The 1,110,483-nt window shown below is 38.7% G+C and overlaps 22 protein-coding genes, 10 long non-coding RNA genes and 1 pseudogene across 101 annotated transcripts; 19 read left to right on the top strand and 14 right to left on the bottom strand.

Annotated features, from left to right (window-relative positions):
• Positions 1-18,395: 18,395 nt before the first annotated feature.
• STK39 (serine/threonine kinase 39) lies at positions 18,396-111,228 on the bottom strand. Of its 4 annotated transcripts, none has more exons than XM_040561227.1 (17): positions 111,143-111,228; positions 91,640-91,752; positions 86,309-86,417; positions 85,091-85,232; positions 82,898-82,953; positions 82,303-82,412; positions 82,109-82,210; positions 80,710-80,843; positions 77,249-77,297; positions 77,077-77,142; positions 59,609-59,731; positions 59,448-59,480; positions 57,049-57,116; positions 42,397-42,449; positions 40,462-40,530; positions 25,556-25,620; positions 18,396-19,875 (listed from the first exon to the last, which is right to left on the bottom strand). In XM_040561227.1, the coding sequence occupies exons 1-17, from the start codon at positions 111,174-111,176 to the stop codon at positions 19,801-19,803; spliced, it is 1,401 nt and encodes a 466-aa protein (XP_040417161.1). In that variant the 5' UTR covers positions 111,177-111,228; the 3' UTR covers positions 18,396-19,800. The 4 variants fall into 4 exon arrangements, with proteins under 4 accessions (XP_040417161.1, XP_040417158.1, XP_040417160.1 ...); XM_040561224.1 differs by lacking the exon at positions 111,143-111,228 and adding an exon at positions 108,058-108,475; XM_040561226.1 differs by lacking the exon at positions 111,143-111,228 and adding an exon at positions 92,027-92,151.
• A 5,632-nt stretch (positions 111,229-116,860) lies between these two features.
• On the top strand, positions 116,861-121,901 carry LOC121072340. Its single transcript, XR_005821134.1, has 3 exons — positions 116,861-117,145; positions 117,358-117,454; positions 121,766-121,901. It is a non-coding gene; the product is annotated as an uncharacterized LOC121072340 (long non-coding RNA).
• Positions 121,902-122,676: 775 nt separating this feature from the next.
• On the top strand, positions 122,677-144,743 carry LOC121072339. 4 transcript variants are annotated; one of them, XR_005821131.1, is made up of 9 exons: positions 122,677-122,783; positions 124,684-124,741; positions 129,130-129,202; positions 134,436-134,542; positions 134,632-134,825; positions 134,954-135,151; positions 138,583-138,769; positions 141,710-141,977; positions 144,464-144,743. It is a non-coding gene; the product is annotated as an uncharacterized LOC121072339 (long non-coding RNA). The 4 variants fall into 4 exon arrangements; XR_005821133.1 differs by lacking the exons at positions 138,583-138,769; positions 141,710-141,977; positions 144,464-144,743 and having other exon boundaries at positions 134,632-134,750; positions 134,954-137,449; XR_005821132.1 differs by lacking the exons at positions 134,436-134,542; positions 138,583-138,769; positions 141,710-141,977; positions 144,464-144,743 and having other exon boundaries at positions 134,954-137,449.
• LOC121072341 lies at positions 136,716-147,155 on the bottom strand. Its single transcript, XR_005821135.1, has 3 exons — positions 146,871-147,155; positions 140,394-140,517; positions 136,716-136,852 (listed from the first exon to the last, which is right to left on the bottom strand). It is a non-coding gene; the product is annotated as an uncharacterized LOC121072341 (long non-coding RNA).
• Positions 147,156-147,313: 158 nt separating this feature from the next.
• CERS6 (ceramide synthase 6) lies at positions 147,314-274,470 on the top strand. 5 transcript variants are annotated; one of them, XM_040562372.1, is made up of 13 exons: positions 147,559-147,694; positions 157,773-157,878; positions 164,006-164,233; positions 182,891-182,996; positions 185,253-185,383; positions 210,762-210,819; positions 235,826-235,876; positions 237,962-238,054; positions 244,406-244,534; positions 249,904-250,010; positions 264,833-264,989; positions 265,991-266,014; positions 268,934-274,470. In XM_040562372.1, coding segments are annotated over exons 5-13 (783 nt in total). In that variant the 5' UTR covers positions 147,559-147,694; positions 157,773-157,878; positions 164,006-164,233; positions 182,891-182,996; positions 185,253-185,381; the 3' UTR covers positions 269,096-274,470. The 5 variants fall into 5 exon arrangements, with proteins under 5 accessions (XP_040418302.1, XP_040418303.1, XP_040418305.1 ...); XM_040562368.1 differs by lacking the exons at positions 157,773-157,878; positions 164,006-164,233 and having other exon boundaries at positions 147,314-147,694; XM_040562369.1 differs by lacking the exons at positions 157,773-157,878; positions 164,006-164,233; positions 265,991-266,014 and having other exon boundaries at positions 147,323-147,694.
• An 11,630-nt stretch (positions 274,471-286,100) lies between these two features.
• Positions 286,101-289,944, bottom strand: SPC25 (SPC25 component of NDC80 kinetochore complex). The gene is made up of 6 exons (XM_040562366.1): positions 289,288-289,944; positions 289,134-289,199; positions 288,195-288,341; positions 287,958-288,062; positions 287,310-287,408; positions 286,101-286,357 (listed from the first exon to the last, which is right to left on the bottom strand). The coding sequence occupies exons 1-6, from the start codon at positions 289,439-289,441 to the stop codon at positions 286,224-286,226; spliced, it is 705 nt and encodes a 234-aa protein (XP_040418300.1). The 5' UTR covers positions 289,442-289,944; the 3' UTR covers positions 286,101-286,223.
• A 439-nt stretch (positions 289,945-290,383) lies between these two features.
• G6PC2 (glucose-6-phosphatase catalytic subunit 2) lies at positions 290,384-299,531 on the top strand. Its single transcript, XM_040562361.1, has 5 exons — positions 290,384-294,460; positions 294,784-294,893; positions 295,714-295,825; positions 296,610-296,725; positions 298,002-299,531. The coding sequence occupies exons 1-5, from the start codon at positions 294,243-294,245 to the stop codon at positions 298,511-298,513; spliced, it is 1,068 nt and encodes a 355-aa protein (XP_040418295.1). The 5' UTR covers positions 290,384-294,242; the 3' UTR covers positions 298,514-299,531.
• Positions 299,532-300,108: 577 nt separating this feature from the next.
• Positions 300,109-367,870, bottom strand: ABCB11 (ATP binding cassette subfamily B member 11). Of its 10 annotated transcripts, none has more exons than XR_005821345.1 (33): positions 367,751-367,870; positions 366,892-367,086; positions 366,570-366,614; positions 363,918-364,101; positions 341,661-341,757; positions 336,626-336,647; positions 336,175-336,222; positions 336,031-336,079; positions 333,682-333,923; positions 331,921-332,008; positions 330,861-330,994; positions 328,895-329,066; positions 327,045-327,169; positions 325,468-325,642; positions 323,986-324,099; positions 321,838-321,948; positions 320,808-320,933; positions 319,256-319,459; positions 318,403-318,573; positions 316,971-317,172; positions 316,200-316,275; positions 315,126-315,261; positions 313,416-313,577; positions 309,069-309,173; positions 308,814-308,975; positions 307,544-307,747; positions 305,804-306,045; positions 305,534-305,690; positions 304,330-304,527; positions 303,340-303,546; positions 302,368-302,514; positions 301,107-301,684; positions 300,109-300,289 (listed from the first exon to the last, which is right to left on the bottom strand). XR_005821345.1 is itself a non-coding variant. In XM_040562352.1 (33 exons), exons 6-33 carry the CDS (start codon positions 341,728-341,730, stop codon positions 301,484-301,486), a joined length of 4,050 nt encoding a protein of 1,349 aa, XP_040418286.1. In that variant the 5' UTR covers positions 341,731-341,757; positions 349,889-350,022; positions 363,918-364,101; positions 366,570-366,614; positions 366,892-367,086; positions 367,751-367,870; the 3' UTR covers positions 300,109-301,483. The 10 variants fall into 10 exon arrangements, 8 of the variants coding, with proteins under 8 accessions (XP_040418286.1, XP_040418287.1, XP_040418289.1 ...); XR_005821346.1 differs by having other exon boundaries at positions 301,425-301,684; XM_040562352.1 differs by adding an exon at positions 349,889-350,022 and having other exon boundaries at positions 300,109-301,684.
• On the top strand, positions 328,279-355,733 carry LOC121072624 (dehydrogenase/reductase SDR family member 9-like). Of its 3 annotated transcripts, none has more exons than XM_040562363.1 (5): positions 328,279-328,484; positions 351,468-351,815; positions 352,833-353,091; positions 354,244-354,407; positions 355,267-355,733. In XM_040562363.1, the coding sequence occupies exons 2-5, from the start codon at positions 351,497-351,499 to the stop codon at positions 355,491-355,493; spliced, it is 969 nt and encodes a 322-aa protein (XP_040418297.1). In that variant the 5' UTR covers positions 328,279-328,484; positions 351,468-351,496; the 3' UTR covers positions 355,494-355,733. The 3 variants fall into 3 exon arrangements, with proteins under 3 accessions (XP_040418297.1, XP_040418298.1, XP_040418296.1); XM_040562364.1 differs by lacking the exon at positions 328,279-328,484 and adding an exon at positions 330,115-330,139; XM_040562362.1 differs by lacking the exon at positions 328,279-328,484 and adding an exon at positions 330,200-330,385.
• On the top strand, positions 362,074-368,772 carry LOC121072189 (annotated as a pseudogene).
• A 998-nt stretch (positions 368,773-369,770) lies between these two features.
• LRP2 (LDL receptor related protein 2) lies at positions 369,771-487,974 on the bottom strand. The gene is given in 80 exon segments (XM_040562367.1): positions 369,771-371,418; positions 372,513-372,584; positions 374,431-374,538; positions 374,633-374,752; positions 377,018-377,147; positions 379,240-379,360; positions 379,519-379,586; positions 380,145-380,235; positions 381,329-381,448; positions 382,172-382,348; positions 382,785-383,005; positions 383,787-383,915; positions 386,389-386,554; positions 387,212-387,355; positions 389,278-389,409; positions 390,396-390,527; positions 392,409-392,537; positions 393,484-393,606; positions 394,394-394,531; positions 395,577-395,693; positions 395,945-396,061; positions 396,612-396,731; positions 397,647-397,775; positions 398,673-398,918; positions 400,495-400,691; positions 401,606-401,783; positions 402,202-402,425; positions 403,705-403,875; positions 404,365-404,517; positions 406,430-406,946; positions 407,278-407,573; positions 408,019-408,220; positions 409,117-409,248; positions 410,348-410,467; positions 411,917-412,042; positions 413,224-413,466; positions 413,881-414,084; positions 415,456-415,745; positions 416,768-416,926; positions 417,740-417,905; positions 418,404-419,078; positions 419,081-419,323; positions 420,425-420,613; positions 420,746-420,985; positions 421,433-421,646; positions 421,983-422,160; positions 423,308-423,417; positions 424,336-424,479; positions 425,739-425,905; positions 426,670-426,798; positions 428,829-429,006; positions 430,113-430,341; positions 431,292-431,476; positions 431,953-432,164; positions 432,609-432,857; positions 433,767-434,144; positions 434,837-434,953; positions 435,341-435,460; positions 436,123-436,362; positions 437,561-437,842; positions 438,757-438,894; positions 439,609-439,739; positions 439,977-440,102; positions 440,598-440,790; positions 441,675-441,878; positions 442,788-442,928; positions 443,566-443,768; positions 445,706-445,912; positions 446,744-446,967; positions 449,224-449,393; positions 450,949-451,077; positions 454,006-454,125; positions 455,542-455,685; positions 456,772-456,888; positions 458,126-458,239; positions 458,362-458,472; positions 465,157-465,273; positions 467,825-467,947; positions 470,045-470,152; positions 487,717-487,974. Coding segments are annotated over 80 exon segments (13,983 nt in total). The 5' UTR covers positions 487,811-487,974; the 3' UTR covers positions 369,771-371,256.
• An 8,460-nt stretch (positions 487,975-496,434) lies between these two features.
• On the bottom strand, positions 496,435-512,413 carry LOC121072378. Its single transcript, XR_005821171.1, has 3 exons — positions 512,205-512,413; positions 510,448-510,532; positions 496,435-497,070 (listed from the first exon to the last, which is right to left on the bottom strand). It is a non-coding gene; the product is annotated as an uncharacterized LOC121072378 (long non-coding RNA).
• Positions 511,849-546,818, top strand: LOC121072376 (collagen alpha-1(XXVIII) chain-like). 2 transcript variants are annotated; one of them, XM_040561910.1, is made up of 37 exons: positions 511,849-511,985; positions 512,877-513,054; positions 513,826-514,394; positions 516,038-516,058; positions 517,535-517,594; positions 517,891-517,944; positions 518,243-518,287; positions 519,061-519,087; positions 519,390-519,434; positions 520,072-520,116; positions 520,727-520,780; positions 522,150-522,218; positions 522,915-522,983; positions 524,948-525,016; positions 527,452-527,520; positions 528,517-528,585; positions 528,677-528,745; positions 529,639-529,707; positions 530,936-531,007; positions 531,613-531,681; positions 532,258-532,329; positions 533,195-533,263; positions 533,686-533,754; positions 535,445-535,513; positions 536,502-536,570; positions 537,246-537,314; positions 538,700-538,768; positions 539,254-539,322; positions 540,056-540,136; positions 540,773-540,808; positions 541,927-541,963; positions 542,065-542,622; positions 543,275-543,516; positions 544,036-544,126; positions 544,217-544,288; positions 545,539-545,727; positions 546,183-546,818. In XM_040561910.1, the coding sequence occupies exons 2-37, from the start codon at positions 512,898-512,900 to the stop codon at positions 546,191-546,193; spliced, it is 3,573 nt and encodes a 1,190-aa protein (XP_040417844.1). In that variant the 5' UTR covers positions 511,849-511,985; positions 512,877-512,897; the 3' UTR covers positions 546,194-546,818. The 2 variants fall into 2 exon arrangements, 1 of the variants encoding a protein (XP_040417844.1); XR_005821166.1 differs by lacking the exons at positions 545,539-545,727; positions 546,183-546,818 and having other exon boundaries at positions 543,924-544,126; positions 544,217-544,273.
• LOC121072377 lies at positions 530,702-547,617 on the bottom strand. 4 transcript variants are annotated; one of them, XR_005821168.1, is made up of 6 exons: positions 546,825-547,617; positions 539,239-539,331; positions 538,418-538,530; positions 537,130-537,354; positions 535,351-535,511; positions 530,702-531,084 (listed from the first exon to the last, which is right to left on the bottom strand). It is a non-coding gene; the product is annotated as an uncharacterized LOC121072377 (long non-coding RNA). The 4 variants fall into 4 exon arrangements; XR_005821170.1 differs by lacking the exon at positions 539,239-539,331 and having other exon boundaries at positions 546,825-546,919; positions 547,038-547,616; XR_005821167.1 differs by lacking the exon at positions 539,239-539,331 and having other exon boundaries at positions 546,825-547,615.
• A 24-nt stretch (positions 547,618-547,641) lies between these two features.
• Positions 547,642-558,259, top strand: BBS5 (Bardet-Biedl syndrome 5). Of its 6 annotated transcripts, none has more exons than XM_040561905.1 (12): positions 547,642-547,770; positions 548,697-548,779; positions 549,691-549,756; positions 550,511-550,560; positions 551,337-551,464; positions 552,338-552,473; positions 553,471-553,566; positions 554,085-554,147; positions 554,961-555,095; positions 555,208-555,291; positions 556,003-556,026; positions 556,140-558,259. In XM_040561905.1, exons 1-12 carry the CDS (start codon positions 547,709-547,711, stop codon positions 556,239-556,241), a joined length of 1,029 nt encoding a protein of 342 aa, XP_040417839.1. In that variant the 5' UTR covers positions 547,642-547,708; the 3' UTR covers positions 556,242-558,259. The 6 variants fall into 6 exon arrangements, with proteins under 6 accessions (XP_040417839.1, XP_040417842.1, XP_040417841.1 ...); XM_040561906.1 differs by lacking the exon at positions 547,642-547,770 and adding an exon at positions 547,951-547,979; XM_040561904.1 differs by lacking the exon at positions 547,642-547,770 and adding an exon at positions 547,986-548,150.
• On the top strand, positions 558,255-568,708 carry KLHL41 (kelch like family member 41). Its single transcript, XM_040561902.1, has 6 exons — positions 558,255-559,975; positions 561,799-561,956; positions 562,049-562,156; positions 563,590-563,775; positions 564,840-564,986; positions 565,849-568,708. The coding sequence occupies exons 1-6, from the start codon at positions 558,866-558,868 to the stop codon at positions 565,958-565,960; spliced, it is 1,821 nt and encodes a 606-aa protein (XP_040417836.1). The 5' UTR covers positions 558,255-558,865; the 3' UTR covers positions 565,961-568,708.
• On the bottom strand, positions 559,871-586,598 carry FASTKD1 (FAST kinase domains 1). Of its 11 annotated transcripts, XR_005821164.1 has the most exons (20): positions 586,439-586,598; positions 585,060-585,156; positions 584,384-584,477; positions 583,664-584,169; positions 583,228-583,296; positions 582,158-582,283; positions 580,633-581,031; positions 579,393-579,503; positions 578,080-578,211; positions 576,562-577,048; positions 574,907-575,021; positions 574,112-574,240; positions 573,233-573,364; positions 572,086-572,199; positions 571,651-571,792; positions 570,505-570,619; positions 568,723-568,868; positions 567,514-567,618; positions 565,426-565,504; positions 563,771-564,662 (listed from the first exon to the last, which is right to left on the bottom strand). XR_005821164.1 is itself a non-coding variant. In XM_040561900.1 (18 exons), exons 4-18 carry the CDS (start codon positions 583,996-583,998, stop codon positions 568,858-568,860), a joined length of 2,460 nt encoding a protein of 819 aa, XP_040417834.1. In that variant the 5' UTR covers positions 583,999-584,169; positions 584,384-584,477; positions 585,060-585,156; positions 586,439-586,597; the 3' UTR covers positions 568,723-568,857. The 11 variants fall into 11 exon arrangements, 9 of the variants coding, with proteins under 9 accessions (XP_040417834.1, XP_040417826.1, XP_040417830.1 ...); XR_005821165.1 differs by lacking the exons at positions 563,771-564,662; positions 565,426-565,504 and adding an exon at positions 559,871-561,864; XM_040561900.1 differs by lacking the exons at positions 563,771-564,662; positions 565,426-565,504; positions 567,514-567,618 and adding an exon at positions 569,446-569,488 and having other exon boundaries at positions 586,439-586,597.
• Positions 586,599-588,766: 2,168 nt separating this feature from the next.
• PPIG (peptidylprolyl isomerase G) lies at positions 588,767-623,091 on the top strand. 2 transcript variants are annotated; one of them, XM_040561885.1, is made up of 13 exons: positions 588,767-589,038; positions 597,614-597,693; positions 597,801-597,875; positions 600,264-600,371; positions 600,861-600,905; positions 602,795-602,882; positions 603,975-604,004; positions 604,095-604,234; positions 611,125-611,329; positions 612,323-612,490; positions 613,995-614,079; positions 614,814-614,950; positions 615,244-623,091. In XM_040561885.1, the coding sequence occupies exons 2-13, from the start codon at positions 597,633-597,635 to the stop codon at positions 616,358-616,360; spliced, it is 2,259 nt and encodes a 752-aa protein (XP_040417819.1). In that variant the 5' UTR covers positions 588,767-589,038; positions 597,614-597,632; the 3' UTR covers positions 616,361-623,091. The 2 variants fall into 2 exon arrangements, with proteins under 2 accessions (XP_040417819.1, XP_040417820.1); XM_040561886.1 differs by lacking the exon at positions 588,767-589,038 and adding an exon at positions 589,591-589,820.
• LOC121072370 (coiled-coil domain-containing protein 173-like) lies at positions 622,240-631,075 on the bottom strand. Of its 7 annotated transcripts, none has more exons than XR_005821161.1 (8): positions 630,789-631,074; positions 630,028-630,184; positions 628,752-628,891; positions 627,873-628,065; positions 627,246-627,410; positions 626,566-626,672; positions 625,339-625,535; positions 622,240-624,840 (listed from the first exon to the last, which is right to left on the bottom strand). XR_005821161.1 is itself a non-coding variant. In XM_040561888.1 (7 exons), the coding sequence occupies exons 1-6, from the start codon at positions 630,884-630,886 to the stop codon at positions 626,571-626,573; spliced, it is 855 nt and encodes a 284-aa protein (XP_040417822.1). In that variant the 5' UTR covers positions 630,887-631,074; the 3' UTR covers positions 622,240-625,505; positions 626,566-626,570. The 7 variants fall into 7 exon arrangements, 4 of the variants coding, with proteins under 4 accessions (XP_040417822.1, XP_040417823.1, XP_040417824.1 ...); XR_005821163.1 differs by having other exon boundaries at positions 622,240-622,627; XR_005821162.1 differs by lacking the exon at positions 625,339-625,535 and having other exon boundaries at positions 622,240-622,627; positions 624,528-624,840.
• A 1,179-nt stretch (positions 631,076-632,254) lies between these two features.
• On the bottom strand, positions 632,255-638,138 carry LOC121072369 (coiled-coil domain-containing protein 173-like). The gene is made up of 9 exons (XM_040561887.1): positions 638,024-638,138; positions 636,908-637,134; positions 636,465-636,638; positions 636,178-636,371; positions 635,770-635,926; positions 634,633-634,772; positions 634,100-634,292; positions 633,473-633,637; positions 632,255-632,746 (listed from the first exon to the last, which is right to left on the bottom strand). Exons 1-9 carry the CDS (start codon positions 638,076-638,078, stop codon positions 632,432-632,434), a joined length of 1,620 nt encoding a protein of 539 aa, XP_040417821.1. The 5' UTR covers positions 638,079-638,138; the 3' UTR covers positions 632,255-632,431.
• Positions 638,139-638,217: 79 nt separating this feature from the next.
• On the top strand, positions 638,218-639,949 carry PHOSPHO2 (phosphatase, orphan 2). Its single transcript, XM_040561406.1, has one exon. The coding sequence runs from the start codon at positions 638,639-638,641 to the stop codon at positions 639,362-639,364; it is 726 nt and encodes a 241-aa protein (XP_040417340.1). The 5' UTR covers positions 638,218-638,638; the 3' UTR covers positions 639,365-639,949.
• A 3,383-nt stretch (positions 639,950-643,332) lies between these two features.
• On the top strand, positions 643,333-656,955 carry SSB (small RNA binding exonuclease protection factor La). 3 transcript variants are annotated; one of them, XM_040561403.1, is made up of 14 exons: positions 643,333-644,569; positions 646,059-646,211; positions 646,777-647,027; positions 651,343-651,417; positions 652,827-652,930; positions 653,097-653,271; positions 653,438-653,545; positions 653,643-653,743; positions 653,961-654,032; positions 654,118-654,160; positions 654,792-654,932; positions 655,325-655,508; positions 655,672-655,794; positions 656,497-656,955. In XM_040561403.1, the coding sequence occupies exons 1-14, from the start codon at positions 643,348-643,350 to the stop codon at positions 656,592-656,594; spliced, it is 2,850 nt and encodes a 949-aa protein (XP_040417337.1). In that variant the 5' UTR covers positions 643,333-643,347; the 3' UTR covers positions 656,595-656,955. The 3 variants fall into 3 exon arrangements, with proteins under 3 accessions (XP_040417337.1, XP_040417338.1, XP_040417339.1); XM_040561404.1 differs by lacking the exons at positions 643,333-644,569; positions 646,059-646,211; positions 646,777-647,027 and adding an exon at positions 649,104-649,240; XM_040561405.1 differs by lacking the exons at positions 643,333-644,569; positions 646,059-646,211; positions 646,777-647,027 and adding an exon at positions 649,534-649,731.
• Positions 656,603-660,322, bottom strand: METTL5 (methyltransferase like 5). Of its 3 annotated transcripts, none has more exons than XM_040561409.1 (8): positions 660,202-660,322; positions 659,746-659,897; positions 659,155-659,269; positions 658,543-658,724; positions 658,066-658,148; positions 657,722-657,773; positions 657,149-657,198; positions 656,603-656,709 (listed from the first exon to the last, which is right to left on the bottom strand). In XM_040561409.1, the coding sequence occupies exons 2-8, from the start codon at positions 659,852-659,854 to the stop codon at positions 656,662-656,664; spliced, it is 639 nt and encodes a 212-aa protein (XP_040417343.1). In that variant the 5' UTR covers positions 659,855-659,897; positions 660,202-660,322; the 3' UTR covers positions 656,603-656,661. The 3 variants fall into 3 exon arrangements, with proteins under 3 accessions (XP_040417343.1, XP_040417341.1, XP_040417342.1); XM_040561407.1 differs by having other exon boundaries at positions 659,746-659,932; positions 660,202-660,314; XM_040561408.1 differs by having other exon boundaries at positions 659,746-659,908; positions 660,202-660,274.
• A 1,217-nt stretch (positions 660,323-661,539) lies between these two features.
• UBR3 (ubiquitin protein ligase E3 component n-recognin 3) lies at positions 661,540-767,644 on the top strand. Of its 3 annotated transcripts, XM_040562172.1 has the most exons (40): positions 661,540-662,061; positions 674,739-674,878; positions 675,265-675,423; positions 677,030-677,173; positions 677,786-677,835; positions 682,448-682,514; positions 686,438-686,568; positions 691,521-691,749; positions 695,886-696,065; positions 696,758-696,891; positions 698,547-698,633; positions 699,234-699,299; positions 699,389-699,478; positions 700,330-700,458; positions 700,536-700,588; positions 701,267-701,400; positions 701,905-701,990; positions 703,478-703,619; positions 705,706-705,802; positions 707,473-707,614; positions 708,358-708,462; positions 709,164-709,337; positions 709,571-709,600; positions 710,988-711,448; positions 714,341-714,429; positions 721,001-721,150; positions 721,620-721,753; positions 723,922-724,032; positions 726,069-726,281; positions 727,033-727,169; positions 732,769-732,854; positions 742,992-743,097; positions 749,577-749,677; positions 756,245-756,369; positions 759,530-759,637; positions 760,150-760,260; positions 761,035-761,211; positions 762,343-762,552; positions 764,064-764,203; positions 764,785-767,644. In XM_040562172.1, the coding sequence occupies exons 1-40, from the start codon at positions 661,610-661,612 to the stop codon at positions 764,900-764,902; spliced, it is 5,598 nt and encodes a 1,865-aa protein (XP_040418106.1). In that variant the 5' UTR covers positions 661,540-661,609; the 3' UTR covers positions 764,903-767,644. The 3 variants fall into 3 exon arrangements, with proteins under 3 accessions (XP_040418106.1, XP_040418108.1, XP_040418107.1); XM_040562174.1 differs by lacking the exons at positions 661,540-662,061; positions 674,739-674,878; positions 675,265-675,423; ... (1 more) ...; positions 677,786-677,835; positions 682,448-682,514 and adding an exon at positions 684,515-684,929; XM_040562173.1 differs by lacking the exons at positions 661,540-662,061; positions 674,739-674,878; positions 675,265-675,423; ... (1 more) ...; positions 677,786-677,835; positions 682,448-682,514 and adding an exon at positions 684,515-684,933.
• LOC121072539 lies at positions 750,207-774,614 on the bottom strand. Of its 3 annotated transcripts, XR_005821295.1 has the most exons (4): positions 774,506-774,614; positions 771,083-771,210; positions 770,286-770,352; positions 761,228-761,314 (listed from the first exon to the last, which is right to left on the bottom strand). It is a non-coding gene; the product is annotated as an uncharacterized LOC121072539 (long non-coding RNA). The 3 variants fall into 3 exon arrangements; XR_005821297.1 differs by lacking the exons at positions 761,228-761,314; positions 770,286-770,352 and adding an exon at positions 750,207-754,895; XR_005821296.1 differs by lacking the exon at positions 770,286-770,352.
• On the top strand, positions 774,510-988,435 carry MYO3B (myosin IIIB). Of its 11 annotated transcripts, XR_005821290.1 has the most exons (41): positions 774,688-774,808; positions 776,802-776,935; positions 779,563-779,628; positions 779,838-779,877; positions 801,316-801,499; positions 803,033-803,167; positions 805,506-805,610; positions 805,873-805,972; positions 809,315-809,391; positions 821,653-821,798; positions 845,152-845,217; positions 857,348-857,503; positions 867,596-867,692; positions 868,561-868,677; positions 869,562-869,666; positions 872,333-872,416; positions 873,141-873,343; positions 873,750-873,848; positions 874,431-874,545; positions 874,935-875,061; positions 875,202-875,412; positions 876,701-876,848; positions 877,093-877,246; positions 879,174-879,262; positions 880,890-881,019; positions 896,110-896,189; positions 899,302-899,322; positions 900,475-900,552; positions 902,395-902,600; positions 912,002-912,113; positions 913,041-913,203; positions 913,956-914,036; positions 923,262-923,382; positions 931,081-931,144; positions 932,029-932,167; positions 970,481-970,587; positions 970,962-971,008; positions 972,316-972,479; positions 979,945-980,061; positions 982,840-982,954; positions 985,360-988,435. XR_005821290.1 is itself a non-coding variant. In XM_040562178.1 (39 exons), exons 4-39 carry the CDS (start codon positions 779,622-779,624, stop codon positions 972,449-972,451), a joined length of 4,050 nt encoding a protein of 1,349 aa, XP_040418112.1. In that variant the 5' UTR covers positions 774,688-774,808; positions 776,802-776,935; positions 778,409-778,603; positions 779,563-779,621; the 3' UTR covers positions 972,452-973,504. The 11 variants fall into 11 exon arrangements, 9 of the variants coding, with proteins under 9 accessions (XP_040418118.1, XP_040418112.1, XP_040418109.1 ...); XR_005821291.1 differs by lacking the exons at positions 982,840-982,954; positions 985,360-988,435 and adding an exon at positions 982,228-982,300; XM_040562178.1 differs by lacking the exons at positions 979,945-980,061; positions 982,840-982,954; positions 985,360-988,435 and adding an exon at positions 778,409-778,603 and having other exon boundaries at positions 972,316-973,504.
• A 2,435-nt stretch (positions 988,436-990,870) lies between these two features.
• On the top strand, positions 990,871-996,739 carry SP5 (Sp5 transcription factor). Its single transcript, XM_040562187.1, is given in 4 exon segments — positions 990,871-995,213; positions 995,597-995,732; positions 995,735-995,921; positions 995,923-996,739. Coding segments are annotated over 4 exon segments (1,098 nt in total). The 5' UTR covers positions 990,871-995,162; the 3' UTR covers positions 996,647-996,739.
• Positions 996,740-996,743: 4 nt separating this feature from the next.
• LOC121072540 lies at positions 996,744-1,010,309 on the top strand. The gene is made up of 3 exons (XR_005821298.1): positions 996,744-997,375; positions 1,000,558-1,000,602; positions 1,009,726-1,010,309. It is a non-coding gene; the product is annotated as an uncharacterized LOC121072540 (long non-coding RNA).
• On the bottom strand, positions 1,002,809-1,005,917 carry LOC121072541. The gene is made up of 2 exons (XR_005821299.1): positions 1,005,823-1,005,917; positions 1,002,809-1,004,109 (listed from the first exon to the last, which is right to left on the bottom strand). It is a non-coding gene; the product is annotated as an uncharacterized LOC121072541 (long non-coding RNA).
• Positions 1,010,310-1,010,469: 160 nt separating the features above from the next.
• On the top strand, positions 1,010,470-1,020,482 carry LOC121072538. 2 transcript variants are annotated; one of them, XR_005821294.1, is made up of 5 exons: positions 1,010,470-1,010,970; positions 1,011,758-1,011,865; positions 1,012,619-1,012,837; positions 1,018,821-1,018,920; positions 1,020,173-1,020,482. It is a non-coding gene; the product is annotated as an uncharacterized LOC121072538 (long non-coding RNA). The 2 variants fall into 2 exon arrangements; XR_005821293.1 differs by lacking the exons at positions 1,018,821-1,018,920; positions 1,020,173-1,020,482 and adding an exon at positions 1,013,660-1,013,896 and having other exon boundaries at positions 1,010,477-1,010,970.
• Positions 1,020,483-1,024,518: 4,036 nt separating this feature from the next.
• Positions 1,024,519-1,061,642, top strand: GAD1 (glutamate decarboxylase 1). Of its 3 annotated transcripts, XM_040562186.1 has the most exons (18): positions 1,024,519-1,024,627; positions 1,026,101-1,026,178; positions 1,030,609-1,030,758; positions 1,032,142-1,032,204; positions 1,036,344-1,036,502; positions 1,037,179-1,037,421; positions 1,038,273-1,038,363; positions 1,042,891-1,043,003; positions 1,044,373-1,044,488; positions 1,044,583-1,044,662; positions 1,044,867-1,044,921; positions 1,046,043-1,046,159; positions 1,046,320-1,046,384; positions 1,048,838-1,048,916; positions 1,050,566-1,050,715; positions 1,051,600-1,051,707; positions 1,052,376-1,052,465; positions 1,054,209-1,059,964. In XM_040562186.1, exons 3-18 carry the CDS (start codon positions 1,030,689-1,030,691, stop codon positions 1,054,380-1,054,382), a joined length of 1,773 nt encoding a protein of 590 aa, XP_040418120.1. In that variant the 5' UTR covers positions 1,024,519-1,024,627; positions 1,026,101-1,026,178; positions 1,030,609-1,030,688; the 3' UTR covers positions 1,054,383-1,059,964. The 3 variants fall into 3 exon arrangements, 2 of the variants coding, with proteins under 2 accessions (XP_040418120.1, XP_040418119.1); XM_040562185.1 differs by lacking the exons at positions 1,024,519-1,024,627; positions 1,026,101-1,026,178 and adding an exon at positions 1,029,090-1,029,345; XR_005821292.1 differs by lacking the exons at positions 1,024,519-1,024,627; positions 1,026,101-1,026,178 and adding an exon at positions 1,060,700-1,061,642 and having other exon boundaries at positions 1,054,209-1,059,656.
• Positions 1,061,643-1,074,882: 13,240 nt separating this feature from the next.
• GORASP2 (golgi reassembly stacking protein 2) lies at positions 1,074,883-1,090,706 on the top strand. Of its 2 annotated transcripts, none has more exons than XM_040561343.1 (10): positions 1,074,883-1,075,084; positions 1,082,241-1,082,321; positions 1,083,923-1,084,126; positions 1,084,540-1,084,626; positions 1,085,149-1,085,279; positions 1,085,899-1,086,031; positions 1,086,154-1,086,277; positions 1,086,644-1,086,730; positions 1,088,772-1,088,867; positions 1,089,654-1,090,706. In XM_040561343.1, the coding sequence occupies exons 1-10, from the start codon at positions 1,075,022-1,075,024 to the stop codon at positions 1,089,971-1,089,973; spliced, it is 1,326 nt and encodes a 441-aa protein (XP_040417277.1). In that variant the 5' UTR covers positions 1,074,883-1,075,021; the 3' UTR covers positions 1,089,974-1,090,706. The 2 variants fall into 2 exon arrangements, with proteins under 2 accessions (XP_040417277.1, XP_040417278.1); XM_040561344.1 differs by lacking the exon at positions 1,074,883-1,075,084 and adding an exon at positions 1,077,100-1,077,141.
• LOC121072099 lies at positions 1,082,278-1,109,254 on the bottom strand. Its single transcript, XR_005820995.1, has 5 exons — positions 1,108,576-1,109,254; positions 1,104,662-1,104,748; positions 1,096,429-1,096,603; positions 1,092,532-1,094,411; positions 1,082,278-1,083,427 (listed from the first exon to the last, which is right to left on the bottom strand). It is a non-coding gene; the product is annotated as an uncharacterized LOC121072099 (long non-coding RNA).
• Between the last annotated feature and the right edge of the window lie 1,229 nt (positions 1,109,255-1,110,483).

Genomic DNA, 1,110,483 nt, shown 5'->3' with positions numbered 1-1,110,483 from the left:
CGTTATTCAGGATGTCTATAGAGTTGTCAGAAATTAACTGACCAAGGATTTAAAGGAAAACTCTGAACTGATTTTGCCATAGGTGTACATAGTACTTTGTAATGATAACGAATGAAGATGCTACCCCAAAAGCTTTGCAGTTTTAAGACAAAGCGTTAGTCCTATTCACAGATGCAGCACTGTTTTGAAAGGAACTACTTGTAAATAAGGTGAAGTGCACCTGGCCCTCGAGCCACAAGCATTAAATGTCTGAGTGATATACTTCAAATCTAAAGGTGAAGCTACGCAATAGATAGCCCAGGAGTTACTGCTAATCAACAGGAGCTTGTGCATCCTTCGTATGTGAAAATCAGTAATTTTATAAAAGAAATACTGAATCTCTTGCAGCATATTAAGATTTATCCTTCCCTAGTTGACCTAGTCCTTGTTAAAGTTGCTCTTGCTTCCTGTCAAACTCAAAACTCCAGCAAAACAAGGTCCTTCTAATTGCACATACGAATATATGTATATAACACACAACAAATGAAATTCAGCTTTTCTTATCGAGGCCCCAGAAAATGCAGTTTAGGAAGGGAAACTAGGGTGGAATTCATCCCCAGCCCTCGTTTAAGTCACAGAGCACGGGCGCAGCCCTACCAGGACACGCTTTGTAAGAATTCCAGCCAACAGGCTGCCATCACTTCCCCGTATGTCCGTGCTGTGCTGTAATCTGGGGTTTCTGAATCTACAGCCAAATGGATTTGGTGGCCTTTCTTCCACCACTGACACTTTTGTAGCCTTTGGTTAGTAACCCAGAGGACAGCAGGGCTCCCAAGTCCTGGTACCTCAGGGCTCGAGTAGCACAGCAGCCTTGAATTTCTCCCCTACTAATAAATAGACTGCATTAATGATTGGAAGGTACACCTTGAAAATAATACCTGAAAAATTTATTTCCTGCCATTTATAAATAGATAGATCTTCAACAGAAATGTAAATGCTCATCTTGAAACTTATGTACATATTTCTAAGACATTTTCTTCTGTATTCAGCTGTATATATGCATAGAGTCTGCTTGCTGGGTAGTATTCTGTTGTGCATGGAGCTGAGTTAGGCATTATATTTGTCCAGTGTTTCAAGAGCCTTAAGCATGTGTGCCCTAACTTTTGAATGTACAAGATTTTTTTCTTTTATTGTTAAGTGAATTAAAAAGAAAACAAGAGCCTAATTTTCTACTTCTATTAATTTTCTGATATTAGACTTCACTAGATTTTTAAACATGTATAAACAGATTTATTTTCCCTTTGCTCATAAACTGGAGTATTGCAACCTAGAGCTAGAAAGGGAGCAATACAGCTACTCATAGCAGTATGGGAGTTACTGTCCCTTCCACTCAGAAATATTTGTGGCACCTTTGGTACTGTTAAATACAATGTTTTGCATTGGGCTTCCTTTAACCAAAAGTATTTAGTACTTAAAGGCCATTTTGTTTCACTGGGCATGGGGCAGATCAAAATTTGGTTAAGATGGTCCTGCTTCTAGTCACTTCAAAAGTGTGAGTATAATCTTATTTTGATTTCAAAACGTACATATACAGTATATTGAGCTACGAATCTATGGGGAAAAATGCCTCGCTTTTGGAGGAATTTTTCACTTTCTTGGCTAAATCTCTGACAGTATTTAGACAGAAGTCTCAAGATTCATTTTCCATCTTTCCTAATAATGATGTTGAGTATCAACTTTGATTCATTGTAGGGATTTTTTTTTGTCTTTATAACATAGGTGACAATGGCAATTTGTAAATGAAGAATGTAATTAACTAGAAAAGCTTGTCAACAGTAACCGAACTTTAAGTGTATCATTATATACGACTGGCTGTACTTATGTATTTATTTGTCTAAATTGTATATATTGTTTTATCTCTAGTGTCTGTAGGAGTGCATTCTTTTAGATTAAAGTATTATTTACATTTTTGTGGGATTGCCAGCAAAGCTGCTAATCAAGATACTATTTTTTTGTATCAATGTCAAATAATAAAAAAAAATTAAGAACAGAGTCAAATGAAAAATTGGAAGTGTCATGTACAGTTTTCTTCTTCATTCCTCTCTAGAAACATAAATGGTATTATCCAAAAGCATGATACAAATAAATAGGTTCATTTGTCATGAGAAAGAATATTGTTCTGTAAAAGCAGATTAAAAAAAATCATTGGAAAAAATAAAAACAACAAAAATATTACTTTTATTCATTATTTGTGCAAAATCTTAATCAGGCAGATGTCCACACTGATCAGGTGTACTACTTCATTTGGATCCAAAGAGTTAAGACAGCAATGGTAACATCTAGCAAATTAGCAGGTAATTTCATCATCTGCTCAGCAGCCCCAGCTCATGAAAGTGAAGTTTGGCAGCCCAGAGGTGGAGGAGCTGTTTGACTCCACTGGCCCTGCAGCTGCTGTACCTCTCGGTACCTTAATACCTAGGCTTGAAGCCACGCATGATCGGGGGGGGCGGGGGGTGGAAACACAAGTGTCCCAAACCCTTGTATCGTTAAACCACAATAAACTCGCTCTGAAGTTGCTGTATGACCATCAGGAGGACAGCTGCACGAAGGGAATGGGTCCTCCCTGGCCTCCCCCAGCCACACACCAACACAGTCACAGCCTTTTGCTTCCACAAGCCCCAGAAAAGCAGCATGGAAATTAATGAGGAAGCACAACCTGAATACACACAGATTATGCCGTTAGCCTAGCGTGGTGAGTCAGGCTAGGCTCCTGACACAAATATATTAAGATGCCATTTTTCAGGTAGGAAGGCCTGGGTCTGGCCTTCACATCAAAATAAAAAAGTAAAACAAAACCATAACAAGGAGACAGAAACCCTTTTCTTTCAAGAACTAGCCAGAATAACTCCTTTCCCTCTGCGGTTTCCTGCCTGGAACTCAGTATCTGCCCATCTTGAGCTCTGGTTTCAGAGCTCAGTAACCCAACCTCACCCACGGAGATGAGGAGCAAATCCACCCACCTAAGATGCAGAACATGGCTTTTGCAAACTGAAGTGTATTTTTCCTTGGGTCACTTTTTTCAGAAGCAGCTCAAGCCCGTGACAGACTTGTCAGGCATCCTAGAAGTGTCTGCAGCAATACCATCACCTTACAAATTATAACAAGCTGCTTTAAAACAACTTCACATGCATTAAAAACCCCTCCAATCATTTTTAGATTTCTCTCATTTTCACTATAGCCACCCGAGTCTAATTGCAACACTTACATGGTGTTTAATTAATATACAGCTTGGAGATATACAGATATTAGCACTAGTAGGGTGGATTTCATGTAGCTTGATTATCTTAATTACAAGCATTCTATTTTCTCATTTACTTAATTGATTGTCATAGATTTCCAACGAAATTTTCACTGCCTTAAGTGAAAACATTAAATAAAACCATCTTAAACCTGCTGAAGCTTTCCAATTGAAACAGCAATGTGCCATAGAAGAAGACCCTTATGACACAAAACATTCTAGTGAATAACACCTGCTTACTTTTCTTTTGTTAAAAATGGGAATTTACAAAATGGAATAAAAAGAGTCATAAGAAAAAAGATGAATATGCGTTGATTCAACTGCAGCCGTAATAGAGTTGTCTCAAGCCTCTCCTCTGATGACATGCCTAATGCAGGAAAAAAAAAAGGTCCATTTTTCTGGCTAGGTCTGCATGTTAGCTGGCTCTACATTATGTCTCTGCCTCATCTGAAAGAGCTAAGGAGAGCAAGAGGTGATTCATTCTTCACGCAAGATTCATCTTTGAACATTTATTCTGCAAAGGCACTGTTAACGTCAAGCTGTGCAGAATTACGTGAAATGGCTTTGTAATGCAGACAGCATTTATTTGAGGCAAGCCCAAATTTGAGGTTTTGTAGGTAATACCTACTAACTTCTGCAGTTAAATCAAGACTACGAAGGATAATTCCAATTCCAACATCACTTTTTCCTTTAGGAGCTCCCTTACTCCGGCCTATTTTCTAGTGTGATCCCTTACTTAGAGGCTGCAGGAGAGAGCAACAACTCAGACGCCTTAGTATGCCAACAAAGCAGGGAAGCAGAGAGCTTCCTACAGTGTCATTAGGGATGTGATAGGAAGCGCGGAGTACGAAACTATTTAGTGTGACATCCATCCTCCTTTGGAAACGAGGATAGCAGCCATTTAAGTGAGAGAAACCACAGCCAGCACCTCGACTCTTCCAGCCTGATGCACCGCCGTTGGGCTCCGAGGGCAACGTGCTCATATGGTAAGAGTTGATGCATGATAAGACATTTATGGGAACATCTTAAGAGAAAAGCGGTTGCAAAGCGTAGCAAGAGAAAGGGATAAGACATTTTGAAACGTTCTAAAACTTTTTATTATTTATTCAACTTCATTAAAAATCTCTCCTCAAAAAGAATCTTGAATTGTGAGACATTTCAACAGTTATCCATCATCCATCAGATCTCACCCTCATACATATTCAGAGACAATGAAGTAAAACACCGGGCTCCATTAGCTGCTGTACCATAGATTACATTTGGATTGAGCTGTGTGAAACAAGTCAGATTTGACTCCAGTCACAATGCAAATCAGTTTCAAAGGGATTTGTGCCTATTTTTAAGGGGCTGGATTTGACTCTCTGTATCCAATTTAGGTCTCACTCCAATTCAAAGTGAAGTCAACTGGGATGTCACCAAGGTTTCTGGGGAAGAACACCACATTCCAGACGGTACTTTACTCACCAGAAACTTCATCTCTCATCAAATGCAAGCAAGAAGACAAAGCAAGCAGCAACCTCTCCGATTTCCCATTAAGCCCACTCTTTATGAAGACAAAGTAGAACAAAAGACCTATGGGTTTGTAAGCTGTGCGATGAGAGGAGGTGCGTAACACTTAACTCCTGACAGGAGAGAGCTCTCTGCTGAGTTATCTGTATCACCTGGCTCTCTGCCAGTTCACTAACATGTTATATTCTGCTCATAAAAAGTCTGCTTGGCAGCACTAAAAAATGCACACTACTAGCAGGAATAGGAGCCCCACAGGGCCCTATCTGCTCCTTGCAGGCTCTCCTTTTCCATTCCCTAAACTGCTTTTATTTTTGCAGTCATTGCATTGGAGAAAAAATGGTGGCACAAAGATAACTTTGCTAAACAACTTTCATCTGGAAGAATCCCAACAATCTCTTGCTTAGGGTAATTTTATTGCCCCTTGATTTTTTATTTTTTATTTTTTTCTGTTCGGAAAAGGAAATAATGAGTCAAGTCGATTTTTTTTCAAGCTGGCATCAGGCCTTGCTGGTGACCCTGTGGTACCCCTCCTATTCCTCAGATCACGCTGTGCTCATAGTGCAGACCCCTCTGGGCTCTCACCCCGGCCCATAAAGCAGAGCTAAACCTCCTCCCTTTTCCCTGTGTTCCTTCCGCCAGCCCCTAGCACAGTGTAGCTCCTGCACCCAAAGCTCTCCTCCCACGTGTCCCCCTGGCCAGGACAGCAGCCCTGCACCCCCAGGTCCCAGCCACCCACAGGGCCTGCAGTGCTCAGCCCGCAACGTGTTCCTCTTCCCCTCTGGCCCCAGCCAGCCCTGGAAATCTGCTGCACAAGGTTTGCTGTTCCCCACTTCAACCCTCTACTGTAAGAGAGGGCAGAGACCTTGGCTTTCCTCCTCTCCCTCCCCCCTTCTGCCTTTTGCTTGATTTGCACAAATCTCACTTCAGCCTCACTCTGCTCCACTTGCTTCTTGTTTCCTTCACTCTTCTCACTTTCCCTAATGCACTTTCCCATAGCACAGCAATCTCTCACCAAACCAACGTACTCATCCAGAACAGCCACAAAGAACAGAATGCAAGGTTGTACAAAGAGATGGTCCCTACCCAACGGGTTTACAGCCCTACCTCATCCAAAGCCAGGCAAAGGAAATTCGGTGAGTTTCAGAGGACAAGCTGTCCTACATAATATACAGAGGACAAAACTGCTCTTTTGAGAACCTTTTCTTTGTTGTTGTCTTGTCCAGGTTTTAGGTGCATGGAGAAGAGAGGTCCCTCATCTTTCGTCTTGTGTCTGCCTGCAGACATCACCGCACAGCCTGTGTGAGATCGCACAGGTCTCACTATCACACACTTGCCTCATATGAGTTTTTTCCATATATATATAATTTTATATATATATTTTTTTTACCTTTTCTCTTGTTAGCCATAAGTAGCTCGTAATTCAAAACACTTTTTATTTTTATTTTCACAGTTTAACTTCCACTTAATCAAGTGCACCTTCATCCACCATTTCAATGCCCTAATCTTTATATCTGCTCCTGCTCCCCACGTTGTGTCCACTGTCCTCACTTCTTTCTAATATTCAGGCTTCCAGCACTGAATGTATTACAGGTGCATCTGCATGAAGGCTGAGCACAGCAGTACTTTTCTCTCTATCCCTGTTTTCGAGGTATCAGCGACTTGGTTATTGGATTCGTTTCAACAGACAGGACAATTTGTCTTATATGATCACACTTAAAAAAATTTACTTTTGCTATCATCTGGAGCAGATAGCAAGTCTACAGGGCTAGAGTAACTAGAGACATAGTAGACATCAACGTACCCACGTTACCTTTAAAGAACCTGGTTAATGAACTTGACACATATTCCTCCTGCAAAGGCCACAGAAAAGTCCTGATCATCCAGGACAAAGTCATCAAGGTGCACCGAGACTTTGTATTAAGCTTGCCCTCACTTTGGAAACACATATTTAGCTTCCAGTTTTATTAAATTTCAGTTGCTGGTTGGCTTACGAAATGACGTGCTGCTGTCTCTGGAGAGTGCTATTATGTACAAATGAGAGTGACTTGGTACTTCCCGGGAACTATTTTATTCTAACAATTACAGCGTATCTGTACTTTGAATTACAAACTCGGTTGATGGCAAGGTTGATGACAGGCTGCTTTAATTGGTCATTAAAAGCCAGGATTATTTACTGCCTTGTTCCTTGGATTCAGCATTTCTACACATGGGGATAAAACTAATGGGCCAGAATAAAGAATATATACAGCATGTAATTAAAATTACATTTTTTAATAGAGGAACATACATGCACACAATGCAAGTACTGGCATATACTTGGAAGTACAGGTTATGGAAGTATACATTTTAATTTGTATTATGCTGCAATTTAGCCGCTACTTCAAACAGATGGGTGAGTCGTGCAACATTTTTAAACCGATTTAATTACTTGTAAAAGTATTGGCTCGTGTTAATTAGGGGCAATAAATCACACAATGGTTCACAGATTCCTTTAAAGGGGGTTTTGAATGTAAAATGCAATGTGCTTTTTTCACAGTATCAATAGGAAAACAAACTGAGCATTGCAAGCCAGTACTTGACAAAACAGTTATTGGCTATTTGTTTTATCACTACAGAAACAAGATCAAAACATTCCACCACTCTCACAAAACAAAAATGCACCTAACATGAGATTTATTGCTGTGTATTTGCACCTCGGAGGTAGGCAAGTTTCAAGAATAACATGTAGACAACATATTCACCCCTATGCGTAGAAGAGTGATCAGACTGGGTAAAAGTTGAGGTACCTGGAGTGGGAATACCACTGTTATCCTTGTTGAGGGCAAAGTCATTTGCTGAACCACGAGTCACGAGGAAGCAGGTCCTTAGGTAATCTAAACACATACTAGCCTGGGAAATATTCCCTATTCGCTTTAACACTTAAACTCCAGATGTTGCTTCTTATCTTGAACTCCTGGGACGTCTCATAACAGTAACCTTCATGCCCAAGCACCCAATATATGAAAATTAACTACAAACAAAAAAAGATGCATCCAATAAGTCTAAACCAAGTAGAAAAATGTACAATCCAATCTGTACCATAAAGGAGTACACCCCAATTAGATAACCAGACAAAAACCATAGGGAAATAATGCTTATGAATCTCCCTTGTCGCAATATTAGCGAAGCAGAGGTTAGAGAGGAGAGGCCTTTCTGACTGATGATGCTGGCTGGTCCTTCCCATTGCTAAGAGTAATGGCTACCCTCATACCACATGTACTGGGGTACTACCAATGGAGCGTATCCCAACCCACCGAGATCCTACAGATCCTACACCCTGAAGGTTCACATCAGCCTCAGATTTGAGCACTTACTAGTATAACCAGGCAGAAACCCGGTAGGTCCTTGGTTACATCTTAGTGCAAAGCTTCCATTCGGGAACCACACATTTTACCTCGAAGAATAAATCATTGTGCTCCCAAACATTACATTTTATCACTCCTAGGCTGTAAGGAGAGCAAACCCTGAGCAGATTAAGTTGTCTCATTTGTGACAGATGATTATTTCCCAGACATTTCACATGATGAAATGCCTTTTTTTTTTTTTTTTTTTACGGTTTGGAAATTGCTGTGCTGGAAATGTCATGGAAAACAAGCTTCCACTTTTACCTTCTGCTAAGCCCAAGAGAAATACCAAATCAGAGGAGTACACAGCATTTCATTTGAATGCTGGGCCCGCCACATCAGTTAGTAAACTAAAAGCTACTTGGATTGCTGGTGTTAATGCTACCACCACCCCGTGTTCTCCCTTTCCAGCTCAGACACTGACCATCAATCACATTTCATTCTCTTCATTTCCATGCCCTCCCTTTTGAAAGCACCTAACAGCTTGTTTTCTTATCCATCACGATTTCAGTAAGGCTGCCACTTGTTTAAGGAAAAAATGCTTAATGTACTGCAAACGTTTGTAAAGGGAGCGGAAACAATTGCACCTGAAAAGTTTCACTTGTACGTACACACTGGCTGGCAAATTGCACATGAAATACAGAAGTGAGATGAGAAACATTTCCCTGTTCCTTGACATTTGCTGACAGGAGGTGACAGCTCATAAGGAAAGGTTACAGCAGACAGGGAATTGTATGCATTGGAAAAGATCTCTGAAATCCTCAAGTCCAACCGGGACGGCCTTCCCAGGCTTTACTTTTACTAATGGTGCTATTGTTTAAGAGGGAGAAAAAAGAAATGTCCCAACCGAGCCTTACATATACTGACTAGACACAAAAACTTAGGGTAGTTTACAACATTTTGAAACTAGGCTGCAGAACTTTTATTGGAAGAGACACACTGAGGATACAACTATTTGTATCTTTGAAGCCTACGTCAGATAACAACACGGCTTTAGAAAAGCATACTTGTTCTGAAATTTCACACACGCTGCTGTCTCTGATCCATCTTTATTCTCAGTTCTCTGCAATGCCAAGACGTGTATTTGCTTTGAGCAGTAATTCACGACGGGCTAGGCAACTTCATCTGTGGGATTTGCAGTTGCCTGGAATACATCAGACAATTGGCAACAGATTTATTTTAATAGTTTTTAAAGTACTATAAAAAGTGCAGTTTCACAAATATGTCAGTACCCACAGGATGATGAAATGCAGCGTTTTCAAGAGCAGTGTGCACTCTGTCATCTTCCCACAACTCATCCTAACACGCTTTCCAATAAATTCAGCTCTAATAGTGCATTTACGGCAAAAATATATTTGCTATCAAATTTAAATTCCAACATACTTAATTTAGCCATAAACCACGTGCTCCATTTCCTCAAGGTAATATGTCATCATTAATTAGAAGTACTGAAGTTCACTTCAATTAAAAAATTGTTTTTTTCTGACAAAATATCTTCCATGCTAGATTGAAGAACATCTAAAACAGAGATATGTTGTTAATTAAAACTAAAATGGCGCACATCTAGAACTGACTTAGCTTCACATGCCTGAATGTTGAAGTGGAATTTATTTAGGTACCATTCTGCATCTTACAAAGTAAGGACATTTACGTCCTTGTTCCTAATTTTGCCAGTGTCTGGTATCATAAGACGTTACACACATAATCTTTCTTTGTTTTAACTTACCATAAATCCAGACAGTATTACAGCTCAGTTCTACAGGAACAGATAAGCTTTGAAATCCCCTCCAGAAGGCAATACTTTTGCCTTTAATTATAAAAATTATTTTCACTGATAGAGATTTCTTTTGTGACTAATACAGTGATTATGATCTTTGTTAGATAAGCAGCAGAAGCGCAGCAGAAGCCCCTATTTCTCCTGTTTGTCATGTACTTGTGTTAGCTAGCATCAACATGTGCATGTATTTGTCTCCAACTGAACCTTTCAAAGGGTTCTCACTGAGATCTGAACACACAGTTGAAGTGTTGTTTTGCTTCCCCGCCCCCCCCCCCCCAAATGCCTTTAAAAGTAGCGACAAATTGTTTAAGTGCAGATCTAAGTTAAGATTTATTTCATCAAGCATTAGTAACACTCCATTAGTTTAATGTGTTGACATACAAACAGAGCCCAGGACTAATTGGAAAAACTCAAGTTCACAGGTGAAAACAAAAGGAAAACACTGTCTGCACACACGAAGAGCTGAATACTGTAAGAAAGCCGCAATTACATACACCTGAAGTAGCAGCTACCAGGCAGGTTGGGAATTTTTCCCCATACCCCAAATAACTGTGTAGGCATCGAAGCCGTGGCTTGGTTTTGTCCTTAACTATAGTAGCAGCTCTTAAAAAACACACGACCGCTGAGGTAAACCAAACCTGGGGGAGTCTGTGTTACAGACCATTCAGACAGTGCTCATCAGTCGGTGCAGCTGCTGCATGGGCAGCGAGGAAGCAAGCAGCAGAGCCAGGAGCGAGCCTTCAGCACAGCCGGCTTCCTGCAAGGGGCCCTGCCATTCGCCAGCAGCTGGGGCTGGCAAAGCAGGCCGCGGGGACAGCATGCACCGCCGCATCAGCAAGGGCAGGGCACGCAGCAGGGTGCTGAGAGGACCCAGAAGGTTTCCTAGTAGAAAAAGCACCCACAGAAAGGGAGAGCTGCAGGGCAAGGGGCCAGGGTCAGGGGCTCAGCTTGAAATCTCTCATTTCTCCCCTGCAAGGTTAAGTGCTGCAGTGCTGGAGCCCACCCGAAGAGATAAATCCTGATGTACAATAACGTTTCAGAATAAAGGAAAATTATTTATCTTGCGGACTGCAAGGAGCCCAACCATTTTATGTAGATGTGTATCTATATATAAATCGGGAGTTAAAAATAAAACTACTTTGGAGAGCCGAACACTTACTGACATGATTTTGAAACAAATCACTTACCAATTTAATTTTACAGTGACACTTGAAGTAGGGGCTTTTGGCTCGTTTGTTTTAATTGCTCCCACATCCCCTCTAGACAGGAACCAAGCCACAAATAAATAAAGAGGAACAGCACAAAAGCGTGTGCACCCCCAAACAGGATTACAGAGGTTTATCAGGAGCTTAATCCCCACACCAGCACTTTGCTGCCACGCAGCAGGGCAAGCTGCGTGCGGCTCCTCCGTGTGTGCGGGGACAGCAGCGCTGTGCCCAGCTCCATCTCTGCAGAAGCTTCTGCAAAGCCACGCTGACTGCTAGCAGCATCTGGAGCCTAGGCATTTGCCAGGAAAATCTCACCAGAACAAGCTGACGTAAGCTAATATGTGGTTAATACAGGTTTACTTCCAGGTGAACATGAACAACGATGACAGTTCAGTGTAGGAAAAAAAAACATGAAGAGATGTAGAAGACCATAAAGAGTTACAAAATACTAAGGTATAAATCCCTTTTCTGTGGGTTACCTTTGCAGTAATTAGCATTAATACATAAAAAGGTGCATCTGTAACACAAGCATACTTGGAACATGCAACAAAAATAAACCTTTTGCAATTATTAAACAGACTAAATTTTATCTGAGGCTAAATAACATCTTATGCCTCAACTAACTTGAGCATATATCATCTGCTTGTTCCAGTATCTGGAAGTACAGCCCTCATTAAACCAAAACAGCACCAAACATTCTCAGGATGACAATTTCACAGCAAGAAAAATGTCATCAGTGTTCTGTAACACTGAAACTCTACATCTAACAAACTCTATTTTGCTTGTAAATTAGAAAACAAATCAGTTTACTTTCCTGGACCAAAACTGATCTTTTAATTCAGTTTGTTGTAATTTTTTGCATCCAAAAAATCCACTATTGCCCATAATTTACACCGGCATAAATCTGATTTGCTACAAGGTCACTGAATACTCTTCCAAAGGTACTTTTAGGCCTTTGCCTTATGCCATACAAAAGAAAGAATATTCAGTTGAGTGAATATTCTGTCAACTCTTACCATAAGCTCTTACCTTGCCTAGAACAATTTGTAGGGCATAAGCAAATGTAACAACAGTCTCAGTTGTCTTTGGACTGGAACAAACACATGCAGACTTGCTACAGGACATCTGCAATTACTTTGTCAAAAATGAAAATCTTTGCCTATGAAAAAGGCTGCTTGACAATGTTGACAACTGCGTATCATGACAAAAAATGGGGAATGAGCAAGGCTCACTGGCACAAACACAGCCCTGCTTTGATTTCCACGGGCCTTTCCAAGCCATGCTACCTTCAAACAACAGACCTCGGACTCAAACATTTCTCAGCCTCATAAATCCAACAAGGAAACACTGCTGTACAGTACACAAATGTGTGACCACAAAGTGCCTTTAAGTACCTTTAGTAATTTATTTAATGCCAAGTTGTAGCTCAATAGTTTCCACCCAAGATCAGACTCATCTTTCTGAGAATCCATCTGGAGAAAAAAAAAAAATGGGTACAGGGCAACACGCAAGTGCAAAAGTTTTCTCATCCTTTCAATCTTTCACGAAGCATCAGGTTTACGGATGACTAGATCGTGCCCCGTCTGACAGACAGATTTACAAGGTTAGCATTGAACCTAATCAGAAACAATCAGAAAACTCTTTCTCTCTGGTGTCATTTTCTGCTTGGATGGCTGCGCTACGCTATTATAAATCGGAAAAGCTTGCAGCACAAGCAGGGTGGAAGACTTCAGGGAGATCTTAGTAATCACCTTCCATTCAAATCACACCTACTCTCTAATCACGATCGGATCCTTTTTCATTTTATAGCCCCAGGAGTAAACTGAGCAGCTCATAATCAACACAGATAAGGAGTGAAATTCTAGTCCCGCTGAAGCTATTGTAAAATCTTATTAATTCATGGGGCCAAGATTTCAATAATGGTCCTTCCCTCTGGATTATCTGTTCTAATTTAAGATGTTTTTCTCCACCCTCTTCCTATTTCTTATAATATAAAGTAACTGCTCCAGCTGAGTCAAAGTTTGTTTTAATCAGAGATGTTGTAACAAGAAAAACACAATATTGTATTCAACAGGATCCATAGCCAATTCTCTGAGCTGCTGGGAATTGTTCCAGGTTTAACAATCTTAACCATGTACCTGTTGTGCTTTTCCTCAATGTGAACACTTCACAAAAAGCACAACCAATAAATAAATAAATAAATATCTCTCCAAGCTTCCTTATTTAACCTAGCATTTTCTTCTCTGCTGGTCAGTAACAGAGCACAAGCGTGACAGAGGGCATTATCAAAAGACTCATTTGCCAGAACAAAACAAAACTAGCAAACTCTCCCCAGGCTTAATATTACAAATACCAACAGGTTAAGGTTACAAATAACACTGGTGTGCTCAGGGCTCTCAAAGGTCTTTGATGTATTGGAGAAAATAGCAACTGTTAGAGACCTAAGGAGTTTTTCTGGGTACAGTCTTCAAAAATTTTCCTTGCCCTTTACATGGTGAAACAGCACAGGTACAGGCTCTAACATCAAAGTACGTCAGCTCCAGCTCTCCCTTTATTACTTTTTTCCACGCCAGAATGCTTCAGAAATGCGGTTCCCCAGGTTCGAAAACACAGACACAGGCAGAAATGCAGACCTCTCCCTTAAAGATGCATTCCGATTTAGCACTGGAGCCTATTTTCCAGAACACCAAAAAGCTTTGCAACTGGGAAATATAATCTTTTTGCTGTTTTTATGTTTCTGTATGACCTGAGTAGCACAGAGTTCACCTCTTCAAAGTCACTGTACACACGCTTGTCCTTCTGGCTCATTACTTATAATTGCCTTTTGATGAGAGCCACATGTGCTACCTGTAAGTGAAGAGGCAGCTGTGTTACAACACAACCTGAAATTCCCTTACATTGAGATTCCATGTCAATTATCCTCTAAGAACAAAGCCAGATTTACAGGATCTGCAGATGCACAGTAAACATGACAAAACTAGAAAAGCCTTTTGTTCAAAGTAAATCTTAAGAACCCCAGCAGTCCTATGCATTAGCAGCACCTTCCCTTAATGAATCTCATTATTACATGGATGAAAGAGAACCAAATAACCATCTAGGTTCTTTCCAGACATAAAAAAAAAAAATAATCTATATTAGAAAAATAGCTGTTTCTCATTAATTCATAAAATTTGTACCTAAGGGGGGAAACAGAAAGGAAAGAACTGTATTTTCCATCTATTCCAATTCAATTTTTCATTGCTGTTCCTCTACAAAAACAGATCCAGTTGCATTAGTGATTTTCTACACCCTACTGAGACAATAAACAAGCATAGCTTTCACATTTGAAGATTAGATAGCAAAATATTCATGTCCTGAGAAGGACAAGATTGCCTCCCTATTGGTTTATGCAGTGAAAATTAAATATTTCTCCTTCTTACTGTACATTCTAAGTCCCTGTAATTGCTCATTGATCCATCATTGCCCATATTCTGGACATCATTAGAAGCAAACAACTTCACAACTACCAAGTTTGGTTCAACATCTCAGATTACAATAACTATGCAAGCAGCTTGACAAACAACAACCTAACAATGATAAAACAGCTATAAAATCACATTTTAATGTGCGTTATAATGTTGGGCTTATTCATAGTGAGAAAATGGATAAACAAAATGTCACGATGCTCAACCAATGCGCCTGGATATTTAATCAGTTGGACCATTGTGTAATAAAACACAAGTAAAACAGACTTTGCTGGAGGTTTTTGTTTGGTTCGAGTAAGTCCAGTTGCTCCACCAGCTCATTAATACAGCACATGAACAGGGAACTTGAAGATGGAGACTCCTGCTGCTTTTCCAACTTCTCATTTGAAAGTAATTAGCATTCTTAGTGCATGTACATGCATGAGTACATGGCAAGAGGGTGGAAAGGCTGCCCACTTGATGCAGTGAACAAACACACAGCAATTGACTAAATAAAGTTATATTGCAAGCAATTTAGAGAAAAAATATATCAACTGTTATTGGTTATAAGCAAGGTCTCATATTTTCTGCTGCTTTGAAAAACACTGGGTGGGGGTAGCATTCTCTGCTCCCAGCTAAATAAAATCAGCATTTTCCATGTACTCAAATAGCAGTGTTTTAGGTCTGCGTCAGATTCCTCATCATAGTTAATTGATTTCAGGCACAGGCCAATCTCACCATGCAACATCATTATGCAGAGGTAGGTGGTGAAAAAGGAAAATAAATCTCTGATTAAGAAAAGCATGAGGGGGAGGCACATCATTTACAAGCTGCAAACAGCATTCACTCTCATAGGAAAAGAGTGGAGGTTGAAAACATTCTGAAGGGATGCCCCGTGATCAAATTTTACAGGGCTGCTCTGGAAACCCCTGAGTTGGAAAGCTTAAGTTAGACTAAGCCATCTGAAATACACTCATCTTCATCTCAGAAGAGGACGTGGGAGAAAATTCAGTGGTGTTTCCCGGCTTATTTACCTCTTTCCACCTCTAATCTCAATCATAATGCAGAAGTACGCTCTGGGGCAGGGAGGTCTGTAGAGGAAATAATAGTAACACATTTCTAATACTTTTAGAAAGCCAAAATTACTATCACAACTTGCTAGCTGCATTACCGTTTGCATACAACTCTCTGTATGTGTGGTGAGAGTATCTGAGGTCAGCACTTACCATAGGAAAAAAAAGACGTGTTCCTGTTTTCTTTGCCTGAAAAGTGCACATTGCCAGGAGGGGGAGGTAGCTTTCCTGGCCCAAAGCCCACACTGGAATCCCAGGAGAGAAAAGGCTAGAAATGTCCCTCCTCCCCAAAGCCTTTATGCAAGCACAAACCAGTTATTCCCCAAACACATTTTTGTGCTAAGTTGTATGTTTATATTCTTCTTTTTTTAACACTCTGAAAATAAAACTACAGAACTGTATTTCCCTTCATCTATTGACTTCCAGCTCAGTCCACAACACACTGCTACTTTCATCGCGCTAAAGCAGTGCACTGGCAGGCCTGGCTCCATGTACAGACATCAGCCCACAGAGCCTGCAAGCAGTGGCTTGTAACCATCCCTATAGAAATTTTTGAAACACTTCATTGAGCCCAACTTTCCTGGCCTCAGAGACAGCTAAATGGTAACTCATCTGTTCCAGCTTCATCTCGTTTAAAATTAGAGACCTCTTCCTCTAAACACAGGAAGGTGCTGCAGGCAGTGGCAGGCCCAATGTTTGTTCAGCAACACCTTTGTAAGATGTGCACAACTGCTTCAGAGCAGTATGTGTCATGTCACAAATGAGAACTGTATCCATCTCCTTCATGTAAACATGAACAAGCAAATAGTTGCTGGTTTTCTCCTTTCTCTTGATATTCAGACTATGTGGATATAGTATTCAGGAAGCTAATTCCTATTAGATTTGGTGTCTATTTCTGTCATCACTTGTACACTACTTTCTATTGCAACCTACTGTTTATTTTCACCTTTTTTCATCCGTATATGTTTGGGGGCAGAAACTAATTCATGAACGTCATTTTAACAGGCTTTAAAGCTTAAACTTCCTTTTCCCTCAGGCCAGTTTTGTTCTGAACTCATTTTGCTTATGCTGTATTTCTTAACAATACTTTAGTAGCCGCAAAAAAAAAAATAAATTAACAAACAGCCCCAACACAGCTGTGATAAAAAGCACTGCTGCACAAGTTTGCCGCATGAATTTGCTGTCTCACTGAGCCAAGGAAGCTCAGTGAAGCATTTGCATGTTTCTGCTTCAGACTGCAAGTGTGTAACAACTGTAGTTTCATCTTGTTACAATGCTGGTGAATACTTCAATTAAAGTATTTACATTCCTTTTTATTTAGATACCTCCTGCAGTCCCAACCAGCATGTCAGGTAAGCACTTTTGACAGTTGCTACTCATACTCCAACACCCTTTTCCCTGTTTTAGGGGAGACGGCTAGTGAGTGGCACACAATTCTCATCATTTAACATATTCTGACTTCTTTTATAGACCTGTGAAAACAACAAGCTGCCCTGAACACTGGTTTGCCTGAAAAAGGAAGCTAACTACTTTGAAGATGGATTAGTCAATGCTGGCACAACATTTTAAGAAGCAGGCATTAATGTATGTAACAAAAAATAGTCAAACAGTAATGCCCTGAACATAACTCCTTCTGGTCCTGCACAGTCACCAACCGATCTCATCAGTGCAGGTAATTAACTCTTTTCACTGGAAGACACACATTTAAGGTACTTTCTGATTTACTCTCATTTCAATACAAAGGTTGATCATGAATAATTAGCTGTGCTAAATTGCAGCCTTCCCCCAGCTCACAGGCACGCTGCCCTCAGTCCTCAGCCTCCACAACCATGGCAGAGGCACAAGGCCCTGCTCTGGCACCTGCCTCACAGCATGGCCTTTGTCCCCGCTGCCACTGGTGGCAGCCACAAGTCCCCTGTCCCAGCTTCTCCAGCAGCTGGGCTCAGGGCAGCCAGCAGCAAAGCGTGCAGGGGCCATCCCAGAGAAAGCATCAGCCAAAGTTTGGCAAGGATCAACAGCCTGTTACAGGGTGCTGAGGCGAGGTACCGCTGATATGTAAGCGATACTGAGCAGATCATCAATAATGTCACGTTAGCTCCTGTGAAGTACCTCAAAGCCAAGGAAAGACACACAATTTTTGTCACTGAGGGGCACACTTACCATTTTTGCTGGTTCTCTTCAGCTGGATGCAGGCCAGGCCTAGCCCCACTGGAGCACAGGGCCCTTCCACCCGCCACACCACAACACCCAGCCCCTGGCCACTGCAGCCCCGCACCACCAAAGCCTTCACCCAGGCACGGGGCTTTCCACGCAACTGGTCCTGAGGGCACCAGTCACCTGGGGAGGGCCTTAATTGCCCCAGCAAGTCCCAGCTGCAGCCATCAGCCCACACCTGGGCCAGAAGCAGCAGGTCACAGCCCTAGCCCCACCCTGAGGCCTCCTCCTCAGACACACCGGCTTCCCACAAGAATAAAAGTCGTGCTCCAGAATAATTTCTTGAAGTATGAACACCTCAGCAGTTCAAAGTCTTAAAAATGGCTTCTGCAAAGCACTGTGAGCGGGAAAATGGTGTTTTCTCTCTTTCTTCTCCACAACACAGGGAGCCATGTCCCTTGCACAGGTGCCACTCATCATCAACTAAATAAAGGCAGCAAAGTTATAACATCACCCCACCACACAGCAATTGAAATGTACACAGAGCACAGAAATTCAAAATGCAAATCTGTTTGTGCAATACACTTCTATTTTTATTTTTTATTTTTTTTTACCTTTGCAGTCATCTTGGAGTAATCATCATGTAAACAAGAGGATGGAATGGAATTACACTGAGTCATACGCAAATGGCTCTAGAACACCTCAACGATTATGACAAGGCATTATAAATAACTTCTCTTAATAATATATATTTGCCATTTTCAGTACATTAAAGAGCTGCCATTTATCTAGGATTAGCTAGGAAGTAGTTTAAATTGTAACGTCCGAGGAATATGTCTCCATATTTGATAATCTTTCTAAGGTTCACTAGCTCCATAACATCTATGCCACAGGTTAAGCGTAAGACTACTTGGGTCAGAAGTGTTTTCTTTCTAAGAGTTTTACTGGACCATTGCACAAAGCCCTATTATTTTTACTCCACCTTGGTATTTTGCAGAATTTCAAGTAAAGCTTCAGAAATCTGTTCTTCAAGTTTTTATCACCTGTATGAAACCAGTTTCTATCGTTAAGGATACGTCAAATCAGAGATGGACACAGTAAGCAGTCTACCTCAACAACAACAGTTTAAAGTAGTTCTAGCTCATAGACTCCCCAATAAAGCATAGTCAAAAGACACTAACACCTTTGCTACTGTATAATCCCTCCTTGCTCAGATTACTATTATATAGTACCATATGTATGGTACTTACAGAAAATGGAGATTATTCTAAATTGAAGCAGCCTCAGGCACATTCTTAAAACATTAATGTCTTCAAGGCACCTCCCACATCCTTGACAATCAGTTTGTGGACTGGTTTTTAGACACAACTAACAAATGCTTGCTAATGCCTAATTAATTGATTTAAAAAAAAAACACCCTAGAAGTTCAAAGATACACCTGAATTATTATTTTTTTTAAATAATAGGAGATTAACTGTAAATAACATGTAACTAAGTCAAATAATTTTCTTATTACTAGGATGTGTAAAGCATAAATATATGAAAAATAAAATTCACAGTTTTAAAACTAGAATTCAAGGTCAGCTAGTAATTCTCAACTTTTATATTTATGCTAACTTCTAAGTATAACAGAACAGAGGCAGTATTATCAACCACAAGTACAAGAAGAAAATAGTATCACTCAAAAGTTTATGAAAGAAGCTTGATAGAAAATTCCTTTTGTAACCAATGAATACAGCCACCTGAGTGCATTTCCACAGGCTTTTCACTTGGGGGAAATCCAAATCAACTGCTAAGACATTTAGTAGCATTTTGAACATTAGCAGCAGCGGTGTAGCTGTGGGCTTTGCTTGTTCTGACTTTGTGAATTGCTAGAGAATGAAGCAGAACTCAGTGTGTGGTGCATTAATTTTCCTTTGCATCTAAGCTGGCCTCTTCGTAATCTCACAATTCGGCTTGGGGTCATGAGACAGACATCAGCTGACACTTAACTGAGCAAACCCAATCAGTTTCACTTCATCAGGAATCTCAGTGCCATCACAGCCAGAGGCCTGCAAGTAAAAACAGAAATGTTTAGGACACCAGGTTAAAAAGGAGTGTTTGACAATCAGGCTATAAATTTTCCCTGTATTGCCTAGTCAGCAAACAGCTTACTTGAAGAAAAGCTTTCACATTACTTGGTCTATTTTCTGTCAGCATCAGTCAACTGCATCCTTCATTTTAGCACAATCTTTGAATCAATATTAAAAAACCAACCAAACAAACAAAAAAAAAAAACAAACATGAAAGACTGGGAAATGAACACAGAGAAACAAAATGCTCTCTGCAGCTATCCCAAAAGGTCACTTAAAGACCAAAATTCTTTAACCCAAACTTCCCAAATGTGAGCTGAACTTGTTTTTTCATCTGTCATTTTCACTTGTGAAGACCAAATAACCTACATATACAGAATCCACCTTTTACTGTTGTGCTGTAGACACCCAATGTCTGAAAAAAAAGACTCCTGAGTCCAGCTACAAAGTCTGTTTGGAATACCAACCCAATGAATTTTTAAACAAGAAACTGAAGCAGCCTATGAGAAGTATACATAAATAGTTGCAAAAGAACATCCCCTTTCTGACTATACCATCTAGCACTTCAAATTGTATGGTTCAGAATCTTTACTAATGTCTGTTAATGAACAAACTGGCACAAATAATCAGTTCATTTTTCACAAATAACATGAAGAATATAAAAACCATCTTGCTTCAGACTGAACAGTTGATTTAGGTCTGCTTAAAAAAAATATATTACATAGGCAAGGTATTTTAATATTTTGATTTTTAAGTAAAAAATCAGCTTCTGTAGCACATAATTGACTATTTTTAATAAGTTTTTTTTTCGTTTTTTTTAAATGCATTCTACACCTACGGAGCAGATAATTCAAAGTAATAATAAAATTGGGTGAAGTGTGTAATGGTAAATTACTTCAAAAAGTGCCTTCAGACTTACTAGTATATCCCCTCCAAACTGTCAGAACCTTTCAGATCACACATACAATGTACACCAAATGACATTATACATTGAGTTTTCACAACCAAAAATAAACTTTATTGGTACTTGTGAAAACATTACATCAAGCTACTCCTTCAAATTTACTTTTATCACACACACAAGTTCTCCTTTCAGGCAGTATTTAAAAGGCCTTATTCCACTGAAGTAGCAAGCTAAAAGTCCGAGATCACGATCACTGGTTATTAGGAAGTCTCATTGTTTTTTTTGAACTGGGAATTTACTAAATAAATGGAGTTTGCATTTTGCATGTAAAATGTCATGATAAAAAGAGTATTATTTACATCATTCTACGCCCTAGCTAACTATCAATTTCCTGAAAGACATGCTAAGCAACTTATCTCGATGCATACAGATTTTTAAATGCCTTCCTGATCAGTCAGTACTGCCTAATATTTAATGCACTGGAAACCTACTACCTTATAGTTTGTGTTTAGCATAGTAAAGCTATATGCAAACTGCAGCATACGAGAAGAGCTCTTACTATTTGCAATTCACTGTTAAGGGAGTGAATGCTTTCTTTCCTTAATGATATTTTCTCCCTTTTTTCATAAGAAAAATCCTCAGATAAAATGTTAATTATGATGCATAATAGTTTTGTGTTTCCTCAAGAAATAATACTTGTGTATTAAAACAGCCTCCTTCCAAAAGTGTGGACAGCTGGATCCTGCAGGGAAGTCATAATTCTGCGTTAGCCAAGACAAGTGAAGGAGGTTTAATATTATGCATGTTTTGTAGAACATCACCATTGTAAGATCAAAGATGCACTTAAATACACAAGGAGACAAAACCTTAAAGACAGGTTCATTCAGACACCTCACTTTAATTGTTCCCAAAATAATAAATAAGTTCACTAAAGACAGAAATGCTTAAGACATAACTTCTTGTTTCCCAAATGAAAATACTTGCTGTTTGAATAGAAATAATATACCAGCAAAACACCAGCAAAAGCAATCTGCAAGCACTGAGATACTAACCAGATTCCTTGTCCACAAATAGTAACTAATCCTATACTAAAGAACACTTTTCAACTGAATCCTCCAAATGGATATAGGATTACCTAGATTTAGACTTTGAATCCCCATGAAATATTTACCAAGAAAATGTGTTTTAATCAAACCATATATAAGTGCTCCCAGATTCAGTGAAACCTTGCTAAGAGGTGAAGAAAAACAAATGACAATTCTCCTAGACAACAATTTATTTAGCTACCACTCTACACAATATAAGAGCAGGTAGAAATTGAACATACATTAAATTAATCAAGAGTAAGAATAAATTAGATACTTCTTGTGGTTACGTTCTTTTCCCAGGGAGCTGGTTAAAACTATCAGCAAGAGACTTAGGTTAAAAATTAACCTCAGGAACTGTTACCTAGCCAGTGGAACTTACCTTTAAGAGGGACAAAGGCATTGATTTAGGACTGTCTATTAATTCTGACTGTGATAAGGCCTACGAATATAACACCATTCACTCACTGGAATCTGAAACACCTTGTGACATTGACTGCACCCCAGCATTTAAGCAATACATCAAGCTAAAACAAAGAAATATCCCAACATAAGTTTTCAAGTTGCTTTATTTTCAACATATAAAAACAGTAACTGGATACTATGGGATATTAAATTTCAGAATCTCAAGCCTCTAATTTTAAGTATGTGAATTAGAAACAACACAGACTTCTATGTCACCTCTGGTATATCTATTTATCTAAACAGTCCTGGTGAGATTCCATTGCTTATACAATAAAGCCGAAGTCAGATGTTTAGACAGCAAGAACAGATCGACTGGAAAAAAAAAAAAAGAAGCATCAGCCTTATCAGCCTTTAAGCTATATTTAGATAGTAACGGGCAAAGAAACAAAACCATTAGAGTTACATGTCCTGTACCCCAATCCCTTCCTAAAAAGAAAGGGGTATTTTCTAGTAATTTTACTGGATTGTAGAGGAAAAATGAGTCCAAATGATTTAGTCAGATAAAATTACTCAAATCTATATTTAAAAAATGACAAGGGAAGAACAATCCTGAATTAATACATTATCATCAACTAGGTCACTTACTCTAAAAATGGTTCTTTACAGCCCATCTGAAGCAACTGCTTTTATAAACAAAGCTGTGATTCTGGAGACTCACTTATCTAACAGGCATTCAGTCTAGTCTTTCACATGTGTCTGAGTCACTCTCAGCAAGGGGCGCTGAAAGCTAATTGTCAAGAGTTTGGTAGTTACATAGCTAATCATTCAATAGTTTTAGGTATGTAAATTTTTCAACTTGATTTTACCAAGAAATAAAAACAAATGCAGCACATCAATTCTGAAATAAGACTTTGGAATGCAAAGTTATTAATATAAATTATATCCATCACGAGCACATCAAAATCAACCAAAATTAGGACTCACGGTCCAGGGCAAAAAGTGCAACTCAGGACAGGCCCAGGCACCATGTCAGTTTAATGTGACATACATAGAAGATAAAAAGAGGATTGGAGGGGCAAACAGTAATGAAATATGGTGGAAGCAAGATTAACTTCAAGTGTGGATGCTCAGCTGAAAGAAGGTTGATGGGAAAAACTAAGGAGAAGAAAGCAGTGGAAAGGGTGACCTTCATGTAACTGAAATGGTGACAGGTGTTGGAAGAAGTGGGATTGGAAGAAAGCGTCCATTAGCAGAGGACTACCAGAACTACGAGTAGAGGTAGAGGGAACTTAACCTAACAGGTAGAGTTTTCTCCAGTTTAGCTCTTTCTGCAGTTCTTCCCAGGGTTTTTCACCTGTTTCTCAGTGAAACTTCAAAATTCCTCAGAACTGATGTGAATGAATGTCCTTCCCCCTGCAAAGTTATGGAGCTACTTGACTCCATATCCCTAATGTCCTGTGTTAAAGTAGGTTTTAGGTTCTCTCACACACATAGTAATTTCAATCATCTCATCTGTCAACTTATCTACTCAACGAAATAGCTGAAAATGAGATAAAATCCAGACTGCATGAATACTGTAGCAATTAGTTTGTTTCTTTCCTTCATGCTTCCTTTAGACTACCTAAAAACCATTTCCATTACACTATTTCTTAGGTTGTCACTATTAAAGACATTTGACAGAAATACTGGGGTCAGGGTTAAGTCCTTTCACTGAGGGCTGCCCACATTTCCACAGTAAGGAAATTACTTCATAAACTGATGAACAAGTGACGTCTGCTTCCTCTTCCTGTTGTGCACACAGCTGCTCAATGGCATTTTTATGTGCATAAGCAACTCCTTACAGCTAGAGTTATGCCAGAACACACCGGGCAGCTTGTGAAGTACCCCAGCTTTGTAGAAAGGACCTGGGTTACCAGTGGACAACGTGTTGAGGGTAAGGCAGCAACATATAATTTTAGTGATGACTGCTGTGTATAGGGCTGTATTAGCAAAGGCGTAGCCAACAGGCAGGAGGTGATTGTTCCCTCTGTTTGGTGCTTTGGAGGTTTCACTTGAAGTACTGTGTCCACATTGGGCTCCTCAGTACAGACAGACATGATGTACTGGAGAGAGTCCAGTGGAAAGCTACCAAGATTAGTTGGCAAGAGCGCATGACATCTACAGAAAAGCAGAAAACCCTTAAGAAGAAAAGACTAAAAGGAGATCTTTCTGCCCTCTTCAACTACTACAAGGGAGGTTATATATAGAGAGAAGATGAAGCCATGCTCTTCTTGAAGGTGTGCAATAAAAGGATACAGGACAGTGGAAACAGGTTGAAGCATGGTATATTCCACTAAGAAACTGGCGAAAAAACTGCTCACAATGAGAGTGGCTAAATACCAGAACAGGTTGCTCAGATGTATCTCTGTCCTTCAATATTCAAACTACACTGGGAAAGGCCATGAGTAACCTCATGCAAGTTCAAAGCTGGACCTGCTTTATGCAGAAAGTTGAGCTAGATCACCTTCAGAAGCCCATAATGAAAATAAAATATTCCACGATTCCTTGCAAGAGTTTCTGGATAACTGGAAAATGCAAATTATTACTTTGCAGTGTAAATCTAATTGGCTGTCTTACAAAAAAATCAGTGCTGTAACTGGTCTAGAGATTAAAATCAGCCTTGTGAGCACTTTTGATACAATCTTTTCTACAGACTTCTGTTTTGCAGCTGATGGGCATGACTGTCAGTCACAGCTCACAAATTTTGAGAACTTCTCACAAAAAGTTGACACACTCCCTGTTCTGTTTCTCCAAGTAATAACTAAATTCAAATGCAACTGTTCTCTAAGGATTCTCCCTACACCTTTACCTCCCTTCTCCACCCTATCAAAGACAGAAGTTTCATTAAATTCACATGTACTTAATAATCTTTGACAACTTTATTGGATGACAGCATCCAACTGGTTAAAAATATATTAGGACAGATGGAAGAGAATGAGAAACAGCACAAAAATATAGATGCTTTCACCCTCAGAAGTCAGAAGAGATACTGTCACAGATAGAAAGCTTTGTTCAAGCATTACAAGCTCAAACCTTTAAGAGTAGTTTCCTGTGATGTTTTTCAGCTGATGTAGAGAAGGCCAGAAAATGTTTTTCAGTTTTTGCTAAATGGTTGGCATAGCATTTTCAACTATTTGAAAAAGAATTAACAGGCTGTTCTTTAATAAGAGAATATTTCTGTTTCTGAAGCTGTATTTGCTGTACTACCCATTACTTAGGAACTTACCAACTTAAAAGTCAATGTTTTCAAGGCCTTTGGATCATCTACTATCTTCTGTAAGTTAGCAGCAACTGTAAAATAAAGTATGAAAAAATTATTTACAGAAAATTGCATTCAACATGGCATCAAACCTCATACTCATGCTGGGTTATCATCTTAATTCTATACACGCACATGCCTGTAAGTTACCACTTGAATCATTTAATTGCACTCTAGTTTTAGCTTGGATGACAGAGGGCAACTCGGCTGCCATAAACCTGTGTCCTCTCTTTTGTGGTAGCTTGTATTTTGTGCCTACGTGAACTGAATAAAGGAAAAAAGCCTGAAAACCAAATAATAGAAAACCCTCAAACAATTAATTTTCAGCCTAGTCTATTCCCTAAACTTGCTCAACAATCACACAAATGCAAGTGCAAGGTAAGTTGCAAACAAGTAGCAAAGGCTAAGCAGAACCACAGCTGTCAAGATTTATACTGTAGTTCTGCTAATAACTTGGGCCTCCATCAGCACAAGTTTCTAGGATAAGACTGAGCTCATTTTCCTCCGTATGTTCTGTTCCTCATGGCTATATGTTTGTGCTTCTGTCCCTTATTTGGGCTGGCAACAGTACCCACACAGACCCTTAGTGATCTCTTACAGCTCACTGAACCAGTAGGGGGGGAAAAACAGCAAAAATAAGAGCGATACACAAGAAGCTAACTGCTGATCTTAAAACTACTCTCTACATGTGACCAATATTTGTGATGCAACAGCAGTGAACACTAAATAAATCTACAGATAAAAAAACAGAGGAGGGAAGAAAATAAACCTTTTTTCTATGAAAGCACACAAGTCAAATTTTTAATTGTGGTATTAGTTTTGGTGGTTTTATTTTTTTAAACACAATATTGTTATCATTAATATTGAACAAAAAACATGGCTACTTTCAGCTTTGTTGGTTTACTAAACTTGCTTGCCAGCTTTACACAGTACTAGATCCTGTGCTAACTCTGAATAACTAAAAGCCTCTGTTCAAAACTGACTGATGAGCACAAGATGTCATCAACAGGATATCAACATGAGAAAAGGAATCCACACTTTGCAGAGCTATTGAGACATGAAATAAACAGGTATTAAGTAGTAACGATTTCTTAGTATACTGTAAGGTAAGTATCATACAGCAGAGAAGCAAGAAGCTGGATGTTCTCTGTAATAATACTTGCCATGGACTTCCTAATGTGGAATATAAGATATCGAGAAAACAATTTGCAAGTTGAATGTCCTGCTGCTACGTGTATATTTGAAGCATGCATCAAATTCAGATTCCTACTTCTTCCACTGGTTCTAATAACACAGTGATAAAATTTTCACTCCATTGCGCCTGGTAGTATACGATTCACTCTGTATAGCAAAACAAAATTTGGCCCCACAGAGGGAAGTACAGTATTTGGCTAGGGAATTTAAGGAAGTAAACAATTATGCCAACTTAATGTCTACCACCATTAAATGCAAAGAAAAATTTTGGGGGTCTCATTTTCTCTATACCATTGAAATGGCAGAATATTGTTTGCAGACTTGTAACAAATTAAACCGTGGATGAAAAGGTATTTGAAAATAAAAACAAACCTTAAAAAACAAGCACAAGGTACATTCTGTATGGAACACTTCTTGGAATGAAAAAATAATCATCTTCACAGTAAATGAACTCAGCTACAGCCACTAAAATAGGAAAGTCTTTCCACTTTTAAAGCTTTGTTGTTCATAATCTTTATTCTAGTCATTACAAACAGTTTTTATTTTAATCACACAATTCACTTCCACAATCAGTAACTCATTTTTATTGCAATACGTCCTACCTATCAAAACACATGCAAATACAGATAATGCTTTTCATTGTAATTAATACTTAATCTCATATGAAGGCAAAAAAAATTGCGTTCAGGCTCATAGCTCCTGAAGCCATGATAGAATATCTTCAAGTTCGTATGTCTTAAATATCTATAAAATAAGATCACGCACTCAAGAGAGTTCTGGTTTATCCAAAGCCCCATAAACATTTCTTCAAAGCAAAATAAAAGAAATTCTCCAACTAGAGTTAGTTGGCTTCACCAAAAGAGAGATTCAGATCTATAAAATGAGATAAAGAATTGGATCTCAAGTCCAAAAACTTCTAACTTCACCTATTATAAAATGTTACAGTAAGATGAGCTTTAAATGGACAGTCGCCTTCAAGAGGGGCAGCCTTTCATTTAATGCAGTCCAGCTGTAGGATGACTACAGCAAGTCAGCAGGCTGCTTGGCTATTTCACCTGAATCAAAGAACTGCCACCTGCCTTTGGGCAAAGTTACTGTTCCTGCACTTGCAAACATCTGCTAGTTTATCAGCAAGTATTTTAATAAATATCACATACAATTATCAAGCAGGACTGAGGTCTTCACAAGCAGTATCAAATCTTAAAAAGCCTAACCCCCCCCCCCCCACACCTGATTCTTTACCAGGGAAGAAATTCAAATTTTTAAAGCAAAAGTAGCAAGAGAGATATTAGCAATATATGTAAATAGTTGATTCTATTTATTTATCTTTATTAAAATCTGTTACAGAAAGGAGTGATTTTAGTTTGGTAACTTTCTTTAAAAAATTGCTTTCCAAAAAACCCAGTTCATTAGATGCTACAGTTATTTGTTCATCTGTCTTTACTTTTAATATGAATACAAGCCAAAACCTTTTACATATAAAATGCTGGAGAGACATCTGAAGTAAGCGTATGAAATATGCTTTACTTTTTCTTCTCTGATGGGTCATAACTAGAGTGGGATGTGTTTAATCAAACAGAAGATTAGGAGGATTTAAGGGAGCGATGCCAGATGTTTTCAGGCTACGCTTGAAAATGAGAAAGCAGACCTGAAAAAGATTCCATAATATTAGAATAAGAATTTATGTAAAAATAGGCACACCTGCAGTTTCCTACAGATATCTTTTCAATTTCAGTTATATACATTCAGCATTGTTCAAGTAAAACTAGTGTTTCACCGGTGACTTCTGATACTCTGGGTTTTGCGTTTTCTGGCAGGAAAATTGAGTTTGCCAGAATAATGTCATTAATAGTTTGATAAAGCCACAATAAATGCAAATCCCCCCAAAGGCTGGCTCTTTCTGCAATATCTGAAAATGTAAGTAATTAACTAAGAATGAAACATGTGCGTAATTACCTACCAAAACCACATAGTACTGTTGGGTAGCTTGCTCCTTTTTCTAACTCCTTGCTTTAGTTTTGCTAGGTCTTTGTCTTTATTTAGAAGGCAAGGCCAACAATTAGAGCCAATTGTCTGAATTTAGTTTCCTGAATCACAGACTTTGTGTCTGAAATACGCTTTGTTTGTTTTTTAAGAGATCATGAGATAATTATGATCCTTTTTATATTAGTGTAAATGAAAGGTTCTAGGTACTTCAGTAAGTATACAGGTGCAGAGAGACATGTCCAGTGCTGAATAGCTTGAAGATATTGACTCAACTGATAACTTGAATCTTTCGGGTCCTGATGTAAATAGCTAGGAAAAACATCAGCGCAACAAGAACTGCAGGTGTTCATGGCATCTCCAGCTTAATTATTTTCCTTCAGAAATAGAGCCTGCAGCACAGGCAGCAGAAGCCATCCAAGTAGCTGAAAATCCTTCCTGACAGCCAGCTTGCACTGCCTTCCAATTACTTCTCCAAAAAGACTGGGATTCCACCTTAACTACAAATTAGACATCCTCAAGGTTACAAAAATCAAAGTTAAACACCAGACTCTAGAGTGGAAGACTCAGCCTACTTTAAATGCAATAAATTAAGCTGTTACATTTAAAACAACTTACTACTCTTAAGGATATACTTTAAAAGTTTAGGACTGTTACTACACCTACACAATTTTGATGATTAAGTATGCAAAGTCTCCTGAAATACACCTAGAAATTTGTGTCAGACACACTCACAACAGTAAACACTGTTCCCACAAATAAGCAGTTGCTGCTACAGTTCAGCCCTATTCAGTAGTTTCTGAACACATCAAGCAGGAAAGAAAAAAATCACTGAAATAGTACTGCTGTTAGGCTTTACTCACTAGTATCTTTCCCAGCTACTGAATTTAAGCTCTTTTCATTGAGGAAAACAATTTACTAGGCTGAGATTCAAGAACCCTCCCAATAAGGTTCACACGCAAAGATTTCATTTTCCTTAGATATGAAAAAATGAGCCTAAAGTTTCTAAATGCAGATGAACCCAACCACATCTGTGAACACTACCAGAAGCTTAAGGGAAAAAGGAGGAAAATAACCACCCCTCTCTTACTACCTCCCCTTCCCCATGCTCCCCAAAATTTTTCCTTCACAAGTTAGTGAACCAAGTAAATTTGAGTTTTTAGAGAGAACAGTGGCTCCGAGGAGGGAGGAATTACTCTCCCTGCTGATTCTTAAGCTATTTGGAAAACTGGGGACATTGTAAAACACATGTCCCTGGATCCTACTCTACAGCTCATCTCCAAGATAAGTATACTACAGTTTCGACTGACAAAGCCATTTTTCTTTGAAGTACTCTGAAGTCATGCCTTGGATATTGTACCTCTGAAATTCGTAGTAGATTAGTATGTCTGCAAGCAGCACTAATTGACAATTTGAAAACCTTGTTGGGAATTCACCATTTCCACAGGGCCTGGATATACGAGACCCTACTTTTTATTTTGCAAAGCGTTTCTCAGGATGTTTTGGTGATGCTACTATAAAAGGCAGAAGAAATATGGACAAGATAACTGCAGGAAAAGAATTAAACAGTGATGGAAAAACCTTTGCCAGCAACCCCCCAGGTAAATAGAGTATACTTCAAATCGTGCCTTGGAGCAAAAATCCTCTTCAAACCTTAGCAGCAGTTAGCACAATAGGCTTTTGTTGTTTACAGCAATAAATGAGGGGCCATTCAGCTTGCTTCAGAAGGCTTCTGAAGGACATATAATCAACCCATGTACCACAAATCATTCCAGGTTCTTTTGCAGGTTTTGTTCAGAGACAAATGGTTGTGTCACTCTGTCAAAGTGAGTGTTTGCACTTGTGGAACATGCAATAGGATAAAAAAGGTCAACACTAGCATATAAATATACACAACACAGACAGCTAATTGCAGATATAATAAATAAAAAGCTCACATAGCTAGCATCCTCTAGCATGCACATTTATTTAGCATATCCTACAAATCACTGTCTGCTATACAACATTTTTAGCCAACTACATCAGTTATAATTTTTAAATAAGCAAATCAATATGAGCTAATGCAACAGAACAAAAAGGCTATCTCCAAGATCACAAGCACCAAAAAAAAAACACGTAACAGACTAAGCATACTTGGGGCATTCTCAAATAGCTGTTTTGCTTCTCTAAATGTGACAGGACTCTGCATGGTTATTGAAAATTTTTAACACAGCATGAAATCTAACCCTAATGGCTTCTGAATAGGGAAAAATTCTGAAAAAGTTAAAATTAATGAGACAGTAAATAAAGCTATATGAAATACAGTAGAACTATTTCCTGTACGATGGCAACCTAGCCAACTGAGCCAGAGCCATCTGGCATAAACACAGACACAGGCAGCATCTAAAATTCGAGTCGATATTTCTGTGGCACCGAAAAGAATAATGATTCAAATGCTTTTCCATTTTGAAAAAAAAATGGATGGTGAACTTCTGAAGCTATGCTTAGGTTCAACGATTTGGAAAGCTACTGCATATTGTAATCCTGAAATTCAGATATGAAGAAAGGAAAGACATTATTCAGGCACAAAATTACTGTCACAAAAAAAAAAAAATCTCTGAGAAAATAAAAAGTGGTTTTAAATAAATGAAAAATGAAATCATTTTTACGTAGTCCAAAACTCAGTCTGTTAGAAATAGCAACCTTCAGCTGCTCCCTACTTCATCTGAGTGTACTGCTATTAGAAAGGCCAAACTCAAAGCACCGCAGATTTATTGGCTTTCCTCCGATTGTTTCGAACATTACCTCTCTCCCAACTGCAGGGGGTTATTTTGCCATTTTCATCTGATACATGGAGTTCTACATAATAAATGCCTTGGGAGTTCACTATTTGAGGATTAATGCTGTATCCTCCTGTATGGGTCTCAAGAAGCAGGAAGCCTGAGTGACAGGGAATACTTTTTACTAGAATTATGATCCCTGGTAATTCAACTGCTGGTAGGGCTTCTCTCCAAAGGGCTGAATTGATGATGCATACTCATGAGGCAATTTCACTTATTACAAGACATTCATTACAATATATACACTCATTTGTATTTTGTACTGCAGAGTGATTTTCATGCATTTGCAAGATCAGAACAAAATCAAAACTAAGTTTTGAAACCTAGCCAGCATTTCATTATTTTATATTATGCAAACAGCCATAGCAATCAACCTTTGGTCACAATTCTTCCAGATCTCTCTATTATTATTATCTAGTATTATTTAATAGCTCACAAACTGTCTGCATGAAAAATTAAAAGCCTTTTCAAATAAGTCAAAAAGGTCTTCTAAGTGAGCATGATTCCATTAGTTCCTCCACTCAGGATGCTAGTCAAAATCCCTTTGTTTATGTTGCTTGAGAACAGGAGCAAGGGAAATATTAAAGCATTTTGAGATCTGTGACAGCTAACTAACAAGCGTTTTTTGCTAGAGGACTGCAAGGAGCTAGACATGATTCTTATAAGAAAGAAATGAAAGAAAATAAAGATCAGCAGCAAGCCTAGCTTCTATTCTGAGGAAGCTATTGGACGCTGATAAAGGAGAAACATTAAAAACATTTAGAAATATATTATTTATGAAGGGACTGTCATTAGGATTTATCAAAGGAAGATTAAGACTCACAAATTTGTCTGAATTCTCATTGCTGAATTGGGATGCAAAGACAGTGGAAATGATTTATTCTATTTCAAATTTGATGCTTTAATATTCAAGAGTTTGATTTGCAGCTTCACAGTCAGAAAACACAGTTGCAAGAGAGCAGTACTCATCTACAGAACAGAAGGCCAAACAAGTTTCCTCTTGAATAGTGAGAAACTGAAAAAATCTCCTTCAGCATCCTTACCAACAGGACTACGATTTCATGGTGCTAAGCAACTCCCACAGCTAAAAGCGATTATTAAAACCACTTGAGTCCTGTGGTTCACATGGTTTCTGAGCCCCAGTAGAGTAGACCATGGTAGAAACCAGGAATGGATGCCTTCTCACATATATGAAGTACCAGGCATGAAGAACTGTACTTGATAAAACCATCCTTACCTCCCTAAGAATGGCCCATTTAAAAGATGTTTTTAAAGGACATTTAACTAGTAGTTTACCATCAAGGTATCTTGTTCCAGGGAGCGGGGGAATAATTGAGACCAAAGCTTCAGCTCGTGAACAGCTACGCTATGTTACTCGATAGCAGAAGAGGCAAAGGCATGGAAGAGACATCAGGGATGCCTCTTCTTGATTGACCTTTAAAATCTAATCATGCCCTTAAATATTTATCCTTGCTCAAATCAAAAAAATAAACAGCTTATGGAATAAGTGTAGATCTCAAAGGTCTGCACATTAACATCCATTAATACAGGGAATTGATACCCGGGGTCACAGACAAAAATTGAAAAGCTGAAGACTGAAAAATACACAAGATTTTTCTGTAGGTAGCTGACAAGAATTCCCACCCAATAGAAGCAACATATTTTATGAAGGAGGAGCACTGCAACAAAATGGATAATGAAATATTTTTAATGCTACAAATATACCTATTTCAATTCCAATAGCAAGTTAATCGGAACTTTGGGTGTTTGACGATGATATTTAGTATAAATATCTGATCCCAAGATGATGTATTACATTTACACTTTTAGCCCCTGTGCCAAAAAAAAAAATAAAAATGAAACTGTGATACCATTTTACTGGTTAAATTAAAATACAACTGTAACTGGCAAAATGCACCTTTTCCAAGAAACTTAAAAAAAAAAAAAAAAAAAAAAAACAGAATGCTGTATTTTCAGGATTGATATTTTCCTCCCCAGAAGTGTTCAAAGAACACTTAGAAAAACCACTGCATATTTAAAACAGTGTTATAAAAAGGTAGATAGAACATATTTGGATCCCTAAATGCTTATGTATTCTAGACCTTGATTCTGTGTGTGCTTAATGGGGGTAGATGATACCTAGGAAGAATTCAAAGGGTTGAGGCAGGAGTATATACAGATTTCACAATTCCCTCATCATTTTGAGAAAAGCGTTCTGATGATCCTAAGCATTTTAAACCACAGTGCAGTCTCAAATGAACATTTAAAATAAAAATGTAGTCCTGCTGCCCAACATTGCTAGTAGGGATATTTAACAAGCCTAAGATATTACAGTAAATCATGCTCATAAATTTTCTCTACAAAAGAATGAGTCAGATTACAAGGTTAAAAAAAATCATTTGCCAATGACTGAACACAGAAAGCAAGTGCTAGCTTTCAGACAAAGGTTTTGACAACAGTTTGAAAGACATCAAGATATCGAAGACAGCTCAACAGGCATCTTTATCATGCTGGATTGGAGTTGAAATGTAGGTCTATGCAGAAAAAAGCAGGTCACATTCTGGTGATCACTTGGTAATTCCTTTCCTCATCAGATGTTCGCTACTCCTCCTGTCCTCAGTTCTGCTATGAATTATAGATATTGTTCTGACAAAACTATTAAGAAGATGAAAGGGCAGCCAGGTTACTTCAACACCTATGTCTGAAACTTGAAAGAAGGAAAAATGTATTTAGAAAAGAAGCCCTGATTGCAGGAGTTAGGTTCTGAAACAGACTACCTGTAGCTTGAAGTATATCAATAAATCCCTATTTCGACATACTTGTAGAGAAGTGAATGCCAAGGAAACAAACAACAGTAACTGAATTACTATTGAAAAGAGGAACATTGCTGTCTTGACAATTTCTGATTCAAATTCACAGATTTATTTTTTTTTTTTGTGAACCAGAAATGAAAGACCTCAAAACAACAACTCAGACCTATGAGGGCAGGGAACACTTTGGGCTTAAGTTTATCACCTACTTCATTAGGCAAAACCCAAACTAATCCTAGAGATAAAGAGCTAGGTTTATCCCCCACCTACACAGGTGAGTAGGAACTGCTTGACTGAATGCAAAAAAAAGGAACCTTTTTTGAAGGCAACTGCCAACTCCACCTCCTCCCCCCCCAAAGTAATTAAAAATTACGATTTACTTGTCCATAACTATAAGACAAATAGGCACGTTAAATATAATACATTGGTACGTGTACAGATCAAATTGTTTACTTTGAGGATCTTTTGTCATGTATTCACATCGTGTCATGTCGTAGTTCTGCCACAGCAGCCATTACAGCAGCGGTTACTATTCACCCAACATGACATTCTGTTTTCCATCTTGAACCTCTAAGTTTCCATCACACAGAAAATTCAGTAAGGTGGGAATGTGCATGAAACCAGCGTTTTTCACACAATATACTTTCTCAAGTGCATCCCTTACATATGACATATAGAGCTAAAATAACTTTGAAAGAGCAACTAGATGCAAAGCTTGATTACCTGAGGGTGTATCTCAAACCTCCAGAACTCCCGACAGTCTAGTCATTATGAGTCACCCTTCAATGCATTAGCTCTAAATGAGCCAGATGTGTTGAAATATTTAAGTCCCTAGTTAAGCCCTTGGGACTTTTAGAGAGATTCTCATATCTGTAATGCATGTATATATATCTCTTGCTATAGAGATACAGAGTTATGTGCACACATTGAAGGTACAAGAGTTTACAAAATACCTTAAAATATAGTAAATTTTTTATTTAAACATATATATACTTGTATATATGTATAAATTTCCTCTCTGGGTAATACATTAAAAGGTAAACTATTTATTCTGATACTTGGAATTGTTGAGATCTATAAAGGCATTTTCTCATTATAAAGCTTATGGGTACCTCAAGCTTTGGAATATACAAAATGTGATACACAAAAAATCAGTTATTTCACTCATTTTGAACAACTGACAGAGGAAAAAAAGTTTCTAGCAAACTCTCTTCTAGCAAAGATTACAAAAATCAAATGTTTTGCATCTCAAAACATTACTGATATTAAAAGGCAAACCTTTGCTGCCTTCAAATGGTAGTGCTACCCAGGTCATGCACCCTTAGCAACACCACTGCTCTTTGTGAGGACAGAAATTTATGCAATACATTTTCTACTTATGTACCATGATCATATTCTCTGATTACAATAAAATATGCTGAAATTAGTTGAAAAATGGCATCATTTCATCCAGTTTTAAAGATGATTAATCTAACAAGACAGCAAACAAAACAAGATATAAGCAAAAGCACGACAAAAACAAGGAAAACAAATATACACTGAGGAACTCTGTGACAGTGTCTATGAATTTGATTATCAGTGTCACTGTGAGTTAAGATGCTATTACAGACAGTATACTAACAAAACGGGTTTCTGCTTTTTCAACTTCTCATTGAAGTAAGAAACTAACTTCAGCATCAGCAGAGAGGATACCGTAAGACAACCAGATGATTCAGTTTCAAATGCTTTAACACTCTCGATTAACTGGGAGCCACACATATTATTTACTGCTTAACATCCCTTGAAATCATGTCATTCTGGATTTGGCCTGATACGTGTTCTTTGTTTCATGGCCAACTTAGCCACACAAAGCCACGACTTCTTTTATTCTAGATGCCAATGTTAGCCCTATCCACCTACCACAGTAACTGCACCAAATTCACGCGCACACACAAAAATCAAACTAATTTGGTATCTACTCTATTCTCAATTCTAAGAAAATAGACAAGATGTTAAAAAAAATGCGACTTTCAAAATATCTCATTTCAAAATATGATTTTTGTTTTTTCAGCTGTTTCTTCTAAACTTATTAGACCTTACTAAGCAGGAAGCTTTTGCTTTGCCTTACTAAAAGCTGCTCCTCCAGATATTAAGAGGATATCTGGGTCTGGTTCCAAGACAAAAGACAGATAGCTAGCTATTCACCAGTAGTTCGTGTCTGATGTAGTAAATGTGAAGGTACATCTTCCCTGATCCTCAAGGTATTCAAAGATAACTGTTGACAAAAACCACTAAAATTGAAGTTACATTAACACAGTGAAGAACAACTGCACATTTCTTGACCACAAAACTACCAAGGCTTTTATTTAAGCTTTGTTTGGGAGGTAGTTTTTTTGTTTGTTCTTTTTTTTTTTTTTCCTTTACATAACTATAAATAGACACGTGTAGGTTCTGAAATTTAAGGATTGTCTCCAGAAGATTAACTATAGCCTACAACTTTGCTGAAATTACATGCACACCACTAAAGTGGGATTGCAACTGAGTGTTGACATGATTCAACTTTCCTTTACGGTACCAAAGAAACTGAAATAAAGCATTACTACCTGAACATTTACTACCTAATATACATATATTGCATATTCACAGACATTTTATCTCAAAACATTCTGAAAATATCACAGATCTTTCACATGATTTAACAGCTATTTCAGAGCTGCACAAAAATACCTCATCAACTAGATGTCTACATATAGGCTCCAAGACTCATTCCCCTCTGCGAATTCAAAATCTACTTTAAAACTAAATTTTCTGTACTGATTCCCTTGATCTAGAGACCTCCTGTGAAACAATGTTTCTGTCAATAAGAACAGAAACCAGTCAATCATAGTGAGAACTGAACATGCAAAATGGAATTTTTGCTTCTCTGCAGAACAGGTAGCTGAACTTACTGCTTATCAGAATGGAAATCTTCCCGGGATGCCCGTGTTAAGTGAAGCAAATCCAGCAGGACTCAAAAGGTGAAGAGCGCTGATGCTTAGCAGTGAATTCTATAAAACTTACATGTCAGCTGGTCCCTATTAACAGCTTCAGCTCACGTATGCCATAGCCATACTTTTCACAGCAGCCTTTGCTGACTCTGGTTCGAGTACCCTTTCAGAAAACCAGTTGTTATGCCAATAAATCGTTGAGTTCAACATAAACACAGGTATTTTCACTTCTCTTTTTTCTCCCAGCCTCTACACGTCCCAGCTTTCATTAAAAGAAACTACAGGAACAACTTTAATGAGGCTATCTCAGAACTTTGTTTTCGTTCAGGTTATAGAGGCTGAATTTCTGCATGCTTCAGCTGAAAAGTGAAAGGTAATTTATCAGCTGCTTTCAACCTGTAAGCTAATGGAATCAGTTCTTCTGGTGAAGAAGGTTAACCAAACTCATCTCTACTATTCCCCTATTCCTCTACAGGAAGATTTTAAATCTTTTAATTTGGAGTGAACAAGGTGGCAAAATCATTTTACAAAGAAAATGAGTTTTGTAAGCATTTTTCAGCACCATCTGTTCTCTTATATGACTTAGTGCTTTAAACTAAGGGACTGAAGTATGTTTCAGGACTGTGCTGCTACAGTGGAGGTGACAGCTCAAAACTTGCTCAATTTTTTGTAAACAGATGTGGCCAGGACCTTCAAATCCTTCCTGGGATAACCTGACATTGCTTCTAATTTTCTAAGATACTATAGAGTTGCATTGCACTTTAAAGTTGCATTCTAATTTTTTGTTTTGTGCTTTTGTTTGTTTGTTTTTAATTTGAATAGCTATATTAAAATATGACTGGATTGTTAGGCATTTTTAATGATAGATGCAAGAACATAGTGAAATGAAACATGCAAGATTCAGTGGATTCGTTGCTGCTCCTTACAACAGTTAAACATCCCATAATCTTTCTTCTTCCTACTAAGACTATATAATCACAAGCTGAATTTTTCAATAACATGCTTGCATGCAAGATTTATTGCATGCTCATACAACACTTATCCATTTTTCACACATCAAACCACAAACCTATTCTCAGAACTACTTTTTTCCTTAATTAAAAGTAAAATCCCAGTAACAGAAAAAAAAAGTAACAGAACTTGTGTTTTAGTAAAACATGAAATCTATAGCCATGTTCTGGGAAAATAATGTCTAAGCCTATTTGAAAACTTAACTTCACAGGTGGAAACACAAGTGAAAATTACAGTAGAAAGCAATGCAAGAATTTGTGCCTGTGGAGCTTGAGGTAAGGGCTTATGACTCCACAAAAATGACTTGTAAACTGATTAAAATTAATGAAATCATAAATTTCTTGTATATATAATGAAAGCACACAAATTACATCGGATTTCCTTTATTGCAATACCACAATAAAAAGAAAGGGACAAAAAGGACCATCGTAGCACTAAAAAACAGTATTTGATGCAATTCTAAGGAGGAACTAAATAAGGGAATAAACTTACGTTATTAACTAGACAGTGGTCGAACCAAACACGCTAGGAAAAACCATGTTACTTAAATATTTGTGCTTCTTCAAGGGCCAAAGCCCCACAGAATCATAGAACGGAATTGGTTGGAACGAACCTCAAAGATCATCTAGCTTCAACCATCACTAAAGCCATGAGGGATCTCTATCTATTTGCCTTTCCTCAAACTTCTCCTGAAAGATATCAAATCCCACTCACGTTGCTATTTCCACAGAAAGTATGAGGAGTTTGCAGCAGAAGAGAACTTTGCAGCAAAGAGAAAAGGGAAGAACAAAGAAGGCAAAAAGGGTTCCAGCAGGTCCCAGTGGGAACTGCGCTGCAGCATCACCACCTAATGTCTGACTTCTGTACAACAGAGTGCCAGCTGACTGCCCGGGCAGGTGTGATAGTCAACAATTCTTCTTAAAAAATTACTTTAAAAAGTTAAACATCTTGAAACTATAAAAAATCTAAGAAAAACATCAACAACAGTATGCTTTTGCCATTTTTCTTAACGGATATTTAAAGATTAATACACTGAGGCCAAGCTGTCCCCTTTCCCCTGAACCCTTATTGTAAGAGCATAGTAGAATTGACTTCTAAAGAGCACCTGCTAGTCTGTACCATCTGCTAACCTTCCCTAAATACTTTTTCTTTAGAAATCAAAGTAAAGGCATAAGTAGGATTTTTGTTTCTTCCATCAGCTAGAGTCAGCCTGTCTTCTAGACATATGAAAACAAAAGGTATTGGCTTCTCTCTGAAATACTCTAGCTAGCCTAAGAATGCACTGATAATGTATTTAGTTTGTACTCCAGGCAAGTCATATGAATTTAGGGATCCGTTTGGTAATGAGAACTGAATCAATTGATATGAACTTCTTTGACTACAACACAAAGATCAAGCTACTAGGATTTCTTGACTCAGCTCTCATATTATAAGCATCTACTATCACCCTTCTGATTTTGGCAACTATATTTCTAGAGGCAGAAGAGGGGCAACTGGAGGGAAAGGAACACTTTCAAATTCATCACATTTGCCAGGCACTAAATTTCATCAAACAAACAAACAAACAAAAAACATTGAAGCACAGAATAAAAAATAACGTATTTTTCTCTCAGCAGCCAGAAAATATTTCCAATTATCTTTTTTTTTTCCCCCCCCCCCTAGAAATGGTAACTCTACATGCAATTTCCCCAGATCCTGAATTCTGGCATGCTTCTACTTCCATGAACTCGACGGGATACTTACTAACTTCAGAGCTGCCAAAACATACTTTGAATAATTCCACTCCAAAATCATTTTATTGTTGAACAAAAATTAAGTTAGTGCAAAAATGATCAATCATTGAATTGTAAACAATCCTACGGGAGACCTATATTATGTCACTCCTCTCAAACCACTGAAGAGTTCTGACTTCCAAAAACAATCCTTGGATTAGTATGAAAATTGGCTTGTTGATTGAACTATGCATACATGAAAGCAAAATTAGGACAAAAAGGATTTTTTGAAAACCAGCATCAGAGAATATATTTTTTCACATCCATTTAACACAAATTTGTCACAAGAGCATAATTGCAAACAAAAATGTAATTTACCTATAACTACATCATGGCCATCAACCAGGCCTGCAGAGAACAGCTCCTGAGAAACGCCATCTGCTGTGTCTGTCCAAAAGGTGAAATGAGTAAGGATGAGAACCCACAAAAACAAAGTATCCAAAGCAATATAACAAAAACATATTTTAGGTCATAAACTCCCATGGTGGCAGGCTTGAATTCAAAATCATTTTTCATTAGGAGGGGAAAAAATTAACACAATTTTCCAGTCATCAGCCTCTACACAGCAAAATGAGGTGATGATTTACAAACCCCCCTACAGTCCTTTCCTGGCCACAAACATTTCTTCTCTATTTAACTAGGTACTCTTACATGTTTACAAGTTCAGTATTTTCATGACCAAGAAAATAAACTATATTTTGGTGGTGTTTTCATTGCTTCCCTGATCACCTCTATTGCTCCGCATATTAGTGCTATGCTATATTAGGTTTTCTTGTTTGTTATCAGTGGAGTTGCCGAGTTACTCAGTTATTACTTCCTTTGAGGTCTAGGCTCAAAATAGGTTTTAAGTATTGTGATCCAGGAGATGGAGAGCTTTGGGTGGGTATCAACTGCTGTACCTGAGTGGGTTAATTCCAAAGTCCCCGTGCCTACTACTTGTTTCTGGATAAAGACTTGGGAAGGCTTAAAGGTAAGAAGTAGGAAACAGCAGGAACAAGCCTACATTCCACCAAAGTCTCAACTGCATATGGCGTCAATGCCAAGTATGTGCATGGAGTGCATTTTTTGAGGCTGTTAAAACATTCGCATAATTTCCTCAAGAAAAACACACGTGAAAAACAATATAGCTGAGTGATATGCAATTTCTGCAGAGCTTTGAGGGTAAGAATCAAAGCCTTGTTCTGGCTGCCTTGGTGATTATTAGGAACAGTCCTGCTGTACTTTACTATGACATATCCTACGTTTTTTGACCAAGTAAGACATCTTGCATGGCTTATATAACTGCTTGGAGAATATATAAGTAATTCTTTTGACAGTGACTAAACCAGGATACTCTGTGCCAAGTTAAGTAAAGAAATCTCTCTTGTTATTACCCATTATCAAAATTAATGAGAAGTGCAGGCAGACAACAGAGTATATTCACAGAACTACTGCATAAGAAAGATATTATGATTTACAGGAAGAGAGAGATCTTTTACAATCTGGTTTCTTTTAAGGTGGATGCTCTTTGAAGGCTATTCTAAGTATAGTGAATACTGACTTCTAAGAAAAATGAAATGTGTTCACAGTTCAAAGGGTTGCTATGTAACAAGAATGATACCTTCTTTCTCAACATATCCTCTTGTGCATTTTATCTCAGCAATATCTTGTATTCTTCAAACAAAAATAAATCTTATGACTTCTTACAACTCTTAGCACTGGAAAGCCAATAAAGTTCTACAAGCATTCAGTGGAGTCATCAGTTTCAATATCAGAATTAAGTTTGGTGATGATACATAAGCTAGAAATGCAACTCAACTTTCAGTTGAAGACAACACTTGAAACAGGGTGTACACTTCATACTCATTAACAGAATTTCTTTTATTACAGAGGGCAAGTAAACTCAAATATTACCACCATCACCACATGTACTTTTATGGCTATTATATTGCATTTCCTATGATGTCTTCCAAATGTGAAAAAGTAAATTTCAAAGCCATAAATATTACTCTGCAAGATCTTACATACCACACAGATCACCTCAGTAAGACACAAAATTGATAAAGTATACTGTATAGATTATACCGTACATTATGCTACCTTGCCACTAGAATTTACAAACATCTGCTATTCTTGTTCAAGTTAAGTCCAATATAAAGTTCTGCATACTAGGGAACATTCCACAGAGGTAGTTTATATTAACCATAAGCAGTAATCAGTTTCTGAAATAACTTTCTGAACAATAAGAGAATTATTCGATTGAAAGAGCCTTACCTCTGCCTGGAGTAAACTCAAACCTTATGTCATTAAGTTCTTTTCTGGAGTTCCTGAAAAACATTCAGTGTATGTATTAAAATATAATGAAGAACGTCTTATTCAGAGTAACAAAATTCAGCTTTAAAATATGCTTTTAAATATGTGAAGAGTACTTAATTTTATATTCTAATATTGCCCCAACTGGAGGACATATCCAAGATGATTAAAAAAGCTAAAATCCCAGCAAATTTATATTCTCTCCATATCAGATCAATGTATTATGTGAGGTTTATAAAATACATTTTCTCACCTATAATAAATACTGATGTAATTCTTTGTTACAGATCAGTTTTTACTCTTAGAACTACAGCCCTCAGATGCAAATTTTACAAATATTAAAACTGCTCCAATAAAACAAATCTTCAGCATTAAGGCTGCAAAACATTTCTCATTTACAAAGCTCTTCTGGAATCTGAACTAATACACACAAACCAACCAAACAAAAAGGGGGGAAAAAAGCCAACACATCTTTGATGCATGGCTTGTTTTTATCCTCCTTCACAATATTAGAGTGTACCAGCTAAGCCAGTGGAAGACTAGCTCTTGGTTCTTTCATGCCTTTAATAAAATATGAGAAAATATATTTTTACAGAGTATCATGATTAGAATCATAGAATCATAAAGGTTGAAAAAGACCTCTAAGATCATCCGGTCCAACCATCCACCTACCACCAATACTGCCCACTAAACTATGTGTAAATTTCTGCTTAGGGTGTTTAGGCACAAGCTTCATTCAGAGCATATTCTGTGGAAAGGGGCGTTGCTTCTTAAACCTAATCAGGTGATCTGGAACTTTGTAACAGGGTATTAATTCTGGCTACAACCCTCCCTATGCACAAGGGCCAGACCCCTGCTTGATATTCCCACATCAAATCATGCAGGTCAGAAACAGCAGCTGCAAGTCCCATCCTTGATATTGCCCAAAAGAGATGCCCAGTTATTTTGACATCCACATACCCTACTTACATTTAGCAGACCTGCCAGATTCCTGATTTTCTCTGTTAATGACTCATTTTCATGACAATCTCATGATTAACAGTAAAGCTACATGAAATTAGCATCAGACAAAGTACAAAAAATAACATACTAGCTTTCTAATGACAAATCCTCAGGTCCTATGCCTAGACAATGCAAACAGCATTGGCAAGCAATTTTTTTGTAATGTGAACTTTCCTCAACTTCAAAAATGCTGCTCTCCCAAAGCATCCTAACAGGAGAGACTTCACCACGTTTTCATGGCAGGATTTTGGTGAAAACCAACAAAAAGATGTTTAGGCCGAAAATGTCTGGGTAGTCTAAAGGATAAAATAATGTCGTATAATTCCTTCCAATCTTCAAAAGACACTCTGCCATACCAGCTCTACCAGTTCAACATAGTCTGAATGGTATATATCACACTTCTCCAAGAGTCACAAAATATTCACTTGGATTTAAAGCTCCCGGTCGGAGATCAACTACATACAGAGAAGCTCATTTAAGAGACTGAAAAGCAGGTTTTGATGCACAATGTCTACTATGAAGCTGTTTTGAAATGAAAAACTTATTTTACTGACCACCTTTGCCTCAACAGTGGAGGTACTTCGTATACATAAAATAAATGGCAGAGCATAAAAGCCAGAGGTTTTCTGCCTTCGTGTTTGCCCGAGAGTGCTTTAACTAGTTACATATATTACAGAGTCATACGGGACTTACTATCCATGTTACAGAATTCCTTTATAATCTCATACTGTGTTCCAAACCTCTATCCCTTGCACGTTTCCAACTTCAGTTTTAGTTAATAATTTCTACCATCAATAAAACATTAGTTTCTTCACAAAATTTATGTCCACCTCATTTTTGGAAATGGCAAGCTAACTTGAGCACAGGGATGAACTTAATTGCTGTAGCACACTTTTTCCAATGAATAGCTCAATCCACTTGAAAAGCTAATAGCAACAGAATGTGTTTAGCGGTCTATTATTCTTCTCCTCAGCACGGAGAACTGTGAGCAAGCTCGTATTTCAGCATACCAGGTCATGAAGTCTTGCTGTGGGAAAACTAAATCCAACAGGCAAGCATATTCAACTGTGCCTTAGAGCTTTTATCACTTGTTAAATACTCAAAAAAATATTAGAGTCAAAAAACAGCAACACACAGGAAAACCAAAACCGAAGTTGACTGGCAACACAGACAAAAGCAAAATAGCAAACCCTGAAAAGTAAGTATGCCACATGCAGTGTTTAAAATGAAGAGTACTCATTTACTGAATATACTGAATGCTTCAAAGCGGAAGATTCCCAAAATTTTACCCTAAAAAGCTATAGAGCTTCAACATGTTACTACAAAGCTGTGGATAATGCAGCTAGACAGGTACAGATTTACTAGGCTCATTTACTTCTGTTGTAAAAATCTGCTGTCATTATATAGATTGCTGCACTTAGTCTACTTTTATTCAACAGAGAATTAGTATGAACCTCAGCTCCCCACTCCCCACTGCCCGGAAAACCTGGATGGCTCTCTGTCAAGAAGAAAACCACACATGACCCATCTCCGAGTTCCCTTTTGACACTCCACTCCCCTCTGCTGAAATTTATTATGTCTAATAAGCTTGTTAAAACTGCTGCTTTCCAAAAAAGGGAAGCTGCACAGAAATCTAGCATTCTGAGAGAGGGAGGGGAAGGGGGGGAGAGAGATGTTTTGACTGAACGTGGGATTTGGCTCAGACTTACATACCCTCTTCCTACACACATTTTTGAAGAGGCAAATCAAGGGAATAAAAACTTTCTCACACCTTTGCAGAGGTAAACCAGAAAGTCTTGCTTATTAGCAGCTATACCAAATTGTTCCAGCCTGCATATCTTTTTCCATGTAGTCAAACACTAAATACAACTGATGAGAAGGAATTCTGTATATTTAGCAGTCTTAACAATCACCTATTTAGAAACTAATAGATTAGGCTCTCAGATGACCTCTTTCCCCAAACCTCCCATAAAATATCCACCATATAAAAATGGCTCTGAGTAATTACAGACTTCCACAAAAATGACCAACTTTCTAACAGACTAATACAGCTGGGTGAGAGACCAGCTGCTCTCAATACACTCTTAAAGAAGGATGAAAATGAGGTGTATTTTACTTTGTTTTCAAACTGAAGAATGTCCCAAATAGATGTTAGTTAGTCAAATTTGTTTATTAAAGTGAATGCAAAAATTCAAGAAAGGTTGATATGCACTGAGCTGTCCAACTTTGCTGTCTGGAGTGGTTACACTTAACTATTTTGAAGTTAGGATGCTGCTGCTTTCTGTCTAATTGTACTCTATTATTCAGGAAAGAACACAAAGGAAGTTTGGCGAGATTCATTACCTAGAAGCCTGTAAGTGCTTTTGCTTCTGGTTCCATTACCTTCCAGACATTTATTGATTTCCATGAATTATTTATGCCATCATATATTCCACCTAACAGAAGATGCACTTGATTTTTCCCCTAAAAGCTGCTCATGCTCTTCTCCAGTCTTCAGACACGTCTCTGGTTCTAGTTAGTCACTGTTACTGCAAATTAGTTTTCCTGTTGCCCCCCCACACACACACTTTGGTGACAACTCTTTGGGCTCGTTGATTTATTTGTACGCAGCTTCCAAGTACCATTTCATTTGTTCACTGGAGTTCTCTTTTTAGTTACATGAATTACACTCACAACATGCAGCAACACACAGAGACTTTATTACTGCTAAATAGAAATAGTCTTTGAAAAAAAGCACTTATATCTTTGTGATTAATAATTTTATCTTCTCCCATTGTTTCTTAATGGTCCCTAGTTTCTCTAATACATTTGTGAAACACAGTTATTTCTATTTTAAAATGCAAGCCCAGACCTTTTTGCCATCTCTTGTAATACTTCTTATTTGCTTCTTGCTCTCCGTGCCATTACAGACAGATATACCTTGATTATCATGGATACAGATAGCCCATCTCTTTTAAAGAGTAGTAAGTTTTAAACATGTTTGTGCATTTTAGCACACTGCAATTTATTAATTTCCTGCCCTTTTTTCCCTTGCTTTAAATAAAAGCAACACCAAAGCAAGCTATGCTAAGATACTTTGTCAGCCATCTTCTTTGGTAAATAATTTCAGAATTTAAAACTTTGCATCTTACAGAAGTACAGTTTCCAAAACTTCACTATGATTTTTCATCAGGGTCGCGTGATGTCCACATTAAGACTGCTAGATCTGCTTTCTAATTTTCTAGGAAGTAATGTCTCCTCAAAGAACCAGAAAAAAACGCATGGGTCAATTTCTGTTATTAGAAGATGACACACAGACACTCCATTTTGAAGGAGATGATTTGCAGAACAATGTTTATATTTACAAAAAATCAAGATTAGAGAATAAACAAATTACACAGGCAGTTAGACTGCTGTGGGTGTACTGGAAAAATCAGACATGACGATTTCAGACATCCACATATAATGACAAAGCCTTACAAATAACTACCTGTTAGTCTAATTCCTGCTATAGTCAATTAAATGTTCCATGCAGTTGATAGACCTACATCATTGAACTACCATTTACGGTATGAGATTAAGATAAGAAATCATGTTGGTGTAATGACAACACTGTAAATTGGACACATCAAATGTCAGTACGTCTTTTGTCCTTCTACACAAGATGCCAATCATGTAAGTGAGATTCAAGAAAAATATAATCTCGGAATTAAATAAATCACACTAGGGTATCTTGACTACGTAACAAACAGATTTTCATTCTTTTTTACTACTTCATTTTTTTCAGATGTTTATCCACTACCTCTTATACAGAGTTATCTGAAACATCATTTATTTCCAACAATTTTCAGCATCTTCCATAGGGAGAGTCTATATTCCTTGATGAGATACATGTTACAATAGCTAAGTAACAGTATGCATACTCTTCCTTTTTAAAAGGAAGGAACCCTTCCCAACCAATTTTTCCCCTCCCCATGCTCCTACAGGCCTCACTCCCACCAGAGCAGAATTTCACCCACCATCAGGAATTTCTGGTGTTGGCCAAGTCTACACCAATTTGCTTTAACAAAAAACAAAAAAGAAAACACTAAAAATAAACATTACACTTGTAAAAATTTTAGGTCTCACAGATGCTCTTCCCCTCCGATATTTGAAATGCATTAAAACTACCAGTGAAGCAAACTAAGTTACATTGGAAAAGAAACAATTCAGTGTATCTTAGGAAACAAAGGCAAGCAGTATGGAATTTGCACTACCTCAACTGCAGTTGTTGCTGTAATCAAGAAGGCAGAAGCATTTAAATGACCTCTGCTCATTTAGACTGCAGAGAAAACATTCCCATCGAAACAGAGCTGCCTAATCAGAGTGATAGCTAGGCTGTACGTCCTGGAGATGTACCCATTCGATTTCCATTCTGCATCTCTGGGGCAAGATCTTTGTATGTAGAATGCAAGAAATGTAATTAAAGGAAAAGCCCAAAAGACTAGGGTTTGTGTCTTTTTGTTTGTTTGTTTGTTTAATTTTGCTTATATTTTTTCATTTGTTATTCAAATATGGGGGGGAGGAACAGGGGAGTTAGAGTGGAGAGGATATTATTTGGCCTCACCAGTTGGTATTCAAATTCAAAAGATCATCCTTCCTTCTCAATATTTGTCACTCATTTCTTGCTTTCACATGCTAAAGGCATAATGCACTAGTTAAACATGGGTTTTGAGGTCAGGGTAGGCTGAATGTAGCAGAACAATAACTAAAGCAATAAGAAAAGGAAGTCTGTTTATTAAAGTAATTTTGTGAATCAGAACTTTAAAGCTCCTATGGTATCATACAAACATAACAGAAGAGAGCATTTACTGTAAAGCAGCATTTGCCTCCTGAGGATTCACGGCATGTTTACATAAATCTGTTTAACACTGCGACACTCAGCTGTCATTTAGTAATCAACATCCAGGCACCTCCATTACACATCACCACACTATCAGGAGTAGATCACACCTGTATGGCATCCTGAAGGGAGATGGTTCCTCTCAAATTCCTTTTAACGACTTCATTTAAGTTCCAGATTAAATGGAAGGACATTTCTGTTAACTCTCAGTAGTCTCAGAAGAGATGCTTAAAGTCTGCCAAGCTTCCAGATTGACACCAAGCAGAATGGCACTAAAATCTACATGTTAGTAAGATGTGGACCTGAAATACATAGCCCTTTGAAGTCTATTAAAACTTTACCATATACTTCAGCAGATTTGGAAAAAAACTCATGAGTTTACAAATTATCCCTCTCCATATGCATTACCAAAAAGAGGAAATATGGTTAGGATATGATGTTTCAAGATCAGGTTATAAGACTCAAAAGAAAACACAAAACACCACCATTACCACTTAATGTTTACATGTTGTTAGGTAAAGAACAGATCCCTGAAACGAAGCAACACATATTTTAAACACTATTTCAAGAGACAGCGGTAATACAGATGGCAAAACACAGCCCAATCGTGCTTTCAAGACTGAAAAGCAGCCAACGTCACAATGAAACACCGCCATTTGATTATTATGCTGTTGGAATGAGACAGCATTTACCTATTAAAGATTCCCCTTGCCATCTACCAAACAGAAAAGGGATGTGTAACATCACCAACAGCAGCCACCAAGTGACTTACAGTCACAAGTCGATCAACTCAGAACACAAGTCCACAGTTCCAGGGTAGACAACGTTCCTCCAGCAGAAGTCTTTATGACAGTTTTATCCATAGACCTGTCCCAAGTTACTTAAAAAAATTAGAATGCTTTTAATACTGTGACAATATATGGAATGTGATTGTAAAACTAAGAGAATGCGCAATTTGTTTGGTTGAAGAAGCAACAGAACTCCCGTAGACGTTGAAGTACCACCAGAGAAGTCTGCAGAAGAGTTTATCATCATCTTAGAAGACAAATATGAAAACAGGTCCTTCCTCTGTCTGCTGGTTTACAGCATCAAGTCTTCATTTCTTGACATAGAAGTGTAAGAACTAGAAGTATTTCAAATTTATCTATACACCTAAACACGCTTTTAAATAGGGTCTTCCTCTTTCTGTAGCTGCTGATGTCAGAAGCTAAATCAAAGCAAAGTTATAAATCCTTCAATTTTTTCCTTGTTATTTTTATTCCAAGCTAAAGTCAAACAGTAAATTCTGGAATGGAGTTTTTAATTTCAGTTCTCAATTTTCCATTTCTCTGCACAGGTCCTTGCAAGTTTAACTTTTGCTTAATGAAATGAGTTTTACTGACCTATTTGCAATGAAAAAGTATTTACCTGCATCATTTTTTGGATGCTTACACTTACTACCTGCTCTCATATGAGCAGATGGAAACAACTTAGTTAAAGAGCTATCAGTTTTGTTGCTGCAGAGAGGACAATATTTAAGTTCTTCCCTGAAATTATTCATGAATTAGCACAGAAGGCGGTGGCTGGGTTTTTTTGTTGTTGTTTTTAAGCAGTGGTAAAGATTTAATTTGTGAAAAGCACCAATATTTTTTTTACGTGTTTGTAATGCATCGAACAGCAATTTCCCCCTAAAACTTGAAAATAGCAAGTGTGCTTCACTTTGTTATACAAAAACACTTTTTAGATTTTTAATTCACTCTCAGGTGCAGTTTGGATCCAAACCAAAGTGAAAAGAAAACATTCATTCAAACATGAGAAGTTGATTGAATTTAAAAATCAAATAGACACTTTATTTCTTTTGCAAGTACAATAAAAGGTCAGAATGGAATAAAAAGCTCTATTGATTTTAAAATTCCAGCATCAGCAACATCTCCACATGCAATTAATTGCCCACACAATTTAAACCACAGCTATGCAGGTTAAACACCTAATTCCCTTACATCTAAATATTTAGACATTCAAATCTTCTTGATAACCTAGATTTAATAAGCAAAAAATATTGATTACATGGTTCACTATTCAATTTTACATAGAAAAGTATACCAGTTCTCTATTAAGTAAGTGATGGTATACAAACTAAATTTTAGATGCTGTTTTTAATTAAAACATTTTTCAGTGTTTAATTTTCGATAAAAATACAGCAAGGTATAAAAACATCCTTAAGTAGTGAATAAGAAATGCACAATTTACTATTTTCAAGGAGCGAGCTCTGAAGGAAATGGAGGTACAATCAGAAAACAGGATTAGAATCAATAGTTTAATCAAGGGTTCCTGCCTACTGATTTCAGTCATGATTTAATCATGATTAAACAGGTTATTTAAATCAAGTCTCTATACTGTGAAATCAAAATTAACTTCAGTAACGACATTCCCACAACTGCCTGAAGGAAGGCAAAAGCTCTAGAGGTGATGGCAAAATATCATATAGGAAAATGCTCAATACCTTATCAAAGGTAAAATTACTTCAAGAATTCTACAAACGGTTTTGTTTATGATGTCCGTTACTGGATCAACTTCCAGCCCACAGACAAGCTCTGTTACTTTCCCGTTGTAAATCTACCACACAGCTGGGAGTTGGTCTGTTGATTTTGTCATTAAACGCACTGGAGAACAGAAGCTATTCTAAATAAGCAGAAATAATGAAAAATACCTGTCCTTGGTGAAGGATACACATCAGCCCCACTTCTTACAAAACAGACTAGAATAAAAGTTTCAACACTGGAAAAGCTAGAAATAGTACCACCAAAACAAAAAACAAAAAACCACACACACACACAAGAATTCTAGAATTGAGAATTCTAGATTATGTTGAGTCAATTATAGACTCATTCTGGATCTTGCCAGAAAAGATTCTGGGTTTTGCTTATTTAGATATTTTTTTCCTAAAAATTAAGCTTTAAACTTTAATATTAACAACACAAGAGGAGCTCTACTAGGTATCTGCAGCCAAGTACTCACATTTCTGACCGCAGTCAGAGTGGGTGCCTAAGAAACAATGCAGAACTGGGACATGGCAATGCTTACTACAACTACTGCCCCAGCCACAAAGCATTTGTCTTTTAAGAACTACCTCAAATATATGTGGCTTCTAAGCATTTCCTAACCCTTGTGAATTTTTCTTCTACGTCCTGGGGCAAGGAGTTCCAAAGTTTAACTGCACCTTGTGTGATTTTTTTTTCCTTCTCCTTTTATTAATTTAAACATAGTCATCAGCCAGTTTCCTCTCGTTCCTCCAGTTCCTGCACTGAGATAATGAATAACCAACCCCTGCTTTCAGGCTTTGTGCCACTATGTTCTACACATTATATATTTTTACTATATATAGATATAGAAATTTCCCCTCAGCTTTCATGGAATTATTCCTCTCCAAACCTTTGATAATCCTTGATGTTCCTCTCTGAATTTTTTGAGATTAGGTGTGACAGGCAAGAAATGATAAGAACCACATACAGCGTGCAAGGTACAGGAAAACCCAGAGATTGTATACAGTGTGGCAAACCAGCTACATTAACCGAAAAAATGTTTTTGTTAAAAACACACACTAACATTTATCTGTAAATAACACAACCTATCAAGGTGTCATTACAGGCAATTCTGCCTTAGCATTTTCTCTACACACTGTTTTCAATAAGATATTCAGTAATATAACTGAACTATTCCATTTGCCAGTGCCTCGAGTAAAAAAAATTTCCATTTGTCCCTTTTGTTCTTCCACAGGCTTAATTCATCTGGTGCGCAGGAACTGTATTAAATTAGGTCCTGGGACATTCTAAATTACAGTCAGTAAATTATCTTCCTGTCATAGGAGCTAATTTAACCATCTTAGATTGCTTCAGATAATTTGCAATTCTTAACTATTAACCATTAACAAGCCTCCTAATTTAACATGAAATGTCTCCGTTATTAATCTAAATAGTCAAATCCTCAGACAGTGACCTTCCCAAATCTGTAACTGTAACACCACGGTGGTTAGACTGGAAATTTCAAGTGAAAGATGCTATCTCCTCTCCACTCCCTTTTCCCAGTCACAGCAGAGGACTGAATCACAGAGAATTGCCTTAAACCTCCTGCCAGGGTCCTCTGCTGAGACACACAGCATGTGCAGCCTCCTGAGAGAAAACTTGTATCGCAGATTTCATTCCTCCCCAGTACTTCATCTGTGAAGCAGAGGATAAAGCAGCATCAACATTTCAACATAACCATACACAGTTTGGGTTTGCAGTTCGGATTATGGCAACATGTCAGGCCATATCTGAGAACCATTTTTTTTCAGTTCATTGCAAAAGCCGAACACAGTCTCTTAATTAAAAGCTGAACTTTAAAATACTAATGGTCAATATTAAGTTTTTAACACCAGAGCCTTTCACAAGCTTTGCACTGCATTACTTAAAACACTGCTGCTAATTTCACCTCTGGACAAAAATACTCCAAGCCACAACAGTGCAAAAGATAGAAAATAAATTGCAAAAATGCCATCTGCAAGTGAAGATGCAAGTGAACCATCAGTGAACCATTGGTCAGAGCACACTTTAAATTCAATTATGCTACCTGAACTCTCACAACAGAGAATATTTTTCTAAGTTAGCCCAACCAAAAAAGCTGCCTTCTCAAATAACAGGTATTAAATACAAGTTTAGGGTAAAGAAGTCAGATACTCAAGTTGGAAATTACCCAGACTAACAGAATTAAATACCACCACTCCTACAAAGAATGCCATGGGATTCTGTAAAGATCATTTCAGGATGAAAGTTACGCTTCTCATCCACAACACAACATTTGCACTAAACAGAGGCTGATGTTAGTTTGGCATTCCCTACTCAGTTACTGATTAAGTCCAACCCTGCTGTTTGGAAAAAAATGACAGAACTTGACCATCCAGTAAAAGAATTACTGAAATGCACCAATTCTTCTGCCAGATTTCCTCCTTTGGGAGAGTAATTTAAAATTTTTTTGTATACTATTAACCTTTCTTGGAACACAGTTTTACATTTTTTTCCAGTGTTATCATCTAACATTTGATTTTTTTGGCCTAGCATAGCCGCATCTTTTAGAAGAGAAAAAAAAAGTGAGCAGTTCCTTTTTTCCTTCCTGCCAAAGGTCGTCCATCTCCCAAGACTCTCAACCCCCATCTGAAATTGCTTCTCCCATAAGGCCCTAAATGGTCACATAGGCTTCTATCACAAATTCTCTGCAAACTAAGACAGTTCCCCAGCCAAAAAGAGTCAGCAATACTCTAGCCATCGGTTTCCTCCCCGCCATCCCTTAAGCCCTTTCTTGCCCAAGGACCCTGTGAAAAATGCCTTCTCCCCTCAAATCCTTGCCCAGCCAGCCTCCATCACACAGGAAGAGTTCGTTCACATTCGAGATGCTCACCTTTTGCTGCTGCCAGTCACCTTACCCCATAGACCCTCTCTTCAGGGAAACAAAAGGAAAACAATGACAAGGTGAGACCTTCTTGAGCCTTCCCTTGCCATGTTTAGTGCCCTTCCTCTCACAGCCTCCCCCTCGGCCCCGTAATTCATTCCTCTTGTATTTTGCTGGTATTTACATTTTTACCCACATCAGTACTTAATTTTTTTTTTTAAAACAGTAATTTACAGCATCTAAAACCAGTGTGTTCTGAACTCATCAAGTTACTGCAGTTCATATAATTTGATTGCCTCAAGCGAATTATTTTAGAAGAAAAAGCTTCCAACATTTTGGATAATATGCTGAGAGTTTTGAGTCTTCAGATCTGGCATCTAATGTTCACAATGTTTATCTGAATATCAAGACATCCTTTAAAAGCTATATAATAGTGGTAGATGAAGCATCACAGGAAATTGTTTCTATCCTCATACTGTAGCTAACTTGCTTCATAATAACATGGTTCACAACTTATGGTTCATTTTAACAAATCCCATAAAAATACTCTGATGTGCTCAAGTCTCTATCAGCTATATGACTTAATGATCAATTCACCAAAAGACATCAGCAGAACAGTTTAAAGCCTGCACTGGAGGTGGATAAATGCAGAAATCCCTGTGAGTGTATTAGCTGTTTACTACATTATGATCCTGAGGGAATGCTGTGTGATACAAAGCAAGCCATCTACCCAGATTTTATTAACTACAAATGCCAAAACTATCATACTATTTTACTTTCAGATGCTCAAAAAAAGTTTGCTCAGTGATTAAAACAAAGGAGAACACTTAGGGGCCACAGTATCTTTCCTCATGTACAGCTACCATAAATGTAAGCTCAATCACCCCACAGTAATTGTAGCGTCAGGACAGCTGGGAAGCAAAAAGATGTTAACCCAGGACTGACTGATCATGACTGAGAGCCTCCAGGCTACATCCTATGATATATATTTTTTATTTTTTAAATGAAGAAACCCCTCCGGTAACAAAATAAAACAGTTGAATTAGTGCAAAACATTAAAAAAAACAGTTCGAGCACTAATATGCTAAACACTGCTGGCTTCCCAATGCCTCTTAGTTTGTCATGTACATTGCTTGGTGCAATACAGGCTTGTCAATAATTCACAAGGATGCCAACCCCAAACTCACTCTGTTCTTTCATTAGTAGAGTGGTAAGGTCCAAATTTCAGGACTCTTTGGGGGTAGGAAAGAATAATCCTAATTCTACATCCACAATTCTGTTAACCACAATCACTATTTCTCAGAGCTTTACGCATAGCTGATTTCCTAAATTAGCTCACTGCTGATATACCAACCCCAAAAGAGAAAAACTAGTAAGTTCTCTACTTAGGTGCAACCACTCGCTGACAGGCCAGGGCCACTATTAATGTGCCTACACTAAAGCCAAAGATGAAAAACCTTTTAACTGCATATACCAACACCCCCCCCCACACACGTGCCAGCTCTGACCCTACTCACATGCTTAGGTTTCCATCAGAAGGAAATCCAGACAAACACTGCAAGGATATATGATTCAGCCCACTTCTTACCACTGAGGCAGGACACAGCCAGAGCTCTCGTGGGGCCAGGAATGTGCACTGCAGAGCATTCTGCCCCAGAATACAGGTCAGCCAAAACTAGCAAAGTTCAATCTGCAAAATGCTGCATCAGATTTTTGTTTTTCCAAGACACAGTCAAGAGCACTCCCAGGCCACTGAGGGTATCTCCTGTTGAAGACTATTTTCTTTAAGAGAAGCTTTCTGGTTCCTTAAAAGCTAAATTCTTGTTTCCATGTTTATTGGTAGATAGGGAAGAAACATTTGTAATTGTAACCCTAGTTACTACAGGTATTCAGAATTGCTTTTAGGGAGCATGGGGAGGTAGGAATTTTTTCACCCATGAATTAGGAATATTCTTTAAAAAAAGAAGTTCATCACAAAGAGTTTGGAAACTCAGGTCTTTCAGGATCAATCCTTCAATTCTGGCTTAAGAGCTACAGGAAAAACTGAAAGCATAATCTCTGCCATTAGCCTGTGTTAAAACGTTTGCCCTTTGGATATGCCAGCACTGCAGGTAACTGGGTAGAAGCTTATCACTCTACAGGTTTCAGCATACTTTCAAAATACCCAAGCACCTCACTGGTACTTCCGTGTGGCAGTATCAATTGGTCTGTTTTGTAAATGGTTTCATCTACCTGTATGTCAGCAGAAAGATGAAAAAGAATATTGATAGCGTAACTGGGCTGTTATGTAAATTGGACAACTAAACCGGTTCCAAATAATGTTGAAGTATTTTCTCTCCCCACAATAAGATTTATTACTCTTCCCTTCAGTAAACAACCTTTGGCAGCCAAACAACTTTTTGCAGCTGTCACTAGGAAAGTAGTCAAAGAAAAGGGGAGATAATAGGTTTGGGAACTTGACACTCATTCTGTACTATGTATTTTTTGTGATTATTAACAGTTTTGAATGTTACTGTTTTAAAGCTGCTTGTTGTACATTCATCTGCTAATTGTTGCTAACATGCTGGTCATAATTTCGTAAATATTTCTCTATTCGTGTTTAAATAACATTTACTTCTACCTATAGAAGTGTTTAGAGTATGTGTGAAATATTGTAATCACTTGTCAAAACAAACAGGGTGAAAACAAGTTTTAAAGTGAGTGGCAACAAATTTTTTTAACCAAGTTAGCCATTTAAGGAAGATAGTTATAAATAAAGAAAAAGCTATCTAGTTTTTCGTTACAACAAACACTTCTATCCAAGAATTAAACTGCATAATTAAACATTATCAAATCTTCATTGTAAACTGCTTTTAATGAAAAGTGACTCATTTTAACCACGTATAAATTTAAAGTCAGACAACATATTTGTATCCATTTCCTAAAATATCTGTCATTTCTCTACAGTGGCTGATCAAACTTGCCAGTGAAAAATGTTTTTTGAGTAGCAACTTGTAATATAGCTATGGTTTATTTCTGTCAGAGGCTGACTGCTGAAGTGTGAAAGAAACTCATTAAAAATCTCTCACTGTGATCCTGCATTGCAAAGGAAAAAAAGAAAGAAAATACTTAATGAAGGGTACATTTAGCCTGAAGCCACATTCATATTCTGCTTTTCATTTCACTCTATTTCAGTAAGCAATTAAAAGACAGCAATTAGTCACAGAAATACTATTCGTACTGGTCATACTGGGAGATTAAAGAGGTTAGCACTTATTTTATGTTAATATTATGAAAGTAATGAGGGAGATCAAGAATAATACAGTCACCTTACAAGGAATGTTAAAATAAATAGAAGAATCTCTTACCTTAATCTTAAGACAAGATTCACTGCACATGGAACTTCACTATATTCATCACTAACAGCAGGCTGAGACTATTAAAGAAAAAAAGCAAAAAGTGTTATAATAGATGCCAAAGAAAAAAAAAATCCTGAAACACTTGCCATGCTAACAGTCTGACTTCAGAGAATATTTTACACATCCCCTAACTCTCAAAAGGCTTTTTAAACACATTCAGTAACTGTCTAAAATATAGCTGATACCAGTAAAACTGCTGTATTTGAATTACAGAGATACAAATGGCAAGGCCTACGTTAAAGCACAAAGAGTAAGAACTTTTAATCTACCTTGCATCAAAACTCAAGTAATCTATTAAATAATAATTGCACAGTGAGAGTATCAAGTTACTATTCCCATTATTTCTGTATAGCAATTTTGATTCCTCAAGTCTACCCACCTGCTAAGTACTAGTTGCATATCAAAGCAGGCATCACAGCTTGGAGAACAGCTTTCAGAGAAATCGTGAATACAGATATCTTTCACACTATCACTCCTACCTCAGAGACTGTAATACCCTGCCCAGCCCTCCACTTGCATTTATATCAAGTCTCAAGCTAAGTGCATTCTACATGCAGAGTATCTAAGGGTCCTCTATCCTACCATGATTCCATACACAACTTGGCACACTGTCACCACTCCCAGAAATTCGTTTAAAGTTACAATCAAGTCCTCCCAAAACAATTTAAAGACGTGCATCACAAACCTCATTTGATTCTTTTCCAGCAGTTTTTCACAATAAAGGTACATTTTTAATACGTTATATGAGATCTGAGATATATGAGATTTTAATTATCTGTGTATTTTAAACAAAAATTAATGAATATTTGGAAAATTATTTGATTACTAGAAGTGGAATGGATTTTTTGCTGGCTCCATTAACTTCCTTCCATTAATATAAACTGGTACTTTTATATCTGCATCTTTAACAGGTCTGTTATATCCACTTATAGGAGCATGCGGCCCATCAACAATGAACAGAGACGCACCAATAGTGGCAACCTGCACAAGTCTGAGGGCATTTTCTGGAACATTTAGGAAAACAAAAGCCAACAGAACTTTTTTTTTCCTTCACCCAGATGACATAATGGGGATCTGCTCACCATTCCTTCAAAAAGCAACGTCAGAGACAACTGCTCTGAGAAACCATTCCTATCAACAGGCAGCAGTCCATGACCAGAGCGCTGCCTTTGAGGTGTGGCCTGTCAAAATCTGCTTCCCCCGTGGAAGCCGTGCTTCAGAGACCATCGTCAGAGCTAGACTGACCACTTCAACATGTGCTGCAATTATGGGAAACCATTTCCAAGACTTCATTAATACAAGACTTTAAAGCTTACAAACGTTTTTAAAAGAATGAAGGTGTATAAACAATCTCAAAAATGACCTTCAAGTGATACAACCAACAGGCATATAAAACCACTCCGTGAAATCATGCTCTTCCCTCTATAAACTGACTCTGGCACTTGAAGCCCAATTTTCATTACATGTCGATTTGAAACCCCAGAGTAAACTCCAAGATGCAGCAATCCCCAAGGTTTTTGAAAGCAAGAGAAGGCTGAGGAACAGTGCACAGGCCCCAAGACATCTCAGCCCTGAACGGCAAGTTCAACAGATACTGAAGCAGCATGTAAACTAGCTGTATACACTGAAAGACTGGGGTCGTTACAGGAGCAAACAGGGCCAAACCTGTTACTCTTTTTGCAGATTTCTACGACACCATGAAAATCAGAAAATACAAAATTGAAGGTGAAGTGGCAAGTGTCACCACCCATGGAACGGGCATTTTTAAAAAGATCACCACTGTGGCTGTAAACTTACTAAGCTATTATTTACAGCATTGATGCTTCCTATGCTCTCAGCACAAGGCCATGAAACCCAGTATGGTCTTTTATTACTCTGATTTAATCTACTATTCAATAGTACTGAACTATTTTACTTCATACAGTATCAAGAATTTTAATTAGAAGCTACACATTGTGATACAAATCCCGAGAATGAAAAATTATTTGGACATCTTCTGGCTACTCCAAAACAGCCATCATTACTCTGACAAAAAAGAGAGCAATTAGTGCAATCCAGTTAGGAGGATTCATTAAAAATGGCCAAATTACTTATCTTAACCAGTTCTCCTGGGCACGAAAATAACATCACTTTGAATTTCCTATCTATTTCACCCAATGTGTACTCAAATTAATTGCTACAGGCCCAGCTGCATACAGCTCTATCCTCACAAGTACTTGCCGCACAAAGCTGCAGAATCAAATCAGCAACACTCCCCCCTCAATCCACATTTTTAACAACAGAAATTGAAAGAGAAATCCCTTCACTCACACACTAGGAAGAAAAAAAATTGAAAGAGACATTTTTACCTCCATGTTCTCCTCTTCTTTTACTCTTCGTGACTGGAAAACAAATGCAGTCAAATATGAGCTATCCACTTTAATGCATTAAAGATCCAGAAATACTAACAATTAACATTAAGGCAGAATACCTTGCAAAGTATAAATGTCTTGACACAAACAAAAGTTACCTTTTCCTGAGAAACAGCAGCTTTGCCTTCCTCACTCTTCTCATCCATTTCATCATCACTCCATTCCCAGTCTCCATCCTCTGTTTTATGGAGATGACCACTGGAACCTGGTACTCGTCTAACCTACAAAAGTATTAAGTGCTTTCCATTACACAGACATCTTTAGTCTTCACTGATGTTCTGGTTAATCAACAGCTCTTCATGATTTTTATTCTATACACTTTTGTTTAGTTTACTGGAGGAGTTCCTGGCATAATGGAATACCTGACATCTGTGGTCATTTCATATTCCTCCCTCAGTTTCTCTCCTGCACAATCCATGAAAAGTGGATTCAACGCACAAAACTGTACAGACCATTAGAGGAATATCCTGCTCCGTCACTTAAGGACGAATTCTGCATTACCTTTCCTGTTTCCAATACCAGGCTCCTAATGCACCAGTTTTAGCTACAGCTGCATAATGAGCAGGTTCTTGCTATCCACATCACCAGGGATACAAAGGAACCCAGAGCAGGCAATTTGCCTGGCACTTGCAGTTATCATTTAGTGTCCTAGAAGGAACAGTCCTGATGTAGTCTTCTGTGGAATTGCACAAGCATTTTCCCCAACAACTATATACTAACCTATGAGAGGACATCAACCACAAGCAAAAACATGTTTTTCAAAAAGAAAAGAATGGTTTACAGAGACATTCACATACTACATGCACTGATCAAAATCTCTTCTGCATTTCCATTTTCAGTTGTTCAGAAGACTTATTCTAACTAGAATGATTTTAATGGAGCTTAATGATGCTAGCAGAGTTATAGCAGAAAGTTTTACTGATGAAGATGGAGTGCATTTCAAGATTTTAAATAGATTGCCTTTTAATAAGCAATAAACAAATGGCTCAAGGAAAAGAAAGTAAGTTGCTTCAAAATAAAGTATTGTGTTAGATTAAATGATTTTCTTGAAAGGTGTCTGAAGGCAGAAAAACAAAAGTCTAGACTTGTACTTTGCTCATCAGACTGATTCCTACCAGCACACATTCACAGGAAATCCTAATTTCTGCTATAGTAAAGTCCCCAACCTTATTCAGCCTTCAAAAATGCAAAGTTGTTGTCTACCACACTTTTTTTTTTGGTAGATGCTTAACACTTGCATTCTTTTAGAAATGAAGTTGTGGAATTTTTTATTAAGAGTGGCTTTTCTCAGTCTCAGTTTTAGTAAAAGCCACAAAGATTCAGTCATATAGGGAGGGCATGTATCTTAGGTGTGGCACAGAGCAAGAGGGGCACACCATATATCAGCAAATTGATCGTCTCTTCTCCCATCATACACCCACGTAACTATTATCATATATTGGATGAAAATACATTAGCTTAAGTTTCTGTTGTAATACATACTAATCAACAGACTTTTAATACTAGTAGAGCTGTTTCTCTTCAGATTTTCTATTGTCTTTCTCACTGCACATTTGTTAAAATGCATACAGATAGTGAATATGAAGTATTTTAGGAAACAGCTATCTTCAACTTGCATTTGAAAAAGAAAAAAGGCAATGGAATAAAATACACGCAAAATGTAAAGGACTAAAATGTACATTATGCACCCAAAGCTTTTTGGTCTTTGAATTTGGAGCAGCAGCCAGAGAAGGACCTTAGAGGGCAAAGATACAGCAGTCAAGGTAATCTAATAGTTTGTTACTATGGGAAGTCACAGTCAAGGGACATCCACCAGGGTTGCACAATCCTCTACCTCCCTCTTGGGACCAATGTGGTTGCACAGTGAGCAGATTCAGCCCACCAACCTGTGAAAAAAACACTAGTCTTTTTCTTTGAAATTGTATGTAGTAGCATTGTAATGACAATTACAGAGTTTGGACACCGTAGCAGCACCACATTAGATATATGAATCAGGGAGGGGGGGCAGCAGCCATTGCAATGTTCATACAGTTCATTACACAGTGATCATAATTAAGAGTTTAAGAATGATCATAACTGATCCAAACAAAAACGTCAGTCTAGCTCCAGCACTGACCAGTCATATCTTTGCTTAGAAGAGAAAAAAGAGTGAGGGCAACCCTTTATAATTTTATGGTATTTCCCCAATTTACAGTAATCCTAATTTCATATTATGTTTGCTTTGTCATGATAAAGCCATTTTAAACAAAAATCTTAAGATCTTTTGATAACCACAGGATAAAACGAAATCAATTTTGCAACTTGTTCTTAAACACTTGTATTTGGGCACCAAAGATTTGTCTTTTGTGCTCTCCCAAGTCCAGGTTTACTAGGATGCAATATAATTTTTTACTCTAACCTGTTTTTAACCATCTCACGAAACAACATGGATGATGAAAGCAAGCACATTTTTATAAGGTACATCAAGTGCCTATGCTACAATCTTCAAAAGATTTTTCACTACCTCATAATCAAGTCTTTCTGACACTTAGATTACTCTTGAAATGTTCATCAGTCTGGTATAGCTCTATATTCCTTTCGTGCTTACAGGCCTAAAAAACAAGCAAAACAGAAAATGCTTTTTCTAGCATGTACACTAAGGGCAATTATAACAGGCCTACCAGGAGAGGAAAATTAACAAAAAGGAACAGAGATGAACAATTACTTACAGGCCCCATTGCTACAGTTATGTTTGAAATGCATCTTAATCAGACTGGTAGCAAAGCAGGTATTTTTCTAGACAACATTCTTCCACAGTTTTGTGTTATGATCATTTCCTTTCAATTTACAAAAGGGTTGTGTAATACACAGAAGCATTTTGCTGAAGAATATATATATGTACTAACCGTACCTTGTTAAGCATTCACATTCCACAATACAACAGCAGGAATCTGTGCCACAGGTATTGCGCATCTGCAGCAAAAATATTCAGGTACAGCCCATTGAGGGAGGAGGAGGAAAAGATTATCCCATTTTATCCAATCAAACTGCAGCCCCTTATGGTAAAGCTTAAAGATTCTTTCCTATGGCAGTTGGCAGCATAACCCTCTTTGAAACGCTTCAGCTTGTAAAAGTTAATGAAAAACCAGTGCAACAGGCCAACACAAAATCACTACACAAAAGTGATTACGAGAGTTTGGGGGGACCTGATGGACTACTTAACAAACAACTGTTATCAGAAATATATAAACCAGATGGCTACAGATGGAAGGCTATAGAAACCTATGTTCACCACTGCAAAAAGTATCCACCTATGCCTTGCCAATAATCTCAGTTTCAATTGGTCACTGCAAGAAACCGTGGAAAAAACGGGAGAGACAGCAGCAGATCTGAAGAGATCACATAAACCGACAGCATAACATCAAGATATTTTCAAACAGCATGGATATTCCTACCCAAATTCACAGAGACAGTGAAACAAGAACACCTCTCTCAGGACATCTCAAATCCCACTTAGAGGATCTCTTCTATTTCTGACAGATCTTAACTCCCAGCTCCTGCTCAGCAGAAGTGTTTTTTGTTTTCTGAAATGCATGTTGAAGATTAACTTAAATACAGACAGTAGAGCTTTTCTGCCTTCAAAATGAAGTGCTACAGGAAACTAATGAAAATGAGTAACATCAAGTGTATGCAAGACAGAGCACTCATCCCAACTTCTAGGAGGGGGAACGGAACCTCTATCCTAGTAGGGAAAAATTTATCTGAAGACAAGACAGAAGAAAGCTTAAATCGCTAAGACAAGTATGGTTTGAAGACATAACTTAGGGATGCGTACTAAATAGCTCTCAAAGGATGCCATACAATGATCAAGAAAGAAAGCAGGCCCAGATTTTGTGTCCTGTTTATCAAAACTTTTGATGAGATTCAATGACACTTTACCCTTGAGGGATGAGACGGAACTATTTTCTTCTGATTTTATCTTACAAAAATAAAGTGTAACATTTGACTCATATGAACTATCCAGCAAACAATGCACCATATTCTTCATTTCTACAGTGGGAGGGGGAAGAAGGTGGGAATTTGGGTGTCAAGACTAGAGATATATTTGGCAACTGAATCTACAGTTTGCCGTGATTGTATATTCATGATTCAAACTGCTGGAAAGATGACATGTCTGTAGATATGTAGCAAGAAAATGGACATTTGTCTTCAAGTGACAGTAGCCATTAGTGCTATAGGTAGTTTGAATTCCATATTCTCATTAAGATCCAGATTGTGGGGTTTTCTTCCCTGTTCATCCAGCACTTCAGAAATTAACCTTGTTTCTAGGCCAGCATCACTTAAGACAGACCTTATAATGGTAGCTTGTAAGAAAACTAATGGAAGGTCATTTATCATTGGATTGGAACAAATCAGATTCCATTCCTCAACAAAACATCATCTCTTTGGACAAGAGCTCTTGTTCTCAACTTTCTTTTGTGAAGCAGAATAGCCTTAAGTCATTAATAAATCCTTGCATCATGACTAAGTAGTTGGAATACCCTTCTGAGACCCTGATGCAGGTTCTCTTTCTTGTGTGAGGGCAGTGTGATCAAAGGGAGCATGAAAAAGCCTCCCAAAGGCACAAGTATCAACCAGCCTCAGAGAACGTACTGCTTCAGCACATTAATCTTGATGAGAAAGGAAGGGGAATAAGAACAACAATCTTAACACTTGTCCTAGCAAGAATACATCACAGGGGTTCTACGTGGAATGTTGTAAATAAGTACCTGTAATTTTACTATTGGTTTATCATTTCGAATACTATTACAAGACTGATAAAAAGCAGCATGCGTGCATTTGGCCTCTATGATTAAACCAGTTCAGAATGTTCTATATATTTGTCTTATCTTGGTGCAGGCCTCCTATTTTTATGAAAGGAAATAAAGACACAGACAAATGTGGTGATTTATTCAAGTCCACAAAGCAAATCTGAGACAGAGCATGAAACCTATACAAACTTTTTGTATTTCTACAAAAATAGGGAGGAAGTTCTTTTACATGGCATGCAATAGCTATACAACTGCAATTTCTCCATCAGCTTTAGTCAAAATACACAGCATTGATGGCTCTTTATGCAAGGATTATCGCTCAGTAAATAATTCAGAGGGAAACGGAAACAAGTTAAAACATGCGCAATTCTAATTTGGGTTTATTGTTTTAAACAAAACAAAATGCTCCTTCCAAAACAGAACTAAACTGATTCATAACTTTAGCTAATAAAGAAAACAATGCAAGCCTTCAGCTTTACAAAGACAAATTAACACATATTAGAAAACATATTTCACATAAATCAGAAGAGCACACAGGGAATAAAAAATGAGTTTGAATGACTGGCATTTAAACTGCACCCAAGACAAAAGCAGCTGAGAACATTGTAATCTGCAACTAAAAACACGTTGTAGGAAGAAAAACTTAAGACACTGCCAGCATTACCACAGCTGTGGAAGAGACAATATGAACATCAGCTGGAACACAGAATGCTTGGACAATGAGAGAAAAATTGTAACTACCACAAAATTATTAGATAACAAGTTATTACTGTGTATGCTGGTTATTCCAGAATGCAGAGTCACAAAGATATAAGAATAAATTAGTCTGTTGACAAAATTATTTGCCCTTGCCCTTTTAAAGTAGGATACAGATTATTAATATTCTTGACAAACAATAGAATGCATAAGCTTTCCAGGAGAAAGTCTGCATAACCAAATGAACACAGCAACTGTAAATCTTAACCATCAAAAGTTAGCTCAAAGGTTGCCTGATACAGAGAGAACTCTAGCATCAGAATGCAGAAGCTGCCCACATTCCCAAAGTTTGATGAAAAGCAGAATACGACAAGGAAGCAAAACAAATTGTTGTCTTCTAGGCACTGAAGTGCTTGCTACTTGTAGATATTACAGAGAATGGGGGAAGAAGAATCTATTATTCATCACTGATTCTTTTGCTTCTGCAATCTCTTTACAAGTCTATTTTTGTAGGGGGACAAGGAAGGGAATGAATGTTTTCTGAATGTTAAGATCTTTCTACTTCCTTATTCACAGCTACTCAAAATAAAAAAGAACTTGGCCCAGTTACACATTTAGTGTTTTATTTCAGTACCTAATTTTTTAAAACAAAAAGGACATACTGTGGGATGCCACTAAATACAGACATAAAAAAACCTATTGCATTTCATACATGGTAGAGCACATCCTCTAGATCACATTTAAAACCAGTTCTTTCAGTATGAGTAATAACTATGCATCTATTGTCCTTCTCATTCAATAGGAAGACTACTGAACTAGCCATCCTGATTTGTCCAGTATTTCAAATATTTAAGCTTTAATGTTTAACATTAAAGTCTCTAGCAAATGAATATTTGGGATAGAATCACATCCGGATTTATAATATTTAACTGTGCCCCACAAAAAAAGTAAAGGTAACCTGAAAGTATGGCAAACAAGATGCATTTGTGTAAGCAAAATTCACAGCACTAATGAGCATTAAACACTTCAGTTATATAGGAGATACCACTACCTACCACTACCATGCTCCATACATGGGTAACTTACATCCCAAAAGCAATTTGTTCCTAAATTCTTAAAAAGAGGCAAATGTGTAAATGTCATACATTTCAAACATCTGCAGAAGTCTTCATGGAATCCTAATCCTGTTCCCTATTATTTTCTAGCTATGTAACAGTCTGCTATTCTACAGTTTGCATGCTGTAGATTCCCAAGTGGAAAATCTTTATAATTATTTTTTCAAGAAAACACATTCTCCTGGAGATCTTGCATCTCATCGAATCAAATAGCTTAGCTTCTTCTAGAGATAAAATTGTGTTTTATTTTACCACTGATGCTGTTCAGCTATATCTGCTAATACAGTATTCAAGACATACACGATCCAACATGCCCTAGAGAGTGAGAATGACAAGCTGGTTATTTAAACACACATTTTCTGCAGTCTGTCCTAGTAAGAAGCCTGATTTGACTTTGATGCTGGAAAGAGAAAGACCCTAAAGACTTCTCCCTCTTCCAGAGGCAGGCTTTCTCCTAAGGACACCTTGACCAGCACGGCACTTCATACATGCTTTGCTCCCTGCTACAAGACAGTTACCACTTTTATAACAGAAAAATAAGAATGGTCAGAACTCACTGCAACAGTCATGGCTGCAGGAAAGACAAAACAAACATTAGCTCAGAAAAGCAATATGGTGTTCATTCAACTAAATATTCTGCCTATTCCAAGAAAGCTGATTAATTTATTCCTGAATTTCAAGGGCTTTTTGAAAAAAAAATATAAAGGTGAAGAAATTAGCATTGGTCTGGTGGCATGTCCCCAGATAGGGGGAAAATACAGTCAACACTGAGCATACTGGAGAGGAGACAAGGAAACAGTTCTACAAAAATGAACAAGTGTTTACAGAATTCTTCCTCATGACAGTATCTTTTCTACTGCTTCAAAAAGCTCCAAGATTTTATTCAAGAAAATGATTGTGTTATTACAAAGATCATGCTGTTAAATTTTACACTTAAGAACACTTTCCTATTTATTACACTCAATTACTCTCAAATATTTATTGTCATTAATTCAGACAACCTTTGCAATGGCAGCAAAAGCTACAGAATTTTCAAAACAGTGTCTCAAGTAGCTTTTTTAGCATATGAAATTATAGCAGCTTTTGGATTTAAGGATTAATGGAAAGCCTCACAAAAACCCAGAAGCCAATATTAAATCTCTCTTCACTTGAGGGAAAAAAAAAAAAAAAAAAAAAAAGCTCAAGTTTCCTAGATAATTGACAAAGGCTAAGAGCACACAGTTACCATCACCTGGCAGACAAACTCTGAAGTATGGGAGTAACTGATGCTTTCCCCTGCGTCTTGCAGTAACATCAGTTATACCCCAGCTCTTTCGGTAAGAAAGGTGGACTAATAGGAAATACACAGTGTTAATACTGGACATAAAGATACACAGACTGAAGACATGAGGGAATCCTGTCAACATGAATAAACACAAACACACCAACAGGAACTCCAAAAGAAGCTAACAAGTACATTTGTAAGCAACCTTTTGCTTCTCTAGTGAGTTCAAAAAGATGCCCTGATACAGGATCATCTATTTAATAGGAACAGCAATAAACAGTCTTTGTAGAATGACACTTACATGCCTCAGTCAAATCTCAAAGGATAAACCAGCTTGAAAAACGCAAGTACAAATTCTAGAGTGGTAAAAAGAATTCCAAACAAATTCAGCATCCGTTCTTTGCTTCTTGAGTAAGTTAGTCCATCACTCTAATTTCCAAATGCCTTCAAATAAATTTGTGTAGTCACATAACTATTGAAAATTTATAAAAATTCACACTAAGCTAGACAAAACTTCACTTAAACTAATTTGCCAGACAACAGATTAAACAAATTAAAGTTCAAGCGTTTATAATTCTGAAACTTTATAAAATCATCGTTAGAATCAATGTTTTTTCACTGGTTCCTGGAACATAAACAATGAAGACCATCACTGTTTGTCAGCCACAGAAAATAAATCCTAAACATGCCTTATTTCTTTAATATATATACAAATGCAACAGAATCCTACTATCCAGCTACTCTCTAGAAACTTCATAAAGAAATCCAGTTTATTCCAGACCGCTTGAACATAAATCTGTCAAGACAAAAAAAAAAAAAAAGAACAACCAACTAGAACATTGTTTTCTCACAACACCATCATACTACAACTGCCACATGAACTATATATGTTATGGGTTCAAAAGTAACTGGATCATCAGTTGCCATTTAACATAATAACAGGAATGTAAACATTAAATACAGGCATTCCAATTTATTGCTAGAATCAAGGAGGAACCAGTCAAACGATGCTATACATTTCAACCTTTCCCTAAAACTGTGTAATGGTTCTTGCAGGAGATGGGACGCCACTGTTACAGATCCCCAGAAGTTCTTAAAGATAAGATGGCTGAATTGCTCTTTAAAGTGCCAGCATTAGTTGGTAATTGATGAGGTAGGTAGGTTTTCTGTTTATACCCCCCTTCTGCTTCCCCCCCCCCCTTTTTTTTTTTAAATCACAAGTCTCAAAAGCTTCACGTCTCATACAGATTCAACATAAAGAATTTACCATGCCATTTGCTCCTGTTATGTTTACAGGAAAAAGAGGATGAGAAATAGGACATTACAGAACACAATTCTGTTTTTTAGCAGATTTTGCTCTGTGCATTTCTCTAAGAAACAGACCAGTTCCCTCCATACTCATCTTAAGCCTGTTGAGCAATCAGGTTTTACAAATTTTACCTTCAGGCCTCTTTCGAACCTTTCCTGAATGTTTCCCAAGATACATAAACTAATTTAAATCCTCACACCTATGCATCTATTTGCATTCCAATGCAATGAAGGAAATCAGCTTCCCATCAAATTTATCCAATCACGGCACAAACCTTTTGCTCAAAACAGTTCTAAATTTAATCATAGCTTAGCACTTGGGGTAAAAGGCAGATATTGGAGAATTCACTTTTCTACAAAATATTTTCATGCAAAAGAACATCATTCACTTTGCATACGAACATCTACGCTGTAATCACATTTTTCCAAAAAGAATCTGAGGTACAGGAGAGAGCCTGAATTCCCCCGTGTAGATGTCATCCTCTGTTCAACAGTCATGACGTTTCCTCAAGAGATGGAGGAAGTCGCCATTCAATTGAGTCTTGAAGGCCTGTGGATACCCCAATCCCTTCGCTGTTGGTTATTAAGCTCCCCTGAGTTCATTATGTTGGGAATTTTCATTTTTATTCTGACATAAGCCAAAACATCCTCCAAACCCCAAAGTGTAATTGGGAAGGTGTTTTTTTCCCTCACCAATATTTATGCAGATTATCATTATTAATGGAATGTACCACTACCTTTCCAAAATAACATCCAAATATTTCTGCTCTGTAAGAATCAGGTGTTAAAATACTACAGTAACTTGCTGTTTTGACATTTGCTTTCCCTTCTCTTAAGCCTCTCTGCACAATACAAATTCTGATGTGGAAGAGTCTTTTCTAGATTTCTTTTTCTCCTACTCGCACAAGTAGTTAGACAGAACTCTAAATGTTTTACATTTATGTGCAGGAACATGTTTTTTTGTTGTTGTTGTTGTGTTGTTGTTTATTTTTTTTAAATGCAGAGAGGCCTAAGACACTGTTTTGACAGCAAGCATTTAACCTGACATAGAAACTAATTCTGCAAAACTTCTGGTCTTTCAGGGCAAGACACTAATTTAAACTCTCATCTCAGAATTAAAATTCTGTGATGTGCAAGCCATCACTCAGGACTACGCAAGTCCCTTCCCCTTGCAAGATCTGGGGAGGTTTGTTGCATTACAGCTTTCACTGTACAGGTAGCTTCAAATTCTCTATTATGTCACCCACATCTCCACATTATGGAAACTTTCCTAGGGTTACAATTCATACCTGCAGAAAATGATAGGTAAGGCTGGTCCTGAACCCTGAAAATTAACCAAAGTTACAATTCATGTTCTACATCAAATTAATCATTATTGCTTCTCTACGTTTTACAACCACATCTAGGTTCTGCATAAAGTGCAGATTGAGAAGACATAGATGACTGAAGGTTTTGCTGTTGCTGAGAAGTTTCTTTAGGCATTTCTGGTGGGTATATTACATATGTAAGAGGAAAGAACCTTTTGAATTAAGAACACAGAGAAGCTCCTGGGAAGCAAACATGCTATTTGGTGTACACATCTCCCGTGCTCTCAAGTTTCAGTCTGAAAGTTTTGAATTTCAGTATTCCAAGGTGACCTAGCCAGAGGAGACAAAGCATCATCAGAACTTCAGGTTGTATGTCCTGAGTCAGAAAAAGCAACAGCAGTGAACATTCTCACATGTACATTATCTCACAAGATAAAGGAAATCTTGTGATATCCTTCAAATCCAAGTAACTTTTAATTCCAACTGAATTTTTCAATTCCAAGTCAAGTGTAACTGGTGTCCACAAAACATGGAAACTGATAGAAATTGTTATCCCATTTAAAATTTCACATTAGAATTATGATCATAATATTTCATTTACTTCGGTATTAGGCTTTCATAAATCAAATTTTGATCCCACATTATTTTTCTTCAATAATTAACTGTGCTTCTGTTAGAATTAAAGTATGTATTAGCAGCTATCCAGCACACCCTTGCAAAACAGCTGTTTACTTTGAAGTGTGCAATGTCATGTTTATGAAACACATATAATTATCTTCAGAGAGACAAGTCAACAAGGAAAAACTGTGAGACACTGATGCAAATTCACAACTACTTATTTCTTCCTTAATACAGCACAAAGGACTGCAAAAACTGAAATGGCACCTAAGTCATTTAGCACACAAATTTTTTTTTTACATCTGTAAATTACCAGTTTTACTCACTACTGGAATCATTTACGCTGGAAATTTCAAGTCAATAAATGCAAGATCATTACATTTTTTTTTCACAAAAGAACAATGCACGAAAGAGATGGATAATTTCAAATTGCATAGGACTTCCTTAACTCTCTACTAGTTCTTGAATAGTGTCTCTTTTATTTAATGGATAAAATGGCACAAGTCAAAGAACAGACACCTGTTTATAAAAAAAAAAGAATTTGCTTAAAATACGTATGATACTGGTTTGTTTTCACAACCAAACACAAACAGTATCATGCTTACATGATGAATGTGACAGAAAAACTGAGAGAAGGAGGCAGGGCCATGAATTAAGAAAATTGCCAGGAACACTTACCTACACTCACAGTTTACACATGGAATACAGGGGAGCAATCAGAGAGAGGAAAACGAAGGTATTAAAGAGACCCAAGCTTATTCAAGGTACTTAAAAGGAATTAAGCTGTTAAAAACAAAAAACTGAGTATAGTTCTCAAAAAAGTTATAAATGATCATGAAAATAATGAACATAAATCTACAATTTTCATAAAATCCAAATATTTAAAACCCCAGTGTTTATATTTTAGTATGACATAAACAGCATGCATTTTACCAGGCTTTAACATTTAACATTGCAGACTTAAGAGGTGCTTCTAACTTTGCAATGTTCCCACAGCCTGCATGACTACAAGGACTGAACCCTGCTTGTTGTACTGTGTTAGATGCTGCCCTCTGCTGTCTGTGGCTCTCCCACACAGCACGGTTAGGATGCACAAGCTTTGTAATTCAGTTGACTTTTTTCCCTTTTCACTTTACATACTACCTAACTTTATTCAAACTGTGCATGTGCAGGTAAACAATCTTCTCCTGGAGCTACTCTTCGGTGCTCATCAGAAGTTGGACTTGGCCTTATTATGACACTATTACTATTCCAGTCCATCTTTCTAATCTGCTAGCCTTAAACTGCCTGTTCTGATTAAAACCTTGAAGTTTCCAGTTCTTTCCATCATTTTAACTTCTCGAGCCAGAAGCACTTTTCAGCTAAATTAATTCCCGTCTAATAGCAGTGGGCAGCATAATCTCAAGGATGTCCTGCTTGACCCATTCTCCCCAACAACTTCAAGAATACCATACAAGACCTCCTGATCCAAGAATGTATCATCAGCATCACGCAGTTTCTTTATCCTATCTCAAGTCTTTAACCAGAACTCATTCAACAGGGTCTCTAAGGATATACTACACTTGCATTTCAAGGTAATGAAACTCTCCTCCAGTATTAAGTTTCAACAGCTTAGATAAATGCTAAGTATTTAAGTTACTGGTCTAACAAAAGAAGTTCTCATTATTCACCAACTTCATGTTAGTCATGGCCTATACATTTTTGAATGGGTCAAGAGGTTATGAACACAACACTGGAGTAACAGCACCCATCTGCTCATTCACTAATGACGATGACTATTTCACTACATAAATGAATTCTGAAGTTGAACTATGATGCTTTATGAACTGGAAAACACTATCCAATACAGAGTAGGGTTACTTTTTAATGATTAAGATGAGTCGTATGTAAGCTTTTAAATCCTCACAAAAAAAAAGTAATACAAGTTATTATAAGAAAGTTTACAGCCATCTGAATTATAAAAGACTCAATGAGACAACTATTCCATAGTTTGTTTTAAAGCCGGTCTGTTCTCTAACAGATTAGGTCCATTCGAGAGCACAAAATCCAGCTTCCTGAACTCTCTATACAAATGGCAAAAGCATACTATGAAAGAAAGGATGGGCAAACCCATATACACCATATGAAGTTCTTTGTATCTTATGGCACAACTGTATTTAAGTGTAACTGACAAATGTTGACAACAGTCTTTTCTTTTTGTTTTGTGTTAAAACAAAGCTGATGAAACTGTAAGTGTCCACCCCTTAAAACATTTTCCAATTCCACTATCCACAAATGGAGGCATAACTTTCCGATTATGTAAATTTGACCCAAAAAAAATCACATTTTGTGGGAAGTGTTTCTGTTAACTTTTACTTTCAACATCTCCTTGCAAACAAACCTTGCAAAAAAAGACAATGCCCTTTTCTCCTCTATTTTTTTTAGTAATATTCAACAACATTGAAAATAGCTGCGCTGTTTTTTTGTTTGTTTTTGCTTTTATTTGTAGCAGTTCTATGGGTAAACTGAGGAGTTAATACTCTGCGATGGAGTGGCCTCCCCGACACAGTCTTGCCAATACATACTTATCATTCAGTTGCTGTTTTCCAGAAAAATCATACCAGGACAGCATCTGTCCATTCTCCTTATATATCAGCCATAATGAGGTAAGCATTTTTTGAAGTGTCAACAATCACAGCAATGAATATATGTTTTTACTAATAATCTGGGCTCAGATTAGTGTTGCTCTCTACTTTACAGAAGGTCTGGAGCACAGCTGTATGTACACCAATCTTTGGTGAAGAGCTTCTATTAGATTAAATCCATCACTACAACATGCAAATGTTGCAAATGATACCTTGCTTAGGTGGTATCATACTGCTCTCCCTACTAGGATTGTTAATTTCTTTAACAGGATAACATGCCATTCAGATCCATTTCCCTTAATTAGCTGTACTGCAGACCTAGAACTTCAACCCATCAGTAAGGGTATTTCTACTGAAATTTTAATAAAAACTGGTATCGCTCACACTAATCATCTCTTTATGCTGTCATTTTTTTCCCAGTAACTTATAACTCTAAGGTTTAAAGAGCTTCTATTAACAGTGCAGAGCAATAGCACCTTCCCAAAAATAGAATTCAAGCCCAATTATTACTCAGAATTTTTTTTTTTTTTTTAACTAGTAACAGTTCAGACAGCTATTAAATGTAACTCAGATACACCTTTTTCCCTGTTCACTTTGTAAAAGTGGCAGTCATACAGGAGGTTCTCAAAATTAAAGAAATGGGATTATAAAATCACAGAATTGACAAATGGCCTCTGGGCATACAGAGTACTTACAGTAGTAATTAATTTTTAGTGTGACCAGATTTTGAAACTGACTGTGGAATTCTGGAAGCTGCTTCTAACTTCCTCTGTTCCAATACAGCAATTTTAGTCACAAATGAAACAAAACTTAGCATTCAGTCCAAAACTAAAACTACTTCAACACACGTTAAAACGTGTATCTATACAACAGCTTAGCAAGAGCTTAACAGGGGTGTAACACAGCCCTGATCCAAGCAGGACAGGGCAGGCTGCTCTACCATAACACCATCTAACAAGCAAGAAGCTTCAGTCAGGCCTCCCACATTTCTATCAGCAACAAAAGCGTGGCCTTGGAGAGCTGTCCCCTGCTTGTCAGACTGCACTGAGCATGGAGCATTCACAGCAGCCATTTCTCCAGTTCTTCTAGACACCAACAATGGTCTCCCAACTGAGCAGTAACATTAACAAAACCCAAAATGGCCATGAAGTTGCATAGTGTAACACTCGTTCCTGTAGATCGGTACTGGTATGCATTTAAGCAGGTTCTGCACATAAACAGGCAAGGTATGTTCCTCCTGGGCCAGTCAATTCTGGAAGTGTTTTAACGTTATCCTTGATTACCTGAAGTACCAGGAAGAGGCATCATTTCAAGATTAACACAATTAAAAACGAACAAAGGCACTGGGACATGGGTAATATATGCACAACAATGTAGTTTACAACAGTAGTTTCAACCCACGCTGTAAGAGTTGTTGAATCTTATCCATTTGGTTTTTATAATAGGAAGTATCTTTACAGGCTTGAATGTTTTCCTCACACATACAAGACCATGTGTACCTGTGATTTCACAAACAGGCCTGTATTCATATTTAGTCAAAACTGTTACCAAATGTAAGTTGTAAATACAGCAGCAAAACATGAGAATACTACGTCAAGAGAAAACAATTTAAAGTTAAAACTACATTGAGGCTGGAGTTCTGGGCAACAAAGCAAAGTAATTGTACGTGCAGTAAGTGCAAGAAAAAATAAATTACTACAGGGCAGATCCAATACCTGCACCGACAGTGGTACTGTAGATCATTAGTTACAAGGCATTTCTTACCCAGTGCTACAGAAGATAATTGAAACTGTGATGACACTAGCTCCTTCCTCTCTCTTACCCAGAGACATTCTTTTTTCCATTACAAGGGTTATTCTTTCCATGGGTGACCTCTTAGACATTTTACATGTTACATGAATGTTTGAGCAACCAAACTCTGCTTAGAGCTTTTTTATTTAAAAAAAAAAAAAAACAACTTTAATATTAAAATACATTTATATTTTATAGTATCTTAAAACAGCAGCTACATGCAAAGTTGTAAGTGAATTAAATTTTAAATTCCTAATGAATTTTAATAGTGTCCTTTTGAAATGTAAATAATTTAGTATTTTCACAAGCTAAAACCTATTTTTTTGTATTTTATGCTGCAATTAAAAGACCTATAATTTATTACTCTAGCATCATTCAGCTTTTACTTATTAAGAATCACTCCTCCTCCAAATTAGGAAGAGCTGTACAAAAAAAACATTCAACAAGCTGTTGCTGATGGCACAAGGGAAGCTACTATGAATTCATTTTGCAATTCCAGATGCTAAGTTAAAAAAATAAGTATGTGTACATGGCTATATATGAGTTAACATGCAGTTCCTATAGCTGACCTGAGGACTCAACTGAGAGAAATTCTATGAGGTCCATGCTCTACTGGAAACAGAGTTGGTACTAGAGCATGCCTAAATTACTCCTGCAATGCCCAAGAAGGAAAATGACAAAATGCTCTCTCTCTACTTATTTTTCTCTCTCCAGTTAGGGCAACTTTTATGTGGGCATTGCTGCCACCACATGGCCAAACAGCTGAACTTTGCATTTTGCAGATAATGCACTGCTCAACAGGCTACCGCCCTACATTACAAGAAGCCCTCTTTTTTCAGCTTTGTGTTCCAACCTCTCAAAGTCCAACCATTGCCACTGATCTCCCAAATTGCTTCTACCTAACAGAAGAATTAGAAAGAACTCATAGTATACTGAACCCACTGACAGCCTCTTCTTATCACAGAACACCAGCTATAGAAACAATTACATGAAACATTCACAAACACAACAAAATGTTACAAGCGCCACTTCAGTTCACTGCTAAGAAAACATAAAAGTCCTACAGATGTTCAATACACCTGGAACTGGTGTGTCACGAAAGGCTGCAACAGTTCTTTTCTGGAAACACCCTCCTTAAAACATCTTCTCAGAAATCAGACTACTTTGAGAAAGTTAGACTGAGCACTTTGTCCTAATACCTGCAGAGGTTTAGTAATCTGAGCAGCTTACTCATACTGAACCTATATTGTGAGTTTATTTGGAATTAAGTTTAACTTCTCACAGACCACAAAGCAGGAGTCTACATTCATTCCTGTTTAGTAGCTCTTATGAACAGTAGCTTGCTTCATTATTTAAGTTTTAAAATATTTACCTGTTAAGAATTGTTTAGTTCTGCTGCACCTCACTTGGTAAACTCTTTTAAACAAGTGCCAAAGATACCACAGAAATATCAGCACATGCCACAGTAGTGGGATAACTAATAATAATTAGTTCAATAATCAATAATTATTATTAATTATTAATAGTATTAATAATATTGTTAATAATAATTATGATAATGGTTTAGCTCCATACATTTTGAAATAAGGCTTTATAGGTACAAGTAACTCAAGAGCCCTCTTGTAGACTTTGACCCTGACTTCCACACATTTAAAATATTCAACGTTTAAAATAACCTAGAAAATGAGCCAGTTGTCAGTAAGTACTACTTCAGTACCTTCATCTTTTCCTTAGATAATCAAATATACAAGTTAGTTACGCAGCTTATGAACCTATATGCAAGCAGATCTGTCACTTTTCATTTGCACAACCATTTCACCTATAAGTTTCCAAAAGGGAGTGGGGAAAAATAATCATATAACATACGATGATATGTACCATGCATCATTTTGACAAGGCCAGGAAGAAAGTCAAAATGCCCAAAGGCTACCTTGAAAAGGCTGTGAAGGAGCGCATAAAAGAACAGCTCAGTCAAGTCAATTAAAATTTAAGGGAATTAAACAGTTCCCGCCTTCCCTTGCATACAAGTCAAGAAAGAGGTGAATACACTCACCTTTTTTGCTCTTTGTGCTATATTAGGTGTTCTAGTGAGAAGCTTTTCAATCAGATATTCTCTATTCTGCAAGACCAACATTTCATAAGTTAAAAATCAATACAAGGAAAGAAGAAAAATCATGTAGATTTTAAGGCAGAGCAAAATTTACTTGTAGGGTTAAACGTTTTACCTTGGCTTTCTGGAAAAATTTGCATTTTAAAAGTTCTGCTGCTGTGGGCCTGAAAGATCAATAATAAATTAGAACAGAAAACAAAGACCCCTCTCAGTGAATACAGTACAGGACGTTAGTTAAATGGTACGTCTCTAATACTTTTGAATTAGTACTGTATGAATGGGGAAATGAATGGCAATAGCTACTGAATTAATTCATACATACTTACCGCGCATGAAAAAAACGTTTCCCTATGGCAAAGATACAAAAAAAAAAAAAAAAAACCACCACCACACAAAAAATCAGTATCTAGGTCATCAATTTTCACCCTCTTTCTTTCAATGCAAATATATTTTACCCTTAATACAAAGGGACAAAAAAGAAAAAGTCAAGTAAAACATGCTTCCCCAAGTGACTCCATGAATGCAACTAAACTTTCCTCCACAGCAATGAAAGGGTCCATTTTCCAAACAGTAACATCACACCCGCTAATTGCATTCTTTCTTTAGTGATTCAAGCAGGTATTCACAAGAAACCATACTGACACTATTAATTTGATGCAAAAACCAAAGAACCATGAGGAGCATCATCCAACTAAACAAATACCAATTCAACAGTTGTAAGGTCAAAACCTACACATTTCACGTTTACTTGCAGTTCTGTTAAAGTCTATTTCTTCCAATCATCTTCAAGTTTATATTTTTGAAGTTTCCAACAGATTTTCATAATCTTACAGCTACTGAAATGATTCCAATAAAGGGATTTGTCCCCCTAGCTTCAGGGATCTAAAGCTACACATCCAGACAAAGCCATATTGTGGTACTGAAGCAGACTCTGGAAAGAAAGAGAAGCATCTCTTGGGATGAAATAAAATCCTTCAGGTATGGGGTTTTGTTTTGTTCTTTTAATCCTTTCTACTAGGAACCGAGGCCCCTACTCAATGCTGATTTCAATATGGCTAAATCTAGGGGAGCTAGAATCTCGAAGATTCATAATTTCCAAATGAACAGAAGCAACATCTGCTGTGGATTTTCATTTGACTTACAGCAATAGAGTGGATACAGCTTAGGTTAGATAAGACAGTGGAAAGTTTCCACATGGAAGAAAAGAACAAAAAATCTGAACTAGTTAATTTCTCAGGGGACACATCTGAAGAGGAAGTGAAGAAAAACAGGAATGTATCCCAGCTCGCTCCTGCTAGAAATAATGAAACTATTCCTGTCATCAACAAAAAGCATTCAATTTAGACATAAGACAGTAGTTCCACAGAGCACTTATTTTTCTCCCACTCCAAAGCACCACTCTAAAATAATGGAGTTCTTAGTGGTGATACTGTGAAAACCACCAAGCTTAGCTGTAATTCACACAAACCTTGGAAGGGCAAAATGGAAGGGGAACCTTTTAAAAATCAGTTTCTGCATCGAGTTTTCAAGTTCAACCTCAAATCAACTTTAAACTTTAAGACAAATCTTTGTGACCCAGCACTATTCTCTCTCAACAGGGATATGCGCAATTAAAAGCCAGATTCTTGGTAAGGTCTTATCCAAACTAGTGTTCATTGCTCCACCATTATTTATACCAGACACTTCTGAACAGGTCTGAAAGTGCTTTCTTGGCCTGTTATCCACACACACTTAGGAGTGAATTACAGCCGAGGACTGTAACCTACACACTTTGCACTGAGGAGGGAAATACATACAGAAGCCCAAAAGAAAAACATCATGGCCTGAGAGACAACAGTGCAATACCAGCCACAGAATTTGCCAGAAAAAGCAAGTCTCCCACAGTTGACACAATGACTATGGAAGTATCTCTAATGCAAAACTAACTTCCAACTGTGAAGAAACTAAATGTACCAATAACCCCACAACATAAGGACGCTCTCTATCAAGTTAAGAGTAACTGACGCATAGATCTCACCACCTATACGCTGGGCTAGTTGTTCAGTTCAGATCAATCTAGAGCATGAAAATACTGTATGTGTTAGAACACTACTGTTTCAACACTGGTATCAGGTAACTCTTAGCATTGTATATTCAAGGAGAGGAGGAAAGCTATTTTAATTATGTACTTGTGTTTTCCTATTCATTTAATTTTTCCCTGAAAATTGCTGAACATAGGAAACTTAAAAGAAACTTCAGAGAAGAGAATCATAGAACGGTTTGGGTTGGAACGGACCTTTAAAGTTCATCTAGTTCCAAACCCACTGGCATGGACAGGGGATACCTTCCACAAGGTCAGGTTGCTTATGACCTTGAACACTTCCAAAGAGGGAGCATCCACTTCTCTGGACAAAGATTATACTTGATTATCCAGCTTGATTTGCCAGAACAACATTTCATTCTGATCCATAAGCAGCCAGCAAATTGCAGTGCTAAGCTTAAAGAATTAGGACTTGATACTAAGACCACCAACTGGAAGGAACTGGGGAATCTGAAAATAGTACACAAATGACCTTTCAGTCAAAGCAGAATTTGAAGGATTTCAAGAATAAAGATCTTAACATGCAATTATTATTTTTTTTCTTAATTATAATTTATGTCTAGTATTCCAGTATTGCTGTTGTTACCCTTGAAATTTGACTTGCTTCATACCTTGGACTTAATGCTTGTGGAACATCAGCAAATGAAAAACATACAATAACGGACCTAATCACACTACTCAGTCAGAATTGCTGTTTCGGACCATAATCTTTTTTTTCCCCCAGAAATGTCAGCTGTGAAAGTTTTAGAAAAGTGCTATATTGAACACCCTCAGGAAATAATGTTAATTAGAATGTGCCTCCTCCACCTCTTCAGCAAGACACCTACGAAAACAGGTCTGCATAAAAACGAATAAAGGATAAATAAATGAATTGCTCTGGGAACCGGAAACCTCAGCAATAATTCTGAAATAAATGTTTAACATTTTCATTGTCTTGGCTACCCCATTCAAAAAATACAGCAAGAAGAATCAAAACACAAAGATAATTGCCTACAGTAACATGAGGATCTCTAAACATGCTCAGAGCATCCCACTTCAAATTACAAAAATCTCTCTTAATAAGTAATTTTCTCTGGAGATATTAAAGTTAAAAGGCAATACAAAGCTCAAGACTTTTTTTTTTTTAATTATTATTGTACAGGCCAAGAGGTCATAATGTTTGGTCACCAATAGCTCTGTTTGATCAACTTGAACAGTCATGTTAGATTATGGAAAACAAAGATTTATATCCTGCCTCCAATGAGAAATTAAGATATAGAGCAAGGAATTTTGTTTGATCAGAACAGCATATTTAAATATAATCAAATTAGGTTAAAAAGCTAGAATAAAGCTAGTGACAATTCAGAGGCAATTTCTTCTCCCCACATGAAGATACTGAAGGTTAGTATTACAAAACTCAAATCATATGCTTAAAGGTGATGTTTAAATACTGGAACCCTAAATAGTCTGTACATTTAAAAAAAGTAATTCCACTGTGTGTGGCAATAATGACTTACCTTTTGGAAGGATCTTTTTGAAGGCATAATGAAATCAACTTTCTAAAGGATTTGCCATACTTTTTCATCATCTCCTTGTCCTCTACACCTGTCTCTAAAGTAGGAGGATCATTTTGCAACGTCAGCATTAACACCTACAGTAAAACCCAAGAAAAGGTACTGTAAGCAAAAACAATTCAAAACATGCAGAAATAAAAAGAATAAATATTCTTCAGATATTTAGATATCTTGATTTACTACTAAAACAAAGAAGTAGTGCTGACCATCACAACAGCATTTCTATGCAATCCTCAGAACAACGAACGGTATAACTGATAAAAAATATACATTAAAAATAAAGAATATATACACCACTTTAAAATTCCCCAAATAGATGAAAACAAGTGGTCAGAATACTTAAAATGTTGTGCCCAGGTGTTGCATCCTTGGACTGCGGACTTGTGAGAATAATGTGAACACACAAGTGAAACAGAAAAAGAGGAATAGTAAGCAAGGTTGCTGCAATCAACATTTCTACTGCACAGATCAAAAAAATACACACTTTGGTGAAACACTGCAACATTTAAAGTATTTCAGACATAAATGTAGATCTTATGCCTTAATAAAAAATATATTTTCTAGGATGTTGTAATAATAATAAAAAACATTTATTCCTTTATCAGCTATATTAGACACTATATTTCTTTTCAGAAATACTGCTGTGTACAGCAGTTGCTATAAATTTAAGCATCTTAACACTATATAGGATGGTGTATCTTCCCAGTTCTGAACTTTAAAAATTTTTAATTACTCTACGAAAAATAAACATCAGCCACAAGCTTCCCCCCTTTCTCCCAGCTTTTTTTTTTCTCCCAGTAGGCTTTCCTACTACGCTACAAGCTCTTCTTCAAGCAAAGGCACAAAACTCATTTCCAGAAAGCCCTTGGTTACTACCATTATTTTATCAGAATTAGTGAAAAATACATAACAAATCACTTAAATGCCCAAATTGAGGAGACACTTTTTCAGAAAACCTCTATATCACCCTATTTTAAAAGCACAAAAACATAATCAGAAAGACAGAAGAAATCACAAAGAATGTACTACATACTTTTCTACCTTCAACAGAAGTGTCTTGTTTATTCTTTTTATTTCCTCAAAAGTGAATGAAGCAACCCATCTTAAGTGCTAATAACAAAGGCCCAAAAGCCCAGTTTCATAGGTCTGTGCCTTGCACACCAATGCTCTCACACAGCTGCCTACACACCATCACCACCACCACCCACATTCAGCATCCACAAAGTTGCTCTACTTGCAGTCATTTGTCAACAGAAAAAAAAAATGCAATAACCAAAGAAGTTTAAAGACAGAACAAACTGAATCCTGGAACCCTTCGGCACTAATATAAAGTGACAGTTACTTTCATAGGAGGATATTTGTGATAAGGTGCTGCTCCTGTTGCTAACTCAATGGCTGTTATCCCAAAACTCCACATATCAGCCTTGAAGTCATAACCTCGCACCTGGAATAGAGCCAGAAAGGAAAAACATGGTGGTGATTTCTCAAGTTACAAAAATTAAATATTATATTTTTATTTTTAAATGTTTGTAATACCTGCTCCATCACTTCAGGGGCCATCCAACATGGAGTACCAACAAACGTTTTCCTTACTTTGTTACGAGTCACATCGCCTCCTGTAGCTAAAAAAGCACTAACGCCGAAATCTGGAGAATAGGAAAGAAAAAGTTATAACCACTTGAACTACCAGTAACAAAGCTAAGGTTTCATACAGTAGAAGTGAAGTCAACTCATAAAAGTCAACTCACTTTCATAAAAGAAACTTGGGGTGCAGAATAATGAGCAGTCACAAGGGAAAGACCTAAAAGTACTTTTTGCAAACAAGAAGCCAGAAGGTAAAATCCAGGTTACAAATCAGGTATCTATTCTTCAAAGATGAAAGGAGATTTTACTTTGTCAAAGCAAAAACATGTAACAAGGAAGAATATCAGCCTTTGGACACAAAAATACTGAGCAAATTTTAAAGTCAGGTATCATTAACCAAACATCCTAAAACTGGATAACCTACAGCTGCAACTCTCCAGTTAAAAGCCAACAGGAAAACTCATATCTATTGTCCTTAAGCAAGCCTCATATCCCTTGTTCTTTTAATTTAGCCACTACTTTTTTTTTTTTTTATCACTGCCATTACCTGCTATTTGTACAGAGCCATCTTCACCCAGAAGAATGTTGCCAGCCTTCAAATCTCTAGAACGTACAAATAAGAAGTTACTTTTATGTAAGACGTAAGAAAATACATAAACTTACATTTTATGAAGAAAAAAACACATCTTCATATTACGTAGTTCCACAAGATGGTATTTGAAAATTTAAAAGGCAGGAACAGGAATTGAAGTATTACAATAAAACAGAGTGCAGAATAAACTGTATCTTTGTGTACAGCCACCCAAATTGGCCTTGGCACAAATTTAGTAGAATTCAAGGATACATTTTTAGAATAAATATTTAGGTCCAACTGTTTTACCTCCTTTTATAGATGTAACTTCACAAATGGTTTCAGAGCTTTATAGCAAGAATTAACGCTTTCTCACACTGAAATGCACCACTAATGAAAAAAAGTGAAAAAAGTTTTCTTTGATCTCCTGAGAGATCGAATGGTAAATATAGTGTTAATTTCTACTCAATTAAGTTATTAAAGCTCTGAAATAGCAACCGCATTTTCCTAGTGTACTTGGATTAAAAGTTACTTGAAACTGAATCTGTCAAAAATACACGTACTTAAATGTCAACTACCTATCCATGTAACACACTACTCATAGATAACATTTAAAAAAATATTTTCTAAAATAGAAATGTACATCCCATTCTTAATGCAGAAGATAGATAAATCTTTCATACAGAAAATGCCATGAACATTAAGAATTTGAGCAAACCTTTCCAGGATTTACTGAAAGAAATTAACACTTTGCTGTTGAAAACTAACATAACCTTCTGCCTTATACATAAAGGAGAGTACACTAAAACAACAAAACAAAATCCCTTCATTTTTGAAACATTTCCAACAGGAAAATACTGCTTAATACAGTGTTCCCCAAACTGCCACAGCTTTTACCTACAACATACATAGAGAAAAGGAATGCACATTGTATTCTTTTGAACAGGACTTCTGTGGTATTACAGTTTATAAATTAGGTATTATAAGAAGGAGAAATCTTATGTGTAATAAGGAGCTTTATCTTTAAGCTCCATTAAAAAGATACAAGGGGAATTCCCAAATCTGACCTGAAAGGGTCCTGTTATCCCTAAAAGCTAATGAATGTTCCTTCTGCAGCAGTATCAGTGTAATAGAAGACTACAAATTAAGTTTTGTGGCAGATCTTTGGAATTCCAGAGCAGAAGTCAAGTTAACTGTTCTTTATTTCTCCATTTATCTCAATTTTCTCTCTGCAAAATGAGGAAACAGTTCTTGATTTACATCAAAGGCAGCTAGCTCATTTATAAGATGAGACATTAGTAGTACATGGAAAGAACCATTACTGTGTTATATCCCTGCCACCGCCATCACCAGTTCTGTCTGCAGTGAATCTTTTGTGATTGTGAATCTTTTATGAGAACACTCCCTCATAAAGGCCAATGCTAGAAACAGAAAGCCCCTTCTTGGCATCTTCCTTAAAAGGCAAATTCACCTCAGTAAAATTAATTAGTGAGGTCAAAGTTCAGCACTTCCAATTTCCAAACAGTGGAAGCAACCTCCTGATCACTAGAACAGGTATGTATAGACCACACTGGGGGGTCTACACAATTTATACCAAGGTAGACAGTATAGAGAACATACTGAACATAATAATCACTTAGATACGTATACATCAAGATGCAGATCCATAATATCAGACCTGGCTTCATGTATGGTCATACAGAGACACCTGTAGAATTGTATTAGACACTACTAATTATCAGGAAGAAATACATTCCACATTTATGCAGCAGTGCCCAAGTGCCTAAGATAATGTGTTTACTGTGCAATACAATACACAAATATAAGCCACAGACCACAGTGCAAACTAAAAGTCAGATTAAATATCAGGAGTACCAGCAGTTACAGGAGTATATACCACAGTTTTGGCAGACTTAGTGCAGCACAGGCCTATCTTAGCTATAAAAGGGACAGACAGAATAAAGACTAAACGAGTACAAAGTATAAGTGACAAACCACAGTCAAGATTACAGCATCTGCCTGAGCAATCTAATTTAAAAATTACTGATCACATTTACAGTATGTGAAATAGGCAATACAATTTGCTTTACCAAGCAACTGCAGCTGACCAGTATCAACACCCTAAACATGCAACTTAGAAAATGCTTTTCACTGTGTACATGCTCCTACCTGTGAATTTGCCCATTCCTGTGTAGATAGTCTAAACCTTCCAAAACTTCTTTAAGAATTGTTGCTATTATGGGTTCTTCAAGGACACCATTTTTGTGCTCACCTCTATTGACAATATACTTTATTATATCAAGCATTGAACCTATATTGACGATCCAGGGAAGAAAGAAAAAGAAAAAAACATATACAGCATTATCATATTGTATTCTTGAAAGTCATTTCTTCATTCTTCCCTTGCTATTGCAATTTATATCTTCAGATAATGAGCTCTCAGAATAAAGCAAACTATTACGTTGTTCAAACGAGAAACAAAGGAATGGATTTTGTCAAGCATACCGTAACAATGATCCATTAGGAAGACCTGTTTGCTAAGCTAGAAATTCAGGACTAATCCAGATTTAGACAACAAGCACACCAAACATGTTTTTATTATCCACCTTAAATTATAGTTCACAAGTTTATGATGTAAACATGCAGCTGCAAGACGAGGACATATTCTTTGCACACAAATGACGACTACATTTCTAGTGACATGCTGGTTTACACTGAACTTCGGTTACTACTAATCTCAAGGAATTTAATAGCAGTATCTTTTTCCTGTCCAAGTATTTTTCAACACTTCACAGTACATCAGGGCCTCACTTCTGTAAGCCAGAAGCCTATTCAGTTTAGTCCCTTTTTCTTCTTTCAGAACCACATACCATTTTTGTACCGTTAACTATCACCAGAAAAACTGTAAAGGGTGTTCAGTTAGCTTAAACAGCAAAAAGGATGTGATATTTATAAGGCCTGTCCTAGGAAGAATATTCCTTGGATAAGGAATGAGAAATACCAATTATAAAATCTTTACAAAAATAGAAGGGATTTGTAACTCAAAAAAAGGCCACATTGACAGGTATCACTTAATTCTCATCATTAATTTTCCCTGAATAGCCTTAGAGAACTTTAACATAGTGATTTAGAATAAAAAATTACAGCAATTAGATTAACAGAATTTATTTCAGTAATTCTTAGTATGTAGTATCAATATACATATGTAGACTTTTTAAGCTTGTACATTACTGTTATAACATTTAGCATGTCTAGGTCCTCAAGATTCATCCTATATAGTCTCTTCTGCCTTCTCCTTACTTGGTTTAGGTCAATTACCTCAAAGAACACACATTAGAAAATTCATACAATTTCCTTGCAGCTAAACAAGTAAAACCAGTAACTTACCCCCACTTAACAGCTTCATAACCAGCCAAAGCTCATCCTTCACCACAAAAGATGTGTAATAGGTCACCACATTGGGGTGATTGCATTGACTCATTGCTTGAATTTCTTTCTGTAAGAAATACAAAGTCCAACGTAACACAGCCAGCTATTGGTTCTGCTTGCGTAAAGTGAAATTTTAATTCCAAAGTGAAATACTGTAACAGAACTGAAATATGCAAAGAATATGCCTCAAGGCATGAAAACATTTCAATTTTACCTATAGATCTACATTCAAGACAATACATTATTGCAAAGAACATGAAGGATGCTTGGCCAGGAGATACAGGCATAACTGCATCAGTTTTCTTCTGATATCAGCTGAGAAATTATGTTTAAAGTCCCAGAATGAGCAGAATAAGCCCACTCCAAGAGCTGAACGTGTGGGAATAGACTAGACAACAGAACACAAGGAGAGATTAAAACCTACTGCCTTTCCTGTTCAAAAGGGATATGAAAATACAATGGGAGCAGGAGGGAAAGAAGGAAGGAAGTGGTAGGACAAAATACACATCTACACTGGCTCTGTTTACTGTGAGATGGACAAATGGACCACAGTCATGCAAGCAAACAGCAGTAGAATAGGAAGAAGCAATGTTACTGACTGAAAGTCTGAGGAAACAATTGAGCAAAGGAGCACACAATCACTAACAGATGCACGATGATGCAGCATTACCAAGTAACACAATCTACAACACAGCTGTACACCTTAAGAATGACAACCTTGTCTCTTCTTTTCAAGTAGAGCCCTTTTCTACTTAATCTTTCACTTAACTGTTCTGTTACACCTCTCTGGCTGTTCTCATTGTTCTGCCAAACCCCAATGCCTTTAAACCTCCTTTGTATTTGAGGGTTTAGCGTCACAGCAGCTTAAGCTCCTACAGCCCTACCTCCTTCTCTCTCTCTGCCTCCGACCACAGAGCCCTGAACCATCCCTGGCACCAGAGCACGTGCTCCTGGAGGGAGAGCCATTCCAGGAGCCAATCCATCCCTGAAAAGCCCCTGCTGTCTGGTGGACCCATGCAACACTGATTCAACAGTACTCACTCAAGGCAGGCACTATGGCAGTCCCAATTAGGTGGATTACAGGTACCACAGAGGCAGTTTTCAACTTTCAGCCTCATTTCAGCGACTATTTCATAGACTTCGGGGGAGGGGGGGGCAGGGGGGAACAGTGTAGCGTGTTATTTTCAATGCATTCAAGATCACAATCTCTTTACAATAAGATGTTAATTATGCTATTAAAAACTGATTTAATCTCATCCCTGTTGGCAATTAAGTCAGGCTGTAGTCTGCCATACATTTCAGCTAGTAATGTTGTCAAGTCCTCCTCCCCAGGTAACTTCTCAGCCCTGAACCACAGAAAGATGAAGGTCTGCATAGCCATGCAATGAGCCTAGCTGAGCAAATTACAACACTGTGTTTTGGGTGATTTTTTGTTTGTTTGTTTTCTGGGATTCAATAAGCAGCAAACAAAAGAGAAGAAATATATGTGGGGCACATTTCCCTTTCCCAGTAGATCTTAAAGAAAAGCCAAATCATTGTCTCTGCCTCAGGTTCTTAATTCAGCTATGCATACCAAATCCTTACCTTAACTCTCCCATTCCACATTACTATTTCACACCTTCTACTGGTTTATTGCTTTCCTATGCTGGTAATATAATGATTGCTCATGAAGTCTGCCTGCCACTACTGGACAAAAATACATCTTAACTGTTTTATTAGCACATGAAAACCGCAGAATTATAAATAATCACCTGTAATAAGCTTCCCAATTCAACCCAAAAATGCTTCAAATGTTTTGTCTGTCTGCAACAACTGGTGGCAAAAACTGAGCTATCACAGTAACCATGGCCAAAGGTACTTTGTGTCTCAGCTTTAGTGATTTCTTCCAAACAAGTCTTCAAAAAACAAAGTAGAAAGCACCCCATGAGAAATAAGGGATTCAATTTTAATGGGGAAAATATTAATTTCGGATGTTTAATTCTGAAGAGCCCCTATCCCATACAGTAATCCTCCATAAACTTCACTTATTTGGCTGAGGCTCATGACACACACAGGTGAGAAACATTTACTTAAAATATACAGTCTGAGGAAGAGTTTGTAGCATAGTGTCCAGGTGAATGCCCAGGAGCACTCTTCACATTCACATCACTTTAGACATTTGGCAGCACCAAAGCCATAGTGTCATTTAGAATTTCAAGTCTCGTCCTCATCCCTCTGCTTCCGTGCTTCTCCCTCCCCTGTGCTGTAAGCATGTGAACTGCATCAGCAAACACATCCAGGTTAAAAGCTAACTTCTTTTCAGCCAGGTTATTTCTGATCCAGTTTCGCTGATCAGCTGCACAAAAATATGTCAGCCTAAGGGCAGGTGGGTGATGCAGCAATAAGCAAATGCAAGACAACTACTTTCAGTGCTAAGTTGCAGCATTCACAGGCCCTGGGTTCAGCTCCAAGTAACCCGGCAGGTGACCGTTCTGTGGGTGTTTCCTGAGCGACACAGACACATGCCACACAACCACTTTGAGGAACTGGACATACTATGTGAGGGGCTCCTCCACACAGCCCACCTCAAAGGGCTATCAGACCAGAACTTCAAACATTCTAGAAAAATGTACCGAAATTTCTTGGTGAAAGAGACAGTTATCTGGAAATGGCTCTGTCAGGGTCTTTAGGTAAAAGGCTTCATTTCACTTTTATTGAACAGCTTTACAAGTTCCATATTTATCTGACAGTACTCCACTGTAACAGCTAAGGCTTGTAATGGATTCAGGAGCTCCGCTTCATGACATGCAATGCTTAGCTACTATCTAAAAGCCAGTACACGATACACAGTAGGCTTACTGCTATAATGAACATACAAGCAGTATAAAACAGCATTTTCATGCTATCCGGACTCTCATTTTTCCTAGACTGCAGAGGGTAAGCCTTTCTATAGAGGGCTTTTCTTGTTCTATTTTTATTGTTGCAGCAGGGGTGGTTTTTTTTTTTTGGGGGGGGGATGCTTGTTGGTTTTTTTTTTTTTTTTTTTTTTTTTTTTTTTTTTTTTAAGACGAGGTAAAGGGATGGGAGAAGATATTCTGTCAGGACAATACTAAGGACAGGAACTTCTTCCTTGGCTTCTGAGGTTAAGTTACATTTAGCACACAATAGTGAGAGCACAGGACACTGCAGGAAACCAAGTATTGAATTTCAGGAGTTGGGCAGTTTGTGTGTAACATTAGTACTATTTAAACCCCTCCCCCACTCCTTTTCTATTTTAATTGACACTGGCCCAAATCCCAAGTTTGTTTATGTGGACATCAGGCTTGCTGCATTTTCTACTTTGCTGAAGGCCATGTAGCTGAGAATGCGAGGGAGGCCTTTGCACACCATCCATAAGCACTTATCAGCAGCATTTTTCCAAAACAGCATGTTCAGAGGGCAGTTTTAAAGTATCCCCATACTAACAGAAACTGATCAGAGTAAGTGATTGAAAATTGAGCAGACTCAAAAAATGTTAACAACAAAACAGGAGAGCATTCTAAATATTTAATCAAGTGAAACAAAAATGTTAGCACAAGTGTAACAAGAGTTGTGAAAGCAAATGGTTTCCTCTTCCAGAATAGCAACTTTCTTTTAAAAGAAATTTTAAAGTCTGTCTTACAACTGAGTCAGAATAAGTATACTTTCACTGAAAAAATAATTTTGTATGTTTAGGCATGCACGTGTGTATAGAAATATATAGGAGTATAAAAGAAGTCATATGGCCTTTTCTCCCTACCCTTCTAACCAGGGATTGAGAAAGACAGAATTTATGTTCAGCTCAAAACAGATTAACAAATAAAAGAAAAAAAATCTTAACACAGAAAAGCAGAAACTAACTTATGTTAAAAAAAAAAGATGGTATGGACAGTTGTCTGTAGCAAAGGAAAGCAATATGGGACCAGAAATTCAAGGGCTATTGCCTCATGTACCAGACAGTGGAGGCATCTCAGCAGTAAGGACACTCAAGTACTTGCCAAGGTAACTATATACAATCTGGTTTGTAACTGTAGTCATCTCTCTGCACAATCTGGGTATGTCTTGCAGAGCTTTGGCCGTTTTGTAGTTTGTGGGTTTTTTAATCCATTGTGACTTTAATTCTTAATTCCCATTATTAGTTCAAATTCTGATGAATAAGATGAATGTTTGACCATTTTAAATATATTAGTTAGTATTTTTAGTCTTAGAGAAGTGTTCTCGCTACCACAATCTTCTTTAAGAACACAACAACATCCCATACAAACTGTTCCATAAACTGAAGGCAAATGCCATCAATCACCAGGGGAAGAGCATTTTGGGTCCTCCACTGTAAACAAGCCATTTTATCTGAAGAAAACTGGATGGACCATACCCTCTGTATCAAATTCAAGATATCTTTTGCACTGGCAATTCCCTGCTGAGGAGATCATTTCCTTCAGAGGCAGGAATTTCTGCATTAGAAAAAGCCCACAGTCTCTAGGCAGTAGTATAACCTGTGGAACAGAAGAGAGTGTTCTCACTTTTAGAATGGTTCTGTCCTTCAGTTCTTGTTATGCTGCCTATACATAAATAAGCAATTATCTTGTAAGCACCTGACCAGGAGCAATAGAAAGCAACAGTGTTTCTTTGCTTTTTAAACAAGTTTCTAGACTTTGGATTACCATAACCAGTGCAGAGGAAGTACTCTTTTAGTCCCTTTTACAAAGGGCATCTTCTAGGTCCCTCTCTCCTCTGATCAGCAACCCAAACAAATAGCATTCCTCAAATGGTTTGTTATGGCCTATCAGATAAATGTGTTATTAGCTGTTTTCTTGTGTAGCTGGTAGTGTAGCCGGTTCTTAGTTTTCCCCACAGAAGGTATCGTGAAATACTCTACATTCTTCCACTTCTGGTGCTTTAGACATTAAGAAACCCTACTAAATTTTACCTCTACATTTTTGATCATTGTTTAACCAAAGGAAAAAAAATATCTTTCCTCAGTGTTAAGGAACAAGGGATAACCAGACAGTTCTCTCTTGAAAATCAGATCTCCAGAATGCAAGGGGAAAGGTTCTTCCCACAGTTCCCAACAGTTGGTTATCCCAAAGGATTCAAATTTGTACTTGTTTTTGTGGCATTAGAAAACATACATAAGTACAATTTATTTTAGAGAAAGGGCACACCTTTCAGGTTATTTTCTGGTCCTTTTCTATTATCCTGCACAAAATGTTGCCCTCACTCTGACCAAGCAAAAACTGAAATGAAAACAGAAGATCATCTCCCTGTAGATATTTTTCCCTTTGATTTACTTACAAGTAACTCATCCATACTGGTTTGGCATTTTTCTAAGTTGATCCTCTTTATTGCTACACGTTCTTGCCTGGGTTTGCATAGCGCTGCCTGTACAACTGCTGTAGCACCGCTACCTGAAAAAGGACAGAAAAGGAACACAGACTTAACATAACAGAAATATAAACCCGTGTCCAGTGCAAGAACGTAGCACTTACAATGAACTTAATTTTTTGTCAACCCTTTTTCAGTGCTTTCCCCACATGCGCATCTTTCTATAAGGAAGTCAGTTTACACATTTCTCAAATGCTAAGAAATATTCTCTGCCTCAAAGCTTCTGTTCCATACTCCACAAACAATTCCCAAGATGAAAACTTAAAATGATGTGCTCACTTATCAAGTCACACCCACCTCTTAAATGCATTTCATATAGTTTGGGAGCCATCACACCTTTGCCTTTGTACACACCTGTGTCAATCAAGAACATAACTCGCAGACTTAACATGATTTAGTGTTAAGGGCAGAGGGGGCAGGGGAAGAGTGCTTTATCCAATGTTATTTCTTTCTGTTGTTTCAGGTCAGTCCCTGCTTACCAGGCTTTTGTTCCCACTGTACAATGAAAAGAAAAATACCATTACAGTTGAACATGCCAAACTTTCTACAGTTTCATGTGTGTTCCTCCTCATTCATCATGATTAGGGTAACATCCTACAAAAAGCATGCCAATTCTTGTAAACAGCACAGGAGGCACAAGTATCACACCAACAGTAAGAAGGTACATGTTGCTGAATGGCCTGGCAGGGAAAGTCAGTCCCAGTTGATGTTTAAATTACATATGGTCAAACAATACACAGATAATGCTTGATGGAACTGAACAAAACATTAGGAAGAACATTTTCCTTTTTCAAAGCATGCTTTATTCGTGAACAGCAGGAGTAAGAGGGATTGTTGCTTCCTTTGTCAAGCACCCACTGGCTTTGCCTCAATCAGATGATTGCAACTAATATTCCAAAAGAGTTGTACGCTGGTTGCACATCTTACTGCCACATCAAATACAGCAGTGTGGGCTTCTTCAAAGTAATTACATCATGCTCATTTGAGCAGAAATCCAAAATTCCCCAATGAGCACTTTCTACCTGTAATTCCAATGGATTTCTTGTAACTCACTGAATTGAGCAACATGTTATAGTTGCCTGCTCATGCATTATGTTCTATTTATCCTCAGTAATTGGCATGTCCTAGATGAATACAAACTGTGAACAAAAAGCCTTTTGTTGTCAAGCTCTACAAACGTGGACTGAGTTACAAGTTGACTTGAGAACAATTGAGAGCTTTTCTCTCTGCACATCTGAAAACAGCACCGACAATACCTCATGACTGAGAGTTATTGTCCAAGTTTTAATTGCTATTTGCTTAGATATTTTCATATTTTCAGTTCATTCACGTGTTTGGTGTTTTCGTTCCTTCCTCCCACCCCCCCCGAATCAAATCACAAAGCTTTAACTCAGTGTATGAGTTATTCAAAAATGCTGAGCTCATCTTAAAAAAAAAAGTCTCCACAGGACTAACTAGTCATTCTTTTGCAGGATGCGGTCACAGGCAAATATTGACATGTCCTGCTCTGTCTGCTTACAGAACAAACTCTTTAAAAAATTCAATAAGCAATAAAAGAATTAAGAGATTTAAAAAATAAATAAAACATCCCAAGGACGAAACCAGCAAGTCAGCACAATGCAACTCTGAGATTCATCCTACACCACTTCATTGAAGTTATCGCTCAGTAGACATCAAGACAAAGCCCCTCGTTACTTTGGCTACACAACCATAGGTTGAGGCAGGGGAGAAGAAGGTATGTTTTTTACCTACTAACAATACAAGAACTAAGATTAAGACTTTTCTTGAAGAATCTTTTCTCCCTACGCCAAATATCATTTGCTACTTGTGGGAAGCAATCAGATCATCACTTCCAAAATGGGTCCGTATGCTATGACCACATAACAGATAAACAGAAAAAGCACAGAGGAAAATTATTCAGTCAAGCCATGATGAAATCCTGACTGCTTCCTCAAGTTAAAGTACAATGCCAGTAGGAAACACTTTAAAACATCATGGAAAAATAGATTACTAAAAAGAATCCTGTCACATCACTGACTCCACAACTACTACAGCACTTGTTAAAGCGCTATGAGACTCCAAACCAAAGAGTATGTCCTTACTGATATTTAAAAATTCGTGATTACAAAATTAATCCTGAGCTATCCTTATGCAGAAGTTGAAGATCTACTCCTCTCTTGGCTACAGAAAGTGGATGAGATGTAAGATTTTGGGGTGTGAACTAGATTGAAATTTATTTATATAAAAAGCTTGTCACAGTGCACGTCCTGGTGTTTTCTCCCCAGACACGGAGGAGGCCTTTCAGTGTGATATTCTCCACCATATGAAGAATACGATGCACTGACAATGCAAAAAGCTTTCTATGTTTAGAACAAAGTCAAACTATCTCGGTATCTCTTCTTTCTTTTTGCCTTTTGAATACTATATGCAATACAGTATTTTGCTACTCAAGGCATTCTGGGCACACTGCATTCTCAGTGGTACCTACACACAAAACCCATTTGAAAAAACAGTTTTGAGTACTGAAGTACAAGCCAGACACTTAGTGGCTATGTGCCTCCTTCTTCGTAAGAGACTTTCCCCTCTCTTTTTCTGGCAAACAACCAAGAATAAAGATGAGGGAAGTCTGAAGGTTTCCCATCTGGTCTGAAAATTCCTTTTTGCGTAAAGGAAGATGCCCTACTCTGAGGTCTACTAAACAAGCCGAAATTTGAAGTGTACCTGAAGAACAGCTACAATAGAATGGACTACCCAGATAAGCAATTCAGCTGAGAGAGAACAGACTACATGAGTTATGCACCATCATACAGTGAAACAACAACAACCACCAACACCGTCTCAGACAACCACGACTTCTTCAGGTATACTGAACCTTACCAGTCTTCCAACACCCACCCCTCATAGCTGTGACCCTACTAACTGCATAATTGAAGAACAGACTGGTTTAAATATCCTGTCACTTCTCTCTTTAGAGAACAGATCCAGCATAATCTAAGTGCAGGTAGGATAAACCATGAAGCCTTTACATCCAGCTGTCTCCTGAAGAAGAACAAGACAAAAGGATCACCAGTTGTCAGACAAAAAAAAAGAGCTTTGTAAGAATGATGTGTTTTTTTTTTCCCACTACTAGAAAAGTCATCCTCCTGCAACACTGGGAAGTAAAGTCAAGAATTCTTCTGGCCAATTTCAAAAGTTAACAGTGAAATAATGCAACTGCAGTCCACATGAAGATGTCTATTTCTGCCTATTGTGAAATAGGAGTAGGTCAGAGTAATCTTGAACTCACTTCTTACTGTCATCCTTCTTTGTAGTACAAGTGTGCACTTAAAACAACCTGTTCCTTCATGCTCCAAACTATGCACTCCGTACGACCCTGCCTTCAGTGTAGCACAGCCATTAGAAATACTCTGACTTACTTGGGTTCACACAACAGAAACTTCTTCAAGAGCTATTATGTATGGTTACATTTCACTTCTGAAAGGATATAACCTAAGAACAGAAAAAACGTTGTCTGAAATTCCAACAAACAAATCTGTCAGGAATTTAAGCTTATCTGATTAAGTTCCTTAAAGTTGTTCTAAATCTGACACTTTCTCTCTGCTTTTGAAGTAACTCAACCCTCGCAGAACCTGTTTCCAGCTGGCAAAGAGAAGGATCTTTGAACAACTACTGACATTACCATTTTAGCTTTATCTACCCTCCCCTAGCCAAGCCTCAAAAAGAAAGAGCAAAGGCAAGATGGTCACACCATATTGCGTGCACTTCGCATGTGCAGATACACACCATTCACACAAGCATGCAACAAGTCTCTTCATTTATCCCATTATGTAGAAAGGTCTGAGACTTTCCACTCACTAATCACCGTGCAGTAACTGTGTTCAAAACAGGCCTACAACTATTCCTTTTTCTTTTCCTCAAAAATAAAGACAGCATCCTCATTACCCTTGTAACGACTCACAAAGTCTTACTTTCTAGTAGTTCTGTATTACTCCGCAATACTCCGATACAAACATCTTTTAAAGATTCTCACATTTGTAAGTCCCTTCAGATACTCTACCCAACTACACCTTCCTCCACTCCACAGTTCTTCTGTTTAGTCTCAGTATAGAAGAGAAAAACATCAAGAGGACAATGTTATTTGTTGGTGATGGTAAATTTTCTTGCTAACTACATATGAAGAACAAGGACATGGATGTATTACACCAAGTCCAGAGGAGGACCATGAGGATGATCAGGGGGGTGGAGCACCTCTCCTACAAAGACAGGTTGAGGGTGTTGGGGTTGTTCAGCCTGAAGAAGAGAAGGTCCCGGAGAGACCTTACAGAGGCCTTCCAAAGCGAGCTACAGGAAAGCTGGGGAGGGACTCCTTGTCAGAGAGTGTGGTGATAGGACAAGGAGGAATGGCTTTAAACTAAAAGAGGGTAGATCTAGATTAGATACCAGGAAGAAATTCTTCACTGAGAAGGCACTGAGGCACTGTCACAGGTTGCCCAGAGAAGCTGTGGATGCCCCATCCCTGGAAGTGTTCAATGCCAGGTTGGATGGGGCTTGGCGCAACATGGTCTGGTGGAAGGGATGGAGGATGGAATTAGATGGTCTTTAAGGTCCCTTTCGATCCAAAACATTGAAAATCAGTTTCTGTAACTTAACTTCTTCCCAGAAAATTACCTCACGATTTCTCTCTCCATCTTCACACAACAGAAGTTCTTAAGAATGGAAGCATTTCAAGATAACCAAGTAAATACAGCTTACTTACAATTCCTGTGTACGTTTTTCTTAATTTAGGCTGTAATCAAATCCTTCCTCTTATAATTCACATGCATACTAGTTTGTTTACCCTTGTCTGTTAGGTCATAGACAGAATTCACTTAAAATACACTAAGTGTCCTATGAAATCTGGGCCCATACATTCAACTGCTAATTCTGCCCGGTCATCACTTGACAACTAATTTGCTTAACTCCTCATTGAGCTACACAATGAATTTGTTCCGCAATTAGGCATTTAAGAACATCACCATTATGGCAACAGAGGCATTAGGTAATCCAGTTGTTTTATGTACCTTTTGTGGGAGAGTAGCTTATGCAGAGTGTGAGGTCTAGCAATGCTTACCCCATTCTATTTCTTGAAAGCACATTGCATAAATAATCCAGAAAAAAAAACTCTCCAAAGATTATAAAGGTCTATAAATACTTTTGATCCCACTGAAGTCTTAGGTAAATACCCTGAACATCCATGTCAATTACTATACATTAGGGAAAAGCTACAAGAGAATTTTTATTTAAGCCCTGATCCAATCTGTGCTAAAGACAAGATACAGCAAGCATAAGCATGAACCAAACATTCTCCATGCAGACAGACAGGGGCATTCGCAGTCAGCAATAACACAACACATAAAAGAAAACTAGGGACAAGAGGGAATGATTTTTCCCCTGCTTTTTGAACTTTTTTTTTTTTTTTTTTTACACACACATACCCCCCCCCCAATAAAACAGTGAAAGGACTGGATATATGAAATATTTTTGTTAGATAAACTACAGGAAATATTTTGAGGTTTGCTATGCAGCACTGTGTTACAACTCCCTCTCTACCAAATCTGCAGAACAAACCTGCAGAACTAACCTGTTCCTGTTGTACACCCAACTGGGGCCTTCCTGGGATAAGATGTGGACACGCTGTGCTCATCTTGAATGGCTCCAACAAATTCCTAGCCATTTGGCACTTTCCCAACAAGAGACATGAAAAAGTTAAAGATGCAATTTGGTTTAAGAATGTTTCAAACACCAAAACAGATTTTGCCTGTCGTTATCCATTCATCCTCACAATGTATGTCTTTTTTTCAGATAATTAAGTAAAAATCTTTATTTTTTTTTTTTTTCATTTATGGTTGTACCACCAACTTGCTATCAAATTCACAAAATCAAAAGACATACAAAAGAACATCTGTGTAAAGCATTTTTTTGCTGCTGTGATAAGGTCAGATTACATCAGTGACCTAACAGGTCTCACTTTTCTTTTTCACCTTTGTTATTCATAGCATTATACAAAAATGCTTAAATACGTGTAAGAGGTCTCAAGATTTTTTACAGCATTTGACAGAACTCAGAAGTTTTGCCTGTGTTTTAAGAGAATTTTCTTTTCCTTATCAAGTTACTTCAAAAGTATGTTTTTCACATCATTGCTTGCAGTACACATTTTAAACATTTTATCACAGACTTCAAACTATCTGTTATTAAGAAGAAAAAGAAAAAGTTTCCATGGATTCTGTGAAGGTATTTCTACATTAAGTCTGAGAGATCCCCCTGTCCCTAATTAGCCCTCCAGAAAGGACTGCCAGCACAGGCATTCCGTTTTTCCTTCATTGATCTGAAGCAGCATAAAACACTCCACATGGACACAAGCACCACAAAAAGTAGCTTTTTTCTAAATCCATCTGAAAAAGCTGCTAAAATAAACTTCCTTATCATGCAGTCGGCTACACAACAGAAGAACACTAAGTAATAAATCTCAACTTAAACCAAAGAAGATTATCTAGACAAGAAAGAGAAATCTGACGTTTTCTTCCTTAAAGATTTTGCATCCAAATTTGTTGTTAAAGGTCTAGTTTTATCTTAGGTTGAAGAGTCAGCACAAATTTCATAGGAAAAATCTTAACAGCAATATTAAAGAACACCCGTGACAGCTGCTTCCTAGATATGTGACAGCCTTGAACGAACAAAGCCCTAAGCATCTATTTTTCTGCTGTTTCATACAAAGATACCACCAAAAACTGTTTCAAACCATGGAACCAGAGTATCATTGAAGGTTGAAGGAGTCCTCTAGAGATCATCTAGTCTGACCTCCCTGCTCAAACAGGGTCAGCTACAGCAAGTTGCCCAGATGGGTTTTGCATATCTCTATAGATAAAGACACCACCACCCCCTGAGCAACCTGTTCCACTGTTTGATCACCATCACAGTAAAAAACAAATAAAAAAAATAAAAAGTTTTATTGTGTTCAGATTGAATTTCATGTTTCTTAGTTTGTACTCATTGCCTCTCGTCCTGTCAATTGACACTACTGGTGTCTGGCTCCTATCAGACATTGTCCCAGCCCTAAGCCTCAAATCAAAGATGCCCCGAGGCCCTTAATGTCCCTGGTCCCAGAGATCATGCTGAAGTTCTGCAGGCTCATGCCTGAAGTACAAAGCTGAAGAAAATCTTTACTGCAAGACTCCCAGAACAGGTTTAGTTTTTCCAAGCTGAGGCATGACCAGCAGGGATAAGGTTTCTACTGTTTCCAATCTCCTTCTTACATGTCTGTCCAAACCCCATTCAGCCCTCAGTTTTCAGAATAGCTCAAAGCAAAGCCCAAAATTAACACTCAGAATAACATCTGGAAGAAACAACAATTCTGAGCTATAGCTATCTACACAACAACGATCTAGTAGGGAAAAAAAAATTACCTTTCCAATTAGGAAAAATGTTAATCTAACCATTAATTTGAATCACGTTCCTAAACAGCACTGGCATCTTATCACACCAGATATAGATGCACTGCTTCAGAAGTAGTTTTCACTTCAAAACTTCAGCGACGCAAGGAAATCCACTCTTCTAGGATAGAGCCAGGTCTTCCTAATCTAAGTCTACCTTAAAACACAAAACAAAACCTTTCCAATCATATGTTGTACTAGAAACTTTAAATACTGTTATGTTACATGGCAAGGTAAGTTTCCCCTCCCCAAGATAAATTTCAAGATCTAATTTTTAGTTGAAATATTTTCAGAAGAGAAACATGAACTGTGATTATCCCATCCTTCCTGTTCTTTCATCATCAGTACAGAAACCACTATTCCGTATACATACAAATGCAAACGGATTCGGAAGGCAAAACTCACACTGGAAATGGCTCTGCGTAGCTACACCAGATATGAAATTCTTGTACTCATTGTACAGACCAGAGTCCCCTTAGCAGGTTATCATCTGAAGTTCACTTCACCTTATACAAGCAGGATAAATTGAAGATTTGCTATGCTGAACCATATTTCATCCCCAGGAAAAAAAAAAAGCTATTAAAAGAATTACTGTTTTGCATGAAGTAGCACTACAAACAAACACTGCTGTTGATTTAGTTAGTTGCCACATTTTATTGTTTCTCATTTAGTTTGAAAGCAAACACTTAGAACAATTCTATTTTCTATGTCTTCTGGATGTCACCACATAGTGCATCATTCCCCTCTGAGAATGGAGAACAGCAACCTACCAACACAAAGACAGTTCTGCTACCACAGTCATGAAGATCTGCAATTAATATTGCAGTGCTGAGCTATAAAGCATCTTTAGCTAGTTCGCTGCAACAGAATATGCTCTGCTAGAATAAGCCTGTCATGGACGCACAGTACAAGCAAAAACTTACCTGTTTCTGGTTCCATTCCTCATGAAATAATAGAAAAGTTGGAGCAATACAAATGCTATCATAGTATTGAATTTTCATCAGGTGATTCTAATCTAATTCCAATAAAGTTCCAGCACAGACTGGAAGCACGAGACTAACAGAAATAAGTTTAAATTCAGTCCACATAATAAAATGTCTTCAAAGCAAAGAAGTGGAAAGGGAAAAGAAAATTTATAGATCAGTTGTGATCCTTCTCAATCTGAATATGGTCCTTCTCAGAAGACTAAAGCTATAGTCCAAGCTCACAAACTTGCCCATATTACTTTTACAGGATAGAAACCATGATCAGCAGGTAAATACACAACATTTTTCCAGTCTAGTCAATTAACTACTTTTGTACCACTACCATAAAACAGATATACTTGGCACACAGTTTGCTTACAGCTGTAATCATTTGTTCCTATTAAGAAAAACCTCAGACATTCAATATTGATCTTTACCTCCAAGATGAAGAGTCTTAGGTTCATGCTCTGAAAGCATGACTAGGAACACTGAAAACCTTCCAGTTTTCCACCTGCTTTAGTCCCCCATTTCTCTTTAAGTGCATTAGCATAGCTCAGCTTAAAAGCTATGCAACATAATCATTACAGCAGCCTTATATGACATCCTCAAGTTTCACCTACATTTTACTTCTGATCAGAATACCTCTAAGGCATGTAGACATCCACAGGAATAATTAGACTAATAAAACAATTCAGAAATTGTTAATCATAAAGATAAAGGAATAATGGAGACAGCTAATTTATCATAGTGAGGTTTCACCAAGCCATGGAGTAAAGTCACATGCTTAGTCAAATACCTGGGGACAAAGGACCGGAAACGTTAACTCCATAGATGCCACACACTGAACACATCAGCTACCAAATGAACAATGCTGACAGTTACAGCTTTTTACTGAGCCCACTTTGCAGAAAGTAGAACTGCCACAATCAGCACCCTTGAAAAATTGCACCAGAAATCTCTTCAGATAGGCTCTTGAAAACCCACCACCTTTATCAGCACTGCCAGTGTCTTCACAGAGTCACAGAAGCTCTCCAAACAAGTCACCAGTCAACCTGAAGTGTAGAACATTGTATGATACATACAGAGACTGATGAAAGAAGGAAAAAAGTTTTAAAGCACATTCTTCTCAACTATTTCACACCAGCATTGCTTCTCGCTGCCACTGCTGAATGCTACTGGCTTTACAGCCAACAAGCTTCAATCACACTACCCTTACGCACACCCTAAAACCTTTAAAACTTAGCACTAAACAGAAAGCCAGCAGAGCTGTCGGGTTTCATCCTACCAGCAAAACTACCTGAAAAATTCACTCATTCAAAAAAAAGCTAATTATTTACACAGGGTAAGCAGCATCAACGTCCACTAAATACCTTGCTTTTAATTTGGGGCTCCATAAATTTTCTAGTGTCATATTTATCTTCCAAGATCAGCAAGCAGACTGTTCCTCTGCTGCTGCTCAGCAGTATCCCAGTGATTTCAGCAAAGCCAAGAAGTTAACACTAGTAACTAATACAACTCGATTTTTAAGCTCCATTCTTGGAGAGCCAAGGATCGCTATTATTATTACTGGAAAGAAAACCAGCTTCCAACTACTGCTGCCATATAGCTTTGAATTACTTTGGAAGGGGATGGGGAGAGGTAGAAAGAACCAGAATGGTCACACACAAATGAAATATGGTCTACACATGTGGCCATTATACAAACCACCCACATCTCGGGGAGAGCTCACTGTTCCCCCCCTCAAGCCAGTCAGAACAGATGTGGTTTTGTTTCCACTTCAAGAGAAGCTCCGCTTGACAGGCAGATTCTGGAGAGAAAAAAAAAGTCTCTGACCTAACGGTAAGTAATTCTTAAAAAAAAATCACTGTGACAATTCTGATGTTTCAGAGCAACACGAGACCCAACCTAGAACTGCTCTCCCGGTCTGAACTTGACCCCAGCTATCCAAGCATCCTTACAATGCTGCTCACAAGCAGTCGTTCCACATTGAAGATGCAAAGCCTTGCTGTATGGCTTAAGAAGAATCAAATTTCCACACTATCACCAGCAGAACTGCTCCTTTTGTAGCACTCAATCCAATTCTGGGCTTTTGGGGTCTGAAGTTACAGACCTTCTCTGTCAGAAGAATCTGGGGAGGGGAAAGAGGGTAGAAAGCAGAGGGATGCGAGATCCAAGTGAAAAGGAGGCAGACGGATTCCAAGAGCAGGAAACACAGCATACGTTTGTGTAAGTTATAATTATGTAGTACCAGTCAACTGCCTGACATGCTGAGTGTGATGATTATGTGTTCCTTTACCCTTCTGTTTAACAAATTATAAACAAGACTTGCTGGTTACTTGCAATAGCAACAAAATCAAAGGAAGTTAGCCAAAAATGAAGAAAACATGTACTCTCCATACCATTCAGATTACAATATAACTAATCTTCTTCCTGACAAGTTTGAATTCCAACTGTATAAGCTACAATTTTAAAAGTTAGTACAATAGCAAGGTTTGATCAATGAATCATTTAAAGCCTGATGTCTTAAAAGCAACAGAAACTACAGCTTTGTCACCAATCTTAGTATTTCTAGTACGGAAAGTTCATCTTCTTTGAAAAAAATATCAAGACAGAGCTCCCTTCCCCAACACTGCTATTATCATGTGTGGACATGTCAAATAATAACTAACAGCTCTGCACAGCCTCGTCTGCAGCATGGCACTGAGGATGTTCTAAGAGGTATTTTTAATTGCACCATGACCATCTTTACACTGACAACTGAATTAAAAGCCATCCCCTTTAAATTACTCAATGGGGATTTAACTTTTTTTAGTTTCTTCAAATGGTTATTAGCTGACAGGAAATCTCAATCAATTATTTCTCAAAATGTAGAATTTTAACCTGCAAAACATACTCTCCCTGTCAAGCTACCATTGTATGAAACTACGTTCACTTCAACTCACATGATGAATGTTATGAATGCTGTATTTGATGTGCACATACACAATATACTCAGGCTGCCTTTGTAACTTAACAGTTATTGTTAAAAACTATAATTTGTTTTGGATCAGAATTAAGGTAAGTATGCACATTTGTTTTGACAAAGTTTTAGGATAAATATGTCAGGTAGCATTAAGCATTACTTATCAAATTACGCAGTTCTGTATACAAGAATTACATGGGGGTTTCAAAAACCTCTGTAAGAGCAAATATCCAAGTTGACTGGAGCTTTAGCTGCTGCTGTGTAAAATTTCACCAAGCACAGTCCACTCTAATTCGCAGCATATACATAACTGATTCAAAAGCCCTTCAATTGTTCTCCCCACCCCAAACAGTCTCTAAAAAAAAAAAAAGCTAGTTAAGCAGAGGGATAAGAAATTTTGGAAAGTGTGAATGAGGCACAAGCATCTAAATAACAAAATACAGAACTGTAATTTTACCTATTTAACTACAGAGAAACTTTTCAAAACAGCATACACTATGCTTACAAACTTGAACATCAGTTCCTAAGCATCATAATCAGACCCTCTCTACAGAGCCAAACTAAGATCCCTGGTAACAACAAAAACAGGAGAGTATTCTCTGTCAGACAAAGAGCCTTTAGCAATACACATGCAGCAAGGGAAAAAATAATAAGTATTCTATTCCATAGAAACACCAAAGACCTCTGAGCCATTAATGTGAGAGGGGCTCATAGACTGCTTACAATAAGGGCTACAAAATGAGCAGAAGAGCCTTGAGCTATAAGCTGTTTTAGTCAAACTCCCAACACATTTGACTTAACACTGAACATCACAAGGTAGCAAATGACAAGATATTTTGGAGTTCAAAGTTAGAAAGGCAATACTAGACGGAAGCCTCAGTTCAATTAAAGTAGCTTTTTAATGAGCTGCAACCAATGTAAAGATAATCCATCATTTGGAAGTAACCCTGTATTTTCCAATTAATTCTGCCTCTTTTCTAGCCAAATTAATTCTCCAAATCAGTTGCAACTGGAGAAGTGAAATTATTGCTTTGTAACAGGACCAAGCAGCCAGCCTAATGACAAGATACATTTTGTCCCTAACAGGATCTTCCCCCAAACTATCAGTGCAGTCTTACAAACACGGAGTTACAGCCAGTAAGAGAGCATCAACTCCAATGCAGTTTTTCAAGAGCAAAGTCACTTGTTCATATCAATTAAAAAAATAAAACATTTAATGCTGCTTTGTCTCATCCGTGTGATGTAGGACTCATAACAATATGAAGAATACAAATATAATTAAGACTAATCAATTTTCATGCTTTTATATTGATTATCATTTAAACATTTGTTCTGTGCAGATTTCTGTTCTGTGCAGACTTCCATTGCTTCTCAGAAGGAAAAAACCTTGCTTGTGTAAGTGACAGCAATTCAGACAAATCTATTTCAGTTGTCTTATCCAGACTACTCGGAAATAAACTCAAACTGAAAAGAACATCTCAAAGTATTGATTTTATTACCTCTGTTGTTTTGTTTGTTTATTCTTTTAACCTAAGTCATATCCAGCTACAACATAAATAAATAAAATCCACAGCACATTTTATCTTGATATATTAAAGTCATACAAAGATCTCCCAAATCTTCACAAAATTAAGTCTGGCTGTTCCTTAATAGCAATTACCATTCTCATCTCCAACTCCTACAGGAAGGCTGCTTTGGACCCTCACCATCCAAACAGTCAGTCCCCTTTTAATTTCTAAATGGGTAGGTTTATGCAGCCTGTATCAATCTGAATTAATGCAAGGATTTCCTTATCTCTTAACTCTATCCTACACATTTACAGACAGCAATCAGAACAACTTATTGCCTCAGTAAAGATTTCGATACAGACATTAGTAGGGAGAGCCTTTTCTTGCCATGAGATCAGCCATGCAGCAAATCAAACAGGGAACCTGATCTGACCGAAAACTAACCCAGCAGAAGAACTAGTTTTCTGTCAGATCAATGAGATCTTTTCAACAGCTGCCTGTTGCAGCACATTAAATGTATCATGAAACTGCATACCAAGAGTTTACAAATAACTTGCTAACAACCTTAAAAATAAAACACACATGAAATAACATCTCCTAAGAAGTGCAACTTACAGCTAGCATTCTCTTTTACAGGCATTTGAACCTCCTAACCACTGCAAAAAAAAAAAAAAGCAACAGAGAAAGGAAGGCAGAAGAGCCATATCATTTGACATCCATACCACGTGGCCTTGCTTTTCAAAATTACATTTGGCCAAGCACAGATGAGCAATAAGAAGCATTCACATTCTCATAGAGAAAGAGGGTAAAATTTCTCCAACCAACTAAATCCACAGGATGGAGACAACATATATGACAAGTGATGATTTTAACTTTTTATCCTAGGATCACCACAAACTTTTAAACACCCCCTAGAACAGCTCATTGAAATCATTTTGCACCTTGTATACTAATTAGCATATGATATAAAGTTTACTCTTTTGTGAAGTGCTCTGAAAAAACATCCTGGAGTACCTCATCCTGTGTACCTTTCCTCCTGCAAAGCCCACAGAGACACTCCAATACATTATTTTTCACATTTAAGTGGCGAATGGCTGTTGTAACTGAAGCCAGCCCTGAGGACTCAACCCCATTCCTCAGGAAGAGCTAAGCAGTGCTTTCCACAGGTGAAGGGCTCTGCTTCAGCGGTGCATGGTATTGCTCACGTTCACAAGGCATTTGACCCTGGCACGGCTGCTGCAGAGGGACAGGAATGGCTGCTGAGCTGAGGTCAGGCTGGACCATTCTCCCCTCCCTCAGATATAAAGATACTTTAGGAACCCCTCATGAAATTCATTAAAGTAACAATTCTGGAGATGTTGGATGAATGTTATGCCCACATTTGGTCAACTGCATGGAATTTACAGGTTGTTTTACCATTTTTAAGAGTATTGCGACCAAATTTAATGGTGTCCAGTATGTTGAAGCAAAAAATATATATTAGACTAATCATAAGATTTGTCACGATACAAAATAAACTTCAATGCATTTGAGAAAAAAAGTCACATATGTAGCCTAAGCTTAGTAAAAGTTCAACTCAAGCCAGCTAAGTTTGCTATGACTAAGGATCCAATTCAACACAACCTGGCCTCAATTTCCTCACTAGTCATTCACTTTACTGCAGAAATATTGATATCTGATAGCACCAGTAAGTAACTAGCAATGAAGCCTCCTTCAGATAAGTATTTGTGACTCCAATGAGCATCTACCCTTATAATAGATGAATTCTTAAAAGTTATTATTTAGAAATGATTTACACTACAAAAAAATGCAGGCTTTGTAAGTGGAAAGGAGAAAGACATTCAAGAACTCTCACCCAGCCCTTCTGCAGAACTGCAAGAGAAAATAACCACTATTAAAATAACTCATATGACTCACGTCACACCCTAAGCAACCCTAGACAAGGCTTAATCCAACACTTTCTGATGCTTTTTTCTTTAAAAAAAAAAAAAACTTAGAAGAAAGACTTGCTCCTCAGCAAAGATAGAGCTTATACCAGTAGAATTGCTTCTGCTTGACTAATTTAGACCCATCCCCATGCTGAGCAAGACAAAGGCCTCTGGAAAACAAATGCGTGCCTATGTGGGGCCTTCATCAAGAGCCGCTTCAGGTGTGTCACCGCCCTGGACCCATTGATACCCAGCACCTGGCCCCTCGGCCCTCCTTAATCCCTTCTCACAGCCTAGGAAGTGCAAACAAGCACTTGGATCACCTGGGCCAACAGCAAGTCACCCCACTTCAAGGAAGAACTTCTCAGCTGTTTGGTTTGTGCTCATGGAAAACAGCTAGCGTAATAACAAAACTGGGTACCCACAGCTCACGGCCCCGATCACCAACGCGCATTCTGGTTGTCGTTAGCCTGACGGTGATTAGCAATTGGTGTGCAATATCAAAGATTACCACCAGCATCACCAGGCAAGACTCCTGGATTTTTTCATCGAAATGCCCTCATGCACACACAACAACCCCAGTCAGATCGGGCCTTTACCACCTGCAGTATCTGCTCCAAGTTCAAAGTGTCACGCACAAATAAAAGCAAGTTTTCCCAAAGTAGTTTATTAGCAACAAGCAACGTGTAGATCAGGAGACAGAAACCTTCCCATCCCACGTACTGCTAACCACAGCCACCTTTTCACACTGCAGAACTCCAAACACATGGGATGAAGGTGGAGCACGTGTGATCCGCACTGACCAGACAGACAGACAGAGCGCACCGCAGCAAGCCCGCTGCGGAGGGGGCTGCGGAGGAGGGCGGCAGCCAGGCTAAGCCTCACCCCGCAAACCGGGACAAAAACAGCTGGGTGAGCCGGGCTGTAACCCGTCCGGAGCACACGGCCGGGCGCGGGGGCACGGGGAGCTGGATGGGGGGCGACAACGACCGGTGGGGGGGGGAGAGGGCAGTGTTCAAACGCAAACCAGAAAGAAAAAAAGAAAAGCAAAAAGGAAGTCAGGGCGATGCAGCAGCAGGTCTCTGGGTGAGCTCTACCTCCCCCATCCAACCACCGGAAAAATGCAGACTAATCGGAGCGGATGCACGTACAGCTGCGCGCACGGCCGGGCGCGCATCCGCAGAGTTGCCGGGGTCCCGGCGGAGACCGCGGCTCGGTGCGGGGCTGACGCCGCCCCGCAGGACACCGGGGCGAATCCCCCACGCCGGGCCGGGCCGGGCCGGGCCTCACCGGGCGGGGCGCGGCGGTTTCTAGAAGGAGCCGCCGCCCCCCGGGGCCGCCGCCGGGCGGATAAAGTTTGCGGCAGCCGCCGGCGGCGCCACCGCAGTGCCGGGCGCATCCGCCGCAGCCAGCGAGCCCCAGCCCGCCGGGGGCCGGCCGCCCCCCCACAGCATCCCCCCGCCGCACCCCCGGCCCCGCTCCCCCGCCGCACTGACCGATGACCTCCTGCAGCTCGTAGGCGTCCCTGCAGATGGGCCAGCCGACGGCCGGGGCGGCAGGCGCCGCCTGGGGCTGCTGGACGTGGACCGGCGACTCGCCCGGCTCCGCCATGATGCTGCTGGAGCGCCCAGGCACCCGGCGACCTTCTTCAAACTTCCCTTCCAGCAGCACCTTTCGGCCGCGCTCCCTCCCGGCCGCCCGGCGGAGGGAGGAGGCAGGGCACCGAGGGGGAGGAGGCAGAGGCGGGCGCCGCCGCCGGCCCCGGCCGCTCGCCCCTCGCCGCTGAGGGGAGCGGCGGTTGGGCCGCCGGCGGAGCGCGGCCCGCGCCCCCCTCACACGGCCCCGGCGCCCCCTCAGGCGGCCCCGGCGGCGCCTCCCGCCCGCTCTGTCTCCGGCCATCTTCCTCCTCGCCCATCGCCCGGCTCCCCGAGGGCCGCGGGCGCACCCCGGGAGGCCCGGAGGAAGCTGAGCCCCGCTGCGGGGATGCTGGCGAGCACCTGTTAGGCCGGCACCATCAGCACGCAGGCATCGCTGGAGCACATCGCCCGAGCATACAAGCGTTACTGCCGCCGGCGCTGGTGCCGCACAGTTGTGTTTGAATTTCAGGACATGAAAGCCGCTGGGGGTTGGCAGCTCTGAGGGCTCCGCGCAGCAGCGAGGTGGCCCCTGGAGCCGAGCAGCCCTTGGGGACAGGTAGCAGGGCCTCAACGCAGGCAGACCCAGCTCCCCCAGCTGCGGTGAGGAGGAGCGACGGGCCCCTCGGCCAGCCACAGCCCGGCGATTCCAACAACTGTGCCAACAAAGATCATAATTAAACTTTTCTATTGCTTTCCCTTATGCGAGATCAGATTTTAAGAATCCCTGATGAAACTCTGCTATTAATAATATTAACATAGAATTTTATTTTTTAAACTTTTCCACCCTCTTAGCAATAGTGCCGCTGTTGTATAATGCCAGCAGGATTTTACTTACTATGAAATAATTTAGGAAAAAGAGAGCTATTTGTACAGTCTACAGTCTCACGCCTACTTTGAATGCTGTGCATTAAAAGACTTATGGAAATCTGAAAGAATGGTAAGAAGAGATTTTCAGCATAGATTTAAAATTTCACTTCCTACTACAGCAGGAATTTAAGGTCATTGGAACTAATAATGGAAATGTGAGCAGGAACCTTCTCAGAGCAAGCATTGGTTAATATTAAAATTCAATCTCAAAATTGTCAGAAAGCATGGTGAAGTGTGATATCAAGCCATAACAAAGAGATACACATAGCTTGTTAAATACTTAATTGAGTCCTAGGTCAATTCAGGATGAGCCTCTTTTACTAAACTTTATGTAGTTTATTTAGTAAAGACTTTCAGTAACTAGAAGCAAAAAGATACATTTTACTGTGTTGCTGAGAAAGCAGAATAATGAACAAGATTTTCGATCATTGCTTAACATTTCAACAGGTGTATAACCAACTTGCAAACGGGGACTCATTTGTGCACTGAACTTCTATTTTCTTAGAAGCAAGAGCTAAGCTCAGTACGGAGACCCCCCAGTAATAGAAAAATCATTATTAAATGCTTTTGGGCTGAAATGATGATTTCCCTCAAACTAGTTTTTAAAAGCAAAGTAATTAAGATATTTTTATATACACACACATTAGAAATTATCTGCCACAAAACTAAAGGTCAACATGACTTGGAAGAGGAAGTATTAAATTGTCATTCAATATTAAGCTCAATGCCAAAACTAGACAAACTTGTTGTTAGTAGAGAAGACCTTTCTGCCAGCAATAGCATGGAAAAAAAAATAAGACAGCATAGGGCAAATCAATCAGCACAGAGAAATGGGTTATTCACTAATGATGGAAAACAGCCAACTCCTCCATCTGTACTCAGCTGTTGCGGGTGGTGGCAGGGGGATGTTTTCAGTTCCTGAGCCATGAATTCCTGTGATGCTCCTGCCCTTTCACTAGCTAGACTGCTGGTTTGTATCTGATACCATCATAGCATTATTAGTCCTGGGACAAAAATCACAACTTTGGTAATTTCTAGGGAGCACCTGCACTCCCCAATTTCTTGAAATTAGCAGCTTTTATAGGAAGAATTTTCCAGGATAGCAATTCAACAAACAGTGGGACCTGTGGGAAATACTCCGTGCAATCTGGATAACACTCAAAGTTCCAGAGCAGAGTACGATAATGCAAAAGAAAGCAACAGCAAGACCTTGAAGCAGTTGGTTTGTGCTAGTAGGCCAGCTGCCTTTTGGAAGCAGGTCCCCTGCTGGAGACGTACGGGCATAGTCCTGCAACATTAAAGTCTCTGCTGCTTAAAGAAGTACAGGAAATATTGTTTGATCATGCTTTTCAGACATTGAACAAATAGCTATCTGCAGATTTTGGAGATTCCAGAGAAAGAGCTAGGACTCACTTACACAGTCAGTGCTCTGCAAGTCAAGGACAGCTCAGAACAGTCCTATCCTGTCTGAATATGGTGTGGTCTTTCCAAACGCTTCAAAAATGTAGGACTGATTTTTCTAAGCCACTGAATCCAGTCACCAAGTGATTGATTCCAAAAGTGAAGTATTTTACATAGCCAGGCTACAAGAAGAACTAGTGCTATTTAAAGCCTTTTAGGCCACCATGGGGAAGAGTTAAGACAATGCTCAGACCTTTCAGTAGCCCCCAGTAGTACGGTATGAAGACAGAACAACAACAGTGTTTAGAGCAAAGTAATTCTGGCTTGATCTGTAGCTTTAAAGGATTTAACTGAGAATAACACTTGTGTGCACAGTAACACAAGTGACCAATTAGTTAGCCTTAAATATAAATATACCTATATAAATTCAGAGATAAGCATAAGGAGTAGGGCTCTCAAGCAATCACACATACCACTAGAAACACACACCCAATCCTTTTTTTCTGACAAAAGGGGAAGAAAAAGAAATAAAAGTAAGAAGAACAGCAGGCACAACCTTCTGCCACATAACCCACAGCAACCACAACCATATAAACTAGCACAAACTTAAACAGCAGGAAAGAGCTATCTTCGCTTCTACCTCAGAGAAGCAAGCAAAGCCAAGCCATCTTCTTACCCAAAAATTGGCCTAATATTGCAGTTATGACCATCACATGGTACAGCACAGCTGCCTGCAATTTTGTACCTTAGGTTTGAAAGCCTCTAATTTGATAGGAGTGAGGAATGGTTGTGCTTTTAAACGACATCATTGGATACAATGGCTGATACAACAGCAGCTGGTGCTGATGGTAGGGGACTAAATGCTTTCAATCACCCTTTTTCTTCTAGCAAACATATAGTTAAACAGGTAACATACCCATTATTGTCACTGGGATGCTTGCTTTCATTAGAGCTTGTAGTTTAGGTTAGTTTTGGCTAACACAAAAAGCACTAGTATCTTTTAGGCAACATGTATTACAAAAAGGGTCTTTATACACTGGAAACCTTTGGTTCAGTAGTCACTGTGTCAGCTCTGCTTTTGCTAAATCTCACTGAAGTTAATATCTTTCAGGGCATAGTGACCTTACAAAACAAGTTACCTTTTTTTTTTTCTTAGGCTGAAGGCCTTGATGTCTGTGTCTCTTCTCCTCCTCCACCTCCCTTCTTTGTAAAGCTTTGCAAGCTCAGCAAGTTTCCTCCTTAAGCTCAGGCTGTAAGATTTTGTGTTCTGGATATTAATGATTGTTGAATCAGTAATCATTAAGCTGCAGTTCATTGTTATGTAGTTAGATTGGCCTTTTAATTATTTCTTCATATGCTATACCCCAATATATATATATATGCCCCAATATATATATATATATATATATATATATATATATATATATACCCCAATATATATATATATGCCCCAATACCTACCGCTGTGATTAAGGGCTTTTCCTATTAGAAACAGAATGAAGTCCTGTTTTCTTTCATGAAAACACCAAACCTTTTTCTTAAGTATTTTCTTCTTTGACCATCCTATTTTTCAGGCCATAGATACAGGAAATACAACTTTGTCTCAACCGCTCTGAACTAGAGGGACCATGATGGGTGTTTTGAAGAAGCCACTTAAAATAATAATGGAGCCTATGCAAGCTTCTTTGCAGAGCTGGAGAGTGGAGATGGTCTCATACGAGCTATTTCTTCAATGTCACAGCTAGCATTGCATGGTAGAACCACCATTAAGATAATTGTATCTTCATATCTTCCCCATCCAGTTTTTAAGATGAAACCATGAGAACACATATTGCAGCTGACCTGCTGCTTTTACCAAGCCAGCCAAAATTGAAAATCACCAGTTTAAAGATGACTGGCTCAGTCCAGCACCGTAAGCATTGGTGGCTCATTACCTACATCATGATGGTACACCAATGATTATATATTTCAAACATTCCAAATTCAAAATTCTGTATACATTCAGAATATTTACACAGCAGTTAGTCATGCATTGACAACAATAGCCTTTTGGCAACATACACTTTTTGGAACTTGCAGGAATCATAATTTCTGCTATGATGATTTTAGGATACAGTCACCATGAAGATGACAATGAACTAAAGATTAATGTTGCTTTTGAATTCCAGTTTAATATTATTAAGATGTTATGGGAGTGTCTGGTTTACTGAGGCTTTTAACAGAAATGACCTCTCCCTGGCTGTGGATGGATAAAAACATAAATATGTTGATCTAGGAGCTTCCATGGCTTTCATGACTGTGGGGTATGAATGTCTCATGCATATTAATAAATTAATATTCACATACTGAAAGGCTGGGGAATACAATTATCTGAATTTTACAGCTGGAAACAGAGAGCTTAAGGGATTTGCTAAAGGTCGTACAAGAAATCTGTAGCAAAACTAGGACTATAATGCATTTTCTAAGGATGAGATTTCACACAGTCTCACAGCGAGATCAGGCTGATTGCTAATTCCCAGTTTGGTTCAGCTGAAAAAAAAATTAGCTAGTCTACCAGGCAGCCAAATGAGTGAGAGAGAGGATGAACTGGAGAGGCATGACAAACTGTGGCCAAAAGTGGAGAACAGGACATGGTACCATTTCAACGAGAGCACAGTTTTAGATTTGTTAGATGGTTATGGAATGACAGTAAATCCTAAGCAAATAACTTCATTATAAAAGGCTATTCATTGCTTGAGTAAATGACCCTAGCCTTTCCGCATTTTCCATTTATAATATCAGGAAAAGAACAGTTCATACTTTACTGGAAAGCTGCAAACTTCAATTCAGCAATGTTTGTAAAGTGCTTGAGCTCTTGGGATTGAAACACTAAAAATAAAATGTTTTACTTTTACTTTAAGGGATATAAGCTGAAATCGTTTTGTAATCTAAAAGCTGTAAGTATGCCTGTATATGAAACCCAACTATTAAACAGATATTTGTGATGACTTTTAAAATTACCATATTTTTTTTCTAATGGAAAACTTGGGGTCGGTACTGGTGGGCAGTGGTCAGTGCCTTCTGGGAAATCAAAATGGCAGTTAAAAATAAAATAAGCTTTTCTCATATTTTATGATTTCTTTCCAGCATTATGATTTACAAATGAGAAATAAAGCTGTCCAGAGCCGCTGGCGAAGTTTCCCCTCGAGTAATTCAACTAGATTCCTAGTGTAGCTCAAGCATCCTAAAAAGCTCAGGCTCCTATCTCTCAAGGCAGCTTGTTCTGCTTTTGGAGGACGGGCGGAGCTCCTCAACCTTGGAGGGAAAGGGGTTGCAAACACCACTGGAGTGCATGCAGCCCTGGCAACAAGGGCTTAGCACCGAGAAGCCTCCAGTGCTTCATGTGTTGAGTGCTCCCTACACCCACCATTAACAGCCAGAGCAGCAGTGCAGAGCAGAAGCACTCTCAGCAGAGCTGCAGATCCAGATTTGGAAAGGTGCCTATTGCTTTAATTCCTTCTAGCCTGAGAAAGCACTGAAACATGGCAATCTACCCAAAGGGGAAAGGTCAAAAATTGACATCCTTTCCTATTTATCAGGCAAAGCTCACAAAGCTTCCCAGTAACAAGGCAAGCTATGAAATAGTGCCTGAAACGAAAGTCCTGTAGGAAATGAGTAGTCCACTCCAGGAAGGTTAAAATGACAGCTAAGACATTAAAAGTAGAACTCAAATCTAAAGAAAAATCTCTCTTCCTCAGAACAGTGAGAATGCTGTAAGATTCCTAAATACTATAATTGCCTTCTCTTCCACCTGTAAAAAAAAAAAAAAGCTAAAATGTACAGCAATAATATCCTTAACTGTTCACAGTAGAAAAGAAAAAAAAAATGTTGACTCATATTTGCATTTTAGCCTTCTTTAAAAGACCTTTACCAATTGTTTTGGGCCTTGCACCATTTTTTAATTGAAGAAATTGAGTTTTCAAATGTAACAGTATAAACAACATTATTTTTTAATGCATGTTTTACTGTTCTTATGGTTTCTTTAAAAGTCCAATTTATCCGTGAGTGACAGAAATCTAAATGTTTTAACACTGCTTTTACTACAGAAGAAACAGAAAATAGGCAGGTTAGATACAACCTAATTTTCAGTTTTACTGGCATATTATTAAAACAAACAAAACACCACCAATAGACATTTTTTCACAGAAATAAAAGCCCGACATTTAGTACATACTAGTGGTATAACATTCCAAGAAAGCACTCCTAATTTTGTTTCAATCATTACCAATACAGTAGAGTCAATCAATACAGTATGTGAAAATCAGATAGCCTGGTATGAGCAGGTTTTGCTTTCATAGCCTTTCATGTATTTCCTCTGCAAATACAGCTATGAAAGTCAGAGCTCTGAGCTGGTGCTCTGACCTGTATGATTACCCTTACAAAACTATTTACAGCAGTAAAAACTCTGCTTTCACTAGTTCTGATTGTTTTGCTTATGAAAGGGCAGTTATTGTTCTAATATAAAAGCAGAATTTTTCCACACAAAAACATATTTGGAAATGGTGCCAGTCAAATGCAGCTTTTCCTCTGTTGGTAAACAAGTCCTAGCATGGGCACAGCTTTGTCTTACCAGTGATTACACCATCACGTGGCATCGTTCTGGTATGAAAGTACTCACTGATGTAGGTCATGCCAGTTACACAAAGCATCAGCTGAATTGATGTAGTTCTGGCATTTGATCTTTGAGTGGCACCAGAGAGAGCTGTATGGGAGCGGATATTCTATTTCCACACACCCAGAGCAATGGGAGTCATCACAGCTCTCTCTGGAATGTGTAGGGCCCAGGGTAAATATTGCTAGATAACAACGAAAGGCAAGATTAGTATTTGATGTGAAGAACTGGGCAGCTGGAAGCTCTGGGACAGCTGAAAATCTGACCAGGCAAAATACAACAGGAAAATACTTAAACAGAGCTTTCATCTGAATCTGCAGGGTCAGTGAAAAGAAAAAAAAAGAAAAAAAGAAAAAAGAGAAAAAAAAAACACAACTCTTGTAGTATAACCTGATTCCCTATAGTAACTAAAATCTCTTTAACGCATCATGCATATCAGAAACTGTTTACTTAGAATAAGTTTACTACAAACTTGCATTACACAGACTTGAGCAATGCACTATGCATATATTTGAAATGTAAAAGTGCAATGTCCTGTAACCTTACAATACAAAAGGAAAGTGAATTTATAAGGGAATATGCAACCTGTTTAAGCTGTGCAAATGTAGGAAGTTAATCTGGTCTCCTACACTGGTTCAGGTTATGAACAAAAACTTCATTCCAAGTCTTTCAGGAGCCCAAAATCTTGGCTAGCCTGCTGGCACACTGAAGCAACTGAAGTTGTTCACTCCAGGAAGAAATCTGCAGACAATGGAAAACAGCCTGATATTCCACACAGGGCTGAGAACCATCATAGCCCTGCAGGAAGAAGGGTAGCAAAGCTCAAAATCAAGGATGACTTGCAGGTAGTTCTGACAGCAGTAGCATGAACGAGAACAATACCTAACATATAGAAAACAAATAAATGCTGGGAAAGCCTTTGCTTCCATGACTGGACAAAAGCAAGAGGCAGGTACTTAAATAAAGATTAGATTTAAAAAAAAAAAAATACTGTCAAGCAAAATGTGAACTGTAATTGCCAAAAATACACCTGAAGAGCAAAGCTTATAAGGTTAAGGCCATTAACACAGTTAGGGACAGGAGGTGCCCAGCTGCACCTACCAATTCTGGAGCAAGATCCCAACCCAATGTCAACTTTGTTTTTAGACAGCAGAATGCTGATCTGTAAAATGTTAGAGAAAAAAAGTGTATTAAAAATTATAGGCTACATGTGAATTTAAAAAGTAAACAAAAGAGCTAGTAAAATTTTATATTGGCCTCATTGTAGCTTCTGTGTTATTAGATATACTGTGGAGGTTTGTGATGTGCCACAGACAAAACTTCAGTGAAACCAAAAGAGTAGCTTGGTGACGAGAAAAAAAGGCACTGGTGAAATCCTTCATAGGCTTGTGTATGTTGATGGCAAAAACATATAATTTAATATTCTCAATTTCCTGGAACAGATATGCTAGAGGAGTATCTCAGCTAAGCAGCTGATTGACAAAGTCAGAGTCGTTTCGCTGGATAAACATTCTAGGTTGCAATTTGTGTGGCACAAGTCTGAGCATGTCACAGCAAAGTTGGTGTCTTTTTCTTCCAATTCAACAAGATAGCTGAAAGTCTTTTTAAAGTAATACCATCCATACTGAAAGGGACTATAGTGACAGCATCACATTCTGTTCCATTGATGCCATATCCTGTTACTTAATAGTGCAGACTATAATTTAGCAGTTCTAACAATGAATCATTGTTGGTAACCTACAGACATTTTTCACAAAAAACTCCAAACCGGAATACTAATAACGGGGGAAGCTGGAGGCAGAAGAAAAAAATGGGATATGCAAAACTACAAAGAAATAGAAAACCTCAAATAGCAAGGGTGGTGAGTCCCTGGGAATGAATGCTGCTTTGAAACAGACAAAAATGGAAATAAATCATTGTAGATATCAGAGATGACAGCCAGGGTTACCACTCCAGCCAGAGACAGTGAAAGGAACATAATGGCTCCAAACCCAGAAAGGAGGGAGACCAGATGCTACAGAATGAGATGTAAGTATTGTTTCGTTGCAGAGCTGAGGCAAGATCACCAAATCCCCTGACACAGAGCAAGCAGAACAAATGAATTTTCCTTATCAACAGCGGCAGTGATATTTCAGCTGAGAATCACTAAATATCATTTTTCATCTCTAAGCCATACAGGTAGGTTCTGGGTATCACCTGCAAATTTTAAAAATACCTTTTTATTTGTAAATGTTTTCCAGAAAGGAAGTTGAAGCACTAGAACGGGCATGATCACTTATGCCACCCCAGCTGAAGGGCAGGAACTCCTTTGCCTGCTACAAGGTTTTCAGCAAGCAGGTAACTGACTGTATTCCAAGAATCTATTAATAACATGGTTAAGGAAGACCAGACAGGTTTTGTACCTGCTTTTACACCTCACAGTTTTTCTCTAATAGGCAGAAACATAGTGGCCTTTAATAATGAGAAGGGAAAGGAGTATTTCCTTTGCTGCTTTGTCAGACTAAAAATACATACCAGTTCTTTCTCATTAATTCTCCCAAGACTCCTAACAAGTGATAATACATACAGGGTTTTTGTTGTCTCTCCCACAAATGTACTTCCAAAGTTATATAAGAGCATTTTTTGCTGCTTGAAACAGAGTAATAATTAAACACAAATATGTAGGAGTTACAATATTTGCAAGACATATTTCTTCTGCTGCGGTAAAATGCTTCCATTTTAATGGAGCAAACAATAGAAAAGGTTTATTTTCACACTTACTATATCCTATTTATCGATATTCCCTGACACTATTTACTGTCTGAATGTTGTATTGAACAATTAAACAGCAGTATATGTATACTTATCTATATATAAATCAGAAAATGCTCTTTTTTTAGATTCAGATGTTGTCTGCTGAATGCTTTAAATCAAAAAATAAGACTTAATAAGGGTCTTAGATTCTGAGCTGAAAAGTGAATTAATGACTCCAAGCTCACAGAAGATTTTTCCACAATATGAATAAAATAGTTTTGGTTTTGTTTGTTTAAATTCACATTTCTACTGCAGATAGTACTAGTCGTCTTCAAAGCTGCTCTGACGAATTCTGACAAAGCATTTATTCAACTGTGCAACTTCTGTGAAGCACTGGTATATATACTAGTCGAAAAGCAGGAGAAAGAATTTAAATCCATTTAAAAGTTTTTTACCCCCCAAAAAAGAAAAGAAAAAAAAATAATTTGACAGTTGTATTCACAGAAAATCTAAAGGTGCCTCACAAGAAGTCCAGGACTCAGCCAAGGTGTTTTAATGCTCCCTGGCATCAGTACAACAAAAGAAACATCATCTTATGAATGATGAGACACTTCGGGAAACTGCCCCTGATGTCATGGACCCTGAGCTGGAAATAGTGCTGTTCAGCTACCATCACCATTAGGTCTGTTTTCTCACAAAACATATCCAACCATGTATCCAACATCTGTACACACCAATGACAACATGAGATCTCTGAATGAATCTCAGGGTTCAAAATTCACCATTACTTTTAAATGGAAATCTTTTATTCTGGAGATCCCACACTGACTGTGTGCTACTAGATAAACATGTCCGGCCGGCTGCCTTCAGCCAGGGGAATTGCAACCTGACACACACATTATGAATCAGGAAAGTAACCAGTATTGATTTGTATTAGTGCTGATCTCGTATTCCTCAGCAACGTTCAGGTGACATTTCCACTCGCTTGATGAATTATAAGTTCTTTTGTAGAAGCAAGCCAGACAAATCCAAAGGACTATTACTTTCAAATGAGAGATATCATAACAGAAAGAGCCTGTTTTCTCAAGTTTTGAAGCATTTTTAACCTTGTGCCCCCCAAAAGTTGCCAAGCTGACTAGCATGGATGCTAGATGGATAATGGAACAAGACAATTACCACAAACAGACAGCAGGCTTTCCCAGGCTGCAGAGTCAACACTATCTCAAACTCTTATCACCTCATCAGTCTCCAGTACCTCTGCTGAGACTGCCACAAAGCATCATTTAACAGCAGCCCCAAACTGCAAGAAGACAATGAACTAATTTTAAAGCAGCTGACACTCACTCAGATGACAGGGCTAGATACAGCCTATAATCACAGAGGCAAAGGGGCCTATCTCACTTGCAGATTGCCAGTTTCTAGATTTGTACGTTAATTTTTAATTCCCACTCTCGCCTACACTTTGCTTGGAAGTTCGGCTGTCTAAGCAATTTGCAGAAGCTTAAATTATTTTTAGCAGGTGGATGTCTACATCTTTTTGCTACTTATACTAAGTACGGAGTCAGTGACGTTTTGTTAGAATATACCTTATATATCTCTTTATACTCTCAGAAACAAGGCTGTGGGAGGGAGTAATATCTCATATCATTCTAATTGATATTGTTGGGGAGACGAAGAGGAAAGACAAGTTTTTAGGTCACAACTTCTTCAGTTCTGAAGCAGACACAGGAAACTTGGAGATAGACACTGATCAGAAGCAGGGACACTCAGGGATGGAAGCACTCCCTTACCTACAAGAAGAATGTTTTTCATGGAACTGTCACTCCAGCTCTGACCTCTCAGCTCTTAGCCTGGGCTGCTTTCCAAAGATGAGCCTAGGAAGAGCACTAAATAATTTTGCTACATATTAAAAATCATAAATTCAGTACAGATCATTTTTGCTGTACAGAGCCTGCTGTTGTTCCAGAGCTACTAACTCTATATCCTACAGCCCTGACAACATCACTGCTTCCCGCCTTGCTGTCAGGCTTCTGTGCCTCACAGGTGCCAATTATCCTTTTCCCTCAATTGTTTAAGAAGCTTAAACTCCAAATAGTCAATCCCTACATATATTTGCCAGAATTTTAGTGATTCTGCTCCAGAACTGAAGCAAGCCTATATGTACAAAAGCCTTCTTAATTCTTTCTAGCAGTATCAGTGTTCTGTAAAAGATAGGATCTCGTATCTTTATCCCGCCATTGCTTTACAACCACTCCTTACTCTTCCATGTACTTTGATTACTTTTCCCATGGGCTTTATATGGGCTTTATCACGGATTGAAGGGGAAGCACACACACATTTAGGTGCATGCAAGAGAGAATACATCTTGTTTTGCTTTTAACTTTGGATATATTCTGAGACTTAAAGCATTTTTGGAAGGTGCCTGGGCTGGGCAACTCCATGAGGGCAGGTGAGCCAGGCCCGCAGGTGCTGAGAGGCAGCAGGGGCAGCGGCGGCCCAGTAGGCCGCAGCCTGTCAGGATCTGGCCAGGCAAGGGGGCAGGCCCAGGGATGGCAGCCAGGAATGGCCAATGGTCCGACGGCCGCCAGGTGAGTCTGCAGGGACAGGGCAGGTCCAAGGTGAAGCTAGGAAGCCCAGGCAGCAGGGCAAGAGATAAAGAAGAACAAGCCTGGCACAGGCTAATCTACAATGCAGTTTAGGCAAAGGCTTGAGGTCAGATGCAGGACCAGAGGCTCCAGGAGTGCTCCTCACTGTTCTCACAGGAATCTGGTCCAGGCTGTATCGGAGCTGGCCTTGAGCACAGACAGCAAAACCCCTGCAAGGGGACCCTCCCTGGTGGTGCACTCAGGGCCCTGGAAATGCTGTGGTTTCATTTTAAGTCTGCTTTGTCTGTTGGGAGTTCCAGTTTGCAAAGGATAGGAGCTGTTGGTAGGACCTGCAGTCAAAGTAGAAGTTCTCCTTGACTTCACAGGTGCTATAGAATGTGAAGAGAAGCTGATGGAGGTTAACATTTGTACTAGATGTGCTGTAGTTCTTCACTGTGATCAAACTGAAAAATTCAGTGGTTGGTTGTATAATTACAGTAACATCTTTAAAGATTCTTGCCACATGCTGGAATTCAGACAGTTGGTAGCTGTACCTGTCTCTTCGAAGTTCTGGAACACAACCAGGTGAGGTGGGAAGGGCAGGCAGAAATTACTTGTCAACAAAAAGTTTCTCTCCGTGTTTGTTCAGTCCACCACTATTTCACTTATTTATAGTCTTTCTCCCATTCTCATCATCTTACCTGCTGTTGTTTAAGTTATCATTCCTTGTCTTTCCAGGCATTTATCTTTACAAATCAGTTAGAAATTAACAGCAGAATTTGAGTGCTGAGAACTACTGTCTAAAACATTTTCTTTTAACCAGAAAGGACATCTAAATTCTACATCTTTCAACCAAGTCTTGTAAAAGTTTATACTCAAATACACAGGAAGAGAGAACAGAGAGAGAATCACTGAATATTTTCTTGATCAAGAAAGTTTTCAGTTTATTCATTCACACCAGTTTAATTCCCTTGGGTATATAAGTATGCATAATGAATGTACAATGTAATGTGGTTGGTATACAGTGCAGTAAAAAAAAAAACATTTTTTGTAAGAGAATTGCAAAACCACATTGATTGTTAGTATTAAGACACTATGAGAAGTTTCAGGTTACTGAAATTGCCTCATCACCTTCTGAACCTCCACTTTGGAGGATTAACTAGTTGTTTTGCAAAGCTCTTTGGAAATGTAAAAAAAAGTCAGCCCACTACCATGCTGGCATACCAAAAACTAAATCCTTCCACAGTTTATCTGTCTTCAGGTACAACATTTGGTATGAAGAGTGATTTGTTTAAAATATCTCTAATACTTTATTTTCCTCTTCAAAAAGATACTCCAATGCAGAGCCTGCCTTCAAACTTCAAAGAGTCCACAGAGCCCAGAGGGCTGGATATCAGACACCCACTGTCTCCCAGGAAAGCCCATTCCTCCTATCTTAGTGGGGAGGGAGCAAGCTGAGGCACAGGCAAGTGAGCAAAACATTAAGTGGATTCATTGTCCTATGGTACACTGTGATGAGATACGCCAATGGTCACGGGAGCTACTGCTTAAGGCATCAGGAGGCTGGATTTGGCCCCCATTGGGTTCCCTTGCCTGGAGGCTGTTCATTCAGCCTCTTTGAGACAGAGGTGTCAGCACTGCACCAGGCATTCCTGGAGTGGGAAAGCCTTCCAGCCCAACACTACTGAGCAGAGCAGGGCTGTGATTTTCTCACATTGTACCAATAGTCCCTTGGCAAAGCAACTAATTAAATTAGAATGATGGAGCTGAAATTTATATCTATTTTCATTACTTGGAGACTTAATAAAATCCCTATCTGAAAGTAGAAATTGTGGACCACATAACACTTGAAGTGATAAGCTATTGAAATAGGAGCTGAGAATGAAATAGCACCTTTTAATGAAATTCCAGCTCTGAAAATTATGTTCCCTGTCTTTCTTTGTGTTGGAAGTTTTGAGTCTGTTTATGACTTTTACTGTAAGAAATGCCTTGACATAATTATTATATGCCACAAGAATCATCCAGGTAACCTCTCTGCAATGTCATTATGCCAACTTAAGCAACTCCTATAAAATCTTAAAAAAAAAAAAAAGAGTTCTTTTCCTGTTTTGATCATCATTATTATGATTCAAGTCTTGGAGAGAGTGAGAGAAAGAAGAGAGAGTGGAAACCAGTTTCTTTTCCAATATCATATTTGTGAAGGCATGTATTTATTTTAATCAGCATTGTTGTAATTTCCACCAGGGTTATCTAAAACCTGCCTCCTGCCTTCTTCTGCACTCCTCTGGGCAACCAACATCAGCAGATCTCTGACATTTTGCCAGACTTTTTTCCTACATTACTTGGAGGTAATTATGTATATATATTTGATGTATTAAATTAAATTTCTAAGTACGTAATATTTATATTTTGTGGATAAAAGTTTCCAATAAAGCAATTTTAGATACAAACTTTACATTTTTATGTCAAAATAGCAGAGGAAATTTAGGGAGGCACCATGACACAGTGGCCAGGACACACAAAGAAGCAAGTGGTAGGGCAACCAGCTCTCCTTCTGACTTTTCCGTAATATAAGACAAAAAAAAAAAAAAAAAAAAGATTGCTTTGGTGGTCAAATACACCACGGTATTTTTCAAAAGCACTGCAGTTTTAACAAACCTCTATAGCTACATATAAGGAAGAAAAGAAGGACCTACCCAATCACTTAACTATCACAGTACTTTATTGTTTCATTTCAGAATCCTTCATTCCATCAACTTTATTTTTTATTGGTCTTTGATCCTGGTCTTTTTCTGCAAAAATCACTAATACTCCTTGTTTTCTACTAACTTTATTCCAGCAGTTCAAAATTCATATCATATCTGTATTACAGCCTTTGTGGAATACCCGTTTTCTTCAGTGGGTTCTTCAGATTTTAACAGAAAATAAAGTGCTAAAATTTACAGACTTAATGCTGAGACAGGAGCTGAAGATTGGCTCCCAGCTCTGTGTTCAGATGAAGGCTCCATGCAGTTAAAAGCAGGTGGTCTCAAAGCTATAGCTGCACAAAACGGCACGAGACAAATCTATAATCAATAAGGCCTGTTATTTGGATACTAGCAAAATACCAGTTCTTACAGTGCAGTGGATAGAATACTTTATCACAAGAGTACCTACGTGCAAATCATTCAGGTTTTTTAATGCATGATCTTTGAAATCGCAGACTGAAAATTCAATAAATATTTTTCTTGCCTTCTATAATAGCAAGTAGTTCACCAATTGATGCAGCCATCACAAAGTGCAAATCACTTATTTCCTGGCAGTTAACATCATTACCCCTGCAATTGCTTGGGCAAGCTTTTGGCTGTATGCTCCTAGTGTTTTAACTGATTTGGTTCTATTTGATCCACAGTAACACGCCAAGGAGACAGTGATACGCTTTTCCACTCTGTTTCAAATGTCCATGTTTTCTATGCTTTGATCAACCCTATGTCTCTGGTAATGAATTCATAGATAAAGTGAGCTTTTGCTTTCGCTGGAAAACATCATTCAAATTTAAAAGGTGGACTTTTTTTCTTCTGTCATACTGACAAATGATCAACCAACCTAGAAAAATTATGTGGTGTTACTTGATCCTTAATTGTCTATGTCCTGATTAACTGTCATTTCTATCTCCTATTTTGTCTTCCTGCTCGTGATTGGGTACTTATGGTGGACATACAGAGACACCAAGCCTCTGCAGTTCCATTGATAATTAAAATATTTTAACTGTTTCAGGAAAGAATGAAAACATCCACAAGGAAAGATGATTTTAAGAGAGATGATATTTTTGGAGATAGCTGTTACTGCCCTTTCTACACTTACCCTTACCTAAATAAATCACTTTTGCAGATGTCTGGCAAAATCAAATTATAGTGACAATTTAATTTGATACATCCATCACTAGGACTGCAGTCTGTCCTTAAAGGAGAATGGACTTGCTCACCAAATTGATTTTTTTTTGTCTCCCTCTGCTATGATTATCCACTTTATATATCTCAAACCAATAGAAAAGGTCATCCCAGTTCACAAGCTGTTGGCTAAAAAAACATGTAGAGACAGAAAGACTGCAGAAAATGCTGTCCTCCAGATTTGAGGCAACAATTTGGACTAATGCTAGGTCCATATAGAGGAACAGATTTGGCTGAAAGAACCCAAAGAACAAGAGAGTATGTAGCTGAATGCAGATTTCTTGAGGATTTTTAAATGCTTTTTTTTTTTTTTTTAAAGAATTGGAGGCTCCATCCAAACTATAGCTGAAAACTGAATTCATAGTGAGTAAATTCAGGTAAAAGCAGCATTCTGTGTTTTTTGTTTGTTTGTTTGTTTGTTTGAAGTACTGTATTTGCAAGAGGCCCTCCTTTAGACCATGTAATGTAAACCTCTACCTGACAGTGCATGCAAGTGGTAGACTGTTATTTCTCTGTTGTGTAGTTTTCATTATTAATTTAGTGAAGTACAGTTCTTCAGGAAACTTTCTAGTGGGCTGTAAAAAAGACAGATAATTCTTGAAAAGCAGTAACAGCAGCACTACCTGCAGACAAAGAAACAAAATTATCCTCCTGTCAGTCCCTGTCCTTTAGATCCCATCCTGTAAAGTGGACAATATATAGAAATTTGCATCAACAAAATTAGAACAATGTTTCTGAAAAGGTCAAATTATGTGTCTTTGCAAGAAATATTTCTATATTATAAAAAGTATCTATTACAGAATGTAAGCAATGGTTTATTGTGCCTTGATTCCCATGAAAGGAAGCAGAAGAATTCAAGAATTCCTGTCTTAGCACCTAACACAGTCCTTTTACACTACAGATTGGAAGGAAGTAGTTGATACCACACTGTCTGTTCCTAAGGTGAACAGAAAATGCCAGCCCACAGGAAAGCTTGTGCAAATGCAGCTCTGACTTCCCATGTACATCAGTGTTCCAGATGCAAGTCAGCAAGTACTCCTATATGGAGACAGGGAATGTGATCTGCAGTCACAAAATAGCTGCTGCTGGGGGTGTCTTGAAAATGGTGGTCCATCTCTAGACCATGGTCATTAGTGTAGTTCCAGCTTATTAATTCCAGATGAACCAGAAATAGCTTGGTAATGTTTTACTCAAGCAACTAATATGGAGTAAAAAGATAACATGCATTGTGTGTGAAGATCCACATGAATAGTACAGCAGTGTTCAGTGAGACATCAGTGTAACTCAATTACACTGCTAATTTTAATTTTGCAATTAAAAGGAACTTTCCAGCCAATATTTCAGTTTCTTTCACAATTACTCACCAAAACCAAAGTTTCATCAAAAGGGCAAAAAAGCTGGGAAATACTTAAGCACAGAGGTAATAGCCCTAGCCCTTACCCCCCAAAATTTTACTTGTTGAAAGGTACAGTCTAATCCTAGCTTAAAATTTGTAGGAGGAATATCTTCAGCCATGAGAGTCAAACTGTTGCTTCGTATACTGCTCTCTCAGGAATATCCTAAAAAGAAATGTGGCAGTGCTTCAAAGGATGCAAGGATGCATTAACACAACATTCTTCTTTGCCTTTTCTATTGCATATCCTGCTTTACAAATCTGCTGTGCATTGGCTAGTTCTCTCAGGCTTTGGCGGGAGGGAGAGTGAGGTTTGGTACCTGCTGTGCTCTTACTCTGCCTCCTTCTAGCAAGTAACTTCTAAAATAAACACATTTCAGATGGATGTCCTAATGCAGGTAATACAGTTGACCACAGGTCAGACCTGTCAAGCAGTAATTTTGAAGGCTTCAATGTGAAAAGAATAGGAAATCTCTCCCCCTCTTTTTATAAATGGGTGAAGTGCCATTTCAAACATGTCATGTTGTAGGTTCCATCTCAAATACCCTGGAAGATTCTGTTCCTTCAGGATAACCAGCTGCTCAGAACAAGGTATAAGTTCCCTTAATACATGCATGTGGGCTTCTCAGCACCACAGAAGTTACTCCTTGTGAAAGCTAATTCAAAAGGAAGGATGTAAGAGGAACTGACCCATGATTATGAGACACCATTGTTCACATCCCTGTGTTTTTACTAGCTCTTCCCAGCAGTATCCTCCATTTCATACCTGTATTATGATCTGCCCTGATGAAATTAGATACTAATTAAACATATCAGACACTGAATATAGATCCAATATTGCAATGCCATGGAAGAGAAGATACAGAGAATTTCCTAACATTATGTTACGCAATTTTCAAGTCAAATACAATTGTAGTTTACGTATCTACACTGAGATCAATAAGCTCATTTTATACTGGAAAATAGAGCATCGTTTTCCTTAAATAGCAGTTTGCCATTGTAGGACATAATAACCTTGAACATTCAAGTCAGCAGGAGATTTTTTTCCTTTTACCCAAGTGGCATCAGGTTCAAGCTCTTACTCAGATACATAATCAGCTAAAAACACTGGCTTTTTAACACATAGATAATAAGGTTCAATCTTGCATCTATTGAAGATGACTAATGTTTCTGTCATCAGGAAAATACAGCCTTTAGTACACCCATGCATTACCATAGGTGTCCTTGGTACATACTCATATATGAACTGTACGACCAATATGGCAATCCAGCACCTCTAATTGCTTGCAAATAAAAGAATGTGTGTCAACTCCAAAAGAACATTTATATCCAACCATGAGAGCACTGATATTTTCCATAGATCTTGCAAAAGATAGATATGTGTAATAAAGCACACGAGCTACTGTATTAGATTGTCAGTAATGTGCATTTTAAAAAGACCCTGAATATGCATTATAACATGGTCAATAAAATATGTTTGTAAGAACCTGTCAGTAAATAGGAGAAATTCGCACTTCTGAAAATAGAGGCTATCTGCATCAAGAATTCAAGGTTAACTATTCAGTTTTATTCCTAGAGTCTATTTTCGCCTTGATGTATGAGCATTAGTGCAAGTGGATGCATGTCAATGTACGAATACTTCAGTGAGGAAATGCTAACTGATGGTTAGAACAAAAGATTAAAACAATAGTGGCTGAAGCTACTTCTTTATGAATAGCTCTTTATGGTATATTGGAATTGATTTAATAGTAGTGAGCTAAACTAAAGAGGCACAGTGAGACCTAATTAACATTTGCAGCACATTGTGTCTGGGTGAAGAATGCTAATAGAATCCCAAATTATTAGTGCCCACGTCTTCTGTATTGTGACTTACAAAGAACCGTCCAGGTTGCCGTAAAGCATTACACAGACACAGGTATATAGAGACACAGGGATATTGGCTGACATACCATCTCATCAATTGGTACCCGAGTCTTATTTTTAATAGCATTTTTCTTTCAAATTACTGACAAAGAAATAATCCATCTGGGACCAGTATTGTATCTCTGAGTTTTTGACATAATGATCAAATCTGAGACAGTTTTATCACACATGAAAAATAAACACTGTTCCTACAAATCAACAAACCAAATGAACAGACAAGAAGTTGAAGGGATGCTAAGGTATGCTAAATATCATCTAAAGTATATTTGTCCTTGAAGAATATAAAGAAAGGGAAGATTAACTACAATTGGTTTCCCATTTAAATATATGTCAAAAGGTCGGTGTTGCTTCCTGCTAAGATATTTAGAAAAAAGGAGAATCAAGCAAGGTGAGCAAGAAAGCTTCTAAGAAAGTAAGTGTCATTAACCAGATACAAGTTTCTTTCTTTTTTTTTTTTTTTTTCAGCCCAGCTTTCAGAGATATGTTCCTGTTCATTGAAGGGCAGCCTTCCCTGCCCTCATCACTGTCCACGAAGGACCTGGTTCTGAGAGCTGCCTGTTTGAGGGACCTTAATTTGAAACAAGCTGTAGTTAGGTTGCAGTTGAGTCTATTTGTCCAGCCACTCTGTATCACTACAGAAATCATTGCTAACTAATAAGAAGACAATTTCTCCTATGAGGAAAAACAACACCATAGGCAGTTTCTCCATATTGAAAAAACCTTGGAATGAGGAATCTAATTCATAAACAGCAGCTCCTTCATTGCCATCCCATTACCCTTTCTTTATAATTCAATTATACCATTTTTATACCATGGGCAGCATGAAAGGTGCTCAAAGCCACAGGGCTGATCACGGCAAACAAGCAGCTGTTTGTTGATGCATATTTGACATCTTATAGTCAAACAGCATCAGTTTTGCAAATTAAGCTCCTGAGTGACTTTTGGCAGTGACGCCAACAACCGCATTGCCTGCAGGTGGTGCAGGAAGTCTGTGAGGAAGAAAAAAGGGAAGTGTGAAACAGCTCCTTCTGGAGGAACTGTATTTGATTCAAACTCACTTTGGTGGGGTCAGTTCTGACAAGCATCAGCCAGTGGAGCTGCACACATGGAAGGCTCAGGAGTGACAACAGAACCAACGCCACCTTTCTAGAGATCTCCGCAGAATTCCCCTCTTCTCCCCTAAAAAACCTGCAAGAGAAGCACCAGAACGAGAGACCTCCCCATGCTACTTACAGTCATGTGGCTATCACCGTCCCAGTTGCTCCTGGTGACAGAGTTCACTGAGGCACTCAGAATCACAGCTGCTATAATATCATCCTTGGTCTGAGCACTTAGGCATGCACAAACATCCTAATTTTGGCTGCAGGAAGATCCCTTTCTAAACTGGTTTAGAGCAGGTAATAACTGGCTTGCACAAGGAGCTGTTCTTAGAGGTACATTTCTTCTCAGGAGCTGATTGCTGCTGGGCAGTGTCAGGAGTTTGCTCCTCCAAGGCAATCAGTAGATCCAGCTCACAAGGAAGGTAAGCACAGACTTAACCAGAGTATGTGCTTCTGGAGGAACGTGGGGGCTTTATTTGCATCAATTTCACTTGGTGTAATGCTACTTCTAACACATATCCTAGGTGGCTGCCGTTGCTAACAATCAATGAACCTTGTATGACTGAAGGTTACGAGCTACTACGTGGGGTTAATATTGTAGGAGGTCAATCCTATGGAGCAGATTGCCGGTCAGAGAAGGGCATCTAAAGGCTGTCCTGGCAGGTCGCAGGGGTGGATTAAGAATGTAGAAGAGCTGAGCTGCCAGGTCCTATCTCCTCTGAAAATGTCAGAGACTGAGCTAGAACCAATGCCTCAACTCTGTCCAGACCAAGCTGGTTTGGATGCACATGGGATCCAAAGTTTAAGCCTAATTACCAATAATCTTAGTGACAGTAAGTTAAAGATCTCTGCCAGCTTTGTATATACAACCACAGTATCTATTTGCTGTGGAAATGTTAACTACTGTATTTTCATGATTTTTTCCTGTCCTGCAGACTAAAAGTATCCGTTTTACAGCTGGAGAGGAAGCAGAACCACAGCAATGTGAAATGATTTGCCTAAGACCATGCTGTGTTTCTTCAGCAGACATAAGGATATGAATTCTTATTTCTTGGTTCTCAGGCTAGTTCTAGTCCCCATTCTTATCCTCACATCATTTCTTTATGCTTTTACAGATTTTCTTCTGTACACAGCAATAAGTGCGTGCAAGCATTTAAGTGACTCCCTAATCTTTGAGTTCGGGGGGGCGGTGGAACATGCTTGAAATAAAAAAAAAAAGTCAGTTTTTGAAAACCAGAATGAACACTGTTAAGGAACTCAGTCCTCCAACACTTGTACTTATATGGCCAGCTGTTAGGCAGCCTTGCTAACCTTGTTTTACGACTACTTCATAGTGTATTCATGATCAGAAGCGCTACAGAATTCTTCATTCTGGGTAGAGCAAAACACTTAATTCTTGGCTTCAGGGAAATCTTGTATCATATTGTTCACATAAGCATTACTGAAGACTCGCCAAGGCTGATGTGTCCAGGAAGTATCAAAAAGGGAGAATATGCACAAAAAATTTGGTGGTACCAAAATCATCAAAATATTTTTATGAATATATTAGTAAAGCAACATCATTATGTTCAATTTAGGTAACTATTAAGGAGCTATTTGCCATCTGCTTTTTAAGAAAGGTTGAATTACCCTCAATCAAATATACTTGACTTGCTGGGGTCCCTAAATAAATTTTAAATAAGATTTAAAAAAAACTGCAGCAAACGGGCTTATTCTGTATTGCCACAAAAGAATATATTAAAACTGCTTTAAAAACTTATCCAACAATCCCCCCAAACCCATAATTTTCTTGTATTTTTAATACCAAGAAACTGTAGCATAAATGTGGAAAAAATATATATATATTAAGGAAACTGATGTTTATTTTTTATCATCCCAATTTGCTTCAGCAATAGAAAGAAGCTGAAATTATCTAGAAGACTGTCATTTAGGAAATTATCCAGGAAAATAAAGCACAGGTTATGAAGAGAGAGGCAATTTTTTAAAATTATCCTTCACCTGTCCTGGTCTCTTTTAAATTCCCCAGATTAAACAGAACAGACAACATAGGACCAAATAATTTTTCAGTCTGAGATATGCCATCTACTGTAGATTGGAAGGGAAAGATTAAACTAATCATATGTCTCATAGGAGTCCAAACTAATTTAAAACTTAAAATGAAGCATCACTGTAGGATCCTCAATGGGTTATCTGTGGCCAAAAGAGCAAACAAGTCATTACAGGGAAAGAAAAGAATGGTAGATACCCTGTGATAGGAAAAATCATTGCTTTGTTTATATTTACAATATATATATTGGCATTGTTTATGTTGACACTGCAGCATCATCTGTGTGATCTTTGTAATTCCATGTCAGAAAGGATATCACAGAGCTCATTAGAGTGGTTTCTGGAAGAGGTGGTGATCAGAAAAAGATGATCAATCAAGGGAATGGAAAAAACTCTCCTATGCAGACAAATTAAAAAAGCTAAGGATTGTTTGCTTTAATGCAAAGATAAATAAGAGCATGGTAGATAAAAATTGTATTACGAACTATCTTGAAGCTTTCCACCTATACTACCTCTGTAGATGAGAGCAAGGCAACATTCAATTAAATTAAAGGATAGGGATACAAAAGTAATGAGCCTCTACACTGGACACCTAATATAACCTTTGCATTCACTGTCATGAGGAGAATGATGAAGGCTGACAAATGATAGTCAGAGTGTCACTGGATAACAAATATCCAGAGTTGTAACTATGGACAAAGCTGTCTGAAGGGTGTTAAGCTTTGGGGGGATTCATAAAACCTCCAGCAGATTAGGAAGAAATCTAAATCATGTGTAGGGGGAGAGTGGAAGACAAATTGTTTCCATCATCTGACAGCTGCAGAGGTCTTACATACTCTCCTGAAATACCTTGTGCTGACTGCTGACAGATGAATTGAGCCCTGGGTCTGATTCAGCTGCCAAGTTATTGGCTTGTTCTGGGACACATGAAAAAATTAAGCTCTTGGCCTTATCTTTTGCAAATGTATTAAATGCCTCAAAAGAACTGGCAATCAATCAATTGCAGTTATGTAAAATACTGAAGTAGCACCTGTCTGATGATGAATTTCAGACATGAATTTACAAGGCTGGGACTCTCCTTCAAGTCCTGCTTGCTATGACCTGTACAGCTATGTGTCAGGGGAAAAGCTGTCCAGCCTCCTCCCAGGCCACCGAAGGAAGCTGTACCTGCCCCGAGACCTCTGGGTTGGTTTCTCAGCAGGGCTGACTCAACGGACGTTGCTTCAGCCTCCTGCAGCAATAAAGTCTGATCCAAAGCCTCTGCTGTTTCTTCCTACAGTCCCTGTAATACATCGGGCATAAAGGTTACAGGCGGTTCTGCCAGTATGTAGGTAATGTGCAGTAAATTTTGTGAAGCCTCAAAGTGTCACGAGAGGCCTGCATAAAAAAACTTGTCAAATTGAGCTTTAGATACTTGAATTTCTGAGGCACATTTATGCTTTTTCCATGGGGAGATCAGTTCTTTTTTGGGCTGCTTTCTATTGCGCAGGGTGAGGGACAAGGGCAGGAGGCTACAACAACCCATTAGAGAAGAGCAGGCTAGCCGAGGGGAGAAGGAAGGGGCTTGAAACCACTTGTGTTTCAGATGTCTCACATTAAAACACATCAGAATACAAATTGCTCTGCCAACAACAGTGTTTGAAAACATATCGATTATTTAAAACCAAATATACTTCATCCAGTTATAATTATCCCTAATGTGGCACTTAAATGGTGAACCATCACCCAGTAACTGCTTTTGTTCACGCGTGATGACAGCCTGTGCTTTATCACGTGTTAGCTTATCAAGTGAGACCCTGGGCTTTATGCTAGAGGTCATTTTAACCAGCTAATGACTGCAAACTTCTAACAGCTTCGTTTACACTAGGATTTGAAAAGGTGTTAGTAAACAGAGCATGCTAAAATACAGCTTTCTCTAGTAGAGTCTCAGTGGAGTAAGCACAGCCACGAGGTGTATAAGGATACCACCTGCCAAGTAGGATGAAAGATTTTCCATTTGGAGTATCCCTTTCTCCTAGCTCCCTGCCTGGCAAGACGGATGGGATCTGGCTGCCAGTGCATGCCACTGCCTGACACTTCGCATGCCAGAAAGCTGACAGCTTCCAGCTCCAGCCTCCACACAGCATGTGCAAGGAGGCCACATGTCCAAAGAGGTGAGTTTGTCTCACAGGTGGGGCCAGATCCTTCAGGCTTCCAGGGAATTACCCAATATCACAAATACATTTCCAGTCTGCCACCTTCCTCCAAGAATCCGGTTGCTAGTCTGATGACAGTTTGGCTTTTTTTTTTTTTCCAATTGCAGCCTCAATTTTGTAGAATGAACTCCTAAAAATCTGGCCCTTGGGTTAACTGTAGCATATGGTAGATGTTGCACATACCTTAGTAAATTGAGTGCTATTTTACAGCCAGTAGGAATGCCCCAGGAGGAGATCGTGTCTTTGCTGTGTGAACGTATCTGAAATAGTTGGAGTAAAACAACTTTTCCCCTTGGGAACCTGTCTCAGAACAGAACTTATATGTGTAATGATACCTCTAAGAGTTCACCTAGGTTAATGACTGTGAGCTCCGCTTGTGCCTTTCAAAACCACAGGGAAGGGTGGCAGCACGTGGACTGCAGCTGTTGCTCATGCCTGGGGTATGCTTCCCTCCTGACATGTTCACACAGGTGGCATTGCAGCCTTCATTTTTCCCTAGAAGGGTGTGACTGCAATTGTTTACCCTAATTGCCGTATTCCTCTTTCATCATAAATTGCAAAAGCCAGCAGGCCCCCTGCATCTCTCAGCACACCCCCACTATGAGCACTACTGCTCAGCAGGTGACAAGCATGGGCAATAGGTCCTCCCATGCTCCAGGTCCCCTTCTGTGCTCCCAGTGCCTGGGGCACTCCTGGGGACCAGCTCCCCTCTAGGTTGTTGTGTTTTGCTCCATTCAGGGCCCTTACAGAAGCATCAGGTGCAAGTCATAAGGTGATGGTTTCTGTCTGTCCTGGCTGTGGGGTAAGTGGCAGCTGGCTCCCTCCAAGGTTAGGGCATTAGAAGAAAAAGAATTCAAAAGTAACATTAAAAAAATCTTTCTCTGAGTAGATCTCAGGTTTTTGGGACCTTCAGGCATAACAAAGCAGCCATGCAATTATTTTTTCCTCCAGCTGCTTAGTCTTTCTTAGCTTCTGGTCTGTCTTGCTGATTCTTAGAAAGTCGGATTTTAGGTGCTTATTGCTGAAATTTTGAGTGCTTTAGAATGAATGCTTAAATGTAGTATGACTTTCAGAACTTATTTATACGCTACCATTTTTCTAAGCAGTTAATGCTTTTTAAGGGCTCTTATAATTTATTAGTACATTTCATATGCTATAGCTGATGCAAAAATGCCAATTAACCCTCACAATGCACAGGCAAGATAGATGACTATTAAGTCCCTATGGCAAGCCTTGGGAATAGCAAAGATGCAATGACCTGAAAATTGTATCCGTAGCTCCTTTGCCTTTAATTAACATAAATTCACCAGTGGAGTGCCTTTCCTCTCTTTTATTAATCCCTTATCTCCAGTCTTGGATCTGTTTCTGGAGCAATTAGGACAGATAGTTTACGCTTTCTTGATTCTTACTTCAGACTCGCAGGGGCTGCCCAGCCAGGCTAGATAAGCTGGGGGCTGGAGGACAGAACACAGCCATCCTGTGTGCAATACATTTCCAGTTAAGCAAAAAATCCCAAAGCAGGTAACTAACAAGCTCTCTACCTCATACTTCTTGTGCATTTTTAATTGCACGTTTCTGAATATGCATTTTGTCTCCTCCTTTTCACACAGTGTCAGCCCTTCCACGCTTTGATTTCTTCTTTCCTGACTGCTGGCCCAGAAGTACCAGATGCTGTGTAGGATTGCGGAGGATGCCCATTTGTGTGTGGGGCGGAAGCTGCAAAGGACAGGTCAAGGCTCCTGTCTGCAGTGACAGAAGCATAGTTCAGGATAGGACAACCAAAATATTTTTACAGGAAACAGACGTACTTGCTTTAGTGTTGTTCTCTGTGTTTCTGGGGGCAAACAGTGAAGGTAGTCTACTGTTTTGACTCCAGTTGCTGTTGACTGTCATAAATTTTCATGCATCTTTTGTTTCTGGTTTGTATTTCAGAGATACACAACTGTCCCTGGAGACAGGCAAATGAGAGCTGTGGATGCACATGGTTAGCTATGAGGAAATCTGAAATTGCTCAAATCCTGGTGTGGCTACTAGCATCACCACACAGCTCAAGAGTGTCAGAGAGACAGGGATGCTAGCAGAGGCTTTGAAACACTTCAGAGCTAGCATTAGATTCCTGTGGTGAACACTGTAAGTAATGTGGATTTGCATCGGTAAAGAAGTACATTATGATATTCTTTCTCTCTGTGCAATTACTTTAATGTTTAGTTTTGAAATAAAGAGGAATGCAGACTTTCTTCTGTACATGGGGAGGAAAAAAAAGCAGTATACTATTTCTGTGCAAAAAAAAAAGTTTAAAGGAGGCAGTAGGGTTTCACTGAGGCAACAGGAAAACTTCAAAAGCAGTAGCATGTTTATATGGCTGTTCAGAGTTGCAGATGACTAAACTGTGTTTTAGCTTAGAAATCTGTCTCTATCAGCTGAAATATTTTAAATTTTACACTCTTTGTGCACCTCTTCAAATATAGCTCTTTTGTTAAGCAGGAAGGGTCTTTAACTGTGTAGAACATTCCCTTAACAAGTCCTGATGCCAAAGAGATTTAAAAACTTATAGCTAAATGAAATAATGGAAAAGGCAAGAATCAGTGTGCTGGGAAATAAGGCAGTGAGTCATGGTAAAAAAGGGATCTTTAGGAGTCCTCAGTTAACAATAGTATTGCAGGTCTATGTAGGGAAATACATCTAGTGACTTAATGGGAAAAATTGATAGGATTAGGAGAGTGCTGAGAAGCAGATGATTAGAGTCATCTGTTTAAGAACAAAATGACATTAAAAGTAGAAGGTCATAGGATTTAAAGATTAGGAATATTAAGTCTGGAAAAATAGCGAACTCAGAAGTCAAAGCTGCTAGGCAGTCTCTTCTGCCACGTTATCAGTTACTGGAGCAGGGAAAATAATAGTGGGATGTGATTGGCATAGCTATGTAGTTTGAGTTATGTACAGAGATGTGTTTGTTCTACTTGTAAAACCACTGAAGTATCTTTGTATTAGATTTTTATTTTTAAAGGCCCTTAATAGCTATCCAAAGAAGGCAAAGGCTGTTAATCTTTTCCTCAATGCCCATCCTGATAGGTGTTATCAGAGACAGACAAGAGAGGAAAACAGAATTTGCTGCCAACAGACTGTATTAGAATTGCTGGATAATGCCATGGTATTTACCTGAAACATGTTATCATTTAAGCAGTGACAGCAGAACAATTAAGTGCTAATCTAAGGTAGATGTTGTTTCTGATTACAGTGGTTCCATACAGCTAACGTGGCCACACTGTCAGCTGGGTCTGTGTAGCCTTGGCACAAGGAGGGAGGTGGAGGTGGGAACAGATTAGTTTTAGCCTCCCAAGCAACCTTTGGGTCCCAGTTTCTATTAACATATGAGCTTCCCCCATCATGATATTGTGTCTTTAACCCAACCTTATGGCATGGCCAGACCAAGAAAGGGTGACTGCTAATTGCTACATCAGCAGATCTCACTTCAAGTGCTGGGCCACGTTATTCTTCTGTTGCTTTGAGCTACTAGAATGGGAAATAGCATCTGAAGAGGCCCTTCCTAAGGTATGTGATGTAACACTTCAGACAAGATGCTGATCTCTGCTTCTGCCAGGCAGGCAATAAATCATCCTTAAATCAGCCACTATCAAGTGCAGTTCCCTTCATAGCTGCTTCACATGACCCCTGAGCCAGTCAGAGGTGCCATCGGAGCATGAACTTCTTTCCCTGTTGTTGCCTTGTGCTCCACTGAAGTCAACAGGAAAAAAATTCTGCTTCTTGATGGTCCTTTCAGTTGCTCCTCTTCTCTGGTATCTGAGCATTTTGCAGGAAAAAATGCAAGCACTGAGGTAGATAAAGAATGAATAAGTTCTTTTTCAAACACAAAGCTATCTCAGCAATATGCTCTCCTTATAGCCACTGCCTTTTTCCATCCTTAAAGTTGCAAATCTTAAGAGTGTCATTCCAAAATCAGCTGGCATTGGTGAAATCCTTGCTCATGCTTGCATTTGCTTCATTCCATGCTGTGTTTTACTAGATGACTAAACATACTGAGAATGTTGTGGTAAACACACCAACTATCTTCGATATTTGTGGGTAAGTGAATTTGAAAGCATATTTTAGTAGCCTCCTAATTCCTGTTCCAAACAGCCTCTGCCTATATATTTGATGCTGTTTTCTCTCAGTTCTTAGGCTGATTTTGTAATCAAATCAGCATGAAACCAAATAGAACATAATTATATGAGTGCACTAATAAATAAACCTATTAACCCTTTAAAATAATATTGCAGTAAAAATATATACATTCACAGCTTAAATTTAGTGAATGTTGAGTTTGAATAATAAGTGAGCAGAAAAATGACCACATACATAGGAAAGGACAGAGGAGAGGCAATCAAGGGAGAAACAAAAATTGCTTAGGAAGCAACGAGAAGTCTGGAAAAGGAAAGCATTTAAAAAAAAAAAATCATTGATGCAGAAAGTCAAAGAAATAAACAGCAATTAGTGATTCAAATACCTAATTAATATTCTCTTTTTACAAAAGAACACCTGCAAAGCATTCACTGCTGGGTCTTTTTAGCTATTGATTGGTGGAAGGAAAAAGAAGGAGAAAATTGCTGCTGCCAACTGCAGTTAAAAGGAGTTGACAAATTGACACTAAGTGCTCCCTCACATGGTGACTATCCACACTGTTATTAACTCAGCCCATCCTTGCAGACGCTTGTACTTTGTTTAGTGCTCAGTGTTACGGTTTTTAATTCCTGGGTTTGCTCTACATTGTGTAATGATTCCTGCAAAACATAACAGTCTGAATTTACCGAAGGGGAAGTAGTGTTTTTCTAACTTTAATTTTAAAAATCATCAAAACTTAAATGTGTAAATGCTGGCTGCTTATAATTCTAACAAAACGTTAGTACTTCTGAAGTGGGGGGTTTCTTCTTTTTCTAATACTGCAGAGGCTGAGTCAAGATACTGTAGAGTGTAAAATCTTACAAGTTGTGTTGAAGTTTTAATCCTAAGTCTTTGTTTGGATCCTCTGCTTTCAGACTGACTTATGAAATACTATTGTGATAAAATAAACACAGCGAACATAGTATTATAGGACAAAGAATATCTTACATATTCTGCAAGAAGCAGAGGATTATAGCAGTTGTATTGTGACTTTACCTCCTGACAGACTTCAATGGGATCTAAACACCCATGTAATAGAAGGTGCACTATATGACCCAAAATAACATGCCAGGGGTGTGTTGCTTTTACCACACAGTGAAAAGTCAATCTAGAAACTGCACACTGATAAAATGGCAGAACTTCCCCCATCCCTAGATGGTGTTCTAGAGGACTTGAAAAATATGACATAAAGGACTGAATCTGATTTAAAGAGGTGGCATTTATTTAAAGATGAGCACACTATGAGGAGTTTATTTTGCAATATCATACTGCTTTGTTTGTCTGGCTCAGCTGAATGACAGCTCACGTGAAGAGTTTTTGTGTGTTTGAAATTGTTGCTACAGTGGGCTATCTGCCTTCCTCTATAGTTCTCTGATAGAGCTTATGATCCTGCTTTGGTACAGGAAGAATTCCCTCCATGACCCAGCCAGCAGGGTACAACCCATCTCAGCTCAGTTTGCCACTCGTAACAGCTGCAGTTTTTTTTCCTGTTCTGAACCACAGTGGTGCAATTCCATGTGTGGCTGAAACTGGGCTCCAAAGTGTTGATGAACCTGAACTTGTGATGAAACGGGAGAGAACTACCTTCATGTGAGTGATTCAGGTTCAGTTAGCATCATGTCAGAACATTTCTCTCTGTTCCCCATCTGCCCCGGAGGGCAGAGCAAAAATGTGTTGTACTTGGTGATCAAATCCACTGGAAGGTGCAACAGGATAAAGAAAGAACATTTTCCTTACTTTAAACTGTCTCCCTTTAAATCCCTTTCCTCCCCCCCACCACCAACGCTTTGGGCCCTAGCCAGCTGGATTTTCATCCTCTGTTGATATCCTAAATGCATAGTCAGAAATGAGTGCATTGTGGTTTGCATTATTTCATTTATTTGTTTTTATGATGAGTTCTTATTTCTAGAAGGAGCATTTTCTTCCTGAGGTTTAATTACTTGGGGTTTCAGTAAATTAAAACCTCTTTTATTGATAAACAGTAGCCAACAACGACAGTGATAAGCATGTTAGTTAAAAGGTTGTTTAACATCAAGTGATACCATTGTTTGCTTTTTCCTTCCAATGAGTATCCTTTCCAAGAAACAGCTATTGCTTTGATTGAAAATAAACTTTGGAAAAAATCTTTTTTTATTTAAAGAAAAAAAAAAGCCTGCCAGTGTTAATTGATATTATTCAGCTATCCTCATGTGCTTGGTTTGGAGTACTGCTATTTAATTTAGCTGTCTTGATACAGACCTCACCCACCAGGGAAGTTCCTGAGCTTTTGCAGCTGTATTTATTTTGGTCTCTTTATGAACATGGTTAGCTAACAAAAAGTGGTTTCCAATGTACAATTTCTGTTTGTAAAGTTTCTAAATTATAGCCTGGCCCCCTTCATTGTGCAGAAGTAAAGGCTTCCTCAGCGCTGTAACAAAAGCCAGCACGTAAGGAGGCAGCACTAGCACAAAAATATGTTTTGCAGCAGTGCTGATCAGCAAGCACATAGTTAGATACCTGAATTTGGTTCCTCTGGAATGATCAAGACCATCAACCTCAGCAGTATCAGCTGTTAACTGGGAAATTAATGAAATACTACATCTGTTCCACTGCTGGTGAAACAATGTCCCCTGCAAAAGTTCTGTTTCGAGAAAGTGGATTCATTGGCATATTCAATTCGTTCAGGTCAGTTTCTAGAAAAAGTTTTCTGATAGAACCTCCAGTCAGTCAAAACAGCTTTCTCATTTGTTTTGTTTCTAATTTGTATTAAGTTTAAATGTACTCTAGATAAAGCAAAATAGCAACAGCCTGATGACAAACAGAAGATAATGAGCTCAGCTAACTGCCTTTTCTATTGGTCTGATAGTTTTCCTCTTGAAGTCAGAGACAAAACTGCCATTGACTTCAGAGGTGGATTGTACACAAATGGTATAAAACCATTAATACTTTGTTTTTTTTCTTACGTCACTTTTTTCTTACCTCAGTACAATATTCTTTTAGAAACACTAACTAGAGAGACAAAGGTCTCAGGCTTTGAATTTTTCCCTTAAAATGAATAAATCTCAACACTACATATATGTAAGATACAATTCATTATGTTAATGAAATATTTCTAATAACCACTTTTAATCCTGTTTGGTAGAATGTCTATATGGTTAGATCATGGTATACAAATTATAAGCTTACAACGGGATGTCTTAGCAAGTACTTCTTGTGGGAAGAAGTACTGACTCACCTCACCAATTTTGCATTCTCCCTTGGTAACCTGTGAGTATGTCTGTCTGTCTTTGATGCGCCTGCTTTACAATCCACCTCATGTTGCAGAGCAGGAGGAGCATTAATCACACTGGTATTCTCCCCTGCACAAGACAAAAGTAAACAGTCAATGCAAAATTGCCAATATCTCCCTTTATCTCTCTTGGTGTGAAATGCAATAGAAAAAATACAAAATAATCATCAAGCAATAGAGCCAATTCAATCTTTTCAAGACTAAATATTACTTCAGAAAATGCAGTCTTTCTTACAAATAAGAAAGCTTTTAGTAATGGAGGTCTAGGAAAAATCATTGCTGTTGGTGGTTGTTCTCTCTTTATTTAAAAATTGATGTTTCAAGTGTTTAAAAAGACAGCATTGCAAATATGTTCTTGATAAATGAATTCTTAGTGAAGTTACCATAAAACAATTTTAGTGGATCATTCAGAGCCCTATGAAATGGTAAAGCTTTGAAAAACTTTTCTAAGTTTGCCTTATCCTTCTGGTAAATATCCCCAAAACTCCATTCTGGTATTGTTCCTTGAGCTTTCAGAGATACATGACTAATGTTGAGATGTCATGTGACATCAGTACAAATATACCAGTTTATTTGCTGTGATTTTTTTTTATAGTCTACTAAGAAACTGGTAATCCAGCTCTTCTGGCCAAGGACCTTCTATACACACTTGGTTCCTCAGTGTTCAGTTTACACGTTAAGCAGTGAAGTAGTAGCTACTGAATGTAGTGAATTTTTCATGAGTGTCCAACTTTAATTATCCAGATTATGCTAAATTCCCTGGGAATTCCTTCCCTTACTGCAAACAAAAGAGCACTGAGATCAGCACAGATGCTCCCCAGCTCATACACGTCACAGTCTCTGAGTACAGGATGGATGGCTGATGTTATTTGCTCTTTTACTAGCATGACTTAGGGCAAATTCATTTGGATTCCTCTATGTGTCTGCTTCCAAATGAGGATGCTTACTGGCCTACTACACAAACTGGTATACTCATTCTTCCTCTACTTTACATTATTTGTGCAGCCTTCCTATTTTCATGTGAGGAAAAATTGACATAGAATAGTTCAGTTGGAAGAGACCTTCAAAGACTGAGTCCAACTGCCTGACTACTTCAGAGCTAGTAGTTAAAGCACATTCTTGAGGACATTATTCAAATGCCTCTCGAACACTGACAGGCTTGGGGCATCAACCACCTCTCCAGGAAGCCTGTTCCAGTGTTTCACCACCCTCACAGTGAAGAAATTTTTGCTAATGTCTGGTCTGACCCTTTCCTGGCACAGCTCTGCTGTCTGCGCCCATCCTGCCCTCGGTGACCAGGGAGCAGAGACCAGCGCCTCCCTCTGCGCTTCCCCTCCTCAGGGAGCTGCAGAGCAGTGAGGCTGCCTCTCACCCTCCTCTTCTCCAGACTGGATGATCCAAGTGACCTCAGCCTCTCCTCACAGGATGCGTCTTCCAGCATCTTTACCAGCTTTGCTGCCCTCCTCTGTATGCTCCCAGAGCATCCTTTTTTTTATACCAGGGAGCCCAGAAGCATACACCATATTCAACGTGAGGCTGCACCAATGTTAAATGTGGGTGAATGCTTTATGCAGGTGAACAAGTCCTCTCACTTCTCCTGCTGGATGCTTGGATTGACACAGATGTTTTGATTCCTTAATCAATAAGTTGCTAAATAAGCCACTAGTTATCCCAAAACTCATTGTGGATGAGAATGAATTGAAGGAATCAATGAGAGATTTTGCTGGTGTGTCTGTGTTACTGTGCATGGACATGAGAGAGCTGCTCGCCTGCTCTGCTGGGCCAGTCCAGCGGGTGCACGGCGGCTCCAGCTGGTGTGTGAGAACAAAGGCTCGAGAGAACACCAATGGGCTGCAGCCACCCATTTGAGGAAGAGTGTAGGCATGAGTGCAGCCTGCTAGGATGGGTAAAATGATGACACTGGACAAGGTCTAAATACAACACTTAAATCAACCTATTTAACTATTTTATATAATAATATAAAGCCATAGTTATAAACCTAGATACAAGATCTGGCAGACAAACTATGTTTGTGCTTTTTTTTTCATTGGAGGAATAAAGAAGCATCCCTTTTTTATAATCAAGGTAGAGAAGATGTTCCAATTTTTCTGTTGACTAGTAACCCAGCATGAACTAGCCAAAGAGAGAGCATGTACTGGGGCAGAAACAAAGCTTGGGAAGCCTGAAGGTGGTGTTCTCTGTTTTTTCCTCTCCACAACTCCAAACAAAAAGGAGAAATAGAGTACTATAGGTATCATTCAGAAAATGCTTAAAGCCGTACCTAACTAATTTGGTGTCAGTGCCAACTATAGCTATGCCTTGGTGATGGAGGAGACAAGATGGTGTGTCAACTTCCTTTTATAGAGTTATAGCTGCATTTACAGGATGCAGTAAGTTGCTATATTCACAATAGAGCATGGTCAGCACTTGAGTTATTCCATCAGGGAGTGTGGCCGCTGAGTTATCAGACTAGTCCTCTGGTACCTTTCCCATTTAGCTGACATGTGCAACAATACATGACTTTCAATCTTGAGAGCCTTGACATTGTCACTACAGCTAGGGGACCATTTAATGGCTATCTAGAGCTTTAAAGGTATACTTGGATCATATAGTTATGATGTGTCCGATTTTAACCAATCCTTTGATTTATATTTTGCTTCCAATTCACTTAAGTGAAATAACCTTACTCTTGCAGTGTCATTACAAAATGAAAAATGGATGCTTTGACTTGAAAATGTCAGAATAATATATGTTATGATTTGGGGAGATGAAAATGCTTATCTGATAAATTAGCATGAATTCAGCGATAGTTTCAGTCAACCCAAATGTGTACTTTTGCTGAAAACAATATTCTCCTCAGGTCTGCCTATACAACCATGATATAAGTACAGCAAAACTTATAAGAATGAAATTCAAAACAATGTAATAAGAAAATAAAAAATATATTGCCAGCAAGTTGCCTATCATCTAGCTCTGAGGCAAATAATAATTCACATCTATGTGGGGTCTTTAAACCAAATACTAAAGGGCAAGAGCTTCATTCATGTGTGAACACAAAGTGTTAACAGATAAATGTGGTTGTTTCATTAGTTAAAACAGCTTCGTGAGGAGAAAAAAAAATGAGATGATCAGGTGAATATCCTTCTGGACAGAATATCACCTTGGAAGCTGACTGAAGATGATCAATAAAGAAGTGAGTTTAGCTCTGAGGGTGATTTCTGGAGTTCTCAGGACTTCAGTTTGATAACACATTGGATAACTCAGGCTGCCAGGCCTGGAGCAAAGCTTGCAGACACAAGAGAGGAAGTACTAATCTCACAAAAACTCACGCTATCAACGCAAATCCACTGTAAAGATTTTGATGGCTCAGCATTGAAGTAGCTTACTTTTTGTGCCAGATTAAGTCTCCAGTTGTCATGTATTGTCTGTCCCCTCACAGCTGACGTGAAGCTGGCACAGACTTCAGGCTCCATGTTCATTGTAGAGCCAGGCACAACTGTGTCATCAGTCAGTGCCCAGATTTTACTGAACATGAAAGCGAGGCTAGGCTGTTGGAAGTCTGCGGTCCCCCAGAGCATCTCCAGATGATGAGAAGACAAGATCTGTACAGCTCTGTGTACCTGGTACCCGTGTACCAATAACCTGAACAGTAAATGTTGACTGCTTGAAGGTTTGAAAATTCCCTTTACTAAGTAAATCATAATGTGACTCTGGAGCTCAAACCTGGCCGCGTCAGTAGGCATGAAGTGGATATATCTGAAATGCCAGTGGAAGTGTAATGCAGTGTATCTAGTTTGTCTGAGATAAAACCATGGCTGTGTAAAACAAATCAGAAGTTTTCTTTCAGGATAATTTAGTCAAAATTGGTGCGGAAGATTGACTACTCCTATCCTAGTGTGAATAGGGTCTAGTTCAGTTTACCATAAGCTTGGGTGGTTACACAACATTGAAATAGTGAACTACGACTGTATCATAATCACAATGTACACTTTGGCACACTTCCTTTAAATCTACAGCAGGAAGACAAACCAAAGTGAACAATGGAGAAGAATGAAGCATGGACACATTAAGTGACTCAGTCAATCCCTGCTTCCTCCTTTCCTTCTGATCAGTCCTCATAGAGCAGTTCTGCTTCAGGTTGACTCAAATTGGAGCCTAGCACAATGCACAAGCCTTCCTGTGGCATGTAAACCACTCTTTCAACTACAGCTACTTGTCCATAAATCTTTTCTCAACAGTCAAACTAATTACCATTGCATGTCTCCCCAAGTGTCAAAACTTGCTTGTCTGCCAATATTAAAAAAAAAAAAGAAAAAAAAAGGAAGACTGAAGTGATATATAACCTGGGGACACCTACTGCACCTACCACACTGATGTATTTTAAGCCCAATTACACAGAGCTCTGACAGTGATTTGAGTTCAGGGTACATCATTTGGTAATCAGGTGAAGTCACACTGATCCCTTCAGACTAATAACAAACCCATACAGGAATCAGGACTGATTTGAATGGTCCAGCATAGATCTCATAACGAAGATTGCCACTCCGTCCATGAGGTTTTAGTTTTTAGGTGAAATCACTAGAAAAGTCGACAAAACTAACAGCACCAGAAATCGGAAGCCCCACAGCTATTGGGACCAGCAGGCAGTCAGAAGAAAGACAGCCCAGGGCCATGCCTCAGGGTGCCGCATCCAAACATGTCCATGGTCCTCCTGGTTCCCCATGCAGGTGAGGAGCGGCCACACAGCAACCATCCAGCTCTCGGCCCTCCTGCCAGGCACGCTGCTGCTGAGTGCCCCGACAGTATCGCCAGGTTTTGCTGCAGCTTTTCCTGGTTTGGCCAAGGAACTCCTCCGGGTGGCCAGCAGCATGGCACAGATGCAGTGGTGCTGACAAATACATGTTACCAAATTCATTCAGAGAGATTTAGAGGTGCAAAACAAACTCCTGTGTACTGCAAATGAACAAATAAACCATGGCATGTTTTGTTTTTTAAAAATAATAAAAAGTGGCTATTACCCATTTTAAAATATCAGGGTTGCTTTTGAGCCCCTCCCAGGAATATCTCCCTCCACAGCACAGGATTCAGGTGTTCTCATTCCATAGTCCCCTCTTGGCTCCTTCTACATGATTGCTGCTACAATTTGAATGCAATTAAAAGCTTTTAATTGGTCATCCTCCCAAATGTTTCAGAAATGCCATTTCTTTTCAGATAGGCTTAGAGAGCTGTTGCCCTGAAATAATTTTACTCTGACACAAAAGTCAATTATACTAATTGTTCAGCAGGAATTAACCTCTTATTCATCATCATGTTATTACTGTTGCTAGGCTCACTTTGCAAAGATCCGTTCGTTCCTTTCCTGTATCTGTACATAAGCAATGCCAAGTACCAGAACCCGTGAGCCTCTGCAATGTCTGGGAAAGAGCTATCTCCTTGTATTGGAAACAGACATAAATATTGAATACACTTCGAAACTGATCGGAATATTGAAATATGCTGAAAAAAAACAGGTCAACCTTTAGATGCAGAATAATGATACCAATTTTCTGATTAAAATTAACTTTGCCTTAAATCCAATTATCCTTAATGAAGCAAATGGTTATCTGCATATTGACAGCTATTAAAATTATATCTGAAGAGCTTTTCATCAAGAAAAGCTTTCATCTAGGAGTGACCAGAAGCACTGAATCAGAAACTTCACAGACACATGGGATGTTGACTCAGCAATAAGCCAGAAACATCCAGTGGAAGATTTCACCTGCACGGCTCATCAGCCAACCTGCCAAAACATTCCCTGAAACTTCCCCAAATGTCCTGCATGGAAATCCTCTCCATATGCAAACATGGTTAATTTTGTTAAATCGGTATCACATTTTTCACAGTGTGAGGGTGTTGTGTGTTTACCTTGGAGTTTTCTTCGGCAAAGAAATGTCAGCACACAGATGAAGCTATGTAATTAGTTTTTCAGGAAAGACAAGTAGAGTCAGCAGGGAAAAAAGAGCAAGCTGGCAGAAAACGTACAGCCAGGATGATAAAATTCTGGAGTTCACCTTGCACAGCACTCAGCTTCTCTGGGTATTTGGTAGCCAGCTGGAGGGGTGATGATACAGCGGTGAAAAGTGAAGCCAACTAAAATAAAGTGGGGCAGGGCAGAAAAACATTGATGGTGTAGGGACAGTGTGCACCTACTACCTGGTGTAATTTTGTCTGTGCCTAGACCACCCTGCCTACAGTCCAGAGGCCACTGCTCTGCTAAAGCCTGCTTGTCACCTTTTCTGTAAAACCTGGTGGAGACAACTATAATTTTCCTCTCGTAGCTCATCTCTGCTGAAAGCAGGCAGCGAGATAAGCAACTGAAAGTGAAAACCTACGTAAAGACAGTAAGATTTTCTTTATCGGGGAACGCAAAGCCATAGCCCTCACCTCAGTTTTGATTTTGCTGAGCGCTGTGCTCTCAGACACTCACGTCCGTGCCTCATTTAACGGGGTTAGGTCGTGAGATGCCGCGGCCGCTCCTCTCAGCCAGGACGCCGGGCTCCCGCCTGAACGCCTCAGTACCGGGGTCCCTCTGAGGTGCCACCGGCCGCGGGGCCCCGGTTCGCTGGGCTGAGAAAGGGGCTTGTGGGGGGCTTCCCGTGGCGACCACCGGCCCGTGCAAACCCAGCGGCACTTCGGAGCGGGGGGAGGACCCCCCTCGGTGCTCGCCGCTTGGGGGCTGCCTCAGCAGGGGGAAGGGGCGGGGGGGGGCGGAAGGCGGCGGCGGGCACCCGGCGGCTCCGGCCCGGAGGCGGCGGCGGAGCAGCGGCGTAACGGCGGGCGGCGGGAAGCGGCCGGGAGCCAATGGGGGCCGGCGCGGCCGTGTGACAGGCGGGGCGGCCGCTGCCCCCGCCGGGCGGCCGGGGCGGGGAAGCGGCACAGCCGCGGCGCTCGGCAGCAGCGGCAGTACCAGTCTCAGTATCCGCGGCGGGGCTGCCGCACGGCTCCGTCCTCCTCCCCCCCGGCAGCCGCGGTGAGGGAGGCCGGCGGAGCGGAACGGAGCGGAGCGGAGCGGGGGGCACCGCGGCAGACAAAGCAAAGATGGCAGGGATCCTCGCCTGGTTCTGGAACGAGCGGTTCTGGCTGCCGCACAACGTCACCTGGGCCGACCTGCAGAGCACGGAGGAAGCCTCCTTCCCGCAGGCGGAGGACCTCTACCTCGCCTTCCCCCTGGCCTTCTGCATCTTCATGATCCGCCTGCTCTTCGAAAGGTAACGCGGAGCCGCCCGGCGGGAGCCTCCTCCGGGGAGCGCGGGGCTGGGGGGCCGCCTCGGGTCCTCCTCCCCCGGCCGGGCCGGGCCGGTAGCGCTGTTAGCGCCGTTAGCGCTGTGCCCCCCGCCTCGGTCACGGTGCGGGCCTGATGTGGGAGGGCGGCGGGCTCCGAGAGCCGGCGCGGCGCGGAGCGGGCGCTAGGAGGCGAGGTCGCCCCGGGAACGGCCCCGGCCTTCTCCACCTGCGGCCCGGCGCTGGCGGGCAGGGCCCCGGGGCACCTGTGCCGGCGGGGTGGTGGCTGCTGGCCCCGGCCGCGCTCCCCCTGAGGGCAGCGGGAGGCTGTCGCGACAGGAGGAGTCGCCCGCGATTATCGCCGCGGGGCTCCCGCGGAGGGGTCGGGGCGCGGAAACGGGAGTGGGGCTGTGGGGTGTGTGCGTGGGGAGGCTGGGGCGGAGCGGGCTCTGCTGTGCGCTCGCTGCTGTGCCCGCGAAGAACAAAGAGCGGGTCGGCCCCTCAGCGCCTGCCGCCCTCCGGGGCGGCGGAGGAGGACCGAGGAGGACCAGCAGCCGCTGCATCCCGGGGAAGGGCTTTCTCGGTGCTGTAGGAGCTATGAAATCGCAGCTCTGCGGGGCGGAGCTGCCTCCTGAGCGCTCCCTGCCCTCGGAGCACGGTGCCGGGGGCTGCAGTGCCCAGGGCAGGCTGAGTGCGCCCAGAGCCGAGCCGCCGCTGGCAACTTCGGTGGCACTCTGCGGGTGGGCTGAAAGGCAGCAAAACTTGTGGTCTGACTGGGAACCCGACAAGCTGACCTAACCGCTTGTCCCGAATGGAATACCGCAATACGATTGCAATTAAAGTACCCGGTGTCATTTAGATAACGCCAGATCACTCACTGGTTGTTTCTTCCCTTTGCCGTCTGTACAAAGTGTGCTTCGTAGTGCTGAAAGCGGGTGCGTGATTTTGCATCTCTTGCCATCTGAACTGCAACGTGTATCGCAGCAGGGCTGTGTTAGGTGGCAGAGCAGTTAGTCAGGGAGACAATGTCAGCCTAAACGTAGAAACACGTTGTTTCTGCCGGTTCTGATGCAGCTGCTGGTGTTACAGAAGCTACTGTGATTTTTCAGTAGTCTATATCTACCCCCACAGGCTAGCTTTCTTAACTCAATTAAAGTAATTTTTAATTTGGAAGACCATTATATTTATAAGTGTTGGCTACGCAGATGAGGAAGTGGGTACATTTTCATAACTCTTCTATTTTCGCTAGGCTAATTTTGAAATTCAGCTCTGGAAATGTGTATTGGTAGCTTGATAGTAGGTGAGCAACCTCCAAAGAGATTTTGTTAACAACTACTTGAGTATGTATTTGTTCCTTCTTAATTTCAAATTGATTGTAAGACACCAATGTGAGACTAGGATCAGGCCATTTCACGTGAGATTGATCCACACAGCCTGGTACAGTTGTAATTTTTAATGTACAGAATTTTACTAAAGCAGGCTGAGCAGAAGTGACTGGACCTGCTTCCACCGATCAAAGCAGGAGGATTGTCTTTGAATGAGAGAAAAATCAAGCCTCGTTATTGCTCATTAGTAATGTATTACATCAGACCTCGGTCCATCATTTGTGGGGAGCAAGAGAAATGCCTCATGTGTGTCATTAATTAAAGGTTTGCAGTTACTTCGGTTGGTAAAGCTATCTGAGATCTGGAAGGGACAAGAGAAGGAATATCTGTTGAACTGATGATTTCTTCATTTTTCTGTGTATTAAAACAGATGCATTTTTTTCCTTTCAAAACTCAGTGTTGGTGACTGATATTGTACATGCTGCATCCTGGAAGAAGCTTTTGCGGATGTGTTCGCTGATTTTGCAATGGTAGCACTTAAAGAACAAATAAAAATAGATGCTGTAAAACAACTTTAAAAGTTCCGTGTGTACTTTAAATCCATGGCTGTAGTGAAATATTTGTAACAGAAGCGTGTCCTCTGTTTTCTTCTGCAAGATACCTAACAGGTACTCTTGTAATTCTTAATACTGGTAGGCAAGCAGCCATCAGATTCTCAGCACTGCGTGATTTAGTATCCGTTATTTTCTAACTCCTTCACAGTAGCTGGCTGCCAGGGTAGAATGGTTTTACTTCACTTGCTCTAAAGGATGACTAACTTCCCAGATCTTACAGCACTAAGAAGTACGGTTCAGGTGGAGCTGTGATTTGGACTTCACATGTCTTTGCTTATAAAGTTCTCGAGGTGTCTTGGGGGTAAAACTAGTCATGCTAAAGATGAAAAGTTGACTTCATTCATATATATACATACTTTATATATATATAATATATACATGTAATACATATATTTGTGTGTACATGTTTTTGTGTGCAACTGTAAGCATAGAACTTGAAAACTTTGTTCTATGTGTATTTGCCTATTATTAACAGAATTAATCCTACTGGTTGTTTGGTGGATATCTTTGGTTGTGGTGGGTGGTTTTTGCTTTTGCTTGTTTTATTACTAGTTTGAATCATCTAGCAAAGTCCAGAAAAGAATCTAGACACTTCTGAAATTATGCTTTCTTTTCTCTTTCAAATAAAACACTTTTTCTTCTATTTCCCTACCCTGTCATCACTGACCATCACACTTGTGGATGAAAGGAGAAAGTAGATTAGAACATTAAGTGTGTTCTGAATCGCTTCGGCAATTGGACCTGATGATGATGAGTGCTATAGAAGTAAGCTTTGCTCAGAGGTATAGTCTCATAACTGTGAGATTTAGTGGCTCTATCTGCTGAGGCCGTCATAGTTATGGATGAGGTGCTAAAATACCTTAACAGCTTTTCCTTTTTTTCCCTTTCTTCTCATTTATCTCTCTCTTTAAACACAAAGTATATTTGAGAAAACTGTAGCTAAGCGCAATTATAGTATTACCTAGTAATTTAGAAGATGACATGAGTTCAGCATTGTGGTGGTAATGTGGGGATATATTTCTTCATGGTATCCATCATTTTTGTATGCTTTTTTTTTGTTCGTTTGTTTTTAAACGCATGTTAGCAATTAAGGATCTCATCTTGTACTACCCAACACCGTCATCTGTAAGGACATAAGAGTTTTTATTACTATCACTCTCCAGATCCTCTCCAGTTCTAGAGTGGGCAAGACAGGTTAAAGCTGAATCGAAGTTGATTTAGCTAATAGCAGGGTGTTGCAGCCTCAGTTGGCCTAAAAAGATAAAGAAGCATCTGTTATTCTGGGCAAAATATTATTTTTTGTTCTTTCTTCTGTGGGATCTCATAGTTCTTCACTGCCGAGTGCAGCAGCCCTGCTTATCGTCCCAAGCATGTCCTTTGTGAGGGGCATGTGGTTACAAAAAAATAATATTTGCTCAACAGTCAGTGTGCTTGTCTGCCACAAAACAAGAGGGTAACACTCCTCTCCTTTAGAGCCATCTCTTGAGGGAGAGGTTGGCTGAACCCTCCAAAAGATGTGCTAACTAAATACATTTCTGTTGTGGTCCAGCAATCTTATATCTGAGTCAAGTAACCTTTCTTACTGCTTTCTTTACACTTGGCTCACATTCTCAAGTTTCTTGTTTCTCTTCCTTGCGCTGTAGTTGCAATGTGCTTTCTTTCTCTTGCCTTGTGAGCAACAGTTTGGGCTCAGATCTAATGAGGTAACTCCATAAATTGGTAATCTGGGATTACAGTGCCTTTATTGTCCTCTGGTCTTGATATAGGGGACATTTCTCTAAGGTGAAGCTGATCTCCATCAGCTGATGGAATGGCTTACATGGTCAGAGGTAGCTTGATTGTAAACAAGAGCAGCCCTCAAGCTGCACTGATTTAAACTGAGCCGGCCTCCTGGCTTAAGATCAGTCAGATCAAGATACCCTAGACATTAAGCATATGGAAATTCATGGCTTTTGTATGACATTTTTCTTTTATAATGATAATTCAGCCTCAAAGGTAACCTCAGCTGGCTCATATGTAGTGTAACTGTAATTCCTAGTGGATCAGGGTGACGTGACACAATGTGTGTGTGTGAGCATGTATATATATTGCAAACTGTAACAAATAATTCAGGTGGCAGTATATTAAAGCACTTAAAAGGTTTCTGATATGTGGCATGTATGTAAAAATTTGGCTTTCATAATTCCTAAGATGTCTAGAATTGGTGCTCTCCTATGACAACAGGGAGGTCAGAGAGGATATAGAGCTTGGAAGGGTGAGCACGAACTTTGCGCATTTCCAGCAGTCCAAAACCTCTTCTCAGCAGGCCAGGTGAGGCAATGATTGTCATTTTCACCCCTCCAAACCTGTTTGTAGGCTGTGACATTTGTAGTTTTCTTGCTTAGTTCCCTGTGTGCTAGACATGATCTGAACGTTCAGGTATAATTCACTTGTGTGTAAGTGGATGCAGGTGTTCACTGACAGTAACTTCTTCAGTTCTATTTTTGTGCGTGTGTGTTTTGTGTTTTTTTTTAATTTCTAATAACATAATTGATGTGGTTTGGTTATGGTTTTTGTTATTGTTGTTGAAAACTGATAAATACTTAATTCAGTTGAAATTGAATTAGACATTGAAATTGATAACTCCCTTACGAAAAGATACTGGCAATGTGAAGAAAGTGACAAGCTATTTCTTTTAAACTTTAAACCCATTTCTTTTTTGAAATAGTATCAGTAGAGCATTAACAGTAAATAGATTTAAAACGAATGTATATCTTGCTGATTGTGCTATCCATTTCTCTGTTTTTCTTTTGGTTTAGTTATTAATCTTCTGTCATTTACATTTTTGTTTATGCAACCAGTTTTTGTTTCCTAGCATTGCAGTGTTTGGATTTCAGTTGCTAAAACAAGTAGATATCTCACAGCAAAATGATTGTTTTTACCTTTCCGGCTCTGAGCAGCACAGCGTACGCTCACCCACCTCAGGTGTGACTGCTGGCTGCTACACATCACTGTTGCTTGGAGAAAACCGTAGGTGTGTATTCACATGTAAGCCGAGCACGTTCCTTTAAAAGAAGGCAGAGTGGAGAAAATAGGTACTATTTAAATGTCTCTTGTAAAGGCCCATTTATAGATGTACATTAGTGCCAATCTCAAAATTGGGAGTTAAATGGGAAATATGTGTTGAGCTCCTGTAGAGAATGCCATTAAAACCGATTTCTAAAATGTCCAAATGACAGCCAAACCACAGCCCACCCGAAGGAAAGGTTCCGGTGGCAAGATACTAGAGGAAACTGGGAGCTTATTGCTGGGGCAGAGCTGCTATTAGCAGTGTTTTGTCTGAGAACAGGTCCCAGCTACTGTTAAAAACTTGCATTCGGTTCTCTCCTGGATTCCTGTAACTGCAGTTTGATCCAAATTGACTGTGGCTCTTTTTGTTGCTCCTGCTTCTGCCTCTGTCACTGATTAACAGGCATTTGCTAAGAATTTCTTCTTGGAAAAAGAAGAGTTTCTGGTATTCTGCCTTTTTTTTTTTTGCACATCTGCAGACAAGTTTCTTACTAGTCCATAGAAAATATTTAGTAGATTAACATTTGGGTAAATCTGTTCCCATGACACTATCTCTGTTAATTGTCAGCAGGGTGGGGAGGATGGGGGTGCTGCAGTTGAGCAGCGTTTACTTGACCGTGTTTGTTGTTGTTGTTTTTTTTTTTTTCCTAACAGTTGAAAAATATTCCATGTTTACAATAATTTTGACAGTTTATTAACATTTGGGGTTTCTGTGCCTGTCTCAAGGTCATCTTGGAGTCTTGGCATAAAAGTTAAAATTACAGCACAAAAGCGCATGGCTTTCATAAGGCGCATAACCTCAGGTAATGTTCAGTAGTATACTTAAGACTGTAATTGGCACCTCACAAATGATCGAATGAGTATGATGTGTACCAACAGTTCTTTGGAGATGTTCATCTAACATCTTGATCGCTTTGTGAGCTCGTGCACCAGTGACTCCCTTCACTCGGTAGGCATTTAAAGGATATTTTTTGGGGAAAAAACAGCGATTTCTGATCACCTGAGAGAGCAGGAATCACTAATATTTTGCTCAGAGGTGAGCAACATTTCTGATGATTGGCTGGTCTAAGCTCTTCCATCCTCTGTGAGGAAGTCTTTTTAGCACACGATGAAGAGTTGCAGTCTTCAGTTAGGACTATCTGACAGTCATTGATTTCTCACAGGGATGATACCTTCCCAGTTACTCTGAAGTAGTCAAATGGTGACAGAGGAGAGAGAGTTAAGTATTGAGCCTAGCCAGCTGTCAGCTTGGAGATGACTTTCGTAATGCTGGTGGACCTGTAACACGGAACTGGGACTTCTGTACCAGAAGCAGAGAGTGAAATATGATGATCTTTTTTTTTCTTTGCATTTAATACATCTTATAACGTCACATTTTCATTTTGTAAACTTTCCTACTGTTGAGTAGTAGCGAAGCCTCATGTAAATGTTACTGATGTTGCATAATCAAATTTCAACTCTCAAGATAGCTGTCTGTATAACTACTAAGAAAATCTAAGGGCTGTAAAGAAGCATGATATTCAGTTAGATCTGTTGTATACTATGTAAAATACAGATATGTTTGTATGTCAGCTATTAATCTAAGTTGCCTTTTGAATAGGGAAGAGCAGAATGCTGAAATTCTCCTAACTACCCTGTATTAATGAAATATCTTTCAGATTCATTAAGCTAATCCTCATGTTAATATTACAACAAAAGATGTTCCTTAGAGCTTGGTGTAAAATGATTAAAAGCCTTCTTTGCACTCACAGGTCATATTAGGATGGTTAAAGGAATATATCAGAACCACTTGCATTTTTCCTCAGCATGAGTTCAGTAAAAGCTTCCTTTAAATGGTATTTGCTCTGTCTGGGTTTCTCTTGCAGGGATGGGGGTAGGTGGATGCAGAGATTAACCTGTGGTACTGTAAAGATAAAGCAATCAGTTTAGCTGACATAGTTATGCTGGTGCAAAAACCAAAGGTTAGACCCCAAAAGGATGTTCATTGGCATAAAATCTTAGATTCCTGATCCTGTTTCTGTGTTTGTGTAGGGGATGACCCAGAGGAAGAAGTGGCTCTTTTGTTTATTTTGTATGGTGAGATCACATCTTATTGCTTGTTTGCCATCCTTTGAGATAAAGTTTACTTGTGCAAGCAGAAGGATTAAAAAAAAAACAACACACAGCATAAGCTTGATAGAAATGAGGCTGAAATCCTTACTTTGGAATTGGGATCTTTTTACTCCCTTCCTTTTGGTGGTGATAATTCAATTTCTATAAGATATTGTATAGATACCTCACCTTTTGCTGGTGCTGTTGTTTACCACGTCCCTGGGACTCTCATACTTCCGAAAGAAAGTGGAAGTGGAGGCCACTCAGCTTCTGCTTTGTTGTGATGTTTGGCATCCTTGTAGGTACGTGGGACTTTAAACTTGAAAGCTGCTTTTGCACTAATACTGCCTCCTTGGGCAGATACTACAAACAGGCATAACTCTCTAGGCTAGAAAGAGAGGCACCTTCGTGAGGTGGCAGGGAGCTGCTTATTTGGAAATAGCGAATGCTGCACAGCACCAAGTAGGGAGCCCCCACTTGCTCATGAGGAGTTGCAGGTCACAAAGTGAGTAACTGAAATGAAGATTGGAGTGGCGTGCAGTAACATCTGCTGCTCTTGCTTGTCTGTTGTGGCAGTGTGGTGTGTCGGCTCCTCAGAAGGATGCAGTGATCCACATAGCTGGAGGCAAGCTGCTGTGCTGCTGAACAAGGCCGGCTTCTTAGGAAATACAAGGCTTAGCCTTTATATGGCACCTTTGTAGGTGGGCAGCATAAACGTGGAATGTTAGTCTACAACCACGGGGATTATAGCATAACAAAGAGAAAATGAAATCTGCGATGAAATGAAAGTGGGCTGAGAAATGTTTAGGGTAGCTCCAAGGATGAACTCAGGTGGCAGGGAGCTTCGAGTCCCTGCTCTGTAGGGAGGAGGCCTGCTCAGCTGGGGAGCCGGAGGGCTCCAGCCTTTGGAGCTGACCCAGGGCTGTGGCTTCCCTGGGCATTGCTGTAGAAGATTAAACCAGTGTGTCATCAAGACCAGAATCCTTGCTGCAACTGGTGACACCAGTTGCTTCTGTTGAAAACAAATTTTAAGGTAAAGACGTGTAATGAGAAGATTCCCGACTGAATGTAAAGGTCATGAGTGAGAATGTGCCTGTTGACAAGCTTTTCCGCAGTTGTCCACTAGATTTGCTTGGACTTCCTGCTGTTTACAACTAGCAGTTGTCCAAAGCATGCTGCTGAACAAGATGATCGGGTCTGATGGGGTGTCTTTATTCCTCTTAAGGACATTATGTTGGAAAGAAGCCTTTGGGAAAAAGAAAGGCAAGCGGTTAGACCACAAGTGGGAGGGTGTTTTGTATGTATTGAAGCAATAATTGGGTGGTAATTGGGTGGTTGATACTTATCTGTCAACTTTTCCCACACACCTAGTATGAGAGAAGGGAGAGAACTGATATGATAAGAGAACAGCCTGAAAATATGAATAGTTCCAAAGCCAAATGCTCCCTAGGATTACAACACCCTTTGAACTAAATTAACTTTGCAGTGATTGCATTGACGTGATTATGACAAATTGAACTGCAGATGGAGTCCTGGGAGTGGTGGTGGACAACGAGTTGAACATAAGCCAGAAATGTACCAGTGGCATTCAGAGCTGCATTGGGAAGGGGGCTGCCAGCAGGGTGAGGGGAGCGGCGATCCCCTGGTACTGGGCACTGGTGAGGCCGTGCTTTCACACTGCAAGACTCAAGGAGGCACCCGGGAATCCAAGCCTGCAGGAAGATGACAAACTATAGTGGAAGCCTAAATAGGTGGGGATTAGGTTGAAGTTCACTGTAAGTCTGCAAGTGAAACTCAACTAGGGCAGAGCACGCAACATTTGATGGACATCTGCATTTTCCATTTGCCATAGAATGGGTCTTTCGATTGCTGTTATTGTAGTCTGGCATGTGAACAGACAGGAAGTAAATCAAGAAATAGATTTGGACTTTCTCTTCCTTTTCTCTTCTTAAGCACATTCCTGTTCCCTTGTAGGATCAATACTTCGAGTTTCTTACAGCATCAAATCTGATTATAACAGGCAACTTTGAGGATAATTTCAGTTCTGTTCTCCATAAATTGATTCTTCTCCACATTACAATATTTTAAGATAATTTTGTTCCCAAAAGAATTCATACTTTAGAAAACAGAGAACTCTTATGTTCCCTGTCAAGAGGGAGTGATGGTCGCATGTCTTACTGGAAAAGCTTTTATTCCTTTTGTGTTCAAGATAATAAGATTAAATCAGTCTTAGACAAAAACCCTGAGAAATTAGTCTCTAGTTCCACATTTGCTAGTTGTCTATCGGTAATATATGTATATTTGTAAATGTATGTGTGTGTGTGTGTGTGCACAACACAGATGAATTTATAAATCACATTGGCATCGTGTCACTCTGATATAATACTTATTTTCTATTTTATTTAAAAAATCATTTAATTAAATCTTTAAGAGAAGCTATGAAATGTTGGCTGGTCTAGAAAATGAGATATTCCAAAATGTTACTTGTCGGGGTGTTAATGAAACAGTTTGATATTTGACAGAAGAAACACCCTTTATCCTAGTTAATTAATGGAAGATTTTTTTGTGTGCGCTAACCTGGAATTGTTATTTTCTAGAGCATTTATATGAAATATGACAAATATTTGGTTTTCTTCCAGTTTGGAATGAAATGGAAATTTAGAAATGTCAAAATTTCCTTAGGAACAGATGTCCTGACTTTCAGCCAGCACAGCTAAGTGGGCCTGGTTATAGGACAATGATGTAGAGTTAAAAATGAGATCTCTATAGCATTGCTAGCCTCCAAAAGCATATATTCTTGACCAGCTCTTGATTTTAGAGTCATTCAGTTTATATATGTATGCATGTTTGCATGTTGCCTGCCATTTTTTTTTATTTTCATTTTTTATAATCATAACAGGTTAATTTTCTTGCAAAAAAGGCTGGTGATTTGATTTGCTGGAATCATAGCATGAGCTCAAACCTCCAGCCTGGCATTTTATTTTCAGTTGTCAAGATGAAAACTGCATCGGTAGAAATGGAGCAACACTACTTCATCTTGCTTAACGTTCCAATGAGAGGTGACTTCAAGGTTTGACGAGAAAGTAGCACTTGGTACATACATAACTTTAACTTGTGTTTTGCCGCGTTTCTTGATGGGGATAATTCAGGCATAACTTCACTGGGGTTTAGAGCTTTAAATAGTGATAGCAAATCTCTTAAGTAATGTGACTGAAATAATAGAAAATGGCAAAGTTATGTTGAAGCATTTGCATTTACACTCATTTTTAAGTGCGTTGTAGTTAAATCTTTTGCCCTATTCTTGAGGTTGAGTGTGGTGACACACATGTTTATAAAGTCTCCAAACATGACAGCCATCATGTCTTTGAAGCACCAGGGCTGTATTAATATACAGCTAGAAGTTTCTGATTGTGAAACTGAGCGTTAAGAGTTCAATAAGAGTGCATTATCTGGGAGCAAAATATATGATTCCTGACACTCTCTCTCTCTTGTATGTCCCATCTTACAGCTGTGTTCTCAGTCTCAAAACAAATGTCCCTTGCTTTTCCCTCTTATCTTATCTTGAAAATAATGTTTATTCCAGTATTTCTTGTTTTGCAACTTTCTAATCTTTTTCTCCTCTTCTTCTTCATGCCCCTTAAATGTTTTCTGTCCTGCAACTGCTCTTGTCTTATTCATCCTCTTCTTGTTGATTTTTTTTTTCGTTTTCCTTTGAACAAAAGTTGTCTACCCATGTGTGATGCGCTGTGAAGCTGCAGGGGCAAACAAAAGCAGGCCTGAAGTTTCTCTCTGAGGTTGTCCATCACTGCCCCAGTCTTGTGCATGGAACAGGCAGTAACTGAAATCAAGAGGAAATAAAGTCTTTTATGCTGTTAGAGTGGATACCATCCCCATTATTCAGATGAACTGTTCTTCCACTACATTCTTAACTGACTGCAGTTAAGACTGACTGCAGTGGTGTGTAGGAAGACAGGTTTGTGTTGGGAAAGATTTTCAAGCTTATCATGATTTTGTCAAAGATCTTTCTCAGTTTGGTGGAACAAGCATACATCGGTCAATTCTGTTGAAAAATCCTTGAAGGGTTTATTAGGGAAAAATCATAACTTTGTTCATGTTTTCTATCTACAAAATCCTGTATCAGTACCAGGGAATATTCCCCGAAAGGGCATTTGGAAATAACCCAAGTGCATTAGCTAAGAAAATGATATATAAAATATATGTAAAGTAATATATAAAAAGATGATCTGCCTTTCTCTCCTGGCACTCAGACTAGAGCACAGTACATTGAGAAACCAACTACAGAGAAGGAGGTAGCTGTCAAAGCAAGGATGTTGCCAGCTATGTGGTCCATAAAGTGATTCGCAGAGCAAGGAGAAGGTAGCCTGGATTGCCGTCCTCAATATCAAGTGCTCTGTGTGCAATCTCCAAAGGACTTCTGCTTCCCTTGAACAACGGTAGCTGACTTTAGACCTTGACCACAATAGGACCATGTTATGAAGAATGTGATCCCGTCTATTTTATTTTATTTAAAAAACAAAAAAAAAAAACAAACAGCCCTCAAATCCCTTCTAGCTTTGCAGTGGTTTTGCTCACTGAACTGAGATAGTTCTGGTGCGGTCCACCCTGTATTAGGACTTTGCAACTCAGAAAGAACCACGGATGGTGCTTTTTTTTTTCTGATTTTATTTTGATTCTGTTGGTTGTTCTCTGTCTCAGGGAAGGCTTACTGGAATGAAGAGTCAAGGCAGCAGTTCCCAACATCTAAACTTTGTTGTTGATATAATCCTTTGTAGAAATTTCAAATAAAAAGCTATATTAGACCATCCTCACATATAAAAATGGTCTTTGGAATCCAGGTGTTACCACTTCCATCTGGTCTTCTCTTTCAGACTTCTGTTAACTTCACCTGGAGGCTTCTGTGAACCTCTTCCAAAGCTTTAGGCCTGCCCAGCACACATGTGTCAGAAAATCCTAAATCATACACAAAGAATTGAGATTACAATGGTTAGGGCTTTCCATTCTCCCTGCCCAATGAATTCCTACAGTAAGGAGCTGTAAATTTATGAAACATCCTAGACTCTGTACATCAGATTAGTTGTCTCTTGAATTATTAGCATTCACTTGCCTATATCACTTTTAGTGTAAAGAGTGCATTAATTTTGTGAAACCGCATTACATGCATGAAGAGAGCTTTATCACACAGCTTTATGTGATTATTTAAATACTGGGCAGGTCTGCTGGTGGTGCAAATAATGGTTTGTTCAAGGGTGGTCAGGTTGATTTATACCAGCTGGGGATGCATACTGTTCTTGTGGATGATTTATTTACTCACAAATGTCCTGAATCTGGTCTTCTGCCAATATAATTAAGGAATTAGCTTCTACAGAATGCAGGTGTTACATCCGTATAAAACCTGTGTGGAAGACCAGAAATGGTGTGTCATTATATATAGATACGTGTAGCCATTTGATTATTGTTTTAGAAATTATGAAGCAAAAGCCATTTAATCACTACACCTAGATAGAAATCAAAGTAATCATTTATGTGGTTTTTTTTAAATCCTTTTTTCCTTACCTTACCAAGTGACATGCTTTACTCTCTCTGCCCCCACTTTTTTTTTCCAAGACTGGTAATACGTATGCACCTGTCTGTGACCTTCACCTGCAGAAGGTTAGTTTACTGGATGTTAACTGGAAAGAGTTAACACATTTTAAATGTGTCCGTTCCCCCCCCCCCCCCCCCCCCCCCCCCCCCCCCCCCCCCCGGTCCTTATTTTGACAGAGTAAGATGTGAGCCTCTGCTCCTGCATGGCTTTAGGTGTCCAGTCAATAACAAGATCATGCAATAGCCTTGCTTCTCCTCTCCCTTCAATGCCTTTTGAACAAGAGCATCAGCTAATATTGACTGTAGGCTTCAGGTCTGCAACTCCATGACTGGCTGGGAGCAGGTACCTTGTCGACAGCTTTCCATGTGTCTTGCTCTAGGTTTGCTCTTTCACAAAGCCACTTTGCAGGTGAGAGGAATGTCAGCTATGTCTGTGGTGGTAGCTCCTGTCGGCACATGCAGGGTGGCCTGGAAGGAATATCCTGGTGCTCCCCTAACAGGGACTGGCGATCCTGCGGGGGTGTTGGCAACTCTTTCTGTACTGTGCTGCAACTGTGTTGCTGTCAGTCTGTGCAGCAACTGGTTTAATGCAAATCCAGGTGCTTCTGTGTACACAATAGTCACTGTCCGAGTGGTAATATATCTATTAAGAGCTTTGTTGGGTACGTGTAAACAGAGAAAGGAAAGTGCCATCCTTAATGATGATGATGTTTGTTTCACATGTCACAATTGTTATTTAGAGAGTACAACTGTGTGTGTGTGTGTATGTATATTAAATAGGTTATAATCACGACCTCCAAGGCCATCCCAACAGATCTCTCTCTCTTCTTCACAACAGGGTCCTCTTTCTATCTTGTCTGACAGTGCTGCAGGTATTTGCTTGCATTAAATTACACAAAGAGGCTTCTGAATGAATATACTTGTGTAAAGAATAGGAAAATTGAGCTGGAAAATAGCTTTGGATCCACCTTGGTTTTTTTTTTTTTTTTTTTTTTTTTTTTTTTTTTTTATGATTCCACTTTAACCAGGCTCTCTTCAAGTGAATGCATGGCAAATGCCACCCCACCAGCTTTGCTCACAGGAGAGCATCTATCAACCCAAAAGAAGAATCACAGGAGTGAACTCTCCAACTCCAGCCTGTGGGACAGTTCTCACTTCTAAAATGTTTTCCACATTGTTTAATGAGAACTATCACAAATAGCATAAAGCTTTTCAGCATTTACTGCAGGATGAACCATTCTGCTGAATTCCTAAAACCCATTCCCTCAGACAGTTTACAGGGTATAAAAAGTTATTATTTACAAAGTTGTCTTAAAATTGTAATTTTAATGAAGGACTTAGTTTACTCTTAGGCATTATTTATGATGTGGTAAACCTAGCACAGTGTACTTTGGCTCTCAGCTCATAGTTTTAGATTTAGATCTTGATTTAGATCTGGATTATTTATGGTATAAATGAAATAGTGGTAAAATTTAAGTTCTTTCTGTCTTACTGCAGGACAGGCTGAGGAATTTTAATATTCTAAAGCCTTTTAAATAATGGTATTAAAATGAGTAATAAAAACAAAAGTTGGAATTTTTCTGTCTCCATCTCAAATGACAGATCATGACAAGTCAGCCCCCTCATATGTATGGGCAAAGCAAATAACTTTTGTAGAAATACAGCGCAGCAACAACATGGCACTTCTCTTGCTTGGAATTTAAGGCTTAGGGAGTTCTTTGCTCCCCGTGTTCTCTCTCTTCTCTCTAGGTAAAATTGTTACCAGAGAGGTGGAAGACCAGAGGTGGAATGGGGCAGAAAGGAGCACACAGCTGCATTTGCTGGTGTGTGGGAATAAGGAGTGAAACTAAAGTGAGAATAAAGATACAGTGTGTGTGTTGGGGGAAGTATGACCCATGTATGCGCATGCACCTGGGAGGAATACAGTGTAACCAGGCATACCGATTTGTTCGTTCTCACTAGAAGCAATCTGCATTTGCAACTGATCCCATGAGACATACTTCTAAATTCAAAGGTACATGAGAACACTTGTTTCCTAGGAAAGGAAGAGACTTGATGTACGTGTGATTTGTCTGCCCCAAGTCATGCAGGGATCAGCTCTGAAAATTCTTAAGAATTATTTTTTTCTTAAGATGGCAGTGGAAAGACATAGTGTTTGTACTGTTGCAACCCCCTCCCACTTGGAAGGGTGTAGCAGGCTCAGGCACCATCCCCACCTTCTTGCAGCAACTTTAATGAACACAGATTACAAGTAAGAAAGAGAAGAGATGCCAGCTGGCAAATGACCCAAAATGATTACAGGCTGGTGTCTATTTATCTCTGCTGATGGCATCCAGAAATCTTCTGTCTGGCAGAGAGAGAACCCTCTCTACTCTTTCCAAATTAAGTCATTAATGAGGTTCCAGGTTTGGTTGGAAAATGCAAGTACTGTAACTTCTGGCAAGTGTTAGTGGAAGACTGGGTCCTCGTCACTCACCGGAGCCCCAGACGGCTGATGAGAGCAGGAACACCAAAAGGAAAGGCAAGATGCTTGTATAAAACTTTGATTAGGGCAGGTGACTTCAATTTACAGAAGTTGCAAATGGCCCATTTCTGACTGCTGAACTGTGAGCTCCAAGGACAGAAGAATCCCAGCTGGGTGTCAGATGAAGTGCCACACCACAGTATGCTAGTATAGGCAGGAAGAAAGGAAAATGTGGAAGATGGAGCAAGCAGGTGAAGTTTGAGTCTGATGGATGTTTTGTGAGGCAGACAAATATTGTTACATGTAAAAAAAGTTCTCTAAAGTGGGCTCTCTAGCCCTTTCTTCGAACTGGAAAGAACCCATTGCAACGTCCTACCAAACTCTGTTGTTGGCAAACAACTGGTGGTAGAATTCCTGACTTCAAGACAACATTTTCAATCAGCTGGGTGAGGCTCCATTGATAACCTTAGACTATCAGAGTACAAAAACTACTGTTCAATTCATCTAGGGAAACTTAGTGTGCTAGGGTGCTTCTCTGAAGATGTGATTAGCACATTACATTAAAAATAATACCAAATAATTGTTTTTGCTTTATACTATACTCTAAGGAGGGATGTGTGTGTGTAGATGTGTGTCCATGTGAGAGAGAAAAATACGGTGATCTTCACTAGTAATCCAGAACAGCTATGATTGCCTGGATCATCTAGAAACACAAGACATTTTTGGCAATTAATTTATAGACTTTCCAGATGTTCATTATGGTGAGAACCCAATAAAGGAGAAGAGCTGTTCGTTGAAAGATTGGTTGTATATTTTCACAATAGCTGAAGCTTGAAGAAGAAATCCACGAACTTTAATTTTCCTTTTGAGAAACACTTAAGTAGTGAGATCTTCTGTTAAGTTTATAGTTAGAATATTAGTCATAAGACGCTTTAATGATCCAACAGAAGAAATTTAAACAATGGTGAAATTGTGCTTTGTTTACTCAGAATACAGTTTGACTGCTCTTGGAAGTTTCTGTTGAATTATATAAAATGCTGATTTGGGTTGCTTTTTTAAATAAATGGAGAAATAATTTCCAGCTTGATTTTTGAGTATACTGTAATTTTAGCTAATAGTTTAAGAGTAAAAATAAAGTTTGCTGTTTTGCAGGTATCTTTAAGGAATGATGCAAATTTTTGATTGAATTGTGCAAGACAGGAACCTCCTAGACTGCTCCCTCGGGGCTGTATCAAATTTCCAGCATATGTTCGGACAGTTGACGTCACCCACAAGAAGTGCTGGCGATCGTGCGACTTCCACCAGCTGCTTATAGAATCACAGAATTGTAGGGGTTGGAAGGGACCTCCAGAGATCATCGGGTCCAACCCCCCTGCCAAAGTAGGTTCCTTAGAGCAGGTTGCACAGGTAGGCGTCCAGACAGCTCTTGAATATCTCGAGAGAAGGAGACTCCACAACCTCCCTGGGCAGCCTGTTCCAGTGCTCTGTCACCCTCACTATGAAGTTCATTGGCATATTGGTGTGGAACTCCCTGTGCCCCATTTTATGGACATTGCCCCTTGTCTTTTGGCTACCTGCGTTATGGCCAAATTGGGAATTACGTGTGGAACATGAAATCCTTTTACAAATGAAACTGATCAAATTATCATTTGTTTTGTCTATTAAATGGGTTGGAAAAAAATCTGGATCTCAGAACACTTTTCTCATCGTGGTTTAGTATTTAAAAAATGAAAGATAAATGAAGGAAATATGATTCAGATACATACAGACATTCTATCTGACCTCTGTTGAAAGGCTTAATAGAAAGTGAAGCTTTGACTTTTTATAGAAGCAAAAGATCTTTATTATGCTATCATGCATGAGTACTGTTTGAGGAAAACCATTGAGGATTAAGATACAGGCTTCAAAACTGAGTATTTGGTTTGCTTGGAGTGAGTCACAGCACGTTGGTTACTGCTACTTGACAGTGCAGAAGGTCCAGGATGTTTTTAGCCTGTCAGTTTTCTCAGAGATGCTCGTTTTCACCACCTTCCTTGGTCCATCTCCTCATCTCCTCCCTGTATGTAATCCGAGCACTGCCATGTCTTTACTTGCCTTCCAATCCAGCAGACATTAAGCAGTGTTCATTAGGTTGCCTTTTACATCTCACTGGGTCCAGACTCTAAGGGTCCTCCTGGGTTCAGGTTCAAGATGCCTCCCCCCTCTTAATGTGTCACTGTCAAAACAAACCACCACCAACAAAATAACCCCAAAACACCGGCCCCTCGCCCCCAACGAGCAAACAAAATCCAACCTTTTCCTCAGGGTTTCCATAGCTATTTATCTAAGGTACTGAGATGGTAATTGTTTATGGCTTGCTGAGTTAAGGGTGAAAAATTATCCAAGACTGTAAAAGTTCAACAGTGACTGCTATAAATAAGGCCCTCCTCAGGAACAAAGGCCAGATGGGGCTGATTTAGATGAATTGTGCGTAGCACGGCCTTGGTTTCAAACGAATTTAGCCAAAGGCAGGAAGGGTAAATGTGAAGAAACATCAGAGACAAAGACTCCCTGTGCGCATTATTGCATTTCAGATGCATTGTGCTCCAGTCTGCCGCTCAGTTATATAGGCTGCTCTAAAGGGCTTTTCCAGGTGCTACGTGGGATTGCTAGTGGGAGAAAAAGGCCTTGTCATCATCACAGAAACTCCACTGAGCACCTGAACAGAGAGAGAAACAATGACAATTCCCATTAATTCTGGCTGAAATGGCCTGGGAGTAGCCATGTATTTTGCCAGCCAGATGTCTGGTGTCCCAGCCTGCGGGGCTTGTGGGCGTTTCCCCTGCCTCCATCTGTCAGGGCCGTGTCCTGGGGCACTTAACTGTTTGAGGGTTTGGGTCTGTGGCTTGGTAAACCAGTCAGGTTGGCCATCTTTTTCTTCTTGCAGTAACTTGTGAGGCAGCATACTGCATGTGGTGGAAATGGAGTTGGAGAGCAATTTGTTTTAGTATTCAGCTGATACCGAACTGCATCTTGGTGGTGGCGGCAGTGTTTTGCTTTTTAATGATGGATCTGAATGTCTTCTGTCTGTGCAACAGAAGGAGAGAAATGGATAAAAATGAGTAAGCTGAATTGGACTGATTTGGTCCTACATTTAATGAAGGTTAAAAAAAGTGCTTTAGTGACAGTGAATTGCAGTGAGTCTTCTTTTTTCCTAAAAGATAACTATTTAAAACATATACAGAATGAATAGTAGATGTAAAAACTATTATTACAGTTACACTCTGGAAATCCAATGTCAAAATGGAGATAATTGAGTTTTCTAAAACTGATCACTCCCGAAGTTGTAGGAAATAGACCAGCAAGATTTCATTTTAAAAATGCTAAGCTTAAAAAACAAATCAGCAGATATGTTTCCGTTGCAAGTACAGCAGAAGCAAAAGCCCAGCAGTCCCTCTCTTTGTCTCTTCCTAGCCACTCTCTCTCTGCCCCATGCCCCCCCCTTCGCATACATTGCTGTTTGGCTGCTCATGGAGGCTAGCAGCATTCAGTACATATGCTCTAGGATTAGGATTTGTGAATTGTAAAAGATTGTGAGGATTTAATTTTTACCCCTTCCATCTGTAGTTGCATCGATGACCCACCTGATATGGACTGGGCTCAAGTAACATGAGCCCCACATAGCAGATCCGCTGCATTCTCGTTAATCGATTTCTTCGGTTACTACTGCAAGCTGAAGAGGAGGGGTGTGGGGAGGAGCAGCAGTGAGGCTGGCTGGCAAAAGATTTGACCTAGTTTTTCCAGTCTGCATGGCACTGGCACTGCAGGCAGAGTCAGCTGTAAATCTGCCTCTGTAGAAGAGCATTCATTTTTTTTATTTATTTTTGTTCCCTGCGTTAACAGCAATGTTTATTTTGAATGTTCAGATTTGGTGGTTAAAATGCAAACTTTTGTCAGTGCGGTATAGTGTAATGGATATGTGCACATCTGGGGAGGAGGTGAGGGAAGGCATGAGCTTCTGCTGGGTTGTTGTGGGGTTCTCTGCTTTCTGCTCTTCTCTCACTCCCCCAGCCCACTGTCACTCCTCTTTCTGCGTTGGGTAGCTGTGTGACATTAAACACTTGCTTTATCATCCTGCCAGCAGTTTTAATGACGTGTGTGTGAAGCACGTATTCTTCCCTCTGTGCAAGAGTTGGTGTGACTCTGCTTTGCACACAAAGTTAAACAACGCTGAAATATATATATATTTTTGAAGTTTTTGGTAATGTCTCTAAGCTAATCATTTTGCCTTCTTATTTCTATTTATATCAAGTGGTCGTGGCCTCTGCTAGGTTTGCTTGTTTGTTCATTTTAATTCCATTACTTAGCAGTGAAGGACCAGGGATTTAGTATCAGTAATGTAACAGCAAGCTGTCTCTTGTTTCCAGCATGGGGATTCATGACAGGCAGATGACTGATGCTTTGACCCTCCAGATGCTCTGGATAAGCCTTACAACAAACATCTGAAGGGGGGTACTCAGCTGCTGAATACATACATGTATAATGATTGTCTTCTACCGTTTGATTGCGGAGAGGTTTCCTTACAGAGCTGTGAGTGCAGGGCTCTGCTGGTGTGCATGGCTCTGCCCCAGCCTGACTGGGGCTTTCCCTGTCCTGTGTACTTTCGATAACTGATTTTGTTCTTGATCCGCTTGCATCTGCTTCAGGAAAACCATGCCCACCTGAAAGTCAGGGACAGACTCTGTTTCTGAAGCTGCTCTGGTATGTAGCTGGAACTGCAGCCAGGACACTGGATACCCGGGATGCCCATCCTCGTAGGTCACACCCTGGCTTCTTTCCCGGCCTGTCCTGAGGCTCCCCTTTATCTTGCTGTAGCACAAGCACAGCTCCACATAGCTCTGTAATTTCTCAGCATTTGCTCGTGATTTCTGCTGTCTTACGGCTCTGGCTCCTCTGTTGGCTCTTCCCAGCTAGAGAGGCTCTTGAGGTGGGCAGGAGCTGATAGTCCTGAGTTAGCAAGGACGAGCCTGCTGTGATGAATGATAAGCAGAGAAAAGGTGGTGCCCTGGCCAGGAGAGGTTCTGTCAGCTTTATGTGAACTCCTCAGAGACTGGTCCTCTTTTCAGCTGGCCTGTATATGTCAGTCAGCAGCATTCAACTACTCAGAGCATGAAAAAAGAGATTCTGCGTGCCTTGGTATAACAGTTTTCCCAAGCCCTCCTACCTCCGCCCCTCCTTGTTTTTGCAAGTGTTCTTCTCTGAAGCTGGGAAGATATTCCCGTAGGTAAGAAATCGATCTTGCAGTGGAATGCATTTGTCACTTTTCCTCTTCTAAAGTAAAACTTGTGATGATGCCATAGTTTTGGCTGTTCCGCAGACTTTTGCTTTTCTTTGTGTTCCTTGGCCATAGGCATGGAGGCAGTGGTCACACTCTTCAGGCTGTGTCTAATGTTTCTCTTGAGGTCAGTGACTGACATGCACGCCAAGAAAGTGACTGTCAGCCAGGATGCTGAAAGGAGATGCACACTCACAAGAGCTGCTCTGAGTACCCTTCTGAAGCAATTGTGTCTGGTGATCTGACATTTCCAGTCCAGCTCTAAGTGAGCTACAGTCCTGGGCTGTGATATTTCTTTTTGTATCCTGGATAGAGATGTCACATCTCATTTGTTGTCAGGGGAAGGCAGAGTTTGATCTATAATTCTGTGTAAAGTTGGTAATTATCAAGTGCTCTCTGCTTGCAAAGCCTTGTGCACCTCAAGCACTCTGCAAATACTTAACTGATGTGCTTTCTGAACGTTTTGGGGTATATGTAGGAGGGAAGTGCAGGAGTCTTAACAGTGCACTGGCTGAGTGTGTGGTGGTCTATAAGTGCTCTTTTTTTTTGCCTGGGCAAACAGGCTGTATGGCTACGTCTTCAAAACCAGCCTTGCAGTGATCTTACCTAGGTATTCCCCCACTCACTTCCATCTCCTCCTTTCTTCCTAGGGCACAGCACTAGGCAGGTTGAGTTCAGTAATGCTGCTCACAGCTAACCTCTGGCACTGCTGGGTGAGAGACTGGGTGTTGCTTCCATTTGGCGAGCCAACATCCCTAGGTACCATCCAAATAGCCTTAGTGTTTGTTCCTCCAAACAATCTTGTAACTCTTCATTCACACCAGAACGCTCCATTTACTGCATTACCCACAGCAGTGGGATAAGCATTAAACACCTATGGAAGAGGTAATCCCCAATGAGGTAGCACGTTTATTTCTCAGTGTTGCTGGGTGGTTTTTGATGATAGGGCTAGGTTATTATAGGGTTAGGACATTCAGGAGTACCCAGGTTGCTTCTTTGCTGCAGCCATACCGTCACCTTTTCTGGTCACAGCTTACTTAAAAGGCAGAATGTTTTTCCTTTCAGATTTTCAGTTATACTCCTAAATAAGAAAAATGAATTTATAACCAGTCTGTTCTATTTAACAAATAAAAATCATGGTCTACAATTGATTTTTTTTTTCAAATTCTCACTAAAAATATTCTATAATGACATGATTACCACTCATGGGCTCCCAGTTTTGGTTATTAGCTTCCACTTTTATTTCCTAACAGAAGGTACTAAACCAGTGAAGAGCAGGAGCTGGTTCCTTTGTAACGTGGTGGTAGTGGTGTGGAAGAAGCTGCTTTTATCCCAAGCAGTGTGCACTGTGGTTTGTTAAAGGAAACAAATAAACAAACAGGACAACTCTATTGATCACAAGGAGATGAGAAGGCATGGCACCACTAAAAAGAAATACAAAGAGTAACAAATAGCTGCCACTTTAAAAGCTTTAAATGAATGTTATCTTACCAGTGGCTATATTAAGCTGCTGAGAAAAATCTTGGACTGAGCTTAAAAAAAATAAATAAGAGGATTGTAATAGTTTATTTTCTGGCCTGTTTTGCTCTACAAAATATGCTTGCATACGGATACAAAATGTAAGTGGTTCGCAGTACCCCAGGTAGCTTACTTCTTTACTTCTGTTTGCCACGTGCTGCAGCCATTTCCATCCCGCCAACACTAGCGGGCCACCACTGCTGTGGCGTGGCGAGCCCCAGGGGCTGGCCAGGAGCCGCGTGTGCCTCATGAGTGTGCAGTGTCACGAGGCTCCCTGCCTGGCGCTTCCCACTGCAGCCGCCAAGGGAGTAATTGCCATAGTGGTGTTTGGGTGATCCACAAGCAAATCCTATTATTTGTTAATAGGATTTGTTCTTGCACTGCTTTGTCCAATCGCTAATTGTTTATCGCGCATTAGAAGTACAATGAGATGTCTGTCAGCTGTGTTATGAGCATTTGGTGTGAAAGACTTGCTGAGCCTTCGTCTGCACTGGGGGGCTTTGCTTTGGGAAAGCCTCAGCATGGAAGGCAGAAAGCAGGGGCTGAGAATGTTGGGCACTGCTGTGGGTCATTCCCCCTGGGCGGCCAGGTGGGAAGGGCTGGGACTGGGCAGGAGGGGGGCTCCAGGGAACCCTCATCTCTCCTGGCCTGACCCAACCCATCCGAAATTCAGTACGTCATGATGTATGTCTTACACATATGTGTGTTTCTGTGTTTGAATACATTTGTATGTTCATATACACTCTTCCTGCTCTTGTCTCTGTCCATCATTTAATCCCGTTTGGGACGTGTGTCTTTTCATATGTAGATGTGTTACAGCTGGCTCTTTGCTTTGGTTGTCCCACGCTTGTCATACGTACATGTATACATGTACACACACACATACATTTTATATATAAATGAATGAATACCTTTGATCATCTTGTGTGACTAATATCCACCAGCCAGGATGAAAATTGCTTCCTCTAAGTTCTTTCAAAAGATTTGATGATTTTGTGACCTCACTCCTGGAATTAAAGTTTAACCTCTAAGTCAAACCAACCATCCTTATTTCAAGCACTTCCAGAAATACAGCCATCCTACTGTGAGACATCCACGACCTATTCCCTCTTCAAAGGGAACAGTCTTCACCAGAAGAAAGATTTAGTACGAGCTTTCATCTTGGAGTAGGAAAGTTCCTGAAACACGTTGTACCTTTAGATGGGGGGGGGGGCGGAGGGAATAGGATTTGCACCAGAGTTACTGGTTCCTCATCAAGAGTGAGGCTTATATTTCAGTCCTCTGTTGTACACCACACCAGACCTGCGGTGGGGCAGCCAGTCAACCACCCAGGAGAACAAAGAGGAAGCTTATGAATATTTAAGGACTTCATGGTGTGTGCTCATCTCTTTAGACATGAAGTCTGTGGCTGTCCCAGATAGCACAATGACAATATCCCAGAGCAGAGCACGCTCATTTCCTGAGATGCACAAGCACGCCTGTGCTGGCTGGGCAGGGTCTGCCTGCAGGACCCATGGAGTAAGGCAGCAGGGAGGGGTCCTTGAGCCAGAAAGGCATGAAATATTTTGAAGAGTTAATTTTTTATCATCATTCCATTGAATGTAAAGCTGCTTCTGTCTTCTGTACTTTCAAAAAATGCATGCTAACGTGAGGTTGCTTAATGAGTTCTTGTTCTAGATGAACAATATAATAGCTCAACATTTCAGACACTTTTTAGCATTTTCAGGAAGATGTTGCTGAACTGCCCAGTTCTGTTTTGTGACTTGCTGTGGGCTTTTAGAACAATATCGGGTGGATTGATTGCTGTTAGAGTGATCACTGGGGATTTTTAACTACATCCTTCATTGTTTTCTTTCCTGGTAGTAAATTGATCAGCGTAAGGAAAATAAATGAGTATAAGACTATAAGAAGGCAGTGATGTAATGAGCTATCATGTAATGACCACACTAGGAGCTACCAAGCAGGAACCTGGAGGAGTAGCACTGGCTTTCTAGTGGGCAGTTACGTTATTTATCAAAATGAGTACTGAGGCTTTTACTTCTTTAGACAGTTGCTCTGAAGCACCTAGTAGCTTTTGGGCCGTTTCCAAGTGGTAGGTAACTGCACCTTCTTTTGTGTCTTGGAAGCTGCCTCGGAGAATGAAGGAGAGTGTGTCCACATGCCAGGAGGCCAGTGGCTGGTATGCCTTGGCTGCCCTTTGATGTAGGCACAGGTATTGCTCACAGATCTTGCTTCTTTTTTTTTTAACTTCCTTGTTCACATACTGAAAATGTGACCGAAGTAAAAGATAAAGTGACTCTGCAAAGCTTTGTGGCTTAGAACAGTAGGCCACCATAATACACTAATACAATTAGAGTGACCTACTGTGATTTTAAAAATTAAATCAGCTATCTTCCCTTCCTACCATGCTTTCTTTCTGCCCTTTTCTATGTCTGTCACTTAATCCCATTTGGGCAATGTGTTTTTTCATATGTAAACATTTTACAGCTTTGGTTGCCAAAACAGTGGTACCTATTAGCTCTGTATTTCAGGAGGTGGCAGAAAGGTGGTAGAGAGGTGGCAGAGAGGAGCAGGAGACAGCTCAGCGGGGTCAGGAGTAGTATGGAAACGGATGCACTGGGAACGACTGGTCATTTTTCTCCAATACAAGCAGTAAAAGGCCAGAATTGAAACCAGGGGGTGATGAGTTCATAACAAAGGGAGATGGTTCTCTTCACACAGCCTGAATTTAAGCTGAGGAGCTCTTCCACAGGGCATCAAAAGTTTGCATGGTCTCAGTATCCTACTAGTGCAGCTTGGGAAGGGGATATGAGCTCTTTGGGGACTGCTGCATGCAGAGAAGGCTTTTTTGGTCTAGAAAGTCCCTGAGCCACAGCTTTTTAGAATTTTGGAGAATATTTTTTATCTCTGTTGACCTCTAGCAGTGGGCTGGGACTTTGGGGGTGTAAATTTTAATACTGACCCTGACTTGTATGTCCTGATTTTACCATATGTAAAAAAAGGGTAGGAGTGATACCTTCAGTGCTGTATCATCCACACCTTCAAAGCTGGCTTTGGTAGTGCCAGCTGAGGTCTACTGAGAGGCAGCCCTGTGTGTAAGAGATGTGTGGGACCAGAGTGCATCTCCCTTTTCCCTCTGCCTGATCCGTCCTTGGAAAGTTACAGAGTGACTAAACTCTTTATTTTTAGACATTACAAAGAAAGAAAGCATTAGACAGCTGGCTGCAAAAAATATTTATTTGTGACCTTTCTCCACATTTGTACAGTTGTTCTTGCTTTCTGGCGAGAGTTCTGTTATATTTTGGACATGCAATTTCTCCATGATTCAGTTCTTCGGTCTCACAGTTTCAGGAGAAACTAAAATGCTTAGAGCTTTATGCATATGTATTTAAATAATAATAATTAAAAAACAAAACAAACAAACAAAAACCTGTTCCATGTCTGGAAAACATGGTCTGATGCTACTTCTATTTGTAAGCTGTCGGATGAGGTTTGTCTTCCATTTCCATAGAGACTTCCTAACTGGACAAGCAATGGGAGCGCTGCTGGTGGAGGCTGCACTGGAGCAGTCCTGCATCAGTGGCTGAACACCCTCTGCTCCACTCAGTCCTGCTTATGAGCTAACCTGCATCTTGAGATAGACTTCTCCCTGTCCTTTCTGCTTGTTGGAGAAAGGATTAAATAGGTTTGTTGGCTCAGCGGGGCAAAAGTATGATGGTGTGTGTGAATAGAGGGTAGAATGAGGGCTGTGATCAGCAGGGTCTGCCTGGCAGGTTTTGATGGGAGTTAGCAGGCATGGAAAGGTAGCTGAAGCCAAACTGATGCTGCTGATCATATTTCTTTTTTGTGATTGAAGCAAAATGTCAGGAAAAAGTTGGTATTTTTGACTTTGCACATTGTGGAGAGATGATTTTTAGACTTCCATGTTCAGTCAAAAAAAAGGACAATTTAAATGTGAGAAACCCAGTTGCAAAAAAAAATCTAATTTTACTATAATTGAATGGTTCAGGTCAATCATGTTCTTTGAAAGGGTAAGTCTATAGGACAAAGCATTTCATAGTAGTGCTGTTGAGTGATGACAATAAAGAATTGTCAGTAATTTGTTTTATTTACTTTAAATGGTGTGTGTATTAGCACTGCAAAAACCAGTAGGCCTGCAAGCTGAAATGCAGCTACTACATCTTTTTTTTTTCCTTTTGATTACAGCTACCTCTTCCAAAGACTGTTGAATAATGTTAAAAGTTCTGTGAAAGTACACGTGGACTACAGGCCTTGAATTGCTTACTGCCCCCAGGCAGATTACTGTGACCAAATTTTCTTCTCTAAAACTGATCTGTACAAACCCATTTTTCACTTATATAGCAACCAAAGTATGAAAAACACTTAATGCTGAGTGCTGTTTTGCTAGGACAGAATGCTGAATTTATAGGGCACTTTGCTTCCCAGCTGAAAAATTATTGAAAGATTTTTGAGGCGACGCTTTACTCTTGCAAGCCAAGGTGGAGCAGTTTTATACGGCTCTGAGCTGAGGCAGTACTGCAGCACGTGGCTGTCCTCCCCGCTCACAGCACCTGTGCCTGGAATTATAAATCAAAGAAGAAATTGAACCGAAGCTTAGCTGTAAGTTTGACTATGTCAATCTTTTCTTTTGAAAAGCAGAAAGGAGCCCAGGAGCAGTGCCGTGGTGTGACCAGGGCTGTGGCAGCACATGAGGGCAGGTGCCTGGTGTTGCAGAGGGGGGTCCCGCCAGCAGAGCAGGCATACAGCCATGCACCCGCTTCTGCAGTCGCTGGTTCTGGCACTCTGGCTGTGCTAGATGCCAGCAAATACCTGCACTTAGAGAAGTACTAGATTGTGCTTCCTTATTTCAGAGAAGCAGTTTCTCCTTCCAGGCCATTAGTTCCTCTGGCCCTCATCAGCACGCCTGGCTGCTGCCAGCCCCGCTCCCTGACATCCAAAGGATGCACAGGTGCATTTGCTGCTGCCAGCTTGATGGCTGCTTTGATTTTTGTTAGGGGGAATGAGCAATGCCCTTTCTTAGGGAGGATTTCAAATAGCTTCCCAGCTTTGTGGTTACAAGGTAACAGGACATTTGTGAATGATGGTTTTCTTTGTGGGTTTGTGTGTGTTTGGTTTGGTTTCTAAGCCTTTTAAAATTAAATATACAATACGTTGTAGAAATGCTGAGGTTGAAAACACGCATGCTTGAGAAAATTTGTCAGGTCATAACATGAATAAAAATTTTCAAAACTTTAGAGGAAAAAATTAAAACTCAGAGTTTGTTTCCCAGCAATCATTTTTTCCCCTCTAGGGAGTATAAATGCTTTCTAGTAATTTCAGCCAAAGAAAGACAAAATCTCAGTCATTTGGTAACTTGAATGTTCCTGAAAGCTACTTAGCTTTTCTTTTTTTAGAAGCATATGTGGGTTCCACAGTACAGTGCTTTGTTTTTATCGCTTGGTGGGGGAGATGAGATAATGATGCTGGTGTGTCAATAACAGATAATGCGTCTCTACCATGAAGAGAAGGAAAGGCATCGGACCTCTTAGATGAAAAGCATATTTATGTATATATTTCTGACATCACTTCAGAGATTTGGGAACAGGTACTCTCTGAAAGGCTTGGCTCTGAGCTCTCCTGCCTGCTGCCCTCTGAGGCACTCCCCATCACGCTCAGCAGCCTTGTGTGCTCCTGCCTTGTGTGCTGGGCAGGCAGCACCTTACCTCGGCAAGGTTTCCTTGTGAGAGTTGTGACCCATTTCCCAGCACAGCCAACACCTTTTGGAGAACTTAACATCTCTGTATAGCTACTGGTGGGGTTAACTGGGTCAGAACTGCCTCTGCTTCAGACCTTGTATCCTGGTGGTGCTTCTGCAGCAGAACGTGTTCATGTTGAGAAACAGAAAGAAAAATCAGTTCTAGGCAAGGTATCCTGAAGTGACAAGCTGACGTGTCTACTGAATTTGTCCTAGGACTGTCAAGATTTTTTTTTGTTGTTGTTAGTAATACAGGTAACTTCTGAATTAAATAGGTCAGCTGTACAAAAATAACAAAACAAACTCAGCAATTGTTTGATTTCTGGCAGTAAATCTGTTGAATATCTGCTCAGATACAACTCTCTTCTGCTCTTGCTCATTCTTGTAGTTAGAGCATATTTAGATTGCTGTTGATAAAACAGCAATGTCCAACACGTTAGACAATTGTAATCATTAATCCCTGAAGTGTTTTTTTTCCCTGTTTTTAGGGAGCATGAAGTAGATGAGCTGGGAAAATCTGTTCTGCATCACTTTCAAAAAGAGAGCTCAACTCTTCAAAACCAAATTGGGCACATCTTTAGCACAGAGAGGAATTGTTGCTGGTTATAACTGCATTCTCTGGTATTTATAAATATACTGGTAGGAAAAAATGAGTTTTGATGAATGTGTTTAAGTTGCAGGATTAGGTTGCTTATTTTTTTTTTTTTCATTATACAGCTTAGAGTTGGCTGCATTAGCAGCATCAGCAGTCCCTTATGCAAGCACAACTTGAACAGTGCCTGTGTCAAAGTGAGTTTTTTATCAGGTTCACAGAGATGCTGTATGTGTGTAGTCAGAGTTTACCACTTAGCTCAAACTAGAGTTCATTATGCTTGGAGATGGCTCAGAGATGCCGTGTGCACTTCTGATCTACCTTAGTTTTCCCAAATTTATCTCTGAAGATGCATCCTCAGCACAGGAAGGGGAGATTCAAACTCCCCTCATGTACCAGCAGGCAACTAACTCAAGTGTTTTTGTGGTTGTGAGAACTAAAGCAAAAATGTTTTTTCTCAGTGCTCCTGGGGACTTTGTAGCCAGGGTTCTGCCCAGTAGCTTCGTTACACCTTGGGTCTATTAGCACAGCTCACGTAGGAGCAGTCTCAGCATTTTTGTGCAGATGCTTTGAGCCACCTGAGATACCTTCCCAGAAAGCAGATTGTTTGGCAGGCGATGGGTAGGCTCTTTGAGGTTTGGGCTGTAATAAGAGGCCTTTAATCCTGCCTGTTTGTCCATAGGATGACCTACTTTTAACAAAAATAAAAGGGAAAATGGACTGGTTTAAGCTGTGATCAACATTAAAAAAAGAAAAAAAAAAGAAAAAAAAAGTGTATCAAATATGTACTCACTTTGCTGTTCTCACTGGCACTGATGAAAACTTGCATGTGGGCTTCCATAGTGAAGTTGGCCACAGAATAAAACTGTTCAAGTGAGGGAAGAAGCATGATTTCTGTGCTTGACAAACATTAGTGGAAAACTGTTTTCTAACTCGTGGGAAGAATTTTCAGAGCCTGTTAGCCATTAAAATGTGTCACATCCAGACAGAAGAAATCATTGCTTTTACAAGACTTGGGAGAAATACGAAGGCTGATGCAAAACTAAGAAATTAAAATAATAGGTCAGAAACTGAAATGAAGTCAGTCTTTGCTTGCAGACCTTGGGAGAGGTTTCGAGATTGTGAAGCAGACAGGTCACTTGTCTCAGTGCAGTTAGCTTGAAAGACTTCAACTAAAAATTGAACAGCTTTTCAAAAATTAAACATACAGCAACATTCAAAATATATTGCATGTAAATAAAGGGGCAGCTTTATTGTCTGATAGGGGGAGGCCAATGACTTAAATAAAGTCCTAATTTTATTTTGCTGGCAGTTATTCCTGGGTGTGGGGCCTTGTAAGACTTCCAGTTCTGCCCCTCATGATGGCAACTTAATTTAGGTTTGCCAACTTTAAATGCAGAAGTATAAAGTACAATTTTGCATCTACATCAAAGAACCTAGTCTTGATTTAGATTCTCTTGAATGGGTAATTTTGTCCTTATCACTTTGTATACATGATTGGACATGAATTCAATAGCTTTTTGGCAGATTATATTAGGACAGTATGGTAAAATCAAGGAGCAGGTAGTAAGGTATTTTCCCACAGTAGAAAAGATATATGAAAACCTGTAGCAAAATTTTTGTTAATTCTGCATGCAGGGGGAAGGTTGGTCATGATTTCTGGGCCCCTTTCTTATTGGCTGGTGGAGTCTGAGTTTTGTGTACAGGAGAGGGTTGAGGGCTTTTTCTTGGTTTTCCTATTAAAAAGAAATACATTGCAGTAAAATATAGCAAGGTTTATGCTTTTCAATTTCTAGATTCTTGTTATCTTGTTCTAGAGATAAAATTTTGGTGAAGTCAAGTGAGCCTCTAAATAGAGCAGAAACACTTGGCCAATAAGCATTGCAAAGTAGTACAATTTTATCACTTCAAAGGCAGTGGGAAGGAATCCAAACGTGCTTTGAACTGGTTAACATACATAACTTGCTAGCTATCATTGTCAATTATTTTAAGACTGATATTTCTTAAACTGAATGTTTAGGACAAGCCATTGTTTGAGTATTTTCTTTATCTGTTAATTTTGCTTAAAAGTATTTCATTTCTTAAATCACATATTCATTAGCTCAGCTAGCTTGATATATTTTTTTGGTGCTGTCTGACAAGTCTTAATTCTTGCAGACCTTTTAGGCTGTTTAAAAAAAAATCTCTGATGCCTCTTAACCTGTTGGGGGCACTGCAGAGGTGTGAGCTTCTTCAAAGCTACTGAGAACCTGGCAAGCATGGATTTGCAAAGGGTGACCACCTTGGTCACATCTGAAATAGCAGATGACCTGCTGGTAGGGAAACACTGGTGATCCAGGAGGGCTCTACAGGCGTATTTCCAGTGGTTTAATGAAGAAGTTGCTCATCTTCCTAGAATTCAAGGATGTATCTCTGTACATCCTTTTGACCTAGGAACACTTCCGCTTCCCCTCCAGCACCTCCACCCCCTCAATTTGTCTATTGGTGTTACTGAAGCACCTCCAAAATCTCCTAGTAATGTTGTGGAATAATTGCCTATATATACATATTTTTTATTTAAATTGAAGGGAGAGTTTGAATCAAATCTGTGGCAAGGATCTGATCTTGCCATACTGCAGCATGGTGTGTGTGCTTTGGCCCCATATCATAGAATATCCTGAGTTGGAAGAGACCCGCAAAGATCATCGAGTCCAACTCCTGGCTCTGCACAGGACCACACAAAAATCAGACCAGGTGTCTGAGAGCATTGTCCAAATGCTTTTTGATTGCTATATGCAGGTTTCTGACAGGATTTGAGACGAATATTACACATCACCAGTAGGTCTCTGGTTTATAGTAAAATGCAGAGTCGCAAAAAAAAAAATCAATTTACTTTTCTGCTTCCTGTGACACTTTGAATTATTTCTTTAATGCAAACTTTGCTAGTGCTAATAAATATCAGCCTCAAAGGATTATGAGGGCCAACACTAAGATGCCTAGTTAATTCTGGGACTCGATGTAATTTGTCAAGATGAATAGCAGTAAGCTAAAAGGGTTATGGTAATTAATTAGTAAGGCTGGACTATGCAATAAAGGAGTATAAAACTGACTCTGAGTGAAGGCATCTCCCTTACTGTTTTATTGAGGTTATTTGATTTGTGATATTAAAGTTATGTTTCCAGTTTCATGCGTCCACGATGATTTGTGTTTATTGAGGGTCTGACCCATTCATATTTCTAAAGGAAAACTTTCATAGGGTGTGGAAGATGCAGAAAGTGGAACCAGCTTATTATTAAGCTGTAATTTTCTGAATATGAGGAACTGTGTGTTTGGTGTAGAGGGGTGGGAATGGCTTCTGAAGAGTCTGAGGGTTTGGGTTTTCATTTCAGCTGGCATTGAAGGACATGGGATTCGGACCTCTTCCTATGCAGTGTTGTGCACACTATAGCCACCTCAAGGAGTAAATTGTACCCAGCTGGCATTTAGCTCCTTCCACCAGGGCAAAAGTAGTTTGTTTCTTTACTTCTCTTTTTCCCCTGTGTTCATTGGGCCGTAATGGTGGCTGGCTTTGTATAGTGGACGTTTGCTAAAGGGCAGGCCGGAAAGCCAGCATGGTATCTTTATCAAAGTTACCTGCCTCTGGTGAAATGTTGCTCCTTTTTATGGTCTAGTATGTATGGGGGGTTATTTTGTGAAGGGTTTCTTGTGTTCTTCATAGAGGAAAAAACAATTCCCAAGTTTGGGGTGGAGCATGAGGCCTTGCTGTCACTGCTGCAAATACTTGAGAACTACAGGCAGGGTCCAAAATGGCAAGCAGGGGCTGCTTCCGGGAGGTACAGGCTGCTGTTAGGAGCCCGTCATGGTTGGGCAGGCAGCGCAGTATTTATGGACCAGCAAGGGCAGAGTACCTTCCACCTGGTTACTCTGAAGTACCCTGTGTTACCCAAATGGTCATCTGTGGCTTTTTTGGTTTGGTTTTGATCTTAAATGTGGCTTTAAACAGTGGATGAGGAGGCCGCCTTTAATAAGGTTCTTGAATTCTGAGTTTAATTCCCGTGCTTGTTTGGTTATTTCATTTCTAGATACAGAATGGATGGGGCTGCATTTGGCAAAAAATGTTTGTCCTTTTAATTTCTGTGTAATTGAATGCCAGCTCTCAATTCAGCTTCACTGAAATCAGCTGAAAGAGAGAGATTGCTGTGGTGTTTGCTCAGATTTACATGTGGGGAGGAAAGCTGGTAATATATTCAATTCTGCTCTCCTTACTCCTCTACAATACTTCTTCCCTCTTAATTACAATACCTTATGCAATAAATAGTCCCATGGGTTTCAGTAAGACTGTTTAGGGAATTGAATACCACAGTGCAGAAGAAATGGAAAAAATGAGTAAAGCTTTTAAGAAGTACAACATTTGGCAAAACGCTCTGTTTGTGCATGTATCAAACACTACTTTTGTTTCATTATGAATCAATTTAAATTATTACAGAAAGCTTAGTGAGAATTATGATAATGATGCTTTTTACATTTGGTGTGAAATTTTGGATCCTATTGATTAAATTATACTTTAAAAGTTTCATTTTAACCTTGAAAAACGATTTTAAATATTGCAAAGTATAGTTTAAGTTTTCATAGGAAAAGTAAAAAATCTCTCTTAAATCTTATCTGTGCTTTTTCCTGTGTTTTTCTACACATTTCATTAGCAAGACATGTCATTTGAAGAATGGCATTTAAGCAAACCCAGCAGCTTGGCTTAGGTTTAAGATCAGCTCAACATGAAGCTCGTTGGAATTGCATCTGGTAGAATTTTCTAGCAGGGACTCTTCTACCTGCTTTTGACCTTAACAAATTAAATACTTTATTTTTTTCTTTTGAATTAGCATGTTTAGGGAAGTGTCTTCCTATTGGAGTGAAGGAATGACTATCTCATTCCTTCCATCAGCAGAAAGATAAGAGCTTTGTTCAGCTTTTTGTTCAAAACATGGACGTAAAGGGACTGGGAATCTTGGTATCTATTACATGACTGGAAGTGTTTTACTAGTCCTTAGAATTAAAAAGTAAATTTCTGAAATCAAATTCTACGTGCATTTTATCAGCTTATTCAGCTGCACCTTTTTGATTACCTGATAACAGCAATGACCAACTGATTTGATTATGTCCATGTTGAACTAAAGAATACAACTCTCACTTCTTTTTGTCATCTAGTTTTAGATGAAAAAAATGTCCCTTCAGTTTTAATAAAAGCAGATTTTATGTATCTCTTGCACTTTAAATTGGAAACTTGTATATTACTTAGCTAGTGTACAAATTGTATATTTTCATATAACACAAATGCAGAGCTTGTATTTCACTTTAATCAGCAGAAGCAGCAATTTTAGTTCAAAACAGTACTTAAAATGGTGCTTAAATGTGCATAAGAACATTATAGTTTTGAAGAGCATGTGGTTGTATTCAGGTGGATAAACAGAGCTACTTCTTAACTACTTAGTGTGTTGGTTTTGTCTCTGTGGCAAATTAAGTCTTAACAAAATAAAATATTTAAAGTGAAATCAAAAATTACTTAATTCAAAGATGGCAGAAGTTTAGGAAACTGATGGTTTTCAGGGGACGATGGGATCCAGTTCTCACTTCAGTTACCACTGCAACTGCATCCACTTGTTAGAAGTCAGTAAACATTATTTTACCCTAGTTCCTCTTCAGCTGTATGGATTAAGTCCTATTGTTCTGGGCACCACAGAAATGAAGAACAAAACGATATATCTAAGCCTCAATAATTTACATATAGGCAGGCATGTACTGCATAAATATGATCTGTTTAAGTAGTGTCTTGAATTACTCCCCATCAAATTTTCCTGTATATTTTTCCAACTATGTGACTGTTTATAGTAGTTGCTGCTTGTGAGCAGAGGGTAAGGTTAAATTCTGGTGTGTTCCTCTCAGAGTATCTTCTCCTTTCTTTTCAAAGGAGTTAGCCTCAATACATCTGCATATGCTTTCCTGTGGTGCAGAGGCTGGCACCTCTGGTGCTATTGACAGACATTACTGAATCCTTTACTATTCTTCTATGGATGGAATTCCTACAAAGGCTTTGTAGCTATGAATCCCACACTTGAATCCCTTAGACTTTGGGGATTCAAGAGTGGGACCCATAGTTACAAATAGTTTAGTTTTTAATGGATGGAATGGTTTTCTTTGAGTGTAAGCTATTTAATTCATCTCTAAAATATGTTAGAGACTCCCAGTTTATAAACTGGCTGAATTTATAGATTGGTGTTTGGATCTGTGACAGCTTTGTGCTTGAGCATAAGAATTTAGAGGAAAATCTATTTCTTAAGCAAAGTCTTTGAGTCATGGCTCAACATCATTTGAACTTTATGGTTCAGAAAATTGTGTTGACTGGGCATCTTCAATGCTTGCTGCCTTTAAGGACTTTGTTTGAATTTTCACTGTGCAAAAGGAGTCCTAAGGCAATAGCTACTCTGGAAACTGATCTGTGAAAAAGGCCTTATTTGGAGGAGGAGAACATTACGTGCTCTTCAGCTCTGCAAGCTGCCCTGCTCTTTTCATTAGGCAGTGCTTCTCTGGGAGGCATTCCTCTCATGCTTTTGTTCTATGCTTTTTTTTTTTTTTCTTCAACATGAAAGAAAATCCCGTTTCATGTGCTCTGTGGAGTTCATTTCATCCTTCAAAGTGCTGTTACTTATTTTGTCATGTAATTGCCTGTATGAGCTTGCTTTTAAGCTGTTAGGCTAAGTATTGGTTCTTGTTGGCAGAGTTATAATGTTTGCACATTTACCACATGTCATTGATTGATAACAGTAATGAAGTAAATAACTGAAGGATTTCACTTACATTCTTTTTTCACTCTTCTGTTTCTCGTAGGTTTATTGCTAAACCATGTGCCTTAGGCCTTAAAGTCCAAGCTAATGGACCACAAAAAGCTCAACCTAATGCTATCCTGGAAAAAGTTTTCACAGCCATTACAAAGGTAGAGTATTTACCTAAATATTTACCTTATAAAGTGGGATATGGCATTATAAAATACATCTGAACAAAATGAAGGTAACTGCTAAATTCAGTACTGCCTTTTTTACAGCTAATGTCATAACATTAAAATGTCAAGGTTTTTATTGGCATGCCAACTTGAACAGTTGTGCATCCCTTCATGATGTGTCCTGTAAGCTTTTGATTTTAAAAAAGAGTTACAGAAATACTTCGTAGGTGCTGGCTGTATGGCCACCTACTTTTTTGTTTTGCTTCCTCCCTTTTAGAAAGTTCCACGGAATCCTTGTTTTTTTTGTTTTGGTTAGGGTGGGTTTTTTGTTTGTTTGTGTTGAATGAAGAGCAAATTATGAGATACTAAGATGGGCCTTACTGTGTATTCCATGAAACTCTGAAGATACTCCTTCCAGGGCAACTGCTTGAGAGCAGGGTGCTGATGGTTTACTGTTATCCTAGCTGTTTGTGATTAATGTCCTTTGAAACTGGAGGGAAAAGCTAGAAAAGTATGGAGAACTGACTGAACACTATTTTAGATTGCAGGTTTTTCTTTGTAGAAAATTAGTTTTTTGCCACTGCTTGCCACTGTTTCTACAGCTCCCGTTGTATGAGATCTTCAGCTAAACCTGTCATCCTGTCTATGCTTTTGCTGTAATCTAAGTTTTCTCATAGCACTAAGCAATGATCAGATGTCCTTTAGCTTCTCCTGAAGAAGTCAACAGGCAGTTTTTTAGTAGTGCAAAGGCCTGTGAAGACCTGAAGGATGAAGCCTCTCTTTTGCAGAAACTCACCAGTTCCACCTTGGCTCCAGGCTGCAGTTGGGCACACCACAGCAAAGACACTAATTAGCTGGAATTTCAGAAACTATTAAGATCACAGAGGGCTAAATTGGGTTCAGTATCACAGACAGTGAAATATGCCATGAGTATGTCTTCTTTGTGTGTCCTACCCTATGCTGAGATCACCAGAGCACTTGGTGCAATTTTTGTCTTGTTTTCAGAGAAAGTGATGCATGCCTCATTTCTAAAAGGTACAGCACTTGTGCTTTCTCCCTGACTCAGGTGGAGGAAGAATTAGATTTTTAAAGTCAGTGACAGTGGCTTTTCTCAGTTTTCCATTGGAAAACGTAGTGGCTACTTTGACTCACTTGAAAATTAAATAAAAAAATAATTTCTGGAAGGGATGGGAAGTTCTGAGAACTTCCCCCTTTTCTCATCTTATTATTTTATTTTCCTTTCCAACTTCTTTGCTGGAGACTGATAGATGAAACTTCACCCTGGCAAAGGCTGCTGCTTTACTCTTTGCTACATTTAACAAGGTCTTTGTGGTGGCAGATTGTCTGTCTTTTTCCATGTATCTGACTGGCTTACAGACCTAAACCTAAAGCTCCAGAAAACAGACTGTCTAATGGCTTTTTCTTTTTCTTTTTTTTTCTTTATTTTTTTTAAAAAAAAAGGTATTCAGGAGAAATATATGAATTGTCCTTATGCAGTAGTGTACATGTAGAATTTCTGCATGATCTGAAATACGGCCTGTTCCACTCTTTTCTATTTAGTATTCAAATTAAGAATAGATTCATTTTATTTTACCTTGCCTTTACGTATGTTTGCAGAGAACAGCCACTTGAATGGAAGGGAAGTTTTACATTTGCTGCTTTGGAGAATAGCTCTGTGTAGCTAATTTTAAAGAAAAAAAAATCTTTCCTTGTTTCCCAGGTGATTTTCCTTTTGAAGTTGTCACTTTGTTTAATGACCTCATTTTTTAACATTAATATGCACAAACATGGGATATATCCTCTTCTCTCCATGTCAGTCAAGCAATCTTCACTCCTGCAACTGTCAATGGGACCAAGGTTGGAATATACAAACTGTGTGGCAGGCAGGGGAGCATTTGTAAGCCCCTCTGCTTGATAGATATGTCGTTTTACCTCTGCTTACCATTACTTTCCAAGTTTCATGCAAGGTTTCATCCAGTTACCCCTGTAAATTTTTATCACTAATAACCAATATGCAATATTGCAACATACGTCAACCTTCTTATATCAATAAGATACTGTCGCTGTAAACATATTTTGATGTGGATGTGCCAGCAGAGATTTCTGTCATAGTTATTTTATTTCTATGCATCCATTTGTCTGACAAGCAGCCTCTAAGCCATTGGGAGGTGGTTACAGCAGTTCTAAATTTAAAGTGGCGTTACCACAATTGGGAAGAGGAAATAATTTTTATCCTTCTCTGTTCTGTAGCATCCGGATGAGAAGAGGCTGGAGGGACTCTCCAAGCAGCTGGACTGGGATGTACGCAGCATTCAGCGTTGGTTTCGACAAAGACGCAACCAGGAAAAGCCCAGTACTCTTACGAAGTTCTGCGAGAGCATGTAAGCAAATTGTCTTTACAGCAGTCTTTCTCCTTTCTCTATACAGCTTGACAGAGGTCTGAAATGGAGCAGTAAAAATAAAAGCCAATTGGGTTGTTAAAGCCCTTCCTTGTTTTTCTCATCCTGGGCTTGATCCTTTTACTAGCACGGCTTCTTGAGTGCACTTAATTCTGAGAAACTAAAGGCTCCTACACTTTCTTTGAGCAGTTATTTTTCACCTGCAAGGGTTTACTTCTAAGGACTGCTTCCCAGAATCCAGCTGCTCTTCGAAACTGGTTATCTACACATAGGTCTTTCTTCTAATCAGACCCCATTGTTTCTAGTCTCTGAGTCAGATTTTCATGCTGGCTGGATTTAACACACTAATACGTAATCTGCATTGAAAGAGCATGAAAAACTAAATCTACTTAATACGTTTACATGTTTTTCTTAAAGGAGGAATGATAGATATTGAACTTACAACAAAACACAAAGAATACTAGTTTCTTTGGAAGACTTATTAGTTATAAGACTCAGCCCTCCAGCACTGCTGTAATGTTGTTCCTTTGATGTGGAAGGTCATGCATTTAAGGCAAGTTTTACATGCTCCAAATCAAGAGGCTTGGCAAATAATGCCATAAACAAGCATCAGCTTTATCATACCCTGTGGTCAAGTGGTCATGTTATTGCTGGCTTAAAACTAGTTATGCTTTTTGTTAGCTGGGAAAGAAGTGTTAGGTAGAAATGTCAGCACCAATAGAGGAAGCCTATTTAAATTACAAAGTAAAACTTATTTATTTTAAATCTATTTTTCTAAACCTTTTTTGGTTCCAAACAATTTTACGTGATTTCATTAAAAATTGCAAGTAAAGAAATAAAATTTAAAAAAAAAGTATATATATGTGTATGTGTGTATATATACATATTTTCTTCTTTGTGGCATACATTATGGCAAAAGTGTGTAGATAAGAGTTGTGAATGCAAATTGGAAGGTGAGATCAAGGTGTAATGAATGCCATTAACTTCTGCAGGCAGAATTAAGTTCCAGCTTCATTTAGAGAGGGCCATCGGGTGTTACTACAATATGTATACTTAACAGTAATGGCAATACTCGTATCTCCAGAAGGAAGCAAGTTGGTGTGAAGAACAAGTGGGTAGTTCAGGTTCTCTCAGCTCGTGGTTTGCAGAGGGTGCAGGAAGAGTTGCCTCTGTGGCTCCACAAGTACCGTTACTGTGGAACGTGCTACTGTCTGCATGTGTGCATTGCCCTGATAGTGTTTGCAGCACTGCAGCAGGTGCCACCAGGTGTCCTGTCATGCGTGCTGGATGGAGTTGGTGGCAGTTAGTTGGAATAGCACCGGGAAGTCAGGGATACCCTTTTCTCCCCTCAGTATGGCTGTGAAACGGGTGTCTAGTTAAATCAGGGCAGTATATGTGGTGCAGTATCTTTGGAGCAAAGAAATCCAAATCTGCTCAAGGTCAATAGCCTTTCCACAGATGTAGTTAATTGGGTGACATTTTGGATGAAGCTGCGTTTGTGGACAGCTGCTACAGAGCTGTAGGCTGCGTGAAGCACGTGTTCCCGTGGCAGTCATGGGAATGGCCGCACTCCAAACCTGCAGTAACTCGTGCATCAGTGGAAGGGTCAGAAGCCCTGACAGAGAGCAAAACATGCCCGTAAGTAGCCAGCAGGCATAACGTAAGCAATGCAACAGTGATCCCCACCTACACCTTCAGCTGTTGAGCTGCTGTTGTCCTTCCAGAGAAGACTTCGGTTTTGCTGGCAGCTGAATTGATTGGCAAGGACTCGGAGAGAACAGTGACAGAACCCACAGCAAATGTGGAGCTGCCTAAGAAGAGCTCCAACTCTTTTTACAAGCAGACAGTTCAATTTACTGATAGTAAAAGTGTTCCTTGGGCACAAAATGGCTTTTCCCATGTTGCACAGGAGAAGACAGACATGCATGAGGGGATGGATGTAGACTGTTTCTTGACTGCCTTATCTTTCTTGCCAAATGGATATCTTGGTTACTATGTAAAGTAGAGGAGTTTCAAAAGGGCAAAGGATGACAGTGAAATTTGATGATAAATGCACTCAGCTGGCATGAATGACACCCAAGATCCAGACCCAGACAGGCTAAAACAGTAACTTTTTCACTAGATTTCTCTTATTTCTCTTGCCCCAGATTTTTCAATTTCTCTATCCCATTTTTTCACCCCAAGGTATTTCAGTTATGGTCCTAAACAGAGTGCAGAGCAACTTCAAAATCTACACTTTTTTTTTCCTCCAAAAAAATTGAATAATCCTTTTTTTTCTGGGTTTTATCAGATGTCCTGGGAATTAGCATGTGGTAGCTATATGAAGAAAAACATAGTAATAAAATCCCTTGTCTGTAGGCACTGCCTGTGCAACAGTCTTATAGTGAAAACAAATGACCTTAACCAGCAGTCACCTCAGTTTTGTCTCAACCTTCTCTTTCAAGTGAAGGTGCCATTTGGTTATTGGAGCTGTGGAATCTGCTGATAGTGAGACTTCAATGGTGTCCTGGTTTCAGTTAGGACAGAGTTAATTTTCCTCCTAGTAGCTGGCAGGGTGCTATGTTTTGGATTAGAATGAGAAGAGCGCTGATAACATGCTGATGTTTTAATTGTTGTAGAGCAGTGCTTACACCAAGCCAAGGACTTTTCAGCCTCTCTCTGTCCTGCTAGCGAGCAGGCTAGGGATGCAGCAGGAGCTGGGAGGGGACAGACCCAGGACAGCTGACCCAAACTGGCCAAAGGGGTATTCCATACCATCTGACGTCATGCTGAACAATATATAGGGGTGGCTAGCCGGGGTGGAGGGGGGGGCCGGCTGCTCGGGGATAGGCTGGGCATCAGTCAACGGGTGGTGAGCAATTGCATTGTGCATCACTTATTTTGTACACATTATTACTATTAATACTATTATTATTATTATTATTGTTGTTATTCTTTTCCCTGTCTTAATAAACTGTCTTTATCTCAACTCACAGGCTTCACTTTCCCGTTTCTCTCCCCCATCCCGGAGAGGGAGGGGGGAGGGTGAGCGAACGGCTGTGTGGTGTTTGACTGCCAGCCGGGCTAAACCACAACAAATGGCATCACATACCTGCTTAAGATTTCAGATGTTATGGTGATACGTACCTATACAAAACATGAAATAGATGGTATCAGCAGGTGATGATTCATTACCCAGTATTATTCAGAAAGGCAGTAATAAATGGGGTGCAGAGGTTTATTTTACCAGCAAGTTGATGGGTTGTTTCTCAAGGATTTGATGATTCTGAAATGAAACTTGGAGTTAGCAGTAGGATGTTTGTAGTCACTGGAAGACACCCACCTTGTACAACTTAAGATTGTAATGCTCAGGTAGTAGCTGCAGGAGTGAGTCTGTGCATAACGTTTCTTTCTTGTTGGGAATATAGGCAGTTTTTCTGCTTTCTTCACTTGATGGATCCAAAGTGAATAAAGGAGAAGAAGAACTGGCAAACTGTGTGCACAGTGGACTTTTCTACTGCTGTGCATTTCTGCTGCTTTTTATGATTCAAAGATTGATAGTCCAATTTCTTTAAGTGGTATATTCTTTATTGCAGCGCTGGATGCACGGGGGATCTCTCCGCCTATCGTGCATACCTGAAGTGAAAAGTCGTCCCAAATTTATACAGCAGTGATGAATATTTTATTAACGCCTATACATATTCATTATCTAACCCCACCTACCCTCGCTTCTCATGCTAATTAGTTTTTTGTGTCCTGCGTCTGCGCAGATCCTCTCATCAATTCTGGGCAGTGGTCGTCGGGCTGTGGGTGGTGGCCTCAGAGAGGAAGGCCATAAGTCTTCCTCACAGTGTACTTTTCACCCTTGGTCAGGATTCTGCTGAGTTTGCTTTCTTCCTAACCGCAAGGACTGGTTTTTGCTAATTATTTCTTTATCTTGGGTTCCAATGTCCAGTTTGAGATATATTGTCCTCCAATGTCCTGTTTGAAATATATTGTCCATACATCTGTTTCCTGTCCTATACATAATGGTCTGTTTGCATTTTATTCCTCCTTTATCTCAACTTCTCTAATCATTTATTCCTTTGTCTCTGTCCTCATAGTGTAGCCTACCATCAAGAAAGAACAAGCTTTCTCCTTAACAAGAGGAGGGGAAGGACCTTGTACTCTGCTCTTTAAGCATGCAGCACATCAGAAAACACCAAGTGGATTACCTTGAATCTTTTCTAAAGCTTGTGTAATTTGTGTGTTATTCATGGAGATTATCTGCAGTACTTTACAAGGCTAAAAGTTGTTTCTGCAGAGGACTATTGATCTACTTATAGGTGGGTGGCATAAATTGGGCCAAATGCTCTAAGGACTCAGCTGGAGCATAATTCCAGCACAAATGTATTTAAGAAAAAAAAAAAAAAAGGAAAAAAGTCTGGCCATTAATGGAGAACAAGTTCTCAAAAATGTCTTAAGGGAGAATGTTACATCTGAATATAGAAGAATGGGAATTCCAAGCATGGAATAAGCTCATGGAAAAAAGGCTTTGAGGTATGCTGGGGACAACTGGGAGAATGTAATGCCTGGAATACCTTGAATGGTAACTTTGGTGACTGCCAGACAAAATGCAGGGCACACGAATATCTTTGTTAATATGTCTGAAGGACAACACAGTGGTGATTTCCAAGTGACTTCCAGGTTCTTGGCCACTTCGGTCTGTTGTGCTGCTGCTGCTCACACTGCCAGTGCCTAGGCATGTCTGCTTTTCTCAAAGGCTAAATAGCACAGAAAGGACAAGCATCCCATTCCCCTCCCTTGCTGTCCAGAGCTGCTTATTAGAGATATTTGCATGGTTTCCAAGGAGGAGCTGGCAGATAGATACGTCCAAGAGTGTTTTTTGAGTTTACGCAGCAGTCTGCATGTGAAAACATGGAAATGTGCTGACTGACGAGCTAAAGATTTTCATTTATTTTTCTAAACGTATTTCTGTAGAGGAAGTTTGGATAATAAAGTATCTGTAAGTGGGGTGACTTTTAGTTTTGATGTAGGTGAAAGAAGAGTCTCAATCTCGCCTCCGAGACGGAACATACCCTTTTTCCAAGGAAGTGAAACTGCATTTTTTTGGGGGGGGGGAAGACTGCTATATGTATCTATCTGTATACATGTTTATGTGTATAGAGAGATATATACATATAGAATATTTTTTCACTTGTGCACATTTGTGAAAATTTTATGGGCTGTTTTGCAACTTCTTGGCCTTACTCTTCTACAGAATTGCACTAGAAAAATAACTATGCAAGGGAAAGAAATTGAGACAGCTGCTTGGTTGTTGAAATTCTGAACTGTACTGATACAAATCTTAACAGAGCACATAAAGCACAGACTGATGAATTCTTTTCTCTGTAGCAGTAAAGCACTAGAAAACTAATAGGAGTCAAAAATCTTCTAGCTCCGAATTTTGTGTAGCCTCAGGCCCACTTAAGTCAACTACAGAACACTGCTGAATACAGCGATCTTTGAGATGCAAGCAAGAAGAAGTGGTAAATGATATTATGGGTCCATTTAATTCAGAGTTGTCAATACAAATTTTCTGCTGCTTCAGTGCTACATGCAACAGAGAACTGACCAGTGTTTCGCAACTAGAAAAGAGAATGGGGGAAGTCTGGAAAGCAGTGCTGCTCCCCTGGGGTGAGTGGCTTCTAAGTGTGAATACAAAGCATACACCCAAAATGGGAAGGAATTAGGCCTCTATTATATGTGCTATCTAGCTTTTCATATTTGCAGGCATCTTAAGATGACTTGGAGTCCTTCTTTGGAGAAACCCAAGGTTTCTTCCTTGGAAGTTTCTCAGGTTGTTACCTGCTGCAGCAACTAGTAGAATTTGTAAATTGCCTGAATGTTTAGAATTCCTGTAGGAAGCAGTGCATTGGGTGGCCATGTGGACCAAATGCTACTACACTCACTGATTTCAGGTTTCTTTTATAATTTTTTTCTTATTATTATTGGTCACTGACCAATAGATAACTTGGATAGATAGGATTCAGCTATCATGAGCAGATGATTTGCTGCTGATGCATATGTATGTGACAACTCCTTATTCTCGATGTGCAATGTTTGGATTGCATGCATATGTATTTAAGGTGTACTTGGAGGTCTGATGGTGATTATACGTCTCACATCTCTTGAGGTAGCCAGTCTCTGCAGCTATGTAGCCACTGAAGTCACTAACCAATTACCAATATTAAAATCTGTTTCTTCTACCCTTACTGGGTGCACTGTCTACTCGAGTGAAATGGAAGCTCAAATCTGGGGTTGTGAGTAAAGGAATTTGTAAGGATGGGAGTAAGGATAACTCCACCTGAAAGCTAATATTTGAATTTAGCCCAGAGATTAGACTTTTTGTTTTTTAAACCTGACTTTAAGGAGTAGAAGGGTTCTGTTAATTAACCATGATGTGACAGGACAGTGTGATAGTTGCTGTTTAATGGCATAGAGCTATCAAATCTCCTTTGTATTCCTCTGCGGGTTTCCATGGGGCAGGAGTGGCTGTTCCTCCATGCTGTCATGGATGTGGGGCAGAACCTTTCCACTGCTGTCCTGGTCTGTTCAGGAGATCTAAAACACCGGTAGCTCGACAAGCTGCTTGGTGGAAATTGCATGTCTATGTAGTATGTTGACAAAAAGGCAGAGATTTTTTCATGCTATCCTGGATTATTACTATTCCTAACTGGGCAGATACATAGTTCTGCTGCTCCCTCGCCTTCTAACTTCCAGCAGTGAGCTGTGTGCTGCCTCCAGGTGTTCCTGCTACAGGTGGTACTTCAGGTAGGTGATTATAGGACAGCAGTCTTGCCCGAAAGAGAAAGCATTGAGGAAAATCCAAAGTTTCTGGAACTTTTTGTGAAGTGGCAGCAGGAAACTCTGCAATGAGCCATAGTACTGGAAGGCACTAATTAATACAATTTCTTCTTTCTGGGCCACTTTGTGCTGAAGCAGTTAATAGAACTGATAAATGTTTATACAAGTGAAGAGTTGAGTCGTTTGCATATTTTTATTGCTGATCCTTAACTTTTTGACTTCTTTTCAGTATTTCATAGAGATTTCTGTGACCCTGATGGAAATATCCATAAGCCTTTCACAAAGACTGTTATGATACTGGAGCAACTACTTTGTATTTCTGGTAGTGGTGTCAAAATAATTGTGTGATGTCTGTACACCTCTCTTAATGCAGTTGATTTATTTATTTATTTATTTCCTATGGCCGTACAACAAAGGGAATTGAGCAGGAGGGGTAAGAGGAGGATTATTCCTTCAAGCACAGTATCTGGGCTTATAGCCCAAAGAAGTGACTGTTTTGTCTCAGGTAAAGCAACAAGGTCGTTTCTCCAAAGCTGCTAACTCAGAATGCCAACCTGTTAAAACAGTGCTGTAAAGGGAGAGCGAGGGAAACTGTCATTGTTTCTGAGCTTCTGTGAATGACCCAGTTGCACTGAGAGTTAATGTCAAGCTAAAAAGTTGCCAAAGCTAGCTTCTTTTAACCTACGTGAGTATCAAGTCTAGGCAAGGCAATGTGAACACAGATTTTTCTTTCAATCAATTTACCAAAGTGTAGCACTTCGCAAATTAAATTTTGAGGCATCCTACTTTATTTTGAAGAAGCTTTTCAGTGTTACTGTTTACTGCTGCTGTCTGTACGCTCTAATTGTGCCAACCTTATTACATCAAAAGGAGAGAGAAGGAACTGCTACATGATCTGTCCTTGTAAAAGAATATGCCCTTTTTCAAATGAGTAATCTGAGAGATCCCAATAATTTAGCATAAATCAATGTTTTGTTTGTTTTGGTTTTGTCTTTGTGGTGTGATTTTTTTTAATTTTTATTTTATCCCCCCAGATATTTTATTTTAGCCCCCCAGAAAATCACAGTTGTGATTTTTCCATGTGGCATCCTTATTGTTTTGTACTAGTTACCCTTGACAAACCATTAAAGGTTGTGTCTGACCACCTTCACAAATAAAAAGCACTTTAATAGTGTTTTCTGAAGGTCTCTTGATATATATATATATTAATTATTTTTTCCTTTAATGAATATCATGTAACTAAGTAGTGTAGAACTTCATATATGGGAACTTCATGTCAATTACTCCTGATAGCTTGTATGCCATAAAGCTGCTGGTAAAGGTAAATTGGTACCTCTTAAATAGCCATAAAATGCCATTAAAGCAGGAAGGGTGTTCTCATTTGTTGTTTTTGTGTGTTTGTTTGTTGTTTTTTTTAACCGGTAGAAGAAGGGAGTAAGAAACATGCTGTGTGATGTCTATTGTAAAAATGCTGGAGAAAGAAGAATTAATTAATACCAATAATCCATTTTTGTTTTTATCAAATGTGTGAGTTTCATCTAATATAGTTTTTGTGATGTGTCTTTCTAAAAATACCAACTTGAAAGTCTCAGGTCTCAGTTACTTTTTTTTAATTATCTTCGCCTTCGCAATAGAAACAAAACTGAAAAACCAGGGTGCACCTTCACTGTCATGCTCTTGCCCAGGGGTCTTATCTCCAATGGTCTGCACTTCGTGAACACTGGTGTACTCCTGGACTCACTTTCTGTAGTGATGCTGCTACCTCCTGCCAAAAGGGAATGCAGGCACTACTGAAAGGATAATTCATTGAAAAGATAATTCTCTCCAGGCTTTGCTCTAGACAGATGATATGTATATAAAACTTGCCAAATTTGACTCTTCCAGCTGGGATAGTCTTGTTATCCAGGCAGGGCTAGTGCCTCCGCATTGTGCCATAGGGCATGCAGCACATGCTTAGTGTCAGGCTATAAAAGCATTATTCTGGCAAGATGCAATACATCAGTCTCACTATCTACGAAACTGTGATCCTTCTTGCAGGGGAGAAATAGCAGAAAAACAAAAGCCCAGACCCACAACCCCCACACTTTGGAGCTATATTTCCTATCAAAGTAAAGGAAATCCTGGGCATGTGCTATCCAGTGTTCCAGCTCAGAGCACTGTGGATGTGAACCACTCCAAGCTAGTTGGTCTTCTGCAACCATGAACTCTGTAAAATGTCTGTGAAAGGATTCATACATCAGATGATGTGGATTTAATGTTGGTTCTAGTGTTAGCAGCAAAGGCCAACTCTGATAATACTCAAGAAAAGTTGTCTTTGAAGGGAATATAATTACTGTTGCTGAATCCTAAAGAGATGGGTTGCCTGTCACCATTCCCCAGTGTACTGCTAGACTGGAGTGAGCAGACCAAACTGTTCCACTAATGTTTTTAATTAAGATTTTCGTTAGTTGTAGCACGAAAGTATTGTGCTTTGCAGATGCGAATATCAGGACAGTGACTGCATAGATACTAAAAGGATTGTGCAGGAGATCAGAGACAGTAGAAGAAGTGCGAGGGTTGTCTTGGTAAAAGATAAAAACATACAGAAATGATGATTTGTACAAAGAAAAAAACCAGCAACTACCTATCACACAGTGGAAGAACCAGGCGATACTTAATCAAGAAAGAGAAGAAGCATGTACAAAACTGAATAGTGAAAACAGTTTTTCACACCCTGAGTAATTAAACAGGATTTCATGTTTCTTTCATGGTATTCATTGCTCTCCTGAGGCAGTAAGTCAGCAGTAATTTGTAATTAAAGAGATGGCTGTATTTACTTTGGCAACCAGGATATTCAGTATTGTGCTGATAAATAAATTGTAGCCATAGTTTGCATCAAAATCAGTTGTGAAGACTAATCTTTTTTTAACTGCAGAGTATCATGCATGCTAAAACTGGAGTGTGGAGGTAAGGGAGAGAAGAGCCATGAAAGCAAACTGTGTTGGCCAAACAAAGGGCATAGCAAGGAGTACAAGCTAAGGTGTTGGCAGAGTCAGATTTGTGAGGCAGGTGGGTGAGGGAGGACACAGGCTTTCAGTGAGATGTGGAGGGAGTTGGAGTCCGTGAAATTGTTCTGGAACAGGGAAAACATGACCTTCACTGGGTGCAGGAAAGGTTTATTATAACTGCAGGTAGCCGGAAGTTGAGATGAGTCATGGTTGCCAAAAAGGAGACTCTCATTGAAGTCATCTAGCAAGAGGCAACTACAATGTAGAGAGAAGTAAAGACAGTCTTGCAATTGTGATCTATAGTTAGTATGTAAAGTACTGCTATTTTATCTGTAAGATTTACATCTGGATGATGGGATTGATACAGTCAAGGAAATGTGTTTCTCTTAGTGTTATATCTAATAGCATCACAGAGAACGAACAGAGAACTTGAATACAAGGTCTTAATATGAGGTAAAAGAGAATGGGGCAATTATACTGAGTCTCATGTGTCAGCAAAACTATTGGTGCAAAAAGGCATAGAGTCATGTATGGCTATAAAAAGCTACGAGAAAAATCCTGCTCCGTATTACATCAGTGTGAGATGTTGCTCCTTGAGAATAACACTAAATAGCTCTGTACATTACTGACTCAGTTGTCTGGTAGCAGGGTACGCTGAGTGGAATTTGTTTCCCTAAGCTACGTTTGAAGCCAATGCGGAAGGGTATTGATGAAGCCTTTTCATTTAGTGTAAATATTCTTTTTCATAAGATGTGATCCAGAACTGGTTCACTGATGGCTTCCCTATCAGAGGGAGAGAGGCTAAGATAGTACTTGTTGCCTTGAGTTACATAAAATGTAGTAATTTTTAGCCTGAGGCCTGTGGTTGTTTTACCCTGATGGGCAGCTGAACTCCACCACAACTGTCCTCTCAGTCCCCCTCCTCAAGGGAAAAGGGGGAGAAAATACAATGAGAAAGGGTGTAAGGGTTGAGATAAGGACAGGGAGATTGCTCAGCAATTACCGTCATGGGCAAAACAGGTTCAACATAGGGAGAGCTATATATTGCCTGTAATAAACGGGCTATAGCAGCGAGAAACTGAAAGCAAACTGGAAGCCTGTTCCTCCATGGGCCTCTCCACAGGCCGCAGGGGAACTTCTGCTCTGGTGCCTGGAGCATCTCCTGCCCTCCTTCTGAACTGACCTTGAGGTCTGCAGGGCTGTCTCCTATCTTCTCACTCTATCCCAGCTGCTGTTGCCCAGCAGTTTTTTCCCTTTCTTAAATCCACTCTCACAGGGGCACAACTAGTATTGCTCACTCGCTCAGCTCTGGCCAGCAGCGGGTCCCTTCTGGGCCCAGCTGGAGCTGGCTTTGCGCTCACATGGGGCAGCTGCTGGGCTTTTCTCATAGAGGCCACCCCTGCATCCCCCCTGCTATCAAAACCTTGCCACATAAACCCAATACAAGGTCCTGAATACATGAATAATTTAATGGCTGGTAAAACAAGCAGTCCTGATTTTAAAGTCATGAGTACACTGTGCAGCCACTGAGAGCAATTTTAATCCTGCCCTAACACTTGCTCTCTGATGAATCAGGACTGAATATTGTGCCTGTGCCTCCTCTCCAATGCACAGCTTGCTCAGCACTCGTGCTTCCAGATGCCCAGGCTGGGCGTCACAGCCGTCAGTTACGTGATTTACAGTGGGTTTATGCCTCCAGCTTTGCCTCTGGGAGCATCTGTATTCTCAGGCTTTGGACTATTCACACTTCTTTGCTGGCCTGAGTAGCTAAATTATATATTATTTTATGGTTTTGTTGTGTGCTTTTGTGCTGATGCTTTCTCTCAGTGGCTTGCAGTGTAGTTGTACAGGCTGGCTCCGACTGTCATTTAGCAGCACAGGCTATCACTGCTGCTCTCATAAGCTGTAAAGGTCCCCTTCCTGACCTGTGTCCTTGCCTGCCCATCGCCTGCACTGCACCAGGCTTGGCTGCACAGTGAGCTCATGGGGGTTAAATGGCACCCTGCATAAAAACGTAGCATGCTTCTCAGACAGATTTTCCTCATGGGGGTCATGAGGTACTAATGTAAACATGCTGGGGTGTCTTTTTTTGTGGTAGAGAGGGATACACATGCACCTGAGCAAAGAAGGGAAGATGTGGAGGCACCGTGGCAGTACTTGCATCAAATGGGAAAGCTAGGGTTTTGGTGCAGAGGAGGAGGAAGAAGGGGTTTTGCTGCAGTCATTGGCCCCTTCTGGCACAGCCAGGCAGGAGGACATGGTGTGGTGGAGCAGGACAGGGTATGCCATGGGTGCTGCAAGTGCATCTCTCCCTGCTGTCAGCTGTTTATAAGTGCTCAGATTAACAGTGGCTAAGAGAATGAATGCATTTCTGTTGAATAGCTGTTCCTATGAGTATGTTTACATCCTCTATCTAATCCTTCTATCCTTATTTCTCAATTTTGAATAGAAAAATACTGGGTCTGCATGTCTCTGCACTTGTTGCCTTATCCCACTGCATGAGAAAGCTGAACTGGTGGGTGAAGGGGAAGGTGGGGGTAGGCTTCTTGTTACTCCCTAGCCTGCTGCTTAGGCTTCAGTTACTTCAGGACTCTATGGAGCAGACCCTAGAATTGGGCAATGTTGGCAGTTTCTCTCATGATTCCTTTCCTACTGTATCTGCCATGCTCGTGTGAATATGATCTTTGATTTCCCTTTGTAAGCTGGGTCTCGTGGCATCTCTGTGTCCAGACACTGGTTAGGTGTCGGGAATCATCAGACCCTTTCCCTTGCTGTTCTGCTGGAGCAAGCAGGTGAAGATGACCATGCCGGGTCATCAGATTATGCTCACTGTATTTCTAGACTGTGCTGTAAGCACTTTTCATTTTGCATCTTATGAAGTTCCCCTCTTCCCTCAAATTGGATTACTTAAAACTTTGAATTCCCTACTTTTACTGCCTTCTGTGACACATTATTTAATAAAATTAATAAATTTAAATTAGCTCATATGCTAGCCCTCCAAAGATACCATCGCTTAACATTATCACTGCACGTTAAGCAAGGTTATAACAAATTAACTAGATTTCTTTTCTCTTGTGGTTTGTGTGTTCTCATCATTATTTTATGTTATGGAAATTAAATAAATCTTCCCAAAGTTCTAGTTAGTGTGTATACTAGTTCAAAATCACAACTTCAGTATGGTAATTAAAGACAACTAGAGGCAAACTGCGCAGACTGCAGTAGCTGCTTGTTTCTTATGTTCTGTGTGCCTTAAATTGTCCGTCTCTTGATGGTGGATGAGGCTGCCTCTTTAGTCAGTGTCAGCTTTAAATGAAGTTGTCAAACGTCTCAGTGGCTTGAAAGTGAAAGAATGCCTAGACAGACCTGGGATTTTTCAGAGGAGCCACAAGGGAAGTACAGGCTGAATCTGGGATGCTGTAGACTTCAAGACTGCTTCTTATGCTTAGTAGATCAGATGAGAATCACAGGGCTTAAAAACTGATTCTTGATGATTTGGGGAAGATCTTTTGAGAATTCAGTACCAGGATTTCTGTCAGTTTGTCTCTCTTGTTGCATTTGAAGCTTTGGACTTCTTTTTTCTCATCATTTGTTAGTGTGCTTGTCTGTGATACTGATCTCCCCTAAGTGGTAGTTTTCAGGTACTGATATCTCCAGTTCCTAAATTACTGTCACCTCTGATTTTTTTTCTTGACTTGTGAGTTGGAACATAGACTGGATTTAAAAATATATTATATTACTTCTAGACTTTGAAGGCTTTTTATTTTTCTGAAATGTAATTTTCAATAATAAAACCGTTATTGCCAAAGTAGCATAGCAAATAGTGTAAAATAGTTATTATCTATTAAGTGAAGTTCTTATTCACTTCTCAAATCCATAATGGTGCTCGTCAGTTCTTTATTTAATCTGTGATATTGCCTTTAAAAGTATAACAGGTGTGTGGAAGGGGGGAAGACAGCAAAAACACTTATCTTCTTCCCTTCCTTTCACAGCATTCTTCTCTTTTCATTACTTTCATCCTGTAGGTTTGGTGTTTGCTTCCATTATATGTCTTAGTGATTACTTAATGATTACTGTGCAATATTTGCTTTATACTTTGTTCCTCCATATTGCTTTCTCTATTCTTAGAAAGTTATAGTTCTTTTCTGTCTCCAGGATGTTCTCTTTTTTCTTTTTTTCTACCAGTCCAAACTATGCCTTAGTTTGACCTTTTACATATTCGCAGTATAAAAATGGCATGACCAATATTAGCTTAGGCAGCAGTAACTTTATGAAACACATTAAAACAAGTATTTATTCATGGAGAGAGATTGTCAGTTTCAGAATAAATCCTCCATTCTCATGTGGATGCAAATCTTTGCTTTATGAGTAAATGCATATATCCACCAGATAACCATCCAGAATAAGAGTCTTACTCTTATTTTCATTTAATAAAAAAGACAATTCAGGTACTGTTTTTACTCAATTTCTGCTGTCTTTAGACTTGTTAGCTGTTCTGCATGTGTAGAACTAGTAAATGTTATTTGCCAACTACACTGAATCCACACAGATTTGGCCCAGCTGGAGCTCCCCAGGGATGCCTTTTGTAGCAAGTTCTTCTCTTCCACAGGAGATTACAAATTGCACAGACTTAGTAGACCAAACTTACTCGGTATCTTTTCCTATTTCAGTCTCTACCACTTAACAGAAATTTGAGTATGACTTACCTGTTCTCTATGGGTTCCTAGTCACAATCAACACTTATCAAAATACCTTGCACTCTGAAGGGTAGTGGCAGTAAGTTTTGATTTTATATGCAGCAGTCAGTGAATTGGCATGCAAGTCCTTACTACTCTGTTCTCCTTCTTATTTGTCACACGGTTTTCTGCTGCATTTGATTACCTTTCATTTTGTAGATACATGGACTATGTGCATCTGTTCACGGAGATGCAATTACAGAGGAGAATTAGCTTCCACAATGTTTAATATTTTTTCCTTACAGGCATTTAACTACATTGCTTTCTGTGTTAGCAAGTTGTCTGATAAAGTACTTTCATGCTCTTTGGAGGAAGCTGAACTGCTTATTTGCTTAAAATGTAAATAGTTTGTAAGCTAGTGTGGCAACTTATGATATACAGTTCTCTTTTTTTTCCCCTCCATTTTCTTTACTAAAAGCTGAAAGCTCTAAACTGACCTGGGTCAAAATAATGCCTGCTTAATGCTGCACTTGTATGGCTGTCAGTCAAAATGCATTTATGGAAAGATTTCCCTTGTATCTACATGGAAATAAATTTTTGACTTGGCAGAATATTTTTTATGCCTATATACTTGTAATATATGGGCATAACATCCATGTATACCCAGAACTGTAAGGTAGGTGACACAGGAGTACTGCTCACCACAAAAAAGGCAAGCAGTGGCCTTTGACTGAGAGGATACTGGCAGTGGCCTCAGCAAGAAGATGCACACAGTGCAGGTAGAGGTGAGAAACATCAAGAAGATCAGTACCAGTAATGGTCCAGCACTTGTTTTAGTGGGTTAAGAACTAATCTGAAGCAAATGATGTAATGCTGGAGGAAAGTAGCTTTCAACATGAGAAAAAAATGGAAACAGCTTGTATAATGTGGTCTAAAATGATAATTACCTGTCACAAAAGTTGTCTTATGGATATATGTTGGTCATCATGGCTCAGACAGCATTACTAGGCAAAAAGCACAGAATCATCCAGGTTGGAAAAGCAAATGCAGTTTGGAAGTTTTTAAGTTTTTGTTACTCTAAAACTGAAAAAGAGTGGGACAGTGTCTGTTGTGTGTGGGACACTGTCTGTGTGGGACAGTGTCTGTTCCACAGGGAAAGTGAAGGGCTGTGTTTGAAAACATAGGTGACTTGTGAGATTACCAGTAAGGACAGAGAGTAGAAGTCCAGGATGGAAAGACCTTGGTCTGATTTCTCTCAAAGTCTCCTGTCAGCTGTGTGCTCTGGACGTCACCGATGAGGAAAGCAGTTCTGTCAGTCAGAGCACAGGGGAGAGTGCATGGCAGCAATGTCTGTTTTCTGTGTGTTCTTCCCATGAGCTTTCCAGATGATAGTAGGGCAAGATTTGGCAGTGCTAACGGATCTCTGAGGTCTTATCAGAGCTTTATTTCATGTTGTTCTCTCCTGGATGCCTTAGGGGCAGTTACATAACCACAAAACAGAACATACATAACCTAGAAAGAATTACCAAAACATCTACTGCGTTGTGCATCTTTTGTGGTCTAATTGTATAAACATGCTCTATTATTTATAAAACTGCATCACCGTGTTTCCTTTCCTTTTTTTTTTCCCTGCGCTACTAAATTTTGTTCGTAAGACTTTTAGAGCTACATTTTGAGCATACAGATTTAGGACAGGGATGGTCTCAAGTGGCACTGTAACATTAAATATTAAATAGCTGTTTCAAACTGCAGCCAAGAGGAAAATCAGATGCCAGCCAAATCTTAAGCCATAAAATTGCAGAGGAAAGTAATGAAAATTTCTCAATTCGTCATACCTGCTGTTTTGCACATCGTAAGGAATATGTCTATATGTCTATATGTCTATAACTGTTTTCTTCCTCAGATAACTTAACCGTAGTGCTTACCTTTTGCTTCATTGCTCCAGTACAGCTCAACAGCACTACCATGCCAAGAAGGGCAAGAAGAAGATTTTTATTTATTTTTAAATTAACACTATATAATTCTTGTTGCATCTGTCAGGCTGTAAAAAATGCAGCAAATTATCATTGAAGAAATCGTGGCGGGTAGAATGTTGGAACAGCGGGTCTGTTACCATCAAACATACTGTCACAGAGATTTTTATAAGCATGGATTTTGTGGAAGGTACAAACTGAAGCAGTGTTCTATTTCTTCCTGGTTTCTGAACCGATGGGAAGTACTCCATGAGGCTGTCCTACGTACTAATTGTGTTTCTGATATGCTTTGTGTTGGGTTTTGTGTATATGTTTGTCATGATCTGAAGTACATGCAGACAGGATTTAATAAAGCCATCAGTTTATTTTAAATAACTTTAGTAGATGAAGGAAATTGAGATTGGAACTAGGAATAGAAGTTCTTCAGGAGATATCTCTGAAAACTTGAATGTGAAAACAAATGCCCATGCGTACCAGACAGAATGCTCAGAGCGTGCCACGAGGGTTATCAGCATCCTTCACCTGCTGTATTTTGCCTTCTGTGTGGAAGGAAGTTGGGACTCTGATTTTCTAAATTCTTTGAAAAGCTGATGTCTCAAATGCAGGTGGCAATTCATTGCATTATTCTTCTAGATAGTGACATAGGCTGTGAAGTGTTAGTAACCATCCACCACAGTTCCCTAATGGGTCTGCAGGATACCAGTGCTTATTGCTAGTATGTATTAGGGCTTTGATCAAGAAAGGCCAAAAAAAAAAACAATATATTGCCCAAAGTAGAGTGACATACAGTACCGGTTGAATTGTCACATGAAAATGGTTTTCAGAGCTGGAAAGCCAGTTGAATTGACTACTGACAATCTGAAGAGCCCATGGCTAATTGCTAAATATGACGGGGGTTTTAGCACCGCCTAATGTTAACCGTTTGAAGCGTGACATTCTTATGTTACTGTCTGCAGCCCTAACAGCAGCAAAACAGTGGCAGAAGTGTCTTTGTAAGTAACAGCTACAAATCTTGGGGCGGGGGAGGAGGCGTGAGGGGTTGTTTAATCTGCAGTTGGCAATGTAAGGTCTTTTTCCTGGGAGAGCAGCCATGCAGAGCTCGCTCCGCTAGACAGCAGGTCATTGGGAAGATGAACCTGATGTGTTGGGCTCTGCAAAATGTGTGTGGGGGAGAGTTGTTTTAGTTCATCGCTGTAACAATTGACTTTTATCAGCTAAAGTTCAATCTCACTTTTTGGAGTGAATTTTTAAGGACACAATTCAGCAGGGTGTTAAAGGGAACCTCGTCAGAAGTATGCCTGGAGTCTGCAAAGTGCTTAGTTAGATGTGCACTGAAATAGTTTTCGCTGAATTGAGCATGATTGGATATACCAGATTAATTGGCAGATGCTCTTCAACTTTTCCATCTCCTTAGCATTCTGTATCATGCTGAAGCATCTTTAAAATTTTATTAGTGGCTCAAAGTTAAAAGGGTTGAGAGGTTTTGAAACTGTCTGTACTTTGGATCAGGAATGCACTTACGTGTTGAACAAGAGCAGTCAGATCTGTTGCTGTACTCTCCAGGTGCTTTAGAGCATCTGTTTTAAGACTATATTTGAAAAGAAAAAAAAATCTTACTATGCTTTACCGTGACTCTTTGTTGCAGTCTGTCACATCCATTTTTGAAACATAACAACAGCCCTGATAAGCACAGCCCAACCCGAAAGGATTACCCTACAGGCTCGTATGTAGACTTGATCTCGCTCATGTTGGGCTCAAGCAGACCAGACACAAGCTTGGTTCAATCAGGAGGTCTTGTAGGCATGTTAGTGCAGGACTGAAGTAAACCTTATTTTGAGCAGACAGATCAAGTCTTCCAGAACATTGGCTCCTTGTATGCTTTCATCTGGGTTTGCTGGATTTAAATTAACCTAAGAAGCCTTTCAAGCAATACAAATTGAGTGTATTTGGATCATTCAGAATTCGTGTCTCTGCACAACTGACTGGAGGGGTGTTTCACATCTGAGGGACAGAGCAAATTCTCACAAAACAGAGCAGCTTCAGCTGTCCTCTTCTTTCAGTTAAATGTGAATTGATGCAGCAGTCACCCGGAATGGGGTGCTTCACCTAGTGGCCTCCATTGTGTTGTGTAAATGGGCCAGAGAATATTGCTGGGGAGGAAGGGGAACAAGAGGTATCTTAATACAAACCTTGTGTTGCTTTTCCTAGTCAGTTGGTCTCTGCTGTTGCTGCTGTAGAACAGTTTGTTACTTTCCATATTGTAGAGAAATAGCTATGACCCTAACAACAACCATCCCCAGTGGCCTGGAGAGCTAAAGCTTGAGCTGTGGATGCCTCAGGACCCTGAGAGAGTTATCAGAAAGGGTCCTAAAGAGGGTTTATGCTACTGACCAGAGATTTTCCCCTCCCTGCAGTCTGTGATTAATTGGCACTGTGGTTAGGCTAAGGGCTTTTTCCAACCTTGAGTGTTGGCATTATTACTTAGGATAAATTAAAGACCTCTCTTAATCAGCTACCATTTTGTGAATTCAGTTGGGAATGAGACTTGATAATCTCACACTAAAGAAAGATGTCATTTTCTTCTGTAGTATGCTGTGCACAGAGAATATTTTGCCTAAGTTCCCAAAATACTACGGTGTTTTGGACACTCAGATGTATTGCCATGTGGACATGATTCCTACTCCTAACTGTTTCCCTCCACTGTATCATCTCTTCATCAGTAGACTGCATTGAGACCAAAATGGAGGGATAAAGAGAGATATACTGTAGACGGCAAATTATAGATTTAGATAGAGTACTTCATGGAAAAGAATTGAATTTGGAGTTGAACCTTGTCCATTCAACCTTGGACAAATCTTCTTTGCATGAGATATATTTATCTTTTATTTCCTGGACTTCTCTGTATGAGTTTTGAGAGATTTGTACAGCTTCATGACATAGTTCCAGTCCCTTTCTTCTTGTCCTTCCTCCCAAGTCATAGAGGTGTGTTTTTTTTGCTACATAAAATGGCTTCACAAGGAGAGATGGTCCTACATATGATACCTTTGGGGCTAACAACCCATCAGGGGCATGCAAGATGTGACAAGAGAAAACTGAACCTAAGTTTTCCAAAGTCTGGCAGATGTTCTTACTATTGGGCTACTGAGCAAAAGGAGAGGTTGGGGGGAGTGAGGACTGCTCATATGCCAATAAAATATCAGCATAGTTTCAGATTATTGGCTCTCTGCACCAAGGTAGGAAAGTAGGCAGAGGAACGTGTGATAATTCAATTCCTGGTGTGTTTCAGAAGCAGAGTGATCTGTGTGTGATCTTGTACAAAGAATTAGTGATATATCTACAGTTAAATTCCCGATAGTGCACAGCCGACAGCTCCAGATACATTCTTATCTTTTCTGACTCTATAGCTGAAGCTGATGGAAATAACATCCCTCATTTCTGTCCATTTGTTGTATGTATATGTCTTTAGACTATTATGCTTCATTACTGTCACTCACTGTGTAAATGGCCTTAAATGTTGATTTAATTTAATGTAGATTTTATAGATCTTAATATATGTTAATTTGTAGATAACAAGGATCTAGTTTTTTGGTTTAAAAAGACAGTTATAAGTGAAATATATACAGTTGCTAAGACCATTGGTGTTAGCACAATAAGTAGTAGTTAATGTGCAACATTTACTAAAGTGTTGAACATAGTTACTTAGCTAGTTAGACCAGATATATTCACTTAGTGTATAATAAGAAACGTTTTAATAACGTAAAATTAATTTTCTCCCAGACCTTCTTGTACTCTCCTGTGGTTTAACCCAACAGGCAGCTAAGCACCACACAGCTGTTTGTTCACTCCCCCCACAGTGGGATGGGATAGGGCATCGGGAGAAAACTTGTGGGCTGAGATAGTTTAATAGGAAAGAAAAGGGAGAGGGTGAAAAAAATTACACAAAACAAGTGGTGCACAATGCGATTACTCACCTCTAGCCAACCAACGCCCATCCCAGAGCAACAGCAGCCCCACCAGCCAACTCCCCCCAGTTTTACTGTTCAGCACAATGCTACAGGGTGTGGGACATCCCTTTAGCCAGTCTGGGCCACCTGTCCTGGATGTCTCCCCTCCCAGCTCCTGGGGCACCCCCAGCCCTCTCGCTGGCAGGGCACCATGAGAAGCTGAGTCCTTGGCTCTGTGTGAGCACTGCTCTGCGACAACTAAAACGTCAGCATGTTATTGACAGTATTTTCATCCTAAACCCAAAACATGGCACCATACCAACCACTAGGAAGAAAATTAACTCAGGCCCAGCTGAAACAAGGACATAGTTATCCATTTGACCTTGGCCAGTGGATGTTTTACTGCTAATTGCTGCAGCATACCAACTTCAGGTAGTGGTAAAACAATGCGTTAAACTATTTGGACTCCCGTGTGAGTGTTGAGCCAAGCAGAATTTCCCTCTGAAGCCTACAGAAAAGGCAGCTGGTTACCTGACACAGAGCAATGGAAAGTCCTTCACTTCACTGCAACTGCAAGATGCCGGGTACCAATCCTGATGGCAGTTTGACCAACCCAGAAGATTATTGAATAGCTTTTGTGAATGTTGTTCCTCAGGAATGAGCATTTTACCTTTACATTGTTTTATTTATTTGTTTAGAAGATTGACCAGCTTTGTCTGTCACCCAGTTCTGAGCTTTTCTTTGTCTTCTGATGCTCAACCCAAATAGACTTGTTTGGGAGGGTTGGGAAAAAGATTAAAGAATACTAACAGCATCTGTTATTGTATGCTTGTATCTGTGTATCACCTGTGGAGCACTTGAATACTTGGAGCAAGCTGATAGCCTTTGGCAGGTACAACTAGTGTCTGGTGGCTTTTGGCTCTGAGGTTTTTCCAAAAGCTCCAGGAATCCTCCTGTGGGGTAGTCCGTGGTTTTGGCACAGATCTGTGGGTATGGCAGTAGTTTGGGGTGAGGGTGGAATCTTAGGCTGGAAAATCAATATTTCTGAATTTGCACGTTTCAGGAAAGGGCTGCTTCCTTGCGCTGAGGTGCCAGCTGCAGTGAATGCTGCAGTGGGAGTCTTTCAGAGAAACACACGGGCTGGAAAATCCCTGAGCTCCACCATGTAAATCTTAACCAGCACCATATTTCAAATGCTTTAGAATGCCTTTGAATTTCTCAACAGCAATTTACAAATGTCCTCAAATATGTTACAAATTTTGCTTGGAGAAGTGTGAAATAAAGGGGATATTGAGGAGATTTTTAATGTAACAACAACAACAACAACAAAACTTTGAGGGATCTATAACAACTGCTCATAATTATGAGTAAAATAAGGACACTGAGAGTACTCAACAGTGAGATGAGGATAGACAGTTTTTCCCTTCTAATATGTATATTTTTTTCAATGACAGTCTTGAAGCTTTCACTAGAGGAGGTAGATGACTTCGAAGTCATCTATAAGAAGGGTCGCCCATCTATAAGAAGGGCCGGAGGGCAGACCCGGGGAACTATAGGCCTGTCAGTTTGACCTCAGTGCCAGGAAAGCTCATGGAGCAGATTATATTGAGGGTCATCACGCGGCACTTGCAGGGCAAGCAGGCGATCAGGCCCAGTCAGCATGGGTTTATGAAAGGCAGGTCCTGCTTGACGAACCTGATCTCCTTCTATGACAAAGTGACGCGCTTGGTGGACGAGGGAAAGGCTGTGGATGTGGTTTACCTTGACCTCAGTAAGGCTTTTGACACCGTTCCCCACAACATTCTCCTCAAGAAACTGGCTGCTCGTGGCTTGGACTGGCGTACGCTTCGCTGGGTTAGAAACTGGCTGGATAGCCGGGCCCAGAGAGTTGTGGTGAATGGAGTCAAATCTGGTTGGAGGCTGGTCACTAGTGGTGTCCCCCAGGGCTCGGTACTGGGGCCGGTCCTCTTCAATATCTTTATCGATGATCTGGATGAGGGCGTCCAGTGCACCCTCAGTAAGTTTGCAGATGACACCAAGCTAAGTGCGTGTGTCGATCTGCTCGAGGGCAGGAAGGCTCTGCAGGAGGATCTGGATAGGCTGGAGCGATGGGCTGAGGTCAACTGTATGAAGTTCAACAAGGCCAAGTGCCGGGTCCTGCACCTGGGGCGCAACAACCCCAAGCAGAGCTACAGGCTGGGAGATGAGTGGTTGGAAAGCTGCCTGGCCGAGAAGGACCTGGGAGTATTGGTTGATAGTCGGCTGAATATGAGCCAGCAGTGTGCTCAGGTGGCCAAGAAGGCCAACAGCATCCTGGCCTGTATAAGAAGCAGTGTGGCCAGCAGGTCTAGGGAAGTGATTGTGCCCCTGTACTTGGCTCTGGTGAGGCCGCACCTCGAGTACTGTGTTCAGTTTTGGGCCCTTCGCTACAGGAAGGACATGGACGTGCTCGAGCGAGTCCAGAGAAGGGCGACCAAGCTGGTGAGGGGTCTGGAGAACAAGTCTTACGAGGAGCGGCTGAGGGAGCTGGGCTTGTTCAGCCTGGAGAAGAGGAGGCTCAGGGGCGACCTTATCGCTCTCTACAGTTACCTTAAAGGAGGCTGTAGAGAGGTGGGGGTTGGTCTGTTCTCCCACGTGCTTGGTGACAGGACGAGGGGGAATGGGCTAAAGTTGCGACAGGGGAGTTTTAGGTTGGATGTTAGGAAGTACTTCTTTACCGAAAGGGTTATTAAGCATTGGAACGGGCTGCCCAGGGAGCTGGTGGAGTCACCATCCCTGGAGGTCTTTAAAAGACGTTTAGATGTAGAGCTTAGCGATATGGTTTAGTGGAGTACTTAGGGTTAGGTCGGAGGTTGGACTCGATGATCTTGAGGTCTCTTCCAACCTAGAAATCTGTGTCTGTGTCTGTGTCTGAAGTTAAACAGCAGGTTTCCTAGCCATAGGAGTAGCCTAATAAGAAAATTACTATCCAAATAAAACCTTGATTCATATTGCTGTTCTTGCTGTTTCTTCCACATGCGTGGCCTGAAGGTTCCTACCAGCACAACTACTCTCCTACCCCCCACCCCCCAAGTGCCCTTTTTTTGCAGTATCTTAACAAAAGTGCCAGCATGAAAGCTGCGAGCTGTGTTGCTGGTGTTACTGAAGGGATTGGTGTTTATATAATACCAAATGAATAAATAATCTCTGCAGTGCTCTGGAGGTTACAGGGTAAGAGACAGTTTCTGTTCAGCTGAGGTATTGCAGTTTAAATCTCATTGATGTTCTTACACTGTCCTGTACTCAGCTTGTCATAAGGTTATTTATGTCTGACACAGCTACACAGCTTTCCTTCTAAACACTTGTAGAAGTAGCTCTGAAGAGTAAGGTTTGGATTAACCTTCTTTCACATAGGAGCGTTTTCAGTTTTGACACCCTTCCAATAGGTTTTTGAGCACACTTCAGTGGCAATTAACTGTAAGCTAATAGTTTTGCCAGTGAACAGAAAGTTGTGCCGTAAAATGCGTAATTGAAGATGATTCATGCAGCAGTATTGCCTCACTAATGAAGCTAAATCTCATCCTGTTATAAATGTTATGAATAGTAAGTCACTGGTGTTTATCTCAAGCATGTTTGTGTAGTCACTTCAGCCCTTGGAAAAAACAGGGGTTCGTGTAAGAATTTTCACTGCATAAAGTTTTGATTTTATTTCATTATGCTTCTATTGACCCTTTTTTCTTAAGCCAGTAATGGGTCCAGAAGATAGGAAGATACTTGCTATGCCTTCTTTTATTGCAAAAGGAAGGAAGACCTAGAGACGATCATTTTGTAGGGTTGGATTTGACCTCCTGCTGGCTTCTCTCTCATTTTCTGCGCCACCTTGCTTTTGGCTTCTAGTTTGCCTCTGAAAAGAACACCTAGAAGCCCAGAAATTATTTCACGTGTGCTTGGGAAAATATGGAATATAAAACTCCCCAGGAAATGTGCAGCTAGGAAACTCTTTAGAAGCAGACATAAGTTACGGATATATACTTGCACCCAGCATGTCTGTCTGATGCAAATACACTTCCTAGAACTAAGTGAAGTGCTGAAATCTCCTCTGCAAAACTCTGGCTATGGCTAGCTGTGGGTGATGCTTTTCATTACTGAAGACCATATTTGGTGTGCAGCACTCTTAATGTTACCCATTGAAAGCTTAATAAAATTTCTTGTTATTGTTGTCCTAAAAATGAAGTCAGGTCCTGTAGAAGCATTGCAGTAAGTCTTTCTTTTTTTCTGATTGCTCAGTAACTCCCAAGTATCAGAAATGACAGCAGTCCTAGGTGTTACATTTTTAAAGTGAAAATCTAAGTTCTTTCTACACAAATGGCTTAATTTTAACACCGCCTTGCCATGTAAGACGGCATCAAAATGAAGCCCCAGGTAAACAAGCATAACCATAAGAACCTCTGAAACATGAAGACAGAGTAAACAGGGAGCTGGGAAGCATGGGGCAGATGTGTAATTTAAACAAGTACTGAATTACCGCTTATTTCAATACATTGAAATCACATACAGAAGTGCTTCCCTGAATTGGAGTGCAATTTTCAAAAGAAAGTGTTATCAGGGTAGAATTAGTGAAACATGGTTTCTTAAGAATCTCTTTCATATTTGAAGTCTCTACTTAGTAAAGGGATTGAAGTTTTTCCCACTTAGAAGTGGTGATGACTATCCTTAATTCTTTTGGTTTTTCCTAAGCTTGGTGGACTTTCCAGTATCTAATAACAAGTGAATTTCTTTGCAACAGACGTGGGAAGTGGGGGAAAAGGCAGATGAACACAATGCTTGATAACAAAAGTCTTAGAAAACCAGACCAAAATTTTGCTTCAAATTCTGTTAACGTGACATGGGTGTGTTGTGTTGGCAGTACTGTAAGAAATGTGTTGAACTATGAAGTGTAAACCTGGTATCCTAGAGTTAATCTGTTGTACTTTTTGCAGGTGGAGATTTACATTTTACCTTTATATATTTACCTATGGAGTACGGTTCCTGAAAAAGGTAGGCATTTGCATTATTATGCTTTCATAACATATAATGGATTTGTTTCAAGTCTTGTATATGTATAATGTAGAGCACAGGCATAAAACTTACATTCACCAAGAACAAAGTTAAAATTTAATTTGCATTCATAAAATGAGTTGCCATTGGCACTTGTAAGGAATATAAGTGCTCATCAATATTTAATGGAACAAAAAAAAAACACATGGGTATAGCAACATGACTAGTTTACTTTATTACTTTTCATTATAGGCATTAAACTGGCAGAAAAGTTTACCAAAGTATTCAGCTCAATTTCTGCACCATCCCTATTTAAATGCCTCTGGTAGAAGGTGCTTTTTAATAACAAACAATCTATTAGTGATTTTAAAAATGCAGTGGTTTTGCTCATTCTTTGTCTGGTACGCTATGGAAAGAAGTTTCCATGGAGTTTCCTATCAATGCTGTGTTTCTGGTGATTTAAAATAGAGAAGGGTATGGACAGCCTCTCAATGCCCTGGCATAAGTCTGTTAACTTCGTCCTGGGCAGTTATATGGGTTTGTGGTTCAAACTATTTTTTCAGTGTTGCTAGTTCTCAGAGCTTTTGTGCAAGTCAGGCAATATTTTTGTAATTCTGAGAGATGTAATTTAGGGGAATGTGTGTTCTCAATGTATTAATGTAATTTCATCTGTTCATTTTGGACAAAAAATTGACACAAGGGAATGTGTCCTAAATGTTCCTGATGTTTTTTGTAAGCAAAAGTACGGAGAGTGCAGGGGGTAGAGAACCATCATTTTTACAGTTGTAATTCCTGAGGCTGTTCCAGGTGAGTCAACTCAGTGCCAGCAGGACTGATGATGCCCTGTGCAGGGAGGGGACATCAGCTGTTGTCAGCCCCTTACCAGTGGTCACCCTCAGATGCAGAGTGTGCACCTGTCCTCCAAACGGAGCAGAGCCACACATAACGCACAGCCTCTCCCTCTCTCCTTGAACGCTCCTGTTCTGTGTATACTTCATCCATTAACATGCTCTATGCTCCATGATCTAATATTCTGTTGTGTGCCTTTGATTTTTCCTGTGAGTGTGGCATGAAATAGGAAAACAGTTTTAATGATAAACCGTTAAGTGAATGTTGCCACCGTGCTGAACGCTCCATGCTCTGTGGTTGGTTTCTGACTTGTTAGGATGCTTTTGCTCAATGCAGAAGACTTCACTACTCAAAGTCAAGTTATTCTACCTGTGTTTGACAAGAAGAGTGGCCATGTTGCAGTGGAATAAGAAAAATCTAGTTTTCTTTTCCCTGTGCCTGTATTACATATGATATTTCTAGCTTGTTGGCAAATACATAGTAATATATGGGGTAATGTTTTTCAGCTCAAGCTCACACTAGAATTTTGGGCAACAGTGTGGTTTGTTTTAAATCAAAGAGATTTAAGTTTCATACTCTTCAGAATAATATAACTAGCAAGTAGGGAATCCTTTAGGTAAAGCAGCCTTAGTCTTGTTTTGCTTTTCAACCTCATAGAGCTTTATCTTATTTTAAATATGTTGCAAATGTGTTGAAATGTGAGAAATGGTAGATTGTGTAAGAATAGTTTTAATTTAAAACTAAAGGATGTTTCAGTGATTGATTTATTTTTTTTTTTGGTGGCCATAGACTGGATCTCTCGCGAAAGTATTGGAGTGCTTAACTTCTTTTGGGAGAATGATCTTGTGCCCCTTACGGTTTCAGAATTACTGATTTTCTTCTGGCAACCTCTTTTGGTTTTGTTCTTTCCCTGTACCTTTGGAGGTGAGAATGGATAAAATTACTATTTTGATATTTCTCAGCTTCGAATTAGACAAACGAAGAAAATACTTTTTGAACCTGCTAGCTAAACTGAAGCTTTACGGTAACAATTCAGAAACTTCCTTACACAGTACAAAGAAAGTGTCTGTCCTTGGAAAAACTCTGAATACCAGCATTTCTAAAGACTGAAAAGAATACAGAAAATGCATGCTTCATTACAACCATTGTGAGCTGGGTCTAAAGGCTGAGATGACAATTGTCGTACACATCCACAGTGTGGATGTCATCCTCCCTGTTCAGAATATCACTCAGTTTGAAGAGGGATTGCCAGCATAGCATGGCTGTTTGAATGAAATATACCAGTATTTAAACAAACTAGTCTTAACAAAGATTGGTTTTGTGATTTTGCTATAATTTTAACTTTCAACATGTTTTAATTTTTACAGTGAACTTGTTCACTATGTAACTGTGTATATATTTAATTATTTGTTTTTACACAGTATTGTAAATGAATCACATCATTTTATGCTATAGTCATTATTCCAGTGTTCTACTTCATATGCTCAAGTCTTCCACATGGGAATGCAGGTAAATTAACAAAATTATGATTGTATTTATATTTGTAATTGCATCATCTCCCCAGTAACATTGTGTAACTAAAAGAAAATACAGTATTTTTACTGTTCATCAAACACCGAAGACTTTACTGAGCCCACTTAGGAGGGAAATCTGAGTTTGAAAGGAATAAAATCCTGACCCTGGAATCTGGAGGAGAGCTTCTTTCAAAGCTTTCCCTGCAGTACTAGGTTGGATAATCCTTTGTGTTTTTTTGTTGTTTTTTCTTTGTGTGTGTGTGTATCTTGTTTTTGTTAAGGGAACAATTTCGATGGAACAGTTATTTGCTTCTTTAGGAAGCTAGAGGGAAAGCATAATTCCATCAGAGCAACGCACTCACTGAGAGAGTAGGAGGAAGAGTAATTATTGCTAACACTTCTGTTTTGAGGAACAGAATATGCCACCAGTATAGCAACACATTTGAAATACTAATTTTGACTTTTAGAACCTAAACTAATGCTTAAGTGATGGACACTTTGGACAGTTGGATAAGAGATTTTATATAGTGAATACACATGTCAAACACTTGGATGTATATAAGAAAGTATTTTTAGAAGGGAAACCGCATTTTGGTGATTTGGTGATTTTTTAAATAACAGAATCATTCAAGATGGGTTCATTTGTCCATTTCTGGATAGTTAAGATCCCAGATTTGAGAAGATTTTTGCCATCTTGAGTGGGAAGTGTTTTTTATTGGCTGGGCTTGTGACTTACTTTCATGAGGTACTCCCTTGTTCATGTTCAATAGTGTACCTGCCTTCTGTATTTTTTGCTTTGGTTATTCCTTTCTAACCAAGCCAATTTGCCACACTGGTTTTCAAGGTCTTGCTCTCAGTAATACTGTGTTACAATTTATTTATTTTTTACATGTGAAGAATATATCACTTGGGAGTACAGAATCCTGTTGAAAGATGATGTTCAGCGAGTTGGTGCAACTCACCGTCAAACTCTACAATGACTTGATTTACACAGTGGCTGGGAGGTTGTCACGGAATTGCAGAGATGCTGTGACTCCATTGCTCTCCTGGTCTCTAGATACACTAGCAGCAACTTATCTGTGTCTCTTAGGTGTGGGGCAAGGGTAGCTACCACTAAAATATGGTAATCATTGACTTGTGGATTTTTGGGGCGGTTGTATTTGCACCATTAAGCCCTGCAGTAGACTGCACTGTGCAGGATGTGCCTTTCTGCCATGGGAAGTAACACCACTTTCTTTCTGAAGACTGTTACACAGGGTTTTCCAGGCAAGTGCTTTCTCCTAACCCGAGCTTTAGCAGCGTGGTTGCATTGCTACAGGTTCTCTTCCTGTAGCTCTTTCATCTGTTGGTTTATAAATTCTCAATAATAAAGCCACTGGTCTCCGCTGGTGAAGCAAAAACCATGTGATAGCCTATGCAAAGACATCTGGTGACATAAGGGGATCTAAGCTCTCTTAGAGGTTTTGAAATGTGAACCAGCTCATCTGTACAAAAGGCTATCCCTAAAACACAAATCCCAGTGCATTGTCTCTTTTACAGTTTCTCTGTTGGCTCTTGAATTGCCAGGCAACAAAATACTCTGACCTCTGTACTATCATCCTTCCCTTCTGACCTAACCTAGTCTTCTTGCAACCTGCCGCTCCTTTGCTTTGCTGCACATGCTGTTGCTGACCTGTTGGTTCTCTTCTGTTTACAATTGGCTCTCCCTTGGTTGGAGGTAGAAATTCACCTTTACTTACAAGACTGGCACGGAGCCTGTCAATTACTTAAGCACCACTCTGAGCTAGTTTTGAGGTCCTTTGCTTTGTGCTGGCCTCTTGCCTAGAGATGAATTTCACCTTTTGGATTCTTTCTGAAAACACATTTCTCATTATGCCCACAGCACATGAATCATTGCTACTTTGTCTTCTACTGTCACCTTCCCTGTTTGCTGCATAAAGCAATATTACTGCCTCCGTGCAGTGTCAGCAAAAGGGTGGATTTCAGTTTCATTGTGTCCCATCAAGCCACCCAAGGAAGATCTCACCAGGATACTGTGTCAAACCACCATTCGTGCAAAAAGTGCCACTAGGTCTTTGGTGGCTTTGTAGAGCTGACAAGCTTATATAGCTTTTTTGCGGGAAGATGTGCCCAAGTTTAATAAGACGTAGTCATATAGAAGACTTCTCGACAACTCTGATGATATGAGACATCAGTTCTTTGGTCACGTTGGTCAATTGCTGAGTACGTTCTTGGAATTCTAAAACTTTGTAATCATTGAAAATTGTCTCTGTTGAACTGTTCTCTTGGGTCTGGTCATTTTCCAGTGGCAGAAACATTCTTGATGTACAGTGTTCAGTCATAAAAAACATCAAAAATCTTACCTTTGTTAAACAGTATTTTCAAAAATCTCAATTCACAGGGAAAAATATCTGATGCAAAGCTTTGTTTTCTAATTTTGCACTGCTACATCAGAACCAATCGGTCTATAGGATTTAAATAAGTCTTCGTCTTCGTGGTCTGTGCACAACAGAGACCTAGCTCAAAAGTGTGTACATTGTCAACTTTGCCTTTGTTGTGATAATGCATCACTCATAAAGTGACATTATAAAAATGAACCTTTTTCTTATAAGGTGTACTGTTGATGGCATATCCCATGTCCAGCTTCTCTGATTGTTTTCCTTTTCTTGGGTGTAAAGAAATGGTAAAAATGCAGCTTCTACCATTCATATCTGCCTTCTTCAGTCAAAAGGTGTTTTTGACTGCAGGGTGCAGGTATATTATTGGTGTTCTCTTATAAATATTTGCAATGCAAATGAAATAAATGCCCCTCTCAGTGAAGTAAGAGAATTAAGTTCTTCTGTCCTCTGTAAGAGAGGAGAGATGGCAAAGCAGTTGCTTTATTACTCACAAATGGACCACACATAGATGAATAGCTCACAGCCTTCCAGATAGTCAGCCAAAGCATTGAATCACCTACAAATTGTCTTAATATGTACGTATAAGAGAGCAACAGACTTCAGTAAATTTTTTTATGTAGAGGTGTTATTATTTAATTATCATATTAGACATTCCTCTTTTCCCCAGCTCCTGTGTGCCTTCAGCCTTTACTTTTCTTTGCGTCAAAATAAGTAGACGAATATTACAGAGCCACAAGATTTAATTTTATTAGTGGTTTTGCAGTCATTGTCTGTCACTGGTGAAGTAATTAATGACATTTTAGTGTCAAAGCATCTCAAAGACAAAATTGTTTCCTTGGTTTTGGATTCTTTTTTAAATGTTCCTTATAAATTTTTGCCTCCGCTTCAAGTCCTCTCAGACTTAACACTTTCAGTTGTAGCTCATTATATTACCAAGTGGCATAGTAAGGCTCCCAAAAGAGTCTGCCATTGTTAGATTACGATACAGATTTATTCTTGTTCTTCCAAATTTCAATTTGATGCAAACAAACTGTTAACTTTCTGTGTAACAAGCATGAGGCAGTCGTGAAGAGATCAAGAGGGTTATCTCCCCATCTGCTGCCTCACAGTGCCAGGCCGCAGCAAGGCTGGGTCCCGCCATCTTGCTGAGCTGGCTCTGGCCTCCTCAGCAGCATGACGGCTGCTGCGCTGAGGGGCCCAACAGGTCCCAAGTCGGATTTGAAGCGGCCTCTGTAACTTCTAGTGCTTTATGAGAAGAGGGGATCAATGTCACTGTAAGTCAGAGTTCAAGCCAATTCATTTCCTCCACAAATATTACCATTTTCAAGGGCAGATTTGGTGATGAATGTTCTTTTATGTGAAGAAGCAGACTGAGACACTGACCTCCAAAGAGAAGGTGAAGCTTTCTTTCATTACTCAGTGCTCACTCCATTACTGCTTTCCACAGTAAATTTAAATGATTTTGGGCTTAAGACTGAGTGGGCCACAAAATCCCTTAATGCAAAGGTCTGATGTTGATAAGAAATTATCTAATACAAACCTGGTATTTTTCCATGGGTGGTACCAGGGCCCTAGTAGTTCTGGAAAGATTTTCATCTTCATAGATAATGCGTGACAAGATGGTGCTGGTTATTGGCTTAGAATACCTCTGTCCAGGGTAAGCTGTGTGTAATGACATTGACTCTTGCACAGAGGTGTTTTGTCTCAAATGCCATCATTAGTGTGAAGTATGATTATGAAATAATGATATGCCTCCAGGTCCTACCAGGAGCTGGCATAATACTCTCCATGCTCAGAGGCACGTATTCCCTTGGTAATAACTGTACTGCAGTGTTCTTTTTATCTTCATAAATCACTAAGATTCAAAGCAGAAAAGAAGATAACTAACCAGCTATATTTCTACTCTGATCATGTATGTGCAAACTTTTCACCTTTTTAACTGTAGCTGAGATTTTTCAGCATGGTGCTACAGGTTTTTTTGTTTGTTTGCATGTCTACAAAATATTCCCTTGTAGTGCACCACACCAGCATAGGTGCCAGCAAGACACTAAGTTCCTGTAACGTTAAACTGACTGCTTTGCTTATTGCTAATATAGGAACAAGATAACATTTTTGTTTCCTTCAACTATATTTACAATGAAATCAATAGTGGCTTGGTTAATTAAGAGTTGGTAGTCAATATTAATAGTTAATTAATAGTTAATAGTTACAATTTGGATTAGTTTTGGTGATAAACAGAGTGAGGAATTCAGGATTGGCTTGTTACTTGCTTGTTGAGTCTTGGTGCTAAGCAGTATCTGTGTAATTCTGTAGAATAAAAAACCTTTACAAATATCTGGAAGCAAAGCTTCCAGGTGACATTTGGTGACTCTTCACATTCAGTTCCATTAATTTCCCATGAGAATTACAAAGTCATTAAAGAGCATGAATTACCCTCAGTAAGAGTCTTGGTAGGTCTATACTGAGACTTGGGAATATGAAGTCATGTGGTTATCCTACTTGGAAAAGGACCATCTGACTGGATAAAAAAAAAAAAAAAAAAAACACTTTTGACTTGCTCTTTTTCAAAATTAGTCTTGAAGTAAAGCACATGGTATCAGGATACTATGGCTGTTTAGAAAATGCCAGGTGCAACAAGCTTCCATATTTCTGCAGATGATTGAGGGGCAGTTCTGCATCTCCCTTCCTAAGAAGCCAACCCCATACAGCAGAACTCTCTTGTTGAAACAGCTGATCATGAAATTGCAAGTGATAGCAGTGCAGATCTATTTCAAAACAGGAAGGCCATACTGAACTGTAAATTTGACTCCAAATAGAAGTAATGTGAATGTATGGAAGGCAACTGGAAAGATTGCAGTGTGACATGAAGTGGAAAAAGCAATTTCACTTCTGCTTTTCTGAAAAGTTCTTTTTTCTTGAAACTATAGGATGTTTGACTTTATCCTTAAGTGTGTGCACAAACCACTGGGCTAAGTAAGTGCTGTGTGACAGCAAGATGTGGCCTGTTACTGTCTGAACGTTTCTGCATGCACTTAGAGATGACTTGGCTTCCTGATGCTTTTTTTTTTTTTTTTTGTGAGTGAGGATGCTCCATTTCACTGCTGAGGTGAATCAGCATGTTCTTTGCCTTTTTTGGAACAGAATAGCAACAGCAGCGCACACTGATGTTACAGTCCTGGGAGATAAGACAAACATTTGAAAATGTCATTTTGAGTTGCTTCTGACCGAGAATCTTAGAGCCTAAAGTCAGACCATCTGCATTTAAAATACAAAAAAAAAAAAGTTGATTCGTGGTGTGGTGACTGGTATTTGACATGTTTTCTGTAATACACTTCATCTGTATCTCTTGACTATTGAGACTGTTAACCTCCAAAGAAGTAAATAGTTGTTGATTCCCACAGAGGTAAAGTACTCTGTAGGATTTATATCTGGAGAAAGAGGTGTCTCTGTGATGAAGAATGAGTTCATATTCCTGTGGGAAGTCAAGACTGGGACACAGGAACAATGGGATGTTTAGCTGGAGTGGTCTTTCATTTGCCGTTCAGGTTTTGGAAGTTTTCTTCTATTTATCTTACTATCAGTTTTGCAGCTATCTGATATTTTGGTATTAAACAATTTGGTAGTTTCACTGTACGCTGTTTCTTGCATCAGTTTTATCACTGATAGTATATTTTCAGTTTTCCTCAGAACATCATGAGGTCTGTTCTGGATGTGTTCATATGTTCAGATGTCATCAAATACATTTACATTTATTTTAGCTGTTAAATAAAGCAATTTTGGAAACACTAGCATACACTTCCACCTTAAAGGAAATGTGTCTCTACTGGTCACTAAGCTAATGAGTTGGTAATAGCTTATTTCAGTCAGTTTAAGGACCTAAGAAATTGCAACTGCTGTCAATCTGCTTGCTCTGGTTACCAAAGACAAGATGTTCTCAAGGACCTCCAAGAGGCAGTGTGCTCTGAAAGTAAAAATACCCTGAGTTTGGGAAGAATTAGCAATAAAACTGCTGGATTACTGAAAAGCTTGAATGAAAGCTTTGGAAATTAGGCTGATAAAATGGGATAAGACTGTTTTGTGAAATGAGGGGTTAACTCTGTAGAGTCAAAACTAATTATTAAATGTAGACTGACTGACTGTTTTCCAGAGGGCTAGATGTACGTAGAGCCTTCGGCTATAAGTATTCAGTCTACAAAAAAGTAACTCCCTTTTTTTCTCTGAATTAATTTCACTTTAATCTCTGATCTGAAATCTCAATTTACTCAGAAAGATTCTTTTATTCATTGGATAAGCAACACTTCTCAGCTGCAACTGCTGGCCAAGATTAACATGCGCCTGTGAAGTTAATGTAGGGTGGACATACATAAATAGTGTAAACTATTTGGAGCAAGAATTAATGGAAGACTTGTGTGGGTTCTGGTTTTTTTTTTTTGGTTTGGTTTGTTTTTTTCCCCCCTAACAGAGGCTAATTAATATGAGTAATTTAGTGACTGGTAACACTGAAGAGAGTTACTAATTCTGCCTTAAACATTTGCATAAAAAATGAAATTGCTATTATCAGTTTAAGTGCTGCTGATAACAATTTTGACTGATACAAACTGAAATGTAGCGAGGAGCTAAGCAGCATGTGAACATGAGCAATACAAAAAGCCATGTGTTGGATTCTCTATTTGGTTATTTTTCTAGGTATTTTTAAGAAAGTAATATTGCTTCTCTAGAATATATAGGCATTTGTCCCTAGCCTTATCATGTCCAGGAAAAGGGAGTACCTGAAACAGTGGCAGAAGTGTGCAGCCAGCTTGAAGATCAGGCACTTTTTTGTTTAGTGGCAAGAATTCTTTGGTAGGAAACAATCATGAGTATGCCCAGCATACATTGTAAGTGGTTCCCTGCACTGACTCAATAAAGCAACTTGGTTCTGTCACAAATTACTTTGCCTAATGAACAAGGGGAGTTCTAATTTCACAGCTGTACCTGAGGCTTTTTTTTTTTTTATACTGTTCCTGTTTTTCCTTAATTGTTCCCATGAGAGCTGAGCTGTATTTCTGAGGAGCAATGGAGGGTACGATTTGGTCAGTTAATCGTTTCTCTCTTTTCCTGATCTGGTTAGTGTAGCTTTGGAAAGAACGACCTGATCTTGGAAAGCATGAAGTGGGTGAGACCTCTGTTAGTTTCTACCGGCTATGCAACATTTGTTTTCTGGTCTGTTTATCTGAAGATTTCTCTTGTGGATTATCTGAAGAGGAGTAATTGGGAGAAGGTATGGCTTTATCCTTGCAATTCTCTTGGAAAGGCTGGTTTGTCTTAGCAGCCCATTTCCCCATGGTCAGTTCTTATGTGTTGTGCGGCCAAAGGTTTGTTGGTACGTTTTGAGAAATGGATTTGGGAGTCCTGGAAGACTGCAGGTTTGACATGTTCCTGTGGACTACAGGAAGGCTGCATTGTTTCATTCTTTTCTTGCTGCCATCTTTTTACCCTGATCATTTTACATAGTATCAATACATATTCCTGAAGAAACAGATAGCAGTGACCTTGCTTTTACAATCTCGGTCAATCATGTTCCAGCAGAAGTGCTCCAGGGAGTGTCATCCTTCTGAAGGTTATCTGTTCCCTTCAGTTCTCTAGACCAGGGAGAGAATACATCTGAGGAATTTTATCTTTGTACACTGCAATTTCCAAAGCGCTAGAGGGACTGGGGGGTACTTCTGACTCGGCCCTATTGATGCTGTGCCCTGTAGCCTGAAGGTTCAGCAGGACGGACGTCAGCTGCCGCTGTGATCGACAGGCTCTGAATGTGCTGAGGAAGCAAGCCAGGATGCAGCTGCTGTGAAGCCAGCTGGTCTTCCTCAGTTGTCCAGTGACTTTTTGCTGTAGTCGCGCCATGGGAGAGGCACATGGTGACTTTCTCAAAAGCCTCACGCTGGTTGCAATGCTTTATTGAACCGTGATTTTTAGGAATGCTTTTGAAGTCTTTCTGTCAGTTTCATGAGACAGCAGCTGTGCTGCAGCAAAGGTGACTGCATCTGCAAAGAGTTGTTCAGTCAAGCGGCGCACAACTGTGAATAGTTTTCTTTTCCTAATGTCACTGATTCTGTATACACATTGCTGAAAAGGATTCATTTTAGCTTCATGACAAGTTCCAAGTTGACATTTTTAACTGCTTTACTTGGGAAGCAGCACCATATGTATGGTTACTGTGCACACCAAGTCATGGTACTGTGTGGTCTGCAGCAGAACAAAGCTGCTAATACAGGAGAAGATCACTCACTGTGCTTTTAAACAAGCTTATGTTACTCTTTTAGTTGGCATTGGTTCGAGAACTGAAGAAATCGGAACTGAAGAAATATGGGAAATAGTTTTGGAAATTATCCTGTTTGAAATGAAGCCTGCAGTCAGTGGGCTGTAAATGTTCGTACATTATTGCAAATTAGGTCGCAAGTATAAATACAATTATACATTCTTAAAGGTATGAAAGTATAACCAACCACTATATGGTGCTGATGCCGTGCTTCCCAAAAGCCTTGTGTTTTACAAGTCTGATGGCTCAGAAATGTCTTGTTGGGTAAGAGCCCTTGGGCTGCACGATCACTCTGACAGCACCGCTGCACTGCCACTCCCTTCTGGATGCACTGATCCCTTGCCGCTGGTGCATGAGCAACACATGATTTCTGAAAACAGTAGATATGGAGGTGTCAAGTGCATTTATTTGGACTTTGGGATTTTAATTTGGCCTGGGACTATGAAACTACCTTTTCAGCATTACAAAATAAAGGCTGTGCTGCAGTTTAAATTGAGTTTTAGTTAGAATATTAATGATATTTTTCTGGAGGGAATAACAAAAGAGTTTAAATACAGAAATAACGATGAATAACAAATAGAAAGTTTCGTTTAGGTTATGCTTACCTCTGAAACACCTAAGGAATTTGATGGCAGCAGAATATGTTTCTGGCCAAAATTCCTTACACTTGCATGGAGCAACACTGCAGATGAATTTGGTATCACATCCAGGGATTCGATACCAATCCTACTGACTTAATTGAAAACGTACAATGCTTTACACAATTTTTGCTATTTCTAGCAGTAGAACAGACTTGATTCCATAGAAAAAGTTTCTCAGCTATTGGAAAGCTATTTACAGAACATGTTGTGTGTGACTTAGCTGATTTGGAGTGGAAAAAAACAAGCTGGATGAGAATGGGCAGCACTTCACTTATCGCTTATTTCCATTTCATGTTCCTGCATGTACTTCTCCATGAAGCTGTTGCTTCTGGCTATTCTGCTGAGCAGAAAGACACAAGAAGCACAGTATCTCAGAAACGTGCGCTGCTGTGAGCACACAACATATCTGACAGTTTGATTCTTATGAGACTAACTAAGCTGGGCCAAACTCTTCTACTTTTAGCTCTGAGGTACCAAAGCATGAGTTTTTGAAATATCTGCCACCTTGGTTTATTTCAGACCTGGCTGTAGAGAACAGCAGTGTGACAGCAGCTGGCAGCAGGAGGTTTGCTCCAGAGCCCTTGCTGCTGCCCCCTCTCTCCTCCACTCCTGAATTAAGTGAAGCAGGCATTCAGCTGGGCATGTACTCTAGTCTGTGTGTGTTGTGGTTTCTTTCCCATGTTAGGGCTGGAAAGTTGTTATATTATCCGTTACTGAAGCCTTGTAACTGCTTTTGTTCACTGAGCTTATCTGTCCCATACTGGATAAATACTCTCATTTAAATGAAGAATGTCAGGGGCCACTCTGCAGTGCTTTTAACACAATGCTGATATTTGATATTTTACTGTTCTATTAACAGAAGGATAATGTGATACGTATGCCACTCAGGGAGGAAATGAAGCCTGCCTTTGTCAGATTGTACTTGCTCTAAAATTGATTTGGGCTGTTTTTCTTTATTATTATTTTTTTTAAATCGGGAAAACAAATTGCTCAGTGTTTGTAAGTAATGAAAATTGTTAAGCTAAAATAATATTGGATGTTAAAATCCAATCTAGTTTGATTTCTTTCCTCAAAGTGGGGCTCAGCATTGGGTGCTAAATAACATAATTTCTAATTTGCTGTGAAAACAGGGAAGAGCACTTATGTCAGAGTCTCCTGAAGGATGCCATTGTGAAACATGGAAATGCTATATTGCATTTTTAAGTAAGTATCGTGAGTAGAAAAGGTTTCCAGCAAGACCAACGTTAGATCCATCTAATGGAAAAGGAATTTGTTTCAGATGTCTCTTTCAAAAGGGCATAAAAATGGTTGAGGGCATTTAGGAGAGATTAATAGAGTGCTTTGGCTATCTGAAATATAAATCATGAATCGTACTGTGAGAAAGATCAAAGTCAGCAGAGAAATTTAATTTTAAATTACTCCACTACTTCAATATACATTAACAGGGAAGAATGAATGCAGTTTAGACACTGAGGTTTTGTAAGAGAAGGCCAGTTAGTATAGGAAATAATCTATTGTGTAAGCTGTTTGAAGTTAACATAATAACTGGATCAAGCAAAAGCTAAGCCAGATGGCAGAATTTATTTGTGGCTGAAAGAAAATAAATGGTTTTTTGAAAGAAATGGGCAAAAGGAGAATATCACTGATATTCCTAATGAATACCATAATGACAATGAGGACAAATTTGACATAAGCAAGGGATTGAAAAACAACACAGTAATTTAAAAAATATATCTAGAATTGAATTTCTCTTTGCTTGGTATCCAGCTGGGGGTATTTAATAACCACGGACACCAGAGTAAATGCTCTGTAATCAGCAGTTTGAAGAGTTAAGGCGGTAGGGAGCCATGCCCCACATTGTCAGTGCTTGCGCCTTATGCCGCTGCTCCGGTCAGCGCAGGGCGCATGTCCTGCTGCAGCCTGCTAGCCAGCCTTGACTTCAGCACAGCACTTACCAGCTTTCTGAAAGACATGGATTTTTCAATGTCGTATATATAAAAATAGCAGATCTAGAGGAAGTAATTCTAGAAGCGTTTTATTTGAGCAACTTTAGGATAAAAATAGCTTTAATTCATTTGGAAACTATGGTAGCTCACTTACCTCTAGCAAAGTATTTAGAACAGTGCTCTGCTACTGCAGGAGCCTTTCCTATTTTGCTGTTCAGATGAACGAAGCAGTCCTATTTTCCACAGCTAATTACACTTGAGCAAAGAGTGCACGTTTGGATATTAGAGCAGGTTATTAATAATCCAACTGGTGCTTTGAATTGCCATTATTGAGTTGATCTCACTATTGAGGCAGTGACTTGGAGCACGATAGCTTTATCTTCATTTAGGCTAGTATGACCTTTAGATCACTATGTATTTTTACAGTATAAGGCTTCGAGTCATAAAGCTGCTTCACTTTACCCTTTGAGTGCTAGGGAAAAGAAGTTTACTATTTAAACAGATACGTTCTTAGTAGTTCAGTGAGCATTTCTTTTTTCTTGTATTGTATTACCTTCCGCAGCTTCCCAGTTAATTTTTTCTTAAAGCTATCTCATTTTTCCTGCCTATTGATGGTCTCAGTTACTGGCTATGAGAAATGGCAGACTTTACTTGGGGAAATACTCCTTTAAGTTCAAATCTAATTCTGAGTTTTGCTTCTGTTTTCTTAACTGCTGTTTTCACACGTGTAACTTAAATAAGGAGTTTCAGCAGCGATTATAGATTTTTTTTCCCTTGAGATTTGTAGGTTCAGGAAAGTGAGGGAGCAGACCCTTTCTTCTTGCCCAGTTACTCTAGGTGTTGCTGTGCCCAGAACTTACAGTTCATGATATTAATCCAAAATTAATTACAAATTGAGCAGTTATAAAACACCAGCGCAGTTCCTTTGTTTCCATCTCTACCAGCCACTCTTCTTGCTAGCTGTTTCAGTAGAGGGCTGCATAAGAAAAACAGAAGTTATGTCTGAATGGATCCAGTGGGAAGATGACAAATGGAAACAACAAAAGATTGTATCTACGCACTTCCTCAGCAGGAGGAGAAAGGGAAATAAAAGAAGAAAAGTCAACATAAAAGTTTATGTGGGCTTAAGCAAAATAATTTCCCAAATCTTTTAAGGTTTCCATTTTATTCTGCTCTGGGGTAGTAAATGTGCTCAGAACCACTGGCTCAGAACTGGGCAGGAAGCAATGCCTTTTAAACTGTATTCTTACATTAAAATTAATTAATGTTTTCCCACAGTCTTTTATTCTGCTAGAGGAAAATACAGTATTTGCGGTTTTCCTCACTGGCCTTTTCCCAGGCGGTACCCAGTACTTGTGGCATTATTAAATACACTACTGAGGACACCAGCACCCCAAGGGTGAATTGCCCTGCTCCAGTATACGTGCACTGACCTCAGAAAAATGCAGCAGTTGCAGAAGGGGGAGGGAAAGAGGCTGCCTTAGTCCATCCTTGTCTTTGTTGCTTAGCTTATGCTTTGTTTTAGCTGCGCCCAGTGATGGAATTGCTTAGAAACTGGTCCCTCAGTGGGGCTGGAGAGGCGCACAACAGGCGCTTTCAGGCTGCCTGCTGCAGCAACCTGTCTGGATGGAGCTCTGCTGCCACAGCCACTCCTGGGACTTGATCTGCTTCTGCGTCTGGGAGCAGGTCAGTTACTCTGTCAGGGTTTTAGTAGCAGCAGTGAGAGGTGTTCACTGCCAAAAGGTTTCCTGACCAGGCACCAGTAATGGCACCAAATGTTTCAAACACACTCTTGTATCTCTGGGGTTAAGTCTTGGCCCTGTGACCTGGAAAAGTCCTGTATTTCCTAATCAAAATTCTGCAATTGCAATAACTTCCTACCTTTCAGATGTCAGGGATGATTTTGAGACCTTGCTGCAATGTGCTAATGCTAACCTCCAGAAACACATGGCTGTTGCAGGAGTGGAAAGTGGAGGGGATTTTGTTCTGTTTTCCTGTATACAACCTTTTTCTGGCAGGCAGTGCAAGTTCATAAATATCCTTAAACATCTACCTTAAACATCTGGTTTTGTGCTTGAAATTGTACCTTAGTGCTCACTCAGGAAAGAGTTGTTTTGTTGTTACTTGAGATGGACTCTGCTTCCCTTTGTGGGCCACGGGCAGTAACAGCTTGCTTCACTGACACAGCATGTCAGTAAATCAAGTCCTTACAGCACACAGCGAGTCCTGGGAAGGAAAGAAGCTCACTGGGGGTTTCCAAAAGTCAGCGTCAGTAGGACAATGTAGGATGACAATGTAGGATGTAGTGAATGCTTCCCTTCAGCAAGTGGCATGGAAATCAGCGGCTGGTCAAAATCAGCCGGATGTACTCTTCTGGCAGATCAGCCACAGATAGTAGGTATAATTACAGAAAGTAGATGTGTAATGATGAGTTTAATTATTAACCACTTTCCTGTATGCCTTTGGGTAACTGTACTATCAGAGCAGAGCGTGCTGAAAACCCTGGAGCTCTGTTGAAGCTGTATCCTGTAGGAAAGCGAGGAGCATTCTGAGATCCTGCAGTTCAGCAGCGATCTTGGAGCACTGCACAGCTACCAGGGGTGAACTGACCTATTTATCCGTTTTAATAATTCTCTCTTGGGATTTTTATTGGTCTCTTATATGTATAACTCTATGCAGTTCACCCTCTTACAGAGCTACTGTTTGCCAAGTGTAAACCTCAACACTTGCTCTTTTTGAACTGATTCCAGACCCATGGTTGCATGTTGTCTGTCTTAATAAAATAAATTCAAAAATGCCCTCTTAGATGCAAATTCTAGGTTAATTGGTGTGGTCTGGCTCTGTGATCAAAAAACACAAGGCAGCTGTAAAGCTAATGGGTTTACAGCTGCTTTGCTTTCCCAAAGTGTTATCAGGCATCTGGAGTGCTCTGCTGAATGGGTCTGCTACTTTTTATGCAGTAAGTACAAAATATGTTGAGTCGTGTCACTGGGAAACCTGTTACGAACGGGATCTTTAGCCCAGCTTCTACATTTCCATAGACCTTCAGCTGCTCTAAACTATCTGAGTATCACTGGCAGCCCAGCCTCTTTGTGACAAAGCAAGCAGAAGAGGAAGTGTCAGAATAAGAAGGTACCCAAACGAGCGCAAATTGTTTGATGACCAGACTTGGTAGCAGGACTGCTGATCAGAGCAAGGGGAGGAGATGCTGCAGCTACCAGCTTCTCTGGCTGCAGAATTCCTCGGTTCTGTTCAATGCACGCAAAACTTCACCCAAGGGTCTCTGTGTGTCAACTGCTAGATATGGTGCAGACTCCTTTCCTCCCGACACCTCCATCCTTTGGCAGATATTAGGGCCCTTCCACATTCTCTACAATTAAAGTTGAAATTGTGTGTTTATCAGCACAAGACATAAATGCCACAACAGACCTACATACATCATATCTGCAAAGGGAAAAGTGGATGTATGTGGTGCATTGAGCTTACTCTGCCTTTCCAGAAATGATTTTATGTAAATAAATCCAAAATTGAATTCATATTTTTTTCTAAAAATACTTCTGTGCACACATTTGCATTTGAAATGTCAAGTGCATCTGTCAGTGACTGTTGTTAATCTTGGCCTTGGAATGTGTCCTTCTGTATATTTTATAGTTTTCGATTAGTAGAAGTATCGTATTTTTAATTATATTTGGAAGTCAGCACTGCAGATTGCTGAGGGGAGAGGCTGGGCTCTACATTGCAAGTGTTTTTTCCCAGCACCTTGTTTCTGCAGACACAAAGCACTGAACTCTAGAGCAATAACAGTTCTGCAGAAACTTATGACAGTTTGCTCAGTCATAATATATGAAAAGAGCACCTCAGGATTTTCATCGGCAATGTGTCATACTGTCTTCGCTTATGTTGTGAACTGTGCCAAGAAATATGATGAATGATTGCTTGGGTCTGTGAAGAATTTACGAAAATGCTATTCCTGGTGTGAGCAGCAAACTAAACCACAAGTCACTGGGAAGAAGAGCGTGCAGAAGTTGATACAAAATGTTAGCCATGGATTTTTCCATTTCGCATTGTCACTACTTAGTGATTTGGGGGCGGTTAAATCCTGTCTTTGCAGAGAGCCTTGTCTGATGACTCCACAGTTTATCTTGCCATAAACAAAACCAGCCAGTGCTGTTGGCATTGTTTGCTGCTAACATCGTGCATAAAATGCCTGTCCCGGCAGCCACTGGATGCTGAAAGCTGTCTGATGTGATTTTTAAATGGGTGAGACTTCAGTATGAGAAATACTTTAGTAGCAAACAACCATAACAAGGAATGATATTAGTACGGTTCAGATTCTGTCTTATGTAGGGTGTCTTTTGGAGGAGGAGAAGTAAAAAATATTTCTAAATGATCACAGAAAGTTTCTGAGACATCTTAAGTGTGAAGTCCTAAGAGGCTAGGTAAATTTAGGGAAGGCCATAGAAACTGAAAAGCTGACACACAACGTTCTGGTTATTCCTTTGTAAATCTTCTAAAAATCAAGGAAAATGAGGAAGAGTTTAATTTTCTTTCTGCTGGAGAAAAAAATTGCTGCAAAATGCTGATACTTGTGGAAGAAATGTCACTTCATTTGTGTCACATTGTGAAAATAATAATAATAATATGGAAAGAAACATGTTCAGAAAATGGAGCCCTTTACCAACATCCAGATAATCATGAATGTGCTGCTGGTGTTCAAACGATCGTAATAAAAACAGTGATGTGCCCAAAAGTTCAAAATAAAAGTTACTTTTCTGGTTGAAACTGAAAAGGATGCTGCTGAGAACTGCTGGAGGTTTTCAGTTGCATCATTCCCCTGAAAAATCAGTTGTGATGCATCAATAACTTTTCCACAGCAATGTGCATGTCACATTTCCTCTAGAGTATCAAATGGCTTTTTGGTTAGGGCAGCCTTTCCAGAAATCTGACACAGACTGAGGGCTCAAACTCTTATACTCCCTGGTCATTATCCTGTCTGCTGAAGTGGCACGGGGCCGAGGTCTCAGTCTTAGCTTTGTTGCTGTAGGCCATCAACTGCGGCTGAGTGCAGCAATGAACAAAAAGTGGAGCGGCTTTGACCAGAGAAATTCTTCTGAGACGAGTATCTCTTGGCTATCCAGTACTTTGACTGCTAAGCTTGCCAGCAGAAGTCACAGGAGCTGTGTAAACTGTATGCCTAAGATGACTGATTTTAATAAGGCAGCTAACAGCCCCTGCGTGGACAGAAACAGAGACCAGTTCTCCTGGTCTCCTGTTTTTTTTTGTGTGGCTAGCAGAGTATCCAAGCTATGCCGCTATATGTGAGTGTTTTACCCCAGGGGGTCTAGTTAAACATAGATTTTAATTTCATTTTGCTTCTCTAAAGATGAAGTAACAACAGAGTATTTTCTCAGCATTTCTTGGCTATTTTTTAGTTGAAGAAGTGCTTGGAGTACATTCAGAGAGCTAATAAAGATAGGCTTAATGACTAAAGGACGGGTTACAACTCAATGCATTTTGCTTATTTTAGTAATAATAAATCAATGCACAGTTTATAAATTTTATTAGCAAGGAAGAGCTTCTCATTATTTTCCTTTATTGTTTTTCCTTTGCAACAGCCTGTGCCTGTTCAGCTGTGATTTGTTTTACAACAATTAATATCTGGGAGCTTTTCTGTAGCTTAAAAAAAACAACAGTGTATTGGTTTGTCCATTACACACAGAAGCATGTGTTTTCATTGGTATGTATTTTTCTTGAGAGAGGAAGGCTGCAGTAGTCCACGCTTACACTGATCGCCATTAGGCCAAGAAAGAAGATGGGGAAGGGAACCAGGGACCACTGTGAGGCTGGAATAGGAGAGATGCACTTAGTGAAAAGTCTCTCGGTCTGACCATAAGAGGGTGGAGTCACTTCTGCACCACAACGTAGTGCCTCTGGGGTGGGAAACTACAGAAGGATGCTTTGTGAGCTGCCATGGTGACCTGGCTTTCTCTCTAATGTCAACAGCCATTCAGCTTACCATGCCAAGAGGATGCAGGTGTTATAGAGAGGGGGGAAAAAAAAAAAAAAAGCAATTCAAGTAAATCCCCTCTAAGTGAGTACTTATTCAACCAAGTGATGTGCTAGAAGAATGCCTATTAATATATTGAATAAGGAAAAAGTGCTAGGTTTTTTAACCTTAGTTGGAAAAAAAGTGAACAGTGAGATACTATTTAATTTAAGCATGAAGAAGATTAAATGCAAAACATGAAACAAAAAAAAAAAAACAGAACTGTTAATCATGAGTAACTGTTCTTCTGCTGATGTTCTGAAAGGTGCTGTTCACTAAAAGCATGAAATTTTCAGTTCCTGGAAAATAAAAAGGAGGTGGAAGTCTTAAATACTTTTATGCATTGCAGTCAACAGAAAAATTATAGTCTCCTTCTCCCCTGCTGTTACAATTGCGCTCCCACATAGATAAGCTGTAAAGCTTGGACTGTGGTGAGATGTCCATCCCCTTGAGCAGGAGATTGTGTTCTGCCTGCGGTGAGAGCACACAGCTGCTCTTGAGGAACAGAGGAAAGGACATGCGTGTATGAGATGACAAACCTTTAGGTCTAGGGTTAAGAACAAACTAGCACAGCATTTTCAGGGCTCAGTTAACAAATGCTGACCAAGAGGAAATGTTCTGGCCTCAGCTGTACTACTTGTTTCCATGAAGAACAAGAACCTGCTCTAACTTGATGAAAGTAGAGGTACAAGTGCCATAAGATATCTATCAGCCAAAAACTAGTGAGGTGCGTAGAAATTTGCCAAACGTATTTGTTACCTTGACTTTAATTGATGCTAAAAGCACTGTTTTCTGTTGCACTTTATAATGCTTATAACAGTCAGAGTTAAAATTATGTAAAAAATTATGTGAAGCTGCATCCAGATATATTAACCAAGCCAGATAAAATCTTGGCCTTTTGAGAAAGTAGAGTAACATGTACAGTGGGTGTTCAGGATTTCTGGTGGTTTTGTTTTTATAGGGCCAATTTTCAATTAACCTATAAGGTTTCAAATGTAACCCAGGTTTCAAAAGTAACTTAAAATCTTGTTCAGACAGAGAATGTCTCATTTTTGTTTCAAATGTGGTTTTGGGTATGAATAGGCTTTCGAGAGATGTGGGGATTCTGTGGAGATTTTCCTGGATTTTTGCATGCTGTATTCTCATAAAAACAGCTGGCCCACTGTGTTTATTCATCTGCTGGAAAAGCCAGAAGATTTTTCTTACTTATCTGGGAATTTAGGGAGAACTCCTTTGGGTGTTACAGCGTGCCCATATGGCCAGGGGTAAATCAGGTGCATAACAGCTGTCTAATGCTCAGACTGCGAGGGCAGAAGCTGCTCTGTGGAGAGCTGGGGGTTGCTGTCACCGGGCTTAAGGATGTGCCTCTGGAAGTGTTTGCTCAGCAAGTTGCTTGTTTCAAGTTTATGGACTGCAAGAAGAAAAATGAATGCCAGCAACACTAATCATTTTTTGCACATCTTTTATTTATCTATAAGCTCATACTTCCATGGGTGAGCGCAGTGTGAGGAAGTGCTCATACTTCCACGGGTGTGATTCTTGCGCAAAGCAACACCAACACATGTGGTACAACCTGTGGTTTTGGGGTTCTAATCGTGCTCGGTACAAGTACAGGTAGCTCACTGAATGACAGAGCAACTTGCAATGAGACGAACTTTAGCTCCACAAAAGCAGTCGTTCTTAAAAAAAAAAAAAAAAAAAAAAGCGTGACCTCCAGATAGTTATATTTATGTTTAAAAATACAAGCTGCTTGTGTAAAAGGCACGTGCAGTTCACTTTCACTCTTGACATGCCTGGTACCCCCCCCCGATGGCTGGCTTCCCAATGGTGTGGGGAAGTACAGGCTGAAGATACGTAGGGCTCCTTTCCCTCTGCTAGAGAATCCAGCCCCTGGCCTTTGTGTGGTTCCTGTACTTGGTGGATTCTGCTGGGCACATGTGGATGAAGGAGGCATTTTTGTGGTCATTTTCATTACTGTGTGATGAACTAGAATCTAGCTTGTTATTTGAAAATACTTCATCAGGTACATTTATTGTCTCTCTGATAACACACACACAGAAATACCTTTCAGCCAAATCAGCTGCCTAAGGAACAGATCACAAATGGAAGGGGGTTTATTATGCTCCTTTTTTTTTTCCCATTTACTATCAAAACTGACCCATCACATACAAGATGCTAGCAGCACTTTGAGCAAGACACACAGACTTCGGGGCATGTGAGAGCCAGGACCTGATGAGAAGCTTTCTCTAAAGATAAGTGAATAGGCCAGGGCATGCAAGGCAACCCGAGGCTTCTGCCTAGCATGCAGGCGTCTGAGATCATTTGTTCATTTTTTTCCAAATCCTCCGTCATTCCCTTGTCTCAAGAGAGTTTTGTTTTTTTCTGAAAGGGTTCTTTACAATCGCTCTCTTTAATCACAGTGTTAGAGAGAGGTTTGATGGAGCTTTTGACAGATATTCCTATAAGGAAAGTAAAAGAAAGGAGGTTTTTTCCTTGATGCTGTAAATGACAGCAGATTCAACAGCTGTTTGTCATCCTTCACTGTCATTGATACCGCACCAATCAGACACTTTACTGAAGTGTGGTAAAGCTTAAGTCTCCATCTGAACTCCTTTGTTATGTAAGGGAGGATTTCAGCACTGTGGGGCTGGTGCTTTGTGCCTGACATTATTGGTACTGAAGTTTTTAGTATTGTTTCCAGCTTCAGGATGCCTTTTTGTTATCAGGTTCCTTGCATTTCACCTACTCCCCAGGCATTACACTTCCATTTTACTTCTTGTTCTCAATATTTGGGTATTCAGTAGGTGGTGGAAACAGTAACATGCTTCTGTTGTTCATCAAGAAAGGGTCTGTTGCAGAGCCAAGCCAGTGACCTTTTCTCCCAGTCTGTTGTGGGACTTCCCAGGAAGAGCTGGGCTCTGCCCAGCAGTGAGCTTGTCTGGTGCAAGGAGGTTCACAGGTTTGTCCTATGAGCACACACACGGCTCAGCTGAGCCCTGAGCATGCCTGCATTAACTCCTTTCTGGTTAGTTCGCCCACGTCTAGGTGTTCCACTGCAGTTCAGGATTCTCTCCTTCCAGCCGCAGCCTGCCCAAAGTATCCCTCAGCTGTGGGGTTCACTAAGGGAGGCACCTCGCTGTTCCAGCTGGAACCACGTCTTCATGGAGAAGTGAGCTTCAGTCTAGGGCTGCATTGATTGTGGAGGTGGGATGGGGAGGTTGTGCTTAAACCAAGTGCTCTTTCTTTACCTCTTCACTCCAGGGCAACTGCAACCAAAGTTCAGTGCTACTACAGCAGTTAGGGTCGACTCGGAGAAGCTGAGGCAAGTCAAACGGAGGGGAGACAGGGAAGGGAAGAGGGGTGGGAAGGTGGTGTAGATGCCCCACAGTCTTAGCCTTCGCTGCCTGCCTCTTGCCCTCCTAGTATCCCTTAGGTTTCCAAACAGCAACTCGGAAGCGTTTTGCTGGAGGTGGCAGCGTGGCTGGCTGAGCCTTCTGTGGCTCAGAAGCAGCAGATTTTCTGCACTGTATTGGTCTCTGAGACTTAATAATAATGCATGGAGTGCATTGTTTCTCAATTTGTGGTATCCTTTCTGGCTTTGTGGTAAAGTCTTTCCAGGTTCTTCCAGTGAGGCTTATTTTATTTAGTATTCAGCATTTTAACTGAATGTAGACCTCTTGTATCTGCAGCTCCTATAGCACGCATCTCTCATAAGAAGCCTTAATACATCATAATATTTGACAGAGAAAAATGTGCATTTTTTGCTAGCACCTGTAATTTAGATAGCAAAATAATTGGGTAGGAAGCATCTCTTAGCTCTAGCTGAATCTGGTATGAAAGACAGTTACAGCTTTTCAAACCTGGCTAAAACTATGAATTATCCTACAATATTTGGATGGCTCTTATTTAGGCAGCTGTCAGACAAAAATTCTGTATATTAGAAACAATTATAGAGAGGCTGTGTCTGTTTCCAAAGACCTTTTTTGTTGTGGGCAATGAAAGGAACTCACCGCAGTAACTACCATGGAGATGTTTGAACCAATGGATTGGTTGCTGTTCCAAACAGAGAGATGGAGAGATTTCAGTGGACTTTTACTATTCTTAAAGCCTCCTTGTGAGAGGCACATCAGAAACTCTAGGAGGTCTGTTACTTGTAAATGTTGCTCAGGTTATTGTAACAAGTATCCCTTTCCATCTGAGGAGCAATGTGGGTGTAGGTGTGCAAGTTTTATTTTGTTTTATTAAGTGAAGGATGCATTCAAAAAACTAGGAAGAGCCTTTAAAGTCATCTTATATCACGTTTAACCCACAAAGGCCCTTTGGACATTGCGTAAGACAAATCATAATTAGAACTGAAGTATCAGTTGGGAATTGGGCTATAACTCTGACTGCCATTTGTACTGTCTTTTAATATGGTACAAATGCTTCCTATTTATAAAGACTCTACTAGCGTGATTCTCAGCTTGGGACTTTAGGCTTCAGAACAACAGCCTGCTTAGTGTTCGTTTTATTTGGTTTGATGCTCCTCACATACTGTATTTTACATGTGTGTGTTTGTTAGGCTTTGCCTGAGCTGGACTGCTCCACCTGATGGTGAAAACAAGAAAATGCTTTCTTTCACACACGAGATTCATTTCAGAAAATGATTTTAGTGGAAGCACATAATGCTGTAAGGGTATGCGTGTCTTAATCCAGGGAACCTTCTAACAATGTTCTGCCACCTTTATACATGCATGTAGGGAAGCTAAGGTTATGTAAAGGAGTTGCACAAATATCTTGAATCCACAGCTTTCTTTCATGTTTCTAATGAGATACCCAGTGGGTGGGTGCTTGTGCTGTAGATGTGTGTTTCTCAGTGCAGATGCCTGCAGAACCTGAGATGCAGCTGTGCTTTGCAAGACATGCATAGCGAAAAGGAGTTGCTCCTGCTTGTGCCTAAAAAGGGAAGTGTGGCTGCTTGGTTACTGCTGGTTTGGCCATGTTCTTATTGCCCATTGTGGACATATTTAACAGTTGAAGATGTTGGGTAGAAGAGTTTGCCCATATGTTGTTTTCTACCTTGAGCCTATTCAGTTGCACAGAAAATGAAGATAAAACTAAGGAACTCTGAAAGAAAAAACTGCTTACAGGAGCAGATTTAAAAGGCTCTGTTATCTTTTGTGGCATTGAAAAGGAAATAATCGTATAAGTCTTTTGGAAGCAGGAAAAAAAAAAAAAAAAAACAGGACACGTAACTGAGCTGCATGTCTCCCGGTTTTTTATTTTGTCCAGAATGTTATGTACAGAATGTTTATTTTTTTCTTTCTCTTTCAGACACCGTGGCTTTGGAATACCAGACAGTGCTGGAATGGGTACCCATATCAGGTAAAAGTTACAGTGCTGCCTAAAATCAGAAATGGCATCTCTGAAGTGCTCTGTTTGTACTATGGTGCAGCTTTATGTCAATATGTTAGCATGAACAGGCTACATGGTGTTTCAGAACATTGTTAGATGCTCCCTGTCTTGTTTGTGTTCAAGATGGGAAATATGAATATAACTATCACACCTGTTTTGATATGAAGCACATGATCTGAAAACAGATCTGGGAAATCTAACTGTGAAAGCAGACATCTGCCACAGTGGAGGAATGGCCATTTTTTTTACAAAGTTTTGAGGATGCTGAAAGTTTTAGCAAAGCCAGAGATTCAGCAGATTGAGAAAAGTCATTCAGAAAGTGAGTTACAACTCTTAGAGGGTGGTAATTATACCTGCTATATCTAAAATCATGCTACAAGTTGACAGGGTCCAACAGAAATTATGTAATAAAAAACATTATTAAAATCATTGTTGCAGAGACAAAATCTACTGAGTGCTGATCAGGATTATGTGCTGGTTTTTCAGTTTGACTCTTCTTTTTCTTAACTAGGTAAAACTTCTAATCTCTTGTTTGTTACAGTCCCTTTGTAATTTATTCAGCACAACATTGCAGAAATACAGCTGGACTTACAATAGATACAGTCAAATTAATCATTTGGGCAACAACCTATCCATAAGTGCAGAACAGTCCTATAGAATTAAGTCTATAGGGAACTGAAACCTAGTATTTTGACTAAGTTAAACACACACTGTTAATCTTTTCATGGAGGGAAAGCCTCACTTCCCCCCATTATCATTGTATATGGGTATAGAAGTTCTAAAGTTATTGTTAATAAAGCAGCTGACTATCTTAATTGTTTTACTAGAGATTTTCCCTGGTGAGTTGTCTTGCAATAATGAATTTAATAGTTGCAGCTTGTTACTACCATTGCTAGCTCATGTTCTTGTCCCTTTTTTATTACACCTAATTAAAAGCTTACTGACTGTATCACTAAATCAGAAAAGGATTGTATTGGCCCAGGCAATAGCTTTAAAAGACTGATTTTGAGTGTATACATTTTCATAAAGTATAAGCATATGTCTATATTTAAATAACCCATAGGCAACATTCAGTGGGCACCTAAAGACTGTTTTTCAGCTAAAAAGAATCAGTCTACAAAAGGGAGTGGGAATAAAAGAGGCAACTGAAATGCCTCTTGCTGACTGAAATGACTCTTGCCCTGCTTGGGTGTTTGGTTGGACCAGTGAAGACTGTTCTAGAGATGGTTCATCTAATCCCTTGGGAGATGTCCTCAGAAGCTTCTCCTGTGCTAGGGCCCCTCTCTGTCACTGTGGTGGAAGATATGACTAGCAGAAAATCATGAGGAAATTAGAGTAGCTCCTAGGACTGTCTCCTAGGCTGGGGGCTAAACACCCTATGCATGCCACCAGCTACCTCCTTTGAAGTTACCCCAGGTTGGTTTTGGTTGTGAAAAATTTCTGTGTCTTGTTGGTTTTACTTCTTTTGCTTTTAAACGTGTATTTAGTGATGTTTATCAAGCAAGATGCCTGGCTAAATTTATTTATTTTCTTCTTCACAAATGTTAACATGTTCCCAGAAAATGGTCATAATCTTTAAAGGAAGGCTTTAATACCAGAAAGAGTTAAACCTGTTTAAAACTCACATTTTTAACACGTGCAGATGATATTATATACTGGTATCATATTACTCTAATCCGCTCTGGTATTGTTTCTTTTGCTGTGCTTTACACACACGTTAATGATGTACAGCAAGATGTTTCAAGTCATCTTTCAAAACAGAGGTATGAGTGGGCAGAATTTAGTTTGTTCTAGGTTCCTAATGGATATCATAATTTTTTGGTATTACAATATTACAATACTGTAAAGATTTGTCAAGAGGGTAGATTGGGAAGCTTTTTTTTTTTTCCAGAACCATCAAAGTTCAAAAGAGGCAACCATCATCATTTTTCTTGCATAGGATGCTTATGTATAATTGAGTAATCCCTTGATGATTGCACATCTGTCCTATAGACCTCAGATACCTGTAATATCAGTTAGACCCTCTGTTAACCTTTTCTCATCTCCATCTTCCAGCCGCTGATGCCCGACCTTCATTATTACTACATTGTTGAATTGTCATTCTACTGGTCCTTAATGTTTTCTCAATTCATTGACATCAAAAGAAAGGTAAGAACAGCAAGACTAAAAACACTGAAGGCTTTAAACACATATCTTTCTTGACCTGAAGAATATCTGTATTACCTGTGCAGTGGAACTTGCAGATAGTTGTCACTGAGAAACTGGTGTTGAAGTGCTTGTTTCATTCTGTTCCTTGTTACTATGATGTGTAGGGTTTTTTTTTCTGCATACGGGAAGAAGAGCCTGGTGTAACCAAATATTCAAAGGGAAATGGCATCAGCCGAAAAGATCTCCTGCTCTTAAACGGTGACTTGAATGAAATTGATCACATAGATGTATTATTTCTACTAAGAGTTAAATGATGATATATCAATGACGGAGCAAGGCTACCTCATTAATTCATAGCATCTTTTTGGTAAGATCTATGAAGGCTTTGAATTTATTCTACGCAGGCAGGGAAAAAAAAGGGATACATTTAATATTAAACGTGGATGCTACACGTAACCTTTGGTTATCAACCAAACCTCTGCAGCAATGCTACAGAATTGTTGAAGTTATCACTGCAGAAATGTGCTGTGTCTAATCAATCCCCCTACATTCATATTCAGCTCTCTGCTCTGAGCCATCGGCTGTGTTTCTGTTCTTTGTTCTTCAGGGGGAGGAAAATTGAACAGCATTGCATTCGCAACATTACATCTTTAAATAATATTTAATTGATTCCTGACCTGAGCAGCACCTAGGTATAGTGAACTACAATTCTGAAAAGGTCCATTGTGACAGTCAGTAACACCTTTCTTCTTTGATAAGTCTCCTGGGAAAATGCAATAGCTATTTCCCTTGTGACTTGGAGAGTTTGTTCCCATTGGTGAGCTGAGCACAGAGATAAAGCCTGATCCTGTCCATATATAGGTGCAAACAATCTTTTGCAAGTCTGTCTCTCTGTTATATATAAATGACTTTTATATATATATATATATATTTATACACACAAATACATATGACTACTGAGAAGGTTTCTCAGCAGCCTACTGTGGAAATAGAAGGGGAGATGGAGGTGGGGAAGTGGATTGCTAACAGCGAAATAACACTCCTGTCACAGATTTGCAGCGCTTGACCCCAGAGCACCAAGTCAAAGCAGCATCCCATACATCTGCGGTGTCTGAGCATGAAGTGTCCAACAGAGCAGGAGCACAGTATCTGTAGTGCAGTGATAGCAAGTCAAAAGCCTTTCATTATAAGCACCCTGCAGGAGACAGTGGAGAGAGATGCCATATATGTAAATAAAGTATGAGATCACCAACCAGTTTGCACTGTGGAGGCAGTTCTTTTCGTATTTTAAACAAAATTGATAACTAGGAAGATCAGACTGGAGAAATGTGGCCATGTGCTGGTGTCAGACAGTAAAACTGCTGTGTCCAGGAGCAAATGCAAGCTGTCAAGGAAACCCATGAGTTGAATAATGTTAATGCTGGCAGCTTACAGTAGTTGACAAACAGTAGTAGCACACACTCCTGGGCAATGGCAGCCGTCAGCCGGATCACAGCACAACGCCAGAATGTCCTCTCTGACAAGACAGCTCAGGATGTAGAAGGATATCAGACAGACAATGTATCAGGCTAGTGGGAACACAGATGGTACTAGGAAAACATGAGATGAGCCTCAACGCCCAGATCTCTCACATCAGACACTCAGGAGCCCCAAATACATGGGAATATATACCAACAAGGAAAGGCTAAAAGTGTTACAAGTTCTCAACCTGTCAAATAAGGCAAGGACAAGAAGCGTAATATTGGCCCAAGACTGATGCACTTGGAAGATTTTGAGACCTGAAATGTCACAACAGATTGGCCCTGAAGGCCATGTTCCTAAGCTACTCTGTGTGTTGCGAGACCCTCACTTCACTAGGCCAGCAAGTAAAGGTGCCAACTGAGTTAACGCTTCATAGCCTGCAGGAGGTATGAGCTTGACAGAGACAGCAGCTCTTGCAGCACCATCATAGTTCTCTTTTAAAGAGCAGATTTAGTTTTAGTTTAAAAAGTGTGGAAACTTCTTAACGTACTCAGTATACAATATGAGATAGAGAGCTGGAAGAAGCAGGATATTTGCCAGCTGTTATCAGACATTATGGCAATACTTCATGACAGTTTATGCAGAGCAGATTAACAGTTCTCAGCCCTAGAAACCTGTTGATATTTTCTTGTTAGTGTGAGAGGAATACTTTTATCTAAGTTGTGGTTATCATTTTAGATACTTTTAAATTCAACAGGGACTGTCTTGTAGTCTGGGAGGATCAAAAGTGCCCTGGCAGCCTTGTGCACTGCGGGAATTCAGCCAACTGCTTTTATGCAGCTGGCTTTCTCAAGGCAAGGTGCTGCAGGCCTTTTCAGAAAGTGCTAGTGATCAGCACTGCTGTAACTCCTGCACTGGTCTTTTACTTTGTGCAGCTGAAGAGAAGTGCTACTTCTTGTTTTCAAAGTCTTGTATTCTTCCCTAACAACAAATTCATGACTTTAACATGACTTCCAATTGGTTTATCTTTATTCATTTATTTATCTTTATTCAGATTTTATAAATTCCACCAGATTATCTCTGTCTGGCTGAAGAGATATGAGCAAAATTTTAAGACTTTTGCCCATACCTGCTATTGGCATTAAGTTAAAGCAGTGAACTGAGTAGATTTAACTTTTACAGTTTTATAATGGAGTGTTATTTGCTTCATAAACATCTACTCTGTTGCTGTAATGATGTTCTACCGCTAAGAGTTTCCATCCATTTTCAAAAACTACAATCTAGTATCTTTCTTTTTTTATTATTTTTTATTATTTTATCTTCTCTCTCCAGCTTCCCATACTCCTTTCTGTAAAACACAGAGAAAGATAATTGGATTGGCGAACTCTGTTACTCTCGCAAGCCCCTGATAAGTTTTAAAAGCAGTGAGGCTTATTTAACATGCTTTCTGAATACCTGAAGTATTGCTTGCTACAAATACATTTGAACAGTGTATTTAAGGGAATTTATAAAACTTCTACCTCAGTCAGTGTTTTAACAGGTTTGTAGAAGATCTAGACCTTTTTGTTCATTCACACCTTTTAGTTCCAAACATTTGGCAATTCCTAGAGCTTCTGTGTTTTACTTTTTTAAAAAAATGACTCTGCACTCATCCCCCAAAGTAAAATAATCTGTAGCTGCTAATTTTTTTGAATATTCCATTTTGGTTCTAGAAAACATATGCTATATTTTTCTGGATCCTAGATCTTTCTTCAGACTCAGTTTAAAAAAAAAAAAGTAGGAGTCAGGGCTGATTTATTTGTTTCAGAGGAAAGAAATGTAGACTGTGTACATTTTGCAGACTTCACAAGAATTGTAATGGTTGAAACCTTTAGCTGATCATATTCTCTTTCTTTGTTGACATAGTCCATTTCCAAGAGCTGGCTTGACCAACAATGTTTTGCCCTTTAGTGGCCTTTATGTGCCATGGTCATTGTGACATGTTAAGCTAACCTGAGTAATAGAAACCTTGTTTCTGGAGGGTTTGTGTCAAAGTTGAGACCCATGGGGATTTCCGTTGTCTGCAATGTATTCTTTCTACTGATGGTGTCAGGAGTAGGGTCTTTCTCCCATTAGCCACATATTTTCATGACATGTACAGGCACATGCCATCTTTAAGAAGTTACAGCTGGAGGCTATAATTGTGCTATAAATAAAGGCATCTTGTGCAAACATGCATGCAGTTCAAAATATATTTTAAAAGGAAAAAAGAAACCATTCTTGTACAGCTACTCATCTACTGTGTATGGATGAAAGTGCTTGAGTGAGCTGGGAACACGAGTACCTCTTGACATTATGGAGACTTGCAACATCAGTTTCTCTGTATTCATTACCTTTATGTGTAATTAAAATCTAACACACAGCATCTTCAAGTATAGTAATAATTACTGACATGAAGAAATGGCACAAACGGGAAAGGACGGACCAGAGCAACAAGAGTATTCTTATTTATGTCACACTGCCACTTTCTTCTAACAGTTTTCAGTAGGTCAGTCCAGCACCTCTGTTTCAGAGCTGGCAGGGTCAGACAGCTGTCTCTTTTAAGAAACATTATCAGGGAAGGAGTTCCCTGGACAGCGTTTCTGTAAGCAGTCTTCTGCACTTCTGCATGAGACTACTGCCCAAGAGCATTAGGTCGCTTAGGAATAATCGATATTGTCAGGAAAGCCTTGAAGAGTTCCCAAGAGGGACTAGAAATGTAGTGTTTGCATAACATGAATGTGGCATCTATAAAAACAGAGGAGAATTTCTGCTTGGCTTCCTTGCTCATTTGGACTGCTAACGTGCAAATGTAATTGCAATTAGCAGGAAAATAAAGAACAGTGCCATAGCATTTGCAGCTGAAGCAGGTAAAGTGCTAGGCTGCAGTATGGCCATATGGGAATGCTAGCACCTTACTTCTACTTCTGGGGAAAAGGGTAGGTGCTTTGTTGTTCTGATTATGGCAAGGTCAAATGGTCCCTATGTGGGGATTTCTGGTTACTGAAATGACTAAGATATCATGTCCCCACTCTCCCTTAAGACCCTCAGAAAGAGAAAAACAGCCTATATTTTTCCTTTTATTCATTCTGCTTTAAGAAAATGGATTTAAAGCAATGGCTTGAGATGCCTGGTGAATGTATATGATTGTGCTTCAGACTACTGGAGACCAAATAATCTGGCTGAGACATGTCGGATGTATATCAAACTAGGATACAATTTTATGCTTTTAGTCTGGTTGTGGGTTTGTTTGTTTTTTCATCTTTGTGTTGGAAATACTGGCAGTGCCCATTGATGAGTAGTTGTAGAAAAGAGGAGCTTGTAGCACTTGATAGCTACTCAACTCCTGGGAGGAGGTCCTTTCCCTACAAGGGTGGTGAGTCGGCTCCAGCTGCAGGTTTTTTGCACAGCCTCCAGGTGTGCAATGCAGTGCAGGCGAGTGCTGGTACTGGAAGTACAAGTGGCACAGCATTCCCTTAACACAGAGGTGCCTGCTCCATTCCCAGGGAGAGGCAGCATGCTGCTAGTTACTCTTCCCAGCACTGGAGAGAGAGAGCAGTGGGCAGCTGTAGCTACAGCTGTCCCTGTGTTAGTGGGAGCTCACCAGCACTTTCCCTGCAGAGCCTCAGACCTTTCTTCCCTTTGCAAGCCAGGTTCTGCCTCTCTAAAGGCTGCACATCGCAGCTTCAGCTTCTCTGCTTTGAGCCACTCAGCTGGAGACAGCTCAGCAGGACTGGCACACAACAGCTGCCACAAAGCCAAACGCTGCCTCCCGAAATGCGTGGTGAAAAAGAGCTTGCCTGGAGGAGCTGTTTCTCGTGGCTGCCTGGATCTGTTCCCTCAGACAGCCCCGCATGAGGGCCACTGCTGAGAGCTGCTCTGCTAGGTGGGCACCTGATGCTTGGAGGAACTCCCCAGTCAAATGATGTCTGGTGACCTTTTCCTTAGGGTTTTGATACTACATTCTCACAGCTGTTTTTTGTTTGTTTGTTTTCTTTTTTCTTTTTTAAACTGATTTGGTGCCTTACAGAGAAGAGTCTCATCCCTATAGGTTCTGTTCTCCCAGTAATCAGCCTGGGAGCTTAGGCCAGGCAGACTGGTCCTTTCCTCTGCTTTGCCTGCTCCTCAGCATGTGTCTGGGAATTTTATGGTCCAAGAGTTTTACTGTTCCCACTTTTTTTCAATAGTAACAGTTACTTTCTGACCAAATAACTCTGTGAGTTACTGGTTTTAAGACCAGTGAATCTGCATCATTTGGAAGGCAGTAGCTTAGATCCGAGTAGGAGGAGCTGCACCAGCTAATTTAAAGACTTTTCTGACACCGATACTGTGTGAAGACAAAGCAGCTTCATTAAAAACATACAAGTGAAAAACTGGAACTGGGATTCTCAGCTGTGAAACTGCTCAGTTGTGCTTGGCAGGTGACTGTCAATAGCTCTTACCATGGTGGAAATATGTTTCTTGTATCTCTGTAGCTATTTGAACTCTTGTGAATGATCCATTATTTTGCAGGCTGCATGTTGATTGGTGTATAAGAAATACAGTGTAATTTATTTTTAAGTACATGAGGCTTTTCAATGTAACTTCAGTCATAAATGGTTCATTTGGTTAAATTACTATGAACTGAGAAGTGTAGGAATTTCCTAGCTTTCAATAATCTTTTTGCCTTTTGTTAACATACAATGACCACTTTATTCAGTCTAAGTGAAATATATGTATTAAGTTGCAGGATCTTTCTGTAACATAACCATAATGCTGGGTTTAAAAATATCCATCCATTTTTGTATAAGAATATTGAATCTCACTATTTGGTTCACTGTTGTTTTTTGTTTTGTTTTTTGTTTTTTTGTTTTCTGCTTCTTGCTGCTCCAGGATTTTGGCATCATGTTTACACATCACATTGTAACAGTCACCTTGATAACCTTCTCATACGTAACCAATTTGACACGAGTGGGAACCTTGACCTTATGTCTCCATGATGCGGCCGATGTTGTCCTAGAGGTGAGAAAATACATGTGTCATCAGTGTCTCTACATGGTATTCACTATTCTGAGAGCTCACTTGTCAGTGGCTGGAATCTATTTGCTATGCAGAACAACTATTCCCTCAGCAAAGAGGCCAGTTCAAGAAGGTAGTGGTGATTAATATAGCACAATTCCTTGCTAAAATATATTACACTTGTAGCAGTGCATGTTTGTGATTTCAGGCTGGTTTATCCCTTGGTAAGTTGCTTGTATAGAGCAGAGTCTGGTAACGCATTACTTGCCATGGGGGGTTACACATAGATTTTAAATATCACATGGTAAAGTCAAAAGTTAAAGATTGTGAAATCTGAAAAGCGATGGCTGTGTGGGATGGAAGCTCCTGTTTCTTGACCACTCTGAAGTGATGAGTTGAGGGAGAATCCTGTCTTTCAAAGAATCAAGGTGTCATTATTTGATTCTGCTGTGCTTTGCTGAGCAGAGGGCATTGGCCAACTTCTTAGCTGGTCTGTGCAAAGGCAATGAGCTCAGTGCTGGTCCTGAAAATTTTCCAGGTTCCTGTGCCTCCTCATCTAGATGAGATGCCTGTATGAAGCAGCTGGCTTTGAAGAAGGGGGAATGATTGGTACTCTTTTAAGTCAAGATGGTCTCTAACTTCTGTAGTGGCAATTTAGAGATTTTCTCATCCTGTATATGTATCCATTTTTAGACTGCTCTGAGTAATGCTAGGATTGCTCTGTGAACTCTCCAGCAGGATCAATTAATAACTGTTTTGTCTACAAGTATTTTTAAAGTAGTTTCAAGGATCCTGTTACGCAACAACGCAGCCTCACTGTATGATTCACCTATCTCAGAATCAAAATCCTGCCATTTTGATTTGATTATGCTGCAACTGTTTTTATTTTTTAATCTGCTTTTAATGTAGAAGTCACATGACTGCCTGAGGCAGAAGGTAACAGAGAATATGTATTTCTGTGGTTAGAAATAATTACATCTTTACATTTTTTTTCTGTTTTAGTAACAGATCTATGTATATCCATTCTGCCTGTGAATTCCCCCAAACTTTCTTCATTCCTCTTTTCTTGCCACCAGAAGGACATACTTGACCTTGCTCATTTCAGATCAGACTCGTGCTTGTGGAACTAGAAAACTATCATAGGGTAGCTGTAGTAGGCTAGCTAAAACCTTAGCTTGAGCACACTGAGATACACATTTTTGATCAATTCCTCTGTTCATTCACTGCCCAAGACAAAGAGAAATCGGTGTTCTCACATGATTTGAAAACATTCAGCAAATACATTTCCCTATGAGACATAGTCTTTAGTGGTCTTCCTAGTCAATTTGTTCAGTCTGTTTTACCTGGAAATACTAAAGTCACTTATAAAGAACAATAATCTCAACCCCAGGGAAGCATTTACTAAGAGAGTCATTATGACTCACTCAACAGACTTTATTCTGCCAGGGCAGTGGGTCACAGCCCCAGTGCTGTAGGAGAGAAGATGGACTCGTATGCTCTGGGACATTAGTGATGGAAAGTCAATGCAGAGGAAGAAAAATATTTAGCTGCAAAAGAAGCTGGTAGAATTTCTTGCCATGATGGGTCAGTTGTGCACCTGGCCTGTTTTATGTGTTACATATTTGTAGAAATGGAAAGCTATTTCCAGAGGCCACTAGACTTTTTCCACCTACCTATTTCATCATGGAATATACCTAATGAAAAGCTGATTGAGGATGCAGTCATTTTGCTATTATTGCAAAAAGTGGTAAGTGTTGGTGGAAATACTGGAAATTAGTTTTTTTCCACGGACTTTAAGACATCTGCATGTAAAGAAGAGTCATAGGATTTGATGAGAGGAGAGCAGTGGGTATTGTCTTCCTGGACTTCAGTAAAACCTTGGGACAGCCCCGTAAGATTCTCATAGAGAAGCTGCTAAAGCTGGATGAGCAGACAGTGAGGTGGATCAAAAACTGGCTGAATAGCCGTTCCCAGAGGGTAGTGGTCAGTGGTGCAAGTCTAGTTGGAGGCCAGTAGTAAGCAGAGTACCCCAGGGGTCAATAAAGAGCCCCATCCTGTTTAACATCTTCATTAACAATCTGGACGATGGGGTAGAGTGCACCCTCAGTAAATTCACAGATGGAATGGGGGAGAATGTTGTCTCATTCAGGGACAACTCAGCCAGAGGGCTGAGCAGCCATCCAGATGGACGTTGACAGGCTAGAGAGGTGGGCTGATGAGTCTCATGGAATTCAACAAGAAATGCAGAGTCCTGTGCAGCCCCAGGCAGCAGTATGTGCTGGGGTCCACCCAGCTGGAAAGCAGCTCTTCAGGAAAGGAACCAGGATTTGGCAGACACCAAGCTGAATGTGAGTCAGCAATGTGCCCTTACTGCTAAGGCTAGTGGTATTCTTGGCTGCATTAGGCAAAGTATCAACCATAAGTCAGAAGAGGTGATCCTTCCCCTTCCCCTCTGCTCGGCACTGGTGAGGTCATACCTGGAGTCCTCTGACCAGTTCTGGGCCCCCCAGCACAAGAGAGACATGCTGAAAACTGTCCAACGTAGGGCCACCAAGAAAATCAAAGGACTGGAGCACCTCTTCTGTGAGGAGAGTCTCAGAGAACTGGGACTGTTCAGCCTGGAGAAGAAAAGGCTCAAAGGCTCTTGTCAATGTATAAAGATATCTGAAGGAAGAATGCAAAGAGGACAGAGCCAGACTCTTTCCAGTGGTGCCCAGTGCCAGGACCAGAAGTTATGGGCACAAACCGGAACACAAGAGGTTCCCTCTGAACATCAGGAAGCACTTTGCAGGTGGTGGAGCACTGGCAGAGGTTGCTTGGAGAGGTTGTGGAGTCTCCACCCTTGGAGATCTTCAGAAGTCACCTGGATATGGTCCAGGGCAACCTGCTCTAGGTGCCCGTGTTTGGACAGATAACCTCCAGGTGTCAGTTCCAAACTCAGCCATTCTGTGATTCTGTGATTTTCAGGAATCCATGGCTGTTCTCTTAGGTCTCAGTGAAAGTTATCGTAAGCCACTGAAGAACAGACCAACCACAGAGTCACTTGCTTGCCTAGGAAACCAGTACATTAGCTTAAGTTGAAGTCTAGGTCACTGAGAGGCTATTTTCAGCATCCTCCCTAAGTTGTTTAAGGGGTCTTAGGTATCTTTGCACTGCAGTACAGCTTGTGGGTTGGAAACACTGTGAATTAACCCACTACAGTATGTAAAACCCCACCAATTTGGAGACCTTGAAACCTTCCAGATTCAATTACCTTCCTACTTCAAATGAACACTGACATTTTTTATGTCAGTGTATGGATGTGAAGTAGTTGATTGCTTCTGGTATATGAGCCTCACATAGCTGACTGTTGAACCAGAATCCTTTCTGTCAAGTTCCAGCTATCTCCTGATATCTCTTTTCAAAAAGAGCAGGGAATTGACACTTTAGACCAAGGCAAACAGCTGCACTGTAAAATAAATGGGTTTAAATAGACCAGCAAGGGTCTCTGTAAGAGCTATGCTGTTCAGCTGTCGTCACAGTTTTTAAGCTTTGAAAATTGTGTTGTATTGTCCCAGGTGGCCAAATTCCATCCAGCAACACACTCTCTTTCCCTTTTTTTTTTTCTGTAGTACTTCTGTATCAATTTTGTTTGTAGATTTGTTATTTGAGAACTGATGACCCAGCAGCTGTACCGTTTTTGAGAAATGGCATGATACTACTACAAGTTGCTATGGCAATATCAGCTCCACACACTATAAAACCAACTTTTTTAGACTGCCACCATGGAAATACATCCAAGATTCCTAGCTGAACTTTCAGTCATCTGAAAATCAAGATGTTAGTAACTCCTCTGCTTTACATGTTGGCATCCAAAGTGTTCTTTTTTCCCTAAACCAGACTGTGAGTACAAACTGCTAGGAAACTCATTTGTGTCCAGTAGAATATAAGACTGATTCAGAAGTCATGTGATTTCTTTGCAGCGCTTGTGGCTTTCCTCATATTTTGTGAGCTCCCTAATTTGTTTTCTGTTAGTAAGGATATCCTTTATGTTCAGGTTTTGAACAGAAGTATTGCAGACAGTATGTATTATCCTAAAGCGCAGGTTGATTTTGGCTTCTGGATTGTCTGACATGAGCATTCAACAGTTACAGATTAATTGTGTTCATACCGATAAAATTAGACAATGCAAGAGTGTCTCTCACCGTTTTAGAGACTTCTCTGGTTTGAATTCTGCATTCAGAATAGTATTCTATATGCATAACTGTAGTTATTTTGCTCCCTCTTAGCCCTCTGGAAAGTCTGTGCAAGTAAGCATTTTCTGAAATAAGGTAGCTGGATACGGTCCCCTCAGAGGGACACAGACAGTGTACATTTAACCAGGCTCTTCGTATATTTCATCGTGCAGTGACTGTATACTTTTGGCACAAAGCATAAAGAAAGACTGTTCCTGCCTTGAAGCAAATGCTGTAAAATAAGTAATTTTGCTTATGCACATGAACACTCTGGAAAAAGCATAGATGCCTTAAAACAAACTTGCTTGTACATGTTGTTTTCTCCAGAGGTAAGAGGACAGGGCAACTTCAGGAAAGATCAAAGTTTTAAAGAGCAGTTTGATTAAAGATTCTATAGCTGACTCCTCCACCAAGGAAGGAATCAAAAGATTGCATGAAGATATATGAAAGAAGCATGTAAAAATAGGCTTAGGGCAACAAGCTGGGAGAGCAAAAATGACAGAGGACAAGGAAGAAAGAGGAGCAATAGAAAGCCTTGGAAAAAGATTTGAAGGAGGGGAGTATAATCTTAGAGGTGGAAACTGCTCTGTAGAGGCCGGGAAAGGAGAGAGACTGTAGGAGGATATAGGATATTGGGCATAATAGAGGATTTGAGACGAAGTTTATATATAAAAAATACTAGAAGATGAAGAACATGGGGCGGCTGGAAGATGGATAGTTGGGGAAAATGAAAGTGGAGCCCAATGGGAAAGAAGGAAGTGCTTTATTAGGTCGGATTCAGAAGAATAGCATATTGGAAAGGTGAGGGATGGGTAGGTTAAAAGGCTGGAGACAAAAATAGCACAAATATAATGGAGTTCAAAAGAAGGTTTAGAAGCATTTTGTGAATCTGAAACTCTAGAGTTTCAAAAAGGAGATGGAACAAGTGGAAGAAGTACCTCTGTTTTCATGCAGTCTGTTTTTTTTGTTTTTTTTTTTTTTTTTTTTCTGAGAAGACATTTTCCAGCTGCTTGGTAGAAAGGAGTTACAAGGTCACTGGGAGGTGACCAATAAAAATGTTAGTGATTTCATCAAAATTTAATTTCTTCTTTTTACAGCGCAATACAGGAGAGTTCAGTTGTCCTCACAGAAGTAAATAGACATTTCTTTCTTTTACAGGCTGCCAAAATGGCAAACTATTGCAAGTATCAAAAACTGAGTGACCTTCTGTTCCTTACGTTTGCCATTGTCTTCATTGTCAGTAGGCTTGGCATATATCCTTTATGGTGAGTAAGCATATCATTTTCATCTAATGCTAAACATCAAACAAGTTTGGAAATAGCTGTGTTATAACTGAACATGATTCATTGACATTACTCTGTTTCCCAAAGCATCAAGGAGAATTTCAGACATAACCAGGTGTTGTAATAGCATATTTGCCAGAGTGCCATTATAGTTAACTGCGTTCTAGACAAGAAACATATGGGGCTTCTGCTGGTTTTAAGGTGGAAGTGGATTGAAAATCACATGGCTTTGGGTTAGCAGGTAGTTTTTTTGTGCTGGCAAGAAGTTAGAGGGGGAATAAAATACTAGTCTCTGAAGATGCTGACCAGAGGCTATGCTTGAAGCTAGGCTCTGCTCATTAGCTTTCAGTGCACACTTTATAAACAAGTTCAGCTTAAAGAAAACACAGGGAGCTAAGGAAAGTTCAGCTCTGCTAAAATCTGTATAAGGATGTTATTGCCATGCAGATTTGTAATACTGCAGGCTACTCCTTTTCCACCCTTCCTTTGAACTGGGTGTCCTGGGGAAGCTGTATAATACATACATCTTCAGGGTAATTATACAAGTGTTAATGTAATCTCACCTCTTCCCAAAGGCAGTCGCTTGCATGTGCACTCACTCTCTCTTCCTAGGTGAGAACACATGCATCTATACACACAGACAGGCACAGACATTTGGTTCTTTAGCTAGGATCTTCAACATCCAGAAGGCTGCTGGCTAGTTAGAAGATAGCCTGATGCACACCAGTTCAGAAACCCATTCAAGTTTCTCTGCAAGCACGGTATGAGTTACCTTTGCCAAAAAAAGAAATGCTCCCACACAGGTGAATATGTTCTATGTATGAGCAGGGCTGGGAGAAGGCGTAGATCTCACTCTTTTGTGTTCAGGATCCTTCCTTTCTCTAGTATGAACAGAACTAACCCAAATCTCTGTGAGAACAAGAGGGGTTTGTCATTGCAATAGAAGATAACAATGATAGCTTTGGTTTTGGGAACCAACAGGAATACCAGAAATGTTACCTTTGGCAAAGGTTTAATTAGAGGCATTACCACCAAGCTCCTTATTTAAGCATGCAGATGATTTACAGATACTAATATCAATCTCTGTTACTTTTTCCTCTCAAATCCTATATAATGATACCTCTTTAGGGGTTTGTTCAGTGCAAACAGGATAAGACCAAGGTGCCCTAAGGGAGCTGTGTCATCAGTTCTTATTAACAGTAGAATGTAGAAGTCTCATTTAGTGTTTAATGACTCCAAAGATAATGTGATAATGCCTAGTCCCTACTGCACTGTGAGTTGGTGAAGCCCCATGACAAAAGGAGAAAAGGGATAGACACACAACATACATAGTTAAAAGTGCTTGTTATTTTTTTCCAAGGAGCAATGATTTATTTCTTAAACAAGTTTGCTTCCCTTTCCTTAGTTGTTCCTCGAAGCTAACTTGGCCATACACTGAATTTCTGTAAATAAATTAAGTTGATTTTTCTACCTGTATGATCTCAGACAGGAAAAATGATGGTACGTCTGCTCATAGGATTTAGTCTGTCACACACTGTCTTGCATTAGGAAATGCAGTGAAGACCAAATTCTACCAGTGCAGCTCTGCCACTGGAGACTGCAGTACATGATTCTGCTTCAGAGAAGACTCAGTCAGACGATGACAGCTTGAAATAGAAATCCCACTGCTTATTCCTCTCTCCTCTAATGGCTTTAAAACAATAACAAATTCACACTCCTTTCTGAGTGCTTTGAGGGTGGTTTTTTTGCAGGGCTAACCTGGGAGGAATACAGAGCATGCAGGGATGAGGTTAGGAAAGGTAAGGCCCAACTAAAATTGAATCTGGTGGGGGATGTCAAAGACAACAAGGAGGTCTTCTATAAATACACAGGTGACAAAAGGAAGACTACGGAAAATACAGACCTACTGCTGAATGAGACAGGGGACCTGGTGACATGGGACCTGTAAAAGCCTGAGTCTTGGGCAGCCTGCTCTAGGTGACCCTGTTTGAACAGGGATGTTGGACCAGATGACCTGCAGAGGACCTTTCCAACCTCAACCCTTTTGTGATTCTGCAAGCTGTCTCATGCATTTATTTGCAGCACTAGCAGAGTATTTAAACCCTTCTCTGTGTTATATGAACTGGCAAACAGGGAACTGCTGACTTTAAATTTTGCTATTCAAACACAAACTTTACCAGATCACCGCTGTGTGCTTGCCTTGCTGAATAGTCAACAAAGAGCAGATTAATCTTTTCAGAGTACATGATTTTGAAGGAGGTCATTAGTCCTTTACGCATTGAACTAGAAGCAGCTGCCTAATATGCCTTTGCTCTTGAGACATCTGAAAATCAGCAAGGTCAAGTTTTTCCCATCTTTTACATCCTTACTGTGGTAGTCAAATTTTGGAAAGTCCACCCTTTTAACTATTAATCTGAAGTGTTTAAAATAACACTGTGTTTATAACCATAACTGAGGCTCAGAAACTGAAGGTCCATGCCGTCTAGAGTGATTTCCATGAAGTGTTGCAGCCAAGTGCTACCCTGCAGGAAGCCTTTGCTAGGACTAAGCAATATTTTAAAGATTGAGAGGAATGCGACCAACTTACTGCCTGCCTAATAGCCATATTTTGTTCATATGAAGCCTGCAGTGGAAGAATGCATCACCACACTTGTGTGATTAGGTGGTATCATTCAAAGTAGACTCATGAAGGCAATGAATGTAGAGGGACTGTGTGAATCACAGGAATTTAGCAGTAGACAGTGTACTCCTCTTTCACAGGTGGAGTGGTTACACTATTGATCCCTCTGCCTTTCCTCCCCCTTAATTGACAAAAGAGCACATTTATCTAATTTGAATTTGTGAATGGTTCAGTCATTCACTTGAACCTTCAAAATATGATGCTGAACCATAAATATTGTTTGAATCATTCTCTGAGTCCACCTGGCACCTGATGCTCTTAGTAATAGTATTTGACAAGTCTGTCTGTGGCTTGAAATGGTCATTTTCATTGTTTTTATACCTTTTTTTTTAAGTATTCCAGCACTTCAGCTGTGGAAATTTATTGCTACTTTATAAATGGTCAGTATTCTCATAGCAAGAAAAACAACCACATTGCAAGAAAAGCAAAGTCCTTGCTTTGAAGTACATGCAGTGTATAATAGGCTTAACTGCATGAGTAAGAAGCAGAATATCAGACTCCACTTACTTCTTACCAAACTGAGTAAAACTGTTTAACCCCAGAATACCTTGTAGCAGAAAGGAATAATTGGAGAGGTGTCTTCAGAGGGTGGCTCCAAGGAAAAGGGAAGCTGTTGGTGGAATGTTATTTGCAAGAATGCTTCAATTACAGGGAATACAGTACAAGTATGTTGTGTATGATGTGTGATTTTTGATACCATCTTATTTCCTTCATGTACATTTAGTTAATGGTTATCCTTACAGGTATCTGTAATCATGGAGTCTGGAGGCAGCTTCATGGTTCTCAGCTGTAGTGCGGGCATTGCATGTGAGAGTCAGAGTTAGTAAGGATGAAGCATGGGACATATGAGCTTGTCTCTCAAAATCCTTTATTTCTGTGAAGCTGCATTTATAAATCTTCACCCCCATTAGCTCGCATGTCAGCAGAGATGAGTCATTGGAGTGGCAGCAGGCCAGGAAACACAGTTTTGCCCTCCTTTTCCTTGTTGCTGAATATTCAAAATAGCAAAATTTGATGCCTGATTAATATTACATAAATATGCAAATTTTTTCTAGCATAAAAACTGAGAGGTATAAAATTGGTGAGTGTGCAATGTAAAAGGAAGACTGTAATTTATAAGAAAACTTCCCCCACACAAGAAGGCGAACATCCAAGTCAGGGTTCCAGCAACGTCGCTTATGAAGCGCTGGCATGCTCTTGTGCTCCAGCTTTGCACAAGTGCCATTTAATTCCGCATAAAGGTGCTAATAAAGAATTCAGAATGTATCAAATGCTGTTGTCTGAAGGTTGTTTAGCAGCAGGGCTAAGACAAAAGAAACAGGCAATTAGGTATATATTTAGCAGTCTTTCTACAGGCATCTGGAGTTCATTTCAGCAATAATTCAAAAACCCCAGGACACTTTCTGCCTCCTGCTGCTAAGCAAATGTAGGAGTAAAGCTGCTATTTCCACTGACAAGACATTTTGCTTGTGAAATTCTCCCACTTGCGCATAATCACTGTTCTAGCAAATTACAACATAAAACACAACTCTCCACGAGTCAGGGGAACATGATGCCTTCTCAGGTGATAGAGGATTGTAGAGAGAATGAAGGCAATCTCAAACTGAAGAATTGATAGAAGTGATGCGAGCCCTCGGCTAGTCTAATCAGGCTGTGCAAAACTGTTACCTAGAGCCTTTCTTCATTTCAATAAGCCTTGCAATTCCTTTTCCCTAGGCCTCAAACATTTCTTTTTGATGTAGTTACACAGACATAGTCTTCTCTGTTGATAAAGGAATGGTTTGCTTTTTGCTGCTGTTATGTTTTTCTTTCAGTATTCAGACAGGGGAACTCATGGGGCTGTAATATTTATTAATCAAATTTTGAGGTGTGCAGATGGCAAACAGGCGCTTTCATTCGAGGAGGCGTGGGTCTTAAGAAGGTGATGCTGTGTAGCAGCCAAGATTTTCCAGTCTCTCCAGTTTTCTTTGCTCATTGCAGAGTTCATGTTCTGAGAACTGAAACTCCTGAAGGCTGGCTATAGAGGAAACCCAAGACTACTCACCTGCTTTGCTTATCTTTCCAGTATATGTGGGTGTTTTTTGTTGTTGTTGTTTTGCCTTTTTTTTTTTTTTTGACAGGGCTGTTCGTATAGATCTCCTAATGCTGTGAAGAGTTCAGTATCTGAAACTATTTTCACAAGGTGACAATTAGGGTATTTCCAAGAGCTTCAGTGGGAGAAAGGTGGCTGGCATGGAGAGAGATACAAGATTACTAAACCCATTCTCTGTTTAAAAACATGGGTTAAGGTAACTAGGGAAAGGTGCAACTTAGGGGTTTCAAAGAAGGAAGAAAACACTTCAAGGAAAGCGAGGCTGATGATGACCATGTGGAGGCACCAAGTTGTTTAAATTCACGTTCTTTTGTGTTTCTCTGAATAGTACTCGCATGAGTTTGTGTTTTGCTACTTTTAATTAATTATGTTATATGAGAACTAGAACACACTGAGTTTCAGGGAAGTCTTACTGGCAATTGCCACTGTCAAAAGTCAGAGGAGCAGGGAAATGGTGTTTGCACTCATGAGATCTGTGAAGTCTCAGCACGCCCCCACTACTGTACCACATTAGAAGCTGTGAGCACAGACAGTAAACCACTTTGGTTAGTTGTTATGGTCTTGTGTAATGTTGGTAGGTATATCTAACTGGTTATTCCATTTGTGCATCTGTTTGGAAAGGTTCTGTCAAGAAAAAAAAAAGAAAAATAGTTCTCACAGTTACGACTCAAGGCTCTTTCTGGTGCCTGTCTTCTTATTGACTCCAAAATACAGTTGCTAAATGGATTTTTTTTTCTTATGCCAACAAATCCTGTATAAGTGCAGGTCTGCCAGACCTTAGAATAACTTGGTTTCTTGTTATTCTTTCATTTTTAATGCCCATGAGAGTACAAACAGTCTGGTTCATGGCTGATTTCTAATTGCCTTTTCATGGCAGTGAATATCTGCATGAACCACACAGGCATGGTGTGATCCTTGCTGAGTTAAAATTAACTTCTTTTCACAATGGTGTGCTGGAACAAACCCTAGTTACTTATTACCATCTTTCTCTCATCTCTGCATGACCAGCTGACTAGCCCTTCCTGAATTTCATCACTGGTTGAACAACAGCATGGAATACAGCCATACTATTAATGCACACACTGGGTCTCCAAACAGTGATCCAGTATTGCCCGTTTGCACTGTTCTGTCTCCTTCCTTCTATCCTGCAATCAGCTTCTGAGTGAAATTGCAGCTTGAGTTATGAATAGGGCAGCACAGAGCCCCCATTAGTAGCAGCTGCTGCAGAGATTTGCTGAACCTCTCTTTTTCCTAACCTTGTCCTGTTTCTAGCTGATATTGACTGTTTTTGTGCAGCTCTTAACATGCAGGGAATTTGAATCATCATCTTTGATACTGTTTTTCTTTCCTGGCACATTTTCTGCTGTTCGGCCCTTTGAGCATGTGTATTGTGGGAAGGCAGCATGTGGACCCTGACAGAGGCACCCTGCTTCATTCCTGTGAACATATTGGTAAAACAGAAATCTCAAACCCACAAGCATCCCACTACATCAAAGCAATACGTGGGCACTAGCTAAAGCAAGAATTCTGGTCATTTACTAGGCATGGTAAGAATCTAGGTAACCAGATAAATCCCAGCTGCTCCAACCTCATGTGGACTCTATGAACAGTGTTTCACGATGGCTTTAGTTATTCTCACTGGATCCTGAGGCCAGCAAAAACCTTTCTAGCCTGGCTAGTATTATGTATACAGCTGGGCAAACATCTCTAATTGTTCTACTGTAAAATAAGCTACTTTTTTATTAAGCAAGTAAATCTCTTCTGACACTGTTTTGAGCTCATTTTGCTCAAAACATTGTCTAAAATAAAGCACAATCTAGGTTGTTTGTGGGTAGCAGATATTGAAGGAATAAATTCTTATTTTGATCCAATGTACTTGATTCCCAATATTATTCACGCTGTCAGTGAGTGGATGCTGCAGAACTAGCAGCAAAAATTATCTAATGTGCCTGTATGTCAGGTTGTTTGTAGCTTCAGGAGGTAACTTCTAACCCATTAGTTTATCAAGAGCATTTAATAAGTTTTTGGCAACCTAACTGCAATACATTTGAAGAAATTATAGACTTCAATGTATGCTTTTTTTTTTAAAAAAGGTCTATTAATTAAGTCTCCATAAATTTACTCATGACTCTTGTCTTAGCTCTTTAGCAGAGTACATATAATGTTGTCATCCCATCTGTTTTTGACAAAACGTTACCTGATGATGTTTTTTGTATTGCTTGGTTATTTTATTTCCTCAAATTTTTACAGCACTTGTGAACTCAGGGCTCTGAGTACTGTATGAATCAAAACTGAAGTCTTTGGAGTGCCGAACCAACTGTTTACAGAGAAGCTATAAGAAATGGAAAGGTTACATGTGTCATTCACCATTGTGGGTTTGCAGTGTAAACAAAAAGAAGTGGCATTTGCTTGGTATTTCAGTTTCGAAGATTTTCATGTGATCACAACTGGAAAAAATGTATAAAAAGGATTTCATCAGGACTTCCAAAGTCAATTCTTATCCTCGTTTTTAGTTTCTACAGACTGTTCCCTGTGGCTGTGATAATGCCTTCTGTTGTCAGGGACAGGGTGTTCAGACTGTGTACTCACTTTCCTTCTTTTATTACGAATTCTGTCCTTTCTAAAACCTGAGGTCTGATTGAAAACAGGACAGAGACAATTACCAGAACACTTCTTTTGCTCAGAATTATTCTGATGAGTGTAAATGTCTCAAGGGAAGGGAAGCAGCTTTGGTGGTGTTCCTGTGGCCAGATGCTTTAGCTGCTTTTAAGCCAGCTCCACGGGGCATGGTGACTGGAGAGGAGGCTGAACTGCGGGTTGGCTCCGCCATGGCAGTCAGCTGAAGTTTTCTGAAATTGCATCATTTGCAGGAAGGAAGGGAGAAAAAAAGAGGCTGGACATGGTTTTTATCTAAAGGAGAGGTATGTGAGGAAAGTTTGACCCCAAATACATTTTAAAGCATAACCTGTTCTGCAGAGGGGAGAGCTGTGCTGATGCAGAAGTACCACAGGCAGCCCATAGGAGTGCTGATGCTCTGGCTGGCTCTAGGTAGTTTCAACACTGGCGAATGTTTTGCCTCTTCTCATCCCCTTTTCTTTTAAAAGCTTTAACTGTAGCAGGGGTGTTTGCTGCTGGTGGGGCATATTTTATAATGCCACCGTGTTGATATAAAAGCAGAACAATGCTGCTGGTTCACTGCAAGTTGCTGTTGTATGTGGGGCATAAAAATTGTAGTTGTACAGAAGTGTGGGAATGGTAGTTAACTTACCAGCTTGAAACAGTAAATGGCTTTTGAGCACCATGATCAATAGCCATGATGCAGCTAGAGTCTCATTAGTGCTCAGCTAGAAGGAGGTCATTACAGCAAAACACTTTGGAATAAAGTCAGCACCCATGTAAGTGAGCACATCCTGTTGGTTTTATCAGTGTTGCACAACGGCAGAGTGTGAGCTGTGAAAGTACAGGTCACAACTGAGGAAGCTGGATTGAACTGAAAACTGTTTAACGCTGGTTTCCGAGCCTTTGCCATGGAGGAAGTTCTTATGACGGTTGTGGAGACAAAGGTAGAATTCATTAGCTTTTTGGTTTTTTTTCCCCCTCCCTATCCATGTCTTTTGGCATTTCTTCCACAACTGGACTGTAATACCTGAGTCATTTATTTGAAAGATAAGTCACTTACAGACACTGTGCCACCACACTTCTTTAAGCTGCATGATTTTTTGTGTATTTTAAAATGATTCCATTACTCTGGAGCCAGGTTCTCAGAACCAGACCAATGAATCCAGAGTGCAGTACTCCTAATGGGATATAAGCCACCTGAAAGGCACTGGGTACCTGGCAGAGAGGTCACTGCAGCTGTTTTGTGACATTTTGTGGGTTTTTGAACTAGTTCTGTTTAGTTCCTGCATTAGAGAAGGTTTGGGTAATCTTTTTTCCTGAACTGTCTGCCATCAGTATCAGTGTGTGCTCCTAAAGCAAGAGGGAGAAATATTCCTTGCACACAGGTACTGCACTTACTTGTAGTTAACAGAAAGAGGCATGAGGAAGGCTTTTATTTCCTCTGATAGCTTGTTTTGCAAGGATTGGAAATTGGTCTCCTATAGTTTACACTGAATGCCTTTCCTATTTAGAGAATAGCATGAACTGTAGGCAAAGGGATCTTGATAACATATTCGCATGTAAAAGTTTTATGTGTGCTTGGAGATTTTCAGATGTGGAAGTGTCGTTCTTAGCATAACGTCGTTTCTGCCTGTGATGTGATCCACAGGCCTTCATGCAAGCATTTTGCCAGAATACATTACTGATACAACATTTTGCTGCGTATAATTACATTCTGCTAGGAAATTTGAATTCTTTCCATATCCTAATGTCTATTGAAAGACTCTCCTGAGATTTGAGATTTGAGCTTAGATTGTGAAGGTGTCTCTGACCTTGTATTCTTGTGTTTTTTTCTATCCACAAGAGTGGAAATACTTATATTCATGCCAGTGGCTGCAAAATCAGTTAATGGGCAGTAACTGTTGATGAGAAGAAATTGAGTGAAGAGAAAAGCACAGCTGAACCCAGGACAGTGACAGCTTGATCAGAATGGTATCTTTTACAGTACATCAAACATGAATAATTTCCTGTCCAATGCATCATTTTAGTTAAGTAATTGGAAATCCTATTGATCTGCACAGGGCTAAAAATAACACAGCCTCAGTGTCAGGGATGTGATTTCTGCCAAGAGGTATCGTTGCCGATTAGTGCTAGAGCAGGAGCCACCGGTCTGCACAGCAGCTGAGCCTTTGTACTAGCACCATGTTAGGGGCGGCAGGCCTCAGCTGACCTCAAAATCCTCTGATGTGGGGCTGGGATAGGTGAGCAGAATTCCACATGCTGCTGACCTCACTGATAAAACTGAAGTATGTGGGTTTAACATTGTTCTGTATATGGACTCAGGAGTTTCTATCCCTTCTTTTGCTGCATTTCGTGGAGATGTTTTATTGACTTACTGTCTAAAGGAAGAGGGTAATGAGCAGCACCAATCCAAAAATCTGAGGATTTCCTCTGAGATGCTCTTGAAAGACCATCTCTTTCTGTCTCTCTCTCCTGTTCTGTCCCTTCTTCCCTCTTTCAATGATGCTGTGTGAGTGATTGGTTCTTCTGACTGTTCTCAGTTTGCAGTGGGTTTATGCTGCTCCCCCCGTATTTGCCATGCACTGATTAGTAGCATAAATCTTGCTTTGAGGCACTGAAAATCTCAGAGACAGCAAGATCTGAAAAGGGAAACCAGCTTGTTCTTCCACTCAGCAGGAACCAAGAAGCATCTGTTCAAATCAGCACAGTGGTACAGACGCAGTCCTAACAGCAGCTGGCCGAGCTGAAACTCAGAAGAGGGAGAAGTTGGCAGTACAACCTTTATATACTGGATTTGCTATAATTAAATATTTAGCTGTGCTGCAGATTGAGGGTTCTGGGATATGCAAGCACTGCAGACCAACATTTCTTGAAGTTAATGGCTATTTTGCCCATCATTTCCTACCCATCTCAGGTAAAATGTTGGGTAGCTCGTCTAAGGTCATGCATACAGAAACATCTGTCAGGTCACCTGTTGCATAAAGTTAGCTTAGCATTATCACTGTAAGTAGCTAGGGCAGCCTGAGTTATGAAGTCCTGTTAGATTTCAATGGAAGTCTAAATCCCAGAAATAAATCTTGACTACTGATGAACTGTACTGATTTATTGTCCTGTGGCTGATCAACATGTAGATGTACTTTCACAGTCTTAGTGTTATGGGATCTTTTTACTTAGGTAGTCCATAGCAGTTTACAAGCAAGCTAATGAATTAAGTCTCCCAGCATCTTTGTAAGATAGACAGGATGTATTGATACCTTATATCCATCTTTAACAATAAGTAAACCGTATAAAGGAACTTGAAAATGTCTCGGACCTCACAATAAGTTAATAGAACAGCTAAATACAAAATATAGGACTCCTCTGTCTTTGATCTCTGGTCTTGGTCACTATTTACCATGTATAATGAAGAATAAATTATGTTTTGAGGTAAAAGTAAGTTCAGTCCTTCATTTTTAAGGGAAAAATTCAAAGAAGCAGAAGTTTCTAAGCATTGCTGGAAATAGTATATGTAGCTGTTGGATTACTTGCACTAAATAAGATCTGAATTTCATTTGTGCCCACCTAGATGCAATTAGCTATTTGCTCTGTAATGAATGCAGTATGCAAGATGTCCCACTGCAGCTGGTTATGGTGTAATATGGAATAACGTCTACTATATGCTTGGCCAAGAAGATAGACATCTATTCTGAAATTGTTTAGACATGCAGGTTGATGTTTTGCTGTCCTTTGTTATACCTATTCCGCTGCAGTAACCACAAACCTTTTGTTCAGCTTGTTGCATGCTCAGTATGTTAGTCACTGGCAGTGCTGCAGGAGCTCAGGCAACTCTCAGTAGTGTTCATTTCAGCTGCATGGTTTTTGCTTCCTTTGGATTTGATAATAGTGCCCAGCATGGCAGTCAGCCTCATATGCCTCAGTCTGCAGAGTTTATCATGTGTTTCCTGCTTGCCTGGAAAACTGCCTACTCTTTCCACATGGCCTTCTTTCTTGCCTCCTTTCATTCTTGTAAAGATCCTTTCAGAAACAAACACGGCACATTTTGCCAATTCTCAGATAAATTTAAATGCACATTTTACTCTTCCACTCATCCATCTCTATCTCTCTTCCTTCATCTCCCTTTCCTTGTTGCATCTCAAGTGCAAGACAAGCGATCAACTAACCAAGAATTTAGTTTCTGCTATCCAAGAGCCTGGACTTGTGCCCAATAAATTGATGGGAGGGAGCATAATCTTATCTGAGTCCTGTCTTGGTCCTTGTCTGAGACCACAGATTTCTGTAAGAGTAGATTGGATGATCTTAAGTGTTGAAGGTGTTTTCATGTGTCTTCATCAGCCACTGCTTAATTCAAAATGCTAAACTGAGAGCTTCATGCTTCCAGGTACAGAACCCCACTTGGGAAATATTTAACAAGAGAAAAGAGAAAAATATCTTCCATGAAATTCTGGTGTTTTGTTCAGCTATTGAAATCTTTCAAGGCCCCAGGAAGATTTCTGTAGGCCAGTACCTGTTTTCAAAGCAGAAGCTAATATTTTGTTTCAAATTGCAGGAGCTGAGAAATGCTGACCAAAGTTTTCAGAGAAGTAGAGCACTTGCATCTTAAAGTAATTTCTTTCTCTGAGATCAAATCCAACTTTTTAAATAAGAGAAACAGGAATCAAAGTTTCCACCATTCATTTTGAAAAGCTGGGATTTAACAACTGGAGAACTGTAATATTCCAGCAAGCAGGTTTGCAGATTTAAGTACCTAAGCACCTTTCTGAGTAGCTGAACCAAAGGTTTATTTGTACATTAATGCCATAGATGCTCTTTCCTTTACGTAATCCATTCTCATGCTGGTTCTTCCAGCCCCTGTTACTTGTGCAGTTGGTTAAAATGCTTCCGTTGAATCCTTTCAAAAGCAGAATTGGTGGAAAGTTGTCTAACTTTTCTTCCCTCCCTCCCTTCCTCAGTCTCTATAGGAAGAATTACTCTCTGTCTTCTGTCCCATTAACCTTATGATTTCCCCCCATTTCAGGCTTTTGATATGAAATAATTGATTTATATTTAGAAAAAATCTATTTGCTTTCCTCTATTTTTTCCATAATTTTCTGTAGTTTTCACTCAGCTTCTGTTCAGCCTTTTGTGCTTAGATGCTGTAAGCATTAGCTGTATCTCCACACCTAGCCTGCACATCGTGTCTCTGACCCCTCCTAGCATTAGTGAGCAATTAGTGAGATCTTTTCAGCAGCTTTTATGGCGAGTTCCAGTCTGTCCGTAGTATGCCAGGCACAAGCAAGTTACAGAGAGTTCTGCTTTTCCAGCATAAGCTTATTTCCCATACCTCATCCACGGTAGATGACTCATTTGCACAGTGAAACTGTTTTTGGAATCACAAGCACTCTTTTTGGCTTTCCTGTCTTCCTAATATTTTGCAGTCCTGCAAGAACAGACCATCTGTATCTCTAATGCTGCTTTTTTGACTTGACTACTATGGAAGTCAGCAGAGATGAACTCAGTCCAGTGAATAAAAATGCAGATAGAAACCTGTAGAAACTGCACTTAAATTCTGGAGCACATAGAATTCTAGACACAAAAGAAGACGGATGTAAATAACAGTAGGCTTGCATACACGAGTTGTTGATGTGAAGTTTGAATTTGATATCCTAGTTAGACCTAAACTAAGTATTGGTGAAGTAAAACAGTGCTGACTACAGCTATGTTTTGATATGCCTGAGAGTTTCCCCTTGAATTATAAAGTGGGGTATTGCAGTGCCATGGAGCAATGCTACCATTGGCAGAACAAATTGCAGAAAGCTGAGACTGGAGAGTTTTAGCTGACAAAAGCAATAATGTGATGGGGTTTTTTTGCATCGTCTGGAAAACATTATTTTTTTCTGATGTTCACTCCAGAACCAGAAAACATTCTAAAAAACACAGCTGGATAATAAGGTTATAAGACGTCCACTTGTACCTAAATTGTGAAGCATATTTGTAGTTTAGCATAAGAAAGCAAAAATAAAAAGGTAAAATATTTATTATGAAATGCCCTAGAGTATTAAGGCCAGTGTATTAAAAATTGCTGACTGATTTTTGGCCAATACTGTTTATACGCATAAATCATTACCACTAAATGTTATTTTCTGGGTTTGCTGTGTGTACATTCCTCTTACTAAAATATTGCTTGAGCTGAATTTTATGTGGAAAGGATTATGGCAAGCTTGATTGTTTATTAAAAAGTAGAGCCCAGTATCTCTAACACTTCAAAAGTGAACCATGCCGTCGTGAATCCCTTACAGGACCTCAGTTAGATCCCTTGCCTTCAGACAAAGCACATCTAGTGCCATCTAGTGGCTACAGGCTGATAGCTAATTTAAAAAAATACATACCAGCAGGGAAAATGGATGGAGATTGACAAATCCTCATATTTCCTCCTTTCTTGGACACCTCCATCCTCCCATAACAGGCATTCATAGATCGTTATTTGTTTCCAAAAATGCAGTTGTTTTAATGTCTGTTATCCACTTTCTGCTGTCAGGCTATTTGCTAACGTCTAGATCAAAATCATCTGCTATATCAGTGTTTGGGCAGAGAATAATTAGTGCTGTATTTACAAAGCTTCACAAGTCATATTTTAGCATCACTTTTAGTGCCTGCACTAAAGCTCACTCTCAGTCTTGGAAAACCCCACAAGGGGCAGAATCCTGCCATGTGTATGCCGTTGTTTCATATACTGGTAAAGTTTCATATTAATGGAACAACCTCAGGCTGTGTTTTCTGTTCTTCATAGCACTTTACTCACTTTGCTGATGTCAAGAAGGCAAAGACATTCATAGCTGTGTACACTGAGGCAAGCCCATCAGCTTCTGTCAGGACTTCAGATGTCAGTGTGCAGGGAACCTTGCCCAGCTCTTTGTCCAGCTCTCCCTTGTGTAGCAAGGGAGGTTGCAGCCACCATCCCAGCCTGGGAGTGTGGTTTGAAGAGCACAGTACTGTTTGGGAGTTGCAGTGCAAAGTAGCAATCCTCATGCATTCTCTTACCTGTTGGTAATAGGCAGTTACTAAACCCAACCCCTCCAGAAGTCAAGATCAAAAATAAATAAATAGGTAATTTTTGTTATTAATCAGGGATGGGGTTATTTGAGAGAGTTGACACCTGCCAGCTTTATAAAAGAAGGGAAGAAACGCACACTGAGAATTGTTTATTCCTATATGTGATGTTTGTTAAGTGATGTTAAACATTGAAAGCAACATTTTGGTGGTGGTTATCTCTGGAGACACCAATACAATTCAGTCCAAGTCGCTATTGCTGTAAGAAACAACTATATGGGTGGATCACATCTAATCATGTATTTGTCATCTTGATTTATAAAGGGCTTTTTTTAGATTGTTGGCCTAAAGAAAGTGTAATTATTTTTCTGTCTCATTCTCTTCTAGGATATTAAACACTACATTGTTTGAACTGTATGAAGCTCTGGGCAATTTTCCTGCCTTGTGGGTCTTCAATGTGTTGCTTGTGGTTCTTCAAATTCTGCACTGTTTTTGGTCTTACCTAATCATAAAGGCAGCCTACAAAGCTATTTCAAAGGGCAAGGTAAGACAGCACATCTCTGTTTCATGTTTACTCTTTTTAACTTTTTCATTATCAATACATGGTTACTTTTTAGGTACTTGTTCTTTCTGATCCATAACCCATTACTAAAGGCACATGTTGTCTTACATAAACACCTTTCCTTTTCATGGATTTTTTTTCCACTCCTCCTAACAAATGTTAAATAAGTTAATACATTCTTTATAGTGACTGTATTTATATGTGCTTCCATGCTTCTTTTTTATAATCTGATGCACTGAACCAAACTACATTCCAGAAATTGGATTTAAAAAAACAAAAAAACAAGCAAACTGCTCCTTAGGGGCTGCCAGTTCTGTTTTTCTTCTTTATAGTAGTTAGAAAATTGTTAATTTCCCAGCTGGTAGTTATAATAATATAAACTGAAATTCTGCTGCCTTTGGTAGTGGCAAAGTTACAAACCACAATCTCTTTTGGATCTTGGTATAATGAGATTCTGCAAAGGGCTATGTACTTGCTTTCTAGGAATCTCACAGCAAGACTGTTTGGGATGCAATGTAGTATATTGCTAACATTGTTAGATTTGATGGGGAGATGTAATTCACAGAAATACTAGCCCCATTACACTTCCTGTGCAGAAACTGCACTCACATTTAGATTAAAAAAGTTTACGTTGATCACGTAAAGTACAGGGTATTTTGCCCTTAAACAGTAGAGCACATAAGTTGATATTTTAGACATGACCACCTCTGAAGGGAATGGGATTGTTCTGCAGATAACTGCTTTCTGTGAATGTACTTGAGAGCTCAGCCTCTTTCTGGACAGAGCCCAGAATCTATCACTCGCTCAGTGTGGCAGCACGTTCTTGAACTGTATTGTGCCTGAAAGCCACGCTTCGGGCTTCTCTGCTTTTACCAGTTATTACCCTCAGCTGTCATGTTTGAATTAAACCAGTGACTTCAAAAAGTGTTTCATACTGTCTCTTACTCTGCTTGTTTATCCTTTCCCTTGTGCTGTGCTGGAAGTCTGGGAAGTGGAACCCCTTGCATGTAAGTTTCTTTAAATTTACTATGCAAAAGATGTGTTCTGCACAATAGCAGGGTGGTGTTTTTCTTTTTTTCTTTTGCAGTTTCTGCTTGATGTTTTTATCCATTGTTTGTGTTTACATATTTCAAGGAGGGCTGTCTTTAAAGGGTGTTTTTGCTTCTTGCCTGTGCACTGTCCAACACCATTCAAACCCTCTTCTATCCATAGTATCTGAGTGTTATTGCATTACAACCATTTTTACACATGCTGCTCTGTCACCCTTCAGGAAGCATACGTGAGAGCATAAGTCCTCTGCCTTGTAGTTCAACCAATTGCACAGAAGGAGGAAATTAAGATTGTATGAAAGTGGAGTTAGACACTTGCAAGAAGACAGTGACAAAGTTAAAGCTGCATATACATGACTTGAGGATTCTTCCTCTAGATCTTAACTTTCTTCCTCACTTACAACCCTAGTCTTTCAGTTTCCACAGTAAAATAAGCAGTGTTTTCACAGAACTTTGTAGATATCTTACAGTATATCTTCTTTCTTAATTGTTTTATTGTTGTATTACTAGTACCCGCCTTTGGAACAGCTCAGCTAATAAAGCAATTTCTTATCATTAAATCTGTAACCAGTCCTGATAATCTATTTCTTACTTTTTGTTATGCTTAGGAGGTTTATAAACCTAGGTACATATTTTCTAAACACACTCTGTAAGAATTACTCCAATGGGTTCTTTTGGAAATAAACAAAGATAATTAAGTTCTGCAAGATGTGCTGCATTCATACCACGTTTTATGTAGAAAGCCCCTGGTATGTCATGTGCTGCATTTTATAAATGGTCACATCATAGAATCTTAATTGGCTTTAGGGCAGGATGCTAGCAGAAGATTTAGCAGTAAATTTAATATATTAAAAGAATTTAAAATGACGCAGAATTTTCAGATCATCTAGTCTGCCCTCACGTTGATCACAGGCACACTGTGAGAGCCCATTCTCTTTTGTCTGATAAAGGTGTAATTCTAAGCGTAGTTCTATATCCACAACAGTTTTGATACAAAACTCCCTGTATATAAGAGACTGAAGTAATCTGTTAATTGAAGCTGTGTAGGTATGGTATTGAATTTCTGACCTCGGCTGAGTCCAATTTCACAGGTGTCAGAACTGCTGCCCTGCTAGACATTGACATTAAAAAGCAGTTATTCCCAGGTGTATGGGAACTTTGTGTTTCTTTCTTCTCTGTTCCCAAACAGAGTAATGTCACTCAGGCGTTACAGTATTGCAGGGGTGGTAGCAGCGCTGGGAGCCTCAAAAGCCAATAGTCATTTTTGAAGCAACAGTTGGAGAGCAAAATTGTCTTCAGGGCTTTCTGGGATGGCGGAGGATTGTTGTAAGCAAACATATATATATTCAGTGACATTCCCTGTTCTTTAGTTGTTTTAATTTCCTTGGTGAAAAGACTTGCCATGTGTTTTGTCACCTTTATGTCCACTCACTATGATAAAGTCAATTGTAATTTTCAGATGTGGTAACTTGCACAGGATGGATAGATCCCAAAAGAATTAGGAAGCTCAGCTATACAGTCAGGCATGGAAAGCTGCATCTTTAAAAGCTGCCTGCAACTTTGACTTCATGCCTCTCTCTGTTGATGCCTTTTTTTTCTTTTTTTTTCTTTTTTTTTAAACTTCTCTGATGTACTTTTATCAGTTTTGGAGTTTATCAAGACTAGACTGGATAAAGCTCTGGGATAAACCTTGGCTGACTTGACAGATTACCCTGCTGTGAGCAGGAGGCTAGGCATAGACTTCCTGAGGCCTCTTCTGACCTGAGTTATCCTATGATCCTACATGTTGGCAGTGTCACTGTTACCTCCTAGAAAAAAAACAGCCCTGAAAAAATAGGGCAGGCAGGGCTTTTTCTTTGCAGGATTTTCTTTTCTGTTGCTCTTCTTAACCTGTCTGTTGTTGGCTTCCCCACATTTTTGCTTGTTTTGGGTGCACCTGACTGAACACAGAAAAGCAAAGTCACCTCAGGGATTCCAAAGGAACTTAGTGCTCAGTTCTCAAACTTAGTGATCCTCATTTATGATCTTCAAAGAGCTCTACAAAGGAGAAGAGCAGACTCCTTAGTCTAAGGAGTAGAATTCATCTAGTAAAAGGGTATAAATTGGCAGGAATGAAGTTCAGCTGGAAATTAGCAGGAAGTCCCTAGCAGTTAAGGCCAGTGTGTTTCTGAAGCAGCTTTCCAATGGCACACTGAGGCAGATGGTTGAAGTGCTCAAGTACATGTGGGGTTCCTGTGCTAGGGACTGGACTACGTCGGGTGTTTCCGAGCACTGTTCTCACCACGTCTCAGAGATCAGAGACTGGTGCAGTGAGGTGCGTTTAGGCCAGTACTCCTACCTCCTACTGCCAGCCCACAGCACAGCTCCTGGGAGCCATGTGGGAGGTGAGGGGGGAGATGTTAGGGTGAATACTTACTATTTATTCTGGCATTGTCAGATCAAAGAAAAGCACCCCAAAGGAAGTATGGGAATCCCAGTGTCAGTTATGAGCCTCCCCATGTCTGGAAGACAAAGAAAATGGAGTTGTAGTAGGAGGGCAGAAGGACACGGACTAGGTTGAACTAGGGAGCTTGGACTGTGGTTACCTTTAGTTGGGGCACCACCCTTTGCCTTGAACCCTGTACTCTCCCTTTGACATAATACCTTTAATGCATCAGGGCACAGTTCTCACCCTGCCTCTGCATGCAGAGGGTGTGTGTACAGGCAGCTGTGTTTGAAGTTGTGCAGGCAGGCAAAGGCAGAGAATGTGCCAGAGCTGATACTGCTTTCAAAGCTCTAACTGAAAACTGTTTGAATTCTCTGATTCCAGCTTGAACCAAAAAGCTCAGTTCTTTCCTTAAAATTATCTACTGCTTGCTTCTTCTTCATATGCTACAGGTAGCAAAGGATGACCGAAGTGACATTGAATCAAGCTCAGATGAGGAAGAAACAGTACCTCGCTCAAAGACCCCGCACAGCACTATCACCACTAATGGGACCGGTGGTGCCAATGGGACAAACGGGTATATTACTGGTGGCACTTGCTCAGAGGAGCATTAATCCTTGGGTGTCATGAGACACGAACAGAATGAACTGTTTGCTATGGAAGTAAATTATAAGTTGTGAATGCGGTTTCTTCATATATCTCAGCATCAGAAAAAATTAGGAGTATAAAAGCATTCAGATAGTGCACTGCCATATTTCCTGTTTGTGAATGAAGACAACACATCATTCTGTATACGTAGGCATGCTGTATGTGTATGTAATTGACACAATGGGAGCAGTATTTTCACTTGTACTGTCTTTAAAATATTATTTATTTTGTATTCTTTCTGGGAACTTCTGAACAAAAGGGAATACCCTTTCTCAAACTTTTTTCACAGTGGTGGAGAGCATCACGCTCAGATCTCTTCGGTCCATCCCTGTTGCTTTTGCTGAGTCTGCTATAAGTAATAGTTGCTTGATTTGTTAATTACAAAAGATAGAACATAGCTTTACATATTCTAGTTCTGCTTCAGATATTTTTGCTATCTTTGTGTTTTAGAGTGCTGGTTTTGAAATTGCCTATCAATTCACAGTGGCCGTTTCTCCAACAGAAAGTTTTAAAACACTAGATTGATATTTTAAATAGTAGGTAATATGGTCAATTAGCAATTTGGGGAAAAAGAACTGTTGTCTTTGTGAGATGTTATTTTAGCATAAGCTAAAATTCAAAATTGGTGGTTAATTGCATTAGAAGTAGATTTGATTGGTTGTGCAAATACCCAAAAGCATTTATGTTAATGGTTAAGATACGCTCATTCTTGTATTGTTTTTTTATTTTTTTTTGTTGGGGTTTTTTTGTCTTGCAATTTTTGGCCTCTATAGATTTCAGCTTTTTGAAGAGATTCCATGTTGAAAGATATTTGTTCAAGTGCACCATTGTGAATCCAGTACTCACTCCTGAAACTGTTCTTGCAAATTAAGATGGATGAGAGCAGATATGTAATTGAAAAAACAGCAGATGAAAAGTCATTGCTTCCTCAAACACAGTTCAGTCTAGGTATCATTCTTATAATTATTGCCACTTTTTTGGTAGGCTGCAGAGAGAAAAGGCACAATGTCATACATTACTAGAAGTAGTTTATTTTAAATGCATGAAAACTTGAGCAAAATTCACTTAACGTAATTCACAACAAACTTCGAAGGCTCAGCAGTATTTTGTCACCTTTATAAAAAAAAGGGGGTGTGTCTGTTAAATAATTTTGCTCTCCTATTTCATCCAATATTTACAAACTGTGTTGCAAAGAAGACAAAATAACACCTAAAACTAACATTCTCTTTTAACGTAATATATATATACATATATAACACTTCTTCCAGTTCCTAGATCATAGTTCGATGTAGGATGCTAAGGATCATACAACTCTTGGAGGACACTTTTCTGTGATTTGTGACAGCAGTGCCAAAAGTAGGCAAGGTTCTTGGGCAACAGACTCTATGCAACCTACAGTTCAACAGTATTGTGTATGTGCACACAGAACCAATGTGCTTGTAGACCAAAGACTTATATATATATTTAAAAAAAAAAAAAAGAAAAAGAAAAAAAAATGAAAAAAAAAAGGGAGGAATAAACCAGGAAAAAATGTAACAGTGTGTCTTCTATATAGAAAGGGACTGGAGTGCTGTGTTCAGCTGGAAGCCTAGGCCAGGAAGTATTTCTTATTCCTTCCACCCTATGCAAATAGCAAAACATAGATGATTTCTAGCATCATGAAACATGTTTAAAGGCTCTAATGCATACAGACTCCACTGAAGAAAGTTTTGTTGCCACTTCTCTTTTTTTGAAACACTGCGATTCGTTCCATTCTAGTCATGACTCTTGAAAACTTCTGAAACCTTTATTACCCATAGGGACCATATGCATGTTAGCAAAGGATGTGCTGAAAGTAAAGACAGAATGGCAAGAATGAAAATAGTACTACCTTTTAGTAGCAAATAAAGGTAAGAAAACTGAAAACTTCTAAATCGTGTGAGGAAAACTGTCTGTTTTACAGAGCATCCTTTGAAAAATCCAGGCACCTTGTAATTCAGCAGCTTCAAAGCTTATATGTCCCTGAGCATATATGAGGGAGCAAGAGAGTCTTATTCAAATCTCCTTCTCCCCTAAAAGCTTATTTGCCTCTGATTTTTCTAATCTGTCTCCTGTGACCCTGATTTCATACAGTTATCTGCAAGGCCAGCTATACATGTGAAGATACCATGATTGCAATAGAAGGTATCCCATCCACAGTATTTGAAGTGGCACTTGTTACTAATTACTGTGAATATTATACTAAGGTTTTAAAAGAAAATTGTAGTGGCATATATTGAATAAGCATTGTTAGTTCTGAAATCTGACCTGCTGAGAAAGTTCTTGAGAGTTACAGCTTAGAATCATAAAATTATAGAATACCCTGAGTTGGAAGGGTCCCACTAAGATCATCAAGTCTAACTCCTGGTTCTACACAGGTCTACCTAAAAATCAGACCATGTGTCCAAGAGCATTGTCCAAATGCTTTTTGAACTCCAGCAGGCTCGGTGCTGTGACCACTGCACTGGGAAGCCTGCTCCAGTGCCCGACCACCCTCTCGGTGAATAGCTAAAACACATCTCTTTCATAATGTTGATTTCTACCTCTACTGGACCGTTTCCCTTCTGCAAAGATAGTTATAAAAATGGCATTCTGGTAAATATTTTGTCATATGTGGGGACAGAATGTTGCTCTCAACTTTTGGTGTACACCTATAGTGCTGTGATATCATCGATATCAGGAAAGAAAGCAGTTCTCATGAACAGTCCTCAAACAAGATACAGGAGACCTTTGGTCCCTGTTGGTCCTCTCCAGTTGTGCTGTAGAGCGTTGATTCAGACGTTCAGTCAAGGTTACAACCCTTGAATTGGCTGGACCATTTCTGGATATGTAGATTCTTAGTGTACCCCCACTGTTAAATAATGTAACTTGGATTGAAACTCTTCCTTTGACATTTAAAATAAGTTGTGTCTATTACTCACTAAAGCATGTAAACAGTTACCAAGATTCCACTGATGTCCAGTAACTTATTTATCTCCCATAAACTAGGCTTTTTGGAGTCCATTCTTAGCAGCCTAGGATAAACTTAATACAGATATGTCTGGAAAATAGGCAAGGTCAGAGATTCAAAAGGCACGTTTGTGGAAAAGGGGTAAGACTAAAGAAGTGTCAAGTACTTAATTAACTTGCTGAACAATCACTAAACTTTCAAGCTACAATTTTTAATGGTGATGAAAAATTCACACATTTTTTCTGTCTTTACTGAGAAGGACCAAGTATTTTAGTGATCGTACTTGGCAGTGTGCTTTGATTTATTGCTTTAACCAATGGATGTCAAAACTTTGGCTTCTTCCACTCTGCAGAGAGAATGTCATGCAACTATTTCCTTTTTAATTGAATTTGTTTGCTTCTCTGCTGAAGAGCTTTGCAAGGTGCTTTTGGAGGCCATTAAGTATTTAGAGGATAATCGCACACATTCCTGAAAATTTATTAAAATGATTCGCATGGCTCATGGTAAATGCGATATCTTAGAAAGTTCTGTATATTCGTACCTTTTGTAGAATTGTCATTTTAGTCATTTTAGAAATGAGGGTTTGTATTCTATAACCTATTTGTCTTCAAATTCTATGCTCCCTTTTTATAGTACAGTACACAACACAGTGGTTGAGATGTTGAAGTAGGAAAATGAGGAAATGATGTGTAGAGTTTATTAGTAAGTAGTAAGAATTTGTCTTCTCTCCCTAGCCAGCCCAGAATATAGTAAAATAAGATTCAGGTCTCCTTTTGTTTACTGCTTTTCATATTGGCATTTTTCATACCAAAAGAAAAATATGTTGCTGGTTTGTTTGTGTTTTTTTTTTTTCCATTAAAAAAAAAACACTTAAACATTGCAGAAATTGGTAGAAATATCTGATCAAACAACAAGGGTGGATATTGGAGTCGTTTGGATCTTGATCACTGTTAAATAGTGCTAGTTCTAAAATACCAAAGTGTCCCATGCTGTTTCCTTGTTGCCATTTTGTAGTTTTTATATGTGTTATTTATTTAATGATTCCAGCAGAACTGAAATGGGTGTCACACCTTCAGGTGCTCCTGTTTCAGCCTGGAACCAGTCTGTGTGATTGCTGATGCCAAATCCTTTTTCTGAGACCCAAGTACATGCACTAAAGCTTTGCTTATGGTAAAATGATTCTTGTTTTAAATCTGTATCTGTTTTGAGTGAAAATCACGTTCTAGTTCTGAACAGAACACAATGGCAAAAGCTGTTACCCTGCAGCAAATGTCAATGATGATCAACACGAGTTGATTTAGATGCTGCGTGTTTTACGCAGCCTATTCTAGTAGGAAGCCTAATACCTGTTACATTCATCTTTTCATTACTGCAGCCTTCTGTATTCTCAGAGAAATATGGGCTATTATTGGTTTTCTACAGTTGATGCTTTGGTATTTTTTTAATCTATTTGCTACAACCCATTTTTGTATGTCTCCTACTGTCTACTACTTGTGACATTTGTGCAAGAGGAGCTATTCAATACTTTTTACCCTTCCTGTAATGTAAAACCTATTAGGCCTAACTTCAGTGTTTTGCAAACTACAGTTGCCTTTAAACCATAAAGCAAAACCAGTTTGTATTACTTGTTTTGACTGGTTTTGATTTGGAACAGGGACCTAATGGGAACTTCAGTAAGACAACCTTATTCTTTATTTCTTTTCTTTTTGAAAAACACTACTGCAAGTTTGGAAAAGTGGCGTATATGTGTAGCCTTTAAATTGTAAAGATTTCTGATAGTAGTTGCAATGAAAACACAGTGTTTGAGTATGTCTGTACAGAATTCTGTTTTTGAAACTGCTTTCAATTTGAAAAATGGAGGAAATACTATGAATTGATGTTTTGGAGCTGTGACAATGAAAGACCAACAAGATTGTCTTACATGACCTAAAATGATCTGTGTAATGAAACACGTTTCACATCTTCTTCTGTTGAAATTCAGCTTCTTGCAGTCCCGGGATTTAAGTAGATCCATAGACGAGCTCTCATACGTATTGTGCATGTTGACTGCCTGTTGCAAGTCAGGGTGAGGCAAATGACACTATTTCACCTGTGTTTTCATGACAATCCTGTGCTTGAGCAACTCTTTCAGAAATGCAGTGATGTGTAGGAGCTCCACTGTCCCAGACACAGTGATGTGCTAGCTAGCTGAAAGTCCTTTTATGTATAGCTATTGTGTAGAACTTTGGGAGTTATTTTGTGTTTAACTTGGTTGGTTTGGTTTTGTTTGTTTGTTTTTAATATGGAAAATAATTATCCCTCATAAAGTCTCTGGAACCAATCAGTATTGTGGGCTATTTAAATTTGGAGACACTTTCATAATAAACATAAGTATTAGGAATCTACTGTCACTTGCCTTCTCTTTTTCATGAAATGCAAATGACATTTTTCCTTTCTGTTAGATCAAGGATTGTCATCCACACTGCAGATGCCAGCATTTCTAGAGCAGATAAAGTATGTTTTTGCTGAGGTCATCACTGCGGTATTTTCTGGTATTTCTTGGTTGAGACAGTTTGTAACAGTAAGTGTCAGAAGAGCAAGTTCTCTCTATATAAAATAAAAATTAAAATTACTACAAAAAATAAAAATAAGGCATTTTGCTAAGATTTCAAATGTAAAATTTTGAACGTTATCATTTCTGAAATACCAGCTTGAGCCACTTCAGAAAAGCTGTCTTTTTTCAGTACAAGTGGTCAGAGTTTTTTTTTAAATAGACATTCGTTTGGATGTTTCAGGTTAGACTGTCAGTCAGTAAAGCACCAACTACTTGCCTCTTCTGGAAGTGAGAGAAGAGGGCCACTGTTGTACAGTGGTTCTCCTGAGAAAAAGCTGTTGATTTTGCCAAGGAACCTGCATCTTTCAGACCTCTGCCATTACAGAGTAGACCAAATCTGCTTGCTTATTTATGATAGGATTCTGTGCTTTTTTTTCACTGCTGTTAAGAGGAAGTGGGGTAAAGGCTTATAGGTGCGTGGCTGGGGGGTTGTCTTTTTGTTTTGTTTGTTTGGTTGGTTTTTTTTGGTTGGTTGGTTTGGTTTTGGTTTGTTTTTTAAACAAAGACTAGTTATGTGTAGCAATGCCTGAGCTGGAATTTCTTTCATACGGTCACAAAAGTAGACCTTACAAAATTCCACTGTCAGGCAGCCTCTGGTGCAGCATTAAAACATTATGAAGAATTACTCAAATGTTGCAATGCATAAAAATATTCACACAACTTCAGCAGAAAATTAAGGAAATAGTTTTCATAACACAATTACCAGTTATGTTGGAATCTCCATGTCAGGTAGAAGATTTGTCTCTAGGAGAGAAGTAAACCTGGGGATTTGCATTGTATTTAAAGAACTAATTACTGCAATAGTTAATATGTCTCTATTATAATATATAGAGCAAATCTTGCAGTGCATTTAATACAGCATTTAAATTCTTGTTATTGAAGAGATTTACTAAGAGATGTAATTATTCTTGAGTTTATCCAGTTGTATGTCTAATGTCTTTTGCTTCCTACTCCATGTGTACCCCGTGACTTACATAGTACAGGAAGAGCCAGTGTGTACAGAAAGTGGCACAGGATAATATAAGAAAGAGCAAGAATTTCTTGGTGTACTGCCTTTAAGTCTGTAAAAGACCCTCTGTACAAGAAACACCATCTCAGAAGGAGAAGCCTCAGAAGGAGGTCAGTGCTGCTTCAGAAGAGCTAAAACCCAGTGGTTGCCCACAGAGAATGCCATTTGAGAGACCAGCATAGTCTCCTGCAGGACAAGAGGTGAGTGGAAGGAATCCAAATGTGTAAAGGTGTTGAGTGGGCAAATTTCGGTGTGACTCAGCTCATCACACTGTGATGGACAGAGCCTGGGAGCTTGCACAGAGGAATTTCCACTCCACACCAGTAGTCCAGGCTCTGATAGCATGGATGGGGGATCGCTGTTTCCCTAATTTATCCTGTTTTTTGTTCCTCTTTGTGCCCTGTTCTGTATGATGCTATTCCTGCCCCTTTTACTTATTTTACACTGCCTACCTTTGTCAGTAGGTTGCCTTCTTAAGTGGATTTCATAGAATAGGATCCTAATTTGTGCTCAGGTTTAGAGGAATCCAGGATGGTTGTAATGTGATTTCCACAGAGTTCGCATGTTTATTTTACTGCGGAGTTTGAAAATGTAAACACACTCAATATTAAAAAGTATAAGAGATGTCAAAGGTATATTGGTATGTGTAATATGTGTGAAGCTGGAATGCATGTTGGGCTAACTGAGGTGTCCAGAAATTCTTGCTGCTGATTTCTCTTCCCTCTGCACTGTAAAATGCAGAGATCGCAGCTCTGTGAAAACTGAATGCTAAGCAGCTGTCCATTAATTTTGGTAATCCAAAACCTATCTGTGTGAGGAAAATGCAGGTTAATTTGCTTTATGCAAATAAGATTATTTTACTTTTACATTTATTTTTCATTAACACCTAGAACCTGCCCTGTGAAGCTTAGCTATGCAAGTGTTAGAGGGGCAGAGGTTGAGCACTTTGCAGATATCTGGATTTCCCCAGACTGCTGCTGCTGGTGCATCAGGGGAGCCACAGGGTTTGCTTTGCTTTGCACAGAGGAAGCAAGTGAGGCTGGCTGTAAGAGGCAACCCATGCTTGTGGACTCCTAGTTCAGTCCTAAAGTAAAAATGTGATGGAATCAAGACTGAAATAAAAAAATAAAAAAAGGTCTGAAAAAATGTTTTAGAACTAGTAGATGAAAAGCACTGAAAGATTACCCTGGAGGTAAACTGGCCCTACTTTCATGAAATTCAGAGTTAATGCACAGTATGAGGGGCTATGGATTGCCACATAAAACAGCCTGCAGAGAGCCCTAAGAAGATTAGGTATGTTGGCAAAATAAACATATTAAGGTAAGGTTTTCTGGGGAAGAGTAACCCTACAGACACAGAGGGAGTGGGAGAAAGAAATTGAAAAGCAATAGTGATAAGAAAAATTTTGGGATATTAAAAACAGGAAATTGGGTTTGAGCTTGCAGTGCTAGATGTTGCAGGAAAAAACTTCCAGTGCAATTGTGAGGCAATCTGAACCTGTATCATAGAGCCAGGAGATGACACTCTCCTCTGTACAGCTTGAGTTGGTGGTGTTCTCAGTAGCCTTCTGGATTCAGGGTTATCGGAACAGCCAACAGGGGACTGATTAGTACATTTTTTAAAAGGTAAAGCTTCAAACACACTGCTTCTTATCAACAAAATCAAGGAACAGAGGCTTCTCAGTACTGTTTCAGTGGAGATGGGGAAACAGTGTGGAAATGTCATCAGGCAAATACTGTACAGGAAGCTGTTAGACCAGAACTTGCTACATCATTCACATAACCAAGCCACAAATATGGAGCAAGAGGCAACAGTTTTTAGACTGCCATTTAGAATGGATGCATGTATATTGACTTTACTGATAATATTCAAATCTTCACTGTGGTATACATAAAAGGGCTTTGTTTTAGTAATTCTGCCAGAGGATGGTCAGTGACAAATCAGTGTGCTGCTTGTTTACAGGTCTTGTGATTTCCAAATCCTAATTTCCAAATTTGAAGCCCAAGACAGGGCTCAGTAATGGATATGCCGTTTGCAAAAACCCAGGAGTGGGAACTAACAGTCACACTTCAGGGTTGCATCAGGCCTGAAAGTAAGAAGTGTCTGTACTCAAATGGGTGTTGCAGGTGGTGTCATTAGTGAGTCCTTGTGAGGGAGCCCTGACTCAGCGCCCAGCCTTAATGGCATAGCTACCCAAGAGTGAGCTATTTAAATTTCCCAGCATTTGCAAGGGGGAATTGGCTCATGTGTCCTGGGGAATTTTCAGGAAATTATACTCATTCAGAGAGTCTCCTGCATCCCTGAAATAGGATTAGTCTTCAGTCCAGGTCTCGAATGGTGGTCCTCAGTTACACTTCATACAGTGGAAGGTGAAGTCAGTTCTCCACAAATACATCCTAGGTAAGCTGTAGATTTTGGAATATTCGATGGTTGATATTCTAGTATACTCAGTTTCCTTTTGGTGAAGTACATTAGCGCTATATAGGTTTCTTCTTATTGAAGTCAGTGGGCCAGATTCTTCCACCTGTTAAACCTTCTTCTGCAGCTGTACTGCCATGTGAATGAACAGTGCTCTCCATGTTGTTATTAATTCTGTCCAGGTACCATTTACACTTATTCCTGACTGATTATCCATTACATGGAGATCAGTGACTGATATTTTTAGTCCAGAAATAGATCCCTTGTAGGGCCACAGCACAGCACTGCTGCACATCTCATTTACTTACGTGTAGCAGAATCACTTTTTGTCCAAAAATGAAAGAAAACTGATGTGCCAAACTAATCTTTTGTTATTGGTAGCTAATTATTCTGCACTCATGTCCTAGCAAAATGATTGTCTAAACATGGAGCAAATGATTGTGAAGAGTTCTTGTCTTTCAGTAAAGGCAAGTATGCTCAATAGCAGTTCCTAACAGAGGCTTACTTCTAGAACCAATACATATACATGTAATTTAATATATACATATATACATATACATATATATATACATATGCATTTAAACGCAGTTTCAGAATAGACTAATTTCAGGCCAATATAAAGTTTGCTTTGAAGAATTTGGTTCAAATTCTGCCTATGGCCTGCCCTAGTCAACTTTTGGGATTTTTTTTTTTCAACAAAAAAAAATGACAAACTGAGAGAGCAGATTTTTCTTTGAATGACGTAACTATTTGTTCTGTTAGGACTTAGTGCGCTTGCCAGGCAGTTCATCCAGTGTGTTTATAGACTGCCAGACTCAAAAAGGGGGAAAGGATAGTGCTGATTCTGAGAATGATTTTCTTGGGAATTTCATGATCTCTTCACAGACTCCTTAGAGGTGTGCCTAAGTTGAATTTTAACACTCTTGACATATTGGCTCTCCCCATGAACAATGATGAGATTTCAGAATAGTGTCTCTTAAACCCAGTAAGTAAGATATCCAGGAAGAACAGATGCCCTTCTTGCTGAAATTCCCAGCACACTTGTCTGTGACCACTGAGATTGCTGATTGTTAAGGCTTCATAATAATGTGTGTGCTACTCCTGCAACTAGTCCAAGCATCCAGCACAAAACTGAGCCGGGAATTTGGCCTTAGGTATCTAAGCAAGTGTCCACACATCTGTCATAAGGAATAAAACAGAGAAATTGCAGAGAAGTTTGTTACAGCTTTGAGAAGAGCTGGCAGGAAATGCTACTGTGGTGCAAAGGATAGGCAGCCTTGTTTGGGTGGGACAGATTTGCACGCTGGCCATAAACACACTTATAAATTGATTAGGGCTAGTTATCTAATGGGTTTAAAGTCTCACCAGAAGTACTAATGCTCTGAAAAAACTGCATAACAACCAATATGAACCTGGCTGGAAAACCAGAGTTTGTACTGTGCCAATGCTCTGTTGAGAGATGGAGAAATATATGCAGCTTATTCTGACTCTTTCCAAAATAGGACAGAGTAAGGCTTCCATACAACTGCATGACAACAGCATTTCATGCCATATTTAGGCAACTTCTTGCAATCTCCCCACTTAAAAATCCTAAAATTCAGAGGTGGAATGTGATCCTTCTTTAATTAAAATTGCATCGGTACCCTCCTGTGTCTACTTATCTAGCAACTTTCTGTCTCATTTCTGGGCTCATTTGAAAGATTACCTCCCCTTTTAACACCCATTAATAGTCATTTTAATTACTATTGCTCTCCTAAGGTATCTTTGAAAGAGCTGCTTCCTACTAGAAAGGTTTGCTATTTTATGGTTATATTTGCCTCTCATCTAATTTTAATTTATACTTAATTTGGTCAAAACATTTAGATGTTACCGTCTTATATTTATATGTGGTTTCTCACAGTGAGAATCTCTCCAAGTGAGATCAGTGCCCGTAGCCGTTATTATATAGGACAACCTAATCCATATGCCAACTACAGAAAAGCATTTACACATCAGTAATTGAGATTGCTTAAGAAGTAAGTTCAACATTTTGTCCTTTGGGAATGTTGAGGAAGTGATGTCGTGAACTGTGGTACCCCTGGACCAGGCAGATGTAGAAAGCAGCTGGGACTGCTGTCCAGATTAGCAGCAGTTTTCTCATCACATGAGAAAACTCATCACTATTCTTTGAATAGCTGTTCCCCTTTCATTATCACTATCTGTTTTTTTAAGAACTTAATGTTGCCAAATAAAGAGTATACGAACCATTAAGATTGAGGATAGTTAAGCTTCCACTAGGATAGTATGTACTACTTTTGCAAGTAGTTCAAGCATCCAGCATGAACTGAGCTGTTTGGCGTATGAGAATTCTTATATAAGAACTTAGCTGTGAGATCCGACAGGTATCCACTATAGAACTTTGAACAATGCTATCTGGAAGAAGAAAAATGTATTGCTAACTGTGACGTTATCAGCTACCATATGGATAGAATGACTGCTGAATCAAAACAAGAGTAGATGCACGCTTCTAATGCTTGATATTACAGCCAAATGTAACTTCAGCTCAGACTCTCAAAACTCTATTGCATGGACACATGGCATCCATCTCCATTTTGTAAATGGGGTGATGTAGTAACTCCCCAAAAGTCTGGGCCAGTGCTCAAACTGTAACATATTCATTCAAGTCCCAGTGAACAGGCTGGTAGATTAGTTTTCTTCTCTTACCTTAGTAAAGTACACTAAGTGCTAGCATTTTAACAAAATGATTGGGCAATCACATCCATTCCTAAGGAAATGTATAGTAACTGCATGTCGTTTCTTAATATTAGAGGTGATCATTCAGCATCTTTAAACAGCTTTGGATTCACTAGAAGTCTTCTGTGCGTATAATGACAGTAGTTCCATCTTACAATTATTTCATATTTTATTTGGTGTATTGGATGTGCCAAAGTGTACCTTCCTACACATCCTCATCTTTATAGGAAATAAAGACTAAGGTTGTTACATAGAGAAGTGGAAGTCACAGAGGTGTCCAGCATGTTTACAGCCAAACTCAAAGTCATGCAAAATCCATCTCATTCTTGCTTTTCTTTTGAACTCGAACACAGTTCAGAATCCCAGAAATACTTTTGGCAGTATCCCTACATTCTCAATACATGGGAACATACCACAGTTGCTTTTCTACTACAGGAAAGCATGCCTTTGTACCTTGGGAATAATTTTGTCCTTACTTCTTTCCAAATCAATGTTAAATTTAGTCAAATACGGTTAAAAGGACTAGTGTTTTGCAGGCTCCCCTCTGTGCTAACCCACTCCGCTGGTTTGAATAGGCTCCTCAACTTCTACCAGGATGTAAAGACTTTCCTTGTTGATGAGTCTCTGCTTAATGCCATTACCATAGTAAGTAACAAAGATACTTCATTTGTAAGTCCCCTCTTAGCAAGGGCACAATTACTTGTGCTTTCAGAGGCACAAGAGCGATTGCACAAGAACTTGTTCTGTTCTTAGAAAAAATATTACCCTGCAGTGGATGCCAACAGTAAAGTATCATGGATTGTCTACTGTATATTTTCTGATCAGAGGAATAAGATCAGCACTGTGTGTGACCAGGACTTTTGGAATATTTTCAGGAAGCATGGATATGTTCATTTTATTAGGATTCCTTTTCTCCATTCTGTACTATAATTGCTCCCCTTTCTTCTCTACCCTGTTCTCTTTATATTCTGGATTTCCTGTTCTGTACCAACCATTACAGACAAGAAATGATAGTGGAGGGAAACTTCAGCAAGACCAGCTGAGGCAAGTAAACCAACTTTCTCACGTAAATTGCATGAACATTAACTGCAAATTTGGTATTCTTGAATCACTGCAATGCCATCAGCAGAGCACTTAGTAAAGGTGGTGCCTACCATAACACATTCCCAAGCAGACTGTCAGAATCGTGGGCTAACTTTAGAAAAGGCTGGAGCCTAAAATGACGGATAATTGCTGCAGAGTTGCAGATGACAGCATTGAGGACTGCATGTCAGAAGAGGTTTTCCTCTTTCCATGATTTTATCAGATGGCTTGTCTGCCTTTGCACAAAGTATAGGATAATACAGACCAGTAAGTCATGCTGATATCTGGCGGCTAATGTTGAAAGAATGCAATTATCAATTTGCTGCATTGTCTTTCCATTAATGGGGCTGTGTCAGACATAGAGTTGGACAACTAAGTATCCTTCTTGTTAGCTTCATTTGTAAGATTAGTTGCCTGTTTTTATTTTTAACACGAGATAAGCATTTACTTGGATTGTGCTTTAACTTAGCTAGTACACCACCCACAAGGTTGCCCCTCTATCGCTTCTACATTCTCCTTGCTTAGCCAGAAAGTTGATGTACGCAGTCTGGTCTCAAATGCCTGGAATCCTTTATGATAATTGCCATTGATGTAAAGTAAACGTAACATGCTTCTAATCAAAATAGTAGCAACAGATAGTTGATTTTTGTTCAACAGACCTGTTTCTCTGCCAAGCCAGTTATTCCAGATGAAGCTCTGGTGCAGAAAATACAAGATACTGAAGAACTGAGCCCATGATCCTGTACTCAGTGCAAAAGAATTCACTGAGTCAAGCCAAAAGGCATGTTTCTGTGTAGTCACAAAACCAACAGGTGAGTCAATAGCAATTAGCATTGTTCAACATGCTGTGACTGAAAAGGAGGGAAATCGGATTAACACTGATTGTATCTTCCTTCAATGTCTCATTTCAGTGCATATGCACTTTAAAATATACATAATATAAAAAACAGTATGCACTTGTATGATTAAACACTGTTTGTAGCATAGTTACAACTTTTGAATCCAAACTTTTTAATCCAAATCTGAAAATGAGATAGTGTTGCAGCTGTTGCCGTTTCAATGGTGTATTAGAAGTCAGCAAGCAGGTAAAGGAGAGAACCACAGATCAATGCTCTGCACTGAGAGAGGGTAAACAGTGCAACCATTATCGTACTGTTTTAGCAGTAGCAGCCAAACAGATGATAAACTAGCATAACTGAGGACTGGTGCGGGCTCCCATCCATTAGGAAGATTATAAAGAGCTGAGATATTGCAGTGAAAAGAATGGCACCATTTAAGGAAGAAAAAAAAAAACAGATCTGTAGGAAATCAGGCCTCATTAGCTCTGCTTCTCCTGGAACAACTTGTTTATAAGTTCAGGATTCTAAAATGTTCTCTGTGTATAATTGTTGGACTGATTAGGGGTAACAAGAAGAATGAAGTCTCACTGTCTGGCAATCAAAGCTGTTCCCCCCACCTTTCAGGCATACAATGCTATTTCAGCAGTAAAGCTTAACGTAATTAGGTTGCAACTATTTCTTTCAAAAAGGTAATGATATTACCATAATTATTTAGCATAATGATATTACCATAATTATTTAGTATAGTTTATTCACACAGTTAAAAAAAACATACTGTAATCTGCCTGTGGGACTAGATGATTTATGTATGTATGTGTTTGTTATATCTAGTTCAGCAGGGATTTACAAAGGTTATAAATCACTCACAAATGACTGCGTAGTGATTTTATAGTATTATAATGACAGGACTAGTTTAGACAATTCCATGGTACTCAATAAACGCACAAAGTTTATTGAAGCATTAAAGATAGCAAGTAATATAAAACAATTGAAATATGGCAGAAACACAGCTTAACTTCTGTGTCTTTCTTAATTTTCAGAAGTGTAGCCGATACTTGTTCTTTTACTTTTTAAAATGTCTAGCAACATGCAAGAGGGTTTATAAAAAATGTCAATAAACTCAGCCTAGCCACCTCTACTCTTGCTTGAGTAGGTGTGTAATAAAACTGTTCTGTTAGCCAGAATGACTGTTAAAGTAATTCAATTTTTTTTAAATCTGACCTCCAGCTAGCATACAAACAAACAATGATTGTGATTAAATGCAATATGTACATTACTAATATGTAAAATTATTTTGTCTTCCCACTAGTCCTTAAAGTCACAGTGCATTTTCAATATCTAGTAAACTCAATACCCTTTTTTTCCAGATTTTTGCATTACATTGGGAGATAAATGTGATGAGGTGCTGAGCATACACGCTGGTGTCTAGCAGCAGTTTTCTCTATGGTCAGCAGTAGCTGCTGGCCAATGCATGGTAGCTAAGTACAGGTAAATGGTCTGAAAGGGAAAGCAACATTCAAGGTTGGGCAAATTGATTTATGAAAAAAAAAAAAAAAAAGCTTTTTCTGACCTTCACTAAGCTAAAATCTATGTCTGCCTTGAGATAAACCTGATCCTGCTAAATAGATAGGGCACTAGCACCAACTGGAGGGAGATTTTTAACTGTATATCATAGTCCCTAAACTGCATTTGCTTTTAAGCTCAAGAGCTTGTCCCATAACCTCTTTGGGATGTTTCAGTTTGTGCACTATTCAGTACATGGGGGTCCCAATAACTGCATCTGTTGAGTTGGTATTATCTGAGTTGTCCCTATTATTGAAATGAGCTGTCTTGTGCAACTTCCTAACAAACAAAATTCCAAATTGCCAGATTCCCTTGCATGAAGTTTTGTATGCACTAAGTGCAATCAGTAAAATCACAAAGGTTTTAAAATTTAAAGACAAAATTTCAAACATAAAGGCTGTTTCAGGGATGTCACAAGCTAGTTTTTACTTCATATATTGTAATAAGTGAAACAATTCTTCTATTGCATATGCTTCTAATTTTTATCTGCTTTTGGAATGCCTAGCTTTTTTCTAGAGGAAGTAAGATCCACATCTGATTTTCCTTGGTAAACAAACAGGTTCATTATTCAAACTCCAAAAGTAGTTGTAAAGGCTTAAATTACACATGATAAACATTTTAAACGTTAAGGCTTGCTTTAGGAGTACATGCAGAATAGTTATAACCAGGCACATCATCTTTTTGAGCAAATAATTCTTAAGCATGCAAATTCCAATGCCATGGTTGTCACATATTTTATGTTCTGTACACAGCAATCTTGGTAAAGTAACTTCACTAGAAGCAATAAACCAACTACTTATGCCTGGGATGAACGTGAAAAGAAGAAATGATGGAGAAATGATGGCAGATGAAAAGAAGAAAAGGACAGTAAGTCTATTCTACTTATTACTCAGAGCATGTTTCAGTAATTTTTCTACCCTCTGAAGATGACAGTCAAATCAGATATGCTAGAGTGCATCTAAGCAATATGTACAGCCCTAACAAATAAAAAAAGCTCCCTTTGAAAACATGGAAGTGAGGTGGCTGGATCCTGCCTGATATTTTGCTTCCATACAACAGCTGTTAGATATTTAATATTATATATATGATATATTTATGATATATAATTCATTATATAAGCTAGGTGATTTAAAACACAGTTTATGTGAGACTGGGCAATGTTCTTAAGTGTTATAAGAGTAAGCAGCACCAGATTTAAATGGTCAAGTCTAACCTATTAAGAAGAGGATAATCATTTTTTAATATACAATATAATGGGTAAAAGCTATTTTGTATCATACACTAAAGACCATAAATCTAAAACCAGGCTGCAAAAAGGATAAATAGATGCAGCAGAAGCATAAGAAAAAAAAAAAGCTATCAAGCTAAGTGTTTTCTTACCAGGTATAGAACGTAAGAGGGTAATCTGGCTATCACATTTCAGAAAAAAAATGTATTTTTCAAAAAAAAATAGTTATGACTAGAACAAAGGTTTGGTTTGTGTTGTTTTGTTTTGTTTTTTTAAAATGTGCAACAGCCCCACTCACCTCCCACACCCCTGCTCCTTTGGCTTCCTTTTCTTTTGGGATAACTGTCTCAGAATATGAACAGAAGTCCTATGCTAACCCTGTTTGAAAACTCATGAAATAAAGGCCTTAAATCAAAGTTTAGCTACTGGCTACTGCATCCACATTTACATGTCTGGAGCCATTCAGGTTAAGTAGCTGATTATAACGTTGTTCCAAGAATGATCAAAAACGCCTCTAAATGACAGTAGACTAAATCACAGTTTTCATTATTTTTCTTTATTTAAAGATTAGAGTAAGACACCGATAAATAGATACTTACACAATACACAAAGGAAAAATAAGAAGTGCTCTATAGCTAGGAACAGATTTATAAGGTAAGTTTAGGCAGACTGTTTATAAGATAAAGCAGTGAAAGCCTTTCTGATGTTGGCAACAAATGCAGAGAAGTTGTTAGTTTCTCTCACTTTCAGCTGGAACTCTGCTATACAATCCAGAGGAGGAGTACAGGAAGTCACTGAAAATGACAAATTTAAAAAAATTACCAAAAATTCAGTATTAGTTGTTTTTCCAGGCTTATGAAATATAACGTAGTCTGCTATCTTGGTATGTTTTAGTTTCTGTCATTATGTTTGAGTAACCTATTAAATCATTTTCTTTCAGGGAAGACAAAGCCTCAAAAAAACATACAATTCTTTTTTGATTTCCAGACCTCCCACTCAGTGCTGTGCTCCTGCTTCAGTTGTTAGAGCAGTTCTCAGCCTGCCTCAAAAACTGAGGCACATTCCTAAACATTTTTGTTGCTCTGCAGGTGGGAAGACTGAAAACTGATGTAGCCCAGCATGTGATAAGCCTTTTATTTCAGCCCAATTTAGACTTGAATTAGTAAAAACTGCAGTCTGCTTTGTCCATACCTAGAGACATAGAGTCTGGAACATTCTTCTAGAAGCAACTCGGCACAGTACTCAAGTTACTGCTGCTGGTCTTTGTAAAGCTGTCTTTGCTATATAGATCTTGAGTTAAGAGCTGAACGGCTATCTGCAAAGAGGAATTCTGGATTTCTAGTTTCAATCTTTCTCCTATATCACACAATTGTAGGGAATTAATAGTGGGGAACCAAATTTTTTCTCTGCTATAGGCTTCTCAAGCAGATTGAGATACACCTGTCAACATAAGCATTTATTCTTGTGTAAAAGGAAGAGGCAACAAGTATCTGTCCCTGTATCTACTTTGTACCAAACAAAGCAGCAAACAGCAACTCACAAACAGAGGAGTGCCTGTTTTCATATAAAAAAGAGAAACTTAATTAAGTTACATTAATGCTGCGAAGTTTTCCATTAATAAATTAGAAGACAAAGATGACAACTAAACTGTATTTATACCCTTCTCTCCCCCACACATTTTTTTTTTTTTTTTAAATACAGAGATCAGATTCTGTCCTGTTACTTACAAATTTAAAGTCCACATACCTTCATAATCTCCCTGGTCATTTATGGAAAGGGTAAACACATACGGCTTGTCAGGATCTTTGTGGTCAATATGTCTGAATATAAACTGTAACTGTTCATCTAAAGCAGATACAAACAGAATTCATTAACACTTCGCTTTAGAGTCACAGTGATAAATAAAAATCACAATATTAGATCGTTTTAATTAATGCTTACAATACTTGCAAATTCAGCAAACCTCGTCTCTTTGCAAAACAAATACATTTTAATATACCATCTTCTGCCATTTGAGAAACAACAGTAATATCTGAGCTAAGGAGTGGGAGTAACTTAAATAACTTAAAGCTAAGTTACCAACCATTATCTTCCTCAGATTTGCAAAGACATCTGAACTGCTCTTCAATAACAAAAGCAGCTGTGAGCAAGAGCCACAGTTCAAGGCCAAGACTATGGCTGCTGACCAACCAGCACTCACTGTCAACAATGAGTAGTGTAAGCAAATGTGTAATTAAGAGAGGAAAATGACTCAATATAATACACTAGTCTACTACCAAGTATGTCTAAGGCAATTCTTCAGTTGTGTGAGCTATTATATCCTTCGCTACATAATTCAACGTAAACCACATTGTATCGCTGCATATGGAAACTAAGGAAACTACAAGAACTTACCATGAATTCTACGTATTTCCAATCCAAGCCGCTCTTCAAACAACTCTTTAGACTTGCAAAGTCGTTCCACTCTCTCCTTAGCAGCCTTGTTTTTAGAAGATATCACTAGAATTTTAAAAGCCACCAGAAGTACCAAGTAAAAATCAGTAAAGCACAAGGAAAAAAAAAACAAACAGTAGTAAAGCCCATCAAGAGCAAGCATTAAAAATGCTTCCTCCTCTAATTAAAAACTCTCACCTTCCTTTTTCTTCATCAGCTCCTCTTTAAGCTCTTGGATACTGTCAGTTAACTCCTTCTTTTGCTCTTCTTCATGGTTTAGGTTAGATTTTATTTCTGTCAAATGTTCTTGATTTTCTGATATGTGTTTATTCTGCCGAAGAATCTCTGAAAGGAAGCAAGAAAATATGAACATTTACAGCTGATGAATTAGGTTCCCACTAGTTAACACTCATCCATATAGTTTGAGGTGATTAAATAAGATCTAATGAAGTGCATACTGCAAGCATCAAATATCAGGATGAAGTAAAAGTTACTCAGAAGTAAACCTACAAAGTAGGGAGCTCCTCTGATACCGTCTGTATCATATGCGGTCTGCTTCTGCTGCCAGACACAATTTACATCTTCAAAGCACAAGGATGGTGAATCTTGTTCAGAGACAAACTGACAAAAAGTATGGAACAGTAACACTGACTGATATTACAGATTGCAACTATTTTTACCTGAGATTCTGAAATTCAGTTATAGAATTCAGAGTAGTTAATACTAAACTGATAAGCTGACCGTATTCTATTTTTAACATAGAAGAGGCATAACTACCCTCACAATATTTAATTAACAATTTGCAATATTTTACTAAGTAATTTATTTTTTCTATCACAGTCAGCAAGTTCTGGTACTTCGTTGTTTTAAGTGTAATCACTTGTTCATTCTTAAGCACCAAAAACACTACAGAGAAAACTTTTAACAAGTCTTTATTTTTTTGTATCATCAGTGAAATCCTCCAGCAAGTTGCTTTTGACTTGCAGTTTGCATCCTGCAACTGCATGTGTTTGATTTCTGTTCTATCTTCATTCTGACTTTACAGGTTACCTTTTAAAAGGGAAGTTAAACATGTTATTCAGCTGCATTAAGTTAATTGTAGAGATGCTAAAGAGCAAATAAAGCACCATACTGTACCATTTCTATACTCCTGAATTTTATCGATCATCAGGTCCCCTTCTTTCAGCTTCTTGGCCCATTTCTCTGTAAGGACAAGAGACTTCAGTTACCCGAAGAAGCCTGGGGATGGCTTGGAGAACGCGGGGGTGCAAGGACCGCGCAGCCTCCTTACCTGAGAGCACCTTCAGGGACTCCTTGCAGGAGTCCCTCAGCGCTAGGGTCTGCTTGAGCTGCTCCGTGCCATAAACGCCCTTCAGCTCGGCCCAGAACTCCTTCATTTCCCTCTCAACGAGCATTATGTCGTCCTCTGTCTTTACATTAGACATGGTCACAGGGCAGCGGCTGCGATGACCGGCACAGGGGGTGCTGCCGGCACAGCACAGCTGCAGGCTGCAGCCGGGCTCCTCCGCCGGGCCGCAGCCACCTTCAAACGGCCGCCGGCTTCCCGCCCGCCCAACGGCCGCTCTCCCACTGGCCGCCGCTCTCGCTCGCCTCGCAACAAACCCGCCGCTGATTGGCTCTAGCCGCAGTCGCACGTTAGGAGCCGCTGGGGCGGTAACGGCTGTGAGGGGCCGGCCCCGCCCCACGGAGCCTGCGCGGGCGGAGCCGACCCGTCAGGACACGCAGAGGGGGTGGTGTCCTTATCCCGCCGCATGTCCCCGGGGAGGACCACTCGTGAGGCGTGGGCTGGGGCTCTCCCAAACGGCCTCCAGCTGCCCGAGCCGCCTCAGGTTCGCGGCATAGCAGCCCGCCCGGCAGCACTGCCCGCCCCCCCCAGCACCCTGGGACGCCGCAGGGCTGAGACAGGCACCAGCTTTGACCCCAGGTAGCAGCCCTCAGCTCGTCAGGGAGGCTGCTCAGCGTTTGTGACCACACCTAACGAATTGCTAGCTTCAGTTTACTTAAGTGTTACTCAGGTGATCTCAGAATAACATAGACTTAATATAGCTTTGAGGATTGCTCTTTGAAACCATTAATTATTCTAATAATTTCCTCAACTACTACTAACGAGGAATGATTAGATGAAGGTGGCTGACCAAGAGAAAGCAGCTGACGCACAGTAGCATTTGCCTAAACCTCCCTGGGTCAGCTCAGCCCTAGAGCAGTCCGACCTTTGCTAGGGCAGCATGGGGCTGGTGAGCACTGCTGGAAGGCCTGAAATGTGGAAACAAAGTAAGAGCTTCTTAAATATTTCTCTTCTTGAATATATAATTAAGATACATCTTCTCAAGGGTTCTATTTGGAAAATGTTCATGCCTAAGAAAATAGTTGTCTGCTGTTGTATACGGTGTTTACTTGTGAACTGACTAAATTGCTAGTTAATCCTCATAGCTGGTCCAGTGCCAATGAAAACACCGATGTGGAAATCAATGTTATTGTTCAATTAACTAAACATAATGTAGCAGAAAGCTAGGCCCAGTACATAGGCCTCCATTAACAGTGTTTTAGAAAATGTTTACTTTGATGGTTTTTCCTTCCCTTGCAAACATTTGCTTAGCAACATCTGACATGGGTTATGTAACACTTGCTCTGATGTGTAGGTGTAAAGGAGATGTAAACATTTTGTCCTCTCTTCTGTGGTTCATCAACGTGATTTTTGGTTCTATATTATTACCAAGAATACACATAGTCTCTGTTTTTACATGTCTTGGAAAATAAACTGAGAAGGTACCAAGAAATTAAAAACTCTTTATGTGAACAGATATGATTGTAAAGGGTTATGCATTGCACAAAGAGCTCATTTGCTCGTGTAAAGACCAACCACTGGTTTTGGATTGTGTAAAGACCACAAACAAATCAAAAGCTTTGATTAAAAACTTAACTGCACATGCTTCCTGACTGTTTTATACAGATCACTAGCTTTCTTACATTTCCACTTGCTTAAATACAGCAAATAGTTTTATTTCTTATATATCTCAAGTGACTTAGAAAGACTAGGTGTATTACAGATACATCGTGCAGTGCTTTGTGTAGAAAAGCAGGGAGTAAAAGCCTATTGAGGAAGTAGTTCTCCATTGCTGGAGTTGAAACAAGTTCTTAAATACAGTATTTCCACACACGTTTCTCTATCTTTTCTTTGCTGGTCTCTGGAGCTAAAAAGAGGTTTAGTATCAGACTTTTATAGGTTGCCAAACATCACATGCAGGACAGTAGGTGACTCACATCAGCTGTTGATTGCCTGCGGGATGAGGCAGGACTGAGAGTGCTTCCAGGCATGATGAGAACATCGCCTAAACTGTCTCTCTCACAGAAACCTTCTCACCTGTTCCAAAAACTTCCTTCTTGCTGTTTTTGTCAACTGTGGATTTATTTATTTTTAAAATATTTTTTCTAAACATGACTGTATATCTAAGATGTACATGTTGCTGAAACAGACAGAAGGAATAGGAGAAAATTAAAGCTTTTGTTTGCTGTTAGCTGTTAACAGCATTATTCTGTGTTGATTATGTCTAAGGTGCTTATTTGTCTGTCTAAGCAGAAAGATAATTAGCAGCGTATGAATCAGCAGCAAAATATTTGCAATGAAAATTAATATCAGGACATTGGTATTAAAAGAGGTTACTTTACTGAGGTGTTGCCAAGACATGCCTTCCAACATTACATCAGTCACGTTTTTGTGGCGCCAAGGTGTGCCCGAATGGTTCTGTCTGAGAAGGAGGGTTTAGCCTGAGTGGACGCAGCACTGTCCCGGTGCTAACCAGGGGTGGACATTTTATTATTCAGAAATAATGCAAACATGCAAAAAAAGTTATTGAAATGGTCCTGCGCGTCTTGTACAAGAGAGGCAGTTTTTTCTGATACTATTAAATAACAATGGCATTCAAGAAAGACTGGAAGGTGACCTATTTTATTAGCTAGCGGTCTCTCCTGAGGACGTTACATTGTATCTTGATGGAAACTTATTGCAAAATATTTTTTCCTAATAGAGTAATAATTATTTATTTACCTTATTACAGTTGCTGCCTTAAATAAGTACTATAAATAAGATGGCTGTTACTCAGCCACCAACTTGACGTTTACATGAATACTTAGAGCTAATTATCCATAAACTAGACCGAAAAGCAGATGAAAGCTTCACATTCTCCACTTCTCTTACACACTAAACCCAGATATGTACAAAAGAGTGATTGTTGTTGTTGTTGTTATAAATTCTACTGATCTTTAATGGAGAGATGCTTTAAATTTGTAGCAAAGGGGTGTTTCCTCTAGTACTAACATGTAAAAAGCTATTTGGGAAAGATGTTTCTGAACAAATCATTTCTTGGGAAAGTTAGTTTCCACCAGATCACTTGCATGGCAGTCGCCATCCTGGGCACCCTGAAGAGCTCTAAGCTGTAGGGCTTGGCAAGAGACAAACCTCCCCAAAGATCTGCAGCTAGAAAGCTAGGAAATATTTATGTTGAAGTATCCTGAAATTTTGTTTTTAAGAGGGTTTTCTCTGAAATCAAGGGACACGTATTGAAGTGGATATTCAATTAATGTACGGAAAAGTATATTAGTAGTTGTTTCAGAAACATTCCGTGGAATTTTAAATCTTTTTTTTAACTGTAAGGTCTTCTATGTAGCTCGATGCAAGTGATAGCAATAAACAGTATAGGATTTACATCTGCTAAGATGTTTCTAAAAGCAGACTATTAATAGCTAGGTAAAGGTTAGACTGTGTCAGAAGAGAGGTCTCCTAAGTCCATTCAATTATCACGCCTTATTTGTTGATTCTGCTTTGTGTTTCCGCGTGACTTCCCTGACTACACATCATCAAGCTGCGTTAAGCCGTTAAGTCTCTCCTCAGCAAAGGTGGTGAGGCAGTCCGCATCTCTGTCGGTGTGGCTTGTGCTGTTTAGCCTGGGTGCCATGCAGAAAGTGGCAGGGACGTGCTTGGAGACCATACACAGCTGCTTTTGTTTTCTGATTGTGGTTGTTTCAGAAGCACAGGTTACCTTTAATGGAAGATAGGCCTGAATATTAGAGCCAGGTACAGAACTCAACTTCTTCCCTTGCATAGGACTGCCTATCAGACAATGGTTTCGTCAGGCTTTTGGCATCCATTTAATCTCTGGGAAAATCGTTTCTTATGTAGCCACCTCACAGATGAACACAATCTTTTCCTATGCTGCAGTTATTAATATTAAAGCTGCTAGGTCTGATGCACTAATACATTATTTGCTGTGTACTGTTAAAATCCCAGTGTGTGGAAGAATCTCCACCTCCTCTTGACCATTCATCCAGAGGAAGCCAAGGGCTTCCCTTGGAAGAACTGCAGGAAAACACTCCCAGCCACCCATTTAGCAAAACAGGTCTTGTTTCTGCTGGGCTGGGCACCAAGAAGGGGGCTGCAGTGGGTCAGGCTTCAGCTCCTCCTGGTGGAGGTGTGCAGCACCCCCACGGTGTAAGCAGCGTGCAAGGCTGGTGATGCTGAGTGAGATGATTCTGAGACTAAGCTTCATCTGCAGTGTGCCCTGAATAACGTGGCCTCTTGTACAAAGGAAACAGTTGCTTTTTTGTGCTTTGAGAAAACTGCTGCTTTAAGAGTGAATCTAGTGTCCAACAGAATCATTAATGTATGGATGATGGCTGTATTTTCCATGACTGAAAATGTGTTGTGCACAAACAGTATGGTTGCCAAATTCAGTTTCAAACTGAAATGAACAGCTTTAATGACAGTTCTGCAGAGACCAATCATTTGTGTATTCCTTCTATCCTTTATAGAGGCAACACTTAATGAAGTATACACACTACTAATGTCCATCCTGCAGAGAAATGAACTGTGAAAAAATTCAAGCAAACATGTTCCAACTGTTCATACAAAGGATTGCATAAGTCACGCATTGTGTTTCCACAAAACTTTCCCCACAATTTGCTGCTGATCAGCATGTACTTCACTTAGTTTCCTCCAATTAAAATTTGCAAACAGAAAAGCTTTCCAGTGCTAACGGACTCATGCTTTCCTGGAGATTTGGAGCCACGTGTTCCAGGAATGGCTGGGTACACCCCACCGATACAATATAAAGGCAACGTCAATCACCTTCTCTCGCTTTTTAATAGATCCCTTCCATGGTTCTCATTCTCCCTGGAAACTTAAGATTAAAGGAACTTTGCTATATTTCAAGTACAGTCTAACCAATTAAGATGGATCTCCTTCATAGCAATGGCGTGCTTATCATTCAGCATTTACAGAGGGACTACAGGGCTTATCAGGATTTCCTTAATTTTATGTCACATGTTGGAGATCCTCGTAATATATTCTCAATTTATTTTCCTCTCTGGTTTCAACTCAACCAAGTGGTTGGTACTAAAATGATATGGGTGGCTGTCATTGGTGATTGGTTCAACCTCATATTTAAATGGTAAGAAGTCGTGTTTATTGTAAAATTTGCCATTTCTAATGATGGTTACTGTATGTTCCTCGAGTTTAGAAAACATTCTGCAGATGGTGTAATGGTAGACTTTCCCTGTACTTATAACCTAGGAATTCACACTGAAGTTATTTAAGATGTGTTTGAAATTAAATTTTGATAAGACAAGAAGAACCTATAGCACTGTTATGGAATAATTTTGGCAGTATAGCTCTTCATATTCATTGTAAGTTTATCATGCTTTGTGGAGGTGTTCTTATATAAAAATATTTTTATTGCATCTTTGCTTCATTTTACTTTATTTTTTTTATTAGGATTTTATTTGGTCATCGTCCTTACTGGTGGGTGCACGAAACAGTGATTTATCCCAATCAGTCAAGCCCATGTCTTGAACAGTTTCCTATAACATGTGAAACTGGACCAGGTAAGAAATGTTGGAGATCACACTGATACATTTAATACAGTGTTTTCTGGAGGGGGGAGAGGATGTGACTTACGATGATTTTGTATGATGTAGAAATTTTGAGGTGGCCTATGCATATGTAACTTGTACGTTGTATGCTACAGCCCTAAGGGGGGTTCTGGTGTTTATAGAAGCAAGATGTCAGAATAACAGCTCAGGTTTCAGCATGAATATTTGTTAAATTAGGCTTGTGGCTGCTCAAATTGATGGAGGTGTATTTAACCACAAGTAGCTGAGGTATGCCATAACTTGAGGAATATGACAGAAATAAAGCAGTTTGACACATTCCCTGTAAGCATGTTCCTGCAGGAGAAATACACATTACTCAAATTTGTCATCCCATATTTTTTAATGCTTCTCTGACCCTTTGGGGAAAAATTATGGGCAACTAAATCTGTACAAATGACAACATTGTAAATACATTAGTATTCAACTAACAACTAGATGCTCTATTTTTTAATCATAATCGAAGTCTAAGTCATGGAAAAATACTATGCTTTCTGGTCAGGATACCAGCTCACCCCAGTATGGGTAAGCTGTTACCTACTTGATTTCTGGCAAATATTCTGGACTCTGTATAGATGAATCTTCTGAAAAATTAAGAAATCAAACTTTTGAGATGTAACTGACAACATCCTTTGAGGCTTTGTTAACCTTCCCCCCCCCCCCCCCCCCCCCCCCAAATGATTAGATGCCTGAGTAACTGACAATGGGTATTTTCTTTATGCCAAAGTTATAGTTGTCATTTTTAGCTTGAACTTTTCCTTTTTGTTTTTATTAGGAAGCCCATCTGGGCATGCCATGGGATCCTCCTGCGTCTGGTATGTAATGGTAACAGCAGCACTTAGCTACACAGTAAGGTGGAAGGATAAATCAGCAGTTACCCTTCACAGGTTAGCATCTCTCTGTTATTGTAATTCATTCTGATGTTTATTTGCATGTTATGTTTTTAATGCGCTTATTTTAACCACATATTCAGTCAGTTTTATCCAGTTCGTAAAAACAAGCAAACAAAAAAACTTTATTATGATTTACTTCAACTGAAGTCAAAGAATACGAAGAAGATTTGTGCATTTCTATATGTTGGTGTTTATTAACTTACGGTTATTGCATCGCAGTATCTGTGAATCAGCTCCTATTAAAGACTGTCAGGTCTTTTGTGTCAGATTTTTTGAATTATATTAAATGTTTTTACATGTTTTATCTTTTGGTTAGTACATAAATTTACTGCTTTGATCATAGTCATTCTTGATCATTTTAAAGCAAACACGTACAGAGGAGTTCAGTGTACCATGTTATTCGGCTCTGTGGGAAAGCCTTTTAATTACTTTGGTGGTTGTACTTTCCAAGCTTTATGAGGTTGTTCCCATGTTATGTGGATTTTGTCACCAAATTAATAATCTTTTGTGTTTAAATATTCTGTCACGATGCTAAATATGTTCAAGGTACTAGTGCTAATTTAACTTGCCACTGATGCCTTTCATCACTGGATGTAGCTGCAAGAATAACCTCTCTCGCTAGTACTTTAGTACTGACTTTACTCTTTGATCCTATGATTCTAAACTCTTCCACTTGTAAACCTCTGCTTGGGAAAAATATGAGCCCGATACAACTGGGCCTGTTGTAAATTACTACGTGAAATATCTTAATTTTTAAGAATCTTCCTTTTCTTTTCAGACTGACGTGGTCATTGCTCTGGAGTATTTTTTGGATTATCCAGATCAGTGTGTGCATCTCAAGAGTATTCATAGCAACACATTTCCCTCATCAAGTTATTCTCGGAGTATTTGCTGGTAATGTTGCTAATTTTACTATTTTTTTTCATTATATATGCAAAATCCAAACATCCTGAAGTACGATAAGTTAGAGATTTTCAGTAGTGCTACTCAACTTGCAGCTGCAGTGGTGCTCTGCACTCTCTGGAAGATCAAGGTTTGCTGACAGTCTGTCTTGTAATTGCCTTCCATACTTGCAAGGCAGTATGTATCTGATGTCTGTGACTCACACAGGAAGTGAGCTCTGCTCCAGATGACAGCCAACTCCGACTGCATTATTGCCACAGGCAATACACTATACAGTGTATACTAATACAGGCTAGCACTATAGTTTTTGTACTGGCTACATCTGATCTTTATCTGTGCTGCCTGGGTGGAAGGTAGCAGAGAGGAAATGGCTCCTATATGGCTCTACTTTCCTCTCAGGAGGAATCTATTTGGTGCTGTTCATTTCAAGGGGGAGGTCCGGGGCAAACCAGTATGTATGTAGTGAGGCCAAATGTTGGGCCCAGAGATCTGGGGCTAAAGTGAGAAAAAGCTAAGTCAGCAGAACAAACTCCCCAGGGGGATTTAGGAAGATTAAGTATGTGGGGGTGGTGTTTGGGGTTGTTTTGTTTTGTTTTGTTTTTTTCCTGAGTTGTGTGTTTCAAATTGGTATCTAGCATGGTCAAACAATGAACACTTTCTCTAGTATCTCTCAGATCTTGAGGAGGGTGACCAGAGCATGGAGTAGGGGCTGCCTGCTCCCATTCTCTTTAACGTATGCAGAGAAGGCTGTGCAGCACTGATAACAGCTTGCAGTCCAGCTGTCCCTTTTCACAACCAGGATAAAATGAATAAGAAAGAGGATAGTTGCATTCTGTGACTTTTCCTTCAACGCTCAAAGCCTGTGTGGGAACTGGTATTGAAAGCTGCATTGATGAGGCCAGCCTTTGAGTGGAGGCCTCTTCTAGAAAAGGAGTGTTCTAGTTTACATCCCATATTTGATAGGTTGTCATCTGGGAGATACAGTCAAGCCTAAGGCATGTCTCAGATAAAAAAAAAAAAAATGCAGTATTTGGCATTTAATGCTTTTTTTTTTTTTTTTCAAATTATCAAGTATGAGCGGGAGATATTTTTTGTGTGTACCACAGGACTGGTAAATTCTGTGTGTATATATGTATATATTTATATGTATGTATATTTGCATATATGTATATTTTGTCTTCAAAAGTCAAATTCTACAGGGGCAGTGTAAAAAATGCTTCTTCAACATGTGTGTTGTTCCCTGTAACACTGACTTTCTAATCCACAGGCATTCTTGTGGCAGAAGCATTTGAGCATGCCCCTGCTATTCAGACAGCAAGCTTGAGAATGTACATGAAGACAAGCTTGTTTCTTTTCATCTTTGCCCTTGGATTTTATCTAGTCCTCAAGCTTCTTGATATTGACTTGCTATGGTCTGTTCCAAAGGCCAAGAAGTGGTGTGCCAATCCAGACTGGATAAACATGGACACTACTCCATTTGCTGGACTGGTGAGGAATTTAGGTGCACTCTTTGGCTTAGGTCTTGGTATTAATTCTGAAATGTTTATCACAAGCTGTAAAGGTAAGAATAGCTGTAAGATAAGTTTCCGCATATTGTGTATAGGTGCTTCTTTAGCAACACTGCAGCTGTATAATGTTGTTAAGATACCTACTCATATTGAGTGTTTGTTCTACATTCTCTCTTTTTGTAAGAGTGCAGCTATGCCTCTGACTGTAGTTGCCTTGGTTCCGTACTGTGTCCACTCATTAATGAGGACAACTGAAAAGAAACTTAATTAGATAAGGTTTTGAAATGGTTGGCAGTGTAAGGATGGATATGAGCTGTTCAAGAACTCTCTGCAAAGACAGTTCTGCTAACTCGTTTTAAGATGCCACTGCATCTTTGATGTGCTCCTGGTAAGTAGCCAGCGTATCTAACATCTGCATGTTCAGGAGTGACTTCGGCAGCTCAAAAACATTAAGTAGTTGCTGACTTTATTCCTAGAAATATCGTAATGAAGGATACTGCAGTATGGTTTTCTAACAATACTCCGAGTCATGCCTAAGTTTTAAAGTATAATTGGATAGTTTTGTTTAGCTACTTGGTGGTCTTTTCGTTCTGTCCACAAACTAGACGGTGCTTCAGTTGTATATAGTGATATTCAATATTTAATTTTTTTTATAGAGATATTGTGTGCTAAACTACTAGCTAAGGGTGTGACAGTATTACACTACCTACAGCTGTACAGCTGGCCCTATGCACTGTGAAAAGGCCAACATAATTGTAAGAAAAGCTTTCTATAGGTTTAACTTATTGAGCTTCCTCAGCAAAACAGCTTCTGATTAGGCCAGATGAGGAAAAACATTTAAATTTGTCTCAGTTAGACTCTGTAGAATATATCATTGCATTACTGTGATTTTGTCATTTTTACTTTTTAAAAATGTCATATAAATCATGAATGCTAATGATTACACCTTTGATGTTGAAAATGCATGCGTATGATGTAGAAAATACTTGAGTCCTCTACTACACAGAGCAACAAATAAAGAAAGTTATCAATCACGAAATTATCTTGGCATATTCCCTCAAGATTGTTGTTCATGCTTCTGTACTGCAAAGGTAAATTAGTCTAATTCTCTCGGTTCAAGAGTCACAAGCCTGAATCAGTTAGTGGTTGTGTAAATCCAGAAAATGAAATTGCAGAGTAAATCATTGCAAGTTTATATTCTTGTATGCTTAGTTTATTTAAGCACAGAAGTAACTAATATTTTAAATATGTTTGTTATATAAAACCAATGCTCTAAATATATACATGGTCAGATACTTTCCCTTTTTCTTCTTTATTTAGCACCTGTTGTTGCATATTGCCTTTCAGTGCACAATATCTAAGCACTACTTTCCTTATAGTACTGAGTATACGTGCAACGTAAGGTTATAATATGGGTAATTAAGGCTGTCTACGTGCTATCTGATAACAACAAGGCTTAGAAGATGTAAGCATACTATTGCTTTTGGACTTCCAATTAGTGGGGGGATGACAGAAATTTGAAGAATCTTATTCAATTAGGAAAACAAGGTGAATAATTTTGAGCTGGCCCTTGGGAATGCACATGATACAAATTACAGAAGCAAACATAGAATCATTTAGGTTGGAAACGACCTCTAAGATCATCTAGTCCAATCTTTAACCTAGCAGTACCAACACGAAACAGGCTGTAATGATTAAAACAGACGGCCAATAATGCAGCTTTCTTACTCGTTTTCAGTTAAGGATTAAAAAAAACATGCTTCTTTAGGAAAAATAGCACTTTGATGTTGCTTATGTGATTTCACTAGGTTCTGATAAATGAATGCTATTACTGAAATTGTGTGAAAGCTGAAATTGTTTTTTTTCTGCTGCCTGGAATTAAGAGATGGATCCTAATGAAGTTTTCACCCTTCCAGCTTTATTCAAGTTTCAGCAGTTGGTACAGTTGCACGGTTTTGTAAGAAACTCCATGATGGTGTGGCTTGTTACAAACCACCTCACCACCCCCTGTAAGTTGCAGAATGACTTTGCCGGTAACAATCTATCGCTGCAAATAAAGTTTTAAATTTTAGTATTGTAATTTAGACTTTGTCTCCAAGTTCCCAGTTCCTAAAGGAAAGAGGCCCTTGTCCAGTAGACAATACCCAGTTCCAGAGAAACATGCAGTAGACCTTAAAACAAACTGTTCCAGATATGAGCTTCTGTCAGAAGGTAATTCCAGATCTTCATTATTCTTGAATGAACTGTTGCTGTATTTATCAACTCTGCGTAATATAAACAAGTAGCTAATTAAGGCTAATTTTTTTTTTTACTTTTACTGAATATACTTATGGTATTTAAAAATACTTCCCAAAGGCATTGTCATGCCTTCTGAAAAACACAGAAAACATATTATCCATCACCATCTCCACAGAAGTGATTTACATGACTGTGCTAATTAACTGTAGGATTTTACATTGATTTAATTAAAGCATTTATTCATATTTAAAATCTATTTGACACCTTTGAGTGGTGAGAGCAGGAGAACTGAGCCTTACCGGTTTCTGATCCTCTTTTTGATTTTTCTTTCCTCGGTATTGTGAAGCTGCTGCCTCCTTTGTGAGTACTTACTGGTTTTATTGGAAGGGTTACTGGTATGTCAAGCTGAGGGCTCCAACTTGTTAGCACTGCATGCAGTGGAAGCCCAGCCTCCCCCAACAACACAGCTGAAGTAGGCATGGCATGAAGTAGTGGGAAGGGTCAAGGTTCTGCACCCAGAGGAAGGGTAGCTGTCATAATCCTCTGCAGAACCATTAAGAGATATTTGAACCCTTCAGTAATACCACATCATGCTTTGGATTGTTTTTTTTAATCATACAGCTCACCTAGAGAGAAGTGGCAATTTCAAGAACACCAGACTGGAGTCTTCCTTGATTGCTAGTTGAGGAAGGACAGGACTGTGCAGTCTGACTGGGGGTGGTGGCAATTCCCCAGCTCAGCAAAGAAAGATCTCATTTTTGGGCTTGCTTTCCTTTTCACTTAGCAGTGGGCTAAGCTGCTTCCTGCATGCATGAGCCTATGCTTAGACCCCTGCAGGTGCCTGACAAGTTGCCTGACCCAGAAAGCTACATACATTTAAGGTACCATATAACTCTATATCATAGAGTACTTTGTGACACGAAGGAGTACCAGCATACACGTACCTCCTGCAGACTATTTGTTTCGAGAAAAAAAAAACCTTGACATTTAGTATCACAGCAGTTCAGCTAATCGGGGCTCCAGTGGTAACAAGCTTATAATACGCTCCTTCCATGGCCATCAGTTCATCATGGGTGCCCCTTTCAATGATGGTTCCTTGCGACATCACGGCAATGATGTCAGCGTTCTGGATTGTGGACAAGCGGTGGGCAATGACGATGCAGGTACGCCCTTCTCTGGCTTTATCCAGCGCAGCTTGTACAGTCTAAAGGCAACAAAGTGGGAATGGCAAATCAAGTTGGGGCTCAGAGCTGGAGAAAGCTGATTGCTTCAAACTCATTAACTATATTGTGCAATACTTGTACAAGTGACTACAAGGCTAAATTGAAGGTTATGTTATTGGTGTGCTTAGCTGGGTCGTGAACTTAATCTAGTAGCAGTACAAAGAAGGGACAGATAAATATACAAAGGAGTAGAAATTAAATGGTAAGGAAGGCCTTTTTCAGCTGTCATGCTGAATGTTAGCTCAGCCTGGATATGCTTCTAAATTTCTACCATTTCTCTAATCTGAGTGTAACCAAGCCATGCAAACTATTGCCCAAGCGCTTAGGCCCCACACTGTTTGTTTTTTCTGTGCAGAAGCTATATTTATGAAAGATTCCCACTGAATGCTTTGAAACCCAGGGAATTAATATGTACAGTACTTTAAAAGTGCTGCCTCTCATCAGCAGTCTAAGAGCCCCTGTAGCTTGCTGTTGTTTTTATGGCTATGCTTCTAGATCTTTCAAAAAGATCGTTAAAGGTATAAGTGCTGAATTAACAACGGTGAATACTTTTGCCGTGATGTGGTCTTTGTACAGCAGGATGTCTCTGAAGAACAGGAAAAGGTACTGTACATTCTAAGCCACTGCATTAACTTTGCCTTATTTCTGATCACTGCAAACTTACCTTTTCACTTTCTGTATCTAAGGCAGATGTAGCTTCATCCAGTAATAAAATTTTAGGATCTCGTATGATGGCCCTCGCTATAGCGATGCGTTGCTTTTGCCCACGAGACAGCTGGGATCCTTGTGCCCCAACATTAGTTTCATATTTCTGAAAAACATACGAAAAGGGAGATTTTTATCTAGGTGTAAACAATACATAAGTACGCAAACTGAAGGAGCAGCAGGAGAAGCAAGAGCTCTGACCATTGCTGTCTCTTCCTTAAAGAACCCAGCAGAAATAATACTCTGGGAGTAATACAATGTTCAGGGAGGCATCTTTGAACCATGTGTTTTAGTATGCTGACAGGCCTGTAAGAAAATTTAATGGTAAGATGATGGCTGATTTGTCTGATGCAAAAGATCCCCCCAACCTAGATTTGGGTAAGAGGCTAAAAGTGATTGACGGGCTCATTGGACAAGTGCTTTGTTTGGGTGCCTAAATTGTATTCGTACTTTTTGTATTCTTACAATTTATGTCTATATTGTTTGTGCATTTGAATACTTCCTAAGTGAACGTGAGCAGCCAGCTTCAAATATTTTGATCTAGGGCATCATACCCTAATTGCAAGACAACACTCCTACAGCTGGGAACAGGAACTATATTTCCTGACTCAGTATAATGCTTTGACTGCTGAACTGTGCTTCCTCTTCTTTCTTGTCAGTTGACAAGAAAATCTTCCGTTTTCTCCTAATTTAGAATTATAAATGTTATTTTCAGTTTTGTAAATAGTTGCCTATCGAGTAAGAACAGAGGGACAGCTTGCACCCAAGCTCTCAGGAACAAAAGGAGGTGTCTTTGCTCCTACTGGTCTAGTTGTAAAAGCAAGACAAAAAGAATTCACTTCAGCAACTGTAACTGGTTTTGGTGAGCCTCCCTGCAGTGAATGCTGAGCAGCCTGTCCAAGTCTCACAGCCAAGCCTCAGCTGTACTTACTTCAGGAAGTGACATAACAAAGTCATGCAGCTGAGCCTTCTGGGCTGCTTCTATGACTTTTTCCATCGTTGTGTCTTTGCTGTTACTGCCATATTTAATATTATCAGCAATGCTGCAGTCAAATAGCACAGGCTCCTGGGACACCACTCCAATTTTTGATCTAAGAAACTGTACATTTACTTTCTTGGTGTCATGTCCATCTATTAACTAGTAGGAAAAAGGAGAAAACATGAAATGTAATTCCAAAACAATCTGCAAAACCCAAATAGTTTACAGCAGAACTAAATGATTTAGCCATATTACTTGTACTTTAGTAATTAGTAATTTAGTAAGAATCTGCTTACACTTCTTTTTGTATGATGAATATTTTCTGTGTCTGTGATCCAACCAAACACTAAACCATTTGCTTAATCTTAACTCCAACTAAATTATTTAATTGCTTAAGGTTAGGAACATGGTTTATTGCTTTGCTGGCATAGTGATTACAAGACTCATTTTTTGCAAAGATCTCAGACTGGATGATTAAGTATTTACATGAGAAAAAGTTATAACGGCTTTCTAAGATATCAGTAATTGAATAACTGGAAGATAAACCTAGACAAATGCAACCCACAAAGAATTTGCACGTTGAGGCTATACATTTAGTGATGTTCCAGACTCTTTGTTGCTTCAGTCAGGCTTGATTCTTGCTTGTGCTCCCACAATGTCAACCACACATTATGTGTTCCATACAGGAGCTACCACAGTGAATGCCTGCAGCCTACATAACGCGAGAGGGCAGCTGAGGTTTGCAGTATTCTCATTTTGCCTGAATACGTTTGAGTTGATACTCAGGGAGTTGTCTGAACAGTCTTCATTTGTCTGAGGAGCTGAAACCCCAAACTGCGTATGTGTGCTACCTTGGCAAGGTTGGACAGTAGGACGCATTCAGAGGAGTCGTTGTAGCATTGCTGGAAACAACAGTACACAAATCGTGCTTGCTTTGCTTACCACGCTTCCTTTCTCAGGGTCATAGAAACGCTCCAGAAGCTGGACACTGGTGCTCTTTCCACAGCCGCTACTTCCAACAAATGCCAAAGTCTGGCCAGGCTTCACAGCTACAGAGAGTCCTTTCAGGACCTGAATATCAGGCCGAGAAGGGTATGTGAATTTACAGTTAAGAAATTCAATGCTTCCCTTGAAATCATCCTAGGGGAAAAATAAGAAAGACACTGCAATGAGTTCAAGCTTGAAACTGAGTCATAAAGTACAAAAGAACTCTTCCTCTAATTCCATTCTTGCATCTGTCATTTAAAATGTTGTATTAGTGCTTATGAAATTAGCCCAGAAAGAGGGATTAGAAATTTACTGGTGTAGTTGTTCAACAGATGGTCATTAGTCATCACACTATTGCTCTACTGACATGGCCCTGTACTACACCAGCCAGAGGCACCAACTGGAAGTGGGATCACCTGGCAAATTGGAAAGTTATTTATTTTTAATACAGACACTGTTTAAATCCAAATTTGGTGATCATGTAAACACATCTGTGCAAAATGCTTAAAAAAAATCAACTGAACTTTGACCAGATTTCCTCTATGTTTTTAATATTACAATTTTCCAACTTTCTCAGAATTGAAAACTTACTAAATTCTGAAAGGAATCAAGATACCCTATTTTTATGGTCTGAGCAAAGTATTTAATATACTTGTGACAATTATTTTAAAAATTCCTTAATTCTGAAAAAGCTAAATCAAAATTAGTTTTTTGAATTTGCTGAGTCTGACTTTTCCATTGACCAAAAATAAAGCATTTTAATTTTGTCTCATTCCAAGATGACTCTCCTTCTCAAAAACAACCTCAAGTTTTTGATATAACTACCTTGTAATTTTTTTTTTATGTTTGTAAGTGGTTTTATATGTGAACTTTGGAACAGAAAGCAAAAGCATGCTATTCTGTGAGTCATCCCAATTACTCCTATTCTAATTCACAGGAGTTTTACCAAACAAATTCCTAATAATTATTCATAATAATTCCAAATTCCTAATAACAAATTCCTAATATTTATCCAAACAAATTCCTAATAGGAATTCATATTAGGAATTTGTTCCAAACAAATTCCCAATCCTCATTGCTTTTTAAATTGTTACTGCAACTTCAATGCTTATATTGAGCTGAGCAACATCTCAAATTACTCATCTGTCTCCACTCTTACCCATTTTTCCCCTTTTTCACTGTAAACACTGATTTCAGGAACCCGATCAATGAGTTGAAAAAAACGTGCAGCAGATGTTTTGGCTTTGGCATAGTTCGGGGTGTAGGAAGAAGCTCTTCCCAAAGCAGTCCCACTGGTCACAATAGCAGAGATCACCCTGCAGGAAAGGGGAACACGGTCATTCATGGGAAGCTGTAGGGAAACTGCATGCTCCACCCAGACCAGCACTGCTGGAGAGGAGCCTGGGTCTCGCTCCAGGCAGGCTCCTACCTGAAGACAAAGCTGTAATGGAGTCCTTCAGTGTCAACCAGAAACCCTCCGTATCTGTAAGAGACTGAGTTGGCAATGAACACTATGCTCTGGGCAAAGCCAAAGGAGATTCCATAAACGTTTGCTTTTTTGATTGCAGCTCTGTAGGGCATGTCCAGGTTCTTCTCAAAAGTGTCAATAAACATTTTCTCTTTCCCTATCCCAGCTACAGTCCTGATGTTAGAGAGGGCTTCACTGGCAATCTGGAGGAGAAAAAACAATTATGAGTAAGATTTCCTAATTTTTACTTGGAAAAGTAGTGCTGCTCTTTCACAAATGCAGGGCATTAATCACATATAAGTTTATTCAAATACAATACAGACTGGCCAAATATTGGCCAACCTAAAGAGAAACTTTATATCAACCGCTTCTCTACTACCATCCTCAGTAGCAATGCTCTGCTCCATTAAAGCGAAGTTACTGTAAGCCCGCTTACAAAATCAGGCATGTGCTCTGCTTGTGACTTTTTTATGTAGTGAGAATAAATGTGTCCAACAAAAAAGTTTTACGAACACTATTATTTCCTTGATTGCATGTATTTGTTAATTAAGCATGTATATTTCAATTATATTACTTATTTTACTTACTTATACCAGTAATCAGGGTAGAAGGTAGAAGGGTTGTTATCCCCAACTTCTGTTTCATAAATTAAAATCACTTGAATGTGCTGTCTTTCCATTCCATCTCAACCCTTACTGTTTCTCTTATGTCCAAACAAGCCTGATGCGATGGAACATATAAAGGGAAGGTGATATTTTGACTCTAATAGAAGTGACATGAGGATTTTTACCTTGCACATAGACAGAAAGTAAGCAAATTCTTGTCTATGTACAAAGAAAATGTAACATGGGAAACTGTGAGATAATCCCCATGATCCTTCCCTAACCTGGAAACCTCTCCGGAGCCTTAACTAATCCTAGGTTTTCTATTATACTTATTTCCAGTCAAAATTTGAGATTCTATCCCCAAAATAGCACTACAGTTTCATCTATAGGAGTAAATTTACAGTTTGTTTGAGCCAAGTTTCACCGTACTTATCTCAAGTAATTTTATTCAGAAGTTGTTTTAATAACACTATAGTTTGTCTGGAGTTTGATAGTCATTTCAGGGTGTGACACTTTCCTATGTTTACAGCTTATGGCTGTTTTCAGAACATACAGAGAGATATAAATCATTACAAAGTATTCCATTCAATTTCAGGGTATTTTTTTTCTGGCCAAATTTAAGGGTCAGATCTGTTGCATTATCACAAAATGTGAAGGTACAGAGCGGTACGGTGAATTTGATTGTTCAGACTGGACTCTTCCATGTTTAGCAGTCAGTATGGATCACTTCCTCACATTGCCTGTCTTCTAACTCCCCTGTATTTATGATGCAGTTTGGTTTCTGCACTGTTGAACTAGGTGTATTCAAAAAGGATCAGGCTCTGAGTGATGTACCAGAACTCAGGGGCCCTGATCTCAACTCAAAGGAAGTTGGGTGTTTCAAAGGCAGCAGGCCACCCCACGTTACACACAGTAAATATTTTTGTAGCTAGGGAGTTCCCAGTGGCATTTCAGTATTTTTACAAGCTGAAATTTTGCAACTTATTTGCAAAAAATTATAAGTTTCATTACATTTGAATTGCTGACAGTCCCAAATTCCCTGGTTTTCAACTGTAAAATATAAATTGACTGCAAATACAGTTTTTAAATAACTTACCCGTCCAGTAGCTTCCAGAGCCTTCTTGTCCTGAGCAGCAAATCCTGTCAGCATTTTAGCCTGCACAGCTCCAGACAAGGCCAAAAAGGGCAGGAAACACATTATGACTAAACTCAGTTTCCAGCTGAAGTAGAAAGCAATAATGATGGCCACCCCAATATTGGTAAAGGAATTGACGATCATTCCTATCTGCGATCCAGTTGCCTTCAAAGAAAAGAAAAAAAAAAAGATATGATTGACTTGTGCTCCATTAGTAACTTCAATAATCTTTAAATAATTCTTCCTATAAAACTGTAGCAATCTCTAAATGATATTAAAATATGCTCTGAAGAGGCTTGCAGATGGTTTCTCTGAGTCTATGGAAATTCCTGCTGACAGGGGGTTTGGGAACCTCTTCTCTCATGTGCCTGTTAAAGTCTTAAAACTTCCAGAATTAATAGTTTTTAAAAACAAATCCACTATCTTCAGTCATGCTGAATCAGGCCCATTACTTGTAACAGAAACATCTGTATGTTTCCTTCATTTCTAGAAAACTACTTGCACTGGGGCCAAGTAAAATGGTGTCTGACTTACATCTAACAAAGCATCAGTTCAGATAGGTCGTGTGCTTACAGCTCAGCATGATTTAATCCTCATCCCCTAAGGAAAACAGCACATGGTGCTAGTGGTTCACTTTCCCAAATAATAAGTCACACTGAAATTGGCTGCGTGGATCCCTGGCTAATGCACCCGCCAGTACTGTCAAATGGTTTTTAAGTGGACTGTCAGTTTAAATCAAAACTGTCACAAACAGCAAGAACAATATCATGCCAAACACTTGAAAACATGATTACTGATGAATGTTGCTAAAATAAGAACCTGACGTTTTTGAAATAAACACCTAAACATTGTGGCAAAAAGCTAATGCATCCTCAGAAAAAATACATCAATGACAGTTCTTGGATGTTCCTCCTGGTTCCACTTAGGTGGTATTAACTTCATTGATTTTTGTGGTTTTGTTTTGGTAATACAGACACGAACAATAGTCAGTAAACAGTGATCCTAGTTGTACTTTTAGCTAAATACAGTGATAGTTGTTCCAAGTTCACAGTCTATGATAAACAGAAAAAAGCTTAATTGGCTGATCAGCGACAGATCTACCCTGACTTTGCCTTTTGCATGCTAGTTAATGTCTGTGATGATGTGCCAAAATAGGCCTATAGTAAAACTATACTATAGTAAAACTTTACTATAGTCTGTGCCTATAGTAAAACAGTGCTTAAGGTCTTACCCCTTGGACTTGTGATGCATCTGTTGCAAGTCTTGTGGTCAGGGCACCAGGGCTGTTCCTCCGGTCATCAAACCAGCCAATGTCTTGCCCTAGCATTGCCCGGAAACCAATTTTCCTTAAGCGTCTTGTAAGCAGCTCACCAGACTTGGCAAAGGTGTATCCCTGGGGTGCAAGACAATAAAAATTTTGTACAGGAAGAGATACACACAGAGTAAGGGATAAGAAACAAATTTACTTACATTGCACTGCTATTACCTGTAAAAACTGTGTTAAAAATGAAAGAAGTCCAATGAAGACAAAGAGCAGGCAGACACCATTGATCTGGGTTTTTTGTTCTTCTTCATCAAGAACGGAGAAGGTCTTTGAAAGAAATGCATGGTGTAATATTAGAAGTGTCAGTTTAGGTACAGGTGAAGAAGGAAGGACAACACCAAAGGAAGTCCCCGGCTGAGTCCCCCCTCTTCAAAGAGACAGGACCACATCTGGCCTCTATGGCTCAAGGACAGGCAACCTGGGTGCATACTACTCTTCTCTGGCTCAGAGTCTGTCCAGAAGGAGAGAGGACAAAAGGAAATGTTATTCTGCTGCCTTTGAGCAGAAATGTGTCTCCAGGAGGAGAAGTATCTGTGTGTTCTTCCCTGTTTCCAGAACCATTAATTCACGACTTCTTCTTGTCAAATGCAGAAGCCCTGCCTAGAACCAAAGCCGTAACACAGGGCTCTCCTTCACCCCTAATAAATGCCCACTTACTTCCCTAGGGTAAGCCTGGGTACAGCATACTGCTGTTAAACAACAAGTTTATTATATTCGGTGTCTACATAGACTGAGATTATTTGCTGTCCATGCATAGTTATAATTATCAATCGCATTCCTCTCCCCCCAGTATTGGCTGATAACCAGAATAGCAATAAAATAAATAACGTAGGGACAAAGAGACGCTGCAGCAGCTCCCTGACCTCCTCTCTAATCTATGACAATTTGAACTTTACTGGGCCATATGAAATAAAGCACTCATAAGTCATTACACTTTAGGATGACTCTCCTTGCACAACACTAAAGATGTGCTTGCTGTAGGTAGGCTTCAAGAGGAACCTATTGTTTTCTACTGAAGGAGTGTGGATACGTGTTTATTGCTGAGTACTTAAGAAAAAGCATTAGAGCTTAAAGTACAGCCCCTCCATCCTGCCCTGCTCCAACCTCCATGAAATTTTTCTTTTATCAGCTGTTCTTTATATCTGGTCTTCTTCAACAACTGTTGGTGTTACTGGCTGCTGCTGAAGTAGTGGTACAAATCTAAGAAGCCATCTTTTAGCAATTACTTCCACTCACAGCAGTTGATATGTAGGTCAGTTAACTTATCTGCAGTTGTTGAACTACTTCTGCTACTCACAGGTATAAGCCACAGTTCATGTTTGTACTTCTCTGCTAATGTTAAATTCATTCTAATTGGATTTCACAGGTAAAAACTGTGATAAATTGCCTCCCATCTCAACTTCTCAGCCTGCTCCCTATGTAGTTAAAAATAAATTGTGCATTTGAGCTTTACTTACATCAAAACTATCTTAAACTCTTCTAGGTTAGTAGCTAACATTAGAAAGAGAATAAGAAATTTTCATTACAGCTGCAATGTACAAAATTTCCACAAAAATAAACTTAACTCCTATCTTAAAAGGTCAACCCAAGTTATTTAGTGTTCAAAGTGATCCACACATTAAAGTAACAGTGAGGAATTAGAGCCTGAATTTGAGAAAAACAAATAGCTGTTCTCTATTGGGAATTCTACTTAAAGTGCTTTTAACTTTGTACATAAGTACCTTGGCAGCAAAATAAATCCTGCAAAATCCAGAATGATAATATCTAAACAGCACTTAGCAATCCAAGCTAAGGTCTGCTCCAGTGCCGTGCTGTGATACTACTTTTCACTAGCAAGGCATATTACTTTGTCAGACTAATCTTTGTTTGAAGAAAGTCACCAGATACACTCTGATGCAAAGCTCTTATTTTAATCCATCATAATAAGAACAAAACATACAGTAGTCTGCTGCTTTTCCTATCCCCTTAATGAAATTCACTGTAGCTTCAGTAGTTTGTTTCATCCTGATTTGAACAGGTTGTGAGCAACTTTCAACTGTCTTTGTAACTTATGTATCTAGAAAAGATACAGCATAGTTTTCTTTCCATCACATGTTCTATTTAAACAATTGGACCGAATGAAGCATACAAAGGTGAACAGATGAACCGTGAACGGGTAAACTGTGTCCTGCAAGAATTCTGGATTTGAGAATTGTTGTAACAGTATTTTTAGTATCACCATGGTATGCACTATCTAGACAGGAAGGTAAAATGCACTTCATTGTAATGGTCATGTCACACATATTGTTAGCATAACACATAACCAGCAGAGTAACTACTCATCATCGCATACATTTGTTAATGTGTATGTGATGTTAATTATAGTCCTAAGGTACTGTTTCTGTTCTCCAGGCTGAACAACCCCAACTCCCTCAGCCAGTCCTTCAGAGGAGAGTTGCTGCAGCCCTTTGATCATCTTTGTGGCCCTCCTCTGGACTTGTTCAAATACGTCCATGTCCTTCTTGTGCTGGGGGCCTTAGAGTTGAATGCAGCAGTCCAGGATAACATTGTTTGGAAAGAGATCTCTGTATTGCAAACAGTTGGAACACACCTTGGAACACACCTAAGTTTTGCTAGCAAATGATTGATTTCCCATAATCAGACAGTTCCACAATGGGAACCAAAGCACAGAAGGAAGAAACAACTGAGAAACATGTTTCACAGGTACACTTCTGATCTGAACTGAACAGCTAAAAAGACATATCCAGTATTATCCAGCTCTTCACTGACTTTTGGAGACTAATTTCTGAGCACCTTCAAGGCAGACTCTGCTAAATTTACTCTTTCATTTTATAGCTGTGGGGATTTTTCCCCTCACTTCTCCGGTGTATTGCTCCCAGAGTACAGGCCCACATGTCTGTCACAACATCACTGCAGATAGTCAAACAGCTTGGAAAGCAGATGCATGTTCCATCTGCCTGCCTTCCTTGGCAGCAGGCAGAAATTTCTTAAGTTTATGAATAATAAAACACAGATGTTGGACTTTGCTCATGTTGGTTGTGGCTTGTTTTTTCTTGCAGCCTTTATTTCCATGAACTCGGACCTTCAAGAGGAGGAATGCATCCTTGGCAATAAAGGCATTCAGCATCTTGAAGGATGACTTGAGGCCCTGACCTCCCAGTGTTTAGAAAACCTAGCTCTCAAAAGGAGTCAAAGGTTAGATTCATTGCAGACTACACAAAGCAGTGCCTCACCTGCTGCCTAGTGAAATTCACAGTCCTTAGCATGAGGTCTAGACAACAAATGTTTGGAGACAGCAGACCTGAGGCTAAAAGGCCATAGCGTATTGGCCAGGAGCCACTAAGTGGATCATCAGGGACAGCCTTAGTAACTTCCTGGAGAGGAACACCAAAGCCAAAACACCCACCTACTCCACCGCACCCCACGGAAAACAACAGTGAAACCTCCAGTTTCTAGAGGCATGTCTACCCCTTAGATCCTACATTCTTTGTACACATAGATACCTAACATGACCTAAACAAATAAATGGGGATTGCAACACAAGTTTTACCCTCTCTCAGGTAGTTACCTAAACCACTAAACCACACTAGCATTCCCATTTTCTTCCCAGTGAATTTGTCATTACTTTACCCAATAAGAAACAGCATAAATCCTCCTGATTCTTGACAATTTAGGGCACTTTCCTGGGCATTGGTTACAGCAGTGCTGAATTCCTTCAGCAGCTCTCCAGTTTCAAAATAACTTGGCAAATGTTTTCCCCAAAAAGCTGTTTTACAAAAGGAGGAAGCATTCTCTCTTTCTATTCCAGCAAGTGTTTGAAGGAAAAAACAGACACAGTTGAACTCTTGAAAAGTTTCAAGCGAGGCTTGATGGTAACACATTCCTTAGCGAATGACAAGGTTTAAAAACACATTCCTGTTTCCTGCTTCTTTCATACTTGTTGATGCAAATCTACTTTCTGCTGGCAGGTATGAAACCTGTTACAATGATCTATCTCTCCCTGGGCTTTCTGCAGGGAGCAGACAGCAAAGAGCTGAATGTTCCTGTAATGAAATACGAAGAAAAATGTGAAGTATTTTGGGGGTCTGATCCAAAGCTTTCTTAAAGGCTTGACCAAGACTGCAGAATGAAATGCTGCATGGAGGGACCTCTGCAGGTGTCCCTCCTCACTGTACCTGGATGCAAGGTATAGCTTGTCTCACCTAAAATAAATCCTGCGTGTGTGCAGAAACCCACTACCAACAGCTCCTGGAAAGTGAACGTGAGAGATAATGAAGCACACATGACAAATGCTAACAAGCCTGCCCCGTCAAAGAGCTCAAATGATAGCGTGATGACAATGATATAAATATCCCTACTGAATAATTGTTTATAAGCAAGAAGCGTAACCCCATTTGCTTGACAAGATATAAAGACTCACCCAAAACATGTCAAGTACTGTTTCACAGGTTCCTTCGCTCCCTTCTGCTTAAGAGCTAAAATACTCTTCAAAATGTTAGCATTACTTACCCCAAGAATCTGACTGAATAACAAAGCGTAGAGAGGACTGACTGCTCCATTCACAGCTGCTCCCAGAGATCCCAGCACCATGTATGGCCATTCAGAGGCATTGTATTTCAAAATCCTGGTAAATGGTACAGGCTTGATGTCTTCCTCCACAACAACAGGTTCCTGAAAAAACAGGTTGGATTTATGAAACAAATGCATTCTCCCAATGATGTTCTCCCTATGACAGTGAGATAAATATCATTAGCATTGTCAGTTAAATGGCTATGTCCAAGTCCCAAACAGCTGCTCTAGGTTTGTATGGGAAGGGGCAATGATGGGCCTTGGCTGCTGCATGGAGCTCTTTCGCAGGGTTAGGGATTCACAGGAAGGTTACATAAATGACTACTGCTACTGTCCCTGGAGAAAGAGAGACAGATTCATGCCTTATGTAGCTCTACTGATTCCAAATTAAGAGGTTAATTATGACCAGACTTTCTGCTACAGAAACTCAGACTGTTCCCAGTCTGCTGTCTCCAGATGATGCATTATGCAGTACTCAATACCAAAACTTAAGCTTCTTCCTCACAAGGGGCTTTTTATGTCTCTCCTGGAATGTTCTTAAATATGATTTTACAGCATTGTGGGTAAATACATAGATCAGACTCTGCATCAAATTAATAGGTGTGCAATATAACTAAAACGGAGACATAAGAGTGAGAGCCAGAGTCAAGCTTTATACATGCTAATTATGCCTCCCTTTTGTGAAACATCGTCAGACTATGGACAGAATTCCCATAATTACTCCCAGTATCAGCAGAATATTGATCATCAAATTATAACTTACGCTGCAGTTTGATTTGTGCAGTATTTCTGCAACACTCGGTGTGCTGAGCCCTGCCATTCATATGGCTGGAAATGCCCCGACAAAATAGACACTGTAAAGACCCATCTGCTGGAAATGGGCAAGGATGAATGGGTGGAAACATTTTGTTTTTTTCTCTTCCTTATGAGCTAGTATCAGAGTCACAGCACTAAAGCCACTTATTTATCCTCAGCAATAGCAGGAATAGAGACTTCTAACTGCCGTTTTCTGCACTGAGTATCTGTAGCCCTGCAAAGTGGGGCAGGGAGCTTCATAAGCACTTTAGAAACCCACTGTGAGTATTCCTAAAGAACTGGTTCTATCCTGCATAATTTTAACATGTTTGTTATTTTCTATACTACTTGATTGCACAAGGACACAGTCAGTGAAAGGACTCTGGGCCTGTTAGCAGTGAGGATCTCTCTTTACTCACACACCTCCAGCTGATTTTGAGAAGAAATGGAATTTACTCTATTGAACAAGAAGTAGCATCATTTCTATTGCTGAGTGGCTATTACATTTCACAGACTGAGAGCCTTGCTTTTTGTTGGTTAATTCAACTTTAATTTATATGCCTTTTAATTAATAAGTATTTTTTAACTTGATCTACAACATACGTTGATTTACCAAGAGCTCATGGTCTGCTACAAATTTTACGTGGAACAATAAGCATGAGGGCCATCAAAATACAGCTTACAGGATACAGAAGATAAGACTTGAAGTGGTGGTTTTGTTTAAGTTGAGAAAAGTATCAACCCGAAAAGACATATCTGCCTATAACAGAAGCATATATTTACAGGTTCTCATTAACAAGTAATTAAAAGATGTCCTTTTTGGTTGTAATTTAATAATGAACTATTGGACCTGACCTTTTTTGTTTGTCCATCATCTTCTCCATATGAAGACATAAGATACACAGACTCTGCCTGATCTCCTGCAATGGATAATGGAGGGTCGGGGATGACATTGGAGAGCTGAGATCTGGACCGCTGCCGAAGTGAAGCTCTGTGAAGGAGGACAGATATAGTCTGTTCTTCACAGTTCAGTAACATAATACTTTCTCTCAAAGCATAAACAGTTTTCATAACAACTACATCAGGTTTCACTGAAGCAAATCATACGACTCCCACTGCCTTCTTTCTTTTCCTGTGTTCTCTCAACTTTTGAGAAGAAAATATCCCAAAGGGGGAATAAATACTTTTCAAAATCTTACTCTACCCCACCACTCAGACATTGTCTTCTATGTGACCTGCACTGTTTTTTTTGAGGAAAAGTATGGTGTATCCTACTACATTTGCATAAGCTATTAAGACACCAAGTCAATTCACCATTATCAAGTAGTTCAGTCCAGAAAAACAGGATGCTGAAAAAGTCCAGCTCTCTCCCCACTGAAACATGACCCTGTGATGTAGGAGATAGATTCACTTGCATGTCTGACGTGGGCTTGCCAGAAAGAAATAATAGACGTCTAAGTAGACTGCCTGGCTTGTAAAAAGCTTTCACTTTCATCAAGAAGAAGCCTTAATAAAACCGTCCTCACACATTGCATCATTGACCTCTCAATGTCTTTTCTTTAAAAAAAAAAAAAAAAAGTGAATGGATTGAAAGTGCATTAGGCAATATAAATACATGGCTGTATGAGTAATATTAAAAATGGAACATAAATATAGAAAGCCAGAACCTTGCAAGAGGGTCCTATGTCTAGAAAGGGGAGTAAAATTAAAAGTCTTTCTATTTATCCATGGACCTTCAATCATTAACATATTACCCAAGCTCTTTCTTTCCAAGTGGATGGTGTCTCAATGAAATGTTTGAAGCCCTTCCACCCTTTTTTGAAAACACACAGACCAGTGAATAATTAACACTACTGGGATTATGGAATGGTGGGAAAAATGTAGAAATCCAGAAACATACTGAGATTTACATTGATTTTTAAGACTTACCGCAAACTGGCCCGATAGCTTCCTCTGCTGAATGACTGGATTTTCTCAAGATTTGGCTCAATGTTATTTTCTGTTGCTGTAAAATACAGTATATACAGCTCTTTAGTTTGTGCTAAAATTACGTACAACTTAAGTCCAGTGTTGATTTGTAAAAAAGTGCAGCCTCCAAGCTATAACTGGAATACTTTGTAGAAGGCAAGGAATGTAGCACCACTTTGCTGCTCATCCTACATATACCCCAGGTTTTAATATTTGTATTTGACAGGATGAAATTAATTGAATATTGGGCCATCTCACTTGGGATGTGAGTGCTGAAGGCTGTTTCCCTATTTTGATACTGTAATTGTTCTTTTAAGACAATCATATCCAAGATATGATGCTTCCAAAAATAAAAAGGTCATTCTACTAGACCTCCATTTCCAGAAGCTTTGATTCAAATCTTCCTCTAGTAAAACAAATAGGGTGGTTTCAAAATACTCTGTAATTTGCTTGTATTTCAAATGTGACATGGCTGGACTGTCAGCACAAAATCAAAATATAAAATGGCAGGGTATTGCTGATCAGGATTAATATTTCAGGGCAGATCTATAGAAGGAAGGTTATTCAGTGTACATGCAGTAAAAACCTTTTGGCTAGGGCTATCAATGTATTACTTTGCTGAATGCTAAAAGTCGGTCATTAAGAGGGTGGGGAAAGCAATTAACCCCATTAAAATAAATCTACATTCTGTGGAATTCTACATCACTTTATTAAAGAAATCAAGACACTTACTTTCTGTTGCTGCTCTAGTAAGTGCTGCGTCTCCTTTGCTCTGCAAGGTCACCAACATGAAATAAACCCCTTTTCTCTTCATGAGTTCCTCATGAGTTCCTCTCTCCACAGCCCTTCCATGCTCAAATCCAATGATGACATCGGCAGCTTTGATGGTTGACAGGCGGTGAGCTATTGAGATCGATGTGCGGCCGAGGCGAGCCTGACAGGGAACAAAACAGCCCCAGTCCCAGGACAGCAAATGGAAACACTTGGAACCAATGCTCTATCACCTAAAGTTTCTCTAAATCAAAGGCAGTCTTTCAAGTGGACTTTGGCTGGAATTCCATCCATAGCCCACATATTCCCCACCAAAAAAAAGAGAGACAGACACCTGGGTGTTCATTTTGCCAGCAGTCTAAGCTGTATGGGAACATCTTGTTGCAGTGTGAAGGCTGTGAAGGGGCACTGCTGCAGCACTAAGTGTTTTAACTTGGACTCAGCACTAACACTTGTTGGAGTGCTATTATCTCCAGCTTTGCAGAGAAACCCAGACATTTGCAAAGTTCTAGAACAGTCAATTACACATGACTGATCACTGCAATATTCTCTGCTACCAAAGAAGAAGAATTATTCCTGAATGTAATTCAAGTGTTCTGAATGTGTTGCCTTAGCAAAGTCTTTCTTGGATTCATGGACTGAAGTTAGGAAAAATGACCAAGATTGCAAGTGACACCTCTCTACAGACTGTAGATTCTTCTTCAGTCATCTGACATAGTTATTGTCTGTGTGTAGCATTCCAATGGCATTAGGAATGGCGTTTGTTTTAGCAAAATTTACACGACTAAGCTCCCTTTATGTTAAATGGAGAGAAAAATTGGCAGCTTTATTTTGACTTATCTTACATATTTACTGTAGAATTAGATGAATCTACCTGGGATCCTATCAATTTTATTGGTCACCTCTCTGATGACTAAGAGGAGGCTTAGCACAGCTGGTTTGGGAGTAAGGGTCTGTGATGCCAATATTTAGTTTTATTGGATGAATCAGACAGTTGACAGGGAAAAGAGTCTTTCTTGGCATGGATAGAATTGGTGAAATCTTCACAATCCTTAGCATCTTATTACTTACTTCATTCCAAACTCCCCTCATAAGGGGTTTGCTGTGGGACCCAGAACACATGGGCTAGATCCTAGTTCACACAAAACAAGACGAAGCATAGAGAACCTCCCAAGATAAGCACCTATCTCTGGAAAAAGGGAACTATCCTGTTAATGTCCCAATGCAAGAAAAAATATTTCCTGTCAATAATACTAAGGTTCTATTTCTGCATAGGAATACTATTAAGAAAAGCTTTTTACTGCTTTGTTGAAATTCAGCAGCACTGTCTGCAGAATGCATTCAAAATAATTTCTGCCCTTGTAAGTCTGATTTATGCTATACTAAAGCAAACCTTATGAAGTGCTTCTTGGACAATAGCTTCACTTTCATTATCAAGTGCTGAAGTAGCCATATCCAGTAGCAGGATTTTTGGGTTTCGCACAAGGGCTCGGGCAATAGCTATCCTCTGCTTTTGACCTCCACTCATCTGGCTTCCACCCTCTCCAACATGAGTGTCAAATTGCTGGGTAAAGGAAAAAAGAAGAAATTTGTAACAAAGAGGTCTATTAGAAATCAACATAGATACTGGTACAATGTCTCTCAGATTTCTCCTGGGAATAACTTTGAAAATTTTTCATTTTTGAAAGAACAAAAAACACTGTTAGTGCACCAAATGCAAAGGAGAGCTGATGAAGTAATTTTCTTCATAATGAACAACGTTGTCTTGCCTGAAGCAAAGTGTCAACCCCAGACCTAAAGTATGTACTGATAAAAAAGTGCAGTGTTCTGTTTTGGCTCAGAACAACTCTATCAGCAAAAGCTGCAATGGAGAGGAAAACACCTGCCTACTCTCCATCAGATGACTCACCAGCAAGCTTTCCAGAGAGCTGGATTTGTCTGCTGATGGCATGTGACTCATGAATACCGTGTCTCTGATTCATGATTATCGCACCAGCTTCAGGTAGAGAATTAGATAAACACATACAGCCTAAGATCTAGGCAGCCAGGATAATTTATAATTATGTATATTATATACATGAACTTGGTGAAATCCACGTAGTAAGACCTAATTAACTCTGATCTGAGGACAGGTTACTGCCTACTCTCCATTTTAATCTTCTGCCCATCACAGGTGGCTGCATGAGGGGAAAGACACAGAGAATCTCTATTTTTCCATCAGATTTTACTTACAAGGCACAGCATACCTGTGGCAAGTCCATGATGAACTTGTAAGCATTGGCTTGTTTGGCTGCTTTGATTATGTCATCCATGGTAGCCTCATCCCGACCATAGCGAATGTTCTCTGCAATCGTGGTAGCAAACAGCACTGGCTCTTGCTCAACAATACCAATCTGTGAGCGTAGCCACTGGATATTAAGGGAGCGAATGTCATGGCCATCCAGAGTAATCTACAGAAGCCAAATAAAGCAAGGACAAGCAAAATAAAATTCAAGGACATTATTTCCTTCAGTCCAGAGACAAAGAAAGACACAATAAAAATAAAGGGCTTATGATGTTGTTTTTCTATGCCCAGTGTAAAACACAGCTTTCATACAAGAAAAACTACAGTGTAGTAGCAGAAGTGTACAATAGTTCTAGTGTGTAGGAGTTGTGCTTTTGATTTAATTTCCCAACACCTCTCTTTTCTTGGTCTCACAAATAAAGCCAGGCAGAAAGTACCCATCAAAATTTCTTTCTTTAAAGGACTTACAAATTTGAGCATATACAGATGGTATGTGTTTTCCATTAGTAAAAATGAATTAACTGCTCCATAGAGGGCCAGGCGGAAGAATAAATCATCCTCCAACATCTCCCTGCAGACACTTTTAAAGACAGGTAGTTACTTTCAAAGGGAGGAATTTCTATTTTCTAGCCTGATCTACTCACAAGGCCTCAAAGTATGTCTGTGTATCTCATTTTCTAGTCCTTACCTTTCATCTGTGTAAAACAATACCTCTAGCCAAATTTACTCCTTTGTCTCAGTACTGGGGAGGTAGCTAATGAAGGGGAGGCCTTTTTTGTAAAAATGCAAACAAGCAAAAGTTTACAAAAATTTTCTTCTTGACAATGGAAAAAGAAAGGTTGTTGTGAGCAGCACCACTGTATTTTCATACATTTTCTAGTCTTCAAGATTCCAAAGTACTGTTAGGACATATGGTGAAATGTTCTTTGTGAATACTGAAACTTCAGTCTTTTGGCATGAAAAACAGGAAGAAATCATAGAACACACACCCTAATGTAACTGAGTTCTGCATAAGTGAGTTTTGCAGACTATGCTTACACTAAGTTGGTTTTCGTCTCATACATTCAAATACAGGTCACCATATGTGTGATTTGTGCCAACTAGGAAAACAGAAAAAGAATGAGACTTAACAGATGTAGTTCGTATTCTTAGCCAAACTATTATTAAATGGTAATGGCAGATGCTAAATCAGTATTATGGGATAATGATTAAATGTTTAATACTGAGTTTCCCAGAACATAAAATGGTTTGTCACTCCTGAATTATTTTATCTATAGGTACAGATTTTATTCAGGTTGTCACTGAATTTTATTTTCTCCTAGCAGTTTTTCATATAATTTTTGATAATACTATCTATTCAGTATTCCCCTGAGAGGGAATTTCACTCATTTCTTTATTGGATTTAAAAAAAAAAAAAGTTCCTTAGAAAGTTCCTTTCCATCTCAGAGAAGAAACCAAGTCACTCTTTCAAGTCCCTAAGACTAGAGAAACGCCTGCTAGAACAGGACACTCACCATGCCATCAGTGGGGTCATAGAAACGCTGGATGAGCTGTATTGTTGTACTTTTTCCAGCTCCACTAGCTCCAACAAAAGCTGTTGTCTCCCCTGCTTTAATAACCATATTAAGGTTATCCAAAATCTGGAAAGAAAAAAGAAAACAGAAAAAATCTATCCATTCTAATTCTCTCACTGTCATATAGGCAAGCAGCAGGAGGAGATCCATCCTATATTCTTTATCTTTAGATTCAAAGTAAACATACAAATTAAAAAAAAATTATATATGAAGAAAGAGGAAAAAGAAAACAATTTTTTTTACATTGTTTGAAGAGTTCATAAATGCAGAACACAATTTTCCATGACAGGCATCAGATTTTGATCATTCTTTGTTCCTGTTTTTCATCATTAAGAACTAGTCAAGCTAATACCATTGGAGAACTTGGTGATAAATCCCCTTTAAGGAACAGTCTATATGACTTATGAATGCCTGTTAAAGCATAAATGTTAAGAACGTAAAAGTTAAATTATATAGAATAATCTGATACTTCTTATGCTTCTGTGTCTGCCAAATGCACTTTCCAAGGAGGATTTGTCACTTCAAACACAGCAGTAGAGAAATAATGGGCTATACAGCCAGTGCTCCTGTACCTTTTCCTAGATTGTAATGGGTCACGTGATACATCCCCAGGGTAATGGAAGATTTTTCGAAAATTTCCTTGCTCAGTTCAGCTTATTACTTGGTCTGCTATTCTTGCACAAGTTGATAAAAGTGCATAACTGATTTTAAGAGAAGCTGTATTTAGATGAACTTTCTGAAATCTACAAGTTTATGTTCAGCAGCAAGGAATACGTATGGCAACAGATATGTCAGAATGGTAAAACAAAATAATGGTAAATAGAATTACACCACTGAAGGAAGAATTATTTACAGCCTACTTTTAAACAGGTCTAGGCTTATGGGAAGCAAACTCTACTGAAAATCTAGAAATTGCTGGCAGGATATATTTTTTACAGTAAATGTGTTCACAAAAGAGATGAATAATTACCTTTACGTCAGGTCTGGAGGGATAATGGAATGTTACATTATGAAATTCAATTTCACCTCTTACTTTATCCAGCTTGTAGCCATCTTCTGACATGCAGTCAATGGTGGGTTTCTAGGGCAAAATGTATTGTGTTATTTACTTGCTGTTAAGCAGCCAACACTGTTGCAGTAGATAAATATTCCCAATACCATACAAAGCCATGGCACCTCTGTTTGAAGAGCAATTGGCTGCATTGAACCAGCAGCAAGATCTGCCCCTAGGCTAGCGGGCAAGGAACATGAAGTAAAAGGCTAAGTGATGGGAGAGCTGTCACTGGCAGCTAGCGCAGGCAAAACGAATGCACCCTCTTTTCCTTTTATGCTTACTGCACTTACACAGTCTACTATTCAGATAGGTTTTGCTGAACAGAATAGTTAGAATGCTTCATTGATGCAGCTAAGTTAATTTAGCCAGCTCCTCAGGACTAAAATGGCTACTACTTTGCACATATAAACACACTCTTACACCACTGAAAAAAATAATAATAAAAATTGCTGAAAACCTACACACTTCATCATTTTGCATTTCAAGCATCCATCCCTGTATGCCCCGTCCTAGGAGATGGAATTCTGATTTGAGGTTTTTCCACGAAGTGCTTTGGGTCTCACATACGTTTGGCAAGGCTTTGGGTATTGTGGACCATCAGACATGAGCACAGAACTAAGAAATTTGAGGGATCCCAAAGAAATTAAACTTTCTGAGGATAGATTTATGAAGAACTTTATGGAAAAATATTAACCATGGAATAGAGAATTAATTAAAACTATAACACCACCAATATTTGATAATTGATACATACATTTATTTTTTTTTAATGTAGCCTAACAGATACAAGGGAATTTTAATACTGGAAATGTGCATATTCTAATAAGTTAAGAACAGCTAAAAGACTGGTTCATCTTTAGGAATATATCTTACTTAAAATCCGATAATAAGCTATGAAGAAAAGACTTTCACTAATCCTGCAAATAGGAACTGCAGCATGACCATGTAAGTTTAGTGCCAGAGAAAATCTGTATGAGGGCAGAGCTGAGCTTTTACTATCAAATCACAAACCTACAAATGCAGCAAGCAGATAAATCGAATTTGTCACCCTTTCCTCTATATGGACAAAATCTCACATTAGCTTTTTTTTTTTTACCCTTAGATTATCTGATTCAGCCTTATCTTGAATTTTGTGATTAATCCTTACTGCTGCAAATCTCTTTTGCTTTCTAAATTTTTCTCTAAAAAACACTTCCCTTATTCATCTCTTTTTCAGTTATCTTAGAGCAAAAGCTTTAGATTATAAAGTGCATTTATAAGGCATCTATGTTATCATTATTATAGAACACTGACAGGTTACAAAAAAGTCCATTAGCATTACCACAGCTCTTTGAGCTTTCTTTATATACCGTTATGTGCACTGTAAAGACAAGCAGCATTTTAATGTGTTTACACACTTTTAAATAGGCACAAGCACAATAAAGCCTGTCAATGACCAGAGATATAAAGTACTGTTAAGAAATCTACAGTGTTCTGTCGGCCACTAAATATATGCAGTTAGAGAAAGGAATCCTCATGAATAGATGCCAACAGCTCTCAGACTTTCTCATGCAACTTCATTTCAAATATGTATCTGTACAGAGAACATTGTGATGAACATTTCTGAATGCTGCAAGATCACTGCCTGCGCACATTTGGTCTCACTTTCACTCAGGGTATAAATCCACCTTTGCCACCTAATGCCAATAGAGCCACAACTTTTGACACCATCCTGGGGCTGGGAGCTAGGTGCCTGCTCAAAATCTGACTGCAAGGCAACTGATAGCACCTGCCTGTACACTTTCTGTGCGCCTGCACTGACCAGGAACCATATGTAAGCAGGTATGGGAGTAAGAAACAGCAGTGGCTGAGGTAAAGCTTCATTATTCAGAAACAGGCTGCTTAAGGAATGTTAGGCAACCTCTCTGAGCGTGTATGCATGCTGCTAGACCTTTCTATTGCACAGTCAATCTTTCCTTAATTGCTTTCATTTTTCCTCATTTACACTGTGGATAAACTACAGCTGCTTGAGGCTTATTTATTTTCCCACCACACAGTGACACAGCTTAGAAATGTATTACTTACTTTATCTATTGTCTCAAAAATGTCTGTTGCAGCCCCACGGCCAGTGGCAAAGGCTTCTAGGCAGGGAGATGCCTGACCAAGATTTAAAGCTCCTACTAAAACACCAAAGAAAACCTGTAAAAGCGGACAAAGAGATCAACAAAATCTGACATCAAATTTTTATTACAATTGAGAGTTTAGACAGGCAAATCAAACTATAGTGGCTTAATGAGTTCTTGTGCATCAACTGAGCTGCAGTGACTCACTATGTGAGCATAAGTAGCTCACAAAAAAAACCAGACAAATGCCTCTTAGAAACAATTTTCATTATCTTTCACAACTTTGCTTCCAGGTTGAACTAAATCAAGTTATCATATTTGCACTGGCCTAAGAGTGTGTGCACTCAGATCTTTACTGACTTCTGCTAATGTGTTTTTTGAGCCACCTTACTTTGACTGCATGATTGTGCCTTGAAACAAGGGCTGAAACTGAATGTCAGTGGCAAGTAGATTATTTTGGAAATGTCTTTGACCAGTAAGCAGACAAGAGTTTACAACATTTAAAAATATAAAGCATTTAAAAATGTATTACAATCTTTGTATATTGCAGTTCCTATCTAAATCAATACTCACAACACTTACTTCTGGAGCAGGTACCAGCTACAGGGAGTATTTTGGTCTCCCTCTCACAAATAAGTGTATGGGCTACTACCAATGCTAGATATGCCAGTATATGAGATTATGAAATTATTATTTCAGTTCTCTGTTGTGACATCTGGGAACATTTGTCATCTCCTCATAAATGGCCTTAGGTCTTAAGTTGACTGTTTCTGCAGGTAGCACAGATGCTCACTGTTTCAAGTCCTTTCCCAACAACCAAAGGGAAGAGTTACCCACTAGTGACCTTCCTCTGAAAGCCCCATGATGTCCTTTTAGTATAAGCCTAGGATAACATGACAAAAAATGAGCCACAGTACCCATTCTTCCTGGAAGGACTAACAGAAGACAAAGGCAGCTGGACAGAGCATCCAGTATCAGAGGATACTTCAAGAGTCCAACCTTGGAGTCTGGCCTTACAGATCAGAAGCAAGTGAAGCTGGAGCACATCAACACAAATTTGATAGATTTGATAAAACTTTCTTTGGCCAGGTTCCTCTTTACCACAATGGTTTTATTTTTATCAAAATAAAAGTTCTTCACAGAAGACAATAACCCAGATGCCACAAGGCAACACACAATATGGGAAAGCTAGTTTCAGATCTCTGTCAGATGTGTACCAGACTCTCAAATGCAAGCATTGTTCTGATCACAGTAGGCAGCATTGTGAAATATTTAAAATATACATGGATTTTTTTCATCTTATTCAGTTGTGTCATACACTTTCAAACATATACTGAGTAGTGACCTTGCAGTAAGCAACCAGATACCAGAACATCACAGATAAGTGTTCTAGAACTGTTTTAAGAAGCAACCCAGAAAAGTTGCAACAAGCTAAAATAGGTACCTGTAGAAGAGTGCCAGGTGAATATTCATCTTCTTCAAGGACAAGTTTAGAGCCATACCAAAAGGCTAACGCGTAGCACAGGAAAATTACAAACCACATGTAACCAGTGAATAATCCCATTATTATTCCTTTTCGAATCCCCCAGTGCTGAGCAAACACCAGATTCTTATCATATCTGTAGAAAAACAGAAGTGAATGAAATGAACTTGATAGTAAAATTAAAATAAAGACCAACAGAACAAGGTGTCTTCAGTGGCTGACTGCTGCAGTGAACACAGGGGCCACGTGAGGTTGATACCTCTCAGTCTGAAGCGAGAGACCCCGACTACTTCTGCTGAAACCAGCAGTGCTACCAGAACGTGAAATCACTGCATGTTCTAGTGCAACAAGCACAAGAAATACCACTCTCACTGCAGATACCTGGCCAAGGGACTGGCAGTTTTAGCAGTGTGGCATGGGGTTTGACAATTTGCCCAAAACCTCAGAGGAAGTTCTACAACCATGTCATGCTTTAAATGAATTCAAGAGAAAATTGTTTAACATCATCAAATCATCATATTCTTGCTGTGAAAAGCACTGATAAATATTAAGTGTAATTGGGAAAAATATGAGTGGCAATCTGCAATCGTGGCAACAAATGAAGCAAATAGTTGAGATTCAGTTATCTAAAATTCACCTTTCCCTTATTTTTTCCTCTTGAGCAAGTACTACTGAAAACCTAGGAGCAGCTAATTAGATATTACAGGTGTTTTAGGTAGAATTTAGTCCAAATTTGGACCAAATATTCTATTCAATTTTAGGACCCTGTCTCCAGCATCAGGTTAAAGATCAGATATGTCTGTAAGAAGACGAGGGTGACAATGACAAAGTGTTCAGGTAACTGAGAAAGACATAAGATTGTTTTCATCTCTCTCAGATATTTTTACCAATATTTTCATTTACTTAGTTTTAAGTATTTATAATGTTCATTTACTATTGTTAAGTACTGTTTCTGTAACTATCACTGTTACTACTTTCCCTGACATCTTTTAATGAATTTCTATTTTCATGCTCCATATTGCAATATTTAAAATAAAGCAACAAGTCATACACATGTACATGGCAATGTATGTAAAAAACAACAGACAAAAATCCGTAAGGAAACTTTTCTTTCCCGATCCAAGAAGGTTTTGTTTTTAATAATACAAACATTCCTACTTTACAGTGGGCACAACAAATACGGGTCTTTGTGGAGGCTATGACACTTGCAACTAGTTTTTTTACTTAGCTTGAAAGTACCCAAGGTTTTCAGATGTGCTGCAAAGTTTGCAAGTAAGTTTCTGCAAGTGAGAATGACTGGAAGATAGTATTTCTGATGTTTCATTTTACTGATTGAATTATGAAATTGTTTTTGCATAAGTAATTCTATTTGAAAACGAAGTTTTTGCAACATACATGCATATAATTCTCAAAGCTAATAGATGGTCGTTGTTTCAGAATTCAGAGACTACTTGAAGTGGATTTCTGAAGTGTATTCCAGTGCTATGTTGCTACAGGAAAAAGAAACCAGAGACTCTTTACAATTTGTCTGAACAAACCTTTCGACCTCTTTCCTCTCCCCGCCAAAAGCAGCCACTGTTCTGATGGATGAGAGCACTTCGTCAGCCACAGCCCCAGCTTTTGCATAAGCCTTTAGTTCTCGGCCTGTCAGTTTTGCCACAGCCTATGAAACCATAAGAAATGTTGGTTACAGCTCAACTGTAGGTGCAGACAAGGACTGCAGTGAGCAGTGCTGATTGCCACACAGTGCTGCCTGCCCTGCATGAGGTCACTCTGTTAGCAGCTCTGCTCCTAACAGCACACTGCCCACTCAAAGGCTTGTCTTTGTGTTAGGGCATATACCTCTGCAGCATGTTTTGCATAACAGTTAATACCATTTGCCAACAGCTCTGCTCCAAACAACTACAAAGAGCACCCGACAACAGCTGCTTTCCTTCCCTCCGTTCCTCTCTCGGCTACTAGGTGGGTTATAGCAGACCACAGATTGAGGATGTGTGCACGCTGGGAGGAAGGGTTAGGTTAAGCAGGAAGAGCAGCCCTTTAGCCACTTAGCAGACCCAGCCTCAGGAAGAAGAGGCAATGGAACTGATGGGGGAGGATGGAAAAAGATGTTGACCACCGCTATGCTTTGTTTCGAGGGCCAACAGTAAGCAGGTTCCTACACAGCATCTCAGAGCATACTGGATGCTGAAAGATTACTTAGGCTCAAAAAATGCTCACATTCATGGATGAAAATGTTATCATGGACTGTTATATACAAAGCTACCATATTGGATCAGGAGTTAAATATCCCTGGAAATTGTAAAGCATCATTACTTGTTTACCCTCTTCAAATACTCTACCCTAGACATCTATTAGCCACTCTTAGAGGGAAAAAAAAGGCTAAATTGATGGTGGAGATGTTTTCTTTATGGTATAAAACGAAGACTTGGGCTAGTAAGGTTCATAAGGAGGAAACAGATGTGGGTACGTGAAAGGAAAGAGATGGGGACAGAAAAAGAAGAATTAAAATTGGGAAAATGACAAACATAAAGGGGAATGAGGTCAGAAAGAAATTGCAAATGAAGTAAAGATGCATTTTGGAGTTGATTTTATTCTCTGCCAGAATGCTGTTCTCCCACTTCACACTGAGTCATTATTCATATCATCTGCTTTGCAGACAGCACATTGCAAAAGGAGAGCAGGAAGAAACAAAATTTGTCAGAGTTACACTATAAGTTTGATAGCAAAATGACCAAACTGATCCTGAGGTAGAAGAAGAAAGATAGCTAGTCAGAGGGCTGATCCCAATCAAGGAGCATGAGAGAGTGTGGAGGAGGAGCATGGAGAGGACGTGGCAAGGCAGACGATCCTGTGATTCCCCTCTTCCTCCTGGTTCCTCTGCACAGTGACAGGGAGGTACAGGGTGTGGGCAGAGGAGCAGAACAGGAACAACTGGGAGAGGACGCAGCAGCTGCTGGGAGCTGGGACGGCTTGAGGTGAGTCTGAGCAGTTGTTTTTGAAATGTTATAAAGATCCAAGACTGGGTCATCTCTAAAAGCCTAGTCACAGAAATTAAGTCCCACATCTATATTAACCATCTAAACCTGGTGTGGAGTAATAATCAGATGCTGTAGGCCAGTCTCTGATTTCAGCAACCATAAAATTCATGCACAGGACCCCATAGAAGCTATGCTAACAATCCCATCTTGGAAGCTGGATATATTATTCTGGGAATCAGAATAAACAAAGTGGGAGTGAAGCTCCCCCCCACACACACACACACCAGTGCTGCTGTGACCAGAATCTGCCTCTCTTGACTTTAAAGGGGTGTAACAGCCTCCACGCTCTATGACATGACCTTTCCTGCTCATCACACCTGAATGTGAACCTCTCAGAATGCACTTACCAAGCCATAGATAGCTGCTCCAACTCCAATCAGGGGACTGACTGCAATGATAACAAGGGTCAATTTCCATCCACTGACAAATCCCAGGAGGAATCCACACACAAAGGTGGTTAATCTCTGGATGAAGATTGCCACTTGATCAGCAATAGCCTCATTAATTTTGTTAACATCACTAGCAGGGAAAAAAAATAATAAGATCAGCGAGCATATCTATCCTTTGTGTTGCTGGTCTTGGCCACATGGCGGTTACTTTTCCTTGGAGAGGGCCCTTCCTCACCCCTGTTCTTTCCATCATTACCCATTCCAAAGACCCTGGGCTACAGTGAGAAAAGCTGTTACCTTTGCAATGCCAGAAGGCACTTATACATGAGTACTACTGAGAAGATAATGTCTTTTCCTAGGAAAAGCCATCCTGCAAGCAGTCTCATTCACTATTGTGCTCCAGCTGATTCTAAGGAGGGGGCAGAGACATCACAGCTGGAAGCAGCTATTTGATAAAGGAAAACTAGAGTAGCTGATACGGCATTCCTCCCATCAATACAGCACTAAGTACAGCCTTGCTGAGGGGGTAGGAGGAGGGCTATAACTCTCTTTGTTGTTCCACCTTCCACCACCTCCCAAATCCTCTCTAAACCTTTTCAGGTAGTTTGTTCTTTAAGTGAGAGGGAGAGTGGGAGAATAGAGGAGTGCTATGTTATTGCTGGAAGCACTGGGAAAACATGACAGCTGTATCACATGGGGGAGAGCGGCGCAGTGGTTAACATCATTTGAGCCCTACGCAGCTGCACAGTTCATTTGTTCTTGCTTATCCATTGCCAATGCAGAAAAAATGTCTCAAAGCAAAACACTCATTACACTTCTGCTGCTCTTGGCTACTATCTCACCCCTGAGATCAGAAGAACTAGGAAGTCCTGGAACAAAAATGAGCAAGCAGCACTGACGTTTAAGTTGCAGATTTGTTAGCTCATCGATGTATTAAGTAAGATTACAGTCTTCTATTGAAAATGTAAGAGTGCTGAGTTGAAGAACAGGTTCGTATTTCTTCTTGAGAACTTTTTGCATTCAGGAAGCTTTATGTGGGCACAAGACAGTGTTGTTCTAACGAACAGAGAACTGGGTGTTATTTATTACAGAAGTACTGTTCAGTTCATCTTTTTTGTCAGAGAAATTCCTCACAGCCAGTTAAACTTGACATTTACTCCTCATAAAAAGAACACCACAGAAAATCATAGACACCACTGGGCAGTGAGTAAAGACAAAAAAATTCCCTTCAACTACACAAAAATCTTTTGCAATCGTCCCTACTATTATGCAGGCATGACAGAGAACAGAGAGCCATCTAGAGTTGGCATATTCATCTTGCAGCTGCCTTCATCCGGTAAACAGGAACCACTAAGCGAAGAAGCAAGCTTTAAACTCTGTTTTTCTGAGAGCTAAATGTTCACCCAGGGCAAGAAGGTTGCTCCACCTACCTGGGGTCCTTTTCTAAAGGTAGGTGCTTGTACCTGCTTTAGCAGAAGATTAAGTAAACCTCGTTCTTTTCTTTTGAAAGCCGACAAGAGCAAAGTGTATGTGTAATTTTCCTTTCCATTACATGAGAGAGGGTTCAAACCGTCATCTCGAGTCTCAGAGGGGTGTGCACTGGCAGACAAATTAGAGACTACTCTGAAAGGACTGGGCACAGAGTAAGAGAATAAAAGGACAGGATGAGGTGACAAAAACAAGCAAACAAAAAATCACTGACAGAAAAGGTATAAAAGGGAAATAGTTGTAGCTTAAGAGTTACAGGAGTTACAGCACTCAGTTTAAATATGGGGGAGACCATTAGCCTGGTACCTGCTTCCAGGTATGTAGCTCTATTTTATACTAGAAGCGTGTGTCAAATGCCTAGTTATTGGCACTCTGTTGTGCTTGGAAAAGAAGTGTAAAAATGTTCTTTGTTGTGTGTTTTTTCTAAATTACTTACTCAGAAATTCGGGTGTTCAGTTCTCCTACAGATGTGCAGTCAAACCAGCCTATATCCATTCTCATTACTTTCCTGAAATACGCTTTCCTGATTTTCTGTGTCTGACGAGCTGCAGCCATAACCCATAAGCATATCTGGGAAGAGCATAATGTGGTTGATAAATTGCAGTAAAAAGTCTTTCTACTCCCAACAAATGGGAAAAGCAATTTGGCTAGAATGCGAAAAAGCAATTTGGCTATTGATAACTTACTATTCAGGTAAAATATATTCTAGCTACACACACACAGTAGTTGTTTTATGCCCTTGATCTTTAAATAATCCAACATTTTTTTAAGCCTCTGGATCAAGTATTTGTCTCAATTTGGACAGACTGGGAGAAAATGCAAGATTAATTACTTGTGCTGTTACATGAATGCCATAGGAAAAAAAATGTCCATGTACAGCTGTAAATAATATAGGGATGGCAGCCATTCTACCTCTGCAAAGCTCTCAGTTTTTAGGAAGGAGAATGACAAATGGTTTTTGTAATTATAAAAAGCTTCAAAAGCATCAGATTCTAGCAGATTCTGCAGGAATTGTCCAAGCTTGTGGCTCGTATCAGTCATAAGGTTTGAACCATTACTACGGAATATGTAGGGTGTGATTCTCCTCCAACACCAATTTTACACTATTTTACACTATTACTCTGTAATATCTCTATATCTGAAACACAGTGCTCAACTCAGTTGAGATGCCTACTAGGAATCTGCATGCCCTTTAGCTATTATTTCAGGAGGGCATATGGCTTCCATAGTAACCACACTCAAGCAAATAATTCTTCTGGTGTGAAAGGAACAGCATGCATTTACCTCACTGGGTAAAACGCATCTGTCTATGCACAAATCCAAGGAGGTCTCAGATTGTCAGAGCTAACATATTTCAGCAGATAGGATAAGAACTGAAAGTGTCTGCTCTGCTCGAACATGCTCTTGACTAAGCAGTTAAAGGAAACATAGTTATTATAAACTTAATTCTTTAGTGATTTAAACCTTGAAATCAAAATAGGGAGCCAAATACTGACTTGGAGGTATCCTAACACAAGTACGGCACAACCAATTCCTGCATAGTAACCTGCAAACTTGGTCATTTCTTGTTCAATGTCCAGCAGCCTAAAAAAAAAAAAAAAAAAAAAAAAAAAAAAAAAAAAAAAAAGGAGTTAATGATACTGTTTAACGTTTCTCACATATTTCTAATCTTCTAATCTGGCATTTCTTCGAGTCTTTGAGTCTAGAGTCAAGTTAGGTAGCAAGTCAGCTTGTTTTGCTACCAGAGGCACTGTTTCCTAATACTGAGGCTATTGCTAGCAGGGGCTGGTTTGTTTGCTCTCCCTCTGGCACAAGGGTGGGTAGCTGGCAAGTATCAGGAAATCTGCCTGCATCCTGGAGCAGCTGTGCAGTGTACAAGGGCCAGATGAGAAAACCCACTGGACTGCATGCTCAACAGCAGCACATGTAAGATGGTTTTTCTGGGAAGAGCTGCCCAATAAGTTTTCATTAGATGTTGAATTAGCTTATTTTGTACCATTATACAAACAAATATCACTTGAATTTAAACAGTGTTTTACAGAGCGAAATGAAGGCTGTTGAAGTAAATTCAAGTATTACTTTCTTGCTAACCTGAAATGATCATCTCTTTCAGCTCAAGTAGTAGTATCAAATTATTCCTAATACCAGTGAAAGGCACTGAGTTGCTGGTATTACACTCAGATTTCTTTGAAACAAACATTTTTTTGTTGGTTATTGGATATTCTTTCAGACTTTTTTTTTTTAAATGTCCTGCAAAGAACAAGCTTTATTCTGTTTCCCCAGAATTTGGTATACTCACATTCGAAGCCAAAAGAGAAAACTATGTACCTGACCTGATCTCTTGCAAAACACAATCATGAAAATAACTCAGGTGTCTATCATAGATACCCACTACCATTTTTAATGTCTTAATGTATCCTACCTGATGGCTAGTTGATGCTTGAGAGGAACGGAGGTCTGTAGCAAATCCTGTCACAACTGCCAGCCCCTTATCAGGGGCTGGCTTGAACAGTCTGGATATAATTTGGCCCTGGTCACCTACATTTAAAAATGTGGATCGCTTCCCATATGCTCTGAATTTCACAGACCATTAGACAAGTGAGTTTTAATTTGAATTAATTATCTAATATACTATCACTCAGAGATTAGAAAACTCTCAGAACAATGCACTGCAAACCAAGCCTTAAGAAAGGTTACAGGTTCAAATTTGGCTTTGACAGATTTTTATATATGAATGATTCATCTAGACTCCCTTTATTATAACTAATGGGAAGAAACAGGCACTGTTAAAGGGCAGTCCATCAGACCTGCCTTAGACATCTCCCATAAGCTAAAATGAATTGCATTCTAGAAGTGCACTTTTCTCTTCAATGATTAAAGTTTAGTGAACTTGCTCAGAAGTCATCAGGCACCTATAAGCACCTAAGTCCTAACAAAAATGTCCAGAAGTCATTATAACCTAGTGGATCATCACAGAAAACATATAAATGATTCCAGATGCATAGCTCATATATGTTATCAGAACAATCACCACCAAAGAATATCCTTGCTGACACCTAAAGCTGAATGAACAATATCCAAGCTGTCCTTCTATCCCTTTAGCTCTGAAACAGGCCTTTGTAACAAAAACCATGCTCATTTTATGCCCTATGGATAGAAAATAGAAACTTCAAAAGCTGAGCTGGACCTTCTGTAGCAATACATTCTAGACAAGCCATAATAACACAGTAAAAGAAACAAGCACATGTACTACTTACCCACATCTTATTGTGGTGTTCTTTTCATTCTGATGAACAGTACCATTAATCCACACTATGGTGTTATTTACACATATCTTGCCTGGGTCTTTAAGCTCTTGCATTTCAATGTCATATTCAATAAATGTGTCTGCCATTGCACCAAACACAAGCAACACGCCTGGCTGGGCTGCTCCATGAAGAATAGCACAGAAACTACCAACAGCCATCATTAAAATTTCCATAGGTGAAGAAAATCGAAACTAAAGAGACAGGAAAAAAATATGGTCTCTGCTGAGAGGTAGTCTCCATGTTCCTTGTATACTGATAAATCATTAATCAGGTGGATCAAATACAAAACCATTCTCCTTAAATGTCAGCATTTCTTCAATACAGAAAGAAGACAAATCTCTCTCTCCAATCTAATCTAATCGCACCTGTAATTACAGTCTCATAAATTATGATGAGCTCCCCTTAAGTATTTGACAGCAGAATCCAATCATGTGAATGAATGTATTAGCATATAATATTAATAGTGCAATATCACTCCACATTATCATCATTCCAGACAGTAGCTAAAAGATTAAGAATAGTAATTATAATCCATATATATAGTCAGCTGTGCAGATTTCTTGTGAGGAGGGAGAAAGGGAAAAGGAAGGAAGGAAGGAAGGAAAAAGCCTTAGGGCAATATGCAAAGCCTCTGAATAGAGCTTGCCAATTTCTCAGAAGTCTGGGGTGCTGTGGTAGAAAGCCACGTGAATGTCTCAGAGCAAGTTCTCATAGTTAACATCCTGAAAAGCATTAGCTAGGCCAGTCAATTGTGCACAGGCTCTTAGGCTACGAGAAATATATAGAAACATGATTCATTATGCAGTAAAAAAAGGATTGCGCTAAGCCCTATTGCCTTACATTTGCCATGGGCCAAGAGCATTGACACATGCAGCTGGTGACTCAACTAAAATACAGTAATTTAAGTTACCTTGGTCACAACTGTGTGAAGTCTGATCCTCAGGTTGAAGTCGTGTAAATGTATAGACCAAATTGTGCATATAGAAAATTAATATCAAACACTATATATTTTGAAATAAGAGTATGAAGAAGAATTTTAGCCTGTTGAAGAACCTGTCCAGATTCTGTAGGTGCTATGAAGTGTTGGATAGAAGAAGGTGTGGGAATTTGGAGCACAAATGGAAAAGGGATGTTGGGACAGAAACCAGATAAACGGAAAAACAAGTCAACATACAAGAGAAATAAATAAAAGGTTTTTTCTGGAAAAAAAAAAAAAAGAGCAAACAGTAGTACTATCACCATTTTGCAAACTTTACTCATAAGAACTCTAAGAATTCTCTTATTAAAAAAGCCACAAAAAGTGCACAGATATGTGATATCTAATCTTTCAGCACCTCTGATGCAAAAATATTGTGTTTAGCAATTGCACTACAGGAGTTAAACAGCTGTGCATAAAAGGCTACAGAATTCAAACCCTTCTGCTCAACAAACAAATATACAATGGGGAAGAGAGCTTTCTTGGTTTCTGTAGTTTTAAATCTCTGTACATGCTTAGTTCTGTGTAGGCTAGTTCACGGGGAAGGAAAGACTTGTGATTCCTGCTCCAATTGCCGTACGGAAATTGCATTTTGTATTTTGCCACAATTCTCTATCTCTGGGCACATCCACAGTGGCCAAGTGTGGACTGTCTGTTCTCTCACACTAAGATTTGAGATATTTAGCCAGATAGAGTACAAGCCACATGGATGTAACTGCACTAGCCCAGTACTACGGTCAGGGCCTTACTAATTTGGACACATTACAGGCAACTTGCATAAACTACATGCAAAACAGAAATAATAAAAATTGCTGCATGCTACTGGGTTGGATATCTCTCTTGATGGGTCTCCAAGACCCATCAAATGTACTACCTAAGGCTAGACATACCACACAGTGTTGAGCATTTCCAATTTTCTATAGTTACCAAATCTTATGATACCAATACAGTAACTACAAGGGACCTAAATTATCTGCCAAAGGTTGCACAGCAAGTTTTTGGCAGAAATACGAATGAACTGAGGTCACCCAGATCCTTGATGTGCAACTTAACTCTTGTCCCCATATCTACTTGTAGGTTCAATATAACATGTTTAATAGACAATTATGACACAGATATTGATAATTAATACTCAGCTGACAAAATGAAGAATAGTTCTGTTAAATTCCTATTGACTTTAATGGCAGGATCTCATGCCAAATAGTTTAATTCCTTACAAATTTGGCTTATTCACAGCTATTCCCCAAAACAACCGCATACATTATTGTCATTCATTCTACAGAACCATATAGACATCTATATCCATTAATTTCATTCATTACCAGCTGAAAGAAGCCAACACGGACAATTTTTTCTTTCTTTTCTGATGACCTTCAAGAACAGAAAACATACAATTATAAACTTGTATTTTAGTATTGATTTTGTTCTATATGCAAAGATAGTACACAGAATTGAACTTAACTCACTTTTCACTTTTCTTTTTTTCAGAAGGTTCTTCATAGGCATAGAAATTCCTAGCAAAGAAAGGATAAGATTTTACAATCACTTCTTTATTTTCTTGGTTAGTTTTCTAAAATTACATTTTGTTTCAGATATTTTGCCTAAAATTACTGAAGAAACAAGCTATTTCAGATTTCTTTGGAGTCAGTAACTTTATGGTACTTTTAAACTTTAGATGGGGACTAGAGTGGAGGTTGGATTAAAATGATCTGAAGGTTTACGCATTGTTTTATAATCAGCACCTCAAAACATCGTTGCAATAATGGATTCTTTGAGGTCAATTAGAGAAACAACTATCCTCCAAATTTTTGGATAGTCCTTATTTAAGACTACAAATGCTTCAATTTGATCTGATTACATAAACTTTGTTGAATATTCCTAGAAATATTGATTGTTCCATATGTGTACATGACTTACTCTGATTTCTTGAAGCTGTTACCTGTTGGGGAAAATAAATGCAGAGTTAATAATTATCATTCAAGTACAAAATCTTCTGCAGGCATATGAAAAATAAACCCTGGAATCCCATGGGAACTGTTCCTAAATTATAAAGCATCTTATTTCCACTAATACATCAAGTCAGGGCCAAGAACTGACATGGGTCTAAAAATGCCCTGGCAAGTTAATATCAATATATGCCTGTTTTCTCTTGAAGTAGTCATCTTAAGTTTTCAGTCCCCCAGGTGAAAAAATGCTTTTCACTAAATACATTATTCAGGACATTTGCCAAAAGTCAACTCATTTTCATTGCAAACATTTTTTCTAGTATTGAGCTAGTTCACTTGGACACTACCTCACCAAGGAATACCCCACAACAATTCAGTCTGCTGACAGTCCATGTGCGCTCCCCGAAAGGAGGAGCTGTAGCTCATCATTCTTGCTTTCCAACAACTTAGAGATGGCAGATCCTGCAGAAAAGGGGCAGCTGTGTCACTGGAGAGTAAGAATAGACACTGGTGTCTTTTCTTGGGATGTTCTCTGAGGAACTGTCACTTAGAGAAATGGAACTATGCTACAAGATTTAATTGTGCTGTAGTCCCCAGGACAGGTCTGTATTTAGCTTCCTTTCAAGAGATGGTGTTAAAGATGTCATACCTAAAGCGCAGCTTGACAGTTACCCCAAAGAAGTGTCATCGTAAGTGCTGATGTATAAAACATTTGCCATAAGTCTGTTGACATGACCATGCAGAAGGAACATTGTATATGCACACATATGTAGATAGCACAGTTTGGATAACCTAATGGCATATGCACCTCGCTCAAGTTTACCATGTACTTGGCAGCTTAGCATCAGATTCAGAACCATGGTATGTTTTTCAACCAGTCACCTTCCTTTTTTCACATCTAGTGACAATATGTAGAGCATGGACTAGTCTGTCTCATGGAGCATACACAGAGGGTATACAATTGAAGGTTTTTCCCCTATCTCTAGGTTTTTGCATTTCCCAAGGCAGCAACATTAGAATTAAGCAGTCCGAGTTTGGGACTGAGTGGAACAGCTGATTACATCTCCTTTATGGAGTTAGTAAGATAACTTTATTTGGCTTTAGCTAACACCACTTTTATTCTGCACTGTTTGTTACCAAGGGATGGTAAAAAGAAAATATATTTTCAATAAGGACATAAGTACATCGCATGAATTCCAGAAATTTTCCAGGAAGGTTTTATACTTCCTAATTATCAGTACAAAGAATCATCTGGTGTTAGAAAACAACTGGTTGTGAAGGAAAAAGAAACATCTGTTTTCAGTTTGCTGGAGGTTGGCAGCTGGTGACATCTATAATGATTTGAAACCATTCCCAGAGTATTCTCCAGGATTTCTCAGAAAACAAAAGGTTTAGAGGAAGCTTCCTCTGCTGGTTGGTAATGTGAAGTGTATCACCAAAAAAAAAAAAAAAGAACAAATTGGCTACTGGGAGGAAAATTTTAAAGGGAGAACAAAAGAACCTGGTACCTGGTGAAAAAGCACTCTGAGACATATTGATTTAGAGAGCAAAATAAGCATGCTCCAAAAGGTGAATAAACCTTAATCTATAAATGTGAAGAGGAAAACGAGTATAGCAATGCTATTCAAGAGTCCAAGGAACAGAGATACAGCTGTTGTGGGCCTGCAGTTTCCAAGCAGGAAGAAAAATTGGAATGACATTACCTATGCTTAAACTGAAGGAAAGAAACAGATGAGTAATAGTTCACACTGTTGTGATTAAAAAAATAGAAAGAGAGGACACAACATGATTTTTATAGTAAAGAAAATAATGTAGGGACAATGAAATAATATATTAACCATAACGAAAAAAGCTATAGTAATCTTTGAATGCTCAACCAATTTTGAAAGCTGAATTTATTTTTTTTTAATTACAACTTGAAAAAGCATAGAATCAAGGAAAAGCTGCAGAACACGGTCAAGAATTTGAGTTTTTACTGCTGTTGTGAGAACGCAGAAAAAGGAAGCCTGAGAAAATCTGATACTTGAATCAAATGAAGAAAAATTGTACTCAAAAGGCTCCCAACTAAAGTTGGCTATTAACTATACCTACAGTTGCAGTGTTCAACTTTTAATCCAGAGTGTGATAATTCTTAGTAACATGTACAGAAGATGGTTATTGAAAAATACCTCACTGGAAATTACAGAGTGGAAGAAATCACTCAGCAGAATGCCAGTATCATTTTAAAGCACTGATGCTTGCTTTGGGAAAGGTGCTCTAACAGTTCAGTAAACTGCACACTACATTAAGCAGAAGACAGTTGCATTTCTGAGGAAACTGAGAAACCAGAAGCAACACTTAATAGGCCAAAAAATCCTAACTGTAAAAAGGAGAGTGGGTTTGATCCCACTAGAAAGTCTTTTGCTAAAGTCCTATAAAGAGTAAAAACAGCAAGCACAGAAGACAAACCAGTAGACAAAAAGCAACCCTCCAGCACAGCTAGATAAATACAGTCAATCTGGGAGATCTAAATAAATGGCTGGAACAGACATGAAGTTTTCTGCCCTAAAAAGGCATACGCCTTTACCTATTCACTCCCTTTTCTGTTCAGTCTTTCCCCAGTCTCAACAAATACTAGAGGCCAAAATGTCCCAAGCATTTAAACTGCCTTCAGCCAACAGCCCCAGTTAAAAGCTTAATAAAATAAAATAAAATAAAATAAAAATAAAAATAAAAAACAGGGAAGGTGAGTGGAGAGGTCTGCATTGTTTCAGCATGTAGAGAGCTGCTCGTTTCACCAGGATGCAGGGTAGTGTGTGCTGGGGTAGCAGTATCTTGGGAAGAGAGCAGACTTTCAGAAACGCTTATGTTTGTTTCTACCACAGCCATAGGGCCAAAGTTGCTGCTGCTGGATTGCAGATTTTAAAATCAGCCACACAAACCAGTATTCCAGCTTTGATTTTATCACAGAATCATAGAATCATTAAGGTTGGAAAAGACCTCCAAGATCATCTGGTCCAACCATCCCTCTCCCACCAATGTCACCCACTAAACCATGTCCCTAAGCACCAGGTCCAACCTTTCCATAAACACCTCCAGGGACGGTGACTCCACCACCTCCCTAGGCAACCCGTTTCAATGCCTAATGCTGTTTATGAACATATTCAAGCTATTAGGAGAATCATTTCCTTCACTATCATCTTACCAGCTGTTACAATAGATTTGAAGTTCCTAAAAAAAAAACAGTACCTTGGCTCTGTTCGACAAGAGATTATCTAGTCCAGGAGAATAATCCCAGCAAAGTGAAAGATATTTGATGAGGATGGTTAAAACCAAAGGAATTGTCTGGCTAGCACAGAGAGACAGAAGGTGGGAACATAACACTTTCTACACACAAAGCTCTTGTTCATTTCCGAACTTCAAACCCCCAAAAAATCACATGTACCATCTGCTAAAGGAACAGCTGCTTTTATGTTTGCAGATATCAGTCAGTCTCTACAAAGATAAACACAGTCAAGGCTCAGTCCAAGACCAAACTGAATGCTCCAGATAGGTTCAAACTCTACCATTATGCTCACAGTCCCATACGACATCCTATTGCGGATGAAGATTTTAAAATCAGCCACACAAACCAGCATTCCAGCTTTGATTTTATCATAGAATCAAAGAATCATTAAGGTTGGAAAAAACTTCCAAGATCATCTTGTCCAACTGACCCCCTACCACCAATATTACCCACTAAACCATGTCCCTAGGTACCACATCCAAACATTCCTTAAACATCCCCCTGCAATCCTGTAAAACCCAAGGAAATTCTGAAACATATGCCCTGCTACATCACTCACTCAAATCTACAGCAATGACCTTACAGTGATCATTGCAGATTTTCTTATCTGTCATAAAATTTTTCAAATGAAATAAAACTCCATAGTCTTTGTTATTGTCCAGCTTGATTGCTCTAACAAATCTGATGGAGTCAAAGAAAAAAGAGAATCTAAGACAATAAACTCCTCATCTAGCTGTTTTGTTCAGAGCCCACCTGAAAACACCTATTCTTGTGTTGGAGCAGATGAAATTGGGAATGAAGGCCATTTTTGTAAATCCTAATAAGGCCCATGTTTAGTACACAGGCTATTTCATGCATGGCTGGGAGCGTTTTGTTAGGTTCTGCAAGAAGGTTTTTAATGGAAGTTTAAATAAATCCAGAGTTAGACCACAGCTGCCAAGGATTTTAAAAATACAGACCTAGATGTTTATTTAGGGAACCTGGTGATATTTGAGTGATGGAATCCTCTTGTGAACCCCTTTTACTCTATGTACGATGCAGGTACAGATGTACATTACATTGTATTGCAATTTATCTTCCTTTACGTGCTATTGTTTTGCTTTCTTGTGTAGTTTATATTTAATATAAAATTTTAATGCCTCTCCCATTGTCTGCTCTTCTCAAGTGTTATAAAGACCACTCAGCATATTTAGCAATTTCTCTTCATTTTTCTCCTCCTTGACTCTTGCTGCATTTGGATTGACAAACTGAAAAAAATGCACATGGCAAGGGAAAAATGGAAGAAAAGGGAAAAAGTTCTGAAGAGGAAAAGGAATGCAGATCTTTGCTTAGCAACATCTCATTAGTATTCTGCCAAGTAGAGATATCACTACAGATGTATATGTTTAATGAAAGCAGCTCTAGAAACCAGGGTAGACAGAACTTTTGACTTTTTTTCCATTTACTTGTACACCAAAGTGCTGAATACAAAAACCTAAGTAGACACTGAATATGTAGGCTGATAAGTAAAGACTGTCCACGAGAAGGGATTGTTATACATAGCTTTTACAGAAATGTTGTTTTGCAGACAGTATACCCACAGGTTCACAGAACAGCAGCAGGTGCCACATAACTGTGTATTTATTCCAGAGCATTTGCTTTGTATTCTGTTGACTATCTGCTCCACTTAGACCACCCACTACCAATTTTACATGCTTTATAAAATCTGAAACTGACTGAAGAATAAACTCCTTATATTTACCATCCAAGTCAAAAGCACAGTTATCTTCTCCCAATCTCTTGATGCTACGCAGAACAACAGGGTCAGACATGATGATCAGTTACTCAAATCCAAAGTCCTGAACAGAAGGGGTGGAGAAAAAAATAGTATCAGCATATGTTAGCCTTTGAACATATAATAATATTATGTTAAATTCCTGCTTACCTCATCTTTGCCCTCATTTTGCCCTCATCCCAGGGCAATGCCCCCGATTACAGTGCAGGTTGTAACAGAATGGACAACCCAGGCACAGTGAAACTAGACTAGAGAAACATCTCGGAGAAGGATCTGCATAGCACCCCAAAGTGCAAATCTTTCAAAAGGTTTCGGAACCTCCTACCTTAAATGGAAGTGGCTCTGATGAGCTTTGCAGCCTACTACAAACAACCCTGTCCCTGCTAATGGTCATATTAAAATTAACTACTGCTTTTATGCAGATGACATCTGTAGATTATAGCCCAATATGACAGATCCTGCCTAAATTACAAGGGAGCAGTGAGCAAGGCCCGGCCAAGCTGCTAAGTGGCCAGTAGGACCGTAACAGAGGGAACCCTTCTCTTTTCTTTTATCATCTGGTCCTGAATTTTACCAGTACATCTCTGGCATGTGCATCATCAGTAAATTGGGCTGGAAAGACCTAAGTCTCTTGGTTAATTCTAAACATCCAAGGAAGAATTTAATTATTCTTGTGTCATTTTGATGGATGTTTATCAAAAATGGAGACCTCCACAAGCAATTGCAGTGCTTCACTATCCTTATTGCTAAAATAAGTTTTTTCCTAATATCTAATCTGAATTTTACATGTCAGAATTTAAGCCCCCTACTTCTTATGCAATCCACCGTGGATATGGAAATAATACTCTTCCACTTTGCAGGTAGGCTGTATATATTTGGAGAACACTAAAAAGTCTCCCTCTTCAGAAGAATAAAGCAATTCATTCAATTTTCCTTTGTTGGCTGTATTTCCCAAACCTCTGATAACTCTCACGAGTCTCCTTTAGATTCTACTAAGTCTTTCTTGAAGTGATGAGCGCATAACAGCAGTATAGCACAAGTCTTACCAACACTGAGTAAAAGGAAGGATTATTTCACATTTCACAGATTATACTCCTGTTTATACAACCCAGTGTGACATTCTTTTCTTTTCTTTTTTTTTACAAAATCATCACTCTGTTGATTCACATTCAGTTTGTAACCCAAAAAAACAATTTTTGCAAACACTTTTCTACAGAGCCAGTTGCTTTACAAACTATATTTTCACAGTTGGTTACTCCTGTCTGCTCTTACCAGATTTTAATAGCACTTTAAATTTTTCAGCCCATTTTTCCTGTTCGTTAAGATGATTTTAAATTCTAGTCCTGCTCTTCAGCATATCTGCAGTCTCTCCCATTTTTATGTCATGCTCATATTTAATAAGTATATCATACATTCTGTCATCCATGTCATTATCAATATTACTGGATTATACTAGAAGTAAGACAGACCTCTGCAGAACTGCATTCAATTTGGACATTGGTTCATTAATTGCTACTTTATGGATGTCATTTTTCTTGCCTGAAAGTTTCTGATGAGCAGAGAGGATTTGTTGATCCACTGGTCAGTAAATTCTGACCCCTTCACGTTACATGACCCCCTAGATTGTGAACGAAATTCTCTCTTTAAATACATGGGTAAAGCCAAATCGGTGCTGTAACAGCAAAAAATCTGATGAGGCCTACAATAGTCACTGACTAGGTAAAACCACAGGGTTTTTTATTCATTCCCACATACAGTGAAACAATTTACTAACTTAATCATAATTTTTCTGTTCTCTCAGACAGATGGCAAATAGTTCAAACAAGGCTATGTTTTTCCTTGGTTAAAGTCTCTACCATGTGCACATTCCCAAGTATACTTTATAACAGAGAAGGCATGCAACACCCGCTTCTGACTAGAAAGGAAAGCATCATATATATACATCACCCTGTTTCACATGAGGTCTAATCTACAAACCATTAAATTTCAATTCAGCTGAATTTGCATCTGGCATACAGAAGAGGAGTTTTAAGAAGGGCTTAATTTCCAGATAATAAAGTTTTATATTGAAAAACTCAGTTTATATTGAAATAGAAGTAGGTTCCCTTAAGAGCAAGCCTATATTCCTGGTGGTTTAATGTCACTTGAGCTTAGGTTTTCACTGAAGAAGATGATAACAATTTTCCTCAAGTGAAAAAAAAAAATCACTCACTTCTTCAGTGAAAATACAAAGCTTGATCTGCTTTCTTCATCCTGCCTTTTGCAGTGCCTGATTAATTGAAATAGTCTGAAACAGATCTCCAGAAACTGTTATTTCAAATCATCCTAAAGTTCCAGAAGTTTCTTGAGAGGAAAAAAAAAAAAAAAAGGTTATCAGCTAGCAAAATGTTGGCAGTTTTGTCATTAGTCACAAGGTCAAGACTTTTTTTTAAGTGTCAATTCAGTTGTGAGGTTGAAGCTAGAGATCTGTAAACAAAGCCTCTGCTACATTTACAAAACATAAGGAGTTTAACAGTGAGGAACCCTTCACAGTGAAGTGATTCTAAGGAAAATACAGCTTAAATATGCAACTAATCTTAAGGCTTGACTGTTTTTTTAACCCTAGGTATGTGTTTTTAGGAAGGACATGTTCAAAAAAAATTTTAAATTAAAATTAAAGAAAGCCATGAGTGTGAGAAAAATAAGACTATGATGTTTTTATTATTTACAGATTTCTGGTTCAAATGGTTAAAGCATCTATGACTGAATTAGTGACACACAGAAGATACAAATTTCAACCATTCACTCATGTTTCTTTCTCCAAACAATGATAATTTTACCAGCAATTTGTCCTTTTACAGGAAGCCATCATTTGTTTCCAGATCTAGTACAAACCGCTTTGCTTGGGTTAGCACACATGTAATGGAACTGCATAAGGAAAGCTGACCTAATAGACAAACAGCTGATTTTACACTGAAGTTAGTGCATTTGGAAATGTTACCTGGATTATGAAAACAAGTGTTCTGTTGGAGTAAAGAAATTATATTCCTTCCTCTTCTGCAAACAAAATGAATCTAAACCTTAAGGGTGGTATTTACATGCACATTCTAGCAGCTTTAAAATACTTCATGAGTTCACAGCAATTATAAACCTGATTTAAATTAAGTGATATACAAGCATAGTACTGATTCTGGCTCCCAGGGGAAAAGCTAGGAAGTGGTTAAAAATAAAGTGCATTCCTGCTTCAGAAAGATAAAGAATAGTGTCATACTGTAAATTGATGAAGGAGGCAAAAGCGAAGCAGAGCAAAGTCATTCTCTGCCTCATCATCTTTCAGCTATTATTTGACTTTGAAATCATAATATCTATTCCAAATTTTTTTAGTGGAACACTGTAAAAATCAGTCTGCCCTTCCAGTGCTGTCATCATGCTGAGAAGTCTCACTTCAATGCTTATTCTGACACTGTATTTTAACATTATGATGTATTTCACAACTGATTTATTTTTAAACCTGAATTCTGATGCAGTTTTTAAAAATGGGGAAAAAAAAAGATGAAAGACTAGAGTAGCGATTCTTGTTACAAATATTTGCTAGGGCTAAACTTTCTGGAATTACCTCAATTTCTATTTATTTTTTTTTTAAAAAAAGGTGACTGCCCAATATTTCAGACATAGAACATTTTTTCCTCTGTTTTCTGAAGTTAAACACATCAAATACTATCCACATACTATCCTGTCCAGCAGGCATCATACATTACCTTATATTAATATAGAAGATTAGCAAGCTGAATTAGAATACTAAAATAGCCTTCCTTAGGGTCTAGAAGTTTATCCGGGGACCACTTACATCTTGAAAAATACAGATGTCGATGTCTCCATTAAGAATGATGTAGATAATAGAAATCAGAGATAACTGAAGATTAGATCATCTCATCTGCCCCTGAGTATACAGAATAAAAACTAGCAACAGAGAATATATGAGAAACAGCACTGAAGTGAAACTGCATTTTACTCTAGCCAAAGAAAGCATGACCTCTGGATTTTTTGATAAACAAAAATCTTTAAGGAACTCAAAATCTAGATTTTAAAAAGCAGTACTTTGCAAACAGTGATAAATTAATATATGCTATAGAGGGCATTAAAAACTGGTTGTAAAAGTTCTACCCCCCCCCTTTTTTTTTAATCTATGTTGCTCAGATATTAATGACAGCATACATGCAGAAAGACACTTTGCTTCAAAATATGACCTGAATGTCTTGTTCTTCAAATAGTCCCATTCAAAAAGCACTAACTGTGCAGACAAAAATTTAGCATTTGGATTAGATTATTTTGAAGGAAAAATGCAGGTACCTTTCAAGTTCAGGAAGTTCCATCAGTTATCTCTGAAACATTAAACATGATATATTTGTTACTCACCCGTGGCTGTGAAAAAACACCTATTGTAGAACAAATTGGAAGAATTCTGTTCAATTAGTCAGTGAAGCACCCAACCATTTCCCATTATGTTTTCGTTATTCTAACCCATTTGGCAGGACTGAATCTTTAAATTGGGCATTGGCTATTTGCACCTGGGTCAATAACCACGCGGTCACGCTGGTTACAGTTCATTGACATCTAATGAAGGGTTTAAATTTGACTAATGTAATCTCACAACATAAAGTCAGGCTACTTGCAAAGCAATTATGCATGAAGAGACCAGACAGTTCTCTGGAAAAAAAAAAAAAAAGTGCTCACAATGAATGTATTGGAAGAGATTATTATAGCATTATTTATCACTATTAGTATAGAATTACTTTATTACCCATGTAATAATTCGGTGTTAACTACTGTCCTTGCAGTAGGCAGCAACATCAGCTGAATAGTATGAAAATTGGTTTGGAGTTGCTAAGTTCAGATTGAGAACTTGCTCGGAATCCTGGTTTTCTAACACATAGCTTGCCTGTTTCCAGGACATTTACATTTTTAGTATTCTTCTTTTAAAAGATGAATATTTAAAAGCAAGGAAACTACTGAGCAGTAGTGAGCTCTCACTGGAGATGAGCCTGCCAAGGACTTTTTAATAAGGGACAATGCTGTGGCCCCAGCCAATGTCACCTGCAGGGTTTACAGGTAAATGGCAAACTTGGTTTAGTTCCCCTTTGAAATCAGTTCTCATTACAGAGAGCCTTGGCTGGTAAAACAAGATGGAAAGATATTACCTTAATCTTAGTGACTGTTGGCTCCCCTCACTTCTGTACTCTCAAACTTTCCGTGAAAGGTCCTCATGCACATAAATGCATCAGAATCAAACTTAGCTCACCTGAGCTGTTTCCCTTGTTGAGCATCATTCCAGTGCACACAGCGACAGCATTACCAAACCCAAACCTAGTGTCATCTCCCATTTTCATAACAAAAATAAGTCTACATCTCTGCCAAAGTACACAGCATAGCCTTGAGAATAACACTGAGATAATACCATAGTACTAATTATCTTGTCCACCACATATTAGAGCCGTAGAGAAAAATAGTTACTTGCAGTGCGGGATATAGGAGTGGAAAAGATGGAAGAAAACATAGCAAGGTGAAGAAAATACAGCGCTCAGTTTTGGTCCCACTCCCACAGAGTCACCTTCCCGTTTTACAACTTCTAGAGGAAAAACTGCCAAATGCACCTCATCTTCTCAAGCTTTCTTGCACTGTCTCCTTCCAATGTCCTGGGAAGGGAAAACTCAAGTTTCTATTGCTAGATTCAGCCCTAGAGACCTTTCAATGAAAGAAGAATTAGCCACTGAATTAAAACACTAGAGAGCAGGACTTCAGTAAATCCAGGAGACTGAGGACAGATGCTCCCACCTATTCTGGTAGGGAACACATACAACATCTCTGAGCCAAAATAGATGATAGATACTAGTTACTTCATGAAACGTGAGCAATATCATCAGGATAATTCCCCTCAGTCACGGTCTGAGTTGAGGGGAAACATTTTCCTTTCAGCTTGCATCATTTTAATACCTCTTTGCACAGGAAGAAAAAGATCAAAATTCATTGAGCCAAATGAAGTAAAATAATTGCTTTTTCCCTGAATTTTAGGGCTGTTTATGCCAGTATATTGTCATTTCCAACAGTTCACAGGAACAAGTGAATAAAAATGAATCTTAGTTATTCCTGGACAGATCATTTCTCAGTAAGAAATGAAAATCCATGTGCTATTTTGGCAGAGGACTCCTCTGCTCCAAGCTGTAGTCTACAACCCATTGATCTTTATTGCAGTATTGAACAGAGGTAGTAGCAGCAATCAGATAAAAAATGCTTCCAAAGCTTCCCAAAGATACCCAGAAATTTAGCTCTGTATGCTCACAGCTATGGAGGAGCAGGTGGCCACACTTTTCTACCAGGTAAACAGATTCAGTTTGCCACTGCAGGCTAAGGTTCCAGATGATCAGCTTATTTCAGTGTTTTGTGCTGAAGTCTGTATGCAAGAACAGCAGTCTGGACTAGCCTGCCGGACAGAAGGCATTGAGCAGACAGCTCTCACGCTTCATTAATTTATTTCGTAGCCATTCATAGCCACATTAATTTTTGTAGCTAATGTACAGTGATCCCAGGGCCGAGGAGCCAAAAACTGGATGACTTTGACTTGAGTATAATTCCCATCTTAACTGTACCACATACACTGATAGTACTTCAAATTGCAAGAACTTTAAAGCAAATCTCAACGTCATAGTACACTTCCGCTTCCACATTATGCTTTATCTGTCTGTCCTTTGAAAAACAAAGCAAACCAATTTGTTGGCATCTTTATTTTTCCAGGTCTTTGAAATTACTTTTGTTGTTTTGCTATACGTGTTATCATCATTTTTACACCTACATAATATGAAATTGCAGTAAAGTGAATACTAAATAAAGCTAGTTAAATCTATCTTCTTGTACCCTGGTTTTTAAATAAGCAACGTTTGAATTAAAGTACATGCAGTTTACAGCTTGAATTACTAGGCATCTGACTTCTACATCCATTCTTGGAGTTTCAGGTATTACATACTATTTATCAATTTTGTCTGAAAAAAACTATCACAGTAATAAATATATTTAGAGGACACAAATATCAAATTCAGGCTGGAAGAAAACAGAGTCCCTTCTCTGGAACTCTGATCAGGGCAAAGACTGGAAGAGTGGGAAGCTGCAGGAATTGTCAGTATAAGCACACAGTTGGTCAGATTGGCAGGTACCCCCATGCTGTCTCTTCATTCTTTTCTTGGCACCGCAGCAATTATACAAACATGACTTAGTATTCTTCTTGCACAAGGCGAAGTGTATTTTACATGGAGCTTACTGTTCTGAGTTTTATGCTATTAAAAAGGAAATTATGTTAATCCCATGAGGTGGTTATGTACGTTACCTCTTTCAACCTAGCATAAATTTTGAAAAAGTTACTGCAATTTCTAAAGACCTTTAGCAAGTATTCTACACAAAGCAAAAACCTCCTTTTTGCACCTAAGGGAAGAGCAAGTCTTCCTCTTTCAATGCCTGCTTTTATAGTTTTAGCTGCAAGCAAAGAATTGTTTGCTGGTAAGAAGTCGCTTTCCTATTTTGCGACCAGACTACATTTCTTCACTGAAACGGGAAATAGCTGATACTTTCCTTACAGTGAAATACGGAAAGTACCTCTTGGCACAATAGGGATGTTTGTGTAAAGGTGATCTTCTCTTACTATGGAAAGTATGAAGTCCAAGTGGGTAATTGCCAGGCGTGGATACGTTTGGGTGGGAGGCTAACACACAGAATGAAACAAACATTTCTCCTCCCATGGTCTAAGTCTGCTCTATGTCACTAAGTCATAACACATTTAGTTCTTGGCCACAAAAACATGCTATCCTGAAACTGCAAAACAATGTCTAGAGCTGCTCCAGCAAGAAGGTTGGGAGATACAGGGTGAGGGAATTACCTCTGGTTACTTGCCCTGTTTCTATAGTTAGCTTCTCACTGTCTGCTTTTTGAAACTAACATACTAGAAGCAGGATATGCACTCACTTGCCCCCTTGATCTGACTAAAGTTTGTATGTATTTTTTCTCCATTCCAAACTTTTGTGCAAATCCAAACAGCAAAGACAGGAAAAAAAAAAAACCTGTAAATTTTGTCAAAATAGTGATTCAATGTGTTGAAATAAAAATAAAAACTTTCACAAATACCTCTCTGAGAGTGCCTCCCCCCACCCCCAGCATCCAGGCTCCTCAGTTACCTCAGCAGTTCTTGTCAAGATGGCACCTCCTCATGGGCCTGCCTGGCTTGCGTGCCTCAGCTCTCCCAAACACTTCTCCAAAATGACTTCAGGGCTTCTGACCCAGGGTCTCTTATTACCCTCCCTCCTGGAAACTAGAAAAAATATATATACTTTTTATTGATTAGCCTTCTGGTTTTGTTCTTCTTTGGTTTGTGGCCCCTACAAAAAATTAGATCTTTACACTGCCACATCCTGCGACTGAGGGCAGGTGCGGCACCTTTCAGTATACATTGCAGGCTGGAGTTGGAAACGCAGTCTGTACAAAGTACTCTGACTGAAGTCCTTGAAATTTCAGCACTTCATTATTTTAATATAAAGTCCCACCAACCCACTGACTAACAACCACAGGGACCAGAAGTTAACCATCAACCACACTGTCCAAATCCCATGTCTGTAGACGTGCCTGTTGCTGTAGCAAAAATGGGCCTCGATGAGCCTTTTCTTCCACCAGCTTCGCTAATTCGGCTTTTATTTTTATTTACTGACCCGATTAAAGATTAAACCCATACTATGTTTTCCTTATGTTAACCTACTCATTATTTAGTTAACATCTCCACAGCTGAAGCAGAACTGTGTCCCCTGCTCCAGCAGTCTCTTCCCCTGGGCTCCCGGTTTGCCACCCAGGCCTTCCCACATGAGCTGAGGTAGCACGGGGCCTCTGGCAGGCCGAGGCCAAGCAGGCAGGTCTGCCTCTGGCTCCAGGAGCCAGCCTGGCCCTGCCACTGAGCTGTAGCACCTGGGGTGGGTGCAGGCAAGAAAGGCAGAATGGTAATTTTAATGCTGCCACAGGGGAAGGGAAACCATCCCCTCTGCTCAGTCTGCAATGCTTGCATATACAGAGAAAAAAGTTTCCTCGTCTTGACAAAGTAACCATGAAAACCCACACGGGGAGGGCAGCTGCCTAATTACTTCATCACACTTTCCTCTATACTGATGCTGCAGAGGAAGTTAAGCAACAAAAACTAGCATCTCTGCATTACAGCTTTTGCAATACCAGCCAGCACAAGAAGCTGTCGTTCACCAGCATACCGGTTTATGTAAAGAAGCACCATGAGCAGCCACAGTACTTGCAATAAAAATAATACAGTATTATAAAACTATTAAAATTGACAGTAAATTATAAATCAAAATTATATAAAATATATATATTATTTTAAAAATTACAAAATAAAAACTTCACGTGTCAGAACAGAAAGCAGCTCTATGTGCAGAAAATAACAGTGGTATTCCTGTTCCTATTAGGGGGGTTAAAAACATGACAGGTGTTTGCAATTTCTTCTTAAATTAAGTTTTGCCAGAAGAAAATTTGGTCATAGTACATGCAACTTCACTGCATCTTGCTTTGTAGAGATGGGTTGTCTACAAGTAACGGTTGTAAAGATCTGCACACCGTTACATCTATTTCAAATTATTTTCTTAGCCGACTGCATTAGGTATCTCCTGCTTTCCAGGCCATAAGCATTCATAAAGACATGTAACTTGGGAAAAAACAACCAACTATACCTTAATAACTAGCAACTTTTGTTTTTCATTTCAGAAGAACGTGTCCAAACGACTTCAGTAAAAATGCTTTTTTACATAGTACTCTTCCTTGGCATCATCTCTCTGTGGTGGCATTGGAGGGCAAGAGACAGGATGAAGGTTACAAATCTCACTGGCAAATATATATTCATCACTGGATGTGACACAGGATTTGGGAATATGGCAGCAAAGACTTTTGATAAAAAGGGATTCCGTGTTTTTGCCAGCTGCCTAACTGAGACAGGTGCCAAGGAGCTGAAAGCTGTGACCTCTAACCAGCTTCAGACAGTGCTGCTGGACGTGAGAGATTCAGACAGTGTTAAGAAAGTGGCTGCATGGATCAAAGCTGAAGTTCAGTCAGAAGGTAAGTGCCAAGATATCTGCCTTCCAAAACTAAAAATAAATTAAGAAAAAAAAAAAGAATTGCAATAAAGTTTCCCCCAAAACACCATGCTATGTTCACAGTTTACTCTAATTGACATTTGACAAGTGTGTATGGATGTCTTGTCGCCTTCCAGAAACATGGAAGGAGATCTCACTAGAGGCATGTCTTATACGTCTACTTAGTGGTTAGTGACAGCTAAGTATCTGCGAATGCTTCCTCAAAAAGTCAGGCTTATTGACACATTGTTATAAGAACAGAAATCCAGTTCCTGGAACCTTCATCAAGACTGCTTGCACTCGCATGCATTTCTGGGTTTGGGCATGGGTGCTCAGCACCTCCTGTGCTATGTTACAAGGCTAAGGAACAAATTAAAGAAATTCTGCTTAACAAGCTTAAAGAATACTTACTTTAAAAATTGAAAACTTTTAATACATGACTTGTAAGCACTCACTCTAACATAGCAAAAAATATATGTTCTTGCGAACTATAGGGAATAAATGTAACTACTTTGAAATATTGCTTTGCAGACCACCCAAAAAAATAAAAAAATCCTGGTTTTTTGACCCAATAAGTCATGCAAGACAAATTGCTGCTCCTATTACCGATGCTAATTGATTTCATTTGGACTAGTATTGCAGTAGGGTTTACAAAGGCACAAGATTCATGGGCTGGATTCTGCTAACTTTGAGCCTTAAATCAGGTCTATTATGATGTGCCATAGTACTGATTATACTTAAGGTTAAATTCTAATCTCCATGTTACCTTTCCTCTCTTCATAAAATTGCTTAGAACTTGTTCAGATTGCTTTTATTCAAAACTGTGCTTGGTTTCCAGCAAAAAGTGATCTTGTTCCCCATGAAAAGCTATGAGTAAGGTCAAATCAGATTTGTTGTCCTTTTGGCCCATCACTGACTCGCTGTGAAGTCTCACCCAGTTCAATTATTCTACCACATAAAGCAAAAATTTGCTTCCTAATGTTCTTTTTTTTCCTTGCAGGTCTCTGGGGACTTATTAATAATGCTGGAATTATAGGGCCATCCGCTCCTACAGACTGGTTGGATATTGAGCACTTTAGAGAACCAATTGAAGTTAATTTAATTGGACTCATAAATGTTACAATAAATATGCTTCCCTTGATAAAACAAGCAAAGGGAAGGATAGTAAACGTATCCAGTGTCGGAGGTCGCCTAGCCTTCAGTAGTGGAGGTTATTGCCCTTCAAAGTTCGGGGTAGAAGGATTTAATGACAGCTTAAGGTATAACATACTGTGAGGAAAGACCACTCTTTGTTTCCTAGGCTAACAGACTAACTGAAAACTAGCACATGCAGAACAGAAGCTGATCTACAAGCCTGGCACTTGATATAAAACTGAAAAATACTAGACACTTTGGGCTAATTCTTTTTAAAAGTGCCTTTTCTCAGCATAGATTATGTCACTTTTGAAGACTAAGATACAAAGCCTGTTTGGCACATAAGGTGTCCTGAGGTGGTACTGTGGTGTAGTTGGTACTCTTGAATATTCATAACTAACTTACCTCAGTGTGCACAGGGGCCTTATTGCAGATGAGGTTTCACTTAAGGGAACTGAGATGTCTCTGCAGTATGAACCTAATTTTCTTGTTTAAAAGTGCACCTGGAGACTGCCTACAGCAGCCCATCCAGAGCAAAGGGAAAAAAAAAAAAGAAAAAAAAGAAAAAAAAAAAAAAAAAGAACGCCACCACCAAAACCACATACAATGAGTTATTGCACGATATTAATTTTTGTCTAAGCTTTGTTCTCCAGAGTGTCTTCTCTTAATAATACCAGTCATTAGAGAGATCTAGAGAATATAACAAACTAATTCTGCTAATTCTGTAGACTGCTATGGCTTCTTCATGTAAAACAAGTAACAATTTGTGTACCTAAATATATAGGGCCATTTTAGATACCAGGAGGTATCCAAGACACTTGCACAGGGCTGACAGATAGGAGACATGGCCAAAAGGATGCATACCAATCTGGAGCATCAGATGGAGGTTAAGAGGTACTCACTAAGACATGTAAAATGGCTCTAGATACTTACATTTAGGTAGCCAGACAGTCTTACGGGCAAGTCAGATCACTAATGAGCAACTGCAAGGTGAAATAGGATGTGAAATACAATATGCTAGCTACTGCACAGTCACTGCCTATACATGTTCACACTCTGTCAAGCAGGTAAGATAGTTCATCCCTCTTTCATTTTGAGATAACAAGCTGAAAGTTCACAACTGTGCTTGCCTCACAGTATTTGTGTGCTGGTGTGCCATGTAAAGCCAGAAATAAAAGTATTAGTACAGAAAAAATTATACAAAAATACTTAAAAAATAATCCCACAATATTAATAAGAATGTCTAATGAGATTAAATTGTTGTGCTGTCTTTGCAGGAGAGATATGAAAGCTTTTGGAGTTAATGTTTCTTGCATTCAGCCTGGACTGTTCAAAACACCATTATCCAGTCCAGTAAAGATTCTGAAAGAGAAGGAGATTATTTGGAATCAGCTTCCTCCCAGCACTAAAAAGCAATATGGAGAGGAGTATTTTCAGAAAGGTGAGGCAATTTCCAGCCATTTGAATAAAAAGAAGCAATGTATTTCTTGCTGAGAAAGCCTTGCAAAAGGGCATTATATCTTCTAATCATTCTGACTTATTGAAGAGATTACATGGGAAAAGTTACTCTTCAAATGCCCCTGCATCACAATATGGCTATCCACACAAAAGACTCGTTCAGGGAAACTTTATTCAAATCTCAGTTAAAGATTAATTATTTGTGTTGGCGTGTAGCTTTTGAGCAAACTCCCAAACAGAAAAACATTTATCTGATGATGTAACCAATGTGCTTGCTGTGTTTTTCTGTCATTATTATTTATTTATTCAGTAATCAAATAGGGATAAATTCCCTTTGCTTCTGCTAGCCCCAGTGGTGATGAAGCCATTCAGGAATTGCCTGACAGAGACTACTTGCTTACACCTGCTTCAACAGAAGCTGTTTGTCTTTTGTTCCTTAGGCTTTCTCACCCGTCAAGTTTCTTCTTTACAACTGCATTTCACAGCTTCCTGCAAAGCAATTTCCTTACTAAGAGAGACTCATTTATAACCACCACAGCATTTGTTTCCCTTGGCCTTTTTCACAGTTAGGTTTATTCTGAGCTACTGTCATTGCAATACAAACCCAGTTGTGCCATGACTATGCCACAGTAAAGGGTAATTAGGCAGGTTCGGGAGTAAACTATATCACATCATCATTATGGATGGGCTAGTTGGTCCTCAGAAACTGCTATGAATTCTTCTGTAGGGAGAAACAACAAATACCAGTTCCTTAGTGAAACCGCACAAATCAGTGTTGGATGAAGAGTTAAAAGTCACTTTTCCTGTCTGTCACTGAACGGTCTTTTATTTGAGTTTTACAGATGCAGCAAAGAAAGAAAAACTGACCAAGATCTGTCTTAACAAGGACATTTCCCTGGTTGTTGAGTGCATGGAGCATGCCCTAACAAGCCTCTATCCACGCACCCATTACATCATTGGGCAGGATGCGAAGTGGTTTTGGACTCCCCTTTCAAGAATGCCAGCAGCTGTACAAGACTTCTTACTCCTGAGAAACAGAGCAAAGCCTGCAGCTTCCCATGCAAACTAAATCTTTGCCAATATATTCTTCATTGCAGACAAGGCCGATTCCGTAAGATTTGTCCTTTACATCAACATGATACAAACCATACCTGAAACACACCCTCATGCCCTATAAATGTAAGAAATACATCTATTTCTTCAGTATCTGCTCCTATTAAAAAATAAACTACTTTTTTTTATTACTTTATTTCATTTCTAAAGTGTAAACCAGAGAGAACGAAGGAACTAATAAACTTACAGAAATGGCTGTGACTTTTCAGCTCCTCCACCTTTTAGGTGCTTAGTTTGAGAAGCCTCAGAGGTTCCAATTTTCACAAAGATACACACAACAAAAGTATCCCAAGAAAGCAGAGAATGCAACTTTAAGCCCCCACAGCTGGAAGAGTTCTGTCATTTCAGGCAGAGAAAGGAATGGAAACAGGGCGTTCCTCTGAGAGAGCTGAGCTCTTGCAATATAAACTAGCAAGGAGAGAAGAAAGTCTTCTTCCTGATGCTGCTTTTTTTTTAGCACAGTAACACCTATTCACTTTTGAGGCCAACAAAAGAAAGGTGCAGTCCTAACTGGAGACAGAGCAAAATAAAGTGCCTGAATTGCTCAGATGGTTGCAGTTCACATCATGTCCCACTTGCAGGACTCTGCAAGGCTTGGAGTGGATCCAGCTACAGGGACTCAATGCCTGCAATTTATGTACTGAAGAGCTAACGTGTTACATTTTGATGGTTTTTTGTTTGTTTGTTTGTTTTTAATTCTGAGCTTGCAAGACTTCTGGTCTGGAAGTTATTTCTTGGCATAATAATAACGACCCTGTGTTTTGTGAGGTGCAGACCAGCTCTTCTCTTGTTCCTGACAACACAAGTGCCTGCTACGATCCGGCGCTGCTGGAATTCATCATGACAAAGCAGCCGAGATACACAGAGACCCCACCTCATGCCCGCAGCTGCACATTGCTCAGGAAGTCATTTCCCACTGCCATGGAAACTGGCCTGCAACCAAAAAAAAAAAAATGCTTTCCCCACCCTAGTGAATTTGCTGTGATATGACCAGGCTAAAGAGCAAGTTACCCAGTGGCTACCCTTGTATCGTTGGTTTTCGATTTAGTTTCTTTGGAGCCTGCAAAACACTTTTTTTTACTTTTCTCAGTGCAGCTTATGCTTAGGCTTTAGTCTGGTCATTTCGTTTAGAGCTCAGTTATCTGAAAAGGTCATTCTTTCCAGAGCACATTTGAAGTGAATACCTTTGAACTAGCTATTGGTGGCATTGCTTTTGTCAGTTTGATTTTACAAATATTTTTACGTCAAGCAAAGTAATAGAAAACCAAGTTCTCTTCATTTAACACAAAAGCCAAAGGTTGCTGTATAGCTGTCTGGTGAGCTAGTGGCTTCCCTGTCCCAGTCAGCCTGAGCTGTTAGTTTTCCAGGCAAGAGCTCAATCCACCTCTGTCACTGACAAACTTGACTCCTGCAGAACAGGCAGCATGAGGCCCTAGTGATGTGAATGGTGTCCCCTGAACTAAGAGCCCTGGCAGCACCTCAGACAGAGCCTCATTCTCTCTATATGAAGTTAAAGCATTTTTTCCACCAAGATTACTCAGCTAAAAGTGATTGAAGAAGTAAAACAAAGAAAGTAGAAAATAGCAACACCTGCTCCAATTTGTATCTTTAGAAATCGAAGTTTGGCTGGCTTATGTCAGCCCCTGTCAAACCACAGGTCTACTATCAGCTGCTGCAAGACCCTAGCACTGCAATGGTTAGAGTAAAGTTCAAAAAGAATTTGGGAAAAGGCACACTAGCTGTAAATATATTATTTAAATTAGCAATGCAGGAAAAATATCAGCTGTTCATTGCAACTGCTAAGACACTTTTCATTGTACGAAGTGACAGATTCTGATGGCGTGTTCTCCACCAGCATGTTTTCCAAGATACTAAGCAGGATCTATGCAGCTTTCTGCAGTTCCAAAGCAGAATACTGAGCCTAAATCTGCAGTAGAGAAACTCCTTTTAAACTTTGCCTCCTATATTTGTGTGGCAGAGAACTGGTACCTGCAACAGCAGGAATCCTGGCCTGACACTGCTGGATAAATGTTCCTCTGCAACAGGCTTTGCCTGCTGGTAGCAGGCTGTTCTGTAGTCACTTCAACCATACAGCAGAGCCTGTCGTTTGAATCAGGTCAGACAGGACTAGGCAGAGGAACCAAAGGGGGAAGGAAGCTGCCCACCAAGCAGAGGACAAACCTCTACAGCTCCTGGCAGGGGTTCCCAGCCAGGCTTGGCAGCCTCTGATTGCCAAAGGCGGGTCATCTGCTCAGGGCCAGATCACTTCCAGCTCCATCCTGCAACCTCGCTTGGATTCCCCAGTTTTAGTTTTCTTCTTATTCAGTTAGTTTCAGATCAATTTTCACCAAAAGCTTATTCATTCATTCTACCACTGAGAAGGGTCTCTGCACAAGCCTCCTCTCTTTCTGCAGCATCTGAGAGTGAAGGCCACGCAGCGCTAATGGGGAGGAGTGAAAATTGGGGGAAAGGCGCTATGCTTGCACTTTCAGACAAGAGCAGCTGAATCACAAGTGCCCAGCAGACTCTGGGCCAGGTAGCCAACAAACTACCAAGCAGTCATATGTTAAGAGTCTTTTTTTCATGCAAATTGTAGAGCTTTTACTTGCACAGTTGGTAGAATTCAAATTTTATTTGAAAAATATTGCTTAGTTACTCAGGCAGTTGATTTGTTTAAAGTAACATAAAGCTGCCCCTGGACTAGAGCAAATAATTTTGTCCCTGAGAGCTGACAAACACAAGGATATATCTTCCTCAATCTTTGTCCCCAAAAGACCAAGTCCTACCAAGAACAATTCACTCACTTGCAGGGGTAAAGATGGAGGTCTGAACCTATCCCAGTTAAATCAATGGGAAGATTCCTGCTGGTTTCAACACAATGCACAGGTCAGTCCTTCCCAACTGAATAGGTTAATTCTCTCTAGTGAGTCTGGACAGTCCCCCAGGCTTTACAGATGACTACATATAGCCAGCAAAGCTTATACAACAAAAGTAGAATAGTCAGGGATGGAGCTTATCATGGAGGATTAATAGTAAGCAAGTCCCTGAGATAGAAGCATCACAGCACAAGTCATTAATTATCAACAGCAAGGAGAAGGACTGTGTTTGTCAGCCAACATAAAACCATCACACAGAATTTACAGAGGGATTTTTCTGAAAACTACCACCACGCATGTGTTGGTGCACAAGCTTATGAGTTTGTCTCAAGCAATTTCTATGTTCTGACATGGGAAATAACTGGTGAAGTCAACTTGTGAGCACCTGGAGGTACACAGTGAGCTTGCAGATGTCTCCCCAGAATGTGAGCACCAGTGCAAGAACAGAGCTCATGTCTAATATTACAGTGAGCAGTACCCATTATATGCAGAGTGGCTAAGAGAACAAATTAAGCACTTGTTTTTGAGTGCACGGATGAGAGAGAACATGTGGTCTCCTCCTTTCTAGGAAGGATTTTAATCAATTGTTGCTTATCTAAGCACCTACAGGTGCTGAATAAAATGCTGACTCAGTAATGTTCTTCAGAACATCTGGAATCTTTCTCAACTCCTCTATTTTGAATGACTGGTTTAGTCACCTAAGAGTTTACAGGGCTTTATTTGCCCTGTGTTTTTTACCAATGATGTGGTGAAAAAAAAATGTGAACTGCAAGCAGTACAAGGAAAGATACAGTCATGCTGAGAAATCAGCCCTCATTTCACCGGACTGACTCCATGCAAAATACTGAGGAGGAGAGTTTGGATATGCATTCCTTTTACAATGACAGATTAAGGCAGATCTTACATTACTTGCTGATCACTGAACTGAACTCTCACACTGTCCTCTTTACACAGCCAGCAAAAAAGCACCTCTTTCCTATGAAACACATGTGCAAAGCCCTGCACGTGCAGGAATAGCTCACATAAGAGTGGGAAACGTGATGTGTTTGTGCCTGTGTACTTGTTCAGTTTGTTAATTGAAAACTAGAGATTTTGTAGCACTGGCAGGGTAGCTGATTATTAAAGTTTGTACTTTGCAGTATCTGGAGAGCTGCTGGGCGACCTGTCAGAGCACTGCCTGACCCATCTAAACCTTCCCCCAAGGGTTACATGAGTGCTGCTTCTGAAGAACGGAGGCCATACACTTCCCTTTGCCAGCTCTTCCTCAGCACGCCTGGTAGGCCACGCTACGCCATAGCAGAACGCTGACTTCTGCAGGTTTTGCACTGTAAGCACAGTGGTGGATAAAGAAATCCAAGGTGTATCCAGACCCCAAACCTCACCTGGCCTGTGGTTCTCTGGCACAACTGCCCAAGCACACCTGCTGTGGGAGTAAAACAGTAATGTGCCCCTTCAGCAGGATCTACGTGCTTCAGCTTCCTATACTGCAGGGATGCAGAGGGATGCTGCATTTTGCAGTCATCTAAGGATCTAAAAGGGCTCTCAGTGTAGTCACGCTGCTTTTCCTTAAAATCAATTGCTCTTATAATGGCACTTGTGTGTTCGCAAGAAGCCAAGCTCCGTCCCAGGAGTTCTCAATTTGCTAGGCAAATATCAGCATTTTAATGGGAAGTAGAATTTGCCTTTAGCTATTTACTGGCTACACTAGTAATCAGAATTCAATATTTCTGGAAATATATCAAAACTTGAAATACCAAGCTGACATTTTCCCTGGAAACACACTCTTTGCCACTACAGGCAGCTATTTCAAAATTGATATGCCCCTGACAGAGAAGAGGCTTTTTAGTGTTGCAGAATTATCAGACAAGAACTATTTTCGTGCAACATTGCACATTCACAGAACTAGCCAATTTTCTTGGAGGAAAATTTTAACTGAAACTGTTTGTGATTCTGACCCAGTCTCCTTTCAGCAGATTAGACGTCATCTAGCAGAATAGATACTGGCAAAAGGCTCCAGTAGAGAAAAGCCCTCCATGGTGCTCAGCACCAAATGGCCACATGCTGTTGGAGAGGGAGCACTGGGTGCCTGTGGAGAACTGGTGGCTTTGGGACTGCAGGCTATGGACACAGCCCAGGGCTGATGGGGAGGGATGAGCAGCGGAGGCTCCACACACAGCACTGCCCTCTCAGCCCCAGGCCTTACAGATCTTTTGTGCCAGTTATTGCTAGTGAAACGCAGGCACTGGTGCTAACCAGAGTAGTCCCAGGTGTTCTTAGAGGAGTCAAGTGTGCAGCCTGGCCAGACTTCACAGAGCCCCTGCTGCAAGCTGAACCAACTTTTCTGTAGTGTTTTAACGGTGCTTTGTCAAAGCACATTCTGTAAGTCCTCTCACAAAATAAATGTCACCGAGTGAAACATTACAACAATGATTCCAAAGTGCACACATTCAGGAGCACTGTGATCCTTGTCAGATTTTACAGGGACATTCGCAGCAAAAAAGCCAAGTATCCAGCTGAGGTACCAGAACTAGAGGGCCAGTTCTGTTAGCCTTGACACAACAGGGAGACAGGCTGCTAAAACAACTGGTGCAGCCCAGAGACCAATCTAACATCCAAAAACTTTAATGGAGCCTTCCTGCAGACTGCAGTGGAAGGAGAAGCAAATTCTTATCTGCATATATTTGCTTAACATTTTCATATCAGAGAGAGTTAACCAGTAGCTCAGAGGTCCATATCCACAGCTACAGAGGCATCCAACTATGTCAAATAACATTATTAAGTGGCAATGAATATTGTCATTGGTCATGTATCAGCTGTGTCTGATGTCATTATTTAATGAGTCCAACATTCATTCACTATCAGGTTCTGAGACTCTGTCCACTCCTACTTGATTAGATGATGGTGGAGTTTAAAATCAAAATAAACCCAGATCACTTCACTAACTCAGTAGGATCAAGAACACTAGAAGGACTCTAGCAACCAGTCCTAATACAGTGAGTTTCCTTTACCATTCAAGTTTTAAGGTAGGAAGGATGTCACACAAAAATCAGCCAAACGAATGCTTAACTTCACACATCTGTGAGTTAACGAAAAATGTAAAAAAACACCCCTTCCTGTTAGAGTACTTGCAGGATTTAAAAATAATCATAATTTCCTTTGTTTTAATATATCAGTTCATTCTTTGAATACAATCGTGTCTGCACCTGTACACGTATGTACGCAACTACAGCCTAAGTGACTGCTCAGCACCTGTACAAAAGTTTCTCTTTAGCAGGATGACTGGAAGACACTGACCAGCCTTCCCATACATATGGGTTCTAATGAATTTAGTTAAATTCTTGCACAAAGCAAAAGTACAAATAGAAAGACAATAATCAATCATGAAGATTTTCCAATGGCAAGAACTGTATTCTACACTTATCAGAACTCTTTGTAATAAGTAAACAGTATCTTCCTCACCTGAGTCAGAAAACCTTGTGTTCCCTCAGTACTTTTTTGAGGGCAGCATCTCCATGCACTTCCCCATTTATTTATGCAAACACATTTCCCATGTAATATATTCTACTTCACTCTGTACCAGCACTAGACAGGGAATGAGGAAGGAGACAGAAGGCTCAGAGACTGTCCCAATGTCTCTTTTGTCTAAGGAGCAGAGAGCAAATGGGTCACCGTCACACAACACAAATCACAGAACAAATTAGTCTGCAGACCCACCATTACAGCTTCGGCTTTTCTGGTCATTCTCTGGCTCAGTCTGCTTCCATGCTACAGATTAGAAAAGCAGACTGGGTGGCATCATACAGACAGTCAAAGAGAATTGTCCTTCTTCCCGAAAGAATTCCTCTCTTTCCAGTATTAGCACAAATAATTGCCAGAGTTCACAAAAAAGAGCCACCATCAGACACCACTCTGAGAACTGATGCAGTCATTCCTTTCCATCTGAAACATCCTGAGAGGATGAAGCTGACTAGGAAGATTGGCAAGTAAAACTTGCAAACAGTAGAAAACTGTTGAAAAGGAGGTCAGGAGAAGGTTTTGCCAAGGCATGTATTATTCATGGATTACAATTACATTGCGCCAAAGCTCCTAACCCCTGCTCTCCTCTAACTTACAGTGAGCTGGAAGGGCTGCAACCAGAAACAAAGCCCCTTACGGGAATTCAGTCTAAGGAAGTTGGTGGATTGGCCAAGCATGTTTACTTCATTGCATTTCCAGATCACTAACTTATTTGCTAATAGCTCTCACTTTCAGACTCACTGCACATAGCAATTTTTGCTTCTGTACTTTCTCTTGTCATTTACTGGCTCATCAGAGACAGTACAGAGTGAGAAACCTGAGTGGAAAGTATGTCTTCAGAACAGGCTGTGACACCAGACTTGGAAGTGCACTGGCAAAATGGCTTGACAAAAGGGAATTTTGCGTCACTGCTGCATGTGTCACAGAAAGAGAGGCCAAGAGCTATGGTCCTGCTCCTCACTCTCCCTAAAGGCAGTGAACGTGGACTGGGCTGACTCCAGCAGCATTCACCAGAGCTGTGGTATTTGTGATAGAGGAGACTGCTGGCAAGGGTACGTGGCAAGGTCAGTTCCCAGAAAAATAATGCAGTATAACCAAACCTGGTCTAGCTAAGAGTTCTGGAGCCTCTCTGCTACCCGCAGAGTTTTTCCTCTTACTGATAAAACACATTCACTGTTCAGTTCTGCCACTTCTCAGTTCAAAAAGATTCTCTTCAGCAACGTTTCTGGGCTTACCCACACTTTTGCCAACAGGGTGCCTAAAAATCTAGCTATTCAAACTAGATCATTCCCTGGTGTGTTTTTCAGACTCTTGTTGGTGCAGTTGAAGAATCTTGTCGGGGGAGGGTGCTAACTTGTACTGGAATGAACTTTCTTGGCAATAAAACTAGCTCACCCAATTAAAAACAGCTGGCACAGGGCTCTTTCACCACTCCTGTAGCAAGCCAAATAGTGTTTTTACATAGCTGAATTAGTGTGATTTTTGTAATGCACACAATAGCAACTGCACTACCTGTAACATCTAAATGCTTGCCATTTCAGCCAGTTTTCTTAGAGTTGTTACACAGGTAGCTCTTAATACTGCTGTCATGCATCTCTGAGTACTTGTCTAGAACAAAGGAAGAGCTTGTCTCTGGATACCCATGAGTGGAGTTAAAAGGCAAGGCCTAAGTTCTGTTTTTGGCACACGGTGATAAAAGATCTGCATGGTAAATATATTCGACTGTGACAATATACGTTGTTTTTTCTTAGTGCTGACAACTCAGACCGGATATTGTTAAGGACAGCTAAAGGGGGTCAAGGCACTGCAACTACAGGCTGTGCCATGCAGTTGTATCAAATATTCAATAAGCTGATTAATTAAGTAGCTGAAACAGCAAAAAACAGTATCTTCTACCAATACGACTTTCTCCCCTCATCATGCAAAGTTCTAGACCATCCTTGAATGCAACAAATGAAGGCAAGATCAAAATAGTAATTTGAGCTTACCTCCTCAACGTTGCTGATCCTCCGCAGGTCCCTGCTTCCAGCGACACGTTCCCGGTCAGGGTAAGCGCTGGTAACTTTGTCACCTCCTTCTGACACCCTCTAGGGAGACTGAGCTCTGAACCTTCAGCCTCTCCTTCCAGGCACAGGCTGTCCTCTCAGAAGCGTCACTATTTATCTAAAGCTCCTCAAGTAATTTATAAGGTAGTAAAGCAACATTATCAATACACAGGGTTAAGCTAATATTTTTAAAAGCATTGACTAATTCTGCATGTTTAGTTTAGACCTTTAGACCCCAACCCAGGAAAATCAGCCTTTCCACTTTTAGCTAGACTCTTCAGTTTTCACGAGAAGTGCACATTAGGAGCCCACATACTTCAGTGGATAATAGACCCAGTACAGTGGCCCATATCTCCAACTGAAAACATTTTCCTTTAATATTTTACCCATATTCTTTTAGAGTCATTGCCTAAGATCATTGGAAATTTTGCCAAATGTACAGAGTAGATTTAGACATTTACAATCAGGCCCCAGACAGCTGTATTCATCTCACTGAAGTTTTTGCAGAGCGTGTGTTTGGCTCCCAATACTACATATGAAACCCTAAGGTAAGATATCACCACATACAGAAAATAAATGATTTTGGAATCCTCGTAGGGCTTGTTGGCTTGGTGAGCAATGCTGAAGAAGAACACCTGTGGCATCCACTGACTGGCTGAGAATTGATGACTTCCACTCAGTGCTGAACATTAATCTACTGGGATTGATTGAAACCATGTTCAAGCTTCTACCACTTCTGAAAAAAAATAAGGGAACAGTAGTCAATCTAATGAATGCCAAAGGCCTCATGGCATTTGTAGGAGGTGGCTACAGCCTGTCCAAATGGGGCATGGAAGCTTTCTCTGACATCTTACAGTGAGTACTTAGAATTATATGCATGAATCCAAGAATGGATTCCAAATGTGCTGAGGAAGGGTGACTACATGTTTGCCTCTTCCATTTTCTCTCTAGAAATCTTGCCTAAAGAGGGAAAGTAAAAGAAAAGGGTGTTGGGCACTTGTTTGGGATTTCAATCTCCAGTGCTATGAACAGAGTCACCAAGAAACCACACTGGGAAATATTTGCCTAACCTGGACAAATGGCTAGCATGCAGCTATCAATCACATGAATCCACTGCATACACAAAAGTAAATCAACCAGATAGCCTGGTCAGACACTCCGAGTTTCCTGGGCAAGTTGTACTTAGTGTTTACAGGCTGCTTGGTATATGCTAAATTACCAGATATACATACATGATGATGCACGAGGACCTTAGACATGTTGCATTTCCTGCCTAAGGATTACAAAAGTGTACATGCACATATCTCTCACCGGAGCCTGTTTGAATTCATTTTAAAATAAATTTAGTAGCATACAATCATGGTAATAATTATTAGCAGCCTGGTGTTGTGGTTCTGATACATACTCTCAGATCTCTGAGCTCTTCCAAGCTGCTGAGGTATGCAAGACCCTTTTTCAAGCTCTTCAACTCCACAATCAAACCACGGGGACACCACGGGTATCCCATCTGGCAAGCCTAGGTGCCTTGGAGAAGACATTTGATTTCACAGCAGGGGTCTGATTCTCAGACACTGCAGTCTTCAACGTCAATCCTTTTCTGCTGGTCCTACCCTGAAGGCCCTGAGTTGTCTTTTTATGCTCTCAAAGCGCAGTGATGGCTTTCTATACTCCCTCCACTTCTGTGCATGGATTGTCCCTGTCAAATCAGTTCTGAAACTAACCCAAAGATAACCCAGTCACTCTGGCTTCATTTTGCAGCTCTCTTCCTGGGGAGTTCATTCCAAGTCTGATGTAAACATAAACAGTTACTTTGCACTTGGCCTGCTACTGTCTTATCACAACATTACTACGTTACTACAAGTCTATTAATTCATGAAATATGCTCATGCAGCAATTAGGGAAAATTAGCTGTTGTCTCACCACACATGCACTGATAAATGCATTTGTGCAGAGCTGGCAATTCAGTTCCCTTTCCCCTACTGTTGGTTCAAGAACCTCAGTACCATTACATATAATGCTAGCATTTTTACAAAACAGCGGTGACCAGAAAGCCTTAGATCTTCACATGGTTTCAGTAACAGAGTACTCTTTCCTCCCATTTAACAAAGTTTTATAATCAGTTCATAATTCCCTTACACATCATTTCTAGCAATCAGATTATCAAATGTACTTCTGAAAATTAAGCTGAGCAGCCTTCACTGAAACGTGTTGTACTGCCTTGGGATGGCTGAGGCATAGCTCAACAGGCCAAGTCTTCACAGGGTCTAAGAAAGCTGCTTGCAAACAATTAGGAATGCTTATATAAAGAAAACATATGCCCTAACGTAATATAATATAAACTAAAGGCTAATGTACACATGGTCCATTCCTTTACCATGCTTTAGAACCCAGTTGCCTGGGTCTCTGAAGTTGTCTGACAGGACAAAGCGACCATTTTCGTTCTGAAGGAGTCGCATTGTAACTCATACTACACAGAGGGAACCAGACTACCAGAAGTGCACTGACCTTACTGCGCTAACACTTAACCATTTAACCATAGCCATTTCACCATAAAATGCAGAATAAAGTTCAAACCCAACTGAAAATTTTGCTCACCTTTACTTTTTCCCAAGCACTTTAACAATCTGCTTCTGCTGGAAGCTGAAATACAAGAAATAGACAAAGCTTTAGTTTGATAATACAATGTTCAGAGGGAGGTGGCTGTTGCATCCTTTGCAACAGTCCAAAAGAGATCACACAGAAAAGTTGTATATCTACTTAACACTGCTATTTCTCATAGTTAATTACCTCCTGTGCTTTTACAGTGATAGGTAGTGCATTATGAAGCTAATTTAAACATCTCATAAAATTGCTCTGACATTTGAAGACAAGAACCAAAGTCTCAAATATTAATTTATGTGACAGATTTTCAACTTACATGTTTAACGGTTATGCCATTATTCAGGGATGGTTATTGTGTTTTTTTCTTCTTCTAGGATACAGACTCAGCATTTTGGAGTGAAAGTAAGCATTGTTGAGTACAGTTTCTTTAACTCAGGAGTAGTTAATTCAGATTATCATGTAGAGACCTCTCAAGACTTTGGAACAGGTTGACTCCTGATATTAGGGACACCTATAGAGAAAAATACTTTTCTGAATGTAAGTACAAAAAGGGCTGTATGAAGGCTCAGGGGTGTATCATTAATGTCTATACATACCTGAAGGGAAAGTGCAAAGAGGATGAAGCCTGGCTGTTTTCCATGGTGCCCAGTGACAGGACAAGATAGGGCAAACTGGAACACAGGAGGTTCCATCTGAACATCAGAAAACAGGTTTTCTGTTTGATGACAGAGCACTGGGAGGGGTTGCGCAGAGAGGTTGTGTAGTCTCCTCCTTGCAGACTACAAAAGCCACCTGGACATAGTCCTGGGCAACCTGCTCTAGGTGGCCCGTCTTGAGAAGGGTTTTGGACAAGATGACCTCTGGATGTCTCTTCTGACCTCAACCACTTTGTAATGCTGTGAACATTTGCTGGGTTTCAGAAACTTCTGTTAGGAACTCATTGTTCTGGAATATGTGTATGGTAGATGAGGCCTGTTCTGTTAGTTTCACTAGGAGACCAGTGAGATGTGAAGACCCACTACCTTCCTTAGTTCTGAGGTACTTAGAGGGAGAATGTCAGGGGGAGTTAATCGGTATGATTGTACATTATGACTTACTGAGAGCTAAAAATTTCAGCTGCACTTACAGTAGGAAAGATCTAGCTCACAACACGGACCACAGAGGTTTCTGTTTACCTGGTTCTTGGGTATTTTGTAGCACTTGCTGGTCTCTGCTCTGCCGTAGCTGTACCTCTCTGAGTATTTAAGCCAGTAGTTTAAAGCAACCTTCATTATCCATCTACAGAAGCTGTTGCCAAACCTATAAATGTAAAGAATCCTCTCACAGAGAACGCTGAATAAATACTTTCAGGTTTATTTTCTTCTTTGCAGATAGAAAAGCTCAAAGATCATCAGTGAAAAGACTGTGCAACTCTGATATTTCTAAGGTCATAAAATGGATGGAACATGCCCTGATAGCAAAGTACCCCAGGACATGATATGAAGCTGGATGGGATGCAAAGTTCTTTTGGCTGTTTGTCTCCTATGCCCAACGCTGTTTGTCTGACATGCTACTCTCTATGATGTTTCCAACTCGAACAGCTAGTGGGAGTTCAGTCCCTGGAGTTCTAATCGACATTTAGCATTGAACTAGCATCAACTTTATGGAAATAACTTAATCCTGTTAAAACTAGTTGTCCTCCTCTTTACCAGTTACTAAGCTGCTTAATTCCCTTCAGAGAACACTTCTTTTCCCTACTTACCAGAAATTCCTGAGTTTAGAGATAGACTTGTAAATTTACTTTTTTGTGCTCAGAAGTGATACATCTGAAGTATATACATTCATATAATATTCAGCTACAAAACTGGTTAGTACTATTCACCCAACAAAACATTTCATGTGCTTTTTCTTATCAAAAAAAAAAACAACTGCTTTTCAAGTAGACTTCATCAACATACAGGTTTCTAGTGAATTTGAAATAAAACACTGGTCCACTGGCCTTTCAGAACATACATCTTGTACCTTACAGAACATTATTTACTCAGACAATCATCAATTTTATGGCATTTGGTCATTGTCATATTCAATAGTTGCTAAACTTCACAAGCTTCTTAATACAAGAAATCAAATCAAATAGTAACAAAGCCCAGCTATTGCAACATATTCCAAAAATTACAGTTGCAGAATTTGACCACATCTAATCACCTGACTGTTCAGCTGTGCAGAGATAGAACAAACAGAGCAATACTTATATTTTACTACTTGTATTTTTAATACTTATTCCTAGTATTAGTATAGTTTATGGGGGAAATATTAAAATAAATATACATTTACATTTCTTTCATCCTCAATGTGCTTTGTAAGTTAAAAGGATAATTATTTCACCAATTAGATGAAACAGGTCATTAGTGTATGCTACAGCCAATTAGTTTGACTGTACAAAGAGTGTGTTCAGAACGGTAAAACAGCAGTTGAAGTTACTGTGCCTCTTGTACACTATTTCTACCTGTTAAACTCCTGGCCAGAGGCTGATATGGTGGTGTTCCTGGACATTTGAAAATTGAAGGGGTAAAGGTTTTATTTGCTAAAGATCTGCGTTAGTGATTAATCATTAATGTGCAATTCAATTAAGCTTACAAAAATACCATGTGCAGGTCAGAACACCAAATGTAAGAAAAGCAGTTTCATCACTCTGAGTGTGTGTACTGGGGGGCAGGGCACCTGCATGTGTGTTAGCACGTGCAAGAAAGGGTCAGAATATAAAAACAGTTTAGTACTGTTTAAGTATTTCATTGAGGTTCTATTCTCTAGCAAATGACTTCAAGAAAAAAATTATTTTACCTCTTGGCATGACAAATATCTGCAGTTATAGTTCTCTCTGCCTGGCCTGACAGCTGTAGAGAAATGTACATTGAAAAAAATTAAGCGTTATAATTTATCAGCCCTATAGCGGCCAATTACAGATGCGCTGAAAACTCTAAAAATTGGCCTTCTTTCAAACAACAGAATGAGTCCAAAATTCAGGAATTCAGCCAGGGATTAGCCATAAGGGAAAAATAAATTAAGCGAGGGCTAGAATCTAAAGTTTCTGTTGAAAAACAACAACAACAAAAAATTTACATACTCAGATGAATACATTGTGGTACACTTCTGAGTGGAAGAAGCCCAGTTAAAGTTTAGGAATCAATTGCTATAAAGTATATTAAAAGATCAAATTTACATACTACCTACCTTTAGAGTTTCCCAAGAATGATTTTCTTCCACATCTGAGAAGTTAAAATTCTTACAGGGAAAAAAAAAAGCTCTGTCTATAGTCTCCAGACTAACAAAAGTACATAGAGCATTGACAAAAAAGTATGGAATAGGGATATGATAAAATAATACATTTATTAAATTTATTCAGCAGCATAATTTTCCAGTTGTCTTTTCTAATCAAAGTACATTACAAAATAATTAGAAGCATTCTAATTAGAAATAGTATATATTTTGAGAACTCGGACATAAAGCAATCAAATAGCAGAAGTCTCAATGATTGTAATTTAGGAATCTTCAAATTATATGAGTAGCTAGCCAGGAATGCTAGTGTTCCTGCTGTGGTACTCAAAATTTCCTCAAATAGTTCATGCTGTGGAAACTACCTTGCCTAGTTAATAGAAAAACTGGTAAGACATACAGCATATACTGATAGAAGGTTATGGAAATAAGCAGATAACTACAAAGACTGCATTAGTAGAAATTGTTTCCCTTTCTATTAATGTCCACCTCAGGAAATAAATAGTCAATAAAATTAAACTTTCACATTAAAAAAACTGAATTATTTCTTAAATGAAGCAGTATCTTTTGTATTTTGCTGTTTGGAAATAAGCTGTTATAGAAATCTAGCTACTTCATTTAATATTACAAATGACTTCCAGAGACTCCAGCTAAGAACAAAGCTATTCCACTGATGATCAGGAGAGAATCTCATTAAATTATATACTCATGACACTAAAATCTAAATATATCAAATCTTTTTAAGAACACTATTAATGGAATGGTTTTAATGGGAACCTAGAGGAAAAGTATGTCTTATGGATTGAGAGGAAATTGTTTTATCCCTGGCAGTTAAAATATTGTAGGAACAACATTTTGCACAGGTAATTACTCAGCATAATGATGCTGCATTGACTTTTCCATCTTTTGTTTAGATAAACAGAGACACCCATTTCTACATCAGTAGTAAATTAAACAGGCGGTAAACATGCCCAGAGCACCAGTAGAAGTTTTAAAAGGTGCCATTATATATTCAAAAGGTCCCGTAGATCAGTAATGCTCCTATATTCACTTTGTATTTTTAGTTTAAACCCTTATATAATGAATTTATCCCTAAAAATGCAACCAATTTCATACAGATTTCTACTAGGAACATCAACAATCAAGATAATCTTTGAAAAATTTACAAATGTACAATATATTTATAACATTACTTTCAGACAGCTTCAGTGCAAAGATATACACATAGTACATCATGATAATTGTTCATAAAAATAGCAATTGGCAATTTTGTCAAAAAACAAGGCATAGTTTCAACTTACATCTCCAGCCACTGACTAAAAGATGCATATGTTTTTATAAAGCATTTGAATGTGAACCTTACTCTTCTGTTTATAAAAAATATATGTGCAAATGGATGTGTCTCATTTTCCCTAAATCAGTTACCTACTTACACAACAGAGTCCTCTTTAACAAGATTGGCTGTGTCTTTAAATGTATCCTCTGTTGCTGTATAAGCTAATGGCTGGTCTCTCTTCAGAGTAATCTTGGGAGGCAGTGAAGGAGAGGGAGGAGGGACATTTTCTGTGTCCTGTTGCCGTTCCTTTTCCATCTGAAACAATAATCATGAAATCAAAGTTTACATTCTAATGTACAAAATATCCAGCCTTAACTTTCAGAAATGTCAACTAACTATTCAAATATTTAGCTGAAGTGTCACAGTATATGTTATTTCTGCAAGTCACCACCTGTAAAAAAAAGTCAAATGCTAATTCCACCTCAGAAGGTACAGCTGAGGAGATAAGCTACTCCAAACTTACTCTGCACACTGCCACTTCTGTTTTAATGGTTAATGTCAGGAGTAACTCGATTTGTCAATATGCACATACCTGAGTGTAGACAACACTAGTAGTACTACTGTTTGTAAATCATTATTTGCAAACTTCTTAGCTTTGGGGAAGTAAATCCTCTGGCTTCCTGAACTCTCTCATCTTGTTTGGGCATCATTAGAAACCCAAATTTTCCATAAGATGCAGCTAAGTTTTAGTCACATGACTGTGCGACTGAGGTTCTTAAGTCATTTAGGCCTTCTGTAAATTTTTAACCGTAAGATGAAAAAGACTGAAATTACTGGATCAAGTCGGTAGAACTTAAAGTCTTCATACCCAGCCATGGAAGAATTCCTCCAGCACACACAGCACTAGCTAGCATAACATCTTAAAAGAACTGGCTCCTTTGACTGCATGGATGGAAAAAATTGGGCTGTTATGGAAGCAGAGCTGCAGTATGCAGAGCCATTCAATTTTTGTGCTATGCTGAATCCAGGACTGAGAGGGCACTAGACACTTTATCCCCAGTAGTACAACAGTCTTTTACTTGTGCTGGGACTCTGAGCTGTACTACAATGCACCCACAAGTGGAAACCAGCATGAGAGACCCTGGAGCAGGAGGTGGTCACCGTGCTTGGGCTGGGAAAGCTGAGAGGTGGGCAATGCAGCTGTGCTGCCAGCTGAGAACCTCATTTTGCACAAGACTTGATATTTTTTTCTCTCAAAACCACTTCAGTACCATCTTGACCTGGGCTGGAATGTCTGTTCTGCTTCACTTAGCAACAGAATCTACCCATATCCTTTATCCTCTAAAAGCAAGAATGAAGTCCTGCAGTACATTAGCTGAAAAATAGCATTATACAATATTAAGGAATACCTCTGCATATATTGGGTTTTCAAAATTAGTGTTTTGTTTCATTTTTCTCTTGAAGAAACTCCACTTTGATTCCTGAAACATAAAAATTATTAGAGCTTTATACATTTTTTCTCTCAATTTCTCAGCAAAATGACAGCACAGTTGACAGATTTCACCTTCCTTGTCTGTTAACTTGGTGATTTCAGCTGGATGTTCTCATATGGACATGTAATTTTAATTAATTGCACTCCTTTAAATATTTCAAGGCCTGCTCAAGTTTCTTTGAGTTCTAGCAATCTTTAGCATGATAAAACGTATGTGCAAGAGAAAAGGTGCACGGTCTAGAACCCTTTTTCTGCAGATATAAGTATGAATCTCATTTATTTCAACCATTTCAGAGACTCATCACAAAAAGTATGAGAGGCCACAACTAATATTTAAAATGTTCATTTATACCACAATAATATAGACAGCTTCTACTTTCTCACTAGTCAACCAGCCTCACTACATTATTCAACAGATGTTTCTAGCAAAGGAAAAATAAATTCATTTTTTATTATCAAATTATATAAATTATATTTATATAGTAAACTTTAAGTCATACCATGCTTTAGTGTTCTAGGTTACCTCTTTAAATACTGTGCTATGTCATTCAAGTGACCTCTCATTTACTCTACATTATCCTTTACTATAGATTATCTATTTGAAAGAGCATCAAGACCTCAAATGAAATGAGAGTTGTTTTTTTTTTTTTTTCTTACAAGGCATCTTCCCAAAGAATGTACATTTTAAATATGACAGGAAGTAGGAAGGAAAACAAAATGGTTACATAATGCATCCGCTGCAATCCAACAGACATCAAAAGATGGACTACGCATGAGGCTCAACTTTCTTCTCTGCTGGATAATCAGCTATGGTTACTTTACCTGTATTAGTATTCACAACACTAAACCAAAAGTGACTAAATTAATTCAGGAGAGCCTATCATTCCAGAAAAATAGGTCAAAGAGGAGAAAAACTGACTTGAAAGAAATTACTGAAGGACATGAAACTGCAATAGCAGGTTGAAGGAGCTGTCATTTCAAAGCTCATCACAGGTACTTTTAAGTGCACAAGGTGTGAAGATAGTCCTGCAAACAAGCCACCATCAGCACAGATTGATTCTAAGACATAAATATGTATCTTCCATGAATCATGAATAATCTAGATGAGGTAATACTTTAAACGTGACTGTTAAAATGTCCTAAAAGAATATAAAAAATAAATGGTCTAAATATCCTTACTATTAATTTAAAATATAGATAAAGTTACAAATAAATGCAAAAAAACTCTGACAGTACATTGCGACCAAATGTCTTATTTCAATTTTCAGTACCAAAAAGAACTGTTTTCACTGTTTTAAGGAAATATGCACTTTTTATTGTTTTTTAATTTTCACATTTTATAGAAAAAATATACTCTGCTGCTTCTATCAAGGCGTAATTCATCAGGGTTTTAAAAATTCTTGTTGAAAGTACAAAGTAAAATCTTAGTTACAATCATTTCTCCTGTGGAGCAATGCCAAACAATATAATTTTCAAACTAGCATCTGCCCTCAAAACGGAGCACAACAGACAGTGAAAGGAAATCCTACGTTCAAATCTATCATCTTCAAAATATCTTGGTGTGCCAAGCAGACAGAGGGTCTTAATCTCAACAGATTCTTAACTGCATGCCCTGGGTCCTTCTGTGCTTGCATTCCTTTCCTTTCAGTTCCTGACCAGCTCATGAAATCTTGGAAATATAGCCTGGTTAGTTGGACTTGATGCAGATCATGTGCCAGCTCCATAGGATTATTTGAACAGAACAGAAACTATAATGCAGCTTCCCTAACAATTCAGTTCCTCTGATTTAGAGCACAAAACAGACAAGGCTGCCCTAGACCATGCGTATATACTACCTGAGGTGCATCCGTACTCTGAGGAGGTTCCTTTGGACTAGCAGATATTACAGAGGCATACACAGGATTTTCAAAATTTTCATTTTCCTTACTACCAACTGCTGTTACCTATAGGAGAAGAAGAAAAATCAACTTTCCTCAAACAAGAAAAGGAGGTCAAAAGGAAAATGAAGGGTGAAAGGCAAGCCTAAGTTTCTCTTACATGTGTTGGTCGAACAACTGTAACTGCACTGGTCCCACTGGCTCCACTATCTCTGGTTGTATACATTGGATTTTCAAATGTGATTGGCTGTTTCCCTGACTCTACTGCAAAGTTTTCATTCTAGGAAGATAAAACAAATGAACAACAACAAGAAACAGTAACTCTGGCACAATAAACACGTCTGTATTCCCACGAACAACTAATTAGTCCAATTCTTCATTTCTGGGAAAAATCCATGTTTACTTTCACAAAGGGTTAGACAAAATCTAGCATATATTAAAAGCATAATGTTAGGTTACTATCCACCATTTTACTTTCTGGCTTAGCAGCATGGACCATTGAATGATCCAGTACTACTCTGTTTCCTAGCTGGACAGAAAGAAAAAAAAAAAAAAGAAGAAAAAAAAGTTGAATAGCTGATGAGTAAAGATGACTCCCATAAATCACACCTTCAACACGGAGAAAATATCAAAAGAAGCATAATTCCAAAATAAGCATTTAATTTTAGAGGCTTCAAACTGACACATAAATTAACAAGCATTATCTGAAGTATGTGAGAATTGGATTCGTTCATTTTGTCCCAGCAGAGAGATTGCTATATTTTTTGAGGCAAAGGAGAAATGCATCCACTTAGTTAGAACACAAGACTTATATCAGAAATAAAATGTTTCACATTTTTCTTTATCAAATCTCTTATAAATTAATATTTTGCCATGTATGAACATTGCGTGGATAGCACCTACTTCATACACACAGTGTCAAACACAGAGCTCAGCTACAGTGCTCACGGCAGGTGGGCAAATGTGCTGACATGAGTATTTTGTAAGAAAACATTTAGTGCCACATAGGCACAGCCACCCAGGGCAAGCCAGTCAAGCATTATCGGGTAGAATGGTAATGCAAACAAGTACAAAATCCTACCCAGGCTCACTTACCCTGCTCCTTGTCACAGACTCATCACAGGAATAGTGGGGACTAATGCAGGAATAGTACATCAGCAAGTTCTTTAAACCTGCCTCACTTCTACAAATGACTGCCTCACTTGTACTACCTAAGTATGCCTCTTTACCATGTAGTTACCCTCCTGTTGGTTCCCTCAAATTAGCCTAGCTTGGCTAAGAATGGCAACACTGAAAAATATCCCTCCAACACCCACTTATGCATATGTGATATTAAAATTTTAGGAGGAACATATAGCAGTTCTCTGCTTCTATAAACCAAACCCTTTGAATTCTTTCCCAGAAAACTACACGACTTTTTGGTTTTAATCTGAATATATAGGGTGGAATAATTACATTTAAGTAGAACTAACTGGTATTCAGATCTGAATGTTACTAGCAATGTAAAAAAATGCATCAGTATATGTTAATATTAGGCCAGAAAAATGGAAAGTACCATAAAGTTTTTCCATGCATGAAAAAGACTTCAGGTAGTAATTCAAGCCTAAAGCTGTTTTCCCTGTATTTACTCAAATGTTCACGTGGTTGTTTCATTACAACAGCTGCTTAGTTTTAACAATTAATGTGCTTCTTTGTCTAGAGAAAGGTCATGTACACATATTATGAGCTTGTCTTTGCTCGTTGTTTCATTTCATGTTAATTTACTGTCAATTAAGTTTGAAATTTATCTTTAAAAGTTGAGGGAGTTTCCAGTGAATACTTTGCAAGCAAGCACTTATTATTCAAACATACTTGAGATTTGATTTGTAGAAGTAAAAATCTTTTAAGCATTGTACTTACTGTGGCAAAATGGGGAATAGCTTTTCCCACAGAAAAACTATACAGCATAGGAAACACAAAGACGTGCTATTTCTCAGATGTGTATAACAAAACATGGATGAAACAGAGTTACACTTGATGATGTCCCCCAAATTATTAAACCTGATTTGCTTTAACTTGCTAAAATAAGAAACTGTCCAAGTTGGTAATTTGCTGTGCTAAGTAGTACATCCTGTGGTTAGGCCTGAATTTTACCTCTGAATTTTCCAAAACATACAATATGAATTTGAAAACTGCATATTTCAACCTGTTCTGCAGAACGCAAAGATCCTCGAGAAACTCCTTGTTGCACTATTTTTAATTGCCTACTTAATTCCCTGTATATTCGCACAATATGCTGAAATAGTAAAGCAGGCAATAGATTTAATTTCTACCATAAAAATCTTGAGAAAGGTAGTCACATTATCTTTTTAAGAACAGCCTGCATTTGTTCTTGCTTTCATTTAAAAAAGTTTATTTCAGGAAATTATCTATTAATGTTCATTTCTTTTTCTAGAACACATCATCTCACTATGTTTTTTACATAAAAGACTTGCCTCTATCAGCAAAAAATGACATTAGAAGAACACAATTGGGAAAAAAAAGGTATTTCCAAATTAAACCTTACCATCTGCATTGCTCTGTCTATAGCAGATTCTCCTCCAAAACCAGAGACTCCTATGTCCATGCTCACATCTGCTCCAGATCGGAAAGTTACCCCATTGCCATTTTCAGTAGATTTTACAAGACCACTTAAACTGAAAAAAAAAAAAAAAAAGAAAAAAAAAGAACATATTATACAGAAAGGAAGCTTGTAAAAACAGTTTCTTATAGTTGTCCTTCTAAACCATAGATGTCACTTGGAATTATTGCTGGCTATAAGCAAGCTAACGACGGCACAAGCAGTTATATTCCAGCATTAGTTCAGCAGTTCTTCTCACCTGTTTTCCCATTCAGAATGATAACAAATATCTTTTTATGTGCCCACGCAGGCATTAGATAGGCTCAAGAAATTACAGTTCCTCAAAATTTAACTACATTTTGACTACTCTTACTTCAATGTTGATTTACAGACAAATGTATAAATTCACTCAGAAGTTCAAGTTCATTGAAACTGATAAAAATGAAGCTGCAATAGCTTGTACAAATGTGTGGATATAATTCTGACAACACATATACTAAAGATGTTTATGCATGCGAATCATGAAGATACCTAAATGACACTGTTTTCATATATGCAAATGTTCAATCTGCATAGAGATTTACAGTGAGCACATCTACACATTAGGTTTGCATGAGAAATACAAACACGAGAACAGGAACACTGTCAGGTTCAAAATAATAGGAGCAGCCAAAGGTAGTAGTGAGTAGCTAAACAGCAGACCTTCTACCAGAACTCTGAGCATGGAACTTCCCAAAACCATGCAACTAACACGTCCACTGCAGTTAACCTTTGAATTCCTTTTGCCCAATTTGCCTAAATTGAAGGAAGACAGCACGATTGAAATAGTGTTTCCATTTGTGTGTCCTCACTGGAGGTGGCTTGCGCTAAAACTCTTGTCTACAGCTGGTGCTGTGTGTGTACACTTTACCAGATGGTTCCCCTAGGCACCAGCTGATTCAATTTTTAAAAACTTCAGTCTAGGATTCTCATATATAGAGAAGTCCCATGTTAAGGTAACAGCTAAGCCTGAGGTAACTCTGCAGTAAATGGACGAGTTAACAGATTGAAGAGGGACTTAACAATGGCAGCACTACAGCATATTTATGGGAGAAACAAAAACTGAATCAAGCCTCACAGAGAAAAAAATGAACTCTCCATTTCACATGGCCTCACTTATATGAGAAGTACAGTTGAACAGTAAATTTTGAGCCAGCGCATTACAATTTCTACTTGTTCACTGTCTGATGATGCAGAAAATTTCCTTTTGGCAAAGCAGAAAGCAGGGAATTTCAGTGAGAAGCTTAAAAATCTCTTATGAACTCTTTGTTCTGTAGGGTTGATTTGCATGAAAATTTTGCCCAAATTTTACCACATCAATTCATAAATTTAATTTATTCAGTGTAGTCATTGAGTGAGGAAGCAGGTATAACTACATCCATATGACTGATTACAATAATTTAATCACATTGATTTAAGAGTTACTGCTGTGAAATCAGTGCAAAGACTTTGAAGATGTAGCTTTATGACTTTAAAAACACATAACTGGCTTAAAGATAAATAAAAATTTTTAAGCATCACATTGTAACATCTTTTTCCAAACAAATTATTTGAAACCATTACAAGTCATTTTACTTCATTATCCTTTGATTTAAAACATCAAATATTTTTAAATTATATTTCACAAAGATGGTTTTCACTGTATGCTATGACTGTTAGGAGTGCAGGAACCTACAAAAAGCCCAGATTGCTCAGACACAGAAACAAAGGTTCGCCACAATTGCTCCATGTATTTTTAAACAGATGAATATAGCACTGCAGAAGAGCTCAGCCCCCAATGTTAAGATCACTTGCCAGACCTGTCTTACTACACAATTTTAAAACAAAATAAAACATATGTAATTATAGTCTTTTGTATCCTTCTGAACTGAACATCCAGTTCCAGATCAGGTAAACAATTTTCTCTAGTTCTCATTATTTAAAAGCTAATTTGGAATGTGGAAGAGTTTGACAACAGCTGCTATGTTACTGCTTGGAATCAAAAATCCAATCAAATTGCTGCAACACTGTACTTCCCATATTCCAACAGAATTGGCATAAGACAAACAATGTGAATTTTTTAGAAATACTTAGGCACAAACATATTTTCAGTGTTCAGCCATTCCAGCTATGTAGCCTTTGAAACATACCTTGGTAGTTTGGGAAGCGCTGGTAAAACAGAGCCTGTTCGTCTGTAGTTGAAAAAGCCTCCAACCACTAACACTCCAATTATAATGATTAGTATGACTGTCAACAGCACTGCTACTGCTGCTATCAAAGACAGAAGAATAAGCAAACATTCAAGCAAACATAGCTGACTGTAAAAAAGATCCCAGAGAATTAAAAGCTTGGCCTTCCAAAGGTATCATAGTGAGTTATTACACATCCTTAGCTCAAAATATCAAGTGTAATATATACTTGAAGCTTACTTGTTCCAGGAGGCACTCCCTTTGACAATCCTATTTCACAATAATTCCCAGTGTAGCCATAAGAACACCTGTGAATATAAGTAGAACAGCTGAATGACTGACTTTTAAGTCTAGGATCTCAGTGTTATTATTATATTCTGTAATATTTATCCACATGCCATAAATTTTAACTCCGTGCTTAGTAATGATATGTTTCACTGACTGTAAAGATAATGTCTACTATCCGTTTAGAATTAAAAATGGAAATAAGTGCTGAGTCAGAAAAAGCTAGTCACTGAAGGCAAAAGATTTGATTTCAGTGGCGCATTGGTGGCCCCTAGTGGCTGTTCCAAGTTACATTTACTGAGTATTACTCTTCATACAGATTTGCCCCAATTTTTTTCCCCAAACAGATGCATTGATTTTTTTTTTACATTGTTTGCATTACATTTTCCCAACAGATGCATCACTTATTTGCTGATATTTTTATGCTCCTATGTGTTTTTCTGTTGTTATTACCAACATACTGTTGCCAAAGTACAGCATCTTCTGAAGCATTTCCAACACATTTCAAAGCCTTGAATTGTTCTGTGTGACTAAATCAGCACAATCTGATGCAGGACTACCCTAACAACATACTGACTTACTTGCATTTCGGAAGACCACTTTCATCTATATAGCATGTTCCTCCGTACATGCACCTGCATGCTGGTGGCATTGTGGGAGGGGATTCAATAGCTGCAAAAATTGAAAGCCACGTATAGGTTATTAGGACATCTTCAGCCAAATAAATTATATCACAGAAAATTTTGTTTATTTCCACAGGCCTTATGTATACAAACTTACAGACTATCTTCATTATTAGCTTTGCTTTTTTTGCACATATTTGCTGCTATTATATTTATTTTTTTGCCAAATCAACTTATTTTAATTGAAGTAAAACCTCTTCTCAGAAAATAATGGCTTATTCAGTAAAAGAAGGCAGAAGTAACTCAGTTATATGTGCCATCACTTTATTTTGCTTGTGCAATGCAGCCCACCACTGCCCTTCAAAGGTGTCTATTCAGAAAGCAGCAATACTTCACCTCCTTCGCCCAAACTCTTTGATTCAAGCAGATGGAAGAGTTATACAGAGAGGACTAAGAAGCTGTGATGCATTTATTTATGCAGAAAAACAGTGGATGGAAGGAAGTTCACAGCAATAAACAGCAAATAGAAAATTCCATCAACAGTGTTACTGATCCTTATTTAAAAGTGTATTGTACACTTCCATTACTATTACATCAGTTTACTAGCTCCTCCCTCTGCAGCTCACACCTTACGGCAACAGGAAACAGCATCATCACTTATTAAGAAAATGTAAGTCAGACAGAGGTAAGGCTGTGTAAAAAAAATTATGAAATTTTATCTTTTAATACAAAAAGAATTCAGAGAAGATTAGCCATATAAAAGATGCCTGACATAATGCTGTAAGATATAATTATTAGAGAAATGTTGCAAGGACAAGGACATACTGGATACCATCCACATCATTGTAATCTGAGAATGCTAAAGAAATAGAAATCTTGCAGTGGTGTACTTTCTTCTCAGGAAAGGCTGATCAATTCTATATTCTTTGTGTTCCTGGAAACTCTGTGAGGGCTCTGCTGCAATGCAACAACCAAGCACTAACTTCTAGTGCTTAAAAGGTTATTCAGTATATGATAACTATATAATGAGAATAAAAGCCATCAGCCAGGTCATCCCTCCATATGCCTGATTCAGTAAAGTACTTGCATTCTGAAAGCAAAATTTCCTTTGTTTTCATTTCAAGTTTCACAAATTGTTTTACCTGCATCACACTCTGTGCTGCTACCTTCTACAAACCGAGTCCCTTGAGGACAAGCACAGGTGTATCCCATTGGTCTTAGCAAGCAGAGATGGCTGCAGACATCTTTACAAGGATTAGGCACTGGGGGAAAAAAAAAAGTGTGATAAAGGCAGCTGAAGAAGCAATTCAGAATATTCCTGAGATATGGCAGGGGGATTCCATATCAAACACCAAAATTCTAAAGTCTAGATCAATTTTTTAAAACAAGTGATGTCCAAACACCACATTTCCATCAAAGCCTTTTGTCTGCATTCTTCCTAAGTGAGAGACCATGGCTGTTGAAAGCCAGAGGAGCACCAGGAAGCAAAGAAACAGAACATCTGTAAGCAATGGGGAGCTTTCTGATTCTGAAAGCTAAAACATGTTTGAAAAGGGGGTGTATGCTGTATGATCCTCTGGACATCCCTCTTGTGATTACTGCAGGCATGTCATAGTTGAAATGTCCCCCACAGGGGCTGCAAAAATAAATAAAAACACTTTTTATATACCAGGATAAACTCATATTGTGACTGCCACTTCTATGACAGTTCAAAGATGGAGGGTAAGAAGGGAAAGAACGTGGCCATGATCCGTTACTAAAAGACTCTGAAGAGCAGTGTGATATTCCATTACTGATTTCATTTTGTGTATGTAGAAAATATTTGCCAGACATGCCCCCCCTTTTTTTTTCTTCTCAAATTTTCAGAAATACATATTATCATGTGCTGATAAACACATTATTAGAATACTAAGCTCTTTGAAAACATTGGTACCAACTTCAATCTCTTAGCAGTGAATGGCTCATCCAGGATGCTGATTACCTACCCGACTGATTGTATCTATGCTGGTGATAGATGCGCACTTGAGTAAGCCACGGATTTACGGTCAACACTTTCACTTTTTCTCCACTTCCAAATTTATCTTTCTTCCAGACTTCTCCTCGTTCTTTAGCTATCCAATATAAATGGCCTTCAAAGACATCAAGGCTGTATGGACTGCCTACTTCTCAAAGGAACCAAACAATGGACTGTCAGCAAGCACATCTCTAGCAGGAGCAAAACAACTGCTATTCTTCTTCAGCTAATTATATCATCTAATCTTTCATTTTATGACATTTATAGCTGTAGATATACATTATCATATGGCTGACCACTTAATGCTGCTGTACCTGCAGACCACTTAATAATATACATAAGAAAGCAAGAATCCAATTTTCCACAAGGTCCCTAGGTTTGTCATGTAAGGTACTCTCAGGGAATCTAATACCCAGGCATCAAGAGCTCTGAAGCTGGTGTGCTCTTTATCCCTGTATAAAGGAGGAGAAAACACTACCAAGACTTTGAAAAGCTCTTGAAAATCTAACTCCACACATCAAAACCAAGTGCTTGGTAGCACACACCTTGGTTACTACTACATGGATTCCATAGTAAATTCTTACCTCCATGTAATACTACGGTTCTGTCTGTCCCATCAGGTCTCATAGATTCAATAATATTTTCTTTAGAATCACTCCAATAGATCCTATCATTGTTCAAATAATCAATAGAAAGACCTGTTGGCCAGCCAAGGTCTTCAGAGACCAAAGTTTGTCTTTGCTGTCCATCCATCCAGGCACGTTCTATCTTTGGCTGCCTTCCCCAGTCAGTCCAATACATGAACCTGAAAGGACACAACTGCAATTTAGCATAATTCAGAATTTGGTTGCCACAATCATCCATTGGAAATTCATGGAACAGGTTAGTTGTGGAACATAAAGCTGCTCAGCCTTTGATGTTTTGCAGGTGAGATTAGCATAGTCATGCTGAGTTAACTGAATAAGCATGTTTCAAAGACAGAAGATAAATACCAAACAAGAATTTTTGCAACTTGTGACCTTATGTGGAAAGAGAGTGGTTTCAATGGCAATTTCTCATTCTCAGTAGAAGAAAAACAACTGAGTATTCTGGGCATTTATGAGTCACGAAAAAGCTGCAGAGCCCAAGTGACTCCAAGAAACTGTGCTGCTTCACTGCAGCCAGGAGATGCACATATCACAACATCCTGTGATCCATCATTTAATACAAGATGGACCAAGCACAGCTGTTGAATGTACCGCGCATTTACATTGTTTTCCAATGAAAGTGGGTATTTCTGTACTACTTGGAGCCAGTAGAGGTTGCCATCAATTTCCCTATTTCGGTTGTAACAGAGAAATTTGGTGGGCACACAGTATTACAGAAAGGAGATTTTTATTTGGCCTACCTGGTGTCATCACCAATGCAAGCACCTATACAAAATATAAACCTAAAATATGTTCTCATGTATACAAATTTCCCGACATTAGTAAGAGGAAAACCCTGTATTTGATCAGGAAAGCACTCCCATACTCTTTACTGTAAAGTTTACCATTGTGGGGTTTTGGTACTGAATGGCATTGAAAATAATTCTGGGAAGTACTTACCCACTTTTTGGATTGACAGCAATAGCTGCTGGTTGATCCAGTAGAGAAAAGATAAGCCATTTTCTGTACCGTCCATCTAATTTTGCCACCTCTATACGATTAGTCCCTGAATCAGTCCAGTAAAGATGTCTGAATTAAACAAAACAGAACATTCCAAAAGTAAATAGCTTATACGTGGGAGAGGAATAAAAAAATCTTCAAGAAAAAAGCTACATCAAAACCAAACAAAATTAATAAAATGAAACAGAATTGATTACATCTGAACTTTTTCAGTCTGGAACATCCAGTTCCTAGATATAGGAGTCTAGGAAATGTGATCCACAGACTCTCTAGTTTTCTCCTCTGTGAAAGTTTCTGTAGCTGCCTCTGTTCCCTGTCAAATAACCATCACTGAAACGATGCTGAGAACTTTCATTGTTACTTTTAAGTACCAGAGAAGGCTAATAAGCATCTTTACAGATTCAGTTTTCCAGGTATCAATCAAGTTCATTACAAATAAAAATTTATCTACCATGCAGTTTATGGGTCAACTTTGATGCTATCCAGTTTATTCGTCCACAGCTTCTTTCTACATTTTTGTCTTCTCACAGAAATGTTAATGAATAGTTACTGTGTTAGATGCAAATGCTTTTAGCCCTTAAAAATAGGGCACTTGGTCCATTCTTCTTTGGACTTAGCTTATCTTTATCATCTTGCCTATATTGTTTTCATCTTACATAATACACATAACTCACTCAGTAGTATCTACTCACTAATCACACACTGCCTTCTGATGGAATAAGTTATCCCCTAGGTATCTTGGCAATGTGAGATAATACTACAGTTCCTATTTTGCAGATAGGCAGAAGAACTAAGTGCCTCAAAACACCTATATCAGTTTTTATATCATGTGCAGACACTTAAATTTGATTTAAAAAAATAAATAAAACTATCAACATTGCTCTGGACTCAGTATAACATTGTTTGCAGTACTAAAGATGCTAGCCTTACCATGATATATCCTCTATTCTTTATCTTGTAACCATAGAGATTTCAAATACATTCGATAGAATTTATTTGTATTTGTGAATTGAAATTCAGACACTCCCTTCTGTCCTCAGAGACATTCGGTTTTCAGATGTCCTGACGTTCACAAAGCTAACAGCGAAATAACTTGAAAGCTGGAGGTTAGCCCAGGCTTTAATACACATATCTTAAACTAAAAAAGAAATGCTAGAAGACGTAACTTTCCACTTGTCGTGAGTGGCAGAATTTTTCAGGCTAGTGAATCGCTTCAGCCTGCCAGACTGGCTTTATTCTGCTCTAGAAATCAGCATGACATACTTTAAGAGCAACTCCCTAACTATTTTATAGAACTCATCACCTAACATAGCATACATCACCTAACACAAGGAATCTCAATAATAAAAGCTGTGTATCAGACCCTGAACTGGAAACAGAAGTCTTTTTCCAATCTTTGCCTACTCATACACTTGAAGCATTAAAAAAAATGCCTTTTGCCATCATCACAATTCAGCATTAAGTGCCACCTAGCTACAATCCAGATCTTAAGCACCTTCCAGTCATACTCTGAGGATATAAAATATAAACATTACTAATCATAGTTGATAACTATGTAATACAGGGAAAGCAGATGCCTAAGCTCCTTCTTTTAGTTTTCATTTTTGCAGAAAAGTCATGCTTTACTATGATCTTCACACCACTCTTCCTCACCCTATTGACAATACCCTCAGGAACATCCAAAATTTGTCAACCATGTTCAGAAGACTGACTCATCTCTATAACATCTGCCCATTCAACTTCAGAATTCTGACTACATTTCACAGTGACTATTTACAAACATCAAAGTCCTCTCAACATTATATCAAATGAACTACAGCTATGCCTGTCCAGGACAACCTTTAAGAGTTACATTGTGAAGAAAAAATGACACCATCAACGTCTGAGTCAAACTCACTAAAGTTATGCCCATCTTTCTCCCAGCTCTTCTCCAAAGAAGGGAAAATGAGCAGTGATCATCTCATAATGTCTTGGATTAAGTAAAAAAAAAAAAAAAAAGCTAAAGAAGAGCTATGGTCAAAAAAAGGGAGGAAAGGAAAAACTTTCTTTCAGACAATTACAAAAGAGCAGCTTTGCTTTGGGATTAGCTCATATAGCACAAGGCTGATAAGAAATGAGCAAAGGTAAGACACAAACTCAGTTATGAGTTGGGAAGGTCTCCTTTCAACAGCAGTGAAAGCTTGTTCTCTAAAGCTTACCTGAGTCCTAAAAGAAGAATCCTTCTGACATGAAGGCCAGCATATTATCACCTAACTGACACACAACTGATCTGCCAGCTGTGGAGTAATGTATGTTTCCTCAGAGAATACATGGTGCGGTCAGCAACACGCATTTGACCTATTAACTGCTGTCTTCGCAAACAGAACTTACTATAGGCTTTTGAACTACCAATTTTTATTTATTTATTTATTCAGATATTTTGAGACCAAATATCTTGAGACAGAGAGAATTCATAAGGAAAAAAAAATGGATTTTGCACTGCCTGATCAAACCTTTGACATATTCAATCTACAACATTTTTCTAGCTTCTCAGTGCACTTACCTTCCAACCCAGTCAACAGCCAACCCATCAGGATTAACTATGTATCTGAGATTCAAATCAACTTCCTTTGTAGGATTGTTTCTACTGCTGTCAAATGTAGGCAGATAGGCACGTTTGATGGCTCCAAACTGAGAACCCTGCCCCAGAATGCTGAAGTACACAATACCTTAAAAAACAAATCAAGGATCATTTTTAATGTCTAGTCATTCCTCATTTTTTGAAAATCCTAATCTTTCTGAGCCTCTTATGTCAAGAGGCTAGTTCAACTTTTAAATTCATAAAAATGCAGAATATTCTGTTTAATTACATTGTGTTACTGCACATATTTTTAAGCCATTTATCATAGTTAAGATGCACATCTAAAATCATCTTGGCCTAGATTATCAAGAAACGTGTTACATTTTTCAAGAGAAGAGGATTTTAGCTTTGAACCCTTTGCACAGGATTTTGAGTTTAGATCAGTTCTTTCAAGACTTGAATCAAGGTTTGGGGACTGGCAGAAACAGAAGAGAAGAAAGGGGTTTGTTCACAGCAATCCTCTACTATTGCATAATCCTAAAGAGCAACAATTCCACAGCTGAACTCATATCAAAACAAAAGGAAAACCAGAACAAAAACTAGCTACACCAAAGCAAAGTATTAAAATGAATCACACTGATGCTGAAAAAACAAGTAGAGGGGATGGGCACATTCAGACAAGACATGGCCAGCTAATCTAGTTCGATTTTGATTTCCAACATAAATTAAATACCTATGCTACTGACGTGTGTCTTTTTAAACCAACTACTGTATGGGGGAGTACTCATGTTCTACATATACTCACTCAGGCCTATTCCTTCAGGGTCCCAATCATAATCCAGAGCTTGGATGCGTTCCTGGTTATCGATATAGTCAGAGTACTGTTCTGATGAGATATTGTATCTTCGAATCCTTACATTATCTGGCAGCAGTAACAATGGAGGATTACCTAGGAAATTATAATGAACTTTACTTTCGTGTATTTTTAGGAAAAAAAAAAAACAGATAAAAGTCATTTACATTTAAAACTAAACTCGTGTTTTCACAGGTTCTCACTGAGTAAGAGGCAGAAAGGACACAGGGCCACTTCTAAAGCTTCAGAGCTTTAATTTATTTATTTTTTAATTTAAAAAAAAAAATAATAAATTAATTAAAAACACTGGACATGCTTACCAATGAAAATAGTATTGTCCTTTTCACCATAGACTTTCTGCAGCCATAATCACTAAGGCAAAAATCCTTAAAAATCACAGTAGGAACATCACAGTGTTGGCATATTGACACCTCACATCTCAAAAATAGAATGCAGCTACACACTGTGCAGCTCAGCTTAACCACCTTGCCAAATTGGGAACAATTTTGGTCACCATAAATAAATTGCCAGTATCTTGAGCCAGAAGCTGTCTCAGTTCTTCTACCCAATGTGTCTATAGTCAGAAGAACGCTCTCCTACCTGACCACAGGTTAATTTGAGGTTAGCCTCAGTACTCTAATAACTTGATTATAGTCAAGTTGGAGTAGTAGTCCCAGCTGGCTTACTGCTGGTGAGAACATGCAATTGTACAGCCCTTTTGTCAATGACAAAGTCCAGCTGGGAGTCACGGACACCTTCACAAAACCTGTAAGAACTGAAAAGGTATTCACCTGGGAAAAGAATACCTCATTTACCAGTGCCTTTTCCAACTAATAAACCTCAGTCTATGAAGTGTTTATCTGAATACAGATCCTTTTCCCACTAAGGCATGCGCAACTATGGAACAATAAGGGAAGTGACTCCATTCTCTAATAAGCATACAATTTATAGCAGAAATTGGTAGCTTTACCAATATATATGCCATTACAACAAAAAAAGACCTGATATTCTCTGTGTCTTCTGAAAACGCCTGATTATCAGGCCCACAGCAGACACAGGCAAAGAAAGCCCTCATTTATGAGTGCTGTGAGCTTGTACTACGAAGAGTGATACGGTTCTGGGCACAGATAGAAGTAGAACTTCAGGCACAAGCAATTTCACAATGTTATCAGCTACAATCATGGTATCTTCTATCACTGAGCCTTGAAAATATCTACACGTCTAGAATACCTAGATGATTCCTGAATAAAACCTATGAAGAAAGATTTTGAAGAACTAGATCTGAGACACCAGCACATAAAGAAGTTGTCAAGCAGAAGCCCAGGTACCGTATTGCTATCATGCATCTCTGAAAGCAGCTACAGCGTAAGTACTTCCCTAAATATGATGTTGTTTCAGTCTTTTATATAATACTACTGTGTTGTCAATTTTTTCTTCAGCTCTGTATTATTACTACTCAACTATTATTATCTTCTGAATCAACTACCTACCTATTCAATGGCTGTCACACACTGTAGTCACTGCACTGAGGTATGTCAAAAAAACTAATGATTGAAGTTAAACATGGGCCAAAGTCCTTCTGTTTGTGTGCATCAGTCCATGAATAACGAATAAGCAACCTGCCATCAAAGTGCCTTTGATTTGTACCAGTTTAATGCGACTTTCTTCTGATGCATTCTTTTGTTGCAAAAACCTAAACTTCAGGAATAGGCAGCATTAATTTCCTTCTGCTGACATCCACAGGATAAGCAGTCTTTTGTTTTAGAGAAAATTTCAGGTGAAAGGAAGGCAGTGATCCAAACCAAAATATTATTTTTAATGTTTACAATTGGAAGCAGAGATGAGCATTTCTCTTCCTGATTACGGAATGGGTGGAATACACAGATAATGTTATGCTACAGAATAAAGTTTGGTTTTCGTTATCCCCTTCCATAAAAAGAGATGATTGTATTCATTAAGTTGCTCTACTTCACTTGCTCTTTACAGGTAGCAATCAATCTTGCTGTCAGTTAACATACCATTAGCTGCACACTGCTTCCCCTGTTGATCACCCACAGATCTGAAGCCATCTGCACAGAAACATTCATAACTTCCTTTGGAATTTTTGCAGTCCTGGGTGCATGTTCCGAAGATCTCACATTCATTGATATCTACACATAAGCAGAGAAAAGATACCTAGAGTTTAATCTCTTCTTCCACATCCTGGCCATCTTTACTCCATGAAGCAGTGGACTCATCCCTTCCCCACATACGCTAAAAGATCAGTGATAATAAATTATTTTTAAAATCAGCCTTAGTTTTCTAACAGAACTTCTCATCACTTATTTAATGTTTAACATAAGTCTTAACTATAAATTGCTAACAACTGCATAGCTTCTGTTCAACAGATTGCTTTTAAGAGACATATTTTTCATTGCGTATTTTTGTGTTAAATCACCAAGGAAAGACAAAAGATGAGGCATGACTACAATGAGATGCAAGAGCAACCCTTGTTGAAATGTTGAAGCACAGATACCTAGTCCCTAACAAACAATATCAGCAGGAAGGACAAGGAGGAATGCCCTTTGATCATGTTTAATAAAGCTACACAAATTGTCCACAAGATCTGGGAGCAACAAACAGAAGTGATCTTGTCAAAATATACTGAAATGGTAACCACAACCACACTATACTGCATAATCACCACCAATGGCCTTTGTGTAAACTCCTCCATATTTTATCTGCATATAAACAAGAAAAAACATGGCACAATAAACCTTTACTGAAGGTCTGTTCTGAAACAGGACCAAATGAGAGTGTAACCTTCAGTAAGTTTTCTGTTAATAAGGAAAAATAATACCAAATTTCCATCCTTCAAATTGCAAAGATACAACTAAACCTATATACCAAAAAGCAAGAACGTATACCCACAGCTAACTAAAGCCTAAAAAAATAAATAAACAAACTGTGGAGCCAGCTCTTTATTGAATGAGGCCTGCATGTTAGAAAACATGATTCAGCAAAATGGTTTAAGAAGCATGTGGTAAATGTACGAACATCCTGTTATAATGCAGGAGTGAGTAATCATATTACAATGATGAAGTGACAGGTCACTGAACACTTATCAGTGAGAAGATGTTTAGAAGAATGAAAATACCATCACAGGAGTTTCGGTTAATTTCACTGGCCTTGTACCCTGGTCTACAGGAACAGATAAAGCCTCCTTCATTCAAGTTGGTACAGTTATGTTCACAGATATTTTCTGCACAGGTTCGTTCTGTTCCAGGATCTGAAAAAGGTAGGAATTAGACAATTATAACCATTAAAAAAAAATGTGATGTGATAATAAAGTGATAAGGAGGTTGTAATTTTGATCATTATTGTCTATTTGAAAATCATTTTCAATGGATAATGTTACTTTTCTTTCTCTTTTTTCCTAAGTGAAATCCAATTAATGTGAACATCTTTTCTCTAAGGCAAACTAAAAAAGGGTGGTAAAGGTCAGTCAAAAGAACTTTCAACTAAGAATAGTTTCACTATAGAAGTAGGTGAACGGGGTCAGAGTAAGAGCCATAAACATCCAACTCACCTTCCTTAAGAGAATCTGCAGCAATTGCAGAAACTAAGACGCATGACTAACCCCTACCTTTGCCAACCAACCTCTTTCTTACCCAGTCCTTTCTTATCACTTAAACAAGAAGTGTTCTCAACTACTACCATATGTGCCACAGACCACATATTACCTATATGTGGAAATTAGAGAAGATCACAACATACTCATCCAGTACCTAATCAAAAGCCTAGTAAAGTCAATACAGGTCATTGCACCGAATGCGCTGCCCTTTAAAGAAATGCCTATAATGGAAAAGGTAAGTGAGGTATAATAGATATTCTGTATCAAATAGAAAATTATATTCTTCTCAAACAACACATAAAATTATATTGATTCTGACATACTCTACATATATACAAAGTACTTTAAAATTCAGATTGCATCTAAGTAGGAAAGAAATAATATATGTTTATTGACAGCATGAAAAAAGACAGAAATGTATGACAAAAACATGACATTAAGCTCATTATCTCCTTTATAACATATACATCCCAGTCCTAATTAATTTTAAACACCTCAATTTCATATATATGTAGAAGCATAAATTCATTGTGTAGACACATACAGAGCTTTTCTCTCAACATCTCAGGCTTTTGATATTGGCAAGACTGTGAACGTTATCATCTGACCTGCATTCATATCTATCCACAAACGGTAGAATGCTGACTGCTAGGTTTCTTTGATTTGCACTGTTTCAGATCCTTTTTATATTTTCATCAAGTCATTAGGTTATATTATCTAGAGACCATCGAGGATAGTATGTGAAACAGCTACTTAAGAATGGACTGCATTATAGTATTACAAGCTATTTGTGCTTTGCAAGCATGCTGGATCATAATTCACTAGTGCATTATTTGTCACACTTTCCACCTGAAGCCATCGAAGCCTGGCAAACTAAAATTGCAAGTACATGCTCATATTATTACTTTACAACTCTCTATACATTGATATAAAGAGAGTTAGATTTTTATTTTTATCAGATTTCATCAGAATAGTCTCTCACGTCAAAGTTCAAGTCAAAGTTTTTGCATCTAAATGGCTGTTAGTAGATTCATGAGGCATAATTAATAAAAGTTGTGCATGCACACAGGAACTCAGAGGGCCCTCAGCCTGAGTAATGGCTGTCCCTATAGACTTCTGTGTTCTGTCTGTAAAGAAGACAACAGAAGCATCTCAATATATTTTTGGTTTCAACAGGGCTGGAGCAACTTCTATGGCTTCAGGGTCTGCCCATGAATAATTCTGTAGGTTGGCCTATGGCAATTCCAATTTAACTATCTGGGTATTCTTGCCTCCACAATGCAACACATCTCAAAACAAGATTAAAAACAAGATCAAACCCTTTTTCGTGATGCATAAATGCTATAAGCCCAAAAAAGATTGTTCAGAGCACTTAATTTCTTAGGGCTTTTCCCCCAAAGAAAGAAAAAAAAATTATATTGTCATGCATGGCTAATCAGATAATCCCAGCATGGGGTAATCGGTTATGTTATCGGTTTCAGAAATGTTTATTTCAATAGCATTGTAATTTTTTATTCAATTGATGTTATTACTTACTGCAGCCCATTTCATCAAAATGGTCTCCACAGTCATCATAATTGTCACAGACGTAATGTAGAGGAATGCAATTTCCATTACTGCACTTGAATTCTTCAGTTGTACAAGGTCTTGGGGTTGGTTCTCTACCTACAGTTGAGAAAAGAAACATTCCTCTATCACAACTTCAGTTACACAGTACCAACAGACAGCAGTATTGCACGTTGCTAATGAGGAATGCAATCTGGTAAAATAATGACTAGGGTGACATTGGAAGTCTATCATAAAGCTAAGCAAGGCCTCCTGACTTCTAGTCACATCCCAATGAACTGAAGAAGCCCTTTCCATTTTATGGAGGTGGAAGTTAGAAGCTTCCTCTTAATAGTTGACTGAACCTTTTTTTTAATAGTGCAAACTAATTAATACCCTTTAACTCCATACTTTATACATCTGCTGCAGACTTCAAGAGGTTGAGTTATTAGTAAAATATTAATTTTAAGAAAAATTTGCAATAAAGCCAGCAAATAAGCTGGCTTTTATTGGTTGCTTAATAAGTAATCAAAAATATGATAAAACTATATAATATGAAAATCAACACAGTCAGTAAGAACTACCTCAGATATCTGAGGGCAAAACCCTATTGAATATTAACAGAGCTTCTGCAGGATTTGTCCCTTAATATTGACTCTTACTATATACATAACAGTGCCATGAATTCAGAAGTACCCATTTATCTATTTTTAAAAAATGTCCAATATCCATCCAATCCTTATTTATGATACAGCCAAACACGTTTTTCTTTCTTATTTCAGACTTCATAGTAAGCAGACACAATTTAGCTAGTGTTCATAATAAAACACAATTTGATTTTGAAAACCATACTCTATTTTTCAGGCAAATCATTGCTTAATTTTGCTACTTACATAGAGACCTGTGAACACATAGTATCAATAATTACAGTTCAAATTATTTCATACTGAGCTTTAGTTTTCAAATACTTATGTTTGATTTTGACATTTCTGAAGGCCTTCAGTATTATTAAACACATCGGAATTACTGAATCTCCTATTTGCTGCTAAATTTTGTGTATACATACAGTGTTCCTCTTTTTCATCACTGCCATCTCCACAGTCGTCTTCCTGGTTGCACAGCTCATGACTATATATACAGCGATTGTTTTCACATCGGAAACGGAACGGAGATTCACAAGCAATATCCACTGAAACCACAGAGATCAGGTCAATCACACTGATACTTCATGCTATTGAGTCATGAGTTATCCTGGTCAATTTTATCTTTTTTGATATGTTTCCTGTATTTTAGAAGATATTGCGGGGGCATTCAGGCCCAAAAGAACTTTCTCTACATTTTGGTGATCATATATCAGGCCGCTATAAATTTTTTGTCAGAAGACAGTGCATTATCATTGGCCGAAGGCATATGCTGTAACTATGTATAATACTGAGGTTTCTAGATTTGTTTATGAAGTACACTGATGGAAAATCCAAAATGCTAATTAAGTGGTTATTTAATTCATAACTAACAAGAATTGTTTGCATTACACTTCTAACACCTCATTTTATTTATTTATTTAACAACTAAGGTCAGGACTCCTCATCCATATTTGCAAAGATGATCCGACACTACGGACAGCTTTAAAGGCTCACCTTTGAGAATATAAATTATCTGAATTGTATCTTTAAATGCAACTGATGCTCTTATTTTAAACATTCCACCTGAAAACGTAAAGTACTGCTCTTAGCTCTTTGATATAGTTCTCCCTGCTTTTGTAACCACTTATATAAACATCTGCAATGAGAAACATACTATAGGAGGATGAAGTGAACTTGCATATGAAGCAAAATTCTCAGCACCCATCCTGAAAGTAGTCAGTGAGAATCTCTACTGAAATGAAAATATTTACAATTTATTTTCTATTTCTTCTCTTTATTATATATTATATTACAGTGGTTTTTTTTTATTTTAATACACATTTTCTCTCTTACAGCAAAGGTGAAGTTCTTCATCAGAGTCATCTCCACAGTCATTGTCACCATCACATTTCCAGTATGGCTGGATACAGACATGGTTTTTACATTCGAACAACATGGGTGGACAGTACGTACCATTAGGATATCGTGTTGCTGAAAGAAAATATATTAAATGAAAATTTTGTTTTGTTTTGTTTTCCTTGAAAAAGACTCAGGTTGATCCTATATTATTTTTTTAAAATACTCTTCTCTCCATAGTAGGAGATGCAGTATGAGGCACTGCAAAGATCTACAGCAACAGCCTGCAAGGACGAAGGACTTATTGGAAGCACAACGTAAGTAATTCAGGTTTGAATGAATATTGAAACAACATAAATTACATTCCCAGAAGCTTCTGAAAATAAATTGTCACAAATTTAACAAATGTTGCTTGAACCTGTTACTGCTAGATAAGTTAAGAAAGGTAAATAATGTCACTGGCACCAAACCTGAATGACCCAAGTACCTAGACATAGGTTAAAAAAATAAAAATCTGTTGAATCTGTGAAAAACTGAACTAGATCAAAGAAAAACCACACAACTGTCCTAATCCACATAAGTAAAACATATCTTTGCCCTTTCAGTGGCTTCTCATACACATTTTCCTCCCCTTAAGAAAAGCCAAATATTGTGTAAACACAATTCTGACAGATTAACTATCACGATGCAAATTCCAAGACATTTTTTCACAGTAGGTCAATATATAGAAGGAAGATGTAAACAGAAAAGTATTTAATTTCATTGGCTTCATTGCTACTTTAGGAAACTCCATACACTCCTTTGAGTATTATAAAAACCCATTCCATTACAGAACCTTTTTAGAATACAGTACGACTGGAAACTGTGGATCTTGCAACATGAGTGGGAATAGTCAAGAATTTTGATTCAATCATACATCTATCTTCTGCTGGACCATGTAAACATATTAATTTCCTAGTGTTATGATTGCATTTACAATTAATGTAAGAGAAGGCAACCCATTCATATATTAAAAAGCTGATTCAAAACATTACACTCCTCAATTTTTACTGACATCACTGAGTGTTGCAGAATTCAGTACCTCTAAGGAGTCATCTCAATCTCACTTAAAGAGACAGAAAAGTGCAAGTCTTTCTGGAAGTGAGCTCAATGAGCACCGATTGCAAAGCTTGAAACTCACGACAAGTTGTTTCATCAGAGAAATCAAGGCAGTCTGCATTTCCATCACATCTGAAGCGCTCTGCAACACAGTGTCCACTATTACACTGGAAATAACCAGGATGGCAGGTTCTTAGCTCTGAAAAGATTCAGAAATAACTGTTGAAATGTCTCCTCATTCAAATCCATATAAAGTGTTTATTTTTTGAGATCATCCTACGGAAGACTGCAACATCCCAGATGATTAAAATATTATCTGCTACTTTTGGTGACCTAGTCAACATTACTCCATTAAAGATGCTTCCCATAAAAGATCATTTTGCAGAAAAAATTATTGCTTTAGAAACAAAAGTCTGAACATGTAAAAGGTCACATCCAGACAATACACACCACAGTCACGTTCATCTGAATTGTCTTCACAGTCATCATCATGATCACAGACCCAGCGGGAAGGAATGCAGTGCAAATTGTCACAACGGTATTCACTTTCTGTACATTCACGAGGACCTTAATTTAAAATGAAAGTACAAATGTGTAAAGTTTCCCATCTATAGATTTAAACATCCACACCTGTCTCATTAGACCAGACAGAAGTTGTACTAGCTGATAAGGTTATATAATCATTAAAACGGAATGATATTTTAAAAGCCTGTCCCCATACTCTTGGCATTTTGTTCAACAACCTATGTCCCTTCTTGACATGGAAAAAGTATTTGTTTTATCACAGGAGTAATTTTTATTCCAATTCGGGAAAAATCCAGGTTCGTTGCTTTAGAAACTATATACTCCTACATCTGCACACAGGGCAGAATTCAAATGTCACTTCCTACTGGAAAACAGGAATTTGTTTTATTGTAATGACTGGATTTATCAGTGTTTTTACATATCAAAAATGCTTCCTTGCAACATCACTGTGATAGCCAGCAAAGAAAATACAGCTGTACAATAAAGCACCAAATGATTGCTGTTGAGATCTGTCTGCCCCATTCTCATAAGAAATAGAAGGATAGTTAAGTCAAAAGCTGAACTATATCATGACAGTCAAAAAAGAACTCACTGCAGTTGCGCTCATCAGACTGATCTCCACAGTCATTATCTCCATCACATTTCCAGCGCAGTGGGATACACCGATGATTGTCACAACGGAAATCTCCAGAAGGACTGCAAGTCATCTCTTCTGCAGTGTACACAGTTTGCCAACAAAACATGAGACCAGCACACATTAGCATAGTCTTTGAATAAGATGTAGTGCACATAGAAGTAGACAGAGATGTTTGTGACAAAAACTGGGCTAAGTACTAGAAGAGTGATTAAGAAACAGCTGAAATAACGATATAGAACTGAGATGGAGACACAAAGAAATAAACTTCATGCTACCAAAGGAAAAGAGGGATCAATCCTTACAGTGCCACTATTCCAGAATGAGTGATCCTAATAAATCCCACCCTCTATCCTGTTTTCACAGGAGCAACTGCTCCATCCACAAAAGAGTAACTTATTAAGTTAACGACTACTAAAATGAATGGATTGTACTAGCCTACTAATAAAGAGCCCTAGAAAAGAAAAGCATTTATTTTCTGAGTAAAGGAGCACGGTTTTGGTGACATACATTTTTACAATTCTACATGCAGAGAAGAAAAATTACAAGGCATCCTGCCCTCACAGAGTGTTAACACTTTTGAGTCTTTTCTGGTTCTGATTTAGTGATGTGATGTCCTCTAAGCTTTGTGTAAAAGTGTATGAGAGGTTTCAACACAAATGTAAGGGTCTGGGAAAGTACCATCATACTTCCCTTACTGATGGTTTTGGCAGTACAAGAGGTAAGTAAATGTAGAACACAGTGACAGTTTTAATAGTCTATAATAATTCAGCTCAAGCAAAATATTTCCCAAACGTGAGCTGCACAATGAATCACTGCACATAGAGGTTTTCCTGAAGACAAATAACTACCAGGGTAATTACTTGACATAAAATAAAAAAATCCCAGGTACATTATTACTGAAAAGATTTTCGGAAACTCAAGGCGTTTATAACTTGAATAAATGTTTTTGGTACAAAATTATGTTGAAATGACCTCCTTGTTCAGACATACCACAGCCTTGTTCATCACTGTTGTCCCTGCAGTCATCATTCCCATTGCACACTGCCCACAGTGGTATGCAACGGTAATTGGTTCTACAGCTGAACTGCGTGTGGTTGTCACACCGATAAGCAGGGCCCACTGAAACACAAGAGGCAATTGTCAAGAAAAACCATACTTGCTATTCTGACTTTCAAAATCTGTCAAAATTTAGTCAGCTCCTTCTACTAAAAAGAATTATCTGCTATTTTCAGTGTTGTAAAAGAGACAGTAAAATATACATTTTGTGATATCTTTTCCAATCCATGCTGCTTGTATTCAGCATATACTAGAAACCCATGACGAATTCAAAACATATTCAATGTGGTTTTCCATGAAGTATTTAGTGCTGGTAATGGTGCCAACAGAGGCCCAAAACTGGAAGGAAGGGAAGGCAACTTGTCCTCTTGTGGAAAGCTTGGTTCCAAGCTCTTCCAGATGACCAGTGACTCAAAGATGCATGTTGCACATAGGAAAGCACCACTGGTAAATGTAGGCTAGACTGTGTTTTTGCATTTGTTCTGCTTGTAACTTTTGTTTCCAAATCACGTGCCTATCATCTGGAGAAACTTCAGCTTCAAGAAACGAAACTGTTTTCGTAAAAAGTATGACCTATGTCACACTCTAAGGTAAAAATTGGCGAACCGGCATTCCCTGCTTCCACACAAGCAATTGATCATATATGCATATAATCTTTTTCACAGAATATTTTTAGGGACCAAGCACATGAAACTGCTAGATTCAAGGAGGTCAGAGTCAGACACTATCAGTTCTTGGTAAGCCAGCCAGCATAAGCGAGCTTCTTCACCTTCACGAATGAGAAAGCAGTGCATTATCCACATAGAATCTATGTTTCATAATACTGTTTACTGCATATTAGCAACTTGCAGAAAACATTCCTTTCCAATAAGTTTTCACCCTCAGAAAAATTAAGTAATGCAGTTTGCTTTGCATTCGGTGCACCATAATTTAGGCAGCTTCCTCCAGCTAAATGCTTACTACATTCGTGGAACGGCTCATCAGAGTTGTCGCCACAATCATCATCCACGTCACACTTCCAGGATCCTGGGATGCAGCGGCCATTGTCACATTTAAATTGGCCTGGGGGACAGGTCCTACTTGCACAGTGAGTACTATCTTCATCCGAGTTGTCACCGCAGTCATCCTCTCTATCACACTGCCAGGCTTCTGGGATACATCGTTTATTGGCACATTGCCACTGATAGGTTTCACACTGATGATTAGCTGAAAGAATACAAATTGGCTATTAGAATGCTGAAACTTACAGGAATAGTCTGCTGCAGCAGCCTTAGATCAATTGGGCACTTATCATGTCTATACCACAAATTGGAAGAAAAAGTCAGTAAAACTCTAAAACATTAGCATTTACTTGCCCAGTTGAGGTACAGATTTCTAATGCCACATGGCACATATCCCACAGGCATTCAGTCAAGCTCACTAAGGCTCTACATTCTTCTAGGAATGAGGCAGATACTACCTTCTCCTAAAGCAGAGAGGAGTAAATCCAGCACTTAAATACAATTGAGACAGGGGCTCCCAGTTACTTCTTAGAGGAGTTATGTGACATTCTTATTCTGGCCATGCTATCAACTTAGGTGCACACTGCCTGATACACCTGTTCCTCTGAGCATGAATGAACACGCCAGAAAACATAGAAGACCATGCTAATAACAGCTCCATAACCTATAAATGTACATCCTCTGTCCCCAGGGGTAAAGCTTGTTACACTAAAGTTAGTGGTACCAGTGAACTGGGGGAGATCTGGAAGTCTATGAAAATAGGACTTCATACAAAGCTTCTAGACTTCTATGTTTCACCGGACACTACCCTACTACTATTTCACAAGTACTGAAAAACTCTTCAGGAGGAAATAATACATTATGATTTCCACACATTTTCTAGACTAAGGGATTCTATTCCCACACACATGATGATGAGCAGAAGGAATGATATAGACCTAAACTGACTTTAGGTATATGCAGTACATCAAAATCAGTGACGTTATGCAGCTGCCACTTTATACTTATTAAATGATCCCCTGTGCCATACTTAAAAGTGTAGCTACTTGAAACTCATGTAAAATGAACATTTGTCATTGTTAGAAACACTTTGCTTATGAACGGCGATGAAACTATCAATTATACAACCACACTGTTTTCTTTTTCCTTTATTTTACTATGCTTGCAACTGCCAGAAGTACATTATTTACAAGCAGAAGACTAAGGATGTGCTTTTAAAGTTAGGTGTAAGTATGTGGAATAGGACAGGTTTCTAAGGCAATAACATTATTCCACAAGCATAATTAGGCTCTACTGCCAAAATTCTGCCATCATAAACAGCTCTCCAAAACAATCTTCCCACATGCATTGGGTTTTGTGCAATGTAAAGTGTGAAATTAATTTATCCCATCATGCAAAATTCTAGAATATGGGGAAAATGAGCATGCCTGATGGACTGATCTGTGCATTAGGAAGGCTTATATTCCTCATATTGATCAGAGCTTTACTCTGGACAAAATACAGAGGGTCCTACTTCCAGTATCTAGTAGCTCAGGTTGTAATTTACATCAGTGCAAGTTAACTTAAAGGTACAGAAAACATTTACATTTTATACTTTTTTGGTCTCCTCTACCCTGCTTTTGCACTGTGGTATATTGCTCTAGTAGGTGCAAAACTAGAGAATTAGGACCTGCATGTCCCTACCTAACCTCTTCATCTGTAAAAAGCGGATGATAACAATACTTATTGTTTACATGCTTCCTACTGGAAAAACTCACTTAAAATTATTACTGGTAACATACCACAAAGTACAGGATCTTCATCTGATCTGTCATGGCAATCTGACTGGGTATTGCACAAGAAATGTGGACTTGTGCAGTTCCCATCGTTACACTGGAACTGACCAACAGGGCAGTATCGGTGTGGACAGGTAGGGGGCTCATCAGAGCCATCTCGACAGTCCCTCTGTCCATCACATTTCCACCAGATAGGAATACACCTAACAAAGAGAAAACAACGTTTTCTTTGTTGAGGAAGCGTCTCTAAAGATAAATGACCATCCTTTTACATCACATAAGACAATCTCATCTCAGTCTTATTTCTCAAAACTTCCAAGACATCTTGAATTTCACGTCTTCTGCTTCGTATATGCATATATGCTAATGAAATATGCCAGAAGACTGTCTCCAGAAACAGATGATACTGGTAGGCCTCTAGAAGTAAGTTCACAGCAAATGAATTAATAAGGATTGAATTTTAATGTGTATTTGTGGCAACCATCTCTTGTGCTTGTGGAATCAATCTTCAATTAGATTTTAATCAGGTAACATGTTAATAATTCACCTGAACTTCAGCACAAGAATTTCACTAGGAATCATCATTGTAGTACTGCTTCAAAAGGCCACCCAGTAAGGACAACTGCCTCACAGGTTCCAGAGCAATACAACATCAACACAGCAGCTCTTAGGCCACATTCCTCTCCCCCCAGTGCACTTGTCTCAGAGAAAAGGGTTAGAAATATGCCCCCAAATCAGCTAATTGGCTTTCCTGGGCCATTCACAGCACGTTTGGCAGAAAGAGATACATTGCAAAAGATGTCAAAAAACAAGAGAAAGGTCCAGGTTTGTGACTTCAACTGGAAATGGTTTATGGCGTTTACACGTTTCTAAAAACCCGAACTTTGCTACATTAGCAATGCCATATTAGGAAGAAAAAAAAATCATTTAAACACGGAATCTACAAATATTTTTCCAAAATGGAAGCCTGTCTAATCCTGGCTTTGTCTTTGCTAGCACATCACAGAATCATAGCAAAAGCAGGAGGAATACCTGGTTTCATGCCCTTTTCAAGAGTCTAAATTCTATAATGTATCTATAAAAAGGCATCAGAAAAGATGACGAGCAGTGGACTTACCTCTCGGTGTCTGCACAGAGAAACTGGGTGCTAGAGCACATTGGAAGGCAGTGTGCTGTATTGCCAAACTGGACTATCATGAAGTTATCGGGACATTCACAGGAATAACCCTGACCACCAGCTTTTATTAGACAAAGATGGGAACAACCACCATTGTTGGTGCCACAAGGATTATTAACTGGTAAAACAAACAAACAAAAATATTACTGTACTTTGCAAATCCCAGGACACAAAGGTCTTAGTCAGTAAAAGTCTCACTCAGTAAAAGACTCCTCTAATACTGTATTGAAAGCTGAAAAACAAAACCTAGATAAGTAGGCGCTCAGAAAGAAATATTTATGATTTCATATACAGGAAATGTATATTATTCAGCAAAGACTTCTAAGAAACTAATTTAAAATGATGCACTCCCAGTCTGATTCTATTTAAGCAGCTAATCAAAGACCACTTATAGATGTAAAATAGAGGACTACATTTATTCTTTGGATTTTATTTCCCTGAGCAAATGCAAAAGCTGAGTGTACTCAGGACCGCTTCCAATTGATCTTCAGATAACAGCCGGCCCTCTAAATGCAAATCTCATTCTGTTTTCTTACCAAATGGCTGTCTGTACGGATGGTAAACATGGATGTCAAATGGTCTGTGTGTGGTGTTCACGAGCACAGTCCTGTCTGATCCATCATATTTATTTCCTTTTTCAACAGTTCTTGTGTTCCAGTCAGTCCAATATATCGTGTCTTCAAAAATTGTTATTGCAAATGGATGAGGTAAAGTCCCATCATATACGGTGTGACGATGATGTCCATCCAGGTCAGAGTACCTCCACAAAGAAAAATGCACAAAACATTCAGATAAATGTTAGAATTTCTTACCTTTACTGTATATGCTAATGGTAGGCCATTATTTGTGACCAGGACCATGCAACGGTGGAATTGCAGCTTCTTTAGTCCCATGATAGAGCACTGTCCTCAGTGAATTCATTTTAACATATGCAGAAAAGTAAAACGGGTTATTCTAGGCAAAGAAATGGAATAGAGGAACATCCACTGACATGTAAAAGTCTTCCCACAGAAGTGTATCAGTTAGCCAACTGAAATTTTACACATTTACTGACTTACAGCAAGTTATTATTGTCACATAAGAGACTGGCTTGCCTGGATCATTCAGATTGCTAATAACAGAACACTTAAGACAACAGGCCTCCTGTAATTCCTATGTTTTACATGTCTTTCTGATTTAGAGACTCCTCTGATAAGATACCTTTAATAAGATTTTTTGGTTTTGCTGATCTTGCTATAGGGATAAATGATGAAATACTAAAGAAAAAGAAAGAGATAGAGATGTATACTTGTAATTTATATATTTGAAATAGGTATTTTTAACACTGGCATAAAAAAAAGTTGCTAGAAGAATGGATGTACAGAAGAATGGATGTATGTATAACCCTAAATGCACATATAAACATTAATATAAAGGACTGTTTTTAAAGTGTTTCAAATGTCTTGACAAGAACCAGAATGCTAGTTATTCATTTGTACTGATATCTAAGCAGTCATTTTCCAACAATAGAAAAAAATAATAGATTTTGGCAATTAACAGCAAAAAGCTATATAGGCTAACAGGAAATTTCACGTCACATTTATGGATACTGCTGTAAATGCTGGACACAAAATTAAGGACACGCTTTCAGAGATCCTCTAATGAATTGTATACCGTTTTATTAGCACACAACTAGTTTAGTTTCAGCTCAACTCATACATATAGGCAGAAACAAGAGAATCAGAAAACAGTGATTTTATATTCCATTCTGCCATGGTTCAGGCTGTACTCCCAGATATTGATAAACTGCATATTCCAGCATAGACTTTGAATCTTTTCACCTGAATTCCTCAATAACTTTTGGACCACTTCCAGTGGGACCTAAGACGCGAAAAACAGGGACACTGTGTCATTCCCATCACCTACTACTCCAGACTTCCTGACTCTGGTTTCCTACAGTCAGTGAGTAGAAGCATTGTGCTTAGGTCATCTATAAAGGCTACCACTGAGATCCAGCAGGAGCAATTATTCAGTTGTTTTATTCTTCTCTGTGTACTTACTCAATGTAATTTAGATGGGCATCTGCCCAGTAGAGCTTGTCATTGGTGTAATCTATGGTGAGTCCATTGGGCCACTCTAACTTTGTAGAGATGATCACCATCTTGTCCTTGCCATCCATGCCTGCTCGTCCAATATAAGCTCGATCTGCCCAGTCTGTCCAGTAAACCTGTCTGTTCAAATAAACACTTACAGTTAAGATTGCAGGAAAAATACTCTGAAGCAAGTATTAGAAGTCACACCCAAATAAAGCAATTCCTGCAACAAAACTAAACCATACAGAGGGAAATAAGAAAAAGGTTAATATATTTGTTTGTTACTTTAATTGCTACAGCAAACAAGTGGATGCATGTAATCACATTCATCTTCAAAGAATGCAACCGGCAGCCCCATTGTCTATCAAACTGCACACATATCTACCAACCTTTTTAGTCTTGCAAACAAAATCTCCTTGTCCACACGCAACAAAATTCCACTTTCAATGATACCTGGCAGCCCAGCACATACACTCATGAAAGGCAAGCTGCTATTTTTCCTAAGCTTCATTGAAGATTTAATGCCACACAAATTTAAGAGCAGATGGCCAAATTTTATTTCAGCTTTTCAGAGACAGTGCAAGACTATTTTAAAAAGAAAGGAAAAACACTCTTGAAATGTCATACCCGTATTTGGGATGAACAACAATTGCTCTGGGGTACTGAAAGCAGAAAGTGTTGTTGGCATCCACACACCGATCCACGAGTTTTTTCCGGAATCTTCCATCAAGTTCAGAGACGTAGAGACAATCTTTGTAGGCATCCACCCAGTACAATTTTCTGAAATATTTTAGAGTTAATTTATTTACTCTAATTTACTTTATGTGGTTTATTTTACTTCATAGCACCTTTTTTTTTTCCTCCTAGAAGCAATATAGCCACTATAAAGGAAGAATATACATACTGTACTGACATGTCTTCTACACCAACCATGTTTCAGTTTGCCGTTTTTACTCCTGCTGCTCCTGCATCCACAATCATTGGTGACAAATTCAAACTTGCATTTACCCAGTTGAGTAATAATATGCCATTTGCCTATAAATTACTGAGCCACCTTCTCTTTCCTTACTCTCCTACTGGCAATGGCAAAAGAGAAGCAGAAAAGCATTCATGCAATATAACAGATTTTGACTGGAGGTGTGAAGTGTTGGAGAGAATCACCACCTCTTCCATGCTGCCACTTCTATTCTCATTAGCAGGTTCTCCTATGAAAATTGCTAAACATTACTGTTTGAAAACCTTATTCAAACCTCACCTAGAATTTTTAACAGTTCTATTACTTCACCTAGGAATTATCCACAGCTGTAATCAAAGAAAACATGAAAGCTGATGCATTGATTTTTGAAAGCCCGTAACAAAACAAAACATTTAAATTATTTAATTAAAACTAAAGTAGGCTACTTTGAAATTCCCTGCATGGTTTCTTCTGCTTCAGTGTGCAACAGGGTCATTCCAGAAATAGCCTGACGAAGTTTCTGTCCACAGCACCCTCACCAGTCATATGGAACTCTAAAAAGCAAGGAGTGCAAAAATAATCTTCCCCAACCTTCACCTCATGGTATCCTCCAGTCCTCCCCCTGTACTGAAAGTGAGCAGAACAGCTCATCTACCATTGTATCATCCTTCAGCCTTTCTGAACCAGCTAAACAAAAACTGACTTAACGGTAGCTGAATTAATTCAGCAACCGTATTAGTAAAGGAGCAATAGGACCACTTTGGCTAAAATTAGTCTTTTCCTTCCTCAACTCTCCATCAATCACAAAGCACTTGGGAGTGCTGGCAACATTAATTATCATTAGCTTTACAGACAAAGCAGTATAAAAATAAAAACTAGTATATTGACGTATTCACAAAAACACTCTGTCGTAAGTTCCAAATGTGACTTTTTGAACCACACTCATTATTCTGGAGAGTCAGCATTACTCTCCAGTTAATGCTATTTGAACTTTTCATACTGATAGCAGTGCAGTTGAAAAATAAAGCCAAGAATACTGTCAGAGAAGGGACCACAAAATGACAGTTTCTGTGGAAATAAATCAAACTACCTTATGACACATGGCAGGCAATAAAAAGTGATCACAATGCAAATTACTTTCCAATTACCTCACCCTGATACTGCCTTTATAGCAAATGATGTGGATCATGTGATTGGAGTGTCAAGAAAAGACACATTTTTCAAGAGCAAAAGAAACATGCTCTTCACGTCGGTACAGGAGCTTAAGTTCATTAATGTTCACTATTACTTCTTCACTCAGATCTAGCTACCTGTCACAGCCTATTGTTCATGCCTGAATCCCAACCCCAGCAATGGCTAGGAAAGGAAGAGCCTAAGCTCAGAATCACTACCCCATAGTCACACGTCATGTCCCAGCTTCCTGCTTGGCTAGGCTGTTCATTGACAGTTTCCTAACAAGCTTCTCACGAGTCAGATGTACTACTTTATTACTGATGAGTGAATAACTCTGATATAACCTCAGTAAAATAGATACAAGAGCAATTAAACAAAAATGTTATGCAATGTATTAGAAGCTGATAAACATTTCCAGAGAAGTTGTATAATACTGCATGCACAATCCAAAAGCTAATTCAGTGCTCTTCAGGGATATTCTATGAAGTAGAAGAACCTTAAGGTAAACTCCCTCACACATCATCTCCTCGGTAGCTCAGAAGGACAAAAAATGTATTTTCTTACCTGCCAACCCAGTCAACAGCGATACCTTCCCCGTTCGGCACATCATCACTTATCACTGCCTCCTTATTTGTTCCATTTAGGAACATTCGTTCAATGACCTTCCTGCCCACATCAATCCAGTACAACCTTTTTTCCACCCTGTCAAAGTCCAGTGCCACCACATTTCTCAGTCCTTGCAAAATGAGAGAGTAAGACTGGCCATCTGCTGTGAGATTTCTCAGATAGTAACGGTTGCTAAAAATAAGGTATGGGGAGATATTACTATTTTGCCGGCAGCTTTTTCCGTCAGGCTCCCTGATATAGCCTGGGGCACACTTACAGATGTAGGAGCCAGCTGTGTTCTCACAAATCTGGCTACATACTGATGGAGTTTCATTGCACTCATCAATATCATCACAAGTCCGTTTATCAGATATAAGTTTGTATCCAGGATGACAAGAACAGTAGAAACTTGTCTGGGTGTCTGTGCAGTCATGATCACATCCACTGATTGAAGGGTCACTGCATTCATTTATACCTAGGGAAAGAAAGGAAGTTCTACTCGAGCAACTGACTTACAGAGAAAGTAGTGCAGTGACTTCCCAGTTACCCTCTATATTCCTCTCTCTCCCTGCTTTACCCTGAAAATGCGGAATATGAATCTGGGCTAACTCTCATAATAATTGACAAAACAGTAAATAATTAATATGATTTAATGAAAAAAAAAAGATTATATGTATACATTTCTTGTAATTCTTCTGAGATACCACCATAGAATATATAGATAATTGTAATTAAGTTTTGGTTTTTTTTTAAGATGCTGATACATTTTAAATGAAGTAAGACAGTCCAAGTAAATCTACACATACCACATCCTTTTTCATCACTGTTATCTAAGCAATCATCGAACCGATTGCAGACTTTAGCCATTTCAATGCAGTTTCCATTGTCACATTTAAAATGACTGGGAGAGCACGTTGCTTCTGGTGTGCTGCAGAGGTGTTCCAGCTCATCAGATTCATCACCACAGTCATTATCCCCATCACAGATGTAGGCCTTGGCAATGCAGCGCCCATTCTGACAAGTAAACTGGTGCTGCTGACATGGTTCATAGATGCATCCCCTTTCATCACTGGTGTCACCACAGTCATTCCGCCTGTCACATCTGAAGAAGAATGATTACTTTTTTCAAACATAAGGCAGCAGTCACCATCTCCAGGGCAGATAGCTAGACGCACTCTCCTGATTTCCAAAGAAGGTCAGATATTATTGACTCCAATGAAAAAGACTTTCACTAATGAGGAACAGAATATATAATCTGATTCTGTGAATCCTGCTCGTATTCCCTGCATCCATTACAAACTAAACAGAATCACCCCACAAGAGGCTATTAGGCACAGAAAAAAATGACTAAATGTCAATGGTGAGAACTGTGAGTATTGACATCAAATATTCCAGAGCATTTTCAAGTTAAAACAAATGCATGAATGCAGAGCAGATAAAGAGTTTCACTATCATATGCAAATCTACTTTACAACTAAATAGTGCAAAAAGAAGTTACTTCAAGCAAATTTTGAGGATTTTCTGCAGCAGCTCAAGTAGCTACAAACCTGTATGCATTTCGGATGCACAAGCCATTATTACAAGTAAACTCATTTTCTGTGCAAGATCTTCGTGTGCAGTTCTGGTGTTCATCCAGAGCATCACTGCAGTCAGCATCACCATCACAGATCCATGCCCGAGGAATGCACCTCCTGAGTGGGGGCTGATTGTTGGCACATGTGAACTCTGCTGCTGTACAACTGCGGTTTGCTGATAGAAAGCATGTTTAATGAGTCAGCAAGTTATACTCTGTATGTAAAACACACACACACAAACACACACATAGAACCTGGATATCAACACAGTCTACAAAAGGGATATTCTCTGCTCCATGTTCAGAAATAGATATCAGTGAGCTCTCTCATACATGAAACTCATACTGATTCCCACTAATACTCAGCTGGGCATTGCTCTTCAGAGAGGCTGACTTGGAGTCAAAGCACTTCAGGATTCCTTAGCCCATGCTGGCACATGCAGAACTCTGGATCTTGATAGATACTCACTAATAAGCTTTGCACACACCTGGCCAGATTTTCTGGTAGCTGAAAAGATAATAAACCTAGGCTCTCTAACCCCTACTTTCTTCAAGGTATTCAGTGCTTCTGAGAGCAGGGGGAACTCCACTGATGTTAAATAGGACAAGAACTGCAAGTGTATAGAGCTGTTGTTAAAGGAATCTAGGAGCAAGAGTAGGCTTGCTGGACCTTCTTCTCTTTGTTCATTCTTTTGATTGCCTTTTTTTTTTTTTTAAATCACTTATTTGCAAAAAAAAATATGCCAAAATTATATGGATATCCCCGCCAAAGTTGCTGTTGCTGCCCAAATCATACAAACGTCCCAGGCTAATTATATCTCTTTTGAAACTCAAAAAATCAAAGAAAAGCAAAGTACTCACAAAATTAGAACATTTTTCCTTTTTTTTTTTTTTTTTTTTTTAATAGCCAGTAATATCTTCAATTTTAATTCAGTATAATGAAACTGAAGGTACTAGAAGGGTGTACCTCTCGTTTAATGTGCACCTTTACAGATAGAATTTCTTTTAAAAATAAAAATAAATAAAATGCCTGTCAAAGAAAGTGCAGTATCTGTTTTTATTAGACACCTACCACAATTATGTCTTTGATCCTCATCACTCATATCCCCACAGTCATTATCACCATCACAGATCCACGTTGCTGGGATACATCTGCCATCATCACATCTGAATCGGTCACTTGAACAAGTCCGCACTTGAGACACTTAAAAATGAACATAATCACTCTGCTTGTCAAACTAACCTGCACTGCTATGATAATCTGCTGAGGAAGGTGTTTTAGGGCGAATCTTATGTCAGTGAAATGTAAAGTAGAAGCTTAAGTAGAAGAGAGGTGCTCAGTTAACAGCTACACATCCTGTTAGGAGACCAGAGTCTCCTTCTGGTCAATTATACTGGAAATCTCTACAAATACTGTATCATTTGGATTATCAGCCTGCTAATCTCATTATACTTCAAAAGTACCCTGCTTAAGAAACCTGAGACCAGAAGACCGAAATATAAAGACAGCATTAAATTCAACATGAATACAGCAGACAGCAGATGACCCTGTTTTATTCTATTATCTACATAATGAGGATCTAAAGTTGGCATAAGATGCAAGACATTTTCTTAAGCTAAAGGTGCAACTCCAAAAAAGTGCAAAGTGAGCTATGAGCCCTGCTTAAATCATAGAAGAATCTGTTCAGTCTTGTGTTATGCCAACTTCTACAGTGAGAATAACCACTGCAGTGTAATATTAGTTCTCAGAGACTTCAGTTAGCCCCTCTTCTTCTTCCTTAGAGATTACTGCACTTTTTTTCATCATCTTTCCTCTTCCCTTGCTTATTACCATCGGTTTCTACGGTGTGTACTGGATTTGCCTGCTGCAAGTCTATGACACTCTTCTGCATACTAGTCAAAAATGTTCCTCTATATCCCGCATTCCCTTTTTCCCCCAAATGCAATACTGCACACATGCTTCCCACACAGCATGACAACCAGTCTTACATTCAAAACAATACCAAAATATTTGCTGACTCTCATCACTTGATTCATCACCATCAGTCTTATAAAGAGACTGGTTATACATTAACAGTAATCAATCATGGCAATTAAAAGCCTTCATATTCCACATACAGCTTTAAGCAAAATTACTAAGATTACTCAGTGACACAGATTATTTAGAGTCCATGAATAAGCCTCAGAAGATACTTATTTTCTACCTAGACTGGATTCAAGCTGCTGCCTACAAGAGAAACTATAGATACATTTTCCATAACCCATCTTGTCTTTCAGTATATATCTTCTGTGTGTGCACTTACCACAAGAGGCAGGTTCATCAGAGCCATCAGCACAGTCTATTCCTTGATCACAGTACCAATGAGCAGGAATACAGCGTCCCGATGTACAACGAAACTCACTATTTGTGCAAGTCAGTGAGACTGGAAGAAAAAACCTATGCATGACTTCTTTCTTTCTGTTACCTTTCCAACTTGTTTTAAGTTGCTTTTGAATCCATGTTACGCAAAAAATATTACAGACCCCAAAAAAGAAAGAGAAAAAATTATGCTAGGAAAGATGTCTTTTCATAGCCTAACTGCAAAGAGCTCTTCGTACAAACTAGCTTGATGTCTGTAAGCAAAAAAATGGACTTAATTCTCTCCTTAGGTATAAGTATCAGCTAATAAATAGACATAATTTGCTCTGCAAATAGGATTGCATGCAGCAATCATAAATATGTTCTAAACTTATACTTGAGATTTGTGCACAAGAAAATGAACACAGTCCAAAGTACTAACTTTCCAGTGCCCAAACCAGGTGGTAGGAGGTTCCATGCAGTAAGGTTTGCTAATTTCTTCAGTAGTTACTGATGCTTTCCTGTACTCTCTGATGGTTCCAAGACACCAAAAAGGACCTAGTCTGTCCTTTTAACTTGGTCTTATATGTACCTTAGAGATGAAAATCAAAGGCAATTAACAAATTGCTCATTAGCGTCTTAGGGCTTCTTTCATCTCCCATTCTCCTATCTCCTGCTCTTTCTTCCCCCTCACCACTTCTCAATTTAAATAATTCAGTAGTGATGGGACAAAAACAGTAGAAGGGAGAAAGCATACCTTTCATGAGCGGCACAAGACTCACTATGTCTGTATATTTAGCCACATATTTTTTGACACACAGAAGTCCATGCATAAAAGTGGCCAAGTTCTGAGCAGAAAAACTGAACTCATATTTTAGAAAAACTGTGGCATAGGTAATTCAAGGCATGCAACTTTAGGAAAACTAATAAAAGCAAAAATAATCCACTCAGGCAATATTAAAAATAAATTGTTGTCTGAAAATATCCATTATTAAATGGGAAAGTACTACCTAACTACGACCTAATACAAACATCTAGAAAAGATATGCTGTTTTATAATTAAAGCTGATTAAAAACTACACACTTTTGTTCAATAGCTGGAACCTAAAAAAAAAAACAATAAATCCGAAGTTAAGGTACACATGACTGCATGAAAGAGCTAGAAGAAATTACACTTGAGACTGTATATAATTTCATTTGATTAGAATGAAAGTATACTACTAATAAAATTCTGGAAAAAGCCAATTCAGTATAATATCTCAGTAACAATTACCGTGAAAAAAAAAAAAGTGTGCAGAGCAAAAGAAATGATCTCTCAAATGCTGCATTAAAATGGTGCAAAAAGCCTAATAAGATTTTATTAGATATAAGCACTAATTAGATGAACAAGAGTGAATAATAAAATGCGTACACCTTATAACTCTTCAGTACTACAAAAGAGTAGGTTTTGAGAACAGTTAGAGTTACAACAAAGGTAAGGAAGAGTGGAATAAACTACTGAAGTACAAGAAAGTAACTGACCCTATTAACTTACCACAATGAGTAGGGCTCTCATCACTCATATCTCCACAGTCATTATCACCATCACATAAATACGTTCGAGGAATGCAAATGTTTGTGCTTTGGCATTTTGTAAAACCAGACTGGCAAGTGCGCTCCGCTTTAAGGAGGGGGGAAAAAAGCAAACGTTCTTGAGAGCTTTTTTTTTTTTTTTTCATGTATATACCATTGAAAGACACATAATACTGTTTAAATCCCCATCTTTTGTGACCGTGATCAATCCAGAGTACTTTTTGTCATGTATTCTTTGTAGAACATTACATATTTTCATCGCTATCTTTCTCTTCAATAGTGGCTAATCCCAAATTTCCTTGGAAAATGAAAAAAGGAACGTCCAAATAATGCAAACCATTTTCCTCTAATTTCTGTTCAAATGCTAAAGTGCACTCATGCCATTCATGCTATATGGAAACAATTAGGCCATTGCTTTTATTGGGAAAAGTACTGTCAAAAACACGATCAAAGAAATACCTGCTACTACTCAGGACTGAGGGAATGTAAATCGACAGGTATTCACACTGTAATGCCTGATTGTGCAACCAGCTTTTACTGTCTGAATCATCATACCAACTACAAATAACTAATAGACCAAGATTTTCAAATATTCAGACTTCACTGAGAATAAAAAAAAAAAAAGTCACAAATAATATAGTGCAAAAAATCAGTTTGTGAACAAAAAATGTAAAATAGTTTTTAATCGAACTATTTCTCTAACTCTAGATATATTTTTTCCATTAAAGAACATAATCTTAGTGAAAAAAAAAACACGATTATCTTGATTAACTGTATTAGTAGTGAATACTGAACTAATCATAATTTCTATTTTATGGAAAACAAATATGACTCGTAACTTTTTGAAAAGTATAAGGATTATAATTTTCAAAAGAATAAATATAAACGATGCCTGTATAAGAGTCACAATATTCACTCCTGATGATTATACCTAGTACGATTAACATGTCATGATACAAGAAAAATCCACTGTGAACTCTGAAAAAATGTAGGCCCTGCATCCAATTCAATTGAAATAAATCTTTTTGAAGTCAATGGGATTACTCACAATACCTAACATTAAGCACTCCATTAGTATTTATTGGATCAAGGTAGATTAAGGATTCAGTTTGTTTCAAAATGACACAAAGCAGAATCTGTAATGTAAATAAAAAACTTTTATCCTTTTTGCTGCCTTTGTCATAATTCTTCATACACAAAGAGATCTGCCTCGTCTTTGATCTAAAGAAACAGACTCAAATATGCACTAGGTAATTAGGATGAACTTACGGCAATTTCTCTCATCTGATGTGCCGTTATCATAACAGTTGTTTACTCCATTGCAGACGTACTGAAGAGATATACACCTTCCATTATTGCAAGTGAATTCTGTGTGGGAGTCACAGGTTCGGAATAAGCAGCCAACCTCATCGCTATTGTCTCCACAGTCATTGTAGTGATCACAACGGTAATGATAGGGTACACATCGCCCATTACCACAGGTAAAAGCTGTTGGCTGACAAGTATGGAAAGCTGTACAAAATAGGAAAATATAAAAAAAAATAAGAAAAGAAAATACACGGATAAAGAATAATCTAAGTTCTCAAAGTAGCAAATCAAATCACAATGTTTTTACCTGCCAGTGCAAACACAGCTGCAAAACGTACTGCATGAAAAGTAAAATACATATTTGAATTAAACAAAGTAGAGATTGGGTATGCATCATATAAAGTTAATACTATGGCACTTTTGGATTCTAGAGCAAATTAGTTGCCATTCAGACCTCATGATGTAAAACAACAAGTACGAGCAAGCAAGGGATCATTTCCAAACTACAGCGACATGATCTTGATCTGTGATTGTAAAGCCACACAAGTGATAGAGAATACTCTACAGCCAGGACAGTCTGCTTGCAGACTTTCTCATGCAGTTATTTTAAATGCTTACCACACACGCTCTCCAACTCATCGCTGCCATCACCACAGTCATTGTCATTGTCGCATTTCCATCGCTCTGAGATGCACTGCCCGTTCAGACATGTGAAGAAACCAGCATCACACCTGGTACCACTATCCACAATGCAGTGCTTGTTATTATTGGCTAAATACCAGCGACCTTCAGATGGGCACTGACATTCCGCACCATCTGGACCTAAATTTATGTTTGACAGTTAAAAAAAAAAAAAAAAAAATCACATTGATGCTTTAGACTGGGTTCTGTTAAACTGTTCACAGCTGTAATACTGGAAAATGCAATGCAATTAATTCCTCATAACTCCTATAAAATCTACCTGCTTAGAAAGAAGTGTGGCTACTTAGTCAGATTTTTATTTCAGTTAAGCATATGCAAATCCATTGAAAACCAGAAGAGTTATTTTAGAGCTCCCTACAGAAACTGAGAACAGAACTTGTGTACTTTAAAAAAAACTGCTTGCTGTCCAAACAGTTTTTGGGTGACTGCAAGATGGTCTCTGATGCTTTCAAATGTCTGAGCTATACCAGCTGAGACTCTATCCCTCAAAATCAAAAGAGAATTTTCAAAACTCCTTGCAACAGACTGCTCTTCTCAAAATCAATGAGAAGTTTGAGATGTTTTCAGTCAAAACAGATTTTTAAAGGCATTTAAGATCCTAAAACTGAAAGCAGGCACTAAATGAGTTTTTCCAGAGTCAAGGATCATAACTTACAGAAATCCAGAACACACAAACCAGCTCTGGAGCAGTTATGTTCTTTGGGGTTGTTGCCATTCTGATTTCATGGCCATCTAGACTGGTGACTTGTTGAAGCACTTTGACTCTCTCCTTACATGAGCACAAGGAGAGTTACAAGATGGGGTACATATGTCAGTCTGGTCTCACCCCAATATGTAGCTGAAGATACAGTCAGAGGATGTTTCTGGGTACAATGACTCAAAAGTGTACCTGCCCCACTGTGTACAAAGATCAGTTTGTGCTATCTTCTCAGTTAACTGCCCAAATTTTAAAATGAGGCAGTAGAGACCTTTTATTTGAAAAGTAACCATTAGGGAAAGACTTCATAATAACATGTAATAAAGAAATAGTGACCATAAAGAATCTTTAAATGTGTGATAGGAAGTATCTATTCAGTATATAGTGCATGAATATATTTCTAACATAACTATATGCTGCTGAGCTGACTTAACATCCCACTCCAGAGGAAATAAAAGTTAAAATCTCAGGAAAAAATATTTTTGGTTTAAATCAGAGAAACACATTTTTATTCGCAAAGATTCTCAGGGAAAACCCTCAAGTGTGTTTGCAAAGAACCATGAGCCTGAATGGCAATCATTTTGATTGCATTATATACATAAAATAATTATTACACATATAGAATGGTTTGGGTTGGAAGAGATCTTTAAAGATCATCTAATTCCAACCCCCCAGACACTGGGGGGAACACTAAGGAATATTTCATCTGTCCCCATGCAACTAAAACCTATTATACTGTGAGTTCTAATATAGGCAATACTAACATCTTACAGACATTAAGCATAGTAGCTTACCTGGTGCACAAATATGACTGCAACCACCATTGAACTGGTTGCAAGGGTTGGTACACTGCTGCTGCTTGCTTTTTGCCCAGACATGAATATCCATTGGTCTTTGTGGAAGATTCATGATCATTACAATCTGATCTGAACCATCATATTTATTAGCTCGGTAAATGCTTCGTGTGTTCCAGTCTGTCCAATATATGTGCTGATCGAATAATGTCATTGCAAATGGATGCAGAGCAGTGCTAACAATTACCTCACGGTTTGTACCAGTGAGAGTGCACCTCTCAATCTTCTGCCTAAAATAATAAAGAAATAATGACATCTTAAAATATGTCCTTCAACTTTTTAGCATTGAAAGCTAAGGAACATTGTCATTCTTTGAGTGTCTGTTTCTCATATCTTACCCCATGCTAGCATCTGTCCCTCTAAAGAGGGGGGATAAAGCACCCCTCTAAGAAAAAGAGTATCCCTCTCCCCTGCACATGAGAAGTCAGAATGTAGAAGACTTCACACTGTTTAAGTATCTGCTGCCCTACCTTCATTAACTGCAGTTTAAAAGAAAAAAGAGGATGTCTCATTTGACATTCTGCATCTGTAACGGGATCCCTAGGACAGAGAGTTACAGATTCCGTGCACACAGATTAATCCATGTAAGGATACCTACCTTACAGAAGATCCCATAGAGGCACAGACCATAAAAGTTACATTACAGACATCTTTCTTCAGACAGCAGCAGAGGAGAAGCCTGCAAAGGAGCTGCTGTTCTGAAAGAACCTGAGGAGGAAAGTCTGGTTGCTGCAGTGATTTCTCTGAGAATATGGGTGAATTTGAATGGATATGAACTAAACTGTTTTTAAAAGCTTTCCTGCCAATGACAGAAATCCCAGTGGCATACATTGAAGGATAGGACTCTGTCTGGTTGGCAAAAGCAAGAACTTGATGCCAAATTCCACAAGTGACAGTCATTAACCATAAGAAATGAATGCAAAAATGTACACTGGACTGTATGTGTAAGAGAAGATCCTTATAAAAATCATGAGTTGAAAGTAAGTTGAACAAACTTCCAATGGGTACAAACACCATAAAGCACTGGACTAATTCTTCCTTGTGACATCACAAAACCCCCTATGGTACGGTAGTTCTGCATCAATAATAAGAATTGACGTTGTCTTGCTATTAAGTAATTCTTACTATTCTATAATACAAATTATCAAATTCAACTGAAATGCTGAAAAACAGTAAAAAAAAATAAAATAAATAATAGACCCATTCGAAAAATCACCTAAAGCAAATCAAGAACTGTGTTATCAATACATACAGATTTGCATCAGCCCAGTACAGCTGCTGTTCTTCATAGTCCAGGGTAAGCCCATTCGGCCACACCAGATCTGTGCTTACAATAGGCGTTCTGAAGTTTCCTCCAAGTGTAGCTCGTTCTATCTTTGCATTGGAACTCCAGTCAGTCCAGTACATATACCTGTCAGTAACATGATTACAAAGTTTTATTTTCAGCAAGGAAAGTTCACAAATCTTATAACTGCTCCAGGATATCTCCATCCTGCTGACTCCCACTGAACTATGGAGTGCAAAACCAGGGGAAAAGAACTTCTTACTGTTTTATCTCATATTTACAAAGGAATCTTCTAGTGGGGATAATTGGGCTCCACTGGACTGAATTTCACTCACTGAATTACGTTTTTCCAGCTCTTATGTCTCCTTAAAGTCAAATATTCTCCTTCTTATCTTTATTCATTTCAAATACAGTTTAATACCGCCCCCAGCCTGTTAGAGATGTTTTGACATTAAAACAAAACAAAAAAAAAATCGAGGCACTCAGGAAACACACCAACAGAAGAAAAGAAAGATCATATACAACTCTATCTCTTGGCAGTGCCATCTTGATTATCAGGATTTGATAATGTTGAAGAAATCTGAGTTTCAACAGATATTTTTTTGTTTCTCTGCCTTAGACAGCAAAGGGAGGACAGGTAGTCTCTTGATAAACACTTGATTTGAAAATCATTCTCATTTAACCCCCAATACCTGGTTCCCAACCTCAATTAGAAGAGGAGCCTCATATACTACATTCATAAATGTTCTAAAAGTCTCTGAAGAAAACTCAGATCTCTGAGGCTGAGATCAGCTCAAAAACTTAAAGAGTTAGATCCAAGACAATTATAAGCTTCTGGAACGTAGGGCTTAGAACAGGAAGCATCTGGCAGTCTTCATCAAAGTCCAAACTACAGTTTCATCTGCAATCATAATAAAGCATACAAAGTGCAGCACATACCCTCTGCAGGGATCTAATACAACAGCTCTTGGTCGTGGAACCCGGGCAATCACAGTGCGGTTAGAGCCATCTGTAGCCATTGAGCTGATAGTTTGATTGAGGTAGTCACTGTAGTAAACTCTGTTATTGATCCAATCAAAGGCAATGCCATCTGGAGTCCCCAGGTCTTAGACACATGCAAACACACAAACAAGTTCAGTACAGTTTCCTGAGATATTGCAAAACTCTTTTTCTACGACAATGTGCGTACTTATGATTGTACATAATCATAATAATCCAAATTTTTTAACAAACATAACAATTAGCAAGTATCATTACAGGTGTTTTACTGATGTATTAAACCCATATAGCTCATCTTTTCATATTGATAAATTCACTGTATCGTTCTGTATCTCTGTGGTACTTGCTTCGACCTTAAAATTACTAAAAATACATAATAACATATAACCAGTTTTATATTTCCTTTTCATTATGATCGAGATGAAATAAGACACTCAGAAGAGGAAAAAACTGAGCAGAAGAGTCAAAAGGAGCATTTAATCAGTTATCTTAACTAAACAGTTACCTTGACCATTAGCATAAAAATACCTGCTGAGCTAGTGCTAGGTGCTAGTCTGTTTTTCTCACTATCCGATTATTTTGAATCACAATTCCATGTACTTACCGGATGCAACTACTGTTGGAGTGCCAATTCCTGAGTAAATACTAATGTAGCTGATTCTTCCTGTCCCTGAAGGATAACTTTGTGTAAAATATATTCGGTTGTTTATGCTGTCAAAATCCAGGGCCACTGCTGTTCTTAACACATTGACTGTGCGGAAGGGAGGACTGTGATTTTCAGGATCTAGGTGGATACTTCTGAGGGCGTTCTCAAGGGCAAAAATCAAGTAATCATCTGTTGAAATGGAACATCTCTTGCCATCGCTGCCTAGTGTTCCAAAGGCACAACCACATTTGGGTGTTTGCACATCAGGCAGGGCAAAACACAGATGGGAACAGCCTCCATTGTCGTCCACGCAAGGATTGTTGTTGATGTCAAGGGGTGAACGTGACTGAAAACGACTGTTGTAAATGGTAACATCCCTTAGCCAATTAATGTTGTCTCGTATTACTGTTGGCTGATCAGTATTGCCTGGCTCCTTGCTGGCTTGGAAGACTTTTTTCAAGTTCCGATCCACCCAAATCATAGAATTCCCAAAGACAGTGATACCATATGGAGTTGGATAGCGACTGCCATAGCGCACAATTTCAACATCACCACCATCAGGCTGAATTCTTGCAATCATATCTAAGGAATCATCCACCCAGTAAATGTAGCCATTGCTGTGATCTATTGCCAACCACGAGGTGTGACAATGCCCTCAGACACCAGAACTGTTCTGTTGGTGCAGTCAAGAAATGCACGTTCAATCTTTGGATTTTGCCCATAATCTGCCCAGAACAGGTATCTGTTTTTTGGGTCTACTACTATGTGCCTTGGCATATCTGTGGTAGTTTTAAGCAAAACACGGCGATAAGTTGTGTTTAAGCGCAAAACTTCTATAAAAGTCTCTGTCAGGAATGCATTTGTAAAATAAAGATTTCCTGTATTTGAAAAAGTGGACAAAACAGAAAGTTAATACACAGCATTACCACCTGAGAAACAAGAGCTGATAAAATACAAAACTATAAATGAATACCCATAAACATCTTAGAAGTTAGGAACACAAAGTACTTGCCTCCTCTTGGAGGAATTAGAAAAAAGATACCCAAAATGACAACAGTCAATTAATTTGTAAAACCTAGATGATTTCCTTAGAGAAAATCATTGGTATGCAATCGAAAATGCATTAACCACAGTTTTCTTTATTTATTTTTTCTATCTAAAATATTTATTAGTAATTTAGAGCTGCCTTTGGCTTGCCCTTCCATACTCTTATCCCTTTACCTTTTACAACACACAACTGTGAAATCAGTGTTGTGGCACAGCACTATATGCAGTAACTAAATTAAGTGTATATGGTAGATGATTATCGTAAAACCCCTCCCAACCTATCAAACTCCAGAAGAACTTTTGCAAAACATATATACAATATGTATATGTATAAAATAAAATATTACTGGCAGTAGTCAGCCATTTAGAGTTGATGAACACTTTCTCAAGAGTTAATATTTGAATTAATCTAATGTTTGAATAAAAATGAGAACTGTGAAAGGGAAAATGAAAGTTTAAAGAAAAAGTATTTCTTCTGCTTTATTTACTTTTCAGTAAAATTTATAGGATTTCCACAGAGCAGTCTGAGAACTCCTTTCTATCTATAACATCATCAGACAACTTCTGTACAAACTTCTCTGATACATGTAATTCACTATGGTAGTAAGGTATAGTAGTATACTGATAACAGCCACTTAGGAATGCAAAGATAATAAAAGAAAGCATCAGGTAAGGAAAGGCTCTATATATTTACTCTGTTTATCATTTTATACCTACATCATATACCAAAAGATAGACAAACTTTCATTTTTATATGTATATAAACATAAGAGGCATTCATTACTTCCGTTTGTTTTAAAATCAGCCCACAGACACAATTAAAATCAGGTATGATTTCCATTCAAAATATTTCCTTTAGGATGTACTTATATTAGTCTACAAGTTTTACAGTGTGTAAAGAATAACATTCTCCTAAATTCACCTACGCTCACCTGCTACCCAGTCAATTGCAATGCCACGGATTCCATTTCGTCCTATTCCATTTGTAACAACATTTCTAAAGTAAGAGCCATCGGGTTTAATTTTACGTATCGCATTCTGAGAAGAAACTGTGCTACTGAAGTCACACCAGTAAATGAAACCGGAGGGCATGTGAACATCCACGTGAAGAGCATTTCGTCCTGAAATGTTTTGAAAAGTAGTAATTAATTATCTTTAGTATAAACAAACTTATTTAAAACATGGGTGTGTAGGCAAGAAATGCCAAAACAGTAGGCATTATAAGATTTCCTCTTACTATAATTTTCACATACCTCTTCCTGCCAGTGGTACCATGGCTTCAGAGTGATCAGATGTCTCTAAACTAAATCCTTTAATTGCAGAAAGCATAGAAACAATTACAAATGAACTGTATGGAGAACAGGTTCTGTTATCAGGATTTAGCTGAAAGCCAGTAGCACAGGCACAGGAGAATAATCCACCAGGTACTGGTAGGCAAAGTTGTTGGCAAACTCCAATATTATTACTGCAACCATTTGAGGAACCAGCAGAATCTGTTGTGAAAAAAGACATGGCAACACATAAAAATCTGAACTGTATCATCACTGACAGACATACAACCAAATTCATATACTTTCATTGTATTACCAACCAGCTGCAAAAATACCCATCTTAATCACCATTTAAGCACACACGTTAGTAATCAATTTTCTGCTTTCTTGTCATTTAAGATTAATGAGGTATAACAGATGCACATATTTGAAGCTAAAGTAGCAGAACTTGTTATTTAGTCAATTTTACATTAATAATATTTTCGTAAAATTATGCATGTGAATAGATGCCTTGAGAGAATGGTAAAACCATTTCCTCTACCAAAACGAGGAAAATGCTTTTGACACATCAAATAATTTGTTTTGAAAAAGCATGTAGCCTGTCTCTAACAGAAGCCTGATTTTTTCACAAGTTGGAAATCTTGAAATACCTCTTTAGCAAATACTCACTGTCTCTATAATACACTCGCAAGCACTTCAGTCTTGGGACGTTGTCTCTCAGTACTATTTTGTTTGCTCCAGTAGACTTGTCAACTCGTTCAATAACTTCATAATCTCTATCAGTATAGTACAGAAAGGTATCATACACAGCAATTCCCCATGGATGAGAAAGATGAACCACCAGGGTCACACGATTTGTACCATCCACATTGCCTTTCTCAATCTAAGAAATCAATTTAAAGCTTAATATAAGTTCAATGTTACAATAAAAAAATTAAAATACAACATATGCTACTAAAATCTCTTTGTGTATAAGGTCTTTATGTACTTTCCATAGGTAGGAAGGAAAAGGTCAGCAGGATACTAATAAATAATAATTCTCCATTCAAGTCATCCTATATTTTTAAAGGTAACCAGTAACGACAATTATTCAGATTTTGGTTGGTCCTGCAACTCCCAGTTACGTGAGTAAATTAACGTCACTGAATTACTCTCGGTAATCATAGACCCACAGATACATAAACAGCAACAAAGCAACTATTAAAAAAGCATCCCCTACCACTCCTGTGCTTGTGACAGCCCAGTACAACTTTTGATCCTTAATGTCAATGGTAATGAACTCCACATGATCAAGGTTGCCAGTGAAGAGGGTCTCTATGCCCGATCCATCCATGTTTGCACTAGCAACCTTTGCTGGGACTCCACTGTCAGTTCCCTGGTCCGTCCAATACAGCTTCCTGTAACACATTATCACACCTGTTAGCAAAGCTGGTAAAGGAGATCAATGCCCCAGAGTGACCAACGTATATGCTTAAATCCATCTCCTTCCTTAGACAAATACTTTGGCACATGATGAATAAAGATCACTTTGAATTGGACCTCAATGAAAAAAAGAGATCTTGTTTTAAAAGAACAATGCCCGTTAAACTATTTTCAGAAATCTATATACTCTCTTGCATCACCCACAATACTGTCAGCAGGTAACCTCAGCAGATTATTAGCAATGTATAACAAGGAGACAGGCAAATAAAAATTCTGTTCCACAGACAGTTGCGAAGTTGCAACATTAAGTTTGGTTCCAATTTGGAATTAAAACTGCAAGTTCAAAAAAGCTGTATGAAACAGAATTCTATTAACTGGCTCTGGGGAATATATAGCAGTGCCACTGCTCCGGCCTCAGTTGCTGAAAAACAGGTAGGGCACATGGCAGCCAGACTCCCAAGCAGGAACAAAAAGTCAGGCATCACTTCATCTGAAAACCTGCCAGGTCACCAGCAGAACAGTCTCATTACTAATATGGTCCTATGAAACACTGTGATTTGAAATTAAAAAAAATTATCATATTGCAGGTTCGAGTACTTTGATGGAATAAATAAATAAATAAATAAATATAGCTCTAGTAATTCAATTTGCAGACTAGTGTATAGGGATCCTATGTTGGGAGAGATTAGAAAAATCGTATTTAGTACTACACTATTTAACATGTGACATTCTTCCTATGTAGTGTGTCTTTACTTATTGACAGGCCTCAACACAGACATCATAAGTTATTGTAATGAAAGACTTGATAATTGTCTTTACTCTGAGTTCCCATTTTACAGTGATTTTTTTCACAATCATAATATTCTGGGATCCTCTTTAATTTAAAAAAAAAAAAAGAATGTTAGCATATAAGTATTTGGTAAACTAAGGAAAACAGACATCCATGCAGCAATTTATGTGGTCATGCAACAATTTTCTAAGCCTTAAAAAGAATGAATAAATTGCGCAAAAACATGAAAAAAAAAAACCTGTCAAATCTGGGATTGAAGATGAAGACTCTAAAAATTAGGCAATATGTGTAGAAAATACTTATGCAAAACAACTGCAGCTTTAGAAATTTACCCTCTTGCTGGATCAACTGTCAAACCAATCGGCATTCCAGCTCCCCGAGAGGTACCATCATTGGTGATTAGAGTTTTCCTGTACATTACTTCACCATGCAGCTTCAGGACCTACTCAAACATTGAACTTGTCAGAACATGTAATTTAGAACTTAGGATAGATTGTCAAATGAAAGGAAGGAAACCTAAATCCACCAGAATTTGAAATTACAGAAAACTTTATCTAACACTACAAAGTACATTATTCAGTACTCTTCACAGTCTTTCTTCTCTCGCATGTACTCCTTAAAGCAGCTACTTGCTGCTCAGAACCTGCCTATATTAATAAATAAGTATCCTAGTTCTGAAAATAGCTAATCTTTCAAATTCCATAATATCTTGATAGTATTACAGGCTGAAGGGGTTGATGAAATGCTGCTTCAAAAGTATTACCTTTTACTTATTTAAATTAGATGACTTTAATTTAATAGTACATATTTATATTTTAGGACAAGGAAATTCATGACCAGGCACAGTCACATTCATTACAGTATTGCATATTGCTTATTCTCTATTTCCCTACAATAAACAGCAGTTTTATTCTTTCCATATCATCAGACTGTTAGTCTCCAGGAAGCTACATAATATGATATCGAAGCATTTGGGAGCCGATCTTACTGTGTTTGATGGCAACATTCCTTTATTGTCAGAGGCACTGCATTGGGACCTTTAACTTAAAGTGGAAATAGTAGTAATAACTATTGTGATAAGGAGAGTTTGTGTGTTAAGCACCAGAAGCCTACTAACTTGAAGAAAAAAGAGATCTGTGCATAAATAAACTTCACAGAATATATTGCTTTCAAAATCTTTTTGACTGTGCTCAAATTTAGGCTTGTTTCTTCAAGCGTGTAAATCACTTCTCTTCATACTATTTGCTTTAAAAAAATCTAATTTCAGTTTTTCACTAAAAACAGTTCTAATTTCAAACTGTATACATAGTAGCAAAATATCTATGCTCTTAGTTTTCAATTCTCCCTCTTAAATAATTACCTCAATTGACTGTGTCCCTGGATTACTGTAATAAAGGTTTGCAGATATCCAGTCCAACGCTAGGCCAATAGGAGCACCAATAACAGCTGCTGGAGCAAAAACCGTCCTGTTAGATCCATCTGACCTCACTCTATGAATTTCACCCTTGGAAAATGATAAGTGACAAAATATCAAGAGCAGTTTCACAAAATTTGTTTATTCCAACTATGTGAGCAAAAATTTTCTTAGCAAAAATGAAAATCCAGTAGAGAGAAAATATTTTTATGTGCTCAATGCATAACCATGGTAAAAATGTTATTGTAAATCATAATTATACGGTGTAAAGAGGCACCACAGTTCATTAACCAAATCAAAGTGATCAACAGAAATAAAATGGCTATATAAGCCCGATCAGTATATTTTTAAGCTATGTACAGTCACGCTACTATAATTTGTACCTTATTATCAAAATATTTTTACAAGGATACCTCAACTTAACCATCCTGAATAAACCCGAAATCTCATAAAGGAAAATAGTGTTCTCTGTAAACGTAAATACATAAGAAACAATTTTTTAGTAAGCTGCAAAAGGAAGATCCAAAACTGAGATTATCCTTGCAGTTTTCTTCTGTAACTTCTGAAACAGTAACTTACAGCTTGCAGGCTTAACTACATACAGCATGTGATGTTAGGGCATGATACAAAAACAAACACTCAACTCACTAATTTTGATATTTTTGCGGCAAGTTAGCCTTAGGAAACACATATCATCTCTCAGTTCAGCAAGGACAGTCATTAAAGAGGCTTAGTCAAACAATTATAATGAACTATTAAAAACTAGTTCAAAGTATTTTTTAGAACTATAGGCCTCGTATTTGCTACCTGGAAGTGGCTTTGACTTTGCAACCCCATTCTTATATTTAAGAAGAAGACGCCTCTGTACTATGCTACTTCAAGAAGTGCTCAGACTAGAGACCAGACCATGCAAGCATGTCATTTCATTCTAATAGCATGTACTCGAATTCTAATGTTTAGTGCCTCTGGGTCCAATGTACTACTCCCATGGAGAACTGTTCTGGATGTGTTCGCAGAATTAAGCCCAAGGCCAACAGGGATGAGGAAGAGCAGATGATAGCAACGGGCTGAGAGTATAGTTCTGTCAGTGTTCTCTGATATTTCCTCTTCATGTCTCTGGGTAATCCAGAAATAGCATTAATTAAATATTTTGGCTGACAGAGATGAAAACTAATTTACAAAAGATATGAAGTCTCTTTAACTTGTTCTAGGGGAAAAAAAAAAACTTTAATTCTTTTCAATTATACTTACTAAAAGCTTTACCTGTAATGCTAATAGATTTCATTCAAAAACATTATTTTAAAGAAGTCTTATTTTACTGTGCATTTTAAACACAAATACTAACTTACCGGATTTTCAACCCAATAGATCATCTGTTCTGAGTCATCAAAGTCAACATCAACACCATTTTGAACTCCTGCTATCGGAACCATAGCATCATTGGTCTTTTCCTCAGGGTTCAGAGAAATTCCATAAATTATATTATCTCTCACAGCAATAAGGAAAGGGTGTTCAACTGTGAAAACATACAATGTAAGTCAGAGCTACGCTACAATACTTTTCCTCTGATCAAAAAAATAGCATTGATGTGTTCCGACTACCAAAGGTTCCCTGATGCTAACAGAATTGATGAATATTAACCATGATGCTTTGTAAAGCACATACACGCAAGTTGTTTTTTTTTTTACCTCACCAGGAGTGAAATTATCACTGTAATTTTTTAACATTGAAAGTTTCAGCACTATGCAATCACAACACATATTCTAGGAACATGGAAACCACCAGGACAAAGCTCAGACTCTCCAGGACATGCCTGAGATAGATTCTAACGGCTACTAAACAGGACTCAAGAAACATACAAAGTTACAGCAGCAATAACTAATCTTTATTATTGAATATAGCTGGGAGTTCTGTGTTTTCTTGTTTTATATCTAAGGGAGTATTCCTACTCTTTTACCGTAAATTTACTTTCAGGTAAACATGTTTAAACATGCTTAAACATTTTCAAATGGGTCTTTTTTTAAGAGCTTAAAAGAAGTATTTCTTCCATTTCTCCCAAAGGAAGCAATCTCTGGCTTTGAGCTCTTTTCAGAACTCCATGTCTTTAGGCCAAATATATTTCATTCAATGCTTCCTAAATGAAGTCTGCCTAGAATGACCCCAACCTTTGATTTCATGAGCAGCAGCTCAGAGATTTGAAGTAAGCTTTTTGCCTGACAGAGAAACGGCTCTGACAATCTGTTGGGTCTTTTTTTTCATGTCTCATTATTGCTGCCCTACCTCTCATGCAGTTCCTGTTGTCAGGAGAAAGCATCCATCCAGAAGGACAAGCACAGGAAAAAAAAAGTGGTCCAGATGAAGAAAGCAAGCAGAGATGGCTACAGGGGGATGATGCGCAAGAATTGATACCTGAAAAGAAAAAAAGAAGAAAAAAAAAAAGTATTAGTAACTGGTAAAGTATGACTAACTGGAAAGAACATTCAGCATCACTGATAATGAAAACATCAAACAACACTAAGTCAGTTCTGGTATTTGAAATTAAAAATAAAGTTACTTCCAAGAATTAAAAGCATTACAATACGCTTTTAACACATTTTAATTCTCCCTGGAAAACCAACAACTTTACCATATTGATCTTTTAATTTTCTTTGTATCATATCAAATCTTTCAAACTCTTTTTCAAACTTTTGTTAACTGGATGAGAAGGCCTGCAGTATTTTCAGTCTTTGATCACAATAACCTTTCTAGATGGGGGATTCAAATTATTTACTGAAGCTTTTTGGACAAAAATAAGGAGATAACATAGCTTACTATGCCTCATTCAAAGGTAGTAGCAGTTCAATATGTAATTTTTTGGCTCACTTTGAAATTTGCAGTCTAAGCTTGTAAAGTATAAATAGGACAGTTGAAAAGGTCTTTGTTGACTGCTATTATTACTATACACTAAAATTCAACCATTTAGATCACCTCCATACAATCACTGTTATAGAGGATTTTTCAGGATGAACCATCTTTATAAGAAAATAAAATCAGATTTTGAGAATAAATACCCTTAGTGAACTCAGCAGGCCTTATTCTAAAAACTTATAAGTTCCAGGAAATGACACAGTTGTTCCAAATATAAAAACTAACAAGAACTTAAAAGAAATCAAAAGATGGCAGTAAGCAATGGCATACACTCAAAACTCAAACTATAAGAAAATGCCTCATTTCTATATAGCAAATCTTAAAACTAGCTGATGTTAAATCTACTGATTTACAAAATAAGGGGAGTGGATGACAGTCTTAATACTATATCTGAAATTTCAATCATCAAATAATTATGTCTTCATTTGTAAACATTAGCATGTTGTACTCTTCTGCAAGTGCTTTCCTCCTTTCTCTGGCCATATAAAGTATAACAGAACAAATCAAAAAGAAAAATTATGAAATTAATTAGTTTAATACAATGAAGAAAATAAATCATTTTCTCCATCAGTAGCAGAAATATTTTTAAACCCCAAGTTATAAAATAAAACCTCCTAAACTAGAACTGTGATGTTTAATTTAACAGTACTCTGGTGGCTGAATAATTTCTAGTGACAGTGCGAAGTAGCTTTAGCTTTGAAACTGACTGAGGAAGGCTTTGCTCCAAAACAGTGCATACACAATATAGCACTGAAAATTACTAGCGCCTTACTAAAATACAAGACTTTTCCCTCTCCTGTAAGAACATCTTCCTGAAAAAAGAGAATATAAGCCATTGTTACACTTATTTATCAAAAACACTCCCAACACAAAATATAGAGCAGAAACAGTCAGTATTTGCACCAACATATTTCTCTAACTTCAAGTCATGCCATAAAATGACAAAAAGTCTCATTTGGAAGATGATGCTAACTGAAAGAGATAAAAGGTGGTTTTAATTTTTTTTTTTTTGACAGCCTTTCAAGATGCAAGAGATGACCTACATATGATCTCAGAGAGAATCTTGAATATAATGAAGGATTTTTATTCATTATTTCATTAAGTGAAATAATGCAAGTCTTTTCAAAGAAGGATGATGACACCAATTTGCCTAAAAGCATGACAGAATTCATGTACATGGAGCCAAGTCTTGTATGCCACAGAGACAAATTTTAAAAATGATAACACTTTCAAAAACACTCTGATTTTGTTATAAAAACCTTAAAAACAAGGAGCAGGAAAACTCCATATACTACTTTCCTATTTTTGGCATTCGTTATGCTTACATGCTTCTTGGTCACCCTCCCTAAACACCAGAATATTCAGCAGGCTGGACAAACTGAAATGATCTTCAATTGTAAGTCAAGGGCATAAATTATTTTCTTGTTTTAACCCAGTCCATTTGTTGACATGACCGATTCCGGAAGTGCTTATGCATGACATTACTTTATGGCACATTTTTGTCATCACCAAAGTTGTTTTGCTGAACTTACCATGAGGTTGCTTTACAGGATGGACTGCCACAAGCCCTAAAGGCTGGTGAATGTTATAAATCATAACTGTTTGGTTTCCTCCGTGCCATTTATTTGCCCGAATTACTCGGTTTGTATACCGGTCACTCCAGTAAACAAAATCCTCGAAGACAGTTAGAGCATGTGGATGCTGTAATATCTAGAAGACAAGGATGTTTACCAGTTTGGTTCTGGAGACTAGAACATGTAAAGCTTGCACAACAGAGCTAAGAACAATTTATAAATAGCTAAGAAAGCAGAAGCAGCTGTGCCTCAAAAGATATTTTTCAGGAAAAGAGTATGAAATATCATCTATTGCTTGAAAACAAGGCACTAGTTATGAGGGAAACATGGCACTAATTAAGGGGAATTTTTTTCTTTTTTAAATAAAAATGCTAGACAGAGCCTGTGAGATGTACAGCATGAGGAATTAACAAACAGTCAAACCACAGGGCAGAACACAAGGAACCAACAGATAAACACCCAATTGCAGATTTTCAAGAGCGCAAGAGAAAATGCAAGAGTTATGGACCTGTCAAGACCTTGGATCTCTGATAAGCTCCCCTGTAATTTACCAGCCTGTTGAAGAAGATGGCTTATCTAAACTTCTGAAAACTAAGAGTGGGGCAAGAAAGACTGTACCAGCTCCTAATGCACAAGAACTGTCTGCCTAGCCAAGGATAAATGGGCCACAAGGCTCAATTCTTAAAAACACATGTCATTATTTTATACCAGCTTATGCATACCAACTGAACATCTAAACCATTGTGCTGGTACACCATCTTGCCAACTGACAGAAGCACTTCATTGGGAGATAGCCTGCCAGAGGAATGGTCTTCATGAAGTGCCCAGAACATAAAAGTCCTGGCAACAGAAAACCCTCTGCTGCTATCAAGAACAGCAGCATTCATCATTCACAGAAGTTGATGAAGAAAGTTCTTGCAGATTTTTTGTACTGTATTTCCCCACAGCAAATGCACCAGCTAGTAGCAACAATATCAGACGTCACTGTTAGATTTCACACGTGTAGATCTAAAGCACTAAAGTCTACACTTAGCTCCAGGTTTCCTTGAAGATCTCCTGAGGGACTTTGGATAGTGTACTTAATTCTTCGTTTTCCAGCTGTACCAAGCAGCTAGAATACTTAATATCTGCTTCACCAGAATAGTTTTAAGAAAAATACACATCTAAGCCTACCATAGTGCAAATATGCTGTTAAGTAGTATCAGGAAGCACAAGGGAAAACATTGTTTCTTAATGTCTTACCAAATCACTTGCGACCACCTGTCGTCTGTTGTTTCCATCGTAATCACAAAAATCAATATAGTCAAGATAAGCATCAGCAAAATAGAGAAGTTTATTTGGGTAATCAATAGAGAGTCCATTGGGCCAGTAGATTTTATTGTTAATAATCACTGTTCGCATTTTGCCATCCATGCTGGCTTTTTCAATTCGAGGGTTTTGGCCCCAGTCAGTCCAGAACATCACATGAGCACTGAAAAAAAAGGAACCTGTGGTTACCAATCTGAAAACAAACAAACAAACTAACTAACTAACTAACTGCCTACAAAACTTCATTAGCCAAAAAAAACTGACCCAAAACAAGGGGAAAACAAACAAACAAACAACAACAACAAAAAAAAAACCTACACTTCTAAGAAATGTTCTACACAATGATACTGAAATCATTCATTTCGGGAGTATGTTTATTTAAGATATTACCATAATTTCTGTTGTAATTTTTTTCAAATACTTCTACTGCTGCTATCCTTTGTAAATAATAACAGTAAATAGCACTATTTTTCACCATGGATTATGATCTGCTTCTCTGTTTCCTAAATACTAAACTTGATATGGGTTTGTGCTTTTACAGGCATACATGGGTAATGCTAACAGGGCTATAACTAAAAAGCCCACATGGCTGGCAGTAAACAGAGTTCAAGGCACTGCAGAGCTCAAAAACCAGTAAAACTTTGCACATGACCAGTTCAAATCATAACATTCCATTTACTCTTTGCCACTTGCTGTTCAAAACAGGAAAGTGTTTTTGTGATGACGTCAGTTTGTGATGACAACTGGGGCTATGCAGTAGCCTGTTCTTTGTCAGGTAGGCATACCACCTACATTGTGCATAGGTATACCTCTGACTGATAAAGATATACCAGAATTTTAAGTTAAAAGTTTCCAACTAGGAAGCAAATACTGGAAGATCTGTTTCGGAAGACAGCAGGTATCTTGTTACAGTGAAACAGAGTAACAGATTACAAACAACCATCATATGACATTAGATATTAAATTAACGCTGTGAACACACCATTTTAAAAATTCTCATACGTTTTCTCTTCCACTTGTCATTTACAATCACAATACAGGTTGGAAATATCTGAATATTGTTATCGTCATAAAATATGCATTTTTTCAAAACAAAACATAAAAAAGTCTTACTCAATTCTGGGATCTAACACTAGTCCCCTTGGGTTTGTTATATTTTCACTAATCAGCACAGTCCTGTGGCTCCCATCCATTTTAGAGACTTCAATTGTTTCCAGAACAAAGTCTGTCCAGTAAAGATTGCGACCTACCCAATCTACCGCTATGCTTTCAGTCACGGTGACACCACTGTCAAACACCTGTTTAATAACAAAAATTTTTTAAAAGGAGAGAGAGAGAGAGAGAGAACAAACTCATTGGAATCAATCGAAATAGTTTTTTCACACTTTTCTATAGATATTGAAAATAGGGAACTAAATCTCTACCATTTTCTAGGTCTCTTACACAGAACGAGTCACAACGTACACACTCAAAATGCTGGCAAAGCATATACCCAAACACTCCTACTAACTTCAGTTGGACTATTGAAGGAGTATGCAACTACTAGTAGGAAAATCAATTTATAGCCTGGTATTAAAAAGTTTCCTGAAAGCACTCAGTTTTTGTTTTCAAAAAGCTGTACAAAATGTTGGCTTAGCATCTACTGAATTGTTTCACTCTATGTTATCTCCCTTCTTAGTACATCGGAATTTGCCCCTTCTGTTAAGTGGAGACACAGTGTCTTCATTTTCTCTCCACAATGAAGAGACAAGAATAACTCAGTGAACTAACTTACTATTTTTCGGTCAGTCCCATTTTGATAAGCACTCCAAATTTTATCCTCTGTTGTATCGGACCAAAAGATACGATCTGTGACTGAATCAAAATCAATAGCCACAATATTCCTTCCATCCCGAATGAGAGAATAAATACTATGTGACTGAGAGGTGATATTGTCCACAATGATTTGGTTACGACTTGCCACTAGCAAGAGAAGATTCCCAGACTCTGTCAAAGGAAAAGAAATTAAAATAAACCAATAAGCTACCCAACAGTAATTCTGTAAGAAAAATAACACTGAGTAATAAAGTCTTATGAAAAGGCTGGGATTTAAATGCTCTGGATGCACTGAACTTCATAAAAGAGCAAATTTTAAACCTATGGTTTAGAGGTGCGTGGCACTGCATTTCTCCAGAATATTATTTTTGGTCCTTGCAGAGTTAAAAACCCAGAACATTAAACTAAATATTTTATTTCAAGAAAATAATAGTTCCAATTAACCCCTTAGGTGACAGTTGTAATACTCAAAGTGATCTGCCACTAGTAAGGTTGTTTTGTACCAGCTTTTTTTTTTTTAAAAAAAAAAAAAAAAAAGAACAGTGTGAAAGTGGCAAAGCTGAACATTTTCCAGGCACTACTGGCATTCTTTAGGTTGCCACCAACGCTCCTCACCTGCCACTTTACAAGTCTTCCCATTGGTTTCCAGAATGTATCCTTCATCACAGTAACACCTAAAAGACCCTCTTTCATTGTAACAGTGCTGACTACAAAAGCCTGGAGGGTCACATTCATTAATATCTCCACAGGTCTTGGAGTCATTTGCAAGCTGGTATCCAATAGGACAGGTACACTGAGCTCCAAAGGGACCTTGAATACATTCATGAGTGCAGCCAGCATTATTGTCAGAGCAGCTTTCCTGATCTGAAATGGGGTCAGGGAAGGAAATAAGCAAACAGTTAACAAAAGCTTCCTATGCTAAATGTAATACTTTGCTATTGCATTACCACCCTAAAATTGCTGGTAAAACATGCTGCACAACCATCAGTTACACCACATGAGCCTAGACTGAGGCTCTCATACAAAATGTAACATACACAATGCACATAAAGACAGATAATAACATAGTATTTATTTACTTCTGAATTCCATTAAATGAATGCTAAAGAGAATGCTCCTAAGCATTTATAACAATGTTTTCAAAACTATCTAGATTATACAAAATATTTACTGTACAACTCCAGACCTAAAAATGAGTTAATAAAAAATAATTTAAAGTCACTTATAATCATACCTGGCTGGGGTTCATCTGAGAATGTGCATTGATTAAAGAGAAAAAGAAAAGAAGGAAGGAAAGAAAGAAAAAGGTTATGCTTAAATCAATTCATAATCAACACAAATACAAATGCTGGCTACACGTGAGCTTTGAGATTTTTTTCATGATTTTTGAAGTTAGAAAAAGAAAATATTAAAGACTGAATCACATTTCTTCCGAACTTAAAGCATACCATGCTTTAGTCAATGTGTTAGGGAAAACTAAGCTCATTCCCATATTGCTATATAAAAACACATATTTAAGACAGTGCAATTCAAAGCATAAGATCAGACTTTAGCTAATGAATTTATCATAGTCCCCTTTCACCTGCAAGCAAGTTCCACTTTGTAATTAGTGCTTTAGTTACAGTGAGCTTACAATTTCTGATAGAAATGCTGCTACACTGTTTATATATGCTGATTATAACATGGCTGTCATCTGGATACTCAACATATTCTGTTTCTTTCTGAAGCCACAGGACATTGTAGGCTATTGTAGATGCCTGAACAGTAACTTACTGCACAACGGGGATTCATCAGCTCCATTCGGACAATCAGCAGAATTATCACATACTTTGCTGAGATTCACACAGATACTGTGACCTGGACATTGCCACTGCCAGCTGGGACACCGGAAGGGCTGAGTAGGACAATCTCTCTCATCACTCATATCCCTGCAGTCATTATCACCATCACATATCCATGCTCGATAGACACAGTTGCCATTGTCACAGCGGAAAAGGGATGGAGGACAGGTCCTGGCAGGACATCTATGGTGTTCATCTGAGCCATCTGCACAGTCAGGATGTCCATCACATTCCCAGTTAGCAGGAATACAACTGCCATCTGATTGACATTGGAATTCATTCTGGTGGCACATCCCTGGCGGTCTTGTAGCTAAAACAGTGACATGCAACAGTTCAGACACTGTTTTAATTTTAGATGGAGATGAAAAATTACTATGCTCAGTTCACATCTTGCATAAGTAGTTACAACACTATAAAGAACTCTGTCACTTTTAGATCAGGCCACAGAATTACAATCAATGTACATGACATTCCAGAATCTGGCCAATTTAACTCCTCCTTTATAAAATGATGAGCAAAGCAATTGTTATATTTTGAGCAAGCACATATTGATATGCTTAATGGTATCTATGTACATGCCCAACACAATATGAAATTACTCTCTGAAACAAGTTTTCACTGTCTTGTGTTGAGAAATCCTAAGTTAAATATGAAAAATTACTCAAGGGAAAAGTTTCAATATAACTCTCATGGATAAAAGATTCACAGCTTTCTACCTGAATAAACTTCTTTCTTTTAAGCCTTGAAACCAAGGTGCCAAGTAAAACAAAATTTTAAAGCCAAAAGGAATGCAGGCCCTACTCTTTGCCAGAAATCTATTCTTGAGCTGGAACCTACCGTGTTTGAAATTTCTGCTCACAAGAACTATTTATGAACAAGTATATTTAAAAAGAATTTTGAGGTTCTAATGAAAGTATTGCTAATTACTTGATATAGCAGATAAGACAAAATTTTGAGAAGCTTCACCGAATAAATTAAGCCTTTCAGCATCAATATACTTACGGCAATCAGTCTCATCTGAGTGGTCATTACAGTCAAAAACACCATCACACCGGTAGTAAGTACTGATACACTGGTCTCCGCTTACACATTTAAACTCTGTGGCACTGCAATTGTATACTAAAAATAAAAAATATTACCTTAGTGATTTACTTTATTTTATAGAGTTAGACTGCACCTTGTTTTTCTACAGGTGCACAACACAGCTATGATACCAGGAGTCCACGTTCCAGTGAAGACCATGATTTCCACAGGACAGAGGAAATGCAGTGATCTTGCAATCTACAGAAAATTTTGATTTCAGACCCCCAATTTCACAACCAGCCATGAGATCAAAGGGCTTACTACAAATGCTAAAACAAGTATCATAAACAGCGTTAATTTATGGATAGGTTTATTATGCCATCTAGTATCTTGGAGCTGGTAATATGAGGTCACCAAAGACCTTTCAGGGGGCAACAGTAGGAAACTATAAAGTGGTGCTGAACAAACAAAAGTTACACTTACTGCAGTCATGCTCATCAGCACCATCCACACAGTCTTTGTCTCCATCACAGACATAGAATGGGTCAATACAGCGATGGTCCGGACACTGAAACTGCCTGGGTTCACAAGTACCTGTGAAAGCTATTTAAGAATGACAATAAACACAGCTGTGTTTATTTTCTGACTTCTGAACTCAGGATAATACAGAGACAGCATAAAGACACTATCACTGACTTGCAGCCTGCAATACAGTAGCTGGTAATCATACAAATGACAAGCACTTATACATTAGTATCAAGTAATTATTTATTCATATGTCGGCTGGGCCTCATGCAAAACAAACAGAAGATTCCAATCAGTGAGAAATAATGCTAAAGAAAGTATATAGAGAAACTGTCTTACTTCACTGTGAAATAATTACAGATACTTCTAGGTAAAAACTTCCACGCTAAATTAGCTGGCTACAACATTAGTTATTATTGAGATCACTCAATAAGTAAGCGTTTAGAACCTGTGAGCTCCAGTTGATTTTTGCTGTAAATTGCAGTGGATGACATTATGCAGCATCATGATTAGAACAATCACATTTACCCCTTCTTACTGTTTTTTAATGATTTTTCTGCATTTTACTTGGTTCTGGTAGTTCAAATTAGTCGAGTTTTTGACGTCTTATGGACTGCAAAATATTAATCTTAGATATTACTTCTTTCTTCCTAATTTCTTGTATCATTCTTACACCAACAGACATATCTATGTATATATACATACACAAAAAAACAAAATACAACAGATCAGATACTTACTGCAATTTTTTTCATCTGACCCATCACCACAGTCATTATCAGTATCACATAGCCAGATCCTAGGAATACATCTGTTGTTGTCACAGGTGAACAGGGTTACAGGGCATGAAGTGGGTCCTTGTGTAGGACAATGCAATTCATCACTGCCATCAAAACAGTCATTATGTTTATCACAACGCCAGCGACTTGGAATACACTGTCCACTGGCACAGGTAAAAGCTGATGAAGAACAAGTATTGTCTAAATTAAAAAAAAAAAAAAAAAAAGGACACTTACAAAGATCTCCAAAATTTATCTTCCATAGTAGTAGAGTATTAGATATATTTAGTATGCTTACATAATGCCTAAATTATGCATCAAATTCTAAATTGTGCATTAATTAAAATGAAAATGTCAGTCAGGCTGCAACATGCTGAAAAACTGAACTAAATTCTTACAAGCTTTTTTAGGCTGCAAGAATCAATAAAAACCTCAACTGTTAAGCACTTCAAAACAATCTAAAAACAAGAAAAATCATGTCTTCAAGTAGCCTTTTTTTATATATACTTTCCTTTTCCCAAAAGGGCATTTTACTTGTTCAAGAATAGCCTACTAATAAGAAACAGATTTTATATCTTAGTCATACTTGCTAGTCCTATGCAGTAAGGGGCACATTTTATTAATATGTCCTATTTTCTTGTTTGTGATTTATAAGGAACGATCAACTCTGAAGAAAACAGCACCAAATATGCCATAAAAGCCAAAAAAACTCTTCATTATTTTATCAAAACTAATTATCCATTTGTTCTCTCAATTTATTTGATCAACAAAATAAAATACTTTTGTATGAACCACTCCAGGTAAACCAGGAAATAAAACAATGCACTTCCAATTCACTTCGCTGTGAAAAACAAGATGTAACAAATAGTTCAGAAGTGCCCAAATATAATAAAAAATTCTATTTAGCTGTTAAATTAAATAAAGGTGCTGCTCTAATCTTAGATGGAGACTAGGCAATACATATGATTTTGTTATTTTTCTTATTGTGCTTTTTTAAATGTCTTCGTCTTTAAGACTGTCTGTCCTTCTCCACGCATTAAAATATGACAAGCAAGTCGTATTCCAGTGCGTTGCAAATTTACAAAACAAAAGAACTTCTTCTTTAGACAAGACTTTTTCTTTAGACATGACATGTTTGTTACTCTGCAAATTGAATTTTAAGAACTAGTTAGAAAAGAGTATTTTCATGCATTCCTTAGGTGTCCCAGTGTTGAATCCCCTATTCCTATGAGTTATCCTATTCATTTTGAAGTAACTAATCTTCCACATAGCTCTCAGGATTTATCCATAAATACAACCTTAACAAATTGGGTTTTATTGCAAGGAAATAAGGCTGCCCCATCAAACTTTCTGAAATGCAAACACCAAATTCTAGCTGTTTTTTGCAGGGACTACTTACTTAAAGAACCACAGTTTTGTTCATCACTGTTATCATGGCAATCATCAACACCATCACACTGATAGTATCGAGGCACACATCTTCCATTACCACAGGAGAATGAGTATGAGCCACACTGCAAAGTGGGTGGCTCATTGGATGGATCTTCAACACATGTCAGTTGATTTGAAGCCAGTTTCATGCCGTAAGGGCAACCACAAACTCTCTGAAAATTTGGTACTGGGAAGCAGAAATGGCTGCAGTCTCCATTGGGATTTGTTCCTCTGTTACAGTAGTTAGAGCCTTAAAAAGTGATAGAGAAGATCAATGTATACACTACTGATAACAGCTTGGGAACTACGAAAAGTGCAAAGTAACTGCATAAGAATGTTTGTTTGTTTGTTTATTTAAAGATGTTGGAGCAAATTCTGGTTTTGCCTATACTGCAAAATAGGGTCAAGTTCACTGACAGGAGTACTAGAATGTACATCAGTAAGTCCTCAATTCCATAAAATCTTGAATGACACAAATGTTTAAGAAAGCCAAAAACAGGCTATAAAATTTTGTCCAATTTTCTGCCATTTTTTGGCAAATGTCTGCAAATAAGTACTCTACAGCAAATGGGGACCTTTGGCTGAGCAAGGCTAGGATGTCTGATCCAATGTTTGTACACCAAATTGGTAACGAACCTTAACACAAGATTTGATCACATTTAATAAGTGCACTGTATTTTACTAAGTCAACTAAAATACCAAATTCTTGGTTTAGATCATATAACTGCATAGAATTCAACAGTAAAAAGAAGAAAAAATTATCAACTCATGCATAGTGATTACTTTATGAATAGTACTTCAATTAATACTGGTTTACCCAATTCTTTTAAATAAGTAGTTCACTTTAACTAAAACTTCTACCAGAAAATGATAAATACAAGGTTGTAATTGGTGATAAAATGACACAAAATACAATGGAGTCATATTTCCATTTTACAAGGTTATTAAATACAGTAATAGATATGGTAGAGAAAAACTGCATACAGTCACAAAACACTGAAATACAGAACCTAAGACTGTAAGTGCTTGTGCTGGGTCTCTCACATGTCACGGTCGTAATTCAGCAAAGCCATTTTTAAAATTGAAAACAGAAGTCTACTTTCCTCATATTTTGTCTCTTATTCCCTATTTTGTATTTTTCATCTGCACAACAAATGAGCTCACCTATTTGGGAATGAGCATCATATGCTTTCACATGCATAATGTTACTAATGCCCCTCCTAATAATAGTCATTTCTCCTCCATCAGACTTTCTCACTCGAACTATTGCACCAAGTCTCCAATCAGTGAAATAAGCATAACCTGTTTTGAAAGACATTTAACATACAACAGTTACAGTGCAAAATGACATAAAAGATCAAACATCACAAGATAAAACCACAAGGCACTTCATGTAAATTTAATAATTTTTCATAGCTGTTTCCTGAAAAAGACTAAAGGACTTATTTCAGAGGCAGTGAGTCCCTTCAGTCAGAGGCAGACAGAACTTAGAGCCAGACAGATGTAACAGACTCTCCTGACATTTCAAATTCCAGGACAGTTTTTAAAATAATTCATTAAGACTTCTCTTTAGAAAACATTAAAATATTTAAAAGATATTTTTGCCCAATATCAAAAGGCATCAGATGCTGCATTTGTTCTTCACACACACCATAAATCCAATCAACTCTACATACAATTAATAAAATGCTGAAATTTTTGATCATCTCTAGGGAGGTGGTTTACATTGTCTTTCCAGCACAAGCACCCAACTTGAAAGCTGTAATTACTACATTATATCTGCCTTGTTGCACTAATTGAGTTAACTGATCTGACTCAAATGATTTAAATAAAAATATACATAAAAGCAGACTTAGAAAAAAATAGTAGTATTAAACATACATTTTTACAGAAGCTTTCATCAGCTTTCTGTACAAAAACAATATTGCAAAGACAGCATTTTTTTTATCTCACATATCATCATATGAACAAAATTCTTTGATATTAATAGATAATATTTTTCAATGTCAGACTTACCTCCAAAAATAGTAAGGCCAAATGGGTGAGTCATCTGAGTAATACGTTCAAGAGTCCGTCTGTCCAGCCCATCAAAGGTACTGTGCTCAATTTTATCAAAAAAGGCATCCACCCAGTACAGCCTTAGAGAACTAAAAGTAATGAAAATGTCATACGTAAAAGCAATGAAAAAAGATGTTATTAGGAAGAACTAACGTTTTCTCTATTAACAATACTAAATCTGTCAAGAGGTTATTGGTGGAGGAAAGGAAGGGTGTTGTCTGAAAATATCTTGCATTTCAGAGGCTTTCTAACAAGTTGGAAAAAAAAAAATATCTTCAACAAGAAAGTGCCAGTGCACACAATTTACACAACTGTATTGCTCTTACCTCCAGTCAATTGCTAGGCCATTAGGCCAGCCTAGTGTTGTATTCACAATTGACAAGGCATGGGATCCATCACTCCAGGCCCTCATGATTTTAGCAGGACGGAACCAATCTGTCCAGAATATATACCTGAAAGGACACATAAGAAGACACATCAGATGACATTTAAGCCCACTTATATAATGTACTTAAATAGAGCAAATATTTGAACAACACTGACATTCTTATTTGTACCACATATTCACATACCTTAAAAAAAATACAACTTTTTGTTGACCCCGTCTCCCCTCCTCAACTGGTAGTGGTACTGACAATTAGTATTTATCTTGTGGACAACGATTTTCAACATCTTCTGAAGTGGTTTGTTCCTTTTGACAGGAAATGTACGTTATCTGTTCAAATTGTTAGGGATTTCAATTAACTATCATCAGGGAGGAAGACCCAAGCAAAAATGCATCCTCCAGGTAATATTTGCAAATAAGTGCAAATATTACAAAGAATATTTTCCTGATCCTTTTTGCCTACAGTCAAAGTTAAGGCTAGTGTTAAATAACGTTATAGGGTAGTGAACAAAATAGGTTAGCTTGCTTATATAGTTTCAAGTGAGAATCAAAGATAATTTACCCAATAACAGGATGAACCACTATTGATCGAGGATTATTTAAATTCTGAACAATAGCTCTTCTAGATTTATCTGCCAGCCTCATCACACTTATGCTTCTGTACCGAGGGTCTGTCCAGTATAGATTCTTTGAGATCCAGTCAAAGGCCAAATCTTCAACACTTTCCACTCTATTAGCTGTCAGAATTTCTCTTCCTAAAATTTACAACACACTCAATCACTGTACATATTTAGGAACAGAGGAAATAACCTGAATGTGTTATTCTGTTCACAAAACTAGTGCTTCTCTCTGGTAAAAATGCTACTTCTGTGCTACTTAATATAAAGACAATAACAAAGTGTGTGTGTAGGGGTGTGCCCTTTGCTCCAGGTGAAGGAGTGATAATGCTTAGGAAGCACAAACCCAAAAGAGAAGTAATGACTAGCCAAGATGAGAAAAAACAACCTTCTACTGGAAGGAGTTTCATGAATGAAGGTCAGTAAGGACATGCCATTGTTCGGTCCCTCTAGTTACATCTTACTCAACAGCCAAACCTACCTATTCTTTCCATAGCGATTGTCAGCTGTGGTCTACCATTACTCTGATCTAAGACATCAAGCAAGTTCAGAAGGCTACATGTGACTTAATATACCTTTGATCATTATTACAAATTAGATAGGCTCTTCACACTACCACAAATAGGACTCCCAAAATCTCACAAACATAGTGTTCTTTTTCTGTATTGCAGTATCATGACAAGCATCCTGTTCTCCAGATAGGGAAATAAAAGAGAGAAACTCAGTCTCATACATAAACAGACAGATGATGACAAATACAAGTTGTAACAAGTGCTACAAATAGTTCTTTCCAAATCACATTCATCAAGTTTGTCAGAGAACAGGAGACAATTTTTGACTAACTACTTTCACGAGCTTAATACGAGTTGAACAAACGGTTTTAACAAACATTTTACAGATTACTGAGGTGACACAGACTTTTCTGTATATCTCACAATGAGATTTTTTGTGCTGTTTTTTTGGAATATACATTCTACTCTTCATACCACAATTACTCTTCATTTCTAAAGAACGCTTCTCACCTGAACCATCAGTTTTCTGTTTATAGATCATGTCTTTACTTGTGTCTGAAAAAAAAATGGTGTCATCCTGAGCATAGAAGTCAATTCCAACAAAATACGATGGGCTTCCTGTTACAGGTATGATCACGTCTTCCTGGCTAGACAGATTGAATGGGATCCCCCGCACTGCTAGCTGGGATGAAAACAGCAGGAACTGCTGCACAGCTGCAAAAGGAAAGACCAGACACAGTCTTTACCTACTGGGTGAGACAACTGAGCATTAATTGTAAAGCTTTGTTTTCCTTTGGCAGCACTACTATCCCAGAAATGGAAGAAGAAAACATGAGACAATATGAATTTAAATATAAACAGACATGAAAAATAAAATAGAATAAGAAAAACAAAACCAATCCAGAATATTAGGTGATGTAGCTAGGTCTTCCTCTTGTGTTGTTACTGTGGTCCTGATATACCTTCATAGAAAACATTATCCCTATGGATGCAGAGATCTTCTATGTTGATCTCTTTACAGTGATCTACATAAAAATAACTTAAAGGTTTTGTGGAGCCACCTTACTGCCAGACAATATCTGAGTACCCAGAAGTACAAGTGCATGGTTAAATAGTAGAACTGCAGACAAGATATCTGGCTTAATTTGCCAATAGCTGCACATGGCAAACCTCCCAGTGACAATTCTCCACCCGGAGAGCAGAGGATTCCTCATGGAAGCCCACAACCCCAAGCCTGAATTTCTTATTCTTGTCATACTCGTTCAAAGGAAGACCAACTTGATTTGTGCAATACTATAAGTGAGCAGTTCGAAATGTTAAAAATAATGCAAAATCTGCATATTAGCAAGCACCCATGGTTGATTTCAGGGCAAAGAGCTTAATTATACACACAATCCATAACAAACTCTCTTAAAATGCTACAGAACATGAGTTAAAGTCATTGCGGCTTGAAGTGAACATCAGCAGAAATTATTATATTTAAAGCTGTAAAAGGAGTTGTGATAGAAAAACATGAAGTCCTTTACATACTGAACTCACAATGCTACAGAAGAGAGGTTCCAGAAACATCTCTACAGTTAATGGAACATTACCATTTCCAGCAATCATAAGGCATTTTCTTACCAACACAGTGCTGTCCATCTACATGGAGGTCAAAGCCCAGTATACATCTACAGCGATAACCCAGTCCATCGTTATCTGTTTTGTGGCTGAGAACACAGATCTGTTCACATCCTCCATTATTATTTCCACAAGGATTTCTTACTGGAAAATAATATAGGTAGGATTATAACTTCAGCTGTAAGCCTAATGGCTTTTTTTTTTTTTATCATAATTTTGATTTTTCAGGATTTTTCCATCATCCACAATAAATCATGTGGACTCTGTGGGAATTGTATCACATGGAAATCATACAACAACAGTTCCATCCAGGAATGCACTCAAGACCCACCAGAGCTAACCAGCATTCAAGGTATTCAGCTCTGTACAGATATGCTCAGCACACAGCACTGAGGCCACCATTAAGGTGGTAATTTCCACATATAAATCTACTTTATAAATATTTCTCACAAAACTCATTCACACTGGTAGCATTTTCCAACTTCACCCTTACTGTGGTGTTGAGGAAGAAAAGTCCCAAATGCCAAAACTGTTCAATGAGCACAAGTTTGTTTCTTCCAAATATCAACACATTTTGTAAGCCCCACTTTTAAATGTTGCATTTGATATGTCATTAGCTACAGGACCTGGATGAATGCACTGCATGGTAAAGACCAGTCCTAAAAATTTGTGTGTCATAATTATTTGTTCATTACGGCAAAATAAAAGTCTTCCATAATTTTTAGCATCTTTTGGTAATATAATTCCTAAATCTCTATTAATCAGCTAGTCACTGTCTTACCATATGGCTGCCTGGCAGCATGGTAAACTGTCACTCCGTAAGGTCTCAGTGAAGACTGGTAGATCACTTGAGGGTTTGATTCTGAAAACTTGTTAGCTTTCACCACTGCCATTTTGGTCCAATCAGTGAAATAAACATTGTTTTCAAATAAAGTGATTCCATATGGATGAGGAATTATTGAGCCTCCATGAGCTATTGTTCTCCTGTTATAAAGATTTATTTTTAATTAATTACGAAATATTATCTAGAAAATAACTTCTCTTAATAGATCAAAAAGCACAGCCTTATTAATTTATTCACTAGCTTTTACTTCTCTAGACATGGAAGCGGCCAAAATACAGACAAAAAGGAACAAATGAACCAAAGACAGGAAGTTAAACATACAGGATACATAAGCATAAAACATCGAAAAGTGAAAACAGGGAAATGAAAAATGTTATCCACTTCCAGGAAAACAGTGAATGATCAAAAACACAACGAAAGATTCATAAATACTGAGAGAAAATTAGAAAGCAGCTAACAGAGGAAATGAAAGGATACCTGCAATATTTTAAAATATTCAAGAAGCCTTGAACAAAAAAATATTAGGGCTGCAACAGCCACGGGCCAAAAATAAAATCCAGTGTAGGCAGTAAAAAAATAAAAAATAAATAAAAATAAAAAAGAGATTTGTGGAAATGGGGCCTGAATTAACCACTCATGCAAAACCGAAGAGATTGTGTCTATTCTTTGCAAGACATTGGAACAATATTTTTCTGGATAAATATTAGGGGGAGAGAGAGAGATTTAAGCCCTCAAAACAATACATAACAATAACACTACAAGATTATTTTCATAGAGTCTTGAAGGAAGATCTACAAATTAGATGAATTCTACAGTTTAACGGTTTTCAGGGCGATTTAGGTTCAAGCTGTAGGCATGAGAAATGCAATTAATTGGACAGTAAGCTGTATTTTAACATTGTTTGCTGACTAGGACATCTTCTCTTCCCACTTGCACAACATTTACATGATTTTTGGTGTTGCTGTTAGCGATAAGTTTTTATCTCCAAAAACCAGAGATTTTACTAAACACTTTCTTGCCTTATTAAACCCTGAAAACAGCCTTGAAAAAAATACAGACAAAGGAGCAGATCAAAGATATCAGTGTTATTTTTAGAATTTTGCAAGTGAAAGAACACATTGAGCAATAAGCCTGTCAGCTGAGCAGAGGACTGCTTTTCAAGTCACTATGTAAGAGGTATGTTGAAAGTGAACAATTTTGTCTTGTGTTTGAGTAACAGAGACCTATCACAGATACAGAGATAAGGAGGCTTCTAAACACTATACTTTAAAGCACAGTCCCACAAAAACTCAAAGGCTCCTTTCTTGCATGCTGATATATTTTCCACAGCATCACAATAAGGTGAGTGAGGATGTAATTTCTGACAACAAAGATATATCAAGTGTAAAAAGATCAAAACCCAATGCACTTAATACCCATTACACCAAGTGGCGCTTTGGAGATCAATAATTTAAATAAATTCATTTGTGAAAAAGATGCAAAGATAGGATGGTCTAAGGCAACGTATAGTATTCAAAAATAATAAAATGCAGGCACTGTCAAAATGTGTACTATAGTGGTGAGCTATAAGAGTACATTATAGGTACTGCGCTGAGGCAGGGGAAGTTTAGGCTAGACATCAGGAAGAGGTTCTTCACCGAGAGGGTGGTTGCACACTCGAACAGGCTCCTCAGTGAAGTAGTCACTGCACCAAGCCTGTCTGAATTTAAGAAGAGATTGGACTGTGCACTTAGTCACATGGTCTAAACTTTTGGGCAGACCTGTGTGGTCAGTGCCAGGAGTTGGACTTGATGATTCTTATGGGTCCCTTCCAACTCGGGGTATTCTATGATTCTATGATTCTATGATTACAAAAAAGCGTAAGCAGGTATTCAACGTAGAAACAAGACAAAGGATGATGAAGGAACTGGGATTTTCCAGAAGTAGTATGACACCATAGATTATCAAGGTACATCACATTCATTATGTTGTAATTTTCATCCCTTATGAATCCCATTTTGTTAGACAAATTTATCTTTGACCTTAATACAAAATAATCAGTATATCTCTAACCTCCAAGGAATAATATTTCTCCTACCTTTGAAGCCCATCATAAGTTACAGTCTCAATGTAATCAAACCGGCTGTCAACCCAGTAAAGCCTTTTTGATACAATATCCAGAGTTATTCCAGCAGGCCAGCCTAGCTTTGTTTTTATCAAATCCTGGCGGTTTGTGCCATCCATGAAGGCCCTTTCCACTTTAGGATCACCAGACAGACTATCCCAGTCCGAGAAAAATAAGTAACTATAAAGAAAAAAAAAAGTCTCATGTTTCAGTGAGATTTCACCCCCAAAAAGCAACATTTTACATGGTATTTCGAAACTATGTCATCATTTAAAACCAGCAGTCTTTCAGACCAGAGCTTAATTCTCAGCATACATTGAAAACACACTTCATGCATCCTGCCCAAGAAGTGATCAGCGTTTTCTTTTATAGAATGAATCCAGAAAGAAACATGCTTTCACCCAAAAGACCTCAGAAATACTGAGTATTCTTTGTAAAATACAAACTTAAGTGTGCTGCCAGAATAAACCGGTGACAAATCCACGCATCGTGAAAGCAGCATCCATCACTGTAAACTGCACAAAGTTCCTCCTGCCGTTCTCTGAAGATCTAAGTTTCCATGGCTCACATACATTTCTGAAGCCTATTGGGCTGGGAGACACTAGCTTCCCCAGCTTCACCCCACCACTTTATTTCAGATAGTAGGAGATCTGGGGATGGTAACAGAAATCTTCACGGATAACTTCTAGTCTTGGAGGCAACTCCACAGTCTGTTTTCAGACAGATACATATGTCTGAAAACATATCTGTACATATACAGATACATTTCAGATATGTGCTCGTGCACATACAGCTCAAGCAATAAAACAGACACTACACAATGGGAATAAAAGCCGTGTACAGCTCTCCCACAGTAATGTAGAATAGTTTAGGATAGAACGTAAATGTTTAAATGATTTTAGATAAGATTCTAAAATGACTTCCCTGAGCTGTTTGTTACCTCTCCTCCTAGTGCATGTGAATAAAGGAGTTTCTGGTATATTTTACCATTACCTGACACTTATCACTTACCCAACAGTTGGATCAAGTGCTATTCCTCTAGGATTTCCCAAATTTTCAGCGATAAGAGTGACGCGGTTTGTTCCATCCAAGTTAACCATATCTATTCTGTTCACACTGGTCTCAACCACATACAGTTTATTGTTAACCCAATCCACTGCTAGATTTTCAGGTGTGTCAACTGAAACATTTAAAACTTCTTGGAAATCAGATCCATCAATATTAATAGAAAAAACCTGAAAGCAATACAATTATCAATACTCAAGATGTTTTGCTAATCACGAGTTATCTATCATCATACTCAGCACAGATTCACAATGGACCACTAGATACAACCAAATTACTTACTAAGCTATTGCACAGCTTAATATTTTATTTTTTTTTGGCAAAAATTTTGAAAACAATGCAAGAAATACAGGAAGCTTGTCTTTAACTACCATTTCAGAAAAATAAAGTAAGAAGCTAAAATAGCCTTGTTCTTTAGCAAATATGGTAGGTTTCTGGATTAAAAAATAGATGAGGAAAGTACATATTGCTTTCCTGGAATCTGTCAAGAAACAGTATTTGCATTAAATGAAATAAATTAACAGGCTTTAGCAAAGCTCTCATGGGTGACCAGAAACAATGGGGGAGCTCTTACTGCACCAACCATTAGAGGGAAATCACAAGGAAAATTTACTTTGCAAAGTGAAGAAAGTGAAGTAAAGCTCTATCCAAACAGAAAGAAGGCTCAGCATTGCTTATGTTTCTCTTTTATTTAAAGCTCATCTTAACAGCATCATGCTCCAAGTAGAAGTAGTATCTTACAAGCAAGCTCAGAACTACATGAAGCGAGCAACATAAATGCAATAATTTTTTATTACACAGAAGTCATGTGATTCTAACGCTGGGTAATATGAAAAGCTAGGAATCATTATCCCTTTCTCAGAACAACAGCATGAAGTTTGAAATGTATCTGTATGAAAATACAGATTACCACAAGTAAATATATGCAAGAAAAATAACAGCTGAAATGATTGTATCATTTTAAATATTCTTCAGGTCCAAATAATGATAACTGAGCAAACCATTAACCGTCTATTGTGTTCTTGGGAAACCTTGCTGATGGAAGAACTTGTGGTCATTAGGTGAGAAGGCAGTACACTACATGAGATTAAAGGTGACAATGTACATAACCCACAATTTTCTGGTTTAGTTCATCTTAATCTTTGAAAAGAAAAAACAAAGACAAGTAAAATAAATCCCTAACAATACTTAGAATTTAAGTATAATTTAAGAACAGAAATGCATATCATACAAGAATATTCTTAATGTCATTGTTTCCTTCAGGGTGCTCTAGTTATGACTTAATTAGAATAATTAATCCTAATTAATTACTTGAGATTGAACAATATTGGGGCAGATAAAAAGGCAGTCCTGGCCATATGGGGTGTGCAGTGGAAAAACACATATTACCTTGTATTTGCACCTTTTACAGACATAAGATAAATCTCCTATCTCATGAAAGTTCAGATTTAACCCTGACTTAACACAGCTACTGTCAATGCAATCACAGTAACAGGAACTCTCTGCAGTGAAAATAAAAATGCCAGAACTGATAACAAGTAAAAATTTGTGTGCTCATTTCCTGTCCTACTTGAAAGCCATGCAGTGTGCTTTCCAACAAAAGGAACATTGGCACTGTAGTGAAACTGCTACTTTTCAGCTCTGGGTAGGTTCGTAATGACAGTGACACCAAACTGATGCATACGTGGTGTCAGCAGGAGGCAGGCCATGGATTCTTCTTTACTCTGCATGGCAGCCAACATGTGGATGAAGATTCTGGAATTTCAGCATTTGACCTGGGACTTTTTTTGTTTCATTAAATTACACATGGAGAAGAAAGAACAAGGGTGATGTCTAGCTTTCACCAGGGTCTCCAGACTGTTTTGTGTGTTTTTTGTTGTTTGTTTTTTTTTTTTTAATTACTCTGTTATACCCTACCTTGAAGCTAAAATATTTCCTCTTCAAAAAAAATGTAACAAAATATTGGCTTATTACACAAAATACTGTCAATATTTGTTATCTAAGCTCAATTACAGTGCTATTTGAAGTATATGAAGAAATTTGATTTTTATCATCTTGGAAGGCACACAGTTTTTACATTTTAAATGATCATGTTCCAAAAAATTACCGAGAAAAAATTGTTCAGTTTTGAAAGAATGTCTACTATTTCTCTTAATTAGTTTTTTGGACTCCATCTCAAATAAAATTAAAAGTTGCTCAAGACATTCCCACATAATAGGATTCTTTGTTAAATATGTCACATGTAATAGTATAGCTTGAAAAATGCAGTCATTAACATAAAACATTTCAAGGAGGTTTTTTGTTAGAAAACAAAAATACGGCCAGCTTGTGCTCTCAAAAATAAAAGCCTATCAACACATTCAGCTTCTGGCTGTTCTCTACTTCCACATACCAAAAAATTTATTATTCTCGAAATTTCTACCCACCTTATCTTGCACTGTATCAGTCCAAAAGATCCTGTGCAAATAAAAGTGAAAGTCCACTCCAACTGCAACACCACGATTCTGCGACTGCACCAAAGTACGAAAACTTCTTCCATGAAGATCTCCAATCAGTAAATCCCGGCCATTGGAAAAAATAATTGACGCAATACCAGCTGAAAGCAGGGGTGACAAATATATGACTACCCTGCAACTGAGCTATTTGCAAAGGGACACTGTAATATATACATATATACATCCTGGATAGATGGTACTATGTGAGTACTAATTTGCTTTGATTTGCCTTTAGTTTCCAGTCTTGGTGCAAACCAGGTAGCAATACGTGTTTAAAGCTCTGCCAGATAGAACTTTTACAAAACTTCTGTGCATCTTAACTCCTAAAGATTCAACTCTCCTATCTCCTTTAATCAAAGTATAAATTTTCTTAAGATTTTTCTGCCCAACGGGATTCAGATATTCTTTAATTCCAGCAGGCAGACCATGTTCCTTAGGCTTTTTCTGTACTGCTCTTTCCACCTTCTTTATTCCCTCATCTCCTCAGAAGATCTTTGCTATATCTTACAGCAGAAGAGAGATTCCAGTAAGTCTTTGAAGGAAAGCTCATTTCCAAAGTAGGTGTCTGTTGAAAGGTTTAATGTATGTCTGAGAAGAATATATTTAAGTCCAAATATTACCCACCTTACACAGAGAACCCTCCCCAGTAAAAATGAATCCAAGGAAACCAATTTAGAGCATGTATGAACTCCACAATAATGATAGAAAAATCAACACTTTCAGAACAACTCAGTGGCCTAAAAGTCACACTAGTTTGAATGGAAAGATTCTTGTGAAGGATACAGAACTTTTCTCAAAACAGAATAATCTTTCCTTGTGCTGCCATATGCACATCTTAATACAGTCAAATTTCATTAGCTCCAAAAATTCTGTCTTTTTTGAGGTCATACTTAGAAAATTGCAGAATGATGGCTGCTCTGCAGCAGTTGCAAAGAAAGAAGGGGGAGGGAACTGGGCAGTTCATGCTTTTCAGAAAAGCAAGACTGCTAATCAGCCATGCCAAGCAGTGACTCCCATTCCTGCAGGCAGGAACACCTGCCTCACACAAAAGCCTAGCAGGCTCTTACATCTCCACAAAAAAAGAGCTTCCCAGGGTCTGCTTTCAGAACAGAGCAGGAGGTGAACAACCAGGAGGAGCTGCCTACTGTTGACGGGGAACCACACTCTGTGTGAGGCAAGCATTATTGCGTTTGAACTCACAGTTCAGCAAAAACATTTTCCTGCATGGTACAGTCCTCCTAAAAAATAATGAAGTTTCCTGATTTCTCGCTCCCACCAAGTTCCACAGCAAGCGGGTCAGGAAACTGCCTCCCACAGGAATAAGAACTCATCTATTAAGTACGGCTCTGGCAAGGACCTCCCAGATCTGAGGAAGTCATGAATTTTGAATAAGGGCTGGGGACCAGAAGCCATCGTTCTGGGAAGAAGCAGCTCTGCTCAGGCAGCCAGCTCCACCACTCTACAGGTGCCAGCACATACATGCCAGTCTCTTGTTGATCTCTGCTGATGTTCTGAATGCTGTTCTGACCTTAAAACCTCAAGGCCAGAGTTAACACCAAACACAGATGTATGTTATAGTTATGTGAGCTGCCCCATTTTAAACTCTATTTATTAGTCCAACAACAGCAATAGACTCTTGCAATTCTGCATACTAACCTGAAGTGTTGGCCCTACAGTGTCGATGATGCTCTAGGAAATAACCTTCCACACAGTGGCACTGGTGATGTCCCACACGATCTTCACACAGCTGGTCACAGACACCCCACATTTTGCAGTCGTCAAAATCTGTTAAGTGAACAAGGTATATTTATAAACAATGATTTGTATAAAAGGAATGGTATTGTATTTGAGAAGCTTCAAGTTCGTCCTCTCTGCTTGTTTTATATCTGTTTTCAAAATGATGGCATGGGAAAAGAAGTTTTGTATGTGTTTTTTTTTTTTCACAAATGCTTCAATTTTCTATTTCTAGATAAGAGAACAACTGTTTTGCTGCCCAGTGACCTACCCAAAAAAAAAAAAAAACCTGCCAGGTGAAGAGGAAAAAATGATGGAAAGGGAAGGGATGTTATTGTCTACTTTCCACAACACATATCTATGCAGCATTCTTGCTGCACTAGATGCAAGTACATTTCATACACACACATGCACACCTGGCTGGGTTTCTCTGAAGGTGAGCCATATCTTAACATGAGCGTAGTATTGAGCTCAAGCTAACAAGCTGTACTGGGTCTGGCTGGGATGGAGTTAACTTTCCCCACAGCAGCCCCATGTAGTGCTGTGCTCTGCAATTGTAGCTAGAACAGCACCTACATCACCCCAACGTTTTGTCTGCTGCTCAGCAGCGCTGGCACAGCACCAAGACTTTCTCCAAGCCCCCCAAGGCCAGCAGGCTGGGGTGGGCAGGAGGTGGGGAGGGGACACAGCCAGGGCAGCCAACCAGAGCCGACCAAAGGGATAATCCATACCTGTGATGGCGTGCTCAGCCATAAAACTGGAAAAATGGTAGGAGAAGGGAGGGCTCCTGTTATGAAAATGTCTGTCCTCCCGAACAACCACTATGCTTATTGAGGCCCTGATTCCCAAGACGTGGCCGAGCATTGCTTGCTGATGGGAAGCAGATAATAATTGTTTTCTCTCTCCTTGCTTCTGTGCAGCCTTTACTTATTTTTTTTTCTCTCTCTTTTTCCCTTGATTAAATTATCCTTATTTCACCACCACCACCCCTTTTTTTTTTTTAATTTAATCATATTTTCTCTCCCCCTTCTTCCTTTGAGGGGGTGGAGTGAAAGAGTGGTATTGTGGAGTTTACTTGGCCACTGGCATGAAATCATCACACAAGCCCTGCTAAAAGGCAGTGTTTACTAGCTCAGACTTGGTACCGTGCTAACACAGTTGTCTGGTTTCCAATTAAAAGCTGGCTGCACACCAGAACCAGACAGCAAAAAGTACAACGAAAGAAGTTCACTTTGGCACGCAAAATACTATATAAGTGGAGTTTGCAGCAAGGACAACTCAGCAAGTTCTCACAGATATGCTCTAAAAGTAATTTCCAGAGTTGCTGCAGAATCTTTTACTTTCAAAACTGTGAAGTATCTGCCTAACCTTCTTGTAAAAGCATGCATATTTATAATTATGACTTGAAAAAAAATAATTTAAAAAATCAGATCTGAGTACTGTCTGATGTCTCATGATATCTGTCGTTATTTAGAGCTCAGGAGATTTTTAACACTACTTAACACATGATTTTGTGACATTAAAAGCCTGACCTCCTTCACTTGAAAACTCAGTGTTACCAGTATGCTACATTGCTGGAAACTGGCAATTCTACTATTAAGCCAAAAATGGAGAAAATGAAATCTCAAATATTATTCATACTGAAATTTCTGTTTTTAAATATTTGCTGACACATAAGTAAAAATGAAGTATTTCCTAGATAGTACATTTTGGTACTGAAAAAATGTTGTCAGTAGCTTTCCAGTTTCCATGCATGTTAAAAATTATCAGTATACAGTGAGATAAAAGCAAATGAAGAGAAGATACACTTTGCTAATACTATGGCTTAATTCTGCCTGTAAACCGGTAGGACTGATTTAAAATAAGATCTGGAATTGTACACTACGCTGTTCCTCCATCACAAGTGTTTCTTTCACTACAAATGTATTAGTGCATCTCTGCAAACCAAAATACATTGATTTGAATTTCCAAGACAGCTAGGTTTACAAGGTAGTCAAGGAGAACAACAAAAGACTCACTTAAACTGCACCAGGTTTGCAAATGTGTCCTTACTGTATTTCCCACATAAGACTGGAAGAACAATTTTGTGCCTGGAGTCAGTGCATTGACTCCTCCTTTCTATTAAGAGCAACCATGCTGCCACTGCAGCTCATACAGCCCCAGGCTACCTAGTATTCTTGACAATACAGAAATCTCATGAGAGATGGAGCACCTGGAATACTTTTAATACCACAAGCACCACAGCTTGGGTTGAAAGCTGATAAAAGAATCTGGGTAAATATTTGTCATTAGGCAGTGCTAAATATCATGATTCTGAAGTTACTATATTTCCAATTACTGAGATAAATCATTCATATCACCAACAGTTTGTGCTCCCAATTTACAGCAGATAAAGAACAGAAATCAAGCACCAAAATACTTCACTTACCTTTACATTCTTGCAAAAATTCATTTTTATATAGATAACGTCTATACTCGTATGTCATAGAAGATACAGCTATTCCATAGTGCAAATACAAAGCCCCATTTTCATTCTAAAGTACAAATGTTCTACTGTCTTCACATTCATCCACTTTCAAAAAGTCCTGAACACTTCATCATTACCTGATTTTCCGTCCATACAGCACAACACATCTCTGGAGCAGGAACATATTCTGCTCATCTAATCACTAAAAGACTTCTAACACAATTTGATAATGAAAGAAGCACCCAAGATTAAATCATCTTAAACATGATCATACTCTCACTACGTCTTTAACAGTCTTATTGAATTCATCCTTATGATATCTGGTTGTTTGTTTTTTTTCTGTGTCACCATGCAGCTGTTGTACTATTTAGATAGTTATTCTTTTGCTGACTTTAGAAATTCTCTATTTGCCAGTACAATCATCCACTTGGAACTCAGCTTCCCAGTATCCAGACTTTCCCACTGAGCTGTGAGAAGGTACCAGATATCTGCAATCACTGTATTTCACTTACCAATACAAGTACGACTGTCATTGCTACTTATGGTATATCCCGCAGGGCAGTAACACATCCCTCCCGAAGGAGAAGAATGACAGCGATACTGGCAGCTCAGAGCAGCACAGTGCGATATGTCTAAAAAGGAAATGAAACAGTTCAGAAACACAAGTATAGCTATTACTGGCAGAACAGCTTTGCCTCACTTGACAGTCACAAAGCTATAGCCTTTTCAATCATCAATCTACAATTTCAGGAACAGTTTTTTAGAACAAATATGCACAAGAAATGATGTCTGAAGTTCCACAAAAATCCCATATGCTCACACACATGCAGGTAAGGAAATGAAAGAAAGAAGGTAGGCTAACGTTTATAATAGGGTTTGAGAATAGAGTTAAAGGATAAGAACTGATCTTCTAAGAGACACCAATAGTAGGAATGTCCTGTGAACAGATGCACAGAGGAAGCCATCTGCAACACACCATACCTTTCTCTGGTTCCACAAAACCTACTCGTGAACTACACTTCCTTGAGCTCCATCTATTGGCACATAACCTCATAATTTACTGTTTTATGCTGAAAAAATAACCTATTTCAGTATATTAAAAAGAATATGCCTACTACTCCAACACATTAGAATATACAGGATGGATTGCGTCCATGGAAAAACTCGTCTTTTTCTTCTCTTCGTTCTTTTTACCTTCATCACTCTTCCCTTTCTTTGTACTAATAACTAATAAACAGTTCCATGACAGGTGACCAAATTAAAATTGTAGAGCACTTGTTGACTTCCTCCTACCTCCTTTTCTTCTTCCTTTTCTTAATGCCTCTTGTTAAACAATTCATTTTGCAGCCCACATTTGATGTCACAACTACATCATTTAGCAAAGCAAGAGGTGCTCTTATGATAAGTTTTAAATTCCTATTATTTTTTCCTGTCTTCCTATTCCAAAAGGCATGGTTTCATTAGTAGGAATTTTCCTCTTCCTGAAAATTGAAAATGTAAAATGCCCTGGTCCTGATTCTCAGAGTGAATCAATGTTCCTAAGAGTGAAGTCAATAGGAATTATGCATGTTCATTGCTCCCAACAGAGAAAACACAGTTCACCACCAACTGGTGAACCAGATATCCCAGGTGAAAAGACATTTTTGAAAACTCTCATCTAAGTGACTTAGCCAAGGCATACGACACAGTGATTCAGTCCTGTGTTCCAAACAGTACTCAACATTCCTTTTTGCTTACAGAAAGAGAAAAACACAAATACTTAAATTAAAAAGGCATACAGCACACTTTTCCAAGCCTTCCAGAATACATTTTAGGATATGTAGAGGGAATTAAAATCCTCATCTGTGAAACTTCATGCACGGACTTATGAAAGGAGTGGTTTGTTCACAACATGTATGCCTTTTTCAGACCATCCAGACACAATAGTACCAATAAAATAGCAAGGTTCCAAAATTTCTGCTTTGTTTATCAGATAAAAGGTGAATGTAAAAAGATATCAATACAGACATTTCTGCTGTTCTATGTATGCTTTTGATTCTAATACGTACTACAATGTCTGCCCGCAGTGATGTTAGTTTCATCTTCTCCTCCAGGGCAGTCTGCAGCTCCATCACACACTTTCCCAATTGGAATGCAATGCCCTGACCCAGGGCAGGCCCACTCTCCTGGGTAGCATTCATGATGACCACTTTCTGTGGAGAAGAGAAACAAGTCTAATTGAGGAATATGTTTCAAATAATACTTGAAGTTTCTTCGCTAAAACCTTCCCAAAGCATCGCAATCCTCCATTATTCAGTTTCTGATTACTGCACACAGCTGGGAAAGACTATAAAAGAAGTATCTTCAATACTTCCTTGTCATGCTCTTTCTTTTACCTTCAAACTACAATGCAAACAATACTTGTGCAGACATATGAATTCTTTTCATTTTATATGGTGTTTAGAAGAAGTAAAAGAATTCAGCTTTAGAGTAACTGGTACACCAGAAATGGAAACACGGTTTTGTGGTCTAAAACCATATAAAGGCTGTCTAGATGAAGTGGAGAATGCTTATCATAGAAAAGGCCAATGAAAGAGAAAAAACACGCACACTTTTATTCATTCAAATTTCTATTTCTTGCAGGACAGATCTTGGAAGGAACTGAGTTATTCTCATTATCAACCTTTTGTTTTTTTTGGTTACTAGAAGCCTTATGTCTCTCTAATCAATAACCTAAAAATTTGCACAGGAAAAAAAAACACGCTGCAAACAGTATACTGGAAAAAATTCTGACTACATGTACATGCCTATAATTATATTTTGAAGGTAAAATCTGAATAGTTTGCATACAGAAGGAAGAATCAAAAAGTTCAGCTCTTCTTCTATTACAAAGTCACTATTCCTAGAAAGTTTGTGAAAAAAAAAGCTAAGCAATTCTTGAAAAGCCCATTTTACTTACTACAGTGAGAATTATCACTTTCTGTGAAGACTTACCCTCCACCTATAGAAATCAACAAAAGAACATTGACTTCAAAAGCCAAGCAAGAATAAGCTGCTGTTGCTATATGATAAACTTAGTTTGCATCATATTTAGTATTACAGCAATAATTATCATATACAGTACAACATACTAAATATTGCATAAGTTTAAAAAAAAAAGATGGTAAAGATGGAATTCGAAGGTTTTCACGGAGTGAAAACAATTTTAAAACATCTTGATCAGTCAATATTCCACAGAATTAACTTAGTGAGGACTTCCTCGGAACACATCATCATTAGAAATTAGCATTAATACATACCACATCCTCTTTCATCTTCATTATCTTCACAATCATCATCTCCATCACATATCCAGCTCTGATGAATGCAGCGGCCACTTGGACAAGTGAAGAAGTTGCCTCTGCAAGTTGCATAAGCTAAGGAAAGGAACACCAGTAAATCCATGTACTCTAAGTTACAAAACACTCAAAATACTACTCTGGTCTGGTAAATGAATAATCATTTATAATCTCTCCTGTAAAACTGAGCTAGTTCCATATCTCATATATATTGTAAACAGTGTTGTTTTGCTCTGGTTTCAGGTTTGAATTTTGTTTTAAAATAATATTGATGGTTTTTATTACAGAAATGAGAAGATAGGCTAAATTTCTCAACTAATTGTGCAAGTAGATGTACAAGACATTATTACCAAGATTCTTAAAGGTGGACATAACAAGGAGATGATGCTCAAGGTAGCAGGGGTAAAGATATTTGTATGCCTTGTACTCAGAGAAAGAGAGTAAAAAACACAAACAACATTTATGTACAGTAATGTCTAAGCCCTCCATGGTTGTTAAGCGTTCCCTGGTAAGAATTCATAAACATTTATGGGTCCTCCAAAGGACAGACACTGCCAAAGAGATAACAGAGAAATATCCTAGGGGAAAGAAGTCATGCTGGTTTTAGGTCCTTGGTAGGTTAGAGAAACTAAATGGCAACATATGGCCTTCCAACAATACACAAGATAAAATTAACTCAGATCCTATAATCAATGGGGGACCTCTATAAATACTTCGATCAGACAAGTGACAGCTTTGTATTGATGATGTTGGTTGGAGATGCAATACCCTGGAATACCTGATCATGAAGAATGGAATAAGCAGGAAATTTCCAGAAAGAGAACTGTCAATTAAAGACCTGACATGAACATCTAAAAGATAACTAGCTGTACAGCTACAAGTCTCTAGAGTTGTACATTATGGTCAGTGGGAATAATTCTAGAAGATCCATTCCATCTATCAGAAAATAAAAATGCAAAAAGGAACCAAACCAATTTGGACCAAAAAAAAAAAAAATTACCTTTGGATCATATTAAACTAAAGAAAATGACAAGAACATCAAGAAGCAAGCTGTCACTGAATCCAGCACATTCAAATAGTTACTGCTTAGTTAGGCGCTTATGCAGCAAAGTCAGCCTGGAAAAAGTTTATTGAAGCAGCACTGCTATTGCTAAAAAAAAAAAATACTATGTAGAACAGTGACTAGCTTCTGATGGCCAGATAGCCGAGCAATCTGTTTTTTGTTATGTGCTGTGCACTTGAACCAGTTCGTGGTAAAGAATTTAAAGAAAGAGAATTAAAAAAAAAAAAAAAAAGCAAAAAAAAATGCTCATACTGCAAGAATTTTCATCACTCCTGTCTCCACAGTCATCATCATGGTCACAGATAAAGGCTCGTGGGATACATTCTCCATTAGCACACTGAAACTGCGTACTGGTACATCCATGTGCTGAAAGAGATTTTAGCACACAAAAACATACAGGAAATCTGTCAGAAAATCACAAATCTTATACTTTATCGACCATCTTTTAAAGTTAATTTGTTTGGGATCTCGCTGCATGCGGTACTTACTGCAGTTTGTTTCATCAGAAGAATCTCTGCAATCAACTTTGCCATCACATCGTTGGCTTGCATTAAAACATGCTCCATTTGCACAGGATAACTGCTCACATCTTGGGTAGCCTACAATAAGAAATCCCTTGGTATTAGCATGGATATTAGACTATAGACTATGAGTCATACATATCCAGATATCCACTAGAATATCCTGATTTATTGGAAAACAAACCAGGAATATACAACTTGCTATACTACTACTACTGAAAAACAATCCATTTATCTAATATATGTCTCCTCTAACAGCTATTTAACAATATCCTCTATGTAGTTACTAAAAATCCTTACAAAAAAATGAGGGAAAAATCAGATGCCCTCCTGCAGCTCAAAAATATTTGCAATCCAAAGAGTTTATAATATGACAGAAGATGATGCAATATGAAAGGAGAGCAAGCAGTGAACATTTTTTATTTTCTAGTATTTCAGTTTTACATTTTCTTCATTTTAATAAACGTGTTTAGGTAGAAAAGAAGTTCCTGAGGTTTACAGTCCCTAGATTCTCTTAGAATTTTGCAAGCTCTCACACCCAAAGACTTCACAACTTTAAGCTTTTGTTCTAATTAAACCAAGGATGTTAAACTCCAAAGTCCACGATCCACTTTGGGGTCACTGTTTTTTATTACTCATTTTCCCCTTCCCAAAACAAACAAACAAAAATCTATAGAACTAATGATTTTTCATTTTTGGATGTTGTACTTAAGTAGATGGCTTACAATCCATGCGATTATTTCAGAGAACTTTAAATAAATTCTGAAAACATTTATACATATGAGCAGTGAGTTCAATGGAACTACCCAACCAATTAAGCACATGCAGTACTAATGCTGAGTAGGACAGGATATTGCTACATAGACAAAAGTTACTTATTTCAGGCAACTGGTAAAAGAAAATAATTGCTATTTTTAGAAGTGGGATTTATTGAACATTTTCCTCTGTGTGGAGGGATAACATAGCAACATAAATGAACTCAAGAAACAGAATAATCAAATTTCATTTTGCACCTTTTAGTTTTTCAGTTTGAATTCTTATTCTATTTTACCTCCATAAATATCAATAACGTAGACAGAGCAGGCTCTCGCTTAGGCACATTTTAATTCATACTCTTGAAATTCAAAACATGGATCTTAAACTACTTCTGCAGAACTCAGAAAAGCTGCAATTTTTCCAGGCAGTCGCAAACTGTTTTGCTCACTTCTGCTACATATCATCACATTCCCACTAAACTTTAGTCACCTATGGATGAGGCTTACATGATTTTAAGTGTTAAGTTCTCAATGTGAGAACATAAACAGCTGTGTTGATGTCCACTAGAACAGGTCTAACACAACTGCCTCCCTGATAGATTCATTTCCATTTCATTCACTTTTACCACACTTACTGTAAGTCAGCAACCAGCAGGTAGGGACAGCAAGTGGCTAATCCAAGAAAGGTAGCTGCTGAGTTCCTACCTGTGGCCTTCTGTTGCTAGTTCCCTGAGCTTCCATTCCAACACCTTGCATGGACAATGTCAACACGTGCCCGAAACATTCCCTTGTCTCTCTTATTATACTGGGGGAGCCCAAAACGGGAAAGTTGCCTGTTCTTTACAGGTGCTAATGAACAAGACTTGAGAAACTCTGTCTTTCTCTCCAAAATTAAGAAAATGTTAGTGAGCTGAGTTTTCTACTCCATATCACTAAAAGGAAAATTCTGAAAAGGAAAAGAATCTGGACCTTGGCAGAGGGAGTTAGAAGGGGAAAGAGTGCCCTAAACTGGAATACTTATACGATCTAGCTTAATGATAAGCCCTCCAGCAAAGAAAATCTTGAAAGTGAGCATTGTGACATTTTGAATTGAGGTGGGAAGTCCTTATATTATTCACTGCATTTAGGGCTTGCAAAATAAACATCTTGTAGTTTTATTTGACTTTTTTAAAAAAGTAAGATTTCTCTGTGAGCACCTCATCCCAAAGCAGTATATTTGGGTATTAAAAAAAACATAAGCTATACAAGAAGTGGTGCTCATCAGAGAAGCTGGTCATACTGTCTCTGCTTTAGGGTACGCATGGAGAAAGTGTCAGACCTCTGTGCATGACCTAGAACTACAAAAAAAGCCAAAGGAAGGGTTCTCTTCCAGGGACTCTGATACGTAGCTTTTTTTGACAGGTGCATTAGAAAGGGTTGAAAAGGATGGATAAGGTTCTCAGTTAAAAGAGGGACGAGGTAGGTAGTTTGCATCTACAGAAGTCAGAATACAGCTGTACAAGAGTGGCGAGTGGAAAAGAGACTGCAGCGTAAGACTAAAGATAGAGTTAGAATGAAAAGTGAAGGGACTGACAGGAAAATACAGCATTTTCTTTCACCATGTCTTAATTGTGAAGAGCCTCCATTTCCTGTGAACACTGTTTCATTTGTCTTCTCCTTCCAAGAACCTGTGGCTTATTAAAGAAAACTGAAAAGAGGAGATCTTTTCCTTGAGATCACCGCTCCTAGAAGATAATACAAGCTTTGTGGAAACAGGGAGAAACCCAACTACATTCATTCCAGTGTGCAGGCAGAATGTGAGCTCTTCTCTCTCTCCTCTTCTGAGACATCTCTTTTTCTTAGCCAAAATACTCCTCTGCAGTCTCTCCCCATAATATGCCAGCACTTCAGCGCAAAATATGATCAACTAGTAGATGGCAGCACAAATGACAGATAAGACACCTTGCTCCTTGTAACCCACAACCTGGTCTGGGGCAACAGTTGCAAAGACATTTAAATGGCATGTGGAAGATGCTTGAAAGCCATGTCACAGGAATTGCAAAGCTCTATTACTTTGCTCTCTGCCTAACACTTTTGTTCTGCAAGCTGGAAATACGTCTATGCAAAAACAGTAACAGGAAACGGCTGCAATTGGTATTGGATTCAGCAGACACCCATCTCTGTCACACAAAGGTGTAGGAAGTATACAGGAAGTATAACCTTATGTAAATCCAATCCATGTTCCAAGAAGGATAAAGGAAAATAAAAAGGCAATTTCTTACTTCCAGGTGTCTTTTTTTTTTTTAATCACAGCAAAGCTTCTGAACATTTTACAAAACTAAACTAATTAAAACTCTGACTCACTGCCACGAGTCACCATCTCACAGTGGGCATATCATTGCCCAGAGAGCTAACAGACACTAGGAGAAGGACTTACCCCAAGCCCAAGACTCCTTTGAGCCACATGGTGTCAGGCAGACTTCATAGCAGTGATGCTTTGAGGGCTGTCAGACCAACCAGAGCCTTGTCCCTAGCCTTAATTCCTGATTTTGATGCCTGCCACTATAACCTTTTGCTGCCTTCTTACCTTGCTTCAGTTTTGCTTCTTCCCTTACCCAAACTCTCCCTGGTGCAGACATTTCCTTCAGCCTGAATTTTTGCCTTATCCTGGAGCTGTTATATACAATTTGTCCAACTTAAGAGCATTAGCCTCTGACCACAGTCCTTTTCTTCCTGTTTGGACTACATCCCTTATGATCTCTTCAGTTCTTGATCTTTGTTCACCTTCACCCCCATCTCTGCAAATCCATCCCAGACCTGACTGCCCACTTCCTGACCACAACAGCTACTGAGTGCAGTAAACAAGAGGCAGGAATTAACAGGTTAGTCAGTTGACCCATGGCAGCAATTCAACATCCAAATTAGAAGCGAAAATCTAGAGCTTCTGGCCCAGCACTCAGCCCATCAACCTCAACAAACACATATACAAATACAAATACATAAACAAATACACATTACTAAAAAACTTCCCCTTTCTCCCTATTGGGCTCAGCACAGTGCTCAGCCACCAAGGCTGTATCCAGGAAGTGAATTCAGAGCTGTATTCTGTCAGTCACCGCAGACCAAAATTGGACATGGCTGGGATTTTCATTTTTCAACTGCAAAGCTGAGGCAGGAGAGAAAATTCTACCTCTAACTGAAAGAAATTAAGAATACAATACAGCAAAGTGATGCCAGTATTGGCAACTTACTACAAAGAAGTATTTGTGACCCTAAATAGCCTGTCACTTCATTCGGCATTGTTGAAGTTTTAAAATGGAAGTATTTGCTAGCTGCTGACTACTAAGACAGCTAGAAAAACAACCTGATATGCATGTTTAACAGAAATTAAAAAATAATAATAATTTTATGAAATTGAAACAGCTTCAATGCACTAATTACATGACCCATAGCTGAAACATTGTTCTGATGTTTATCTTAGCCTCTGCATGGGTAGTTTTCCCTTCCTGTTAATCCCATTACCACTAAAATGGACTAAGGCTCTGAATCCCCTTGTTCTGTTTTATTACTTGTTTAATTGTTGAGTTACTTCATACTGGTGACATTTTGCAATTGACTAGTTTCTTAAATAATGTAACTTATTCAGCAATAAAACTTCATCTTCTTTACAATTTAAATTTGCTTCCAGAAAGACCAATGAGTGCGAGGCATAAGTAAACAGACGCAAATTTGCATTCTGTGATGCTCCATAAAATAACAGGATCCACTTTAAATAGCTCTTTTTCTTCCATAGTTCCTGGACGTTTTGTTTTTATTTATTAAATCATGTGATAAGGGAAAAGTAGTGACAAAGGAAGAGAGAAAAACAGTCATACTTCTCTTACATTTGTTTATATCAAATAGGGTAGAAAGGGAGATGGATAGTAACAGTGGGAAAAATTAATGTTCAAAGCAACTCCTGAAGCCTGCTTTAAAACAGTAAAATCTAATACTTAAACTGATTCCTATTGTATAGCTAATCATAAAGCTACCAAACAATTCATTTTGTCTTATGGCTTCTATTTAAAGTGTCAGACCTTGCAAAGATGGGGCTTGTCATTTCAGTCTTCCTGACTTACCTGTCTTCAGCACCATCACATTTCTTTAGACTAGTCCAACACTGCAACTTTTAATGTTCCAAGTCACAGTCATTCTTCTGTCTCAGAGGGACTGTCAACACATATTCTAATAAAACAGAGTAGTGGCTGCTGACTGATATGAGGCAGTTCCTCTCCCTGGGGCTAAATATTCTGCCTTCACAACAGTCACGGGGCCTACTGTCTGATGCAGCAGTGACTGGAGCACACAGCGGCAGAGCACCACTGTTAAGGTATCTAGAGACCCCTTTCCAAACCGCCTTTTTAATTATTTAGCTGAGAATGTTAAGTATGAAATAAAATGTGCAGTCCAATTTTCACGTGTTAATGTGGCTTCTAGTCCAAAGAAAGAATTCTGACATTGTCTTTAGGACTCCTCTCCCAGTCTGTTACGGATTCACTGCTTTATAATAATCACTTCATTTCATTTGGCTATTTCATACCTTATTCACAGACTACTTACAGTCTTTACTTTTTTAGTCTTTTACTTTTTTTAGTCTTACTTTTCAGAGGTGCTGAGCAGTTCCTCTTTTTCAGTTCATAGATAATGCTTTTTTTCAAACAAATATCTTCAAGAATTTTTTTTTACATGTAATACATTTGCTAAATTAAGTTATGAAATCTCTTTGTCTCTGAAATTTAAGAAAGAAATGCCAAGCTACAGAAGATATTCTTCCAGCAATGATATGGGGTACTGGGTACTTTGTATCTTGGCATTTAGCCACTTGTGTTGGTGACTTAAAAATTGGCTGTGGGTCTGTCTAATGGAAAAGTTCCAAGCTGGTTGTCTCAGCAACCTTTTATTCCAAAGTATCATTTAGTTCTAAAACACCTTTCACTTTTAAGAGCACACATTTTTAGCCACTTTTGGGTCAGGGATAAAATGCACTAGCAGTTGGCTAACCGTGTAATATACCAGTTTTCCTTTACATGGCATGCACATATGCCCTTATTTCTCAAAGTGGAACCATTTACAACAACTCGTTTCTTGCTTCTTTAACTATTCTTTATCATGCTAACCTCTATTTCCCACCCCCTAGATCTGCTTCCAGTCTGCTTGTGATCAAAGTTTAGAGTTTGGCCTTTTTCTCAGAGGCATACTAAGTTCTAACAGCTGATATGAATGACATGTAAAGATTTTCCTCAATACCAACAATGAACAGACATGCTGTTACACACACTCTTGCATAGCTATTAGGCAAAAGCATCTCTGAAAAACATAACCTCGATTCTGTGGCCAGCTGTCTTCTTCATCAGTACTCAATCTAGGCTAGGATCTAGGGAGGCTGTAACCAGACAGTCAGGCAGCCTCAACTCTGTGGAAGTTAGACTGGAAAAAAAGATACTTGTCCATCTTTGTTTTATTGGCACAATATAAACAGCTTTTCTGAATGCAGTATGATCCAATGCTGCTTCATTTCCATGAGAAACCGCAGTTTTTGAAAACAAATGCTTTTCAAAGGGTTAAGTCCTTCAAATAAATTATTTGGGATCAAATTCTTCTTTTCTGTACAGGTTATAGTTACCACTGATTTCAGTAAACGGTACACAAACAGAATATGAAAAAAAATGCAAAATTAGCTGAGTTTCCTAAGGCTTTAAGCCATTTAAACATGGTTGTTTTTCTCCAATGCAATATTTATTATTTTTCAGACAATGACAAACAAGAAGTCTTGACCCCATGGTAGTAGTTTGCATTTGAGTACTGCAATAATGAACCTGTATCAAAATATCAGCTCTAATACACAAAAGAATTTGCAATGAAACTCTCATAACAAGAAGCATATTGTGGGCATCCTGTCCATCAACAAGCCCTTTAATCTTACAAATTGATTAAAATGCCACAGAGAGATGAGATGAAACTAGATATAGTGCTAAGGGTTAAGACTCACGGCAGTCTCTTTCATCTGTTCCATCAGTGCAGTCCTTTACTCGATCACACCTGTATGCACTCGGGATACATTGTCCATTTGAACACGTGAACTGCTGACTTGAGCATGTCCTCCCAGCTGCAAGAAACAGGCACTCATGAGTTTTTTCCTTCAACCAGGAGTTTTTAATGTAGAAAACTACTTTCCTTCTTCCTTTCTTAACTACTCCATCCTTCTCACAAATACAAGCATAAGACTTTCTCCCCCCTCCTTTACTTTTGCATGCGCAGGTGGACTTAAAAATGCTTGACAAGTAGATAGCAAATAACTCTGTGAGGCCGTCTGTAGCCTGCATGGTTACTGCTTCATTCCACTAGCAGGGTTGACCTCTAGGTTAAAAATTAATCTTTTAGGCAGAACAATTACAAAGAGGTAAACTACTAGTTCTCATTGTGTCAAGTTATTCTCTGTTATTTTGTTTACTGGGTCAATATCTGTCAGTGCCTATCAGTTATTCGGTCAACTACCCAAGCATAATGAATATGAACAAGAAATCATCTATACTGCCACCACGTAAACACTGCAGAACTGGAGGTAAGGCACTTCTCTGTAATACAGCCAGGGCCTCAACAGTCAGGTAACTAACAGCGGGCTGAGAACGATTACGTCTCTTCTCAAGACAACTATGTCAGTGAAAAGCAACCACATAAAACTGTATGATTCTACTTTGATTCTACTTGAGCTAAATTACACTCTCATTTCCTCTTAGGCAAATTAATTGAGTCTATGAAGATAGAACTGAAGGGTAAAATCACTGCTAACTTTTCCTCCCTTCTGCCATTTACAGTTTTGTTCCTTCCCAACTCATGTCTCCACATCACCCCAATCTATATGCTGGTATCTGGTCTGCTGCTTTACAGGGGTCTCTATTCTTTCTCCTTTCAGCAGTATTCCCAAAGCAAGCTCAGATACTCATGTCATTAGAAAAAGAAAAGAGATCAATACAGCAAAGTAGAACAGGTATTTTTGTAATTTTGCGTTTGTGACTCGCAGATCTGTTGGCCAGCTGGCTCTCAGGGAAGATTTTGGAAGTTTCAAGAAATAAAAGCTCCTCTATCATTCCCAAGCGCAGAGATAAAAAGTCACATACAAGGAGATGGCTCAAAAACAGCAGCAACAGCACAGTTCTGCTGTGTAATTACTGACAGAGACTTTTCAAAACATTCACGATTAACGAGTACATGGAGAACAGTGTTACTGTGACCCAGTTCAAAAGTTAACCTAGAGCTGTTGACCATTTTGCATTTTTATCTACAGATTCCTTAGTTAATGCACAAACAGCGGATGTGCTGACACCTTCACAGAGGAAGAGGGAAGCAAAACGCAGTTCACCTTAGTTCCAACTTTTCCATCCTTAGCGGGACCACATACCAAGATCGAAAAGCATGCACCTAAGCTGTGAGAAAAATTCTTCCAAAACAAACCTGTGAACCTTTAATCAAGGGGGTTACTGAACACCTCCCGAGCTGTTCAGGCAATTTAAAGAAGTTATCCAAAAATTACACATAGAACCAAACGGGAAAAATAAATGAATCATATCACTTAAAGGAACTTGTGATACTAGAAGTAGCAGCAAATTGGTTCTTTAGAACACTACAACACTTGCTCTTCCTTTTTCATGCCACAACGCAGCAGAGAATATAATTTGGTGTGACAGTCATCCCAGTTCACCGTTCATTACCTTGGCACAAATATAACCATATGTAGCCCTTAAACTGCTTAGTTACTAAATTCAAAAATCAGAGTAACGTATTTTATTATTATTTATAATCAATATGTATCTTATTACCAATACCAAAAAGAGAAAAGCCTACAGCAATGGCAGTGAGGCTGCTAAAATACATGGAGAACATTAAACACTTTGTGTATTAATTATGTTTGAATTGCTGTTTTACACCAGTGTAGCACATTAAAGTGAAGTGCTAATACGAACAATGTCCTAAGATTATGCTGTCCAAATAACAGAAGACTAAACTTTCATCCCATACCAGGACTTCTTGTATTCCTCCCATCCACTATGAGGGAGGAATACTCACTTCTCATACATCCAATATGAGAAAGAACTGCTCTGGTCATTTTCAATAGTAGCACCATTAAATAGCATCTCTGAAGACGACACAAGAATCTTTAACAATGCTTACTTTAACTGCTTGATAACTCCTTTTTTATGCATAAATTTAAAACTTCTACAAAGAAAGGAAGGGTTTTTTTGTTTGTTTGTTTTTTAATTCTGAGATGCTAGTATGAATTCTGTTATGCAATGACTGAAGTAGCTTTTGCTGTGATGGTGTTTAGGTATCAGGGTATTATGTACATTTCACCATTTTTTTTAACTACTAAATTCTGTATCAGCCACAGAACTAGTATGCACTGTATATTTTCCTCTTTTTCCTATTTTTAATTAACTAAAACATCAGTAATTTTCAGATTTAAAGATTTCGAGATGCCTCTTAGATAAAATATAGCAAATTTGTCCTATCTGCATATATAATTTCTAAAACTACTTTGGAGAGACTCTTCTGGTAAAAGCTGCACTTAGAACAGGCTTGTTACTGTATTTTATCAATATGTTATGTTAATGATCTCTTACTTCATGAAGTTGGTGTAACATTAGATATTAAATACTTACGACATTGTTGATGCTCATCTGAACCATCTTCACAATCTTCCTCATCATCGCATACCCAGGAGTGTGGGATACATTCACCATCAGTCTGACACTGGAATTGATTTCCCTCACAGGTAGGTTGTGCTAAGTAAGCAGAGAATAAAGAAGTCATTTCACAAACATGTGGGAAAGCAATTTCAAATAAAAATAAATAAATAAATAGAAAGACTTAAGGTTCAAGTATCACTTGATTTAAACTTCCACTAAATACATGAACAAACCAAAGAAATACAACTACAAATCAAAGAAAAGGAACAGATCAGGGAGGGGGTGCAGCACAAGGATACTCAAGTTTTAGTGAACTTAGCTAAACTTTAGTTTTAGTGAACTCCTTTGTATGGATCTTCAGTTTTGCATCCTCCCATGGAGAAAGGCAGGCCATAGCAAAAGCTTGGGGCTCTGGACTGTCCTCTGCGAGAGCCTCTTTTTCTGCACTTCTATATGGAGTAATGCTAGCTTCCCTAGGCTCACAGAAATCCATTCAATTTCCCTCACTCCACCCCAGATGCTCTATCCCTGGTAGGAAGATCTTTCAAAAATAAGCTCATGATTCTTCTACATGAATTCATAAGGCAAAAGTGAGGGTCATGTCAGAACAACCCGAATGCTGCTGTCCCAGCTCCACCCTGGATTTTTCAATAGCCAAGCAACAGGGAGCCATTAGAGAGGAAGGTCAAAATAAATGCTTGAAACTAACTGTGTTACAGCTTACTTGCTCCACCCCTAGTTAATACTCCTGGGAAGAATCACTGGCACAAAACAGTCCAGTAGACAGGACTCTGGTCTTAATGATCTTTTTTCATGGGATCATGTTTTTGCTGTGCTGCAAAGTCATCTAGAAACACTTTGTGTTCACAGAATGAAATGTAAGCAAAAGTATTGATGCAAACAAAAGGTTTCAAGGCAGAAAATGAAATCACTTTGTAGATTTAGCATTGATAAGTACAAAATAATATTAGAGGTAAAGTAACTAGATAAAGTCAATCACAGACAATCGACTTCATGTATATTTTTTTGGATTCCTGTTTTGGGTACCAAAGAAAAATCTTGTAATATTATTTTAACCATAGGCCAGTTTTAAATAGTTTAGAACTATCTTCCTAAACACTTGTGCCCCACTAACTATAGCACACTAGCACATTGTTTTTAAAAGCACAATTAACTGAAAAAAAAAATGTAATGTTTCATTTTCATCTTCCTAATTCATCACGAGTATGAAAATGAGAACAATTCAGTATCATGCTTATAACTATGACAAATATAGCAGATGTCAGGTTTCTGTTAGCTTTCACAAAGTCAATACAAATTTTACTCTCCCTTTGTTCAAAGCCCAACCAATTCTATCCAGCTGCAGCTCAGAACTCAGCTGAAATAGTAAGCTATAGGACAACACTTTTTTTTTTCCAGTTGAAGGCAATTCTTCATTAAGAATTGCACTTATTTTTGGAGCTAAATAAATGCTAGGCAACAAATCAGTCTGCCAAGCTGTGTGAATGACCTCCAATTATTATATGGGTCACGCAACAAAGAAACAATCCAGTGTGAAAAGAATCAACATAAATTAGTCTTTTGCATTTGACATCAGCTACGGGACAAAAACTGGCCTAACCTATAAGTGGGCTGATAACCACACCAGCCCACAAGAGCTCAAAGAACACTAGCATCCAGAACATAAATGCAGGCAAGTTTGTGTAAACAGACTGTGGAGGGAATATCCTCATTTACATATATATATACGTGTATTAATGTATATGTATATGTAATGTGTGTATATATATATATATTAATATTTAGCTTGAAAGAGTCTTGGACAGTCAGCCTGGACATTGTAGCCCATCTGAATGCAATTTTTGTCAGAGTTGCATACGCGGAGGACAACACAAGCACTCTAAACAACTATCTAAGACTCTGCTTAAGGTGCAGTAGGTACAGTTCATTGTCTAGGGTCTCAAAGCTCCAAAAATTTGGAGCCCAGGTCATACTGGTGGTATTGGCATGTGCATCCAATATTCAGGATTCCACAGGACTGAGCAGACTGTAGTCATCTCAGACAACTAGGATTTTTCTCCGCCTCTCTCTCCCTTTAATGTTCACTCTTGTAGCACAGGTACAGTTGGGAGCACTTTGGGAGCTCGGTATTTCTTATGTTATCAAAATTTGCTCTACAGTTGTTTCACTTACGACAACCAGCTTCATCTGTATCATCTGAGCAGTCTCTGGCCCCATCGCACCTCCAGTCTGCAGGAATACAGCGACCATTTCCACAGCGAAACTGCCCATGCTCGCATCCTGTGGTAAAACAGTAACAAGCAGGTTAGCAGTACCAATTAAACAAAACAGACACTGGAGTGTATTCCTGTCAAATAATCGTTATGTATATCCATAACCTTATGGCATGGAAAGGGAAGAAAAGATTATTATGATAATACAAAAATTTAAGTAGGTGTCTGTATGAAAAAGCATTGGGACAGTCAAAAAAAAAAAAAAAAAGAAGAACCAGCTTTAAATCTTACAGGATTACAACTTACAACTAAATTACTAGAAAACTGAAAAACTGAATTGAAAATTTTAATACACTCATATATTATCCAAACAGAAAAGAGAAAAAAAGGTCTTAGAGGGGAACATATACAACAGAAAGCTATTTAACAGGACTGTTCCAATTTTAAATTCACAGACAGTAGAGACTTACATAAAGGAAGGGGATTATTTTCCACAACATATCAAAGGGCTAAATATGCTAAACATGTTGTCCTCCCCACAGCCCATGTAGATAATAATAATAATAATAAACCCCCTTTGATGTGGAAATCTTGTTTCAGCAGCCACGTATTGGTGACCTGCTTGAAAGTATAGAAAGGTCTCTATTTTGTTTTGGTTTATAACACCCTAATATTTAAAGTCTTTCCTCTGAAGTACAGTAAAGCATGTCTTCAGTCATCATTTAAATAGCAAATAATTTTAAAAGAAATTAAGCTTTCAGACATTTAAGGCTGATAAAAGTTAGCCTGCTGTCATTCTCTCCCACTTGACCTACTAAGGATTAAGACCTGATAAAGAAACATTCACTTCCAGTGTAAATGCAGCTGGATCAGGCCTTTATTAGAGTTGTCTAATGAAATCTCCAGTCCCATAGGAGAGAGCAAATGCACTGTTTATGGCCTTTCATTGTGACTACAGCCTCATAAAAAGGGAGCGAACAGTTTTATAGGTCCCCAAAACAATGAGCTATAACATAATTAGGCTCAACAGAGCTCTGTTTCATGTTAATCTGTTGTCAGCACCTCAGAGCAGGGAACACTGAAAAAAAAAAGAGGTAGTAGCAAAGCCCAACTCTGAAGAAAAAAAAAGTTTTCTGATTTAATTAATAACTATATGATAAAACTACATCTTTCAATTACTCTGAGTGATTTGTCCAGAGAAGATAACCTCAGTATATATAAAGCACAACCACCTACTTTCTGAATTCATGATGACATAAATAACACGCTACCCTAACTTTCATGTAAAACCAGGCATATCAACACTGTCACATAAACACAGTTAAGTGATGTATTCCTAAGGGATATAGGCAAGCTACTTTATGCAAGGAATGTTCAAATCTGATTGTCTGGTAGTGACATCCTGATTTATAATGTATCCTGCAAATGGTCAAAAATTTCACTTGGATAAATGGTGGTACAGAGTGGTACAGGAGTATGTTCGCCCAAATACCTTCTATAGACTAATGCATGATGGTGGTTGGTGGTGCAGGTCTGGGGTTGGTGGTGCAGGTCTCTTATCAACTACCTTTAAAACACAACAACCTCCCTTGCAAAACTGCCCTGAAGGAATGTACAAGTTCACTCTGGAATCCCAGGCCCTCTCTCTGAATTTTACCCTACAAAGCAACATTTCCATATGAGATTAGCAGTTAAAGCTCTAATGAACACAATGCATAAAACACCATTTATCGGTTGGAATTATTATGCAAAGTAAAAACTAAACCCACTTGCATATTTAGCATATATTGCTCTTCAAAACCACAGGAATATTCATAGCTAACTTACCTAAAAAGAAGTTACAGTTCAGAATTAAATCCATATCCATGATTAGTTTCCAGTGAATAAGAGGTTTATAAACATGCAATATGTGCAATAATTACACTATAATTTGTACATTATTTGTAAAGAAAAACTAGCCAATTTTTTTTTCAGGCGTTACACACAACTGCTAATTTATTTTGCCTATCTTGTAATAAGTTCCTACATTTAAGCATATTCTTATAGCGATATAAATGAGGAGATAACACCGATAAACTTTTTAGAAAGCATTATAAACATAGCTGCCTTCGTACAGCATGAGAAATGGTAACTGAATGTTAACAGAAAATCTGCAAAGCACGCAGTTCTCCTACACTGTAATTCTTCACAGAATTAGAGCTTAAGTTGCTCACACCTACATCCAGTAAGTGCTGTATCAATGTCTGTTTATAAAATTCTTCAACAGACCTGTTATAATTCATTTAATTATGGCATTAGCCTTTTCTAATGTTATCTTCCATGCTTACTTGTAACTGAAGGCAAAGAGCTCTGATACACCTTTACAAAAAACAAAACAGACTGATACCTGATGTATGACTGTTTTATAATATCTTTATAACAAAGATAATCACATAGCAAATAATGACATTAATTCACTAAAAGACAGTCTGTGAAACCAAGTAATATGGAAGAAGTAAAAGTGATCTGTAGTTTCAAGAGCACTACTCACCAAAGTTCCAGAAAGCTTTTGATTCTGCTTTGATCAAAACTAATTCTAACTTAGTTAAAGGAGAATGCAATCAGGGGCAAAATGAATGATTACAAAATCTATTGCTACTAACACTCAGCAGAAATATCCAGAATGAAAGAAAAACAACCACATCATCAATAAGAGCATATCGATTATTGTTTATGGTTTGTTACCATGAACAACTCCAGCGACCATCTGCTCTAAACTTAAATGTACATATTCTGCATAAAAACAAATACTGGAAACTTACAAGATTTGAAGAATTGTGATTTAAATGCTATGAATTTAGTTATCTGTTTTAAATAGTATTACTTTAGGTAATAAATTAATTGCAGGCATTACTCACACTGACTAGGGATGATCCACAGAGGAAGCATTACAGAGTCCAAAAGGACTATTTCCAGTGGTATAGGCTATGCAATGGGAGCCTGCAGCACCTGGGTTTCAGCAAGACCAGGAACTGTCTGAAGACAAGGGACCTCCGCTTGTTTTTTGGCATTATTTGAAGCCTTGATTCACTGAAGGATTAGTAATTATAAATTTTATGGAAGATTTTGCTTTCGATAAGAAACTTTAAAAAAAAAATAGGAAGGCAGCTCATGAATCAGTCGGATGCTGCCAAAAATTAATACTAATGAACTAATTTCCATAGAAATTCTGATTTCCTCTGACAGATACTGATAAAACCAGACACCTCTTTCACACAGACAGAATTCTATTAATAGGATTCCTGCAGAAAATAACCACTGAGTTTAAAAACAAGCAGTAAAACAATTAAAGTTTAGGTTTTACAGTCATGCTTAAAATTTGCTAATAGAAAAGTACCTGGGTGAGTTTTAAAATTTCAAAATTGAGAGAGGGTTGATTTTTTGGTTTTGCTTTATTTTTGTTATAATACATTTTTATCTTCTGACTGTGATTAAAGCACTACCAGAAGACAGACTAGAAAAATACATGGCAGACCTGATGAATCATACACATACAAAGAAGAATTTCTGGGCATTAACAGTAAGAATTTTGAAATATTAAATATCTATTTTAACTATTTGATATTCAGGAAAACAAACTAAGAACAGATGTCACCTTTAATATAAACCAGTCTAGCACTGGAAAATACAAACCAAAGATCAGAATTCTCACTGGAAAGATATATCCCAAAGCATCATTCCTAAACTTCTTGCCACTCTTACTCTATTTAGGCTTTATGCTGATGTTGTCACTGTACCTTCTGGGGCTCTTTGTGTCTGGGATACTCTTGTAGAGACTTCTGAGTGGATGTTTAAGATTCATAATTTGCTCAGTTAGAAACAAGAAAGCTAGTATTACTGGCTCTGGCTAAGCTACTTGCTCAAAGATTATGCCAGGTAGTCATTTTGCAATGGAATAAAGAAACATAATAGCGATTTTTTCAGAGCAAAGATGGGATGAAACACTAATCAACAACCAACAACAGCTGGTCAGCAACAACGACCACTGCATAGGAATGAAGTCTCCCAAGTTAAACCACTGCCAAAGACAAACTCGGCTGCCACCAGAGGTTGGTAGCCAGCCTTAGCACCACTAATGAATGTTACTTGATGTCACATTAAGCCATACGGAACTCTATCAGAAAAGAGGGAGTTTAATAGCTTCAGGCATTTCACAGCACAATGGTTCTAATTCATAGGGCTACAGTCTTCAACAGAAAGGCAGCCCATTATGCCCTCTCAAGTTTCCTTGTGCTTCACTTGCCCCAATATGTTTGTGTTTAAATATTTACATTGAGAACTAAAGCTTAAATTCAATCTTCTTGTATTAAAAATGGAATTGAAATAATTTTATGTTTGACTGATAATAGAGACCAACATTGCTTTACAACTCTACACATTAAGTTAGACTACTTTCAGTTTCTCTCTAAACAGTTACAGTCTTCTCCAATTCTTTTCATATATTCCACCTTCTGAAGTACTTATATCATCCACAGATTTTAAGGGCACCATGGCAGTCTGACTATACAGAATAGACCAAAATAATCATTAGTTCTTTCTTCCTCATGCTCATAACATCATTGAGAACTGCTAACAGTTAATCTTGAATGAAAGATTTAAAGTAATGAAGAATGTATTAAACCCAGGGTAAACTGCACCACTCTAAACGTCCACTTAAAAATGACACATTACTGTGATTACTTTATATTTCAGGAATCACATCTCACAATTTTTTTTATTTTTTTTTAAAGAGTGACATTTTTCAAGGCAGTATTTTTTTCAACTGAACTGTTGTGCCTAATATCTCTGCAGTTTTTAAAAAATAAGTGTTAACAAACGTTACAAGCTTCTCCGTATAAATTTTACAAAAAGAACTATAAGTTACAAGTTCTCTTTTCTCCCTTCCTGCCTTCCAACAAAGGGTATTACTGTTTGTTTCCATGTGGCCCCCAAACAGAACGAGCACCAAAGCAGCCCACTCCAGTGGCCCTGCAGGTGAAGTCCTGGAAATGCACTTTTCATACATTTTGATGTCAGATTTTTGCCTAGCTTAACTACATTTCACACAGTCTGAGGTTTTGGAATGCTCAGGGAGGTGAAGCTGAACCTCTGCAAATTCCATCTCCATTCCCCTGCACCAAAGAAAAAGGAAAGAAAATCCATAATTCACCAAAGACCGTTGCTTATTTTTGTAAAATGCCCTATGATACTGAAAAGTAGTTTTCTGCTAGCAATTACAATAGGAAAAGGTTCTGAACATCTTTTATGCCTACGTCTGTTAACTAGACTATATTAGAGAAGTAATTTTGACAGTGTCAATGAAAATACAGTACAAATATTAGTCTGCACTCACTTCACATAACTGGAAGACCTCTGTATACAGAGCACAGAGGACAGAATTTGAAGCAACAGATTTGTTTCTCCACTGACATTAACTGGACTTAGAGGTTTGACTCCCAAATCCTAGTTGTACAGGTTCCTCATAATTTAGCAGAAACCCACTGATGACAACAACAAAACACCTGTTATTTCACAAAGCAACAGAAAATTACACCTCTGGTTCATCTCTCCCTAAAAATCTACTTGTGTTTAAATATTACTGGACTATAAGTAGAACTTATCAGGAGGGTGGGCAAAATGAAAACAGAAGGGAAACTTAACTTTAATCTTTGCTTACTTGTTTTTTACTGTAAGCCTGGCTGGATATGCAGAGTCTAGTTCCGTCTCAGATGGATGAGCTACATGTTCCATACTCACAGGAGTAGAACTTCTGAGCAAACCACACCCTGAGTTCAGTGGATGATTTATACCACAAGCTGGTATAAACAGATCTTGCCTGACGAATTCTGATAACTACTTTTGAAAGTTTTACTCATTGATTTTCAACAAAAAAACACTTTAAAATTCAATAAGAAAATTGAAAATTTTGTCTTTCACTACGGACTTAGAAATACAATGTTTCACTACAACAACAGGAGATTTTTATCGTTTCCCTTTCAAAAGGACATGCTAAGAAACGATGTTCCCTCAGTGCCAAAAAAAAGCATGGAGACAGCTGTCTCTTCTGGTGTAAATCAGCAATGCCACTTAGATACAAGAAATAATAGAAAATTACTAAATTGTGCATTCCAAAAGTATATTCTATGCTTTGTGTCTGCACACTCTTGCATATACTGATGCTTCTCTACTAAAATCATTGCTAAAACTAAGGCATCAAATCTCATTTTAATAATGTTCACATGCAGACTCTTTTTAGAAATACTTAAAATTAGTGTATTCTATGTTAAACTATTTGTTTTCAGTTAATACAGTTATTAAAGGACTATAGACTCATTTCTGCTAATGCATCAACATAAATGCAGGAATTAAAGAAATTCAGTATTTTAATCTACTGAAACTAAGCAGGAAAGCTTTCCTGCAAAGAAAAAAGGGTTCAAGTCTCCTACAGACATCAAGTTCAAAGGAATGACACTGTAAATGGCTCCTAGCAACATTAAAGATATTCGTAATCCTCATCCTCTCTACCTTACTTTAGCTTTTTCAACTGAAAAAGCAATAAATGTAAATAGCCTGATTAAAAAAAAAAAAAAAGTTTACAAATTCATTTTTAACGAATTTAGTTTTCTTTTTTTCAAGTATTAAACTGAACTAATAATAAACAGAACTAGCTCCTAATTTTCTGATAAGTCACATGTGGCCCTCTTGGGGAAAAAAAAATCTTTTTTGTTTGTTTGTTTGTTTGTTTAAGCTCTGGTGTTCAGAACAAAATAACTGTGGTCCCTACATTATCACTGTAAAATTATGTATATATATATATATACGAACAGTAATTTTAAATTATTCACACTAATCCTAAATGTAAATAAAAAAGATTTCTTGAATTCAAAATCATGACAGCTTATTTATTATACATGCCCACAAAGAGCACATATCTGCATTATGTGTCATTACCATCATATAGTACTGTAAGCAAACTCATAAAAACAGCAACACCTTTGGAATCTTGATTCAACTCAGACACTTTTTAAATAGCAACAAATCAACTCTTACTGTCTTCGTAGTCTTATAACTAGGCAGGAATAAGAAATAATCCTTTTAAGCAAGGGCTAATTCTAATAGACAGGATGTGATGCTCCTTTCTACTGATAAAGTAAATGTTCCCTATATTGAACAGACCGTGCTCCTTCTTTCATTTAAGTTTCTGTCAAATTTCCCACACTTCAGTGATAACCGAGAATCAGCCTTTAATTTTTATTGGACACTTTCTTTAACTCCAAATGTATACAAACTGTTTTCATTGCTGAGACTAATAAAAATTATTTATACTCCTTTCTTAGAGAGGTTAGTAAAGTTATTAACTGTCTGGCCAAGTTTAAGAGAACCATTATTTGTGGTAATGAAATATTAGCCTCCACGATATAAAATGTATTTCAGACACATTATATGGAAAGAACATGTTCTGCACTAAATTGGGTAATCTTAACCAGTTGTCTTGACATTAGCTGTCTTAATCCACATAATTCAATTGTGATGGTGTTAGCCGGGTAAGTGAAGCAAGCACTGTGGATCCCTAGGGAAGCATACACTTCTGAGCTCTCCTCAATCCCAGAAGTTTCTTTTTCATGAATATCACATTAAATATGCAAAAATCTGTTCTAATTGACCAAATGACATGAAGAGGAAGAAGAACAAGCAAACACAGTAGAAGTAAAAGACACCCCCAATTACTCACAGAAGGAAGCATCCCAAGCATTTTTGTAAGAATGGACCTTGCTAATGGCCCCGAGGCTGCTATAGAATAATAATTGGGAAATGAGGGGGTGGTGGGGAAAGGAGAATATAGCCAAATGAGAAAAATGAGAAAAAAGAATAAGAAGTATTTACAACCACATAGCACATGGAAAATGAAAAGAAAAAAAGAAAGCAAGAAAAAAAAGTGCTCAAACAACTTATAACATACACAGTACACAGCACTGAGAAAGTCTGATAGATGCAGTAGCCAATGATAAAACCACCTTCTCAGGGAGCTACACTCATTTTGAGAGCTGTATTTAAATAAATTTTCCAACCAATGTGCTGTTTGTTCTCAAAATTAAACCTCATGCTGAGCTGGTGAGCTGCATTCAATTCAGTCATGCTCTCCTGAAAGCTGATGAGTCACTGCAACACTAGGAATCAGCCTCAGTAATAGCCTTACAATCCAGTTTATGCCAGTGAAATTATGCCAGTGAAATCAAACACTTTGCCAAACCATAAACTTTACTGGAATATTATATCATAAATTACTGAATTAAAAATGAAACTTGTCATGCAAAAAATAAACCATTTCCCCTTACAGGTAACAAATACAGTAAGCACATAGAGCTAAAGCTACCTCTCTCTTAGAACCCATACCCACAGCAAAACTGTTTATTACTTGAGCAGCATCTTCATACCTATTGGGATTTCTTGGATAAAAAAGACAATTTAATCTGTATCCCAAAGCTTCACAGGATACCCAGTTGTCATTCTGCACATCAGAAATAGTGACTGGGACTTGGTGAAAACTAAACATAACAATATTTTCAGAAAAACAGAACTAAAGTGTCTGCACAGAATAGATACGCTGTACGTTACAAACATCTACTGTGGTAGTAGGAAGTACAAGTATTTCTTCTGATTCATTGACATTTATTATGTTTCTCCCTCATTCTGAAGTGATGCAATTTCAGCTAGCAGCTAATAGCTATGTCTGATCACTCCTTATCAAGCTTTTTGAAAAGGAAATGCCATGTGCTAAGGGCCTAAGTAAAGAAAGATCATCTGAACTAGGAAAGTAATGTTGTCCAATGTGCACTCACAGAGCACAATTTTATCTTAACAGACCTTAAAATGAGCAGTGAGAATTAAATTATCCTACGGCTATTTCATTTTTAAACGTTTATATATATATATATATATATATATTTCATTTTTAATAAAAATCCTTTTACCAAAATAGTAATACTAAAAAGACAAAGTCCTTGAATCAATCAGAAGAGGATAACTACAAGAAATTTATCATATCATGTATAATCATAAATAACAGAAAAAGGCACTGGTTCTCTCACAGGTTTCAGTGGTAGTAGAACACAACGTACAATCACAGAATGATTTGGGTTGGAAAGGACTTTAAAGACCATCCAGTTCCATTTCCCCTGTCACAGGCAGGGACACCTCCCACCAGCCCAGGCTGCCCAAAGCCACATCCCAGCTGGCCTTAAACACTTCCAGGAATGGGGCATCCACAGCTTCACTACACTCCCTGACAAAGATCCCTTCTCCTGCTGTCTTGTAGGCCCCCTTTAGGCACTGGAAAACCACTGGAGCCTTCTCTTCTCTTCTTCAGGCTGAACAACCCCAACTCCCTCAGCCTGGAGAGGTACTCCAGCCCTCTGAGTTTGCCTACAGATTTGCAACCTTTAAATCATAACCCCTTCCTCATAGCAATAGCTCCATCAGTCTGTCCAAATGCTGCTAGGAACAAGGCTGCAACCGCACCTGGTATATTGCTAGCCAAAAAGTCAGCATCTCTATACAAACATAGAATGACTGAGATTTTCTCTCAGAGGGGCAATAATTGGGGGCGCTCTCCCTTTCTCTCTCTCTGCTGCCTTATGAAATTTCTTGGGATTCAAGTGTCTGAGAATTCTACAACTCTATGAGAAAAAAATTAAGGCCAACAAGTTAAAAAGTATTGCACACCTAAAAAGACAGTACTTGATTGCTAAAGCATCTTTATTCAAGAGACCGAACAAAAACCAGGGAAGAATCATTTTTGTTATCTAATAGGCAATAAAATCTCAGTATGGATAAAGCATTTTGTCAAGATTGGAGCTTTCATCTCACCCTTCATTAATTTAAATTTTGCCACTCATTATTTCACTGATTTTAACTATTTGTCTTTTAGTTTCCTTTTTTCTTAGGAAAAAAAAAAAAAAGGCCCAGATTTCTAAAGGATTTAAAGTTCAATTTTAAAGCTTTATTGTTTCTTAAATTTGTACTATAAGATAACCATTTCTAAAGTGGCTTCTGTGGTGTGTGGCTGGTTTAGTAAAGTTAAAAAGCTGCAAAATTAATAAAGACGAATGCCATCAGCATTTTAACATTTCCACTGTTAAATCATATTTTTTTTTCAATTGTCTACAATTATAATACAAATCCCATGAAACAATGTCACTTCTAATGAAAGTGCCAAAGGAGTCTGATTGTTACTGCTGCTGCCTTCGCTCAGGCAGAACCCCTCATGAGGCCAACAGTCTGCCTGCCGGAGCACAGACAGGGCAGCACTGCTCTGTGGCTGAGCTCTATTCGGATCTCCCACTTGGGTCAGCCAACAGGAATTTGCCAAGGCTCAGATTAATAACTAAGGAAGCCCAGTTTAATTACTCCACTAAATAACTTTATGTCTTTCAGGTTACCTCACTGCAGAGGTAACAAAAGAAATGTCAGTACTTTGGTAACTTTACGGAATACTGGCAACTAAAATTCATTCCCAGTGACAGTCAGTCAGGCCTTAAAGTGCATTCTGTGGCTGACTTCATGCAGAAAAGTCAAAAACTGCAAAGCTAACAAAACATCTGCTATGTACATAACGGAAGACACCACAAACTCAGTCACTAACGTCAGACACAAACTGGAACTCACTTGTTCCAAGTGAAATGGTTTAGAAACCTGCTATACCTCAGTAGTACAAATTGCTTTTTCAGTAACTCAGCTAGACGGCCACTAACGCTGCAACACTGCAGCAGCATTCCAAGCACTTGGTTATCATCCAGCTCATTTATTGTACTGAAGGTTGAGAACAGCCCTACAATCCTGCTCAAAAGTGAACACGTGAGCAGTCCCATTCAAGTCAAGCCATCTGTTTACACTAGACAACTTTACAAAAGGGTTTCCAGCAGTGCTAACACTGGTTCTTTATAGCCCCGACGGGACCACTCTTGTCACTAGCATGCTAGCCAAGCATTTCCTATCTGCACTTAACAGTAGCATTAAGCAGCGATTGCATGGCCAGCTGACCAAACCCACTGACTTACTACCAACCATGCAAAAAAGGGTCTCTCTTTCTCTCCCTCTTTCCAACTCTGCTCCTTCTTCCACTGGATGCTGGGGTTTTCCACACTCTGCTGATTACCAGGCCTTTCTGTGTGCTGCCCTAATTCACCAAGCCATCTAGTTCCCTAGACCTGGTTTAGTTTTCCACTGGTCTTGTAAGTGAAAGCTGCTGAGAGGTTTGATAAGCAGTGGTGCTAGCACCACAGAAGCAGCAAGAACCCAGGCAGTAACAAGGGACTGGGACATTGCAGGAGGGAGAGGAGAGGGGCCTCCTGCTTTCAGCAGCAATGAGCTGGTAAATTGGCTCATCACATCTTGGGAAACTGTACCCTTTGGTGTCAAAGCCTGACACGGGCTTGGTCAGATCTAAATGGGGTCTCCCACTGGTATTGACTGATGTGAAGTCAACTTCCCATTTCTGGGAAAACTGGGGGAACACAATTTATGCATGTATGCGCTCAAATTCTGCAAGCCCTATACTTCCTCTAACTAAACCCTCTGGTATGTTTAGCTGAGTTGCTACTGTGCACAATGGTTTCTGAAGATAAAAGCATCACCCAGATTCTAAATGTGAATATAGGAGTTCTGGGATATCTTGTGTATTACACCAACTGTTTTTGTAGAGATGCTAAAGAGCACACCTAAAACCTTTGTCCTTCCCCTTGTTTGACAAAGACACGAGCTTTCAGTCCTCATCCACAGCAGACCCTACTGGAATGGACCCCCGTTCTCTGATTCTACTCAGCAGGTGGTGGCATCATGACCTGCTTGCATGAGCAAATAACTGGGCAGACTGAGCACTGCTTTACAGTGCCCTTCTGCTGAAGATCTTACTTCTTGAATGCGAAACAAAGACAAATTATTCATGTTAAAAGGGTAAAATATAACAGGACATAAAAGTAGACCAATTTCCGTTAACTCTTCTATGCCATTTTATCAATCCAAAGCAAAACTTGTAACAGTGATCCTTAGATCTCTAATCTACTTCGAGCATTGCAAAACAAAGAAAACATTAAAAGGCTTGAAACCAACAGTAAAAGCTTATAGAATCCACTAAAGGCTATCCATTCCATTAAACATTTCTACACTTACTCATCAAACTTCATTTTCTTGAACTGTTTTTAAAATGTGCTGAGCTAAAGGAACAAAAAACAGTTAATAAAATGAACATTACCATAAGAAAGTGGACTTCAAAATGGATCTCAAGCAATAATAAGCTATTAAAAGAGATGTTTACTCTTCACTGAATCCTATTTTCCATCTCTCAGATCAGTACAACTCAGGGGTAATTTCTTTGAAATCAATGGAGTTGCGCTGACTTTACTGAGAAGAACCCTTGTTCTTTCTTCATCTACAAACAGTTCAAGGTATTTTATGAATAAAGTCCAATTATTAAATTATATGAAGAAGCACTTTATTTTTAAGTAATTTGAAAAAAAAGTCTGTCTTTATTTGCCACACTCAGTGTATAGCATTAAAAAGGCACTGACAAATTATCTGTTTATAATAGCTAATTAGCAACAGTGACCTAATCAAGAATAAAAACATAAACTTCTTTTTATATACATGTCAACGTGTAGATCATTAATTAAAAGGGACCTTTAATGTTTTTCAACAATGACACCTTCTAGAAAGTATAATTTCCTTTGAAACATCCAAAGTGCTATGTGGTTCCAACACTTATTAAGTAGAGCTCTAAAAGAGGAGAAACAATTAAACGCTCCTGCTTTAAGAAGTGATAGTACAATACGATTCAAAGTTTCATGTTATTTGTCCATTTGAAGAGTTTTCACAAGCTCTCAGATCGAACAAGTTTTGTAGGATGACAGAATAACATTTGATCCAATACTCCCAGTTGAGAAACTACCTCTAAAACATGTCTGATTATTGCTTAATTAAAAATAAGAGTATTCAGTAAGAAAAGTCTTGACAAAAGAACCTCCAGTTTCTGTGCTAAATAATGAGGAGTTAAAAACAAACACCACTGGGCTTTGATCTGACAAAAATCTAACAGTGCAACAAGGCGTATGGAAGGGGAAAGGCTCCAAACAGTGTGACTGATTTCATGTCAATCCAGGAAGCCCAAAAGGAGAAGAATTAAAAGGCTTTAATGAAATTGCATTCTACCTTTTCCCCAAATGAATCTTTGCTCATTTCCTGTAAAACACATGGAGAGTAAATCTGGATTAAAGTGGGATTTCATTGCTCAAATTTCCAATCAGCTCAATATATGAAAGAAGGTTTTAGTTTGTCTTACAGGGAAACTGAAGCAACACATACATCACACATTTATCTTAGCTGAAATCTCCTTAGATGCTCTCTCTCTATTTGTCTTGACTCCTTTAGCTTAATTATTTACTGTAATTCTAGCATTTGGCACAGAACCTAAATCTAACCAAGTGTCATTCAATTACTGCCTTCAATTTTTAACTAAAATTTTGGGGGTTGTCCCACTCTTCACTTTACCTGATTACTTAGCAAATTCCTGCTATGCTTTGCTGAACAGGATACAGAAATAGTAAATTATTAAGAAAAATCAAGAGATGTATTAAAAGAGAACTACTCATTAAAAAGAGCCTTACAAAAAAAGATGACTGTCAGTACACAGAACTATAGCTCGTTAATTAAAATGCCAGAAGATTACAATGTGTTTCACTGAGATGTACTTTTAAATTTTTAGCCCTCAGGAAAGAAACAAGTTCAGAACCAGGTACACAAACTGAGTAGGAGTTTTGCTCTTGATTCTGTAAAAGTACATCACCAAGAGAAACCAAGAAAAATATATCAGCACAGGATTATGATGAATGTTGCAGCCCATAGGTAAGGCACCATACCTATTAAAACTGTAAGTAGGGATTGCACTGTCACATTCATTTTCTTTGCCATCCTTCCTCATTACTCCCAAATCCTTGGTCCCTGAGGAAAGCCTCATTCAAGGTCTTCAGACAGTGGGTCTTGGCAGGGGCATAATCTTACAGAGAGACTTCTCTGTCATTTAAGCATACACAGCACTGTACAAGGGAGTATGAACACTGACTCTGGCCTGTCGCCTACAGCAATGTCACTATACATCATTCCACAGGCATTAAATAGATTTGAATGAAGGCAGCATCTGTAAAAACACACTAAATTATTAATTTGGAGATCGAACTCTCAAAATACTTGATGGAAGAGCATGTTTCTCCATGCCATTCTGGAAAGCGCTGTTAGAGGTTTCATCTACTTGGACTTACCATACCTATTCATTACTGGCCAACTTCATGCAACCATTCATTATGATTTCTGAGATATACTATCATACCATACAGATTCAGTCTTAAAATAGCTATCATTCTTGTAGACTAATTGAGACCTATTAATGGTGACAAATTTTAGTCACGTTGGTCTGGGTCACATTTAAACTGATGATCTATCATTGCAGAGATTTAAGACTTACGTCAAATTTGATGCACTAACTTTTGTGTTACAGCAAAGCAATTGGGCAAATCATATTTTGACAAGACGTCTACAGAACAGGTAACTGCCTTTCTTTAGGAAAGTTTTTCACACTTGGTATGAACAGAAAACTTCTAAAAGCGTCAGTAAACTATGAGTTATTAAAAAAGGAACAAAAATAAATGTCAGAAGTCAACCTAGCTGTGATCTTCTGGCGTCTTAGCTCAATGTAGAATCAAAAATTTCAAAAAATTAGCATACATGTAATAAGACTGTTAGTGAGAATGCTTAGGTTTCCAGCTGCATTTCTCAGAAGTTGTAAGTTGACACTAATATTATGATTATCAGCAAGGAAAGTATAGCCTTGCTAAGAAATTGCTGATTTCATATGATTCAAAGCAATGTGAAACTGTCTTCTTCCATGCCATACATGAAAAGTGCTAAAGAAAAAGATCCACACAAATCGAGGGGAGTGAGGGAGGCTGGGGGAATGTGGGGGTGGCAAACCCCAATTTAGATGTTGTAAACTATACAGTAAAGGGAAGGTCTAGCCTTAAAAAAGCAAAGTGGTACTTTGCAATAAATTGCAGCAAAGATAAATTTTCACTGCAAGTATGTGCAAATCCGAAAAAAGGTGAGACTAGCACTAGCATTGTCTTGTAACATGCACTAAATTAATAGAATTGGTGATAAAAACCAACACCAAAGTCAAAATATTTAATTATTTATGAAGTCATTAGTGTTATTTTAATTCTAATACATTTATTTTTGGAAGATTTACATCATCTGCGTTGAAAGTAGGTCATCAGGACCTAAGGTACACCAAAAAAAAAGAAGACCAACGAAGGAAATTCAAGCAACTGAAATATATGGGCAGTAGAGATTCTAAATATAGTAGATTTACAAATAATGTTCTTAGTATTTTGTGTCTAGAGAGGAGTACTTTTTTTTAAAAAAACAGAAAACCAGTTTGTTTTTTAAATGAATGATTTACATGTGATTTTCATATATATGAATGAATTTATAAAGAAACTAACAGTTCTTCTGGCACTGAACCATTAAGAACAGAAAAATCTTCAACCACTTTCAGGTACTAAAATCTCCTCAAAAAAAGTACAACAAGCCTTCCATGTCAGTTAAGGTGAGAGCACTCACAGACACTGTGCGGAACACTGCATGAGTATACAGATCTGATATGCTTTGCAGTAAGACTAAAGAACTCATTGTTCAACCATAAAGTTGTCCTAGTGATCTCATTTGCCCTCTGCAAAACTGCTGAGAATGCAACATCCATCCAGTGTCTGGAGTGTGTGACTATGAGCATTAAGTACTTTCCCATTCCTCAAAACAAACATTAACATTAGTCCCATGATGCTTTTTTTGACACTATCTCTACTTAGGTAGGTTTTTTCGGTTTCAGTGAAAATGTCTTCTGGTAACAGCCACCTTACAGGCCACAAGGCCTGGAGAGGAAAGGTTGCAGAACCAGGCTCTGTATTACTGGCCATTACAAGAGGGGGCATTTTTATTTGTTTTTTAAGTGCTATATTTAATTTCAGCAAATCCAGAGTTAACTCAATGAAGGAAGAGTTGTGACAGGATCAATTGAGCAAGTATCCAGATGAAACTCGTTCTAGAAGCATCCAGCGCATAATGGGAATGTTCAGGTATCACCAGCCTGAGAACTTCAAAAATATTACTGGAAGCGTATTTGAAAATACTGAGGATTAGTCAAGATAATACAATTTTCACTGATTTCTTTTGGAGCCTAGGATTTGTTTGCATGATTCTCTTCATTTTTTTTTGTTTTGTTTTTGAAATGAGGGCCTGACACAATCTCAACATTCAAGGAGCTCAACTTAAGGGTACCAAGTATTTCACAGTAACAATCACAGTGTGGCCAAGATTGCTATCCAGGTGTTTTATCGGTACCGGGTATGCCGTTACAAAACCTATACTGTTTCACTTGCACAATTATTTATTCTACTGCCCTGAAGGGAGGGGAGCGAGAGGAACCAGCAAGGTGAAATGTTCTGCGCATCCACTGCCTACAGACAGGGGTCGGAGTTTCCCTCTCCCTCAGTCATGTCACTTACTGGGCAGTCTGAAGAGTGAAACGCGGGAGCGGAGCAAAGAAATGCACTTCCAGAGCAGCTCTGCAGCTTCCATTCTGCCCAGTGTAACCTAACAGGGCGTCGGATTAACTCCCTGCCCAGCGTGACCTCCTTGGCTAGGGCTTTTGCAGGTCTCCTGCAGCCCATTAGCTATCTCCTCTTTCGTTGCTCCCAAGCGGGAGCCGCTAGCAGCAGTTGCTGTATAATTACTTACTTGATTCTGCCTAAGGAGCTTAAGCTAAGAGTTGAGCGAGGAAAGCAGATTAACAATTTGAAGGCGCAGACGCACCCCTCACCCAGCAGCGCCACCGCTTCACCCCCGGGGCCCCGCAAGGCGCTCGGCCCCTCCGGCTCCCCGGAGCCCGGTGCCGCGGGCGCGGAGCCGGGGCTGTGTGGGGCTGTGAGGGGAGCCCCGAGCGGAGGCCGCCCCCCTCGGCCGGCTTAGGGCCCGCGGCGGCGGGTCACATGCAGCCGCGTCGCCTAGCGACGGCAAAGCCCGCAGACAAAGTTCGGCCGCGGGGCCGCGCCGTGTGGTGCTCGGGGCCCGGCCCGCTGGCCCCGGGCGTTTTCACCTCACGCAGAGCCCGCGACGGCGCCCGCGACCCCGCACGGCTCCGCGAGCGCGGGGTGCCCAGCCGGGGCGTGCTGCCTTGTGCAACCCGCAGGGGAAAAAATAAATAAATAAATAAATAAAGTTTGCAAGACTCAGAAAAAAAATAATACCGGGATAATTTAAAGCTGAGATGAAACGAAATTACAGAGCCGGTGGGGTCTGTGGTGTTTGTCTTTTAAGGCGCTACTGCCTTTTCCTCCAGAGAAACCAAGTCCGTCGAAGGGCTCCTGGGGAGCGCCGGCTCCCGCTCCCGAGGGGCAGCGGCAGCGCCCGAGCGGGCCCCGTTAGCCCACTTGGGACTTGTCCGCCCGAAGCGCCGGGCGGGGAGGCGCCCCCTGGAAGCCCCTCGCCGGGTGCCGGGAGCGCAGCGCTTACCTTGGCAGCTGCCCCGCACTACGCATACGGCGAATAAAACGAGCAGCTTGCAGGCAGCTGCTGCTCTTCCATCCATCCGACGGTGAGGTCCCATCCGGGCTGGGATGCTCCAGCTCCCTCAGAAGCTGGCCGCTCGACGCCGGGGTGCCGGACTGCAGGGCAGCGCGCAAGGAGCCCCGTATCTTTTTCTTGCCCCGCTAGTTGCAGAAGAAAGGCGCGCTCGCCTGTTGAGGCATCGCGTTTTCTATAAACTCCCACCCTCCAGACATTGCATAAAGCTCTTTATACCCGGCGGCCCCGGAACTAGCATGAGGGAATCAGGCACCGCTCCAGGCCCCGCAGCCCCGGGCTGCCTCTGCCCCTCCTTCCCCGCCGGCAGCAGAGGCAGGATGCGGCCAGTCCCGCTCTGCACAGGCTGGGGAGCGGGGTCCGTGGTGCTACACTGAATGTAGTCAGTAGTTCAGGGGAATTTCGGTTTGCAAGTGAAATACATCCCAGGTTTTAGCATCCCACGGGTATTCTCCAAACGAGAAAAGTGTACTTAACAACTTAGAAATACCTCCTTACCAATGCAGGGGATAAAGCTTAGAAGTTGGGACTTTTTTATTCCTCACAGAAAAAATGCAAAAGGAAAACTGTAGCAATGAAACTTATTTCTGCACCTTCTACGGAGATAAAATCAGTTTGGTAAAGTGCTTTGGCTGTGAGTGCTTAAGATATCAGCCAGAGACACCTTATTCTGGTTCTAACAGTGTACAGCACATGTGAAATGCCTGTGTTTTATTGCTGCTATTTCAGGAATCATATACCTACTAACAAGGGTAGAACAGGCATGGTATCACCGGGGAAAGATAGAGATACCCTGATACTTCAGGATGGAATGCAGTCTTGGGAAAAGTGCAAACATTTTGGAGGCTTTCCTTGCAGGAGCAAGAGCATCACACAAACTAAAGGAAGCTAAATTACATTGATATTGCTCAGAAATACTAGAAAACTTAGTTATGCCATGCCGTTCCTTTCTATGCACGTGTTCACACACACACATATGTGAACAAGACACTACCATGCACACTACTCTCCCACACCATGGGAGAGAGATGGGTCTATTTGTCTTGCAAGAAACTTGTCAGATTAATTTTAATGATCTCACCTTTATAAATTCCATATATTATTTACGTTTGTTTCATGCCACATTCATTACATTGCAATGAGTGTTTGCTGACACTGCAGCAGAACTTAAGTGATACTTCAAAACATTAACTCTTTTTTTTTTTTTTTTTTTGCTTTGGACTGCAATTTCAAGTAAGGGGTGGAGATGCCTGCATTATTTTTGCAAAAGTTGCAGAGGAACATGTTGCTGTTTATTAGCAGATTGCGATATTTCCTCTAGGATCTGTAGAGCACTAAGCTCCCTAAACCTTTCTGTAAAGGTTTTCTATCTATCAAGGTAAAAAAAGGGGGGCTAGGGGGGAGGGAAGGGGGAGACGATGTGGAGCATAGGCTTTTGCAAGGTTGTGATTTATGCAGGTTCAGGGCTGTTTGGTGTAGTGGTACGACACAGCACCGGGGTCAAGCCACAAGAAACACTGGGGGCAGATCAGAATATTCAATTAGCTTCCTGGCACCTCTGAATCACAAAGAGAGGATAAGATCTCTCCATCACAAGATCCAGAGCTGCTGGGGGAGGAGGGGAACCTGCCCTCTTCAAATCTCTCTCCTCCCTCCCACCCTCCTTCCTTTCACTGTAGGAGAACAGTGCTTGAAACATTCCTTTCTGCACGGAAGGTCTTTTCCTATTGTTGTTTTCTTTGTGTTTCAGTGTTGCCAACTTACTGGAATTCTTGTCGTGGTTTCACAGCAAGGCTCAGGCTGACCAAACGGAACCAGCTGCGTTTGTGTATGGGGCCGCCGCTGCTTTAATCCCCCAACAACGCCAACGGGGAGGGAAGGAAGAGATCCTCAGAGGAGTGCAAGCAGATCCGCTCTGTACAGATGGGTGCCTGAAAAGCCAACACACAGATTGACCGTTCTTAATTAGAAGGGAAGTGGTTTAAAGCTGTTCACTCTCCAGCAATACGCAGACAGGGCAGACAGTGCTTGGGAGCTACATGCACACTTCTGTCATTGCATGTTTGGGGTGACTGGGAAGCAAACTTTGAGAGGCACCTGCTTCACTTCTACACAGCTGGCATGTGCAAGTCATGTTCCTGCCTCATTCATCATTACCATTTCGACACATCAGCATTTCCCAGAGGGTTGCAGGCAACAAGGATTCTAAACAGAAATAAGTGGAGACACTGTTGACAGTGAGGGAAAGCCCTGTCCAAAGACAGTGGGCCAGCCCTTCCCACTCATTATTCTTTGTGTTTCAAGAGAAACTAAATGAAAAGCTCAGATGCTTCACTGCTGAAGAATGACAGCCACTAAGGAGCCAACACAGGATAATGCTGTTCTCTCTTAACTTTATCTAAAATTTTCTCCTCTCACCTTACCATGGCACCCATCACCCAGCCATAGGGACTCTTGATCTGCTGGGCATGATCAAACAGCACTTCAGCAAGATTTGAGCTGCAAGAACAAATACCTCAAGGCCCTCCTGTAACTATATCCAAAACTGCCTTCGCCAATGTAGCACACATCTCCCTCCTAGCTTCCCGTTGACCGTCAGTTGAACATTATCTGACTGAACTAGATCTAGGGATTTTTGGTGTATTATTTCATCTTTAAGATGACGCACATTACATCTGTTAGAATGTTAGAGAGAAAAAACATAGGTAATACAGTTGTTCACTGAATTCTGGTTTTAATTCAAAATATAGTTTAGGAAGTGGTTACTTGCCTGATTTTTGCTATAAGCAAGCAATCAGAAAAGCTGTTAAAGTTGTAATTTTGAACAAACAGCCATGTTGCTTACACATTAAAGATGCATGCTAAGCACTGAAGTTAAAAATTAAAAAGGCCTGATTTTTGACCAGGGTTCAGCTCTAATTTGCAGTACCCAAACTCATCCAGTTCTTAACAAATAGACAGAAACACCAGGGTTGATGTATGACTAGATAAAGACACAAAGCTGATGGCTAGTTTAAAAAAATAAAATAAAATAAATAAATAAAAAGAAGAAAAAGGAGAGATTCACTCAAAGAAATAGCAGGTCAGATTGACACCTGTAAATTTCTTGTCTATTCTGAATTTCTTAGGGCTAGGACAGTTTACAGAGGTTGAGGATCTGCCTAGTGCATCATTCAGTAAAGCTGCAATCACCACTGACATTTGGTAATCCTGTGGTCAATCTGTCCTTGGATAAACACAGTTTTTTCCAAATTGAAGACATTTTATGTCATGTTTCCAATTTCATCACCAAATCCTATGCCTTTAGCATGGCAAGCTCCTTTATTATTTTTGTTTAATCATACTAAAGTGAGGCTTCCTGCAGCCATACTTATTTTTTGAGTGAACACTGGTATGACAAGTCATACAAATATAAACTAAAAATGACTCGGTCTCTATCTGGGTAATTGTGTAACAATCCAACAGCAGTAAGTTCATTCTTCAGATTTCATCCATCTCCACTGTTCTACAATTTAAAGTGTCACGTTAATTTAACGGAAAAGCACAAAACAGCACTTGAACTCAAGTTTCTGATAAAAGCCACATCACATTTCACAATACCTAAAATAATGGCAGTTATTTGCCAGGCAGGTATTTTCCAGAAAAACAAGCAAACAAAAACAACAACAAACCAATTTAAAAATAACAAAAAGACGGCCTCGCTTGATGTTGTTCTCAAGCATCTAATGAGTACTCATCAGTAGAGCACAGATTTCCAGAAGACAAACACGTTGGATCAAAGGTGGATCCCTAGCCCACATGAACACAAGAAACATTAAACCCAGGAGATGTGAATCAGCCAAAACAGAAACCATAAAATAAGGATTGCACAATGCAGGTGGCGCCATGGCAAGAAGTTTCCTCAAGGTGTCCTGGTAAGTAACATATTAGAACTTCTCTTTCAACCTGGAATTATATTACTGCACCCTGGAACAAAAAGCAGTGCATGGGAACTGTGAGTCTTCTTTGTAACTGCCACTGAACAAGTGAGACTAGCAAAGACAGTCACAAAACAAACTTCCCAACACCCCCATTTTTATCCCTGCAGCATTGGGCCCGTGATGGATTTTAACAATAACAGTATGGAGATGAGGCTTCTTTATGTGAAAGGAAATGGAGAAAGACTAAACAAGTCCCAATCCTCTTCTTTCCCCTTCATTTGGGACTGTCTGGTTCAACCTCTACGTCCCTGTGCCCCATCCTGGAAACAGTTACAAAACAATGACAAGTATGCTTTGTCCCTGGCTGTAACCCTAATTAGCAAAGTTCTTGGTACCTGCCTTACTGCAAGTAGACTTCTTTGGCTCTTTATCTCTGAGGAACAGAACTCCTTATTTTTGCTCAAGCTCATCTGTTCAGCACCTGGTCTGAACCCTGCAAGAAAGTAACACAGGAAATTTGTACTTGAGAAGGACTGGAAGTAAAGAGGCATTTCCAAATAACCTGTGCTCTAAAAACCTGTTAGGATACTCTCAAGGGAAATAGAGTAGGATGGAGTAACTCTGAAGACCCTTTACAAGAGCAGATTGAGCTATGCTGAGAAGAAGCAAGACTGGAATCCTTGTCTTCTTGATGATTTCCCTATAGTGTTCATACGGTAGAAAATAATTACTCAGTGAATATATAACCCGCATTTCACTGCAGTGGTGTATAAGACACAAACAATGCAAATATTATCTTTTCCCACATTTAAGTGTTCTGTATGATAATATCCACTTTCAAGGTTATACATCTCAACACGGCATTCCATAAAGGAGAAAAATGCATAGAAAAATTGCATGGCTCAAAATAAAAGCCAAAGCATTGTCATTTCTGAAGCTTGGACATGCTGTTTTCCTTAGGATGCTACCTCATTCGACATTCCAGCAGGTATGGTAATCAATAAGGACAAAGTACCAAAGGAAATCTTCTGACTCATTTATTGCAGAAACGTAAATACATACAGCAAACGCAACAAAAAAGAAGGAAAGACATTTAGCACAGCAGAGAATGATACTCTAGCTCTGCCTAGGCAACAGCCTTTCCATATAAGAAGTCACTTAAAACTTCTGAAGCATTTGTTTGCTGATTTGAGACACCTGGGCCTGTTTAAGAAAACTTGGAAGTGCTCATTGCTGTAAACAAAGTTCATGGGAGCTGTACTTTTAATCCATAGTACCAAGTTTTCCAAAACTGAGTCCTGGATGTCTTAATTTAGGTACCCAAAAATCAAAGGATATTTTTAACCAAAATTCTTCTGTGCATTAGTCTCCTACATATGAAACTAGATGAATCTCTCAAGCACTTTATAGATGAGAACTACAAAAATCCAAAAGGAAATTAGTATTCTTCTCAGAAAAAAGTACATAGTATGAAAGGCAAGACGAGAAAACAGTATACCATCCACCTCAGCAATTTTTACAAGTAAATGCAGATGTGATGTTATAAGAGATGACAGAGTGAACCTAGTAAGAGGTAAGATTACTATTTCTTAATATACCATTCAAGCTAGACTGTCCCACAAATTACTTTTATTTTCACTTCCCAGAGTTGGTTCAAGAACTTAATTATCAAATAGGCAACAGTTTCAACTGTGAAACGGTGTGTCAATAACTTAAGTTATCTATTTTCTTTGCCATACATCCCTATAAATAGCAGATCTCAGGGGTGTTCAGGATGAACTTCTTCTGAAGTGGAATTCTCACATGCTAAGAACTGTTACGTGCTGTTTCTCCAACAGCCAGGATCAAATGCTCCACAGATCACAAGGGCAGTCCATCAAAAGCATCTGAGAAAAGATAAATAATACTCCTTCAGATTAGTAGTATATTAATTAGAATTTCAGGCCAAAACGAGAGAAAGAACACTAAGCAAAAGAGAACATGGTTTAGCAGTACAGGAGGTGTAGGTGACAGATTCTTATAGTTTTGGTGTTTATTTCAGGGAGCCAGAGATTAACCACTGACAGTTTAATAGAAAAGCTGAAAACATAGTCTTACCCCATGAATTTTGTGAACAAGTTTTGCGTTCATTGAAAAAGACAGCAATAGGCTTATGAAGGAATCTGAGAACAAAGTTATTTAGTGTATGACCAAAACACAGCCACCATGAAACACCCTGTGCATACCAACCACTGAGTTGTATACTGATGTACTTACAGTACGAATATTTTTTGTTCTATTAAATGGAAAAATATGAAGAAAACAATAGCTTAAGATAATTGATACATTTTTAGCAATTCTCAGCTGATTGCAAAGGAACAATACTTAAAACACTTGCTTTGAAAATACTACCTGATTCAGCCAACCTGCAAAACCACTTTGACAAGAAGAGACCAAACTCATGAATGCATAAGGTCAAAAGGATTACAATAATTAAAAAAACCCTCTCTCCTCCTTGGGGGACTTGTTCACAGGAATGAGATATAGGACAGTTCAGTGAGCACAGACTTTGGCAAGCAAGGTAACTGGCTTGAGAAGTCCACCCTTCCCCCTTTATCCATCTTCCCTCTGAGCTGCGGCATTGCAATTCACTCTCCCTTTTGTCCCCTCAGTTATGCAGGTCCTCAAGAGAGAGGCAACCGCTGTGCCTGCCTTACAGCACAGTTCCACAGATGCAGGAGTGAGCTGCAAATGGCAGTAGGAGACAACACTCAAACCAATTTCACTGTTCATGACAACACCTCATCAGGCTACTTTATAATCCACGAGGAACTAGCAAACTCTGTGTCTGTAGAAGCTAGAGCCACTTAAACTACCAGCAGGCAAGCATGCAATGTTATTTTTTTTTTATAACCACTTAACAGAAGAGGGAATTGAGGTGAAAGTTGACCATCAAAAACAGCTTAATGGTGTGTTTTGTATTTTGCAAGATACCTAACTGAATTGCTCCTTCTTCTTGGTGCTTGTTCTTGCATACTGAATTTATTATTGTATAATCCACAGTTGCAGAATTTAAGATTTTTTCCTGATTAGGAGACTTATAAAGACCTCACCACAGTAAAGGATACCTCCTGCTGTTTTACTGTTTTGACAACAGGGGGATCCGCATTATTCAGGATAAGATCTTAAATTAAAAACGCTAGGTTACTTCTCTGGTGCTTAGCTTAAGAAGTTTTGGATTTGTAACACTTAGAGTTTCTAGCGCAGCTGCACTATGCCATTAGGTGAAGGACACCTAATTGAATTTTCATAGAATTATTGAGACACATTCTTTACACTGTGCTTACGTTTCCACTGGAACAGTAGTTTACAAGTTGGAAATAGTTTATGAGTTTGAAAAAAAAAAATGTATACCAACAGAGCTATGCAACATACCCATGTCATAATGGTGTCTTAAAAGGCTTTAGAGGTAGGGAGAGGGGGATTTATTATTTATTTTTTGAAGATAAACAATTGTCCATTATTGTACATCAGAGCCATGAGCCATTAAAAGCAGATAGGAGGTTAGATACCACATTCTCCTGGATATTAAAAACTTTTTGCTCAGTATGAAAGACTGTTTTATGTTTAACTTTTTCAGAAAAACTGGAGCTGTATTACTTTGTGTCAAGACACTTTAAGTGATACTAATGAAAATGCCCTAGGTCCCCATAATCCTTTGTGGTTGATCAGGTACAGCAGAAGCATTGTTTCATTAATTTGAAGACTATGTGCTTGAACCCTCATATTGACCTGAAAGTAATGTTTTATTCATATTGTAGTGTTGTAGTCAAAACTCCAGAAATAATTAAGAGGACAAGCCTCAAACCTTAGACCTTTGAATTATGAAGCTGGATAACCAGTTAATTATTGCACAATGAAGAAAAAAAAAAGAGGGGTTTTATTAGTCCTGATATATTACTATTGCCATCTACCTGTGAAAAGCTGATGGGTGACCAAGTACGTACCACCAACTATGTCTTCAATTCCTAAAATGTTCAGATTATTTCCACAGGTCACAGTTAAATTCTTTTCTTCTGGATTAAAAAATAAATAAATAAATTGGGGACATAAGGTTAAACTGTGGCTCCATTATACTAACAAGGGAAAGCTTCAAAGTCCAGTAGTCTCAGCTAAGATTCATCAGCAGTCAGTGACCCTGATACTGAATCCCTGAAGCCATTATTCAAATGAAACATCAGATGACTGGATCAACTGCAGGAAGAAAATAAGGTATTTTTCAAGAAAAGATGACAAAAAAGTATGTATAGTTTTAGAAACTAGTTATCTAGCTGTCCTAGATGCAAGCAAGACGTCATTGTAGTCAACAGTTAGTTTTTCCAGTCAACCTTTCAGACAGTCTCCTAAATTTTTATTAGCCTTTGTTTCTGAGTGGTCTTCAAGACTTCCTACCTATTGAGCATAATAAAAGGATTCAATCTAAAGAGGAAAGACATGTATATGAATGGTAAAGTTCTCATTTAAAAAGCTATCATCATCCTAAGGGAAACAGAAGATAAGAAAAGGTGAAGTAAAGACCAAGGAAGAGAAACTCTGCTGAGTTATGTTTACCTTTTCCAGCAAAATAGAGATCTCTCTTTATACACAGCAAAGAGATCTAGTGAAGATTTGAGACAAATATTTACAAAATATTTGTAATATTTTCAAATATTCAAATATAATATAATTCAAATATTTTTTGATTCCTCAATCAACACAGGCATCCCATGCCATCTATGTAATATGAGTTTGTCATATCTGTTCCTTTATGCACCTTATTGCCAATAATCACTGCTGATTCCATCTTGCATGGGTTTTGACAAGTCTCGTGAATCTAGTAATACAAGAGCTTTAGAGAAGCTTTTTCACCTGTTAAATTAATTCAGGTAAGTGAGCTTCAATAAAACTTAGACCACACATTTGAGATACATGAAACTTCTCTACAGTTTTACTATCACCCAACTTTACCAATTATCATCAGATTACAACCATTTCAAATACTGAAATATTTACTACAATCAGCAGAGATTTCAAAAGAAATTATATAACCTGTTATTGCCAGCATTCTTCTATTTTTGCACCAAGGTCTTTTTGACGAACGAGAACATTAGAGCCAAATCTTGCTTGTAGACCTACAGCACCAAGAGCCATTTATTGTCTTCTTAGTGGACATCCCACTCTTCTTATTTCTGCTGCTATTCCCTCCGTTATCCCAGTATGGATCACGTTCTTCTAAGTTGTCATTTCCTTTTCCTTCCTTCCCTATACCTTCTTGTTTTCCTAATGTCTCCTTTCAGACATGAATTTGCTTCTTTAAAGATAAGGTTAGAAGAGACAGAAAACAGTACTGCAAACAAAAAGAATATAGTTAATAAGTACAGTGGTTTTTATTACTCTTATTATAGTACAACACTTTTTATGTAAACTCACATATTAATCAAGCTGCAGTACAGGATAAAAAAAAAATCAGATTAACAACTATGAAGCTGCTGGTTTGAACTATCTTACCACTACAAAACCTCATACAAACTGGATATGGGTTAAGGTCACTAGAGCAGATCCTGCTCCAGACAACAACTGGAGTGCATGCCAGAAGCATACGAAGGTAAAACACTAGTCTCTTTATTTTCCTAGTTCCCAGTGATCCCTGGGCAACTATGTATGAGATAGAGCAGTTTGCTGACTACTTACTATATCTGTGATGTTTAAATCCCCATAAACCAGGATTAGGAAAGGGCAAAAGGTACTTTAAAGCCACCTGTCATCATCTCACACGTATCCTGAGTTTAAGACAGTGAAAGACTAGGGATCTGGAGGCAGCTTTCTATTCAAGTTTGACCTTTAGGTTTTAAACAATATAATAATCGGGTCGAATTAGAAGAAAGCTATTCAAAAGTACCATTCTCTCTGGAATTCTGCTAATGGTTAAAAATATAGGAATAAGGCCTTTCCCACATTCTAGAATACCAAATGAAAGTGTTATTTTTAGATTTAAAAACTTTTTTTGTCGCATCTGACCACTTTCCAAAGGGATACAACTGAATTTTGTGTTCTCAATCAGATGTTTCAGGAACAGAGATGATTGCTTTTTTTCCCCTGTAACAAAAGGTAGTTTTCCATGAGTCATTTCCAAATTCAGGCTAAAGAATCTGCTACTATCCCTGTTCATGTTGCACTTTTTCTAAGTACAGAGGACATAAGGATATTTCAAGCAATACTTAACATTAAAACTTATTATCTTGGTGCCTAATCATATTTTTACACTGTTCCATCCAATTAACTCTTAATCCTAATTAGTCTTTTGGGTGCCACTATCAAATAAGCATGTAAAATTACTCCCATAGTTGTTCTATCACTGAAACCTGAATAATAAAAATACTGGAAATACTGGTGTCCAGTACAGTTAAGTAGTCTAGACATGAATATGTAACTTCGATTTTTATGTATGGACTTGAACAGATTCTAGACACAACAAGTAAATGCTATCTCCTGCTCCGGAAAACACAGTAATATATTAACTGATGTTTGCATCCTACTTACACAGAGTTGCGATAAACCCAGTCTGCTATCACAGCACAGCAATTGCTAGCTACTTAAGTTCCATCTATTGCTTTCAAAATTTCAAAAGTCAGTACTACATTTTAAAGAAATATTAACAGTGTCTAAAAAAAAAAAAAACACAAATATTAGTAGGACAGGAAAATCCAGTCAGGATGCTGCTATTTCATTCTGATTTCAAATCTCTAGTAGAAAAGTAGCCTCAGAAATACAAGGTATTACAAAGACATACAGGACCCACAGGAGTCAGAGTCATCACACCCTCCCCCCTTCCCCTTGCTGCCTCTCTTCCACAGCATTCCCCCACCCAGCTGTAGGGCAAGACACAATCATAAGCAGCCCTTACCATGCACATCATGGCTACAGACAACCCAGGAAATACAGGTATATCTAGTTTTATTGAAGAAACCTTAATTGGATTTGATCCATTCTGTATTTGTGAAGAACAGTAGTTAAGTGTGATGTTGACTCAGTGTACAAGTTCAATTATACCAGTAAATCATCCTGAGAAGAGCACAGAACTAATGCGGTGTTATTTCAGGTGATTTGTGAAGACGAGTAAGGGAATAAAAAAAATCTGTGCATCTTCCAGCCTCTCATCCACTGTCCACACTCCCAACTGTGTTCAGTTTAAAAACGTTGTAACATAGAAACTCTCATGTCAGATTCATAAATAGAATCTTTGGCCTTGGTCTCAACACCTACAGGAATACTTCATTTGTTGCATTTTTTGATACCTTACTTGCATGCTTGCCTGTTGAAGCACAAGATAAGCTTACAGTATGCTTTATTCAGCCCTCTGTACAGAACAGTTCAGTATTTTAGGGACTTCATCACACACTATCACTCTTGCAGCACCTCTGTAACTCACTGCATGATCTCAGAATGAAGAGCTCAAAAAAATAAATGCAAACCATTATAAACAATTTGGTTTCACTAAATATTTGGTTTGGTGGCTTTACCTTAAAAAGGAATATTTGATAATCTTGTAATGTCATTTTCGTCCTTGTGTCTGCATCTCCCCAAACAAACAACATCTGCCAGCCAAACAAAGCAGAGATCTTTGTTAGTGGCACCTGTTTCTCTAATATTAAAAAAAAATACACTTGAAGAAGGTTGAGAGAGAAACTTTTCTGGGCAACGTTAGCATTTACATTTTCACACTACCTGACTTTGCAGCTCAAATAGTTTGTTGAACTTAGTTTATTTAAACTGCCTGGCAGAATCCTTTCAGATTTTGGTTTGGAGTTTTTATTTGTTTTAAATAATTTTCCACTAAAAATGAATGACAAAGAGGAGTCAACAGAACCTTTTCTATCAACTTAACTGCAACCTCAAAAAAAGCACAGTTTCACATGCAAATTTGCAGAAATAAGCCCTATTTTCTTTGGATTCAACATGCATTGCGACATGCTGGCAGCTGACTCTGCTCCTTTCTCAGCAAATTTCTTCAGGTGAAAAAGCGGAGATGTTTGGAAGGAAGCCTGGTTCTTTTAATCTTATCTAAGCACTCCTGAAAGGAATTAGCTGAAGATAAGGGATATTGAGTCACATGTCTTTTCTGCCTCAGAGTTCTTAATGTGCATGGGGAATTATTCCATTTTCTACAACACCAATTTTAAGCTACTGCAATTCCAGCATCTTTACAAGAGATGTTCCTGATATGTACAAATATGAAGTGTACCAGGCATAGTTGTAACATCTACCTGTAAGAGGAAAATTAGGGCTACCGCCAGTGCAATGCCTCAGTAAGAACAGAAAAACCACGCCTGGCCTTTGAAGTAATCTTTACTTCAGCTGCCCCTGGCTAAAAGGGTTTAAGGGGAGGAGGAAAAATTTTTCCTGATCTCTGAGGTGACATTTAACAGACCCAGGAAACAGACATGGACTGCAAGAGTCTACTCAGGAAGGCCTATGGCATGAATGACTAAGCAAATAAAATAGTAATGCATTCAGTACACTTAACGTCTCAATCTTGGACAAAGGACTTCTTCCATCATGGCTTTATCTTCTTTTTGATAGCAACCATTACCAATGGGGCTGAGATGGACCAAATACCTGACACGGCAAAGACTATAGGAAAGAAATGCTCAATACTTAAAAGAATCTTTTATCAAAATCCTTATAAACTTTGTAAATTCCTCCTGATTTCATTTGGCATAGTAACTGTCCTAACTATGCAATAGCATGCTTCATAATATATAATGATCAGAACCAGGAGCAGCTACTCAGCCAACTTCCCTTTTATTTAAATCCTCCCACTAGAACTTCGTATCCGTAGAGCATGGTAAGAAGTTCTACTCCAGACCAATAAAACAGACCAGCAGCATAACAAAAGGAATACAGGGGACCTATAGCAAGAGCCACTGAACCAAGCCACTGGCTGCTTCTCAGAAGTTTACAATTATGGTTGAATGCAAGAGTGATTTAGCCGGCACTTCACACACAGCAACAGCCACATGGTCACCAGTTTTAACTACAGCTTTAACTCCATCTGCAGCTTGTCTGTTTTCCTAGCTAAAGCTTTCACACCACTGTTCTCTGCCCAAGACATACACCAGCTTCATATTTTTCTTTGTCATATCTGACTCCATACTAAGGAGCTCACAAAAAGACTAAGCCGATTTCAAAACCAATACGTAAGAGGTTCTTGGGGTAAGAAAGTCCAGGTTTCACTGCTTTATGCTACACCACAAGCACCAGGCACTACAAGTTTGTTTAAGTGCCTGGTGCTTTGTCTAGGTCAGGCTTCATGAGCATGCCGAAAAGAATAACCTTAGGTATCATGAAACTTCTCCCAGTCCCCTCTGGAACAGATAAAAAAAAAATCACCTCAGAACACAACCACCTTCACAGGCATGTGGCAGTTGTCATTACATAATTTATGGAAGCGTGTTTTGAGACATTTGGGGCAGTTCTGTCCCACAGCCCTCCAGCACAAACGTGAAGCAGTCAAATATGCTCTACAAAATAATTATTTCTAATATATGTAACTGTAACTGACATGTCTACATAATTAACTGCTTTAGATAGAACATAAAAGATGCAATGAAGATGCTTCAGGATTCTGCCCACAGGAAGTACTTTGACATTCTAATATTCAGCTAGCACATACCTGAAGTTATCTCGGTTCAATGTACAGCATCAAGAATATAAGAATCCAGCACTTGGAAGTTTCTCAATTTTTAGAAACATTCCTTCCCACTTATATCAGCTTTGTCAGTACTACCACATCACCCTTAAAAAGCAGTTTGATCAGGATGAGAAAAATTCCTGAAAACGTAAGCAATAAATGCAGACAATTTAAAAAAAAACTGGGGGAAGGAGCAAACTGTTAGGCTACACTTGGATCTCTAGAAAAATCACAAAATATGACCTTGTAATTTGTTCATTTTGGAAAGCTTCTGAAATTAATTTTACTTAACTAGTATTACATCTGTTTGTTTTCCCTTGAATTTGATTATACTTTTCCGAAAGCCTTCATACTTTGAGATGATTCAGAATGGAATCTGTTTTAGCCATGAAAACATTACAGAGTATTTTGAATCAGCATTTTAGTTTCAGCTGAATCACTAGTAGTCTGACCCCATTCACTAACATAGGTGGGCACAAAGCTCATGTACTAATTTTTGTGGTCCCCTGAAATAATTTTATCTCCTTGTTTGTCATGTGGATATATAAGTACAATATAAATAAATGTATAGTTCAATTAAGAATATGTTTTGGAAGAGAGTGTAGAAATGCTATCCCGAAACAAACAAAAAACACTTTATTTTTTGCTGTGCAACAGAACAATAGAATCTTTTCAAGTAGTTTTTATAGGAGAAGGTTGAAAGTCCATCACATGACATTAACTATAAAAAGGACCAAATTCTTATATGAAGAAAAAGTGCAAGCATAGCACAGTAAATGTACTAACCAGGCCAGGCTAACTCACCAAGCCTGTATCTCATTCATTCTAGCAGGAAATGCTGTTCATAACAGAAGATCTTACTCTGTACTGCAAGGACACTTCCAGTAGCCCACTATCCATTATAGAATAAGTGTAAGCCCACTCTTATTACAGACCAGCAGTTGCTCAGCCCTGATTTATGACAGCATTCCACAAGTCAGGGAGGAGGAAAGATGAACTATTTCTATCTGATTCTTTCTGATCCACAGGTAAAGCTCAATGCCCAAACATAGCATTCAACCTGACAACGAAGCAATAAAGCCGCCTCATTATATGTTTTGCTTACTTTCTGGAACAAAGTGGCTATAGTCACAGCACTTTCACTTGTATATGACAGATCAATTTCCTGGAGTTTTCGAAACCAGTATGTAAGTCTTGATATCAGTAGATTGCTCAGTCAGCCATCTCAAACCAAGCATCTGCAATCAGCAAGGCCCACAACCGTTCATGCTCGAGTCAAGACTGACACCCAGTGGCCATATCTTTTAACTGATTTTCTGCTCGCATACCTAACTGATTTTTAAAACCTGAGATTCCATACTGAGATTCCATTCCAGACCTTCAACCTTTTCTTCTGTAAACCACTTGAAAATCTTCAATTGTTTTATCTACAAAGTATAAAGTAAATCAGCTGAAAACTCACACATCATGAAAACTTGTGTTCTTAAAAACATCTAACAAGTCAAATGTTAAGTGCATATGTGTAGTACTACAAAACACCATATAGGCTTTAAAAAAAAAATCTACAGAATCTAGTCACACCTCTCTACTTATCATGGCAAATAGATAATAATACTTGTACCAGAAAGAGAGAAGAAAGATGTTTTGATGTTAAAGCACTGCAGTAGGTTAGCTACTTCAGAAATGGACATTTATTTTCTATAATTTCCAAGCAATCCTTTTTACAAGGATTATAAAAAAATTTGTAAACATGGTGTTAGATTCATGTATTAGTGACTGATTTCACTTGATGCAGCATTAACTGACAGGTTCTAGCTATTGAATTTTGATCCTACACCAAGGCAAGTACTTTTTTGTGGAAACAGAATACAGAACACAGGTAGCATGATCATCATACATGGAAAAAAATGAGTTTACTTTCTACATCACTTGCTTCATTTATTTCAAAAGCATCAATACTGTAATAGACAAGTCTGTTTTGATTGTCGGAGTATCATTCAATCTGAAGATTGGTAAGATATAGTAATTTCTGACAGCTTTCTAATATAAAAAGGCTCATTTTATTTTCCCTCAAAGACACCAGCTATTATGATTTTGTTCAAGCATGGCATCTTGATAGGCATAACTACACAAAATTAAGTTTTCTGCTCATCCAATGATGATATGGCTGGGTTCTGAAATACCAGTATTAAATGCCTTCCTTCTTTATCATACACCCCATCTTTGGTAAATATTTAGCAGTATGACCCTTCAGTATGGTCAATTAAATATGGCAGAGTGATGCAAATATCACTAGGCTATTGTGAGAAGTACTTCTCATTTCACTAACACTATTAATAGCATAACAAACGTATTCAAGCCCTAAGGTAGCATGTACCAGACTAACAGAATAAGGTTCTCAACTGAAATGCAGAAGAGTAGCCTCATTCCAGCAAAGACAAGTTTTATCCAGCACAACATGACTGTTGGGTTGTTGCTATTGTTTCATCAGCTAAAATATTTGAGAAACATTTCTTTCTGAGGCAGTGTGTTTACCATCATAAGCAGTAAAAACTTCAAGACTCTGAAAAGTCTGAGACCAAAGCCTGCCAATTTTGAGCCTCAACTACAGTTACTCTTCGTCAGTGTATCCATTTCCAGAATAGCAACAATGTCTTGACTTATAATCTTATTTGGAGGAGATGATACAAACTAAATCCTCTCTCAAAACCATATATACAAAAATGAGATGGTATATAAATGCTGCACGAGGCAGATTATGAAATGTCAACTACTTGATCTATTTTAGCTTTAGTAACAGGGGAACATAGAAAGGGCACAAACAGCAGGTTACCAAGAGAATTATCTTTATAGCACAAGCCACATGACATTATTCTGAGCCTATAGTATTAGGGCTCATGAGTTATAATTCAAAATCTGGTGAGCTATTGTTGAAAAGATGCCTTGTTCACCAGTAGCACAGGATAGTATTGCAGTAGCACCTACCCATTTGCATAATAGCTGCAGCCAAGTCAGTCAGATCATCTGCTGAAACACAAATCACTCTGAAGCAAGTCTTTCAGAGTACCAGTAGTTCTTCACAGAATTTTTTTCTATCGTTCCTTAAAAGGAGCAAAGAAGCACTTAATGTGCAGATTTATAAAATACTAGCAATCACAGCAGACTAGAATCTACAGTTTGGTGTCCATACCACCTGTATCTGGGGCAAAATGTTACTTTTACTTTACATAAACTGAGTAAGAAGCTTGCTACTAATACCAGCAAAGCTGTAACAGATCCTTTTGCATAGAAGCTATTCTTTCCTGCATTGAGTCCATGTCTGTAGCCACCAGTGACTGATAACCTACAGGAGAGGGGCTATTAGCCAGAAGCACATACACCTGGAAAGGTGCAAGGCCACATAACTATGAGCTCATTAAAGTAGAAGTGTTCTCAAAGGTGTTTCTTTTGTCCTTTCTGTTCTTGGATTAATGTGCACAGCTGAAAGCTTCTTACCACTATTCCACATTCATTTAGTGATTACATGCAAACATAACCAAGATAGTTTTGAACCTCTGGGTCATTTTACTCAGTAGCCAAACATTCCCATCTTCCATAAGAATACAAATGATTGATATTTTCAAGGCACCTTGTAACTGCTCTCCTACTAACCTCTGGACAGCTTTGGAAAACAGAAATATCCTACTCTCCTCTTTCAGTGTTCAAGAAGACCTCCCACAGCCTGAACTGGGGCAAGATTCAGAGTGATGCTCTACTTATTTGCACAAAGAATATCTAAGAAAGTACTTGGAAAAAATGACAATTTTTTTCCCCCCTACCTCTACACTTCAAAGATAAAGCAGCAGAGTTTCACTATGAGGCAAGGAAATGAGTTTAGTAAATACTGTTCAGAATACAGTTAACCTTAACTATTCACATGGCAAATGGAGTATCTGAAGCCACACTAACCCTCACACTTCTTAGTATCTTGTATCTTTCTAATCATGAAACAGAAGTTGAAGATAAGACTTCTTTTTCTTGCAGTTGTGTTTGCATACGTTATTTAAGGTTTGGCTTAAGTACTAGTAAAATCACAACACCCCATTTTTAAATTTCACTTACACCATCATTTTCATGTTTCTATGTATTATTAAAAAAAGAGGATATATCATTTTACCACAAGGAAGAGCCTTATCAATATTTTCTTAAGTGTATGGTACTAACAGATCTACAACTTGCTCAATACATTTGTTTGAATTCAAGAGCTTCAGCATGGATAGCTGCAAACCTAACAAATATAAATTAAAAAAAAAAAACTTACTGAAAACAAGAATATTTTTGAAACAAACCCCATCATCATTAATATCTTGATACCTACAATAGTCCTCAGATCCAGAAATAGAGGTCTACTCAGATTTTTGCTAGGCTAGATTCCAAAGATTACAGCATAAATACATTTAAGCTGGTAGCTGTTTAAAGAGAATTATTAGCATTTTCAGTATGTCTAGTCTTACCTAAAAAAAAATACCTTTCTTCACTTCAAAAATCCTTGCTATACTTGCACACAAAGTGTTACAGCTCTTTTGTTAATATTTTAAAACATTTACTTACTTGTCTGCCAGCCTCCCTCAGCTTCATGTTGCTGATTGTATTCCTTCACTCCTGCTGAGGATCTTACAGCCATATCAGTTATTTATGTAACTTAGCAAGTCAACTCTACAGTAATAACCAAGTCCCAACTACAGAAAGCCGTTTTGTTCCTCACATGGTTTATCTCCACTCCTAAGAACATCTTCCCCTCAGGGTACAGAGCTTTCTAGCCTCCTGAGCTTGAGAGTCCTTCACAGCTGAGAAGAGCCCTCAGCATACAACCCATGCATATGCACAGATGCTGCAGCAGTTTCAGCTGTGCTTAGACTCTGCTTTGGCTGCAGCAGGCAATCAGGCTTCGATTTTAAAACTCGTTGTTGCCACTTGGGCCTAGCCACCAGCATGGAGCCAGTAGGGCAGGCCACAGCCTCTAGCACCCCAGAAGCAGCACTGCAAATGATGCTTCCCAGCGTGCTGGTGCAGGTTAACATGTAGCTTGGGGGTCATGCTGTCAGTCAGGCACCCCAACAGATGGCAGAAATGGGCTGATACCTCACGAAGGGCAACAAGGGGATGTGCAGATGGGCAGGGCTGGTGAGGAGTGGGGGCTACCAAAGTGCACAAAGCACACTGGTGGCTCAGAGCGCTGCTGGGCGTGTAAGGCTGTTGCAATAGGTGCAGAGGGTCTAATGCATATGCTTATAAGTATTTTTAAATAAAAGCCATATGTCAATGGCAAATTATGGCATTTATACGAGTTTAGGGTTATACTGACAATAAGAGTTATAAGATATTTGTCTTCTTATAATGCTATAGATAATCACCTATGTGAAAGACAAAACCTATTCCTAATGCTAAAAGGATTCCAACTTTAGAAGTGTATAGAACTTGCCCTTTTCTGCCAACTCTTTATCATTTTCATTTGCAACATACTCTGTCTATGTACAGCAACATGCTTTAACTTGCTAAGCGTTTTTCCAGCGGAGTAATTCTTTTTCCAATTGTCAGATAATGTCTTCTCTAAATGTGCTAAGTGTGATTAAAGCAGCTGCTTTTTACTGAAACTCTATGAAAACATGAGCTTCCACCCCAAAAAATGTAAATACTGCATTAAAAAAGGGATAGTGTAAAAGAGTTTGGTATGGCTAGCTACAGGTATCACACTGTTGAATATAAGGCAGGTGGAAGAAAATATTTGTGCAAAGTATACTTCACAATAAGAAGTAACAAATGCAACAGCAAATCCAACATAATTACTTGTCTAAGTACTTTTTCATTCGTACTAACACAGAAGATCAAATATTTTAAGATTTCATTTAGTTTCCATTTTAAGAGTATTCTTGATCTGGTTAGATGTTCAGTATTATTAAATGAATAGTCAAATATTCAGTATGTTAAAAACATATCGATACTGTTTTATATATATTCTTTCATGGCTTTGTTAGGCTGAATGCCACAAATTTTGAAAATAACTTGCTTACATATACATGTTTTTACTTATTCAGGCTGTAAGGTGGAAAATATCTCTCAGAAAACTTGCAAAACAAAATCTAACATTGATATTACACACAGATTATGCTCATAGTAAGCTTTTGGTAATAATATACAAAGATAAAATGGGAAAGTACTGAAGACAGCCTCCCTCCTTCTATGCCTCATTACAGCTGTACATTTTCCGGCTGTACCTCCTGAAAAACTGCAGAAGAGCTATATTAAAAGAAGGAGGAAACAGGGAGAGAAATTCATACCAGCTGTAAAAGAAAAGGTTGTGTTTATCAGACTACTCCCAAAGAGTCATTAGAATTTGTTGGGAGTTACACAGAGAGTAACTCCTTGACATCAAGAAACCTTGCTTACAGCATTTTCTCTGACTAGTTCAGATGAAAACACAATACAGCCTACTTGCCCAAATCTTTCACACTTGATGCTCAATGTTTGTACTAAAAAGCAAAGATAAATCCTGGCTTCACTAGAAGCAATAGTTCTGCCACTACCTTCACATATGCCAGGATTTCATAATAGGTTTTTATAAGGCTGTGCCATGAAGACATAATTTTTCATAGAGAAAAACCAGCTTTTGTCACAAATATATGTCCAAATTATTTTTCTTAAACTGCAGCCACAACAGTCTGCAACTTCAACTCAATTTGTCATGACTTAATGTACTCAGCCTGAATCTTGAGCTGTCAAATTCACTAAAACACATTTTGCAATTAGAAGGAAAAACATGGGCATCCATTTTATCTTTCTTCAGATGCAACCTTCAGCAAAGTTAGTTTTGATTTTTTTTTAATTTTCTTTTTCAATTACTCTGAGTATTTGAACTTTTGAACTATTTTTCCTAAAATTCATGCTTGTGATACAACTTACAGGACTGTGAGCTACATTCTTTATAACCTTGATATTTATTAATAGAATTCAAAATATTGTAAATGGTATGCTTTTGTTATTACACTAGTTCAAGTCAGGTAGCTTTCTGTGTTTTGTTTTGTTTTATTTTTTTTTTCTGAACACAGTGGTCATGTACTTACATGTAAAATACAATGAAATAAATACTCTTGGAATACCACTACAGCATGATACATGGGTTAAATGGTCAAGACTGTCTTGAGGCCATGAAACATTAGAAGAAGACTGTGTGAAATGTCCATATTTTTAACAGTTCACAGCAGATGAGATATGTGCATTATTCACACTCAAGTGGCAAAAAAGTTGAAATACATTTCAGAAACATTGTGTCAAGCTCTTGACAAGAATGGGACAAAGATGGGACAAAAAACTACCATCAGGGCAGAGGAAAAATGAAACATTCTGTCTGCTTCGTGTTGCTCTCAAAAACTAGCCTCCCTGGTGGTTGAATATTCCCTTACTGTATGGAAATACTCATATGGTATTTTGCTAACTGTGCTGGCTCATGATTACTTCTGTCTCCAGTGCTGTTGCAGGCCTGTTGACAGCTGAAGAAAGATGAGTCAGGGCAATGTCACATTTTAGTGATGTGATACCACGGTAGAAGACATTAGCTAGTCTAGCTTAACAGAAACAACACAGGCTTTCTCAAAAATGTTCTGGATTTTGCTGACCAGTAGATTAAGTGGTCACAGTAGAGCTAGACAAGGCTGTAAGAGCCGTACCTGCTTACAGGGAGAAGGAACAGATGGAGGCGATAGAGCCAGGAAAGAAGTCTAGAAGAGTCAAACTTGCTGCTACTTCTGTCCATTGGAAGTGACAGTGACGACTGTTGCTGGTGCAAGAGGCCACACTATACACAGCAACTGGCATCTCTTAGCCCCAGCTGTTCATTCAGTGTCCCTTCAAAATGACCGCGCAACCTCATGGAGCCCTGAAGCTGTCACCACCCATATACAATGGTAATGGCAGACAAAAATAGGCATAACATCACTTTGGTTTCCTTTCTTGATAGTGTTAAATATACTCACTTGTGGAAAGAGTGTATCTTTCCTCATTACATCTTTCATCATGGCTCTAAAATTATAAGGAATTTCTTTTGATTTAATATAGCCTATTTAGCTGTTATTAAATAGCTCTTATATACCTCTTTATTCTTCGAAAAAATGGTTATGCCTCACTTCCCAGATTGAAATACTAAGATCAAAGAGGTGACAAGTCTTGGATTTCAAACAGTAATGGAAAAAATCCTAAAATCTGAATATGTAGCAATAATATCTGTGACTTCAGCTTCAGTTGATGCAACTGAATCATTTATACTCATCTTTTATATTTATATTTATCTTTTTATAATATAATTTATTTTATAATTTATCTTTTTTATTTATTTTATAATTTATCTTTTTATATTATCTTTTATATTTATACTCATTCTCATTTATACTCATTTCTTTCGAGTCCTGCAAAGATTAACAATCTTAGTGCCAACTACTGTCATTTTGCTGGAAGTTTTTGTGAGCTGAGGTAGCTTGACCCAATTCAGTCAACTAAGTATGCAAATCTGTAATGCCATCTCAAAAAAAGAGAGGTCAAATCATGTCGGTGAATAGAAATATAATTAATTGCATGCTGAAGCATCCAATGTCTAAGTTCTTCAAGATAAAATACGAAACTTTCATCTTTCCAAAAATATTGAACTGGATGCTCATAAAATTCTAGCAATAAATTTATAACATTTAAATGACAGCATGAAAGTCTTAATCATAGCTTTTTAGACATTTATTTTATTTAAAAAATATTTTTGGTGTCATGCCATGAAAATGTCAAATTGGTAAACGTTAAACTTGCTAGAATTTGTAGTATATGAGGCAAAAAAACTTACTGTTCATTTTTGGTTTTAAGAGTTATCTCAGGTTCTCATCAATGTACACATACTTTACATTGGCATTATTTAGGTTTTGATGGAACATCACCACAAGAATAGTGCAGGTATTGAGAACATACAACTTCAAAAGACTGCAAGTTGAGAAGTGTACTATATGGTAAATTACATACCTGGAATTCTGGACAGGATAATGCCATGTATCCTACACAACTAGCTATAAAATGTGGAGGCCCCTCTAAGCTTTTAAAGTTGCACCTGGCCAAAAAAAAAAAAAATTGTCCTCAGGGTGAACATCATTCGTAAATAAAAGGAAATATCCTGAAGCCAAGAACTTGTTACAAAACGTACAAGCAGAATAGTTATTTAATTAAGAAATTATTTGCCAGCTATGTTTTAAGGTAGGAATTAGCAGTGAAAATGAAAGAATAACGATGTTTTGCTTATGGGAGGCACACAATCCCAACCATAGTTAACATGCTTTTTCTTGCTAGAATTAGATTTTTTCTCAGTAAGATTTAAGGGCTATGTGAGATTTATTATATCTATTTCAGTTAAACACCATATTATTTGTATTCCCTACAGGGCATAAAAATGTTTTTTAATTTCTTGCCTAAACCAAAATCTAAATGTGTCAGTAGAAGCAAGGGAAATCCCCTTAGCCTCTTTGTTTGTGACTGTCAGAATGTGGGCTGAGCCAGTGAACTCTTAAAAAGGAAAGGAAGACTCTGGTTAGCACTGGGTCCTCTTTGTGTGCATACAGGTGGAAAATTATGGGTCCAAAAGACACACAAAAAAATGTATTTCTGTGGAGAAGAGCTACTTGTTTAGTAGATTTATTTATAACATAAAAGCTTTCTGAGGATATTTGAAGAATTAGGTGACAAGCTGCAATCACTGGTAGAAGAGAGCGCCTTCAGGATCCACAGCCACCTAGCTTAGTTTTACAAAGGACCATACTGTGTGTCAGAGTCCTTTGTCTCTATTAGAGTTTTTGGAAGGTGTGGCAGACAAGCCTGGAGAAACTGTACAGCTTTCTAATTGGTCTGTCTTTTTTGACTTTGTCATGCTGGGTATTCTCACCAGTAACTGACATTTCACTTGGCCCAGTCCATGGGACATTGCAAATCTTTCTATTACAGAAGTGACAGGAATCCCTCTTTATAAGGAGATTCACGTAGGTCTGAAAGTGGCATGGACCACTGTGATGATGTTGAAAACACAACACCTGGTATCAAAAGCTGCTTTGCCAAAGCATGACAGATGCACAGAAGTATGGGAGGGAAAGGTGTGCGGTGGTGGTGGGAGAAAAGAGTGAATGTGAGTAGGCTGGTGCGTAGGGAAGTGTGTTGGGGTGCGAACAGTCCTCGTCCATACATGTGCAGGTATGCATGAAAACCTGTATGAGGAAATGGTGGGGGGGAGGGTGGAGGAGGAGGGGCGTGGGGTGTAAACCAGGGATACATATGCATAGCCTGGAGAGGTGTGGGTGGGTGCCTAGAAGGGGGAGTAAGAATTACTGTGAGTCCCCTTTCTCCTTGCCTTTACTGGCCCCTCCTTACGTATGACATCAGTTCTCACAGGAGCTTGCAAACCTACTTCTCCCTCCTTTCCTCACAGAGCACCCAGCACAGGCAGGACAGCGCCGCTGCCAGCAAGCCGAGGGCAGCATCCTCCATCTCTGCAGAGCCTCTTGGTTAGGAGCATCAAGGTAAGGACCCCTCTGTCCTCTCTGTGTTTGTGGGCACCACAAATCCCGCCCTAACCATCAGGAAATGAAAAGCCCTGCAGACCCAGCTGTGCTAGCGACTTTTCTTAGATGCTCAGGTCCTGGCAGGTTTATTCTTGACACTGAGCTGCCCTTTTGCTATGTACTGTGCTGACCTGGAAGAGCTTGCAGGGAGATGTCAGTGAGGCAGCACTGACTTACCGGTCTGTGAGCTCTGGGTATGCTTGTGAGCCCAGGACAAACAGCTCAGTCGCTGCAGAAGGAAGAAGTCCTGTCTATAGGTAGCTCTTAATCCTGGGCTCAGCACTCTGCAGCCCCAGGGTTGCACCGTAGGTACATTCATGTCTGGACAGCAACCTCAGGCCATGACTGTTCCTCTGTAGGACAGCTGAGACCCTCAGTGGTAGAGGGTTCCTGAGTAGGGAGAATGGAAAGACTTGAGTCTGCCTCTGTTCTTCCTTCTCCTTTCTGTGCCAACCCTTGGCAAAGCAAGTTCAAAAAACACCCCTGTGAAGTTCACTTGGGGTTCACTCTGCATCCACATGGGCACAGCCAAGGTTACGGTTTCTGAGAAGTGCTAGTTTTACAAACGCTACCAGGCAGCAAGAGAGAAAACTGAAATATGTATATGAAATATCTGCCTCTCAAGTGCTCTAACTGTATGCACTATGCCTGAAAATCACTTCAATATGTCTCTGCTTATTATTTATTACATATTTTGGAGAAGCTCTTACCTAAAGAAAATAAAACCCAGCTCATTTTTAGGGAATATTTGAAAAAAACAGCCTATTAAGCAACTTGTCGAAGCAAAACTGAACTTTTATTGTCTGTGTACTGCTGAACTACTACTGTATTATTATTTATGTTGTTTAGGAAACAGAAACCAAACAAATTATGTTCTTCAGACTCTGGTGGCTTTTGTGGATACTTGAACAACATCAATTTTTAGCAGAAAATCTCAGAGAAGAAAAAAGTTATGGACTGAGAAGACCCAAACCTAAACACATTCTGTCAAATACTGTGGAAAAATATCCCAGCCCAAGCGATCAAGGTGAGTATTATCATTTTAAAATAGGTGATGTTCTTTTCCTTGATTCATTTACTCAGGACTATGTGGCTAACTCGCCCTCTAAGATACTACTTATAATCAGCGAGACTCACCTCATTCTAGGTTTTCACTTGATTTTTGTACTTCAATCTTTTTGCTCTTTTCCTCTCCCTCCCCTTTTGTGTATTTTATAAGAGGAGATTACTTGTTTTTGCTTTGTTTTGGTTTTTAATATGGTTGGTAGCATGCTATTGTAATTATTTCTTTTGTAACTGCATTTCTATCAGAGTAATACAACTGTAGTTCAGAAAATTATTACTCTCCAGTGTACACCAGTGCAGATCCTGCTCTTGGAATTTTTTATGTCACTATATGTGAGTGTCAGGGACAGAAACCTACCTCTGTAAATCACGTTCCAAAGTCTCATTCAATAATACTCATTTTCGTGAGTAAGATCCCTCCCATCTTTCCAGCCCCAATCCTGCTACCCAGCATGAGGACAGAACGAATGTATAAATACCACTGCAACATTCCACATTCCATGACATTACCTCACCTTTAGATTCTTGTTCCCAGGGCATCTGCTCTGGAGAAAATTCCTCAGCCTCTATATGCTCTACCTTCACAAGGGTCTCACTCTTGGAATCACAGACGTTTTCTTAAACTTCCACAGCTGAACTCCTGCTTTTGAAGCCTAAAATACACAGAAAGGTAAGGGTATAAGGAGATTTAGTATGAAAACACTCCATTCACCTTCCTACCTATTTATTCTAGATGAAGACTGCATTCTGGAAATTGCTTTTTTACTGGACAGCTCCGAGAGTGCTAAGGATTATAATCACGAACAGCAGAAAAAATTTGTACTGGAAACAGTAGACAGAATGAAAGGTCTGCAGCTTAGTTCTGGACGGACCCTTAGCTGGAGGATGGCCTTACTCCAGTACAGCAGCACTGTTTTCATAGAACAAACTTTCCGTAATTGGAAAGGTCCTGAAGTGTTCAAATCCCACGTTGCTCCAATCACCTACATAGGTCATGGTACCTACACAACTTATGCTATTACTAACCTCACACAACTCTACATGACTGAAGGGACTCCAGGTAGCGTGAAACTAGCTGTGCTCTTCACCGATGGAGTCGACCATCCAAGAAACCCAGATATTTTTGCAGCTACAGCTGACGCTAAACACCAAGGAATTGTATTGTTCACAATGGGAATGACCAGAGTGGCTGACGAGGTTAGCAATGCTGCCAAGCTCCGGCTCCTGGCCAGTATCCCAGCATCCAGGTTCGTTTTCAACCTTCAGGACAAAGGAACTGTGGAGAAGGTTCTCAAAGAAATGGTATGTACAGAGAAATATTTACAAATGGCTAGAGGAACATGTGAAAAAAACTCTTACTCCCAATATCTTGAAATGCTTATCTTAAGCAAATGCTTATTATTAAAGCATTATAAATTATTTTTACATACTGAAGTAGCTCGCTAATATACACTTATTAATAAAGCCATTGTGTCAAAGTGTAGTTTCCTTTCTCTCCTCTTTGTTCAGGTTGCCAGCCAAAATACTGAACCTGGAACTGAATTAGACTCAAGGAGACCTGTTGTGAAGTTATTTTTATCAGTTTTTTTCTCCTCTTAAGAAAGGTATTCTAAAGCTCCTTTCTTAAAACAATGAATTTTGACATCCTAACACTTTCTTCTGTGACAAGCAGGAATGTGACGTTGTATCAAAAAAGATGCAGCTCTTGCAGAAGTGAAAATAAATTTGTAGACCTTATGTCAATTCAGATCAAATCTGAACTTGATCGTAGACATGAATTTTCATGGAAAACCTACACCATATTTAAGAGGAAATGTGTAAATTGAGCTTGAAGTTTTGCTTGGGTGCCTCTTTTCTGTGTGTAAGCTTGATTTATAAAAAACACTCCTTGCCAAGTGTGGAGAACAGTGCCATGCTCTAGCCTAGGCTACTATAAATCTGGTGACAGAAGCTGTGGATAAAGTCCTGATTTGACCATACATAAAGAAAATATTGATAACAACCAGGAGACTTTAGTAGTGAAACCAACAGCTGAGTGATCTCATACAGGCCTAGAGCTTGCATACAAGCTGGCCTTCCTGTCTGTCCTTCACTTTGACAGCCTGCCATTCTGCACTGGATTCCCTGCATATCACCCTTCCTATCTTCTCTGCTATTACCATTACTTTTCTCTAACACAGCAACCACCCCTCAAGTGACTAAGCACACTTTATCAAATCTGTTTTAATGATGTCTGTTTTAAATAATTGTTTTGGCATAATTGTATGTGCATATATGTGGATTTTAGATATTTGTATTACATTGCCATTCCTCACCACGTTTATGTCCTCTCAAGGGACTACATCAGTTGTGAAAGGCTGGAGGAACACATTACGTGTGGGTGTTTCAGCTGTACAGATTTTAGAAAAAACAACAGAGCTAATTTGATGATGACTCTCAAAGAGAAATATGCTGAAAGTCAAATCTTTTCTAAGCTATTACTGTTCACATTTTGTACACACACTGTTAGGCACAATCAGAAGAGCATCTGATGTTTTCTCAAGTGTAGAATATGTACCATTCACTCATACTAGGGGGCTGCTGCTATTCAGCGCTTTGGAAACAGCACAGTCCCTGAGTGCGCTGTTCCCATATACCTAGCTAACTGTTGTTTCAGGTCTGTTTACGACTGTAATTGTAGCAAGCTATGGCTGGACAAGGAGTGGGTGATTTGTGCAGTCAACAATCTATAATAGGAAATGAAATTATTAAAATTACTTTTTTAGAAGGGAGATTGCTTATGTTTTTCTCATTAATTAAAACTTAATTAATGTTACTTAATATGTTATTTGCTTAATTTAATTAACTGCTGAAAGAATTATTTTTTACATCTATCATTGTTCTTCCTGTAGAGCTGGATTATGACATTAAGTTTCTAATGTTGTTTCCAATATCTGTCCTCATAGAAAGATCTGTCTGAGGAAGAGGTAAGTATTTTTTCCCATACAGCACTCCTGCTTAGTATATTCCCATAGACATTTACTATTATATTAAACATAAAATTCAAGAAAGCTGTTAGTATGGTGGGTTAGTAATATATGGACTCCAATGGAATTGTCCTCAAGTAAAACTACATGTTTTTGTATTTGCACAACAGAGCTTTAATTTGCTATCCTAAATTCATTTACTTTTTCTCCTTATTCTCAAAGTTGAGAAAGAACAATGTGTGAGTATTAAGGTTAGTGAGAATTTGCTGATATTTCTCAGAAAGCCATCCAACAGACTCAGTGGATAAGAAAACATGACATTGAGCTGAATGTGGTGCAGTTCTAGCCCTTAATGACCTTCCTATGATAAAGAGTTAAAGAAAAGGAAGAAATTGGAATAAAGTTCTGGCACTGCACTTTTCCAGTTTCTCCACACTGTGTCACCCTGTCTGTAGGCACTGGTAGGTCTGGCTGCCATTTTGTGGTATAATAAAATTAACTTTTCTTTTAAAGATTTTAGTCCTACTTAAGTTATAGTCATCTCAGGGAAAGACCATTCTGATGAGCAGCCCAAGGAAACATTTATATATTTTAAGTGTTTGTCACCTTGAAGCATTTTAATTTTCACTGTTGTGTTGATTTTTCTCCTTCAAAATAAATAAGTAGCATGTCATTCAGTCTTACCCTTGGAAGACACATTACTAAGCACTGGGATATTTAGACAAGAATGGTGTTTAAGCCCTTCACTACCAGATGTCTCCAAACTGAGTGGATGTTTAAGAAATAATACAACCAAAAATAAAAACAACATTCTCTATTCCTCTGCCAAAAACTACCCCAGAAGCTGTACACACTCTGTATTATATAACAGATTAAAAAAAAATCACAGATAAAAATCATGTAACTATGTACCACAATGATATTTGACTGGAGCACATGACCGCATAGATGAAAGAAAAAATAAAATAAAAAAATAAAAACTATTACAATGAACAGCACTAACTAGAAAAAAGTATCCATCCATTACATCTTTCGTTTATAAATCAATCTGGAGATAGACTATAATTTATTCTACATGCAGTGGAATAAAGGTAAAAAGGGTAATAGATGTTTTCTTACTCCATTGTCTTGGCTATCTCTACACAGACTACTAATCAAAACAGACCAATAATCACAGACACTCATCATACTAATAAACTGACCTTGTGAGGAGTTTGGAGGTAAAGCCATTATCAAGATGACTGAAATTTCAAGAGTAGGAATAATACGGATTTTTGGCTGGAGTACAGAGGCCACATTCTTCATGAGTGGTAAACTGATGGCTAAAAACTTTCTGTAAAACATGTAAATATAACAGGTTTCTGATCATTTCTGGTGCATTCACAGTAGCTATTCAGGAATTTATAAGTAATGTTCAAGTGTTTTTTCTCTCTTTATTAAAATGTACTGATTTGGATTTACTATTTTCATTCGAAGTGTCCACAGGCTGCCATATGTAACTGTGAAAAGGGGGAGAGAGGCCCTCCTGGCCCTGCTGTAAGTAGCTGTCATTTCTCATTTTCTTTTTGTCGAATAATTGATACACAGTACAAAACAAGATTTATTTCATTGTTGGTAGTTTTTAGGAATGTACCTGAACCCAATTTTTGTTTTGAGAAAAACTGTTGTCTATTGAGCCAGTCTTGCTGCTCCCAGAAATTTAATTTCAAGGCTATGGTGAATACAGAGATGTTCTAAAAGTAAATCTATAGGAAGCAACATAAATATATAGTCTATATATTGTGAAATAAAATTATGTGACTAACATAAGAATTTTATTTTGTTACTTTCAGGGTAAAAAGGGTCGCACTGGGGATGATGGAGCTCCCGGCCTGAAAGGAGCAAAGGTGATGCGAGTTTTCAGATTTGGGGAAAAGATTTGGTAACTTTGTTAATATGGAAATACTAAGCCAATACTGCCCATGTATTTTCCATCTATTAATTTCTTTATACTTAATCCACCCCTTCTCACTATAGTAAAGAAAAAGATTCCTTACAAAAAGTGTCTTACATCTAACATAAAATCATCAGAGTGTAAAAAGGGGTTGGTATGCTTCCTGTACTACACTGAGATACCTATTCAGCTCATCCAGAAAATACTACCTTTTCCTGATTTCACTGATCTTGATGTTGGATTACTCACAGGGAGAGTCGGGTCTTAATGGAATCCCAGGACGAGATGGAATAGAGGTAAAAAAAAAATACTTTTCCCCTTTTTCTCCAATGAGCTGTGTTGATTTACTTCAAGATAAAAAATGGCACATTAAAAAAAAAGGCAAAACGTTTTTGTTTCAATTCTGGTTTACCACCTAATGATTCATTAACACTAAAAAAGCTGAAAACACTATCATTGCTTAAAGAGAGGGAATAACTCCTACCTGTAAGAATGATCTAGAAATACTCTCTAATAATACATAGTTCATCCTAAAAAGAGAGGAAAGCTTTGATATAATAATCTACGAACATTACAGAAGTTGACACTCTGCCTGCATCTTCATGGGTCAGTTTCAGTTTTCTATTTGGCAAATACGGGTTCCAAAGTGTAATAGTAATGAAAAAGAAATGAAAGAAATACATATAGGAGTAAGTACAGTACTAGACCCTTAGTGCCTGACTGAATTCATTCATGTACTAATCGCTCTGCTTTGTTTGCTCATATTTATTCAATACATTCTTATTATTTAGTGACTTTTTTCTTGCTTTCTTATTTTAGAATGCTTCTCCCTATGATGGAAATATTAATTCTAGTTGATCTGCTATTACATAATCAAAATCCCAGACAAATGGTGCTTTCTAAGATTTGTACACACATATAAAAACATCTATCATGACTGGTAGAAGTAGTATTTACAGTCATATTGCAATGTTTATGAGAGATCCTGTAACTGTTCATTAGAACCTGAAATGCTGTTCTTTTGGGTTATATATTCTTACAAACTGCTTTGCTTTTTTCTTTTTCCTAGGGGAAATCTGGGTATAAAGGAGAGAAGGTACCGCTTTTAGTCAAAACTGCTTGTATCAAAATTTGATTATTATTTATTATGTCTATTGCCATATTTCGAGTGAATACTTGTGATGAACAATGACATCACTTTACCAGGTGCTGCACAAGCTCTAGTGGAATATGTTTCCCTACCCCAATGAACTTACAGCATGATTGCTGTAATATGTCATGAAAATAATAACATTTAGGTCATGAGTTTTAATTAAGGCACCCAATGAATAAGGATGATGTGCTCTATATCCTATATATTCTATAAGGGAATAAATATTTATTCCTTCTCCTTTTAAGGGTGAAAGAGGTGAATGTGGAATCCCAGGGATAAAAGGAGACAGAGTAAGTAGCCACAAAATTGTTAGGCTTTCAGGAAACACAAGTAAAATACAGAAGAAAATACAACTCCCTGAATAACAACCATGATGACAGATTTAAGGCAAATACCAATTTTTAAAGCTGAGGGAAATTAGAATGGACAGTTTGAAAAAGTTAAAGTGAGCAAGGATACCACTTTCAGTAATTTTCTCAGTTCCATCTGTATTTTAATGTGGTACTTCTTATGGCTCAAGTCTAAACCTGCTTGTAACAATGGTAAAACTCTACTTGACTTTAACAGAAACAGAAGAAGTCTTGAAGTAGTAGTCAGGGGGAATGAGAGATGAAAATGAAACAAAGGCTTTTTAACTACAACACCAATCTTTAATATTTGGTGTATAATCACTGTGAATATTTTCAATGAAAAAGAATTTAATCCTGGACTATGAATCCTTGATAATTAACTCTATTCATTCTTATTCTGTATTCTGATTACCACAGTCCACTTAAAAGGAGCTGGTGCTGAGCTTCTCTTGACTTTTTTTTTTTTTTTTAGTATTAAGTTATCTAAATCATATACCTTAATAAAAAGTTACATAAATGATTTTGACCAAATTTAAATATACAGAAAAGTGTCCCTTTTTTTTTACTTGCCTTTTAGGGTCCTGAAGGTCCAGTTGGCCCCAGAGGAACAAGAGGACTCCAGGTAAATAAATAAATAAAGAAGAAATGATAGGAACAGAAAAAATGGTTTCCTGGGATTCAAAGCTCTAAAACGATACCAGGCCACAACTTTCATAGAATTCTTGAGCCACTGAGCTCAAGGCATCCAAAATCTATATTCTTAAACAGCAACATTAACAATTTGGAGGAGCAGTCTAGACAACTAAATCACCCTCATACTTTATTTAGTCTCAAATATCACAGCAAATGCAGTTCCATAAAAAATAAAATAACTAATTTCCCATTCAGTGTCTAACTATTCCATTATCTCACAGAAGTACATGGGAACGCTTTATTCTCTTTTCATCCCATATTCTGGCTGAAAGCCAAGAAGCTTAGCCCATAATACATGCTTCAGTAAATCTTCACAATAGATTACCTTTTATTGTATTGAAGTAGAGGTAGAGCCAAATCATCTCTCCCAAGAACCAGAGTAACTGAACCTACACATGCACCAGACAGCATAGCTTCAGTTCTGAAATGTTTGTAACTTGTATTTTTGTATAGGTTATAGCAAATGAGAGATTGTTTTCCAAATTGCCATTGTTCTGAAACCTTGAAAAATCTCATTAAAACTACACCTGTTTTAATAGGGTCCACCAGGACAAGCTGGAGATCAAGGGCCTGAAGGCCTGCAAGGATCAAAGGCAAGAATTGCATTATTTCTTCTCTTTCTTAACATTAAGAGGCATCTTAACACATCCTCACAACTATAATGCTTTTAATTTTATAGCCCATATCCTTTTTGTAGGGGATGCATCTGAATGTGATATTGCTAGTAAATCATATACTCTTTGTATTCTAAGTTCCTAAGAAAGGTATTAATTTGTTCTTTATGTTGGATTCAGGTCCAAATCAAACTGTGCCTCTCTCATAAACAGTTAAAATATGGCTGCATCACAGAATATTACTTAGCAGCAGTGTAGTATTGCATTTGTTCAGTTTTCAATTTAAAACTATTTTTCCCTAAGTGCCAATCAGGAATTCTGTTAGGGATCTCAAATATAAAGCCTTCTCTTGGAACTATACATTCTCAAGAATTCTATAGTTAAAAATTAGTAATCCTATTGTTTACTGATGCTCAGCAGAAGATATCTGAAAGTCACCAGGATGAGTGCAACTCAGGACATAGTCTTGCAGCAGGCCCTCTGAATGAAGGTGGGCCCCAGAAATCACACGTTTCACTGCAAGATCCAGTCCCCTCCGTAAATATCTTTTCTTCCATTTGTTTCACAAACAGGATTTACATCTATTAAGTCGTTAAGATTTGCTGGGGGTACTTCTTACTTTCCCCTTTGTAAATTCTGGGTATACCAATAGCAATGACTTCATTCTGTGGTTCTGTAATAACCTGGTATCTTTATCATACTAGTTTAACAGAAGACACATATATCCCTGAATATTACACACAATTATGGGGACTGTTTTAACTTCATTAAGAGAGATTACAGTTACACTTTGCTTCTCAGACAAACCTTAAGCTGAATACTTCAGCCAAGGCTAAGGGGTTCTCCAGCTACTAAAAAGGAGTGTTTCAAGAAAAACTTGAAAACGAATGCTATTACTTATTTTGAAATCAAATATCACATTACCTGTTAATGCAAAATATACCAGTTTTATACGCTACCTTGCTTTCTCTCTACTTTAGAAAGGACATTATCTCTTTTGATATCTCTTTTGGTATCTCCTTTTGCACCATATTTAGAATGCCTACTGGCCAACAGTGAGTCATATAGCAGTTGGGTGGGAAAAACTCATATCCCACATGAAGCAAAGCATTATTCCATTTTTGCCTGGTATCACTTTGTACAGGAAAATCTATGCTCTTAATAAAGGGAATTTTGAAGCACTGAAAGAGAGATGAAGTAATATGTAAGACAATTCCAATGGTCTGAAATTCAGGATATACAAAAAATAAACTTCAAAATCTGTTCTTTTACAACAAACTGAGTTAAACTAATTTCATTAGACACCGATTTATGTGCAGAATTGTTTCTTTTTCCATTCTTTTAAAAGGGTGAAAGAGGTCTCCCGGGGCCACCAGGCTTACCTGGAGAGACTGGAATAGGACTACCAGGCCCAAAGGTACAAGCACTTGTCTTCTTCTGTATTATGTGTATTGTAGGACAAGAGCAAAGACTGAGACAGCTGAGATAATACACTTTAAGGTATATGAGACTTCAAGCCCCCAGATGGTTATTTTTTTGTGGTACTGGAGATGTATTTTGTATGTTGATCAAAACTGTTTGGGGGAAAAAAAAGGAAAAAGAAGTACATTTGAAGTATGTACTTTAAAGTATTTTTTTTTGCAATAGTTTTTATGGTTTATGTAAGCCAAACTAAGGAGCGTATAGCTGAATAAAAATGCATACGTAGCCTTAAACAAAAATTATTCTGTGAAAAACAGGCTTCTTGGTTAGGGTGAGCATAAGGAAAAAAGAAACACTAAGATAGAAATACGGACTTCTTGGAAAAGTACTTTAACTTACATAATGTACAAGGAATATGATGGGAATAATTAATCCTTTAGATTCAACATTATGTTCTCCTAAATGCAGAAATGAGGCTGTCCCCTAATGGCTGTGAAAATGCACCAGTTCAATGTCTGTTGCTTCTTGCATGTTGCGTTAGTTTGAGGTTTTGAGGTGACAGTCAGGTTTTCTCTGCCATTCCTGTATTCTCCTACTTCACATATTTCAGACAGACTGTCTGATGAGTTGTTATATGCTAGATATACAAATATCTAAATCAAGCATTTTCATAATACATCTTTGTTTGAAGGGTGACATCGGTTTGACAGGAAGACCAGGCCCTGCTGGCCCACCTGGAGTTGGTGAGCCAGGAATTCTGGTATGTCTGTTTTTTACTTGGTGAGGGGGAAGTGGGACTTCACCCTACTAGAAGATAGTGTTTCCCTATTAAAAGAGATATGTGTATGTTAAATGATGCTCTTTTTATTGTCCACTAGTTCTCACTATCATACACACTACATTGTCTGACTTTCAGTTCCCTTAATAAACTGAAAATGTGTCCAATTCCTTAACTTTTCTAAGAATCTTAGTCTCATACTAGCTATGAAAAAATGACACCTTGTGCAAAACCAAATAAATATTTACATAAATCTGTCCCTGACAGATTCAAATCCAAATATGATGACTTTGAAGTTGAATGCTTTTCAGTATCATTAGAACATTAGTACAAGCTTTGAGGGAGAGATTAATTTCAACTACTGACACATCAGAAACTGTCATGAAACAGCCTCCATCAAGACATTCAGGTTGTACAAATGGTACCAGATAACATAATCTGACCATTATTGCCTTTACTAAAGATAACAGAGGAAGAAATTAAAAAATTTTTGACTTCCAGAATTTATAGCAGGTTTGGACCTGAAGGCTTTTCCCTTCCTCTTTTCGATAAAAAAAAGTCAATCTCTATGTGATAATTCAGAAAATCAGTATGCCAGTTTTATAGTCCCTTTTTTCAAAGTGTCAGACATGCCCTTTTGCTGAGCTACTTACAATACAGCAGACTCAATTGCTTAGGGACATTGTTTAGTGGGTGACATTGGTAGTAGGGTGATGGTTGGACCAGATGATCTTGAAGTTCTTTTCCAACCTTGATGATTCTATGATTCTTGTCACCAGGATGAAAGAACTCTGGTACAACCACAAAGTGAATATTGTCCATTTTTTTTCAGAAGTAGCTTTTGCCCATTGACAAGGGAAGATTTGTAACAATTATTTCAAAAGAGGTGCTTCCAAAACAAAGATGGTTTCATCACTCAACTAACCAATCTCAAGCCTGATTGAAAATACACTTAGAGAGAAGCGAGTTCTTGTTAAAGAGCTCACAACAACAGAGTACTACTAATAAGACCAGTGGTGACAGTCAGTCAGACTTGTGCAGTGATGCTTCCTGGGTCTCTTTAATAACAGCATAAAGAAAGAGCTGCTTTGTGGATGAACAGGGGATGTACGTCTTTGTTAGCCATGATATCTGTATTGATATGACATGAGTAGTTGATTTTTTAAAAGTTTGTGTGTGGTTTTGTTGCTTTTTTTTAATTTATTTGCCACAAAAGACTTTCCTTTTTATGGCTGAATGCAGTGCAGTTAGCTTTACCTAGGAAATAGACTTAGTTCTAAAGCCATATACAGAACCATTTTTAAGTACGTTTAGGTTAAGCAGAGCCTAATCTACTGCCATTCTCTGATGTATGTGCAATCTCAAGAAATAGAAAAGAAAAAAAAAAAGATGCAGGAAAACATTGCGAAACAGGCTCAAAATGGAGAGGTTTTGGACCTGCATTTAATGAAAGTTTTTAGTTGTTTTACTTGCCCCTCATGCTCCTATCAGATCTGCTTTCAAAAAGAAAAAATGTGCTATTATTCTCTTCATCAATTGCCATCAAAACTTTGTATAGCTACATTTTCTTCAGTATCATTGTGCATGGTCTTTACTCTGGTTTTTCCTCTCTTGTAATTACACCGAAACATTAATAATGATTAGTAACTATCTGTGAACCAAACTAAAGTTTAGGGAGTGAAGATGTCAAAAGTGTAAGGAAAATCAATTTCAGCTACATAATCTGTGATTTGTAAGCAACCAGAAAAGTAATACTGTCTGCCTTGTTATTGCTGCAGGCCAGAATGCTTGTCACTGATTCACTGTGAATATCATATTACTGTATTATTTTTAACAGGTTATAACTACACATCAGCATCCAAAGACATGCTTATAACCTACAATGACACTGAACATGCTGGTTTTGATTTGAATAATTCTGGACCATTTTAAACTTACATTAACAGGGGCCTCAAGGACCACAAGGTATTCAAGGAGAACGAGGTTCACCAGGAGAAGGGCTTCCAGGAGCAAAGGTACAGCAGCCAAAGGGTTCTAAGAGCAGAGCAGTGCCATTAAATAACTGCATGCCAAAACAAGTCCATAGCAGACAAGGGAATCTGAGAAATTAGCTTGTAATTTAATAATAAAATTTGGTATCAATTAATCTACTATAGTGTCAGAGAATTCAGTTGGTTCAAACACAACCTCTAGGCGGAGGTAGACTTTTTGGCCTATAAAGTTGATATTTAATTGCCCTGACACTTCATTTGCAGGATCTAAGCCTGGAAAGAATTCCAGCTGTAATTTTAAAACAGCCCCTAGCATCTGGCTTTACATAAACTATTATAAAAGTGACTCCTTAGACAAAAAAATTGTCTTTTTATTGTTGCTTATTTCTAAATCCTTATCTGTAGGTATCTTTTCTCTCATGAAAGACAGGTTTCTAAGCTTTATAATACCTCAGCTACTGGCTTATGCATTTTAGCAAAAGGCTGGATTCAGTTTGTGGGAAAAGGAAGCTGCCGTTCCTGTTTTGCAGATAAAGCGGAAAGTAATGACAAGCAATAGCTGCGCTTACAAGGATGGACTCACTAAACCTCCTCCTACTAGCTCCTGTTGCTGTCTGCTGAAAACCAGCTCAGCTTGGGCTGTCACTTGGACCTTTGGTTACAGCAACAAGTGGCACAGCTTGAACAGGAGCTAAATGGCTTTAGTGAAACAATAGTGTAGATGCTGAGATTCCCTGAGTCTCCTAATTTCCAGTGTCTGTCCTGAGACAGATACTCTCTGTGGCCTTCTATGTGACTTTTACCTGATTATTACTGTTTCAAATGGAACATAATTCTTAACTGTCTCCCTGGGAGTTGCACTGGATGAGTAGTTATTATATAAAAAATGATCCTGAACTAGTAAGATTCACTAGATTGCACAAAAACCTCCTAGAGGGCTTCTTGACACCCAGACCACCCTAAGTATATGTGGTGAATTCTTCCCTTTTAGCATAGTTTTAGCAATGTTATCAGATACAGCCTCATACCTGGTAACCAATGAGTTCCTCTCTCCCACACATCTGTGCAATAGGTCCACTCATTTTTATTCACCCACCAAGGCAATTTTGGTTGAGAAAACAATAAAAAAGTATTTCACAGATGCAGGCCCCAATTGTCCCTTTACTAAAAATCAATTTTACAATCTTTGCTTAGCACAATACTGCAGTCAGCTGGATTTAAATTTGACTGCTGCTAGCAACGTTCAAACACCCGGTATATATTTTATGATTAATTATATAAATTATCTAGTCTCACTTTGATGGCTTGTATTTGTTTAGCAGATCTTATCCATGAAAAGAAAAAAGAATTTGAAGGAAGTATATTTAGAAATCACTGCATTGATGCTGAAATACCAATACACGTGGGAAGAAACATGACAACTAATAAGTTGTGCAGAGGAGCAATGCACAAGTATGGTATAATGCATAGTCTAACTGAAACTGTTGAACAATTGAAAATTGTATAAACAATTATACAATTGAAATTGTATAAACAGAGTCTACACATATCTCTAATCCTGTTTATGGCTGCCAAGTATGTCAGCTGTACAGTTTTAAATGCCTTTAAAGCAGGTGATTTGTTAATCTAAGACAAATTGTACAGTTGCTTTCTTTCAGCAGAACATTTTTGCTAGAAGTTCACAATTCAGCAAAATGCAAAATGAAAGCAAGTGTTCTAAACCATAAGGAGTAAGGAATGTTCCTTTTAAGAGAAATCCACATGATGGTTTTCAGTCAAAGGTAAAGTGATGGAACTGGTTAGTAAGGAGAGAAAAAGCCTGTCGGGGGCATGTAACGTCATTGGCTTGGGTGATTCTGTGACAATTTGCATAAGCTAACTACCAGTCTTTATTTGTTTTATTAATTGAAATACAAGAAAGCACAATATTCTTCTCCATGTTAGCATAACCTGCATTTTCCCCAAGACCTCTGTATTGTAAATAAACATTTAGGCCAATGACATTTACAAATACACCTCTACAAACAAGACGGTTTGGCCTAGTCTTTTTTCTGGCAAAATTCTTAGTGAGAGACAGATCCTCATTGCAACACTTTAACCAACGAGACAAATAAGCAGAATTCAGCCTTCAGTTAGTCTCAGAACTTAGCCCTGCTGACATTTAAATGAGTTATGGTTTTGTCATTGATTTGAGGGAAAGCAGGACAGGACCCAAAACAATCAAAGTGGGCAGAAAGATAAAAAGAAGTTTGTTCAGCATTTTCATCAGCAATTTCAAATTGCAGAGCAAGCCCATTTGTGAAGACCTCTTTGGTATCCTGGAAAGCAGAACCAGGCGCTGCTTTCTGGTTCCTCTCATTTTGGTTTTCATGATGACAGAGCAAACAGTGTCTCTAGTTACTTCAGAGAGAACAGCTGTGTGTTTCTATAGTCAACATCGCACTCTTTTTTTCTTGTAGGGAGACCGTGGTTTTGATGGACCAAAAGGCCCTCGTGGACTTCCAGGCATCAGCATAAAAGGTGAAAAGGTGAGCAGTAAATACACCAGGGGGTTAGCAAAGTGACAATAAATCTACATAGCACAGGGTTGACATTCACTATAAAAGGTGTAATGAGGCAAGGCACCCACAAAAGACCCTACACAGTAAGGTATTGTCCTGGTTTCAGTTAGGACAGAGTTAATTTTCCTCCTAGTAGCTGGCAGGGTGCTACGTTTTGGATTAGAATGAGAAGAGCGCTGATAACATGCTGATGTTTTAATTGTTGTAGAGCAGTGCTTACACCAAGCCAAGGACTTTTCAGCCTCTCTCTGTCCTGCTAGCGAGCAGGCTAGGGATGCAGCAGGAGCTGGGAGGGGACAGACCCAGGACAGCTGACCCAAACTGGCCAAAGGGGTATTCCATACCATCTGACGTCATGCTGAACAATATATAGGGGTGGTTAGCCGGGGTGGAGGTGTGGCCGGCTGCTCGGGGATAGGCTGGGCATCGGTCAACGGGTGGTGAGCAATTGCATTGTGCATCACTTATTTCGTACACATCATTACTATTAATACTATTATTATTATTATTATTGTTGTTATTCTTTTCCCTGTCTTAATAAACTGTCTTTATCTCAACTCACAGACTTCACTTTCCCGTTTCTCTCCCCCATCCCGGAGAGGGAGGGGGGAGGGTGAGCGAACGGCTGTGTGGTGTTTGACTGCCAGCCGGGCTAAACCACAACAGGTATCTTGTAGACATTTATGCCCAAGAAATTCTATGAACCTATTTGAACATCTCTTTATATTAAAATAGGAAATTTTACAAAAATCATCTGATTCTGTGCGAAAATCAAGGTTTAGAACTGGAAAAATAGACTAGAACTTGTTTGCAACAATGGAACCAGCAGGGAATAAATGCATATATGAAAGATAAAGGTCAGAACCATTATGAAGTGGTTAAGTCAACATGCACTAGCACAAGAGATATGCCAGATTGTTTCTGTATTTTTATACAGCTGTTTAACTGCACTTCATTTGCCAGGGTGAATTTGGTCCTCCTGGTTTACCTGGGCCAATAGGATTACCTGGAATCGGAATTCAAGGAGAGAAGGTGTGGTTTTCACTTTCCCCTCACCCGACAGTTAAATGTCTAGTAACAGAATACACTTTATTTTTAATAATTAATTATATAATCTTTTCAGGGAGTTGAGGGCCCAAAAGGACCACCCGGCTCCAGAGGGCTACCAGGACAGGGACTACCTGGACCAAAGGTTAGAGAATTTTCTGAAGTACAATTCCTGTGCTGTTTTTACTGTTATGTTTTCTGATTAAGAAGTGGTCTGTCTCTATCCTTGTGTTTGTTAAAGTGCTGAACACCAATCTAAAAATTGACTTATTGCAGGAAATTATTTTCCATTTCAAAAGCATCTTTTATTCTCAGTGCAGTTTCTTATTCCAGAAAAATACATGTATACCTTACAGATTAGCTGTCTTCCATGTTAATTCTGCTGCCTGTTGCCTCATCTGACTTTGTGAATTTACTGTATCTAGCAGTTAAGAATGGTCCAAGGTGTAATGAAGATTACCACTGCTGAAGGAAAACTGTCACAATAATTTAGCCTTGACTGATTAGTACAATCCAGAACTGTAAATAAAAGAAGTCAACCTTCAAGTGTTTGGAATGCAGATTTAAAGTGATTTCTGAGAAGAGGTGTCAGATGAAGTTCTGAATGCCTTCAGGCATGGTCTAAAGGAACTAGAAGTGTAAGTGGGTCAAAGGTCCATACCAGGTAAAGTATTTTGGAGCATCAGAGATCACCTCTTACATTTGAAGTGATTACAGGACATGCTTTACTACTGGTATAAAGAAAGAGAAGGGCAAACTGTTTATGGAAGTTAGCTTTGCAGCTGAAATTTTGGTGGGAAACATTCACAGGGACATAAAATTATAGATTTACAGCATTAATCGTTTCCACCAACAACTCTTCGGTAACAGCTCAAAATATACTTAGGGACCTGGAGATTATCAGTCTTTGTGACCAAGGGTTTAAGACATTATACTAAAGGTAATATCATTATTTAATCTTTCCTTAAATATAACCAACCAAAAACTTGCTTTTCTATTTCTCCATGACAAAGCTCTTAATAATAATTTCTACTTAAGGGTGAACAAGGCTTGCCAGGAGAAACTGGAGTGCCAGGAGAAAGAGGTGTTGGAGAACCTGGTTCTAAGGTACATTGTTAATAGAGGAATTGTTTTATTTATTTATTTGGATTTGAAAAATTGTGTTTTTTGAGTGTCCTTTCTGTAGGCACTTGAAAATAGGTTTAGAGATGAACCTTAGGCTTTTAGTCTTTATAATTTTCAACACAGACTTTCAGTAACCTCCAGAAATTGAAACATTTAATATACACCAGTTCTGTACAAAAGTAGGAATATTTACTGTGACTGAAACTTTCAATGTACCTAGCCCATGTTCAGATCAGTGTGGCACACACCTCACCTACACATTTGTCCAGACAACGATCCAAAATATTAAACACCTGTCAGAAATGGCAGTCCCCAGCATAAACTAAACTACAACCTGAGCTGGTGAAAAAAGCACAGAACAGTGGTTACTGTACTGCTCCTTCCCTCTTCACACAAAATGATATGGTGTAAACAGAGCAACAGCTACACCCTCACACATTTGTACGGGAAGCAAGCTGTGCTATTAGACAAAAGAAGCATTTGCTTGGAACAGAGAGGAAGCTGTAACCAGATTATCTCAGTGCTGAAGTGACCAACATATTAGCCAGTCCCTATGCCACTAACAGCCAGATTAACATAAAATAGGGGAGTAGGTGAAAATGCACTTCCATGGCAGTAGAAAGGCAAAGGTGTCTCCTGAGTTTGCTTTTTTTTTTGTTACTTAGGGATTTTGGATGGGGGTTGGAAAAGGAAATAAACTGCTTCATTACTTGATTTCATTTCTCAAACTATGGTAACGCTGAGTGAATCCATTTGATCCCAAATGACCCTAATTCATCTAAAACTGGGTCAGGATTTTGAACCTTATATAAATAGGCCAATGCCATTAATAGATTCACATTGATATGCACCATCAAAATGCCCATCATCAAATCACAGTCGGGTCTTCCTATTACTTTTAAAGCTACCGCTTAATGAAATTATGGTATTATTATTTTTTAAGAATTAACTGGAGCATTAACAGCTAATAATATTATTTGTCTAGATAAAATTCACAGTTAGAACAATCAGGCATATTTCTTCCCTTGTTAGTAATAAATGGGAGTTGTCAGTATTTTAAAAAATGCAAGATTTCAGTTCATATGCGTAAGTGTTTGCTATAAATATACATACAGTTTAGTAACCTTTTTAAAATAAATTTCCTTGATTCAGCAAAAGAATAGTACCAAGTCTGTATTTAATAGAAAGACTTACTTTTTATTGATGTTAGGGTGAGCCAGGCCTTTCAGGACTTGCAGGTCTGCCTGGCCTTCCAGGAGAAGATGGAGCACCTGGACAGAAGGTTGGTTCATCTCTCTCTGCAGCCTTCTTGCTTCCCTTCAAACATTCCTACTGTTTACCCTGTGCTGATATCCAAACCTAGAAGAGAGAAGAGAAGAAGTGGTGTTCATGGACAAGTGGAAATGTAGCACATTTTTTGGTGAAAAAATTCTCTTTCAAACATACGTTTTTAGGGAAACCTTTTCTTCTTCTTTTTTCGGGGGGTGGTGGTGGTCATTGTCTATTATCTTGTTTACAGTTGTTGGCTTTTTTAATCCGCTAAATTCCCTTCAGCTGAGAAAGAAGATCACAGCAAAGGCTACAGGCAACCCTTTGTAGCCTTCTGATCATAGTATTTTCCCAGAATGAGATACCTATATATTTAAAAATTCCGTACTCAGTGTTCAGTCATTACTTAGAAAACATGCTACTTCATGAATTCCACCTAGAGTTTTACAGTGGTTGCTTATGGGAAGAAAATCCTGGGCCCAGTGACATCAGTGGAAATTTTGCCATTGATTTTTAAAAGTCTTTGATTTTAATGAGCTTATTCAAATGAATATAGAGTTAATTTTGCACCATGTGTATTTAGTTCTCTGAAACAGTGCTTTAATTTTTTCATTCCAGGGTGAACCAGGATTACCTGGTCTTAGAGGCCCTGAAGGTGCTCCAGGGGTTGGAATACAGGGGGAGAAGGTGAGAATGTCTTACTACTGGTGACATTCAGAATTGTAAGGCTCCACAAATAGGTTTGTCAATATCTTCTCTTTTTTAGTCTAACACAAGTAATGAAAAAATACATCGCAAAAAAATAGGTTAACGAGTGTTTCTAAAAGCGACTAGCTGCAGAATTTGTTTCAGCCTCAGCCTAAACCAACTTCTTAAATAATGAAGTTAATAAAAGACCATCTGGGACATCTTTTTCACAAAAAAAAAAAATAAAAATGTAACAGCAGTACAGTGTCACTGGCTCACAATGTCCAGTACCAGTGATAGTGTCTGGTCCAAGAAGTTCACAAAGAGGTAAATCTTTTGCTGGGACTACTGCTTCGATTAGTAGGAATAACTGAATCAATCTTTTGGGTTCTGGCTCTTGTACTGGTCCTCTGTACTGATTCACTGATGGAAAAGTAATTATGGTTTCTCATGTCACTATCTGTATCCTATGAAATAACGACACTGGAAGTTGCTGGAGTCATTGTCCAAGACATTACACCAATTACATGTTCTTAATATTTTGGTACATGTGACATGTCTTCTCCATTTCTGTAGGGAGATCAAGGTCAGAGAGGAATACGTGGATTAACAGGACCAACAGGAGTGCCTGGGCCTGCAGGAGCTAAAGTACGTTCATTATCATGTTATGCGTGTAAAACAGCCCCACAAAACTGTGCTTTGCTGCAGATCGCAGGAACAACTTGCCTGGAATTAACTTGCTTCTTAAGAACTACAAAGAAAACCAAAGTTCAGCTAAGGTTTCTCTTAGCAAGACACACTATGATCACTATAAACATCTAGAAGCATTTTTTAAAAACTTTACTTTCACCATACTGCTTCCCCAGTGACTTGGAAAAAGTTATGGGGCACTAATACTGGCATTTTATGCTAAAATATTTGGGAAGACAATATGGTGTCTAGCATATACACATGTAACAGGACTTTATTTTCCCTTACACTGATCAGACTCATGGCTGATATTCTTTCAAGGATGTGGAGTTTGAATTCTCACTACTCACTGAAAGTGAGAGGTTTCTCCTCTGATTTCTTATTAAGTCTTTCATTATTAATTCACACAACAGTATTTCCACATAAGAAGAAAAATAAAAAGAGGTAATAAAGTACACTGAAAGGACTATTTAAAAAATCTTTTCTGACAAAAAATAAATGTTTTCTTGTACATCTACACAGCTGGGCAGGAAGCCTTGAGGGCTGGACCAAGTCTAGAATGCCCTAAGAAAAGGAATTCTAATAATATATATTTATTCAGTGACTGACAGGAATCTCATTTCCATTGAGAAATCAGAACTATACTGTTTATCAGTTCTGCAATGGCTAGATTTCACTTAACACAGTGTATCAATAAAATATTGAGACTTCTAATAGAATTTTAATGGAATATGATGAACTGCCACACAGATGTTTTCTCTGAGATACGATCATGCTACTTGCAGAAAAATCCATTGTTTTTGCTCTCCTTCCTTCACTGCAGGGAGAGCCTGGGGTGCCAGGACGTCTTGGAATGCCAGGCCCTCCTGGAAGAGCTGTACCTGGACCAAAGGTAACATCTGCACTCCAACTCCTAGTGCTTTCAAACACTGTGTGAAAACAATGAAGTAGGCATGCTTATTGTGTAAATAATTTCAGCCTTAGAAGGTTGCCCAAAATGTCTTATTTCCTATCGACAGTTATATATTGTGTGCATTCTAGTTACCACCATGACCTGGTATTAATTATTTGCCAGCTTGAGGTGTAGCCTACCTGTGTTCGTTTCTTTGTCTTTGATATCTTCCATATCAAAATATTTTTCTTTCGTCTGCTCTTGGTGTTTATCTTAAATGCCCATGAAACAAATAAATATATATATATATATAAAACTATTACATTTGATATATATCTGTTTGTATGGCATATAATAAAAAACAGTCTGTGATTGATGTTTAATAAAATAACTAACTAGGGTACATGTTTTCTTCATTGCAGGGTGACATTGGGTTACCTGGTCTTGCTGGACCAATTGGAGAACCAGGTTTTGGGCTTCCTGGGGCAAAGGTAGCTCCTAAATTGATAAATTAATTTCTGACAGAACTGTAAAATAAGGCAGGATTCAGTGAAGCACCAGCAAATTACTTAGGATGGCAAAGTGTTCCGCAGTTCTTACTGTGTATGGTGTACTGTGCTGGCACATTATAAGGATTTACATGGCTGGATCACCACGGACAGTCAATTTTCCAGACTCCATGAACCATAAGCTTCCACATGGCAGAGGACCAGGGAAAATTTGACTGTTTTTAATTCATAATGAGTGAATACAGAGAGGACACCTGATTTATGTGCTTACAGCAGCATACATGCCAAACAGTTAATTTTTCTCAGCCAGGGTCCTTCTTAGGTACATGGCTTCATTCCTAGGTACGGCACAGAGTAATCCATAGACTCCAACAAGAGCTCAGGACATGGCCCAAACTGGCCATGTGAGAAGAGATTCCTTAGGCAGTGAAAGAAGAACATGAAAGAGCAGCTAATCTCTAAGGACTTCTCTCTAGCACTTCTCTAGTATTGTCTCAGCGTTAGCTACATTCAACTTTTCTTCAGGCTTTAACCTAGTGAATTTGACAATACTCGAGTATAGCCCCTGTCCCTTGTTCTCTGACTGATCTTAAGCTCTCAAAGCTCTTTCATTTAGGTTATGCTCAGCATGTTTCTATGACTATGTTCTTCACTTTTTGCTATCAGTATTAGTGCTTTTGCTGTTGCTTCTCTCTTAGATAAATGTCTGCACTAAGATGTGTAGTAAGGTAAAACTTTCTATAGCTTAATTTTTAAAAAATAATTTCTGCCTTTTCTTGACACTGCTACGCATGCCCATATTTTGGTTAGCTGGAGGGACAAACACAGTCATCCATCCAGATCATTCATTCAGTTGTAATTCAGAGCAATTCACTGCACCATCCAGTGCTGCTGGCAGAGTCTAATCCTCTTAATTTTTCTAGTAAATCTGTGTATCTGAGATACTCCAGCTATCTGGATCCATGAAAGGAGCTTAAAAGGGAACATCTCTGCTAACAAGCTCCTGTTATACTCGATATCTTTAATGAGGTTCCATGGCAGTATAGGAAAATGCAATTCTGGAACAACAAAAACAGGCAGGAACCTTGTGACAGAAAACATTTTTAAATTGACCACACAAATTGCTGGTGTCCCCAACCCTGAGTCCTTTTTCTCACCACATGGAACAAAAAGCACGTGCAGAAGCAATATTGAACTTTCACAGTGCTCTACAGCAGTTTATCTATCTTCAGTTAGCATTATCAAAAATAGCTACTCAGTAATTCAGTTCCCATGCTAGACTTTTGTCTGTCTGTCAAGATGGGCTTGTGCCCCCAAAACTGGAGTAATAATAATCATGATAAAAAATAATTATATATATATATATATGGGGAATGCAACTGAAGCCATTCCCTCTTACATGTATGTCATAATAACAGCAGACCGAGCTCTCAAAAGAGATCCAATTAGCGACTTAAAATTGGAAGGTCCAGTATATCCTCAGAGCTATTAAATATCCCACTTTTAGCCCAGGATTAATAACCTCCAATAACCATTCACATAGTAAAATACGTGAGCAGATAGATAAAATCAACTTACACTATGCCTGCCAAAGAAGTTTCACTTTCATGGAGCATTTCCTGCTAGCAATTGCACTGTCAGTTGTCTCATCTGTTTTTCCTGCCTTCATCAGGGTGACCGAGGCCTTCCAGGACCCCCTGGGCCCTTTGGGCCAAAAGGAGACGGTTATCCTGGTCCACCTGTAAGTTTACAGCCAATTTTTTTAATGTTAATTGCGAACAAATAGGTACACCAAAGTGATTAACTTCCACAGCTGACATGCCAAGAAAGATTTGCTTGTCTTTTATGCTCCTCAACTGTGGAAATGCATTTCAGCATAGAAGGAAAAAGAAATCAGAAGTAGTCCAAGTAGTAGTAGTCCAATGTTTCAATCAGTTCCCTCAATATCTTAGTGTAAGATACTGTCTTCTGCCCAGTCATCCAGAATTTTAACCCCCAAACAGGAGATCATAGCCGAGCTGAATAGCTGTGTCCATATACGCGGGTGTGTGCTCTGGGCAGCACTATCTTCCAGAACCACTGAAAAAAGCAACTGTGTCCAGAGTCAGAAGACCAAACAGTCCTCGGTTATATTCAATGGGCTGCTGAGGATGTGGCAAAGAATGGGTTGATCAGCTTTACAGACCTTTACAGAAATCTGTACTAGCACATATGATTAATGCCTGCAAAGAGGATACAAAGAGAAAAGGGTCTCTGTTCCTCTCCCTTGCTTGCATGTGTATGTAGCACTGAAGGAGAATTACTGGCTACAGCCAGGAAGTTTGGTGATATGCTAGCATTTACTTCTGCTACAGACAACTGTAAAAGGGCATACACACACTGAGGAATAAAAATGAATGAATGTCAAAGTGGAAATGGGAATCTGAAGCATTTATAATGCTTCTTGACATTTTTGTGTAATGCAATGCTAGAACTCCTTTTGCACCTGCCTCTCTGGATAAGACTCCTCTGTCTTCAAACATGTACAAGCCTCCTGCGTGAGACAGAATACACAGACGAACACTGACACAACTTCTGGCTTACAGAGTGGAATTTAACCAGTTACAGACCACAGTGACCCCACTAAGAGACAATGTATTCAAGATACTAGCCATATTAATGTCAACAAAAACATGCAGTCAACATAGCCTTAAGTTAAATTCATATTCTGCCTGTGCATACAATTTCAGGGCTTGCCAGGCCTTCCTGGGATTCCTGGTGAACAAGGCCCTGATGGAGTTGGACTACCAGGACCTAAGGTACAGACCTTAACTTCTAGAAAAGTAAATGCATACATATACTCCATGCAGATATAGTTCCTACCCATAGGTCACAGTCAGAGTATCTTTTTCATACAGCTTAAATTTACTTGTCAGTATATAAAAGGTAGCTTCCATTGCAGATCTTCAAGCTTCAGTTCAGAACTCATCTTGGTGCTGACTGTAGGATTACTTGAATTATACAGGCAATTGACAGATTGAGTGCAGCTATTTAAACACGCCTCGTTTCTCTTAAAAGGAGATATGTCTTTTTTTCCATTCTCTTCAAACTGCTAGCTGTCTGAAGGCACTCATAGGAAAAGTATGTTAGAGCAGTGCCAATGTGAACATCAAGTATGATCCAACTCTGACAAGCAGGAAAGCAAAAAGATTTTTGTTGGCTTGGAGGAACTATAGTTCATTTTATGATATGGGAATTGTAATTTATCTGTAACTTGCCTGACTGGACATGTCTTGGATATGTTTAGACCACTGTTAAAACCCATTATCTTTCTCATCCTGTCTGCAGTATTCATGGTTTAGCTCTGTTTAGACTTACACTGTGCTGTTCAGCAAATCTCCTCTCTTTGTCCCGCTTGAGCACAACAGATGCTGAGAATTCTAGAAATCAAACTTTGGTATTCACTACTTATTTTTTAAAGTATCCATTTTCAGGGTGATCCCGGTAGTAGAGGACCAATTGGTCTCCCAGGTCCCCCAGGAGAAGGCCTGCCAGGACCAAAAGTAAGCCATTTAAACAGTTACATCTCCCATAATCTATTTTCTAAAAAAAAGAAAAGAAAAATACAGTATAAAAACGTGATCATGCATACACATCTTTATGTTTTCTGTCTTCACACTTCACTAGAAACAAATAATCCAACAGATAACTGAGGAATACAGTGTCTTTAATTTGTAGAAAATCAAAAATGTTTCTGCTAACCTGCCATAAACCATGGCCTTTTCCCTATTGCAGAGGATAAATAAAGTGATAAGCTTGCATGAAGAAAACGTGTAGCTCCTGCAGATGGTACCTCCAATTTAGTAGCAAATATTTCTTCAGATCTAGCATTTTTCCAGACCTAGGATTAATGGACTAGTAAGCACTTAGCAGTGTCTTCCCCTTCTTACTCTAAAAGCTGCAGGCAAACTGCTGAGCTCTTCCAGAATTTTTTTTTCTTTACTGTATAAAGTAAATCAATAATACTCTAATGTAATATATAATTATAATATACATCCTGAAAAAATGCCTGGAAATAATAATAAAAAGCCATTTTCCTTATGAAACCTCACAAAATGGAAAATTCTTGCTCCTACAGATCAACTTCAGAAGTCTATTAATACAAAAAAACTGTTTCAGGATGTGAATGTGAATATAAAAGAACTGAACTGGGACAAAAGGAAGGATTTCACAACATCAGAACATATCACCTGCACAATGTGGCTTATTGGTCCCAGACTGTTCACATTGGCCTGAAGGCTAGGTCTATGGCTAAGTGGTGGTAAAGCACTAACCCCACCTGTGCTAGGCATGAATACAGGACCCTTACAAATGAGAAAACTGAGAATTTCATGCAAGGCCACTGGAATTGCAATACAGGTATAAAATTAATATTGTACTGCATGTGTTCTGATTGCTTCCTATGGAAAACATATGGAACTGGAACATTTTCTCTAGAGTTCTTTAAAAAATGAGCTTATAAATTAGCAACAAGAGATTATTTGTAACGCCACATTAGTGTGTATGTTTACAGGTCTGAAACTGTAAGCTTAGTGGTGATGAAAGCCACATCATTTAGGAAATAACAATCCTTTCTTAAATCATAATTCAGTTCTCAGTGTCCCACCAATACAATCCATCCTTCAGTGCAATGCTCATCTCAATCAGCAAGGTGATTCATGTTCTCTGACCATAAGGTCCTGAGTGACTCCTTTGAAGTATCAACTGGATTTAAATAATCTGATAAAGGATAAAAAATATTTATCAGCTAGAGCAATCTTATCCTCACTACTTATAAAAAGATACTGATGTGGTAGAGGACTGACAGGAAATTACATGGTGGTACAACAATTTATTGTGCGTTTTTATTATGAATATTGTACTTAACACATGCAGGGTTTCTCTGTAGGGAGCCGTAGGACGCCCAGGGCCACCTGGCTCTTTGGGACCTCCTGGTGAAGGCATTCAAGGAATTAAGGTAAGATGACTCCCTTATACTGTGTCTTCAGTATTTAACCTGTGCTGAGTTTTCAATCTGACCATCGCAGTATAACGGAATCAACAGACTGCACATTGTTATTTCTTATATGACAAGAGAACCTGAGGTTGGACAATGAGAAAGATAATTTAAGCACCTACAAAGTATGTTCTGTCCCTACTGCTGTAAACAAGCCCAAAGGTGCGTGGACTGGGTGAGGAGAAAGCAGGGACATCTTTTAAGAGGGAAAGATAGCCTCATAAAATGAACCAGAATGAAAAATACTATTTATCCTCTTCCCAAGTCTTTCATACCCACAGAGACAGCTGATATGATCATGCAGTTTTCAAATATTATACATCTGTAGGGTAGACATACTGCTGGACACAGTTGTTAAAATGCAGTTGAAACACTTTGAACATTTAAAAATAATGCATGATGAGTGACTACGAAGGGTTAATATCACTAACCTGGATTATCATTAGGGGGAACAAGGAATTCATGGAATGCCAGGACCACGAGGCCCTCCTGGAGAAGGGCTTTTGGGACAGAAGGTATGGTACCTAAATCAGAGATAATGTCTGAGCCCCAAGCCAACATACCGAAAATACTCAGTACAGTCAGCTCTCACTAAAGGCATGTGAATTCTGTGAAAAGGGAAGAGCCCAGCCATTCACACGATCCTTTTAATATTTTATACTAATTTCCATGTTGCATATGTTAATATCATATGAGGCTTATCTGCTACCGCAGCTAGAAGAAATACAGATAGTTCTAATATTGTTGCCTTTCATTTGCCCACAGAGTTACGCAAAATTTGGGGACTACATCAGTGTTAAGAAAAAGAGAAATGTGTGTTGAAATCAGTTTTTGGATGTGATCACATCAGTTTATAAAAAATATACAAACTCCCATAGCCTAGCAAAAATCAAACCCGAAGGCACTAATTCCTTTGTTTGCTAACCTAAACACCTTTTCTGGACCAAAACGTTTCTCAGAATATTTCCATTACTCATTCCAAATACGTCCCCCACCTTTCTTCTCAACTTCCCTATGGTTATCTTATTTTTCTCAGACACATACTCATTTTCATCATTCAATATCCTATGAAACCCTTCTGTCTACACACACTTGTTTGGGATGGTTCATTTTTCAAACTGCTTCAGCTATTATTCCCATGAAAATGCCTACCCAATAGTACAAGTTCTTCACACAATTCAAAAACTGTGAAAAATGTAATAAAAAATGACTTATACTTTCTATCTGGTTACCTACATGGCTTCAAAGGGAGATCGAGGAGCTACAGGTGAAAAGGGGAAAAAAGGAGACAAGGGCAATGTGGGTGACCCTGGTTTAGCTGGAGAACCTGTGAGTAATTCAGTTTTATCACATCTGTTTTCTTAAACTGCTTAAAACTAAAGCTGGGTTATGCATTTTTCTTGATGTTTAACTACTCATAATCTAAAATGCTTAAGAAATTGAAAATATGAAAACATTTAAAAGCACAAAGAAGACATTTCTGTGCTGAGTACCTCAATCTCAAAACACAAATACGGGTTCCTTCTTGAGGCAGTGAAAGCCAACAGCTGTGTTTTAAGAATAAAACTATGTGATTCTATTCTATGGCAACCAAGTAACTGTAGATTGAAGCTGATGTACTGATGAAGGAAGGCAAAATGGTAACTACTGCTGTTGGAACGGTCCCCAAAAGCTGGAAAACAAAACGTGGTGCTCTTCTGTTCTGGCATTTGCATACTATTAAGTATACATAAACTGAAATTCAGTGACTCAATGGGAGACTTGAGGTCATCCACTGCGCATAAAAACCTGACCACCTTTCCAATGGTGCAGATATGGTAGGTACAAGCTAGTATCACAAGAACACTTTTTTCTAGCAGAAGTTCTTATTGGCTAAACATTATTTCAATAATGGTACAGATGAAGTCATATTCTGAATTACTGTGTTACTAATTGTAGTAGCTTAATTAATGATCACTGTTACAGGGCAAAACTGGACCAAAAGGAGACCAAGGCCTAACAGTAAGCAAATTCCTTTATTTAAATTCCATCAGACCAAGATTATCAACAGAATGCAAGGTACTATCAATTAAAATGCATCCTACATAAATTATTATAGAAGGGGTTTTCTGACTAGATGTAGCTCAGTAATAATATAGAAAGAAACCACTCATAGGCTTCTGATTTTTTTTTCATCTGCCTCATGCTGTTACGGAATTTAAAATTCCTGGTGATTTTACTTATCTCTCTTCTATATATTCTTTTGCAGTTATTGTTAGATGACCTGGGTGTGTACCCGCTGCAGGGAAGTTTTTTGAAATAGTAATTAAGAGTCTAAAGAGCAAAGATCTTCAAACCTGTCATGGTCTATCATGCAATGGACCTTAATTATACTCTCGCTAAGCCTCAACTGCACCAGACCCAAATTCAGCATGTCAGTGAGGTTTGTGGTGGAAGCTATCTGCTGTGGCAAAAGGATGTATTTGAAAGACTGACTCAGTGCCAAATGAGTCCTAACTGCACTTCAAAACATATAATAAATGATTGCTCTAGTAATGAAGCGAGTTTTGTTTGCATGTCACTGAAGCTATCACTTCCCTGAACAGACAGCTCTGAAGGCAACAGCTGGTTTTAGTGCTGAAAGCTGGGTAATACAGTGGGCCAGGTACACTAGCATTCACAAATCCCAACTCCATTCTGACTTGGCACTCTCATATGCCAGCTCACTAAAAGCAACATGTTTCCTGAAGCTGGGTCTACTTCTCAACTCCCTATTGTTTTTAAGAGCAAAGGAATATCCATGTTATTTAGATGCTGAAATTTGAATGGGTTTTGACTTTAAGTTTTAATGAGAACCAAATCATCAAGTGTTCTTTACAATAACAGCAGTTAATTATTTTACATAGAGGTGCTTCTGTTTTGTCATGTTTATGATTCTTATATGCTATATAAAATAGTTCATTGTAAAATGTGGAACTCATTCCAGATTTGGGAGGATCAGATTTGAAAGTTAAACACTAAGGTTCTTTGTGGACACAGATACCCAATATAAACAAAATCTTTGGTAGCATCAATGCTATACGTTATTTGAAAGAGGCAAGTGGTACAATATTTTTATACGTAATTTTTTTCGTATCCAGAGAGAAGATATAATTAAATTAATTAAAGAGATATGTGGTAAGTACTCAGGAAATTTTTTTTAATTATTTTATATATTTTATATATTTATTATAATATAATTATTTTAATTATTATTATTTTTTATTTTTCCTTTGCAGGTTGTGGTATTAAATGTAAGGAAATTCCTATGGAACTTGTATTTGTGATTGACAGCTCTGAGAGTGTTGGACCAGAAAATTTTGAGATTATCAAAGACTTTGTAACTGCTTTAGTAGACAGAGTAACTGTAGGCAGAAATGCTACCAGAATTGGCCTTGTACTATACAGTTTAGAAGTTCAGCTAGAATTTGGTCTCAACAAGTACACAACTCAACAGGATGTCAAACAAGCAATTAGAAAAATGCAATACATGGGAGAAGGCACTTACACAGGAACTGCTATCCGTAAAGCAACCCAGGAAGGATTTTTAGGTGCTCGAACAGGAGTGCGAAAAGTAGCTATTGTGCTAACAGACGGCCAAGCAGACAAGAGAGAAGCAGTGAAACTAGATATTGCTGTTCGAGAGGCTCACGCAGCAAACATCGAAATGTATGCAATAGGAATTGTAAATACTTCAGATCCAACACAGGCTGAGTTTGTGCATGAATTAAATCTGATTGCTTCAGATCCAGACAGAGAACATATGTATCTCATCGATGACTTTAATACCCTGCCAGGTGCGTTCACTGCAGCTTTATTCTGCATTATATCCGATGCTTCTCAGAACAGAGGAAAAAAATACATTATCTTTGTGGAAATCATGTTTTGATGCTGATCAGGATTAGTTACAAGGTGCAAAATAACAGGATCCTGGAGATTTAAATTTCCTTCTTTTAAGTCGTCATGGTCAAGTCAATTACATATCATGCCAACAGGGGATGTTGCCTACTGGCGAGGAAAAGTCACAACTAGCTTTCTAAGCTGAGTAAGTGCTCATGCACGAGATCTGCTGGAGTGGAAACCAGAATCTAATTGTGGGATAAATTCTAACTATTTACTTTCATTTCACTACCCCATTCTCATTGGGTTATTCACGTGAGTAAAGTAAGCAGTTTTTTTCCCCACTACCAACTAGTAGTTGGTACTAAGCTTAAATGAACAACCCTAGTGAGATCACTGTATTTTAGATCATGTAGAGGACTTAAAGACTGGCAAATTTGTGATAATAAAATACACAGTTCAGAGAACCTGGAATAATCTTCTTAGATGCATACAAACAATCCAAAGGAGTACCAGACTGTATGCGCATTATTTACATGTATAAATAATCCAAATTCAAAAATCCAATGAATTCTGTGTATGATGGGGTTTTCTACTTTTTTTAAACAGCTCTGGAGTCCAAATTAGTCAACCAATTCTGTGAAGATGAACATGGTACCTTAATATACAATCGTAATGGAAACGGTGCAAGCATAAGTGGACCATCTCTACATTTAGTATCTTCAAGTTCTTCGTATTACATGCTTCAGAAAAACAATGTTAACGGGCAATCACTTTCAGCACAGACACCTGGAGTATCCACGGCAGAAAGTCCTCTGGGACTTGGTGATCTTCCTCAACCATTAGTTCCGGTATGAAAATTCAGCAAGTTTAATGAGCAAAAGTTTTTGATGTATTTCCTTCTCTGTTGCCTGATGCAATATGCAACTTTTCCCTTACTTTTCTCCAAGACAGGTACTGTAGTAGGTCCTTTCATTTGCTATACTTGGAGCTGACTGTTCTGAATAAAAGTTCAGATATTGCAGGCAGACAGTTATCTAATGGCCACAATTTATTCCTGAAACTGTTACAAATATTATTATTGCTGTGTTTAATACAGCTATATTTGTGTCCCAGTGGGAAAAATAACCCTATTAAAGTGCAATTGCACTGTAAAAAAAAAAAAAAAAAAAAACAACACAAAGAACAGGCTTAGGATTGACAGCTGTCCTGGTAAACCAATCCGGTGAGGTTAAAATCCTGATTCTTAACGTTGCAGTCTGGGTAAACGGGAAGGAAAAACATTAGAAAACCTAAGCAATGAAGGCCCTGTTCATTTTGAGACACTGCACAATATCTGTAGAGGAAAGAAAATCAAATGCTTATTTCAGACCAAAGTACCTCCTGTGGTAGTTTATGAAGCTTATGAAGAGGAATTAGAGGAAGAGGAACAATCATCTTTGCTAACAGTGGACACTAGAGGTATTATCATCATTGTTAATATCTCCAACTTCTAGTTACTTTTGGCTGATGAAAAATAAAAAGCCTCATTCTGTTTCTTTTTACTTGCAGCCATGATATCATCATTGCCACCAACAGATGAAGTGCTGACTCATTCAACTGAAGGGCTCACACCAAGGCCAGGTTATAGATCCTAACTAATTTTTCATTTTGTTCTCTCTTATCACAATACTAACTTTATAAGGCTTTAAATCAGAGTCACTCTGTTGGGCCTATCCACTCTCTGAAGATTTCATGAGCCCTTGCTGTGGAAAAGAAGCCATTTCAGGATTTTATTGCAGATCTAGCTGTAATTCTTGACCAGCCTGTTGGCCAGTTCTCATCTCCCCTAGTTCCAAACCTCACTGCTCATTTTATAGCAGAAGCAGACTGAGCTGATAAATGGCACCAAAGAGAGACATAGCACTAGCTGAGGTGGGCCAGTGAGCAGGGAATTCTTCAATCAGAAAGGGTCAGTCTGCGGAGATAGGAGGCTTCATTAAAGAGAGAGAAAACACAGCACAGTGATTTCAGAATTGGACAGATTTCTCTTTCAGAAGAGAAATAAGGAAAGAAGGTGTCCAGCCATTTGAAGGAAAATACAGCAATTAGTTAACCGCTCAAAGGGTTCATTCTTTTCCAATGAAATATCTGAACATATTATGTTCATCACTTTGGGGATTCAGACATTTAAGTTCCAGTAAGAATGTATTATGATTAAACAACATCATAATAGACTGTATGTTTCCTGGGAACATGGGCGTGACTAACCCGACAGCTTTATATTCTAATATTTTATTTTATTTAAGTTTCCAGATACTGGTTGCCAATGACACATACAGAACACTGATGTCACAATATTAAACTTGAAGGAAAAATATTTTTCTCGTGGTATTATAGTGAGTGAGACTGGCAAGTCACAATTCTCTAATGCGTATCTGTAGGATGCCACTGTTTTAATGCCTCTGCTCCCACACCACAAAAAGAACTACAGTGTCAAAACCGAAGCAATGTACTGCAGAAAGATGATGGTCACACTTGTGGGCTGAAAATAGTTAATGCAAGTCTTTGGATGGCAATTTTGTTTTGCTCACAAGACTTGTTGCTGATTATTAGATTTTAAAATTTAGATGTCAAAATAATCAGATATATACTGTTTGCTCATTTTGTATGTGGAGTCATAATACTATTATTTCTTAAGTTATTAGAACCATGTCAGAAAAGAGGCAGTTTAGTGATTTAATAAAGATGCACTAACATCATTAGAAGTGAATCTTAAATGGCTATATAACATTAGCAGAAAAAAAAATCAGAGTTGAAAAGTTAAAAATTAAGCAGCACAATTGATTTTTACACACTCAGTTGTGTTTGTTCCTTTTTCTTTCTTTTTTTAGAAAGCGTTCTGGACCTCCAATGCAAGTTAAGGCTGGATCAAGGGCCATGCCGTGTTTATATTATAAAATGGTATTATGATAAACAAGCCAATGCTTGTGCTCAGTTTTGGTATGGTGGCTGTGATGGAAATGCAAATCGTTTTGAGAGTGAAGAGGAATGTAGAGAGGCTTGTGTGTTTTCTTCTGGAGGTAAGAATTTGTATCTGTCTCTACATTAATAACTAACAAGTTATTAATTTGTTATTTGCTATAAATCAATAAACTATTGTTTGGGTTTAGTTATGGAGTATCAAGTATGGCATGTAAAATTAAACCCACTAATTAACATAGTGTTAACTAAATTAAAGCCACTAATTAACAAATGTTAACGTTCTGAAGTCATATACTCACTAACAGGAAAAACATCTAGCTATGCATATTGTATGATGCAGTATAATAAAATAACAAATTTTCAGCACTATCAAAAGTACGTATTTCCTTTTTACCAAGATTCAGTAACACCAGTATAGCACTTGCGATAGTAATTGCCCTGCCTTCTAAATACTACCATTATACAAACTATACTCTATTTAAAATTATCAACATGGCTTTGGAAAGCAATCTTTGGTCATTAAAAATCACGTAATTTCTTTTCTCCATTACAGAAACCCAATAGATAGCACGGATTCTACAGATTCTTCACTTTCTTTAAGGAAAAGTATTCCCACAAATCCAATTTTAGTATTTCAAGCACAAAATATCTGTTTCCAAATGACATGCACATTACTACTTGGGTTGCTAGATAAATGCAGCAAATGCATCAGCTTGTTCCGTACTTGCTCTCCAGGTCACAAGACAAGGAGGTAGCTGAGCTACTCACCCCTCCCAACAACATGCTTGTTAGATTTTGCCCTTTTATCTGTAAGCTCTCCTCCATTAACTAGCAAGATACATGAAAAATGCAGTTAAAATACTTCCACAAATTTATGAGTGACTGCACCAGTAGCTGACATCAGTAAGTTTGGTTAATTCACGTCCAAAGTGGTTCTTGGCACGTTGTTGCTCTACTAAAAGCCCTAATTTTTAAATGCATTTTAGTATTTTATTTCTTAAAAACTCTTATGTTCAAATGCAGCGTAGTTTATCCTTTATTGCTTGTTACTACCATATTGCTTTTTACATTTATGTCTGCCTTAATATAATGTATTATTACTTATGTGCTTAAAAGCCTGTTTCTAATAAAACATTTCTGTTTTTACTGCCAGGACAGAGTGTTTAATAGTACTCTTACAGAACTAGAAACTTACCTCACTCTACACTCACACTTAAACGTGCTCCTGATGATGTAACAGGATTTCTGCCTCAATCTGTAATGAGATTGAAGAGCACAGATTGGGCACTTCTGCATAGGAAGCCAGAAAGTTTTTTCCCTGACCCTTTTTCCCCTCAGCTGTGCCCTGCTCGCCCCAGCCAGGCGGGGCAGTGAGTGCGAGGAGCAGGCAGGGCGGGCCTTCATGCACCTTGTCGTGACTTGATGCTTGTCGCGACTTCAGGGAAATTTGTCACAACTTCCAGGCTGGCCGTGTCAAGCTCAGCACAAATTGAAGGGCCCACTCTGGGAAAAAAACTGTCAAGGGCCAAGTTTATTCCCTCGATTCATGCTTTAGTTGGACTTTTTTGGGGCAGTGGGTAAGTGCCCACTGAAGCACGCTCAGCTGGATACGCTTTTGGAGTTACTCTGAAGCAGTAGTTTCACACACCCTAGCTTAAAACGACAAAAAGCAGACTTAGGGCTGTAACACAAAGGGGGTTTCACTAAGTCCAGGCACCCCGGCTGCACGGGCTCTGCATGGGGCTGCCTCCAGGCTCGCCCCCAGCACACGGCTGTTACCCTCCACCAGGCACCAGCCGCTGCGCGCCCGGCAGCCCGAGGCGCTCTCCCTTCCCCCACAGAGCGCCCACAGGCGGCTTCTGCTGCCGCGCAGTAACAACGGGGAGCGTGGAACGCGGAAGCGCCCTCGAAGCTCCTCGCGACCCGTTCCCGCCCAGCCCCTCACAGCCCCTCCCGACGCTCGGGGCGGGGCCCGGTCAGACAGCCGAGCAGGCCCCGCCCCCGCCACCACCAATCCCGAGCGCTGCGGGAGCGCGCTGCGCCGCCTCGCCGGAGGGAGGGCGACGGCTGGCAGCAGCCATGAGCGCGGTGCTGGACGTGCTGTGGGAGGACCGGGATGTCCGCTTCGACATCTCCCCGCAGTGAGTGGCGCCGCCCTGCCGCGGGGTCCGGCCGGGGCTGAGCGCGGCCCCCGGTAGCGGTGCGGTGCACGCCGGGAGTGCCGCCCGCTGTGATGGCGGCCGGGGGTCCCGTCACGTGACGCGGCGCAGGCGGGAAGGGGCGGTTGCTAAGGGGGGATGCAGGGGCGCGGCCCGGCTGGGCGGGGGGCGTGAAAAATGTTAAAAAAGGGGTGGGTGAGGGCAGTGGCGCACGGGGCTCCTCCCATGTCCTGCTTCCACCTGGCCCTGGGAGGTAAAAGTAGCTGTAATGGGCGTCTCCGGGTGCGGAGGGGAGTTCCCGCCCTGGGAACGCCTTTGGTTTCTGTCTGCCTGCAGGTTGCGGAGTTTGGGCTGCCTACACGGTGCGATTAAAATACAGCCCAGTTGCACGCTAGGTCTGATACATAATTCAGTAATTAGGCCAATTAAATCGAACAAAATACAAATAAATCGTTCAAAATTCAGCAGAGCGTTTCCCTTACCAGTGTGCACCTGATGTTTCCGTTGGGGCACCTGTTCTCTCTGACCTAAAAGCAAAGAAACATGCAACAAACTCTGTCAAAAATGATATGAGTGAATGAAGCTCTGCACTCTTCTCCCGCACTTTCACGCACATTCTCCCTATTCTGGGGTGCAGTTAGCTTGTCATACTGCCTACATAATTATTTATTTATCATGATGATTTTAAAAATGAAGGTATTAATGAAGGTATTAGTATTTTTCATATGCTGTATGTGGTGATAACAATTTCAGGTATATAATGTTGATTTGTGTGGATGAACGTATGGGACTTTTCAGTAGTGTGATGCACTAAGCAAAAAAAAAGGAAAGGGAAGTGCAGAAGTATAGATAGTCCTCTTTTGGAGGATAAATCTGTCTTTCACTAGTTTTTTTTTTTTCTTTTTTAGACAAATGAAAATGAGACCTGGAGAGGTCCTTATAGACTGTTTAGAGTCTATTGAAGATACCAAAGGAAACAATGGAGACAGAGGTAACCATTTACCTAGGGAAAATGTAACCTTCCTACTACTTAACCAGCGTCTGTTGCAGGAATTATGTCTTGCCTTTTCACAGATCTGTCTCTTCTGGGAGTATTTTCAAATAGTTTATCTTGTTCGTAGTTAAAGGAAGCTGATAATCTTGACTCAAAATTTGTTTAGAATTGAAAGCCTTGTAAGAGTAACGTATTTATAAAAGTAATGATGGTCTTTTGATGTAGTCCTGTTTAATCCTTACACAGACCAATCGCTGCATAGAATTTTGCACTTCGGCTTGCAAGGAGTTGTTTCATTTCTATAACATTAAAGGATTTCTCTTTTCAGGTGTATGTCATGCTCCAGTTATTTTGATAGTTTTTCATAACCTGGTTTAAACTGAATCAATAAGGAGTAACACACACATGCACAGACTCATTCATTCTCCTTACTGATTGAGAAAGTGTGTGAAGCTGCCAGCATACATGATACAGAATCTAAGAAATTTGCATATGACATAAAGAGGTGAGGTTATTCATGAAGTTGGCTGGGACAGTTAACAGTCTTTCCTATATCTTCTCAGAGTAGTTCTGCACAATCACGTTTCTCTGCGTTTTTACCATAGGCAGGTAGATGTGAAATCAGTTCACATCCTTGGTTCCTCTTTGAGGAATGATGGTATATATTAGAGATTCTTTCATTTGTTCCCTCTTGTTGGATTTTCTCTCCTGGTGGTCAGAAAAAAAGGAGGGGGAGATTAGCGATTGTTCTGCTGGGGTGTCCTGTGATTTTCTTCTTCCTATCAAGAGGAAGGAGTATTCTGGTTTTGCAAAAATAGAGGTAAATATGTACCACAGAATGGAATATTTACATGTTTATGTTAATGGCAGTTATTCAGATGAAAACTATTTACGCTCTTTATTTCCAGGCAGACTGCTTGTGACAAATTTGCGGATTATTTGGCGCTCATTGTCATTGCCCAGAGTCAATCTCTGTAAGTGTCATCTCCTGTTAAATGATTGCAAATTTTTTTGCTTCCTTTATGGTGGCATGCTGTACTTTCCCAATACTACAGATTACAGTACAGAATAGTAAAGTCTTGTTCTGTTTCTATAAAGTCTAAAATAAATTGTTATGAATTAATCTATTTGTAATGTAGGAACTTTTACAATAATTCAAAGTAAAATATTAATATTCAATGTTAATTTCTTAGAAAATAAATTGAAGAGCATTTCAGATGTATTATTTTTCTAGAAAGAAGCATAAATTTGAGTTTCTTCATACTTTGCTATACTTGCACTTCTTGTTGCCACCTGTGTATTCACATACAGATTTTATTCTCCAGAAGTACCTGCCTTTCCAAATTTCTTACTGAAAGCTCTAAATTAGCTTCTAATTTTAACTATGTGAATAGTCAGCTAGTTTACTCACATTTAACTTAATTCCCTGAAGTAGGGTCAGGATGCACTTACTCGGTACCCAATTTATTTCCAGTGCTTAGGTCTTAATAGCCAGTCAGTAATGAAAATCTATTCTGCTCATAAGCTGTGTAAACTTAGGTTCTCTAACAGCTTGCTCTTCTGCATTTGCTCTCTCATACTACTGCACACACACAAACATGCTACTTTTATATGCATTTATAAAATCAAGTTGCCTGCTAAAAAATTCAGTATTATACTTTGTAGTTTTATGTATTATTTTTTCTTGTTCTCAGAGCTGTTCTTTATTGTGTTTTTTTCCCCTTTTAGCTGTTGGTTACAACTGCATTATAAACATAACGACAAGAACTGCCAACTCAGTAAGTTACTTTTAAAAATAAAAATAAAAAAACTGCAATTCATTATTTATACTTAGTTGACTATATAAATAATATTCTGAAGGTTTACTTGCAAGAACAGTAGAGTAGTAATGATAGTTCAGTTTTAAAGATCAGGAGAGTTTTACTTTTTTATAGGAGCATTATTTTATTCAGTTTCCTAAGGCAGTAAAATGCATGTAGTCACACCGGTGATTTTTCTCTGTTCTTGAGAGGTCATGTGCTTATTGGCTTGGTCCACATTTAACAAAGATCTATAGAGAGAATAATTTTGTGCAAGAAAGCTCTCAAATACATAGCCTGAGGTACAGGCAACAGTGAAGCCATTTGCTTGGTTAGCAGCAAAGAAGTAGCAGGGAGATTACTGGTCCAGCCACATGGTAGCTGCTAGTTGGCCAAGTGGCCTGTGTATGGCCTGGCTGCTCAGCCAGTACATTGTCAACAATGTCAGTGCATTGTTGACTTGCAGGAAAAGGGATGTGACATAGAGCCAGGGTATTTGGGGAGCATGAACGGAAGGATGATGCCTCTGGATGGTAAGAGGCAAATTCAAAAATACTGTCATGATACTGCATATGTATAGCAGCCAGACTTCATTAGTTCTGCTGCTGATGGAACTGCTAGTTCCTGGAGAAAAAAAGAGTGAAATCCCTGTTCAGCTGAAGACAACAGTAGATCAGTAGTAGAATCAGGATTACACCTTTGGATAGGCAAGCTGCTATATTGTCAAAATGTTAAATTTCAAATTTTTCTTGCAGAAATTACGGGGACAAACAGAAGCTCTGTATATATTGACTAAATGTAATAATACACGGTTTGAGTTCATATTTACCAATGTCGTTCCTGGAAGTCCCAGACTCTTCACTTCAGTTATTGCTGTGCACAGGTATCCTACTTAAAATAGTGTTTGTTCGTTTACGAAATTCAGTGGATCAGATATCTGGGATTACTATGGTAGGTGGACTGCCCAGATTTAACATTCACAAAACCTTTCTGAAAGAAGAGAACACAATCTCTAGAAAGAGGGGAAAGAATACTTAGAAATTCTAGTAGATAACTGTACATAATGAAAATTAATGTGTATAAATACCAGTCATTAATCAAAGCATTCATCTTGTGTGTATGAACTGTCTAAATAAATAAAAATAACAAAGAGCTAATAATCTAAGTGTACATTTTCTATTTATACTTTCTGCCTATAATCATTTTCCCTAATTGTGGACCATGTAATGGAAATGAGTTAAATACTGGTCAAAAATCCCACTGAAATAAAAAGCAGTGGATGTTTCCCACCTAAAAGTTAAGTCATCTGAATGAATGTGGGCATAATACATTACCATTGGTTTCTATTTAAGAGCTATGGAATACTGATGTACATATAATTAGATGTTTGTGACCTAATTGGCAGTGAAAAATAAATTATTCTTGATGTCTATACTATGTGTAACATGGGAGCTAGATTTATGATTTGTAGTGGAGGCTGGGAGATGACAATCTTAAGGAACAGAAAGAAATAGCATATGCACAAATAATACATGAGATTAAAACATATCAAAAAAAAGTTTAAAAGTAATTTCATTAAGAACTGAAATATAAAGGTTTTCATTGATGAAGATTTAATAGTACTCTCATTTTTGTACAACATGATAATAAGAAAAGTTGAAAATATGTAGCATTTCATGTTGGTGCTAAAACAAGCACTGAAAGATAATAAAAGACACTGAAATCGTAACCTGGTGATTTTTTCTTTCTTTTTCAGAGCTTATGAAACTTCTAAAATGTATCGTGATCTGAAGCTGAGAAGTGCATTGATTCAGAACAAGCAACTGAGATTATTACCACAAGAACAGATATATGATAAAATCAATGGAGTTTGGAATTTATCAAGTGACCAGGTATAGTGAAAAATGAGACTATGTTGGCTACAGTGAAGTGTTCTGGCAACTACAAAAAAAATCTGGCAATTACAGTTTTGTAACCTCAGAGGTATTACCCTTAGTTCAGTTCATCAGCTGTTGCATGCAGAGAAGCTGATTTCATATATTTGCTATTCAGTACAACAAAGTTCTCGGCAACCTCAGGTCTACATGACTCAGCTAATGTGCATGGAACTAGATACACAGCTCATGTTAGTAAGAGATATTTATGAGTCTAAAGCTCTGTATTATCCTGAAGGACAATCATGCCATTTCCAAAATGCTCTGCTGCATGTTTGTGTTTACTTGCAGCCTTGACTACTTAGTAAGACTGTATTCTCTTTTGATTATTGGAAACTGAAAATACTTGAATGGGAATCTATGTCTTAAAATGTGAAAAAATAAAGACTTTAAGGAGAAAATAGAAAACAGTTCCGTTATTACACAGGGAGTTAGTTACGAGTATTTCCCAGAGCCATGAAACAAAATGGGAGCTGTTATTTTTGTCTGTGTAGCTTTAGTCCAGAATGGAAACAAGATCCATCCTGACAAGCTAAAAAGTTCTTTCCTCTGTGTTCCCTTGGCACACATCTCCACAATTGCCTAAGTTTAACCCACATGCCATTATACTTACTCTATATGCCAATTCCAGATCTGTACAGTTAAGAACACTCTCAGACACTTCACGTACTCCCATTAGGTTTGCCATGCTGTGATTTGATCTTGCTTTGCTGCAGTAATAGGAACTCCCAAGTGATTTTCACCACTTGGGTGCTGTACCCTTTAAAGACTGGATCTTGCTTCTTAGCAATCAATAGTAGCATTTCCACTGGTTTTGGTGGGAAAGGATCAGACTTTTACAGAATTAAATGTGAAGCTGTATCCTGCTAATGGTAAACAGGTATCAGTAATCATCATGTTTGGGGAAAAAAGGCTCTATATTTCAAAGCAGTTCTAACATACTTTTCTTTAATAGGGAAATTTGGGAACATTTTTTATTACTAATGTGAGAATAGTTTGGCATGCAAATATGAATGACAGCTTTAATGTCAGCATACCCTATCTACAAATTGTAAGTACCTTGAAACAGCCATTTTCAAAATGAAATGGGCTAAGTTCTAGTCTTCAGTTAATGCTCCCGTTTTGCACTGAATTAGTATTTTATGTCCCAAAGTCAGGGAAGAATTTGGTCTTACCAGAATTAACCGCAGTGTGGTTTTTTTCTGTCCAGATTAATTGGAGGCTTTCATGAGCACGTCAAAATGTTGAAGAACGGCTTGTATTTCTAATTTCCAAACTATTTACTGTTGTGCTTCCTGTCAGCTGCGTACTCTGAGACTAATGATCTGTGAACCCAATGTCCAGAAATTAACTATTAGCACTTGTGATAAAAAAACATTTTTCCTTGAGGTTTCAGTGGTTCAGATCTGTAATGGTAAATGGGAGGGAATGCTGCTAGCCAAGCTATTTTCTAATTACCAAGTAATGGTAATTAGTACAGTGCAAAATAATAATTGAAAATAAATAAAACAAACTTATATCAAGTAATTCCAAAACAGTTTTTAACAGTTTTTACCTCTTTACTGTTAGCGTTCAATAAAAATAAGAGACTCCAAGTTTGGTTTGGCACTTGTGATAGAGAGTTCTCAGCAGGTAAGAAGCTTTAATAGCCTTTTTTAGCTGGTTAAATTTTCATATATATACAATTATTTAATGCTGAAATGTGATAGTGCTGCTCTTAAGCTACTTAGTGTTCCTTCTATGTGGCCTTTAGAACACAACTTTTAAAAAACATCTTCTTCACACTGCTTAAAATGTCAGTATGTTCAGGTCAATATGGCTGTTGTGAGTTAGGAATTCTCTAACCAAAACAATGTGCCAGCATGACCAGTTTAAAATAATTTAACTGTTAAAGACAGTGTTTTCTGACAGATTATCTTGGATAACTCATTACTTCTGTACTTAAGTAAAACCACTATTTTTAATCTTTCTCACCTGTGTATGTTTTGCTCTAAGAGACGGTGATTTTTCTTCAATTTGACCTTTATTAGAAATGCTTTTAATAGTCATTTAAAAAAAAAAAAGAAAAAAGTTAACTTTACATACAAGCTTCTTTAATAATTATATCAAGATCCAACAGACTAAACTTTCATTAAGTAGCTGGAAATAAATCGTTCTTCTCCTTCCCTTGTTTGATCTTGTTTTTCTTTGTAATAAGTTTTTGTTTCCCATTTATCTAATGGGCTAACAGTTAAAAGCTTATTTATCCCATGGAGAAACATTGTCATTGTTTTCATTCCACCCATGATTTAAGTGGCCGACTGAAAATAAGATACCAAAATACAGATAATGTTTTCATCGTCAAACTGAAATTTGTTAAACTACAAATCCCCATTGGGGAAAAAGTTGTTTAAATAACAAGCAACAATAATTTCTTAATGAAGTCTTCTTTCCTCTATTACACAGAGTGGAGGATATGTACTTGGTTTTAAGATAGACCCTGTGGAGAAACTACAGGAGGCAGTGAAAGAAATTAATTCACTTCACAGAGTTTATTCAGCTAACCCAATATTTGGAGTGGATTATGAAATGGAAGAAAAGGTAGTCGACTCATTTATTTTAAATCAGATGCAATATTGTGTTAACAAGCAGTAATAAAAGTACTTTCAACATGTATATATGGATTTATTTACTTCAGTGTTTTAACTTGCAGCCTCAGCCTCTTGAAGACTTAACAGTGGAGCAAGTTCAAGATGATGTGGAAATAGAATCTGATGAGCAGACAGATGCTTTTGTGGTAAGCTGCTCCACAGAAAATTTTTTTAAAAAAAATCTTGTTTGGTTATTCAAATATAAGCAGTGTACAGCTCCATTCTTCTATTAAAGTTAAGCTACAATTGAACTTTCTATATTTAAACGTATATTGCCTACATGGCTTTTTTATAATCATGATTACTACATTAATTTATTCTATGTTTTTTTTAAATACCGACTACAATTTATTTTGAATAATAGTTTGTGCTAAAGTTAAAGTAGTAGTTGCAACTTGTTTCTCAACACTTTGAGGTCAGGAATAGCTCGAGAACCAGCAGTACAGAATAATCCAATATATCATATTAAAAAGTCTTCCTTCTTTTGGAGCAGATTAATGGGAGGTGATGTCTGTATCCTCAGTATTCATCTAAGATACAACTTGAAAGGTTTTTTGAAAGGCAACGATAATTTTGAGTCACTCTTGATGACCTTTGCACTCCTGCCAATAACCGTTTAGAAAACTGTATTAGTACCCATCTCCCTGTATTTCAGAAAAAAAAATATTTTTAAATGCATTAGACTGTCCAGTAGCTTTGATCTTGTTTAAAAAAAAAAAAAAAACATATAAACTGGTTTGTTGAAGAAAATTTGCCAAATACAATCCTTATCCCAATGAATAAGGAATTGCTAGCAAACTTCTATTTAAACTATAATGTTTTTCTCAAGGTTGAGTTGCTTTTTCTTTCTTTTGCAGGCTTACTTTGCTGATGAAAACAAGGTAAGAACATCTTTTTTTTCATGATGTTGAATTCATGTTGTTAAAAATTGGATAATTAAGTTTAAAAGTATCTTCTCTTCTATTTTATCTTATGTCTTGTGCATTCCAAAAAGCAACATGATCGGGAGCCTGTTTTTTCAGAAGAACTAGGACTTGCAATAGAGAAGCTTAAGGATGGATTCACGCTCCAGGGACTCTGGGAAGTAATGACCTGATTGAGATCGTTGTGTGTTTGTTTCCCAGCCAATGAAAGATTCTTAGTTCTTAGTGATTCTGTGAGATCTGTAGGTTATTGAACAATACAAGAGTAGCAGATAAAGAACATGCCAAAGTTAAAGAACAGGCAAATATTATATAATGCATACTCAGGATATGTCAAAAAGATTATTCAAAAACTGTGTATACATAAAAGCTTTTTATTTATTGCATTGTTCCTGTAAGTAGTGGAAGGAGGACCAGCATCCACAGGAGCAAGGGACAGGACTGTGGCCCCAGCTTCTGGTTGGAGTCCCGCACCCCTGCAGGCAGACACGTGCTCCACAAGCCCCGTGCAGTCCCACTCCACTGAACCTGAAAGTCTTTCCCCTCTACATGAATGGTGGCTGCTGTTATATTTCAGCTGCCATTCTATGGCAGGGAACCACCATTATATGAAAATGTCACACGCCATGTGTTTTAATATTGCTTTGTGATTGGCTGACTGCCATTCTTGACACCCTGGTACCCCAGGTGTTTTAAGGCAGGGTGTCAGAGGGTATCAGAGCAAAGGCTTCCTACCCTAAAAGCAGAGGGTCCACCATTTTTTTGTTTGTTTTGCTTTTAACAATTTAATGCCCCACTTAGTGCCCTGGCTGCCAGGACCAGCCACCCCTGCCATTTTACCTTGTAGCACATTTTACCTGGAAGTATACTAGAAAAGGAAACCACCATTTTTGATAGTGCAGTGTATGTAGCTTCATGCTCAACTTAAAGTATTCATGTATTTTCACACAGCAATGTACTTTCCCATAATAATTATATCTAAATCAAATTTCCATAACTTGTTTCATATTGTGCAACACAGAAATACAATAATATGTACAACACTTTGTATCTAGGTGCATTGGTTGTGTCACTGTAGCGGTGTTATGTTACTGACTTTTTTTGACAAAAAGCAATACCGTTCCAAATACTAGTTTTCATATCTCATAATTTATGAAGAGCTCATTATGTATCATTCCAGGTACTCAGTTGTCATCCAGGTATCTTCATATATTTTTTTTTCCTTTTTTTTTTTTTTAAGGGATGATAAAGTACACACACAAATAGATTCTGTGTCTGAGTCATTAGACCTGTATGGTGTTATGTGTTAGAAATGAGTCATTTATTGTTTAAGGGAAGATGCAGCTGTTACGTTTTCTAGGGAGATAAGACCTCTGTACTATTTTCTATAAGTGGAAAAAGTCAAATGAGCTGTCTATTCAGCTGTTGTTTTAGCAGCTGACTGTTATAGTAAACTAATTGTGGTGCAGATATGTTTGTAGAAAATCTTTAAAGGTATATATTTTAATGAAACACTACCTATGGTTGAAAAGCAATTATGATTTCAATAAACTCGAGTAATGTTATACCTCTTTGTAGGTCTTGTATTCCTCTAGTTGTCTTTTTGTCCTGTTTCCATTATATTAAAAGCCAAAAAAATTTACTATCCGGGTAAAAAGCATTCCCTGTATGGACAAAATACAGTCCTTTATCAGGGTACATTATACAACTTCAAATTTGCTTTGTTTCTCTATTACCACCTTTAATAAAAATCAAAATGTTCCCAGTCTAAATTGTGAAACCATTGTATGCATAATTTTTCTAAATTCACACTTCTTAAACTGCTTGTTTGATTTGGGTCTTTTACTTCAGATTTTTTTTTTTTAGTTTTGTTAAAAAACACATCCATTAAATAATGTTCATGTATTGTATTACTTTTTTTTGTTGTCCTACTTCTAGGTACTGGTTTTAGTGTTTAACAGCAGTTAACACCATTTCTAAAACAGCTGAATTTAAAACGATTGGTGATACGTACTGATTATCTGAACTGAAGAGTGACTGCTTATTGAGGGGGTAGAGATTTAAATTATTTTTGAAAACTGTACTTTACCTGAATAATACATATTTTAAACATGTTTTTGTTTGTTTCCAAATAAATACTACCAAATCTATGTTAAGAAGCAGCTCAAAATAAAGTGTTGTTTTCAATATCTGAAAAAATGCTGATGTGAGATATGTAAAAATTGTTTTTTTGAGCAGAGTTAGTTGATGCAAAGTTCAAGGTTTTTTAATATCTCTGTGACTGATACCTCCTTAAAAGCTGTAGCAACGAGATGCGTATTAAGCAACTTTCTGAAAAAGTGAACGGTAATTGCAGCTGACAATTTGATTCATTATACTTGCATTTCAGAGTATTTGATAACATGTATATTTATGATCTTGCTCATAGCTGTCTCATGGAGGGTCAGATTCTGCTGTCCTTACTCATATCAAGTAATTTCTTACATTGCAAGTAATGTCATTGATTAAATGTGGAGAATGATGGCAAAACCTGACCAAAGTAACTAAAAGCAGCAGTTGCTTCTTTCAGTCTTTGACAGCTGTGAGACCAACTCTTTTTTTTTTTTTTTTTTCCAAACCATCCATCCTAAATTCCGACCTGTAAGAGTATGTACCTATATTTAGCTAGTGAGATTAAGTTGCAAGGGCTTCAGGCAGGGCAAAGCACATTGGTCTGCCTTTTTTACGGACAGACCTTTGGGCAGTCAACAGCTAAAGCTTTCTGCTCCCCCCCCCCCCTTTCACAAGCATTCACAAAATGGATTCCCAAAGGGAACTCACTGAAGAACTGAGACTTTACCAATCCACCCTTCTTCAAGATGGCCTCAAGGAACTCCTGGAAGAGAAAAAGTTTATAGATTGCTCCCTAAAAGCTGGTGACAGAAGCCTGCCCTGCCACAGATTGATTCTATCAGCATGTAGCCCTTATTTTCGTGAGTATTTCTTATCTGAGCAAAATGAAGAGAAAAAGAAGGAGGTAGTTCTAGATAATGTTGACCCCAACATCCTGGATATGATTGTCAAATACCTTTATTCAGCAAGTATTGATCTTAATGATTCTAACGTGCAAGATATTTTTGCTTTGGCCAGTCGTTTTCAGATCCCTTCTGTATTCACCGTGTGTGTCTCCTATCTTCAAAAGAGGCTTGCTGTTGGTAATTGTCTGGCCATCCTTCGATTAGGTGTTCTGCTTGATTGCCCAAGACTTGCATTTTCTGCCCGTGATTTTGTCTCAGATCACTTTGTGCAGATCTGCAAAGAAGACGAATTCCTACAGCTTGCCCCACATGAACTTATCTCAGTTATTTCACCTGACAGCTTAAATGTAGAAAAGGAAGAACTGGTATTTGAAGCAGTAATGAAATGGGTCCGAAAAGACAAGGAGAACAGAGTAAAGAGCCTGGGAGAAGTTTTTGACTGTATACGTTTTCGTCTTATGCCAGAAAAATATTTTAAAGAACATGTTGAAAAGGATGATATAATTAAAAGCAATTCAGATCTTCAGAAGAAAGTAAAGATTATTAAGGATGCTTTTGCTGGAAAACTGCCTGACTCTAGCAAAAACAAAGAAAAGTCAAACAAAGGGGAAGTAAATGGTGATGTAGGAGATGAAGATTTACTTCCTGGCTATCTAAATGACCTTCCCAGGCATGGTATGTTTGTCAAAGACCTAATTCTTCTGGTTAATGACACTGCCGCAGTAGCTTATGATCCTCTAGAAAATGAATGCTACCTAGCAGCCCTGGCTGAACAGATTCCCAGAAATCATTCCAGTATAGTCACCAAACAAAATCAGGTCTACGTTGTTGGAGGACTGTATGTGGAAGAGGAGAACAAGGATCAGCCTTTCCAATCGTACTTCTTCCAGGTATAAGCTTTATAATTATTGGTGCAATAATAGGTGCTTGTAAGAGTCACTGAAAAGTATTTGGAGTCTTTGCAAGTGAATTGTCTAGTCTCTGGTCAGTGGAGAAAAATTCCTATAGAAAGTTATTCCTGTCTCATAAAGGTAAGTGAAACCAAGGGACCTGCATCTTCTCTTTCAAGATTAAGTCCATGGTGAGATCTCAGAAAAGATTAACTAGCATATTATATCCAGGCACTAGCTTTCATTAAGGTCCTGATTTGTTGTTGTACAGGTGCCTAAAGTTAAGACTAATTATTGTTGAATGTCTTCTGTGAATTTAAGTTCCATGAAAGTTGAGTACTTAGCTTCTTTAGATACAATCTTTTTTTGTTGTTTTTTGTATCTGAAATATTTTTATGACCATAATAATGTATTTTAAATGTCACTTTTTTCGCCAAAATTCCAAATTTGTCACATTTTCGTTTGAAAACATAAGGGCATTCCAAAATATGTTATTTATAGGTAGAAGGTTGTTCTCACAAACTGTTGATGCCAGTAGACTAAATACAATGTTCCAACTATGAATGCATTTTTTTTTTCTTGACTTTGTAAATCTGTATAAATTGTAACTCCCATGATGTATTTCAGAAAAGTAGCAGAATTACCATTTGGCATGCTTATATCATAAACTAATTCTGTTGTATTTTTAGCTATCTGGCTACATGTTCTTTGATACTTAAATGATCTTCTAATGAATTATGCAATATGCTGCTGGCTACAGCTTGTCTTTAGGCACATTGACCTAAAAGAGTGAAAGTAGGTCCGATGCCAATATGAAATAAAACAGAGGGATAGGTGGTGATAGAATTTTAAAGCCTTCATATATCTAAAATGCAAATATTAAGTGTTCATAGCACTAAGGCTCACTGTGATTTCACACACAATGAAAGGGCCGGTTTCAGGAATCTGTTATACCTGTGAGAGGAAAGTCAGTTTGCTAGAGAGGACACTGCTCACGTCCCTGTGCAGGTGTAAAACATTATTCAGTGAAGTGCAGAACTTGTTACTTCTTCCAATAGAAATACCACATTGATGTCAATAATGTATATAATTCAGAACTGAATAATCAGTCTTAGGCTACTAGAAAGGGGCCCCTGAAAAACTAAACCTCTACATTGACACTAAAAATTAATGAAATTTTCAAAATCCTACTTTATAAGTCTAAATCCATTTCCCCAAATCCTTTCTCACTTGTCATCTTTAAGACTGCTTGCTGCTGTTACTATGTATAGTTAAAATACTTTTCTGCATTACCCATGAGGCTGTGGTTCCCTCTAAAATGTCAATGTGGACCATACCAACATTCACTTACTATTGTCCCTTTCTCTACCAGTGATGCACCTGTTACTCTGTTACTATAACCTGTTGACATTTTGTTTGGTAGCTAGCAGCCCAAGACAAAACCAGGCTGCCAATAGCTCAAAAATGCATGACTAGTTTAGTGCCCTATCAACAGTACAGATGTCATCTTCGAGACTGATACAATGAACAGGCTGTGACCTGTGATGCGTACATTTTGTCCTCAGTACGCTACCTAGATCTAGCTACAGGGGCAATCCATGGCCACGATCTACATTTTACCATTGCAATAAAATGTCTTGTCCAACAGGAGTGGTCTGACAAATCTGGGAGATGCATTTTACCATGCAGACCTTGACTGTGGAACACACTTCTGGAAAAAGAATTACCTGATCTATGATTAGATTTATTCTGTGGAACAGTTTTTGTTGCATGAATTTCTACTACTTGCCTTTTCTAAATCTTCTGTTGTGATGCTCTTTCAGCTGGACAGCATTGCTGGTGAGTGGGTTGCCCTTCCTCCACTGCCATCAGCCAGGTGCCTCTTTGGGCTGGGAGAGTCAGACAACAAGATCTACGTAATTGCAGGCAAGGACCTTCGCACTGAGGAGTCACTGGATTCAGTCCTGTGCTATGATCCCGTGTATGTTTACAATTTAATTATGCCTATTGAGGACATGGAAATAGCCTATTATTAGTTTAAAGAGCCTAACAGTGATATTCTTCTTGTTCCAGGGCAATAAAATGGGGCGAGATCAAAAAACTACCTATCAAAGTTTATGGCCATGCTACTATCTCAAACAATGGATTGATATATTGTCTTGGTGGAAAAACTGATGATAAGTAAGTCTTTTCGTGATTATTTAGAACATTATTTGTTTGGTTCTTTGTAGACGCTATGTCCTCACTCAGAAATCAGGGTATCCCTTTCTTACATCTCTGGGTTAAGGTTGCTTACAATTTGGCAGAAGGCAACACATTATGGTATACAGAGTATATTTTTCATGATAAGGTAAAATTGTATATACATTGTAATCCCAAACAGTTGTTTTAATCACTTTACTTATTTCCAAGGCAAATTCTTAATTAAATGCACACACATTCATCACAGTTAGTTATGAGGATATTCTTTATAAGTATTATTTCTTACCAGACAGAAATGCTTAGGTACTATGGAACTACTTTGTCAGATCTTCAATTTTTTTTCATTTTAATGCCTGTTATACCTTACTGGGTATAACATTAAGAAAAATCAAAGTTTTTGCTGCTATTGTGTGTGGTGGTAATTTTTCCAAGCAAGTGCTTTACTAAAGCATAGTGACAAGAAGTTGCAGTGGTTATAAAGCTGCAGTACAGATGAAGTACAGATGAAGTTACTAGTTCATTTGCTTTCATTAGGATGAGCTTAGCTGGGCTAAGAGTCCATGTAAAACAATAAAATTTTGAGAAATGGTATGAGGCATACCTAGCATAAACTAAAATAAGCTAATGTTTAAAGGAGTGTCCATGTGTTGGCTTTTGGTATGCCGTGAACTTCACCTTGGTGTTGTTCTGGAGTGAAAGTGACTTTTCCAAGCCCAAGTATTCATGTACAGTATGAAAATCTAGGGTCTAAACAAATCTGCCTACATTCTCTTTGAATCAGAGGAAAGATGGAAAGACCTCTCTTGGTTCTTGATGGAGCTATTTTTCAATGCATTTTTTCTTCTGGAAGGGAGCAATAGTTAGCATTTGGTCATCTTAGCTCCTCCCACTATGGGTCTTGTTAATTTATACAGATTCAAACTGTCTAATGCACAGATACTGCTCCTTTTTTCTTTGAGCTGTAAAACAACTGAATATATTTCATAAAGGTGCATAGATCATGTACACGCATACTTGTTTATCTTGAACTACCAAATAAACCCATTCCTGATCTTCTCTATTATTAAATTCAGTTAATTCCTGTTGACCCTAACCTTTGTTGTACATTCCGTAAGAGTCCATCTGAGCAGAACACTCTCAGAAAGGATATTGCCTTTGTCCTGTAAGGTACAGTGAAATTACTGCCCTATGGAAGCAGCATTTAACAGCAATTAACAGCATTTAACAGGGTTAGTTATGTGGATGATTAGTGCTTTACAGACTTGTAAAAAGACTTGTCCATCACTAAATCAGAGAGATCTTATGAAAGAGATATTACATACAAACCCACAAAACCCACCTCAACTAGGTCTCACTTGGAACAAAACAGAAGTTCATTAGAAATTATTTCAGTTTTTCTTTTTTCTCTGCAGGAAATGTACTAATAGAGTATTTGTATACAATCCAAAGAAAGGAGACTGGAGAGACCTGGCTCCAATGAAAGTGGCTCGCTCAATGTTTGGAACAGCTATCCATAAGGGCAAGATTTTCATTGCAGGTGGTGTCACTGAAGAAGGCCTTACTGAATCTGTTGAAGCTTTTGATTTGACCACAAATAAGTAAGTGCAAGCTATTTTTAAGATCAAGCTATTTTTAAGCAAATATTCTATCACCTTGGCTTTTAAGATCTTGAGATAGCCACAAAAATATCTGGTGCTGATATTATTCTAACATCAGCACAGCTTTACTATGATAGCTTAAACTTTTAAGCGGTCCTCAATGTACCTTTATTTTAGAGTAAGTACTTCAATCATATGTAAACCCATTTGGCTGTGCTGCCTTCACTGATAAGGTGGAATTGCAGCCATCATCCTCACAACAGAAGCTTTAACTTAAATGTATACTATCCCAAAGAGACCTACTTATAGAATTTAACAATATAAAAAATGAATTATGCAAGAAGAATTTCTACAATTTTGGACTCTACACATTCTATACAAAGCAAATGAAAGTTAAGGTCACTTTGTTACCATTATGTTTGGCACATTCTTTCTCTTCCGTTGTTCAGACACACACGCAACCTGTGGTCAGAAAACATCTGCAGGTTCTTGTCTCAGTTTACTCTGTTTTGTTACTGTCAAGTCACACGAGTGTAAGAAGAAAATCAGCCTATTGGTTTTGATGTTGACATTGACGGGAAGTGAGATATCGCTATGTTTTGTATGTTCATGGGTGTGACTTGGCAGAAAATTTTTAAAAAGTAGAGCTCATTGGCATAATTTCAAATAATTATTTTTTATTCTCAAATTATTATGTCTGTGCCACTAGAAATGAAAACTTATGTTGGAAACAGTAGGGAAAAAATGAGCGTTAGAGGAGACAGATACATCTGTATAAAGCATATTAGTGATGATGGGACCAGGAGACCTGTAAGACTTGGTCTCTAGAAGGAGATGTCATCAGTGTAATTCTGTGGCGTTAAGACTTGCATTTCTGCATGAAGTTCCTGTGGGGATGGAGAAACAAACTCACTACTGATTGATTCATTTTTTTCTTTTACTAAACCATTTCACTAAAGTGGTCCACAGCAGCTGCATTTACATTACCCAGAACTGTATTTTAAGTACATTCAGTTTAGAATATTTCACATGTATTTGACTTAGGTTTTTCTCTTCATTTCCAGGTGGGAGGTTCTGCCTCAATTTCCCCAAGAGAGAAGTTCCATCAGTTTAGTCACCTTAAGTGGATCTTTGTATGCTATTGGAGGCTTTGCAATGATTCAGCTTGAATCTAAAGAATTTGCACCTAGTGAAGTCACTGACATATGGAAGTAAGTTTAATTTTGATCATACTTTCCTGGTGGAAAGCCCTATCAACAGTTACGTTTGTAGACACTGAAGGGTAAAAGTAATACTATGTTTAACTCTGGAAGTCAACCATATCTCAGGTTGTAAAGCAGTTATTGCCAAATAGCATGTTTGTTACTTTCTGACAAACGTTGAGACTTGAATCTAATGACTATTTCCATCTACTAATGAACAGTCTGAGTCAAGACATTTAGATTCTTTTTTACTGTATAGCAAGGATGTATGGAAAAAAATAAGTTCTGTTGGCTGGTTTAGCCTTTTAAGTGTACTGTACAAACGGTCTCTGTTTTGTGACATTCTTATGCAGGAAAGCATGTATACACAGAGAGGTTCATATATGTATTATTAGTCAAACGAGTAATTGTTCTGAGAAATCAGAGATCTGTATCTAGATTTATTTACCTAAATCATGGTAGCAGTGATGAAATATTGTGCCTCTACTGTGACTCTTCAGTTGCTGAGGTGGATTCAGGAGTTTTAACTGGCAAAAGGATAGGAAGGATTACAAGGAAAAAAAAAACTTTATATGTAAGAATTTAAAGAAATTCATCTGGAATACTGAAGATGAGGAGGCTTTTATAGGAGTAATGAAATATGACACAGGAAAGCAGTGAGCTTCAGGGACCAGGAAAAGGACAACTCGCATGCACAAAAACATACTTCTGTTCTAAGAGGACAAAAGCAGTTCTCTGTAGCATTGTTCAGCACAAAGCTGCTACAAGTCTTTGCAATGTGTGGACTATCCTCTTTTTTTATATATGAGTGAAAAAATGTCAAACTCAAATTTTAAGAAGCTATATTCTGACCTTATTTTGTTAAATGCAGGTATGATGATGAAAAGAAGGAATGGATTGGCATACTCAAAGAGATTCGATATGCTACTGGAGCTTCCTGCCTGGCTACACGCTTAAATCTCTTCAAGCTATCAAAATTGTAAACAAAATGATGGAAAATGGGATATGGCAAGGGAGTTTAGATAGGCTCTTCTGGTTTTGTTGCATGAAAATATCCCCAAATTGTTCAGAGTTTTGTAGCAGCATACTAGTTATTCTGTTAACTGTTAAACAGTTAATCTGTCTATCCAAGTCTTAAGATATTTACTAGCTAATCAACAAGAGGTGAATATTTGCTAACCTTTACAATCCTGAAGAATTAAAATTGATTAGAATAAATGAAGATTTCTGAGAGAACTCTATTTTTCCACTCAGTAGAAAATAAAACTAGTTGCATATCCTTACACTCAGTCCAGGATAGTGATGGCTTAGTCCCCAAACAATGCTCAAGAATGAATTAACTGTTAAATTAAGTACAACTAGTAGGTAGCTAATTTTATTCTAACTGGCTGTTTGCAGAGCCTGATTTCTCACTTTAGCAGTATATGTAAATCCTGCATTCTTCAGCTATATTTTGAGAATATTTTCATTAGAGCCTTCTAAAAATAATTAATTTAGCCTGAAATTGAAACACATATTGAAAACGAAAGTATATTCTGTGGCTCAAGAAATGCCGACCTCAGCCAAAGCTGTATTAGTAGCCAGCCGTGAGGAAAGAGAGAAAAGTTTACAAGGTTAATAGCTTTGCAGTTTCACCTATTATGTTTTGGCTTCTGGTAACAGGGATTTTCCACTTTTTTATGCTTTTGTATTTATTTCTAAAGCAAGTATTTTATGGAAGGTTTCCTCAGAGATCTGAGGCCATTAACAAGCATTCATGAAAAGTCCCAGAACAACTGATCATCTGCAAGCACTTATGACAGGGAGGACTTTTCCACCTAATAAAGAATTGATGTATTTTGATGTTTAAACTTTTAACTAGTAACAATTAAACTTTAACACTATAAAAATATCAATGGCGCCTCTTTTAATAATCAGCTCATCATTACTATCATATTGACAGGATATGGATTTCTTCATATAGCCTTTGCGCAAATCAGAGCACTCAGTTTTGCTGAAGTAGAACATGCCTGCCATTTTTAGAAAATCTCTTCAAAAGATCTCTCCGTTGAGTAAAGTGGGTATCATAACACTCAAGCAATGTAATTTCAACTGATGTAGGAGGAAAACTGGAAATGAAGCCCACTACACCTGACTGAACGGTAATTGCAACTATTGCCTTCCTAGGAGAGAGGGGTAAACACATGGGAAAGGTACAGCCATCACACCTCATTTCAGCATGTTACTGTATGGGGGTACCTAATCTGTGGGACATCTTTTCTGTTTTTCCCTTAATTCCACAGCTTTTCAGCTGCTCTTAAAATCTTCTAGACTCCAGTTAGGCTGCTGTAAACTGGAGATTTATCTCATGTAAAACTCGCAGATTTATTTTAGAAAGAAAATGACTGCAAAGGATCAAAAGCAGCACATTTTACCAAAATACTTGTTTTATATTTTACTTTTCTTAAATGCACTTTCTGAATCCACTGATAGCAAGTTTCAATCCTCTCCCCATTGTGAATAGTACTAACTTTATCCATACATAACTCGAACATACCTGAAATGCAGGGTCCGGCCCAGGCACATGACTGTCCATGACTGATCACTCCATCTACAGCCACTGCTACCTTTTTACACTCCATAGTTGCTACTTGAAGACCACCTGTACGGAAGCAGGGTATAAAACAGCCCTCTGACTTGAAGCCCACCTTCTGATATCCTAACATATATTGATGATTATTTTCTCAATTTTACACAAAATAGAATATACAGATAGTCTGTATGCTGTGCCTTCAATGATATTTCCTTAAAGCACTTTTACAGGACAGACCCTTGGAGCCTTTTTCAGTTTGATCAGAAGCACCATCACCACAAGCAGACAATTTACTAGTATTTTCAGTCATCCCGCACATGAGGACTGCCTCAGGAGGAGAATACCTTGCAACTTGGATCAATTCTGTCCCTTTTTCCTGGCTTTTCATCAGCACACTGATTTGGATTGAGTCAATAAAAATATATTCCTCTCCTACTACTGAGGTTTTAAAAAAAAGAGACAGCCAGGTGCACAATGGTCAATTCAGAAATGTAGTTGCTTACCTCTGCCAGCCTTCAAAGGATGTGGTAAAAAGAATGCTTGTACAAAAAATGCAAGAAAACATACACGTTGTGTGTGTCTGTGAAAGAGCGGGGCACAACTTGCTGTCCTTGTGAGGTAGCAGGAACTGTAGTCACAATGGCTGCTTCTGAAAATGGGTCCATTTGCCATAGTGTAACCACTCTACAGTTTATTACTTTACAATGAACATTCTCCTGGCTATTCTACTTTTTTCCTTGTACATTTCAGTATCTTATGCCACCAGGCTCAGTGTGATCACAGGAAGCCTGATAACTGGCGGATAGTTTTGAAACATCAGAAATAAAACAATGTTTTTCACCACCAATAACCACGGTAGTATTTATGACTCTCTAAAGACTTTTCTTGGTTTCATTCTTCAGCCTAATTTTGCTCTTTTATGCACTGCATTATTTCCAGAACACGTTTAGATTGTTTAATTTTGTTATTATTAGTGAGGGCTAGTCCAACGCACAAGGCCATAAAAATTTTCGTGAATTATCCAGTCACTAATAAGTGCCTATGTCTGGAAAAAAGCATTATTTCCTCCTGATCTTGTGTAAATCCCTCAGTTATCACTTCCAAGTTACACTGAACTGCACTGCAGGTGTTTCCAGGGTCTAGGTGGCTGCCAGATCTCTAGAACTACTTTACCTTTCAGGTATGTGAAGGCATTCCAGAAGGCTCAAGCCATTACTTCTTGTGCACACACCACATCACAGGGTAGAAAAAGCAAGCAGCTGGAGGTTCCTCACCACACAACACCCTCCCCTGACACAGTCACCCATGTTATCTCTGTTCTAGAAGATGAAAACAGAATGGCTGTAATAGCAGTCCTATTCTTAGTAAATCTGCATTTCAGTTTCTTGGTTTCACAGTACAGAGAATCTATGTTTGATCTCTATTGCTCATTCTGTCACACGCTGGAGGACAGACATAGTTTCCACTATGTCTGCTGCCTCCTCTCTCATAGTCACAATACTTCCAGCTTTTTCTTTGGACAGTTTCATATCTGACCAATCTCTGTGCTATTTATTTAGGAGGCAATAATGAATTTTTATGGCAAAACTGTCACAGACCCATGTACTTGAAACAACTTCCACCAAGAGGAGATTTTAAGCATCCTTATCATATCTTTGTGGCACATTGTGACCTGCCTTTTATACTCTAACAAATTTAGGATTCAGTCTCATTATACCCGATACCCTATGGCAAGTCTTGTTCCAGCTGACTCACAAAGATTTTGGAAAGTAAGTATTCCAATGTTATGACAAGTTTAATAGAACATGAAGTGTTTGTATAAAAAATACTTTTTATTATGTCTTCGACATCACTGTGTTTCATATAGACACCTTCTCAGATACTCTAGCTGTTCACCTTTTGTAGACAAAACCATAGAATTCCATTCAAAGTGAGGAATCTGTAGAACAAAGTCACACAAACTTAGTGTTAATGTTGCCTGATACAAACCACATACCATCTTACAGCAAAGATAAGGCTCTCTGATACCTGTTGTTCTCCACCTTAATATATTTTATCATCTGTGTCCTAAGAACTAGGTTTATTCTAAATACTGAAAAAACAAATTTCTTCTTTATGTAAGTAGAGTCAGTTTGCTTTCAAAAAGCAGCAACAGTTGCAGAGATGTGAAGCAGGTACCCACACAATACAGGCTATGACAACTACATTACACCATCTCCCACCTTCCATATTTTGAAACCCAAACTGAGAGAAAAATCCCAGGTCATGATAGTTTGCAACGTTAATGCATCAACCTGGATGGTATGTCAGCAGGCTAATGTGCTGTCAGGCAATAGGAGAAAGGATGTTTGTCATGTTGAAAAAAAAGAAGAAAACCTTAAGCTTACACAAGGGTTCTAGTTAAAGTAGGTAACACAGTAATAATATATATTGGAGAAACTGCATTCATGAACCTCCATTACCCAAATGTATCCATGCTTATGAGTGAGAATTAACTCTGGTCACTAGCCGTTGCAGTCACAGTACTACCACTCCAAGTGACAGCCAGCATCCATGACCCACATGTGAGTTGCCATAACTGACTCTGTGTGGGTCAATGAGCGTATGTTCAACTGTTTCCTCATGCAAAAATCTTCCGTGTATTGAACTGAAATTTCCATTTTACCTTTTTTTCTTTACTCAGGCTATGTTGAGATTGCTAGTTTGCCTGCAGTAAGGTAAGGCTAAGACTTTTTAACTTCATCCTTGCTGCAGGTGCTTTCAGAGAAGGTGCAAGTTCTATAAAGTCTATAAACAGCTCGAAATTTCACCCCTAAATTAAAGAATTGTTCTCACCCAGTAGGTGCTTTTAACTATTAGAGGAAAACTACCTTTAAATCTGTTGTAAGGAAAATGTATCAATCTGCACTACAGGTACAATTCAATAGAAGACACAGAATATTATTGACTGCTCACCTGAATGACCCGGTACCCCAGCATTTCCAGGTGTCGTTTTTTCACTGCAGCTTCTCCTTTCAGGTGATGTGAATCTTTGATAAAAGCTTTTGAATCAAGAAGTTCCAAAGCAATTCTGCAAACAACAAAATTGTGTATTTACTTTCAGGTTCTAACTAAATACCAAGAAGTGGTATTTCTAGTTCAGTTGATTTTTTTCAGTTAGACCATTACTAGATAAACCCAGCAATTCACAGAAAAAGAAAATTAAACAACTCCATGAAACTAGACAAAACATTTTCCTTACATTTATCTAGATGTACTTGAACTTCACATCACTTAGAAAAAGCATTTCCTTCTTGCATCTGTTTTGTTCAAATGGCAAAAGCAGCAACCAGCATTTTCAAGGCTTACATTCAAAGAGGTGGGAGGAGAACAGTAGTCTAATCTCATAAAATACAAATTTCAAGAACTCCCTATCTACCCGAGTGTACTGGGTTTGGCTGAGATGGAATTAATATTCTTCATAACATCCTCTACGGTGCCATATTTTTGACTAGTGATCAAAACAGCGTTGATAAATCTACACCCATTATTTTGCTGTTGCTAAACAGTCCTTGCACAGCATCAAGGCCTTCTGTTTCTCACTATGCCCCCACAGTGTGTAGGCTGGGGTTGGCAAGAGGCTGGGAGGAGGCCCAGCTGGGACAGCTGACTTCAACTGGCCAAAGCAATATTCCACACCACATAACTTCATGCCCACAATAAGATGAGGAGTTTTTCCAAAGTAGTCAGAGCTTGATCTGCTGGTGGTGAGTGACTGCATTTGCAATGCTTGATTTCTGTTTCTTTTTTTTTTCCTTCACTTCTTAATCTATATTTATATTGACTGAATATATTTTTTTCTCACTTTCACCCTCCAGATTCTTTCTGTTCCCCTTCCCACCAGAGGGGCAGTGAGCGAGCAAGTGGGTAGAAGCTTACCTGCTGGCTGGGGCCTACCCACCACACCTAAGAAGGCTAAAGCTAATAAAGGCTTTGGAAAAAGGAACAGAAAAATAAACAGCCCAGGGATGCCACCAACTATTTAGGATAAAACCATCAAAAATCTTGGACTAAACTTGACCTAAACTGGGAAGAACTCATATAAAATTTCCAGGTACTAACCTCTGAGCCCCTGGTGGCAGAGCCTTTCTACCTTCAACCTTGATGTCACGTCTCCAGTGTACTCCCTCCAAAGCACCCAGAAGCATATTCTGAGCCATATAGGAAAGAGGCTTTTTATTTTTATCCAGAATGCACTCAAAATCTGTGGGAAAACACAACTCTGTTTACAGACTGAAAAAGGAAACATAATTTGATCAGTATAGTGTTTACATTCAGAAAAACTAAGTGACAATCATAATTAGCAGTATCCAACATTTGTATCTGTATTCCATAACATTTTTAGAAAGCGTGTTTTGTACAAACTGCCAAAACAGCAGTTTCTTCTTTGCAGTATCTTGTGGCCTTAGAATCCACAGCCCCAGGGGCTTCCTAACTTTGGTGATAATAGTGGTATCAGCAGTCTCCATAGCAATCCTTAAAGGAGTAAATTCTCACCTATTTCATAGTAGTATGGTGTGAGAACAGACACTCTTGTATAATGGCTCCCTCCTAAGATCTCTGCCAGCATTTTGTGAACGTGCTGTCGCAGTGGATTTATTCGGCTCCTACCTGTAACAACAAAATAAAGAATTCACATATCAAAATGCACAACAACCAACATTTTCAAATAGCACTTTGTGACACTACATTTTTGACAGCCAGCCCACTGAATTTAAGAAGCTTTTCCACTGTTCCCTGGTGTTATTCCATCATAGCTCAGAGATCATATCATCACATTTTGGGTGGAAAGTGACAGGTGCCTACTAATGTACTAGGTGCACAAATTGCAAATCCAGACTTTCCATCCTGAGTTTTCCCACTCACATTCGACATACACTTTGGCTTCTGGTTTGAACTGTTTTCAGGTTTCACTTTTGTTTTTAATCTTGCTTAGATCGTTAAATAAGCGTTTACTTATTTTGCATCTCTTATGGAGATACCCCACCATCCATCACTGCTCTACCTATTTCAGATTGTTTAATACCTTGCTCCATTAAATATCTTCAGTCTCATAGGTAACGCAGATGAGTTTGCAAAGTAGATCTCTCCTTAAGAATTAATGGAGGAGATACCGGGTTTGCATTGGCTAGACTTTCCAAAATGGTCACTGTTCTCAAAGATCTCAGCTCCTACATCTATGAAGCTGAAGACTTAACTACTCCATCTCTCAGCCTTGATGGACCTTGATTCTTCTGAGGAAGATGACAGCAGTGAGTTTAAAAGGAGGTAGCAAAAATGCTCACCCTAAGAGATCTAAGTCAAATGTTCATCCTCCTAAATGAAGTAGGGATCAGTGATCCATTCTGAAAACACAGCATCTCCTCTAGTAGACAATTCTGATGATCCTGTTCCTGCTTCAGTCTCTATGTCATATATACCATCTCTGTGTATATAAATTGTATCTTAGGTATAAATATCCCCTCTTAAGTACATTAATACGCTTACACTTTTCAAGAACACACCCTTGGTGGATAATGGGGGTGTGCCTTTCTGAGCTTCTATTGTGTGCTATTGTCAGCAGGAAAGTTTTAGAACAAGTGCCTAGCAGACTGTTGAAAACAGATTATTACAAGGGCAGTTTTTCCCCTCCTAAATTACTTACCTGTATAAAAGATATGATGGCAATAGTGCTCATGAAACCAAGGGATGTGAAACTCTGGGCATTCCAGACAGACTGCTCTGTTCAGTTTCATAAGGCGTGAGCGGACCCTCTGCTTTAAGGTATCAGACAGCACTAAATTAAACAAAGTAAAAAAAAGCTGTGAACTGAAGTGTGAAAAACCCATCACATTTTAGTAGCTGGCTACCTCTGAATTATTTACTAAAGATACAGGTATCTGTGCACTATACTATTTATAAAATTCATGCTGCAAAATTTTAAAAAGCTTCTCAAAAACCCTTTAAAGAAAAACGAAAAATAAATTTTGCTCAATATTAAGAACAATAGCATGACAGAAAGTAGCAATTTAAACTCTCTCATCATTTAACTTTTAGCTAGGTGGTGGATGGCAAAATGTCAGTAGTGCATCTATAGCAAACAAGGACAGGAAACAGTCAAACACTCAGTCTCTTACTTAGGGAGAAGAGACCAATGCGACTCATTTCTTACAGGTAAGAATTCCACATTATTTCTTGACCTTTGGACTATGGCTCTTTCTTGCAATAATACTACATTCAGGCAATTTTATTCCCAATAAAATTGAATATAGTGATTGCAATAAGTTGACTATAAAATTTGTTTGAATGAACCCTCATCTGGCAGCAGCATCTGTAATATATATCAGTATTTTAAAACAAAGCACAGATTTTTGTTCATTCCTTCCCTTCTAGCTTTCAAATACTGACTAGATTACACAGAGGGTTTTTTCTAGAACACCGAATGATTTAAAGAATAAGTCTACTTCTGAAGTCATATATATGTCCACAATTTCATTTTATGTCAAACACTACATAACCAAATTCATCAGAGCTAGATATTTACCTTCAAGTTGAGCATCCAATTTGCTTAGGAAAGAAACATTAAATATTGTCTTTATCAGAGCTGGAGGAAAATAACCAGCCACTGCCAAAACATGACCAAGCAGCACCAAGTGGTGAGTTTCAAAACAACCTTTAAAAGCCAAACGGAAATCCACGTTAACACAACATGACATAGAAAGGACTTGCAATGTTCTCCTGCACCTCAACTCATCCAAGTTTCTGTCTTAACATACTAAATGAACACACATCCAGATGAAGGGGTATCTCTGCTAACTGCACCAAAGTCTAAGGTAACACTTGCCAGTTCTTTGCAGGAGGAAACAACTCTGTCTTAAAAAGGCAACTCCACAACATTTCAGTAGCTAAAATTTTTTTGCACTTCCATTAGGCTGCATCATCAAACAAAAAAGAAAAAATTGAGTGGCCCTACATTTTCCCCTACAACTCAGTCACTTCTTTGTGATGGACTATAAACATGTCCTGTCCTAACTAATGTTTCCTTGAGGAGTGACAAAACAATTAATTCCAATAGCTGCATAGTACATTAATCAGACTTTTCATTTGTTTTATACTATGCTCAAGATACTTCGCTATTCCCTTATTATTAGCAATTTTTAAAGGGTGAAATGAAGCTAGAAAACCCAATAAAACATACATTCAATCTTGCAGAATATTAGTAGTAACATAGACACATTTTTTCCCCTGGCTTAAAAAAATGCCATCTTAATCCCGTTCTCGTCCGGTAAAAATAAAATGTCTATATGTTACTCAACGTATGTTTTTCTAATGCACTTACTCAAGTTAGAAGTAAGATGTTGGATACAACTCTCAAAGAACTCTTCATTGCCAGGTGGATCATAGTTCAGAATAGAGAAAAGGCAGAGAATAAAATACATTTCAAAGGGGTGGATCTGGGGAAGAGAGAAAAAAGACATTCCAAATTAAGCCAGTGTAAAATATTCTAATATTGCTTTATAATAAAAAAGATTTTGTAATTCGTTCAGAACTGGGAGACTTTTTTTTTTTGGTCCTTAGCTTTTACTGGAGAAAAATGAATAAAATAATAAAATGCGCAAGTCATTAAAATTGCAACTATGGCTAAAAATCAAAATCTATTTTACATAGATAATCCAAGTATTACTGTATGCTTACACTTTAAGCTCTTAAAAAGGTTTCCCATCCAACGCTCCTAAAGAAACTATGCTGTCACAAGAAAAAATTGAAAATTTTCAAAAAATTGAAAAGAGACAGCAGGAAAACATAGTAATTTTGACCAAAAAGACAGGGCACTGAGGAGATCCACACAAGAATAGGTAATGAAAAAACGTACACAACGTGATGTGGCTATACTGTAACAAGATAAAAAAAAATATTTAATTATAACATAAACCTGAATGCAAAGATGAGCTATAATGTAAACATTTAATTATAATGTAAACCTGAATGCAAAGATGAGCTCCAAAGAGAATTACACTGAAAAAAACTCTTAAACTGTGGTTTGTTCTCCGAAACACATCAATTCAATGCTCAGGAGAAATCCCTAGCACTGTGCTATTCTAGTCCCCCACCTCCATCCTTCAAGAAGGATGTAGAAATAGAAAAGGTACTGGGAGCGTACGTTTCCAAGTACAGCCACACTACATTGTTTATAACACATAGCTGTGGAGAAGCTGAACACTTCTCTTAATATAATGTACTGAAACTTTCAGACTTCACATTTAAGGAATGGAAGGAAATGCTTTTAAACAATCATGATTAACTTACAAAAAAAAAATCACTATCAGTGTGTCAATTTGTAAAGGTTTAAAAAATAAGTAGATTCAAATCCAGAAAAAAAAAGTGTAGGACAGATCCAGTAACAGCTATTAAAGAGGATTATCCATAGGCCATCTTTAGCCTACAAAATCTCAGCATTGGTGGAAGGCTGTTCCAGGGAGAGGATCTCAAAACCTTTATTTGTCCTTGCTACCAAACTGTTCTCACATCTGTCAAAGCCTGGATTCTAAGCTAGAATGACCTCTGGCCCAACACAAAAATACTGTTATAAAGCTGTGAGTATCATGGAAAATAAGAGACAGCTACAGCAATCTAAGTATCTACTTAGAAAACAGTAGCCAAGTCCAAACCTGTATTTAAAATTTGTATTAACGGAATGAAATTACAAACTGCTTCATATAAAACTCCTGCAAGCGAGCTAAAAAGATGACTTGCGTACACTACCTAAGAACATTCCTTTTATTTTTATTTTTATGTTTACTCAAAATCCTCACTCACTTGAAATGGCAGATTCAAGAGGAAAAAAAAAAAAAAACACTTCAAGTAAAACCTGAAAACTTCATGTAAAACCAGTCAATGGATTTTTTTGGGCTTTAATCCTGTTCCACTTGCTACTAACCTGTCCTTTTCTTATTGAGTAACTTACACAGTAGACGGAAAGAAAAACGGTAATACCTTGTCTGTATTTTCAACAGTCACAGATGCTATTCTGTCAAGTAATGAAGGACAGCGGTGGTTTGTTTTTATGAGAAAAAAAGACAACTGTAATACATTTGCCCATGTTATTTGGTCTATCAAGCGCTGACATGTGGCCACAGTTTCCCCCCTGATGACCTCCTGAAACCACTCTCCATTCACATGTGTGAGTTCTTCCAACAGAAGATTTAAGTTCCCAGCTTTGTGAAGCCTCTGAAATCCACAGTCATTTATTTTCTGCAGAAGCTTTACACATAGCTCTGAAGTGTTTTGCCAGTGCAACTGGTCATAGTGATTCCATTTGACAAGTGCTGTAGCAATATAATTCAAATGATGGAGACTGCACTGAGGTAGAATTGCTGTTGCCTTGTTTACAATGATTTCTTCTACTTGAGACGAAGGAAGCAAGGCCAGAACACGAATTATTGCAGCGGTATCAGCAGGTATGACACTAGATTTTAAAAAGCTGGAAGAGATGCAAAAGAAAAATAGACCATCAGTACTGACATAGGGAAAATGTTAAAATATATTAATAAATTACATGCATTAAAATTCTATTTGAAAAGTCAAGAGCAGCACATTGTTTCAAGCATAACAGAAGTACAAAATGAATGACATTGGAAAAGTTCACGTAGAGAGTGACTATCAGCTTTATTCATTCCAAGATTAACTTCTTCTTTCTAATTTATTCAAAATTGAAAAAAGGAAGGTGACAGGGGCATCTTAGCCAGTGAGGCTTCAAGTGTTACTGAGAACACAGAAGTCCTTAATAAGGATAGAAGATCTGCCCTTGTTAACCGAGTCTGTGGGTTTCTAGGGCCTGGGTAATTTCTGTGACTGCCAAATGAACTTCTTAGCAGACGTCCTGAGGAGCACCAAGTTCTAAGATCCCTAAGGAACAAAGGTATCATCCACAAAAAAACACATTCAGCCAGGACACTTCATTCCTAGAGGGTGAGAAGTGAAAGCAATGGTGGCAGATCTCTTTTCCCACAATTCCAGAATTTCCCGTTCTATGTGACAACTTCATAACCACAAGAACTAGCGAGTTCTTCAATCAACAGAAGACTATTCTGCTTCATACTTTCACTCGTTCCCACCAAGACACCCTTACTATATACTTTTCATTACTTGTTCCTTCAAGTATCAAAGAATAACATAAAAAAGCATAAAAGTAATGCATAGCCGTCCTGTAAAGTACCAGTAAAAATTTCCTGGTCAATGTCCTTACTTTGCAGTGGCCAATGGAGGGGGAAGAAAATCTATTTTAAAGAGATACCAAATTTATTAGCAGATACTGCTAGGTCTACAGTCAAGACAATATCCATTTCCTGTCCTTCCATGTACGTGTTCACAGAATCAAATTGTTTTAAGTTTGTTACTTCTTCATATTTCATGAAAACAATTTAACATTTTAGCTTGTTATTTAAAATATTTAGACAACTGTGTAATACTTCAATTAAATAGGCCATTACTTTTTCAAGAATACACACTTACCCAAATAGCAACATTTTTAGTTTGGCAAACAGCTCCTGATCGTGGCAACGCAACAACATCAAATACTGTGTTAACTTTATCAACTGTAATACATGATAGCTATCCAAGTGTTTGTGCAGAACAGAAACCATTCTGAATACAAACAGAAAAAGATGACATGGTATTATATTAATGCAAAAGATACTGCAAGACACAACATCCCATTTGAAAAAGGGGTGTCCCACGTTGCACAGTACCTAAGTGGAGGGTTGTATACACCTGCACTCCTCTCCACCTCAGTTTTGATGGTGCTCCACTTAGATACAACAGCCTCTCTCCAGCTGAGGGCTTTAGTTATGTAATCTACTATCACAGCAAAACAGTTACTCCACTCTAATTACTTCTGATACAGAATTTACAATCAGTTAAATTTAGATCATTGGAATGAGCGAACCAAGAATGGGAAAAAAACAGAACACCACTGCCAGGTTCAGCACAACTACACTCATTTAAACTATAACTGTAGTGTTGCTACATCTATGTTGGTCTAAAACTGTCAGAGAGGTCTGTCAGAGAGGTCTAGATTTGTATAGCGTGGTAATGACTTCTATTAAGACCTTTTTTAGCCAGTGAGATTCAAGAAGAAAAAGCATGAATTCACCTGGTCTTCCCACCAATATCACACTGTTACACTTGTCTATTTTCTTACAATGATCTACTTGGTTCATACAACTATGTTCAATCTGGACTGCTCATAACCTGCATTTAACTCTGTTCCATATCACATATCTGATGATAGTCTCATGTGCCTAAAACCTCAATTGCTTACCCCCTCACTGTATTAAAGACAGTACCTCTCCTATAAACCATGTTCAAGTTACAATTGCAGAAAATCTAGCCTTGGTTCTTAACAATACAACTTAGTTCAAATTAGAGCACAATAATTTTTGAAGAAACAATTCACATCAATAACTTGTCTCTAAGATAGGACACGTTCTCTGCAACATAATACATTCTCATTTCTCTCATAAATTTACAGTAATCGTTAGAGAATAAGTTTATTCAGAAAAGATCACATAATAGTAAAGAAGCTAGAAGTTGTATTATATTAACTTGATAGGATTCAAATGCCCTTCTGCAAAATTCCTGAACTGTCTCAATTACTTCTGGGTCAAGGTGTGATATTCTGAAGTCTGTAATAGCTAATTATATACAGTATATGCATTTGTAAGTGACACACTCTCCACTCCCAATGGGATATTACATAGTTTTTCATACTACATGGAAATAATTTGTCTATAGAAGAAAACTACTTAATAGTATAAAAAAATTACTTTTTGAGTAGATGAGAATTTCTACATCTCATTTTCTGCATGGTCTTTAGTATCAACAACACCTGATGACTGCTAAATCCTTCTGCCACGTGCACTGCAGTTACTAGCAACCTAAAGAGGAAAAGAAAATATTTATTTTCCAAAGCAAAACTGTTGAAAAGATGGAGGAAAGATTGTAGCAATATTCTTTGTCTGGGAGGAAAAAGAACCAACAGACTACTTTAGGAAATACAGGAAAACCAAGGACCTTTGTTTTGTGAACCCTTCTTCTGAACAGTATGGCGAAGATCTCTATGGCACAGATTGAGATGCAAACATACTACATTAGGACAGTGAGTCCAACACTTCCGAAAGTAGTACAAAAATAAGGAAGATACTCTAAGGCACTAAACAATTCACCATCAATCAGCAAGCTACAGATAACAGAATCAAACATGAGTTGTTCTGAGGCAAATAAGGCTAATTACTTTCTGCCTCATTTTGACCTTCAACAAAAAGTACAAAAGGATCTAGGAAAAGGTTTTGGCCACCTGTGGCAAAACCAATACAGGCTTTCATAACTGATTGTACAGTATATCCAGAGCTCTGAATAGAAGTAAATGCTCATGAAGAAAAGCCTGATAATATGACTAATTAATATAGCAAATACTGCCTAGAACTGAAGACTTAGAGAGATGCATGACTAACACCACCCTCAAAGAGGATTTTGTGGTGCAAGACAAACAGGCAGAGCAAGATCTGCCACACAATACTATGCTCTAATTGCTAAACTAATGCTGGAGGGTTCCCTGCTGCCATCCTTTCATATAGAATAGGATGTACAGCAAACTGAGAAAGGGCACGACTCGGACTGTTTCAGCTACTGCAAATCTTAAAAGGAAAAAGCAACACATGCTACCGCATGTATTTCTCAGGGGAAAGGCAGTAAGTTTGTTACCATCATCCACTGTGAAAGTAAGTGATACAGCCTAAGAGACAGAGCTGTAGGATGGCCTTGAATAACAGTATTCCCACTCCCCATTGTTTATTAGATCCAGCTTTTGATGCAACTGTGTTAAGACAAATTGCTGTGACAGTGTTTCCAGAATGAAATAATTCACTGCTATAAAGTTACAACTAGAAAACCTAATGCTCAGCTCATAGATAGACTCAGAAATTCCTAGAGACACTACAGCATTTTCAATTTGTGTGGAAGATTACGTGTAAGTCATAAATAAGACAAAATTGTTAAAAAACTTACCTTTCTCTCACCTTGGATCCAGCCATAGGCGCAAGAATAAAAAATAATTTTGCAAAGGTTTCAGGATCATGATAATCATCTATCGATTCAGACAGCAGCTGTTTAGCAACCAAGCTGAATTCAGCACTGTCAAAACCCAGCTGCTCATACACTCCAAAAATAATACTAATATTGTGTAAATCAAGCCGGGAGGCACTTTTAAGAAAAATCTTATTACATTTTTCTAGCAATGGATAGTACGTCAGTTTAACATTTTGAAGAAACTGTGTTACTCTTTTGGCGTAATTGAAGTAGACTTCATCCTCTTCTCCTAAGAGCTGTTCAGCCTTCTGTAGTAATCGATCTCGAAAACTCTGTGAGATAACATCAGATATGCTGATCATCAAAACTGACAAAATCCTAAAAAGATTCAAAAGATTTTATGCTTACAGATTGAACATGGTAAGTAACACATTTCAGACTTCTTAAATAAACTAGCCAAAGAAAGCAATGTTAGTTAGTATGTTGCTGACTTCTGTGTCATGAAGAATTTTAAATCTAATGTGCAAAAAATAGCTGAGCAAAAATCACTTGTCTAAATAATTTCAAAATTCTGCTTTCAGTGAATTACTGAAATGTTGTTTATGATAAAAGTGTTTGCCTAATGCAAACCCCTGACTTGCCCGATTCAAATATGCAAAAAGATCTTTGATGTTCAATGAAAACTAAAGAAACCCAGTCAATCCTCAAGAGACAGACTGGGGAAACTAGTTACTACCACTCCTAAAGAAAAAATCCCTTCCTAAGGGGATAACTAAAAACAAAGGAGAATCAATCCTTTAAAGAAATGCAGTCTCATTTAGTTAGTTTCATAAACTGGCTTCCCATATTTTTTAAAAAAAAAAAAAAAAAAAAAGTTGGGACTGGTGGTGGTACTGTACAAAGCAGAAAAAAAGAGCAGCCTAGAGCAGCCTTTACTAAAATGGCCCAGACAGAACAGAGGCAAGAAAAAGAAGCTCAGACTCTTTTGACTAGGGAGACGGGTTTTTAAGTAATTTTAATATTAAGGTAATCCAATAAATACCTTAGTGAGAGAATTGATTCATTCAACTTGTCAAAAAACAGTCTAAAAAAAATGACACTGCTTTAAGATTCCATATTACTACTCACAATAATAAACTACACTAATGTCATAAGAGAGAAACTACTCATCTCAAGGTAGACAGACAACTTCTAGTGAATCACTAGCCTCTAAATTCTCAGAAAACTCCATGTAAAATTTAGAATCTGGTTAAAGAAATACCTGCTGTTTTTCCACTGTAAGTGGAACATTAGTTTTAATTAAGCACTTAGATTGGTTATAGAGAAACTCTTCACAAAGTAATTGGGAAAATGGAGTCACCTGAGCAAACCTGTCCATGAAAAGCCCAAACCGGAAAAAACAACAACACCTTCAGTAAGAAAAATGGAAAGTGTTTAACAAAGAAACCCCAGCAGTTGTGACATATTGCTTCTCATGCTACTCAATTTCACTCTTGACACTTACCTTATATCCTCTATAGAATCCAGTTTCATGTCCACAATATGAGCTATTTTGCCAATTAGGGGACTAAACTGTCTGCGCTGCTTGTATAAACACAGTGCAAATTTCGATAGAGCTGGTAAACTAAGTCTGTTAAGACATCAAAGAAAGAGAGGAGTATTTACCTTTTATTTCTAGTGAATAACAAGGCAAAAATCTAATTCAACAACTGTATAAAAGGTTACGCTCAAATTACAAAAGAAGGAAACAATATTTACACATTTCCTATTTGGTCACCTACAGTTATACCTTGAACTTAGTCAAAATACCTCGGTACTTTATACGAAAACATATTGTGCATACACAGCTCTCCAAAAAATGGAAGTTCTTCAGTTTAATCAGATCAGTGTAAGAGATCTATAAAGATTATGTTCTGAAGCAATAAATTGTGAAATAGCTAAAATGGATGTAAATTATTACCTGAATGTCATTTTGTGTTCATACTACACTGAATTTATTTACTTGTCAAGATGCCCCAGGTGTTAAGCTGGGAAAGGCAATTCTGTGATGTTGGTGCCCAAACTGACACTAGCTCCTGCCTTTAACCTGAGATTAAAAAAATTAAAGTTACAATATCAAAAGAAAACAATCACAATGGGAAAACGCTGGTGTTTTAAAATAATAATAAAAAATATATATATTACTAGTATTAAGATGAGCTGGTTAGCTGGTTTCAAACTACCATTTCAAAGTTGGACAGAAAGCACGAAGTTAACATTGTAAACATTAAAACTTGCAATTTGCTTCAGACACATAAATCACAGACAATATATTTCAAAATCTGTGTTAGTCATCCATTGTTGCAGTATCTGAATCTCTTCAGCATCCAAGTACCAAACTCCATCAATACTCAAAGCCTCAACATTATATAAAAATAACTTCCAAAACCTTCAAAAGGCAACTGACACTTAAAATACTTATATAATGTTTGGAACATCTTGTAAATACTCTTTGAGAACTCTGAATAGCATTGTGTGAGGCAAACAATGCCTGCACCTTACACCATTCACATAGCACAGAATTACAGTACTTGCCTTTCTAATCTTTTCCATGCTTCTGTAACAAGCACTTCTGCTAGAGAATCATGGTCTTCAACATTGAGCCTTCAGAACAAAGACATAACAGTTTGAAAGTTTGCTTCAGAAATTGAAAGGAAATCATGCAAGAGACATATCTTCACATTATGTATCATGTCTTATGTTTCTATCACTCCCTCCAAATGTACCTAAAAACACATTATAAACATTTGTGCATTAATCATAACCTCATTTACTGGGAGCGCAAAACATATCAATCCTGCTTGGAGCTAGCAAACTGAGGCAAAGGAAGTTGTCACATAGTCACAGTACAGAAGCTCAGACAGAACAGTGTCCCAATTTCCTCATAGTCGGAATTTGAACTCACAGCGACACTCTTTTTATTACCATATACAGAATGTATAGACGTGGAATTCAACATAACGTTGCCTACCTCTGAATACTGTACAGGGTGTCCACTATCACCTCATCTTCCATGTGTTGTACCTTGTTTTCTGCTAAAATGCAAAGAGCAAGAAACTGGGAGTGATTTCTTACATAGTCACTAGTCCTTAATAGAAGGGGCCTCTTCTTTTGCAATTGCCACAGCACATTCAGCGCAATTCCCACATGTTTTTCAGAAAGCCTGGCCTTGTTCCTTCCAACAAGACTGAACACTTCATCTTCATGGGTGCAGTTATTTATCTGGCTCAAAAGCAGATCACTACTCAGAGTTCGAGCTTGGTAACGTCTCAGTGGAAACAAGCAAACCTTCCTCAAACAAAGCATTTTGCTAAGTCCACCAGCTATCTTTAAAGTGTCCAGAAAGATCCTTCTTTCATTTTTCCACAGTAAAACATGTTGTTGCAAAGAACAAACTTGGGCATTTGGAAAACAGAAGATTATTTTCTTTTCATCCAGTAGGGCCACTGTATTAAGAATAATTCAATTCTGAGGTACCTGGAGTAAGATAGAATTAAAGCAGTTAAGTACAGTCATAACTACTAACTAAAAATCAACGTCGCTGCCTTTTAATGTTCTGAGTTAACATAAACTTAAGAAAAACATACATCCTGAATTCTTCTCAGAGAATCTTCTAACAACGCACACCAAAACACTCAAAAGCACTAAGAAAACCTGTCTGCATGGTAAGTTTTCAGATTTAGAAACCCACCTCTAAAATGCACATGCTGTCATGCTAATACTGAGAAGGCAAAGATGGGCTTTATAACGTGCCAGCAGCATGTTCCCAAGCTGGGATCTGGGAACTGAAAAGAAACAACTGTTGGCAGTAAAAGGAAGTGAGCCAGCGAGAGCTCCTGAGCTGGCATCACTGGATGACTCCAGACTTATACCTCTGCCCAGCCCACAGTAATAGCAACTGTTCCCTGCCTATGAGTCTCTCCCAGAGTTTTCTTTTCACTCTGCTCTCTCTAGTCCATGTCTTGTAAACATTGAAGACTTTGGTATTTGACTTCTAGTCACAAAGGTTCACCACATTTGTAATACAGAATAATGATCGGTCCCATCAGCTAAAATCACCCACTGTACAAAATAAAAACAAGCTAATTCCCCAAATGACAGTGGAAACTACAGCTTTATCTAAAGAAATTTGGCAAATACTAATTTGTTTTCTTAATATAACCCCCAATTTATATACAGTGCCAACAATTTACATATTCTACAAGCTACAGAATTAGTTCTGAGCTGCAAAATATAGATCACAAGTGATAAATATTGTGGTACACCAAAAAGACCCATTAAATTCCCTTAACTCAAGGGACCATGGAAAAGTCTAGAAGTCTTGCTTTGGGGGATATAACCATTAACAACAAAAATTATCAACATACCTTATTCCCATCAACAAACATGAACGGTCTTCAGCTGGAGGCATGATTCCATCAGTCTAATATTACCAAGACCACAGCAGCAAGAGGTACTAGGTCTCTATTGAGAAAGAAAAAAACCTTCCCATATGAGATTTTAAAATGTGGATTCAATAAGCTAAAATACAGATCAATGGTTGGTCAAGCCACTGTTAAATCACAATCCAGCAATCTTTAACAAAGTCACAAGTACTGAATTTACCACTTTTACAAGATCATTCAGCATTTTTTTTCTCCTACATATTTTCCAAGCTTTTTTAAAAATACTTCCTCTGTTCCCTTTTCCTGTGTAGATGCATATATATGAAGAAAATCATACAAAGCGACCATAGCCAAAAGCAGAAATCACTGACTGTTCCACCAACAGCTTTTAAGTAGAAGCTGCTATCAGAATTACTAAGCTACACACAAACTACCTAATTTACAAGGAGGAAAAAATAATGCATTTCCTCTCTAACGATGTGATAGCAAAATACAGCTTGAAAACTAAGACAGCATCAGAGGAATCCCTTCAGAAGAATGATGATATATTTAATCTTGTTTTTAAGAATTCATACAATGTATTACAAAACATTAAGCAAAGGTTTTTTATTAGTGTATTTTTGCTATGTTTACTGTTCCTCTATTTTCATATGTCCATGTGGTTGCAAAAAAATTACATTGTCAGTTGACCTTTACTCTCCACCACACTGGCAAGCTACTCAGCTAGAAGAGAGGATGAAGTAAATAAAATAGCTAAAGAGAAGAACTTCACACACAGAATTTCCCCATGTGCCCAGGTAACACATCCATTCCCCCTCTTGTGCTGCAATGGACCTTGTGCTAGTGACTGGGAACTGGGATCTCTATAGAAAACATCCTGCAGGAAGTTTTCAAGCATTTGCCTTTCTGGAGTGTATTTAGCAGATGCAAGGGATTTATCACAAGCTTTTACCTGATTTAAGTTGTAATCGTTTTTAGTATCTTATGAAAAGAAACCCAAGAGGAAACATTGTATGTTCTGAAATTTAGGAATACATGGATTAAGAGTAGGAAACGAATACCTACCTAAGTAACTATCCTCTTCTATCCACCACACGAATACAAACTTAAAGCACAATAAATTATTTTAATCATTTAATAATTTAATAAATTATTTTAAAACACTTAATAACAGCTGAAACTTAGTAAGTATTTTCAAGACTGCATTATAAACTACGGTAAGGCACGAAATCCTCCCCACAGGAGAACACGCGTACACCCTCGGCGCGCCGAGGACGAAAGGCATTGAATATTAAGGTAATTAAGCATTAAGAGAACCGCTTATGCGATACAGGACGTTTTCACCCGCCTCTGAGAGCTACCTCCCCTCCTGCGAGCCGTGCCGCGGCCACGCGTGCAGCTGGCAGAGCTCTCGACGCAGCCTTCCTCCCCTTCCTAGGCCGCCTCCCACTTCCCCGCCGAGCGATGGTGACTCGGAAGCGCTTTAGTGGCGGCGGGAACGGCACGTCGCTCCCCAGCGGCCTGGGCCCTGCCGAGCCCCCGCCCGCGCCCGGCCCGGCGCCGCCTGCCCTCACCGCTGCCGCAGGGGGCCCCGGCCCGGCCCCGCAGCCCCTACCGGGCCCGGCCGCCGGCGCCCCCCGGTTGGCGGAGGGGCGGCGGCCGCCCGGTGGGCGCAGCCTCGGCCGCGGGGTGCGAGGTGTGTCCTTGGTACTGGCTTAAAGATTAAATAAAGAAACCGAGGAATCAGTGTTGTCTGCGGCTTTTAAGGCAACCCTACGCCCGCAGAGCAGAATCTGACAAGTCCTTAACTCGCGTTTTCACAAGACTTCTGTCATTCAAGCCACAGAAGGAGGCTGCTCGCTTAAAACAAGCACATCAGTGCTCCACGAGTCTCTGCGCTGCCTTGGTGTGTGCCCCAAGACAGCATCTCCCATGAGCTGTCAGATGTACGGAAGAAGGGGAAAAATTAGACCTTCCAAAGGAAGTAAAAGAATATTTTTAAAGTTCCAAGGCCATATTGTTATCTGTAAGTTTGTGCCTGGTGCACCCTGACAATATCAATTATTAAGGTCCCATTAACAAAACCAATTTTTATATAACGTATTTGGAGGGGAGAAACACCATCTCTGTCCAGAAAAATCACATTGGGACTGAAGTTCAACAAGAGTGAAGTTCACGTGTTTGGCCTCAGCATACTGGAATTAACATTACCTTATTTGTGCATTATATTTTTTTATGCTTTGCCAAAAGAAAAAGTTTAAAAATATGAGTTCCGGTGCACACATCTAACATATGTTGTAACATGTATGTTGTTTACATTGTGTATGTACAGCTTCAGATCATCTTTCTGGACCTTCTCTACCACCATCTAAAATAACAAAACCCATTTAACAGCTAATGATGTGGTCAGTAACACCATTCGATTTAAGGCAACGATAAAGTCATACTCATCGTGCTCATTTATTCTTCTAGCTTCTGTGGTGTAGTCTGAGATCATTATCATTCTATCTAAAATCACAACCAGTATTATCACCATGACCAACTTTTGAGTTAAGTGACTGCCTGTTTTGTAGCTGTTTTGGTTTTGTCTTTTTGTCTATTGTTGACCTCAAATAGTGGCTGCTTATGAATACGGAAATCTCACAAAGTAGTAAAATATGTCCTATTTTGGGTAGCACTTACCTTTTAAGAGAATCTCAAGCCTTGTGCAAACTAGCAAGGAACTCCAGGAATCCAATTTCCCGGTATAAAAGTAAACTATTCCATATTTGTACGTAGGGACTTCTGCAAATCACGTGCATTTTTCATTTACAAAATGCTGAATATTTTACTTTTGACTTGTCAAGTGCATTTGGGTGAAATCAATTAGCTAATCAATTAATAATGCAAATTAAAAATGTTAAATTGCCTTAAATTTTAAGTTGGGAAGAAAACAAGATTAACCAAAGTATGTTGTGCTGAAACTGGTATTGATTCACTAAACAGTACTCTGATCACCAACTTTTTCAGGATTTCACAACTCACAGGGGTCAGTCTCTATTTTTTCTTTTTTTGGCAAAAATGTGGAAGGAGGAAATTAATTTTCCTACTTAACAACAGGCAACAGAAGCTTGTTGAACTTAGCACAGCACTTTCGTTATTTCCTGTTATGTATGAAGCTGTTATGTTATACGCCTGTAACTCACTGGTCTGAGCAAGCAGGTATGTGCTTCTAGGTGAGTCTGACTAAATTTTGAAGGGGCTCACAACTTTACGCACTGTCATAAAATGCCATGTACCTATTTCTATTACAAATTCATATGAAATTTGAATAGGAATAGAGATGTGCGATAAGATCAGGAACTTTTCTCTACACGAATTTCTTCAGGAAAACTCCCATTTTAGCTCCTTACGAGCCCTAGTTACGCGTGCCGAGCCCTGCTGCGGCAGCCCCCAGCCTTTCCAGGCGGTTTGGGACGTTTCATTTACCTATCCTTCGGTCACTCTCCGGACGCCAAGACACGGCAAGGGAGGGGGGGACGGCCAGAAGCAGTCCGGGGCGCTTCAGGCGGCCGAGTCCCGTTGTGCCTGCAGGGGGAGACCCGGCCTCCCGCGACACGGGCACCTTCCCGGCCCCGCTCGTGGCGGCGGGCAGCAGGGGCGGCGGGAGCGGGCGGAGGGGCGGAGCGGCGCTGACGAGCTCGAGGGGGCGGGCGCCCCCCTTCCCCCAACCGCTTCGGATCCTTGCGAGCGGCCCTCGCCGCCTCCCCGAGCCGAGCCGTGCCCGGGGCCCCCACGCAGCCCTCGTCCCAACCGGCCCGGGGCGCCGCTGTTCCCGCTGCACCGCCCCCGGGGTCGCACCCTCCCGCCCTTCTTCTCTCCCCTCCCTCCGTTCCCTCGCACTGACGCAGTCCGTGCCGCACCAGCTCTAACATGGCGGCCAGGCGCTGAGCAGCGCGGGGCGACGCGGGCCGCGAGCGGGGTGAGTGCCGGCGCCAAGGCCGCCATGTGGCCGGGGCGAGGGCCGCGGCCCCAGGCCTCGGCTGTTGGGCGGCGGGGGCTCGGGGGACGGAGGTCGCAGCGCTGAGGGGCCTCGTCACGGGGAGGGGGGGAGCCTCGGCCCCTCCCCGGCCCACCGGGGGGACCGTGCGGGGCAGTCGCGGCGGCTGGCGTGTGAGGGGCCCCGGCGCTTCCCTGGAGGGGGCCGGGGGAGCGCGGCCGCCGGGGGGAGGCTGCGAGCGGGCCCGGGGGCGGACTGGGGAGGGGGGGGGATCGGCGGGCAGGGCCCGGCGGTGGGGCCGCGAGGCCGGGCCCGGCTTCTCCGCAGGCCGACGTGCGGCCGGGCACGGCGCGGGGCCGCCTCCCCGCTGCGAGCGCCCTGCCTGGCCGCCGGGCTGCTGCGGGGCCTGCTCGGGAGTTTGAATGAACGCCGTGCCTCCTCCCCCTGCAGCCCCAGCGAGCGGCGGTCTGCGTGCCACATGTTCTCCTCCCCTCTGCAGGCCTCTCCTCGGCGAGCCGAGCCCCGAGCGGCTACCGTGGTCGGCTGGAGGGTCCCCTGCCTCTCCGTTAGGGATTTCTGAAAGCGCTTCACGGGTTTTTATCGGTAACGAATTTCAGGCTCGTTTTGCATAGGGCCACGACCAAGCTGTACGTGTTGTATATGTCTGGTTATCCTTTGAGTCGTTAGCAGGCTTAGGAGAAAAGAGAAATGCTTTATCAAAACTCGCTGGAATTCCTGTTACGTTGCCTTACAATCTATTCGCAGTAGGTGTCTTCCATAATGGCGATTAAAAAAAGTCATTTTTGTTGGTAGTTACTTAGTGCTTGATGATTTAAGTGCATCGTATTTTACTATTTTACTAACAGTCTGGTACCTGTCTTAAGAGGAACGCGAGGCTAACTTATACTGAGTCAATTTGGTAAGAAGAATCTGATCTTCTGAGACAGAATATTCAGTTTTTCATGCTATTGTTCTATATTACCTGCAGAAGAAGTTGCTTTTGGGTTGGAGTTTTTTTTCTCTTTGTCTTTTGCCCCATTTTGTTTCACCATTCCTACTCATTAATGCATTGGGATCCTGTATGACAAGTTTTTAGATGCTACCATGGTAAAATAGTGATTAAAATATGACAGCTAGACATGATTTATGAGGCATTAGTTTATCTCAGTTTGAAGAGCGTATAATCTTGACTTACCAGTTTTTTTATTATTTTTAAAGATTTGAAAAAAACAGCTTTACCATATGAAGTAAATCTGAAGGGGGACATACAAAGAATAGCAAACTTGATAATACTCTGAGAGTGTGTTTAGACACTATATTTTTTACTAAGGCTTTCCGTTTTTCCAGTCTTCTTCTGTGAAACAAAAATTGTTTTGAAGTTAGCTAGTCAGTCATCAAGAGGTTACAAAAATAGTATTTTTTTTTTTTTTCCCCTTAGGATTTCAGAAAATCTGTGGACTATGAGGTTATTTGGAGTGAAGAATACGTACTGCAGTGGAGGATATTGTAGTGCAGCATGGTGTCTCCAATACAAGTTCGCTCCTCTGTGCCACATCCATTTCCATTCAATAACCCTCTTCCATTTGGAAGCAGTCAGTGAGTGCCAGGGAGCAAATCTGGCCATCGTTTAATGGAGTGAGGATTTGGTCAGAGGCTGGGAAGGGAAGTAGAGCTGAAGTAGTTGAGAAAGGAGGAGAAAAAGAGATCACAGAACAAGATTGGTTGTGGTTGGCAAATATGGGTGGGCATTAAAAACTGTGTCCCGCTGTTATACAGTCTTGCCTAATTATGATCTTCAGTAACTGAAGAGAGGAAGGGATTCCACTTCTGAATTTTGTTTTAGTGGTTCGAACAGGTAAATGACTTGGAGATTACACTATACCCTTTAAACACTTTTTCTTTTATGTTCTTCAAAAGGTTGCTTTTTCTTAGTATTTTCCTAGTTTTAAAATACTGCTTTATTAGGTACTGGCTGCTGTTGGACTTAATGCTGCTTCAGTTTCCAGTTGTGAGTAGTAGAATTGAAATAGACATATTCTTTGCTGCTTCTGGGAGAGCAGTGAGCTCCAACGAAGGCACTTGTGCACAGACCTGAGAAAACACATCTGTGTTTTTTCACTACTCCAACAGCAAAAAAACAACCAGACACCTTTTTGCATAAATCAGGTGATAGAAAATCATGACTTATTCAGTAACAAAGTTTTTTTCTTGCTATTTACAAGAGTGAGTAGATATTGTAACATCATCTTCACTTTAGGTTTCTCTATACTAGGAAAATAAAACAAAGGCCATTACCTAGTGAGAACTTGTTTACCTGTTTAAGTAGTTTTAAGAGAATGGTACCACCTTCTCAGGTTAATGTTAGTTCTCCCAGCTGAGATGCTATAACTAAGGAGGCATTCCTTGTATGCTTCAGTACAAGACAACTAAGCTAATGTTAATTGCAAAAATTCATACTAAAAGGGACATAAATTTAACTCTACAGTACAATAGTGTAGGAGTATGTACTGCATATTTAGTCAGGACCTATCTGATGCTGCTGCTTTCTTACATCTCTCTTAAGAGGTTAAAAGGCTTTTTCCTCATGTCCTTGGAAGACAATGGCTGGTCTTGTCAGGTACCTCTTGATTTTTTGGGGGGGAGGAAATATTATATAAATAGTCCAAAAAAGACTTACAAAGTTATTGGAGAAAGAGGAATTCCAGAGGCCTGTGTAGAATGCTATTTTTTTTCTTTTGAAGCGTTTTTGAGTTCACATGGTTGCAAAGACAGCATCTGAAACCTAAAATGTGTTGAAGTGTTTTACTTTTTTCCGAAATCTGCTGACAAGGAAAAACAAATCTTGTGGTGCTGGTTAGTAAAATGAAATTGAATTAATTTTCTTAGTTGTGAACAGTTGGTGCTGTTAAGAGTCTCTTGATTGTGAAACAGAGGAAGAGTCACCACTGTTCGGGAAAATGTTGAGGAAGTGATTGAGATTAAGGATTGAGCTGGTTGGATTTTTGTTCACGCTTTTGGTATCATCCTAACGTAGCTAGAAGCTCTGACACAGGAATGGCACTAATAATAAGATTTCATATCCCTCATTTAGCAATCATAAATTCATTTGCAATTTAATCCACAGTAAAACAAACATATAAACAACATTCATAGGCTCTGGCTGCACTGCCATTTTAAGCCGATGCCAGAATCCTTTTCTTTGAAGGAGGCAGAGGGAAGGGTACTTTTCATGTGATGTGACCACCTACCTGTACGAGAGCTCACGACATTGACGTACAAGCCCTGCATTCTGGTAGCAGCCCACACTTATACTGGCTTCAAGTGACTGCGGAACAACAGCCTTAGTGAACGTGGTGTATGCTTAGTGTTCACTCTGTGTGTTTGCTTTCTCTAGATTCCAAGTTTTGCTTTAAAATATTTCTGAAGATTTTGGATGGTTTACTTTGTCATATAAACCAATACAGGTTTGCCTTCCTGCATTTGTAGGTGGCCTGGAACAAAATGGTAGAAATGTGAACTCATGCATTTTATTGTTTACTTCATTTGGATGTCAAATGAAGACCACTGCAGAAGATAACTATACATTGATGCAAGGAAACAAACACAAAGTTAAGGAGAGATTGAAAGTAGGGGAGAGTAGTCTTGGACAGGTGGAATGAAGTGAAGGAGGAGGACACAATAATATTTTTCCTCCAAATCTGTTCTGCCCTGTGCAGGGTCTGACTCAGATAGCCAGTCCCATAAACTGTTCAGCATAGTTAAAAATGAAGGGTTTATTTTCCTCATAAAACTAGGAAGTACTCTTGTATTGCTGCTTGCCGTCAGCTTCTGTGAGATGCATGACACGCTGATATTTCACTTGATGCGCATCTGTGCGTGCACATGTCAGTCTAACCCATTTTGACTAACCCATTTCAGTCAAAAGGAGCTAGGTTATATTAAGCAGCATTATTGCTAGATCCTTGCTAGCACAAGTGATTTTGACTGAAAAAAAATCTGCAGGATGTGTTTTTTAGCATATCAACTAATACGGGTGACAGTCTCTGGCAGAGGAATGCTTGAGAACAGTGTGTGACAGTTCTCCTTTCTATTGGCAAAGCTCATTTTGAAAGGTAACAGCTGTCTGCAGCCTGACTGTGAGTTGACCAACTTTATCCTACAAATATTTGAACAAAATAATTATGCTAATGCAGGTGTGTAGAGCGTGAACCCTGACAGATGCAGCTGGTGATGCGCTGGCTATAGATACAGCTGTTCCAGCAAAACTAAATTTTTGGTGTATTTTTTTATTTCTGGAAGTGGAATTACAATTCAGCTTAGAGTGCATTTTGTGTTTATGGACAAACAGACGGGTTTACGTATACTGAAGTTGGTTGGTCTTTTTTTTTTTTTTTTGGACATTGCTTCTACTTACTCTTATTGAGAGGCTCCTCCAGCAGGAGGTGGTTGAAAATGCTGAATGGCTTGAACATTTCACAGTAGTACTTGGGTTGTTATACTGTCCTTTCTTACAGAGTTTTGGAAGGAAGAAGTGAGCTGACTTTTCAAGCTTGCCCTTCTGCATAGCATATTTGCGTATGTAGGTATAGAGGGTGCCTTTTGGTTGAGTATATCATGTTCCTTTCAGATTCTATCAAGTCTCATAAGAATATCTACATTTTAATTGAAAATAAACTTAAGGAGAAAAATACATAAGTCACATAAGCCCTGTTGTTACTAGATATGTAGTAGCATTGAGCTTTACTTGTAATTTTCTCCTTTTTTTCTTATTATTCTCAAATTGCTTTTCTTTATTCTTTAACATGCATCCCCATTTACCTGCTTTTAATGCAGGCAAGTTTTAAGTAATCAGCGTGTACAGGATTGTGTTTGGTATGAAATAATACATGGATAAAAATAACAGTTTATGGATCATTTGTGAGTCAGTAGTTCCCCTGTAACACTTTAGGAGAAGGGCTGTCTGAAGTGCTGGCTGTACAAAGGGTACTTAAGTATGTTGGTGAGCAAATGCTCACTTGGCTTGTAGGTAGCTAGGGTAAATGTCACTGATATCTTAGCCTGGTTTACGAAGAGTGTGATAAAGTTTATCCAGTGTGTTTTTCTGTCATCTCTCTCCTGCGTGTACAGCTAGCTTCCTCCCTACCTCAGCCTTTCCAATAAGTTTTGATTGTTTTCCAAATGGTTTTAAAAATGAGACAGCCCTGTGTAATTTAGAGAAGTCAATAGCTGCATACAAAAAAAGCTGTCTATTAGTGTTCTCCCCAAGAGAAGCATTTGCAACATCTCCTCAGGAGGAGGTGTATTTACTTGGCCTAATGTTTGTACTGACCAGTTAACATAATTGCCATTTTGAACCAAGAGCAGCCAGCGTTTATTTTAGGGGGATGCTGTTGGAGAATTTGGGGAAAGTGCAGGGCCCGCTGGAGATCATGGGAGAAGCCGTGTTAGTAGGTGGAACCAGCCTGGGGACGATGTGGGCAATAGGGATCTGGAACACACCGACCTTCACTTGTTCTGCTGTTCATCAGAGTATGTAGAGAAACAGCAAACTGAGCAGAAGTTGGTGAGAGTGGGGATTCAGGTAGAATTCTCTGGTCTGTCCTTCCCTCTTCGATCCTTTCCTTTACAGAACCTAATTAAAAATTGACTGAGGTAAAATACATGTCAACATACCATAAAGGCATATATTTTACAGTTTAGCTTTAGTCATTACCAATGTTATCAACCAAAATTATATTGCATATTAAAGTAGCTTGCATTTATTTGGCTAAAATACTGTATATCAATGTACATGCATACTTCCTCATTTCTCAAGCAAATTATCTGTAAAGCAAGGCTGAATCCCTTCTTGCTCAAGCGCTGAACATACAAATGCTTAAAGTTTGGGTACGGTTGTCAATCAGTTGTCGCACAGTTGGTCCTTAGATGTCTGGGATCAGTTAAAACTATCAGTTTTATCATCAATCAACAAATAGGATAGCATTTGTTCTGAGAGGCATTCTAGAAGAATCCCCCTCTCGTCTCCCCATGTGGCTGTACAGCCCGTTCTGCTGTTGCCACTGTGCGCGTTGGTGGCTGGCCTGGCTGGTGCGTGTCCGAAGGGAAGGCAGTTTGTCTCCTCCCACCTCTCTTATCTCCGTTCCCTTCCCTGTGTTGCTGCCTCTCTCCTGCTTCCCAAGAGTTCATGCAGCGGTGTGATGGTCAGTGATCCACTGACCCGACAGCCTCCAACTTCTCAGTGATGTGCACTTTTTTTTCTATTTCTCTGGCTGGCTACAGAACTTGCTGTTTCTCCTTTGTCAATACAACAGTTCAGAGAGAGGAGCAAGCAGGATGAGGCAGGGTTGCTGCTGCTTTGGTTGAATCTCTGGCTTCTGTGAACTAATGCATTTGTTACAAAGCCAAGCAGGTATGTGCATGGTTGCACAGTCTGGCCATGGTATTATTCACACGAATGATAAATTGTTGAGTGGTGTTTCATTTAAATCTGTCTGTCCTGCATTGCTCTTGTGATTTTTCATTGTGTAATCTTGGTAAAATGTTAGGAGTGATGCTGAGCACAAGGAGAGGGAAAATGGGCTAACATGATTCCAGTAGTTTTTGATTTCTTGTAGCCTCTTGATGTACATAAGCTTGGAGTGACAGATGTCAACAAATGAATTTTTGAGGCTGTTCCGTGGCACAGCTACAAAGCTCTAGAAGAGATGTGTGGAGTATGTCAGTTAGATTTGAGTAGTGTTTTCTGGCAATAAAAAAAATAATTTCATTTAGCAGTAATTGTGGAACAGCTACATCTTCGTTGTTGTTGTTAATAATGTAGGATGGTTTGGATGCTAGTTAGAGCAGCTCCTAATACTGCAGTGACAGGAATCCCAGAAATATGCCGAAGAAAATGTACATTTAATCCCCAACGTGACAACAGGTTAGTGATTTGTCAAGTTCTAATCATCAAACGTTGTCTTCGACTCTCACCAGTCTCTTTATTTGTGGCAAAAATTTCGGTTATTTCTGAAAGTGCGCCTACTTGACTGGCGAAATTATTAGGAGGACCTCAATGAAACACCTTTAATGCTACATCACTTCTTTACATTCACACTGTAGCATACAAAACCAGGAGCAGCCTGTCACCTCCGTGGTCAGGAGGTCTGGCACCTTGCCTCAGGTCAGTGCTTACTGCTGAGGCATTTGCCCTCTGGAGGATGGGTGGTAAGCAGGCTGCAGGTGTTACTGGCCACAGCCGCATGTTCTGCAGCCACAGCTTGTATGAACACCTGTAGTTTGATGTGGAAGAAAACTTAGTGTTTAAGTAGCAAAGGGTGTGAATATTTATTGTACAGAATCTTGTTGTTGTTGGGCATGCATCTAGTGGTCTCAATGTGTCTGTCAGCTTTTCAGAGCTGTCTAGTTGTCTCACCTTGCATCCAGTCAGGCTTCTGAACGTGCCCAGTGGATTATTCCTGTGAGAGTTTCTTTTTATATGGAAGAGTTGGCTGTTGGTGTGGCTGCTCCAGTTTGCAGCCCTGCTTAGGGTATGGTGCCATGGCCACTGGGTCTGGCCTGCAGCAGTGCTGCTCGCGGCTGGCCCTGAGTGCAGTGCCCTGTGTGGCTCTGCCTTCATCCCACCCACTGCTGCAGGTTGCTGGCTGCTGTGGGTGCCGGAGGGGCAGCAGGCTGTCTGGGATTTCTTGTGAACCTGCCCGCAGTGAGAGCGGGTGGACACTGGTGTCAGTGAGGACAGGAGTGAAGGGAAAGTAGGAGACCATCAGCAAGACTGTTCATTTGACACTCTCACAGAACGACGGTGGTTGAGGAAGTTCGGCATCCTGTGCTGTCTGCTTTTCTGTACTCCAAAACATTACGAGCAGTATGTACTTTCTTGAGCAGCTGTAGTTCATGGTCCAGGTGTATTAATAGAAACTGAGTTGAATTGACCAGGTTGGGGACTGCAGCAGCTAATGAATTCTTGAGGAGAACGGCCCTGACCTGAGGCTTGCACCCCTGGGCCAGAGGGGTGAGCAGCCTCCTCAGCCACTGACACCGAACCTGACAGACTGCAAAAATTAGTCCAGTTAAACATTTGAAAAGCAGTTGCAAAAAGTTGTTTGTGTGCTTTCTGGTCTCAAAGCTGACTTTTTTCTTTTCCTCTGATACTTATTTTACCTTGAAGATCCAAGAATTCTATGAGTTAAAAATTTAAGTGATTACCTATGCCATCTGGAAAGCAAGAAGACTTAAAGCTTTTTTATCCCCCATACAATACAATATCTTTCCTTCTTGTATTTTCTCATCTGAAGTGTGTTACTGAAATTTAAATACAATACTGTTGCAACAAATACAAAAGAAATCACTCATTTGGGTCCACAAAACATGAAAATAGCCTAAAATACGTAGCGTTTTCTTAATCTTTTCGACTACTGGTTTACTAGCTGTTTCTAAGGTTTTCTTTTATTATCTATCTTCTCTGCAGTTTTTATTGTCTTCATAAAATCTTTGACATTGACTTATGCAGTTTCACTATGAGAAAAGATAAACTCAATTTTATTTTTATTATTTACAGTATTTAAATTTTTGAAGCCATGGGAGTAAAGGTCCAGAGACCTCGTTGCTTTTTTGACATAGCCATCAACAATGTACCTGGTAAGAAAATGAAAATAATGAATTCAATAAGATATTGTTCTTAAATATTTTATAGGAATATCATAAATGCCAGTCAACTTCATAACAAATAATGGCTTTTTTTCTAGCTGGAAGAGTGGTCTTTGAACTGTTTTCAGATGTGTGTCCAAAGACATGTGAGAATTTTCGCTGCCTTTGCACAGGTTTGTAGATTTTAAAATTTACTTATAGCTTCTGATCTAATAACTGTGTTAGCTTGTTTGACATCTGTTACTTTTTCCTGACATTTTCTTATGTATAAACTAAGTGTGAGTACTGAGTTCTTGGTATCTCTAGAGATTTAGCAAATTGCTCATACACATCTGATGCAGAATCCAAGTGGCTGTAGTTTTTTGGCTTAGGATGTTGCAGAGGGCATATACTAATCAACTTCAAATGATGATTTAATAAGCTGACCTTCTTTTACTAGCATGGTGGTTACTGCTCATGTTGTGTATCATCTTGAAAGGCAGCCAATAAGTCAAGCGTGCAGGCTTGCTTTTCAGTCTTACGATACCTGGAGATATTTGAAAGGTGTTGCTGGTATTCATTAGTATTTTTGCTTTTGCTGTAACTTTTTTGTTGATGGAGAGTGGTGATTTCCACTCCTAGTGAAATTTAGGTTATTTATGAACAAAGTACTTAGAAGATTCTTTCCCAGAAGCATTTCCAACTAGAGTTATTTCCCAGTGCAATACCTGTTTTTGTTGAAAATGCTGACAGCAAAGCCTACACATTATCATCAGAATGATTCGGAGAATACATAGATCTGTGTTCGGTGTCTTCAACATTTACTGCTTCCTTTCCTTTCAGCTCTGTTGTCTTTCAGGTCAAGGTTTGTAGCTGTTAATACCAAATCACTCAAGAGTACTAATACGATCTGAATCAGGTGTGGGTGCGTAATTGCATTCACATTAAGTTAGGTAGAACACTTAGTGCAGCATTCATGCTGACTGCAGTGAATGTAGGCATTATCTGATTTAGGTGTACTGGCTCAGAATCAGGTTATCAAAATTTGCTAACAAATTTGAATCCTAGAATGATTCTTTTTATTGAATATGAGCATGATTTCGCATGACCGTGGCATTCTTGATGTGCTATCAGAAGTTAGATTTACCATGGAAGGGTGTTACTCCGCACTACTGCTTTAACTTTTTGACTTGAAGTCTTCGAACAGCATTTCAGGTCAGAAGCAAGTACTAATAAGAATATACTGCTTATGTTCAAAATCACATTCAGAGAGAGGCTGAGCAACTTTTCTGCTTTACCATATTTAAGAATTGACCATATTTACTATATTTAAGAAAGTATATTGACAAAGCATTTATGATATTGATCATAAGCAACTTAATTCAAAATTGTGGGGTTTTACATTTGTCTCTTTTTCTAGTGGTTTTGAAGAGGGTACAATGTCTTTTTAAAACAGTGGTCAGTACTTCTGCTTTTCACTGGCAATACCTTTTGTTAGGCATATGCCAAGCCAGTGGAATATATAGCTGCACGTGTCCAAGTTCCTATTGGAAGTGTTTTTTCTACTTAGTCAGATCTATATGGAAGCACCAGTCTGTTACAGGTAAATTCGGAGGCAACTGCCCTTGACAAAAATTGCCAGTTTCATGGCTCAGAAGGAGCTTGTCTAACAGTTTGTCAACATGGAAAGGAGGAATTCTTTTCCTTCCAGTATAGTCTTACTCCATGCTGTTACTTTGAGGTTGGTTCTGCCATTCACGGGACCATGCCATGAGCCATTCATCTTGCTAACTCAGCAGAGACGTAGGTAGGGGTGAAAGTGGGTAGTGTTCTAGCTGAGGCAGAGCGCCTGGTTATGAGTCTGAAGAGCACCAGAGCTGATGCAAAGGAGGAGGATGGCACAAGACGCTTTCAAAACTATTTTTCATTCTCCTCTCCTCTTTTTCCTTGTGATGTTGTGTCTTTATTTTTTAATGTTGTTGTTTGTTTATTTTTTATTTTTCATTATCAACTTTTATGCTGCTTCTAGTCCTGCAGTGTTGTAATTGAAGATCTGAGTTTCTCACCTGCTTTTGGGCAAACGTGGTTAAGTTAAGTCTAAACTGACTGTTTCATTTCAGTCAGTCCACATAGAAGAGGCCTAGAATGAATGACTCAATAAAAGCAATTTGAGTTATGTGAATAGGTCTAATGTCCTCTCAGCAGTAATAGTAATATATTGCCCCCCTTAGATGTTTAAGACTCTCCAGGTAAGTGGCATTCTCCATTATCTGTCTGAGCTCTTAATTTACCTCTCTGTGAATTAATTGTAGCTGTGCTGACAAAAAAAAAAAAAAAGGTGATTATGTTGTTCTATACTGGTGTCAGTAAGGAGTTCTTTTTTATGACAGTAGAGATAGAAGGTAGTTTCTGTGCTTTCTTAAATGTGAGCTTCTTACGGGCATTACAAGTATGTGCTTGCCTCACAAGTTAATTTTTCAGAGTTTGGTAGATGATTTTGATTAAATGCTTATGTAATGCTTTAAACCTGTAGAATCTCCACAGTAAAAAGAGTCACTTTGTTTTTTCTTCCTCTCCTTTAGGTGAAAAGGGTACAGGAAAATCCACCCAAAAGCCATTGCATTACAAAAGTTGTCTGTTTCACAGGGTAGTGAAAGATTTTATGATCCAAGGAGGTGACTTCAGTGAAGGTATGATGTGAATCTTTGAAGAAAAATGCAATGCTTATGCAATGGAATGTTGCAGGAGTCCTGTGTAAGATCATTCACTCTAATTATGTGATTTAACTTTGCTTATGCTGAAAAAGGGTAAAAAACTTCACATGGAAACTTGTGTAATAAACTTACATAAATTTATACACGCTTTCTGCTCTGTAACCTCACTACTAGAGTACTAAGTACTTATGGAAAGCTGTAAATGTGAGGGTAAAATATATCTGCTGCTGGGAAATAAAGAAAAAAGGGACCGTGTAGCAGAACATATGGGAAAACTTCCTTGTTTGCCAAGTTTGCTTCTGCTTAATGGGACTGTGAAGATGTCTTGATCTTTTTTGCATATCTTGAAGAATAATGTTAGTGACTTGGATGCAGTTAAATCAGTATTTTGTGTTACAAAGCATTGCTCACATAATAAGACTTCGTAATCACTACTTTAAGTTCTAACTCGTTTCTTCTTTCAAGGAAATGGCAGAGGAGGAGAATCCATTTATGGTGGCTTTTTCGAAGGTAAGAGTTTTATCAGGCTGCTCTATTTTGGTATTACTGTAAACAATTACCTGTACATCCTGTAGTTTTTAGTTGGTAAACCTGGACTCCATTGTTTTGTTCTTTTTTTAAGGTGTTGTCTGGTCCTAAAGGCCTTTGACTTTACAGTTTAGGTAATATTTACTTTTAAGATTAAAACCAAACACTTTCATATTTGTCAGCTTTACAGTTTTATAACTGTTTCTAAGCATGGCATTCTAATTCTGAACCTACCTTTTGGCTTCAGCAGCAAGCTAAAAGTTGGGGAATACCTTTTCTAGTCAAAAGGAGAAAGTCATAATGGAGTAGGGTTTTCTTGCAAATATTTATTTATAAGGAGGTATAAAGCTCTGCTTTCCTGAACCCAAGAGTAGTTAAGTATAAAGAGGCCATCAGCTTTCTCACTGTGCTGGTTCTACTTCGGTCAGTGTTGCATAAGAAGTACTTCTCTCTCCAGTGTGCTTCTCAGCCTACGTTTGCCCAGAATGTACTGGGGCATCTCTGTGTTTCTTGGAGCAGTTTCACATTACACCTAAACCCATGTGATGGCTAGCTGCCCTTGGCAAGGGTGGTTATACTTCTTCCCCTTCCCTGACATTTTTAACATTGGTTCTTGTCTGAGCTTGCAGCAAACTATCGAAGGAATTTTTCACCATTTTACTAGGGTCAATTTGCAACTGCCAAAGGGGAGGTCATACCTTGCACTGGCTGTTACTCAGATCACACTGTAAGCTGATTCAGTTTGCTAAAATGCCTAAAGACTGTTAAGGCAAAAAGTTTATTAGTAAATGTATCCAAGTCAGTAGTTCGGCAAGCGTCATTACCGGCAAAAATGAGTAGCTGAGGGAATGTATGGTTGGGTGAGGTGGGAGGAGCAGCAAAACCTCTGCCTACCTTCTGGCAGTTGCAAGGTGTTTTTTCAGCTCAGCGACAGCATGAAACGATCCACAGGAATTTTTCCTTGTGTGGCACCCTTAACCAACTAACTTACTGTAGGATTAGGTAGCATTCTCAGTCCTGTGCAGCACAGAAACTGGACAGGTAACCACAGAGAGTAAGCTGGGCTGTCCTTAGCACTGCCATACACAGTGTAATGTGAAACCATAGCTTTACAGATTGTGTACTTTTTAAATTTGTTAATGCTTGCTCCTGCTATTTATATCTAAAGAATATTAATCAAACTTCCTCTGAACAGTTTGGCTCCCCCTACAGCCTTGATGCTGTTTTGTGGAAGGAGGAAGATAGGATGGTCTCTTATAGGTGTCTTAAATGAAGATGGTGATTACTTTGCACAGTTCCATTGAGATTTAACCTGAACTGTCAAAATTATTTACTTACCAGAAGTGAGATTCACTCAAGTTAAATTTATTTTCTTAGTGGCAATTTTGGTAAGTTCATTTGTGTAGGTGACAGACAGAGAAGTGTTTTGGAATTGTCATCAAAATGGGTATCCATGTATATCAAAAAGGAACAAAACAAAAATCCTGGAGGTGACAGGGTTTATTAATAGTTAGTGCACAGCTGAAAACTTTTTTTTTGCTTTAAAGTGGTAGTAATTGGCATATGCAGAATGAAAAAAGAGCAACAGCTGAAAATAATGAGGTCCCTGTTAATCCTGGTAGGAAAAAAATCTCTTGAATAAGATCCCTTTTTTTTTTCCCCTCAGGCTATAAGCCATTAATTTATTCTTAAATTGCATTATTTAGAATGAAAGGCATAATGTATTTGAAAAAATACCTATTTTTAATCTAATTCTAATGCAACTTTTTACAGAAGTGTGTAGTAGATTTACTTAATATGGGTGAGTTTACTTAGAGCATTTATCTAAGCATATGTGGTGTATTTAAAGTAATTGAAAACACTTTTTTTAGATGAAAGCTTTGCTGTAAAACACAACAAAGAATTTCTCCTTTCCATGGCCAACCGAGGGAAAGATACAAATGGTTCACAGTTCTTTATGTAAGTATTGTATTGTTCTGAAATGTGCATGTGGTTTGCTGTTTGTAAGCTATAAAGATAATCCTTTTAAATATTGTAGACTAGCTCCTGTGCAAACTCAATGTTTTTTCACAGAGTTCATGGAAATAGCTGTTTTCCTAATGAGCTGTTTAGGGAAACTGTTGTTATCACTTTTGTATTTAGTGCTTATTGTCTGTGCAAAAGAGTTTTTGGTAGTTTTCAGTATCTGTATTCTATCTCAGGCAGTAATGTAAACCTGTTTGCTCCCTGTAGAGCTTTATCACTTTCTTCTAATATGTGTTGTCTGGAAGGAAGCAAAACAGCTCTAGAGGTTCTCTGGCTCAAAGCAGTACAGAAATTTTCTGTCAAAGATAACTTCCTAATGCAGTTTCATTTATAGCTATGTCTAAAGCTTTAACTGTTAGAAGGTAACTGCAGTAGACCTTTCTTTAATTTATTTGTAGAAAACATTCTTGAAATCATGGGTCTTAATTAACATGGTAAGTTGTACTTGTCACCATTAGACCTTTATTTTGGGATTTCTGGAAAATCATTACTGTATTTATCTCAGCTTTTGATTTCTGCCATGGTTGACATCTGTACACATCCTATTGTAGGGGAAGGCTACTGCAAACTGCCTAATTGTCTACAGGTATAAAGAGAAAGTTCTGATGTCAAATATTCTGTATATTCAGATATTTTTTTCTTCCTTTGATTGCTCTTTATTTTCTAATAAGGTTATTTGCAGTTCTCCTTCTTTGACCAGTTTCCTTAATTTTTTTAATCTGTTCCTGGTTCCTATAACTTGAATACATAAAATTCTTACATTCTCTGAGAGGATGCTGTCTAAAAATTTCTGTTCTTTTTCTTGGTCAGTAAAATGTGGTAAAAGATTGAATAGGTAACTCATGTAAAACAGGAAATATAACTGTACACAAACTTACAATAATTATATATTGATTGTAGTCAGTGTTATTAATTCACTTAAAATAACTTTTATCTTAATATGTATGCATGCTTCAAATGTTGACTGCCTTCCACTAAAATTGACTTCTGTTTTTCTCTTGAAATTAAATCATCTGGAAACAACAGAACAACTAAACCTACACCTCACTTAGATGGGTAAGTATCTCATATTTTCTAATGTTTATTGTTTGGGAACTACTTTAAAAATAAGTATTAAGAATTCTTATTTTTGCTTAAATTCTTCAGACATCATGTTGTTTTTGGACAAGTCATCTCAGGTCAGGAAGTTGTGAGAGAAATAGAAAACCAGAAAACAGATGCATCTAGTAAACCATATGCTGAAGTGCGCATACTGAGTTGTGGAGAGCTAATTCCAAAATCCAAAGGTAAAGTTTAACTGTACATCTACATATATGTGAACCATGAGGTAATTTTGCTAATTTGCTCAAGCTGGCAAGCACTTGTTCTAAAGAAAGTGCTATGTTAAGTACATTGATGGCAGTCTGACTTTATTCAATAACTGCTGCTTTTTTGAACTTATTTAAAGTTTCAGGTAAATCTTAAGGACAAGCATTTAGAGTAGTCTGAAATTTCCCTTTAGGAGAAATCCTTTAAGTTGCTATAAAGTACATTCATAAACAGGAATGTGACAGAATTTGCCTTGGCTTCTGGGAAGGGTGCCCTTGCTCTGCCATTCCAGAGCTGTATGTGGTCTTGGAGATTGGATCCTGCTTCTCTTAGCAGAGTAAGGGTCAATCAAAGGTGCTGCTGTCCTACAGAAAATCTCAGTGGAGGAGACCCATGATGCATGTTTGGTAGAAACTCTGATAGAGATTGTTATGCTTTTTCATTCTTAGTGCCTTCTGGTGATAAGTACTGTGAAGGGTTGAACCAAGGAATTTGAGGCTCAAGTCAATGATAACTGTTTCTTTGGCCTAAGGAAAATGTAGGAATTCAAACTTGAGCTTTTTGGTTGTTTTTTTTTTTTCTTGTTGCAGTTATCTGTTTACCTGTTATGGTGCCTAGGAGAATGACCTTGAAGTCTGAAGTAATCTTTTCAGTCCCTCAAAGTTCCAAGTAAAGTTATTTTATGGCTCATGACTTCTCAAAAGCTGTACAACTTCTTAGATTAACTCACAAGTCATCCTGCATGTTAGGACATAATTTTCTCTCTGGACAAAATACACTAGCGCTGTTAGTGTTAGAAAATGAAGGCGTTGGTACATCAGAATATATAATATGTGTATAGTACGGGTGAAGCTAGTGGGGGAGATATCTACCCTGTGTGTTTTCCTTCGTTTGCCATGCTCCATTTTAAGCCACTCGAGAAGACTTGAAATAGAATGACTAGATGAAAGCTTTAGTTTGAATTGCATAGTTGGAGGACTTAAAGCTGTTAGGTCGGGGCTTAATGTATTCATCAAAGGAGTGAGGAAAAAGTAAATACAAAATATATTTTTTCTTTAACTTTTCCTCAAAGAGAAGAGACCTCTGGGGATATCTGACTGTCTGGTCTTACTTGTTTGTCTGTGTAGTTCTACCTCTTTGCCTCAGTACTGCTAGGATCTTGGAAATGGTGCTTACTGTAGCTGGTCTGGTGTGCCAGGGAAAGAGGTTGCTGCCAGGGCGTTGGGGAAGGCCACTCAACTGACCGTAAGGCACAGTACTAAATACTAGGAGTGTTTGGAAAACAACAAGCGTTACCCACCAGGGGCGGGCAGGCAGAGAGCAGAACTGAGTGCAGGGAGGAATATTGGCCATAGTGGGCACTAATGCAGAGCCAACCTGATGAGGGTGCTGCCTTGTAGACCGTGATGGAGATCCTGGTGAGCAGAGAATCCTGCTTTTGAAAGAGAAGCGTTTTCTGTAGGATCTGCAGAGGGAAATTCACTGCTACAATGAGAGGTGATGGCATGGCTGGGATTGTTTGGTACATGTGTAACATGGAACCACTGAGCTGTGTTGGCCTGAGGTAGTGGAGATGCAAGGAAGACTTTGTCATCACATCAGCAGAAGGAAATTGGACAAGCTGCTGTCCAAAGCTGAGAAGTGGAGAAGGAGAGGCCCTTTGACCTGCCAGTATAAGGAAGAGGCCAGGGAATCCAGATGGGAGGAGCAATTTCTGGGAGCTGAGCAGCATCATGGAAAATCATCAACAGAGAGCCATCTAACAGTGAAACTATTTGTAGCACTTTAAAACAGTAGAAGGCAAAAGGGAACTGATAATGTGAAATGTGAGGCAGTTAACAGAGTAGACTGCTTCTGGGAATTTGTTGTTTAAGACAAAGGGATAAGGAGGTTGCCAGGAACGGCAGTAGAATGTTGGTGAATTTTTGTGGGAGAGTATATAATGATAGCAAGGGAGGCTTAAACTAAAATCTTTATTGTATAGGCTTGTCTGGTAGGCAGCACAAAGGAATTGGGCAAGTCATTATGGATTTAAATGGAGCTAATAATTCTTGGGCTTGACTGGGAAGCCAAGATGGCACTACCAGAAGGAATCACAGTAGAAGTTAAGTGTGTAGTTTGAACGTTTCCCTGTTGGGTTAAACTTGAATGGGGATTGGATTTTAGAGTATTGGCATTAGTATCCAGATAAAGTGCTTTATGGAGGAAGCAAATCTATGTTTGTAGAGAAGAACTTGATTTGTATAGGGATGAAAAGATGATCACCTGACTAAGTTAACTTACTGGATCATATGTAAATTGAATGATTCAAAGATCAAAGTTTAGGTACAATATTGCAGAGGCCTAGAACAGAAGCTTTGCCTTGGGGTTAGAGAGGATGATAACATAGAAAAGTGGGATGTTTCTTTTCCTTGTTTTTTCTCCTTTTTTTCCTTTAAAATGGAAAAGTGAGTTAATAAAAATGAATGAGAGAAGATAAATTTTAAAGCAAGAATCCCTGACCAAGTGGTGGTGTTTTTAGAAAATCTTAAAGCGTGTGGGAAATTTCTGGAAGCTGTTCTAAAAGAAAAATCCACCACAACTACAGAAACCCACTAATATTATGCCAGCATTTAGAAAGGACATTATGAACTAGCTAAGCTACTATCATTCTCAAGAAAACTTATGGAACAAGTAACACTCTTGATTTTCTTTAAGATAAGTGGGAGTTTGATAGAAAACTTCATCAATTGGTATCAAACAAACCTGGTTTTGGTTTTTTGGTCAATACCTTTAATTAACCAAAGGCATATCTTAGACTCTTTTCAAGAATGTAAGATGCTGATTTTAAAATAACATTCTGATTCAAAACCAACCAAACAAAAAGGAACCTCTGGCAAATAACTGAAGCAAGATGTGCAAAAATAATAAATAAATAAATAAAAAAGACCTGATATTCTGAACAGCGAGGTGATTAAACACTGGAAAAAATAATCAAGGGAAATACCTGTCTTAATGTCTCGAAGTAGAGATGTCCTCTTTTTGGAGAGTATGCTGTAGTCCAGCACAAGTTATTGGATTTCATATAAGGTAGCTGTATTGATGTCATTGCTGTGACTTGCAAGATGAGATCCTCTGTTCTGACTTACGTGCCTGAACCTGACTGTTTCTGGCCAGGTCATTTCTTCATTTCAAGTCCACGAGTCTGATACCATGGCACTAACAAGAGTTGCTATGTTTCATAGCAAGCCGAGATGTGGAGAGTGCTTGCTCAGCTGTGCTGTGCAGTACAATCATGTAATTCACAAAATCTGGCAAATACTGTATGTCACAGTGAATGGAGTAGGAAGCAAGGCATCTATTTCAGATGTGACCATAAGCTGAAATCTAATCCTGAAGTTAATGAGCTGGAACAGTTGGACTGTAAATAGAAGTCTATTTCCTTCTCACTGACCTTCATGCTACGGGAGTTGTTTTGTTTATTTTGATCTTTAATTGGCCAGAACCACGCTGGTTCAGTATTCAAAATAGTATTTGCTGCTGGACAGAGCTAGTGAGTTGTCACTAGAAAGTATATCCAAAGGCTTTTGCCCAATATTCTGTCTTTGCTAAGTGAACAGGTTTTTTTCTGTTGTTGCCCTCCACCCCAACATGATTTCCCAAATATATAAATCTGATACTGAAGCTGCTTTCTATATTTCTATCAGTGGAGAATGACATTGTTTGTTCTCATAATTGCACACTAACTCACTTCCACTTGTAGTTACTATTTACTCAGTTTAAGGTAGTAATATAACATACCTAAACTTGTTGCAATGATGCAAATAAAAATGTGACAGGTGGCCTTTGGCACACATGAAATGGATGCTGGAAGGCAAAAATACATGAAATAACTGCATTTTTCCACTTCTTATTCAGACTTTTTGGAAATTGAACTTGGAGCCGTCTTATTTTTGCCTGAAGACGTACAGGAAGCGATACAGTGCAGTATAGCGATTTTAAATTTTTATTTTAATGGGCCAAAACCAGAAGAGTAGAGTAGATAGATGATAAGCACATAAGTGTTTTGGGACATAGAAACTAGTTAATTTATTTAGTACTTCTTGTGTTTGGGAGCTTATTTTTGTTTGTCACCTGTATGACAGCAGGCTCCTTTGATTGAAATACGTTTGGAAACAGTTCAGTTTTCTTCATAGAGATTTACTTGTTACACTCTGACCAAGTATATATGTTTAGACAATCTAAGGCTGATATAAAATGTTAATGGCAGACTTTTTATTAAATGTAGTGCTTTAATAAGGATGTTGAGGAGAAGTTTGAGAAAATAGACCAGGTATCTTTGTCTGGACCAACATGGGAAGTTAACAGTGTAGTAAGGGACCCATCTGTTGGATGAAACTTTGCCAGAAGCTCTTTTTAGATGGTTTTTACATCTGATGGTAACTTCAGCTAATTTCAGTTAATAGGCTGTTCTAAATGGTTAGACAGCATACTAGTTTATACAGCACGCAGAGGTGACCAGAAGAGTATTTTAACTTATGAAGTACAGGGGTTGTATTTCCGTTGGCTCTCAGGCTTTTGTTAGTCTGCCTCAAATGAGTATTGTGAATAAAAACACCATGAATAAAGTTGCTCCAGAAATCATACAGCTATGACATGCCTGCCATGCTTACCTGAAAAGTTAATGCAATTTAGTGCAATGAGAAAAAGAGAATCTGTAAAAAAAAAAAAAATTTAAAAAAAAAAAAAAAGGTATGACCAAAAAAAGGGAGGCCAAGATGCCATACTTAGTTGTTCCTGCAGAGATTTTTCTGCACTGTGTGTCTGGTCCACTGTGAATTAACCCTTGGCTAATTTGCTGTTACTCAGATCTTTCATCTCAGCCAGGTCTTTTGGAAGCAAGTTCTCTGCACCACTGTGAAGAGGAAATATTTTGCCTCAGTATATATCACTGATATATAGAAACTTGACCAGCATTCTGAATGAGATACCTGACAGAATAGGGTATTGGGTTGCAACAGTAGAGGTGTTGACTTATATAGGTGATCTAATACTACCTGTTATTTTGCTGAAAATTTAAAAAAAAAAAAAAAATCTAATGGCAGAAATGCATTACAACTCTTTTTTTTAAAAAATAGTTTCTTTAATTACTTGTCTTCATTATTTGTGTAAAAAATGACTGCTGTAATAGCTAATACTACTTACGTCATCTTGTTGGGCACAAGTGGAAACCAACAAAAGAAATGCTTGGCTAGACTAAACAGTTTAATTTCTCTATCTGTAACAGGAAAAAAAATCTTGCTCTGTTGAGGGAGACACCTCTGTGTTTTCTGTTATGTGGAATCTGAATAGTTTTCAGATGCAGACAGGCTGCATAGTCATAATGCTGTCTTTGGTGCCTGGTTGTTTGCCTTTTTACTTCCCTGCTTTGTGCGGAAAGTGATTTGGGGATGGGGGGTTGCCTTTAACTGCTTCTACGTTGGTGTAGATCAGATTTAAAAAAAATTCTGTAAACTTTGAATTCTTTGGTTACGGTGAGTTACTATAACCTTAGTAAAATAGGCTAATGCTTTCAGTTAAGATTTGCATGCAATGTTAAAATTCCTTTCTGTCTCTGACCTGCAGCCTATTCTAAGGCCTTAAAAGTTGTTCTAAAATACGCATTGTTTTGTTTGGCAAGGAAACAGGCTGTTCAGACATCAATATTTATTTTGGTATAGTTTTCTTCTGTTTAATGTTGAAAGTTCAATTTCTTCTGTCCGCAGCTGTACTGTTAGTGTAGTTTGATAAGATGTCTGCGCAGTTTGCGATGGATATGTAAAATAAGACTTGATGCTAATTAGACAAACTCAGCTATGGTAGTCCATAAACAGCCAGCACACCCTCCTGGAATTCTGGCTAGAACTTCTGATTTTGTGGATTAAGAGGTTGATGGGAATTTCCTAACACATTGGAGAATGTTCATGCCACTTAATTAATTTACCTGAAGTGTGTTGACTCAAAAGCCCAGACTTCATTTAGTGAAGTTCTTAAAGTACTTTTTTATGGTTATATATTTTTTCAAATTAGTAGGACTGACATCATAATACTTGCATCACTTTTAATTGTTAAGTCTCAGATCAGTTAGAGGGCGTAAAAAGGTGTGTGTGTGTTCTTGTATTACTTCCTGCTGGACTGCTGTAAGATTGCTAATAAATTGCTGATTTGGAGCTCCAGTTGACAAACCTGGTGACTTACGTAATTAAGGAATAGCCTGCTCTTTAGCTGGGATCCTTTTCAAACCAGATAGCTTAGTAAGCAACTTGTATCTTTCTGTGGAAAAATATGTTGAGCTGGGGGATTAGGGTTGTTCTCTGAGCATCATTTCAGTTAGTAGTAAGGTTGGTTATCCGAGTCTTCCCTCTGTTGGGCTGACTTTAATGGGTAATCAGTTTAATGTATGCTAAACTATTATCTATTTTCTGCTTCAAAACTTCCCTCATTTGTGGTTTGAGTAGCTTTTATATCAAGTCAGATTGCACCTGAAGTCAAAGAAAATATTTTATAAACATATAAAAAATTCTAAATAATTTTTCATACATAGGAGACGTTATATAAAATATCTGAAAACATACACAGCTATACAAATTCTTGACAGAACAAATTTAGTACTTTAGATCTTCTTTGTAGGCATAAAATGTTTGGAACTTTTTACATATTTCTAGACACGTGCTGTGTTTTACTTGGGAGAAAGTCTTTTTCCAAAAACTTTGTTTGCAAGTGTTGTGATGAAGTACTCTCAGACACAATTACAAGCAGCGTGGGGAGTTACTAGATAAGTTGATTTTTCCAAGATTTATTTATAACTGTTTGATATATAAATGTATGTCTTTGTTTTTCTGACTTAAAGCCAAGAAAGAAGAAAAGAAAAGACACAAGTCGTCTTCCTCATCCAGTGACTCGGAAAGTTCGAGTGATTCAGAATCATCTTCAGATTCATCATCAGATTCTGAGAGTGCTTCAGAAGAGAAATCTAAAAAACGAAAAAAGAAACACAAGAAAAATTCTAAGAAACACAAGAAGGAAAAGAAAAAGAGAAAGAAAAGCAAGAAAAGGTCAGTACTGAGATCTTTGTGTATGCTGTGTGGTATAATTTTCTCCTGTAGCTACACAAAATTGTGTTCTGTATCTAGTGAAGTAGACAAGCTTAGGTTTTTTTTTTCCTGATTTTTTTTCCTTTACTATCAATAGTAAAGGACAGTGTCCATGTGCAAAAGTGCTGCAGCTTGTAAAGGAATAAAAGAATGGACCAAGACTTTCACATACTGGATTTGAAAAGTTGCAGGAACGCTTCGTTTGAAATAAGTGGTGATAGCTTGTTTACCTAAATTCACTTCTGTACAACTCAATGTACATTATATTCAGCGGGACTTAGGAGAATATAGTATACAAGAATAAAAGCAAAACTAAAGAAAATACTACAGGTGAACGTACTTAATACCACTAGTTCTGTGTAATATAATGAAAGTCTTGCCGTTTCACTGGAAGATGATAAAACTCAGAAGTCTCTTGCTTCTGAAAGTGGTATTTCTAATCTAATAGTTTGTCTTTCAACATGAGATAAAGCTGTGTCAGTGCAAGTCACGTTTTTCCAAGCTGGCAGTAAAATACAAGAAATACTCATTTAGTGCTGTCAGGCATTATTTCTGTGGGAGTAAGCCACTTTCACACAATTCTATTGTTTCTACCAATTACTTGGAGCTATAGTAGTTCTTAGTCATGTGCAAGTGTAAAATCTGAATATGACTTTGATATATACATCAAGAAAGCTGTATCTAACTCTTGAATAAATGTGTGTTCAGTGTTGCATCATTGAAATAAGTAAAGAAAAATATTGATTAAAAATCTACTGTAGTTGCATGTTTTGGAGTAAAGATATGGGGGGGAGATGTTTCTGAAATGGATGTTGGTTCCGCAAGTTTTTCATTTTATCATTGTATACAGAATTAAGAGAATTTCTGAATTATTTAAATAGATTGAAAGGGTTTTTTTTCATCCAGATAACTCATCTCAAGTGTAAATATTTATTTTTATACAAAAAAAAAAAGCTCATCCAGTGAAAGCGAAGATGAAAACCCTGAAGCACAGCCGTTATCTACTGTCCGTCCTGAAGAAATTCCTCCTGTACCTGAAAACCGGTTCCTGATGAGGAAAAGTCCTCCTAAAGCAGATGAGAAAGAAAAAGAGAGGAAAAGCAGAGAGAAGGAAAGAGAAAGGTAATATACCTGCTTGACAAGACGCTGACAGTCATCTGGTCATATTGCTGTTTTAAGACTACTGAGTCCTTTCCCTATTAAATAGTTGGATGTTTCTGAGCACAGGTGGATGAATATATATATTCTATATATAAATATATATATATTTATATATATATATATTATATATATAAAAATTTTTTTTTTTGCACAAAAGCTTAATGTTTGGAAATAATTCTAGTGAGTGAAAAATGTAGAATGAATGATTAAAGAAAAAGCAAGTGAAATGGAGCATAGTTTCATGTAGGATTCATTACATACAACTGTCCAATATGAATTTATAACCTGTTTTGTGTTTTTTTCAAAACAAAATACATGAAGTCGTGAAATATTTTCTGGTCATCAAGTCTGAAGCACTCATAAGGAATGTTAGGGGGGGACAGGGAAGGGAACTACTTGATCAGTACCAGTTGGGGTTTTGTTTTGCGCTTGTTTAAGAGATTTAACCTAAAGATAGTTAAGACAAGATTGCCTACTCCCTTTATTATAAAGACTTTATTGAAGAAACCTTAAAAGGAAAAAGAAAGGTAAGAAGGAAATACAATAACTAATTTTTAGGTACAGTTTTCATTGGAAATTGAGAGGGATAGCTGCTTTTGGGAGCCACGTATTGATTATCAATATTTTGTCCCTTAGTTACTAACCCAAAGTGGAAGTTTCACATGGAAAGCTAGTGCTGTGTAACAATTACTAAATGTGCCCTTATGAAATTTTATAGGTTCTGTGAATATCGCTTAAGCCCATTTTATAAAACCTAAACTTGAGAGGGCACAAGTGTTGCAATTATTCCATGTAGGATTTTGTGCTTGTCCGTTGTTGTTTCTGTCTGTACTAGAGAGGTTGAAATGCAGTTAAATGATTATTAAACTTTACTGCCTGGGTTTCTTCTCTTACAGTACCAGGTTTAAATGGACCTTGAAAGTGAACCTCAGCTGTTCTCATGAAATGAACTGATAATGAAGGGTGGCTTTGTATTGTCACTGCCAGAACACAACAGTGCCTCTCACAGCTGTGTGAGGATATTCACTTTTCACATCTGTGAATGAAACCTCGCACAGGCAATCAATGCATTGCAGCTTTTCTCCCATACATGTACAGATCTTCTGTACATAAAAAAAAGGTTAAAGAAGCTAGCCACTCCTGAAAAAGTGAAGTATCAGTTTAAGTTTATAGTGTGTAATTATTTTGTTCTGGCATGCGTGGTTGTCAGGCTCCAAAATGTAAAATAGTTAACAACAAATTTGAAGGAAAAGATGGACCTTTTCTGATATCAACAGATTTTTTTTGTTCTATTAATGCCACACACAAAAGCAAAAGGCATGTGGTGTGGTTGTTACTGGGCCAATAATAAAGAATAACATTAAATGTCTGTTTTCTTTTGATTGTATTTAATTTCTGAAGAAGATATGAAGTTGTTTTTATCTTCTTTCATTCAGTGTTACAAACAATATCACTTTATTTTTAGTAATCTATCGAATTCCCAGTCAACATACCAGAGAAGATTGTTGGTGACCAGATCTGGAAGGAAAATAAAAGGAAGAGGACCACGGGTAAATGTTTGCAATCCCTTCCCCAAAAGAAAGAGCGTGGCAGCATGTTCTTACTGAGCCTTTTCATTAGGATGGTCAATTTGGGGGGTGGGAGGGTGCACGTGTAATTTATGGTGCACCATAATTGATCTGGGGGCTAAAGCTAGAAGTAAGACAAGGAAAATTAGTTTACTGTTTGCATACTGAGTTTATTGGAAAGAAGTAGGACGCAAAATAACAAATGCTTTCATTGTATTACTGTGGTAGTTTGTGAATCAGTGAATCATCTAGCTCAAAAAGTGTTCTAGTGAACACCAGAACCTGTACCATGTCACTAGCAGGAATGTGGGGGAAAACTGCCCTTATTTGCAAAGGTGAGCTTAAGGAAAAAAAGTGTAAAGTGTTGTTTTGGTGTTGCTTGTCAAAGCTAAGAAGAATTTTCATTGTCAAAAAAGTAACTTGTACTAATTAAAAACAGACAGAAGACTTCTACTTCAGGATGTTGTACCCAAAAATTGCTGAGAAGTTACTTTAAAATAGTTACTAGATCAGACACTTTGTATTCCTGCTATAGCTGAATATCAAATATGTTTTTTGGTAAATTAGTAACTTGGAAGCGTGAACCTGATATATACGTCTAAGTGTAATGTTAGGTGTTGTGGAGAATCACCCACTGGGGATAAAATACTGCTTTGAATTTCACATGCTGTTGATAGCTAACTTATACCCATTTTTTTTCTTCTTTTCCTGTTAAGCGTTACCGGACGCCTTCCAGATCCAGGTCAAGAGATAGATTTCGACGCAGTGAAACTCCTCCACATTGGAGGCAAGAAATGCAAAGAGCTCAAAGAATGAGAGTGTCTAGCGGAGAAAGATGGATAAAAGGGGACAAGTAAGATTATTTCTTTTTGGAGTATGTGCATTTAAATTTTTGTATATATCAGAGTAATAAGCACTGTCTTAAATTTTTAGCTATAGTTACTTCAAAGAAAAAAGGACACTGACTTGGTTATTCCATTGCTTAACTGTCAGAATTCAATCATGCTTATTTGTGGTTACCATAAATATATGGGTTTCAATACAGATGGCCTGGTGTGACTTTGTTTCAGTCTCACTTCTGACTTTATTTTTCAGAGTGGAGGGGATTCACAATATTTTAAAATGTGTTTTTTCTCTCTCTCCAAGGAGTGAAATAAATGAAATCAAGAAAGATAATCAAAAAAGCCCAGGAAGAGGAAGAGAGAGAAAAATATCAGACCACAGACAAGCTTCTGAAAGTCCAAGCAGAAGAGGGGAGAAGGAGAAGAAAAAAGATCACAAATCCAGCAGTAAAGACAGGGAGACAAGGAGGAATTCAGAAAAAGATGACAAGCATAACAAGAGCAAGACCAGGAAAAGAGGTAAATCTAGAAGCCATAGTAAAAGCAGAGAGAAATCAAGAAGTAAAGAAAGAGACTCCAAACACAGTAGACATGATGAAAAGAGAGTAAGATCAAGAAGCAAAGAGAGGGACCATGAGAAAGGTAGAGAAAAAGAAAAGCGCTATGATTCTAGAGGGAGAGAGAAAGAAAGAAGTAGAAGTAAAGAGAGAAGTAGAAGGGCAGGTTCAAGAAGTAATGACCATGACCATAGGAAGAGTAAAGACAGGGAGAAACATAAGTCAAGAAGCAGAGAGCGTGAGCATGGTAGAGGAAAACATAGTTCCAGCAGTAGAACAAGGGAACGAAGCAAAAGCAGAGATAGGGGTAGGAGAGCAAGATCAAGAAGCAGAGACAGAGATCGCAGTAGAAGTAAAGAATATTCAAGGAATAGGGACAGAGAAACAAGAAGAAGAAGATCAAGAAGCAGAGAAAGGAGAGGTACGCCAGATAGATACAGAGGAAGAGAAAATAGGAGGAGGAGAGACTCAAGAAGCTCAGAGAGAGAGGAAAGTCAGAGCAGAAACAGAGAGAGGTATTCAAACAGAGAAAGTAGAAGCTCATATAAGAGGAATGATTCTGAAAGCCAAAGGAAGAGGCGTTCAAAAAGCCGTGACAGTAGCAGTCCGGAATCCAGTAAAGATAAGAAGTCTAGTAGAGATCAAGATAGAAGTCCAGACTCAAAAAAGAGACCAAGTAGCAAAGAGAGAGAATCAAAAAAATCATACTCAAGCAGGAGTAATGAAAAGGAAAAGACCAGATCTTCAACAGAGAAAGAAATTAACCAAAAATCAGAGAGTCAGGAAAGAGATCATGCCCCTAGTAAGGATAAAAAGTCCGATCATGAAACAAGTCCTGGAACAGATGACGACAGGCATGGATGAGTTTGTGGACTTAATGTTTCCATTGTCTCAAAGTTTTAGAGACATTTTGGGGAACGCCTTTTTATAAGATGTGGACTCCAGTTTGGTCTTTTGATAATCTAAAACCTGGATCATTTGTACTGCTAAAGTTTTAATAAACTTGAAATGAAAAAAACAAATTCTATGTGTAATACAGTGTGCTGTGTTTTAAATATTTCACTGTTTTATGTATCCTTCTTGTGTGTTGGCAGCTAGAGAAGGTACCTTCTATGCCATATTTAGTTTCTACCTGATGAACTTAGTCTGATGTAAACAATGGTTGCCTGTGAGGAAGCTTTCTTCATGTGTGAAGAAAGCTGCATGTATACCACATCATCTTAAAGCTAGGAGGCTTTTGCAATGGATCCATCATTCCAGTGTTGGTACATCTGTAATTCAGTAGGTACAAATCGTAAGGAAATGACTGTTTTCTTTGGGGGAGGAAAATGACTTTTTTTTAATCATGAAGTGAGATAATTTATTTAAATCTTCACTATTAGTACTTTTCTCAGAATCAACAGTAGAATTCATTCATGTTTTAAGGCAGCCATCTATGCTTGGGAGTTCTTTCTTTGCCCTAAATTTTTGTGTAGAAAAATTCTTTTTTGAAGTGCTCATCTATGTAATTTTCTGTAACCTCCCTTTTTCTGTTCCACGCTTTCATCTTTCTTTACTGTGGAAAATTGAGCCTGGATGCTTCCGACTGCCCTGCCTCAGTCACTAGGTAGTGGATGCGCAGAGATGAAACAATTACCAGAATTCATAGTAGGTGTCTTCACATCTTGGAAGTGGTGGTCACTGATCAGAACAAGGAACCAGCCAATCGTTCCTATTTTTGCTGCTTAACAGTTTATGGGAAAACAATTGCAGTTAAGACAGTCCCTTAAATTTTTAAAACCAAGATTTGCTTTCCTCCTTAAATCCCCACATTCTAAAGACTGTATTGTGAATTCCTCCATGTCTTCTACATGTGTGTCTTCCTCAAACTAATTCCTTCCCATTTCTGCTTTCCTCTTACACCTCTAGGACCTTAGTCTGTTTCTTTCTTGCCACTATACCTTCATATACAAGAGAAGGAAGTTGGTTTGTGTTGCTACACTATTGCCCACATATGTATGATACCCAAGAGTAGCTGGTGTAACTACGTAGTGGGCTGAGAGGACAGATTTGGTACAAACCCCAAAACTTCTTTAAGCCCTTTGAACTATTTGCACTGAATGCTGGCAAATCTTAATTTCTAAAGTGATGGGCATTAATGTAAAGCTGTGTCAAAGTATAACAACGTTTCAGTTGATTTTACAGCAGAATTTTTGATTGATTATAACTTTTTACCGTCTTTGTCAGTATTTTTGTAATACAATAGCCCACTTTATGATTTTTGTGTGTCCACAGCAGATTAGCAGAATTGCTGAACCTGGCTTGCTGTTGTGATCCAACAGCTGTTCTGAAGGAAAATAACAGATATTTATGTATTGAAAGCAAAAGGGAATATAGAATTGTGAGTAACATGAGGAACCCTTTTACAGAACGAAAAAACTAGAAGTTAGTGCTACTTTTCAGTAGAATAGCTTGTGGCACTATCAAATACTGGCTATAAACTTTTTTTTTCTGTTTTAGTATGTATTCTGTATTGCAGTTGCCATTCTATGCAGAACATGCAAAAATATTTCACAAGCATTCCTTGGGTGGATGACATGGTTGTTACTTAAAAGGGCTTACATGAGTGAATGGAAGACTTGAAGTGGACCTGTTCTGTGTGTAGCAACTCTGGACTCAGTATGACTTTGGAGAAGTTCTAGTGCAATCTTGAGGGCTGTGTTAAAAAGTTAGGCATTAAGAGAATTGTATGGCAGGTCAAAGGCTTCCTCAGTGCGTTTACACTGCACTATGCATGCAGTGTGCTTCAGAGTCTCATTTACAAACTGCAATGGTATTTCATCTTTTTTTATAGAGCTGCTACACATACAAAAAAAAGCCAACTTTACATTACTCGAGAGGTATGTTTGCACTACTGAGAATATTCTTGCCAATACCACTGAAGGCCATATAAGTCTGTAAACAACAACCCTCAACTAACTATATCAACTGCTTTAGAAAAGGGTAAAAATAAAACCAGTCAGCAATAAGGAAATCCATAGGAGATAACTTACAAAATTTTAATGGTTTACAAAGTCTCGAATGTGCTTATTTAAAATTTCAAAATGGAGACTATATTCAGTTGTAGTTTGCAGCTGTGTGTAACTAGTTGTTTCAAAAAATGCACTTGTATATCTTTAATATGGATTGGTTTCCTCGTTATAGTTCAGTAAATTACTTGTACAGATCAAATGAGCTCTAATTCTTTCATAGCAGGTTAAAATTCATCTGAGTAGGTGGCGCAAAGCTCATTTTTAATGCAGCGTGTAAGAAGTTGGCACTTTTAATTGCACACGGTGGGATACAGTTAAACTCCTGATGTATGCATGCCTTGTCTGTATTGTATTTGGCAAGTTGTTTTAGTGCTGATTGCTTCATTTGCTTAAATTCAAATGCAACAATTGTGGTCTTGTAAGAGGGAGGATGTGCCAGATTTTTGCTTTTCTTTATCCAAAAACTGAGTATGCTGGTAGAAATTCAGTGGGACTGAAGCACGGTCCTTTGGACAGCAAGATGTGCCCAAGCACCACTGAGCTCTTTCCACCTTGAGAGCATGTGGCTCCTGCTCTTGCTGTCCTGGGACCACTTCTTCCTTCAATGGCAGAGTTTTCCTGTTCTCAGCCTCATGCTAACTGCATTCTGTCAGTGTGTAGGTCAGTGCTATCTTTGGCAGCAGTGTCACAAGTTATTGGCCTTTGGCTTGGAGAACAGAATGGGGAGCATATTTCAAAGCAATACTTACGTTTATTGGAGGTGATGAAAACTATGCGTGTGGTCATCATCTCTTGTGGGTGGTGGTGGTGGTATATCTAGAAGGCAGTTTTTTCTGTCAGTACTGCAAAACTGACCTTACTCCAGAAAATGTATGAACCTCAAGACTCAAGAACAAAAAAAAAAAGTGCAGTGAGTACTGAACTGTTAACTTTGCAAGGATACGGTTAAAGTGAACGTATTGACATGAAAAAATCTCCAGAGGTTAGACATACGTTCTTTGTCATACTGGCAACGGAGACTGACATTTTACTAATACCATACAGCCTACACATATGTAAAATGCTGAAGAATATAGTATTGGTAATAGCCTTGCAAACTTCACCAGAAACAGACCGTATTTGATGGTTTTTCTGGCTACTGCCATCAACTCTGAAGCAAAAATTCTTGGTGGTTGGTGATAACAAGGTTGTGTAGACACTACTGCTTTTTAAAGATGTACTGCTGTCTGCTAATTCTTTGGGTGGCACATAAGACTTTAGTTGGTGTTTTTTGTTTTTCAAAGGCTAACAGTTAAATTTTACCTCTCTGTTCTATTTGGTTGATAAAACTTTATCCTGAAACTTTTCACTTGCTACTGAAATCCCACACTATAGACTTCTCTTGCAGTGATCTTTGTCAGATGCCTTGGAAAAATTTGCTGTGTTCCACTGAACAATGTCTGATTTGTAATAGTGTTAGCCTGGCAAATGAATTTTAGATTAATGTAAACATAAAAGAAGCAGTCCTTCATCTTTCTTTCCTGGAATTGTTGATTTCTTTGTTGCTTTACTGAAGCAAATAAAGTATTTTTGGACACACCTTCTAGGGGCATAGTAGACTCATTGCTTCACTGATTGGCAAAAATGTGTATCCCTGCTTTTGGGACTTAAAATAGGAAGCCTCAAGGTAATTACGCTTTATCAAAAACCTCTTGTAAATCATTTTTGTTTTCCCTAATACCTGAACAACTTTATGAGAAAAGACCCAAGTATTTTTCAGTGGTAGCCATAAGTTAATTTTTGGTCAACTTACTTGGAGTATTTGAGTGACAACGTTAATCTTCATGTTTCTAGAGTTGATGTGATGCGAATGTTAAGAACTCTTACACGCTGCTTTCCTTCTTTTACTGGAAATAGTAATTTTCCTTATGCAGCATTTAACCAAATTATTCAAGAAAATGCATTATCACAATCTGTCAACTCTGCACTTTGCAAAATTTGAATTTGGTATAATTCTGCAGTTTCCTCGCGTAAAACTTAAGCTTTCCATTTTATTGCATGTATACTTTTAGTGTAGTACTTACTACTACCTTTGAATTACTCATGTTAAGAACATTGCTCTAACAAAACTTGTATTCCATAATAAAAGCGTAAGGTAATATTCACTTAAAAAAAAAAAAAAAAGCTACCCTATCAAAATAAGTTTTCTTTCAATAATCAAGTAGAGAGTTTGGATAATAAAACTGTCCTAAAGTAAAGGTATATTCTTTCTTAATCAAAGTCATTGTTCATGTGAAATGAGTAAGGTAGTTAACATGAACAAGTTCAGAGGACACATCTTAAATAGCTTAAATACACATCTATACCCGATTCATTTTAAACATATTTGTAAGAATAAAAGCTCTAACAACATAATCAAATAGACTAAACTGAACTAATAGAGCACCCTGACTTTAATTAGAAACTTTACAACATGCAAAGCCCTTAAGTAAACTTCCTATTTTTGGCAGTTAGTCATTTCTGCCTATCTTGTCCATATGCCTGTAACTGTATATACAAAGTAGTTAGTGTGTCACTTTAGTCAATGACGGCTAATTAAAAGAATGGGTGGAAGAATTGGAAAGAATTTAGGCCTATTAATTTATAATCTGTTGTAAGATGAACTAGGTAGTAACTGATTTCCTTCACCAGCTAAAAGAATTGTGGTCAATTATTTAAGTAGTGATGTGCACGTAGTATTTCATGAACAATATGGAAGTCTGTCTCTTGAACATTTTGTAATCTGTAATTCTCAGCTGGGAGAATGAACCCTTCATATTTAATCCACAAGTTGTGCATTTCATTACTTTCCAGTAACAATTTTTTTGGCATATTTGTTAGTATAGTCAATATATCTGCAAAGTGTGCCTCTTATAGTATTACTTAACTTCTGTATGTAACTAAGAGTATCATTCATTTCTAGTTCCAGTGATATAACTGGTGCATTTAGATGTGCTTGAGCATTTTGAAGTGGTTTTAGTATGTTTACACAACTTTACAAGCTGTTGTGATTTAGCATCAGAACATTCCCTCTTCAGTTGAACCAAGATTGATACAGTCTTACTGAAGATGGGAAAACTCAAGGTTTTGTTTCATGCTAAACTAGATGAGTAAGTTATAGATGGAATTGCAGCTTTCTACTACAGACTGACAAACGACAGGCTATTCAGTCTCTAACATAAAAAATGCAGCTGTGTAATGAAGCTGATCTACTGTCTTATCACTGTCATGTTTTTGATAATATTTCGAAATCTTATATCTTGTACTTAAATATGGTAGTTTTTTGGGAATGGGTCTGTGAAGCAGAATGGTTCTCACCAGTTACAGGAGATGTACCTATCTGATGTTATGAATTTAAATACAGCATTAGGACAGCTGACAGACATTTTAGAACCAAACACAGGCATGAGCTTTGATCGCAAGGGCCCCTAGACCAGCATCCCCTCCTAGTAACCTGGCTGTGCCAGCAGCAGTGTTTAGGAAACTGCAGAAAAGCATACTCTACCTTTCTTGCATTTCCTACAGTCAATTAAGAAACTTGAGTGCTAGACAGACAACTGTCTTGCTGCAGGCACCTTTTTCCCAGAAAGGATTAGAGATTCAGCCACTTTTAATGTAGACTTCCTGTTTTCCATTGCATTCTCCACAGTAAAATTAAGTAGAAAACTGTTAAGAAGAAACACACTCAGCATTGGTATTACTGCTATGGGCAGCTATTTTAAACAATTTAATTTTATTATTTGCTCATTTTTTTAAGCCAAAATGTAAAGTTTTAATTAAGCTTTGAGGTCTAGTAACATTCAAGTACAGCACATCCAACATCACAAGTGTTCATGTTTAGGTTGTTACCTCTTGACTTCCTAGAAACTGAATCTACTGCTTTGTTTCATAATAAAAATACTGTAGCTGCTGTGTAGCTATAGCTATGGTATTTGAGCTGAATATTGGCAGATTCTGGCAAACTGCATGCCTTCCACCATATTCCAGGGTTAGTTTCAGCTGTTAGGCACTGATAGATTATGCAGGCACATAAGGGTTTTTAGAAGACCGTGGCTAGCTTCTTACTCTGTAGTGGATGCTTCTGTACTTGTCTGCTGTATTTCTGAAGAAGAAAGAAACAGAGTTTAAGTCCTCCTTTGTAATTAGTAATCATTATTCAATGAAATATGAATTGAGGGGCTGTAATTAAAACAATCATCCTACAGCAGTAATGGCTTCATTTTCCCCATTTCACTGTATCAGTTGCTGGATGTGTAGTTTATAGATCTTGGTAGCCTCATACAGAATCAGACAGCCTGATCCTGTCTCTGGTCTGCATAGTAACTCTTGCTTACTTCCAGTAAATGTTGCCATGTTCTAGGCTTTACCTCTTCTAAAGAAAAAAATCAATAGACCAAAACAGGCCAAATCAAGTGCTACTCATTTGGAATGGGGAAAAATTACTATTATATTAACTGATCTAGTATTGAATTTCATTGGGCCTGCAGTTATGATGCGTAAGGCCTGCAGTATATAAAAGAATTGTACATTTCTCTGGATAATGTATTGGAGATAGGAAACCCAGAGGAAAAAAAACAAAACCATTCTGGTTTATACAAGATAATATCAAGCAGCTATGAAAAACTATGCTTTAAGGCTGTTTTAGATCTTTTTAAAGATTAGTTTAACAGATTAAATGGTGGGTTTGAATCACTTACATATTCCCTTAGGTATCTAGCACATTTCCTTTGTGGGCTCTCATTCTTAATTGCAAAGGCCATGATAGACCAAAACCAAAAAGCTTAGATTGTACTGATGGTGCTGCAAGAATGCCAAGGGAATGACTAGATAGATGGCACTGCCAGAACAAGGAAGATTCATCAGAGACAAGGATGCATTGCCAAGAACAAGGAGGAAAATTACGTATTATTTATAGCATTTTTCTATTTCAAGAGATACCGAACATGTAAGTTAATAACAGGACTCTGAAAAAAAAATTAGCTATTAAAACAGAATGAGTTCTTTGGCCTAAAACCACCAGAGACTTAGAAAATGTTTTCAGGAGTAACAGCCTGTCTGTATTGGCACCTGAAAATGTCAATCCTTAATCACCCCATGGTGCCAACTCTACTTTTCAGTGGTAGATTATTTCCAGTTGAGCATCCTCTTCAACCTTCCTCTGAGCTGAGCAGTAGCAACGACTAACATTAAAGAACTTGAATTGAACTAGTAACTCTACCCTACAGAACACTATCTGACAGTAAAGAACTGCACTGTGAGTGAAGTCAAACCAACCTAGGACAAGGCATTTTTGAAAACTTCTGTTCCACTTCCTATGTCAAAATTCCATTAGATCTGAAGAGACAATACTGCTAGTAGCTATGCAGGTATGAGTCGCGTTACTCTTGAGAACATCATGCTTGACCCTGGAAGCCCATGTCTCCATGCTTAAGTTGCCAGTCTATTTCCACAGAGTTGATTGAGAGGTTTGGAAAAAAAGGCAGTTGGATTCAAGGTGTCTGTTTCAGTCCCTCTGAGGGGACTTGCCTTTCTAAGGTCCTAGCCTTCTTACGGGACCACTACCTCGGAAATTAGATGTAGTATGACCTTCTGAAGCAAGGCAGCACACCAACAGAGAGGGTAAGATGTTGAGCAAAACTAGTAATTCAAGTTTAGCAGTCATTTCTCAAAGCATATTCTGATTTGCTAGCTATTAATTAAAACTTTAGCTAATAGCCACTACAAGTAATGACAGTAGGCATTAGAGAATACCTCCTGCTTAGCAGATTTATCAGCTGTATTTGAACTTCCTGTATTATGTTACCATCTTTAAGTAGTGGCAGAGAAGTACCCCTGGTGGTCAGGTACACCAGCCTCCTGCCTTACGTGCTACATCTTCAGAGCCTTCCCAGGTAATGACTCTACCACCTTTCTGGCCACTCTGAGCCAGTGACCATGTTCCTGCCAAAAGGGGAATTTTCATGACATTATCTTATCTCCCACATCACTGTTGTATCAATCACCTGACACTACTGAGACAAGTTTGGCTCTGCTGTATTTGTACCACCCTTCAACCAGCTGCAGGCTGTTCTATATCCTTAGCTGCCTCCTTGGCAGACTGAACAAGCCCAGCTTTCTCAGTTTCATTTATTTCTCATCTCAGGCTGTTCAATAGCTTTCATGTTTCTGCTCGCACAAGGAGCTGTTCTCTCAGCTTCTTCCCAGTCCTTTTTTCTTCCTTTGTGTTCTTCAATATATCAAACATAAAACTGACTTTAGTCTTCTGTATTACTCTTGCAAGAAGCTTTCCATTCTTGCTTTTCAGAGGTAGCAAAACTGTGAAGAACAATGAAATGTTACCAAAATGCTTTGTCACTAAAAATTCTAGAACCTCAATTTAATTCCATGATCTAAAAACACTTCTTTGCAGTTTTACAGGGATCACCACCAAGAGTTAGTCATTTAAAGCAAGCACACAAAGCACATGTATCTTTGGAAGTCAGTAGTATAATGTGATCAATTCATGCTGTTTTTTTCATGCTGAATGTGGTCAAATGAATCAACGCTTAGTGCATTTAAAAAATGCATACGATTCCTACACTTCACTTTATGTATACTGAAAGGAAGAATTGTTTCCTGGTGGCTGAGTTTGGTATTTCTGTAGACACAGGAAGTAAAAGCAGGTATAAGACCCCTGGAAGCAGGCTGTAGATTTCAAGTGCAGACATAATCTACAGAACAGGGCTTTTTCAAAAAAAACTGAGCAGGAAATGAGGCTGCAATCCACCTTGCTTCTTGCTGCTGTGGAAGTAGACTAAGACCCATTTAACTCACCAATTACACAGTAGTCAGCACATGCAAATGTGCACTTAGCGATGCATTTGGAGCATTATCAAGCTCTGCAGACTTTCAGCACAACTCTTACTGTAGTCAATGATTCTTCTCAAGGCTTCAGCTTCTGCCATCCAAAAGCTTTATTAAAAGTTTGCATTGTTTGCTTGCTGGAAAGAGTTTGAAGTAATAAAAGAGCACTGACTCAGAAAGAAGGGAAATAAATTTTAAATTTTTCATTAGTGAAAAAAACTTAGACTATTTCAGAAACTAATTGCCATGCCCTCTTTAAAAAAAATCATTTCCACTCAAGTCAATTACTCAAAGATAATTGGAAAGAACTCTGCATGACTTTTAGCTAATAGCGCAGCTGTGCTGGCAGTTGTTTAGATCAGAAGAGAGTTTGAGATAGGTCTCTTGATTGTTCCTACTTACTGTGCTTTTGTTCACATTCCGGAGTGATCATAAACTAGACCCTTTTGGATAAAACTTCAGCATGTGCTCCCACCAGGATGGGTACTGAGCCACAACACCAGATGAGCACTATTCTGGACAACCCCCTGGACATGCATGTGCATCAAGTTCTCAGTAGCAACGTCCTCGCTCCACAAACAGGCCCCTTTTGGGCCACCCTAACTGAAGTGGGTATAGAGCATCAGCTGCACCTAGCCAGGTCCTGCTGTCCAGAAACAGCTCAGCAACCCACACCACAGGAGGTCTGACCAACCAAGACAGCACTTGGGTCTGTGCCAGCTCTGAGGAGGTCTTGGCCCTGTTCTCAGGCAGGGCTTTGAGGGGCATGCAAGCTGCAACACTCCCACATGGTTCCAAGCATTCGCTCAGCCCGAGTGAGATGAGAGCTCACATACATTTGTCAGGAGGAATGGGGATGGTGTTGTACCAACCAAACTTCCCCTCACACACTTTTTTTTTTTTTAAGTATACTGTATGTAGATATACTTCTCCACTTTCACAGGTGTCTATTTAACTGAAGCTAATTTTAAAAGTCACTAGCTGATATTTCACCACATCCTTACTGCATGGCTTCCATGTTCTTTCATAATTTTCTGAAGCAGTAGTTCAGCTGAGTCCTGACAGTATTCTGTACTATCTTAGAGAGAAAAAAGGAGAACTAAAACCTGCGTAGAAAGCCCACATCCACATTGTGTTCCCTCCGTGGACATTTGGACAGGAGAATAAAAGTTGTGTGCATTCATGGCACTCACTTACTGTCTTTATCTCCGAAATTTTTGCTCTTTACAAAAAGCAGCCTCTCTCTGAGCATCATAATCCAAGTCTGCTTGTTTTTCCTGCTCTTTTTTTGCCTTCTTTTCTGCCTGAGGAAGAAGAGAGAATAACAAAGGGTTTTTTTGTTTCCTAAAACACTTTTTCCAACATGCATTGGAAATTTGTATCACTTTCAGCCCTACAAGATATGGAAAAATGCAAACAAGTTTTCACAAAAACAGTGTTACCTTATACAACACACCTTGAGAGGAAAGGTGTTGTATAAGCAGCTCCCACACTGGGACAGTGACACCACAAGGACTTGAAGAATGGGGTCACATGCTCAGGGGAAATGCAAATGCAGAAGGGGCATCTGCATTCCTGAGTGGGGTCTCCTGAAGCCATAGCTGCTAAGTGCTGATCTTTTTCTCATCACCTGCCCTTCCAGGTCATCCTCCCTGACCAACAAGGGCTGAGAAAGTCCAGAAGAGACTTCTGTGCCACTACTGAGATGTGGCTGGTCCCCAATGCCAACATCTGGGGTGCATACAAGAAAAAAAAAAAAAAAAAACACACAAAAACCACAGCATGCTTCCTCTCCCAGCCCCTCAGTGTCTTGTACTGTTGCTTCAGATGCATGCTACTTTCTGAAGGGGCTGACAGGGTACAGCACTTCTATTTACCATTTGCTGGAGCTGAATCTTCTGTACTTCCATACTTGCATCACGTTGTCTTTGTTTCTTGGCTTCTTCCCCTTCCAGGTAGATGCGGTTCTTCTCCATAAATGCATGGCATTCTTTTTCATTTTCTGCTTTTTCCTCTATCTCCTTCTCCAGTTTCATCTTCACCTGAATTTTACACAAGAGAGGAGGTTAGCCAGCTGGCTACCCTGCCAGTTTGAAGAGTTATGTATTGCCACCAGCCATTCTGCAGGCCAGATACAAAAGCAATAATGATGCAGCCCTGTATCAGCACTCGCTGGTAAGCACAATCATCGTAGCTGGCCAGTGTCCAAGCCCCGAGTTTCCAGCAGCACCAACAGATGCGTGCCCAGCATGAGGTGGGAGAGGGAGAGAACCCCAGGAAGATGTCAGCAGACCTGATGAAGCGTGCTAACCTCTTGCAAGAGGATCTTCCCATGTGCCACTTGCAACTTGCTTAAGGAGTTGGGTGTAAATAAGAGGCAGCTGCTAAGTGAGAACATGCACAAGTGCCTAACAATTGCTATGCAAAAACACACAATGTTTCTAAAAGGTATTTAGAAGGATAGGAGAGAAAGAGGAATAAGAATGATTTTTTTTTTTTTTTACCACAGTGGCTCTGTGTTCAGCAATAGATTCAATGGCAGCCTTATTTTTTGCTTCTCTCTCTTTGGTTTTCATTTGGTATTCGTCTTCTACCTCTGCAGCTCCTCGAGCAAAACGTTCAGCTTCCATCCTCAATGTCTGATTCATCTGTCCAGCTAGTTGTTTAAAAGCTTTATCCTGATGCTCTTGAACTAGCCTGCAGTAGAACATGAGCTACCATAACATACCAGCAATATATGCTCAGCTTATCTGAGGCACTGCTCTAACTAGAGCCAGCAATCCTGCTTCCACCCTTCTATCTTCTCTAGCCACACAGGCCCACCCATTCAGCTCTTTGACATCCTTTTACTGACATGGCAAGTAAGCACTCCCTATTTTTTTTTCGCATGCTTGCTTTTTGTTGCTATAGTGAGATGGATCACACAGGGAAGAATCCACCTAACCCACTGTCACTGCAGGCAAATGCTGGAAGCATTGGCTGGAAACAGGAAGCAAAGGGTGCTTGTTGTGTTGGCTCAGGAACAGCATACCCTCTCAGCTAAACAAGTAAACAATATTTCTTCTATTACTGTAAGAATATTAATACTGTTGCCTAGTTAAGTCAAATATGTTCCTTCTTTCTCAGAGAAGGACAGGCAACACGCTGATGCAGAGATTTGCATTTCAGCATCTAGGCAACTTGAAGACTTGAGAGTTTACCTACCCCCACAGTACCAATTACTATAAAACTGATAGGGTTTCATCTGAATTGTCTGCCTTTTTTCAAGTTTTACTCACAGAAAATTTTCTTGCATCAGTTTTAATTTTGCTGATGTAAGAATTCAGAGTAACATTTGTCACAAAATTTAGTTGAATCTTAACACTGAAAATACCTCCACGTACCTATTGGTCTCTGCGTCGTCTTCTCTTCTCAGATCAGCCATCATTTCTTTTCCTTTAATGTAAGCCCTAATCCGATCATCATCTTCGTCTTCTCTTTGTTTCTCTTCATCTTTAATTACTTTCTGTTCAGCTACATGCTCCTGTTTAAATGGAAAATAACTACTACTTTTATACAGAATGAGATTTCAGAAATATTGAATGGGGAAAGATAAATCTATCAGAGACTTCACGCCTAACCTATCATAACAGTTCTTTGATTGTACCAGTGGAGAATATATAGAACAGAAACAGATGGAAGAAAATACTCAGGACCTAATTATCACAAACGACCACAGAAGTAAAATTAGTAATGTACCAAGTTTAAGTGGCAAGGGCTTGGTAACAGGGGGCTGCAGGAGTAACCACTACAAATATGCAGTTGCAGCCCCAAGCACGATACCCTTAGGGTAGGCTTTCTTATACTTCACCAGCTATTCTCCCATCCCATGTGTCGTTCACACAGAACAGACTCTGAAGGACAAAAAACAGTATGTCTGTAGAACTGTAAAAATATAAAGCACAAGGCATTTTGAAATCACAGAGAAGCGGCCATTTTAGTGTATATTGATTTTATTGCACATAAAAGGTTGAAAGCAAATGGAATAGAATTTGCCTAACTGTGGACAGAAGGGGTGGGGTGAGGGGCAGATGAGGGGAAGGAAGAAGGGTTTGAATGGGAATTCTCTCCTCTTAGTCTCTTGCTTGCCAATGATTTGAAGTACCTCCACATCAGCCTCCCTGCTCAAGCAGCTGTTGAGGGAAGGAGGTACAGAGAATGGAAAGATAGGTGTGGTGAGTAGGTCTTCACAAATTTTCTAAGCATCTCTAATCAGAAAGGGAAAGACAAGATAAAAATAAAGTCATGTTCACAGACTCAGACTACTCCCTCCTCCTGACAATGGAAAAATGGGCTTAAAACAGGGTAGGTACGTGGAATCGAAATCCAGGTATCAAGCCAAGAATATTCCCTGATGTCTACAGCAGACTTTTTCATTGTAGTCCAGTTAAAGTTCAGGTATCACATCAGGACTTTCAAGAGGCCCTTCCCAAAAACAGACAAAAGGAAGACCTAGCCTGCAGCTTTCAACATCAGTATGTGACCTAACACTGCTACTGAAGCTACCAACAAACCTCCTGTTGTCATCAGGCCTGTTTATCCATAGCCCTAATGCAATTGTTTCATTCTATACAGCTGCGGTGAAGCGAGCACTGAACTCTCTGATTTCCTCCTACTTACATGATGCAGCCTCTGGCGTTCAATTTTTTCCTCCTGTTCGTTTTCCTTTCCTCTCTGAATTTCCAGTTGGTACAATCGGTTGAGCCTTTGTATTTCTTCCCCTTCTCTTCTGTTTTCCAACTTAGCCAGGTCTGCCTGATGCTTGTGTTCCTGTATTCTGAAACAGGAAAGGAATGGAGTAAGTGGGGTGGGGATTCCGTGAAGTGAGCAGATAGGGATTCTGCATGTCTACGGGTACCTGAACACTGAAAAATCCAGCATTTTAAAGTGAAAATAGAACATCGGATCAAAATAGAATCACACATTTTTAGGTGGTAGCTGCAAATCCTTCAGCCAGAGTTGACTTCTGGCATAAAGAAGCACTTAGAAATTTCCCAATTAAGTCAGTACTAGCAAAAGCAAACTTGACCAGCAGATGGGTTTGAGTAAGAGATCCCATTTGAGCATCTTAATTGTTAGCCCACTGCCTGCACGAGTTCAGCCTTTACCATCTAGTGGCAAGCTACTACTTCCAAGCAGTGCCAGCACTGACTAAGACAAAGAGCGGCCCTCAGCCCACGCTGGCTGCAAGTATGACTTATTATGGGCTGGGACAAGCGGCAACTACACGGTGTTTTGCCTCAGGGAGCCCAGGGCGCGGGGAGGGCCCGACGCAGCGCCGCGCCCGGACCCCCGCTCCCCCCGCACCGCACCCCGCCGCCCGCCCCGGGCCGGGCTCGGTCCCGGGGCCCCTTGGCAGGCTCCGGGCGGCCCCGACTCACTGCGCCAGCTGCTCCCTGGCCACGGCCCGGCGCTCCGCGTAGCGGCCGCGCTCCCGCTCCGCCTCCCGCTCGGCGGCGCCCGGCTGCTGGTGCTCCATCGGCGGCTGCCTCCGCTACGGCCCGGCCCGGCCGCGGCCTGTCAGGGAAGCGGCGCTGCCTGACGAGAGGCGCGATTCCCGCCGCCACCGCCCCTTTCGGCCGCTTCCAGAGCGCGGAGGGAGGCAGCGCCTCACCCGGAAAGGGCAGAGCGGCCGCACGGGGCGGGAAGGGCAGGGAACTGGCTTTGGCAGCGGCACCGCCCCGACCCGCCGGCTGCTGACGGCACCGGCGAGCCCAGCCCTGGGGAGGAGCAGGGCGGTTCCAGAGCCGGCGGCTGTGGGCTGCGGGAAGGTGAAGAGAGAGCTCCTCTCGGCCCTCACCTCTGGGCAGCCCCTTGCCTCCTTCCAAAGCCTGCCTCTGTCAGAAGCCGGGCTCAGAGTCTTGAAGGCACCCACGAGACCCATTTTCCAAAGTAAAATATTATCAGACATCCTTTTTAGGAAACCCTCCTAACTTTTTAGAAGTCGTTCCCCGGTTTGGCCGAGAGAGATGGGCAGCTCAGGGCGTGAAACGAGAGTGGGGGGCAAAGGCAGGCTGCGGGTGCCTTGGGCGGCGCTTCCAGTGGGCCCAGACTAGGGGAATAGCGTGTTTGGAGCCCAGGGTGCTTGCAGGGGAAGCCATTATCTGAACCCCTAATTCAGTCCGTGCCATGTAAATACACTGGTAAAACTTCAGCAAAGAAACGAACCTTAGGGAGCGAGGTGTGTACGTGGCTTGTGTTGGAGAGTAGACCCCAAAGAGTTCGGTGCTGGCTGAGAAATCTGAGAAACGAGTTTAGATCTGACTTTACCTACTGCAGATCGAATCACTGTTAGTCTTTTCGAAAGGCTGGTCAAACTAGGTTGTTTCTTGTTGCCACGGTATTTTTGTAGTAGCTACTTACAGCTATATTGGGGCGTACTTGCCTTTTAGATGACCTTTTAAGGGCTGCAACCAAACCACATTCATATTTTCACATAACTAAATTACAGCGAGACATTAATTTTATAGAGGTGGTTGCAAAACACTATAAAAACTGCAGTACTGTAAGTATTCTAGCTTCTGCGTGTATTTGGTTGCTCTTTTTGTCCTGTAGATTCTGTAAATTTTTTTATTATTTTTTTTTTTCTTCTCTCATTATGGGGAATACTGAACTGGAAATAGGCTAGTGAATAGTGTGACTTTTTGCACCCGTGTTGGGAATTTGTATTGAATTAATAAGCTGTAGGGCTGAAAGACCTGGGACAGTAAATTTTTAGAAAAATCATAAAAATGTAGCAGCAATAGTGAGCCTTTGGCAGGAACAGGTTATGTTGATCATCAGTTATATGGAATGCATTGCTGTCTCTAGTTAACTAAGTTGACTTTCATGAAATACAAGCTAGTGATTTTTGAGAATACACTCAATTCTCTGGAATTTATTTTTTCAAATGGTCTTCCAAATTCATAGGGTATATTTAATGTAGATCCATTTGCAGTCTTGACTCTGCCCATAAGGTTCAAAAAGGTATCTTTTTAACCACATGAAAACTACTTCTGTCTTTCCTTGCTGTATAGTTTCAATGTTATTTCATATTTTTATCTTCCTGTGCAGTAGTACAGCAACAAGGAGGTAACTGGGTCTCAGCAACATCCTGTACTTTAAAACTAAGATTTATTCCCTTGCTTCCTCTGAAAAATGGCCCACATCCAAGTCCTCTTATATCTCTGGATGCTTTGAGGAGAGGATAGAGATTATGTGTTGTCTTGGACTCTGATTCAATAACTTGCTTGGCATAGTTCTGAAATTCACGCTCCCTACGAAGTGCAATAAGCTGTTTCTGAGCATTGTAGTCCAAGTCTGCTTGCTTCTCCTGCTGTTTTTTTGCTTGCTTTTCTGCCTGAAGAAGAAAAGGGGATGACAGCTTAGTATTTCTTTCACAACATAACAATCTGTGGAGTCTTCGAGAGGGTAAATTTACAAGAGATCTGAGGTGATACTAAGTAGTTGATATTTGTCAAATATCATCCCTCCCAAGTTCTCTCACCACTCACCCCACCACAAAAAAGGGTACATTGAATAGCTGAGTGAACATCAGCATTTGCTGCTGCTCTTTGGAGATCTGCCCAGAAGATACAAGAGACCAGCAGCAGTACATAATAACCCAGGACAAGAAGTGATGTGTCATTGCAAAACAGCGTTGACTTGCACAACACCCCCAGAGAAGGAAAGGCTTTGTATGAGCGGCTCCCACACTGGGACAGTGACACCACAAGGACTTGAAGAATGGGGTCACATGCTCAGGGGAAATGCAAATGCAGAAGGGGCATCTGCATTCCTGAGTGGGGTCTCCTGAAGCCATAGCTGCTAAGTGCTGATCTTTTTCTCATCACCTGCCCTTCCAGGTCATCCTCCCTGACCAACAAGGGCTGAGAAAGTCCAGAAGAGACTTCTGTGCCACTGCTGAGAGGTGACTGGCCCCCAGTGCCAACATCTGGGGTGCATACAAGATAAAAAAAAAAAAACACAGCATGCTTCCTCTCCCAGCCCCTCAGTGTCTTGTACTGTTGCTTTAGATGCATGCTACTTTCTGAAGGGGCTGACAGGGTACAGCACTTCTATTTACCATTTGCTGGAGCTGAATCTTCTGTACTTCCATACTTGCATCACGTTGTCTTTGTTTCTTGGCTTCTTCCCCTTCCAGGTAGATGCGGTTCTTCTCCATAAATGCATGGCATTCTTTTTCATTTTCTGCTTTTTCCTCTATCTCCTTCTCCAGTTTCATCTTCACCTGAATTTTACACAAGAGAGGAGGTTAGCCAGCTGGCTACCCTGCCAGTTTGAAGAGTTATGTATTGCCACCAGCCATTCTGCAGGCCAGATACAAAAGCAATAATGATGCAGCCCTGTATCAGCACTCGCTGGTAAGCACAATCATCGTAGCTGGCCAGTGTCCAAGCCCCGAGTTTCCAGCAGCACCAACAGATGCGTGCCCAGCATGAGGTGGGAGAGGGAGAGAACCCCAGGAAGATGTCAGCAGACCTGATGAAGCGTGCTAACCTCTTGCAAGAGGATCTTCCCATGTGCCACTTGCAACTTGCTTAAGGAGTTGGGTGTAAATAAGAGGCAGCTGCTAAGTGAGAACATGCACAAGTGCCTAACAATTGCTATGCAAAAACACACAATGTTTCTAAAAGGTATTTAGAAGGATAGGAGAGAAAGAAGAATAAGAATGATTTTTTTTTTTTTTTACCACAGTGGCTCTGTGTTCAGCAATAGATTCAATGGCAGCCTTATTTTTTGCTTCTTTCTCTTTGTTCTTTTTTTCTTGTTCGGCTTCTTTTTTTGCAATGTCTCTAGCAAGACAATCGTCTTCCATCTTCAATGCTTCACTCATTTGGGAAGCTAATTGGGTGACAATTTTGTCCTGACGTTCCTGTGTTAGTCTGCAGAAGAACATGAGCTATTATAACATAAGCACCTAGTCTACCTGAAGCATTGCTGCTACCAAACCCAGCAGTTTTCTCTTCCTGCCACACAGCTTGCACTTCTGTAAATCTTTGTATTTTGAAGAGGGGAGAGATCACACACACACACACAGACCTATAACTAATGAACCTGTGAAAGAACTTCCTTTTTGTCCTGAATTCTCCACTTCCCTATGAGTAGAATTTAATTGTAGAACAACTGTGATTTTTTTGTTGTATCATCAGCCTGAAAAACTTGAATATGACAACTGTATAATTCTTAAGTTAGATACGTTTGATACTCAAACTTTGTACCTACCTACGCATTTCAGCTTCCTTCTCTTTCATCAGCTTGACAATCCTTTGCTTTGCTTTGAAATGAGCTCTAATCCGATCGTCTTCTTCCATTTGTTTTTGTTCCTCTGCTGCTTTGATTATTTTCTGGTCAGCTACATGCTCCTGCATAGGCAAAACAGTCCTGATATAACAAATGAAGTTCAGAAAATCTAGACCTTTGGCTGCAGCTTAAAAGAACCACTTTGTCTTCTGTTCTCTCTTCATGTTTTTTTCAAAGAGAGCAGAAAGGAAAGGGATTCTTCCTCTTATGGCTCAAACATGCATGAAGGAGATGGTAGATAGGAGAAAGGAGAAGGGGAAATGAGCATCAAACTGCTGCTCCTCCAAACCATTATGCAGATCAGCATGCAATGCAGGGAATATTATCCCTCGCTGCCATCCACACACTTGGAAGAGGGGGATGTGGAGAGGAATGGGACTGCATAACCCCACCAATACTTACGCAGACTGCTACTCCTGGCCCACCTCATCCAAAACTATCCCAGTTTGAGCTTAATCCAAATCCTAGCTGACGAGGAGTTTTCTAGAGTTCTATGTAAAAAAAATACTGTCTTTTGCGTGCTGGCCAAAAGTGTTGTGAGGCGTGTCTTGTTTGCATTTAGCAAGGTGTCTTTGAAGGTGAAGAGGGAGGGCAGCAGATCTTGACAACTTTTCTAAACATATCTAATCATAAAGGGAAAGACAAGTTAAAAAGGTATTTTTATGTTCACAGACTCAGACTACTCCCTCTTCCTACCAAATGAAAATGGGCTTAAAACAGGGCAGGTACACGGTACCTCAATCCAGTTTTCAAGTCAAGGAGACTGTTCCTTGATGTCTACAGCAGACCTTTTCATCGTACACCAGTCAGAGCATCAGGTGCTGATGTTACCCCTTCAGACAAGAGAAGGGACTTCCACCCAAGAGGCCCTTCTCAAGAGCAGACAGGAAAGACATGGCCTACAACCAGCAATGTAGGGATATGACCTAACGTTGGTAAAGCTGTCAGCAAACCTTGTGTTGCCAGCAGGCCCATCTAGATAATATTAACACTATTGTTTTACTCCGAGCAGACAAGGCAAAACAAGCGTTTTGAACTCTCTGCTTTCCTGTCACTTACACGATACAGCCTCTGGCGTTCAAGTTTTTCCTCATGTTCCTTTTCCATTTTTCTCTGCATTTCCAATTCGTACAATCGGCTCAATCTCTGTATTTCTTCTCCTTCTCTTTTGTTTTCTAGCTTAGCCAGATCTGCCTGACGCTTGTGCTCCTCTATTCTGAAACAACGTAAAAAGGAGTTAAAAAAACGGGTTAGGGACCAAGTGAAGTAATGAACAGATAGGGATTCTGCTTGTCTATGAGTACTTTAAAGAAATGTGGTATTTTGAAGTGAAGTTGGGTATATTGTCAGATGTAAAGAACAGCAACATTGTGTGCAACTTTCTGTAAAACCTTATAGAATGTATTTGTGAGAAGAGAGTTTAAATACATAATTAATCAAAAGTAACCCTATTTTACTATTACTTACTGTTCCAACTGATCTCTGCGTAGTGCCTGTCGATCCATATAACGTTGATGTGCCTTTTCTTGCTCTCTGAGAATAGCTTCTTTATGCTCACGTTCTGCTTCTTCTTCCTTCTTTTTGTTAACATCTGGCTTGAACTTTTTAAATTCAATTTGAGCATCTCTTTCCTTTAGGACCTCAGTAAGTAGCAGTGCACTCTACAAGAGAACATTTCAATTAATTTGCATGTTCAAAGTGTTTAAAGAAATTCAGTACAATTTGAATTTAAATATTATAAATTGTCAACAAACATGCAACCCTTTCACTCTTTCATTCTGATAGTATAGATAAGTTTTTGCTTGATCAATAGCTTCCTTCCGTTTTGCTGCTTGGAACTGTGCTTCTTCCAAATCAAGTAACTTTCTTTCTTTCTCTTCCTTTTCTTCACGTAATTTTTTGGCTTTAATTTTCCTTTGTGCCTGGCCCTATAATGCAGATAAAAATTCACTTTTTTAGAAATCACATTTAAAACTATGGATTAAAAATGTATAAACCATTCTGAAGGGGGTGCAGTGATTTTATTTTTTTTTTAATTTTGCATTTTAGGTTTAATTTGACAATTAAACTATTTATATGGAGCTTAGTTAAAATACCTATTTAAAAGCAGATGTTAAACTAAGGGAATACACCTAGAAATATTATTGTGTTTTTGCCTGTATGAATCACCTAGTTCACAGATGTATCTTGTACTTACCATAATGGTATTGGGCCAGTCTTTTACAGCCGCTTTGGAGCGTAAGTGCATTTCTTCACGTTCTTTCTTCTCAGCAAGGATGCGTGCTGCTTCTCTACTTATGCTGCCAAGATTGTCCTGCATCCTTTCCCATTCTGCTTTTGGCAATATAATTACTTGACGAAGATCTACTCCATTTGGAAGAAAACATCCATCTAGAACACTATTTTGTACAAAACTGTGTGATGCTATGTAGAGGGAAGAAAGGATACTGAGGTTACTTGGAATCACAAAATCCTAAATTCAAACCTGCATCAGGATTTCAATTCCCGCATATTATCAATACTGAGTTGTCCTAACAGTTACTCTCCCTGTCCCAGTACCCCAGAGCTATGATGGAGTATCTGACTGTGTTCTAAGTGCGGGCAGTGCGTGTACTTGGGCCATGGTGCTGAGCGATGTAACTCTATGCACGTTCATGTAACAGGTTTGGCCTGTGGTAACTAACGCCTTGCAGACGGTATTTGGCCACGGCGGCCAGGAAGCATTCGCAAGAGGAAATATCTGGGGAACGGTGCTGAAGCCGTTCTGCTGGGGGTGGGTGAGGCAGCAGTAGGGGCACAGGCTGTGTCTGGCCGCCCTTCTCCGGTGTGCTCACTGCACCTACTGAAATAGAGCAGGCTTGTCCGAGCAGTGCCTTGAACTGCTGGAAAGACGAGCATTTCCTTGTGTTGGGCTACATACACGTGTGCGGGCATTCCTACAGCCTTTAGGTCACCGTCGGGCTTCGTGCAGCGCCCTTTAGGTGGCCAGCTGTATTCCCAAGGGAAACTGTGCAGAGCTGCGTGCTGCCAGCAGCGCGCCTCGTTCCCCTGCCCTGCCCCGCACGGCGCTGCCCAGCCTGAGGCGTTCGGGGCTTTCACCGGGGGTCGTGCTGCTGCTGGCAACCCCAGCCCGTTTCCAGGCGCACCTGCCTGGGGAGAGACCCGCCTGACTCCCCCTGCCCCCGGCACCCCGTGGCTCCCCCGGCCCCGGGTGAGCTCCGCCCCGCGCCCCCGGGACGGGCAAGACGGGTCCGGGCCCGGCGGGGGCCCCGGGGCAGGGCCCAGGGCCGCCCCCAGCGCCCCGCGCACTCACGGGGCAGCCGCCGCCGCCTCCCTCCGGGCCGCCCGGGCCGCCCCGCCGCCGCCATGTCCCGGGGCGCTGCCGCTGCCGGTGCCGGTGCCGCGTGCGCGCTGTTGCCGCGCAACCCGGCGGCGGCGGGCGGGGCTGGCGCGGGGCGCGACGGAAGCGGCGGGGCTGGGCCTGGGCCTGGGCCCGGTCCTGCCCCGTCCGGGCCTGTCCGCGCTTCACGGAGGGGCCGCGGCTGCGTCACCGCAGCGTTCAGGCGGGCTGCTCCCCTCCGCGGCCACGGCGGCAGCGTCCGGCAGCGCTGCCCGGCTGCGGAAGCCCCGCTCGGTCGCGGTGGCGGCGCGGGGCCCGGCCGGTCCCGCAGCCCGGCTCTGAGATGGCGCCGCCGGGCCGGGAGCTGCCGTGGGCTGCCCGCCTCGGCCTCGGCCTCGGCCAAAAGTCCTGGAGCTGGAGTGGTCGCAGGCGGTTTCCTCAGTTTGTGTATTTGTCTTAGTTTCCTTTTCCCGCATCATTTTTCTCACCTGAGCACACGATCAGGGTAGGAGTTCAGTAGTTTGTTTTCTATAAGTATTTCTCTATTTTTTTTCTTCTGTTTGTTCTGTACACTGCCCCTGGACAGCTATGAAATTTCTGTTGGTTTTTGACTTCGACCATACGATTGTAGATGAAAATAGTGACACCTGGATTGTGAAGTGTGCTCCTGGGAAGAAGCTTCCTAATGGATTGAGAAACTCCTACCAGCCTGGGTACTGGACAGAATATATGGGCAGAGTCTTTGTCTACTTGGGAGACAGCGGTGTCAAAGAAGAGGAGATGAAAAGGACTATGACAACGATCCCTTTCACTGCGGGAATGGGAGATCTTCTGCATTTTATTGGCGAGAACAAAGAGCTTTTTGACTGCATAATTGTTTCAGATTCTAATACAGTATTTATTGACTGGATTCTAAAAGCTGCCGACTTCCATAAGGTGTTTGATGAAGTGTTTACAAACCCTGCAGCATTCAGCAGTACTGGCTACCTAACTGTACAGAACTTTCACACTCACCATTGTCCAAAGTGCCCTAAAAACCTTTGCAAAAGGAAAGTTTTAAAAGAATTTCTAGATAAACAGTTGGAGCGAGGAGTAAGTTATACACAAATTGTATATATAGGTGATGGCGGGAATGACTTATGTCCGGTAATGTCTCTGAAGAAGAATGACATTGCTATGCCCAGGCATGGGTATACCTTAGAGAAAAGGATTTCTCAGCTCTCCCAAGATCACAGTCCTGTAGAGTGTTCTGTTCTGGTTTGGTCAACTGCTGTTGAAATAGTGTCTTATCTGAAGCTGCTTATAAGGGAATAAGTCAGATGATAAAAGGAAACCAATATAGTTATGCCTTTTTCTTTCCAGGAGAGAAACACTGCATGTGCATAAAAGCACAAAACTAGAACTGGGATGCCATCTGAACCTATGTTTTATAAACACGATACAAAACTGTGTGTTCGATTTTGGCAATAGTGGGAAAGCCATATTAAAACGGCTTTCTAGCATACTACACATTCCAACATCAGTGGAAAAGGGGGTGGGAGGGTTGCAGGGGGAATTGCCATTAACCTTCTCCCTACCCTGAACCTTTACTGCCTGCATGTCCTGTTCCATGTGCTCAGGGAAAGGAGTGGGATTAGCGCACAAAAGAAAGAAAGAATTCTTTACTTATAAAGAACTTAAATTCTTAACTTGCCAGGAGCATGGTTCTGGAATCATTGGCTTTGAATACTATTTAATCAGGGTAAATGTTTAATTTGTAAATGACTTGGTATGCCTCTAATCTTGTTTGATCTGAAGATGCATTTATATTTTTAATATACTGAATATTTTACCAAGTAAAATTCCTTTTTAAGAGTTTTAATTAAAGACAATAAAAGTTACTATCAGTGACAAAAGCAACATACATGAATTGCGTAACGTATTCTGCTGGCCTGTGTGTTGTTAGGCACCTGTTTTTGTCAGGGCCTGGGGAGAGCGAACACAAGTGTAGGTGTCAGTCTTTGGATACCACTGTTTACATTGTCAGTCAGACCCCTTCTCTTCTGGAGAACAGTAAGAACGGTGCGGTGCTGTTGACAGGAGAGTCACTCTCCCGTTCCCCTGACTACAACCCTGACCGCGTGCATAGGGCTGCCCCTGGTTAGATCTTCGCTGCTGCCCACTCGGAGCCAGCTGGGCGCTGTTTCCTCGATGGGTTTCTGCTGCAGCGCGCGGGCCCATGGAACGGTGTGTGTGTGCACGTGTTTACATGGTTTTGCCCGTTCACTCTTGTCTACGTGCCCTGCATAGCCCTCTCACGGGCTGTAAGGGAGCATCTCTGCCCATTCTAACTTTTTATTGGAATTCACCTGCCCTTTAGTAGTTTCAGGAACCATCTGTGACCATGGAGTCTTTCTCACTCACAGCGAGATGAGCCCTAAGACTTGTGCTATGCATACAGAAGTATGTCTCATTAAAGTCATGTGTTTTCATGCCAAATGTTTTCTTCATCTCCCAAAATAGGTTATAGTCTGCTATTGAACTGATGTCTGTTCTCTACCCTTACGTGCCTTAGTAGCTGAGAAATTGGTCTAACTTTTGCAGTAGTTCAGTCGCAGGTGTCCAAGATGTAGTTCAGCAACCTGCAATTGCTGTAGCTGTTGTCTTCTGTGTTGTCTGTGCAGCACTCTTCTCATTTTCTTATGGACACTTGATGTTGTCAATACCTTCTTTTTCGAAGTTGAAGGTTTTTAGGGGTGGTCTTCCCTGTTTTGAGGGGAAATCTTGAAGATTTCTTTTGAGTACTGCCTTGTACTGGGGTTTAGCCCTTCACCTATTTTAACTAATTACAGCAGGTAGCTTTAGCAGTTTGTTATCTAAGGTGTCCCAAGTAATATACTTGACTTCTTAGGGGCACAGCTTTAATGCTGGATAGTTGATAGCTGTCTGAGGTGTTTATACTAGAGATCTTACCTTGTTGGCTCGTGTAAGGGCACAAAGACAGCATCTAACTGGTGGGCCTCAACAGTTTTAAGTTTTCTGATTTGCAGGTTGTACAAAAGTGCTAATGGCTGTTGCATAGCACAATATTGTGTGGTTACTTTTAAAGTTGTGTATGTCCTTCACTCTGGATGTGCAGCTAAGTGTTAACAGGTACTGCTCCAATCTCTTCTGTGCTCTTCATAACCTAGCTGCAAAACAGTTTGCCTTCTGTTTGTCCAGTTATTGTCCAGATCTCACTTAATGCTTATTTAAAAAGCAAAGAAACAAACAAAAAAGCCCCAACCACCTAGTAATATGAATAATTATTCTTTTTTTTCCCACTTACATTAGGTTTCCTAATATTCTTTAGCCATAGGAACCTTATCTTGTAATTTGCTATATTGCTGAATCATTGAGTAAGACATTAGTCTCCATAATCAAAAAGGAATTGTTTTTATTTTTTTGTGATAGAATACAGAAGCAGGAGATGAGAATAGATTAAGCAAAGAAAACTAATTGAAAGATTAGCTATTATGATTCAATCACTTCAAGTACAGGGTAGAGCTGATGCTATTTGCTGGACAAAGTGTGTGTTAGAGACAGAAGGAGCTTTTCCATTCCAGTAGGTAAGCCATTAAGCAATTAATGAGGTCTTGTGTTATTTTTTTCTCTTCTTCTGAAAATAAAAAAGAAATCAGTTTTCTGAAGCACCACAATTACCACATTTTTCCACATTTGGGTATAAGGGAGGGGAGATGTGTACCTCCAGATTGTGAAGTCAGCTTCAGCTGGTAACACAGCCAAAAGAGAAAAGAAGAAGAAGGAGCAGATCTTTCAAAGGGTACATGTTCTGTACTTAGTGTTGCTGACCTGACTTGCTGGGTGGCTAAAACAGCATGCCCTGGGGGGGGGGGGGGGGTGGAGATGTCCAGCTTCTGGGGAAATGTACTAACTTAGGTAAAGATGTTAAGGAATGCATAATGGGAGGCTGCTGTGCATATGGGAATTTTTCTGTATGGTAACAGATCTGGTACTACACCCAAGCTACTGTAAGGAGTACTTAGCTGTAATACTATGCCCTGACCTTATGTGCTAGTAGGGTGGCCAAGAGCTGAGAGAAGTTCATGCATATCCATAGGAGCTGATGAAATGGAAGGTGAAAAATAGCAGCAAAACAAAGCCGTTGGCTTGGGGGCATACAAACAGACTTGGGGCCCTACAAGGGAATGCTCCAGAGAAAAATAAAGTGGAGTAATGTAGCTGTGGGACAGGCCCTGGTGAGGCTACTGCTAATGCCTGGGTTGCACCACAAAAGTTATTTCCTGGGCTAACAATGCAACAAGAGTGCTTGGAAGAAAAAAAAAAAAGTCAAAGATGTGTGAAGGATTTGTTGGGTATTTTTAAGTCTTGCGCTGCTACATAGAGGCCAAGGGAAAGTTTGAGTCCTGTTGCAGCCTGCATGTGAGCAAGGGTGGTGGAGGAGATGTCTGTATACACCTTCCCACTCAGATTCCTTCTTCAGTTCATGCTTTTGGTGGGAAACCGGAGGAAGTACCACCAGTAATGCAAAGAAAAAAAATGATGCTTTTAAATCTGTGCAGAGCAGGAGCCCTCCTAATTTCTCCCTTGGGGTTTGCAGGCACGTGGCTAATAACAAGAAACACTTCCCTCCGCTTTGTAAAAGGAGCACTTGCAGTGCAGGGCGGGGAGAGCCTGGCTGGTGGATCCAAAGGTCCCAAGTCCCACTGCTGCTAAGAGGGAGCCCTGGCCCTTCAGGAGGAGCGCGGCCACTTTATCCTCAGGGGATGCTCCAGAGGCGTTTAGGGCATCCGCTGCTGCAACCACTGTGCCAGTAGAGAAGGCTGAAATCGTGAACCACCTTTTTGGAAGCCATATAAATTAACAATAATTTGCTTACAGTCGGAGTCAGCACAGTTTGCGGCTGTCACTTGCGCCTCTCAGGGTCAGGCGTTGAGGGGAGCTCTGGCCTGCCCCTCCCAAGCCCTGTTTTTTGGGGGCGTCCCTGGCCTCGCTCCCCTCACGCCTGAGGCAGGGGGCAGCCCCGGGGCGCTGCCGGGGGCAGCGGGAGGCGCTCCGGCTTTGTTGTGCGGCCGGGAGCCGCTGCCCGCGCAGCTGCTGCCGTCCCTCAGGGGCGGTGAGCCGCCTCGGCCGGGGAGCTCCGCGGCGGCCTCGCGGAGGGGCCGGGCGGCGGCTGCCGGCGCCCACCTGGGCGCTGCCTGCGCGGCTCCGCCTCCCGCGGGCCCCGGCGGCCCTGGGCGTAAGTAGCGGGCGGGCGGGGCCGGCCGGACGCCACAAAGCCGCCGGGCGGTGCGGCCATGGCCGTGTGCGGGCAGGAGGCGGCGGAGTTGGAGGTGTACGCGTACGAGGACCCCGCGCACCCCGCGCGGCTCCTGGGGGCGTTCCGCGGCTTCTATCTGGACGGGCTGTTCACTGACATCGCGCTCCAGGGCGCCTCGGGAGTCTGCCTCCGCTGCCACAGAGCCGTCCTGGCGGCTTGCAGCAGTTACTTCAAAGCCATGTTCACGGCCGACATGAAGGAGAAGGCTAAAAGCCAGATCAGGCTTCCCGAGCTCAGCCACGCCGTGCTGGAAGCCCTCGTGAATTATGCATACACCTCCCAGATCCAGATAACAAAGAGAAACGTCCAAAGCCTGCTGCAGGCGGCGGACCTCCTCCAGTTCGCCTCGGTCAAGAAAGCCTGCGAGCAGTTTCTGGTCAGGCACTTGGATACCGACAACTGCATAGGGATGCATGCCTTTGCCGAGTACCACAACTGCTCAGAGCTGGAGAAGGAGGCGCGGAGGATGCTGCTGTGGCAGTTCGAAGACGTGTGGAAGCAGGAGGAGTTCCTGGACATCGGAAAGGAGAAGCTCGCGTTTATTCTCTCTAGAGAGAACCTGAATGTTTGGAAGGAAGAGGCAGCCATCGAAGCGGTGGTGAAGTGGGTAGCGCACAACGTGGAAGAGAGAATCGAGGACATCTATGAACTGCTGAGCTGCATCCAAATAGACTTAGATAACGTGTATTTGAGGTCAGCTTTAAGCCTACAAAAAAAATGCCGACTTAATGATAATAAAATACGGTCACTCGTATACAACGCCCTGAACCCCAGTCCCAAAGGCCTTTCCAAAAGACCAACGGCCGCCATGTATGTGATTGGAGGGTATTATTGGCATCCCTTATCAGAGGTGCATGTTTGGGATCCGTTAACCAACACATGGGTCCAGGGAACAGACATGCCAGATCATACCCGGGAGAGCTATGGGGTCACGAATTTGGGACCAGACATATATGTGACGGGAGGTTATAGAACGGAGAGCATTGAAGCCCTTGATACTGTGTGGATATATAACAGTGAGAGAGACGAGTGGACTGAAGGCTGCCCCATGCTTGATGCGAGGTATTACCACTGTGCAGTTTCCCTGAGTGGCTGCATCTATGCGTTGGGTGGTTACCGGCAGGGAGCTCCAGTGCAAGAAGCAGAGTTCTATGATCCTTTAAAAAAGAAATGGGTTCCTATTGCAAACATGATCAAAGGTACGTAAGGTTTTGTGTGGTGTCTGCTTCAATGTCAGTCCTTCCACCTTTGCCACACAGAAGTGCCACAGACACGTTTAGGGGTTGATCCAACTTCTAGTGAAGTTCATGGGAAGCATCCTGGTGGTTGCGGTGGGCTTTGGTTCAGGTCTTTACTAGCCAAACTGCTGCAAGCATCCAAATGCTGTGCTGCGCTGAGCCATGGAACACAGGATGAACAAGCAGGTGGTGGTGTGGTGGTCTCCTTTTAATTTTGTCTTCCTTCAGGAGCTAAATTTATGTTCAGCTTGGAAGGAAATTAGAAACCTACCCAGGATTAAAGTCTATTCAGCATATCCTCCAAGAGTGAATAAAGGGATCGTATTATAAATAATTGTACAGAAAATAATCTGAATTTATACCAAAATAAGTGTCTTCACTTAAAATTTCTTGTATGCAGCTTGCTCATATTTCAGTATATCGTCTGTTCAGGTTTCTTAGTTTAATCTTTAGTGCGAGGATTAGGAAAAACACTCATACCTATTTTTAGCAGCCAAAATAGTGATCTATTAAAAATGTATGAATTTGGATCACAACCTCACTAAATGATATTATTTGGTTATAAAAATTATAAATAATTGCACATCTTATAATAATTTTTATAACTTAGTGTAATTATTTGCAATTAGTAATAAATTCTTTTGTAAGATTTTATTGTAAGTTGATGCAACATGGTATTTTTTGAGAGTTTTTTGAGGTATCTCACAGGAAAAACGCTAATCATGCTTACGCAATTGTTTCTTTAATGTTTAAATCTTTCCCACAATCACTGCTATTATTCTCTTAATTTAAATCCAGGAAAGCTGCTTTAATAGTGTGAGCAGTTACATGTTCTGTGCAGGCATTTTGTCACATTTTCTGCCTGGAGCTTTTTAGATGCTTAAAAACACACTAATTTGCTAGGGTTTGTATGTTTTATCTTGCAGTTCCCTTGTTTTATTTTTGTTTTGTTCTCCTGGAGACGGAGTTAACATGGCTACATTCTATTTGTGTCCTTGTTTGTACAGCAGTGTTGTTAATAATATGAGAAAGACTAAAAATACCCTGAGACACTGAATAATCTCAGCTCCCATTGACTTTGTTCTTTCCATGTATGCGAGACTTATAAAATCACTTAAACTTAGTGAAATATTGTAAGCAATTCCCTGTTTCAAAACCAGCATGACCGTGTCCTTAACGACTGTATAAGGATTATGTGAAATTTTGTATGGCCATATTACATGCAATACATGTCGGTTACTGCATGTTTATTTAATTGCTCATGACTTACACTGCTAAAATAAGGTGTCTTGACAGTTTATTTAATTTCACGTTCATTTAAATACTTGCAAATATAATTTCATCCTAAAATGTTAATTAACAAGTCATTTAAATTGGGGTTATCAGTGAAAGTGCCAGTGGGTGTTGTGTGCAGTCTGAAGGTGTGTTGTGACTTTCACACTGTGTACAGGTGTTGGAAATGCCACTGCCTGTGTCCTGCACGAAGTCATCTACGTAACCGGAGGTCACTATGGCTACAGAGGAAGCTGCACCTATGATAAAATCCAGAGATACCATTCAGGTAGCAATGAGTGGAGTATAGTCACCACAAGTCCGCATCCAGGTAAACAATAATTTCTGTAATGAGCATAGAGTTTGATTTGTTTAATTATAACTATGAGTCTTTAAATCCACTTAAGAGTCTGCCTAGTTCCTAGTAAGATGAGGAAAACGTCTAGGGCAGGAAGGTTCAGAGTGGACACCTGTCCCTGTGGGGTGATCTACTATTCCCAGGCTTGGAGAAGGGAGGGAAAGGCCCCCCTCAAGTGTCTGCTGTATAGAAATCACGTTATAATACTCAACTAAGGAACAGCTGTACTTTACTAAATAACATAGTGAGCTAACTTTCCATAAAATCTGTCTATTCATATTTGTTTGGCAAAGGTCTTTTATATGAATTTTCAAAAGGCTTTCTCTGTTTTCTGCATTTGGTAACAACAAGTTTCTAAAGAGATTGTCACTAAATACTGGTGCTTGTCTATGTAGGTCTAGCAGAAATTCCTGAGGGTGTTTACTAAATTCAGTGAAGAAACTCAGCTGGCATCAGTGGTGCCCAATGTTTGTTGTGCAGCTGCAGTTTAAGATAACATTATCATGCTGAGTTGAATTGTATTCCTTTCTTCCCGAAGAATATGGATTGTGTTCAATTACGTTACAAAACAAGATCTATTTTGTGGGTGGACAGACCACGATCACGGACTGCTATGACCCAGAGCAGAATGAGTGGAAGCAGATGGCTCACATGATGGAGAGAAGAATGGAGTGTGGTGCCGTGGTCATGAATGGATGCATCTATGTAACAGGAGGATATTCCTATTCAAAAGGAACGTATCTGCAGAGTATTGAGAAATACAACCCTGAACTGAACAAATGGGAAGCAGTAGGTAATCTTCCCAGTGCTATGCGTTCACATGGCTGCGTCTGCGTGTATAATGTATAAACATTTGATTTTCATACTGCTGCTACAGAAAACAGCAGATGCAGTATTCCTAGTAGTACTGCTTACCTCAGGAGTGAAATGTCAGGTGCAATCTCTTAGCAGACATTCATTAAAAACTATACGGTTTATCTTCATTTTAAACAATTCAGAAGCATAAATGTGGGAAAAATATTTCCATATATTTTCAGTCATTCTCTGACATGAAAGTTTTCAGATGACTCCCTTGCAATACTTTGCACAGCTATACAGGAACTACTGTGAAAAACAGATTTGTTTTCATTAGCCACCAGGTGGAACTCTAACTTGATGCTGAGTTGAGTAAAACCAAAGTACTCTGCATTTTTGTGGACTACTGGGCTTATGATGAAATCTCTGATACACTGAATAGAGCCGTAGAAAGGGTTCACCACTAGCTAGGTGTGTGGTATGTATAGAGCTATAGTACTTGAAGAACTAGGTTACATATCCAGAAATTGTGGGCAGTTGCAGGGTGCCTCTAAATCCACCTTCAAATGCCAGAGTGAAGAAGAGCACAGGCTGGGAAAAGGGGAAGAAATGTGACCTGGTAGCCCAGGATCACAAACAGAACATGTGCACTAGTTTTCCAGAACTCTGCGTGGCTTTGCAGTAGGCTTTTTGGCTGATTTGCGGGTATTTTTTTTTTCTCAGAGAAAAGCCTTTCTATGATAACTCTTTTTGAAATAAAATTTGATGTGTGTCTTCCTGAAATGTAAGGATAGAGACTGGACAGTCCAGAATCCCTACACCCTGTTTCTTGAGCTGTGGCAATGCAGCTGCTGTGGAGCTGCATGCAGTCTGACAGAAGTGATTCAAATAAAGAATTAGGCTGGAGGAGCAGAGAGGCTCTTTTAGCCCCCTTCGGTTCTTCAGTCCAGCTTACAAAATGACAGCAGAGACAGCTGTTAGATGTTGGTACAAAAGGAAGGACAGCAGGAGGCTGTGATAAGTTGTGGTGGGAACCTCTTACAGCAGCAGTGCCACCTGACATGAAATTCTGATTTTATTGGATTTACCAGATACCATCCAAGGAACTTTGTAAGAAGGTGAACTCCTCAGTTCATAGTATTTCTTCTTAATCATAAGCACTTTCAACATATTTTTGTTATTTCACATTTTTGTACTGATTTCTCACTTGCATTTGGTAGTAACGGTTTTCACTCAACTGTGAGTTTTGCCGTAAAATTCTGTGCTGTGTGTATAGCTCTTGTTTTGATGTCTGACTGTAGTGTTGTTAGAAGCTCGTGTGTGTGGGTTCAGTATTCTGGTTTGTTACCTGTCCCGCTGAGAGCTACTTAAGGATGCAGCCAAATTTGTTTAAAGATTCTTATATGTAAAGAGGTCTGAGGAACCGAACTCTTTGGTGCTGTTTGAAATGCATAGGCCAAGCAAGTTAGCAAAAGAGTTAATTTATTTCTCCCCGAAATCCCCACGGCAGAGAATAATTTAAAAGCCAGGTGGAGATCTGAAGTGTTCTCAAGTGTTCCTGCAGAGCGGGGAGAAGCCTTTGGTTCTCCTGTGCTGGGAGAGCAGCATCCATATGGCACAACCTGAAGCCAGAGACATCTTCATTTTGTAGAGATTTTGGGATGCTTGAGAGCCAGGGGAGCATTCAGGTTCAAAGACTGGCTGTCACGTTTTCAATGGTGCTATTTTTTACATTAAAATTTAGACCTGGCCGCGCCCCGTGCCCGTAACGGCCACCGGGATACGGGCACCGCGTTACTCTGCCCGTTGTGGACGGGGCCCGCTGCGCTGCTCCCCGCGTGGGGCTGAAGGCATGAGGTAACACAGAGCTCTCTCGGGCCGGTACTGTTTGTTAGAGCGTTTATTCGTGCGTTTGTAGCGCTGTACGGGCCTACGGGTGTACTGCAGTAAGTGTTTCTAATAAACAACACGCCACCACAGCGCGGTGCACATGCGACTGGAAGGGGGGAGGGGGGGGCTTTCCTCACAGCCCTCAGAGCCGCGGCCCCGCCCCGCGCCCCGGAAGCGGCCGCCACGTGAGGGGCGGGCGGCGGCGCGGGGGCTGCTGGGCCGGGCCGGAGCGGAGCCGGGCAGAGCCATTCGGTGCGCGCCGCCTGCAGCTTGCCGAGCGGGGCCGGTGCGGGGCGCGCCGGGCGGGGCCGCCGCAGGTTTGTGCTCGGTGCCGCCGCGCGCTGGGCTGGGGCTGGCGGGCGGGAAGGGGCCGGAGCGGGCGTAGCGGCAGCGCGGCGGTGGCGGGAAGCGCTTCCTGCGGCGCCCCGCGTGGGGCAGCGCTGCAGCACGCGGAGCTGTGCGCGCGCCTCCCGCCGCCTGGCGCCTCCCCGCGGGGCTCGGCCCGGCACCGCCGCGCGGAGGGGCTGCGGGGCGGCGGGAGCCTGGCGGACGGGGCCTGCCCGCCGGGGCCCTGCTCCCTCTGCTCGCACCGCGGCGGGCGGTGCTGCGCTGCTGCTGGGGGCTGGGGGCTGAGGTGCCCGCGCCAAGGGGCTGAAGCGAGCGGGTGCAGCAGCACGCGGAGCTCCCCCGTGCTAGGAGGCGGCTGCTGCCTCGGTGCCTGGGGGTCAGGGCTCCGTCAGCGCCCCAGCTGTAGAAGGGCCCGAGCCTGCCATGCGGGGCATAGGCTGGCCTGTGGAGCGCGTTACTAGTGTGTGGATGGGTGCTTTCTAAAAAAACTTTTGTAATTACAAAACTCAGTCTCAGTGGTTTGCCCGAGGTCTCGTGTTGCTCTAACCTTTTGTACAGTGTTTCTGCTCGCACAGGAGGGTCTTCGAGGCTATGAAAAAGGTGGAGGACTTGAGGCAGCAGAAGCCAGGCGGAGACAAGAATGTCTGTTTTTTCCATGGTGCCTCGTAGCACTATCACGTTTGCATTTCCTAAGGGCTACCCAGAAGTAAAAACAAGGGCGTCTAGCATGCTGCAGACCAGGTTTGGGGGGGAGGCTAGGAGAGGGGGGTTACCCTAGGCAGACTGAAGAGGAGTTCTCTCCAAATGACAGAGGCAGTAACAAAGCACAGCCTGTGGCTGTACTGCACTGATTCATTTGTATCTGTTAGCTCAGACAAGCTGCATCTCCTTAGTCCTCGCCTGTAACAGAACTGCGGGTGGTTTGGCAGCATGCAGCCACAAGGTCCTGAGTTTTATTTTAACAAAAACCTGCATTAAGAGACCGCTTGCTCCAACAAACCTGTGCACCATTCAGTATGATGTGTGAAACAGCAAGGACAGCTGAGGGGCAAGCAGGTACAGTCTGCCTTAAGGCTTGGCCTGGGGTAGCTGAGGGGACATCAGTCTGCTTAATCTTCTGCAGCTGGATTTGACAAGTGTGAGTGTGTCAGGAGAAGGTAGAAATCTGGGGTTTACAGTTCAGTGTTGAATTCAGACTGGTTTCTGACAGGTTTATAAAGCTGCTTTTTTTTTTTTTCTCAAGAATAACTCTCCTCCATCTATCCCTATTTTAAGAGGAATTAGATGAGCAGTTTCTGATCTCCATTAATTTGTTGTCCAGTAGCTGCTTTCTTACCAACTTCCTAGTGCATATAGTGACCGTATTTGATGTACGGGAACTAAAAGCTTAATACTAGTTAGGAGAATAAATTGCTTTCAACTTTAAAACATCATATGTCCTCTCAAAGATGCTTGATGCAGTATTCAGGCAGAACTGCAGTGAAGGCAAATCTGTAAAAAGGAGAACTAGACATCTTTAGGATGTACTAGTAAATACGTATGTCTTCATTCTTTCCTCCAGTAAGTTCCTTGAACTTTCAAAGATTACTTACAAGGTGGAAACTTCAAAAAAAATTCTAATTATACTTACTAGGAATATCAAACAATTTTTGTTACTAAAGTTTTGCCTAGTGATGAGGGATTGGGTTTGACCTGACAAACATTGGCTATTGTTGGCTCAGATTTGTTGCTGTTAGGTACCAACTGAGGATCTGTGACTATAAAAAGGTAAATAGCAAATGCTTTAAAATGACAGCATTTATTTACTTATCTCGAATGTTAGATGCTGGTTTAACATGGTTTAACATGGTTTAAAATGCTGGTTTAACGGCTAAGTAGTTGTTTCTTAGTTTCAGTTTCTACTTGGAATTGTGCAGTCATGTTTAGAGCTGACTCACAAGCATAAACGTGTGGCTGAAGAACTTGCCTGTTACCTTGTTTAAATGTAGTTAAATGCAGTGCTATACAAATATGTCTGTAGAAGTTGGTATTTGATACTTAGTGCCTTTGCTCTAAATTCTTTTCAACACAGCTGATGAAAATGGCTGAAAACGGAGATGGTGAAAACATGTCTATCTTGGAAAGCAAAATCTGTCAGCAAATTGAGGTGAGTTCAATTTATAGTTTTGGATCTAGACTCGTGTAGTTTTTGGAGACTTTAATTGGTATGAACTTGGCTAATGGGAAATTAACTTCATAGAGTTAACTTGAATATTCAGCTCTGTTAAAAAAACAAAACAGTCATAGACTTGTGACAGACTTTAATATGTTATGATCATTCGTAGTGGTAGTCTAAACTGGAAGTTACGTTTGTCTAAGGTTGCTTGTAAGACTACCACTTAAACACAAAACATTTAACTTGATAACATTTTAGGTATTACAGCAAGTGAATGTATCATTGAACAATTTATTACTGTGTTCATTGGGGTTATTCTTTGTATGCAATTGGGGAAAAAAAATCCTATTTGGGAATCTGTGCTGTTGAAAATATTAGCATGCTGCATAACTTGCTATTATGTTTTACTGCTCTGTAATTTATTGCTACAAATTAGGACTAAACTTAAATGCCCTACTTTACATTCATTATTTCTTACTCGAGAGGCTTGGAGGGTTACCTTACAATGGATAACTGAACACACCATTTAAAATAATATCCAGAACAAAACCTTCTTCCTGAATGACAAAATTATGTGTATCTATATGTGAATCCATCAGCATATGGAGCCATAGTCATTATTTATGAAAATAACTGAGACTGGGGATAAATAGTTGACAAAGCTAGACGTGTGGTAATGTGAACTTGAGGTACACTAGAGGGAGAAGTACTATCGTAAAACTTGAGCTGGCTCTTCCTAAAGCACCATGATCCTGGTGGAAACACTTCCACTTATCCTATGGCTTCAAGTATTTGACCCTTGTTAGATGACTGCTAGCAAGCAAAAGAATCTGATGAACTTGTCTACTTTGTGCTCAGTTAAACAATTTGTCACCTGTGACACTGCTCTTTCCATGCCAGGCACAATCAAAATGAGAACATGGTAAATGAATGCTTAAATATGTGTGTGTGTGTATCTATCTTACAGTATTTTCTTGTATGAGACCTAGAAACTGTAGTCTACATAGAGGACTTCACAGTGCGGCAAAGATACTATTCTTGCCTAGTACATTTCTTAAATAAGGACTAAAATCTAAATCTGTTTGTGATAAATTTCACTGGTGACCCTGCAGATCTTTATCACTTTGATGAATTATGCTATATGAATACACATTGTTATGAATGTTAACAGAGTGAGCCTCATGCCTCTCCTAAACAAATCTGCAGCCTACCAGCTTTGCCTGATTACAATCCCATTGGATGAAGCAGGTTTTTTTTAACAGCTTACTTGTTGCAGCTAACTTTTGGAAGTGTCCTGTTAAAGCAGGAAGTAGTAATTTGAGAACTTTTGTTAATCTGATAAAAATAACAATTAGAATTTCAAATATTTTCAAGACATTTTTTTCTTCTTTCTTTTGCAGTACTATTTTGGCAATCACAATCTACCAAGAGACAAGTTCTTAAAGGAACAGATCAAATTAGATGATGGCTGGGTGCCTTTAGAAGTAATGATCAAATTCAACAGGTAAAACAAAGTACAGCTAATATGGATGGAAGGGTAATTTTTAGCTACTTAAATGTGTTTGGGCCAAATGTCCTTGGTCTGCACATACAATTCTTGTTGGGATTTTAACATTTGGCTTCAGCTTTGCCTGGATAGTTTTAATAACCTGTGTCTCTTTACTCAATAGGTTAAGTCGTCTGTCTAAAGATTTTGGTGTTATAGTAGAAGCACTAAGAAAATCCAAGACTGGTCTAATGGAAATAAATGAAGACAAAACTAAAATCAGGAGATCTCCAAATAAACCTCTTCCTGAATTGAATGACCAGTACAAGGCTGCAATTAAAAACAGATCGGTATATGTTGTAAGTAAAGCTCTTCCTTTGCTCTGTGCTGTTCTGAATGACTTTGACTGAGAACCATTTAACCAAAGTAAAGCTTGAATTAATTCATACTAGATGGTCAGGTGGTTATATCTGATGAAGTGTCACAGTTTGTTGTATACAATTGAAGTTTTGTGCTTTCCTGCAGAAAGGCTTTCCAGTAGACGCAACTCTTGATGATATCAAAGAATGGCTTGAAGATAAGGGTCCAGTTGAAAATATTCAGATGAGGAGAACTCTGCAGAAAACGTTTAAGGTAACTTTTGGCAATGAACAATTAAGACCTGGGGCAGGGATGCCTCCTGGAGAACATTCTGTTGGATTACTCTGACTGAATGTCCCTTATTTAACAGGGATCAATATTTGCGGTTTTTGATAGTGTTGAATCTGCGAAGAAGTTCACAGAAATCCCAAACCAAAAGTACAAAGACACAGAGCTGATAGTGCTTTTCAAGTAAGTCCACTTACCTGATATATGAACCTAATAATTATGGTCAAGGGTGGATTTAAATTTCCATACTGTTGTACAGACACCAATAGCACAAGCCTTTGCAGACCAGCATCTCAACTGCTACAGATGGTCTCAATTGCTTACTGGCTTCTCCTGTCTTATAAAGTAATTGTAATGGGATAATCTAATTGGCATTAACTTAGTTTACATTCTGTTGAAGGGAAGAGTATTGTACAAAGAAGAATGAAGAAAGGAAACAAAACAAAGTAGAGGCCAAAGCAAGAGCTAAACAGTAAGTCCTTATCAACAGAAGTGCCTGGTTTGGATCACCTGACCACATGTGAACCAACTCTTAACTCATGTTAACTTCTCTACAGGGAAAAAGAAGAAAAAGAGAAAAAAGCAGCAGATGCTGAGATGGTATGGGTTTCTTAAATGTCTACTTAAAAACTATTCAATTTGTGCTTTCATGGATTTTCATTAACGTGTTACTGCAGCTATGTGTTGCATTCGGCTTTTACAACTAACCTACAGTAAGACTTCATTTTGTCGTGGTATTGTCTTATTTTCAAGAGACTGATTTTTGTTTAAAGGAACATCTCCTGGATTTGAATTACTAGGTAGGTTTACCTGTTCAGAAGTGATCCTAAATACATGAATAAAATAGATGATCATTCTTCTGTGCTACTTAGTAAATCCTTACAGGATCATATCAATAATGTATGGATTTTTCAACTTCAGGTCAGCCTTCAGGAAACTGTTCTGTAAAATTTCAAGAGTGTTAATTATCTTAAGGGAAAGGAGTCCTAAATTCTATGTAAATGTATCCATAGTAGGCAAAGGAAAAAAAAAAGTTAAAGGTTATGGGGCACTGTGCAAGACTTGGGTATCAGCATAAGTAAGTTATGTAGCAAGAATGGTTGGTTTACTAATGGTGTTAAGAGACTTCAATTGCTAATTAATTACTGTCATGTTTTAATATTATGATGGGGGTGGGAAAGAATATTCAAAGCTTGACTCGTCAATAAAAATGTCTTCAACTTTTATTTAGAAATCTCTAGAAGAAAAGACAGGATGTCTTTTGAAGTTTTTTGGTGATCTAGATGATCAAACATGCAGAGAAGATCTCCATACAGTATTTTCTGATCATGGAGAAATCAAATGGATACACTTTGTAAGAGGTGCAAAGGAGGTAAGTATAATCTTGGACTCTGAGTAAAGATCTTAGTATTAGAGTTTGAAGCTTAATAATTAAATGCATGTGCTCCTATATCAAGTAAATAATTATTTCTGTTTTCTTTTTTTGTTTAATTTGACTTGTGGAACTGCAGAATATTTAGAGAATGAAATCATTCACTTGAATTCTTTCAAAAGCACGGGTAAAGGTTCCAGGCTCGTCAGCTGATTAGTTCAAAACTGAGACTAAGAATGCTTGTTAGGACAGTCTGAGGGTTTTGCTTCAGTCCGGATTTTTCACAGCATGCAAGCATAATGAACTTGCTGAGGTACCTAGCAGGATATGTTGTTCATCATTCTAGCTGAGTGTTTTCACAGTAAGATGCAAATGCCTTTTTTCTTTTTAAGGGAATTATCCTATTTAAGGATACTGCAAAAGAAGCTCTGGAAAAAGCCAAAGCAGCACATAATGGAAACTTACAGCTTCGGAACAAGGATGTTACTTGGGAGTTGCTAGAAGGAGATGAAGAGAAAGAAGCTTTGAAAAAAATAATGGAAGATCAGCAGGAATTGCTGAAACAGAAAACAAAAGGTCCTCCTTAGATTGATTGAAGCATTTACAATCTCCCATGAGTGGCATTTTGTGAAAATAAGATAGTGAATACATAATAATCACTGGTTATAAAGCATTCTTTTGAGCTTGTCCATTAAAAACACAAATGATACAAAATTCCTGTTATCTTATATTCCAACAGGACGCAAAGTTAAAGGAAAAGGAAGAGGGGGGAAGATACCTCAAGGCGCACAAAAAGGGAAAGTACAGTTTCAGGGCAAGAAAATAAAATTTGAGGAAGAAGGTGAAGATGATACTAAAACAGGTATGTCGTTCTGTGCTGGATAGAGATTCTTTATTGCACGGGGCTGTTTTGTAGAGAAGTTTTAGTTTACTAGGGCCAAGTTTTGGCCCTCTATTGTAGTATTTCTGTCCTCTGTCAATATGTCATTACCAGTAAAGTAACTTCAGGGGTCCTCTGCCTCCTTCCAGAGGCTGAAACTGGACAAAATGCATATTAAAAGTATTTTGAAATAATTATTAGATAGCTGTGGCTGTACTGCAGCACTGTTCAAAGCATTCCACGTTGAAGATGTCAGCAACGTTCACCACCCCCATGTACCTTGAGGATACAGTAAGACCAATAGTTCTGGATAGTGGTACTTAGCTCAGAGAAGAGGAAGAGCTACTCTTTCTGTTCATTAGATACAGTACTTGCTTATAACAAAACCCATTTAAACCTACTCCTGTTAGATTTTTTTTCTTTCATCTTCTTACCTGCTTTAGTGCAGGTAAGAACAAATTCTTTAAAGTACTTTGGAACACCTCGAAACTTCTAAGTCACATGATAAGTGAACCTTCTATCATAGCAATGGCTATAGATTAGGACCCGTTCTGGGGCATATATACTAGGACTACTTTTAAGAGTATTTTAGTTGATTGTTTTGTTTCTTTTTTCCAGAAGATTTGGGGTAATACTGAAAGGCTTTCCTTTACCATAAATGACTATATGTGTTCAATCTTGCAGAACCAGCAAGTCCTAAGAAGAGACCACTAGAGGAAATAGAAGAAGAAGAACCTGCACCAAAACAACTGAAAACAGAAAATGGAGATGGAGATCAGTAATACTAAAATAAAAATAACATTGTTTTTATTAGTCCATTTTAAATAAGTTTTAAAGACATGCTTCAGTTCAGGAGTTTCTTGGCAGAAATCTAATGAAATCCACTTCAATGTCAACCTGCAATGAGAAGAGAGCTTCGTGGTGTTGGGTTACAGCTTTTTTTTTTTTTTCTTGTTCTAAGCAGCATGCTTAATTTTAAGATGCCACTCTGGAGAATTATTTTGTATTTATAGTTTTGTTTATACTGTCAGATGGTCTCAACTTCTCTTGCACCTCATTCAAATGTAAAAGGTTCCTGACTTTGTAACCTCGAAGTTATATTAAACAGCAGCTGCCAATAAATTCAGAACTTAAAACTGCTCATTACTGACCCCTCTGTTCAACCACTAAGTGTGGTAACAACAGTGGACCTTATTGCTGTCATAACAAACTTCTTTCAAATGCTATTAATCATCCAGTACACGTGACTCTAAAACTTAAGTTTCTTTCAGTGGAATTTATTTACCTCCCTGATACAATACAGCGTTTTCTCAGTTGTCTTAGGTTTTATACTTACCGATTTCTTCTTATGGAACTTGTAAGATGCTGGTAGGTCATATCGAAGTTCTGTGAACAGTACAAAAAATTGTTATGCTATACTGATTATTAGTCAGTTAACTTACACCCTCCATCTATGTTCTATTGCCTATCTCTGTGAGCCCTTGATGGGATAACTGTTTTGACCTCTGCACTAGATTATGACTGAAAATTTAAACCAACCAACCACAGCAGACAGTAAGTGGATGGCTGAGATCTAGAACTACATCTCAAGCATTTGTGCAAATTCCATGTCTCAAGTTGTATTACTCCTATAAAACATATAGCTCATGGTACTTTGGAAGATAACAGAGTAACTGCCAAAAATATTTAGGATGCTTAACGTAGTCCGCGAAGAAACTCTTCCTCTGAGCTTTAATCATCAAGTGCCTTCTTATGTTCTAGACAGGTAGTAAGATTAAGTAAATAAACAAACCCTGTCATTTTCACTGTAAATCACACTTAAATTTCTCTCTGGATGTTGTCTGACTAGTAAGGGCTTACATCTATATTAGACCCCAAGAAACTGTTTTTTCTCTTGAGTTAATCTTACCTGCTATGACTTCCATCTTCACTTCCCATTCATCTGCTTTCTTTTGAATGTGCTACAGTATTAAACAGACATAGCTACATGTAAAAGCTGTTTTCTATAGTCTTAAAAACATCTTCATGGCTGTTATAATTTAAGAAGTCTCCTGCACCTTTGTTTTCAACTTAAAATATTAGATGTACTTATCTTGATGCATGCAAAGTCACAACTATTCCTTGACAATAATATTTACCCCAAATAGGCATATACTATAGAAATATGAACAAATCAATGAAGCTAAAGACAATGTGACTACTGACCAACTATTTGTCAGCTTAATGTTCACCGTACTAAAATGAAGGACTTACCTGCCGTGTTGAAGTTTTGTGAAGGGAATATACAGCTGTTTTTGCCATTTGTAAAGCCGTTTTCAGAAAAATCATATCCATTCCTAAAAGCATAGAAATTTTTAAATTACTAAATGCAACTTTAAACTAGAGGATTTAATGATTTGCTTCACGCTTGAATCTTTCTGAAGCAGTAGCTATTTGAGAAAAAACACTGAATATGTGAAGGTACAGAAAGTATTTCTGCAACTTTCCCAAGTGCTTTTAGTAAAAGCAAAAAATAAAGGATATGAAATAGCTAGTATTGTTTATTTGAAACCAAATGATTGTCAGCTATAGCATTGAATTGGTTAATCTCTCTACTTATGAAACTGATTTCAGGTCAGCAAAATTTTGGTAGGTCCCCTATTGCAATAGAGAGGAGAGATGTTTCATTAGAAGTGTGTCCCTTGATACTTCATTTCTAGTAATTGCTAAACGACTTCCATATCTACAAACCTTTATTATGTTTGGTACCAAAAGGAGGGTTCATGATAACTGTGTCAAAAGTCTCTGACATGCTGTCAGACAAAGAACAGACATCACACTGAATGAAGTCAACATTTGTGAGCTCAAAGTCTTCAAGATTGCTGTTAAATATTTCCAGTGCTTCTGCATCTATGTCAAACCCCACACAAAACCTATTAAGAAAAAAAAAGCCACATTAGTATTTTGCAAAATAAAACTGTTTAAATTCTATAGCAGTTTTGAAAAGGAATGGCACGAGCTTGTTTTAACTAGGAAACACACCAGGCATACACTACAAATTCAGTACTTAGACAAATGTGAGCAGCTCTGTTGCCTTTTTCAAATACCTTTTTAAAGTTTGAGAGAAATGTTTCACGTGTTCATTTAATGCTTTAGGAGAAAACAAATGTAATTGTTTTGAGGCCAGTATACAGCCCTCCCAGAAGCTGAATGGTTATTAACTATTTAAACATACTAAATGGCCTGATTATGCACCAGAGTAGATGGCTAAAATTAGTTTAGTTCAGCACTATGTTGTAATCTCAATTTCAACTCCGTCCTATACCAGAAAAAAAAAAAGTCCAGAAATTAGTATTTACTTACCCAGCTCCTAACATTGCACTTCCAATGCTGAGCATACCACAACCACATCCTAAATCTGCAATTGTTTTGTTTTCAATATCATCAAAAGTATTGTGAATTGTGTAAAGCATACATGCTGAGGGGAGAAAAAAAAAAAACACACAGTAATGTACCCAATAAGCATCCAGTTAATCAATACAAACTACTTTCTTCTGCTTTCAGAAAACTCTGAAATGAAGGTTTCCTGTCATGCAAAATTACGTTCATTTTCTCACTGCCTGCAATTCTCTTTTTCATTTCTGTGTGAAAACTAATATTTTGCCAAGTAATTGAACTGAAGATATTTGGTCTGGTGGAGAGATTTCACATAGATCAGTGAATATATGTATCTTTTAAATCAATTTTCTCTAATTCTGGATTATAAATTAACAGTATTCTTTTAATGAAAATAAGTTAACATCATAGAAAAATGGATTCAGGTTTCTGGTGGATACAATTTCTCAACTATGTCTAGTGTGAAGGCTTTAAATGAGATACTGCGGTAGAAACAGAAAGCACTTAAACTTTTAATGCAGAACTAATAGAGACAAGCTACAACAGTGCCACCTCTACCTGCGATGTGAGGTCTCGTTGGGTACTGTTCAAGGAGTAGTTTGGGGCTTTCGAAGGTATCAACCTGTTGAAGACAGCTCTCCAGTTCTTTAAGCTTTAATTTCTTCATGTCTGTAGCTGGACTCGATGATCCCCACGCGTCCCTTCCGACTCTTCCACGATTCTAAGGAAAATAACGTGTCATCAGCTGCAATACCATAATGCCGTATTACCTTACGGAGTCGTTCTCCGCTTAAAACCCCCTCGCACCCCCTAGGCAGCCCAGCCCGGGGATCCCGTCACGGCGCGGGGCCCGATGCCGCCAGGACGCTGCGGCCCCGCCGCCAGCTCCGCGCCTCCCTCACGCTGCTCCCGCCGCAGCCCGGGCGGCGCCGAGCGGCTCCCAGCGCTGATTGCGGCGGGGCTGTGGCAGCGCGGGGCCGAGCCCCCCTACCCCCAACCCCTCTGGCCGCTCACCGCAACCCCGGCCGAGCGCCTCCGGGCGCCGTGAGCCGCCGGCGGGCCGCGCCGCGGGGCCAGCACCGCCCCGTCCCGTCCCGCCCCGCCCCGGCGCCAGACGCAGGCCCCGAGCCGCCGCCGTGCCGGTCCGCCCCTCCCCGGGCAGGCGGTGCCTAGCCAAGTGCTGCTGGCTGGGGTGTCCCTGTCCTCGCTCACGGCGTTGGTGCGGGGTGCTAGGCGGTGTGTGCAAGTGGGTGTGTGGCCGCACACGGCGCCGCTCGGGCCCTAGGTGCTCTGTGCCCCCAGCGCTGCCAGCGGGCGGCACGGCACGGCACGAAGGCCGCAGCGGGGCGGCGGGCGTGGGGCTTCGTTGTGCCTGCTGCCCCCAGCCTGCCTTTGTCCGGGGACGGGCTTTCTAGAAGTTCTGCTGGCAGCCCGCTTCTCGGGCTGCGGACACATTAAGCGCTACGTGAGCTATGCCAGAGTGCCCCGGCAGCCAGGAGGGCCAGCTGGGTCTTGGAGTGCCTCAGGCACGGCACTGCTGGTCGGTGGAGGGAAGTGAGTGTCCTGCTCTGCTCTGCGGCCTCACCTCGAGTGCTGCGTGCAGTTCTGGGCACCACAGTACAAAAAGGATGTGACTGCTGGAGAGTGCCCAGAGAAGGGCTACAAAGATGGTGAAGGGCCTAGAGGGGAAGACGTATGAGGAGCGGCTGAGGTCACTGGGCCTGTTCAGCCTGGAAAAGAGGAGGTTGAGGGGAGACCTCATTGCGGCCTTACAGCTTCCTCACGAGGGGGAGTGGAGGGGCAGGCACCGGTCTGTTCTCTTTAGTGACCAGCGACAGGACCTGCGAGAATGGTGTCAGGCTGCGACAGGGGAGGTTCAGGCTGGACATCAGGAAGAGGTTCTTCACCCAGAGGGTGGTCGCACACTGGAACGGGCTCCCCAGGGACGTGGTCACGGCACCAAGCCTGTCGGAGTTCAAGAAGCGTTTGGACTGTGCTCTTAGTCATACGGTCTGAATTGTTGGGTAGACCTGTGTGGTGCCAGGAGTTGGACTTGATGATCCTTATGGGTCCCTTCCAACTCAGGATATTCTGTGGTTCTATGAACGAGCATCCCGTGCGTGGCGGGTCGGGTCGGGCGGCGACACGTTGCGGGGTGACAGCGACATGTTGCGGGAGGGACGTGTTGCGGGCCGGCGCTGCCCGCGCACCTGCGCGCTGCCAGTGCGGCGGGGCGGGCAGAGGAAGGGGAGGGCTCAGTGTCAGGGGAGGGGAGAGGCAGCGCCGGGAGGGCGCCGGTTCTGCGGCTATCGCGAGAGGGAGGTGCCGCTGGGAGGGGAGGGGAGGGAAGGGAAGGGAAGGGAAGGGGGAGCCCCAGAGCCGGGAGCCCGGCGCAGCCGTAACGGCCCCGCGGTGCCCCGTCATGGCGGGGGCCGGCGCCAGCGGCCGGGACAAGCGGGCGACGGCGGCGCGGCTGAAGGCGGCGCTGGGCGGCGAAGGCGGCGCGGCGACGGCGGCGGCGGGCGAGCTGCGGGTGCTGCTGGAGCGGGTGCTGGCCCCGGCGGCGGGCCCGGGCGGCGGCGAGGCGGCGGGCGAGGCGCTGGAGTGGTGCCGCTGCCTGCTGTCGGGCGGGGAGCCGTGGGACAGCTTCGTGCAAGCCGTGCGGGCCTACGACCCGGCCACGCTGTGCGGCCTGGTGTGGACGGCCAACTTCGTGGCCTACCGCTGCCGGACGTGCGGCATCTCGCCCTGCATGAGCCTGTGCGCGGAGTGCTTCCACCAGGGCGAGCACGCCGGGCACGACTACAACATGTTCCGGAGCCAGGCGGGGGGCGCCTGCGACTGCGGAGACAGCAACGTCATGCGGGAGGCCGGGTGAGCGGGGCGGCCTCGGCGGGCGGGCGGGCACCTGCCGGCGGGGGCGGCACCTGCCTCCGCCCCGGCCTCGGCGAAGGCCCCCCCTGCACCGAGCCTCGCCGTAGTCCCCGCCCTAAGCCGTGCATGGGCCTGGGGACCCGGGGGTCGGTGAGGCGAGGGGCCTGTCAGCGCCCGGCCAGGGGCTGTGGTCACAGAGCCCAGTGCTTCAGCCGGGCAAACGCGCTGAAGGGAGCGGGTCGGGCTAAAGGGAGCCATTTTTGTGCGTGTGCCTAGTCTGCTGCTCGCCTTGCCTTCTGTTTGTTGTTCGCAGGTTGAAATCAAGGAGCTCGGCAGCTCTTGGGTGGGTATGGTCAGGCAGGGCTTAAGGAAGTCAGCCGTCCGTCGTGCTCTGAGACCTGTTGTAGGCAAGGTGTGAGCGCCTGGCTGCAAGGCGGCGATGGCTTTGGTACCTCGTTAGACCTGTCTTTGTTCCCATTGCGCTCGATGGCAAAGGGACAGATCAGCCAACCTGTTGGGTAGAGGTGATACCTAGCCAGTACACTTGACATTTCACAACTAGGTATCTTCAGCTGAGTTCATTGCACTCCTGTTCGTTCACCAGAGAGCAAAGGGCTTCACCAGAAGACAGTTTGGAGTACTTGAGTGGGGCTTCTCTTCTGGGCAGGTTTCTGGAATAGTCTGTCTTGATTGTTTTAGCCATGGTAAGATGGTATGCTCTTGGAAGAGCCATCTTATCTTTTCCCAGTAAATCTGTAGTTGTGGCAGATAGCAGAAAGTGTAGAAATACTAAACCTTACCTTGGTTCTTCATATTTTTACCACTTCCACTCTATTAGTCTGCTTCATTACATGTCTTAAAATTCCTTCTTTCCTTTGCATTTCTACTTAGGTATTTCACTAATTCTGCTTTTTTCTGTTGCCATTTAAATGTTGTCTTCCTGACTCTCAGTCTTTGTGTCTGGATTTGCAATTCTCCTGCTTTGAAGTGACTTCATTCTTTGCTTCTTGTCATGATTTTTTTTTGTCCCCCTCTTGTTCATGTTACTATCTGCCTTCATCATTTCTTCATTCTTCCTTTTTGATGGAATCACTTCCACTTGTAGACTCCCTCCCATTGGAGAGAGTGTTTTTTCTCCTTTTCTTTTCCTTGGTCTTGACTGACTTTAAGCATCTGCTCCTGAAGTAATTCCTTCTTTATCTGTTCTTGTTCAACTTCTGGTGTTTCTGCTTTCCTCAGTATCGCTGAATTACCAGTTCCTTTTGATCTTGAGAAGTAAGAAAAAAAATTGTCTCTTTTTCCAGTGCTCAGTGTGGGATAGTTTTAGGGCTCCTCTTAGTGGTAGGATTTTGACAGAGTGTGGACAAATTGAACTACTTCAAGTAAATATTAAAATGAATTCTAATACTGCTCTCATCCCAGAGTTTATTGCTTCTGCCTCTTTTCCCATTTTAAACAATTTTGTTCTCAATTAAAGCTGGTTTAATAAAGAAGTAGAAATTAATGTTAAATTTGCAATGTAAACAGGTGCAAACCCTGAGGGAGTAAGAATACTCTCCCTCACTTCTCTGTTAGATTTACTCTAGTTACTACTTTTAACAGTAGAATTCAAGAGTAAGTTGTCCTTGGTATGAGCTAGGTCCTGTCAGTAGATTTAATTATTCCAGATAAAGAATTTCATAGTGTCAGTCTTGAGTTGAGTAAAATTTCCAGTCCTGGTTGTGCAGGAGGACACTACATGACAATACATGGGAAGCCTGCTCTCAACATAAGGTTGTACCTGCTTATCTAAAGAACTGATTTAAGCTGATGCAATTAAATGAAGAAGAAACATTGTTTGCCATGTAAGATGAAGTAAGTTAAATTTAAACCAATGTAAAAACATTAACAAGTGCAAACACTTGGGCTCACATACTTACAGACACAGTTTTGCCTGTTGACTCGAATTGCTTCAATACAGTACGTTTAGATAAATTGATTTAACTTTGTGTATACAAATCAGTTACACAAACGCGAAGGTACTGCTTTACATGCTCCTTGGGAGGCCTTCATTGTAGATTCAGGAAATAGGAGTGTGTCTAGCCTGATGTAACCTTGCCCACCCCAGCCTAGGCTTCTATTAATAGCAAGGGAATCAAATGTGGAACCTACTTACAAACTCTATCTGAGCAGGCAGATGGTAGATAAAACTTTGTGTGGATACTGTAAATGAATATTTTAGTAACAATAGTTTGTTTCTCTTGGTTCTTGTTATCTGGTCTGCATGGTTAGTGTTTTTTCATTTGATGCATCTTGAAAAATACTTTTAATGAAGTCTTAGCTGCTCATCTAGTGTAAAGGAAATCTCTCCAGCTCACCATGTGGAACATCTTTTCATTTTCTTTAGGGTGGCTAATGTAAACCTAGAGGTGGCTTGGTCTGGAATATGAGGATATATGCATTAATCTTCTGTTACTAATCAAAACTGCAATTTACTTTTTAGAGATAACTAAGTATTAAACTTTTTTTTGTATCCAGTACACTATATCCTGGCTTCATTATGTAATGGTAATAGCTGCATGCTGATTTGTTTTTAGGCACTTTGTGTAATTGTTTTAGAAAAATCAGATAGTCACGCTCTCAAACCTTGTGATTCCCATGCAAGTTTCAGTGGTTTTGACGCTTAAGTGCAGTTGTTCTGGTCTACTAGAATGCAATTTAGACTTTAGAAAATATCTAAATCTGTAAATTTTAAGCGTGTAGCTACTTGTCTGAGTATTAAAAACTCTAGCTGTGACTGCGTTTCTTAGAGTTTGAAATTCAGTGATACATCAGGAGGTGAAAATAGCTTGTAGTCCTCTCCCATATGGTGTCTAGCCATAGGTAAATGAAATTTTGCATCTCCATCAGAGATGGTTAATAATGTTTTGAAGGAAAAATCTTCAGTTCAAAAGCATTGATGGTAGACATGTGCTCATAGTTCAGCAGGTGAGCTCATCCATTAGGAAACAACATGCAGTAGAACCAGGCAAGTTCATACTGGAATATTTTTTTGGTTGGTAGATGGTCTTGTGTAGTAATGAAACTTCATAATTTATGAAACAAGCTTGAAGAAAGCAATATGCCATGTGGTTATAATAAGGGTATAACTGGTCAGTGGTCTCTTATTGATGAGTACTGCCTTGCTTTCTTGCGCTCTTGTTCTGTTCCCTTTCAGTCTGTAGGCAATAACTTGATATACTAGGGAGCCTCTACGCTTTGGCTATTTCATTCCCTCGTGTCCTGTTTCTGAGTATGCCTCGCTGTGTTGGCTTATTTGTTAAATTAATCATGTGGGAAGCAGATGTTATAGTGCTGCATTACAGTACAAAGAGAATAATATCTCCATCAAGAGTTGCATATCCTGAGAGGCAAAAAGCCAGGTTAAGAATTTCATTAAACAGGCTTTTGCATTGATGTTTGCTGTGTATTTGATGGTAGTTATGGCAACCGGTGGCTCTATTGACATGGAGCGTTGCCTTCTCTTATGACTTATAGAAAAGGGTCTTAGAAATTGTCAATTTCTACTTGTAAAAGCAAGCCATTTCTTTATTAGTAGTCATGCATGAAGTCAAAAATATTCTAGTTGTAAACAAGGTGACTGATAAAGGTTGATGTTTATATGCCGTGCGTTCAACAGCAGCTTCAGGTACCCAGCTCTAAGCTTTCTTCGGCCCCATCTCTGACGATCCTTACTTATTTTTCCATTTAGGTTTTGTGGAGATCCCACCTGATCTGCACACTAGTTTGGATGTCTTTCTTTTTAAAATTACATCTGTCTCGATGGCTGATGTTTCTGTTGGGTCTGCCGTGGTCCTATACAAAAAGGCTGGAGAAATCTCTTTGCCTCCTTTCGCTTCTCATGAGCTTGAGGAGTATGTTCATAGCTTCTAGCCTGCTAATTTTCTCCTGGTTTGGTTTAGTTAGAACTGGCTCTGTTTTTTTCAGTGTATTAAAATGTTTGCATCCAGGAAGTATTATTTTATAGATAGTTAAATTTTGGACAGTAAATACCTAGTATTGATGACCTTTGCTACTTTGTCCCCATATTCTTCCTTCCCTTTTTGACATAGTTCCTTATTTTACCCACCTTCAGAGGCACTTCCTTACAGGACCTCATTTCAATAGAAATGGCCTTTCTGCCCTATTTGGGAGCTACAGAAGAATGTTTGCTATCTCTTTTACTTTCTTTTGCTAAGTAAAAGACCTTTCTTCTATTCTACACCTGTGAAAAAACTGTAACAGACTGACAATAAAAAAACAAGCTTGCTGTTGAGAAATCTGTAACAGTAGTCACCTTGGGATGTTTTCCGTTCCTGTTCAGGAGGCGAGGTCTCATCATCTCAGGTTGTAGCAGCTGTGATCCCCTTAGTATCAGGAAAGGCAGATCTGTTTCAGGCATGGTTCTGGGAAGCAGAGGTAATGGCTGTGTTGCTGGCATTAAGTAGATCATGTGGTTACTTTATCGACTGTCTTGCAACAGTGAATCACGTGTAGAGCATACCTGAGGCGTTGCTGCTCCAAGGCTGGCCCTCCCGGGGCGGCTCTGCCAGTCGTGCTCTTTCGCTGCGGGCCAGGAGGCTCCAGTTCTCCCAGCCCTCGGGCTCGCTTGGTAGTGCAGCCTCCGGGAGGGAAGAAGTGCTCCTTCAGACTCTTTTCCAAGAAGCTGCTGAAACAGATGCTTCAAAAGCAGAATGAAGCCCTACACGCTGTCAAGGAATTTAGACTCGAGCATTGTGAAACTACCTGAAAAGGTCCTCACGTTTAAGATTGTTGGGCTGGTATGTGTGGCATTCTGTAGGATAGCTCCCAACTCCATATAGTTTCTGTGCTTTTGTTTAGGATTCCCCGGTAATATTCAGTAACTTTTGCAGAGTTTCAAGTGAGGTCTTATCCTTGGAAAGAAGGAGATTTCAGATTGCTGGTGATTAGGTCCATAATGACAAAGCCGACTCACAAACTTGTCTGTCTTGATTTCTCTTAAGAATGTCTCTAATGAGGACTACATCTGCCTCTAAATTAGTTACTGCAATGTTTTCCAAATGGTTGACAGCCAAGTGATAATTTTGGGTTATTACTTTTAGAGCCGTGGCCTGACTAGACGCCACGTAGTTTATACATGCCTCAGGAAAACACAGTTGTTTTAGAGGAGTCAGTAAGGGCCTGAAGTGACTGTCACCTTTGGGACTCAAATGTATCAATATATGTAATTTAAACACTTAAAAGCCACAATTCTTGCTGTGTTACTTCTTGAACAAACTTGAAGAATACCTGATAGTTCTACCCCTAAATTTTTGCTGTTAAGACCAGTTTGGTTCGAGGAACAGAACAGTACTCTAAAGATTGGTATTACTGTTATATACCATACCTTGTCTGAAATTTGATTTATTTATTGTGTGACTTGTCTATTGCTTTGAAATATACCTTTATGTATTGAATTTAAGAAGAACTGGTGTTTTGGAAGTCTGTGTAGACAGTCTTGTTTAGATTTGGGCTAACCATTGTTGACTTCCAGTTCCTTTGCTTTGATCCTGCCAACTTCTAAAGCTCCTTTTATCCCTTTTGTGAGCCTATCAGCTCTCCAGGATTCTAAGTTTGCTACTTTAGGGTGGAGCATTATTTGTCTGATCTACAAGGAGCTGTCAGGAGATCTGTTGGCAGCAGAGTAAGTGTGATTTTGGGTGTACGTTTGGGGAGCACATTCCCAAGGCACTTTTGTCTCTTAAGTTTTCTTAATGACAATTAATATAGATTCTTTCAGATCTTAGGACACTCTTCCTTATAACTTGAAGAATATCAGGAATTTTATATTTAAAAAAAAAAGTCTTCAATGGGATTGGACAACTGAATGTGACCTAAATAAGAGTCTCATAGGTGCCCCCCTTAATGGAGGGTTCTGGCAGTTAGCTTTGACAATAATGGTGAATGTTCTTTATGTTTGAGCAACAGAGCCATTTGAATTTTACACCAACAAGGGCTGCATAATTAACTGTTGCCTTCATCAGGATCCATGTCTCAGCTTTCTGCACACTGCCTGCAGCAATAATGGCTTTGGTATGAAACTCATGGGCATTACCTGTCCAAGAAAACTGCAAATTACATATATATGCATTTTGTTGGGGGCCTGACCGAAGCAGTATCTTCCGTTGAAGTTGACAGCTTTTATTAAAATCCTGCATCTTACTCAGATCCTGAGGAAATGAAGGTTGTTTTTACATGTGGCACTATGCAGTCACATAGACCTTTGTTAGACTGAGCATTCAGGCCGAAGTATTACATGCCGGATGTTTGACCTGCTTAAATTTTCTTGGGAAAATTTAGTTGCTTCCTTAGTCAGAAAAATATTTTGTTGACTCTATTTTTGGAAACTTTGCTTTTTGTTCTTTAAATAGAACACGTGTTTCCTTGTGCTTTAAGGTAGATAATTGGTGGTACTCTGAAAGCAGCTTGGTGGGGAGACTGTATGGGAGCTAACAGTTTGGGAAGAGTGAGGTCAACAAGAGATGCATCTGATGAGAGCTCAGGACCATATATTGCATTTGCTCATGTTCTCGTGTCTCAGACCTACTTTTGAAGTCAGCTGGGAATTCTGCTTTGTGAATGCTATGCGAGGCTAAGAACTCTGAATAATCAGAAAAAATTAGAATCCAGAATTAGAATATGCCTTGTATCTTTGTCTATTTTTAGGTCTGTATATGGAAAAAATAGAGGTAATACCTTTAGATTCCACCTTGTGAAAGACTTTGGAACACAATTTCCTCATGTTTTTTTTAATGTTCATGAAGTTTGCTTTTCAGAGTTGAGTTTGAAGAGTGTTCTCTTCACGGCCTTCTTCAGTACAACAAAATACTAAATTAACTGCTCATTTAAGTAGTACTGTATCTTTTCTCAACTGAAAAAAGCTGTTTTTCCTGCTGAAAATTGTGGTTAGAGATCATATTCATACGTGTAAATGGCTGAATTAAGATCACACTAATGATTTTAGTATTGCCATTAACAGAGCAACTGACACACTTTCTACATGCAAGGGCCGCACTTTGTGATCCCTGTGATATCCTCTTTGCTGTAGCTTTTTCAAAGGGGTATTAGGTTTGTAGGTTAGCTAGCTATGTCTGTTATTGTATAAATATATTTAAAATAGTGTAAATTAAGGCTTTTCAATCAAGCAAGGTAAATGTAAGCTGTACTTGGATGCAGTCTCAATGCTGTAATTATATCCCAGAGCATCTGCCCTTTTTAGAAAGGCAATATTTTTGCAGCAGAAGATGGTTGCTGTTTTGAATTGCTTGCCTTTCTATCAAAATGTTCAAATTTAACGACTTTCAACAGTGGATTTAACAAAAATTCATTCCTTCTCATTTATACTATTTCTAGGGTCTTGTGATAAAAATAGCCAAATGTACTGTTTGACAGTGGGTACTTGTCTGTTAATGAAACTCAGCATAGTTCGATCTACTACATGAGATGTTTACATCTGAGAACTAAGAGGGGATAATAGACATGCTCTTCTGCAGAGCCTCTTTGTCTGCTGTTTGTCTTAACTGGGGAGCTTGCTGCGCTGAAGGGAGCTCAGCAGAGCACCGAGCTCTAAGGGCGCTGCTGGTGACTCACTGCCTCTCTCCCTCCTATTCTGCAAGGATCAGAATATCTTCCAACTATCTGATATATGGTTTCTAGCCTACTAGTGTGGCTGAACATGTTGTTGTGAAGGCTTACAGCCTGGAAGGATGCCCTTTAAAGGTGTTTATGGGTTTTCTCTCTTCCACGTTTCACAGGCCTCCCCTACTGATAGCAGTGTCTGTACTTTGGAGCTTTCCTGGTTAGGAGGGTTACACTGACATCTTCCTGCTAGGGTTTGCTTCTTGTTGGTGCATCCCTTGTAGCAGAAAGGCAAACGCTCGGTTTTGTTTCTGAACTCTTCTGTTGGTTGCGGCTTTCTTTCCAAGCAGCAGCAGGTGAGTTGTCACTTCTCAGGCCTTGAAGTCAGTGCCACATCGATTCATCTCTCACCTTATTTTGCAGGTGAAAAGAACGAATTTAACTATTGAAATTGAATTACTAGGTGGAGGAATAATAAAAAAAAAAAAAAAAAAGCCAACCCAAAAACCTAAATTAACAAGTAGAATAGTTTATTTCTCTGCCTTTCTACAGTTAACTTCATGTAAATTGTCATGGAAAAGTGGATTTACATAAAGCAAGGCTACAATAGATCAAAGTCCTTTTTCATCAAGACAGATTTCTAATCCTGTTTACAAAAGTTATATTTTGCTCTGAATTAAAATTTGCTGTAGTATGTGAATAGCAAAAGAAGAAGAAAAATATAAACACTCTTTACTAGTCTGTGAAGAATGAAAAATCAGTTCATAAGAACTGAGAGACAATTGTAGCACGCGTTAAATATTTTCCATCTTGCTTTTTTTTTCTCTTTTTTGTAGAAACGTAAGTGTAGTGTATGTAAGCATAGCATTTGCTTGTTAGTTTAACTGTTGGGACAAAATGCTTATTCTTTTTGAAGTGTTTGGGTTCTCACTTACAAAATCTGTTTATTTTGTTTGAAAACGTTGAAACATTACTTGACATTGAGTCACTGCAATATATGGCATGAAATTCAAATGTGAATAATGTCCTAAATAAAAACTCAGTTTAAATATGGTTTATTGTTGCTGAATTGAAGAATCAGGTACAGGTTTACTTCTGTTGCTTAGGAATTGAGTTGCTTAGGAGTTAAGTTCCAGTAGTTTTTATTTGGGTCCTGTTGTTTAGAGGAGTAATTGCTACCCAGACAAGAATCCCTGGAAGTTTCTGTTGGAGTCAGGTACTTATTGTGTTACAGTATTATAAGACTTGTGCGAACATGGACAGCCTTATGATTCAATTTAAAACAAATGACTTTTAAACATGGGGAGGCAGGGAACAAAAGAGTGAGAGAAAAGTGAGGGTAAAAATAGTCCCTCTGTATATGCATGAACTTATGTCAAGTTTCTGGAATGCAACTGAAACTTGAGATGCTGTGGGATGTAGTGTAAGGAGTGCTATGCAAATGTTCAAAAGCTGTGAAGGTGTGGTCTGGCTGGTTCTGAAGGCACTCATCAGCTGCTCTAATAACTGGGGAAGTTTAAAAACCCTTCTTTGAAGTGGAGGAGTTGGCTTCACAAAGAGCCGTGTATCTACCTGATCTGCTGGTTGCAAGACATTATACACATTCAAATTTGAGCTGGTTCTCTTGCATTGTCGGTTTTTTCTTCTGTGTGTTTTGCTCCCCTTCAGGTGAGCAGGGGAAGGGATGATGACGACTTGGCAATTTCATTGTGACTTTCAGTGCAAAGGAGGCAGGTCTGTGTTAGTGGATTTAAGCTGGCCCAGTGAAATGCCACTCTAGATGTGTGTGCACGCACGTGTGCGTGTGTATATATATATATTTTGAAGACTAGGTAACTTTCTGCTAGCTTAGCTTCCTGAGCTTGCCTAAGGCAGAATTGATTGAGTGGCAGTGCTGGAAGAAGTAAGAGGGCAAAAGGCAGAACTGTGGCAGGACTGACCTAGTTCAACTTAAGCATTTGTGGAACTGCAACCTAAAGGAAAGGGGTTATTTTACCTGAAGCCACCTCTAAAATACATTTCAGAAATTCACAGTAGAACTATTAAAGGCAGAAACAGAACGAGAGAATGAAATGAACCTGGAAAGTCTAAAGTGAAGGTTGCTCAAAAGTCAATATGTTGCTTATATTAAAAATGCATGGTGTTTTTTACTATTAACTAAATGTTAAGTGTTCTTCCATGCTGTACAAATAAGATATCAATGCAGCATAAGGAACTTAAAGAATTATATTTGGGGTCGTGTGGACAAGATCGCTTGTTAAACTTCGAATTCTATTTAATTGCAAGTTACTGTGTTATTCTCTCCTTTTACTGAAGTTAGCCATGGCTTTTGTTGGAAAAAAAATTTCAAGAGAAGGAAAATGCATAGGAAACAAAATGACTCAGTGTATTTTTGAGTTAGAGAAAAGAATAAAGGGAAAAAAAAGATGATATTGTCCGCCTGTAGACTTGTATTTTAGTACTTTCATGTTAGCTCTTCGCTGAGATAGGTCTTGAATATCTCCAGCTAATAGATTGGTACTCTCACTGAGACACTTGTATTCTTAAAGCTCATTGTAGTGTAATAAAAATATTTACAAGGAAAAATGTGCAGCACAAGAAGTATGAAATCATAAAGATTAAACAAACTACAGGCTTGTAGGAAAAAGCCTTCCTGCAACACTGAAAGCATGTAACAAAACTTAGATTAAGGTGGCCTGTCAGCCGTCTAGTCAGTCTTCCTCTCTGTAGTTATTTTAATTTTGGACATTCTTTGTAAAAATTAATTAATATCTAGCTTATATCCACCTTTCATAACCACCTGTTGGAGACAACCTACTTCTTCCTGCTCCAAGTCATGGAGTTCCAGAGCTTAACGTCATCAGGAAAGATTAGGAAAATGTTCATTGTTGTCCCTATTTTGATTGTTTCAAAGTGCTGCAGAAGCATACATTTTTGTAGATGAACAATTATTTCTCAGATGCCATGGTAAGGAAGCTCTTTTAGAAGTACAAGGAACTGATTAAGAAATAGCACTATCTGCTGTCTGTCCAGTGACTGACTGTGTAATCCTTTGGTGAAGTTTGTCATAGGTGTCTCTTCCTTTCTGTATTAAAAGCTTCAATTTGTTTCCTCCTCATCACAGCTTGAGGTTCTGTCTCTTCTTTAGTTAAAACAGTTGTTTTTAAACTCTGAGGAACTTGGAAGCCCTTGTCTGGTATTTTGGTCAATATTAGTAGAAGAACGGTACAGCACCCTGTAAAGGCAGTGGAGTTTGGAGTGGAATAGAGGACCACTATTTCAGGGTTGCAGAAGTACCATCCAGTGGCAGGATTGTTGTGTTCCGTGTGTGGGTGGTTGGCTGGGTTGGTTTTTGAGAGTTCAGGATAAAACAGTCATATAAGCAAATATTGTAGACATGGGTTCAGTCAGATTTCTTCACAGTAGTTCCTTCCTTGTGTGTCTTTAAGCCTGTATTGTTATTACTTTTGATCCGTTCTTACAAGGGTAGTGGTGAAAAGGAAACCAAATGCCGTTAAGACTCTACTATATTGCGGCTCAGATAATGTGAGGCTTGTGACTTATGGCAGTTCAGATTTCTGTATGTGGATGAGTCAAATGTGGGTGACAGAAGCAAAAGTGAATGACTTTGTGAATGCCATTCACTTTTGTAAATGACAAAACTGAAAGCCTTCCGTTTGTACATTAACTCAGAAGTTGTTAGCTGTCACTGAGCTCTTTCTCCCCAGGAGTTTTTTCCCCAGGAATGGGTAGGCTGTATATACAAACAGCCGATCTGGCTACTACTATATTTGTTTACCTTTTTGTAATAAAAAGTGTTATCTGTAATGGGTAAGAGCACAGGAGAAGCTCTTAGTGTTAAGTCTTGTGAAGATGCTAGCCCCACTTCAGTAAAAACAGAGAGAAGAAGATGCTGTCTTCATCACTGGACTCTTGTATCTTTTTTTTATCCTAAGTTTTTTTGTTGTTCTTTCATTTCTTTCCTGTCTTGAGGGTGGTACTTGGATGGTCCTCAAGAAAAAGCGCTCTCTAGAGAATACCAGGCTTCTTAGGGAACTTATAGCATAGTGAACTTATAGCATATAGTGAAAGCATGAATAAACTTAGAAAATAATTTTCATATTCACACAAAGCTGTATCTCAGTGATACTGAATCAATCTCTTAATCTTCCTGTTGAAAAATTACTAGTAAAGTCTAGTGAATCTTTTCAGTAAAATGTACTCTTAAACTATGTGTGTTTAGACGTCTTTATTCCTTCTTAGCTGCTTCTTTGACATAGGTAAATAAGTCTTTGGTGTTGGTAAATGCCCTTTCTAAAAATAGATTGGGAGTAGAGAAGTATTCAGTGGCTCTTGAGTCAGGCTTATGTTAAGTCAGTGGGAAATCATTCTGTCTGCTCTAATGGGACTTGGCTCAACCTCATGTTGCTGTGTAGTAGCCAAGCCTTAACTACCACCAAACAGGAATTCTTCAGAGAAGAAATGTTTTCTTTTATTTTTAAATGAAGCAATTAGTGTAGTTCTTGTAGGGTGTTTCTATCATACTTTGATAAGTAAATCTCAGTTGGTATACATTTGAAGTAAATACTAATCCTGTGAATTCCAATGCTTTCAGAAGTTTTTATTTATGTCAAAAGACATTAAAAAGTCATCCTCTGACTGATGTCCTGAAGAATCAGGCCAGTGTTTGACTGTTTCAGATAAAGAAGAGAAACTGTTTTAGATGAATATTTTCGGTCAGATAGCCTAGAAATTGGGAGGTATGTCTAGATGAAGAAAATCCTTGTTCTTCTAATTGTTAAATGAAGATGTCTCTAATGTGTGAGATAAAACTAGGTATGTTAACTTTGGGAAGGGAAATAAATTTGACAACTTTATAATTCTTTGTATTTGGAAACAAGGTGGATTTGAATATTGTGCTTGGAATTTCAGAATACCATTTCTACAGCATCTTTAATGTAAAAGTATATGCTCTGAAAAATGGAAAATGTAGTGGCTTTCTTGATGTATGGTAATTCTGCTGAACTGTGCTTGGCTAACATTTTTCTCATTTGTTGTAGGTTTTGTAAAAGACACCGGATTAAGTCAAATTCAAATGTTCCATGTGTCCCAAAAGACTTGTTGATGATGTCAGAATTGGTTCTTCCACAGTTCATCTTTAGCCTTATTCAGCACTTACGAGAGGGATATAATGAGCCTGGTATGTTTTAAATTTGCATGTCTCTAGCATATCTTACTATGCTGCTATCTCTTGCTTTGACATATGAGACACAATACACAAATACATGCATGCTATCTGTAGTTTATATCACTGAATTGGGTGCATCTTTTCCTAACCATGTTGCTGCCTGTTGAGACTATTTTATTTTCTTCTCTGATGAAGAGCTTTTTAAATATGTCTTAAGGGTTACGCAGCATTGTGTTGAGCTCTTCCAGAAAATGAAGTCAAGATTACACATGTGAATTTTAGAGCATTATAAATATAAGCTAATTCCTTTTGTGTTAGTCATAGCTGTTCTGCCTTGTGTAGGTCTTGGCTAGTTTGCATTATGTTTATACCAAAAGTTCTTGTTATGTGGCTTTCAGCTCTTGATCTACCATCAGAGAAAGACCTTCATAAAATCCTCCAGGTTTTGGAGCCTCATGTTTCCTTTCTAGAAGACTTGACCAAAATGGGAGGAGCGATGCGATCAGTTCTTACACAGGTTTTGACTAGCCAACAGTTCTACAAAGATCTTAGCTCCGGTATGTTTGTGTTATTTCTAGTAAATAAATTTCTAAATTATGAAGACTTTAAGGGTTTAAGTTTTATCACTTCAGAGATGCATGTTTTTATCTAGTTTCTCAAACCCCTGAAAATTGCATGTTTTTAGGGATATATTTTGTTGGTGATAGAAGGGGGGTGGGCTTCGGGAACAACTGGAAGCATTTCTTATTAAGACCTATACAGCAGTAGATCTCTTATCTTCTGTGTCCCAGATAACAGCATAAAGAGGCATCTTTTCAAATGAGTTTTTGCAATAAATCCACTCACTGTAAAGTGAAGTGAACATGGTAGCTTACTGCTGCCAAATAAGATGCATTGTCTATTGGAAGTGGAACATGTGTAATATATTTTGGGATCTGTTCTCACAGAGGTTACTGGAGGAGACTTGAATGGCAGAAGGCCATCATATGTACTGCACTTCTGTGAAAAGCTTTCTTTATCTTAAAAATAGTCAATTCTGTACAAGCAATTATTTGTTCTATCCTGTTCTAAGTGACAGTGAATCTAAAAACGCTGGGTAGTCAGTCTTAACGCTCTCCCTTTTGCCCCACCCCAAATAGCATAAATTAACTGTCTTGTTTTCTTGTAATTAGGAGGTATCGTTTTTGAGTCCTTTGCATAGGTATGGAACAAATAGTAATTACTATAGCTTGGCAGCAGCTGACTGTACAAACAATCTTCAAATCTTTGAAAGGAGAAATGCTGCTGCCGGGGCAGTTGTCTTTATCGTGCCTCTTTCCTCTTTTTTGCTCCTGTCTGATGGTATTTGAATGGGAGAAATTTAATGACGTCTCTTCTCCTACATGTGATGGAATTCCTGAGAGAGAGATGTGGAATAGGAAGTAAGGCTTTATTATTTGGACCTTTGGGATAGAGAATATGTGTCTAGATAGGGAAAGCAAAGAAGAAGATAGTAAAGCAGAACCTGCACTTCTAGCTTTGAGCGTGAAAGGTGTATATCTGAAAGGATGCTGGCATCTTTCATGATTTATTTTCCTTAAACTTTAGAGGAGCAAACTATCAGGTTTTTATCTTTTCCTTATAGTACATTTTTTCTTCAATTCATTTCTTTGTGTAAATTTTATATCCAAAGCATACAATATGACTTGCCTTCATCAGACTGTTCAAGTGGTAATATCTTTTGGAATAATTTTTGTTAATTGAAGCTGCCAAAACTTGAACTTTTCTTTCAAAGTTCCAACTATCAGAATGTATATATGGAGTATTATCATTACAGTTCCGGTCCTCTGGAAATCTTAGGTCCTTCCTCCCCCCCCCAAAATCTTGTTTGGGGTTTTTGTTTGTTTGTTTTTTATTTCTCCTGTGGTGTTAATGGTGGCAATGCTGTTAAAATGGAAATTAAGTACATTGTTTAGAAGGAAACACCAAATTCGAAGGTGAAAAACAGAATGTCTTTGGTCTCTTGGATTTTGTTTTATTAGTTGAAAAACTTCTTAGTTTCTACTTCTCAAAATTGTACAGCTTATTAAAACATGGACCATTTTTAGATTGCTTGTATAGAGTATAATATATATGAACCAGGTAGCTGTTGTACTGTAACGCTGTTTTACATATGTATTCAAGGTGTTGGAGAGAATGCATGTGCAAAGAAAAGTCATGAAAAGTACCTCATTGCTTTGAAAGGCTCCGGACTGGCATTTCCTGAGGATAAACTTACATGTGGCATGCAGGAACAAGGAGCTGGTACTAGCACATTAGCTGTTCAAGGTTTGTGTAAAAACGTATTTAAGATAAGACTTGATTATTGTTATGTATATTCAAAATATATGTATACTTTACCTTGTTTTAAAGGCAAATCTTAATGAAACTTGTAGAATCACCTGTTATTTAGTGCACCACCAAATTACAGGACTCAATTCTGTCAACAAAATTAAACGTTCACTTCTTGCTGCTGAAATACCAAGCATCATTTTCCTATTGTAGAATTAGTGGAATTTGAGTAGGCAAGATGAAATTGCTCGTAGTGGAATTTTGTCATTGCAACTAAGTTAAATGACCTGTTCCTACAAAAGTGCTGTGGAATTTTTTGATCAGTGAAGGCAGTTGGAGGTTTTTTTTTTTTTTTTGCAGTTTCTAAAAGAACATGTCTCTAACTCAGTACATTGAAGTTTTGCAATTGAACGTATTTGCAAATCCCACCCAGATTTTGTATTCTGAGTATTCCTTGGAAATCTGACCCCAGTTTCTCAGTCCAGTGCTGTGTATCTTTTTAGAAAGTTAATGTTTTTTCATTTCATACTGGTTAATTAAATATCATAAATATTCTTCTTTCAGTATAAGACTTATGAAAGGAATTTCTAAATTTTCTTATTTCAAAAGGTTTAGCAGGTGCTACAGCAACATCAGGACAAGGGGATTCTTCAGATGAGGTGAGACTGTTTTTAAAGAATATAACGAACTGCAACAGAATATTAAAAGGAGAAATTGCTTGCAGCCAAATCCTACAAATCTTTACTCTTCTGTCTACTACGTTCTCTCCATTTTAGTAATTGGAAATAATGGAGACATAAAGGAACAGATCTCATGTCCTAAGGACGTCTTGGAAAAAATCCTTATTTCTGCTTATATTGTTTCAGTTCAATTTATATAAGTAATATAGAAGAAACTTGTCTAAGTACTTCAAAAATCACTATCAAGTAAAGTGGGCTTGATTAAAGCAAACTTAAAGCATGTGATGTTCAGAATGATGTTAGCAGCTTTTGGCACCTGAGAATCCAGCTGAACTGGTGATAGTAGCAGTGGGAATTTATCTGCAGAGAAATTCCCATGTGTAGACTTGACCCTATTTACCAAACATACTGTGTGGGAGTAAAAAGGAGGGAATCTCCTATACTGAGATATAATAAACAAGTGGAACTTAATGTGGAAAGTTAAATTCTCATAGGGTTACTTTTTCAACTTCTTCGTCCGTCCGTCTGTCCCACCCCACCCTTACTTAAAACTTAATTTCAACTAGTAAGCCTTCAGATTGATTCTTAGAGATATGGTAGGGTAGTATAACTACTTTTAAATAACGTTAAGTATAATTTTTCATAGAAGTTCTGATTATTCTGAATTCTCTGAACGGTTATTGAAGTAAAACAATTGTTTGTGTGTATCTGAAACAGTTGTATGACATATTTGCCTCTGTCACAGGCACAACAGCATCTGGTATGCTTTCAGCAGTGCTATTTATAATTTGGCATTTTCCAAGTATTGCTTGTTGTTTTTTCACCATCACTTGACAAAAACAAACAAACAAAAACCTGCAAAAGACTGCTAGCAACATCACTTTTAAGGCCCAGGAATTAAAAAGGCAGTTCAAGTTAATGTTAATAAGCTCAAGTAGTATTTTTGACTAAACTTAAAATGACTTAGTATCCTTCCTGGTGTTTTACCTCTGGAAGTAATGGTAACAGAGGAGTAATCTGAAGTTGTAAGAGTCTGAAGAGAGATCAGATGTCAGTGACACTACCTCCATCTTGGACATCTTTCCCAGAAGTAGAGACAGAGATGTATGTTAGGGGGAAAGAATTTTTTATCAGGGTAAGTTTTAAGGCAAAGATATTTTATTTATAAATGAGGAGGGATTTACGGCAACTACACTACAGCTTGCCAGTTAGAGACACCTGCTTTCTAGAGAGACTTTTTTTCTGATCTCCAGGATGTGAATAGCTGTTTATTGTATGTAAATATTTTACTATGTTAGCACAGATGTGATTTACCTGAATGGAAGTTCTGTATGTGCTCACATGCCTGGGATCAATATTAAGATCTTAATTACGTTATTAAGATACTTTTATATATATATAAAAAAAGCACAAGTTCCTATTTTGAAACTTGCATTTAGAAATTAAAAAAGGAAAAAAAAAAAAAGGAGGAAGTAAAGTTGAAGGTAAAAACAATAAGTACTAAAAATGTAAATGATCTTTAATGTATATTTGTGCTTCTGGATTTTCCTTTCCTATTTTCAATAAAATCCCATTGATATAATGTAGAAAGCAATTAAAAATAATATTGAGGCTTTTTTTTTAGGAAACAGAACAACAAAGAGGAAGCATTCTATAAATGTGATACTAGAATAGTCTACATAAGTAAATCTCAGTAGCATTGCTGAAATAAAGATGGCTTTTTTTCCCTTTTATAATCTTTCATAATTGTGGTCTGCTTACCAAATGTGAATTATTGAAAAGAAAGTAAAAAAGCCTAAACAGAGCTATGCAGGTGGAAGGTGAAATGCGTATTAGATAAATGAGTTTACTAGAGAAAAGCTAACTGGAGAGTTGCTTATTAGAGAAATGAGGAAGAAGTTCTATTGTTTCATGACTTCTCTTCCTTCCCTCTGTCTATTCCCATATGTTACAAAGGGTACTTACAGCTTCTTCTATGCTCCAATATAATCTCTTATAGGAGAGTAAAGCTATGCTTGAGTTTAGAAACGTAGCAAGAGTACACTTCTAACTTGTTTTTCTTTCTCTGATATTTAAGATGAATCTAGAAAGGCTAGTGTACTTTCCTATGAGGTGAGTTTTAAAAGTGGCACACCGATGAAGAGCTAGATTATGAAGGATATGAATTAAAGTAGTACTTCCTTAGGGAAGTAAGTAACTTGAAAAGTTTTGCATAGTTCAGTGTCTGGCTTAATTTCTACAATGGTAGATGGTTCTAAGTTAAAAATGGATTGGATAGATAAATTTATGCTGAGATGTGGGTGGTTTTTTTTTGGTTTTAGTTTTTTCCCGTAAAATGGTATAGGTATATTTGCGCTTTATTTTTAAAATGCTTTGTGTTCCAACCTGTGATATTTTGGAGACAACTTGCCATTAGTTTCCTTCATTAGTTTTTCCCCCTTTGTATCTTCCTTTGTACAAAAGGAGGAAAAAAAAAAGACAATTTCTAAACCTTTCCTATTTAAGAGAATAGTATATTCCAACTAATAAAACCCAGTCCATGGACGCTTTGACTACACTGATGGATAACTGTATTGGATATCTCATTTTGGCATCATTGTAGTTTAATGAACGCTAAAATGACATATTATGTAGTTATATAAAGTTGTTGATTCCAGTTTTTGTTTAATGTAATAGTACAAAAATTAGACCTTTTTATAAAATGGTATCCGATATTACATAAAATTTATTATTTGAAATTTAGACAGAGGTGGCACACCTTAGGCTTAATGTTAAATATTCTGTTATGTAAAGCAAATTTGCATATATTTCTGGTATTATTTTTGTGTACTAAGTGGGTAAAAACAAGGTGTTCTACATTTGCTTTCTCATATGTTTATTCTTTATCCTTTGCCTTGGGAAACACAGTGTGACCTAGCACTCGCTGTCTCAAGGCTGTTAATTTTTCTGCACTTGACATTAAGATTTAATCCTACTATACTGCAGTAATGGAAACCAACTATCTAGTGTCATTAAGGAAAAAACAGTTCTCAAAAGTATTTCTCAGTAAGTCAACACATCTTCTTTTTAGTGAAATAATCTTCATTGCAACTTTTGAGGTAATGTTCAACATTTTCCTCATAAACAACGCATGTTTACCCTCCTATATCACCAGAGTGGCGGTGTTGGAGGTCAGAATCCAACACATTAATTACAATTTGTATGCTCAAATGCCTTATTTTCTGATTAAGGCCTCTCTACCACCTCTCTGGCTTCACTGCGGCTGCTGAAAAGGCTGGTAGACCTGAAGGTGTCACCTGTCTAGCAACAGGAATTTTGAATCCTTGTCTTCAGGGCAGGAGACTTAAATTGCAGACTCTTCCAGCAGTAGTAGTATCATAATCTCTGCAGGTGTGATTTTTGTTTGGCACCTTTAGCCTCTCTGGTGGGGGGAGCGATCAGTGACAACATGCTGACAACTGACTGCCTCCTGAGCGCAGAAGTAGCACGTGTTCACAAAGACCACAGGAGATCTAAGGGTTCAAATGTGTGTCCATCTTAAAAGTTGGCTACGGATTTTTTTAGATGGAGGTACTGAAGAGATGAGGAAAAAATCAGATCTTTCCTTAACGTGATACCTTTGGTCAGTCCTTATATATAAAATATGAATAATTTTTCTCACCAATGAAGAATAGTTTCTTCTTGTGTTCCATGTTCTTTATCATCCCTCTCGAAATTCGGAACTAAAGTAGGACCTTTGATTAGAGAAGGTTGATATTGATTGGTTACTGTTAGCCGTAGATACTTGCACATTAATTTTCTCTCATTTTATTAGTACCTGTAGAATTTATTGTTTATGTCAGGGTTTCATTGGGACTGCTATCATTAGAAATGAGAAACAGAACATTTAATATAGTCCTCTAATGTCACAGTATTTTCTAAGTGTTAGATTTTGTAAAGTGGTGGTGATGTTTTTAACTTGCATTGCATTTTAGATCCTTTGCTGTTTTGTTTGCAGAGTGCATTGAAAACTTCAGGTGACAAATGCCTGCATAAGGTGTTTGCTTTATTCTGTAGGAAACAAGCAATTAGAATTGGTCTTTATTCTTGGACTTTATTCTTGGAACAAAACTTTGTATTGATTAGAAAATATGCAGCTATTTGTGTTGCCAACTTTGAGTCGAAGTGTTGGCTGGTAAGTTTTTTAGGAAACAAACGAAAAGAATCCATATTGATGAGTAAAGAGAAACCTTGGGTGTGCAACATTTAGAAAATTTTTAGTGCTAAATTAAACATTTTTGTAGCAACCAGTTTCAGAAATCAAAGCAACCAACTGACAAAATTATTGAAATAGATGAAGTTGTCTGAACTTGCAGATCATAATGTTGTCTGTAGGAGGAAAAAGAACAATTTAAAGAATTGTTTTCCCTAATGAGTTGCACTGACTCCTTGGTTCCTGTAAACAGCAGAAGTATTTTGTGGTAAGAGAGTATATTCAGGGCATCTCTGTTTTAGCTTGATAGTTGAACCAGAATTTTGAGAGCATATAGTCTGTTGGCAATAAATTCCAAATATACAATTATCAACTTTTTAAACTCTTCCTCTACCCCAGGAGGACCAGGATGGTAGCCAAGGTGTGGGCAAGCGCAAGAGGGTGAAACTAAGCAGCACCACCAAAGGTATTTATAAAGTACTGATTTCACTATATCATATTTGCTTTATGTTTATCTTAAAGAATTATCTAGGGGTACTCATTCACTTCCCAAGCACTGTGGTGCTGCATATGGCAGGCATTAAACATAATAGTCTAAAACAGAATAGCGAGTGAAATGATGCTAATTTGCAACTTCGATTTCTCTTGGGAGTGATTATCACTTTCTGGGACTTCATTTGACCAACTGTTTTGTCACTTTCGTGTTATAAGTTGGCATCTAACAATTCATTCTATTTTCACTGTGTGGCAGGCAGGATTGGAATACATCTTGGCAAACAGGTTTTTGGTGTATTTGTTCTTGACAATTTTTTTTCATTATGCCACTGTACAATGTGATTATGTTCTCAGCCAGGCAGTAATGGTTCTCTCTGGTTTTGGCTGGTCTTTCTGTAATGTTTTTGTAGTCATGCTTAAGAAAAGATATGTGGATGAAGTCTCCTTTGAAACCACTTCATTATTTTCCTAGACTGAAACTAATCCTCTGTACAATTTCTAGTCCAAGATGAACAGCACTCTTATTGAGGTCAGTGCAAGTTCTAATTCAAGAATGAACGTAGGCTAGAGATGAGGTAGCATTATCTCATGCTTTTCCTTTGTGTTTTTGTGCTAAAAAGTGAAGGGTTTGAATACTTTTTTTTTTTTGAGAGTATGTGTGGACTGACATCAGAAGTGGAAAGAAATTGCAAGGTTTGAGAAAAGAACATTTGGGTGAAAAACGATGGTGGAAGTTGAAAAAATTCCTGTAAAGGTGTTTAAGTGAAGATTTGAAGCTTGAATTTGAAATGCAGAAGTTCCTGAAGTCAATAAACAGATATGAAAGTGTTGTGATGGCTATGGGAAAGGAAGACTGATTATTTCTGGTGTTTTCAGCTTGAATGAAAAAGTTTGGAAAGTTGGAAAAGCAGAAAACTAAATATTTTGGCAGGTGTGTTGCTGAGAGGTGAAGCAATGATATGTGAAAGATCATGAAGGCTCTGCAGGCGGAGGTACCTTGGTTCCTGCATACTGCAGCAATAAGTGTTTATATAAGCAGGGATGAGAGAGACTCAGAATGAATCAGAAATGTGACAGATTAATAATGTTACGGAAAATGTGGTAGATTTGGAGAACTGCAGGCAATTTACTGACACCCCAGGAAAGCTCTCTTACTTAGACTGTTAAGTTTCCTAAAAGATAAGTTAGTCAGATAATGCAAGAAAAAGATGATCTTTTTTTCTGATGCGAAATGATTGATTATGGAAAACAGGCAGGGAGGAAGCCCATGTTTAGAAGTTTCCTCAATCTGAAAAACAGTATGAGCAGTGGCATTTCAGGAAAAGTGGTTCTTTAATTCAACATTTGATTTCCCCCCAGGATTGTAGTCTTCCCCCCCCTCTGAGGTCCCAACATGGACTGTGCTCATGGTGTTGGTAGCTCCTAATATCAGCCCCAGAGGAGGGAGTCCCCCAGTGGGGGAAGGGTAAGTATCTGTTTTTATTAAATATTGAATAGTTTTCTGAAGTTTTCAGTATTCATATTTTATGTCCAATATGGTATAAAATAAGAGTATGAAAAGAAAATTTTAGAAAACTGAGTATTGAATAAAAACAGATTTACCTTTTCCATATAAGCAGACTCCCTTTCCCATCCTAGGTCTTTAGCGGTACTGTCTTCATTGGGGGATTATTTATATACCGGGGATGTCTTGGTACACTAAGACTTATATTCCATGAAGGTGTTTAAAACAGTCTGTGGAGTCTTTTGTGGCACTGGGAAGGAATAAAAGGTTTCTTTAAAGAAAACATGCTTTTTATCCTGAGGTGTCATTGATACACGTGTGTGACTGAGTATTGAGAGACTTTTCTATTGTTACTCTGTTTTAAAACCTGCAACCATCTTAAATATGTGAAGTTTAGGACAATTTTAAACCCACAGGCACTATTTTTAATTTGCTGAAGGAAATTTAAAATCGTGATAAAACTATCATTTTTTTTCTTTTTTCGCAAGAGTGGGAGCTTTAGTCCCAGTGTTCTTGACAAATTTTCCAAGTTGGGTAAGAGCATTCTGCCTACTTAAATTCTGTAGCAGGTATAATTGGATATATATTCTTCTGTCCCTGACTGAAGCTGCTGTATAAAACAATTAGTATGCGTTGTACAACTGTGGTACATGTCAGAAAGCTTCGCATCAGTGACAGATAAGGTGTTGCGTCACTTGTCTTCATGCCAGGTGTTCTCACTCAGGGCACTTGGAATGTACCTAAACCTGTGCTGTCTGTTCTGTGGACAGAGGACTTCAGTCTGCATGGCTACCAAGCTTTCATGGGCAGTAAATTCACACACGTAATTTCTTAACAAGAGACGAGGAGGAAAATGTAAACGATCATCACACGTTTCCTGCAGTAGGTGATGTGTAACACTTTACAAAGTATTTTGTAAAAATTATAACATCTTTCATGAGTCTGTGAAGGTAATTTTTTATTTCAGCGCTTGTAGAATATATTGAATAAAATACTCTCTTCTTTGTGTGGCTTGCTAGAGTCTTGAGGAGATCCCTAAAATTTAAATTATTCACTGTTTCTCACAATCTTTTGCAATTCCTGAGATGTTTCGCACTGATTGGTCACTTGACAGTGGAACTCTGATATTTGATAACGGTGGAAAATGAAGGTGATTGCTGTTTAACTAGTAGGCACAAAGTCATCCTGTGCAGTCCTTGAAGCTGTCATACCTCAGTGGAGTGGTGAGTCTTCAAGGCTAGAAGTTGTCCAGATTGAGCATTTTTGAGTCTGTGCTGATGGAAGCACTTTGTAAAGTCCCATTGGGATACACAATATTGTGTGGAGGGGTCTATCCTCAGGTCTAGTTGATTTCTAGTTTTAAAGAAATAATATTCGGGCTATAGAAAATAACGTTATGGGAGTGAACAGTTCCTGTTGTAGTTTTAAAACATAAATAACTAATGAAGAATGATGATAATGAAGCTTTGTATTTTAGCATTTCTTTTCAGTGATGTTAATTAACGCTCTTGTCAAGCCATAGCTTTATGAACAGTTTATTCTAGCAGGAGTCAGTGTTTGTGCAGCATTGCAGTGAACTGTATCGGGAAACTAATCTCCTTGAAAACTTGGCTGACAAAATGGAAAGATGATTTGATTCCTATGTAGGTACTCCACAGGGATGTACAAATGGGTGCTGTCAACATGAACAAGATGGCAGAGTGAGCAGCTGGGAGATGAAAGGGGAAGGATGGGACTGTCTCTTATACCATCTGATCAGGGCATTATGCTGGCTTTTATATTAACAAATGGAACAAAAACTGTGTGGCTGGGGAAAAGAGATCCCTCATTGACTTAAGATAGGTAATTTTCAAGGGTTATACCTACCTTGCCTTAAAAATAAAAATGGCTAATACACTATTGCTTCTATTTAGCTTGTTTAGAGTTTTGCAAATAGAAGTGTTGTTAGGAGATTAAAACTTAACCACTTAACCATAAATGGTCTTTTGATGTTTTGCTGTTTTCACTTAGCTAGGTGGTGATGTACATTATTAAGTGCTTCCCTCAATTAAGTGACTACAGGTTGCTGTGATTCATTAAAATTGGTGGAGCTATTGCAGTAAGGCAATAAGGTTTAATGCAATCAGCAAAGATTGGACTCTTTTTTTTGTGGTAGAATTGTACTGAAAGCTTCATTGACTTCTCTAGGAGGTTCTTTTTAGTCTTCAAGATTTTGCATTATGTAGTATTGGCTATGTTCATTTTTTCCAGTGTTTCTGAAAAAAAAGTGCACTAAGATGTTCTTAAATTTTTGTTAGTTGTGTGTCAGATTTTGCAACTGCATTATTGTTGTTATTGATAAAATTTATGACATAATTATCACACATCCCCTCCTCCAACCTTTTATGCAGATCAATCTATCATGGATGTTTTGAAGCATAAATGTTTTCTAGAAGAATTATTGTTTTGGACAATAAAATATGAATTTCCACAGAAGATGGTGACTTTCTTACTCAACATGCTGCCAGATCAAGATTATAAGGTACTTATCTTAGTTCGTTCGAATTGAAACACCATTTTCTTATATATTTAGAGTGTATTATGCCTTGCATGAAGCCACATATGTTTATATCTGAATACTAAGCAGTAAAATAATGCAGATCTTTTACTTTGTTTTGAGTATTCTGTTAGAAAGTCTAAAGTGCATAGTGTTTGAAGAGAGATGTGGACAAAAGACTGATAGTTTTGGAGCAGCAGTATTAATTTTTGTTCTTGTGTTCTGTTCTTCCTTTCTGGCTATTAGTTCACGTTTGCAAGTACAGGATTTTGTTTGTTTGTTTTAAGTAGTAAATTGGATTTTTATCAGTTGGAAGATTTGGCTCAGCACTAAGTTACTCTGTAGTATGGTACTACTGGTAAATTATTGTGGTGACTTCATTCCTGTTGCAACTGTTGTAGTAGGCAGTGATTTCTCCATGAAGGCCTTTACAGTGTGAGTATACTTGCTTTAGCTATGCCCTAGGAGATTCTGGCAGCCTTCCAGCTGTTTCCTTACAGAGCTTTGCAGTTGTCCATACCAAGTGTCTCCTGGCTTGGAGTCACGGAGACGGGATGTCATCTTCCTGTTTTAAATCTTGGTGCACAGCCAGGGTTGGTTGTTTGCTCTACATGTTCCAAGACCTAGTATACATAGCAGTCAGGCTTAACATTTTGCTCTGATCACGTCATACCTTTGAGCCATGCTAAAGTTTTGGACCTTCTCAATTCCTGTTGGGAGGCAAAGATCAAGAAATCCTAAAGTACAGTCATGAAGATTTCTTCAAGAATGCTCCTTTGTGATGGTGCAGCGCTGCATTTGTGCCCTCTTGAAACCTTGTATCGGAGTAAAGGATATGAAGATAAAACTTGCAAGAAAGAAAAGGATAAAACATGGATCTTCAGCTATACTCTGTGCATGTTGAGACATTATTTTGATTTGGGATACCAACTTAGATCCATCTTGGTCTTGGATTCAACTAACACATGAGATGTAAGGACATTTTGACTGAATATCCCTTGCCATAAAGCTTGAATTCCTCTTGATATTTGGAGACGCTTGTGGACCCCCAGTTCTCCTGATCCTTTGCTGGTTAGAGTCCTGCCTGTCTGTGAAAACACCCAACTGCTAGCAGCATGTGGAGGAATCTGGTAAGTATTGATACGTTTACCTTTATGTTATACCAAGTAATAACTACAACTTCTTATGATCTTAGGATCACTTTTCTGGTGGCAAGAAGCCTCAGTCTTCAATGAGTTTTTCATAATCTTCCTTTGCTGTGTACTAGGAATGGAGGCTGTGGTATATTCGCTTCCTCTACTGGTTGCAACCTTTTATCTGGAAGCAATCCATTTTCCAGTCACCATACTGCATGTTCAGACAAAAGGATTATTTAAACATTCCTTTTGTTTTGTTACCAAGCTAATATTGTGTTTGATTAAACAGCAGTTAACTCAGTTCCTACATACAAACTTAATATTAGCATGAACCCTGGTTATTTCAAATCTCTTAGAATCTATGTTTGTTTTAATTGCTGTTATTGTCTGAAAGATATTTTTCAACAGTAAGCAAAGTCAGAGCAGGAAATGCCTGTAGGGATGTGAACTTTCATGTGATTTCTCAGCTTTCTGCTACTTTCTCCCATTTCATCTTTACCACATGTACTTTGTCTTACTTTTTTCTGACACTGCTGTTGTGGCAACTTGTTTGAATTTTTTTTTTTTTTTCCCTGAGCTAACTTAGCTTATTAAACCATCAGAGTTCTTTTGCAAGGTTGTTTTTCTGATAAATTGAGTGAGCTAGCCAGACAGGTAGGCACAGAGCTGGCTATCTGTACACGTTCTGAAATTGCTGAAATCTCTAATCGCTAGCATAAATGTAGTGCAGCTAGCTGACTGACTCCACCATACCCTGCACAGGAGTCAGTGAAACACCAGCAATCTCTGTTTGCACAGCTTTCTTTTTAAATAAGAAAACAAACCTCTCTTAGGGTTTGAGTATTGGGAAGAGGTGTTGAAAATGGCAGGCTAAAACACTGAGTTAACTAGCTCTATGGTCTTTGCCTTACAGGATTTGTGCCTGAGGCATCCCTTCTGGCAGTTTCTGACATTTGAGGCTTTGAAGATTTACAAGTGAAGAAAAAGAAAGTAAAAGAGAAACTTACTGGAGATTCCAAGAAATTAGATGTTTTTATATTGTCAAGGTTTCTGCAAGAAGGAAAACAAAAGAAATAGAACGGACCTTCCAGGAGAAAGAAAAGAAGTGGTTGAACTATGAACAGCAAACTGGTGGAAGAGTGTAAATCGTGGAAGAGTGTAAATCATGCAAGAGTGGAGCCTTGCTATAAACTGGAATAAAGAAAATAAAGAAATGGAGAAGTAGAAGTTTTGTGTCTTCACGCATTTCCCATACTGAAGGCTGAGGAAGTTAGAGCAATAGGACTTCACCAATTCTTGGATGTGCTGTTCTACAAATTCCGTAGAATGGTTTTTCTTTTGGAAACTAAACTTCAGCACAACTTTCATGTGGCAGCATGGGAGATGCAAGTTCTCTCTAACTGAGCCAGGGGTTGATGTTAGGCTCCTAAAAGTTCTGGGATTGTTGAATGGCAGCTGAGAGGAAAGATGAGATGAAACAAAGAGCTTTGTTTTTGCATAGGCTACAAATCTAAAGGCTGTGCAAGATCATACAGAGTCAATCAGTGAAGGTAATTAAATATGCAAAAAGCACATCTGTCTTAGGAAGCCACTGCTTGCAAATGGTTGGAAGCTGAATGACTATTTGGAAAGACGAGTTATGCCATATCTGCATTTTTGCTCCATTCCATATCATCCTCTTGTATTACAGTGTTAGCCACTCAAAGACAGGATGTTGAAGTAGTTGGACTGACTTAACACACTCTTGCTATTCTAATATATGGGCTGCAGTTTACCACAGTATTTCAGCATTTTAACCTCTGGAATTGAGTTTCATTTTTTTCTTTCGAAATTGGAAGGAGATGTGTTTGTTGAAGTTACAAATGAACATATGGCTAAAGCTTATGCCTTTTCTTTGTTGAAGTGTGTTAAGGACTCTAGAATTAAGCTGTGTAGATAGTGAATCCACAGTACTTTGAGAAATTCATTATCATACACGTAAGGCACAAAAAGATTTGATGTGTGGTTATTTAAATAAATCAAGCAATTGACTTAGCAGGGCCTTTTTTGCAGTCAACTTGTTTTACCAAGCACTCAATTCAAGAACAATGTAGTTCCTACATGACGTAACCTTAGAATCCTATTTAAATGTAATACAATGTGAAGAAATAATGTGATGGAAAATGAAACCTATGAAGTTGTTTTGCTAAATTGCATGTTGTATTTTAGTATTGCTGGAGTTTAGTAGTAAATCATGATTTTAAAAATAATGATCGTAGCATTAATATACTAACTTAAAATACCAGATTAATAGCTTAAATGTTTTATTGTTATAAATATCATTTGTTTTAAATTCCATTGCCAGTGATTGCAGTTGTATCAAGCCTTAATTTAAAACAAATTATATGGTAGGTTGTTCTAGGTGGGAATGTCGGAATGCTGTTGTAATAACTGAGCAAGTTAGGTAGCATATTGCAAATACATTGCTATGTATTTGCTGCAAGAGGCTGTAGCTAAAAAATAATCACCATTGTGCTAGGTGCTGTACATAGAAGACATTTTCAATTATTATACAAGTTTCCATCATTTTGGGCTAGATAAAGCAGGGTAAGTTAGGCAATGTAGTGGTGTTTCCTGCAGTAATATCCCGCTCAGCTTTGTTTATTTTGCGTCAGAAACTTGATCTTTATTTTTGAGGATATTTGCTGTAAGAAGCCATCCTTGTGCCCAACAGCAGTGTTATGTTATCATGATAGTGCTATAATAAAAAATATAGAAGTGCAGAAACTGAGACGGGTAAAAATGAAGTAGTGATTTGTGTACAGTGTAGTGATAACTTCCTTAGGGTGGATTTAAAATGTCTTATTTTGTGTTTATAAAAGGTGAATACTTTCAGAAGGAATAGACATGGGATATTAAACTTTGAGATGAAAATTTTCAGCACTGTGCAACTTGTACTTTTTCTTCCTATTAAGCAAAGGAAGTCCAGATGGTGTTAATTCAGAAATTGAAAGTACTGAGTGAGAAGTGATTTCAAAGCTGGCAGATAAGCACATGTGTATGTGTAGTGCAGCAGGTTGGTTTACAGTGTAAATTAAGGCTAATGGGGTAGCCCAGGAAATTGTTCCAAGACTCATACGTATCGATCGACATATTTAAATACTGATCTGATTTTAGAAAAAACAGTTGTATAGTGAATAGCAAAGCTTGCTGATGACTCAGTTATTTAGGAGAAAGCACTTAATTAAGGAAATAAAGCTCTTAATAATGATTTATTAAAAAGAAATAGGATACTCTGACAGTAGATGAAATTCAGTGTTAAAATGTCATCCTTGACAGATAAATGAAAACCTTACTCAATAGGTAGATGATTGCAAGTGATCAAGTTACTGCCATTTTATTAATTACCACTGATCTCATTGTTTGTAGTATGTCACTTTGGGACATTACACCCTGTTTTAGGATGTTAAAAAAAAAAAATTAATATTAGAACATTATTACTTTCACAGGTATGCTGTGACCTTACGTTTCTTGTTTCAACATTGCTGTGTTTGTGGGTTGCTTTTTTATCTCTGTAGAATGTACATAATGAGAAAGTTGGATTTTGAGATTACTTAATAATATTGGAAGCATAAGTTACCCCTCTTTATAGATGTCTTTTCGTGTGTAGTGTTTCAGGAAAAACTAGACATGGGACCATCAGTTTTGGTTTGCCATGGTAACTTGGTGTTTCAAGGATGTACTAATAGTACTTTTGTAAGAGAGTATTTTATAATGAAAGGAATGGTGCTTGTTAACATCAAATTTTTTCATAATTTTCAGATTGCTTTTACCAAAACTTTTGTTCAGCATTATGCTTTTATTATGAAAACACTGAAGAAAAGCCATGAATCAGACACTATGTCTAATAGAATTGTGCATATCAGTGTTCAGTTGTTCAGCAATGAAGAACTTGCACGCCAAGTAACAGAAGAATGTCAGCTGTTGGATATTATGGTCACAGTTCTATTATATATGATGGAAAGTTGCCTTATTAAAAGTGAATTACAAGGTAGGTTGTTTTTTCTTGTTTCCATAGATAATAAATAAATTGGTTCTATAGAAAGTTTAATATCTTTTCTTTGTAAATTCAGCGCGTTTTCCCTCCCATCTCCAAAATGCATAGGATATAGCAATATATGGTAGAGACCGAGTCTGAGAATTTCCTGGAGAACTTCCTAGAAATGTGGATAGTTCTCAAGAATTGTATTGATATTTTATCCTCTGTTTTGTAGGGTTTTCTTTTGTAATAATGTTACATGATTTAGAATAGAGCACTATCTTGCAGGTGCTCCATTTGTTGGTTAAAGTGGATATACACTATGAAGCTCATTTGGATGAGAAATTACATATGAAAACTGAGACTTTTATTAATTTAAACAATATTTTTGCAGTATTTCACAAACTACTTGAAGTATTTGAAATTACTTTTTTAATACCACCAATCCTTATGAAGGTTAAGGGAGAATGATTTAACTTTGTTAATATTATCATTTGATCATGCTTTTAGTTGACAGTGGCAATTTGAATTTAAATTACTGTATATTGTATAACTTTTATAGTGAAAACAGCAGTCTTATTTCTGCCCTCCTTGTTTTACTTGTCCTTATCTGAAGATGATGGCACAACAAATTTTATTGACTTTTTTGTGCTTTCCTGTGCCTAACAGACCGCAAACGTCTCAGCCCTCTTTATCCTAGTCTGAACTCAAAAGTACTCCAGATAGGTTGAGTGTTGCTGCTAGATAAATATCATCAACTTCTGCATGAAATTTGTTCTTTTTTGTCTGAAGTAATTTATCTCTTAGCCCACTCCCTGTATAGCCTAATACAGAATGCCTTGTACTGAAATGGGAAATTCCCCATCATCTAGCCATAACATGTGCCCTCATTCAGCTGGACCTCAACATGGAAAATTTTTCTGGTGCCCTACGTGAGTTGCTTTACAGTTTGTATATGAAGTGATTTTTGCTAAACTAATGCCGTATTGGTGGAATTGCATTTAAAGCTATTTTCAAAGCATTTTCTGAAATTTACTTTTTCACTATGGGATGTTGCTAGCTTTCTGGTAATGGATCAGGATTTGCATCAGGGCAGAAAGAAGGGTATACTGTGGTTAGGCAATATCTGGAGAAACTTCATGGTAGTTAATTATATAAGCTGGAGCTAGTAATTTAAATAACATCAGTTATATTTGTCATAGATTGTGAGAAAACACCTGTCTGTGGAGCAGCTCTCCCAAGGTGTGATGTTACCTACTTCCCCAGTACCAATGGTTTGTCTTAGCTAAGACTCCATCGTGGAATCAGTCTGGGTGCTTCTTAATATGCTCACAACATTTCCTCCTTGCTGCTTTGTATGTGTGGGGTCAGGCAGACTGTAAATTGCAAGAAAAATTTGAATTAAGTACTTTTTGTTTCCTCTCGTTCTTATTGGCCGCCTTTTGCAGTTCTGTGGGCTTGTATCTTGTGTTTTACTTCAAGGGATACCTTATGATGCTAGAAATAGCAAGAGGTCTGTTACAAGTCCATGCTGGTGAGATAAATTTAAAAGAATTCTGTTTGTGCAGCTAGTGGAAACAAGTAGGTCATTATAGGATCTGAATGAGACAAAGCTTACAAATCCAGCCAATGAATAGATGGAGAAAGTATGTTGAAGAGGAGTAAGGAGAACATATACCAAGAATTGAGTCTGCTGAGGCATGTTTAATTTGCATTTTTCACTAATGTTAATTGTCTTTTGGAGACCTGTTAAAAGTATACAGTTAATTTAGGGTATTTGTGATTGCCAAGTGATTATGGACAACCTCTGTTACTGAAGCAAAGACTTGACCTGGGAGCCGTACTGATGCCAACTTGGAACGCATTACTAGCTCCTCTTACTCCTCTCCCAGTGTGAAAGGGTGACGATAAATGTGGGTGCAGATAGTAAAACTGTCTCCCCACAGAGACTGATGTCCCTTTGCTCTTTAGAGGGTTTCCCCCCCAGTACTTTTCTGCTACTGAACTTCTAATGGAAGAATTTATACCCCCACAGAAAATATTCTGGTAATGGCTCCTTCTTAAAAACAGGCAATCAAAGCCAAAACACTTTTCCTTTGACTGCCCTTACATAACGCTGACTCGCAGAGTGCTCTGAAGAAGTGACTATGCCTTGGCCAACTTAAAATAAATTTGGATTTCTATCCCCTTTAGTGGGGTGGAGAATCCAGGAACGTGTAGCTAGCTGTTGGTTCTTTACGAAGTACTTGTGTGGGTTCAGGCAGAGACAGCTGAGATCCTATCCTGTTCCTGGATAGGCGATGCGAGCACATGGGAGCCAGGCAGCCGAACAGCCAGACCTGGTTCCTTTCCTTTGCAGATGCACAAGATAACAAGAGTGATTAAGGAGCATTTGATCAACTGTGGCAGAGAAGTGCTCTGTGCAGCTTCTTAAACTTCTGGCTTCCTGTTCCTTTTGGGAACTCAGTGAAACAGATAGGAGTCAGTTGAAGAATTTTGAGCTCTGTGTTGCCTTGTAACAAGAAAGTGTCTGTTCATAGCTGCATACAACACAAGCAGCATATTTTTCAGGATGAAATCTGATTCATTTTTTCTAACCGTACTATGTTCTTGGGAAGTAAAATTTGTCAAGATCAAAATACTTTATTATTAAGTTAGAAAACCTCTGTTGAAATAATGGAGGTAAGAATGTTTTTTTTGTTTGCTTTCTTGGTACCAGTAAATCAAGAAAATGAAATAACTTGGAGTAAAAGGAAAAAAGTGTGTTCTTCAATAGCAAAGGAGAGGAAAAAAAGTTGCTTACATATATACCGGGGGAACTGGTCCAGGTACACATGCTTCATTGGCCAGAGATTGGAGTCTCTTAACAGCGGTGTCTTTTTGCTTTGGCTATGCCGTACTGCTTGTGGCCCTTCTGCCCGCATAAAGGGTAACTACAAGGGCCCTTTGGTGCATCTAAACTGGACATGAGCCATCCCCAAGGCTGACCATCAGATGCAAGATTTTAATTCTATTGGCTTGAGTTAGGATAATACCTGGCAAGGGGGGCTGGAAGGTTATATCCCATGCATCATGAAGCCAGGACCAATCCTGTTTCCTTACTGTTCTTTCTGGAGGTTCTCCTTATGAAAATCAGTCAGATTTATTTGACAGATGTAGAGCAGAAGATGTACTTCTGTGATTCAGGGGAAGAGACTTCTCCCTTCTGCCCTAATTTCTTCCCTCTTCCTTTTGGGAACTTGCTCCTGTCCTACTCTTGAAAAACTGCATAAACCCTCTTTCTGTCCTAGATTCAGAGTGAAAATCCTTTTGTCTTTCTCCTCAGACTCAAGATTTGATGTAGGTTTTGATCACTGGATTCCCGTTTGCATGCTGTAAGGTAGCTTGGTTACTGGAAGCATGTCAAGTTCAAAATTGGTTTCACATGTTCGTAGAAGAAATTGTATTTGGTCTTTCTGTGTATCTTGACAGTATTCAGAAAGGCATACCTGTGATGGTTTTACTAAGGCATCTATTAGCCTGTATCACTTGAGTATCAGCACTGCTTCCACTAGGGCACCAACCGTCAGTTTTGCTTCTGTTAGAAACTAGTTGGAAAGCTTTCTTAAAACAATAAATTTGGCACAGTGTTTTCTTCAGAGAGGAGAGGAAAAGAAAGTTTCTGTCAGGTGGCTGTTGATGAGCGAGCACAGAGGGAAGAGAAATTTGCCCACCCTGTTGCATAGAGCTAGGGACAAAGTCCAGACATGCTGGAGATCAAGTTTCTTTGCTTGGCTGGACTCTGTGATTTCAAGAAGGCTTTGATCTATGCTAAATGCTCCCAAACAAGCAAGTGACAGATTCTCATGTCACTGGGGTGAGGGTGAATATTAGGAGTTTTGGTGCAGCTACAGGTCAAATGACATTTTAAAGGTTTTGATCTTGTTCAAAGTATGGGCATCTCCTACTAGAGTGGCATCTATGGTGATGAGTCCATAGATCAGGAAACCACCTCGAGTACCACAGACTAAATAACACCTTTCTGCAGTGTGTGTGTGTTACCACAAGATGACAATAAATCCTAATTGTTATTTTTGTGTTATCCAGTAACTTTATTTTAAAATTGCAAAGCAGAAGAGTGTGTTGTTCCTTCTTTTTTTTTAATCTAGATGAAGAAAATAGTTTACATGTTGTGGTGAATTGTGGGGAAGCACTACTGAAGAATAATACTTACTGGCCTCTCGTTAGTGATTTTATAAACATTCTTTCACACCAAAGCGTGGCAAAGAAGTTTTTGGAAGATCATGGTCTTTTGGTAACATGGATGAATTTTGTATCATTCTTTCAAGGTATGCGACTTTTAAAATCTGTACAGATAGAAGTATGTTAAGACAGCTTAATGTTCATAGTAGCAAAATCCATATACTGTTACATGTAAATGTTTCGCTAATATTCTTGAAGTGCCCTTTTCTGGAAGGGTACAATATATTCTAGAAAACAGGTAGATTTTCTAGGAATGAAAGAGGTAATGGATGAACTGATTAAAGAGCAGTTGCATCATACCTGAGTGAGATTCATGGTGCCACAATTGTTAGGTTGAACTTACAGTGCAAGTCATAACTTATACAGGAAGTTTTACTGGTATAATTCTAAATTTAAATATTGAGTAAAATCAGCTGATAAACTTGGATCTTTTTCTACATTTGCTGTGAAAATGCATGTGTTTATTATGATAGAGTATTTTATATGTAATATACATTTTATATTTATCATGAACTTTTCAATTGATAAATGTGCCTAGAAAGAGTTGCAGATATGTTCCATCCAGAAGTTCATTGACTGAGGGTTAGGGCTGCTGTCCATGTTAACATTGCCAGACAAGCAAGGGCTGCAGTTGCTAGCCAATCTATAGCTGTTGCTCTTTTTTGATCTACTCCTGTTCAAACTGCTTGTTCCAGAAGTTTTGTATAATGCTGAAAATACTGCATTCCATTTTGGCCTAGTTGGATATTTTTTTATAACTCTGCTTATCTATTTGAAGGTATGAATTTAAATAAACGAGAATTAAATGAGCACGTGGAGTTTGAGTCACAGACGTACTATGCTGCCTTTGCTGCTGAGCTGGAAGCCTGTGCCCAGCCGATGTGGGGTCTTCTGTCACATTGCAAAGTTAGGGTAAGACTAACATTTCTGTCATTATTCATGTTTTATTCATGACATGTTTGAGTTTTCAAATCTGAAAGTCCTGTCTGTTTTGTATTTGAAAAGATTTGTTTCTTGCTGTCTTTGTCTACTGTATATATAATATTGTGATCAACCCATATGCTCTATGGAATCAGTATAGGATTCATGCTTGTACCTAATTTATTATTTCCAAAACTGGGAGCACAAGTTTGGGTTAGGATTAGGGCGAACTGACTGTACATATGGAATAATGTCTAATCTGATGAAGAACTTGATAGAGATCTCTGACCCATTCTGCCTTTGTTCAGTGGGAAGGGAGATTAATAAGTTGTCCGTAAAGGGACTATAATATTGATTGTGTCTACATATAGAAGGTTCCTTATGATGGGGGGTGGAGTAATTATGTTTTTGTATTGTTTTAGTAACAACATGAGGTAAAAGCCTCTTAGGTTATGACATCTGTTCATCCCCTAACTAGAGGAAAAAGTTTTTACTGTTTTCTAGACTGTAAGTTATAAAAAATAATGGTGAAAATGGAATTCATCTGGTTATAGGAATACTTACATGTGTGGAAAATAAGCACCTCTTTATAGAGAATTTATGGTTCTTTTTATTAAATAATAAGCTAATTTCAAAGATAAGTATTTAAGATTCGTAATGTCTATGAGACAGTAATACCTGAATTGAACTGTGCACTGAAAAAATGCACATGAGCACACCATCCATTTTATTAAACAGTTTAAATTAGGCAGTTGCAAAAGCCTTTCCGTGATATAAATTATACTGATATATTATGAATATACCAATATGTCTTTCAAACACTGAATTACAACTGGTTTTTTCGAAATACTTTTTTTTAGCTTAGGGCCAGGGGGGCTTTTTTTTTGTTGTTGTTTAAGACCTATCACTGTTTGCATGAGAAGGGTGTCATAGCTGTCCTCAGAGTATGAGGCAGGTCTAGAGTCTGTTTAGGGAGAAGGGCAGATTAAGGGAAAAGTCTGTAAGAAATGAGGGTTTCTAAGTTCCTCTGATGGCAGAGCAGTATGGTTTACATCCCCTTCTTCCTTCCATTCTTGTGTGCCACTGCTTTGCTCCTGGAGGGCAATGCGCACCTCTAGACTTGAAATACATTATTTAATCAAAAAAATATTTTTGTATTAGGGCACTGTTATAAAGTTATACTTTATTATACAATCATAAAAAGGTTTTCTTATTGTTAAAATCTGTGTAGAAGTGTTTTGTCCTTACGTTTCATGTGCATTATGTTAGCACAAGTCTGTAAAGATGTTTCAGTAGATTAAACTTACAGGATATTAGCAATTCCTTTAGATTGCGTGGAAAGACTTCTTTTAATGCTTGCATTTTGACTTTTTTGGAAAAAAAATACAGAAATTAAAACCAAACAAACCTGCAGGTAATAAGAACAGCTGGTAATTCTGAAGGTGACTCATTTCTCACCGTTAAAATGCTCAGCATCTAGAGTAGCATTGAAACTATCTGAATACTTATCAATTTCTGTATGATGGGGGCATAAACAGTAATGTAAAAGTATTCTTGAAATAATCCTGTGCATTCATAATAGGAAAACAGAGACACTTACTGACACTGTATTGGCTGTTATAGTACAGTGGTTTCTCTTACTGCAGGAAACACAAGAATACACAAGAAATGTTGTCAGATACTGCCTTGAAGCGCTTCAGGACTGGTTTGATGCTATCAATTTTGTAGATGAGGTATGTATCAATGGATTTAAGCAAGGCACTGTGGAACTCTTGTTAAACTTCAAGGATTCTCCAGCCATGGAGAACTCTTCAAATGCTTCTCCAGCCCCAATTAAACCATTATTTGAGGTATTGATTGAAAAGGGGTTGCCTTGCTGAAATCATATTTTGTAGTTAATAGTTGCAATGTAGCTAGGATCCTGTATTTCTGGAGTCTTAATGATTTAAATTTGCTGGTGCAAACTTAATATGTGTGAGTCTTCACAGAAATGCTGCTGTATTACTTTTCTGCTGAATGTCGTGGCAGGACAAAAGTCCCCTTCAACATAGTAATGGGGAGGCAGCTTTGCTACCTTAGCAAGGATACTCTTTCAGTCAATTCAGGGTGTTGTTACCTACTGGGGGTTTAGTAAGAGACTATCTGTGGGAGTCTGAATAAGGGACATTTCTGAATCCTCAGAAAGGGCAGGGGAATTAATTCATATACTAGGTTAGTGGAAAGTAAGTCCACATGCAAGATACTGTTCTTGGTGATTGTGGCAAAGACACTTACAGGTGTGTGGCTTTTTTTGTTTTATATGTGATGTTAAAATATCTGTATTTTATTTTCAGCCAGCTCCGAACCAGGTTACTTTTCATTTGCCACTGCATCGTTACTTTGCAATGTTTTTAAGTAAGGTAAGCACATGTTTTTAGTTGCGCAGAAGATGGAAAATCGCTGTTGAGTGTGATTATTCAGTACAGTCTGTACTTGCTTTTGTTTCTAGGCTGTCAAGTGCCAAGAACTAGATCTGGATACTATCTTGCCGGATCAGGAGATGCTGATGAAACTAATGATTCACCCGCTTCAGATTCAGGTATGGGCAGGCTTCTGTCTTTGATGCAGATGTAGAGATACACAATTAAATAAATAAATAATAATAATACAACAAAAACTTGTCTGATTATTTTAGCCCTGGTAATTTGAACATATTTAGAAGTATTTAATAAGGGGGAATATTAATTGTAAAATATCAAAATAACTGATAATTGACAATATAATAAATAGAATATACTGAGTTGGATTAACTTTTTTTCACCTCCTGTTCCCAAAATCAGATGTGGTATTAGTTAACAATACAATTTAGAGAAGTGTGATGACAATATTCACTAGATCACTTCCAAAAAGGGTATCAGGATAACCAAACTTGAATACAGGAGTTTGTTCATGGAGTAGCTATTAATGGAGTGCAAGTTGAAAAGAAAACTCAATCTGAAAATTCAAAATGAATTCAAGAGTGGATGCTGCTGCAGCATTATTCTTCTTTATAAAATTTTATTTTATGTAAATGATATTGAGCAGTATTTGTAATCACTACTTTTATACCTAACTTCTTTTTAACCATTGATAACACAATGTTTGGAGTCCTTTTTAAGATTTGGGGAAAGGCAGTTGTGGGGGGAAGGGAAGGGAGAGAGGGAAGAAAATCACTGCATTGGCTTTGACCGCTTTCGTTGTCTGAAATACAGTCTTGTATTGAGATGTGGTATCTGTTTCGTAGACTTGCACTCATTCCTTTTCATCCCTGACTCACTGTGAGAAGTAAATTATTATTCAATTATAATATACGTGTGTAAGTATGTATAATAATACACTGATCTGCTAACATTGAATTGTACAGCTGTATTATCAATTTTTGTATATATTTTTTTCATTTTTCCTGAACAGGCAAGCCTTTCTGAAATTCATAGCAACATGTGGGTTAGAAATGGCCTACAAATTAAAGGACAGGCAATGACTTATGTGCAGTCTCATTTCTGCAATTCAATGATTGATCCTGACATTTATCTGCTGCAAGTAAGTTTTCTGAGAAGCCAAGGCAGTGTTTGTTTGAAAACAAACTACTAAATGAAGTTAATTTACTCTTTCCACAGGTCTGTGCCTCTAGGCTTGACCCAGATTATTTTATTTCATCAGTTTTTGAAAGGTAGGATTAAAAGATTAATGTTCTTGGTCAATGTTTTCCTAGCTGTTGACTAATTAATGCCATGTGAGAGAAAAGGTGCATATCTGATAGTCTTTACTGGAACAACTTTGCCTAGCCAAAACTGATACATAAATAAGGACTTGGGATAAAGAGCTATCTCACATCCTCAACTTTATACATGATTGTCTTTTGTTTTACAGTAGTGAAGGTCGAAATATTATGTTTACTGAGTGTCTTCAGAGTGTGAGGTAGTGTTTGTGGGTTGTTGTGTTTTTTTTTTTTTTTTCCTTTCACAAGTTCATATGTAAGCTCTCAGAATATGCTAACTGGAAGTAGAAAATAAAACTGCAATGTTAAGATCCAGAGAAAGGATGCCTGCTTTCCTGGGTATAGAATAAAATCAGGGTTTAAAAACATTAATTGGTATTAACTCCAATATCTTCATAAATACAAGGTGTTTTCATGTGGAGTAAATAGCACTATAGCGCATTCCACAGTTCTGTAAAAATATGAAATTAACAGTTTTCATAATCTGTTTGCATATTCCTGCATTACATGCTTTTTGTTTTCTATTAATTTAGAGCTGATTTAGATGGTGCCCTGAGTTAAACAGTACATTTAACATAAGTATTTTAATGTTGGAGAACAATGTTTCTGACTTTGCTCTTTGCTATGTAGATTTAAGGTGGTAGATCTGTTAACAATGGCATCACAGCATCAAAATACAGTTCTTGATTCAGAGCATGAAAGGTCCATGTTGGAAGGAGCCTTAACATTTTTGGTCCTTCTGTTAAGTCTTCGTTTACATTTAGGTAAGAACCACTGCTGTAGGGATACTCGTATGTAAGTAATATGGCTGTGCGTTTTCAAGTCTCCCAACGTTTAGTAGCTACAATAAAGCTGATAAGCCAAATACTAAGAGTGTTCAACACATGGTTTCATTCTCACCAGTTACTGAATTTTAATCCCTTATGAATTAGAAATGGAAAAAATATGTGGAGAAGGAGAAAAATGGCTTTAATGAAATTAAGTGACTTAGTTGTGTGTGATTGCAAAAAGATTTGTTATATTTTTTCAGAACGACAAACAGTTTCAGTTTGTACTTGTTTATTCTGTTTGAGGTTATGTCCCTTTCACAACCTTTGAGCGCAGCTCCCTGTGTGCAGCCCCTTCCCATATTTTGCTGTATTTTTATAGCACTATATCATTACTTAATGTTTGTATCAAATATATCTTGTATTGATGACAAATGTTTGCTGATTGTGTGTTTTTTAGGTCATGGTGTTTTAGTTGCATTTTTTACTTTATTGTTCTAGGAATGACAGACGATGAGATCCTCAGAGCAGAGATGGTAGCTCAGCTCTGTATGAATGACAGGACGCACAGTTCATTATTGGATCTCATATCCTTGGAATATATTAACTAATACGGGTGAATGAAAATGACAGGTACTGGAGAGTAGTGGGAGTTGGGAGCTTGAACATCATGTTTTCAGCTTATGTAATTATAACAAATTTTGTAAAGATGTGTTTGCTGTGTATTGTCAGCAAAAGCGTTTGTTCCAGCTTTGGTCTTTTGTACAGAATATGCAAGACTTTGTAATACTTTTAAATAGTTTTTGATGCAAAATATTGAACTGATATTTTTTTTATTATTATTGTTGTTGTTTTAACACTACAAAAGTCGGGTGAAAGGCAAAAAGTCTGTTTTCCAGTAACATTGTAGAAAGTGTAACCAAGTGTCACGTTTATCTGGTTTTTAGCCTTTAATTATTGTTAATTATATCCCATTATAAAAAGAAGCCACTTATATTAGCTATTGCTTTTTATATCAAAAGCTAAAAATGCAAATAATAGCAGTTCCGAATGCTGCTTTGAAATTAAAGTGAAATGTATCTGTTTTGGGGGAAAGTATCTTGCCTGAATAAGAACAAACTCTAGATCTTTCTGCACAGTAATAAGGGTTCACATCCCAGAACAGTTCCATACAAATAGACAGGTTTTACTGCTGTAAATGTACTAAGCTGCATAGGCAATTTAAATACCTTGCAGTGATTGCCCAGCGGCTTGCAATCCAGTGGTAGGCATTAGGCAAAATACTAGGTATTATAAAGGTAGGAAAGGAGGAGTCTGAGAGTTAGAAATACAGAATATGGATTCTGAATTGTTACAGTAAGATCCTAGCAACTCAGGATATATCATATACAATTTTATCTCTTTATTATATTTTCAAAACCAGTTTCCATTTAAGTTATTTTCATATGTCTTCTGTGATGTTCCCAATATTGCAATTTCCCATTCTTGATTATTTTTCCTAAGCGATTCACCAAAGTATGTAAAATAAGTAAACCTGTTGTATGAGCAGTCACTTATCGCTAAGTGGAAGTTCACTTATTTGCAATTGCTACTCCTGATTTGTGGTATTGTCAGTAGGCTGATTAAGTATTACTACCTAAAATGAGAAGTAGCCAGTCGCAGATGGAGAATTGCATGGTGTGTGTGGATACCAAGCTATTTACTTGCTTGTTCTGCACCTAGCTGTAAATGAAATGCAAAATAGTCTTGGTATTAAGAGAGCCTAAGTGTCCATAAATGGTGGAAAACACAGAAACTTGTTTATATACACTGGGGTTAGTAGTTTTGAGTTCTCACTTAATACTTACCTTTTGAGTAAGCATGTAACAACTGGCTTGGTTTAAAAAAACCTAGATGTTGCAGACACAATTGGTTCGCTCTGGTAACCATAGCATCTGGAGCATACAGACCTCTTGTGGTAAACACAGAGAACTGCCCAAGTGTGGCCTCTGAAATTAGTGAAAATGTTGATGGAAGTAAAATGTTGTGTACTGTAATTAAGTATAACGTTTGCTTTCCTTAACACAAGCATTACATTCCAGAAAACCCCAATCCTAAAAGTGGAATTATTCCAGGAAGCTTAAGCTTTGAATCAGTCTTGTCAGCAGTTGCTGATTTTAAAGCTCCTGTTTTTGAACCTGGAGGTTCCATGCAACAAGGAATGTACACACCAAAAGGTATGGTAATCAGTGTGCTCTTAAAATACTCACTAGTAAGAAGCTTAAGCAGTTTTTTGTTTGTTTCAAACAAACAAAAATGAAAACCCCAAAACAACAAAACTGATCTCTCCATTGTTGTTTATTATATTTATATATTATAATCATACAACTATATATTTTATAATTACATAATATTATATATTGATATAATATTATATTTATATTATGTTTTTATTATATTTAAGAGCATTGCTAAAGCTTCTTAATGGCTTTTACTTCTACACTTTGTTGTAGAGTAAAAGTGAGCTTCTAGTATTAACCAGGTGTCCTTAGAAAGCATGGGAAAAGTGAAGAACTGAAGGATCATGTTATTTGTATTTCACTGATCTATATACTTAATCATTCATGTGATTACTGAATGTGTCTTTTTTTTTTTACTTATAAGTATTTACACTAGTGGGGTGTCAGTGGCAAAGACATTCCTTTTGAACCCGCTCACATTTTTATAATTAAAGAATTATGTATCATGATATTTTTTTATCTTGTTTAAATATCTCAGTCCAACATTTTTCACAGTCAATAGTGAGGCTCTAGACCAAAGTTCAAGCTAGACTAGGTACAGAATATTGTTCTATAATTCTACAGTGCATGCAGTACAAAAATGGCAAGCTTTTTCCCCAGCCGGATTTCCATCTAAATAGGATTCAACAGTGTTGATATATCAAAGGAGAGGAAGAATCTAAGAACTCAGTGTTCCATTACTGTTTCCTGTCACTGAGCAGATAAACCTCCTAGGAATCTGAAATGCTCTATGTGCTCTGGTTGTGCTTCAGCTCATAGCATAGCTGAAGATGAATCAACTCCTTCCTCCCTACGGGATGACTTGAGAACTGGCAGTGTTGGGTCTGACAATTTGAAGCTGTTTAGTTTGTAGGCAGTTTTCTCTTTTGCCTGTGGAAACTTGGAAGAATGTTGTAAATGCTTGCATTGTGTTATGCCTGCTGGTGGAGCTAAATTTCTGTTATCCCTTGTTTTCCTTCTTGTGTTGAATCTTGAATTCATATTGCTGTGTCACAGGAGCTAAACACTTCAAAACAGTTTGTAGAGTGAGACATCTTAATTTGCTTTTATGTTGGAAACTTTTTCTTTCCATTTACAAGTCCATAAGAAGTAGCATTTAAATGGAATGTGTTTACTAATATTCTGCTCAGACTTCTTTATTTTTGATTGCTCTGAGAAGCCACTCAGCATATTTCTTTAAAGCTACAAAAGAAAATGGGAATAAGTAAGATTTAAATGCTAAAATAACGCGTATATGCTAGTTAAAAAACAAAGGCAGGTTTGTAAATGATTGATCACATGTTTTTTAAGAAGAAACTTGGCTGTTGTCAAGACTGAACGAAAGATTATGTTAAGGTACAGTCATTTGGCTCACCACACTTAATAGTTAAATATTACTTACCTGCTATTTGCTCTGCAGTCTTTAATTCCTAATTTTCAAGTGTGCATGAGCTTATCAAGTACCAACTGAAAAATAATTACAACCTTTTGTTAGATATACTCTGAAATAAAAAGGAGTGAAGCAAGATGCATACAGAAAAGTACAGAGAAACGTGTTTTGGGGCTGCCTTCATTTACTTAGAATTGCTTAAATATACTTCAAATTATTTTGAATTAAAAAAAATAAAATCCTCTGCACGTGTTTCAGCTGTCTTTTTATCAGGAATGTATCATTCTTCCTCCTCTGCCCCCCACATAGTGAAGTGCTATCTAACAGAAAACAAAACTAGAAGACAGTAAAATAAAGTTGCTTAATAGAAAAGATCTATTGCCTTAATAATTAATTTTCTGTTTTGGAACTAAGAAAAATATTTTTGATGGTGAAAGCATGATGTCTAGATAAGTAGTATTACTTCATAAGTAGGAGTAATTATTAATATAGAAAGTATGAAATATTGTTAGTAAGAGTTGAAAAAAATATGTACTATGCTGAAAAAATGATTATATAATAGAAAATTACATAATGCTAATGAAGAAGGAACTCTGGAATAAGTTGTAATGTCTATAAAGAGAATTTTAACGTGTGACTTATTTTAAACAACAGCTGAAGTCTGGGATAAGGAATTTGACCCTGTAATGGTAATACTCCGAACAGTTTACCGTAGAGATGTACAGTCTGCAATGGACAGATACACAGCCTTGTAAGTTGGATCATATTTAGAAATGTAATGTTATGTTGTTTACTGCAAAATATTTTTTATCTTTGTTTTTGCTGCCTGGGAATGTTAATGATGTTATCAATGTTTTCAGGTCTCAAGTTTGTCCTTGAGTGAATAGCTTATAAATTCATAGACAGTGTAACGGTTTTGAATAGCTTAGTCTGATACTCTTCCATAAATGTTTAAAAATATATCTGAAGTGATACAGACCAAGTAGTGAATATAATTGCAGACCAAATACTTAATCAAAAGTTAGACTTTAAAATCAGTTAAGTCACTTAAAGAAAGTAGCCTTTTTGTTTTATTTTATTTTACATTTAGGTAAATGGAACATAATATTACAGCCTTTCTCCCGTGAGGAGAGGCTGAGACTGCTCAACTTGGAGAAGAGGAGGTTTAGGAGGGATCTTATCAATGTGTATAAATACCCGAAGGGAGGATGCAAAGCAGACAGAGCCAGGCTCTCTTTTCAGTGGTGCCCGGTGCCAGGACAAGAGGCAGTGGGCAGAACCTTGAGCACAAGAGGTTCCGCCTAAACATCAGGAGGCACTCCTTTGTTGTACATGTGTCAGAACTTTGGAAAAGGCTGCCCAGGGAGGCTAGGGAGTCCGCTTCCTTGGAAATCTTCAGAAGCCGCCTGGACATGTCCTTGGGTGCCTCTAGGTGTCCCTGCCTGAGTGGGGGGCAGGACTGGATAACGTTCAGAGATTCCTTCTGCCCGTAACCGTTCTGTGCTTCTGTAATGGGTGTGTTGAAATTATGTTGAAGACGATGCATTTATTTCTGTATATTCGTGTATGACAGAAACCATGGGATAATTAAATGAGTTCTGATTTAAACACTGGAAAAAAACACTCATGGGCACTCTTCAGTTCTAAGATGCAACAAGATTTGGTCCTTGTTCTGTCCCTTACATTCTATTCAGTACAACTCTTACCCTTACAGACTGGGATTTCAACTAATTTAATCTGGTTCTCTTTTATTTCATAACTTGGGAAATAAAAATCAGGTTCAAAAAATTCTTAGGATAATTTCACTGTACTTGTTCTCTGCCCTTGTGCTTATTGTATTAAGTCAAAGACTCACTGTAAACATACACCGTAAGTGATTTTGAGAAAGTTAGTAATGCTAAGTATCTGCATTGTCTAGTGCACTGGATTCCAGCTCAGTATTAGAAATGTGGCTCCACATTGAATTTAACACCTAACTATATTTGGCTCTACCAACACAGTCATATCTATGAAGTTAGAAATTATGTCTAGCATTTCCTGCTGTTGCCTATAACCCAATACTGCAGGTGAGAATTTGCTGTTTGATGTTTGACTAATACATGGATTTTAGTGATGTGAAAAGTTTTCTCGCTCTTCTATTTGCCTTTTAGAATGAAAATAGAATTCTTAAGTTCATAGCAGTAGTAAACAATTTATATAGCTTTATAAATGTCATTTCAAGCAGTGGTAATCCACAGAAAAGTAGGACCGGACTCTGTGTATACTTCCAATTTTTGGAATGTTGCTTAGAGAAATTAAATGGCCGAGAGATGGTCGTCAGTTCTAAAGTTGATCTGAATAAAGAGTGCTGCATGGGCCTGTAACAGTGACAGCTGTCCACATTATTGCAGTATCTAACATAAGTCTGTTGTGTTTCAACAGTTTAAAGCAAAGTGGTAAATTTCCTGGCAACCCATGGCCTCCTTACAAGAAGAGAACGCCACTACATCCAAGTTACAAAGGTCTCATAAAGCTTTTACACTGTAAAACCTTGCACATAGTGCTGTTCACACTTCTTTACAAGGTATGGTTTTAATTCTCATTAGGTCTAGTATTTTACTTCCACTTCCTAGAGCAGGAGTGCTTAGAATCGTCATATTTTTATAGACTTTTTTTGGAATAGTCAGGTTCAAATTTATATAACTTTATTTTTGTTCTTAGGAGGAAATGCTTTCAATTAGAGTTGTTCTTCCTGTTGCTAATTGAGCTAAAACAAAACAAAAAAAAAACACAAAACAACATTAAAATGACTGAGGTGGTTAAAATCCATATAGTGTATTAATGTTGTTTTGCATGCCTAGTCTTTTCTTTTTAATTGATGCTCGTATCTCACAATACAACTTTCGAAAGCGCATGAAATAAAATTATATATATATATATATATATATATATAAATAAAGAAAGATAAATAAAGAAATAGTTATATACATATATATACACACACATATATACATACATACTTATATACATATATACACACACAGAGATATATATATATATATATATATATATATATATATATATATATAGCTCAAGGCCTCCTACCTTTCTTGGTGTGGGTAACCTGGAAGGTCATGCAAAGTAAATTGGTAGGTAGTGCTTTAAGTTTATTCATATGAGACTTCTGTTTTCTTGCTCTACCTCCCAATTTAGGTTACAGATGTCTGTCATGCTTTTTGGAAATTTCTGCTTTTTTCTTGTAATAGAGATTGTGGGAATATCAAAGATAAAACCTTTTATGATGTGTCTGTCTATTTTTCTGCCTAGATATTAATGGATCATCAGAATTTGTCAGAACATGTCCTCTGCATGGTTTTGTATTTGATTGAGCTGGGGTTGGAAAATTCTCCAGAACAAGAATCAGAGGAAGAGGTAAGAAGTTTTTTTTTTTTTGGGGGTGGGTGGGTGGGGGTGTTTGTCTAATGATTCAATATTTAACAAAAAAAAAAATGTTTACTAATTTTACCGTTTAGAACAAAACATTTTTTTAAGCAGGAATCAACTAAGCAATAAATATTAGAAAACTGCATACTCATATGAAGAGAAATTTGGTATCTTGTCTTATGTTGAAATGGTTTCTGTACTGATAACCTGGCAACACAGTTAAGTTGCATCCTTACTATTCTGTAAATCAGTTCTTTAAATTCCTTTTTTTTTGAATCAATTTCATCTAAAACTCGGTTAAATGTCTAGATTTTCAAATGAAACCATTATCACTGGGCACTTAAATGGTCAGTGATATTTTTCTTATATGTCTAACGATCTGCTGTTTTTTTTTTGAGCTTGACTTGTGTATAGTTTGTACTAATCTTAGATTATGCAGCTTTGTATTACCCTATGTAGTTTCTTTTGCTTTTTTTTCATAGTGTTGATAACATTATATATTTATTTATCAGAGCTGTAGTCCTCAGGGTAGGTATCAGTTATTATAATTAAAAGCTAGATGGACTTCAGTGAGGTACATACTATTCACATCTCATGAAGAGGTGATGGTTTCTGCAGTACAGTTATAAAAGCTGCATAAATTATTGTGACGCATAAGAGAATGTACACTTTTGTTTATTATTTTAAAGGAATCTGCAGGTGGACAAGAACGTTGCCATGACAGTTGGTTTCCAGGTAGTAACTTGGTTTCTAACATGCGTCACTTCATTAACTATGTCCGTGTAAGAGTACCAGAAACTGCTCCAGAAGTGAAGAAAGAACCACCTGCAAGTACCAGTTCAGATGGTTTAGCTTCATCACAAGTAAGTATATAAAAAACACTGGTCTCTTTCCTATTGCCTGTTTTTTTCTCTTTTTTTTTTTGGGGGGGGGGGAGTGTAGGCTGTATTTCTTATGCTTTTTATAAATTTCTTAGGATACTATTCTTTTCTCCAGTAATCTTTTCTAAGTATACTGATAGCAGAAATAGAAATTGTTTCACATATCTCCTTCCAAATGATATATTTAATGATTTTTTTTGTCCTCAATCTACCAGTGTTCAAGGCGGAAGAGCCTTCAGAGAGAGGTAGATCTGTGTGCAGTTTGTTCTCCTAAGCAATTAACTAGCAACATGACTTTAATTGTTCTAACCTTGATGTTCAGTGGAATTTTCTAATTTTCTTGAATTTCCTTTTAATTTATATTGAAAGGATTCATGCTTTTTTCATATTTTTGATTTTAATCTTAGGTAATAAACTTTTAAGGAAAAAAAGTCCTTACATTTTTAATACATATTTTCAAATTAAAACTTTCTATCAAATATAAAATGTCATTGTTAGCTTACCGCTTGAGCTTTTTGTTTAGGCCTGGTTTTGTCTTGCCAAGATATCACTAACATTTAATAATATAAAGTAGTTCTAGCTTTCTCAAATCTCGGTTAGTTTAACTTTTCATTGCAAGTGCATTTGAAATGATTAATGGCAATAAAAAATATATTTCTTTGGCAAAACCAAAAGGTTTGTAGCCAGTAGATAATATAATCTATCTGTAAAGGCTGCTTTTGTATACAGCACTTCTGATTATTGTATGCTGGACGTAAAGAAAGGTGTTGTAGTGAAATGCATTAGATATTCCTTTTGCATGTTAATATTAGGAAAAATACTTTAAAACTTGAAGTAGAGTGTTAGATGCAGTAGATTAAAACAAACAAGGTAGATTAGGTGAAGTTCAGTATCCCATCTTTATACTTGATCTCTGAAGTATTTGGCATCTTTTGGTTGCCCAGACTTTTGAGAAGTGGGTAAGATGTTAACAAGTTTTGAATCTTATGTTCAAAATACTCAGGAAACATCTCCACTATGGCTTCAGTATATGTGAGTTGCTTCAATGTTTCCTTAATTTGGGAATGCAAACAAGGCTAGCATAGAACAGAAACATCTGAATGGGCTCTGTCGTTAGTGTAACTGCGCTCATGGGTGCTAGATAGCAAGCTCTGCTTGCAAATATGGGTGTGTGATTTCTGGGTCTGACCTAATAAATCCACATAAAGTGGACAGTGCTCATGGGGATGTGCAGGGCTCATCTGTGTGAGATTATTATGTTGTGCAGCAGTGCTCAGTAGACTTAGGATAAAGAAATGGCTGAAGGATACTCTTTCAGGCATATCTATAATTTTAGTAAGAAACTACTCCTTGGAGAACAGAATTCTAAGTTTAACAAGAGTAAAGCCAGTTGTTTTTTTATAGACATTTTTTTGTACTTGGCTTTTTATGTAGCTGCATATTTTAGATTTGTATAAAAGTATGACATGTGGGGTTAATATTGTGATATACAAAATTTCAGTATGCTTTGGAAGAGAGAAAACCTTAAAATGTTTCATACATTTCATCCTAATTTAAAATATTTTCTGTAGTTTTATAAATGTATGTTGTTTATAATTGTATTTTGAAAGTTAAAATTTATTTTTTTCCAAGAATTCGGGGACGGCTCAAGTGTTCAGTTTGGTTGCAGAACGTAGAAAAAAATTTCAAGAAATCATCAATCGGAACACCAGTGAGGCAAATCAAGTGGTTCGGCCAAAAGCATCAATGAAATGGTCAGCACCTGGTGCAACTCCACAGCTAACCACAGCCATTCTGGAAGTCAAAGAAAGTATACTGTCCTTGCTGATTAAGTTGCATCACAAACTGTCAGGAAAACAGAACTCTTACTATCCTCCGTGGTTGGATGATGTGGATGTTTTAATCCACCCAGAAATTCCAAGATACTCTCATGGTGATGGAATGACAGCAGTAGAAAGAATTTTATTGAAAGCTGCTGTACAGAGCAGGTTGAATAAACGTATAATTGAAGAGATATGCAGAAAGGTGACACCTCCTGTACCACCAAAAAAGATTAGTTCTGCAGAGAAGAAAACTTTGGATAAAGAAGAAAGGTAACATTAATAAGAAAATAATGGGGTGGTAGAAGAACAGTGTGTGTTCTGCATCTATTGATTGATCTGGTGCTCAGTAGTGCTAGATTTATGTACGGGAGAAGCATAGGAATCAATCAACTAACTTTCCATATAGAAAAGTCTAAAGTTATTTCTTTCCCTCTAGAAAAGTTGTGATATTTGAAAGTAACTATTGTGTGCACTTACAGTTTAAGTTAAATTCTAGGGCTAACGTAATGGTGAAAATGAATGTTTCCAGTTCTTTGTGTCTGAGTGACTATTTTTCTCCCCTCAAATCCATAAAAGAGCTGGGGGCCTGTGGAGTTTATTAATGGACAATGTGATAACTGAAGTGACTAATCTCATTGCTTATATAACATAATAATACATATGATTATATCATATATAATGTCATTGCTTATGATAGTTAGGCTGTAATTTTCACTTTCTTTTTGTTTATTTTTCTTTTTTCCAAGTCCAGTTTTGTATTAATGAAGATCAAGCATACTGACCATTCAGTGATCACCCTTTTTAGTTACTTTGACATATAATGACAAATTTGGCATCACTCAGGCAAGGGGTTGTCACTATAGAAACCAAAATACAGAACTAGAAAAGAGCCTGAGCTGCTTGCAGTATTTTTCAATTGCAGTGTCATATCCCCGTGGGCCATCATGGAAAATTACAGAGCTGTTCTGAATCTGTCAGTTTGTTTATGTCTTCTTATTAAAGGCCTTTATTTACAGTCACTCTGCATTCAGCTGAGACGTATATTGAGAAATTCCCAGGGAGAAATAAATAAAAACAGGTTTAATGAACGCCCTGATATGATCCTCAAAAATAATGAATCCTAAGTTTGTTGTAAATAGAAGTTATTTTGAGAAACGGTGGCAGTAAAATGTGACAGACAAAGGGACAGAGGTACTCAGATTTTTAAGGTGCCTTTAAGAAAACAAGTTTGAAGCTTTGACACATAAACAGGGCACTTCAGGGTAACAAGTTGCGTTAAGTTAGCTGCTTTGAGCCTGTGCAAGTCTATTTCTGTGCCAGGACTGTGGTGATTAGGCAGTACTGGGGACTAAAGAGGACTCAGATGCCAAGTGATTGTTCTTGAATTCCTTGTCAGTAACTCTAGTTGTCTCTAACTGGCTGGAAAAAAAAATTGTTGTTAGTGCTGATGAACAGGATTTGTAGCTCTGATAGAGCTTCCCTAGCTGCACTGGGGCAGTGCTATGTGAAGTCCCTATCCATGGGACACATAGGTTTTCACAAGCTCCATGTGGTGAGCAGCTGTAGCATGAGTTTGATTTTTTCCCCACTTGAATTTTCCCATTTCCTCTGTCTGTAACCTCTTGTCAAAGTGTTACTTTAGGAAGTACTTCCTAGTACTTTAGGAAGAGGCAACTTGGGTAAATATGCATACTGTAGTGGGTAGATAGTGACACGTGTAAAAATATATCAAAACCAGACACTGATGAGCACAGGAATAAGGAGATCATGCAGAACTAAATGTAAATGGTACATCCCACAGGGTATTTTAAAAACAAGGTGAAATGTTTCTATAAAAACAATAGGATACATAAATAAAACCTTGAAGGATTGGTTTAGGATATGAAGATGAAAACATGAAGAGAACAGAAATATAGTTTAATGGTCTTCTTATCTGAGACAGCAAGTGTTAAAAGCCATGCCCTACTCAGGAAAAACAAATGAAAAGGGGAAAAATGATGGGATATTACTATGTATTGTTAATTTGTTACACTGCAAAGGAATAAAAGCAAATAGTACAAGTAAAAACTTATATGGTACCATACCGATTCAGTGGAGATGGAACTGGGAGCTGGACATCCCTTTGCAGGTTTGGATCAAGATCTTTGTGATATTGGCTTTAGAGTGAATAGATGGTGAGCTGTACCATTGTGGAGAGAAGAGTAATTTTTCAGATGGCAGTGGGATGAAAAATAGGGGGCATATTTAAGTATTGTCTGATAAAAACTCACTGTTTTTGCTGAACTAACAAAAGATGTTGCTGTTCTGTAGTTAATGTTTGGAGCAATAGGGGAGTTATAGAATAGCTGGTCATATTGCCTTGGATAGGTCAGTAATACAGTTTAAGGACAGATGAGAATGTGTCTTAACTAATGCCTTCCATTTGTAAATCTAGAGCTGTGTTAAACAATGAGGAAAAATTCAGTGAAGTCAGCTTGGCTCCAGACAGATAAGGGCTTTCAAACTGGAGGCTATCTCAAACTTAAGTCAAGGTATAAAAACTACTGGTTGGCAGTGTCTTGGGTGGAAGTCAGGGAGAGGACACCAGTATGAGGAGCCTTAGATGAAAAAGAAGTTAGTCATAATTGTTTCCCTTGGCATCAGGCTTGATGTCAAAAATGAGTGAGGTAGGCTTTATTATTATTATCTACCTGTAGAAGTTGGTTAATTTGTTTGTTCGTGAGTACTAGTTTTTGCGCAATGCTTGGCATTTCATTCTGTTATTCTTCCTTTGTGTAGCAGAAAGATAACTTTCAAGAATAAGGTCCTAGGTGGTGCTGGTGTTTTAGTTTGTTTTTCTGTTTTTAATGATACCAAGCCTTAATCCGTTAAGGATCCCTTGGAGGTATTTTAGGACAGGATTTCATTATTTCCTGTCAGACTTTAGACCTTTTGCTGGTTTGTTTTTATTTCTTGAAGTCTACTTTTAGAATAATAGATTCTTTTTTTATTCTTGAAAATTAATCCCTTATTTAGAGAGAACTAGAATTTTTGAATGAGATTGTTTAATGTGGTAAGTGTAATCAACCTGACAGTACAAATTATTTTCTTCCATTTTACACTTACTTCCCCCCACCTTCCTTTTCCACATCCTTCCACTCTCCTCTTTTTTTTTCCACGCAGGCGACAGAAGGCCAGAGAAAGGCAACAGAAATTGTTGGCTGAATTTGCTTCAAGGCAGAAAAGCTTCATGGAAACTGCCATGGATGTTGGTAAGTTTTTGTGTTGTTGACTACTGTAAATTTTTTTCATGCAAGTATTACTGTTAGAAGTTAAAAGCAAACAAAAAGCCACACAAACTCTACCACTGCACTAAAGAATTATGCAGCTTAGTCATGTTTTCTAGAGCAGATAATACTGAACATGTAATTGCTAAGGAATGAGCTAAATGATCTTGAAAGTACTTAAGAACAGCACATTACCTGAAGGAAATAAAATTATTTTTTTAGTACACAGTAGATGATGTGATTACATTTTGTGTGTTGTGTTCTGAAGTATTTACTTTTTAATGTAGAACTTTCCAAAGTTAGTCTGTCTCTTCAAGATTGCATTTAATTTAAGATAAAGACACACAGACACAGACACAGATTTCTAGGTTGGAAGAGACCTCAAGATCATCGAGTCCAACCTCCGACCTAACCCTAAGTACTCCACTAAACCATATTGCTAAGCTCTACATCTAAACGTCTTTTAAAGACCTCCAGGGATGGTGACTCCACCACCTCCCCGGGCAGCCCGTTCCAATGCTTAATAACCCTTTCGGTAAAGAAGTACTTCCTAACATCCAACCTAAAACTCCCCTGTCGCAACTTTTGCCCATTCCCCCTCGTCCTGTCACCAGGCACGTGGGAGAACAGACCAACCCCCACCTCTCTACAGCCTCCTTTAAGGTAACTGTAGAGAGCGATAAGGTCGCCCCTGAGCCTCCTCTTCTCCAGGCTGAACAAGCCCAGCTCCCTCAGCCGCTCCTCGTAAGACTTGTTCTCCAGACCCCTCACCAGCTTGGTCGCCCTTCTCTGGACTCGCTCGAGCACCTCCATGTCCTTCCTGTAGCGAGGGACCCAAAACTGAACACAGTACTCAAGGTGCGGCCTCACCAGAGCCGAGTACAGGGGCACAATCACTTCCCTAGACCTGCTGGCCACACTGCTTCTTATACAGGCCAGGATGCTGTTGGCCTTCTTGGCCAACACCATAGAGCATATGATATATATGCTCATATACCTCTCATATACCAGAGACCATATGATTTCACCATAGAGCATCAAATTTTAATATGGCAAAGGTTTTGCATTTTTAGTTAATGTATACAATGAGGCAAGCATAATTTTCAGATGATCTTAGTTGCTCTGAGTGATGATGCTGTAGTCTGTGTCATTTACAGGCTATACAGCAAAATCAGTTGTTTTTCTTGAGGATAAGTTCTTTCATATTTTGCTGTATAGAAACCTGTAATCTTGATTAGCTTACTTGTGTTTAACTGAGGAATGAAAAATACTTTTGTCTGGATTAATTCATTGAAAACTAGCACTTTTGAAAGGTATGAAAAAGCAGGAATCTTTTCTTTTTTCCTTAACTTTCCTCCTCTGTGTAATATGGACATGTTCTATTGGGAAAACATGAGAACACATAACTGTTTTCTGGACATTGCACTTCAAAAATTTCATAATAGCTTCCTCCTGACTGCATAGACTGTCCAGTTTTTGCTCCGTTACCTTTTACATATGTTCTGTGACAACTGCTTTGCCATTCAAGCTTGCTTGGATGTAATTAAGTGAAAATTACGAATAGTTACGTCAATGAACTGGAATGGAACAGAATCCACTGTTCTGTCTCTAGCTGTTTGACTGCAGGACAAATATAAAAAGTAGAAAAATAAACCAAGTAACATCATATTAAGAACAGTAGATAGAGCTCTTGAAATACTTGGGGAGAATGGCTAGTGCGTGAAAGTGGTGTTAAGTAGTCACACAGTGACAACTCCAGAGGTCTTGTACCCTGCTAGTGTACCTGCTTCTACATTTTTGTTTTGAGTGTTTATCTCAGTGTGAAGCTATTGTTTGTCTATCATAATGTGGAACTTCATGCAAGAGATTTTGGAAACGTTGCTGCCTTTCAGGCTGAACTTGTGAAGAACAAAAATAAATCCCTCTGCTTCAGGTTAATGGTGGCCTTTAACAAATTGCAGTGATATTTGTAATGATATGTGTATCTAAGTTTTATAAACATGAAATATTTTGATTCATTCCAGGCAAGCTACAAAGCTGTTTAATCAAATATAAGTTAATGAAAAAAAGTAAATTGGTTAATTTATGCATTATAAATATTAAAATATTTTGATTTTTGTTTATAGTTTTGCTGTATCTGAAGTGTCCAATGTGATTTTTTTTTTTGGGCATGCCTTTTGATGAATATGCAGTACCATCTTTTTGTTTCTTTCCTATCACATGCAGTTGCAGCAGGACATCATTTTGTCCTTCAAGCAAGTTCTCCTTAGCTAGTTTTTAAAAAGGAGTGAACAGTTCTAATGCAAGGTGACATACATTTCCTAACTCTCAATCTTCTGAACCCAGATAGAAAAATAAATTAAGTACTGATCTCTTGAGAATATATATGCTGGGTCAGGACAGAGACTATTAGCATACTAATGGTTGCTTTGATGCTAGGGGGCCACTCTGAAGCACAACGTGTACAGCAGTAAGTACGTTGACTACAGTCAGAGGTTGTAAACTATATTTATCATGTTTAGACACCTTTACACAGCCCTTTGGGTTTTGAGGTTTTGCTGACTAGGGGAAAGAAGGGGAGTGAATCATACCCTTAAACTAGGGAGAGCACAAAATAGAAAAGAAAATAAAAGGCAGCAATGCATTCTGTAATAAAATGGAGATTTTAGCAGACTGATCCGTTTTAGATAGGAGGTAGCAAATGCTGGGATTTTGTAAATTTGGGTCTTTTGCTCCTATTAGTACAAATCTAAGCCAAGAACTAAATAATAAACTTCTTTTAAAACCCATGGGAGTAGTGAAATGTTTGGCACTACTCTAGGTTTCTGTCTCAGTTTAAATATTTTCATCCTTTAGTGATTTGAACTTTGTTGTTCTTAATGAGGTTCATATTTATCCAGATTTCTGGATTAATTCACAGGGGCAAAGAAAACTCCCAGAACACTCTGTAAGGCTGTGGGGTTTGCTCTGACAGCAGACAAACCTCAGGAAAGAAACTTGGTGAACTGGTGTCAGTATGTCGTGTTGTTATTGTGTATTTCCAATTCATTCCTTCACAGGCATTGATGTCATTAGGGCAAGTGTGGGTGAAACCAGTTAGATAAAACTCCCCCAAAGATTTAAAACCGTGAGCATCTTTGGTTGTTTTCCAAAGAGTGATTAACATAAAATACACTTGCTGTTTTATATGACTGCTGGCTGGCGGGTAAAGCCAGGCTTTGCCCTATCAACTAGAAGCACATCAGTCCTCCTTGTTCTCTTGTTGCCAGTACCTACTTTTTGAATCTCCAGAGACATGTTGAGATATCTTGTTTTGGGTGACAGCAATTTTCTTACAGAAGAGAACTTCAGGTTCCTGCAAAACCTGCTTGAAAGGTAGAAGGTTAATATGCCCCCAAACCTGTATCTTTAAAAATAGCTGACAGAGGATTCCTTTTGTTCTCATAAATGCAATGTTCTAAGATGTAACTGAAGTGCTATTTTCATGGAAATACCTTCTTAGCCTTCTTAGTGTTGGCATGTAGAGGTAGGTCATGTAGCTAGTGAGCCAGGGTCTGCTGCTTTCACAGGAGCTCCGCAGAGACAAAACTTTGGAAGGCAAGATGAGGACTAGAATGGCAAGATTGAGAAGATCACTATATGTGGAGTTTTCTTCATTTTTTTTCCCCACACTGCCACTGATCTATTTTTACCTCAGGAGTTATGCTGTCAGAAGGAAGCTAAAAACTAGTTTAAGCCAGTAATCATGGTTTGTAGTAGTCCATTCAAAAAGAACTGTCTTTTTTTTAGTCTATAATTTCTTGGAGGTTTTAAATCCTTTCCTATTTCTCTTACCTATGCATTTTGTGTAGATTGACTTTTTTTTTGCCTTCTCTGGAGGAAATCATTTATTAGGAAGTCCTCCTTCGTGCTAGAAATCTAGCTCCTATGAAATTTTACTGTTCACTGAAGTCACCTAGCACTAGATGTAGCTATGAAGGAAGTATCTATTTGGTTATTGAATTCTAAAATTAGCTTGTTTTTCATTTGTCTGCACATAGGAAATAATGTGTCTGATCTGTATACTTCTAAATTGATTGGAAGTACCTTTTAAATACTAACATCTTTCTTTCCTTATGTTTAGAATATGGAATTCATGATGAATGAATGATATTTTATCAGTAGAATGTTAGCTGATCCTAAGGACTTCTGCTGAATTGTTCAAAATGAGATTGCCACACTATTCTCTTCCTACGCTTACTAAAAAAATATTGAATGGTTGCATATTTTGTTTCATTGACATAATTTTAGAAAACTATAAAGACAGGAGCTCTGTGGTCACGTCATGTATTTTTGATATACAGGTATATGAGAGTGTGCATTACACAATTATGAGGTGATGTTAAATATGAAAAGCAGCTTTAATGTAACAGGAGGAAGTAAACAATTGCTGCAAGGTTTTCTGCTTGCTTGGACTCTTGCAATAAAAAAATGTTTGCAGTTGATGCATTTTGCTTTTTTGTTCATTGTTCATCTGACTGCCACTAGATGGTGATAGATGTGTATAATATTAACAGCTGTAGGTCAAGGAAGATTGTAGTTCATTTTCATATGACCCTCAATAACTGACTGAGAAATCAATACTTACTAAAACAGTGTAATTTTGGTTCTGACTTGTGAGTGAGAACATTGCATGGATTCTTTCGTAGCAAAGAAAGATGCTGCCTTGAATCCAGCTCGTCTCTCCTCATAGCAGCAGGCCTCCTTTTCTGAGCTTGCTGTGGGCTTACGGAAGAGAGCATTCCTAAAAGCATTTCTGCATGAGGACTCTTGATACGCTTCAGGTTTTTGGGTTCTCTATCCAGCACCTTGGCCTACTTAAGGAGATAAAGGGCACATATGAAGGTCAGGAGGCAGTGTTCTTCTTTTGATAACTCATCTTCTAGGAAAGAACGGAAGCAAAGCACCCTTATATTCTAGAGCAGGAGTTTGAGTGTGTGTGTTCCTGAGCACTTAGGAGAGGATCATTTAGTCCTGTGGTTCTTCCAAAACAAAAAAGAATTCTTAGCTTTATTTCTAGATTTTTTTTTTTCAGCAGAGAGCATCTCAAGTGGATTTTGGCACAGCCTGTTCCTGCACAGACTGCAGAAATGATTTTAAATGCTGTACTTTTCTCCTGCTGTGCATGAAATTTCTCTTGAACTTAGCTTAAGAAATCAGTAGTGTGTGAAAACTGTTAAGTAAAGAATTTTCATTTTATCTTCAGATAAAATCTAGCTTCACTTAGCATTGATTGTAACGTAACCTGACTGAACACAGCCCTGTAAAACCTGCTGTAGCTGATCCTGCTTTGAGTGGGGTGGTTGGACTAGATGATCTCTAGAGGTTCCTGCCAACCTCAGCCATTCTGTGATATTGAACCAGACGTAGAAATAACTACAAATTCCTTCTCTTTTGTTTAACATCCTTCACTCCCCCTGCCTCCAAAAAATACTATCGCTACTTGTCATGTGAACAAAGTTGCATTAGTTGTAATTGATTCAGTACTTTGATCTTTAGCTTTTAGCACTTCTGACTGTGTACCTAGGAAATAATAATGTGGACCACTGGGAAAACAGATCTGATGTTACATTTTTATAGTTAATCTTAAATTATACATTACATTTTATATAGAATATCAGAAGATTGCTTTGTTAAGGCACCCCAAATTTTTAAAGACTGTACAAGTTTCATGTAAAAAAAAAAAAATAATTTGTATGTTTCCTTAAACTACATTTATGTTACAAAATGACTGCATTACATACTGCTTGTTGATAAGACAGATTACTAGTAGTATTTTTTTAAACTCAGTGGAAGGATGTACGTATGATATAGAAGAACCAAGGTGGAGAAGTGTCAAGTTTATATATAAAAAATACATATATTAAAACAGGTACTTCCAGGTTAATGTAAATGTTGAAACATTTACTGTTGATTCTTATACAACTTACGGGGTATAGCCTGAAGGCATCTCGGTCTTGAAGGTGGTTTGTCTAAAAGGAGCTCACTTGACATACTCCCAATTTGGCAGTTAGACCTGATGACCAGATCTGCACGTTAGGGTTGATACTGCTGTTTAATTCATTCATCTTGTCTCATCATCTTTAAAATTATTTTCTATTTCTTCAGACTTACTCTGGCAATAATTAGAAGGAAAATGTTAGTTATCAGCATCTCTGGTTTTAGTAGAGATTCACATTCGTTACCCTTCATCCCTATATATTCTGAGTTTTCAGTACAGTATCTAATGAAATAGAAGTTGCTTCGTATCTTTATTCATCTTTTAAAAAGATGAAGTTTAATACAGAACTCAAACTAAACATTTAATTCCACCAGAAATAGTTTTGAACATGAGAATACATGTACTTCCTTGTATAGATGTCTTTCTGCTTGAAGCAGCAAGGTTAGTTTCAAGTAACCTTCAATATTTTCGTTCTAGATTAACTAGAGAGAAATGATTTTGACGTGTTCTTCACTACATCAGAGCAATTGGATTTCTTGCCCTTTGTATAATGTTGGTTTTCTTATCCTTTTTTAGAATCACCAGATGCTGATATTGCCATGGAGATAGCTACATCAGAACAGCATGTTTCTGAGGCAATATATGATTGTGTAATTTGTGGGCAAAGTGGTCCTTCCACTGAAGACAGACCTACAGGGCTAGTTGTACTATTACAAGCATCTTCAGGTATGAATGTGACTTGTTAGATAAGCAGTATTTATACAGCTTTTATTATGCATGCATAAATATTGTTGAGTTTCATGGAGCATGGAAAGAGAATGGAAGTCCTCTTTTTTTTTTGTATGGATGGTCTGCCCTGAGGCTCATCTGTAGATCTAAGGATACTGGGAAATTTTAAATGTTTGGGAGAAGAGTGAACAGTTTAATTCCCCGCTGTTGTAGTTTATTTTGTAAAAGTAGCACATATGCAGACCTGCAGGAAAATGGACACTAGAGAAAAAAAAGAAAATAAAATAGCTGTGTGTATACACAATTCCAGTACAAAAGCACTCTTTTCAGAATTTAGTTTCTTTAGTAATTTTTTTTACTGTTTAATATCAACAGAACTTATTGTAGTTACAAACCAGAAATTGTTGCTTGTTTTCTTAACTCTTCAGCATATTGTTTTTCTTTCTTGCTTCTTTTCTGTATACAGTGTTGGGACAATGCCGCAATAGCACTGAGCCAAAGAAACTGCCAACTACTGAGGAGGAGCAGATATACTCTAGGGATACCTGTGCAGCACTGCATGATGTGAGGCTTACAACTTTACAGCGATACTTTAAAGATGTAAGTATTTCATTTGAATAGTACTACCATTTATGAAGTGAGGTGTGTGAAAAGGTATAGGAAATTACAAAGTAAGAGTCCTCCTCCTAGTTTCATTTCTACTTTTAGCAAACAGTTTGTACTGCAGTAGTTACAAAGTGTTTACATTTGATAGCGTCCTTATTTTTAAATAGTGTCTAGCTTTCCCCTAGTTACGTTTTTAGCACAGGCAAATAGTATGTCTACGGAATGTATATTTGTTAAATATCTATGCAGGTCTTGTCTAAAAGAGGGTATTTCATAAATCAGTGTAACCACACAATTGAGAGGTGCTTTTGCTGTCTTAGTTATTACTTTCAAAACACCAGCTTTCTTGCAGCCATTCTGTGGACCCAATCTTACTAGGAACTGCTTACTACAAGTAACCAAGAATTACTCTTGGTTAAAAGTATTTCAGTGGCAGAGAGGAAGTAGAAAGAGTAGTTTTGACCTGTAATTGTTTTCTGAACAACCACAGAGAAAGTGAAGATGGGTGGATGGGAATGAGGGGCCAGCAGAAGACTTGATCCTTTTCTGTTATATCCTCAACTCTACAAAATGACTGAAGTTCACATTTACTTTCATTGATATATTATTGTCTGCTTTGCAGTTCTGTTAGTTGTTCCAAGCAGAGTTTTGTATTGCTTCATGTAACTAAAAGCAATACGTTACAGCTTTTCATATTTAATTTTGAGAGCCAATTCTTTTTGCTTAACAGGACTCACTCACTGTTAGACCTTTATGGAAATGCTGTCTGATATTTTCCCTGCTACAGTATAAAACAGTTCCGTAAGATGATACGAATCTCTTCCCAGAAATTATTCTCGGGGAGGAGGAAATGTGTCCTATGACCCTAGATTTGTGTTTATAGATTAGTCCTAGGCGACATACTGGCTCTTAGGCAGATTTAACCAAATAATCTGCATTTAGAAGCTTACATATTGGCTTTAAAGAGGAGAAGGAAAAAAAAGAATTTTTACTCATATATGGTTGCTAGCTTTCTCAGTCTGTGATCCACAGATAGTTGAAACAGGCCAAGTTTTTCTTTTTGGCATTGATGGCATTAGACATTGTTTCTATGAAGCTGTCCTCAGTTAACCTAGGATTTCTTTTTTTAATATGGATATTTGCCTAAAAATAAAGTAGCACTCTTTATTTATCGGGTATTTGTATAACATCTCAGTTTCTCATGCTGAGGAAGTGTCAAGTCTGTGTGTGTAGGTAATGTATACCCATGTTTGTTTAATGTTCCCCATTGTTAATGAATGTTACTTCCTAATGAATAGATTAAAAGTACTGAAGTAATACTGTAGCTTTATTTTTACATTTGCATCCTGCAAATGAAAGACATTCCAAGCAAACTGTTATCTCAAAAGCCTGATCTCACCGAAGTGTATTTTTCCATTTCTGTATGGTAACACTACCAACAGACTAGTCTAAAATACACTAGAATGCGATGAGCAAATGCATCCTGCTTTTAAGACTTTCAGTCCTGATTCAACCATTAGTTGAATTAGCTATTTCTGATTTCAAGTTTCCAGGTCAATACTGTGCTAAAAAAAAAAAATCTCTGTTTGAAAGAACTAATCCTTAAATTTCTTTTGGCATAAAAATGGAAACATCTGTTCATGTCTTGAGTGGCTTGTTCAGCTGAGCTAAGCAACAAGAAGTCCTTTTGTTTATCTACTGTGTCCTTCCCAGTAAGAGTCCTTCCTCTAACAGCAGATTTCAGGAGGCATGAGAATAATTTCACTCAGATGTGAAAAATCTTAAGTTGTGAAACACAAGCAGTTAATTGTTAATTCTTGATCATGGGTGTGTGTGTGTGGAATATCAAAAAGTAATGTGCTATATACAGTCTGGACAAAACAGGCCAATTTTTTTCCATAACGGTTACTTTTGCATGTTCTTAACTGAAATATGACATTTCCTGCCAGTCAGGGAATATTTTTTTCCCACTGAAGGAATAATCACTTAAATAGATCATTTTTCATCTGGATAAGTTATTTCCATAATATATGTCATTTAGATAGAATGCAAATAAAAAAATTTCTAATCTTAAAATGAGTTTTGGTAAATACCTTGTAACCCTTATATATATAGTTCTTTGTTTTTCTTACTTGTTCTGGTTTTTTGATTGTTTTTTTTAGAGTTCCTGCCTTCAAGCAGTGTCAATAGGCTGGGAAGGAGGTGTTTACGTACAAACCTGTGGTCACACTTTGCACATAGATTGTCATAAATCTTACATGGAATCTTTACGGGTAAGTAAAACAAAGATCATCATTTTACTTGGATTTTAACTGTTCTCAATAGAATCCATTGGATTTACACTGTCCAATTCAGGGAAAAAAAGATTGGATACTTAAGTTTTGCGTCAGTGGATAAGATATTTTTATGATGCTTCTGAAATGTAGATATTAGATCTTACTACACTGTGACGTTATTAGCAGAAGTGTTTCATTTTCAGTTATTCTGATACGTCAGGAAAAAAAACTAAATTAATGCTATTATTAAAAAATCATTGATTTTCTTTTTTTTCCTGTCATACATATTCAGGTAAAGAATTTCTTAGTTTTTTTATTTCTATTTCATAGACTCCTATTTTGATGTTTAATTTGCATTAGAAGTTACTGAAGAACGTATTTTACAAACATAAGTTTGGTTAATTTCAAACATGAGTTTTCATATTAGGAAAGTTAGATTTTTATTTCCAGTTAGGTAAGATATGTTACTTATATACAAACAGTTTAAATAAATGAGTTGAAATGGCTTCACTCTTGTGAATTATGCCTTTTGCAACCCCCCCCCTTTTTTCTTCTCCTTAGAAAATATTATTAGGAAATTACTTCTACGTATATGGTTTTAAAACAGTTTATTAGTTAAACCTCAGAAGTTGTAGGTTGGAACAGACATTCATGTTTTTGCATGGTCTGAGAAAATTGATTTGTTTCCATTGATGTTGCTGGCCTCCTGCACCCCCTCAACCTTTTTGCAGCCCCATTACAGATCTCGTCAGTGACTCTCTAGAATGTTACCATAAGCTCCGCAGTGGTAGGAAGTGATCAGATTAAGCAATTGTTATTTTCTATGGTATTTAGTCTTTATTTTATTACACTAAATGATAACTTTTTGTTTGATAAGAAATTGCTTTATCACTGAAGTTTCATGTGGTAATTCGTAAGTTTTATTTTTTTCATATGTTTGTGTTCCTGAGAAAAATTATTAACAATGTTCTGTAGTTGTAGTATTAGCATTATTCATACTGTGAAACTTACCCTTTGAGGAACTGGTAGCTGGGCCACCTTTATTGGATTCAATGATGAATTGTTCTTTTCTATTTAAATGTAAAGATCCTTTTAGGGTTAATTATGTCATCAAAATAAGTAAAATCTGGGCTTTCACTGTAGAATCTTAATTTATGGAATATTAGAAAAATAACATTTTGCATCATATAGGTACTGAATTCCCTTTCCTGGTGGCTTCTCACTTAAACAGCCAATAAATTATTATTCTGTCTCATTCTGTTCTTGAAGATTTCTAGATTATAACAATTTTTATTATTTATTAGTGTACAATAATTATGACAATTTCTAGCATTCCTAGTACCAAAATAATTTATATAGACTTGTGTTCATCTGGATTAAACATCTATTTTTATTAAACATTTATTTTTATGTAATACAATCAGAGATCAACATCCAGAAGAGTATGCCTAAGTTTACCGGGACCCTTGGGGCTATTCACAACACTGAAACAGGGTCATTTGCCAGTAACGGGAGTACTCTGAAAGTGGTCCCACTTCCCAAACAGATACTTCCATATCCATTTTCTTATCCTTTGTGGTAAAGAGGAAGTGATAAGCTTTTTTTGTCATGCTGCCCTCCAGTGGCTACTTGATTAAGTTTCTTGGCCTGTACTTTTGAGAAATATCGAGTATTTTTCATGACTGAAAATAAAACTACCTTTTGACAAATGAAGAGTTGCTACTAAGGGAATCTCAAACAATGGGAGTTGATAGAGCACATGTGAAATATTCATAATACCACACTGAAGTGTTTTGTAGTTTGTTATGGTGATATTGTAGACAATGAAGAGTACTTTAAATTAGACGTTGTGAGTCGTTGAATTTGAGGGTTGTAATAGTCTGTAGTGAAAAAGCCCTAGCTACTAACTTGAGTGAAATTTTTTCTTTCTTTACAGTTTTTAGTTTTAGAATTTTTATCAATGCACCTGAAACCAAAACTACGAAGTCTAATCTTTGGCAAATTTCAGCTATACTTTCTTTGTTTTCTTTTAGAATGACCAGGTCCTCCAGGGTTTTTCAGTCGACAAAGGAGAATTTACCTGTCCCCTCTGTAGGCAGTTTGCTAACAGTGTTCTTCCTTGTTATCCTGGAAACAACATGGAAAGAAGCCTTTGGCAAAGTCATAGTAACAAGTGTATGCAAGATCTTGTACAGGAGGTGGAAGACCTTCAAGAACAGCTGGGAACTTTCCCAGTAAGCATCAGTGTAAGGCAGAAAGATCCTTGTTAATTTGCCTCTACCTTTCAGTTTTTACATTATTGCATTTGTGACCTCTTAGAAACTCGACAGCACGGGAAACTTAATTTCCTTTTGATAAAGAAGATAACATTTTATTGTTCAAGCAAAATATTTTAAATGTTTACAGTATTTACTGGAGGGCCTGTTAAAAATAAGCCATAAAAAGCTATGAAGAAATTTGATTCATATATTTTTTTGGAGTACATTTTCACTTCTTTCCATAGTAATTTACATAGAATTGAGTCATGTAACATTAAATTCATGTATCATTTCTTGACAATGTGAAAACACCTATATCCTTGTAACTGGAATCTATTTAAATAATATATATTATGAACACTTGGATATGGATTATTTGTTGTACTTGGCATGCAGTGTAGTGGATGCTCCCATATTGCAAAGTTTTGTGAGGTCTTTTTGAATCATGGAATTAACTTTGTTATTATTGTTAGCCTTCCTGTCTTGATAGAGATGTTATTTTCATGTACTTGTGCAATGCAGGTGCATTCTAAAATAATGCAAGTTCAAGAATCTCACTGCTTGCACTATTCTGAACAAATCAGAATAACAAAACATTCTGTGAGACAGAATATTAACATTTAATAAATATTTTTCATGATTGCAAATATGTTTTTATAAATACGAAATTAGTATACTTTGTGATCAGCTATTGCATTTCTTCAGGTAGAATTAAGTAATCTTTTGTCTTTGTTCATAGTCTGAAACCAATCTCAGTAAAGAAATGGAATCTGTAATGAAAGACATAAAAAGTACCACACAGAAGAAGTACACAGATTACAGCAAGAGTCCTGGATCACCTGACAATGATTTTCTGTTTATGTATTCAGTAGCCAGGTGAGAATCATACAATGTAAGAAGAAAAATTTTGGTTATCGCTAATGGTATTACCACATAAGTTTTCCTTTTTAATTTTTTTAATTAAGATTCTATCACATCCTCCCTAAAAAGTGCTTTCTGAGCAATTAGTATATCAAGGTTGTATTTTCTGATTTTTATATGCAGGCATATGTAAGATGGAATTACGTGCCTCTCAGTTCATTTTTAGTTTATGCAGCAGTGGAGCAAAACCTGGAGAACATCTTGTGTGCTGCTTGTCTAGTTCTATTCTTTATCCAATGTTTTGCTATCCATATATCAAAATTTTATGTTGAATTTATTTTCTACCTTCCTTTCCCAAACTATTAAATCTTCTCTGCCGTTACTTAGCAGAATTAGTTTTTCTCTATTTTTTTTAAATCACAGGGTATTTTTCATCTCTCCATTATATGTTAGTTTTGCTTACTTAATTGGGGATCACAGAAGGAGCCTTTCCTGTATCAGCAGATGGGGATCTCTTGTCATATAATATTTTTTTAACAGTGTCAAAAGTACTAGTATTTTTTCTGTGATATGTGATTCCAGATTATTGCTGTCAGTGTCAGAGCAAGCATAGCCAAGAAGAGGAACCAGTCCCTCCCTCTGTCTCTGTAGCATTCATTTTAAGATGCTCTGAAACGTAAAACTGTTTGGATTTACTATAATATACTATAATACGAGGTTTTTCCATAAGAAGGTGCTGAAATACTCATTAAGCAACCAATTTTCAAAACCCTTAATAAGTAAGCTCTGCAGGGAAGGTGGTGACTGCAGAGAAAGTGCAAGCATGGAAGTGATATAATCCAGTAGCATTTTTTACGTTTTTTCCATAAACTCTGTTTGCTGACTGTCTTTACCACGCAAGTGGTGGAAGTGTTCAAGCCTAGGCTCGGCAGGGCTTTGGGTAATCAAATCTGAGGCTCAGCTTTTGACAGAAGGTTGGACCATATGATCTCCAGAGTTCCCTTCCAACCTAAAGTTTCTGCTAACAGAATTATACAATAATTTATGTATATTAAATATATATATATATATATATATATATAAAAGTATAAGAGCATCTTAACAGAGCCTTGATTAAGAAGAGAAATTAAATTATATACATAGCAAGAGAGAAGATTATTCTGTATTAATTTAAGTGATATATTGTATACAAGAGTAAATAATGTTGAGATTTGGGGCAATTAGGTACTTGGTCAATACTATTTAATATTCTTCATAAAATACAAATGACTCAAAATTAAAATTTCCTGTATGAAATTATGATCACTTGCAACAGTAACTTTACAAGCCATTTAAGGTATAAAAATTTTGTTATAATATATTTGAGTGTAATGTTACATATGTTAACTAAGCATATTTTAAATATAGATCTATTTTATGATTTTTGTATCAACATCATAGGCCCAAGATATTTTGTTTTTCTTCCAAGAGTTAAAAACACATCAAACTAGAACAGTTTCCTTGCTTCTTGCAGTGCTGGGGTCAATTTATCATTTGTCACTAGGATTAAGATGTTTACTGTACTCAATGTGAAATGTTGTTTGGTCAGACTACTGTCAGCTGTTTTCCATTTATCCTTGTATGAAGGATTTCAGGTGTTGGATGCACCCTTCCATATTGTTACTGTAACTCGTAAGATCACTTATGAATATGCCTGGCAAGTCTTCTACAAAATGGTTAACTTCTCTTGTCTTTTAATTCAGGAATACAGATTTACAGACTTCAAGTACTTGATAGTTGCATAAGAACTAAAGAATTTGATTTTTTTTTAAACCTCTGAAGACAGGTTAATAAAACCTTACAGTTTGCATATATGGAAATAAATTTAAGTGAGCTGGTTAAAAAAATAATAATTTTCTTTGTATAATTTTTGTTTGTTTCATTTAATTTTAAGTATCCAAACAATGGACTATCCACAATGGTACTTTCAAATCACAGACTGAAGTAACTTAATTTCTAGAAGCTCTTCCTGTTACTCAGTCTGTTTCTTCCTTATTTCCATCCATAGTTCTTTTTGAGGTGATAATATTTTGGTGTTCCTTACCAATCAATTCACCATTGCGTGCTTGTAATTTCATGTATTATGAAACATTCCATAGTCTTTGGTCAGACCATCTGCAGCTGTTAATCAAATTTTTTCCTGGTTTTTAATATAACATTGGTAGTGGTCAAAGTCAGCAGTGCATGCTTAAATAAACATTTGAATGTAATCTAATGATATTTTTATTGATCCCCATATATTTGCAAGTGAATTAATTTAAAACACTGTTAATCTTTTTATATTATAAGTCGTGTTCCATTTTCAATCAGAAGCTGACATCTTGTGCAGTCTTCCCAAAGATGCTATTTTGGAGGCCAGCTTTGAAGTAGATTTCTGCTTGTTGAACTGGGTGTGCTACTGGTTAAACAAGATGCAGGCACTTGCAGCTGCTTATCCTTTCTGCTTCAGGAAAACAGGACCTTGCTGCCCTTTCTTTGGTTTTGCTACCCTGGACAGATGTCATTGGTAACAGAGGAAAGAAACTACAAGGGAATTCTCCACTAGTTAGTGGGAGAGCTAGCCCCTGCCTGCTTTCATAGCAAAAGAGGCATTCAGTGTTTTGGCATTTTGATTTGCATGCACAGCTGGAGCAGCAGCTCCTTAGCTACCTGCCCCTTTCCCTAGCATCAGGCCTTGTTGAAGTCATACCCTTCACCTATGCATCCTTCCTCGTCTTTGCTGACGTTTTTGGTATTAGTATAGTGTCATTCATAAATCTTGTGTGCCTTGCTTTAATTCTAATAGCTTCATAGTAATTCATAACTTTGACTGTCATTTGTGGTAGCTTGGAGGATGTTTCTGTATTGCATAACAATAGGTCTCGTGCTCTGTTGGCTGTGTAATCTATGTCTATGTTTTTTGGAGTCAGCTCTGTATAAACCGATACAAGAACCATGTGTTCTTTTTCTTCCAGTCTGTCTCAATACGTGTCTTTTCACATATAAGTTGTCTTTGTCAGGTGAAGTGGGTAAGATGGTAGTGTTTAACATGATTCTTCTGTCCTGTTGGAATGAGGAGGTCCATCCAAATACGTTCTCCTTCTGCAGAAGGTTTTGCTTTTTTTACCTTCTCATACTCTGTCCTGGTAAAAGTTCTGAGAAACTGGCAGTATCCACGCACCCGGGTATGTTTCCCCGAGACATTCCTTCTTCCATGAAAGCCCACAAAAAGGCATGAAGTACAGCAGTTTTTAATCAGGATTCAGTACAACTGAACAAAATCTGTCTTCTCATTTTTTTTTCTGTGGGTGTAGAAGATAAAGCCAGTGTTCTACAAAACTCGTTGCTCCAATGAATGGCACAAAGATTTTTAGATAAAGGAATAAGTCACTTATATGGATTTTCTTTCTCCTTCTCTTTTCTTCATGTTGAGGGGGCTGAGATAGAACAGTGGAACAGAGTGGTCTCTGCAAGTATCCTTTGCTATCAGATGCCCCGAGTTTTTCTCCATTGAGAAAATAGACAGTGAGAGCTCTGCTTTCCTTCAGCAGAGGGTAGGTGGAACTCAAGCGTTTCTATCAGATCCCAAGAGAGAAGGGAGCTTGAATAGGGAGGAGAAATGCAAGTCCTTTTGAAAAACGATTAGAGCTGTACCTGGTGTGGAACAGCTTTATAAGGACAAGTATTCCAGTGTCACAGAAGATGCTTTCCTTTCTGTGTGCTATTCCACCAAGGCTTAGGTGTGTTTCAAAGGAGCTGTCTTAAAGGAAAAGGCTAATATTTAGCTTTTCAAAAAAGCTGAACTAATAAGCTGCTGACTTTGAGAAGCTTGGGGCAATGAAGAAGTGTGGGAAGGGAGAATTAGTATGCTGTGTGAGAGAGTATGTTTCTAGAAATCTTTCTCCATACATTAACTACGGTGAAGAGTGCATCAAGAAGAGGTTTTTTCAGGATTCTGAGTTTTGTTTTGTAAAATTATACATATGTCTTGGTAAAAGGGAAATTGAACATTCTGGATCTAAAATTGCTCTTAGATTTAAATCAAAAGCACCTACCTGAATGTCTTAATTCTCTTGGTTTTAATAGGAGGCTGCCATTAATTTTGTTCTCCAAATTAGTTATCAGAAGGTTTGTAGAAATAAAATATACTGGTTTCATTTATATTCCCATGATGAACCAGCACATGCTGATCTACAGTTGCTATTTTGTCCACTAATATGAAATCCCTATCCCTGCTTCTTTGCTGGTAGATTTTTAGAAGTTCAGTGAGCACTGCAAATCGCCTGAAGAGTGGAAAATTCCCCTGTCACACAGATGCCCTTATCAGCAGCAACCAGATGGAGCTCTGAGCAGGCACATTATCAATGTTAAATTGCTTTTTTTCTGAGCAGAGAGGATTAAAGCATTCCTTCAGAAATGGGTGGCATAAGCTGAAAACTTAAGGACAGTAATATTCTGAAATGTTACTATTTTAGAAGCATATGAAAGTATCTTGACAAACAATGCATATCAAAAACATTATTCTTTCAAACTGATGGAGCTGAAATTTTAAAGAAATATTCTATTTTGAATAAAATAGTCGTCCTGTAGCTTCTTCTTACATAAATTACTTAAATATATTACATGCATAAAACTCTAGAATAGATTTCAATATGAATTCAGTCATGTTATATTGAAATTAAAATTGTATGATTTTAGTTGAAGGACTAAGCATGTTTGGACTGAGCTTTGCAGTTTGTATTAAATTAGCAAAATAATGTTTCAGAATAATACAATTATTCCTTTATTTTAATTAAAGGAATGTATGTTGATTTGTTAAAACAACCTCTCGGAGAGCATAAAGTAAATTGTTTGCTCCAAGTCTTGGGGGTAAAAGATAACACAGTACTGCAACATCCAGTTCGAAAATCAAACAAAGCTATCAAATATGGCCTAAGCAATTGGCACCTAAGTATCAGATTACAGTAATACTAAGAAAGCAATCATCAATGTGGTGTAGTAGAGATTTAGTGACAAAACTCCTGTTTCATACTAACAAGCTGCAGTGAATACCAGTGTTTCATTCAGAATTAACCTCTCAGACTTTTCTTAACTAACTTGTCAATAAAGGTCATTGCTTCCATTATAACTTAAACTAGTTTCATACTTAATGACTTGATGGCATATCCATTGTACTATCTGTTTGTTTAAAGAAAACAAAAGCATTGCCATTGAAGAGAACTCTTTTTAGACTTATATGATTGATTGAAATTTAGCCAAACTGTACATTGTCATCTTAGATTTGCACATAAATTCCCTTATTATCAAGCAGTTGTGTGCATACAGAAAAATGCTGCTGAATTAACATTTTATTCTTCAGTCACAACTGTAGTCGCTCTCTTAATATAGTACTTACTAATCAAACCATTTTAAATCACGTGTCAGTATCTTGGTAATGTTTGCTTTATCCTTGGTCATATTTTGGCAGTACCTGACACTAAAGATTAGTTTACAGCTTTCTTTCATTCAGTGTACGCTGGGAGTTTATGGTGACTGTCATGTCTATAGAAGCTTGAACAATGCTATTCCATTTAAAACCCTCATGTTTTTCATGCAGAACAAACTTGGAACTTGAGCTTGTCCATCGAGGAGGCAATTTATGCTCAGGAGGTGCAAGCACAGCTGGAAAAAGATCATGTTTAAGTAAGTTTTATTTTATGTAGTATGATATAAATTATTACCAGACTGAATGAAGATGTCTGTTTTGAACATTTTCTAAAAAACATCATTTTCTTCTTTTAAGAACCTTTGTTCTGCTATAATGGTTCTTTATTTTTTGTTACAATTTGAGAAATCTGAAGTCTAATTTCCATTAGTTATTCATTAGAGCAATTCATATATTGTGAGTATCATATATTTAGAAAGCAATTGTCATAGAGTCCATGTAATGTTTTCAATACTTTCATATTTTTGTGAGTAAATCTATTAAGAATTTTAAGGGTAAAACAGAATTTGGGGACATACAGAAAAGCTTTGTTCACCTTGGCTGTTGCTATTAATAGTGAAGGAATTCTGTTTCTCTGAGTACTCTTGTAGCTCATGGTGGCAGCAGATTTGTAAGTGTGGGACCAATTCACATCCACTATATCTAATTTTCCTAGCTCTTTAACTGCAAAATTCTGACTCTTTTTTGGTAGAAACTCAAATCCTCATTGTTCTTAAAGATTTGAATACGTGGCAAATAAAGCATTTATAGTTGACAGATGTGCTTTTTTCTTAATGTAAAATCTTTTACTGGGATATAGACTGTTAGGAATGGACACTTCCTTTTGTCAAGAAAAATTGGAAAGCCTGCCAGAATACTACTACTAATAATGCTTGTTTGAATTGAGCTTATGCTGCTGCAGCAGTAGTAGATTCAGTACTAAAAATGTCAGAAAACTTGGGCCCATCTCTGCCTTTTTTATACATTATCCATGGGCAATGCTTTTCTCATCATTTGAGATGATGAGCCACGAAATATTCCCATCATATGCTATGTTGTCCATGTCTGTTCTATGGTAAGAGCCTTCTGTTACTGCCAGGAAAGGTAAGTTCATTTTATTTCATTCAAGTGCTGTGATTGATTTCTGAAATTGTTTTAAACCCTACTGCGCACTGTGTCCCTCCACCATCGTTACATACCCTCTCCCAGCTAAGTAAAATACCTGAATAACGCATATGTTTAGTGCACCGCTAGGTCACTGTTTACAAATTTGAAGCATATAACAAAATCAAGGCTGTACTGATAATTTCTACTTGTATTATGATTTACTTTGAATTGTATGCTTTCAATTAAGGTGGACGTTTTCTCTCTGAATTTCAGCCACTTACTGCATGCATTACCTATTTCACAGGCATTTTATTTGAAAGACTATGATGAACAGTTTAGGGAAGAGAAGTCAGCTTGAAATATTTTGAAGGTTTTCCAATTTCAAGTGAAAAAACTTAGAATGACAACACACATGACAGTATACCCCTGTTTTCACATAGCCATACCAGCTTTTAGTAGCCATGCAAGATCTGTATGTTTTGATATTTCAAAGTTTAGAACGGTGTCTGTAATCTCTAAGGTCATACTTATAGTTTTTCAAAGACAGGAGTTTACAGTTTCTCCTTATGATTTTTTGCTAATGATAGAAGTGGAATAAAATATATTCCTTACAGCTTAAAACACTGAAATGTTTGATGCCATACCAGTATGAAATGTTGCATGTGCCTATTTAAAAGCTTAATATATACATATATAGGATAAAATACTGGGTTTTTGTTGTTGTTTGTTTTGTTTTTTGTTTTCCCTGAAATCACCAAATAATGTCGTCATTGTTGGAAGAACATGACTTGGCAGAGAATGGTTGAACCCCCAGAGAGCTAGTCAGTTTCCTCAGCGTGTCTCTAGCTCCATTGTTTCTATTTGAACTATAACAGTTGACACCAACAGAGGAATTATCACAAAGTTTAATAAATAAATTCCACCAAGCCTAGGGCACGAAAGGTGACTCTATTTTTTTTGTGTAAAACATTATTTAATCCTTATACTCATCACACCATCCCTTCAACGTCATATTGCATAAAGTAGGACTCTGAAATACTTAAGATGTGATTTTGAAAGAAACATACCTTTTGCTGATAGCCAGTGAAAAGATAAGTCAGGATTCTAAATATATAACCCTCAAGTCTTAAAATGCATATAGGACTTATTAATCATTAGAGAAACATTTTTTGAGAATTACCAAATTGGAAATGATGCGTGGAGAATGTATCTTCGCTGGAGAATTGCATTGTGGTGGATTGTGACTTTGACAAGACAAGAAAACTTAAGTACTGTTTAAATTCATATATCATACTTAATTTCCAGCACTTCTACTGTTTTGTCAGTAACTCTATATGTATCTTTGAAAATAAACCACCTTGTCTGTTCATCAGAATAAATCACTTTCTACAAGTTTAGTTTGTTCCAGTAAAAGATAGGTGTTCCTCACATTTGAAAAATATGGAAATAGTTTTCTTAATGAAGCTTTAAATAAAGTTGTACAAACTATTGGTTTTAATGTGCATTTACAAAATTTAAAATGTTTATGAAATACTTCTTCAGTGATATAGGGAAGGATGTGTGGAAATTTTATACAGGACATCTCTTACTTTTGCAAAACAAAAGGGCTTGATTAAAATCACAGTTAACTTGCTAGCGTATTTTAAATTTCTTAAGCCGGATTTTAATACTGTTGGTTGTGGTAATGCAGGGCGTCTTTTGATACCAGCAATTCCATTTTTATAACTCCATTAGTTGCTAGTGTCAAGAGTGAAATAACCTAGGAAAGAAGAATTAGTTTTAAGTCCTCATCTTCAGAATTTGTACACAGAAGAACTTTTTTTTTCCCCCATGATCTGATTCAAGTATTTTCCTGTACTACAACTTGAACGATCTTTTTTAAATGCGATAACATTTCTTGATTGTTTCTACTTATACTTTCTGTTTTGTTTACTATAATATTTTTTTTCTTTCTTAAATTATTGTGTACTTCTGTTTCCTGATTGTGCTATATATGGAAATAGTGCTTTTTCCTCTATCAGTTACATTATTTAAAGGGTTCTAGTGCGTATCCTCTGAAGAGGTAGGGACAACATTTAAAAACAAGGCACTTGCTTTTTGAACACTTCTGAATAGAGCGATACATTTTCATATTTAGATCTAAATCAGATCTGTTGGTGTTCTTAATATCTGTCTTACACTCAGAAAAACTGAAGGCAGCCTTTGAAGTGTCCGGGTGAAAGGCACTATGTAAATGTATGTGACATTGCTTTAAACAGTGTGGAGACATAAATGTCATCTATTCACTGTTCAAGTGTTCACATGCTGTTTATGTACCGTATTAGTATTTTTTTCATTGTTATGTAGCAAGCTAGTCGTATTTAATCTTGCAATAAAATGGGCTCATTTTTAATGTAAGGTAATGGGGTCCTAGAACAGAGCTGTACTGTTTCCATTTAGTACTAGTAATTTAGTTTTGGACAGTAATCCAAATATGACTAATGGCAGGAGAATTACTTTTCCAGATATAGAGCTTGGTTTGTTTCAACAAGGCAGTTACATAATTATGAGTTTCTTTCATTGCCTCTTCCATTTAGTTGCATTTATAAGGAAAAAAATAGTAGCTCTTTAGAGAGATAGATTGTATAATATATTTTACTCTCTTTCCATAGTCATTTATTTTTCCAAGCAATATTCCTGTTTTTTCTAGTTTTCACTTAAAATGTAACTTCTTCATCACCTTATGCAGTGAGGAAGGAATGATTTAAAAATTTCCCGCCCTCTCTAGAGGTGTGTACTGTTTTCTTAGTCTCATGTCTCATTTGTATGCATTGACACCACTTTTGTTTTTATTTGCAAACATCACTCATTTCACATATAGCAAAAGTAACCCAAAATATAACCCGTTCTTGTTTTTCTTATGAGATAATGAGATGTCTCTCTTGTGATTAAGCACACCACTCTGTATTAGTCTTGTAAGAGCTGTGAAGTTTGGTGATTAGATACAGCAGAAAACAGAATATGTTGTCCCAGGTGAGCTGTTACAGCGGCAAGCATCAGTGGAAGCAGTGGGAACAAATAGGTCAAGAGCTGTTTTAGTAGATTGAACCATGAGGGCAGCTGCTCTTGGGAAGTAAAATTAAGAATGATTAATGTAGCTGTTAGTGTCAGTGATAGAGTCTGTGTGACAAGAATGCTGAAGAAAATTTGGCTGTAAAATTGCCATTTTAAGTTTTAAAGGGGTGTGTGTGTGCACTACACAGTATGCAACCATAAAGGCAGTCCTCTTTACATATTTATAAAAATATGTAATAATTGTTCAGGTCTTATCTCTTTGTTTTATAAAGTTTGAGATATGATGGTTTGTTTTCTGTTTTTGTTGTTCTGTATTTATAGAGCAGCTTCAGAACACAGTATTAAGGCTGAACAATTAGTAATTCTCCTTACCATTTATGCCTGTTTCTGTTTAATTTGTGTATAAATATTTTTTTGTGATTGTTGCTCTAGTAACCTTGCAGTAGTGAGTGAACAGTTCCATGGTATTTAAAGGTTGTCCATAATGAATATATAAATTCTATAATGAATTTATAATCTAGTCCTTTTAACTTCTAGTTCTCTTTCTGTTGTTGCTTTTTTTTCCTTTTTCTCTTTGCCATGAAGATAGTTGGTTTGTTTCTCCTTCAGGAAGGATTAAATACCCCATCACCATGTCCTCTCACTCCAGTTTCCCTGTGTGGAGCTCCTTATCTTCACGCTCCCTATAGCTAGCAGAGTCTGGCTTTTTGGCATCAAGTGCATTAACTGGAAAAGACATTTGTTTACAAGTGGACATAAAAAAAAAAAAAAAAAAGTATTTGAGACTCATGTAACCTGGCCTTAAATAGTGTCCGGCGCTGTTATACCTTCAGTGATGGTTCTAACCATTGAGAAGCCATATTGTTCCACTGACTTATTTCCTTCTGTACATTTTAGGTCTGTATTTTGCATTTGTAGATGGTTTAGTGTTGTAATCTGTCTAGATGATGTTAGTACCAGTTTAATCAGCACTCTTAGTGTTTTTGTGAGCACAGAAAGTTCTCCTGGCTTGAAGCATTTTCTAAGCTCATCATGCTGTTGTTTTTGTACATATCTGCTCCCTTGGTATCAAGTTTTTCAGCCACCTTGGTTGTTGAAACAGAGGCAGACATTACAGTATGGCCAGTACACATAAGTATGGTTCATTCCTGTAGGAAGAAAAACCAGATGCTTTTATAAATTGCTGAGTGCAACAATCTCCTTCCTGTAATCTACTAACGTGAATGTGATTACAAAGATTCTTACCTAGATCTGTATAGCCACTGAAAAAAAAAGTATAAAATTACTTTTCAGGAATGCTTTTTCTCTTGATATAGTGCGTTTCTGTGGGTGTTTGTCGTTGGTGGCAGTTTATTTCCCTGTGGGGATTTTTGTTTGTTCATTTGCTTTTAGGTAAGGAGCTGACAATTTGCTGATCTTCAGTGGCATCCATTTGTGCTAACTTTTGAAAAAGCAGTTTTTCTCATGAACACATGATCCTAACTATTCCTAAAAAGCTTGGTATGCCATTCATACCTGGTATGAGAGGTAAAAATAGATACCATTTGTAGAGAAAAAAATAATCTGTTGCTGAAGTTTATTTCATACACTGGCAAGTTTAATGTAGAAAATAATGAGTTGTTTCATCAGCAATTAAGACTTCAGATTTTTGTAAAGACTATTCACATCTTAATGCATCAATAGGTTTTTCTTGACCTTCACATTTCTTTTTCTTCACCGATTTCAATCTCCTGGATCAGTGATGAATGGGAAGATGCTGTCAGCAGGTCTTCACAACCGCTGTTGATAAGTAGACTATGTAAAAGCTCTATAAGGAGGAAAAAATCCTCAGTTTCCTTATTAACAATAAATTCCCATCTGCTTCTGTCAAATGTTTTTTGTTGTGATCTACACTTGTAAGTAGATGCAGCAGGCTTATGGGTGAAGAAGAGCATAAGGTCTTGAAAGAGTCTGGTAAGATCTTCATGCAGCAGTTGAGGATGAAACAAGGATGTTTCACATTCCACTTGTGGTTAACTGCTGAATTACTGCTTTGTGATCCTATGACATTCTAAATATGAACGCTAATTTCTCGAATTAGAAAAGATTGGATCAAAGTAGGAAAGTGGAGATTTTCATGACATCAGTATGTTATTACATCCTTCTAAAACATAAATATGAGACTAGAGAATAAATGTCATTTAAACTTTTGCAAGCAAAATCAAGCCAGCCAATTCCTTATTTTTCTTTGTCATAATTATTGCAGCACACTGTTATACATTGTTGAAGTGGCATTAATAACAGATAAAAATCCTGTGATTTAAATCTTGTTAATTTGGGATTTTACTTTACGGTCAAGAGACTGTAAAAAAAGAAGAAAATAAAAGGCAGCAAGAAACTTGTAGGAATTTGTGATCACTTTGGCAAAGACCACACCAAGATATTACTAGTGAGACTAAAACTTGCAGCTGCATATAACTTCCTGAATTACTCATTTTGTCAGTTCAGCACAGCATTTTTATAAATGCTGGCATTCATTTATCAAATCTGTATCTGGTCATCTCTCTGAGTTTAGTTTTCTTTTGTGCTGTGCATATCAGGATTGACATGAAAAAGAGCTGTGAAATCACCTTCTCTTTATAGACTCTTGCATTATACACCCAAGGATAGCAGAAGGTTTTTAAGAGCTTTGTCAACATCTGTAAAATCAGTGTGCCTTAATCCTGGAAATACTGAACAATGCAACTACAGGTGCTAGTGCAGGCAGTGGGGTTATGTAGACAAAAAACCAACTAACTTTTGATTTCTTATGAGAGTGGAAACACTTCGGCTAATAGCTTTAATCCCAATGCATTGAGCTTTTTTTTTGATTTGAGCTTACGCTTTTTAAAGTACTGATTTTGATATAGTTCATTGTTCCTCCCACAGCAGTAATAACCCTGGGAAGTAGAGCTGGTATAGGAAGAGCTGGAAAAAAAAAAGTACCAAGAGCAGAAGTGTATGGAACAATAGATATATTTTTCTATTTATAGAAATGGAATTAAGAAAGGCTAATATAAATCAAAGCTAAAGCTCCTGTCTAAATACTAATCTCTATGATTCTATTAAGCATTTTACTGAAGCTTGGCATGTATTGTGTGAAAACAAGGACCATCTAAGAAAGTTAGGAGAATGGAGTCTGTGCTGCTTCAGTGTAGGTAATATTTGAGTCATATGAACATATATTTGAAAGCCAGTAATAATCCAGGTCATTTATATAGCCTGTCTCAAATATCATGCAAGTATCAGGAGAGATGGACCATAATTCTCATTTTGCTGTATTTTCATAACTACCAATCTGTAATTTGGATGCTGCTGTGCTTTTTAAAATGAATCATCTTCTACCAAATTTTGATAAGAATATTCTTGTGAAGACTGAGCCAGTTCCTGTCTTTCCCACTTAAGAAGGTCCTTGACATAAAAGAAGGTCCTTGACATAAAGATGCTGTGAATGTGGAGGAGTTAGGGACACCTAGGGGGTTATGGCCTTCCTTTCTGGTCTTCAGAAGACTGGGCAGGGTTGTGTGGGGGCCATTGTCATGTTAAAGTTTTACTTTAATTTGCTTAAAACAAGGAAAGAAAGTGTATTTTAAAGCTTCTAAATAGCATAACCCCAGAAGAGAGGACGTTCTCTTACTTTGCTTCCATTTCAGAATGATGTATTCACATGAATATACAGGCAGAGAACCTCTGGTGTTTATTTGCCCCATGGCAGGTTTCTGCCAGTCTCACAAGCATAAGAATGCTAGAAGTAAAAACCACAAGCACTTTGTGCATCAAGTTGCCAGTTCTAAATTCTCAGTGCTCCGGTGATTTTCTTTGCTTTCCTCAAAAGCTGCATAGTAGCAGTAAATTTGAGCTACAGCCGTGGAGTTTACACCTCAGTTTAAAAGAAAGAAGGAAGTCTGTGACAAAATGAGAGCATGCATTTAAGCACTTATCATGGAGTAAACTATCATGAATTTAAAACACGCTATAGCTTCTCCGTGTATTCTCGCTGGACGTGTCCTCGTACCATTACTGCAATGTAAAATAGAAAAGTGTTGGTGAAGAAATAGACCTTTGTCTTCCTTTGCCTACACCCGTTTCTGATAATATTTAGTCTTCTCAGAAATAAGACTATTGATGCAATAGACAAATCATAACTTACTTTTACTATCTCTGAAAATGACACCATCAGATGGTGACTTTTGTTGCAGTGTTCCCATTAGGGGGCAATGTTATTCCTTGGTTACCCAGGGTTTAGAAACAAGCATGGCTGTGCTACATTGACTTAGAGAATATCTTAATATTTTTAAGTCAAGACATAAAATATATTTTGAAAAAGGTCACCATATCTTACTACCAACTACCTAGCTTTACATTTGCATCCTGTATGTGTCTTGTAAAGCAGTGACAGCTACCTTCATCACCCACAAAAATACCATTTTACAAGACTGCTAACCTGAATTCTTCTGTTCAGGTTCAATTATGTTAGAATGTGTTTTGACTCCAAAAAAGGTTGCATACTTGGAGATTACAAATAGATTCTCTAGTGCTAGGATTTGATGCTTGCTTGCTTCATTTTGTATTAATAAAGCCTCAGGAAAATAGCTATCAAAGGAACAGAGGGTTAATTAATTATGCTAAGCTTTTTTTTGCTAGTTTCCCATTTCTGTTTGGAGCTAGGAGCGGTTCAGAAAAAGCTGACGTTCTATTTAGTAGCGAAGGGGTGAGAGGGAAGGAGTGGATGCTTGCATGGCTCTCATTCTAAACAAAAATAAATGAAGCAGTATGATTTTATGAAACATTGGTATATTTTCAGGCTTTTGAAGCCTGTCAGCAAAGCAATGTTTTGCTAGAATCTCTTGCCAGGAGAAAAGATGACTTATTTTGTCCTCATTGACTGTTTTTATTCAGAAAGCAGGTGACAGCAATCAATTCCAGTGCCATCTACATCTCCAATTATTATACAAACCCCAGGAGCTAATTACAGCCCTCAGGGTCTGATAGTCAGCTGACTTCATCATGCGACTTTTTTGGCCACTGCGTACCTCTGAGTAATCGTCTATTTATGGAAAATAAATTAATAGTTGCTATTTCTACTTAAAAAGAGAGGACCTGTGAGTGAATGTGTAGGTTGAGCAAGTGGGTTGTAGAGATGGGAGAGAGATTAAGAGTAGGAGGTGAAGGGATCGGTTGAAAGAGTAAGAGTCTTAAAGAAAGAAAGGGAAAAAAGGGGGTGGGGAGCAAGATATTGAGGAAAGAAAAGAAGTTAAAATAAAAGGTGGGGGGGGAGAAGGAAGCAGTCTCCCAGAAAAGTGAACAGGAGGAACAAAAAGCAAGACATACTGTGACAGGAGTTTTTTAAAAAAAAAAAAAAAAAAAGGGCAAAAGCATGGGAAATAATATTTTGAAATATGACTTCAGTATAAATCTAAAGATTTATTTTGCCCAGACTTTAACTGTATAATAAACACAGAAAAAATTGATGTCTGACATTATTATTGTACATACCGCTCTGAAAATGCTGTCTACGTAGATTGTGCCTGCATCTTGGCTTGCTTAAGGGAGAAAGGATCAGATCTTATCTGTACTTGTGTTGATTGTAGGAGAAATGAGAATTTTCATTTTCACCTTCTCTTCATAGAGAAATGAAAGCTGTGTATTTTAATACAGGCAATAATGCGCAATGTGTTACTGCAATAATGTGCATGAATTATAAACTAAGCTTCTTTCGTTCAAAAGGGTCTGGAAGTGTTTTACAAATGATATTTTTTCTCAATCATTGTACAGATGTTTTGAAATTGATTATTATCAGCAAACTTTGTGTGAAGGTTGTACAGACAAATCTCTGCCATTATGAAGACCACTGCTGCCTAAGCATTGCTATGGTGTGGTCAGAAGATCTGTTTGTTTCTCTTCCGAAAGTTATCAACAAAATAACCTCATGAAGACAGAATAATAAAACCTTTTAAGAATGAAGGGCTGGAGTGTTCCTGCTACAGGGCAGCACTTCCAGAAACCTTAGGTTAATTTCAGGTATGTTGAAGACAGAAATTCTATATGAGTGAGGAATAAAAGCTTTGTGTTAGAAATATATCAGGATCCTTTTAAAACATAAACACTGGTAGCTTAATGTAAAATACTTTATATTATTGTATATAATAATCAGCAATTTCTTTTCCAATTTTCAGATCAGCTCTTCCATGTGTTGGCCATGCACATGCGCCTCTACAGTATTGACTCTGCATACAATCCCTGGAGGAAACTAACCCAGCCAATGCAGGACAAAAATCCAGAGCAAGTATTTTAAGTTACCAAATAACAGGTTTACCTTGTTAACAAAACATTCTACAGAGAGATTTTTAGTAACGTTCTGTCTTAAATTCAATTCTTTGTGAGGTAGGCTTATGAACTTAACATCTAAAAATTGTGTATATATATATTTGTAAAAATCTTAAATTTTCTTTTACCTGAAATTTGGCCACACTGCAGTTTAGAGTTAAAGCTTAAATATACCACTCTGAAGCTTAGGCACATGCAAATTTCATGGTATTGGGTAAGTAGATTGTTGCAATAATTTGTATGGATGCTAGACAAAATTTAAATCAAGAGTCAATTCGTAAAGCTGTTACAGAAATAACATAAGTAGGCTGAATACTTATGAGAATTAATACAAGTCCAAGCTAAAAGTTTCATCATACTTCTTGTTTTAAGCAAGTTATTTACCTGAGTCTGCTTTTATAACATTAACCTTGTATATACAACTGTACAAGGATTAACAGTATAATACACGGAGTTAGGTATTTGTGTTATGCAAGGACTCGTCTCCATACGTGACTTAAGACTCTTCATTTATCAGATTCTACCTTGACAGGGAGCAGAAAAGTCATGTATTACTAATTTTTTTCTTGCCTAAAACCAGATTAATATTTTTAGAACTCTTGCTTTAGCAGGTAGTTAACATCATAAGAGGAAAACAGTGCCCATGTGTATTTTATTTTATTTTTCTTTCTGGCACCTTGAGCAACTTCTTCAGAGCTAAAGTCTCCATTTTGTACTTTGAAATAAAATTGAAAGGAATGTATTTTTAGTTTCTGTCCAGTTGCATATTTGTCAGTGTGCTTCAAAAGCATCGTGAGATTTCAAAAATTAATCTAAAATAGTGATGCCACAATCCTAATCTGCAAATTAGGAAAAAATTATCAAAACGTTTGTGCTTGCTTTTAGTTTGAGACTTTACTGTTTGTGTTCTTGGATCCCAGCCTTTGTTTTGCTGTCAGTGTTAGATTGTTGCAGTAATTAGATTAGATTAACAGATTAAATCTATAATCTCTTAACAAAACATTAAGAATTTTGTAACTGGAAAATGTATTTTATTCAGCATGCATTCAAGCCTCTTTGCAAGTTTGTTTTCATGTGATTCTGCCCTGACCTAGGTTGAGCAATGGTTAATAAATTTGGAGTATGGTTGACTGAGTTATGACTAAGATCATGTTGGTAGGTTGTGGGACTGATCTGTGCACTTCTCGTGTTGGTATTTGAGGAGCTTGCTGGCTTTGGAAGCAGCTATTAACAGAGGGGCTGATTTTTTATGCACATATTCCAAAACGCAGCAACTTTCTTCACTAATGAAGACTTGGTGGAATTCACACATGGGTTTTATCAAGGTTAGATTGTTGCAAGATGAATTTAGTTAGAGTAGTCTGTGTTTTGAATCACTTAGAAGTGATTGGTACCATAGAGCATAATGGCATGCTTAACAGAGGTGTTGCATGTTGAAAATGCATTTGAGCAGTTCTCTTGTTTTCTGTGCTGTTTTTTTCAGAAGATGTCTTGATAGACTTGTAGATGCTGGTTTGGCACTATCAAGTCTTAAATGGTTTAGGAAGCTATAGCTGAGAGATCATCTGTTTTGCCATGAAATATTTACTGTTCAGATGTACGGATGCAATCAAACTGGAATTTTGCTGTTCACCTATTGGAATGTTTTACCTGCCTTGGTCTGCAGGCCCCAGAATGCTTGCAGAGGAGGGATATTCACGTGTAATTGGAAACATGTTTTCAATATATAGATTAAAGCATAAGAGGGATATCTGCAATTATATTTTAGAATTTTGAAGTAGTGGTTGCACTTGAAGATGGCATTCATATGTTTGGTGTGAATGATCTAATTGCACTCTTATTAGTGTCACAGAGCCTTTTGAGAGATCCAGAATAGTGTATTTTTTCCAGATACAGGAAAGAGTATTTGGAGCAAGTAGAAGGTGATACACTGCTGTAAACTGAAGATTATTAAGAGGGTGGTAGAAAAAAAAAAATACCACGGGAGATTTAAAATGTGGACAGCACTGTGCCATTTTGAGGCTAACCAAGTAATATAAATTCTGACCAGTACATAAAACTAAGTATAGACTTGTAGAAAAAATGTCAATGAGAGGAAAAGATCTTTATGATCTGACTATATTATTGTCGTTGATTCCAAACGATATAATGTCAGGAAAGTCACAGGAGCAATATAAATTTAAACCAAACTCGTTAATTTACTCACCTTGCATAAAAACCTATATTATCAAGGGGCAACTTGTGCTTCAACCAAGATTTTCAACTTTTTAAATAAAAAAAACACCTACTAATATGCTATGTTTTTCTCTGTAATTTTTACTTAAAATTAATCTCAGTTGAAAGTAATTTTGCAAAGAGGTTAGTTGCATCCTTATTTATTTAGAAAGATAACTTTCAAAGTTAAAAAAAAAAAATCTATGAATATAAGTCCTCTTACATTGTTTTATCCTTGTTTAATTTTAATTACTTTATTTTAAATACATAAATGTTTACAAATAAATCTGTCCAGATGTAGAGCTCACATTTTTAGCTTGGTTTTCTACAACCCAGCTATCATTATTCATATATTTATGCCTTAGATTTCGTGTCTCTGGGAGAACTGATCAAAGTAATTTGTAAAGACTCACAGAATTGCTGTGCTATACCTCCCAAAATGTCATCATCCACAACCCTACCTTGATCACTCTGTAGTTGAAAATGGCAGCTGAGAAAAAAAATAGGAAGGAGCTCATGCAGTAACACCAAGGTAAAGTAGAAATAAGGACATTTCTGGACAAGAAGATACTGTATGAAAAAAAGGCTTAAATATTGTTGTTTGAAGGAGGAAAAGAAAAAAAAAAAAAAAGGAAAATGTGAAACCTAAATCTGAGGAACTGTCAAACTCTTCAGAATAGATGGCGCTCGTTGGATGTTTCACACAATGGTGTAGTGGATTCTTTCTTCTATATGGTTCATTCAGTCCAATGTAATATATCAATGTAATATATACTTGGTCCCACAGGCTATGCTTAAGCAAATTGTTGTATTACAGACAGACCTGGTTTCAGTGGTGATCAAATAAACAATTATTGTGGTGTAAGTGGGGAATAATAGCTTCTGGCAGGGGACAGAGAAGGAGCAGCTGGAGGCCATAATTACTAGACCCAGATGTGAATTTAATGGACTAGTCCAAATAGCCTGAATTTCAGGAATGGTAAACATGAAATAAAAGGTTATGCTTTTTTCATTTACATCTCTATGATTTTTTTTCCTTTGTTGACAAACAATGTATGTTGGCAAAAAAAATGATTCAGTAAGGCATTAAGGGTCTTTGCGGTAGAAGCTGTTGGGAAGTGGGTGGGAACTGCATGATGAATTGAAACACTGAAATATTCTAGGTTATTTTTACTGAAGTGTTTTGTTGTTGTTTTGTTCTAAGCTAGATCGCTTCAGTGATTGTAGTGTTGTACTGAGGCAATGAACTGCAGGACAGAGATAGGATTGAGCAACTGTGCATGGGAGCCTCAGGAAAGTCACATTGCTATCACAAACTGTTGTGAAATGGGAAAAATAAAACTTTTTCTGCAGATAGTCAGGGTAGGACGATGGGACAAGGGTTTAGTTAAGGTTTGTGCAAGAGATAGTATATACACACATTGCTTGCAACTCTGCAACAGACTTGCATGATCTATTCAGTACCCAAAACACCAGTGTCTCAGGGCATGTTATGTCAGTTTCAACCGCAATGCCAGCTTCAAGAGTAATTGCTTTTAGCTGTTTATTCCCTCTCCTATACTGTAACTCACTACCTTCGGCTGTGCTGATGTAACTTGAGCAGGCTGCATCATGTACAAAGTCAATGAATTAATCTGTTTTTAGAAAGGTTATTTTTAATATGCTGGGAATTGGTGACAGAGGAGTGCTGGGGGCACAGTGGTGAAAGGGAGAATGGGAAATGCCTAATGTTAGTACTGTCAGTGAAATCCTATGTTGCATAACAAGAAACTGACCTGCTGCAAAATCTGCTGTGACACAAGAACAAATATGAAATTGTGATTATATTCTAGAGTGTAGCCAGAACAAATAATAGAGTTCTCCTTTCTAATTATTAACATCAGTAGCTGTGTATTCCTCTGACCTTTCTGCGGGTTGGGATTTGCAGGCCGTATTTCTCACCATGCAAATACTAAAAAGAATATAAATTTGTCCTCATCAATTAAGCCTTTGTTTAGTTGTATCCTTATCCCTGTATCTCAGGTTTTCTGTTTCTGACAGTCCTAAGAGGCCTGAAGTTCAAAGCTTCCACTTGGTAAAGTTAGAAATTCAATAAACAGTTGGAGTTAGCATCAAACAAAAATTTTAAGTTTATGTGGCTGAGAGAAGAGGGGAAGGAGGAGGATGTAAGTAGGCAAAGATGCTGCTTGTTTCGAAGTAGAACAGTTTTCTGTTCTATGTATCCATTCCCAAAGAAGTGACTCCCATATAACTTCTATCAGGGAAGAGGATGCTGAATATAGAGGCAGGGTTGCTATGCTCTCAGCTGTTAGGCAACTTTGACATTGGCACAGAAGGAGTTGCAGCCCAATTAACTTGGACTGGAGGGGAGGTCAGTTGCTCAGAGAAAACCAAGCAATGCATTTTTATTTTGGTATGTTTGTACTTCATTGTGCTGTTCAGTTCCCCACCTCTTCTCTTTTTTTTTTATGGTTACAGATGACAACTACAGTACAATTGATTCACTCTGTTACTTCGGTCCCATATGAAATTTAACTTGCTTCCATTTTATTTGCTGCTTCTGTGGCAGAATTTTTTTGTAAAGTCACACTTATCAAGCTTTCCCATATGCATTGGGGATTATAACAGGATGGATAATTTCCATACTCCAAACAGGTTTTACAAATTCAGTTTCAGTGTCATAATGAAAAAGTTGCTTAGGATTTTAGCATATGACAGAGCAGTTTTTAAGTGCTTAATAAGCTGCACTGCTTTAAGTATACTGAAGCAGCTTATCTAAAACCTTGACATTTAATGTGGCTTTACTTCTCCAATTTGTATGAAATGAATAAATTTGACAAATTATTCAGTTGTTCCTGCATGTGAAAATGAGTTCATTTATTTTTAATGTTGCTAGTCAGTCACAGTATTCTGTATATAGAAGAATCTTTCCTAATTTTGCCAGAGTTGCTATTTGACCTAATTGTTACATGATAGTTAAATAATATTGATATTGATATGCCTGTAGGTAAATGTGACCAGGATTTAATATCTACATTTTTGTCTTAACCTTATTCAAAGTTATTTTTTCACAATAATTCATATATAAATTAAAAATCAAAGTTTAGAGGTAATATAAGAGATTGCCCATGGTTACATAATGATGGTTAGTTTAAAAATCAATGCCATAAATCATAAAATAAAACTAGGTATAGTTAATAGCAAAATTAGAGAAACTTGGTGAGATTAGCAACTTCAATGCCTGTATCACTTTGAAAAAAAAAAAAAAACACATTTTTATCTTCAAACATCTCCTCAGTTATTCCATTGGCATTTAACAGCCAGCTAACTAGCACCAGGCTATTTGGCACCAAAACTATTTGGCAATGTGAGTAAGAATCCAAACAGCACTTTCTTCTGTGAGTGTTGCAGAGGGGAAAGGTGCTAATGGAGGATGTATATTGCATTTTTGACTTGGCTGTTGAACCTTTTGAGGTGTGTCCTGCAACATTGTTACATCAACTAGAAAGACACTACCTCCTATCTACAAACATACTCTGCTTTTATGACTGTGGCTATAAGGTGATTTTATGACATCAAATGAATCTGAATAGTTTGAAAGTTTGCAGCATCTCTTTATGTGCATATTTGCTGTCCTTCTAACTCTGTGGGGTTCTTAATGAAGTGTGTAAAATTGGATAATCCCACCTGTGATAGCTGCTTGAATGTTCATTTCCTTACATGAAGAAAAGCAATACCTTTTCTAAGGTCTCACTGTTTTCCAACAGGAACAGTCCCCATAACATTAATGCAGATTGAGGATTAGTTGTTCTTACAACATGTGTGAAATGCCATAGTTTGAAAAAAAAAAAAAAAAAAAAAATTAAAAAATTACTGTGTTACTATGCATTATATTTTGTTAGTTTAGGACTAAAGCTTTTAAAGTGAAATACTGGACATCGATTGAGTCCGTATATAGAAATAACTAGTTCAGGCAGTTTTTGACAGTTTTGGAATACTTTAACAAGAATTAGGTACCCAAACGGTAACTTAGTTATGAGTTATTACAATCCATTAGTAACATTAAATGGTTTTAAGATAAAGATCAATTAGTGATTTGACAGGTGTTTAGCTTCTATAAGCTCGATAACAAATGTAATGCTATTTAACATTTAATGTGTAATAAAACATGAAGAATGATATTGTAATATTAAGTAATCTTCTTTGGGTTTTCTTTCCAGGTTGATAAGCGAAGAGCTGCCAGAAGTTCCTGTACTTTACAGAGATGTCTCATCCCTTTTGCTCATCCAGATTTTAACCATGCCTCAACCATTGCACAAAGGTATGTTACAAACGTGTATATTTAAATGATTATTTATATGAGGGTGCATTCATGATGATTTCCAGGATGATAAATCATAGCTTGTCTACTGTGTAGTCTAAAATAATGTTTCTGCCTTATCTACAGAAGGTAACATTGAACAGAAATTTTTGTTGTTGTTCAACAGGCTTATCTGTGTTCCCTGTCTTCTCACCTTATCAGTCAGCTTATTCAGTAAAGATACAAGAACTGAGCAAAAACTATTTAAGTTGTTTTGCTGAAGAAGTGTCCTTTGTTTGACCTTCATCACTTTTCCTAAAGGGGTGTCTCAATACTTGGAGTTGAACTGATTGCCTAAGGGTGAAAGCTTGTAATTTAGTTTGACTTTCAGAGTTTAAATTTTAGCAGTTGTGTATAATAGGTGGTCATATATGAAGATGGTAATTGCTGTAATGCAGCAACTACAATAGAGACGGCATATAGAAAAATTTGGAATAAATATTAATTTGAGAACCATATTTTTCATAGCTAAACCCAAAACTTTTAAAACGTAAATTTATTTTTCTGTAATAAAGGAGTAACTGAAACTAGTAGTGCAGCTTACTAGTTTTAAGTGTGGTCCAGAAGATGGTAGTTCAGTCCCTCTGAGCTCTGGTTTGATTATTTATAGCTTTACCTTTATTTTAAAAAGAGAACAAACAAGCATCTTAGTACTTCACTGACAATGAACATCTGCTTGGGGGTCTGTTTCACAATTTTGATACCTAATAGGTTTTGCTAATTTCTGAGTAGGTAAATATGGGGACTGTTCTGTTCTTGATGTATATGCCTAATTTACTAAGTTTAACAAAAAATTTGCTTCCACTGAAGAGGTGTTCAGTCCTTACTATTGAATGTTCAAATTCAGCTCAAGCAACTGTGTGTGCGTCTGTTGACATTGTGGGTTTTTTTTGATTCAGCGTACATATTTATGGATTAAATATGTCCTATCAGTTATTAGAATATGAAAATACTAGGAGAAATTAAAAAATAAATTTAAAAAAAAAAAGGAATAGGAAGCATACTGTCAAAAACATACTTTTCTTTAACCAGAATTTTAAAATAAATTAACTTGCATTCAAAAGAATAAGAGCAGTAAATTAAAGTATAATGAGACTAACTTCTTCTGAAAAATAAGGAAGGTAGAGGTGAAGTCCAAGTACAAATAAGTCTTTTGGTAGTTTATATTCAAGCATTGAAGAATAACATTTATGAAAGTATATCTTTATCATAGGAAAGGCAGCATTCAGTTAATAATAGTAAGGCGTCCTGTGGAGAACTCCGTAAAATACCACACATCAGTAGCACGTTTTGATTGTGCTCTTAGCTTTAGTATGAGTTGCTTTTGAAAGGAAAGAGGCAAGTGGCAGGAAGAAGATGAATGTAACCACTCCAAATCTACAAAGCATTAAATTGGAAATAAATAGCCATTTATCTTTCTAATTTTTGTTTAATCAAAACAGTTATGCAGAAGGAAGAGAAAGTATTTCATAATGCTCTGTCCTGAGGTGTAGAATGCAGTTCAGAAAAACAGGTAATAACATATTTGTTCAGAACTTTTGTAATGGGTGCGTAGGTCACAGAGTTGAATGTCAATATCATTAATCCTTGGTAGAGAGCTGATGCACGAAAAGGTAAAATGTCTTGTGCAGGGTCGCGTGGCAGGTCAGTGACAGGGTGAAAAAAGCCGTACGTTTGACCCTGCTGCTTCCTGAATGTTCTTTGCTGTTTTGGAGTGATTGCAGGGCGCGGGAGCTGTGGACTTGACTGACACCAGTGTTCAGACAGGGTTGATGCTTGTGTGCCCTGACAGATGATTTCCAGTAACAATAGACTTAAATGCATTGCAGAAGAGATGGTGCTGCAGTATGGTGCAGAACCTCCCAGTAATGGTGATTCTGTAGGGTTTAGAATCAATGAAAGATTTCTTTCCTCTTTTAGCGTTGACGCGATTTTCTAATGGTACTGGTTTTGTAGTATCGTTTATTAGGTTTGTTGCTGTGTTCAGAGAAACAATATTTGCATCCTTACAGGAAACTAAAACTAAAGTATTAAATCATCTTTCTATTCATACTCAAAATCCTTTTTGTTTATACTGTGTTTTTAAAACAGAGAAATAAACAAACTAGTGTTCTGTAAGGAAGGACCCAAACTTCATCTTTTGCCCTTTAGATACAGCATGGGGAATTGTGTTAACTACCCTGTTAACTTGTGAATGGGTGTTGGTATCTTTTTCAATCTGACATCGATTAAAGCAATAAAAATGCCATTACTGTTCAGCCTTTTCATTCAGAGAAGAAAATTGTTCTTAATTCATCACAAAGAAAGAACACTACAAACTAAATCTTTTTTTTACAGGAGAAACTTTGTGGTGGAGGTCAGAGCATTTACGAGCACTTAGCAGATTTTTTAAAGAACGGAATGAAGAAGATAGTGTACCTCCTGTGTAGAGTAATCAGCAAAATAACCACTGTTAAAAAAACAATTTGTGTTTTTTTAGAAATTTGTACAAGACTAAATAATAATCCACATAGGCATTTCTGGTTCAATTCTGTGGCAGTTGTAGTGCATGAGATGGGCATTTCACGGTGTTGTGAATTAGGACTCATCAACAGTGAATGATAGGAAATTAAGATTTTGTTTGTAAGATCTCTAGCTCCTTTCTTACAGAAGTAGGAAATGATATTCTGTATGAAGAAAGCTAATACAGAAACGGAGACAGTGGCTTGGAGGTTTAAAAAAAACTTAAATATGTCCTTGTAAACTGAAATCTAATCTGCAACACAATTTCTGTATGTTGAACAAGTCAATTCAAAATGGACATTCTTCATAGTCACCATTAATGGTACCTGACTTGGGACCCCTGTGGGCAGATTAGTGCTCATAGCTTCATGCGGCTTCAATTTCTGCTTTGCTTTGAAAGTGGAGAAATACCAGTGTTGCAAAGTATTTTTAAAAACTGGGTCTGGGTGAGCATGGGGCAAGTAGGTCCACAGAATCAGTGGTCATCTGGCCATCAGTGGCCTGGCACTGTGCTTGGTGCCATGTGTGAGGAGCATCACGCAGCAGCATGGGTGCTTGCTGGAGCCCTGTTATGCAGCCTGGTGGTGCCCTAGTGTATGCTGCAGTGCTGCTGTTAAGAGATCCGTGACTTGGGAGTGATAGACTCAAAGGCTGTTCTGAGAGTTTAGCCCAATTAATATATTCTGTAGAAAAGATTTTCTTCCTTGGCATGTAATACCTAAGTTCAGTCCCCTTTTCTTTTTTCTTCTCGACTCTGATAAGGCCTGGATGCCAAAGAGTCTGATCTGGATGCTCTGACGCATATTTTTCTAGGAAGCTTCAATGTCATGCAACGGAAATAGAGCAAGCAGCACTGGGGCGAACACTAACACTTTTCTTTAATGATTGGGTAAGGATCTTGACTAAATATAAAATGAATGTAATCAACTTGAATAGTATCCAATTTCAATGTGAAAGCTGAAATATTTATCTGTATACTGGGACTTTCACTATACCTTTCGTGAATTATCTGAAGTTCAGTGCTGTCTCCCTTTGTTCTGAAGTTATTTTTTCAAATAACTGTTCAAGTTTCAGATGAAGAAGAATATTTTCAAAGGCTATAAATATAAAGATGCCCTTTTGAGTTCACTAAAAAAGGTCCTTCATTTTGTATTTGATTTGCTTTGTGGATTCTTTCTGCAGTCATTGCCTGACAGCATGCACCATCTAATTTGCTATCACAGTTAAATGAAAGATGCATATTGTTAGTAATAAATGCATTCATCTGCACACTTCTTGCACTAAAGCTAACGCTAGGCTTCTAGAAGGGTTTCTTGTATAAGCTTTATATTTAAAGGAGAGTTGTTTAATGCACATAATGGGATGGAGTGCTGTGAAGTAATTTGGGTCCAAATAGTTTTGCTTAAAGTTTAAAAAATAGAAACATAAAAGCAGTTATTGATATTGTATACAAATAAATACAAAAATTATGCGCTAAGCTGTCTTGATTATAGTGACCTAGCCCCAGTAATACAATTTTTAGTCTGTCAGAATAATATCACATTAGTCTTTGTGTACAAACATGCAAGTCCTAACTGTATTTTAGTGCAGAATATTGCACAGTATATCAGTTGCAACAGAAAGGACCAAAAGCATCACAACATACAAATATACTAGCAATCCTTAGGGTAGTTAAAGGGAAAAGACTTGACAAAAGTGCACAGGCTCCACCAGGGGGCCATGGGAAAACACCGAGCAGCCCCAGCATGCTCCACAGAAAGGCAAGTAAAATATCTCTTTGCAAAGAAAATAGCTCTTTGTGGTAGATGAGAACATAATGGCTCTAACATTATGGATACCTACAGATGTCAAATATCTTGCATTTTACAAATGAGAGAGATCACATAATAGTTAAATGACAATTGGTCCTGCAACTTGTGGTATTAGTGCCCCTCCCGTGGGATGTTTTTGACTGTAGAATACTTGTTTTCAAAGCCTGGGCTCTCATTACACAGCATACTGCCTCTGAGCTGCTCCTCTGATATTTTCCTAAAAACGCAGGATTAAATTTGTTTGTACAGAAGTCAGGACCTCATAGGAGGAGTAGCCCAGACCACTTCCCTGTATTAGATGTGAGAGTGTATTTTTTGTCCAATTCTGTATTCTCCAAAACCTAATTCATAATCACTTAATCATGAAAGTAAACACAAGAACATCAATTTATTTTTAAAACTATAGTATACAAAAACGTAAAATCTCTAAAGAATTTAATAATTAGGTATAAAGTGGGGATAGGGATGAGGAGGAATCCTATTTAACAGAAATCAGATTTTTTAAAAAGTGAAATACTTGTAGTGTGCTAAGAAACCCCGTGTGAGCACTGTATAATGACCTCAGCAGAACAGATCTAGTGGATGAAATGGATTGTGGCAGATGAGTAAATGTTGACCAGCGGTCTAGTTTTGCTGCTTTAGGTGTAAAAATAAATACATTATTTATGTAGGATTTCTACATAAGAAGGATTTCTAAGAACGTAGAGGTCTCAGCAGAGAAAAAATGTATGGCCTAAAGAGCTATTCGGATCTGGTGGATTCTCCTTCTGGGGTAATGGGGAGACAAAAACCAATTATAATAATACTTACTGTAGAATAGGTTTGGTGAAATATAGCAGTGTTCAGTGTCATGTTTAACGTAAGCTCTGTAGAAAGACAATACAAAAAAGTAATTTTTATTACATAGTTACAAATGCTCTTTTAGGTGCTTAAATTGTGCTTATTGTATATACTCAGTGACATTAAAAAGTATTCACATCTGCATTAATTTGTAAGCATTTGTTAAATAAACAATTGTTAGTTCAGACTTCATTATATATTCAGACTTTGTATTCATTTTAGAACTCAGTGTGTTTTGATGTTAGATATAAGAACAGAGAAACAAGGCAATTCATCTCCCTTACCGCCTTTTCATTTTCATGTACGAAGCTTGTTTAAATCCTTTAGGGAGAAAAATGAGTTTAACCCAATTTTTGTGAGGTGTTTCTGTAAATAAAATTTTGCTTAACTTCAAAGCCTGAGTAGACTTAAAAAACCCTCATTTTTGTATACATTGTTTTAGATAATATATTACTGTTATGCTTAAGGAATGGTGTAAGTAATGATGGAAACATCTTTGATCTGCCTAGATTTTTAAGAAATCAGATTATTTGAGATGGGAAGTACAGCCTGGAGTAAAAGGAGAGAAATGGATGGTTACCGTATCTTGATTTCAGAGAATGATCACATTTACCTTTTTTCCTGTCCCAATTTTAGGAAGTCCTATATTGACTAAGCTAGCTTCCCAGAAAAGATTCAAAGCCTTTCTCTTGCAGCCTGTATGTAGGAGATAAGCCCTTGAAATGCTATGAAAAAGTGTTATCAAAGACTTCTTAAAAGAAAGCAAGTTCTAAAATGACAGTCTATCTTTTTTCCTAGTTATGTATTCACATGAACTTTGGTAAATAGGTACTCATTAAAGAGTGATTTGCAGCAAGTCTTATATGCCTGGATCCAAACTGGGAAATGAAGAGAGAGAAAATGGAGTATGCTAAATGTCCTTCTTGCATTTCTTTGGTAACTTAACTCTTCCAGTATTTGCATGAATGTAAGATGGTTTAATCGTTACCAACAGGTACAGGAAGATGCTTGTTTACATTTACAGGACCCAATTAGTTGCAGCTATTGGTAATCAGTAGCTTACCATGATGCAACATTTGGACAAAACAGAATTCTGTAATATCACCAAGTCCCTAGGAGGGATTACTGCTGATCAGGATTAAGATGAACATATGGAGCAGTGGAAAATGACTTGTTCTTTACTTGTTCAGTTCACTAAGGCTGCCAAGTCATTTTTGAAAGCCAGCAAATATACTTATCTTGGTTTGTGTGCTTTTATGCTTTTCATGTTGTTTTTGCTTTTCATTTGAGAAGCATCACTTCTTTAGCTAAAGACTGTAATAAATGTATTTGCTAAAAATAGAAATGTTTAAAAATTACTTCCTTTGTTTTACAGAACACTTCACCTGCATTATAAAGGTGCTTTTCACTTTATTGTATACTCAAGCCTTGGCAGCACTTTCTGTTAAATGTAGTGCTGAAGATAGAATGGCATGGAAAGAGTCAGGAGCTCTCAAAAAGGTTGGTTACGTTATTAAAACGTTTATGAACTTTTGCTTATGTATTTCTGGTAGAAGCGTAACAGTTGTCTCTACTTATATCTAATCTGCATATAACAATTTGCTTCTCCTTCACAGAAATCCAGTATTTTGTTTCTGCATGTGCTATTTTTGCAGGCTTTGCAGGTTTTAGGAAAAGCTTCTAGTTCCAGAACTAAATTTCAGATATGAGAATATAACTATTTAGTATCACTCTTGAGTTTGTTACAATGGTGTGCAGTAAAGGTAGTATTCTTTCCAGTGAAATTGAAGCCTTACTAGGCTTCAATGTATTGATTTAATGCATTCCTTTACAGAACAGGTAGGCAAGTAAGCTTGCTGCTAGAAAAATACTTTTTCCTGTTTATTCATGCTATTCGTGGCTAGCCATGCACATTTTTCTGAATTTGCAGTCTAGAGTGCTCTTATGAGGAAGAGGCAGAGAGGAATTTAGGAAATTTCTAAACCAGACAGGTAAATATTTCCATATCACGTCCTTGCCTTTTGATAGCATTTGCAAGTATAGTGAAGTTGAGCTGATTGAATGCCCGTTGCTACCAAAAGATATGGTTCCCTTAGCCATCCTACACATCCCACACTTCTTCATGCACTGGCGCTGTCGTTTACTTCAGTTAATTTTCTGCTCCATGGATTGATTGCCCAGAAGGTGAGAAGAGTGCCAGTGCAGACCAAGAGAAAGGATGGAAGCGTTGGGGCCAGGAGAGGATATGGGAGCAGGAATATCCCTTTATACAACAGTTGGGTCTTAGATTATGTTGGCTGTGTAACAGAAGACACACTGAGAAACACGACCTGCTTTTCACATTTAAGTCCTATTTGGTGTTCTGGTCTGTCACTACCCCCAAGGTACTAAGTACAAATTATCTGCTGACCAAACTGCTGCTGTGCAGAACTTTTTTCCAGACTTGCATTAAGCATTTGAGATCACAAATGCAATACTGGATTTTGTTAGCTCTCCCTTCACCCCCTTCTTTCAATACCTTGTCACATTAGAATTTCAAGAACACCTGCTTGAAAACATTGCTAATGTTGCTGGTGAGATTTTATTGCTGGGTCTTCTGGGGCTGGGGGGGAGGTTGCATTTTTCTTTTTTACTTCAGTGACTCCCAAATGATAGATTTTAAAGTCTTAAATTCTTGGTAGAAGGCATAAGAATATATTAAAGTGTTACCAGTTTATATTCTTTCGTAGTCCATGGACTGCCTTTTTGTTAGTAGCAGAAGTTGGGATTTATCTGAACATGCACTTAAAATGCTTAATTTGCTGTCTACAGTGAGAGATTTTATTGTGTGAAAGTAGACTTAGGGCATGTGGTAGGTAGGCTTGTTACCTATTAGTACTAAGTTGTTTTCTTATAGAAGCATAAAAGCATTTGCAGAACACAAAGGGTATGTGCTTTAGGCTTACAAATAATGATAATGTCTCAGATAATGGATTTTTGAAGTAGCTATTTCTTTTGACATTAAAGACAGTATTTTAGTAGAATTTTCACTAGCATGCTTGTCTTTGGATATTAAGGCTGAGTGGAAAATGGTAGTCTTTTAAACAGTATGTTACGGTTAATGGATGCTGTTATCTAGTGTAGTTCAACTAACCCAAACTTTATCAGTTTGAGAATTTTGACTCTTCTCCTGTGAGAAGCCCATTGGAAGCTGACAGTTTCCCAAGTGGGAGAGCAAAGAGGAGGTAAATAAGGACAGTGTTTTGTGCCACATAAGCACTGTACTGAGAGCATCTCTCTCTCCCTTGGAAACATCCTCTTCCTTCCTCTTGTCTGTCTTGTGTAGATCATCTGTGTACAGAGGTCCAAGTTCTGATAGCAGCTTGGCTGTATGTGCTTAGGTTGATCTCTACATTATTCTCAACCCTTCAGGGACTCCTACTCTTTTTTTTTGGTTTCCATCTCAAGTGTCTTGCAGCTTTGCAGAAGTCCCACATAGAGCTTGTTCTTCCTCAGATGTATTTCCAGTTTCTTTCCCTCCTCCTCATCCAGCATAATGCTGCCTGGACCCCGTGTGTTCAAGAGAATTTTGTGCACTGAGGGCTGGTCAGTGGTAATCACACAGATCCCACTTCCTCTCTCCCAGAAGTTCTGCAGCCCATCTCTTCTTTCAGCCTCCACTTTCTTGCTAGTGCCTAGAAGCAGATATGAGCTTAGCCTTCGTCTTCAAGTGAACTCTTTTGCTTTGCTTGTGACAAGGGAAGTCAGTTTTAGTTTAGAAATCCAACTTCTTTCTTCAAAGTTTCTTGAGGACCTAATGGTTTTAAATGTATGGTTCAGGCTGTCTTTTTTTTACGTGCTGACAATACTGACATTTTGATCCTAGGATGACTACACAGATCATGCCTTACTTAACTTTTTTATTTTGTGGATAATGCCAAGTGAATCTTTGTTTGGTGTTCTAGACATCAAACTTGAGCTGAAGTCTTGCCTCTGTCGTACTGCCAAGTGATCAAGCAATCAACATGGCTCAAAATACATATCCAATCGTGTTTTCCCTGGAAATAATCTTTTTATGACTTAGCAGTATTCCCATAGTTATTTTTCTTATTTCTGTTTCTGATGGCTTTCTATAATTGTTGCCTTTGAATGATGTTGCACAAAGTTAAGTGGCTAGTCTTTCCACTAAATAATTTTTCCCATCTCTAGTAGATACAGTTCATTCCAAACCCAGCGCTCCATTTTCTCATAGACTCGTTTCAATTTACAGTAGATGGCAAGCGTTCTGTAACTCACTCTGGTTGGTGCATTTTAGAAAATAATATTTTTTTCTTAAAATTAATTTTATTTAAATTCTGTTAAAACACAATGTGTCCATAAAGCAATTTTTCCTAACCTTAAACATTTTTTATACTCGCACCCAAAAATGGGAAACACACAGGAAAGTGTTTTCATATAATTCAGTTAAGGACATAAGTAGTTTAAGTAGCAATTCACATTTCACTGTATGAGTTAAATGTGTTCCCCTTCTGTAGAATTAGATTTTCAATTTTTTTAAACATGCATCTTTAAGTCAAAATTCATGTGTTGATTAAAAGGAAACGTACTTCATCGCTGTTACTTCTGCAGAAAATTTTCTCCTTTTTGTGACTTGTGTATTTTTTTTCCTCCTTATTTTCAGAATACATCCGGTGGAGAAAAATCTTGGGAAGTATTGCTGGGTCATGTGGTTAGTGAGCTGTCTAAGGGGAAGATATTCGAAGAAGGAGAGACTGAAGAATTAACAGTGGTATTGGCAAACCTCTTGGAAATGTATACAGTGTATCCCCCTTTCCATCTCTCAATTCTTTCAGCCTAGTTGTTATAATGAGTTTTCTCTGATATTGCTAAAGATTGCAGTACAACTCTTATTTTCTGGATCAAAGCACATCCCCTTGGGACAGTTTGCCTGTGCAAATCTTTCTTTTAGTAATACCATATAGGGACAATGCTGAGAAAGTTATCGACAAATATTTCTTATAATTGTGTTTTCTAATCATGTGTACAAAAGGCCTTTCAGAAACTTTGAAAACTGAATATTTAAGTAGAAAAAATATGGGAGGGTGGGGAGAATTGAGGTGGGGGTGTGGAAAAACAAAATTATTTCAGATTATTAGTGAAATGCCAGCCTTTGGAACTTATGTTTGTTTAATGCACTCTGTTTAAGGTGTCCTTAAATAACATTTGGTTAATACTGGAGTTTCTTTCATAGGAGACAGCTTATCCGGGGCAGAATATAGTAATTGCTTTCTTCCCCTCTAGGTAAATCCTGATTCTGTAGAGTGCTATCTGCAACAGTTCTGCCTACCTTTCCTCAGGATCACCAGCCTTCTTCAACACCATCTTTTTGGAGGGGATTTACCTAGCTGCCAGGTACAGACTGGAAGGTGCACACTCACATTTAAAAGCTAGAAATTTTGAAAACAAACAAACAAAACCTTCAAAGGTTTTTTTTTTTTTTCCCATGGTATATATTTTCTCTCCTGTTTTTTTTTTAAATCATATTTTCTAGCATTCCTCTGCAGCACTGCAGCATTGTTTCTCTTATAAATCTTTTTTGTCAATTTCCCTGAAAAACAATGTGTATTAAAAAAACATCAAATACATATTTATTTTATTAGGTCATACTTACCTGTCTATAAAATACCAACATAGTTTTAAAGCTTGTGCTGCATTTGCAGAGATTACATAATTTCCACACAGACTGGACTTCAGTCCTGAGTTTGCTTAATGTCTGTTAATATTTGGGACTTTATTCTTAGAGACTTCTTATCAGCATACAATTATGTTTAAGCTCCATACATTTTAAGCTGATTCAAATAGAGTTTGCTGCAGATCAACTTTCCTGCTTCCTTGCATCACAATTCTCATACCTGAAACTGATAGGAGCCATTTTGGGTTTTATTGTGTGATGGTTGTTTGTTTTTATTTTCTGACCAGTTTTATTTTGAGAACCCAATCTGAGGTAATTTGAAGACATAGATTCTTTTCTCTGTGTGTGAAGATGTTCTAGCACAATGATGCTAATATCTTTACAGTTGTTATTGGAATAGACATGTTTTTATGTGAACTATATATAGTTTAATAAAAAATATAGAAATTCAAAGCATAGGTATTAATTTAAAACTTCTGGTTTTGTATCAAAAGGAAGATGAAGAATTCACAGTTCTTGCAAGCTGCCTAGGTCTGTTACCATCTTTTCAGTCATCTGATCAATTCACCAGTGCCTCTTGTCTCAATTGGCCAGTGCCAGCATTTGACATGATATCACAGTGGTGCTCAGAATTGGCTTCATTTGCAGACAGACATCCAGACCAAGTAAAGGTATGTAGCAAAATTACTTTCAAAACGGTGCTAACGTAGGAGCAGTTTTTGCTTGTTTCACTGTGTACGTCCTCTCCTTTTGGATAAGGATCTCAGAACCTGGCTTGTAAATGAGAGAGGAATTGTAATCAGAAATGTTAGTGGATATGGACATAAAAAGAAGATGCATGTCAACACTTTAAGTCCACCTCTCCTAAGTTAATGGTGTTAAAGAGCTGGCCAGATGCTTTCCTGGCTCTGCAAAGTGTGTCTGTCTCTTAATGTTTTGCAGGCATAAATTATGGTGTTGCAAATGAAAATTTAAATACTAAGATGCACCTTAAAATACAGTTGCTGCCAATTGATAGGCATTTGAGAGAGATTGCAGTGAAACTGATGTTCTTTTCATGATTGAAAAGGGACAGGTGCTATTCTTGTGAAGAAAGATCCCATCTGACCCTTATGCCCATCAATTATAAAGCCAGTAAGATAAAGTAGGTTGAAGCAAAACACAGAAGTGTCTTTAAAAATAGATAAATAAATTGGACAGCATCTTCAAGAGCAGAAGAGAACAGTTAGGCCTGAAACCAGTATTTACATAGTGCCTGGTTTTCCAAAAATTTTCAAGTGCTGATCAGTTCTTAATGACCTCAAAATGCACAGCAGTTTTGAAAATCAGGCAGATGTCTTCAAATAACAGTTACATAGCCTAACTTCCTTCTGTTCTGTTTTGGAGAGTTTGTCTAAATTTTATTTAAGAGACAGCTTTCATAATCATTGCCAGGGTTTGGCAGTGGTGTGTTGGAAGTTTCTGAGATAAATTTTTGATGCAGATAGTGAGCAGCAGTCTTCCCCATAGGCCAATCTTAATCCTCTTTGCTTTAGTTATGAAGGTTTTTTTTCACTTAAAGTGTCATGTTTAGAAAACATCCTTGGGAAAAGGTTAGCTCTCCTTTTTTAACTATTAGAAAAGTGACCACAAGGAGGGTGTTCACCAAAGTTAGGCAACTGTTGCAAGACACTTCTGAATTCGTCAAATAGAGAAGAATTGAGAGATTTTTAAGTGGCATGCTTCCTTTCTTTGGTATTCTTTTCTTAGTTCTGAATAAATTAATGTGTAGAACTCATAGATTGTTCTTATCTTCCTTCTAGGCTTTGCTTATCCAGGAGCCTAAGTGGGACTTGCCACGCCTCCTTCAGTTGCCTGAGAATTATAATACCATTTTTCAGTATTATCACAGAAAGACTTGTACTGTTTGTACCAAGGTTCCTAAAGATCCTGCTGTTTGTCTAGTTTGTGGTACTTTTGTATGCTTGAAAGGACTGTGCTGCAAACAACAGAGTTACTGTGAATGTGTACTGGTAAGAGAAAAGAATTTCAGTTCTGTAATAGATTCTTACACTGATAGATGATTTTTAACTCCATCACTTAGTCTGGATGTTTTTCGTATAAAAACGTGTTTGTATAATGTTTATTGCTCGTTTCTGATAGATGGATCTAGACTGGATTCTGAAGAGCAACTTTATTAACCTTTTTAAGCCCCTGGCCCTATTCGCCTCTTTGAAAAACACTTAGAAAGCCACTGTGGGCTATGTTGACACATGGTTTCCATGCACAACCTATTGGAATTTGTCTGCATCCAGAATGCTTATATATCATTTTAGTTTTCCTCTGTTTCGTTGCCTTGATTTCTGTGTACATAAGAATATCAATGTATGTTTGTATTTTTTTTCTTTCATGGAATGTTTTCTGATACCTGACCATCTACTAGTGATCTACAGACTATAGTTAAACAAGCATCATTTTAAGGCCTTCAACTTCAATTCAGCAGCAATTTTTTCTAGTCAGCTTATATTTAAGTTCCTTTAGGAACCTGAGTTGGACAGCAACTAGTATCACTTTCCTGTCCATGAATAAGGTTTGCTTTGAGATCTGTTCTGTTTCCTGTCATAGAACAGTTATTAGAAGACCGGAACTACATGGGCTTCACAAAACTGAGGGGAAATTTCTTGGGGAGCTATTTACAAATGGGACATAAAATCAAAACCAAAGTAGTTCCATACGGATCTTGGACCTTTCCAAAATTCTTTGCACTCACCTTTCTCTTTTTTCTACTGCTATTATAGTGGAAGAATGAGAGGTGAGCAAAATTTAAAATGTAAATGTAAATAACAGTTAAGGTGGCAGCTTCATGCAAACAAAGTTATAAAAAAAAAAAAAAAACATTTAAATAATTATGTAAGATTTTAGTCAGTGGGGTTACAGCCTCTAATTGTCATAATTCTATATGGAAAAACATAGATTTTTTTATTGACAAAATAAATTGATTGTAAATGCCACAATCTGTATTAACTAGTAGTGAATGACCTATTGAAGCAAGCAGGAATTAATTTTAAAAATTATTAGTTTTGTAGAGCTGTAGACTAGATCTGTGAGTGTGGATAGAGAAAGCAAATGTTCATCTGCAGACACCGTTGTAAAAGAGGAAATGGTAATTTTTTTTTTCTGAATACTTATTCTTGCCATCTGTGCAAAATATTTGCTCATGCTATACAACAACAAATAAAAAATATTGTTGAGAATGTTTGCTCATTTTTTTAGGTAACTTGACAGGATAAAGAGCATCTTTCCTTTTTTAATCAGACAACCATTTTTGTATGCTGAAGTTGTTATGGCAGCACAAGACATGGACTTCTAGTTTGCTTGGAGAATTTGGGGGCAGGCTATACTTTGTCAGGCTGTTCCTTAGTAAATAATGTGTGTATGTTATTTCAAGGAAAACTAGTTACTATTTGGAAAATATTTGTTATAAAACTGACAGTCACTAACTGAATCTTTGTACTCTTCCTTTTCTACACCCATAATATTACAGCATTCTCAAAACTGTGGAGCCGGGACAGGAATATTTCTTTTGATTAACGCATCTGTAATCATCATCATACGAGGTCATCGTTTCTGCCTTTGGGGTTCTGTTTATCTAGATGCACATGGTGAAGAAGACAGAGATCTTAGGTAATGTTTTAATTACAAGTGTTTTATTGTTGCTGCTCTGTGTATTATCAACTTTATATAATGCAATATCTGCAGTAACAGATAAAAATGCCTATCTTCCTTGAGGGAAAAACTCCCATTTTCTGCAAGTTAGACTGATCTTGGTTTTGGAGGCCCAAATCATGTGTAATAATGAACAGAGTAATTGTGTAATCATGAACATGTACTCATGAACAGAGTTAGATGTATCAAGTGCCCACCCAGCAGGATTCAATTCTGAATGTTCCAGCGGGAAACACGTCTCTCTCAAATATGAAAATTGTTGTTTGGCCTTCAATCAAACAAAGCAGTTGGTTTCCAATGTAGGAAAGCTACACATACCTGAAAGAACAAGAATTGTTCTCTGGATTCTGCTATCCAAGAGGGAGAAGGGAAAGTACCAGCAGCTATTTTACTAAAAACAAAACCAACAGCCCCTTCACCAATAAGAATGTGTGCTTCCACTGGGGAAAAAAATATATACAAATATCCCATGTTATTTATATTAATAATGAAACTTTCCATTTATTTGGTGTATTAACCATTATTGTTTTTTTTAACAGGCGTGGTAAACCTCTCTACATATGCAAGGAAAGATACAAAGTGCTTGAGCAACAGTGGGTGTCTCATACTTTTGATCATATCAATAAAAGATGGGGGCCACATTATAATGGCTTGTAAATCATCATCTTCACACCATATCGCTGTTACCATGAATGAATGCATCTTGGCTGACAATAGCTTTAAATGAATGGGAGTTCAGCTCTTTGGCTTGGGGTAGAGTGGGGTATGGGCATAAAAGGGAAATGGAACTTGGTCAACATGTGAAATTTTTGCATAATATGCTGCTGTTGCTATTAAATAATGATACAACAATTTGAAATTAAATCCTCAAAATGGTGTGAGCAATGATTGCACTCAGTAGTCCATTTTTCTTTTGTGTTTTTTTTAAGTCCAATATTGTTAAGAAGCACAAGTTTTACTTACCGTTGTTAGAGGCTCCAGTGCTACCTGTCAAGTTTTAATTTTTCTCTGCGTGGAGTTGAGTTTTTAGCAATTTTTGCTGAAACTGTATATGTGTACTACATCTACTAAATATGTTGGATAAATTTTCTTTGCCTTTCTTGTGTTGGTTTGAGGTTTTTGCTTAATATGCATTTGTAATTAGACACGAATTGTAAAATGATTGTGAGACTGCATGATAACAATTTGTCTGAAAGTTGAATTTTAAAGAATATTTCACTTACCACAAGAGGTCTATCAAAATTCAGGCATTACCGAAAACTTATGCTTTCTCAGGAATTTCATAGATTTCTTTTCCTCCATAAAACACATGAAATAGCTGTAAATTAGGTAGCTTATTGTTCTTAATGTAATCCAGAACACACATTCATTCTTTTTTCTCTTCCAGAGATGAGATTTTTTTCCATATTAATTGAATAAACTGTTAGTGATAACACATACAGAAATTGTTGTATATAGAGAATTTGTATGGCACCCAACATGGAGATCCCAGTTATAGGTGTAATAACCATAAGCCTGCCTGCTCCTACAAACTAGATGTATGTTTCAGAATGATTGGTTTGGAAATGTGCAGGCTATTCTACAAATGAAACATAATTTTGTATCTTTCCTGCCACTTCAGGAGGTTCTTCCATATTGTATTTGTTCAGAGTAATCACTGTTCTTTCTGCTTGGTTTCCTAAAAAAGGAAAACAAACAAACAAAAAAAAGAGGTAGCCTATGTGAACAACCAATGCATGTGCAGCCTCACTGGAAGAATGCCAAACCAGTTCATGTTTAGAGTTCTAAAAAAAAAAAAAAATTAAATCATGAGAACAGGCATGAATGGGCTAAACCCCACACTGTGTAAGTAGGCAGGAAAGATCACAGTTAAAATAATGATATGTAATATATTGCCACTAATGTTCTTCACAGGTGTTGGACATACATTGGCTATTTCAGTACTACCTAGCACTTTCTGGTAGTTTTGACTTTCATAGCTTGCGTGTAAAATAAAATTTATATGTGTAAAATAAAAACACCTTATGATAAAACCACATATACAATGAAAACAGTTCCCCAGTGGAAGTCATTATCTAGTGAAAAGTGTATAGGGGAAATAAAATGACTGTATAGCAATCAAGGAGAATGGACAGAAGGAAAAGTGAGTAAATACAATGAGTTTTTCTGGATACCTGCAATTCAAAAACCCCACAATAATGGATGCTGTTTTTTATACAGACATATAAATATATATATATATATTTCAAAAGTATTACAGTACTTCCTGTAAGATTAGAATTACTCTTTCACTAACTAAACAGCTATGTCTTTTCCAAAATGTTACTTTTTTGATACTGTATCATAAGTTCTGCCTGTAATATTTTTGCATTGCTCATTATGAATATCAGGCCATTTTGTAAGTGTGGTTGAAGAGCAAAAAGATTCTTTACATCTCCAGCATAACATTATTACAGGGCTCATGAACTTGAGTAATCTGTAGTTTGAAGCTCCAATGTTATATTTACAAGAGATAACGTATCCAGAATTTGATTACTGTGTTCTATTTGAAATGGAACGTTCTCTGGTTGTGCATATGGATGTGAAGTAAAGCTATTAGCCTTAACTTTAACATTTGGGTATTTCATAGTGTTTATTTTAGTACTGGTGAATTAGTCACCAGTCAGTTAAAAAACACAAAAAAATTACTTTGTTGAAAATTGTACTTGAATATCCTTGCATGCTGCTAAACAAGAATTTTGATTTCCCCCATTACTTTTTTTATCCTACTTTATTAAGCTAACCTTGAAAAATAACAGGTCCAAACTAGAGTGGCGTGTGTGTATTACTCAAATGTTCTGGTGTGATATCCTGTATGAATGATCATTTAAGTACAGTACATTACTGTAGAATCTAAGTCAACCTTTAAAATGCAGCAGAGGACTACAAAACTAGGAATACAGTAATCGACATTGTAAGATATGTTAATAAAAGTCTACTGTCAATCTGTGTGTTGGTGAAATTTTTTCTATCCACCCTAGTCATCCAAAATACAATCATTACTGAATTCCACGCAATAGCCAGGCAGTTTTTTTAAATGTTAAAAATGTAACCATGCAAAGTACTTTCCATAAAGAACAATTCTGGTATTTTTTTTTGTTACTTACACACAGTTGTGTATGATTAATAATTTGGATTATTTTATATTGCTTATAACTACACCACTTACAGTTGTACTTACTTTTATGCCTGCTATTACAGTGTTGCTGCTGCAAAGTGCTAACATTAAAATGCTGAGTTAAGAAACTGTCCTGGGAAAACGATGCTTGATCTTCTGTCAAATCTGCTTCTGGAATAACTTTTACTGCAAAATTTTGAATGGATATATTCGTTTATTAAACTTTTCCTTTTCTTTTGACCTTTGAGACACTTGGTGAAGCAGTTCTTGATTGTTACTACCTTTGCATAAATAGCATTGGTTTTTAGTGGTGGCCTGAAATTTTCAGTGAAGATTTTCATCACCCCTGCAACAGGAATCTTGCATAACTCACTGTATTGCACAAGCAAATGACATTTTTCCTTCAAAAAGTGCTTGTTTTGCTCCAGTATCCAACAATTATTTTTTTTTCTTTTGGAAATTTTACTTTTGGAATCCTGTGAGATCAGTCTGTGCTGTGTGTGTATATAGCTGCCAGAGGAGACAGTAAATAACTGTGCAGATCTGTATATGATTTAGACGTAATTTTCATCTAAACCAGATTCTGCAGTCCTGCTTTGCACTCCGTATTTTCAGAGGTGAGGCTAATGATGAATGGAGGCTGTCTGAGCATTAACCTCCATAAGAATGAAGTGATGCTGTGTGCAGAGTAGGAAAACCACAGGAATGGGCTGACCCAGTGTATGGAGGTTCACAGCTCTCTGTTAAATCAACTCCCAGGGATGATGGAGCGCATGCAATACGAGGAAGCTGGCTGCGTGACGGTTCTGTTACATGGATTATTCACTGCAGTAAGTGAGATCCGCACTGTTGGTTTGAAAACCCATGCTACAGGAATGCCTTCTGGCAGGCTATAGTGCTCTGAGCACCCACTCATGTTTTCTTGGACAGGCAGTTGTTTGCCTGCGCAAGTGCTGTTATGCTGACAAGAGCCCCAACTGCTGCAAGTCCAGCCTTGGGAAGTCCAGCCTTGGGACTTGCTGCTTCTGCCAGTATAAGGTCCTGTCGCTGCAGCTGTAATCTTGCTAGGATGTACTAGCTATTAGTTTCTGCAGATGAATGTGGTTAAGTAGGAAGAGTGTATTCTCGGTGAAGTCAAACACTTCATGAATTCTTAGTTGTATAAACAGGCAAAATGTTTTAGTAAACTAAAGATTCCTTTTAACTGATAAGTTTTTAGATTCTTCTTAATACTCTATCATTTGTAGTTTCTCATCATTAAGACTATTCAGGAGATTTAATGCGGAATGCTTCAAATGCTGTGCTTCTTTGAAGTATTATCGAGAAAACACAATTCAATCTGGTTAAATAAATGACAGTTTTAAAAGCTAATCTTACTACCCAAACCCACAATTTCTGCAATGTATGCTTATGCACAGTACAGGAAAAAAATGTTTGAAAAGCATTTTAAGTTTAGCTTTGAGTCCTACTTAGAGGCTCATTTTGAAACATTCCATAAAAATACCATAATTTAAAAAGCCATTTCCTGTAATTCTGTTACTTGATGTAGAACAGGCTGGTCTCTTAATTTGTGAAAACAGGAGCTGGTTCCATGGAAACCCCTCACATCATTGAGTGGTTTACTACCCAATAAGCAATTTATTATTCCTTTTGTCTTTATCCCTAGTATGTACCATGTGGGTGGTAGACATTTCCACTTCCACTGAGTAGGGAAACAAATGTTTTAAGGACTGGAGCTAAAGTACTTTTATTTTTTCCCCTTCCATTACTTAGCATCATGGAGCAGGAATTTTCTAGGAGAAAAATTTCACCATAGAGTTGAGTTCCCTTAGTCAATTACTTATGCTGTTTATAATTTATGTATATTTTAGCTATCTGAAGTGCTATCTGAAGTGCTTACAGCTCTTCTTGTCTAATACATTTCTCATTGCAGGATTTCTTTCAACTTTTGCTAAGCTACTCACAAATAAAGTAGATAGTGTACCTTTATCTGGTTTTCAGGTGTCAAGGAATATTTTTTGCACCTGACCTACCATCAACAAAGGATTATAAATATGCATGTAGGACTTGAGTGAGCAATGGTCCTTTCATGCTTTGTTCTGTTTCCATGCTTTTTTTTTGTTTTCATGGTTTATTGCCTTCAATCTCAAATGTTGCCTCTTCCCACAGAGATATTTTGGCAGTAAATAAAATCACCAGAAAGTTAAAATTGGTTTGTTTCCCACAGCCAACCATGACTCTAGACATACTGATCTCTTTTCACTACCTGTACATTTTTTTTCTGCCAGAATCTGCTATTACAAGAAACAAACATTCTGAGAGTCAAAGATGCTTATTATGTTTCATGAGTCTGATACTATATTTGTACAATTGATACTTTATAGCACATTATTGATGTCAGTCAAATAACCTTCAGACACTTAGCTACTCAGAAATGGCTTATACTTTCATTTTATCCCTTTTATCCCTTATCAGATTACTTTTTTTAGTCAAATGCCTGATAATAGCAACACTTCATAATGAAAATAAACCATTCACCTTATACAAAGAAAAGAGTATTTAAAAAAAAAAGTAAATGGGCCTTATTAGTCTGTCAGTGAAATATCTATCACTGTTTAAATTGTGGGCAGAATTAGTGAATGTTACTCATATAATTTTACAAGTCTCATCAGTCTAAAGAAGTAAGAAATCTGAAACAATCTCAAGCTCAGTTATTTCAGTAATGCTTCTCTGTATGAGTGTATTTCCAAGGATGCTGCACATCTGTTGTATCTGGTCCTCAAAAAAGCACGTCAAAAGACATGTTATATTGGTGAATACCAACAAGGTGGTTCCCCTGGCAACAATAAATAGGAAAAAGCTAAGCCCATTCAAATGATTTACCTTTGTAAGCATGTGGCAGCATCGATGGATGTTGAACGCTAAGGGAACTCATTAGAAAGACACGGTGCTGTAAGAAGAAATGAGGCCAATAAAGAACTGGAGATTTCTCTTACCCAGCATTGCTATTGATTTGAGTCATATGCTGCATAATTATTTAGAATTTGCATAGATTATTTCAAACATGAAATACTGTCTGATTTTTTTTTTCCTTATGCAGCTTTTTTTCTGTACTATGGAAAAAAAAATAAAGACAGAGTCTGGGCTTTGGCTCGGTGGGCTGAGAACTGGCAGCTTTGTTTTCTTTCAGGGGCCCCAACTTCTGCAGGCTTCTGAAGCCTGAACCCTGGCTCTGGGACTCTCCCAGGGAGCTATTAGAAACGACAGGACACCACTGTCTCTGCATACTTTACTTTTTTGTCTTTTTTGCTCTCAGAAATATAGGAATCCTACTCTTAGGCAGAGACACAGATAAGGAAAAGAAAGTAGCAAGCATGATGGGGGAATGTTTCCATGTGAACAACGTAGGACGTGATCTGGAAAAGGAGGCAAGCACTGATGGAGGCAGCTCTTATCCCAAGTTCTCCCCATGAGCAAAGCTGACGGCTGATGGTAAGAAAGGCACGTGCAGAACTAGCTGAGCCACAGAGTTTGTTTCTTTTCTCCAAGATGGTGACAATCTTTGAACGAGGATGCATTTGTGTTTATTTAAAAGCTGAGAAAGGAAAACTGAAGCAGCACCCCCATGACCTGGTAGGACAAGACAATATCACACAATATGCATTGACTTAGATACTTACAATTCAGAGTGCTCTACCCAAACTTGCATAGCCAGCATTCAAACTGTCACAAGATTTTCATGGAAGTAGTAAAGGTTTCAGCAGTGTCCTCAAAGTCTTCAGCAACCGTCTCTCCTCTTCGAGCAAACCTGTTTAATATTATTATTACTTTAACATCTCATTCATCAGTGTTTATGATGTGTGTAGGTTAATGCAACCAAGGATTCTGTTTGTAATCCCAAATCCATCTCTGGACAAAGAAAAATGCGTAGAGAGACAAACAAGTATTTAAAGACCATGAAGTTATGACTTCTAAGGGGAATAACTGTAGTGAATAATGCTTGTGTATATCCACTTAAAGATTATATATTATGTATCAGGGCATCTCCATTTCTTAATTATTGAAAGAGTAGGTTTCATTACAATGATATGTTTTACGATTAAAGTACTTCCATTTATAATCTGTTGGTTACATGACTGACTACCAGTCAGTAATGTATGTCAATTTAAACATTAACAGATTCACACATGCATGAAAAAAAACACTGAACAACGTGCAGCAACTGAACACATCCATAGAATATACTTTGGAAAAGCTCATCAGTTAAATACAGCATTACTATTTACTGTGAAAAAGTGTTCCATACCCATTCAATTCTATAGTATTTTATAACATTTCATTTAATAATAGATTTTTGCTTTTTAGCATCTAACTATGGCCACACAAATTAAGAAACTATTTGATTTTTAAATACGGTCTAAAGAAAGGCTAGGAATAACACAATCTCCTGCTGAGCTTGCACTAGACCCACAGTATAAGGGGGTCAATCATCACTGCACATGTAATCAGAACCACGACAACAATTAAGAGTTGTTCTTTTCTACTGGAAATTTGCAAGCAAAAAAAACCCCAATGGCTGCACTTAAATATGGCTAGTTTCAGTTCAGCTACGGGATAAGCTACGTTCATGTAAACTAGTTTAGGACTGACAACTCTATTTATTACTGCAAACAGTAATGTTAATAATCTGCTGACAAAGGCAATAAGAAGTGCAGGTACCAGTAAAGAATGACTAAAAATAAACCTATTTATCCTGTGTAACATTACAAAAATGGAAGGATTATGTGTTCTGAAATTTGTTCTTGCTGAAATGGGCTTGTTAGAATTAATATAACATTTTGTTTCGTTTTGATTTGAACTTGTATCTCTAGTTGCCTTTTCAAAGTTTATTAACGTATTTCTGAGATTCATGGATGACTCTACTGACAAGTTGTGAATTCCAGTTTTACTGGAATGAAGCTACTGCAATGAAAATTGCTGCACTGTGGAAGACCAATGTCTGTTGGGAAATCTACCACATGACATGAAGTCTGCACGCGCACCACTCATGTTGCTCCAGTACAGTGTAATTACCCACTGTGACTGTACCCTCATTGTAAACAGGTGTGTTGAACAGTCTGGTAGAGTTTGGAAACGTTATTCTAGCTGGCATGCGTGTAGCTAGTGTAAAAGGCAGTAAAAAAAAAACATCACCACCAGAACAAAGCAAGCTAGTAAATTCTAGAGATGGAAAGGGAAAAAAAAAAAAAAGATTAAGATATGGATGACTATGGATGAGCTTTCGTAACAGAGCTCAGAAAGGTCTAAGTTTTATCAGCCAGAAGACTGATAATCAGGGAAGTTTCTGTAGTTCAAAACCAACAAATAAACTGTGAGAGAAATCTAGGAATACCCAGAGCTCCTGAATTTTGTAATTCTTGAGAATACTAAGGAAAGATGTAACGACTATTACATGTAGATGTTATCTTTGCTTGAATATAGCTTGCTTCTTACGCAAGACAATAAAGAACAATGATGTTTTAGAACTTACTGCACAGCTGAAAGGGATGTTTTTGTGTGTTATAACTTCTGTAAACTTAGGGCATGTAGGATAAGGGCATTTGGATCCCCCTTAGACAAGCCTGCTGACTGTCTGTGAGGGTCAGCTTGACTAGATGCATGAGCTGTCTGTATTACTATTTGTTGTTATACTATTTATATAATTCTATACTACAGGAGTTTTGCAACTGTGGACAGAGAAAATAATGGCTTGCGATGAAGGTTTTTGTGTATGCCAGCATACAAGAATTCAACAAAACAGCAGTAATATGAAAAGGAGCATTGCTCAGCAAAGCTTCTTGGAGACTGTCAGATCACCTCAGTTTCTTTCTAATGCTACCACGGGCTAAATTCAGAGAAAATGCTGATAACCTATGTTCCTATCTGAATCAAGGTTTGCCTTTGGTTACTTTCAGTTTTGCTAAAGGATTATTTTGTATTAGTTTACTAGAATGTGGATGCAAGAAAAAATGTGCGTGGATAGGATTACAAAGCTCAGAACCCCCTAATCAAGAGAAAGAATTAAAAAAAAAAGTATTGTCAGAATGATGACAATTCACTGTTAGAAACCATTGGCCTGTTAAAACAAAATTGGTGCAGCAATGGAGAAAGGGAGTGCAGGAAGAATTTTGTGGATATCATTGCTCCTCAGTCTTTAAAGTTTGCATCTTAAATAATTATGAAAAGATGTATCATGTAAGAGCCTTCCTCTTAATTTTTTTTTTATTAAAAATATTACTTACAGACTATTTGCTAGCCCAAAGAAATAGAGATGAGAGCTGATACAGCGCTTTCACGTTTACAGTTATATTGGACACTGGAATGAGCCAGACCTGACTGAAGTTGATGAATACAGTAGTTGCTCTTTATTCATAACAGAATAATTAGAATGATAGGAATTGTCACCCAAAACACAGACCCTCGGGAAGGCAGAGCTGAACTGCATGTTTTTGACTATGAAAATAGGTTTGCTCAGTTTATGGATCTCTAAGCATATGAGACAGAAAAAATTAAACACCTTGTGGAAGAAGCAGAGGGTGGTTGCAATTAGCCTGCAAAATGCTTATGCTGAGATTGGTAGGGAAAGGTGAGCGAGGAGCCCTGGGGACATGCTGGCTTGAAAAAAAGTACTGCCATACTGAGAGCAAGTGAACAGCCTCCTCCTGTTTGTTTGTTTTTTGAAACAAGGAAAAGTGTATCAGAGAAACACCTATCCGAATTTCTCCTAATCAGGCAACCAGAAATAATCTGAAAAATGTGATCATGGCTAAGCCCCAGTACAGCTACGCATAAAGGGCTCAAAGATAAGAGAAAAGCTTTATAAAGCATTTCTTTCACCGGAACAACTTCTCAAAGCGCAGAGGGACCTGAGCTCTCAATTTTGTTTTGGCCAGTGCAGCAGACACAGCGACTACTAAGGTGTTTAGAAAGTTTCACTGAAATGCAATACTAATTATACGTTTATACGGATTTCTTGCTCTAACTACTTCTTTAAGACCTCACTAAACATCGCTCTTCTTTTACGGCGTTTAATCGACCTTTTCTGAGAGCCCCCGGGCCCTTACCGCGGGCAGCAGCCGTTACCGCTCTGAGGTAATTTCGCGCCGAAGCCTGCGGGGCCTCAGCGCAGCCCCGGCTGCTGCCAGAGGCGGGAACGCTCCTCCTGACTCGGAGCGGGGCGGCCCCCGGCTGCTCGGCTGTGCCTCGGAGCACCGCGTCTCCCCTCACCCGTGTGAGGCGAAGCTCGCGGATGGGGCGGCGGGAACGAGAATCACGCCTCAGCGTAGCCAGGCTTCGAAATGGCGGCCGCCATTTGCTCTGCAGTGCGCTGGCGTTACGAGTCGGGCTGGGGCTGTCACCTCTCTGAGGTAACTCTGAGGGGGTCTGCGCCGCCAAGGCTCGGCCCTGCCGCCGGCATCTTGTTTTTTCCCCGGTGCCCTCAAAAGGTCGCCGCGCTTGTATCCGCCAAGCAAATCTGTGGCGGTTGTGCAGATAGCTTGCCCCTGCAGGTCGCTGCCAGCTCTGTCAGTTTTCCAAAGTTTATGTGAAAGCAATACTCGAATAGAAAAACCCTCCGTGGTTTCTACAATGTGAGAAGTGTGACAGGAGTCAGGCGCATCAGGGCAAAGCCATGAAGAACTGAAGAAATGTATACGTTCCCTTAGTACCAAAGTAGGCCTGACTTGCTCTATAGCACTTCTGTGAGTGACCTGCTAATTACTAATGAACCGTGATAAGGTTTGCAAGAACTACAATATCTGATTCCTTTAAACAAATATATGTGTATTTTTCTTCCTCCCCAGTACATAGACAGGTAATTTATTAAAGAAAAGGGAACATCTTCAGGCAATACCGCACGCAAATTGAGAACTTATATTATAAAATGTCTTTCTAGTTACTTCTCTAAACATTCTATTCTGTATAAATACAAAATAGTTTTTAGTTTTAATATTTAAAAGCTAATTGTTCACTTCATTCTTCCCTTCAAAATCTCCACTCTGAAATTCCAATTTCATTGGATGGTGAAAACCAAGGATCAGTGTTTTGTTTTGAGATACTTTGAAATAGTTAAGTTAAAAACTATTCGTATATGAAGATGTTTAATACTGGTTAAGTGTCAGCAAACCAGATGTAGTTTATGAGGTTTTTCTGGCAAAAGCAGTGAATTGGTTATATCTTAGCTTACTGTTGAGTTTTGTGGAATGTGTTCTGAAAATATGTTGAACCTCTTTTTTTTTTAGACCCTTTTTGCACCCCAGTATTAAAGTCCACTTAATTCCTGATGTATGATTTCAAACTAATGTATTATTTTTTCTGACATTACATCCTTTAATCCTTCAGTGTTTATTCAAGTCAATGTAGGTTATTGGCAGTATAGAGTATATTAACTAAAAATAGAAGAGTTCACCCAAGTTCTGTTCCAAAAATAAAAATGTGACTGGCACAAAACAGATCTGTTTTGCTGCCGGGATAATATTTTCATATGGTAGTCTGTCTAGAAGCAAGTTGGTTACAGATTGGTAAAAGCCACGTCAGACTCTTTTGAAATTAAAGGTCAGTTTAAGTGCAAATGGATCAGCTTGGAAACAGGGAAAAGAAAAACTTTTTCACACTCTTGTGTTGATGCTTGCTGCACATGGTGCTCCGTGCTTAAGCGCCTGTAGGAATATTATCTGCAGCAATACACAGTTGTGCATTGGAGAGTGAGGATGGCTGTATGATTCCTTCCTCAGAATTATGTGCTGTCCTGTTGATGTATGTGCACAGTAAGTGATTTTTCCACTATCATTCAAAGAAGAAATGTACCTGTATTATTGGCTTTATAACTATAGGGATGAGAGATTTAGTGGAAGCACAGTAGCTGTTCAGTTGCTTTTAGAGCTGTCAGGACCAATTGTGCAGTGTTTTTGCCAAATGCATTCAGAATAAAAAGTTCAGTGGACAAAGACAATGATTCTTACTGTGCTAATGGCTGGAACAGCTCGCTAACAAAGGACTCCTGAGTGCAAGCTTGTCCTGAGGAAGAGAAACATTCTGTATTGCAGAAAAACAGAGTCTTTACCAGCCTTCTGCCGCAGAGGAAGTGAAGAAGAGAATAACGAACAAGGTGTTTGTAGACTGTGCAGTGAGTGCTATGAGGGTCCTCAAAGAATGTTTGTGTTCAGGAAAGTGTTTTGAAATACTGAACATTCTGGTATTGGTTTGCTTTTGTTCTGCTTAAGAAAAATTGTCCAGTGATTTATTTTTTTTAACCATAGTTTTAAACTGTCATTTGAACAGCACTTAGCATGATACTGTGTGTCTGTAGCTGTAGCTTCTCTTCTGCTAGTTCTTACAAACTTCCCTTTTCTTCATTTCTAGAGGTAAATTCCTGTGATCTAATCCAAGCAAATACAGGAGAGGAGAAAGTGTGATGAGGGGAGAGCCTAAGGATTAGCAAGATAAAAGAAGGGTGAAAAAAAAAAACTCATACAGACCCCAAGCAAACTGGACAGGTGAGTAGTTTTTAGTAGTAGGGCATGTATGAGATAAAAACGTCTCAGAATAAGGGAAGAGTTAAAGCTAGCACATGACCTTTTGCATCTTTAATTGCTCCTCGTGCTCTTATAGACACTACTTCATTGGTCAGATTATGAGGAGAAGGTGTAAAGCTGTGGAAAATGTATTGTTGTTTGCCAGTTTAGCATGATGGCTTTATGGTTGATGACAATTAAAGTAACTGAAATCAATTTTCTTTTCCTCCATCCTGTGCTGATGGTAACATATTGACTGTGGAGGGAGGCGTGAGTGGTACATTGGTGAATGTGCTCAGCATACGTGAGGTAATGGCATAATTACAAGTACCAATTCAGGCAGCTGTTTGTCTAACATTCTGCAAGGACAGTGTATTTTTTGGCTGAGCATGGCCCTTTCTCAGCTTACACACAGTTTCCGTGGTTCACAAGAAAATTCCATCTCCGTCTGTCTTCTGCTCATACCACTACTACTGCAGGAACTATTATGAATCATTTACCCCTCCAATTCACAGAATAATGCTTACATTAAGCCCATCAATTTTTGTGGTAAGCAACCTGAAACACTTAAAAGGGATGTAATTTCCAGGGACTCAGAGTTCTTGGCTGAAAGCTTCAACAATATATTAAGCTGTTAATTTTGCTGAAAAAATCTGTTTGTTTTTAATCTGCAATGAATTATTATGCCCACATTGTGTGTAATAACTGAAAATTATGTATTCTGTAAAGCAGATAGCACCTGTATGAACAAATATACACTTCCTCTCTTTTATTTAGCAGGGTTTTGCTCATAGGAAGCAGGAACTAGTTGTTCAACTTCTTTGTATCTAAATGTGAGAGGCAGCCATTTGACTGAGATTCAAACCTGGGATTCAATTTGTCTCTTGGATGTTCATACATAAGTACTGATGCAGCTTTCCAGTCCTGCTTTTTTTTTTTTTTTTCCTAGGCGGCCCTTCTAGGTCTGAATTTTACTAGTTATACCTAGTTGTATATACCTGTTATACTTGTTATTTGTTTAAATTTTTCCTCATCATAGCCCAATTTCAGTTTCTCCTTCTGATCTTCTACATGTACTTTTCTCCTCCTGTTGATTACACTCCTGCTTTGTTTATCATATAATTCAATCTTACAGATCCTTACAGTTTGTTCCCATTATATCAAGTGTCTCTTACTGTGTCTGTGAAGCTCTACATATTTCCACCCCTTTCTATTTTACTTTCCTTGTCTCAGTTTCATGTTTCTCCCCTCCAGTACTTTGTCTGATTACCCAATTTTTTTTTTCCTTTTTCTCTGAAGTCTGTGAGTTGTACAGACTTCCTAAGGTCACTGCAAGATGTTACTTACTGTTTCCTCTCAAATACAAACTTTTTATGTCCTACCCACCAAATGTGTAAGAAATGCACTTTGCCTTATTGTTGATTTTATTTTTGTCCTTGTGCGTTGGGTACCCAGAGTAGACTTTCTGGAAATAATACTTTACCAGGTGATAAAACAAGCCAGTGCAGAAGAGAGTCCAGAGCAAGGTATAAGAAAGAACACTAAATTTCAATAGGGGGAAGCTACTTAAGCAGAAGAAGAAAGTTGAGGCTCTCAGTCCCAGTTGCACAGAGGCACAGAGTTGCTTCCCTCATGCAGACTGAGTTTCAGGTATGGCCTTTTCCTCAGAGTTGCCCATCTCTTGGCTCCACATACCTGTCCTGTGTTCTCATTGCTGTGAATTTCAGTCTGAATGTCCAACTTCCATGTTAAAATTCACCTGTGTCTCCCGCCCCTAGAATTAGGAACCTGAGTTTCATAATAGATAAGGTCACTTTCTGAAAGCTGTGCTAATCATTAGAGTGTGCTGTGCAGCACTGCAAGTATTAATAAGAATTCTGCAGAACATAATACAGAAGAACTAGAAAATTCTCTTGAGAGGAGAAATTGATGTCAACTTTTTCTTTCATCCTGGCAAGGCTTCTTATGTTGGTTGTTACTTTCTAATTGCTATCAGCAGTATCAAAAGACACAAAAGTTATGTTAGAGAACTTTCAGCCTTTGCCCAGAAATCATTGATTTCATTCCAGCTGTGCCATATTCAAAGTTAATTGGATGACCCAATTTTAAACCAGAAATACTGTATGAACTTACAGACTGTATCGGTGCAATTATCAGCTGCTTGAAGAGCACATCTATGGTCTTAGGTACAAAAAAGTTGGAGTACTTAGGTACAAAAAAGCTGGAGGCCAAAACACAGTGTTGGAAGCACATTAGCTGCTAATGACTGAAGAGAGGCGACTAGGGGAATGGGAATGTATACAACAGCCATATAATAAAAGTCAGCCATTTCCATTATAGTCAAATTCCACTTTGTAAGAGATTACTGTGAAAATGGTTTAGGGAACTGTGTTCATCGTTAACCCTGCATTGCAGTAAAGCACCATGCTGCCTCTTTCCATGTGCCATCGTGTGTTTGAAATAGATCAACTGAACAAGCATTCAGGAAACTCTCTTAAGTTCCCTTTACAAAGTGAATCAGGCTACAAGGTTTGGATTTCTGTTTCATTCATCATGTGCTTGAGAACTCCTCATGTTCTTGTTAATAATTCAGCCTTCAACCGTTCTAGGTTTATTGCTCAGAGGGACAGCACCTTTTGCCGAGTCTAGCATATGGCCACCAGGAGCTATGTCAGGTAAGGATGCAAATTTTAATTTTTCGCCTTATTCTCTTTTATTGTTAATCAGCTTTGTAACAGAACTGTAATGCATGCAGTCGGGCTCCTATATATCAACAGCTGTTCGCTTGGGTAGCCTGTTACTTTGAAACAGCTAGAGAAATGCCAAAGATCTCAAGTGTCTTGAAAGCTGTCAAGCTTTTACTTTTTCTTGTTTGTTGTTACAGCATCTGAGAACTCAGCAAGTCCTGAAGTAAACTGGATTAGGTAAGAAACAATTTTTGAACTTCATCTCCTATGGCATCTTTGTGAAAAACAAATGTATTGTGTTGTTCTGTCTCCCTTCCCACAAAATAGATAAGTCGTTGTCTTGTTCTGCTAACATGTCATAATTATATTCCAGATGAGCAGCTAGTAGCTATGAAGTTTTGCTCTGCTTGCAGCTGTATCTCTTAACCTTTATTTATTATTTATTTCTCAAGCAATGAAATTAAAGCTATCAAGCTAGGCAAAATAGCTGACTCCCAGGTTCATTGTAACACCAAGTCCATAGTGAGAGGACTAATACATTACCCACTGAAAACATGCATTCAAAATAAGATTGGTTACTGACTCTGCTATTGCATCTCAGTGTGGTCTTCATGCGCTTAAGACAGCACAATTGTATTTGACTCAGGTTGCATTAGAAGTGTTAATCCCGTTCCGTAACGTTCCCGAAGGGTAGAACTGCCCTTGTGATTGTGGTCTTGTTCAGCTACTTCTCTTTCTACTCCTGTTCAGAAACTACTTGCTAAGCGGAGACTTTTGAACTGTATGGTGCATGGCATGGTGAAATACAGATCTCTGTGTCTGGAAAAATTCTTAGTTGTATTTCTGAGGGAACTCTTCAGCTTCGTCTTTGAGAGAAACTACAGTGTTTAATTTCTACAGGCTTTACCTGTTAATTTTCGTCAAAGGAATGATTGTTATAAATCATACCTTAAAAGCTGCTAGTCTTGAGTTATGAGTTTGTAGTGTTGATGTTTCTGATGATGGGAATTGGAAGTGGAATAAGCTTTTGCAACCATAATGCTGTAAGGAAGAACGGATTGTGAAGAGTGCAGCCTGTACTGCTTTCATTATACCTCCTGCCTGGAGAATCGGCTCATGGCATGCTTTTTGCTGTTTTAGTTCTTTGCTAAAAAAAAGAGAAAAAAAAGAAAAAAAAAAAGCTTACTCTCCTATCAGGATTCATGGCTACATCAGTGTCAACCTATTGTGAAAAGAAACTCACAGATTTAATAATATTTATTTTTAAAGAAAAATCAGTTTACTGAGAATATTAATGCTGAAGGCAACACAGGTTCCAACTAAGGATTTGCATATATAATTGTTAAGTTAAAGATCTTGCATGTCTATATGCATGTCGGTAGAGACAAGGGTAGCTTTTTCTAAGACATTGTGGTAATGGAGCTAATAACAAAACAGTTGGTGCTGTCACACTAAGGTGATCCTCACTCTTGCAAGACAAAATATACTTAGATTAGCACAAAACATTAGCAAAATATAGTTAGATTTTTGCAGGGGTAGGCACTTATCCAGGTATATAAAAGACCTGATTCCTGTTAGCCAGCAGATGCCTCTATCTTTGACAAAGCTGTCTTTGCAAGATATATAAATCAGTAGAATGCACATTGATCTGTACTATTTGCCATGGTTTCCTCTCCAAAATACTGTGTGACCAGCAAATATATAAACACTTAGGGGGCTAAGTGGAGGATCGTGGAGTGTTGCAATGATACCTTTGGATAAGACTGCCCTAAGACCTATGATTTGCCATAGTACCATGTGAACCCCTCACTTTGTCCTTGACACAGTTCCAGCTCTGTCACGGAGGCTGCTAGCTGTTCAGTTGTGCCTTGTCTCTGCTGCCTTCCCAGCCTTTTCCTGTTCTTGCCATTGGACTCAGGTGTGGAAGTCTCAAAGAGTCCACAAACTGTTGTCTCCTTGCACCAGGTGTGCTGTTTTCTGCTGTGGATTGTCAGGAGACAGAAGGTTTTTGCTGAGCAGTTCCTTAGGAGGACTCAGTACCCCTAACAAACAGCATACTGTGAAGGCCTTGGTAAAGGCTTTGTAATGTGTTGTCAGGGAGGTGTCCCGCAAAGGGTCCTGCACTGGTTTTGCCATGGGCTGCTCGGGTCAGGTCATCAATCTAGATTTGAGATTCAGATGGAAATGATGGGTGTCGCATGGAAAAATAGACTGGGCTCACTCTTTGTTATAACAAGGTAGGGGCATCTCTCTGAGTACATAGACTGGCTATTTTTCGTGGATAATAGAGGAAAAGATTAAAAAAAATGTAGGGAAAATTTTCTTTCTGGCACTGAAATCTGAAACAACAGAAAGTACTGTTTAAAACTGTTCAGAAGATTGCTGGCTCTGCTCTTTTTATTTTCCTGGGTAGGTGCAGAACTGGAATAGTGATGCTGATCCCAAGGTGATCTTGTCTTTATATTTGACTACTACTTGGAAAAAGAAAAATCCCGTCTCTTTTTCTTGTAAATACTTTCATGAGCAAGGAGTATTTTACTAAACTCTGCCAAGTGGAGAGTTTCCTGATTCAGTGTTCTCTGCTACTTCTGTCTTCAGCTTAGGCATTAAATAAATGGCAGGGAAAGAGGGAAATGGTTTATGGTAGTTCAGCTATGAGAGTGATTTGTTCTGCTGTTCTTTGGTGACCTTGCCAATTCCTGTCTCTTTCATGGTCTTTGTACTTCTACTTTTCTCTGCTACGCAGCCCAGCATGAACTGAAGATTAGAAGGGAACTGTAGTTATTCTGGGCCTGAAAGAAAGTCAGAGCTAGGGATTCCAGAGACACTTCTTTCTTCAGCATCTCTCCTGCGTTTTTTGTCCTGGGTAAATGTATCTGAAATTATCTAATTGGCAGTAAATTTTAACATGAAGTAAGAATTAGCATAAACAGAGAGAAAATGAAAATGGAGAAATAACTTACTCTGATGCAGTGATTTCTGGAGAAAGAGTTGCCCCTTAGGGTTATAAAGGCCTGAAGGTCAGTCCACTGAACACACCAAGACTCTTGCTGGTAGAAGATGGTTTGCTTTCAAATGCTCAGCAGCTTACCACAGATTCTGTTGTCTCATCAAAGCATTTGCTTTAAAATTGACTTTGAGGAGATTTGCCAGCAAAACCTGGAGGTATAGGGTGAGAGAAGTTGTTTTTTAGGTTTCTGATCTCTAATTATATCAGCTAAATAGTAAAGATACTGCCTATGTAACCGTCATCTAGTTACTTCACCTCTGTCATGGAGCTATCCTGTCATCTTTGTATCATGTCCAAACAACCTGTCACTGACCTATTTGCTATCTGTTTGCAAAAGCTGTTCTGAAAGGAAAAGAAAAAAATTAAAAGCCCCAACTTCTGTTATTGAAAGTATGTAATATTTCTGTTGTTAACAGTTTTCTTCTGTGTGTGTGGAATAAACTCAGACTGATTGTGTTAACTAGACCAGGAGCAGTAAAAAGCTTAGAATGGGATGGCAGTTTTCTTGTCTCCTTGTACATTTTTCACACTGTGTTTTAAACTTCCTAGAGGACTGTATGATAGATGCAATATATTCCACCTCATTTGTAAGAAGAGGGCATGTTTGGTGCACATCTTGTTGTCTTCACTTGTACTCTCACCGTTTCTGTCAATAGTTACATGGGTGATCTTTATACTGTATGTGCAGCCTGTGAAGTGGATATAAAGACCTGTCAGACTACCTTTTCTTATACATTTTCTTCTGAGGAAACAAACCTAACATAAATGTCACCTGCAGTATGAGCAACTGTAGCAGATGGAGCTTTGAATTAATGGCTCTGAGAGCAAGCCAGGGGAGATTATGAAAGGAGATAAATACAGTAGCTATGCTACATGATTCAAAACATTTTCTGTGATTAAAAAGGACTTCAGGAAAGAACGGTGTATCTTCAGAAAGTTACAGATTATTTTAAAAGCACTCATCTTTAGTTTGTTGTGCTCTTGGAAACGTGTTCAAAAATTATTTGTATTACAATTACAGCAGAAAATTCCTCCATTCATTTGATTTTTTTTTTTTTAGCTGTGTGGGTCTTTCTTTTGAAAAAAAAAACAAACTTTGAATATGCTACTTTAAATTTGCTTGTAAAAGGTACATAGAATGATGCTCTATGTTTCGTGGCAAGATCCCTGTCTTTGTAAAAAATGATCATAAAACTAAACTGACTGCTGTGCAGAAGATCATATAAATTGTGATCAGATGTAGAGGAAGGACCAGTGTTAGTCTCAAAGAAAGTGACTTGAGTTTAGCAACTGATAATAAATAGAAAGGTTAATGCAGCCCCCCTGCTGGTGTTCCTGTCATAGGTCCAGGGAACTGAGGCAATTTATACTGGCAGAAGGTTTGGAGGGTCTGCAGAAACAGCTAATAATAAACTAAAGGAGATGGGCAGTGAATCGTGTAAATAGGGTAAGTTGCTTTCCACTAGTGGTTGTTTGGACTCTTTCTAGTTTCAGCAGTGAAGGACTATCACGACTGACAGTAATCGTGTATATGCCATAACAGAGAAACTGGCTGCCTTAATAGCTTGATAAAAGGCATTTATGATGGCATAAGATTGCAGCTGAGAGCCTCACTGAGTTCAACAGCACTGCTCAGATAACATGCTTAGTTTCACACCCTCTCATAGCAGCTAACTAGCCACTGTGAAATGAACACCTTCTTTTGTCCAGTTGTGGAAAGGCATTTGGAACAAAGAATTAGTCTACCCTCTGAGCAGGAAGAAGACAGGCTGAAAGACTGGGCATGCATGTAAAACGAATGCTAAGAATACAGTTCAGAGTACTTGTTAAATCAGATAATGCCCTTTAAGTTATAAACAATTGTGGCAGAGTTGTGTCCCTCCCCACCCCACCCTGCTGTTGTCATAAATTACAATGATGCTTCCACATGTTAAAGTCAGAGTTTCCAGGGGCATGTCTTTTGCAAATGGATGAACTCCACAACAATCAAAATGGGAAAAATAGCATTTTAGCCTTCAGTGCTAAATGTTCAACAAGGCTGCAATGCTGCCACTTCCTCAAAGCACTGTTCTTGGTCCAGCAATCTTAAGGCTTCCTCAGATTTGCCTCCCTGTGCTGCAGTCATTCCTCCTGATTACTGGCAAGGTGTTCCTGAAGTGGGAAGTCATGGAGTGGCTCTAGCTGCCAAATATGAGTAGGTTCCAATTTTCAGAGTTCTCTGGAGAACGTTACTCTTAGCTTCTATTTGATTGGCAGTAGCAGCTCTCTCTGTTGTCTGATTGTCCTGTACTTACTGCTGATAACCTGTGCATATACAAACTCAGGTATTTCAGTAGTTTCTGTTCAACTCTTATTTGCATTTTACTGCGAGTTGACTGAAAGAAAATAAAGGGAATATTAACCTTTTGGGAAGAAAGAACTACAAAGAGCTCCTCAGGGAGCACTGACAGAAGCTCTCATAGCATGCACATGAGGCAGGAGACTGGAAGTGTAATCTTAAACCACGGGGAACTGGAAACCCTCTGGGACTGAGAACCAGCCATCAGCACTGCTCAGTGAAGCAACATGGAGGCTGTAAATGAGGTGTTCAAAAGTCAGGAATCTGGTAGTAGAGTGGGAGCTGCTGAAGCAGCTGAAGAAGGATCCAGCGATCAGCACTGTAGCTCTGTGAAGGCTCAGTAAATGATTTTTTACATGATGGGGCTCTGGAGGAGGTCCTTGCTGTAGTCGCTCTTAGCTAGAGAGTGAAAGAATTCAGTGCATGAGTGTTTTCTAAATCTATAAAATCATACTTTTCTTCTGAAACAGGTTTATTTCTGGTCCCCCCACCCCTCCCCAATTGCAGGCTCATACAGTAACTGGAAATTTCACTTGTCTTTTTTTTCTCATTATCCAGTTGGTCTCCATGCTTGCAATCTTTCATAAGAAGGACTATGTTTGTTGGTTGTTCTCCCCAGTTACCCACATGCTCTTCATGCTGTTGAAATGAGATGGAAAGACGGTTTTTGTCTGAGCTCAAAAATTACATTTTTGCATGAATGTGTTTTGGTCATATTTCAGAATCATTTTCCAACCTGTACATCTTCTACAAACATTGAAAATCACCAGAGAAAAGATATTCTTTAAAAAACAAAATTTCAAATGATAACTTGTAGGCAGTTTTTATCATTTCGTGTATTTAGTTTCATGCCTTTAGGACTACTAGGAGTGGTAGTATTACTGTATAACATCTTGCCTTTGTTTTGGTATAAATATGAGTGTACAGATTGTATAAAATTTTGTGACTTTCAATAGTCAGTGAGTTTGAAGGAATATTTGAATGGATCTGATACTAAGTAGGTTAGTATCATGTGAATTCCAGTTAGGAATGTTAGTTCAGTATTTACTACGATTTTTTCCTCTGAGAACTCAGCTTTTTTGTCCTGCTTTCCTGTCTGCATTTCTGTTCTGAATGCAGCCAGTTACAGATATATACTCTGTCCTAAAACAAGTAATTAAGTAAGGGTTAGTAGTATGGGAAAGCCACATCCAGTGATTCTTCTGTCTATATATCAGTAAAAACTGTCTACAGGTACCTTAAAGGAGGCTGTAGAGAGGTGGGGGTTGGTCTATTCTCCCATGTGCCTGGTGACAGGACGAGGGGGAATGGGCTAAAGTTGCGCCAGGGGAGGTTTCGGTTGGATATTAGGAAGAACTTCTTTACTGAAAGGGTTGTTAGGCATTGGAATGGGCTGCCCAGGGAAGTGGTTGAGTCACCATCCCTGGCGGTCTTTAAAAGACATTTAGATGTAGAGCTTAGTGATATGGTTTAGTGGAGGACTTGTTAGTGTTAGGTCAGAGGTTGGACTCAGTGATCTTGGAGGTCTCTTCCAACCTAGATGATTCTGTGATTCTGAGTGCAGCCTCAAAGTAACATGAATATCTGCAAAAAGAAATTGTGAGGGTTAATGCTACTGGGACTATTTCTTGTAAGGATGCCATGAACATTGTACTACCACTATGAGAAACTCATTGAAGTAAATTTTTAATAGTCCATAGACCTATGGTCTAACTAGGTCGTTATTCTGATTTCTCTGAGTCTTAACAATGGCACATCTGAAAAGATGCAGAAAACGGAAGTGTGATGTTTTAATGATGAAAACTTCTGTAAACTTTGGATGGTGCAAATATATAAACCTTACTTGTGTACCTGAAATATGGAGTCATCTTTCTAAGAAAATTTTAACTTATCTTTTCTACTTGGTTGTACAGGAAATGGAAATTATTATGAGTGTTTCAGGAGGCATCTTACTCCAACATTCAAAATTAAATGAAGGAAAGATCTTTGTCAGTTCTGTATTGCACAAAAGAGAAAAGGCTATATTCATACTTATTAAAGTCTTGATGACAAATGGGTATGAATATTTCATCAGCCAGAGGAAGTAGTCTTACACTTTCATGAACTTAAGAGACTTAAAGAATCAGAATCATTTTATAATTTGTGACAAAGACTAATTTTGTTGAATAATAAATTCTAAGTCATGAGAATTTTGGAAGAACTTTTTATTTAATAGGAGGAAGAAAAAAATAAAATTTGAAAGTTATTTTTGGGGCAGATGACTTTTTAAAGCAGGTTCTGAAACAGGGTTCAGCTTTACAGTTTGAGGTTTTGCATAGTTAAATCTTGATTGTCTGAATAACTACTTAGTTAAGGAAGAACAATGTATCCTTATGTCCTCAAATGATTGCATACTCTGTGCATGTACATGTATGTGTAAAAAAACCAGTTTATTTACCTCAAAATATCTATCTTGTATGTTCTACACCACATTCCTTTTGAATGTGCATGTTGTATGTAAAGAGTATCTAGTGTAAGATATGACTGTTAAAGTTTAGTCCAAGAGTCTGTGAATTCTTAAATTTATCATTTATTACAGGCAATGCTGTAGCATGCATATCATCACCAGTCTTTCTTTAAGCAAGTAAAAATAATGGCCATGAAAAAATTGTGCCTGGCTTGGGGTTAGCCAACAGGCCAATGACTGCCAGACGAGTCTTTAGCAGTAAGGCAGGCTTAGGGTTTGGCCAGGAGACCAAATCTGTGGGTTAGGGACAGGGTGTTAATGACTGGGGTATATGGCTGTCGTTTAGCTCAAGTAGGGACCGAGGTCAATGGGTTCTTGTTAAATGCAGCTCCTGAGTGAAGCAGGCACATTGGAAACTTTCGCAAAATGATGTAATCCATTGTGCTTCTTGCATATCTTTTCATGTGCTGGGCAGTATTCTGTGCTGGTTCTTACGCTCAATATGCAGTTTTGCCTGCTAATCTTGCTCAAGTCTGAGCTTACGTGCCTGTCTGCTGCAGGTCTCTTTTCTTGGAATATTTTGGATTCCTTTGCTGTGTCAGAGTTCAGCCCACTCAAGATAAGATTAATTCTGGCATGGATGACTTCACCTCCTGACAAAATCTAATTGCCTTGTCAAGGAGTAATTCTGGATTTTGCAGTACTTTCCTTTTGAATAATTATGATAAGATCTTTTATCAGGGACTTATAACTCCCAAACTTGCATGATTGTCTCTTCATCTTTTGACAGACATGAATTTTCATTATTTTCTTTGTACACATAGAGAAAATTTTCAATGGCTTTAATTTTTACATGGAGTACCTCATTCCTTCTGTTTTTGTAACACTGCACTGTACATCCTTTCTACATCTGAATTAGCAGAAAAGTGTAAATTAGAAAAAACTGCATCAGAATCTGCTATCACCTAGCTGTTTTTCTTTACTTTTCACTGGCATCCTGTCGTTGAAGGTACAGAATGAAGCATGGTTTACAGCTCCTCAATTTTCCTCCTCCTTTTTTTGTTCCCAGAGCCCAGGAGTTGAGTGAATCATTTCTGAAATCACAGTAGGTCTGAGATCCTTTTTCCCTGAAGATAAGACACATGAATTTGCAGTTTTAAAATCAACAGTCTTTGTAAAGGTCTTTTAATGACCTCTTTCAGCAGTGACAAGAGGAAGGAAATATTTGTAAGATTTCCTACTGTTCCCAGTAGTGCATCTGCTTCCAGACTCATGAGAGCCGTGTTTTCCCCCATGTTGTGGACTGAACTAGACAGGGGATCTGTAGCCCTACCTTGGATCTGCTTTGTTACAACATCCCTCAAAAATAGGATTGTATGCTGAACCAGTAACTCCAGCAACATTTGTTATTATCAAAATACAGTTAAATGAGACAAACACCTTGATTAGTGTGTCTATTTGAGGTGTGTCTACTTGCAGCTACTGTCATGCTTCGCAAGGGGCTGACAGCTTGTGAAAAGTTCAGTCAGATGTGAGTAATCACTGAAGTAGGTTACAGGGGCAGGTGAAACTATTCACATCAGCCTCTCCAGAAGGTGGCAAGCAGTAGTTTGATGGAAGGAACAAATTACTCCCTTCTTAGATGAATGAGTAGTAGTTTGTGTTTTAAGGGAGGGGACAAAGAGGAGTTACGCCAGAGACAGGGATGGATTGTAAAGCAAAAATGACTGCTGAAGTAGGATTCCTTTCTGTGAGGGCATTTAAGCTGAAAAAGACCTGTGAATTTATTAGATAAGAAAAACCTTTAAGGTTGGTCTAAGTCTAGATGGGTATAAACTTGTTTCTTTTAATTTTTGTTCTCTTGTGACTCTGTAAACCTTGGTGAACTGCATTGTCTACTGTGGATATAGTAAATAAATCCTTTTATTAGCAGGTTATGTTGACCTGGTTTGAGTGAGGGATTATATCAATACAGCTGGCTAGCTCTGAGGAATTTCTGCCTGTAGGCTCTTGCAATCTGTAGGTGGTATTGAACTACTCTCAGGCAGCTAGCAGCCCAAAACGTTTCTTAGTGGTTGAGAAGGATAATGAAGTTACAGAGGCAAATGTACAAACCAATAACTCAGTTTCTAAAAAGAAGAGATATTTATGTTTCTGAAGAGGAAACCTCTCTGGAATGGTAGTGAGAAGCCCAAGGATTGCAAAAAGAGTGTAAGGATAGAGAATGTTATTTCCAATTTTACAAACCGGGAAATTAGAGATAGGGAAAAGTGAAATAATATTTCTAGGGTACAGACAACACCGTTTTGTCCTGATATCTTAACCTATTCCTGTGCTGTGCCTTCAAAATCGTTTTTTTCCCGCTCCTGTTAGTTGCTTCCCGTATGGTAGTTGGCTTCACTAATGTAAAGGTTAAGCATAACGTTAGGTCAGCATACCTCTGAGATAACATCCCATTTTTAGAATGAGTTCAGTTTTCATTAGTGTATTAACTGGACATATAAATATTTATGACTATCTCAGATGTCTGATTACAACAGAAAATTAATAATTCATTGTAGAAAATTACCTTTGCACAATTGATACAACAAGGATATCAATCAGATATGGCAATTTCCAAAAAGCAGCACAAAATACTGTTTTTGCTGGAACACCCTCAAGGGATTATCTTTTTGGTGCAACCATTGGTGTTCTAGACTAGGTAACAAACCTTCCAATGTGTGAATAGTAGTGGTGTGAGAAAGTCTGTTTACAGAAATGAGCATATAATGTGAGCATATTGGCAGTTTGGACAGTTTAGGGAGTCTATATGCAGTATATGATTTCAGTTTGATCACAGAATCACAGAATTGTAGGGGTTGGAAGGGACCTCGAAAGATCATCAGGTCCAACCCTCCTGCCAAAGCAGGTTCCTTAGAGCAGGATGTTGGGAAGCTTGTGTCTAAGTTTCTCAGGCTACAAGCATGGTTTTGGATGGGGGTGTATTTACATTGTCTGATCTACTTTTGCTTCCGTGGATTGTGTGGAATAAACCTTGCACCTGCCAAAAGCTAATAAAGAAGAAAATTCTGATGAATGAATGGCATTAAATGTGTTGAATAATCCATGTGACAAGTCAGATATGAAGCCTTAAGCTTAAACCGGGAGGCAGACTTCAGTGGGAGGTTTTGGTTACATAGTGGGGTTGAAGAAGAACCATCTAAGGATGAAGGCTGAGAGATTAAGGGACAAAGATTATTACCAGCTGTTTTAAAGGAAAATCACCCTTTCTGTTCACAAAAGGGTGCTTGCTACTGAGATCGGGAGGAGTGACTTGGAAAAGATCCGTGGTGTTTCAGAGTAAATGGTACAAGCTCAAAAGAAGGTGTTGAGGACTCCTGAGTATAGTGTGTTAAGGTGAAAGACTTTGCAATGTCAGAAAGCTGAGACAGGGAATTTTTATGACAAGGTGTTTACTGTTTTAACTGTGCACTTACGCTCCATGTAATAGCTAAATTAAAGGGGTTTTCAGAAGCCCTGTTAAGTCTGCACATTGATGTGTTCCACATTGTAAGTATACATACGCTTACTGCAGAGCTCTGTGAGAGGATGTCAAGGCACTGGGAAAGAGCTGCCAGCATACCTGTGCAGCTAGTGAAGCTGGTCTACAGGTTGCATTTCTGTGACAGGAGCAGACAGAGAAGCCAATACGCACACATGCTGAGCCTCAAGGGACACTTATAAACGTAGCAGTCCATGGGGTTGTCTGTTTGCAGTGACGTGGGGACAGATGATGAGAATTCTGTGTGGATATTCCAGCAGACTATCAAGTGTAATGTTGCTGTAATCTTCAGAGAGATGCTGGTGATGTCTATGTAGCTGGCACCTTCCAGTATATCTCTGAGTCAGGTTTGTCCAAATCTATACAGAGAACCTGAAGCTTGTATAAATATGGCTTGTGTAGTAAGGACATGAGTTACAGTCAGAACTATCTCACGAGTTCTCCCAACTCATTGAATTGTTCTTGAAATGTAAACTCTTTTTATAATGCTGTCTGGTAAAAGGAGCATCCTACAGAAAAATCCTTACAACATATCTCTCTGTATCTTTCTTGACTGGACAGTGTCAATTGCTGTTTTGCTTATTGTGCTTTTACTTTCTTTCAAGCTTTGCTCTTTTATTAGGTACTCTGATTCAGCAGAGGGTAGGAACTGGGGTTGTTTGCAGTGGGTATTCTCATTGTGGAAGATGACCTATTGCTCTGTGACGTAGTAGAACATAATGTCTGTAGGTCATAGTTTTGTTAAAAATGTGATGCAAACATAGTGCTGCATCCTGTACATATTGAGCATACAGTCTAATTTACTTTTATGGTGAAAGCCTTAACTGATTTCCCAGTTCAGTGCTGCTTGTGGTGACCCACGGGTATATTATCTATCTTCTGTGTTTGCTGAATGGTGTCGCAAAATATTTTGCAAGTTCTGAAAGTCTACAGTATTGAACACAGAGCTGTTCCCTAAACTGAACAGGATCTACGATAAAACTGAATAGCTGATACTGAGCTGCTAAAGGCTGTTTTTTCTAGGTGATAGTTGTTGTACCCAGTGCATAGTAAACCATCCTTGTGTGTCACGTTTTATCTTTTTAACCCTCCTAACTTTCTTCAGGAGTGTTTGCAGCAGGAGTTGAACTCAGAAAAGAGGTCAGTTTGTTCTTTTGTTTTGTGTTGTGTTTAAATTCTGTTCTGAAAATTCATGGAGTTTATTTTTTATTTTATTTTTTATTACTAAATTGTTCTCTCTTCAAGATCACAGCTCTTGCAGGTGTTAATCTCCCCCAAATCCCTTGAATCAGTAGGGATTGAAATTGATTAGTGCTTCTCAGTGTGTAATACCTGGCAGGAGCAAGCTCTGAGGGTTTTTGCTCATGTCCATGTTGGCATCTGTTGTTTCTCCCAAGGTGCTTGTCCCCTTTCCCTCAATGGATGGCTGAGTACTTTGGTAATGTGTTTTTGTATTAGTGGAGATTAGGCCCATATGTAAATTGTGTTAGATGTTCAGGCATCTTCCCTTGTAAAATAAAGACAAATCAGGTCTTTCTTACTGGTGACCATGTATCAGAATGTATAATAAAGTGCACCCAGATCTAAATTCCTCTTTGCAATCACAAAGCGAGACTTCTTATCAGGTTAGTATCTGGGAGAATCATGGTGTTGCAGCAGTGTTGTTTGTTATGCAAATCAGAGTATACAAATGCAGAAGTAATGGAAATGAGAAGAGGTCCATCAGTTATTATGTTACAGTGTGGAAAGCTATTTTCACTTTCCTTTCCAAAGCTAGCTTCCCATCAGAGTTTGCTGACACATGAATCTTTCTGCTTGCCTAAAATATTAACAAATGGTAATGTCTTTCTTTGGGGTTCAGACCAGCAAAAAAACAAAGTTGTTTTTGTTTCTTGCTGTAGATTAAGGCAATATTAAATATTGTATACAGGTATAACAACTCTGAGCAGCTCGTATGCGTATCGCTATCTGTCCTTCTCTTTTATGTGTCTGTACCCTAAAATCTTTAACTGATTTTCAAGTTCAATAATTAACTGTGAACAGCAGCAGACATTGACATTGTCCTGCCATTTTTTGTAAGACTTTTCTGCTGGAAACATGTTGAACAAATTGCTTGTGGATTTGCTTTGGTCTTTGTTACTGAATTCAACTTAGTTGGTTATCGGCCCAGATAGTATAACCCGAATAATACATTTATAATTTATTAAATTTAATTCTTTAAAGGTTCTTTTGATAACTGCTCCATAAAGATAGCTGCTGAAGGAAGTTTAAAATTAATAGATTCTATCTCATATGCCTATTATTATTTTTGAAGCCTGTTAGAGAAGAGAAATTATGCAAATTGGTGTCACGGTAGGCTACTGCACACATGCTGGTAATGCATAACAACTAGCTTACTGATGAAAATACTTCATCTTAAGCAAGAGTCATTGTCAGCACTGAGAACTGCTCTTTGTATCACAGTTAACAGTTTATTATTATTTTTCTTATGGATATAGGAGAGTGTTCTTTAAAATCCTCATTAGAATAAAACTGCTGTAAAAGTGATACTGGAGCACTACAGTGATGAATTATGATTGATTACATTATACAATTAAAGTATATTGTGAAACAGTAGGAATATCCCTTCAAAAAAGACTGAGCAGGTTTGTTGCTCACTCTCTGTGAATGACTAAGTGGCTTTAATTCTTCAGCTTCAGCATGCAAAAGACTTGATAAATAGATCAGGCTCAGGATCAATTAGTGTCACACTGATCTTTAGCATTAACGAAGTGAAGCTGCTAGGATTCAACCAGTTTATTTGTACCCTCTGTGACAGCAACTTAAGCTAACACGCAGTGCATTGTCTGTCTAGTACAGGGCATGGGAACTAGCATGCAGAACACACGGTTCTGTGCAGCACTGGCAGGTACGGGCGCTCCCTGGGAGGAATCTGTCTTAATTCTGAAGAACTCCAATATCCTTAGCAGGAGAAAAATCTGATATAAGCTGGTTTCAGAAAATAGGTCACTAATGTAAGTTTGCAGTTGTTTTCTTTCAGTTTTCTCCTACATCTGTTTTAGATTTATTTTTTTGTCAACTGTACACAAAGCATCTCAAGCTTTTGTGATTAGACTGCAGTGAGGAGGCTGGTTTTGGTCTAAGGTCATTGTTCTGTTCATTGCCCTTCATCCTTCCATTTTAATGCTAACACATGCATTTTGTTTGCCCTGTTAAATTGCTGCCAGAGAAAGTGGAGAAAACCTTCTCAGGTATTGATTTTTCATACATGGGGACAGTAGCCGGTAGTCACTTGATTTGCTGCCTACAGCTTATAACTGAATTGTCTCATGGGATTATAAACTTCATTTTAATGCTGAGTTCCCAGCCTGAGGTGAAATAGCTGTTAGTCATTTGTAAGTGCTTAGTATATTTTGCTTGTTGGAATTCTGGTTAGATGGCTAATAGAAATAGTATTTTGCAATAGAAATGCCACTGATCAGAACTTCCTGTTTGAGTTGTTAAATGGCTTTCAGAAATTTCGATCTGATCCTGGATAGTAATTCCTGCTTAATATTTTGTGGGTCTTTCTGTTGTTCATTGTTATATTTATAATGTAATAGTTATTAATTTTATCATGATAACTGGCTAGGTAGACCATCTTATTTAACATTTGGTGATCAGAGTTGTAGACGTGGAACTGATTAATTTAGCAGTCAGACAAATGAAATGTGTTGTAATTCCTCATGAATGATCAGCAGCTCTATTTTCAGTGGTACTGAAACCTTCAGTAGAAGACTTTATATACTAGCAGCATGGTTCCCTTTATCTTACTGGATAAGACAGCTCTGCAAAAATACCTTGTTTACCATGTACAGAAGGTGACTTTATTTTATTTTTTGCAGTAATAGGAGTGTTAGCAAAGCATTCAGTCTTTCACCAATTAATACAGTTTTCTCTGTTGGTTACATTATAGTTTTTTTTAAAATACAAAGTACCTTCCAGAAACCCTGGCAGTGTCATTTGCCATTAATAATATATCTTGCTAATTTTGAGAGAACAAAAGTAAAAGCTATCAGTGAAGATGAGATGGAAGAGAATCAAAGCCCCACAAAATTTTCTGAGATACTAGTGATCATTTTTATTAAGAAATTGGAGTGGCTTCAGTTCACCCTCATCTTTAAGACATTCCTACTCTAGAAAACCTCTATGATTTCTTGTTCTATCCTTGATTATGTAGCTGATTGAGGCAGTATTTAATTAAACTTAAAGTATGCGGCCCCATTCTGTGCATGCCTAAGCAGCTCTCTTAGTGGCTCAATGTGGCTGCTGCCACATTGTTTGCAAGTTCTTTTCAGCAAGAAAGAGGAGTGAGGTCAAGCCGACTGGTATGGCCGTTACAGGCAGTAAATGACATGAAGCCATGGGTCCATGCTAAGAAAGAAGCATCAGAATGAATTTCTGGGAAGCAGAACATGATTTTTGAGGGAGATGCTGGTAGTGTTTACCTGGAGCCTGTAGAAGTTTTCTCAAGGGCATTGTGGTGCTTACTTGGGAGTAGCAAGATGAGGTGACAGGTAGTTCTGGAGTAAAGTAAGTGACCCAGCAACAGAATCAGCAGTGTCTCCTGATCTGGCATGGGCCTCCAAGAAGGACTAAAAATGCATACCAAGTAGTAATAGCGTTATATTTGAAGAAGAGCTGGTCAGAGGCCAAGCTGTGCTTTATCCTTGCCTCCCTGCACCCTGGATCTGTTCACTTATGAAAATGGCTAATTCTGAGAATGTATTTGTCTCCCCAGAGTAGTCGTCTTTTCTGTTTGATCTATATTAACAATACAGAGATGATCAAGCATTCTTGTACAAAGATTAAGTCTTTACCCATAAACACAATGTGCAGTAAGAATTTACTTCAAAAATTACAATGCAACAGATAATGATGCAATGAATCTGAGTGAAAACATGCCACTGAATTGTCTGGATTAGGCACCTACATTTTTTTCTAATATGCATTTTCTGGGATCTTCCAGGAGAGTTTGGTTATAGACTCAAGCATTTGATCCAACAAATTGAATTATGGTTATAATCTTACACAGGACACAATTAAAAAAACTGTTACTCTTCTATTTCAAGTATTGCAGAAGTGTCAGATTTATTGTACTGACTTAGCGGGCTGCCACATACCTTTACTAGATGGATAATAAATGCCCATTTACACACATGATGATGCATTTGGGCTTTTTTTTTTTTAAATGGAATGGAATATCCATCATGGAGAATTTAGGTATGTATCGTACTACAAGGATCCCGAAGTGGAAGCAGATAACATGGCCAGGAATTAACCAAGTTGTTTTCTCTATTTCTGGACCATTATAACTTAACGGAGTAGTGACATTTAGATTTTTTTTGCCATGATGTCAGTTGGTGTTTTGTGTGCAATTTTTTATGATTAATCTCAGAAATATGATTTATGTTTCATGCCATGATGGACTGAAAGCATAGCAACAAGCTCAGCAAGGACAAGAGAAGAAAGCAAGTATTCACAACACTTTCCTCAGAACTACCTTTTGGACACAGTCCGCTCTCTATCCTCGTCCTGAGGCTGATCTTACAACTCTAAAAGTTTAGGTTATCCAATGCATCCATGAAAAGAATGGAGAAGGAAAGAAAGTAACAAAGATATTCCTGAATATCTTTGAAAACTGTAGAGAAGGAAAATGTATGTGAGTACAGTTAATAAGAGGTTTAAAAAGTTTTAGTTGGAGCATGTGAAAAGGGAGAAAAACACATTTCCATTTACTTCCCCTGCATCTCCATTTTGAACATCCACGGAGTCTGTTTCATGATTTCTGTATTCAGCAGAGACTTGTTCTGTGGACTGAATTTAGTAGGAGTGTTTTCAGGGACCTACCTTTCATCTATAAATAATAGCAGTTGTGTTGCTGATTGTCCTATCTTTTTTTCTCCTGTTGGCCTAGTGAAACAATGTGATCAATTGAAGTATGGTCCTTTTTGTTCATACGTTGTATAGCATCAATAACAGCTTTTGAACACACTTTTATCTTTTTCCGTGTGCTTCCGTCACTGACCTTCATCCCCTAGAGAAATGTGCACAGGACATTCTGCAATGTCCTTTTCTGTGACCACTTGAGAACAGTTATAGGATGGTATGTTGATAGATTCATTTGTTTGCTGTGTTTTAGGATATTGACATCTTCTTTGTTTTAACCTAGCCAGTGAGGAACAGCAGGAGGAGACAAGCAGAGGAAGCTGTTCTGACTATTGATTTTCTTATGCCTTTCAGTGGTTCATTAATTCCACTAACAATTGCTTCTCAGGTAGATGGTTTGGTGCGACCATCAGTAGCCAGCAGAATAGCGGCTGTCATGGCTGGCTGAAGCCATAGCTGATTATGTCAACACTGCCTTCTGAATTCTTCTGTCTATGGATTATCCGTTTAGTATGGAAGCAATATTGAGCTCCCTACAAATAGTGAAATACATTTATTTTGGGTACAGTGTTCTCATTCTTCCACAGTTTGTGTAGATGCTATAAGAGTATTAGCTAGCTGTTTCACAAGAGGTGTAGAGGGATTAGACAAACAGAATGCTGAGAAATTAGTAGTGTGCAAGAATTGTTCATATGGAAACAGGATGTTTGATTCAGTTTCACTAGTATTGACTGGAAGTGCTATTATGTCCCTTCCAGCTGTGTCAGAATTCAAAACTGTCTAGTGCTGTATACCACCACTTTGTAAAGCACCAGGCTGGAGTGAGGCTCTAGAGCGAGGCTGTTACTAATTTCAGAACCTCTGTGGATATCTCATTTTACAGTGAACTAGAAAAAGGGTGCCTGTCGGAAGGCAATAGGCAAATAACTGTTGTATGAAAGTTCAGTAGGGCAGTACTGAAAATAAAACTGTAATGCTTAAGCCATTCCTGGCACTGTTTTCCTTGCTTACGAGTCCTTCTTGTTCCTCTTAATTTCTGAGAAAGATAGCTGTGAAATAGAAGTGTTCCAAAAAAAGTTGTTGATTTTATTCCAGAAGTAGTTACATCATATAAAATCTCTGTGTAGTTATTCTATGTAGGTTCTTTTTTCTTTTCACAATATAGTTTGAGCTTTGTGAATCAGCAGTGAGGATCACAGTAGAACTTGCAGAATATCACATAATTTTCCAGATGGCTATATTTGGGACTGTTTAAAGCCATTGAAGAAAACTGTGCTTCACAAGTGGCAAAATGACTTGGGAACTGTCTATAACCTTATTTCTTTTACGTTATCTTTTCCTAGAATCATCTAGGTTGGAAAAGACCTTCAAGATAAAGTCAACCTGCCTTACCAAGTCAACCATCAACCTGCCTTACCAAGTCCCATCACTAAACCATGTCCCTTAGTGCCACGTCCACACTTTTATATTAGACAATGCGCGTAGTCTGCTTGTCTTACTGTTAAGTGGTAATAAGACACAATTACTGATTCTAATGTCATTCTCACAGGGATATTGTCTTTAAATAGACATAAAAGTTATTTATGAATTTGCCATCAGAAAAAGTTAGTTTGTTGTATGTGGTCTGACTCGATTTGTTCCAACTGCTGAAGGTTTTCAAAGAGTCCTGGTGTTACAGAGAAACCCATGAAACTTATTTTCTCGGTGGAGAATGCCTCATTTCATGGACAGCTGAGAGAAACCTTGTCAGTGGCTGAACTATGTTAATAATTTTTTGTTTTGCTCTCTTGTCTGTCTTGGTTGGTAAGCTTTGACAGGATTTATTTTCAAATTAGTGTGTTATCTCTCCTTTCTACCAAAAAAATAAAAAAAAAAATCAGTCATGCTGTTTGCCCCTATTTTATCCAGAGAGCAGCTTGTCTGGACTCCATCAAGTTGCTGTTACTTTTGCTCAGCATTATTCTCCAGTATGCAAACCAGGGTTTGGTAGAGTGCAGTAGGCATCTAGTCATTCCTCAAATAGCTTGTGTGTGTGCAGTCACAAATAGCTTTGTGCAAGATGTTCCCCAGCCAATAGAGTTAATTGCCAAAGTGTAATTTTTCAGCATCTGGTGTGGGCTATTTTGCTTGCCCACTTGGAACAGATTTAACCACTGAGAAGTTTTCTCCATCTGGTGGCAGAAATCATGAAATTCTTGTAATCAGTAGGTCTCTGATAGGTTGAGGCTCTCTCTGGGGAGGACATTGGTAAGATTTTCACAGCTCGAAGCCACCATAGTATATCGCTCAAAGCCCAGAACAGTTGTGAGTCCTGATGTGCAGGGAGTGAAAGGAGAAAGTTCTTTCTAAAGACATTTCAGCTTCAGCATCATTTTAGCGTTAAGGTCTTCTTGGATGTTTGTTTTACATTGGTACAAAGAGTGCCATGTATCATTTTCTGGATGTTCTGAGTGATGGGCTAGTGGTTACAGTGACAGTGAAATACCAGCTTTTTTTTTTTTTTTTGTGGGTTGCATCAAAACAGTTGTACTGGGTCGGGCTGGGATGTTAACTTTCCCTGCAGCAGCCCATAAAGTGCTGTGCTCTGCACTCGTAGCTAAAACAGCAATGGTATCACACCAGTGTTGTGTCTGCTGCTGAGCAGTGCTGGCACAGCATCAGGACTCTCTCTAACCCCCCTAGGGGTGGGCAAAGATGTGAGAAAAGAAACATCACCAGGGTAGCTGACCTAAACCAACCAAGGGGATATTCCATACCATATGATGTCACACCCAGCAATAAAAGGTGGAAAAAGGAGGAAGAGGGGAGGGGTGGGCTCTCGTTGTGAAAACGTCTGTCCTCCTCCCGAACACCGGCTATGTGCGTTGAGGCCCTGCTTCAAGGACGTGGTCAAGCATTGCTCATTTGTGGGAAGTAGAGCGTAATTTCTTTCCTCTGCACTTCCACATAGCCTTTACTTGTTTTGTTTAGTTTTCCCTTTCCCCCTCCCTTTTCCCCTTTCCTTTTTTCCCTTTTAGTTAAATTGTTAATTGTTTAGTTAAATTGTTTAGTTAAATTGTTTAATTAATAATAATCTTTCCTTAATAATTATTTTTTCCCTTTAATTAAATCATCCTTATCTCAGCCCGTGAGTTGTTCTTTCCTTTACTTCTTCCCCTCCTCATCTAAGGAGGGGGAGTGAAAGAGCGGTTGTGGTGTTCAGCTGCCTAGCACGGTAAAACCACCACAACAGTTTGCAGTCATCTTTTTTGTCTTTCCATATGAACAACTGTAGTATTTCTCCCAAAGCGTTAAAATGACATGTTCTTACGAGTTTGGTTTTTGTTTGTTTCTCTAACCTGATATGCAACTGTTCCCACACGCATTTGGATTCATCCGCCCCCTGCCCCAAGCAAACCTTGCTCCTAAGGCTGGCTTAACAGGAACTACATCTCTGTGGCTGTTGTCTTCAGTGCATGTAGTCCAGTCTGTTCACTGATTTTGGAGAATTCTTTCACTTGACCTGCTTCTCTGTTGAGATGCTGACTGTATGTGTTCGGAACACTGTTCTTTATTTGCTGCATGCTGTATTGGATCCATGTAGTGAGAAACTCTCCTAATAACTTCCATTATTGATCCTCAACAGATTAATGACATTGACCATTGACTCTAGCTTTTATTTCACTCTTCTTCTTTTCTTTTCTTTGTCTTTTTTTTTTTTTGTCAAGAAACCAAATGTTTTGTGTCATGTGTTGTGCCTTCTGTATGGTAAATTACTTTAATAACATGTACATGCTTTTCCTTGGCATCTAAAGGAATTTTAAAAGTTTAATTCTTCTGGAAAAGGAACAAAGCATGCAAATGGACACGTGCTTCCATTTTTGAATACTGCTATACAGATCTGCACTGCATGTGAATTTGATTGCAGGTTCTTTTTTTCTCTATCATGAACAGAAAACACATTTATTTCTTTAATTAGATTGAATAGTTGCTGCTTTGCTCTTTTTTAACTTCTCAGTTTCCCTAGTCAGGCTCATGTTTCTTTCTGACTAAATTTCACATGCCAGATAGTTGTTACTGATGCTGGAAATGTTGTAGAGGTAAATAAGATAGATTTTTAAAAATTATAAGCAGGTTTGCAGATATCAGGTATGCTTAGAAAGGAAATGGCTCAAACCTTAAAATTCAGGTGTGTGTCTGAGATCATTTGGAACGAGGTGCTAGTTGATCCATCTCAAAAAATCAAGTGAGAAATGGTCCTCAGTGTTTTCTTTGCATTTCTTTATTTAGTTATTTTTATCTTTCTGCCTGTCATTCCATCTGCATTTCTTCTCAAGTTAGGACATTATTTGGTTTCTTTATCATAACACTGCTGCTTTAGTACAGGAGTGCTTAGGGCTTTCCACTGTATTTGTATCTGCTTTGTTTTCCAGGAGGCCATTGTATGGATTATTTCACTATAACTCCAATATGATTGGACTAGAATCATTAGCTGATCCCTCAGATACCTGGGAAATTATAGAGACTATTGGAAAAGGCACGTATGGTAAAGTCTATAAGGTTGCCAATAAGAAAGATGGGAGTCTGGCAGCAGTAAAGATTCTGGATCCTATTAGTGTAAGTAAAAATATTAACCTGTAACTTCATTGTTAATTTAAAAGAATTTTCAAACAGATTTGAAATGTAACTTAAATGTGTGAGATATGTGAAAGCATCCTGGAGGGAATGTTTTCACACAATGGTGGAAGGAAACAGTTTGGAACCAGTATCTCAAAGGTACAGCCGACAATTTCATCATCTTGCATATTATTTGAAGATAACATTTGCCTAGTTTAATTTATATGTCTATATTATTCTACTGGTACAAATTTTGATACCTGTGCTTGGAGCATGCACATGCTAAGAAGGCAGAAAGACATTAATTCCTCTTAGGGGCCTGTTATAGCAGGGGAAATAAAAGATGCTGTTAATCTTAAATGTTCTTACTTTATGTACTTCCTAAAATAATTACTTTTTCCATTGCAGAAGGACTGTGAACTTCAGGATATTTTATAGTTATCTTCTATAAGTAGATAACACTGCTAAGCAATTGTTAAGGTAAAAACAGAAGAGCAGCACAGGATGGATTCTTGGAGGTAGCTCTGTACCAGCTCCAGTTGTAGTGGGAGTTAAATGCCTAACCTCCCTTGAGAACCAAAGCCCTAGTTTTCAGTGAAAGATTTAATTGGCAATGGTACAGGTTGGATCAAGATGGAGTTTGTTCATAACAATTAGGCTAATATATTTACTAAGAAAAGTTGCATTTCTGTCATCTGTCACTTCAGAAATTATCTTGGTTTTCTCATGTATAAATCTGGAAAAGGTACTAAAGAAGATCATACCCTTTCTAGGAAAATTAAAAAAACAAACCAAAAACAAACATGTAAATGCATGATTTTTTTTTTAATAGTTGCAGTCTCTGCAGAAACAAGGAAAGATTTACTGCTTAGGTGCTGTTCTGAATTGCAGCTTTTGTGCTGATATTAAACAGTATTTTGTAATTGTCACAGAATTGTTTCATTAACAAATATTTAGTAACATTTCCTTATTTAATGAATTTAGATTTTTCTCCCTTCAATGGTTTCTGATGTCTGTCTTTTCCTCTTAAGAATGTCTTTATTGTGTTCCACTTCGAGGTTTTGTGAAATTGTTCTCTGTGTGGCCCCATATATGGTCCTGTTTGGACCACAGAAAAAAGAATGAATCAAAGCTCCATGTTTACATGTAGCTTGCACATTAAAAAATATGCATGTTTGAAAACAAGTTAAAAACTAATACACCTGCAAGTGTATTATTTAGACAGCCAAGCAAAGTTTAGTTTATTTTTTTCTTTTCTGGTTACGTATATTTTGCATTAAAAGAATCCTTGAAGAAGAACCACTTACTTTACACAGATTTCATGTGTTTGTATGTAAAAACAAAAACAAAAGTGTCATGATTTGATGTGGATTAAATTTACAGTTACACGTGAGTACTTTCAGCTGCATTAAAATAAACCCATTTAAAAGTACAAACTGGTTAAAAAATGGTTCTTATCCATAAGAAGTTTTTTTGTTTTGTTTTGTACAGGCTTATAGTGTTTATATGTTTTGTATTTTTTTTCCTACTTAGGATGTAGATGAAGAAATTGAAGCAGAATATAATATCTTGCAGTTTCTTCCTAACCATCCTAACGTTGTTAGATTTTATGGGATGTTTTACAAAGCAGATCAGTATGTGGGAGGACAGCTCTGGCTAGTACTTGAGGTAAAAACATTTTGATAGTATTACATCTTAACTAGCAAATGTTGGTGGGCCTCTGTTCTGTATTGCTAGAAGAGTCACCAACTTTCATGATTCTCTGATGGGGCCATTTATCAACAGACGGGTAATCGATGATGAGTCATAGTCCTGTGTTGAAAATCACACAAACTTTATTTAATAGAGAACATCCTTGCATTTTATTTCTATTCAAGAAGCTACATTTTGCCTCCAAACCCAACAAATCTTGTTGATAAGAATGGTTTACCTAAAAACAGCTTGATTTTTTTCATGTTGGGGAAAATATTGGATAAAACATTTCTCTAATTTTTTTTTTGAGAGGTCATACTCTCAAAGGGAATGCAAAATGTTATGAGGAAGTAACATGGAGGACACTTAACAAACATGCTCCCTATTGCACAAGTGAACAGAGAAAATGTAATGGAAAAAAATGATATTACAGAACTTTAGAGGTTGGTTGTTTTAGCAACTAGCAACAGAAATGCCTATTATTAACTCTTCTTCAGTTGCAGTCAGTATACTTGCAATGAAAAGTGGAAAATAACACTTGGTAGTCTTGTTGCCAGTTAAGTGACTGCCAAAGATCATTGCAAGATGAGCACTTCTAAATGTTTTCTAGGCTTAATAGATCCAGAGCTTTGCATAGACTGATGAGTAGAGTTAGCAGGCCACTCAAAATTTTTCCTCAGTTATAATTAAACTGAAGAAAGTTAACATTTGCTTTTTAAGTACAGATCATTTTAGAAATCCTACTCCCTATTCTTGAATGATGACTGGAATCAGAATGGGGAAGCTTTATTTCCACTTAATGAATGTAGAATGTCATCAGTATATCTACCTTCTTTGTACTGCAGAATTATGTTGCTTGAGTGAACTTTTTGAATGTTTCATATTAAATTTCAGTAACAATTGAAAAAGGAGTGTTAGTATTTTTGTTTTGTTCTTGTTTTTAACTGTATGCGTACTGGCTCTGTGTTGAGTTTGGGCTTGGTTTCCCATGTGTTTTCTTTTTTATTTCAAGTGTAGCATGTTGGACAGATATATCATACGTGGTATTCCATATAACAAATTTTGTACAGCGAAATTGCAAACTTTTCTATATAACAAAATTGAATGTAGAATGTGGGAGAGTTAGTTCTCTGTGTAGAACTTATCAATTAAATATGTTCATGTCAGGTGGTTTTTGGTGCACATCTTCCAAAATTTAAAAGACAGTTGACATTAAAAAAAATTGTTTTCCTTATATGGATAAATTTGCCAGACAAGGCAAACCATTTAATCTCTTGGAATTTACATGCAAATTTATGTATGCGTAACAGTGACTTTTTATATTATACATTATTACTTTTTTCATTAAAATGAGATACACAAAATATTCACTTTGATTCATCTTTGATTAAATATTTTTGTTAAATGTGCAACTTGCAAATTTTCTAATAAAAATATTGTAGGTTATTTTTCTTCCCTTTAGGCATAGTTTTGGCGTATTTACTCATTACAAGCAGGACCTTACTTTGATAATTGCCTAAGATGAGAAGTAGGCACAAATATTTTTATCATCATTTTTTGTCAAACAGTTGGGAATATTAAGAAAAGGACAGAGAAAGAGGGGAGTAGCTACTAGAAGGGCATGGACAGTGAAGTCATGGTGTGGGTGAAAAAATATTTACAAAGATTCTAATTTTACTTTTTCTCCTCCTCTTTTGCTGTATGGCAGTCCATTACTAGGAAGTGCTTGCAGGAAACAGCTTTTCTGGATCAAAATGTTTTATATCAGTTGCTGGCAGCACATGCCATCAAGTTTGGAGTATAAAGATATGGTTTCTGTCTACTTTATGCTGCCTGCCAGCAGGAACATTGATGGAGTGAAAGTTTAAAATGACTGCAATTTGTTGCCTCACAGTTATCAAGAGCATCGGTCTTTTCTGTCTGACATTTTCTTTGCACAAAAGCAGTTTTTCAAAAATACTATGAACAAATTTGAAAATACTAAATCATTTAAATTACAATTAAATCCTCTTTTAACAACAAAATACAGTCCTGTTCATAATATTGATTTTTTTAATTACATTTTATAAGTTGTACTTTATAAAATTTCACTTCCCTTTCCCCACCTAAGTCGCTGTGATTTATTATTAATATCGTTAATAAAATATATTCTAAGGTACGGAGGGCAACCTAAATAACTGCAAGATAAAAATCTAGTTGCTCCCAGACTTTTTTTGTAGTGCAGTTTTGCTAGGTGTTCACAGCCTAACCAAGCATGTTGAGTAACTGGGGACTTGTCTTGCTTTTTTTCCCTGTGCATCTCCCCCCTTCACAGCTCTGCAATGGAGGTTCTGTCACAGAGCTTGTCAAAGGTCTGCTGAAGTGTGGCCAACGACTGGATGAAGCTATAATTTCATACATTTTATATGGTGCTCTCTTGGTAAGGATGTTCATTGGGCTTGTAATGACAGCAGAGGGTGCAATTTACTCATCTCATACATACATTTTCCATTTATAAAGTATGGTAATGTTGACAATATTATGTGGGCCATTATAGCAGCAGGGGTTGTATCGAGCATGTAATCTGGTGGACAGATGTTTCTATAGACTATGTGCAGATTGTCTTCATTACATTCCCTAATAGTAGGGTAATTGTTTTTAAATAAGGGAGTAAACTTATTTTTGTTACTGCTGGCATATAGGGCCTTCAGCATTTGCACAATAACCGGATCATTCATCGTGATGTCAAAGGGAACAACATTCTTCTGACAACAGAAGGTGGAGTCAAGCTCGTTGACTTTGGTAATGACCACTTCCCATTTGTTTTCTTGATACATGCAGTTTAGCCAAAGGCATCTGTTTACTTTCCACTGGGAAGGCAGACTGCTATAGTGAGAGATTTTCAGGAGGATACTCAAGATTATTTTGAGGAGGAAAAATGAAAAAGCAACCTGATACAGCAAGAATAAAAATTCTAACAAAAAATCAGTAATAGATTTCTAACTTAAAAGCATAAACATAATAATTTAATAATTAAAAGTAGCTTTGAAAGTGTCATTTTATTTACAAAGCTTTTTTTCATTTTGCAAAGTCTGTCAGTTTCAGGGTAATTCTCCTAATTTAAATTTAAATATTGAATCTTTTGCATATGAAAAGAAAACATTCTTCTCTCTGAAATGACTTTTGCTAGCCTCTAGCATTTTATTCCCTCTGAGCAGAAGGTAAAATGGTCCCATGGGTCCAAAACCCAATATCCATTTAATTTGTGATTATTGCTGTTTGTTAGATATTAGCATGGCCAGTCTGGAAACATCATAAGAATAAGAAGAGAGGGGGGAGAGAAGGAGAGAGAAATGGACTTGGCAATAAAATTTAACTTGGTTCAGCATTTTTCTTCCTATGAATATGCACTCAGAAAAATAAGGGAGTGCTTTAGTCCGTCAGATATGTATGCAATGGAATGATCAATTTTGTTAGTGGGTAACAGAAACAGATTATTAGTAATATATGATTTATTAGCAAAACCATATAATACATAAGGTAATTATCACTGAGAATAGTACTGTGTGAATAACAGATGTATGCTTAGCAGTGCATGAAGGAAAATGAGAATACCAACCTTTCTGGCATCTCCTTGGTCTCTCTCTTTCTATGTTTATTTTTGTGTATGTGTGTTTCTATGACATTTAAGTTTAAACAATAACACTAGTGAATTACAACAAATACAACTGCCTCAAGAAAAATATATGACCAAACACTCAAGTGTTCCCTAATGTTTAACCATTAGGAAATGCCAAGATGCCACATATCTGCATGCTTCCTGTCAAAAGTATCATGCACCAAACTTTCATTAAGTTGCTTTTTTTTTTCTCTCTAGCCCACTGCCTTAGTCACAGAAGGGACTCTGGAAACAAATTAGTACTGAGTCACAGGTGAAATTGTAGAACTGTGTGTCTCATTTGATGCAGAAAGTGGAAGATGCATTGTGAAAAATGCAGAGTTCAGAAAAAGAAGGGTCTTGCAGTTCAGACAGCTGAATGGCATCAAATTGGAGACTATTCCTGCTTTTGCCAGAGTTTCTCTTGTTATCAAGTCATTTGCATCTACCTTTTTAGAAATGGCCAGTCTGTGTTCCTCATTTTCCTAGTACCCAGTCTGAAACATCTCTTCCTTCCTTGCAGAAGATCTAAATGTTCTTGAACTGCAGCTGAGATCTATTATAGCTATACTTAAGGCATGTGGAGTGCCTGAAAACTGAAAGGTCTCAGATTAAGTACAGAAAAACAGTGGGTGCATTTTATATTTTTAGGTTAATCCCTGGAACTAATAATCCTTCCCCATTTTGCAGGAATGTTAAGGAGATTTACCCTTTGATAAGGAGCAAAGGAAACCTGTCAAAAGGAAAAGGAAATAATAATTCTGAATTTAGCATTGGATGGGCATACTACATAAGGAACTAGAATTCAAATTGATAGGGATAAAAGGAAGTATTCAATGACTACCTCAGTGAGCTCTGTCCATTCTGTCAACAGAATGAGACAGTCTTGAAGGGGGGGGAAAGTGATTTCATACTCAAGGCAGTACATAAGGATATTAGCACATAGAGGGGTTTGTGCAAATATCTTTAATTGAGAATAAAGGCAATTCTTTGCCTTTATTACATGACTTTACAACTTTTTTTTTTTCAATGTGATACATATTTCTTCCTTCAACTGCTGTCAGCAGCATGATACTTGAATAAATATTCACCATAGTGTAAGCTGACCCAAAATATCTGCAACTCATCATTCATTCATGCTCATGTTCGTTCTCTCTTTCCCACTGTCTTCCTCGTACTTCCTGTCTCTGCTCTTTGGTATTCTGCACTGTTTTGGAATGACCATAGACACAGCTACAAGTTAGGCTAGCTGAAGAGAGATCAGAGTTAAATGCAGTCTTTGTAGGCACTAGCCATTGGCTTTTTCACAGTGATACTCAGTAAATCACTGAAGGCTTGCAATCACGCTGATATGAAAAATAAATACAGAATTTAAGGCCAGGTTGGATGGGGCTTTGAGCAACCTGGTCAAGTGATAGGTGTCCCTGACCATGGCCAGGGGTGTTGGAATTAAATGATCTTTAAGGTCCCTTCCAACCGAAACCATTCTATGATTCTAATTGAATCTTGGAGCCCGCAATCTATTTAACTTACAAATAACAATTTTGAGTCTCATTTTCTCATTTATTGGAATCAGGCACAAATCTGTTATATGTGTCTACCTGTTTCTCTTCTTGGGTAATACCCCAGGAGTTGTGTTTTCTTTTTCTTTTCTTTTTTTTTTTTTAATCAATGTTAGCTTGAAATATTTTTAAGTCAATATTGCTTTTGTGTCAGCTTATTGGAATGCTCCTGAATTCTATAATTCAATTGTAAATTGACCAGAATACAGAAAAAGATTTGCTGCGAAAGTTCATTCTAATTTGTTTAGTGGTGTTTGATTTCGCTCTAGTTCCTTCCTTCCTTTTTTCAGCTGTGCTTCAGTAGTCCAGCCCCAGTCAGCAAAGCAGTGAAGCACAGTCTTTGTTTTAAGCACGTGCTTAACTTCTAAGTACAAGCTACAATGTGAGCTTGAGCTTCCATGCTTTTCTCCACAGAGAAAGATTTAAGCAAGTGCATAAATGTTTTGTTGAGCAGGAGCTTCAGCAAATACTCCAGTGAGCAAGTTTCCTGCCAGCAGTATTCGGGGAATACATTTCAGCTAGACTTGGGCAATATTTCTGGAACAGAAGTTTTAAATTCAGGTTGCAATTTGAAGCGTTCTGGTTTATATTCATGAAAACAGCAGATTACATGTCTCTGATATTTAGGTGCCAATTAATTTTTTGAATTTGAATGAAAGTGCTTCAAACTGAGAGTCATTCACAAAGAATCTCTCAGCAATTCTGAAATAAAATAGCAAGCTGTGGTCTGTCTGGGACAAGCTATGAATATGGGAAAAATGAAATTAATCAAACAAAGAATTCAGTACAAATGCTGCACCTACTTTGGTCAGGCATTCTGCAGCTGTACTCTCAGGCTCAAAGTTTGTTTCACAGGTACTTAAAGTAAACTGATTACAATGAGATAATGAATTTGAAGCCAAGATTGGATGTGTTTTATTGCAGGTGTTTCAGCCCAGCTCACCAGCACACGGCTGCGTAGAAACACTTCAGTGGGAACACCCTTTTGGATGGCACCTGAGGTAGGCAAATGTTTTCTTAATCCTGTTTGGGTTGTCTTCTTTCATTGCAATGCACGATTTGTTGGTTTTTCCACACAGCAGGCGAAAGAAGTCTCTTCTTGCTACTTTAGGCTGTGTTTCTACTTTCCTCAACATCTATGGCCCCTATTCAGTAAGATGAATGTACTGTTAGAATATACAAAATTGATTCCTGTAACAGTAATAATGTTCAACAATTTCTTCTCTGTAATGTTTCCGTAAAGTACAGATGATGTGTAAACATTGAGGGTCTCCATGAAAATTTTAAGATTTCCCAATCAAATACGTTCAATGTAATTCTATCGAAATTCTTTTTAGGTGAAAAGTTCCAATATGGGACATGAAAGGAGCACTTCACAAAATGATCAGGTATATAGTAGGAGGGATCTACATCTTAGAGCCTGGAATGGGGGAAACCAAAGTCTGCAGATCTGCAGTCTCCTGAGGACCAATCCTCTCCCGGGCTAATGCTTCTGACACTGCTCTGGCCCTGCATGGTCTTACACAGTGTGAATATGTATCTGTGCACGTATTCATGATTTCTGTTACCTATGGTAGGGTTTCTGGCCCGAGAAAATACATGCAGTTTTTCTACAGTTGGCTAATTGATCTGTTTTGTTGATCCATTTGCTTAGTTATGAAGGTTGGTACTCTGCGTGTGGGAGAGGGAGATTAAAAAAATAGTAGTTCTTATGCTATTTGTGTGTGCTAGCAGGAGCCAAAATTTGCATCACTCATCCTAATCTATTACTATATTGGCCTAAACAGCACCAATATTTAAAGGAAGGGTTAAATTAATGAGGATTTAATGTCTGCTCAACTGAAGTATGCACACAGAACAGTAGTAGTAGATAAGAATGACATCTGTTAATAATTTTTGACTTGTCTTTCTTTTGAAGATCTTAATGCATTTTCAAACATTTAGTTCTTCTTCTCCATTAGGGTGTTATGTCAGACATTTAGAATGTCCTGCTGGTCTTACAGCAGGGGGGGAGTGTGTTTTGGTGTGCTTGTCTGTACATCTAAATACAGGGTGGGAGAAGGAGATTCCACCTTCCTGTCCTGCTAGAGGACTCTGCAAAATCCCTGACTCAGCTGTGTGTTCTTTAAGCTTAATCACAGTATCTTGTGAAGTAGTTGGGCCAAAAAAATTGTAATGAATAAAGCGTTTGAATAAGCTACAACACTGCAAATTTCAAAGTAATCATATGCATGTTGATGTCATGGAATCAGTCATAGTATGAAGGTAAATACTAAACCAGAATTAAATGTTTACTAGGAAAGAACAACAGCTTTCATGTATGGTCCCTATAATAGTTTCATGTAAGCCATACTACTGCTCACAGATTTTTCAAATGCTATGGTAGACGAGAAGTAGGTAATTGAAAATGTAAAACAGGCATCTAGGAAGTTTTGCATGTTGTGTTTAAAGAAATTATTTCCCACCACTGAACAGTTACAAGTGTTAATGCAGTGGGAGAGATGTCAGGGTGAAAGAGCGATGGGTGTGTATTCTAGTAAAATTTGAGCAAGTGTTTACTCATAGATTTAAAAAGCAACCAGTACTAGACAATACATTTTATGTTTTCTTATTGTTTATTTGCTTTTACAATATTTATTTCAAAAACAGAGTAACACAGACAATAGTTACATCTGGTTGACTTTGTGAGGTGGTACAAAGACTGTATGTTTGTGAGTAGCAAAACCTAAAGTTCAGATTTCTTTCACTGACTGGGGACGTGCACAGTGGGACCCATGGCCTGGCACAGATTAAAAACAAAGAAAAATAATCTATGGAGGTCCTAGCCAATGGTCTTAGACTGTATTTTTTATATAATTTTCTCCAGGCATAACCCTTTATCGTCTATTTCATGAAGCTCAAGAGAGTTATAACACACTTGAAAAAAAAGTCCCTTATGTACTTTCAGTAAATTTGGGGTTAATTAGATATCCAACTAATTAAAGATTTTAAGATATAAAGTCGTTAATCTTTGTCCTCCCCTCTGTAAGAAATATATTTTTATATGATACAGCTTATGAAATTAAAAAAAAATAAGGGATGAAAAGGGAGTGGTCTGATTTTTTGTATGCTCTTAAACCTAAATAACAGTAGTAGCCTCATTTATGTTGAAGGCCATTAATCTTATTTGAATTTGGGATGAAATTTGCATGTTACAAGTGCACACAGGTCTATTTCTGTACATCAAACAGTTTAAAGTGTTGTGTAAACGTTTGTTTGTTTTAAAATACTTTATATTTTTTATACATCCCTTTCTCTTGGTAAGGAAGGCTGATTACAGCTGAGCATAGAAAAGAAGCTGCTGTAACAGATCCAAAATTGATCTTGCACAGTCTCACAAAGAATGGTTGATATTTTACCATCTCCATAACAACCAGTTTACGTCACAAAGGAGACACAAGATACCTTAGAAACCACTGTGCAAGCATTATTTATGGAATCACCTTCACTGAAGACATTCTGAAACCTTTAAAGAATACTCCTCTTTATAAAACACACAAGAATGGACATATTATGAAATATTTTATTGAACTCAGATTATTAGAAGTTTTTTCTTCAGTACTGTCTTGCTTCAGTAATTGCAATCAAAGGCAGCAATCATACCAAATTTATTTTTCGTCCTGCTTGCAAGTATTTATTCTTAACGTAAGGTAAAAACCCACAGGAATAAGCAGAGACTTTGAGATAGATATGATCAGAAAATACGACATGCTTATAACCAATGAATGTTATGTGCATAGCACATCAAAATTGGAATAGGGCTAGCTTTAAATCCTTCCTGTTTTCTGAAAAGATTTGTCAAAATCACCAACCCAGTGCTATAAAGCATAGTCACATTTGCATGCTAGTGTGAGCCACACTGAGCAGGTTTCGTAGGTGCACCAATCTGCAAAACAGCTGCAGAGTGCTCAGCCTGTTAAGCTGTTGTTGAAATAGCTTTTAAATGACCAGTTGTTGTAACACGTGCTCAAGTCATACAGTTGCTTTCTTTGTGTTCGTATGAATCACCTATTTCAACTGTTGTGTGAAGTGCAGTTTACCTTACTTCTAGGGAGACTTTTCTGGTATTTTAAAAATAAGTGCAGCCAAATTTTTATGCAAAATATGAAGGCTTAGAACTGGGAAAAAAAAAAGCTGAAAAACTCTGCCTAGGTAGCAGCTTTTTAGGAACAGTGATTTCTAGGTGAAACTGTGCTAAGATCGGTAAAAACTAGAAAAGCACTCAAGAGTCACAAAAATCTTTCTGCCTAAAGGTTTTGACATAGGATAGAATCTATGTCAAATCCAAAAATACCTTAAAGGACAGGAAAAAAATGTTAGTAATCAGCAAAATAAAAAGCATGAAGACTAGGATTTATTTATTTATTTATTTTTAATTGGACTTTCACTGTCATGTGAAACACAGGAGCCCCAGTCAATGCATAAGTCCATCATGGGACTTCATCTCACATAACAGCGAGAAAGATGGACTTGATCTGAAGGAAAAATAGAGAGGGAAGATGAAAAAGCCTGCCTTGAAAGAAGAGCCTACAGGAGTGTTTCAGAGAAATGAACCTTGTGAAGTGAAGCTGTGGTAAACCACAGGAAAATATTCAGATATGAATGAATAACTGGATATAAGCAGGACACAAGTATGCTGGAAACAAAAATTACTAGATAAGCTTGGATAAGGAGTAGTCTGTATAACAAGGAAAAACGTCATGTTTTAAGCTCAGGTGTGCAAGATGCATCAAAGAGATTATACAATGTGGTACCTGCAATAGCAAAAGATCATAAGAAAATAGCAGTGGCTGAGGCATAAGGTGGCCTGTTCAGCTCCGTGTTCTTGCTGGTCAGCATGAAAAGCAGCAGTTTAACTGTTGTGAGTGACTGGGACATCTTAGAGGGCTCTCTCTCTTTTTTTTTTTTTTTTTTTCTTCTGATGACTGAGACTTGAATAGCAGTAACAAGACAGATCAAAAAGATTTGTCCTTGAGCATTTGTTTTGAGCAGAGCACAGGATTAACCAAAAAGTTGCTGAAAACGCAAACATAGAGAAAACAGTGCGGAAGCAAGTGATGAACTTGGCAAGGATAGAGAAGCTTTAAAGTAGACTCACAGAAAATCAATTGTTGCTGTTTAACCTAATTAGTATTGTCTCACACTTACAAACATAGACATGTAGAAATTGGAACACTGAGTACAGTCAAGCCAAAAAAAAAAAAAGATAAGTAAGGCAGAATTGTTTAAGTACTGTAGTGATTTAAAGCTCCCTATTGCCAAACACCTGAGGTTACCTGAAGGCTGCTGCTATTATGGTGAAGTAATTTATGTTGAATGCTACCAGGAGGAACCAGATTTGAAACTTCTGAACAAAACTGCCTTTACATCCCTCGTTCCAAATCTCAGCATGTCTTGTTTTCAACCTTCATTGCAGAACTGGATAAAACCAAGTCAGAATTAAATTGCAAATTTTCTTTTTCATGAGTAATTGAAATATCACAAAAGCAAACCACCATACTTGCTTCTGATGTCCCAGTTCACGTTTTAGTTTCTTAATGCTATCACGATCCAGCCATTTAGACCCTTGAAACTAAACTTGACTTTTGAAACAAACGCAGTTAGAATCTGTACCTTTTCTTTGGCCCAAATCTAGTTTTGGAAACAGAAATAGAAAAAGATCATTGAAGACAGACAGAACTGAAGAGATGCCGAAGGCAATTTAAAAACACAAAGAATGCAATGTTATATTTTATTGATAACTGCTAGAAAATGACATGGTACGTATATATTTATTGTTTGAAAGAAATGAATTTAGAACGTAGTTGATCCTTTAAAGAATTACATTTTGAAATATGACACACAACAGTAGGAAAGAGATCCGACATTGTTAAAGGTATCATATGAGTTCCATAATAATGAGTTCATCAGAGGTAAAATTTTGGCTCTATTTTGCTATTGATTTCTGAGAGATTTCAGATGTCACACTATTATTTAAAGCTGTGTCAACTCTGTACTTTGGGTATTTGTTACTGTCCTGAGAAGATGAAGTAATAACCGGCCAGACTGCCGCAGAAACAACAGATTATTTTCCTTTTCCCTCCTGAATCAATGCATATTTCTGGGGATAAAACTGATTTCATCTGAGCATCAGAATAAATATCTGGAGTGTCAGAACAATAGGTGACTAGCTTAATTTTTTTTCCCCCAGTGTTCCTTTGTGTTTTTTTTTTTTAATCTTTAAATCTGTTCATATGTGTGTGAAATAAGTGTAATACTGAAACAATGAATAATATTTGCATTCAGTATGAAACTGTTTCTGCATGACCTAGAGAAAAGGTAACCAAACTAGTATGAAAAATAAATAGCACTAAAAAGATATCTGTAGTATTGCAGAAAAATATATAAAGAGAAAAATCTCATTTGTGAATACTCACAACAGCTTTTCTATTGAAGTCAGTATTCATTAAAGTAAGGGCTATATTCAGGCTTTAGAATCTGGACCAAAACCAGCTTTCTTTTGGAAGCTGTAGATTAGAGCTGATTTCTCTTACTTACCTCTTATTTACCTTTCTATTGTAGGAAACATGAAAAAAATTTGAAAAAAAACCAAAACAACACAGCACATAAACATTTAATAGTAAATACATCTTGCATAGTTAAATACTGAGTTGGAAAAATAATGTAGAAAATATAATGTCATCACTAACCTGGGCTTATCTTTTTAATTAACTCTAAATAAACAAGTACAGTGATACATTCCCCTGAAACTATTGAATATATTCTCATTTCGCCATACTTCAGTCTATCTTAGTTGACAGCTCTTTGCTTACCTCATAGGACTCAAGGTCACCATCCTGTTAATAGCTCTAGGTCTCTTTGCTGTATTTCCTTATTAGCTAAAATTAGCTCTTCTGATGTGCACATTTTCACTATGCCTTTAAATGCCAACTAAGTGTGGCATTTTTGTAAACGCTGATTTATAATGAACTGGAGGAATTCACACCTTAGATAGCATAAATAGATTTCAAGAATATATATACACTTTTCTGCCTGAAAGACATTTAAAAACAGTTGTACAGTGAAACAGTATGTGCGTGTTGTGATAAAGAAACATAAGGAACAATATACTCTCTGATTTTAATAAGGATAATGTTGAAAATATTTCCTCTTAACATCTTCCAAAAATGTGCAACAACTGTTCTCTTGCAGCTTTTAAGATGTTACTGAATTAACTGTAACTACTTTTTTTTTTTAATTTTGTGAATTACAGTAGGTAACATAAGATAGAAAATATTAAAATATTAAAAAATGTGCACTCAAAAATAGTAATAAAAAATCACCATTCAGTTTCAGGGAGAAACTTCACAGGTAGGCATAGAGAAAATTTCAGCTGCTTCTACAGAATTTTGTGTTTATCTAGTGTAAGGATTAATTGTGAAATTCTTGAAAATCCCACAGATTTAGTGGGGAAAAAAATAAATGTTTTATATGAAGAATCGTATGAATGATGTTTGCTACATTGTGATTTGAACAATTCTTGTTGATATCATTACTGTATTTATGGTAGTATGTTAAGTGTAGGGTGTAAAGGAATTTTCTACTTGATACGTGTTCTGAAATAACAACCCTGCTTTCTGGAGGTTAAAGCAGTGGGACAGTGTTAGAAATTATTTTTAGGAACATGAGATATTTTATTGGAATTCAGCACTGGCTTTGAGTTTGGTCTTGTGGCACGTGGTAAGTGGTATAGGCATGCCAGAGAGAAACTGCTACACCTTAAGTGTAAGAAAACAGGGAAGAAAAAACGGTGGAAACCATTGGAGCAAGACTGGGTGGAAGAAAGGAGGGACACAAAAGTGAAATATTTATAGCAGGTCAGTGACAGAGCATGGGATAGAGTTAGGTCTCTAAATGGCCACAAATAACTGAAATGCCTGTGACTCTAATGTGCCACCTTCTGAGACTTGACTGGCGTGATATATTTTTGGGAACACAGACTTTTAGGAAGCAAATAAATAAATGTTAGTTTTTGCCTTGGTTATTTTTCCCCTTTCTTAATTTTCATGGTATAAAGCAAAACAGTTGTGTGCTCAAAAGTTGATCTTTTTTCCTTTCTGTATCAGTTGGTTTAATAAGAGGTACTCCATTTCCCTACAGATCTAGCTCTGTCAGGGCAGTCTAATGGTCTCAGGAATGTTTGGCTTGGGTGAGGTAAAAATAAAAATCACTTATTCACAGCTGTTCAAAAACATAATTGATTACTTTATCTATAATTTTCAGTGGATCAACATTAATTGAAATAATTACTAATGCAAATTATTTAAATATTAATTGCTTTTTATTTTGGGAACACTTTAAACAATATACTGTTTTCTGATAGAAATTTGAATGACAGTCATAAATAAGGAATTGAAATACAAATAAGACGATGGGGAATATGGAACCAATTTCAGCCGCAAATTTGCTCTTGTTTTAATAGTGTAAATGTGCTTGAGGGGTGGATAGGGGAAATACAAATACATGTGTATTTACATAGACAAATCTACATATATTATACCATAAGTACATATATATGAACTTTGGTCTGGATAATTCAATATCTCCAGTGCTGCTAAATGCTATGGTGAAAGAGTTGTGATGTATTTTTGTTTTTGAGAACATAGGATTTATAACAATATTCAATTGTATATTTACCATCTAGATAAATTAAGTTGGATTACATAGTGTCAGGTGGAAAGCAGAAATTCGGTTGGTTTATTTTGATTTTCATACTTAGCAGTTTTGTTCTCCTTGCAGCAAGGGTAAGTATTTTGTGCCACATTTATTTGTCATATGCAGTGCTCTGCTTTTAGCATTGTGCTCACACACCTCATAAGCTGCTTAGTTAGCTACGGCAGCTGAGAACAGCACAGCCTTTCTTCAGGAGCATCAACATTTTAACTGCAGAGCTGCTTCTGCTGGTGGGTCACCAGAGCTAATTGTGTAGCGGTTGTCTCCAGGTAGCAGATCTGTACTGTTATTATCAGTCTACTGTATTGTGTGTGCTTGCAGCTGTCCTTTGTACGTGCATTGACTGTACAGAGGCAAAATGGAAGTAAGTTCACTTCTAATAATTCCAGGTAAGCTTTGAAAGGTTTGATGTATTTTGCTTCAGCTGAACATATGTGAATATGAACATATGTAGTATAGATTACTTTCTGCCCATAAGCAGTATGTCCAGTGTACAAATAACAGCTAGTTCTCTGTATTATCTGTTTTGCCTCTTTTACATCCACCCCATGATCTGCTTGTGCACCTGCTGAAGTTCAAAAAAATATTTGCAATGATTTCAAAACAAGTAGAATTATATCCTTCAGTAGAAAATCTTCTTGTCAGGGAGTGAACTGTTGTGTATTTCTGTAGATGTTATAAATTGCACAGAATGCCTAATCACCGGCTTCTCGAAATGCCCTCCAGTTTGTGTGACTGATTCATTTATGTGCTGTTTTTGGCAGACCGGTGATTTGCCCCCCACCTCACTCTGACTTTGACCCTCAACAGAAACGGTATTGACAACTACCATCCTATTGTCTGTTTCTCTGTGTGATGTTAAGGTGTTTTCCATCCTAATGCTGTATGGCTGGGTGTGAAACCATGATGAAATTACAACTAGTACAAAAGGTGACGGTCTGTCTCCTTAGCAACCTGGGCTGCTGTGTGCACGTAACCAGTCTGTGCCAAAGTGCAGGACTTGGTGCTTATTCCCATGGCATTCACTGGCAAATCTCAAGATTAACTACATCATCCGCTGCTGCATGGGGAAGCAAACTGCCTCTTCTTTTTTGCTTGTACCAGCAAGGGAGGATTTTGCTGGATATAAAATAGGTACAGATGTGATGAAGTCTTTGCACAAGGTAGAGAAAGGAAGTAGCGTGTTTTTCAGTTTCAGATCATTTCTTCCAGGCTGTCTGCCTTCACACCCCGCTGGGCAGAGCAGGAATCAGCAGAGCCTCGGAAGCTGAGAGGCAGTTTGAGCTCCAGAGCTCTGACTGAAAAGGACAGATGGTCCCAAAAAATAAGTCTCTCTGAGTTCCCTGTAGAGACAGGAACATAATAAAGGATAAGTCAATGGTATTCTTCCTTTTTTATTTGGCTTTCAGAGAGTTGTGCTCTTCAGGGATTTCCAGTGGTTTTAAAGGCAAGACAGAACTGGGGCATTCCCGAGGACTTAGCTCGTAAACTCTGACTGAGAGAACTGTTTCTTATTTAGACTTTGTTTTGAGGTAGTGGTCTCTGCTATCCAACATATAAAGCGAACTCTCCATCTAGATCTTTCATCAAGGAAAAAGTTGTAAAATCAGACTCTTGCTTTGAAAATTAAAATTAGCACCACTGGTGCTTCTATAAGTGGTGCATAAGATGGTAAGATTCTCATAATAAGTTCCACAGAAATTTAAAACTTATTTCAAACCACAGCGATCATTAAAGCCATCTACACGCTGCATATGCAGTGTCAGAAAAGCAGTTCATTTTGTACATTTTCTGTGAGGCTGATTTCGCTGTACCCATGCTAACTGTCTGAAAGGTACTTGGTAGCAAAGTCCCTTGGCTGAATTTTTGGAAACAAAGAGAATGTAAATTAAGGGGAATATTTTTCTAAAACAATCATTTCAGGCTCTGTTACTAGAACAGAGGAGAATCTGACAGTGTTTAGTGCCAGCATTTTGCAGTAGTGTCATTTTACCACCATGTGCTGTATGTACTGAAGGTGTGGCTGTTAGTGGTGGAGCCCGGGGCATCCAGAGATGCTTTATTCATTCTTTTCCCTTTGTTTGATATCTAATATATTGTGATGCTGAGAGAAACTCAAAGACTTGTTTTTTCTTTTTTAACCAACAGTGCCAGTATACCTTCTCTTCATCATCCATCATGAATGCAAAGCCCTTTGATGCTCATATTGTTTTGGTGTAGCTTGTTAAACTTTCTAAGACTGAGATACATAGCAAGTTTTGCCATTGGCCTGTACTTAGAAGCGATTTAGTGTGCTTATAGAGTAAAAAGTGGTGGTGTCTTTGAATGTAGGAGACCTCAGCTATGTTCCTGGCGCTGCTGCTAATGTCCAGTGTGACCTTGACCAGATGCTTCTTTTCCTTCCCTGGAAAACAAGAATATATTCATCTGCCTCATAAAGTTTGAGAACAAATAGCCAAGTATTTGCAAAGGACTCAGCACAATTATGAGAACCAGGCAACTATTGAGATAGTCACTGTGAGGAGATGGGCTCTAGAGGTTTTTCAGACAAGCAGATAAATATTATTCATGTATTAAAAAAGGAAGTGCATTTCATTAGTCACATATGGATAAGCCACTTTCAGCTTTCTCTGAGTCATGACCTTGGAAGCAGACTTGCATGACTTTTTTTTTTAAAGTGTCCATGGCTATGCAGATGCTTTGGGAACTGTATAAAGAAACAAACAATCAAGAAACACAAGTATCCCTTCCAACCTCTGGGGAAAACTGCATTGAAGGAAATTCCAGCCAATGCCAAGTGTGGTGTCTCTAGAACAAGTTATTTCAATATTGCTGATGGATCTCCACACTGACTTTCTTACAAGTTTCTACAACAAATTTCATTTCTTTTCCTTCTCTTTAAGGCATGGTATAAGGAAATGAAATTATCATGTAGGCTTCTGAAATGAGAGTGGTGGTTTAAAGCTGACTTATTGAGTTTCATAGCATCTGCCTATTGCACTGTAAAACTCGTCTTTTTCAAGAGATGAGGAATTTCTGGGATGAAATTGAGGTTATAATGAACTCTCTGAGGAACTAAGAAATATTTCAGAGCTTTCACTCAAGACATTCTGTTGATGAGAAGGGAATTAACTAGTGACTAACTGCCCCCTCCCCCCCCCCCCCAAAAAAAAATCATATGCATTGCTGTAGTATTTTAAATAGTATTTACAACACCCCTGATTTCTGATAAAGTAAGTGATGGGGTCATGAGTTCCAGAGTAAAAGATGGGCAGGCCCTATGGGCATGTTGAATAGAACCTGGAGCACCCCTGTTAGGGGAGTTTATGGAGAAAGTATTTGAGAGCTTGGTTTCTAATCAGGATCTTCTTCAGGAAAGATTTTCTTAGAGGAGGCTCTGAGTGACTGTCTGCCAGCAGCTACCTGGGATGCTGATTTGCAGGTTTTACTCTGCAAAGCTGCAAAGCACTGTCCTAAACTGAAGCCCTAACACAGAACTTGGAAGTAACACAAGTTTAAAACAAACAAACAAACAAAACCCTTTTATAGGAACACAGATACAGCCATCCTGGGACATGCTATCAGAAGTTTCTGGTTATCTCAAGTACAAATTGGCAACAATATTTAAGACTTTAAGGAAAAATCACAGAAGTAGATATTAGCAATATGCAGGGATCTGACATTTTCAAAGCAGTTCATATAATTGGTTAAATTTGAGAAGGTGAACTTGAGACAGAATTCCAAATCATGATAGAATGAAAGGCAATGAAGCTGTGATTTTTTGCTTGGGTCTGTTGCAAAGATAAAGGCTAAATTTAAACTTGAGTTTGAATCTCATGTTCAAATGCAGAATTGTTTCCAGGTTGTATCTAATGGTTAGCTTCTGGTTACAATGCAAACAATTAGTTAACTGGTAGTCTGCATTAGGTTTGTGATACAAAATTCTGGTGATGTCCAAGGAAAGATTCCTGTTAACTTCAATTTGTCTTAGACAAGGTACATGATATATTAATTAAGATTTTTTTTTTTTTTTAAACTACTCAAACCTAGTAAGGACAAACAAACAAACCAAAATTGGCAGGAATGATTCATGGAACATTCTTATCTAAAAAACAGCTGTGCAAATCAGTCTATCTTCATGAATAGTCATAGAAGTTAGTAAGAATAACATCAATAGTATTCTCTGCTATTGCATTGGTTTCTGTAGGAAGTGCTTTCAAAACCAGAATTTAGTAGAGTGTATTTCTTTGTATCAATATCTGAAGTATTCCACAGAGCTTACCATATTAAAAAAATAAATAAATAAAAGGAAAACAAAAAAACTAAGAGAAGTTCTATTTTATTGTTACATTTTGTGGGATTTTTCCTGGCTGGGATATACAGGCAAAGATAAGCATTTGAAAGCTATTTAGGATTTTAGACATGACTCAGTGGAGTCATGTGTCATACTAGGATGGCCTGAATTGTGCATTATGTTAATGCATTGTTTTCCTTTTTTTTTTTTCTGATAGGTCATTGCTTGTGAACAGCAGTATGATTACTCATATGATGCTCGATGTGACGTATGGTCCTTGGGAATAACAGCTATTGAGCTGGGGGATGGAGACCCTCCTTTATTTGACATGCATCCGGTGAAAACCCTTTTTAAAATTCCAAGGTATGACACTAGATGGCTCTCTTTGCTCACTAGTTTGTTCAACCTAGTCAGGTGAAAGAAATATTTGGTAAACATCTTTGCTTCAAATCCTAAGAATCTCTCATAAGAAAACACATTAAAAAGATGTAATGTTAAGACTTTTTTTTTCAGCCTGACTTCTACAACAATTTATGGTTAGACCACCTTGAAATGATGTATAATAACATTTATTATATTCTCATTTTAGAAAGTAAAATCATATAATATCTAGGTACCTTTCTTCAAATGTGTTCTTCTTAGCTACTATTTATTTTTTTTTTCCCAAAAGAGGAAGAAGCCAACATTTGAAAATGTTGAATAATATTTTTCAGTGTTATTCTTGTAGAGTCTTAGGCTGCTTTTACTGTGGAAGAAAAACACGCAATTTTGACAATACTATGAAACAGTCTGTCAATTTCAGCAAACAGTAGTCGTCATTTATTTTTTCATTTACCCAAGAATGGTAAGATTTGACAATCTGGATCCTCACACATGGATATGAAAAGAGGATAGAAATTGCTTCCGTGTGTGGTCATGTAAATTAACTGCATTACTTCATGATGACTGCTTTTGCTTTCATTTTGTTCTCATTTCATTGATGCTTCCTGAATAAGTTGATTAACAGTGTAAAATAGGGTTTAACAAAAAGAACAGTTGTGTTAATAGGAGAAATATATCAAGAATTCGTCTGCCATTGGCTACAGACTGGCATGTACTTGTCTTTTCTACATTTTGCTTGTAAACAAAGAATTGCCACTGACTGATAACAGTTTAAAACCTTCAGCTATATGAGAGTTTGACCTTTTGTTATCTGCTCAGTTATCATGGGCTTTTAAAATTTCTTCTGATTGCAATTTGCATTTCTGATTAAGTCTATTTATATGCAGATGCAGTTGTGCTGGGTTCTGCATCATATAGTTATCTCCTTCTCCCCAGCTCAGACATGAACTGCCAACACTCTTTCCAAAATTATTCATACTGAAGCAGCAGTTCATCTTGTGTCCTTTGCACAAGTGCAAAACAGATCCTGGCAATTAGGGCAGTGAGGGAAGCTTCAGATTACTAAAGCAATATCTATAAATTTTATCAGTGCTCAAAACAGCTTGAGAGGACAGAAGTCATATCAATGGTATAAAGTAACAGCAAACAATAGGATGATACGTAGAATAAGGCTTATGGGGGCTTTGATTTCTGTCTATAGTTTCTCTCTATGCCTATTTGCTGTTGCATCTCCTTATAACTTAGCAAGACCAATATGAATTATCTGTTTTGATGAAATAAATAATGGGTACATTTACTTAATAGAATGGTAGAAGTCTTTTATACTTATAAGTCAAGGGATTTCCCTCTGCTCTGTGTTTTATGAGCTATAGCTATGCTCTGCTACTGGTTACTGCATTCATGTTAGATAAAATGGACCATGAGGAGTGTTGAGTGGCGTAAGGGACAGGGGTATGGGAGACAGAGCTTCTCTCCTGGCTCTTGTTTGAAGTCAATTCTGAGAGAGAGTAAATATGACCAGAAAGTGCATTCTTCTCTGTTGTGGTTTAACCCAGCAGGCAACTAAGCACCATATAGCCATTTGCTCGCTTCTCCCCAGTGGGATGTGGGAGAGAATTGGGGGGAAAAAAGTAAAACTCATGGGTTGAGATAAAGACAGTTTAATAGGACACAAAAGGTAGGGAAAAACAACATCAATAATAATAATGATAATAATAGAATATACAAAAGAAGTGATTCACAATGCAGTTGCTCACCACCTGCCAACAGTTGCTCAGCCTGTCCCTGAGCCTGTTCCCCCCCCACCCAGCCAACCCCACCAGTGCTGTTGTTCAGCAGGATGCCACAGGGTGTGGGACATCCCTTTGGCCAGTCTGGGTCACCGGTCCTGGCTGTGTCCCCTCCCAGCTTCCTGTGCACCCCGAGGGCAGCACTGTTCAACAACAACAAAAACATCAGCATGTTATCAACATTATTTTCATCCTAAATCCAAAACATGGCACCATACCAGCTACTAGGAAGAAAATTAACTGTATCCCAGCTGAAACTAGGACACCCTCTTATAGTAGTTTGACAGTTTAGAAGTAATCTACTATATTGCAGCTGACCTTCCAAGACAGTTCAATCTCAAATCCTCAAAGTTCAGAGATCTGGCATCTTTACACTTTTTGCTTTCATGATAATATCATGATTGTAAATGCAAATGTTAAGCCAGTTGGTCATTTCAGGCAGTTAGTATCCCAGCATGGGTTTCTCATCTCTGAATTTATTCAATACAATTTCTTGACTACAATAACGTGTAGTAGCAAGGATGTCTACAGTTTAGCTATTTTTTGTTGGAAGAACTCCCTCCTTTTATTTTTGTGTGCCACTTGCTAGCTGTGTTTGATAAACTTTGGCTGCCTTATAAGAGGATGGGGTTTAAACCTCCACCAGAGGTTTAAATCAAGCCATAATTCTGCACATCTGGTGAGATGAAGGAAGGGCTCACTCATCTGACTGCTGTCAGTACATGATGGTGACAGCGGCACTCAACTGAAGCCTGGAGCTTACTGCACCTTAGGGGTATAGTGAGAATGGAGAACTTGTTCAGCTAGGCTTTGCTTTCAACTGGGAAGTCACCATTAGCAGTTTCTGAAGTTGTGTTAGAACAGCCATTTGCCGTTCAAGCCACATTACTATTGGAGTTCAGTGGAGCTGAAGGTGCACATTTCTAATTCTGGGATTCTATCACTTCTGTGTCAGGATATAGCCTTATGTAACTCCAGCTTTGTGTATGAGCCCATACTCTACTTTTTGACAGAGACATGTAATTTAATTTGTTAATAACCACTCCTCTTTCAGCTGTGGTTTCTTGTGGTTTGATGTGAAATTGGCAAATCAGGTTTCAGCTATTGTTCAATTACTAGTGTACTAAATTCACTAAAACAAAATGGCACCACATCACATTTTAGTGATGGTGTAACTTTGGTACCCTACAGTCAAGCTCCATTTTGTCTGGAAGCATAAAAAGATACTGAGAATAATGAACAATAAATGTCATGTGTTATTGACTTCCTGCATATATCTGATTTCTCTATGTTTTCTCCCATTATAATTTTTGATGATTGGATTGATTTGACCTTGGTTTCAAGAAGAAGGGGTGAAATTGCCATTCACAGTAAATGACACTTGGACATCACTCAGGCAGAGTTACCTGAAATTGTTTCCTTGTTCTCTTACATTCTTGGCTACTATAGATCTGTACTTTTCTATTTATACTACTTTCAGTGTGCTAAACTGGTCTGATTTTTGTGCTGCTGATTTCTTTACATTAGCAGAAAACTTTTCAATACTTCACAACTTTTATTACCAATGAGTGAATAATCTGTTTTCATGAATGTACCGTAAAATGTTAGTTGCTAAATAATAATAGATAGTTAATAGATAATAAACTAGATAATAAAATCTGTATGTGTGTTTCCACAGAATTCCTCCATTCCCATGTCGGAAACTAAAGTAGTTAAGTTTCTGTTGGTTTAGTTGTTGGCCTTTTCTCTGGACAGTCAGTAGGTGTGCTACTAGCCTTGGCTTTGAGTATCAACTTGGTGAGTTATGGACCTAGGTGTTAGTCTAAAATGAAGTGCAATGAGATCTGTGCAGTTTACTTTGACTTTATAGGGTTTGAATCAACCAATGAATGAATGATTTTGTACTGTGTCTCAGCAATTACATACCCCCAAAATCTCTGGAGGCACCTTCTGTCCTTCTGTGTTGAACGCAACTTGTGCTAGCAAATGATACACAATTAGGCTTTTATGTTTTTTTCTATGCTATTTTAAGCAAGAAAATGGGAAAAGATAACAGTAGTCAAACATGATATGCTTTTTGGATTCTCTAAATAAGAAGAAAATAAGGTAGTAAATTCAGTTGTTACTAGTTACAAAGCCTAAATGTTCTTCCAGTAGGTAACAAATTACAGTTTTCTATTCTTTCTATACAGCAGTTAGAACGATAGTAGGGAAGGTCAGAGTGACATTGCTTTAGAAAATAAAATACTCAGCAAAGCATAGTTAAATTTCAATCCACAGGAAACTCTGCCGAGGAATTAAATCTTTATTCTAAAACTTAAGATTTCTGTTTAGCTTATCACCTCGAACTAACACAGGTCCATGTCTCAATTCTGTAACCTGAGCCAGGAATGTACAAAGCACTGGTTTGAACAGACCAGAGATCTGCAAAGGAGCATGTCTGTGTGTATATATCATAGGACCCCCCCCCGCCATGTTTGGGCATTGTTGCAAGGGGAGGCCTCTTATGCCCATTTAAATCTAGAATTATCTTTATCATTTCTATTTCAAATACTTTACATTCACCTCTTCAGAGGACATTAGTGGAAAAAAACGTATCTAGTTGCTAAAAACATTCTCTCTATCCCATTCTAGGTATATATCTCATTGAAAGACTGTTTAAATTAGGATTTTCTTATAGTTTGCTATACAAGATAGTATCTATAAGGAAACAACAGGGCTTGTAGTGTCAGCCCTGTGAGCTGACAAATGAGACTGGCAGCTGGTCCAGAAGAGAAGTAACATGGAAAATCCTGAACTGGTACCAACATATCTGATTTTTGTGTTCTCTGTCAGTGCTCTGAGGTTCTTAGCTCTGTACTTTCATAACTGTATTTATCTGGTAGTTTTAACATCTCTGTCCTTATAGTGTTGCTGGACAAAGATTCAGATACTTTCGTCTCTGATCTGGATCCTGTCTGCTGAAAGTGCTTCTTTTGGCTGAAGATAGTTCTTAACAGGACATTCTAGATAACAAGGCCTCAGTCATGTCTGTCTGTCTCCTACATCTCCTCAACACGAGCAGCAACTGTCTTGTCAGAATAGGACTTACTCTTTCTTATTTGCAGTTCTCTTCTCCCATCTTGGTTGGGGTAAGGATTTTATTATGAAAATTCTAGTGGAAGGCTCATAAATGCTTCTGATAGATAAATAGCAGTAGTTGAAAGGCTGCAAACAGATGTGTTACTTCCTGTTCTCCATTTTTAGTGTATTTTAAACTGTAACTACTAACTGCCTGCAGTATGATGTGGATGACATATGTTCACTGATGACCTGACAGTGATGATCCTTGTCCTGAACAAGAGACACGCATGTGCTGTTTCTCACACTTAGAATTCCATCTAGCAGCTACCAGAAATCTGTTTGAGCAAAACAATATAAAGCTTTCTTTTCATTGAGTCCAGCAAAAGAAAACATGATTAGAGATTGAATTTATCTCAAAAAGAACTGAATTTCAGAGGGCAAGTGAACACTCAGAATTTACTGAGTGTCTGAAGTCAGGCATGAAAAATAGGTGACTCCAGTGTGCTGCACTCTTCTGAAAACCTGACCATTATTTCATAGTAGGAGATGCTGGATGCTGAACATTTCTGAAAATACTGTGTTTTTTTTTTGTTTGTTTTTTAAGATATGAAGTGTTAACTTTGTATTTTTGATAACGTAGCATGTGCTGTTGGCCAGATGCTTAAGCATTTTTCAGTGGTTAACCTCTTTTCTTGTCCTACAGAGAATATCTAATAGCAAAGATGGAGAGAAGAAGAAAATGTCAGTTAAATTTTAGGTGAGATATTTCATTAGACACTAGCCTTCTGGACCTAATCTTTGTATTTATTGTGTGGATTTGGAAGAGAAGGGGGTGTGTGTTCATGGATTAATGGAAATTTTAAAAACCATTCTCATTCATGAACACTTTATTATATGAATGTGCACTGTTTTGGAAACAGTTGTGATACTACATGCCCGAGTCTTATTCTTAAAAATGCTAATAAGAAAGGAAGCGTTATCTTAGAGAAAATGTTATTGTTCTGTTTTGCAATGATGTGAACATAGTCCCTCATCAAAACGATTTCTTGGATCTAAATCATAAATCTCCTGAAAAGGGACCTCCAGTGCCTACAGATAGTGATAAATCATACTGAGAAGACACTGAACCATGAAACGATTCTGTTAACATATCATCTGTCTAGGAATATATTTTCAAATCTCCAACAGAAGGGTCTAAATTATGAATGGAAGAGGGCCTAACAAAGTTGGTAGTTTGGGAGTTGATACTTTTAACCTCTTCCATCTGCTGCCACTACTTAGGTGTGTCTGTTTTGGCAAAATACTACAAAGTAAAAGATTGTCAAATACTATTAGACCTCAGCTTTTTGAAGTAAAATAGACGCATAAATTCTTCAAACAATGTTGTGAGAAGTGTAACATCATATCAGTGTTATCTCTTAAGGTAGCAGTGATTTGAAATTTTGAAAAGAAAATTTATGTCTATGAAAAGTAACATGGCAAAGAGGAGATAAACAATGTACATTGTAGTCTGGAAAGGGTATTTACCAGTGGAAAGCGAGGATTTTAGACCATGTTGTACAGATCCTTTGTTTCAGGATCTGGCTCTTTATCATCCTGTTTACCCTGTTATCCTGTTTACCACAGGAATATGGTAAATTTAGAGCAATTTTCTAGGCTCGCTGACAGCTAATATTAACAGAAACTGAATCAAATTTTCCTCTCATCTGTATCGGTCAAGTATTGCTCATCTGAAAGCAGGAGAAGACACCTGTCTCCCTTCTCCTGTAGGTGAGATTGAGGTTCCTCCCCTCTGGATGGCAGCACAACCCCCTGGTGTATCAGTTGCTTCTCCTAGGTTTGTATTGTAAGCAAACTTGCTGAGGGTGTATTCTGCCCCATCAACCTGATCGCTAGTGAAGATGCTGGACAGGACTGGACTCAATATTCACCCCTGGGGTATGCCACACTACTGATGTCCAACTAGACTTTGAATCACTAATTGCCACCCTCTGGGCTTGGTCATTTAGACAGTTTTTGGTCCAACTCACTGTCTGCTCATCTAGGCCATGTGTTATCAGCTTCTCTGTCAGTTTCTTGTGGAAAACTGTGTTAAAAGCCTTACTGAGTCAAGGTAGGACTATGTCTACTGTTCTCCCTTCATCTGTTCTTTACTGCATAATTGTAGGGGCTCTTGGCACAGCTTTTCTAAAGCTTTATAATGCCTCTTGGTTCTTCCTTGGTGAACAGAGTCTGATGAGAGTTAGAAGTTTGTCTCTGTAGGTACCCCTACCCATTGAGCATATATGTTCAATCGTATGGTGGTAAGGAAAGGGAAAATCGAAGTGAAGGGCTTCACTTTGCAGAAACCAGGTGGTTTCTGCAAAGATGTAATTCTAAAACCCCAGGTCCATATTCAGGTAAGCCAAGGAGCAAGATGGGTGAATATCCTGGCATTTTGTTTGTATAATCTGACAAAACATGTATTAATTCCATGGGGAAAGAGTGCTAAGAGGACAAGATGTTTAAATGTTACTGTTATCACATTGCCTCACAGTTTACAACATTACCAAGATGTGCTTGATTAGGGACTCTGTCCTTCTAAAGATGTATAGAAGTTATATGTTACTAAGTCATTTCCAGCAGGTATATGAACTGCTAAAAGTCAAGTTTGTCCTAGAGTTTCAATATCAGACCTGAATAGACTTTTCCCACGGTTGAATTGAGTAATGAGTGTCTGGTAGTAGTATTATTTTCCTTACATCATCTATGTCTAAAAAGCAGAGCAGTTTGTGTCTAAGATCATATCAAATATGTATGGATAACTAGTCTTTAAATCTGGCAATACATCTAAAAATGGAAGTATATGCAGTTAGCAGATATATCATAGTAAAACCGTTCCCATTACCTTATACCATTTTAATATATTTGAAAAAGTGGCAAAATATTATAAACATTTTCTGTATACTACATGAGATAGTAGAGATTAAGTCCTAGAGTTAAATCATCGTGGTGCAATTTCCCTCCTGTCTTTCTTTAGCTAGTTAGTTATCACATAAACAATTACATAGTTGCATATATTATCTTATTGATTTTGTCTTTCTATTCCATTTCATAAATTGTTTGCAAGTAGAATTTGATTTTGCAGTTACATTCTTTCCTCAGATGTATTCATAGAATAATTTCAGCAAGTAATTCACACTCTGTGGCTTGTTGTTGAATAGCCTGTTATAAGCATTTACTATTTCAGCTGTTAGGAAGGACTTTGCCTAAGTAGTGGTTGCCATTTTGTGATTGGTTAAGAGTCTCTCCTCCAACTGGCTTTCTGGTGGGTACAGGCAATTACAAGTAGAAGGGCATTGTTTTATATTTATATTCTCCAGTGCTTATTTAAAATAGGCTGTTTCAGCAAACATTCCTGCCAGTATATCTGTTGCTAAAACATTCAAGGAATTTACACGCACAAGAGCTAAAATGTGTGCAGCTGAAATGAATTCATTGAGAAACTCAAATGAATAATCATGAAAATAAACATGCCCAGCTCTCAGCCACTTTCTGAGCAAACAAGAAAAGAATCATCTCTCGTATTGTGCTTTATTCTCAGCACTGCACTCTAACCCTCTCAGAGCTCTAGGTAGAAGCTGAGATGCCTAGCAGATGGTTTTAGTGACTCCATATGCCATTCATTTCATGCATTAAATGCACGTAAACTGTTTTAGTCAACCAGTTTCTGAAGTAAATTACTACTTTTCAAAATCCATTGCATAAGTAATAGCAGACGGCTAAGATACAGTAAGTGCCATTTTGTTTTGCTCTAGTGGAAAATTTCATGCTGACAAGGTCAAGCCCTGCAGTCTGAGAGCAGTCAAGTGATGAAAGGCGCATCCAGCACAAGGAGAGGTGGTAGATGGACATCTACTAACTGTTGTCTCCTTCAGGAGAAGTGAGGATTTTAAATGTAGCTTAGATTTATGGAGTTGAGCTAGCTACAAAATATTGCTTTAATTATGTAAACGAAAAATAGATTATTTTTAGTGTATTTTCAAAACTTCTAATTTCTTGACAATTTATATGGAAGCACAGTAGTTAACAGCATTGTCTGTAGTTGTCCTGTAGTTGTGAAGGCAAGAAAATAATCCTCGATACAGCAATTACGAATTTTAAGGAAGTTCTTGTCACAGTGCCTGGTAAACTAGAGGTTGTAATGGAGAAAGTGTAGAATGGCTGAATATTTTTTTAGTACAGGGAAGTACTTGTGCTCTGCATTTGAAATGAGTTTGAAGAGAGAGTGGGAAAATCAGTCAGTTATAAATAGTTAACAGCCAATTTTCCACTATTCAGCCAAGAGAACAGCTTCCTTCTAGGCAGATAATTCACATGTAATATTGCTTTGCAGTAAGACATTTTCTGTTCAGATATTTTTATATGATTGATTAATATACTATGCTATGGAAATAGATTCTTAGGCTAAAAATAATTGAGATAATCTCAGACTCAAATTGCTCAGTAAAGAACTAGGTAGCTACACTTTCAACATATAAATCTACATCATTACTAGAGGTTGCTGAGAGGCTCCTGATGCCTTATTAGATAAGGTTTAGATAGATTACCTGCAGCACTAAACAATTTACTGAGAACAGAAAATGGGCTTTCAATACAGTCTAGAAATGAAACATCACAATTATTTGAGATCCTCTGTAACCTTGGAAACAATTGGGAGCAGTGACATCAGCAACAATTATGTGCAATTTTTGTCTTTAGTTTATCACCAAGGTAACCAGAGAAGGTTTCCCTGCTTGAAATTTTAAGAATGTCTTGGTTCAATATTAAGTGAGCATGCATGAAGCAAGCTGTTTAGAATCTGTTAAAATTGCATTATGTTTCCCTTTCAAAATGCTCCATCAGGATTTAAATTGTGTAAACTCAACTCATCTCTCCTCCTCACCCCCAGCCAGCCCCCTTTTGGAACAGCTGCAGGCAAATGAAGCCTTCATTACTGTGTTAAATTCATTGAATACTGGAAAGAAGGAAAACACTGAATTCCTGTTGCTGGCAACAAATACCAGATATTGCAATTGTATGTAGAGGCTACAAATTGCCCTACGTTGTTTTTGAGGGTGGTACTCACCCACAGTTGTGGACTGATGATATTCCCACATCTGACTTGCTCAGGAAAGCTTTGCATTAAAGTCTAGGTTCCTAAGAGACCCTCAGACAGTGCTGCCTGAGAAATATATTGGATCAGTGATTCCCTTAGATTCCCAGGCCATGAGGCATCCTTCTTCAGCCTGCTTCACCTTGTGGTTGTGTCAGTCAGCAATGGTCTAGCATGATATCCATCTTCATGCTTGCTCCAGAGAGGGTTTTTTTTTGCTGCAGTGGGCCTTGGGGAAGGCAACATTTGAATTAAAACCTTGTTGTATAGGGGAAAAAGCTATATTCCCATTCATAATTGCAATGAGACAGGTGCCATAATGCTGATAGGGAGGATATTCAGGCCACATCTCTCATCTATGTGTAGTTCAGTTTTAGAGAGACACATTTTACTAGTAAGTGGTGATTATCATTGAGTCATGGAGGTAAAAGGGCAAGCTGCAAAGAAGTTGTCTTTTAGTTTTTAGTTTAACACTGGAACACAGTCTCAGGTTAAAGCCACATCAAACGGCAATTTAGGAATATATGTATAGATTTAAGTTGCATATTTTACCTGTGATGTCTCTGTCAAACATTTCGTTTTTTGTGTGCATACATGTTTACCCATAGATTGCTGCGCACACAAAACACATTTATGTTCTGGTAAGTTATTGTGCATTAAGCTTATCACAGAATCATCTAGGTTGGAAGAGACCTCCAAGATCACTGAGTCCAACCTCTGACCTAACACTAACAAGTCCTCCACTAAACCATATCACTAAGCTCTACATCTAAATGTCTTTTAAAGACCTCCAGGGATGGTGACTCAACCACTTCCCTGGGCAGCCCATTCCAATGCCTAATAACCCTTTCAGTAAAGCAGTTCTTCCTAATATCCAACCTAAACCTCCCCTGGTGCAACTTTAGCCCATTCCCCCTCGTCCTGTCACCAGGCACATGGGAGAATAGACCAACCCCCACCTCTCTACAGCCTCCTTTAAGGTGCCTGTAGAGTGTGATAAGGTCTCCCTTGAGCCTTCTCTTTTCCAGACTGAACAATCCCAGCTCCCTCAGCCGCTCCTCATAAGACTTGTTCTCCAGACCCCTCACCAGCTTCATTACCCTTCTCTGGACTCGCTCGAGCACCTCGATGTCCTTCTTGTAGCAAGGGGCCTGTTTTTGCTGGGCTGTCAGTGTACAGGCAACTTGCCATGCTTGTGTCTTTGAGATCAAGTTAGAACTTCATTTTTCAAGGAAGGTAATACAGATCTGATCGTGTTTTGAGTGCAGTCCTGAAGAAATGAAACTAGATTTCAAACCATTAGCCCTGGGAGTTTCCAAAACATACCTCTCAGCCTATGGTTAATGTTGGAGTTCAGTAGCCCACATCGCTTACAGTGAATCAAAAAATTTAATTTAAACTTTTTGCTTGAAAAAAGATAATCTGCTCACATACTTTGGTACTGCAGAGGGAATAAGACACCTCACACATTTCACAGTACCAAAGGCTTTCATGCGATGTAATTGAAAAATGGATGCCTTTCTCAGAAATAGAATATTGATGTTCATATTTGTAATGGAATTAATTCACTGACTGATAGAAGCAGAAGAAAATGGAAGCCAACCTTTTTAGATAGCAGTCCTAGACTAGCAAGATTGTATTTATCTTTAGGATTGCAAAGAATGTGCAATTGTTATTTTTTTTTTTATTTTTCTAATAATAATATGTCCCCAAATACCGATGTGCTTTGACCTCTAAAGTCTTTACCAGAAATATGGAATAACAAATAATCACACTATTTGCAAACATGCTTGGTGAAAAGGAGCTGTTCCTTGAAATATATTGATTCACTTGTTACAGTTTTCAGTTTGATTAATGTTAAAATGCCATGCAGTATATTTAATCATTATTCATGATTAGTGCAGTAATAATGCACTGGGCATATCTACACATTTACTATTAACAATTAATGTCTTATATTTCTTTCCCATCATAGATGCAATCATAAGGTAGAACTCATAAAAATTTTGAAGAAATATTTATTGGAGTAGACACTGGTTATAAATCTTGATAACTAGGATATTCAGGAAGTTAATAATGATTTTCATAGGTTTATTTTATGATAATGAAAGGCCATTTAGATTATAGCTGTGTTGCAGCTTCTCTCAAGAATCTGGCCAGGAGATGCAAGTTTTCACCAAGAAAAGTTTTCACCAAGAAAAACTCTCAGGCAAGAGATGAAGTACTGCATTCTGTGCCGGGAGACCACATTTTACATATGAACAATCTGAAACGTAGTCAGACTAAACAACTGTTGGACTCCAGGTCTACAAACATTACACTAGTACTGTGTGAAGAAATAGCAGGCAGGGAAAGGAGAATGGAAGAGGAGGAAAAAAGTGATTAATGATATGGTGAATTGGTCTGTAAGTCTGGTCCTGTGACAGCACCAGTATTTACATGGAGCTATTTGACTGACAGCAAATGCCCCGTGTGAAGGCCTGACTGGATAAAGTGCTGAGCAACCTGAACTGGGCTCAGAGGTGCTTCTGCTTTAAGCAGGAGGTTGAACTAGAGACGTCCTGAGGTCTTCCAGCTTGCATTAGTCTGTGCTGTGGTAAAAAAGATTCTTGTCATCCATGCAGGTCTATAAGTGGAAATTTGGGTAGTAAACAGATAGAAGATAAATACTTCACTTCTTTATCAAGTCTGAATGAGACAATAATTGGACTAATTGTCTGGTTGTTAGTAACCAAAATAAAATAAAATTGAGGGCATGCAAAAGATAAAAAATAAAATTAGCTGAGAAGACAGGAAAAGAAGCTGGTAAAACTGATCAAAACCAAGTGAGTTTTCCAGGAAAATTGTGATTATTTTTAATGAAAACTACTCTTATATTGAAAAAGTGTGTCAGTATTTTTATAACATATCCAAGAGAAAGTTAGAAGCAATTTGAGCATAGCTCTGGTTTTCTCTAGGATAGAGGTATTTAAGGTTGGCAGTTCAATCTGCTTGGCAAGTGGATGATGAAATCCAATGACCGAAAGCTGTATTTAGAAAAATTTAAACAGAAAATACATCACTTTATTTATGGGAGCAGTATTTTAGCAGGCACGCATACCCTGATGAACAAAATAAGTCAAGTATGAGATGGTGGTGGTGGTCTATTCCAGGCTTGGAACTGGGAGTCTGTGTAAGTATAGCTGCTTAAAACAGGATCAGAAGTGTTAGTGATGCACGTACGAGAGAACTGATTATTTTGGGGCTTGCCTGATGGCCTAGCTCCAGTACTATATGAAACATTTTTTGAAAGGAGGACACACGGTGTTGTCTTCTGCAGTATGATTGTAGGAGAAGAAAGCCTCAGACTATGGCTGGAAAATCAGACACACGGCAAAGGGGAGAACAAGACATGTCTGTGAGAGCAGGGGGGAGCCTGGTTGAAAGCAAGTATTGTGTTTTTGGTAAGGGAGTGCATAAGTTTTTGTTTTTGTTTTTCCTGTGCAGATGGTGCTTTTGTAACCTCGTGAGGGCAGGAGCATCTCTCTTCTTGAGAGAGTTAGTGTCAAGTGTTTTGGTGTTCAGCAGCAGTCTCGAAGAATATTAGGAAAAAATAGTTGTAACAGCTTTCACCTTTCTACCTGGCTGACTAAAATGGTTTGACTTTATGCAGTTTAGTTTGGTTAAATTATCCAAAATGCTGCTTCTAGGTTTCTTCATTCACAGTGTAGGTTAATCAGATTCCCTTTTACCAGACTATTCACATAATAGACCAAGCGCTGGGTGAGAATGTGCTGAATTACAAGAAGATAGCTTTATTGGGCAAGTTGATGAACCATGATCTGCTGCTAGCATGCAAATGTGTCAGACTTCTTCAGGCAGCATCTGCTTGAACTGTCTAGGGAAACCAAAAGAACACTAAACATCCTACGCTGGAACAAAAACAGAGATCTGACTTGGTGAAAGTGTAATTTTCTTCTCTGTTTAGTCATGATACGTGTGTTTTGTTTTGTTTCTATTTGAATGCTCATGTCATGACAACATATATAATCGCCTCTTAGTTCCTCATAATTGATTACTGAGAGGAAATTTAGGAAAGAAGCAAGGTTTGTGTTCTATATTGTTTCCCGTATTTTTATTATTATAAAAATATTTTACTTCTCAGCTCATTTATTTTAAAGTTGGCTTTAAATAAAAAATAAAACAAACAAACAACCCTCCCCCCACTGGATTCTTGCATTGGATATTCAAGCCTTGCAGAACCTATAATGACTTTTTAAAAGACTCCTCAGATGCAGTTAGTGCTCACTCAAATCAAATATGCAGTAATGCTCTTTGTGAGAGCTCTCTTTGAAGCATATCTAACTTCTTCAGTTTGGAGGATCTCACTAAATCTGTCAGAACTCTGCACTCCAGAAAAAAGTGGGGAAGACATGACTATGTATAGTTTAATTGTTGTTAGGTGTCTAAAAGGACACATGCATTTTATTCCCCACATATTTATTGAGGAAATAAGAGTGTTTGATTGTAGATCACAGCTGACTGTATTTGGAACATAAGTACCTGATGTTTTTTAACATTTTAAAGGTAAAACCGTGCTGTAATTTGGATTCTTGTTCAGTGTGTTAATATTTACTATAGAAAAAGACAGCTAAAACACGTTTGTATCCAAAACAATTATTGCTATTGCATTCTGTACATTGTTTACACCATGTTTTTCATTGATGTTCTCAGAAGATTAAATCCTTTCCCAGTTAAAGTTGGAGGCAGAAATCTAACGATTTTTAGGGCACCCAAATTTCACCTGATTTTTTTCTTCCACAGTTTGAACAACGTGCTTATCTCATACCCGTTTCTTTATCTTAAAGTATTCCTCCTGTCCATTCTTTCACCACCAGTTACTTTGGAGTTTTTACCCATTCCCAGGATATTGCAGTCTATCATGCGGTAGTTTGCATTCCATAGTAGTCACAAAAGTAACAGTCTTCAATGCATTTATTTTTAAAAGGTCTGTATTGTACTTCTGTTTCCTAGATTACATCCTTGGCTATTTTCTTGTTTCATCTCCCTGTGTCAAATGCCAATGTTCTCTTAACCCATACAGAATGATTTATGTCAGCTCTTTCTTGTCTTCCAACAGTGTTTCATCACTGTGCTGCTTTAAATGTTTTAATTATCTCTCCTCTAAACTTCTTGCTTTCTCAAGTCTGTCCTCTTCGATCTCCTCAGAGTGTTTAGGGATGGTGCTTTTGTTTCATTTTGGTTTTTTTGGTTGTTTGTTTTGTTTTGCTTTTTGTTTTTGAGAGAGAGAGAGAGAGAGACTACTCTTTCTTTGCCTTTGGTGATCTTGGTTTGCTTGTCACCTGTGTTTATTAGTTTTCACTTCAGTCGTAATCTACCGGGATTCCTGAGTCATACAATGTTTTATAAGGGAGACCAAAATTCAAATGTTTTGAAAGCGAGCTTATTGGAAGGAATAGGACAGGAAACAAATTCCAATCCACATACAGTCCTTATGCTCAGGAGGCGTGTTATCTGGTAAGAGAATTCCGTTAAAAAAATAAAAAAGGTATTCTTACAGGTCTTCTACAATTCTTCATGCTTCAGTACTTAGTGAATTTCTTACAAGGGGCATGATAAAGATTCTAATGGTTCATTGGAAATGTGCCACCATTAACTAATGTATTCCTTCTGTAAGTATTCATTTCTGAACCAGACTGGTATGTGTATCAGAATAATATCAGTTCTTAAAATGCTATGAGCCAGACTAAACTGAAAGCAGTGAGTAAGGTGTGAGTCATAAAAAGTATGAATAAAGAGCAATCCTTGTTTCCTGTTGAAAATATAGAGTGTAGGTGCTTGTTCTCATCAACCATAATGATTGAATTCCATGTTCAGTACTAGCCATATCAAGCATATAGTAATAAACTTCTTTTATGAGGTTATTGTTGCGTTTGTTCGTATTTCCATAGAGCCTCAACTAAGAAAAGGTTCATCTCTCTCTCAGAAATGGAAGGATAAGAAAGTGTCTTCCTCTTTGAAAATAAAAGCCAAATTAGTCGATAAAGAAATAAAAGTAAAGAAGTACAAGTAGCAAAAAGTTTTGCCCAGTATATCATAGAAGTTTACTGGCAGAGGTGGTTGGAACAGAAAATTTTATATTCTGATTCCTTGTTCAGTACCTGAATGAAGCTGCCTTCTTGGGATGAAAATTAATCTTATGGTTAGTATTTTTTGGCCCCTGGAATGACAGAGTGAAATTACCCTCGGTGAGGATGATGTTGCTTCTCTGTTGTAACAGTATCCCAATTTCTTCTGACCGTTTCTTGCTTTTTCCACTTGCATTTTCCTGTTAACTATATCTCAGTCATCTCTTATTAACTGCTTGTCTGAAATTATCAAAGACCTTTTATTTATGTTAGTCATATAAGTTCCTTTTCCTCCACTTAAATAAACAATTTGCAGCATCTCAGCCTTCCTCTTGTTGAGCCAAATTTTAGCTTTCCGAGAGTGGACCAGCTCCACTGGGCAGAGACCTCAGGCTGGTGGCCTACTCAGGCCTCATCAGCTAGCTGCCGTACAATGGGGATTTGAAACACGTACAGTTGAGGACTTGCCCTTAGAAATTTACCTATGCAATTTTCACTTTAAGATGCTTCATTTTCTAAGACAACTCTACAAATATGCAGTGTAATTGCAGTATCCTACTGTTCCAACTACAGAATTTTAGTGTCTAGACAACACGATATGCGTTTCAGCCAGGCACAGAAATATTACTGTCCCATCTTTATTTCTTTCACAACTGTCAGTTCTCTTGCTTTGCAAATTGACAGAGGCATGGTTTTAATAGAACAGCAAAATACTGTATTGCAGTTAAGATGTGAACTGATTATAAATAAAAATCTCTATTGTTACTTCCTCAGTTTCAATTGCTGTTAATTTGCTTGTGCCTCTTTAGCTCTCTGAAACTTCTGTGAATAAATGAGATGACAAAGCATAATTATAATTCCATTATGCTGTCTGTTTTAAAGCTTGACCACTGGAATGCAAAACTGTGTGAGTTCACCTCCATCAAAAAATATTTCTGAAATAAAATACTTGTTTCTGTCTCAGTGAAACCAGAAACTGAAACTGGAAACTGAAGAGTAAATGACAGGAATAAATGATGCCTTGTCAAGTCCTGAAAAAGGCTAATGAAACCTTGCAGCTGCCAAATCTGACTGAAACCAGTGACCTGTGAATTGCAATGTTCAAGGGAAAAAGTCAAAGATAATCCAGATGTTCCCAAGCAGACCACTTCACAATACTTTTTCATCCATTTTCTTTGTCTGTATAAAGTTTAAAAAAGGAAAAAAAGAGAGATTTTTTTAATGCATTTTCTGAAGGTGGTTATTTGACATTCAAAATCATTTAATGTGCTTAGCACATTATTTATTTCCATACTCATTACTTTAAAGGTGACTTTTATATTTACCATTTTGAACACAGGATTGTTCGTGTGAAGAAGGTTTCTTAGGACATTTCTTTTGACAGCCTCTTTATATTCTTCCTAAAGTGCTTTTCTTTCGGCAATGCATAAAATGAATCTTGAAAATCAAAAGGAGGTTTGTGCATAATTCTGGAACTGGCTATCTTTTACCATTTATTTTTGCTCATTATTATGCTGGCTGATGAAATACTCTAAGCTGGAGACCTGTGAATAAATCTTCATTTAAATGTGTTTTAAAGAGGTAGTTGATATTTTGTTCACTTATGGTTTTATATATGTTTTACAGCCAGACCTGTAGTTCATTGTTAATTCACTAGTTTGCTTACTTAGCAGCATCAGAATAAATAGTCATGTAAAATCACAACCAAAAGAGGGCAAGTGTGGATTTATACATCACGAAATGCAGAGCCATCATTCTTTTCTAAGAAAGAACGTAAGCAGGCGTTCAATTTAGATTTTACTGGATCAGGACCCTTTATTAAAAAAAAAAAAGTTTTAAAAGTGGATTGTTAACTTAGACCCTTTCTAGTAATTAGGATCCTACAGTCTCTTATCTGTATTTGTCAATTTAACATTCAACTCAATATATATTTGTTTTACAGACTTTAGCACTATTTATAGCCTATGGAACAAACAGAACATCCATTCCAGTGAAGGGGGAAATATCAGATAACTATGTAAATAAAAGACAGCAAAATACTTGGGCAAGGAGAACTTTTTTTTTCTTTCAGCAATGAGGCAGGAGTGTATTCTGCTCTCTCTTAACTGTTTCCTGGGTAGATTTTGATTACGTTACCATAGTAGGTTTTGACCTTGGTTTAAAGCAGCATATCGTTGCTCTCCTTGTTAGAATTAAGGCACTTCCACATTATTTCAGTAGATACACCTTTAATATTCTAGCAGATAAGAATTGAAGTTGTGCTTTAACAGTTTAGAACGAGATATTTACATAAGTAGAACAGTCCTTTCAGGGAAAAGGGAAGTAGAGTGGAAAAGGAAAAACTATTCCGAAGTAGAAGAGAATCATTTCCAAGTGACAAGGCGGCTGGAGAGTGAACTTGGCAGGAGCATACCTTTCCTCTGTTCCCCTCCCCACCCCACCCCCTTTTGAAGAAGTAATTTCAAAGGCCTGCCTCCAAATACATGGAGGATTTTGTGCTGATTCTCCACTCCTGCTTGGAAACTCTGCAGTTTCTATCTTAGCCTTACAGAGCTGAAGGCAGTACCCTGCTTTCTACTGAGTGAACTTTGGTGAAATATAATACTGAAAGTAAATCAAACTTGAGTAGCCTTTAGTAGGAGGCAGATGAATGGGGGAGTGTTTAGGATGTGAATTATTCAGTTAGATCAATGGAAACCTCTTACCGATTTGAATGGGCCGCAAACCAGGAAATCCTCTGAATCTTGTTGAGAATCCTTTTGTTATTTTCAGTGAGTTACCCAATGTGGGGATGCTTTGCAGAACAGGATTTAAAATTTGAGAATTTGAGAATTGGTCAGGTACTAATTAATGTCAAGCGTTCACTTACTTAAATACAAACCATTTGTTTTATGTAACCTTTTATAAGGAAATCTCATTATATACATGGTTAACTTTCTGCTTTTTCTGTCTTTTCACTTAGCTTTTGGAAACAGGCACAAATGGTTTAATTTCATGTAAAATCTGTCTACCTGTAAACCTAGGCAACTGTCAACAGAACTATCGTCTCTGGTTTAGTATGCTTAAAAAATAAGTAAATTGCAACATGCATGTATGGGGCTGTGACTGCCAGAGTGTGTTCATGGTGACAGGTGTTGGAGGTTCATCTGCTAATTTCTTATTAGAAACAGTGTGGTAGGTTGATGATACAATCTGGTCATCGGAGGCCCTATCTTGGTTTTGGCTTATGTGGCTAAGTTTACTGAAGTAATTTAAAAAAATAGTAAATGTGTTTTCAATTTTATTTATTTTTTCATAGATGTATTTTAAGATGAAAATATTTATTTTCCTTTTCCCAATAAAAATCTATTATCTGTGTTCTGTAATTAGGCTCGCAACTTACTGTAAAGGATGAATGGTGTTCACTGAACTGCATCATTGGCCTTATTGTGGTAAAATGACTGATTTTGTTTCACCAGCTGTGAGTTTGGAGGCAGGCTGAATGACGGGGAACACATAAAGCTCAACATACTAAACTATTTCTAGCACATAACTGTACATGTATCATTGAGAATTCAGCAGCAGTTCTTGTTTGATAAGCTTGCTAATGTCGTGTTCTAAGGAACACTGCTTCTGCATGAGGTCTCTTATACAGGCTGAATCCTGCAGTCCTTACTGAAGCAAAGCTCCCGTTGAAACACAGGATCACTATGACCATGGAAGACACTGAATATGAGAGTATGTGACCAGCTCCTCACAAGAGCAATACGTCTGCCTAAGGAAATAGAGCATGTAGTTCTATGACTAATTATGAATTATAGAAAGAAAGGATAAAAGACACAATGTTGGGAAATAAATGGTTGATTACTCATCTTGCTTCTAAAGAGAACATTTTCAAAAGGCAAGCCCAATTATACTCGCTTTTTTCAATAAGATATCTACTTCTCCTAATTTCCATCTCTTATAGTAGAAAATAAGACTATATTGTCCTTCAGCTTGTTGTATATGTGGCAAAGGTGATTGAGAGGTTGCATGCAGTGTTCTCATTTTATATGAAGATGGTAAATTATGGCAGCAAGTTAACAAGAGGTATAGCTTTCAGTTTTTCTGTGAATGTGTTCTGAGTACTGTAGAAGCTGCCAGATGTTGCTGAAATTCAGTGATGTCAGCTGATGCAAGGATACAAAAGCCATAGAACTGCATGTGCTGTGTTTAATATAATCTGGAGTCACAAATGGCCTTAGTTGGAAATTTGATAAGCCAAAGTTGTGAGGCAAGTGTTGTGTTTCTCTGTGGTTTAGCATCTGATAATGTATGAGTTGTTTTACCTTTTCTCTTTAAAGCGGTATGAATTGCAGATGTTTTAATGGATTATTAATTTCAAACTGCAAAGGACTTAATATGCTCACAAAACAAACAAAACAAATTCTTGGATAGCGAGTTGCCCTTGCATATCTGGCATCTTGTGTTAGACTAAAAGTTGGGTTTAAGTGATATCACCTCTGGAGGTGCCATGGAAGTGGTGAATTTTTCTGCCATCATCACGAAGCACACTTTGTGTTGTGTTAGGTGAAGAGATGTTGGGGAAGCTTAACTGACCCTCTTATGCCCCTTCCTGGAAATTCTTTATGGGCATAATAGCAGAAGAGGGTGAGCCTATTTTGTACCTTGCATTTAGGTAATGCCTTTCACCAGAGGGCAACAATGTGCTTTACAGATGTTAAAAGAGTTAAGGTTCTGGACCCATTTAGCCCAATTTTATAGATGGGGTACTTGAAGCATCAATTTAGTGATTTAAGAACAAAGGACTACTAATTTTATGATCTTACTACAAACGAATTAAGAACAATGTATCATCTTCTATCAACAATACCAAAGTTATTGAGCTCAAGAAAACATCTATAGAATTACAGATTCCTTGGTTGTGTATGTGGGTCCACAATTCATGATTTGGCACATGGCATACTCAGCCACCTCTGAGAGAGTATTCAGTAGCTACCAGCAAGTGCTTAGTAGCTTAGTAATTCGTTGGACAAAGCATGTTCTGTGTGGTTAAAACATGACTTACTTCATTAATCATTAACTTGCCAATGACTGAATGTATTTCCTGAATGACGTCTGTTCTGCTCATCTGTTCTTCTATGATGAAATCACACCTGTTTCCATCATACCACCTGCAACTAACGTAAGTACCCGTGTGTCTTTTTTTCCTTCTTGAAGAAGTTCCTTGTAAGATTAATAGTGCCTCCAAACAGTATGCTTTTTGTAAGCACCATCATTACCACCATGGAAGGTCTTTAAGAACAGTCTGAAGAGGAAAGACGAAACTACATATTTCATGAACGGTACCTGAGCTTTTGTAAAAATGAATTATTTTGCAGTGAAATTCAAAATGTTGGCATCATTCTAAAAAGAAATGCAGTATACTTCTATGCAGTACAATAAAAAAGTTGCTCTTACCAGAACTCAAATTGTCAGATAGAGTGCTATTCCTGCAAAATAAAGACTAATAACATAGCTGGCGCTATCCCCAGCTGCGAGTCTATTAAAGCTCTTTCCAGAGGTTATGCATGTAGGTTGTGTGGACTGATAACCACTTTCATTATAGAGAAAGAGGTTTTTAAAGATTACCTTTCTTCGATACAAGGTTTTTATCTTGGAGTATCTCTTGAAATCCTTTGCTGTTTTTGCTTTTTTATGTTCATACGCGGCCACGCATTCTGTGATGTGTATGAATATATGAACCTGGTAAATGGAAGAGAGCACTGAAACATTATTGTAATTGAAAATAACCAATCATATCTTTTTTTCTAATAATAAATCTGATAAGTGATGCACATCTCAAGCATTCTGGATTTCTTCACTTCAAGAAGAAAATTGTGTTCCCTGAGTCTTCTATAAGAAAAGAGAAGAGTAATAACATATTCATCCTGGAAAACATGACAGCCTGCAGTGAAATTAGATGACTGCATTTGTTTTGAGTAGATACAGATGAACAAAAATGATCCATCTACAACAAAGCCGCGTGGTCTTTTCCTTTTTTCTTTTCCTTTTAGTGTTTTGTTTGAGAGTAATTGTTAAATGGAACTACTCTGAATCAATGTGTGAAAAATTCAAGACCGCTATGCAGATCAACTCTAATTTATGTTGTATTTATGTTTTTTGCCTTTTTGTTCTGTGAGATGTTTCCAAACAGTGTGTTGCTGTCATATGTGGCCCTGGTATAAATGAAGCAATTCATTATATAACCCAGACTATTAGTGAATGTTTCTGTTGTCGAATAAGTTATGTGTTTTTTGGTTTTTTTTTGCCAATTCAGTGGTATGTGATCCTTTGTATTGAGCCGCCAAATGCAGCAAAGGACAAATCATTAAGGTTTTATAAAATAAAAGTTTAATCTTAAGAAGTTAAATGGACTTCAATACTTAATAAATCTTAATCTGCTGAAAAAAAACTTTGGAAGATAATAGTACAATATGCAGTTTATGAATACTTCTTGTTGTAGGTTGGCCCACTGAAATTTGGTCCCCTTAACTTGATCTATAAGCCTTTCTCTGTATGTTTATGTAATTTAACTGTAACGGTCAGAAAGGAAAATAATAATACATCAAGTAACATGGAACCCATCAGAGTTTAAGATAATTCCTGTGGAAGAGAGTATGTAATATAAAAATACTGTCTGCTAAATGTCATTTTAAATAATGACTGACATCTATTTTTAATAGAGTTTACAGCATGGAGACTTTATCTCCTGAGTCATCCAAACTGAATACCAGTTGAAATCTGGACTGAAAATCCTACAGTTTGTTGACAACTTGGTGGTTCTTATTTTGATGATATCCATACTTAAAAAGTCATGGTTAGAGTCAGTGATCTGGGGTAAAGGGCTAAAAGGCTGTGATGGCTAGGTTAATCTTCCAGTCTCAGTTGATCTTTTCTGAGTCAGTCTGAATTAAAAGGGAAATGCTGGGAAGCACACTGTGAGCATTACAGACTGCCAACTTCAAAGGTATTGACATAAAAGGAGAAGGACATGAAAAGAGGAAAACTGTCAATGAAAAAGCAGCAGCAAGAAAAAACCAACAGGCCTCTGAAGGACATGTAGACCACTTGGGCATTACTTTCTCCACCATCATTTTATTCCTAGTAGAACCAGTATCATCTCTGATGACTATTTGTGAGAAAATTCTGGTAAACACTACCATTTTAACCCCCAAAACTTTATTTTATTTTTTTTTCAGAAATCCTCCTCCTACTTTGCTACATCCTGAAAAATGGTGCAGAGGATTCAATCATTTCATTTCACAGTGAGTTTTATTTTCTTTTAAAACTAGTTTATTCAGCAATGCCTATGTGTGTCTAAATCTGAAAGCAGAATTTATTTTATGGAGTTGTTACTTTTGCCGTTTTTTAACTTGTTTTCTTTTCATAGATTCTAAACTGTTCTTCAGTTTTTGAGAGCTATAGAGCACAGTTTGATCTTCTCATGTAATTTGTTTCACAGCTTCTCTTAACTCTGTAGTTGATTCGCTTCTTGACTTTTTGTTAAACCTGGGGCATGTTTATAATATACCTGATTGCCTTGATCGTTTTGGAGTGGACTTCTGTGTCAAAGAGAAAATGGATTAGTGAAAATGACTGCTGGTCAATTTAAAATAAGAATATAAAGACCAGATGGACAATAGTTTTCTTTTTCCACCTTACAAATATTCAGCAGGTTGTATACTCAATATGTAAATGAACATGAGTTGTACCAAAAGTGTAACATGTCACCTGAATGCTACATTGAACTAAAATATGCTCTTGTTTTGCCTTTTTCTTTTTACAATGAAACTAAGAAATTGTACTTTACTAGCTGTTAGCATTATATTCATAAATCTTAGAGCAACTTCTACAAGCGATTTTGGCGGTTTGTTTGTGACCGAATTTCATTGTGACCGAATACAGCTTAAACTGTGTAACATGAGGGATAATATTATCAAACTCTGGGAAGTTCACACTGTTCAGATAACCAAATACTTTGAACACTGCTGGCCAATATTGACTTTTTAAGATAGGTTTGGAAATCTCTACGTTTCCACATTTAATCTGTCCTATCTCAATGCACGTATAGTTTCTTGTGGAGGATTACAATATCCATACCTGGTAAGTTTTTCAGTCAGTTGTGCAGTAGTGTCTTCCCATTTTAGAAGAAGTTAAAATAGAAAGATTAATGTGAATAAAAATTAAAAAAATATATTCTTATTTACTATGCTGATCTTTAAATCAGGCAGCAAGGTGGGGCAAACTTTAATAGCATATAGTGGAAGGCCATTACTGTCTTTGCTGCAGTGTGACTCAGGATCTCTTAAAGAGCAGGTAGTAGAAGTACATCCTTTTAAAGCAGGTTGACCTGAGTTCTGTTTCTCCATAATGCCTGTCCTTTTCTACTCAGCAGTGAACATTGTAATCTGTGGCGGAATCAGTGGTTAACTACAGAAGTCACTGCATGGTGGATGAATTCCCTTCTATTGTAGAGAAACATTCTTTTTACAGTACATATGGACAGTACCCGGTATTTTGGGGAACTCTAGTGCAAGGAGGTTATGTTCCATTTGTGCTTTAGAGAGTCAGTGTGCCAGGTAAGTACGAAGATTACATTCCTTTCTCGGAAACATTGTGCCTCTGCACCAGAATCCATTTGTTTTTTTCTTAGGGTCTTCCTTTTTAGAAGTCTCTGCTGAGCTTGAGAACAATACAAAAAATGAAGTTTATCATTTGTTTAGTCCTTTAGTTCAGCATGCATTGTTCTTATCAGAAATCAGACTTTAGTACTTCATAACTATACTTGTTTTAATCTTGTCCTTTGGGTTTTTGATATCTTCAAATTGTATATTTTTAATCAGATTGATTTTTAATTACTTTGCTTAATTACTTCCTCTCACCAGCAACATCTGCAGGTTTGCAGATCTTGTTTTTAATTTTTACAGTAATGCACACAACGAAGTAAGGAAGCATACTTGCAGGCAATCTGTTAACGTGAAGAAATGCAACAATTGTAATAAATTTACTGTTCTTACAGAGACCTGTAAGAGAACGCTGAAAGGGAATTCTCCATGACATTGCTTCATTCTTGTGCATGTCTTATTAAGGTTGTTATGAAGCAGAGGTTACAAAATATCATTATGAGGGCTTGGATTTACACTAGTGGATTTTCTAGAAAAAAACAAAACAAAAACAAAAAAACCACACGTTGAATCATACAACTGCAAACCTTTTAGCCATTACTGATAATTGGCTCATTTATGTGCATTAGTTATGTATTTGATGATGCCTGCCTTTGTGACAGCTTAGTTATGATAAATTAAAAGCAGCAATCGTATAAATTCCATACTGCCTTTTATCCATATGTTAAGACCTAGCTTGATGTTTCTGTCTCCCTTGTGATGAGTGGTTAGCTTTAAATAATTTTATTATCTATCTCCTTCCTGATGGCTAACATCATTTGCATAACAAGCTTATCTGGTTCAAGCTGTGGGCCAGACCTGTGTACTGGAAAAATACAAGCGTTCATCTGTAGCTAAGCGCACTTCTGACTTCAGTTCTGTTGACACAATAATTTCATCTATGTCAAAATTGCCAAACCTGGTCATTGTAGCCTTTTCCCCCCATTGTAATGCCTTGAAATGCCAGAATGCTTTTCACTGTTTCGAGACACATTTTTGTTATAAATGTTCTCTCATGTTATATATAGTGATTTGCAACATGCCTGAGCTGGAAGTTTCAATATATTTTTGTGGGTAGCTCTTTAAATTGTTAAAATAATATATTATTTTTTTCAAAAGTAAAGTCTGTATTTTGTGCTTGAACTCTACTGCTCCAAGACAGACAATATTGCAGCAGCATGTTTGTGTCAGATACATATTTACAAAGTCTGAATGGAGAACAGGCCAAGGTGGTTCATAGCTTGGTGAATTTATTTCCAGTATTTTTGACCTTGACTTGAGATAAAGACTGTAATATCCTCAAGGGTTTTCACTATGATACAGCTAATCAAGATAGATATTTTGTTTTAAAAAATCGAGAAGATACAACTCCAGCCAAGTGATCTTTGGCAGCCGTCTAATTTTATATTTGGTATCTACTGAGATACATGCAGCACATAATTACTTTTAAATGGGTCAGTAAAGTTTTTAGGTATGCCTCTTTATCTGTGCTACTGTAGTTGTCCACGAAGAGCTTGGCTGCTCCGCTCATAATGTGAGAAAGAATTAATTATCTGTTTATTTTTAACTACATATCAATAGGGATTATCATTCCTATAAGGCCATGTAAACAGCTGCATCAGTTGTTGGAGGATTGGCTCCTAAAAATGGTAGACTTATACCTGTGTTCATTTCTATGTTCAAATAAATACCAGTTTTGACGAGTTCACTGTTTGCCTATGTTTGTGAAGCTAATTTTTTGATTGCTACAGCACAGATGTTATTGCTCTCTCAAGATAAAAATTTGTCTAACACATTTTAGACATAGAGTACTTCAGAATTCATTCATAAAACAATGTAGACTGTATGTTAAAATTAATTTAAAAAAACAAAAACAAACAACACATACACTAAAATTAGCTTGTATGCCGCAAATAATTTTCTTGGCAGTTTAAGTCTTGACTGATCTCTAGGGATAGATCTCTTGGAGCAGAAGGACACGATAACCTTTATTTACATTACATCACCAAATGGTAATCTTAATTAAAATGAGCAATGGTATCTCCAGGGACAGACATTCTGCTTTTAAATTTATTTAACCAATGAGTAGCTATTATGGTTCTTTAAATTAATTAGTCTTTCATGAACTGGAGGAACGTAAAGAATTAAGAAATTTAGGTAGTAAAGTCAAAATATGAACTTCCAGAATTTATGGTCACATTTGTCATCAGAACATAACATTTACTTCAGCAATGACATTGCAAATACAATACCAATTTAATTTTCAGTCTCAGTAAACTTTTTTTTTTCACTCATTATTAAACAGCCTCACAAACTGAATTTCATATTGTTGAGACTACATCAAAGTAATTCCATTAATAGATCATACAGATTATACAGGTTGTATAACTTCTCTGAATGCATATCACCTTTTTTTTTCACAATCCAAACAGTTGTTTAACGACATTCTGTTCATATTACTTAAAGACCATTTCACTGTTTCTGTCACTGAGTACACGATATGCAGTTGACATAACTCACTGATTTCATAGTGTCTAGAAAAACCAAGGGGTTTGTAAATGACAGAAAGATGCAGATTGTGATGTGCAAGGTTACCAGGAAATCTGTAACTTTTTCCATTTTATTCGTAGCTGTAGAGTTTGAGAATCCATCAAGAGATGAATTTGAAATGCTAAATTGTAATACCTGACAAAAGACCTCCAACACTTTTGAGTATTGCGTGAGACATTTTTATACAGATGAATGGGCATATATGATGGATATAATTATCTCTAGCTTTCTAATGAGCAGTTTTAGTAAAAAGTTGCAATTTTGCATAGAGGTGAGAAACTCCTGTGGAAGTTTGAAGCCCTGACCCTGTAATATATCATGCTAAATTATAGAAATGTCATAGTATCAGGATGTTTCACTCAGTAAAGTAGCCTGTTGAGTTCCTTACCATTAGAGATAGTCATTCTTCTCTTTGGTTTGTGGGTTCATTGGTTTGCTATTCCCAATCGTAAACACCAACAGTTTACTTCCTAAGGATATTGTAGTAAGAAAGATAAGTATCTATGCTGAAGTGGCAAGTCTAGTTGGGGAACATTAGCGATTTTAGGAATAGTATGCTGCATTTAAGATTATAGTATAAAAGACAACATGTGAAATAGTTGCCTGAGAGGCAGTTTTCTTACTCTGTTCTTTGAGCTCATGTTGTCATTGAGTGCCAGAATCCCACTTGTGTTTTATAAATTAGTGGCATCTCAGAGAATCTGCATTTAGTCTAATCCATCAGCCTTTTGTCTTGTATTTCTGTAAGGACTGTGCTCACATCCGGTACATTCTTGCCACAATCTCTAAGCTTCTGTCCACTTTTTGGTAGAAGCTGGATTTCCAGCCACTCTTGTGTTGCCATTGGTCTATGATCCTGGAAAAAACAATGTTGTCCTTTCTTTTTGCCTCTGACTGATACTTTCTACCATACTCCTTTCTGAAGTTGCCTAACACTGTTAGCCCGTATTTAAACCTGAACTGTTCCAGTTTTACTTCTTGACAGATTCTAGTGAGGAAGAGAAGTGGAATATGTCTGTGCTGAATTTGTAGTAGTTTGTTTTAGGGGAGGACTCAAGACCTCTTCCAGTTAAATTATTCTAGTTGTCAAAGAAAGGGTTTAACATATGTTCTAGGTGATCCAGTTTTGTTTGCAATGCATTTGTGATGATATGAAAGGCAGAAGTATGGAAGTGTAAGCAGTAAAAATTTGACTCAGGAAAGAAAAAGCACAATTTCTGACTGACAAGAGTACCTTTGCATTGGACTGATTAAGCATCAGTAGCGTAATAATGCCTCCTTCCTGTCAGCCAGACTTGCAGCATGAAGACGTGAGTTTAATCCCAGGTTTCACAACTGGAGAAAAAGTTGTCTTGCTCAAAGTCACCCAATAATCAACATCAGACCTGGGAATGGAGCAGTCCAACATACTGCTAGGTAGATTAAGGCAGGCTCCAGGGAGCACAGGTGTGTTCTCTTGTGGGCCGTGGCATACAGGACAGATCAGGCACACAGTGATGGGAAGAAAGTTGCCGTTGCCTGTGGACTTTCAGCTAGTAGAACTAACCTGGTCTCATCTGCCCAGGTGTTTGTTAGCTTGTATGGAGATGTCAGTGTGACTGTATTTGGAGTTTCACAGCGGTGGGCATTAAACAGTCTGTTTAATGGTGTGTGAGAGACTTTTCCCAACCGCTCTGTCATTGGCATAGTGGATCTACAATTGCCCTTTTAGCGGCTCTCCTTTTTTACTAGGAAAGAGTGCACTAAACACTAAAGGAAGGAAAAGATCTCTCTGTTCTTTTCTTCCTTCCAGCTATGACATAAAATGTAGAAGAAATATGCTGTCAGCATCTGAGTATGCTTTCCATATCTCCTACCTTTTCTGTGCTTCAGCTGCCTCAAATCAACTTCACGCTGTCGCTACAAAGGGTTATAAGACCTAAGGGAGAATGCTTGATACAACTGCAAAGCATATTGTTTATAATAAAAAGCTTCAATTATAAAAGGTTCTAAAAGCTTTTTGTGTTCTCAGGTCTGCAAGTACAGGCCAAAGAAATAGAGCAGACCCATTCCAGGTAAAAGGATAGGAAAAAAAGTGATTTCACTGTACAATATGCATTTACATGTATAAAATGCATTTGATTAGTTTTGAGATGCTTGCTAGAATTAGTGGCGGAATTTCTGGTGTCTTTGGTGAAATTCTAAGGGTTTCAACAAGAGCAAAGTCTGACCAAGAGCTGAGGGGGGCCACTCCACAATTTCCCTTGTTTGTTCTCTAAGCCACCTATATGAGCCAGAGCAAACTACCATGTCTACACAACCCAAAGGAGGGTGGAAAACCTGTTGTAATATTTGAACCTGTAGAAAAGGGAAAGCTATTTGCTACACTTCATTTTACAATTTCAGTGAATGAACATTTCTTAGGTTTCAAGTGTATCTTCTAAATTACACTATGTGGTGCCTGATGTTAAAAGTGAAACATAAAGAAGATTTATTTAGAAAACAAGTGCTGGTGACATTTCAGTATGAGAGTATTTCTCTCATTGTTAGGTAAGGTTAGTTATTTATGGCATTTGCTACCAAAAGGCAGATCAATAAAGATATAAATGTGTTCTGAGCATCAGAATTTATATTATGCATGTGATAATTGACTACTTTGTCATAAATTCAGTCTTTCATTCTGATATCTGATTGTAGCAGAAGGAACAGTAAAATACTTGTTATTTATCATGGTATGCTGGTTCAAGACAGGAGACCTATTTAACCTATCTTCAGTGGCAGCATTCCCTTTTTCCAAAGGGGCGGCTATATATAGTTCTGAAGATAAGGTTATTTGTATCCTGTATGTCCCATTGAATTGGGACTGAAAACAGAAATGCAGTTGGCAGAGCTGTCGCAGCTTTTTACTTCATTTTTGCAAATGAGTGACCTGCAGCAGTGGGGGAGGGTCAGGCCTGGGGTTGGGAAGCAGGGAGGCTTTGGGGAAGCAGGCAGGTCCCTGCAGCATTACAAATGTCATTCATGAGATGACTTTTCTCCTCCACCTCTCTCCTGTATGTGTCTGATCAGCGTCTGCCACAGCTACATGTAGCACAGAAGTAGGAGGAACCATCAGAGTGCTGGATAGGAATGGGGTAGTTTAGCCAGTTAAAAGCAATCTCAGAGATTTTTTTTTTCTTGATCTTTTACTGTTCCCTTAAAAGCGTTGACTTTTGTTCAGGGTATTACTGGTTTGATCAGAAAAGTTCTTATGAGTGCAATAAAGATTAAAAAAAAAAAAAAGATGCTGAGGTTTTGGTTTCTTTTTCCTAGAAAGGATTAAGCATGTCAAAAGAGACTAGTTTGGGGTATAATGCACCATCATATCAATGAATGGGTGCTACAATTTTCCTAAATGCTCATCCTTATGAAACTAAATAATTTAGGGCATTAGAGTTCATGACAAATACAAAATCTGATAAATAGTACTGGGGAATGGTGTTTGTCAGGTACACGGGTAAGAACATGCTTCATGAGAGCAACGTGCCATTGGTTAACATCCCCATAACTGGGGGCAGAGGTCCTAAGGTGCTAGGCATCATTGTTCAGATATAAAGTGTTTATGTCTATTGATTTTCTCTAGAGGAAGACTACATACAACAGGTAGCAAAACCAAGCATATTAATAAAGCTCAAGGAATAATAACATGACCTATGCAAATGGGGAGATCATCTAACCATTTGCTGAACAGAGTGGGGAGTTTCTCTTGTCCAGAGGCTGTGGATTCCTCAAGTCTAATATAGAATCTGATACACAGTCATAATTTTTTCCAAATAATGACCTGTTCACCGTCTGTGCACATAGATGATAAGCAGTGACTAGATGCCTGGTTGGTTCTTTGGTTTATGAGACAAAACAAGTTCCAATCTCCTGCTAGCAACTGAGAAATCATCCGAAAATGCAACATTTTTAAAAATTAAAAATTAAAGAAAAAATGTACTAGAGAGAAATTATAATTTAACTAATCTGTAAGAGTTGTAGCTGCTTGCTTTATTTTTAAAGAAAGTATTTATGGTGAAAGAAATCATTATTTAATGAAGAAGTATTTCTGGAAAAAAAAAAGAAAACGCTGCTGCTCTGGTTAGTTTTGCCTGCAATATTGAAGGACATTAGTAACTGTTTTCTGTTTCTGAACACACAGGAGATTTAGACCACCACTGCAGTTCTTAAGAAATCTATTTCTTTCCATTTATTCATTACTAAATATTAGCTCATGAATGCTGATAAAATAGCTCCCCTTTTCAGTCATCTGATCTGCCACTTGCAAAATGGCAGTTTACATTGGTGAGATACAGCAGTTCCAACAATGTTATCATCCAAGTGCAAGCAGCCAGTGAATTTTTACAGGCTGCCTCAGACGGGCCTGTGTGTACAGGAGGCTGCTCTTATCCTTTGCTAATAAATGCTTCATCTTTGCCTGCAATTGTGGCAGAATGGAAGTGGTGCTTAGGAGCCTGGCTGTGAGATTGCAGCAAATGGCTGCAACCTATGTTTAATGTAGTGACACTAATGAATTCTGAGAATTAATTTTCAGCTAAGAAAGCATGATGGAAGATAGTAGAATTTCAAATTAGGTAATGGATTGACTTTCATCAAGGCCAACGTGTACAGTGTTTGTTTCTTTTCCAATCTCTGCATACTTACTCTTAGAGTTATTTTAGATCCAAAAAATTGCAGACCAAGTATGATCATGTGTTCATTGTACCTTATGAGAAACTCATCTTGTAGTAAATTTTCTAGTCACTTTGTTGTGCGGGAGGCAGTCTCACCACTTAAGGTTTTTTTTTATGTATAATTTCCATGGGTCAAACAAATTGGATTAAATTGCAGGTGCACCACATTTGTTAGTTTGGTATGTAATTGTGTGGTTGATGTTTGACAGTGCCTAAGCTAACTGTCCAAATTGGTCTTAAATGAATGCTCAGATGAGCATCTGAAGATACTTTGGTTTTCTCCTTTCCTCAGAAGCAAATCCTACAGTGACATGATTTCTTAATATTTACTTGCACATGCACAATGCTCACTTTGATTTCTGTTGGCCACACTGAATAGGAATACTTTCTAGTGAGTGACCTTATAAACTGTACTCTTCCTCTTAAATGTTAATGTCATGAGATTTCAAAGGTATATATTACTTCTTGATTTCTTTTTTCTGTGCTTGATGTGGACTATATTTCCTGATTGAATGTACTGATCAGTTATGGCAACTGTGGATGCAGGCACAGTAGAAAGCACTGTAATAATGCTCACCTCCCTGCAGGCCCTAACATTGTAAATGCATCGATGTTTTCTATAGTGTCAACACTGCTTCCAGTGTAGATACCTTACTCAACTTCTGCAGTGATACTGGCAGCCTGACACCTTTTTCACTAGCACATAAGTGGTGGCCCACGACTTGTTAGCTGTTAGTTACTAGTTCTTTGCTTTGTTGTGACATCTTGCTGTCCATCTGAGAGTATATTCAGTAAGCTGTCTGAGCTTGGAACGGAGACTTGGATCACAGAATTGCAATTGTGTCTTGTGTGTTACTAGCTTAGTTGTCTTATGAATTCATGAGGCTTCACTTTTGTTTCAAGTGAACAAAATCTCTGTTCTAAACGAACAGAGATTGCAAAAATATCCTACTTCACATGAAATGAAATGCTGCAATATAGGTGAAACTATAGATGAAACTATATATACGCTTAAAGAGTTGCAAAGCAGAAGAGCAGCTTGCATGCAAAGTGACTAGTCAGCAGGGGAACAGCAAGAGCATGCAGCAGAAACAAAGGTAATCCTCAGGTAGTTTTCAAGACCCTCTCTCTGACAGAACTTACCTATGCTCATTCAAACACATGCAAGACCCAAACAGCTAGTGTTTCAGGCACATAATGGAGGAGCTAAGAACTTCTTTCTCTAAAGTGTTTCCCTTCTCATCTTTTCAGACTTCCTCAGTAAATGCAGTATCCTGGACATCTGGATAATTCATGTAGGAACCATCTGTATGGGAAGAAATTCTCTTGCAACTTCTGGATCTTGTCCATAGGGTATCTTTGGGGGTGTATTGGTCCTGAGCTCAGAGCAAAATTTGTTGTAATAAATGCATACCACAGGGTAGAAGTATTTTGTACTCTCAAGGTGTTCTATGTGGAAATCTGTAATTTCTTGAAGAGATTCCATTTAAACTCAACTTTCAACTGTCTAAAAAGTAACTGCTGCTGTATCTTCACTGTAATGCTCCAGATATATTCAAATGAAACAGGAGTATTTATATATTAATAATGTAGTATCAACGAAAAGAATTTGTAGTTACTGCTAGAATGGTAAAAATCACGAGTGCATGAGCTTTTCAGAATGACATACCCACTTCAGACACTTGTCATCAATCCATGATTTTTGTATGGTTTTGTATTTTTTTTCCATTGCCTGTCTTGATTAATGGTATCTTTCTTTTCAAATGCTTTTTTCCTTTTTCTCAGGAAACACATAAATTTAACCAGGATTGGCACGGGCTGTATTGTCTGTGTGGGTGTATTGACTTTTAAAGACCATGGATGACAGCAGGAAAAGTATGTGTGAGGGCTGGGGGGGACATGAACCTGTTAAAGGCTAATGATGGATCTCTCTTCATGGGAGGACAGGAGTGGTATTTATAGCCTTGCGCTCAGAGGGATGGAGATAAAGCACGTTCTGTTAGTTTAGTCTTCTATTGGGAGGCTTCAGTTCTAACCAATTGCGAAACTCACCAAAACAGTTAAACTGACAGCAGATTTTACAGACTGTCTTTTCTGGACTAGATGTAGCAAGAAGAGGCTGAGAAAATGGTTTTCAGGAACCTAAAGTACTAAAGTTATGTCCAAAGACATTGCAGGATCATTTTAAGACCAGACTTTAGGCTTCAGTAAAATATTTGAGGTGAGGCTAAACTTTATTTGTTTGCTAAAGTGCTTGATAATATTTGAAATCAGTTAATGTGTATGATATTTTTTATATATGTATATATATTTAAGTTTTGTATCGATACTGCTAGAATATCTGTTATTCTAAAAGGCATTAAAGTTTCAATAAATTTTTCGGTAAAAAGATAATTTTTGTTTGAGATATTTGGCCCTGATAAGGAAGTACTTTAGATGTGTCAGTTAATAGTAGCAAATATGAAATGTAATTGTGAAGTATATAGCATGAATATGTCTCATCAAATAACCTCGTCTTGGGCTATGATTCACTGAAATGTTAGTTGCTGGGAGGGAGACGTATGTTGAATTGCAGCTTTTCTCCCATGCTTGATTATTATCATTGTTTTTATTTGAGCAAAAGAAACAGAATACTTTAATGTAAAGAGGAATTAGAGGGTACCTTAAAGCAATCTGATCCTGTTAGATCATTCTTCTGTTTGAGCAGTATTATTTCAGCTTTATTGTACAGAAGAAAATTTTACTTTAATCATGGCGTCCTCAATTTTAAATTCTTATTATATAAATTAATATGACACTTCATGCTAATCTAATAGGATGCATCTCTTTACTCATTACTTGATCACCTGTTTCTATCCCAAAGAGAACTTTGGAACTCTGGCTAGCATTTAAATCTGACTCATTCGTTTCTTTTCCAGTCTGAAATAAAAGGGTTTACAGAATTTTCTATGATTCTTATGCTAACACTTACCATCGTGGTATAGAAGCTCTATCTGAAACATTCATTTTAAACACAGAACAAATCTTTATATCAAATTGTTCTGACTGGTGTTGTATCGCAAGTTTCAGTTGTGGTTTTCATTAGGCGATGTCCTGCGGTTCTTTATTATAACTGTCATTGGAGACTAGGTAGAAAATTGAAGTGAATGAAATATTGTCTATTTATCTTAGGTTATGTTTAGTATATATTAACTGTACAATACTAACAAGATGCAATGACATTTTTTTCATAGTAAGCTGGTTACCGTTTTTAAAAAAAGATTGAAATAAGGTAAAATTCATAACCTTTATACTGGTATAGTTGTAGGGTGAATTCACTTTAAGTATTTTATGTCAGATTTATTCCAATATATAGGAGAAGTCTGTTTGCATACTAAGGAACTCAAATTTGTGGAAAAGGAAACTACTATAACAACTACACAGTAAGCCAGCTCAAATCACGCTGTAATGAAATATCATCATTGCATAAGACTGCTATTTCTCTGTCACAGGTGTCTTATCAAGGATTTTGAAAAGCGTCCTTCAGTCACCCACCTTTTGGAGCACCCGTTTATTAAACAAGTACACGGTAAAGATATGTCTCTGCAAAAACAGCTGGCTGAACTCATCCAAGAACAGCAGCGGCTAGGCTTCGTAGCCAAAACGAGGTACTGTACAACACAAATGCAGCAGCTATCCTTCCTCCCACTAATCCTGGAAGCAAAATTTGAAACTTTGAATGCCCAGATATTTACTGTTTCAAATGATCATATGAATGTATTGACTAGCAATATTACTAGCAGTAATACTAGCAGGCATACTAGCTGTATGCCATGTGAATGCAAGAAACATACTTTCCCATGGATAGCTTTTAAAGCTACTTTGATCAGTCATGATACAAACTCTCCTTAGCCTTCTTTTTCCCACTGAACTCTAATTTTATATGTTTTTGCTTTTGGCTTAATCTCAGAATGCTCTGGTCTGAGGAAATACCTGTTGGCATGATGAAAGATATATTTTGGTAGCAGATCTTTAGAAATACAACAGTGAACAATGAAGTGACTGCTAGAAAAGGTTAATAATGGAACACTTTAAAGTGTGTTTTTTGATTAATGCTATTAGTAAGTAGATTATTCAGTACTTAAAATAATTGTTTTGTCTTTGGTTTAATAATAACTGCTATTTTTCATTCAGCCTAGTAATTAATTTAAATATGTGCTTAAAAAGCAATGAATGTTCATCAGCAACAGTGAGTTTTTTGTTTTTTTGTTTTGTTTTTTTACTTTTGAGGCTTACTAAATATATTAGTTTAGTTGCTGTCCAGAGGGTGGCAGAATTTCACTGTTTCAAAAAAGAATTAAATGCAAATGAGCACACCTTCACAAGCTCAGCAATCATTCTGTAATACGAAATTTGTCTAGCATGAGATAAGCTCTGGCCCGTTATTATAAACAAACACCTACTAATGTTGATGAAGAAAATTAAATGTCATGATTCGTAAGGCATAAACATGTATATGCTTATATGCCATTAGATTCTGTAGCTTCAATGCTGGAAGCACAAACAAAAATGTACAAGTTAAAATAAAGGAATAGCTGTAAGTACAGTTTCAAGGTGAAACTGACTCCTAGCTTGTTCTCCCTGCACCCCCCCACTGGAAATGCATACCAGGAACTGCTTACTGTGAGTGAGAGAGCTATGCCAGTGTTACACTACAGGTTTCTGCTGTATCTTTCCTCCTGAGTGGATCTCCCCCATGTATCTCCTCACAGATAGACTACTATAGCTGTGGGTTGGATGGCACAAAAGATATTGGAGTTTTCCCAGCTTTTGACCAAATAGAAGATACAAAGAATGGAATGATCCTTGTGCTAAGAGGAGCTCTGAAATGGATTACTCATGGTTTTCCAACAAATCTCTTTGGTATCTGTCTCCATAATGTGGGGTGAGAAGGAATCAAGACCAAGCCAGCATTTATTTCCCCAAGTCTGTCCATAAACTAATAATGTAGCTTGCAGACCACTTGCTCTTTCACATCACTGAGTTCACCTTTCCCAGTTCTGCAATAGTTTCACTTCTACTCCTAAAGCCCTGCTCTCAGCATACTCATTGTCATTTTGCTTTTAGCCATGCCTCTGAACTAGAGGACATCTGCCAGTGCCAGTCAATGCTAAGAGAGGAGGCAAGGTTAGGCTACTGGAGAAATAGTCATCTTTTACCTTCACTTTGAAGCCAATATACTGTACAACTGCTATTAAAGAATCATAGAATCACATGTTTTAGGTTGTAAGGGACCTCTGGAGGTCATCTGGTCCAACTCCCTTGCTCAAGCAGGGACACCCAGAGCAGGCTGCTCAGCACCATGCCCGGATGGCTTTTGAATATCTCAAGGAGGGAGACTCCACAGCCTCTCTGGACAGCATGTATCAGTGCCTGGCCATCCTCACAGTAAAGAACTGTTTCCTGGAGTTCAGATGGGTCCTCCTGTTTTTCAGTTTGTGCCCGTTGCCTCTTACCCTGTCCCTGGGCACCACTGAAAAGAGCCTGGCTCCATCTTCTCTGCACCCTCCTCTCAGGTATTTGCATACATTAATAAGGTCCCTCTTGAGACTTCTCTGAACAGTCCCAGTTCTCTCAGCCTTTCCTAACAGGAGAAGAGACAGAATGTGTTTCTGATTTTTTTGATCACTGTAGCCTTTTACTACAGTACTACTGCTAGCTTCTTACTTGTTCTTTGAAGCACTGACCCACTTTGATCAAGGCTGAGAGCATGCTCAGTGAGAACAAAAATTTAGTGAGCTTTACCATTGAAATATACAACATATTGTTCAGAATGATGAAGCACTGATTTTTCCAAATATTTGTAACTTGATCAAATTGGGAAAAATTTAGTAGCACTGCAAAAGCATATCCATGCAAAACACCAAGTCTGTGTGCCAAAAAGTGGGGTCTTAGCTGCTTTGTAGAAAGAATCTCAAAACATTTCCAAAGGTTTGCTTGTATTCTAAGGAACGTCTTAGTAAATAAAAAATAAATTGAAAATATTACAGTTTTGAAGACTAGGAGCATCTGAAAACAGTGTCTAATATTAAGAAGTGCTGGGCTTCCATAATGCTAGCTGCTTTAATGCTGAACGTTTCTGTTGTAAAGCCCTACATTCAGTTGCTTATAACTAGCCAGGACTGAGAATGGCAGTTTTATATTCTGAAAGTGGGAAAGTTCTAAATTTTAAATAGGTACTTACTACCAGTCGGTTAATGTTGGACTATAAACATAAGATTATTACAAGAGAACCAACCAGCATCTAATTATAATTTATACCCAGAGGTATAGACACAGTCTGATAATAGTAAAGAGCTTGCCTCTGTAGTAGGGAGATTTAACCCCTAGGAAAAATGGTAGCAGTGAAAAGCCTTAAAAAACTGTCTAATGTGTTTATAAAATAACTATCAATACGTAATATAACTATATATAATATATACGTAATATAAACTCAAAGAAAAAAAATGTCACTTGCATTATTTATCTGCCAGTGTAGTGGAGCTAGTTAGGCTCAGGAAGGGGAAGTAGTTCATGGCAGGTGCAAAAGGGACTGACCTGTTTAGCTAGATTGGTGTGATCCATCTTTTCTAATGGCACTCCTATCTGTGAGAAAAGGTTTGAGTAGACAGGTTATATAATCACTTTTCCCTTGCCAGGTGATGTGCATGTTCAGGCTGTTTAAGTGGCAGTTACTTTTGTAGCATTTCCACACTGAATGCAAAGGTGTGTTTGCAGGTAACAGTGTATAACTGGGTCTAAGCTAAGCATACAGTCAATTTTCTAGCTTTGACAGATTTACTCTTGATTTACATTAATGTAAGTATAATCAGATGCATTTCAATTCACAACATAGCTTTCTGTTACTCTGAGAATGTTAGAGTGCTATTAGAGACAAATAACCTATACAAGACAACTTAAATGTCCTTTTTCTTCTTTTTTTAAAAAACTATATTTAAATAATATATGCATAAAGGGCTAAGCAGGTACCTGAATGCAAGATCTAGATAATGCAGGGAAAGGTGGTATGAAGGTATTTCTAAGCCACTTTCCCAGCTTCCAAGTTCCCAGACAAGCCTGAGGCAGCTCCAAGTCAGATTTACTCGCCTATGCACAAAATGTAATGGCAGTCAGAGCACTGGCATGACACTTCAGTCACACCCATTTGTTCTAGGAGCTCTGAGTGACATTCCGCTTACCAGGAACTTTTGGGATATTCTAGCTGCATCACGGCTATGTGTTGGTCTCATTTGAATCTCTCCCAGCACGGGCTTGCTCACTTTGGCCTAGAATATGCTTTATGGGTGTAACTTATGTCCAGGAGGCAATTCCACCTGCTCTGAGGGAACCTTTATCAACACTGTGGATTTATTTCCCATTGCTTTATGGTACTGTGGCCAAAGATCTGTCCTGAAATACATTAGTGACTTTAACTCAAAGCCTGGCTTCACAAATGGGCTCAGCTCATTGTCAAGTCCTGGTTTCCTCACCCCATATTCTTGCTGTGTTAGCTGTGGGGCTTGTCTGACCTGCCAGGGAGCTGACTGAGTTCAGAGAACTAGCAGAGACAGCCAGCCTGGCAAAGCCAAATTAAAACAGGACTGCTTTTCTCCTGGGTTATTGAGTGTATCTGACTCACCGAGGGGCTGAAGACTAGGTGGAGCTGGTGCAAGAGAGGAGGGGAAGCCACAGAAGTCAGAAAAGGGAACCAGATCATTTTCTTTGGCAAAGAGTTTTTAAATCGCAGCTCAACTTTCTCATCAATGTCCCGAGGGTATAATGGAGAGATGTGGAGAGCTGATACAGCAGTTCACTCCTACTGAAAAGGAAAGAACTGGTTTCTTTCTCCCATTCTACCACAGCTTCCAGGAACAAGCTCATGATGCTGTTTTTATTTCAGCTCCAATGGTTATCAAAACCTCCTGAACTGGAGCTTCTGAAGTAGAAGAAAAAAATAAGAAGAAAACTAAGCCAGCGGATACATACAGATGATTTTTTACTGTGTTAGAGATTGCAGAGAGGGGGTTCCTCGGCTGATATAACTGAAGTAAAGGAGGAATTATCTCAAGTGACCAAAAGTAAGGGATGATACAGGTAGAAAGAAGCAAGCTGTCACCTTTTGACAGGATCATCTGGTCTGACCTTTGCAGCCACAGCCTGAAACTCCTCCGTAATTTTTCTTTCATTCTTCATTTATAAACTTCTTTCAGCGCGGTATAGTTAGACTTAAGGTCAGCACAGCTTGTCTTTCATCTGAACTAAAGGAGCTCTTTTCTGGGTTTGCTGAGAAGAGCCTACTAACAGACATTTTTTGCTATCATCAGTTTGTTTCTGACAAAGATATTGTTTTGCCATGTCCCTTTGCCATGAGGTAACCTCGTAGAGACAGCTTCACACTCTATTTCCTTTATGTGAGAAATTAACTGAAACAAAAAGGTTTGTGCTAGTAAAAGTTAACACTTTTTAAATGCAAAAAATAAAAACAACAAAAACAACAACAAAAAAAAAACATTAACACTTGCTCCTGCTCTTTTTTTTTTTATGAAAGGGATGCTCTTTGAGACGTTTCCACCGGCTTTAAGTACTTTTCCCTACATTATTTTTGTGCATGAGATGCAGATATCTCCTATCCCTATGAAAATGGATGGGGTGTTGCCAGTTTCACAAAACCCAGCACTAACACCCTTCTTTCCACACACGTAATGAGGAAGAAAGCAGGGAAGTGTCTTTATAGAATACATTCAAAAAGTTTTGCCTTGGTGCTGTTCTCACAAACCGTTTTTCAAAATCTTAGAAACTGTTCTTATTGAAAACTATTACATGGAGGTCCAAGAACAAGGTAAAAGGAGCTTTGGAAGATCTGTTGTAGGATTTCTTGTCTTAGAAGGTGATAAAGTAATGGACATTATTTCTAGTATAGGTACGAGCTATGTTTCATTTGTATGTCTATGTATTCTTTAGGGAGAGCTAACCTAGAGCAGCTATACAAAATGCAGTAGGTAAGTCTATAACAGTTTTAATAATACCTAAAAATCATCAACTGCCATCTACTTTTGTTTTGTTATCCCTGTCTATGAAATGTCATAGAGCTGAAGCTCAGCAAAGAAATAGTCTGTTATATTTCCTCAATTGATTAACTCCTGGCGTAAAATTCCTAGAATTGATTCTGTTTGAAATTCAATTTTTATTAAGTATCAAATGCTTTTTGGTTGTATGGTTCAAAGTGGCTGTTTCCAAATTATCATCAGCTTTGAAGAGGCAAACTCCAGGCGTGGCTTATTCTTATCTCGGATGTTTTCCTACAGTCTTGGTATTTTATGTTCCTCTATAAATAGGCATCTTCATAGGAATCAACAGGAAAAGATCTAGTAACCTCTGTTTTCAGTTTTTAAAAGAATGAAAGAACTTCAGCGTTTGGGTAGATAAGTGTTGCGTTTTTTTTTTTTTTTTTTAAAGTTTACTGTAGACAGCAAATAGTTCACTGTTCTGGATCATGCTAGGTCGATGTGCCACTGTAACGGGGAACAGACAGTCAAGAAACCTTGGATTTTCAGGGAGAAAAAGGTAACCTTATCATCAAGATGAACCAAACCTGAAGAAGCTTGGAAAAAGGGAAGTAAAAAAGAATATAAAAAAAATGGAAAAAAGAAAGCTAAACATGTAATAGTTTGAGAAGGGCAGGTAGGTTCCGGGTACTTTCTCCGATATTAGGATGAGGCTATGGTGGCTTGGCAGCTTCCCCCCTCCTGTCAGCCAGCTGGATTACAGCAGCAGTCCATCCAAGGAAGTAATTCTTACAACCAGATATCTAGCTTCCCTGCCAGCTCACATGTAGGTTTGAAAGCAATTAACTGCAAGGAACTTGATTGCATTCAGTCAGTAATTTCCTTTGGACTCAGAATAACAGAAACAGAAATAGTTCTCTGATTGTAAAATGCTGCACACACAGGATTTAATGTGGGTTAAATGCAATACTTCTACCCTTCATCTGTACACATATCAGATGACTGTTAAAAAATAGTTAAAAATTACAGGAAAAAAATTACAAAGTAATTGGGGCCCCAAAGGGCAGTCCTTGGTCTGATTACAATATACGTATTTTTACTGCAGGTTACACAGATGTTTGTTATAGCTACAGCTTTTATATTGTTGTAATTAAGGCTTTGTCAGTGTTTCTGTTATGACCTTGCTTCAACAATTTATTCCAGGCTGAAACCTGATGTACAGGAGCAAAATTTGCTCTTTGCAATGCACAGGGAATAGGTAGTGCTTCTCTGTGTGACAATAGCACATTCACTGCTATTTTTTCTCTCTCATCGTGTTGAGTGTTTTTCTTGTAAATCTCTATTTGGGCACAAATCATTTTAAAGTTGGCAATAACTTAAAGAAGAACTAGTACAGAAACAGTTTTTTTTTTTTTTTTTTTGTGGGTCCTAGAAGAACAGTAAACAAATACTTAACTGCACGAAGAGGCCAAAGTAAAGGCACTGTTATAAAAGAATGTTGGGGATAGAGGGGGGCGAGCTTGGAGAGGGGGACTTGCCAAAGAACAAAAAAAAATCATGATCTGTGCTGCTTTAATCCTCAGGCTGGACCTGCCAGCCAGGTGATTCTTCAATCTAGAAGTATCTGTGGTCAATTTAGCTTTTCCTTCCCTATCATCAGCTTGATTGCAGGGTCATATTAGCATATAGCTATTTACAGTGCACTTCTATTACTGTGGCTGACATCTAGTACACGAGAAGTGCTGCTTGCCAATTGCTCCTCCTCCGAAATCTGAAACAGCTCTCTCCAGCTATCTTTGTGTGATAAAAAGGTGGAGGGAAAATGCTTGGGAGAACAGAGCCTTTTTCAAAAGAGAATGCTCATCACTAGAATTCTGGAATAAATCTAATACTGCTCTTTAGGTTTTATAAGGTTAGATACCTTAAGTGACTAGCCCTATTATGCCACTTTGTAATGAAGAGACTACATCCTACAGGATATGAATCAGAACATTCCTGGAACCTTAAGGCAAATAAGCTAACACTATCAATTTTCCTTTTGCTTAGAATTTGCGCTTGGCAAGTTGGACTTAGATGATCTTTAAGGTCCCTTCCAACCCAAACCATTCTGTGAATCTAACAGTAATTGAAAAAAGGCTGGTAATTGCACTGTTGACGAAAAAAGAAATTACAATTATTCCTCCAATTAAGAGTGTTTTCTTCTGCTTTTTAAGAAATGTTTTGAAAATACTTTAAAAGCAGTGTGTACTTCTGATGTAAAATTGTAGAAATAATAAAAGCTTACTGTCTGTATTCTTTCTTCCCACTCTGTCAACATATCAGCAGGACTTAGGGTCAGTAGAAAACTGATGAGGACAGCAGGAGATTTGAAGCTAATGTGATGTTATGCTCCTAATATCCTCTTCCTAATCATGTACTTAGGAAAATGAGTTAAGCACAAGGAAATATGTGCACAAAGGTTATCTGGTTTACGTATTGGACTAAGAGTAGTTTCCTTAATTATTTATTTACATAGAGTTAAAACAAAACAAAACACTTTTCCAATAACACAGTTGAGTCGTTTATCACTTAAGGAGAACAAACAGCGGGAGTTTAATACACAATCAGATAACAGATTAGTTTGCAAAGCCATTCTGCAATTAGAGATGCTTAGGTTTAGATGTGCCCTCTTTCCCCCTCCTCCCTGCACCTCTGGTAGATGAATCCATACTTGCATCTTGTTGCAATTTAATATTGTGGTTATGATGGTTTATGCCAGAAAAAATATCCTCACAGTTTAGTTGTATTAGTTATAATGTCTAGTCATTGCTTTGCTAGTCACATCTCCATGAAGTCCAGCAACTGTTAAAATATTTGCTTAATTTGTGGACTGATAACTGCTCCCATCTCTAAATGGTTTAAATTATTTTTAACAATATTTTTCTCAGCTGTGAAGTAAAAGGTTGAATTCTGTTTTGAAATGGAAACAACAATTAGAAAAACAGTAGTTCATTATGCCACTTACATGCGTTCGTACTCCCTTGAGGATCTGGCTTGTCAGCAGTGTAATGTTCATGACTGCAGTAAGCACCTAACAAAAATCTAAAAATGGATGGTTTAATTGAATAGAACTTTGAACAAATTGACACTGTCTCCATGCTGCCCACTTGAAATAATAACCACTGCAAGAATTTCTCTTTCATGTTTTTTTATGTGTGTTCTTTCATTTCTTCATATGTACATCAAGGAAACAACCATTTCTGTTTGGGGACATAGGATGGAAAATATAAGCGGGACTGTCATCAAAACCTGCTGTGGTCCCTGTATTTTATATCCTAGCTGACAAAACAGATTGCACAGTTTTATTTAATTACAATTCAAATAAACCATTATAGAGTAGTTTTCCAGAACTCATAGAGTTGCCAAAAGTAAACAAGAAAAATGAATAAAAATAGACATAAAAAATGAAGATCTTTAAATGTAGTTCACAATTATCAATAAATACTTAACACTTTTCTCTTTGTTAGACACTTTCCAGGCAATAATTCTTCTGTACACAATAGCTCTTGGGTATGAAAATAGTCTCTTTACGGAATGAAATCTTACTAAGTTCATGTGGAAGTGCACATAAAGAGACAAAAAGCAAGAGCCTCGATGCTTATTTTTTCAAACAGGATTCCATGACTATATAAATTTAGGATTAAAAAAAAAAGACCTGCGACATCTTCATCTTAACCTTCAACATTATAGATAAAGAGTATTTCCTGCCACGTTACACTATCATTCTGTTATTGCTTGATACAATATTTAGCATTGTTTCTGGATGTATGAGCATGTGATTCATACTTTCTACATGGCAACCAATGCAGAAACAATCTGTCAGGGACTGTCATTGAGGATCAATGCTAAATGTTACTCAGCAGGATGCAGACTGTATCTCAGTGGGTGTCCTTCTACCATGCTTTGATTATGTTTGTTGTAAAGAAAAGCCTGGCTGTGCTTACAGCACTCATATTTCACCCCCTCTGTGGAAGACATTACACTGTCTTGATTTGTCCCTGTTTCAAAAAGATGTGCTGTTTAAAAACATATACACAGCATTTTCAAAGATTCCTTCAGCATAATCTGATTATAAAGGGGTTATGTGACTGTTTGCTGCTTATTGTGTGGCTTAAATCTCTGAGGACAAGCTGACTGAACATTCATACAATTTAGAGTCTGATGGCAGCTGTGGTTCAAAAATGTTCTGGACCAGATCTAGGGTCATCTGAGGAGGTGCTTTGTCATACAACAAGGTAATAGGAGGATTTTATACTACTTATTACTTCTTGTAACTTCATTAGATGATAAAACTATAGACTAGGTACCATGGGGTGGGGAAGATTTAATTAATCAGAGTGGTAGTTTATTAACTTATGTCAAGAAGGGAAAAGATATTTTTTAAATACTTTTCAGTATTAGTGGGGAGTAGTAAGCCTACAGAGAAATCTTTTCTGTGAGCATTAATAAATATATCAGGATTATATCTTGTGAGAAAGAAAACAGGGATATTACACTGCACAGCAAACTGATGTGTTGCTTTTATGAAAGGGTATTTCAAGTAAACAATACGTATTTCAGAGAGCATGCCTAAGTTTTCTGCATGGCAAAAACACTTGCCCATGACTCCCATTGCCTCTGTATTGGCTGTATTTGATCAAGTTTTGTAACCCTGGTGCTTTACTAACAAACTTCCAGGCATGAACGAATACATACTAGAAGACCTTACTGTGTGGATGGAGCTGACAAGTACTCTCTGGATGATGATCTGGTAAATCTAGAAGTTCTAGATGAGGTACTGTACTGTCTGAGCAGCAGTTTCTGACAACTGTGCCTCACATTTCCCTGTTTCTTTTAACAGAATGAGAAGAACTCTTTTTTTGCAAGGTTTTGTCTCAACATGGGAAAGGAATTGTCTTGTGACTGATCTGCTATCATCATTTTGTTAATATTCTATTTATTAGTGACATAAAAGCAGTAGCAGTGAATCCTTTTATGGGGAAAAAGTTAAATATGAGTGATGATAGTTTAAAATATTTTGCAAGTGTCCTAAAATGAGAAATTTAGTCATGAAGATTTTGATTTAAGTGACTCTTCTAGAACTGAATTATATAGAGTAACACATCTACGACTTCTGCATAAAAAGTGGTGAAACAACATCAGCTGCATATTTCATTATAACACCTATGTGCAAACTATCTGCAGTTTTTTTTTCCTGAGGATCCTTAACCTGCATGCCAGTGAGAAGACGATGTAATACTAAATCATGTTAGCATTCTGCTTAAAACAGTCTCTTATTACCAGTTAAAATCTAATCCTTGAGAAATTATTATCCTTGTTTCACAGTCAAATAAAAAATTAAATGGAAACGTACTGTGAAGTGCAGAAAATCTGCATGGCCATTTTGTCTTCAGGAAGTTTACTTCTTGGGCTGATATAGGAAAATGCATACTTATCTGGCAATAGGATATGCCATTTAACTTGGTTTTATGATATTAGTGAGAAATTTGAAAATATTTGTTTGGTTTTGTGATGTCAGTGTTTGAGAAATAATAACATGTATAATAAGTACTTCTTAATCAGTGTTCTCAGCATATTTACAAAAATTATCTTGACTGGAAAAATATTGCTTAACAATCAAACTTTTTCTGGAATCTTCTCAGGATACAATTATCCATCAGCTGCAGAAACGCTATGCTGACTTACAAATTTATACTTATGTGGGAGACATTTTAATAGCCTTAAACCCCTTCCAGAATCTCAGCATTTACTCTCCACAGGTAAGAGAGACTCCAAGATGTGGACAGTACTTACTTTGCATTTTTTATTAACACCACTGGCTAAAGTACTTAAATGATGATGGGAGCACAGACTAACCCTAGCCTTTTCTTCCTTCAGAAATGTGTGGCTACAAATCTTTTATTTTTTTACTTATTTATTTTTCCCCCTCTTTCAGTTTGATGCAGTTGATTTTGTTGCTTTTCCCATGGTGATACAACTTTCACAGGAGGCCTGAATATTGCCCCAGCTACTGCTGTTCTTGTCTGGCATTTAGTACTTTCTTCCAGGAAACAGAAGATGGGTATATGAACCACCTCATGCTGAGGCTGTTGCTTTCTAAACAGTTGCTCTCACTATTGGGTTATTACGTGTCCTGTACCATCAGCTGCAGCCTAAAAGAAACAAGTGAATCAAATGCTGTAAAGATAGAGGCAGCTTAATTCCTTATGAATATGAAGGGAGGTGGAGCCATAAATCCTACTGGCTGTGGGTGCCTAAATTAGGGCTGCAGGCAGAGGGACCAGATTCCAGATTCACTCTGCAGTTTCACTCTTTGCAGTTTCTGTGGTTCACCTTGGGTATTTCCCTGCTTGAATGCTTGTATTTGTAATTGTATTTCTTGTGATACAGTTCTCTTGACTATCTTGTGAAGGCAACTTTGAGATGTATTTTAGGTATTGTAATTTGTGTTCTGGAAGGTGGTCAGTGCCAAGAATTAACGCTCCTCTGCTGGGTGATTCAGTGTGAATTTCATGGTAGAACAGACAACTGCCTTCTGTTTGGTAGGCAGAAGATAGTCATTATCTTCTGTATCAGTTCTTAATTTTACAATTAATTTGTACATTTTAATTAGGTATTCTGACTTGTGTTTTTTTTTTCTTAGTTCTCCAAGCTTTATCATGGTGTGAAGCGTTCATCCAATCCCCCCCACATATTTGCCTCTGCAGATGCTGCCTACCAAAGTATGGTTACGTTCAGCAAAGATCAGGTAAGAATCTTCATGTTGTACTTTAGGATTTTTTCTTTAAGCCTTTTATTCCTGTATGAGGAAAAACAGAGCAGAAATCTAGTCAGGTTGGGACAGTGGCATAAAAGAGAGCACAAAGTTGAATAGGTCAAATAAAAAGGTTACCTGACCATTATAGTTTCCCAGACACCCATGAACTTCTGGCAGTTGACACCAACCACAGGCTATTGCAATACACTGATTCTAGCCTGTCTTGCACTAGGTATTGTAATTATTTACACTTGTGTAAAATAGGGGGGTCTCAATGCTGTAGCAGGTTAACAGAGTTTTAACTGCTCTTCCATTGCAGAAAGACAGTAGCAAGTAATGGATAATCATTTATTTTTACTCTAAGTCACAAAAAACACAAACCATCAAGTCATTGTTTAGTAAACTATATTAAGGATAGGTCTAATATGAATATAATGAGGAGACAAGTCTAGCAATGATTTTAATGAGAATGAAATATTGTGCTGTAGAAGTTAGATTCCTTTTTATTGCATTCTTAAAACTGTAATTTTGCACTCTTTTGAACATGATGTATGTACATGGATATTGGGGTCTAATAATTATTTACATATATTATTATTTAGAGAAAAATAGTTTTATTGTCAGTCCAGCAGGCTAACTTTATAGATTTTTAATATTATATGTCCTTCCTACCTCTTCAAGAAGTAATTTGCATTTATGCAGAGGCAGCAAATTATTTGCAGACATCTGGCTATGCCTGCTGGCATGTATAGTTTGCTATTTTACGTTTGTAAAAGACTACAGGAGTATGTTTATCTCCATTAACTGGGCAATGTTATTCTGGCTCTTCTTTTTAGGGTGTGCTAGATGCACACTGTAGCTAGATCAAAAATGTACTTACTCTGCTTGTTTATCCACTCAGCTTTCCCTTGCACTTTCCTTTGAAGCCTGAAAACTGACTCCAAGTCTAACATTTCTGGTGAAGCTAAAGTCAAGTATGGCCAGTATGAGTTCTGCAAGAACTCATGGTCTTTAACTGTGTAAGCTGTTGTACTTGACTCCTCTAGTGAAGTAGATTAAGACAGTTCTAGGTATCAAAACACTGTGAGTCCATCACTAGGTTGTCTATTTCCAAGAAACACAAAAATACGTGACAAGAATTAAGGAAATGAGCTGCAAATGTCATATCACTAACATTATGTAGAGTCAATATCCACACCTTCTATCAGACAGACACCACAGGATGTCTGATTCCTAAGAAAACTTCACAGCAATATCTATCATGGAGCACAGAGTCTAGTAGTACCTAACATACCCACTAATTATTCCATGTACTTTATATATATACATATATATACTTTATATAACTTACCTCCCCACTGGTATGCATCGCTTTTTATGGAACAGCAAAGGTTGGTCTTGCAAGGCTATTTCACAGTGAGAATGGTAAATAAAAAAGAGCTGGAATGCCTCCATATATTCCAGGCTGGGGAGGGGAGAATGGATAATCTTTCTCTTGGTCAAAAAGGAGTGTCAGAAATGTTGTCTGGAGAACTGCTGTCTCTTTCAAACCTTTTCACAAAGCTCAGTTCTGTATCAAGTATCATTGCGTCAAGTATTTTAGGACCTCATCTCTTTTCCCGGCAAAGAATCTTGCATGAGTCAGTGTATGGTGCAAGGAAGTCTCATGTGTTTGCATAGAAATTTACAAATCTATGCAATTGCTTGGCATTAACATTTATCCTATGTCAGTTCATACTGTACTTTAAGTAGACTAATATTTGCACTGGCGATCTGTAGGGTACATGAAAAATTGGAAAATAATAAATAGCATTAGAATTCATGCTTGCTGTGACCTGAAGTGTTCACACTTCAGCTCTGAACTGACATTCCAGGTGTACTGGCCTTCCATTTCATTCATGAAACATACCAGCAGAAAGCAGATTCTCAAGTAATTCAGATGCTTCCAGCTAATCCCCGAGTTTGTAAGCCTTTGGAGAACCTATAAAATACCATGTTACATACAGTCTGCCAACTCAGAAATAACATGGGTATGTTCTCTCAGAATCACCCAATGAACAGATGCATATTTTTCTGAAATGTTTAGATGTCAGTCTGTTGTTTAGCCTGAATATCATCATCACTTACAGGATAATTTCTCTACACAGCAGCAAACCTTAAAATAATTTTTAAAGCCAGAAGCAGACTTTTGGTGAGTATATTAAGTACAGCTGTACCCTGTATTTCATGTTAATTCAAATGAACTCAATGAAGTGAGCTCAGATGCACTGTTGAATTATGTTACATCAACTAGCTGTGGCAATCTTCAGAGTTCTGAGTATTTGCAACAAGCTGCCTGTGTGCACCGTGTATGTTAGCTTGTAGACATGGTCACTCATTTATGTCTTAGCGCATAGAATTTCACTCACTCCTTTGCACATATGCACATTCTTGTCAGGCATTACAAGATGCATTTTAGTGATCTAAGGAATTATGAAATGATTACACTCAGCCTCTACTGATCTTTCCTTTCTGAAAGAAGTTGAGAGAGTTGACCCGTAAGGTATTTTGCGGTTTTGGTACTAAACGTTAAATAATAAACAGGAGCAGTAACAGCTGAAAACCCATTTATTGACCATGTGGTGAGTTGTACACTTACTGTTTTGTTTTGTGTTCAGTGCATTATCATCAGTGGGGAAAGTGGTGCTGGAAAGACAGAAAGTGCCCATCTGATCGTCCAACATTTGACCTTCTTGGGAAAGGTATTTCTAGCCAATCATGTAAAACTATGAACAAATTCTCCCCATCCCCTGAAATTTTCTTCTTATTTAATGTTTAATACATAAAACTGTTCATGTGAATTTTCCCACTTGAGTCAGGGACAGAGTAATCAAGCAAAGCATTTGTGAGCACTGAATCAAGCCATTAGAGTACAACCTGCACCAAGCCACTCAATACTTTTAAAGGGAAAGTGACAAATTCCGAATGTTCAGTGCTTATAGTTATCTACAGTGTTTATGACATTGTTCATGTATACAATAAAGAATGACAGATCTTGCTTTGGATCTGATCTTAGAAGCTCTTACATGTTTAAATGTAATGAGTAACGATTCTAATGCAAATCAATGGGAAAATAAGTGTGTAAGGTTAACCATAAGTAGTATATGTATTAGTATGATTTCAATCTTAGCTAATGTTCTTCTTGTTCAGCTTTTGATGGTTTGGGGGCTTTAACTAAGTTTCGTGAAGCTTCAGAGGCAGAAGAATTGCAGAGAAGGAAGAATACATTTTTTTTATTTTTATTTTTTTACAAATAGGACGTTTCTTTTTCAGTGTATGGCCCTATTGTGTAATTAGGTTAACAGAGTATCAAACTCCATAAGAAGTTATGATAACAGGATGCTATGCTTCTGAGGCAGGAATTCGATTGTGGGTAAGCAATATATTCTTTTAATGGTCCTTCTGGTCTGTATCTGTTCTGTGAAGGCCAATAACCGTGCTTTGCGTGAGAAAATTCTTCAGGTGAATCCTCTGGTTGAAGCATTTGGGAATGCTTGCACTGCCATCAATGACAACTCAAGTCGCTTCGGAAAATATCTGGAAATGATGTTTACGCCCACAGGAGCTGTAATGGGGGCAAAGATTTCTGAGTATCTACTTGAAAAATCAAGGGTCATAAAACAGGCTGTGTAAGTGTACTAATCATCTGTCCTTTCACATTTATGTAATGTTTGGATTCTGTTTAATTCTGCAAAAACCCTTATTTTAAATGCTTTCAGTAGTGTCTTCTACTAAAGTGCTAGTCCTTTATACATTACTATAATGAAAAGAGTAGTAAAGTTCTTTTGGATTGGAAGCCAGACCTGTTCCATTCTTTGGAGAAATATTGTGATTGGCTGGGTATTCTGTGTTTCACAGTTGAAATAGTTGTCTTCAGGCTTTCAATGTTATTGGCACTGATCCTACACCATTAAAACAAGTGGGATATTTGCTACCTACTCAATTAGCTCACAATAAGGATTTCCACTTTTCCTTGTACAAGATACTGCAAGTATAAACATCTGTGCTTTATAGAAATACTTTTTTTGTTTCCAGGGGAGAGAAAAATTTCCATATATTTTATTATATTTATGCTGGCCTATATCATCAGAAGAAACTTTCTGAATATAGACTTCCTGAAAAAAGGCCTCCTAGGTAACTTGTTTTAACTATTCGTTGTAATTAGCTATTGATCAGCTCTTGCTTTCAGTATGATGCCTTAAAATCTCTCTTAATCCTTCTACATCCCTTAAGGATCTTTTTTAATCCTCCCAAGCAAAGAAAAGGATGGACAATAAAGAATTATATTATTTGTATGAGAACTTGAACCATTTAAAGAGAAGGAAGAAACAATCTCATTATTATGTAAATATTCTGTCCTATTTTCAGATCAGGACAGTCACCTCGTGCTTTCTTGTGATACTTCAGAGAACCCCAAATATATTTTGCAGTTGTGTTTTTTGATAGACATTTGTACTTGGAGAGCATCTGATCTGTATTGGGTGAGGGAGTGCATGTATAAAATGTTAGTAACGCTATGAACAGATATTAACAAAGTATAAGCAAAAGTTAGTGTAACAAAAATTAAAACTTCTTATGAATTAGCATGAAAATATTTAATTGGAAGATATTTCAATAAATGTTCTTTCCATTTGCTGATGCAGTTACATTAAAGTCACTGAAGTTTGTACTGGCATATCTGCTAGTTTGGTGCTTTCTTTCTCCTATTCTACTTAGATATATTGATAATGAAACTGGAAGAGTAATGCATGATATTGTTACCAAGGATTCCTATGGAAGGCAATTTGAAGCAATTCAGCATTGCTTTAGAATTATAGGATTCACTGATGAGGTAAGAGATACAGTTTCTAAACCATTATTGACCTTCTTTCTAAAAACATCTCCAGCACTGCCTGTGTTCAGGCTGCCATTTGATTGTGTGAATACACAGCTGTGCCACAGAATCTCTCTTATGACGGAAATGAATTATGAAAGCAAAACCACACACCCAGGAGCCGGGACCAGCCTGAGGTCTCATTCTGTAATCAGGCAAGTCCATTCACAGTTCTGTATCACACTTGTCTGTGTCAATAGGAGCTTACTTGAACAACCAATAGGAGCTTACAGAACAGTCTACAAGCTTTAATAGCCATTCCAGTGTTCCCCTTTTTCTTTCATGGAGTAAATTTGGAGTACATATCTAATATGATTCCTTAAAAGTGCTTTTTGTCATTTTTACAGGAAGTGTACTCAGTGTACAGAATTCTGACTGGAATCCTAAATACTGGAAATATTGAGTTTGCTGCCATTTCTTCGCAACACCAAACAGATAAAAGTGAGGTTCCCAACCCAGAAGCCTTAGATAATGGTAAACACATTTTAACATTGTCAGTTCTACAAAAGCAATTTGACTATATCTGTGAGAATCTGTAACTTGTGGTAACAGGCAATGCTAGTGATTTCCACTGCATAATCACAGTTAAATATCTTTTCTTCACTGTCTTTCAGCTGCTGCACTGCTAAGTATTGGGTCAGAAGAACTTCAAGAGGCCCTAACATCCCACTGTGTTGTAACACGTGGGGAAACTATTATTCGAACAAACACTGTGGACAAAGCAGCTGATGTGCGAGATGCCATGTCTAAAGCACTTTATGGCCGGCTCTTCAGCTGGATTGTAAATCGTATTAATACACTGCTTCAGCCAGATAAAAATATATGGCAAGTTACACATTGGTGAATCATTTGTATTTACTGTGCAGTAGTCTTTGATGGGTTCATCCATTTGTATATTTTTGATTTTGCGGGAGGGGTGCTGTGTTTATTTTGGCTAAGGCTTCAAAATGGCTTTCATGCTGTGATACTGAATTCTGTTTCCAGGACATTAACCCCAACATTTTCAAAGAGCTGAGTGGAATTTAGCTACTGAAGTCAACGGAAATCAGATGGTGAAAATAACGTAAAATTCTTTCAGAAGATGCTTCCTATGTAGTGAACATTAGGTCATACCAAAGGCCAGTAAATAGTTGGAGTGCACTGAAAACTTCAGCATGGTTTCACAGTCCTTCCAGTACTTCTGCCATTGTGCGATAGTAATAAATACAGATCTCAGATTATTATTATGCTGCTACTTGAGTTGTAATTGGCAATTTTGAATTGTTTGTAATTACAGAAACGTTCACATTTTTTTCATTGCCAAGAACTGGTCTGGCTGCTTTGCTCTTTTCAAGCAGCTGTAGAGATTTCTAGATATAAGAGAACGCCTTAGGTGATGTCAAAGTGCTTCAACTTGCTACAAGACTCCTCCTTCCCTCCTGGGAGAAGGCATGGAGGGAACAAGTACTGTAGTAGGACAACATGTGGAATAATTATTGCAAACATAACTTAAAGATGATGCTAGTTCTGAATTCTACCACAGAATAATGTTAATGTAATGCTGTGCTTTGGCACCACATTAATATGCTCTGCATTTTTCTTGTCTTGGAGATAACTTGGAGATTCCTACTTGGTATTTTATTATATCATGCAGAAATGTCATCATCCACACTTGCAGTTCCAGTGTGACTGTGGTAATGAGAATACATAAGCTAACACCCTTAACAATCCTGTTGTAACAGCAGCAGACTTGGTAGAAATTACTTTGCTGACTGAGTATAGCAAAAACATTCTATATGAGCTCGACGCTTTTGTCTACGTGGAGGAGCTGACAATAGGTTTTATTGGGGATCTGCTTATTGAAACCACTTGTTTTAATATATCTGCAAAGAGTTTTTCTCCTGCTTTTCACCTGTGATTCTCCAGCTTCTTTCATGGAAATTTGCACAAGGCAAGTGTAAAACCAAGTCATTAATGATGTTGAACAAATGCATAACTTGATAAGTTCAAACACACTTTTTCTCCGCTGTTTTTGCAGCAGATTGAATTGATCATGCAATCTTAGTTACCATGTTTATTTTGATTTTAACTGGGTGTTGCCCATGCTGAATTTTGTTTGTATTTTCACATGCAGCAATGCTGAAAATGGGATGAATGTTGGGATACTAGATATATTTGGATTTGAGAACTTTGCAAGAAATTCCTTTGAACAGCTGTGCATAAATATTGCTAATGAGCAGATCCAGTTTTATTTCAATCAACATATCTTTGCACTTGAGCAAGTAAGTTCAACTCTTACGAAGTCTAGTTGAATCAGCCATTTTGACCCATAGATCATATTCAGGAGTACATTATAAACTGTAAAATGGTTATGGGGTTTAAATACAAGTCATGGCCACATCTTTCAACATAGTTATTGTTTTGTTAATAATGTTGGGGTCCATAGAGTGTTGCTGTGCATCATTAATGTCTCAACAATGTTGCTTTTACTTGTTCAATATAAAAACTGTGCTGGTAACTTTGTAGATGGAATATCAGAGTGAGGGAATCGATGCTGCTGCAGTGGAGTATGAGGACAACCGTCCGCTTCTAGATATGTTCCTCCAGAAACCCATGGGTCTTCTTTCTCTACTAGATGAAGAAAGTCGATTTCCTCAGGCAACAGACCTAACGTTAGTTGGTATGAGCAAACAAAAATCCTGGGAAACAACATATATTTTGTGAGCGTGGATTGACATCTTTACCTTAGTTTTACTAGCCTAGTTGTTCTACTGAGACTGTGCCATTTTGCTTGACGTTTTAAGTATGTTTTTCATTGTGCTTCATCATTCATGATGCATGTTTTTTGTATTGCAAAAGTTATGTTACATATCCGGTGTCAGGGGCTTATTGTCTGTCAGTGTTTTAAGGAAATAACCGGTGTGTTGTCCCTGTATGGGAGGTACATCAAGAAGCATTTATCCTCATTTAAAAAGGAAGGCTGCAACATAGCAGATTATTGTGCATCTAGGACCACCCTGGGAGTTAGCATTAATGCTGAGAGTAAAGTTAAGATCTCCCAGGATCCTAGGCCCATGTTTATCCAATTAGAAAATACTGCTTCACTCCAGATTATCTCATCATAAATAGAAAGTGTGTGTTATTTCTGGTGTGCCATCTGGCAGAATGTTTCCTTTCCTTCATGCATATTTTACGTATGTCTTAACAAATCTTGGCGCCAACTTTAAAACGTGCAGTGCATGCCATGTTTAAAACTGTTGTCCTGCTTTTATTTACTAGAGCTACATTTTTCCCTGTGATATGTAACAGAGAGTTCCAGTTCAATGTAATGTACAGCCGGGATTCAAACTCAGTCAGAGAAAAATAACAGCTGCCTGGTAAATTACATGATATATGCACAAGATTTTTCACTTCTGGGCTGCAATTTGAAATGAGGTCAAAGACAGACTGAATGCTATGGTTTCATTCCAGTCCTTATTTGTGTACTAAAACTGTGAGCCTCCCTGTTGGTCCTGTAAAACAGTTAATATTGAGTATTGAACTTGCACTTTGACAGTGGCATTTTCTCTGGTCTAGAACTTATCAGTCTTATTATTAATATCTTGAGAGCACAGCAGAGCAGAATCCCTCAAGGAGATAGCAACTGAGATATTTTGCCCTCTCCAGATGTGCCAGGCAATCATTAATTCTCCCCCACTCTGCATCCAACCCTTCCCTCCCTGCCAAATTCTAAACTTAATTCTTTTTGCTTTAAATTGAAGGATTTTCAAGCTTGGTTACACATTAATGGAAAGAAAAGCCTAAGAAAAAATACTAATGGATTCTAACATTAGAAAAAAAAATATTATATTGTCTGACCTACACAACATGATGGAGAATTTTATTAATTGATTCTTGCCTCGGGTCTCTAGTTGCAAGTGCAGATAAAGAAATACAATAGCAAGTTTCACAGTATCAGCACTAATTTCATTACAAAATATTGGAGAGAGTATGAAACATCACAGAGCAAAAAAGACACCGCATAGCAAGTGGTGTTTTTTTTTCTGTCAGCTCTTCAGAGGTGCGTCACAGGAAACAGAGAGCCCTTTGGATAGATGTAGATGTCCAAAGGCAAATGGGAGATGGCCCCAGCCTGAAAACATAGACATATACTTAAAATATGATACGCAAAGCTAAATGGATGGGGAAAGGAAGATAGGGAAAATAAAAATAACAGGCATTTAGGCAGGCCAGATATGTGCACAGCTTTGAAATAAATTCACCCCAAACCTTAATGTACATACATACACATATATATAGAAAGCAAATTCACAGCAAAATATAAGAAGTTTTCACACCTTCTCATTAGCCCCTATTATGTAATAGTTTTCCATGCACAAAACTATGCATGAACATAGGAATTTGAAAGACATTCTAGTTTTGAGTTGTTCTATTCAAAAGTAATAGCTGGGAAGAAAGCACAAAGAAGATGGCACACAGCTATTATTGGGCAATCTGACAATGTGTGTGTATATAGTAGTATAGCAGCAAGCAGTCCTTAATTAGTAGGGCGATTTTACTTAACCACTGTTATTCATTTTTATCAATGTCACTTCTCAAATGTTTAGATAAATTTGAGGATAACTTACGATGCAAATACTTCTGGAGACCAAAAGGAGTGGAACTGTCATTTGGTATTCAGCACTATGCTGGGAAGGTAGGGCCATGTGACTTTTTATTTAGTGGTGGGGTCATTATCTGTTTTATCCAAAGTAACTGCTTTTTTTTTTTTCTTCCCTCATTTTAATAATGAGAAAGTTTACAGATAAAATGATAAAGTTAGAAAACCTAGAATCTATGATAAAATTTTTGTGTGAAGTAGTCCATTTTAGAACCTATCCTTAGGACCTCTTCAGAAATTTGGTAGACAGTAACTGCCTTTTATTCTGAAAGAAATCTGGCACCAGAAACACCATCACTACAATATTTTTAAGGGGGCAATGCTGTCGGGCTAGTACAGGCTACACAATTGTTAACATCGTGTGAATGCCACGGTAATTGTGTGTATGACTGTAGATAACATATATGTGTAAAGGCAGCATGTAACAGTATCTTCCATAGTACTTAAATCCCATATTGAAAGCATTGGAAAGACTGACTGGAGCAATTTTTGCTAGTGCACACAACTGTACTCCACAGCACCTAACCTCTTTTGTTCTCAGCAATCCATGTATTATTTTATGTGGGGATTAATGGTCCAATTTTTTCAGATAACATGAGCTTTACTTGTGATTTCAGGTGCAAATCTTCATTCATAAACAAAAAGTCAAAATGAAATAGCCATGTTTTTTATAGTTACCAATAAAGTCTCTTCTTCAGAGTCAAAAATTTTATGATGTGCTCTAGTAAACTTAGTCCAGCTTTCTGTCCTGTTAAGAATAACTGCAAAATTTCACACAGGTTTATTAAATTCTTCATACCCAAATGACCAAGTCATAAAACCACTACTGACTAGTTCTCCATTGTAGGAGAGCATTTCAGTTTCTTTGTATTTAACTCGTGGACTCCAGTGGAATTAGGCTAGTAAGGAATATTGCTAGTAATAATAAAACCAGTTTAAAAAAATATTAGTGCAGTTTTTTAAAAAATAAAAGGATAAGCAAAATTAACAGATTCATGTATGATTACAAGTAGCCAGGCATTAATTTCTATAAAGTACAATTAAAATCATTTAAAAAAAGGCAATTTTGCCTACTGAAGCATTGGAGAGTAAAGAATCAAAACTGGTGTGCCCTAGCACAGTGAAAGAAAGGTCCTAGATGACAGTTTTCTTTTCCTACTATCATTTTAGAAGCAGTGAGAAGCCTATTTAATGCACCTTGATACTGACCTGCATCTGAATTTTACTCCTGTTCCTCCAAGAGATCTAGTTACAGATCAGTTTGTTGCAGACAGCAAATAGATGGTGACTACCTGAGAACCATTTATTTCACATGTAAACTGTCAACTTAAGCTTTAATGAGTTATCACTGTTATATTACTTCATGCATACCATACTTTGATGTGGCAAAGCTTAATATAATGCATAATATAATGTGACTAAAGCTATTTAACCAAATTTGGTCTGCAATGATGTGATGAATATAGGTGTTTTTTTAGGCAGTTCACGTTTTGAAGACATTGCTGTAGCTGTACACTTCTAAATCTTTTGTGGATAATTCACTGGCTTGTCAGAGCCAAACTAACTGGTCTACAAGGTCATCTTGACTGTTCACACTTTAAATAACATGGTAGTTTTAGGGCAACCCTTTCTGGTGACTTGTCTGACTCTGTTTCCATGCTAGGTATTGTATGATGCCTGTGCATTTCTCGAGAAGAACAGAGACACTCTTCCTGCTGACATAGTGGTGGTGTTGCGAACTTCAGAGAACAAACTTCTTCAGCAGCTCTTCTCTAGTCCATTAACAAAAACAGGTATTTTTCTGCAACAGCTTTGCTGACATTGCAACCTCTTCAGCTACTTCCTCCTTGAAAATCTAGTTATTTCTAGATAAAATTCTGCCATTCTTTTTCAGCTCTGCTGTATAAAGTTTCCCAGATATCAAATTATGATACTATTTTATTTATTTATTTATTACATATGTGGGTATAAACGCAGGCATTTATTCCAGAGGAAGGGAAATTATCTGGTATGCAAGGGCAGAACTCATTTTCAGAGCAGGATGAGAACGTGGGAATTTCTTGGTCGATAGGTTCTTGTGTAGCATGTCTTAGAGTTTCTAAATCATGTAGCGTAGATAGTTTGTTTGGAGGTAATACACACCTGTTTAGATTCATCTCAATGCAATACATAAAAAAGTTTCTTACAAATTATAAAGTACGGTTACTAATCTGCTAGGATTAGTTAATTCACTTTAGTTAAAGCTTGTTGACCCTGACTTACATGAAAGTGCACAGATCTATGCGTAAATAAAACTGATGGCTAAATAAAATAGCTAAATAAAATTGATTACTCCATGGATTTATGCCAGAATACCAGTAATCTGGTACGACAGCTGGAATGATAGTTCTGCAGTATGCATGCCAAGAAATGTACACGTTAAAAATGTCACTCAATGCTTTGCACATTTTTCAAGTTCCTTTTTCATCATGGATAAGAAATAGATGCAGTAATAAGGAATAATCCAAATGCATTGTCTTGTTTTAGATTGCAAAATCATTTTTGTGAGGTTGTTGCATTTCTGTCAAAAATACTCTGAGCAGAAGTAAGTGTAAGTGCATTAGGTAGTGCTGTATAGGCTTGCTGTACATAGGTTGTAGATACAGTTCTGTGCCTGCGCAACAGCTTTGTGTAGGATTTCTGGAAACTTCATAGCCCAGTTACAGCTTCTGGTGTTGCCCTCAACCTCTCCTGAGACTTCTGTGTAGAAAAGGAACATTTGGAGGAACTCAAATTTTAGAGCCTTCTTTGCACGTGTGTAACTGATAGCAAAATATCTGTCTGTATTCTACATAGGATGGATTCCTTTTACATTGTCTCTGCTCTTTTCCTGTAATTAGAAGGCTCTGGATTACCTCCTTTCAAATTACAAATTTAGAGTTCCCTTAGAGGTGAGAATCCAATGAGGAATCTGCTTCTCCTTTCAGCTATGACAAGTTTAGTTGGAGGGGGATATAGTTTAAGATGGAGTAGGATTATTTATTGCCTAAGTGGGAAACAAAGAATCTTTGTGTATATTTCTTCTGACATTTGAGTCATTGTTGGACTGGTAAAAGTAGCTTCTTCTACTCATGCTAGATCGATCAAGCAAAGCGAAAAAGAAAGCTCGCATCTGGTCAAATGTGCTTCCACACCCCTCTTTACCAGCCATTTTATACCTTGGAGCTATTGTCAGAATAAAACAGACTAGGTGCTTTCTCACAGTTACAACACACTGTCACAAGTTTTGTAAATATTATACATTTGATTTTATTGGTATTTTAAAATTTGATGATGAACAAGACAACCACATGAACACTGATGCTTTCATGCAAACTTATCTGCCTCTGGCTTTTTAGAGGTATTTTCAGTGGCAGCAGCACAAAACTGAGTATTTTGCCTAAGATGCATGAAAGATTCAATAAGAAGATGCTTCTCATTGCAGCCATGTATGTTTACCATGTTGGTGTAGTTCCACTTTTTTTTTCCTCTCTTACATTCCTTCCTTGTTTCCTATTTAAATGAATTGGATGGTATCTGCCTCCCATTATAGAACATTTACCTTTCCATAAAGTTCAAACAAGTTGGGTGTTGTCTGTATTTCTGTCAAGTCAGTACAGGACATCCTGTTAAAAATTATTATGCATATGCTCCTGTGCATGGTGTTATAAGAATAGCTTAAAACCCTTATGTCATTTCTATTTTTTGAAAGTCTTTGTGATTTTGTTCTATTTTTTCCAGCTGTCTAATATAATTGGCACCCACATCCTGTGCTGGGGCCTCTGTGTTCTAAAATCAGATTGTTGCCAGGTTTAGTTTTGGCAGCTTGCAAGATAAATGAAAGGTTTGGCTGAATTCAGAAGGTATTGGCAATGCTGCTTCATCTCTGCTTAGTAAAGAAAGATAATGCTATACTCTTAACTTTCTACAAAGAAGCTTTTGTAAAGAAAAGAATAGTGACTCTGTAAATGTCCCATCACACCCTGGCCTTGCCTCTTAGCCCTCTTCCCTCCACTTGACATGTAGTTCATTCCTGAAGCAAACCAGAAAAAATACAGATTAAGATTCATAATCTTGATACAATTTTCTCCAGCTTTTTTGTAGATTACTGACTGATGTGAAAGTTAATAATTTACATGGAAGCCATATTGCATCTCTCCAGGTAACCCTGACTTGAAATGAGCCTTCTGCCAGTATCTCTGGTGTTTTGTTTGAAGATGAGTGACAGCACATTCTCACATCTGCTTGCAACTAGCTCTGGAATTTGCAGTGTACATATTTTTTGCCAAGCAGCTCTCTCCGATATGCATAAGAGTCACTAGGTGGTGCTATGCCAGAAGCAAGAAACCATTAACATGGGTCTGACAATTACTGAAATGTAGTTCTTAAATACCAGTAAGAACAAAAAGATGCCTTTCCCACCCTGAGAAGGTCTTCCGTTTGAAGTATATTTATATAACTGACATGTCTTCCACTGTCAAAAACTGAGCAGCAGCAAGAAAATAAATATTAAAAAGACTAAATTCCTTTACTAATTTAAGATCATGCTAATCCCTTTAATTTATCAAATATACTTATCCCCTCTTAACAAATGCTTCTGTTTCACAGTAGCAGACTGTGTAGTTTAAAGAACCAGAAATTAACAGTGGGACATTAAGTGCACATTTGTAATAGTGATTTATGGTTAAAAGAGCACACAATTACTGATATGAGACACCAGAACTTAAAGCAAACATTCTGGGACTAATTTTGTAGAGTGTGCAGCTTTTTTTTCTTCCTTCAGTGGAAACTTAGGTACATTCAGCACGTTTTGGAATCTGTTTGTACTTTCTAGGGATCTTTAACCTCAAAGCTGAATGAACATACTCTGATTTAACCTACTGATTCTCTCAATTGTTTCCATATATGTCACTTTTTCAACAGGCACAGCTTTTTTGTGATGAGGATTTTATGTTTTCTAAAACTAAAACAGAATTTACTCCAAATACAAGAGAGAAATAGAGCATTTTAAGAAAGCTAACCACTACTCCAGTTGAATATACACTTTTCCATTCAGGCATTCCTGTTTGTTTATCACTGTCACAGCTAAAGCATCAGAGTGAAAAGGAATCATGCAATCTAGAAAGAGAGTCGACTTGCAAGAGAAGTCGATTTAACTGAAAAGATTTAGGAGAGCCTTGGTACATTCACTAGTGGTAACAATGAGGAGTCAGACCGTTTGACTCCCAGTCCTGATACTCAAAAATTTTTGCAGTATCACATTTAAATGCTGGTACCATTAGACTGCTTGGGCTAAAAAGCTTTTTTTTTCTTTTTTTTTTTTTCTTCTTTTTTTCTCTTTCCTGAGACTGTAGCTGCCTCTTCCACTTTTTCTCTCTTACCTTATTTTCCCCAACTGACCAGATTGTACTGGGGAGATAGGAAGGTGTGCGAGAGGGTTTTCATTTTATCAGAAAAGCTGCAGTACAACATGATTCTCTACTCTTGAAACACAATCTCTGCAGACTTTTTCCTGATTCACAGACCCTTAGAGCTTTTGTCATGGTGTTTCTGTTCTGCCTTAGATCCTTGCTGGGGAGAGGTGGGGGAGAGTTGCTACCTGGAAGGAAGAAAGGAGAAATACTCCAGCCTACTCATTCCCAGAGCAGGAACCCAAGAGAAATGTCCGTGTCCCAGTTGTGAGGGATATGTGGGATCTGGGCTTGGCTGCATAGAATAAATACAGAGCTGAGCACCAGTACTGCTATAGCAACATCATGTCTAATAAATCTAGTAGCATTGGGTATTGCTCACATATTCAGAGTGCTATGGTGGTATTGTATCACCCACGGTTAGTAAGCTCTCCTTGCTCATACACCCAACATACTTGAGCATAATTTTTCAGAGAGAACTGGGGTGAAAGTTTTCACAACCTTCACCAAAGAGTTAGGATATTTAAACAAGGAAGAATTTTCACCCAACATATGAGGAAATCACATTTTTTCAAAAACAAATTAATTATAATTAGTCTGCTTAAAGGTCATTTTCCCTCCTCAGTATTGATTTTAGTCCACTTTCTTCATGCCTTTATATCTCTGGCCCTACTTATAGCCCTCAGATAAAAATTAATTATAAACACTGTATGTCTCATTAAAAACAAACAAACAAACAACAAAAAAAAAAAACACAACAGACCACATGCTGAGAAAGAATGTGAAAAAAATGTTTGAGGTTTTCTTTATGCACACTAAAGCATACAAAAACTAGGGCCTTCTGCAAAATCCCATCAAAGAATTACTTTTCACCGTTGCGTAGCAATTTCTCAAGGTGATGAGTACTATTTACTGTTAATTTATCTGTAACTTTGTTAGCAACTGATACTTCATGAAGAGTCAGAAACTGGGGGAAACAAATGGCTTTTCTTGCGTTTCAGCCCCGTGAAGAGATTCTACTGGGCACAAAGTCAAATCTTGGCCAATTAAAATCTTAGGTGCTTGGCCAGTGTTTTCAGTGAAACCATGATGTGACCTGTCATGTTGTTACTGTGCACTCCTACTGAGTGCAAGCACTTCACCCAGTGATAAATAGCTGCAGCTTTCTTGGCTTGGCATGTGTCAGACTCACTGAAATATAGCATGTTTCCATTTGGGCTTAACAGATTTTTTCTTTTAATTCCACACATCACAATAGAGCAAAAGACTTGAATACATCTTAATTTCACTAATTTATCCTGCAATAAATTCTTTTTATAATGGCACTTTTGTATTAGTATTTTCACCTCCAAGAGATAACTGCAGGCACTCTAAAGCAAATGAATCAGAAACAAAGCCATTGTAATTATAATCTCTCTGCTTATAGATGAATCAGAATTTATATTTTGTAAGAATTTGGGTCAGGTTAATGGAAGCTGTATATTTTCACTCAGAACACAGAGGCTTTCCTACTTCTGACTGGTCCATATGTTAAAAGAATATAAAAGTTAATCGTTTTTGCTTTGCTGCCAGTATGTTGTGTGCAAAGAGAGGCTTTAAACCACAGCTGTGCAACGTAACAATTGTGAACTTTACTGGGTTGCAGATGTGGGACATCAGTAAACTAAATTAAATGTAGCTTAACTGCATTTGAGGTAGAGTTTGATTACATTTTTTTAGTTTTTCAGTTGATCATTTTACAGTTTAGTATTTCTTTTTCTTCACATCCTGAGGTTTTGTTTCATAGACAAGTATAGTACACAGATACTCACAAGATGTGCTAGCACTAGGATCCAAACAAAACATACCCTAAGACAGCCCTAAAAATGAAACTCCTCTAGAAAGAGAACCATCTATCTGATCAAAGTTAGCAGGACGGAGACCTTAGGCTTTATGAAAGGTGTAACAATTATTTACTGTTGAGAATAGCTCTATATGAATAAAGAGTGTCAGTGAATCACTGGAATTCCATGTGGAAGTAAGCACAACAGCTGGGAAGGCCAAGTTAGATTAATCATGCTTATGTTTGGTAAAGGGTGATGCCCAAGCAGAAGTCCATACTTTTTAATGTGACTTCACTGATTACATTGTATTGAAAACGGGCAACAGACAACAGGCATGGTATAGATTCTTGTCTCGAAGTGCTTGCAAATTGAACCCCCCAAAAAAGTACAAGTGGACAGGTTTAAGAACAGATCTTGATGAGCTTACTGATTTGATTCATAATAGGACATCCCCTGTAGAACAAATCTTGAGAATAATTTTTCTTCACCTTTCTTTTGGAAGAGAAGAGACATCTTCTAAATTTTCATGTTTCTAACCTAACTTCTCAATTCTATAATGAACATTATCTCACACTAATAAACAACAATTAATTTTAACACTTCATTGTATACTAACTAAATCCGAAACGTGTTGATATTGAGGAGGCAGCGGATGTATTTTACAGAAGATGTTATTGTTTTTAATATTAACTAGTAGACTGTGGAATCTCACTGTGCAGCATACACAGAATTTAAATAGAGAAATATTCAGAGAATATTGTACGGTAGTTATGTTAATGAGTAGTTTACTAGCCAGTTTCTAAAGGCACTATGTGCTATAAAGGCACTGCATCAGAGATGCTTGGTACATCATTGGAGGCATTCACTAGCTCCCAAGATCAGACCTTGGAGGGGCAATTATTCTTAAATTTTCCAGTGATTTTGTACAGCAGATATGTTTGTTAAATATTCAGGTAACATGGCTGGTTTGAATATCCATAATGGTTAGGGATTTTTTTGGTGTATCCTTTGCAAAGTACATGCTTATATTTCCCAGTCTTTCAAAATAATTGAATTAGAGGTTATTCTGTCTAAGAGATGAATGTATTTGGTGGAAAAGAAACCTCTAAGTGTGTGCAGGATTTTGTCTTTTTTTTTTTTTTTTGAGTATTTCATTGTCTGAGGGTGTTGTCTTACTATGATTATGTACTTTGTTTTAACACTATAAATTTTCTTAACTCCTTCAGCGTACAATAAACTGTAAAGGTCAGTATTCTGACCTGATTTGGCTTGATGTAAGAGAGCTTGTAACAGAACTGTCTGGATAGCAGGTCAGTGTGTGCGTCAAAGACAGAAAATGTGTTTGTGGGTGTTTGTATGAGCGGGTATTTGTTTTAGAGTGTGGAGATAAAAACATAAATCAGAATAATGTTTTGAATTACCACAAAAATATCTGACTTTGTGCTATTTGTGGTAATATATAGAAGTGCTGAGATCCAGAGGAGCGAACATTCCATTGAGAAGCCTTTGAGACTTGATTAAATGACTAGTCAGCACCATTAATGCCTAGATTTCAAACATGGGGAGGTCTGGGACTTCCATAAAGCTCTGCAACCATGTTTCATCCTAAATTAGACTTCTAAAAGACAGCTCTTCTCTTGAAGAGTAAAAGCCAATTTTTGACACCATTTTTTATTCTGTCTAGCTTGGGGTTTTAGCCATTGAGAAGACCGATAGTCATAGTGAGGCCAGAGAAAGCTTTCCTCCATTTTATTTCATGTGCTTTCAGTGAGATATTTATACTTGAATTTTAACTGCTGAATTCACTGGGAAAACTTCAGTGACTTTATTAGGATCTAGATCAGACTCTCATTGTATGTATGGAGCAGTTTCAGTAGCAGGTTGTAAGTGATCAAATATATACCACAGAATGTTTTGTAACATACATTGCATGGGAAATGAACATACTCTGGAAATGCAAACAGTGGGCTAGAAATCACGACTTCTGACTTCTCCTTGTTTTCCTGATTATTCAATGTTCTTGTAGAATTTTTTTCTGGCCTCAGGTTAAACTGAGTACTGTGAAGCTTAATTAGTATATGAGTACAGTTGTTCTGAGATAGTCAGAGGCAAGATGCTGGAGGTAATCTACCAGAACACTTGCTGGTTTGTGTTAGTGAGATAAAATACTAAGGTAATCACGTTCTTTATAATCAAATTTCACTTTTCTAGTTAAAGCATATAAGTTTTTTTGGAAAAAAAACATCTTAACATAAAGTACAAAAGAAAGGCTGTCACATACATAAAATAATGAGTGAGACCATATCTAAATCACCATGTGTTAGTAATCATAAATTCAACATAGACTCTTCCAGACGCTTCTGGAAGAAGAAATGAACTTCTTGTCTGTCCTGAGTGGAAATGGAGGTCATTACAGTAAGGATGGTTTTGGTGGGTTTTGCTTGTTTGTTTGTTGTTTTTGTTTTGGTTTGGTTTTGCTAATGCTGAAAATTAATGGAGCATTTTTCAATGTTAAGGTCTTCACAGAAAATACACCTCCATTGTTTCCTCCTAATCTAGTTGTGGGTGTGGTTGCAGGAACTAGGGCAATGTACAGAGGCAATGGTCAGTGTCCTGTTGGTGGTGAGGTACTTTGCTGCAGCATTCTGAACTGTCTGCTCTTCCTCAGAGATTTCAAGGTTTGTTGTCCCAAGCAGATCACGTACAACAGCATCAAATCTTACACTGCCAAAGATGTGGGTGGAAGTTACTAAAGACCATATCTGAAAGAAATGGCCAGTGTCTCCTGAATGCATAAATGATTAAAAAAATAGTTACTTTGTTCTCCAGTGCTGCAGACAGCATGTCAGCCCCCAGACACTTAGTCAGGTCTCCAACTAATCAGGCTGCAGACCTGTCTAAAAATGCTGGGCATTACAGAGTTGGAAACTCCAACATTGTTTACACCATGACTTCTAATTTTTCCAAACAGTTTCTCATTTTTTCGGTTTTGTCTAGCTGCAGCTTCATACAGGTAGCTCTCAGCTGTACTGACTTCACTCCATTAATCCCGTGTTTGGACAGAAGTGCCTAACGTTTATCCACCAGGCTGTGGCCAGGTAGAGAATTTGTCTAGCATGTAATCCACTCCCTCTTTGCCACCATCTTTTCCAGAACCGTGTGATCCTTTCTGGTCCTGTGCCTAGAAACATGTTTATCACATGATCAGACCATAGCATGTGTGCTTTGCCTGCCAGCTGTAAATGTGGTCATTTCATGGGACTGTGATGTTCTCAGAATTGCTTAAGGTTTGCTTGCATGTCACATGATCACGTATGTGACTGTGATATTTCAGAAAATGACTGCATTTCAGTGAACACACTCCCAGTTGGATAGATGTCTGCTTATCTCTGATTCAATTCATCTGGAAAATCAGGCATGTTGCTTAAGGTAGCCGTTAATACTCAAGGCTGTGTTTTAGAAACACCTTGGACACTGCCAGTAATAAATTGTATACCATAATCTGTTCTTTCTTAGTCATTACTAGGTCAGGGTGAAAACTAAGACCTTTTTTACTGTGATCATACATTTACATATCTTGGAATACAGCAGGCAGTTTGACCTTCATTTCATCTCAACTGCTGTCAGGAGTGTCTTTATTCTCTTGCATTCTACAAGGAGCCTACTAACCTACAGTGTTAAAACAATATTTAAACAAGGCAGGAATCCTGCTTACAAGCAGAGTTATTAGTTGCTGTAAACATCATGCTGTTTGTTTGCCAGTGAATGCGTTGCTAGTGTGGGAAGCAACCACTGAAGTGTCTGTGATGTTTGCAATAGTGAGTGTAGTACAGCACCTAATTTACATTCGGTTTCTCCTCTCCTGGTCTAGCAATGTAAAGCTTTTAAGTAACTGTAAATATGATCTATGTATACTTCATGCTAGCAGTAAGACCAAAGAAAACCTCAGTGTAAGTCAGATTAGGGATCAGAAATTGTTAGTTCACTATAGCATAGAATTTTTTGTTTCAAATAATCTGGGTCAAAAAATTGCATCTTTTTTGCTCCTGAGGCAATTATAATTAGGGTATCCCCAGGCAGGCCTCACTGTTTCCAAGTTTTCATGGTTATCTGATTCTGTTTTGTAATATGAATTGTATTTTGGAAATACTATTTCTTATTCATTATTTACTTAGTCTGAATAGGAAGTAAAGTGGTTCTCTTTTCAGAACAAGCAGCAGTGGAAGTGTATATGTATCGATAGCTATATTCGACAGATAATATTTTTATAAATACATTCTTGTGTAAAATACGTAGTATATGAGAAAATTGGATTCTTAGCTTTTTATTGCACAAGATTAGCTTAAATGGCTCCTGTGACTCAAAAGAATAGTTTTGATAGTCAGTGGCCAGATTCAAATTAGTACCCAATAAAAAATTACACGTAGTCATTTATAGGCAAGCTAAGAAAAGCTTAGTCTTACAGTAGCAGAAGGTGAAAATGCATTATGAAGATAAGCAGTCAACTTCCTTAGGCTAGATGAAATGTACTGAAAAGAAAGACAGAGAAGAATGTGTGTGTGTCAAAGACACTGCCTGACTTTGTACCTCTTCTGGAGTGCAAGTGCTTAGCTGTGATTAGAAGTAGTGTCAATGAAATATGAATGCATTGTAGCATTTCTGACCATATTGTACTGTATCTACATGGTATTTCAAGTAACCCATCTTTATCTGAACCAGAAGCATGAAAGAAATTAATAAAATATATGAGGATAAGGAAGGAGCTTGTAGCATGCCCTCTCTGTAATAGTAATATCCCTGGTACAGCTTGTACAGTAAGGTGACATTGTCATTAGGCTCTTTCTCTGTAAGTCATTTGCACTTCACAACTGAAAGTTATATCGAAGCATAATGTAATTCTTACCTGGCATGCTTTTACTTTGGGAGGGAGGAGTGATTTATGGCAGACATAACCAAAACGTCATTATAAATACAGTGCTAATATTACTAATATTTGCTTGATACTACTTTTAGAGCCCATTACCTGAGAATAATGAAGTACTGACAAATTTATGCAACCTCCAGCTAGAGTGAACCTTTCCTAATTAGTGTGGAAAGTCAATGGCTGGACAAATCATTAATTCAACCAGATTCCACAGTAAGTGCCAGTGATGCAAGAGAGAAGCCAAGAATGCTGACTAGGCCTTTCTGAAATCTAGAGAGCACTACCAAAGTCCAGCTTAAAAAAAGACAACCTATTTCTTCTTTCTGTGCTTTGTAAATACTTGAAATATTTTCAGAACTTCTCCTGTTTGGGTTTGCATAGTGGAAGAGATAGGGTACTTTGACACCACTGTCTTTCCCACCTTGCTGGAACAAGGTATGAGTGAAAAATGTATTTGCAGAGTTGGATTTTCTATACAGTTTCAGGACAAAATTTTTGCTGAGCATTGCCACAGTGAGCTTAGCAGTGATTGCATAGACTTCTGTGCTGTTACTTCTTTCTGTTGGTAACTCTCAGAGCATTTCACAAACTTTAATGACAGAAAATTCACAAAGTATTAATGATATTCTTAACATTATTAAATAGAGGGAAATAACAGAGACATTGGGGCTGTCTGACTCCCCCACTGACACAAAGCAATCCCAGAGACCTTAGCCTCTGATCCTGCGAGCTCATAGGCAGGAGCATTCATTTTTCAGACGAGCAGTCCTGTTGAACTGAAAAGGAAATGCCTGTGAATAAAATTGAACATGTACATGTTTAAAAGATCCATCCTGATTCTAACGGTTAACTTCTCTCCCCTCCCTCATAAACACCTTTTCAAAAAAAAAGAAACAAAAACGGAGGTGTCTAAAGTGTCAACCATACGTGTGTGAAGCTAGAATTTTGAAAGGCACAATGCAGTCATAACCTTTAACCGGTTTAACCTTTCAAGGAACCCATGGCAGTTTCAACTGGCTATGATATTATCTAAAAACATTTGTTCTTCAAATATTGACGTTCTTCACAAAGTGGAATAACATTTTATTATTTCTGGTGTGTAAAGTAGTAAATGACCTTGTAAATGAAAATCAAATGCAGGGACAGGTACTCCAAATGTGTACTGACTATGAACATCATCCTGACTCTAGGTGAAATGTTTCTTATTATGTAGACTCATTTTCAAGCCACATTTGTCCTGTTACTAGTTTTAATGGCTCAGGCATGTTACAGATAGTAATTTTCCTGAACATGAACTACTTAAGATAACTAATTCATGAACTTTTACTGAAGCATCATTTTGTGTTTGATCTGGAAAAGAAAACCCTAGTAACATTTTTCTGTGGATTTCAACTGGTGCTGCAATTCAGTAATTAACAGATTATATAGGAGTTCACCTGACATATGTAATAAGAATTGATTAGAATCCATAAGGAAATATTGGTCTTATTCTTAGCTAATTCTTTACCTTTGTCAATAAGAAAAATGAAATTATTAGTGTAAAAGAGACAGCAAATCATTGTTTATGAATGAGTTTTGCATTTCCCAGTTGCAATTTGCAGTCATGCTAGGTAAACAATTATATACTTTGACCATACTGTATTCAGACAAAAACATGTATACTGGCATAGAATCTTGGAAGTGCATGGGATATTGAATATAACTATCAGGTAATACAGTATTGTTGGAGCAACTAACTTAGGGAGCAACTAGCAGTTTCACACCCACTGAAAAAAAAGCAAATAAATCAGTCCTGGAGGTGAATGAGCACTAGCTTGACTGTACTTACCATAAACTGCCAGACGGGATTCAGCATTTGTTTCAGGCATCGCGTATAGGTCTCACACTTTAGGTATATGGCACGCAATTGCTCTGAAATGAACAGTCTAACTGGCAAATATTAAGCTGAAATCTCCTATAAAAGCATGTTCATGTCAGAACTCTAGGGGAAGACTTCTGAATAACGCTAAGAAAACCAGGAAATCTCTGTTTTGAAAAAGCTTCTTCCTTGGAGCAAGTAACAGGAAAGATATCCAAAGCTGATGCTCAGATGAAACTAATGCTAGAATTCTCTGCGAAATGCAGCAATTGACTTGGTCAACTCAAAACTCTCCTACCAGATTACAAACATTTAAAATGTAATCAGAATTTTTGTTTTCGGTTACAATGAAAACAGACAGCAATATGGCCAGCTGAAGAAAAAAAATATAGAAAAAAATGTAAAGAACAAAGAATGTACCTGATGTTTTTTTGTTGCTGTGACCCATTCTGCCTATAAATACAAAAGTTTATCTTCTGAACATCAATTACAGCACTGAAAATAATAGCATGTTTTATATAAATATATTTGAAGAAATTTTGAAAACTACTGCAGCCAAACTGGAATTAGTCAACTACCACAGGACTTGCAGGAATTGGGAATATGACCTAAATATGTAGTTCCAGCCTACTCCTGAGAAAGAATTAACTTAATTAACAAATTCATGATATGTAGAGGGTTCTTTTTTTTTTTTTTGAAGTAGGAACTGACCACATGTTAGTTTCCTTTTAGTAAGTGAAGTCATGAAAGACTTCTGATTAATTAAATTTAAAAAAAAAAAAAAACATTGTGCCAAATCAGAAATTTGAAGTGTAGTTTTAGTTTTGCATGAGGAGTTCAGGGAGAGCTCAGGGGTATTAGTTATTAACCTAGTGCCAGCTGTGAGTATGGCAAACCTTGAGCAACTATATTATCATTCTATATTTTGTTTGGTTATTAGAGCTTTGTAACTTTTTATAAAATGCTGCAAAATTTTAGTCATTTTAAGCAATCTGAATCAGATTTGTTTCTTCTTTTTGCCCCATATAGTGTCATCAGTTCTCCAGTGCAAGGCTTTCAAGCATAAAGAAGACTCAGATTGCTAACCTGAAGCATAGCCAAAACAACCTTTCCAGATTTTCTACTTTATCCAAAAAAAAGGGCTCAAATAATCAATTTCTTACATAGAAAAATATCAAAATTATACCTAAGAGAAAAATATATTTGCCAACTACTTGCTCATTAAAATCCTAATTTTAACCTTAGAGAGATGTACCATACCATATATGTATATATATACACATATATGTGATTTTCAAAATACAAATACGTGTAAGTATGCATGTATGTATACAAACACAAGATTTTCAAAACAGAGTTGCAGTTCTCATAAACGTTAACACTATAGCCTAAAGCAGTTTCCAAAATCATGGACATACCTTCTGTGTGTCAATCTTAATGCCAGCATCTTAAAAGGGAAATACTTTTGAAAATGAATACAGAATGTTTGAATTGCTCTAAAGAATGTCATTGCAGTGTTTCTCACTGTTGGCCCCCAGACTTTTTCAGGAGCTTGGTATTTTCAGTGTTCACAGAGAAGAGCAAAAGTTCCCTTCAGTGGTACGCGGACACTGTTTGCTCAGCTTCTGTATGGAATAACTACCAGCGATTAAGTGTTCTTGGTTTTTGTTTCTCCCATCCTGCCTCCTTACTAGTTATGTAATACATAGTTTATCAAAACTCTGAAGACTGTTTAGAGTTACTGGCTTTCTGTAAAGCAAATAGCTAAACACTGGAGTTGATGCAAACAAGGCACTTAGCATCTGAAAGAAGTGTTAACACTTTATTTACATTTAAATTAAAATGGACACTTATTTATGTGTTCTGGTTCTGAAAGGTGTGTGGTACATCTGCAGAGGCCTATTGTTTATTCATGCTGTAAATCCTTTGAAATGTGTTAAAATGCTTCCCACTCATTATAAAAATCCTGCCACCCATGGATTAGGGCTTTGATGTCACCAATCCTGCTTCAAAGGGTTCTTTCAATGCTATTAATCACAGTTTAGCCTCTGAAGATATAGCCAGAGAAAACATTTGGACATCTTGTGCTAGACTTGCTAAAACTTTGAAATATACAGAGTGTCTTGCATATGCACAGGCCCATATCACTTCCTCTCTCTTCTCTGAGCCTTTATTTTGAAAAGCTCTTTTATGATGACTTTGGCTTTCTGCAAGTACAGCGGAAAAAGTTTAGGACACGTCATATTGTACAATTAAAAACAAAGCAAAAAAAAAAGGCACTCATCTTTTAGTTTACACCACAGAATGTTTTTGCCTGAGGAATTGAGTCAGTCTTTAAAAACCCCAAGGGACAATAAGATTGGGGATTAAGTAGGCCTATATGTCAAAAGGTCAAGAAAAGATACCGTCTTATCATTTTCTCATCTCTTTCATTATTTTGTGAGCTTAAGATGATGTCTAAACACTTCAGGATCCACATGATTTCATAGAAACAAGATTGTTTCTGCTGTCTTTTTCTCTTTTAAATCTCTGAATGAGTCACAGAGAAATTGATTACTAGTGATTGAGTTGTATGCCTTTGTGCTGTCGTTGTTTTCATCAGCTCAGTAGCTAAGGTCAGTGACATGCCACCTTATCACTGACTTTTTCCTCCCTTTTAAATCAACTCTGTCATGCTCATGCTGAATGCTCTGCAAGGCACAGTTAGTAATGAGCTGGGTGGGGAAGAAGTGTAGTGGGGCCTGCAATTTTTACTACTGTTGTGCAAGCTGATTTTTCACCATATGAATTTTTCCCTGCTAAGCTTCTTGAACAGTTTTTGCAGTATTTCTTTCTTTTTTTTAAAACAGGTAACTTGGCACAGGCAAGAGCCAGAGTGACAGCAGCATCTAGGTCTTTGCCTTCACAGCTTAGTGCTGGGCGTATCAAGGTTAGTAGTGGTCCTTTTGAAGAGATGTAATTGCTTATGAAATAGTACAGTGAGATTATGGTTCAAATGCTTAGCTGATGTGGAGCTGATATAGTAGAGCTCTTACCAAGTTAGAGTCTATCTTAAAATCAGAAAACGTACCTTAGTTGGAAGCACAGTTTCTAGTTTTGGTGAGAACCTTACTGTAGAATCCAGTGAAGAATCACTTTACTACTGATTAATCTTTAAAATTCTGGAGTAAAATCTCAGTTAACATTGATATCAATAGCAATATTCCTCTTGATTTCAGTGGGTTCAAGGTTTTCCTCTGACAATTTTTAGCCTAGAAAAAGATTTAATTAGGTAACATTTTTTTAGTGTATTTAACCATATGAAAGGCAAAATAGCAAAATGATCTATTCCTCTTCAGCATAACCTAAAAATCAAAAAAACAAGCAACATTTGTAACTGATAAATGACCAGAAAAGAACCACTCAGCAAAACTGCTATTCCTTATAGAGAGTTAAATGAATGACTGTGAAATTTAAATGCTGTTGGATTTTGTCATAAGAGTACGTGGCATAATTGCAAAAGGATGGGATGATTTTGTGGCAGTTAATAGTGTTGCCAACTGAGCTCACTTAATATGTGAGGAAAACTGTTGAGCCTTGAGTTGATAGCATCTACAGTTCCTCCCCACTTTCAGGGAGTTAAAGTTTGCTTAGTCAGTTGTTTGTTGTTTTTGTTTGCTTGTTTTACAAAACAAACAAAAATAATTTTTAAAAACAAATGTGATAACATCAACTGTTCAAAAGTCTACAGCCTTTTATATTTTGGGTTTTCTATTTATTTTTTTCATTTTCTCCTATTATAAGGAGCTCATGCTCAAATGTAGATGCAGTAATTCATGTGAGTCACCCATACATCTATATCCTTTGCTGTACCTGCAAACACAGACTTGAATTTCAGAGATTTATTTCCTTTCTGGTATAAACACTTTCAGTGTTGAAGGACAGATTATGGTCTGTCCAATTTTCTTGTATTATACAAACATTGTCTTCCACATCCAGCTTATAACAGCAGAAGCTTTGTAAGCATGCATTTTATTGCTACAGCTGGAATGGAATAGAGCAGTTCGCTTTTAGAGCTTTAATAAACACATTCAGTTATACTAAGTAGTGTTTAAGTGTTCTTTATTCACCCTTCACTTTTTTAAAAAAGTAGTTAAAAGACATGCTTAAGAACTACAGCGCTATTCAGAAAATGTTAATTGATATAGTTTTTAGCTGAAAAAAATATAATTACAAGTTTTATGAAATTATAACTTCAGAAAAAATATTTTAAATTACTATTTTACACTTTATAAAACAAATCCAAAAGTGCCATAATTTTGTTTGGAAGTTTGGATTTTTTTACTTATGATTTAATTTATGAGCTTTTTTGCTTAATGTATTTATCAGTTTTATACTATTTCATACCATGCCAACATCAGGTGTAGTCAATATGTGAAAACAATAATTTCCAGTGACCTCATAAGGTGACATGATATCATAAATCATTCTTGTAATATTGTTTCAAAACTATTAGAAGCAATTCCTTTTAGTGGTGGAACAGTTTGTCTTTTCTAGGTCAGCTGTTTTCCATTTCAGCTGTAATCACATAAATGTATATACGTCACGACTACTGTCATGTAAAAATGTGACATAACTGTTGGACTATTCTTCAATTTAGCTTAAAAAGAGCAGCTAGTGATTTAAAACACAAGATTATATCATGATGTTCTTATTATGTTCTATCATTTTTGACAAGACAGTTATGATAAAGCCAGTTGCCTGTTGTACACGTGATTATTGCCCTACCATAAAACCACATAACTTCATATACTCACAATGTTATAAATTAACTAGAGACAAAACTTCTAAAATTCTTACAGCAAAATCTCCCCAGCTTCAATGTTCTATCAAAGAAAACCCACCTTCAGATGTTTCTAGTCAAGAAGATTTTGAAATTTGTCCTAGTCCTTACAGATTTCACAGGTCTGACTTTACAACTCCACAGAAAAAGGAATCTCGCAATACTGGTTGTAGCCTGTTTTTCGGAGAAAAGTTATTTTACATCCTCCTTTGTGAATGTTTCTGACCATCTGTTTTTCTGTCTGCCCACTCCCTTCCCCCTGCAAAACCAAACAAAACCAAAATAAAACCCTTTTGAACCCAGCAGACTGTAGTAAACCATATTTGACAGAGTAGCAGTCTTAAAGATCATAAGATTCTACCAGTTTGGTGACAATAAGTAGCTGTGAAAAGGAGATGCTCATGTTATCATACTGCCCGAAAGGTGGAGCATTAGCTCACCCTGTATTGGACAGCAGATATTCCAAGTGTGGCTAGGAAATCATGAGTGCTGAAACTCCAATGCAAGTATCATTAGGAGTCTATGCTTTTCTAAACAGCAAAGAATCCAATTTAGATGCTCAAATTCATGGGTACTTGGGCTTCACTACAGTGAAACACATTGAAAACAATGTTTTGCTGTTGGTGTTCTTTGTGATTCAATTGTCTGTCTTCTAACATTAAATGTTACCATTTATTCTGAACTTACTGTCAGTTTTCACTGCTTATGGCTTTTGTCTTCTACCTGACCTTTACCAGAGATTTAGATATCAATGTGCAGAATGCAGTTGTCTTGCTAAGATAATTTTGAAACACTCCCATATCCTTCCCCATGGACATGCCTGTTGTTCTGACTTAGGTCATTGATGTTTACTTTGTCACATGACCTCTTAAGATGTTAGATGTTGTCTGTGCTGATAAGGCTTTTTTACTGGCATATATTTCAGTGTTTTCCGTTAACACCCTTAAAACTGAAATCAAGCTGCGTCCTTTTTTCTCTCATGTATTAGTTTGAGATGTGTACTAGTGCATGTACACCACTTTGGGCTAAAACATCACAGATTACAAAACCATACTGAAATTTTTATGGTCGCCCGTATGGAAATCTGTCTCCCTTTGCACCATCACTATTTTGAATCTTGTCTTCACAGTTTTCTGTTTTGATTTCTTCCCCAACACAAAATCCATTTTCTTGATCTATTACTACTTAGTGCTTAATTTCCTTTATATTTTGCATGCAGTCTCCTAAATGTCTCCTGAAGGTAAGACACACAGCTACTTTATTGAAAACTGTAATCTTTCAGCAATTACTTTTAGTGTTCAGTAGAATGGTCTTAAGTCAGTCAGTTTTGGAAATGATCATATGGAGCAAAGTCCAGGAAATGTAGCACAGGTGCTGACAACAGCATTATCTGGTTTATACAAATGCCACCTGGTCAGAGCAGATGGTAAACTACCACAATGCAAGTGAATGCTAAAATGTTGTTAATGCTCCATGCAAACAGGATGCTGGTTGATTTTCTTTAATTTTGTTGATCTGTAATATAGCAACACAATCTGCTTGTGATTGGTAACCATGGTTATACTCATTCATAAATTCTGGTTTCATTTTGATAAGAACAGCTGTACTGACAATATAACTAAAATATACAAGAAGCAATATGTTTGCTGTCCATGTATATCCTCTAAAAATAACTCTTGTGATCTCTACAGAAATGCTGAAAAAGTGGTATTTGAAGGCAGTTCAGCTGGGTGAGACTGCTGAAATTCTTGGCATCAAAAGTGATAATTCAAAGTAATTAATGGTAAATACAACACCAGATAGGAAAAGACATACACTCTGTGGTTACCTACTCTGTTTGTTACTTCTTAATTGACAAGTACGTTTTTCCACATGTAAGCAAAATGAGGCAGCTTTTTGATAATTTACTTCCAGGTCATTACAAAAATAGTAACTCTTCTTATATAGAAAATAAGACCTGATGAAGTTCACTGCAATGATAACAAGATTAAGGAAGGCTTTTTAGAAATCGATTCATAAGGCATTGCATCTTGATGGCTGCTTCGTTGGCCTAGCAATATCCTATCGTGACAAAAGTGTGAAATCACCCCCTAACCAGAAGAGCCTGTCAGTCTAGGAAGACTTAGTAAATAAATGCATTGACAGTGGTCTAACATGTAGGAAGACAAACATGAAATACGGTTTCTTGCTTTGTGAATGAGTTTGGGATGCCAAGCTGTTTAGAAAGGAGCGATTTCTGCTACGGCCATAGAATTCTCAGCCCTGAATACTCTGAAGTATTCACATCTGAAAGAATGAGCATAAGAAAAATCATACCTAACTCTCATGGATGAGGTGTGGTGGGTTTGCAGTGTTTCTGGAACACCTCTAACATCTGAGTTTTGTTTTCCAGGTTGACACAATGGAGGTTATGCGACACCCTGAGGAAACAACTAACATGAAGCGACAAACTATGGCTTCCTATTTTAGGGTACAAAAGTTAAATTTTAGACAAATAATTTGTTGATAAGAACAGCAGATATCTTGGAAATATTTGTGGGGTTGTGAGATCAAAGAGATAAGAGAATATTTTTCTATTGTGAGGCCTTTGTAGCCTGTAAATTCTCTTTTACTCCTTTTCTTTTTCTTTTCTCATACTGGTTCTTTTCTGGTGTCACCAGAGTATACTGGTAGTAGGATCTAGAATCTAGACTGTTTCCATCTAAAATGCTGAAGGTCTAGAAAAGGCCTTTTTATGAACAGAAGACTGATTTTGTGCAAATAGTTGCCATTACTAAGGCCTTCAGCTCAGGCATACCTACTTTTAAAGGCTAGGATTTCGCATTTATAATAATGAAAACAATCCATCTTTTGCAAGCACTGTTATAAATCAGACAGATTGTTAAGTTTTTAGCAGTAGTCCAGCGTGTTCAAATCAAACAGGTAAGGAGAAGGCAGTGAGACTGTTGGAACAGGCAGATGAGGAGTCAGGAACCCCTCATGCCAGTTGAAGTCTGTTGGTTGATATTATTTTCTTGCAGTCATTACAGACAGAAAAGTTTTGAGTAGTTGGTCCTTGGGCTGCAATAACACCATGCGTAATGGGGGAAGCACACAGTGCTGTGCGTGCCAGTGTGAGTCAAAGCTTCATGCCATGTATGAATACCAGTTTTCTTTTCCATGCAAAGTAATATAAAAAAAAGGTGCAGGGGCAGCTGATATATACTGAGGTGTTGCCCCAGTGTGGAGAATAGAAGGACAAGTATCCAGACTTGGGAACCTGGAGGTATCATTACAGAATGACAGAATGCCAGGTTGGAAGGGACCTCTGAAGGTCATCTGGACCAAGCCCCCTGCTCAAGAAGGATCACCATGGTGTCTAGTATAGCATGAGTGTGCTCTTGCAAAGACCTACATGTCAGCTGTGTGGGGACTAAAAAAAATTAAAACATAGTGAGTCTGAAAATACACCATGATCTGAATGCAGCCCGCAGTCAAGTGACCACACCCAGATCCAGTCAGTTTGGAATTGTATGCAACTTCAAATTGAGTGTATTTGCAGCAAATACTGATCAAACAATAGGATAATGAGGTGAGGATAGAGCAGAAGCACCAATATTTTCGTTTTAGTGTAAAATGCAATAGACTAAATTGTTTTCTATATTCAGGTTGGATAGGGCAAGAAGTAGTCAGCCCACATTTCAGCTGGAAGATTTAGGTTAGCTGTTAAGAACATTATGAATAGTTACAGTAATGTGGCACTTCAGTAGTTTACCCAGGGAGGTTATGCAGTCTATATCAGTGATTCTGAAAAACAGATTAGACAGAGTTGTGTCTGAAATGATACTGATACATCCAGTACTCTCTGTGGGAAGAGGACTGAGCTGATGACTTCTTGCAATCCCTTTCCCGATGATTTTCTGTGATTTTTTTATGATTGCCTGTTTCACAATAAAGCCTGTTCTCCTGTTGGGGATATTTGTTTGATCCAATGTGCCTACAGTAGAATTATAGTTAGGACACTTGTTAATTAAAAAGTGTAATATGGGCCTTCTTAAACTACAGAAATGTAATATAAGGAGAGATGAAGAGAAAGGGGTGAGAAATAAAAACTAGAATCATAATTTGTTTTTAACAATTGAACACTTTTAATAGGTTCTGGTTTTAGACAAAAACTTAAAAATTCATAAAAATTTTTAATATGGATTAACATTAATGTTACAAATTGGCGTATAATCAATCATTCCATATTGTTTACAAATATATATTTCCTGCTTATATAGTTGCATTGCAATTTTTGATAAGTCTCTATATCCTTTTTTTTCCTCACTAGTATTCCCTGATGGATCTTTTATCCAAAATGGTTGTTGGACAACCTCACTTTATCCGCTGCATTAAACCTAATGATGATCGAGAAGCACTAACATTTTCTCATGAGAGAGTTCTACTGCAGCTACGATATACTGGAATTCTGGAAACTGTCAAAATACGTCAAAAAGGATATTCTCATCGCATCCTTTTCGAAGAGTTTGTGAAAAGGTAAGAATTCTATAACATGGCTCTTGTTTTAAAGCTCCATTCAGTAAAATACATTCTAAGTTTAATTACGAAAGGTTCTACAAACGTTGGTTTGTACATGTGTGGCCTGATTCTCTAATGACAGTAGTAACTATCAGATAAAGACTACATGACAGATTGAGAGCTCTAATGGAGAAAAGTCAGTGTGAGACCAGCAGTGAGCACTTAGTATTCAGTAGCAAGACTGTCTCCATGATTCCTTCAGTAGAGGCAACATGTGAAAATGTGCATCATGCTCAGATAATAAAAGGATTTGGAAGGTCAGTGAGCTTCAGCCATCATATGAATAAGATTCACATGCTTAAGAATGAACTGATATAAAAATTTTGTTTTAAAAAAAACCCTGTCTGATGAGAGTGTTAATTTCAAGCTTGAAAATGTTAGTTATATAAAAAAAAAAAAAAAAGCCTAGGAATATTCTAGAGAAATTTTCATCAATATTGATTTTAGATATAACACATTGTAAAAAATGGTTTAAAATATTTTTGTGAATAACTTATCAAATTTGATTTTTTTACATCCTTTAGTGCATACAGGAGTCATACTAGAAAAATCTAAGGCGTGATTTCAAATCTATGTCATACTGGGGTAGTTCCTATGGAGGCTCATTATGTAAAAATATTTACCACTCCCTGTCCCTTTTCTCTTTTACACCTTTTTTATTCCTTTTCCTCTCACTCCTTCCCCCCAACTTTTCCCCAGTTCTTTGTTATCTCAGGAAGTGTGTAAATTCAAATGAAAAAGCAACTTGTGCTCAGGATCAAGAGTAGTAATTGGAAAGGTCAAGAGCTTGTGTCTGTATGTTGAAATAAGCCTAGTAATGAATGTAGTGTTGTAACTGGAAAAAAATATATTCATGTGCAAGAAAGATCTCTGACTTAAGAATATTCCTCGTAACAGCTTCCTCATAGTCACGTATCTTGGAGTTATTATGAATTATAACCAGATCTCTGTTGACATGAACCCTTGTCATGGCTACTGTGTACTAGCTTTAATACTGAAAGAATCCATGTGTCAAGAGGTTTTAAATCTGATTCAGGAAATAAGGTTTATAGTGTCATTATGGTTTCCTCTAGAGCTAAAATACACTTTTTTGTGTGTAGTGTTTACTGCTTACCAGTCTGTAAGGCTGATAATAATGGAACAGAAGTAGTGCCTTCAAGCAGTCAGCCCTTCAACAGTAGGAACAAGTGGCAAATGGCTAAATCAAGCCTTTAGTGATATCTTCTGTACAGGAGATTGCTCATTCAGACAACACAGAGTTAATGAATCTGCTGAAAACAAATCATTCATATGATGCTAGAGGGAAGTAGCTGATTATGGTTTTGAGAAAGAAGAGACAGAGTTTCACAGGCCTTTCTAAAAACCCAGGGACCGAGTATATTCATGTGTGTAAATCAGTCATTTGAGCTTGTGTATCTGTGGTCCTTGCACTGAGAAATGTTGAAGAATAAACTTTAATCAATTCATTTTTAAAAATTAAGAAATTTTCTGATTTGTAATATATTAGTATGCTAAATTAATATGTAACAGAAATACACAACAGATTTATATCTGAGGAAGGATAACTAACGTGTTCATTTGTCCATCAAAGCAATTTCATTCTCAGATATGATTTCCCCCCACCTTCCATTTGTGTGTTACATGACTAATTTTAGTAAGGTCACACCATGCGAAAGCAGTTTTAATAAAGAGATTAATTTTTGTGATCACTAACACATCTTTGCAACATCCCAAAGAGGCTGAAAGGGGAATTATTAACCTTAACTTTTATCCAATTTACACATAAGTGAACAAAGATTAACTCCACTGAAATTAGTGTAAATTGAGAGGAAATTAGGCCTCCTCTTATCAGAAGAATTTTCTCATTTAAAAATGAACTGAATTTGAGTACAACCTTGAAAAGTAATGGTAATAAAAGCAGCATCAACTGTAGCTTTCCGTTCCTGCAGATAAAGGCAAGTTGTGTTTAACTTCTTGTTGGATACTCCCCACCTTTTTAGTTCAACCTGGTGCAATTCCTTCAGGAAAGAAAGTCAATACAAGGGAAGTGGGTAGAGATCTAGCAATTTGACCACCAGCATAGATGGCTTTCTGACTGAGTTCAGAATATAACTGAGGAGTGGGAGGCGTTATTCTTGCTCCTTTTTTCAGTAAAAGCTTTATTTTTAAACAAATTCTGTTCCATTATACTCTAGAAAAAAATGACGAGCACTGCTTAAAAAAGGTAGAAGAGGAAACATTTTTTCTTCCACTTAGAGCCATGACTAGTCAAGTGTTTTTAGGAAGTAAGTAGTTGAATACATAAAAATGTTTGAGAAAACAGGTCAAATGCTAAACAGATTGGCACTTCTTTGTTCATAATCAAAAAGACATTAGGCAAGTAGGAACAAGAGTTTCAAAATGTCAGTAAATCTGAGGATATCAAAGATTTTCTAAGCGAGCAAGTTAATTGGTATTTTGATCCTTTTGAGTAACTTAACAACAAAATGGATGAGCCAGCACTTTTTCTCCCTTGATGTTATTAAACAAATAGGTGTGCTTCTTATCTGCTGGTTCAATAATGCTGTTTTGTAAACTCTTAGCAGGAAATATGAGGACAAAACAGTCAAAGGCAGTCAACAGTACCATTCAGGGTTTATCAGGTGGGAAGTAAACAAAAGATAAAGCTCCAAAATGTTACTCTTTACTGTCTTCTGTTTTCATGTAGAACAGATGATTTCACAGTGTTGCAAACCTGGAAGTTAGTGTATTGGGTTAAAAAACAGGTGGTGAGGAGAGGACTTAGTTGTAACTCATTCATGCAATGGTACTTTAGCCAAGGGTACAATCATCTGTTTTATGTATATAAACAAACATATTCTTTTACTTCAAGTAGGAAAATGTAATCTGCAGCCCCTGTAAACACTGTGGACTTATCAAGTCTTAGGCAATTCACTGGCCTTGTCTCACACCCCATACCGTCATGTGTCTGTCTTATGTGTTTGCTGTGACAGCACCATGTCCCCTTTCTCAGGCTGGAATCCCAGGTTTCAGACACAGGTTATTAATCTGTTCAGGTAGCCAGGTGTGCCTGGCTTGCAGGGGCACATAGGGACCACGCACTGCACAGCAGCTGAGGGAGGTGTGCTTTTTAGTGGGGACCTGCATTGAAAGTCCCACTAGATGAGACACTCCTTGCTATATCCCAGTGCCCAGGCCCCTGGAATTTCACATGATGTGATGTAATGTCCTGGTGTGTGCTTGCTACATATCCCCCAGCTGTATACGGTCTTTGTAATGCAGCATATACTCTATCATGCGTTGAAAGATAAGAGACTTGAGAGTCTAGTGGTGCTAAATGTTGTCAGGTATCAAGTGCCTCATAAGCACACAGGAGTGTGTTGAGAAGTTTTGTACAAGTTTCATATAAGGATTGTATTTTTTTCTTTCTTTGTACTTCTCTGCCAGTTTACATTCTGCATTAAAGTTCTTTGTACAGCATTAGGATGCAGGGTGCGCTTTTCCTATGAGTGCCACCTTCTTTTTAATAGCCAGGTGATGTTATTCAGATCATACACTCGTGACAATACCAGTGGTCTTACTGTAACAATGATCCCAATAAGGTTGGTTCTGCTTTTTTCAATCTCACAGAGCGCATTTGCATAAGGTCACTGTTGGTACACCTGGTACCAATACAGTCTCTAAATTCTCTGTGTTGCATTTCTTCTGACATCTCTTCTGTCTTGTTTATTATTAAAAATCAGGGAAGCACTGAATTAAATTAGTAGTGAACAGATTTGCTATAGAGAAAAATAAATGCTTACTCTTACAATGGTACATTCTAAATGCAAACTTTTTAACATTGAGTCTAATCTGTACCGAAATCCTCCAGTGATTTTTGGAGACAAAACTTGGAAAACCTATGTATTTTGATCTTACTATAATCCATGGAAGCGTTTGTTATTTCTTTTAGTGGTTTTAAGGTTTCACCAGATCTGTATACTATTTCTGTACACTTCACATATGATAATCTACTGTGTCTTCCACATCTGCTTTCTAGACTCCTGTCATCCACAGAACACTGGTAAAGAGTTGCAGGGTAGAGAAGGTCCAAAACCTCTGGGAGAGAAAAGTCTGACAATCCCTTACAAATTATATATACAGAAAAGACTAAATTATGCTTTCCTGGGAGTATTTCCTTGATCTGTGATTATATGATGATTTACAGCATGTGTTAGGTATCTTTTACTGACGAGTATTATAGGTGTTTTTTAAGAGTATTGTAGATGTTTCTGTCATTTTTCAGTTACATTTTTTGATTTATACTCTCAATATGGAGTTCAATGTAATTAATTTTATAAATTCTACTGGGAAAGTTTCTGAAAGAGGTAAGATACAAGCAATTCAAATTAGGAATTTATGAAAGTTATTGAAAGGCTCTTTCAGTGCTCAAAAACATGGTGGTTGTTAATATTATTATTTTTTTTAACTTTCCAACTCTAGGGCTGAGAAGAAACAAATGTCCTTTAGAACATTGAGAATACCCCTTGCGAGGCTGAGGGGGTTCTTGTTAGGAAGGGATTTTTCCCTTCTCACACCTCAAGCTTTTCACATATCATTGTCCATTTTCCACCTCAGGCCAGCATATTTTAGTACAGATTCTTTTTAAAGAGAAAAATGGTTAATCATTACTTTGGTGACATAATTGTGTAGAGCTGGTTCTGACTTTAAGTCTGGAATGGAAAGGGAACTTTAGTAAGAGACGCTGTTACAGTAGTTAATGGTGCTGTTTAAATGCTCTTCAGTGATCACTTCCACAGTTCACCATTAAGAGTTGGAGAGGAGAGAAATTGAACTGTTCGTTTGCAATCATTTTATCTAAGCTAAAACCACCAACACTAAAATGTCTTGACCATAATCTGATAGTTAACACATGGCATCATTCTGAAGTTTTCCATGCCTTAGCATACTTGGATGTCTTCAACCTTAAGTCTGCATGTCCTAGCTTTGCAATTGTTTATCTGGGGATAAATTCAACTTTTAAAAAACTTTCTTTTATGCCTAATTACCGTTAAGTACAGTTAATTCCACTCTAATGTATGTTTTGCACAAGAATATTATCAACGTCCGTGCAGGATAGTTTGTAGAGCAGTATAAGAACCATTGGTTAAGAAATACATAATTTCAAACAGAGTTTCATCAGCTGAGAAATCAGTTCTTCTGAGGGGAAATTACTTCTCTCTTACTGCTACTGGGAATGTGATTAGTCAAATGCTTTTAGGAAACATAGTTGAATATTTCATGTTTAGGGAATTTTCAAGCAGAACGGGTAGCTCAAAAAATAATGTTTTTGCACAGATATGGCACTTAAAGATTTATTGTCTTTACTTCAAAACAAATGAAATCATATAGTACTTAAAACAGTAGTACCAGTTACACAGAAACACTACAGTTTCTTAATTATGACCAGGATAATTTTTTTTCTGTAGTCACTCAGATACTCAGGATTGTTAGTAAGAGTTACCATGCGCATCAGAAGAAGAAAATCCTACCAACTTTATCCTTTGTTCATGTCCACCAGTATGTCTCCAATCTCATGCAAAGTTGTTTGTAAGAGTCCTTATGGCTATTATTATATTTAAATGTAGCAAAACAGTGCCAAGATCCCATTTAGATGGTACCTTATTTAAGCACCAGGAACAGCATTACTTTAACCTGCAGCCAGTTTAGCAAGCTGCCTCGGGAGTAAGACTATCATTCTTTCTTCTCTATATTAAGTCTTTCTTTCACCCTTGTATTTATTTCCAAAACAGGGTGTAAAATTGTTTCTTTATCTTGAATTCAAAATACTTCAAGGTAGATTTCATAGTGTATGTCCTTCAAGAGTATTTTTGTGCATTTAGGACATAATATGAATGTCTGAATATAAATCTAGTGTCAGTTACAATTAAATTACCTGTATTTTTCTGGTAAAACTAAATTGCTCATTGCTCTTTCATTAAGACCTTCTGTGTTGATGTAACAACACATGAAGGACTAGTTTTTTTTTTTTTTAAATAGACATAAAAACATTGGTTTAACCTAGAAGATCACTACAGTGTTCTGGACCATGGTATTTTCTGTTGGAAGAACAAAAACAAATGTGGAAATAAAAAAGTAGAGTTGTGAAACTTTCATCCCATGTGGAAATGAATAATATTTTTAGCCTTACCTTTCTACAGTTAAGGATCTGATTTCTTCTGTTGGTGAAATGATGTAAACAGAGGTCGCTCTCTGTAATCTCAGTACAGTGGATTTACATAAGTATGATAGAAATGTAATTAGGCCACTAAATCAACATGAACATAGTTGTAGTTCACCCACAGGTTTGGTTTTCACTACCATTTCACCACGTATAATATTTTAAAACTTTCACCAGATACATTAAGGTTAAACATTTTACCTTCCTCCAAAATATTGAATCTGGTCTATTGCCATACAAAGATCTTAGATTTGGTAGAATAGTTTTTTGACCCTATATGGCATGAGGTATGTTATGATACAGTGAGCACATAAAGTCAAATTACGTGTGCATTTGTAGTTGGTGATTTAATCATGAAAACAGACAGTGTGTAGAAAACAAAGCATTTGCTTGTCATTGATAAAACAGTAAGGTTTAAAAATTACGGGGGTTTCCTTGACTATTTTATTGAATTAGTGCTATCTAAAAACTGTTCAATGGTGTTAAACTATAACATGTCTTAAAAGATGTATGAACAAGCAGAAAACTGATATTAGCATTGACTTGAATCATCCTTCCTTCTAAGAAAGGAAATGAACTGCTTAAGTTATGCATATGTATAAATGACAAGGCTATCTGAACGCTTTTGAATCAAAAAGCAATTCATAATCGGTGCAACTTCCCTGACATATCTGCCAAGCATGTGATAAAATTGCACACTATTGCAAATTGTTTGGGGTATGTATATTTTAAATCTGAGTTTTATTAGTGCAACTTGGAATGTTGTTTGTTTTGTGAAAACAGACATCAATAAGTTGAGTAATAAAGTGGAGGAAATGTGCTTTTTTTCTTTTAAATCCACCACATTTCTCCATACCTGCTAAATGCCATGACTGTTAGTATTTTGAAGGACTTGGTTAAAGAATTTGCAATATCATCTTATTGAGAAAATTACTGCATTAAAAACCTTGACTTGGTAATACATAATCTCCTATCATTATTCAGAGTGGGCAATGTTTCCACTTGGTGAGTATCTATGTCTCTGGTCCAGGACTGATTCCAGTGCTTCTTCCTTCAGACATCATTTTGTTCCCCTTTGATCTTTATTGACTTTTAGTGGTTCTTTTTTCTTTCTTGTGACAACTGGAGCTAATCTCTAGAGATTAACTGGAGCTAATATTTGAAAATCATATTCTCCTGATAAAAAAAAAAAAGTATTGCCTTAAAAGTCTATTTCCATTCTTTATAATTGCTTCTCTGTATTTTCTTCAGTATGAGGTAGGATTTTTTCTTGCCTCTATGTGGCTGCAGAGGAATCTGTCTTTGAGGTTCGCTGGTCAGATTCCTCTCTTTATTTCAAGGAACAGATGATGGTTCTTCCCCATGCTAATAATTAGGATAACAGTTTGCTGAACCTGCCAATTCCTTTCAAACACGAAGTAAATAGAGAAGCTTCTGCAGAAGTGTAACTTAATAAAGACCAAGAAGACACATGTTGGTTCATAAATGAGAGATGAGGTGGCAGTTGCTACCATCTAGCTGTGTACTTGTGGCAAAATAACCTTAAATTTTTAAACTAACTGTCCATGGTCTTGCTGTTACGTAGCATAATTGTCTGCAATAGTGACTTAAATACTGTAAAAACATCCTTCACAAACGCATGGTGGCTTTACAGGCAGTGCTTGTTGCAGTCATTCCTCATGTCTGCTCAGTTCAAACATGTTTACATCCCTTTTTCATTAACTATTTGCACCATAATTTTATTTCACATAATTGTTAGGGGCTGTTCATTTCATGTGAACAAGGGAACATGAACAAAACAAAAGTCAATGTTGTTTACCATGGGCCTGATCTGAAGGCCACTAAAGTTCATTGTAATCATTCCATTAATTGTTTGTCCCAATCAAACAGAAAAAAGACACGATGCCTAATGACTTACATAACCACAGAAATCCTTCTGCATATTAAAAATGATTAAATTCATATGAAGAGGAGTTCACTTTTTTTCCTTAAAATAGCTGCTAGTTTTGTTTAACCGTCAGCATTGGTAAAAATCCTTGTTGATAAGGTAGCAATGCCAATTGTTTTAATTATGCATAAATATGACCTCTTCCAGAGGTATGAAACACAGGTGAGTATTCAGGCAGTCTGAGCATCTTCTGTAAATTAAGATTGATATGAGAGTTGTTTTTACTGTAAACTAATCTTTATTTTTCGCACACAGTAGCAGCCTCTCAGCATCAATATTCAGTCATTATCACTAATACAGACTGTGTACTGCCTGCCCTACTAGTACTAGCCTTTCTCTTCGCAGACTGAATATCTGCAGTCATTCTATTAGTCATACTGAAAATGGAAATTACCTAGGTGCCATTGATGGAGGTGATCTTGTTACAAGCTCAAGAACCCTCGGACTTCTTAAGTGGACCTCTGTTTCCCAAAGAATGCCAAGGCCACTTACATTTCTTTGTGAAAAATGAGCAATGCAAGTAACTAACATACTGAACGATTCTGTTGATGGAATACCCTCTCTTGGCATTTCTCATGAGAAACGGACCTCAGGTCATGAATTACCATATCTTTGGTGTCTTTCTCCTTCTTGGATATTACTATTTGACTTTTTCTCCCACTCAGAAATCTGTAAAGGTCCACTGAATACCAGGTAGTAACTGCTTGTTCAGCAGACTTGCAGATTTGCAAGTATAGCTTGCATATGTAACTGTGCAGAAGTATGCCACTCTGTAGATGGTGTGCTTATTTTACACACATTATGCAAAATGTTTTATTTTGCCATCCTTTCTTGTACTCTGATTTCTATCACTTTTCATTTTCTCTGTTGTTCTTTCACTCATCTGAAAAATTCAGAGCAACCTTGGGTATTTCCTAAGTTGTACTGGTTTGTGAAAGACCTTTATATGTACCCCAGATGGGGATCTCTACAATGCAGCAGATTCTTGTCACCACCCTAGTAAAAATTATTTCCCTTTGCCATGTATATTTTCGAACATAAGTCCAGGACAGCTGATTTATGGAAAGAGTATTGAGTATAAGTAAGAATTTGGCCCATGAGTTCTGGAGATACAGCTCTATGCTAGAGAAGAACAGTGAAAGTATATATTTGTTGTTGAGTCAACTCTTTCTTTGTCATTTGGCTTTGCAGGTATTACTACCTTGCTTTCAAGGCACATGAGACTCCCCTTGGTAGCAGAGAAAACTGTCTTGCCATTTTGGAGAAATCTAAATTAGAAAACTGGATTCTTGGGAAAACCAAGGTAGAATGCGCTAACATTTATCAAGGATAGTGTCCTTTTAGCACAAAACATGTCTAACAGTGGTTTGCAAAGTACTGCATAAATGAAGAAAAGAGCAAGGAATTTGTTCCAGTAAGTTAGCCTCCCAGGTTACACTGCTGCCCTCCCAAGCTAGCTGAGTTCATGCTACAAGAGGAAAGGTGCATTGGGTACCTCCCCAAAGTGTGCTCTGCACGTGGCTGCCTTGGTAAGGACAGTACATCTGTCAGTGTCTGTTGTGGTATTGTCCCCCTGAAGCTCCTCCTGCTATTAATCATGGCACGACTGAAACTTCACGCTCTGGCCCATCCTGTTGGCCTGGTTAGTACATTACTTGTGGAATTTCAGGTGAGATTTTCTGGCTCTTTGATAAAAGAGCCTTTGATCATGGTTTAAAAAGGGGTGGCTGACTTCTGTGAAAAGAAAGTTATGTTGTATCCTGAGTTGTTTTATGGTGCACAAAGGAAAAACAAGGAGAGATTTCCTGCTCAAGACCCAGGTAAAGTGTGTATAACTACTCACAGGATTTGCCTTCTGAAGTGGAATGTTGTTAGACGATATTGTCTAAAAACAAATATACTACAGGATTTATCCTTCCGCTATCAAGAAAGTCTGTATTTCAAAATTGTGGGTATATGAAAGCATCCCCCTGACCAATTTACATTGTAAAGGGGTAAATATGTTGTTGTTTTTGTAATGGGGTAATCATAAGCGGTGCAGTAACGAAGTTCCGCAAACACACTGAGAGCAAATATTTAATTCACAAGATATATATCAGGAACTGGCATTTTACAAGTTTTCCCAGCAACAGTGCCCTAAAATAGGCTGACCTAAGATTAATGAAAAAGCAAAATACAATAGGTGATGCTACTACCCACATGTAATATTGAATTTGTTGTTCCATTTCAGGTTTTTCTAAAGTATTACCACATAGAACAGTTAAATTTGTTCCTGCGAGAAGTTATAGGGAGAGTGGTGGTCATGCAAGCCTATATCAAGGGATGGCTTGGAGCAAGGAGGTACAAGAAAGTCAAAGAGAAAAGAGAAAATAGTGCTGTTACCATACAGTCAGGTAAATATTCACATTCCCTATTTCATTGAGTATGTTGGCATTTCAAGCTGTAAAATTGTATGCACATTATTTATTCATATGTAATAATTTATTATGAAATCAAAATAACCAGAGTTACTTTTCTCTCCAGCTAATTGAAGCAAATATTATTGATTTACTTCTAAGGTGTCATCTTAGCATTCAGTAATGTCTTTATTTAAATATTTTAGTATTTTGGATGTGATTCCTGTGCACAAATGGAAAATATTGTTAGGTGTGTCTACACTAGCATGCAGCACATAGATGAAATGCAGTATCTTGGCCCCCTCTCTCTTTTCCCTCTCTCCTTCCTCATGTGTACCAGACTTACAGATAACATAAGTCATGGGGTGGGCATAAAAATCTGATTTCCAGTAATCTAGCAGGCTTCCTTATATTGAATTTGGGGAGCTGTGTGAGAAGGGGAGTTCTTGTGCTGACTGATGATGCACAATTATCATGGACCTTTGCCTTTTGGATTAGGACATCAGTGAGCACATGGTGACGATTAAAATTTGGATGAGTGAAGTGGTGTTTGAAGTTGCAAGGATGTGAATGCTGCAGTCATGAACCCAGAGTTCAACATGTGGGTGGGTGGGGAAGAGGTACTGGGAGTGGGGGCTGGAGTGGTTGTGGCAGAAGGGATGAAAGTTTCAGCACATCTCTGACTCTGTAGACTCTGTAGCACTTCCTTAAATAAATGTAATTTCCAGCACATGGTTTTGTATTTTTAGCCTGGAGAGGATATGAAGCTCGCAGGAAGTACAAGGAAATAAGGAACAGAAGAACTGATGCTGCTATACATATTCAAGCAGGTAATTAAAACATTATTTCAGTTGCCAACACCTATTTTGCTGTGGGTGATTTCATGTGTCAGTGTTTATAGCCAAGAGAAATACACACAGCCCAAACAAAAGCTGTCAAAAACATTATTTGTTCTTCAGTATCAAATGACATAGGTGACAGGATACTTCGGGATTTTTCTGAGTATCTTTCTGCAATCAAAATATACAAATTAAAAGCTGTTGAGTTAATTTTTTAAGATTCTTCTTAGCACAATCGGTATGATTCAATCATGTGTAGAGCTGGTATGAAGCACTGGATTTGTTTGACTGAAAGTGTGGATTGGAAGCACTGGACCTGCATTTCTCTTTCTTTGTATTAAGCTCCAGTCCTGGCAGGTTGCCAAATTTCCCTTTCAACTGCTTGCTGAGTTTGCCAGCTTTGGCCAGTCTTTGACTCTTTTCCAGACTCCTATGCAGCCATATCAATATGAATTTGAATAACTTTAAAGAGATTATTGGAGGAACAGGCCCATAGGGCTGTGTAGGTCTCTAGTAAAGAGCAGGGTACCATATGGCACAGAAATATGAGAACCAGTGCCGTGAACTCAATGGTGTTTTCGCATGCTGCTAGTGTGAAGCAGCCTCCATATGATGCAGTGTAATACACCTTCATTGTCCAACCCCAGGTGAAAGACTGTAGCTGATCAGAAAAGAGTTGTATCAAATGTGTTTCCAAATAAACCAAGGTACCACCTTTATTCTACCAGCTGCCTCTGCTATAATTCCTTAAGCTGTCACCTCTCTACTCTTTATCATATAGCCTGAAGTTAGTCTGAAGAATAAGAGTTATAAATATTCTTCTACTTTATTCTGTTGTCAAGCCATTTCCAGTAAATCCAACTTTTTTTTTCTTTTACCTAAATTTCCTACTCTGAAAGTAAGTATCAGTGTGACTTTCAGCAGACAGTAGAATACCAATCTGGTTACAGAAAGGAACAGATTAACATTAGGTTAAAATAGTAAGTTACAGCTTTGTGTGCATACAGTTATGTATAATCATAAACTATAGCTCTAGGGTCAAATGCAGAGTATTCTATTCAATGGAGAACTGTTAAGGAGAAATGTTAAGGAGAAATGTTTTCTTCCTATTACAGCAAGCACTTAGGGACTGCATAAGCATTCTTTCCCCTTCACCCTCTCCTTTGTGTTGTCATTTATTGTATTCATGATACCACAGAGACCAGATCTTAAAATACCACATGCAACTGTTTTCTGGAGTATTTGCAACATTCATGCTTGGCCATACCTGAGCTATGATTTCCTGACTTTTATGATAGCCTTTTGCTATAAAAAGGAAAGTGAAACAATTGACCCTTCACTTTCCCACTATTAGCAGTATTTAAGATGAGAGTTAACTCAGATTCCCTTGGCAGCTGCTGTGTAGCAGTATCACTTGGAGGCTGTAGGGGACATTCTGCCTTAGAATTTTATCCAGCCAGATTTCTTAGGCATGTAGGAGATTCATGCTTATTACTAACTCTTTAGAGAAAGCAAATGATCTATTCTACTGTTTGCACACATGGAAGAGATTCAGAGCTGTGTTTCTTCCTGTCATCTCTGAGACACTGTGTTGAACACGGCAGAGGCAGTGGGAGGGTACGCACACCCTTGAATTTGGACAGTTCTGTCCTTTTCAGCCCTCTGGACCTAACGCTGGAGGAATGCTGTTAGCACTCTTCCCACCAGCACACACACTGTCTTCCTTTGTAACCTGGCACTTGACAGTTTCAGTGACCAGTCTGGGTGAATGAGCATTAGGACTATAGGGTTAAGAGTGACACAGCGTACCTCTGTATTAATTACACTGGCTACTCCTCCTAGCTTTGGCACTGCACTCAATGAGGTACAATAACAATAATCCTCAACACATTTCTGTCTGCCTTTGGAAACCTCTATCTAGGACCTCTCTTTTGAAATTTCTTCTCATGCACATTTGTTCTTCTCTACATGCTAATCATTTTGTGTTTAAAATCAAAGCTCATGCTTGCTAATGGTGGCCGTTTTCCAGGTTTTAAAATACACTGGTAATCTTTCTCTTGTTTATGTTACACTGCTCTAGTGCCTTGTGACATGGAGACAATAGCAAGTCCAAATCCCTCCCTTCCCTGCACATCTTATAATGTAAATGTATATTTCAAGGCAGCTTTTCAGTATGATCACCTTTGCTTTTTTTTTTTTTTAAATGAGCACTTTTGGGCAATGAGATTTATTGTTTGCATTTGTCATACAGACATTAGCAAAACCGTGTAATTAAAATATATGTACTTCCCTCTCCTTTCCCCACCCCCATCTTCAAGCAGGCCTTGAAATTTAGGAAGCATTTGGCTTACATGTTTCTACAGAACAGCGCATATTGAAATTTGTTTTCCTTTCATCTCTTTCCCAATAAAAGCAGCCGCTCGGCTTATCCCTTTAGCTTCCTCAGAACTTCCTTTCAGAATTCCCGATCTATTACAGCACATTCACATACCAGAAACAAGATGCCTTTTCATGCTGTCAACCTTTTTCATCTGAAATGTAAATTAATTCTTGCTGGTACGCTTTGACAGAGATCAAAGTAGGGGTATTAACCTTATTGGGCCTTCTCTTCATCAGAATCAGTTCCAAAGACTGCGAGGGTAGTGTTAGGAGGCCAGTCTTCACTGTTATCTATGGCCCTCCTCCAGGCAGTCCTCTGTCTACAAGTCAGCATTTCAAAGGCGCTGATTTCTTTTGTAAATGACCTTATCATTACTTTAAACTGTGTGAAAAATGATTTGCCTGAATAATTCTTGCAGGATTATCCTGCTCATTTTAATTGTGGGGGGACTTCATTCAGATTCCAGGATATTGTTTAAGTGGTTTTGACAGCAAGTGATCATAGCCTGATATAAAGGAGGAACACAGCTCCTGATTGGAAACCTCTTGACTTGTTCAGATTGTTCATTTCTTGCAAGTCAGCCTTTGAGGTAGGCTGCATTTGCATTTTAAAAATAAACAGATGCCTTTCAAATACATGAGCTGGTGGTCTGGAGATCTCTGTGGGCCCAGCAGTTCACTATCCGTTGATGAAATGTTGGAAGAAAAAACAAACTTACAAAAAAAACCAACCCTCACAATATACATGAGGTTACATTTCCTAAGTGTATAATATTACACAAAAAAGTCATTATTTCAGATGAGAGAAAACATCCTTACTAGGAAATAAAATATTTTTGAATTTAAATGAGGCGGGAAAGAAAAGGCTACCCTACTTCAGCATATCTACATTACAAGTTCTCAGAATGCACAGATCTTATTAGACACATGGCTAAGATGGTGCACAGGGTACACAAGACCTTTCCTGCCCCTTCCTGTCATGCTTTTCCAAACTGTGAAGGTTAGAAGATGCCAATTTTTAACTTAGAGAGGAATTGTGAAGAATGATTTTGTGTAGTATTTGCATTAGCAATACTTTTTACTTCTGTATAAGTATTGCTTTGTAAATGGGATTTGTATTGTTTTGATTTACGTCTACATAAAAAGAAAAAGATTTTGTTAAAATAAAATATTTTTTAAAATTATGTTGCCAGATTCACAGCTGGTTCAAATCAGTGTATATCCACTGAATCATCTGACTGAAATGTTGCTCTACTGATTTGCCTCACATGCAAGTCTCATTTAACGTTTCTTTGTATTAGAATAATACATTAATTACAATAAAACAACAACAACAACAAAAAACACCAAACAACAACAAAGATAATAGAATTATAAAAGTACATTATCTAGTTATGATAGCATGTATTTCTATGTGGAGTGACTGTTGTCCTGAAAGACTTAAGGGAGGATTTTAATCTGTTTATTTCATTTGTGAGCTGACATTGCCAAAATGCCAAATGAGTGGTGCATGCGATTCACTTAGATCTGAGGTGACATCACTGAATTCATTTTAATTAGGCCCACTTTAGCCATCTGGAATATACTGTGCAACTCTGGTCAGGACTGAGTTTAACTATGCTTCCAGAGGTGAAAGGCAAATGACTAATCCATTGAGCCACTGTCTCCTCCTCCAACACGTGCTCACACACTCACCATATGTCACATTGTATCGGAAAATTCTTCATCAAGAGCTAAAGATTTGGGTGCTTCTTTTTTTTTAAATCTTTTCTTTCTCTCTCTCTCCTCCACCCCCCCAAAAAAATGTTATAGATGTTCAGAAGGAAACCAGATGAAGTATCCCTTTGCATTGCTTTCTTTATGCAACTTCTGCCTGCGCAGCATTGTTCACTATTTACATAGGTCTTATGTGGGCTTCTGGCAAAATTTACTCCATTACAAGAAAAAAAAAAAAAAAGAGAGGGCTTCAGAATGACTGTAATACACTATTTCATATCTATAATAAATGTTAGATTTTAATAAAAGTGTTACCTTTGGGTTTTTTATCAGCAAAGTTTAATGTTGACTTCAATGGCAGAAAAGGAGGTATTTTTTGAACCCTGTTTTTTTTCTGTCAATATGTACGTGTCTGCATGTATTCAGCTAATATTGTTGTAAAGATCTATGAACTGTGTAAAACATTCCAAAAATTTCTAAGATCTATGAACTGCATGAGTAAAATGTTCCAAAAATTTCTAAGCACTTCATAAATATATCTAAAAATACATCTATTTTTAATTATTCCTGAAAATAACAAGCACTAAGTAACAGATCCAGTTTTACTGTTTTATATCATTCATTTTCTTCCTTTTTAATAACATTCTCAGTTTAGGAACCACTGAAGAGATGCATGTGTTTGTCTTACTGGTAGCTGAACTGACTGATTGTATTACCTTGATTTCACGTACAGGTCAAACCAGAAGGGTTTGTGCAGGCTGCACAGCTTTGGTTATCTTTACTTCTCCATCTCCTTGTGTTCTGTACTAGCTTAGGGCATCCAGTCATTCTTTACTTCTAGAATATACCCGTCTCTGAGCTAGGCTCTGTGTGTTTCCTTTTAGTTTTCTCTCCTGTTACTGATATTGAAAGGAGACCATTCTTACAGGATTTCATGCCATTTATAAAATCAGGAAGGGGACAAGAGGCCTTGGAAAACCTATGCCTTTCCCTTGCTGATATTGACAGTTTCAGAGTCATCTGTACTTCATTTTTTTTGGCCAAGTCTCAAGACAGAACTTTTTAGTGTAATGCAGAGTAATTAAAACCCATATGGCCAAGTGATGATGTGCAGTAGTGACACCAGCCTTGATGGTGGCCTTGGCGAGTCTTCCTATTAGTTACTTGGTACCCTGATCGCTAACACTTGTATGTGAGAACTCGTGACTTGCTTTCTTGTAATGCTTCCACCAAAGAACATAAGACATGAGTGTTTTTCTTCTGCTACTAAAAATGCATCATCCAAGATCCATCCAGAGTGATAGGTGAAAGAGGGGAAGTATTCATGGGACTCAGCAAAGAACATGACTCTCCATCTCTTTTACTGTTCAGTAGAATTAATTTGGCATGAAGTGAAGAATCAGATTCATGGACTCCAAATCCTCTCAGATGTTGGTAGTTAAGCTGCTGAATGCTCTTTTATCTAGGCAAATTAAGAAAGTCATATGCTGTTTGTAGCAAATGAACTTCTGATTACAAACTATGATGACACCTTCTATTCAGCAAACCTGAGCTTTCGGTTCCAAAGTTTTTCTTACATACTATCTCAGGTGATAATATAGCTTAAAAATGTGTCTGTGTAGAAAATGCCTATTTAACATGATTTCTTACAACTGAAAATGAATCCCTCTACTATTTTAAAATACTGCTTCATCTCTTTTCTTCGTACTTCTTGCATAGACCTGTTATTGTTTAGCTTTGATCTTTCTACATTGTGCTTCACCATTCAGTCTGTAAGAATATATTTCCTATGGGAATCAGAGGGAAAATGCCTGGACTTTGGCTATCTGGAATTGTGTAACTTCGCATGTAATGTATATGCCTTAGTACTTAGATCTTAGAATAAAGGTTTTTAACTGCAAAACACCAAACTTCAGACTCCCAGAGGTAAATATGTTCTTGGTTTGCTACCCGCTGGAGCTGACAGAAAACTCGCTTCATGTGAGAACTGGTTGGTAGAAAAAGTAAAAATGTATGTCCTAAGTTGTGGCACATAAACTCTTTAACACCGAATGACTAATAAGAATGCTAAAATTTAGCTCCATTCCTATGTTGCTTTGAGTTTAGATCCTGTCATCATTGGCAATGTAAAGATGAGGGTTAAAGATACTGTTGCTGTAAAGTTTGGAATATAGAATGCATAAGGTGAAAATGAGGTGACAGCTGGTAATCATTCTTCTTCAATGATGCAGTGATTGTTCATGGAGCACTAGCAACATGAGTCTGCTAATTTCACACTCTTTGAGCCAAGTGCTTAGTGTCAAAACCAGCACCAGTCAGTAATGCAAATTGCTGTGATGGAGCAGCTTCCCAGCCTCTCAGACTCCCCCAGTAGAATTCTCTGCATATGAATTTCCTTTGAAACATTATAGATCCAGTTAATAAATGCTGAAAAGATGCAGTCCTACAAATTCTTGATGAACTTTTTGAGAGAGAGATGTCTGTTTATCCTGCTACTTCAGTTATCCCATGAGTTGAAGGGAAAGTAGGAAAAATACAGCCATTTACCTGTATGATTCAAGGTACTCTAGAAGAACATTAGAAACCAGCTTGTGGAAAGGTTAAGTTGAAGAGGAGTTGGTACTGAAAATATTTATGGAAACAAAAGTCAGAATAAAAATTACATTTACAAAATGAGATAAAGCAGTTTATATGTAGTGAATGAGGGAAAGGCCAAAATGGTTTTCACTGTCACTAATAAGTTTCTGGTGGAAAAAAAAACATGGCAGGTATTGGGGTTGATTTTTTTATACACACAAAACGACTGAAAGTTAAGAAATTACTAGGAAGAAAACTGAAGTTTATCTTACTAGTTCATTTATTTCAGTGCTTCTTTATCTTTCCAGTAGCCCACAGACTGACTGCTACTCAGCATGTTTCAGCTGCAGAGAGATGGCTGCTGGCCAGCTGTCTTTGCTGCCAACATCAGAGTAGGCTCCTTGTCTGGTCAGTGGGGTATAGTTAAGGTTTGGAAGCCTGATCACATGGGGCAAGTGAGTGCTTGGCTCATCTCTGCCAGATAGGCAGACTTTTCCAGTCTGATTATTAAGGGTGGAAAGTTCCTCAGCCTCATGATACCTGAGCTCTGTATTCAGTACAACACCTCAGCAGGCCTGGCTTCTGTCATGCCTTCTGTAAAGTGAATGGTTATTTATTTTAGTAACCTCTCATTAAAAGGCAATTTTTGCTGCTTCTTACCCTGGAAACACCAGTAGCAGTGAAAAGCTTAGATTTTATGGTGCATTGCATGCTACAGCTTGAACCATTCAGATGGTTTTATTTTCTTATATTGCACAAGTAAGTGCAACAATGCAGGTTTTTGTGGAGGTAGTGGCTGGAAAGAAGGCTGTTAACACTATACAGGAATTAAAATAGAAAAGAGGGGATCAGTTACAGCCTTTCCTAAAGGAAAGAGCAGATGTGATCAGGGTAGCTTTATTTTTTCCTCCATTATCTTTTCATTATGGAAAAAAAAAAAAAGAATGACAAGCTAAATTTATAAGAGTCATTAAATGAAAGGAAAAGAACAGTTATCCCATAATTTGGTAATAAGCACAAGATTCCAAATTCTACATTTTTTTTCTCAATTACGTAAGTAATGGTTCTGTTTTCATAAAATAACAGGCATGAGATACAGGGAAAGCTTCTTCATCTTCTGTCGTCTTCTCTGTTCTCAATTTATTCTTTATTATATTCTCTATTTATTCTACCTCTTGCTTTCCCTGTGTAATCTACATTGTTATCCTGACGCTGATCCTACATGACGTGGTCCTGCACTCTATTTCTGTGTCTATCCTGCATCCCACTGTAATATTTAACCCTAGATTCTAGACACTCAATAATAAGGATCTATTCCTCTTCCTTTGGTAATTAGTCCACAGACTGACCCAGTGTTTTTGCATGCGTTTAGTGTGCTTAAAAGCTTTTCCTGGACTTTTTTTTTCCCCCCTCAAAATCATGATATTTCCTAACTTTATCTCCAATTTTCTTTTACGTATTGTTTCACAATTTCTCAGTTGCAGTCCTGCTGTGCTAATAAGCAGCTCCTCTCCCTCCCAGCTGTCAGCCTTCTTGTACTGCAACTTCTTGTTGAACACTTAAACTGTGACATTGATGCTGCATTTAGTTTCTGTTATTCAGCCCTTTCTCCCGTTTCATCAGGATAGTTCTACTTATAATAATGGTTAATATAAACCCTAAAATAAGTACAATTTAAAAATTTACAGTTTTAATTGTATATTGCAATGCTTTTTAAAGTCTTTTGTCATAAGTACAGCATATACCACTATCTGTGGTTCATGCTGGAGGTTTACTACTAACTACTCACAGATGTCAAGAATTCCAGTGAATTCACATTAGATAAAGCTAATGATGTAATTAAATTATTTAGGTACCCAAATCCAGAGACACTCCATGGAAATAAAGGGTGTAGATATCTTCAAAATGTTATTCATTGCCCTTTTCTTTGTCATTTCATTTCACTGCATGCTTGCTACTTTGTTTAGTATTTCTAGTATTTTTAATTAATGGTATAAAGTCCAATCTATGTAGATTTTTCCCCCCACAATCATTTGTATGAGAGGCATTTTAAGTATTTTGTTAATGGTTACGGTTCACTGAAAAGTAGAAGTTATTATAATTTCTTCTAGTTTTAACTGAATGCATCTCCCTCTGGCTCCCCACCCCTCTGCAATAAAAGCAGATGAAACTTCTCATTCTGTAAAATTCCAACCAGCTCAAATCATAGGAGTGGTGATTAAAGAAGGTGTTTCGGGAATGATTTTCTACTGCACATTTAAATACATTCCTATTTAAATTAGGCATGTTGTCCTTTCAGAATCCCTATTCCTTCCCTGGGATGTGACAAATGGTTACTATAACAGTGAGAGTAAAGCCCTGTATAATTTCAAACTGTTGTAAATATTGCAAATGTTGAAGCACCCCTGTGAGGTGCTGAGTGCTCTTTCTGCCCACTGGTTCAGTAAAAGTTGACGGCATTCAGCTCTGAACTGTAGAGCCAGGTGCCAGTCTGTGTTCCAAGCTCTGCAGAGTTTTTCTCTGATGCATAACTATGTTTTTTAGCTTTCAGGGGATATATTGTTCGTAAAAACTACCCAAGACTGAAAAACAGCACTGGCTGTGTAGCAGATCCTCAGCATATGAGCAGCTGCTCTACCTCTGATTTTGGCTGTGAAGAGCACTGGTGAGTTGAATCCTTTGTTGTCTGTTATCTACAGAAGTCATTTTCCACACAATAAAATCTGAAAGGAGCAGGCATGCCATCATGATTCAACTGGCACTTAGGGAACGTGCCATTTTCTGAAGATGAGCACCTGTAGGTTAATCAGTCCCCCTACCAGCTTAGTCATCTCAGTGTTCTCCAAGAAAGTGAAGTTAGATTTATTTGCAGTTTGTCCTGGGTTGCTGTCCAGTTTCTATGGACTTCTCAGAAGTACACAGAATACCCCTGACTGCAGACAGACTTGTAAGTGCTCAGCATTTCAGAACTAACTGCAGCACATTACTAAATTCTCAGGAATGGAAAGGTACCTTTTTGTGTCTGTAAACCTCCTTGCAGACCTGCAGTGAGATAGGGAAAAGAGCTGTAAAAAGCAGTTGGCCAAGTCACTGGCAGAAAGCCTAGGCTTAACAGTGGTGCTTTCCTCTTTGTAGAAGAAGGATATTTTAACTTTTCTTGCCAATGGACTCACTCCAGACAAACGTTGCCCTGCACCTTCTTGGGTAGAAGAGGGAACTGCTGGATCTTTAGCTGTTGTCAAAGACTCTCTCTCCAACAGCGGTCTAGGGAAGATGGTTGCATTTGCTGGAGGATTTCCTTTGATTAGCAGGTTTCAGTGACTAAGAGTTATGAGATCTCTCCTGCTGTGGAATAGGCATCAGGAAGTCTTAGTGCTCCTTCCAGTTCTTATTTCTGTTATTTTATATGCTTTCTATACAGCATACTAATGCAGGTTCTGTTACATCTCTTACAAGTTCTCTGAGGAAATCAGTAACTTACTTGACTGTAATTGGATGCTATTATTCCACTGAGAAAGTTTTATTGTTTTGTTTTGTTTCGTTTTTAAATTACCACTAACTTCTCTGAAATGGTGTTTCTGCTTTCTTTTTGTATTTTCAGAACATTGAGTTATGTTAGCTTCCATGTGAACTTTGGTTGATTTAGATTGAGTAACGTCTGCTAAATGCTTTGGTGCATTAAATGATTTTGTTCAGGTGTAACCACCTGCATCCTTCCAGGTTAATAATGTTCCAGTTTCTCTCCCTTGCAGTAGTCTGTTTTCAGTTAAAAAATAAATAAAAAAATAAAAAATAAAAAAAAATGTTCAGGCTGGTGGACAAGGACAAAAAATACATAAATACTCTTTTTTGGTAATGTTATTCAGTGAAAAGAATGAGCATGCTACAATTTAGTATCATGGCTCTGTCCTTGGGTTTCCTTGCTGCTTACTGGAACAATGAGTTTTGTAATTCTGATTTTCTTTCATGTGAGCAGCTGCCTCTGTCTGTTAAGTACTTAAGAGAGGGTGATCTTGTGATCTCCTTAGAATTATGGATGATTACATCAATACATCAATACTGATTACATTAATATTTTTTCTCCAATCTGCAATGACAGTATAAAGCAAGAGCTAATAATCTATTATCAGTTCTTTTGGGCACCCCAAATTCCAATTATTTACAATGTAATTAAACATTTTGTCTTTTTAGTATTCTAGTTTTCACACAAACTTGTTTGAAGGCAGACAGCCTCTTTAAACTTTTACTTCATCTGTTTTGTGTGTAGTTAGCCAGGAATGGTTTTCTTCCCTTTCTACATCAGACAGTTTCTGGAATTCCTCATTGCTTTCCAGACGAATGTATTTTTCTGGATTAGCTAAATTTTGATTGAGCATACATCCCTTGAGGCTCATGAACTTTTTATGGATCAGTAGCTGTTGAGGTGAATTTGGGCTCTGTGGAGCACAAAGATACAGACTTCTAAAGGTATTCAGTCAATGAACCTATATTGAAATCAATGTCTAAATGCCCTTATATACTTAGCTTGAAGGTGGCCATGTAAAATACATTGGCCATTCAGTTCTTGCACTCGCTTCTGATTGCTGTACATAATCAGGTAATAAAATGTATACCTTCTTTTGCCTGGAATTGCTTAACTGCCACTATTGCTGGTAGTTTTCAGTTTAAAACCCAACAAATTTTTCAGTTCGTTTGCCTAATCCTATAAATTTATCTGTGATGGCCTCAGGTTCCAGTGATTTCGGTGAGACTTGAAACTGCTGAGCATTTCACAGGTGATGTTCAGAATCTTAGGACTAAATCTAATAACTTACTTCCCATAAAAAGACTCACTTCTACATGTAGCTGTTAGGGGCTGTTGTGTTTTAAGCATATGGCTGTTCAGTCATACAGGAAACTTGTAGGAAACAGGAAGGCTGATGAATAATAGCGCAGATGTTTAACACAGTAGCTTGTAATCTTTCCCTAGAGAAGGCAGCCTCACTGTGGCTTCACATACCATTGAATTGAAATGTGTAATAATAAAATATTCTTTTCCATTTCTTTTCCTGTAAGTAGTTTTGGAATGTGAAAAATAAGTTGTAAAGTACTCGGGGTCAGAAAGAAAACTTACATACAGATTTGTTCTGTTGGATGCACAGGAATATAGCAATACATTTAAACATACAACAAAAAACCTGCTTCAGAAGTCTGATTATTGTAATATATATTAAAGTATGAACAAAAATACATGGGCATGACGGTTTAGGTGTTTGGAAAGTTATAGGCAGAGAGTGTTTATCATTGATTCCCTGTTCTTCAGAAAGTATGTATCAGTTAAGTTCCAGAAATCAATCTATTTCTGACTGATGGCCTGACTGATGAAGTAGAGTCTGATTACTGAATTTGTATCACTACTAAGTTAGTGATGGTTGTAAGATTTTAGGAGGACTGGATTAGAATTAGAAGCAGAGTTTCATGGGCTATAAGGAATCTCAAACTGAATGTTAGTCAGTGATGGCATACTGCTCCAATAGTAGTAGCAATTAGAATACATACTACATCACCTGTGCATCAGAACATTTTCTCACCACTTTCAAGATCTCAGTTAATGCTGTGTATTAGACTCCACACTTCAAGAAAATGAGGACATCCCTTGGCAATACAAATGATCCCAGCTGCATAAAACATCGTCTAAAAAGGGAGATTATAAGGGAGATGGAAGACTAAGGGTACATGTGGTAACATTTCTCTAGTCATGAGAAGCTGATGTAAAGAGGAAAGGAACAAATTGTTCTCCACTGAGAATCAGGTGAGCTTGCATTGCAGTGAAGGAGAGCTAAGTTAATACTAAGAAATGCTCGTTAATGGTAAGGTGAGTTAAGCCTTGTGTAGGTTACCTGGAAAGTTTTGACATCCCCATCAATGTAGCTTTTAAAAATAAGTTTAGACAAGCTTATGAAGAAAATAAAAAAGGCGTAGCTGCTTTTTCTCTGAAAACGGATTTGTTTTATATGACTTTCCAAAATTCTTTTTATTATTCCTAAACACACAGTGACTTCTTGAAATGTAACGTCTCTGTGCCAATGGGTTTGTCATTACAAGCCAACCACCACTTTTATAGCATCTTAATACCAGCAGTTATTGCTGCATCAGTGTAAGAAATAAGTATACAAATTGTTCTAGAGGAGTTCTCCTTGGATCAGCTTTACTTGGAACAGCATTGTTGCCATGCCTTGAAAATGAACATCGGGTGGGGGACAGAAACCCTCAGATGAACGCCATCAGGTCCTTGTGATTTAAAGCTTATGTCTTCTTCACATTTCTCCATAATTTCCTGCTTGGATAATTTCAGTTTCTGTCAAGACTGCACTGTGATTTCTTGTAGAAGTAATCTTTTGAATATGAATTTTCATTTTGTTCCACAGCAAAAACCGATATAAAAGCATTCTGCTTTCCTTTAATTGCTTCACTTTCCTATCTGTAATCACAGCAAACATTAAGGTGATTGCTTGTGATGGAAATAATTCAGAGAAACCTATTGGGCTTGATTCTGCTGACTTATCAGCTTCTAAGTACTGGGCAGTTCAAAACTTCGAATAGTTACTAGTGACTTATAAAGGTATAAGTGGAAATAGAATTTGGGCAGAATTTTTTAGTGTAATCTTTTTTTTTTTTCCTCCTCATCCCTTTAGAAATTTTCATCTATCCATACTGAAAGATTTTTTTTCTGTTTGGGAATAATTTATTCCTGCAAAATGAGCTTTATTCTTCCTAATGGAGAATCTGGGAGTATTTATAACATTTTCAAAAGCATTTAAATGAGAAAAGTCCAAATTGCATTGGCTTCTGAGTAAAGTTATACTTGCAATGGTCGGAATGACACCAAAAACACGGCTATCTTTTTCAGTATAAATTAGTCTGCTCTAGTGTTTTATGCACCTATGGTTTAACTACTTTCGATGCTAAGGACAGTGTGACTATACACTGTACAGATGTGTAGACAGACCCTAAGAATCAGTGTTTCTCCTTTTGTCAATATGTCTTGCTAATTCAGTAATTTATATAGTCCGTACATGAAGACTGAGGTGTTAGAGCTCAGTAGCTGAACTTTCAGCAGCAAATTTCTGTTTTGCCTGAATGAAACCAGGTATGTGAGCCTAGATCTCTTGTGTTCTTTCCAGATAAGCTGACTGGATCTCATCTCCATGACCTAAACTCTGTTTTCCTGCAAATGTGGAAAGTAAATCTTTCTGGAAATGATAGAAAAAGCAGTTTCGTCAAAGATACCTCTATCTCAAAATCAACCTCAGATTCCACATTTGAAAATGTTAGCCACCATCACTGATTGGCTCATGAACTAGCTGCTGCTGAGCTGCCTCCTTTTGTATGTTTCATTTTCTTAGGCATACAATACAAGACAGGTTTTCAGAAGAGCTCAGAGACAGATCTCAAGGTGCTCAGCATCTGCAGATGTTGTCATGTTTTCAGAAGTGTTCCCTGCCAGTTTGACATCTGAAATGATGCCTGTCTTGCAGTAGTGGCCTTTTAGTAGTGTTGTTGTTGTTTCATTTCCTTTTCTGTTTTTTTGTTTGTTTGTTTGTTTGTTTTTTGTTGTTGTTGGGGGACAGTTTCCCACCAGCTCAAGTCCAGGACTGTCCCTGACCTGTACATGGCTTATGGTAATGAATTCCTGATTAATGGTAAAATGTTTTAGAAAATCATTAGTGATGCATTCCTGAGCATCCCTGAAGGTTCTCTGTTCTGGAATTTGTCACGCAGAAATGTAGAACTACCTGTCATGTTTTGTGTTTGTTTGTTTGAGTAAAAGCTAGTAAGCATCAAATGCAAACTTCTATCAGCAACAGCAGATTTTGTTGGAGGATGGGGTTTCTTGTGCCATATCCTGCCTAACTTACGATTGTTCTAGTCAGAAACATGGTGCCATTGGATTCTGACAGAGAATCAAGGTCCTAAGGGCTTCAGAATTCCAGAGGCTGATTTTTGTTAGCTTAAGGAGTACAGAAGGTAGGTTGCTGACCTGTACCTTCATGCTTTAAGCATTTGGCCAACGTTCTAGCCCTGACAAAGTTAAAGTGCTGGCAAAACCATACTAAATTCTAGATTCTTTATAGAACGTAGAGATTAGTTCAAGCTGCAGATTTAGATCCAGATCCAAAACACTCGAAATCTGAATATTAAATTTAGATCATGATTCATTCCTTTTTGGCATGGTGGTCCATTTACAACATAGTGATCCAACAGCAGATTTTCATTTAGACATCCTCTGTAGCAGTATTTGAGGATTATTCATGATTTTTATTTCATATTGGGTTTATTTTTTGCATTGGCGGGGGGAGGGAGAGTTTATGAATCATCTCAACAAATGCTCGAGTAATTTTGGGCAAGTTATCTAAATAATCCTGTTATATAGTTATCTAAACAATATATATATACAAGAGAAATATCAAAAAAGAACTTTATGGACAATATGGTACATGCTCAAATGCAAGGTTGAATGTAATCCTAGACATCTTTTGTACTTTCCTGTATGAAAAGTATCTCAGAACAAAATTAGAAAGCATTTTTAAAGTGGATTTCTCCATCTTCTTTAGGAAAACACCATCAAATATAAATTAAGTTTAGGCAGTATGTTTTTCTTTGCTTTCTTAGTGTCAAAGAATAAAGAGGAAGAAAAATATCCCAAACCTAACAAGCAAATCCAAACTTCATTCATAAAATTCCAGAAATGTTGGATGCTTACTGTACTCGTGAATGCTTCCTTTTGTTTCCGCACCCCAAGATAGCTTATTGACAACGATACTTTATTATTGTGATCAGTTTGGAGCAGATCAAGTCAGTCCCTTGAGCTTTCCTAACACCTTCAGAAAAATTAGCCTAAGAGCTTAAACCCTATTGCAATATAAGGCTTGAAATATTTTAGCAAACTCTGGATATCCTAGAAAAAATATATCATCTAATACATATGCGTGGTGATATACAGTTGTCAAATCCAATAGGTAACAGTCTGGAATGTTCCAAGACCTTCAGTAATGTCATTTTAATTTAAAGTATTTTTTTAAAGCTACATTTTAAAGGTAATATGCACATGTGGCTAGACATTTTTATAGATTTCAATATGTTCTATTGTAACATGAGTCATTTATATTTAATGTAGCCAACTGAAACACAACTAGTGACAAAAATGAAATTTGAAGTAACACACGTTGTATTTTTTGTTACTCATTAAAGCAGTTTTTGTCCTTTATGTTTTCCCCTACCACTGTGACTGAAAGGGCTGAAGTGTGTTCAGTTTTAATAACTGAATAAGTTAAACTGAAAAAGCTTTCTGCCTTAAAAAGCCTTTCCCTGTCTATGAAGAAAAAGCTATGGTATATGTCATAAGCTGAAATCTATGACTGAAGCTTACATTTCTGATGTTTTTATCTGTAAGTAGAAGTACAACTGCCATTAATTGTATTTTCAGAAAGGTTGTGAGGGAGGTGGTAAGTAATGATGAAATGACTGAGGCATGTTTTGACAAACAGAAGATCTTGCTTTTAATTCCAGTTATAGGACCATGAACATATAAAATACTCTTTATGAACCTCAGGGTATTTTTTTTTTAATCTGGCAAATGGAATTGGTAGCATCTTTTGTTTGGTTTTGCATAGCTAAAGATTCTGGAGCAAGTCTTTCTGGGTGGACTTCAGTATTGAAGAGTTGAAGAGATCCATTGACTACAAAGGCCTGCTAACAGGGATCAGAGCGTGCAGAAGGATTTTATGATACTTTGGTTAGCTTTAATGAGAGCAGGAGTTGGCCTGTAATATTTGTATGGTGACAAAACACATAATGGTAAAATAATAAAAATGCAGACAAAGTTCATCTAAGAACTCTTACTCCTTGCTCTGTGCTTAATCCAAATGTCTTTAAGAGATCACAAAGCCATGTGTCTCGCCTCTTCCTCCTGTGTCACATTTTCTGAGTGCCCATGTTTGATTTTTTTTTGTGAAAACAGCTTTTCACAGCCTCTGGAGGAAAAAAAATGTTTCATGTAAAATCTTGTCAAATTAATTTTAATAAATTACTTCAATTTCATAGAATTCTCATAAACTCATTTTACACATATGCACATATCCACAAATTTTTAATGTCAAATAGATTGCTCGTAGCCAGTTACTGTGTTTAATAACATGCACTTCCTTATAAAAGGAAATGGGACTGGTCTGTGTTTTCTCTGAATTGATCATATGTGCATATTTAGAAATTAGGGATGGAGGAAAAAGGAAAATCATCAAAAATGTGTGTGCAAGTAAGCCTTTTATAAGAGTGAAGAAATTACAATATTTAAACTACATATTTTATTTTTCTTTGTTTTTAGGCAGCAAACCAATAATCAGTCTTCTCCTGTGGTGCCTGATTTTCTTGACAAACAAACAAAAAAGGTACTACTAAGTTTGTATTCTAAACCAACATTGCATTGTAACTTCAAATTCCTGAGTCCACAGTTCTGCAATGTGTTCATGGCTGCTTGGCATAGCCATCTGAACATGAAACCGTTAGTGATGTTTTGAAGTCTTTGAGACAAAAGCCTGCTTGCTAAGAACTTTAGTTCTGTAGAAAGACAGGGAGGTACAGCGAATAAGAGAATCAAAAGGCTGGAAATTTGCTGCTGAGAATAAATGCTAGCTGCTCCCTGAGGTGATTTGTCTGTGCACTTCACTTTCTACAGATGTTAGAGCCTCTTTTTTAGTAAGGACCTGAGGTTCTTTGGTAGCACTTTGATATCCTGCTCGAATTCAATATGTGAAATGGAGGAGTCGCTCTGTGACTTGGAGCACAGCATAGTCTTTGAAGTCTGATCCAATTTTTGCTGCTTACCATTTGATGTTGAAAGGATGAAATGGAGAAAATGTACAGTTTTTGCCAGTAACTCTGCTGAGCATATGTAAGATTAAAAAAACAAAATCCCTTGGATGATGTACTTAGAAATGTTAAGCAGATTAATACCTTCCTATAGCTTTTTTTCTAAAGATACAAATTAACTATGAGAAGAAATCAGCATACAGTGCATGCTACGATTTACCTGCATGAGGAGAGGGGATAAATAAGTTAAATGGAAAAAGTAAACAAATGTTTGTGACATGGGTGCTAAGTCAGTGCTGCTGAAAGCCACAAGAATCTTGTGTAACTTTAATCTAGCATTAGTCATTTATCGGAGCTGTAAAAAATATGAAGTTGCCCCTTGTGATATCACAACTATAAGTTATCATGACAGAGTGAAATCAGTGCATTTCTTGAATGCCTAAAACAGCTTTCTTTATTCCAGAAGGATTTGAATGAGATTTCTGCTTCTCCGTTTATTGTAAAAAAATCATTCAAAATGAATGACTCACAGCCAATTAACCAATCCCAGTCAGTTGCAGACCATCAGTTGTCACGTCCCTTGAGATTCTCTAAAAAAGGAGGTAAGAAAAATACCAGCGTAACCATGATCTTTTGTTTACTATCTGTAAGATACATGTTGTCAGCATGTGAATTGCTTTACGTATTCATGAGGTCTTTTAACAATCCCTTGGAAGGCAGGAAGCCTAAAGGAACTAACTAACTCCTACATGTTTTCAAACTGGAAATATAAAAAAGCCCTTAAGTACCTGAATTACAGAGGCAGAAGTATAGAGATTTTTAAAAGACAGTTTCTACTAAAAATGTGGTTAATAATCTTGAAATACCTTTTTAATGAAATGAAATTAGCTTTCGAGAGCTTCAGCTTTCCTTTGCCTTCCAGCCTCAAAAGTGGAAGACAGTAATGAAATCTCTTATGTTTGGCAGAATGAAAGACAACTTGTTTGCTTACACTCACAATGATTCAGTCAGCAACACAGGAACATCTGCAATAATTCTAAAATCTGTGCAATGTGGTTTTTATTTTATTTGCTGACACGTTATTTTTGCCATGGTCAGTATCAGTTTAAAAACTTTAAGTATTATGACATTTTTTGAGTTTTAGCTGTTTTGACTTTTATTCCAGGAAATCAATGCCTATCAAAATATTCTTCTATGTCACTGTAGTCATTTAGTGCTTGCAAAATCCTTGAATCTAATACTGTATCACAGAATACAGTCCACAGTTTAAGATGAAGTAGATCGATAAAGTGATACCTCTATCTATTGCCAAAATATAAATAATAATACATGAATTTCCAGGTTATTATTAAAAATGAATTGTTCATAATTTTGTGTCATATGTAAGCATTTCTATTTATATATTTAATGAGACACCTTTCATCCTGTTAGTCTACAAATATTTATCTGAATACTTGGGACCTAATCCTGCAAATTAATGTGTTTAGGTTTTATGGAGTTCAGTTAAACAATTTACAAAGTGAAGTTAAGAAGACAGATATATGTGTGGAGATCCTTCTGTTATAGGAAATAATGTAAATTCAATGTTGTTAGTCTTCTACACAGGAATAATATGTTTTCCACACTAAAAACAGAGTTGCATGTAAACACAGCACGTTGAGAAATACATTATACTCTCTTCACTCATTTCATTCCATATGGGGTTTTGAATCCATAGTGTGGGACTGCAGGGGATGTGTGCATTACTATCTTAAATTATTGCATGTTAAACAATAAACCTGTCAAACAAAAATATCTTCATTGCAGCAAACCCTCTTGAGGAAGGCAGTCAAGGTCCAAATCTGTCATCCTTACTCTCAGTGGGTATTGTATGTTACCCTGCAACTAGTCTCCTTGAAATCAGTGACATCGTGTCTGAAGTAAAACAAGTAGAGAGAGTAAAATTGGCAGAATTACACCCTTTGCAAGCATCTGATTCAGAGCCATTGCCAGTAATTCAGAGAGACTTCAGAAAATGTGAAATGGTAGAAGAATACAAGTTGAAGAAAAGAGATAAATACAACATTCATCTGAACAATTTAGGAAACATGTACATATAAAAGACTAAGCATTAAGGAATTTCTCAGTTAAGCATTAAGATACTCAGATAGATGATCCTATAAATCAGCTTCCATGAACGACTGTTAAGGAAGTAAACCTGCTGAAGAATACCAACTTCTTTTTAAAAACACGGCTTGCATTCAGAAATTCCAATGCTTTCACAGCCTACTCAATCTGTATTCAGTCTTCCTGCATAAGGTATATTTTTAAGCACAGAATATTTTAGACCTGTTGTGAAAATTAAGTGAAATAGCAAATATCAAACATTCCTTTTGGAATAAGAACATGTATACAATACATGGATTTTATAACGTAGGACTGTACTACATAAGCTGTATTTCACAAAGCAAAAAGCTGTCCACTAGGTGGTCCAAAGAATGCAGAGACTGTTAGTTTTCATAATGAAACCTTACTCTGCAATGTTACACATTCATCTTGAATTCTTCTTAAGCTTCACTGCAGGCAGAACTATTTTGTCGTTGTGGTGGTAGTGCTATGGACCTGGAACACAGAGACAAACAGAAAAAAGACTGATAGGGTTCTGCACTGGTCTGTGACGCAGTTCTGAAGCAGTGTTGATGTTTGCTGAAGGAGGGAGCCTTTGTATCTAGGCTTAAGCACAAAGTGGAGGATAGGCAGTTCGCTTGTCTTGAGGCCTCAGTAGGGTGAAGCTCTAGTGCAATCGAGGGGGAACAAAACACAAAAGAGAGAAAATGGTTGGTATGAGTTGACACATTTCTGTATTTATGAATGTATTTATTAAGTAGACTAGTGCAGGACCTGGCTCTGCTCTGCCCAGAAATTCCCCTTGGCTCTGCCGGAGCGCTGGGGAGGTGCTAGTAGCAAAGCCAAGGAGTCTATCCAGTGTCTTTGATGTGACACACTCTGCTTGTTGTTATCCTTTTTTGTTAGGATGGAAAGGAGAATCCAGTCAATGCTAACAAGCCCGAAATGCAACATTCTAGTCACAAAAAGGTTGTAGAAAAAGAAATAAAATAATACAGACATAATCTCCAGAGGCCAAGTAGCAATACTCTCTTAGAATAAATAGTGAGAATGTTTGAAATAGTTAATGACAAATGAGTGCTTCATAAGGAGCTGACCAATGTAACTTTGACTCAAAAGTAAATACAACTTGGATTTTCCTAAATGAAAATGCAACACGTTCATAAAAAGCTAATACTACCTCCACATTGACCAGAGGATGATGTAACTCTTAATGCTAACACAGACATTTTAAACAAGTGAGAACATAAAAGTCTCTGGCTATGTTTTCTTGTGGGAGAACAGGATATGTCTGCTGATGACGTTTAAATTGTGCTTTTTACCTCACACTTTTGTCTGCAATGCTGAAACTTTGAGAGGCAGAGAAATTTGTCAGGGTTCTGAGATGTTCTGGATTGTGCAATCTGCAGCATCCATAGCCCCATTTTGAAGTTGAGGTAGAGAAACTTGCACTGTAGTTGTAAAAGTCAGAATATGTAATACACCCTTTGATTTTGTATTCCTTAATCTTTCATATTTTCAAAACTATTGGAAATTAAGAGCTATCATGTTTATTTTTATTTTAATGTTGCTCTTTTTTTCCCCTCCTTTCTGGTAAAGCAATCATCAAATGCAGTTTGGTGAATGTAGCTTAGTTGGGTTTGAAGAAACATGTGAAGAAAATCCCTGTTTCTTGCACTGGTGGAGGACAAGTATACAAGTATATAATCAAACATGCTAAGTTACTGCTTGACAGGGAAGAAGGCTGCTGCCCACCTTAGACAGTACTGTAGACAAGTTCAATAAGGGGTGTTGTGTGCACGGGAGATTATTTCCCCAAAGTTATTCTGTTGCTGTCATCACAGAGGTGGTACTTATAGGTTCATCATCCTGAACAGGAAATTCATAATCAGTTCATTAGTTGCTAGAGCTTAATTTCAGTTTTAAAGAAGTGATCAGCTTTCATTCTTTCAGGACCACAGTCTTACTGAAGCTTAGTCCATGAAGTGTTTTCAGAAAATATCCCCTATTCCATCTTGTTTTTCTGAATTGTTTTGCTGTGTATTGTCTCTGTGAAGAAGATGAAGAGACAAATAATTCTGGGGAGGCAGAAGGGTTCTGTGTAATAGCCAAAGGTGTTTTGTTTTGTGTTGTTTTGTTTTTTCCTTTTAAAGTCCTTTGTTGCTTTCCTTAATTTAAAATAAGTTGTCTAAATTGAAAATGCATGTATTTCTCTTTGTGTGTAAACACAAACCTTGATTTTTTCTGATAACTGACAGATCTGCTGGAGAGAAAATGCAATCCTTATTTATTGGGCATCATCAGATTTCCAAAGCAAGTAGAATTAGACTAGTTGATCATGCAAATTTTTTTTGAAAGCACAGAAATTCTTCTGAGCAGAGTCCAAGGGATGAGGATATCTGTCACCTCAGAATTGTTTTAAATGAATGAATGAATGTGACCATATACAGCATTTTATAAGTCATTTTATAGACCAAAAACAAGATTGCAAAAACAGCAGTGCAAGGAGGAGGTACATTTAAGAGTAATAACAAGGTTACCTGCAGTCTTGGTCTCAAACAAGTAATGAGACCTTCCACGGTACTTCTGCTCACAGGTAGAACACCAGCCCTAATGTTTTAAATTAAATTAAAATTAAAATTTTATTGTTTTAAATGGGGAAATAATGTAGCCTTAACTAAGATATTGTTAGCTATTCCAGTTAGCAAACAGCTATTGTTTTAATTGTGCCAGCTATTTCTGATTAACAGAAGAGTCCATGCTGTGGTTAACCAAAGCAGTGCTTGTCTCTACCATGTGGTACCATGTCCTACCTCATGCTTGGTAACATGTTTTAAAAGCATAAGCAAAACAGCACCAGCAGTTGCTATAGCTGGTTACACTTTTGCAGTAATTTGTAAGAGGCACTGGTGCAATTGTTTCAGGAAATCCACTTAATCAGCAAAATAAATTTCATAGAATGTATCTGCATTCTTAAGATAGTCAGGTAAATGCTTTCCTGAATCAGTGTTCATGAGATCTTAAACATGAAGAAACCAATTAAAAAGATGTTTAAGCGTTTTGCAAGTATCTTGCTTAACATTACTAGCACATTGATTTCAGATATTGTCTTTCTATTGTCATTTTTTTTAACATTCTGTAAAGTAATGTTAAAATCTGAATATAAATTTAAAGAGATATCTCAGAAGGTGAATGAAAATATATTTCCTTGGAAAGCCTTTAGAACTTGTTTGTACTGAGAAAAAAGACATGCGGCTCATTACAGTATATTTGCATATTGTTAAAGTTGTATTTACTGGAAACTGTATGTAATAATATTCATTAACATATAAACACTGATTCAGATATTCCGTATTTTGCCTTTGCAGCAAAATAATGTTAGTATGCAAGCTATACCAATTATAGATACATGTGCATTGTCTTTTATAGCTGTAGCAATACAGAGCTCAAAATGAATTACAGAATCGCATTCAAGTCAAGTGAATATACTTAGGTGACTGGTCTTTGCTTCAGAGTAGAATTTTTTGAGTCAGACTTCGTTACTGAAAATACTCTTTAAGCTGCCTCAGTCTCAGCCCGAGCACACAGTCTTGATTTGATGTCTTTCACTTGCACATGAAATGTGCTTAAATATAGGGAATATATCCTACTCTACATAGTAATTTAAAGTTGTAGCATAATTTTAACTGTAATCTCCTGTAATTCCTATTTGTGCTTTGTTTTAAAAAAGATAACAGCAATGGCAAAGCGATAGTCATTAGTAATTTGGTAATGGGGGCACTTTTAATGCTTTGATTCACAGACAGACAATATTCCAGCCTGACTAGAACAGGTATCCTGATAAAGATCGGGCAATATTTCACACAAGATACGGTATCAAGACCTAGATGTCTTGCAACTAAGGAAGCCACTTCGTGCAAGTGAGAGATCAACCCAAGGCATTCAGACGTTTCTCTCTGTCTAACTCAGCTTCCTATTTGATTCCCTTACAGCCAACCTTCCTATCTACATGAAAACCAAAACCACTGTTCTGTAGTATAGTATGAAATGTTGCCTAGAATTTCAGCTAGTTGTCATTGGCAAATGGGAAGATGCTGACACATGGATGTCATTAATTTCAGAATGCTATCATTTGGGATTTTAAGTGGAAGAATTTATAATCTATTAAGAATTATTTTGGGTCATACAATCAGGAGTTTCATTTCATCATTTTTAAGCCCCCCACTGAGACTAATTTTACACTGAAGGAATGTAAATCATGAAAAACTTGACTGTATTCAGTAGAATCATATTAGTGAGTGGAATCAGGTCTCTTGGTTATAATATATTGACATGAAAAATTCCCTGCATATTTAGGATTTAGGGTTTTGGAGGATTATGAAGAGCATGGGACAGTCTGAACATTACAAGAAGCACTGAAGAAACCAAGGTAGCATTATATAGTATGATCTGATGGCACTGAACTTGCTGTAGCTACTTATGAGGGCTATGAGATCTCCACAATATTCTCCTACCATATACCACACTATAGCGGAGGAATTACTATTAGCCATGTTGCAGTTGAAGCCTCAGACGGAAGAGTTGCCAATGAGGTATGTTGTATAATGAATTTCCATTGACAGGATCTTGCCACAGTAGTGTCTTGCTGCTTCTGAGCCAAAATCTGACTGGCATGAGCCAGGCAAAAAGTAGCTTCTTTTCCTTTTTTCCCCCTAAAAATCGAGTATCGGCAGTTTACTGACCTCTTCAACAGTAAGATATATGCTGGGCTTTGGACGTAGTAAACAGAAATCACATTTGCAAATCATTCATTTTGCCTTTAAAAAGGGTATAAGTAAAAATCATACGAAAGAGGATATTTTTAGGATGTCTTTTGAGAAAATAGGTTGAAAATAAAGCTATGTCTCAGAAAATCATTATTGCTTCTATCATTATTAGAAACTATAAAAACCCTTCCAGAGTAGTGAGGCTGCAATTTTTGCAGATGGATTTTGTTGGTGCAAGTAAGGCTATTATTGTGCACTGCATTGTTTATGGTGGAACCCTGCAGGAGGCCCCGTGAGGGAACATCACCTGCCCATCCCATGGAAAGCCTGAGTTTCGTCTTTCTGCATTTCTACTGTGCAGGAGCCAGTTAGCTTCATTGGCCATTGGTGTGAGAATCACAGTACCTCTGTTGTAGTATTTCAGTCTCTCAATATGTAGTTCAAGTGTGGATTCAGAAAATCTGGCTCCAAAACATAAATTTAGTCAGTTAAACTTCTCTCTGTCATATGCAAAGTTTTCAGCTGTGACTCGCACTGATGATGTTTGTATTCTGAACTCACAGATGCTTTGTTAAACCTTTTTCTACTCATGATTTGCAGACTGCATTCTGCCTAAGTAACAGCACAACAAGTCTGAAAAGAAATTGGGCTGTTCCTAAGTTTTTCTTCGCTGCTGTTTCTTAATTGTTTTTTTTTTCCTCCAATAAACAAAGACACAAACAGTGACAAGTGATAAATACAAGCCTTGATTTGTTAAACACATGTTAGCTCTGTGTTTAGCCCTAGGCAGTGAATTTCATTATAGACTGGTTTACTTCTGGATTGGTTATTGTGATTCCTTCCGATGCAAAAAGATTTGACCTGCAGCCATGACTGATTAGTATCAAAGGTGAGTGATAAAATAAGATGCAAGTAAAATGCAGAAATAAACTGCACATATAAAAAGTTCTCCAGAGACCGCTGCTCTGTGGTGGTTTTACTCGGGTGGGCGGCCGAGCTCCACCACAACCACGCTCTCACTCCCCCTCCTCAAAGAGGAACAGGGAGAAAATATGATGAAAAGGGCTCAAGGGTTGAGATAAGGACAGGGAGATCGCACAGTCATTATCGTGACAGGCAAAACAGACTCAGCGTAGGGAGATAGTAAGATTTATTACCTATTACTAACAAGCTAGAGAAGTGAGAAACAAAGAAACCAAAAGCACCTTCCCCCCCCATCCACCCTCTTCCACCTCCTCCCCCCCCCAAGCGGCGCAGGGGAACGGGGGAATGGGGGTTATGGTCAGTCTATAGCGCTTCTTCTCCGCCGCTCCTTCTTGGTCACTCTTGTCTCCTGTGCTGTGGGGTCCCTCCCATGGGATGCAGTCCTTGCTGAACTGATCCGGCGTGGGCTGCCCACAGGCAGCAGCTCTTCAAGAACTGCTCCAGATATGGGTCCGTACCACGGGGTCCATCCCTCAGGAGCAAACTGCTCCGACCTGGATCCCCCACGGGCAGCAGCTCCTGCCAGGTCACCTGCTCCTGCGTGGTCTCCTCTCCACAGGCTACAGGTCCGGCCCAGAATCTGCTCCAGCAGGGGTCTTCCACAGGCCGCAGTCTCCGTCAGTGCAGGTCCACCTGCTCCACCGTGGTCACTTCCATGGGCTGCAGGGGGACAGCCTGCTTCACCATGGTCCTCACCACAGGCTGCAGGGGACTTCTGCTCCAGCGCCTGGAGCACCTCTCCCCCTCCTTCTTCACTGACCTTGGCACCTGCAAGGCTGTTCCTCACTCCTCTCACTCTCCCAGCTGCTGTGTGTTGCAGCAGTTTTTTTCCCTGTCTTAAATATGTTCTCACAGAGGCACAAAATAACATCACTTATTGGCTCAGCTCTGGTCAGCAGTGGGGCTCTTACCAAACATGGGGCAGCTTCTAGATTCTTCTCACAGAAGCCACCCCTATGGCCCACTGCTACCAAAACCCTGCCATGTAAACCCACTACATGGTCTCACTGTTTGTTCTGTAATATGTTGAAATTCAGTTCACATTGCAATGAAAAGAGAATGCGTATGTCTCTCATTGAAAAATATGAAAATAGTAAGGAATATGATACAGTTAATAAAATTGAATATTATCCACAATAATGTTGTGCCACAAAAACAGATTTTAGTAAGGGCTCAGTTTCTCCTTTTAAAACATGATGTCTAGCACTGTCTTTCTGACACAAGCTGCAGTTCACCTGCTGTATGGAATAGCATGGGAAACCTCTGAAAGTACCATAACAAATTTATTTCTGATTTTTTTTTTAAATTTCAGAATATTACATACTTTGCATATGTTCATATTTTTTTCGGTGTTCTACTCTGGGTAATTGTCCTAGTGGATGGAAACCCAAACCATAGTATACAATTAGTATGGCTGATAGGTGTAAATGAGTAAAATAATACCTCTGACAAGTAAAGGATAGATAGTTGGGACAAAATATTTGCAACAACTGGTGTGAACATCTGGAGATACGAGTTATTTGCAGATACTGTTTGATCAATAGGTATTCCATTCGATAAATCATTAACTGGTGATGAAATATTTGGGTGGAAAGAAATTATCTTGCATCACTTATTTATTGTGACTGAATCACTCAGCTCTGCTCCTGACAGTGATTGTGTTCCTTTGTTCTCCATCATTAAAAGTGTTTTACATTTTAGTTCTCTCACGTATGACCTCAGCTGATTTAATGGTTAAGTTGAATATAGCAATAGCAAATACTACCTTGTAGCAGTAATTACTAGCTTGTAGAGCTAATTTCTGTCCCCCAGGCAAGGGTAATCTTTCTTAAGGATCTTTCTTGCATATAGAGAGAATTACTGAGAGCCAGTTGTGCTCGTGCATTGGCTGACATTGGCAGTACACCAGAAATAGAAAGCCACACTCCCACCTTTTCTGCTTATAACACCTTTCCCCTAAGGGAAGATAAGAACACCAAAATCACAGGAAGAATTGTTATTGCTGCCAATATGGGAAGGAGAAGCTGCTTTTCTACATGGGCTCAGGCAGGAAACAAACGTATCTTTGTCATAACATATATGGAAAGAGCAGTTTGATGAATTCTAGAATTTCTCTTTCTAAAAATGTCTTCATACCAATTCTTTGTCTCTAAGGTTGGTCCTGCCTGGTAGAAATCAGACTATTTTGTGTAGAAGTGCAAGCATAAGCAATAAACAGTATGAGAAGAACCCTATATAATTACTAAGTATTGCCTCTTGCTTGTCATATTAGTCTGGGCTAAGTCTGAAGGGGAGGTTGGAGAGGAAAGTCAAATGGCTGACCAGCATCAGGAGTACCAATGAAAGACTTGTCCCATCTGACACACATTTTTGTAAGGAATCAAACAGAATACGTGTGATTGCCTGGAATTGAAGTTGGAGATCTATAGAAGTTCTCCACCTTCAACTGCAGCTAGTTTTCTCTACAGGCTAGGAAGTAAGTCTTCAGGTCTTTGGCTGTGTCTTTGTGGGTGTGCTGTTCTTGGGACTCCCTCTCACCGGTGTGCTTGTGTTTGCCCCGTGCACACACACAAGTCACATTCAGAATGAGGAAAAAACTATTGCATTGTTCCAGCCTCCTTCTGTAGTACTGGGATTTGCAAACACCAAAAATGCCCTCCAGCAAACTGGTGCAATTGTTTTTTCTACATTCTTTTAATGCTGTTCTTTATTGCATATTCTTAGTTATGATAAAGAGCATGACTATCAAATGAATAACAGTAGGCTTGTGGGTTTTGAAAGGCTTATTTGGAAAAAAAAAAAAGTTTGCTGCAGCTCTGCAAAAAAACTGTGAACTAATTTGAGTACCAGCCTGTGAGTGTTGTATTAAAAATTCAAAACAAACAGCTGCTATAGTTAAAAATAGGTAAAAGATATCTGTGTAACAAAATATTTTGAGCTGTTGATTTCTTTTCAGAAACAGATGAATATATATAAAGTTCAGATCTGCATCCAGTGTCCCAAAGGGGGTACAGATACAAGATTCCAGTTTGAGCCCACCCGTCATATTTTGCTCATCAGACTTAGAGATAAGTGATATCAATTCCTTTCATCTGTTGTTGTCCTTGTGCTTCCAAATATTTTTTCATTCATAGGAAACTGATAAATTGGAAGTACTAATGCTTTTAACCTCCTCATAAGGGTCTGCCCCTTGCAATTACATTCAGAACAGCTGTTGGGTAGAGTTTATAGCAAACATCCAGTTTTCGGTTGTCTGTATCAAGGGTCACGCTTTGTACCTTTTGATCATTGATTTAGGGCCCAAGAAGGGTGAATTCCTCACCTTCGTATCAGAAGGAGTTTAACTACTTTAGAAAAATGGAATTTCACATGAGTAGCCAGTAGATATTTTAATTTGCAAGCTGTAATCTATTTTGAAACATTCACTGGTGACAATGGTCAACACAGGGAGACAAAGCAGAGGTGTCTCACAGCAATGAAGATGAAGCAGGATTTTTATTACCAGATTTCATCATCATAAGCAAATTGTAGCTTTAAGCTTTTTAATTTTGTGTTGTTTTTTTTTTTTTAAGATTGCCTACATGATAGTACCATACAGAACGAGCCAGTCATGACACTCATTGAGGAAAATCACTTAAATTCACAAAATTCCCTCTCCTCATCCCATCCACAAAATAAACACACACAGTCAGAAGAGCTTTAGAGCATTTGAAAGGAGTACATTACTTTGTTGGTGCAGGAAAGGTATGCTTCGTGCTCTCTCTTGAAAGGCAAAAAATTTTTGAAGGATAATCAATACTTATTAAACTATTTCCTATGAATTAGTGCCCATATCAATGCATCATTTTGCATCATTATTGGCAATGTAGTTATTCTTTATGCTTATGAAGTGTGTGTCTCTAAAAGACTGGACCAATAACTAGTCTAAAATCTTTGAAAATAAAGAACAGATGAGATGAAATAAGGGAAAATGTCCCTTGTGGAATACAACCATTCATTCAGTGACCATTTTTTATTTCTTATTTATGAATTTTGAAGGCTATCCAAAACACACAAAGAAAGAGAGAACAAATATGTCCATACATAATATCACAGCAAGAAAAGAGACAAGATAAAGCATGAGACTCCAAATAGCAGAGTCAGTTAAGCAATTCACTCAGCTTTAGAATAATATTCCAAAAGTTACCTGAGACAGGAGAAACTGAGATTATCCCCTCTGGACCTCTAACATTTACAATCTTACATTCTGTGTTTCACTGTCCCCTCCAGTGCAGTCATACAGCTATAATGCCTTCTATTTTTTGGCAGTCATATTTATAAAAATTGTAATGATCTCTACAGGATCTAAATAAATCACTATTAAACTGTTACTGCATGCTGGGTCAAATTATGACATAATTTTCTTCATGGATTATATGAGGGGTCATTGTGAGCGCAAGTTAAACAGTTTGGTTTTAAATGAGTCAAGCTTAGCTTTTGGGCAGTTTTCATCTTTGAAAAAAAATATCTTCAGTCCTTTTCTTCTGTTTTATTTCTTTACATTAGGGAGTTTTTTTCAGCTTTTCACATCTGTCTTTTTATTCAGTGTTGGACCTAAGTTGAGGACCTAAGTTGGACATAAACATTTTGTAATTTAGGGGTGTTGAGAGTCTGACCTGAATTCGCTAACCTAGGACTGTTTCTGCACCTTGTCTACCTTTCCAAATGTACTGGAATTTTGGCCAGAGTTCTGAGTCAAGTTCATGCTGCTCTAGAGCTTCTTGTGGTGGCTAGTTATTTCTTCTGGAAGTCTGTGACTGTGCAGGGTCATCGGAAGCAGAACAAAATGTGCTGTGGTTTTTGGACATGCTTCTTTAAAAAGAACAGCTTTCAGCTGAATTGATAGTTGCTTCTGAGAATTAGGGCATGATTTACTCTTCAAGTTGGCAGACAATTTAAGATCAGTATTTAAGGGCAGCCTTTATCAGTGTGTCATCAAGATCCAAGCCCTTGCAAGCATAGTGGTTTTATCCTTTCTTGCTGAAAGAAAGCGTCCCTCAATTTTGTCTCTGGTTATAGCCTGTAACTAACCAAGTAATAATGTAATAAGACTTTGGAAGAAAACATTGTGTTCTCATTTGTGCCCTGGAAAAAAAAAAATAAAAAAAATAAGTGTTAGATGTCATGCATATTCCCTTGATATTGTCAAATAAATTTGCCAAAGAAATCTGTCAGCAATAAGAATGCTATTGGCTGTCTTTGGATTTGCAGTTCCACTTACTGCAGTTAGAAAAATTAGTTCCTGCCTCACACGTGTTCCCTACAGTCCTGTAAAGGTGTGCAAATGCTCACATTCTTGTTCTTCAGGGTCACAGAACACACCCAGAACAGCAAACATGCTTAAAGGAGTGATGTGAGGGGGGTAAAACTGAGCCAAATGAGGTTGAGAGAAGTTCTCTAACATGGAAGTACTGAATTTTTACTGAAGGGTGAAGATGAGTAAATTTGTTTTGACTGGAGAAGCATAAACATTAGAGGATATGTCTTCAGTAGAACTTCTGGTCAACTTATTAAGAGTTTCCAGAAAGTCCTTTTCTGGGGGTAAATAGAACTACATTTTCCAAAGCATTCAGTAACTCCCTAAATTGCAGGCGCTGGGCTGGTGCATAGCAAATGCCTCCTGTAACCTCTGGAAAGGGTGTAGCAGGGAAGGATGTGCCTCTGCCTACAGAGGTTTCTCCACTTCAGCATCAATGGCTGAAGCTGGGGAAAATGAGAGGATATAGGTGAAAAGAGATTTTTTTTGTGCATCCTGCAGCTTTTTACCCTAGTGGCTTTTGTTCAGGTTTGTACTGCCCTGCCTTAGCATGCTTCTTATCCTGGGACGAGTTGGAGCAAAGACGCAGAGATGGCTTTGCATGCAGCAAACAGGCCTTCTGTGCTAGGGGTGTTCTCTGAAGGGGCCTCCGGGCAACTGTAAATTAGGCCTATTATGCTTAACTTCATCATGCATCCTCATGCTACACCATGAATAAGCATGGCTGGTCTATAAATCTAGCCCATTGTATCTGGTTTACATTAGTTAAACTAATGCTTGGGTTTTTGTTTGGCTTTGTTCATACCAACATCAGAACATTGAGTAAGAACAACAAATCAGAAACAAAAAAACAAAGATTTAAAAATACTGCTCCCACAGATTGGAGCCCCAAGTGTGTTTTATAAAAACAATTTGAATAAATGTTGCTGGATTTTTGTCCAGATTCTTTCCCCTGAAGGACCTTCTGAAACAAAAACAAACTGAGCAAAACAAGTTTTCGTGGGATGGGCCTATGCCTGTTTTCATGTAAATGGATGACAAAGCTCAGAGCAGGAAGGCAGCAGTGTGCTGGAAGCTGGTGTACATTGTGTTCTGCATGTTCCCAGCTGATTTGCCAAGAGTGATCTAGAACTGAAACAAGGCCCTCTTTTTACTGGGACACAGGAAAAGAAGTCATCATTAATCTAAAACAGTACAGTTGTTTGAAACAATAGACTTTGGTAATTTGATATCCTGATTGTGCCACATTCTCATGAGAATGTGTGGCCTGTGGTGCCGGGTCAGGAAGGTGAGAGGTTCTGAGAACTGTCCTTTCTCTTGTGTGGCCCATGAAAGTAGTCTGTACTCTACCAGAGTACCCTCTATCTGTTTCCGTGTGGGTATGTAACATCACAGATGAGATGAGGAAGTGGTTGGCTTCAGCTCTTACTTACCAGAACTGACCAGCCACGGGTGTCTGGAATAAGTTATAGCCCACCCAGCTGTTCAGCATGACTCCACCGTGACACAAAGCCTACGGAGTTCAGCTGGCACTTACAAAGACGCTTGCAAAGCTGTTTGAAATAGGAAAGTCCAAGATTATTTTCATGTGGATGTGCCATGTGTCATGGGGAGGCAGACAGGAGGTTTCCAGATCCTAGTGATGAAAAAAATGGAAGGTAAGGCAAAGTTTTACTTGTAATAGCTGCATGAACTTATTTTAATGGAGTCGCTTCCGTGAGGTACTCTGATGCAGTTTCTGTAAGTGTTATGTCATTGAACTGAGTAAGTCTCCCGACTGGAGCAGAGGTGAAAATAAACTTGAGTCTTGCTGTGCAGTACTGTGTTTAAGTTACAGGAAGGAATACTGGGTAAAAGTGATACAGATTATTAAAAGTATTGCTTGTCAGGCTTTTTATTTAGCCTCAAATTTGAAAGCTATTCCTTTATTTCTAAATCTTCACATTTGCATCCCTTTGATATAAAATGCTTGTGAACTAACTAGAGAACAGAGCTGTGAGTTCAGTAGCCAAGAGATCCTTGATTTCTTAACACAGAGTTTCACAGGCTTGTTTGCAGCATCTCCTCCTTCTGAATATAACAAGCGCAGTGGTTACAGGCAGAGGTTGATGATGAAGGAAGGGCCCAGTCCTTCAGCATGTAGTAGTGGTTACTCACATGTCTTGTTTAAAGTCCATAGCGCTCATTGCCTAAATAAGACCATTCGATGTGAAAAAGATGGAAATGTGGATTTTAAATGACTGCTTAGAATTTGAAGTTTAAAGTATTAATTGGAACGTAAGTTGTGTTGAATGGTATAGACAACTGCATGGCTGGGAACAAATTTTCTATGTGATATTTCATATTCAAGACAAAAATATTACATTACTTGTGTTGTGAAACAGTAATGTGCAATAATTGTGATATAAGTGCACAAAGCATTAAAGATGCAATAACTAAGTGCTGCAGTGTCCAATGACACTGCAGTGTCACTGAGATACTTAAAAGGGAAATTTAAATTACCTGTACAACATTTTATCACCTAGTTATCCTAAACACAATTATGGATGTACAATTGCTATTTAGATAAGTAATACCCTACTAATGATGTTTTTGCAAATGATTATGAGAAAACAATTTATTTGCCTAGGAATTTCAGGATAACATTTGCCGTACTTATCAGATTTCTGGAAGTTTAAGGACACTGATGTGTCTTCTTTTTGGTAGGTATGTATGACTACAAGTTGCAGATTTCTGTGAAACAAATGTGTTTTTTACTGTAGTCTTATGCAAGAGGGTATCTAAAGGAAAAGCCTACTTTAGTTCAGCAGAGTTAGCAGTCTCTTCACTGGAGAAACTACCATGCACAGAACCAGCCAGTTAGGCTGTGTCTGCAGTTAGTAGGCTTTGAAAATATAACTGTTCTGTTGATGTATGCCAGGAAACCTCCTTGCTGGAAAGGCTTCTCATCACAGTAAAGCAGTTCTTAAAACAATTTGCCAGGTGGGATGAATTGTTCTGGTAAAAAATAGCAATATTTCTAGCTGAGGACTTAGGTGATGGTAAGAAGTAAAGTCATTGACAGAATTTACTGATGTGGACTAGGCCTTAAACTAAATTGTCATTCAAACAAAAAGAAGAAAAGGAGAGACTAATGGACCCAGCACTGCCCAATTTCCCTGAAAATGCCTTTCCTGATACTGAAGAGCAATGATTTTGTTGTTGTTGTTGTTGTTTAAAATCAGAACATAGGTTTTCTTGTGGTATTTCTTAATAGATTCAGATATTCCAAAGCTCCAAGGTTGGGGATGGATACCCCATGCAGGCAGCGCACAAGTGCTCTGGGGAACAGGATGCGGATGTATCTACATACTATCCTCCCTCCACCTTCCAGTCAGAGCATAGAAGGAGACAGCCTGTTTTCAGATATGTTTTCTTAATTTCTTCTGAAAACTCTCCGACATATGCTTCAGTAATATAATGTAGGCAGAGAGATTTAGCAAGCCTTGCTACAGATTTGTTGTTATATATTGTAGGAAGACCAAAAGTAAAATGACTAGGATAAGCTTCTGTTTTCAGACTAGTGCATTCATAAATACTATTCCACTGATACGTGGAGTAATATTTTTGAACCAGTAAATGCAAATGCTTCCCGTGCCATCAGAGATTCCTTACAGGTGTGAACAGAGCTGTCAGTTCAGTGTATTCTCTTTACCTGTTCTTTATATTGCTGAGTCCCATACATTTCTTCTCTCTGCTTAATTCAGATAAACCAAAATACGTGACCATGCAAAAATACTCATGAGCAGTGTTCTATTATGTTGGGAAAATTGAGTTGAAGTCAGATAACAGTATCTTCTGTAAATATGAAAACAAATCATATTTTTAATATCTGAGATTAAAGGTAAGTTTTTTTTAAAAAGTATAGTATTATTTTAAAGCATTGTATCTTGAATTAGTTCAATCTGTGAAAACATCCTTCTCCTTCTAGAAATTAAGTTTGTTGATCCGTTTTAAGTACATGTTCTCTAATGGTCTTTGACACTTTTAATGTCGTTTTTAGATACATCTGAATGTAAAGGGCTGCAGTTCATTTGGTCATTACATAGTTTGTCTAGATTGATCAGTTTAATATCTGATTTTTCAAGATTTTCTCACAATTCTGGAATTTTAGCAATGCAGATATTTTTTTATTGCCCAAGGCAATAATAGATGTGGTGTGCAAACACTGCTTTAAAGAGGCTGTCTGTCTTCTGATTTCCATATTTTAAAAGTATTAAGATCAAAAGTAATGAGAATTTAATCCATATGGCATGTAGAAGATAAATAGGAATATTAATACTGTATCAAATACTAATTAAAGGAAACACCAGTCCTATTTTTAAAATCTTGCATGCAGATGAAAAAGAAGTCATTGCAAAGTTAAGATCTGATTCTTAACAAAATTAAGAATTAACAGTTTTCAACCGCAGATTCCAAATGGAAAACTGAGTTCTTATGGTATATTGAGTTCTGGTTTCATAGTACTTTGCAGTACTAGTGCAGTATCACTTTCTGTCAGGGCATCTAAGATCACTCTAAAACTACAAACTACCACCAGCTTTTAAGATGGCAAATTCCTTTATCCAAGAAACTGAAATACAGATGGTTTTCAGCTTGCCTAAGCATGTGTGCCCGCAACAGTGCTAGGCCCTAAAATAGATGTATTCATGGGAACCTCACTGGATTTTAATAAATTCTCATACACAGATTGCAATGATGAGTGAAAAAAAGTCATCTGCTTCATAGAAAACTTCTTTGGACAAGAGTAGTAAAGATGAATCATAGTTTGTCATGTCTTTGGGCTAGAGGTTTCTGTAATTCTCTGTTATGGAATTTATATGTTAAAGTACCTTGGGATGCGTGTTACTTATAAGGTAGCAAGCACTCTCAGGCTGGCTCCAGATGAATTGGGACTAGAAGCTGTAATGCAGTGTGATCCTAACACCCCATGCAGATGAGTTAGCCCTAACAAGAAATTTGACGTGCATTTAGTGCATCATGATTTCTAAGTCTGTAGACCTTAGGTTTTCCTCCAAGTTATTGTTACAAATATTCTATGATAGGGGATACAGTTTTGGCAGAGGAGGAGTGAGTTTGCAGCGTAGAGATACCTTTGAAAGATGAGAAAAATGAACAGGGAAAGCTTAAAACAAGTCTTGCTAGTACTGCAGGATTTTACAAGAGATTAATTTGCATTGTTTGCTATAGCAGGCTGATAAAGACTGAAAGTTACAGAAAGAATTGTTTTTCTCATTTTTGCCTTGAAGGGTGCATATATACGAAAGCTGTCTTGAGATACAACTGAGCTTGTCAGAGCCAGGAGGAAAGTCTAAGATGTTGTTTCTTGCTCACTGTCTTGTGCACTATTCAAACCCTAATTTTTCAAGTAGGTCCATGGTTCCTATGTCTTTCTGTAGTAAATAACAGCAATTAGTCGTCACCATAGAGCAAATCTTGTCCTCTTTACATTGAGAAAACAGATTGTGATCAGTGGACCATCTTCCAGATTTAAGGTAGTGATTCTACTGTAGAAGGCAGTAGGACAATATGAAGGTTGAATAAAGCATCTGCTGTTGTTGGATCGGAGTGGTCAGGACAAGGTTGTTTTTTAGTGAATGAACAAATGGCAGCTTTTCTGCAACCTACTATCCCTTTTTGAAGTGTTACTCCATTCTAGAGTAAATGGTGCAGTGATACATCTAACAGGTATCAGTAATTCCACACATGCATGGAGCAAAGTTATCCAGGAACTGCCCTCTTAATGCAAGAGGAAATTAAGTAATACAAAAAGGGCAGTCACTAAAGAAAGAATGTGAAGGAGATTGTTATAAAACATTCCCAGCTGCATGTAAAGACAATTCAGTCAATCAGCCAGATGATAAGTGGGGATATAGACCTATCTGCGTCTTGTCCTCTTCCAGGAAATATTAGGTAGGTGCAGTAATTGTACACTGTGCTGCTTTGCACTCAATCTAAGGGTGTTTTCACACAAGTACCAGCCTCAGTCCATCTAGAAGATGAGCTTTGTCATGGGTGAGTTGATGCTTCTTTTTCCCAGTCATTATTCCAGATTATTTGACAAGAATCTGTTGGCTCTGTGCTTTCTGTGAGGAAGGGCATCCCTTGGAAGGAAGGATGTGGTTACATTCGTCAAAGTCTTTTGGTGAATGAACTGCAGAGTGGCTGCTGGGCCTTGTATTCAGGCATGTTTGTTTCCATTCCCTTTCCTGCAGAATAGCCCAGGTAGTGTTAAATAGTTTTGTGTATTTTGTAAAAGACCTTTTAAATATTAAATAGAGTTTCATTTTCCATCTGGAAAATTAAAACATAGAAGCATTTCATCAGATCCTTCATCCAATCTTGAAGCAATTTTGAAATGTTAACTGAAAAAAATCTATCTGCCTTCAAGCATTTTTACATCAAACATTCCATGAAAATATTTTCCTCAAACTCTTAAGTATTTCTAAATATTAAATGAGAAGAGAGGTGACTTTTCCAAGCACTGGTGATGGTCTAGTGAGAGTGTCAAGTTCACATTTGTGTTTTTTTTTAAAAAAAAAAGAGTAGTGTAAATGTTACACCGGGGGGAGACTGGCAGGCATCACTCTTATCATCAACATGGGCTGACACACTACTGATGCTGATTCACGTTCTGATAGAGGTGTCATGCATACCGAATAAACAGAGATAGTGTCTATCCCTAAGTGTTTTGACCTACAGAGACAAGAAGCAAAGAGACAGAGGCAAATAACTAACAGAATGAGTAGTTCTGGAGATAAAAATACAGGACTTAATGTTCCTTCCCTCCCCATACCATTCAGTTCTCAGCCACATCTTGGTTTAGCTTTTGAATGATTTCTAGTAGCCAAGGAGAAGCCTCCATTGTCCTTTTCAGAACCAGGCAAGGGCAAGTGGTAACTGATTGTTTTCATTTGGAAGAGGGATAATAATTTCTCCTCTTCAGGATAGGAGAATTTCCCAAAGAATCATTTCATTCCTGTAGCACAGTATGTATAGTACCTATGTAAGTATGTTTACAAAGTACTGTTGGCTCTATCTCAAGTATTAAAACTCAGCATTAAGGTAAGCTTAGTGCCTTCTAGGAACTTATTTGGCAGAAGTTTATTCTGGGAGTTTATAGTTGTTCTGGACCTAAACACTTTCTCTGCATCCTTCCTTTTATTTTTTAGTTTTTGTCTGTATAGCCTTTGTCCCTGTCCTTCAGGTAGAGAAACTGAGTCAAGTAGTTCTTAATGTGCATACGGGCTCAAAAGGTCTTAGCTGTTTTTACTGGGGGAATCAAAGATCTAAATCCCCCATCATATTCATCTCCAGGACAGTTTCATACCTGCCTTACAGAAGAAAAATAAAAAAAGCTAATGGAATTCTCCTACCTAGAGTTGAACCCAAATGAGTAGAGCTAGATTTAGAAGATGTTCCTTATAGAGTAGAAACTAATTCCATAGGAAGGTTCCTCTCTTTCCGTAGGGTTATGGCTCCAATTCACTTGTAAGGTAAGGTGCTCACTCTCCCAACAGCTTCAACTCTGTCTGAAGAGGCATCTTAATGTAGTAAAAAATCCTTCTCAAAGCCTGGGTTATGCAGCACCTCATGTTTAGAGGTCTTTTTGCTAGGCTCCCATATTTGCTATAGATCAGCTTTCTTGGTACAGCATTCTTGAGCTGAGCCAGTTGGGCAGCTAAGGTAGCAAAGTAGAACCTCAGAGTCAGCTCAGATAATACCCAGGACAAAACTCATTCAAAACAGTGTCGTGGGCATGCCTTATTAGCACTGACATGCAGCTTTCCGTATAAGATTTTAAAGCAACTCCAGCTAATCTACTGTACCACCTTGTTTCAGAAAGCTGAGCACATCCTCTGCACTGTGGAGCACTTTACAGGGGAAGCATTCATGATGCACATGAGCCTGTGCATCAGCAATTATAAATATCCACAAAAGGGTGGAAAGAATTTGTCAGTGGTGCTTCAATCAATGGGTAAGATGGCAACTACAGAGAAGCTGCTTCACAGCCATGTGTCTTGTCTGTGTGCATATAGAGGTCAAATTTTATTCTCTCCTTCAGTCCTCATAGGCAAATCCCAGCTACTTGGAATTTGTTCAGGAAAAGGGTGAATTTTACCCTGAAGGAATTAGGAAGCATTATAGATTCAGCATATGGGACCATATGTCATTGTATTGTTTCCAAATGTTTCTTTTTGAGTTTTTTCCCTCCATTGCGGACAGCTTATTTCACCACCCATTGTCTAGAGAAGAAGGGAGTTTCATATTCCCATTTCTTTCTTTAAGCCACTATTAAAGCTGTATCAATTTCGTAATACTGTTTGTCAACATTATTTCATCCTTTGTTTTAAACATGCACACCATAAGTGTGGTTTGAGGCAAGTGCTTTGAATATGTTGTTCAGGCACTGTCAAAGTCAGTGGCAGGAACAGAGAATACAAGCAGAGATGGTCCTAAACCATCCCTAACCTAAAATAGTCCACTTAGTTATAAGGCTGTTCACAGTCAAACCAAGCATTTTGCTTGAGCCTTACTAGAAGGAAGCCAGCAAGGATGTTTGAATGTGGGTCTAATTAAACTAAAGTAGGAGATGGAGACAACCTGCCCCCTCTTTGCAGTACAGATCAATATGCCCTTGTAATATAACTTGAGCAGCTCTGTATCTCCCTCTTCTGCTGTGATTTTTCTACTCAAACCCTGGAGGAGAGCTGTGGTGTCCAGTAACATCTGTTCTAAATCATGTTTTGGAAAAAAATGTAAATACAGAAAACTTGAGGTTGGGCCCAGACAAAGCGCTGGGCTAGCTCCCAAGGCCCCTCTGCATCTGGGATTGTTTGATGTCAGGCAGGCCTTCCACAATCAGAGCCATCAGTGATGGTGGCAAGAAGAGACCCTTCAGATGGGGCTTTCGACAGATCTGTTAAAAGACATTTTAAGTATTAAAGCCTTTTGCTGAGCTCCCTATCTAAAAAATCTGTGGCTGGCTGGGTGCTGGCCTCTTTTCCTCATGGCTTCTCTGAAAACAGGGTATAGTGGGCTGAGGGGTACAAAGGCTTCATTCACACTGTCTGAGAGAGTGGAGATGCGTGGAGGGATGTGTTGAGGTAGATGGCTTCAGCCACAGCCAATCACACAGCCATCAGGTTTTTCGTAAGTAGTTTTTATTTGTGTGTAACTCCAACAGTGTCAGACTGTATGTCTGCTCCAGGGATAGGCCTGTATAGTTCCTCAAATTGTAATCTATTACAATTTGCCAGATTTAGCTCACTCAAAGTTTCATTGAGCAATGATACCTCCATGTAGCACTAGCTGAGTGCAACATTGCAGAAGTAAGTGCTAAAGGCTACGCTCACAAAGGATTTGAAGTGCCTGAAAGAGTCTGCTGAAATATTCACAGCTGACTTCAGCAGGCCTTAGACTCACTGCTACATCAGAAAATTAACCTGGACACAGAATAGCTAGCTCCTCAGTCTTGATAAGCTCAACAGAGCTGCCTTTTTGTTTTCCTCCTCTAGAGCCGAAGATGTTTTGGCACAGTTCTCAGCACCATTGTTTCTCTAAGACCAATAACCATGAAAATCAAGCTCTGTTGGAAAAGCAACTGGGAAGCAGAGACATCTTAACTAGAAACCAGTTTTAAAATGTGGAGTTGGCATACATTTTACATTTTTATCAAGTGTGTATTTACCAATTAGTCAGCAGCCGGAGCCAGTGGATTTAATGAACTTCATGTGATTTATGCATAGCTTTTAATAATTGTGCCAATAGGGATAAACACTGGATACAAATAGATGCAGATGTCTCACTTCTTTCTCCTTTAAATAATAATGTTTCTCATCATTTAACTGCTTTATTTTTAACTACTTTACATGTTGGAAAATGATCGTTTTTTACCTTCCATGCTACTGTCCTTCCGAAGGTAAGTTAACAAAACTTTGACCAATCCATATTTTCACTGGCCTGGGCTATACCCAAGGCAGATGTCGAAGTTTGGAGAAGAAAGCATTTTTCCTTCTCCCCTTTCTCCCATTGGTGGAATGTACACTAAATTGTAAGTAGGCCACAGAAACAGAGAGCATGTGAATGACTTAAGATTGTGGTAATTTGAGCAGTCAGAGGAAAAGCAGGCCAGCACCTGGCTTTCAATCTCCGTTTCAATGAATATTTAACTACTTTATGCAAAGTGGGACACTTTCAACAAATGAGGCTGAGAAAAACCTACCTAAGAATATTTTCTAGCCCAGCAGTTAGGTTACTCTCCTGAGAAGCCTGATGTTTGGGTTCAAGTCCCTGTACCAAATCTGTTAAAGGAGGTGTTTGAAGCTACATCTTTCACAACCTAAGAACATGGCCTAATCACTGAGTTTTTGGATATCAGGGGTGGCAGCACTACCTCCTCTGTTTTGGGAAGGGAGTCCCCTTGTGACAAAATCAAAATGTTTTGTTTTTGAGATGCCAGAATGAATTGTTTCAACATCTCTGAAGTTTTTTCATGTAATTTCAGCTGAAACTGTTAGCTAATATGACCTGAATTCACAAAAAAAGTTTCTGTTGCTCTAAAATTCCAGTATTAGCAAAGAAATAATTGAATAAAAAAGAAGACTGACTAACTTCTAACTCAGGTGCGGTTACAGTCGTCTGGCCATAACACTTTCTGAAGAGTTTTGACTGGAATGCTTCTCTTCTACAGAGGTGGAAATCCCTCCCCTTTAGAAATAAGGAGAGCTGTGATCTCAAGTACCCAGAACTGAAAGGAGATTTAAATTATCCTGGTGTGACATGCTAATGGCCAAGAAGCAGGAACACCTTGCAGAAATCTTTAATCATTTTCACCCATTAAACTTAATTTGGAGGTTATACAACTAAGCATTAGGCTATTTTTAAAGATAAAACCGCTTATGCATGTTGCCAAGTCTATAGAGATCGTTTTATTGACTTTCTACTCTACTGTAATAGTTTCTCATGTTCAAATGCCGGTAATCTAGAAGAGACTTTTGGATACCATTAAAAAAACACTTGTGGTGTCACTAACTGACTTTTCTTCTTGTTGAGTGTGGACGATAATTACATTTTTCTTATGGATACCAAGTTAAATTGCCATAGTTCTGGTCTTTACTAAATGTTAGAGATATGGCTGGATGCCATCTTAGTTACACTTGGCAGCAGCAGGGCACTTCTTATCCCCAGGCTGCCATAAGCTATACCCAGTGAGTGAGAACTGTTACGCTGTCTGAAAGGTGAAAACCAGCATCGCATGCTGCAACATGCAGCTCAGCGTGTCATGTAGTGTTACTATACAGGTCTCTCCTTAAACATGAGTAACTCCAAACAAAAATGCCCAAAGAACTTTAAAAAAATCCAGTTGCAGGCAGGATTACTGTTTTGGTCCCTTTGATTTTACATGAAGTACAAGATTTTGCTCCTCTTCAGTTAAGTGATTTGTGACAGCACGTGAAACATTGACTTCTGACTATTTTCCTCATCCACAAATCAAACTTGAAAAGGTAACTAGGTGTGCTCTTTCACCTCATTGTTCCCCTTGATCCCTATCCTGCCACGGTGTTCATCACAGGGATGAACTCTGATGGGCTCAGTCTCCTCTCTGTGGGCCCAGATTCACAGCTAGTGATGAGGACTCAAAGTCTTCCTTGCATAGTGGCACAGGCTGCTACTGTTTGTTGTGTAAAATGAGCAATACATCATGCAGCTTTTTGTAAGGTAACTAACTCACTATCCTTCACCTGTGTGTGTTGAGCTCCAGTGACAGAAGTAATGATGAAGTTTAAAATATCATTAGACATCTGAATTTAACTCTTCAGCAGAGATGACTGGGAAATTCATTCCTTTCAAGGCTGATGTTGCAAGTTCTCTATATGAACAGACAGATACCATAGTCCTGTCTATCAGCAGCCATGAGGGAAAGAGAAAGAACAGATGTGGTGAGGATGTTAGTCCTTTGCTGGCACAGTCAAGTGGTACAGGCTCCTTCTCATCACAGGCCACACAGCAGCTGTGCAGCCTGCCTGCTTGCGGCCTACCTTGGGGCACCAAGGCTAAATGTGGCGGGAGGATCACCTCTTTTAACCAGCTGGCTATCTCTGAATAAACTGTCCAAGTCAAGTCCTAACAGCAGAGATTCAGAATGAAAAAAAAAAAAAAGCGTAAGTATAGTTAATCTCTACTATATATATTATAGTAATAAAAAGAAAGATATATGTTTCTGTATAAATAATGCTGCCCTTTTTGTATCATGGATTCTTCTGAACAAAATGGTGACACATAATGAACATAATGATGACAGAACAATAATCTGTTTCAAACAAATGTGCGTTATTGGTTGGTAGTTGATAGTAGTAAAACATATCTTTAAATAATAACTTTTATTTTAAAGACGATTGGTCCTATCATTATGCATTATGCATAATGCATTGACTTCACGTAGATTGCTGGCATAAGTGACTGCAGCAAAAACTGAAAATCTTGTTTTGCAGTACGTGGTGTTATAGACAGTTTTATTCTAGAAAATTGCATCTTCAGAGAACAAAAAATGTCTTTGGCACCTCGTATTTTTGTGGCTGCTTTTTGAAGTTACAAATAATGCAAAATCACCTAATCAAAAATGAAATGCGTGACAAGAGGGAGATAATTTCCTGCCATTCTACCTTGTGAAAGCAAACAATGAACTATAACTTACGGTCCACAAGTCATATTTTTTTGCTTTTCACTATATTGTGATTTAATTTTTTTAAATGATAATTTTGTAGGGGTTCTTTGAAGTGATTTATATGTTGTACTTTGTTTGAAAACATAAATTTTGCTGATTATCTTCAGTTTACCTCTGTCCATTCACCAGCCTCATATTCATTTAATTTAGACAATGCTGATCAGCTACATGTGGAAATGATACTTTCCATGAAACCAAAAGTTATTCTTGTGCTTATTTTATTGAAGAATATAACATAAGAAATTTTCATCAGAGATTAGCCTAAGTACTCCTACTTGGTTTTGAGCATTTGTAGAAAGTGAATGACTAAATTATCACTGAATTTAAACTGCTTCATGAGTTAATTCAAGTATTGTGTTGGTAGAAAGAGTGCTGGAATTTTAAAATTTATTATATCTTCTACAAATGAAAAGAAATGCTTATGTCTCTCTGCCCATAACTTTTTACTTCATAGGGCTTTTTAATAATCAAAATAATTAAGACAGTCCTTTCTAAAGGGAGCAGTTTAAAATTCTATTATAGAGTTCCATTTTAATCATATTTCTCTAAATTATTATTATCAGTGTGGTTTTGTGGTACTTTCCATTTTTTCCTTTGTATTCATATGCTTCATGCTGGGGCTAACTTCAGAGCAACTAATTCTAGTGGTGGATGTGTGCATTAGTGTTAGCGTTTTCAGGACATAAGCCTTTCTGCTGAGGACAGGATATTGTCAGTATTGTTGTAGCATTACTTCAACAGCAGACTTCAGTGAACCTGTTCACAGAGTTAAAGCTGATTTTTAGGTTTTGTTTCCATGAGAAAGTTAGTGTAAAATAAGCCATACTATAAGTATGTAGTATATTGACACTGTGCATGCCAGTGCTTTGCAAAGCTGCTCAAGCTAGTTGTGAATCAGACCCTGGAGGCAGTATAGCTGGATGAGTGCAGTGCTGTGCATAAGCTAATCAGTCCTACTGAGAAGCAGGATATGTTATAGGAGAAAGTTATGTTAATATGGTTGTACTTCTCAGGTACCAATGACAGATAAATCAGAAGTGGCATTGCACAGCCACAGGTGTGCATGCAATGTGCTAGTTTATTCATGTTGCAGCTCTGTGTGGTCCTTTGTAGGCCATTCATACAAGGCATTATTGCACAGTAACTAGTAAAGTGTTAATTCAAACTTTGCTTGCTCAAGTACGAGCAAACCCAAGTACAGGGTCAGGGTACAAACAGAATTTGATGTTACTGTATCTCGAGCTATTCTTTAGGGATATATTACTCTATTACTAGCCAAGAATGTAGTACAGAATTATAAGAAAGGGACTGAAAAAAAATCAGGTAGTTAGGGGGTGGAAAACATACCCAAATCTACTTCCCAAATAAATTCCTGAAATCACTTGGTCTGTATTTTCTGGAGTGACAAAAAATTGTGTGTACCTATACTAAGACACCATGAAGGAGCCTTTTTTTCCAGAATGGGTGAGCTGTAAAGTTTTAAAAAGCCACCTTTCTAGTACTTCAGTTTGAACCCTAAAATCACCACTCACTTTGGTAAAGAAGGTTTTATTAAGCTCGGAGGAATAAAATGTCATCAAAGTCACCAGAACTAGACATATATTCATGAGAAAAATAAAAACTCCAACTAATTCTGTAGAATTTACCAATTTAAAATAAGCGATACTCAAGTACAAAGGCTGTGTTCAGAGGGGAATATATTACAGTGTACTGACATACTACAGCAAGCTGTGTCCTGTCAAGAAATGTAATTTCAGAACAAAACAGATTGTCACATAAGCAAGTCACTGTAATATCAGAAAGTCAACTCGCTTTGTATATGCACACGTGTATGTCTTCCTCTGCTCCTGAGAGCTGAAGTTTTTTGCCAAAGTTTCTTTTCAATGCTTTCAGGTAGCACTGGATGAAAAGTGCAGACACTTTGTGTTCACTACCCAAACTCTTACTGCAGATGTTGTGGCTGGGTATCATGAAATACACAGCCTTAAATTGCTTTAGTGGAATTGAACATCCCAGTGTTGAAACTCTTCACAGAGCTCCCTCAGTATTCTTTAGACCTCTTTTCTGTTTTCTGAAAGCACTTTCATTCTATTGGAAGCTCCCACCTACCTTTTCTGGGTACAAGTTAATGAACTACACCTCACTGCTTCAAAGTCTTGACATAATGACTCCTTGTTTTTATATGTGTCTAGCATTCTACCATAGCATAGATTCATAGCATAAGTTACCAGTAAATGGTTACTGATTTAGATTTGGAAGGAGAAAAAATCCTAGGGTACACAGATGTCTTTAAAGCCTAAAGGCTTTTTTGTTTGGTTGGTTTTTTTTTGTTTGTTTGTTTGTTTTTTCTCAATTCCTACTTACTTTCTAACTCTGTTATTGACTGAATAGGTAGATCATGCTTGTTAAGTTTCTCTTTCGGAATGCTTCCTGGGAATTTACTGGCCTGAGTTTGATTTATAGTTCACTTGTGAGCCATCACTAATCGTAGGTCTAATGTTAGGAGTCCCTGTAGCAATTAGAACCCCCTTAAAGGAATAGATCGCTGTAGCACATAGGTCAGCAGCATTAGTTTCCTTTATCCAGCCAACGCCTTCTTCACTTCCAGCATTTACAAATGTCAGACCAAGTCCCTGTAGCAACACTAGAAAGCAGATACCTAACTAGTGGTATTTTTGCTTTCAGTCAAGCTTTCTTTAATACTTCCTTTAAAAGTTACTGCTGCCAACTACCTTGAATTCAGAAAAAAAAAACTTTCTTAATGAAGAAATCTACTGAGAGTTTTATCTTGGTCTTCTACCATTTATTCTTTGAAATATATGCTGAATCTGCTACACTCAAATTTGAGATACTAGTTGTATCAATATGGACCCATGGTTTCAAGCCTTTAGATATGCAAATTGTGCTTCTGTAACGAACAAAACCTTAGAGACCATGCTGTTGTGGTTCCACAGAGCCTTTATTGCGCCTCATCATTATGCTAAATTAATACAAATTTCCTGTGTGTCCAGAATTCAAAGTCAATCAAGTGGCTTAATCTCTGAGGATATGGGATAAAAATGCTATTGGAAGAAGGTGAGGAATTACCTTTAAAAACATCTAGGCTATATGCTAGGACAGCAACTCTGAAACACATGCCCACTATGAGCAAAATTTTAACAGTTATGAACTTACAGATTGCTTCCTGCCCTACTTTTGATTGCAGAGACCAGCTCCCTATATTTGTGTGATGCATTTTTGGCAGCTTCAGCAGTTGGCCCTGTAGAGAAGCAGTATTAGAAAGGTATTTGTGATTTGTTACTGGTTTCTAATGTACTGAATGTTTTGACTTTTTATTTTTAAAAGTTAATCACAGTGTTTACTTTTTATGTTGGATTCATCTTTTTCCCCATATGCTTTGCTTTTCTTAGCTGGAACCCACAAGATGAACCAGTGCCAAGTGTCCAGTGAGTTTTCTGAGGCATATTAGCACACGATAGCTCTTGAGAGATCCATAATATGCAGTTTAAAAACCTGTGCATTAGCAAGTCCAACTGTACTTTAGAGAATATCTCTGAAACTGATGATCCTGTCATGATACTTTAACATTTCCAAAGCTATTTAATCAATCAGAATGACTAAATCATCATCCTAATTCTTATTTGAAGTAATAGCCATTGTCGTATTATACAAAAATAATATTTCCATTGTTGATGCTATATTTCTGAGGATATTTATAAAGATCTTTTGTTACTGAGCAATTTTGAAAATTTCTCATACCTCCCACATGAGATACGATTTTACTTTGGACAAGGAAGGACAAAAATAGAAGACGAGGAAGAACAAAATAGTCACCTGAGGTTCTTTCCATTCCTATTTTCTTAACTTCACTAAATAAATAAACTGCACCAACAGACTGAGTCTCAACTATGATACAATGCTGATGGGAAAAGCTTGTATCATGGCAGTCCTCTGGGTGCACAGTGCCTGTGTAGGTTTTCTGGTGTCTATCCTTCAAAACTAGTACCTCGGACTAGCACTTACAGAAAGGGAAAATAGGTATGTCCAGAGAATTCAAGAATGCCTGGCTTTCTTTTGTATTCCTCTTCGTGTGGGATTTCTACTTCTGCCTTCTAGAAGCTCAGGCTAATCTGGTGCAGTGCAATAGAAAAAGCATGCATCGTACTACATTCCTGCCATGAGCAGTTAAAGTTAACTTTGAAATCATCTTTGCATTGAAGACTCTGGTATGGATCTCATGAGGTGTTACCTCAACCTCAGGTTCAGGTGTCTCTTGGGGATTTGGACTGCGTGGATTTATTTTGAGTGGGTTTCTTTCCTGGTTGTTTGAATGCTAGCAGCATCACTAACAAAAACCTAAAAAAGAGTATTTCCAATCTAATCCAAGTCTGTTTAGCCTAATTTTCCATTTGACAATAACCAAGAGCAAAAGCCTGGAGTATAGTACAAAAATAGGACAAGCAGAGAGATTCGCCCAGCCTAGCATGGTTTATGGCTCAGGGATTTCCCAATCCAGAAATGATCTCTTTGTATTTAATTGTTCTCAGTAGGTTTTTCCCCTGTGAATTTCTTCAGTTATTCATATTGATTTACAACATCACTCAGAGAGCAAGAGAGGCATCAGTTACTTCACATGGTAAAGTGAGATAGCTATTTCTTATCACCTGGTGGTTACTAGATCAAGCAGCACTTCTAAAACCATGAAATATGCTGTGATATGTAGTAATTCCAGCATACCTGAAATGTCCTGTTTTTCATCAGTAACTGTTTCTTCAGAAAAGAACTAACCGAAAAGCAGCTTCTACAACTGCCTTGTGTCTTCTTTAAGGAGGAGAAGAAAAATAATCATCAGTTAACTTTTCTTCATTGTCCAGAACTAGTTTGTGTCATTCAGGATGGTTTGGCATGTTTTTTTTCCTAAAGTTAAAGTTGTGTCTGTGTAAACCTCCTTGGCTTTGACTGGTTAGTTGACCAGTTGCCTCACCTCTGGAACCCACCATTAGATGTTATTACATGCTGGGCATATGAGAGGTTGTGTATATTCAATGAGCACAGGAAGATGTCTCCAGGACCAAACTTGTAGAAGCCTGCTGTTTGCTAACAGGTTTGAATCTCATCCGTATTAGTCACTGACAGTTAGTTCTTCAGCATGCTTTGTTTAATCTCTGCCTTTTCCCTCTATAGTTAAGTCACTCACAATAGAAACTGAAAGAACTGACAAATAGTGAAGGATCAGAATTGTGTCAGAAGGAGAAAAAACAACAAAAGCCAAGATTCTAACTATTTATGGATTTTGTTTCCCAACAAAGTGTATCTAAAAGCCATTGTTTCAGGGTTCAGAGACAGCTAAATGATTGATTTCACATAAAATATTTGTTGTTCTAATTACAGTATCATCTGGGTCCTTGGCAACAAACAGATGCAGAAACAGCCTTTATATACCATCTTGAAGAACTTATGATTTGCTTAGTGTGCTTTATGATCTAAAGCATATGTCTTTGCATAGAACTGCAGTATCCAAAACGAAGCTATAAGTAATGAATCACTGGGTAGAAGAAAATGCATTGCTCCTGTTATGAGTTCTTTCAGTGTGTGTATTCAAATGGTTCTGTTTAGGGTTATAAACAAAAGGCTATGCTCACAGTTTTAGCAGTGTGTTACAGATTCTGGGATGCACATGACATCAAAGAGCCTACACTAATTTCCCTAGCAGTCTATGGCTCTTGGCACTATGAACACACTCCATCTGAATAAACAGAATTCTAGTTCACCACAGTTGTGTGTGGGATCTGAGGTGATCATGAAGCTTGATTTTGTTTCATTTTAAATCTTTCTATCATAGGACTTTTTACCCCTCCAGATTCTGTTTTCAGTGAATCTGGTAACTACATTTGGAGCTATCAACTTACACTGCAAAGCACTTGACACTGAAAATAATTAAATCTAACTTATTATTCTTCTTACCTACTGAACCCAAGTAAGAGCTTTGAGTGCATGGGAATTGCATGATTTGCTAAGAATTAATCTCTCTTTATAAGCATTTTAATATATGTATACATATATATATATAAATCGTTAAACTCTTTTCCCTTAAAAACACTTGAGTGAAGTTCTAGTAGGATATTTTGTGAGTAAGCAAGGGCTGAGGCCTTCTAACTCCTCAAAGAACATCTGATTTATTGTTCTTTCCATGCTTGCTTGTCACTAGCAGCATGAAGAACCCCAGCCCCTGTAAATATTCTTGGACACTCTTCTGTAGTGGAAGAGTAAGGGAATTTGGTGGCAAGAATGGTTCCCAGTCATACTATATTTCACTATACCAACAGAATGGATGCCTTATGGAACATACTGAAGTTACTGCTGGGTAAGCATGAAGTATCCTGGAGAGAATTACAATTGTTAATAGCATTAAATATGCCAATATGCCTCCAGGCTCCTGATGTTCTTAGATTAATCAAATCCTCTGATGCCAGAGCTTAGGTTCTACTGCTGCACCATTAATGGCTATTTCCTTTTCTTCTATTCCTTAGTTTCTCAGTGTCTTACTTGATTGTTTTATTTTCTACCTTTTTCCTGTCTGTTTCTTCTTGCTGTAGTGTTCTGTTTCCCTTTTCACTGACCTCAGAAGGAAAACCATGAAGATATCAGAGACATAGTTGCTTAAGTCACCAAGTAGTCCTACTCTTTATTCTCTCCTACCCCATGTTGTTGTCTGTTGGGTTTCTCCTGTACTGAGATTAAAATCTGTCAGAGGCAGTGCCTATTTCCCATCAGCCTCCAGCATCTTTTTGGTGTGGGAACTACCGTAATATGTTTAATACTTATAGTGTACAGCATAGACCTGGTAATTTCGTTAGTCCCAGGAGTGAAGCTACCAGATAATTCTACAGCACTTGGTCTGGGAAGCCTATTGCAGCCATTATCCTGCCCTTGTTTCTGACACACTTGTAACAGGTAGCATTTAACAGGCAGAGTACAAATACCCTGTGATGTGGGTCTGGTGTCTCCTAGTGCGTGCTCATACTACACTCATACTGACTGCATTTCAGTACAGGGGTGTGCAAGAAAGTGCTACATTGGCTGGTGTTAGTACGGCAGTCAGGCAGGTGCAGGAGGAGCTCAGTGGGGGCTAACTGCCTGAGTATTCACTCTGCTTCCTGGGCAAGTTTTTCATTTTCCTCCCCTGTTGCACTTACGGTATGATGCAAATTTGTGGAAGTGGTGGAGAATCATGGGGATGAGAAAAGGAAGAAAACTTGTTTGTATGAACGCTCATGGCCAGACAGCAGTATGTGCCCTTTGTAAATCTCTCTTCTTTAAAAATAAAGCTGAAGTAATTAAGATCACAAAGCCTAGTTCACTTACAGCATTTTTTACTGCATAAATGACGTTCAGTCACTCCCATTTAACACTGATATGAGGGGAGCCAGAATCACTAGCCCCTCGAGTCCTCTGCTTGAATAGACTTGTATGGCACGGAAGAAAATATAAATGTTCCTTGAAATCAGCATGCTGCACATAATTACCCACTTAGCATCCAGTCCAGGAGGAGGATGCATATTATAATTGTCTGTGAGGTCATTTCTGTATTTGCCCAAGACTTCAAGAGAAAAAGTGAAGTTAACTTACTGCCTTAAAAAATGATTCAAAACTGGAAAAGCTTGAAAACATCAAAATACATATAAATTATCAAAGGAGAACAAAGACAAGTTTTTTCCACAAAAGTCTTCTCCCCAGGCTATAACAATGCTTTACATAGGCATGATCAATATATCCAGGCTTGAGAACCAAAGTCTTTTGGAATAAATTAGACTGGCAGGAAAAGAAACAAACAAAGAACAAATTAACATGATTTTAAACATTGCTTAAATTTTCATGAATGTAGACCTTGAGATGTTATGATGAGATCCCATGAGCCTGTGCTAGTATTTGCTTATAATTAAGCGTTGCACTTTCATGTTTCATCTGATATTATAGATTGGAAATCAGACACATGCTTACTATTTTTCTTGGTCATTCTGATTTATCTACTTTATTTGCTTTTGCTTACTCTTTTAATAAAAAGTATGGCCCCATTACTTTTCCTTTACCAGGCCGCCCTTTCTGCTCATAAAAAGTATCTTCCCGTGTCTGAGTAATTAGAGAAAGACTGCCCTTCCTGAAATGTTATGTTTGTATTCACCTGTAACAGAAAGATAAAAGACTAATCCCTTCCAAACCTGCTTTGGATAAATGGCTTCAGAAGGAAAACTAAAGTACTCAGCTCCACTATTCAATATGTGTGGTAGTGGATGAAGGCCCTTCACCAAGGGAGTCAGCAATGCAGCCTGCTTTGTATTACTGACGTGTTGGCAAAGATCCTTTCAGTGCATTCCTTGCTAAAAGCAAGACGTCATCCAGTTTAGTGCCCTCCCTGTGCTGCACCAACCTTAAATCAGTCTGACTCACATCAGTGGATTTTACAAGTTCCAAATGCAGTTGTAGCCGCCTATTCACCATTTTCTGTGCAAAATTCACCATATAGGAAAAATCAGCAGAGTTTGGCAAAGTTATCAGCATCAAGGTTTTTTTGGAGCAAGAACTTAATCATGAATAGTTGAAGAAGACCCCAGCTTCATTGTCGAGAACACAATCTGGTGATTTGCATTTCCTCTGAAAAGCATGCCCGGTGTCTGTCTACAAGTTTTCAGTACCAAGATGAGTAGGACAAACAGGACATCTAACATGAGATTTTCTCTGAATATCAGAGTGAAGTCATACCCCTCATGGGAATTCATTAGAAAAATACATTTTTTCAGTTGTTTTGTAAGTACTGGTCGGGGCCCAAATCCTAGGTGCAAAAGTCCTTGTGTCATTGCTAAAGAGCATTTTAAAGACTTTTGTTAAATCTTATTGTTCATCAGCTTGTGCAGCTCTGAAAAAAAAGCTGTTTGCAGTTTATTGAAAGGATGGATTTTTAAACAGAAAAGTCATCTAAATAAGATATGGCATAAGAAATGTGCTAATCATCTCCAAATCAAGAGATGTCCTGGAAAATGTCAATATTATGGATGTGATGGCTAACTGAAGAAAAAAAAATCAATTTCAGCCATACAAAAGCAGAAAAAAAGTATATGGAAATTCAAAGTTGGGAGTACATCCCAGAAATCAAACAATCAATACAAAAATCTTCTGCAGATTGAGACTCAAGATAAAAATTACACTAGAGAAATTAATTCATACTAAGTCAGACTTGATCTATCTGATATCTTGGATAGTTTTTAACTTCACCTCGAGTCAAAACACACCTTTTCAAAGAGCTTCTAATCTCAACTTGAGTTTCCATCGTACCGCTAATATTTTTTTCTCTCAGCTGATTGCTTTCCCTGTGTGCTGTATTTCTGTTCTGGATTTTTCTTTCACTGCTGGCCATTGGACACTTCAGACCTTTGTTTCCTAAGGTGAAAAGCCCTCCACTGTCATTGGGTTTAGACTTGCTTCAATACACCTCTTATCCTTCTTTTGAAACAACAAAATAGGACGCTTTTTCAAATTGCGCACTGTAAGGTGTGTTTTCCAGATCTCAAATTGTTCTCGAAACATTGTGCAGTTTACAGCACCCTCTTTTAAATAATTCTGCACCCAACAATAAAATGGTTTCCTTGTTTCTGTTGAGTAGCCTTCTGCTTTGCACTGTCTGCTTCATATTCAGCTGAATATCCATGGTTCCCAAGAAATTTTCTCATTATGCAATTCCCCATTTTGAAAAATGTAACTCAAATGTTTGATTTTACATTTAGTTGAAAACATGCATCTTTGTAATCTGTCTGAGTACTGCAAGGTCCTGATATATTGACTTGGGCTCTTACGTACCAGAAGAATAAAAAGAATAACCAGCAGTCGTAACAGAGGAGTAAATAGAAACCCAATCCATTTGTTTACTTACAAATACTTTGTACTCTCACAGATTTACCCATCTGCCAGTTTCTAATTCCTTTCACTGTGAGCAACATCAGTTTTGTGGTAGCTTTAGGGAAACATCCACATGAGCCTGCTCACCCATTTGTGTCTGCCTCTCTGGGTTCAAGTGAGGAAAGGAGGAGGACACCCAGAGCCTCAGTCTACCCTACGCTGGCTGGATCAGCTGACATAATGCACTGGGCAGGAGGAATTTTACCTACTCTGTGTTATTTCTGCACTGCAGTAAAATATTTACCAATAAAGAAGTTGTAACATTAGGAATTTCTGCTTTCCTGGAAAAAAAGTTTTCTTCCAGACAAAAGGGAGGCAAATACCTTGCTTCAAAACTGGTGCTAAAGGACAGCCGGAAGGAAGTGCCTGTGCGCACTCTCTTATCTGGTCTCTAAATTTGTAACAAGCCCAGGAGTCTGGGCATGCCAGAGGCTCTTGGCACAATTTGGGTGCAACACAAACACCCTGTTAATGATACTGATGCTGCTGCTATTAGTATGAAAATAAGTGACTTTTTTCCTATTGGAGGCCTAAAGTTTGTCATCAAAGCTAAATATTTTAGAACACCATTTAAAGTGCCTATTCAACTGCTGAGTGTTGAGCACATGTTAATACAGTTTTCTCCAGATATGGTAGTTTATGATAAATGTTACCAGATTTTGTACTGTTCGTGTAGTATGCTACTAAACACTAAGACAAATGGGCCCACTGAAAGGGTATTTCCTTCGGAGGACACAAGCTGCAGACCACCCGTGGAATACACAGAAATAATTAAACGTCAGGATAAAAAGCTAGAACAAAATATTAGTGTCTCAGAATCCTAATGAATAAAAGACATTATAAAAATGAAGACTATACACATAGATGTTTTGAAAAATAACATCAGGCCACAACAGCATTTTGGGTGAAAGGAAGAAAGAGTGCCTCATCATGTTGTAGTGCTGTTTGAAAACTTTTACATACTTGTGTGCTGTATACTTGCTTTTGGCAAGCTGCAGAGAGATGTGAGAAAGTATGCAGAACTGCGAGGGCCTGAGTCTTTACTCATACTAGCCTCTTGGTAAACTAAAAAAAAAAAAAAAAGAACACAACAACTTTTGGAGGGTTATTCATGAATTACATTACTGTAAAAAGAAACTGATTCGGCCTTGCAACTGAAGACATCACTTGCAAAAATTGCTGTCTTGATGAGACAGAAAGCTCCAAGATCAGTCTGAATGACTTTCAGAGCATGCATATATAGAATAGACTGCAGTAACAGCAAGTCTTTGGCAAAATTTTCAGAGACTTCAGAGAGAAGAAAATTTCATCTATATCATATCTAAATATTACAGAAAAATACTTTCCAAAGACACAGGCAGTATTTGGGCACCTAATTTCCCCAGATTCTCAAGCAGTATTTTCTGGAACAGCTTCTGCCTTGTCTGGATTTATAAAATACAGGTATGTAGCAAAGGTTCAGGCTCAGCTGTCAATCTCTTGAGCAAAAATATAAAGGTCTCCTTAACTTGAAAAGTATAAAGCATTGAAGGTTTGGGCATCATATTTACCAGCAATGCAAGAATATTAGTTAAAGCTTATTTTGTATTACTAGAAAAATGTAACGTTTCTCTATAAAATAGATTTTAATTTTAGCCCCAGCTCTCCAGTCAGTTTCCTGGTGGCTGTTTAACCTGCCATCCCTCCGAGGTGTTGTGAGGGAAGATGATGGTTGGCACAAAACGAGTGCTCCCCTCCCATACAGGCACTGCAGTCCCACACTGTGAAAAAACTATCTTGCAGATTACACTGTGCAGAAAGTACAGTGAAAGAGGGAAAATCTCCTAGAACAGTCAGTCATTTGGCTGAAAAAGCCCAAGTTCAAGCATGTCCTCTACCTCACTCAGTAACTGCAATAGTTACAGACTGTGAACCTGTGTGTATGATAACCCACCCTTTTAACATTACCTGCTTGTTAAGGCCAGATCTTAAAAATAGATTTGTTAGATTAGAGTTCTGCACCCACACAAGCCATATTGACTTCAGTTTTGAAGTGTATAAAGGAACGCATGTGCTACTTGATCTTTGTGCTGTCCCTTTGTATCAGAGCAAGTTTCCCATGCAGTATGGAGTGCAAATGTGGTAAGATTTATATTTTTCCTTTGGTGCCACCAAAAATTCTTTTTGTTCATACTGTCATTTTTAACAGGGAAATGTCAGAAAAGTCAAAGACTTTGGGAAAATTACTGGAAAAATTAATGACTTTTCCTTACCCACCACACTGTCTTTTAGTAAACAGTGCTTCTGTTTTATCCTGAAAGTAGTTGTTCTGATAATCCACAGGATGTGCCACAGAAAATGCCTGATAAAATAAAGTACAGCACACCATAATGTCTTTCTTCTTTAACATGAAAAAAAAAAAGACAAATGAAAATAAAAAGGCTGTTAGTTCTTTTCAGAATCTTCCCCTTCTGAAATATTTCCTTCATCTTTAAACTCTGCTTTCCAGATGACTCTAAGCAACTGTTACTCTACAATGCATCACAAATTGTATTAAGAAAGCGTAATCCCAAACCAGACTGATTACTCTGATTAAACAGAAAGCCATGTCAAAAAGTAGTCTTTTTATATAATAAAAATAGTGATAATAGAGTAAGTCTCATCAGTCAAAGGGCTGTATTGCTGTCTACGATAGAAAAACATTTTTGCTGCTGCTGAATGATATATCCCTAGCTGGTCACAATATACCTAATTTCCTGCTTAGATAACAGAAGATGCTAAGATAAAGAGTGAAAGGAATAAGGAGCTGTGTGATACAGATATATGGAAGAATTAAGAAATGTTATAAAAGTAAAAGTGAAGTTATGCCTAAAAACTTGTGTTTGAACTAAGTTTCAAAACAGAAAACAAAGATCCCCAAGTTTCTGTGTGCTTACTTTGAATAGGACTTGCTAATAAATCCAGGACCAAATAGGACAGAAGAAAGGACTGTTTACATACTAAAATACTCTGAGACGTTCACAGCACCTGGCACAGCTTAAAACTAAATTGTGTTATCTTACTGTAGGTTCAGAAAACTGTCTTGAACAGAAGCTGAGAACACCTCGTCGACGATGTCAGCAGCCCAAAATGCTGAATAGCCCTGAGGACAACATGTACTATAACCAGTTAAATGTGAGTTCAAAGTGGCAATAAAGCTGTTTTACTGGCTTTGTTTCCAGTTAATAATTCTGTTATTAATACCTGTTTCAGCCCCTCCAGCCCCACCCCCACGTTCTTCTGCTCTCGTCTTGAACATGTGCTTATGCTCTTTATCTGTTGCTTTCATGTCAGGATGTCTGCCTTCACGGTGAATAATTGATGTGGTTTATCAAAGACGAGCAAGATGCATGCTTCATCAGGCTCACTTGAGCCCTTTGATCAAAAAAATTATGCTGTGACTTCTGATATTATCAGCATCTGCTTGCATTCAACACAAAATCACTTTGAATTAAAAATTAACGACTTGCTGCTTTGCTTTGACTGTGTGTTCTTGGCCCTCTCCACAGGGAACTCTAGAATATCAAGGGAGCAAGAGGAAGCCAAGAAAACTTGGGTAAATATCTATCTTCTTAGTTCTAAGCAACTGTAAACAGAAGAAGTCCTTTGTGATATTACAGAATATGCAAAACTTTCTAGAGAGGTTTCTAAAAATAAACAATTAACATATCTCTGTGCATTGACATTGGACATTTTCTACAGAAGCAAATGTAAAACTTGTGTGTACTGCTGTCTGCAGACACTAGAACTGATTCTAACAAAATATGTTCCCTAGCTTTCTCTGAGTACTACTATGACTACAAAAAAAAATCTTTATGTTTTTAAATATATTTGGTACTAGTGAATGGTCCCAGATGAAAGGTGTTGAAACTGGAGTCCTCTAACCTATAATATGGACAGAAGCCCTACCAGCTTTGCAACACCACGCTCACAGTGGTATGCCTTCCTGGGGGAGCATATTTTAAGAGCTGACAGACATGCCACTCAGCCCAAGAGGGAGTTGCTTCTTCTCCATTGGACCGAGTCAGTTTTTATTGTCACATGAATAGTTACCTCCTGGCAATAGGTAGAAATCACTGAAAACAATTTATAAAAGCCAAGCTGACCACTACAGAGTTATGAAAACATTTCACTGACTGGTCACGTGAACCAGAGAGAACTGGTGTATGCTGGGTCTTCAAAAAGCATCTACTCCAAAAGTTTACAAGAATTTTCTGTATCATTTTCTCATTTTTTAATTGGTCTTCTGAATATGAGCGTATGAATAGGAGGGTCAAGGTTAAAGTCCAAAACGTTACGTGACTGAGCAAAATTTGATTTATTTGATTTTTCTCCTCTAGATTAAAACGTCTGTTTTCCTGTTTAGGGAACAAAATCACTAACATGGGAGTGCAGTGCTATTCATACATCACCGGAAAATGAAGGCCCCTTGATGTCAATAGGGCTTTACCCCCAAATTGGTGATGTGATCTTTGGTTCATATGCACAGCAAACTGTCAGCTGAAATACATTACCAAAATCATACCATATATATGGAACATATATAGGCAAAAAAGCCACATTGCTCAAATGAAATGGCCATTGGAGGCAAACAGTTGGTCTGTCATTCTATACACATAAAAAAGAAGGATTACATTGCCTTTCACTGATCCTTAGAACCATTCAGAATATAATCATAAGAAAGTAGTAGCGAAGTAAAGGGCACGTGTAAAAGCTATGTCTTTCTGATAAAATCATCCCAGACCTTTTTTTTCCTTTCTTTTTATTAGCAGTGTTCATTTTCACATCCACAGAGAAGTTTCTATTTCTGAAGATATTGACAGAATTCATTTTTTAACTTAATAAATGTTGTTTTCTTTCAAGTCAAATAAAAGTGCTTGATGGAGAGGATGAGTATTACAAATCACTGTCAGCTGTTGAATCAATCCCTGAAGATGACAGCTGTCTCAGTTCCCCATCTCCTTCTTCTGCAAGGGGAATGTCTTTTGCTCAAAGCTGAACTTCACTCACTTTTTTGACTAATACTGGTAAGAGTATTTTCATGATGGTAATTTCTTCTAATTAACTTTGTGCATGATTATATAATATATTAAAAAATACAATTTCAGTTAGCAACTTCCTTTCACTAATTTATACATGGTTTTGCAGATATTAAATTGTATTTCCTTAAACAATTCCAGTAAAGGGGAACAACGCTACCTGTATACGTTGCTGTTGTTAACCAACATGTTTCTTTAGCAGCAAGGTTAGTTTGTGCAGTTCCAGCCCCTTCTTCACTGCTCCCCCCCAGCTGCTGTTTCCACCCTGTGCCATCCCTTCTGTTGTGCTGGCACAACTGCTGTGTGGAAAATAATATCAAGGAACTGATCTGGATTAAAAGAATGCTGTACTAAAAACCATCTTTTGGGGTCATAGTGAAAATGTTTGATATTTCATTAGATTGATATTAAAGCACTATATTTTGTAATTTTCTGTGCATTGTATGACTTTTAACACTATAAAAATGAACGTAGTAAAATCATTTAAAATAAAAAGTGTCTTAATTTACCTCATAAATATTTTTCTTATGAAATATTACTTTACCATAAGTTGTACTTGAAAAATATTTCAAATATAAGAAGCAAAACAATTTTAAAGCTAACATTAATTGATTGCACAGACTGCTTTATATAGTCTTTGTGACTGAAACCATCATTAGGACTGGATATTCCTGTCATCCATGCAAGTATCTCATTTCTTTCTTAACCTGGGCTTAATCTCTGGGCTTCAGTGATTCCTACTGCCTTCTTGTATGTAACACACAAAAATGTTATCTGTAAATTTTTCTATTCACTTTTCACTTTCTTTCCAAATCCTTAGTGAAACAATATGTAACTTACTATGGAACACTGAGACACTTTACTGGTAACTTTTTCTGTGACAAAAAAATGACTATTTCATCTTAATCTTTACTTCTAGTTTCTGACCCACAGTTTTGATCTGTGATAATTCTTTGTTTCTTTTCCATACAGTCTCTTGTCAAAAACTTTTGGAAATAAAGTCTTTGTATGTATACCACCTTATAACTTTGCTCAAAATGATTTTTTTTTTGAGAAACCATGCTGACTAAATGTGACCATGTTTCATATTGATTTAATTATGACACTTGTTTTTGTCTCCCCTCCAATGGATTTACCCTGATCCGTGCTAACAAACCTTCCTCCTTGTGGAGGTACAGTCCACGCTGGTTCTACGAGTTAAAGAATTTCTTGCTATCCAAATCCACTGACCTCATCTTTTCAGACGCAGGACAAAGAAAGATGTCATTGGAAACAAGAGGCAAATTTAGTCAGAGCATCCCTAAGCCAGAAAAGGGTTTGAAAGTAGAAAAGAGAACAACATAGATAAGTCAGCAAAAGCTTTGTCTCTACCAATAAACACAGAAATGTTTTGTTGTTCCAAGAGGAACAATCCTTCATTCGTTCTTCACTGAAAATGTAACAACAGGTTGAAACTGAAAGTTAAAATCCTTCAAAAGATTGAAGTCCTTCAGTTCACTCTTCATTCTCCTCTGCTGTGCATCTGGGTGTGGGCTTTAGAGTCTTTAAAATTTAAGGACTCCTTAAACAATTGAGAATTTGTGAGTAGCTGCTGATGAATTAATGATATTAGAAGATGCAATACAAATATGAATGGCAATTTACACAAATGCACACATGCAGATCAGTATCTTTACTTTTGGTGAAAATATAGCAGGAAGGAGTTATGATACCTCATAAAAAATAATGTGCAACTTTTCTTTCCTACATAATACATAAATTCTCCAGGTCTGTTAATCTGCAACATATCTGGATGGAAAATGACATTATTTTGAAAAGATTCAAATGACTTACTATTATTCTTGTACTGGCATAGATCATAGGGAGCTCTAGCAATATTGATGCTTTGTGGTTCCATCCCTCCTTTTTGAAAACTATTTGGGAAAATAATTTTTTATTGTTTGTGCAATGCATATCCTTATTATGCATGGTTAGAGTTTATCAGTTGTTTCAGTTAAATGGTAGTGAGGCTTCCAGTTAGGTATTACGTCACTTGTCTAAAAACCAGAAGCTTACCTTACACTGAGTAATACATTATGCTGAGTAGTTGTATTAATTTCATAAAGAAGCAATGGGAAGTGAAAAATAATTTATAATTCAGTGAAGCACTTAAGCCAAAACCTAAGTCCCACTGAAATCAATGAGATTTCAGCATATGATTAAGTGCTTTGCTGAATGGGGCCTGAGTTAACAAGTGCAGCTTCAGAACATTAAATAGTAAGCACAAGCTAAACGCAAATACTCCCTAGGTACATCCCTTAGGTCCTTCTTTTTTCCCTTCCTGATTGTTAAGCTTGTATCAATCTCAGTCATCAGAAATGGACTTCAGAGAGATTTTGTGTCATATTTTAAGCACTCTTTGATCACCCAGAAAGGGTAAAATATGTTTTCCTTGTCACGTGAAGTGCCACTATCTGCATCTGCTGTAATTTTTGAATTGGTTTAATGTCACTAACGTTCTTATACTGAAGTTGCTATCTGAAAACAACTGTTGAGTTGCACATTTCTTTCTTGCTGCTTCTTGGGTAAGAACTGTGCATAAGGACAGTCTGTGCATTGTTTTCTTTCATAACTTACCTCCCTTTCTTCATTTGCTTCTTGATCAATTCACTTTATGCTCACTAGGTAACACCTGTGAGGTGGCCTTTTCTCACCCTTATTGTAGCACACATATCTCTTTAGATTAAAGGCTGTATCCTCAGCTCGCTGTAGGTCTGTGCAGTTGCGTTAAAATTGGCAAAAGATTGATAGATGTGTTTGTTTGGGTTGATGAGTGCATGAATAGGAAGGTGGCACAAGTGTTTTGAAGTGCTTCTTTCAAAATTCTGGCTTGCATTACAGCTGTGTTGCTGAAGAGATAATTTCTTTAAGAACCGTCCTGAGCATCAAATCCAATAAGAATGGGGGAGTAACAACATGCTTAAAGTGTGGAGATGTTGTATCCAGCATACTGAGAAGCCATCATCTCCTGCTGGCTGCCTGCCTGAGTTCTTCCTTTGTGTGACAGGGGAAGAAAGCATGTTTGCTGTCTGCTGGTCTGTGGCTGCTCTTACTGGAGGCACCATTCTCTGGCCACCAGCGTTGAATGATGGTTACAGCAATGATTGTATCTGGGTTCAGGAGACAATATTTGTCCCATAAAAGCAGGATTGTTTAATATTTTGTAATACAGCCTGCTCAATAGCCTCTATAAGAACTGAGACCAAAGAGCTGCTACTTAGCATAGCAGCTTTTTTGCTCCAGTATTAAGGACTGGCTCTGTTTGGGAATTCGGTGGGAGCTGGATGGCACTACTAGCTGTGCATGAATGTACCACGCAGAACATGCTTAGGAAGGAGGGAGGGAGGGAGCCTGTGACTGAGGAGCAGAGGAGGAACAGCAGTTTTTATTTGCATAAAGTGATAAAAAGCCTTGCAGTGTCCGTGAATGCAGTACAGCAGTGTGCTACTGGTGACTAGTCGGCAGAATAGATTTTCACAGTTAAAGATGCAAAAAAAAGAAAAAAAAAAGTTTTAAAAAGATAGTTCTGAAAATATATGAGATCAGATCTAAGGACAAATGCGTAACATGTCGTGTCATAAGAAACAGGGAAAAGGAGTGCAGGAGACATGACAATCTGGTGTTCATGGTCAGTGGGAGCATATCAGCATGGATTGTTTAGATTTTCTCATTTGTTTTTGTTACCATTTAAGTATTGTTCTCTTTTATTTCCTTTCACTTATGTTATCCTGAAATATTAATGTATTTGCTTAATAGTTCATAACATCCTGTTCTTAATATTTTATAAAAGTAAAGAGTTTAAATCCTGTTACAAAAAGGAAAATTTCTTAGGCTGTGTGTGTAATATATTTAACGCTTTTCAGCAGATAGGAGAGAAAAGAGTGAAGCTCAACAAGGGATTTTAGATTTCTTCTGCAGACTTTAATGGCACTAGAAACCAGTTCTTGCTGAGGACAATTTCAGCCTTTCAGTTATGGTAGCATGAAAACTTTTCTCTGTGCCAACCGTAAATTGGGCAGGGAGCTTTTGAAGATTAGCCCCTTTCATTTGGTAATTTTAAACTTGCTTCTCACTTAAACATTTACATCACTTCAGTGACATAAAGGAAGCTTAGAATAGGAGTAAATTGCAGCCGTCTTAAATTTGCCCCCACTGTGACCTCTCTAACCTATATACCTTAAGAGTGGTGGAAAGGGCTTTTGTGCACTGAAGATCTTCTAAGTAGTCCCCGTCACGCCGTCCAAGGAGTTGTTACTTAGAAGTTTATAAAATATAACTCTATGTAATGTAAAACTGAAGACTTTGTTAAGTCCAGTCAGACCAAAAGCTCAGTTTCCTTTTTGTGGCAATGATCAGAACCAAATTTTTCAGTGGTAGGTACAGAAAATAACCAACCCTGGACATTTACAAAGCCATCTTCCTAGAAGGAAAATTTCTTCCTAATACTGCGCAAATACTGATTATCTTGTGCCATTTAGTGTAGTTGCTAATATAAGCATCATACTTTTATAAATATATACTTATATGATATTTTGCATAATTGTGAATATTTACTCTTCCAAGCAATTGTATCACTGTATTTTAATTCCACTAAATTTCTAACTCCTGATACATTTTAGTGGTAAGAGCTATACATGGCATATACATGTACAAAACACAACATGGATTTTTTGTTTCAGTTTAAAAGAAAATGAATGTATTTAAACATGGTCCTTTCTCATTGAATCAGACACCTTCCAATGTGTTGTCAGAGTGTAAAAATGAGCTACCAATTTGCTTTCTTTATGCTACTTTCTACATACCTCCAGTGCACTTTTCATTCAATTTAAATAGTTGCAGACTATAAAAATCTGTAAGGAATCTCATAGTGTTGCTGTTTTCTATATGTAGATATCTTCAATTTTTGCTATACTTTATTGAACAGTAGTCTTGACTGGATAATCTCTAACCCTCATTGGTATAACCAACATCCTTTATAATGAAGGAATACTTTTTTATTTATATCTTATATCATCATGAAAAACAGACGTGGTTTTAAATATAGATGATATTAAAAATTAAAAATATATTAAAAATAGAAGATATGTAGTGGTTTTAGGTCTAGTAGTCTTATTCAATATTGAACTAAATAAACAGTAGGAAAACAGTGCGAGTTTCATATTTGTAATCATGTGGTTGTCTCTGATAGTGCAGCACATGTATGCCTAATTCCTGCAGTATTAATATACAATGGTCTCATTTTAGAATTCATTGATCTTTGCTTGATTTTAGGTGTATAAGGACAGATGATCAAATCTCATGTTTTAGAACTTAGTATCTTCAGGTTAACCAAATACATAAGAGTGCATATGATTAACAATAAGGCCGTAAGGCACAAAAGTGTTATCCTATATCGGAAACAGCTAAGTAGTTTTACTACTGTTATATGCACAAGACATGGCGTGTAATAAGCTTATCCATTCTACTTTTACCTCTGACAACAAAATATTAAAAATGTCAATTTTATTGTTAGCGTTAGAAATATATTTTGTTAGCGTGCGTTTTCTTTAAGACAGTTCACCCCAGGAGGAGTTGTAGCAGAGTGCTTGTTAACAGAAAATGTTCCTGCTTGACCACAGAGCAGGATTCCCAGAGTAATGGAAGTAGCACAGGACGCTATGAAAACCCAAGGCCTGTGAGCAGTCCTCTAGGCCAGAGCTAGAGGTTACAGAAGTCGGTGAGAGACTTCATGTCTCCTTTGTGCTGGGCACTGGAACTGGTAAGGGAGGAGGCCAACAATTCAAAATAATAGCACACTGTATCTTCAAACACAGGCTGATGCCATGATTCATCTTAATGGATTTCTCAGGAATTATTGGAAATTATTTTATTAAATGTATAAATCCAGAATCAGAACAGTAAATATATTCATTGTGTTACAGGGGAGTGTTTATTGTAGTACTCCTGTGCTGTGATGTTAGAGGACATAGGAACAGATAAGAGAAAAACACATCTTAGAGTTATGATTCCAGAAACCAGATTACATATTATTGATCAAGCCAGTAATTGATTAAATTCCTGGCTTTTGCTTGGAAGGCCTATTGTGTATTTTTTTTTAACTAAGTTGCAGAGAGAGATTATTTTTCCATAATTTAAATACCATTTTATAAGATCATTGGCACATGGAAATGGTAAGTAGGTGGAGCAACATATTTGCATTCTTCTGCAAAAGGCCAAAGTACCAATTTCTGACCCATCTTCAGTGAAAATTAGACTTGAAACTCTCATCTTGATCTTTCAGTGAAACTAATATGGCCGCAACATAGGCTGGAGGCAGTCCACTGGGCTGGAGTACAGTGCTGGGAGGGAGGGAAAGAGGGAGGAAAAGAAGGAGGGAGAGAGGGAGGAAGGCATGAGTGGGCTGTGTCCCAAAATTATCATGATACTGACTATGGCAAGCCTCTGATGAAGGCCTGTCTAAAACTGCAGCAGCAGAGCTGGGACATTGTGATGTGAGATGTGCTGGTGGGGATGGCTGAGGCCAGGAAGAGAGTAACAGGGTCTTGTGATTCTGGTGGAAGTGACCCATGGAAAGCTCAGTGCTGAAGTATGGCATTGTTGTATGACTGGGAGGTGACAGTATGGATTTGCTACATTGGAGCCCTTAGCAAGGGGAGAGAAATGTAGAAAAAGTGTTTTCACAAAATTGTCTGATAGTTTATTCAGTAATTTTTGTTCTTACTTCTAGTTCCTGTTACAAGCAACAAATTCTCCAGCTGCATTAACTGTGTTAGATTGTCTATAGGCTTCTCTGACAGAACGGCTTGTACTGAGGTCACAAAATCTTTGAAACAGAAACTTGATTTTGCAATTTCTGCCACCACAGGAATGATCACTGCTCAGCATTGCCACAAGAAACATAATTACAAATAATCTACTAATTTGAGAAAATTGACAATAATCTAAGATCCCCAAGTCCCATATGCGTTTCTAAGACAGCTGAATACTGTAGGTGAAAAAAGAGAGGCAGCTAAATCTGTCAATCCATACAGCTGAAACTTGGGACAAGACAGTATATTAAGTACGCTGTCCCTAGTTTGTCTTTATGCTTCAAGATGAAAGTAAGCTGTAAAAGAAAAATAACAAATCTAACCACTGTTCTTTGTATTCTTCATACATAGGATTAGTGTGATGGAAGTTTACATCTAAATTCAAGGTAAGTCCTGTATTTAATGCAGGCAGAGACAATTTATTTGATAAAATGGATCTGTTAAAAATAAAGTTTTGAAGGAAAAACAAAATGAAAGGCTTCATAAACCTGTATCTTTTGATAATTTGTGTTAGTCTCCAGCGTTTTGAACTCAATGCAGATTTACAGCTGAATTCCAATTGGAAATTGGTATTGATTGATTATGTTGCTCATTTAACATTCCAGCATGCAGCAACAATAATGCAACAGACTGTGATAAAATGGGATGTGATCTAACAGGACATGACCGATGGGACGAGTGCAAAACACTGGGTCTGCTGGTAGTGCTGTGCAGTAGTTCAGGTTGGCATCTTCTGTGCTTTGATTGTTCATTTCATTTTACTGTCATCCTACTGAGTTGAACATTTTAAAAGACACAGCGTTTTTCCATCTGTAAGTCATGGAAAGACAGATGGATATGGAAAAACTCCACCTACAGTGCCTTGACTGAATGCCATTGCCCACTTAGTGGTAGAAAAATCCCTTCTGGAAAATTAAAATGCCCTTAAATATATTATATTGTGAAAAGCTCTTTAGTATAGGAAATTACTGATCTCTTACAATTGAATTTTTTTTTAATGAGTACAAGTAAAACCAACTGGTTCTTATCAACAGAGCTGCTATATTATAAACAACACTTCTGTTACACTGAAGTTAATCCCCAGTCCTGTTACAAGAAACTCGTCCTTATTAAAGTAACATTAAGAGCTTCTTTTTATTGATCTGCTCCTTTCACTTAATGGTAGGAACTTACTGATGTTTTAATAATAACCTTGCAAGCTTTATCTCATTTTACTTCAACGTGTGTTACAGAAAGATGCTATGGAAACTAACTTAGCATAAACATTTTGCAGATGTCTTTAAAGGTTAGGGAAAAAAATAAGATTTCGTTGCACTGCATGTTAACAAAGATGGCTGAAAAACTAGAAGATAAAAGAGAGCCTCGAGTATGAACATCAAAGAATTGTTAATGACAAGAAATACCATTAGGGTTAGCATCCCTTTTGTTTCAGCCCCCTCACACCTGCAGTGTGTTGCAGATTCTGTCTTTGTTGGCATGTCTGAATTACTTCCATTAGCATCTATAGAAAAGTGGCTGCAAAACAACAGAAATGTACCCCTGGTTTTCTCTGCTGCTCCAAAAAGTCAGATATTAGGTTCTCTGTGGGTTTCCTTCAAGGTACAGTATCTTATTGTAAAGGAGACTATAGACCCAGGATTCCGTTGATTGCAAATGAGCTAGGTTGAAAGGAGAGGGCAGCTTTTGTTACTGCTAGAGAACTAATATAAGCAACTACAAGAAGCACACATAAGAAGCTCAGACATTAGCAATAGCAAAATCAGAGCGTGAAATTCAGATTAGCCCTCCACAGGCTGTGAGAGGGAGGGGGGTATTGGAAGACTTGGCATGGCTAAAGGTGTAACCTGTTTCATTTGGCCCCTGAAAATTTTTAACAGATGGTGGGACCAGCTGTCTTTTTCAGCCATTTAATAAACTCTTCGGTGGTAACAGTTTGGGAAGTGGGGGGTTTTGAGTTTTAGGCCAGAGGAAAAAATAAAGAAATCTGTCCCAATTGTCTTTGCCAAATAGTGAAGTCTGGAAACATTATGAAAAGTTAAAGTGAAAAATCTAATTGATGATACTGTCCTGATTATCCATTTCAACAGAAGAGGAAAAAAGAACTGTCTGTGCCCAAGTGGACCAGTGCATGAAAAAACGCCTATTATGTTGTTATCTTTATCTGTCATTTTAATTTCAGCTCTTGCAAAGGAGGCACATAATGAGAAATTTTAAATGAGCTGTAGAATGAGAAACTGTCTTACTTTTTGAGATGTGATACCATGTCAAAGTAACAGCCAGAGTGATGTCTTGTATAAAAAAACAAACCCAAATGTATGTTGAGGGTAAGATAAAGTTTACACTGTCTGCCCAGGTGAATACAGCAAGCAGTGAACTTATTCTGACTTGCATAACACAGTGATATAAAATGAAAATAAACTGCCATTTTAGAAGCATATAACATTCAGGCTCTAACAACCTTAGTAATATGTGGGGGGTTGCTTATTATGACGGTTTACAAAAAAAAATACACTGCAACTCTGTTTCTTCAGTTAAATTATTATTTTTTAATTATAATTTCCAACATAACACCTTAAATAAATGGCAACTCTCATTATATAAGATGTTTTATTTAAAAAGCATGTCTAGTGTCTTTGAACAGAACAGTTCTTTTTGCACATTTACATGCTACCCAGCTGAGCAGCCAACCTTCCATTTGACAAGGGCTTTGTTCTGCCTACAGGCCTATTATAAGCCTAGATTGTTTGCCCTTAATAAATTGCAACAATAAGACAGAAACCTCTTTCAAGTTAAGAGGAATAAAACACGTTGCCTACATAGCAAAGCATATGAAGTTTAATAATGACAACAGAAACATATCTACTAAATCTCATTTACTTTGCTCCCAGATCACTGTGGTTAAGATAGCCCAGAAATGTTAGCTCTTTCCATACATTGGACCAAAAGATTAAAGAAAACAACAGGAGGACAAAACAGCCCTAGCTACAGTTTTTGTTGGTTTTTTTTTGTTGTTTTTTTTTTTCCTTTGTGATATAAAATCATACTGGAAATCATACTGGATGCTATGTAAGGAGACTTGTGGGAGCTAAGCCTGAAAAAAAATGTGAACATGATTAAATGTAGAGCAGAAAAACGTTTTAACTGAAATGAAACATGATTTCCTACTAGTAAGAGGGAGAGAAAGAGTGGGAATTATTCAAATCAAAGAATTTATACTACTCTCCAGTGTATTGGTGTTTGTCTGCTTGTGTGTGACTTTCGGGCTCTCCACTGAATCACAAAGCCCTACCAATTTTGCTTTTATAGCAGCTAATGGACATTCTTCTGTGGCTCAAGTGTTGGTTGGGAACTTGTGATCTTAAACAAAATTGTTAAGCTCTGTTTATGGGGCCCCATTTGTAACATTCAGCTGACAGCTGTGTTGTTTGTGTTTGCTATAGATTGTTAGAAACAGCCACCTTTGTTGAACTTAGATCTTCTGCATATTTTTTTCACTTAAGCTGGAAATTCCCAATGATTTTTAGAGTGTACCTGCAAATTATGAAGAAAATAGGAGGCAAAGTGCAAAAGGGACAGACACCTTGGACTCCTTTTGCAACAGAAAATCCGAAGAAGGTGGAGTGTACCCATGATTAGCTGTAAGTAAATTAAAAATCTCTATTAGAAACTTGGTAGTAACTCCACACAGTGTTTTCAGAAAGAAATTCCAGTCACTGGTTCATTTATAGTTTACATTTTTAAAATGTTTTTTTTTAATTTGCAAATGGAAGTCCTGAGGATATAAATATTTCTTTGCTTTGATAATAAGAAAAATACACTTAGTACTTGGAAATGTTGCTGACCAGCTAAAAGTACAGTGATAGAAACTTTCAAAGGAAGTGAGTGTTTATGACAGGTATTGATTTGACTATGTTAAAGGCTACTTTTCCTTCCTCTAAGGTATTTTTGAGCTATAGACAGCTCTTTGAGCACTATTAGATATTTTCTTGGGAATACTCAGTATTTCACATACCCCTATACTTTATTCTCTTCAGCTACAACATGCAGGAAACATCATAGTCATCCTGCTTTCATAGGAAGAGGGAACTGAAGATCAAGGTGGTCAAGATGTTTCTCTCTCATGTCTTCTTTTGTGTCAAAAAGAATTAGAGGTGGATTCTTCATTGTCTCTGCCACAGCACAGTGACAAGATGCCGGTTTCACTGCTTCTTCCAACTGCTGCACAGACCTAACAGAGAGCACATAATTTGTTATTTCTGAGGGCAAAGCCCTCATGTTTCACCCTGATGCTTCCTACAGTGCTAATCTCTGTTGCATCCAATTTCTGGTGACACTTGGAAGAATTTTAAAGGATGGACATGAACAGAGAAATATTAATGATTTCTGATGAAGGAAAAACATAACGGACTCAGTAACAATGAAGTAGAAAACTACAGTGTGAGAGGCTTAGAAGAAAAGAGAGGAAAGTATCTGAGAGAAGGAGGAAAAAAATAAATAAAAGGAACCATTAGGTTTCAAGGAAGAGGCAACCTTGAGTAAATTTTGAAGATTATCCTTATTATGGGCTATGATAAAGCCTCAAAAGATCTTTCAGAGACTCTTAAAATGCATTAAATACCTATGGTAGAACACTTTGAGGTGCGTTGCAGCTTCTTGAGAAGGCTAGTGGTGTTGTTACTGTGAATCCACATAAGTGGCTTTAGAATACAAAATGACAAATGGACCAGTGATTGGAATTCCATAACCAAAGACAAATAAAATCAGATATAAAACTCCTAGGTATTCCAAATATTAGCTTTTCAACAATAGAAGATCACCATGACATTAAAACTCAGTGTCTTGGGATCTGGTTCCTCTTTCTAAAATGACAGAAAATCTTCACTTTTTGATGGTTCAGAGTAGAACTTTTTTTTTTTTTCCCTAAGCCTGCAGTACTGCAAGGAATCAGGTTTTAAAACCATTAAAACCATTGTCTTTTATAAATCTACCGTAAGCTTTGGAAAGAATCTTTCTGTCATAAGTCAGTTTGAGTTTACAGAAAATACCAACATGAGAAGAATAGGAAGAGATGTTTCTGGTGTTATTTAATTTTCAAAAATACTAATTGTTCAGTATGCTAGAAACTTAGTAGTTGCAACACCAGAGAGATAGATAGCCTACTGGGTAGGTGATAAAAATCATAGGTAGGTGATAAATAGTATATTAATTAGCAAATACATCTCCAACATACCACCATGAATATGCTGTTAGATGGCTTGATGTAAATAGCTTTGTGATTTATCCTTCGTATTTATAAACATATTGTGGCAAATATAGTTGTGAGCCTTCCTCTGAGGAGGATTGTTTTCTGCTGTGTGAATGATACAGTCTAAAAAGAACTCATTTTCCCCTTGGTTTCATGGCTTCATTATGTTGCAAGAAATGATTTGCTTTTTCAGCCAAATTGCACAGAGATGCATATCTCTTAACATATATTTATGTTTTCACCTTCAAATTAAACTGATCAAGAGATACCAGACAAATACCAAGAGATCAAAATGTATCACTTTGATTTTTCAAGCTCAATCCTGTAAGAACCCAAGCTTCACTCAAATATCTAAATATAGATACTATTATTTCCTCCATATGTAAAGATCTCAGATGTTCATAGCCCATTTACAATTAAATATGTAATCTGTCTGCTCAGCCAGACTTAATCTGGGTACTTTCATTAAAATCACAGTGTTTGTGGTTTTGACAAAATAATTTATCAGTAGCTGCAAAATTGTGTTTAACAATAGCACATGTACACAGAGGTAGCATGACAAGCTTCTTCTCAATATCCTGTGAGTCTTCATTTAGCTCCCTGTATATTAATGTATAGCTGTAAATGATAGCAACAAAACCTGGACTGAAATTTAAGACATGCGGGAAGACTGTTGAACAAGGGATAATAGAAAACATTTTCTGTATCCTCTTAGTTGTTCTGAGTAGCCAGAACGAAAAGCACCCAAACTTTATTGCTCTTTTGAACTCTCCAGACTTCCATGATGTGAGCATGCCAGCTATGTCCTAAATAATGCCTGTAAGACTGAGGGAATCAACCAAACACAGATCAACAAGGAGCTGGTAAGGGAAAAAACTAAGTATCTCAAAACTCGACTGATGTAGAAAATATGGTTGTCTGGTGGTCCCTTATGTATTTGTAGAGCATCAGATTCTTGATAGCTAGCAAACAAAGTGATGGCCACAAAACTATTCACTTTTTAAAATCAAAATCTGAAATTTGTTACACACAATGCTGCAACCGCAGTAGGTGCTGGAGATATCCACGTGCTGTAGAGCTACATTCACTGTTTCATCATACATGGGAGTAGAAGGATTCACTGGGAAAGGTTGGTGGAACACTGACTAAGGTGAGAAGAAAGCTATGGTACAGGGAGGGTGGAGGAAAATTAGCTCTTCTGACTCCTGCCACATATGTGTGCTCAAGGAAATATGGATGGTAGCATTCCTGAATTCAGGGGTTGTATCGGTAGTAAATCTTAAGGTCTTTCTTCAGCACAGCTTTTCACCTCTAAAGTGGTATTTTGATGACTGGCAAGTGAACTAGAGCCTTGGACAGAATCCTGAAGTGAAGATGAAATATTTGCCAAAGCAGAGAAGGATAGGCTGTAAAAGTTTAGCAAGTATCTGGTTGTTTCTGCTCAGTATGTTCAGTGTTTAGAACTGTGGAGGCACACTTGTCTGTTCAGTACAGCCCACATAATATGTGTTTTATCTTCATAAAGCAAAGGTTTTAGGCTCTGTTTTTCAGTTACCATCTGCTCTAAACACTGTCCCTAGGCACATTAGAAATATATATGTTGTGGGCATGTTGGCTTATCACTGTGCTTGCATAGGCTGCGTGTTTCTTATCTGGTCTCTACTCCTCAGCTATCTTTCCCACAGAAAGATTGATATCTGCTTATAATTCCAAGTTGCTGGGAGAGTGTACAAGTGTAGGAGAGACTGACATGAAATTGTGGGATGGAAGGGATTTATGAAAGAGTGTGGATTTTGCAAGGGAATGATGTGGGACATCTTAATAATATGGTCCCACGATATGTGCCTCTGCTTCTCAGTTGGGCTACTCAGTTCAACTCTTTGCTCTTCAGTAAGATCAGTATGTGGTGTGGGACAAGGGGTGTTGTCTCCTGTTGTTTCCTTTAGTAGGAACAGAATAACAGCGTTCTACTGCTTTATAGAGGAGTTGTGAAGATAAATGTGCTTAGGACTGCAGTGACAAGTACCACCGACACACTGACTAAAGCTCCTCCCAATACGCTTGCTGCACAATTTGACCCTCTTACTCAGGTCTGTACCAAGATTTGGTCACTGATCCAATTGCCATATTTTCCCCCACCTCCCCAGCTGCACTCCTGTGATACAGAAAAATGTCCTGAATTGTGCCCATTACTTTCATACTCCTCCCTGTCCCCACAACACACCTGGGTGACATACCCTGTCCCTGGTAAGCTTGGCTGACTTACACAAAGATGAAGAAAGGTGGCTATGAAAAATACTTGTGCTACTGGCTGGTGGCAGGTGAGAACAGGAAAGTGGAGACAAGTTCCCACCCCTTATCTATTGTTCCATCCCCTATCTGTTGAGTATGCGTAAATGGGTTAAGTGTAAGAAGCTGTATATGCCTTTGTAGGGACTTCTGAGTGAAATGTTATTTTAGCCAAAAAGAACACCCCACAGAGATGAAAACAGCTTCAATCTATCATTCAGAGCATTCCAGTCATTCGTCTTGGTATTCTCATTAGCAGTGACCCCAGCATCAGCATACATGAGGCCATGCTCCTTGTAGCTTCTTCCAGCCTCAGCACTGAAGTGGTGCATGCTCTGAGGTTACTTTTTCTGCCTCCCCACCTAAAGTGATAGCCTTTTGCCTCTGCCCCCTCCCAAAGTGCTGGCTTGCACAGGAGAAGGAGATCAAACATACCCACCCTGTAACACACACAAACAAGAGCTGAGACCCTGGCCAACCAAGGGGCTGCAGGAATGTCAGCAGATAAAGTTGGGCTGTAATGTAACAAGAAAGTCCTGGTCTCCAGGCTGCTACCTCCTGGCTCCATGCATCAGTGTTGATTCAGGGTCTGTGTAGCTGTGTTTCTGTTTCCTGCATCCCTCCTCAAGTGCTTTCCAGTTTTTGATGCTTTACTTAAAGCAGTGCAAGTAGCAAATAAACAGTAGTGAAGCATATACCAAAGGAAAGAACAAAGGTAACAAAATCATGCTATTTGTAAGTAAGGATAAGAAAATACTGATCAGCTGAGGCGTGCCTGACTGGTGGAGCAACAGTAAACAGAGGAAGTGATTAGTTTTATAGACAATGTGATCAAAATCCCTGCGAGGGCTATAAAATAGAGAGCAGCAACTGAATTGATGACCAATGAGGCATATGGTATCTAAATTAACAGAGAGCGTAGAATCTCCAGGAGGAGGTCATCGGGTATCAGAAAGCTGAGGCAGAAGGTTCCTTTTGTCTCTTTACATTAAATTCCTGAGATAAGGTAATGCTATACTAATATGGAAAACTAGATAAAATTGGGAAATGCAATGCTTTTTCTTGAGCCTTTGCTGGAGAGTTTAATGGATAAGGCTATGCATATTGCTAGAACTATTTTTATCTTTTCAGGGAGGTTGGGGAGAACTACTTCTAACCTCTCCGTGTGTATTTCTAAATCTTGATTTAAGAGGGATTTGATTACTCCTGTTCTCTTATAACACTGTTTAACTTCTAGAATGCAAATGATCTTATCCTTAATTTAGAGCCAAGTAAATGAGAACAGGCAGGAGAATTCATAAATCAACTGATAGCTATATCTCATTAAAGAGAATCATTGGCACTGTAGAATAGCTTCTTTCTGAATCACTCCGGTGCCAAGTATACTTTGTGTGTGTAGCAGTGGAAGTGAAAAATGTAGCAAATCAGGAGCCCGGTTCAGTTTTTATGGGCAGCTATTCTACTAACTTCTGTAACAATTTTGACAGGAGAAGAACGTGATTGTTCAACCCCGTACTCTGGTGCAATTGATGAGGATCACAGCATTTTATAATGTTAATCTGATGAGACCTGAAGAAAGTGCACTTGTGGGTTTTTTTTCCTCCAGACTTCTTATTTTAAGATGAAAAATGTGGAAAATGGTCCCTTTTGGTTTCCTGTGGCCTCCTGAGAAGCAGTCAGTGATGGTCACTCATCGGTTTCTCCTGAATCCATTACTTGGTTTAAAAGTGGCTTGTGTGAGGAGCTGTACCATTTGGTATTGGAGTCCCAGCAGTGCAGCACCATAGTCTCTCTCTGTCTCATTTCCCAGCGTAAGAAGTAGGTAATTTAGACTAAGAAATATGTAATTTAGATTAAGAATGCATTCCCATTTTACTGCATTAACTGTCCTTCACCACAGACCTGTCTCTCCTGATAATAGTGGGACACTACTGCTCAATACACTGGAGTATGGGGGGCTTCCTGCATGGGAGTATGAAAACAGGGATGTGAGATTTACTGCTGGAGACAAGCCTGGTGGCATACCACTTTGAAAGTAATTTCTTCTTGCCCTGCACCTCAGAGCTTTTAGAAGCATGAGAAAAATGTTGCCATTCATTAGACTGGACCAGCAGTCCTGGCCGTGCTGACAGCCTTGTCTTTGAGAGGAACATCCTTTTTCCTCGTCTTGTCCTGGGTGCTCAAACAGCTGGTCAAGCTGTTTGGCCCTGAGTGAGAGGGGCTTATTGAGAGTGAAGTGAATGTGATTATTCCCAGATTAGGATTGTTTTGCTTTGGTTTGGCATGACTAGCCAGCCAGCAGGAGGGATGTGCCTCGGCCAGTGCTCCCTCGTTGTTGCTGCTTCGCTTTGTGGTTCTGAGTTTTGAGCAGAGCTGGAGTGATTTGTTTAAGTGTTTGGTAAAAAGCAGTCTGGTAATCTCCATGGAAGAGTGAGGCAAGGGACTCTGCTTTCCCAAGCCTGGAGCAGTTGTGTGCATGGCCACGGATGTTGCCTTCGTAAAGACGGGGATGGAAGCTGTCCCTGCTGCGTGAGACTATGGTGAGAATGACTTTGTATTTGTATAGCTCTGTGAGGATGGAAAGCATAATACAAATGTTGTATACATTTGGAATCATTTTACTATGATATATTTTGTTTATTTATTTGTTAATTTAAATTTGAATAGGTCATATCATGATGATATATATGATGATATATATACTGTTACATAAGTATTACCCTGCATCACTAAAGCATCAAAGTATGAAGTGACAGAAACAACCATGCACTGCGTTTCTGAAAAGACCTTTCTGTCAGTCGCCAGAGCAGGTTATTTTTATTTTTAATAAAGTCTTTATGTCCCAGCTAAGAGACAGAAGTTATTTCAGCTTTCTAACTGAAGCTTTTGTCAGACTTCCTTGGATCCTGGCCTGTTGTGGCAGCCCAGAGACTAGTGGGGTTAGTGGGGTTTTAAATCCTGCTCTTTCTGGCAAGCCAAATGGCAGCAATTGCCTACATCTTTGTATTATGATCAGTGCCACCTGACTGCATGTGGAGGCCACTTGATGGCTGTGGTGCTGCCTCCTGAGCCCCAGCACGTGTTGGTGGCTGGGTTTGGGACATGCTGGCTGCTGGCTACCTGCAGGCTGCAGGTGCTGGAAGCTTGGTGCCTTCCCTTTGCTTTCAGAAGTGACTCTGGCTCTAACAGCACTGGGAATACTTCAGGAGTTTGGCTTTTCTAGGTTGTTCTCACAAACTCTTCCCCTGTTGGGGGGCACTTAGCTACGCTGTAATTAATAGGCATGAGGAGCGTTGACTGCCTTTTACTAACATGTATGTATTACTGGAATAAGATACCTTAAAACATTATAGAGAGGGTCTTTAGGTGATTTCCCTTGACAGTACCTCTTTCCCAACATACCTTCAATCTCAGAAGCATGCCCATGTCTGTGTCCCTGTCTGACTCTCACAGTCCCAGTACCAGGCTTTTTTCTCCTCTCTTTTTTATTCTTTTCCCCAGCTAAAGTGGAGTTGTTGAAGACTTGTATAGAGCACTTGCACTTTGTAAGAAAGATTAGGGAGCTGTTGAACACTCTTGTTCAGTAGTCCTTGAAGAATAGGTTATTTCAGAAGTGATTCTTGAAATGTTGAAAAATATTGCCATTAGAAAATACTTATCTTTTCTATAACCAAATGTTCTGAAATTACAACACAAGTTCATTAAGTACAGGTGTATTTTTACAACGCTGGATTAATCCGTTCAGCCAAATTGATAACAATGTGGCAGCCATATGATCATCCAGGTGCTAAAGTGTAGGCTGAACAATGAACTTTCCATCTAAACTTTGTGCTGTTCATGGTTTAACACAGTAGAGAGAGACAAGCAGCTGTTTAATTCATCAATAAATATACTAAGTAACTAAAATTATTACAATGAGGCCCAGGGTTTAGACAGTACGCTCTTGGTAGTTAAAAAGAGACAAGTTTAATTACCTTTTCATTGCACAGTGAGCAATCTCAGTGTAATAAAATAGTGGCTATACGTATCTGTACTCATAAAATAAAAGGCTTCCATCCAGTTTTCCCCAGACAAATGCATTTGACCAAAAATACACAGGCTTTGGTTTTTTTACCTAATGTTTCCCAAAATGAGAGGACAAGGAGGGTGGACACAGCAGATCCTTTTCAGCTGCTCACCAGAGTCTTGGCTTGCTTTCCATTTTATAAAAGTCCATATCTAGCTATGAGTGTGGTGCAGAAAATGCAGCCGTGTATGCCAGAGGCAGAAAGGCATTTCCAGAGGGTTGGAAATGATCATTTTGAACTGAAAGGTGTCCCAGGCATTCCAACTGGAGCCAATAATAACACTTGCAGTATTGATATAGTTAAGAGGTCCGACTCCCTTATAAGTATGGCAGCAAGGGGAGGATTCATATCCAGAAATGTTCACTGATGTTCCTTAAGGCAGGAGGAGGAGTCACTAAGGGCCAGCCAAGGAAGGAGCAGGAGATGAATGCATTAAGATATTTAAACTTTTAACAGCAGGGCAGTAAAACTGTAGTGATGCATAAAATTTGTTCTACTTCTCTTAGAGGGTAGCTCAGCTTTCAGAGGTTTGGGAAATCCTCTATTAATCTTTGTGAAATCCACACCTAGACTGGGAAATGTTGAGGCAAGTCTTTAAATCCTAAATATGTCTCTGCTTGTGTTGATTGTGTCTAGGGTTTTGTGGTTTTCGTTCATGCACAGAAACACAGGAGATGCCATAGCAGTTTTTAATCTTTCTTTTATTTTCATCTCCTACTGAGGTTCAAATGAAACTGTTAAAACTTAGGAGATATAATTTTGTTAAAGCTGTTGTTGGTAATATGAAGCCAGTAAACAGGCCATATACACTAGCATGGTAAACATACGGTCTGATGGCTCCTCCTGCTATGCCAATCGTGTCGCTTAGCCTAAAAATGACAACGTGCTGAAGTAAATAATAATAATAGTAACAGCACGTAAGTCATATCTTTTGGCAACATATCCATATATGCTTGGAGCTACATAGATGGGTTAATTTACGTGACTTCTGGTGAAACTTCATGCTGTTGTGGATAGATGGTTTCTTTTAGGACAGTTTTAAGCCAGACAGTCACAGTCTGAATGAGGGATGGTGTGCAGACACTGGCTTCTGGAGCAGGCTTATTTAAAGCCTGTTCAGGTTTAAAGCCTGCATGCTCTCATGGAAGACTTGACTGGGAGGCTTGGCTGAGTGTTAATGCAGCTGTTCCCTTAAAAATGCTCTTGTTTCTGATTCTTTGTCACAATTGCTAAAGAACAAGTGTTTCGTTTGAGGCAGCCCCGGATTCCCAAGCTGGGCAGGCAGGTGGCCAGAGCCCATCCAGACTCCCCAGGGTCATTCGTGGCTGTGCTCTGCCCTGGCCAAGCTGTGGGACCAGGGGCCCATGGGAGGGGACTGGGGGGGGCTGGAGGTGTCAGGGAGGAGTGGGGGCTGCTGGCAGGAGGCTGCGGCTGGCAGGAGGCTGCGGCAGCGGAGCCATCCCCTGGGCAGGCTCTGGGCCAGGAGCAGGCGAAGGCCCAGGGGTGGGATGCTCTGGGCCCAGGAGGCAGAGGCACAGCAGAGATGTGGGGGCCCTGGCAGCCCAGCAGCTGTTGTTCTAAGTATCACTTTCTGTGCTACCTGCATTCGAGCCAGGCTCCAAAGAGACCCGCATGGTCAGTCAGTCATACTGGGACTCCTGAATTTGATAAAGCCTGATTTTGAAGACGCCTGCCTCACTTTTTTTATCCACTGTGTTTAAGTCACCCATTGCTGTCTAACCCAGTGTGGCCTGCGCCGCTCTGGCCCCATGGCTGCAGGGCTGTTTCCGTGAGGGGGATCGGCCCCCCGCCACCTGTCATGGGCAGCTGAGCCGGAACAGGGGGACCGAGGCCTCTTGGACCCCCAGCCTGCGGGAGGCTCAGGGACAGAGCGAGGCAGGGGCACAGCTCTGTGGGATGCCTGGAGGCCATCGGGCACCCCTTTGCCTGGGGGCAAAGCGGGGCTCCCCCTCTGCCCTCTCCAAGCCGCCCCTTGCCCAGGAGCCCTACAGCCTGGCTCCGCAGCCCGGTGCCTCCCTGCCTTACGCTGGGATGGAGAGGCAGCCCCTTTCTCGGAGAAATAGAGCTCTGTGTAACTGAATTGACATTTGGCCTTGATACCTGTATCTCCTGATAACTGAAACAAATTTCTAAAATAAATATTGTACTTTGATCTTCCAGCCCTGCATTTTTAATGACAGCTCTGAACGTCACTTCATTAAGAATACATTTCAGAGACTGAAATGCTCTGAGTTTGAACACTAATTATTTGTACAGAAAATTATGACTGCAACGTTTCATTATTCAGCCCATTGGTTTCTTCCAGAAATGAGAAATTATTCTCGATTTTTAAGTAATGTACTTTCTTGGATGCAGATTTATGGCATCCGTAGTAAGGCATCTGTGTAGAAACTTGCCCAACTTTCCACTAACTCTTTTGTAACATGGCAAACCATTTTGGTTAACCGAGATATCTGGGGAAATAATGTAGGTTAAAGGCTGGGGGGCTCCTGCACTACCTCCTGACGCTCCTTTCGTTTCCTTTTCGTGGTCCCGGGGTGTTAGCCGGTGCTGGCCAAGAGGCTGGCGGCCCGCCTCGGGGCTGGGGCCGGGGCCGGGGCCGTGCCGCACGGGCCGAGCTTTCGCTTCTCGCCGGGCCTCGAGGCGGAGCCGTGGAGAGGACCGGGCGCTGTGATCCCTTCAAAGGGCGCGCTCTGAGGCCAGCCCTGCGCCTCTTGCAAGTCTTTGAGCGGACAGCGATTGTTCCCACAGGAAGGGCAGATAACGATCTCTGCGTGCTGGCGCTTAGCGGGACTCCCGCGGCGGTGTGAATACAATTGAACCCGACGGCCGCGGGCGGCATCGCCTTACCTGGGCGCGCAGCTCCGAGGGCCCCCCCGGCCCGGCCGCCCCGCGCCTTCGCCACGGCCGCGGAGCGGGTGGGGAGCGGGGCGCGGGGCCGGGCCGGGGGGGGGATGGCCGGGGGGCCGCCCTCCGTCCCCCCGCACGGGTACATCGCGTGGGGACCCGAAAGGCGGCGGAGCGGGGCCCTGGAGCCCAGCGGGGTTCGCGGCAGGGGCCGGGCGGGGAGGGGGGGTCAGGCCGGGGCTGGCTGGGGGTGTCGCCTGCTGCCCCCCTGCCCCGCCGCCAGCAGCAGCCGACCCGGCCGCCTCTCCTCGTGTAAGGGAATCGCGCCTGTGCCACCCGCTAGGGAAGAGGAAACTTTTCCGCGCCGCTTCTTGGCTGCTCGCTCGCTCGCTCTGTCTGTCTGTCTGTCTGTCCGTCGCGGTTCCCACAGCCGATGCGCCCCCCGCCGTCCTTTTGCCGAGCCCCGGCTCGGCGCTCCCCCGCGGCCCCCTGCCAGCCGGGGGGGTCCCGGCAACGCGGGCTGAGCGCGGGGGGACCTGAGCCGCGGCGGGGGCTCGGCGCGGCGCAGTCACGGCGGGGACACGTCCCTGCGGCCGCGGGGCGCGGGGGGAGCCGCTGCCGCCCGCTGCCGGGCAGTTCTACAGCGGGACCCAGCGGCCCCGTCAGGTGAACTCGCCGGGCCGCTGCTGTTACTTGCGGCCGTCAAACACCGGCAGCGGAATCCGGAGGCAGATTTCTCGGGCGATAACAAAGCCACGTCGCCACTTTAGGGCTCTGCCACACATCCTTAGGAGAAAAAAAAAAAAATCACCGCGAAGAGGGAGGGGGGGGATCCAGTGTCTTGCACATCCAGTGCGAGGGTCTCCAGGCGGTAAGGGTCCTTTGATCAAGAAAATCCAATTATTTGTGTATATACATTTCCCACATAGTGATTACTTCATTTTGTCCCGCCTTTATCTCCTCCCTTCCCATCCCCCCTAATAATCAGTTCTTTTATCCAGACCAACAAACACACCATAGGAGCTTTGTGGATTCAAAGGATTTGCTTTCGCTTCTGAAAGAGCCGCTATTCTTTGATGATTGGGTAGCGGCAAACTTCAAAGCCATAAATCTTCCCTCTGACTGGCTGGCGGCCCAGCAAAGTCCTTATCAAATTCTTGGAGGTGATCCTGGTGCAGGCAGACGGGCCGCGGAGATCGCGCGGCGCGGGGGGGTGGCACAGGCACGGAGGCGAGGGGAGCGGAGCGGGAGCGGAGGGGAAGCGAAGCGAAGCGGGCAGGTCCTCGCCTTCCCCGCGGCGTCTCCATGCCTCGGCAGTGCCCCGCGCCGTCCCCTCGCCCCGGGCGCAGTAGCCATGGCCGCGGTGGCCGTCCTCCGGAACGACTCCCTCCAGGCTTTCCTCCAGGTCAGTACCCGCGCTCCGGGCGCCTCCCTCCCGGGGCTCCTTCGGCCGGGCGGGCCGGGGGCGGCGGGCAGGGCCGCGGGGAGCACGGCGCCGGCCCCAGGCAGCGCCCCGGGGTGGGGGCAGCCCCCGGGGCAGGCGCGGGGGCCGCGGCGCTGGCCGCGGGCGGGAGCGGGGTGCGGGCGGCCCCGGGGCGGGGGGCGCCGGTGCCGGAGCCGGTCCGGTCCCGGCGGCTCGGCGTGCGGTGCCTTCGGAAAGTTTGCCGTGCGGGGAGCGGCGGGGCTTCACGGGAGCGCGCAGGCGGGCGGGGGCGCAGAAAGTTTCCCGCGGGGCCGGCGGCGGCGAGTAACGCGCTCCTCTCACCCCCTGCCTCCCGCTCCGCGCAGGACCGCACCCCCAGCGCCTCCCCGGACTTGGCCAAGCACTCGCCGCTGGCTCTTCTGGCCGCCACCTGTAGCCGGATCGGACAGCCGGGCGCGCCGCCCTCGGATTTCCTGCAGGTCTCCTACGACCCGACGCTGGGATCCCCTCCAGGATCTTCCACCCGTGGAGCGGCGAGATGCCCGCGCACTCCCCGGGGGGGCTGCCGCCGCCGCACCCCAGCCTGGGGCTGACCCCGCAGAAGAACCACCTGCAGCCCTCCTTCGGGGGGGCGCACGAGCTGCCCCTCACCCCCCCGGCGGACCCCTCCTACCCCTACGAGTTCTCCCCTCAAGATGCTGCCCTCCTCCATGGCCGCCCTGCCGGCCAGCTGCCCCCCCGCCTACGTCCCGTACGCTGCCCAGGCCGCCCTGCCGCCCGGCTACTCCAACCTGCTGCCGCCGGCGCAGCCCTGCCGGCAGCTCTCGCCCAACCCGCCGCCCGAGGACATCCCCTGGTGGAGCATCCAGCAGCCCGGCGCCCCGGCCGGCTGCGGCCACCGCTTCCCCGCCGCCGCCGCGCTGCCGCGGAGCCTGGTGCTGGGCCACTCGGACTTCGCCCAGTACCAGACGCAGATCGCCGCCCTGCTGCAGACCAAGTCTCCCCTGGCGGCCACGGCCAGGAGGTGCCGCCGCTGCCGCTGCCCCAACTGCCAGTCGGCCGCGGGCAGCGCCCCGGAGGCGGAGCCGGGCAAGAAGAAGCAGCACATCTGCCACATCCCGGGCTGCGGCAAGGTGTACGGCAAGACCTCGCACCTGCGGGCTCACCTGCGGTGGCACACGGGCGAGCGGCCCTTCATCTGCACCTGGATCCTCTGCGGGAAGCGCTTCACCCGCTCCGACGAGCTGCAGCGGCACCTGCGGACTCACACGGGCGAGAAGCGCTTCGTCTGCCCCGAGTGCGGGAAGCGCTTCATGCGGAGCGACCACCTCTCCAAGCACATCAAGACCCACCAGAACAAGAAGCTGAAGGCGGCGGCGGACGGTGTCAAGCGGGAGGACGGCCGCGACCTGTGACCGCCGCGCGGGGCAGGGACCCGGGGGCAGGGAGCCGGGGCAGGGGGCGGCCGGCGGCGGGACTGGTGGCGGGCCCGGCGAGCGGGAGCCCGGCCGCGGACGGCGCCGGGAGGAGCCGCGGGGCCCCGGTGGCGGTCCCTGTGCCGGTGGCGGTCCCGGTGCCGGTCCGGGCGCTGCCTCCCCCCGTTGCCGCTCGGGGCGCGGCTGTTGGGGCGGGAGCGGGGCGGCCAGCCCGGGGCCCGGCCCTCGGTGCTTTCAGGGGAAAAGACTGGCGTTTGGTGTACAGGTTATTTAACGGTTCTGTTCGGACACGAGTGTTCCTTCCCCTCCTCCTCCTCGGCTCCGTGCGGGGCCCCAGCATGAGATGTTTCTGTAAAGCGACCCGCGATTGCAGCGTGAAAACAATAAATACGTTAACACTGGGGCCGCGCTGGGGACGTCCCGCCGAGTCGCCGTCGTTTGATCTCCCCGGGGCTCCCCGCTGGGGCGCGGGGGGACCGGGCCGTGCCGTGCCGTGCCCCTGGCGGAGCGCAGCGCCCCGTGACAGGGGAGGCGCCCGGCAGCCGCTCCAGGGAAACACCTCCGGGAGCTCCCGCGGCCAGCCCGAGCTCTATTTTTTTTTTTTCCCTACACGTGGAGCCGTGAGCGTAAAGGGAGAGCACGTGGAGTCGCCGCTGGGAGTCACTGTGCGGGCCCGTGCTGCGGGCCGGGCTCTGGCTGTGAGCAGAGGTAGGCAGGCAGGGACACCCCCTCGGGGGCCAGGCCGCAGGGCCGGAGGCAGCCTTCCCTTCCCTTCCCTTCCCTTCCCTTCCCTTCCCTTCCCTTCCCTTCCCTTCCCTTCCCTTCCCTTCCTTCCCTTCCCTCCCTTCCCCGATGCACTTCCAGCGCAGCACTGCCAAAACGTGCCTTCAGTATCGTACCTGTGGACAGACCTGCGGAGTTTAAGGGTAAAATGCCTGCCCTCCTCCCCATGTGCCGAAATGGCGGCCTCTCTGCTGCTAAGGGGAGGGTGCTGGGCCCAAAGCTATGTTCCAGAGTACTTGGTAGTCAGAGCTTTTAGGGTTTCCTATGTGTCATTAGGCATCGTGTCAGTTTAGGTTTACATTAACGTTGGCAAAGTTATTTGAAAATAATGGGTATTTTTCTGTAGCGAATTCCCTATTTCTTTTTCTGACTGAAAATTGTATAAAACAAACCGATGAGGAACCTGATCAATCATTTGCTAAATCTGGCTTTTAAACATCGAGAATATGCTTTTTCGCCTTACATTTTCACCAAGTCAGCTCTATTCTCTGGCTGCCTAATGAGACAGACAAACAAGAAGAGCTGCCCGAAACTTCACTCGGACTAAGCCGGAGCCAGACTGCCGCAGATGGGTTCCTGTGGTGGCAGTTGTCAAACAAGCTTTGGCACAGCCGTAATTACAGAGATCCCCTTGGCCACGGAATTCTGAATCAAGAGAAACAGCAACTTGATAAATGTTCGTCGCAGCAGAATGTGTAAAACCGATGTGTGTATATGTGTTTTAAATACTGGAAAGAATATATTCTCTCAGGAAATAATGAGATGAGACAATACCAGTAGAGCTCTCACATCTAAAATAATGAGAGGTTAATGGACAGTTACCACAGTACAGCTATTCAACAATATTTTAGTGTTTATCATTCTGAATTAATTTCTCACCCCAAATTCTTAGGGTCAAAATTAAAAAACAATCAGTTGTTTGCTTTACTACTACAGAACCTTCTGTAAGCTGTCCTGTGATAGAAAGCATTGAGCAAAATACCTTTGGCATCACTGGTTAGCACTCTTTTGCCAGAGATTTAGTCTCTAGAAGCATGTTGAAGGATACAATAGTGAATTAGTGATACAGAAGGAGCACCAGCAATGGAGGCAATAACGGACCCAATCCAGAAGCTCTTACTTTAAAAAGTCGTTGAGACAACAATGCATCCCATTTACAACAGACACTTAAATATGTCATCTAGAATAGCATAATGTTTCTGCTTTTTAAAATGTTTCCTGGCAATCAGGGGCAACCTCCTTCCTTTCTTTGAGATTAAGTTACATTAAGAATGTAACGTTACAGAATTCAAAACTGCTTTAGAAATAGTTTGTTTCACTAAATAGCCTTTCAGTTCTATGTACAGACCAGACCTACCTAAAATGAACAGTAATGGAAAGTGTTTTTGTTGATCTCAGGAGAGGGGAAAATGACAGTATCCCAGAGTATGAAAGATCCGCTTAACAGGATATAATATATTTGGATGTTGCCACAGGAGAATGGCCTTTCCCTGCTAAGTGCCAAGATCAAGAGCAAGTATTAACGTAAGGTGAAACAATGTATGGGCTGCGTTTTGGCACAAGTTTAGCCTGAGTAAGAACTAGGGAACAGCTCTGCTAGAGCAGATGTAACTAGCAGAAAATAGCCAAATAATTATCATGATTTATGGAAAATCCATTATGGAAAGATTGGCCATTGGAAAGAAATGGCCATTATGGAAAGATTTTGCTCCAGTTAGATGACAAACTGAATATACCCAGCATCTGTGTTGACTGGTCTAGCCAGAATCTTTTGGGTTCTTACTCAGTTCTCAAGACAAAACTTGTACTGAAACGCTGACGGCTTTACCACTCACTCAGTTACTTGCAGACCCACACTTTAGGCTTTAACCAATAACTATATCCCAGGCTATAGTGCCAGCACCATATTGGGAGTGAGGGGTAAATGATTTTAAATATATATATGTATATCATGTTGATGTTGTAGCCTTTGCACCTTGTATAATGTCTGTATATATCTGCATTTAAAGCATGAAAGTGCACAGGTTAAAATATGTACAATCAAAATTAGTTAAATATCTGTCATGAGAGATGCATTTAATTGAAAATCCATGATGTCAAATGCTAATTAAAAATCTTAATCTGTGAGAACAGTTTAAAAAAAAAAGCCGTGGAAAAACAGAGAATTAGGCATCCTCGACACAAGGTAAGTAAAAGTAACAGTTTATATTTAATAAAACATTATTTTACTAAAGCTTTTAAATAGTTCATTGGAAAAAGAGGGCATATCAATCATAGCTGTTTCATATTCATCTCTAAATAGCTAAATCATGTGATAGCTTTTCAATTGAAATCGTTAAACTTTTATAGTAATATGGCATTTAAATATACATGTGACCTTTCTGATATATGGGTAGAGCATTACGAAATATATTGCTTACATCTCAAGAATTTATTTCTAGTTGGCAAATTGCACTCTATAATAAAATTAACTTTTAATTTTGCATTCACAAAATACATTTTACACTTTTAGCTGTTTCCAATCAACTAGAACAGCTGTTCATTTTATAAAATTAAATGATTAATATTCTTTTTAATTACACATTTTGAGTACATATGCTGTTCAAGGTCAATTCAGTTCTGAATTTTAAATCTTAAATGTCATTGGTATAATAGACACATCAAATAAACTAATTCATCTCATAGTTAATTTATGTTAATTAATCTCAACCAAAAAAAAAGTCACGATATAGTTTTAAAACTTGAGATTTGGGATGTTTTCTGTGTTGAAAAGTAACTTTCATACTTAGGCAAACTGTTAAGTTGAGAATATTTAAAAAAAAAAAAAAAGTTCTTCAGATAAGTTTTTAACATATTGTTCATCACATTATTTTTAGTTAAGGGCCAAATCATGTGACCCTAATCTGAGTTTCATCACAACAGACTTTTCATGTTGATGTGAATATGACTTTCACCTGAGACAGGGTTGCAAGTTTCAACTTTTGGTCCTGACTAACCAGGTTTCACAGGGGTAATCCCACAAATGTATAACATTGTATTTCATAGCTCCTCAACTACTATTACAAAAAAGCAGGATAAAAATTTAGTTACTAAAATTTGCTTTCTAGGTACATCAGAAGATAAAGTAAAAAGAAAGATGCATCTTTCTTAAGGTAAGTAAAAATGACAGAACATGGTGTTGATGCTTTTGTTTAAAGAAAGGTAAAGGATTTTCTTTTAAATCCTTTGATGTTAAAATGTGTATCAAAACTGCTGGCTTTTGCTGAAAAAATAACCCTTGATCTGCTAGTTACAATATTGAGAATTCTACTTTAATGGGAAACTGGCCATAAAATCAGTATCAGAATACAGGCCAGTGTTCTAAGTTGTCTTAGACCATTTTTACATTGTTCTGAATGAATCCTCTCCTATAAGTTTCTATATTTCTTTATCCAGTCACCATATCTTTCCAGCTTTCTTTATTTCCTATTGTAAAATTCTGTCTTTACTCAATAGCATTCTGATGCAGCATTTTTTTCAAACTACATTGAGAGACGTGCCCTTCCTAAAACTGTCACAGTGATTATTCTTTTCATACTAAATTACAGATGTAACTTTTTGAAAACATTAAATTATTTGCAGATTTTAAGGGATTGCATTAAGTTTTAAAGTAACTACAAACTAATGATTTTAACTTGCAAATTCTCACCTATCTAATATTAGCCTTGAATACTGAAGAAATAGGGAGTATAAAATGCTGGTCTCTTGCGTTTTTTATATCAGACAAAATACCCGTTCTGCTGTTCAGTGATATTTCAAGCATTTTGACAGACCACTCAAGACTTCATAAATAGGGTAAATACATTGCTCAATTCGAGTAGTTGCACAACATCTAGGCAGTTCTAAATTAGCCTTGTTAGATTTCACAGATCTTGTCAGCTTATCCCTGTACTGAGGGACGATAAACAAAAGTATAATGCCTAGTCTAATTTCAGATCTTATGGTTCACTATAGAATCTCTTTTTTTGTTTTCATTTTTTTCCAACTATTTATACCTTTTACGAGATTCTTGTGAATTCTTTGGTAAAGATGTGTGGTCTGCCACTCTGTCACATGATGGAGTCAACTCAAAGATCTCTTAGAATTTCCTGCCAAACTTATTAAAATACTTACTACACAAGCTCCCTAATCTATCTTTGAGACTACTGAACTTCAAAGCAAGGCTTTACTCCAGAAGGATTGCCTAGCAGGTATTTTCAGTAACTTTGTATTCAAACAGCATCCAAGGCACCAAGGACCAGGAAGTGTCTGACAACCAGCTAGGCTCATACATCAGATAACTGTTAACATGCAGGTCAGAGAAGAAGGGTCCAAAGCCCTGGCTGATGGAATGAATAGACTTGATTGTAGCAAATGATCAGCAGAATTGTGTGTAACTCAAAGCTCTTTTAACGAAGTTTATTGTTTTTATTCCTTGTTAATATTTATTCTCAACTGATTTGAAGTCATAGAGGTTTCATTATGGGTAATGAAAAATGAAGAAAGCTTGTATTTTGACCTTGTGATGTGACGAGTCAGTGGGAATTATGGACAGTGAGATTTGTCCTTTAATCTGGGGGGTCATCGATCCTGTTTTTTTTCTCATCTCTTAATTTGTTGTGGGAGACATTTACTTACATACACACAAGATCCCAGCATGTCCCTGGCCCAGGTCTGGTGACTACATTATTGCTTAGCTGTGTTTCTAGTGGGAGCCCAGCTCGAGGCTGTGTATAAACCCTGCATGCTCACTGAGCAAGGTTACAGGTATCCACTTGAGGGCATGCAGGTGCGTGGTAGGGGTCCATCTCCTCTGCAGGTGGCTGCACAGTGAATCCCATGCTGAAAAGTACTGAAACTAGTGGCCAGGCACTCCAAACATTCAGTGAGTTTTTACTGAGGTATGACCTGAGTCAGTACTTGTTGAACAGTTTAAGCGCACCTTTTAGCAGTGCAGAGGCCTTGTACAGAGGGTCAAGTTTTTCCATTAGTGGTACAAAGGCTTGATATATATATATATATATATATATATATATATATCCTTTGACATAATTGAACTACGAAAGAAATCATAATCTGGTTCATGATACCTAATCCCCTTTAGTCTTAACAAGGAGCAGTTTACCAATATAAGAATATTGTATACTAGAAGCCATTATAATTTGTGCATCACTACAGCAACCCTTCCTCTCCTGCACCTTTTCCTCGCCTCCTCCAGACTAAAAAAGAAGCTGTACCAGTGAAAGTACTGTCTTGTCTGTATAGCTGCATCTACAGTAGTCTTCTGCGGGCACAGATGTCTCAGTTAAAGGTTGCATTGTTTGTTTTTTTTTTTCCTGCCTTCCTTATGATTGGCACACTTGTGCCTGTAGCATCATGTGGTCAAACCTTGGTCTACCTCCTCCTCAAGTGAACACAGATTTTTATGGTTTAGATTTAGTTGTTCTCTCTAGTCTAATATGATATAAACTCTACCTTAAGGTGGGAACCTCCCTAGCTAGCTCATCTTAATCCCTCTTTTCTAGGGCAGCACTCACTGGCCTCTGCTGGCTATTGATGCCAAAATTGAGCAAGTAACTCACTTTAGGCAACACCATAATTTGCCCTTCCCGTCAACCTGACCCATAATAAAAGGCAATCTTTTTTACATTTGAAAAATCCTGATGTCAGTGAATCACAGACTTCTACCATGACAGTGATGGAGGTGTTTCAAGTGAATATTATGTGATCACATAAGAACAACACTTTATTTAGGAGATTCTCATTTGAATATTATTTTCCTTTCAAAATAAGTTATTGTGTCATAAGTTAAATGCTTCTGTTTACAAATATCCATATCACCAGCTTCATTAGAAACAACAGCACGTATGTGTGTTTTTAAAAGGTAGGGCTGTCTGTAAAGATATATTCCTATTATCTGTAAGTCCCTGTTCTTGTAGCAGTTCTGAGCTGTTTAAACAAAATTCCAGCATTAACCCGTATACTACTCAAAAACATTTTTCATTTTCCTTTTTAGCATGAACCAGCCATCACAGAGCACACTTTCAAACAGGCTCTGATTACAAAGCAGGTTAAAAGAAATTTTATTAGACCAAAGCCCATATCTTCACTTGGGGTCATATCCCACATGCTTATTCAGGATCAGATGGTGTGCCTGTGATCTCCACATGCAGATCTCTCATCTGCACAGAAAGGAGATGTCAGTCACACTGCCACATTCCCCCTTACTTTAGACAGCTCTCTGTAAGGGTAAGATGCACATGTGAAGAAGAGAAAGGAAAATGCGCACTATTACCTCATTAAAGATTAGTCAGGAAAGAGAACACAGCCTGAGAATGTCAGGTGTTCTCAGCTACTGCATGTTAATCCCAAAGGAGTGTGGAAATGGCTTCATTTCTCCCACTTGCGTCTAAATAATCTGCTTTCTAGAATGACCAGGAATAACGGTAGTGCTTTGCTTTTGCTGATCCCTGCAAAGACCAGCCAAACACTTGACATCTGCGTACTTAGCATGTTACAAAACATTGCATGTTCACTTTAGTAGCCAAATATAGGAGGTTTATTCTTCTCAGCATTACATGATCCTTTAGCAGTATGGCTCCTCCTTCCTGTTCAGTGAGACTTCTTCCTGTTCATTTGCTCTAAAAGGAATGAAAGAAATAGTTTTAAGCGGGTGAAGATTACACTTTTATATTTCCAAAATATTAACCGAATCTTCTTAAATGCCCACATGAGACCTAAGGCTATGTATGAGCTTCTTAATAAAATGCTTGAATAAATTGTATGACAACAGTGACAAGCTACGTGCATAGTACTGGAATCAAGGGTATATTCAGTGCTTGAATAGTTAAGTTAGAAAGGGAACAGAACTGTGAGCAATCTCATTAGGGGAAGTAGGTTTTCTGTAACACTATTTAAAACTGGCCAGAGCCACTCAGTTAATTCATGTGAACACTTGAACAGTAACTCTGCTATCCCCATGACATTTTGGATACAAAGAGGGACAGAACTAAAGATGATCTCTGCATCCTGACAGTCTACAGGGGACAGGTTTTTGTTTTTTTCCCTCTTTCATCAGGGTAAGGGCTTGTAAAAGTTATAAATGGGGGGGGTGGGGGGAGAGGTTCATAGACCTGAAGTTCATTAATCTATTAATCAGGAGATTTAGGCAACAGAAGACAAACAGCTAGGAAACCTTTCTTTTGCATGGGTTACATTTTCTATAGTGTTGAGTCTGGTGAGGAAAATAATAATCATAAAATCATTTTATGGCCACAAGTATCAACATTAAGAAAGAGTCCTAGTTCCCTTCTCTGCTCCCTGAATGCAGAGGAGAGACAAGAACCAAGAGTTTCTAGAAGCCTTTAGCTGATTCACTCCCCATGATTTTGCCATACAACTCACAAGAGTTCGTGGTCCAGCCCCAAGCTTCTCTGTAGGATGTTCCAGTATGCAGCAGTTGCGTTGCCTTTATGGGTTTTGCACTCTCCCCTGTCACACCAAAAATCACTGTGTACAATTACACTATTTTGAAATACCATGGCATGTAAGATGAAGAAAGTTTCCTAAGCTAAAAACAGAGATTAGAATGTATTGAAATCACTTAAATGTAGGAATTACCGTCTAGTTTTGCCAGTCAACTCTTTTCTCATTAGAACCGTTCTTTTAATCAGCTATAGGAATATTAAATATTAAACACCCAGTAAAGCAGAATAGTATGTTACATTAAAATCATTCATTATACATTAGAAGTACATTAGAACCTCATTTCTCTTTTTATTAAATACATTAATTCCTCCTAGGCTTATTTCAGAACAGGTGTTAGTTATCAGCTGTAATACTCAGATTTGGATTCTGATCTACATTTTAGAACTTCTGCCACTTGGTATGTTCAAGAAAGGGAAAGGAGGAGGGTAAGTTTAGGCTTGTTTTAATAAGCTACAGCAATTAGATATTTTGAATACTCGGAATGATGTTATTAGAATTATACAATTATTTGGTTTGTTCAGTTGCTTTCAATCATACACTTGAGAAACAACTCCTAATTAAGATACACACACTATCAAAGATGCAAAACTTAGATGTTGGTAAAAACAATTAAAATGATGATGCGGGCTTAGATTCCCTGTGGGTTTTGTACAGATCTGCAAGACAGAGCAGGGTATGGGCATGTGGAGTTTCCCTCTCTGCACAAGGTCCAGAAAGAGCTGCAGTATTTGTGTGCCCTACAGGGACACAAGCCACCCTGGAGCAGGTGGGGTGCTCTGGGTCGTGGGTCTGTTTTCTCAAAAAAAAAAAATTAAATTAAAAAAATCTGTGAACCAAGTGGGTACTCTGACAAAAGGAGCTTTAACCTTCAAGGGAATTGCTGCAGTTATGCATTGCTTCTAGGAAAGGAATTGTTCCTCTGAATGCACAATTTCTTCTGGGGAGCAGTAGTCTAGGGATGCTGCAGTCCTCATCCTCCTCCCATGGCTGAGCTATTAAATCACATCAGAGCCCGTACTGTTTTTAACCTATGGAGTATATGCCAATTATGTGTTAATTATTTGTTCTTTTATTAAAAAAAAAAAAGTTCCTGTTTAAAATGTATAAAAGAAAAGCACATCATAGAGCAAAGCACATTTTATAAAATAGAATAAGATAAATGATCCAACCAAGATTTCCTCCAATTATAGGCATGCCTCACCCCTTTAAAACTAATAGACTATGTAATGTACCATCCTTAATATGTCCTGAATGTATTGCTCTTGATCTCAAAAGCAGTAAGAGCAGTCTCTCTCATGAAATCTTGCTGCGGAAATGACTGAGTTCCTACCATCTCAATGCCACATGAAAAACCTTAATCAAAGCAACCAAACCTCTTGACTTGCTGCTGATTCCACAGCACTTTTTATAGAGTGATATCACTTTTATCTATCATCATTTATTCAAAAAGGTAAATCAAAAGCATAAAATAGTCTCATCTGATTTTTTGCCTGCAGGAGATGTCCTTCTCTTTGGTTAAGCCGTGAAGTCTTAAATCAGTCAGAGGCAAACTAAGTGGCCATCATGATTCTCTGTTCTCCTTTTCCATGTATAAAAGTTTCCTATGCATCAATTACAATGCAGTATCAAAATTATAATTTTGAAAAAGAAAATATTTGTCTTTAGCAGCTGGGCTGACAGAAAGGAACACTTTTTTTTTTTTCGAAATGTGGAACACTTTATTAATCACTGATCAGAAAATCCTAACTGACTAATCTGTAACACTAAAGCCTGTTAGTGTGAGACACATCTAGAGCTACAGTAATGATGTTTAATACCAAGGATTTTTAAGTTTTGAATTCTAAAAATTCTAACATGTAAAGTGACACTTTTTCTCACACGTTTACTTATATCAAGCTTATTTTCATTTAAAATAAGTCATTGGGAAATCACTGTAAACTAAACTGCAATAAGCAACCATTCAGCTGAGTAGGTTCACAAAAGATAGGGTAAGCCCTAAAGATCTGCCTAGAGATAGATGGCACATTGGCTTCACAGGTAATGCCCCCAAAGTTTTTGTGGCCTGTGGCAAAAAAACCCATAATTAGGGTCGCATCTTGCCTCCTTCAACTCTTAGGCCTCAGCGACTAGATTTTTATTAACTCTACCTAACCAGGATGCAGCTTTTTCTGAGTTCTTAGCAGGGCTCTGATTCATGCCCCTGGGGTCAGAATATTTTACCCACTCCAAGGTAATCCTCTCAGGAAAGGCTTAATGATATCCTAGCTGCATCTGGTTAAAATAATTTCAGAACTGTGCCTTTTCTTGGGTGGTGGTAGGGTGGGCCATGACCTTAAGGAAGCTGCACGCTCCCTGAGACCCAGATAAATAATCACTGGAGAGGTACTGTCACACGCAGCTTCCTTTGGCAAGCAGGAATGGAGAAGCTCAGAATGGTTTTCTCAGGGGAAAGGGCAAATGTAACAGAGATGCGTAACTATCATGAGCCAGACCACAGGTCTGTTTAACCTAGGAGCATGCTTTGCAGTAACAGATGCTTAAGGAAAGTGGATTAAAAACAAGGCATATTTAAAACAGATATTCCCCTGGGCACGGCCTCTCGGCTTCTGGGAAACAGTGCTCCGGGAACTTCCTGAGCTGGAATTGGATGTAGCTTGTTGCGTTCAATAGTCGCGACACACTGATCCTTCACGGATTTGTCTCATCCCGTTACGAACAGCTTTACGCTCTGCGGGCCCGCAGCGCTTGTTGATAGCTGTTTGTGTGCCTGGCTGATACCCTCGCTGAGGAGAAGGAGCGTGTTGTGTTGACATCGATTTCAGTTTTCGCTGGCGCTGAGGGGATTTAATTGCGCTCAGCGATGCCTTTTCCCCTCCTTCAGGGGGCGCGGCAGGTGCCGGGCGGGGTCGCTGCCCGCAGGGCCCGGCCTCCCCCTTGCGGTCCGTGCCGCTGAGGCGCAGCCGGCAGGGTCAGCGGCCTGCCCGCGGCCGGGGAGCTTCGGCTCTTTACCGCGGGCGGGAACCCATTTTGCAGATCTGCCTTCTAAACTTCTTAATAATAATAATTAATAATAGTAATAACCGACGTCGAGATTGAGGTTCCACACACGGCCACGCTCCACGGGGTGTCCCTGGGCTGAGCGGTGCCACTGCCGCCCCCCGCTGGCACGCGCAGCCTGAAGCTTTTTTCCCCATTAGTGGAAAACTTTGGAGTTAAAACAGTTAAAATGTATGGGTTTACAGCTTTCAAAACCTTTTTGTAGGCTTGTATAACATGAAAGCTGATTTAATTTAAAAGAATGAAATGTGATTTGACAAGCAGATAGTCCTGACTTTTATCTTGTTCCTTTATTGCATGAAACAAAAGATGAGAACAGCTAAGATGTTAATGTTTGAAAGGGGATAGCCCTTCTGATACTTCGTTTCTCTCAGAATAAGTTTCCTAACACATCTTTATGATTCCAGGTGTGTATATATGTATTTCCAAGGCAGCGTAAGATCTGGTGAGCTTCCTGTACACTGCAGTTGATGGATCCTTGTCATAAGAATGGTTCATCATTCAGAGCCTGTGCTACTTAAGTCAATTGAAGTAGTTACTGCTCTCTCTCGCTCTCCCTCTTTTTAATCCCTCCTCTTCTGCCTGTGCTGCTCATTCCTACTTCTGAACCATCCCCTGCAATGTGTGGACCAGAGCCAGATGGCATCAGTCAGCTGGAAAGTCTCCTGCTGCAGGGCACCAAAGAGAGGCAGGGTGCTCGGGGCTCCAGGGCACCTGCAACGCCTCAGGGAGCAAGCCAAGTGCAGCAGCAGCAGCAGGCGCAGGGCAGTGGTGCCAGCTGCTCAAGCTCAGTGGCAGCAGGCTGAATGCGTACCTGCGCTGCTGTAGGTGCTCATTGTGGGAGAGGCCTTGTCGTGTGTGGAGCAGCCCGTATGCACAGGCGTCGGTAGGGACTCCCAGACTGAAACCAGCTCGGCATCTGTGCTGTGCTGGGCTGACATGGCTGTTTCAGTGGCATTTGCCATCTGTTGTCAGAAGATTAAGTAGGACCACATCTGGGATGTCAATGAGATACAGCCTGAATTTCAGCCACTTTCTCAGGTGGTAGCACTGGTATTCTTTCCTGCTGGCCTGTTTTTTGCGTGTCACTTTATTCCACTGAAATAGGCATATTGTTGAAGAAACTTGCTACTTGGAACCTCTTTCTGCTCCTAATTAAGTCAAAGGAAAAACTTTCTCTGACTTTTAAGGGAGCAGGGCCTGGCCCTTCAGTGGAATTCAAACATAAAACATTGTGCTTTCCTGACAGCTGTGTGCCTTCTGCGAGGTTAGGCCAAAACCCAGCAACTGAAATATGGCTTGCTTTGGCTGCTTCAAAGTGAGATAGTGGTAAGGGGAAAACATTTACAAATGCCAGTGCTGGCAAGGAGAGCAGAGAGACATAGCTCTTGTTTTCAAGGATGCACAGCTACTGCGTGTTGAGGAATACTGCTTTTGTTACTGAGTTTCTGATCTGTATGCTCTAAAAAATTTATGTATCCTTAACACTGACTACAAAATAATAGCTTTATTTTTGATCCAGATGAGTTCCAGATCTTTTTGTCGAATGTTATTACTGTTTTTTGGCATATGGGTACTGCGTCATAGGACCTTTCAGGCTAAGGTTAAAGGAAAACCAACTGATTCTGTTCATAGGCGCCTTCATAGATCTCTAGTAGATTTTATAATGGATATGGTGACCAAGCTTGTTTAATTTTTTTTTTCTTCTTCAGTTTTTTGGAATGCCAAAAGTGATCAGTCCAGATGGTATTTTCTTAGGAACTATCTGTGATAACAGATAAAAAGAACAGATAAGTAAAGAGTTTCTAATTTCCAAGTTCTTTCTTAAAACAGGGGCAAGTGTGTTTGCTATTAACATATGAGAGCATAAGTGACATATTTAGTGTCTAATATTTTTGTTTTGAATTTTTGGTTTGTGTTTTTAAGAAATATTAAGAATATTAATATATTGTCTTTTGTGTGGCCAGACAGACCCTGATGAAAGCTAATAATGGCATTGTAGCATAAACCTGTCCCCGGGTTTTACCGTGTAAATTGTGTAGTTGACATGTCCACTTTCTGAAAAATTGCACTGACAGGAGTACCCTACTTGAGATATCTATCATGAGAGCAGTGTGTGTGCCCTCTCTCCCAAATGAAAAATGGAATATTTTCAACACCTGTTTCCGATGCTTCTTTTCTCTGTTAAATGTATAAATATAAACAATATATTTCAGACTTTACCATTATTTTGATCTATATTTTCTTGTTAAACTATGCAGCTGTGTATTACATGCATATTTTAAACATTATCTAACTTAAACACAATTTTTTTTCCATTCACTAATTCTTTAAGTTTAAAATAGTTTCTCGGTGTTTGTTTATAAAATGAAATACTTTTTAATTAAGAAAAGTATCCCTATGGTTACCTTAAATTGTTTTAGGAAAAAAAAAAAAAATTAGCATTTCAGTATGCGTTAGATACTCAGCAGTAGACATAATTTGTCCTCTATACAGCTGTCGCATACAGCAAACCTTTTAAGATTAAGAGGGTCCAGTTAGATCCTTGGGCAGATGTGTCTTAGTGGTACTGCAGTGTGTAGGTTAGAATATCTAAAGTGTTTCTTTGTGGTTGTTTTTTGTGTTTGATTTAGTTAGAGGGAGAGTGTGCACAAGTCAAGAGTCCTCAGTCATGGAAAATCATGGGCCTTAGATGTCTACAGGCCCACAGAATCCCCATTTCTCTGTTCTGCTGAATATGTGAGACTTGTGTCCTTAAAATGATCTAAAGGACCTGGTTACATAGCACTTTTTAATTTGCCTTTATTTCTTTATTTTTTAGACTTTCTAAGATGCCGGGCTAGCTTCATACTTGTTATTTGTCCATTGCTTTACAACAGGGAAACATTAGAACTGTTGGATTCTCCACACATATTCAGCTTACCCCCCGCCATATTAACAAAAGAATATTAATCAAAGTATGTGCCACCTTTGTGCTTTTAAACAGTGTTTTGGGTTCTTTAAATTTCCACATGGAAAGCTGAGAGATACAGGCAGCATGGCTCTCGATTGAATGTCTTGTTAGTGAAAGTGATAGCATCAACCAATATTTCAGTATGTTGTAATACCACTGTCTATTTTCAGTGATTATGAGCTCCAAGTTTCTAAGAAATTTGGGATAAAATCATTTATTCCAAAGATTAGTGTTACTGAATTAACTGAACAAAAAACAGTGTTGATTTTCTGAAAGGAAAGAGAGTAGGAATGAAATACCTTTTTTTTTTTTTTAAATTACCTTTTATTCCCACTGTATAAAAGCAGCATGAGCACACAATGCCAACCTTGTAAGTTGTATTTTCCACCCTTTGTCTATGTATGTGTTCACACAAACATATGTGTAGTTTATTTTTAAAGTTTTAAAAACAGATCTTGTATCAATAGCAATGCACAGCAGAGAAAAATAAAATTCTTTTTTATTTAAGAATAAAACCACACATTAATATTTCCAATTCAGTTTAAAGGATGACATCTTAGTATGGGACTACTGGGTGGTAGTTCAGTTTTTGACTACCTTTTTACTTGTCTTACAAAGTTCTTATATGATCATCAATCGTCTAAAAGACAAATCTGTTTCTAAATAGGTGGAAACTTTAACAATCTAATACTAATTTTGCCCAGATAAACTAATTAAAAAGAAAAATACAACTGGCAACACCAATCTGTTACATGTAAAAGTTGTGCTAAAGTACCGTGCCTGATGTCTAGGTTAACTTACTCTAGAGACGTCTGTAACAGACAAGAAAACAAAGACACATCTCAATGCCAAAAGTTTGCACAAAGCCTTCATTGTACAAGACCGTAAGAAGAAATCAGGTATACTTATCTGGGAATGGCCGGTGGTGGATGAAGGGGAGTAGTTTTAAATGGCTACTGCAGCCGGTGGTGGATGAAGGGATTTTTTAATGGCCGCTACACTACCACTTGCTTGTAATTTCTCCCCTTGTTGTTTGTTAAGAAAGTTATTTAAATCAGTTTTTCATATAGTAGTATGCAGCAATATATTATTTGAAGTAAAAATGTTTCCTACTTTAGGTTTTTGGAAATTTATGCCAAAACCCTTTGCATATAAAAAGAATTGTTTTATTGTTTACTGTGATTTGCAGGGATGTTACTCAATGACAAGGTTACATTGACCTATCATTTCATGCATCAGTGGTTCTTGTATTGCCCTGATTTGACCAAACCTAGTGGATTAAAAGAGGAGCAATCCACCCAGTGGACCAAATTAGAATTATAATAAAAAATGCACATTCTGAAGGGCAAAGTAGGTTAAGTAGGATACTTGCTGCGCTTGCATCATTTTTGTGATGTATCAAATTTTAAGGGTTTTTCCTTTAATTTTGTTGAAACTTTTACATTCAAATTTTTGTATTTTGATTTTATGTAGTTGCATAACTGACACTGTTGTTACAGTTGAGGAAAAAATAGTGTTGTGGTTTTTTGTTTTTTTTTTTTTTTTGCTGATGGAGGATTTTTTTAGGTTAGGTACTTGTGAAAGTGCAATTAATCTTTTTCATGTTAACTTCACAATAACTTTCTGTGTGTCTCTTTATTGTACAACTCCAGAGACTGCTGTTCCTCCTCACGCACGGAAGAGCAACCCCATTGTACAGTCGCACAGGCCCTGCTTAGTTACCTGGTTGTGATCTGCCAGATGGGAAGAGGGACAGGCAGCCTACAGCTCCACTACATCTCTGGAGCACTCTTGCTCCTACTGTCTCTCCTTGAATGCCAACCGTAGCTCAGTGGACGAGGAAGGGCTGTATGCTGTCCCTTCTCTCCCAGGTGAGTTTTAAACTGCTCGTCCGAGGTGTGGATGCGGGGTGTGACATAATTATTGTAGACTCAATTGTGATTTTAATAAGACATAGCAAGTAAGACCTTTAAATGGTTCTAGAGTAAGATATGTGGCAGTCATAACATAGAAGCTTAATTTTTGTTCTCTAACGAAGAGTGTTCATTAGACACATTTTTTGAATCATTTTACATTTGTTCTGTATTGCTCTGTTGTGATGATCCACTAGTACTACATAACCAGTCTGTGCTGGTGGTTGCTAAGAGTGGAAAAATCAAGGCCATTGGAAACAATAATTACAAATTCTCGCGCCTCATAAATGTTAAAGAGCATAATAGCAGCATTCATGTGGTTTGCTTACTAAGGAATCCACAGAGAAATTGATTTAAGCACACATTAAGTTTCAGTGATCTCAATAGGATGTAAGTACGTACTGTGGTTGTTTACATAATGGGGTAGAGTGAGAGCATGTGCGTCAGTGCATTGCTGGATGGATTTCTTCTGCTAGAGATGGAGGCCCCAGGGAAGAAGCCCACCTCATGAGCTTATAGAAAATACTGGGAAAGTCCTGGCTGGTTTTCTTTGTGTTCTTTGTTTGTTTGTTTCTTTTTTGAGTTAGGAGTTGACATCAGGAAATTGCTTCAGTAACTGTTTTCTGGGTAAATTATGTTGTCCCAATAGTGTTTAAAAAAAAAAAAAAAAAGTAATCAATTTGTTTTGGTGTTGTATGTCTATTGGGAAAAATTCTGGTAGTCTGGTGTTAAAAATATTTATGAATTGTTTTTGTTTGTTTGCTTTTAATTTTCTACTAGGCACAATTGTTTAAAAAGGACAGAGACCAGAGTGTAACATCAGCTTACTCCAGCACTTAAATATATGCTTCTTTTATGCCAATGGTTAGTTTCTTTTCTCATTTAGATATTCTACTGATGATATTTTAATTGTATTGCTCTGAATATCCATATAGATGAAGAAATGGTGCCAAAGTTTCAGCTTGTATCTTTCTGTGGATTGTATTGAAATTGCAAAAAAATTTCACAGCGTAAGGAATTTAGTAATGACATATGGTAAATAGAAAATTAATACTTTTTAAAGTTATTGTTTCTGTTTTGTGAGCAAACAGATATACACAATTAAAAATTATATATCTGGGTACCAAAGGTAAATTGTTAAATAATTTTTACTTTTAAAACAACACTCGTTTCAAATACTTGTTACTTAATTAGGAAAATCAAAGTAAGCATGGGGTTGAGCAGTTTGGGAATGCATATTTGAAGTGGAACTTCTAAACAGATCACCATCTATCTTCAAGTTTAAAGAAATCTCAGAGATAAGGAACAAAATTTGCATCAGGTTAACCAAATGTGAAACAGCTGTTTTGTATTTGCTTTTCAAAAGTGGCTGTAGAATCAATTCAAGCAGTGCCATAGAAAGAAGTCTTTGGTTTTGCAGCTGATCTATACATGCTTTTTTAAGCAATTAGAGCTCAATAATGCAATCATTTGTCATCCAATTAATTTTGAAAGACTGGAAATACATGGATGAACTCTTTAATCCGTGGTTCACTTGGCACCATTGTTATTAAATCAAATAAAAAATAAATACTATAAAATAAATTGTGTAAGCTGCATTATAGGAACTTCAACATCTTCATGTTCTGTGACTAGTCTTATAATTGTTTTTGCTGTTTTTATTATCACTCCTATAGAAAAACATGGATAGTAAGTAACATATTTTGTGTAGAATACATAAGGACATTATAATTAGAGACAGTAATTTAAAAAAATACTGTGAAAATGTCTCTCCAGGGCTGATCCTGTGCCCTGACATCAATAGAAACTTCATTATGGCATTGATGTGTGCAAAGTTCAACCTAATGTTGGCTTCACAGCTTTGAAAAACTTAACCACCAAAACTAAAGTTCTTACAAGGTTAAGAGAAAACTATGGGCTTGCCAATAAACCAGTTGGTACGCTTTTTAATACTTCTAATCTTTAAGTCACGATATCCTATTATTTCAGTGCATCAGAATGGGATTTGTTTTTCATTACCTCTGTGCTTTTTGTGAAGTTTAAAATGGTTTACTCAGTCAAGGAATGTGTGTATCCCTTAAGACTACAGACCTAATGTTGCTTATTACATTTGTATGACTTCTCAGGAAGGTTATCTTGAAAAAATATTCACTCCAGAGAAGCAGACTAGACTAAAAATTATGGTTTGCCCATAATTTAATGTGTGCACTTTACTAAAGCTGTGACATGTAACATTTCCTTACTTTCTATCCATGTGCCCTGATACCTTGTACTGCTTCAAGGGGTTTCCAAACTGAAGTTTGCTCAGGTACCACGTTAAAGAAATACATTAAATATTTAACAAAGCAACAACAGGATTGTGACCAGGAAAAAAACTTACTCCAGTCTTACTTTTTTCTCCCATAAGGAGGCAAAAGTAGCATCAGCTTCCAGCTCTGCTCAGCTCTCATGTAGCACTGAAAGAGATTATTAGCTGTCCAGGCAATGCCTTTTCTGGACATAAATGGTGATTCACGTGGTGCGTGCCGTTGGAAGCAGTAAATGATTCTGGGGTGGGCACCATTATGCAGAAACTCTGAGGTAGTCATTAAACTGTACTTAAATGAATTTCTGTCATCTCCCTCTACTATTATAATTGTTCTTGCAGAGTTACTGGTTTGGATTTGAAAAATAAAGGGGAAACCTTGTGGGATACTGGATGAATACTCTCCAAACTTGTAGCTGTAGCTTGAATGTTCACATTTGAATCTTCTATGTCTGGGTTTATTTCTTGGAAAACTGCTTTCAGCACCCTTATAACTGACCACGTAATTACTGTGTGATTGATCATGCTGACGGTGATTAGGTGTTTGTGGAAGCTACTGATAATACTGATCTATTTTTAAGACCTCAAATGACAAATTATTGAGGGAATGTAATGGTTGAAAAAGCAGAAATAAGTATTACTTATGCTTTAACATAGTTGCTGTATACAAACACAGGAGCACTTTCAATTGCTTGAATGTTTTCAATGTCGATCTCAAAGAACCATAAAAAGGAAAGGCAAATACCCATGAGCTGTAAATGACAAAGCTCAAGGAAGTTAGTGGAACTGCTGAGGGATGCAGTGTCAATAAATGATCTCCACAGTTGCCACCATTTAATGTGTGTTGAAGAACAGAATGACGCTGTCAGCCCCAGTGAGGTACTTGCTGTGTGGGGGAGAACTTTAGTGTAGCTTTCTTTGTCGTAAATTTTATATACATATGTGAAGTGAGAAATAAGTATGCAAAAGAACTTTTTTCTTAGGATTCGAGTTCAGATCATAACCTTTTTTTTTGCTATGATAGTCTGGATGCTCTCTAACTTCATTCAGTAGAAGCTGAAAAATACTGTACTTTCATTGAATGTTGTAAATTTGGAGGAGAATGTATTTTGTTTTCCCTATGTGGAAAATCATTACTTTTTAATATAAGGCACTTCAGGATTTGGATTTGGACAATGGTGTCTTCCATGCAAAACAAATCTCTAAAATATCCATTAAAAATAGGTCTGATTTTGCCCTGATTTTTTAATAGGTGTTAAATCCTCTAAACAACTGAGGTAGCATCCAGTATAATTCAATGGCTGGTTATCGAGAGGTCAGTCAACAGGAGGTGATTGACGGCAGTGCTGAGCAAGAAATCTTGCCACAGCGGCTTCTGTGGCTACCTTCACCATAGTCTTGAATTGCAGGTTTAGCAGGATGTGCAGGTAATTTTCCATTTTCTATCCCAGCTTGAATTTCTGTTACATAGTAGATTTGCCAAAGAGACTGGTGGCACAGATGAAGCAGCTGCAGTCAGCATGTTCTGCCATTGCCTAGGGTGAGTGCAGACAGAGGGGAGAAAAGCAGCATCTTGGGCAGCCAGAGGAAACAAGGTCTGAGCTGCATGGGTCTGTCAGCTGGACATGGCTTCAAAATAAACACGTTCTAAAATTAGAGCTATTTTTCTGTCAGTGAACCCAACTTTGATCTGAGTTGCCTTGGAATTAATTGCAAAGAAAAATTCATTATTCATCATATTCCATGTAAAGCATGGATAATAGGAGAAGGCTTGTTAAAATGTAAGATAAAAATTCTTTGCTGTGTGGAAAGCAGGAAGGTAGCAAGCTAAATGACTGCTCCTTTCTGGTACTTTATAACTGAGGGATTTTCGGCTTTGAGAGGTTACTCATGCATCACATTATGACTAGAACTGCTGTTTTGTCCTTCAGAATACGTGTTATATGTGTGTTCATTTCTCAAACCAACTCATTTTTCTGTAGAAAATTAATATTTATTGTAGGGTTATTACATATTGATGTATTATTTTTCTGTGGCTATTACAGATAATTTTTCACTAAAGTTATGTCATTTTTACTATTTATATATATATATATATATATTAGGGTATGACTAATCAAATGAGATGCTTGTGATGGGTTATTTTATAGTACGTGTTATAAGCAATAGTTGTGCAGCTTAGTTGTGCAAAATAATGTTTTTCCTCAGGTCTGACTATATCATCTTGGCACCTGTTTATATCTGGTATTATGGAGAAGTATTCACCCTTGGGATGAGTGCTTATCTCTGTAATGCATTTGCCTGTAAACATACTTCAGACTATAAGAAACATGTTTTTCAGTTCCGTTATCTCCTGAATATAGCTCTGTAGAGAATAGTCTTTTATATAGCAACAAAAAGAAAACATTTGGCTTTTACCAGTGCATTACAGAGCTCCATAAATACGTGGTGGATGCCCTCTAGCTAGACTAACATGGAACAAACATCCAATGGCTGGCACACTACAGAATAACTTCTGTCAAAATAAGTTTGTGTTTTCTGAAGCTGGTGAGTCTGAAATTCTGCTAGCATCAATAACTCTATATGCCAGACAATAAGACTTGCCCAGTGTAAAGAAATTCTACAGAGGAAGTCAATGAAAGTTTTATTTTTTTATCTCAGACTCCAATTTAGTTCCTTTTGCCTGCAGGGATTTAAATCTCAACTTCTACTCCCAAGGGAAAAAAAAATCTAATCAGCAAATTAAGGCCATTGTGGATAGGGTCTTTCTTGGATGTTTTTAACTGGATGTATGCCTTTTTCCATTATACTATTATATATTTGTTATGCCAGCAAGGAAAAAACAAGTGTGAGAATGACTCCTGTGGCAGCATTTTTTATATTGGTAATGAACTAAAAACATAAGCATGGTGCAATGGCAGAGCTAATGTATTTTTTTGGACCAACTTGCATAATTGAGGAAAAGTACACAAATACCAGACATAGTACTCATTCGAGTATGTTATCAATACAGAAGACTTCAAAGCTAAGTATAAGTTAAGATCCTAATATAGTCTGAATTCAATTAGATATCTATTAGACTGTAAGAGGAAAGATGGTACTTCTGAAAAAGAAGAGAGATTAGGTGGGGGAGGGAGGTTGTCTCTTAAGGAAAATACAGAGATTATTCTTTCATGTAAAATTTTGTAATTACATAGGTTTTGCTCACTTTATGGTTTATGCATGCACGTGGTTTGGAAAATAATATTAATGCTTTTTCATGTCTTACTGTTTGGGGGTTTCTTTCAGATTTTTAACCTGTTATCTGATTTTCTGTGTTTATTATTCTTATGATATTATTACTCTTAAATGTCATTTGTCTTTTTCCCATCCTAATTCTAGACTTAGTTTCATCTGAAATTATTAATGATATTAACTGAGAATAATTTTTTGCATCATAGTCACTTTATCAAAATTATGGTGCTACCTGGGAGCAGAGCTTATAACAATAGGCTTGACATTCCTCAGGTTATGAATGGACAGTTTTGATATGTGTGTATGTAAAATTCTTCATTGGTATAATTACACTTTCGTGAACCATAAATGACAGCCTTATTTCTGTTTTTCTGTTTATTTTTGTCATCATATGCATGTTAGTAATATATTATGCTGTCAGATTGGAGTTCCGATCTGTGAACCAGAAAATGCTGAGGCCAAGCAGTTTTTTCCACTTCTTGAAGAAAAGTTGTTGTGATGCGTAAGTTTACCAAATCACAGCTACAATATTTTATTGTAGAGACATTTTGCCTTTCACGGATAAATATGGGAATTATTGTAATAATAGGAACCTGACTTTGTGTTTTAGAAGTCAGTAATTGAGAAAACATTTGTATTAGATCTAGATTTTCTAGATTTAAATAGGCTACTTTGGGCCTATAAAATGCCAGAGTAAATGTTTTCTAGTTGTTAATTTCAAGTATTCATTTTACGGTACATTAAAGGAAGAAGAAGGAGTCAGAAACCCTTCTTATGAATTTACAAACCCATCTCCTAAACTCAGAACAGGTAGAATGGGCCAGGTGAGCTCCCCTTATCTTTGTCAATATAGTGTAAACTACTTTAGTCCAAAGCATTGATTAAGACCTTGAACTAATTCGGCTCACCCTGCACTGAAGTAGAAGAGGAGCAGTCAAGAAAAACTCCTAGCAGTTGGGCAGGGAAACTTTCAGCAGCAAATATATAACAATAAGTAAAGGAACTCAGTAGATTCACAAAAAACCCTCTGATGATGATCTGAGATGTTACCTGTGGTCAAGGTGATTGAATTGTACCAAAGTGTTAGCCGCGTTTGTCATTAAATGGGTTTTCAGCAAAATTAAATGGCTGAAAGATGTTAACCTTAAGAACAAGTCCCTCAGAGTTCCGTAATATACTACAATGAAAAGGAGAGAATTGTAAGATTACTTTAAGGCATCTCTGGATACTCCAAAGCCTGGTTTAGATGTGCATTTTCTTCCCTTCCATATTAACTTTAGCTTACACTACTTATTCATGATCAGGACTTCCTAGTCCTGTGTATGTTAGCATATAAGACACCTGCAAAGGGGAAAGGAGGAGGAATCTTTTCCCCTTCTCTTGCTGTTATGTAGCTACAGGAAACAGGAACAACAAAGAAGCTTAAACAGTGGCTTAATTCATCTGAGCATTCCCCCCCACCCCCCAATGAGTGATATTCTGGTGACCAGCTGTGTAGATTTTAGAGCTATGTTGAGCCTATTCCAAGTGCAAAGTGGTCACAGCACATTTCAGGATACAAGCTGACTTCATAGTTTTAACTCTGCAGTCTGCCACACAATCATTGCAGAGCTTTCTTCATTTGCTAGAAAGGATTAATCAGTACTTAATGATTTAATTGAAAATAGGTGAAACTAATTGTCTTACTTGCTTCCTTTTAACTTCTTTAATACAAAATGTAGTACAACAAAAAATAACTTTGTGTATTTTTATAGCAGAAGGATAACAGAAACCTGTAAATGGGGATAGTGAAGATGATGAAGAAAAAAGTGATGAAAGCAGAAACAGCAACACGAAGAGTATTAGCTATTCAAATAGCAGTAACGAAGAAGAAGAAGGTGGTTGTTCTGAGGAAAATTTGTTGGGAAATTCTATAGTATTTATGAAGACAATTCTGTGATTCTCCAACAGGCATGTTAAATTACACTGTTTAATAATATTTTTCTTCTGAATTTCAATAGTCTTTAACATTAATATCAGGCCTTGGAATTTTTGTAGTCCTTGTGTTACTTTCAAACTTATACCTGCAAAAATAACCTTGTTCTCTAACTTAATGACACATGCATACTTGATGTATGCAGAAGTAATTGGTAAAATATTTCCTCCCTGGAGCAGCAAGTCACATGGAAACTGTGGTTTAGACTGTCAGTTGAGCAAAACATAGTATTTTAGGAGTATTACGTTTGCTACATTCCACTTGAATGGGTGAAAATAAATCTTCCAGTATGATTATGTGAAACTCTTTATTCTGGAAAATGACAACAAAGTTTTGAGTGACAGAAACGCCACCTTAAAATAAAAACACAGCTTGCTGAAAATTGGTTTTATAGCTTTGACATTAATGAAATAGCTGTTAGGAGTGTTTCAACTGAAAAGCTTTACCTGAGGTTTTTGTCCTGTCCAGATTTAGAGAGAAACTCTATAGCACTGATGAATAAATGCTAATTGTAAATTGATCAGAAAATCTGTGTAACTCATAAGATTGTGACATGTATCACTTTAGTATTAAATTTATAAACATTAACAAAAAATTATAGACTGAGATGGCATACTCTATGGCTGAGAGGTGTCACTGTGATATAAAATATTCATACTCAACTGAGGAAGTTTGCATTCACATTCCTGGTGGGTTTGGTCTGCGTAAAGAAATCACAGGACTTAGCTTCTTGAGTAAATTTACCACAGATATTCAGCTGTTTCTCTGGCCACAACTAAGCTGTAGAAAGAACAAAAATTTGGTTTGTAGAAGCAGACAACAGATAAGTAAGCCATCTGCTTTCCAGAGAAAAGTGGAGCACCTCTTTTCTCACTTAAATTGAAAGGAATGAAAATGATCAAGACCTCTGAGGCTGTGATTCCTGAATTGCTAGTTTTAGTGTCTGCATCACTCAGCTCCTATTGCTTGTTTTTTAATTTGGAGAATTTTCTGAGAGAGAACCATTTGCTCACGTCTTAAATGAATTCATATCCATGCTTTAAAAACTGTCAGGGAAAACTCATAGACTGGGGATTGTTCCTCCTACTTTATCAATATGCTGATTTTTCTGGACTGGCATTAAAACTTTAAAATTATTCAGATATACTCTTGAAAGGCGAATTCCCTTTTTAATAGAGTATCTCAAGAATAGATCGGATATATAAACTCAAGATGGTTTACATTTTGTGCTAATATCTTCTGCCATTTTTAATGCAGATGTCTATGCGGGATGTCTGCCATATGTATTACCTCAAATCAGTTGGTGTCCACATGGCGAAGACTAAGTGAACCATGTTACAATGCTGAAAGAAACGGATAATAAGCTAAGTGTTTTTAAAAGTCTGAATATAAGTTGACTGGCATGCCTATAAAAAGGTACATATCTAACTGCACAGATAGTGCAACTCTCTTGCTTTAAAATTATGAAAAAAATAATTTGATTTAAACCATTCTACTGCAGGTAAGGCTTGTAGCCAACTCTTACTGTATTTAAAGTTTATTTTTTTTAAATAGTAAGAATTTTATTGTATAAAATCCCAAGTTATATGCGGATGAAGAATTGGATTGAGTGTAATCAAATTCAGTAAAGTCGACTAATGAAAACCAAACATAGCTAACATGCTGTTCTAGGGTACGCAGAAGAAAAGATACAGTAAACATATTTTATTAAAGACATGAGTACATTAAACTTTAGTATTGCTTTTCACTACAGAAATTCTAAGGCCTGATATTGATGTTTGAAACTACATAGTTGCCACTTCATGCTATAACTTTAAGGGTGTTATTTCCTTCTACACTGGTGTGAGAAAAGTCTATATTTACCAATGATGTATCTAAATGTTACTGAATAATTCTTTGTCTTTTTTTTTTCTTTTATATATATATGAGAAAGGAATGCTCAGGTAATAGTGAAATGATCTAAGTTTATAAGTCTTGGAGAAATAATTGGTTAAAGTTCTTATGCTTAGCTAGATGTGCCTATATACAAAAACTTTTTTTTTTTAGTTGCCCTTAGCTTCTGTAGTATCTCTGCGTTGTTATTTTCTTTCAGTAATTCCTGATGCAAATCTGTGTGGGTAAATAAGACAAAGATTTATCAAATGCTTATGTCTGTTACGGGACTTGGCTTTGTAGTGTCTCTTTCTTTGTTAAATACATGCATGTCCCAACAGCATAGAGGACATGAAACCCCAGGTCTTCCAGATAACTTTTGTTCTTGAACAGATCTTCCTGTGTTGTAGAGGTGCCTTTGTAATTCACCAGTACTTCTTGACACAATGGTGCGTGGAGATGCTGTCCATGTATCTCGTTGGCTTCTGAAGGTCATTCCTGTGATCCGTCTCTTCACCAGCATATTCTTGTTCTTTGTGCTTTCTCTAGAGAATTACTACAAAGAAAAAGAGAAGGATAACTGTTTTTTTCCCCTAATTACTTTTAAAACGTCTGTAATTTGCTTTCACAGTCCCATACTCATTAAAAAAAAAAAGAGAGATGTATCAAAGTACTCGGAAGGTGTCATGTTGGGAATGAGGAGTGAGTCAAGTGTTCTGAAGTTTGAATCCTTGCCATAGCTATGTTACCATTACCTTTAGACAGTGTTCATAAATTAGACCAGGAAAAGCTCACATACTGTTATTGTGGAATTGGACAGAAAAGTGTGAGCAAAGACAAATGGAGTAATACACAAGTTTTACTGAAACCAATTTTGTCTGGTTAATCAGAATTAGAAACCTGTTGGAAGGATCAGGTTGGTGACTCAAAAAATGATAGAGATAATTTTGAGTAGTTATAACTGCATATGACTGCAAAGCATAGGAAGAGGATTATTGCCCCTCTCAGGTGAAAGGCCTCAAAAGCTTTTCAGAGCTGTTTGGAAAGCAGACTTTTTTAGCCAGTTTATCTTTACTTACATTTTAAAGGAAATTAAGTATTTAATATTTTTTTTATATCTCATTTCTCATGTCTAATAACACAAGTTATAAATATAACTGTAAAATACAAAACTAATTTTCACTGTCTGATGAATGCGGCTTTTTTGTAAACCTTATTAGTAAACATGTGCTTCTTGATCTTTTGAGTGGTGGAAATCTGTCAAATAATTTCTAAAAGGGCTTGGTATCTTTTGTGTTGTTCGGTTTGTTGGTTTTTTTGTTTGTTTGTTTTTTGGCTTAAAATTAATATTTTGGAGCTCTGGCTGTTAACCAACAAGCACTTAAGTAGCAAGTCAATATGTAGTGCTTCTGCTTGAGCAAGAATTTTTTAAAGCTCTTTGTAATTATCCTTCATTTGTCTAGATTCCATGCTGTGTGTATTTTGAGGAAGAGACTATCTCTTTAAAGGAAATACAGTATTTTTTAATGTGTGTACCAATTTTTCTTCTGCAACTGTTTGCAGTCTGCAGTGACTTTACATAGCCTGCCTTTGGCAAGCCATAGATTTGTTAATATCTGAAGTAATTGAGGGCTAACTTATATCCATACACAAGCCAAATTACGTCCATGTCAAATATTGGAGAGGAAAATTCTGGACTATCCTATAAAGTTATGTGTTGGTCATTTTGCAGTCAGCAGATCACTAAAGCCTTTGTACAGAATTTTCTGTGAAGGAAGCAGTCAGTGAAACTACATCTCTTAAGTTCAAGCTTTTCTGTATTGTATGAATAGCATGAGCTTGGATATCTTTCACATCTTTCAGAATTTTTGCTAGTTCACTTTCAGTTTATTTAGTATAGACTTCTGCTTAAAGAGATTAGTAGCCTCTGAAAAGAAAAGATGGCTGGTAAGTGAAAGTTGAGGAGTGAAGTCCCGTGTTGGTGTTCTCATAGGGGTCAGAAAGTAATGAAGGTAGTCTTGCTATCTGTCATGTAGAGAATGTGGCCATCAGAAATACCAGAGCACTATCCTTTGTACTCCCTTGAATCCCTTCCCAGACATTTCGTTTAAATCCTTGCAACATTAAGTTTCCCTTAAGATTATAGAGAGGTTAGGCTCAATTCATGGTTCAGGGTTGTGCTGCTCTTTATCTGATGTGCATAGGCTTTAAAATAACTTTAAGATATTGCAGCAAAGTTGTCTCTTATTCTAGTGCTGAGTGGCTAACACCCACCCTGATGACTGCAGCTCTTCTCATTCCTGTGATCGTCTCCTTCTAGTGCAGCAATCAAAATGCCAGCAAAGGGAATCAAGAACATTTGGTAAATGAATGTTTGCATAGAAGTTTTGAAGGCTCAAAGTAGAGGACAGGAATTTATTACATGAATAGATCTGAGTATGTGTCAGGAACATGCAACATTAATCTGAAGTTCTGTTTGAGAGCCAGTGTCTTCCGTTAGAATCACATGTGTCTCGATCTGGAAGAAGAGGTATTTTATCTAAATTGGTCCCCAGTTCTCTCATATAATCTTCCAAACTAAATACTGAAAAGAAAGACATCAGTAACAGCTGATGGCTTTACTTAAAACTCATGTGCTCCTCCAGTCCTCAAAATTGGATGCAACTGTTTATTGTGAGAATGCAAAAAATTAAAGCCCTTCAAGATAGGAAATATGAACTGCTCATTCAAATAGAGAGGAAAAAAATTCTTACCTGCATGTCCTTTTTCTCTGGTGGACAAAGTATCTGTTCATATTGTCCTGTTTCTGCGTTGTGTTTGTATGCTTTGTTTGCACCTTGTTGTAAGTATTACTCAGATATCGTGTTTCTTTTTAAAACACTTTCATTTCAACAGGGTGTATTGAACCTTCATTTCTGGAAATAAATAAATAATATCTCTATTCTGAATTGTAGCTAAAAAGATAGCAGAAGGATCAGGCTTTTTAAGTATGATGCTACAAAAGGCCTACTATTTCACAAGTACCAATGACTCTTCAGAGTAAGCTACCAAGTTCATCAAGCCAAACCTGACATCACCACAGAGAAAAGAAAATAAAGGGAAAAAAAGAGAGGGGAAAAAAAAGGGGAGGCAAATGCACAACTATAATGATTGTGAAAATTTTTGAGACTTAGGAAAGTCCATATATGAGAGTGAGTTTTGGCTTGAGAAGCCTTTACTTAGAAAGAAAGAAATAAAGAAAAGACCATGTTTCTTGTTTCCTAAGGATTCTTTATGAAATATACTTAATTAAAATAAATAATATATTAAAAGATCCCATAGTCCAGCTCTACAAATACATTCTGGGATTGGAGAGACAAATTGCATTATCTTCTGCAGCAGCATTACTGAAATTACTGAATGTTCTGACTGTAAAGTGATGCCCTCCAATGGGATAAAAAGATACAGCTCAGTGAGGCATGTAACAATTACAACAACATATCACTAGGAGAGAATCCAGGCGTTAGCTGTCTTGTCTCTACAGGGTTAATGTCACAGACTGGAAGTAAATTTTATTTTAAACACAGGATAAACAGTTGCAAATCCTAAAACTGACAGAGAGCAGACTTACTGGGTATACTGTTGTCACTATTTTTCATGCTATAATCACAGTTCCACAATTTAAGTAATTCTTTTGATCCATCCAGATAAATAAAACTTTCTGTTGTTATATATTTTATTCTGGTTTGGAGGTAGGGATGTTCTTTACCTCCATGTTTGCTTGGGGGTATTGAGAGTGGGGATTTGCTGCTGCTGTTGGTTCAGGATGTGGGTTAAACTTTGGGATGTTTTTCAGATGAAGCAGATCAAAACGGACAGCAACACGTGCCAGCATGGATCAGGAAGGGGACAACCTGCAACAAGAAGCCACAAAGTATGTAAAACGATGTGCTTCAGATTAGATTTCACCAAGTGCCCTTTATCACAGCAGTGCTGAGTGTTCTAGCTGGCAGCTCATCTTGAGCTGTCTTTGAAATTCGGGTGATGGACATGATCCTTACATTTGGGACAGTTGGATACATCAGCATCTGATCAATCTCAAAACCCAAAGCAAACCTCTCTCTTAACTTCAGTGAATTTTTATCAGGTGCCATAAACCAGATAGCAAAAGTTGTCTTTAGAATAGGGTTCTTCACCTGATTTCCATTTGTAGAATTCTTTGGCTAGGGACAAGTAATTAGAACAATAGTTTATTTTTCCTTGGCATGTTCACTTTTTGGTTACAGACATGCAGTAATTTATATCTGTATTTTTTAGCACTGCAGGTGAAGGCCAGGAAAATTCTGAAATACTTAGTTCTCCAATTTTTCTTTTGTCAAGATTTAAGGAAGTTTGTTATTTAAATTATTCCAGTCTATCAAACATACAGGTAAATAAGACGTGACTGTGTACCAGAAATGGTGGGGAAAGAAAAAAGATACCTGATGCAATTGATATGTTTTGTAATAATGTCCTTGATTATACATTATTATAAATGTGTGGTTAAAAAAAAAAAATCAGAAACATCACAGATGTTCAGTTGCATCCTGTTGTATACATTTTTAAGAAAGGAGCATGCCTGGTCCCTACCAGCTAAAATAATCACAATCCAAACAAAATATCAATCAAAAGGCAACAGAGAACGTTCATGGAGGAAAACCAATCATCATGATTGCCAAAAGGCCAATTTACTTCCCTTCCTTCAGATAAATTCATATATAATAGGGATATAGTTCAGAATATGAAAAAAAAAAAAAGAGGAAACAGTGCCTTTCTGCTATTCGCTTTTCCATTGGTATGTAGTTACATTGTGAACGCCTCACAGTGTAGGCAGGAGGCTTTCCTATCTCGAAATACATGCTACACTACGAAATGTTGTATGCAGCTCCTAACACAATGACTCTTCAGACCTACAGGCTGCAATAATAAGCGCTATTCCCCTGCTCAGCACTCAGTTTTATACGCCCACATTTATAAGCATTGTATAATCACTGATTGGTCTCTGTCGCTGGAGACCCGCATCCTTTCTGCTCCTGTGCCCCGCCAGGGTACTCAGTACCCGTGTTTTGGCACGTCCGGGTAGGGAGCTGGAAGAGGTCTGGTTTGAGCGTGATCTGACCGGTGCGCTGGCAGCAGCCTTCAGCCACTTGCACACTGCTGATGGTTCGGGTCAGGGGTTTCCCTGCGCGTTTCCCATCCTCGGTGTCTCGCTGTGTTCACAGCCCCGAGCCCCTGGTGCTCTCACCCGCGCAGCGCAGGCGGGGAGCCCTCCGAGAGCCGGCCGTGCGGGGCCCTGGGGCAGCAGCCTGGGGAAGGCAGCGGAGGGGCCGGGCTGAGCGAAGGCCCCGGGGCTCTGGGCTCCGCCGCCGGGCTGCTGCCGAGGCGGGGTGCTCTGGCTGCGGGAGGGGTTTTAGGGAAGGACCGAGCGCTTCCCCGCTCCGCGGGAGGCGTGGGCTGCCGCCGGCCCGCCGCTCCGCCGCTGCCGGCCTGGGAAGCGGCGGGGCTGCCTTGAGGAGCAGCACCACCTAGCGGGGGCGGCCGCCTCGCCGGCCGCAGCTCCGCCGCCCGGGCCGGGCCGTGCGGCGCCGCCCGCTGTCCGTGGTGCTGAGCCGAGCGGCCCCGCGGGAGCTGCGGGCACCGGCGGCTGCCCCGGGCCGCGGATGTGCGCGGTGCGGCCGCGCTGCTCGCTGCGGGCGCTCCGCAGGGCGGGGGCGAGCAGCGGGCGGTGCGGGCGGCGTGGAGCCGGCGGGGCGCCGTGACTCATGGCTCCGGAGGGCTTCCGTGAGCTGCCGGTGGCTCTTCGCACTGCGATCCTGCCACGTTTCCCAGCGATGTCTGTGGTCGCTTACAAAGACAATTAGCCACAATTGTGGTATCGTTTCTCCCGCTCCGCGTTGAGCAAACGTTTTGCCCGACCGGTTGAAACTACCTCTGAAAACGAATGCCTGGCACAGATGGCAGCAGGACATGGCAGCTAGGGCCGGCGAACTTTACAGCTGTGTTTGCAAGCTGCCTTTCGTGCTCCCGGTGCTTTTGCTCCGTGTCCAGTTCCTAGACAGTGGGGCTGCTCGGCGAAGCAGTCATCTCGCCTACTTCATGCCCTCAGTCAGTCGGGCTCCTTTCCAAAAAGACCTTGAAGTTTTCCCCTCGAGTCCTTCAGGAAGGACACGTCCCTGCTGCTCGTCCAGCACCCCCAGCACGGGCTGAAAGCCCCCATCGGGCCGCTCTCCCCCCAACGTCCCTGTCCGTGGCCAGGGCTCGGGTTAGGCGCCTAAACCCGGGGGCCGGGCTGGGGAAAGTGGGTGCCGGGCTGCCAGAGGAATGCTGCCTGGACGAGTCGCGTTTTAGCAAAAGGGGCCCGGGTATAAAACCATAACGTAGCGGCAACGCCGAGGGGAGGTCACAGAGATCCAGGTGTTCCCCTGCGGCCGGGAAGACGAGGGAGCGGCGGTGCCTGGGCCTCTGCCACCCTCTGGCGGGGACCCGCGCCGAGGGCGCTGCCGCCGCTGAGGACGGCGGAGCGGGGCGGGGGGCGCGGGGGTGAGCTCGGCACGGCCCCCCCGGAGCTCAGCCCGGTCGCCTTTGCCTTCGCGCCGGTGACCTCGGGGCGAGGCGGTGCTATCGAGGGAAAGCCGCCGGTGCCGCTTGCCCGAGGCACAATCCCCGCGTGGGGTCGGAGGCCGAGGGCAGCTCCGGAGCCGCGGGGCGAAGCGGGCGGCGGCGGCAGCCGGGCCGGGGGGGGCCGCCCCTCCAGTCCCCGCCCCGGCCCGCCGCCCCGCCGCTCCCAGCCCCGTGCACGGCACGGCACGGCGCGGAGGGGGTGGGTGGCGGCAGCCCTGTGACTCATGCCTGCGTCGAAGCAGATCAAGCGGCGATTCATGCTTTTAAAAAAGCAAATCCGAGTACTTCTGGAAAAAAAGGTCATCTCGCATTAAATTCCGCGGCGCGATTGGTATTCCGACGTCGTTTCTGGCGGAGTTTATAAGCGGCGAGTCGCTCCCAGGCTGGAGTCGCCCTGCCTGCTTGGACGCCGGCAGCCAGAGCGCTCCGCTCGCCCCCTCGGTAAGTCTCCTTAATCCGCATCCCATTTTCCAAATCTTCGGGAGCGTCTTTCAGGATCTGGAGCTTTTTTACATTTTTTCCTTTTTTTTTCCCCCTAAAATCGGTTTTGGTCGCTGTCGTACCTATAGAGGGATAACGGGTGTTTTGAGACAGCCAGCGCCTTAGACATTGCGTTAACCTGTTACTTCGCTTCCAGGCATTGTCTAGCGAATCTCTTCTGCTTTGTGGTTGTTTTCTTTTTCATCTGAAAAAAAAGCGAAATACTTGTTTACCATTGAAACCATCGATCCGTTACGTTTACACACGGGCGTAAAGGCGCCCAACAATGGAAACGAATCGCTAGCTACCGACGTGCGAAAGCAGCTAACAAAGAAAGCGCTCGTTCGTTGCCGCGACCTTCATTTTCTTGACAAGGGGAACGAAATAAATCGCAGGTAGCCATGGGGACGAGGGGACGAGCCCGGCACTGCCCCGCCGGTGAGCGGGTGACGGAGGTGCCGTGCCCGCCCTCGGGGACCGAGGACCGGGGGCCGGGGCCGGGGCCGGTGCCGCGCCTCCCCCGGCCCCGCCGCCCCCCGCCGTCGGCGCCCTTAGCGCCAGGGCTCGCTTCGGAGAGCGCCGGCTTGCTCTGGAGCACGTCCTGCCCCGGATTTGCTGAAACGCGTGTGCCGGGACATGCGTGCGTGACGCGTGCCGCCGGACTCGGGCAAAATGCACCTTTGTTGTGGCGGGGGGGCTCTGTCGGTCTGCTCCGAGCGCTGAGCCTGCCGTGTGTTTCGGGAATGGGCTGGAAACGCACAGAAACGGGCGCCGTGTGGGGCCGGAGGGCATCTGGGCTGGGAATTTCGAAGCCCGCTCTGCACGTTGGCTTCCATTTGACGCGAGCCACATAATCGCCCTGCTCAGCGGCCAGCGATATAATTGCGATAGACTTCACGGTCTGCTAAATCCGTCATTCAGGCAAGGGGGGCAGCGCCTCGGCATCCAGCGAAGGGACGGGTTTGTTCTTCAGCCTGTCGAGGCATTTTCCCGGTGCAACGCTTAGCGCTTCGGCCCCGCGGCCCCGGAGCGGTCGGTTCCGCTCCCTGCTGCCCCTGCTGCCCCCCGGGAACCCCTCCTGCCCCCCGGCAGCCCGTCCCGCCGCCTGCCCGGGACCTGCGCTGCCCTGCGGGGGCTGCAGCCTCCTATCCGCCGGCATCCACGGGACTCCGGCGCGGTCCTCCAGGAGAGCAGGCTACTAAAAGCGCCTTTTCTTCCTTCCAGTAAATTCCTTGCTGCCCACCCGCGCTCGGAGAAATATCGAAGGAAACCCGGGCTCCAGGGACAGGGGCTTTTCTGAAAGGATGGCTTCCTCCGCTCCCTCGTCCTCCAACGACGCTCCGGACCCCACCCCGACTAATTTACGACCCACAAGTAGGTTTTAATCTTTTTCTCGTTTAAAGCATTTTGGAGGCTTCCTCCACTTAGGCTTTGGAAGACCAGATTCGAAACGAAACGGTAAATCAGTGAAGCACCGTTCCGCGCCGCTGAGCGAGGTGCGGAAAGTGCTCCACACAAAGAAAGCAGCCGCGGGTGGCAGCGGGAGGGGGCTGTGCGAGGAAGACACCGGGAGGGAGAGCCCACAGCAGCAGCCAGCGCTGCCTTTCTCTTCCAGCCACATTTGACGGATTTAGACAATAAGCTGAAGCCCCAGACTGCCAAAAAAAATCGGGATGTTGTAAAGGGAGCGGGGAAAATGAATCAGATAAAGGGCGAAGTTACACCAATGGCTCGAAGCGGGTTCTTCCCCCTCCCTTACGTTTTATAAATGCTAATGCTACAGCTTCCTTTCAGCCCACGCTGAAGCCTGTAATCAAGCGAAATTTGGATGCTAATTGTAGGTTTTCAAAGCCTTGTGTTCCTAATTGCTCTGAATTCGCCTTGAGTTATTGAGGTGTGAGTGGGAAGCGGAGGCTGCTGCAGGTGGATAGAGAATCAGTTTACAGCCCTGCCGGGCAATTCCGGCTGTCGCCTACCAAAAATAGAAAAATAAATGGGGAGGCTCCATGCTATAAAGCACGCGAGACAAAGCGGGGGCAACAGTAAGAGACGAAAGGTTGTCAGGCGAGGCGGGGAATAGCTTTTACCCCGAAAGGGCTGCCAGGCACGACTCCGCTGCCATCACCCTGCGGCCGGGGGAGGGCTAGGCTTTCTCCCCGCTGGGGGCCGAGCCGCCCCCTCACGGCCGGGCCTCTCCGGGCCCCCGGCCGCCGCCCCGCCATCAGGTGAGCCCAGCCCCAGCCCCCTCCCGCCGCCCTCTCCCCCCAGGACCCACCGCTCCCCCCGGAGCCGCCGCGGCCGCCATGTCACCCGCGGGGAGGGGGCGGCCCCCCGGTCACCGTGCCCCGGGGCGAGGCGGGCGCTCCCTCCACCTCAGCCCGGGGCTGGGGGGCCGGGAGCGTCTCCCATCACGGCTGCCCGCGGCCCGTCAGTCCGGCCGGGGCTCAGCGAGGCACGTCCCATCATCTAGTCAAATACTATTTTTCACCCAATTAATTCCTGAACTCGGCTGTGACCCCATTTCACGCCACTTTATTTTAAGCCGCCGCTTCCCTGGAGCCCCGCCAGCGCATTCCGAGACGCCCCGCTGCCAGGAGCGCTCCCCTGGCGCCCCGTCGGGCCGGGCCGTCCCCAAGGGGGCCGTGCACGGGGCGCCCCCCGAGGGGGCCGCGAGGGAAGCGCAGGGGCCGGGCGGTGCCGGCGGAGTCCTGGCCGGGGTCTCGCCGCCTCAGGGAACGCCTCTGCCCTCTCTTGCAGCCTACGACTCGTGGTGTGGCGTGGCGCACGGGTGCACCAGGAAGATCGGGCTGAAGATATGCGGTAAGTCTGCCCGACCTCCCGACCCCGACCCCGCCCCGGGCGGCGGCCTCGGGCTCCCCCTGCCGGGCACGGAGCCTCCCCTCCACTCCGCTCCCCTCCGCGCCCCGGTCCCGCCGCCCTCCCGTGCGTTTGCTTCGGCCCCGGCGTTTTCCACCGCCCCTCCTGCGACTGCCGGGGGTGCGAAGGTGGGGGGAGCGCCGGGCGGCCGGCGGGGGGAAGCCACGAGGGTTTGGCCGCCTCGCCGGCTGAAATTTTTCAGCCTTATCGGAGTAGAAAATACGGATCTCCTGGGGGAAAAAGATTAACGAGAGCCTTATTAAAGAGCAATTCGTCAGCTTGCTGCGCTGGTAAGATAGCGCTGGCAGCCAGTCAGCGCGCAGGCACATGAGATGCAGGAAGGGAAACAAATGCACAATCAGATCACAACGTTATAGCAAGAGATTCATTTGCAGATAACAAGCTGTCTTCCTTCTCCAGATTTCTCAGTAGCACCTTCGCTTTCGGGGACAAACAGTCAAATTTTCATTTGCTGATGACGAGAATCGTTCAGCTTACCCTGTGCCCCTTATGAATAGAAATTATTTCCCATTTCCCCCAGCTGCCTCTTTTGGGAGGGGGCGGGGGATTATTTCCTGGGAGAAATGGGCTTTTTTCTAAGCAAAGACATGTCTGAGCCCCTTGCCCTACTCGCCCGAGTCGAAGCTAAACGTTTTGTTACGCGGAAGTTTGGACAGAAAAAGAATCAGGGTGCAAGTGTTTAACCCGGTATCTATTAGCGATCTCGTTGGTACCCGCAGGCGACATTAACGAGTAGTCGCTTAGTTCTATAAATAGCCCCTGATCCGCGTGTAATGGACCGTTTCCTTACCAGTCCCTTCAGTGGCTGGAGCGATGGGCTTTTTCATCATCATTTTAATTTAGCCCGGCAAGCAGAACTGATAAAGTAACGCACCGTTAGGCTCGTTCCATGTTGCTAGACTACCGGGGTTACAGGGGGACATCGCAGCTTCCCTCAATTTAGGCGTCAGATCAAACACACTGAAAATGAAATATCCCACCATTTTGGATTTGAGAGCGGCGAAAGAGAGCATAGCAGTGCCTTTGTGAAGGGAAATCAAAGCAAGCAAGGATGCTGTTGTGGTTTTGTTTTTATTTTGCTTGTTTTTAGCTTGCCTTTTCTGGCTGCTTTTTTTTTTCTGTTTGACACGGAAAACATACCATGTCTAGTAACGGTGGTTCGGAATCATCGAGTTCGATCACGACTCGTATGAGCCCTCACACTGGGATCTAACACCTTCACGGACCAGAAAGGGAAGGCTGCCTTTGGTAAATATACAGAGTGAAGTATTGAGGATGCCAAAGATCCTAATTACGCGTGCTAAACCAGCTAACGTTCGACTATTAGAGCTGATTATCGCCTCGTCCTTACCTTCCACAAGACATTATTCCGGACCCTAAGCATTGTGCCGCTACGAAGCTGTAGAAAACTCAGATTTGTTCTTTCTGTGTATCACACGGAAATCGAATCATTTTGAACGCGAACTTGAAATAAGGGTTCAGCTCAAAGAGAGCGCAGGTCTTGAACAATGGTTCTGTCCTTCCACCCGTTTCCTATATTGTATTTGACATTCACAGTAATTACGCACCCGAGATTTATGTGTCATTTCTTCTCAAACCACTGACCGATTTAAGGACGAGCTCCGTTCCTTTCTGTTTGAAAGCCACCGCCTGAAAAGAGCCCTGCGGCTGCCACACCCCCAGCCCCGTCTCCGCACGCATCCGCTTCGAAAAGATAACGCGTTTTGAAGAGGTCTCGGAGAATCACGGCGTGCAAAGCACAGGCAGATTGCCCCCCGCGCCCGGAGTTGCGGGCTGCACCTCTCGCTCCCGCCCCGGCCGTCAACACCGCCGCTGGCACTGATTCTGCTACCGCCTGCTGCCGTCGGTGGAAGGACTCGACGTGGCAGAACTGCTCCGGATAAGGCGAACAGCTGAGTTCTCGGCAGCCCGCCGCGGCTCCCCCGCAGGCAGGTGGACTTTCAGCAGCAGCCCCGCGTGGTGGAGGCCCAGCCCGTGGCCGCAGCCCGTGGGATCGCCGCCGAGCCCCTCGCACGCTGCCTCCTGCCCAGCCTCGTTGTGAAACCACGCAGGACCTGTGGGCACTCCGGGGACCGAGGGGCTCCCTCGCCGGATCGGTCCCTGCCTTCAAAAGCTCGGTCCCTCTTGATGTTCATCCATGCAAATACCTCCCAGCGGGGCACCTGCGGCATGCAGCTGGGGAGCGCTGCGCTCCCTCTCGCTGCAGGAGAGGTATTCCTGCCGTACGGCGTGCGCTGCTGCCTGCTGGGTCTCTCCTACTCCGGTCTCTTTTTTGGTTTGTTCGTTTCTTTCCACGCGGGGTACGGATGGCACGTCTTTCGGCACCCCCGCCCTCCGAGCGGCCCCCTGCGGAGCTGCCCCCGCCGCCCGCCCCGAGCCCGGCGGGGCCTGCCGAGCACGTCGCTCCTGCTGCTGCTCTCCCGCCGAGCGTCACCGCCAGGAGCCCTGCGGAAAGAAGAGCGGCCAAACGAAGCACAACGAAGCGGCGGGACCTGAGGTGCAGGCGGTCACTCCGGAATTCAGTCCGGATCGCACCTAATTCGGTGTCAGCTGCGCGGCCCGATGAGCAGGCGAACAGCACTTGCTGGTGCAGGAGCCCTTGATCCGCTGCAGGGGTCGTTGAAAGCAGTAACAAAACTGCATACAAATAAAGCTCCTCGGTCCCGGACTCCTAATTTCTGCAAGAAGAGAGATTCTCTTAAATAGCTTGTCTCACATAGCTCACGTCCCTCAAAGCATCGTAGAAGGAAACTGATGAGCGGAGCATGAATATGAAGAGGCAAAACGGCAGAAGTGCGCTGGACACAGCCACGAGAGGGGGCTGCGCTCTGGGGCTTCCTTCTCGGGGGCTGTCCCGAGCCTATCGGGCCGGCCCAGCGGCTCGGGTCGCTCCCTTGTCCCCGCACCGCGCTGGGGGGGCCCGGCCGGGCCGCGGGAGCCGTCGGAGCTGCGAGGAGCCCGGGACATGCGGCCGGCGAGGAGCGGCGTCGGGGGACGCGGACGGGCGAAGTGACAGCGCTGGCTTTCCTCGCTCCAGCGTCTTCCTCACTGGCGGCCGTCCCCAGTCGCGAAGAGACCTGCTTTCAGTCGCTACTCGTTCAAAGCGAAACAGAGCAAGGAAACCTCCGGGGAGCGCGGTGCCCCCTCCGAGCGGTGCGGTGCCACCTCCTGCCCCGACCCCGGGAGCACTCGGCGCAGCCGGGGAGGTCCCAAAGCCGCTGTCTTCGCTGCCGAGGGAAAGGCCGGCACGGTGCGTGTTTTAGCGGGCATGGATTTCGCGGGACAGATTCCGAGAAGCCGGTGGCATAGTTCCGCCCGGTTGCAGCCGGCTGGCCCCGCGTGGCTCCCGGGCCGGTGGCTCCGTCCCCGCTGTCACGCCGGCCGGTGGCGGCGGCCCCGGGCGCCCGATCTGCGTGTCCGGAGAGAGCAGGGACCCCGGGGAGGATTGGGGTCGGTGTCGAAGCGCTTTCTCGGGCGGAAAATCCACATCTCCTGGACACGTGCCGGTGCAGACATCATTCCCACTAGCACCGGGGAGGGGGCTTGGTGAGTGCTACCCGTGTCCCTAAGCCCTGGCGGGGGATGCTCCAGGACGGCTGCTCTCTCTCGTGTCTTTTCTGCGTGAGAGCACCGCGAGGAGAAGCAAAAGTGGCCCTGATTTTAATCATACATCATTGCCCCTGTCTGCTGGGTCCATAAACTTCGCCTGCAGGCTGAAATAGCATTGACTCATCCTGAACTCTCTTCCAGTGGCTGGTTACTGAAGTGGAATCTGTCTGATCGACTTAATAAGAATGTACCACTGCACTAAATGACAAAAATTTGTTTTTTGCATGGCTGGGTTTTTGCAGTTGATGGCGTTTTGAGCTCTCCCTCCTGGAGGCAAATAAACCCCATAAATACTCTTATTCCTGACCTCATTAGTCAGATCCAGAGCAAACACGGCTTCAAACTGGTGTCTAGAGAGCTGCTTTAGGTATTTCTAAACATGTTGGGAAGTGAGAAAACTCTGACCTGTGCACCTTGCAATAACAATGTAGGGTTCCTGCAAAGGACCAACAGTCTGGAAGACAAGGGCCGGATCGTGAGCTCCCTGAAGGAAAGGCGGTCCTCCAAGAGCCTGCTGGCGTGTGAGAACAGCGAGAAGGAGTCCAGGTTCCGGCGCACCGAGACAGACTTCTCCAATTTGTATGCTAGAGGTAAACGCTCTTTGCAGCTTCTGCGTGCTCCAGCCCTGTCACGTCCCCTAGCAGTCTGCCCTCGCCTCCCCTGCAAGTGCAGCCACCTTCAGACCGTGCTTTTGCTTGGCTGCTCTTGAGGGAAGCTGTGAACGTGTTTGCTGAGGGCCGCACTGGCGATGTTTAAAAGTTTCCTGAAATGCACGTTTATGTACCTTGGGCTGATCTGCAGCTCAGCTCCATCTGTTCCTCCGGGGTCACTCCAGAGCCAGCTCCCAGGAGGAGAGCAATTTCGTATTTTATTTCCTCCTCAATAGATCAGCAATGAAACGGTCTGTGATTGCTAGCTACGGGGAGGGTGGGGAAGAGAAATCAATCTCTTTTTATTATTATTTTTATGTATTTATTTATTTATTTATTTTCGGGGGAGGAAGCGGGCCAGGTGAAGGGCGGCTGCGGGGCTTTTGGCTCCCGGGGCTGAGCGCCCCGCCGTTCCCGCAGGTGACCCGGGCTCGCCCTTCCCCACCGGGAGAGGGGCCCCGGGGCAGCGGCCGGTTTCGCCGTGCCCTGTCCCTCCCTGGCCAGGCTGAGCCGGGGCCGCGGCGTCCAGGTCCCGGGAGGGCTGCGGGCGGCCGGGGCTGCTTCATCTCCGCCTCTCGCTCCCAAAGCAGGCGCTGACGGCTGGTTTGCCCCGCAGATTTGCTGCCCGCCAAGAACGGCGAGGAGCAGACCATGCAGTTCCTGCTGGAGGTCGTGGACATCCTCCTCAACTACGTGAGGAAGACGTTTGACAGGTCCACCAAAGTGCTGGACTTTCACCATCCGCACCAGCTCCTGGAGGGCATGGAGGGCTTCAACCTGGAGCTCTCGGACAACCCCGAGTCCCTGGAGCAGATCCTGGTGGACTGCCGGGACACACTCAAGTACGGGGTGAGGACAGGTGGGTTCTCGCACTGCTCCAGAGAGCCTCTCCGTGAGGAGAGCGGGCCCCGGGGGCTCAGCTCGAGCCGTGCGCCGCCCGCCCCCGGCGGCAGGGCTCGGTGCTGTTTGCAGAGCCCAGAAACAAGTTTTTAAGACGTAATCTCTTTCACTTGATGAAATGCGAGCTGTCTGTATCTCCGGGGAGCAATATCATTAGGTAAATGAGGGCATAAATGACACCGAATTTGCAGTTTTTCTTCTTTATGTTCTCCAGACGTTTAATGAAAAAGAGACTGAAATCCTAGGAATCATCAATAAAGGAACCCTGTGGATTTCAGCCCATTACCCCGGGGCCCCGCCTATTCAGGCCCTTCCCAATCAGCCGGCGATGGGCGCCTACAGCCGCTTCCCTTATCGCGGAGCTGTAGCCCGCTCCTCAGAGCCAGGGCCGCTTCGTGTCGGACTCAGCCAAGGGCTTCGCCGGCAACATCCCCTCACCGCCGTGTGGGGCCGCCATGGCGGGAAGGCTGCCAGAGGGAGGCCGTTGCGAGGTGTGCGGGGGGTCCGATATCTTCGACGGCGCCTGGCCGCGTTTGGACTCCGTGCCCCTAGCGAAGGGGCGAGTATTTGGCTGCCGAGGCCGGCCGGGCAAAGCTTGCCTTAACGGCAGCGGGGCCGCAGCCCGGCCCGTTCCGTGAGGGCGGCGAAATGGCGGCTGAGCTGACGAGCCGTCAGGGCCCCAGCCGCAGCGAGGCCGTGGGCGATGTCTGGGCCTCCTCGACCCCCGAGCCGAGGGACGCTGCTGGGTTGGAATGGAAGCTTTAGGGACAGTCCTGGGGTTGTGCTGAGCCGCTCTCAATTGTCTTTCAGGTCATCCGCGCTTTTTCAATCAGCTCTCCACAGGACTGGACATCATTGGCTTGGCTGGGGAGTGGTTGACATCGACTGCTAACACAAACATGTAAGCGGTGTCTTGCCAGCTTCTGTGCCTCCTGCTGTGGTTAAAGGGGTTGTCATCTGTCACGGTAGACGTGCATCGTGATAGATGTGTAGTTATCAGCTTTAAATGCTGACTGCTGTATCTTCAATAAAAGTGTCACCCGTGACAGTAATACAGACCAAATAGTTACATGAAGCTGAACAGTTTCATATTTCTGATAAATACAATGCAAATATCCCAGAGCACGTGGTGAGTAAAATAAGCTGATTCTAATATAATATTAATATTCTGATTCTAATAGAAAGGTTTTATCTTCTCTTGGACTAGTCTTTATCTTTTCCATACATTTTTTTTAAAGATTTGTCTTTAAACTGAGTAATTCTGCATTTAATAACAGTAGAATACAACATAAGCAAAACTCTTGCATTTTCTCCTGTTGACTTCAGAGGTAAGACTTGGGCCACCACCTTTTCCTGTGCATGTGCTGGTAAAGAAGTTGCTTCTGGGTGCCTTCAAAAGGGTTAAAAATGTAACACTGGAAATTAGTTTGATAGTAATGAAGGAATTACCCACTCTAAGATTTGTTAAAGTCGTGTATAAATAAATAAAGTACTAAAAAGTAAAAATTTACTTCTACAACCTATCAGTGAGAAAACTTCCTATTTTATTTTTTTTTACATCAAAAGGAATGAAAGCTTCAAAAAAGTAAGTGCAAGCTGTTACTCTGATTTTTTTTCAACAGTGTCATTTGTGAAGAAAACTTTCTGATGGTTTTTATTTGTGTATTGATTTGTATATGTTCCAAAATGCGCTGAGACTCTAAATATTTGGCAGGTAACTGACTGCCTTCTGTTTCAGCCCTGTATTGGATGTGTTTTAACTGTAAAGCTACCTCTAGTCTGGGTAGTTTGTTGCTAATTGGCAGAACACAGGAAATGTATCTGCAGAACTGAAAATGAACAGTTTTCCCTGGTCCATCCATGAATAAATGGTTCATTAAGTATAGCTGATCACTAGCAGCTCTGTGTAGATTAGGAGCTGTGCCTGTTTTGTGACATTAGCAGTAAAGAAAATTGCATAAGGTGCTCCAGCCAAAACCAACCTGCTCTTTACAATTATCATCTTTCCAATTAGTTTTGTTTGCTAAAAATTGCTGTAAGAGATTCACATGTAAGAGCTGACTAGAGAAAAAAAAAAACAACACAACAAACAAACAGTAGCAACATACATTTTAATTGTAAAACTGGTAGTACGGGGTGCTTTTTTTTCCTTCCTAGGACCATAAATAAAAGCTAAAACAATTCTGATGACATTTCTAAAATAAAACCTTGATTAAATGTTTTTGTCACATAGGAACAACATACTTTAAAGTGTCACTTTTTTGCAGGCCTCATTTCCTTTGACTGACTTAGTTATCCTAGCTTAGCTATCTTTCGTAATCAATGAAATTGCACAAGTATAATAAGGCAAATCAGAATTCAGCTCTGTGGCAGACTTTGATAATCTTATGAAATGTTACCATCATTATTAAAAACATCATGCTTAGTTCTGTAAGGGTAACTCTTTCATGAGGTTGCTTTTGTCTTTCTTATTTTGGTTTTAAAAGTGTGTTTTTAAATAGCTAGTTCTGTAAAGCTAGTTTCTGATCCACTTGTACTTTAAACATGAAGCTATCTTGAAAACGCTTTTCTGCAAGTGTTAAAATTGAATCTGTTTGTTTGATGTTTATCAAATGGAAAATGGTATGTTGCTCTCTTTTCAGCAAACCAGGGTCAACATTATTTGCTTTAAAGTAACACAGTAATTGCAAGTATAGTTGAAGCAAGATGTTTGTAAAATACAATTTAAAGAACTGACAAGGTTATTAACAATAGCCATACTGATTCTTCGAGCTCTGGGGAACATATCACTTATTCTGAGCGGTGTTCCAGCATGGAAGAGCAGGTTCTGACCTTTATCTGGAAACCGTTCTAACCTATTTCAGTTACACAACCATGTAACGTGACAGTAACACTGGATTGTGGTAGGGTATGTCTTCAATTTGCCATTTTTCTTTTCCCCCTATAAACACTACTTAAAATATTAGTGTACAGTTAGAAGAAAACATATTTTCTTTCTCAAATGGATTTTGAAAAAACATCTGTATTTTCTAAAAAAAATTTTATTCTCGTTAGGAAGCGTTCCTTAAATGTCACTGTGAAGATGCTATATTAAATTAAACATAATAAGCTTCCCACATTGACTTGGAAATAATGTATCAACATGCTATTCATAGCTCAGTCACTGAACATACTGCTTTCTGGGTGGAATTTTCAGGAGCTGCTATTACTCACTCAGCTCTAGGGATCTGTAGTATGGGGAGCTCGCTCACCACACGGCAGCCAGCTGAGGTTAGAGAGCAATAATGCTGTCTGGAAGTTCACTTTATGCCGCCTGTTAGTCGAGATGAGAGAACTATGTTGATAGTATTGGGTTTATGCATTTGTGCATAAATATGCATATTCATGAAAAAGTAACATATAAAATAATCTAAAATGCTTTATATTTGTGCTCAGAATGCTTTTTTTAAATATTGGGAAATGAGAACAGGGAGAGAATGGTTTGTCCTAATAAAAATGCTTCTGCCTTTAGGTGAGGGCAGAATTAAGCCAGCGCTACGCACTACCAACATAAAACCATTATTTTATTCTGTTAGAGAAGACCTGAGACTCATGACTGTTTTAGTTAATTCATAGAAATGCCTGTACAGGTTGTAACTGTATGAAAAAAATCTAGTCAGTATTTTTTTTTTTCAGGAGAATTCTAAAGTAGGACAGTTCCTTATGAGCCAAACACATTTTCTGCATTTTAGCAAAATTTTCAAAATCATTGAAGCTTAAAACAAGTTGGACTGACCTTGAGCAAGTTATTATTTTCAAAATCTTAGCCATCTTCTAGTATAACTATTGTGGTCTTGTCATTTATAATCATCCACAGGTGGTTTTTGACTTCTTTGTAAGCCTTTGGAGACTCAGAAAATAATTACATAATAAAATAAATAAATTCTATTTTACTTGCTTTTCAGTATAACTTAAATTTCCCATGTGATCATTTAGTATTTTGAATACAAAAAAAAAAAAAGCTTAATATTTTATACTTTCTGTACAAGCCATTAAGTCTTCCAGGAAGTATGTAGGGATCAGTGTGCAAGATCTCAAAATAAAAATAAAAATGCATTTAAACTGCTGGAAGAAAATCACATTGACTTAAGTATGTCCTGTATTAGGCTACACTAGTTTATACACTGCTGAGCTCCTTTTGGCTTCAGTTGGACGTTCAGCCTAAATAAAGGTTGGAATATGTCCTAGACTAGCATGTAAAAAAAACACAAACCAAAATGAGCTGTCATGTTTTTGCTACTGAGGAGATTGCAGACACCAACTAGTTTGTTAATTTTGTGTTTCTGTAATTATTGGCAGCACCCAAATTCCAGATCTGCGTTCAGCTATTTCTGACAGTTCTGATGATGATCAAAGCAAAATAAGTAGTATTTTTGCTTCTCAAAATAGCAATGATAATAATTAGAAAAAAAATATGAAAGTTAGTATTTTAAACACAGCAGTGTATATATAAATAAAAGACAAGCTTTCAGGCATAGCATGTCTCCTCAAGGTTTGCCATACCTATTATCAGTGTCATTTTAGTATTAAAGAAACAATGTACATATTCGTAAAATTGTACAAGTGGAAGGCATAAATGATCAGTCAGATCCAGTGTTAGGGTGTCATATTCTTAAAGATTCTGTTAAAGATCACAGATTGTTTAGTTCCTTTCTGCTTCTGCCTGCACCTGCCCCCCGCCTTTTTTTTTTTTTTTTTGGTATACACAGCAAGCAGTTTATTTACAGCAGTAGCAATTTATCCAAAAAATGGTTGTATGGCTGTCGCTTTCCATCCACAGAGCTGTCTGTGACATCATGGCATATCAGACTATGCAGTGTGTTTTGCCCTCATTAAATGGGTACAACAGTTGACTGCTGTCTTGTTTTTTTTTGTAATTGTTAATTAGAAAATCATCATTTTTAATTACTCTTGACAGTTATTGATCACATGGTATTGTAGAAATAAGTTGTCCTTGGAGATCATCAACGGAATAAATCCACATAATTAATTGTATTTAGACTTTGAAGCCCTAGCTCAATACTTCTAATTATGGCTGTGGTTAGCTCAGTGAAGTTCACAGTTTTCATAAGGAATTGGCACTTTGGGAGACAAATGTGTGACAGCACAGCAGTCCCCAGCACACTGATGATAAACATTAGGTCTCATGTTGGTTATAATAGAAAAGTTATTGATACTGCAGGTCTTTATTGACCAATATTTCACATATTGTCTTCCTGAGGATTTTTCCTTGCGTAAAGTTTGCTATATCAGATGCTTCAGATTCCTAAAATTTTTTTCTATGAATTGAGGATTTTACGTTTCTAGTTTTCAATTTAGACTGGGAATTGATTGTGTGTTTTGGAATCTATATTTAATTTTGTTTATTTTGTTTGCTTTATCCATGTAGGTTTACATATGAAATTGCCCCTGTTTTTGTTCTCATGGAACAAATAACACTTCGAAAGATGAGAGAGATTATTGGATGGTCGAATAAAGATGGTGATGGAATATTCTCACCTGGTGGGTTTTTCTCTTTGTTGATTTGACTAAAGCTTCAAATGTTCAAATAACCAGAAGCTGTGCCTGAATGTCCACATTCTGCTTGAAATATCTTCAAGACAAAATGAGATGTCAGAGTTTTAGAAGTATGAATTTCCCACCTGAAGTACATGCTTTGTTCAAACATCCCATGAAAAAAAGTTGAAAAAAATGATTTTTTATCTTTGGGTATGTCTGTCTATGATGGCTGACATTTTTAAAGCTTAATTATGAGCTCTGGCACGTAATTAGGCATTTAGACACCCCTTCTCATGTGTCATTTCTGGAGGTGCTGACCTGCAGAACCACAACTTCTTCTGACCAGTTGTTCTTGAGAGTCTTAAGAAAAGGGACTGTATGTTACTTTCTGGAGCATAATTTTCCCAGAAATCCAACTGGATTCTCAAAAGTATCATTCTGAAGACCAAGCCAAAGCATCTTCTCATGAAGGCAATATAAAAGCCATTAACAGTGTCAGAAAAGACTGGGAAACCATGTGGAAGCAGGGGCACCCAGCAGAACTCCAGATTTCTGGGTTTGTTGTTCAAGGGAAACCATCCTGTTTCAGAGGATGAAGGGCAAATTCCAGCTCCTTTTAGAATAGCCTACGTAAAATCCAGGAATGCACTCTTGCTTGGTCTCTAGTCCCACGTGCAAGAAAAATACAGATTTTGCCCAGTGTTCTAGTTGATTAGGAAATATTATAGGAAGAAATTTCCCTAAACTTTATGGGTAAGATTCTTCTTACTAAATCTTATCTGCATTGTTCAACTGAGCTAGTCGTCCTGAGCTCGTTTTAGAAGAAAAGAAAGGGAAATAGATATTTTCTCTCAATTCACATTCTTCAAAAGTAAGTATCGAAATATTCTGGCTGAGTCACAGTCTGCAAAGTGACTCTTTCTTTTAACTGGCTATAAAGGAAGCTTAGGATAACTACCTGAGCTGTAGAAACCTACCTGTTAGCCATCTAGTTCTGTATCTTCAATGAGACAGGATAAATCTATCCAGTATGTGACATTTCTTCAGACCCAGAGAATTCAATAACTTTCTGTTTTTCATGCTAACAAGAAGCTGTCATGCAAAAGCAATGAAACGAAAACTGACCTTTTTAGGAATGTGTTTCAAAATATTAGCAATTGAAAGAGATGATAGATTATCAGTATGGCTTTATAGAGCATCTGTCCCTATGCTGTTTAGACAGATGACTACATATTTCAGAGATTTGGTTTTTCATAGTTCACTGCCACTTTCACTGATAATGCAAGTGAGTCTTGTATGTCTTTGGTCTAATATGATTTTTTTTCTCATTATCACTGTTTCAGTCTTCATTCATTTATTTGTTCATTCACAGGAGGAGCTATTTCCAACATGTACAGCATAATGGCTGCACGCTACAAATATTTCCCTGAAGTCAAAACCAAAGGCATGGCCGCAGTCCCTAAACTGGTTCTCTTTACCTCAGAACATGTGAGCTCAATACTCTGTTAACTTATTGATGTATATTGTGAAGACATTTCATTATTAAATGACTACTCCGTTAAATGTGCATGGTTTCCTTCAGAGTCACTACTCAATAAAGAAAGCTGGAGCTGCACTTGGATTTGGAACAGACAACGTGATTTTGATAAAATGCAATGAAAGGTAGGATGGATGCTAATGTTTTGATATATTAAATGTGTTCATCTGTTAAATTTCTTTTATTGTACTTAAGGACTGGTTCAATACAGTGTGTCAAGTTGCTAATAGCCTGTTGAGAAAATCCTATTACATTATTTCAACTGTAGCTAGTATTTCTCTATGCACTCTTTAATTTTCTTTGTCTTTTTGTTTCTACAATAATTACAGAGGCAAAATAATACCAGCTGATTTGGAAGCAAAAATTTTGGAAGCGAAACAAAAGGTTTGCGTTTTAAAAAAAATAGTGCTTAAATATTTAGCTTAGTAAAATGTGTTACCTCTACCTTTGAAGGCTGAGGATTAACATTAAACAAACACATTATAATAATATAAATGTTATAATAACATTTTTCAGCTGTTTAATTATACACTTCTATATTGCTTAGGGAATTATCTTGCCATGGTTTCCATTTACTATTAAAAGTCTCCCTCCCTCTCTCTCTCGCTCTCTCTCTCTCTCGCTCTCTCGCTCACACTTTTGACACACATCTGTATTTTATGAATTTTTAAAATAATTTTCTGTTTGGAAATAATATGGAAAAATACTAAAACACGAAACTGAAACTACTTTTATCCAAACTTTAAAGTTTAGTTAAAAACATCAAAAATTCTGTTGGACGTTAGTCCTAAAAATTCCCTTAGATTCCATGTGTGAAGCTGCAGGGTCAGTGACTATACCTAGTAAGTTTAATTTTTTGAAGCATTTATTATTATTTCTTGAATCAGCACAATGAAAAATCCATTAATTTTATATAAAACCACCAAAGTTAGAGGTATCAAGATTTTTCTTGATTTCTTATCTTCTTTATACTTGGAATTGCAGTTCACATTTATTTAACCTAACTCAAAATTGTCTCATTTTGATCTTATAGTTCTACATTTAATACTTTTGTTTCGGATGGCTTTGTTCTGCTCTATTCTGTTTGTCAGTAGATAAAGATTAAAGGAATAACTTCAAGCTTTCAAATCACAATTTACACATTTAATTATTTTTCCTTTATATGTCTATAAAAGTCTAAGCTGTAGTTGACTATTGCTAGTGTGCTACTAGAACTTTTAAATCTCCTCACCAGAAAGAATTAGAGAAAATAATATTCTCTACCTTCTGACTAGTTAATTTTGTGGACTTAAAGTGCAATAAAAACAGACAGTTTGTTCCTACTTTGCAGTCAGTTTTTCAGTTTCTGTTGGTGCTTGTGTGTGCTTTTCATGTGGGAAGAAAAACATTTTCAGACAGGAAAGTGGGGTAGCAACATTTCTAAAATGGTGTTCATGTTTTTTGTTTGTTTTTGTTTATCTGAAAGAGGCAGGATTTTATAGTTAATACTGTTATTTTTATTGTAGGGATACATTCCTCTCTTTGTAAATGCAACCGCAGGCACAACAGTATACGGAGCCTTTGATCCAATACAGGAGATTGCAGATATATGTGAAAAATATAACCTCTGGCTCCATGTAGATGTAAGTACCTTACTCACATGCTGTTACTAAGGCAATAGAGGATTTTAGTTTACACATTTTGTCTTGAATTAAAATATTTATTATTATAACCCGAGTAAATTAAAATATGTTAGGCTTTTCAAAACAATAAGTCTTCTCTTTTTATTCCTATCTCTTCTAGGCTGCTTGGGGAGGTGGACTCTTAATGTCCCGAAAGCATCGTCATAAATTGAATGGAATAGAAAGGTACTACACGCTCCTTATTAGTAATCTTGTTATTTAAGTAATTTTGTAAGGTACATGACACTTCACAAATTCATGAAAAGACTCAGACTCAGGAGTCCCATGTATAGTCTTTGGCATAGATGTTTCCACATCCAATGATGATAAGGCTGTAGTTTGTAGAAGATGCTGTATTCGTAGTACCATGGGCATGTTTATCTCTAGACTTTCCCTGAAACTACTCTATCATAAAAGGCTGCCCATCTGAATAAAAATCAGAACAGTAACGAAGAACCAGAAACGTAAGGTCTTTCCCATCACTGCAGGTATCAACTTCCAGGGAATCAAAAAAGGATTCGAAACAAGCTCTACCCATGTACTCTCAAATTAGCACAAAATTCCTTCCTTGAGCCAGCTGTGCTGCATGTGGGCACTGTATAAAGGTATAAAATAAGAGCAGTGAACAAAGTTCTTCATTAGATAGACTTTCCCAGTGGTGGTCATTTCATACTGTAGGTAAGAATAAGTACAGGATAAAAAATGATGTATGGAAGGACTGGTAGGAAAAGCACATGGGCCCTTCTGGCACAAAGTGGGATGTTGTAGTAAGAGAACTCCAAAACAGCAGAACAGTATAAGCCTCTGCCCAATCCAATTTGCCAGTCACTCATGTTATGGCAACATGTCTAATATGAAGTTAGTATTATAAAACAATTTCCTTAAGCTACACTGGTTTAGTCAAAGTAGTTTGGCACACCTCTTCTGATGTGAGGTAAACCCAAAGGTGCTAACTCGGGCAGTAAGCTTAGTTAATTAGCAAATATTGAAAACAGCAGGCCACAAAGCATGATATTATTTCTTTTCTATCAGCTTGTACTATCTTCAAACGTGGGATGGGGCTCGCATGTACCATGTAATTGACTGTCACAGGCCCCAGCTGGGGTCTGTTGCTCACACTCAGGCAGACTTGGACTGCCCAGAGATATGGACGTAGGAGGACTGGCATGCTGCCACGGGTACATAGCTTGGATTGTTTGCAGGAGGATAGCCTCTGGCTGTCTGGCTGTGCAGAATAGAGAATGATGTTTTCATGTTAAAATAAACCAAATGCTTCTTTTGAATGCTACTTGAAATTGCCTTTGTTTGGAACCCTGAAAATTAAATGAATGTGCAAATCTGAAACCATAGCACTCTCAGAAGGAAACAAGCTGTTATATAAAGTTCCTGTTTCTTGACTACTCCATCTGAACTATTATTGAAGTTTTTAAAAAGATACTTGACTCCTAGGTCCGATCTCTAAAGAGACACCAGCTGAGCTACTTAACCCGCTGGTCTGCACTGCCTAAGAAGACTTAGAGGGAGGGTGAGCTCCCCAGGTGCAGCCCAGGCTGCCCTGTTCTTTTGGCCAAGGTGTGCTACTATCTAACCTAGCGCAGATGAAAATTGGAATTGTATCTGGGGTATTTGTGGAATCAGTTGTCCTCAGACTTGGGTGAAGGAGTTGTGTTGAAGAGGAAATGTGGAACAGAGGAACTGTGGTTTTGTCTGTGTCCTCTGAGAGACGGATGGGAGAGGAGGAAATCTCTTTGAACTTTCTTTAAACCAGGTTGCGTTAACATCTGTATAGTCTGTGAAATGTCGTTATATGGTTTCCTCTTCTGGAACATGCAGTGAATCAAGAGGACGTTTGATAATTAATAACTTGGGGTGTAGAGGTCGGTGGACGTACAATGGTGATACATTTATTTTAGCATCATCGTTAAACTGTCTAGGACGATATATTAAAATACAGAGCATCTTATCTGTTTGACAAATAAATTAGGTTATCTTATGCATCCACTTGTGCTTACACGTAAGGAGTTTTAACCTTTACGTGCAGAATGATAGGATTGTAAAGTTTTATAGCCTTTTAACAGTCCATAGACTTGACAAGGTAGTATAGAAAAGGCCTCTTATGGCTTTACCTGGAGCAGCAGATAAGCATTAGAAGTGTATTTTGCTTTGCTTTATACCTTTCCAGCAGCTGTTCGGCAAAGAACTGTATTTTCCCAGCGCTTCATATTATTTCCTTAATTCTTTGCCTCATCTCCTTGTTAGTACCTTGAATCAAAAATAACCTGTCAGACCGTTTCTGGTAGGTTTGTTAGTGCTATTTCTAGAATTGGACATGTCTGGGGATGAAGTTATTATTTCAGCTAATCAGCATAGTCTGACATTAATTATCTGGTATTAATAATAATAGAAGCTAAGCAGAAGTTTGATATTAAAGAGTTAATGTGCATAAAATTCCTTTCCTGGATGATACAGCTGGGAAAGGAGACATCTGAGATGGTAATGATCTCGTTAATGAAATAAGCTGGTCAAAATCTCCATACGTTTCCAGCTAAAAGTAGAAAACTAAAGTGACTACTCCAGGTTGAGTTTCTGTTTTCCAGACCTAGCTGAATGTATTTTTTGTTTGTTTGTTTTGTTTGTAGAGCCAATTCAGTCACTTGGAATCCACACAAGATGATGGGAGTATTGTTGCAATGTTCCGCCATTCTGGTCCGGGAGAAGGTCTGCTTTATATTTAGTGATTATGCAGTTTTAAAAACTGTAACTATCAAACCGTACTTCTCAAAAGAATAGGGCAAAATCCATTTAATTTCAAAGCTTCTTTTGGAAGGAATAATCATGTGGATTTATATTATGTTTAGGAAATTTTTGTTTGTTTTTCTTTTTGTCAAAGCTGTTGACAATATGGGTCAGATACTCAGCTGTTGGATCTTTGCATATTTTAAGAACAACACTACAGCCATGCTGGTCCATTTCATCTGAGCATCTGCCCCTTTGTTCCCATGATATACTGAACATACAGCCTTGGTTTTAGTAGTTGGTCACTGTCTAAACTGCTTACTTGAAAAGCAAGTGTTTTACCTTCCACGGTAATTTAAAAGTTTCTCAATTCTGTCAAAAGCAAGCCATGCTGCTTTATTTATTTTTAAAAACGCATAATCCATATGTGTAAATACATACTATGTATTTTTAGGGCTTCCTTCTAGATTCTCTGTTGCCATCAATGCAAGACTTGTCTTATTTCTCTTAAGTTATAAGTATTTTCTTTAGGTAATAAAAAAAAAAGTCATGCCATCTGTGGATAGGACTACTTTTTTTTTTTTTTTTTCTATTTTCTAACATGTCATTTGCTACTAGAAGATGTTTGTTGAGGAAGTGGTGCCAGTCTGTGGAGCAGAGATGTAGGTATTTGTTTCCAGCCATTCGTTTTCCAGGTGACCCATCTCTAAACTGAACACTTCCCATAAAGTGTTATACTTGCCTTTATAAAGCACTTTGAGATCTATTGGAGGGAAGCACTAGCCATTATTTAGTGGCATGCATGCTTATCATGCAAATTGTTGCAGGATTTTGGCAAAATTACTCTCTGTGGAGGAATTTTGATGGGTGTTTTTGTGTTCATCAGCTACAACTGTGGTCTTTGACATTCTTAAAAAGACCACTAATATATTCTAAAGAAGATGCAGACCGCTTTAGAAATGTTGCATATATAAACTCTGTAACATACAGGAATTTTCTCCTTTGTGTTTCCTTCAGAGATCCTTACTTGTAGCCCGTAGATCTCTATTGGTCTGTAGACCATCATTTTAAAGGCTGTAATGCACTCCTTCTCATTGTTTGCTTATTTTAAAATATTTCTAAGCAAAAAACATCCAGTTTAGATCATCTGTGTTTATAGTTATCACTAATGCTAAGTATCATTAAGCTGGAAAATATATGAACTTGGAGCCTTTGATTTTTTTTCTAAATTTTCTGTAGCTATATGCAGCACTGAGAAACCACAACTTTATTCTAGTGTATAATTTAATACATCAAATGTTTAAGTCTTAAAAACACAGCTTTACAATGTGAAGTGGACCAAATTAGTATTGGAAATTAAGAATCCAAATGCATGTGAGGACGTTTTTTCAGTTGTGGATGTCTGGGTGTGTAAAACCATATGACTTCTCAGGAACTGCTAAGGGAACCACCCTAGGTTATAAAATTGCATCTGTGGCTCAGGTTTACAAAAGAAGGTCAGTATTTCGTTATTTGGTCCTTTAAAGAACAATTCTTCTGTACATATTCGATATACAGTCTGTGTATTATTAATGCATACAGATTCACACTTATGCCATATGTTTCATATATGTACATGCTTTTCATTACAGGGTATACTTCAAGGCTGCAATCAGATGTGTGCAGGATATCTCTTCCAGCAAGACAAACAGTATGATGTATCCTATGACACAGGAGATAAGGCAATACAGTGTGGTCGACATGTGGACATTTTCAAATTCTGGTTGATGTGGAAGGCAAAGGTAAATAATAAAATTGGAGTTCAAATATCAGAAATTATTTATTTAGTTTATAAGGTTCATGTAATGGAAGGCTTTTTTAACACTTCCATAATCACAATTTCTATCTGAGAATTAAGGGTATCTGAGGTATCTGAGAATTAAGTAAAAAAAGAACCATTCAACTTGTAGGACAACATTAGCCATCAATAAATTTGGCTGGAAATAATAAGAAAGTTTTAAGTCACTTGATCAGTGTAGTTCAGAAATAGTCCTGTAGTATAATAATGATAATTTTGATTTTCTTTTACTTCTTCATTCATATAAAGAAGTATACTTATAAGAAAAAAAGTGTTGGTTTTTTTCCTATTTTATTTATTATCAATGCTCATCTACTTTTTCTGGGATTATGATCTTTCAAAAAATCAGATACTACAGAAGACCAGTAGGTAGACAATGACTTTAAGCAGACAGGCTTTTGTCTTCTGACTTTTTAAAATGCAAAGTTCTAGCAAACAGTTTAGATGAATAAATTACTTCCCAGATCTTACCCTTTCAGTTGAGTTTATGTTCCATGTTCATGGTCTTTCAACAAGAACTGGGATGCCAAGACACAGTATTTTTATATTTGAAAACTGAAAAAAATACTCTATTAAAAATATCAGAAGTCTTTGTTTTTATCATCATAAATTTTCTTAAAAACAGAACAAAAGGAAATAGTGATTACAATTAGGACATATTTAGCCACTTCTGTAGTGATTGATTAACTTTACTTTTAAATTACAAGAGATAATTCTGCTAAATGATTCGTCTGAAGACGTTTAAGATTGAAGCCTGTCTGCAAAGTTGATTACATCAGGGGATGAAATATTACTATATAATTAATACTTACTTTGTTTTTAAAACAGGGTACAGTAGGATTTGAAAATCAGATCAACAAATGCCTGGAACTGGCAGAATATCTCTATACTAAAATCAAAAACAGAGAAGAATTTGAAATGGTTTTTGAAGGAGAGGTAAGTTTTCTTTCATTTAGCCTATGTGTAGGAGCCAAGCCCATATGGAATTCTGAAAACAGTCTTCACACCTCTCATAGTTCAACCCAGTTACGCAGAACTGCTCTTATCTTCCAAAGAATTACATGACTATTGACATCATGGAAGATTTTTTGGCCAATTATGTGTGGGTTTATATCATAGATGTCAACTTTATCTCCTCTCTCTCTCCTCTCCAGAGGTCTTTTGAGTTTAGGGCACGAAGACTACCTTAAAGCAATCTATTCATTCTGAGATTCCAGGTGCTGCCATGTATATAACTGCAAGTCTGTTTTTGCTGTGTTCTGTGTAAACTCCTGGTATTGTATAAACTCCTGGTTCATAGAATAGCATATCCATTATCTCTTCATTTACTACGAAAAGGAAAATGGGGTTGACCTTGTAGGGAATTTGAAAAGCAGTTCCCCTTAAACCTGCATGAAGGTAGAAGACATTGACACTTAGCACCGTAAAATGTTGCAAATGGGATGATGTATAGGGAATCTAAGATAGTAGATGCAAAAAGCAGTACTGTATTGATTTATTTTTTGGCATCCAAGTCTATGCTATAATATGCCAGCCCATAGAGTGTCTGATTGATCTGTATTATTTTGTTTATTGATGTATGTGTTTGGTTATTCTTTTTGCAGCCAGAGCATACAAACATATGTTTCTGGTATATTCCACCAAGTCTCAGGGGCATGCCAGACTGCGATGAGAGACGAGAAAAGTTACACAGGGTGAGACTTATGTTAAATGCAAAAATATACTCTGCTATTTCAACCCAAAGTATTCTGTTAATTCAAAATAATACATTCATGTCTTGACACGTGTTCCAGATTCTGGGACATCAGTTTTCTAATTGCTTGTTACGACCTTGATGTTTATTCACCTTTGTCTCCTATTGAGGCTGAAGTCACATTTTCCCTATAGAACAACTCAGTTATTCATTGTTTTCTATTACTTCTGTGGTCCATAAAGCATATAACAGTTTTTAAAAAGTAGCTAGGCACAAAAAAGGTCCCCATCCTGTTTGAACCTGTTTGAACACCGTATCAGCAAGAGAAATGAAAGGGTAATTATTTGAAAGGGACAGGTAAAGGACATGGAAACCTGTAAGCCTTTTCTCAAGTTTTTATTTTGTTTTTAAATGTGCTTGATTAGTAATGGGTGATTTTGTAATATTTAACTAATTACTGCATTTCAGTAAAAATGAATACCTTCTGAAAGACTATGGGATATTTTTTTTTAAGAAATGACAGAGGGAAATGAAAAGGCATGGAAGAGGCACCACCAGAAGAATTTCTCTGTTACTTAGGACTTGAGGGAAGTGAAAGACATTAATTTTGTAATAGCATTTTCGTCAAATAGAAGTGGAATGAAATAAATTAAGCAGACAAAAGAATGATTTTATAGTTGTAAAAATGAATTGCATTTTTTTATATGTGGAAAGGAAGAAGAATGAGCGAAATTGGGAGGTTTTGTAGATACTGTTTTGTCTGCAACACACTGGGAAAGAGGACGGGAAGAGAACAAAAATTCCTGGATCAACCCAGTGATATGTTAGATAAAGAAATTGCCAAAAGTGAGAGAAAAACGGAAGATAGATAAGATTGGGAATAAGGATGAAATGTTTGACTTGACCGTGTTAAATGTTAAAGAACATTATAAAGCATCCTACAAAATAGTTGAGAACCAGAAATCTGACCTTGGCTGGCAGACAGTAGGGCAGGAGACAGAAATTAACAGCAAAACTGCCCTACTCAATCCCAAATATTAAGACTGTTGGAACAGTATTCCTTATAAATTAAAGCGAGGAAGTCAGACTGAGGTAGATGTGCAGTACTGCAAGAATACTGGAAGGTTTCCATGGCTTATGCTAGCAGAAAATATTCTTTATCACAGAGATCTTGTTGAAAAATTTCCACCGTCCCCCTTATTGTCCTGCTAGCAAATTGGCCCTGAGAACAAATATATTTTCATGGAAAGTATCCAGGACCCTCAAAAAGTTGGTTCCAGAGTATTTTGGGGGGTGGGGGGGGTGGGCAGGGGAATAAAATTCCTTATGACAAAATCATCCATACCTCTTTTTTTCCAAACACTGTAGCAGAACTGTGCACTTCCGGTACCTGTCATTCAAATATTCATTGTTCGGGCTATAAGAATAGAAATTAATTAATCAGCATATAGAAATGATATGTTAGATATATAAAAATATTACAGACTGAATACACTAGGATGCCTGTGTCTATCTCGTAATCAAAAAAGATTTCTTAAAAGGTGGACATTATTGTTGTCGATTTTCCTCTAAGTATCCAATCCTAAACACACATGCAGTTTTTCAAGCTTTTGCTCTTGTATTGCCTTTTTGATCTGCCCATTTAGTTCTTTTGTGTTTTTCCCAAATTAAGAAAGGTTGTGATATACAAAGAAAAGATATAAAAAATTTTGAATCTCTCTCTCTCTCATTTTAATTTCTAAAGGTGGCACCGAAAATCAAAGCACTGATGATGGAGTCAGGTACTACCATGGTTGGATATCAGCCACAGGGTGATAAAGTCAACTTCTTCCGAATGGTCATCTCAAACCCAGCAGCGACGAAGTCTGACATAGACTTCCTCATTGAGGAAATAGAGAGACTGGGGCAGGAGCTGTAGTGCAATGGTTGAGTTATTTATTTCTCTAATTCACTGTTTTCCAGTACTGGCTATTTTTTTAACCCAGTTCTGCAGAACATGTTTTAAGGAAATTCCATTTCTGTAAGCTCCAATCTCCTAAGACATCGTTAAACAGCAACAACAAGGTATAGGCTACTAAAACATACGTGTATTGGTAGATCATTTTACTGAGGGAAAATGTATTATCTTGAAGTTGAAGTACTGTTGACTCTCACATTGGTCTTGTTAATTGTAGTCAGCAGTAAATTAGTAAGTACTAAAATAGAAGATTAAGAACTCTGCACAGTACATATGTACAGTATAAATATATATATAATTATATATATACATATATATATATATATATATATATATATAAAGTGGTTATAAACTTAGACCTAAGCCACAGCATGTTTTCCACTTTAAGAGAATTAAGTTTTCCTTCAACAACTAATGACGTGGATAATGTGCTACAGATTTTTAGCCAGGTAAAAATAGACATATAGAAACATTTCTAAAATGTAGATTCTTAGGAGCTAAAGAAAACGTATAACAGTATTAAATCTTATTGTTGGTGCTTCTCTTACATACAAAACAGCAATCTCTAACAGCACCTTTGAGTAAAATAGTTGTATTTCCCCTTTAGTGTCACATCAGGGGATAATAGTAGCAGAGTCATTGTAACAGGTATATTATTGCTGTATTTTTAGAGGTTAATTTGTGTAGATTGTGTATATTATTGTTAATTGACTTTGTGTAAAAGGATTTAAATGTAATAGTTTTACAGCAAGATAACTGTTGAATTGTAGGTATATGAAATATTTGCTTATTTATATGCAGAGATTTACCATGCTGAAGAGTTGTCTTGTATTTTCTTCCATTTGTAATGTATCCTATTTATATATTATTGAAGTTCTAAATAATGTTTATGGTATTTTAGTGTATTTGTGAGCCAAAGAAAAAATACAAAAATATTAGTTGACACTTTCATTTAAATCCTAGTGCCCTTAAAATAATAATTTACAGATAATTTTACTGATTAGAAAGAATTCTAACATTGTATATAGATTGTCAAATAATGAAATCCCCTTAATCTATTAGAATTTTCATTTTTATTTATTGTAATGTCAGAATGTCTGTTCAGTGTTCTGAATGCTTTTCTAGTGAATATGGGTTGCTAACCAAGGCCCCTGGTCTTGAGCTGTATTTCAGGACCGATCTGTATGACCATTCTAACTAAATTCTTTGGGAAGATTCCTGAAGGTCTATAGCATATATATGGGAGTCTTAACCAGCACCGTTCTTTTAGTGAAATTAAATTCACTATATGGTTGGAGCACATAAAATAAATAGAAACAAAATTCATCTTAGAATTTTTAAATACAGCTGGCTTGTTGCAACAATTTAAGAGTATAGACACCAGAGTCGCCTGCAGCTTGTTCAGTTTTAATCATTAGATAATCAATACTGCAAAGTGGAAAACTCCATACTGGAAGCAGAATAGTGGAACAAAATGAAAATTCAATAGTTCTATGTCTACAGAATTACTGTCATGGTGATAAATGGAATATGCTGATTTCAAACCTCTTCATACATGATTCTATGTCTGTTACCCATGCAAGTCAATAATTAGTTGGGTTTTCTTTTTCTTTTTTTTTTCTTCTCCAAATCAGTAATAAAATCTAATTATTTTAGAAATACTCAGTGAAATGCAGTCACACTATGCCGTATTCACAGCTTCTCTGACCCTCTTCAGTTCTGTGGAAGGACAGACAGCTACAGACAGCAGATACTTCCATCCTGCAGGGTCCCACAGGTTGTCTTCTGAGGATGCTGTCTCATATCTTCGGCTGGGTCAGAACAGGTAGAAAGAAGAATCTGTGAAATAATAAATGTCACGTCATATAGCACAGCCTTTCCAACTTTTTGTAGGACTATTGTTCATCCCTTTTCCATAACATTCTGCAAAACCTTTTCTTGATATCATCCAAGTTAAATCTAAAATGATTATAAATTTGTCACTGTCTTCTAAGTTTATGGTTATGACTTTCAAAAGATTATATACATCATTATGTTTAAGCCTTGAAACCCCTACTAATCCCAGCAGTACAGTATTTCTTTAGTAGGTTCTTTTCATGAAGATAGTGCAGTTGTATCTTGCTTTTTTAATCTTAAACCATAACCTTCCTTAATTATAAGGCTGATATCTTACCGTGCCTTTACTAGTTAACTCTTTTGATGTAAACTGCTATGCTGTAAGACCTGAGGCCTGCCCCACAGAAGCAGTGTGAATATTGACTTCAGTACCAACTTCCACAATGTTAATTGTTATTCTTTATAGATATAAGCTATTCATCAAAACCTGAGGGCCTCTCACTTAAGCTGTTTTTTAGGATTATAGAATGAAGTTTGTTTTGAAGGGAGAGCATTGTCACATTTCAGTTCAAAGGCTTCTGCCTGAAATCTGGTCTCCGTCACAATTTTACTTTATTCAAAGTCCAGCTACAGAAGGTTGAGTCCTTAGTTCTTCTGGTTTATGAGAAACAATATGAACTAGGATAAGCAATGCAAATGCATTTAACTACTGACCTTACTTCACTAGGGTATTTTGCATCTTCCACACCAGCAGCACCATAGTCATTGTGATTTCTTCTACCAGTTCCTAGGTGAGAATTTCTAACTTCCTGCACCTCCTTTGTCAGGTTATTTCATCAACAGTATTACAAAACTGGAAGATCACAATTTACCCTTAATCCTCTAACCTTAACATTTTAACCTCATGGATCTTGTATCCAGATCATCATCTTGATATGGTAGTAACAATCTATGGTATTTGAAATTGTATATCCCCTAGAAGCATATAAACTACGTAAAAAGAATTATCTGATATAACTGACTGCAAAACTGTAGGAAATACTGTAATATGGTTTACTGGCATTCATACAGCAAGGCTTGGACAGTCTGTTGATCTAGTCAGAAATAGATCTAGATCTCCTCAGCATGTATATCGTGTTTTACTCACTAGAATTTCAGCTTCCTTATTTAGTGGAGTATCTTGCTTTTTGGAGGTAAGAAGCATCAGTGGTTTTAGCTGTTGCCATTGATGGTTTTTATACAGAGAGAAATAATAGAGCTCCTCCTGCTTGCCTGAGAAATGAGAAAGTTATCACAGAGGTACTTTCTCTAAAGATTGGAGCTTTAAATCCATCTTCCTACACTCTGAATTTTATCTTGCCTTTCTGCAGTGTTGTCTTGACACAGGTGATACCTACAGGTTGTTTTTAGTTTAGTTTTGTGGTTGTTTTTTTTTGTTTGTTTGTTTATTTGTTTGTTTTTGGTGTGTGTGAAGCTTTTAATTCTAATATCAGCTCCAGAGTGCTTCCCTATTACATGTACTGGCTTCCATATGGACAGGGCTCATATTAGTTTCTGACCTGGTTAGCTGATTTTAACAGAGCAATTATGGTCATCAGTAAGAAAACTCATCTGTGTTTTCTTATGAGGTAATTTTCATCTTGGTAATATGTTACAGCTTCTCAAACAAAAGCTTTCCTGGAATATTCCTGTTTTTTAATCCATACGCTATTAACCATGAGAGATCAGGAAGTATGGATATACAGAAGTGTTGACTAATTCAAAGCATTACAATTCCAGGTGAGTAACTTTGCTTTTCTGAGGTTTAAAATATAGCAATTTTGTCTTTAAAATCACACTGACAATCACTGTAATTTGGCTGGGTGAATTCAGATCAAATAAATAATAGGCAAGGTTTTAGCTGAACATGTAGCTGCAGAGCTTATTAACTGAAGCAATTTTTATAGAAAAGGCTGATCATTAGATGAAAATCAACAGCAGCTGTTGATTTTGAATGAGAAGAATTCTGGTTGTATTACTAAAGGTACTTTTCTGGAGAAGATAGATTATACCATTCATTGCAGACAGAAAGAACCAGGGACCTTGAGAGTAGCCCAGGATTTTAAAATAATTGAACGATGATTCATAATCTGTTTTTTGAATGGTGACAAATATGAAGAGATTTTTTAAACAGAATCTCTGTTTTGTGGTTAAAGAAATGTCGAAGTTATAAAGAAGATATGCAATGCAGTTTTAATTTTTCAATAAAAGTTGATCTTAAAACTGTCTTATTTGTCTCATATAATTTTTGTGAGCTCTTTTGTTTCCTTAAGAATATGAGACAAAAGCCATACAATATCCTTCACATCAAAAAAAAAAAAAAAAAAGGCAAATTCTAAGGCCACTGTTTAGTTTTAATTGTGAATTTAATGTCATCTTGTACCAACACAGACTGAGGAAGAACTCCAAGCTCTGAACACTGATCTTTGAAGAGGGTAGTTAAGATATTAGTAATCTGTAAAAATGCTTAAAAAAAAAATCTGTCTGTATGGTGTTTTGTGTGGTTTCTGAAATTCTCATCCAACTTACTCATACAGAGGATCCAGGAAAGTGAAAAAAGAAGTTTGGAATGGGTTAAAAAAATGAGATGAAACTGTTCTGGTAAAAATTATGCTCTTTAATCTGTGAATATATTTATAAAATTTATATTCTTGTAATGCAGGTCTTACTTTCAGGAAGACATGAATACACAGTTAATTTTGCTTTACCATGCCACTGTTTGATCTCGGTGTTTATTTACTAAGCATATTTAAATCTGCACACAATCAGAACTATGATGTTTTTATGCACTTTTCTGTACAAGGACTTTTCTGTACAAAATAACAACAACAAAAAAAAAGAATGGGACTAGGATTAAAAGTGTTTTGAAAGGTATTATGTTTCAGCAGTTAAGTGCTTGTCTGACAAGAAAGATACGGGGATGCTCCCACAAGAGGAGCCCCCACAGCGCCCCATGGCGACAACCCTGTGAAATCAGTGCTATGGGATACTGAGTGAGTGATTGCTAGTGTTGAAATTTTGCATAGCAGAAAATCTGTGATTATTCTTATCATAGTTAGTCAGGCAGTGCAATTAGAACTGTCTTTCTTTGGATGAGGGTTCAGCCACTTTTGTGGTAAGCATTATAATGTGCAGTCTTTTACAGTAGAAATGTTTCCTTGAAATACAAGGATTGGCAACTTTAGATTTGTGAGTCAAGTAAATATGTTATGTAAGAATAATTTTGGAAAGGTGTACAAGGGAAGCCTAATCTTACTATCACAGAACTCCACAGAAGAACTGTTGCTGATTGCATGAATCAATCTTACCCATTCCTGGAATTGAAAGACCATTTCAACAGAATGGGACCCTATGTTTGAGGTAGAAAAATATACTGAAATTCTTATATTCTCTTAAATAAAAAAACGGGGGTGGGGGATATGCATAATGCAATTGACATCAAACAAATCCAGTGTGTTTTATAGAGTCATATGTTTTAAAATACACCAGAAACTGAGTTTGAGCAGAAAATAGTTGAAAGGTAAAGTCTGTAAGAATGCATAACTTCAGGGAAATATTGTTTTGTTTAATTTTTCCTATTCAGACTTAAATGAAGCATAATAATTACAAGCTACAAGTCTTTTCCTGTGTAAATATAGTATGAACTAATGATTTTGTGGCAAAAAGTGAATTACATAATATATATGTATACATATAGTATATATGTATATATATATATATGATACATATATATATGTATCAATTTATATATGCATGACACATACATGATATATATATCGTGTATAACATGAAAAAGGTAATTTAAAAAAATGGTTTCTAGACCACATTTTGGGGTAACCTGCCATTCTACTGTGGGAGTCAAAATATTTTAATTCTTTGTATACTAAATATATTGGAAAATAAGAATAAATTTTGAATTCATAGAAGCATAAAAAGATTTTTTTTCATGATATAGACAAACTGTGATTAATTACTGCCATGTGCATTTGTGCACTATCCATAGAAATGTCATTGATTTTTAATAACATGTAACACAGATTTGATTTAGATTACTTTAGGGTAAGATGAGCATCCTGCAGGTGGGATGAGGTTTATTAAGAACTGTTTTTTTCCAAGTTAAAAAATTTTATGCAGCAAAAAAAAAAAAAAAAGGGCATGAGAAAGTTATATGCTGCAAAGAAATTTTTTAAGTCCAGTCTCTAAGTGTAACATGTAGATAAAATAATGTAATGCACTAAAATAAAATAATGGAAGATGAATGTATCTTTTGTGAGTATTAAGGAGATTTCTGCTTATGCAAAGATTGTTTAATCAATAAAATGTTAGGACACGAATGAGATTTGGTAGTTAGGTACAGCTCACTGATGTCAATAGAATCATATCTCCCTAAATTTCTTCTTTAGTGTTTTATAATTTGCAGATTGCGACAGTTATGCTTAGGGTGATGACAGATGAATCTGGAGTACTTCATCAAGAACTGGAACTAAGCTAGTGAAGAGGAAATGAGAAGATGAAGTGTCAACAGAAAGCAAAGTCTAAAAGGATGGCTGCTCAACATGGAAGGATTGGGGTTTCATTGGAGCATTTGGGAGAATTGGACTTCTAAACAAAGCAGAATTAAATTTATGATTAGAATAAAAGATAAGCTGAAATTTTTAAGTAGACCGGTAAAGAAAGATACACTTTCTGGTTCTCTGTTTTAATAGATTTATCTACCAAGGAAAAGTGGAACGTCATTTAGTAATGTTGATATTAGAAAAATTAGAAGATAAGATATTGCATAACTTGATTTATTTCTGCTGTTTATTAGGTAATCTGTTCAGCATCTGACTATAATTCTTTTAGGTTGGATAAGTATACTTTATATGTGTATTTGTGAGTGTATTTATATTCCTTGATATAGGACACGTGCATGTACATAGTATGTATCAGAAAAAAAAAAAGTATTGCATGATGTTGACCATTTTGTGGAACATCTGCAAAGATTCTTTAAGTATAACATTAAACTAGTATATCATGAAGGAAGTAGTAAATTTTCTTCCCTTACCTTTGAAAATGTGTGTGTGTATGTTTATGTGTATAAGAATGATTAAATCTCTGTCATGAATTTCTTAAATTATATGCTTTTTAACAAGATACTGTTCCTAGTTAATCTGAGAACTGTTTGTTTGATCCAGGAATTACTGTGTGAAAAATTTTGGCTTTTTTCTATATAGAAAGCAGTTGTCCCACGGCAATGTGAGAGAAAATATGTAACAGTATTACAGGTGATAGGAAGTGGAGAAAAACTAAGTTGAATGTTTCAAGAAAGCCTAGAAATGGACAGTAAAAGCAAAATCAACAAATGTAAGTGCAATTACTTTAACTTAGACCTACAGGCCTTTTATCTGTGACCAGAACATAAACTGATTTCAAATCCTATCCACTGAAAGTGTGATAAAAGCAATTGTTTGGATAATCCTGGCATATAAAGGAAACATACTGTCCTTTAAAATAAGGGAAGCTTGAATATTATCTTTGAGCTGGACAAGTACAAGGTATATTAAAAGCAACGTGAGATAGGCAGAAGATAATTCTCACTCAGGGTCATGTTGGTCAGTTCTTATTAAGTATTCTAAAGATTGCACATATAAATTATGATCGCTGTTCAATATATTGCTTTATTAATTAGTACTTTTCCTGGTCCCCAGCAAAAAAGGCCATTAATCTCAATTAAGCTTCTTGCTTTACATTTAGGAAATCTGCCTGCAGGGTAAGACTGACATTTGTGGGAATAGGGCCAGATTGACCACTAGATTGTATAAAATGAACTCTTTCTTTCCATTACTTTGACTTTTTTATGATTCCCTGTTGCAGTGTCTGGCCATGAGCATTCTTTAAAGAAAAGGACCTAAGTGACTGTGTCTGTTTCAGCTAATGTACTTTTCTGCTACACACATAGTGCTGCCAGTTCACTAGAAAAGAGTCAGGTTGAGTTTCCCTGTTCTAAATGCCCCATATCAGTGAATTGACTTTTTTGTTGTTGTTATTACTTAGACGTAGTGAAACATAATTATTCTGTAGGTTAATTACCAACTCTGCTGTGTTACAGTATAATGTAATGCATATTCTCTTGTCTTCCAAAGGACATCAGGTCTTCTTTTTTTGCAAGATATAATGAGAAGTCAGATTGCTAATTTGTGACCTGACTCCCTAGCAGTGAGAATTGTAATTGCCATCAGACAGCTCCCTCTGCTTTCCTAAGTGAGTACACACAGACTGATTGCAGCATTAGAGCTAGTGTTGCAGTTGAAAGAAAACACAACATTTCTTCCTCTTGAATATATCAACATCACTTATAAGAGAGCAATCAGGCCAGTTATTTCTACAAGTCTCCTTCCCCAAAAATCTAATTTTTATTTATTTGTTCCCAGAAATTCTGTGTCTGTAATGTAAATAATTACACTTTGCTATTGTTGAAAAACTTTGGAACGTACACTGATTTCCTATATATAATAGTTCTATAGTTGTACAAATACTGGTATACTGGAAGAAGTCCAGGGTGTCTGAGGAATTTGGTGGCTTTCTTTCACCCTGTAGCTCCATCCAGAGCTATTTCCAGTAAGCTGACAAAGTCATCAAAAGAAGAAACTGAGATCACTGGGTTGTGCCATAGAGACCTGGGTAGTTAAGAAAATGTAGATGACTCGAGCTTACAACAGGAATGCCTCTTGCCGTCTCATCTTTTAACAAAAACAATTAATTAAAAAAGCTTCAGTGAACAAATGGCTTCTGCTTGGGACCTTGTCCTCACATTAGGGTTTATAAAGTACACTACTAATTCATCTATTTAAGTGAGCATAATTCATGTACAAGTATGCATCTGTAGGCTTGCAACATCAGGTAAAGGTAAATATCCATCCACTTTTCACAGCATTGCACATTGCAGATCCTTCCACTGAATGGAAGAAGAGATCCTTACAAGTGCATGTATTTGTGTGCACGCACACCTGTGAGTGAGTGCAAGAAAGGTTTCTCTGTCAGGCTACCAAACCAGCCTCATATCTATGTTTGAATGGAAGAGTAGATGGGGTGGTTCTCCTGTTGTGAGAAAGCAAAACCAGCTCAGACACCCTGACCTTGGTGCATGTCTCAGGTACAAATAAAAGGGGGAAGAGAGATAATGTGATCTGTGGTGATATACCAAAGAGTCATATAGTCCCAAGCTGAGGACAACAGTCACACAGGGCTTTATTTTGCTATATTTTTCAACATAGTAAAATTGCCCAGTAGACAAACACAAGCATACAGCGCGTTTAAGACTGAATAATTTGCAAAGTAGTAAAGCATTAGAAGAAGTCAATAAATTACTTGATAACAGAATCTACACTCTAAGTGATGCTCACTACTTATAGTTTGAAATAAATACTAGTTTAAAGTATGTAGTTTTGTAAGAATACATTGAGTGTACGTGAATAATTACCTGTCACTAATTATTTATTTACGTAATTTTATATGCACAGGATTTTTCTAGCAGTAATATTTTCCATTACATCCATAGGTACTAGAAACACTTTTTAAATTTTTACCATCCACATCACTCAGCAAAGGGGAACAGAGGAATTGTTTAGAAAGGTAAAGCTTTCTTTTACCCATGTTAATTTATGTTTAACTATTTTAAATCATGTTCACTTGCTGATAGTGTGTATGCCTATCAAATTATGTGTTTGTTTCCTAGCCTAAATAATGCAAGTTTTGTAACTGAAATCATTTGAAATGGCAAAAGGCAATGCAAAACAGTGGAAAACACATGAAAAACTGTTGTAATGACTTACAGAAGCAAGTGATGTGACCTAACAGATTACTAGCTTCTCTCTTCTTGCTTTGTATCCAATGTGCTCTCTGAAATGCAGATTCAACAATCTGGGCAGCTGTTGGTCAGTTAAAATAAACAGTACCAAGGATTCAGAAAAATTGGGGCCTGTTTCCTATCACTCTATAACCAGGCTTTTATGCCTGGTTGTGAATGGGATGCGAGATGTGGTAGGTTCTCTTCCAACAAAACCAACTCACACTTCCACTCTCTGTCTCTCACACACACATTTATAATTCAATTACTGTTTGAAAAGACTTTATAGCAAGTTATGCTGAATCTTCTCATGGAGGACTGTGTGTATATATACATGTATGTCTCTATATCTGACTTTTAGCTAATACCTGGATTAGATATTCAATAAAAAGCAAAGAAAACTACAAAATAGATCTAAAATACACATATATAAAATATATAAACTGTTAGAAAGAATTTAGCAGTCATTTGGTTTTGCTTTCTTTAGTAATATGCTACAAATTACTTTTTAACTACCTTATAAACTGAAGGTATTTATCATGCAATTCATTCTTATCCATGCTCTACAAGCCACATTGTAATTGTAACTAATACTATGAGGTCTGTTTAATTTGTAGGTCTCTGGACTCAGTAATGTCTTAGAAGATACAGCAGTTGAATTGCTTTTAGCTGGTTCAGTAATCGTTGCAGTTGTTTTGCATTTGACTGTAATTGCTGGGATTTAGTGGGGTTGCTTTATAAAACAAACAGGAAACCATCAACAAATGACAATGTTAACAGTTTATGCAGTTAGGTTGTAATCTGTTGATGGCTGTCTAACAGATTAAGACCTGACAGCATAAGTAAGAAGATAATACAGAATTTAAACAAAACAAAAAAAAAAAAACAGTAAATTCACCCTCATGTAATTCTGTTGTATTTTAGTTTTTAGAAAAACTAGGGCCAAATTTAATGGACTAGGACCAGGTGTACTGCTATGGTTCCATGAGGAATGTGGTCACAGTAGGAGAAATAGACTGGTATGAGAGAGAATGAGCTGAGGGTGACCACAGGAGATGCTCTGCATCCTGCATCCCTATAGCTTCAGGTTCATATTTCATGGCTAAACATCCAACAGCTTTAACCTGCCAATCTTTGCTGCTGTGATACAGCTGCACAGAATGGTAGGAGAATGGACATTTTAAAGTCTGAGCAAAAGACAGTAGCCAATTTTATTGGAGAGGGTGCAGGGAGTCAAAACAAGGTAAACAAGAAATGAACTAGGAATCTCCCACAAATCTTACAATGCATTTTTAACAGACAAAATTTGCTTATACAAAATGGAGATTTGCAATGGAAGTAGTACCACTGCCTTTGTTATTTTAATATGAAAAAATACTTTTCTGTAAAGTTTGCATACAGCCCCCACTAAGCAGATTTTGTGTTTCCCACTGGGCTCTCAGTAGTCATTAAAGAGAAGCAATAACTGGAGGGAAGGGCAGAAGGTGGAAAATAGCACACAGGCAGCTGGGTGAGGACAGAGCTCACATCAAGACCTGAATCTGAGAATTGCTCCCAGGCAGGCTGTGACTGCCAGCCTGTGACTTCTTCAGCTCCTGCTGGATCAGGGCCTTAGCCTGCAATTTCAGACTCTTGCATTACGCCTTGTTCCTTTTCTAAACAGTTCTGTGGCTTCCCTTGAAACCAGTGGGTAAACTGCCATGTCCCCTTTTGTTTCCTGGCCACAGTAATTTCCTCCACACTTCTGTTTGCTAGACTGATGTTGACTGCATTTTACCCCTTCATGCTGACTTAAGTAGGAAAAATCCCAAATGATTATGTCTTTCATTTTCTTCAAGTTGCTTTGCTGTGTCCTTCTTGGAAGTTTCTCAGCCCAGACCCCTGTTCCAGCAGTGCCTGAGCTTAGGGTAACATCCTAGTTTGTGATGGGATCTAAAAGCCATGTGGAAAATCCCTTAGGGCACTGGCTCTGAGACCAAATCAAGGCAAGACGCTCAAAGAAATACACTAGGTAGGTGATGTCTGTGTTCCTGAAAACAGCTGTAAGGTCTTCCAGAAATATGTTTGAAAGTCCTAGTTAATGCTTTGTTCATCAGTTACAACACGACAAAATGCTACCCCTACAAGTAGGAAGGAAGAAGCCCTCTAATGGTTAAGATGCAATCATTATTGAATTATCCTCACAATGTGTTGTACTTAAAAGCTAGTCACTGCATTCAGAGAAGTACTCTGGTCCCTGCAGGACTCAAACACCTTAGCTCTAATGGTGATCTACCTCGAACAGCAAGAGAAGAGCCAGTGATTGAAGGAACAAAGGGGGTGGCACTAGTCTTCCAGCTGGTACATTACACTAAGTCACCAATTCAGTTGATTACGTTGAAACCTGCAAATCTCATCTCAAAGTAAACAAAACACATTCCATCACATTCTTTTGGGACCCAGCTGGACTCACCAGCTCCCATCTCCCATACTTTGTGTTTGCTGAGAAAAGCATTTGAGCAGGTGGTATTAGCAAGGACCGTTGAATCATTCTTGTCAGCAGCATGGAAAAGCATTATTTTTCTGTGTCATTTGGCTTTCACTGTGGTGAATTCAGATGACAAACTGCTCATTTGATGCTTAAGCTCAACACGTGTGTGACAGCCTCTGCTGCTGCCTTTAGGACACTGCAGGACGTAGAGTGAGCTCTGTCTGTCTGCAGTGAAATGGAAAACCCACATGAAATAAATGCCTATGCAGGGATATTGCATCTTATCATGAGTTATACTTTAATTTAGTTTAACATACTTAGATAGCAGTGGAAGTAAGTTCTGACATATTTACTCTTTCTAAAACTCATTGGTTTTGCTAATTCCCTCAGGAAGTCCTGTAGCATTTCCTCTTTGGAAACAGTGCCAAGAGTGCTCAGGTAGCCTAGCCAGTGAAGGAAGAATTAACCTCAACTTCAGCCTTTAGCCACTTTCATTAGTACATGTGAGAGAGCACAAAGTCAACCTTCTGAGGAAAAAGGCAGGGTAGTGCATTGGGATGACACTGCTTTATGGCTAGGCTCATAGGATCTGATTATATCCCAATACTTCTCTTTTTTCCTAACCATTTTTTTTATTGTTATTGTTTCCTCCAGTGACAATTCTTAAAAAGAAGGATCCTCTGGCTGGCTTTAATAACTTTACCTGCAGCATATGCTATCAAGTAGCATTTTTACTAGGATTTTAAGGTAATGATTTGAGAAATGTTAGCATAGAAGATTGCCGCTCCCAGGGCACATATTGTATTATGTTACCAGTTTGTTTGATAGCATTCAGACTTCCAAATCTAATTTTCAAATAAATAAAGTAAGTTCACAAAGTCCCAGCAGAGGCATCCTGCTGTCTCAGTGATGTGATAAATAACAGTGAAAACTTAGTAGATCCTACTCTTGCTTAATGCCTCCCCCTCTCCACCTCCCCCCGCCCCCCCCCCCAAAAAAAAAAAAGACTTTCTTGTGGAAGATAAAAGAATCCTTTCCCTTAAGGCAGAAGAAAACATATTGCCGCATATTGTGGCAGAAGAAAATAAATCACAAAAGACTTCTCAGGGCAAGAAAAGATAAAGGAGAAGAAGAAGTTAAGATTTTTATTTTTCTTTTTCTGAAAGGAGCTTAACGATAGCTTAAGAAATACATGGTTGTGGAAGCTTTCATAGAACATGTCAGGGATGAAAATAACTCAAAACATAACAAAGACTAAAAAGATCCTTTCCTGAGGCTAAGGCAGATTGCTTTCTCTGAGCTAGCAATGTATTGTTTCAAGCATGGCTGGAAAGAGGCTAATGGTGTTTAGTTTGTAGCTGTCCAAAAGATGGAGGAATGTGGCCTTCTGTGACTAATGAAAGTTCGTAGGAGGGTTGTCAGAGAGCTGGAACTCCATAAGCAGGGAAGAGGAGTATTGTGAACAGCACATGTAGCCTATGTAGTCAAATCATCCCAGTGTCACTGTCCTAGTGTGCTATTTGTCCTGCATAACCCAAATTCTCTGTGATAACATTTGTTTTATTCCTTCTTTCTGTAAAGAGGGACCTTCTAGGTCCTACATATTTCTGTTCTCGTACTATTTGCCTGTCCCAGGCACGACAAAGTGGCAGAAGCCCAGCAGTAGCAATCTGTGGGATATGAGAGCATTTATATAAGTTGCTGTTGTGGATGATACCAGTTTCTAAAGGACACTGTTCTGTATTCAGGCAAACAGAAGAAAATGTCAGGGTTTCCCAGAGAGGCAACTTTCCTGTAATTGTGCCTCGGTACATATGCCATTCCTGTTTCTTATGGCTTTTAGAGCTGCTCTTGTGATCTGAGAGCCAAGTCTGTGAAGACCAAATCTATAAAATGAAATACTGGGGATGAAACCATCACAGGGTTGTCTTTTGTTCCTGATTCTGAATAATTATATTTGACACTCCTGGTCAAGTCTACCAAGCCAAGTGCAATTTCTTTTCTTAATGTTTAGCATGTTTGCAATAACTCCTTAAGGCCTATAGAAAAGGTCTGGACTTTCTGCCAAGAAGGGCCTTGTGTTCAACCTTTGTGGCAGGTACAATAAATGGAGCAACATTCAAGATGGGACAGTAAAAGATTTAATACACGGTCCATTTTTAATTTGAGACCTCTTTAGCATAAGCCTTTCTCCTGTACTGCTTTCTTCCAGTAGAGTCTTCATCAATAGATGTTTCTAACATCTCTCAGCAGAACCTAGCAATTAGATAATACAGTCAAGATGTACGTTTGTGTTTCTGTTCTGCTGCTGTTTTGTCTCAATGCATAAACCTTGAGCTGGGAAACTCAGAAGTAGGTGTTCTGTTTGTTTGTTTTTGTGCATACCTAAGCTTGTCATTTCTGTTTCATTCTCAACTCTCAATAAGGGTTGTTAGAAGCAAAGTGTGGCAGACTTCTTCATTTAAAATAAAAGAATTTAGAGCCTTTTATAGAACCATAACTGGAATAGTACATACGACTGTAGAAAGTACTGGACAACCAAGACATACTCTAGAAGGGATTCTAGTGAGCAAAAACACTTCTTTTGTTTGGTTTATTATGTTTAACAAAACAGGATTTAACATGTTCTTGGTAAACAAAAAGGATTGCAGCAGCAAATCTTTGACTGTCACCCAAGTCTCTTATTGTAAGCTATTTCTAAAACTCCTAATTTTTGGCTAACCACTTGGGTTGAAAATGACTGACAAATAGCACATGTAAGTATCATGTAATGAAGTGGTTTAAAATTACTTAATTTATCCTCCATTATAATCCCTCCTTATACAACATCTCTAGCTACAGTACCTCTAAAGCCAGCTGCTATCTGCAGCTGAATAGTAGCAGGCCTATTAAGCCTCTTAAATACTTGCATTCTAATTCCTAAATTGGGTGGCCAGAACCTTAGTCTGAGCAATTTGCTTCTATAATTAAGATTCTATCAATGTTTCTATTATAAACCCTCTTTTCAGCCCAATATAATTTAAAGAGACTTCTTTTCTGTTTTAACAGTGAAGCAAACCCATTGTCCATGATTTCATGTACACTGTGTTATTTCCTAGGTAATAATCAAGCAAATCTTTGAGACATTCTGACATTTTGCATTAACTCTGTGCCCTCTCTTTACAATTCATCAATGCATCTTTTATTGTGAGTATACTTATTTAAAGATTATTCTTCTCTATTATGCCTGTTCTTAGTTATACACGCCTTAAAAATGCTTACTGTTGTCCTTTGGGACAGAAATCAGGATCTGATTTGGCTATATGAAATGGGAAAACAAACCAGAGTAAGGATTACAAGTTTAGAGGAATAACTTCTGGAGGCAGAGGACTGAGGGCATTCATTTCACTGAGCCCATTCCGAGATTGAAGCACACATTTTCAAATCTTTGTGGAATCAGAAGATGTCTATTTGGGGATTTCATCTACTGCCTTCTAGTCTTAAGTGAAACCACTGTGTCCACAGGAAACAAGTAGAGGTTGTCAGACTATAAAAAGCTATTCTGTCAGAAACTGACTACTATAATACATTAATTGTCAAACCCATGCCCCTTCCAAATTTGTCTGAAAACTACTTGTCATTGTCCAACTCAAAGAAAACAACTAGGGCTTCAGCAGCTTTGGGAAAAAAAGCAGAGTTAACCCATATTACAGCCAATCACTTCTACTAGCAAAGTAATTAAAGTTTTAGTTAATTTCCTGTGGTTTATTAATAGCACCTGCACAAATTAGTTCTGCTGAGTTTCTGATTTCTGAAATAAAAGTCTCAATTCTGGACTCAATTCAGTTGAGGAAGAAGGCTGTAGATTACCTTTACAATCCCTCTCCCTCTGATCTGTTGATGGCATCTGCAGTCCTCAGTGCAAATTACAGCAGCCAGAGGAGCTGTTCCTGATAATAACCAGAGCATGACAACACTGACTACATCTCTAATATGTCCTCATCCCAGGAGCTCTGGGGGAAAAGCAGAGAGCAATTCTGCCAGCTTTCTGCCACCCTACAGTGTGCTGTCAGATCCTGCTGACACTGCGGCTCTTCCCTCCCACTGACATAAGGAAGCTGCTGCATGTCACAGCATTTGCAAGTTTGAGTTTTCAGCTGAGGGATTATTAGCTCCAGCTCTTTCTCTGGGGGGGACAAGTCTTTCCTAATTATCTCACACAAACTGCTTCTCCTCCCTTGTGCAATGGTGTAAATCAGCAATAATACGATGAAAATTGTTGGATTTTTTATAGTGGTAAAAAATGTCAAGAGGTCAAGACTTGGCTTTCTGAGTTCAGAGAGGTCTTCTTGTGCCTTGCTGAGCACGAGGGAGAGCAAGCCCTGCAGCATTGTCCCTGGGAAGACTGCATCTGAGAGCAACCTGTCCAGCTAGTGCCTTCCTCGCTTGCATTTCATTCTCTTTTCAGCTGCATAGCAACTAACGACCATAAAAACAGCTCTAAAAAGCCCCGCATTACTCCTGCATTTAATTAACTTTTAGAGCATCAGACCATAGTATTTAATCACAGCCTGCCTAGTTGTAAGGGGTTATTTGGTCTGAGGCTCACTAACGCTTGGCTTCCATTCAAAGGGATTCAATGCTACTTCTCTTTACATGTCACACATGGTCTGCTCTTTTCACAACTGTCTCCAGTAGCAGGTCAAGCACAGGTTCTTCAGCCTCACAACTCTCACATTTGCACAAATGCTGACCATCCCTAGCTTACTTTTTTATTAGTTAACCTCAGTCCCGAAACACCTACGGCTCCTGAACTAAGGCAGTGAGTAGTGTATGTGAGTGCTAGTGCAGCCTAATGGATGGGTTTAAGGCTTCTCTGTGTCAGCAGGCTTTTAGCAGCCATTTGCGCAGCCTAGAGCTACTTTTCCATAGAGCTGAAGGATCTGTGCTTTATGCCCTCTAGTAATGTGAAATTCTAAGCCGGGTGGATGCCTTCCAAGTGGCCATGGTTTGTTCCCTGCACTCTTGCAAAGGAGATCAAATCTCCTTGAGCACTGCTAACAGATGAGTTGTTTTTAGACATACATCAGACTGTTTATGGCTCATTCCAACCCCAGTCCTGCTACGCTGTGACCGGACTCAACAAGCAGATATGCTGACCTGCAGCTCCTTGTGCTGGGCAATATGTTTACGGCAGGAATGAATGAGATTGATTAAGGGATAAAAGATGTTATGACCAAGAGCTTTCTTGTGTCCCATCCTTTTCTCAGTCACTGGACACTGGAGCTCTGTTTCCACCTAAAACTGTCTCCTCTTAGTGTTTGATTACCGGGACAATCCCTTTTATTACCTTATCCACTGGAGATGCAGGCCTCCCCATAACTCTGGCAATATTCACTTAATTTAGTTTTAAAAGCACACATTAATTAAAATGATTTACCGATTCTTAATAACGCTTCAAAAGCTATTGTTCTGGTGTATTTGTGTATGTTTTACTTTAAGGACATTTCTGCAATAAATCATCATTTACTGCTTGTCTTAGCCCCTGGATGCTTTGGGTCAAACCTGTTGGTTAGTGCTTTTTATTTCAGTAGCTCCCTTCCTGCTGTACATGCACTGGTTTCTCCATCCATCTTTATTCCTGTTTGCCCAGCACCAACAATACAGAAAGGATTAAGGAGGGAAAGTAAGCTGCTTTTCTTCAGCCACTGTATTTCCTGCTCTGCAGAGGGATGCTGGCCTGTGCTGAAAGCATTTGAAATACATCCTCTCCAAAGGTCAGCGTGGCTGTTTCATCTGTTGGGAACTGGATTTTAGCCAAGAGCCTTAGCTGACAGTTTCAAGAAGGCCACTTCAACATCCGTCTCATGCAGACAATTGTGTGCAGTCTCCAGACTAATAATTCATCATTTGCACATATGTGTTTCTTCTCCTTCATTATTTTACTAGCATATTAGAAGGGCCGTGATTTATTTGTTAATTCATTATTATTCTTATCAAATGATGACATGTTGTTATCCAGGAAGATGCACTTGCTATCTCACAACTAATTATGCCAATTAAGTTTTCATGATTCTACCACAAAGCACAGCTCATTAACTTTAATTACTTTTGAAATGCAGCTGCTGAGATACATACAGAAAGGAACAGGTAGGTTATATTGTTAGTTAATTTCTGCAGATGAAGTTTGTTGTCATTAGGTCTTAAGTGATACTTTCGGCCAATTTTGTTCCATATTTCCCATGTAAGTTTTGTGTCTTTTCACTTAAGAGGGTTTTAAATGTTCTTTTTCTTCACAGACTAGCCTTTCACTATAGAATGCTGGACCAAGACCAAAGATACTTCATCAGATAAATCTGGTGTTTCAGTTCAGCCTTTAATGGGAGTCAGTGGACATCGACAAAGAACATCCTTCTTCACCAAAGCGGAACCAGCCCAAAAGGAGTGACAGCATTTTGATGGAAACCTGAGATGCTGTGGTAAGGCTAATAATGTTCCTACAAAAAAGCATCTCAGGGCTTGCAGTAACGCATGTGGCTTACATCTCCAGAGAGGTGCCAGGTTAATATTTCTCTGAAGGGGTGCACCACATGCAGGCATGAGACGTTTACAGATCTCCTGGGGAAGAAGGAGACAGAATTTATTTGTGTCTGTGAGAATAAGACAAACTGACAACTAAAGCAGCAGCACCGACCAGCTCTCAGAGGACGTAGCATCCAAGCAGACTCACAGTCACAAAATCTCTGTTGTCTCGTTTCCCCACTAGCCCTGAGGTTTTACCCATGACACCGTGCCTGTTGTAACTGTGTAGTTTCTGAACTGATACAGCTCGGTGTATCTTTACACAGTTTGGTGCCTCTGTGCTCAGTGCCCCGGGAGAACTGGTCTAGACGGGACCAGCTGAAGCAAACCAAAAAGCTGATGTGCCATTTGCCTAGCTGCAAAGGGGTGGAGGTGTTGAGAACCACCGATGTTTAAAACCAGCACATGAAATATCAGCAAAATCAAAGTCTAAAATAACGTGATAAGCCCACAGGTTGAACACCCTGAATAATCAGTGTCAGAGCCAGCATTTTGGGGCCTGGCTGGATCCAGAGCTCCTTTCAGGTTGCTCTGTGAAGATTACTTCATTACTCAGGCATGTCTGAGTTCCTCTGTGTGGTGAGGGCGTGACACAGTGAAATGTGTCCCCAGCCAGTCAGTGCTAGAGCCTGGCTGTGTCACTGATCCATCCTGGGCCAGGAAGTGACAGAAGGAAGCCATAATAAAAGCTGAGAGAAAAGGGAACCAAAGCCTGGGCCTTTAGTGCAGAGAGGTGCAGAAATCTACCATGTAACAAATAAAGTAACTGCAGAGATGGCAGGAGAGTCAAGGGAGAGAGAACAGGGAGCTAGGATGCCAGCGGGCACGGCCAGCCTCTGCTGAGTGTGAGGCAGCAGCTGTCAACTGTCTGGCCACAGAGACAGCAAAGGAGGGGCTGGCATGGCAGAGGCAGCCAACCGGGAGGGCAGCACCTGTCTAGCATCTGCCTCGCGGCCATGGAACACCTACAAGCAGTCCACAAAACTGATGGCACCTGCCTAGCAACATAAGGAGCTGCTCTCCCAGAAGAGCACAGAAGAATGACCATGGGTGGCAGTTTGACACCAGCTGTGGATCCTGTAGAAGGCTTTGGATAAAGGGAAGTGAACCAAAACTGCTGTGCCTGGATGTCTTGTGATGCTGTCCCTCATAAACCGCTAATAGCAAAAAAGAAAAGAATATGGCTGGGAATTTCTTTCAGAATTGAAATGGCGTATGTATGGAAGCAGAAAATGTACTTCAGCTGGTAAAATTCTTGGCCTTTTTTGGGTGACTCTTCCTTTATCAACTCATGCAGGTGTTACAATGCGCTGCAGTAAGTTTCTCGTACCCTATGAAGACCACAGGATTTCTTGTCAGATAGAGTTTAGTCATGTGTTACTTGCTTTGCCTTTTTACTTTGTACTGCTGCCTTTGGTGATCCTAGAGGTGAATTCTTGTAATGAAGTGATTACATCAGGATCTTCAGCGCCGTGTTCCGGCTCACCACACACTGCTCTTTTGTGCGTTACTGAACACGAGCGGCGACCGCAGCGCTCCCTGAGCACCTCCCCTGGGCTCTGATGGCGCCGCGGGCCGCTGCCCCCCCCGGGCCGCCAGGGGGCGCCAGTGCCGAGCGGGCGGCGCGTGGCCCCTCGTGGCCACCGTCCGGCCCCGCCCCCTCGTCCTGCTGCTCCCGCTCCCGGCGGCGGCAGCAGGGGGCGCTGTGGCGCTGCCCCCCCCGTCCCGGCCTGCCCCGCGCCGCCGGGCCCCGCCCCTGCCGAGGCGGGCGGGAGGAGCGGGTGCCACGTCCGTGGGGGCCTGTCCTGCCTGCCCTGCCCTGCCCTGCCCTGCCCTGCTTGCTTGCCTGCCGGCCCGCCCGCCGCCATGGGCGCCTCGCAGAGCGTCGACATCCCCGGCGGCGGCACCGAGGGCTACCACGTCCTGAGGGTGAGGGCCGCGGCGCGCGGCGGGAGGGGCGGGAGGGGGCGGCCCCGCGGCCGTTAGGGCCAGGGCGGCCGTTAGGGCCCCGCGGCCTCTCCCCTGCCCGGGGTCTCCCGGCGGCACCGCGGGGCAGCAGCAGGGGCCGGGGCCGGGGCCGGGGCTGGGGCTGGGCTCCCGCGGCCCGGGGGGCTCCCGGCGGGGCGGTGCTGCGGCCTGCGGGCGGCACGCGAGGAGCGGCCGGCTCCGGGAGCGCCTCTGCGGGCCCTGTGGGGGCCTGGAGGCCAACGGCCGGTGCGAGGGCACCCTCACGGCACCCTCACGGCGGGCGCTGCTGTGGAGGAGCTCGTTTGCGCCTAGTTTTACCGCGTCAGCTCCCCGACTCGGGCTGGCCCCGCGTGCCAGGGGTGTAAAGGAGCTGCAGAACCGTGCCCGTGTGGATTAGTGCTTCTTCAACTTGGTGTGGCTGTTAGCAGTGAGCTACAGCTGTATGTAGGAGAAGAACAGAGGTCGTCTCTTAGGTGTTAGAATGTTGGGTGATGCTTTTGGAAAGCAAATGTTGATATTCTGATAACACCTATTCGTCTGGTAGAAAATTTTCCATATAAGCTGAAGTCATGGGGGTCTTTGTTTCTCCTTTATAATGTTAGTAATATATAACAATCCATTTTGGATTTTCCTTTCCTCCACAAAATACCTTGTTTTAGCATGGTGGGTGAAAAAGGCGTGTTGTGGAAGACACTTATTCTTTAGAACGGAATAGCGTAAATACCATCTTCTTACTTTCAGGGGCCGTAAAATAAGTAAGTGGCTTGCAGTTAGAATGTCAGCTCTGTCAGATTCAGCAGTTCATATGGTTTGGTCAAAGCTTGGTAGTAAACTGAGGTGCATCTCTTCTGTGAAAAACAATCTGCTTCTTTATTATAATCCTAGTTGAATCTGGCAACTTTGTTTTCATTTAGGCACCTTCTGGTTGTAATGGTTTTGCTGTGGCTTGAGGTGGCAGTGTTTGATTACTGGTCTCTAACTATAATTGGTAGGTGCATGTTGAAGAAGTTGATTTGCGAGAGGACAGCCAGTTTTCCATTAAATACAGGAAAGGACCTGCAGGCTGTTGCAGGCAGACTGATGTTTCTGTTTTTCACTACTTTATCTTCCTGCTGAGTCTTCAGGTGCCACGACAATGAACAATTATTCTTCCTGTTGATAGGCATCTTAAATCGCACCACGATCGCAGCCTAATAGGAGCAAGGCCAGTGCTTATACGTAGTTAGGTTTGTAGTTTCAAAGTTGAGAAAAGCTTTGAAGTTTCATAAAATTATAATTTGTAATGTTTAAATTGAAATGTATGTGAGCAGAATTTCCCAACTTAGTTTTCCCAAGCTGAGCTGTGCAGTTGGTGTTCTGTAGCAAGGTGCTCAGCTCCTGCTGCTGGAGGAGCTCTGCACAAATACTTGGCCTGTCTGTGTGGCCCAGCCTCTGGCAGTGCATTGAGCAGTGGTCTTGCTGACTTCTACTTTATACTCAAGCTCGAACTTGAGTTCTGAGCTCGGTGTTTTACTTACGTAAATCAGAGTGGCAGGCCTGGGAGCCACGCAGAAGCTGCCCAGGCAGCTGCACGTCATGGGTTTCTGACAGCGAGCCTTCCAGACCGCACCGACTGCCTCCCTGCGGGGCGGGTAGCAAGTGCCATTGCCGTCACTCCAAGCAGGACCAGAACAGAGAGCCAAGGGAATAATACAGACTTTTTAATCGCTAATTTCTCACTTCTTTTCACTTCCCTTTAAAAGATTACTTGAGTCTTTTTGGCAGCTCCTGCTAATATGCAATGCAGCATTGCTTTCATTGTGGGCTTTTTATCAGTGCACTTGCAACAGGAAATGTGAACCCTCCAGGACTGAAGCGTTGTAGAAGGAAAGCAATTTCATCACACCCATCCCCGATGGGACAAGCTGCTGTGGATTGCGCTGTTGGGGTTCCTAGGCACTGAAACGTAGCTTTTTTTTTTTTTTTCTTAAGATGGAGATAAAGTTGCAGACTGTTTTGTTGCCATCACCCCTTCACAGGTACACCTAATGATCTGTCTGTCCTGTGTTTGAATCAGTTCTTTAGAACATGTTTTTATTTGTTGTACACGATTCTGCTGTTAGGCTTTCATTTACTGGATTGTGTGATGTGCTGATAAATCTTGCTTTTAACCAGTGCCTCCCCAGCTGATAGTGTGCACTGTTACTTAACTCTGGGGATTTTCACCATTGCTTCTTCTTACATTGGAAACACCTTTTAACATACAATTACGTGGTGGATTAGGGCGACTGTCTGCCTCTGTGTATTCTCAGTAGACACTTATGTCTACTCTTCAAATCAGATTGAAGTGTAATTTTGAAAAACTTTACTGTTCAGCATTGCAAATGCAAAACTGCTATAGTTTGCCTACACTCAATTTGACAATTTTTTCAGAAATAAACAATACAAGAATTTTTATCTTGTAGAGGTCTGTATGTTGCTGTGTCATATGCTGTTCTCACAAAAAGATAAGTGAACCACCATGGCTGAAGTTTAGATTTCTAACTTTTGTTTCAGTTTGTTGTAGTACAGATGCAAGTATGTAGCCATGAAGAGGATTCTTCTTTTCTAAAGGGGGCTCGGTTTTTAAGTGCTCAGTGTGAATGCTCTGTGTTAAAAGTAAAACTTGGTGCTGTGCGGAGGGAATCTATTTTCTTGTAGAAAGCTTATAAAGCTTTTTCTCTTAAAAGCTGGTTGTTCATAAGGAAATTCAATACAGTTATACTGTGTAATGTGTTATAATAGCTGACAAATAAAATTGGTTATAAGCCCTAACAGAGGAATTGCTCACAGATTATACGTAATGAAGTTTTATTACCTATTACAGAATGTGCAGAAGAACTACAAAAAAAAACTTTATTCAGCATTTTGTTGGTAATAAAGTAAATATTACTTAGGATTTCTTGTTTGGAAAAAAAAATGCTTTGAAGCTTTTGCTCCCTAGAAGTTGTGTATTTAGTGCTTGCAGCCAAGCTCTAAAAGGTTTAAGTGGACACTAGTGTAAGATGTGACTTTCAAAAGTGACGAGAGCCTTCATCTGCTTTTGAGAATCATGGTTTCCATGCCTAATTCCATGTGCTGTAGCATCGGAGGCCCAGGGCTTAAAATTGTGACCACTGTGTTGCTAAGCAGTCATACTGTAATGTGTGAAATAAATATATACTATGTAGTTACAAGGGATAGTGTTGAGAAGGGGTTTTAGCAAGAAGAAATATTATGTATTTACTGAAAAAGAAATCTTATTTGTTGTACAGATTATTATTAGTGTCTTGACCTTGAAACTTTTTCCTTGCTTAATTCTTGACAGTGAATTAAAAGTGAAATAAGTAGTGTGTGTGATGTATGTGCTCAGCAGCCCTGCTGTCTGGGTGCTGCCTCCTCGGTGAGAAGCTGAGGGCCTGCAGCATTATATGAGGCTGGAAGGGCCATAAAGCCCTTTTCTACCTTCTGACTTTCAGCATTCCTGATATTTTCTTTGCTTGCTCTTAAAAGCCTCTGGTGGAAGCAGTTCCACAGCTCCTCTTGGTAGTCTATTGCGCTGCTTTTCTGTACTCACAGAAAGTCAGAGCATTTACCCACAGGTGGCTGTAACTTACACGGCTGCAGTAACAGCTGGCTTTTAGGGAATTAGGCTTCCTAAGCTGCTGTGGATGGTATCTTGCCTGCACTCGCATCTGTTGTAAGTGGCAATACTTGTTTTTTTTTTCCTCAGTCCTTACTCGATTATAAAGGCCGGTTACTGACTGACTTGGGAAATACAAGCAGAGAAGCACAAAGCGGGATTGCTCAGGAGGCCCAGAATTTATGTACCTATAAATGGAACCTTTATTTCCATCACTAGCAGCAAGGTTTCTGTGCCCTCGTGTTTCCTAAGACACCTAGTTACCGTTTGTTGCTGTAGTTCATGACCAGGGCTTGGAGCAGAAAGCTGTGCTGTGTGCGTGGCACTGTGCAGCGGTGGTGGCAGATGGATGGCTGAAAACACGATGGTGCAGCGTGGGAGCTGTGTGGGGTCACTGCTGGTGTCACGCAGGGCTGAGCGTGCTGCTTCTTTGAGGGGGAGAACTCTCGCGTGGAACGAGTGCAGCACTTAGGGGTTTTGCTGGGACTGTCAGGCATGAAAATGCTTTTCCATCAGTGGCATCGGGCCCAAACAAGCTAGGGAAATATGAAACTTTGTGACTGAACCTGTACATCACAGGATAAGGACACGCGGTGACAGAAGGGGTAGAGGTACATGTGTTTGTGTGATTTATGCAGCTATAAGAGCTTGATTACTTTCAGAGACAGCTTCCTGGCGGTATCTGCAAGCACTTTTACAAACAGACCGTGCAAAGATGTTCGGGGTTCAGATGGATATGGGGGAAAGTGTTCAACATCTACAGATAATTTCTGCGAACTAATCATTCAGAACTTGGAAGCTCTCACTGTACCTTCATCAGTTTTGGGCAGACTGTAAGTAATGTACTTAGAATACCAAATCCATACATTTCATGTGTCAGTGAGCTTGACATTGATAGATGCTGAGTGTATGTAATTCTCATTTATTGTAGGTGCTCCTAATTTTAAAAGATTACCTTACTGAATACTGGTCGCTGTTGGTTTAAAAGGTTCAGGATGTAATCTATCATATGTGAGGTTGTGGTGGGAAGGATGTTGTGGCAGAGGGGTTGGGCTTTTTCTTCTTCTTTTAAGGAATGCATTTAGAAATGGAGGAAAATCTCTGAATGAAGAGCGGACCGTGTCAGGGCTGCTTTTGCAGCTGTTTGCTGTCTGACATCTGGCTTTTCATGATTTCAAGGCCATGATGTGTATCTAAGTCTAACAATCTGGTATGTTATCTGAAGAAATGTATCGGGTTGCTGGGTTTACTCATTTTTCTTGATGAGGTTTAAGATGACATTTTCTGACTTTACGAGTTCTTCCAATAATTTCTGAAACCATCTGCTGATTTTGTTTAGGCAGAAAGCCTTCCTGTCAGGCATATTAGGCATATTAGAAAATACAAAATGTGAGCATGAAATAGGTGGTGGAATGAGGGAGGGAGACCCTATAAAGCATTTTTTTGTGCCCTCCCTAAACTGAGTAACAAACAGCACAAGCTCATCCTTCATTAGCTACTAGAAGAACCACATCTGAGGAAAGGATGTTTTGAATGACTTTAGTACAGGAGAAACTTCAAGCCTGAGAATGCAATTATGGAACATGTCCATCAGAAACTGGAGTTCTTTACTGCTTTCATGAAACTGTTTGTTTAACCTTTCTTTGGTGGAAAAGCCTCGAGTACCTGACTTAGCAAGTTAATGCTCTCCATATTTGAGCAGAATAATCACCCAGCCTCTCTGTAACGTTTTTCATAAGCTACAATTTCTGTTTGTGGATGCTGTTCTGAGGGTTCTATGTTATTGGAAGTTTTAATACCTGAAGTTAAAGACGAGCTCTGGGTACAGTTCACTGAAGTCAAAGCAACACATCCTCAGTGTGCCCAGGAGTTTCTGTGCAATCATGTCAGAGGGCCTGCCATATGGAGTGTAGCTTGTACTCTCACCCCGACCTGGTGCGCAGCTCGCTCTCTTACCCCTAGTGATTCTTGGCAAGAGGTATCTCGAACCCACGGACTGGCCTCATAGCGTGGTGCATAGCGTGGTGCAGTGCTTCTGGCTCGCTGGGCTGCGCTGGTGAGTGAGAGCTGTGGTCCCGTGCAGTTAATAGCTGACACCTGGGATAATACCTTTCATTTCCAAGGAGCATGCAGGTGTCTTGAAGAGACACTTCTGTAGACACGCTTCAGGATCTCGTTGGAAATGTGGGTTTCTGTGATGTTATTTCTACCTCAGTTGTTTTTATTGCTTTGGCTGAGATAGTGTTGAATTTGTACTTGTTGGCTGCTCTGTCAAATTTTGACAGCAATTAATGGAACTGCTGATTCCAAATTATTTTTCGTTCATGTTTCGATTATGTGACACTAACATTCTAGGCTTCTGGCATCTGTTACAGAAGGCTATCCACAAGTAATCTGTGCTTTTTCCAAGCCCTGACATTGTGATTATGTCAGGTGGAGATAAATAGTCTGAGGCCAGTTTTAGTAGCAATCTAACTTTTCCATATTAGAATATTTTCTTTTAGATGAGTCATCCTAAGAAAACTGAATTCCCGCAGAATCAGATTGATAGTTTGTTCAATACCAGATTTGTGCCAGTTTTGTCAGGTGGATTAACACGTAATATAAGAAACCACACTGTTAGGGATGATGCTTTTTAGAGCATTTGGAAGATGAATGTAGGATGTAAAAGAAAGCCAGCAAGTAAAATGAATTAATTGACAAGTAAAGATAGATACACTTTGCTCCAAAGGCTGTAGGAAAAATCTGACAGCCATGTTGGAGTTTTTGTCTATATTGGCAATGCGTGTAACAGTGAAAAGCCAGCACTGGCAGAATATGTCTATCAGTTGTTCCATTTGGAATTAAAAACATACTTTAAGATTCTGGGAGAAATGCATATCCTGTCCTAGTGGGGTGGTTGAATTATTTGAACTGCCATAGCTGCAACATTGCATCCTTCCCTTTTCTTGTGGCTTGCTGGTATGTTAATGAATCATAGGTTATACACATGCCCTCTATTTCTCAAGAATGTCAACAGGTGATGTTTAATCATGAGATAACAACCTCTGCTTATGCAGATGTAACTCTCCTTTTCCTCTAATAAGTGTAAGATGAAAAACAGGGCCCAGTGTTGGTACTTAGGGTAAAGATGCTGCTTTTTAACTAACTTTTTCAGAATTTGTTATGCTTGCCTATTGACCATAATGTCCTTTATTGAAATAAATGTCTGCAATTTAACTGCTACAGCTGTTGAAGCAGTGCTTGTCCCAGTGGTTGTTTAGTGTTGTCCTTCCTCAATAAAATATAGTGATCTTTTTACACTTTTTAAGGGAGGTATTGTTTTGGTCCAAAAGATTATATCTGAACATACTAAAAATGGTACGTACAAATATCAGTAGTTTCTAGAACTACACATAGCACAACCAGAAATATAATTCTAATCTATAAACCAGCATTGGTACGCTGTTGCTAAACTCTTGTTTCATTTTCTGTTAGGTACAAGAAAACTCACCGGGGCATAGGGCTGGATTGGAGCCATTCTTTGATTTTATTGTGTCTATTAATGGTTCGAGACTGGTAAGTGTGCTGCTATTTTATAATACTGACTGAATACAAGCAACATGTTGGGAATCTTATTTCTATAGATAAACAATTGTATTTATTTAAATATATATATATATATATATATATATATATAAAAATATTTATCCTTGGTCTAAAATTGGAATGCCTAACTACATCAGAAATCAATTTCCTTTACCTTATAATTTTATCAAAAACTAAGCTGGAGAGTAAGAGTGCAGACAGACATGCTCTCTGAGACCATTTCTGCCAGCAGAAGGTAATACTAGCTGCTGACCCACCTCTAGCTGCTTGTGTGAGTGCCCCCTCCAGTTCAGTCTGTAAAACTGCCTGTGTGAGAACTTGCGAACTCATTTCAGTCAGAACAAGTTGGTTGAAAGAACTGTTGTCAAAGCTGTTAGTTGGGCAGGAATCATGTGAGAAAGTTTTCAAGTTGAGCTGTTGTGAGACAGCAAACCATCAGAGCAGTGGAAAAAAACAGCTGTGGGTAAACTCTTCCAGTGAAGCTGGTTCAAGAAAGACTCTGCAAAGCTGCAGGGCATATCTAAGAACATATGGAAAGAGCTCAGAGTGGGATGAAGTATCCTATCTCTCCTGTGGAAATATCTGCTCTACTTTAAGTGATTTTGTTCTCTGGAAGCATGACAAGTAGGCCCTGTAGTTAGTTCTCAAAAGTTGCTGTTTCAAATCAGTTTTCTGGCATTCTCATAATACAGATTTACTTGCAGAATTAAGAATTTGAATTGCACATTATGTCCTGCGTGGGTTTTGAGTAAACAGGTCCATGTTTACATGGCCTAAGATTCCACTACCTGAGGACTGTTAAACTAATCAGAGCAACGTGTATGTCCATGTGCAAAATACAGTGCTGCATTAAATGCTAAGCTGGAGCCTGAAGTGGTGTAACCAGCCTGTAACCAGGATGTCTGTGAGCAGTGCAGCTTGGCTTTGGTCCCATGTGGGGCTGGTACATGGCTTCACAATCTAGAGCTGGCTCGTTCAGGGGGGCCTCAGTCCCTGTCCTCTGCTCCCTCTTGCCAGAGAGGCGTTCCCGATGTCTTCTTGCAAACATGGCCTCAGATGCTGTTGATATACTGGTCCTTAAAAAAAAAAACACAACAGAAAACACAAACATCTATGATAGTTCCAAAAATGCTGTTGTTCTATGTTTTGAGTAACCAAAAAACAAGTTACTGGAGCTAGTTAGTATCAGTGCATAAATTCTATCATTAATTACTTGAATGTTACATGAATTGAATGTTTCTGATGTGACCTTTGTTACAGGTACCAAGTTTATGAATGGGAAACAGGAATATCTCCATATTTAAATGTTAATTTCCCATATATCATATCTTAGGTTTAATTGAAGTGTTTTTACAATTGGAATATATGATCTATTACTGTGAAACCACAGTTTTTCTCTGGAGGTGTGTTATAGAATTGTGAAGGGACTGAAAGCTTGTTATGAAATAGCTGTAGAGATATTCTGATAATGCTTAGTGTTTATAGGAATTCTGACATGCAATAGTGATCCTATAGAACTGGATGCTCACTCTGTTCAATGCTAAATCAAGCTCTTATTTGAACATTTACAGAATAAAGACAATGACACTCTCAAGGACCTGTTGAAAGCAAATGTTGAAAAACCTGTAAAAATGCTAGTGTACAGTAGCAAAACACTGGAACTAAGAGAAACATCAGTGACCCCCAGCAACATGTGGGGTGGACAGGGCCTGCTGGGGGTGAGCATTCGTTTCTGCAGCTTCGATGGGGCCAACGAAAATGTATGGCATGTATTGGTATGTACAGACTTCCAAGTATTTTTCTTACTGCAAAATATGTTGCTTACTGTTAATGTTTTTCAGTTTTTTTTACAGAAAAGTAACTTGCAAGGGGGTATGCAAGCTATGAGATGAAATTGGTCTGTTTTCTGTTCGTTGGCTTTGTTTTTTGAAAGGCTTTTGAAGTAGAATTGTGTATGTTATCAAATCTCATATCAGTGCTGTTGCACAGTATTCTGAACTCCTTGTGATGGTGTCTAATGAGACTGTCACCTCACTGCTGTTTTACTAGTTCAGTTTACTAGTTCACTAACTGGGTTGAAAACTTAACTAGTTTGTCTCACTCAAAACTTGTGTGAAGTGCTTATGTGACTGTTCTGCTGCACTCTGGCTGTTACGTAATGTTTCGTAATTTTCCATCTTAAAACCAGGAAGTGGAACCAAATTCTCCTGCTGCATTGGCTGGACTCAGACCTCACAGTGACTATATCATTGGAGCAGATACTGTTATGAATGAGGTATGTACATATATATAAGTAATATATATATATATATATATATATATATATATATATATATATACGTAAGTAACATCTTGATTTTTTTTTTTGTTAAACTAGAAAACAGCACCTAGGTGGTTTGAAACATCTCCTCTTCTGTCTGTTCACTGCTAATTGAAGTAACTTGATACAAAGAGGAAGGTGTTCTGGCATGTTGCCCCTGCATTGTGCTTAAATGCAATTCTGGAAATAAAAATTGCTCTTAAATATCATTATGAAGTCAGATGTAAACGTTTTGTACTCTAATGTTAATATATCAAATAGCAGATTTAAGATCTAGGGTTGTCCCACGTGTTCTGAGTTGTGCTGGCAAAGCACTTAAAGTTGTCCTTGTGATAAAACAGCAGCACCGCAACAACTGCACCATGTAGCAATTTCCAGGTTCTGTTACAGAAAGTTAGGACGAGGAAGATAATCATTCTCATATAAAGTGATAAAATAAGGACAAAAGAGCCCTCATTCGTTATTATCCTTTTGCAGTCTGAAGATCTCTTCTCCCTTATTGAAACACATGAAGCAAAGCCATTAAAACTTTATGTGTACAACACAGACACAGATAACTGTCGGGAAGTAGTGATTACTCCAAATTCTGCCTGGGGTGGAGAAGGCAGGTAAGAAAAAATATATCATGGGAGCTGCGGCAAAGTGGGACAACTTTCTTATTAGCACTAGCCTAAAAGCTGCTTCCTTAAGTTCTCTGCAAAACCGGGAAAAGACTGTTCTTATATCCAAGGTGTTTCTGCTATAGTAAATTACATACATACTTGAAATTCAGATTTAGTTACTAATTGGGGGGATATATTTGCAGAGGAAATTAGCTAGTTCAAAAATGCACGGAGTGCAATGATTGCTTTCTGCATGAGCCTTCAAATACTCATTAGGCTGTAGTATATTCGTACAGTATCGCACTGTACCCAGAACAGGACTGCAAACAACAGGTGTGAGTTGAATGCAAAGGTATATTCCTGATACAGCTGCTTGGTTCAAATAACAATAAAACTTCTGCTAAATATTTATTGCTAAAAGCTACAGTTTCCTTTCTATTGTCTCATAACGATTACTTCTCCATAGAAAATGAGGCAATGTTTAGCTTTTTCCTGTAAACACAGATATTTTTATAGAACTTATCTTGAAACCTGTTGGCATCTTGGGTCTTTCATGCATTTGCTTGATGTGGAGTTTGTAGTATTTAGAAGTCAGTAAAGCAACTTTATGTTCATGTTTTAAAAGCCTAGGATGTGGCATTGGCTATGGGTATTTGCATAGGATACCTACACGCCCATTTGAAGAGGGAAAGAAAATCTCTCTCCCAGGACAGTTGCCTAGTGCATCTCTCAGTCCCCTCAAAGATGGCTTTACAGAGGTAAGTTGTAGTCACTCCTTTAGCTTTGTAAAATGGATTATGATGTTATCTTGCTTTTCTGCTTTTACTGGTTCTTGTGAAAACAAACCCTAATGATGTAACTTTTTTTTTCTTTTGGAAAGGTTCAGCTGTCATCAGTTAATCCCTCGCCAGCATTACCCCCTGGGCCAGCAGGACTTGAACAGAGTCTCTCCGGACTTTCTATTAGTTCACCCTCAACTACTGTCAGTAATGTTCTCAGTACAGGTTAGTGTGGAAGTAACTAACTTCTAAAATGCATAGGTATATTGACTTTTTTTTTGATTCACAGGTGTTTCCATGTATTTAATAAAAGGGAGAAGAGGGACTCTTCCCCCAAACTTTTCTCTTCCCAAAACTTTTCTTAACAACAAAGGCTAGAGTACTGTAATAGTTATATTCTCTTTAACATAAGCATAACACAAGTACTGCTCACAAAAGATTTGGTAACTTCTATCAGAAATACATGTTATTTTAAATAAGGATTTTCTTCATCAGTGTTGTACAGTTATTTAAGGCATGTACTCCCTTGAGGAAGGGAGCTGAAGTGTTGTATGCTTAAAATTAGTGTTGTTTTCCTGTATACTCCACCAGGTGTTCCAACAGTTCCATTATTACCACCACAAGTCAGTCAGTCCCTTACTTCTGTGCCACCAGTTAATCCAGCAACTACATTACCAGGTGAGTAGGTAACATTTAAAACACTTCTGAAACAAAGGAGAAAGCGAAGAGTCTTGTCTTTTTCCACCCCTCTTTTGGGGCTGCAGGATATAGCTTCGTACAGCTTAGGCATTTCATATCAGAACAATTTTATACAACCTCTGCAATGTTAGGAGCTTTTCTTTATAGACATGCTGTGCACATGGTTCTAGCACAGAGGACTGAGTTAGCAAGAAAGCTCATAATCACTTACGTTTCAGCCCCCCCTGCACAACAGATGTAGCATTCTGGATTTCTATGGAAGGTATTAGCTGTGCTTGCAACACTTCTTGATTTGATACATTGCTACTTGCCATACTTCATAAACGGTATGGTGCAAAATACTCTGGCAAGTAGCTTCAGAGTTCCTGTTTGTCCTTTTCATTCAAACATAAAGACAGAAAAAAGATTCGGGAAGGCATACCTTGCCTGTTTCTACATTCCTTTCACCTATTAAAAATTCAATTTTAGGAGACTCCTTTTTAATGCTCAGCTTGATCATTCTTAGTATAAGCAGAGGGCTAACAGTATAGAATTATATGTTGCAGTTACTGTTTCTGAATGATTTAGCAACTAACCTCTGTATAATAAAAGCAAGAATCTGTCTCCAAAGTAGTGTATGTTATTTCCTGATAAGTGTTTTGAGCACTAGTACTCCAGAAATATTCATAGTGGGTAAGATAGGTTTTGTATGGGATTTTGCCATATAATTGATGCACTGGTACAGGACTCAGTCATGCACTTCCAAAACACTGGAAGAACTGTGTTTTGTTTTGTAGGCTATAAGAAAAGTAGATAAAGGTTTTAAGTAATACATGGAGGTATGGTCTGTAACATAGGAAATATTATGTAGGAGAGCTAAGTGCCTGCATACAAGAGTAGGGAACTTTTAATCTTGTACTGCATAGCTAAAATAGTAAACCACTAAGCTTAGCTTCTGTTAATGTCTTCTCCTTTCCTGCATCCATAACCGTCTCCTCAAACAGCTGCAAATATGAATTTTTATTCCACCTTGTTCTCAGAACAGTACCATTGCCTTTTTGAAAGTTATTAGAATATTGCATTACAATTTCACGAGTATGGACATGCAAATTGTAAGCCTTAAATATATAGGAGGTTTAATATTTGAGTGAATTTGTGTGAAGTTCAGATTTTTTTTCAGATTAAAAAAATCAAAGTTGCTTATAGCTGAACTGAAAGCTCTTTGACTCAGATGATGTCAGCCTTTGTGGCTAATAAATTCTCAGGTAGGTAAAGAAAAATGGTTTTTAATCAAAATTTGTGTACAGTTGCCTGTTTTTAGACTTTCTCCCTCCTCTCCCTGTTGCTACTGTAATATTAGCAATTTATCTCAAAATTAGACTTCCTTGAACTAACTATCAAGTAGGAAGAAAGCCATTGTATCAGAAATGCAGCTAAGACAGGAGAATCAGGAGGGAAAAGATGTTTTACAGCAAACACAATGATGAAAGGCCATGTGTTATGTTCATTGTATGTTTGTATTGTATTTTCAATCCTTCCTGACCTTGAAAGTTACTGTTTTGCCTTTTCTATATATTTTTGTGTTTAACTTCAATTATAAACTGAATAGAAAAGACTAAGAATAGTATTTCCGATCCTTAATACTGATTTTTTTTTCCTGTATTTCATATTATGATCTTCTGACATTCAAACTAGGAATGGAAGGCTTCTGGTACAGTGCTGCAGTGAAATAACTATTTTTGTTAAAAGCTGAACTTTGAAATTAAAAAATGTTTATTCCTTAAAATAAGATTCTGATTTCCTCAGGAAAATGTGAAAGATTGGGATTGTGTATTTACTAGTCCTATCTTCCTGCAGTTGGTAACTTTTTTCATTGTGTAACTTGAAGTTGAAAGTCAAGTGAATTTGCATTTTTATATGTAAAGATGATGATCAAGATGTAAAGCAATATGAAACAACTTCAAATAATCAATAAGATCCCAGAGATGGGAACAAAAAAAGCTTGAAATTTTCAACTGTCATTTTTCCACTTTCCTCTCAGGTCTGATGCCATTACCAGCAGGGCTTCCCAACCTGACTGATCTGTCCAAACTTAATTTACCGGCACCACACATCGTTCCAGAAATCATACAGCCTGGTAAGTGCTTCTGCAAACTGAAACACTATAATAGCAGGTCTCTCCTTGATGATCTTTGACGCTCTAATTTAGAACCATCTGGTGGAGTCCTAAAGAGGATAAATTGAACGTTTGCCGGAGATGGGAGTTGACATTAGTGCCCAGGTTGGGTAGGCAAGGAATATGTTTTGAGATAAACTAATTCTGAGCTTGTGTCTGTGTTTAGTTGTTTCATCCCATATTACCTGATTTATAACCCCAGGAGAGATTGTCCTGTGCCAAGAAAGAAAGTATGTAGTTTTATGGGTAGAAGAAAATATGAGGTGTTCCCTTGTTTGCTGGACAAGGAGATTGAAGAACCCTGACTGAATGCCAAAAGTACCGACTAATGCTAGATTTATGGTTTTGAATAAGATAAAACTGCTGAAGGTGCATATGGAGCAAGCAAAAAGAAATTGAAAGCTTACATGGAATAAGGTTCTCATTAATTTCTTGTTCCTGGCAGTTTAAGTGAAAGCCAATAAAATCTAATCATTGGTATTAATGTCTTAAAGTCCTAGTCCTCTGGGGAGGTGGAAACAAACTTGAGTTTATTCTGATTCTTTGTCTCCGAAATCCAAAATGTATTGGGCTTTGAAACTCGTCTGCCAAGTCAGTGCTGCAGGTATATCGTGCTCACGCTCCTCTTGGAGAAGAGGTAGCCATTTGAAATTAAGTAGGGGATTAGAGAAGGGGAAGATTTTAAACTAAAACAGAATCTATCCAGATCTGTGATATGTAGCAGCTCACTGCCTCTTTTTTTTTTAGGTTTGCCAACTCTTCCGTCTTTGCCACCTCTGAATCTAATGGGAATAACACCTCTATCAATGCCACCAAAATGTGTTCCCCTGCTTCCTTTGGTCACAGAGGTTTCTACAGTGCCTACAGATTTGCTTCCCTCCATGACTCAAGCCGGAAGCTTTTCCGTTGACCCTGGCACTACTGTAAATGTAGAACAGACCTCTACACTCACCTTGGATAGCACTACCCCAACTTCTAAGGTGACTATTGTTGACAAACCAAATGAATCCTTGGCCATTAATGAAAAAACATCTGGCACCACAGATACACAAGCTTCTGAATCATAACTCCAGATCACTGTTGGATTGGCTTGGTATTTATTTAGCCATGGGATACATATTTGAAGAGCAAACCATCATTAATTTCATACTAGTTTGTACTTAATCTTTAGGAATCCTGTAAATAATATGGAGGTATAATAAAAATAAAGGGGATTTATAAAGTGTGCTTGGTGGGTGGGGAGGAAGAGTACTGGTACTTAGCCAAAAAAAAATAAAATAAAATTCAAGGTGGTAAATAGAATTCCACTGCCAAACTCGGAGGTATATGTTTTTAATATAGCCTGATAGCCTTAGTCTGCTACGTCTCCTTGCTTATTATTAGCAACTTTTGCTTCTGATAGAAATGAAGCAGTTCTTGCGTGTGACATTTACATACCATAGTTCTTGTCTTTGCAAGTATCTTGTTACTACAGTGGGGATGAGAATGTTTACTCTGAGTTGTAAATTTTAACAGTGCAAAACTTCCACCTAAAGATATTTCTATTAAAGTTGCTGAGTGACCTGTTAACTGACATCTTGTTATTCAGCTTGTACACAAATCTTTATTTTGAGCTCTTGAGAGATGCTCAAGCCATGTTTTGTGACTGCTGCTGCGTTGTTTCACACGCCCACTGTAAAATGGCATTTGGAAGGGAATGCAGGAAATGTTAAATGTAGCACACAATTTGGCACTTCATGACTACTGTAAGACAAATTAATGGATTAAGCATACATACAGCAATAAATTCCTGGAATTTTATCCCATGTGACAAAATAGCACGTTTATTTGCTTAATGCTTAAATTCTTTTAACTGTTCTGAGCTTAACTCTCAAGCACAAATCAGTGAAAGGGCTCCTGTCCAGAGAAACAGACCTAAGAGGGGAATGCCAGACTTCCTAGTGCAGGCAGGGTCAGTAGAAGTGGTTAGATCTGTTGTAGCAATGAGTCATGAAATCTGCCTGCAAATGTTTCAGACTTGTTTTTTTTAAATTGATGTTCAGGATGAAAATTATAGATTAACTGTAGACATACACCTGTATAACCTGGTATGTGTGCTGTGCTCCAGGTGTCAGGTGCAGCTGATGTGGAAAACTTCTGTGCTGCTTCGGTCCTTCTATACTACTGGGATTTCATTTGTGTTTGTGTTTGCTACAAATATGTTCAAAGTATCATCAGGAAGCTGGAGACCAAGTCTGTCTCCACAGCCACAAAATCCGTTTCAGCAATGCAGTGTGCCTGCTCACTGTTTGGAAGGTGCATGTAATTGCTCATCATAACATTTCAAAGAATTAGTTCAAGTGGAAGCCTTATCTAATACCTGTTGTCCTGTCTTATCTTTCTCACTTAAGTATTTGTCTTTCTTTTGGCCCACTGCTGCATGTTTCCTCATCAGCTGTTATGCCTTTAAAGGTCTGTCAAATGCCCCAAAACCTTTACTTTTTCACACTGTGAGCAGTTTATTTTCTTAACTGCTTGGGGCCTCCTCTGCCTTGGTAAGTACAAGGCTCACTGTTTGTCAGAAATTTACTTTTTTATTTACTTTTGTAAATCCAGTGTCACATACCTCAGAATTAAACCTTGGAATGAGAATAAGGATATTCCCTCTTTTCTTTACTGGATACAAAGAAAGTCTGTTAGTATGGAGCTTCATAAAGCCTTACAGGTCTAACAGTCCTTCCTGTAACTTTACAACCTTCCCCAGCTACAGTCCTCATCATTGTTATTTTCCTTCTTTAGCCCAAGAGCAGTAGAAATAGAAGGCTTGTCATGTACCAAATTTAGAGCAATTGTTACCAGGATTGTAATTACTGATTGTAATCAGATGCCTTTTTTGTTGTTGTTATAGGATGGCACAGTGTCCTTTAGAGTAATATCTGAGGTTAGCTGGTATGTTTCTATGCTTTCCAACTGCAAGCTGCAAACTTTCATAGTTGTGCAGTTGTCTCTAATAGCAGAAACAAATTAGAATGCTTAGTCTGAAGTCATGCACTTCTGTTACTTAAAGCAATCAAGAAGAGACCTTAATATATCCAGCATCCTGATAGGTGTGAGTGGTGGAAGCAAGGCAGTGTGTAAGTGTAGTCATCAGCAGTTCTGCTAAAGACAACGCAGCTTCAAACTTGGAGATGATTCAATGGTGCAGAATTTAAGCTCTAATCTCCCAGCTAAGAAGTCATTAAAAGTGAGAATCAAAAACAAAAACGTGTCACTTAGAATAGAAGTGAGGACCTGAACTCCTACTATTGTACTCTGTCCTTGTGTTTTGATTTCCTTAGCTTGATTTAGGGAAATCATAGCTTAATCACTTCGTGGCAAGGGTCTTTAATGACTTTTTCCCCTTAAAAACAGTAAGCAGGAAGAAAGACTTAAGATACACGAAGGGACTGACAGCTAGTCTAACCCTGTTTCCATGAGTTCATGCATTCAGCTGTTAATGAACAGTTATGAATAAGCACACCAGCGTTATTTTAAACATCAACATATGGAGTTCTTCCTGTGCTGACAGGAGACAAGAAGGTAGACATACCAAGAACATCTTAAGTCCTGCATATAATTAAGAATGATTAATGTGTATGTGATGTACTGGAAGATGGAAGTATTTTCCTGTTCCACAAAAGGCTGCAGTGGTGTTCAGTGGTTCAGATGTTTTTGTGGGTGCGGAGCATCTCTATGGCTCTGCTTGAAAAACCACAAGCACATGTCAAAGAGGTGCATTCTGCAGCTTGAGGCTCTGCTGCGGCTCCAGGAGACAGCTGCTGAGGCTACAAAGTTGAGATGCAAGTATGGATAAAGCATTAATGATGATGAATGCTTCGTAGCTTTAGTGTGGCCATATAATGGGCTCCTTCTAACCCTGACAGCCTTTTTTTTTTTTAAGCAACCCTGTCAAACATTAAACCTCACTGTCATGGTTGGAGCTCCAGTGTGTTGCCAGGAAATAGCTGTGCAGTGCCACGAGATGGCGTTCAATAGTTTATTTTTTGCTGAATTTGCAAGATTAGGCTTCATAATGATGGTGTTATCTTTTTTTCTTCCCCTTTAGCAGCAGCAACTGTATTCAAATGGATGCCAGCTGGATGCTGTGTGATAGTACTTTGAGGAATTACAAATAACTCTAAAACCAACTGATTGAAGGCAGGAATGGGCTGAGTTTAAGCTATTTCTAAAATCCAGAATTTCGCTGGCAGCTTGTCAAGCTAAGCAAGGGGCAGGATCAAAGTTTTGAAGAAAACAGATCCTTACAGGCAAGACTCATTTTAGATAGTGCAATGCTGAACGAGAAGCCTGGGTAATATCTGCAGCCTCTCCGTGATGTAAGTGCTGATTATGGAATTAAATTTAAGGGGGCAGGATAAGGGTCACTGATGTTTGATCATGATGTCTTGTCTTCCTCAATTATACACCAGGCTTTGTCTGTATAAGTCAAATAAATGTTGACAATCCCTCCCTATCATGGAGGCCTCACTGGCATCAAGCTCAGTTTTGGTTCGTCAGTTGGAGCTGGGCACCTAGAATCTGTCTCGTTTTAGATTTGAATCCTGTAATGGGTGTAGGCAAAAAGTAGACTGCAAAATATTTATGCATTTGTAATTGTTTATAGTTTGTAAGTAATCTGTGCTTTGTCATCCTGCTCTGTACATTCTTCAGAGCATTGCCAATGACGTATTATATATTTGTACAGCCCTGTGCTGGGCCTTCTAGTAAAAGCAAAAATTCTTTATGTGATTTGCTTACGCTATCTGTGATGGAAACTGTTTTTTTTGCTGTAGTATGAGGAGCCAACACTTACCATAGTACTTTCTTTAAAGTGAATTAGTTAAGATGCAAGAATAATCTCAAAAAAACTGCTCACTTAATCAAACATAAAACTTCATTTACCATTGGTGATTCTTCAACAGCTCTGCTCACCCTATCACCTGCCCCAGACAAAGAGATAAAGCTCCATAAAAGTTAAAGCATAGATATTTTGTAACATGTCAAGTTGCTAAGAGATTTGCAGATAGGAGCAGTAAGCTTAGTAAGGAACAAATACATCCTTTTCCAGAAGCCTCAACTCACGTTTATCCATAGGCCTTGTGAACACATTCAGTTGACAGTGTACAGCTAGCAAATCAGGATTTCACTCTGAGGGCCAACTGGTGTTTCTTAGGAACATCCTTTGCACATTATTTCAGTTGTACACTAATACCAAGGTGGTGTTTTTGTGATATACTTGGCACGAGCAACTGCATCAAGACTCAAATTCAAAGGCCACAGCCCAGGCCCAGGCAGGTGGAGGTGGACTGGCACCTCAGGACTGGCAGGTGGAGGCCTGTTCTGGTCGAGAAAGGTTAAGGGGGGGGGTTCATGTTTTGTTACTTTACTCCTTGGCAAGAGTCCTTGTCGTTGTTCTGCAGCAGGAGAGTACAGTCCCATCTCTGTCCGTTGGCCACACACCTGCCTCTCCACTGCCCCTTCTTGCACCTGCAGAGGCAGAATTTTGCCCTGAGAAAAGGCTGCAAACATGATTATGCTGCAGTTACAAGCTGAGTACAGCCCTACCAAATAGTCAAGTTCTCAGCCTTGGAACTTTTATCCTACAGGATCAGAAGATAAGTTTTTTCCTTTGTTGTGCAATGTAGTATTACTTTCTCAGCACAGTTTTGTGTATTTGTTGGGCTCAGCTAATCCTTAAAAGCTGCATTCCAGTGTTGCTCAGCTCATCCACAAGACAGCTTCAGAGAGACCACAGAGGTCAGGCTCACCTTGGGCAACCTATGGCAACAGTGAAAGCCACTTCTGCCAACAAAACAATCCATTTTAATAACAGTTCTCATGTCCAAGAGCTGTTTACTCTTTGCAGGCAAGTGGTTGCAAATTCATATACTTCGTTCATGGAATTTGCAGCTTATAGGTGGGCTATGAAACCCCAGCAGAAACTACGAAATGAAACGTAAGTGGTGAACCTAGGCTTCAAAGCCTGCATTTGACATAGGCTTGCTGGTGAGGTAAGAAGATTATGAAGATAAATCAAGATTTTACTTCAAGGACCCTTTCTCCACTATTAGTCATCAGTAAAATCAATGTAGAGCTACAGGCTTTACCTTTGACTGGGGTGTTGAAACTATTGGGGTCACTGGGGATTGGCTTTTCTGGACCTTCTGGTGTGCTGCAAGGACACTTACAGCACTGCCTAGATCAAGCTCCTTGAAGGTGTCTCTTCCCACTCATTACAATCAAGCACCATCCTCTGCTGGCAGATTTCATGAACAAACAGCTCCTTTCACTGTTCTTGCTCCTTAGATGAATGTTAGCCACAAATAACCAAGTATCTTAAACACCACTACATTCTCACCTGCTATTAGAGAAATAGCTTCAATTTCTCCATGCTGCAACGCGTGTGCTGTGTGTTGCACAGCTAGTTCAGTAGCTGAGATTAGCAGCGTCCACCCTGCTACCATCTCTACCTTATCCTTCAAGCTGACTTCTCAAGAAATTCCATTTTCTGAATGTTCAGAATAGTCATCTTTAAAAATAAACTGAGTGCTTCAGACCTCCCATCGTGGAATTTCTACATACCCATAGTATGGGCTTGGAGATGTGCACTGATAGGGACTGGCACGTACCATCAGGCAATGCTTACACAATTTAAATAAAAGATCTGGGAAATCAAGCTAACAGAGGAATAGCACAGCTTGTTTAAGAAACATAAAAATTTGGAAGCAAATGTTGACATTTTTATAAACAGAGGCTCAATTTTAACAGTCAGTAGGCCCTAGTCAAGCTTAATCAATTATGTTAAAAGCTAGACTTGTAAGAAAAGATATGAGAAGTTATTTCACAACACTGTTTATGCCTTAAGGTGGGCTTGTGTTCATACAAAACAGAGAACAGAACAAATGAGGTCCCAGGCAGTGACACTGGTTTCCTAAGGCTCAGACATCTGACATCAGGAGATGTTTTTGTACATATAAACGGTACTTGGATAAAATCCTGTTAGAAAACAACTACAACTGCTAAGAAAACAGAAACCAACTGGAAGCCTGTGTGTTGCCAAACAACATGCTGGGCACTCGAAATGGATGATGTTTTTCAAAAATAATAATATCTTTAATACCTTTTGTTTAAAGGTTACGTTTTTATTTGAAATGTATTTCTTATCCATCTTACAAGTAATGCCTGGTCAGAGAGAAGGGGGAAAAAAAAAAGTCTCTGGGAAGTACCTGTTTAATAATGAAAAGGAACATACTGTTCCCAACCCACTTCTTGACCATTTTCCTTCCTAGCAACAAAAAAGTAATAAAAAATAACATCCTTCTGTATTGCATTGTGCTTCTGAATATTTTTAGCTTTAAACTACATGTCACAAAGGAGTAGCAAGACTTTGAGGAATTTGGGGTGAAATAGCTAGAACCTTGAAGAATTGAGCCAAATATTTTTGAAATGCTTCTTGGGAGCTACCATATCTCACTCACACGGAGGTGTGCTAGCACGGCCTTACCTGGCAGGTTCAGATTGCTGGAGTTCAGTATAAGCGTGGTCTGCTCCAGGGTCTCACCAGCTAGCAGCAGTACTTGCTTCAGCCCTGGACAACTCATCACCATCTCTCAGTAAGTACATCAACAGCCCCTTCTGCAAAGGACTTGCTGCCTCAGTGGCTGCTGACATATCCTGTGCTACAGAGGTAATATTGTAGGGTAAGGCCTGAGGGCATCTCAGATTCTTGTCTTCTTCCACTCCCATTTTTTTTCTTTCCTTACTCACCCAAAGTCTGTGTCATTTCTGGGTGGTGCCATGCACTAGCACTCAGAAAGGGTAGCACAGGCTTGCTAAAAAAAAAAGTTTTTTTTTTGTTTTTTTTTTTTTGCTTGTTTGTTTTGTGGTGTGTAGGGAGAGAGAGAGAGACACTAAAAGAGATCTATTAAACGGCAGGGAAGTCAGATGGCTGTCTTGTTAATCAACGCATTTGGGCAACCTGCTTGGCTCCTCCACAGAGCAGAGGGGTCCTACTGTCGCCTCTTGCCTCAGACTCCTCAGTTGCTATCCTCCCAGGGAGAGCCAAGGCTTTCTGAACTTCTCAGGGCCCCAGCAGAAAGAAACAGATGCGGGCACCAACATCCACTGCCTGGTGGCCTGCACGCCCTGGTCACCCCCCCCTGCAGAGCTCTGTGGCTGGGGTGGAAGCAGCAGGCTGGCCCAAGGGAGGGCCACGAGTCAGCTGATGGGAGAGAACCCACAGACACTGCTCTGCGCCCAACACCCGAGGCACCCCAAAGGCACACACAAGTGGTTTTTCAAGAGGCAGGCTGCAATAGCAGCTCGCTTGCTCTCACACGTGTGTTGCCTGTTAGAGGAGAGACACCGTGCTCTCTTCACGGAGAACTCTCCAAAAGGATTAAGAGTAATAGAAAGTTGTTCTTATTGCATACTGGGCTAAACATGAGCAACCTCTGCTCCTGGCCGTCATGCTGAGAACAGGCCAGGAGCGCACACAGTGCGGTTCAAGTACAAGGCCTTTGCTTCTAGCCCCAGGTCCTGTGCAAGGGGGAGTTTTGCTGCTTATCCAGCAGGTGTGCTTCACTAGAGAAGGGCTGTCAACAAGACCTGTATATAGCTCATTAAAAAAGGAAAAAACAAAACAAAACAAACAAACAAAAAACAAAACAAAACAAAAAAAACAGTAAGAATGTGCTTTCTGAATTCAAACTGATTAGGCACCCTCAGCTCCCTTCTGCAGCAGTCTGCAAGAGCTGTGCCTGTTAGGCCTTTCCAGACCCCCCCCCCCAGCAGCCAGGGAGGCAGAGCTGGTGCTTACCATTTCACCTACCTTTGGCAGGAAACAAAACAGCTATTTAATCCTGACAGTGGGGCTCCCCAGCAGTTAAGCTAAGATGGTTTAAAAAAATAATGTAATTGAAAATTATGTTTAGGGCAGTAGAAGGCAAAGATAGATTTTAAAATTTGGTAAGACTTAAGTCACCAAAACTGAGAGCCGTAGGGCTTTTCTTCATAGCCATAGCCAGACAGGAACTCTGCTTCACAGCTAAGTCAGAGAGAAACCTTCCTGGAAAAGGCATCTTTTTAGCTGGGCTAAAAAAAGAGACAGGTGGTTGCAGCTCTGGGCTGCTCACAAGCCGAGCACCTGTACTGGCTGCTGCCCTCAGTTCTTCAGGTCACCAGTGGCATTTCTCATCGCTGTTCAGCCACAGGGCGGTGTTAACTGCTTGAGCACTCAGACCAGTAATGTGAAAAAGCAGCATGAGCAGACATGCCATTCTGTGAAATTTATAAGCAGATGAAGACATTTATTTTGAGGAGGAACAACTTCTGAAATGATCTGTTCCTCTAGAAAGCTAAAACCGGGCTGACAGACTATCAGCTAGGCAGTGATAAAGAGGGAGGACAGCTGCAAGTCACACCTCCTAGAACAGCAGCACAGACCCAAGTGGTCCAAGGAGGCTGCCTTAAAAAGATGGAAGGGCATTTACTACGGGTGATGTGGTCAGCGTGGTCCCTTGAACCTAAGCAAAGGAACCTTTAGACCAAATACTTGTAATAATTCCTATGTCTCAGATTAATCTGCACAACCATCCTAGCAGGGGAGTGTTCAAATCCCCTTTCAAAAATGACAAAACAAAGTCTTGGGTTCAGCAACCCAAAGAACAAGTCTGTGCTGAATTACTGGAGCAAGATGAAAAACAATTGCTGTTTTGTGGGATTCAGCTCGCTCTGCCCTCTTCATATCCAACAGAGTCTCCTCACAGCCACTGCAGTGCTCCTCTTTGAACTGGTTTGGCTCAGTGGGTGGATGGGCATTTAGTTAGCAGTGGTCACTGTGGAGGAAGGAGGGGTTGGAGACTCCTTATTCCACAAGCAGTTGCTGAGAACAGATTCCAGCTGGCTGCAAGCACTCCCACCAGGATGTGAGGCACATCCAGTCTGCAGTGAATGGTGGTCCTGAGCACCCTTGTCAGCAGGTAAACACAAGCACCCTGGCACTGAAATGTATGGAGACATAGTCATTAATGTGGCACCTCATAGGAAAGAGCTGATTTTGCTGCAGTTTGCAGCAACAGATGTAAAAGAAGGACTACACCCTCCAAAAATTTGAGTGCATTTGAGGCAGTAAGACATAATAAAAAGGAGCCTGAAGCCAATCAAAGACACAACTGAAAAGCAAAGTGGGACGTCGGTAAAAATAGAATGCTCCAAGGGCCGATTTTATTGCTGCTCAAAAAACAACAGCTACCTGCAGCAGGAGGGAGCTGGACTTTTTTGTGGCCTAGACAAAGCCAGAAGAGGAATGGATGCAATAGGCAGAGCTCTAACAGAGGCTGCTGCTCTAGCTGCAGACTTGACACTAAGGCCAGGCAAGATCAGCATGATCTTCCACTCTGACCTGCTGCAGTATGCCAGCCACGAAACGTCACCAGGCGTTCCTGTGCAAGCTCCACATTTCTGGATGAGCTGGAGGATATTTCAAGGCAGAAACCTCAGTTGGTGGTGGTGGATATTCACCTACCACTATTAAAACTCTTCCCATATATGCCTCACTAGAAATAAGAGGCGATCCTTTCCTCTCCGTTTTGGCCTTTGGAATACTGTGTGAAATGGCATTTTTTCAAGGGTACACTGCATGAAGAGTGCCTTGCTTGACTGTTGGCCACACAATCACAGGTGTCTTTGCTGTCAGTTATTGATGCTATCAAGAAAGCTGCAACCCTTAAAAGGCTTCCAGCTGAATTTACGCTCCAGGCCAGGTACTTTCTCACTGCAGGGTAACTTTTACCATCAGATTTCACTGGAACAAGATGGCTTTAAAACTAGGAAAAAATGAATGAGGAAATCAGTGATACCAATTATACACCAAATGAAGATAAGCCCCTCTGTCTCATTAGCACTGTTTAATTATGCTTGGATATAAATTCTAAATATAGCTCACGAGAATTCACAAGGGCAAGTGTTTGCTTCCACTGTTGTAATTCTCCCAGTATCTAACACTTCTTTTGCCTATAAGATCAACAGTTTTAAGGACGTGTCTGCTTGAGTCATAAGTAAATAAGATGCTGACACTCCACCCCTTTCTCAGCAGTGGCAAATGTTGTTAGGCAACGTCTTATCTCTGATATTTGCACTGCAGTTAGCATCCAAAGGTCTCAGCTGACTTCTCAGCTTCCCGTGGCGGGTCTGTGCGAACACATGGAGAGGACCCTGCCTCAGCAGCCTGTGTTCTTAACGAGGCAGAGGCAGTATATTGCCAACATGCATGAGTGTGTGTATTAATGCTGGTATATCCATCTATCTAGATCTCTAAATGCAAAGCACCAAATAACAATGGCATTTGGCCTGAGTTTGCAAGAGTTTGAAGTATTCCTCCCTGCTCTTAGTTGAGCATTTGACCCAGTCCATCCCTCTTTGGGATTAACTTTAATCTCTTTATGAGTTCATCCATAGAAACGTGGCAACAAATATTTCTATTTGCCTCAGTCCATTTACTAGTAGATTTCTGCAGGATGCTAGGTACCCCCCCCTAAATTTGGGTCTTCCAACAAGGGTACAACTGAGAAGAAGAGGCGAGCAAGTCCCCCACTCCCCACAGAAAATGCCCCCAGTGCCAATTCTCTTCTCACCCAGAGGAAGCCTGCTCTTAGACCATGCACACTGTACCTGTCCAAAACGTAAATGGGGGAATTCCTCTGGTCCAAGGGAGGTGGGGTTTAGAAAAGCATTTCTGCGCCAGCCAATGCTGAAAGGAGGGAATTGGGCAGGACAGCAGGGAGGAGAGAAACAAACACCTTTTTCCACTTCCACATCTAGTTAGAAATTCACAGCTTTAAGAAGCCCCATCCAGAAAGAAAGATAAAGATTTCTAAAATATCATCAGCATTTTTAACAGCCCAGAGAGTGCAAACATGCTGCCTAGCATGGCAGCAGTCTGCTAATTCTTTGTTGGTGGCTTATGACTTGGAAATACTACGCATTAGTCTAACCCTATATAAATCCTACAAACTGAGTGAGAATTTTACTGCCCGTGTAACTACAAGTTCGTTGCACTTAGGAAAACATTGTACATGTGCGTACTGGACTGGTACGCATCTGCCAGAAGAAATGCAATTGCTGAGTCACTGTGCACAAAGGCGCAGCCCTGGGTGTCCAAGGAGAGTAAATGTAGATGTGTTATTTATTAGATGCTCGAATTCAGGCAAACCCTACAAGAGTAATCGCGTTTGCACCCATGGGATATGGGATAATTACAACACTGGGTTCTTCCTGCACTAGTTCAGTCAGGAAACACTTTATAGGAGGGTGAGTTTTTATTACTGCTGCTCTCTGGAGATAACTGTGCCGAAATGGCTCTGTGCGCTTAAATGCTGGTAGCGCCTGGATCGCTGTGGTGGCTGCTGTGATCTTGGTTGTTTCCTGGAAATTTTGGTTCTTCACAATCCCTCAGCAGACAGCGCAGACCAGCATGGGCTGTGCGCTAACAGTTCTCCTACATGCTAAAAAAAGCACTGCTTTGGTCAAGTATTTGTGTGACCACACAAAAGAAGCGCCAAACTAGGCAGCTACATAAGGCACCTGCGGGCGGTGGCATCGGCTCCCAGGGGGTTCCTACACCTGCTGCCCGCGGCTGTGCCTGCTGCTACTGACCCTGTCTGCTGCTTGCTGCCTGTCAGGTGAGAGGTAAGCTGTCCCCACTCCCTTGCACTCCTCTTAAAACAACTGGTTTGGGTCAGTGAATGAAGCTATTATGCCACCCGCGAGGGTAGGATTAACGGCTGTCGTGTGGAGGAAGTCTCTTTGTTCCAAGCCCTGGCTGAAAAGTTTCCTCCCTGTCAAATCGAGCAGAGACCTACAGAGAGCACTAAAAGTGGGCTCTAATCTCTGCAGTTTAGAGGGATGTAATGCAAACATGAAAGAGCATAACTGCTGGATACCACTCGTTGTTGTAATGAGAACATGCCCTTGGGGTTTATGACAAACAAATTCCAGTTGCTTTATTGCATTGTGTCTGAATTTCCCCGTCGCTTCAGCTGGGTACAGCACACTGTGGGCCCATGACTGGAGAAGGAAGTTATTTGTGCAACCACAGAGGGAAGGGAAGGGGACCGCAGGAGAAAATTGCCCCCAAGATGTCCACGCAGCGAAAACATTTGAGAACAGCCGCCTGGCAGCTGGCTACAAGGGCACGATCCCAGCCTGGGCGCTGGCTGCTGCTCACCCAGGCTGCCAGCGGCAGGGCTTAGGGGACACCGGCTGGGAGAGGGGCTCCTCCCAGGGATACCCGGTCACCTGAGGGGCTCCTCCTGGGGACACGTGGCCACCTGAGCCCACCCCCAGGCAAGGCCCTCACCCCACCAGCCCGAGGGAGCCCCATGGGGTAGTGGCACTGCCCGAGCTGGAAGTGCTTCTGTGAAGCACTCAGATAATTTTCACATTAAATATTTGTCTGGAGTCAAAAATACAAAAAAAATCTTTACAGGTAAAAGGCTATTTAGCTGCCTTAAAACACAACAGCCATGCTGTTAGGGTTACTAACTAGCACATTATAATACGTGAAAAACTCTCTTGCATATCATATGTTGTAGCAGCTATCACTGTCTTTCACCTTATTAGAAATTAATTTAGAACTATAATCTCCTATCATTAACGTGCTTTTATCATCACAATATCCTATGAATAGCATTAGAAATTGTAAGTAGTGACCATCACAAGGAAATGTGTAACTTGAAAATGATAAATGCAATACTTTAAAGGGCTTCTGAGTTGTGATTTTGTCATTTCAAATGATAAGAACGGCAGTCACTAATAAGAATAAAGTCCAGAACAGAGATGAAGAGCTGAATTACGATATTTCCAGCCATTTTCAGTTACAAATCCATTCTGTGAATCTTCAAACGTTTAGGTATTAATTAATGACTTTTACAGAATCATCATTATGGTATCCGAACACCTAAAATTCCCAAGTTTCTTAATAAGAGTCTAGGGCTTAACACCAAGATGGAGGAGACAAAACTCAGAATGGTTACAGTTAAGTATAAAGTTCTTTTAAATGGTACTGTGAATCCCCAAACAGACGTCACACTTCAGTCTTGCTTTGATCCTTATTTTAAGACTCCTGCTTCAAGTCGGAGGGATTATATAAACCATTAAATTTCTCTCCTCCTTTGTTCCACGACATTCCTCCCCACTTTACACAAGCTATAAGAGAAACAGTTTTCTCTCAGTATTTGCTGAATCAATAGCTAGCCAAGCATAGCCAAATACTAGCAAATAATGATACAGAATGCCAATTTCTAAGAAAATCAGTGTCATTAGCATTTAAATCCTCTGCCTGCAGGAGGGAAGACAGTCCTGGTCCAATATCCCAAAGGGACAAGCAATCCTGACTGCTCAGTCACAGCATCTGCCGCTCTGCTATTCCCATGCCCAAGCTATATGTCACAATCTCTAATTCTAGCAGGGGAAGGGTGCAGGCAGGTAAGATGCAAACAGGTGGGGAGCACCTGAGTGCAGCAGCTTGCTTTGGCACTTACAGGACACCGGGTGCTTCTCCTCTGCTCGGCTGCTAGCACAGCAATCTGGTGCAGATCTCCAGTGGCACCTCCCAGTCTGTGGGGCAAGGTTTGGTTTGGCTGATGCTGATTTATGAGCCCAAAGCACTCGTACAGCTGTGATGGGTCAGGCACCATTGCTTTCCCCTTTGTGCTCTGGCCTTGCTTTCTGTATATCTGAATAAGGAACACCACGTGAAACTTTGCCGTTAGCTGTTACAGCAATTCACCTGGTAGCCACCCAGTACAAGGTGGCTGTCTGAACACATCCTGGGCACACAGCAGGTTATCTAAGTGAGTGCAGCTGAAGCGCCATTTCAGTCACACCACCTGTCTGGAGCCTCACCTAGCTGATGCCTGGTGCTTTTCCCCAGTTTCAAACGGGAATAGCAACTCATCTTGGCTTTTCTCTGTGCCCTGGCTGTACTGCTCCCTAGAACAACACTGGCAAAATCCCTTGCAACCTAAGCAATTGCTTGCAATAAAAGTGGGAAAAATATATGATGTGATTCACTGAATAAAAAATAAAATAATGATTAAAAAAAACCACAAAACAGAGGCCTTCACATCACTGCCTGATGTTAACAGGGGACATCAAAGCACACCCCAAAACAGAAACGCTACCTCAGTGTAATTCAGCTGAATTTCTCACAGCGGTCTCTAAGCTCAGTGGTCTCTGAGCTAAGGAGAAAAAAATAATACTTTTTTATAGTTTTCACCATTAGGACCATGTTTTGTTTAACTTGCCACCTGTATCTTGATGTGTTAATTTTACCTGTAAATTAAGGCATTAATGTAAGGGGAAGAGGGTGAGATTCATTAAAAACAGAGGAATTGGGACAGGTAATAAAGGATGCGAGAATAATTCTTCTATTTTACGTAGTTGGGTTTTCTTAATTTTATGATATGACAATAACCTTTACAACATGCTGGTTTGTTAGGCTGGAATGGGTTTAGGCTCAGTAATAAAACTGTCCTGACGTGTGACAGCTCTAAGAAGACAATTTATGAGATCAGACTCAGCATTGCATATCGCCTTATGTAATCCTACAAGCAACAAGAGGATTTAATGGTATCATATAAACAGACACGACTCACCATTTAACCAATGGAATATGATGCTCTAAATTCATTATGGACAAGTCCTTATGTACGTTTGCCAATTAGTATGTTATTTACCTGGCTTTTCAATAGAAAGACATGCAGGGAAGGTATTCCAGTGCTTGAATCAGCTCTGCCAGCTGCCACTGAGCCGCAGCTGTAAGCCTGAAAAGAACCATTTGTGCACTAGTTAGGATGATTATTTTTGTCAAGAAGAAAGTTTTCCATTATGCAAATGTACAAAGCTGTGCAATAACTCTTCATGTTGCTGTTTAGATGGACAAACCTTGGAGAATTAAAGAAGCTGCAACTTCTTGCTAAGTCAGCCCCACGTATGTGATCATTTGGCAGGCCCGGTTCCTCTGTCATGCTCAGCCCAAGGGCAGATCGGATAGACACTGGGGAGCATAGGGGAACATGTTTTATTTCTTTGCATCCTTTAAGTCGTTGTAATTCCCATTGTTTTTAGTGGTAACTGCTGTTCTAGCAATAAAGCCAAGCAAAGCTCTCCTGGATCTGCTCACGCATGCACAAAGCAGCACAGCTCTTGGTGCTCTGTCCAGCCAAGCTCTCACTAACACTAATGGGGCATCAGTTCCCTTTTCCAGCTTTCCTTTCCAGGCCTCAGAAAGCACGTGCATGTCCCAGCAGGTAAGACAGAAGAAGGTCTCTCATCTGTCTTTGTCTTGCATTGAGAACTCTTCTGGAAGAACTACTGGGATATGAATAGGAAAGGGCATTGGGAAATATATCCCTGGCTATTCAAACAGCATTTCTCAAGGCCCTGCACACATCTCACCTCTACTACAGTGATCCTTACAGGAATCTTTGCTATCCATCCAACTACTAACCACTGCATGTTTCAGGAATGCATCCTCAATAAGTCATGGAGTGTGGCAGCATGGCAACACGCTGCAGCACTCCTGGGCACAGCACTAGCTTTCTCTGGCTTCTGTTTTTCACGTCTTGGCTTTATTATTTATTTATGTATTTATTAAATCCATAAGCTCATTTACATATTTAGACATAACAGGATCTCAGCCTCTGCAAAGCCCCAGTTTCCACTGTTCCACTGCAGTTTGCAAACAATGTATAAATTTAGGTAAGAAGGAATTTGGTCAATAGGAAGCACATAGGGCTAGATCCTACCTGAGTACTACGATCTGTAACATCATCTTTGTACATACTATGCATAAACATAGAAGACACGGGCTTGCAGATGTCTATGACACTTAGCTACTGAAATCATCAAAAAAAAGCCCCTATGCTTGTCCATACAGCTGATGTATTTACCACAAGCTACTGCCTATCAAAGAGCTGCTTACAAGTGATTATTTTAACTACTGTCGTTTTCTGTTAGTGAAAAACATTTAGAACAGGCTGATTTGAGAGTGCATAAAGACTCCTTTTGTTCTGTCCTCAACTATAAATAGCTTAGCATTTGATCATCATTTGATCATCAAAAACGAACTATGACATTGATTCAGCAAGGTACTGACAGGCACTGCAGCACTGGACGTCTCTTCGAGCTATAGATGTTCCCAGATCTTACTGAAGTCCCCGGCTCTGCTGAGGACTCCCTTCTGGTCTCAGTGAGGGGAGCAATTATGCCACCCCTGCATTCATCAGTGCTGAAAGTAACAGGAAGACACATCACCAGGCCACGTGCAAAACCAATCCAAGCCCTGTGTATGAGCAGAATGGTTTCCCAAGAGTACAGCAAACACAAAGGTGATATATCCAGGGACTGCTGATGTTTTATGCTGAAAAGACATCTGCCAAACTACAGGAACAGCACTGGGCTCAGGGCTCAGGATGCGGGATTCTTTGCCTGGGAAATGCTTGTTTCAGTTGACTACAGAGCCATGTGCTACTTAACATCATGGCCCAGCTTCCACACAAAGGCAGGCAAACATCTTTTGCTAGCTGACCTGCTGGTCTGATGGTAGCACATCCTCTGAGGCTACAGTAGATGTTTTTGATCTCCATCACTTTTTTGAACAGAAAGTCCTCATGTGTTTTAACAACGAACAGAAGACAGCCACAGATTTGCACAAATGGATTCTGAATTAAAACATCATGTAATTTCTTAATGATATCTGAGTAGCTCTAGAAACTCTAGATATAAATGAGATTTCTAGGGAAAACCTTTTCCTTTCATTTACACACAGAATTTTACTGGTTCGTGAAGCATAACACAATAAAAAGATCACAGGGTGACTCACTCTATTACCTACACCTTGAGAATAATAGAAAAAATTAATTTCTTCAACAGCAGGAGTTTTACTGACATTCTTTTAGGAGTTGAATATGTGACATAAATAATGGAAGAACCTCACTTGTTCAGAGGATAATAGTCTTAACTCCAGAGAACGCTCAAAAAACCTGCATTCAGTTCAAAGTGAAATACATGGGGACTGCACAGAAAGCAAGGCGGACGTTCGACACAAATCCTTCATCATTTAACTCCATGGAAAAGTAGATCAAGGCAATTTGCTCACCCAAGTACAAGAGACAGGCTGACAGAAAAGCTTCACCTTCAGAAGTTACTCTACTAACATTCCTAATTAATAAAACTAAGAAAGTTGCAAGCCCCTCTTAGGTGAGCAAGTCTGAACTCAAAATCAGCACTCAGTTACAACATCCATGTTTCTGCCCCAAACAAAAGGGTTATTTTGGGTCATTTCTCTCACCCACAGCCAAGTAAGCAAGCACAGCACCTAACTTGAGTATTAAAAGGCCTTTGGGCTAGTGCAAAACAGCAACTTCCGCTCAGTGAAAAACAGCAACTTTGCTGAGGTAGGACAGACATCAGGCAATTAACAGAGCATTTCAGATTTTTTATAAACTGAATCCTGTTTTGGAGTAGATCTGTTTCCAGCCCCTCAGGTATCACTCTGAGGGGCATACTACAACAAACACCTGAAAGCTGGGAACAGGCAGTTTGAAGTCTTTATGTTTGTATCACTAACTGTTCATTCCATTAAAACAGCAGCAAACAATTTATATGCTGCTTCTAATGGTACCTTAAGGTCACATAGTTGCTTAGGCTGAAATCTATCCTTTCAAGTAGACAAAATCTGTTACCAAACTAACTTTTGGCCTTGAAGTCTTACATACAAACCACAATAACCAGGACACCAAGAGAAAAAACTAATCATCTGCATATATATTAGCAGCATGGCAGGGAACTGTTTGTTCTTCACAGCATACATTGGACAGAAACTAATAAGCCTAATAAGCAGCAAGAAAAAGGTTATTAAGAAAAGCTGGAGTTTCCTGGGTGGGGTACTCTCCACTGATGGCTATCTTTAAGAATTGGGTAGACAAATTTGTCAGGGCGTACCTCAGAGAGTTTTTCAGGTCCCTTGCCTGGTCTGCGTTGAGGCCTACACAGCCCTGCTGCCCATGCCTCCTGGCCATCCCAGGCAGCAGGTGTGTGGTACAAGGCCTGTCGGCCATGTTACACCCCCTCGGTCAATCTGTGGTGACAGGAACATGGCACTGCTGTGATATTGGCCTTCTGGGAACATTTGCAGTCAGTTTGCAGTCTTGCCTTTCCTACCAACACAGCACAGTTGACTCTACAGCCAGCACATGGCTGTGGGGCAGGCCTCACAGGGGCTGTTTATGGGCCAAAGCCCATGGTGGGATAATGCTGGGACTACAAAAATGTGACATAGCCGGGCCTGGTGACTTAGCACAGACATGGTGGTCTGGCAGGCCTAACAGATAATGGGACTGCAGTGGTGAAACTCCCTCAGTCCCACGTAGCCAGACACCACTTGTTTATGAAACCAGTCTCTCTCTTCTGACAGCAGTTGATACACAAATAAAGTATCTTTAAAAATACAACAGCAAGTGAGAGAACAAAGTGCTTTAGTCACTGAAATTGGAAGCCTCCAAATTTTGTGTCTGTCCCAGCTCCTTACACCCTGCCCAGACCTCCCCACCAGACTGGCCCCCCCAGGCACCCTTTCCAACAAAATTACCTGTTTTTGGAGTAGACCAGCAAGTCCCAGGGCCCTCTGAGGAGAAATAAATGTCCCAGAGACACCCACCATTTTGGTGGCTGCAGTTTCCCCCAGCAGCAGTTTGACAAAATGGCGGTCGCTGCCACCTGCCCTGGTGGGCACGGTGGGCCCTGTGCCATGGCAGGAGCACCTTTAGCCCCAGCAGAGCTGAAATTGGGAGCAGAGCTGGAGCAGCAGAGCCAATGAGGCCCTGTACACACCCCCCAGACACGATGTGCCATGTCCTGACTGGCTGAGAGAGCTGAACAGCCTGGGGAAGATAGGCGTGGCCTGCAGATGCACACAGGTCTGTCCTCACCACCCTGCTGAGGGCCGCTCACAGGCCACAATAGTGCAATGGGGAAAGGAAAGACTTCATGTAATTTAAATTGTACTCCTCAGCTTGTGGGCAGGGGAGACACGAGATGTAAAGCCCAGTGGCATTGACATGGGTTGGTTACAAACACCATTTCCTTCTTGCTCTCCTGCCTTAGATTTGTGTTTTCCCATAATCAGGAAGATGGCAAAGTAGGAACACGATCTCCTGGGATGTCTCAAGACTCAAGGCATATTTTCCTTTTCCGGTTCTCAAACCATCACCTAGCCAGTCATCTGCTTGAGTTCCCAGCTTCCATGCAGGGTCCCAGCAGTGCCCTGCACCCCCCACCAAGCTGCGTGGCACAGGCAGTGGCACTGTGCCTCACACACCCGTGACTCGCATACCGAGAGGGCTGGCGGCTTTGTGGGCTTTTGAAAGCTTCTCTAATTATGCAGCAGTTTGCTCATAGCCGCGGTGTGTGTGGTCAATAGCACTTGGGCAGCTGGCCAGCAACACAACACCCTTCCCATCTTTTTGCTAGTGTTAAAAGCACTCGTCAGAAAATTCAAGTATTAACTAGCCTCTCGGAAAGCTGCATCTATCAACAGCCAGGATAGACCAAGTTAAAGGTGAATAATGTTCCACAGTAAGATTTGAACAATTTCAGTACAAACACAAATAGAATAGTGCCAAAACATGTTTGTTTGTTTTTTTTAAAGAAACAAGCCAACCATTGTTAACTGTGGCTGCAATGACCTGTAGGACTATAATCATAGTTAAAAATGCAGAATTTCTCTTGCAGGCACTTCTGTTTCATACATAGGTGTTTATATGGTATAGCAATGTAGGCTTTTAGCATCTTTCAGTAAACGTAGAAATTTTGAAGTATTTGTGAGTGTAAAAGAAAATAAGCCTGTTACTTCCAAGGTTCAATAATTCAATAAAAACTGATGAAGTTAAACTTCATTCCTCATCTACCTGATGCTAAATCAGTGGTGTGTTTAGGAAATACAGCAATGGATGATGTGTCAGTAAATGTACATGAAATACAGACTAAATTACTAATAACATCGATTACCTAAAGTGGATCAGCATTTCTTGACAACCTGCAGTAATTCAGGCCTTTAGATTCGGCCTCAGGGGTACTTCTATCCCAAGCACAAATTGCCAAATCTTAGGCACTGAAGACTCTAACTTGGACATCTTCTTGTGACCACAGAGTGACTCCACGTGGGAATACAAAACTTTTATTGATGGTACTGTACACAAACACAACTGTGTTCATTGGAGGCAAAAATCTTGCAACTTTCTTTCAAAAGATGAGATGATGACTCTTCTTTCATTTATGTGGAAACTTACTAAAAACGGTGCTTAGATTTCAGAAGTATGTACTTGTCAAGCTGGAGTGTCATGTATTCAGCCACAACAGCCTATATTCCCAGATGCTAACAAGAAAAACAAGTCTGCATGTACAATGCATAATCTCCCCTATCTTTAGATACCTATACAATTTTTAGTTACTTAAGCAGTTCTCTAACATACTACTGAACTTCAGTGTCCTAGAGGTT

This window comes from Cygnus olor, chromosome 6 (assembly GCF_009769625.2).
Source record: "Cygnus olor isolate bCygOlo1 chromosome 6, bCygOlo1.pri.v2, whole genome shotgun sequence".
In the NCBI taxonomy this organism is placed as follows: Eukaryota; Metazoa; Chordata; class Aves; order Anseriformes; family Anatidae; genus Cygnus; species Cygnus olor.
Note: the sequence above shows the minus strand (reverse complement) of the source record. Positions and strands in the feature narration are given on the sequence as shown.

Coding starts and splice junctions, on each gene's coding strand:
- LOC121072369 (XM_040561887.1), bottom strand. CDS start 638,078: ATGGCGGCGGCGGGGCGGCCCGGGCGGCCCGGAGGGAGGCGGCGGCGG. Junction 637,135..638,023: donor GAGGCGGCGGCGGCTGCCCC/GTGAGTGCGCGG, acceptor CCCTCTACATAG/CATCACACAGTTTTGTACAA. Junction 634,773..635,769: donor AACGCCAGAGGCTGTATCGT/GTAAGTGACAGG, acceptor TTGCCTATGCAG/GAGCATGTAGCTGACCAGAA.
- GORASP2 (XM_040561343.1), top strand. CDS start 1,075,022: ATGGGCGCCTCGCAGAGCGTCGACATCCCCGGCGGCGGCACCGAGGGC. Junction 1,075,085..1,082,240: donor AGGGCTACCACGTCCTGAGG/GTGAGGGCCGCG, acceptor ATTTTCTGTTAG/GTACAAGAAAACTCACCGGG. Junction 1,088,868..1,089,653: donor TCCAGAAATCATACAGCCTG/GTAAGTGCTTCT, acceptor TTTTTTTTTTAG/GTTTGCCAACTCTTCCGTCT.
- KLHL41 (XM_040561902.1), top strand. CDS start 558,866: ATGGATTCCCAAAGGGAACTCACTGAAGAACTGAGACTTTACCAATCC. Junction 559,976..561,798: donor TCCAATCGTACTTCTTCCAG/GTATAAGCTTTA, acceptor ATGCTCTTTCAG/CTGGACAGCATTGCTGGTGA. Junction 561,957..562,048: donor GTCCTGTGCTATGATCCCGT/GTATGTTTACAA, acceptor TTCTTGTTCCAG/GGCAATAAAATGGGGCGAGA.
- LOC121072370 (XM_040561888.1), bottom strand. CDS start 630,886: ATGGAGCACCAGCAGCCGGGCGCCGCCGAGCGGGAGGCGGAGCGGGAG. Junction 630,185..630,788: donor GCCAGGGAGCAGCTGGCGCA/GTGAGTCGGGGC, acceptor TTCCTGTTTCAG/AATACAGGAACACAAGCATC. Junction 627,411..627,872: donor CTGAACACAGAGCCACTGTG/GTAAAAAAAAAA, acceptor TGTAAAATTCAG/GTGAAGATGAAACTGGAGAA.
- G6PC2 (XM_040562361.1), top strand. CDS start 294,243: ATGGATCTCCTTCATAGCAATGGCGTGCTTATCATTCAGCATTTACAG. Junction 294,461..294,783: donor TTCAACCTCATATTTAAATG/GTAAGAAGTCGT, acceptor TTTTTTTATTAG/GATTTTATTTGGTCATCGTC. Junction 294,894..295,713: donor AACATGTGAAACTGGACCAG/GTAAGAAATGTT, acceptor TGTTTTTATTAG/GAAGCCCATCTGGGCATGCC.
- SSB (XM_040561403.1), top strand. CDS start 643,348: ATGGCCGTGTGCGGGCAGGAGGCGGCGGAGTTGGAGGTGTACGCGTAC. Junction 647,028..651,342: donor AACTGAACAAATGGGAAGCA/GTAGGTAATCTT, acceptor TTTTCAACACAG/CTGATGAAAATGGCTGAAAA. Junction 653,272..653,437: donor AAAACAGATCGGTATATGTT/GTAAGTAAAGCT, acceptor GCTTTCCTGCAG/AAAGGCTTTCCAGTAGACGC.
- LOC121072624 (XM_040562363.1), top strand. CDS start 351,497: ATGCTTTTTTACATAGTACTCTTCCTTGGCATCATCTCTCTGTGGTGG. Junction 351,816..352,832: donor AGCTGAAGTTCAGTCAGAAG/GTAAGTGCCAAG, acceptor TTTTCCTTGCAG/GTCTCTGGGGACTTATTAAT. Junction 354,408..355,266: donor AGAGGAGTATTTTCAGAAAG/GTGAGGCAATTT, acceptor TGAGTTTTACAG/ATGCAGCAAAGAAAGAAAAA.
- PPIG (XM_040561885.1), top strand. CDS start 597,633: ATGGGAGTAAAGGTCCAGAGACCTCGTTGCTTTTTTGACATAGCCATC. Junction 600,906..602,794: donor TTATGGTGGCTTTTTCGAAG/GTAAGAGTTTTA, acceptor CACTTTTTTTAG/ATGAAAGCTTTGCTGTAAAA. Junction 614,951..615,243: donor AGATGGATAAAAGGGGACAA/GTAAGATTATTT, acceptor TCTCTCTCCAAG/GAGTGAAATAAATGAAATCA.
- CERS6 (XM_040562368.1), top strand. CDS start 147,525: ATGGCAGGGATCCTCGCCTGGTTCTGGAACGAGCGGTTCTGGCTGCCG. Junction 244,535..249,903: donor CGGCCGATGTTGTCCTAGAG/GTGAGAAAATAC, acceptor TTTCTTTTACAG/GCTGCCAAAATGGCAAACTA. Junction 250,011..264,832: donor CTTGGCATATATCCTTTATG/GTGAGTAAGCAT, acceptor ATTCTCTTCTAG/GATATTAAACACTACATTGT.
- MYO3B (XM_040562175.1), top strand. Junction 805,611..805,872: donor TTTTATATGGTGCTCTCTTG/GTAAGGATGTTC, acceptor GCTGGCATATAG/GGCCTTCAGCATTTGCACAA. Junction 879,263..880,889: donor TTCAGCACTATGCTGGGAAG/GTAGGGCCATGT, acceptor TTTCCATGCTAG/GTATTGTATGATGCCTGTGC.
- FASTKD1 (XM_040561895.1), bottom strand. CDS start 583,998: ATGCTTTGTTTGAGGAAGGTTTGCTTGTTTCCACTGAGACGTTACCAA. Junction 582,284..583,227: donor GCATGGAAAAGATTAGAAAG/GCAAGTACTGTA, acceptor ATGTCTTAACAG/ACTTAGTTTACCAGCTCTAT. Junction 572,200..573,232: donor CCATCATATCTTTTATACAG/GTAAGTAATTTA, acceptor TTGTTGTTACAG/GTAGGAGCCGAATAAATCCA.
- SPC25 (XM_040562366.1), bottom strand. CDS start 289,441: ATGTCTAATGTAAAGACAGAGGACGACATAATGCTCGTTGAGAGGGAA. Junction 288,063..288,194: donor GCTGATGAAGAAAAAGGAAG/GTGAGAGTTTTT, acceptor TTAAAATTCTAG/TGATATCTTCTAAAAACAAG. Junction 286,358..287,309: donor TGACCAGGGAGATTATGAAG/GTATGTGGACTT, acceptor TGTCATTTTCAG/TGACTTCCTGTACTCCTCCT.
- STK39 (XM_040561224.1), bottom strand. CDS start 108,460: ATGGCCGGAGACAGAGCGGGCGGGAGGCGCCGCCGGGGCCGCCTGAGG. Junction 77,298..80,709: donor CAAAAAGATCCTTCCAAAAG/GTAAGTCATTAT, acceptor TTGATCTTTCAG/GCCCACAGCAGCAGAACTTT. Junction 59,481..59,608: donor CTGCTGTTTCTCAGGAAAAG/GTAACTTTTGTT, acceptor TTTGTTTTCCAG/TCACGAAGAGTAAAAGAAGA.
- METTL5 (XM_040561409.1), bottom strand. CDS start 659,854: ATGAAGAAATTAAAGCTTAAAGAACTGGAGAGCTGTCTTCAACAGGTT. Junction 658,725..659,154: donor AGTGCAATGTTAGGAGCTGG/GTAAGTAAATAC, acceptor TTTTCTTAATAG/GTTTTGTGTGGGGTTTGACA. Junction 657,199..657,721: donor GAAGATGGAAGTCATAGCAG/GTAAGATTAACT, acceptor TACTGTTCACAG/AACTTCGATATGACCTACCA.
- UBR3 (XM_040562172.1), top strand. CDS start 661,610: ATGGCGGGGGCCGGCGCCAGCGGCCGGGACAAGCGGGCGACGGCGGCG. Junction 749,678..756,244: donor GCCTCAACCATTGCACAAAG/GTATGTTACAAA, acceptor TTTGTTTTACAG/AACACTTCACCTGCATTATA. Junction 764,204..764,784: donor GAAGAAGACAGAGATCTTAG/GTAATGTTTTAA, acceptor TTTTTTTAACAG/GCGTGGTAAACCTCTCTACA.
- BBS5 (XM_040561904.1), top strand. CDS start 548,014: ATGTCCTGCTTCCACCTGGCCCTGGGAGGTAAAAGTAGCTGTAATGGG. Junction 548,780..549,690: donor AGGAAACAATGGAGACAGAG/GTAACCATTTAC, acceptor CTTTATTTCCAG/GCAGACTGCTTGTGACAAAT. Junction 554,148..554,960: donor TGATAGAGAGTTCTCAGCAG/GTAAGAAGCTTT, acceptor TCTATTACACAG/AGTGGAGGATATGTACTTGG.
- ABCB11 (XM_040562352.1), bottom strand. CDS start 341,730: ATGTCTGACCCTGTTGTTCTGCGTAGCATCAAGAGATTGGGAGAAGAT. Junction 329,067..330,860: donor CTGAACACCCGAATTTCTGA/GTAAGTAATTTA, acceptor TTTCCCTGCTAG/TGATGTTAACAAAATTAATG. Junction 316,276..316,970: donor TACTAGAGCAGCAACAGAAA/GTAAGTGTCTTG, acceptor TGTATTTTACAG/CAACAGAAAATAACATTGAG.
- GAD1 (XM_040562186.1), top strand. CDS start 1,030,689: ATGGCTTCCTCCGCTCCCTCGTCCTCCAACGACGCTCCGGACCCCACC. Junction 1,044,489..1,044,582: donor TTCTCTTTACCTCAGAACAT/GTGAGCTCAATA, acceptor GGTTTCCTTCAG/AGTCACTACTCAATAAAGAA. Junction 1,051,708..1,052,375: donor AAATGGTTTTTGAAGGAGAG/GTAAGTTTTCTT, acceptor TTCTTTTTGCAG/CCAGAGCATACAAACATATG.
- PHOSPHO2 (XM_040561406.1), top strand. CDS start 638,639: ATGAAATTTCTGTTGGTTTTTGACTTCGACCATACGATTGTAGATGAA.
- LOC121072376 (XM_040561910.1), top strand. CDS start 512,898: ATGTTCTTCAGACTCTGGTGGCTTTTGTGGATACTTGAACAACATCAA. Junction 513,055..513,825: donor TCCCAGCCCAAGCGATCAAG/GTGAGTATTATC, acceptor TATTTATTCTAG/ATGAAGACTGCATTCTGGAA. Junction 520,117..520,726: donor GAGGAACAAGAGGACTCCAG/GTAAATAAATAA, acceptor CTGTTTTAATAG/GGTCCACCAGGACAAGCTGG.